The sequence below is a fragment of the Macaca thibetana genome, chromosome X (genome assembly GCF_024542745.1).
Source record: "Macaca thibetana thibetana isolate TM-01 chromosome X, ASM2454274v1, whole genome shotgun sequence".
Taxonomy (NCBI): Eukaryota; Metazoa; Chordata; class Mammalia; order Primates; family Cercopithecidae; genus Macaca; species Macaca thibetana.
Window position 1 is genome coordinate 20,705,788 of NC_065598.1, and position 987,244 is coordinate 21,693,031.

The 987,244-nt window shown below is 38.0% G+C and overlaps 6 protein-coding genes, 1 non-coding gene and 1 pseudogene across 19 annotated transcripts; 6 read left to right on the forward strand and 2 right to left on the reverse strand.

Annotated features, from left to right (window-relative positions):
• Window positions 1–86,728: 86,728 nt before the first annotated feature.
• On the forward strand, window positions 86,729–950,675 carry SMS (spermine synthase). Its single transcript, XM_050775127.1, has 12 exons — window positions 86,729–86,732; window positions 893,896–894,054; window positions 922,931–923,051; window positions 927,640–927,733; window positions 928,248–928,312; window positions 932,756–932,931; window positions 933,659–933,813; window positions 934,588–934,677; window positions 940,395–940,509; window positions 941,228–941,307; window positions 948,400–948,515; window positions 950,132–950,675. The coding sequence occupies exons 2-12, from the start codon at window positions 894,006–894,008 to the stop codon at window positions 950,169–950,171; spliced, it is 1,101 nt and encodes a 366-aa protein (XP_050631084.1). The 5' UTR covers window positions 86,729–86,732; window positions 893,896–894,005; the 3' UTR covers window positions 950,172–950,675.
• Window positions 156,644–156,750, forward strand: LOC126946953 (U6 spliceosomal RNA). Its single transcript, XR_007722817.1, has one exon. It is a non-coding gene; the product is annotated as a U6 spliceosomal RNA (small nuclear RNA).
• CNKSR2 (connector enhancer of kinase suppressor of Ras 2) lies at window positions 307,957–595,726 on the forward strand. 8 transcript variants are annotated; one of them, XM_050775072.1, is made up of 22 exons: window positions 307,957–308,554; window positions 366,188–366,351; window positions 372,418–372,620; window positions 381,103–381,190; window positions 411,560–411,601; window positions 431,429–431,548; window positions 438,691–438,750; window positions 442,439–442,507; window positions 458,991–459,137; window positions 469,708–469,841; window positions 474,707–474,918; window positions 504,659–504,748; window positions 506,430–506,644; window positions 534,269–534,317; window positions 534,723–534,895; window positions 538,988–539,061; window positions 539,341–539,412; window positions 545,545–545,612; window positions 550,704–550,804; window positions 552,995–553,541; window positions 589,795–589,991; window positions 593,308–595,726. In XM_050775072.1, the coding sequence occupies exons 1-22, from the start codon at window positions 308,491–308,493 to the stop codon at window positions 593,521–593,523; spliced, it is 3,105 nt and encodes a 1,034-aa protein (XP_050631029.1). In that variant the 5' UTR covers window positions 307,957–308,490; the 3' UTR covers window positions 593,524–595,726. The 8 variants fall into 8 exon arrangements, with proteins under 8 accessions (XP_050631029.1, XP_050631030.1, XP_050631031.1 ...); XM_050775073.1 differs by lacking the exon at window positions 504,659–504,748; XM_050775074.1 differs by lacking the exon at window positions 458,991–459,137.
• On the reverse strand, window positions 595,721–598,808 carry KLHL34 (kelch like family member 34). Its single transcript, XM_050775121.1, has one exon. It carries the CDS (start codon window positions 598,803–598,805, stop codon window positions 596,874–596,876), a length of 1,932 nt encoding a protein of 643 aa, XP_050631078.1. The 5' UTR covers window positions 598,806–598,808; the 3' UTR covers window positions 595,721–596,873.
• SMPX (small muscle protein X-linked) lies at window positions 647,741–700,383 on the reverse strand. Its single transcript, XM_050775129.1, has 5 exons — window positions 700,024–700,383; window positions 696,338–696,394; window positions 685,837–685,923; window positions 679,538–679,686; window positions 647,741–648,163 (listed from the first exon to the last, which is right to left on the reverse strand). Exons 2-4 carry the CDS (start codon window positions 696,380–696,382, stop codon window positions 679,552–679,554), a joined length of 267 nt encoding a protein of 88 aa, XP_050631086.1. The 5' UTR covers window positions 696,383–696,394; window positions 700,024–700,383; the 3' UTR covers window positions 647,741–648,163; window positions 679,538–679,551.
• On the forward strand, window positions 715,270–716,749 carry LOC126945249 (dnaJ homolog subfamily A member 1-like; annotated as a pseudogene). The gene has a single exon (XR_007722380.1). The product of XR_007722380.1 is annotated as a dnaJ homolog subfamily A member 1-like (transcript).
• MBTPS2 (membrane bound transcription factor peptidase, site 2) lies at window positions 793,044–851,469 on the forward strand. Of its 5 annotated transcripts, XR_007722379.1 has the most exons (13): window positions 793,095–793,309; window positions 796,677–796,825; window positions 799,007–799,223; window positions 805,008–805,111; window positions 806,899–807,026; window positions 822,649–822,767; window positions 823,680–823,860; window positions 831,182–831,276; window positions 831,641–831,836; window positions 834,036–834,111; window positions 835,565–835,783; window positions 843,517–843,612; window positions 850,889–851,469. XR_007722379.1 is itself a non-coding variant. In XM_050775122.1 (12 exons), exons 1-12 carry the CDS (start codon window positions 793,235–793,237, stop codon window positions 843,539–843,541), a joined length of 1,584 nt encoding a protein of 527 aa, XP_050631079.1. In that variant the 5' UTR covers window positions 793,044–793,234; the 3' UTR covers window positions 843,542–843,972. The 5 variants fall into 5 exon arrangements, 4 of the variants coding, with proteins under 4 accessions (XP_050631079.1, XP_050631080.1, XP_050631081.1 ...); XM_050775122.1 differs by lacking the exon at window positions 850,889–851,469 and having other exon boundaries at window positions 793,044–793,309; window positions 843,517–843,972; XM_050775123.1 differs by lacking the exon at window positions 843,517–843,612 and having other exon boundaries at window positions 850,889–851,468.
• YY2 (YY2 transcription factor) lies at window positions 809,841–814,136 on the forward strand. The gene has a single exon (XM_050775126.1). It carries the CDS (start codon window positions 810,498–810,500, stop codon window positions 811,620–811,622), a length of 1,125 nt encoding a protein of 374 aa, XP_050631083.1. The 5' UTR covers window positions 809,841–810,497; the 3' UTR covers window positions 811,623–814,136.
• Window positions 950,676–987,244: the final 36,569 nt, after the last annotated feature.

Sequence of the window (987,244 nt, forward strand, 5' to 3'; positions counted from 1 at the left end):
GTAGAATGATTCCTCCCACTTTATTCTTTTCTTCAAGATTCTTTTAGCTATCCCAGTGCCTGTGCCTTTCCATATAAATTTTACAAGAAGGCTTGTCTATTTTTACAAAAATCCTTGCTAGAATTTTCTTTTTTAAATTAACTTTAAAAAATAAATTTGTATTGTGCATTAAGGTATACAACATGATTGTTGTGAGATACGTACATATAGCCAAAAATGTTTACTATAGTGAAGCAAACTAACATATCCATCATCTCACATAGCCACTTTTCTTGTTTTTGTTTTTGTGTTTTGGCAACAGCAGCTAAAATCTATTCATCTAGCACGAATCTTAAATACAGTACAATTTTGTTACCTATAGTTCTCATGTTGTACATTACATCTCTAGACTTACTTATTATAATATATCTGCTACTCTGTATCTTCTGACAAATATCTTCTGATTTCCTCACTACCTCCCCACTTTTGCCCCTGGTAACCACTCTTTTGTTCTCTATTCTCTGTATATTTAAGTCTTAAAAAAGATTTGACATAAAAGTGAGGTTACATAATATTTTTTCTTATGTGTCTGACTTACTTCACTTAGCATAATGTCCTCCAGGCTCATCCATGTTGTCCATGGCAAGATCTCATTCTTTTTAAGAGCTGAATAATATTCTTTTGTGTATATATACTACATTTTCTTTGTCCACTCCTCTGTTGATGGACACTTAGGTTGTTTCCCTATCTTTGCTATTGTGAGTAATGATGCAATAAACATGGGTGTGCAGATATCTTTAAATGGTGACAATTTCACTTCCTTTGGGCATATGCCCGGAAGAGGGATTGCTGAGTCATATGGTAGTTCTGTTTTTAATTTCTTTAGAAACTTCCATACTGTTTTCCACAATGGCTGTACCAATCTACATTCCCACCAATAGTGCATAAGAGTTCCCTTTTCTCCACACCCTCACCAACATTTATCTTTTGGCTTTTTGATAATAGCCATCTTAATGGATGTGAGGTAATATCTCACTGTGTATTTGATTTACATTTCCCTGATTATTAATGATATTGGGCACCTTCTCATATACCTGTTGGTGTTTTTTATGTCTTTTGAGAAATGTTAATTTGTTCTTTTTTTTCCATCTTTTAATTGGTTTGCTTTTCTACAATTGAATTGTATGAGATATTCATAAATTTTGGACATTAAATCCTTATCAGATATATAATTTGCATTTTTGTTCTGGTATATAGGCTTCTGCTTCATTTTGTTGTTTCATTTGCTCTGCAGAAGCTTTTTAGTTTTATGTAGTCTCATTTATTCATTTTTGCTTATGTGGACTTAACTTTTGGGATGATATCCAAAAAATCATTGTCAGGTCCAATGTCAACGAGTTTTTCCTGTATGTTCTCTTCTAGTAGTTTTACAGTTTTATGTTACATTTAGGTATTTTAGCCATTTAGAGTTGATTATTGTGTATGGTGTAAGATAAGAGTCTGATTCAGTCTTTTGCATGTAGAAATCTAGTTTTTGTAGCACCGTTTATTGAAGAGACCATCCTTTCCCTGTTGTGTCTTCTGGTTTACCTTATTGAAAATTAGGTGACTATATACGTTTAGTTTTATTGCTGGGCAGTCTATTCTGTTTCTACTGGATGATAATGCATACTCTTTTTGATGTGTTGTTGAATTCAGTTTGCTAATATTTGATTGAGGATTTTTGCATCAATGCTTATCAGAGAGACTGACCTGTAGTTTTATTTTCTTATGATATCATTGTCTGACTTAGTTATCAAGGTGATGGGGACTTCATAAAATGTGTCTGAAAGTATTTCTTCTAACTCTTTTCTGGAAAAGTTTAAGAAATATTAGTAGTAATTATTTGAATGTTTGATAGAATTCAGCTGTGAAGCTACGTAGTCCTGAGCTTTTCATTTTGGAAGGTTTTATTTATTACTTCTTTCATGTGTTTATTTGTTATTGGTCTGTTCACACTTTGTATTTCTTTCTGATGCAATTTTGGTAGGTTGTATTTTTCTGAGAATTTGTCCATTTCCTATAGGTTATTCGATCTGTTGGTATATAATTTTTCATAATAGTCTGTTATGATCTTTTTATTTCTGAGGCATTTGTTGTAATTTCTTCACTTTCTTTATTATTGTATTTATTTCAGTCTTCTCTCTTTTTTTCTTAGGTTAGCTAAGGGGGTGCTGATTTTGTTTATTTTTTTAAAAAACTAACTCTTAGTTTTATAATTTTTTTCTATGGTTTTTCTGTTCTCTATTTTATTTCTTTCTATTCAGATTTTTATCACTTACTTCCTTCTGCTAATTTTGGGATAATTTGTTCTTCTTTTTCCAGTTCCTTGAGGTAAAACTGTTGAGTGGACAATTATGTATATGTCTGTTAAGGTCCACTTGGTCAAAGTACATTTCTGTCCAATATTTTCTCATTAATTTTTTTTCTGGTTGATCTACCCATTATTCAAATTGAAGTATTGAATTGTATTGCTGTTCTTCCTCCATGTACATTAATATTTGATTTATGTATCTAGATGTTCCAATGTTGGGTGCATATATATTTATAATTGTTATGTCCTCTTGATGAATTGACCTCTTTATCATTAAATAATGACTCTGTCTCTTGTGATAGTTTTGGTAACCATTTGCATGGAATATCTTCTTCCATCCCTTCATTTTCAGCCAATGTGCACCCTTAAATTTTAAGTAGATATCTTGTAGGCAGCATATAGTCTATTTGATTTGTTGTACATTCAGCCACTCCATGTCTTTTGATTGGAGAGTTTAATCCACTTACATTCAAGGTTATTATTGAGAGGTAAGAGTTACTATTGCCAATTTGTTCATTGTTTTCTGGTTGTTTTGCAGATCTTTCTTTCCTTTCTTGTTGTCTATCTTTGTAGTTTGATAAGTTTTTGTAGTGCAAATCTTCGTTTCCTTTCTCATTACCACTCGTATATCTGCTGTAGTATTTTGTTTTGTGGTTAACATAAGGCTTACATTGGCCGGGTGTGGTGGCTCATGCCTGTAATCCCAGCACTCTAGGAGGCCGAGGCAGGCAGATCACGAGGTCAGGAGATTGAGACCATCCTGGCTAACACAGTGAAACCCCGTCTCTACTAAAAAATACAAAAAATTAGCTGGGTTTAGTGGCGGGCACCTGTAGTCCCAGCTACTCGGGAGGCTGAGGCAGCAGAATGGCATCAACCCTGGAGGCAGAGCTTGCAGTGAGCTGAGATCTCGCCACTGCACTCCAGCCTGGGGCAACAGAGTGAGACTATGTCTCAGAAAAAAAAAAAAATCTTAGAGCTATAATCAACTATTTTTAAGCTAATAACAACCTAAATTCTATTGCATATAAAAATGCTAGACTTTTATACCCCACTCAAAAACTTTTTTTTTTTTTTAGAGATGTGGTCTTTCTCTCTTACCCAGGCTGGGGTACAGTGGTACAATTATAGGATCATAGCTTACCAAAGCCTCAAACTCCTGGGTTCAAGCAATCTTCTCACCTCAGCCTCCTGAGTAGCTGAGACTGCAGGCATGTACCATGATGCCTGGGTAATTAAAAAAAAAATTAGTAGAGACTTGTTGCCCAGGCTGGCACAATTTATGTTTCTGATGTCACTATTTATACCTTTTTATATTGTGTGTTTCTTAACAACTTATTGTAGCTTTGGTTATTTTTTACCCTTTCCATTTTTAACCTTCATACTAGAGATACTTATACACCACCATTACAGAATTGGAGTATTCTGGATTCGACTATGTATTTACCTCTACCAATGAGTTTTATACTTTCATATCTATTCATGACAGTAATTATTGCTCTTTCATTTCCACTTGAAGAAATGCCTTAAGTATTTCTTCTAGAGAAGGTCTAGTGATGATGAATTCCTACAGCTTTTTCTTGTCTGAAAAAATATTTCTACCTCATTTCTGAAAGACAGATTAGCTGGGTACAATATTCTTGGTTAGTAGGGTTTTTTTTTCTTTCATCACTTTGACTATATCATCCCATTCTCTAATGGCTTTCAATGTTTCTGCTGAGAAATCCACTTATAGTCTAATGGGTATTCACATATATCTGACTTGACACTTTTTTCCTGCTGCTTTAAAAATTCTGTATTTGGCTTCTTAGAGTTTGCTATATTATGCCTTGGAGAATATCTTTTTGGGTTGTATTTGTTTGGGGGCTTTTATATTTAATGGTTGAATGTCTAAATCTGTCCCACTACTTGAGAGGTTTTCAGCAATTATTTCATTAAATAATTTTTCTTTCCCTTTCTCTGTCTCCTCTCCTCTGTAATTCCCATAATGTGAAAATATGTTCATTTAATGGAGTCCTATATGTCCTATAAGCTGTCTTCACTCTCTTTTGTTCTTTTTTTCACTCTAAGTAATTTTAAAAGACCTATTTTCAGCCAGGCGCACTGGCTCACACCTGTAATCCTGGCACTTTGGAAGACTGAGGAGGGTGGATCATGAGGTCAGGAGATTGAGACCATCCTGGTTAACATGGTGAAACCCCGCCTCTACTAAAAATACAAAAGACTAGCCAGGCATGGTGGCGGGCACCTGTAGTCCCAGCTGCTTGGGAGGCTGAAGCAGGAGAATGGTGTGAACCCAGGAGGCAGAGCTTGCAGTGAGCTGAGATCGCGCCACCACACTCCAGCCTGGATGACAGAGCAAGACTCTGTCTCTAAAATAAATAAATAAATAAATTTAAAAAGACCTATTTTCAAGATTTTTTTTTCTTCTGCTTGCTCCAGTCTGCTGTTAAAGCTCTCTGTTGAATTTTTACTTCATTGAATGAATTCTTCAGCTCCAAGATTTGTTTACTTTTTAAAAAATCATATCTATGTCTTTGTTGAATTTCCTATTCAGATCCTAAATTGTTTTCCTAATTTCACTGAAATTGTCCATTTGTGTTCTCTTATATCTCACTCAGTTTCCTTAAGATCATTATTTTGAATTCATTTTCAGGCAATCTGTAAATTCCCATGGGGGAGGAGGTCACTTACTGGAGAACTATTTTGTTCCTTTGGTAGTGGCATATTCCGTTGCTTTTTAAATGTTTCCTGTATCACTGTGTTGATATCTGCACATTTGGTGGCACAATCACCTCTTCCAGATTCTATAGAGTGGCTTTCATAGGGAAAGACTTTCACCTGCAGACAAGCCTGAGAGTGCTGATTAGGAAAGGTGCAGTGGTTCTGATTATGTGTAAATGCAGTAGTGTTGTCTTTATGCAGTTCCTTTGGTTGTGATCAATGTCATCAGTGACTGCAGGTGACTCAGTGGTCTAAGCTGCATAGGTTTGTAGCAATGATGGTGGCTGTGTAGGTTATTAGGGCAAGGGTTTTAGGGATTCTTCTGTTCTTATTTTCCCCACAGTGGGAAGTCTTAGCTGAGATAATCTCTCTTGGTCTCACGTCAGCCACAGACCAAAGGCAGCTACAAGTGGCAAGGAGATCCAGAGCACAGGTGCTCAGAGCAGCTATGGAGCTGGGTTCCTGGGCTTGTGAAGCTACTGTATCACTTGGGACTTGAGGCACAGTTTCGCTTTCCAAGGCATGAGTGGATGTAACTAAGCTGTTCCTCTGAGACACACCTTAACAGTTCAGGCCTAAGGGACTGGAATGTAGCTGTGGTTCTGACCCTGCAGGGTACAGCACTGTCACAGCTCTAGGGAAGAAAGGGTGCCCCAGAGGGTGGGGCCCCGGAGAACAGGGTACAATTGCAATTCAGGACCCAGAATGAACAGGGCATGGTGGAAGCTCAGACCCTGTAAGATGAAGTACCATAAAGTAGTAGCTCTGCTTCTACCCAGTAAAAGGAATTGTCAACAGAGTAAACAGACAAGCTACAGAATGGGAGAAAATATTTGCAAACTGTGCATCCAAATAAAATTATCCAGAATCTAGAAGGAAAGTAAACAATACAATGAGGAAAAAAATCACAAATAACTCCATTAAAAAGTGGGCAAAGGACATGAACAGACACTTCTCAGAAAAAGACATACAAGTGGCCAAAAAACGTGAAAAAATGCTCAACATCACTAATCATCAGAGAAATGCAAATCAAAACCACAATGAGATACCATCTCACACCAGTCACAATGGCTATTAGTAAAATGTGAAAAAATAATAGATGTTGGCAACATCGTGGAGAAAAGAAAATGCTTATACACTGTTGATGGGAATGTAAATTAGTTCAGCCACCGTGAAAAACAGTTTTGGAAATTTCTCAAAGAATTAAAAATAGAACTCCCATTCAATCCAGCAGTTCTTTTACTGGGCATATACCCAAAGGAATATATATTCTTCTACTAAAAATACACATGTACCCCATGTATGTTTATCACAGCACTACTCACTGTAGCAAAAACAGAATCTGACTGGGCGTGGTGGCTCACACCTGTAATCCTAGCACTTTGGGATGCCGAGGCGGGCAGATCTCCTGAGGTCAGGAGTTTGAGACCAGCCTGGCCAACATAGCAAAACCCTGTCTCTACTAAAAGTACAAAATAATTACCTGGTTGTGGTGGCACATGTCTATAGTCCCAGCTACTTGGGAGGCTGAGGCAGGAGAATCACTTGAACCCTAGAGGCAGAGGTTACAGTGAGCTGCAATCGCACCACTGCACTCCAGTCTGGGTGACAGAGTGAAACTTTGACTCAAAAAAAAAGAAAAAGAAAAGAAAAGATAGAATCAACCTAAATGCCTATCAGGGGTGAAGTGGATAAAGAAAATGTGGTATTTATACACCATAAAATACTATGCAACCATTAAAAATAATGAAATCATGCCCTTTGCCACAACATGGATGCAGCTACAGGCTATTATCCTAAGTTAGCTAACATAGAAACAAAAAACCAAGTATCACATATTCTCACTTGTAAGTGGGAGATAAACATTGGGTGCTTACGGACATAAAGATGGGAATAATAGACACTGGGGACTTTAGAAGCAGGGAAAGAAGGAGGTAGGCAAGAGCTGAAAAACTTCCCATTGAGTACTATATTCACTATAGGTGACAGGTGCAATAGAAGCCCAAACCTCAGTGTCATGCAATATACTCTTGTAAAAAACCTGCATATGTACCTTTTGAATCTAAAATAAAAATTAAAATTAATAAATGAATAAAATTAAAGAAAAACTTAAAAAGAAAGTCAAAGTGGTAACCCTGGACCCTAAAAGGGTGAGACACAGCATAATCCCAGGTTCTGTGAGGATGGGTGCAGCAGCAGCACAGACCCAAGAATGTCAAGATGTTGTTGTGGTTTGGGCCCGGGAGAAGAAGCAAAGCAATGACCCCACTGCTCAGAGGCAGGGCACCTTAGCAGCTCAGGCTGTGAGGAGTTAGTCCACTTCCAGGGAGGTGAGCACGGTGGTTATTTGGTCTGGAGGGTGGCCTAGGACATCTTACCCAAGATTTGATTCCCTAGGACATAAGGCACTGAATCTGCTTGTTCTCAGAAAGTGTGGCTACATGGGTTGGTGGCACCTCCAGATCCCAGATGAGGAGGTTTCTATGTTAGCTGTTGCACTGGAGGTGCAACCTCTCTGGTGTGCTGGGGGCTCAGAGCTCCTGAGAGACAGGATGCTCAACCTTGGCTGTGGTGCCACAAGTGCATCTGCTCCAGTGTGCAGGAAACCAGCGGTCTCTGGGAAGCTGAGCTCCAATTTAGCTCAGCCCTAAAGGGAGGGTGTATCAGTGATTGGGATGGGGGTGGAATGAAGCAGCTTCATGGTAGTTTGGCCCTAGGGGGTAATACATAGCAGCACCTTGTGTCAAGGATGGTTTGCTACTGGGCAATTGTGCTGAAGTGGCAGCAAAACCTCAGAGATGGAGGGGTGAAATAGCTACTCACCCCTAGAGCAGGACATACTCTAGTAGTGGCTCCAATTCCAAGATGGTGCAGCACAGGCCACAGGGAGAGGGGAAGTGGTAGGACACAGCATCAACTCCTTCTCTGAGGGTAGCTCTAGGAAGCTCCCTGAGCTAGACTCAGAGCCTGTGAGGAATGCGGGAGTTTCTGCTAGTGAAGATGGCAGGTGTCTGCAGTGGTGATGGGAACTGCTGGGGTCCTTTTGCTTACCTTTGTGCTGCAAGAAGGAATCCCACTTGGTTCTGAGGTAATTCTAATCGAAGGAATGGAGTGACAGAGGCAAAATATTTCCTCCCTTTCCCTATGCAGCCATCTTGGGTTTCTGTACTTTACAGGACTTCTGATGCATTTTTGCTGTTCCCCAGAGCTCTTGTCTAGTTGTTTTGGTCAAAATGTAGTTTTTTTATTGTTTTTGTGTGGGGGGGAGCGGGGACAGAGAGTGCTAAGAGCTTCTAGTTGGCTGTCTGGCTAACATCATTCACTCACATTTCTCTGATTTTCTTCTCTATATTTATTGTGGATATATTCTGTTATCCTTTTTTTAATATCTTATTTTGGACCCTCATCTGGCTCATTTTTATTTCATCTTTCCTTCTTTTTCAAAGATATTGATTTAATTTTATACATTTTATTTTACACACTACTTTAAGTGTATCCATCATTTCATCATTTTTATATTTTAATATAAAATCTTTCATTTTTTAGTTCCATTTTCTAATACCCATTTATGATTTCTCCTTTGTCTGTGAGTTGTTTAGAATAGTGTATGTTTATGGATATATCTGTGTGTTTTAATTTCCAGAAGTTTGGAGGTATTAGTTATCTTGCTTATTTTTAACTTTATTGAATCATGATCAGAGATTGACGTCTCTATGAGCTAAGATTATTTGAAATGTGTTGAGACTTGCTTTATATCACAGAATATGATTCATTTTCATAAATGAAATATTTTATTTTACCATATTTTGCACTAGTCTCTTCACTGTAAAATTTAACATAAATTTCTTAGATCATGATTGTTTACTTCTGTTTTTCAAATCATCTATAAGTTTAATTATTTATTGGTACTTATGCTTAATTACTGATAAATGAGTAAAACTCTTCCATCATGATGTTGCAAATTTCAATTTAAAAGGTTGTCAAGTTTTGCAATATATTTTTTGATGCTTTTATTCCTTTGGGTAATTTTAAACTTTTACACACACTCTTTAATCCTAGTAATAATTTTTACCTTAAATCTTACTTAAATGTGAAATCATGTAGCTATGCAAGCTTTCTTTTGATATTATAGGCCAGTATACATTTTTCCATTCTTTTATTTCAACCTTTCTGTATTATTATATTTTAGATATTTATTTCCTAAAGAGTATATACCTGGATCTTAGTTTTTTATTGAATCTGGAAATCTCCATATATTAACCAGAAAATGCACTTCATTCACATTTATTGTGATTTCTGATATATCTGGATTTATTTCTACCATTTTTTTTTGTTTGTCTGTGTTTCTGCTTTTTTCTAGATTGTGCCTTCTTTGGCAAGCAGTAATTTATTTATAATACTTATTTCACTTTATTATTTTTATTTTAGTAAAAAGCAAGTAAAAAAATAGAAAATTCACACTCAAAGTTTAAGTGTACAGTATTGTATTGTCAACTATAAGTACAACAAATTTACAGAACATTTTTATCTTAAATGACTAAACTATAACAAATTTACAGAACTTTTCATTGTAAATGAACAAACTCAGAAACAGTCAGCAGAGTACAAAGACAACCCACAGAGTGGGAGGAAATCTTCACAATCTATATATCTGACAAAGGACTAATATCAAGAATCTACAAGTAACTCAAACAAATTAGCAAGAATGAAACAAACAATCCCATCAAAAAGTGAGCTAAAGACATGAATAGACAATTCTCAAAAGAAGATATACAAATGGCCAACAAACATATGGAAAAATGCTCAACATCACTAATGATCAGGGAAATGCAAATCAAAACCACAATGTGATACCAACTTACTCCCACAAGAATGGCCATAATGAAAAAATAAGAAAAGAATAAATGTTGGCATGGATGAAATGGGAACACTTCTACATTGCTGGTGGGAATGTAAACTAGTACAGCCACTATGAAAAACAATGTGGAGATTTCTTAAAGAACTAGAAGTAGAACTACCATTTGATCCAGTAACCCCACTACTGGGTATCTACCCAGAGGAAAAGAAATCATTTATGAAAAAGATACTTGCACATGCATGTTTACAGCAGCAAAATTTGCAATTGCAAAAATATGGAACCAGCCCAAATGCCCATCAATCAATGAGTGGATAAAGAAATTGTGATTTTATATATATATATGATGGGAAACTACTCAGCCATGAAAACGAACGAATTAATGGCATTTGCAGCAACCTGGATGGAACTGGAGACTATTATTCTAAGTGAAGTAACTGAGGAATGGAAAACCAAACATCACATGTTCTCACTTATAAGTGGGAGCTAAGCTACAAGGATGCAAAGACATGAGAATGATACAATGGGCTTTGGAAACTCGGAGGTAAGGATGGGGTGTGAGGGATAAAAGACCACAAATTGGGTTCAATGTATACTGTTTGGGTGATAGGTGCAGCAAAATCTCACAAATTACCACTAAAGAAGTTACTCATGTAACCAAATACCATATGTTCCCCCCAAAACCTACGGAAATAACAATTTTTAAAAGCCAAAAAAAGAAATTATCCTTATTTTTAAATATTAAATCAGACATCCACCATAGATTTAGTATGGCTATCCTCTGTCAGAATTACAAAGTTATATTTTTAGTTTGCTAAAAGCTATTATCATAATGGACTTTGAATTTTATCAACTTTTTTTCCTTCCATTGAAATGATCATGTAATTTCACTCCTTCAATTTGAATTTATTATATGATCTTCAAATGTTAAACAACATCCCTAAATAAATTGAACTTGGTAATTAAAAAATGAACTCTATTTCCACTAAACTCTATATCCACTAAAAAGAAATTGGCCATTTCCCCTTCTACTCTAACCCCTGGAAACAATTATTCTAGTTTCTGCTTCTGTTAATTTATTGCTTTAAATATCCCACATAAGTGGAATCATGTATTATTTGTCCTTATGTGACTGGCTTATTTCACATGTCATAATGCCCTCAGGGCTCATCTATCTTGTAGCATAACACAGGATTTTCTTCTTTCGTAAGGCTGAACAATATTCCACTGTACGTGTATGCCACATTTTCTTTATTCATTCACCCATTAATGAACATTTAGGTTGTTTCCACCTCTTGACTATTGTGAATAATGCTACAGTGAACATGGGAGTGCAAATATTTCTTTCAGATCCTGTTTTCAATTCTTTTGGTTAAATATCCAGAAGTGGGATTGCTGAATCATATAGTAATATTATTTAAATTTTTTAGGAAACTTCATGCTGTTTTTTATAGTGAATATACCATTTTGCATTCCAGCCAATGGTGCACAAAGATTACAATTTTTTCCATGCCTTTGCTGACACTTGGGATTTTCAGATCTCTCTCTCTTTCTCTCTCTGCCTCTCTTTCTCTCTCTGCCTCTCTCTCTCTCTCTCTCATGTGTGTGTCTGTGTCTGTGTGTGTGTGTGTTTAAATAATGAATAATGACCATCTTAACAGATGTGAGGGGGTATCTCATTGTGATTTTTATTTGCATCTCCTGGATGATCAGTGATGCTGAAAGTCTTTCCATATATTTGTTGGCTCATCGTATGTCCTTTTTGGAGAAGTGTTTAATCAAGCCATTTGCCAATTGTTTAATTGGGTTATTGTTTTATTGCTACTGAGTTATAGGACTTATGTATTTTGGATGTTAACCCCTTATCAGATACATGATTTGTAAATATTCTCTCCCATTCCATGGTTGCATTTTTAATTTATTGATTGTTTCATTTGTTGTGCAGACACTGTTTAGTTTGATATAGTCCCACTTATCTATTTTTTCTTTTATTGCCTGTGCTTTTAGAGTTATATCTACTAAATCATTGCTAAGACCAATGTTACGAAGATTTTTCCCTATGTTTCCTCTAGTAGTTTTACAGTTTCCGTTCTTATGTTTGTCTTTAATATTTGGAATTGATTTTTCTGTACAGTGTAAGACAGAGTAAAATGTTATTCTTATGCATGAAGATAGTCAGTTTTCCCAACACTATTTATTGAACCTACTGTCCTTTCCCTATCACATAGTATGACTCCCTTGTTAAAGATTAATTGACTGTGTATGCATGGATTTATTTCTGGGTTCTGTATTCTGTTCCATTGTTCAGTGTGTTTCTTTTTTTTATATACTTTAAGTTCTGGGATACATGTGCAGAACGTGCAGGTTTGTTACATAGGTATACACGTGCCATGGTGGTTTGCTGCACCCATCAACCCATCGTCTACATTAGGTATTTCTCCTAATGCTATCCCTCTCCTAGCCCCCCACCCCCTGACAGGCCGTGGTGTGTCATGTTCCCCTCCCTGTGTCCATGTGTTCTCATTGGTCAACTCCCACTTCTCAATGAGAAGATGCAGTGTTTGCTTTTCTGTTCCTATGTTAGTTTGCTGAGAATGATGGTTTCCAGCTTCATCCATGTCCCTGAGAAGGACATAAACTCATCCTTTATTATGGCTGCATAGTATTCCATTGTGTATATGTGCCACATTTTCTTTATTCAGTCTATCATTGATGGACATTTGAGTTGGTTCCAAGTCTTTGCTATTGTGAATAGTGCTGCAATAAACATACGTGTGTGTGTGTCTTTATAGTAGAATGATTTATAATCCTTCGGGTATATACACAGTAATGGGATTGCTGAGTCAAATGGTATTTCTGGTTCTAGATCCTTGAGGAATCACCACACTGTCTTCCACAGTGATCAAACTAATTTACATTCCCACCAACAGCTTAAAAGCACTCCTGTTTCTCCACATCCTCTCCAGCATCTGTGGTTTCCTGACTTTTTAATGATTGCCATTCTAACTGGCATGAAATGGTATCTCATTGTGGTTTTGACTTGCATTTCTCTAATGACTGGGGATGATGAGCTTTTTTTCATATGTTTGTTGGCTGCATAAATGTCTTCTTTTGAGAAGTGTCTGTTCATATACTTTGCCCACTTTTTGATGGGATTGTTTGTTTTTTTCTTGTAAATTTGTTTAAGTTCCTTATAGATTCTGGATATTAGCCCTTTGTCAGATGGAGAGATAGCAAAATTTTTCTCCCATTCTGTAGGTTGCCTGTTCACTCTGATAATGTTTTCTTTTGCTATGCAAAAGCTCTTTAGTTTAATTGGATCTCATTTGTCAATTTTGGCTTCTGTTACCATTGCTTTTCTTGCTTTAGTCATGAAGTCTTTGCCCATGTCTATGTCCTGAATGGTATTGCCTAGGATTTCTTCTAAGATTTTTATGGATTTAGGTCTTACATTTAAGTCTTTAATCTATCTTGAGTTAATTTTTGTATAAGGTGTAAGGAAGAGGTCCAGTTTCAGATTTCTGCATATGGCTAGCCAGTTTTCTCAGCACAATTTATTAAATAGGGAATCCTTTCCCCATTGCTTATTTTTTTCAGGTCTGTCAAAAATCAGATGGTTATAGATGTGTGGCATTATTTCTGAGGCCTCCGTTCTGTTCCATTGGTCTATATATGTGTTTTGGTACCAGTACCATGCTGTTTTGGTTGCTGTAGACTTGTAGTGTAGTTTGAAGTCAGGTAGCATGATACCTTCAGCTTTGTTCTTTTTGCTTAGGATTGTTTTGGTTATACGGGCTCTTTTTTGGTTCCATATGAAATTTAAAGTAGTTTTATCTAATTCTGTGACAAAAATCAATTGTAGCTTGATGGGGATAGTGTTGAATCTATAAATTACTTTGGGCAATATGGCCATTTTTGCAATATTGATTCTTCCTATCCATGAGTATAGAATGTTTTTCCATTTGTTTGTGTCTTATTTCTTTGAGCAGTGGTTTGTAGTTCTCCTTGAAGAGGTACTTCACATCCCTTGTAAGTTTTATTCCTAGGTATTTTATTGTCTTCATAGCAATTGTGAATGGGAGTTCACTCATGATTTGGCTCTCTATTATTGGTGTATAGGAATGCTTGCGATTTTTGCCAATTGATTTTGTATCCTGAGACTTTGCTGAAGTTGCTTATCAGCTTAAGGAGATTTTGGACTGAGACAATGTGGTTTTCTAAATATACAGTAATGTCATCTGCATCTTTTCACTTTGGGTCTGTATAACCTTAAATCTAAAATAAATCTCTTATAGACAACATAGAGTGTGAGAATTTTTAATCCATTCAGCCACTCTATTTTGATTGGGAGCTCTAATTCATTTCATTTAAAGTAATTATTGATAGGAAAGGACTTACTACTGACATTTTGTTAAGTGTTCTGTCTATCCTTTTAGCTTTTTTGTTATTCTTTTCCTCTCTTGCTGTTTTCCTTTGTGTTTCTTTGAAATTTTTGTAATTTTGTAATGGCATGCTTTATTTCTTTCTCATTTTCTTTTGTATATATTCTGTAAGTATTTTCTTTGTAGTTACCATGGGGTTTACATAAAACATTGTATAGTTATAACAATATATTTTAAACCAATAACAACTTCAATCTCATGAAAATACTCTACCCTTTTACATCTCTCCTCCCACTCTGTATGTTATCTATGTCACAAATTTTATTTTTATGACATATTTTAAAGATGTAGTTATTCTTTATAGTTTTGTCATTTAATTTCTATAGCAGCATTAAAAGTGATTTGCATGCCACTGTTACAGTATTACAGTATTCTGTAATGCTTTATGCTTTGTACTTAATGCTTTATACTTTTATGTTGCTGTTTAGTGTCCTTTCATTCCAGCTTGAAGAACTTTCTTTAGAATTTCTTTTTGGGCAGGTCTAGTGATAATGACCTCCCTCAGCTTTTGTTTATCTGAGAATGTCTTTATTATCCTTCATTCTTGAAAAATGTTTGGCTGGATATAGTATTCGTGGTTGACACATTTTTTGTTTTTTCTTTCTGCACATAGACTATATCATCCCACTCTTACTTGGCCTGCAAGGTTTCTCATGAAAAATCCTCTGATAGTCTTATGATGATTCCTTTGTACATGGTGGGTCACTTTTTTACTTGCTGTTTTCAACATTTTCTCTTTGACTTTTGACAATTTGACTATAATGTGTCTCGACAGGGATTTCTTTGGATTTATCTTAGTTGGTGTTTTACAGCTTCTTGAATATGGATGTTCATTTCCTTCTCCAGATTTGTGAAGCTTTCAGATATCATTTCTTTAAATAATCTTTCTGGCCCTTTCTGTCTTTCTTCTCCTTCTTTAACTTCCATACTGCATAAATTAATTGGCTTGGTAATATGCTACAAGTCCCTACAGCTTTCTTTACTCTTTTTCATTCTTTTTTGTTCCTTTGACTGAGTAATTTCAAATGGACTGTCTTCAAGTTCACTGATTCTTTCTTTTGTTTTATTAATGCTGCTGTTTAATCCCTCTAGTGAATTTTCAGTTTGATTATTGTATTCTTCAGCTCCAAAATTTCTGTTTGTTTCTTTTTATATTTTCTGTCTCTTTGTTGATATTCTCATTTTGTTCATGCATCATTTCCTTGAGCTCATAGAGTATCTTTATAATGATTATTTTAAATTTTTGACAGATAGTTTATGTATCTTCAACTCTTTAGGATTGGTTTTTGGAGATTTGTTCTGTTCCTCTTTTGGACCACATTTCCCTGTTTTGTTTTTGTTTTTGTTTTTTTTGTGTGTGTATTTTATAACTTTTTGTCAGGATCTGCACATTTGAAAAAATGGCCATTTCTACTAGTGTTTATAGACTGGCTTTGTACAAGGTAAGAACTTCGCCAATCAGTTTGGCTCAAGATTTGTGTCTATCTGTGGCACTGAAAGTTCTCTATTTCTATAGCAGGAAGTCACTTTACTCTCTCCTGTTCACATCAGCCACCAAGTAATTGGCCACATCCTCAGTCAGTCAATACAGCAGATATCAGTCCCTCAAATAGCCCTCTAAAAAGCCAGAATGATGAACAATGCTCCATTGCTCCTCTCTCTGTCTTCTGAGGAGAAGTCTCAAGTTGTGCACCTTCTCCAAGTTGTGTCAAGCCATGCCTTTTGCAGCAAACTGTCCCCTGCTCTTATTGTTCTCAGCAGTCCCTAAACATCTAAATGATATCAGTTGTATTAGCACTCCAAATGAGGCAAGACAGAAACCCGTACCTTGAGCAGCCCTTCAAAAGCCAGAACATTGGACACACAGTCCTCTCTTCTCTTCCATGAACTGGGGCATTCTCAGGAGTGAGCTGTACTGACTTAGGGAAGTGCTGACACTGGTAAAATAAAAGGGCTCTTCTTATCTATTTCAATATAGCTGTTCTCGGTTTTTATGCTTGCCTGGGGTACTATAGCTTCTTAACTGGATTCTCAAATCTCATAAAAGTATTTTGGCCCATATATCATTATTAAATGGGTGTTTCTATGGGAGAACAATGTCTTAGACTTCCTATTATGTTATCTTGCTGACATCACTTCTCTGTATATATATTTTTAATTAATTGAGTTTTAAATCTCTTTCCTTCTATATTCAATGAAAAAAAATTCATTTTTCTATTCTTTTCTTGATATCCTTGCAAATTTAGCATATATACCCAACAATTTTTCAGCTTTTATTTTCTGGCCCTTTGACATTTGTATTCATCTCTTGTTAGCTTTTATGTGAATGTAAAGTGTTTGCTATATTTATCAGGGATGTCTAGTTTTTTGTGATACAATATTTTTCAGGATTTTTAGTTAGCTGTATTTCCAGAAACAGACTACCAAATACCTTTACAAAGGATTAACTTTATAAAGATACTTCTTAAATTTCCAGTGCATTTGAAATTTGATTACCATCAGGACAGATTTTATATCATTCTGTATTGTTTTCTGTGTATTAGTGAACAGAGATTATAAAATAATGAAACAAAGGAGAAATTGATGAGAAGATTGCTAACTAGATTTTTAATAGAGGGGAAATATATAACTGAAGAGGGGTACTTTTACTTTGAGTAAGGCCACTGAAACAATGAAAACATTCTCAGTCTGTTTTATCTAACTCTCAATCTTATTTATAAGCTCTTGTTTCTCCTTCTCCATTGTAATTGTTAGTTTTATGTGTCAGGTTTGCTAGGCTATTGAACTTCATTATTTAATCAAACAATAATCTTAGCTGTTGCTGTGAAGGTATTTCGTAAATGTGGTTAACATCTATAATTAGCTGCCTTCAAATAAGGGAGATTACTCTAGATAATGTGAATGGAACTCATCTAATTAGTTGAAGATCTTAAGAGTAAAACATAAGGTTTCCTGGAGAAAAAGAATTTCTGCCTCAAGACTACTGCATCAGCTCCAGGCTGAGTTTCCAGCCTCTTGGTCTGCCCTACAGATTTTGGACTTACCAACTCCCATGATCACATGATCCAATGCCTATAAATAAATCTGGAGAAGTCTGACTCTCTGCTCCCTCATTTACAATAAATGTCATCATCTTCCCCCTCTCATAAAACCATCTCTTCCTCATCATCACTGTTAACAACTGATTCTTTGAGTATAACTTCCCATGTATTAAAGACTTTGACATCTGGCTCAGCCTTTCTTTCCCAAATCATGTTATCCTCTTGGGTGACCCCAGAGTCCTTGTGGATGACCCATCCAACAACCTATTCTGTGCATTTTTTTGACCCCTCAATCCTAGTGACTTTTCAACTTCAGATTCACAGACATAACCTGAACATTAGTATCCTGGCTTCAAGGAATCAGTGTCACCATGGGAGCCAATTCCATTGCAGTACCGTCAGGTACCAACAGGGTATAGATACCTGGAATGATGTCAGAGTCGGAACATGATGGGGCAGTAGCCCACTTATGCATTTTGCTGTTCCTCAACTTACATCATAGAAACAGATAGGTGTTCACACCTAAGAAGAATCATTCATACCAGGTAAATTGGAAAGCTAACATTTTGGGTAGTATGAAACACTTTTTTTTGTTGTTCTCTCTTCCCCAATTAAAAGAGTTATTCTCTCTGTCCCCTGATTTTTGAAAGTAGTATTTTCATGTACATAGTTTTCTCATTCTAGTCTTCTAAATGCTTTCCCATTCATCTAATTGTACATTCCTAAGTGAGCTCTAATTTCCTCATTTCTGCAAGATTTTTGCGATTTATATGACACAGTACCCAATTCAACATCGTAAAATTCCTAGTGTCACAAAAATTACATTGAAAATGGGAGGAAATCACCTTTTTAAATGTAAGAAAATGTAAGGACATCAACTATTCAGGGACATTATGTTGAATTTAATACTCTATTCTACTATAGTTAACAATTAAGAGAAGGAGAAAAATATTTGATTCTTAGAAGGACAGAAAAAAATAAAGGACCTTAAGGCCTGTGATAAATCCTTAAAAAGAGGAAAAATAAATGCATACTGTACCACAGTGTCTACAAAGGATTTAGGACACCGTGAGTAGTCAAATGCAGCTAGGAAAACTCGAAACCATCTAGTTTTGAGCAGAGACAAACCAAAGTTACAGCTTCTTCTCTTTTCTCCCATATACCCAGAGGGTTAGAAAACTGGCAAAGGTAACTAATTTTCCTTTGCAAAAATTGAGAAGTAACATGTGTTCCTAGAAATCTCACAATGAACATTCTCTTCATCACCACTTTCAGAAAGTACAGCCAAATGGATTATCATTTGGACACCAAGGAGCTTATCTCTTGAGATTGGTTGTTGCAGGAAGTCAGGAACCCCAGACGGAGGTACTGGCTGAAGCCGCGGAAGAAGAACATAAATTGTGAAGATTTCATGGACATTTATTAGTTCCCCAAATTAATACTTTTATAATTTCTTATTCCTGTCTTTACTGTAATCTCTGAACATAAATTGTGAAGATTTCATGGACACTTATCACTTCCCCAATCAATACCCTTGTGATTTCCTATGCCTGTCTTTACTTTAATCTCTTAATCCTGTCATCTTCTGAAGAGGATATATATCGCCTGAGGACCATGTGATGATTGCGTTAACTGCACAAATTGTTTGTAGAGCAAGTGTGTTTGAACAATATGAAATCTGGGCACCTTGAAAAAAGAACAGGATAACAGCAATCTTCAGGGAACCAGGGAGATAAGACTTGGAGCCTGACTGCGCGGGTGAGCCAGGCGGAACAGAGCCATATTTCTCTTCTTTCAAATGCAAATAGGAGAAATATTGCTGAATTCTTTTCCTCAGCAAGGAACATCCCTGAGAAAGAGAATGCACCCTGAGGGTAGGTCTATGAACGGCCCCCTGAGGGTGGCCGCCTTTTATGGTCGAAGCTGAAGGGATGAACTAAGCCCCGGTCTCCGGTCTCCTGTAGCACTCCCATGCTTATTAGGAGGAGGAAAATTCCCTCCTAATAAATTTTGGTCAGATAGGTTGTCTGCTCTCAAACCCTGTCTCCTGATAAGATGTTATCAATGACAATGGGTGCCCGAAACTTCATTAGCAATTTTAATTTCGCCGCATCCTGTGGTCCTGTGATCTCACCCTACCTCCACTTGCTTTGTGATATTTTATTGTCTTGTGAAGTATGTGATCTCTGTGACCCACACCCTATTCGTGCACTCCCTCCCCTGTGAAAATCACTAATAAAAATTTGCTGGTTTTACGGCTCGGGGAGCATCACGGAACCTGCCGACGTGTGACGTCTCCCCTGGACACGTAGCTTTAAAAGTTCTCTCTCTTGTACTCTTTCCCTTTATTTCTCAAACCAGCCGAGATGCATAGGAAATAGAAAAGAACCCACGTTAACCTTTGGGAGCGGGTTCTCACGATAATGGGTCTATTATTTTCTGAATGTTCTAACCATTCAAAGTATTTGTAGTAATGCCCTCAATAGAAGAACTATAGCATAGGTCTCTCGTGGCTGCAAACCAGGACATTGTACATGCCCCCAAGAGCATATTTATTGTCATAATTCAGAAGAGTTAAGTTTACTTGTCAATTTCTCTACCCCTTAGGAGACATCAAAATGCTAAATTATCTATTAACAAGTTGCTTCCCAGGGTTATTTTAAGGTGGGAAAAGGCAGGACGGTTTCCCAAGCTCTAAATGTCAAAGCCACCTTTGATATCTATGTCTCACCAGGCTCTCCCCAAACATATCCTTTTACTAGCTCTTTCTTCACATTATCTCTTAGATCTTTAGATCTCGCCCTTCTTTTCCATATTCACTGCCTCAGCCTGGTTCTGCAATACACATCATCAAACTAGGAACATTACAATAATAGCCAGGCAGTACTATTCCCACATTTATTCTCTAGTATCCCTTCCAATTTATTACTCACACAGGACAAAGAGTCATATTTCTAAAACATGTCATGTCAGTCCTATATTCATAAAACTTCAATGATTGCCCTTTGGCTTTAAGATAAAGTTCAAAATATTGCAAACTGGTTTCTTGGCTGACTTGAGTAATTTATATACTTATATACAGCATAACATTTCAATTCTCTTTAACCATACCAACAGTTCTCTTTGATATCAAGTACTTAAAAGGAGGAGAGGGACTATACATTGAATGAGTAGACCAGACAGGAAAAGAGAAGCGGCATGAAATTCCAGAGCTCTGGTTCCAAGTTTGAAGTTTCACTTAGACTTTGGCATTCTTTCTCTGGAGGATGGGTGTGGCTTATGGCTACCAGGGTGATATCGATGGATAAACCCCTATCTCTTCCAGTTTATGGAGAGCCAAAGGTTAGGGCTTTAACACTCAAAGCATGAGCCTAACTGAAAGGCTAAAAAACTTACTATGACTCTCAGTTCATGACAATGACTCAGACATTTTATAGTGCATAGAACTGCAAGGATCCTGTTCATTAGAGCAAAGCTAGCTTTTACCTGGTCCCTCTCCCACAGACTTTTAAGAACTAGAGGGACTCAAATCTCCTTCACTGAGTTTATTCTAAGACTCAGTACTAGAAATATGGTAAAGGGGGATCTCGACTGCCTACCTTACTTTTAGGGCCACTTTTAAGAAATCAAGGCATATTTTTCAGAATGTGCATTGCTGACCAAAATTATCTTTAGTGTTTAACACATGTTTGAGCCAAGCTTATTTACTATCTGAAACTTAAACATTAGTATGGCCTTTGCCATAAACGTTAGTATTGCTCTTTGGCTACAAGATAAAGTTCAAAAATACTGTAAAATGGTTTGTTGGCTAACTTCAGCAATTTACAAGCAGCCTAATATTTTAATTCTTCCTAGCCATGCCAGCTAAGGTAAATAACTCTAATAATATCCTGCCAAGGAAAATTCTAATTCACACACAGATAATGATGATATCTGATTTTTCAATTTTAGGAAACTTACAGAACTTTAAGAAATACCTTTTTCAAATCTCCCTTTTTCAATCAGTCCTTAATACACTTTAATTTTTTTCAGCCAGCATTCCCTCAGTTTTATTTAAATGAGCTAATATATGCAAAGAGTTTAGAATTATGTCTGGCACAAAACAAGCCTTATTCAAGTGTTTTCTATGATTAATATATTATTATTATTGGAAGTTGTATAATCTCTGGATGAAGACAGACCTTGATTTGGAGTCTATGTCTGGACTTACTAGGCTGGGTGATCTTGGGTGAATCATTTAGTCCTTCTAGGTCTTGGTCTTCTCTTTTGCAAAATAGAGATAATAATAACTACCATGAAGAATTGAAAAATAAAAGATAATGGAACCAAAATACCTAGTACAGGACCTGGTGATGCATATAGCAAGTGCTCCATAAGGAAAAGTTATTATTATTCATTGCTGTACTTTACTCGCTCTGCTCCCTAGACTAAAATACTCCTCACTCTCACTTCTATGCTCTCACTTGAATGAGGAACTAGACACAAGGGATTCATCCTTCTTCCTCCCCTTCTTCCTTAGATTTACCTGTACAACTCATTTGGCTCATACATGGCAAGCATATTAAATAGTAAGAACTCAAATCCAAATTTGCTAGACATCAAAGCCTTGTTTAGAAACAGTGTTATTGAAATATAATTTACATGCCATAAACTTCGCTCATTTAAAGTGTGCAATTCAATGGATCTTAACATGTCTACAGAGTTTATCCATCACCACAGTCTTCAGAACATTTTCATTATCCCAAGAAGAAACCCTACTCAATCATCACTTTCTTGTTTCTCCATCCCACACACCCCCAGCCCTAGGCAACCACCAATCTACTTTCAGTCTCGATGGATCTGCCTATTTCGGTCATTTCATATAAACAGAACTACACAATATGTGGTCTTTTGTGACTAACTTTTTTCACTTAGCATAATGTTTCCAAGGTTTATTCATGTTGTAATATGTGTAAATACATGTCTTCTTATTGCTGAATAATATTCCACTGTATGGATATAACATCAAAGCCTTTTTAGTTGTGCTTTTTAATTCAGTGTGCTACCTCTCAGAACATACTCCTCAGAGCCAATAGTTTCAATGTGAATGCCTATAGCAGGGGTAGGCAAACTATAGCTCACTGGCTAGTACCACCTTTTGCTTGTTTTTGTACAGCTCTGGAAATAAGAATTACTGTTACATTTTTTAAAGGTTGAAAAAAATCAAAAGAATAATATTTTGTGACACAGGAAAATTATATGAAATTTTAATTTTAGTGTCCATAAAAAAGTTTTATTGGAACACAACCATATTCATTCATTTAGGTATTGTATGAGTGTTTTCACACTACAATGACAGAATTGAGTAGGTGTGACAGAGATCACACGGCTCACAGAACCTAAAATATTTACTATTTGCTATTTTTTATAGAAAAAGTTTGTAGACCTCTAGTCTACAAAATCCAGGCAGGTAGTGAAGTTTGTGAAGTCAGTAGAGGTAATACAATAGAGAATGGTGGAAACTCTGGGAAAATGTGTGAATGTCAAGTACATGCCACCTATGTGAATGTATTCAAATATTGCCACACACACACACACACACACCCCCACACCCACACACACACCATTTTCAGGCAAAATTCAGCTACAACCTATCAGTTTCCTGCCTACTCCAATAGGCATAAAAGGTATATAAGAACATAATCATGAATTAGTTTAAACGTTTTTGAACACTTTATATCCTAGTTTGGGTTCCCTTAGGATTAGCCCTTGAAATAAGACAGAGCTCAAATGGTTTATTTGAGAGGTGATCCCAGGAAACACTAACAGGGGAGTGGGAAAATGAGACAGGGTAGGGAAGAAAACTAATACAAGATATGTGTTTCAAGAAAGTGTCCCCGTAGGCAACTAGAGCTTAATTGCACTAAGGAAGTTCATGTAGAACATGCACCTCAGAGTTATACACCTCAGAGTTATACCAAATGAGAGGATGGAGGGAAGCTGAGGTTTTATTTCACCAACTCCTGTCAGCCAGTAGCTGATGGCTCCACCTGGAGAGTGTTAATTCTTTGCCTTCTGGCCTGTCATGTGCTGCAGAGAACAGGCTGTGATGGCCAAAGAAATTCCTTAGGTAAAGACATAAAAGTGCTGGCAGTTGTAGGTCAGGCTAGTGTTCTCTGAAGGGTAGACACTGAGGGTATAGGGGTGGGGAGGGGGCTGTGTCTCCTGCACTTTCTTCACTCATACAAAATGAAAGAAATATAACAAATATTAATTGATGTTTTCTATGTACCAGACAGTGTTCTAGGCACAGAGATTACAATTGCGAATAAAACACAAAAATTTCTGCTCTCAAGTAATTTATATTCAGGTGAGAGAGAAACAGTAAATAACATAATAAATCATAGAGTCTATTGGAAAGGGCCAAGGACTGGAGTGGGAAGTGAGATGAATAAGCTGGAGAGTGCCCTGCTAAATAAGGTGGTACTGGAAAAGTGATATATGAGCAGAGTTCAGGTTTCTTGTTTTATCCTCCATTCTCCTCTTAAAGATATTTTAAGATAACCACCAAGTTTAAAGATTTTTAAAATCACTTCCACATCCTGTCTTCCAGAGGAAGGGACTTTTGTTAATATTCAAGGACTCTCAGCAATGTTTCCCATTAATTAAGCTATGAGATACAGACAGCTAGGAAAATAATAGAAAGGAAAAGAGAAACCAGTCGTGACTGAGTTGTAAAGCTAGGCAGCAAATTCTCCCTTTCCCCCATCTCTGCTTCCATTTTTTGTTTGTAGTCAAAAACATATCTTAACTGCAGCCTCTCTGCAGACACTGTACTCCTTCTAAAGCTTCTCCTGGCACCAGTAGCAGCAGGTGCCCACTAAAAGAATAACAAGCAGGCACCTCCAAGGAAAGCCTTGAGTGGAGAAATCCATACTGCATGTAGAATCCAGAGCAAAGCAGCCTCTCTTCCTCTTCAAAGAACTCTTTCCAACTAAGGTCATTTCAGGTTTCACATGGTGGATGTGTCTGTTCCTGGCCCTGGGGGGACACATTCTCATGGCTCCTAAATTTTCTGTGCCACAGTGTACGAGTTTGTACAATGAAATAAACTCCATAGGCTTCTTCCTGCCTCCAGTGACTAACACAACCTCTTTAACACTCTCTTCTGCCTGCTTTTTCAGGCTCATCTTTTGCTGTCTCCCAAGCAGCTGCTGGGCTGGAGATGGTGGTGGGCAGTGGGGAGAGATGCTGCTGACACACAGGACTATCTTTGGCTTTTGGAATGTTCCCTCTCTGTAAAACCTTTCAAGATTATTCCACCCTCCTCAGGCTTCATCTTCTCACACACGTTTCAAGTAGAGTTAGCCTCTCCCATTCTTTGAAAGCATCTTTACAATAGCTCATTGTGTTGAAGTTAATTTTTTACCACTCTTGTAGCAACTAAGCTGTGACCATTTCCATCCATATTTTAGCAACCAAGGCCTTCTGCAGTCTGTCTTTCCTTCCTTCCTATCCAAGCTCATCATCTTTTTTTTTTTTGGCCACAGGCTCTCTGACTGACTAGTCTTTTCTGTTCATTATCTCTTTCACTTCCACCCACCTCAAATATTCTATGTTCATGAATCCCTTATGCTGTGGTCCTCAAGTGATGATTATTTATAGTCTGTCCCTCTGAATTTTGGAACAATTGGTAAAAGTATATAGGAATAGAATAGGGATCAAAACACCAGTTTCATTTCTAACTAAAGAGGCCTTGGCAAGTATGGCTGAAATCTAAAGCCAGAATGGACTTTCTACTTCTTTACCCCAAATCTAGATCTTCGGACCCACGCAAGGGGAACTGGATCTGCAAAGAAGGTGCTCAGCTAGGCAGGGAAACTTGGCCTGCCTCACACTTTGTCAAGCATAGATGGGCCAATTAAAAAAATGGCTCACAGACCGAATGATTTCTAACCCATCAGCGCAGTCCTGTAGAGAAGCATGGACCCAGGGTTGTCACAGTCTAACAGTTCACCACTCAGGTAAGTAATTTATGTTCACACGGAGAACGTTGTGTAAGAAGAATAAAAAAGAATGAACACATTCTCTTCAATACTCTCACAGAGTAGAGGTTTCCATTTTATGGACTGTGACAAGCATATGAGAGAGACAATTGATTCCCCCGTCAACTGTACATTTCTTTACTCATTTGCTTCCCTTATCCCGAAATCCTTCCCTCTTCCTCTCTGTTTTTACAAAACTTCCTCATCTATCAGGTCTGAATTTAAGTTCATCTTTTGCCTAAAGTCACATCTAATCACTTAAGCCTACATTTCCTTTCTTTTGGATACTGACTGTGTATTTATAAATGATCATGTAGGCCGGGCGCGGTGGCTCAAGCCTGTAATCCCAGCACTTTGGGAGGCCGAGACGGGCGGATCACAAGGTCAGGAGATCAAGACCATCCTGGCTAACACAGTGAAACCCCGTCTCTACTAAAAATACAAAAAAAACTTAGCCGGGCGAGGTGGCAGGCGCCTGTAGTCCCAGGTACTCGGGAGGCTGAGGCAGGAGAATGGCGTAAACCCGGGAGGCGGAGCTTGCAGTGAGCTGAGATCCGGCCACTGCACTCCAGCCTGGGTGACAGAGCGAGACTCCGTCTCAAAAAAAAAAATAAATAAATAAATAAAAAAAATAAATGATCATGTAGTTTTATGTGTGTTTATGTTATTTACTATTTGTTTCATATGATCGGTCTCTCCAATTCGATGCTATGCTCATTGAAGGTTTACAATGCTCACTTCACCTTCTAACTCAGAGCACCCAACAATGCTATGTACAGAGTAGATACTCAACTGGTAGTTGTGGAGAGGGATGGAATGAAATGGGATGGAATAGAATGAAAAGGAATGAAATATGATAGGATGGGATGGGATGAAATTGCATGGAGATGGAATGGAAAGCTAGATTAAAACATAAAAAGGCTGAAAGTCAATCAAGTACATGTTAAATAAAATGTTTTATTATAAAATGTGATTAAATATTCATTGAAAACTGTGATTTAATAGAATCCTTTAGGAGCCCAGACATTATGCCTTAAGAAGCAGAATAGCCATTTGAAGTTTACCAAGCCTACTTCCTTGCATTTGAGAAAGGCTGCACTCTATCTTCCCAGAACAGTAAACTCTCCATCCTGATGTCAAAGGTGTTCCACTATTGAGAATATTCCTCCTGCCCTAACGTGATTTCTCTTTAGAGAACTGAAGCCATATCACAAATAATGTCTTATTTCCAAGGGGAAAGTTTAAAGGCAAGTTTTTATGTCCACTTCCCATGACCCTTGAAACGGACTCCAGTCAAAATTGTGAAACTTAATAGGTTTATCTTTAGAATATTTCCATGACTGTGAAAAGGCTCTCTCTTTTTCCCCTAATACTACCTGCACTTCAAGCATCTAGTTGATGGGATATTTTTGGGTGAAAGGATCGTTCTTGGTATCTCTCATACCACCTCACAAAGGCCTGAGATAGATCTTAAAGAAAAATCCAGGTAAGCTGACTTAACTGAGGTAACAAGAGCTTCAGAGACAAGCATAGAACCAAATCAAAGCGTTTCATAAATGCTATCTGACTCACCTAAAAAACACACACTTCTTCCCTAAGATTATTATATCCACACAGTCCCTGTTTTTAAAAATATATGTTGTTTTCAGGTCAATAACTATTTTGCAGTTTCCTTCTGTTCTTACAAACAAAAATACAATGTCCAAATAACAAGTATATAGCTCCAGATTTTTTTTTCAGAACAAACTTAAGGCTCAATGCTGTAGTGACAAATCAGTGTCAGCAAAGGCTAGAATGAGGTATAAAATAACAATAATGAGAGACCTTCTAGGCAGAGAGATGCAGACAACTATATTTATGACCCAAGCAAACTCTGCTTTCTAGATTTTCTAAAAGGGACATTGATTTCTTGGGCATAACATACATGTATATACTTCAAAGATAAACCATATATATTATTATAGGAATATATATATAGGGATATATTCCAATAATGAAATATATATATTTTTATATATTTTAATATGTATATAAGTTTATATACATATTAAAATATAAATTTATATATATATTTTCCTACAGTGAATCTCTTTCTCAATTAGGAATTTGATTTTCAGACCCCTTTTCATGTTACATTTAGGCAAAATAATATACCATAAACATAATCAATATAAGTTATATGTTTTGATAAAGAAACAACCTACTATTACAATACTCACATGCACTCCCGTACATAACATTTTGGTAAGAGAAACTACCAAGGGTAGGTTAGAGTTAGTTTCCAAAGGTAGGTTAAAGTTTAAGGTTTTTTTTGAAAAAACACTGATGGTCTATATCAAGTAAGTACTGCACATAATGACGCGTGTCCCTCCAGGATCTTTCTCCACCATTAGAGTGGTAGTATATATAGAACTATTTTGTCTCTTAATATGGACATCTGGATACAAACAGTGGCTACTTTTCATTGCCAGCTGTTTACGGTTCTGCTAATGTGATGCTGTTTATTAAATGTCTCTGCTTCACTTCTCACTCTCTTTACCTGCTCATTTAATAACATCTGTCAAAGCAGACAAACAAATGGCAGTAGTTGCATGTACTAGCACATGCTCAGTCTGCTGTAGGACATTTTTCATTATATTTTCCAGTAGCCTACTGTCCAATGAGAGCCAGCACTGCCAGTGTGGATCAAAGAACAACAAATGTATAAATAATTCTGGAGGAGGGTAAAAACTAGGAATGGCTTGGGAATTGTTCTTAACTAAATGTAGTGAAAGAGAGAGGCCATGAATTGCTATCGGACCTGCAGAAGTTATTTCCAGTTTTTGAGGTTTTTGCTGGTCTCTCCCCCAATTATCTATGTGAACAATGCTTCTTCCTAGGAATACTGCTCATAGCCAGTAGTTGTTTATGTCAATGGGCTACAGAAACCACTATAATCACCTATCCCTCCACATACATACTGTATTAGTTCATTTTCACACCTCTATAAAGAACTACCCGAAACTGGATAATTTATAAAGAAAAGAGGTTTAATTGACTCACAGTTCCACATGGCTCAGGAGGCCTCAGGAAACTTACAATCGTGGTGGAAGGTGAAGTAAAAGCAAGCACCTCCTTCACAATGCAGCAGGAGAGAGAGAGAGGGAGAGAGAGAGAGAGAGAGAGAGAGAGTGAGCGAGCAACGGGAAAAGTGCCACACTTTAAAACCATAAGATCTCATGAGAACTTACTCACTATGATGAGAACAACATAGGGGAAACTGACCCCATGATCCAATCACCTTGCACCAGGTCCTTCACTTGACCCATGGGGATTACAATTTGAGATGAAATTTGTGTGTGGGGGGGGAAACTGAGGCAAACCACATCACATACACATACACATATACATATGACCACTCCAAAATGCAGTGGTCTTCTACTTACTCAGCAATATATCAGCAAAATCCGGTTAGAGCCAGCCATCCAGGCAGAGATGTAGTCCATAAAAATGTCCCTTCCTTTGCCATGGCTATAATGAGAATTTCTCTTTTCTCTTCCTTACTGTTTCCTCTAGACTGGAATCGGCAACTCTTTTTTTTCTATAAAGAACCATACAATAAAAATTTTAGGTTTGCAGGTCCTATAAGGTCTCTGGTGCATATTCTTCTCTGTTTGTTTGTTTGTTTAAACAACCCTTTAAAAACGGTTGTTTTTAAAATGGTTTTATTAGCTCATGAACTATACAAAAATAGGCCATGGCCCAGAGTTGGCTAACAGGCCATAGTTTGACACCCTCTATCCTAGACTATAAGCTACCAAGTGAATTAGTCAGTTGTTGACGTATAATGTTATTTAACAAACCACCCCAAAATTCAGTGATATACAACAATAAGCATTTCTTCTCCCACCACAGATTTGCAGATCAGTTAGGGGAGTTCTGCTTATTTCTCAGCCTTAAGACATACATGTATGTCCTAAGATTATTATACCCGTAGAGTAATTGTTTTTATAAGATTTGTTTCATTTTTAATTGATGCATAATAAGTATACATATTTATGGGGAACAGTGTGATGTTTCAATATGTATGTAGATCATGTAATAATCTAATCAGGGTAGTTAGCATATCCATCACCTCAAACACTTGTCATTTTTTTGTGGTAAGAACATTCAAAATCCTCTCTTCTAGCTATTTTGAGGTATACAATACATTATAGTTGACTATAATCACCCTACTATGCAACAGAACTCTGGAGTCTCTGTTTTTAAAGGAATTTAGACAAGAGACAATATAGCTGTTTTGGAAAAATGCATTCTTATTTACAAAGGTAAGTCACAAAAGTTAAGACTCTTCTGTATTGGAAAGGAAACATCAAGCTAGTTGAATTTCTTCTATGCTTGCCATCCGATTTCTTTTAAATGATGAAGGTATTATATGTATTAGCACATACTATGTGCCAGGCACTATACTACTCCAAGCCTTATAAACATATAACATATTTAATCACTGGAACTATTATTTTCAAACCAAGGCCATTGCTCAAGGTTATACTTCTAGGAAATGGGGGAGTCTATTAATTACCAGGCTATATTACCTTTCAAGATTTCTTTAAAGCCTATGATAATCCTCATGGCACTTTTGCTGCATAGAATAATAAGATAAATAAAAAATAGGGGTCTGTATTTAGATTTAAGGTTTAAATTTTTTAATAAAACTAACTATTTTGGGATACAAGATAAGTGATTGTGTGAATTAGACTTACCTTTTTTATAATGCTCACATGTGAGATAAGTTTATAAAGACTTTGAGCTATTTGAACAAAAGAATGACTGTATAATTACCAATCATTTTTGTTATGACAACCAATCATGTCTGTCGAAGTTTGATCATTTTAGACAAGCACATGTGTTGAACATTGAAACACATCTGGCTTTAGCCATTTGAATATAAATGGCTTAAGGAAAATTGCTTCCGTATTTTTATAACAGTTTATACTGGAGTTAATTTTCTTTGAGTTATAATAGAAATAAAGTAAACTATGCAAAATGTGCTAATCATAAGTGTGCAGCTTGGTAATTTTTACTGTATACATACACATTTTCCCCAACCTTCCCTCTCCCCTTCCTATGGCCACCAGATAGGTCAAGATATACAATATTTCCACTACCCTTTCAAGTTCCTTCCTCCCCCTTCCCATTCTATACTCCCATATCCACTCACCCCCAGATAATGAATACTCTATCTCTTATCTTCATCAGCTAGTACACCTCTTCTTGAATTTGATATAATTGAAATCATACATATGCATTCTTTTGTATATGGCTTCTTTCACTCATCGTAAAATATGTAGAGTGCATCCACGTTGTTATGTGTATCAGCAGCTTGTTCTTTTTGTTGTTATATAGATTTCCATTGTATGAATACACTACCATTTACTTACTCATTCTTTTGTTTACTAGCATTTGGCTTATTTCCAGGACTTGGCTATTATGAATAATGCTCTTATAAATATTCTTATATTTCTCTTTTTGTGGACACATGTGCTCATTTTTCTTGGGCATGGAAAAGAGTAGAATTTCTGGGTCTTATGTGTTTAGCTTTGGTAGGGTTTTCTAAAACGATTATGTGGAGTCACATGCTGAAATACCTAAGAAAGATCTGTAACACTGCTTAATGGCAGTGCTCTGGTTCCGTTGTAAATAAAGTTTTTATATCACACACAGACACACACACACACAAACACACACACACAAAGCAGATAAGGGAGTGCTTGTGCCATTCCTGCCCCAAGCCCAGGCTGCACAGCTCATGGGTCAAAAAAGACTCCTTCATTCTGCTTGAGGACAGGAGAGAGAAAAGTAAAGAAGAATTTGTCTTGGATCTTGGATACCAGCTCACCCACAGCAGAATAGAGTATTAGTCCATTTTCACACTGCTGATAAAGACATACCTGAGACTGGGCAATTTATGAAAGAAAGAGGTTTAATGGACTTACAGTTCCACGTGTCTAGGGAGGTCTCACAATCATGGCAGAAGGCAAGGAGGCACAAGTCCTGTCTTACATGGATGGCAGTAGGCAAAGAGAGAGAGAGCTTGTGCAGGGAAACTCCCATTTTTAAAACCATCAGATGTCATGAAATATATTCACTATCAAGAGAACAGCATGGGAAAGACCCACTCCCATGATTCAATTACCTCCCATTGGGTCCCTCCCACAACATGTGGGAATTCAAGATGAGATTTGGGTGGGGACACAGAAAACTATATCAAATAGGGCATCAGTCACAGATGTGAGGCTTCCTTTCGAGGTCTTAGCTCCAAAACAACATTTCTAGACATATCCTGGGTCAGGAGTGAGCCCACTGTCTTAAAGGGAAGGCCCCAGTCTTGGCAGGATACATCACCTGCTGTCTAAATAGTCCTTGGACCCTGAGTAACCAACAGTGATACCCAGGTAGTATGCTATGGGCCTTGGGTGAGACTCTGAGATGTGCTGGCTTCAGATGAGACCCAGCACACTCCGAGCTGTGGTGGTTAGGGTGAGACATTCCTTTTGCTTGAGAAAAGCACAGGAAAGAGTAAAGAGAACTGGGTCTGGCACTTTAGGTACCAGCTCAGCCACAGTGGGGTAGAGCACAAAGGGGCTCTTTGGGCCCCTCATTCTAGGCCTAGGTCTTGGACAGAATTTCTGGACCTGCCCTGGGACAGAGGGGAGCCCACTACCCTGAACGGCGAGTCATAGGCCTAGCAGCATTTACCACAAGCTAACTGATGAGCCCTTGTGCCTTAAGTGAACTTTGGTGGTAACATGACAGTACTCCCCATGGGCCTGTGGTGGTGATGGCCAGAGAGTGAGACTCCTCTGCCTGTGGAAAGGAGGGGGAAGAGTGGGAAGAACTGTGTTTCATGGTTTGAGTGCCCACTCAGCTGCAGTACCATAGAACACCAGTTAAGTTTCTAAAGTATTTGACTTCAGTCCCTGGCTCAAGAATGGCATCTTTCGACCTGCCCAGGGCCTGAAGGAACTTGCTGCCCTGAAGGGAAGGACATAAGCTGGCTGGCTTTGCCACCTGTGAGTCATAGAGCCCTAGGGTCATAGTCAGTTAGTGGTCACAGTGGGCCTTGGGTGAGACCCAGTGCTGTGGTGGCTACCGGTCTGACCCAGCACAGTCTCACTAGTGGCAGCCACAGGCATGCTTGTGTCACCCCATCCCCAGGTTCAGGTGGCTCAGCGCAGAGAGAGAGAGAGACAGACATCATTTGTTTGGGTGAAAGTAAGGGAAGATAACAAGAATCACTACCTGATAATCTAGATAATTTTTCCAGATCTTATCTAAGACCACTAAGGTGGTACTTCTTCAAATCTTCAAAAACCACAACCTTACTGGGATGGGGGCCCAAGTGCCTTTGAATACCTGAAAAGCCTTCCCAAAAAGGATGGGCACAAACAAGCCCAAACTGTGAAGACTACAATAAATACCTAACTCTTCAATACCCAGACACAGACGGACATCCACAAGCATCAAGACCATCCATGAGAACGTGTCTTCACCAAACAAACTAAATAAGGTACCAGGGACCAATCCTGTAGAAACAGAGATATATGACCTTTCAGGCAGAGTATTCAAAATAGCTGTGTTGAGGAAACTCAAAGAAATTCAAGATAACACAGAGAAGAAATTCAGAATTCTATTAGATAAATTTAACCAAGAGATTGAAATAATTACAAAAGAATCAAGCAGAAATTCTAGAGATGAAAAATGCAATTGGCATACTGAAAGAATGAATCAGAGTCTCTTAACAGAGGAATTGATCAAACAGAAGAAATAATTAGTGAGCTTGAAGACAGTTATTTGAAAATAGACATTAAGAGAAGATAAAAGTAAAAAGAAGAAAGCACCCCTACAAGATCTAAAAAATAACCTCAAAAGGTCATGTGTAAAAGTTATTGGCCTTAGAGAAGAAGTAGAGAAAGAGAGAGAGATAAAAAGTGTATTCAAAGGGATAATATCAGATAATTTCTCAAACCTAGAGAAAGATATCAACATTCAAGTACAAGAAGGTTATAAGACACCAAGCAGATTTGGCCCAAAGAAGACTACTACAAGGCATTTAATAATCAAACTCCCAAAAGTCAAGCATAAAGAAAGAATCCTAAAAACAGGAAAAGAAACAAATAACATACAATGGAGCTCCAATATCTCTGCCAGCAGACTTCTCAGTGGAAACCTTGCTGAAGGAAAACGCTTTTATCCTAGAATGCTACATTCTATAAAAATCTCCTTCAAAAATTAAAGAGAAATAAACACTTTCTCAGGCAAACAAACGTTGAGGAATTTTATCAACACCAGAACTGTCCTACAAGAAATGCAAAAAGGAATACCTCGGTCAGAAAGAAAAGTCTGTTAATAAGCAATAAGAAGTCATCTGAAGATACAAAACTCACTGGTAACAGTAAGTAAACAGAAAAACAGAATATTATAACCCTATAACTGTGGTGCATAAACTACTCACAGAGACTAAACGATGGACCAATAAAAAATAATAACTACAACAACGTTTCAAGACAGACAGTACAACAGTTATAAATAGAAACAACAAAAAGATAAAAAGCAGAGAGACAAAGTTAAGATGTAGAGTTGTTATTAGTTTTCTTTGTGCTTATTTTTTGTTTGTTTGTTTATGCAAGCAGTGTTGTTATCAGCCTAGAATAATGGGTGATAAGATAGCATTTGCAAGCCTCATGGTAAACTCAAATCCAAAAACATACAACAGATACACAAAAAAATAAAAAGCAAGAAATTAAATGATACCACCAGAGGAAATCACCTTCACTAAAAGGAAGAAAAGAAGAAAAGAAAGAAGGAAGAGAAGACTACAAAACAACCAGGAAACAAATAGCAAAATGACAGGAGTAAGTTCTTACTTATCAATAATAACATTGAATGTAAATGAACCAAACTCTCCAACAAAAAGACATACAATGGCTGAATGCATCAAAAGAAAAAACAAAACAAAACAAAAACCAATGATCTGTTGCCTTAAGAAACACACTTCACCTATGAAAACACATATAGACTGATAATAAAGGGATGGCAAAAGATATGCCGTGCCAGTGGAAAACAAACAAACAAACAAACTAAGCAGGAGTCGTTATACTTACAGCTTTTGTCTTGAAGTCTATCAGAAAAAAACTGATTTCAAGAAAAAAACTATAAAATAAGACAAAGAAAGTCACTACATAATGATAAACAGGTCCATTCAACAAAAGGATGTAACAATTGTAAATATATGTTCACCCAACACTGGAGCACACAGATATATAAAGCAAATATTATTAGAGCTAAAAAAAGAAATGGACCTCATACAATGATATCTGGAGACTTCACTCTACTTTCAACACTGGACAGCTCTTCTGGACAAAAAAATCAACAGAGATATATTGGACTTAATTTGCATACAGACCAAATAGACCTAATAGATATTTACAGAACATTTAATCCAATGGCTACAGAATACATTTCCTTTTCCTCAGCACATGGATTATTCTCAAGGATAGATCATGTGTTAGGTAACAAAACAAAGCTTAAAACATCCTCAAAATTTGAAATAATGTGAAGCATCAACTCTGACCACAATGGAATAAAATTAGAAATCAATAACAAGAGGAATTTTGGAAACTATACAAACACATGGAAATTAAACAATATGCTCCTGAACAACCAGTGGGTTAATGAAGAAATTAAGAAGAAAGTTGAAAATTTCTTGGAAAAAAATAATGGAAATGCAACATACCAAAACCTATGGGATATAGTGAAAGCAGTACGAAGTGGGTAGTCCATAGCTATAAGCACCTACATTAAAAAAGAAAAAAAAGACTTGAAATATATATGCCAATAAATTGGAAAATTTAGAAGTGGATAAATTCTTAGACACATACAACTTACCAAGATTTAACCATGAAGAAATCCAAAACCTGAACATACCAAGAACAAGTAACAAGATCAAAGCCATAATAAAAGGTCTCCTAGTGAAGAAAAGTTCAGAACCTATTGGCCTCACTGCAAAATTCTACCAAACATTTAAAGAACTAATGCCAATCCTACTCAAACTATTCCAAAAAATTAAGGAGGAGGAAATACTTCCAAACTCATTCTATGATGCCAGTATTACCCTGATACCAAAACCAGATAAAGGAACATCAGGAAAAAACAAAACAAAACTATAGGCAAATATCACTGATAAATGTTGATGCAAAAATCCTCTAAAAATATTAGCAAACCAAATTCAAAAACATATTTAAAAGATCTTTTACACATTGATTTTGTATTTTGAGACTTTGCTAAAGCTGTTTATCAGCTTAAGGAGCTTTGAACCTGAGACTATGGAGTTTTCTAGATATAGAACTATTGGCTGGGCGTGGTGACTCAAGCCTGTAATCTCAGCACTTTGGGAGTCCGAGACGGGCAGATCACTTGAGATTAGGAGTTTGAGACCAGCCTGGCCAACGTGGTGAAACTCCGTCTCAACTAAAAATACAAAAATTAGGGCATGGTGGTGCACACTTGTAATCCCAGCTACTTGGGAAGCTGAGGCAGGAGAATCACTTGAGCCAGGGAGGCGGAGGTTGCAGTGAACCGAGATCACATCACTGCACTCCAGCCTGGGAGACAGGAGTGAAACTCAGTCTCAAAAAAAGTAAAAAGAAAAATAAAATAGAATCATCATCTGCAAACAGGTCCAGTTTGACTTCCTGTCTTCCAATTTGGGTGTCCTTTATTTCTTTCTCTTGCCTAATTGCCCTGGCTATGACTTCCAATACTATGTTGAATAGGAGTACTAAGAGAGGTTCCTCGTCTTGTACCAGTTTTCAAGGGGAATACTTCTAGCTTTTGTCCATTCAGTATAATATTGGCTGTGGGTTTGCCATAGATGATTCTTACTATTTTGATCTATATTCCTTCTATACCTAGTTTATTAAGAGTTTTTAACATGATGGGTTGTTGAATTTTATCAAAAGCCTTTTCTGCATGTACTGAGACAATCATGTGGTTTTTGTATTTAATTCTGTTTATGTGTTGAATCACATTTATTGATGTGACTATGTTGAACCAACCTTGCATCATCCCAGGGATAAAGCCTACTTGGTTATGGTGGATTAGCTCTTTGATGTGCTGCTGGATTCAGTTTGTAAGTATTTTGTTGAGGATTTTTGCACTGATGTTTATCAAGGATATTGATCTGAAGTTTTCTTTTTTTTGTTGTGTCTCTGCCAGGTTTTGGTATCAGGATAGTTCTGGCCTCACAGGATGAGTTAGGAAGGAGTCCCTCCTCCTCAATTTTTTGAAATAGTTTCAGCAGGCATGGTACCAGCTCCTCTGTGAACATCTGGTCGAATTCAGCTATCAATTCATCTGGACTCAGGCTTTTTGTTTTGGTTGGTAGGCTATTTATAACTGACTCAATTTCAGAGTTCATTATTGGTCTATTTAGGGATTCAATTTCTTCCTGGTTCAGTCATGGGAGGCTCTATTTGTCCAGAAATTCATCCATTTCTTCTAGATTTTCTAGTTTATGTGCATAGAAGTGTGCATAATATTCTCTGATGGCTATTTGTATTTCTGTGGGGTTAGTAGTAATATCCCCCTTGTTGTTTCTGATTGTGTTTATTTTAATCTTTTCTCTTTTCTTCTTTATTAGTCTAGCTAGTGGTCTATCTAGTTTATTAATTTTTTCAAAAAACCAGCTCCTGGATTTGTTGATCTTTGGAATGTTTTTTCATGTCGCAATCTCCTTCATTTCAGCTCTGGTTTTGGTTATTTCTTGTCTTCTGCTAGTTTTGGGATTTCTTTGCTCTTGGTTCTCTAGTTCTTTTAGTTGTGATGTTAGGTTGTTAATTTGAGATCTTTCTGACTTTTTGATGTGAACATTTGAGGCTATAAATTTCCCTCTTATCACTGCCTTAGCAGTGTTCCAGAGATTCTGGTATTTTGTATCTTTGTTCTCATTAGTTTCAAAGAACTCCTTGATTTTTGCCTTAATTTCATTATTTAATCCAAAAGTCATACAGGAGCTGGTTACTCAAATTCCTTGTAATTGTACTGTTTTAAGTGAATTTCTCAGTCTTGATTTCTAATTTGATTGTTCATTACGGTTTCAGATTTTTGGTGCTTGCTGAGGAGTTTTTACTTCTGATTATGTGATCAATTTTAGAGTATGTGCTATATAGCAATGAGGAGAATGTATATTCTGTTGTTTTAGGGTGGAGAGTTCTGTAGATGTATATCAGGTCCACTTGATCCAGTGCTGAGTTCAGGTCCTGAAGACTGGGTAAAGAAAATATGATACATATACACCATGCAATTCTATGCAGTCATATAAAAGAATGAGATCATGTCCTTTGCAGGAACATGAATGGAGCTGGAGGCGATTATCCTTAGCAAACTAATGCAGGAACAGAAAATAAAATTCTACTTGTTCTCACTTATAAGTGGGAGCTGAATGATGAGAACACATGGACACATAGAGTGGAATGACACACTGGATTCACTCAGAGGTTGGAGGGTGGGAGGAGAGAGGAGATTATGAAAAATAACTACTGGGTATTAGGCTTAACACCTGGGTGATTAAACAATCTGTGTGACAAACCCCCATGGCACAAGTTTACCTATATAACAAACCTACACATGTACCCCTGAACTTAAAAGTTAAATTTAAAAAATAAAAAGATCATTCATCATGACCAAGGGAATTTATCTTAGTGATGCAAGAATTGTTCAACATATTCAAATCAATCAATATAAAATATCACATCAACAGAATGAAGAATAAAAACCATATGATGATTTCAATTGATGTTGTAAAAGCATTTTGTAAATTCAACATCCCTTCAAGATAAAAACCCTCAAGAAACTGGGTATAAAAAGAACCTACCTCAACATAACAAAAGCCATATATGACAGACCCACAGCTAGTATCAGACTGAATAGGGAAAAACTGAAAGCCTTTCCTCTAAGATCTGAAACACGACATGGATGCCCATGTTCACCATTGTGATTAAACATGGTACTGAAAGACTTATCTAGAGCAATCAGACAAGAGGAAGAAATAAAGGGCATCTCAGTTGGAAAGGAAGAAGTCAAATTATCCTTGTTTGCAGATGATATAATCTTATATTTGGAAAAACCTAAAGGCTCCATTAAAAAACAATTAGAACTGGTAAACAAATTAAGTAAAGTTGCAGGACATGAAATCAACATACAATAATCAATAGCATTTCTGTATACCAACAGCAAACAATCTGAAAAATAAGTCAAGAAAATAATCCCATTTAGCATATAGACAAATACAATAAAATACTTAGGAATTTACCAAATAAGCGAAAGATCTCTACAATGAAAACTTTCAATCATTGAGGAATGAAATTGAAGAGAAAATATAAAAAAGGAAAGCTATTCCATGTTCATGGATTGGAAGAATCAATATTGTTAAAATGTCTATAATACCCAAGGCATTTTGCAGATTCAACACAATCCCTATCAAATTACCCACGTCTTTCTTCAGAGAAATGGAAAAAATAATTCTGAAATTTATATGGCACCATAAAAGACCCAGAATAGCTAAAGCTATCCTAAGCAAAAAGAGCAAAACTGGAAGAATCACATTACCTGACTTCAAATTATACTACAGAGCTATAGCAACCAAAACAGCATGGCACTTGCATAAAAACAGACACATAGACCAATGGAACAGAATAAGAAACCCAGAAACAAATCCATACAGCTACAATGAACTCATTTTTTTACAAAGGTGCTAAGAACATACAATGGGGAAAAGATAGTCTTTTCAATAAATGGTTCTGGGAGAACTGGATATACCTATGTAGAAGAATGAAACTAGCCTCCTATCTGTCACCATACTAAAAAACCAAATCAAAATGGATTAAAGGCTTAAATGTAAGACCTCAAACTACGAAACTACTACAAGAAAATATTAGAGAAACTCTCTAGGACATTCGTCTGGGCAAAAATTTCTTGTGTAGTACCCCACAAGCAGAGGCAGCCAAAGCAAAAATGAACAAATGGTATCACATCAAATTAAAAGGCTTCTGCACAGAAACAAGAACTACAACAACAACAAAACAATAAAGTGAAGTGGCAACTGATAGAATGGGAGAAAATATTTTCAGACTACCTATCTGACAAGGGATTAATAACCAGAATATACAGAGAGCTCAAACAACTGTATAGGGAAAAAGTTCTGGTTAAAGATGGGCAAAATATTTGAATAGACATTTTTGAAAAGAAGACATACAAATAACAAACAGGAATATGAAAAGGTGCTCAATATCATTGATCATCAAAGAAATGCAAATCAAAACTACAATGAGATAGCATCTCACCCCAATAAAAATGACTTTTATCCAAAAGACAGGCAATAACAAATGCTGGTGAGGATGTGGAGAAAAGGGAACACTTGTATACTATTAGTGGGGATGTAAATTAGTACAACCACTATAGAGAGCAGTTTGGAGGTTCCTGAAAAAACTAAAAGTAGAGTTATCCTACAATCTAGCAATCCCACTGCTGGGTATGTGCCTCAAAGAAAAGAAATCAAGATATTGAAGGGGTATCTGCACTCCTACGTTTATTGTATCACTATTCGCAACAGCCAACATTTGGAAGCATCCTTTGTCCATCAGCAGACAAATGAATAAAGAAAATGCAGTATGAGATAGAGAATAGAAGGATGCTTATCAGAGGCTGGGAAAAGCAGTGGGGGTGGTGGTGGGGGTGGGGGTAGGGTGAGTGGGGATAGTTAATGGGTACAATAAAGTAGTTAGAAAGAATGAATATGAACTAGTATTTGCTAGCACAACACGGTGACTATGGTAAAAAATTTTAATTGTGTGTTTTAATTTAATTTAATTGTACATTTTAAACAGCTAAAAGAGTATAATTGGATTGTTTGCAACACAAAGGATAAATGCTTGAGATGATGGATATCCCATTTACTCTGATGTGATTGTTACACATAGCACGCCTATATCAAAATATCTCATGTACCTCATAAATATATATGCCTACTATGTACTGCCAATAAAAAAAAAATTAAAAAAATAAAGGTGATCCCAGGAAACATTGTTGTGGAAGAGGGGAAGTGAGAAAGGGAAAGAGAGGAAGTCAATAAATGGTGTATTATTAATAAATTAATATCAGTGGACAACTGGGCCTGGGGTAACTCAGGAGCTGCCAGTTCTTCCACTTGAGATACAAGGGAGCTAATGTATTTAGACACAGATGGCAGAGAGTTATTGGTTGAGAAACATTCCTGAGGTGTTAGTTCTTCAACATTTTCACCTTGCTCTGTGCATCTGCAATTTCAGACATTACATTCAGGTGAAGAGTGAAAGATATGTTATTGGTAGCTGAAAACAGGCCAGAACACAAGAGAGAAAAAATTCCAGAATAATTCCATTAGGTCAACAATTTACTAATATATGTATAAGATATTCTCTTCTTCACAAAAGATCTTTATTTAGTGAACTTCCTTCTTTATGGATTTATTGGGGTAACGGGAGTAGGAGTCTCTTACTAAGCTCTGAGAGGATGCCTGGAAGTATCTTGGCCCTGACATTAGAATGTAGGGATAGATAGTTAACACTTATTGTCCTCAGCTTTGGAACTCTAAAGAAAATTCAGACAGCAGAAATATTTTTCAGCATAAGTTTTATGGAGCATTTGACATACAGAAGTAGTAGAAGGACAAACTAGACACTATGCTAAAAACAAAAAAAAACAAAAAAAAAACAACAAAAAAATGGAGAGCCAAAATATATGTGCAATGAAGTAGTATTGTTTATAATTGTAAAAAAAAAAAAATGAAAAAACCTGAATATCCACCAGTAAGGAAAAGTTAAATAATTTTGGGGCCTCCACACATGGTAATATATCAAATATATAATGCCTTCAGAAAATGAAGTGTATATATCTACACTAACTTGGAAAGGCTGCTAAGCAAAACATCAAACATCAAGATACAGGATATAGAATAAAAGTTATAGAATATAGAATAATTCTATAATATGCATACACATAGACTTAGACTTTAATATATATTAAAATGTAAATACAAAATTCATTACCCGCCACCTCACCCCACAATCCTGTCTCCTTCCTAAGGAGGATTTTTATTTGTTTGTGTCTCTCTGATCCTGAATCTTTGTAGTGTTGTTTAGAGGTAATAGGTGAAAATGCCAATTAAGGGTAGCTTAGAAACTCTAATTTGATTATCATATAGGCAAAGTATGGAACTACCTGAGGGAAGAAGAAATAGGTAGGCTGGAGCTTTTTGAGAGAGGAGAAAAGACATCATGGTGACTTTGAAGGAGAGAATTGTTTAAAGAGGAATTTTTGGAAATTCCTGTATGTATAGAGAATATGGGGATATTATTCCCCACTCCTCATTCTCTGTTCAAGATGCTTCAGTAAAAGCAGATATTAAATTTTAAAGCATTAGCTAGTTAAATTTGGATTTCTTATGGATATGACATTGTGATGAGATCAGTTTAAGGTAGTAGCAAAAAGGTTTTGTTTTATTCGTAGGATATACAGATATATAATTTGTAGGATATGTATGTTAAATATTTATTATATAGGGTTAGGGTTAATATTGTATTTCTTATTACATATATTTTATAGGCATAGAAAATGTTTTTAAAATATCCAACAAACCATTGTTAGCCACAAATGGTTACTTCTAGATAATTAGGTTGAGTGGGGATATTGGAGAGGAATGAAGACATGCTTTTTGTTTATTGTATGTTTCTTCTATACATTGTTACTTGTTAACAGCAAGACTATATTCTTTTATAATAAAAAAAAGAGTAACAAAGAAAAAGAAAAAAGTATGACCTGTTCTGGGGTCAATTAATAGAGAAATGTGTGGCCGGATGTTAGATTCTTCAGCTGAAAGGGATGTTTAGAGATGAGACTAAAATGTTAAGCTGAAAACAGATTATATACTTTCTTCTGCTTCACCAAAGACTTACATCTTGACCCTGTTGGCAATAGAGGACTTCAGAGGAATTTTTTTGCCCTTAAATAACTTGATTAGAGCTGTGATTTAGAAAGAGAACACACTTTCTCTTCATGATGTTTTTCTAACATCATTTAACTTACTAGCTTTTTCAACTCTTCTTTACTTCTTTCATTTTTGTTTGTTTCTAAATAATTATCTCATGAACACAGTAATTTGAGCATTTGAATAACATATGTAGTAAATTCTTTGGAAACTATAAATAATAATATACATGTTAGTTATTTTATTATTATTATAACATTATCCAACTTTAATTCATGGTTTATGTATTTAAATCATTGTTTTTGATTTATTTCTGGGTTGCCAATTACAGTCCCATTACATAATTGCCCCATGAAGCTTTCTGTGTTCTTTTTCAGTATCTCTCAGTTTAGTGTTCCATTCCAATTAAAGTTGTGTGGAATTTTAAATAACATATCCAGCACCGTTTACTTATTCTTTCAATGTTTGCACACGCCTTCCTTTTCTGCTTTATGTACTACTATTTGTAAAACCCTACTATTTTTCATGATTGTCCATTATTAAATAAGTACTCATTTCATCACAGGGAGAGGGCATGCACAAGTATCAGACAGTGCCATCTGATATGTGCTATTAGAGACCTTAATCAGGAAAAAGAGGCATTCTGAGCAAGAGCAGAATTGTGATTAGAGGTGATGTAACTGAAAGACCTATGTAATGTCAATATGTATCTCCCAATTAGTTAAATCTTAACAAACGTTCCAGGACTTTCTGAACCTCAGAAAAAAGAGAATGTTTAGCATTAATCAAACAAATTCCTAGCAGATAGCAAACATTAGCCATGTACCTGAAGCAAAAGGAAGAAAGCAAAAGGAGAGGTAGTCCAATCTTTGTTTGGAAATATGAATAGACTCCTTTTTTTCTCATAAGAAGGGAAGGCCATTCTAATCAAGACATTAATCAAACTCCCACTAACTCTTTTAAGAAAAGAAAGATCTACAAAAACCAGTAACTTGAGCTACTTAAGCTGTTTCCCTCTTAAAGGGCTTAATGAGAATTCATTTTACCTCCAATTAAGTCCAACCACACTACTCACTGCACGCCAGAGAGAGGCTCATCCCAGATAATAATTCAGAGAATCAAACAAATTTGCTAGATTCTCCTGGTAAGAAATCTCATTCCACATTAGTCTCCTGGAAAAATCACAGTTAGAATTTTCCCAGAGAGATATAAATGATGGCACTTTGGACCTCATTTACCTCCCCAGAAATAGTGAAGCCAAACATTCTGTCAACTGTACAAATATGCTCAAGGAGCCTGTTTGAAAGCTAGCAAATATTTTTTAAATTCAGATTTGCCTGCTGTTAGTATCTGTTTATACTCATATCAACCTCTTTTGAAAAATATTTTTATAATTGTCATTGTGATATCTTACACATTATCCATGGATAGTAATTTCATTTTTCAAATGGAACCATCCAGTTTAAGCTTTTAGGAGTACACAATTTGAACAAGGAATAGTTAATACACTGAATAGAACAAAAGCACTGTTTTGTGACTCCTGGGGTTTTGGGGGAGGGGGTGGAGGGATTACAGAGCGGTGTTTTTTGGAAAGCTAGAGATTATAAAGCAGGGTATTTAAAGACATATGCAAGAAAAGATAATTTAGCAGGCTTCCATTTCAGGTTGTATATCAAATTATATAGCATGAACTACCCTCTCTACTGAAACACTAAAATTCTTGATAAAATAGAAAGGGTGCCATAGTTGTTGAGCTCAAATAAAAGTAGAAAATCAATGGAGAAAAAAAAAAAAAGCTAAACCATGAACCCAGAGGAGATGGGAGTGGAGTGAGTGCTAAAGGCAATTTTCAACCTTGAGTTTTTGCCAAACTTTGGAGATTTTAAGCTTCTTCTTTTCAGTACTGCATATGATGTAGAAGATAGGACCAGGGACAATTTCAAATGGGGTTTTCTCTAATTCATTTCCCACATATACATAGGGCTCCAAAGGACTACACCCACCATACCCATGAAATAAGGGTGAAATGAAAATTAAACACCTTTACAATTAAACTTGGCTATCATTGCACTACTTCTAGCTGATAAGAATATAAAATACTTCCTAAGAATTCATACTACTTATAATGTCCAAAAACCTCAAGTGGGAAATTAAATTGACCATAGTACAGGTTTGGCACCATTCCAAACAGATTGCAGAAGCAAACAGAAATTTGTTCTAGAAGAACCCAACTTCAATCCAGACTTTCAAGAATTAGCAAATATAAAGTTGTAAATGAAAATGAACATTTCAGAGTTAAAAATCATAAAATATACCAGAAACAAAGTATCGTAAGTGAGAATCAGAAAAACCGACAGGCAGTAGAACCAGACACCATGAAGCTTGGGATATTAGATTTATCAGATACAAAGTAAAAAATATTGATGTTTATAGAAATAAAAGAACAAGATGAAAGCAGATATTAAAACAGCTAACTAGAATTTCTAGAAGTGAAAAGTAAAATACCAATTTTTAAACTTTTCTTTTTAAATAATTATAGATTCACAAGAAATAGCAAAGGTAGTACAGAGAGGTCCCATATTGGGTCCCTTCACCCAATTTCATCCAATATTTACACCTTACATAACTATAATGCAATGTCAAAATCTGGAAATTGATATTGGTATAAAATGTGTACTTCAGGGAGAAAGAAAATACATAGTTCTATGTCATTTAATCAAAGATATAGAATCTATAACCACGATGGCAATCAAGATACAGAACTATTCCATCACCACAAAGAACTGCCTTTTATAATCATATGCATCCCCTCACCCTGCCCCTTTCCTAACCCCTAGAAACAAATGATCTGTTCTCCTTCTCTATAACATTGTCATTTTGAGAATGTCATAAAAATGGAATCGTACAGTATGTAACCTTTTGAGTTTGGCTTTATTCACTCAGCATAATGCCCTTGAGATCCATCCAAGTTGCTGTGTGTACCAATTGTTCATTCTCTTTTATTGCTGAGTAGCATTCAATGGTATAGATGAACCATAGTTTGTTTAGCAACTTAACAATTATAGGACAATTTGACAGTTTCTCATTTTTGGCTATTATAAATAAGTTACCTTAAACAATCATGTATAGATTTTTCTCTTTGTGAGGATATAGGTTTTTATTTCTCTAGGATAAATGCCAAGGAGTGTGATTGCTGGGTCACATGATAAATATATGATAAATATATGTGCAGTTTTTTTAAAGAAATTGCCAAACTGTTTTCTAGGGTGGCTGTACCATTTTGCATACCCATATTTTCCTATCATCCTTTCCAGCATTTGGTGTTGTCACTATTTTCAAATTTAGCTGTTCTAATAGTTGTGTAGTAATATTTCACTGTGGTCTTAATTTACATTTCCCTAATGGCTAGTGATATTGAACACATTTTCATGTGATTATTTGCCATCTGTATACCCTCTTCAGTGAAATGCCTTGATGTCTTTGCCTGTTTTCTAATTGGATCATTTGTTTTTTAAGTGTTGAGTTTTGAGAGTTCTTAATGAATTATAGATATGAGTCCTTTGTTGGATATGTGGTTTGAAAATATTTTCTCCTGGTCTGTAGCTCATCTTTTCATCCCCCCAACAGGATTTTTACAGAGCATAATTTTTATTTTCGATACAGTCAAAACTGTCAAGCTAGAATTGTCTATACTACACAACTCTAAGGAAAGGGGTGAAAATAAACACATTTGTATACATATAGAAATTATTAACATTGGGGTACTTCCTGACACCTCTACGGGGGATTTGTGTAGAAGCATTTGTGGTTGTTAAAATATCCATAGATTTTGCTTTCGGCATTTAGTTGGTGATAGCAAGGGATGCTAAATATCTTGCAATATGAAGACAGTCTTGAATGACAATGGCTTATTTCACTCAAAATGCCAATAGTACTCCTTTGAAATATACTGACAGAAACAAAAATTTAAAAAGATTACTAAAACACACCTACACCAAATGCACTTCTAAATGACATACCTCAGAAAGAAGAAAAATAATTTTATAAGGAAAGTTTGAAATGCAGAGTAATCATAAGAGGGAAAAAGGTGAATATGAACCAAATTTAAATAATTATTATTTTATAAAATAACCATAGTCATGTATAATTTGAGGAGCTGAAAAAAAACACAGAACTACAATATTAGACAGTAATAGCAATTAAAGTAGGAAGAGGGATTGTTGAAATTAAACTTCTAAAGTTCCCATTATCATTCATATTGGTGTTTAAATGTAGGTTTACATTAAATATGTGTAGTAAAATTTCAAGGGTAACCCCAAAAAGAATAAGAGATGGAGTTTGAAAATGATAGAAGACAAAGAAAAGTATGAATTCCCTCGATCATATTTTATCCAAAAACAGGTCAGACAATTTTAAAAAAGACTTTTTTTCCAAGTAGTGTAGGCAACCAGAATATCCATCACAAAATATGTTACTTTGGCAGAAGGATACTTTTGAGCTAAAGGCAATTGAGAAGAAGCAGATACAAGAAAAGCCCTCTGTTCTCCTTTCATTTGTCTAAAATCAGGACAAAAATGTACAAAGGCAAAGGTGTCTTTTCTCTCTACCAGGAAGGACAAAGGTTGATCACCAAAGACAACTTTAGATGTTTATCAGTCTGAAGAAGGCACCAGAGGAATCTACATGGCAAACTTATTAACTAGGCTTTACCTAATATATTTACCTTCCCACAATCTGTCACTCTTAGAGATTAAACTCCTTTTTCTTTGTTTTGTCATTGCTCTAAAAATTTACTATTCTTTGTTAAAGATGCTAAATAAACCAGAGTTCTAAGCTACTTCTTTGATAATTACTTATTCCCTGGGTATCTCCCATGTATATGTAAAATATACATGATAATGAACTTCTGTTTACTTTTCTCTTGTTAATCTATCCTTTGGTCAAGGGACCCCACCAATGAACTTAGAATGCACAGAAAAAGAAGCAATTTTTCCTCTACTACAGTAGGATAAATATAAATAAAAAGTAAGATTGTGGTAGTAAGCCCTATATATAAATAATCTCATTAACACAAACATACTAATTAGCTAATAAAAAGACAGAGACTCTCAGAGTAATTGAGAAAAAAAAAATCTAGTTATATGCTGTTTGCAAGAGGTGAACCTGAAACAGAAAATTATGGAAAGGTTGCAAGCAAAAGAACATAAAAGAAATAAAAAATAGTAACCAAAGTAAACCTGAGCTTGTCCTATTAATACCAGTCAAATAGTCTATAACAGAGGTTGTCAAGCTACAACCTAATCTAGCTATTGCTTGTTTTTGTAAATAAAGTTTTATTGGAACCCAGTAGTGTCTATTTGTTTACACCTTATCTATGGCTGCTTTCATGCTACAAAGGGAGAGTTGATTCGTTCTGACAATATTGTAGGGTCCCCAAAGCCAAAAACATTTACTATCTGGTCCTTTATGGAAGAAGTTTGCTGATCTCTGGTCTGTAAGATAAGAAGGGAAGGTTATTTCAAATCACTACATCACCACATATGGACAAAAGCTTTACTTTTTCAATAATATATAACAATTTAAAATTTGTACATGTTTAATAAATTACCCCCAAAATGCAGCAGTGGACCATCTATAAGTCATAATAAATAGTACAAATACTCCAAACTAAGTGCCATATTCACTTCAGGTGGCCTGAGTTTCTCTTTGACTGCCATATCAGCCTATAGACTGGGGTTAGACAGGATCTAAATAGATAGTCAAATTACAATCATGGAGACCTGAACCTCTCCTTTTGTAGAAACCGCTTTTAGGTATATATGTGCTTTGAAGGAAAGGAGGGTATAAGGGAGGGAGAAACTTGCTTAACAAAGCCAAAACTAGGGTTAACAGGCACCAATAACCAATCAAACAAACTTTAGTTTTGTGAATGGTACTGCGATGAATGAGGCAATAAATAATATCTAGTCTGAATCTTCAAATAGTTAATAATCTATTTAAGAAAACAGGAGCTAATATATACTTGGGGGTAAAATTAAATAATCAATTATGACATACATAGAACTCTAAATCAAAAATACAAGAAAATTTCCAAGTTAGCCAGTTGAATATCATTCAGTAACGCCAAAGGAACTCCAAGGTTAGAGTGATTCTTGTGTGTTGCACTTCAGAGGGCTTTAGACTTAGGGACTTTATGGATCCCTTCAGGTACACAAAAAATATCCAAAGGGAATGTGGGCATGGGTAACTTTAAATAAATCAATTTCCAGATCCTCAATTCTCCTATGTGTTCTTTCCTAAAATTGATCTAACGGAGAATGTGCCTGCCATAATTCTGTTGTTCTTTTCTGACTTTTGGTTTTAAATCATACTTTTTCCATTTTACAAAAAGAAAAGCCTATTTCTCAATCATCCTGAACCTGATTGTTGGGCACTGATTGCACTGGGTGTGGAAACTTTCCTATTGCCAAGCAAAGGATAATTCAAAATCTTGATTTCATTGTTGTCAAAGTGAATGATTCTAATGAGAAGCTAACAAATCCCTTGCCAAGTCAGTTTCTAACTGTGCTTTTGAAAAAACTGAAAAAAAACTTAATCAAGTTGCTCACTGATAGATCAATAAAAGTAGCTTTTGATGATAAAGTACATGTAATCTTTGTGGTGTAGAATCCAGAAGACATTCAAAAAACGAGTGACATTGCTGGAATTAAACTCTTTTGCTTCTTATCTACCTCTGTATGGTGTAACATAAATGACATGTAAAACTGGAAGACAATTGATACTGGCCCTTCCGTCATTCTAGCAATAAGTAATAATCATCTTTAAACACACATTTAAATGAAAAAAAGCCTCATTCTTGTTATTAAGAGATGAATTCTCTTTAAAATTTTTTTAATGTTGAATGATTATCAAAATGTTTAACATATTTGTATTATCTTGGACATATAATAGTATTTGCAAGTCAAGAGGTCTGGGAATTTTCAAACTCCTTAAGAACAGTAAAGACCCTTCCCATAAAAACACTTTAAAGCCTCCTACCATGCTTGCATTTTTATCTGTTCCTTTATTTTTTCATGATTACAGATACAGATTATTGTTAAAATACTTCAATGTGTTGCAATTAAAATTGTCACCAAAGCAACCGTTATAATGGGTCATCATGCTCAGTGGGACAAGCATGTGGGGTAGCATATGGTGCTAGGAAGAGTTAAATATCCAGAGCTGTGAACAGCCAAGCTTTGCAACCATCTAAAATATTTTCTTTAGTTTAGAATTTGGTTTTCATTAGCTAGTGTCTTATCTCCAGCTGATTTGAGATTTTTGTCTTACAAGTCAGAGTTTATTCTCAAGCCTATATCAGCTGTAGTTTAGACAAATAAGATGCTAAGTATTACCATATCTTGGCTCAAACTCAGCTAATTTGGCTCCTATGAAGTGACCTGAAAGATGGATGGAATGGCAGAGGTATGGAGAATGTGCAGACATGAGATAGGCAGATTGTTTACACACGCAGGCACCAAGATAGGTTAATCTGGACCAGGTGGTGACAGTCATTTGGCTAAAGAAACCAACAGTGAAGAGTGGCATGACCATCCAAACCAAGAAATAGAAGAAGCTGGATGTGAGTGATCAGAGTTCCTGTGTTGGCACAAGTCAGAGACAGTCAGGAGCTACCATAAATAGGATGGATGCATGAATCAGTAATAGAAAAGTCATTCCTTAAAAACAAGGCAGGCCTCAAATTCCCTGGGGAGCAAGGCAGGGTCTAAGCAAATAAATATGTAGCGATTACAAGGCAAAATACGTTGATAGTCTTAAGAAAAGTTCAGTGAAGTTTTCATAATGATTTATATTTATTTGTTGGAGTCAGAAAAGGCTTCCTCTGAGATGTGACATTGAGATGGGCAGAACGGTTGTCTGTTTTTAAAAGTCCTGCAACACATTCACCTCATGCCCATGATCCTTTACCATTAATACTATACTTAGAAGCCTGGTGGGAGGTTATGGCTTAGGAAAAATTGCACAGAAAAAAATTTTCCATAACAAAAATATCAGAAGGACATTAAGACCTGGGATTGCCAGTAGTCAAGTCTTAGTGGTTGGACAAAATGTGTAATATAACCATCTTGTATTCTCCCTAAACCATAAAGTGTGATACAAACAAAAGCTATAGTTAGAGGTTGCTTTGGGAAATGAGGAGACAGTTCACTGTTCCATGTTAGGGTTGACAGAGAGGGAAGAGGTCTGTCATTGGAAATGACATGTGAGGATGTAGAGCTTCGCTGGCCAACAGACAACTAACAGCATGTGGATATTGAGCACTTGAATTGTGGTTGGTGCCATATGTTGAAATGATAATATGTTGGACATACTGGGTTTTAAAAGATAAAATATTAAAATTAATTTCACTTATTTAATTTTACTTAATGTGGTTATCAAAATATTTTAAATTACATGTGTGTTTTCATATGATGAAATCACACATGTAATTTAAAATATTTCTATTAATCAGTGTTGAATAGATCAACTGATGACATGTAGAAATGTGTCGATCTCATAGAATTCTTAGAAATATTGGGAAACACTGTGTCCCACAATATGGGATATGAACTCAAGTAATTTTATTTAAGTATTAAATTCAAGGTAACCTCCAAAGTTTGAAGAATTTGAGGGTACACAGATACAGGGATTACATAAACTATTTTTAATCCTATAATTATTTTGTATTTTAATAAATGATAACATTTAAAATTTGCTAATGAAGGTTAGAAATGTGTACGTTATTTCATTACTTTAAAAAATAACTGTATATTCTCATAAAGCAAAATAGCATCCTGCTGTTTACACGAAACTCTGCACTGTATTCTAAGTGTAAAGATGCTCCCAGTTCCCTCTTAACTGCCACATAAACCGTAAAATTATCCCCTCACAGTGTCTACAACATAGCATCTTTGGTGGGAGAGAAATGACAAGAGATAGTCAATAAAACAGTTTTGTTAGTAGAATTGTTTATTTTCTTTCCCCTCCCTGCCTGAAGCAAGAAGTATTGGAAGAAACAGCATGATAAGGCTAGCCCTTAGTTCTACAGAAACTAATAAATATTATGACTGATATTTGCCTCTCCTCTTCCTTTCCCTTGGATATAGTGGTGAGTAATGTTTGTTAAAAACAATGCCATTCCACCTGGGAAAATTCTGAGAAAGAGAAATGATGTTCCAACATATTTTTTTCTCAAAATAGCACTGGGTTTTTGTATGTAGAGATGAGGAAAAAGGGATAAGGATAAGCAGAGGAAACCACTTCTATTGTAACTCTCCTCAGGAAAGTTAAAAGGAGTCAGTATAGAATAGTGGGATTTTAAGTATGGTGCAAAAGACTAGTCTTAATTACAATCAATCTATCTGGAAACCTATGCCTGGATAATACCTTCAAATTCAGATGGCCTACCTTCCATTCTTCACGTAGAACCCAATCTAGGCTGAACAACAAGGTTTGCTACTTGGAAAAACATCCAATGAAGATTCTAAAATAATCAATTTTCACTGTTTGGAAATTCTTTCTTATATCTAGCCTTATAGGAAGCTACTGTGCAGAATAGGATATTTCTTTTTTTTTCTGAGTTGTTAAAATAAAAAAAAGTTTTTTAATTAAAGGTAGTTAGCACTGGAAAGTATGCTCAACACTTCCATTAGAGTTCAGAAGTAGCCCTTGTTCTATTATGTGATTATGATGAAGAGCCTACCTACCTCATGCATCACTTTATCCCTGCTTCACATTACATTTTTTTCTGATAATCATTTATTTCTTTATCAACTCCTTTCTCCTACTCCTCCCAGGACCAATTACCCTCTCAATAATCCCCTTCTCCCCCCACAATCATCCTGGAGCATCTCATCTTCTCTCTGGCAATGAGCAATCAGGGCACCCATGTTAAGAGCTATCCTAAATGGCAATGAAGTTTGTGTGAGCTCTTCGAATACGCTGGTAATTTCTTTTTACACAAGAAAGGAAATGTAATATCCAGTTTGGGTTGTCTCTGTAGGAGACTTGTTCCCTTCGTCCTTTCAAAGAGTACATGGCTACCTGGCTCCTCCACATGGTGCTTCAGTGCTTCAGAGAAGGTTGGCTCCATCCCTAGCCTCAGTGGATGACTATTGAGTTAATAATGCCAAACATAGTGATTTTGCCATCATCTCATTCTGGCCAGTGACTGGTCAGTGAGATAGGAAATCTTGTGGTCAGGTGGGGCAGAGACATATTTGACAAACGTTTCTTATCTCTTAAAAAGGAAAAGAAAAAACATATAAACATCTTTTCTGTCTCTGAACTCTGGTGTACCAAAAAGTGATGATGGAGGTACTGCAACCATTTTATAATCTTGATGGGAGCTACCATACAGAACTTTAAGAATCTAGGTCCATTGAACAATTGAAATAATAAATCATGGACCCAACTTCCCTCCAGATAGTTTATCATGTGAAATAATAAATGCCCTATGGCTTAAGTCATTTTGAGTTCAGTTTTCTGTTACTTGCAGCCAAAAACATTCTAATGTATGTGACAATGTAGCACATAACTTTGAAAACTGGTGCTAATTCAATCACAAAGGACTGTAGGAGGCATGCAATACTCACATCATTGATAGTATGGCTGCAAGGCCAAATGAGAAAAATGCAGATGCATTCAAAAGGTGGGAGCTACATGAGAACTCATGAACACAGAGAAGGGAAAAACAGACACGGGGCCTACTTAAGGGTGAAGGGGAAGGGTTAGAAGACGGAGGGGAGCAGAAAAAATAACCATTGGGTACTAAGCTTATTACCTGGGTGATGAAATTATCTGTACACCAAACCCCCATGACTTGAGTTTACCTATGTAACAAACCTGTACATGTACCCCTGAACCTAAAATAAAAGTTTTTTAAAAGTAAAAAAAAAAAAAAAAAAAAAGAAAACTGGTGCTAATTAAGCCGTTCTATCTGTGCTTATATGCCACATAATATTAATAATTCTAGTTTTCTTCAATTTTTCAAAATGGCCTTAGGAAAACCTCTAAGTTTGGGTTTAAAATGGACAGGCTAATAAATAAATAAAAATTTACAGACTTAAGATGGAAAGAACAAATTGTGTTTTTTCTCTCTCTTTCTCTGTCTCTCTCTTTCTCTCTCATCAGGTTGCCATTCTTTTTCTCTGCCCAAACCCCTCCTTTTCCATTTCCCACCCAAGATTTTTGGTCCACTTCCTGGCTGCTTCATCTATCAGAGCCCTCTCTTCCATCAGAGACCTATTTGCCTAGACCCCCGATAGTTGCAGCAAATATAGCCTGGGCAACATGAATAGTGGTTGTAGCAGCAGTAGCTGCTGCAGATGCTTTCTAGGAAATACAACAGAGAATCAAGATTGGCTATTGGGAAAGTTGAAGGGACATTAAAGCATGACTCAACCAAAGTTATATGTAACATCTGTGCTTTCTCTATGAAAAAGTCATTTTTGCTAACAAAATTTCAGAGGCTAAAATTTCAGTTTAAAAAAAACAAGTACAAACAGGACTCAAAGGAAGCTATTTGAGACTTCTGATTCTTTCAAACTTGTCCTTAGGGGAACAAGTCATTTGGGTAAAAAAGATATTTGTAAGTGAGTAATTCCTTAACATCATCAGATTTATTTCAAGAAGCCTTCACTGAATGCCTAGTGTTAGCTCATCCCTGTGCTAGGTGGTTGTCCTGGACATAGAAGATAAGAAAGAACTGTTCTCTTCTCTCAAGAAGCTCAGACTTGGTCCTGAAAATAGCTAAAAAGTGCTAAATTAAAATACAAATAAGGGCTAGATGTGGTGACTCATGCCTGTAATCCCAGCACTTTGGGAGGCCAAGGAGGGAGGAAAGCTTGAGCCGAGGAGTTAAAGACCAGACTAGGCAACATAGTGTGACCCCTATCTCCTAAAATAAAAAGAAAAAATGTATAAATATGGTTCTTTATATGTATAAATATGGAGCAAAAAACAGTGGGTTATCAGTGCTGACTTGAGGACCAGGAGGTGTTTCACAAAGGAGATTGCATTTGAACTATATCATAAAGGATGAGTAAGATCAATAGGGAAGAATGGAACCCAGGTGTGTAGATTTGAGTGGCAAAAACATAATACTGGAATGAAAATAGAGATGTAGTTAGGTTGTATGGTTTTTATGACTTCATCTTTGGAAGTTAGATAAACAATGAAATTCATTTTCTCATCTTTCTTTCCCCGACTTGCCAGATGTTAGGATTTCTCCCATTTTTAGCTATTGTTCAGCTCCTCAGTTTGAGAGCTGCAATTTCAGTCTTACTGTCTATTCTTTGTGTAACAGTTCTTATATAAAATGCATTCACAGTCCTTTTTCTAGTACTTATTTTTGATGCAGGGAACAGGTGGAAGAAGCCAAAGTCATTTCTCTTTATGTACCATTCAAAATGTAGGGGAGAGAGGTGGATGCTATGACATATGACTGTTACATTGTTTTCATTTAAATCATTTGATGGTTTTGAAGAAGTAATAGCCATTTTCCCTCATTTATATTTGAACAAGAAAGGGTAAATTACCATCAATTTTCAGTCTTTTCCTAATTTTTTTCCAGATTTTAAATACGATGGTTTGATTTAACCTTTTAATATGAAAATAGTACTGACATAATATTCTTCTTTGGCATTTGCTCAGTCCCACCTCCCCAGATTTTGGTCTTGTCAATATATAACATGTATATGTTAAGCATCTATGTGTGTTTGACCTAGGAAGTACAAAAATTACTACAGTGGGAGATAGATCATTAAACATATAAACTTAAGCAACATTATGATGATGATTATCAGCCTAGATGAGATATAGTTTGGGTTTAAATTTGAGATCCACTACTTGATGGCAATGTGATCTTGGATAAGTCATTGCAGCTCACTTTACCTTAATATCCTCATTTTTGAATCAGGATATCAACATTTAGTTCCTAAAGTTACCATAGAGATTGCCTAAAATAATGTTATATCAGGAACTTAGCACAGTGTCATAGAATAAATGGTGACTATGGTCATTATATACAGTGTGCCACACTTGTAACACGGCCTGGAAAAGTCAAGAAAAATCTCACAGAAGAGTCACTATTTGCATTAAGAGCAGAAAAACAAATAGGGCTGCCTAGAAGACAGGGGCATAAAGGGTGTTCTGGGAAAAATGAGCAACATGTGAAAAGGCAATATAGACAATAAGTGGTTTTAGATCATTTGAGGAACTGAAAGTGTTCTGGTATAGCTTTAACTCAGAGTAAATGTAAAAGAATGGGAATCGGGACAGAGGAGTAGGTAGATGAGCCCAAGGAAATAGGTAGAGGCCCAAACACAAAAGCTTTTGTATGCTATTTTAAAACATTTATTCTTTAACTTGTAGCTGATTGAGAATAACAAGAGTTTTAAATAGAAAAGTGACATGATGTATTAGTGTGTTCTCATGCTGCTAATAAAGACATACCCCAGACTGGGTAATTTATAAAGAAAAAGAGGTTTAATAAACTCACAGTTTCACATGGTTGGGGAGGCCTCATATCATGGCAGAAGGTGAAGGAGGAGAAAAGGCACATCTTACGTGGTGGCAGGCAAGAGAGTGTGTGCAGGGGAACTCCCTTTTCAAAACCATCAGATGTCGTGAGACTTATTCACTATCCTGAGAACAGCAGGGGAAAAACTCACCACCATGATTCAATTACCCCCCACCAGGTCCCTCCCAGGACACGTGGGAATTACGAGAGCTACAATTCAAGATGAGATTTGGGTAGGGACACTGCCAAACCATATCACATGGTCATATTTTCTTTTAGGGTCCAGGGCAAGGGGGCTAAATATGAAGGAGGGTGATACTAGAAGCACAATGGCCATTAGAATCTGGCTATTGCAATAATCCATTTAAGAAACCGAAGGGACTGAATTGAAGTAGTGTAATAGGCACATAGAAGAAGTGGAGGGTATAAATCAGCAAGGTCATCAAAGATAGGCCCTTATAACTAATAGTAAAGAGCAGGGGAGTGGTGAGAAGGGAGAAACATCTAGGATATCTCCCATGTTTCTAATTTAGAAAACTAGGTAAATTGAGAGGTCATTAAGTTGGAATAAAAACTCAGTTTTGAACAAGTTGAGTTTGAGGGCTCTGTCAGACATCTAAATAGAAAGATCAACATGGCAATTCTACAGTTCAAAAGACACAATTGGACTAAAGTTGTGGATTTAAGAATTTATGTGTAAGTAGCAGTCAAATCTAAACTAAATAGGACGTAATTATTGCAAGGATCTATTATAAAGAGTCTGACTGCATTTTTTATGTTTGACTGCTGAAAGCTTTAAAACCCCACCACTCCCTCTTTTCCTACATTTGGGCAAGTTGAAAAGAAAGCCTGAATACCCCCTACTTTGGTGTTAGGGGAAAAATCATACCATGTAAGCCTCAGTCCATGCAAGGGAATCTTCACTCCAGTCCCACCACTTAACCACAATAAACTCCAAAGCCAGTCACTCTTTCCTGCTATGTGGAGCCATTTTTGGACATGTTTGGGAATCCACCCTGCTCTCTTCAGAAAATCTCATTATATGAGTAATAAATCTCTTCATACCCACTTGGTACACGTGTGGTGTCATCAGTCTAAATTTCCAAACCAATTTTAGATGGAACAGCCATTCTGTCTCTCTTGTATAGTAACAACTATACAAGGGTCAAATTGTGTCCATTATGTAAAGGTTCAGTGTTTTGTGTCTTTCTTGTGATAATATATAACCTTTGGATACTTAGGTGATTAAGACCATAGCAATGGAATCACCCAGATTTGTTACATATAATGTATAATCTGTACACATAAAACAAAAGGTGGTCAGGGCATGGAGAAGCCTGAAAGAAAACAAGCATTTGAACATCCGGCAGAATAAGAGGAGCTTATGAAGGAGTCTGAAAAAGACTTGGCAGAAAACTGGGAGAGAAGGAATTAAAGTTAGAAGAACATTTTAAGAAGGAGAAAGAATTTGTCGGAGTCAAATGAAGCAGGATTCAAATTAGATTTGAAAACCTATTGTTTTGGTAAATAGGAGGTGACCAGCATAATTAAAGTGCTGTTTGATTCACAGAACATCTCCATATGAGAAGAAACAATGTATCTCAAAGGTTTGACCAATGTTATTCTTGGTCTACTTTTCTTTCAGAGAATTTAATAACTCTCACTGAGACAATCATGTGGCCTATGGAGTTTAACTTCCTGAATAAATCTGGATACCTGGCTCTCTTCCTGAAAACGATTATAAAATAATTAAACAAATTCCTTAAACCAGATTCCACTTAAGTTTCAAGGATAGCAATGTTTAGATAAACATAAAGTAATATGAAACTAGAATATCTAGCTCAAAAGGTATAACCTGCTGCCAGAAATCACAGGTTTTTTTCCTGTCTAAATTCTAGTCTGACTCCCAGTCTTCAACACCAGCTTAGGACCCAGCTAGACATCTTCACTTCTAAAATTCTAGAACCAATAGAGCCAGCCCAGCAGTTTTGTACCAGAGTTAAGATTTCCCATATGAATGGAGCTTCATGTCCTCTGTGGGTTCACAAACTCGTTTCATATTATCTGCCAATCTCAATCAGTGTCAGTGGTTGCCTGAAGTTCTGGGTTGAGGAAGATTCTAATGTCACAGTAGAGTTTGGTGTATTTTCTGACTTGAAATTTTTCACAGTGAGCAGAGATTTGTTCTGCTGTCTGCTGAGTGGCCATAACCACATCATGCAATCCTGTTGACTCATTGCTTTGCCTTTACACCTCACAAGCTTCTCTGTTCTGCCTCCAGTTTCACAACTGCAGGATCTATCTCAGTTACATCCCAAAGCCAGTATGTGGCTTACAGTTTTTGTATGAAGTTCTTTTTAATACACTCCTGAACCATCTAAGAAACAGGCAAAATTAGCAAGCACTCCCCACACTATGGATTATTTGAGTTAAAGTGCACATTCAAAGTTGTTTGTTTTTCTTATTAAATACAGGAGTTATTTATTTTTGTGGGTTAGAATCATTGGCTATGGAATCAGACAGACTTTTGCTCAAATCCAAGTTTCACCTCCTCCAAGCCATGTGATTCTGAGTGAGTTACTTAACTTTTATTTGCCTGAACCTCAGTCTCTACATCTATAAAATGGGGATTAAAATTTTCCATCTCATAGTTTTAAGAGTGTATATGTGTATGTATGTGTGTGTGTGTGTGTGTGTGTGTGTATGCTTAGTGCAACACATGACACAGATAAAAACTTTACAAATGACAATTATAATCTAAAAAATTTAGGTGGTAGTTGCTATTATTTATTAGACCCATTTTATAGATCAGGAATCTGAAAATCTATTTGAAGAAGATAAGTAAGCTGTCCAAGGCCGTGTAGACAGAAAGTAGTGGAGGTGAGATTTCCAATGAGATCATTTGATTCCAGGGCATGTAGCAAAACTTCTGTGTGTTGTTAGCTCATAGCAACTCATTTCCTGCACTGTCTTTGCAGATCTAAACCGAGCTAATAGAGTAGCAGAAATCATGCATTCAAGTATTGTGGACATAATTGATTCATTATGATGTCAATGTTCTGGTTTATTTAACAGATCTACTCATTATCTCATCAATGTTGAGGTCCTGCTCAAAAAAGAGGGTGGAACTCCCTCATTTAATCACCAAGTTGGGAAAAAAAGGCCTTTGTAGACTGAAGTCTGGCCTTTTATTTCAGTTACTTCAAAAGACATCTTCAAATGACATCTTGGGTAGTTTTTGGATGGTTGAAGTTTTCCAGTATTTACACATTGAAATCCACCTTGATTGTCTGTTGTCTCTCTTGGAAAGCGCAACATTAACATTTCTTTATTTGTAGGTATAGCACCTGGTTTCTTAAATATGCATCCACTGAGGATTAATCCTTCAGTAATAGGACCAAGCAAAATAATAACTAAAAACCACTAGTCTATACAGTATTTTCAGAAATACAGTATTTGTCAAATAAATATTCATTTCTTTAAAATCACTGTGACTCCAATGGTTATATCTTAAATCCATATATCATGAATAACAAATGCCATATGAGCATAATATTTGACTAAAAGTTGAAATGACTTAAGCACAATAAATTTTGAATAAAGACTGAAACTTTTAGAGGAGTTCCAAGTTATTTAGCAAATCATTTTTCTCAATAAAATTGTTATATTATAAAGCTTCATTTCCCAGTTACCTTTTTTTAAAGACAATTTTTAGAGCAGTTTTAGTTCACAGCAAAATTGAGAGGAAATGATAAGGATTTCCCATATACGGTCTGTTCCTCCACACACACAGCCTCCCCCGTTATCAACATCCCCCACCAGAAGGTACACTTGTTATGATTGATGAACCTACTGACTGACATGTTATAATCACCCAAAGTCCTTAGTTTATATTAGGGTTCACTCTTGGCGTTGTACATTCTGTGGGTTTGGACAAATGTATAATGAGATGTATCCAGCACTATAGTATCATACAGACTATTTTCACTGTCCTAAAAATTCCCTATGCTCTGCCTATCTATCCCTCCCCCTACTACCCTCAACCCCTGGCAACAACTGATCTTTTTACTGTCACTGGTTCAAAATTATTTAAGCAAATTATTTCTCTCAATTAAATTGTTAAATTCCAAAACCTCATACTTGGGGTTTCCCAGTTACTTTTTAAAGCAATTCCTTATGAGGTTCCACATTCTGATTTTTCATATTATTCTATGTCATATAAATGTCAGTGTGCTGCTTCTTTTTCACTTACTATGACAATATTTATGTCATAAATTGCTTAAGCTATGCATAATGTAGACACCAGAAATTGAGAGTTTGGGGGGGTGACTTTGGGTCATTTCATTAGTCCATTCTCACACTACTATAAAGAAATGCCTGAAACTGGGTAATTTATAAAGAAAAGAGGTTTAATTGACTTACAGTTCTATATGGTTGGGGAGGCCTCAGGAAACTTACAACCATGGCAGAAGGCACCTCTTCACAGGGCGGTGGGACAGAGAATGAGTGCCAGCAGGGGAAATGCCAGATGCTTATAAAACCATCAGATTGGCTGGGTTTGGTGGCTCAGGCCTGTAATCCCAGCACTTTGGGAGGCCAAGGTGGGTGGATCACTTGAGGTCAGAAGTTTGAGACCAGCCTGGCCAATATGGTGAAACTCCATCTCAATTAAAAATACTCATAGGAGCATGGGACCATCACTTTACCACTGTGTGTTGGTAAATGCAATATGCTAACCGGCTTAAGCTTAACTGTGTATGTTATCTATTCCAGTGCCACCCTCAAGTTCATGGGCTATAAATAGGAGACAGGAGAATTCACAAAGGCCCTTATAGATATGATAAATAACCTGGCTACCAAACAGTAAAACCTTTATCCTTGCTTCTTTATATTAAAGATATACCCCTCACCCTACAAGAGGGTCATGAGGTAAAGATGATTATTTCTATATTTAATTTCTGCTAACAGGTACTCTTTAAGGAAAAAAAATGCTCAAGTAGCAGCTCCCAGAATATATATTGTAGAAGTTGGCTAATAGGATTCTTCTGTATTCTTCTGCCACCTGTCATCTTGGGATCTCTCACTATTCATTATCTGGTAGCAGGCCTGCAGTGTACAGATGGAAAAGTCACCCCAGAGGGAAGAAGGCTGTTACACTCTACCCCCCTTCTGGTTCCACTTCTGTGCAGTGCTAATTTAATCAGGCACATGATTCACTCACTCACCTTAAGCTCAAACCAGATCTCATTCTATTTTCAATATTTTAATTTTATTATTCACCCACAAATGTATCCATCTCAATTTAAGTATTTCTCAACAGTCAGAAATATAAGCTGAAGGATAAGGTCTTCTCTCCTCATTCCTATTCCAGTTCTCTCCAGATCATTCCAAGTGCGTTGTAACATAAGTGCTTTGGGCAAAGCATGGTGGCTCACACCTGTAATCCTAGCACTGTGCGAGGCTGAGGTGGGAAAATTGCTTGAGGCCAGGAATTTGAGACCAGCCTGAGCAACATAGTGAGACCCTATCTCTACAAAAATTTTTTTAAAAGATTAGCTACGCTCCCGCTTGTGCCCAGGAATTGAGGCTGCAGTGAGCCATGATCATGCCACTGCACTGTAGCCTGGGCAATAGAGCATAACCCTGTTTCTCAAAAAAGAAAAAAAAATTGTAAGTGCTTTGAAAGGATTAGAAAGTTACCTTGAAACCAGAATTGGGCTCAAGGAATAGCATGCTAACTGGAAATCCAAGTCAATATCCAAAATGGTCCTTTCTAGCAACCCATCTGGAAACAAAGGCCAAACCAACAGGGAAACTTCAGCAGGTTCACAAGGGGCCAGGTTGGCATATTTGGTTTATCATTCAGAAACTGAAAGCCTTTGGTTTTATTATCAGATTTGTTGTGATCGATCTCAGAGTCTACAGAGGAAAATGTAGGTAGAGAAGTGGAAGCAAGAGAAAGGAAGGCGGTAAAAGCCCAAGTAAGTCAGTAAAATCTGCAATCACTACCTCTGGATAATAGAAAGACCAAAGCAAAGCTTAGGAGGAGGGACTTGAAAAAAAAAAAAAGTACTGGCTGATAGGTATGTTCCACTAAGGTCTCACACAGCTAATTAAAATTCCTTTAGCCACAATAGTGACTGTGGGTAGGTGAGGACTATAATATACTGCTTTTAATTAACCATTAGAACTTGGTCAATAGCACATGAGTCACAGTCTTCATTTAATAATAATAATTATATTTGATTTAGTTATAAAGAAATGCTTAGTTGCACCAGTGAAATTCATACTATATTGATAAATGCTTCAATCTCATTTTCAAGATGAAGATAGAAATATGGAAAAAATGATAAGATTATTTGCTGTCATATATATTCATGGCAAAATGTGTTCTGTTTATCTTCACAATATCCTGATTTATGGGAGTAAGAGAAGAAGGGAGTTGGTGAAATATACAAAATAATAGTAACATCTAACAGCAAAATTTACATGAGACACTGCCATATAAACAACATTTTGAAAACATCACTCTTCAAAGGGAGTCTCCTGCATGATAAACACTTTTATGTAGAATCAATAACTTCTTGAAGCACCGAAAATTATTTTAGATATTCTCAGGATATAGGAAAGAACAAAATCAGGTTCTCCTACCACACCCTCACAGTACAGAACACTTTTGACATCAGATATGGGGTTTTATTTATTGCTCACACACCAAGCAAGCAAACAATTTTGCAGTGGACACCAGCTGGGTGTCCTCTAACTCAATTTGATTCTGACACTATCTACCTGGAGAGAGTGACAGATCCTAAAAATTAAGGACTTAGTCCCACAAGACCGCCCCCACCTCTGATGCCAATCACAAGTAATAGGTTGTCACCTACACTTCTGACTGATTTGCTATATATTGGGTTTCCTACTACTCCCTCCTCAGGTTCAACTTTGCTGGAGTAGCTCACAGAACTCAGTGAAACACTTTACTTATATTTACTGGTTTATTATAAAGGACATTACAAAGAATACAGATGCAGAGATGCATAGGGCAAGGTATGGGAGAAAGAGTGTGGAGCTTCCATGCCCTCTCCAGTTGTATTATCCTTCAGGAACCTCTACTTGTTTGACAATCCAGAAGCTCATCCAAATTCTGTCCTTTTGGAGGCTACATTACTAAACATAATTTATTAAATCATTGGCCATGGGTGATAAATTTAACCTCCATCCCCTCTCTCCAGCCAAGAGGTTTTGGGGTAGGGCTAAAAGTCCCAGCCCTACAATTATGTCTTTGTTTTGCCTGTGAGCAGCCCCCACATCCTGAAGCTACCTAGGGACTGCCAGCCATGGGTCAACTGATTAGCAAAGAAAAAGACACTTACCACTTTGGAGATTCTGAGAATTTTAAGAGTTGTATACCAGGAAACAGAACTGTATTTCATAATATTACAGATAAATTCTTTTTTTTTTTTTTCAGGAATACAAATTGCAATTTTATTAAAAGTTAATCATGCACATTTTAAAACTCTTTGCGTATTTATAATTTATTCTGAAATCAGTCCCTTGAAGCATAGGTATTATTTTCTCCATTTCACCATTGAAAAATTGGAATACTCACTCAAGATTTTATAGTTAATGAGTGACACAGCTAGAGTTTGAACGCAGATATTTTCGACTGCCATGCCAGGGTTCTTTGCCGTTAATGGTTCTCTGAGAAAAGAAGGTAACCCTTAATCAATTATGAGTTCTTATCACAGATATATTCTAAAATTCCGTTAGAACCTGTCAAATACAATAATGAAAGTTATATTTTAATACATTTCAGTTTACATGTTATATATTAGCTAATTGAGAAAATTATTTCTAGAAGAAAAATAGAATGCTGTGTGGATTTTTAAGTAACTAATATTTTTAAATGTCTCATTGTAAAGTTTCACATCTACAAATAGCAGTTTTTAAGTCTTGCTATCTATTTACCATGAAGATATTAATTCTTTCTTTCTGTGAAGTTTTTAATAGTCATGGAATATATAATTGAAAAGTTTTACCATCTAAAGCTGCTCTTCATATATCTTCAATTTAATGAGAAACATTATTGCACATTTTTCACATGCAATTAAACCAATAGTTTTTGAATGCCTACTATTGAGGAAACAAATTACTCGGGGTTGTGGGAGACACAAGAGCTTTCTAGATGCCTAAAAATTGGTGTGAGAAAACAGACAATTATATAAATAACACTTAAAACAAGGCAATGCTATAATAGAACTGCCTTTATTTAAAAACTAAAGTATTGGCCGGGCGCGGTGGCTCACACCTGTAATCCCAGCATTTTGGGAGGCCGAGGCAGGCGGATCACAAGGTCAGGAGATCGAGACCATGGTGAAACCCCGTCTCTACTAAAAAAAATACAAAAAATGAGCCGGGCGCGGTGGCGGGCGCCTGTAGTTCCAGCTACTCAGGAGGCTGAGGCAGGAGAATGGCGTGAACCCAGGAGGCGGAGCTTGCAGTGAGCCAGGATCGCGCCACTGCACTCCAGCTTGGGCGACAGAGCGAGACTCCGTCTCAAAAAAAAAAAAAAAAAAAACAAACTAAAGTATTGTAAATAATATTGCTGCATTTGAAGTAAAAGTAACTTTAAATGTTAATTTTTCTAGTTGGCCATTAATATTGTAGTTAATTACCATACTACCTTCCATTAAGGGCTTCCAGATAATTTTTCTAGTTGGCCATTGTAATTAACTACAATATTAATGGCCAACTAGAAAAATTCTCTAGAAGCCCTTAAATGGAAGGTAGTATGGTATAATGCAATGATTATCAAACACAAATGTGTGCCAGAATCAGAGAGGGCTTATTAAAACACAACTTGCTGTACCCCACCTCATACTTTCTAATTCAATAGGTTTGAGGTGAGGTCTAACAATATGCATTTCTAACAAGTTTCCAGGTGATGCTGCTGCTGGTCTGGGGGTCACACATTAAGAACCAGTGGAGAGTGTGGGTTCTGGTGCCAGACCACCCAAGTCTAAATCCTGGCTCTAAGTAATTAAAGCACTCTGGCAGAAACTGCTAGACAATTACCAAACTTTCATTCTCTTCTTATTCCCATCCTCCTCTGATGTTTAGTGTGGATCTGTGATTGACAGCCAAGGAATATGAGCAAAAGTGATGTGCATCACTTTCAGGCCTGACTCCTAAGAACTCCCACACACATCTTTCATGCCCTTCCCAGCACTTTTGGCTTGTGCCAGATGAGCATGGTAAACTTGGAAGCTGTAAGTTTCCATAGGAGAGCCACAAGATGGTAGCAACATGAAGCAACACTTGGAAGAGAGCTGCTTGCCAAACAGTAACATCTATTTGGGCTTTATATGAGGGGGAATTTGACCTGTTCTTCTTGGTATCCCTGGTATCTAGCATGCTATCTGAGACACAGTTGCTCAGTGAAAATAATTGTTGAGCTGTTAAAGAAAACCTTTTAAAGGAATAGATCAGTGTAACAGTGCACACAATTGGATATAATAAATTCCACCTCAGGGTAGAGTATTTTAATAAAACTACAAAGTTACCAATGAAGGGTTATATAGAAACTATTCCTCAATAGGCAAAAGGTTAGGGACGATTACCTCTAGGGACCTTTCCAAATATAATATTCTATATTATCCCCTAAATTTAAATGACTAGGAGGTAGCTTCTGGGAGCTATATCTTTTTTCTCAGTTCCATTATGTTCCACTCCTTTTGTTTTCTTCTTTTCCAAATATTTCATCTTTCCTTGTTAATCATTCAGCATTTGTAGAGCATGTAAAATATGACCAGCCCTGCCCACATGGTGCTTCCCATCTAGTTGGGGAGGGGGCTTGTGAAACAACACATTTGAAACAATTAATAAGCAATATAAAGAGATCATTAAATGCTCTGGTAAATAGTTGTTGAGTGAGTTGCTTCAAATGTGTAATTTGTGCACATTAAAAGCATACAGCCAGCTGGATGGGCAATCAAAAGGCTAAAATTCAACTTGCTTTTCTGTTGATAAGCAGTGCAAACGTGGGAAAGTCATTTAGCCTTTCTCTCTTTTATAAGATAAAAACAACAATTCTGTCCAATTAACTAGGGAGCAGAGTGACAAAGATTTGATTCACGAATTAGAAAACATGATACCTTAGAATAGAGTACTCTATTTTGGAAGCTCATGTTCCAATTAGTCTTTACTTGCATTGCTTATTTTCTTTCTATATGTAATCAGGATTTTTGCTGTTACTGACAGTTCATTTAAGAGTTATTCTTTCCATCTGGGTGCAGCACCCAGAAAACTGGCTGTCTTTGATTGTGTTGAAAAAGCACAATAAGGCTCTGGCCCTCCACGGCAAAGAATATGATCATAAGTTTGGACTTATGGCCCCTTCAGCAGCCAGTTGTCACTGCTGGCTGTTGACCTGCCACCTGCTTGAGCTCAGGGTAGAGACAGGAGACTCAAATGCTTCAGCAGGATTTTTTTTGTCCAACTGAAGATGACTAAGTTGGAGATTACATTTCAGGAGCATTATTTCATATTGTGGCAGATACACTAAATATTCTTTCATATCTGAAGGGATAGCAAAGAAAAGTTACAAAGAGGAACATTTAATGTTTTTGAAATGCCATAATATGATAATCATTGATGTGAAATTGGGTAAGTTTGCCCTGACTAGCTAAACTTCTTCCCTGCCAGCTGTAAATGCTGCCTCCAGCTGCATTCTTTTTATGAGGAAACTGTTTGAGTTTTGTTCATTTTATCGGACTCATTTTAAAAGCATTTTCAAAATGTTTTCCACTGGTTTGGTTTTGAAGATTTCTTGCATCTGTAATATATTTCTTAGATTTTTTCTCCAATTAGACTCTTTGAAAAAGAAATGAATGAAAAGTTCCATTTCAGCTTTTCCAAAAGTTTGACTCTGTTTCAGATGGCCTCTTCAACCTCTATGAGAGGTTTGACAACCTAACCCATTTTGAACAATGTCTTCAAACCAGGGAATTAGAGGATTCTCACTTTAGATGTGAAATTCTCAATTAAAAACAAAATAATTGGAGACAAATAAAACTTCCTAGCCTTGTCTGAAAATTATTTAGAAAGTATACCCTACACTTTTTTGCACTAATGACAACATAGCATATGGCACACAGTAAAAACTATATTAATATTTGACTTAAATTAGTGTTGATCGATTTACCAGATTTTGAATGGTGTTTTCTCCTTGAATTTCCTGATAAACAAAGTAAAATAACATTTCCTCAATTCTTATAATTAACAATCTTTGTATATTATATGTATTGTGTACTTATTCTATCAATTACTTGGAGAGGTTAAAACATCTTTAATTATGCTTCTGGATTTGTTTGTTTCCCTTGAGTTCTATCAGTTTTGCTTCATATATTTTTGAAACTCTGTTATTAGGTATATATATATTTTTGGATCATTATACCCTTTTTGGTAGATTGACCCTTTTATTACTATGAAATTACCCTCTATCTCTAGTATTACATCTTATCTTAAAGTCTACTTTGCCATTAATGTAGCAAACCAGACAATGTAGCCACACCAGACTTCTTATGCTTAATGTTTATATACTGTATCTTTTTCCATCTTTTAACTTTCAATCTATCTGTGTCATTATATGTAAAGGACATCTTTTTTTGTTCAGGGTAAATAAAGTTTAATTTCTCATTTTACATCCATAACTTTAAAAATATGTTCCGTTTACTACTGCAGCAGTTGTTAAAAAGGACCTGCCTGAACTTTTCCAGAAAAAAAAATTTAAGAAATATTGTCACCTTTTTGGTACTTTATGTTTTTCGTTTATTTATTTATTTATTTATTTAGAGACAGGGTCTCACTCTGTTGCCCAGGATGGAGTATGGTAGTGCGATCTTGGCTGACTGCAGCCTCTGCCTCCTGGGCTCACACTATCCTCCCACCTCAGCCTCCTGAGTAGCTGAGGCTACAGGCACACATCACCATGCCTGGCTAATTTTGTTTATTTTTTGTAGAGATGGGGTCTCACTTTGTTATCCAGGCTGGAAAGGACATCTTTTATAAATGGCTTACAGTTGGATCTTGCTTTTTTATTCAGTCTGCCAATTTCTGCCTTTTAGTTGGAGTGTTTGGTCCCTTTACATTTAATGTAATTACTGGTATGTTTGGATTTAAGCCTACCATCTTGCTATTTGATTTTTGTCTCATTTGTCCTTTCATCCTTGGTTCGATAATTGTCCATTGCATTGCAAACTGAATGAAGTGTTCTTAGCCCAAGAACAAAGACTCGGGGAAGAAAATTAAGTATCTAATTGTTCTGTGTTGTTAGCTAGAGAGGAGGGACTTTTTCACAAATGTTGTAGTTCATGCCTTCAATACTTCAGTGTGCATATAATTCACTCTAGAATCTTGCTAAAATGCAGATTATGACTCAGGAGTTCTTGGGTGGGGCCTGAGTGTCTGTACTGCTAACTCATTCACAGGTGATGCCGATGTTGTTGGTCCAAAGCTCTAAATTTGTAGTAAACTTTCATCTTCTCATTGCCCATCCATCGATTCCACCTGTGTCTCAGCAGATCTTGCTGTGAGAATGAGTTGAACCAGTTTTTCAGAACTCTTCACAAAAGTAAGGAGATTGACTTTAAAACAACTTTTAAGAGTTAATAAAAATAACATTGAGGTAAACACATAGTAGAAAGATGTCCTGGTAAGAATGGGTCAAAGGCACTTGAGATTCAATTAAGGAAAGAAAACCAATCTCTTTTGTATGGCATTCAGATGTAGAGAAAATAAAATATTATTAGAGATTGTTTGGTAAAGAGTTATTCACTTTTTCTTGGTGCAACCTCTGGATGAAATCTATTCCCCAGGATACCAAGAAATATCCTCCACTCAAGATGTTTTACTTTTTATTGAATTTAGTTGCTTGCTCAAGGATGTAAACATAAACAGACAATGGTACTCTTAATCATTTTAATCCAAGAACCTGTTTGGCCCCTGTCTTCCAATTTTAGAATCTCTTTCAGCAAAGTTCTGATTGTTAAAGATGAAGCGTACTTAGTCTTTTCAAACTGCTACATCCACACAGAAAGAAGTGATGTACTCTTCCCCAGTCTGCTATTGGTGTCTTTAGATGCCCATTTTCACAGATACCATCCAGTGCATTGATAACCATTGATTATTTTATAGGCAAATTCAAGGTTCTTAATTATGAATATGCATTACACAGACAATGAAAGAATCCCAGACAGAAGGACAGCCACCTAACAAAAAGTAACCAAAGTTATAGAAGGGATGTAATACAAAGCTGATAGCAAATGAAGTCGATGGTTGTTGTTCTCATTTACCTTTATACTGTTGAAGGCTGCTCATGCACATCTCTTCTTTATCAAATGACAGCTATAAAAGGAAAATTGTGAGAAGTAAATGCTTCTTTCTACCTATTTTTTCTACCCACTACTATTTCTCCTACTATTCTTTTATTCTTTCAGAGTTTGCTTTAGCATAATTATTTGATCAGATTCTTTGTTACTACTCATTTTTACAGACCCAATGGCTACTACAGTGACATGACATAATTGATACTTAATAAATATTTGCTAAATGAATAAATGAGTATATTACATATATGGTAATTCATTATTTAAACCTCTTTGCTACTTTTCCTGACTCACTAAGAAAATGGAAAAAATGTACATTGACATTTAAACACATATGTACACTGTAAAACTGGAATGAGTAATCAGTCTATTTGGTTTTTATTCAGAGTAGAGGATAAAAATGCACTTCTTTTTCTTAATTTTCTGAATACCAAGACCAGTGAAATGATTTCTTATACTGAGCAGAATCTCTTAAATTTATTTGCCTCAAGAAGTAGTTAATCAAGCCAGGCGCAGTGGCTCATGCCTGTAATCCCAACACTTTGGAAGGCCAAGGCAGGTGGATCATCTGAGGTCAGGAGTTCAAGACCAGCCTGGCCAACATGGTGAAACCCCATCTCTACTAAAAATACAAAAATTAGCTGTGTGTGGTAGCACACACCTGTAATCCCAGCTACTTGGGAGGCTGAGGCAGGAGAATTGCTTGAACCCGGGAGGCGGAGGTTGCAGTGAGCCAAGATCACACCATTGCACTCCAGCCTGGGTGACAAGAGCGAAATTCTGTCTCAAAACAAGCAAACAAACATACAAAAAAAGAAGTAGTTAATCAAATAGAAAAATGTTTTCCTAATTTAAAAATAAAAATTGAATCTTACTTATCTAACTTTGGAACTCTGAAGCCTTTACTATTTGTGGTGGACACAGTGATGTGCCACCCTGATTCTGCTTCAGTAAAGGGCTTGTTGTCTCAGCTGTTGGCAGTACTGTTAGCAGGCGGCCTTCAGCTCTCAGCCCCTTCCCACTTGCCTCAGCCACAAAAAGTCATCTGACCCAATGTCACATCCCTTACCCAATGATCCACATCCAGTGACCAGTCATTGCGAGGTTAAAATGACCTAACAATCTTGTCCCAACTTGGAACAACTCTGAAGGGCCATTCTAGTTTTAGAGCTCTCTCTAGAGTCAGCCATGGGTATCTTTTGACTTGTCTTGTACTTCAACTTCTCCCTCTCTCCAAGCTCTGCTTCCTTCCCCTAATACCCTAAGGGCACTCCCTAATAACTATTTTGCATGTTAAACTTCATGTCAAAGTCTGCTTCCTGAGGAGTTAAACTATGATAATATGATTTCCATATTCTTTTTTATACACAATAGAAAAAATGTTTCAAGTATCCACCGAGGACAAATTGCTGTATTTTGTGGAGTCTACTGTTTGAAAGGACACTTGTGTTGGGTCAGAGCTGCTTAACAAAAATCCATGTTGCCAAGGTTACTGCTACTATTTTTACTGTTACTTTTTGGTTTCATCATTGTGTTCATGGTGCAGGGGAGTGGGCTGGGAGTCACAATGCCATGGTGATTCTCCAGCAGTGAGAATCACCATTTGAGTTGTTTCCTTGTACAATAGGGTTAGAGTCAGTGATGCAGTTACCAAGTTGACTCTTCTCCAATCATGCTGACATGAGCTAGGATCTGGAAATTTCTCTCATCCCTGGAGAAGATATGTGGTGTCCAGAAACATAACTTTGAAAGATCAACCTTAGAAATTCTCTCTGAATTACTAGGTCATCCCATCACCAGTCCTGGGGCTCAAGCCTGCTTGCTTTGTGGTCTTCCTTCCCAAAATTATTTCTGTATCTTTTTTTATGATATGCTGATAACTTCAGGTAGACAGGGTTGGGGAGAGGTCTCTATGGTGAGAGTTCTTTGGTTGTCTCCGTGGTGATCCCTACATAGGTAATAAATCCACAACTTAATTTTATTTATCTTGAATTTTATTTCTTATCTTATCTTACCACTGGCTTCAGCTTTGGAATATGTGTGGGAGAAACTATTGGGGCTCATACAGTAATTTGTGAAGCAGCTTGTGCCAAGCTTCATTGGAGACTTAGTCTCTCTTTTCTATTTCTTTTTCCTTTCTTCAGGAACCCAATGTCCTTATGTGTTTTGTACTCTGTCTCTTCCTGGTTCCTTTATTTAAAAAAACCAAAAACTGAAGCCAAGGTATAAACAAACGATAAAGCAATATATTACCTCCCGCAGGAGATGGCTTTTTAAATGGAAACAAGGTAATGAATCTCTCTAATTTTGCAATTTTAGGCATTGAAAAACTATGTGAAATAGGGAAGAATGAGAAGATGTTGAGGAACAAGACCTGTGTACTGACTATTCTGTGCCCTATTTTCCCCATCTGTATTATCTACTTCTGAGGGTTGTCATGTGGGCAAAATGAAATATAACATGTAAAGTGTTTAGAACAGTGTTTGACTTGTCTTTTAGCTATTTTTATATTAATATTTATTTTTACTCATTAGGACAATTAAGAAAAGTTTCCTTCTGCATCTTTAACTTGAAGTCTGTTTTTTCCCTTTATGGGGAAGGTATAAAACTTTGCTATTCAAACAGTGGTTCATAGACCAGAAGCATAAGCCACAGACAGGAGCTTGTTAGAAGTGTAAAATATCAAACCCCATTCCAGACCCAATAAAGCAGAATCTGTAGTATAGCAAGACTCCCATGTGATTCTTATATGCATTAAAGTTCGAGCAGTCTTGAATAAGTATAGTGGTTCAAAACAGAGGCCTTTGAATCAGACAGCCTAGTTCCAATTTACTAGCTTTGGAATCTTGGGCAACTTTCTTAAATTCTCTGAGTCTTAGGTCTTTCATGTGTAAAACCTGGGATAATCACATCTATTTAGTAGGGTTGTTGTTAGGATGAAATGGAAAAATATGTAAAGCACTTATTGATGCGCCTGTTGGGCAAATACCAAGTGTGTGATGAATTGTGGTTATCACTGCTCTCAAAAGAAGCTGTGAGCTTTTGATACATGCAATTTCAAGCCCCCAAGGGCAAAGAATTTGACCTCATTCAATGCAGGATTTTTCATACATTCACATATTTTTAAAGATACACAAGGAATGTTAGGACTATCTTTGATAAATCAAAAGAAAAAAACCAGTTAGGTGTATTTGTATTGGACAAATTCTGCCTGTTTGGGCCTTCCACTGCCTTGCTGGGTAAGATATATTCAGGTTAGACACACAAGTGATTAGTTGGCTATGACATGTGGAAGAAGTACCAGCAGGTCCAGCCAACACATTTGAGTATTTTAGACATAATTCTCTCTGCCAGTGAGAATGGCCAGCTTTTTGGGGGTCTGTGAATGTAGTACTTCCAGAAACTTTGGAAACCGGGCTTTGAAGTTTTTGAACTTGGATTGGCAACCACAGGCTCTACATTCTCAAACTCATTTCACATTAATCTCATGGATAAGAGCAGAAGTTCAGGAGCCAAATCATCAGAGTTCAGATTGCATCATTTGTGAAATAAGAAACATTATAACTCCTCTAATTAAGGATGGCTAGGAGAGTTGAATGAGATAATCTATGTAAAGGGTTTAGCACATTATCTGCCTCAAAATAACCACTCAATAAAAGTAAGCTTCTGCAAAAAGAACAAAGTTGGAGGCATCACATTACCTGACTTCAAAGTATACTACAAGGCTACAGTAACCAAAACAGCATGGTACTGGTACCAAAACAGAGATATAGACCAATGGAACAGAGCAGAAGCCTCAGAAATAACACCACACATCTACAACCATCTGATCTTTGATAAACCTGACCAAAACAAGCAATGGGGAAAAGATCTCCTATTCAGTAAATGGTGCTGGAAAAACTGGCTAGCCATATGCAGAAAACTGAAACTGGATCCCCCTTTCTTACAAATTATACAAAAATTAATTCAAGATGGATTAAAGACTTAAATGTAAACCTAAGACCATAAAAACCCTAGAAGAAAACTTATGCAATACCATTCAGGACATTGGCATGGACAAAGACTTCATGATGAAAACGCCAAAAGCAATTGCAACAAAAGCCAAAATTGACAAATGGGATCTAAATAACTAAAGAGCTTCTGCGCAGCAAAAGAAACTATCATCAGAGTGAACAGGCAGCCTACAGAATGGGAGAAATTTTTTTCCATCTACCCATCTGACAAAGGTCTAATATGCAAAATTTACAAGGAACTTAAATATATTTACAAGAAAAAAACAAACAACCCCATGAAAATTGGGCAAAGGATATGAACAGACACTTCTCAAAAGAAGACAGTTATGCAGCCAAAAAATATTTGAAAAAGCTCAACACCACTGATCATCAGAAAAATAAATGCAAATCAAAACCACAATGAGGTGCCATCTCATTCCAGTCAGAATGGCAATTATTAAAAAGTCAGGAAACAATAGATGTTGGTGAGGATATGGAGAAATAGAAACACTTTTACACTGTTGGTGGGAATGTAAATTATTTCTACCATTGTGGAAGACAGTATGGTGATTCCTCAAGGATCTAGAAACTGAAATACCATTTGACTCAGCAATCTCATTACTGAGTATATACCCAAAGGATTATAAATCATTCTACTATAAAGACACATGCGCATGTATTTTTATTGCAGCACTATTTACAATAGCAAGGACATGGAACCAACCCAATAATGCCCATCAATGATAGGCTGGATAAAGCAAATATGACACATATACACCATGGAGTACTATGCAACCATAAAAAGGAATGAGATCATGTCCTTTGCAGGGACATGGATGAAGCTGGAAGCCATCATCCTCAGCAAACTAACACAGGAACAGAAAACCAAACGCTACATGTTCTCACTTATAAGTGGGAGTTGAACATTGAGAACACATGGACACAGAGAGGGGAATAACACACACCAGGGCCTGTTTGGGGTTGGAGAGTGAGGGGAGGGAGCTTAGAAGATGGGTCAACAGGCGCAGCAAACCACCACCATGGCACACGTATACCTATGTAACAAACCCGCACTTTCTGCACTTGTATCCCTTTTTTTTTTTAGAAGAAATAAAGAAAAATAATAATAAAAGAAAAAAGATAAGTTTTTGTTGTTATTGTTGTTGTTGTACTATCATACTTATCAAACATCTGTTTTCCTTCAAATCCTGTTGTTTTGTATGTCTGACTACAGCTGATATTCTTGACCTCAATGCTGATATGTGGGGTATAATATCCAGCCTCTAACTAGATCTACCATAAGTTTGGTTGGAAGAATTAGAATTAATATCATGACACACCAATGAAAAAGGTAAGACAACTTAGTATATTTCCTTATAAAGGCATTTCCTAGATGACTGAGCATTTGAAAAACAAATTTCAGTGTTGTTGACATGCTAGTATATCCAGACTCTAAGAGACTCAGCCATCTTCCAGCTTTTAATGAGTTCCCCAAGGAGAAGCAGAAGCTACTATCCCAGCAAGCCTTTTTGCCACGCCTGAATTGTTTGCTATTCAGTTCCTAAGGCTCTGGAGACTAACACATTGGTACCCTTTTCTGCAGAATACTGAACTGACAAACTTAAACAAATTCTTGATCAATCACTGCTGGCAGTGTAAACATGTTTGGAAATAGAATGGAGTGGGTAAAATGAAAACTTGGACTATATACACAGAAGTTATCCTGAAATAGAACACATTAAGGATTTGGGAGCCTTCAGTCACCTGAACTACTCAATCTAAACTGGCACCAATGACAAGGTTTTGGATGAGCTTCTGCAGCCTGATACAAATATTACTTCAAGCATAATTAGTAGTAGATATAAAAAACACCTTACTAAACTTTGCCTGGCTTCACAAATGTTTCCTTAGGATAGATTCTTAGAAGTAGAATGCATCAATCAGAGGTAGGAATGTATTTCAGATAATCAGTACATTTGCCAAATTGTTTTACAAAAGGATTGTTACAAGTATATCCTCCCATGAGCAGTGTGTGAACATGCTCTTCTGAGAGCACCAGTGATTGCTCAGAATGTTAGGTTTGGTCATTCTTCCCTAATTTTATGGTTACAATGGCTATCTCATTATTTTACCATTCTTTTATTTAATGCAGTTTATCATTTCACATATAAATGTATTGATCATTTGTCATTTTTTTATTTTGTGATTCATTAATGACCATAGTCCATTTTTCCTACCAGTTTTATCTCATTGTTTTATTAGTATCTTTATATATTAAAACATGTTACTCCTTTGTTATATATATTTTTCTCACCATATATTTTGCCAATAATTTTAAGTGGGATTTTTACTGTTAACATCATATAGAAATTTAGAATTTTTATGCAGACAAATCTATCTAAACTTTGGTTTATGATTATTTTTCACATTGCTTTTATTCTTGTAAACCTTTCCCCATTCAGAGAACAAATGAATATTTACCCACATTTTATCTTAGCAAGCACAAAATGCTTTTATTAAATATAAAAATGCTTATTTGAAGGCACAATGTGGTCAGAATGATTTCACTTTACTCACCATAAATAAATGCTTCATAAAGTATATGAATTTTGAGGCACTCATGAATTGAATGTAGATATAATTATTTCAGGGCATCAATAAAATTACCTTTAAGATAATTTTATAGAGTACTTGGCAAAAAAGATCAAAAACACATGTGAGAGAAGAATAGTAACTGTTGTAAAAGTAAAGTTGCAACTAGACTGTTCAGAGAAGTTCCATAGTTCTGATTCATTAAATACTTTATATCATTATTCTTATTTTCAGTTAGCTTCATGTGCAACAAATATTTAGCAAATATTCATATATTCAGATATCATTGTATTATATTAACAATATTGTCTAATACCAATTGACTTTGCAAAGATCTTGCTTGCGATGCAACAAACAAACTTTAAAATAGAAGAAGCCACAATTGTAAATGTGTTAACAAGTTTTAGCCTAATAATCCATGTTCCCATAACGAATACTCACACAGAAGAATGTATGAACTCTTATGTAAAATAAACACATGAAAGGAAGTGAAGGAAGAAGAGAGGGGGGATGTAAAGAAGACAGCCGAATTCATTAGTTCCTGTAAAAGGCTAATAATATTTTCACTCAGTCAAATTTATTCTCTGAAAGATTGAAAGTGATGTGTAAGTCTGTGCCCACATAGAAACAGAAAACAGAATCTACATAGGGAAAGAAGAGGGAAAAGCATGGGTTGTTAGAAAGTCACCACAGTCTCTGTCAACACCATATCACTGACATCTGGTTTTTCATAGGGCACCTTCAAGGAACCATTAAGCAGAGAATAATGAGAACAATAAAAGGCAATGATTTTCAACCATTTACATATAAGTGACAGTAGATTTTTGTGGCATGTATACTATGTGCATGAGTAGTGTGAAGGACCACACGATCTTAATAAATACATGGTAGAGTTTGGAAGACTGATTACAATATTAGCCCCAATTTTTCATGTCTGCTTGTATCCATGGCCTTTGACAGTACCCTCTACAATGACTTTGGACCCAGCCACATAACTTGCTTCACCAAAGGAATAGTAACAAATTTTATGCAATCAGAAGCTTGAGAAGGCAGTTGTGTGGTTATAATTACTCTCCTGGTTCATGCAACTATCGGGAAAACAAGTACAAACTAATCTGTTGAAGGATGAGACCATGTGGGAGAGAATCAAGCGATCCCACTTGAGCCAATCCTAGGTCAGCCAACCCCAGCCAACCTATCTGCTGACTATAAATATATGATCAAGTCCAACCTAGATCAGACGCTCTTGGCTGAGATATCAAGAACGTCCCAGCTCACCCTACGCTCATGAGCAAAATAAATGGTGGTTTTTTTTTTTTTAAATAAAGACTTTTTTTTTTAAATTATTATTATTATACTTTAAGTTCTGGGGTACATGGGCAGAACATGCAGGTTTGTTACATAGGTATACATGTGCCATGGTGGTTTGCTGCACCCATCAACCCATCATCTACATTAAGTATTTCTCCTAATGCTATTCCTCCCCGAGCCCCCCACTCCCCAACAGGCCCCGGTGTGTGATGTTCCCCTCCCTGTGTCCATCTGTTCTCATTATTCAACTCCCACTTATGAGTGAGAACATGTGGTGTTTGGTTTTCTGTTCTTGTGTTAGTTAGCTGAGAATGATGGTTTCCAGCTTCATCTATGTCCCTGCAAAGGACATGAACTCATCCTTTTTTATGGATGCATAGTATTCCATGGTGTATATGTGCCATATTTTCTTTAGCCAGTCTATCACTGATGGGCATTTGGGTAGGTTCCCAGTCTTTGCTATTGTGAATAGTGCCACAATAAACACACACGTGCATGTGTCTTTATAGTAGAATGATTTATAATCTTTTGGGTATATACCCAGTAATGGGATTGCTGAGGCAAATGGTATTTCTGGTTCTAGATCCTTGAGGAATCACCACACTGTCTTTCACAATGGTTGAACTAATTTACATTCCCACCAACAGTGTAAAGGCATTCCTGTTTCTCCACATCCTCTCCAGCATCTGTTCTATCCTGACTTTTTAAAGATCACCATTCTAAGTGGCGTGAGATAGTATCTCATTGTGGTTTTGATTTGCATTTCTCTAATGACCAGCGATGATTAGCTTTTTTTCATATGTTTGTTGGCTGCATAACTGTCTTCTTTTGAGAAGTGTCTGTTCATATCCTTAGCCTGCGTATTGATGGAATTGTTTGTTTTTTTTTCTTGTAAATTTGGTTAAGTTCTTTGTTGATTCTGAATATTAGCCCTTTGTCAGATGGATAGATTGCAAAAATTTTCTCCCATTCTGTAGGTTGCCTGTTCACTCTGATAATAGTTTCTTTTGCTGTTCAGAAGCTCTTTAGTTTATTTAGATCCCATTTGTTAATTTTGGCTTTTGTTGCCATTGCTTTTGGTGTTTTAGTCATGAAGTCTTTGCCCATGTCTATGTCCTGAATGGTATTGCCTACGTTTTCTTCTAAGATTTTTATGGTTTTAGGTCTTATGTATAAGACCTATTAACCATCTTGAGTTAATTTTTGTGTAAAGTGTAAGGAAGGGGCCCAGTTTCAGTTTTCTGCATATCGCTAGCCAGTGTTCCCAGCACCATTTATTAAACAGGGAATCCTTTCCCCATTGCTTGTTTTTGCCAGGTTTGTCAAAGATCAGATGGTTGTAGATGTGTGGTGTTATTTCTGAGGCCTCTGTTATGTTCCATTGGTTTATATATCTCTTTGGGTACCAGTACCATGCTATTTTGGTTACTGTAGCAGCCTTGTAGTATAGTTTGAAGTCAGGTAGCGTGATGCTTCCAGCTTTGTTCTTTTTGCTTAGAACTGTCTTGGCTATATGGGATCTTTTCTGGTTCTATATGAAATTTAAAGTAGTTTTTTTTTTTTCTAATTCTGTGAAGAAAGTCAATGGTAGCTTGATGGGGATAGCATTGAATCTATAAATTACTTGGGGCAGTATGGCCATTTTTACAATATTGATTCTTCCCATCCATGAGCTTGAAATGTTTTTCCATTTGTTTGTGTCCTCTCTTATTTGCTTCAGCAGTGGTTGGTAGTTCTCCTTGAAGAGGTCTTTCACATCCCTTGTAAGTTGTATTCCTAGGTATATACCACTAGCCAGGCTAAGAAAGAAGAAAAGAAAAAAGAATCAAATAGACACAATGAAAAATGATAAATGGGAGATCACCACTGATCCCACAGAAATACGAACTACCATCAGAGAATACTATAAACAACTCTACGCAAATAAACTAGAAAATCTAGAAGAAATGGATGAATTCCTGGACACATACACCCTCCCAAGACTAAACCAAGAAGAAGCCGAATCCCTGAAGAGACCAATAACAAGTTCTGAAATTGATGCAGTAATTAATAGCCTACCAACCAAATAAAGCCCAGGATCAGATGGATTCACAGCTGAATTCTACCAGACATACAAAGAGGAGCTGGTACCATTCCTTCTGAAATGATTTAAGCAATAGAAAAAGAGGGGCTCCCCACTAACTCATTTTAGGAGGTCAGCATCATCCTGATAGCAAAACTTGGCAGAGGCACAACAAAAAAAGAAAATTTCAGGCCAATATCCCTGATGAACATCGATGCGAAAATCCTCGATAAAATACTGGCAAACCGAATCCAGCAGCACATTAAAAAGCTTGTTCACCACAATCAAGTTGGTTTCATCCCTGGGATGCAAGGCTGATTCAACAAACACAAATCAATAAACATAATCCATCACATAAAGAGAATCAATGACAAAAACCAAATGATTATCTCAATAGATGCAGAAAAGGCCTCAATAAAATTCAACACCACTGCATGCTAAAAACACTCAATAAACTAGGTATTGATGAAACATATCTCAAAATAATAAGAGCTATTTATGACAGACCCACAGCCAATATCATACCGAATGGGTGAAAGCTGGAAGCATTCCCTTTGAAAACTAGCACAAGACAAGGATGCCCTCTCTTACCACTCCTATTCAACATAGTACTGGAAGTTCTGACCAGGGCAATCAGGCAAGAGAAAGAAATAAAGGATATTCAAATTGGAAGAGAGGAAGTCAAATTATCTCTGTTTGCAAATGACATGATTGTATATTTAGAAAACCCCGTCGTCTCAGCCCAAAAACTCTGTAAGCTGATAAGCAACTTCAGCAAAGTCTCAGGACACAAAACCAATGTGCAAAACTCACAAGCATTCCTATACACCATTAATAGAAAAATAGGGCACCAAATCATGAGGAAATTTTCACTCACAACTGCTGTTAGTTGAATTCTTTAGTGTCAGGGTTTTTGCATTTTATTATATCTATCTCTGTTAATTTTCTTATTCAGATTATTCATTATTATTCTGATTTCTTTGCATTATCTGTGCTCTCTTCCATCTCACTGAGCTTTTTAAATATCTTATTTTGAATTCTTTTCTGGGCATTTTATTTTTTATTATTCTGTTGTTGGAGAATTATTGTGTTTCTTTGAATGTGTTGTCTCCTTGCTTTTTTATGGTTTTATTTGTTTGTCCTTACATTGATAGCTGCACATCTAGTATAGCTGTTGCTCCTTCCAATTTTATGGATTGGCTTTTGTAACAATTTTTTTTCTATGGATGTATTTATAGGATATCTATTGGTTAGGTAGGATGTTTTGGCTTTAATTTTGAGTGTGTGCAGTAGTGTAGTCTCCATGTGATTTGTCATCTGTAATCAGCATCGGTAGTGTCTGTGAGTTCCTTGGTGGCTTAGGCTGTGGTTTTCAGTGGTGACTGTGGTGAGGCTTTGCTAGGGAAAGGGATGTCAGGTGGGCTAACCCTTGGGCTCCAGTAGCGGTGGTAGTGGACCAAGCATGCTAGTCCTTGGGCCCCCAGGCAGCGTACATGGGCACTGATGGTAGCAGGTCCAGGCAGGCTGATCACTGGGCCTCCACGTGGCTAGCTCAGGTGCCAGTAGTTACTAGGGGGTGGGTAGGTCCTAGAGTCTCTGGGTGGTGCATGTGGCATTGGTGATTGCAATAATGGTGACAGGTAAACCCATGGGCTCCAGGCGCACATGCTGATACCAGGAGTGGTGTCAGTGGGCTGGGTACACCAGTCACCAGGCCCTAGGTGGTGCATGCAGGTGTGTGTCAACAGCAGTAGTGGTAGTGTTTTCTGGCCCCCAGGAGGATTGCACGGATGTGGTGGGCAGGGTGAGTCAATCCCTGGAACCCCGGACAATGTGTGTAGGCACTGGAAGGCTGGGTGTGCCCAAACTCAGGCCCCTAGGAAGAATGCATGAACTGCAACAGGGGTGGGTGGTCCAAGTTAATCCCGAGGCCCCCAGACTGCATGCTTAAGAGCCAGCAGCAAGTGGGCTAGGCCTATTGTTAGGCTGTCTACTGGTGCATGCACACATCAGTGGCAGAAGGCAGGGAAGGCCAATCCTCAAGCCCCTGGATGAGATTCATGGGTACTGGCAGGGGCAGGGGCAGTGCTGGATGGGGCAGGTCTATCCTCAGGCCCCTCAATTGTGCATGTAAGCAGCAGCTCTGTTAGGTGAGGCAGATCAATCCCAAGGCTTTTGGATAGCACACTCAGGTGGGGGCAGCAGTGGTTGGGAATGGTCTGTCCTCAGGGCTCAAGATGGTGCCAAGGCAGGCCAGTCCCTAGGCCCTCTGAAGGTATGTGCAGGTGCCTAATGTCTCTGCTGCTGAGAGGAGCAAGATTGTTGTCAGTGGCAGCGGCATTAGTCAGGCAGCTCTCAGGCTCTGAAGAGTACATACTTCAGCTCTCTTTGTCCTGGTGGCAGCCTCCCTGATGCACTGCACCACCCTTTTCCTAGGGAGTAGGACACTGCCAAGGACCTGGTCACACTGCTAGGTTTAGCTGGTATCGTGACACCACAACCTTCTGAGTGGACATGGGGGAAATGTCAATGGGGCTCCAGGGATGTGGAGATGCAAAGTCTGTTGGGCCCCAGGGCAGGAGGTAGTTCTGGGAAGGGCTAAGCTCTCAAAATGGTATGGTGCTGCAGCTGCTTGGGTCTAAGGCAGTATGTGGGACCCACTATAAACTTCCTCTATGGAACAATGCCATTGCATGGACTCTGGGCAGCTTCCATTACTAGTTTGAGGGCCCGCTAGGGTCAAGAGACTGTCCCAGGGCTTGTCTTGCCAAAATGTGCTGTAGGAATGTAGACTGTTGGGGATCTTTCACTTATGTTTTCCTCACACTGGGGAGTTTCTCCTGACTCCCAGCCAATTCCAGCCAGCCTAGATACTTCACTTCCCTCTCCTTCTATGCCTCAGAGATTCCTTGTAACTTCCCTGATGAAGTTCTTCTTCTTCTCTTCTCTGATCTTACAGAAAATGCTTTCTGCACTGATTATTAAAATGCTTTTATATTTACAAATGTACTCTGTGAGTAAGTTTCATCATTACCTCCTCCTCCTCTACACCCACCTCTTCCCTTGGTGTTTTCCTCTTCACTTTTCTCTTTGCCCACTTGTGACTCTACCATGTCTTATTTTCCCAACATTCCCACAGCCTATAATACTGTTGTCTTATTCTTCATAGACCTCACATCCTCTACCTCCACAAACGTATCTCACAACTCTACATGACTCGCTCTTTTTTCCTTGATCTTTTAGACTTTCCCAAAGAAAGCACTCTCATACTCGGTGTATGGTTGTTCTCTAATCTTCAGTTTTCCCTCTGAACATCTTGCACAGGAGCCTGTTGTAACACTTTTATTCTGTGTTATTTAGTTGTACTGCATTTTCTTAGAAAAAAACACTCAAAAATCCATTATTCTACTTTGTTTCCTTTCTTTTTCTCCCACCTATTTCATTAAATCATAATGCATTTTAGAGCTTATTTTCATTTTCTAATATTACAAACACAAGGAAAAAAAAATGCAGTGAGTTTTTTCCTTTCTTCAAAAAGAGCCCAGAGCTGATAGTGTTACAGATTCAGTCCAATTTAAGTTCTATTGAAAGTACAGTGTAGGCTTGTGGTGTTCTATAAATAACAGCCACATTTCCCAAAGCTGTCCATGGTTTATACAGAAGACCCCAATTAAACTCAAAACAGCTGAAGGAATAAACCTGTCAAAAAATTCATTTATCATGTACCAGTCAGGTTAGACTATGGAATAAGTCAAATTCTAATTTCCTTAAAGTCATTGAGTCTTCATATTTTGATAAAATAATGTCCTAAATAATGAACCCACATGATTTTAAACAGTCATATAAACAAGCTTTTTATTTTACAGGTGCTTGTTCTCATTCGTTTAATTTGATCACAAATTTAGGGCAATCAAATGCAAATGAAGTCTCCTCTCTCTAAACCTGCAATGCTTTCTGTCACCTCTTCTTTGATATCTAACACATAGACGTTGACTCCCTATGTCAACCTTTGTTTCCTATGTTTCAAAATATTATGATAGGGCTTGAGTCAAAAATGGTGTGCTAAGTTTCAAACCCCTAGTCCCCTAAGGATATCTAGGTTAGAGTGTGGTAAAAAGTGTAGGAGATGACACTGCTGAATACAGAGTGACTCTGGATTTTCATGAGCAGGTTTATATTTTGTTTACCAAGAGTAGGTAGTCAAAATTTATGGAGAAGAAACATGGTGGCAGTGACAGGTGACTGTCAATAGAATCTAGCTAAGGCCAAAATTTCCCTTAGCAGGCTGAGGTATCTCCATGGAATAAAATGCCCTGATTTGAAAGATTTATTTCCAAATAAGCTAGTCTTCTGATAAAACTGTCCCTTTTTATTTCTCTAGTTCTGGTGTAAGGAGTTAAATTCTTATGATTTTTAGCAGGGATTGGATTTGAACACTGTCTTTGAATTAACAGGACAAGTTTCTCTGAGTGATGTCCTACACAATAAAGACAGAAAGCCAGAATCATTCTTAGACTTCTAAATGTGAGTCCTAGCTTTAATATTAAGTGTTCACACAAAAAATTTCTGTTTCCTTTTCAATACAATCACTTCTTTGTCAATTTGCTTTCCCAAGTTTATCACCCAAGAATATTGGCAATAAAGAGCTGGAAATACCAAAATTTAGTAGTTTTATTTCCTATGTTTCCTCACACTATGCCATCCAGGCTGTCCCTCTTTGTATGCTATCTTTTAAACCAACATTATTCTTTCAGGAAAGAACAGTGGCCAACCCTCTAAATTTGGCCTTGAATTTGTTTTAAGAGCAGATTTCCCAACACGACTCAAAAGCAGCACTGCCAATTCTTTCTGTCCATTAGTATTTGTGTTCAGTGTCCTGAAAAAAATGTCTATTTTGCCAATTAATTCACACTCATTTGGACACATACCTGACCGAGAGAAAGATGTCTTCTAAACCACTAGAGCCGAAGGACCAAAAAACTGGAAATGCAATATTGAATTGGGAATACTTTGGAACTAACCATGGAAATTATTTCTATGGATTCAGCATAGCAAGTTTCCCCAACATATTTAGTAGTGAATAGCACAGTCAGTGACATCTGAACCTCTAAGCTTATTTACATCATTTCAATAATTTATCTCATCCAACTTTACTCGTTTCTTTAATTTTTTTATTAGACTGAGTTTTCCTACATTTTATCTGGCTTCCAAGCAACCAGCATTAATCCTTCATCCATTCAAGCACCTTAGTTGGTACTAGGATTATATCCCTGCCTTCAAATTCCTTTTGAAATATTCATTACTTTTCTTGCTGTTTAAAATTGCAGAATATTTCTGATATGCACATTTAGCCTGAGGTAGATGAATGCAATTCTATAGAATGAAACAACAGGGTATGACAGTTCTGCAGAAAAAAAAAGTCATTTGAAATTAGCTTTCTTAGAAATCTATTAACCCCTCATTTATGTCTGCTGAACATTCCATATAAAACACAATGCACTGCTGACATAATCTCTGTGCTGTTTTATTCTTTAATGAACAAAAACTAAAACTAAAGAAGATAAATTATTCCATGGGATAATATTTGAGAGCACAGTTAACATTTTAATTTCTTTCTGAGCATTGACAAGTTTGCGTGTATATTGAGGAAGTGGTTCTTAATTAATTCATTGATTCAGAATGTTATTAAGCCCCAACATGAGCCAGGTACTGTGCTAGGTACTCAGGTATACAGTGTTTAAAGACAACCCCTCACTCAAGTACCATCTAAGCTAGTAGGTAGAGAGAAAAAATAATTATAATACCAGATGTGCTACAAGTTAAGAGCAAGCTAAGAACCAGATGCCAGTTTAGGTGATGAGAAAATGACTTCTTCAGAACTGAAGGAGTAAGAGTAAGGCAGGTAAAGAAAGGGAGAAATGGTATTTCAGGCCAAGGGAACAGTATAAACAAAGGCGCAAATGCTGGAGGATAAATTGCATGTGTGGGAGTGGCTACAATTCAGCATGGCCTACGTCATCCAGGATGCTTAAGATTGCAATTGGTGTGCTTGCCTCAGATTTGCCAAATAATTTATTTGTGATATGGACAAGTATTAGAATAATGTAAAACAAAACACTAAGTAGGCTTTCTACTATCTGCATATATGGATGACTTCAAACTTCATGCACTTGACTACTCCGCCGTGGTACTTGTTTGCGAATGCGTGTGACAAGAACAGAACAGACAAAAAGATTATTTACCTGATAAACCAGTTTTAAATTATCAATATGAAGGAGTAAGAATATGTTCTTTAGGAAAATTATTCAGGTAAGACCATTGTTTTAGAGTCATGATTCTCAAACTTTAGGGTACACCAGAAAAACCTGTAGCCCTTGTTAAAATACAGGTTGCTGGGCTCCATCCCCAGAGTTTTTGATTTATCGGATATGAGGTGAGAGCTGAGAGTTTGCATTTCCAACAAGTTCCCAAGTGATGCTGATGCTGCTGCTCTTGGGCCACACTTGGAGAAACACTGGTCTATAGACTTTTTTGAAGATATGGCAGTTACAGAACTGAAAATATCAAATCACATGAACTCTTATGTGTTAACCAGAAATCAGAGTTTAATGCTCCCAAAATAACAGATTGCACCCAAGATGTTTTCTAACTGAAGCCTAGGGCCCTTAATTCTCTAGCCCATTTTAGTCATTCCCCAGCCCCCCACCTTTTTAGTTTTGTCCTCTGGGCATCAAAAAGCAATGTGATTTAAATAATTTATTCTCATACTAAAAGCCTTCTTGTTGACGAACACACCATCTCCTGCACTCTGGTGCTTTCTGAAATATTGTTACGTAAGGAAAAAATTACTCCCAAATTTAAGCAGATGTCAACAGCCATTACCCTTGTGAAAGCTGCTTGTGAAAGTGTAAAGAGTGGCCTTAGTGTTTTCTCTTTCTGGTGAAGGGGAAATCAGGCAAAATAAATGTCAGTTTGAGGGTCTAGAAACTTGTGGTTGAATTTAAATAGTGAAATAAAATGTCAATATTTTCAGGGGAAATTTGTCTTTTTATAAAAGACTTCCTTTTCCTCCCAAAACATATATGGCATTTTGGCTAAATTAGCTTTAGCTAATATAGCCACTGAGCACATTCACACAAACCTTCAAGAAAACCAAGGCTCCAAGTAGCCTCAAGTTTTTTAAATGACAAAATGGTTATGGCTAAACAAAACATAAGCAGTGAAGCTTCATTTTCACCCAGAAGAGCCTGCTCCCCACTTGCCTTGTTATGAAACCCTGCTGGCTGAGGGAGCCTCTGGGACAATGACTCCACAGTTATTTTAAGTATCAGTGTGGGAGGGATGGGGGGTGGAATGGACACAGGGCTGATAAATTCCCTTTCGCCACCCCTGGAGGAGAGGAACTCTGGACAGGATGCTGCCTTATTTACTTGGTGAAAAGCATTTGTGGAATACATTAGATTTGGCCTATGGCAAAGGAAAAAAAAAGAAAAAAGAGAACATTAAGTTAAAAATGTTTCCATTTGTTCATATTTTTGAAGCAAAACCACACAGCAAGAAACAGAATATATTGGCCGGGCGCGGTGGCTCACGCCTGTAATCCCAGCACTTTGGGAGGCCGAGGTGGGCGGATCACAAGGTCAGGAGATCGAGACCATCCTGGCTAACGTGGTGAAACCCCGTCTCTACTAAAAATACAAAAAATTAGCCGGGCCTGGTGGCGGGCGCCTGTAGTCCCAGCTACTCAGGAGGCTGAGGCAGGAGAATGGCGTGAACCCAGGAGGCGGAGCTTGCAGTGAGCCGAGGTCGCGCCACTGCACTCCAGCCTGGGCGACAGAGCAAGACTTCATCTCAAAAAAAAAAAAAAAAGAAAGAAACAGAATATATTTTTTAAGACATTTTTAATGAATATGTCGCCATTCATTCATCTCTTTCCTGTTTCAGTGCTCTTGATAAATTGAGCTGAAATAGCTGCGTAGCTCTTATCATCTGTGTGAAATTGAGGCTGTCAGAGGCATGATCAACAGCAGCCTAAGCTAAGCCAAGTTAGAAGCAACAGATTTCATTCTGGGCAATATTTTATTTTTACCTAGAAAACAATATACTATTTGCAGATTTCTTGATGAGGTGATTTCTCCTAGGAAACTTGTCCATGTCAGAACTTCTTTGCCTAGCCATTTGCACAGGGACTCCTTTCTTCTTTGCTGCCCAGTATACCAGGTCAGGAGTCAGGAGCCTTATACTTCTTTCACAAGGCCCTCCCAGAACATCAGATGAAAGAGGGTCAGAAAAAAGCAAAAACAAGTGTAATAGCCTACCTCTTTAATGTCACAGCCCTGACATTTGAATCGTGTAATTTAAATGTAGCCTCATAAATTTTAGATGCAAGCCATAATTACCTAAAGAGTATCATAATACCATAATACTTAAAGAAAATATATCTGGCAACAGAGAAGACATTTGTCAAATGAATAAGCATCAAAAATAAATGAAGCATAAGTGGATTAGTGTGAGTATCCAGGCTGTAGAGTTTGAGATAACCTAACCCAAAATAATTTTTTCTATTTTTTAATATACTGCAAATTATTCATAACTAATGGCCTTGTAGAATAAATTGTATTGCTATTAAACCATAGTGATAACTACTGTGTTTCATCAATTCTAAGGTGCACTTTATGTTTTTAGAGATTAGGGTCTCACTATGTTGCCCAAGCTGATCTTGAACTCCTCGGCTCAAGCATTCCTCCTGCCTTGGCCTACCAAAGTATCGGGATTACAGGCATAAGCCACCATGCCTGGCCTAAGGTGCACTTTTTAAAAAACATTTTTACATCTCTGAAATCAGGATGCATCTTATAGTCAATGATATAATGGTTTTTATTGGCATCATTTTTCTTTGTTAGTAGTACACAAAACAACAATGCATCTTATATTTAATGGTATCTTCTATTTGGTGATATGTGTAATTATCTATGGTAGGAAAGAATTTAGCATGAAGCAATTCAACTAACAAATCCTATTTTGAGTCACAAGTGCAAGGCATTGGGTTGAGATGATAAGGTGGCAAAGATAAATAGAATGTGTCCCTGATTTAAGAATTAAAACTATAGTAAAGAACCACCCCATATAAGCTACTCAAAAAGGGTAAAATGCAGTGCTGTGGAAGCACAAAGGAAAGAGAAAGTCATCCTGATTAAAGGATCAGGGAAGGTTCATGGAGGAGATGACTTTTGAGATAAATATTGAAGGATGAGAATACTTCTATCCTGTGCATTTGGTGTGGAGGTTTATAGATACAGAAGGTTGAATGAGTAGAATCTAGCCTAAGGAAAAAGAAAGCAAACCTACAGAGTATGGAAATTACTCAAGAACTATCAGAAAGTTGTGGTATTTACTGAGTAATGAAACCAACTGGCAAGTTCAGTTTGAGTGGGTAGAGGGGGTTGGAACTTAGATTGGTTGGGTCACGTAGCTTGAGATATTGGTAGGATATTGTAGTGGACATTTGTACATTTGGCATTTTTGAGCACTGATCCCACACTGAATAATTTCCCCATTGTATACGTTTTGTTGGAAGGTAGAGCCCACTTCCCACATCCCACTATAGAAGTAAGAAAGGCCAACTACTTGCTTTCCTGCCTTCTTGCTACTAGAGTACAGTTGAGAGACCTAGCTTTGGTCAAATAGACAAATCTTCACAACGAAGATTTGAATCTGGAGTTACTGATGCAAAAATGAAAAACCAAGGGAGAATTATTTTAAAGACAATGGCAGCATCAGGATTCAATGTCCATTAGAACCTGCAGTTTCCACTGCAGTCTCAGTGGTGGTAGCTGTGTTGTCTTCCCAGAACTGGTTCTGCTGAGTGACTTTGACCAAAGTCCCGTTATGTAACCTCCCTATAGTTTTGCCTGCTTTTCAACCTGAACCTTGTTCTCCACCTTTCCCAGGGATACTGGAAGATAGCCATTGTATTTTCAATAGTTTGCTTTTCTGCTTAAGAGTCAGTTTCTGTGGTTTGCAAAATAAGAACCCTGGGTGCTACAGACGTACACCAGATGTCTGACAAAGACTTGGAAAATGAGCACACAGCACAAGAGGAAAGTTGATCTAGATAATTAGACAGGGGGATCATTTGACTAGGACTGAAAATTAAAGCTAAGGGAGAAAATACAGACATAGGCAGAGAAAAGAGGGAGGAAGGGAATAGCATCATTTTTGTGGGAGAATGAAGCAGGAACACTTAGCATCTGTGGGAGAAAGGAAATAGCAGTCAGAGAGCGATAGAAAACACATATCCCAAGGGCCTACTATGTGCTGAGTATTTTACATAAGCTAATTCATTTAATATTTACATTAATTGAGTTACATATTGCTATCCTAGATTAGCACATGAGAAACATTCGATGCATAGATATTAAATAACTTTCTGAAAGTCACATAAATAGTAAGTGATGTGAACAGAATTCAAACTCAGATTTGTCTGATTCCAACATTACACTGCCTCCCTGTCAGAAGCTTTAGAAAAGGACATAGATGCCAAAGATAAGACCTTAGTTTGGGGGTTCTTAACCCTGGCTGCACATTGTAATAACCTAGAGAGATACAGAAACTGCTAATGCCTGGGTCCCACTCCCAAAGTTTCTGTTTTAACTTGTCTGGGGATTGGGGATTGGGACTTTTAAAAGCTTCCCAAGTAGTTCCAGTGTGTAGCCAAGGTTAAGAACCACGATGGTATTTCAGCATAACAGTGAAATGGCTTGAAGAGTGAGTGGGATGTTAGGCTACAGAGGCAGCAAGTGCTGAAGTGGCATATTGACAGGAAACAGTACAGTGAGTGGGAACAGATTTGAGGGATACAAGTCTGATGTGGGTTGAAAAGAGACTTGGAAGTAGACACAGAGAAGGTAAGTATAGACTATTCTCACAGTGAGAGACAGGACTAGCTGGATTTCCTTAGGCCAACTAAGAATTCCTAAGCCTAGCTGGGGAAGGTGACCACACCCAACTTTACAGGGCTTGTAACTCAGCTTACACCTGACCAATCAGGTAGTAAAGAGAACTCACTAAAATACCAATTAGGCTAAAAGCAGGAGATAAAGAAATAGTCAATTATCTATCACCTGAGAGCAAAGGGGAGGGACAATGATCAGGATATAAACCCAGGCATTTGAGCCAGCAGTGGCAACACCCTTTGGGTCCCCTCCTGTCATATGGGAGCTCTATTTTCACTCTATTAAATCTTGCAACTGCACACTCTTCTGGTCCGTGTTTGTTCCGGCTCAAGCTGAGCTTTCGCTCACCGTCCACCACTGCTGATCGCCGCTGTCACAGACCCGCAGCTGACTTCCACCCCTCCAGAAAAGATATTTTTGTGTCAGACAGGGCTGAGATATGTGGTGGAAAAGTAGTGAGGGTAACTTGAGGAAAGCAAAAAAGTAGAATTGGGAGAATGTGGGCAAGAAATGGATTAAGGGAGTCAAAACGAAAGAGTAAAATAATGTTCACTTGAGATCACATAAAAAATGTAAGTGTAATAAATCATCAAGGTTACATGGATTTCTCAAAAAATACTTGTAAATCTTGAGAAGGTGAGAAAATGCATAATGGAGTTGACCTGCAGGAGGAGATCATCCAGGCTGATCAAGTGATGGGTAAGGGAGTGAGGAAATTTGAGGTGCTACTGAGATAACATACAAATGCGCATTTGAAATCAAAGCAACACTATTTACTTTGACATGAAATTTAGTGTATTAAAATTTAATAAGCTTCAATACCTCATACGGCACATAAAATATATGAAATCCAAAATTCATGTTGAAATCCAAATGCGGCTGGGCGCGGTGGCTCAAGCCTGTAATCCCAGCACTTTGGGAGGCCGAGTCGGGCGGATCACGAGGTCAGGAGATCGAGACCATCCTGGCTAACATGGTGAAACCCCGTCTCTACTAAAAAATACAAAAAAACTAGCCGGACGAGGTGGCGGGCGCCTGTAGTCCCAGCTACTTGGGAGGCTGAGGCAGGAGAATGGCGTGAACCCGGGAGGCGGAGCTTGCAGTGAGCTGAGATCCGGCCACTGCATTCCAGCCTGGGTGACAGAGCAAGACTCCGTCTCAAAAAAAAAAAAAAAAAAAAAAAAAAAAAAAAAAAAAAAAAAAAAAATCCAGATGCATTCAGTGACAGATAATGATGACTCTAAAAGAGGAAGAAGTTGTGGTTTCAAATCAAAAAATGATTAGAAGTGATTAGACTAGTGACCAGAGGCCTAAATAATTAATTTGGTATTTGATCTTTCTTCCTTTCAGACAGGCCACATTTCAGATACTGGCCAAACATATAGATTACATATAAAATCATTTCATTACAGAATGCTAGTTCTATAGATCATGCCTCTTCTAATTCAATGAAAAAAAGAACAATTTTTTAAATATTGCTCAAGTTGATGCCTCTGTTCACTTCTCCTAATTCAGATCCCTGAAGGCTCTAACTTCCCAACTGTTTCTCAAACCTCATTCTAGCCGCAGACCACGTCATAGTAAGTTTTATTGGTGGCATAATTTTTTGAGAATGTTCCTCCAGACAATTATGGCATTGAGTTTGGTGCTTTCTGTTCTTTAGAGTGCTCATTTTCGACTCTGAAATTTGGCACAAAAGGTACCCTCTACCTAGAATGTGCTTCCTCCACTCTCATACCTCACTCCTGCCTCCTTTCTTTGGTCTTTTGATGAAACAACTTGTTCACGACTCCATTGAAATATCACTATTCTGGGTAGCCTTTCTCTAGACATATGCTCCCATAATACCCTGATCCTACTTTCTACGCATTCCGTGCATCCCAGCTGTAATTACTTACCCAGAATCTGTCTGCTCTGCTAAACTATAAGATCTGTAAGACAAGGACCATGCCTTCCAGGTCATAAGTATTCAATAAATATTTGTTGAGTATTTGAATGAGGAAGTAATTGTGAGTGGAAAATGGATTGTATGGGGGGAGAAACTAAGGCAGGAAACCTCACTTGGGAAGCTATCATGGTCAACAGATAAAGCAGACACCTACATTTCTTTTGTCCTTTACCATTTTCATACATACCAGCCCCCAATGTGCTTTTCCTCCAAACAGCCAGCACCGGCATTTCTGTTGGTCTGAGGGCTTCCAGAACCCTTCTTTTGCCTGTTCCCATGGAGATCAGAAAGGGCCTGTGAATTGACGTCCCTTGGGGGCATTCCTTAGCTAATGACTGACAAGTATAAAACTATAAATACTCCAACTCCCTTTTCTAATTCAAAAACAGACCAAAGTAAACAATAGATTGCTTGGGGATATGTAATTTCCAAACTATAAAGAAAAACAAAGAAATGATTAGGACAAAATTCAGGATAGTAGCTATCTCTCTGAGGAAGAGGAGGAGGATGTGACTAGGGAGGTATATGTAAGGGATTCTATGATACTGCTAACATTCCATTTCTTGAGTTGAGCATATGATGATTATTTTATTGTTTTTTAACTGTATATATGTTAGAAGAAGAAGAAAAAAAAGGAAATGATCCAGTAGGTTGAAAAGGAGACAGCTATAGAAAAAATTTTCATATAGGAGCAGTATTGAGATGGTTGTAGACCAAAAGCAAAGAACAAAAGCCAAGGGAGAGAGGGTATGATGAAGAGGTAAGTCTAAAGAGAAGTAAAGCAGATTGCACTAGCCTTGGGAAAATATTGTGAGATATATGACACAGCAATCCCATTCCTGTGTCCCAACAGAAATTGATACATGTGTTCACCAAAAGATGTATAAGAGGATGCTTATAGTAGAAATGAGGTTCTGATGCATGTGACAACACTGATGAATCTTGTAAATATCCCAAATGAAATAAGCCAGTCACAAAAGGACAAATATTGTATGATTCCACTTATATAAGGTATATAGAGTAGTCAAATTCATAGAGACAGAAAGCATAATAGAGGTTACCCGGGGCTGGGATGAGGAGGAAATGCAGAGTTATTTTTTAAGGGTTACAGACTTTCTGTTTGGATTGATGAAAAATTTCTGGAAATGAATAGCTGTGATGGTTGTACAACATTGTGAGGGTGCTTAACATTGCTGAATTGTACACTTAAAATGGTTAAAATGATAAATTTTGTTATGTATAATTTACCACAATTTAAAAATTAACTTTAAAAAAGTATGCTTGTAGTCACACTAGACTTAATATCCCCAACTTGAAACAATTCTAATGTCCATTATCAGTGTAGTGGATAAATATTTTGTAATACATTCACACAATAGAATACTATATGGCTTTGAAAGTGAGCAAATTAAAACTACACACAGCAGCATGGATATATCTCACTAACATAAGTTTGAGTGAAAGAAGTCAGAGGCAAGAGGACATACTGTATGGCTCTACCTACATAAATTTTCCAAATAGGTAAAACTAATCTTTGATAGGTGAGGGGAAGGGTGCAACTGGAAGGGAACGTGGGAGGAGGGCTTCTGTGGTGCAGGTAATGGGTGGGTGTTTCCCTTGTCATCCCTTCTCCTGGATAAATCTTCTAAATATTTTAAAGGACTATTTATATGAGATGCTCTTAATATCTTTCACAGTCATGAATCTTGCAAAGACAAGGATCACATCCACCTTGTCCACTACACAGCCAACAGGTAGTTGTTATATATGCCCATCATCTAGCAAAGTGACTGGCACAGAGAAATTACATACTGAATATATGTTGAATGAATTAAATAAGGAAAGAAAGTAATTTGATGTTATCATTTATGATTAGTGGAAGTTCTGTTGATAAGAAATAGAATAGATATTAATAAAAGCAGGCTCTGAGAAAAAGTCTTATACTTACCCACTCCCTCTGCCATACCAGAATGCCACAAAAGAGCTCTCCACATTTCTCCTTTGCTAAGATGGAGTTTTGGAGAAGAGAGGAAGGAGAGCGATTTTTTCATCTTCTTCATTGTTATCAACATCTTATTAAGGACTTACTATTTTCCAGACTTCATTCCAAGTGCATTAAGTAGATTATTTCATTTAATCCTCACAAAAATTCTTTGAGGCAGGTTCTATTAGCATTCTCCCTGTATACATGAGGAAATTGGGACTTGTAGAAGGTTGATAACAAAGCTACCATCACAGTGATAGTAAAAATGAAAATGGGGATTCCACACTGGGTTTGAATCTTTGCTTTTAACTCAGAACCATGCTCTTAAACTTTTCATTTATAATCGACTAGAAGGCAGACACCTCAGTGTAGTTCCTCTACTCTTGGAGGACTGGCTCAGGTCTATATTAGTTTGCTAGGGCTACCATAACGAAGTACCACAGTCTGGGTGGCTTAAATAGAAATTTATTATTTTTACAATTCTGGAGGCTAGAAATCTGAGATCAAGGTGTTAGCAGGGTTGGTTTCTTCTAAAGACTCTCTCCTTGGCATATAGACGGCCATCTTCTTCCAGTATCTTCGGATGGTCTTCCCTTTGTGTATGCCTGTGTCCACATTTCCTTGTCTCATAAGGACACCAGACATACTGGGTCAGGACCCACCCATGTGGCCTCATTTTACCTTAATTACCTCTTTAAAGGTCCTGTCTCCAAATACAGTCACATTCTGTGGTACTGGGGGTTAGAATTTCAACATATAAACTTTGGGGGGACCCAACTCAGCCCATTAACAGGAGCTTTTATTACCTGCACCAAGCAACTAGAAATTTGAGATCACATCTGTACTGACCAGCAAGGATCTGTGGATAAAATTCAAGGGTTTTGTGAACATAAATGAGAGGAAGTTACATCTTGATTTTCACAAACATTTAAATAAAGTTTAGTATTTCCTTTAAACATGAAGGCCAGCAAAAAACTATACTAGCTGTATCTGTGACTTCATCATCAACAGAAGTCACAGATATTTTCATATCACATTACAACTGTTGCAGACATCTCAGTGTTTATACTCATCATTACACTGAAATTATGACAGATTACAGATCCACTATTGGATCTGGATTTTTAACACATTAATAAATAAACACCATCTCACTATATCACAAAGTCATTTCATAATTATTCTGATAATTCAATATAATTGGTTTCCTTTGCAATCCTAAATAATTTATTTTACACATTTAAAAACATTATTCTGAGAAAGGGGTTTATAGACTTCATCATATGTCAAAGGGGCTCATGGTACAAAAAGATGTTTTTGAACCCCTATCTGATGGATCTGACCACAGATGGCAGTGCAATCAGAGATGAAAATAAGCCAAGTCACACAAGGCAAGATAAGTAACCCATCATGTTGGGTTTAAAGTGTTTAATGCAATGTCTAATTTATTCATAATTTGAGATAAGGGGTCCTCACCGTGTATATTGTGCCTTTCAAAATACTAAACACTAAGATCCATTTTATTTTATGTCAGCTCAGGTTTCAATTGTGCCTTCTCTTTCAGGTCCTCAACTTGGGCTCTGCCTTCTCTCTGCCCACTTTGCCCTTAAAGTCCCTGGGTTCTGATTTGGTGCTTTGGATTCATCAGCTAAGTAGCATCCTTGGGGAAGACAATGACCCAGGATTTTTCTGAAGAAAAAGATTATCTGTTATCTGAGAGAGGGAAGGTACTGAGAGTAATGTGTGTGGAGGCCTTTTGGTAGACATGACATTACCTGTTTCACAGTACCTTGAAATTTTTAACCATCACCTATCCCAGAACCCCAACAGCTATTTTTAAGCTTTTAGTGTCCTGCTATCTGTGGAGCAGCAGTGGATCTGGGTTTTGTGGGACTCTGAAGCCTATACACTCTGGGGGCTCTCTTTAAGAAAAAGGTTACAAAATTACAAACACAAAATTAGGCATGGTAACTTGGAAGGGACCAATGCAATTGGTGTCCCTGAAGCTTAAGTTATTTTTGCTTCTTAGTACACCTGCCTTTGTAATAGGGATTGTGGTATAACAGAATAACAGAAGGAGCATAATATTTGGAGTTAGGTTTCAAGCCTTAATCTATCACTTGCCAGCCTAGAATACTTACATGGTCAGAGAAGCTGGAGATAATGAAGGGCCCCAGCAACTTAGGAGAATAGTAACCCAAGCATCTCCACAAAAACACCATCCTTAGAAAGTTATTCGGAGAATCTACTATGACAATTGATGTGAAGGGGCTTAATAAACTAAAGGTACCAATAAATATGTTAATTGTGGTTTTATTACACTCTAAGAAGTCTTTTTACAGAGATGTTTCTCTTTGCAGCTCTTTGGCCACCAGGTGAACCTCAGATGAAGGAAGACTGCAGTAGAAGTGATGAGCAATGTCTTTTCTGCATGGCTGGACCAAGATTAGAGTCAAAGTCACTGTATCTCCTACTCTTTTCTTCTTGATTTGGATCCAGAATTGTCTCTATACTAGCTAGATTTTAATTAAAAGGAAGTGGAATAGTAAGATATAAATTTCCACCTATAAAATTAGCATATAGGTGGGAGTATTACAGTTTTCATGAAAAGCAATTTGAGAGACTATTAAGAACTTAAAAGATGAACACAGATACCTATCCTAAGGAAATAATTAGACCAATGAATATATTGGCAGGGCTATTTATCATTCTGAATAATTGGAAACCTAAATGTACAATGTCCAATATTAGATGAATGAATAAATAAATTATAGCATACTAATATAATTACAGTATATTCAGGTAATGAGGTAATATGAATTCATTAAAATAATACTTTAAAATATTCCTTTAAATGAATATATTTATAATATGATGTTATTTAAAAATGATGTGTAAAGTAAAATGTCTAGGTTGAAAGAAAATATGGTAAAAGGTTAATACTAGATATCTGTAGGTATCAGCATTAAGTAATTGCTATTTCGTTTCTTATTCTTTTGTGTATTTTTAAATTTTTCACAATAGATATATAATTATTATAAAAACATTAATTTTAAAGAATGAAAGAACTCAATCTGAAAATGTAGATTCCTATTGCACATAAGAAGCTTGGTTTCAGATGCACTTCATTATTAGTATTGGTTAACAAGAATAAGACTTTCCTGGCAAGTTCCTAGGATCAGGTTTGCTAGAATTTTAAAAAGTTCTCTGTCTGAGGGCAGTAGACGGGAACAGCTTAGTTTTATAAAGTGGTAAAAGAATGGGCAAATAGAGTCTGATTCTACTATCCTGTCTACTTTTAAAATTGTGTGCTATTTGTGTTAACTGCTTGTGTTTGGTTGACAGATCAAGGGGCACCCTGCAGATCCTCAGATAGCAAGAACTTAGATGGTAATTTCAGTCCACAACAGATGGTAACTGCTGGCACATAAGGTCACTCAAAATCATAGTTGCTTTATCTCCATAGAGCTATGAAGAGAGGAAAGAAGTTACAAACTTGCCATAAGATAGTGCATTTGCTTCATTCCAGAAAGCTCCTATTAGTATGTTCAATGGGCAAAGCACATACAAGTGTAGACTTTCAACCAAATTGCTCACAAAAGATCATCAGGATCGAGGGTAGAGAATGATAGCCAGGCCAAAAATAAAGAAAAACAGTGAATTGGGGGTTTCCATATAGGTATAATACCATGAGGCCCTAATGATACAAAATGTGTATTAGCAAAATTACACTTTATTGTTTTGCTACTTAGTAATTTTGGACCTTACATGATTCAGGATGCAATTTCAGTGAAATAAAAAGTTTAAAACATTGGTGGTATAAGACTCAAAGTGTTCAAATTTGTCACTGCAAATTGCTTTAGAGATGAATTTTTCCTTTTAAGATTGAGATGGTGCCAACTTGTATAGGAAAAAAGAAAGAGTATTTCAGTAGTGGGGTTAAAGTATAAAAAATGTTTTTCAGATCTTAATAAGGTTATTAAGTCTACAAATAGGATACTTTTAAATGAGTAAAAAGTGATAAAGTCATAGAATGTGAATTAAATTTAGAATACATGAAACTCACTGGGTTCTGAGGATCATGGCTCATTTTTTCCTGCTTCATATGAATTTAATAAAGACCTTTGAAATTTTCATACCTCCTTTATAAGTCTTCAAAAATATGTTTAATTATGTAAGGGTAATACCATCTTAGTCATATAATTAAGAAAATAAGAATAGCAAGCAACATAGAATTGAGAAAAAACAAGAGTAACACAAAAAATCATTTAAAAGTTTATATAGATGCTTTAATTTAGGAATAATCCAGTAAAAGTAATCATTTTGCCTTATAAATTTGAAGAATGAATTATTAAAGAAAAATAGGCAACTATATAGAATTAAGAAATGAAGCAAACCAGACTGTTCCTAGTTTTAAGGCAACTGTACAGAATATTTTGGCTGTGGATATACTTTTAGGACTGTACTCCACAGAGAATTTGAAAGTTGAAACTTCCAAACTATATGGACCACTTCCTTGAAGAAATCAATTGTAAAGCACTTGTAGACTTGGCTTGGGCTTTCTTGATTGCTCAAGCAATTTATGTGACATTAGCTTTGAGTGTAACACCAATGCAGAGGCTGGGATGCGTACCTATACTATAAGTAAAAGTAAGGAGATGAAGAACATATATATATATACACACACACATATATTTCCTTTCAAGTATCAATTAAATACAATAAACATTTGTGTGATGGTTAATTTTATGTGTCAACTTGACTGAGCTAATGGACACCCAGATAGCTGGTTAAACATTATTTCTGGGTGTGTCTGTGTTTCTGAAAGAGATTAGCATTTGAATCAGTAGAATGAGTAAATAAAATCTGCTCTCACTAATATGGGTGGGCATTACTTAATCCATTAAGGACCCAAATAAAACAAAAAGGCAGAAGAAGCGCAAATTCTCTTTCTCTCTCCTTAAGCTACAACGTCCGTCTTCTCCTGACTGGTTCTCAGACCTTTGACCTTAGACTGGGTTACACCATCAGCTCCCTTGCTTTTCAGGCCTTTGGTCACAAATGAATTACCTAGTTTTCCTTGTTCTCCAACTTTAAAACAGCAGATTGTGAGACTTCTTGTCCTCCATAATCACATGAGCCAATTGCCATAATAAATCTCCTCTTATCTATCTATCTATCTATCTATCTATCTATCTATCTACCTACCTACCTATATCTGATTGGTTCTGTTTCTCTGGAGAACTCAGACTAATAGAATTTGTTTGGGTGTCTACTATGTACCAAACACTGGAAGACCATAAGAATAAGACAGAGTTTCTATCCAAGTTTCTCATAGCTCATGCCTGCCTCAGCCCCAACCCAGTTGTATAAACAAAATAATGTCTTGTTTTGTTAATCATTGCCTTACTTCTTAATCCTCAACTTAATATGACATATAACTCAAATCCCTGTTCACAGATGATCAGACCACAGATGGATACCTGACCCAGGCTGGGCCAACCAGCCAAATTCTCTGTTGAGCATGGGAATTGAGACTCTGAGTGCTGATCCAATTAGGGATGGTAGGCACATGAACAGAAAGGACATGTAAAATCATAACTAGAGTCAGCATCTTGGTAACTAAGTCATAATCACATTCAAGCTGGTGTTCAAGTACAGCCATGAAGCATGAATTTGTAGAGAAAGCCATTCTATAGACAGAAGCAGGAAAATGGAGTAGCTGTCCACAGGAAAAACAGATACAAATCCTGGGGCCCCAGAAGAGATAAATGGAGTGGTCTGGTCCATGTTTTTCAGGTTCCAGTTTCCATAGGACTCAGCTCCTCTTGGTCTCCCATCCTTGAAGAGTTGGTGAGAGGCATGCTGTGTCCTTTCAGAAAACACCATATTTGCTTGAGTCAGTTTGAGTAAGTTTCTAATTCTTGGATTCAATGAGCCTTGGATAGTCTTCTAGGGTTAGGGCAGTTTTGAATGCCCACAAACCCTTTTGAAGATTCAGAAGTATTGGACCACTCTGGAATGGAATGCCTAGTGTTCCTTCAACAAAATAACTCAGAGTATGGTGGTAAAAAGGGGTCTTGAATTTTAAAAAGCAAAATAAAGCAAGAAAAAAATCACTCTACAACAATTAAGTTTGAATTCCTCTGCCTGACTTACTGAGCCCTTCAGAATTAAGCCCGAAATTAATGATTTGACATTGCTTCCCACCAAGATATCCTGACTTCTCTAATCAGTCTGTTCCCGAGAACATCTATGCCCATGTATCTATGGATTTTTACTCACTTTTCTTCTACCACCTTCTTTTTTCCACATTTTTCAAGAACAAGTTCAAACCCTACTTTTGATCATTCTGAACAACCTATTTCTCAGAAATTCCAATAGTGGTGGTAAGGATAATTATAATAACAATAACAATAATAATAACAGCCAGCCCTTACTGAACATACACTATGTTTGAGACACTGTTTTAAGCACTACACACATATTATTTAATTTATAATAACTTTGTGCAACTGGTACAATTATTATAACTATTTTATATATAAGGAAACTGAGGCAGAAAAGGTGAAGTAATTTCCCCACTAAGTAGTTAAGAAGTACTGAAAGCCACACACATTAGATTATATATATAGTCATCTTTATATACATTGTCCCCCTTAATCCTTACAACAGCACTATCAAGTAGATATTGTTATCCTTATTATGAATATGACAAAACTGAAGCTCAGAGAAGTTAAAGATACTTTTCAAGGTTACACAGAAAGTATGCAGCACATTAAGATTAAAACCTAAATTCTATGCCTGTAATGTCTTGATTCGAAAGCGCTAGACTACAGTAAGGCCCTGAGGATCAGGAACACACCTTATCCTTTGGACACAGTGCCCAGGAAAGAATTAAATAGACGGAAACTAAGTTGTTCCAAAAACATTTGTTCTAATAAGGGTCCTAAAAAGAAAGACTGGAATAAGTTAGCCAAAAAGATAACTTATTATTTTTTGCTTATGATGAAAATGAAAAGTATGCCTTCCTCTAAAACCATAAAGCTCCTAAAAGTTAATTTGCTTTGTGTTAATATTTTGATGCATCTCTACATTTTTAAATCTAACTTCTAATTATTATTACATCAGTCATTCTGTCTCTGGTAAAATGAGGAAGGATAACAGTTCCCAGGGTTGCTTTTTCTTGAAAGCTTTTTAGCTTGATATTTTGCTGTTTGTCTCTTGGCTTATTTCAGCCAGGATAGAAGAAGAGGAATGATTATTGTATGGGTGTATTTTTGCCTCATTTCCTTTGCAGCTGAACTATATTTCACCAACCTGTCAAGGGTTGAGAAACCCCAGCTTAGAAAAGTAAGTAAACACAACCAATTTTCAATAGAAAGGAAACAAATCAAGTTACACGTGACATTCAAGGAGCCCAAGGGAATCAAGTCTCCACCAAGTAGAACAAACTGGAGCCTAGTTCTTTCTGCAGCTCTTCGAAAGGAAAGTTTGGGGATACAGTTTTCCAAATCTTTTGTCCTATTGATGAATGATGGGGAATCCATTATTGATATCAAGGAATTAGTGGAAACGAGAAAGAAGTATTACTCTCAGACTTGGAAGAGAACTTGGCCTCGTCAGTCATTTATGTTTAAATATCTTCCACAACATTCCCACCAACTGGTCATTGCCTATGCTTAAAAGCATTCCAGAGAATGTTTGAATTCCAAAGTTGACTCATTCCAGCCCTGGGCGGCTCTCATCACATCAGAGTGAAATATTTCTTCCTCCTCAGTTTCTCCATAGTAGTAAATTATTACTCTAAGATTAACGTTACGGGATTTTATCGTTATATTTATTATTGTTTTATACTTATGTAAAATAGTATCTTAGAGTGTATCTACTAACAAGATATTTGACAAGTATCTCCCACACATATAAAATTATGATAATAGGTACTGTTTATTGAACCATTAAGATAAGAGTTAATGAACGTTAGTTATTTTATTATTATTGAGCACTTAGGGGATCTATGAGGCATAGTGCTAAGCCTTATATTACACATTACACATTATAGATACTGACTCATAAAATTCTCACAATCATATTATAAGGTAGATGTTATAATCTCTGTATTGCCGAAGACTGAAACTCAAAGAATTTCAATGTCTTGCTCAGAGTCACATAGCTAAATGGTAAAGCCAGGTTTCTTTACATCCTAAGTCAGTGCTTCAACAAACTAATCTGTATCACGTCCCGAATAAGACCCTAGGTCACTCTACATAAACATTTCTGTTTATTGCATTAAATAGGTCCATTCACAAAACTTTACACAGCATTGGATAGATTAGCTGTGTGTGTTAGCTTGTGTATATATGTCTGTTTAACAGTAGCTAAATATTTTAAAAGAATAAAACTCTAATTTCACAGAAGCAGATATCTCGTCAATGCTGCTAAAAAATCACTAAAGAAGAGTGGCTTCAGTTAATGCCATATTGGCAAGACAAAAAAAAATGTCACAAATTTTATGGTTTTAGTGACTATTCTTTGTTTCAGATCAAATACACCCTGAATCATTCTTTTCCACTTTCCCTTTGCCACAAGCCAGATAAACATTGACCTGATATGAAGTAAACCCAATATATCCATCCAGAGTGGCATGTACCCTCTGTGTTACAGAGAATAGAATCTAAAGATAAAAAAAGAAAAAGCTCATGTTCCATCTGATATCATACAAACATACTTTGAACTTTTGTGCTAGATTTTGAAACCCTGTTAAATATGTAGTGGATCTTTTGGATATTGCTTCAGGTATTCTTCTAGCCTCTGTTATCATAAGCTTGTCTCTACAAGAATCATGTATTTTTATGCCAATTTCACAAATCTATACTCAGTGTCTTAAGTCAATTTTTAAAAATGTAATGCTTATTATGCTACTATGCTGGACCTTATCTATAAAGCTTGTTTGATTGTCTGCTGTGATTGTTTGCTTGCAAATACATGTAGTCTACTGGAAACCTTACAAATTAAGGCAATTTCTTGGCAATGAAATTTCTCCCCAAGAATCTTGTAGACACAAGAACATTATCTTACTTGTATAGAGATTAAGAAAAATCCTGCTGATTGTCTCTTTAGAACTAAGGATGAAATACAATATCCAAAAGTATGATTCTATCTTTATTGTCTGCTGTTTTAGTCATACCTTACATTTATAAGAAATCCTGGATTAGAAAGTTACTGCTAAAGAACTTCACACTTATGAGAATGGCTGTAATTTAAAAAATGGAAAATAACAAGTGTTGAAAGGGTTGTGAAAAATTTGAAACCCTCACCCACTGCTGATGGAGATGTAAAATGCTGCATCTACTATGCAAAGCAGTTTGGCAGTTCCTCAAAAAGCTAATCATATGACCTAGCAATTCCACTCCTAGATACATACCAAAGGAATTGAAAGTAGGGTCTCAAAGAGATATTTGTGCACCCATGTTCATAGCAACACTATTTATAATAGCCAAAAGGTGGGAACAACCCAAGTGTCTGTTAACAGATAAATGAATAAACAAGATGTGGTATATTCATACAATGAAATATTATTCAACCATAAAAGTGAATGAAGTTCTGATTCATGCTACAACATGGATGAACCCTGAAAACATTTTTTTAACCTATGAAAACTTTAAATTTATTTATTTAGTTATTTAAGTTATTATGGATACATAATAGTTTTACGTAATTATGGGGCACATATGATTTTTGATACAAGCATGTAATGTGTAATGGGCACATCAGGATAACTGGAGTATCCATCACTTCCAGTATTTATCATTTCTTTGTGTTAGGAACATTCCAGTTCCACTCTTTTCATTATTTTGAAATAAACAATACATTATTGTTAACTATAGTCACCTCATTGTGCTACCATTCACAAGACCTTATTCCTCCTATCTAACCGTACTTTTGTACTTGGAAAATATTAAGTGAAATAAGCCAGATACAAGAGAACAAACACTATGATTCCACTTGTATGAATTAAGTACCTAGAACGTGCAAATTTATAGACAGAAAGTAGGTTAAATGTTAACAGGGGCTGGAGAAAGGAGGGAATGGGAAGTTATTGTGTAATGGTTACATAATTTATTTGAGGTGATAAAAATGTTTTGGAAATAGTGGTAAATGTTGTACAACATTGTATATATAATTAATACAACTGAATTGGACACATAAATGGTTTAAATATCAAATTTTATGTTATATATGTATATATTACCAAAATTTAACGTTATTAATAATGTAATATGCTCCAAACCATTGAATGGTTAATTGTATGGTATGTGAATGACATCTTAATAAAGCTGTTAAAAAGGAAAAAAGAAAGTTGCTGCTGAATTAGCAGTGATATCTGTGATCATGATGATGATGATGATAATTCTAACAAGAGACTTGGCAAATTCTGCCATTTGCCAAGTATCATGCTAGGAGTTTTACAGGACTTTACCTCACAATAGTTGCTTAAGTTAAATATAGAAGTATTGTCTCATTTTTCACATGGAGTACAGGAAACTCAGGTAGCTCCTATAAGTTGCTTAGGGTCACAAAGTTAATAAGCAGCAAAACTGGTATAAAAATTCAAGTTTGTCTGAATCAAAAACCCTTTCTAAAACTCTCTCACCAGGCCTATAACCCTTAAAATTGGAAGCATTTGCTGAACCAGTTATCTCTACTCTGAGTTGAAGTGAACACCTTTACCTCATAAAGCTACTGTGAGGATTAAGGGCAATAATGTCTGTAAAACATTTGGAAGAGCACTGGGCATAGCGTCAACACTCAACGTGGTGTTTCTTATTGTTTTGTGTGCAGGATGGAATGGAGACTTTGGTAACATGGTGTAAAGAGGCTTTACGGAGGTAATGCACAGAAATTAGAAGATGAGATAAGGTCAAATTAGCAAAAGAAAACTGTGTTTGTCATTCTAAAGAAATGTTCTGTTCTAAAGAAAAAAAGTTAAAGCCCTTCTCCAGGGATACATAGGACTGAAAGAATCTGAAGTTATTTATTCCTGAAAATGGAACCGAAAATATGGTGAAAGGTAGGTAGGCAGGAAAAACTGAGGGGACTTAGAAGAGAAGAAAATGAGCAGAAGCCACGGAAATAAAGGTATTTTTGTGTGGACCCTATGGACTTCATGGGAACAGTTCGAGATTCTATTTGAGCCTCTAGGCTCAGAGTATATTGAAGATAATTTTGTAACTTTCAGTCTCTCTCTCTTTGTCTCTACTTACTGATCCAGGTACTTTACATGGTATCTATTGACTTTTCACTATGCAGGATAAGAAATTTAGCTTCCACTACTCTTGTCTCCACCACCTTCCTCCATTTCCCAGCCCTCTGTCACCTATGCCATTACTATAATTAAGTTTACTAGGAAATGATTCTGGCAACCAAATGCCAATAAACATACCTATACTGTTATGATTAATGTAAATCTTATTTCTCTGTGACTCAATGAGCATAACTGTACAACAGAGAAAAACTTCGACATACATGTCACAAATTCTTTGGCACTAAAATCCTGTGCTACTGCTCCAATTGCCAAAATTGAATTGGTTCTCTTTACTTATACTATATCAATTGCAGAAAACCAAATCATGCCTTAGTTTGCTCATATTTGAGGTATGACTTTCTTGTACATAATTTTTCCCATAGCCTTTTTTTCCTTAAGATTAAAAAATATATACCTTCATCACCATGTAGCTAGGATCATACAGCTTTTTAAGCGTACTACTACTTGCTGGGTCTGCTGTACCCTGTATCCGGGGGGTTTCTTTATGGTATAACCTTATGTTTTTCCACTGCGTCCTTGAAACACCCTCTTCCCAACTTCATGTTACTTCACAATAAACTTAAATATTTCCAGGATAATGAAAAATCATCTGAACTTGGCAGATTTAAACTTATCTTTTCTTGCCTTCAAAAATGATTATTTTTTTTTAATTTATTTTTTATTATTATTGTACTTTAAGTTCTAGGGTACATGTGCATAACGTGCAGGTTTGTTACATATGTATACTTGTGCCATGTTGGTGTGCTGCACCCATCAACTCGTCAGCACCCATCAATTCATCATTTACATCAGGTATAACTCCCAATGCAATCCCTCCCCCCTCCAACAGACTGGATTAAGAAAATGTGGCACATATACACCATGGAATACTATGCAGCCATAAAAAAGGATGAGTTTGTGTCATTTGTAGGGACATGGATGCAGCTGGAAACCATCATTCAAAAATGATTATTTTAAGTGAGTTTAGAATTCTAGGTTCAAAATAATTATCCAGGATTACATCAAAATTAAAAACTTCTATGCTTCAAATGATACAATCAACAAAGTAGAAAAGACAACCTACAAAATGGGTGAAAATATTTGCAGCTCATATATCTGGTATGGAGGTAATATCCAGAATATATAAAGAACTCCTAACAATACAACAACAACAAAAATAACCTGATTAAAAATGAGGAAAGGACTTGAATAGATACTTCATCAAAAAAGATACACAAATAGTAATATGAAAATATGTTCAATACCACTAATCGTTAGGGAAATGCAAATTAAAACCACAATGACATATCACATCATATCTATTAGGATGTTTACTAACACAAAACAGAAAATAACAAGTGTTGGTGAGGATATAGAGAAGTCAAAGCCTTTACACACTGTTGGTGGGAATGTAAATGGATTTAATTGCACACTGTTGGTGGGAATGTAAATGGATTTAATTGTTATGCAAAATGGTACAGTAATTCCTCAAAAATTAAAAATGGAACTAACATATGATTCAGCAACTTCACTTCTGGATATATATTCAATAGAATTGAAAGCAGAGTCTCAAAGAAATATTTGTACACCCATATCCATAGTTAAATTGTTTACAATAGCCAAAAGGTAGAAGCAATCCAGGTGTCCTTGGATGGATGAATGAATAAACAAAATGTGATATATACATGCCATGGAATATTATTCACCCTTAAAAAAGGATGAGAATTCTGACACATGCTACAGTATGGATGAACCTTAAGAACATTATGGTAAATGAAATAAGCAGACATAAGAGGACAAATACTGTAAGATTCCACTTACATGAGGTACCAAAGTAGTCAAATTCATAGTGACAGAAAGGAGAATGATTTTCAGGGACTGGGGAGGGAAGAGCAGGGAGGAATGGGAAGTTGTTGTTTAATGGCTTCAACATTTCAATATTCCAAGATGAAAAGAGTTCTGGAGATTGAGTGCACAACAATGTTACTATAACTAACAAAAGTGAACTGTACACTTGAAAATGGTTAAGATGCTAAATTTTATGTTATGTGTAATTTACCACAATTAAAAATAAAAGTGCTAAAAATATTTTTCATTAGAAATCAGAAGACATTGCTCCATATTGCCTCCTAAAAACTGAAACAATTTTATTGTGATTCTTTTGTAGGTAACATGGTTTTTCCTCACTAAAACAATGTACGTTCTTTTATTTATCTTCAACATTCTGAAATTTCATAAGAATATGTCTAATTTATCTTGCTAGACACTAGAGTGAAGTCCTTTCAATCTGAACTTTCCAGTTTTTCATCAGCTCCAGGAAATACTCTTTTTAAACATAATTTTATCCCCTTCATTACTGCTGTCTTACTTCTAGGAATTTAGCATGGATCAATCTTCTTAATCTTACCTTTTTATCATATTTTTATGTTCTTGTCTTTCTCCTCTGTTACAAAAGATTTCTTTGATTATTTATTCCAATCTTTTCATGCATGCTATATTTTTGGCAATAATATTTAAACTTGTAGGCTGCTCTTATGTGTTGCTTCTTTTCATAGCAGGTGAATTTTTTGTGTGTGTGGATACCTCTTCCCAAATCTCTCTGAAGATATTAATTTGATTTGTTTAAATTTCTCTTCCCTAAATTATCTGACTTCTCTGGAGACTTATGTGTTTTGTTTATTCACTTTTGTGCTGTTGGCTTTTCTCAAATAATCGCAATATACCTGCCATACTTCATCATCAGAGTGTGTAGATCAAAATCTATATTTCAAAATCCATCAGATAATCTTTGGAGTTGACTTCCAGCCAACACTGTATAGACCATAATTGTATTTTATTCTTAAACAGCATTTCCATTTTCTTGTTATTCATTTGTGCTTGAATTATTGTTACAGTTGTTGTTGTTACTTCTTCACAGAAATCTTTATGATATTTGGCAATTTCGTGAGGGCCACCTTTATTATAATTAGGTAGTATAATGGAGATTATAATTAGAGTGTATTTAAGGTTCACAGTGTCCTAATATTGTGAAAATGAATAGACAAATAAAAGCCTGTCTTAGCTTGGGTTTCCCCAGACTCTGAGTTGAGTACTTGAGTACAAGTGGTTAATTGAGAAGTAACTCAGGATGTTCCCGTAGGGAAGAGGGAAAATATGAAAGGGAAGAAAGCCAAGAAAGGGTACATTATTGAGCAGTTTACAACTGTGGGTGACTAGGACATAATCCTGATGGGGAATTCTGGGAGACCATGTAGATTATCCTTCAAAATTATATACTATGTACTATATAGTATAGTACCTGCCCACTAATACAGTAGTCCTCCTTATCTGTGGTTCCAGTTTCTGTAGTTTTAGTTATCCACAGTCAACTGCAGTTTGAAAATGTTCAATGGAAAATTCTAGAAATAAACAATTCATAAGTTTTAAATTGCATGCCATACTGAGTAGAGTGATGAAATCTCACACTATGCTACTCCATCCCATCTGGGACAGTGTATCCCTTTGTCCAGTGTATCTACTCTGTATATGTCACTTACTAGCTGTCTCAGTCATCAGATCAACTGCCTTGGTATCGCAGTGCTTGTGTTCAAGAACCCTTATTTTACTTAATAATACAATAATACTTTACTGATAATTACCTAATTATTAGTTATTGTTAATCTCTTACTGTGCCTAATTTTTAAGTTAAACTTTATTGTAGGTATGTATAGGAAAAACATAGTATTTATAGGGTTTGTTACCATCTGTGTTTCAGGTACCACTGGGGAGTCTTGAAATGTATCCCTGTGGATAAGCAGGGACTACTCTACCCTAGTTGTCATTTCTCCTCCATTTTTTGATGCCAAAGTGTTCCTTCACTTTCTTACAAACTCAGCTATGGCTCTAAAAGAATATCTGTCATAGTTTATCCAGAATTTCTAACTGTACTGTTGTAGAAGAGTTTTCAGATTATTTAATGTACCATATAGGCTCTTTTCCCCAAAATATAAACATTAGGATTAAAGGAAGACAAAAATCAACAAATATACATCATAAGATATGAATGTCTTAGAAAAATACCTGGCACACTCTAAGAGCTTGTTAAATGTTAGCTATTGCTAGTACCAAGATCCTAGTAATAGAAACTGTAGACACAGAAGCAGAAGCATAGGTAAAAGTATCATTGGAAGAAAAGAGAGAAAGAAAGATTGATAGGGCTGCCCTTAATGCTGCTGAGGAAGTAAAATAAGACTGTTTGTCCCAGTAATCGTCTGTTTTTATTGCTTCTGCCAAAGTTCCATTCTCTACACAACGTGTCTCTGTTTACATCTTTAAAGCTCACTGTGGGATAGGAATAATTCTCAGATTGCTTAAGTTTCAGCAACAATGAGAAAGGGTCACCATATATCAAATTAAAACCAGTTTTGGAGTTGCCTGGTTGGGGATGATCAAGGAGAGGAGGCCTCTAATTATTGGAATACATGAAGAAAGATTTTGGGAAGAATCAAAGCCATTGAATGAAGACTTACTTAAGTGTCTGCAGTGTGTTGTGGATTAAAACCCCTCTCCTATAAATTCCCTTTGCAATCCTTGATACAACTTTCATTACTCATTTATCATTTTATGTGAACTGAGTTTCAGTTTGGAGAAGTTCAAAAATACCTGCTAAGGGACAGCTGGTTACCTGCATAACAATAGCAATGCTCCTCCTCCTTGGAGGTGGAAGCAGTGAGAGATTCCACGAGCTGCCCCTCCAAACTGAGGAATCAAGCAGAGGAAAGAAGGACATTCTAGGGAGAAGCAGCAGCATGAACATCTTCCTGGAACTGGAAGCAGATCAGTGACAGTGGATCACAGGCTACAGGGCAGCAGTGAGCCAAGAGGTGGGACCGAAAGAGAAGTCAGAAAACAGATCATGAAGAATATTTACTGATGGGCCAAGGGCATAGAATTTTTAATGTAGAGGATGGGGATCATTGAATGGTTTTCAAACCTGGAATTTATTGCCATTTAATATTGTGGAAAGGTAATTATTGACACAGTTTGAGATAATGCTTTGAAGAAAAGCAAGGTCAAAGGCAGAACAGGAAACGAATTCAGGAGCTATTGTAGAGCTTCAGTCTAAGGAGAGTGAGAACCTAGACAAAGGAAGGAGCAGCTGGACTGAAGGTGGTGGGAAAAATCTGTGAGCTATCTATAAGACAGAATTGACTAACTTGGGAATATCAGTTAGGTAAACCAAGCTGCAGTGAAAATAGACCCAAATATATATCATGGTTCAAACAATATAGAAGTCTATTTCTTGTATACATAGTTGCTCAAGGAAGATGTTCTTTGTCAGCTGGATGCTTTCCTCTGTTTGATGATTCAGGAATCTGGGCTCCTTCCATCTTCTGGTTCCACTATCCGTTAGAACTTCATGATAGACCCCAGAGGGAGAAAGAGAGTATGGAGGGGGCATATCATCATTTTACAACCCTTGGCCAGGAAATGGCTTATAAAACTTCCACACATATTTCATTCACTAGTACTTACTACCATGGCCACATCTTACTGCAAGGGGCTGGAAAATGTAGTATACTTCTAGGTCCAGAAAGAAAGAGAAATGGATTTGGTAAACAGTTACAAGTCTTGACAAAATATCCCTTGGCACAAGGGAAAGAAAGGATCACATAATGATTCCCAATATCCATATTTGTTAACTGGATGAATAGCAGTAGATTAGGGAGTATAGGTTTTGTTGAAGGGAGATGGGGTAAGGAGTTTAGTTTGAGACATGTAGAGTTAGAGATGCCTAGCAATACCTGCGGAGGTATCCGCTATATCTGTCCTATGCATATCCTTAAGGATTAGAGATATATAACATTGGTCATTATGCGAATTTACTAGCAGGTCTTATATAAGCTTTTGATGTGTGCCAAATATGTAGAGGATTTACTTGAATTAAATCTTTGAAAACTTTTCTATTGAATCCTTTATTGGTCTATACTCACAGGCAAGGCATAGATGGGGAAACACAACTAAATATTATTCCAAAGTAGAAAGCAAATTAATTTCCCATGAAAGCAAAATGGCATGTTCCATGGAGATCTGATTATTACACAGTGCACAGCCATTCACAATCAAAAGAAAACAGATTGGGAGCATTATCCTGGTGTAGCTGTGCTTGATTTCAAATTATGGAGGACTAGCAGAAGTGGGGTTCTATGCTTGTTTATTTTTCATAGGTCTCCTTTAAGAATGTCCCTCTGCACCTGAGGGAGGTGGAAAGGACTGATTGGAGTATCTGAGGCTTGAGAGTAGGCTCACTTAAGTTCTGATTCCCTCAAAGCAAATTGCTTCAGCATGAAATCAACCCTCAGGCTCTCAAGTAGCCATATTCTCCCTGTCTGGTTAGCTATTATGACAAATCTAAGTGTTCTTAGGATGCTTTGGTAAATCACTAAGATTTTAGTGTTCTTGACGATTACCTTGTGGTCTTAAAGTAGCTTGTCACTTCTAAACAGAAGTTTTTCCACTTGAAAGATGTAATGAATAAGTGACCAGATGAATTAAAATATTTCCATCGTCTTTCTTTACTTTTAAGAAAATAATAAAGTATATATGTTTATTATTCACATACCTAGATAATAATAATTTAATTTTCTGTATCTTTTGTGTGTCAAACTTTGTTTTGTTATTGTGTGTGATAGGAGCACAAGGATGGGGATGGAGTGGGGAAATTAAATATCTCACTGGAATTGTCAGGAAACAGGAGTTAGATGAGTCTACCTATTTCAACACATTCAGTCAGGGTCATCTGGGATGATAAAGTTAATTGATAAATGACTATAAACATGCTTAAGTATTGTCCAAAATCTTTTCATGTGAAGTATAGGACAATAGGACAAAAAAGCTTAAATATTAAGTAAAAACACTTTGGAAACCTGTATATCACAAAATAGACTCAAGTAGTTTTAGATGGAGATAGGAAGATAGAGTATGTGAATGGGTATACAATGCTTTTTGCTCTTAGATGAACAAAAAACTCTGGCAGTATAATAGTTTGAGTGTTAGCAAAGACCTCAGCACAAACTGCCAAAATGATATAAATGGAAAGGCTCTCTTGCTTTTCTTCACAGAGCAAATATTTTTCTACTGTACCAATGGAAACCCCAGTTACTGCACAGCCAGCCAATCTGTGTTTACTTCTTGTTATGTAACCTGCCTTTCTCCTAACTCTCATACTCCACAGGAGAGTCAGAGTTCTACAAACAACCTAAGATGAAATCATCATTATTATGGCTTTTGCATGCCGAGTTGTGGCTTGGTCCCATAATTCTAAAAGCTAAACCCATAGAGACAAAAAAAAAAGATTAGCAAAGGCTCTTTGCCACTCTAGCTGTGGGAGTCCACTTGGAGGGTTTCTCAACTGACTGACCCCCATGGAAACCCAGTGCCAGATTCTGTATCACTACAAAACACAGGTTGGATTACATACCTCTTTGCATGACTGCCAGATGGAGCTGCTAGTAGGGGAAAACGACTAGGTCTTGAATATGTATTTCTTCTAGGTTTCAAGGGAAAAAGGAAAACCTATGACATGTCAATTGATAACATGCCAACAGTCCTTGTTCCTCTCCCTCAATGGGACCTCATTGCTCCAATTAATTTCCACCTCAATTAATATTCATCAAGTGTCCATAGTGAGCAAGACGCAGCTGGGGTGAAGAGGCACAGGTAAGGACAACCACTCCTTCTACCCATATTGCTAATGTGGAATGTTTTCATCAATATTGAAATTTTCAGCACCGCCCTGCCCGCCCCCCCACAAAAGACCTTGAATAGCTGGTCTTCATGAACTCTTCAGGAATAATTATTAAGTCATCTGCCTGATGTAGACATATATGACCCTAGAGGAATTCCAGTGCAAGTAAGAGGTACATCTGTCTGATAGATCTGCCTTTGCCTGTGCCAAGGATCTTTTTATAGAGCTCTCTGTAATAAGATATTTAGAGGATATCAACAAATCACAACCCAAACTGTAGGAAAAGATAATAATGTCGACACTTAGAAAGTATTAAGCACCTAGTTTCAGATTAATCTGATCACTCACAGAAAGGAAGGCATAATGAGATAACCCAGTGTCCTCTCAGTCCTCCAAGGAACAAAGCTGAGTTAAAGGATTTCCAAATGTGAAATGATGACAATTTTCTAAGTGTTTTTTGCTCTGAAATTTATTGCCTAATGTATTTCAGTGGCAGGGACAGTTCCATGTACACTTTTCAGGATAAAGCAGCAAACCTGAATTGGCACTAGTCTGTTAGCTATCGATATATGCAAATAAACAAATTCTTACCTATATTTTCTATATTTTAAAACGTGCACATTTATAGATAGACATGCATATTGCTATATAAGTCCACACCAAGTCTGAGGCATTGTTAAGGCTCTTCTGAACCATTTCTAAATTATTAATTCTAGCTTAAGGGAAGTAATAAAAATTATTCAATTTCCACAGGAAATTAATTTGTTACCTTTCTCATTAATAAAAGCAAAGCTCTCTAGGGTACAGTGTTTCGCTGGTACTTTCTACAATGTCCATTGTTTATTATGCTTGCCTCAAATTGAAGGTAAAATGTTTGCATTACCAGCGGCCCTTCTTCACTGTTAATGGGCATCTCAATTAGTCTTATATGGCATGCAATTGTATTCCACACTGGAGTAGTGCCCACCTTTGCATAATATTTCAGCTTTCATAGCTGAGCTATAACTAATTCATTAACTGATATCTGGTGCTTAGAAAGTCAAATGTCCCTTTCTGAGAATTTAGCTTTTACATGGCTTAATACAGTAAAAGGTCAATAATCTGTGAGTAATCTTATAGTCCACTACAATGTGGTGTCATTATGGGTTCCTTCATAAAAATACTGCACACTCACACTGAGCAATTGAGAAGTATTTGAGAATTGGACCATTTACAAAGGTGTGGGCCGAGTGTAGGAAAAATAGCAAGGGATACTGCAGCACCACAGGTCTAGCAACATCAGAAAGTCTGAGGTCTGAAGAAAAAAGGGGAGGGAGCCATTACCAGAACCTGGGAGAACATCTGTATGGAGACACCTGATAGGAACTATGGCCTTCAGCTACGGGGAAGCAGTGAAGCTCTGCTAAGAAGGCAGAGAAAGAGCTAGGGGATAAACTTTTTTTTTCTGTTAGTGGCTTGTGATGCAGAAAGCGATAAACTTTTTATTATTCTCACCTTCCTATTTCTTCTTATGCCTCTTACCTTCCTGTTTCTGCATGTGCCTTCCATTGGACAAACCGGAAGCCAGAGGACAAGGAAGCCTGCTGAGGCAATCTGCAGGGGTCAGCTTTCTCCAGCACACAGTAGCAGGACGAATGATATAAGGATATGGTATAAAAGGGTCATGTGTAAGACATTCAGCCTAGAAGTCCTGCCTCATTTTTTTATGTTTTTGGACATTGCTTTAATGATAATGCCAAGACCACTTCATGTCACAATGCAGAGGACAAGATTAATACAGCATGTACTGTAACATGGATATAATAATCTGAGTAAATTATATAATAAACAGTATACTGTGTTATAAATTCAGTAGTCTATATTATGATGCACTGATAAATTGTGAACTGCAAATTTAGCATTCCAGAGTTATACTGCTTCAGTAGGTCACAGGTATTTCCTAATAACATAGAGGAGATGCATGAAGTAAAATAATCTGCTATAGGAAACTAATGTGCTGTTCTGAGATGACATCAACACTTTGAGAAACATAAACATAAGTACTACATTTGTAATGCAATCTTTGTTTTTTTATTTTTCTCAAAATTTCACTGTATACATAGTAATTATAACTTTACTTGGTGCATTGTTCATATCTACAAAACTGGTTTAGTCCTGAATATGAAGAAAAGCCAATAATCTGACAAAATATTCACTTAAACAACTCTAGATTATGTAGTTACCTGAATAATCAAATAAAGTTGCATTGAAATCTTTTTCCAATAGAAGTGATTAAAAACACTATCCAGATTCATTACTTCTGCTGCATTAATGACTTTTGGACCCAACATATTCAACTAAGTCATAATGTTTGGGTTCATTTTCTTCTAGGCCTCTGTTCTCTCTCTTGAGGCATCATTTCTTGAGGCATCTCTGGTTGAATAACATTTTAAATAACTCGTTCACCAGTTAGCTCTTCTACTACTATAATGCCTCCATTAGTATCAGTTGATTCCAATTTCCTCTTGAAAGACTGAACAAAAGGCTTCCATTTACAAAAAGCCCAGCCATCCCTTGAAATCCTGTTCATTGTACTACATCTTTCAGGCTTTTCTGAAGAGTGTTAACTCTTCAAGTATTCCTCAAACAGAATACTTGGCTGCTAATAGGGTGCTACCCAGGAAATCTTTAATGGCCAGCCAGGAAGCTAGGTCTCCTGACTGACTAACTGCCAATTCACCACTGAAACTCCTCACAGCAATCTGTGTGTGCACTGAGGCAAAGCCTAGATGCTAGGCAGCCAAGATTTTTTTGTGGAGCCCTTAAAAGTGTTTCTCAGCCTTTCTTTTGATTATCACTTGCCCCCTAAGGATTTTTGACATATTTTTCGAAATAACTGCCCCACTACATGAAATTTTAATACCACATATCAACTGTATATCTGTTTATGTACTGTGTGGCCCTTTGGAGGGCTACACAAACCACTGAAATATTTAAGTTTTTTGGCTCTTCCAAAAACTGATTTTTGCCCCTTGGGAGTGGATATCATCTCCTTGAGAAGGCATGCCTTAAAACATAAGACTAGTTGGAGGCTTCAAAACTATAAGGTATGGTTTAATGGATTTCTACTCTATCTGCAGGTGAAGAAAGAAGAGTGAAGGATAATGGAAAGGAGATGAAGATAAAAGACTACTATGACTGACCTGAGGTTCTAGTCAATCAATCAATAAGAAATGCATTGAGTCCTGACCATCCTGTGTAGGTGTGTACATATAAAATATACAGGGTACAGTGTGTAAAATTAAAAAGGGTCCATTCCTTAAATATCCATTCTATATGCACAGACATCTTCTGATTTTCCCCATATATTTGCCATGAGTTTCAGACACACTTACATTAACTTTATTCTCTTGAAGGCGCTTCTGAAAAATACTTTTCTATGTACAGATATTTTTACAAAGATATTAAAAATCACAAAACTGAAATGGAAACTTAAGCTTAGTCATTTTACTAAAGAGTCAAGGGAAGGAATGCATGATCTGCTTTCTAAACAAGAACTTCGAGGTTTGGTGCCAACCCAGGAAAGAGTAATTGTTGCACTGGTAATGTGATTCCCTTCATTTCCAATCTTAGTAATAGAAATATTCCTATTAATGCCTATTCTGTCACCATAGTAACAATGAATTCTTCCTGAACCTGAATTTAAAATTAGTAGCTAACAGCACTTGGGCACACAGAGCTATGTCCTGGGAAAGTGCTTTCCAAACACAGGTCAGTTGACCTCCCACATCAGAATCACCTGTGTAGCTTGTTAAAAGTACAGACCCAAACTCTCCAGCCAAACTTATTGCACAAGAATTTCCAGAAGTGAACCTAGGGATCAGCGGTGTATTTTTCAAAAGCCTTTTAGTTGATTCTGATTCACAGCCAGGTTTGGAAGGCACTGTGGGATAGTTGAAGGTACTTGTATGTTGCAGAAACAAACAAAAAGTCTGAATGGTACTCTAGTTTAGATTTTGCTAGTCACTAAGTGTGTGACCTTGGGCCAAGCACTTGAGATTCCACTGGCCTCACCATCTTCTATGTATGTTTACCAATGCCTTGTTATTTCTAGATTCTGGTCATCCATGAACTCCTCATAGTGCAAGTTGCCTAAGGATCTCTATTATCAATCTTCTTTTTGTATATCTTTCAGCCTCTGCCCCTACTAAGAATTTTCTTGCTCCTTCCTTTTGTTTTTTACATACTTGAAGGAAATTGCTTCAATCCATCACTATGGTTCCTGATAGACAGTGTTTCATAGGCCACCTCCTAGACCACTAGGCATCCTGTAGCTTGGCTGCTTTAGAGTTAATGTTCCCCTTAGTCCAGTCAGCTGATGCTAGGGGTATAGGAGTACATGGTACAGAACAAGGTTATTTCTGTATCTGGAACCACCTATAGCCATTTTCTTCAGTAAACCTTACATGTATGGTCATAGTAGCCAATTTGAGCCCTTGTCTAAAATGGTCTCTACTTTCCTTAAAATTGTATAATTTCATTAATAAATAATATCCCACTCAAGCACATGAATGATGACAAGTAGACACATCTTAATTCAGTGTTAGAATCTTAAATATATCATCTACTTCTTAAATGAGCTAAAGGAACCAAGATATAGTCATGTTGGTTTCTCATTAGCTAGAGGCCATCCTTGCTGTGTGTCAGTCTAACTTTAATTCTATTCCCAGGTAGAGACCTTAATAAATGAGAAGTTATTGTGGTATCATTCAGAAGACATTAAAATCATGGCATTTACTTCTTTTTCTTTTTGCCTCTGAAGAAGGGGACTTTTTTCACCATCCAAACCTAACTCCTACACATATATCATGGACTCCATTTCCTCTCATCAGCTTCAGGATCTGAACTCATAAATTATCCTTAACTGCCTTTACCTTCAACTTTTCCTTTTACCCTAGCTCCTGTCTCTCTGCATATACCCATGCTCAAAAACTTATTCCCATTTTCAAAAAAAAAAAATTTTCCTCAGTCCAAAATCTCAATATCTTGATGAGCTCATATTTTCTTCCTGCATGAGTTGTGAAAAAAAAAAAAAAAAGTGGTTTGCTCTCATGGTACCCCTTCTCAATTTTACATTCACTCTTTATTGCAATCTGACTTCTGCCCCAACCATTTATCTTAAATGATTCTGTCCAAAGTGACCACTGCCTGCCTACTTTCTGAGCCATTTGATTATTTTTTGATCCATTCTTCCTTGAAATTTGATACTGCTTATCACTTTTTCCTTCTTAAAAGTATCTCTTACTTTGGCTTCCATGATATTATTCTTTAATCTCCACTTACATCTCTATTCCTATGGATCACCTTTTCAGACCATTCACATATAAGGCACCACCCTTTGAATATTTACTTATCTTATGGTCTGATCACTGATCAGATACTTCAAACTGTTTCCCTTAACAGTTTCTTTATCTATATTTTGACAAGCATTTAAATTTCTTCTTTGAGAGAATTGGTCAGGGGCAGCAACTGCTTCCCTTTTTTTTCCCCCTTCCTTCCAAGCGCTGTTCTCCTCAGGTTAAATCCCTTAGTCAGATCTGACACAAGCTTGAAGATGGGTCCTTGCATCCATTCTGAGTGTAGTAAATACTATGTTGTGTCAACCAGATCCCTCTTCAGGACCAAAGGACTCATTCCCTCAGGTGCTGAGACTGCAACTAACAGACAGCCCCCAGTTGTAAACCCTTCCCCAAAATTGCTCCTAGGTGGAAAGAGCTGCTTTAAGATTATGTCTCCTTCCCAGAGTCAACCTACATCCAGTGAGCATAATGGAGAAATATAAAGACATAGCCCCTTTGCTATAAAGTAGAGCAACCTTGAAGAATTTTCCCTGTTTCGGGACTCCCTGTGGGGTTGGTTGAGGCTTCTCTGGGAACTATGTTAACACTCAACTTCTCCCTCTGTCTAGTCTTATTTCCTTCCCTTACTCTCCAGGTATTGACCTGTAGAGCACTCCCCAGTAAACCTCCTACATGTGAATCTCTCTCAGAGTCTGTTTCCCAGGGATCTCAACCTGCACCTCTGAGTTACCTGGGCAGTCAACCTGACTGTTCACTATGTTCAGCTTATCACTACCATGTGTATACATACGCTTCATATTTCATCATCTGCTGTGTTGCCAGGCCTGGTAAAAGCCCACCTCTCATTTGCTTCCCAACAATTAAAAAGATGGTTCATAATATTCATTGCAGGAGGTAATATATGTGGAACACTTTGAAAAGACCTAAAGGTAACTTGAAAATGCTCTCATAAGTGATTTGGTAAAGCAATACCAAAGATAAGATTCCATACCTTGATTTCATATCTTGGCTACTGTGACTAGCGCTGCAATACACGTGGGAGTGCATTTATCTCTTCCATATACTTATTTCCTTTTTTGGGGATATATATACCCTGCAGTGAGATTGCTGGATCGCTTGGTAGTTCTATTTTTAGCTTTTTGAGGGACTTTCATACTGTTCTCCATGGTAGCTGTACTAATTTACATTCCGACCAACAGCATACCAGGGTTCCCCTTTCCCCACATCCTCGCCAGCATTCAATATTGCCTGTCTTTTGAATTGAAGCCATTTTAACTGGAATGAAATGATATCTCTTTGTAGTTATTATTTGCGTTTATCTGATGATTAGTGATGTCAAACATTTTTTCATATACCTGTTGGCCATTGTGTATCTTCTTTTAAGAAATGCCTATTCAGATCTTTTGCCCATTTAAAAATCAGATCATTTAATTTTTTCCTATTGAGTTGTGTGAGTTCCTTATATATTCTGGTTATTAATCCCTTATCAGATAGGTAGTTCTCAAATATTTTCTCCCATTTTGTGGGTTGTTTCTTCACTTTGTTGATTGTTTCCTTTTCTGTGCAGAAGCTTTTTAGCTTGATGTAATCCAATGTGTCCATTTTTCCTTTGGTTGTCTATTATTCAGCCATGAAAAAGAATTAAACCCGGTCATTTGTAACAACATGGGGAACTGGAGGACATTATGTTAAATGAAATAAGCCAGGCATAGAAAGACAAATATTATGTTTTCACTAATATGCAAGAGCTAAAAAAAATAAACTCATGGAGATAAGGACTAGAATGATGGTTATCAGAGGCTGAGAAGGTAGTGGGGAGTGGGAAACAAAGAGAGTATGGTTAATGGATGCAAAAATATAGTTAGATAGAAAGAACAAGATCTAGTGTTCAGTAGCACAATAGGGTGACTATAGTTAACAATAATTTATTTTATATTTCAAAATAAAAGAGTGAAATTGGAATGTTTCTAAAACAAAGAAATGATAAATGCTTGAGGTGATGGATACCCCAATTATATCACATGTATCTCATAAATATGTACAACCATTATGTATACATAATAATTTTTTTAAAGCAGCAACTTTATGAAAAGAAGAAAAACAAAGTAGCATAAAGCTCTGAAATAAGTGAAGTTTTAGAAAGTAATAGTCCTCTGCAACGTTCTTTAAGTAGGATAAGCACATGGTGAATTTCCTGAGAGAGTTCCTCATACTGACAGTGCATGAGATACAAAAGTGTGGACAGAGGAATCGACCTGATTCCTCATTCTTCTTCAAACACTTTAAAATGTGTGAAACCTACCACTAGATGAACTCAAAGAAAATCCTAGCCTGGTTCTAATAGCCAGGGGACCAAGGCTTGCCCTTTAAGAATTAATCCTTAGGCTTACAATAGACTCAGTGCCAAAATTAAAGACGGATGAAGAGATAGACAAATGTTCAAGTAGCTTCCAAATAGCCCTTGGTTGTTTTCTCTTTGCACAGTATGTGACTCAGTCTTATTCACTCTCTAGAGAGATCTACTTTCCTAGCTCTCAGTTGCTGCACTTGATTTCTCAGACCGTGAGGTTCCTTCTTATAACCTAATGTCACTGAAGGCTGGTATTGCTGTAACAGAAGCTTTTTTACTCAGGTCCCAGAATCTTTCTTATATTTGTATGATCCCTCAAGAACAGTTCTGACTTGTTTTAGGCTGTGCTGTTGTTTATTCAGTTAAAAAGGGGAAAGAAAAATGTGGCTAAGGTTATGTAGAGCCCCACTGTACTAATAAAATATATGTGATGAACGTTAACATTCAAAGTATCGATTTAAGCAGTGACAACTGTCTCTCCTCAGACTCATTTGCATGTGTGTTGAAAAAAATGACCAACATAAAAAAATCCAAATGTGAAAATGGCTCTTTAATTTGCAGCTGTGACCCCTGTTTGCAGAGACACTTGGTTCTCTACACTTCCTCCCAGAGACACAGTTGTCTTCAAGCCATTGTTCAAACTGGGCTCTTTTAAACCCTTAAAATTTTGCCAGCCCTGTCCAACAGCTGCTAGTATTTTCCAGCCACACCTAGCAATGTAGGCCTCTCTTGCAACTGTGAAAAATGGTGTTTTTTTAAAAGCTCCCTTTGCCTTCTCAGTTTATGGTTACTTTAGTTCTCCATTAAGCAGGGGTTTGAGTGTCTGTTGCCTATGTCTGTTAAGTAGAACTGGGTTAACATGAGCATTTCACCAATGCAGGCAGACTGACTGTATTTCAAGGCCTTCATTTTAATTTACTTATGTAAGTTCAGGTTGTCTATTGCTGCATAACAAACCACCCCACACTTAGTGGTGTAAATCAGCAACAATCATGTAATATTAATAGTATTACCATTACGTATTGCTGTCTCTCACATTTCTGGGATTGGCTGGGCTCAGATAGGCAGTTCTTGCTCAGTTTCTCATTCACCTGCATGCAGGTGGTTTCTGGGGGCTGGATTCATCTCAAAGGCTCCCACACTCATGTGTCTGTTGACTGACACAGTTGCCTGGAACCCCAGCTGGAACTGTGGTTAACTGTAATTTGTACATGTGGCCTCTCCATGTAATCTAGGATCCCTCGTCGCACGGCAGTTAGGCTCCAAAAGCAAGCATGCCAGAGAGCGAGAACCAGATGAAAGCTCTATCACCTTTTATGACCTAGCCTTAGAAGTAACATGGCATCACTTCTGCTGTATTCTGTTGAACCATACAGTCATAGAGGTCCACCCAGCTTCAAGGGAAGGAGACATAGACTCCATTTCTTGATAAGGGTGTGTCAAGTTGCATTGTAAGAAGAGAATGTACAAATGGGAAATACTGTTATGGCCATTATTGGAAAATGCAGTTTGCCAAAATATGTAACTTCTAAAAATTACACAAATAATATATTATCATTGTAGAAAATTTAAAAATACATATAGGTAATAGTATACTTTTTAACTTTAAACAGAAATTTTAACCTGCCAAGAAAGGCAGAAGCACAATTAGCTTTGAGTTGCTTCATATCTATATGGAAACCACATTTTCTAATCCCGGTGTTAAGATTCACTGGTGTTTGTGATGCTTCCAGACACAAAAACATAACTTGAGAAATATTTCACATATTAAGAAATTTGGAATTTTTGATAGTTAATAAAAGGTCAACATGACAAAATATATAAAGCTAGAACTGTCTCCAAAAATTCACTTTGTTCTTATCCTACTTCCAGGATGCTGCAGAAAACTATTCCTTTCTGAAACTTTGCTTAATTCAGAGCTTTATTCCACTTTGCCTTTCTTACCTTTGATGTATTTACTTTCCTGATTCACTTATAAGAACATTTTCAGAGTTTCTTTTATGCCTTTTCAAAGTGTTCCACATGTATTACCCCATTTGATCCTCTGCAATGCTGTCAATCATTTGTAATGCCAAATAGAACAATTAAATAACAACTCTGTGTTGTCTTTTAAAATATGCATTTGTACAGTAGAGCCTGAGAAGATAGAATATGGCAAATCAATGTAATGGCGAACTACAAGGACGTTAAAATGGTATCTAGGAATATGTATTATAAGAGAAAAGGCACCTAATATATTAATTAAAGAAAATATGATACCGATCTGTATGTATATATTAATATAATGTGAAGCATGTTATTTCAATTACATACATGTATAAAAAAATGGCAAGAGGAAATGAAGGTTATAGGTGATTTTCATTTGCTTCTTTATGCTATCCTGTATTTTCCACGTTTTCCATTGTGAATGTATGTTAGAGTTTTAACTCAAAAATAAAAGTTTATACATTTTAAAGCCAAGTTCAGAAGAAAATTATAGGAGAAACTCTCAGCTGTATACAGTACCCATGATGAGGCTTGTATACATTCTTAATTTTCCCAGTTGTCATTATACTTGATGTACATCCAACTGCTTAACCAATCCTGAAGAACAAAAGATCAGATCATCCATTTCACACCTTATTAGGGATACATTTCAACTGACATGATTATACCACTTGGATGGACATCATTGAGCTATAATGATGCTCACACACTTTTGAGTCCATAGAGTTTTCCAGTTAATCAGAAATATCATAGGCAGCATATTTTAATTGCCTTGTTGTGTTCTAGCAATTGTCAGATATGTGGTAGGACTCAGAAATACTTGTTTGATTATATAGGTATTGCTATATATATTGTGTAAGGCAGGGCTGTGATCTAGTCCTTGTTTACCCCAGGAAAAATGAAGATTAGGTTGAGATTGGATCCATCCCTTCTAGTGAATCCATCTCCTTTGCCAGATTCAATGGTCATTGCTCATTTTACAACTTACAAATCATGTCTAGTCAGTCAGAATCAGAGACAAGTTTCAAACTCAAGTCTGGCTGGTTCCACTCCACCATTTCAGCAATATTGTGTAATAATTTCCAATGAACTAGTCTAATTATGAGTTCTGGTATGCTGCTTTTCCTAGGTTAATCTTCATTAGTGCTGGGGAGAGGAGGAAATTTTATATTTTGCCCTATAGGGCGAGCAGCAAGAATCATATTACATGATGTTATTTAAAGCCTCATTGATATTCCAAAAGTTATGGGACTTTTGGAGAATATACATAGAATCTCTTCAATGTATTTAGGGGCCTTTGGAAACCTAAAAAAATGTATGCCTCAAAAATCATCACTTCTACTCCCAAGTGATTGTTTTTATACTTTTAGATCCTACACAAATATCTACTTGCTAAATCATAATAGTATAAATGCATTACCATTCCAAACCACTAAGTTGTAAATATAAACTTCATTCTACAATTGCTATATATTTATAAATGTAAAAGAGCAGACTGCAGTTCTTTTTGAGAAGTCTTAAACTGTTATATTCATATTCCCATTTCATATGACTCACTTGGTGAGAGCAGCAATGTCACATGCCAAGATGAATAGAAAAATGGATCAAATCTAAGAATGGAGGAGATGGAAGCAACATTTTAGACTTTATCAACGTACTAAAGCTTACAATTAGATTTTACCTGAAAATAAGTGTTGGAAGGATGGTTAGATGTTGTGAGTACGTGGTTGATTAAGGCAGCAGAAAGTGAGATGGGTACAGGAATTATAGTGATGAATCAGCTATTTGGGCTATGACTCAAAGTGTGGCACATCTACTGCCATGTGTAGGTAAAAAAACAGCCCTTGTATTTCACTCTTGTTTTAAATAGGACTTATTTAATATGTCCATCAGTATATTACATAGGAAACATTTATATATTTTAATCAAATAGACACAAATAATTATACATTGAAAAGAATCCTCAACAAAATACTAGCAAACCAAATCCAATAGCACATCAAAAAGATAATACATCAAGATGAAGTGGGTATCATACCAGGAATACAAGGATGGCCCAACATATGCAAATTAATAAATGTGATACATCATATAAAGAGAATTAAAAACAAATACCATATGGTAATGTCAATACATGCATAAAAAGCATTCATAAAATTCAGCATCCTTCATGATAAAGACCCTCCTAGAAGGAACATAACTCAACATAATAAAGGTCCTATACAAGAAACTCACAGCCAACATCATACTGAATGGGGAACAGTTGAAAGCATTCCCTCTAAGAACTGGAAAAAGACAGCATGCCCACTTTCACCACTGTTATTCAACATAGCACTGGAAATCCTAGCTAGAGCAATCAGGCAAGAGAAAGAAAGAAAAGGCATCCAAATTGGAAAAGATAAAGTCAAATTATCCCTGTTTACTGATGAAATGACCTTATATCTAGAAAACTCTAAAGATGCCACCAAAAAACTCTTAGATTTGATAAATGCATTCAGTAAAGTTTTAGGATACAACATAAATGTACAAAAATCAGTAGCATTTTATGCAAATTTGAACCACAATGAGATACCACCTTACTTCAGTCAGAATGGCCATTCTTTAAAAAGTCAAAAAACAATAGATGTTGCTGCAGATGTGATGAAAAGAGAACACTTATACACTGTTGGTGGGAACATAAATTAGTACAACCTCTATGGAAAACAGTATGGAGATTTTTCAAATAACTAAAAGTAGATCTACTATTAAATCCAGCACTCCCACTACTGGGTATCTACCCAAAGGAAAATAAATCATTATATAAAAAGATACCTGCATTTTTATGTTTATCACAGCACAATTCACAATTGCAAAGTTCTGGAATCAACCTAAATGCCCATCAATTGATGAGTGGATAAAGAGAATGTGGTGTATACACACACACACACACACACACACACACACACACACACACACACACACCATGGAATACTATTCAGCCACAAAAAGGAACAGAATAATGTATTTTATAGCAACATGGATGGAACTGGAGGCCATTATCTTAAGTGAAGTAACTCAGGAATGGAAAATCAAATACTGCATGTTCTCTCTTATAAGTGGGAGCTAAGTTATGGGTATGCAAGTGTATACAGAGTAGCATAATGGATATTGGAAACTCAGAAGGGGAAAGATTGGGAGAGGAGTGAGGGATAAAAAAACTACTTATTGGGTACAATGTCCACTATTTGGGTGACAAGCACGCTAAAAGCACAGACTTCACCACTATACAATTCATCCATGTAACCAAAAATGATTCATACTCCTAAAATTATTGAAGTAAAAAATTTTGCAATGTTCCAAAAACTCCCTAAAATCACTAGCATGTCTATATAGCAATAACCATCTAGCTGAGAATTAAATAAAGAAGGCAATCTCATTTAAAATAACTACCCCCCAAAATACCTAGGAAGAATATATTTAATCAAGGAGGGGAAAGATCTCTACAAGGACAACTTCAAAACCCTGACAAGAGAAATTGTGGGTGACATCAACAAATGGAAAAGCATCTCATGCTCCTGGATCAGAAGTATTAACATCATTAAAATGACCCTACTGCAATCTACAAACCAGTCTGCAGATTCAATGCAATTCCTATCAAAATACAAATGTTCATATGAAACACAAAAAGCTTGAATAGACAAAGGAATCCTAAGCTGAAAGAACAAAGCTGGAGACATCACAATACCTGACTCCAATTTATACTACAATCTTAGTTAGTAACCAAAACAGCATGATGCGGTTATAAAAATAGACACATAGATCAATGGAACAAAATAGAGAACCCAGAAATAAAAGCACATATCTACAGCCAACTGATCTTTGGCAAAGTCAACAAGAGCATACACTGGAGAAAGGACATCCTTTTCAATAAATGGTGCTGGGAAAATTGGGTTGCCATATGCAAAAGAATGAAAGTAGACACCTATCTCTCACCATATGCAAAAATCAACTCAAGATGGACTAAATACTTAAGTATAAGACTTGAAACTACAAAAATGCTAAAAGAAAACCTAGGAAAAACTCTTCTAAACATTGGTCTAGGCAAAGAATTTATGACTAAGATCTCAAAAGCACAGACAACAGAAAAAAATAGACAAATGGGACTTAAAATAAAAAGCATCTGTAGAGGAAAAAAATCATCAACAGAGTGAATAGAAAACCTGCAGAACTGGAGAAAATTGCACTAGATATCTGACAGGGGACTAATATCCAGAATTTACAAGGAACACAAACAACTTAGCAACAACAAAAATGAAACAAATAATCCCATTAAAAATGGGCAAAGAACATGAATAGATATTTTTTCAAAGAAAACATACAAATAAATGGCCAACGAGCATATGAAAAATGCTCACTATCAGAGAAATGCAAATTAAAACCATAATGAGATATCATCTTACACCAGTCAGGATGTCTATTATTATTATTATTATTTTTGAGATGGAGTCTTGCTCTGTCGCCCAGGCTGGAGTGCAATGGTGTCATCTTGGCTCACTGCAACCTCTGCCTTCTGGGTTCAAGCCATTCTCCTGCCTCATCCTCCCAGGTAGCTAGGACTACAAGCATGCGTCACCATGCCCAGCTAATTTTTGTATTTTTAGTAGAGATGGGGTTTCACCATGCTGACCAGGCTGGTCTCGAACTCCTGACCTCAGGTGATCCACCCACCTTGGCCTCCCAAGGTGCCAGGATTACAGATGTGAGCCACCATGCCTGGCCAGGATGGCTACTATTAAAAAGAAAAGAAAAAAAAAAAAGATGTTGGTGTGGATGTGGAGAAAAGTGAACATATATACACTTATACATTATTACAACCTCTATGGAAAGCAGTATGGAGATTTCTCAAATAACTAGAAATAGAACTACTCTTTGCACCAGGAATCCTATTACTAGATATCTACTCAAAGGAAAATAAATAATTACATCAAAAAGATATCTGCACTTGTATGTTTATCATAGCACTATGTGCAATAGCAAAGATATGGAATCAACCTAAATGTTCATCAATGTATAATTGGATAAATAAAATGTGACTATATGTGTGTGTGTGTGTGTGTGTATGTATATATATATATATATATATATATATATCTCCACGAAAATACTATTCAGCCATAAGAAAATGAAATCATGTCTTTTGCAGCAACATGGATGGACCTAAAGGCCATTATCTTAAGTAAAACAACTCAGACACAGAAAGACAACTACTGCATGTTCTCATGTATAAGAGGGAACAAAATAACGTGTACATATGGACACAGTATGGAATGATAGACAATATTCAGAAGAGTGGGAAATGGGGGAGGGGGTGGATGATGAGTTACTTAATGGGTACAATATACATTATTCTGGTGATAAATACACTAAAAGCCCTGACTTCACCACTATGCAATATATCCAAGTAACAAAATTACACTTATATCCCATAAATTTATAAAGACTAAATAAAATGTAAAGAGAAACAAAAACAAAGATCATTTTCTAAGGATTTGTGGGAGATATTCAGTCAACAGATTGATAGAATTGACAGAGAGATCACCTCTTGAATTTTTCTACTTATCTGGCAACTTTTCAATCTCTTTTACAAGTGCTTCCTTCTTTTCCCTCTTCTTTAGGTTTTCCATTTCCCAGGAATTCACACTCAGTCATCTTCTCCTTTCACTAGGGATAATCTTGGGGAAGGTCATACCTTCACCCATGACTTCCACCAATACTAATGGCTCCCTTGTCTGTTTCACAAGCCCAGATATTTCTCCTCTGTTTCAGACCCATAAATCCAACAGCCTCTAGACATCTCACTGAGACTCATCTAAAACTGTGTCATCATTTACCAAACTTGCCATAATTTTGGCCTCAGGCCTTCCTTTGTTTCCTGACCTAATTATAGGGGAAAAATCCTCTAAATTTGTTTCACTCCCAGTCTTGCCAACTTTCGTTTCTTTTTCTTTCTTTCTTTTTTTTTTTTTTTTTTTGAGATGGAGTCTTGCTCTGTCTCCCAGCCTTGAGTGCAGTTGCACCATCTTGGCTCACTGCAAGCTCCGCCTCTCGGGTTCACGCCATTCTCCTGCCTCAGCCTCCCAAGTAGCTGGGACTACAGGCGCCAGCCACCACACCTGGCTATTTTTTTTGTATTTTTAGTAGAGACGGGGTTTCATCGTGTTAGTCAGGATAGTCTCGATCTCCTGACCTCATGATCTGCCCGCCTCGGCCTCCCAAAGTGCTGGGATTACAGGCCTTGAGCCACCGCACCCGGCCCAGTCTTGCCAACTTTCAAGCATTTAATTCACCTTTCGGAAGGAAAGGTCATTTCTTTGTTTAAAATTCATCAGTGTCTCCCTATTACCTGCAAGATAGGCATTTTAATCCTGCCTACATATCCGGTCTTCTCTCTTATTTCTTACTTACTTCAACCCCTTAATGAACTACTTGCAGTTACTTGGAGATGGGTTTGGTTGACTCTTAAGATTACAGGAAACAGAGACTTATTCTAGCCATCTAAGGCAGTCAGAAGTTGTAAAAACTTTATAAAATAATGTAGAAAAAAAGAATCTCATAAAAACCAGAAGTAGCTGCCATTCAGTACCTAAGCCATCAAACCCATTGGTTAACCCTTAGGCAGTAAGATTCTATGGACTTTGCAGTAGTATTCCACCACTATTCTTTTACTCCCTTACTTTCTTTTTATGCCTTGTATTTATCTGCCCACTATCAATTGTCTGATACTTTCCAAGAAAGCTGCCCATTATTTCTGCTCAGATGCCAAAGGTAGAGCCTATGATTGACCTAGTTAATTGTCATTGCTCTTCTAGGCATAGTTTTTGGCCACAAATCTTCTCATATATTACCAGCCAGACCATCAGAATTGATGGCCCCTGTGCCAAGTGCCAATTTCCAGTCCATTAAGTGGCTACTTTTGCCAAGATGCCTTCTCTCAGCATGGAGGTTTAAAGAGAGTGATTACCCACAAAAAGAGATAATGGAATGGTCAGGAACCATAACTGGCATGTATATTAGGTAAGCCATTCACAGATTGTAAACTGAGGTAGGAAAAAATATAATTTTTATTTATCTATAACTGAACTAAATTGCTATATGGAACCCTTATCCTACCAATAGCAAAAGTTAGGTTTGGTTTATTTAAGGCAAGTCACTCAGTTCAGAATTTTCTCAAATGAGAGTTCTTCCCTTTCTTCTTTTCCACACGTCTTAAATTGGGTTACCCTAAAAGCAGCACCTGAGATGAGGAGTTGGGTTCTGGTAGTTTATTTGCAATATAATCTTTGGAAACAAGATTGAGAGAACAAAAACAGTGAGACATGGAAGAAGGAAAATACAGTAAAGAGTTTGTTACTGAGTGGTGGCCAAGTGGGGCTCCACCCCACTATGGCCTCTTGTAAACTGGATAGAGTGCAATTCATAATTATCTCTGAAAAACAGGATGTTGGAGCAGTTGTCCTTCAACTTCTATTCATTGGTTGAGAATTTCTCCTGGGGGCACTAACTGCCCTATACTTCTAGACTATCCTGTAGGCAAGTTGAGCAAGCTCTCATACCTTCAGAAAAATCCTGAGATAGTAAAGTGTAAAATTTGAGTGCATGCTTGCGATAATTTGTTGATAGGATGCACAAGAACTGTCCACCATAGCTGCAGCTAATATTTGAGAGTGGTCAAAAAGGATGTGGTATGGACACCAGAATTTTCTACTACACTCCAGGAGAAAAGCCATGATGTACTGTGTGGATAGGAAAGCAGTATCTGGTACTCAGGTGTCATAATCTATCTAAACTGGCTCGATTGAGACATTAAAGGCTCCACTTATCTACCGTTTTTATTTCTTAGCTCTGCTAGATGATCCTAAGTTATCCACGTTTCCCTCTGGCCCCCAATTGTCAAGTACATGCAGGACAATCTGTGCCCTCCTTCCTATGATCACAGGACCCCACAAATCATCTACCTTCTCTCAGCTCCCTCTGCACTCCTTTCAGAGGGAGGCTCTAAATGGAAGCTTGAGGACCCATCCTTAAAGGTGAGGGTTTGTGGACTCATTCCCAGAGACACACATCAAGTTCTAACTCCAATATTTGCATCTCCTCACCCTCCTCTCCTTCATGCTAGCCTGTGAGAATGCTACCTAATTTAAGAAGGTGGGAAAACCCGACCTGACTGATTTCATGTGTTTCTGCGTCTTTTATTTAAGCCATAAAAATTGTGTCCTGAATTATTTAGGGAACTGGCTCTTGATACTATTCTTACAACTCAATTTTTTTCTCTAAACTATTCCAAGAGTTTAGGCTGTACTGAGCCTGAAAAGCTGAGCATTGAGTCCTTTATTTACTTCTTTGTCTTTCTTTTAAAGCAGCTGCCCCCTGAGAGCAATAAGTATAGAATATTCTCTCATTTTGAGTTTCCAGAAACAGACCATGAAGTAAGGGTTTGTATGAGAGTGATTTATTAGGACTTGTTTTTCCCCAAAAACCTATAGAGAAGTAAGGAGATAGAATAGAGAAGGAAAGAAAGTCAAAGAGAGATGTAATATCAAACTAAGTCCTGCAGAGGATAACTTTGGCTCTATCCCTGGATAATAACCCTGTAGACAATGGAGGTCACTCTTCTGAGCTTTTCCCCTGAAGGGGCAAGGGAGTTTGAATACTTACCCTCTCATCTCATCAGTAATTGATTAACAGCTGCCCATGGGGAGGGTAGAGAAGAAAAGAAGGGGAGTGGGAATTGTGGCACAAATTCCAAGGCATATCTGCGAATTCCATTCTAATAGTATCTGTTAGTTAGAAATACCCTGCTACAGTTGGGATGTGTCTCTCAAAATTCACACATTTGAAAACTTAATCCCCAATGCAACAGTTTTAGGAGGTTGGGCCTAATGAGTGGTGACTGGGTCATAAGGGTTCTGCTGTCACTAATGGATTAATGTAGTTATAATAGCAGTAGGTCCGTTATTGTTAGAATGAGTTATTATAAAAATGAGCCCAGTCCCTTGTGCTTTATCTTTCACATGTACTCACTTGTCCTTCCACCTTTGCAATGGAATAATGAAGCCCAAAGTTCCTCCCCAGATGTTAATGCCATGCTCTTGTACTTCCCAGCCTTCAGAACTGTAAGAAATACACTTATTTTTAATAAACTATCCAGTTTGTGGTATCCTGTTATAGCAACACAAAATGGACTAAGACAGATAATTGGAACTAAGAAGTAAGTGTAATGTTATGATAAATACCTGAAAATGTGGAAGAGGCTTTGAAGCTGGGTAATAGATAGTTGCTGGAAGAATTTGGAGGAGCAGGTTAGAAAAAGCCTGTATGTCATAAAAGAAACATTAAGGGCAATTCTCATGAGGGCTCAGAAGAAGACTCCAGAAATAAGGTAAGTATAAATCCTCTTACAGGTTATTTAAGTGATTGTGACCAGAATGCTGGTAGAAATATGGACAGTAAAGGCCATTCTCATGAGATCTTAGATGTAAATGAGAAACAAGGTATTGGAAACTGGAGGAAAGGCCATCTTTGTTATACAGTTGCAAAGAACTTGGCTCCATTGTGTCCATGCTCTAAGGATTTATGGAAGCCAGAATGTAAGAGCAATGAAATAGGATATTGAGCATAAGACATATCTAAGCAGCAAAGCATTAAAGCTTCTGCATGCCTGCTTTTGGCTGCTTATATTTAGATGCAAGAGGAAGGTGATAATTTTAAAGACACAATTGATAATTAATGGAGAAGTGGAGTAGAAAGATTTGGAAAATTCACAGCCGGGCCATGTAAAGAGTGAAAAAGTATGTTTACATGGAGGATACTAACAGTGTGGCCAAGTGACCTTTTGCTAAAGAGATTACTATGGATGGAAGGAAGCCAGGTGCATCAAGACAATGTAAGGAAGACCCTGTGTTTGTCCATTTTGCATTGCTACAAAGAAATACTTGACGCTGGGTCATTTATAAAGAAAAAGGATTTATTTTGGTTCATGGTTCTGCAGGCTGTACAAAAAGTATAATGCTGGCTAATACTGGCTTCTGCTTTGGGTGAGGGCCCCAGGAAGCTTACAATCATGGCAGAAGTTGAAAGGTGAGCAGGCATGTCACATGGCGAGAGAAGGAGCAAGACAGAAGGGAGGAGGTGCCAGGTTATTTTTAACAATCATATCTTGTGGTAACTTAGAGTGAGAACTCACTCATTATTGCAAGGAAGCACCAAGCCATTCATGAACGGTCCACTCCCATGACTGTAACACCTCCCATAAAGCCCCACCTCCTGGGGCTTCCAGTGTTGGAGGTGGGGCCTTATGGGAGGTGTTTCAACACATTTCAACATGACATTTGGAAGATACAAATATCCAAACTATATCATACCCTGAAAGTATTTCAGAGATCTTTTAGAATGCCCCTCTCATTACAGACCCAGAGCTTTAGGATAGTAAAATGGATTGTTTTGAGGCACAGGCCTGGGGCGCCCTCCATGGGCTCATAGCCCAGAGTTGCCTCAGGTTTCTGCTCCCTGCATTCCAGCACAGTATTCCCTAGCTTCCCCAGCTATGGCTAAAGTAGACTCAGGTGCCATGCTGTCCGCTATTCCTGGAGGTACAGGCTATAAATCTTGGCAATGTCCATGTGGTGTTAAGTCTGCAGGCAAGCAGCCTAAGAGAAAAGTTTATACCAGTAAACATCTACATCAGAAAGGAAGAAAGATCTCAAATAAACAACCTAATGTTATACCCCAAGGAACTAGAAAAAGAAGAACAAACTAATCCCAAAGTGAATAGAAGGAAGGAAATAATAAATACCAGAGCAAAAACAAATAAAATAGAGATTACAAAAGCAATACAAAGTATCAACAAAGCTAAGAGTTGGTTTTATGGACAGATAAACAAAATGGACGAAACTTTAGCTAGACCAACTAAGAAATAAGAGAAAACTAAAAAAAATCAGAAATGAAAGAGGAGACATTACAACTAATACCACAGAACTACAAAGGACAATAAAAGACTAGTATATACCAACAAATTGAATAATCTAGAAGAAATTGATAAATTCCTAGGCAAATGCAATCTACCAAAATTGAATCATGAAGAAATAGAAAATCTGAACAGATCATTAATGAGTAACAAGATTGAATGAGTAACCAAAAAACTACCAAAGGAAAGCACAGTACCTGGTGGCTTCACTGCTGAATTTTACTAAACATAACCAACCCTAATTCGAGAGCTAGTATAAGAAGAACAAACATAACCATTAATTGAAGAATTAATACCAATCCTTCTCAAACTCTTCCAAAACATTGAAGAAGAGGGAATATTTCCAAACTCAGTTTATGGGGCCAGCACTACCCTGATACCAAAGCCAGATAAGGATACTACAAGAAAAGAAAGCTACATGCCAATTTCTATGATGACAATAGATGGAAAAATCCTCAACAAAATGCTAGCAAACCAAATTAAACAGCACATTAAAAGGATCATTCACAATGATCAAGTGAAATTTAACCCATGGATGCAAAGATGGTTCAACATACATGAATCTATAAATGTGATATACTACATTAACAGAGTAAAGGACAAAAGCCACATGATTATTTTAATAGGGGAAGAAAAAACATTTGACAAAATTCAACATTTTCTTATAATAACAGCTCTCAACAAATTAGGTATGGAAGGAATGAACCTCAACACAATAAAGGCCATACATAACAAATTCAAAGTTAACATATATTTAATGATGAAAAGTTGAAGTTTTTCCTCTGATATCAGGAACAGTACAATGATGCACACTCTCACCACTTCTGTTCAACATAATACCGGAAGCCCTAACTAGAACAATTAGAGAAGTGAAAGATTATACAAAAGGCATTCAAATTGGAAAGAAAAAATTTAAATTGTCCCTGTTCACAAACAACATGATTATATAATTAGAAAATGCTAAAGACTCTACAAAAAAGCTGTTAGAATAAATGAATTCATTAAAGATGGAATGTATGACTTTGTGGGATATGAAATCATAATGTATAATTTTGTAGGATACAAAATTAACATACAAAAATTAGTGGCATTTTTATTAACCAACAACAAACTATCCATTAAAAATTGAGAAAACAAGCCTATTTAAAATAGCTAAAAATAAAATACTTAGTATTAAATTTAACCAAGGAGGTAACAAAAAACTTGTACACTGAAAGCTATCAAATATTGATAAAATAAATTGAAGAAGACACAAATAAATAGAAAGACATTTGTATTAATGGGTTGGAAAAATTAATATTGTTAAAATACCCATATCACCGAAAGCTATGTACAGATTAAAATGCAATCCCTATCAATTCCAATGGCATTTTTCACAGAAATAGAAAAAACAAATCCATCCTAAAATTTGTGTGCAGCAACAAAAGACCTCAAATAGCAATCTTGATAAAAATTAACAAAGCTGGAGGCATCATAATACCAGATGTCAAAACATGTTGCAAATCAATATTAATCAAAATGGCATGGTACTAATATAAACACACACACACATAGATCAACAGAATAGAATAGAGATCCAAGAAATAATTCCATACATTTAAGGTGAATTGGTTTTTTACAAATGTGCCAAGAACACACAGTGGGGAAATAACAGTCTCTTCAATAAAGAGGGTACTGGCAAAACTGCATTTCTACATTTAGAAGAATGAAATTAGACCATTATCTCACACTGTATACAAAAATCCACTGAAAATGAATTCAAGATTTGTTTTTTAATTTTATTTATTTATTAAAAATTTTTAAGACACTGTCACCAAAGCTGGAGTGTGGTAGGGCAATCACAGCTCACTATAATCTTAAACTCCCAGACTCAAGTGATTATTTCATCTCAGCCTCCTGAGTAGGTGGGACTACAGGTGCATGCCGCCACACTGGTTAATTTTTTAAATTATTTTCATAGAGATAGGGTCTCACTATGTTACCCAGGCTGGTCAGATTAAATATTTAAACATCAGAACAGAAACTGTTAAATTACTAGTAGAAAACATAGGGGAAAGCTTCATGTCATTGGTCTGGGTAATACTTTTTTTTTGGATATTACCCCAAAAGCACAGGCAACAAAAGTGAAAGTAGACAAATGAGATCATATCAAATTAAAATGTTTCTGGACAGCAAAAGAAACAATCAAGAAAGTGAAGTGACAACTTACAGGCTGAGAAAAATATTGCAAATCATGCATCTGATAAGGCTTCATATCCCAAATATATAAGGAACTTGTGATGGTTAATACTGAGTGTCAACTTGATTGGATTGAAGGATACAAAGTATTGATCCTAAGTGTGGCTGTGAGGATGCTGCCAAAGGAGATTAACATTTGAGTCAGTGGGCTGGGAAAGGCAGACCCATCCTTAATCTGGGTGAGCACAATCTAATCAGCCACCAGTGTGGCTGGAATAAAAAGCAGGCAGAAAACATGAAAAGAGAGATGGGCCTAGCCTCCCAGCCTACATCTTTCTCCCGTACTGGATGCTTCCTGCCCTCGAACATTGGACTCCAAGTTCTTCAGTTTTGGAACTCAGACTGGCTCTCCTTGCTCCTCAGCCTGCAGATGGCCTATTGTGTGACCTTGTGATCATGTGAGTTAATACTTAATAAACTCCCCTTCATATATATATATACTCCATTAGTTCTGTCCCTGTTTAGAATGCTAACTAATACAGAATTCAAACAACTCAATAGCAAGAAAACAAATAACCCAATTAAAAAATGGGCAAGGACCTGCATAGACATTTCTCCAAAGAAGACATACTAATGGTCAACAGGTATATGGAAAAATCTCAATATCACTAATAGTTAGGGAAATACAAATTGAAACCACAATGAGATATCACTTCGTGTTTGTTAGAAAGGCTATATAAAGAAGATGCAAAATAACAAGTGTTGGTGAAGATATGGAGAAAAGAGAACCATTACACACTGTTGGTGGGAATGTAAATCAATGCAGGTATTATGGAAAACAGTATGGAGGTTCCCCAAAAAATTAAAGATGAAGCTATCATATTATCCAACAATCCCACTATGGGGTATGTATCCAAAATAAATGAAATAAGTATGTGTTAGCTCACGCTTGTGTTGCTATAAATACCTGAGGTTGGGTAATTTGTAAAGAAATGAGTTTTAATTGGCTCATGATTCTGCAGGCTGTAAAGGAAGCATGGCACTGGCATGTACTCAGCTTCTGGTGAGGGCTTCAGGAAGCTTACAGTCATGTCAGAAGGTGAAAGGGGAGCAAGCCTCTCACATGGCAAGAAAGGGAGTAAGAGAGAGGGAGAGGCGCCATATACTTTTAAACAACCAAATCTCATGAGAACTTACTCACTATCACAAGGACAGCATCAAGCCATGAGGGATCTGCCCCCATGACCCAAAGACCTCCCACCAGGCCCTACCTCCAACACCAGGGATTACATCTCAATATGAAATTTAGAGGGGACATCCAAAGTATATCAAAGTATGTCAAAGAGAACATTCCCATGTTCATAGAAGCATTATGCACAAGAGCCAAGATGAGGAATCAAATTAAGTATCCATCAACAGATAAGTGTATAAAGTAAATATCTATATATACAGAATGTAATATTATGTACCTGTAAATGAGAAGAAAATCCTTTTATTTGCAACAACATGGATGAATCTGTAGGATGCTATGTTAAGTGAAATAAGCTAGACACAGAAAGGCAAATACTTAATAATCTCCCTTGTATGTGGATTCTAAAAAAGTTGAAACCATAAAAGCAGAGTGAAAAATAGTGGTTACTAGGGGCTGGGAGTGAAGGGATTGGGGTGATGTTGGTCAAAGGATACAAAATTTCGGTTAAATAGGAGGAATAAGGTCAGGAACTCTATTGTACAACATGGTGACTATAGTTAATAACAATTTATTGTATCCTTGAAAATCACAGAGAGAGTATATTTTTGGTGTTCTTACCACAAAAAAGATAAGTATGTGAGGTGATGTATATGTTAACTAGATTGTTTTAGCCATTCCACAATATATACCTATTTGAAAACATGTTGCACATGATAAATATATACAATTTTTATTTGTCAATTTAGATAAATAAGAAACACTTTCACAATTATTTAAATAAGGGATTGGTATGAGCAGCAAGAAATAATAGAAACATGGAATAGTATTTCAAAATTTATGTTCTTGACATGCATATTTACTAGTTTTAACTCCCCATGCTGTGTTACACCACCATGAATTTCACATGGTGATAGTTTGTATACTCTCCTTTTCTGTCTGGCCAATTACTCTTTCTGCAAAAATTAGCCTCCGCAGTCCCAGCCTCTCTTCCTCTCTGCTCCCATAGTATCTTCTGAGGATAAGTCTATTACCATTAGATTTCCCCTATTAGAATTTGGAGTCCATAAGAGAAGAGACTAGTTTGATCATTTCAGTATTCCCAGCCCTAATAGTTCTGTAAATGCTTAGAAAAAATAGCAGATGGTGTATAGTTCACTCAGAGCCTTGGAAGAGTGAAAGCAAACCTTGACTTGTGCAACCACCCAATGCATTTTTATTCTGGTATAATAAATTTACAGTGAACATTAAGAAAAATAATTTAGGAGACACAATGTCAAAAATGGTGGCATGTAGTTTCAGGGGTGAATATGAAACGGAAGAAGCTAGTTTAAATCACGTTGCCTTGATGATGGAAAGACTGACTGACTGAGGATGAGCACAAGGGTAGTTTTTACCATTAACCAGGAAGGACACCTCTTTGACTTACCATGAGAAGTGTGGAATAACCCCAAAGAGGGTCAGGTTGTTCTAGACTGGCTATGACATGGGGATAGCTCTCCAGACATATGTGCAATTGCTAAAGTTTAATGATAACATGAATGTATGGATTGGTAAATGGATGGAGGATGAATGGATAGAAGGAAAGATAGAGAGACAGATATGTTTTCAACTGGGTATAATTAGATTTGATTAAGTTACAAAATTCTAGTAGAAATAATGCATTATTAACTAAGAAGAAGATTTCTTTTTAGGACAGACAAAATCATGTCAAAATAGATTTTTAGAGATTCATAGAAAATGTATTCATAGATTATGACTGAGCAGTTATGAGAAGAAAAATAACTGAGCATGAAGTGAGCAATCTGACTTATTTAGTAAACAGAGATTAATTATTATTTTTTTTGTTTTTGTTTTTTATTATTTTTCTTTTTTTAAAAATTTATTTATTATTATTATACTTTAAGTTGTAGGGTACATGTGCATAACGTGCAGGTTTGTTACATATGTATACTTGTGCCATGTTGGTGTGCTGCACCCATCAACTTGTCATTTACATCAGGTATAACTCCCAATGCAATCCCTCTCCCCTCCCCCCTCCCCATGACAGGCCCCTGTGTGTGATGTTCCCCTTCCTGAGTCCAAGTGATCTCATTGTTCAGTTCCCACCTATGAGTGAGAACATGCGGTGTTTGGTTTTCTGTTCTTGTGATAGATTGCTAAGAATGATGGTTTCCAGCTGCATCCATGTCCCCACAAAGGACACAAACTCATCCTTTTTGATGGCTGCATAGTATTCCATGGTGTATATGTGCCACATTTTCTTAATCCAATCTGTCACTGATGGACATTTGGGTTGATTCCAAGTCTTTGCTATTGTGAATAGTGCTGCAATAAACATACGAGTGCATGTGTCTTTATAGCAGCATAATTTATAATCCTTTGGGTATATACCCAGTAATGGGATGGCTGGGTCATATGGTACATCTAGTTCTAGATCCTTGAGGAATCACCATACTGTTTTCCATAATGGTTGAACTAGTTTACAATCCCACCAACAGTGTAAAAGTGTTCCTATTTCTCCACATCCTCTCCAGCACCTGTTGTTTCCTGACTTTTTAATGATCGCCATTCTAACTGGTGTGAGATGGTATCTCATTGTGGTTTTGATTTGCATTTCTCTGATGGCCAGTGATGATGAGCATTTTTTCATGTGTCTGTTGGCTGTATGAATGTCTTCTTTTGAGAAATGTCTGTTCATATCCTTTGCCCACTTTTTGATGGGGTTGTTTGTTTTTTTCTTGTAAATTTGTTTGAGTTCTTTGTAGGTTCTGGATATTAGCCCTTTGTCAGATGAGTAGATTGCAAAAATTTTCTCCCATTCTGTAGGTTGCCTGTTCACTCTGATGGTAGTTTCTTTTGCTGTGCAGAAGCTCTTTAATTTAATGAGATCCCATTTGTCAATTTTGGCTTTTGCTGCCGTTGCTTTTGGTGTTTTAGATATGAAGTCTTTGCCCATCCCTATGTCCTGTATGGTACTACCTAGGTTTCCCTCTAGGATTTTTATGGTATTAGGTCTAACATTTAAGTCTCTAATCCATCTTGAATTAATTTTCGTATAAGGAGTAAGGAAAGGATCCAGTTTCAGCTTTCTACTTATGGCTAGCCAATTTTCCCAGCACCATTTATTAAATAGGGAATCCTTTCCCCATTTCTTGTTTCTCTCAGGTTTGTCAAAGATCAGATGGCTGTAGATGTGTGGTATTATTTCTGAGGACTCTGTTCTGTTCCATTGGTCTATATCTCTGTTTTGGTACCAGTACCATGCTGTTTTGGTTACTGTAGCCTTGTAGTATAGTTTGAAGTCAGGTAGCGTGAGGCCTCCAGCTTTGTTCTTTTGACTTAGGATTGTCTTGGAGATGCGGGCTCTTTTTTGGTTCCATATGAACTTTAAAGCAGTTTTTTCCAATTCTGTGAAGAAACTCATTGGTAGCTTGATGGGGATGGCATTGAATCTATAAATTACCTTGGGCAGTATGGCCATTTTCACGATATTGATTCTTCCTATCCATGAGCATGGTATGTTCTTCCATTTGTTTGTGTCCTCTTTTATTTCACTGAGCAGTGGTTTGTAGTTCTCCTTGAAGAGGTCCTTTACATCCCTTGTAAGTTGGATTCCTAGGTATTTTATTCTCTTTGAAGCAATTGTGAATGGAAGTTCATTCCTGATTTGGCTCTCTGTTTGTCTGTTACTGGTGTATAAGAATGCTTGTGATTTTTGCACATTAATTTTGTATCCTGAGACTTTGCTGAAGTTGCTTATCAGCTTAAGGAGATTTTGGGCTGAGACAATGGGGTTTTCTAAATATACAATCATGTCATCTGCAAACAGGGACAGTTTGACTTCTTCTTTTCCTAACTGAATACCCTTGATTTCTTTCTCTTGCCTAATTGCCCTAGCCAGAACTTCCAACACTATGTTGAATAGGAGTGGTGAGAGAGGGCATCCCTGTCTTGTGCCAGTTTTCAAAGGGAATTTTTCCAGTTTTTGCCCATTCAGTATGATATTGGCTGTGGGTTTGTCATAAATAGCTCTTATTATTTTGAGGTACGTTCCATCAATACCGAATTTATTGAGCGTTTTTAGCATGAAGGGCTGTTGAATTTTGTCAAAAGCCTTTTTTCTGCATCTATTGAGATAATCATGTGGTTCTTGTCTTTGGTTCTGTTTATATGCTGGATTATGTTTATTGATTTGCGAATGTTGAACCAGCCTTGCATCCCAGGGATGAAGCCCACTTGATCATGGTGGATAAGCTTTTTGATGCGTTGCTGAATCCGGTTTGCCAGTATTTTATTGAGGATTTTTGCATCGATGTTCATCAGGGATATTGGTCTAAAATTCTCTTTTTTTGTTGTGTCTCTGCCAGGCTTTGGTATCAGGATGATGTTGGCCTCATAAAATGAGTTAGGGAGGATTCCCTCTTTTTCTATTGATTGGAATAGTTTCAGAAGGAATGGTACCAACTCCTCCTTGTACCTCTGGTAGAATTCAGCTGTGAATCCATCTGGTCCTGGACTTTTTTTGGTTGGTAGGCTATTAATTATTGCCTCAATTTCAGAGCCTGCTATTGGTCTATTCAGGGATTCAACTTCTTCCTGGTTTAGTCTTGGAAGAGTGAAAGTGTCCAGGAAATTATCCATTTCTTCTAGATTTTCCAGTTTATTTGCGTAGAGGTGTTTATAGTATTCTCTGATGGTAGTTTGTATTTCTGTGGGGTCGGTGGTGATATCCCCTTTATCATTTTTAATTGCGTCGATTTGATTCTTCTCTCTTTTCTTCTTTATTAGTCTTGCTAGTGGTCTGTCCATTTTGTTGATCTTTTCAAAAAAACCAACTCCTGGATTCATTGATTTTTTGGAGAGTTTTTTGTGTCTCTATCTCCTTCAGTTCTGCTCTGATCTTAGTTATTTCTAGCCTTCTGCTAGCTTTCGAATGTGTTTGCTCTTGCTTCTCTAGTTCTTTTAATTGCGATGTTAGAGTGTCAATTTTAGATCTTTCCTGCTTTCTCTTGTGGGCATTTAGTGCTATACATTTCCCTCTACACACTGCTTTAAATGTGTCCCAGAGATTCTGGTATGTTGTATCTTTGTTCTCATTGGTTTCAAAGAACATCTTTATTTCTGCCTTCATTTTGTTATGTACCCAGTAGTCATTCAGGAGCAGGTTGTTCAGTTTCCATGTAGTTGAGCGGTTTTGATTGAGTTTCTTAGTCCTGAGTTCTAGTTTGATTGCACTGTGGTCTGAGAGACAGTTTGTTATAATTTCTGTTCTTGTACATTTGCTGAGGAGTGCTTTACTTCCAATTACGTGGTCGATTTTGGAGTAAGTATGATGTGGTGCTGAGAAGAATGTATATTCTGTTGATTTGGGGTGGAGAGTTCTATAGATGTCTATTAGGTCTGCTTGCTGCAGAGATGAGTTCAATTCCTGGATATCCTTGTTAACTTTCTGTCTTGTTGATCTGTCTAATGTTGACAGTGGAGTGTTGAAGTCTCCCATTATTATTGTATGGGAGTCTAAGTCTCTTTGTAAGTCTCTAAGGACTTGCTTTATGAATCTGGGTGCTCCTGTACTGGGTGCATATATATTTAGGATAGTTAGCTCTTCCTGTTGAATTGATCCCTTTACCATTATGTAATGGCCTTCTTTGTCTCTTTTGATCTTTGATGGTTTTAAAGTCTGTTTTATCAGAGACTAGTATTGCAACCCCCGCTTTTTTTTGTTCTCCATTTGCTTGGTAAATCTTCCTCCATCCCTTTATTTTGAGCCTATGTATGTCTCTGCGTGTGAGATGGGTCTCCTGAATACAGCAGACTGATGGGTCTTGACTCTTTATCCAGTTTGCCAGTCTGTGTCTTTTAATTGGACCATTTAGTCCATTTACATTTAAGGTTAAGATTGTTATGTGTGAACTTGATCCTGCCATTATGATATTAACTGGTTATTTTGCTCGTTAGTTGATGCAGTTTCTTCCTAGCCTCAATGGTCTTTACATTTTGGCATGTTTTTGCAATGGCTGGTACCGGTTGTTCCTTTCCATGTTTAGTGCTTCCTTCAGGGTCTCTTGTAAGGCAGGCCTAGTGGTGACAAAATCTCTAAGCATTTGCTTATCTGTAAAGGATTTTATTTCTCCTTCACTTATGAAACTTAGTTTGGCTGGATATGAAATTCTGGGTTGAAAATTCTTTTCTTTAAGAATGTTGAATATTGGCCCCCACTCTCTTCTGGCTTGGAGAGTTTCTGCCGAGAGATCTGCTGTGAGTCTGATGGGCTTCCCTTTGTGGGTAACCCGACCTTTCTCTCTGGCTGCCCTTAAGATTTTTTCCTTCATTTCAACTTTGGTGAATCTGGCAATTATGTGTCTTGGAGTTGCTCTTCTCGAGGAGTATCTTTGTGGCGTTCTTTGTATTTCCTGGATTTGAATGTTGGCCTGCCCTACTAGGTTGGGGAAGTTCTCCTGGATGATATCCTGAAGAGTGTTTTCCAACTTGGTTCCATTTTCCCCCTCACTTTCAGGCACCCCAATCAGACGTAGATTTGGTCTTTTTACATAATCCCATACTTCTTGCAGGCTTTGTTCATTTCTTTTTCTTCTTTTTTCTTTTGGTTTCTCTTCTCGCTTCATTTCATTCATTTGATCCTCAATCGCAGATACTCTTTCTTCCAGTTGATCGAGTCGGTTACTGAAGCTTGTGCATTTGTCACGTATTTCTCGTGTCATGGTTTTCATCTCTTTCATTTCGTTTATGACCTTCTCTGCATTAATTACTCTAGCCATCAATTCTTCCACTTTTTTTTCAAGATTTTTAGTTTCTTTGCGCTGGGTACGTAATTCCTCCTTTAGCTCTGAGAAATTTGATGGACTGAAGCCTTCTTCTCTCATCTTGTCAAAGTCATTCTCCGTCCAGCTTTGATCCGTTGCTGGCGATGAGCTGCGCTCCTTTGCCGGGGGAGATGCGCTCTTATTTTTTGAATTTCCAGCTTTTCTGCCCTGCTTTTTCCCCATCTTTGTGGTTTTATCTGCCTCTGGTCTTTGATGATGGTGATGTACTGATGGGGTTTTGGTGTAGGTGTCCTTCCTGTTTGATAGTTTTCCTTCTAACAGTCAGGACCCTCAGCTGTAGGTCTGTTGGAGATTGCTTGAGGTCCACTCCAGACCCTGTTTGCCTGGGTATCAGCAGCAGAGGCTGCAGAAGATAGAATATTTCTGAACAGCGAGTGTACCTGTCTGATTCTTGCTTTGGAAGCTTCCTCTCAGGGGTGTACTCTACCCTGTGAGGTGTGGGGTGTCAGACTGCCCCTAGTGGGGGATGTCTCCCAGTTAGGCTACTCAGGGGTCAGGGACCCACTTGAGCAGGGAGTCTGTCCCTTCTCAGATCTCAACCTCCGTGTTGGGAGATCCACTGCTCTCTTCAAAGCTGTCAGACAGAGTTGTTTGCGTCTGCAGAGGTTTTGGCTGTGTTTGTTATTGCCCTGTCCCCAGAGGTGGAGTCTACAGAGACAGGCAGGTTTCCTTGAGCTGCTGTGAGCTCCACCCAGTTCGAGCTTCCCAGCAGCTTTGTTTACCTACTTAAGCCTCAGCAATGGCGGGCGCCCCTCCCCCAGCCTCGCTGCTGCCTTGCCGGTAGATCACAGACTGCTGTGCTAGCAATGAGGGAGGCTCCGTGGGTGTGGGACCCTCCCGGCCAGGTGTGGGATATGATCTCCTGGTGTGCCTGTTTGGTTAAAGCGCAGTATTGGGGTGGGAGTTACCCGATTTTCCAGGTGTTGTGTGTCTCAGTTCCCCTGGCTAGGAAAAGGGATTCCCTTCCCCCTTGCACTTCCCAGGTGAGGCAATGCCTCGCCCTGCTTCAGCTCTCGCTGGTCGGGTTGCAGCAGCTGACCAGCACCGATCGTCCGGCACTCCCCAGTGAGATGAACCCAGTACCTCAGTTGAAAATGCAGAAATCACCGGTCTTCTGTGTCGCTCACGCTGGGAGTTGGAGACTGGAGCTGTTCCTATTCAGCCATCTTGCTCCGCCCCTGAGAGATTAATTATTGAGCCTTGATAATTTCCAAAGCAAGCAACTCTTATAGTTATTTCTATCAAACCTGATGAGAACATAATATGTTGTGATTTTAGTGGATTAAAAATCAAATTGCCTAGTGGGATCCTTCTTCTAATTCTTAGGATTGATGATATCTATGCCAAGTTAATGGAAGGAGGCATTCATTGACTGTTGCCCACACACCAAAAAGTAGAACTGATAGACATTTTTAATATCCTGTAATTCCAGTAGAGTTTTGGTTTCTGATCATCTTTCTTTGAGGAAAGTTACTGAGCTATGTTATATTCTGGACCATATGAAAGGAGATTTTTGTACAGGACTTTTGTGCGTAGTCATAAAAACCAAGATGTACACCCCCACATGCACTCCTTCTGGTTGTGAATTAATCACAACACAATCTTTTCATTGCACTTTGTACTTTTAGAACTGCCTTATATTATATCTCACATCTATGTCTGTTTCTTCCACTACATTAAAACTTCAACTCCATGTACCTGGAACTGTGCCTGGAACATAGTCTTTATCTTTTCTTCTCTGTGTAAAGATCTCTTTCTGATCTTAAACAGTTCAGCTCAAAAGTTAACCCTGATGCTCCTCCAAAACAGTTAATTGTCTCCATCTTATGATTCTACCATACTTCATTCATAATACTTCTCAGGTACTTATCCCATTATACTGTTATTTATACAGACATCCTAATTCCCTATTGAACAATTACCCACTGAAGGGAAAAGATGTCAAATATTTATGATTTTTGTCCTTAGCACCTAACATAATATCTGCCACATAGTAGGTATACAATAAGTATCTGTTGAATTAAAATGTAATGAATAGGCTGGGCACTGTGGCTCACACCTCTAATCCCAGCACTTTGGGAGGCCAAGGTGGGTGGATCACTTGACCCCAGGAGTTTGAGATCAGCCTGGCCTACATGGCAAAAACCCATTTATACTAAAAACACAAAACCTAGTCAGGCATGGTGGTACATGCCTGAAATCCCACCTACTTGGGAGGCTGAGGCATGAGAATCACTTGAACCCAGGAGGCAGAGGTTGCAGTGAGCCGAGATCATGCCACTGCACTCCAGCCTGGGTGACAGAGTGAGACTATGTCTCAAAAAAAATTTGGTGAATAGTTTATCTACCAAGATAAAAATGAAACTCCATGAAATATGATTCAAGTTCACAATAGGAAATACAAGTAAATTCCAACTTTCAGGGGTAATTATTAGTACTGGAAAGCAAATGCTTGATAAAAGATCAAGCAGCAACTTCACTAGAAAATGATCTTGCATTCTTCCTTTGGTCCTCCTGCTAAATGGTGGCCACTATGTTGGCGTCATTTTGCATTATTTATTGCAGGAATAAATTTGTAATCAAGGATCTCCCATAAAATTCGATTGTTTAGTATATCTTAAAATCTGTAATTCAAATCTAAAAGCTCGATGGATGGCAGAGCAAGATGACAGAATAAAACCATCCAGCAATTGTCCTCCACAGAAGCATCAATTTGAACACTATCCATGCACAAAAAAATCCTTCACAGGAGCTAGGAAACCAGAGGAGAGATCACAGTACCTTGTTTTAGAATAATAATAAGAAAAGATGCATTGAAGAATGTAGGAAGGGTGGTTTTACATTACCAAGGCATCCACCCCAAACCCCAGGCAGCAAAGCAAAGAAAGAGATACAATTCGTCGGGTGCAGTGGCTCATGCCTGTAATCCCAGCAATTTGGGAGGCCGAGGCAGGCAGATCACGAGGTCAGGAGATCAAGACCATCCTGGCTAACACGGTGAAACCCTGTTTCAACTAAAAATACAAAAAATTAGCCGGGCATGGTGGCGGGCACCGGTAGTCCCAGCTACTTGGGAGGCTGAGGCAGGAGAATGGCATGAACCTGGGAGGCAGAGCTTGCAGTGAGCCAAGATCGTGCCACTGTATTCCAGCCTGGGTGACAGAGTGAGACACTGTCTCAAAAACAAAACAAAACAAATAAACAACGAAAGAAAGAAAGAAAGAAAGAAAAGAGAGAGAGAGAGAAAGAAAGAAAGAAAGAAAGAAAGAAAGAAAGAAAGAAAGAAAGAAAGAAAGAAAGAAGGAAAGAAAGAAAGAGAGAGAGAGAGAAAGAGAGAGATACAATCTACTTGGGGGAAGGAGAAGGAAGTAAGTGCAGAACTTTGGCTTGAAACACAATAACAGGCCTGTAATAGTTAAACCCAACACCGAGTGGAATCCCTCAACCCCTGACACCAAACCAATACCCATGGACAGAGCTTCTAGATTTGCCTTGGTGCCAGACATGAACTTGTGACACCAGTGGTATGGACTCATATTCCAGCCCGCATCACCACTAGCCAATAACAGCAACCTCAGGCTCTGAATAAACCTCAGCAGAAGGTTCAGCCTTAGGTGGATCCCAGTACTGCACTGGTCTCAGCAGCTGTGGGTTTCAGGTGCAACCGAATATTGGCTTAGCCTCAGTGGGTGTGGAATTACCCACTTCACCCCTTTCCTAGCCCCAGATAGCACAGCGTGGAGAAAGACACCATGTGCTTGGGGGAAGGAAAAAGAGGTGGCATAGAACATCACCTTGCAACCCAGTACTGACTTGCTTCAGTAAAACTCAGCACAGGGCAGGGCCCCTCAGCCCCTGATACAATGTTGGTGCCCATAAATGGAGCGTCTAGGCCCACCCCAGTGCCAAACAGGAGCCTGCAGCCCTAGTGGAATGGACTTTTGTTACAACTCACATCACCACCAGCCAGCTACAGCAGACTTTGGCCCTAAATAAACTCCAGTGGAGGGCAGGCTGTAGTAGTCACATACCTTGGGTGCATCCCAGTACTGTACTGGTCTGAACAGCTGTGAGCTTTGGGGGCAACACAGCACTGTGTCAGACTCAGTAGTGAAAGGATTCTAGCTCTGGTGGTCCTGGGCTTGAGGTGCTCCTAGTTTTGCAACGACTGAAGTGATCATTGCTTAGGGTTATGGGTTACCAGTCAACCTGCCCTATATCTCTGAACCGGCTTACTTCTGAAGGTATCTTACAAACAAAGTCAGGCTTTGAAGACTGAATTAGGTGACTATGTCAATGCTCAGACAACAATGCACAGCCACAAAGGGCAAGATCAAACAGGGAAGTATTACATCACCAAATGGACAAAATAAGGCACCAGTGACTGAGTCTAAAGAGATGGTGATAAATCTTCAACAAAGTTGATAAAAACAAGCAATGGAAAAAGGATTCACTATTTAATAAATGGTAATGGGATACCTGGCTAGCCATATGCAGAAGATTGAAAGTAGAACCTTTCCTTATACCATATACAAAAATCAACTCAAGATAGATGAAAGACTTAAATGTAAAACGTAAAACTACAAAAACTCTTGAAGGAAATCTAGGAAACGTCATCCTAGACAAAGGCCCTGGCAAAAATTTTATGACAAAGACACCAAAAGCAATTGTGACAAAAACAAAAATTGATAAATGGGACCTAATTAAACTAAAAAGTTTCTGCACAGCAAAAGAAACTATCAACAGAGTAAATAGACAAACTACAGAATGAGAGAAAAATATTTGCAAAGTATGCATCTGACAATGGTCTGATATCCAGAATCTATGAGGCATGTAAACAAGTCAACAAGCAAAAACCAAACAACCTCATCATAAAAAGTAAGCAAATGACATGAACAGACATTTCTCAAATTAAGACACATGTGCAGCCAACAAGCATGAAAAAATACTCAACATTACTAATCATTAGAGAAATGAGAACCAAAACCACAATGAGATAACATCTCACACCAGTCAGGATGGCTATTAGTAAAAAGCAAAAAAAAAAAAAAAAAAAAAAAAAAAAAAAAAAAAAAAAAAAAAAAAAAAAAGAAAGAAAACTGGCAAGGCTGTGGAGAAAAGCGAATGCATATACACTGCTGGTGAGAATGTAAATTAGTTCAGTCACTGTGGAAAGCAGTTTGGTGGTTTCTCAAAGAACTTAAAACACAGCTACCATTTGACCTGGCAATTCCATTATTGGGTATATATCCAAAGGAATATAAATAATTCTACTATAAAGACAAATGCATGCATATGTTCATTGCAGCACTATTCATAAAATCAATGATAGGAACTCAACCTAAATGCCCATCAGTGGTTGACTGGATAAAGAAAATGTGGGACTTATACATCATGGAATACTATGCAGCCATAAGAAATCATGTCTTTTGCAGGAACATGGGTGGAGATGGAGGCCATTATCCTAAGCAATGTTTCTACAAAGTAATGCAGAAACAGAAAACCAAACACTCTGTGTTCTCACTTATATTTGGGAGCTAAACACTGAGTATACATAAATACAGAAAAGGGAACAAAAGACTCCAGGGCCTATTAAAGGGTAGAGGGTGGGAGGAGAGTGAGGATTGAAAAACTACATATTAGATACCATGCTTATTATCTGGATGATGAAATAATTTGTACACCAAACTCCCATGACACATGATTTTATCTATAGAACCAACCTTCACATATATCCTGGAAACAAAAATAAAAGTTAAAAAAAGAGGTGGAGATGGAAGAAATGCCTGATAAAGAGTTCAAAATAGCTGTTTCAATGACGCTCAGCAAACTTCAAGAAAATTCAGATAAGCAATGCAAAAATTTATTAGAGAAATTAAGATATATTGAAATAATATTTTCTTAAAACACAAATGCTGGAAGTTAAAAATACAAGAAACAAAATGAAAAAATGCAATGGAGAACATCAGTAGCAGAATTGGCCAAGCAGAGGAAATAATCTGTGAATTGGAAGACAGACTAATCAAAAATACACACTTAAAGGAGAGAAAAAAGATATAGTATAAAGGAATGAAGAAAGCTTACAGGAATTATAGAACAACATCAAAAAAGGAAACACATAGGTCATTGGTGTTCAAAGGAGAAAAGATAAAAAGAAAGGTAAAAAAAGTTCATTTAAAGAAATAATAACAGACAACTTTCTAGATGTACAAAAACATATAAATATTCACGTACAGGAAGGCCAAAGATCTACAATCAGATTCAATTCAAGTAAGACACAAATAAGAAACAACATATGATAATCAAATTGCCAGAGATCAAGGCAAACAGAGGCTCTTGAAGGTAGCAAGAGAAAAGAAGGGAATCACAATATGTCTAACAGCAAAATTATCAACAGAAACCTTACAGGCAAGGAGACAGTGGGATAATATATTCAAAGTGTTGAAGGGGAAGAAACTTCCAACCAAAATTACTGTGTCCAGAAAAACTGTCCTTTAGAAATGAAGGAGAAGTAAATATTTTTCCCAGCACAACAAAAGCTGAAGGCATTTATTACCACTAGACATGTCTTATAAGAAATGCCAAAGAGAATTCTTCAGGTTGAAAGAAAAGGATGATAACAAGAAAAATGAAAACATCTGAAAGTATGTAACTCACTGGTTAAAGTAAGTACTCAGTCAAACTCTGAATACTGTAATAATGTAATGGTGGTGTGTAAATCACTTATATCTTTAGGATGACATTAAAAAACAAAACAATTAAAAAAATAATAAGTAGAATAATTTAAGGAAAATGCAGTATAAAAAGATGTGAATTGTGAAATCAGGAATTCAAAATGTTTGGTGTGGGAGGCAAAAAGTAGAATTATTTTTCCTCTTTTTCTTTGTTGCAATCAAAGTTAATTTGTTATTAGTTTAAAATAACCTGTTACAACTATAAGTTGTTTTTTGTAAGCCATATGATAATCACAAAGCAAAAACCTGTAATTTGTGCACTAAAAATAAAAAAACAAGGAAACAAAACATAGTACTAAAGAAAACCACTTAATTACAAAAGAAGGCAGTAAGGGGGGTAAAAGAAAGAGAAGAGTTACAAAACAACTAGAAAACAATGAAAAAAATGACACTAGAAAGTCCTTACCTAGCAATAGTTACCTTGAATGTAAATAAATTATCCAATTAAAAGACATGAATTGGGTAAATGGATTAAAAAAACAAGACCCAACTACATGCCACCTACAAGAGACTCACTTCACATCTAAGAATATACATAGACTGAAAATAAAGTGAGAGAGGAAGATATTCCATGCAAATGAAAACCAAAAGATTTGGGGTAGTTATATTTATACCATACAAATAGACTTTAAGTCAAAAACTATAAAGAGACAATAAGTCATTATATAATGACAAAGGAGTCAATTCAGTAAAAGGATATAACAAATTTTAAAAACACATGCACTCAACATTGAAGTACCAAAATATATAAAGCAAACATTTGTAGATCTACATGGAGAGATAGACCATAATACAATAACAGTAGGGAATTCCAAAACCCACTTCCAGCAGTGGACAGATCACCCAGAGAGAAAATCAGCAAATAAATATTGGATTGAAATTGCTCTCTGTACGAAAGGGACCTAACAGTCATTTACAGAACATTGCATCCAAAACTACAAAATACATATTTTTCTCTGATATGGTTTGGTTCTGTGTCCCAACCCAAATCTCATGTTGAATTGTAATTCCCAGTGTTAGGGGAGGACCTGGTGGGAGGTGATTGGATCATGGGGGTGAACTTCCCTCAAGCTGTTCTCATGATAGTGAGTGAGTTCTCATGAAATCTGATGGTTTAAAGAGTTTGTGGCACTTCCGCCCTCATTCTCTTTCCCCTGCCACCACTAGAAGAAGATGCTTTCTTCCCCTTCATCTTCTTCCATGATTTTAAGTTTCCTGAGGCCTCCCAGTCATGCTTCCTGCTAAGCCTGCAGAACTGTGAGTCAATTAAACCTCTTTTCTTCATAAATTACCCAGTTTCAGGTAGTTCTTTATAGTAGTGTGAGAATGGATTTAATACAGAAAATTGGTACCAGGAAGTGGGTCATTGTTATAAAGACAGCTGGAAATGTGGAAGTGACTTTGGACCTGAGTAACGGGCAGAGGTTGGAACAGCTTGGAGGGCTCAGAAGAAGACAGGAAGATGTGGGAATGTTTGGAACTTCATAGAGACTTGTTGGATGGTTGTGATCATATGCTGAGAGCGATATGAACAATGAAGTCCAGGCTGAGGTGGTCTCAGATGGAGGGAGGAACTTATTCAGAACTAGAGCAAAGGTCAATCTTGCTATGCTTTCGCAAAGAGACTGGCAGCATTGGGCCCCTGCTCTAGGGATCTGTGGAAATTTGAACTTAAGAGATGATTTAGGGTCTCTGGCAGAAGAAATTTCTAAGAAGTAAAGCATTGAAGATGTGGCCTGGCTACTCATAAAAGCCTATGCTCATTTGCATTAAAAAAGAGATGGTCTGAGAGTGGAACTTATATTTAAAAGGGAAGCAGAGCATTAAAGTTTGGAATATTTGCAGCCTGACCATGTGGTAGAAAAGAAAAATCCATTTTCTGGAGAGAAATTCAAGCTGGCTCCAGAAATTTTCATAAGAGGAGTCAAATGTTCATAGCCAAAATAATGGAGAAAATGTCTCTAGGGCATTTCAGAGAACTTCACAGCAGCTCCTCCCATCACAGGCTCAGAGACTTAGGAGGGAAAAATGGTTTTCTGGGCCAGTCCCATGGTCCAGGTGCTCTGTGCAACCTCAGGACATGGTACCCCATGTCTCAGCTTCTCCAGCTCCACCCATAGCTAAAAGGGGCCAAGGTACAGCTCAGACCATGGCATCAGAGGGTGCAAGCTCCAAGCCTTGGCAACTTTCACCTGATGTTGGGCCTGCAGGTACACAGAAGGCAAGAGTTGAGGTTTGGAAACCTCCACCTAGATTCCAGAGGATGTATGGAAATGCCTGAATGTCCAGGCAGAAGTCTGCTGCAGAGGCAGAGCCCTCAGAGAGAACCTCCACTAGGGCAGTGCACAGGGAAAATGTGGAGTTGAAGCCCCACACAGAGTCCCCACTGGGGCACTGCCTAGGGGAGCTGTGAGAAGAGTGCCACTGTCTTTCAGACCCCAGTATGGTAAATACACAGACAGCCTGCACTGTGCTCCTGGAAATGCAACAGACACTAAATGCCAGCCTGTGAAAGCAGCCAAGGTGGCTGTACCCTGCAGAGCCACAGGGGCAGTTCAAGGCCTTGGGAGACCACCCCTTGCATCAGCAAGCCCTGAATGTGAGACATAGAATCAAAGGAGATTATTTTGGAGCTTCAAGATTTAATGACTGCCCTTCTGGGTTTCAGACTTGCATGTGGCCTGTAGCCCCTTTGTTTTGTCCAATTTCTCTCATTAAAATGGGAGCATTTACCCAATGTCTGTACCCCCATCATACCTTGGAAGTAACTAACTTGTTTTTTATTTTAGAGGCTCACAGGCAGAAGGGACTTGCCTTGTCTCAGATAATACTTTGGACTTGGACTTTTGGGTTAATGCTGGAGTGAGTTAAGACTTTGGGGGACTATTGAGAAGACATGATTGTGTTTTGAAATGTGAGGACATGAGATTTGGGAGGGGCCAGAGGCAGAATGATATGGTTTGGCCCTGTGTCCCCATCCAAATCTCACGTTGTAATTCCCAATTTGGGGAGTGGAACCTGGTGGGAGGTGACTGGATCATGAGCACACATTTCTCCATGCTGCTCTTGTAACAGCGAGTGAGTTCTCACTAGTTCTGATGGTTTTAAAAGGGTGTGGCACTTCCTTCCTCACACTCCCTCTCTCCTGCTGCCAATAGAAACAGGTGCTTGCTTCCCCTTCACCTTCCACCATGATTGTAATTTTCCTGAGGCCGCCCATTCATGCTTCCTGTAACGCCTGTGGAGCTGTGAGTCATTAAACCTCTTTTCTTCAAAATGAATGAAAAATGTAAATGCAATAGTTGAAACAATAAAACTACTAAAAGAAAGCATTAAGGACACTTTTCTTTTTTTTTTTTTTTTTTTTTTTTTTTTTGAGACAGAGTCTCGCTCTGTTGCCCAGGTTGGAGTGCAGTGGTGCAATCTTGGCTCACTGGAAGCTCCACCTTCTGGGTTCACACCATTCTCCTGCCTCAGCCTCCCGAGTAGCTGGGACTACAGGCACCTGCCACCACACCTGGCTAATTTTTTGTATTTTTAGTAGAGACAGGGTTTCACCATGTTAGCCAGGATTGTTTCAATCTCCTGACCTTGTGATCTGCCTGCCTCAGCCTCCCAAAGTGCTGGGATTACAGGCATGAGCCACCATGCCTGTCCCTAGGACACTCTTTATGATAGTGGTCTGGGCAAGGATTTTTTGGACAAGGCCTCAAAGCCACAGACAATAAAAGCATAAATAGACAAATGGGATTATATCAAATTAAAAAGTTTTTGCTTGGCAAAGTAAACAATCAATAGAGTAAAGAGACCACCTATAGAATGGGAGAAAGTATTTACAAACTATGCATCTCACAACAGATCCTGTACATCCACAATATACAAGAAGCTCAAATAACACATAACAGAAAAAGAAAACAAATAATTGGATTTAAGCATGGGTAAAATATTTGAATAGGCATTTCTCAAAAGAAGACATACATATGGTCAGAAAGTAGAGACAAATTGCTCAGCATCACTAATCATCATGAAATAAAAATCAAAGCTACAAAGTGAGATATTACTTCACCCCAAATAGAATGGCTATTATCGAAGACAAAAATTGCAAATGCCAGAATGGATATAGACAAAAGGGAACACTTATACATTGTCGATGGGAATATAAAATAATACAGCTGCTATGGAAAACAGTATGGAGTTTCCTTAAAAAAATTAAAACTAGAGCTACCATATGATCCAGCAATCCTACTATTGAGTATATATCTAAAGGAAATAAAATCAGTGTCAGTATATTTGAACTCCCATGTTTGTCGTCAAACTATTCACAATACCCAAGGTATGCAACCAACCTAAGTGTCCATCGATGAATAATTGGAAAGAAAATGTATTACATATGCACAATGAAATATTCTTCTGCAAAAATGGATGAAATCTTGTCATTTGTAACAACATGGATGAACTGGAAGACATAATGTTATGTGAAATGAGTCAGACACAGAAAGAAAAATACTGCATGATATCACTCTTATGTGGAATCGAAAGAAGTTTATCTCATAGGAGTAGAGAGTAGAGTAGTGATTCCCAGAGGCTGAGGAGTGTGTGTTGGGGGATAGTGGTGGGTGAGATAGGGAGAGATTGGTCAACAGGTACAAAGTTACAGTTAGGAGGAATAAGTTCTGGTGTACTGTTGCACAGTAGAGTGACTATGGTTAACAATATTTTACTGAATATTTCAAAATAGTTAAAAGAGGAAATTTTAATTGTGTTTGCCACAAAGAAATGAAAAGGTATAAAGTGATGAACATGATAGATACACAGAATTGATATTATACAATGTATACATGTATCAAAACATCACATTGTGCCATAAATATGTAAAACTGTGATTTATCTATGATTTAAAAATATAAATAAAAAATCTAAAAAACCATTTTCCTCCTCTTTATTGTTCAAAACTAGTATATTAATAGGAATGATTATGATACAATCTAGAACTGTTCACTCTTGTTTAATTAATTAAATTTAATTAAACATCTACAGAAGATGTTAGGTTGTATATAATTCAAGAAGGCATGATGAGGCTTCTTTGTTAGAAATATCTCACATATAAAATTTAAAATCTAGAAAGAGAGAATTTAAAAAGAAAGAAGCTAGCTTGAATCTAACCAGAAGGAAAGAGTCAGCAAAGTCAAACTAAGGAATAGTAGAGAAACTAAATTTTCTCTACTCTACAAAAAAAATCAGCTTCACTGAAGTAAAAGAAAGTCTGTAAAACTATTCAAGATTAGAGACTCAAGAGGTATCGGGAAAATATAATCCTCCAAACGAAATCAATAAGACAGGAAAATAAATTATAACACCCATTAGGATCAGGATCAGGAAAATAAAATTCTTCTGAGGATCAGGAAAATAAAATCCTCCAAAGGACATCAATAAGACAATTTGAGAAACTTGAATGAGTATGGAATATAAGATAATACTATTGTATCAATAATAAATGCTCCAAATTGGATAATTATATTGATTTTATGTTAAAAAAATTTTTCTATTTTTGGAGACACATGCTCCAATACTGAGGGGTGAGGACACATAATGTCTATAATGTCTTTGCAACTGACTCATGAAAAATAATAATTATGAATCTAGATTAATTTAGTCTTGCAAGTTTTCTGTATGTTTGAAATTTTTAACACAAAAATTTAAAATAATAAGAAAAATAGTGCTTGCTTTGGCAGCACATATACTAAAATTGGAAGGATATATAGAAGATTACCATGGCCCCTGTGCAAGGATGACACTCAAATTCATAAGGCATTCCATATTTTTAAACATATCTATGGAAATAAACTAGAAAATCTAGAAGAGATGGATAAATTCCTTCACACATACACCCTCCCAAGACTAAACCAAGAAGTTGAGTCCATGAATACACCAAAAACAAGTTCTGAAATTAAGGCAGTAATTAAGAGCCTACCCACCAAAACAAAAAGCCCATGACCAGATGGATTTACAGCCAAATTCTACCAGAGGTAAAAAGAGGAGCTGGTATCATTCCTTCTGAAACTATTCCAAAAAATTGAAAAGGAGGGAATCCTCCCTAACTCATTTTATGAGACCAGTATCATCCTGATACCCAAACCTGGCAGAGACACAACAACAAAAGAAACTTTGGGCCAATATCCCTGAGGAACATCAATGCAAAAATCCTCAATAAAATACGGGCAAACTGAATTCAGCAGCAAATCAAAAAGCTTATCCACTACAATCAAGTTGGCTTCATCCATGAGATTCAAGGCTGGTTCAACATACGCAAATCAATAAATGTAATCCAACACATAAACAGAACCAATGATAAAAACCACATGATTATCCAATAGATGCAGAAAAGGCCTTCAATACAACTCAACACTCCTTCATGTTAAAACCTCTCAATAAACTAGGTATTGATGGAATATATCTCAAAATAATCAGAGCTATTTAGAACAAACCCATAGCCAATATCGTACTGAATGGGCAAAAGCTGGAAGCATTGCCCTTGAAAACTGGCACAAGGATGCCCTCTCTTACCACTCCTATTCAACATAGTATTGGAAGTTTTGGCCAGAGCAATCAGGCAAGGAAAAGAAATAAAGAGTATTCAAATAGGAAGACAAGAAGTCAAATTACCTTTGTTTGCAGATGATATAATCCTATATCTAGAAAACCTCATCATCTCAGCCCAAAAACTCCTTAATCTGATGAGCTACTTCAGCAAAGTCTCAAGATATGAAATCAATGTGCAAAAATCTCTAGCATTCCTATGCACCAACAGCAGGCAAGCAGAGAGCCAAATCATGAGTGAACTCCCATTCACAATTGTTACAAAGAGAATAAAATACCTAGGAATACAACTTACAAGGGATATGAAGGACCTCTTCAAGGAGAACTACAAACCACTGCTCAAGGAAATAAGAGAGGACACAAACAAATGGAAAAACATTCCATCCTCATGGATAGGAAGAATCAATATCATGAAAATGACCATACTGCCAAAAGTAATTTTTAGATTCAATGCTATTCCCATCAAACTACCATTGACATTCTTCACAGAATTAGAAAAATCTACTTTAAATTTCATATGGAACCAAAAAAGAGCCTGTACAGCCAAGAGAATCCTAAGCAAAAATATAAAAACTGGAGTCATCATGCTACCTGACTTCAAACTGTACTGCAAGGCTACAGTAACCAAAATAGCATGGTACTGGTAGCAAAACAGACATACAGACCAATGGAACAGAACAGAGACCTCATAAATAACACCACACATCTACTATCATCTGATCTTCGACAAACTTGACAAAATCAAGCAATGGGGCAAGGACTCCCTATTTAATAAATGGTGCTGGGAAAACTAGCTAGCCATATGCAGAAAACTGAAACAGGACCCCTTTCTTACACCTTACACAAAAATTAACTCAAGACAGATTAAAGACTTAAATGTAAAACCCAAAACCATAAAAACCCTAGAAGAAAACCTAGGCAATACCATTCAGGACTTAGGCATGGACAAAGACTTTATGATGAAAACGCCAAAAGTAATTGCAACAAAAGTCAAAAGGTACAAATGGGATCTAATTAAACTAAAGAGCTTCTGCACAGCGAAAGAAACTACCATCAGAGTGAACAGGTAACCTACAGAGTGGGAGAAAATTTTTGCAATTGATACATCTGAGAAAGGTCTAATATCCAGAATCTATAAGGAACTTCAACAAATTTACAAGAAAAAAAAAATCAACCCCATCAAAAAGTGGGCAAAAGATATAAACATACACTTCTCAAAAGAAGACATTTATGTGGACAACAGGCATATGAAAAAAAGCTCAATATTATTGATCATTAGAGAAATGCAAATCAAAACCACAATGAGATACCATCCCACACCAGTCAGAACGGCAATTACTAAAATGTCAAGAAACTATAGATGCTGGTGAGGCTGTGAAGAAATAGGAACACTTTTACACTGTTGGTGAGAATGTAAATTAGTTCAACCACTATGGAAGACAATATGGCAATTCATCAGGGATCTAGAACCAGAAATATCATTTGACCCAGCAATCCCATTACTGGGTATATACCCAAAGGAATATAAATAATTCTATAATAAAGACACATGCACACATGTACTTACTGCAGAACTATTTACAATAGCGAAGACATGGAACCAACCTAAATGCCCATAAATGATAGACTGGATAAAGAAAATGTGGTACATATATACCATGGAATACTGTGCAGCCATAAAAAGGAATGAGATCATGTCCTTTGCCAGGACACAGATGAAGCTGGAAGCCATCATTCTCAGCAAACTAACACAGCAACAGAAAACCAAACACTGCAAGTTCTCACTTATAAGTGGGAGCTGAACAATGAGAACACATGGACACAGAGAGGGGAGCAACATACCAGGGCTACTCAGGGGGTGAGTGGTGAAGAGAGGAAGAGCATTAGGACAAATAACTAATGCCTGTGGGGCTTAAAACCTAGATGATGGGCTGATAGGTGCAACAAACCACCATGGCACACACACACCTATGTAACAAACCTACATGTTCTGCACTTGTATCCCAGAACTTAAAGTAAAATTTTTTAAAAGAATAAATAAAAGGACCAATCTAGAGAAATGCTTGCACAAGTGCACCAGGAGACACATATAAGAATGTACACATTTATATTAGCAAATGTGCTCTCATATACTAAAAATGTTACAATGACTTAAATGTTCTTGAGTAGTAAAATGGCTAAATACATTATGTCGTATATATAAAATGGAATACTACAGAGCAGTGAAAATGAAACAGCTAGAGTTACATATCACAACACGAATAAATCTCCAAAACATAATAATGAGAGAATGAAGCAAGTTGCAAAAGGTATTATATAGTATGATTCCATTTATTTAAAGTTCAGAAATAGGCAAAAGTAAACAAAATTATCAATCAACCCTCTGAAAAAATGAGGGTAAAGAGATCATCAATGTAATACAATAATCTATCATCTGAAAAAAATTGATAACTTCATTTGAATTGAATATTTTGTCCTGTACCAACCATGTTCTATTATAGGACTGTGCTCAGAAAGCTTTAGCTATTATGGTGTCATCATCACTGGTATTAGCTCAGTCAAGATTATTATTTTATTATTATTAGTTTTATATTTATAGTCATTCTAATGGGTGTTGTAATTTATGAGTCTGGTGACAACCAGAAGAGCTACAAATTATTCTGTTGATATCTTTCCCTTCAATTGTGAACATATATTCAAACTCAGCACTAGAAATAGCACATACAGTTTTTTACTAGCAATTTGTTCCTAGGATCTTTCATTCTTTCTACATTCATCTTCTCCATTGAGTACTACTGCCTTTACTTCTAGTATTGTCAAGTTACACTGTGAAATGTCTGCCATTCACTGTCAAAACAGCATCATCATGCAACAAAAGACAGAAAGAGCAGCCTTCCCACAGCCACAACTAACCAAGGTTTTATGATGATCAAGACACACAGCCATTAATATGCTCGTGGAGTCATGCTTGGAATTTGGGGATAAAGACAAACTGAGTCTTGAGGTTAAGAGACTCAAAATCATATCACGTGGACAACACTTTAAAGAATATGACTATTTTTTCTATCAGAATTATCTTTTATTTTATTTTATTTTTTATTATACTTGAAGTTCTAGGGTACATGTGCACAATATGCAGGTTTGTTACATATGTATACATGTGTCATGTTGGTGTGCTGCACCCATTAACTCGTCATTTACATTAGGTATTTCTCCTAATGCTATCCCTACCCCCTTCCCACACCCCGTGACAGGCCCTGGTGTGTGATGTTCCCCTTCCTGTGTCCAAGTGTTCTCATTGTTCAATTACCACCTATGAGTGAGAACATGTGGTGTTTGGTTTTCTGTCCTTGCGATAGTTTGCTCAGAATGATGGTTTCCAGCTTCATCTATGTCGCTACAAAGGATATGAACTCATCCTTTTTTATGGCTGCATAGTATTCCATGGTGTATATGTGCCACATTTACTTAATCCCGTCTATCATTGATGGACATTTGGGTTGGTTCCAAGTCTTTGCTATTGTGAATAGGGCTGCACTAAAAATACGTGTGCATGTATCTTTATACTAGCATGATTTATAATCCTTTGGGTATATACCCAGTAATGGGATGGCTGGGTCAAATGGTATTTCTAGTTCTAGATCCTTGAGGAATCGCCACACTGTCTTCCACAATGGTTGAACTAGTTTACAGTCCCACCAACAGTGTAAAAGTGTTCCTATTTCTCCACATCCTCTCCAGCACCTGTTGTTTCCTTGTAAGGCAGACCTGGTGGTGACAAAATCTCTAAGCATTTGCTTGTCTGTAAAGGATTTTATTTCTCCTTCACTTATGAAACTTAGTTTGGCTGGATATGAAATTCTGGGTTGAAAGTTCTTTTCTTGAAGAATGTTGAATATTGATCCCCACTCTCTTCTGGCTTGTAGGGTTTCTGCTGAGATATCCGCTGTTAGTCTGATGGGCTTCCCTTTGTGGGTAACCTGACCTTTGTCTCTGGCTGCCCTTAACATTTTTTCCTTCATTTAAACTTTGGTGAACCTGACAATTATGTGTCTTGGGGTTGCTCTTCTTGAGGAGTAACTTTGTGGCATTCTCTGTATTTCCTGAATTTGAATGTTGGCCTGCCTTGCTAAGTTGGGGAAGTTTCCCAGGATAATATCCTGAAGAGTGTTTTCCAGCGTGGTTCCATTCTCCCCATCACTTTCAAGTACACGAATCAAATGTAGATTTGGTCTTTTCACATAGTCCCATATTTATTGGAGGCTTTGTTCATTTCCTTTTACTCTTTTTTCTCTCAACTTCTCTTCTTGCTTCATTTCACCCATTTGATCTTCAATCACTGATATTCTTTCTTCCACTTGATCAAATCAGCTACTGAAGCTTGTGCATGCATCACATAGTTCTTGTGCCATGGTTTTCAGCTCCATCAGGTCATTTAAGGTCTTCTCTATGCTGTTTATTCTAGTTAGCCATTTATCTAATCTTTTTTTCAATGTTTTTAGCTTCCTTGCAAAGGGTTCGAACATCCTCCTTTAGCTCAGAGAAGTTTGTTATTACCGATCTTCTGAAGCCTACTTCTGTCAACTCATCAAAGTCATTCTCTGTCCAGCTTTGTTCCATTGCTGGCGAGGAACTGTGATCCTTTGGAGGAGAAGAGGCACTCCGATTTTTAGAATTTTCAGCTTTTCTGCTCTGGCTTCTCTCCATATTTGTGGTTTTATCTACCTTTGGTCTTTGATGATGGTGATCTACGGATGGGGATTTGGTGTGGATGTCCTTTTTGTTGATGTTAAGGAATATGACTATTAAGTTATTCCTCTGTGGTGGGAATAAGGAAGACACATTTGATAATTAACTTAAAATATTTAAAGAGTTGTCACATGGAAGCTGGATTTGACTTGTTCTTTATGACCCCAAGGGATAGAACTTGAATCAATGGGTCAGAGCTTCAGAAAGACAAATTTCATCAATTTAAGGAAGAGCCAGCCAGAAATACAATAACCAGTCCCTCAGAAAAGTGAACTACATATTTCAAGAAGCATTCTAAAAGAGTTTAGGCAAGCAGTAGGATGGGGTCAGAGAATAAAATGATTTAGTTTTCAGGGTTCTGAGAGTGTGGGTTCTAGGCATGGAAGAGGATGCTGAGGTAGTAGTCAAGAGGCCTGGGTTATTGCCCTTGCTCATTCACTAACTAGATAGATGACCACCATTTTGAGATTTTTCTCTTCTAATAAGAGTATTAGGATAAATGGATAGTGTTGTCACTGCCTTGATAGAAATAATAGCTCCATATCAGATTAATTTCACACTGATGTCAACCTTAGGACAGAAAATCTGTTTCACTGAAGACAACCTAATTTACTAACACTGGGAATCTGATATAGACCAACAAGGTTTGCAGCATTTATTCTCTGGGGAAACATTAGTGGAAGTATAATGTATACATCACCACCATGGAGTTAAAAAAAAAAAAAAAAAAAACAAGTTTAATCAAAGGGAAAGATTCCACAGGAGCTAGGCTTGATGCTCAAGAAGAATCAATTTGCCTTTGAGAGCAATTACTCCTCAAGAGTAGCTTTACCCTTGGCTTCTATGAAATATTGGTATATCACCTGGAAATAAGCACCACAACATTTTCTTTTTTATTAGTTTGTTATGTTGCTGTATAATACATAATGAACACAATCAGTTGGCCAAATATTGTTCACAGTCTGAGTCTATATAAAGGTATGCAGGAACAGCTTATAGAGTCCTTGATATCCCCTGAATCAAGAGATTCAGCTATGTTTATTTTATTACTATAAATTGTACAGAGGAGAGAAATATCTTTTTCTATATTCCAGGGTAATGGAAAGATGCTTCATTTCTTTCATACTGTTTCTATCCCTATGTTAGGAATATTGTCACTGTTATCTACTTTTTAACTATACAGCAATTTTTAGCAATTTCTGATGGGGAAATGTATCAGTCAAGGTCCCTGCAAGAAACAGAATTCCACTCAGGTGATTTGATGAAGAGATTTTTAATAAAAAACCTGCTTACAGATGTGTGGCTAGGGTTAAAGTTAAACAAGGAAGGATGAGGCCATTATGACCCAAAGATGAGTCATAGCTGGAAGCCATTACTAATCCTAGGTTTGAAAGGGAACATGGAGGAAATAGTGTTTTAGGAACTGGTGAGAGCTGGAACTATGGAGGAATGGATACTCAGCAAAAGCTCTAGCAATGGAGAGACTCAACCACAGCCAAAACTAGAACCAACTTAGCCAGGGTGAAAGAGAGAAGAGATATCCCAACCTCTCTCTCTTTATGTCCTATGATTCATGCTGCTGACTCCCTTTAGCTGAGTCAACAATGCAAACTCAGAAATTTAGTTTGGAATAGTTTGTCCAATTACTATCTCCTAACTCCCATTTCAGATTATTTTCCATATATATATATATATCATACTCTCAAAGGGATATAGTCTAGAAAAGTTTGTTAATGACTACCCAACCAATAAATAATGGAATCCATATGTCACTTGGAGAGAAAAAAATGATGCATGGGGCTACATTTACTGTAATTTAATCATCATTCAAAAATTAATTTAGCCACTACTATATAGTGCTGAAGACAGAAATGGTATCAGACTTCATGCATCTTCTACAATGTAAAAATGCCTAGAGACATGCTCAGTTAAAAAGAGAGAAGATATACACACTACATGTAGATATAGAAGTTTACCCATATGGACATGTGTCTGTAGTTTACATGTATGGGTGTATATGTGTATGTGTGCCCATAGTGAGTATGTGTATATCTGTGCTGATACTCTCCATATCCCCTCTCCATGACCCTCCCCAAATCCACTCTCCACTCTCCTCCAACTGCTTTGTGCCCTAAATGACTGAACCATATGAATTACGTCAATGGGTTTCCTCATCCTCCGGCTTCCTGTTGGGTTCAGACAATGACTGGAATGCCAGAAGAAAATCAGAAGGCAGCAAACAAGAAAGATCAGAGTATTTATTTCTCTGAGTCTCCTTGCAAAGTCACTATGACTCATCATATCCTCAACCATCACAGTTTCTATCAAGCAATCCATCTTTCTCTGCAGGTTCCAGTTGCTGCTCTCTCTCCTTGTCCCTTCAGTAGTGATGGCACCTTGCTTTGACTATCTCCTGGAGTACTACTTCACTAACCCTGTGGTTTCCCTGTACCCTGCCCATATCTTGTAAATTACACCTTTATTAAACTCTTCTCAGGTTATCGAATTTGAGTGCCATCTGTTTCCAGCAGGAACCCTGATGGATACATTATGCCCCAACAACTTACAAGGATTAATAGTATTTTTCTAGTCTTACTGCAACATTCCAGGCTTTGGAAAATTGTATTTCCTTGGTAATAATCTAGGTCTATTAGACTGCAAGGTCTTCAAGAGCAGAGATCATATCATACACACAGTTGTAACATTTGCAGGCATAAATAGCTCCTGCCCACAGTTGACAATCAACAATTATTCTGAGGAATTGAACTGACATAAAACAAAACATAGCTATTCCCAGGCTATGATCTTGAATGAACAAGATAAACATTATCTTAATCATGACATAAGAAAAATCATGTGATCCTAAAGAATTTATTGATGTTAGATGTTAACTTGCTGAACGTAATACCCATTTTAATGTCTTCTTCATGCAGAAATAAATGGTGTTTAAGAGTATTGGCCAGGCACTGTGCTCACGCCTGTAATCCCAACACTTTGGGAGGCCAAGGTGGGTGGATCACTTGAAATCAAGAGTTTCAGACCAGCCTGGCCAACATGGTGAAACCCTGTCTCTACTAAAAATACAAAAACTAGCCAGGCATGGGTGGTGGGTGCCTGTAAGCCCAGCTACTCTGGAGGCTGAGGCAGGAGAATTGCTTGAACCAGGGAGGGGGCAGAGTTTGCAGTGAGCCAAGATTGTGCCACTGCACTCCACCCTGGGCGACAGAGCGAGACTCCATCTCAAAAAAAAAAAAAAAAGTATTATACAGCTGGCTGTGTAATTACATTAATCAAAGAGTGCTTCTTCAGTTGGTTTCTTTGCAGTTGCCATAGTAGCAACCACATGCTTGCAAGTAGAGAGCACACATAGAACCCATTCTTAATTATACGTGTAGCACTACATTTCAGAGAACACAATAAATATGGAGGTCATGAGTGCATGAAAAAGAAATATGATGAAAAAAGATTTGCTCTCTAGCTTTTCTATCTTTTGATTATTCCTAATCCCTTTATTAGTATGTTCTGATTCCCTATTACCCCTTTTCATTCACTGCAATATAAAGGTCTCTGCAGCCACCCACGAGATTACAAACATCTGCTCCTGAAATGACCCAGAACTGTTCTTTAAAAAAAGTCAGTAGGAAATTAAGTCCTGCCATAACAAAAACACAATGGAATGAAAGTATCTACTGATGCTTTCCTAAGAAAACTGACACCACCCTTGGTCTTTTCTCATATTATGGCAGAGCATCAAGGTCTTCCTTTCTAAGTACTCTTTGTATTACTAAGGGTTCTTATTTATTATTAAATATCTTGCCTAGCTGTGCAATATAGGTTATAGATCTTGGCTAGCTGTGCAATATAGGTTATAGATCTTGTCATTCACAAGTATGTTGCCAAGATTAGCTAATTATTGTACTTTTAAAAAATAAACAAACCAGAAAGCATAATATCAAGGGTAAAACAAATTTTCCAATCAAAGAAGACTAAGTAATAATTTCTCTTTTTCTCTCTCTGTATTTTTCCAGACATTATTTAAGGAAAGTCATATAGTCTTTAGAGAAATAAGAGACGGTCTTTACTTAATTCTAATTAAGTCTTTCCAAAGGAGATGGATGCCAATCCAATGTACCTGAAAATTCTTTATTTTAAATAGTCTCACAGTTTAATAACATATTTTGGCATTACTTTTGTCCAATACAAAATTAATCTTATATTGGCAATAAATTATCATTGCACAATAACACATTTGTTTCTGCTTTCTTTGGTGTTGATCTCATCAATGTTGACCATTTGCTTATTTATCCTTTCTATTAGCATTTGCTGATTGCTTATTATGCAGTCGACACTTTCCCAAACTTAAAGAATATACAAATACATGATCCTAACCCTCCAAAAGCTTGTGTCTAGAAAATAAGATAGGTATGCAGTAAACTGGCAGGCCAGCTGGGGGATGCATAGTCTGAGAGCCTAGCAGAAAACACTTATTTCGGCTTCCTGTGCTTGTTCATTCTCCAGCAGCCTAGAGAAGCAAAAGAACAAGTGCATAAGGCTTCTTGAGACCTAAGCTTGAAACTGACCCACTGTCACTCCCACTGCATCCTATTGGCCAAAGCAAGTCACAAGGCCAACCCAGATTTAATGGGAAAGGATATAGGCTCCACCTCTTAATGGAAGGAGCAGCAAAGTAATGGTGCAAAAGCTGTGGATGCAAGGAGAGACAGAAGATTGGAAACATGTTTGCATAGTACTAAATGCACAGTAAGACAACAGGTCTAACCTAGAGGGAATCAGGAAAGGCAAAATACAGTCTTTAAAGATTAGTATATTAGTATCTATAATAAAATGCATTAAAAGGCAAATCAATACTTACATTGACAGTATAAAATAAGGAATCCAAAACATATAATTGAGTGATAGCCTTGAGTCGGTTGTTCTCTTGTTACATTTCTCAATTAGCTAAACCTCTGAAAAGTAAAGTAAGACTTTTTTCCTGAACTTTAGCTTAATATAAACTCTTACATTCTTTTCTTTTTAAAAATTTTTCCATAAGTTATTAGGGTATAGGTGGTATTTGGTTACATGAGTAAGTTCTTTAGCAGTGATTTGTGAGATTTTGGTACACCCATAAACCAAGCAGTATACACTGCATCACATTTGTAGTCTTCTATCCCTCGCCCCCCTCCTACTCTTTCCCACAAGTCCCCAAAGTCCATTGCATCATTCTTATGTCTTTGCATCCTCATACCTTAGCTCCCACATGTCAGTGAGAACAAACGATGTTTGGTTTTCCATTCTTGAGTTGCTTCACTTAGAATAATAGTCTCCTATCTCATCCAGGTCACTGCAAATGCTGTTAATTCATTCCTTTTTATGGCTGAGTAATATTCCATTGCATATACATACCACAGTTTCTTCATTCACTCATTGATCGATGGGAATTTGGGTTGGTTCCACGATTTTGCAATTGTGAATTGTGCTGCTATAAACATGAGTGTGCAAGTATCTTGTTCGAATAATGATTTCTTTTCCTCTGGGTAGATACCCAGTAGTGGTATTGCTGGATCAAATGGTAGTTCTACTCTTAGTTCTTTAAGGAATTTCCACACTGTTTTCCATAGTGGCTGTACTAGTTTACATTCCCACCAGCAGTGTAGAAGTGTTCCCTGATCACTGCATCCATGCCAACATCTACTGTTTTTTGATTTTTTGATTATGGCCATTCTTGCAGGAGTAAAAGTGGTATCGCTTTTGTGGTTTTGATTTGCATTTCCCTGATCATTAGTGATGTTAAGCATTTTTTCATATGTTTGATGACCATTTGTGTATCTTTCAAGAATTGTCTATTCATGTCCTTACCCCACCTTTTGATGGGATTGTCTGCTTTTTTCTTACTGATTTGTTTGAGTTCATTGTAGATTTTGGATATTAGTCCTTTGTCAGATGTACAGATTGTGAAGATTTTCTCCCTCTCTGTGGGTTGTCTGTTTACGCTGCTGACTGTTCCCTTTTGCCGTGCAAAAGCTGTTTAGTTTAATTAGGTCCCAGCTACTTATCTTTGTTTTTGTTGCATTTGTTTTTGAATTCTCAGTCATAAAATCCTTGCCTAAGCCAATGTCTAGAAGGGTTTTCCCAATGTTATCTTCTAGAATTTTTATAGTTTCAGGTCTTAGGTTTAAGTCCTTAATCCATGTTGAGCTGATTTTTATATAAGGTGAGAGATGAGGATACAGTTTCATTCTCCTACTGTGGCTAGCCAATTATCCCAGCACTGTTTGTTGAAAAGGGTGTTCTTTCCCCACTTTATGTTTTTGTTTGCTTTGTTGAAGATCAGTTGGCTGTATAAGTATTTGAGTTTATTTGTGGGTTCCCTATTCTGTTTCATTGGTCTATGTGCCTATTTTTATACCAGTACTATGCTGTTTTGGTGACTATGGCCTTATAGTATAGTTTGAAATCAGGTGGCGTGATGCCTCCAGATTTGTTCTTTTTGCTTCATCTTGATTTGGCTATGCGGGCTCTTTTTTGGTTCCATATGAATTTTAGAATCATTTTTTCTAATTCTGTGAAGAATGATGGTGGTATTTTGATGGAGATTGTATGACTTTGTAGATTGCTTGTGCCAATATGGTCATTTTCACAATATCAATTCTACCCATCCATGAGCATGAGATGTGTTTCAATTTGTTTCTGTCATCTATGATTTCTTTCAGCAGTGTTTTGTAGTTTTCCTTGTAGAGGTCTTTTGCCTTCTTGGTCAGGTATATTCTTAAGTATTTTATTTTATTTTATTTTATTTTATTTTTGAGGCTATTGTAAAAGGGGTTGAGTTCTTGATTTAATTCTCTGCTTGCTCGCTGCTAGTTTACAGAAGAGATCTGATTTGTGTACATTAATCTTATATCCAGAAACTTTGCTGAATTATTTTATCAGTTCCAGGAGCTTTCTGGAGAAGTCCTTAGGGTTTTCAAGGTAAAAGATCATATCATCAGCAAACAGGGACAGTTTGACTTCCTCTCTACCAATTTGGATGCCCTTTATTTCTTTCTTTTTTTTCTGATTGCTCTGGCTAGGACTTCCAGTACTATGTTGAAGAGGAGTGGTTAGAGTGAGCATCCTTGTCTTGTTCCAGTTCTTGGAGGGAATGCTTTCAATTTTTTCCATTCTGTGTTATGTTGACTGTGAGTTTGACAGAGATGGCTTTATTACATTAAGGTATGTCCATTGTATGCTGATTTTGTTGAGAGTTTTAATCACAAAGGGATGCTGGATTTTGTAGAATGCTTTTTCTGCATCTATTGAGATAATCATATGATTTTTGCTTTTATTCTGTTTACGTGGTATATCACATTTAATACAGACACCCCATTACTAAGCATATATTTAATATAAATTATTCTAATATAAGGACTCATGCACAAATATGTTCACTGCAGCATTGTTCATGATACCAAAGACATGGAATAAAGAAAATGTGGTATATATGCACCACAGAACACTATGCAGCCATATAAAGGAACAAGATCATATTATCTGAAGCAACATGGATGGAGTTGGAGGCCATTATCCTAAGTGAACTAACACAGGAACAGAAAAGCAAACACTGTATCTTCTCACTTATAAGTGGGAATTAAATGTTGCATACGTATTGGACACAAATAAAGGAACAACAGGCACCAGGGCCTACCTGAGGGTGTAGGGTGGGAGGAAGGAGAGCACTGAAAAACTACCTAGTAGGTACTATGCTTATTACCTGTATGACAAAATAATCTGTATACCATACCCCCATGACACACAAGTTACCTACATGACAAACCTGCACATATACCCCTGTATCTAAAATAAAAGTTAAAGAAAAGCATAACGCAACTCCATTTTGTTTACAAGCAACTAACTTCAAATTCAACATATGTGGGTTGGAAGTAAAATGATGGGAAAGATAACCCATGCAAATATCAAAAACAAGCCGAAGTAGCTATATTGATATCAGATAAAGTAGACTTCAGGACAAATAAAACTATAAGAGACAAATTTAGATGTGTTACATAATGACAAAGGATTCATACACCAAGAAGATACAGTAATCCTAAATACGTACATATCAAAAATAGACCTTACAATAAAACAAAGATCTACCAAGCATATGGAGAACAAAAAAAAAGCAGGGGTTGCAATCCTAGTCTCTGATAAAACAGACTTTAAAACATCAAAGATCAAAAGAGAAAAAGAAGGCCATTACATAATGGTAAAGGGATCAATTCATCGGGAAGAGCTAACTATCCTAAATATATATGCACCCAATACAGGAGCACCCAGATTCATAAAGCAAGTCCATACAGACCTACAAAGAGACTTAGACTCCCATTCAATAATAATGGGAGACTTCAACACTCCACTGTCAACATTAGACAGATCAATGAGACAGAAAGTTAACAAGGATATCCAGGAATTGAACTCATCTGCGCACCAAGCGGACCTAATAGACATCTACAGAACTCTCTACCCCAAATCAACAGAATATACATTCTTCTCAGCACCACATTGCACTTATTCCAAAATTGACCACATAATTGGAAGTAAAGCACTCCTCAGCAAATGTACAAGAACAGAAATTAAAACAAACTGTCTCTCAGACCACAGTGCAATCAAACTAGAACTCAGGACTAAGAAGCTCAATCAAAACCACTCAGCTACGTGGAAACTGAACAACCTGCTCCTGAATGACTGCTGGGTACATAACAAAATGAAGGCAGAAATAAAGATGTTCTTTGAAACCAATGAGAACAAAGATACAACATACCATAATCACTGGGACACATTTAAAGCAGTGTGTAGAGGGAAATTTGTAGCACTAAATGCCCACAAGGGAAAGCTGGAAAGATCTAAAACGGACACCCTAACATCACAATTAAAAGAACTAGACAAGCAAGAGCAAACACATTCAAAAGCTAGCAGAAGGCAAGAAATAACTAAGATCAGAGCAGAACTGAAGGAGATAGAGACACAAAAAACCCTCCAAAAAATCAATGAATCCAGGAGTTGGTTTTTTGAAAAGATCAATAAAATTGATAGACCACTAGCAAGACTAATAAAGAAGAAAAGAGAGAAGAATCAAATAGATGCAATAAAAAATTCCCTTTGAAAACTGGCACAAGACAGGGATGCCCTCTCTCACCACTCCTATTCAACATAGTGTTGGAAGTTCTGGCTAGGGCAATCAGACAGGAGAAAGAAATCAAGGGTATTCAGTTAGGAAAAGAAGAAGTCAAAGTGTCCCTGTTTGCAGATGACATGATTGTATATTTAGAAAACCCTGTCATCTCAGCTCAAAATCTCCTTAAGCTGATAAGAAACTTCAACAAAGTCTCAGGATACAAAATTAATGTGCAAAAATCACAAGCATTCGTATACACCAGTAACAGACAAATAGAGAGCCACATCATGAATGAACTTCCATTCATAATTGCTTCAAAGAGAATAAAATACCTAGGAATCCAACTTACAAGGGATGTAAAGGACCTCTTCAAGGAGAACTACAAACCACTGTTCAGTGAAATAAAAGAGGACACAAACAAATGGAAGAACATACCATGCTCATGGATAGGAAGAATCAATATCGTGAAAATGGCCATACTGCCGAAGGTAATTTATAGATTCAATGCCATCCCCATTAAGCTACCAATGAGTTTCTTCACAGAATTGGAAAAAACTGCTTTAAAGTTCATATGGAACCAAAAAAGAGCCCACATTGCCAAGACAATCCTAAGTCAAAAGAACAAAGCTGGAGGCATCACGCTACCTGACTTCAAACTATACTACAAGGCTACAGTAACCAAAACAGCATGGTACTGGTACCAAAACAGAGATATAGACCAATGGAACAGAACAGAGCCCCTAGAAATAATACTACACATCTACAGCCATCTGATCTTTGACAAACCTGAGAGAAACAAGAAATGGGGAAAGGATTCCCTATTTAATACATGGTGCTGGGAAAATTGGCTAGCCATAAGTAGAAAGCTGAAACTGGATCCTTTCCTTACTCCTTATACGAAAATTAATTCAAGATGGATTAGAGACTTAAATGTTAGACCTAATACCATAAAAACACTAGAGGAAAACCTAGGTAGTACCATTCAGGACATAGGCATGGGCAAAGACTTCATGTCTAAAACACCAAAAGCAATGGCAGCAAAAGCCAAAATTGACAATGGGATCTCATTAAACTAAACAGCTTCTGCACAGTAAAAGAAACTACCATCAGAGTGAACAGGCAACCTACAGAATGGGAGAAAATTTTTGCAATCTACTCATCTGACAAAGGGCTAATATCCAGAACCTACAAAGAACTCAAACAAATTTACAAGAAAAAAACAAACAACCCCATCAGAAAGTGGGCAAAGGATATGAACAGACATTTCTCAAAAGAAGACATTCATACAGCCAACAGACACATGAAAAAATGCTCATCATCACTCACCATCAGAGAAATGCAAATCAAAACCACAATGAGATACCATCTCACACCAGTTAGAATGGCGATCATTAAAAAGTCAGGAAACAACAGGTGCTGGAGTGGATGTGGAGAAATAGGAACACTTTTACACTGTTGGTGGGATTGTAAACTAGTTCAACCATTATGGAAAACAGTATGGTGATTCCTCAAGGATCTAGAACTAGAAGTACCATATGACCCAGCCATCCCGTTACTGGGTATATACCCAAAGGATTATAAATCATGCTGCTATAAAGACACATGCACACGTATGTTTATTGCGGCACTATTCACAATAGCAAAGACTTGGAATCAACCCAAATGTCCATCAGTGACAGATTGGATTATGAATATGTGGCACATATACACCATGGAATACTATGCAGCCATAAAAAAGGATGAGTTTGTGTCCTTTGTAGGGACATGGATGCAGCTGGAAACTATCATTCTTAGCAAACTATCACAAGAACAGAAAACCAAACACCGCATGTTCTCACTCATAGGTGGGAACTGAACAATGAGATCACTTGGACTTGGGAAGGGGAACATCACACACCGGGGCCTATCATGGGGAGGGGGGAGGGGGGAGGGATTGCATTGGGAGTTATACCTGATGTAAATGACGAGTTGATGGGTGCAGCACAGCAACATGGCACAAGTATACATATGTAACAAACCTGCACGTTATGCACATGTACCCTAGAACTTAAAGTATAATAATAATAAAAAAAAATAAAAATAAAAAAATAAAAAAATAAAAAAAATAAAAAATAAAGAAAAGAATTTTCAACCCAGAACTTCATATCCAGCCAAACTAAGTTTCAAAAGTGAAGGTGAGATAAAATCCTTTACAGACAAGCAAATGCTTAGAGATTTTGTCACCACCAGGCCTGCCTTACAAGAGATCCTGAAGGAAGCACGAAACATGGAAAGGAACAACAGGTACCAGCCATTGCAAAAACATGTCAAAATGTAAAGTCTATCGATGCTAGGAAGAAACTGCATCAAGTAGCGAGCAAAATAACCAGCTAATATCATAATGACAGGATCAAGTTCACACATAGCAATATTAAGCTTAAATGTAAATGGACTAAATGCTCCAATTAAAAGACACAGACTGGCAAAATTGATAAAGCGTCAAGGCCCATCAGTTTGCTGTATTCAGGAGACCCATCTTACATGCAGAGACACACATAGGCTCAAAATAAAGGGATGGAGGAAGATCTACCAAGCAAATGGAAAAAAAAAAAAGCGGGGTTTACAATCCTGGTCTCTGATAAAACAGACTTTAAACCATCGAAGATCAAAAGAGACAAAGAAGGCCATTACATAATGGTAAAGGGATCAATTCATAAGGAAGAGCTAACTATCATAAATATATATGTACCCAATACAGGAGCACCCAGATTCATAAAGCAAGTCCTTAGAGACTTACAAAGACACTTAGACTCCCATACAATAATAATGGGAGACTTTAACATCCCACTGTCAACATTAGACAGATCAGCGAGACTGAAAGTTAACAAGGATATCCAGGAATTGAACTCAACTTTTCACCAAGTGGACCTAATAGACATCTACAGAACTCTCTACCCCAAATCAACAGAACATACATTCTTCTCAGCACCACATCGCACTTATTCCCAAATTGACCACATAGTTGGAAGTAAAGCACTCCTCAGCAAATGTAAAAGAACAGAAATTATAACAAACTGTCTCTCAGATCACAGTGCAATCAAACTAGAACTCAGGACTAAGAAACTCAATCAAAACCGCTCAACTACATGGAAACTGAACAACCTGCTCCTGAATGACCACTGGTTACATAACAAAATGAAGACAGAAATAAAGATGTTCTTTGAAACCAACAGGAACAAATATACAAAATACCATAATCACTGGGACACATTTAAAGCAGTGTGTAGAGGGAAATGTATAGCACTAAATGCCCACAAGAGAAAGCAGGAAAGATCTAAAATTGACACCCTAACATCACAATTAAAAGAAATAGAGAAGCAAGAGTGAACACATTCAAAAGCTAGCAGAAGGCAAGAAGTAACTAAGATCAGAGTAGAACTGAAGGAGATAGAGACACAGAAAACTCTCCAAAAAATCAGTGAATCCAGGAGCTGGTTTTTTAAAAAGATCAACAAAATTGATAGACTGCTAGCAAGTCTAATAAAGAAGAAAAGAGAGAAGAATAAAATAGACACAATAAAATGATAAAGGGGATATCACCACCGACCCCACAGAAATACAAACTACCATCAGAGAATACTATAAACACCTCTATGCCAACAAACTAGAAAACCTAGATGAAATGGATAATTTCCTGGACACTTACACTCTCGCAAGACTAAACTAGGAAGAAGTTGAATCCCTGAATAGACCAATAATAGGCTCTGAAATTGAGGCAATAATTAAGAGCCTACCAACCAAAAAAGTCCAGGACCAGATGGATTCACAGCCAAATTCTACCAGAGGTACAAGGAGTTGCTACCATTCCTTCTGAAACTATTCCAATCAGTAGAAAAAGAGGGAATCATCCCTAACTCATTTTATAGGCCAACATCATCCTGATACCAAAGCCTGACAGAGATACAAAAAAAAATAGAATTTTAGACCAATATCCCTGATGAACATTGTTACAAAAATCCTCAATAAAATACTGGCAAACCGAATCCAGCAGCACATCAAAAAGCTTATCCACCATGATCAAGTCGGCTTCATCCCTGGGATGCAAGGCTGGTTCAACATACACAAATCAATAAACATAATCCAGCATATAAACAGAACCAAAGGCAAAAACCACATGATTATCTCAATAGATGCAGAAAAGGCCTTTGACAAAATTCAACATCCCTTCATGCTAAAAACTCTCAATAAATTCGGTATTGATGGAACGTCTCTCAAAATAATAAGAGTTATTTATGACAAAACCAAAGCGAATTTCATACTGAATGGGCAAAAACTGGAAGTATTCCCTTTGAAAACTGGCACAAGACAGGGATGCCCTCTCTCACCACTCCTATTCAACATAGTGTTGGAAGTTCTAGCTAGGGCAATCAGGCAAGAGAAAGAAATCAAGGGTATTCAGTTAGGAAAAGAAGAAGTCAAATTGTCCCTGTTTCCAGATGACATGTTTGTATATTTAGAAAATCCCATTGTCTCAGCCCAAAATCTCCTTAAGCTGATAAGCAACTTCAGCAAAGCCTCACGATACAAAATCAATGTGCAAAAATCAGAAGCATTCTTATACACCAGTAACAGAGAAATAGAGAGTCAAATCATGAATGAACTCCCATTCACAATTGCTTCAAAGAGAATAAAATACCTAGGAATCCAACTTACAAGGGATGTAAAGGACCTCTTTAAGGAGAACTACAAAGTGAACTGAGCAGTGAAATAAAAGAGGACACAAACAAATGGAAGAACATACCTTGCTCATGGATAGGAAGAATCAATATTGTGAAAATGGCCATACTGTCCAAGGTAATTTATAGATTCAATGCCATCCCCATCAAGCTACCAATGAGTTTCTTCACAGAATTGGAAAAATCTGCTTTAAAGTTCATATGGAACCAAAAAGGAGCCCGCATTGCCATGACAATCCTATGTCAAAAGAACAAAGCTGGAGACATCACGCTACCTGACTTCAAACTATACTACAAGGCTACAGTAACCAAAACAGCATGGTACTGGTACCAAAACAGAGATATAGACCAATGGAACAGAACAGAGCCTCTAGAAATAATACCACACATCTACAGCCATCTGATCTTTGACAAACCTGAGAGAAACAAGAAATGGGGAAAGGATTCCCTATTTAATACATGGTGCTGGGAAAGCTGGCTAGCCGTAAGTAGAAAGCTGAAACTGGATCCTTTCCTTACTCTTTATACGAAAATTAATTCAAGATGGATTAGAGACTTAAATGTTAGACCTAAAACCATAAAAACACTAGAAGAAAACCTAGGTAATACCATTCAGGACATAGGCATGGGCAAGGACTTCATGTCTAAAACACCAAAAGAAACGGCAACAAAAGCCAAAATTCACAAATGGGATCTCATTAAACGAAAGAGCTTCTGCACAGCAAAAGAAACTACCATCAGAGTGAACAGGCAACCTACAGAATGGGAGACAATTTTTGCAATCTACTTATCTGACAAAGAGCTAATATCCAGAACTTATAAAGAACTCAATCAAATTTACAAGAAAAGAAAACCCCATCAAAAAGTGGGCAAAGGATATGAACAGACATTTCTCAAAAGAAGACATCCATATAGCCAACAGACACATGAAAAAATGCTCATCATCACTCACCATCAGAGAAATGAAAATCAAAACCATAACGAGATACCATCTCACACCAGTTAGAATGGCAATCATTAAAAAATCAGGAAACAACAGGTGCTGGAGAGGATGTGGAGAAATAGGAACACTTTTACACTGTTGGTGGGACTGTAAACTAGTCAACCATTGTGGAAAACAATGTGGTGATTCCTCAAAGATCTAGAACTAGAAATACCATTTGACCCAGCCATCCCATTACTGGGTATATACCCAAAGGATTATAAATCATGTTGCTACAAAGACACATGCCACCAATATGTTTATTGCAGCACTATTCACAATAGGAAAGACTTGGAATCAACCCAAATATCCATCAGTGGCAGACTGGATTAAGAAAATGTGGCACATATACACCATGGAATACTATGCAGCCATAAAAAAGGATGAGTTCGTGTCCTTTGTAGGGACATGGATGCAGCTGGAAACTATCATTCTCAGCAAACTATTGCAAGAACGGAAAACCAAACACTGCATGTTCTCGCTCATAGGTGGGAATTGAACAATGGGATCACTTGAACACAGGAAGGGGATCATCACACACCGGTTCCTATTGTTGGGAGGGGGTAGGGGGTAGGGATAGCATTAGGAGATATACCTAATGTAAATGACAAGTTAATGGGTGCTGCACACCAACATGGCACACATATACATATGTAACAAACCTGCATGTTGCGCACGTGTACCCTAGAACTTAAAGTATTAAAAAAAAAAAAAAAAAAAAAAAAAGGAGAGAACAAGACTCATCCTTTTGCTATCTGCAAGAGATCCATCTCACAGGTAATGACACCCATGTGTTCAAAATAAAGAAATGGAGAAAGATCTACCATGAAAGGGTTAACAAAAAAGAGCAGGTGTTGCTATTCTTGTATCAGATAAAATAAACCTTAAACTCACAACAGTTATAAAAGGACAAAGAAAGGCATTGCATAATGATAAAGGATTCAATTCAACAAGAAAATTTAACTATTTTAAATATATATGCACCCAACATTGGAGCACCCAGATTCATAAAACCATTACTTCTAGACCTAAGAAAATATTAACAGGCACACAATAATAGTGGGAGATTTTAACATCTCACTGACAGCGTTAGACAAATCACCAAGGCAGAAACTAACAAAGAATTTCTGGACATAAATTTGACACTTGACCAACTGAACCATCTGCAGAGTACTCCATCCTATAACCACAGAATGTACATTCTTCACATCCACATATGGACCATACTTGAAGATTGACCACATGCTCAGTCATAAAGCAAGTCTCAATAAATTCAAAAAATCAAAATAATACCAAGTATATTCTTGGACCACAATGAAATAAAAATATACATCAAACCAAGAGGAACTGTCAAAACCACATGAATACGTGGTAAGTAAACAACTTATTCCCAAATGGGTAAACATTGAAATTAAGGCAGAAATCAAAACATTCTTTGAAACAAATGAAAATAAAAACACAACATACCAAAACCTCTGGGATATGGCAAAAGTAGTGTTAAGAGGAATGTTTTAGCACTGAACACCTAGATCAAAAACTTAGAAAAATCTCAAAATAATAACCTAATCTTGCACCTAAAAAGAACTAGAAAAACAACAATAAACTAAACCCAAAGTTATCAGAAGAAAAGAAATAACTAAAATAAATGCAGAGCTAAATGAAATTGAGGACCAAAAATATATATAAAAATCAATGAAATGAAATATTGGATCTTTGAAAGGATTAACAAGATTGAGAGACCACTAACAGGATTAGCAAAGACAAAGAGGGAGAGGATCTAAATAAGTGCAATCAGAAATAACAAAGGTGGTATCACAACTAATCCCACAGAAATTTCTGTTCTAAGTCATCCAGTTTGTAGTACTTATTACATGAGCCTTAGGAAATTAATACAAATATTAACAACTTTATGCTTATAAATATGACAGTTAGAAGGAAAATGACCACTTTCTACCAAAACTTAACCAGGATGAAATAGATAATCTGAATTATCCTATAACTAATAACAAAATTGAACATGTAATTTAAAAGCTCTGAAAAAGAAAATTCTAAGCCCAGATAGTTGCCCAGAAGCATTCTGCAAAACATTAAGGAAGAATTAACACCAGTTTTACACAATCTCTTCCAGATGAAGGCAGAGAAAGGAATACTTCTTAACTCACTATATAAAGCCAGTATTACCCTTATAACAAAATAAATAAGATAATACAAAAAACTATAAAAAATTACAGAAGAACATCTCCCACAAATTTAGACATAAAATTCTCAAAAAATAAATATTAACAAATTGAATTTTAAAATGTATTAAAAAATGTACATACCATGACCAGGTAGGATTTATTCCAGGTATGTAAGACTGGTTTAACACTTGAAAATCAATCAAAGTAATCCACTATATAAACAGGCTAACGAAGAGAAGTCATATGATCATGTCAATTAACATAGAAAAAGTATTTGGCAAAATCCAATAGTCATTCATGATTTTTGAAAAACTCTTATCAAGTTAAGAATAGAAGGGCATTGCCCAAACTTGATAAAGTGGATTTATTTAAAAAACCCTACAGTTAACATCATAATTCATGAAGAAAGACTGAATTTTTTTTCCTAAAATTGATAAAAATGGGAGAATAGTCACTCACATCACTTTTTTTCAAAATAGTGCTTGAAGTTAGAGCCACTGCAATAAGTCAAGAAAAGCAAATAAATGACATTCAGTTTTTTAAAATGAGAAAATAGAAGTATTCCTATTTGTAGATAACATTATTATCTATGTCAGAGATCATGAGGAGAATAAAAGAAATCATGAGGAATCTCAAAAAAAAAATGCTAGAACTAATAAGTGAGTTTGGCAAGGTCACAGGACACAATATTAACACATGGGAATCAATCTCATTTTTATATACTAAAAATGAACATATGAAAATCAAAATTAAAAACATGATACAATTTACAATCACTCCCAAGAAAAGTGAATACTTAGGTATATGTTTACCAAAATATGTACAGGTTACGTATACTGAAGATTTCAAAACAGTGATAAAAAAGATCAAAAGCGACCTACATAAGTGAAGAGATATCTCATGCTCGTGTATTAGAGGAGTCAACATTGCAAAGATGTCAAATTTCCCCAAATTTATTTATGTAATTCCTATCAAAAACCCAATAATATTTTTGTAGATATCAACAATAGTAGTATTCTAAAATTGGTATGAAAAGACACAGTCCATAGAATATATAAAACAATCTTGAAAAAGAAGAATAAAATGGGAAGAATCACTCTACTCAATATTAAGACTTACTTATAGCTACATAATCAAGACAATGTTGTATGGGCAAAGGGATAGACACATATATCAATGGAATAGAATAGGGAACTTAGAAAAAGCCCCAAAATAATATGTTTAATTTTTGACAAAGGTGTACATGCAAACCAATTCAAAGGAGGAAGAACAGCCTTTTCAATGGATAGTACTGAAGCAATTGGACACAAATGCGAAAAAAAAAAAAACCCTTGACTTAATTCTCACAAATTATACAAAAAAAAAAACTCAAAATGAATACTGTGCTTAAATGTAAAATATAAAACTATGAAACTTTTAGAAAAAAATTATGAGAAAATCTTCAGGTTCTAAAGCTAGGCAAAGAGTCTTATACTTGACACCAAAAGCACAATGCACAAAAGAAGAAACTTGATAAATGTTTCAGGAGACTTCGTAAATCACATCACATCTAATACATGAAAGGTAATTCAGTATCAATAACTATCAGGGAAATGCGAATTGAAACCATAATGTGATATTACTATATACCTGTCAGAACAGCTAAAATAAAATTATAGTGACAACATCAAATGCTAGTGAGGATGTGGAGAAAGTAGATTACTTGCATTGCTGGTAAAATGGTACAGCCACTCTGGAAAACAGTTTGGCGATTTCTTTTAAAACTAAACATGTGATTACCATATAACACGATTTCACTCTTGGGCATTTATTTCAGAGAAATAAAACTTTTTTTTCAAACTAATACCTGTGCACTACTGTTCATACAAGCTTTATTCATATAGCCAACAACTGAAAACATCCCAGAAGTCTTTCAACGGGTGAATGATTAAATAATCTATGGTGTATCCATACAATGTAACACTACTCAGCAATAAAATAGAATAAACTATTGATACACAAGAGAGCTCGGACACATTCCGAGGGAATTATGCTGAGAGAAAAAAAGCCAATCCCCAAAATTTAAATACTATATAATTCCATTATAACATTTTGAAATGACAAAATTGTAGAAATGGAGAACAGATTAGTGGTTACCTGTGGTCAGGGACCAGGACAGGGATGGGGAGGAAGGGAGGTGGGCAACACAAGGGATTTTTATGATGATAGAACTGTTCTGTTTCTCAACTTAAGTAGTGGATACATGAGCACATTATATAGAATGCAATACACACACACACACACACACAAATACAAGTAAAACTGGAAAATTTTTACCTAGATTGGTGGTGGATTGTATCAATGTCAATATCCTTTGTGATATTGTATGACAGGTTTGCAAGATGTTACCATTTGGAGAAACGAAGTAAGGGTACACTGGCTCTCTCTACTATTCTTACAACTGCATGTGACTCTAAACTCGCTGAGAACAAGTGGGAAGTAATATAGGCATTCTTAATTCTCCCTTAAACAGGGACCTATATTTTTGTTGGTATATGTCCTTAGCATTTTTATAAAGCCTCTCATGGTGCCACTTGTATTTTATCAGCATCTCCTATATGAAATGAAATGTACATAAGGCTTCGAAGTATTAAAATTTCCAAATAATAATAGCAGAAAGAAAAATATCTTCAAATACCTTGTCAGTAGAAAGTAAAGAAGCTAAGGGTCTAAATCAACTGCCCATATTCTTTTGGCAAAATATCAAACTTTCAACAAACAGATTAGGTAGCAATTTCAAGAAAATTTTTTTCTTTATATTTTACTTTTTTCTAAGATAATTTGATTCAGCGACTGAAATTTAGAATAAAAAAAGACAAAGAACAAAAGATAAAAAGAGGCAGTAGACTCGGGATCCTGGAGTCTAGTCTCAAATCTGCTACTATCTGTGAGTTTGGGCAGAACTACTCAATCTTTTTGTATCTCAACTTTCTGGTAAAAATAAAAGCATTATACCAAACCCCAAGGTTCCTTCCAGTTCAAAATAGTCTATGATCCTATGAAATTTAGAATGTTGATGAAGGTATAGTTGATAATGTTTCATCTCATTCCTTCATTAGACCTAATTTAATAAAGTTCTCCATGGTAACTTCAATTGCCAATCCACGCATTCCCTTCAGCTGTGTAAATGATGCTCCTCATTCCAGTATGACTGTCCAGGTTTCATTACCAAGTCTCTAAGTGCTAATTAACTTTGAAACTGCTCTTCAATATGGGCTGAATTACAATTCATAGTAAACTGCTTCTATCTCCCTCAGATTGTTCTCAATTTGTTTTCAGACACATGGAGTGTCATTTTACTGCTATTCTTAACTGTTTCCTTTGGAGTTCCTCTTTTTCGGTCATTCCATTGAATGAAATAATTTTGAAGAGGAGAGAGATTGAAAAAGGTTTTAATCATATAGCAGCTTCAAGACTTCTTAGCTACCAGTGCTTTGGGGGGGCTCTTGCCTAACATTCTTCTGTGGCTCAGATATTATTGTTCTCAAGAGTTACCCTTGGTACAAATTCTCTGTGGTACTCATCTTCTCATACTATCTGAACCCCACCCTCTGCTCAAAACCATAAGTATCTTTACTGCATCACCAAATCAGAGCCTCTTTCCCAAGGAGCCCATCTGGATATTGACCATCACTGTGAAACTACTCTGCTATATTACTCAGATTTTCTACATTACTGCTGCCTTACAAGGACCCTTCTCTAATTCTCATTGGCTTATAACCACAATATGTATTTCTTTCTCACAGATCTACAGGTCAGATGTTGGTCAAATGGACTTGAGTGGGCTTGCCTGGCTTGGCTCCTGGCTACAATTGACAGCATGTCCATTTTGCATGTCTCTTCATTCTGGAACCAGCAGCTGCTCAACAGTTAATATTCTTCTCATGAAAGAGTATAGATTTGCAAGAGTATTGGCAGAAACTTTCCATATTTCTTTGAGGTTTTTAACTCAAAACCGTCATACTCTCAATTGTGTACACATTTCATTGGCCAAAGTAAATCATATAAACAATCCAAACATCACTTGGATTGGGGAAGTCTATTCTACACATGGAGAATCAATGGTAAAGGCAGAGAGGGGAAGAACAATTGTAAACAAATAATATAATCTATGTCTGCTTAGTACTATAAAGAGAACAAAGTAAAGGCAACTAGAATTACCCCAGTATAGGTTGAAGGAGTTTTATGGTCTCAAGTTGCTTTTGGAGAGTGATAATCTGGATCTTGGAAACATGCTCTCGGTTTTAATGATCTCTTCATTCTTTCTTCCTGCCGAGACCTGGAGGGCTTCATCAAATGGCCCGTGCTGACATCCCACAGCTTCGAAGCTGTAAGGTGGGAAAGAGGCTCGGAATTGGAGATGCAGTAAGAATACTTAATGTTTGGGGTAGGGTATGGGGATCAAATAGTATGAAGGGATGAGAACCACAAAAAGTTTTCCTAGCCTTGATTTTCTCAAATAACTGGGTGGTATAATAAAACAAGGGTCACATGAGTAAAGAAAATGTTACACTGTATCAAGGGTAACTCTCTCAAAATTGAGAACAGTGAGACCTGAGCCCCAGAGGAATGCTGGGCAAAGATCTCCCAAAAGCGCTAGCAGCTAAGCAAGAAGTCTTGAAGCTGCTATATGATTAATACCATCTCCAGTCTCTTCCTGCATTGATAGTCACACCCACACTTTCTCTCTCCCTCTCTGTCTCTTCCCTTCCTCTCTCCCTCTTTCCCTCTCTCCCTGTCTCTCTCTCTCTCTCTCTCAAAAAGATGTAGTGACTTGCCCAAGGACAGAGAATGTTACTGTTGGAAGTAATACAAATTTTGACTAAAGACTAATGTTGATTTCCTCCATCTGTGGTTGACTCCCACACTCACCAAGGTCAGAACAGCCACTAAGGAGTATTTTGAAAACTTGAGAGGAACTTTTTTATTTTGACAATGATTTGGGGTGGTACTGGCATTTGGTGAGTCAGGGTTGACAGATACCCTACAACGAGCAAGACATACAAAAAAGTTTGATATCCCACATGAATTTCTAATGTCTTAATGCAGCCATGTAAATGAAAATCCCATTTATAGGTGTTTACACCTAGAATCTAACTCCATGTCACACAAAGTGTTCTCTGTAAGGTGTTAATTTGCACTGAAGTTTTTAGAACTGCAACCACTGTATAAATTAAAGGAAGACTGTATTTCCTTTCATTCGTTTTGCTCTAAACTTTACCAAGGGTTGTATACCATTCACAAAAATCATATCTCAAAGGCAATGCTACATGTGTATTTGGGTCACCAATACAACTCACCTGTATCAGTCTGCAGCTGTAGTTCTTGTGCCCACACTGATTAGAATAATAGGTGCAAGCAACGGACATTATGTCTTAAAGTACTGTCATGCCTGAACACATACTGAAACATATCATAAATTACATATTTCTATGTAATTTATTTTATGTAATAAACACATATTGAATCACATTACCTGTTGTGAAACACATATGATTAAAATATTTTTTATAAATTCCTTTTATTTCTCTTTTATATTACAATTTGGATATTCTATTGCTTTTTAAAAACATCTATATAAGTTATATATGAATTTTATTTCGAGGTATTAAAATGGTACCAAAAACTTTAAAAGGTAACAAACATTTTACAATAATTGTGTAAAACATTTTTGTAAAATATTTTAAAAGCATCCAAATATTTACAAAAATAGCTGTTATAAAAACAATACTAATTTTGACAGGTTTGAAAACTCTCTATGCAATCCTTCTCTTTCTTTTCCAACTATTTTTCTAGCTAAAAATGACACATACAAGTATCAACCCTTGATTGACAATTTATAATTGTGAATTAATGAAATCAAATTTAATGAGGTGCTATTGATAAATGTCTAGTTTACCCTCAATTCACTAATTCAAGTGTCAATAATTTTTCCCTTAACTATGCTTTTTACAAAATGCTTTTTAGCCTCTTTTCTTCATGCCTTCCCTTCTCTAAGCTACTATTATCATATTCATGTCTTAGCTCTAATCACTGTGTGTTAAAAGATCTTTCAGAGAAAACAAGAGCTAATCTGTATTTGGTCCAATAGAGAACACATTCTATGGGTTATTCAATTATGTTAGAATATGAGTGCTTACAGTCAGACTTTCTGGGGTTTTTTTGTTGTTGTTCCTTGTATTTATCTGTCATTGAATGTTTTCCTTACTTGATTTCCCTATTTTTGAACTGGTCCTATTTTTTCTTACTGAATGTTTATGCTTTGTAATCCTCTGAATTAAGATAATTCCACTGGGAAAAAGCATCCTTATTCTATCTGATTCACCCTCTCTGAGTTTCCCCCCAAATTATCTTCCAGTACATCAGCCAAATTTATTAATATGCTATGTCAAATATTAAACACCGGGGGAAGGAAAAAAATCAACAATCCCAATTTATGCTTTCAAGGATTTTCTTCTCTTGGTTACAGAAATCCATATCCTAGAAATAAGGAGAAGATAATGATATCTGTACACATAGCATTATCATTAAACGCCCAAACACAAGCACATAAGTTTTTCACGCAGTTTTTCAGTTCTTAGTATTGTGGTATAATTTATTTACAGAAACTCAGTATAATCTTTAAGAAAAAAAAACTGAAAAGTGTCTATAGGTGTCCAAACCCAGAACTTTAAAATTAAACTACATGCCATGAAGATACTGTCAACTGAAATGAATTGAATTGCTTGCATGTCTAGTTCAATTCAAGTTGCCACTGCTCATCGGCTTATTTGGTGTTCAGTTATTATATATAAACCCAGGTATATTAGTCAGCCTTTGCGCTCTGATAAAGACATACCTGAAACTGGGCAATTTACAAAAGAAAGAGGTTTAATGGACTCACAGCTCCACGTGACTGTGGAGGCCTCACAATCATGACAGAAGGTGAAAAGCACATCTCACATCATGGCAGACAAGAGGAGAGAGCTCGTACAGGGACACTTCCCTTTATAAAACCACCGGATCTCATGAGACTTAATTCACTATCATGAGAGCAACATAGGAAAGCCCCGCCCCTATGATTTAATTACCTCCCACTGGGTCCCTCCTATGACATGTGAAAATTATGGGACCTACAATTCAAGATGAGATTTGGGTGGGGACACAGCCAAATCATGTCACCAAGTCAAAGACACAAGGTTCAAATAATAATTATTGCCTTAGGGGATCCCATTTTTGTCACAAAATAAATAATGGGCTTATAAAAGTCACCCATATATTTATATGTCTTTGTCTGGAATTTATGCTTTAGTCCAATTTATAAGCAAGAATTATGCCATCTTAGCAGATGGTCCTACATGCAAATAACTAAAAGAACAGGAAGAATTGGAAGTGGTTTCTATATAATGGAATATAATTCAGGATGAAAAAATAAGAGACAATTATATAAAGCCAGGAAGAAAAGCATCATCACTCTAGCTGTACATTAGTGTCACCTGGAAAGATTTAAATATACATACCATTGATTCAGACATAGCTAATCTGAGGAGTGGCCTGGATGTTGGGATTTTTAAAAGCCCCCCATGTGATTCCAACACAAAGCCTAGGTTGAGACCTATAGCACTAAACAAAACTTGGAATTCAATGTGTTACCAAACATATTTAATGGATATTTAAAGTAAATATTTGAAAGAGACTTTTTTCCAACCAAAAAGTGGTTCTGTCAGTATAATAAAATATTTTCCACAGCTATAGGTGATAATATGTATTTTCTTCCTAATATCAATAAATACTTATTTTATCAAAATAATTTAGGTCAAAGAATTATAATATATAATATTTCTGACATAGTTTAAAAAAATATGACATGCATATTTTTAATTAAATGCAATAAAAATGGGTACTTCAAATTGTGAGTGAATTGCTAAAGCTCCATCATTATACAACTCTAAGTATGCATGTTTCTAACTGCCAAAAATTATGGACATATTTTATGCTGAGAGCTCAGGCAGAGTTAGACACAGCAGATGGTATCATGGCTTTGCTCAAACTGTTTAGATTACAGACACAATAATACAGCATTTTTTTTTTTTGCTTTTGTATCATTACCTACATCTGTATCAATTTAAAGATTTACGTATATTAACAGCCAAGCAAAATCCCCTTTATACAGGATGTCTGAAACAAAAGTCAACGCAGTTAAGGAAGTGAAATAAGTATAATGTATGCAATTTTAGTTCAGTTAACCCCATATCAACTCACTGAAATCTAACTCTGCGTAAATCCATTCTACTCATAATTTGATCCAAAACAAGCCACATCAACATCACTTGGGAGCTTGTTAGAAATACAGAATCTGAGGTTCCACCTAGACCTACAGACTCAGAATCTGCATTTTAACAAAATCCCCAAATGGTGCACATTAAGACTTACATGACTACTCTGGGCAATTTGTATTCACATTAAAGTTTGCATGACCACCTCGCCAAATTTTCTAATTTTATCAAATTACCAAAAGCATGTCTTAAGGAACAGTCTTGAATGTGTGCAATTAATATATTCAATAACTATATTCTCCTTAGCAGCATTTTAAAGAATATTCAGTCCAAAGCTAAGGGTCATAGCATAGAATAGTCTTTTAACAAAGTTATTCTTTTTACCAACATATTTGTAATGAAGGTAATCACGAATAATATGCAGTGGTTTTAAATATATTCTCAAGCTAAAATATATTAATGAAGGATATATTCATAAGTACACACGCTTAAAATATATTCTTATTCTTATTTTTTGTAGCAATGGGGTCTCACTCTGCCACCCAGGCTGGTCTTGAACTCCTGGCCTGAAGTGATCCTCCTGCTTTGTCCTCCCAAAGTGCTGGGATTATAGGCATGAGCCACCGCATTGGGCCTTATTCTTAGTTTTGGAATACAAACCATATTTTTTAGTAAATTCCTAGAAATTTGGAAAATTTGACAAATGGTCCATTTGATAAAAGAGTAATTTGACCAGTTAGCTTTAAGCAAAATGGCATTTGGTAAATTGATTTTTACTGGTCAGCTTGTTCCATTGAGCATGGTAAATCTATCCATATTTTTATTATACTTTTATTTCCACTGCAGTTTTAAAACCATTTGAGTAGGCTGGTAAATATTCAGGCAATGTTAAATAGGAGTTAAGAGCAGACCTGGATTTGAATATTAGATCTACTCCTAGTATGGTTTTGATGAACTTATTTAACCCTCTAAGACTCTGTTTCCCTAGACCACGTGACTATTGTGATAATACTACACAAGTCCCTAGTACATATTAATTACTCACTAATTTTTATTATAATTATTGTCATTCTGTCATCATGATTTTTTAAAAATTTGTTTTCATTCAGATGAAGAAAGTAAAATAAGCAAGAGTCATACCGCTATTCTTCATTTTATTTCCCAACATGGAGAAATGTTTTAATCCACTTCCCCAGAAAAAAGTACTGGCAAATGTGATTGATGAACTGAATTTTTATCTTTTTTTAAATTTTCTTGATTCGTGTCTATGAATACCTGCTCCAGATACAATATCTCCTTTTCTAGGAGACTGGTAGTTATGCTAGAATGCAGACTGAAGACAGTACTGTTTGACTCTTAGTATCGAATGACAGAATATCCTACAGAATATTAGCAAACAGGTGAATGGGGCAAAACGGATACATTGTTCAAAGCTAATGATATGACAGGTATAATTAGAGTACAAAAAAAAAAAAAACTTCTTGGAAAAATTTAAAGTGTCTAACTCTAGTAAGAGATTATTTTTCCAGCTTCCATGTGTTTTTAACAGGGAAGACCAGTTAAGACAATTCAAATTATATTTAACAATTTATAATGTAAACAATTTATTATTGGTGTTATCTTAGATGGAAAAACAGTAAAATGAGATTTTCTATATTGGGTAAAGAAAATTCTCACCCATCTTCAGATAGCTAGTGACATGGTAAGATCAGCTCTGGTGTTGGTTTTGAATTCAAAGGCCCAGTAAACTGGTACCCCCATTCACACAATTCTTTTATAGTATGCTACATCTAGGGCAGGAGAAGGAATTACCAATTCATGTTTACTCTTTGCTTGATACTTTCCATAAGTTATATCACTTAATCTTTACAATGACCCTGCAAGGTAGTTGTTATATCATTAATGAAAAATTAAGATTCTGGAAGGTTAAAGGAATTGCCCATGAATACACAGCTGGAAAATGCAAAGCTGAGCTCCAAACCCAAATTTCTCTGCCTCTCAAGTCCATGTTCTTTGTAACACTCTACACAGCTCCCAGGGTCTATGGTGTATTGGAAAACAGCCATCTGCTTTGTCGTGGAAGGTGGGGAAATCATTAAGAGTTTGGGGCCATCACCAACTAACAGTGTGAATTCAAGCCAGTTATTTTACTTTTGTTTCTTCACTGCAAAAATTAGGAGTTAGACTACAAGATCTTTAAGCACTTCTGCCACTTCTAAAAGAAATGTGTTATCTGGCCTGTTACGCAAAACACAATTTTATATATATGCTTTGCTCATTCATTGCTCAATCATTAACTGATTGACTCATTCATTTATTCATTCATTTAACAATCCATCACTCATTTATTTAAAAATGCACTTAACAATTGTGTTTATTAAATACTCAGTATGTTTCCCTACATATGTTTCCATATAGACCATTCGTGCTCAAGTAAGTTTTTTAAACATTTAGAAAAATGACAACATAGATGGAGCCTGCTTTGATTTAGTTTCTAGCTACCAAGTACGCAAAAAGCTGGATTTGGGAAGTTGGGTTGCTTATTAATCCTACGGTGCTAATGGGACTGAAATTTCATCTAAGAATGAATGATAACAGTAATAATAACAATGACATCAACAATTAACTATTATTTAAGGCCTCTTGGGGGAAAATGCTCCTCAGCCCAGTTTAATGGCTTACACATCAAATGCTTTTTGTAGTATTTTATAGATACTGATTCAGCAAAGGAATTTGAAAAAGGTCATAAGATGTGGAAGGTAGAAAATAGTACAGTCTCAAAATGTGCTACAGATTATGTCCTGTTCAGTGCCAAGTCAAGGAAGAAGTATTAGCTGTATTATGATGACAAATTATACATCTATTCAGAAATGCTTTGCCCCCATTGGCAATTCTCTTCTGATTCAACTGTAAAAATGTTCATGCATTTAATAGAAAGATTTTGCCAGCAATATATAAAAATATTAATAATTTACTTAATGTCCATTCTACTGAACCTCTAAAACTATAGACTTGAGTAAATGTATTTATAAGGATCAGACAACCTTGGAGCCAAGTGAAGAGAATCGATCTTGTATCATTTCAAAATATTTTAAACTTGAAGCTGCCACTACATTCCCTTGATTAAATAGCAGTCAGCCAGTTTCTGCCAAAAAGAAAAAAAATTAGTTGCATGCAGCAACCAACATAGCATTGAACATTGCACATGGTAGAACTGATAAATTTGCTACTCATAGAGTCAGCAGGATGAGCAATGTACCTGGGTTAACACATTTCAGATTTTCAAAGTCATGATTAGAGCTGATTGAGCATAACAAAAATGGATACTCTGATTATGAAACTGAAGGAAGATGGAAGAGATGTTTCATTCTCTTTGTAAATAATAATTCACGAAAAGAACATAATGTAGAAAAGTTATTCTCAGCAAAAGCATAGTTTTCTTCCAACAGAAAATGTCCTATAGCATGCACTTGCTTGCATACCTTGAAGATATTTGTATTGTGTTATTTACCAAAATAATGGCCACATTACAGGGCCAGCTAATACATAAACAAAGAGGGCAACCTCTCTGTTACAGACTTACACCTCCCTCTCCAAAACATTGACCCCACTAACCTAGCGATGGCTTGAAATCACAGTTCTCCCTTTGAGTTAAAAATTATCTTCCCTGGAGTGCCTGTGAACGTACTAATAATTCCAAGAGGTAAAAATAGTAAACCATCAATTATTTTTAGTCCATAAATTCAAGTAAATGAGTGTGTCTCTTCGTTACAGTAAGACACGACACAAAACAAGTATATTTTGATAGAAGCAGAGCAGACAAGGGATGAGGCCTGGTTCAGTGGCTGCAAACCCAGATGGTGTTACATAATGGACAGACTCCAGGCAGACATGGTAAAGTGTAAGGACCCATTTTCTCAACGGCAAGGGAGATATTTGAAAAGGAGGATAGAGGAAAGATGGAGGCAAATTGTCCCTATATTTCAATTTTGCCTCAGGGAAGCACTAGTGATTCTATTTGTGTGCCTTCATATCACCATACTCTGCTTTTCATATTTTTCAAAATTTAAACTTCTTCATTTAAACACTCTGCCCTTTCAAATTTTTCAGAATGATATACCCCATCCAGAACAAATAGCCCATCCTTGTTATAACAATATTGTTATGAAATTAATTAGAGAAGCTGCTGCTCCAGAAGACAAGATGGCATGTGAAATGGCATAGCTGTTGTTTGGAAAGAAGAGCTGAGAATTCACATTGGTAGCAGTTTTTTTTCTCATGTCATTCAAGAGCACAAATGTGAATGTCTCTTGCTCTTGAGTAACCCTTGTGGCTCTTTGTAAGCAGTTTTCATTGGTGCACCAATGAGAACCCTGAAAGGAACATCAGACAGTCCGTGCCCTTGAAAAGTTCTTCCCACAAAGGACTTTGTTATTAAAGATATTCACAGAACATTTGTCCGTTAATTAGGGCAATTTTAAACTCACTTAAAAGATCTTGTTTGAGTCTGGATGCATGGCTCATTCCTGTAATCCCAACACTTCTGGAAGCAGAGGCAAGAGGATTGCATGGGCCCAGGAGTTCAAGACCAGGCTGGGCAACAAAGGGAGATCATGTCTCTACAAAAAATAAAAAAACTAGCGAGTGTGGTGGCATACACCTGTGGTCCCAGCTACCTGAGAGGCTGAGGTGGAAGGATTGCTTGAGCTCCAGAGTTGGAGGCTGCAGTGAGCCATGATCCCACCACTGGAGTGACTTACTCCTGGTCTCAAATAAATTTCTTGTTTGTTTATTTTGTGTGCTTGTGTTTTTGAGTGGCTTTTAATGAAACATAAAGTGACCTGTTTTCGCCATCATTGCTGCTAGTAAAGCATGCTGGCAAAATAGTACAGGAAGTTGTGCTGGGGAAAAAATATGTATGAAGGGTGGCAAGCAAGGGACAATCAGAAATGTACCAAGAGTAGAAATGACTATCTTTTTTTAAAAAAAATCCACAGATCATGAAAATATGAGCTTTGCAGAATATCTCCTTGATTTGGAAGCAAGTCAACATTGTTAAAGTATTAATTTAAAAGGCACCTACTAAAAATGAGGGCCCACAGGCTCAGCAGTCAGTGGCACACAACCTCTGGCCTCTAGAACAGCAGGTACTCCACAATTACTACCTCCTCTTTCCCTTTTTCCCCCCAAAAATGTGGGATTTATTTAGTGTACATGAACTAAGGGTAGGGTATTTGCGAAAACATGAAATTGATAACTCTATTTTTTTCTGTTAATTGCTTTTCAATAATCTTGAATTAAGAATGTCTTGAACTAGGAATTTAGCCACTTATTTTGTGTTCTGTAGATGGATTGAGAATGCAATATTTGCCAGTATGAAGGATATTGGCCCAGAGAACTTTGTGAGAAGGGCATTCCATGAACACTTGTTACCATATGCCATTTTATTCGTGTTTTAATTTAGAAGAAAAGTGAGTTCTTACTTTCCAACATTGATATTGAAAAACATTGCCCAGTCTCCCATTTGAATTCCAGTTGACCAAGGTCTTAGATCAAGTTCTCTAGAAGCAGAGCCTGAGATATAAACTCCTGTGTAAGTGACTTACTGTAGGTGTGTTCTCAAAAAGATCCTATAAAGGAGTGAAGAAATCAAAATAGAGCAGGGAAAGAGCCAAGTGAAGCTGTGGTGTCAGCTGTAGAGTGGCTTCAGCTTGATCCCATAGGAAGCTGAAAGGTTGGATTGTACCTTGAGATAAGATAGGCAGGGTTTGGTATCCCACAGTTTCATTCATTGGCTGCAGGCTGCCCCCCCCACAAGGTGGGGTGCTGCTCCCCTAGGCAAGGCAGTTCCCCTCTAACAAGATCAATTCCTTCCATAGAATTGTGCATCTGTGAGCCTTTAGCAACCGACATTCACAAAAGTTGGGGAATGGGTGCATCGGTTCAGTAAAGAATATTTAGGTAAGCCCACATCCCTTTAACTCTGAAGCCTGACAGCTAGATTGGGCTAAGAGTTTAGAGTAGTAAGGACAGCCACATTACAGGAATCCTTCTGGACTGGTACTGTTTCCTCATTTCCAGGACTCTGATTTGAGTTCTTATTTGGAAAAATTTCTGACCTAATTACAATATGGCATTTTCCTATGGAAGGGTTTTCCAATTGCAATCCCTCAGGTATAATCTTAAAATTACAATATAACCATGAACTACTCTCTATATGCCCTATCAGATAAAAGCTAAATAAGGATATGAGATTGGGGTTTGAGATCTCTTTTACACCAAGTTGTAAGATCAAAAGTTTAATTGAAAGTGATTGATTTTCTTTCCATTAAAGCAAACTGTGGTAGGCAACTTCTAAGATGGTCCCCAATCATTCTTGCCTCTTCATATCTATACCCTCCCCCTTGAGAGTGGAATGAATCTAATGACTCACTTCTAATGAATAGAATACAGCAAAAGTGATGGGTTGTCACTTCTGAAGTCAGATTTTATGAATATTTCTTCTTCCATCTTGCTCTTCCTTTCTCATTCTCTTGCTTGCTCGCTTTGAGGGAAGACTGCTACCATATTGTAAATTGCTCTATTGAGAGGTTCACTTGGCAAGGGAATGAGGGAGACCTATGACCAACAATCAGTAAAGAACTGAGGCCTTCAGTTCAATGGCCTGTGAGGAACTAACTCCTTCCAACAACCACTTGAGTGAGTCTGGAAGCAGGTACTTCCCAGGTTGAGCCTTCAGATGACTGCAGACCCCCCGCCCAACATCTTGACTGTAGCCTTGTGAGAGCCTCTGAGCCAGAGGTCACCCAGCTAAGCTATGCCCAGATTCATGATTCACAGAAACTGTGAGATAACAAATGTTGTTTTAAGACACTAATTTTTGGAGTAATTTGTTATGCAGTGATTGATAACTAACATATAAGGCTTTGAGAATTTTCTTCTGTTGTAAATTTGTCTAAAATCCCTTCTTCTATTCTTTTTTTTATACTTTAAGTTCTGGGATACATGCGCAGAACGTGCAGCTTTGTTACAAACATAAACATGTGCCATGGTGGCTTGCTGCTCCCATCAATCCGTCATCTACATTAAATATTTCTCCTAATGCTATCCCTCCCCTTGTGCCCCACCCCTCAACAGACCCCTGTGTGTGATGTTCCCCTCCCTGTGCCCATATGTTCTCATTGTTCAACTTCCACTTATACCCAGTCTCCCCTGTTCCTATGTTAGTTTGCTGAGAATGATGGTTTCCAGCTTCATCTATGTCCCTGCAAAGGACATGAATTCATTCTCTTTTATGGCTGCATAGTATTCCATGGTGTATATGTGCCACATTTTCTTTATCCAGTCTAGCATTGATGGGCATTTGGGTTGGTTCCAAGTCTTTGCTATTGTGAATAGTGCTGCCATAAGCATACGTGTGCATGTGTCTTTACAGTAGAATGATTTATAATCCTTTGGGTATATACCCAATAACGGGATTGCTGGGTCAAATGGTATTTCTGGTTCTAGATCCTTGATGAACCACCACACTGTCTTCCACGATGGTTGAAATAATTTACACTCCCACTAACAGTATAAAAACGTTCCCATTTCTCCACATCCTCTCCAGCATCTGTTGTTTTCTGACTTTTTAATGATTGCCATTCTAACTGGCATGAGATGATATCTCATTGTGGTTTTGATTTGCATTTCTCTAATGACCAGTGATCATGAGCTTTTTTTTTCATAATTCAGCAAAGTCTCAAGATATAAAATCAATGTGCAAAAATCACAAGCATTCCTACACACCAATAATAGACAGAGAGCCAAATCATGAGTAAACTCCCATTCACTGTTGCTACAAAGAGAATAAAATACCTAGGAATACAAATTACAAGGGATGTGAAGGACCTCTTCAAGGAGAACTACAAACCACTGCTCAAGGAAAGAAGAGGACACAAATGGAAAACATTCCATCATCATGGATAGGAAGAATCAATATCATGAAAATGGCCATACTGCCCAAAGTAATTTACAGACTCCGTGCTATCCCCAACAAGCTATTATTGACTTTCTTCACAGAAATTAAAAAAAAAAAAAAACTACTTTAAATTTCACATGGAACCAAAAAAGAGCCTGCATAGCCAAGACAATCCTAAGCAAAAAAGAACAAAGCTGGAGGCATCATGCTACCTGATTTCAAACTATACTACAAGGCTACAGTAACGAAAACAGCATGGTACAGGTACCAAAACAGATATATAGACCAATGGAACAGAACAGAGGCCTCAGAAATAACACCACACACCTACAACTGTCTGATCTTTGACAAACCCAACAAAAACAAGCAATGGGGAAAGGACTCCCTATTTAATAAATGGTGTTGGCAAAACTGCCTAGTCATATGCAGAAAATGGAAACTGGACCCCTTCTTTATACCTTACACAAAAATTAAGATGGATTAATGATTTAAATGTAAGACCTAAAACCATAAAAACCCTAGAAGAAAACCTAGGCAATACTATTGAATACATAGACATGGTCACAGACTTCATGACTAAAACACTAAAAGCAATTGCAACAAAAGTCAAAATTGATACATGGACTCTAATTAAACCAAAGAGCTTCTGCACAGCAAAAGAAACTATCATCAGAGTGAACAGGCAACCTACAGAATGGGAGAAAATTTTTGCAATCTATCTTTCTTCTATTCTTAAAATGACAAAGATCAGTGCTTCACAAGTATTTTTGGCAGGTGATGACATAAATGTTGACAGTGATTGATTATCTGGATTTAAATTTCCATCACTGTTTTCATAGGATGTACAGGAGTTTTATGTAGATGTGTGAAGGAAGAGCCTAAATTTGATACAGAAAATTCCCAAAACATAAATGGAAAGCTCTTTTGCTGAAAATATAGACAATATCAGTGTTCTTTAATGCTATCCTTAATTTCAGTGAAATTTGTTTGTATTTATTACAACTTATGAGCATCAATGATAATACATTCACTTTTTTCTCTAAGACATCCTGATGAAGCACTAAGCATTTTCACAATGGCAAAAAATCAAACATTGTTGAAAAAGAAGAGACAAAAAGAAATCTAAGAGACTAAAAAGCAGAATAGTAAGTAGAATATTTGTAATTCTTACCAACTATTTTTATGTTGTCTGTCATCATGTGGTGAAAAGATATGAGTCCTTGTGATATTTTGAAAATTCTTTTGGAGATACTTTTTAATGCATGATTCATAAAAGTTAGCTTGATCCTTAACAATAATGAGAATAAGCTTTTTGAATTACTTTGAAATTTGTCTAATCCTGGATTCAGCCACTCAAGAGTCATATTGTTGTAGTCAACAATAGCCTCTAGTTACAGAGCTCAGACCTAACTACTAGATTATTTATTCCCGTTCCTGCATATTAATTCCAAAATCAGACAAATGAAAATGCCTAATCTTTAAGAAAATGATTCCAGAATTGAAAGTGCTCATACATAGGCTATCTCATCCTAGTCCCTTAGGCAATGACTCCACTGGTTTTAAAAGGCACATACCTTTTTTGTGGCTTTCAAATGGCAAGTAATAGGTTTTACTTGGTAAGTTAATGATTGATTATTTATGACAGAATATTCTACCATAAGATGAAATATTAAATAAGTAAGAAATCTAGTACCATGTTAGACATTTTCTACAAACAAAGTGGGTGCTTCACTTATTCAACAAGCATTCAGTCGAACACCATTTTGTCTAGGCACTGGAATTACAAAGACGAATAAGATATTTAAACAGATAGCTACAATTTTAAGTATGCACAGGTATGCACAAGTACATATACCAGACTGAAGGGAAAATCTTGTTGAATGAGAAATAATTATGCAGGTAAATATGTGTGTTGGTGAATGTGGGGGTTGAGAGCATTCCAGAAAGAGTTGGCAGCATGAGTTCAGATTCAAAAGCAAGGAAAAGTATGCTATGTTCCAGGAATCCAGACCAGGTCAAAAACAGAAAATTCCTCAGCAACCCTGGGAAACAATTTTCACCAATTACCAAGGAAAAACAAAAATTTTATCCCAAAAGCTCTCCTTGTAGCCCACATATCTTTTATACTATATTGTTTATGTTGAAATTTATTGTATGAAAAAATATATATAATCTCATGCAATTATGAGGATTTAACAACCTGTTTTTAATATCCATAAAGTCTTGTCTAAAGTTATAGATCAATATCTAGATTGAGTCAACCTTATTCGAATCTTCTAATTACAAACAGGGAGCCTTTTGATGGCCAAATCAGGTAAACATCATCCATTGGAGAATATTTCTTCAGCAAGGGTTTGTTTGTTATTTTTGTGTATGTTGTATATATTCAGGATTTTTCCAAGAAATTTCCTTATTCTACTCCAAAATATCACATCAAGTGCTATGTTGTTCTAAGGCAAAGACTGCTAATTCTATCCAAAATATATTTGCTTAGCTGCTTGATTATTTCTCTCACACCATTTATTATATCACAGCCTTTCAACTTTTAGGTCATACTTGACAATATTGTGATGGGGATTGAGCCACATTGGCCTTAAATTTGGCCCAGAGAATAGCTTCATGCTGAGAAATGGAAGACAGCAGTGAAAGCGCTAAACTAAGTGAAATTAAAACCCCCCAAATGTAATGTATATTTATGGAAATCTTTCTATTTATCTGTCTATTTATTTGTATACATTTATAGGGTACAAGAGTAATTTTGCTACCTGAATAGTTTGTCTGGTGGTGAAATCAGGGCTTTTAGGGTATTGATCACCTGAATAATATGCATTGTACTCATGAAGTAATTTCTCATCATCCACTCCCACCTGCCCACCCTTCCTAGTCTCCATTGTCTATCATTTCCCACTCTATGTCCATGTGTATGTATGTACACATTATTTAGCTCCCACTTACAAGTGAGAATATGCAGTATTTGTCTTTCTGGGTCTGAGTTGTTTCACTTAAGATAATGACCTCTGGTCCCATCAATGTTGCTGCAAATAACATGATTTCATTCTTTTTTCATGACTGCATACTATTTTCCTCAATGTATATGCCACATTTTATGTATCCAATCATCCAATGATGTACACAGATTGATTCCATATCTTTGTTACTGTGAATAGTGTTGCAGTAAACATACAAGTGCAGTTGTCCATTTGACACAATGACTTATTTTCCAGGTAGATACCAGGTAAGGAGACTGCTAGGTCAAAGGGAACTTCTATTTTTAGTTCTTTGAGAAATCTCCATGCTGTTTTCTATAGACGTTGTAATAATTTACATTCCCACCAACAGTGTAAAAGCATTCCCTTTTCTCCACATTCTCACCAGTATCTGTTATTTTTTTGTGTGTGTCTTTTTAATAGTAGCCATTATGACTGGTGTAAGATGATACTTCACTGTGGTTTTAATTTGCATTTCTCTGATGATTAGTGATGATGAGCATTTTTCATATGCTTGTTAGCAATTTATTTCTATGTTTTCTTTTGAAAAATGTCTATTCATGTTCTTTGCCCACTTTTTAATGGGGTTATTTGTTTTATTTTTGTTGTTGTTGAATTGAGTTCCTTGTAAATTCTGGATACTAGTCCCTTGTCAGATATGTAGTTGTAAATATTTTCTCTGATTCTGTAGGTTGTCTGTTCACTCTGTTGATGATTTCTTTTCTTGTGCAGATGCTTTCTAGTTTAAGTTCCATTTGTCTATTTTTGTTTTTGTTGTCTGTGCTTTTGAGGTCCTAGTCTTCAATTGTTTGCCTAGACAAATGTCCAGAAGAGTTCTTCCTAGATTTTCTTCTAGTATTTTTATAGTTTCAAGTCTTAAGTGCATTTTTAGTTGACTTTTGCATATGTTGAGAGATAGGGGTCCAGTTTCATTCTTCTGCATATGGTAACCCAATTTTCCCAGCACCATTTATTGAAAAGGGTGTCCTTTTCTCAGTGTATATTCTCATTGACTTTGTCAAAGATCAGTTAATTGTAAATTTGGGGCTGTATTTCTGGGTTCTCTTCTGTTATATTTATCTATGTGTTTATTTCTATAATATTATCATGCTGTTTTGGTTACTACAGCCTTGTAATATAATTTGATGTCAGGTAATGTGATGCCTCTGGTTTTGTTCTTTTTACTTAGGATGGCTCTGGCTATTTGGGATCTTTTTTGTTTCATTTGAATTTTAGGATTGTTTCTTCTTATTTTGTGAAAAATAATGTTGATATTTTGATAGGGGTTGCATTTAATCTGTAGATTGTTTTTGCAGGTATGGTCATTTAAACAATATTAATTCTTCCTACTCTATCAGACTTAAACAAAACAATGAATACGAATCCTCCTGAAACTGTTTCAAAAGTCTAAAAGGAGGGAATGCTCTTTAAGTCATTCTACAAAGCCAGTATCACCCTGATACCAAAACCAGACAAGAACAAAACATAAAAGAAAACTACAGACAAATACCCCAGTGAACATAGATGCAAAAATCTCCAACAAAATAGTAGCAAACCAAATCCAAGAGCCCATGAAAAAGACAATACACCATGATAAAGTGGGTTTTATACCAGGCATGCAAGGATGGTTTGACATATACAAATCAATAAATGTGATACATCACATAAAGAGAGTTAAGGACAAAAACCATACCTTAATAGATGCATAAAAAAGTATTTGTAAAATTTGGCATCACTTCATGATTAAAAAAACTCTCAAAAACCTAGGCATAGAAGAAAAATACTTCAAAATAATAAAGGCCATATACGAGAAACCCACAGTCAACATCATACTAAAGGGGAAAAAGTTGAAAGCATTCACTCTAAGAACTCAAACAAGACAGGATGCCTGCTTTCACCATTCTTATTCAGTATGGTGCTGGAAGTCCTAGCCAGAACAATCACACAAGAGAAAGAAATAAAAATTATCCAAATTGGAAAAGAGGAAGTCAAATTATCCCTGTTCACTGATGATTTGACTTTATATATAGAAAACCCTAAAGCCTCTACCAAAAAATTCTAAGATTTGATAAGTGAATTCAGTAATGTTGCAGGATACAAAATCAGTGTACAATAATCAGCAGCATTTATGTATGCCAATAAAAATCTAAATAAGAACCAAATCAAGAATGCAATCCCATTTACAATAGCTACAAACAAATAAAATACATAGGAATATATTTAACCAAGGAGGTGAAGAATCTCTAAAAAGGAAAACTATGAAACAGTAATGAAAGAATTCATAGACAACACAAACAAATGGAAAAAGATCCTGTTTATTTTTATCTCTCTAAAAATATCATTTATAAACAATTTAGTAAAAAATGATTGAACACATTTTCTTTTTTTTTTTTTTTTTTTTTGGTTTTCATGAGCTTTCTAGTAACTCATTTTTCTGTTGGAGAAAGATTTCATCATTAGTTTAAAACACCTGTAGGTAGCAACTCCATAGTATTTCAAATATGGTTTCATTAAAAGTAGTAATATAATTAGAGGTTTTACTTTTCCACATTTTTAACAAGAAAATAAATCTATATGTAATGTAATGACTTAAGGGTTAATTGATTAGGAGTATATTTTATGAAACAAAAAACCAAATAAAAAATGCTAGATTTCTTTCTCAATATGAACAATACTTATTTTCCTTGAAATTGAAGATATCAAATGAATATTGCTCATCTTTTTATTAATCTATAATGGTTAAGTTTGTAGAAAATAAACACTATTAGCAAATGAGTGCATATTTGCATAATTTCTCAGAAATGCATAGAAATGAATAAAAGAAACTAAAGCTAAGAAGAAAATCCCATCAAAAGTGAAGCAACGGAAGCCCTCACAATCCCTTTATCACTGATTTCAGAGAAATATCTTTCATATAAAATAAAATTTGGATCAAACTAAAGAAGGATTCCAAGACTGATACACAGTATAGGGTGAAATTATTAGATAATAAGCGTCAAAACTATTGAAGAGCCATACCAAAATTCCTGAACCTGAAAATAACGACTAAGGCATGTTGGCAGGATACTGTGGAAACATTCCACTGGGAGTCAGTTTCTACCCAGCAGCATTATAGGGGAGTTAGGGCTAAAGGAAAGTCTACCAAGTGGTTATATTACTTTTATTTTTCCATATTCTGTTTTGAGCCAATTAGAATAGCCCAGAGGTGGGAGAGAAAAAGATGAGGACATAGCAATGTGCTAACTAAGTGAAATGTGATTAAGGTGAAGAGAGACAACGATAATCTTATAGTCAAAATATATAGCTGCTTGACAACGTTTACCGAACGGAGATGAATAACATGAAACAGACAACTACAAAACAAAAACAAAATGTCTTGGAGCATAAAGTCCTCACATAAGAACCTAGAGAAACAAAATTTGCTTTTCTATTTCCCACCTGCCTCAAATATAGTACTGAATAATCATCTGGAGCAGAGAATAGAGACTCCAAAACTTCGGTGAGGAACAATTTGAATTACATGCATGTACCACCTGCTGCCTTAGCTCACCAGCCCTGTTTTGCAAACAGCCAAATGACTATACCAAAAAATGCATACCTCCCTCCTAGCAGAATAATTCAAGATTTTGCCCAGGAAAGATATTATGATCAAGCAGGATAATTTATCATATTTTCCAGTGACTAAAATCTTGGGTACTATTGCATCATAATTACAAAAATAATAAGCTGAAAAGAGCAGTATAAAACTTTTTCAAAAGTACTATACAAGATAAATTATATACATATTAAAGGAGGAATTATTCAAGGACACAGAAAAAATTAACAAAAACTTTTTTCAGTCTTATAGAAATTTAAAACCATGAATTATTTGATATAAGAAATCCAAAGAAATATCCAAATTAGAAAAACAGATGGTAGTGGTGGTCGCACAACATTATGAACACATTTAATGTCACTGAACTGTACACTTAAAAATAGCTAAGGTGGTACACTTTATGAGTATTTTAGCACAATAAAAAAATTGGAAAAAATTTATTAAAACAGTGAAACTAGATTGTTTAAAAGGAGCTGGTAGGTGGAACATGCAGCAAAATGACTGAATAGAAGCCTCCACCAATCATTCCTTACAAAAACAAGCATTTAACAACTATCTACACACAAAAAAACACCTTCATAAGAACCAAAAATCAGGTGAGCACTCACAGTACTCGGTTTTTAACTTATCACTGAAAGAGACACTGAAAAGGTAGAAGTAACAGCCTTGAATTGCTGATGCCATCCCTACCCCATTCCCTGGCAGCTGCAGGGTGGTAGAGAGAGTATTTCTGTGTGCTAGAGGAGGGAGAACACAGCACTTGTGAAGCGCTGAATTCAGTGCTGTGCTGTTATAGCAGAAAGGAAAACTGGACCAAACTCAACTGATACCTGCACACCAAGGGAGCATTTAAACCAGCCCTAACCAGAGAGGAATCGCTGATGCCACTGGTTAGACTTTGAGTTCCACAAGCCTTGCCACCATGGGCTACAGTGCTCTGGGGCTGTAAATAAACATGAAAGACAGTCTAGACCACATGGACTGAAACTGCTGAAAAAGTCCAAGTACTGAACTGGGCCAAGAAACAGTGGACTGGGGGCAAGTTACCTACTAAGACACTAGCAACGGTGGCTAAGGGAGTGTTGGCATTGCCTCCCCTAACCCCAATCTGCACAGCTTATGGGTCCAAAGGAGATTCCTTTCTTCCACCTGAGGAGAGGAAAAGGGAAACTGCAGAGGACTTAGTCTTGTTTCTTGGATAACAGCTCATCCACAGCAGGATAGGGCACCAGTCAGAGCTGTGAGAACCTCTTTCAGGGCCCTATCTCCAGATGACATTTCTAGATACACCCTGGACCAGAAAAGAACCCACTGCTTTGAAAGAAGGTATCCAGTCGAGAGGGAAGGGGTAGTGCCACACTTTTAAACCATTATATCTTGTGAGAACTCACCAACTATCATGAAAACAACAAGGGAGGAGTCATCCCCATGATCCAATCACCTCCCACCAGGTCCCTAACCCAACACTGAGGATGACAATTCAATATTAGATTTGAGTGGGGGCACAGGGCCAAATTATATCATTCTACCCCCAGCCTCTCCCAAATCTTATGTCCTTCTCACATTTCAAAACCAATCAGGCCTTTCCAACAGTTCCGCGGTCTTAACTCATTCCAGTGTTAAACCAAAAGTCCAAGTCCAAAGTCTCATCTGAGACAAGGCAAGTCCCTTCTGCCTATGAGCCAGTGAAATAAAAAACAAGTTAATTGCTTCCAAGACACAATGGAGGTACAGACATTGGGTAAATGTTCCCATTCCAAATGGGAAAAAATGGCCAAAACAAAGGGGCTATGGGTCCCATGAAAGTCTGAAGCCCAGCAGGGCAGTAATTAAATCATAAAACTCCAAAATAATCACCTTGGACTCCACATTTCAGATCCAGGGCTTGCTGCTGCAATGGGTGGGCTCTCAAAGTGTTGAGCAGCTCTGGCCCTATGGCTCTGCAGGCTACCACCCCTTTGGTTGCTTTCACAGGCTGGTGTTAAGCACTTGCAGCATATCCAGAGCACAGTGCAAGCTGTTGGTGGAAATACTAATACCATTCTGGGGTCTGGAAGATGGTGTCCCTCTTCTCACAGCTCCCCAAGGCAGTGTCCCAGCAGGAACTCTGTGTGAGGGTTCCAACCCCACATATTCCCTCCACACTGCCTTAGCAGAAGTTCTCCATAAGGGCTCTGCCCCTGCATCAGACTTCTGCCTGAACATTCAGGCATTTTCATACATCCTCTGAAATCCAGATGGAGGTTCCCAAACCTCAACTCTTGCCTTCTGTGTGCCCAAAGGCCAAACATGACATAAAAGCCATGAAGTCTTGGGGCTGCCCCTCTGAGGCCAGGGCCTGAGCTGTACATTGGCCCCTTTTAGCCAAGGCTGTTGCTCGAGTGGCAGGGATGCAGGGTGCTGTGTCCTGAGGCTGCACAGCCTGGGCCTGGCCCAGAAAACCATTTTTTTCTTCCTAGGCCTCTGGGTCTGTGATGGGAGGGGATGCCATGAAGATTGCTAAAATGCCCTGGAGACATTTTCCCCATTGTCTTGGCTATTAACATTAGGCTCCTTGTTACTTATGCTAATTTCTGCAGCCAGCTTGAATTTCTTCCTGGAAAATGGGTTTTTCTTTTCTGCCACAGGGCCAGCCTGCAAATTTTCCAAAATTTTATGCTCTACTTCCCTTTGAAATATAAGTTTCAGTCTCAGATAATCTTTTTTCAAATATATGAGCATACACTTTTAAAAACAGCCAGGTCACATCTTCAATGCTTTGCTGCTTAGAAACGTTTTACGCTAGATACTCTAAATAATCTCTCTTAAGTTCAAAGTTCCACAGATCTGTAGGGCAGGGGCAATATGCCACCAGTCTCTCTGCTAAAGCATAGCAAGAGTGACCTTTACTCCAGTTCCCAGTAAGTTCCGCATTTCCATCTAAGACCACCTCAGCCCAGACTTCATTGTCTATATTACTATCAGCGTTTTGGTCAAAACCATTCAACAAATCGCTATAAAGTTCCAAACATTCCCACATCTTCCTGTCTTCTTCTGAGCCCTCCAAACTGTTTCAGCCTCTGCCCATTATCCAGCTCCAAAGCTGCTTACACATTTTTCAAGTATCTTTATAGCAGTGCCCTACTGTCAGTATCAATTTCCTGTATTAGTCCATTCTCATACTAATATAAAGAACTACCTGACACTTGGCATTTTATGAAGAAAAGAAGTTTGATTGACTCACAGTTCTGCAGGCTTAACAGGAAGCATCAGTGGGAGGCCTCAGGAAACTTACAATCCTGGCAGAAGAGAAGGGGAAGCAAGGACTTTCTTCACATTGTGAAAGGAGAGGGGCAAGGGAAGTGCCACACTTTAAAATCATCAGATGTCATGAGAACTCACTCACTATCATGTTAACAGCAAGCGGGACACCGCCACCACAATCCAATCACCTCCCACCAGGTCCCTCTCCCAACACTGGGATTACAATTTAACATGAGATTTGAGTGAAGACACAGAGCCAAACCATATCACTGTTTCATGGTAAAAGGTTTTTTCCTTCAGCACTTCACATATGTAATGCCACTCTTCTTTTTATTATTATACTTTAAGTTCTAGGGTACATGTGCACAACGTGCAGGTTTGTTACATATGTATATGTGTGCCATTTTGGTGTGCTGCACCCATTAACTCATCATTTACATTAGGGATATCTCCTAATGCTATCCCTCCCCCCTACCCCCTCCCCACAAGAGGACCCAGTGTGTAATGCTCCCCTACCTGTGTCCAAGTGATTTCATTGTTCAATTCCCATCTATGAGTGAGAACATGTGGTGTTTGGTTTTCTGTTCTTGTGATAGTTTGCTGAGAATGATGGTTTCCAGCTGCATCCATGTCCCTACAAAGGACACAAACTCATCCTTTTTTATGGCTGCATAGTATTCCATGGTGTATATGTGCCACATTTTCTTAATCCAGTCTGTCACTTATGGACATTTGGGTTGATTCCAAGTCTTTGCTATTGTGAATAGTGCCACAATAAACATATGTGTGCATGTGTCTTTATACTATCATGATTTATAATCCTTTGGGTATATACCCAGTAATGGGATGGCTGGGTCAAATGGTATTTCTGGTTCTAGATCCTTGAGGAATCGCCATACTGTTTTCCACAATGGTTGAACTAGTTTACAGTCCCACCAACAGTGTAAAAGTGTTCCTATTTCTCCACATCCTCTCCAGCACCTGTTGTTTCCTGATTTTTTAATGATTGCCATTCTAACTGGTGTGAGATGGTATCTCATTGTGGTTTTGATTTTCATTTCTCTGATGGCGAGTGTTGATGAGCATTTTGTCATGTGTCTGTTGGCTGTATGAATGTCTTCTTTTGAGAACTGTCTGTTCATATCCTTTGCCCACTTTTTGATGGGGTTGTTTGTTTTTTTCTTGTAAATTTGATTGAGTTCTTTATAGATTCTGGATATTAGCCCTTTGTCAGATGAGTAGATTGCAAAAATTGTCTCCCATTCTGTAGGTTGCCTGTTCACTCTGATGGTAGTTTCTTTTGCTGTGCAGAAGCTGTTTAGTTTAATTAGATTCCATTTGTCAATTTTGGCTTTTGTTGTCATTGCTTTTGGTATTTTAGACATAAAGTCCTTGCCCATGCCTATGTCCTGAATGGTATTACCTAGGTTTTCTTCTAGGGTTTTTATGGTTTTAGGTCTAACATTTAAGTCTCTAATCCATCTTGAATTAATTTTCGTATAAGGAGTAAGGAAAGGATCCAGTTTCAGCTTTCTACTTATGGCTAGCCAGTTTTCCCAGCACCATTTATTAAATAGGGAATCCTTTCCCCATTTCTTGTTTTTGTCAGGTTTATCAAAGATCAGATGGCTGTAGATGTGTGGTATTATTTCTGAGTGCTCTGTTCTGTCCCATTTGTCTATATCTCTGTTTGGTATCAGTACCATGCTGTTTTAGTTACTGTAGCCTAGTAGTATAGTTTGAAGTCAGATAGCGTGATGCCTCCATCTTTGTTCTTTTGGCTTAGGATTCTCTTGGCAAGGCAGGCTCTTTTTTGGTTCCATATGAAATTTAAAGTAGTTTTTTCCAATTCTGTGAAGAAAGTCATTGGTAGCTTAATGCGGATGGCATTGAATCTGTAAATTACCTTGGGTAGTATGGCCATTTTCACAATATTGATTCTTCCTATCCATGAACATGGTAAGTTCTTCCATTTATTTGTGTCCTCTTTTATTTCACTGAGCAGTGGTTTGTTGTTCTCCTTAAAGAGGTCCTTTACATCCCTTGTAAGTTGGATTCCTAGGTATTTTATTCTCTTTGAAGCTATTGTGAATGGGAGTTCATTCATGATTTGGCTCTCTATTTGTCTGTTACTGGTGTGTAAGAATGCTTGTGATTTTTGCACATTGATTTTGTATCCTGAGACTTTGCTGAAGTTTCTTATCAGCTTAAGGAGATTTTGGGCTGAGACAATGGGGTTTTCTAAATATACAATCATGTCATCTGCAAACAGGAACAATTTGACTTCTTTTCCTAACTAAATACCCTTGATTTCTTTCTCTTGCCTGATTGCCCTAGCCAGAACTTCCAACACTATGTTGAATAGGAGTGGTGAGAGAGGGCATCCCTGTCTTGTGCCAGTTTTCAAAGGGAATTTTTCCAGTTTTTGCCCATTCAGTATGATATTGGCTGTGGGTTTGTCATAAACAGCTCTTATTATTTTGAGATACATTCCATCAATACCGAATTTATTGAGAGTTTTTAGCATGAAGGGCTGTTGAATTTTGTCAAAGGCCTTTTCTGCATCTATTGAGATAATCATGTGGTTTTTGTCTTTGGTTCTGTTTATATGCTGGATTGCATTTATTGATTTGCGTATGTTGAACCAGCCTTGCATCCCAGGGATGAAGCCCACTTGATCATGGTGGATAAGCTTTTTGATGTGCTACTGGATCCGGTTTGCCAGTATTTTATTGAGGATTTTTGCATCGATGTTCATCAGGGATATTGGTCTAAAATTCTCTTTTTTTGTTGTGTCTCTGCCAGGCTTTGGTATCAGGATGATGTTGGCCTCGTAAAATGAGTTAGGGATGATTCCCTCTTTTTCTATTGATTGGAATAGTTTCAGAAGGAATGGTACCAGCTCCTCCGTGTACCTCTGGTAGAATTCAACTGTGAATCCATCTGGTCCTGGACTTTTTTTGGTTGGTAGGCTATTAGTTATTGCCTCAATTTCAGACCTGCTATTGGTCTATTCAGGGATTCAACTTCTTCCTGGTTTAGTCTTGGGAGAGTGTAAGTGTCCAGGAAATTATCCATTTCTTCTAGATTTTCTAGTTTATTTGTGTAGAGGTGTTTATAGTATTCTCTGATGGTAGGTTGTATTTCTGTGGGGTTGGTGGTGATATCCCCTTTATCATTTTGTATTGTGTCTATTTGATTCTTCTCTCTTTTCTTCTTTATTAGTCTTGCTAGCAGTCTATCAATTTTGTTGATCTTTTCAAAAAACCAGCTCCTGGATTCATTGATTTTTTGGAGGGTTTTTTGTGTCTCTATCTCCTCCAGTTCTGCTCTGATCTTAGTTATTTCTTGCCTTCTGCTAGCTTTTGAATGTGTTTGCTCTTGCTTCACTAGTTCTTTTAATTGTGATGTTAGGGTGTCAATTTTAGATCTTTCCTGCTTTCTCTTGTGGGCATTTAGTGCTATACATTTCCCTCTACACACTGCTTTAAATGTGTCCCAGAGATTCTGGTATGTTGTGCCTTTGTTCTCATTGGTTTCAAAGAACATCTTTATTTCTGCCTTCATTTTGTTATGTACCCAGCAGTCATTCAGGAGCAGTTTGTTCAGTTTCCATGTAGTTGAGCAGTTTTGATTGAGTTTCTTAGTCCTGAGTTCTAGTTTGATTGCACTGTGGTCTGAGAGACAATTTGTTATAATTTCTGTTCTTTTACATTTGCTGAGGAGTGCTTTACTTCCAACTATGTGGTCAATTTTGGAATAAGTGTGATGTGGTGCTGAGAAGAATGTATATTCTGTTGATTTGTGGTGGAGAGTTCTGTAGATGTCTATTAGGTCCACTTGGTGCAGAGTTGAGTCCAATTCCTGGATATCCTTGTTAACTTTCTGTCTTGTTGATCTGTCTAATGTTAACAGTGGGGTGTTAAAGTCTCCCATTATTGTTGTATGGGAGTCTAAGTCTCTTTGTAAGTCTCTAAGGACTTGCTTTATGAATCTGGGTGCTCCTGTATTGGGTGCATATATATTTAGGATCGTTAGGTCTTCCCGATGAATTGATCCCTTTACCATTATGTAATGGCCTTCTTTGTCTCTTTTGATCTTTGATAGTTTAAAGTCTATTTTATCAGAGACTAGGATTGCAACCCCTGCTTTTTTTTTGTTTTCCATTTGCTTGGTAGATCTTCCTCCATCCCTTTATTTTGAGCCTATGTGTGTCTCTGCAAGTGAGATGGGTCTCCTGAATAAGCAAATTGATGGGCTTTGACTCTTTATCCAGTTTGCCAGTCTGTGTCTTTTAATTGGACCATTTAGTCCATTTACATTTAAGATTAATATTGTTATGTGTGAACTTGATCCTGTCATTATGATATTAGCTGGTTATTTTGCTTGCTGCTTGATGCAGTTTCTTCCTAGCATCGATAGACTTTACATTTTGACATGTTTTTGCAATGGCTGGTACCGGTTGTTCCTTTCCATGTTTAGTACTTCCTTCAGGATGTCTTGTAGGGCAGGCCTGGTGGTGACAAAATCTCTAAGCGTTTGCTTGTCTGTAAAGGATTTTATTTCTCCTCACTTATGAAACTTAGTTTGGCTGGATATGAAATTCTGGGTTGAAAATCCTGTTCTTTAAGAATGTTGAATATTGGCCCCCACTCTCTTCTGGCTTGGAGAGTTTCTGCTGAGAGTTCTGTTGTTAGTCTGATGGGCTTCCTTTTGTGTGTAACCTGACCTGTCTCTCTGACTGCCCTTAACAGTTTTTCCTTCATTTCAACTTTGGTGAATCTGACAATTATGTGTCTTGGAGTTGCTCTTCTCGAGGAGTATTTTTGTGGCATTCTCTGTATTTCCTGAATTTGGATGTTGGCCTGCCTTACTAGGATGGGGAAGTTCTCCTGGATGATATCCTGCAGAGTGTTTTCCAACTTGGTTCCATTTTCCCCGTCACTTTCAGGCACACCAATCAGACGTAGATTTGGTCTTTTCACATAAACCCATACTTCTTGGAGGCTTTGTTCATTTCTTTTTACTGTTTTTTCTCCACACTTCTCTTCTCGCTTCATTTCATTTATTTGATCTTCTATCACTGATAATGTTTCTTTCAGTTGATCAAGTCGGTTACTGAAGCTTGTGCATTTGTCATGTATTTCTCGTGTTATGTTTTTCATCTCTATCAGTTCTTTTAAGGCTTTCTCTGCATTGATTATTGTAGTTATCCATTCATCCATTCTTTTTTCAAGGATTTTAGTTTCTTTGCACTGGTTATGTAGTTCCTCCTTTAGCTCTGAGAAATTTGATTGACTGAAGCCTTCTTCTCTCAACTCATCAAAGTCATTCTCTGTCCAGCTTTGTTCCACTGATGGTGATAAGCTGCGTTCCTTTGGAGGGGGAGATGTGCTCTGATTGTTTGAATTTCCAGCTTTTCTGCCCTGCTTTTTCCCCCATCTTTGTGGTTTTATCTGCCTTTGGTCTTTGATAATGGTGACGTACTGATGGTGCTTTGGTGTGGGTGCCCTTTCTGTTTGTTAGTTTTCCTTCTAACAGTCAGGGCCCTCAGCTGTAGGTCTGTTGGAGTTTGCCTGGGTATCAGCAGCGGAGGCTGCAGAAGATAGATTATTGCTGAACAGCGAGTGTTGCTGTCTGATTCTTGCTCTGGAAGCTTCGTCTCAGGGGTGTACCCTGCCATGGAGGTGTCAGTCTGCACCTAGTGGGGGATGCCTCCCAGTTAGACTATGCAGGGGTCAGGGACCCACTTGAGCAGGCAGTCTGTCCGTTCTCAGATCTCAACCTCTGTGCTGGGAGATCGACTGCTCTCTTCAAAGCTATCAGACAGGGGCATTTACCTCTGCCAAGGTTTCTGCTGCTTTTTGCTTAGCTATGCCCTGTCCCCAGAGGAGGAGTCTACAGAGGCAGGCTGGCCTCCTTGAGTTGCGGTGGGCTCCACCCAATTCGAGCTTCCCGTTAGCTTTGTTTATTCACTTAAGCCTCAGCAATGGTGGGCGCCCCTCCCCCAGCCTCGTTGCCGCCTGGCAGTTAGATCTCAGACTGCTGTGCTAGCAATGAGGGAGGCTCTGTTGGCGTGGGACCCGCCCAGCCAGGTGTGGGATATAATCTCCTGGTGTGCCATTTGCTAAGACTCTCGGTAAAGTGCAGTATTAGGGTGGGAGTTACCCTATTTTCCAGGTGTTGTGTGTCTCAGTTTCCCTTGGTTAGGAAAAGGTATTCCCTTCCCCCTTGCGCTTCCCAGGTGATACGATGCCTTGCCCTGCTTCAGCTCTCACTGGTCGAGCTGCACCAGCTGACCAGCACCGATTGTCCGGCACTCCCCAGTGAGATGAACTCAGTACCTTAGTTGAAAATGCAGAAATCACCCGTCTTCTGTGTCACTTGTGCTGGGAGCTGGAGGCTGGAGTTGTTCCTATTCGGCCATCTTGGGCATGCCCCATAATGCCACTCTTTTCTGGACTGTAAGATTTCCACTGAGAAGTCTGTTTTCAGGCACATTGGAGCTTCATTGCATTTTATTTGTTTCTTTTCTGTTGCTTCTTTTAGAAACCTTTCTTTTTCCTTGACCTTTGGGAGTTTGATTATTAAATGCCTTGAGGTAGAGTTCTTTGGGTTCAATCTGTTTGGTGTCTGTAACCTTCTTGTACTTGGATATTGATATCTTTCTCTAGGTTTGGGAAGCAATCTGCTATTATCCCATTCTCTTTTCACTCCTACTGCTTTCTCTACTTTCTCTTTCAGGTCAGTCGCTCTGATTTTCCCATATGAGGCTATTTTCTAGATCCCATAGGCATGCTTCATTGCTTTGTGTTCTTTTTTTCTTTTATCTCCTCAGTGTAGTTACAAATAGCCTATATTCAAGCTCACTAATTCTTTCTTCTGTTTAATTAATTCTGCTATTAAAAGACTCTGATGCATTCTTCATATGCCAATTGCATTTTTCAGCTCCAGAATTTCTGCTTGATTTTTAGTTATTTCAACCTCTTTGTTAAATGTATCTGACAAAATTTTGAATTCTTTGTGTTATCTTGAATTTCTTTGCATTTCCTCAAAACAGCTATTTTGCATTCCCTGTGTGGAAGGTGAGATGTCTCTCTCCAGTATTTGTGCCTGGCATCTTTTTTAGTTTGTTTGGTGAGGTTATGTTTTCCTGGTTTGTCTTGATACTTGCAGATGTTCATCTGTGTCTGAGCATTGAAGAATTAGGTATACATATTAAAATATTCCTTACCTTAAAATGAATTCAAGATGAATAACATATTTAGAATTTTTAAATAACGTATAAAATAGTATAAAAATATAGAAGACTTTTCTAATCTTAAGGTGATAGTGTGACTCAAAAGCCAGAAACAGGACAAAAGCCAAGATAGTCGAGTAGATGGAGCCAGGAAGGTCATCTCCCACCAAAAGCCCAGACCAACAAAAAGACTAGCACACTTCAAGCAGATTTGCAGATAGAAGGCATTGAGAGTGGACTGAGAAAGGGTCACATGGGTTGAACGGGGAGGAAGTTGTGAATCCTCCACAGGGCTGCCAAGCACCAGGACTCATTTCTGGCCCCCAGCAGCTCATGGGGAAAGGATTAGTTAAATAGATGAGAAATGTCCCTCTCTCACCGTGGACCCCTGAAATAATAGCTGCAGGAGACCCCATTACCCCCAGGGATATTTGAGTTGAAAAGAAAGCTGCCTTGATAGGTGACTGGTAAAGGACTTCAGCCTATGTGGAGCTTAGTTTAGTGTGGGAATGACTGTAGTGAGGCATGGCCAGGGATGCCAATCCCCCAAGGCTTGCCCTGCCTCTCTAGGTGACTTTGGGCTTTGTGGACTGTTGGTCCTGGACAGCGCAGGGCAGTCTTGCCTGTGGGATGGGGCCAGTCTAAATTGAGCACACCCCTGCCTGTCAGCCTCTCCCAGGGTCCCTGTCAGGCTGTGCACATTTGCAGCACAGCCTCGGATGCATAAACCGAGTATCTTCTGGGAAGCCACTGCCATAGATCCTTTCCTGGTCTCACCATTGGAGAGCTTCAGCAGATGGGCCTTCACCAGTGAATACCCACCTACAGGTTCACCCCATTGCTTTGATGGTGTGCACTCACCTAAAACCTCCCCCCACTGCTTTCCCAGTGCACATGCCCATGGAACTCGCGACCACCACACCAACCCCACAGGAGCATGCACACAGATGCTGCTGCCCTGCCCCTGCTGGAGCACATGTACCCCACCATGCTGCCCATACTGCTGGCAAACAAACAGGTGCAATCCCTGCTACCTGGCTGCAGCTAGCATGCACATGTGAGTGCAGATCCCTCAGCCACTACCCTGATGACACACTTCTATTGGCACCCCTTATTGGAATGTTGTTGCCAGTGGACAAAAACAAAACAAAACAAAACAAAACACTTTGGCTTCTCTGGTATACCAGGTGCTTAAAGAGGAGGTGTCAGAGAACAAAGCCATGGTACAGGAACCAGCCCCCCAGGGTTAGAACACACAGCCTAGGAATGCTGAGCTGAGCTTTGGCCCCCTGATATCATCCAGAAATGAAGTCAGACAATTGAACCAAACTTATACCCACATCCAAACCCTGAAGGGCACCAAACATTCTAAAAGGGAAAAAAAAAAAAACCCTATCCAAAGGACAGCAACTTCAACAATTAAAGAAATATCAGCTCACACAAATGAGAAACAAACTGTGTAAGAACTTCAGCAACTCAAAAAGCCAGAATGTGTTCTTACTTTGAAATGATCACACTAACTCCACAGCAATGGTTCTTAACTAGGTCGAAATGGCTGAAATGACACACAGAGAATTCAGAATCTGGATAGCAACAAAGATCATTGAGATTCAGGAGAAAATTGAAACCCAATCCAAGGAAAACAAGGAATACAATAAAAAAATACAAGAGCTAAAAGCTGAAATAGCCATTTTTCAGAAAGAACCAAACTGATCTAACAGGGTGGAAAAACTCACTACAACAATTTTATAATACAATTATAAGCATTAATTACAGAATAGACAAAGTTGAGGAATGAATATCAGAGCTCAAAGACAGGTCCCTTGAATCAACAAAGTCAGATAAAAATAAGGAAAAAGAATAAAGAATAATTTTTTAAAACTCTGAAAAGTATGAGCTTAAGTAGAGACCAAATCTATGACTCATTGACATCCCTGAAAGAGAAGGAGAGAGAGCAAATGACTTGGAAAACATATTTAGAATATTGTTCAGGAAAATTTCCCCAAACTTTCTAATGAAGTCAACATTCAAATTCAGGAAATTCAGAGAACCTCTCTGAGATACTATACAAGACTACCATCCCCAAGACGCATAGTCATCAGATTATCCAAGGACAAAATGAAAAATATATATATATTTAAGGCAGTTAAAAAGGTGGGTCTGGTCACATACAAAGAGAACCCTGCCAGGCTACATGCCACAACAGATTGGGGACCTATATTTTGCATTCTTAAAGAAAAGAAATTCCAACCAAGAATTTCTTATTCACCCAAATTAACCTTCATAAGCAAAGGAGAAATAAAATCCTTTTCAGATAAGCAAATGCTGAGGTAATTTATTGCTTCCATACATGCTTTACAAGAGGTCCCTGAAGGTCCAATACTAAACATGGAAATATAAGACCATTACTGGCTACCACAAAACACACTTAAGTACATAGACCACTGAAAGTATAAAGCAATCACACAATAAAGTCTGTATAACAATGAACTAAAATGGTGAAAGAATCAAACAAGCAAACATCAGTATTAACCTTGAATATAAACAGGCTAAATGCCCCATTTAAAGGGCACAGAGTGGCAAGTTGGATAAAGAAGCAAAGTCCAACCATATGCTATCTGCAACAGATACATCTTACATACAAGGGGAAACATAGGTTCAAAGTAAAAGGATAGAGAAAAATCAACCAAGCAAACAAAAACTAAAAAGAGAAGCGATTGCTATTATAATTTTATTCAAAACAGACTTTAAACCAACAATGATCAAAAAGACAAAGAAGAGCATTACATAATAATAAAGAATTTGATTCAATAAGAAGACATAACTTTTCTAAATATATATGCACCCAACAATGGAGTACCCAGATTCATAAAACAAGTTCTTAGAGATCTATGAAGAGACTTAGATTACCACACAATAATAGCTGGAGTTCCCAACACCCCACTGATGGTATTAGACAGATTATCAAGATAGAAGCATAACAAAGATAGATTCGAGACCTAAATTCGAGAATTGACCAAATAGGCCTAACATATCTACTGAAAACTTCACCCAAAAAGAATATAATACACATTCTTCTCATCTGCACATGGAACGTATCTTTTTTTTCTCTTTTTTCTTCAACCTTTAAGTTCAGGAATACATGTGAAGGATGTGCAGGTTTGTTACATAGGTAAATGTGTTCTATGGTGCTTTGCCACACAGATCAACCCATCACCTAGGTATTAAACCCAGCATCCATTAGCTATTCTTCCTAATGCTCTCCCTCTCCCTAACCCCTCAACAAGTCCCAGTGTTTTCCCCATGTGTCCATGTGTTCTCATCATTCAGCTCCTACTTATGAGTGAGAACATGTGGTGTTTGGTTTTCTCTTGCTGTGTTAGTTTGCTGAGGATAATGGCTTCCAACTCCATTCATGTCCCTACAAAGGACATGATTTCATTCCTTTTTATGGCTGCATAGTATTCCATGGTGTATTTGTACCACATTTCCTTTATCCAGTCTATCATTGAGGGTCATTTGGGTTGATTCCATGTCTTTGCTATTGTGAATAGTGCTGCAATGAACATATGCATACATGTATCTTTATAGTAGAATGATATATATTCCTTTGGGTATATACTCAGTGATGGGATTACTGGGTCAAATGGTATTTCTGACTCTAGATCTCTGATGAATCACCATACTGTCTTCCACAATGGTTGAACAAATTTACACTTCCACCAACAGTGTAACAGTGTTCCCTTTTCTCTGCAACCTCGCCACCATCTGTTGTTTGTTGACTTTTTAGTAATCGCCATTCTGACTGGAGTGAGATGGCATCTCATTGTGGTTTTGATTTGCATTTTTCTAATGATCAGTGATGTTGAGTTTTTTTCATGTTTGTTGGTTGCATGAATGTCTTCTTTTGACAAGTGTCTGCTCACGTCCTTTGCCCACTTTTAAATGGGGCTGTTTGGTTTTTTCTTATAAATTTGTTTAAGTTCCTTATAGACTCTGGATATTAGATCTTTGTCAGATGGATAGATTGCAAAACTTTTCTCCCATTCTGTAGCTTGTCTGTTCACTCTAATGATAGTTTCTTTTACTGTACAGAAGCTCTTTAGTTTAATTAGATCCCATTTGACAATTTTTGCTTTTGTTGCAATTGTTTTTGGAGTTTTTGTCATGAAATCTTTGCCCATGCTTATAGTTTGATTTTATTACTAGTGTGGTTTTGTTAACCATTTTCAATTTTTTTCTCTTGAGAATTATCTGTTCACATCTTCTGCTCAATTTTTTAATGGTTGCCATACCTGTTTTCTTATTTGTTTAAGAGAAGTTCTTTGTTCTATACACATTACAATATTTTTATTTGTGCCTGACATTTTGTTGTTGTTGTTGTTTCCCAGGCTGGTCTCAAATTCCTGGGCTCAAGTCATCCTCTCCTTGAGAACTGGAATAAGAAACTGCCTATCCAATATGTGAGTTTGTGACATATGGCTCTTCTTGTTTTGATGTATGTTTCATCAATGCCTAGTTTGTTAAGGGTTTTTTTTTTAACATGAAGGAATGTTTAACTTTATCAAACGCCTTTTCTGCATCTATTGAGATAATCATGTGGTTTCTGTTTTTAGTTCTGTTTATGTGATGAATCACATTTATTTATTTGCATATGTCGAAAGAATCTTGCATTCCAGGGATAAAGCCTACTTGATTGTGGTGGATTAGCTTTTTGATGTGCTGCTGGCCTCAGTTTGCTAGTAGTTTGTTGAGAATTTTTGCATCTATGTTCTCTTTTCTCATTTTTTGGGATATTTTCAGAAGGAAAGATACTAGCTCTTTTTCACCTGCCTGGTAGAATTATGCTTTGAATCTATCTGGTTCTGGGGTTTTTTTTCCGGTTGGTAGGCTTTTTGTCACTGATTGAATTTCAGAACTCATTATTGGTCTGTTCAGGGTTTCAATTTCTTCATGGTTCAATCTTGGGATGTTGTAGGTTTCCAACAATTTTTCCCTTTGTTCTAGGTTTTCTAGTTTGTGTACATAGAAGTTCACAATAGTCTCTGAGATACCATCTGTACCATCTGTATCTCTGTGGGGACAATAGTAGTGTCCCTTTTGTCATTCCTGATTGTGTTTCTTTGAGTCTGTCTTTCTTCTTTCTTTCTTTCTTTCTTTCTTCCTTTCTTTCTTTCTTTCTTTCTTTCTTTCTTTCTTTCTTTCTTTCTTTCTTTCTTTCTTTCTCTCTCTCTCTCTCTTCTTTCATCAGTCTAGCTAGCAGTGTATCAATCGTACACATTCTTTCAATAAAGCAACTTTTTATATTGTTGATCTTTTGTATGATTTTTCACATTTCAAATCCTTTCAATTCAGCTGTAATTTTGGTTATTTCTTGTCTTCTGCTAGCTTTGGGGTTGGTTTGTCCTGTCTTCTGTAAGTGTGATGTTAGGTTTTTATGATGAGATCTTTCTAAATTTTTGATGTGGAAATTCATGATTAAACTTCATCTCAATGCTGTTATAGCTGTGTCCCAGAGATTCTGGCAGGCTCTACATTTGTTTTCACTAGTTTCAGAGAAGTTCTTGATTTATGCCTTAATTTCATTATTTACTAAAAAGTAATTCAGAAGCAGTTTGTAGAATTTCCATGTAATTTAAAGTTTTGAGATCTCCTTTGTATTGATTTATATTTTTATTGCACTGTGGCCCATGAGTGGGTTTGGTATGATTTCAATTGTTTCAAACTTGTTGAGAATTGTTTTGTGACCAAGTGTGTGGTTAACCTTAGAAATGTGCCATGTGCAGAGATACAACAAAAAAAGAAAACTTCAGGTCAATATCCCTGATGAACATGGATGCAAAAATTCTCAATAAAATGGCAAACAAAATCCAACAGCACATGAAAAAGCTTAACCACCATGATCAAGTTGGGTTCATACCCTGGATGGAAGGGTGGTTCAATATATGCAAAATAATAAATGTAATTCATCACATGAACAGAATTAAAGACAAAAACCAGGTATCTCAATAGGCACAGAAAAGCCCTTTGATAAAATTTAACGTCTCGTCATGTTAAAATCTCTCAACAAACTAAGTATTGAAGGAACATACCTCAAAACAATAAGAGCCATATATATGATAAACCCACAGTCAATATCATATTGAATAGTCAAAAGCTAGAAGCATTCACCTTGAAAGCAGGCACAAGACAAGGATGCCCTCTCTTACCACTCCTATTCAACACAATATTGGAAATTATGGCCAGGGAAATCAGGCAATAGAAAGAAATATAGGGTATTCAAATAGGAAGAGAAGAAGTCAAATTATCTTCACCACCACAAATCAACAGAATATACTTTCTTCTCAACACCACATTGCACTTATTCCAAAATTGACCACATAGTTGGAAGTGAAGTACTCCTCAGCAAATGTAAAAGAACAGAAATTTTAACAAACTGTCTCTCAGACCACAGTGCAATCAAACTAGAACTCAGGATTAAGAAACTCACTCAAAACCACTCAACTACATGGAAACTGAACAAACTGCTCCTGAATGACTACTGGGTACATAAAGAAATGAAGGCAGGAATAAAGATGTTCTTTGAAACCAATGAGAACAAAGATACAACATACCAGAATCTCTGGGACACATTTAAAGCAGTGTGTAGAGGGAAATGTATAGCACTAAATGCCCACAAGAGAAAGCAGGAAAGATCTAAAATTGACACCCTAACATCACAATTAAAAGAACTAGAGAAGCAAGAGCAAACGCATTCAAAAGCTAGCAGAAGGCAAGAAATAACTAAGATCAGAGCAGAACTGAAGGAGATAGAGACACAAAAAACCCTCCAAAAAATCAGTGAATCCAGGAGCTGGCTTTTTGAAAAGATCAACAAAATTGATAGACTGCTAGCAAGGCTAAAAAAGACGAAAAGAGAGAAGAATCAAATAGACGCAATACAAAATGATAAAGGGGATATCACCACCGATCCCACAGATATACAAACTACCATCAGAGAATACTATAAACACCTGTACACAAATAAACTAGAAAGTCTGGAAGAAATGGAGAAACAGGAACACTTTCACACTGCTGGTGGGACTGTAAACTAGTTCAACCATTGTGGAAAACAATGTGGCGATTCCTCAAGGATCTAGAACCAGAAATACCATTTGACCCAGCAATCCCATTACTGGGTATATACCCAAGGGATTATAAATCATGTTACTATAACAACACATGCACACGTATGTTTAGTGCGGCACTATTCACAATAGCAAAGACTTGGAACCAACGCAAATATCCACCAATGATAGACTGGATTAAGAAAATGTGGCATATATACACCATGGAATACTATGCAGCCATAAAAAAGGATGAGTTCACGTCCTTTGTAGGGACATGGATGAATCTGGAAACCATCATTCTCAGCCAACTATCGCAAGGAGAAAAAACCAAACACCACATGTTCTCACTCATAGGTGGGAATTGAACAATGAGAACACTTGGACACAGGAAGGGGAACATCACATACCAGGGCCTGTTGTGGGGTGTGGGGAGAGGGGAGGGATAGCATTATGAGATATGCCTAATGTAAATGACGAGTTAATGGGTGCAGCACACCAACATGGCACATGTATACATATGTAACAAATCTGCACGTTATGCACATGTACCCTAGAACTTAAAGTATAATAATAATAAAAAAGAAATTGCTGCCCCTTGGATGTAACTTTTTGCTTTTTTCCTCTTCGATGCTTGAGGGTTTGATTATCGCATAAGGTGAGTTTAGCAGACTGGCTTTGATTCTAATCCACTCCTGGATCTTGGATGAGCCCCTTCTAATTACTGTCTCTATGCTTGCATCTCTTTTGTTGGGTGTTCTCTTCCACGGAGCTCCCTCAGGCAGGGACTGCTGTTGGCAGACAGGCCGTTTCCTTGCTGGGTCAGTCCTAATCTTCCATCTGAGTGCTTCCCAGGCAAATACAGGGTTGCACCTGCCTGCAGAGATCAGGCAGAAATGGGACCTCTGGCTCAAAGCTCTAGCAGGTGTGGCTGTCTGGCTATGAGAGGCAGGGTTGGATGGAGTTGCTCACCCTGCTGTCCGAGCGATTCCAGGGCAAGAGGAGGCTGCATCCACTGGCTGAGTCCACACACAAGCAAGACCACTGGGCCAGAAGCTGCAACAGGCATTGCCTGTTTGGCTACCAGTGCCGAGGGTGGGTGGGGTCACACACCCTGCCATCTGGGGGGTTCTCAGGATACCTCTATGTTTATATTAACAACAGGAAAATTTAAGAAACTTTTTTAATTTTTATACTTGAATGATGAAAGAAGCTTCACAATACATAATATCATATATATGGTCAGAATTTATCACACTATCTGATGGTTATGAATATGTGTGTCTGTTAGGATTCAAAACCTATATTCAGTATTTCTGATGAGATTCCTAATGATATTAACTACTTCTGTATTTTAATTATTGAATAAAAATATGTAAAATAATATCTGTAAGACTAGCCAAGCAGGTTTTATATACCATGTATATATTTGTGCTATAACTACCCTACTTATTGCTGATAATGAACTTTTCCACATCACCCTTGAAATTGGTGGACAGTTTTTTCTATAACAGGTAAGGCCTGTGTATAACGGATTAAAATTACTTTATTCTAATACTAACAGCCTCTGCAGTGTTCAGGGTTTGTTAATATGATATGAAATTCTCTGATGTTAACTGAAAATGTAAAATAGCATGTAGATACTTCACTTTTGAAAGTGAGTGTAAATCTCTTAGACAACGGAATGAACAAGAGACTTATGTGTTCACTGTGGTGTGTTTCACAACATTTCACCCCTATTAAAGCCCTCTACCAGTGTTAATCCCTTCATAATCCATAATATAACACAAAGTATCCTGTGTTTTTGTGTGCTGTTCAAGGGCCCTCATAACTGATCTCATAATAGAACTCATAATTCTGGGAGAATTATTTTTTATTTTTGTGTAGATCTGTGTTTGGGGAAGTGTCACCTAGGAAATTTTGTAAAAGCACTGCAAGTGTGAAATGAGCGCTTGCACCTCATCAAGAATTTGGGATTTTATATGAATTATTTCTGACAAATGTTTGGCAGACGAAATTTTCCGTGTTGATTGATTAAGAGGGGTCATGAAAGGAAAACAGCTGTGCTAGAAAACTGTTAGTCTCTAAAGCTTTTATAAAACATGGAAGTATTTAGATTTTTAACAACTTATTTCACAGTTTTATATGGATCAATACTTGTACAAGCTAGGGTTAGAAAAAATAGAGACCCTCCAGGAAGTTTCTCATTTTTTCATGTAACTTTTCAACCAGAATAAACCTATTATACAATTCCCTAATTTTCTTTTTAATTTCTCTCCATACTTTAATCAATGCTGCATTACCTAATAGGCAAATTAAATATATGTTAAGGCACCAATACACCAGCATCATCCAAAAATTGTTTATGAAAGAATGTGATATTTAATATCTGCTCCCTCCAACACATTAAAGTAGAATTGGCAGACAAAGTTACAATTTAATGGAATTTCTTCCGTTAACATTAGCATTGTTTCTTTTTACTTATTTTTGGGAATAGGGTACCATACTTTTCCTTGTTTAGTGCCTCTAATTATTGTCTTCTTTTTAAATCTTTTAGAATTGAAATTTTCACACACACCGAAGTAGAAAGAATAGTAAAACGAATTCCTATGTACCCATCACCCAGTTTCAACAATCTTTAACTCTTGATAATTATTTCATCTGTACCTCCACCCACTCTCACTCCTCACCTTCCATTATTCTGAAGCAGATCTCTCAGACATCATATTACTATATTTATAACTATTTATGAATCTCTAAAATAGATATTTTTGAAAAATTCAAATCCTCAGAGAAATTATAAAAATAATTAAATTAATACCTGTACTTCTTTACTAAGATATTTAACTGGTAACAGTTTATCACATTTGCTTTATGATTTTCTACATAATAGAGAAATATATATGTAAGTATATTTCAATTATTTTTGCTGAGTCATGTAAGAGTAAGCTTAAGTTACAGATATGATGATCCTTCACACTGCAATACTTCAGCATGCATCTGTTAAGAATAAGAGCATTCTTTTATCTAATTATCTTAAAATTATTAAATTTAAGAAATTTATATTGATACAATACTATTATTCAATACGTAGTCCACATTCAAGTTTCTACAGTGGTCCCAATAATGTTTGTTATAGTAATTTTTTTCAATCCAGGATTCAATTCAGAATTGCATTTAGTTATCATATTTTTAAATATCCTTCAATCTAGAACAATTTGCTTGTTTTCTATGGTATTGACATTTTGAAAAGTATAGATCAATTGTTTTGAGAGACATTTGTGGAACGTCCCTCAATTATCCCAGCATAGCCCTGACATCAACCATCTCCACCCCTACTCTCTAGGCCTTAGATTTCTTTAGGACTTATGGGCACTGTAGAGATAGCTGAAGGTGTCTTCACTTAGAATCTCTTTCATTTAAAATAAATTACCTTTGTTTGAATTTGTAGGAAAGCAGAAGGGCAATGTGGAGAAGGAAAAAGGAGTGGACAACGTCAGTGTAGGCTCCAATGAAGTCCTTAAGATTCAAACACTTAACATTTCATGACAGGGTTTTGTTTTGTTTTGTTTTGTTTCTTTTGAGACAGGGTCTTGCTCTGTTACCCAGGCTGGAGTGCAGTGGTGTGATCTCAGATCACTGCAGCCGCCACCTCCCAGGCTCTAGCGATCCTTCCACCTCACCCTCCCGAGTAGCTGGGACCACAAGCATGCACCACCACCTGGCTAATTTTGGGATTTTTTGTAGAGATGGGATTTCACCATGTTGCCCAGGCTGGTCTCAGACTCCTCAAGCGATCTGCCGCCTGGGCCTCCCAAAGTGCTGGGATTACAGACATGAGTCACTGCTCCTGGCCACTACAGGCTTTTTCAATTGCTTCTTTCTAACTTACTATTTTTGGAACTTCACTTGACAAGTGCTCCAAGTAGAACATCTTAATAAGCAAGCATGTGTATCTGATGAGATTTGGTGAGCAAGCTGAGATCATTGTTATAATACACTAGTTTGTTCTCTACTTGCCCTAGGCCCTGTGTTGGCCTCTTAAATCCATCCTCCTGCTGCAGTCAAAGGAACCTATTTAAAAACACAACTCTGATTATGCTATTCCCTGGCTGAAAATAATCACCAAATGGGATAAAGTTCAAGCTTCATGGCATGGCACAAAAAGTCTTCCATGAACCGATGGATCCTAACTAATATTCGAGTTTTCTCACATCTGTTTCTGAGCTTCCCAAACAGAAATGTGATGTGCATAGAAGTAATGGAGTTCTATGCTAGAGGAGTCAGTATAGTGTAGTTTCCTAGAGCTTCAGCTTTACACAGTGGTAAATAATTGTGGCAGACTGTAGTTTCCAAAGATAGCTGCCAAAATATATCCCAACCCACATACTCTTCTTCAATGTGAAAGTTGATAAACATTCTATCGAGGAGTAGGGCTGAGGTTCTCTTCTCTTAAAGGAAATGTGTGTGTGTGCATGTGTGTGTGTGCGTACACGTGTGTGTGTGCATGTGTGTGTGTGTGTTATACTTATGTCAGTGCTAATCACGGTATAAAAATATCACTTCATCTTTTAGAGTTGTCATACCTAAAACCTTGAAAAATCCTCATTATTCTAGACCACTAGTTTTCAATGTGAGATTTCCACACCCAGGAGATCTGAAAGGCCATCTACTAGGATATAGGCAGAAAATATTAAAATTTAGAACTTTTATTTTGTTCTCTTAGACCTCTAACTTATATTTTATATATTTTAAAATATATAAAACTGCAGTATTGAATGTAGTAGCCATTAGCCACACATGGCTATTGAATACTTGAAACATGGCAAGTCTGAAATAAGACACCAGGAGTTTAAAATGTACAAGAAGTTTTAAAGACTTAAAATTTTTAAAGTGAGATATTTCATTATGATTTTTACATTAATGTCCTGTTGAAATGATATTTTTATATATTGGCTTAATTAAAGAGCATTATTAAAGTTAATTCCACTTGTTTCTTTTTTTAAATTTAGCTACTACATATGTATTTTAAATACATATGTGCTTCTCATTTGTGGGTCACACTATATTTCTATTGGATAATGTTGATAAATAACCATTTTATAGTAATACAGTACGTAAGTTTTAAGTTAATAAACAGGAAACTTGTATTGGAGAAATGCATGTTTACCCTTGATAGGAGTGGGCAATTGTAAATGTTTGGAAAATGGTGATACTGAAAGCCAGTTGGAAAATATATTTAAAATAATGTAGGACACAAGGTACCAAAAGGGAACATCCTTCTTCATTCTTCCCCCTTTTCTCTTCACAAGTCCTCCAAAAATATTCGCTATGCTCCAAATCAGTATTACCCTCCTAAAAGTGTTTTGCTGCTCTCTGCTCTGGTTTGTTCAGTGTACCCAGCTGGCGAAACTGCTAGCATGAGTCTTTCACTATCCAAGTACCTCATCCAAGTACTGCTCTCTCACATGGCCTTGAGTCAGGACTGACTACATATTTGCAGGGCCCAGAACAAAATAAAAACGTGGAGCCCCTTATTGAAAAATTAGTAAGCATTCAAAAAGAGCAAAAGCAGAACATTAAACCATGTATGGGGCTCTTCTGAGTCTTTGGCCCTTTGCAATTGCACAGCTCACACCCCCATGAAGCTCGCCCTGCCTCAGGTCATGTACCTGCTCAGAATCTCCAGGTGTTCTTGGTTCTTTCAGACCTCTAGATAATTACTGTGAGGTGCTCAGAATTCCCCATCCTGATTTAGCAGGATAATTGTAGGTCTTTAATAATTACAGTTCTTCAAGTAAAGGCTCTGCTCTTTCATTAAGCTACTAAAACCACAGGTTTTCTTGAGACTTCTCTTGAGTTTCTCGGACCATCCTTGGATAAAGCATTCCTAGCCACAGCAAAGAGGTTATTTTTAGTCTTCACAAATAAAAAGATACATCTCATTCCCTTAGCATTGTCCTCAATACTTGTTTGATTAAATTTGAATCAGAATGCTTTTCATATTGAGTAAGAGACAGCGTTTTGATGATAATTATTTCTTCATGTACTATATGGCCTAAGTGACCTAATGAATGTTAAAAGAAATGTGGAGGGCTGTCATTGTTAATATTTCATTAAAACATAAGAAATACTAACAAATTTAAGTGTCCTATCCCATGAGATGTTCATCCAATTTAAAATATTATGGCTGAAAGCTGCTTAAAGATGATAAAAGGAATGTGTTAATGTTTTTGTTGAATTTTAAAAAGTGAGTTTTTAATTTTCAGGGTACAAAGAATTGGTCCTAATTAACTTTTTGCAAAGAAATCAGAGTATTGATTTCACTACAATAATAAGCATTGATCATTTTTGTTCATAAACTGACTTACAAGAACGTGTGCCTTCTGATTTTGTTTTTTTGTTGTTGTTGTTTGTTTGTTTTGAGACAGAATCTCCTGCTGTCACGTGCAGTGGCGCGATCTCAGCTCACTGCAACTTCCGCCTCCCAGGTTCAAGCAATTCTTCAGTTTCAGCCTCCCAAATAGCTGGGATTACAGGCATCTGTCACCACATCCGGCTAATTTTTGTATTTTTAATGGAGATGGGGTTTCATTATGTTGGCCAGGCTGTTCTCAAACTCCTGACCTCAGGTGATTTGCCCGCCTCGGCCTCCCAAACGGCCAGGATTACAGGAGTGAGCCACCGTGCCTGGCCTGAAAGTGTGCCTTCTAGAAGTAGAGAAAGTTGAAAACTATGCCCCTTATTGTGGAACAAAATAGCAGCTAGTCCCCGGGAATAAGCATGAATAATGGAGGTGTGAACATAGAAAAATGAAATGATTCAAAGATAAAGTAAGTGGGCAGCACTTCATTGAACTGACAGCTGCCACAATTCTCATGACCAAATTTCACTGCAATGACAAATGGCTTCCTTTTAAATAACGTATGCCCTATACCATGCTTTCATTCAGTTTAAACTGAATTAGATATGTGCCAAATATGAAATAAAATGTAAACTTTTAACCAAGGTGGATAGGAGTCAAATTGATACTTGAAAAATAACAAAATGTATTGGATAACCTTCATGAAGCTACCTTGAATTTTTAATATTATATGTAGTCAGTTAAAATACCAAAAGAGCAGAGTCAAAATTTATTTGCTAATGGTCGTCATCCTTCTACTCAGACATACAGAAAATAAATCAGTGGAGATCTCTTTAATTATGTTATAATGTAAACATATCGGTAAATGCCAAAGTGAAGTGTCCCCTTACTTTCACTAACCACTAATTGAGTGTCTATTAAGAGCAATACATTTGGCTGGGTGCGGTGGCTCATGCCTGTAATCCAGCACTTTGGGAGGCCGAGGTGGCAGATCATTTGAGGTCGGGAGTTTGAGACCAGCCTGGCCAACATGGTGAAACCCCGTCTCTATTAAAAATACAAAAATTAGCTGGGCATGATGGTGGGTGCCTGTAATCCCAGCTACTTGGGAGGCTAAGGCAGAAGAATTGCTTGAATCTGGAAGATGGAAGTTGCAGTGAGCCAAGATTGCACCATTACACTCCAGCCTGGGTGACAAGAGTGAGACTCTGCCAAAAACAACAACAACAACAACAAAAAAACAATACATTTGTTTCATCACTAAAAACAAATCATATGACTGCCCTGTTAACTCCTCAGCTAATGAGCTTCAAATGAGAGAATTAATATGAAATAACTTTAAAATCTATAACTAATGTGCAACTATTTCTTCTTTCTTTCTTTTTCTTTCTTTGTCTTTCTTTTTCTTTCTTTCTCTTTCTCTCTTTCTCTCTTTCTTTCTTTCTGTCTTTCTTTCTTTCTTTCTTTCTTTCTTTCTTTCTTTCTTTCTTTCTTTCTTTCTTTCTTTCTTTTTTTCTTTCTTTCTTTTTCTTTCATATATTTGTTTTTTAGAGATGAGGGGCCTCTATTGCCCAGGCCAGGCTGCAGTAGCACAATCATAGCTCACTGCAGCTCTAACTCCTGAGTTCATGCAATCCTCCTGCCTCAGCCTCCTATGTGACTACAGGCTCATATTTGTATATATCTTATACCCTCAAAACTGCTCTAGTTACAGGGCTCATCTGGAGTCTCTTTTCAGGCAATTGTTTCCTCCTTGCAATTTAGGGTTTTGTTTCCAACCATGGCACCTCTGTCTTCCAACTGGTATCATACCACAGTTCCCCACACTATGGATAAGCATGTGGTGAGTACGATGCCCATCTCAGGCATAACACAAAGCAATTCAAATTTTGTGGTGTTATTTGATTAACATGACTGTTATTTACAGTAAGAAGTATAAATAAGATGCATCTGCATATGTTGCCGGAGTAAACAGTCTCACCTTAGTCATTGTCATTAACTTCTATGGTAAGGTGAGTTAAGTTAAAGAATGGGTCTTAGCAGGCTGCAATTTTCTTTGGATAAATGGCTCATTTCTCACATGGCAGTAGATTCCTCTGTGACACATGGAAGATAGCAGGTGAATGTGAATGAGAAAGGGCACTTTGTTCAAAGTAGGAAAAATAGCTATGATATAAATTTCATAACAATCAATCATATTTATCCATATAAATGTGGGTAGTGACAAAGCCAATATTAAAATAAAACACTTCCTGTTGGATATCTAGGGAAAAAGAAAAATACCTTTTCTCTGAGATCAATTCAGTCATCTTCAGTGCCCATTTAGTTCTCATTTCAACAGACAAAGTATTGTGGACTTATTTTAGTTGTATACTGTAAACGTTGTGGATACACTTTTGGGAGAAAATCTATTTATCTAAAGATATTCTATAATAATACGTTTGATTTTATGTGTGTGTGTGTGTGTGTGTGTGTTTGTGTGTGTTTGCGTGTGTTTGGTTTTATTACTTTTGAAAAAAGTTATTAACTTCTTTACTCCTAGGGTTTGGGCTAAATCACATAGACACTTGACTAAATTGTAAATTCTGTTTTTTTTTTTTGTTTGTTTTTTTTTTTTCTGAGACGGAGTCTCGCGCTGTGTCACCCAGGCTGGAGTGCAGTGGCGCGATCTCGGCTCACTGCAAGCTCCGCCTCCCAGGTTCACGCCATTCTCCTGCCTCAGCCTCCGAGTAGCTGGGACTACAGGCGCCCGCCACCACGCCCGGCTAGTTTTTTGTATTTTTAGTAGAGATGGGGTTTCACCATGTTAGCCAGGATGGTCTCGATCTCCTGACCTCGTGATCCACCCGCCTCGGCCTCCCAAAGTGCTGGGATTACAGGCTTGAGCCACCGCGCCCGGCCAAATTCTGTTTTTTTAAAAAACCTTTTTTCTAGTCCTATACACTAGCACTATTGTAACAACAACAACAAAAACAGAAAACTCAGTAATAAATTATTTTATAAAGCCTCACCTTGACTCTTTCTTTCTTCAATTGCTCTGGGGTCCATTTCAGTTTAGATTTCCTAATATCATTATCTCTGGAGTCTAATCTGAGAAGAGAAAAGAAGAAAGCCCTGGTTAGAGAACAATGAGGTCCTATAAATACACCAAGGCACTCTCAAGCCTCTCAACAGGACTATCTTCCTGAGAAAAAGTCATCAAATGTTGCAATTTCTCCTACGGTTTATACCAGAGCCGCCTGGGATGTCAATTTAGATTGACTGTTTGGCTATATGGTTGTTATGAGTAGACTACAGGGTCTTATTGACAATTGTAAACACTACAACATACCACAGGGCCCCTTTGTCCCTTCTTTTTAGTTCATATATCATTTCTATACATATCAGTCTCTTTCCAACAACAAACATTTAGCAAGTATTTTTTTAATACGTTTTATGTGTCAGATAGTGTGCTGGCACTGAAAATACAGTGATAAATAAGATAAACCAGGTGCCATCACTATAGAGCTAACATCCTAATCTGGCACGAGAAGAAACAAAGATAATAACTGGTTGTGATAAAGAGTTCGAGAGAAATTTAAAAGGTGGCTTAAGTAAATAAAGGAGTCAAGGAAAACTTTTCTGAGAAAGTAATACTTGAGATGATTCTTAAAAGAATAGGAAACTCGGCCGGGCGCGGTGGCTCAAGCCTGTAATCCCAGCACTTTGGGAGGCCGAGATGGGCGGATCACGAGGTCAGGAGATCGAGACCATCCTGGCTAACACGGTGAAACCCCGTCTCTACTAAGAAATACAAAAAAATAGCCGGGCGAGGTGGCGGGCGCCTGTAGTCCCAGCTACTCGGGAGGCTGAGGCCGGAGAATGGCGTGAACCCGGGAGGCGGAGCTTGCAGTGAGCTGAGATCTGGCCACTGCACTCCAGCCTGGGCTACAGAGCGAGACTCCGTCTCAAAAAAAAAAAAAAAAAAAAAGAAAAAAAAAAAAAAGGAATAGGAAACTCATGTGGCTGGCTTGTAGTGTTGTGGCATGAGATGGAAATAGGAAATACAGGCAGGGCTGATAATATAAAGTCTTATAGACCATGGAAGAAAGGTTTGATTTTATTGTTAGCACAGTAGAAAGCCCCTGAAGGGTTATAGAGGGATTTACCTTTTTATAATCTCAAAATATAAAACTGGAAGAGACCATAGCGATCATTTTCTTTAAATATCTTATTAAAGAGATAAGGACAATAAAGCCTAGAGACTTAAAATGACAAGTAGAACAAGTCAATAGCAGAGTGGAGCCTGAACTTGGGTCTCTGAGCTCTAGAGAGAGGCAGGAAATGAAAAAGTAAATGTCAGGAAGGAGTAAGGGAATTTTTTTGTTTTGTTTTGTTTTGTTTTCATCAAGAGTATGGAATACTCATGGAATAAACAAGATATGGGTCATTTATTCTAAATGAACAAAATGATCAGGCAAAGAAATAGCCAAAGGATTTAGTATCAAGGTCGAGAAAACTGTGCACTTTCTCTCTGGCACAGGCAAAATGGAACGTTTGGGTATTTTTAGGTCATCGTCCTCAAAATATAAGAAACATGTTCACAGTTGATCCTAATCTGCCCTAATAATCCACTATGATTGTAATTAATAAGTTTTGTGCTATCTATGTTCATTTTCAGCCACTACTTCTTATTATTCACTTCTAAAGTTTGCTATATTTTATAACTCAAGTGATATTAAATAGGACTTTGCATGTTTTCATTAATTTCTTGAGCTTATTCTCAAACATGTTTCTGAACACCAAAATACATGTATAACAATGACAATTAGTGTTTAATATTTGTTGAAAGCTACAATAAACTAAGTGCCAAGTGAAATATATATAGTTGATTGTTTCTCACATTCTAAACAGAATAAGGTTTAATTTAGAAGAAATGTGTTTGTTTCTGTATAGCCCTTTACGCTTTTTGCGTGTTGGACAATCATATTGATTAGTTATTTCTCAAATAATACATATAAGTACTTTAGTACTCTACACATATTTTAGAAATGATAAAATAGACTAATGGGGACTAGAGTTCCTGGCATATGAGTATAGGATGTCATCTACCCAAAAATCCCTGAGACAGACTAGAATTTTATGAAGTCAGGAACAACCTTGGTTCTGTGAATGATGTCTTAACATCCTAGGAAAAGCGAGCTTTCTACACATCTGCACAGCAGTTATTCACAACTTCTGACACATTCTTTTCTTGGGAGTAATCTGGGAAACAGACAATCCTTATTCCCGTTATCTTGACGAATCTGTGTGTTTTAATTCTGGGCCGATGAAGTAGCTAAATGGGATATGTAAAATTTGTACGTTTGATAGTAAAGTTTATGCCATTAGGACAATGAGTTAGTCATGTCATGGCTTATTTGGTCTGTCTTTCTCTTTATTTATAAACATTCTGCAGGCCCTTAAGTTGATTCATAACCAATTAAGATTATAACTATGGCAACTTCTTGCTGTGCAACAAAAAATCAGGAATAAGTACAATCCTAATTACAAGAAAAAAGCAATTCTGATAACATCCTAGGTAGCAATTAAAGCAGCAAAGTGACTATTAAAATATTATAAAATGTATGCTATAAACCTAAAAATCTAGTACTTTATTCACTGACCTCATTATAGCAATTCCAGAATATTATCCCACAGATACAATCATGTAAGTATACACAGATATATACAAAAGAATTTTTCACTGTAGATTTTTATATAAATAAAATATAAAAATCTTAAATAATCTTCAATAAAGGAATAATTAAATAATAGTACATTCATAAAATGGAATATCGTGCAGTCATTTTAAAAATAGAGACTTTGGAGGGGGCAGAGCAAGATGGCCGAATAGGAACAGCTCCAGTCTCCAGTTCCCAGCCCAAGCGACACAGAAGACAGGTGATTTCTGCATTTTCAACTGAGGTACTGGGTTCATCTCACTAGGGAGTGCCAGACAATTGGTGCTGGTCAGCTGCTGCAGCCCGACCAGCAACAGCTGAAGCAGGGTGAGGCATCACCTCACCTGGGAAGTGCAAGGGGGAAGGGAATCCCTTTTCCTAGCCAGGGGAACTGAGACACACAACACCTGGAAAATCGGGTAACTCCCACCCCAATACTGTGCTTTACCAAGGGTCTTAGCAAATGGGCACACCAGAAGATTATATCCCACACCTGGCTGGGAGGGTCCCACACCCACGGAGCCTCCCTCATTGCTAGCACAGCAGTCTGCGATCTTGCGGTAAGGCAGCAGGGAGGCTGGGGGAGGGGCGCCCACCATTGCTGAGGCTTCAGTAGGTAAACAAAGCCTCTGGGAAGCTCAAACTGGATGGAGCTCACAGCAGCTCAAGGAGGCCTGCCTGTCGCTGTAGACTCCACCTCTGGGGACAGGGCACAACTAAACAACAACAACAACAAAAAAAGCAGCAGAAACCTCTGCAGACGCAAATGACTCTGTCTGACAGCTTTGAAGAGAGCAGTGAATCTCCCAACTCGGAGGTTGAGATCTGAGAACGGACAGACTGCCTGCTCAAGTGGGTCCCTGATCCCTGAGTAGCCTAACTGGGAGACATCCCCCACTAGGGGCAGACTGACACCCCACACCTCACATGGTGGAGTACACCCCAAGAGGAACCTTCCAAAGCAAGAATCAGACAGGTACACTCGCTGTTCAGAAATATTCTATCTTCTGCTGCCTCTGCTGCTGATACCCAGGCAAACAGGGTCTGGAGTAGACCCCAAGCAATCTCCAACACACCTACAGCTGAGGGTCCTGACTGTTAGAAGGAAAACTAAAAAACAGGAAGGACACCCACACCAAAATCCCATCAGTACATCACCATCATCAAAGACCAGAGGCAGATAAAACCACAAAGATGGGGAAAAAGCAGGGCAGAAAAGCTGGAAATTCAAAAACTAAGAGCGCATCTCCCCCTCCAAAGGAATGCAGTTCATCGCCAGCAACGGATCAAAGCTGGACGGAGACTGACTTTGATGAGATGAGAGAAGAAGGCTTCAGTCCATCAAATTTCTCAGAGCTAAAAGAAGAATTATGAACCCAGCGCAAAAAAACTAAAAATCTTGAAAAAAGAGTGGAAGAATTGATAACTAGAATAATTAATGCAGAGAAGGCCATAAATGAACTGACAGAGATGAAAACCATGACACGAGAAATACGTGACAAATGCACAAGCTTCAGTAACCAACTTGATCAACTGGAAGAAAGAGTATCAGCAATTGAGGATCAAATGAATGAAAGGAAGTGAGAAGAGAAATCTAAAGAAAAAAGAAGAAAAAGAAATGAACAAAGCCTGCAAGAAGTATGGGATTATGTAAAAAGACCAAATCTACGTCTGATTGGGGTGCCTGAAAGTGAGGGGGAAAATGGAACCAAGTTGGAAAACACTCTGCAGGATATCATCCAGGAGAACTTCCCCAACCTAGTAGGGCAGGCCAACATTCAAATTCAGGAAATACAGTGAACGCCACAAATATACTCCTCAAGAAGAGCAACTCCAAGACACATAATTCCCAGATTCACCAAAGTTGAAATGAAGGAAAAAATCTTAAGGGCAGCCAGAGAGAAAGGTCGGGTTACCCACAAAGGGAAGCCCATCAGACTCACAGCAGATCTCTCGGCAGAAACTCTACAAGCCAGAGGAGAGTGGGGGCCAATATTCAACATTCTTAAAGAAAAGAATTTTCAACCCAGAATTTCATATCCAGCCAAACTAAGTTTCATAAGTGAAGGAGAAATAAAATCATTTACAGATAAGCAAATGCTTAGAGATTTTGTCACCACCAGGCATGCCTTACAAGAGACCCTGAAGGAAGCACTAAACATGGAAAGGAACAACAGGTACCAGCCATTGCAAAAAAATGCCAAAATGTAAAGACCATTGAGGCTAGGAAGAAACTGCATCAACTAACGAGCAAAATAACCAGTTAATATCATAATGGCAGGATCAAGTTCACACATAACAATCTTAACCTTAAATGTAAATGGACTAAATGGTCCAATTAAAAGACACAGACTGGCAAACTGGATAAAGAGTCAAGACCCATCAGTCTGCTGTATTCAGGAGACCCATCTCACACGCAGAGACATACATAGGCTCAAAATAAAGGGATGGAGGAAGATTTACCAAGCAAATGGAGAACAAAAAAAAAGCGGGGGTTGCAATACTGGTCTCTGATAAAACAGACTTTAAACCATCAATGATCAAAAGAGACAAAGAAGGCCATTACATAATGGTAAAGGGATCAATTCAACAGGAAGAGCTAACTATCCTAAATATATATGCACCCAATACAGGAGCACCCAGATTCATCAAGGAAGTCCTTAGAGACTTACAAAGAGACTTAGACTCCCATACAATAATAATGGGAGACTTCAACACTCCACTGTCAACATTAGACAGATCAACGAGACAGAAAGTTAACAAGGATATCCAGGAATTGAACTCATCTCTGCAGCAAGCAGACCTAATAGACATCTATAGAACTCTCCACCCCAAATCAACAGAATATACATTCTTCTCAGCACCACATCGTACTTACTCCAAAATCGACCACGTAATTGGAAGTAAAGCACTCCTCAGCAAATGTACAAGAACAGAAATTATAACAAACTGTCTCTCAGACCACAGTGCAATCAAACTAGAACTCAGGACTAAGAAACTCAATCAAAACCGCTCAACTACATGGAAACTGAACAACCTGCTCCTGAATGACTACTGGGTACATAACGAAATGAAGGCAGAAATAAAGATGTTCTTTGAAACCAATGAGAACAAAGATACAACATACCAGAATCTCTGGGACACATTTAAAGCAGTGTGTAGAGGGAAATGTATAGCACTAAATGCCCACGAGAGAAAGCAGGAAAGATCTAAAATTGACACTCTAACATCACAATTAAAAGAACTAGAGAAGCAAGAGCAAACACATTCGAAAGCTAGCAGAAGGCAAGAAATAACTAAGATCAGAGCAGAACTGAAGGAGATAGAGACACAAAAAACTCTCCAAAAAATCAATGAATCCAGGAGTTGGTTTTTTGAAAAGATCAACAAAATGGACAGACCACTAGCAAGTCTAATAAAGAAGAAAAGAGAGAAGAATCAAATCGACGCAATTAAAAATGATAAAGGGGATATCACCACCGACCCCACAGAAATACAAACTACCATCAGAGAATACTATAAACACCTCTACGCAAATAAACTGGAAAATCTAGAAGAAATGGATAATTTCCTGGACACTTACACTCTTCCAAGACTAAACCAGGAAGAGGTTGAATCCCTGAATAGACCAATAGCAGGCTCTGAAATTGAGGCAATAATTAATAACCTACCAACCAAAAAAAGTCCAGGACCAGATGGATTCACAGCTGAATTCTACCAGAGGTACAAGGAGGAGTTGGTACCATTCCTTCTGAAACTATTCCAATCAATAGAAAAAGAGGGAATCCTCCCTAACTCATTTTATGAGGCCAACATCATCCTGATACCAAAGCCTGGCAGAGACACAACAAAAAAAGAGAATTTTAGACCAATATCCCTGATGAACATCGATGCAAAAATCCTCAATAAAATACTGGCAAACCGCATTCAGCAACACATCAAAAAGCTTATCGACCATGATCAAGTAGGCTTCATCCCTGGGATGCAAGGCTGGTTCAACACACGCAAATCAATAAACATAATCCAGCATATAAACAGAACCAAAGACAAGAACCATATGATTATCTCAATAGATGCAGAAAAGGCTTTTGACAAAATTCCACAGCCCTTCATTTTAAAAACGCTCAATAAATTCGGTATTGATGGAACATACCTCAAAATAATAAGAGCTATTTATGACAAACCCACAGCCAATATCATACTGAATGGGCAAAAACTGGAAAAATTCCCTTTGAAAACTGGCACAAGACAGGGATGCCCTCTCTCACCACTCCTATTCAACATAGTGTTGGAAGTTCTGGCTAGGGCAATCAGACAGGAGAAAGAAATCAAGGGTATTCAGTTAGGAAAAGAAGAAGTCAAATTGTCCCTGTTTGCAGATGACATGATTGTATATTTAGAAAACCCCATTGTCTCAGCCCAAAATCTCCTTAAGCTGATAAGAAACTTCAGCAAAGTCTCAGGATACAAAATTAATGTGCAAAAATCACAAGCATTCGTATACACCAGTAACAGACAAACAGAGAGCCAAATCAGGAATGAACTTCCATTCACAATTGCTTCAAAGAGAATAAAATACCTAGGAATCCAACTTACAAGGGATGTAAAGGACCTCTTCAAGGAGAACTACAAACCACTGCTCAGTGAAATAAAAGAGGACACAAACAAATGGAAGAACATACCATGCTCATGGATCGGAAGAATCAATATCGTGAAAATGGCCATACTGCCAAAGGTTATTTATAGATTCAATGCCATCCCCATCAAGCTACCAACGAGTTTCTTCACAGAATTGGAAAAATCTGCTTTAAAGTTCATATGGAACCAAAAAAGAGCCCGCATTGCCAAGACAATCCTAAGTCAAAAGAACAAAGCTGGAGGCATCACACTACCTGACTTCAAACTATACTACAAGGCTATAGTAACCAAAACAGCATGGTACTGGTACCAAAACAGAGATATAGACCAATGGAACAGAACAGAGTCCTCAGAAATAATACCACACATCTACAGCCATCTGATCTTTGACAAACCTGAGAGAAACAAGAAATGGGGAAAGGATTCCCTATTTAATACATGGTGCTGGGAAAATTGGCTAGCCATAAGTAGAAAGCTGAAACTGGATCCTTTCCTTACTCCTTATACGAAAATTAATTCAAGATGGATTAGAGACTTAAATGTTAGACCTAATACCATAAAAATCCTAGAGGAAAACCTAGGTAGTACCATTCAGGACATAGGCATGGGCAAAGACTTCATGTCTAAAACACCAAAAGCAACGGCAGCAAAAGCCAAAATTCACAAATGGGATCTCATTAAACTAAAGAGCTTCTGCACAGCAAAAGAAACTACCATCAGAGTGAACAGGCAACCTACAGAATGGGAGAAAAATTTTTGCAATCTACTCATCTGACAAAGGGCTAATATCCAGAACCTACAAAGAACTCAAACAAATTTACAAGAAAAAAACAAACAACCCCATCAAAAAGTGGGCAAAGGATATGAACAGACATTTCTCAAAAGAAGACATTCATACAGCCAACAGACACATGAAAAAATGCTCATCATCACTGGCCATCAGAGAAATGCAAATCAAAACCACAATGAGATACCATCTCACACCAGTTAGAATGGCGATCATTAAAAAGTCAGGAAACAACAGGTGCTGGAGAGGATGTGGAGAAATAGGAACACTTTTACACTGTTGGTGGGATTGTAAACTAGTTCAACCATTATGGAAAACAGTATGGCGATTCCTCAAGGATCTAGAACTAGATGTACCATATGACCCAGCCATCCCATTACTGGGTATATACCCAAAGAGAGCCAAATCATGAATGAACTTCCATTCATAATTATGCTGCTATAAAGACACATGCACACGTATGTTCATTGCAGCACTATTCACAATAGCAAAGACTTGGAATCAACCCAAATGTCCATCAGTGACAGATTGGATTAAGAAAATGTGGCACATATACACCATGGAATACTATCCAGCCATCAAAAAGGATGAGTTTGTGTCCTTTGTAGGGACATGGATGCAGCTGGAAACCATCATTCTTAGCAAACTATCACAAGAACAGAAAACCAAACACCGCATGTTCTCACTCATAGGTGGGAACTGAACAATGAGATCACTCAGACTCAGGAAGGGGAACATCACACACCGGGGCCTATCATGAGGAGGGGGGAGGGGGAAGGGATTGCATTGGGAGTTATACCTGATGTAAATGATGAGTTGATGGGTGCAGCACAGCAACATGGCACAAGTATACATATGTAACAAACCTGCACGTTGTGCACATGTACCCTACAACTTAAAGTATAATAATAAATAAATAAATAAATAAATAAAAATAAAAATAAAAATAAAAACATACGCAAATCAATGAATGTAATCCAGCATATAAACAGACCCAAAGGCAAAAACCACATGATTATCTCAATAGATGCAGAAAAGGCCTTTGACAAAATTCAACAGCCCTTCATGCTAAAAACTCTCAATAAATTCGGTTTTGATGGAATGTATCTCAAAATAATAAGAGCTATTTATGACAAACCCACAGCCAATATCATACTGAATGGGCAAAAACTGGAAAAATTCCCTTTGAAAACTGGCACAAGACAGGGATGCCCTCTCTCACCACTCCTATTCAACATAGTGTTGGAAGTTCTGGCTAGGGCAATCAGACAGGAGAAAGAAATCAAGGGTATTCAGTTAGGAAAAGAAGAAGTCAAATTGTCCCTGTTTGCAGATGACATGATTGTATATTTAGAAAACCCCATTTTCTCAGCCCAAAATCTCCTTAAGCTGATAAGAAACTTCAGCAAAGTCTCAGGATACAAAATTAATGTGCAAAAATCACAAGCATTCTTATACACCAGTTACAGACAAATAGAGAGCCAAATCATGAATGAACTTCCATTCATAATTGCTTCAAAGAGAATAAAATACCTAGGAATCCAACTTACAAGGGATGTAAAGGACCTCTTCAAGGAGAACTACAAACCACTGCTCAGTGAAATAAAAGAGGACACAAACAAATGGAAGAACTTACCATGCTCATGGATAGGAAGAATCAATATCGTGAAAATGGCCATACTGCCCAAGGTAATTTATAGATTCAATGCCATCCCCATCAAGCTACCAATGAATTTCTTCACAGAATTGGAAAAAATTGTTTTAAAGTTCATATGGAACCAAAAAAGAGCCCGCATTGCCAAGACAATCCTAAGTCAAAAGAACAAAGCTGGAGGCATCACACTACCTGACTTCAAACTATAGTACAAGGCTACAGTAACTAAAACAGCATGGTACTGGTACCAAAACAGAGATATAGACCAATGGAACAGAACAGAGTCCTCAGAAATAATACCACACATCTACAGCCATCTGATCTTTGACAAACCTGACAAAAACAAGAAATGGGGAAAGGATTCCCTATTTAATACATGGTGCTGGGAAACTTGGCTAGCCATAAGTAGAAAGCTGAAACTGGATCCTTTCCTTACTCCTTATACGAAAATTAATTCAAGATGGATTAGAGACTTAAATGTTAGACGTAAAATCATAAAAAACCTACAAGAAAACCTAGGTAGTACCATGAGGACATAGGCATGGGCAAGGACTTCATGTCTAAAACACCAAAAGAAACGGCAACAAAAGCCAAAATTCACAAATGGGATCTCATAAAACTAAACAGCTTCTGCACAGCAAAAGAAACTACCATCAGAGTGAACAGGCAACCTACAGAATGGGAGAAAATTTTTACAATCTACTCATCTGACAAAGGGCTAATATCCAGAACCTACAAAGAACTCAAACAAATTTACAAGAAAAAAACAAACAACCCCATCAAAAAGTGGGCAAAGGATATGAACAGACATTTCTCAAAAGAAGACATTCATACAGCCAACAGACACATGAAAAAATGCTCATCATCACTCACCATCAGAGAAATGCAAATCAAAACCACAATGAGATACCATCTCACACCAGTTAGAATGGCAATCATTAAAAAGTCAGGAAACAACAGGTGCTGGAGAGGATGTGGAGAAATAGGAACACTTTTACACTGTTGGTGGGATTGTAAACTAGTTCAACCATTATGGAAAACAGTATGGCGATTCCTCAAGGATCTAGAAGTAGAAGTACCATATGACCCAGCCATCCCATTACTGGGTATATACCCAAAGGATTATAAATTATGCTGCTATAAAGACACATGCACACGTATGTTTATTGCGGCACTATTCACAATAGCAAAGACTTGGAATCAACCCAAATGTCCATCAGTGACAGACTGGATTAAGAAAATGTGGCACATACACACCATGGAATACTATCCAGCCATCAAAAAGGATGAGTTTGTGTCCTTTGTAGGGACATGGATGCAGCTGGAAACCATCATTCTCAGCAAACTATCACAAGAACAGAAAACCAAACACCACATGTTCTCACTCATAGGTGGGAACTGAACAATGAGACCACCTGAACTCGGGAAGGGGAACATCACACACCGGGGCCTATCACGGGGAGGGGGGAGGGGGGACAGATTGCATTGGGAGTTATACCTGATGTAAATGATGACTTGATGGGTGCTGACGAGTTGATGGGTGCAGCACACCAACATGGCACAAGTATACATATGTAACAAACCTGCACGTTATGCACATATACCCTAGAACTTAAAGTATAATAATAATAAAAAAAAATAGAGACTTTGAAAATGTCCAAGATACATTGTTATTGAATATCAAAGTAATATACACGGTATGACTAAACACACACACACACACACACACACACACACACACTATAGTTTTCATAGCAAAATATTAAAAGTGTTTCTCACTAAGTAATAGGATTATAAGAGAGACTCAGATAAACATTATTTTTACTCCATAAAAAGAAAGAGATTCTAAGCCAAAAGCCTACTATCGAAAAATTAGGAGATTCAGAAAGAGAGAAGAAAGAAAACAGAGAAAAAATTGATCAAATAAATAATACGAAAAAATTTCCCACAACTGAAGAACACACATTTCTAGAGTAATAAGTATCCAACAAGTGCTCAACACAATATATGAGACCTTTATCAAAGCATGTTATAGCATAATTTCAAAACACTGGGGATAAAAGATGATTTATTAAGCTTCAAAGGGAAAATACAGTGTACTTACTTACAAAAAATCAGAATTTAGAATGGCATTGTAGTTCTTAAAATAACACTGGAAGCTAGTAGACATTGCTTTCAAAATTCTGACGAAAGATTATTTCCAACCTTGAATTCTATACATAGCAAATCAAATGTGACAGTTGTATAAAGACATTTTCAGACACGTAAGAACTCAAAAAATTAACCTCTCATGTGCCCTTTTTCCAAAAGCTACCAGAGGGTATGCACCACCAAAGCAGAGGAGTAAACCAGGAAAGAGAAAGACATGCGATCCAAGAAATGAATCTGCACAGGAGAGAAAAATAAGAAAATTTCCAGAAGGGTAGTAAAGATTAACAGGTCTGTTAATTTCTTTAAAAGTTTACTTCACCCTAGACCAATTGCCTTTAGAATTTTTGCCTAATATGGAAATTATGTCATCAACCAAATGGCATTTACTTTGCTGCCAGATGTATATTCTTTGAATGTTTTATTCTATGGTGAGAGAACTAAGGATTGGATATGGAAAATAGTTTGTGCTTAGAGTTACCTTCTGGTTTGCTGGTTTGAAACTGCAAGTCCTTTACTGGCAAAGCTCAGGATCTTCCTATGCCAGTGCAAATTCATTCTTAGCATTGAAAAATCAAAACTGAGTGTTTTGTCTTGTTTTCTGAACTGAATGACAATCACGCTCATTGTAACTGTGTGTGTTGGGGAGGGGGTAGCATTCAGAAAAAGAAACGATGCTTAATAAACAGTACTTTCTCTGGCTAGAGTCTACAAAAACTGTTCTTCAATTTTCAGCTGTAACAAATGAATTTTAAAATGTAAATAAACATATGGATGTATATTTGCGTTTATATGTAATAACACACATATATGTGTATGTGTGTGTGTGTGTGTGTGTATACACTCAAAAAACAGCAATCTGACAGGCAGTGAGCTACAGAGAGAATAGCCAATTGCTCTCCCCTCATAGATTTTACGGTCAATGGGAAAAGTGGTAACATTATTATAAGCTTGATGAGTATACTAAAAGAGGAAGAGCAAATAACAAAATGATTTAACCTAATCTAATCATAAATGCAGAACCTATTGCTATTCACAGCTGTCTCTTTAACTAACATATCTACTTACGGAAATAGCATGCCATGAGTCAGCAAACAGCACTACAAATTTTATCTACTTTCACTGCCTAGTTTAACCATACAGTGTGTCTCAAAGTAAACATATTAACCATTCAGAAATACAATATTTGTACTCACTTCTGGGTGACTGTGCTTTTCACTCCATGTAGGTATAGCCTAAGACCCATTGTTTTTCTTATGCATGTTTAAAATAATCAAGCCTAGAATTCTACACCTAGCCAATCAAACAAGCAAACCAGCACACAAAAACCTTTTCATACGTCTAATTGCAGCAACCCATATTTATCTGTCTCTCTTGACACCTCACATTTCACAGTTATGCTGCCTCATCATTATAATTTGTGGTTGCATAGTTTGATATTCTATCCATTTGAATAATATGTGATAGAATAAACCTTCTTAGTATGACTGACATTAGGTAGAATTATTTATTAAGCCAGATTCTGCTAATTGTTCCGTTTAAGAAAGGTATTCTGAGGGATGTGGCAATTTTATAAGAGACAGTATGTAGTCTGACTTACTGTAAACTGTAAACCAAAAGGTTTTTAAATATGTGATAATTAATATAAACAAAAATTGTGATAGTACTGACCATCTCTTCTGTCTCAGAAAATGTTAATTGACTCCAAATGTTAAAATCAGTCATGAAAACCTGCCTTCATAAATTTCAACTCAAAAAAATATTGAAATTTCTTGTCTCAAGGTTTTCCATTTCCATTAATGACTTTGATATCCAAGCTAGAACTCAGGAAGACAAGAATAAGGCTAAGGTAGTCCTTCAAATTAATGAAATACATGAAACATTTATTTCTCAGAATAGTTAACGTGTCACTACTGTAATTGTATAATGACACTTTGTTTTCATCTTAAAGCTATCATCCTGAATGAATGAATGAATGAATGAATGGAGTTCCCAGGGTAGTCAGATAGCAGACTAGTTACCCTAATCATTCTCTCAACTAAAAAGAATACCTTTTTTTTTTTTTAACGTACTGCTGTGCTGACTCAAAAGGAAGAATTCTGCAGAAGTCAAAGTGAAACCTAGGAGGTAAGTCAACACCAAAGTCAGCCTCACCCTGAGACATTTTGTGAAATCCTGGAGATTTCAGTTTCTACAATGATAACTGTGTGGGTATGAAAGGGGAATCAACAGATAAAGCCTAGCTGCCCAAGGTGTGGATATAAGAGAAAACCCCTCATAAAGATGAGACCCAAAGGTGTAAGAGTAAATAGGAAAGAAACGTCAAATCAAATGAAAGCCAAACAACACAAAGAACAACATACAGAAGGAACAGTAAAAAAATTAAAAAAAAAAAAACTTGCTGATCTCAACCTTGATATTGGATAGAACGGGAAAAAAAAAATCTCCCCTAAGAATACACATTTATAACCACAAGCTGGCTCCTCCCAGGAATTTATAGTCCAAATTCATACTACCTGCATGGCCAGAAAATATCTTGAGCAAAGTATATAATTTAAAGTGCTTCAAGGTGGAGGTGGCTCTAGGCAACTGGCAAATCCTCTCTATAAGAAGGCAACATCAACTCAGGCGCAAAGAATTCTCACAGATAAAAATAAAACTCAAGTAAAACTATCAATCTCATCAATTCTAAAACACATATTTTCAGGTTATACATCTCTGAAATTGAAGTGAATTTCACAATTCAGGTATTTAATAATGTATATCAAACTGGCAGTAGTTGTAATATAGCTGTGATCGCTTATTCATGCATGAATACCAAAAACTCCAACATCAAATCTTATAGAAAGAGAGTCAGAGACTTGGAAGAAAGTCCTACAGACAATAGTAAAACACTCTTTTAACCCTTGCAAACCAAATGGTTGTACAGGGGGAAGTATGGAATAAGAGTATTTCTCAAAATTTCCAAAGCAGAAATAAACATTCATGAAGTACTTCTAGCTAAGTTGAATCTCAACTACTTTATATTATTTGTTGCTTTTATGAATGATTTCTTATTTCTAATATCAATGTAAACGTAGCTAACAAGCACAGCAACAATGACTTTTATTTTATGGATTTAAAAAAAATTTACTAACACTCCTGATGACCAAATTATAATATTGTGTGAGAAAGCATACAGTTTTACCACTTTTAAATAAAAAGTTATCAAGAAGAGTTATCCTCTTAATATAAACAATTTTGGAAGACCCTAACCATTTGTTCACCAGGATTTTCTTTGTATTATGCATAAGAGTAATATATAATAGAAGCCTGTGTCTAATTAACTCTAAAGGAATATGCTTTCGATAAAAATGTAAAATAAAAATTCAGAAGAACGTACAGGGTCACAGTTTAATTGTGCAGCATTTTTCCTTGGAAGTGGTACATAAAATAAGAATAAATCTTATAGTCAATGAGGTTTTAAACTTCCTCATGAAATCTGATGGTATTGGAGATCCTGATTCACACAATAAAGAAATAGAAAGAAATATGAAGTATATCAGCCAGGGTCCAGTCAGGAAACAGAGCCCATGCCAAAAAGTTCAAAGAGGGAGTTTAATATAAAGACAAATAGCAAAGGTATTGGAATAGCTGATAAGCCAAACAGCAGGCAGGTTTGGGAGGACATAAGAGCAGGAAGCTTCTACCACTTCTAGGGCAGAAGGGATCAATGGAAGAGATGGTGCCACCCAGCAGCAGGATTTCTTTATAAGATACCTAAATTTATGACCTAGGAATTATGCTCTTATTTATATATGCCACCTATGTCCAAGGGATGATTAATTCCAAGGAACCAAAGGGGTTCCTCTGAAGGGAAAAATATATATATTCAGGGAGGATATATGTTAAGCCTATAAGGTATTGGTAATCCTATAATATTTCTTAAGCTGAGTAGTTTGTGAGATAAACCCAGGTTGGGTATAAGAATGGCTGATTCATACTCCTTGCTTTATAGTATTTCAGTTATAAATGTACCAGAATTTATTCATTTTTTCTTTTCTTTTTTTTTTTTTTTTGAGACGGAGTCTCACGCTGTTGCCCAGGCTGGAGTGCAGTGGCGCGATCTCGGCTCACTGCAAGCTCCGCCTCCCGGGTTCCCGCCATTCTCCTGCCTCAGCCTCCTGAGTAGCTGGGACTACAGGCGCCCGCCACCGCGCCCGGCTAATTTTTTTTGTATTTTTAGTAGAGACGGGGTTTCACTGTGGTCTCGATCTCCTGACCTTGTGATCCGCCCGCCTCGGCCTCCCAAAGTGCTGGGATTACAGGCTTGAGCCACCGCGCCCGGCCATTTTTTCATTTTTTCAACTGTTGATGGATGTATAGAGAAAAATAACCTATCCATACTTACAAGTCAAAGCATATAGAAATCTATCCTTCTGTGCTTTTGAAGGTACCTACTACTGAGATCATCTGACAGGGAAAAATGCCTTAAATATAATTATTGTAGAGAGGAAATAAAAGAAGCAAATTTTGAGCTCTTCTAAAATCCATAAAATTACAGTATACTTTTTAGTTTTGTTTATTTGTTATTGTTGTTGTTGTTTAAGAGCAACTCAGCTCACAGGCATAGCAAAATCACCTCACTAGTAATTCAAAGAAATTTAAGATAAGGTGAAAGAAAATTTGCAAAACATTGAGAGTGCCATCATTTCACCACTGAATTGACAAATGGTTTTCTAAGTCTAACGTTCATTAAGTTTTGGAAATAAATCTCTAGACAAATTATTAAACCTGTATGAGGAAATGCTCAAATCTGGGGAGGAGTACACACAGAAATGTGATAGAGTAAAAATCAACAGAAAACCTAGTACATCTCCATAGAAAAAGAATGTTTCACTTATTTTAGAGTATTGTTATTTTTCTTTACAAAAACATGTTAAGGCCAGAGGAATTTACACTGTTTTTTAAAAGTAAAACTGAGTTATTTGTAAGCCTCTGAATTACACTGGTATATTATTTCAACTTCAAACACTTCAACTAAGATGTAGAAAAAATAATGCAAATAAATGTACGTGCATTATTTTTTCTACATCTCAGTTGAAGTGTTTAACTTTTTTCCTGCTACCTATATAGTGAAATATGAAGAAAGTTAAATGAGAAATATAAAGAAACACACTTTATTGAGAAGAGAGATTAAATTTTTTGAAAAAAATTTATTATATCATCTTATATAATACTGGATCTTAACTTTTGTTTGGTGGAAAAGTAAGTAGTACAATTTGGTATAAATGGCATATATGTTCTGAAGATAACACTAGAAAAGTAATTTCAAGTAAAATTGGAAATGGCTTGCTATACAAAGGATTTTAAACTTTACATAGATGAATTGTGGGAACAACTGGAATTTAGGAGCAGGGTTATAAAGTTATATGATTAAAATTGTAGTTTTAGGGGGATACATTGACAGCAGTGTATAGGGAATTTATGGAAGAGGTACAGGATAGAGAGAAGAATGGAAGAGAATAGAGAAAGGGTGGCCTGTGAGTTTACCTTACCTAAAGTGAGAAGTAATAGGGCCTGAAATAGAATAGCAGCAGCGGGAATAGAGACAATGAAAATATGCCAATTATATATGCAGTCTTATATCATCATTACATATACCATGGACTAGGCAAATATCTAATTACTATCTTATATGACATGACCTCCTCAAACATTTCCAGGCAAGAAGTTATTTTGTCTAAATTCTCCCAAAGTTAATTTAATAAGTATTTCCTATAATGGCAAAAATATATGTTAACCAACATTAAAGATAGATGAGTAATATTCTATCTGCTCCTGAGAAGCTGGTAGTCTAATGGAAGGAATCTCAGTGTCTAAGAGCTGGTCTAGTCTCTAGCACTTATAGCTTTACGTCCATGGCATAGTCCTTCACACTCTCTGAGCCATAGATTACCTCTCTATAAATTGTATAAAATGGGGGAAGTAACACATACCCTGTTTATTTTATAAGATCATGTGTGGTAATATCCATAGTAATCCACACACTGTATATAAAGTGGCTAAAAATGCACACAGTTACAGAACTCAAGTATGTGAACATGAAACTTCATTTACTTTTCTAAAACTAAACAGAATCTAGATTTCTAGTTCTCCAGTTTCATTAATGGCATAAAACTTAATCTTGCTAATTCAATTGCTTTCAGATTTTTCTTACCTTCAGTTCTTCATTCTTTGTAAGATACCTAAATTTGCGACCTAGGAATTATGCTCCTATTTTTATATGCCACCTATGTCCAAGGGATGATTAATTCCAAGGAACCAAAGGGATTCCTCTGAAGGGAAAAATATATATATTCAGGGAGGATATATGTTAGGCTTATAAGGTACTGGTAATCCTGTAATGTTTCTTAAGCTCCCTCTTCCCCTTCTTCTTACATCTGGTTCAGAGTGATTAAAGAAGCTAGTGATGAAAGGAGATGATCTAAGTTCTTGGAGAAGGTGAAGGAAGGGACATATATAAATACGATTTTAGTATCAGGGAGATATGGGACATGTGATTCAAAAACCATCCTTTGTCTTCACTGGCCTCTGCTTAGTTATACCCCATGTCATTTGGTCTTCTTCAAAGGTGTGCTGGCAACTTTGATGTCTGCCTGCTCACCAGTGACACCTGATCATTAGGTCTATCCATGTATTCTATGTCCAAGTCTGATATCAGACTCCTCTCAGCAATTTAGCACCCCCCACAACCATGCTAACATGCAGAGAAATCCTGGGCAGCTTTACCACACCAAGCTGGAATGCTTGTGACTCAGTGAGGCTGCCTATCCTGCCAAACCCCTCAGCCAATACTCTCTTCCCTATCAGCACCATGCTACACTGATCTCTAGGACAGTTGCCAGAACATCATGACCCAGATCCTCTGTATTGTGGGTCCAGTCAAACTTACCTGTGTTTTTATCAATCCTCTCAACTTGGAGGGAGCAGGATACAAGAGTCCCATATCCTCATTGTGTATAAGAATGCAAACCAAAAACTAACTCTCATTTTCATCTTTTTATTCTATCTCAATATCAATTTCATTTTCTCTATCAGTGGTAACCAACTCTTATGCTAAATTCATGCTGAGTCCACAGTCTTTTAGACTTTTGACATTCAATCCCTCCCCCTTTTTTCCACAAAAATTCTAGGCACCTGCCTTGGCCTTCAAGATTATTGTCATAAGTTAAACAAGAAAATGTAGGTATTCATTAAAACTGTACACAAATTTCATTTATTTTTAGAAAGATGGTACCATTGAACTTACTCACCCACTTTCAAATTAGGCCTAACATGTGGTCTACATTGGCCAACTAGATGCAAAAGGAAATAACATGCCACTTCTGGGCAGGAATAAGAGCTGGTGTGCATTTTGCTGTGCTCCATTTCAACAGCCTTAGTTATAGAAGCATGTTGAGATGGAGCCTCCATCAAACTGGATCCCCGATTGCAATAAGCAGAGCTCCCCCATCAATTCATGTTCAACATCTAGTATCAACAAGAAATAAGCTTTTCTGGATTAAGCCACTGAAATTTGAGAGATTTTTATTACTGTAACATAATCTAGACTATTCCAATTAGAAAACTTAATTTAATCTGGATCTATACCTCTACTGAGGCTATAAAACTACTGATAAAAAAACACAGGGCAAAAAAATGTGTAGCAAAAAAAATCTTCAGTTGCTTGGAAATAACACTCATTTGCATGTTTAAGGTATTATGATTAGTCACATTATTTTGGCAGGTATAAACTTCACTGTATAGGAAGAAGGTGCCCACTTATAAAGGAAAGTTGAAACTTGTTCACTAGGCTGAAGACCTAGGCAGGTAGTTAGAGGTGAATAACTAAGGGGAATTTAAGCTGAGCTAGGGAGAAAGAATAAGAGCAGAACCTTCAAAATAAAGTAACAGTAGATGGGACACAATGCTTGAGTAATGCTAGAGGGACATTATGCTGCATTATAAATCCTCTCTGAAAAATATGAAAAAGAGTCTATGCTTCTCCCTTATTAACATAAGACATTTACATTAATGATGGCTATTCAATTATTATCATTCAGTCCCACATTTATTCCTTTATAAATTGTTTTGTGAAGGTGGGGCATGGATTCTGCAATCTACATTTCCCAGATTCCCATTCCAGCTGACCACTGGCTATGGGACTTGTGATGGTTACTACTGAATGTTAGTCAACTTGATTGGATTGAAGGATGCAAAGTATTGTTCCTGGGTGTGTCTGTGAGGGTGTTGCCAAAGGAGATGAACATTTGTGTCAGTGGGCTGGGAGAGACAAACCCACCCTCAATCTGGATGGGAACCATCTAATCAGCTGCCAGCATGGCTAAGATAAAAGCAGGCAGAGGAATGTGGAAGGACTAGACTGTGAGTCTTCCAATCTTCATCTTTCTCCTGTGCTGGGTGCTTCCTGCCCTAGAACATCGGACTCCAAGTTCTTCAGCTTTTGCACTCTTGGACCTTCAACCACAGACTGAAGGCTGCACTGTCAGCTTCCCTACTTTGGAACTTTTGGGACTCAGATTGGCTTCCTTGCTCCTCAGCTTGCAGATGGCCTATTGTGGGACTTCACCTTGCAGTCCTGTGAGTCAATACTCCTTTATAAACTCCCTTTCATATATACATCTATCCTATTAGTCCTGTCCCTCTGGAGAACCCTAATACAGGGCACCTGCCACCAAAAGTCCAAACCCCATCCATAGGTCATCCTACTCAGAAATCTGGACAATAGTTGCCAGGTGCTCCTGTACAAAGGTTTGGGTGTTAAACTGGAGTGCCCTCTTCAGAAGCTCAAACACCAATCCCATGTGGGCTTGTCTTCTCAGTTTTTAGGGGTCCAGTGGCCTGAGGCATGACAATATATCTCATTCAAAATGAAACACAAGTTGCTGTACCTAGCATCTCCTATAACAAAGTAAAAGGCACAATGCTTTGGATTTGAGATTATATATATATATAAATAAAAATATATATTGAGAGAATATATATATATTCTCAAATGTGGCATACATATGTATGTATATATACGTATATATATGTATATACGTATACACACACATATATATATGCCACATTTGAGTGTGCTGCTCCTGCCAATTTATTGTGTAACCTGTAAGGCTGTTATTCTGAATAGGATCCCAAGCAAGAGAAGTCCCCAAAGCAACCGTACTGCTGCCCAAGCTGCTTTGCTACTTGAGCCTTATGACCCATAAGATCCAATGATACTATAAGTGTCTGTGGTAAATAAGAATGCTGCATAGACCAACAAGATAACTACAGCCTTGAGCAAAACCAAGTGCCCTACAGATAACCAATCTCCTTTCAAGAAACAACTCCTACTTTGCTACTCAGCTCTGGTAGAGACCAAATACCCAAACCACAGGCCAAAAAGTAGCCATATGACCTAAGCTGCCCAAACTGGATGTTATCTGATCCATTAAGCTGTAACTTTGGATATGCAAGGCAGTAATCCAACATCAGGAGAAAGTCCCAGTGGGTCCTGAAGGTACAGATACGTTGGCTCAGACTCCACTGCATTGCCGACTGTCCCTTAACACATACACTATGGCCTCAAGGAAAATTACCTATGTTCAGTTGACTGAGGAAAATAAATTAGGGCTTGGCTTATAGATGATTCTCCATGTTATTCTGTCAAACCAGAAACAGACTGCTGTAGCATTATGTCCCTGGTTATAAGAGTGCCTCTTGAAAGACAGAGGTGAAGGGAAATCCTTTCAGTGGCCAGAACTTTGATCAGTACTTTAGCTTTTCTACTCTTCCTGGATGGAGAAGTGGCCAGAAGTGTTGATCTAAACTGATTTGTGGACAGTGGGCTAATATTTTGACTTAAATGATCAGGGGCCTGGAAAACACATGATTGGTAGATTGGTGATAAGGAGATCTTGGAGAAAATTACGTAGATGAAGTTTCCCAATAGTAGATGGTCAAGGTCAAGATAGCCTGTCCTGTGGATTTCAGTCTGCCTTTTCACCAGACACCCAGATACTTGCTCAATGAGCTTATGCACATAATGTCTATGCTGGCAGAAATGGAGGTTATGGATGGGTACAACAACATGGACTTGTTTCTCACTGATGCTGATCTGGCTACCACCATTACTGAGTGCCTAACTTGCCAACAGCAGAAACCAATGTTGAGTTTCCAACATGGCATCATTCCTCAGTTGAATCAGCAAGCAGGTGATTATATGAGACCATTTCCATCAGGAAAAAAAGCAGCAATATCTCTAACTAGAATAGAAACTCTAGATATGGATTTGCCTTTTGTGGTAGGCAGAATTCTAAGAAATCTCCCAATCCCCACTTCCTGGAGTATACACCCTGTATAATCTCCAGGACTGTGACCATGACGGATTTTACTCCTATAATTACTTATGTTATATGGCATGGCTGACTTTAAGAAAAAGATAAAAGCAAGGTGGGCCTGACCTAATTACGCCCTTTAAAAGCAGAGAGTTTTCTACCACTGGTGGCAGTAGAGGAATTCAGAGATTCAAAATATGAGGATTCAACATGTAGCTGCTGACTTGAAGATACAGGGAACCACATGGTAAGGAATTCATGCAGCCCCTATGGGCTCAGAACACCCTCAGGCTCATAGCCAGCAAGGAAATAGGGACCTCAGTATTATAGCTGCAGCTGCAGAGATTGAATTCTTCCAACAACAAGAATGGGCTTGAAAGTAGAAATTTCCCCAGAGCCTTCAGCTGAGAACTCAGTGCAACCAACACCTTGATTTCAGCCTGTGACACCATGAACAGAGAACACCTTGATTTCAGTCTGTGACACCATGAACAGAGAACTCAGTCATTCCCTGCCAGCTTTCTGATCTACAGAACGGTGAGCTAATAAATGGGTACTGTTTTAAGCCTCTAAGTTGTGATTATTTGTTTGAAAGCAATAGAAAACTAATATGCTTTACCTGAATGCAATGACCTACTAAAGACTACAGCACCAGTTGAAAGTTACAGTGCTAGTTGGATAAAAACACCTGGAAAAATTAGTACTCTATTCTACAAGATGTGAAATATGCTTTGAACCAGTCACAAATACATGGCTTTTTCTTCCATAGCCAAAAATACATGGATTCAGGAATCACAACAGGTGGCAATTAGAGTAGATCCTATTTCTCTTACATCTAATAACATAATTTTGTGTTCTGCTGGCTTAGAAGTCTAAGATCCCAAGGAAGAAATGCTTCCACTTGAGAAGACGATATTTCCATTTAATTGGAAGCTGAGGTGATCACCTGTTCATTTGAGGATCCTCATACCACTGAGCCAAAAGGCAGATAAGGGTGAGGGTGATCCATCCCTATTATCAAGGGAAATTTGGGTTGCTCCTACAAAATGGGGGGCTATATCTAAATCTCAAGGGAGTCTCTGGGGCACCTTTTCATATTGGATATCCAATATTAAAAATGAATTTAAAAACCAGAGTAATGCAAATAAGAAAGGACTACTAAGGACTCATATCCTTCAGGAATTAAGTTTGGGATCATCTCACCATGTAAAGACTCAATGAACAGATTTTCTGTCTGACAATAAAGCAAACATGGAAAGGATAGTAGAAGGAAGACATTAGAAAGATCAACTATGGCCTTGTGATCAGTTATAGAAACAAGAATGTAGCAGCTATGCATATTACTTCCTTGATTGTTACGAGTATATTAACTAGTTTATCATTTGTTCTTCTTTTCTGTATTATTTTAATTAAAAAGTGTTGCTATTTTCTGAATGGCTATTTCTACATCCCATTGTGCTCTTTCAGCTTTCCAACACCTATGTTAACACTTTTCTATATTAAATCTCCAGTTTAAACATGTAGCATGGTTTCTGTTGAATTCAGTGAACCCCAGCTGACACATTATTCTCTCCTCTCCTTATCAGACCTCGGTCACTGACTATAGTTTTGCATTATACTTCCACCACCCCTCCCCCAAGCTATGTATCTATTCTGTGTTAATTTCTTATTAACAATAATAACAATAAAATTCACTATACATATTGCATGTCAATTTTCAGAAACTCAGAATTTCATGTGGTAGTCCTCCCAGGACTTCAAGAACTATAAATGATGGTAGAAAGATGGTGGGCAAGTGATGAGGAGCCACAGTTGCTTTGGAGGCTATATGGGAGGGAAGATGTCACTGTCTGATATACTGGCATAGCTATTTGAACTTGGACAACAATAAGGGATTTAAATGGTAACCTTTACACATAGGAACTAAGGGATCTGGATGGCTACCAGAATGAAACTTTCTTCCTTACCTTAAAAGTACACTTTTAAAAAGAGATTTAATAAAAATTCCCTATGCACAGCCAATATAAAAATAAAGGTAAGTTTTCAAAGAGTCCCAGTAGTTTTATTTAGAACTAATTAAATAAAAAGTCCAATTGATTTCTTGTTCTAATAAATAAAATATATTACAAATAAAATTGCCTGTTTGATAGAGACAGATTGTTTGACTTGGCATAAATTATATTTTTAAAGAAATACATTTTAATGGAAAAAATTGTCTGGTATATAATAACCTTATTTTCTTCAAAATTAAAACAGAGGACTAGAAAATGAAAAGATTATGTAACCATTCTGCAAGTTTATTGGCAAAATGAATGAATGTGTGTTTTGGTTGTTCTGCAGAGACTTGACCTAATTGAAAGAGAAATGTAATGACTGGTGACGGAGCTGAATAATTGTCTTTTAGAAAAAAGGAGTCAAATAATTATTCATCTTCTGTATTTCTTCCACATGGAGTTTATGATGACTGTTTCAACCTTGGGAAATAACTCATACCCCTCAAAAAAGTCCAAACCAGAGATTCTAATATTTGTAGTTTAATTTGGGGCTTTCATTAGCAAAACCAGCATTTCTTTGTCACTACAATCTCTGATTAATCAGAAACTGTCCTTCATCCAAAAAGGTAATATTACTGACTCACTATCTATAAGACATGAGTTCCAAGGTTGTCGGGGTGGGGAGTTGTTTTTGTTTTTGGTTTGTGGGGGATTTTTGTTTGTTTTTCCAGAAGAGTTTAAATTTTTTTCTGATACATCCATAATCCCTGGCTGTTTTCCTCCTGACCAAAGCATTGATTTATTGTGGTGGGTCTGTAGCTAGAAACACGTTAATGCTAAATAGGCATACAATAAGGAAAAAAAAATCTATCAACATTGCCTCCCTACCCCATAGCCAAAATAAGAAAATCTTCAAAATTTGCTCATTTCTCTTAATCACCAGGAAAGTGTGAACTCCTTTGAGAATTAATCTTGTTTTTCTTTGTATTCCTAGTTTCTAGATAATGTACTCAATAAATGTTGATTTGTACAGTGGATCACCTAAGCTTCAGAATAGACTGTTTATGGAGCAATACCAGTTATTTGACCAGGCTGCTAAACCAAGTTCTTAGAAAAATATATGAGGTGAAAATACTTTCTTAATTGAGTTTTTACTCATATTGCCATTTAGAACAGTGGTGTTCACAACCTTAATTTCGAAGTCACTATCTTATGCTTTGTATCCCTTAATGTCCAAGAAATGAGACCTATTACAGAATAATGAAAGTTGTTAAGGGTTCAGTTACTCTTATAAATCAGCTTCTCGAAGTAAAATAAACAACCACTCATTCAATTCATTTGACATTTGTTGAATAACAAGTTGTGTGCTAAATGTTGTGAATACAAAGATGAATAACAGAAAAGTTCAAATCTTAAAAGACTACATAATTTAGTTGATCAAACAGATTCCTGTGATGCAATATAGAGTTATACTGCAGGATATTATGAGACAGCAAAGAGAGGGCCCCTATTCCAGCCCAGAGAGCTCAGGGGAAGTTTCCTAGGCTGAGTCTTAAAGAAAAAGTAGGTCAGGCAAAAGGACAGTTTAAGCAAAGACAGAAAGAGCAGAAAGAATGTGGTGTGTAGGAGGAAGTACAAACATTTTTGTGTCACTGAAGCATAGTGAAGAAAAGAGTAGCAGAGGATGGCAAAAAAAAAAAAAAAAAAAAAAAAAAAAGGCATGTAGTAGCTAGATAACAGAGAGAAAATGAGAGGCAAGTGAAAAGGGAAACCCCTTATAAAACCATTAGATCTCGTGAGACTTATTCACTACCACAAGAGCAGTATGGGGGAAGCACCCCCATGGTTCAATTATCTTCCACCAGGTCCCTCACACAACACGTGGGAATTATGAGAGCTAAAACTCAACATGAGATTTGGGTGTGGACACAGCCAAGCCATATCATTCTGCCCCCAGCCCCTCCCAAATCTCATGTCCTCACATTTCAAAACCAATCATGCCTTCCCAACAGTCCCCCAAAGTCTTAACTCATTTCAGCATTAACCCAAAAGTCCACAGTCCAAAGTCTCATCTGAGACAAGGCAAGTCCCTTCTGCCTATAAGCCTGTAAAATTAAAAGCAAGTTAGTTACTTCCTAGATACAATGGGGGTACAGGCATTGGGTAAACATGGCCATTCAAAATGGGAGAAACTGGCCAAAACAAAAGGGTTACAGGCCCCATGCAAGTCCGAAATCCAGCAGGGCAGTCAAATCTTAAAGGTCCGAAATGATCTCCTTTGACTCCATGTCTCACATCCAGATCACACTGATGCAAGAGGCAGGTTCCCATTGTCTTGGGCAGCTCCACCCCGTATCTTTGCAGGGTATAGCCTCCCTCCTGACTGCTTTCATGGCCTGGCATTGAGTATCTGCAGCTTTTCCAGGTGCAAGATGCAACCTATCGATAGATCTACCATTCTGGGGTCTGGAGGATGGTAGCCCTCTTCTCACGGCTCCACTAGGCAGTGCCCCAGTGGGGACTCTGTGTGGAAACTCACACCCCACATTTCACTTCTGCCTTGCCCTAGCAGATGTTCTCCATGAGGGCTCTGCCCCTGCAGCACATCTCTTCCTGGACATACAGGCATTTCCGTACATCCTCTGAAATCTAGGCAGAGGTTTCCAAACCTCAATTCTTGACTTCTGTGCACCTGCAGGCCCAACACCATGCATAAGCCTCCAAAGCTTGGCACTTGCATCCTCTGAAGCAACAGCCTGAGGTCTACATCAGCCCCTTTTAGCCAGGGCTGGGATGCAGGGCAACAAGTCCTGAGACTGCACAAAGCAGCAAGGCCCTGGGCCCAGCCCACAAAACCATTTTTTCCTCCTAGGCCTCCAGGTCTGTGATGAGAGAGGATGCCATGAAGACACCTGACATGCCCTGGAGACATTTTCCCCATTGTCTTGGTAATTAACATTTGGCTCCTCATTACTTATGAAAATTTCTTCAGCCAGCTTGAATTTCTCCTCAGAAAATGGGTTTTTCTTTTATTTGGCATTGTTGGGTTGCAATTTTTCCTAACTTTTATGCTCTGTTTCCCTTTTAACACTTAATACATTTTAATAGCGCCCAAGTCACCTTTTGCTTTGCTGCTTAGAAATTTCTTCCACCAGATACCCTAAATCATCTCCCTCAAGTTCAAAGTTCCACAAATCTCTAGGGCAGGGGCAAAATGCCACCGGTCTCTTTGCTAAAACATACCAAAAGTGATCTTACTCCAGTTCCCAACAAGTTCCTCATCTCTATCTGAGACCACCTCAGCCTGGATTTCATTGTCCATATCATTATCAGCATTTTTGTCAAAGCCATTCAACAAGTCTCTAGGAAGTGCCATACTTTCCCACATCTTCCTGTCTCTGAGCCCTCCAAGTCTCTAGGAAGTCCCAAACTTTCCCACATTTTCCTATCTTCTGAGCCCTCCAAACTGTTGCAACCTCTGCCTGTTACCAGTTCCAAAGTCACTTCCACATTTTTGGGTATCTTTACAGCAGTGTCTGCTTCCTGGTACCAGTTTACTGTATTAGTCTGTTCTCACACTGCTGAATAAGACATATCCAAGACTGGGTAACTTAGAAAGGGAAAAGATTTAATAGACTCACAGTTCCACATGGCTGGGGAGGTCTCACAGTCATGGTGGAGGGCAAAAGGCATGTCTTACATGACAGCAGACAAAAGAGAAAATGAGAACCAAGTGAAAAGGGAAATCCATTACAAAGCCATTAGATCTCACGAGACTTATTCACTACCACAAGAACAGTATGGGGGAAACCACCCACATGATTCAATTATTTCCCATGAGGTTCCTCCCACAACACATTGGAATTATGGGAGCTACAGTTCAAGATGAGATTTGGGTAGGGACACAGCCAAACGATATCAATGTCCTTATTTCTTTCATCGTGTTTTATAGTTTTTAGCATACAGATTCTGCACACATTCCGTTAGATTTAAATCTATACACTTCAGTATTTTGGTATTGTTCTTTCAATATTGTATTCCAATTGTTGTTTTCTAATATATAGAAATAAAATTGACTTTTTAATAAAATAAAATTGAATTTTTAGATTTATTGACTTTGTATCCTGAAAACTTGCTAAACTCATTTATCATATCTAGGTGTTTCTTTGTAGACTTGTTGAGGATTTCTGTATAGACAACCATGTCATTTGAGCATAGAAATAGTTTTGTTTCTTTCTTTCTAAACTGGATGTCTTTTATTTCTTCTTCTGGACTTACTGCACAAGGATAAGACTTCCAGTAAGCTGTTGAACAAGAGTAGGAGGAGCAAATATCCTTGTCTTGTTCCTCATTGTATAGAGAAGCATTAGTCTTTCATCATTCAGTATGATGTTAGCTGTGGGTAACTCAGGCAAAGGGAGTTGCCTTCTACTCCTAGCACGCTGAGATTTTTTTCAAAAAATCATTAATAGATGTTAAATTTTGTCAAATGCTTTTTCTGGTTCTATTGGGATGATATTTCTTCTCTGATCTCTTAATAGAATTAATACTGTTAATTACATTGGTTGATTTTTGAATGTTGAACCAGTCTTACATTCCTGCAGTAAATCCCACTTGGTCATGATACATGATTCTTCTTATGTATTGCTGGATTCAATTTGCCAACACTTTAGTAGAGGATTTTTGTATCTTTATTCATGAGGAGTATCAGTTTGTGATTTTGTTTTCCTGTAATGTCTTTATTTGTGTTTGATATCAAGATAATGCTAGCCTCAAAACTGAATTGAAATGTGTGTTCTCCAATTTTGTTATTTCTATTTTTCTGATTTGTGTTTTTCTTGGTATTTGTTCATTACACTCAATTTGTCAAATTTATGAACATAGAGCTGTTTTTAGTACTACTTCATTATTTTGACATCTATAGGGCCTATAGTGTTCCTTCTTTTATTCCTGATTTTTTGTGGCCATTCTGATAAATGTTTAGTGGTATGTCATAGTGGTTTTAATTTGCACTTCTTTGATGACCAGTAATATTTGCCATCATTTCATTGCTTTTGACTTCTGTGTATTTTCCTTGTTGTCTTCATATATCTTCCCATATTCTAATTTCATTGTTTGTTTTCTTGCATTTGACTTTTGAGACAAAGAGAGTCCTTTATACATTATAGATATTAGTCTTTTGTTGGATATGTGCTTCACAAATACATTCTCACAATCTGCAGCTTTGTCTTTCCATCCTCATCATATTGTCTTTCACAGATCAAAGTTTTAATATTGATGAGGCCCAATTTATTAATTTTACCTTTCATGAGTCATGATTTTGGTGACAAGTCCAAGAATTCCTTACTTAACTTGACATTCCAAAGATTTTAAAAAGATTTATAGTTTTACATTGTACATTTAAGCCCATCACACACTTTGAGTTACATCATGTATTTATCATTATAGTATCAAACAAAATACTTTCACCAACTTAAGAATGCCCTGTGCTGTCCCTATTTATTCTATCTTTCCTCCCTCTTCCTAAATCCTTGGCAACCACTGATATTTTTACTGTCTCTATAGTTTTGCCTTTTCCAGAATGTCATATAGTGGGAATCATACAGTATACAGGCTTTTTAAACTGTCTTCTTTCACTTAGTCATGTGCATTTAAGGTTCATTCATGTCTTTTCATAGCTTGATAGTTCATTTCTTTTTATCACTGAGTAATAGTCCATTGACCATGATTTGTGTATCATTCATCTATTGAAAGACATCTTGGTTGCTGCTAGGTTTTGGTAAGAATAACAGTGCTATTAATATAATTATTTGAGTGCAGTGTTTTATGTGGACATAAGTTATTTTTTAACTCATTTGGGTATATACCAAAAAGTATGACTGCTGAATCATATGGCAAAAGTATGTTTAGTTTTGTAAGAAACTTTCCATCTGTCTTTCAAAGTGGCTATACCATTTTGCATTCCTACCAGCAACGAATGCTAGTTTCTGTTGCATCTTTGTCATCATTTGATGTTGTCAGTGCTTTCAATTTTAGCCAAGTGTGTGATGATAGCTTATTATTGTTTTAATTTGCAATTCCCTAATGACATATGATGTTGAACACATTTCCTTATTTGCCATTTGTATCTCTTCTTTGGTGAGGCATCTGTTCTTTTCTTTCTTTCTTTCTCTCTTCCTTTCTTTCTTTCTTTCTTTCTTTCTTTTTCTTTCTTTCTTTCTTTCTTTCTTTCTTTCTTTCTTTTTCTTTCTTTCTTTCTTTTTTCTTTCTTTCTTTTCTTTCTTTCTTTCTTTCTTTCTTTCTTTCTTTCTTTCTTTCTTTCTTTCTTTCTTTCTTTCTTTCTTTCTTTCTTTCTTTCTTTTCCGAGACAGAGTCTCACTCTGTCACCCAGGCTGGAGTGCGGTGGCAGGATCTCAGCTCACTGCAGTGTCTGCCTCCCAAGTTAAAGCAATTCTCGTGCCTCAGCCTCCCCACGTAGCTGTGGCTACAGGCACACCAACATCCCCAGCTAATTTCTTGTACTTTAGTAGAGACGGGGTTTCACCCTATTCCCCAGGCTGGTCTCGAACCCCTGAGCTCAGGCTATCCACCCACCTCGGCTTCCCAAAATGCTAAGATTACAGGCATAAGCCACCACACCAGGCCAAAAATTGGGTTGTTTTCTTATTGTGGAGTTTTAAGAGTTTTTGTGTATTTCCTTCTATTATTGTTATTATTATTTTGAGATGGAGTCTGGCTCTGTTGCCCAGGCTAGAGTGTAGTGGCACCATCTCGGCTCACTGCAACTTCTGCCTCCAGGGTTCAAGCGATTCTCCTGCCTCAGCCTCCTGACTAGCTGGAATTACAGGCGTGCACCACCATGTCTAGCTAATTTTTTGTATTTTTAGTGGTGCACCATGTTGACCAGGCTGGCCTGGAACTCCTGACCTCAGGTGATCCTCTTGCCTCAGCATCCCAAAGAGCTGGGATTCACCCAGCCTGAGTTTTGTGTATTTTCATTACAAGTCTTTTATTCAATATTTTCTCCAAATGTGTTTATTTTCTTTTCTCTTCATTGTGTATTTCATAGAGCAGAAGTTTTTAATTATAATGAAATCTAACTTATCAATGTTTTCATTCAAGAATCATGCATTTGATGTTGTAGCTAAAAAGTCATCACCAAACCCATGGTTATCCAGATAGTTTTTCTGTTAATTTTCTAGATACTTTACACACTTTTGCATTTTACATCTAGATCTATAATCCATTTTGTGATAATTTTGTGAAAACTAAGTTCTGTGTCTAACTTTTTTTTTTTGCATGTGGATATCCTGTTGTTCTAACATCACTTGTCAAAAAGCCTATCCTTTCTCCATTGAATTGCCTTTGATCCTTTGTCAAAGATCAGTTGAGTATATTTTTGTGGGTCTATTTCTGAGCTCTCTACTTTGTTCCATTGATCTAGCCATGCATTCTTTTGCCAATGCTATACTGCCTTGATTACTGTGGCTTTATAGTAAGTCCTGAACTTGAGTAGTGTCAGTCCTTTGACTTTATTCTTCTTCAGCATTGTGTTGACTCTTCTGGGTATTTTGCCCTCCTATTAAACCCTAGAGTCAGTTTGTCTGTATGTACAACATATTTTGCTGGAATTTTGATTGGGATTGTGTTGAATCTATAGATCAGTTTGGGAAGAACTCACCTCTTAACAACATTGAGTTTTCCTATCCTCAAACATATAATATGTTGAAGTGTTGAAATCTCCTACTATATATAATGAGAGACTTGTCTATTTCTCTTGGCAGTTCTATCAGTTTTTGCCTCCCATATTTTGATGCTTTGTTCTTAGGCACATACATATTAAGGATTGTTTTGTCTTCTTGGAAAACTGTCCCCTTTGTCATTATGTAATGCCTCTCTTTATCCCCAATAATTTTATTTGCTTTAAAGTCTGCCTTGTCTCATATTAATGTAGCCACTCCAGGTTATTTTGATTAGTGTTAGCATGGTACATCTTTCTCTATACCTTTACTTTTAGTCTATCTGTGTCTTTATATTTAAAGATTTCTTATAGCTAACATATAGTTGGTTCTTACTATTTTATATAATTTATAGTCACAATCTTTTAATTGGTATATAGATTATTTACAGTTAAAGCACTTATTGATATGGTTGCATTAATATTCACCATATTTGTAACTGTTTCCTAATCATTGCCATATCTTTTGTTTCTTTTTTTGTCTTCCACCACTTTTCTACATTCCCTGGTTTTAATTGAGCATTTTACATAATTCCATTTCCTCTCCTTTCTTAGCATATAAATCATACTTCAAAAAATTTTGTTAGTGGTTGCCTTGGAGTTTGAAATATATATTTACAACTAACCCAAGTATAGGCTCAAATAACACTATGCCAATTCTCATGTACTGTGGGTACCTTATAGCAGTATTCTCAATTCCTCCCTCCTGTCCCTTATAACATTGCTCTCATTTATTTCACTTACCCATAATCTATAGTCATCCAATATATAGTTGCTGTTACTACTTTAGGAAAATGATATAAGTCAGATCAATTAGGAAAGGAAAATAAAATAATTAACCTTTAATTATTCCTTCACTAATACTCTACCATTCTTTATGAAGATCTGAGTTTCTGACCTACATCATTTTTCTTCTTTTTGAAGAGCTTCTTTTAACATTTCTTGAAAGGCAGGCCTACTGGCAACGAGTTCCCTCGAATTATTTTTGTCTGAGAGAGTCTTTATTTCTTCACTTTTGCAAGATAATTTTGCTGAATACAGACATCTAGATTGGAGGAGTTTTGTTCTTTCAGCACTTTAAATATTTCACTACACTCTTCTTGCTTGTATAGTTTCTGAAGAAAAAGTTTGATATAATTTACACCTTTTTCTTCAATCATAAGGATTTTTTTTCCCTCTGACTGCATTCAAGATTTTCTCTGTCTTTCATTTTTGGCACTTTGATTACGATATGCCAAGGTGAACATAATCCTGCTTGGTGTTCTCTTAGTTTCCTGAATGTGCAATTTGGTTTATGTCACTAATTTTAGAAAATTCTCAGCCATTATTACTTCACATATTTCTTTATCCCTTTATCCCTTTCTCTCATATCTTTCTGGTATTCTCATTTTGTACATGTTACACTTTTTATAATTGTCCCATATCCAGTTGCATTTTTTCATTCCTTATTGTCTTTGTTTTTGAGTTTAGGAAGTATCTATCAACAGATGCTTAAGCTCACTGATTCTTTCCTCAGCTGGTTCCAGTCTACTGATGTGTCCACCAAAGGCATTCTTCATTTTTCTTACAGAGTTTTTGATTTCTAGAATTTCCTTTTGATTCTTAGAGTTTTCATCTCTCTACTGATAATACCCATTTGTTCTTGTGTGTTGTTTGCTCTTCTGTTAGAACCATTAGCATAATAGGTACTGTTATTTTAAATTTCCATTTTAAAAATCCCCAAATCTCTGCCATATCTAAATCTGGTTCTGATGCTTGGTCCAATTCTTCAGGCTTTTTGTTTTACCTTTTATTTAGCATGTCTTTCAATTTTTAAAATATTTTGGTTTAAAGCTAGACATGATGTATCAGGACATGTATTGAGAAAAATAGGTCTTTAGTGTGAGGTTTTATGTTTATCTGGGTAAGAGTTAGGTTATGTTACTGTTCGTCATAACTGCAGATGTCAGAGACTAAAATTTCCTCTAGTGTCCTTGTTGTTTGTCTCCCACATTGCTTTTGGGTTTCCCCTGATATTTTTTCTCAAATGCAGCCTAGACCTTATAGTTCTATTCAACTATAATCCTCTATTATTATACAAGAGGCTTGTTGAATTCTTATAAGATATGGCAGAAGATGAAGCATTTTATATTGCTGTGAATAAGTCTCCATCATTTACTTGGCCAGTACTCCTGTGCTGTAACCTTCACAAGTGCTTCTCAGCTTTTTCCCTTCCTTATGTGAGAAAGGAAGGCTAGAGGGAGCTGGAGTTGCATATTTCTCCTCCCCCATTATAAAGGCTAGATGGTTAGAGATGGGTATTTCCCTTCTTCCACACTGGTTAAGCTCTCAAAACACCCACATGGGTTAGGCTCTGATAAAATAGTTTCTCCTTGGGTTAAAAGATTTTGTTTGCAAGCCTCAGAGTAATCTCAAGTCAATAAACCTACAACACAAACACAAAAAATAAAAAGCAAGAAATGAAACCATACCACCAGAGAAAATCATCTTCACAAAAAGGAAGGAAGGAAGGAAGGAAGGAAGGAAGGAAGAAAGGAATCACAAAACAACCAGAAAACAAGTAACAAAAGGGCAGTAGTAAGTAAGTCCCTATTTATAAATAATAACACTGAATGTAAATAGACTAAACTCTCCAAACAAGACATAGAATGGCTGAATGGATTAAAAAAAAAAGACCCACTGATCTGTTGCCCACCAGAAACACACTTCACCTATAAAGACACACAAAAACTGAAAATAAAGGGACAGAAAAAGATATCCCATGCCAATAGAAACCACAAAAGAGCAGGAGTAGCTAAACTTATATAAGACAAAATATATTTCAATACAAAAACTATGAAAAGAGACAAAGAATGCCATTATATAGTGATAAAGGGGTCAACTCAGCAAGAGGCTATAACAATTTTAAATATGTATGCACCTGACACAAAATCACCCAGATATATAAAGCAAATATCATTAGAACTAAAGAGATACATAGACCCCAATACAATAACAGGAAACTTTAACACCCCACTTGCAGCACTACACAGATCTTCCAGACATAAAATCAACAAAGAAACATCAGACTTAATCTGCACTATAGACCAAATGGACCTAATAGAGATTTACAAAACACTTCATCCAATGGCTGCAGAATACACATTCTCTCCTTCAGCACATGAATTATTCTCAAGGATAGACCATATGTTAGGTCATAAAACTATTCTTAAAGCATTAAAAATTGAAATTATATCAGTTTTCTTTTCTTACCACACTGGAATAAAACTAGACATCAATAAGAGGGATTTTGGAAAGTATACGAATGCATGGAAACTTTATAATATACTATGGAATGACCAGTGAGTCAATGAAGAAATTAAGAAGGAAAATGTAAAATTTCTTGACACACATGACAATGGAAACAAAACATACCAAAACCTATGGCATGTAGTGAAAGCAATACCAAGAGGAAAGTTTATAGCAATAAGCTCCTACATCAAAAAAGAATAAAAACTTCAAAGAAACAACCTAACGATGTGTCTTAAAGAACTAGAAAAGCAAGAGCAAACTAAATCCAAAATCACTAGAATAAAAGAAATAGTAAAAATCAGAGCACAAATAAATGAAAGTGAAATAAAGAAAACAATATAAATGATCAATGAAATGAAAGGTTGGTGTTTTGAAAAAATAAATAGAATCAACATACCTTTAGCCCAACTAAGAAAAAAGAAAAAAAAATCCACATAAACAGGATCAAAGATGAAAAAGGAGACACGGGGCCACAATGACTAGGACTTGTTCCTTGCCCCCAGTGACTCCTGCAGAAGGGGTGAGTTGAACAGGCAAGGAGCAACCCAATCTCACCACAGGCCTCTGAAGTTCTGGCAGGAGGAGACCCCTCAACCACCAAGGACACTTGAGTTGGCAGAAAAAGCTGCCTAGAGAAGTGATAAGGGCAGAACTCCAGCCAGAGTGGAACCCAGAGGGTTTGGTGTGAGAATGTCTGTAGTGGAGCATGGCCAGGGATGCCCAATCCCCTAGGCTCAACTTGCTCCCATAGGAGACTTCAGTCCTAGGGGAACTGTCAGACCTGAACTCTGCAAGGTGGTCCTGCCCAAGAGATGGGGTAATCCTTGGTCTGCTGGTCTCTCCCAGGGCCCCAGTCTGATCATGCCTTGCTTGCAGTGCAGCCCCCAGGTACTTCCTGCACATGACCAGCAGAGTGCTTCAGCAAAGAGGCCCCTAGGAACATGTACCAACTTGCCTGTGCCCTCCCTGCTCTGCAGCCTCCACAGTGCTGTTTTGCCTGCAGGCACTCGCCCATGGCCACCTCCCACATGTGCCAGCACATTTGTGTGCAGGCAGACCTTGTTTTCCCTTCCGACACACCCCATGCCCACCAGTGCCCTGCACCTGTGGCAACACTGCTGCCAGTGCAAAACAAGGCATGGAAAACTGTAAACCCACCCACAGACTGAGCAGCCATTACCACCAATGTGAACAACCAGAGGGCACACACAGTCCTGTGCACACGAGCACCCTTCCCCCATGCTAACACTACCACCAGTGTGAAAGTATGCGCAGTCACTGGCAGAGGTCTCCCGCCATTCCATCAATATGTACTGCTACCACTGTTTCTTCAAATGCTTGCAAAGAGGCCAGCACCCCAGCACCCAATAGCACCCAACCGCAGTCAACAAGTTTGCATGCTGCTATGCTGCCACTGCCACTGCTGCTGGTATGTGTGAACGAAGATAGATCCTGCTGTCACCACTCTATGAAATGTGTTGGCAGGCACCACCAATTAGAAAGTTGTGACCAGCAGTCTGGGAGCACCTTGATCCCTCTAGCACAGCAAGTTCCTAACTTCAAGAAGTCAGAGAACAAAGCTGAGACCCAATACTAGTCCCCCAGAGTTAGAGCATGTATTCCAGGAGTCCTAAGCTGAGCCTTAGCCCCCTAAAATCTCCCAGTAATGAAGTCAGTCAAATGAACACTCCTTATACCACAGTCAAACACCTAATAGCATCAAATAGGATAAAATTTTTAAAAAATCATCCAAAGGACAACAACTTAAAAGACTGAAAAAACATCAGCACACAAAGATGAGAAACAGCTCAAGATTTCTGACAACTCAAAAATCCAGAGTGTCTTCTTTCCTCTAAACTACTACGCTAGTTCTCCAGCAAGAGTTCTTAACCAGGCTGAGATGGCTGAAATTACAGAAATATAATTCAAAATATGGATAGCAATAAAGATCATCAAGAATCAGAAGAATGTTGAAACATGATCTAAGGAAGATAAGAATCGCAAAAAATCTATACAAGAAATGAAAGACTAAATAGCCAGTATAGAAAAGAAGGTAACTGACCTGAAAAAGCTGAAGATCACACTACAAGAATTTCATAATGCAATCACAAGTATTAACAGCAGAATAGACCAAGCTGAGGAAAGGATTTCAGAGCTTGAAAACTTGCTTTCTGAAATAAAATAGTCAGATAATAATTTAAAAAGCAATGAAAAGGAATGAACAAAATCTCAGAGAAGTCTAGGGTTATACAAAGAGACAATGTACAACCCATTGGCATCCCTGAAAGAGATGGGGAGAATGGAAGCAACTTGGAAAACATATTTCAGGATATCATCCATGAGAACTTCCCCAATATAGCTAGAAAGGCTAACGTTCAAAATCAGGAAATGCACAGAACCCCCCCACACACAAAAAAAACACTTCACAAGATCATCCCCAAGACATCTATCATCAGCTTCTTCAAGGTCAAAATAAAATAAAAAATATTAAAGGCAGGTTGGAGAGAAAGGACCGATCACCTACAAAGGGAAGCCCATGAAACTAATAGTGGACCTCTCAGCAGAAAAGCCAGAAAAGATTGGAGGCCTGTATTCAACATTCTTGAAGAAAATAAATTCCAATAAAAAATTTCATAACCAGTCAAACAAAGCTTCATAAGCAAAAGAGAAATAAGAGCCTTCTCAGACAAGCAAACGCTGAGGGAATTTATTATCTACCACCACACCTGCATTACAAGAGCTCCTGAAGGAAGCACTAAATGTGGAAAGAAAGGCCATTGCCAGTCAATACAAAAATGCACTTAAGAATGAAAACTAGTGACACTATAAAGCAACCACACCAACAAGTCAACATAATAAACATCTAACAACACGATGACAGGATCAAATTCACAAATATCAATAATAATCTTAAATTTAAACAGGCTAAATGCCCCAATTAAAAGGCACAGAGTGGCGAGGTGGATAAAGAAGCAAGACCCAGTGGTATGCTGTCTTTAAGAAACCCATCTCACATGCAACAACACACATAGACTCAAAATAAATGGATGGGGGAAAATCAACCATGCAAATAGAAAATAGAATACATGCTACTATAAAGACACATGCACACGTATGTTTATTGCAGCACTATTCACAATAGCAAAGACTTGGAATCAACCCAAATGTCCATCAGTGACAGACTGGATTAAGAAAATGTGGCACATATACACCATGGAATACTATGCAGCCATCAAAAAGGATGAGTTTGTGTCCTTTGTAGGGACATGGATGTAGCTGGAAACCATCATTCTCAGCAAACTATCCCAAGAACAGAAAACCAAATACTGCATGTTCTCACTCATAGGTGGGAACTGAACAATGAGATCACCTGGACTCGGGAAGGGGAACATCACACACCGGGGCCTATCATGGGGAGGGGGGAGGGGGGAGGGATTGCATTGGGAGTTATACCTGATGTAAATGACGAGTTGATGGGTGCTGATGAGTTGATGGGTGCAGCACACCAACATGGCACAAGTATACATATGTAACAAACCTGCACGTTATGCACATGTACCCTAGAACTTAAAGTATAATAATAATAATAAATTAATTAATTAATTAAATTAAATTTAAAAAAAGAAAAGAAAAAAGAAAATAGAATACAGCAAGGGTTCCTATCCTAATTTCAGACAACACAAATTTTAAACAAACAAATATCAAAAAAGATAATTAAGGACATTACATAATGGTAAAGGGTTTAATAGAACAAGAAGACTAACTATCCTAAATATATATGTGCCCAACACAGGAGCACGCAGATTCAGAAAGCAAGTTCTTAGAGACCTTCCATGAGACTTAGACTCCAACACAATAATAGTGGGAGAATTCAACACCCTACTGACAGTATTAGACAGATCATCAAGGCAGAAAAAATATATATACTCAGGACCTGAACTCAATAGTGGACCAAATGGATTTGATAAACATCTACAGAACTCACCATCCAAAAACAACATAATATACATTCTTCTCATCTGCACATAAAAATGATCTAAAATAAAAAACACAATTAGATGTAAAACAATCATGGGCAAATTCAAAAGAATTAAAATCATACCAACCACTCTAGCAGACCAAAGTGCAACAAAAATAGAATTCAAGACTAAGAAAATTGCTCAACGTCATGCAACTACATAAAAATTATACAACCTACTCCTGAATGACTTTTGGGCGAAAATGAAATTAAGACAGAAATCAAGAAGGTATTTGAAAATAGTGAGAACAAAGACACAACATACAAGAATCTCTGGACACAGGAAAAGCAGTGTTAAGATGGAAATTTATAGTACTAAACTCCCACATCAAAAACTTAGAAAGATCTCAAATTAACAACCTAACATTACAACCAAAAAAATAGAGAAGCAAGAGCAAACCAGCCCCAAAGCTAGCAGAATACAAGAAGTAGCCAAAATCATAGCTGAACTGAAGGAGATTGAGACATAAAAAGCCATTCAAAAGATAAACAAAGCCAGGAGCTGGTTTTTTGGGGAAAAAAAAAAAGCTTAACAAAATAGACCACAAGCTAGAGAATATTATGAAAACTTCCATGCACGTAAACTAGAAAATCTAAAAGACATGGATAGAGGGGCGGAGCAAGATGGCCGAATAGGAGCAGCTCCAGTCTCTAACTCCCAGCGCGAGCGACACAGAAGACCGGTGATTTCTGCATTTTCAACTGAGGTACTGGGTTCATCTCACTGGGGAGTGCCGGACAATCGGTGCTGGTCAGCTGCTGCAGCCCGACCAGCGAGAGCTGAAGCAGGGCGAGGCATTGCCTCACCTGGGAAGCGCAAGGGGGAAGGGAGTCCCTTTTCCTAGCCAGGGGAACTGAGACACACAACACCTGGAAAATCAGGTAACTCCCACCCCAATACTGCGCTTTAAGCAAACAGGCACACCAGGACATCATATCCCACACCTGGCCGGGAGGGTCCCACACCCACGGAGCCTCCCTCATTGCTAGCGCAGCAGTCTGTGATCTACCGGCAAGGCAGCAGCGAGGCTGGGGGAGGGGCGCCCGCCATTGCTGAGGCTTAAATAGGTAAACAAAGCTGCTGGGAAGCTCGAACTGGGTGGAGCTCACAGCAGCTCAAGGAAACCTGCCTGTCTCTGTAGACTCCACCTCTGGGGACAGGGCACAGTAAACTAAACAAACGCAGCAGACACCTCTGCAGACGCAAACGACTCTGTCTGACAGCTTTGAAGAGAGCAGTGGATATCCCAACACAGAGGTTGAGATCTGAGAAGGGACAGACTCCCTGCTCAAGTGGGTGCCTGACCCCTGAGTAGCCTAACTGGGAGACATCCCCCACTAGGGGCAGTCTGACACCCCATACCTCACAGGGAGGAGTACACCCCTGAGAGGAAGCTTCCAAAGCAAGAATCAGACAGGAACACTCGCTGTTCAGAAATATTCTATCTTCTGCAGCCTCTGCTGCTGATACCCAGGCAAACAGGGTCTGGAGTGGACCTCAAGCAATCTCCAACAGACCTACAGCTGAGGGTCCTGACTGTTAGAAGGAAAACTATCAAACAGGAAGGACACCTACACCAAAACCCCATCAGTACATCACCATCATCAAAGACCAGAGGCAGATAAAACCACAAATATGGGGAAAAAGCAGGGCAAAAAAGCTGGAAATTCAAAAAATAAGAGCGCATCTCCCCCGGCAAAGGAGCGCAGCTCATCGCCAGCAACGGATCAAAGCTGGATGGAGAATGACTTTGACGAGATGAGAGAAGAAGGCTTCAGTCCATCAAATTTCTCAGAGCTAAAGGAGGAATTACGTACCCAGCGCAAAGAAATTAAAAATCTTGAAAAAAAAGTGGAAGAATTGATGGCTAGAGTAATTAATGCAGAGAAGGTCATAAACGAAATGAAAGAGATGAAAACCATGACACGAGAAATACGTGACAAATGCACAAGCTTCAGTAACCGACTCGATCAACTGGAAGAAAGAGTATCAGCGATTGAGGATCAAATGAATGAAATGAAGCGAGAAGAGAAACCAAAAGAAAAAAGAAGAAAAAGAAATGAACAAAGCCTGCAAGAAGTATGGGATTATGTAAAAAGACCAAATCTACGTCTGATTGGGGTGCCTGAAAGTGAGGGGGAAAATGGAACCAAGTTGGAAAACACTCTTCAGGATATCATCCAGGAGAACTTCCCCAACCTAGTAGGGCAGGCCAACATTCAAATCCAGGAAATACAGAGAACGCCACAAAGATACTCCTCGAGAAGAGCAACTCCAAGACACATAATTGCCAGATTCACCAAAGTTGAAATGAAGGAAAAAATCTTAAGGGCAGCCAGAGAGAAAGGTCAGGTTACCCACAAAGGGAAGCCCATCAGACTCACAGCAGATCTCTCAGCAGAAACTCTCCAAGCCAGAAGAGAGTGGGGGCCAATATTCAACATTCTTAAAAGAATTTTAAACCCAGAATTTCATATCCAGCCAAACTAAGTTTCATAAGTGAAGGAGAAGTAAAATCCTTTACAGATAAGCAAATGCTTAGAGATTTTGTCACCACTAGGCCTGCCTTACAAGAGACCCTGAAGGAAGCACTAAACATGGAAAGGAACAACCGGTACCAGCCATTGCAAAAACATGCCAAAATGTAAAGACCATTGAGGCTAGGAAGAAACTGCATCAACTAACAAGCAAAATAACCAGTTAATATCATAATGGCAGGATCAAGTTCACACATAACAATCTTAACCTTAAATGTAAATGGACTAAATGCTCCAATTAAAAGACACAGACTGGCAAACTGGATAAAGAGTCAAGACCCATCAGTCTGCTGTATTCAGGAGACCCATCTCACACGCAGAGACATACATAGGCTCAAAATAAAGGGATGGAGGAAGATTTACCAAGCAAATGGAGAACAAAAAAAAGCAGGGGTTGCAATACTAGTCTCTGATAAAACAGACTTTAAACCATCAAAGACCAAAAGAGACAAAGAAGGCCATTACATAACGGTAAAGGGATCAATTCAACAGGAAGAGCTAACTATCCTAAATATATATGCACCCAATACAGGAGCACCCAGATTCATAAAGCAAGTCCTTAGAGACTTACAAAGAGACTTAGACTCCCATACAATAATAATGGGAGACTTCAACACTCCACTGTCAACATTAGACAGATCAACGAGACAGAAAGTTAACAAGGATATCCAGGAATTGAACTCATCTCTGCAGCAAGCAGACCTAATAGACATCTATAGAACTCTCCACCCCAAATCAACAGAATATACATTCTTCTCAGCACCACATCGTACTTACTCCAAAATTGACCACTTAATTGGAAGTAAAGCACTCCTCAGCAAATGTACAAGAACAGAAATTATAACAAACTGTCTCTCAGACCACAGTGCAATCAAACTAGAACTCAGGACTAAGAAACTCAATCAAAACCGCTCAACTACATGGAAACTGAACAACCTGCTCCTGAATGACTACTGGGTACATAACGAAATGAAGGCAGAAATAAAGATGTTCTTTGAAACCAATGAGAACAAAGATACAACATACCAGAATCTCTGGGACACATTTAAAGCAGTGTGTAGAGGGAAATGTATAGCACTAAATGCCCACAAGAGAAAGCAGGAAAGATCTAAAATTGACACCCTAACATTGCAATTAAAAGAACTAGAGAAGCAAGAGCAAACACATTCGAAAGCTAGCAGAAGGCAAGAAATAACTAAGATCAGAGCAGAACTGAAGGAGATAGAGACACAAAAAACCCTCCAAAAAATCAATGAATCCAGGAGTTGGTTTTTTGAAAAGATCAACAAAATGGACAGACCACTAGCAAGACTAATAAAGAAGAAAAGAGAGAAGAATCAAATCAACGCAATTAAAAATGATAAAGGGGATATCAGCACCGACCCCACAGAAATACAAACTACCATCAGAGAATACTATAAACACCTCTACGCAAATAAACTGGAAAATCTAGAAGAAATGGATAATTTCCTGGACACTTACACTCTTCCAAGACTAAACCAGGAAGAAGTTGAATCCCTGAATAGACCAATAGCAGGCTCTGAAATTGAGGCAACAATTAATAGCCTACCAACCAAAAAAAGTCCAGGACCAGATGGATTCACAGCTGAAGTCTACCAGAGGTACAAGGAGGAGTTGGTACCATTCCTTCTGAAACTATTCCAATCAATAGAAAAAGAGGGAATCCTCCCTAACTCATTTTATGAGGCCAACATCATCCTGATACCAAAGCCTGGCAGAGACACAACAAAAAAAGAGAATTTTAGACCAATATCCCTGATGAACATCGATGCAAAAATCCTCAATAAAATACTGGCAAACCGGATTCAGCAACACATCAAAAAGCTTATCCACCATGATCAAGTGGGCTTCATCCCTGGGATGCAAGGCTGGTTCAACATTCGCAAATCAATAAACATAATCCAGCATATAAACAGAACCAAAGACAAGAACCACATGATTATCTCAATTGATGCAGAAAAGGCTTTTGACAAAATTCCACAGCCCTTCATTTTAAAAACGCTCAATAAATTCGGTATTGATGGAACGTACCTCAAAATAATAAGAACTATTTATGACAAACCCACAGCCAATATCATACTGAATGGGCAAAAACTGGAAAAATTCCCTTTGAAAACTGGCACAAGACAGGGATGCCCTCTCTCACCACTCCTATTCAACATAGTGTTGGAAGTTCTGGCTAGGGCAATCAGGCAAGAGAAAGAAATCAAGGGTATTCAGTTAGGAAAAGAAGAAGTCAAATTGTCCCTGTTTGCAGATGACATGATTGTATATTTAGAAAACCCCATCATCTCAGCCCACAATCTCCTTAAGCTGATAAGCAACTTCAGCAAAGTCTCAGGATACAAAATTAATGTGCAAAAATCACAAGCATTCTTATACACCAGTAACAGACAAACAGAGAGCCAAATCAGGAATGAACTTCCATTCACAATTGCTTCAAAGAGAATAAAATACCTAGGAATCCAACTTACAAGGGATGTAAAGGACCTCTTCAAGGAGAACTACAAACCACTGCTCAGTGAAATAAAAGAGGACACAAACAAATGGAAGAACATACCATGCTCATGGATCGGAAGAATCAATATCGTGAAAATGGCCATACTGCCCAAGGTAATTTATAGATTCAATGCCATCCCCATCAAGCTACCAATGAGTTTCTTCACAGAATTGGAAAAAACTGCTTTAAAGTTCATATGGAACCAAAAAAGAGCCTGCATCTCCAAGACAATCCTAAGTCAAACGAACAAAGCTGGAGGCCTCACGCTACCTGACTTCAAACTATACTACAAGGCTACAGTAACCAAAACAGCATGGTACTGGTACCAAAACAGAGATATAGACCAATGGAACAGAACAGAGTCCTCAGAAATAATACCACACACCTACAGCCATTTGATCTTTGACAAACCTGAGAGAAACAAGAAATGGGGAAAGGATTCCCTATTTAATAAATGGTGCTGTGAAACTTGGCTAGCCATAAGTAGAAAGCTGAAACTGGATCCTTTCCTTACTCCTTATACGAAAATTAATTCAAGATGGATTAGAGACTTAAATGTTAGACCTAATACCATAAAAATCCTAGAGGAAAACCTAGGTAGTACCATTCAGGACATAGGCATGGGCAAAGACTTCATGTCTAAAACACCAAAAGCAACGGCAGCAAAAGCCAAAATTCACAAATGGGATCTCATTAAACTAAAGAGCTTCTGCACAGCAAAAGAAACTACCAGCAGAGTGAACAGGCAACCTATAGAATGGGAGACAATTTTTGCAATCTACTCATCTGACAAAGGGCTAATATCCAGAACCTACAAAGAACTCAAACAAATTTACAAGAAAAAAACAAACAACCCCATCAAAAAGTGGGCAAAGGATATGAACAGACATTTCTCAAAAGAAGACATTCATACAGCCAACAGACACATGAAAAAATGCTCATCATCACTGGCCATCAGAGAAATGCAAATCAAAACCACAATGAGATACCATCTCACACCAGTTAGAATGGCGATCATTAAAAAGTCAGGAAACAACAGGTGCTGGAGAGGATGTGGAGAAATAGGAACACTTTTACACTGTTGGTGGGATTGTAAACTAGTTCAACCATTATGGAAAACAGTATGGCGATTCCTCAAGGATCTAGAACTAGATGTACCATATGACCCAGCCATCCCATTACTGGGTATATACCCAAAGGATTATAAATCATGCTGCTATAAAGACACATGCACACGTATGTTTATTGCAGCACTATTCACAATAGCAAAGACTTGGAATCAACCCAAATGTCCATCAGTGACAGATTGGATTAAGAAAATGTGGCACATATACACCATGGAATACTATGCAGCCATAAAAAAGGATGAGTTTGAGTCCTTTGTAGGGACTTGGATGCAGCTGGAATCCATCATTCTTAGCAAACTATCACAAGAACAGAAAACCAAACACCACATGTTCTCACTCATAGGTGGGAACTGAACAATGAGATCACTTGGACTCAGGAAGGGGAACATCACACACCGGGGCCTATCATGGGGGGGGGGAGGGGGGAGGGATTGCATTGGGAGTTATACCTGATGTAAATGACGAGTTGATGGGTGCAGCACAGCAACATGGCACAAGTATACATATGTAACAAACCTGCACGTTATACACATGTACCCTACAACTTAAAGTATAATAATAATAAATTAATTAAAAAAAATAAAAAATAAAATAAAATAAAATAAAATTTACTGGAAAAAAAAAAAAAAAAAGACATGGATAAATTTCTGGACACATACACCCTCCCAAGACTGAAGCAGGAAGAAATTGAATCCCTGAACCGATGAATAAAAAGTTCTGTAATTGAGACAATAATAAATAGCCTACCAACCAAAAAAGCCCAAGACCAGATAAATTCACAGAAATTCTACCAGATATACAAAGAAGAGCTGGTACCATTTCTACTGAAGCTATTCCAAAAAATTGAGGAGGAGAGACAGGAGAGACTCCCCCACTAACTCCCTCTATGAGGCCAGCATCATCCTGATACCAAAACCTGGCAGAGATACAAAAAAAGAGAAAACTTCAGTACAATATCCTTGATAAACATCAATGCAAAAATCCTCAACACAATACCAGCAAACTGAACCCAGCAACAAATCAAAAAGCTAATCCACCATGCTCAAGTTGGCTTCATCCCCAGGATACAAGATTGGTTCAACATATGTAAATCAATAAATGTGATTTGTGAGATAAACAGAACTTAAAGACAAAACTACACGATAATCTCAACATATGCAGAAAAGGTTTTGATAAAATTCAACATCCCTTCATGTTAAAAACTCTCTACAAACTAGGTATTGAATGAACTTACCTCAAAATAATAAGAGCCATATATGGCAAACCCACAGCCAACATCACACTGAAAGGGTAAAACCTGGAAGCATTTCCCTTGAAAACCAACACAAGACAAAGACGCCCTCTCTCACCACTCCTAGTCAACATACTATTGGAAGTCCTGACGAGAGGAATCCAAGCAAGAGAAAGAAATAAAAGGCACCCAAATAGGAACAGAGGAAGTCGAACTATCCCTGTTTGGAGAGGACATTTTCTATACCTAGCAAAGCCCATAGTCTCAGCCCAAAAGCTTTCTAAGCTGATAAACAATTTCAGCAAAGTTTTAGGATACAAAATCAATATACAAAAATCACTAGCATTCCTATACACAACATTAGCCAAGCTGAGAACCAAATCAGGAATTCAATCCCATTCAAAATTGTCACAAAAAGAATAAAATACCTAGGAATACAACTAACCAGGGAGGTGAAAGATCTCTACAAGGAGAATTACAAAACACTACAAAATAAATCAGACACGACACAAACAAAAGGAAAAAACATTCCATGCTCAGGGATAGAAATAATTGATATTGTTAAAATGGCCATACTTCTGAAAGCAATTTACAGATTCAATACTATTCCTATCAGACTACCAATGACAGTCTTTACAGATCTAGAAAAAAACTATTTTAAAACTCTTATGGAACCAAAAAAGAGCCTGAATACCCAGGACAATCCTAAGCAAAAAGAACAAAGCAGGAGGCATCATGATGCCTGAGTTCAAACTATACTATAGGGCTACAGTAATCAAAATAGCATGGTACTGGTACAAAAACAGACACATGGACCAATGGAACAGAATAGAAAGACCAGAAATAAGGCCACACACCTATAACCATCTGATCTCTAACAAGACTAACAAAAATGAGCAATGGGAGAAGGACTCTCTATTCAATAAATGGTGTCATGATGAGTGGTAACCATATGCAGAAGATGTAAACTGAAACCCTATCTTTAACTGTATACAAATATTAACTCAAGATGGATTAAAGACTTAAATGTAAAACCAGAAACTACAAAAACCCTGCAGCACTAGGGGGATGGTGTTAAATTATTAGAACCGTAATCCAATCACCTCTCACCAGGCCCCACCTCCAACAATCAGGATCACAATTCAACATGAGAATTAGGTGGGGACAGAGAGCCAAACCATATCACTACACATCTGACAAAGGTCTAATATCAAGCATCTATAAGGAACTTAGACAAATTTACAAGACAAAAACAACCACATTAAAAAGTGAACAAATGATATGAACAGACACTTTTCAAAACAAGACATACATGCAGCCAACAAGCATATGGGAAAAAGCTCAATATAACTGATCATTAGAGAAATGCAAATCAAAACCACAATGATATACCAATTCACATCAGTCAGAATGGCTACTACTAAAATGTCATAATTAACAGATGCTGGCAAGGTTGTGGAGAAAAGAGAATACTTATAAACTGTTGATGGAAGCGTAAATTAGTTCAACCATTGTGGAAAGCAGTGTGAAAATTTCTCAAAGAGCTCAAAACAGAACTACCATTCAACCACCAATCCCATTACGAGGTATATACCCAAAGGAATATAAATCATTCTATCATAAAGACACATGCACGGGGATGTTCACTGCAGCACTATTCACAATAGCAAAGACAAGGGATCAACCTAAAGGCCCATCAATGGAAGACTGGATTTTAAAAATGTGGTACACATACACCATGAAACACTATGCAGCCATAAAAAAGAATGAGATTATGTCCTTTGTAAAAACATGAATGAAGCTGGAAGCCATTATACTTAGAGAACTAAGGTACAAACAGAAAACTAAATATTGCATGTTCTCCCTTACAAGTGGGAGCTAAATGATGAGAACTCAGGGACACACCGAGTGGAAAAAGAGCCACTGGGGGTCTACCAGTGGGTGGAGAGTGGGAGGAAGGAGAGGAATAGAAAAAATAAATATTGGGTACTAGCCTTAGTACCTGGATGATAAAACAATCTGCACATCAAACCTCCGTGAAACGAATATACCTATATAACAAGCCTTCACATATAGCCCTGAACCTAAAATAAAAGTTTTTAAACAATAAAAAAAAAAAGGAGACAGGACAACTAATACCACAGAAATTCAAAGGATCATTAGAGACTACTATGAGCCACCATATGCCAATAAATTGGAAAACCTAGAAGAAATGGATAAATTCCAAGACACATAAAATTTATCAAGATGGAACCATGAAGAAATAAAAAAACCTGAAGAAAACAGTAACAAGTGATGAGATCAAAGCCATGATAAAACATCTCCCAGCAAAGAAAAGCCCAAGACCCAATGGCTTCGCCACTGAATTCTACCAAACATTTAAAGAGGTACTAATGCTAATCCTAGGCAAACTATTCTGAAAAAGGAAGGAATATTTCCAAAGTGATTCTATGAGGCCAGTTTTACTGATACTAAAACCAGACAAAGATACACGAAAATAAAAGACAATTACAGGCCAATATCCCTGATGAACATTGATACAAAAATCCTCAACAAAATACTAGCAAACCAAATTCAACCACACATTAAAAAGATCATTTATCATGACTAAGTGGAATTTATCCCTGGGATGAAAGAATGATTCTACATATGCAAGTCGCTCAATGTGATACATCATATCAATAGAATTAAGGGCAAAAACCATCTGATTATTTCAATCGATACTGAAAAAAGCATTTGATAAAATTCAGTATCCCTTCATGGAAAAAAAAACCCTCAGAAAACTGGGTGTAGAAGAAACATACCTCAACATGAAGAAAGCCATATTTGACAGACCCACAGCTAGTATCATACTGAAAAATTGAAAGCTTTTCCTTCAAGATCTGGAACAGGACAAGAGTACTCACTTTACCACTGTTATTCAACATAGTACTGGAAGCCCTAGCTAGAGCAATCAGACAGGAGAAAAAAAGAAAGAGCATCCAAATTGGAAAGGAAGAAGTCAAATTATCCTTGTTTGCAGATGATATGATCTTATCTTTGGAAAAACCTAGTCTCCACACACACACACACACACACATATACACACACCAACGATTAGAACTGATGAACAAATTCAGTCAAGTTTCAGGGTACAAAGTCAACATACGAAAATCAGAAGCATTTCTATAGGCCAATAGCAAACAATCTTAAAACAATCTTAAAAAGAAATCAAGAAAGTAATCCCAGATACAATCACTACAAATAAAATTAAATACCTAGGAATTAAACAAAACAGTGAAAGATTTTCTACAATGAAAACTATAAAACATTGATGCAGAAAATTGAAGAGGACACAAAATTTTTTTAAAACATTCCATGTTTATGTATTCAAAGAATCTATTGTTAAAATGTCTATACTACCCAGAGCAATCTGTAGAGTCAATGCAATCCCTATCAAAGTAATGATGACATTCTTCACAAAAATAGAAAAACTCCTAAAACTTATGAGTAACCAGAGAAGATACTGAATAGCCAAAGTTACCCTAAGCAAAAAGAACTAAACTGGAGGAATCACATTACCTAACTTCAAATTATACTACAGAGCTATAGTAAGCAAAACAGCATGGTACTGGCATAAAAACAGACACATGGACCAATGGAACAAAATAGACAACCCAGAAATAAATCCAGATATCTACAGTGAACTCATTTTTGACAAAAGTGCCAAAGACATACACAGGGGAAAAGACAGTCTCTTTAATAAGTGGTACTGGGAATACTAGATATCCATATGCAGAAGAATTAAACTAGACCCCTATCTCTTGCCATGTATAAAATTCAAATCAAAATGGATTGAAGACTTAATTCTAAGACTTCAAATTATGAAACAACTCAAAAAAAACTTTGGGTAAACTCTGTAGGACGTTTGGCTAGGCAAAGATTTTTTGAGTAATACCCTACAAGCCCAAGTAATAAAAGAAAAAATGGACAAATGGGATCACAGCATGTTAAAAAAGCTTCTGCACAGCAAATGAAATGATAAACAAAATGAAGAGACAACCCAGAGAATGGGAGAAAGTGTTTGGAAAGTATCCATCTGACAAGGGATTAATAACCAGAATATATTAGGAGATCAAAAACTCAACTAGTAATATGATTATAAAAATGAGCAAAAGATTTGAATATACATTTCTCAAAAGGAGACACACAAATGGAAAATAGGTATATGAAAAGGTGTGCAAAATTACTGATCATTAAAGAAATGCAAATCAAATGTACAATGAGTTATCATCTCACCCCAGAAAAAATGGTTTTTATCTGATATGGTTTGGTTCTGTGTCCCCACCCAAATCCCATCTTGAATTGTACTCCCATAATTCCGATATGTTATGGGAGGGACCCGGTGGGAGAGAATTTGAATCATACAGGTGGTTTCCCCCATACTCTTCTCATGGTTGTGAACAAGTCTCACAAGATCTGATGGTTTTATCAGGGGTTTCCGCTTTTGCATCTTCCTTATTTTCTTTTGCTGCCACCATGTAAGATGTGTCTTTCACCTCCCGCCATGATTCTGAGGCCTCCTGAGCTATGTGGAACTGTTAAGTCCAATTAAACTTCTTTTTCTTCCCAGTCTCGGGTATGTCTTTATCAGCAGCATGGAAACTTACTAATACATTATCCAAAACATAAATGCTAGTGAGGATATTGAGAAAAGGCAACCCTTGCACACTATTGGTGAGAATGTAAATTAGTATGGCCACTATGGAAAACAGTATAGTTTCCTCAAAAAACTAAAAATAGAGCTACCACATGATCCAATAATCCCACTACTAAGTATATACCCAAAAGAAAGGAAATTCATATATTGAAACAACATCTGCAGTCTTATGTATATTGCAGCACTATTCACAATAGGCAAAATTTGGAAGCAACCTAAGTGTCCATAAACAGACAAATGAGTAAACAAAATGTGGTACATATACACAATGGAGTACAATTCAGCCATAAAAAAGAATGAGATCCTGTTATTTGTAAAAACATGGATGGAACTGGACCACATTATGCTAAATGAAATAAGGCAGGCACAGGAAGACAAACTTCACATGTTCTCAATAATTTGATCAAAAAATGAAAACAATTGAACTCATGGAGATAGTAAAATGATCATTAACAAAGGCTGGGAAGTGTTGTGGGGGTGTGAGGGAATGGAGATTAATAACAGGTATAAAAATATATCTAGATAGAATGAATAAGGTTTAGTATATGGGGAGCACAACAGGGTGATTACAGTCAATAATAATTTATTGTACATTTTAAAATAAAAGAGTATAATTGGATTGCTTGTAACAAATGATGAATGCTTGAGGTGATGGATACCTATTAACCCTGATGCACTGTAAGCCTTTATCAAAATATCTTACATACTTCAGAAATATATACACCTAGTATGTACCCAAAAAACTTAAAAATTAAAAGAATTTAAAATAGTTTGTGTTTAGGACAGACGTTCGTTAATGAGAACAGAATACTCTTGGCGTATTTTGAAATACTTTCCCCTTGCCCTGCTAAAAACAACAGTGGATTTTCTCTGATCTTCACCCTGACAACCTATTAGGGCTTCTGGAGGTGTAAATCAATCACAAAAGTAGGAAACTTCCCAAAGGCTAGGTGCCTAGGAATTTTTATCTCTCAAGCTTAGCCCATACTTAGGTTCAAGTAATTCACCAATTACGATTTATGTGTTTCTACCAGTTTCCAACTGCAGTTTCTGCTCTGGTAAGTTGTGATTCACTATATTTCCACCTTTCCAGTTTTCAGAGCAGTGGTTTTCCTTGTGATCACCATTCTCTAATGGATCTAAGAAGAATTGTTGATTTTCTGTTTATTCAGCTTTTTGCTTGTGATGAATGGACGATGACTTCTAAACTCTTTACATGTTGGACCAGAAACTACAAATAAGTGTATTTTGTGGGTGTTTTTTTCAGTCACTTTGCCAATCTTTCTTTTAATTGATGTGGACAAACCATTTACATTTAAGTTAATTATTGCTATGTATGTCTTATGTCAGCCATCATATTGTTTTCTCTTTGTTTTCTGTTTCTCATTCTTCTTCTTCTCTTTTCTTATATCCCTGTTGGTTTTAAATTTTTTAAAGATTCTATCCTGACAAATTGATGGTGTTTTTGAATAAATTTGTCCATATAGTTTTCTTATAGTTGCTCTAGGTATTATAATAGGAATATGTAAATATAATAACGTACTGGTTTTAGTATTATACCATTTTTAGTAAAATATTGAAACATGACCTCCATTTATGTCCTTTTATCCTACCCACTTAAAAAAAATTTGTTTCAAGTATGTCCTCTACCTATGTTAAGCACCACATCAACTGGTGTTATAATTTTTGCCTCAACCTTCAAATATAATTTTAAAAATTTATGAGGGCGAGCCATGGTGGCTCATGCCTGTAATCCCAGCACTTTGGGAGGCTGAGGTGGGTGGATCACCTGAGGTCAGGAGTTTGAGACCAGTCTGGGCAATAGGGTGAAACCCCAGCTCTACTAAAAATACAAAAAAAAAAAATTAAAAAAAAGCTGGGCGTGGTGTCAGGTGCCTGTAATCCCAGCTATTGAGGAGGCTGAGGCAGGGGAATTCTTTGAACTTGGGAGTTGGAGATTGAAGTGAGTCGAGATGGCACCATTGCACTCCAGCCTGGGCAACAGAGTAAGACTCCATCTCTAAATAAATAAATAAATAAATAAATAAATAAATAAGAAAACTTATGAGCTATTGAGGAGGTGGAGGCAGGGGAATTCCTTGAACTTGGGAGCTGGAGATTGAAGTGAGTCGAGATGGCACCATTGCACTCCAGCCTGGGCAACAGAGCAAGACTCCATCTCTAAATAAATAAATAAATAAATAAGAAAACTTATGAGGAGCTGGATAATCTATTATAGTTACTCCTATTTTTTACACATTCCAATTTTCTTTCCTTTCTGAAGTTGCAAGCCTTCTGTTATTACCTTTTTGAATAGAGAATTTTCTTTAGCAATCTGTAATAGAACTGTTGCTTGCAAATAATTTTTAATTTTCCTTTGTATCAGAACATTTTTATTCCCCCTTCATTCATAAAATATATTTTCTCCAGATATAGAACTCTCTGTAGCAGTTCTTTACATTCAGTACTTGAAAAATGTTGTGCCATTTACTTCTGATCTCCATAATTTCAGATGAGAAATTCGCTGTCTCGGCAATCAGTGTTCCCCTATAAATAATGCAGCATCTATCTCTGGCTGCTTTCAAAATATTTTTCTTGTCTTTAATTTTCAGAAGTTTAAATACGATTTGTGTTAGTGTGGATTTCTTTGAATTTATCCTATTTAGAGTATGCTTAGCTTCTTGAATCTGTAGGTCTATTTCTGTGGTCAAAATTTCAGCCCCCAATAAAGAGACCAGTGGGACCAAGATGACCAATGAGAAGCAGCTGTGGTGCATGGTGCTCATGGAGAGGAATGAAAGGGATGAGTGAAATCAGCACCTTCAACTGAAATATACAGGTTCTTGCATTGGGACTGATTAGGCAAACAACTCAACCCACAGAGAACAAAGAAAAGCAGGGTGGGGTGACGGCCCACCCAGGGGCAACACAGAGCCAAAGGACCTCCTACCCACAGCCAAGGGAAGTGGTGAGTGATTGTGCAACCCCATCCGGGAAACCATGCTTCTCCCATGGATCTTTGAAACCCATGGGTCAGGAGATCCCCTTGTGAGCCCACACCACCAGGGCCTTGGGTCTGATACACAGAGCTGTGTAGAGTCTCCACAGTGCAGCCACTCAGGCACACACAAAGACCCAGGAATTTTATATACTGTGGCCCTGGGATCCCTGGCAAGGTGGAAGGTCCATCCATACATACCCTTAGGATGGGGGCTGAATCCAGGGAGCAAAGCAGCATCATTCTGCAGGCCCCATTTCCATAGTACCTCAAAAGACAGCACCCATTGGCTTGGAATTCCTACCAACCAATGGCAACAGGCTAGAGTCTGCCTGAGATGGGATGGAGTTCCCAGAGGGAGGGGTGGCCACCATCTCTGTGGTTCAGTCAACTCAGCCATTCCAGCCAGCCAGCTTTGAAGAGTACAAACAGTCTGGATGAGGAAGGGTCCCCCCCAAATTCAGCACAGCTGCTTTGCCAGATTGTGGCCAGTGGCACAATCTCAGCTCACCGCAACCTCCACCTCCCAGGTTCAAGTGATTCTCCTGCCTCAGCCTCCTGAGTAGCTGGGACTGCAGGCATGCACCACCATGCCCAGCTAATTTTTGTATTTTTAGTACAGATGGGGTTTCCTCACGTTGACCAGGATGGTCTCGATCTCTTGACCTCATGATCTGTCCGCTTCAGCCTCCCAAAGTGCTGGGATTACAGGCGTGAGCCACCACACCTGGCTCAGACTGCTTCTTTAAGCAGGATCCCAATCCATTCCTCCTCACTGGGCAGGGCCTCCCTGCAGGGGCTCCAGCCACTCCAGCCAGGATTATACAGACAGAGCTGTGATCTCTCACTGGGATGGAGCTCCTGGACAGAGGAGCAGCTGCCATTTCTGTGGTTCAGTCAACTCAGCCATTCCAGCCTGCTGGCTTTGGAGAGTTCAAATGGTTCAAACAAGGAAGGGTACCCCAACAAAGCAGTAAACCTGCTCTACCAAAAAGCAGCCAGACTGCTTCTTTAAGTGGGTCCCTGATCCCGCTCCTCCTGACTGGGTGAGACATCCCAACAGGGGTCTCCAGACACCTCCTACAGGCATGTTCAGGCCAGCAATAGGTCAGTACCCCACTGGGACGAAGCTTCCAGAGGAAGAAGCAGGCTCCCATCTTTGCTGTTTTGCAGGCTTCACTAGTGATACCTCCAGGTACAGGAAAAACTGAGGAAACTAGGGTCTGGAGTGGTCCCTTAAAAAACTGCAGCAGCCCTATGGAAGACTGGCCTGACTGTTGAATGGAAAACAGTGAAAACCACCACAATAACAAAGACTCCACAAAAGCTACATTCAAAGATCAGCAACCTCAAAGACTGAAGGTAGATAAGCCCACAAAGATGAAAAAAGAATCACTTACAAAAAAAAAAAGAATCACTACAAAAACACTGAAAACTCAAAAAGCCAGAGCACCTCTTCTCCTCAAAATGACTGCAGCACCTCTCCAACAAGGGCACAGAACTGGGCCAAGACTTAGATGGCTGAATTGACAGAAGTAAGCTTTAGAAGGTGTATAATAATGAACTTTCCTAAGCTAAAGGAGCATGTTGTAACCCAACACAAAGAAGCTAACAATCATGATAAAACAATACAGGAACAGACAGGCAGAATAGCCAGAACATAACTGACCTGATGGAGCTGAAAAACGGACTATGAGAACTTCACAATGCAATCACAAGCATCAATAGCAGAACAGGCCGAGCAGAGAAAATAATCAACAAGTTTGAAGACTATCTTTCTGAAATAAGACAGGCAGACAAGAATAGGAAAAAAAAAAAAAAAAAAAAAAAAACAATGAAAAGGAATGAATAAAACCTTCAAGAAATATGGGATTATGTAAAGAGATTGAACTAAGAGACAGGGACAATGGAACCAAGTTGGAAAATTCTTCAAGATATCGTCCAGGAGAACTTTCCCAACTTAGAAAGACAGGCCAACGTTCACATTCAGGAAATTCAGAGAACCCCAGTAAGATACTCCATGAGAAGACCAACCCCAAGACACATAATCATCAGATTATCCAAACTCAAAATGAAAGAAAAAAAGCCAGGTTACCTGAAAAGGGAAGCCCATCAGACTAACAGCAGACCTCTCAGCAGAAACATACAAGCCAAAAGAGATTGCGGGACTATATTCAGCATTCTAGAAGAAAAAATTTCCAACACAGAATTTTGTATCAGGCCAAATTAAGCTTCATAAGTGAAGGAGAAATAAAATCCCTTTTCAGACAAGCAAATGCTGAGGGAATTTGTCACCACCAGGCCTGCCTTGCCTGAAGGAAACACTAAATACAGAAAAGAAAAGCTGTTACTAGCCACTACGAAAACACACTGAAATACACAGACCAGTGACACTATGAAGCAACCACATAAACAAGTCTGCAAAATAACCAGCTAACATCTTGATGGCAGGATCAAATCCACACATAACAATACTAACCTTAAATGTAATTAGGCTAAATGCCCCAATTACAAGACACAGAATGGCAAACTGGATAAAGAGCCAAGACCCATCAATATGCCATCTTAAAGAGACTCATCTCATGTGCAAAGACATATATAGACTCAAAATAAAAGGAAGAAGGAAAATCTATCAAGCAAATGAAAACAGAAAAAAAGTAGGGGTTGGAACCCTAGTTTCTGACAAAACAGACTCTAAAACAACAAATATTTTAAAAGACAAAGAAGGGCATTACATAATAGTAAAGGGTTCCATTCAACAAGAAGAGCTAACTATCCTAAATATATATGCACCCAATACAAGAGCACCCAGATTCATAAAACAAGTTCTTAGAGACATACAAAGAGACTTAAACTCCCACACAGTAAGAGTGGGAGACTTTAACACCCCACTGACAATATTAGACAGACCATTGAAACATAAAATTAACAAAGATATTCAGGACCTGAACTCAACTCTGGATCAAGTAAACCTGATAGATGTCTATGGGACTCTCCACCCAAAAACAACAGAACATACATTATTTTCATCACCACACAGCACTTACTCTAAAATTGACTGCATAATTAGAAGTAAAACACACTTCAGCAAATGCAAAAGAACTGAAATCATAAAGTCTTTCAGACCAACAGCACAGTCAAATTAGAACTCAAGATAAAGAAATTCACTCAAAACCACACACCTACACGGAAACTGAACAACGTGATCCTGAGTAACTCTTGGGTAAATAACGAAATTAAGACAGAAATCAAGAAGTTCTTTGAAACTAATGAGAACAAAGAGATAATGTACTGGAATCTCTGGAACGCAGCTAAAGCAGTATTAACAAGGAAATTCATAGCACTAAATGCCCACATCAAAAAGCTAGAAAGATCTCAAGTTAACAACCTAACACCACAGAGAAAAGAAGTAGAGAACCAAAAGAAACAAAATCCCAAAGGTCACAGAAGACAAGTAATAACCATGATCAGGGCTGAACTGGAGGAGACAGACAGACAGACAGACACACACACACACACAAATAGAACTTCAAAAAATCAAAAAATCCAGGAACTGCTTTTGTTTTAGTTAATAAAATAGACTGAAAGCTAGACTAATGAAGAAAAAAGAGAAGAATCAAATAAGCACAATCAGAAATGATTAGGAGGATATCACCACTGATCCCACAGAAATACAAACAACTATCAGAGAATATTACAAACACCTCTATGTATATAAACTAGAAATTCTAAAGGAAATGAATAAATTCCTGGGCACATACACCCTCCCAAGGCTGAAGCAGGAAGAAATTGAATCCCTGAATAGACCAAAAACAAGTTCTGAAATTGATGCAGTAATAAATAGCCTACCAACCAACCAAAACAAAACAAAAAACCTCAGGGTCAGACAGATTCACAGCTGAATTCTACCAGATAAAAAAACAATAACTAGTACCATTTCTACTGAAACTATTCCAAAAAGTTGAAAATGAGGGACTCCTCCCTAACTCATTCTGAGGCCAGCATCATCCTGATACCAAATCTTGGCAGAGATACGATAAATAAAAGAGCACTTCAGGCTAATAATTTTGATGAACATGGATACAAAAACCTTCAATAAATTGCAGGCAAACAAAATACAGTAGCACATTAAAAAGCTTCTCCACCGTGATCAAGTTGGCTTCATCCCTGGGAGGCAGTGTGGTGATTCCTCAAAGGCTTAGAGGCAGTACTACCATTTGACCCAGCAGTCTCATTACTGGGTATATACCCAAAGGAATATAAATTATTGTATTATAAAGATACACGCGGCCAGGCTCACGCCTGTAATCCCAGCACTTTAGGAGACAGTCAATATGGTGAAACCCCGCCTCTACTAATAATACAAAAATTAGTTGGGCATGGTGGCACGCACCTGTTACCCCAGCTACTAGGAGGCTGATGAGGAAGAATCACTTGAACCCGGGAGGCAGAGGTTGCAATGAGCCAAGGTCATGCCACTGCACTCCAGCCTGGGCAACAGAGGGAGACCTTGTCAAAAAAAAAAAAAAAAAAAAGAAAGAAAGAAAGAAATAAAGAAAGAAAGAAAGAAAGAAAGAAAGAAAGAGAGAGAAAGAAAAGAAAGAAAGAAAGAAAAGAAAGAAGGAAAAAAAGATACATGCATGCATATATTTATTGCAGCAATATTTGCAATAACAAAGACATGAAATCAACCTAAATACCTATCAGTTATAGACTGGATAAAGAAAATGTGGTACATATACACCACAGAATACTATGCGACCATAAAAAGGAACAAGGTCATATCTTTTGCAGGGACATGGATGGAGTTGAAAGCTATTATCCTCAACAAACTAACGCAGGAACTGAAAACCAAACACCACATGTTCTCACTTATAAATGGGAGCTGAATGATGCGAACACATGGACACCTGGTGGGGAATAACATACACTGCAACATGTCAGAGGGCGTGTGTGGGAGGGGAGAGCATCTGGAAGAATAGCTGAGGGATGCTGGGCTTAATACCTAGATGATGGGATGATCTGTGCAGCAAACCACCATGGCACACCTTGACCTATAATAAACCTGCACATCATTAACATGTACCCCGAACTTAAAATAAAATTTGAAAAAAAAAGGGAGACCAATGAATGAAGGCACCAAGTCTAGGATTTTAAATATGCATATGAGCATGGCTCGTTGGGGTGGCGCAAAGAAAGGCTGAGTCCTTAACTCCCTTCAGAAAATTGCAATCCATTGACGGTGCAAGTGTAGTATGAGGAAGCAGCTTCTCCCCAATCAGGCTTGCTTATAACCGGGCCTGAAAGATCACACATAAGATTTTTACGTGGAGCCGGACTCCTCAATAAATAATAATAAATTGTGAAAACAAATTCAGCCATTATTATATTTTGTTACTACTTGAATAATATTTCACTGCCATTATCTCTCTCCTCTCTTTCTGGAACTCTGATGATAGAAATGATCTGTTTTGCTACTGTCTCATCAGTCCCTGGGACTCTGTTCATATTTTTTTTAATCTATTTTTAATTTGTTGTTTAGACTGCACAAATTCTATTGATCTTATTCTAGTTCATTTATTTTGTTTTTTATCTTCTGTACTACTGAGTCATTGAGCAAGGTTTTCATTTTGATTATTTTAATTTTATATCTATGATTTCTATTTATCTCTTACAGCTCTTTGGTGAAAAATAGAAAATTAATTTCTTTCCAATTTTTCATTATTTAAAATAATTCATAATTTCTTGTTGAAACATTTTTATGATAACTGCTTTAAAAACGTTGTCAGATAATTCCAATATTTAATTTCTCTTGGTGTTGACATCTATTGTTTTTTCTTGATTATGTTTGATTTTCCTGGTTTGTGTTATAATGGATGATTTTTGTTGTATCCTGGACATTCTGGATATGATATTATGAAACTATGCATCCTATTTAATCTTCTTTATTTTAACAGACAGTCCATCTGTTTAGGTGTAGCTGCCATGACAGCTGGGGTGAATGTCCTGCCAACACCACCCAGGCAAAAGTGGGCCACTTACTCACACTGCCTCATGGAAGATGTGCAAATAAAAGCTCCTTCTCAGCTCCCACAGATAACTTCCTAGTGAAAATGGGACACTGACAGGTGGGTGTAGCAACTCAGCTTCCTACAGGACCACTTTGACATCTTCAGTGAAGGAACAGAAGAGCCGTCTAACCTTCCTTAATACCACACCATTCAGTCTCATTACTGCTGGGCAAGTTTAGAGGTTCAGCTCTGCACTGGCCTTGTCGACACCAGGGGTAGGCAGAAAGTTAGTGCTTACTAGTCCTGACTAGCACTGCCTCATTCAGTCTTATTAATCTCAGGTTGGAGTGAAAGTGCCGCCCCTCACTGGGCCCTGTGACGTGGAGAGGGTGGTGGGTAGTAAAGCCTACTGGTGGCAAGCACCAACCCTGACCACCTCATTAATCTTATTGCTGCTAGAAGGTTTAGCTCACCACTGAACACCACTGAAATGACTCTGGTGGGGAAGTCTGAACATTACATGCTCCTGCCAGGCGGGGAATGGAAGTTCCTCTCTCCCATCCCAGCACAACCAATAGTATTCCAGTAAGGGAATCGAGCACTACATACTTCTACCATGCAGAGGGTGGAAGATCTGCAGCCTGCTTGGTCCAATTAATACTACTTCTACAGGGGAATCAAATAACTGCTGTCTGCTACTACTGGGCAGGGACTGGAAGATCAGATCCCCATTCGGCTTATTGACAGTGCAGAAATTAGAGTGCTACTCCCTTGCATCAAATGGAATATCACTGAAACTATGGTGAAGTGAGGTGTTGTTTCTCCGTTGTTGTTTGTCTTGTATAGCATACGTGTTGATAAAAAGGTTTTCTGATGTTAGGCCACATTTTTCCCGATCGTTTGGCTTGGTGGGAGGGGGAGACTGGCTTTTCGTGGAACTTATTTTGTCTTTCCCTGTTGGCAGTTCTGGATAGAAGGATTCTGCCTTACTCTGTCCAGGATATATAGGAAGTAATAAGGAAATTCAGGAAACTCACCACTGTGTATTTCCTGAAGTAACAAATTACCTAGGCTGTCAACCTGCTTCTTTCAATGTTTCAGAGTCTCCCTATGCCTGTTTATATTGTTAGATCTAGGTTATTTAGTTGTGAGTGAAGGACCTAGAAGGAATGGGGCTATTCCATCTTGACAGAACAAGAAGCCACCCAAAAGATTATTTCGAGAAAGCAATATTTTTATTATAACTTATTAGTATTTTTAAATAGGGATTGAATATTTAATTATGCCAAATTCTTTTTTGCATATATTTGGAGGCTAACATATGTATTTGAACTTTAATCTACTTATTAGGGTTATGATGGGCATTCAAGAAAACAGTACATGATGGCCTGAACTTTTTTTATGAAGAAGGAAGCACAGTGATCTTTTAACCAGCAATTTTTAAAACTTAAAAATGGATTTTAAAATTCACCACTTTGTGGGAAAAGCCGAAATTAGTACTAAAGGTTTAATATTTAATGTTAACTGATGACTAGGAGGTGCTGAAGGTGCTAGTAAAGCTGGGGTACCCCCAAACAGAAGTATTGGCAACCATTTTAATGCTTACATATGTGATATATTCATATGAGAACAACTACTCAAACAAGTGTCTCACAATATTTTGTTTCAGCTAACATCAACATGCTCTTCCATTTTTAAAATTATTATTATACTTTAAGTTCTGGGATACGTGTGCAGAATGTGCAGGTTTGTTACATAGGTATACATGTGCCCTGGTGGTTTGCTGCAACCATCAACCTGTCATCTAGGTTTTAAGTCCCGCATGCATTGGGTATTTGTCCTAATGCTATCCCTCCCCTTGTACTCCACCCGCCAACAGACCCTGGTGTGTGATGTTCTCCTCCCTGTGTCCATGTGTTCTCATTGCTCAACTCCTACTTATAAGTGAAAACATGCAGTGTTTGGTTTTCTGTTCCTGTGTTAGTTTGCTGAGAATGATGGTTTCCAGCTTCATCCATGTCCCTGAAAAGGACACGAACTCATTATTTTTTATGGCTGCATAGTATTCAATGGTGTATATGTGCCACATTTTCTTTATCCAGTCTATCATTGATGGACATTTGGGTTGGTTCCGAGTCTTTGCTATTGTAAGTAGTGCTGCAATAAACATACATGTGCACGTGTCTTTATAATAGAATGATTTATATTCCTTTGGGTATATACCCAGTAATGGGATTGCTGGGACAAATGGTATTTTTGGTTCTAGATCCTTGAGGAATCACCACACAGTCTTCCACAATGGTTGAACTAATTTACACTCCCACCAACAGTGTAAAAGTGTTCCTATTTCTCTGCATCCTCAGCAGCTTCTGTTGTTTCCAGACCTTTTTTTTTTTTTTGAGATGGAGTCTCGCTCTGTCACCCAGGCTGGAGTGTAGTGGTGGAATCTGGGCTCACTGCAACCTCCGTCTCCTGGGTTCAAGCGATTCTCCTACTTCAGCCTCCCAAGTAGCTGGGACTACAGGCGTGTGCCACCATGCCCAGATAATTTTTTGTATTTTTAGTAGAGATGAGGTTTCACCTTGTTAGTCAGAATGGTCTCGATCTCTTGACCTCGTGATCTGCCTGCCTCGGCCTCCCAAAGTGCTGGGATTACAGGCATGAGCCACCACACCTGGCCTGTTTCCAGACTTTTTAATGATCGCCATTCTAACTGGCATGAGATGGTATCTCATGGTGGTTTTGATTTGCATTTCTCTAATGATCAGTGATGATGAGCTTTTTTTTCATGTTTGTTGGCCATATAAATGTCTTATATTGAGAAGTGTCTGTTTATATCCTTCACCCACTTTTTGATGGGGTTGTTTATTTTTTTTTCTTGTAAATTTGTTTAAGTTCTTTGTTGATTCTGGATATTAGACCTTTCTCAGATGGATAGATTGTAAAAATTTTCTCCCATTCTATAGGTTGCCTGTTCACTCTGATGATAGTTTCTTGACATGATTGTATATGTAGAAAACCCCATCGTCTCAGCCCCAAAACTCCTTAAGCTGATAAGCAACTTCAGCAAAGTCTCAGGATATAAAATCAATGTGCAAAAATCACAAGCATTCCTATACGCCAATAATAGACAAATAGAGAGCCAAATCAAGTGAACTCCCATTCACAATTGCTACAAAGAAAATAAAATACCTAGAAATACAACTTACAAGGGACGTGAAGGACCTCTTCAAGGAGAACTACAAACCACTGCTCGAGGAAATAAGAGAGGACACACACAAATGGAAAAACTTTCCATCTTCATGGATAGGAAGAATCAATATCATGAAAATGGCGGTACTGCCCAAAGTAATTTAGAGATTCAATGCTATTCTCATCAAGCTACCATTGGTCTTCTTCACAGAACTAGAAAAAGCTACTTTAAACTTCATATGGAACCAAAAAAGAGCCCGTATACCCAGGACAATCTTAAGCAAAAAGAACAAAGCTGGAGGAATGATGCTACCTGACTTCAAACTATACTACTAGTCTACAGTAACCAAAATAGCATGGTACGGGTACCAAAACATATATATAGACCAACGGAACAGAGCAAAGGCCTCAGAAATAACACCACACATCTACAACCATCTGATCTTCGACAAACCTGACAAAAACAAGCAATGGGGAAAGGATTCCTTATTTAATAAATGGTGCTGGAAAAACTGGCTAACACATTTATAGAAAACTGAAACTGGACCCCTTCCTTATACCTTATACAAAAATTAACTCAAGGTGCATTAAACACTTAAACCTAAGACATAAAAACCATAAAAACCCTAGAAGAAAACCTAGGCAATACCATTCAGGACACAGGCATGGGCAAAGACTGAAACCTAAGATCTAAAACCATTAAAACCCTAGAAGAAAACCTAGGCAATACCATTCAGGACATAGACATGGGCAAAGACTTCATGACTAAAACACCAAAAACAATTGCAACAAAAGCCAAAATTGACAAATGGTATCTAATTAAACTAAAGAGCTTCTGCACAGCAAATGAGTGAATATTTTCGATTTCTCATTTTGCAAACAAATATACTTGGTTATTTTGTACTCTAATTTTTTGTAGAGTAGTATTTTAAACCAAACATATAGACTGAAGATAGAATAATCTAGGAACTTATGCAGAAATCTTCGTAAAATGCAGATAAACAAATTCTTGTGAGAAACATAACCAAAGAAATACAATCCATTGGTGTTAAGCACTCAAAATTGTTATTTTTGGAACGTTGATATAATTCGAAATATTCAGGAACTTTTAAACATTGTCTTCAGTAATTTGAAGTGGCATGACTTTTAAAATGTCTATTTTATAGCTATTCTTTTTTTTAAATTTAACCAAAAAGAGTGTCAGCTAGTTGGAGCATCAAATTTACTGGGTAGACTTGGTTTCAAATGGGTATTGACTACCAAAGATAACCTTAAAGATTACCTTAAAGAGTATCCAATCTTGAGGATATTTTGGAATTTTATACTATGAATGCTACACAGCTTGCATAACAGCATTACTATACATTTGCACAGTTTACAATGATTTTTGATAAATTTTCTCACTTGAGCCTCATGACAATTCTAAGAGATAGGAATCCCCATATTTCCAATAAAAATTGCAAGGGTTAGTGGGGTTATGTAATTTACCCAATATTATAGAGCCCTAAACTTGAAATTAGACGTAAGTTCCAACTCTTCTCACCCTTAATTTAGCTCTCTCTAAGTATATCACATTGCTTTGCAATTCTACATGTTCTGGTGAAATTGTGATTTTTTATACAAAATTTATTTTCATATAAGTTATAAGAATGTAATTTATGCAGCTAGCTCTATGAGATAATTTTGATGAGGACATATACTTCAATGAAAATTAAGAAGTTTTGCTGCTAAAACCATCCTTACTTTTGCCTTTTGAATTTACATATTCAGATTAATAGCTAGGCAGATGTAAAGCCATAAATCTTTATTTCCAAATTGCCAGACATCTGGTATCATAAGAGTCATCGTATTGGAACAACCAGTCATTGATACCAATTTAAAAATCTAGACACATTCAAAATGAAAAAAAGTAGTAAGCACTCCTTCTCATAATGGCCATAATCTGCCATGAAATAAAACAAAAATAAGATTGTTTTGTTGAAAATTAAAAGTAGCCAAATGTTAATGGAAAAGAGCTTGGTAATTATGCCTTATATAGGATTTTTGCTAAATGATTTGCCTGGAAAGCAAGAAAATGCTGTCACATTTTCATTATCAACCAGTTTCTATTTCTTCTATCAGATTGTAAATCTCAGAAAAATTGGATTAATTTATAATTGAATGATATAGGACGTTTTCTCTAATGAGAAGTGATGTGCTGCTTCAGACAAGCTTAGAGATAATGTATTGTTCTGAAAATATGGTTTCTGACTTAGGAGACATATGGTGAATTTTCATGAAGTCAGGGAGAGAGGAGAAGTTGTCATAAAATGTGATCCATTAGAATTTCCAGGGGTCAGACTATACTTTCCTACTAACAACCCTTTTTAAATGTGGATGTCCCTATATTTTCATATTATATGTAAATTCTTTTGCTTCTTATGTATGAATATGTGAAACTTTTTCTATTTTGAATTTAGAGAGTTCATGTTCTATTTTACTTCCACTCAAAAAGTATACTGTATACCCATTGCATATAAAAATGGAATGAAAATAAAAAATGCTCAAAAGCAGATAAGAATTCTACCCTTGGAAGTGAGTGAGTGGTTGATTTGGAAAAGATTCCGGAGAGGAAGATACATTTCAATAGAGTCTTGATGAGTTAAAATGGTGCTTGAGTGACAGATAAACAAGAGAAGCAAGACTATGTTTCTTGATGTAGCTAAAACATAAATTGTGCCAAGAGTATGATTAGAAATAGAGAGGTAAAGCTAGATTGAGGTCATCCTGTAAATGATTTGATGACCATGCAAGGGACTTCAGTCTTTGTGCTCTAGTAAGTCACAGTAGAGACTTCTTATTTTATTTAAAATATTTTTAGGCCAGGCGTGGTGGCTCATACTTGTATTCTCAGTGTGTTGTGAGCCTGAGGTGGGAGAATTTCTTAAGGCTAGGAGTTTAAGACCAGCCTGGGTAACACAGCAAGACCCTGCCTCTACAAAACAATTAGCTGGGCATGGTGCTAAAAAATTAGTTGGGCATGGTGCATTCCTATAGTCCTTGCTACTCAGGAGGCTGAGGTGGGAGGATTGTCTGAGCCCACGAGTTCAAGGTTACAGTGAGCTATGATCATACCATTGCACTCCAGCCTGGGTGACAGAGCAAGACCCTGTCTCTCTAAAAAATAAAATAAAATATTTAAAAGATGTTTACTAAAGTAATACATATGAGTTATTAATCAAATTGTTTATAAGGACTTACAATGAAAAAACCATAGTCCTCTGCCCCATCCTTATGCACTTCCTTTTTACTTCATTTAAGCTGATTATATTAGTAGATGTGTTAATCTAGGGCATTATCCAAGGATTTTTGTCACGGCATAAGGATATTTAGCTAACTTACATCATACCTCTACTGTTTCATTCATTTCCCCCATGTCATTATTATTATTTTTTATTTTCAGCCCCTTTGTGCTTACCATTGTAACTTTAAGGAATGTATTTAGATGATTTTTTCCATCAACTATGTAAAGTATCCCTTAACTTTCCACCACATAAAATGAGTATACCAGCCTTCTATTTAACCCCTTTAGTTTTCTTCCCCTTGGAAGTCTTTTTTATCTGATGTGAATATAGATACTCCTTAAAAAAAATTTTGCACAGTATGTATTTTCCATCCTTTTACTTTCAACCTATATCATTATATTTAGAGTTTCCTGTAAGCATCGTATAGTTGTCATGTTTTTAAATCCACTCTGCACTCTTTTTTGTACTTAGACCATTTATATTTGAGATAATTATTGACGTGTTGGAGCTTCAGTGTGCCATTTTATCTTTCTCTGTTGTTTTTCATCTGTTTTCTTTTTTCTGCCTTTCTATGGGTTATGTGAATATTTTTTAGAGTTTCATTTTATCTACAGTGTTTTTGAGTGTATCTGTTTTATAGTTCTTTAGTGGTTACTCTAGGTATTCTATTATACAAACATAACTTATCATAGTCTACTAGTGTCATTATTTTACCAGTTCAAGTGAAGTTTAGAAAGCTTACCTTTCTTTACATGACTTTACTTTCCCCATTTATACTCCCTAGTCATATATATCATCTACATACATTGAAAACCACATCAGACAATGTTATAATTTTTGCTGAAACCATAAAACATAATTTTAAAAACTAAAGCAGAGAAAGTCTATATTGTATTTATTCATATTTTTGCTTCCTGTGTTCTTTCTTCCTAATGTTTCATTATTCCACCTTTTGTGATTTCTTTTCTATGTAGAGAACTTCCTTTACACATTTTTTATGGTATATCTGCTGGCAAAATTTCTTAGTTCTCCTTCATCTGAGGATATCTTGATTTACCTATCATTCTTAGAGAATATTTTTGCTGAATATAGAATCCTGGGTTGACAGTATTTTTTTTTCAACACTTGAAAAATGTGCCATTCCTTTCTATGGCTTCCTCGTTTTTGCCTTTTTTAGTATTTTTTTTTATTTTGGTAAAATATACATAACAAAAGTTACCATTTTACATGTAAAATGTAGTGGCATTAAGTATGTTCACAATGTTATACAACCATCTGCACTATCCCTTTCCAGAACTTACCCATTAGGCAACAACTCCCCATTTTCCCCTCTCCCAGCCCCTGGTAACCACTATTTAACTTTTATCTTTGTCAGATAATTCTAATATTTCTATAATCATGTTGGCCTCTATTGATCATCTTCTTTCATTCAGTTTGAAAATTTCCTGGTTATTAGTCGGACAAGTGAATTTCGGTTGAAACTTAGATGTTGGGGGTATTATGTTATAAGCCTTTGTATCTTATATAAACCTTCTTTTAATTGTCTTTCTGTAATACAGATCCAGCAAGAGAAGCAAGGGCACTGTCTTCTTTCAGCCAGGTGTAGTAAATGTCCAGGCTCCCCACTCAGTCTTCATTGACACCTAAGGTGGGGCTTTTCATTACTGCTGAGCTATATGAACCATGGTTGGAGGTCCGACTTTCCTACAGGCTTCCACAAATACCTCCCTGGCTAGGATGGGTAAGAGTGGTTCATTACTTAAGGTCACTATTTGGTTTCTGCTGACATCATGGGGTGGGAGGTGGCCTAATTACTGCTTGACAGTGGTCAAAGTCTTAACTCTCCACAGGGACTCCTCTGACACCATCCCAGTGGAGAAGGGGGCACTCCATTGCTGTTGGGTGGAGGTAGAAGTCCAGGTTCCATTGACACTGCAGAGGAGTAGGGGGCTCATTACTGCCTGGCAAAAAATGAAAGTCCCAGTTCCTACTTGTCCTTCTCTGACTCTGTCCACCAAGGCAGTAGTGTTTGGGTGCCTTGATATAGCCTTGCAAAGGTGGAAGTCTAGGCTCCCTACTTTGCCTTTGCTGGCATGGGTGGAAGTAGGGCCACAGTTTTTTCTGTGGTTGGAGTAGAGTGGTTATTGTCTGAACATTTCCTATCTTTCTCAGCAGCCCCTTTCCTGATTACTTTGATAGAGAGAGCAGGCTTTTCTCAGACCCTTTTTGTCTGCATCTTTGGCATTTCCAGGTTTCTGGCTTCTTCAGCTCAAAATCTGATAGATATGAGGCAAAAAATTAAAAATCTGAAGAACTTACCACAATGTTCTTCCTTGGTTCTGAGTTAACTTCTTGGTCTGCTTTCTTCTCTCTGCCTTCCAGTCTTCTTATGTTATACATATACATAATGTCCAGGGTTTTTAGGTGTACTTAACAGAAGGAATAGGGAAAGGTACGTCTACTGCAACTTTCTAGAAGTGGACCTCCTTATATAATTTAAAAAATAAGTCATATCATGTTTCTGACCTGCTTACAATCCTCAATGGCTTGTCACTGCACTTTAAGATAGTTATCACATAGATTACAACCCTGTTTTCTCTAACTCCAGCCTATTTCTCTAGCCTCTTCTTATGCCTTTGCCCATTCACTGTTTCAGCCATGCTAATTTCCTTTCTGTTCCTCAGTCATCTCAAATTCTTTATGCCTTAGAGATTTCACACATGCTTTTATTTCTCCCTCGAATGAGCTATTTCTGGTCTTTTCGTGCCTATATGCTTCTTGTATCTCAAGACTGTGCCTGAAAGTCACCTACTCAGAGAAGTATTTTCTGATCATCTTAGGGAGTTTCCTCTTTCCTTCACTCCAGTTGTTTTCTATCACTATACCTTGTACATTTCATACCAGTGCTTTTCATAATTTGAGTTAATATATATTTTTTGTTTACTAGTATATTGAATGGTTTGTAAGCTCCATAGGGTCAGGAACCATGTCCATTATATTCACTGATTTACCCATGGTGCTTAGCCCAGTACCTGGTGCACAGTAACCATTTAATAAACGTTTGTTGAATGAATGAAGATGAAACATTTTACATGGTATACAATAACTGTTTAATAAATGTTTGCTGAATGAATGGAGACCAAACAAAATACACAAATTACATTGCCATCTTCTTTTTTAAAATTTCAACTTTTATTTTAGATACAAGGGATACATGTGCAGGTTTGTTACATGGGTATATTTCACCTAGGTAGTAAGCATACTACCCAATACATAGTATTTCAACCCATGCCTCCTCACCAGTAGTCTGCAGTGTCTATTGTTCCCATTTTTATGTCCATGTGTCCTACCTATAAGTAAGAAAATGCAGTATTTGGTTTTCTGTTCCTGCATTAATTCACTCCAGCTCCATCCATGTTGCTGGAAAGGACATAATTTTTGTGGCTGCACAGTATTCCATGGTGTTTTATGTACAACATTTTTTTTCTTTATTCAATCCGCCAGTGATGGGCACCAAGGCTGATTCCATGTCTTTGCTGTGTGTGGCTTTATTTCTGAGTTTTCTATTCTGTTCCATTAGTCTATGCATCTGTTTTTGTACCAGTACCATGCTGTTTTGGTTACTGTAGCATTACAGTATAGTTGGAAGTTGGGTAGTGTGATGCCTCTAGTTTTGTTTGACTTAGGATTGCTTTGGCTATATAGCCTCTTTTTTGATTTCATATGAATTTTAGAATAGCTTTTTCTAATTCTGTGAAGAATGATGTTCATAGTTTGATAGGAATAGCATTGAATCTGTAAACTGCTTTGGGTAGTATGGCCATTGATTCTTCCAATCCATGAATGTGGAATGTTTTTCTATTTATTTGCATTGTCTCTGATTTCTTTCAGCATGGTTTTATAGTTCTCCTTGTAGAGATCTTTCATCTCATTGGTTAACTGTATTCCTAGGCATTTCATTTTCTTTGTGGCTATTCTAAATGGGATTATGTTCTTGACTTGACTCTCAGCCTGGACATTGTTGGTGTATAGAAATGCTACTGATTTTTGTGCATTGATTTTCTAACCTGAAAACTTGCTAAAATAGCTTATCAGTTCTAGTAGCCTTTTGGTGGAGTCTTTAGGGTTTTCTAAGTATAGAATCCTATTGCCAGTGAAGAGAGAGAGTTTCACTCCTTCTTTTCTTATTTGGATACTTTTTACTTTTTTCTCTTGCCTGATTGCTCTCCATTGCCATTTTCTAATATAGAGAGATAGATGCTTTTTTATTTACTAATTTGGTATGCACTTATATTTTCATACTGTAACATACACTCATAATACTTTTGTATGTCTCTGTCATTTCGCTTGCTACATTATATCAAAAATATATATTTGTATGCTCTTATGGTTTACAGGCTTTGAGGACAGAAACCATGTTTTACTCATTTTTGTATTGATAGTGCTTAGCACAGGGCCTATACAGAGTAGATGCTCACTTTGAAAAATCAATGCATGACAGCTTGCATTGTATTATAAAATATGTGAAATAGTTCCTAAGAGTAACTAAACCAAAATATTTTCATTACATTACCGAAATAACCGTTTTCTTTCAAAATCAAGAAAATGTCAAAAGCAATGACACACTCACATGCCTCTCTCTCTTTCTGGATACAGTTCCTGCTCAGTAGGAAAAACTGATTTTGTTCCAACTTGGTATGAGCATCCTAAGTTACCCAATCTTACAAGAAGAAGTAAATAAGACCTATTTGAGGAAAAAAAAAAAACCTATAGAGAAGGGAGACTACCTTTCCCATTCTGCATCTTTCATACTCTGTAGTCTGTCAATTATTAGCCAAATATTAAACAATTGCTCTCTTACCTTAAGCACTTTTTCATTAAAATTTTTTATCTGTCTATAGAGATGTACCAGTTAACCTATAAACAGGACCTTTCAGCTTATCTAGCATGAATTTTGCCAGTTTACATTTGCCACTTCCAAGTAAGACTGCTAAATGTTCAGATGAAAATGGACCTATAATCTTGAATGTCAGAGCAATCCCTAAATTTCTGTGTCTTGTAAATAACATTAAAGCTCAGAATAAAGGCTTTAGATCAGAGTCTTTCCTTTGTTTCCTATCCTGCAATATCAATACAGAATTTTTATTAATTATGGGTTATCTTAGGAAGCCCGAATCATTAGGAAAAATGTAGTCTTTTCAAATCTGAAACTGAGTTGCTGCTACTGCTGCTCCTGCTGCTGCTGCTGATTTACTAGGCCACGCTGGACTGGCCTAGTTTATCCACAGGCAGAGGTTCAGCAGATCTCACTCCTTTTGGGAGTATTTATGGGCTTCCTAGGTCAGATCTGTGCCAAGTGGTCAAGCAGTACCTATGCAGCAGCATGGTGGCAGCTGCTAAGTGGGCTTGTTACACTTCCATAGATTCGGCCAGTAAAGAGAAAACTCCTAATAGATTGAGAAAGTTTATTATTTACACAGACAGCAGTGCAAAATCAGCATGGTGTCGGCTCCCCATGTCCCTAGTCCCATAGGACAACACCAAATCCTAAGGGACAGATGATAGAAGACAAAGATGTTGGGTCACTCGGTTGTTGAAGAGCCAACTTTAAACTATAGCTAAATCATTTTTAGTCTGAAACTGTATCTGAAGTTTGGGTAGGACAGAAAGTCCCATGCCTCACTGGAACCAGGGTGGCAGATGAGAAATTGGCTTGGGATAGTTCTTCACTAGACTGACTGTCTTGCCATGTTCCAGGTAAGATTGTAGAGCATTCTGCCAAAACATGTGTCACAATGCAATTGATCTTTGCCTACATGGCTTATGTGGAGATGTGTAAGATCCCAGGGTGCCACAGCAAAGCTGTTCCCCTGCTGCTGATGGAGGGGTGATTTCAAAGCCGTCCAGTTTAAAGAGTGCCGTCATACTACTAGAAGTGGTAAAATATAATCAGATAAGAGTAGGTGTCATTATTAGTGTCTGGGATTTCATCAGAAAAGATTAATTCAAGTGGTAGTGGGTAAATTGGAGAATAATTATAGTCATTCATTGTGGATCCATCTGAATAAAATATACACATAGATAGGCTATGGGGAAAGATAGAAGGAAAATCAACTTGTGAAAAAAGTAATGCCCTATATACCAAGCCTCCCTATTCTGACATCCAGTTCTTTCACAGACCTTAATAATGCCATAAAAGATATAAAAACTGACAAAACTACCAGATTCTTTTTATCAGTTCTTATTGGAACAGCATCATTTTTGCACTTCACACAATTTTTCACTTCTTCTTTCTACCTGAAATTCTTTGTTCATTGAGGTATCATGACACTACATTCTCTTGGTTCTTCTTATAATTTACAAACCTTCTCTTTCTCTTCTGTGGGCTTCCTCAATGGGGCATCTGACATCCTCCCTGTCTTCTTGTTTTAGCAGTAATTCTCAAACATATATCTTCAGCCCATACTCAGCTTCACATTCCTATACATGAGCACAGAAGCTACCTACTGGAAATCTCTTCTGGACTTCCCTATAGGTATTTCATCTTTAGAATGTCCAAAACATAACTAATATCTCAGATCACTTCCCCCTCCCAAGTCAGCACCCTTTATTTTTTATGTTATATGGAAGAGAAACAATTTACCCATTTACCCAAGCTAGAATCCCAGGAATCATTCTTGATATTGCTCTTTTTCTAATCTCCTGTATCTAATCAATAACCAAGTTCTCCTGTATATTTATTAAATATATCTTCTTCTCTCCATCCCCACCTCCACTGCCCTATTTCTGACTTGAGTCATCTCTTCACTGGTCTATTGCCACATCCTCTGAATTGCATCCTATCTCTCTGGAATCTGTTTTCTCCATTGGTGCCAGAGTAGTCCATATCACAAATATATAAATATGACCAAGTCACTCCATTTCTTAAAATCCTTAGATGGCTCTATCTTGGACAGTTTGATTTTTCCATAATCTGGTGGTTGCCTATCCCTCCCACCTCCTCTCCTGTCACCTCTTGCTTTGGTTTTTAATGCCAGTAATCCAGGTACCTATACATGGTGCTCTATAACTTTGATTGCACTGTCCTTCTGCCTATAAGCTTGCTTCTGCATTATTGCCTGGCTGTCGTCCTTTAAAATCTAAACCAGGCATTATCCTTTCCATATAGTCTTCCTCCCAGCTGTTAGGTACTTCTCTTCACATATCACTGGACACATCTATCATTGCACTTATCACATTATCCTATTAAATCAACTACACGTTTCTGTTTCTGCTACCAGCCTATGAACATCTTGGTCATCTTTGAATCCACAAAATCAAGCTAATTTTTCTGATCAAAGGATACAACTTGAGCAGCACATTGTGGCAAAGAAATGTTTGTTGAATAACGAGTTTATATGCCTATCATTTATGGCTGACAAGTGCACTGAAAACTTCCCTGGTGGGCTAGGACTTTATGTGTTAAGAAAACTAGGTTTCCTAATCTTGGTGGGCTCTGGGATTTTTATCAGACTGTGATTAATGCAGCAGGGAGGGGCCCTGGAAAGAGCCCTATAAAACCCTATTGGGATAACCTCAACTCAAGCCAATTTCTCTTCACCCAGGGAGTATTGCTGTATATGTTGGTCAAGAAAGGACATGACTGAATTTAATACAGTTTACCCTAGAGGCAGAACAGCAAAGAAAGGATTCTCCTAATTTAATTATCCTCTCTGGGTGCTTCTCCCTGTTAATCTAGAGGGAGATTTGGCCCAGAGCAGTGCACTGAAGGCCCATTTACAGTTAAGGCCTCTCTCTACTTGTGTCGCTGATGATTGGAAGCTTAGACAGATTGCTATCAAGTGGTTGGGTATATCAGAGGCTTTGGTACTTAATTCATAGCTGTTAGTTGGATTACACTGCAAAGAAATTGTTTCAGAAATTTTGCTGAGATTTCCCTGGAGCAAGTTTTACATATTGTTCTTGGGAATAATGTGTTTTGCTAACTAGTCTTACCAGAAATGCCTAATTTTTCCTGATCAAGGGGTATAGTTTGGGCAAGCATAGAACACCAGTTTTTGAAATTATAGGAAAGATCTGGGCAAAAATAAGTGGAAAAAAGGGGCTCCTATCCTTTCCTCTAGTTTAGATAATGGACTACCCTCACAGCTGTTCTGTGTTGTCACTTCTCACTACCCATTAAAAGACAACAGATAAAAGGGAGAAAATAGTTTGATAAAATATTACTCATTAAAATGGCAAGAATTCTAAAAATCAGACAGACAGCTATAGCAAAAAATACTAAATCTAAGTGAACTGGGAAAATTACCAAAACGACTCTGCAAGACATTTTGTATAAATGTTAAGTAACTAAAAACATTAAAATATGTCTTATATGACAAGTCTGAGGTCTGATGCAGAGCAAGCATTTTAGCAGGAAAAAACGCTAAGTGAAGATTATGGCCCCTATAAGATAGCCTAGGTTGGACAACGTAGGGGTCAGAGATACTAAGCTTGCAGCTCAAGAAGAAACATTCCTATTTTTTACTACTTACTTTGGCCACAAAGGGACAAAGGCTTGAAGGTCTTTCTTCCAGTGGAATGCTCCCTCCCTATCTGACCTAACCTCTGAAAGTCAGATCCTTTGAGCACCCAGCTTCTACTTAGGAAACCATTTGTAAATTCCATATCTGAAGTCAATTAGAATCACTTCTTTTACTATAAAATCTTAAGAGAATATTTTGGTCAAGAGAGTTTTTTTAGTGAAATCTAGAGGGAGAAGATTAGAAAAGACCAAACTATAACAACTAGTGCCATAAATTGACTCGAGATTATTTTTAAAATAAAAAGATCATTTAAAGTGATTCATTTTGATATGGGTGCAAATATCTCACAAGTTACGTTTCCAATTAATTTAATATTTATACTCTGCTTCCAAAAAGAATCTAAGGCTGCTTCCAAAGATCAGTTTTGCTTTTATGTCTAGACTATTGAAGTGTGACATCATACTATTTACTGCATTATGTTTTAGTATGTATTTTATGACCATACACTTTCACCTAATCTTTGAGACTGTATTTTGCATTAGGAGAAGGCAAAATTAAGCTGCTAAGTCTGTATGTAATCACATTACACTACACTTACAAAAATGGAGCGAGGCGTTAACATTTTGACTAACAAGCAAAAAAAAATAAAATAAAACCTAGTTTATTTGAAAAGTTGTGAAAGGAAAAATGCAAGAAAGTTTTAGCTGAGTCATTTGTAGTTAAGAATAAAAGAGTGAAGTCAATGAAGACTTAATCCGTTTATTTTTCTTTCCCCCAAATCAAGAATATTTGAAGTAAAAAGCCACTTATGTTCTGAACAAATTAAATGAAGTAATTAATGCCCATTGTATTGTCAAAATCAAAGGCAAATGCTATGTTTTGTAGGGGAAACCTCAGGGAGAAGGAATTAGGGCAAATATTTAAGGCCTTGGTAAAATCTACTAGATAGTATAACTCCACACCTACATTTTGTTTCAGTCGTTATTAGTTCTTAGATTTATTTTTTAAATAATCTTAGGTGATTAGACCAAATGAATTCCTTACTTTAACATAAATAAGAGGAGAATATATATGACTGAATTCTGACCTAGGGTCTGCCTCAAAATCTTTCTCGGGGATCTTGTTTTCCCATCTTCTTTGGCACTGGTCTTTTCATGAAATACACATCTATTTTATTTTTACTGTATCCTGGTCTTTGACATTTGTTTTGATATTCCACTCATTAAGCAAGCAACATCTCACTTTGGACCTGCTTGCACAGTATGGTTGCTTGTCCTGCAAGCCCAGTCTCAAGGTGCCGTTTGGTGTGTCAGTCAAATTTAGTCATTTTCTACAGAGTTGCTGTTCTCAGAGTTGCTGTTTAGGTTCTGGTTAGGAACACTCAGGGTGACTCTCACATTTCTTTGTAGTTACTTCTGATGAGACATATTCTGTTAACACAATGGGCTTTCCATCACTCATACTGTTTGTTTTGTGACACTGATACAACTCTTTTTACTAGTTTTAAAAGTTCACATTCTGGAATCACCTTAACTTGGTGCAACATGGCAGACAAATTACTTTCCCTTTTTAAGCCTTATTCATTAATTTATCCAACATTTATTGAATTATGTGTAATAGGTTTGCAGATAGGAAGTGAATGTGATAGGTAGGGTTTTCTTATCTGTAAAATGTGGCTAATGATGAGCTGTTCTGGAGGATAAAACATATGTAAGGTACTTAGCACCATGCTCAATAAATATTCATTGTTATTATTAGCAGTATTATTTTGATAAAAAATTACTTTTAACATCTCCCTGTGACTGCAGCGTCACAATGTATCCTATATATATAAAGCTACTCCTTCAATTACTGACACTGAAAACGGTCTTTTCTAGAAACATTGATGTAATGTTCTTAGACTCTATTGGAATGTAAGCACTCCAAACTACAATACCTTTCACACCTGGTCAGCCAAGAAAAAACTGTAAGTCACAACCACGATCTGGATTGTGAAAGTAAGGTGTTGTATCTGTGTCCTCTGGGTGTAGGCTTGTCTAGATAATTTTCTAAATGTCTTTCCAAAATTCTGCATATACTTCTAAGTTTGGATAGTTAGAAAAACAAAGAAGCCTAAATACAGGCCATCTTAAATTTTACTTGTTCTCTATCACTAGCATTGAAATCAGCAGTTAAAAACGTCACAATATTTTAACTACTGTGGTTTTAGCTGTTTGTGTGTGTGTGTGGGGGCGGGGGGGTTGTCATCAACTCACGCCAGTTAAAGAACGTGGCATTTCTGCATCTTATAAAATTGGACTAGAGAAAGTGGGTTACCACAGTAACTGGCAAAACCTATTGACATTACTGGAATGCTTATTTAAAAAGTTTCCCTTTTACTTAATGGACCTATTTAAGAATGATACAGAGAAAACGCCTAAAACGGTGGTGGTAGAGAGTTTGCATCTACACTCTAGGAATATTTGCCTTTTAAAGTGAAACCTCATTAGGCAAACTGTATTTTACTAACGGTTGCATAGTAGCCTGTGTATGGTTTTTGAAGAAAATGAGTTTTGAAAAATAATGTTTAAATTTGTCACGCATTTTAAATCCCATTGTTGCCCTTTGGTTCTTATTAATATATAAGAATATCGAACACAAAATGACATCCTCTAAAATAGGTACTTTAGAGGAGTTGGCCGAAAACCTGAAAAAGAGCCTTTTAAAATGGTACATAGGGCAGAACCTGTCTCAGGATCCCACAACCAGCAGCTGGCAGGTAACAGCCTCAACGCCTGACTTCCCAGGACCCGCTCATCACCCGGGGAAGACCCGACAGCACTAGCCCTCCTGCCTCATCATCGCTGCGCTTCTGGCAGGCGGAGCCTCGTTCTCGTCCACGGCAGTCCACACCTTCGTCTCTGCAGGCGTACGCGGGTCTCGGGAATCACCTCAGGAGACCCCTCAGCAGCCGGGAGGCCGAGGGTGAAAGCGAGAGCCAGGAAAGCCCGGGCTCTCCCTGTAACCCCCGCACTCAGTGGTGTCCCCCTCCCCTCGGTGGTGGGGCCGCGGATACCTCCTCAGCCGCCTCAGCTGTCGGAGTTCAACTGGTGGGCGGCCCGTCTCGCCGTGGCCGCCACCGCCGGGTCCCCTCAGAGGCCTCACAAAGCCATACTCCAGCCGCCCGCACCTGATTGACTGACCCCTGGCTCTGGCTCTGCCTCGCGCCGCCACCGCCTCCGCTGCCGCGCACGCGCACCTCGCGCGCCTCTGTTCCCGGACGGCCCCAAAGCGGGAACGCCAGGCTGCGAGCTGCTGGCACCTGTCTGCCTGCCAGACAGACCCTGGGCTTCGGCCTCGTGCTGGCACGCGCACGCGCCTCGCGCGCCTGCCGTCGGCCCTGGGGGCGGGACCGCGCGGCAGCGAGCGGGCGGGGGGCTCGTGGCGCGCGCGCCCCGCACCCGAGGGCTGCGGAGAGATATTTTGGGTGGCAGGAGGCCCCTCGTCATTTCCGCCGGGCAGCTAGTCGTGCTGGGGGCTTCACTCCCGCGCGTGAGGCGAGCGGGCAAGTTGGCTGAGGGCGTGCGGCAGAGGCTGCTTCCCTCGGTGACGCGACCCCCTCAGCAGCTCAAGCCATGAACTGAAGCTCCCTAGGGACGGAGACCCGAGCGGAGCGGCGGAGGCAGCAGCAGCAGCAGCAGCCGCCGCCGCCTTAGCGGGAACTGAGCAGACCCGGCGCGGAGCCACGACTCCTGCACGTTTCCCTCCCCGTCGCCGTTCCTGCCAGCGGTTGGCTAAGAGACATTACAGCCGCGAGACCCGACACACAAAAGCCGCTTTCAACGCGCCGCCCGCCCAGAGAGGCTGCGGTCGGCAAGGGACCCCACCTGAGAGCGGTTCGGACTGCTGAGTTCGTTTTGTGTCTGAGCTCCGCGCTCTGCACGGAACCGACCCCGTACCCATGGCTCTGATAATGGAGCCCGTGAGCAAATGGTCTCCGAGTCAAGTAGTGGACTGGATGAAAGGTAATGCCCGCTGCGGGGAGGGTGAGGCGGCACTGGGGCGCGGGGCACCAGTGCGAGGTTAGGAGGGGGCGCCCGTCGCGCCAGAGCCCGCCACCGCGGCTTCCACTGGCGTACGTCGTACGCGTCGGGGCGGGGGTCCTCCAGGACTAGCAGGGGCCTGGGGTCCCCGGTCTCCTTTTGTCTCCAGCTAGAGGGGCGCGGAGCGGCCAGAGAGCTAGAGGGCAGCGGGCGCCACCCGGTTGGAGGCAGGAAGTCAGGAGGCGGAATACCGGCACATCTTGCGTACTCCCCGCTCCCCTTACTGCCCCTGGGCCAGGAGGACGTGGCGACCCTTATCTCCTAGCTCAGGGTGGACTCCCCCAGGACCTGCTCCCCTGGTCGCCTTCCCTGGCCCCTTTGTTCCTGGGAAAGCTGACGCCCCCTCGGCGGCCGCCCTTGCCAGCCGCCTTCCCCAGCGCCAACTCTCCCAAGCAACTTTTAGCCCGCATAATGGGGTCAGGACTCGGCCGCCCCCATTTGGAGCCTGGCATCCCCCCACACCCAGGTTTGGCTGAGGATGCCCAGGGCGGGGGTACATGCTACTTTGGGGGTGAGGACATCATGCTTCCCCTGGGACAGCATCCTTGCTGGTATCTGTGGGCTGCCTCCAGCGCATCCCCTCACATCCTTTCCCTTCCCTGCTTTCTCCCTTTCAAGCCAGTCGAGGTTTTGGACCTCACGGCTTTTTATTAAGGGCTCAACGCCAGGTGTAAGGTGATGCGCATTCAGGTACCTTCACATTTCTTCCATCTTGAAGGTTCCCCCCTTTTTGCCCCTGGCGATTGATAATAACCACAGTTATAGACAATCGCCCTCCTAATCGCAAACGTGAGCTTTTTCTCTAATCCCTGGGCTTTCCTGTCTCACTACCTCCCTCTGTTGTCTGAGTTAAGGGGCTTGTAGAGGACTCCCCCACCCACCAACCCCTTGGATTCCCAGGCCCAACTCTTCCCTAAGATTTTGGGAATTGAAGAGGGGATAGATGGGATGGAATGGAATAAAGAATCCGTGGCCACACTTGGGAAATGTTGGCGTTTTGCTCGAGGTCATACCTGAGCAAACTCTAGGTAGATCAGTCAGGGACCAAAGGCTTATTATCGCTGAAAATGCCCGTTCCTACGATGAAGGAGCCCCTTCTTGGGCTTACTTAACAGTCAGACTTTCTAAGCTCCAGATAATTTAGAATGAGAGGTGAGGTGATTGGAAGGGATTGAGAGTGACAGGGAGAAACTGAATTTTTTTGCTCATTCTTTTCCCCAGCCTTTTTGGCCGCTTGCTTATTCTTGTGGATTTTTCTTTATTTTGCTTTCATTTTATTCCCTTACTTGCCCCTTTATTCCTCATTTACTTTGCTTTTCTTTTCTAATATGTGGAAACTGTTTTGTAACTGCTAAGCACAGTACAAATGTGAGTGAATTGAATTAAACCCAATACATTATTTATCGACTGCCCCCCTGTGTGCAGTGCATTGTGCTAAGGTGCCATGGGGGATATAAAGATGACTAAGACAAAGTCCTGCAGTGGCTCATCTTTGCTGCTGCTTTTTCTCTTTATATATTTGCTATTGAAATTCCAGTATCTTAGATTCCCACCAATTCTCCTCACTCTCCACCTTCTTCTCTGTTTCTAAGTGATGGAAGAAAGAGCCAGAGTATATGCAGGAAGCAACAATGCTTAAAACCCCTTTCTTTGAATTTTTCTAAAAGGTTACTGTAGTTTGAGTCTGTTGCTGAAATATGAAAAGACAAGCTATCTTGGCTCCATGGGAGTCTGATTACCTTCATAGACTACCTTTTGCAAATTCCCATGATGCCTGTAGTGAGTGCTGCATACTCAGTCTCCACCTTCCACCCTCCCAGTTACATTCTTGCAGTTTCCCCTCTCTCCATAGTTTAGGTCCACTGAAGCAAGTAGAATATATGATGCAAATATTCTGACACACATTATTAGTTGTTCAGTACACCAGTCCTTTAAAAATCTTTCCAGCCTAAAATGTGGCTTCTTTGAAGTTAGGTTAACATTGTTAGCTGTGATTTGAATTTTTTTTAAATACATAAGTCGAATACCTTGTTTCATACCTGTTGGTGACGCATTTTAGAGCTATTTGAAAAGATGAATTGGGTAGCCAGGATAGAGTTTGTGTATCGTATACACATATGACTGGAAGAGAATGAATGATATTTCAAATCCCAAACTACTTCCTGCTGAAATTTCCTTAATATTCATATGTATTTGATTTGAGATATTATCAGAAAATGAGATTTAAAAAAATAGTTGCATGAAACAAACAACATTTCCTCAACTTGTAACTTACACTGTTACCTTAATTTTTCTCTCTTTGCCCTTTTCCCCAAATAAAGTTTAACAAAGGACATTTTAAAAATATTTTTCATCCTGCAGTAATGCAGTAATATTTAAAAGTCACCTGCTAATTTAGGCTGTAGCTTTGAGAGGCTAAACCTCATTTAGTGTTGTGTAATATGTAGTGTTGTAAAGGCAGTACCAAAGAATGAACAAGAGTCTTGAACAACTGCAACACTGTGGGAGTTCTTCAGAGGATGCTCCTAATGAGACAGTTTCATCATCCTTAACATTGAAAACATATAGTATATGCTTTCTGCTGGTCACAATCATAAATAGTTATAACTCTGTTTAAGTAAGGTACATTCTTTATGTACTTTCTAGGATATTTTTCTCTTCACTAAACAGAAAAAGAATCATTAAGTGTATAAGAATAGGAGTGGCCATATATTTATGATTCTAGACAATTTGTAGAAGTGGTATAGAAACTCAGTCCCAGAGAGGGAAATGAACAGGGAAAAAAAGCTGACAAGATTATTAAGCTTTAGTGGCATATATTAAAGATTATTTATGAGGGACGATTTATACATTGCAATTTTGGTGCAATGTATAAATGGATTCATTTAGATTGATTTTTATTAAAATATTTGAGGGAGATGGAAATATAAAATTTATATATTGTTAGTAGTAAAAATATAAGGAAATCCTTGTATTCTTTTGCTCACCAACTTCATTATTTGTAAAATCAAATACCAAACTTTCTACTGACAGTAAAAACTGAATATAACACAGTGTCAATGTTATTTCCAGTAAATACATGAACTCCTTGTGAGTCAGTGAAATAAGTAGCTATATCACAAATTATCCTGATAGTACTTCTGGCTATTTGGAGATATCTTCTAGACCTTCAAATTAATTTTTAAAATTAATCTTATAAAAATGTTTTTGGAGAAAACCAAATACTCATAAATTAGCATTTGAAACTAACCTTCAGTTGGAAATTGCATCCAATCCTCTTGTAGTTTTTATATTTTAAAACATAAACTCCTTTCAAGGTAAATAAAGACAAATGAGTTATTGGAAAAAGCCATAGGCAGAAAAGTAGGCCAGTAATTGTTCTAATTTTTCCTCCGTCTGTTATTCTAAAATAAGTCATTTCTCAGCTCCTATCTGTCCCCTTGCAGGGCCTGGAAATAATCTGCAGTTGTTTGAGTCTGCAGACCTTCTCTACTTTTTTGCCCACTGAAATATAACAAAAAAACCTGAATGCTTTAGGGCCCCTGTTATTAACTTTATTATTAATTTTCCTAGTCCATGTCACACCCAGTCATTCCAATTTTTTTCTTACATCTTTTCCAACTCTGAGACTCATTCAAAATATCCACATGACTAAGACAGTTATTTTTCTAGGACTCAGCTCCCTACGTTACATTCTTCCAGTAATCTTTAATCTCTCTGGGTCAGATAAAATGATTATGATTTTTCAGAGTTAACCAATAGGCCCCATTTTGCTGGTCTTTAAACATCTCTGTGATTTAGCTCCAGCCAATTTTGTATTATTATGATTCCTAAAATAATTAAATTTTTAAGATAGCCTTTTCTCAACCCATTCCACAATCAACTGCGCTACCCTTTCCTGTTTACTATAAATCATTTCTTCAAGAGGCATTCTCTGACTTCTAATTTCTGTCGTGATGACTCAGCCGTCTTGAGGATAGAAAATAAAATACATTCTTTTAGGTATAAAAAGCAAAACCAATGTTTTGTATACAATCCTATAGTAGAGGAAAATGTAGTGATTATATAAAGTCTAGTCAGTATAAAAGTTTAATGCTGTAAAGGAGAATGTATTTGATAAGGCACAGATGTTTTGACAGGTACAATGCTCTTTAGTAATTCTTTTTGCCCATCATAGGACCCAGAGCTGAGGTTGAAATTTGTCTTTATTAAATAAAGAAAATGTCAGAATTTTGAGTTCAACTGTCTTGAGAGAGAGATTGGAAATAATTTTCTGGCAGGAACTACAAATAAGCTTAAGTGATCAAATTGTTTGTATCACTTCCTTTTGAAAAATTAGGGTGTTTTTTTTCAATTGAAAGGTGACTAAATTGGCACCAACAATCATCTACTTTGGATTTGACTTTTTTGGGGAACAGGAATTCTTGTCATTTTATGTAAAGAAGGAATGTATCTTTTCCATACGTAGAATTTCATTCAGAAGACATGTTATTTTTCTTATAGTGTTATTAACATTTGCTCCTTAATGTAACACTCATGATTTAGTGCAGATTAGGAACAAGGAGTATATTTATGTAGATATATTTGCTCCATAGATATTATTTTCTCAGTGCTTCTGCATGGAAGGTACTTTAATGGATTGTTTTAAATTATTCTCTGCTTTGGGGAAATTAGCCTCTGTAAGGCATGGTAGTGACATTGACAAACTTAGGCAAAGACAGAGAAAGGTACCAACTAGCACACGTAGTAATTTTTTAAAAAGCTGTATATGAGCACCATTGGAAAGAGAAGATGATAATTTTATTGAATCAGAAAGGGGTCTGTGAGGAGGGTGGGGTTCTAGCAACTATTTAAGCTACTTATTTACTTAAGGCATAATCTAAGAGGGATGTATACTAAATGTAGCAGCACAGCAAGAAACTCTAGAGTTGAGATGGGGTTATTAAGTAAAGGGGGGTCGTATATAGGTTTGTCTGGATGAAGGAGAGAGGTGGGCAGTAGAGGGAAAGTGAGGGAGGAGCATGAGTAGGTGGCACAAAAGTACAAGAACAAATCTGCATTTCACAAAGACCATAAAACTCTCATCATGTCCTGAGTTTAAATAAATGCCACATTATAAAACTTCAGCTGCCAAAAATAAGCCCACAAAGAATGTGTATTGAATTGGTACAGCTGTTTCAAATATGTTTCTCAGGAATGATTTGAAAATAATGTTAAATTATTTTGAAGATTAATTAAATCATTAACATTATGTTGTTAGATATTTCTAATTTTACTGAACCAAGTTCTTATACGAAGAATGGAAATAGACTTTTAAGTATTAATACTGTTCCTAAAGCAATGATAAATTATCATTTTTATTTATAACAAAGCAACCCTAGATTAGGGCTCAATTTATTCTTTGTTTGTTTTTGTTTGTTTTTGTTTTTGTTTTGAGATAGAGTCTCACTCTGTTGCCTAGGCTGGAGTGCGGTGGCGCAATCTCAGCTCACTGCAACCTCCACCTCCTGGGTTCGAGTGATTCTCATGCCTCAACCTCTCGAGTAGCTGGGATTACAGGCACCCACCACCACCCCTGGCCAATTTTTGTATTTTTTTTTAGTAGAGATGGGGTTTCACCATGTTGGCCAAGCTGGTCTTGAACTCCTGACCTCAAGTGATCCACCTGCCTCGGCCGCCTAAAGTGTTGGGATTACAGGCGTGAGCCACCGCACCCGACCTCAATTTGTTCTTAATGACGTTTAGCTTTCTATGTGTCTTCCCTGCAATACCTCACACATAGGGTTATTGTGAAGAATAAAGTTATTAGCTTCTAAAAATAGTACTAAAAGAATGGATCATCTGTACTAGTTTTCAAAAAGGGCGGGGGAAGGGAGTATAAAGTAATTTGAAAAAAATGGAGTCTAAAAGTTTTAATTGTTTATGGCTTTTTATTGTTTAGTGTCTGATTAAAAGCAACAAGTATAGTCTTCAACGTGGAATCATTGTGTTGAATTACATTCAGTGAGTGAATTCACAGTTTTCATGAATAGCATAGGCCTGTGTTCCACAAAATGGTATATTTTTGTGGTTGTGGAAGCCAAATGATCAAAAGAAGCCAAAGAGGTGTTTTTTGTGTGTGTGTGTGTGTGTGTGTTTTGCTAAGCTTTTTTATATTAAAACAAACATGGATATTATATTCATGATGTAGAAATCAAAATTGGCATTATTTCAAAGATGAGACCAGAGACTTAACAGGAATTTTAGGCTTGCAGCTGGCTGTTTAAAGCTCTATTCTCCAGACCTCCCAGGGTTGAATACACTCTTTTGAGCAATTACAGATGCATCAGTGGAAAAGTTGGAGAAGTGGTGGTTGAGTTTTAAAAAGGTAAAATTAATGGACTCTGTTTCCCTTTTTTTCCTTTTGCTACTAGGCACAAAATATGACCATTTTCAGTCGAGGTCATGATAATTGTAGCATCTTAATTTTGTTTATTTGTTTGATCCATACACCTCCAGTCAGGATGAATTCCTTGAAAATGAATCGCATCTGATCTCATTCTCTCACTTCTTACCCTTATCAGTTTAAAACAATTTAATTACTTCTCATTGTTTTTAGGATAAAGGTCAAAGTCCTTAACATGGCCTATAAGACCCTTGAAGGTTTGGTTATTGCCTATGAGGTAAGTGTCATGCACAGCACCAAGTATACAGGCTGCCTCACCGTCCTTCCTTTTTGCCTACCACTGGGCATTTGCACTTAATATGTTCCCTCATTCTCTTCACCTAGTTAAGTCCTACTCACCCTTCAGGTCTTATGCTTTTTCTCATCCACCTTAGGAAAGCCTTTCCAGATTTGTTAAATCACATCAAATCCTCAGTTATATGCTGTCCTAGTACCATGTATATCTCCTGTGTCCCATTCACCAGTTTTATTTTTATATTAATTTGGATGGTTATTTGATTGATCTCCAGCTCCCCCACTAGATGAGTGCAAGGACCCCGTCTGTTTCTTGTACCAGTGTGTAAAAAAGTATCTGGTATAAAATAGGCACTTAGAAAATATTTGTTGAGGGAAGGAATAAATTAATGTATTCACAGATTACTGGTCTGTCAGCAAATCTGCTTTCCTAAATGACAATGCACGTAAAGTCCCTTATAATGCTCTAATGGATACTTCAGTGCCAACCTACATATTGTGTGCCAGGATACAGTAGAAGTAGGGTTGCTTTATCCATTTCTCATAGTTGTGGTGCTCTAGCCAATTCAAAGATACGAATCATGGTTTAAACTCATTTTGTTATAAAATATTAATAATTTCAGTAAATTAATAACACTTGTATTTATGCCATAAATATTATAGATAGTATAAATATTATTTACTAACATCACTTAGTAAGACAACATGATAAGCAAATACTTATTAAAACATTAAAACACACTCCTCCTAAGCATTTATTTCCCTTCATTCAAATTTTCTAATTGTTTCTTCATTTGGGTATTTTTTAAAGAACTCTATATATTTTAGAATGCATGATAGAGTGAAATTGATCAAATGTCTTAGTTTTGTCCTCTTATAAAAATAAAAACAAAAAGCTCATATACAAAATTAAAATGCATTATTCTGTTAAGATATCCTTTATTTGTTAATTGGGACGATAAAATGGAAAAACAACCCTTGAGCTTAATGAAACCATTATCTTATTTATTATATTTAGTGTTCAATTTGCATTTTTATTAATAGGAATACAATTAAGGTATTTAAAGGTGCATCTTAAAGTAGCATTTTCTTGTGTAATTTTTCATCCTTCCCTCTGATTTTGAAAAAAATAAAACTTTAAAAACTAGATGTAAGTTTATCGTTACTAACTTTTGAAGGGCACTTTTTAAGAACATATGTACAGAATTATTGCAAGACATAGTTTGCTAAATACAGGTGCCTCAAGTGGATTTTCTATGAATTACATGCTGCTAGGTAATCACTAGTAGGCAAATTACTGAAATTTTTCTAATAAAGCCTGCCTCCTCCCAATTTAGAATCATTAAAATACAAATCAGAATAAGTGAAATTGTGAAGATCTTAATAGGCATGCCAGTTTGTTAACTCTTTATAAAACACCATCAGGCTTAAATGCCCTAGCTAGTACTGCAAAACAGTGGATTGCAATTGTGCCCTGATTTGACTTACAAACAACTATTCTACAAGATAGAATTTTTAAACTTGAAAGGTGTATTTAATTTATGGTTTGATTTTAATTTAAATTACAATCATTAATTCTAATGGAAGTTTTCATTATCTTACTCTTGCAATTTCAGGAAAAAAGAGTTTGTTGCTATTTGTATAAATGCACTGAATTTTAAATTTTGCTAAAGTGCAGTAATAACTGTTTTAGCTTTCTTTGTTCATCTGTTGACTATTTTACCACAACATAAAATTGTTTGAAAAACCAATATTTATTTAATAAACCAAAAGTTGCACTGACACCAATATAGGATGGTTTGCCATGATAAAAATATTGTTACATAACTAATATCAAGTGTAGCATGCATGACTGTTATATGTTTACTTGACATTAATGTTCTTAGAAATTAGATAGGTTGGATAGTCTTTAGATACAGTGGTAGATAAGAAGAAACCTCATTAAATTAGTTGCCTTTTAAGATTTTGCCCAATATCTTTTTTTTTTTTTTTTTTTGGTGTTTGTTTGAACTTTTTATTTTGTTTCAAATACATCTGCTATTTTTAAAACAGGCTTGCAACATGTTTTCTTAAGTAATAACTGGAACAAATCAATGGAAGCTTGGCTTAGATCCTGGATTTTCCTTTTATCAATGTATTTACCAAAGATGATAAAAGAATCTATTTTCTAGTAAGTCGTTAGTTGTACTTAACAATGTAATTTATTAGTAAAAACCTTTAAAATTCTGGCATTAAATAATACTGCTGAATGATTAATGTTAATACTAGCTGAATTTTTGTTTTAATTTTGATGTGTTTTTTATATGTATATAGGAGTTTATTTGGTATATTTTTTCAGAAAATTGATATTTTAATGTTGTGAAAATCATTTATATTTTGGTTTTCAAAACAGGCCTTGGGATATTAAATACATATAACAGAGAAAGTGTAGAGATTTTGCTCATGGTGCTCAAAACAGACATATAGTAGTCCAGTTGCTAGTTTTCCTTCTGGCCTGCTGGAACCTACATAGAAACCAAGTTTGATGTGGTATAGAGCTAGCATGATATGGCAGGGCTAGATGTTCTTTCCCCAGTTCCCATTATATTGGTGTCAGGATGAGCTTTGTGGCAGTCTCTGTTGGCACCAATGTTACATTAAATCAAAGGAACAAAGCTTCTTTATCCAGAAGCCTGCTCTGTTGCCTTCTAGCAGTCAGACCAGAGACTTTCAGTTTGATGTTGAATTGACACACACAGAGTAGTTTGTTCTGTGAAATATTTGGGTTAGATGATTTTTCTTTCCAGTGGCCCTAGACATAATGTTTTGAGTTTACTTATGGTAAAAACCTGTTAATTCAGATTCTTTTTATTTGGGATTTGTGATAATTTCACTGTGCTCCTATTGAAGATTCTGTTAATATGTGAAGGAAAAGTTTGCTGATCAATCTAATAATGCAAACAAGATTGGAAAGAAATTGTTTGACCTGGGAGAGTACAATGTTTTTGTATTATACTTTGCCAGGAGCCACTTACATACTGGAAATATGCTAGTTAGAAAGGAGTTGTATTTTTACTTAGAATTTCTATATACTTAGAATTATCACTTTTTGTTTTTTGGAGTATTTTGCAAACGTTATTTAATATAGCTTGGTTCTTCTCATTCACCCAAATTAGAAAGGTCATGTACTTCACATTATATTATTACGAATAATCTTTAAAAGTGAGATAAGGGAGAGTTATTAACACCTTTTTATAGGTAAAGTACAGAGAAGTTAAGCAGCTCAACAGAGATTGTACAGCTGTTCAGTGAAATTAGGTTTGACGTCAACTTTTCCCCTACTGGATTGGATTTACAATTTAGTGGGTAAAGGACACAGTTCAGATATGTACACAATGATTTTCAGAATTGACCTTTTAAAAATTTTTCTGAATTTTCTACCCTTTAAAAGTTGGCATAGTATGTAATATAGTACAGGTAAGAGCACTTTGGAATCAAGATACCTGGGTTTGTGTCCTGACTTTATCACTTCTTTGCTTGTGTGATCTTAGGAAGAGTTTAAGTAATTTTCCCAAGTTTTCTCCTTTTTATAAAATGGGGATGCTGGTATTACCTACAATTACCAATCTAAAAGGTGTTTCTACATTTTACCACATTTTTCTGTTGTGGTATACTTAAAACGATGCCTTGTATATAGTAAGCAAATATAAATGTCAACTTTTTTAAAGGAAGAGATTATATTCTGTTGGCAATATTCAGAGGCAGAACTAATAATAGATTATATTTATTAAGTGCTTCCTACATACTGTGTCCTGTGCTAGCTGCTTTCCCTACATTACATTTAATGCCTATCTTAGCCCTGAAAGGTTGGACTTAATCCCTATTTTACACATGAAGGAACTTTGGCCTAGAGAAATTTTTACTTAGAAATGTTGAATGACTTGTCCTATATACCTGTATATTTATTAAGCAGGTGTTTCTTTTAAGTATTGATTTCTGATTGGTTCAAAAATACCTAATATTTCCACCTTGCTTTTCTAGCAGAGGTAGATGTGACATGAGAGGAATCCTGGAAATACTTTTCAAAGATGTTATATCCTCTCCATCAAACCTACCTTTTCTAGTATCTGGTAAGGTGGGCTATAGTTTTTGTGTCCTTTGGGCTTCTAGTGAGGTGTGTGTGCGTGTGTGTATGCACGATGAGTTGTTTCTACTGCTCAGGATAGGGCTTTCATTAGTGACAAAGATGCCACATATTACTGTAGTCTTGGTGACAGCTTTTCTATTTTGAAGTGACCCCTAGAGTTTGATGCTCCCCTCTGCTGAGTCTGGACCTAGGCAAAATTAAAAAAAAGCCTACTCTGAGCACTACTGCCAAGAACCCAGTGCTGAGATGTTTTGTTCTCAAAGGATTGCTAATAAAAGTATGTGGTACCTGAAAATAGACATTCATAAGTATGTCACATTTTACCAAAAATAATGATAATTTGTTCAGATTTACTCAGAAGTGGTTAGCCTTGCTACCTGCATTTCATTAGTGTTTCTTTGAACAGCAGACATTTTTTGGTGTGTTCCTGTAGATCTGAAACCCTTATATACCTACAAAATGTCAGTTCATCTCCTCAAATTGTTTTGTTTGGAAACATTTATAATAGACCAAATTGTGATATGATAGGAAAGCTAAGTGAATCACGAAAGCAATTTAAATGCTAGAGGAAATTTAATCATAATTAGTTAAAAAAAACTATTGTGAAATAAATGCAAAATATGGAGTGGTCAAGTTGAATTAGATATTTGACCAATGGAGTGCTTGTAAAATGGTAATGAAAGGCACAATTCCACATACATTATATTTTAAAGTGATACACATAACTTTCCATATGTTTTAAAAATATATATTCTAGTATATATGTGGGAACTTAAAGTAGGATTTGTTCAAAGTTATGCAAAGATGATATTTTCTGTTTCTCCTTGCTTTCTTTTAATAGAAAGAGTTAAGGTGAGTTTGCTTTAGACTGGAAGTGTTAAAATAAGTGAAAATAACTTAAATTGTTCTTTACTTGTGGAGAGAATGGTTTGAAGTTTCTCACTTTTTATAAAAGCTATTACAATACCCAGGACAATAGAACCTTAAAAAAAATTGTGAACTGTGGTAAATTACCAACTAGTTTGAAGTTACCTTAGTCTTGTCTCTCTGACTATATAAAGCACCTTTTTCTCCTAAATTGCTTATTATCCTTTAAAATTCATATAAATTAGAATTAATTTTATTTGGGGATGTTTTTGAGAATTTCATCACTTTCTTTGAAATAATTGTTGACATCTTGTTTTAAAAAACAATCTGGTTTAAATATGGTAATACTGTGAATCTCCGTCTACATTAATTTTAAGATGTATCTGATTTAATGTTTAAAGGCAGTGGTTTCTTATATTTTAGCTTTTCAAATGAAGCTGCTTGTTCTTAAACATATGCATACTGGAAAATAATGCATGCACATAGAAAATAAATACAGCAGTGGGCTGGGTACAGTGTCTCATGCCTGTAATTCTAGCACTTTGGGAGGTTGAGATGGGCAAATCACTTGAGCTCAGGAGGTCGAGATCAGCCTGGGCAGCATGATGAAACCCTGTCTCTACAGAAAATACAAAAATTAGCCAGGCATGGTGGGGCATGCCTGTAGTCCCAGCTACTCAGGTGGCAGAGGTGGGAGGATCACCAGAACCAGGAAGGTCGAGGCTGCAGTGGGCTGTGATTGTGCCACTATACTCCAACCTGGGTGATGGAATGAGACCTTGTTTCAAAAAAAAATAAATAAATAAAAAAGAAAGAAAGAAAGAAAGAAAAGAAAAGAAATACAGCAGAATAATAGCTGAGGAACCATAACACTATTATCACACCACTGTCCATTCATTCCTTAATATCAATATCTATTTGTGTAAATTTCTAGTTTCATAAATGTCAGACACTTCATTTTTTTTCTTCAATCATAATCCAAATCAGGTGCACACATTGGATTCTAGCTTATTCTTTTTTCCTATGTCAATCTTTTTGGATGTTTTACATAACAGATGTTATGTAATATTTCCTGAAATAAAATGCACAGATAATATAACTTACCTACTCACATAATTTTTAAAAACTCACTAAAATGTCCTTATTGTAATAAAAAGAGAAATACATAATAAAATAATATGGGTTTCTGTATGTACATACCCAGGATGACTATACAAGAGGAAAATAATTGATATTTTTCCCTACTTTTAATGAACATATCTGGATTTAAAAGAAGCATTAAGATCAGAAGTTGTTCCATGGAATGTATACAAGAAAATGGAAGAACAGGTGAATGAATAGACAGTGAAGTAAAAACAAATAGTAGGAGAAGTGTTAATGGACCAGACTCATTTGATAAGCCATTCTAGTAATTCCCGTTGACCATTTGAAAGTTATGAGTGAAGGAAACAGCTTTTTGGAGAATATTATATTCTAGGGCTAGGGTAGGGAATATGCGAGAAGAGCCTGGAGCATCCTGTAGTGCCATAAAGTAAAGAAGTGTTCAAAAAACACAATGATGAGGGCATGTAAAATACTCAAAAGCCAATCCGAAAGAGCTTCCAAAAGCTAAAGCTGGAACAATTTGAACAATAAAGTATTATAGTATTGGGTTATAACCCAACATATAAAATATTCATGGGTCCATTCTGATATAAATAAATGTCTGGATAAGTAAAGAAATGGAGGAGAAGAGACAAATCTTTCATGTAGAGAATTACAGATCATTTGTATACATACTCCCTAACTCCCACCACAAAGAGGTGGTACTTAAATCCCCACTCCTTGATTGTGGGTTGCACTTAGTGGCTTGTTTCCAGAGAGTAGAGTGTGAAAAAGGGGAAACATATAACTTTATAGTGGAGAACCCTGGCAGTTGCTACCTTGGCCAAGTGATCAAGGTTAACATCGTCAGTGATAAGTCATGTTGATAGCATGTACCCGTGATATGATGTGATGTGTTGTGATGTGATTGATATGATATTATGAGAATGGTTCTTTATCTCTATGGTCTTTCCTTACTCCCCACAAACCCATAACCCCATTCTAACCATGAGAAAAACATTAGAAAAGCCCACATTTAAGGACGTTTTTCAGAATACCCAACCAAAACTCCACAAAACTGTCAAGGTCACCAATAACAAAGAAAATGTGAGAAACTCAAAAACCAGAAAAGGCTAAGGAGACATGATATATTTATATTATGGAGGAGATATAGTTATAAGGAGACATAGTTATATTATGGCATTCTAGATAGGACCTTGGAATGAAAAAGTACATTAGGAAAAAACTAATGAAATACAAATAAAGTGTGGAGTTTAGCTTATTAGCAATATAATAAGGTTGGTTCCTTAGTTGTAGTGAATGTACCATAGTAATGTGAGATGTTAATAATAAGAATATAGGTGAAGAGTATACAGGAACTCTTTATACTATTTTTTGCAACTTTTCTGTAGATGTAAAACTATTCTGAAATTTTTAAAAAGTTGTTCAAATAAAAAAATTACAGTATTTTTCAAATTTGGTAATACCAAAAGATAAGCTATGTGTCATATATGTATAATTTTGTTTTGCCTCTCTAGAAGTATTAATAATAAAGTCTTTCAAATAAAAAAGGGCACTTGAGATATAGAGTAGTTCTTCACTATGTGGGATTGTTCCATCCATGGATCTAGCAATCATTCAGTAACCTAATCATTGTGATAATCCAGTACTACTCATAATTCTCAAAATGCTCCCAGGAAACAATATTGGCCCTGGCCTGGCGTCACGAACCCTGGCCTTACCACTTCTCTTTTTTGTAAACCTTGTACTTTTCCATGCGTGAACATTTTTTAAATTTTATGGATACATATTGTTGTGATTTGAAAAATAATTTTATTGAATGAATGTTATACTTTGTTTTCATTCTACTAAATTTGCTCTTTTATTTGATTAGCATTTTTTACCTTTTGCTAATCAGGAAATATGTTTAAGAAAAGGAAACTAAATGTACATGGATAGGATGGAGACCACCAAAAGTTAGCTCTATTGTCTCATTTTACCTTAATGCTAAACAATTTGCAGTTAAATTCTCAGACAGAAGTGTGTGCTATTCTAAACATTGTTAACAAAGCTTAACTCCCAGTGTTCCTTCTAATTGTAGTTTCTGTTTCCTGTAGGCAATTTGTGTGGGAATGTTAAGCAAGGCATGATAATTTTTAAGTAAATAAATCTTATGGTTTATAATTGATAATCAGCTGTATATATAAATGTGTGTATAAATATGCACACACATTTACTTAGGGCAGATGTTTACTTACCTAGGGCAGTATATTAGTCTGTTCTTGCATTACTGGCATACAAACCTACCTGAGACTGGGTACTTTATAATGAAAAGAGGTTTAATTGGCTCACGGTTCCACAGGCTGTACAGGAAACATGGCTGGGGAAGCCTCAGAAAACTTTCAATCATGCCGGAAGGTGAAGGGGAAGCAGGCACATCTTACATGGCTAGAGAAGGAGGAAGAGAGCAAAGGGAAAGGTGCCACACATTTTAAAACAACCAGGTCTCGTGAGCACTCACTATCACGAGAACAGCAAGGGAGAAATCCACACTCGTGAACCAATCACCTCCCACCAGGGCCCTCCTCCAACATTGGGGGTTACAATTTGATATGAGTTTTGGGTGGGGCCACAAATCCAAACCATATCATTCTGCCCCGGCCTTTCCCAAATCTCATGTCCTTCTCACATTGCAAAATATAATCATCCCTTCTCAACAGTCTCCCAAGTCTTAACTTATTTCAGCATTAACTTAAAAGTCTACAGTCCAAAGTCTCATCTGAGACAAGGCAAGTTTCTTCCGTCTATGACACTGTAAAATCAAAACCAAGTTAGGTACCTCCAAGATACAATGGGGTTACAGGCATTGGGTCAACACATGCATTCCAAAAGGGAGAAATCAGCCAAAAGAAAGGGGCTACAGGACCATGCAAGTCTGAAACCCAGCAGGGCAGTCATTAAATCTTAAACCTCTAAAATTACCTCCCTTGACTCCATGTCTCACATCCAGGCCACACTGATGCAAGGGGTGGGTTCCCAAGGCCATGGACAGTTCTGGCCCTGTGTCTATGAAAGGTACAAGCCCCTTAGCTGCTTTCCCAGACTGGCACTGAGTGCCTACGTCTTTTCCAGGTGCATGGTGCAAGCTCTTGGTAGACCTACCATTCTGCGGTCTGGAAGATGGTGGTCCTCTTCTCACAACTCCACTAGGCAGTGTCCTAGTGGGGACTCTTTGTGTGGGCCCCACATTTCCCCTCCACATTGCCCTAGTAGAGGTCATCCATGAGGTCTCCTCCCCTGCAGTAGACTTGTGCCTGAACATCCAGACATTTCCATACATCCTCTGAAATCTAGGCAGAGGCTCCCAAGCCTCAACTCTTACCCTCTCTGCACCCACAGGCTTAACAACATATGGAAGCTTCCAAGGTTTACAGCTTGCACCTCTGGAGCAGCAGCCTGAGATGTATCTGGGGTCCTTTTAGCCACAGCTGAAGCTGGAGTGGCTGGGGACACAGGGAGCAGTGTCCTGAGGTTGTACAGGGCAGCCAGGCTCTGGGCCCAGCCTACAAAACCATTCTTCCCTTCTAGGCCTCTGGGCCTGTGACAGGAGGGGCTGCTATGAAGGTTTCTGAAATGCCTTCGAGGCCTTTTCCTCATTGTCTTGGCTATTAACTTTCAGCTCCTCTTTACTTATGCAAATGTCTACAGCTATCTTGAATTCCTCCCCAGAAAATGGGTTTTTCTTTTGTACCAGATTGTCAGACTGTGCCATTTCTGAACTTTTATGCTCTGCTTCCCTTTTAAATATAAGTTCCGGTTTCATACCATCTCTTCACTCATGCATATGACCATACACTGTTAGAAGCTACCAGGCCACTTCTTGAATGCTTTGCTGCTTAGAAATTTCTTCTGCCAGATACCCTAGATCATCACTCTGAATTTCAAAGTTCCACAGATCCCTTGAGCAGGGGCACAGTGCTACCAGTTACCTTGGTAAAGCATAGCAAGAGTGACCTTTACTGCAGTTTCCAATAATTTCCTCATTTCCATATGAGGTTACCTCAGCCTGGACTTGACTGTCCATATCACTATCAGAATTTTGGTTACAGTCATTCAACAAGTCTCTAAGAAGTTCCAAACTTTCCCTCACCTTCCTGTCTTGTTCTGAGCCCTCCAGACTGTTCCAACCTCCACCTATTACCAAGTTCCAAAACCGCATCCACATTTTTAGGTATCTTTATGGCAATACCCCACTCCTACATCCCAATTTTTTTGTGTTAGTCCATGCTCACATTGCTATGAAGAACTACCTGAGACTGGGTAATATATAAGGAAAAGAGGTTTAATTGGCTCACAGTTCCACAGGCTGTACAGGAAGCATTGCTAGGGAGACCTTGGGAAACTTTCAATCATGGCAGAAGGCAAAGGAGAAGCAGGCATGCCTTACATGGCTGGAGAAGGAGGAAAAGAGCAAAGGGGAAGGTGCTACATACTTTCAAACAATCAGGTCTTGTGAGCACTCACTCACTATCACAAGAACAGCAAGGGGGAATCTGCCTCCATGATACAGTCACCTCCCACCAGGCCCCTCTTCCAACACTGGGGATTACAGTTCAACATGAGATTTGGGTGGGGACAGAAATCCAAACCGTACCAAGCAGTTTTGCTGATTTTGAATATAACTCAAAGACCTTTTCTGATTGTTTTTCTGCAAGGAAGTCAATGTTTTTCTTCTTGCCATTAAATGTGGTACCTTATTTTCATCTTATAATGAGTCCATGTAGTGCATTTAGTAGAAGAGTTTGGGTTATAAGGGGTTGTAATTTAAGACCTCCTTTGGTCACATCTCCAAGAAATTACATTAAGTTTCAAAACAGAACTACTTTAATACTTGCCCTTAATTCTTGTGCCTTTCTGATTAAAGTCTTCCTTGTTTTTTGATTTACTGGTGTGAAAATTCTAAAAAGCTCAGTCTTTGGTAATCAGTAGATGAAGAAACTGACAGAAAACTTAATGCATTAACCTGATACTTTTTTTCTTTCCACAAAAAACTGAAATGTTATAATTGTCACAATTTCAACTTACTTGATTCTTTGATATTAATCTCTCTCTGTAAAAATGTGAAGTTCTGTTGATGTTATTGATGGGAATGTCTTAAAAGTGTTGCCCTGATTTGCTGCCAAATGTCTTTTTCTGATTTATGCTCTGTGAGGACCAGCCTAGCTATGCATTAATGTGCTCTCTGTGAAATGCTTCTGCTTTTTGTACAAATTATTCTTAAACTATGCTCATGGGAATGAAGGACGGGTTGTTTTGTTTCAGTAAGGTAAGAATGCTTTACATTTAAAGAAAGCTTCAAAAAACAACCTGTGTCAATTATACATTAAATATCAAGGGTTTGAAACTAGTTTTGAGTATGTGACCAGAAAGGATGGTTTGACTTTTCAAAAGAATTTCCAGTATCTTAAAACTTTAGAATTTATCTCGGGTTAGGTGGGCAATGTTTAGACTAAAGTTGTTTCAATGCTTTCCAGTAATACTTTTCATAAAATTTCACAGATTTAGGGTGGCTAGCTATTACAGTAATACAGTCATTAATGACAGAATGTTAGAAGCAAATTGTGTGATTCGCATGACTTATGAAATACAGATGGTGAGAAGTAGACTTGGAAGCTTTTTCAGGGTGCAGATGTACACAAGTTCTTCAGTGAAGTTAATTAGAAGTAGTCATTGTATAGTAACCACTGTCTTGTAGGCTGCTAAGAAATTAGTATTCTACTTTCCCAAATGAAAATGCCAGATGATGACTTTCCAGGCTGTGGGAAATATCTTTATCACCTGTAGTCATGTCAAAAGACCTATTCTTCTTCCCCTTTCTTCCTCCGTCTCTAGATTTTATGCAGATAAATAAAATTAAAGGGATAAATACTAGGAGGAAGCACTGTGTATAGAAGACAATACAAATGATCTGTAGTACTAAGTTGGGATTGGAAGTTGTGGTCCATCCCACATTCTATCCTGTATTTGTATGTGTGTTCAATTCATGTCTTTACTTCTCAAACCCTTTATTTTAAAATGGAGATAATTAAAATGTGTTTTATAGAGAATAGCTGAGGAATAATTAATATACAGTCCAGGCAGAAATGTAGTAACATTCTGACACTGGCAAAAAGAATTTATTACTGTACAGAATTTAAAATGATCTTAATGGAAAAGAATTTTTTAAGTATTCCAGTTTAGAAATAAATTACTAGATATAGCTCACGTGTGTTTGCCTTATGATATGGCATGAAAGTAAGATTATACTGATTTAAAAATGCATCTGGGGTATAGATTTCACGTTGCTGGCTTTGTTTTGGAAACTGTTTCCCTTTTACTAACTTCTGTCATGTAGCCTCTCTTTTTCTAACAGCTGTATTGGAGTGTTTCTCTCCGAATCAATGTTTTTACTTATTTGAGTCAAAAGATTACTTAACTAATTTAGCCTAGTTATTAGAATGGTATATTCCATTTTTCCTGCCAGGGAACTCAATACAAAGGTCCTAAGGCATTGTTGTTGATGGCTCCACCAAACCTGGCTAAGTCCTGAATCAGTATAGGCCTCATCTCAGTAGTAAACCCTGTATATCACAGTCCCCTAGTACTTCTCAGCGTTATTTTATCACAAGGTTTATGATTATTTAAATTTTATTTCTCAAATCTTGTCAGAAGATTGGAATATAAGAGTTTTATTATCACAGGTTTATTACTATACATGGTGATCAAAATTATTATTAAACACTGAATCTGTGCAATGAAAATGATAGGTACTTAGCACTAGAGCTCCATTTAAGTGATAGAAATGTATTGACTTTTCATAGGAAAAACAGTCAATTGTAAGAAACAAATGAACCAATTCATTTCAGCTTGGATCACTGAAAACAAGAGAGAATCACTGGCAAAACAATGCCTTTTCTCATTCATGTGTCACAAGCAAGTGGTATTTGGAGTGAGGACAATTGAGAAGCATTAAGACTGCAAATTAGTTCCCAAGTTGTGTAGAATGGTTGTTTGAAAGTGTACTTTCCCAAAGCTCCTATGCCAGCTTTTAATTTTTTTATTACTAGCAGTTTTGTTTTCCTTAGGTTTTACATTTTGGTCTGCATTTGTGTTTTCCTTATAAAAATGCTCTATATATCCAATTAGTACATCCTGTGTAAATGATGTCAACTCATATATAGGACTTCATTTTGAGGAATTTAAAAAATACACAAATGTATTAAGAACTTTCTTTTAAACAGTATAATAGTGTAACAATGTTGACCTTAAAGCTTTTCAGAAATATTCACCATGATTTTGTTATTGCTACTTATTCAATCTTTTTGATATTGACATGCTTCTAAACAACAGTGGATAATAAGATGTCAGATTTTATCTTTCATTCAGACTTTGAAGACCATTTGGATTTTTTGGGATGATCAGCTCTGAGCCATTCATAACTCATTTGTTAAAAACACATAAGTCTTCAAGTAAATGAATGCCTTGAAAAAAAAAAAAGAGATCCTGTAGTTGAGACAGCTCTACTTCTGTCAGGGTTACATAGGGCAAATAATTTGGATTTCTGGTTTTCTTTCCTATAAAAGAAAGTTGGATGATATGATCTTAAAAAGTATAAGATTTGGTGATTATAAGCTTTTAAATTCATGTTCATACTTGATTCGTAAGTGATGAGTGATAAACATTCTTGATTTTCTTTACATCTACTTTTATGACCAGCAGTGACAGTTGGGCCCTCTGAATTTTTCAGTTTGATTTTTTTTCTACCCGGTAATTAAATGCCAAACACGAAACTGCATATGCTTTACACAAAGACTTTCTATGTAACAAAAGTAGAAAGTGTATTTTTTATGTTTTAGGTGGATTTGAATGCCCACAGGTCTAGGCCACCAATGCCAGTTTACCTTTACAAATTCAGTTTGGCAAATTCCTAAGACATTAGGTTACAAATCTTTCTCCTCTCTCTTTTTTCTTTCTTTTTTCCTTTTTCTATAATCTTTCACGACTGAAAACTTTTAAGTTACAGGTTAGCAAGCATATCACTGAGCAAATGCCCTCCAGCCTCTTGGAGAGTCTAACTATTCACACTGTCTTCTCTGCCTGCCCCTTGGTAATATACAAAAAAGTTTCAGGTGGCTGAAGCCCTAGTATATTAAAAACAAAAATTTGAATTCTAAATACACCTGTAAGACCAAGAAAAACATAAATTAGAATATGTGGTATATGTACATTGATATGGACTATCTGAAAAAAACAGTACTTTTTGTTCTTGGTGGTCATATTTAAATCATACTTTTAAAATCAAAAGTCTGTGTAATATGATAGTTCTGTAAGTTATATCTAGATGTCTGTGAATGCATCGAACAGATTTGTTTTATGCATGGAGTTTAAGTAAAACCCTTAAGTTCTTAGCGAAATTTATACCTATTTTTATCAAACTTTAACATGTATGGTTTTATAATATTTAATGGGCAAATTTGAAACACAAACTCAAATACAGTTCTTGTGTCCATTATTGAAACACATCATCATTTAAAAGTTTGTAACATTTTCTTCTATAAAAGAACATGCTCTACACACTGACACTCTTGTTCTCTGCACAATCTATGAGATGAATTGATAGCTAGAATGAGAACAAACTTTTAGAAATCTCTTGGTCCTATGCCCTCATATTACTTGTAAGCAACTGAACTCAGAGAGGTTAAAGGACTCTCTAAATTCATATATCTTTCTAGTAGCAAAATTAGTATGACAAAGAACCCAATATGAAAGCTCAGAAATAGTATGTTGCATAGATCTTTTCATTGTTGTGAGGACATCCTCTATTAGAAACAAGAGAATGAGTTCTTTTGATCACTAGTGTCAAAGTTAGAGCACATCTTTATTAACACATGCAGCAAACCTACTTCACAAAATAATCCCCTTATTAGAAATGTTTGTTTTATATTTCATTTTATCATAATTGAATGTAAGATTCTGAAATGCCAAACCCCATTTATAGTTAAAATGCTATTAACTGCTAGAAAATCTTCTCCTGATGGTCTTCTAATCTCTGTGGGCTATGACTCAATGATTTTAAATCTTATTTTCTAAAGCTTTGCAGATTGTTAGCATAGCCCAGTGCAACAGGATTAAACACAAATCTGAACACACAGTACTTTTTGAGGTCTGTTTAGAGCTGAATAAGTGGTTTGCTGTGCTGAATAATTTATTGTAATTCACTTTAATAATTTTCCATTTTAATTATGAGCAATATACATGCACCTAAAACTCTAAGTGTGAGTTTTTTGACTCTTTAACCTTTAGCTGTCTATATTATTTAAGTAACCTCATTCATACTACTGGAATTAATATATTAGAATAAATTGGTTCCTTGTATTTTATAATACAAGTAGCTGTCTTTGATACACCAAAAAAGTACATTTGATACCCCATGTTCTCCGCTCATATGTGGGAGCTAAAAATATTGAATGCATTTAAGTAGAGAGTAGAATTGTGGTTACTGGAGGATGGGAAGGGGTTTGGGGATGGGGAATTGGGATAGGGGTTTGGGAGAGGTTGGTTAATGGATACAAAATTACAGCCAGATAGTAGGAATAAGTTCTAGTTTTCTATAGTACTGTAGGGTAACTATAGTTAACAATAATTTATGTTTTCAAATAGCTAGAAGAGAGGATTTTGAATGGTTCCAACACAAAGAAATGATCAACATTTAAGGTGATAAATATGCTAATTACCCTGATTTGATCATTACATTGTATACATGTATAAAAATATCACTCTGTACCCCATAAATATGCAGTTATTACATGTCAATTTAAAAAGTGCATTTTGAAAGATCAAGGCTGCCAGATTATTTTAAAATTTATTCAGAAAGCTTATTTATTTTGATGTCCTCTTTTGTTCCTATTGTACATATTACTTACTTCTATATAGTGAACTTAATATCATTTAAACTGTTCTCATTTCTGTCTCTTTCCAACATTCCGACATCCCAGTGTTATAAAGCCTCAACAATTGGAATCTCAGATTTTAAAAAAATACTTATTTAAAGTGAGAGTAACTATAGCAGTGTGATATCTGCATTTATCAGTGTTTTGATAAGATATGTGCATTGTACGGATCATAGTGAAATTTCTGGTAATTATTTGAATAACTAAAAGTATTGAACAAAATGGAAACAAATACATTAATAGATTTTTCAAATTTAATATTTATATAGGTCTCTTGTACTATGTGTGCTGTCAAGTATTCAGTAAATGAAAATATAAAATACTTTTTTCACCACTATAATGCTATTGTATGATTTTTATTTTACGTATCTTCTTTAATGGCACTATCTTTTACAAACTACTTTCTGTTGCATGTTAATTTTTAGGTATTGCATTTTTCAAGATTTGTCATCCTTTAAGGAGGGCAAAAACATGTAACTTAATCACTTGAAAATGAACTGTGTCATTATGCACATTTTCTGATAGCTGCTGTCAAAGATAAAATAACACTTCCTGCCACCATAAGAAGTGTGGTCACCTCAGGACAGCACTGAGTCATACTTCTGGGGCCACTAGGAAAAGTTAGCATCATTGGCAGCCGCCTGAGCTCTTCGTGTTCCATGGCAAATGGCAAACTGGCACACAGTGTAACTTAAATATTTCTCAAATGCCTAAGTCCTTGGAAAAATTAATGTTAAGTAGTATAAAAACTGAAATCTATGACTTTATATTGAACCAGCGGTTTTGAATTCTTAATTTAGCTATGCTTGTTTCACCCATTTGTAATTCTGATTTAGTTTAACTAAATTTAAATTATAACTTGATATGTTAAAATGAAAGCACCTTGTAGAGTAAAGAACTCAAGAATTGAGTCTTGTTACTGTAATTTTTTTATTTGCATTAACCACTCTCAACCTAGGTAGCACTGGAATATGCCCCATAATGTTTTTTCCTATCTGTCTTTGTAAGATACTGCTGTTAAAATTTAACTTAGATCTCTGCTGGACTTGGAATCTATATGTATATCTAAAGTATTTATGCAATTATACAGACCAGTAATACAATATTAGAAAACTTGGTTGATTACCCTTCATAAATACCAATAAAATTTGGAACTAGAGAAACTGCCCACCACCATCCACTCAAATAAATAACTTGAAAGCATAAATGCTGTTAAAAAGTGTTTTCTTAATATGATTTCAACATGCTTAAAATAAGTACCTTGTGAAAAGCAAAATCTTTAATCCAATGGCTACTTTCTGAGTATATATCCTCAAGTTATACCTTATATGTATATTTTTTATTATCATCTTTTAAGTTCTAGGGTACATGTGCACAACGTGCAGGTTTGTTACATATGTATACATGTGCCATGTTGGTGTGCTGCACCCATTAACTTGTCATTTACATTAGGTATATCTCCTAATGCTATCCCTCCCTTCTGTCCCCTCCCCACAATAGGCCCTGGTGTGTGATGTTCCCCTTCCTGTGTCCAAGTGATGTCATTGTTCAATTCCCACCTATGAGTAAGAACATGTGGTGTTTGGTTTTCTGCTCTTGCGATAGTTTGCTGAGAATGATGGTTTCCAGCTGCATCCATGTCCCTACAAAGGATGCAAACTCATCCTATTTTATGGCTGCATAGTATTCCATGGTGTATATGTGCCACATTTTCTTAATCCAGTCTGTCACTGATGGACATTTGGGTTGATTCCAAGTCTTTGCTATTGTGAATAGTGCTGCAATAAACATATGTGTACATGTGTCTTTATAGCAGCATGATTTTGGGTATATACCCAGTAATGGGATAGCTGGGTCAAATGGTATTTCTAGTTCTAGATCCTTGAGGAATCGCCACACTGTTTTCCACAATGGTTGAACTAGTTTACAGTCCTACCAACAGTGTAAAAGTGTTCCTATTTCTCCACATCCTCTCCAGCACCTGTTGTTTCCTGATTTTTTAATGATTGCCATTCTAACTGGTGTGAGATGGTATCTCATTGTGGTTTTGATATGCATTTCTCTGATGGCCAGTGATGATGAGCATTTTTCACATGTCTGTTGGCTGTATGAATGTCTTCTTTTGAGAAGTGTCTGTTCATATCCTTTGCCCACTTTTTGATGGGGTTGTTTGCTTTTTTCTTGTAAATTTGTTTGAGTTCTTTGTAGGTTCCGGATATTAGCCCTTTGTCAGATGAGTAGATTGCAAAAAATTTCTCCCATTCTGTAGGTTGCCTATTCACTCTGATGGTAGTTTCTTTTGCTGTGCAGAAGCTGTTTAGTTTAATGAGATCCCATTTGTGAATTTTGGCTTTTGTTGCCGTTTCTTTTGGTGTTTTAGACATGAAGTCCTTGCCCATGCCTATGTCCTGAATGGTATTACCTAGGTTTTCTTCTAGGGTTTTTATGGTTTTAGGTCTAACAGTTAAGTCTCTAATCCATCTTGAATTAATTTTTGTATAAGGAGTGAGGAAATGATCCAGTTTCAGCTTTCTACTTATGGCTAGCCAATTTTCCCAGCACCATTTATTAAATAGGGAAGCTTTTCCCCATTTCTTGTTTTTGTCAGGTTTGTCAAAGATCAGATGGCTGTAGATGTGTGGTATTATTTCTGAGGATTCTCTTCTGTTCCATTGGTCTATATCTGTGTTTTGGTACCAGTACCATGCTGTTTTGGTTACTGTGGCCTTGTAGTATAGTTTGAAGTCAGGTAGCGTGAGGCCTCCAGCTTTGTTCTTTTGGCTTAGGATTGTCTTGGCAATGCAGTCTGTTATTTGGTTCCATATGAACTTTAAAGCAATTTTTTCCAATTCTGTGAAGAAAGTCATTGGTAGCTTAATGGGGATGGCATTGAATCTATAAATTACCTTGGGCAGTATGGCCATTTTCACAATATTGATTCTTCCTGTCCATGAGCATGGTTATGTTCTTCCATTTGTTTGTGTCCTCTTTTATTTCACTGAGCAGTGGTTTGTAGTTCTCCTTGAAGAGATCCTTTACATCCCTTTAAGTTGGATTCCTAGTTTTTATTCTCTTTGAAGCTATTGTGAATGGGAGTTCATTCGTGAGTTGACTCTCTGTTTGTCTGTTACTGGTGTATAAGAATGCTTGTGATTTTTGCCCATTGATTTTGTATCCTGAGACTTTGCTGAAGTTGCTTATCAGCTTAAGGAGATTTTGGGCTGAGACCATGGGGTTTTCTAAATATACAATCATGTCATCTGCAAACAGGGACAATTTGACTTCTTCTTTTCCTAACTGAATACTCTTTATTTCTTTCTCTTGCCTGATTGCCCTAGCCAGAACTTCCAACACTATGTTGAATAGAAGTGGTGAGAGAGGGCATCCCTGTCTTGTGCCAGTTTTCAAAGGGAATTTTTCCAGTTTTTGCCCATTCAGTATGATATTGGCTGTGGGTTTGTCATAAATAGCTCTTATTATGTTGAGATACGTTCCATCAATACCTAATTTATTGAGAGTTTTTAGCATGAAGGGCTGTTGAATTTTGTCAAAGGCCTTTTCTGCATCTATTGAGATAATCATGTGGTTTTTGTCTTTGGTTCTGTTTATATGCTGGATTACATTTATTGATTTGCGTATGTTGAACCAGCCTTGCATCCCAGGGATGAAGCCCACTTGATCATGGTCGATAAGCTTCTTGATGTGCTGCTGGATCCGGTTTGCCAGTATTTTATTGAGGATTTTTGCATGGATGTTCATCAGGGATATTGGTCTAAAATTCTCTTTTTTTGTTGTGTCTCTGCCAGGCTTTGGTATCAGGATGATGTTGGCCTCATAAAATGAGTTAGGGAAGATTCCCTCTTTTTCTATTGATAGGAATAGTTTCAGAAGGAATGGTACTAGCTCCTCCTTTTACCCCTGGTAGAATTCAGCTGTGAATCCGTCTGGTCCTGGACTTTTTTTGGTTGGTAGGCTATTAATTATTGCCTCAATTTCAGAGCCTGCTATTGGTCTATTCAGGGATTCAGCTTCTTTCTGGTTTAGTCTTGGGAGAGTGTACGTGTCCAGGAAATTATCCATTTCTTCTAGGTTTTCTAGTTTATTTGCGTAGAGGTGTTTATAGTATTCTCTGATGGTAGTTTGTATTTCTGTGAGGTCGGTGGTGATATCCCCTTTATCATCTTTTATTGCGTCAATTTGATTCTTCTCTCTTTTCTTCTTTATTAGTCTTGCTAGTGGTCTGTCAATTTTGTTGATCTTTTCAAAAAACCAGCTCCTGGATTCATTGATTTTTTGGAGGGTTTTTTGTGTCTGTATCTCCTTCAGTTCTGCTCTGATCTTAGTTATTTCTTGCCTTCTGCTAGCCTTTGAATGTGTTTGCTCTTGCTTCTCTAGTTCTTTTAATTGTGATGTTAGGGTGTCAATTTTAGATCTTTCCTGCTTTCTCTTGTGGGCATTTAGTACTATAAATTTCCCTCTACACACTGCTTCAAATGTGTCCCAGAGATTCTGGTATGTTGTATCTTTGTTCTCATTGGTTTCAAAGAACATCTTTATTTCTGCCTTCATTTTGTTATGTACCCAGTAGTCATTCAGGAGCAGGTTGTTCAGTTTCCATGTAGTTGAATGGTTTTGATTGAGTTTCTTAGTCCTGAGTTCTAGTTTAATTGCACTGTGGTCTGAGAGACAGTTTGTTATAATTTCTGTTCTTTTACATTTGCTGAGGAGTGCTTTACTTCCAACTATGTGGTCAGTTTTGGAATAAGTGTGATATGGTGCTGAGAAGAATGTATATTCTGTTGATTTGGAGTGGAGAGTTCTGTAGATGTCTATTAGGTCTGCTTGCTGCAGAGATGAGTTCAATTCCTGGATATCCTTGTTAACTTTCTGTCTCGTTGATCTGTCTAATGTTGACAGTGGGGTGTTAAAGTCTCCCATTATTATTGTATGAGAGTCTAAGCCTCTTTGTAGGTATCTAAGGATTTGCTTTATGAATCTGGGTGCTCCTGTATTGGGTGCATATATATTTAGGATAGTTAGCTCTTCCTGATGAATTGATCCCTTTACCGTTATGTAATGGCCTTCTTTGTCTCTTTTGATCTTTGATGGTTTAAAGTCTATTTTATCAGAGACTAGGATTGCAACCCCTGCTTTTTTTGTTCTGTTTTGTTTTTTGTTTTCCATTTGCTTTGTAGATCTTCCTCCATCCTTTTATTTTGAGCCTGTGTGTGTCTCTGCATGTGAGATGGGTCTCTTGAATACAGGAAACTGATGGATCTTGACTCTTTATCCAATTTGCCAGTCTCTGTCTTTTAATTGGACCATTTGGCCCATTTACATTTAAGGTTAATATTGTTATGTGTGAACTTGATCCTGTCATTATGATATTAGCTGGTTATTTTGCTCGTTAGTTGATGCAGTTTCTTCCTAGCATTGATGGACTTTACTTTTTGGCATGTTTTTGAATGGCTGGTACCTGTTGTTCCTTTCCATGTTTCGTGCTTCCTTCAGGATCTCTTGTAGGGCAGGCCTGGTGGTGACAAAATCTCTAAGCATTTGCTTGTCTGTAAAGGATTTTATTTCTCCTTCATTTATGAAACTTAGTTTGGCTGGATCTGAAATTCTGGGTTTAAAATTCTTTTCTTTAAGAATGTTGCATATTTGGCCCCCACTCTCTTCTGGCTTGTAGGGTTTCTGCCGAGAGATATGTTAGTCTGATGGGCTTCCTCTTGTGGGTAACCTGACCTTTCTCTCTGGTTGCCCTTAACTTTTTTCCTCCATTTCAACTTTGGTGAATCTGACAATTATGTGTCTTGGAGTTGCTCTTCTCGAGGAGTATCTTTGTGGCGTTCTCTATATTTCCTGAATTTGAATGTTGGCCTGCCTTACTAGGTTGGGGAAGTTCTCCTGGATGATATCCTGCAGAGTGTTTTCCAACTTGGTTCCATTTTCCCCTTCACTTTCAGGCTCACCAATCAGATGTAGAGTTGGTCTTTTCCCATAGTCCCGTATTTCTTGGAGGCTTTGTTCATTTCTTTTTACTCTTTTTTCTCTACATTTCTCTTCTCACTTCTTTTCATTCGTTTGATCTTCAATCACTGATAATCTTTGTTCCAGTTGATCGGGTCGGTTACTGAAGCTTGTGCATTTGTCACGTAGTTCTCATGTCTTGGTTTTTATCTCTGTCAGTTCGTTTATGGCCTTCTCTGCATTGATTTTTCTAGTTATCCATTCTTCCATTCTTTTTTCAAGGTTTTTAGTTTCTTTGCGCTGGTTACGTAGTTCCTCCTTTAGATCTGAGAAGTTTGATCGACTGAAACCTTCTTGTCTCAACTCGTCAAAGTCATTCTCCATCCAGCTTTGTTCCGTTGCTGGTGATGAGCTGCATTCCTTTGGAGGGGCAGATGCGCTCTGATTTTTTGAATTTCCAGCTTTTCTGCCCTGCTTTTTCCCCATATTTGTGGTTTTATCTTCCTTTGGTCTTTGATGATGGTGACGTACTGATGGGGTTTTGGTGTGGGTGTCCTTTCTGTTTGTTAGTTTTCCTTCTAACAGTCAGGACCCTCAGCTGCAGGTCTGTTGGAGTTTGCTTGAGGTCCACTCCAGACCCTGTTTGCCTGGGTGCCAGCAGCAGAGCCTGCAGAAGATAGAATATTGCTAAACAGAGATTGTAGCTGTCTGATTCTTGCTCTGGAAGCTTCGTCTCAGGGTGTACCCAGCCGTGTGAGGTGTGAGGTGTCGGTCTACACCTAGTGAGGGATGTCTCCCAGTTAGACTACTTAGGGGTCAGGGACCCACTTGAACAGGCATTCTGTCTGTTCTCAGATCTCAACCTCCGTGCTGGGAGAACCACTGCTCTCTTCAAAGCTGTCAGACAGGGAGTTTTACATCTGCAGAGGTTTCTGCTGCTTTTTGTTTAGCTATGCCTTGTCCCAGAGGTGGAGTCTACAGAGGCAGGCTGGTCTCCTTGATCTGTGGTGGGCTCCACCCAATTCGAGCTTCCTGGCAGCTTCGTTTATCTACTTAAGCCTCAGCAATTGCGGGCGCCCCTCCCCCAGCCTCGCTGCCGCCTTGCAGTTAGATCTCCGATTGCTGTGCTAGAAATAAATGAGGGAGGCTCTGCGGGCATGGGACCCTCCGGGCCAGGTGTGGGATATAATCTCCTGGTGTGCCATTTGCTAAGACCCTTTGTAGAGTTCAGTATTAGGGTGGGAGTTACCCGATTTTCCAGGTGTTGTGTGTCTCAATTTCCCTTGGCTAGGAAAAGGAATTCCCTTCCCCTTGGGCTTCCCTGGTGAGGCAATGCCTAGCCCTGCTTCAGCTCTGGCTGGTCGGGCTGCACCCGTGGACCAGCGCCAACTGTCCAACACGCCCCAGTGAGATGAACCCGCTACCTCAGTTGAAAGTGCAGAAATCACCCGTCTTCTGTGTCACTGGCGCTGGGAGCTGGAGGCTGGAGCTGTTCCTATTCAGCCATCTTGGGCGCCACCCCTTATGTGTATTTTTTATATGGAAGTAACTTGCATATTCTTCAAATGAAAGGAAATTTATTTTAGAGTCAGTAGTCCCTCTATCTTTGTAGTCTTACCTGAAACACATAGTTTACTAATTCTAACAGCACTAATTCTGTATGTTTGGGTAATATTTTTATTTGTATGTGAGTTAGTTTTTTAATAGTAAAATAAAATACATTGCTACATACTTAGATGTTTTAAAAGTTTTCTCTAAACGTTTAGTCCATTATAAAAACCTCTTAGGATAGTGCAGTTATTCTTTTCCTTAGGGGATCAGAATAGCCCCATTCTTAGTTTTATTAGAATCTAAGGCCTGTCAGGGCTGTCTACCATGTCAGGGCTGTCTACCTATTAGAATAGGCCTGTCAGGGCTGTCTACCATGACTATTGTGTAACTAACTACCACCAGCATACATCATCACTCTATTACAGTGTGGAAAAGTGTGGACTTTGAAGCCAAATACACCTATATTTAAATGCCAGCTTTGCTATTTATTGGCTGTATGGATTTGGATACATAATAAGCTCTTTGAGTTATTCAATTTTCTCATTTTTAAAATGAAGAAATAACACCTACCTCAAAGAGTACTGAGGTTTAAATGATGTAGTCTATGTTAAAGTTGTACTAAGTCACTGGTGCTTAGTTCTTTCTAGTTCAGTGTTGGCTATTGTTAGTACCACACCACCACCACCACCACCTATAAAGAAGAGTTGTAGTTAGAGGGTGATAATATATGCAAAGATCATAGTAGAAGCTAATTATTGTTATAACCAGGCATCATGCCAGTAACCTGCAATTAATTAATACTGTAATTTAAGTTCAATGAAATAATGTATTTTTGAGCCATTCTAATTTAATTTCACTGAAATTACATAACGAAATTAGAGAAAAATAAAAGATTACCGAGAAAATGTACATAGAAATAAAGAATCCAAGAATGGGCAGCTGAACTCAACATGGTCTGCTCATACAAAAATTTCTGACTGTAGAGTGCTTTGCCTTAATATACTTGGATGCCCCGTTCTGATCATTTAAAAAAGTCATACTTCTGAAATGTAGAACTCCACATAATTTCCATTTGGTTATACATGATATTTTATTAGGACTTAGCAATGTCTGAGTTTTGGAAGACTTTAAGAATAGTATTTGGCACATGGGCACAGTAAATATTTCTCAAATGAATACATGAAGGAAATCACCCTAGTTAATAAAACCTGATCTCAGGCAACTGCTACTAACTACTCTTAAACTTTTGTGTCATATGTAAATTTAGGGCCAGAGCCAAAAATATTGTAGGTCTCCTTTTTTTTCTCTTCCTCCTTTTCAAAACCTAAGAAAGATACATTTTATTTCATATCAGGTATTTCCTTTTTATATGTTTGTATAGATTAAACATTTCTGTTGAAAGCTGTTCTATGAACAAAAAGTTCATAGGTTGTTGCCTGAATGAAAAACCAAATCAAAATATATACAGAAAATATTTTTCAATTAATAAAATGTCTTAATTCCTTTTGGACAAACTTGCCTAAATTTATTTATTTCTTTATTTTTTTATTACACTTTAAGTTATAGGGTACATGTGCACAACGTGCAGGTTTGTTACATATGTATACTTGTGCCATGTTGGTGTGCTGCACCCATCAACTCGTCAGCACCCATCAACTCGTCGTTTACAGCAGGTATAAATTTAGAAGTTTCATTATGGATGGGCTGAAAGGGCAGATGAAAGATCACGTTTAAAAATTTTATGTTTCAGTGACTCCTTTCTTTCTTATTTCCTTACAAGTGTTTTGCAGTGCTAGAAGTATGCAAGTAGTTTTAAAAGATTTTAGTCCTTTTTAGCTTTTAAGTCCAGGAATTTAAACATACAACTATACCTTGTTCAAGCTTGTTCCTTTTGGCCAAGATATATCTTTGCTGAACAGTGATTTGTTAAATTAGGAATTCTGTTATAAGCCAGGATGTCAGCAATACTAATAGTATTAGAATAAATGAGCTTAGAAAACTGGGTTAAGAAATGATCAGGAAGAAAGTAAGGAGGTTGGATAGTCCACTATAAAGAATCTTAAAATAGCTGAAAATTTTCTGTAAGGGTAGATAGCAACCTTTTGACTTTTTAATGTTATGTGGTTTAAAAAAAAAAAAAGTGGATTTTAAAATTGGAAGTAATATGGGTTTGTATTTCTTGATCATTATCTAAATGTGCAAACATTTAACCAAAATGGTGATGGCATGAGCTACAAAGATCTGGCTCTAAAATAATTTTTTGGCCCTTTTTCAAAGCCAAACAAATACCACTTGTGGGTTCATGGCACATCATTTTTCAGTTGCCCATTTTTCCCCTTTCCTTTCATAATTATGTAGTCCTGGAGTGAGAGTATGTATGTGTATACATGTGCACCTATGTGCCTATTTCAGTAGTGTACTAAGAACTGTCTAGAGTAGAGAAACCTATATAACATACATCAATCTCTATCTTTTGGTTAATTTCATTTTAAGAATCGGTCAGAGCAAACATTTTCTTTTTTACCACCTTTGTTTTTAGCTCACTGCACAGCTCATTCTGGAAGAAAAAAAGAAACAGAAATGGCATGGTCTTTGATCCTGGGAAACTTCTAATGTACAATAAATGTAAAACTAGATACTTGTACAAATAGTAACTATTCACACTGTTCCTATTAAGTGTCAGCCACTTTTCATACTGACTTGATTTGGACATTACAGCAGCATCTCTAGGTTAGATGTTATTAACCAATTTTGAAGATGAAACAGATTAAATGACCTCCTAGTAAATGACGGATTCAAAAATCAGAACCCAGGGTCCTCTGAAGCAGCATACCATGCATTTTTCCTCAAGCATATTGTCTCCCAAATTTAATAAGAACACCTACCCAATAGTGACCCTTACTTTTCTCTAGTTCATCTTACCTGAGTTCAAAGAAGTGCTTTTCTACTGATCAAAGAAGGATAAAAACAGGGTTGCCACATCCATACATGGTTGTGTAGGTTAGCAGTACATAACCACAATTCTATGCTGTGTTGTTGGATAAATAAGGACATAGAGTTGCAAACCTAGGGCAAGTAAAAGGACCCTTTATAACACCCCTATTTTTGTTTATTCAATAGAATTCAGAAAATTAGAATAGATTATTAATATTTTTAAATGATTTTTAAATTTCTATATTTAGTTAGGTAATGCAAATGTTTATGCTGAAGACTATATTTGAAGTTATGAACAACTTAGGTTTAATATTTTAAAACAATATGTTTGTAAGATTTTTTTCATTTTTAATCTAGCAACTAATAGAAATTTTCGTGGCAAATGAGCATGTAAATTACAACATTTTATAAATAATAATACATTTTTAGTATGTTAGAAGAAGAAACTAGTTGACATTTAGTTAGCTCCTAAGTATTTACGCTAAAAGAGAGGATAATGCTAAAATAGTAAATAAAGATTTTTATATTTATTTGACATAACTTTTTGTGCTTGGTTTACCATTTTAATTATGTTTAGGACATAATTCTTAAATTGATCTGTTGAATCCTTCAGCTCATGATTGAATCAAACCTATTAACAAGTTCATCAAACCTATGAACAGGAAGAGCGAAGAAAACACTGAAAAACTATAAGGGAAGATCAGCTTTACCAGACATTAAAGTATTATAAAACCTCTATATAAAAACAGTATGGTGCTGGCCCATGCATAGACAGATATACCAGTGGAATAGAATAGAAAGCCTAGAACTAGATCCTGGCACATATAGAAATTTACTATATGATAAAGTTTGCATCTCAAATCATTGGGGAAAAGATGGTTGTCCATTGCCATTTGGAAGGAGATACGATTAAATGCCTTGCAGCATACACAAGAATAACCTCCAAGTGGATTAGGGATCTAAGTGTAAAAATTGAAGCTACAAAAGTACTAAAAAACCCAAGATTTTTACACTGGTATATATTTCTAGGGAAAATTTCACATGCAATAGGAAACTTTTCTTCTGATATGGCAGGTTCTCCCCCACCTCATTTGGCAGATGTGATTATTTGCAGGTAACTGTTATAGGGGAAACCAATTCTCCATCAGTATTCTCAGTCTTGTCACCAGCTACATGTATTCTCTTTAAAACATCACTGGCAGAATTATAAATTTATACTGTTATCACCTTTTAAGAGTAGACTCACTCCTAATTACCATGATTTGTTTATATACATTAACAAACAGTTCTACTCTAAATTTTATCATATGAACTTTAGTGTCAATTAGTCTAACTTCATAAAATATCAGAGGTGACTCAGATTTCATGATGGTGAGATATGGAAAGTATGTTAAATTCTACTGTGATTATGACTGATGATCGTAAAGTTTAGTTATAGAGAGAAAAGAGTTAATTGGTGATTCTTCACTAAATGTAAGTTTTGGAAGGAAAAGATCTTACATAAAATTTATAGAAACCCACAAAAGTAACTTTAAATCTTTATTGAATTTTAAAGTAAAGCAGAAAGGATACTCATTATGCCAGCTTGTATTAAATACCTTCTGTGAACTAGATTCTATTCTGGAAATACAAAAATGGCATTTAGTCCCATAGCTGGTCTTAGTATTAATAAGTATCTGATAATTAAATGCAGAATCTTATCCTAAATTAGGGGTATTGACTCCAATGTATATGTTTCTGTTCTTTATACAGCTGCTCTGTCATGTTATATTTCATGTATACCGCATGCTACTTGGCAGAACAAAGGGTAAACTACAGTACATTTTAAATAACTACTTCCAAAAAATAGCATTGTGTAACAAACTATTCCACATAGGGTCTTTCATTGCAGCTTCTATTTTCATAAATAGAAACATGCAGCAATATGTAGCTAAAGTAAACAAAATTGCAAGAACAGCTTAATTAGTTGAAAGATCCAGTGTACCTAATCACTTACCTTTCGTAGAATTTGCTTTGAAGAAAAATATAGCCTATTCTGGGATCCATATAGGAGAGATGCAACATGCTTCTATAAGAAACAGTGGCTCACTGAAGCATAACTTTTTAAGGAGTAAAGCGGGAGAAAGGGGGATGATGAGATTTTATCAGAAGCTAGGGTTTATATGTGTACAGTTCTTTAAAAGTCCTCTTAGTGTCTTTTAACAGGACAATATTTACATTTTAATGTTCTGTCATTTTTTCCCTTTTGTGGCTACTCGTTGTATCTTGCTTGGGAAGACATTTTCCATCCCTATATTATATAAATATTTTCCTATATATTGTCCCAATATATTCATTTCTTAAAACCTTTAGTCAGCTTTTTATTATGTAATTTTAAAAAATGTGCAGTATATTCTGGCCAGGCACGGTGGCTCACACCTGTAACCCTAGCACTTTGGGAGGCTGAAGCAGGCGGATCATTTGAAGTCAGGAGTTCAAGACCAGCCTGGCCAAAATGGTGAAACCCTGTCTCTACTGAAAATACAAAAATTAGTCGGGCATGGTGATACGTGTCTGTAATCCCAGCTGCTCGAGAGGCTGAGGCAGGAGAATCGCCTTAACCCGGTAGTCAGATGTTGGAGTGAGCCGAGATTGTGCCACTGTACTCTAGCTTGGGCAACAAGAGCAAAATTCCATCTCAAAAAAAAAAAAAAAAAAAAAAAAAAAAAAAAAAAAAAAAAAAAAAAAAAAAAAAAGTACAATGTAAAGTAGAGGATCTGACATTACTTTTTTCTCCCAGATGGAGAGCCAGGCGTTCTAACACAACTTATGGGGTAATTTTCCCCTCACTTATTTGAAATGCTAACTTCATAAAAATTCAAAATGATAAACTCAGTGATGTAAACTAAAATACACATGCATAGGTCTGTTTCTGGATTCTTCCTTTTTGGATGCATTTATCCATTTTCTATTTCAGTGGAATTTTGAAGTATTGTTGCTTTATAGAATGTTTGCTATCTGAATGGCAAGTTTCCCCACCCCTATGTTTTGCTTTTTCAAATATTTCTTGATTACTGCCCATTTTTCCTTTCACGTGGAATTTAGGTTCAGTTTATCAAGGCTCACACAAAAATAATCTCATTAGGATCTTGACTAGGATTTCATTGAATTTATAGGTTACTTTAGAGAAAATTAATATCCATATACTATTGGGCATTCTTATCCAGGAATGTGCTATACTTTCTTACTTACTTGGATCTTCTTTTATATCCTTCAGTGGAATTTGATAGTTTTCTAAAAAATAAATGCCATCTACATTTCTCTTTAGGTTTATTCCTAGATAGTTTATTGGTTTTTTTACCTATTGTGAATAGAATTTTTTTCATTACATTTTGTAATTGGCTTTGCTGAGTATGGGAAAGTTATTGAATACTGCTCTTGTATTTGACTACCTTAATAAACTTACTTATTTGTCTAAGTTTTTCAGTTGATTTTCTTGGTAAATTTTCTTTGGTTGATTTTCTTGGTATTTCTAAGAAAATAATATTATGCCTATGTTGATAGTTTTTTTAATCATCTAATATCCATAATTCTTTTTCTTCCCTGTCTGCATTTGCTAGGACCACTGCTCAATGTTGACTATTCTTGAAATTAGTTAGTAAGAATGCTGCTTGAGTTTCACTATTATATTGATTATGATGATTCTGAATTGTTCTAAATGTGCTCTGCATTTGACAAGGTCTGGTTAATTGATATATTAACTTTCAAATTTGTAATTAAGTTTTGTAATTAAAAATAAATATAGGCCGGGCGCAGTGGCTCACGCCTGTAATCCCAGCACTTTGGGAGGCCGAGGCGGGCGGATCACGAGGTCAGGGATCGAGACCACCCTGGCTAACACGGTGAAACCTCGTCTCTACTAAAAATACAAAAAATTAGCTGGGCGTGGTGGCGGGCGCCTGTAGTCCCAGCTACTCGGGAGGCTGAGGCAGGAGAATGACGTGAACCCAGGAGGCGGAGCTTGCAGTGAGCCGAGATTGTGCCACTGCACTCCAGTCTGGGTGACAGAGCGAGACTCCTTCCCCCCCGCAAAAAAAAACAAAAAACAAAAATAAAGATATAAAATCCTAATGGTTCAGAAAAGTTAGTTTTAGAAAATAATCATTCATTATTCCTGAGGCTTAAGGGTTTAGCTTGCTATATAGATTCTACATAGCAGAGTAGCATATAGACTCTACATAGCAGGCCCAGGGTCCCCAACCCTTGGGCTGTGGACCTGTACTGGTTCATGGCCTGTTAGGCAACTGGGCGGCACAGCAGGAGGTGAGTGGCTGATGAACGAGCATTACAGTCTGATTTCTGCTTCCTATCAGATGACCAGTGCCATTTTAGATTCTCATAGGAATGTATACCGTGTTGTGCGCTGAGCATGTGAGGCATCTAGGTTGTGTACTCCTTATGAGAATATAATGCCTGATGATCTGAGGTGGAATAGTTTCATACCGAAACCATCCCCCATTTCCTGCAGAAAAATTGTCTTCCACAAAACCAGTCCCTGGGGCCAAAAAGGTTGGGGACTACTGATGTAGAGGATGAGTTTTCATCTTTTATTTAAGCTTGGTGACGTAGTTTATCAAGTAACTTGCTTTCAGATCTTGTAATAAAAATGTAGTTTTTGCCATAAAACATCTAATTCTATTTTGAGCTGATAGCAGTTTGTGTATATGTACTGATGATATAATTAACATTTTATTGAACTATTAAGGAGTCTATGTATCTCCATTATTTAGAAATTTTCTGAAAACTGTTTCATGCATTCCTTTGGAAGTAAGCTTCTGAGAATAAAGAATTTGAGAGATGTGATCACTGGACCACTCCTAGCTGGGCCAAAAAGTATTCCGTAAAGTTTATGGTTTCACCTCTCCATTCCTTTGTGTCAAGATAAGAAGAGGTAGGAGTAGGGGAGTCAATATCATATCTCTTTAGTTTGTAGAAATCATGAATTGAAATACAAGTTTGTAATTTTCTTGAGGTCTTCTGAATATTAATCCTGTTGCCAAATCACAGATCACTTTCCCTGTACATATTTAAAGGAAATATTTTTATTTCATTAGCTAATGTAAGTCCTGTTTTTTTAAAAAAACAAAAGTTGTTGTTTGTGCTATCTTCTTTTTTTCTTAACAATTAAACCATGAAACAACCATAAGTTGAAAAGTTTCATTGATTCTGTTCCTCATTGTAACAGTTGGTGATTTGGTGACATTAGTAGGTTATAGCCATAGAGTAAAAGTACTCTTCTCCAATTTGACAGACTAGGTAAGGCTTTTGGTTTTGGAATATAGATTAGAACTATAGTATTTGTAAAATAAATCTTAATGCTGTAAGATATTTGGAAGCAAATATAAAACTGTAGTTAATGTTGTACTCAGGAATTATTAGAAGATTGAAGTGAAGGACAAAAGAAATAAATTTTATTACAGAAAAAATGTCTCCAAATTAAGTATTCATTAACTGCCCAAAGTTGAACTCGTTAACCTCAAAGTTGGAATATACTCTGTGTGTTGGAGAATAGATGCCATAGTAGAACATTTGGTAGTTAAGACAGATGCACCTGGGCCATATTTTCTTCCAGAGAACACTAGTTTCTCAAGATCAGCTATTCTGTTTCCTATGCTATGCTTTTTATTGTTCTCTAGTTTCTTTTTCTTTTTCTATTGTGTTCTCACAAGATTATCAAGAACCCCTTGCCCCCTCCTATTCAAGTAGAAATTTTGGTCATTTTTTCCTCCTCCTTGGCAAAATTTGGGATTGTCATGAAAAGTAATGAAATCAGCTCTTTTATATATAAAATTTTCCATGGATGGCATGACTCAGTTTTGAATAGAAATGCAAGGTTCCATTTTGAATTCTTTACCTTTTTGGATTATAGCACTGGTAGTTCAAGATCAGAGTGCTTTGTTCATAACTAAAGTGTGTAAAACTTAACAGGAACTTAAAGTTGCCTTTATCGTTATTGAATGAATCACACACTTCTTAAATGACTTTTAATCTATAGTGCTATAACCAAAGGAACATGTTTCCTGGGAGGCTGCTGACAATAAAAAGTAATTGTAGATTTTCTTGTGTTGTTACATATTTTAGTATATTTCTTATTTTCTTTTTTTAAAATAAAAAGTTCTTATTCACTCTAGGATCTTAGAAATTTTTTTCATTTCTAGAAAAATACCTTGAATTCAGAAGCCTGCTGTTTAAAGTTATGAGTGGTGAACTATTGCCTTTGGGAAATGAGAATTTTGATCCAACTATACATTTAAAATAGATAATAGTCATCTTTCCCATATACGTTAATTTAGAAATGTATACCAATATTTTCTATACCTTTCTCCATGATTATTTGCAATTCTTATCAACATTAGCTTTTACTTTTTATATTTATAACATTTGCAGGATAGTGCAGGAAATTCCCGTTAATCTATGGCTACCCAGGATGAGTCTCGGTAAGTTGGTTTCTTTCACAGGTTGATTTACAGCTGTCTTGAGTATAATTCTGTGTAGCAGGCAATGGTAGTGTATTTATATGTATACAAATCTTGCATCCGTCAGGTTCTTCTCATTGAAACATGCAGTGGAGAGCTTACTAAAAGATTGTTTGCACAGCTGCTTTCAGGCAGTGACCAAAGTTTCATAGGAAAGTGAGTGAAAATACACTTGTTGAGCTAAGCTCAGAAGTTTCTTGGATAGTGCTTTACATAATATAAAGTCATTACATGTGTTGGATCTTTGCCCTTACCTAACCTTCCCCAGCCTCCACTCCACTCCACTCCACATTCTTTTTTGTCTTGCTTAGTCTCCTTTCCCTAGGAGAAGAGCTTTTGTTTACCCTTTTATGTCTTGTGAAGGTATTAAAAAAGATTTGTGACATCAGTATCTAAGGACCTTCAATTACATATCATGTTAGATAGTTTTTTTAAATTCTGAGACCTAAGTGAAGATGATGTCCATATATTTTTGTCCTCTTATAGACTCCTATCTATGAAACTAGGTTTTTCAGCAGTAATGTAATCACAGGAGAATCGTAAGAACATTAAGCTCCTTTAACTGTTGGATTGCCAACAATATGAATGTGGTATTAAATCATGACTTGTACTTTGCAAATGTCATCTAAAAGTTAGTTCTTAAATTCCTGGCAAGCAATTACGCTGTGCTAAGAAACAGATGTTATGGAGGTTAATTTGTGACTGGAGAAGAAATGTCTCTGTGGTGAGAGATGAGTACAGGTTCTGGGCAATCCAGTTGACTTTTAAATGTAAGAATGGAATTCCAAACACTTAACACATTCAGCTATACGACAGAAAGTAAACCTTTGGATATGATATTTTGTGAATGATCTTTTAAATAAAAGAAAACCTTACATAAAAAATAAAATATATATATATATATGTCTGTCAAGCTGTTTCTTAGTCACAGTATTAGTCAAGGCTTTGATATCCACTCTCCCCACCATCCTGATTCAAATGCATCTGCAGAACTTTTTACTCCTTCCTTTCTGACTTTCAGGTATTTCTTCTGATTCCTATCCACTTGTAAAATTTGGAGTCTAGAGGGAACCAAGGGAAAGCAGTGGTTAACAACTGACATCTTCCAGTTTGATTGGTGAAAGGAGAAACCCCACTTCCTCAATGAACACTGATCATAGTAAAATGCTGTCATAACTCAGGAGAATTTTGCTGAGTAGAGAGGAATTCTAAAAAATATTAGAAGACATATTTTCAGAGTTCTTTGAGAAATGTTTGATAAGGAACATAAGCTTATATTATTTGTGGTTTCTTTGCTTTTTTGAAGAACTTCTGCCACATTCTTTTAGAATTAATAACAGTATTGTGCAGGTTGAGACTAATTTTTCATTTAGCCTGGTGAATTTCTCCACAGTCTTCACTTTTGGGAAAATGAGGAAGTTCTCTGAGTATCCATAAAACATGAAATTAGGGATTTATTCAAATAAACATAATTAAAATTATTTTGGAATAGACTTTTTCTCTCCATTTAGTTGTAATAATTTGTCTAGCTTACAGTTCCTTTGTTTTCTATAGATTTCTGAGAAATATTTGTTAATTCTTGAGTATCATATATTTTCTAATTGGGGCTGGCAGTTGCAAAAAGGGCATGGCTAGATAATCTAGAAACATAAGCTTATGTGTGTGTATAAATAAATATATATATATATATAAAACCAGTCATCATTATTGTCCTATTTGATGACTTCATCAGTTATTGAAAAAAATAAAGTCTCTTTTTGCCTTTGATAATTGTTGCTCTAGTAATGTTAATATTTTGGAGCTTGTTAGAAATACAAAATCTCAGGCCACACTCCAACTAAATCAAAATTTACTATAGTTTAATCAGATCCCCAAATGTTTTATATACACATAAAATTTGAGAAGCAATGGAAAACTGACAATGTTTTGAGTAGTAATTAGAAATTTGTAATTAAATTATAATTTTAAAATAAAATTGGAATTATTTTGAGAAAAATTTTATACATTTTAGGAGAAAAAAACAGGCATTCAAAATAGGCCATTTTCCTGGATCAAGTAAAATTTACTTCATAGGTGAAAAGAAATTATTTGGCTTTTAATTTCATTATGCTATGCTACAAATTGATTCTGATGTATAAAACAAAACAAAAAATTGAATATCACCACTTACATTATTTTTAGGAAACATAATCAGAAATGACTGTAGTTGTATAAATGTGGGATTCTTTTTATCCTAACATTAAATCCTTACTTGTGACAAGATACTAAAATTCATAGCTTTATTTTAACTTTAATATTCAATAAAAGTAATGATAGTTTAGTGATTAGATGCAAAGTACATGTTGACTAAGTATTTAAATTAGCCCAGTATTTTAGAACACGTTTTAAGAGTCAAAAAATTCTAAAGCACCAAAGGATTTTTTGTGTGTGTGTGTGTGTGTGTGTTTGACTCTGTAAACTTATTGAGTAGTTAATAATGCTGACATTCATTTGTAGTGGGCAAATGTGTGTGTGTGTGTGTGTGTGTGTGTGTGTGTGTGTGTGGATTTGAAATGATGAATAAGATTTGTTTTGTATTAGGGAAGGATCACAGGAGATATATTGAGATTAAGTTTAATAATAGATGGTACCCTTTGTTTCTGCAGTACTTTTATGCTAAAATTTTCTTTTGTGGAAATTATTTCAGTCATATTTAATAAGATGCATATGTCTGAATTAATATGATCGGCTATACCTTTATTACTATACAGTTTTTTCTAGAATTACCATTTTTGAAGGTAATTTACCTTTTACCACATTTTTCTGTTGATTTTGAATTCTTATTCAGGAGACAATGGATATAGTTCTAAATAATGTATGAAGTAAGTTCTACTTGTAGATCTTTTCCTTAACTTCCTTTACTAAGAGGAGAGTAAGAGGAATTTTAGATAGTCATAGAGGAATAAAATGTCCAAAGAAAGAACATGTGTAGAAAAGCTTCAACTCGCATAGCTAAAATAGTGAACCAAGTGAAGGTGCTAAGCAGGGAGATTAACTCCTACCAAAGATGATTGTTTCTGCGGCAAAAGGCAAACGGGCCACAAGACACTGTTCTACACATTGAAACTGGAGAAGAGTTTTTCAGAACATGAGTCTGAACACAGCCTTCAGTCGTGGTGGTCTTCTTTCAATGCCTTATATTCTCCCTCCTATCTCCAAGCTGTTGAGTCCTTGCTGTTTTCAGAGTCTAATACTCTTTCCTCTCTCTTTGGCTAGTTAACTCCCAGTCATCTCTAGATGTCAGTTCTTGCCACACTTCTCCCAGAAAACTTACCCCTGATCTCTCTGATGTGGTCAAATCACCATATTATGGGCTCTTAGAGCACCATGCCAGGTACCTTTACTTTCCTTCTATTACTTGTTAGGGTTGTTTGTGTGATTACTTACTTAACAAGATTCTCTCTCAATAAACTGTTACCTCAGTGAAAGCAGGGGCCATGTCCGTTTCTGCTCACTTTTCTTCTTTATTCCATAGAATAATGCCTGGCTCAAAAATAGGCATTCAACAAACATTTGTTCAGTTAATAAATAAAAGTTGGTATCAGGAATTAGAAAAGCATTGAGACGAGCATCCTGATACTAGGGACAGGAAGGGAGGCATTCCTTAGGAAAATCATATAGAAGTCTGTGTTGTAGAAGAATTAAGAACAGGCAGTTATTAACTTTGGAACCTAGTTTAAATCTAAAAATATCAGGAGCATTAGGGAATCCTGGGACTGAGATAAGCCAAGATTAGATGTGTCCTCAGAAGTAAAGTTGGATCAACAAGTTTTGCCCTTTACAATGGCAAATCTCTAGCATTGTTCTCATTACCACTTCCTCTTACCTCCCACCTGGAAAACTGTCTCCTCTTGCCCGTGGGCAAGTCCTCTTTGGAGAAGATAGTTTCTCCCAGCACCTTGGCAAAGATGACTGACTAATTCTTCATGACACTAATTACTTTAAAATTCATCTAGATGTCATTTAGATACAAAATTCTTTTTTCCCTTGATATGTCTAGCATACAATTTTCAGCATGTCCTCACTCAATATTTCTTAGATATTAAATGAAAATATTTAAAAAGATAACCGTATTAAGTCCCATCATGATTAGGCAATTTTTTCATGATGAATTAAGATTGGGTAAGACATCATACTGATGACTTCTAGGTAGAATATACTAAATTTAGCAAATCATTGCCACCAGTGATTTTTTTGTATTCAATAGAAAAGAAAATTATATTTCTATTAGAGAAGTTTGATTACACATAGATAGACATAGCATTTGTAATCATATATATAATGGTAACTTACAGCTGTGGCTTTCACATACCCATATGCCTCCCAAAATACTTAGGTCTAATTAAAATTTGAAAGGAGCAAATTTAGGCTATTTAAGGTTAATCTGTTGCTTAATTTGTACTTCTTCTTATACTAAAATATAGATAATACAAAATTTGCCATTTTATTTTAACAATTGCATTTTTAAGTGTAAAATGCACATATCATCAAATGTACTATCTTAACCATCTTTAAGTGTACAGTTCACTGGCAGTAAGTACATTAACACTTTTGTACTACTGACCTCAGCATCCATTCACAGAATTCTTTTCATCTTGCAAAACTGAAAATCTTCATTAAACAACAATCCCTATTATCCCTTCTTTCAGCCTCTGGCAGCCCCATTCTACTTTCTGTCTCTGAATTTGACGACTGCATGACAACTGCATGCCTCATATAAGTGGAATCATACAGTTTCTGTCCTTTTGTGAATGGCTTATTTCAGCTAGCATAATGTCTTCAGGGTTGATCCATGCAGTACCATGTATCAGCACTTTCTTTTTAAGGCTGAATAAAAATGTATACACATTTTAAAACATATATACAACATTTTAAAAAATTTTTAATTTTTATGGGTACATAGTAGGTGTGTATATATGGGATACATGAGATGTTTTGATACAGGCATGCAATGTGAAATGATCACATCATGGAGAATGGGGTATCCATCCCTCAAGCATTTATCCTTAGTGTCACAAACAATATAACTATATTATTTTAGTTATAATAAAATGTACAATTAAATTATTCACTGTAGTCACTCGGTTGTGCTGTCAAATAGTAGAACTTACTCATTCTTTCTAAATATATTTTCATATGTATTAACCTTTTCCACCTGCCCCTCACCTCCCCCCACCACTGCCCTTCCCACCGTTTGGTAATCATCCTTCTACTCTGTTTAATTTTTAGATCCCATAAATAAGTGAGAACATTTGATGTTAGTCTTTCTGTGCCTAGCTTATTTCACTTGATGTAATGATCTCCAGTTCCAACCATGTTGTTGCAAATGACAGGATCTCATTCTTTTTTTATGGCTGAATATTACTCCATTATGTATATGTACCACATTTTCTTTATTCATCTGTTGATGGACACAGGTTGTTTCAAAATCTTGGCTATTGTGAACGGAACTGCGACAAACTGCAGAATTGCAACAAATCCCTATCAAAATACCAATGACATTCTTTACAGAAATATAAAAAAAAACCATCCTAAAATTTATATGGAACCACAAAAGACCCAGAATAGCCACTGGGTCTTCTGGGACCCAGTGCAGATATCTCATTGATATCCTGATTTCCTTTATTTGGGGTATATACCCAGCAGTAGGATTGCTGGATCATGTGGTAGCTCTATTTTTAGTTTTTTGAGGAACCACTAAACTATTCTCCATAGTTGTTGTACTAATTTACATTCCCACCAACAGTATACGAGGGTTCCCTTTTCTCCACATCCTCACTAGGATTTGTTATTGCTTGTATTTTGGATATAAGCCATTTTAACTGGGGTGAGATGCTATCTCATTATAGTTTTTCTTTGCACTTCTGTGATGATCAGTGATGCTGAATACCTTTTCATATGCCTTATGGCCATTTGTATGTCTTTTGAGAACTGCCTATTCAAATCTTTTGCCCATTCTTAACCAGATTGTTAGATTTTTTTTCCTATAGAGATGTTTGAGCTCCTTACATATTCTGGTTATTAATCCCTTGTCAGATGTGTAGCTTGCAAATATTTTCTCCCATTTTGTGGGTTGTCTCTTCACTTTGTTGACTGTTTCCTTTGCTGTGCAGAAGCCTTTTAACTTATGTGACCCCATTTGTTCATTTTTGCTTTGGTTGCCTGTGATTGTGGGGTATTACTCAAGAAATCTTTGCCAAGACCAATGTCCTGGAGAGTTTCTGCAATGTTTTCTGGTAGTAGTTTCATAGTTTGAAGTCTTAGATTTAAGTCTTTAATCAATTTTGAATTTTGTATACAGCAGGAGATACAGATCTAGTTTCATTCTTCTGCCCATGGATATCCAGTTTTCCCAGAACCATTTATTAAAGAGACTGGCCTTCTCCAGTGTATGTCCTTGGCACTTTTGTCAAAAATGAGTACACTGTGGGTGTGTGGATTTGTTTCTGTGTTCTCTATTCTGTTCCACCGGTCTCTGTGTGTTTTTATGCCAGTACCATGCTATCTTGTTTACTATACCTCAGTAGTACAATTTGAAGTCAGGTGTGTGATTCCTCCAGTTGTGTTCTTTTTGCTTAGGATAGCTTTGGCTATTCTGGATCTTTTGTGGTTCCATATAAATTTTAGGATTTTTTTTTCTATTTCTGTGAAGAATGTCATTGGTATTGGGGGGGGGGGGGGGGGGGGGGGGGGGGGGGGGGGGGGGGGGGGGGGGGGGGGGGGGGGGGGGGGGGGGGGGGGGGGGGGGGGGGGGGGGGGGGGGGGGGGGGGGGGGGGGGGGGGGGGGGGGGGGGGGGGGGGGGGGGGGGGGGGGGGGGGGGGGGGGGGGGGGGGGGGGGGGGGGGGGGGGGGGGGGGGGGGGGGGGGGGGGGGGGGGGGGGGGGGGGGGGGGGGGGGGGGTTGATAGGGATTGCTTTGAATCTGTAGATTGCTTTGAGTAGTATGGACATTTTAACAATATTGATTCTTCCAATTGATTAACATGAAATATCTTTCCCTTTTTTTCGTGGTCTCTTCCATTTCTTGCATCAATGTTTTATAGTTTTCATTGTAGAGATTTTTCACTTCTTTGGTTAAGTTGATTCCTAGGTGTTTAACTTTATATGGGGCTATTATAAATTAAATTACTTTATTTTCTCTTTCAGGTTGTTGACTGTTGGAATGTAGAAATGCTACTGATTTTTGTGTGTTAATTTTGTATCCTGCAACTTTACTGAATTTATCACTTCTAATAGTTTTTTTGTGGATTCTTTAGGTTTTTCTAAATATAAGATCATCTCATCAGCAAATAAGAATAATTTGACTTCTTTCTTTCCAATTTGGATGCTGTTTATTTATTTCTCTTGCCTGGCTGCTCTAGCTAGGACTTCCAACACTATGTTGAATAATGATGGTGGCAGTGGGCATCCTTGTCGTGTTCCAGATCTTGAAGGAAAGGCTTTCAGTTTTTCCCTATTCAGTATGATACTAGCTGTGGGACTGCCATATATGGCTTTTATTATGTTAAGGTTTGTTCCTTCTATACTCAGTTTTTTGAGGGTTTTTATCATGCAGGGAAGTTGAATTTTATCAAATGCTTTTTCAGCATCAAATGAAATGATCAGATGGTTTTTGTTCATTATTCTGTAGATATGATGTATCACATTGATTGATTTGCATATGTTGAACAATTCTTGCATCCCAGGGATAAATACTTGGTCATGATGAATTATGGTTTTAAAGTATTTAATATTACTGTATTCGGCTTGCTAGTATTTTGTTGAGTTTTTTTGCATCAATATTCATGGGATATATTGGCCTGTAGTTTTCTTTTTTCAATGTGTCTTTGGTTTTGGTGTCAGGGTAATACTGGCCTCGTGGAATGAGTTTGGCCGTATTGTCTTCTATTTTTCAAAATAGTTTGGGTCAGATTGGTATTAGTTCTCCTTTAAATATTTGGTAGAATTCACCTGTGAAGCCATCAGCTCCCAGGCTTTTCTTTACTGTGAGACTTTTTATTATGGCTTCAATCTCGTTACTTGTTATTAGCATATTCAAGTTTTGGATTTCTTTATGTTTCAATCTTGGTAGGTTCTTTTTGTCTAGAAATTTGCTCATTTCTTCAAGATTTTCCAGTTTATTGGCATGTAGTTTCTCATAGTAGCCACTAATGATCCTTTGAATTTCTGCAGTATCAAGTGTAATGTGTCCATTTTTACCTCTGATTTTATTTATTTGGGTCTTCTTTCTTATTTTCTTAGTCTAGCCAAAGGTTTGTCAATTTTGTTTAACTTTTCAAAATGCCAATTTTTTCTTTTATTGCTCTTTTGTATTGCTTCATTTCAATTTCATTTGTTTATGGTCTTTATTATTTCTTCTAGTATTTTGGGTTTGGTTTGCTCTCTTTTCTGGTTCTTTAAGATGCATTGTTGGGTTGTTTATTTGAAGTTTTTCTTCTTTTTTGATGTAAGCACATATAGCTATAAATTTCCCTCTTAGTACTGCTTTTGCTGTATCCCATAGGTTTTTGTATGTTGTGTTTTCATTATCATTTGTTTCAAGAAATTTTTCAATTTCCTTCCTACTTTCTTCATTGATCCACTGGTCATTTTGGAATGTATTGTTCAGTTTTCATGTATTTGTATAGTTTCCAAAATTCCTCTTGTCATCAATTTCTAATTTTATGCTTTTTGTAGTCAAAGAAGATGCTTGAGAGTATTTTCGGTTTTTTGAATGTTTTAAGGCTTGTTTTGTAACCTAACGTGGTCTGTCCTTGAGAATGATCCTTTTGCTGAGGAAAAGAATGTGTCTTCTGCAGTCTTTGGATGAAATATTCTGTACATATCTGTTAGGTCTATTTGTTCTATAGTGTAGATAAAGTCCAATGTTTCTTGGTTAATTTCTGTCTGGAATATCTGTCAAATGCCGAAAGTGGGGTGTTGAAGTCTTCAGCTATTATTGTACTGGGGACTCTCTGTCTCTTTAGCTTCATTGATATTTGCTTTTATATCTGAGTTCTCCAGTGCTGGTTGCATATATATTTGAAATTCTCTTGTTGAATTGACCCATTTATGATTCTATTATTTTGCCTCTTTGTATAGATTTTGTCTTGAAATCTATTTTTCCTGATATGAGTATAGCTACTCCTGCTCTTTTTGGGTTTCAATTGGCATGGAATATCTTTTCCATTCCTTTATTATCACTCTATTTGTGTCTTTATAGGTGAAGTACGTTTCTTTATAGGCAACAGTTCACTGTGTTTTGTTTTGTTTTTAAATTTACGCATCCACTCTATGACTTTTTATTGGAGAGTTTAGTCCATTTATATTCAGTGTTACTGTTGATAAGTAAAGACTTCCTCCTGCCATTTTGTTATTTGTTTTCTGGCCGTTTTGTGGTCTTCTCTTCCTTCTTTCTTTCTGTTCTATCTTCCTTTTAGTGAAAGTGATTTTCCCCATTTGAAATGATTTAGTTTCTTGGTTTGAGGTTCCCATGAGCCTTGCAAATACTATCTTAATAACCATTATTTTAAGCTCATGAGGACTTAACCCTGTTTGTGCTAACAAACAAACAAGCAAAAAGAAAACTAATAAAAACTGTATGCCTCAACTTCATACTCACACTATTTAACTTTTCATTGTTTCTATTTAGATCTTATTGTACTGTCTATGTCTTGACAAGCTGTCGTAGTTTTTATTTTTGATTGGTTCATTGTTTAGTCTTTCTACTGATAAAAGGAGTTTACACACCACAATTACAGTGTTATAATATTCTGTGTTTTTTGTGTGGTTATTATTGCCAGTGAGTTTTTTGCCTTTAAATGACTAGTTATTGCTCATAATGTCCTTTTCTTTCTGATTGAAGTACTTCCTTTAGCATTTCTTGCAGGGCAGGTCTCATGTTGATGAAATATCATGACTTTTGTTTGGGAACATCTTTATTTCTCCCTCATGTTTGAAGAATATTTTTGCTGTTTATGCTCTTTTAGGGTAAAAGATTTTTTCTTTGGCACTTTAAATATGTCATGCTACTCTCTGCTGGCCTGTAAGTTTTCCACTGAAAACTCTCATTAGATGTATTGGAGCTCCATTGTATGTTGTTTGTTTGTGTTCTCTTGTTGATTTGAGGATCCTTTATCCTTGACTCTTTTGGAATTCGATTATTGAATGCCTTGAGGTAGTCTTCTTTGGGCTAATTCTGCTTGGTGTTCTATAACCTTCTTGTACTTAGGTATTGATATATTTCTCTAGGTTTGGGAAGTTCTCTGTTATTATTCCTTTCGATAAACCTTCTACCACTGACTTCTTCCTCTTCCTCCTGATTAAGGGCAATAACACTTAGATATTCCCTTTTGAGGTGCCTGTAGGCATGGGTTATTGTTTTTTATTCTTTTTTTAAATCTCCTCTGACTGTATTTTCAAATAGCCAGTCTTCAAGCTCACGAATTCTTTCTTCTGCTTGACCAAATCTGCTGTTAAAAGACTCTGATGCATTTTTCAGTATGACAATTGCATTTTTCAGCTCCAGTATTTCTTCTTGATTCTTTTAAATTATTTTAATCTCTTTGTTAAATTTATCTGATAGAATTCTGAATTCCTTCTCTGCATTATCTTGAAATTTCTTTAAGTTTCCTCAAAATAGCTATTTTGAATTCTCTACATGAAATGTCACATATCTTTTGTTTCTCCAGGATTGGCACCTGGTGCCTATTTCGTTCATTTGATAAGATTATGTTTTCCCGAATTGTCCTAATACTCATAGATGTTCATCTGTTGCTGGGCATTGAAAAGTTAGGAATTTATTACAGTTTTTGCAGCCAAGACTTGTTTGTACCCATCCTTCTTGGGAAGGCATTCCAGATATTTGAAAGGACTTAGGTGTTATGATCTAAGCTGTACCTGCTTCAGGGAGCACCCCAAGCCCAGTGATGCTGTGGTTCTTATAGACTCATAGAGGCCTTCTTGATGATCTTGGACAAGATCTGGGATAATTCTCTGGACTACCTGGCAGAGACTTTTGTTCTCTTCCCTTACTGTCTCCCAAATAAACAGTCTCTCACTCTGTTGTGAACCACCTGGAGCTGTGGGTGGAGTGAGACAAGCACCCTTGTGGCCACCACCACCATGACTATGCTGGGTCATACCTGAAGCCAACATAGCACTACGTGTTGCTCAAGGCCTGCTTTAACCCCTCCCTGGCTACTGCCTATGTTCTCTCAAGACCCTGGGGCTCTACAGTAAGCAAATGCCAAAGCCAACGGGCTTGTGTTCTTCCCTTCAGGGCAGCAATTTTCCCCAGGCCCTGGGTGGGTCCAGAGGTGCTGTCTGGGAGCCAGGGACTAGCATTTAAAACCTTAGAAGTGCACCTGTTGTTCTGTTGTACTGCGGCTGATCTGACACTCAAACCACAAGATGTAGTTCTTCCCACTCTTCTCTCCCCTTTCCAAAGGCAGAGGAACCCCCTCCCTCCATGGCCACCATCACCACGAAACCACAGTGAGTACTGCCAAACTACCACTGCTGTTTCCTTAAGACCCAAGGTCTCTTCAATTAGCTTGTACCAAATGCTGCCTGGCCTGGGCCTCACCCTTCAAGGACAGTGGGCTCCCTTCTGGCCCAGGGCAGGTCCAGAAATGTCATCCATCTAAGAGCCAAGTCCTAGAATTGTAGACCCCAAGAACCTGCTTTGTTCTCTACCCCCCTATGCATGAGCTGGTACCTAAGGTACAAGACAAAGTCCCCTTTCCTTTTCCCTCTGCTTTTTTGAAGCACAAGGAATTGTGCCCTGTAGTCAACCACAGCTGCAAATGTGCTGGGTCTTACCTGAAGCCAACAAGTCTCACAGTCTCACACAGGACCCTTGATGTAGTACTTGGGTATCATTGCTGCTTATTCAGGGCCCAAGGGCTCTTCAGTTAGCTGGTGATGAATGGTGCCAGGATAGGGTCATTCCCTTCTGGACAAGGGTATGTCTAGGAATGTCATCCAGGAGCTTGGGCCTGGAAAGGGGCCCTCATGACTCTGACTGGGCCAAGCTAGTATCCAAGATGCAGGATAAAGTCTTCCCCACTCTTCCCTTTTTTTCTCCTCAAGCGGAAGGAAGGAGTCTCTTTTGGAGCCATGAGCTGTAAAGCCTGGAGTTAGGGAAGGGATAATACCAGCACTCTCTTGGCCACTCTGGCTGGTGTTTTAGTATGTTGCATGTCACCCCTATCCACTGTCTCTGGGCCCTGTTCAGCATTAGGACTCTCCTAGGATTTGCAGTCTTTGTGGTCTAGACTGTGTTTCAAGTTCATTTATTTAAATCCTCAGAGCACTTTAGCCCATGGTGGCAAGGTTTGTGGGAACTCATGTTCCAACTGCCAGGACTGACTATTCCGCTCTGGCTAGGGCTGGTTTAAATGTTCCCTCTGTGGGTGGGTATCAGCTGAGTTTGGTCTTGTTTTCCTTTCTGCTCTATCAGGACAGCAGTAAGTTCAATGCCTCACAAATTGCTGTGCTCTCCCTCCAGCACAAAGGAACACTCTAGTAACCACCCTACCACTGCCTGGGCTTGAGGGAGGTATGGCATCACTGCTTAAGACTTTTTTTTTAATTTTTTTTTTTTTTAGGTTTTCAGTGTCTTTTTCAGCGATACGAAGTTAAAACCGGGTACTGTGAATGCTCACCTGATTTTTGGTTCCTATGAGGGTGCTTTTTTGTGTAGATAATTATTAAATTGGTGTCCTTGTCAGAGGCTAGGGAAGGCAATTAGTGGAGCCTTCTGTTCTACCATCTTGCTCCACCTCCTCCAACATTTTCTTTGTCTACTTATACATCAGTGGACACTTGGGTTGCTTCCACCTCTTGCCTATTGTGAATAATGCTTTTATGAACATAGGTGTACAACTATCTCTTCAAATATCTGCTTTCATTTTGTTTGGGTATATACCCTGAAGTGGAATTGCTGAATTCTATGGTAATCTTTTTTTTTATATTTTTTTCTTTGTTTTTTGGAGAGTAGTTTTATTAGCTCGGGATATAATGGGATCATCACTAGGAGGGCAGGGTATTCCACTGGTTACCATGTGCAGCTGTCTGGGGAGCACGATAAAATTCAGTCCAGGGTTCTGTGCTGGGGAGCAGGGCCTTAAAAAGAAGGCAAATTGTCCAGGGAAGTAGTAGCTGTGAGGGTCATGGCTGGCCTGCTCCACTCTACTGCACTGAATCTCCTGATGCTTTTCAGGCTCCTGTCCATCCTGCATCTGTATGGGGCAATGGACCATCTGGCCTAAAATTTTATCCTCAAGTTTGATGTAGGCCAGGCATTTCTGCTTCTTTCCACTGGACTTGACTTTGCACTCAGAATTCTTCTTCCAGAAACTTGTATACTGGAGCTTAAATTCTAGCCTCACAAAGGTTCCTGCTGGGAAGAGTGTATCCACAGCACTGCTCATATTGGTCTCCCTGAAGCCTCACTGCATAAGTGGATGCTTATGGAATTTCCCCAGGGCACCTGCAGGCCCTGCTCCTAGGCCCTTAGGAGCTCAGCCCTGCCTAATCCCATGGTGCCCAGCCATAGGGCCAGCAGGATCAGCAGCTACTGCATGGGTTTCCCTCAGTCACCCTGGACCTTCCTTCCTGCGCCTTCAAGAAATTTCCTAACCTTCACCGTGGCTAAATCTTGGCCTCAGCTGTCAGTCTCTTCCTGGTCTCCTCCCCACATCCCTGCCCCTGATGCTTTTTCCTACTGTGGGGGCCTATTTTCACTTATGTACTTATTTTCTCCCTGGAATTATAAACCCTGTTGATAGATTGTAACATCCTTAAAGCCAGCAAAGATAAACATGTTTCTATCTTCATGATAATCAGTTATTATTTGGTCTACAATACAACGTAACATTTTTTAAATGTATTTTCAGCCTTACTGTAAGAAACAGTCCAATGGGAACTTATAGTTGTGTTTATCAAAAGAGTTTGTTGAAGGTGTTGTTTATTACATTACACAAGGATTTCTTCCCACAAGAAATCCTTTTTGCTGACTTTAGTGTCAAAAATGGATGGGCATGTTTGAGGTGGTGGATATTCCAATTACCCTGTTTTGATCATTATACTTCACATGAATGTATCAGAATATCACATGTATCTCATAAATATATACAATTATTATATATCAATTTAAGAAAAAACTGGATGGACTTCTCTGAGAAACTGGCTTGCTGTTATCTAATGAATGTTTTAAACTATTAGTATTTTTCATTTGTATGAATTTTTTATATTTTCATTATTCTGGCTCCCACTTTATGACTAACCATATCTTCCTTTAACCATATTTTTCTCATCTACTTTCAATTTGTATTGCCCTCCTGAATTGTGTGTGTGTAAACAATATACTTAAATGCCTTTTCATGCAAAGCATAATTTAAATAAAAACATATTAAACAAAGACCTTAAAGTTTTAAATGGAAAATAGAAAAACATTTTTGGTATAATGACTTTTGGTATGGTACAAACAAACAGTCTAGAGGTTTGGAAACCATCCTTTCCATTCCTCCCTCACTCCTAATTCTGCATAGTCTTTAAGAGCATGGATTTAGAGTCAGATGGACTTGGGTTTAGACCTTGCCTTACCATTTATAAGCTGTGGGATCCCAGGCATGGTCCCTAAATTTAAATTTTTTTATCTGTAAAATCAAGATAATGATATACAGTTCATAAATAATAGAAGGTATTACTATTATTCAGCATCAGTTCTTCTATATAGAATTGATATAAAACTATTGAAAGTGTAGCCTTTTTCAAAATAAATTAGGACAGAGTAAATGAGAACAGTTCCAGAAGAAAATTATCCTTCCTTTTAAAATTTTATTTGGTTTCCTTGAGAATCCTTGTGAAAACAAATCATATACTACTTGTTATAGAGCAACTACTTGCTTGTAGGAGGATGACTGTTAAGGATGCCTTTGAAGAACATAAAGAACAGGGGTTTCTCAGGTCAACATGTATTATATTGGTTTCAGTATAGTATATCTAAAAATAGTATATCTAAAAACTATTTGCAATGTTTCCCCTTTCATTCATTCAAATGCAACTTCAGATTGAATGCCATCTGGGTACTCTACACAGTATTGAATTCATCAAGAGTATGCTAGCATGGACTTTAGTCCTTGGTAGTTTTAATTTTTTTTCTGGTAGGTCTAGAAGAGTGTGATTTCATTAGCCAATGTTCTATGTTATTCTTATTTTTCATTTTAATAACTGTATGTTTCTATCTCCATTTACTCATTTATTTTTGCAAGGGTATGAATCCACTTTATTGTTGAGATGTGTTTTTTTTTTTTTTTTTTTTGGTCTTGAGATGGTGTGATATAGTCAAAGTAGGTTAGATTTTGGATCCTCTGGGACCAGGTTTCAATTCTTGGTTTTCCTGTCAGTTACTTACTGTGTACACTTAGAGAGTTACCTAGTCTCACTGACCTTTAGTTTCTTCACTTCTGAAATTGGTATAACAGTAGTCTCTTTGACACTACTTGGCATCTCTCTGTTTACTCCCATTCTCACCATTATCCTGTAATCTTCTAAAGGAATATTCTACATGCAAGGCCGTCACTTTCTCATTTCCCAGTCACTGCTCAATCCCGTAGTCTGTCTGGCTTCTCTTTGCATTATTCTAATACTGTTCTGGCTAAAATCATTGATAATCTCTTAACTCTCAGAGTGCTTTAGTCCTTATCTTAGTAGAATGCTGTGCTGCATTTAACATTTGTCTGTCATGCCTTCCTTATTATTACCTTGTCCTCTGATCCATTTTTGTTTTCATTCTTAGATGCTGCTTTGTCTGATCAACCCTCAAGTTTTATGGACCACTATACCTTTCACCCTATACAGTTGAGGGAGATTGGTTCCAGGAACCCCCACAGATACCAAACTCTGCAAATGCTCATGTCCCTTATATAAAATGGTATGGTATTTGGATATAACCTATGAAATCCTCCTGTATACTTTAAATAATCTCTAGGTTACATATAATACCTAATACAAGTACTGCATTCCTTGAGGTCTGTGTCTTATTTACCCTTTTATCTCCAGCATTCACAGCAGTGTCTGACAAATAATTCCTTCATTTTTCCCCTTGTTCCTGACTTTGGAGTCTTCCTTTTAAAATATAAATCCTGTTTAGCTATGTGGCACTGTAATTAGTACCAACTCCATTTAGGTATTCAGCACATATTTGTAATGGTATCAATTTACATGTGTATTTTATTTACAAATATCTCAGTGAACTCTCACACAGATCCATAATGTTGTCTTATAGTTATTAGGCAGGGAGTCCCTCATCTTACTCACAGACTATTAATCTACCTGCATCTACATCCTGCATCTATCTGCTCCTTCCCTCCTTTTTCAATAGAGATGTACAGTTCTTATCGACATTTAAATATCTTCAAGTCTTAGCATCTTTAAGAAAGAAAAACAAACTCGATATCCTCTTATTTTTTTCTTCTCTTATGTAGCCTGACTGCTTTGAAGATTCCTCAACTCATTCGGTGCTGGCTTATTGCCATCACTGTGAAAACAACTCTCAGGAATGTCACTAGTGACTTTCATGTTGCTATATCCAGTGAGAACATTTCAGCCCTCAGCAGTATACACATACTAATGGAGAATGAAAGAAAAAGCAGGTTGTATAGAGAGGCTACAAAGTAATTCTAGTTACTTTAAGGAAGTTTGAGAATATAGTAAAGACATCTGTGGCCTTATACTAGACCCTGTCAGGAATCACAGTGCTTTTAGGACTGACTCATTTTCTTTCTCAATGGCTGCATAATCTCTCTGTTTGGAAACTTGACTTCCTTTTGTACATCTTTTCTAATTTCGTCTCTGTTTTTTTCTATTTTTTTATAATTTCTGCTCCTCCATAACTTCAGCTGGAATGTAGCCCATTATAGCCTCTGGTCTCCCTCCTTGACATAATGAGGACCTCTTAGTTTCAGCTAATTGCCTCATTTTCTTGGTATTCTTTACTTAAATTTCTAGAGCGTTAGTTTTATTAGTCCAGTTCATCATTTGTATCAAGCCACTTCACAGATGATTGAAACCGACTCAATCTATAGCCTAGCCAATCACGTATGAATTGCCCCGTGTAATCCTGATTTCTACTTTTAGATTTGAGTAAAATCCAAATTATAATGGATTAAGGAATGCATCACAGGTGAGGAAATAAGGGTAAGGGCTTGAATCCAAAGAGGGTGACAGACTAGTGAGGAGCACACATGATCATTGAAATCAAAATAAGGATTTTGTGTTTTGTTTTAAGATGGCAGAGATTTGAACATAGAATGAGTCAATTAATAGAAAATAGTTGAAACAAAGAGAATTTAATTTTTTAGTTACTGAAGTCATCTTAAGGTGGCAGGAGATGGGACTACAGAGTACAGATAGATAGATTAGCTTTAAATAGGAAAGACACCTCTTCCTCTGAAGTGGGGTTTAAATAAGAAAGTAAGAAGGTGATGCACATAAATTTAAAAATAGGGGAACCTGCCTGTTGGCATACTTTATGAAATAGTCAGCAAGGAGAACTGCACAGACGTGAGATAAAGATTTCCAGTACGTGCTGAGGAAAATTCAGCTAGGTACCTGACAACTATGAGTATGATGACGTGATTTTCTTTTTCACCATAGCCCATATGTAGGTTAAGAAAGGGTGAGGGATTTGGCTAGTTCAGAGTTAAAATGAACTTAATCTGTGACATGGTAGCACTAATGCTTGCTTCTCCCACCCTTCACGTTTGTTTGGTTTGGCCATGTTTTCATTGTGGTCTTTCATACTTGTATTTTGTAGGTCTTGATGACTGTTTGCAGCAGTATATTAAGAACTTTGAGAGGGAGAAGATCAGTGGGGACCAGCTGCTGCGCATTACACATCAGGAGCTAGAAGATCTGGGGGTCAGCCGCATTGGTCATCAGGAACTGATCTTGGAAGCAGTTGACCTTCTGTGTGCATTGGTAAGGACATAAAACTGGTGAAGAGGGAAACTTCCCTTTTCTTCTTTTGTTACTTTTCCCTTTTTTCTTCTCTTCTTTTGATAATTGAAATGCAAATAGAAGGAAAAAACCCTGATTCTCAACCAACTGGACCTGATATTTTCTTCCTTCCTTAAATTTTTATGATGTTAGTGCCAAATAACCGTTCCCTGTTTGTAACATCTTTTATAACAGTAAGAGTTGGGTATATCAAAACCTTAAGTCCAGAGTGTATGTCTCATAAACAGGACTCTTCATAGATGAACCACTCATGTGCTAGGCTCTCACACTTTGAGAAAGGAAAGAATATTGATGGTTGACAGTGTTATATACATACAGTCTAGACATTTGAAGTTTGACCTATGAACAAGGCTCTGCTGACCTAAACCTACTTAAAAGCATGGCATCAGAAATAGATGTCTAGACCACTTCTAAGTTTGAACCATGTAGCTGTGGTGAATCCTTTCAGATGCTGAGCTTTAATCCCTGTACAGTTCTGGGTTTAAGCACCAGGTTTAAAGTCATGTCATTTGGATGCTTCATTATGTGATTGAGCTCTTCTGGAAGTTAATGCGGAAAATAAATTTAAACACCAACTTTTTTTTTCTGTTTATTGAGCAGTTCCTTAGTTGCAGTCCCCAAAGAAGTCAAATGTTAAACTTCCTTCTTACCCCTTCCTAATGTAATGGATATACATCAACAAGTCAGAAGTACAGATACATTTCAGTTTATGCAACAGATGCTTTCTGGGGAATATAAAGCAAATTTCTGGGTCGTGAATTCTGATTTTCTTCTACATACCATTATGAAATCAGGAGGTGAGATTCCTTATCAGCAAGCTGAGTTGACTAGTCCAGGAAATTGTACTATTGGGACTGTATCTTTACCTCCTTCCCCTCTGTCCCCAACTGCTCTTCGAATTTTGGTTTACCCTGCTAAGTCTTGTCTCTCTGATCTTCACTGGCCATTCTACATTTTCCTTATGTCTACTGTATTCTTTTCTTTTTCAACAATTACATATTCCTGCTCAAACAGTGCTATCGCTGGGAATGCAAAGATGAAAAAGATGCAGTCTGTACTCCTAAAATATATACAGTCCATTAAGAAAGACAGTAGTCATTAGAAGACAACATAGATTTAAAGAAAATTCCAGGGGAGTGTAGAAGGAAATGAACTCTTCTGAGGGATTCAGAAAGTGTAGGTAACGTATGCATTTGGTCTTACAAGATGATTAGATGTTTGCCAGACAAAAAGTTGGAGAAAAGTTATCTAAGCAGAAGAAATATCATGTGGAAAAACAGAATTGTGAAAGAATATGGAATATTCAGAGAAAATTGAGAATTGTCATTTAGTTTGTGTAGAATGGGAAATGATGAGAAAAAAAGGTAACACCTAACACCTTGTATCACATTACAATTCTTTGCTTAGGTTCTTTTATCCTTTAATTCATGTTGGACTCCTCAAAGGAAGACACCTTTGTTTAGTTCATATTTTTTATTTAGCTTTCTGCCCAGTGCTAAGCTCATAAAAGATGTTAAATTAATGTTATCTTGCTGAATTAAACTCTCTTGTCTTTCTTCAAAGAACCGTAATTTTTCTCTTGCCTACACAGCCTTTGACTTTGAGGTTTCTGTTCCTCAAATAAGGAAGACATAGAAAAATTAGCAGATTCCTTTTGTTTCTTTAAGCTATACTGTATTTTCATCTACCTTGTCTTGAAGTTATTCCTTATGTGCATAAATGTTTATGGCAGCTGATGAGAATCAAAGGTTTATTTAGTCACTTATTTATTCATGCAACATATATTTATTAAGCATCAGATATATTGTTTGCATCATGTTATTCTAGAAAGAAGTAAGCTGTTCATGATTTGGAGGTGTAATAATATTTCAAGCTATTAAGCTATCATTTAGTATGCTTCAATAGAGAGCAAAGAATTATTAACTGAAAGAGTAAAAACATAAATAAAATATATATAGAGAGCTTAATGTATGGGCCTTGATTTGTGTTCTGACAATACACTTTTTATTAGGAACTGTAAATAAATCATTTATGACAGGATAAGAACAGTTTTCATTTCATTTTTCATGTACTTATAATTTCAGGCATTTTGCATGAAAGATTTGATGTTTGCAATTGCTGGGATTTGTTTCTTTGCAACATAATTGCTTGGTTCATTCATCTTAAAATAATTTATTTTCCAAAAAAATTCATTAAAGCAAGCCTTTTAAGACTCACTCGTATTTATAAAGCAATGTATTATAAAGCTAAAAACCTGCTACACGATGCATTTAAATTAAGAACTCTACAAACCTGCACATTATGCACATGTACCCTAGAACTTAAAGTATAATGATAATAATAATAAAAAAAAAGAAAATGTGGCACATATGCACCATGGAATACTATGCAGCCATTAAAAAAAAAAAAGAACTCTGAATAAAATGGCATTGACATTGTAAAATATGTGGTGCCAATATTAAGTATTTCTAGTTAAGTGGTTAGTGAAATTTTGCCACTGGTGAGGATATAGCTGACGTTACTTTTCTAAAATGTTAAATGCGTATGTTTATTTCTTTCAAATGCTTTTACATGCATATGATTGAAAGAGAAGGCTGATATGAACTTAGCACAAATTCATTAAGACTTAAATGGCTGTGTTCGATCAGTTCTAAGTCACTACTGGTTCTGGCACATGGTAATGGCCAAGTATATGAACAAATAAGTAACATATACGACAAACACAGCAGCTAAGTACATTTCATGTCTAAGTTTTTGTTTTCTTGAGGTAGTCCTTTTTATACTAATAGTAATACCAAGTTTTGCTATGCATATCCAATAAAAAGCAAATCTGTAGTGAATAAACCTGCATTTTTAAAAAGTTGATGCAGTGCCCTCCGTACCCCTGGCCTAAAGCGAAAGGTGCTTGATTTACTTGTCGATTCTTTAAATGGTAGGTAAGAGTGTGTGATGTACTGGTGACTTACCAAGTCACAACAAACCATCCACTTACATGAAAGAAATAGCCAGAAGGTATCTGTATTGGTAGTAATTGAGAATTGTAATGATAAAAATTAACTTGAGGCTGGGCATGGTGGCATGCCTGGAATCCCAGCACTTTGGAATCCTGAGGAGGGCAGATCACTTGAGTCTAGGATTTCAAGACCAGCCTGGGCAATGTAGCAAGACCACATCTCTACAAAAAATTTAAAGTACTGGCATACACCTGTAGTACCAGGTACTCAGAAGGCTGAGGTAGAAGGATCGCTTGAGCTCAGGAAGTTTAGGCTGCAGTGAGCTGTGATAATGCCACTGCACTCCAGCCTGAGTGACAGAGCGAGACCTTGTATCAAAAAATAAAATAAAATAAATTTTAAAAATTAAAAAATTAACTTCAGAGATCAGTTAATCTTTTTTGTTAAAATAGTAGCACATAAATCTGTTTACATACAGATGAGCTTCTAACCTATTATACTCTCCTAAATTTTTTAAACATGTTTTTGGATTATTAGTGTAGACTAGAACAAGTTTTAAGAATTTCGTTCCCCATCCTCTGCTACATATCTTTTAAAGATTCTTTTTGCCTCTACATTTCTCTGTCCTCCACATTTTTCACCTCTATTCTGCATAATGTATTTTTAGGAGGTTTCCAAGTTAGACCTTCTGAGAGTATCCTTCCAGGTTTTGTCTGGATGATTATTACATTACCTAATTATTGAGTCATATGAAAAATAATAATTTTAGTTTCTTAAATTTTGGAGACTCTGAAATATTTTTACTTTGCCTTTGGATTTTTATTTATAAGAAGACTAATATTATTTTACCTTTCCTAATAAATCATTTGAGATGCTAGTGTTATATAGAGAGAAATAATTTAAAATAATCTTTTATGAAAGCTAATGGCTACAGAGTGAAATATCAGTTACCAGGTTGATTGAGTAGGCTTCTCTCTAATTGTTATAATTTGAACTTCTCTAAGAGATTACTATATTTTGTTGGCAGACAAATGTTTTCTTATTAAAATCATTTATACACAAAAATGAAAAATGCCATCATTTTTTACTTTAGAAAAATGCTTTAACACAGGGAAAACTTCTAAAAATACTTTTCAGTATTTTCATTTACAATTACATTTACAGAAGAAGTATCATTTACAGTTAGTTTGTATAGTTATAAATTGTTCTTATCTAGTCATTAGAGAGCATCTTTTATAAACATGAGAGGATTTCTTTCATTCTATAGTGACCAGCTGAACAAACTCTCCCACATTTCACAAATAATTCATTCTCAGATGCAATATAATTTGAATAGAATGTTGTTTTATTTGCACAAGCCAAATCTTTTAACTTGAGAGAAGAATATTACAGTTCAAATTAAGCAGTGAATATTTAACATATTAATACTATGTTATTTTAGAAAAATTTATAACTTTAGAAGAAAGTGTTCTTTTAATATGTAAATTCTAAGCAAAAGACAAGCAGACTTTTATCACCATTAAATCTGTAGTGGTAACATACATAACTTGGTATTTAATGTTTAGACATCAGAACCTTCCTCTCCCCTCATTTTGTCTCCACTAAGTTTTCTCTTGTCTTAAATTGCCATAGGAAAAAAGACACCTAAATGTTGTACAAAGTAGGTACCCAGTGGTTGTTGACTTAATAATATAGCTTATTGTATGACTTAATTTCCTTTTTCACTCTTCATCTTACACTTTGATTTAATTATTGTTACCATGTTTCTGAGAGTAGGAGTAGAATATTGATGCTAAGGAATGTGGTAGACATATCCACTCACAGATGTCCTGGTGACTTGTAGTTCCATTCTGAACTCTGTCTAGTTTAAGTACTGAGTTTTTTAAGCAAAAAAAAAAAAAAAAGAAAAAAAAAGAAATCTTCCCATACCTCAGTTTCCCCAACTATGAAAAGGTTAAGTCAAACTTAGCCTCCCAGGCCCAAGCAAATTCTTACATTCTTTGGGTTTTGCCATTTTCAGTAAGGTGGTAATAATTTTAACTTTACACACAACTGTAATGTACATGCTGCTAAGTGATTTAATCAAGATTATCCTTGGATAATATTAACCAGCCTTTTTAAGGGGTGTTTTGCAACTCACAGTTAGCTGCTTAACATTTTAATTGTAACTTATGAAAACTTTCCCCAAAGTTTGAAGGGATCCTACAATCTTTTTCTATTTGAAGATAGTAAAAAGGCTTATTATACTTATTCATATAACCCCTTTCTGCAATAAGATATAATAGACAAGATATTTAGGATGAATTAACAAATATTAGTTGAAATGTGAGAACAAAGAAAAGAAGAAAACAAATACACTTACCAAAAAGTCACTATGATTGCTTTTGGTGTGCTTCATGTTTAGTTGTGAGCTAATATAGCCAGGACAAAAACAAAAATAATTTTAGTTTCATAATTTGTATTACAAAAAGGAGAATGTGTGTTAGTTCCCCTGAGGAAGCAGAGTTTTTCCTGATGTCATATTATAAAAGAAACTTTTTATGCATCATTATGTAGAGTACGTGTATTTTTTAATCTGATTTATTTACCTGATTTATTTCTTGCTTTTTCATTTTGTTATTGTTGGTTGTGTTTATTTTCCTAACTTTGGGGAAGCAGAATTATTCCTAGTACCTACATTCCTGACCATGCGTATTGTTAATTGAATATATACTCAAAAATAATTGTTGATAATAATTAATTTCACAAGTAAATAAACTTAGGTTTTGGTTTTAAAAAACAAATTTATTATTTCTTACAATCTTGCTATCTTGAGTAGCATAGTTCTAAGATACAATGCCCTTATCTTTCTTTATTCATGTTAGTACTTAACACATTTTATTATAATTTCTTTATATGACATCTCCCCAAATAGTCACTTAACTGTGGGCTCCACTAGGTCAGGAATCCTATCTAATTCATTTGTAACTCTAATGCTACCCCATTGCCTGTGCATAATAAAGTATTCAGTAAATATTTTCACGAATGAATAAAATTGACTTTAAGTATATTCTCTCTCTTTTTTATAATTCAGAATTATGGCTTGGAAACAGAAAATCTAAAAACCCTTTCTCACAAGTTGAATGCATCTGCCAAAAATCTACAGAATTTTATAACAGGAAGGAGAAGGAGTGGCCATTATGATGGGAGGACCAGCCGAAAATTGCCAAACGACTTTCTGACCTCAGTTGTGGATCTGATTGGAGCAGCCAAGAGTCTGCTTGCATGGTTGGACAGGTAAAGTCTTCCACGTGTTTCATAAGTGTCCTCTCCTCAGACACCAGTTTGAATATAACATTATTTTGCATTTTCTTGTGAAAGGATTGGACAGGCAGAGGAGTACCAATTAATAAATGTCTAATGATGATTCAGACATTTAGATTTAATACCCCACAATATAGGGGTATCAAACAGATATTAATCCTTTATAAAATTTGATATCCAACTAAGTAGCCAATCAATAATTAGTCCGACAACTGTAAAATACCTTGCTGCTTTATAAGCAAAATCATTATTTGGCTGTCATAATAAAATTTATAAATTTTTGTTTATTATACTACTGCTTTGTATCCTGATGTTCTTTATTCATATTAATTGGTTTTACTTAAGGAAATGACCATGGGGATGCTATAAACTCTTTTAAATAGGTAATTAGACACTGACACCTTCCTAGCATGCCTTGTGTGTCTCCTTGGCCTCACTTCATTCGTTCTCTGTTATTAATTACATTGTACTATTTTGGATATCATAAACACACTTTTAGACTTTTTTAAGTTTAGGTGACTTTCATTTGTTTTGGAACATGTAAAATAGTATAAAAGTCTTGTAAGATGAAATGGAAAGGTTAGATTTACATTATATACTGTATGTGGTTAAACATTATAATGTTAAGACACATTGCAACTGTTTATTAAAAAACTAAATTTCTCTTCTTTCAGTTTTGGAATTTTTGGTAAGGGGTATGTACTATGTTTAATGGCTAAATAATCAAATTTTAAAAATGCTCTTTGTCTCTCATAAGAAACTCTGATAATATACATTATCAGAATTCTTTCTTGAATAAATGTCAGTAGGATATCCATATGTGTTCCTACACACACACACACACACACACACACACACACACACAAATACACACGCCAGTATTACATTTTGGCATTTTAGAAACATGAGGCCTTATATTAAAAGTAAAGCTTTTGTATTTTTAAGGTGAAAATTGAGATAATTTTCCTTAATTTTATATATACTTATATATAATATAAAGTGATGATACTAAATCCAAATATGAAACACTAAACTATATATTACTAGCTTTTTGATAATTAATGGACTGCATATTTCTTTTGCATTATAACATTATTAAAATGTAATATTCATAATTGTCTAAACCACATTATCAAGTGTTTAAATTAATTGAATTTTAAATATATACATTCCAAAAGTTATGAATGGTCAGTAAGTAAAATATGGCTTAGTCCTTAAGTACTATTAATATGTTTGTTTTGGTAGGCTTCACAGTAATCAGAAGGCTTAAAGAACACATCCTTGATTATAATTATATCTTCTTTTACTCTCATTTTCCGTATAATTATAAATTTGCCCAGCCTTGATATTTTCATTTAGTAAATTCATTTATATATTTTTTACCCTAGTATTTGTTAGATGGATAAATTGTTAGAGTGAATAGAGAATGTTTTTACTTCTTGATGACAGATATGGCTATTTATAAAATCGCACATTTCCCACACTATAGTAGTCCTTGAGATTTTATTGTACCAATTTTTTTATGGTGGCATTACTTTCATTATGTAATAAAATGCTTTTGGTAAGTGCCAAATCACCTACAAAACACATATGTGCATACACACCTACAAAAACACATAAACACACACACAGTGTGTCAGTGCAGATTTGCTTTAATTTGGGAGATTTAAAATGAACCCTGCAAATGAATACTGCCAAGCATTTGATCTTTAACTTTAGTTTATTCCTTCGATATACAGTACTTTAGTTGAAGAATAAAAGTTTTGCCCGTTAAATAGGATTAATTTCATGTTAAGCAGCTGTTTTCATTTTTAAACAGCTATAAGTTTTATGGCATTACAAAATTTTTATTACATTTTGGAGAAAATGTGCATCCACAGCAATATGATTTGGGTTTATTACAGTTTTTATTTTATGTCACTTGAAAGAGGAGAAAGAAAAATAAAAAATAGGTAAAAAAAAATTTATTCTAGATGCTGAACTAGATGCTTTATACATACATATATACTCTCGGCTCATTGAATTCTCACAAAGCAGATATCGTTATCTCCATTTTACATATGAAATGTGAAATAACTTGCCTAAAGTCATTCATCTAGTATGAAAGTTATACTTTGAATCAATTTTTGTCTGACACTGAAGTCCTGTTATTTTTTCGTTCATGTTCCTTTGTCATGCTACACCTTGTTTTGAATGCTGACTAATTCTTGAGGATTTTGAGGAAGGGATGTGGCATATAAACCTTTATTTACATTTTGCTATTTATCTTCAAAAGCTAAATAAGACTACCACTTTTCTGTTTTGGGCCTCAGTATCTGAAATTGCTACATAGAACTTCATTAATAGAAAAGGTTTATTTCGCTGTTTATGGTAAAAGTTTACTGTTTTATCTCATTTTTAACATTAGTATTTAATTCTAATTGTTTCTAAAATACCTTTCAAGATTATTCTGTTTTAAAGGGATCAATGAGATTTTTTTTTTATATCATTGAAAAACCTTTAAGTCTTTAAGGCATAATAGTGTACTAGGAAAATAATATCAATGGAGCTTCCATTTAAGTGAGATATACTTTCAAAGACCAGCTCCTTACATTTCCTAAATAAGATAAAATCTAAGGTTAACACAATTCCGTTTTTTTCTCCTATTTAAAATATTGATTTCAGTGAAACACCAGACTTTCCCAGAGGAATAGTCTCAGAGGTGAATTACAGTTGGTAGCTTTACTGTTTATTTTCAATGCATGATTTACTTGTCTATTTTTAACCTACATCCTACTGTTTTTGACACCTTATATTTCTTGCAGTTTTCTGTGGCTTTGCCAAATCGATCTATACTCAGAAGTTTACAGATCACTACAAGTGTTACGTTGTACAGTAACATTAGTAATAATGTTCAAAATTATTATTAAATAAAGTTTATCTTGCCTTCCATAGTAAAAGTTTTTTTTTCCTTCATTTTTACCAGTAATACCCCATTCTGATAGTTTATAAAATACCTTTTTAAGGCCATCCTGTTTTGATGGGATCAATGAGATCTCTTTATATCTTTGAAAACCTTTTACATATTGAAGGCATAAGAGTTTAAGGTACTAGGAAATTTTTGTTAAGATTTCTTTGAAATTTTTTGTCTTATGTAAGAAAATTGTTAAACTAATTTATTCTTTCATGATAAGAAACTATAGGACAAATTAATTTTATACCAGGAAAAATATTACAGAGACCAAGAAAACTACATTAAACACTACCAGATAATGTGATTCATTGTTTGGTCTTATTTTCTCTCATGTGCTCATTGCTTCTCACTTGGCACTAATTATTCCAGGGAAGAGCAGTGACATTAGCACTACTATTATTCATGGACTACCCTAAGGTTTCAGCAGTGCCAACCTGAGAAATAGTAAGGCATTCCAGATTTTCCTTATTAACCTCTTAGCTTTCCTTATTAGTTTCTAATTTGTTTAGGATTTCTGAACCGTTAATAATCTTTTTATAAATGTAATGCTTTTGTTTAGCTATCATGTACAAAGAATAATTTCTTATAGGGTCATAAACTTTTGCACCAGAGAGAAATATAAGCATCGTATTATCTATATGATGATTTAAGGAGTACAGTTGCTTAATTTTTAAGATCTAAATAGGATAATTCCTGTAACAACCACTTAGCAATGATCCAAGGATTTTATCTTTTTTTCTCTTTCTGGCATCGAAAAGCTTTCTTGCTATGAATTTAATTTCCTTTAATTAGAGTTATTGTGTTCTTCTTGTAAGTACCCTGAACTCTACTTGAGGGTTTCTTCAGACTTAAGAATAGTTTCTTTATTTTTGTTTTTGATTTTGTTTTTGTTTTTGTATATGTGTGTGTGTGCATGCATGAGGATCATGTTCAGTTATTCTACAGAGATCTATTGTTTTTACTCTCATAGATGATCATTAAGCCATGACTGAGGGATAATCTTTGGTAACCCACAAAGACTGGAACGCCACCTGACCTTTTACCCTTATTTGTATGTAGATGCAGCCCAAATCATCATACCAAACCTTAAAATCTGCTGGCTAAGAATGGCTGTTAGTACAGTTGTATGTGATTTGCCTCTAAGATAAAAACTTTAGGATAATTCTAAATCACTATAAAATAAAATCTGTTTTCCTTAGTATGTGTTTAGATTTTTCTTTTCATTTTTTCTTGAAATTTAATCTTGAGTGAGAAGCTTGTCCTACTTAAAATATGAATGGTCAGGAAAGTGGAAAACATGCCTTGGAATTCAGTTTGCTATAAGCATTTAGTGATCAAATAGGGTTTTTCTTTTCTGTATTTGAAAATCAAGTGAGATTCTTTTAAGTAGTTATGGTAAAACAAAATGAAACAAACATTCTGTGTATCACCTCATCACTTCTTAATGAAATTTTAAGATTTTATAAACAGACTCTGACCTTTTCAAACCTAGGAATCGAAACTCTTTTCTAATCATGCCAGAAGCATTTTTGAATTCTTAGTTTAAAATGTGAGTTTTTATGCTTCAATGCAGCAAAAATGGTCTCTATGTAATTTTTTTTTTTTTTTTTTTTGAGACAGAGTCTTACTCCGTCGCCCAGCCTGGAGTGCAGTGGCATGATCTCGGCTCACTGCAACCTCTGCTGCCCAGGTTCAAGCAATTCTTCTGCCTCAGTCTCCCAAGTAGCTAGGATTATAGACACCCATCACCACGCCCAGCTAATTTTTGCATTTTTAGAAGAGATGGAGTTTCACCATCTTGGCCAGGCTGGTCTTGAACTCCTGATCTCATGATCCACCTGCCTCGGCCTCCCAAAGTAATTTTTAAAAATAATGATATTCTCCTAGAAGTGCTTATATTTTTCATTAAAAAATATTTTTATTAAGTCACCTAGAAAGCATCCTTGGTCATCATTGTCTCCTTCCCACCTGGCCCAGAGATGCTTAAATTCAAGTTGTTTCTCCAGCTCTCACCTCCCCCAGGAGATCAGGATTTCACTGACGTCCTGGGCAGCCAGTGAATTTAATTTTCCATGAGAAACGACAGAGTTAACCTGTGGCAATAGGAGACCTACTTCATGTGGACCTTTTTTTTCCCTTCAGTTTAACTTTTCTGGAACAGTGTGCTGCGTAGTTCAGCCTGAGTTTGTGCAGCTTGTTAAGACACCTCTTGTGTACACTATGTTGAAGCTCCACAGAAAAGTCATGGGACTACTTCTAGAAACCTTTCAACTGTCAGGCCTGTCAGTCTCATGACAGCTTGTTGGTTGTGCCAAACACTTTATTTGGGAAAGGAAAGCCCAGATTTGAATGGGTCTTTCCCCTGGGTCTTATCCTATAGAGGCATTTGTAATATGGATAAAATAATTTTTCATTTTTGCTCATTTAATTCTATAAATTCTCTTTATGAATGAATTTTGTGTTCTTTAGTTCTCTTTAAAAGAACTTTTGAATTATAAAAATAAATTCTTTACCTGTCGAAAAAAAAATATTTTTGTTGAGGCCTAGTTTATTTTCTATAAATTAACCTATTTTAAGTATACCGTTTGATGAGTTTTAGTAAATTTTGATAACACCTATACAACCACCTTTACAATCCAGTCTTAGAAATCTTCCATTAGGATGGATTTTTAAAAGTTGGTTTCTGCTTACAATTAAAGAGGTTAATTTTTTTACTGAGAATTTTGATTAATCACATTTTTTTCTAATTCAGTTTTTAAAATTCTTATGTCTCCTTTTATTTAAGTAAATTATCTTGAAAAAATATACTGGGTTTTGGAGTAGGAATAGATAAGTTCATGAAAGAGAGCCTATAATACACTGTGGTATAGTCATGCATTGCTAATGATAAGAATTGGCAATTTTGTTGTGCAAACATCATAGAGTATGCTTACATAACCTAGATGGTACAGCCTACTACACACCTAAGCTGTATGGTATATATAGCCTGTTGCTCCTAGGCTACAAACTGTACAGCATGTGACTGTAGTGAATACTATAGGCAATTGTAACACGATGGTAAGGATTTATTCCATATCTAAACCCAGAAAAGGTACAGTAAGAATAAAGCATTATAATCTTATGGGACCACTGTGGTGTATGTGGTCTGTTGTTGACCAAAACGTCATTTTATGCAGCACATGACCGTATATAAAATCATTTACAAAACAATATGTTAAAACCACCAGAAAAAGAAAGGGCCATTTAGTAAATTGTAGTGGGGCACTTGGTTAAGCCTTTAGAAAATAGATAATGATAGAGCACTATTTTTCTTCACTAAAATAAATTTTAGATATATCAGATATCTAAGAAGAAAATATAAATTTACAAGAAAACTAGAAAAAATATAGGCAAAAAATGATTTCTAGATGTGAAAAGACTTTCTAAGTATTTTTAAAATGGAATAAAATACAAAGGAATGTACTGTTGACTACATAAAAATGAAAAATGTAACAAAGTATAAGATGACAAGCTGGGAAAAATATTTGCAACAAACATGAAAAGCAGAGGGTTAATGTGTAATGTGTAATATTCATATATGAACATATGTGAATATTCATATTGATAAAAAACAAAACCCACCAAAATGTAACAGATGCGCATATAAGTAGGTAAATCAAAAAAGAGGAAACAGAAATCACTGGTAAGATGTATATATCAAACAACAGAGCTTTAAAGTGCATGAAGCAAAAACTGATAGAATGAAAGAGTAAATAGACAAATCCACAGTTGTAGATTTCATTTCCTCTTTCTCAAGAATAGATAAACAGAAAGTCAGTAAGATTAGAAAAGCTGAGCACCACCACCTAACAACAAAAAAGTTGACATTTTTAGAGCACTTCGTCCAACAACAGGAGAACAAAAATTTTTTTCAAGTACCCATTGAATATTCACCAAGATAGACTGTATCTGTATCATAAAACAAAATTCAGCAAGTTTAAAAGAATTGAAATCAGATGATAAAATGAAACTAGTAACTCATACAGCACACTTATAAGTAATCCAACGGTCAAGTCTCATGGAAAATAAAAAGTAATACATTGAACAGAATGAAAAAAGACCAAATCATAATTTGCGGCACACAGCTAAAGCAGTGCTGAAAAGGAAGTGTATAGCACTGAATGCTTATATATATCAGAAATATATATATTCAAAATATATCAGGAATATATGTAGTAAATATTATCAGAAGCACTGAATGCTTTATATCAGAAAAAAAGAAAGATCTCAAATCAATCATTTAAGTTCCCATCTCAAGAAAATAGAAAAATAAGAACAAAATAAGCACGGAGCAATAAGATCCTCTTAAGGATAAGAGCAGAAATTAGTGAAATTGAAAACAAACAACAGAGAAGTCAATCAAAATGTAAAGGTTAATGAAGGAATATTACAAATAACTTCAGACATAAATTTGGTAGCTCAGATGAAATAGACCAATTCCTTGAAAAATAGTACTAAAACGTAACCCAAGATGAAATAGATACTCTGAATAATCCTATAACTATTGAAGAAAGAGAATATTACCTAGAAACGCCTCAGGGTGTGGAGAAAAGCTGCAGGCTCAAATGATTTCATTGGTGAATTTTATACATTTAAAGAAGAAATAACACCATTTCTACACCATCTCTTCCAGAAAATAAAGGCGGGAACTTTTCCTATATCAGTTTTTGAGGCAATCATTATCCTGATACAAAAACCCCCCAAAAAACAAAAAACAACTGCAGACCAATATTTTGCAGGAACTTAGATGTTAAAACCCTCAACAAAATATTACCAAACTAAATATAACCATGTGTAAAAAGAATTATACACATGACTAAATGAGCTGCTTCAAACACTTGAAAATATATCAAGTATGAAGTATACAGGTCCACCACTTACTAGTTGTGTGACCTTAGATAAGTCACTTAATCTTTCTTTACCTTATGTTTCTCATCTGTAAAATGAGAATAATAATAGTGCCTATCTCATAATGGTTGTGAAGATTAAATTATCTAATACATGTAAAGCATTTAGAATAGTAACTGGCACATAGTGAGCCCTCAGTGAACCTTAGCAGTTGTTATTACTAGCTCTTAATTGTGAATATTCTAAATAGATACTGTACTCAGAATCTTGGGTTCTTTTGAAAATAAACTAACATGTTATCTTTGCCTAAAGTATTCCTTTTTTGTTTTAGATATAATGAAAATACCTTGTAAGAACCAAAGAACTTCTAAATAATTAAGAACTTTAAAAAGAGAGAAATTTGGTAGAAAGCAAACATTATATTTCCTGAATTTAATGCTTTTCCAATCATTTCTTTCAAAACTTTCCTTGAAATAAGTCCTGAATATTTTTGTCAGTATGCAAATTTCAGAACAACTTATTTCATATTATTGAAAAACTCATTTTAGGCTACTATATTTTGGGACTTTTCAAAAGCTGTTACTAGTAATCACAATTTTCCTTTTCCCTTTATAGGTCACCATTTGCTGCTGTGACAGACTATTCAGTTACAAGAAATAATGTCATACAACTCTGCCTGGAGTTAACAACAATTGTGCAACAGGTATTAGCTGACAAACTTTCCTTCTGTTAATTTATTAGCAACTTCATATTCCAACAATGGGAAGTATCCTATGTACCAAGAGTTTGTAAGATACTGGTTTAGAAGTTTCTCAAAGACAAATCGTTCTAAAGAAATGAAATGTGTAATTATTTATTGGGAAACTATGCATATAGCTCAGTTAACTTACCAGAAGATATAAAAGGAACCTGACCTGTACACATACAAACAAATGTGTCTAATAGCTTTTAACAATGATCTAATTACCTGAACTGATTTTCCACTTCGAATATTATCTTAGCCAGGGATCCCCACACCAGATGCCTTCAGGGTCCAGCAGCTAATATAAACGTTTGAATTAAGTCTGGTATAAGGCAAGGAGAAATGGAAGAGACTTGGGTGAATTGACTAGAACATATCCAAACATATCTTTTAGAGGAAATGTAATTATAGGCATGATATATCAGTGGTTGTAAATTATCTCTTAAATAATCTGTTCTTTTTCTACTGTGATGTGATGATATCTCTTTTCAGTAGCAAGTTTTTCTGGGCTCTGTGGTCTCTTGCTACCTGTAGTAGCAAGAAGAATAAGGATTAATAGGTAAAATAATGAAATAAAATAGTTAAGTGTTTATTTCTTTATGGCGAAGCTATGGGTGATTTTATTTAGACTCTACTTTTCTATACTTTCCAAATGAATTTTTATTTTCTAAAATGAATTTGAGTTATCAAAAAAACAAAAAAGAGTGTTAAGTACATTGAAGAAATACCTCTTTAAGTTTGCCAAAGGAACACAGCTTAGACGAATACTTAAATTTTACTTTAAAATAAATTACCTAGCTTACAAACAGTTAATGTTCATCTAATCATCTAATTCAGCCATTATATACATACTAATCACTGCATTTGATTGGAATTGTATGAAGTGTCTGAAGATAGGAATTAAACTTAAGCTGCCAGTAAAAGAGGCCAATTTGAATAAGCAAGGTGTAGACTTTAAAAAATATCTAGGGCATGCATTTATTACCAGGCTTTCAAGAAATCTCATCTGAACAGTTATGATGATGGTTATGCTTTGAAATATGCTGTGCTTCAAATTATTTTTCACTCAGCTTTAATTATTTTTATTCCCTTTGCAGCAAGATGAGATAATCAATATCTAAAAATAAACTGTCACAAATGGCTTTTTTCCCCTTTCTAACACAAAGTGGTGGTACTATGAAGTAAAAAGAAAGTGCTGCTTGATATTAGCCACTTATATTTAAAATAATACTAAAATTGGAGAAAGTTAATGTCAGTTTCTTTTGAAAACCTCCATTTGCAGGAATTTGTTTAATCTACTATATTTATTTTACTTATTCCCAGTTGTGATGGGTTTCGATCATTGTATTTGAAGCCATTTAAAGAGATTTCTCCTCCCCTCCCCAACACTTTCGTCACATAAGATTGGTTATAACGACACTTTTGAAAAAAAAAGAGAAACTGGTTTTAAAATCTTAAATAGAATTCTCACAAAGAACTGAAGCTTCATTTAGAACACTGTCAGCAACTGAATCAGAACAATGAGACAGGTACCCACACGCTACTTGTCAGCATTGAAATAATTGCCGTGATGCCTTCCTTAATGGATATCAACTTAACCTAAAATTATTCTACTGTACCATTTTTATGTTCTCTACTTCAAACACAAAAATGGTGAATTAGATTGTCACTAGTTAAGAAATAAGCACAAAAGTGTTGGTTTGCAAGATGAAACTTTGTTGAAGTTTAAAATACATAGGTCATGGTGGTAATCTTGGAGGATTTGAGACTCAGCCCTGTTGTTTCATGATGATTCCACATTGGACAAACGGTGTCATTGCTTTCACCCTCTGTAAACAAAAGTAATCACATCTACCTCAAAGTTTTTGTAAGAATCAAATGATATTTATTTTAAAATAGTTAAGACTTGGAATCAACCTAAATGCCCATCAATAGTAGACTAGATAAAGAAAATGTATATATACACCATGGAATACTGTGCAGCCCTGAAAAAGAATGAGATCATGTCCTTTGCAGCAACACGGATGGAGCTGGAGGTCATTATCCTAAGCAAACTTAACACAGGGACAGAAAACCAAATACCATTATCTTCTCACTTGTAAGTGGGAGCTAAACATTGAGTACACATGGACACAAGGGAACAACAGGTACTGGGGTCTACTCGAGGGTGGAGGGTGGGAGGAGGGTGAGGATTGAAAAACTACCTTTCGGGTACTATGCTCATTACGTAGGTGATGAAATCTATACAGCAAACCCCATGATACCCAATTTACTTATATAACAAACCTGCACATGTACCCCTGAACCTAAAATAAAAGTTTAAAAAGTAAAATAAAATAAAAATAGCTGATGAATGTAAAGTGAAAAACAAAGATGAAAGTAATATTATTTACAAAAAATGGGTAAGGAATAAAGAGACTTGGTAAAAGGAAGTGAAACAGGAACTTTGTTTTGAAAAATAAATGTCAGAGATTTTTTTCTCTGTTTGGTGTTAGTTTTCATGAGCTGCATTTACGGTGAAATCTGAATTAGGTGCTGAGGGAAAAATTCAAACATGTTGAAGAACATTTTAAATCAGATTTTGAAATGTTAAATACAGAGTCTTCTTAATACTCAAGTTTTGACAATATGCTTTTTACCTGAACTGGTCCTCTCTAAACTGTATTTATTAAAAATCTTTTTCTGCTTGTTTATGGGTCTGTTCATTTCTAACCTTCTTAGATCCATTTTCCATGTTATTGGTTATCACTGGTTGTCTGAATAGTGTTAAAAACATTTTACAAAAAACTATAAGTAAGAATATTTACAATAATCCAATCTGAATTATGCAGAAACAATTAGTGCTGTTGCTTTGGTCTTTCCTGTAATAAATGTCTTTACTTAAGTTGTTATTCTGACTTTCTGTCAGTTCTTTTGTTTTACTTTGTTCCATATTTACCTGTCAGATGTATTTTATTTTCTAAACCTTTATTCAATTAAATGGAAAAATATTCTTTGAAGATCAGTATTAAAAATGTTTATTTTTGATGGACAGCCTCCTTTAAATTATGTGTATGTGCTTTCTCTTCACTTTCTATTCACTCTTATTTTAAATATAGAAAATAAAAGTAAACAATTTATGAAACATCCTCTAAATCTGCATCTTAAAATAAAGATATAAATGAGCATATTGAGTATATAGCCCTTTTTAAATATATTCCTGCTCAAATGTAATTTAACCATTTTATCTATTTTATCTTAATCAAGTTGTTAATTGCTCAAGGTAAATACTTGAGAAAATAAGAGTTTTTAGGACTTATTGATCTGGGATTTGTGTTTTAAATGCTTAGAGCACGAATTTGTAAATACTGTTTAGAAAGATTACAAAATTTTGTTAAAATGAATAGCCCAGAAGTAACTTTTAGTTTCATTAAGGATTTATTCAAGGAAATTTAGCTTGCAGTTTTATTGATTATATATATTATATTTTACTTAATTATATTCATGTATATGAATAGTACTTCATTTACCTTCTTAGTTGACATTTCATATAATTAACTTTCATAATTTATGACAAAACAGTGTAGTGGGCTTTGACATGAAGTAGATCCAAGTTCATCATCCTGGCTTTGCTTTTCAACAAACAGTATAAACTTGGCCAAATTACTTCATATCTCTGATATTATTTTTCTTTTTCTGTAAAAGTGGATCCCTACCATTTTTAGATTATTGTTGAACTGTTGTAAATATTTGAAACTGATTTAGCCCACCATCTGGCATATAGTGGGAGCTTAATAAATGGCCACTCAAGTTATTTTGTGTAACAAAGGAGCCTTTGGAAATGCTAAACTCAGCTAGTTTCTTGCTCCACAGAAAATTTCAAGGAGTGATGCTCTGCTTACTTTTGGTATTGAGTGGCAATGAAGAAAGATCTCATTTCTAAAATGAGAGATTTTTTTTAAAAAAAGGATTTTGGTATAATTCAGAATGTTCTTTAGATTTTAATGCAAATTCATTACTGTGCTTCATTTTCTGCAAGATATGTTTAAACATTCATGTTCAAATGTAATGCAGAAATTAATTTTGATTACCCAGGGATATATCATCTCTATTCACACATTCAAGTTCAAGTAGTAGATACATGTAAAGGTGTAAAATGGGGATATAAATTATGCTGGAGTAGGCAAGGTATATATTCTATCATTAATACGGTAAGTGTTGAAAGCATATGAAAAGCCTGTCCAGGATGGTCTTACAGATGTTTAAAACACAACTTTAAATACTATTTTTACTATGTACTCAGAGTTAGTGTTTAAACCTTCCTGAATCAGACATTCTAGGTGACCTGAAAATTTTATTGGGGCTCTTGAGATTGAAACTGGGACATTTCAGACCAAAAAACAGGACAAGCTTTATATGCATTTTTAAAACAATGTGGATTATATTAGCATACTCAATGAAGGCAATATAAAAGGTGATTCTGTTTTTTCACTTTTTTCTTTTATTTTTAGTTGACACATAATTGTATATATTTATGGAGTACAGAGTCATATTTCAGTACATGTATACAATCTGTAATGATCAAATCAGGGTAGTTAGCCTATCCATAATCTCAAATATTTATCATTTCTTTAGGGTGGGAACATTCAAAATCCTCTTTTCCAGCTTTTTGAAAATATACAATAAATTATTGGTAACTATATTCGTTCTACAGTGCTATAGAACACTAGAATTTGTTCCTCCCATCTATCTGTAATTTTGTATCTATTAACTTATCTCTCCCTATCCCCTCCTCTCTCCTACCCTTCCCAACGTCTAATAATCGGTCTACTCTCTACTTCTATGAGCTCAATTTTTTTAGCTTTTGCATATGAGTGAAAACATGTAATATTTATCTTTCTGTGCCTGACTTATTTCACTTAACATAATATCCTTTAGACTCATCCATGTTGCTGTGAATTATAGGATTTAATTCTTTTTATGGCTGAATAGTATTCCATTGCACATATATATACCAGATTTTCTTCATCCATTCATCTGTTGATTAACATTTAGGTGGATTCCTTATCTTGGCTGTTGTGAATAGTGCTGTAATAAACATAGAGATGCTGATATCTCTTGGACATACAGATTTGCTTTCCATTGGATAAATACCTAGTAGTGGGATTGCTGGATCATATGATAGTTCTATTTTTGTGAAATATACATTCTGTTTTCCATAATGGCTCCACTAATTTACATTCCTACCAACAGTATTTTTTCATTTCCTTTCTGTTTAAACAAATAATACTTTTAATTGAATGCAATTATACTTTATCCTTTAATTTTTCTTCAGCATTTTACTTTAATTATAAAGAAGCAACGTCTTTTCAAATTTTCCATATAATGCTAATATAGTAAGTTAGAAGTTAGATATAAAAATATCAGAGATAATACCCAGATAACTTGAAGACTTTTTTTCTGAAAAAAATGTAAAACTAAAAATATATAGTTTTCAAAGCTGAAGGTATGTTATATGTGTGCACTTGTATCTTTTCAAAGGTGTATGTATGAGAGTATTATCAAAATAGATACAAATACACATACAAGAAATTCTTATTCATGATGTTAAATACACCTAATTATTGGCAGCTGCATATTTCTGAAGGCTCAGAATGAAGAGATAAGAGTGATTAAATCATTGCGTACTAATACTTAGCAAAGGACTCTTTAGAAGAGTGGGGCATAATAATTTACTATTCTTGCAGCTTTCTGATACTGGCCTGGCTTGTGAGCAAAAACTTAAAGACTTACTGTGTATCATATTAATGTGGATGCTGAAATAGATTGTTTTCATAGGTTTATTCTTTTATAAACCAAGACTATATTGCATGTTATCAGAGTCACTCTGCCAAAGCACTTTTAAAGATACTATCACCATCAATAATCTCAGAAGGAGAATAGATGAGGGTGTACTAAACTCATCAATTCCTTTTAGCTAGCAAATGGTAGATCCTATTTCTCAGATATCTTCTTTCTTCACTGTATTACATTTTGAAATTTATGAAACTTACATGCAAAAGAATGCATATATGTATGTTATGAAGAATAATAATAAATACTCATGAATCTGCCCTGTAATTTAATAACTACAGCATTACCAGTATTGTTTCAGTTACTTTTGAGCTCCTCCCCCATTTCATCAGCTTACCTCCTCAAGGTGTTTATCATTTTTTATTTTCTTAAAATAGTTTAATATACTTATCTAAATGTATCATTTGATTATGCTTGTCTTTGAGCTTGTAACAGTGCTGTCACTCTGTTTCTTACTTTTTTAATTGATGTATTTCTGAATTCATGTATGTTTTCTTCTGTAGCTGTAGTTCATTCATTTTCACTGCATATAATATTGAATTCTGTGCATTATGTGCATACCCGAATATGATTATCCATTCTTCTGATCATGGACATTTGGGTATATACCTACATTTAAGTATATACCTAGGAGTGTAATTACTAGATTACACAGTTTGCACATGCTCATCTTTACAGTTGTGAATATCATGTTCTCAAAATTTTATTGCTTATTATGTCTTGTACTTTCATTATCTTTCTACTCTCTGAATTACTGTATTTGAGTCCTATTATGCAGTTCACCTTTGAAGAGGCTTTTATAGTTTTCTCACAAGGACCCTAAGAAGTGGTAACTTTTACCCTTATTCCTATATTACATATAGGGATACAGATGTAGAAAGGTGGGTTAGGCTATTTTTGACCCTCATGAGTGATAAAATAAACTTCAGAGGTGAGTCCCTGATATGCTACCATTTGTGATGTACTGTGACTATTCTTTTTAAAGAACCAAGCCAACAGTAATAGTTCATTTAAGAAAAGATTTGCTGTGACAGACTTGGAAGCAGGAGTAGGCCCCATGCACTTCTGTGTCTCCAGTGCCTGGCAAATAAGTGTTTGTTGAAAGAATGATATAATTATTTTTCCCTTAAAAGTTCACCAAAAATGATTACGGAAATTTAGAAACTTTAGGAGTTTAGAATCAAGTAAAGAGCTGTTTCAAAGCACTGATGCCTGAACCCCATCTAGAACCCATTAAATTAGACTCTTTGTGGTGGGGTTTGGCATCAGTATTTTTGAAGTGATGCCTCAAGTGGTTCAAATATGAAGCCAAAGTTAATAACAATTGTGCTGTACTCATACTTTAGAAGGAGACAAATATGAGGTGGGAAAAAATGCATGTAATTAAGAACAGTGTTTCCCGAAGGAAACACTGGACCATGTTTCCATGGACCATGATTCATCTGAGGAGACGTACTAAAAATGCAGATTCTTTAGACTTTACCACCGGCTAAATTATTGAGAAGTATGGATCAGGAGGTTCATTTATTTATAGGTGATAACAGCCCAGAGCCTATACTTTTATAAAGGAGTCTGGTTAGTTTTCAATTTATAACTGTAGTTACTAGTGGGTTATAGTCCCTCTGTAGTAAATACATATCCAAAAGGATTAGGCTTGTTCTTTGAAACATCAAATTTAAGTTATTAATTAAAAAGTGGTTATTGCACACTTGTAATAAGAAAGGTAGAACCAGTGCTAGAAACTGGTGTGGAGGTAGTAAACAGGGGAAGGCACTAAAGTTAGTAAAACAAGAAGCAATAATAATCATTAGTAACGTTGTAAGCACTTATTATATCATATTTTACCTTACATGAATTACATGACATAGATTTTCATACCTACATAAGATGAAAGCAGCAAACCAAATAGATTATAGTTACTATTAGATTGGTGCAAAAGTAATCGCAGTTTTCGCCATTACTTTTAATGCTTATTATGTCTTGTACTTTCATTATCTTCCTACACTCTGAATTACTGCTTTTGTCATATGTCATAATATTAATATTACTTTTAATGGCAAAAATCACAATTACTTTTGCACCAACCTAATAGTTATAAGCACTGATTTATTAAGGTATTTCACTTCTGCTGAATAAGTAGTTTTTAACATCCCAGTCTGCTTAGGTTGGGTCAGAATGACCACCAACATCAGATAGGTAATTCAAATAAAATTAGGCCCTAACACAAGTAATAATGGATTGAAATTGTAAATGACAGCAGCAGGTTGAAGAACTGGTCAGAATCAAGTAATTAGGATAAGTGAGCACAAATCAAACTTATAAAATGAGTCAAAATGTATCTGTTAAAACCAGATTGCGCCAGAAGCGATGGCTCATGCCTGTAATCCCAGCACTTTGGGAGGCCAGAGTGGGCAGATCACCTGAGGTCAGGAGTCAAGATCAGCCTGGCCAACACAGTGAAACCTTGTCTCTACTAAAAATACGAAAATTAGCCAGGCATGGTGGTGCATGCCTGTAATCCCAACTACTCGGTAGACTGAGGCAGGAGAGTCACTTGAACCCAGGAGGCGGAGGTTGGAGTGAGCTGAGATCACACTACTGCATTCCAGCCTGGGCAACAGAATGAGACTCTATCTCAAAAAAAAAAAAAAAAAAAAAAACCAACAGATTGGAAAAGACTAGATTTGCAAGAAGGTAGCAGAATGTGACCTGAGGTTGATTGTGGGTAACAATATGTGAGGCTTTACATAGCACCGCTAAAAAATAACTCTCATATCCCATGAAATTAAGAGATACAGCCTGGAAAATTAATGAAATGGTTATTGCATTAAAATCTGCCTTGGTTAGGTCTTCATATGCACATCTGTCTTATGTTTCCCTTCTATTGGTGCAGAGTTGTATCAGTCAAGGTAAACTAGATTATGCTGCAGTGACAAACAACCTGAAAATATTAGTGGCTTTCAATAATGCTCATATTGAATGCCCATGCTCCATGTGCATCCTGGGTTGCTATAACTTTACTCTATACCCTATTCACTTCAAAGCCCAGGCTGATAGAGTAGTCTCTTCTAGAACATTGCTGGTCATCATGGCAGAGGAAAAAGAGAACATGGTGAACCATGCACTGGCTCTTAAAGCTTCTGCATGAAAATGAGACCTAGCACATCTACTTAGAATTCATTGGTCAAAACAAGTCACATAGCCATGACTGACTTCAGTGACTCAAGGAAGTTTACTTTTCCCTTTAAAAAATGGCAGTATATGTTTGGAAATCATAATACAGTCTGCCACAACAATCAATCTATGAAGAATTCCGGTATAGCATTATACTAGAATTTTGAGGACAACAATATTTTTATTTGAATATAACCCCTCTCTCCTCAATATTGAATATTGAAGTGTGTTTGTACTCTGTGTGTGTGTGTGTGTGTGTGTGTGTGTGTGTGTGTGTCACAGAGAGAGAGGATAAGTCGGTATTTTAAGTAGAATCTGCTGGAATATGACTAGTAGGTTTGGGTGGGGGGCAATAAATGACCTGTTGGGTTTTGTCCAAGCACAAAATTCTGGTTAATAATCACTCACTACTCAGCATTAGTACTAGGAAACTTAAATGGATATGGATTCTATGGCATATCTCTTTTCAAGGTGTACCAAATTAAGCCTAGATTTAAGATAGGACTATTACTTGGACAATTTAGTATTTATTAGGATTTTTATATCTTGTCATCATCAATGATCTGAAACTATTTTTTGCATACCTGAATATAACTGGTGCTTTTTCAGATACTGCACACAATTACTGAAAAGAAATGATTCCATTTTTTTTGCAAGAAAATGCAATCAAAATAGATGAAAGAGACAAACGTATAGGGCCTGAGGAATTTTTTAAACTAATACTAGAAATTATATACCATACCATCCCTATTTTCTGACAGCCAAGTGAATAATCTTGAATTAAAGAATGTTTATATTTTTATTTATGATAGTATTTGATTTTAGTTTTGCTTTGCACCCTTTGTTTGAGTTTGTTACAAGGGAAAAAATGCCTCCCATTGCTTAGACCCTATAGAGTTTCCTTTCCTTGTGATATAGTAGGTGGTCATTATCATAAGCAACTTGAATATCTGGAAGCTAGAGAGACTTTCTATTACAAGGAAATGTTAGCCTCATTCTATGACTATAAAGTTCTTGATATCTTTTCTATAATACAAATCTTGCAGCAAAAGCTCAACTATTTTTGTTAAGTATATCTTCTGAGAGCATGCAGATTAAAGTTTAAAACCAAACTCACATGTAAAATGTTTTAAAAACTGTGAAACTCAGTCAATTTTTGTATAAAATAGAAGTGTGAAGAAATTAAGTGTACCGTACTTTGCAATTAGAGATTTTATTTTCAACAATATGGCTTTATGAGTTGCATTTTAATACCTCATATGTAAAAGAAATGTGTAATGTTTATTATGGAAAGTGAAATTAGAGAATCATTGCAATAAAATATTGATAACAGATAAATTAAGATTATATTTATAGAGTACAGAGAACCTTGAGAAAGTAAAGAGACAAGTTGAATATAGGATTCCTTCTTTGAAAATATTAACAATATAATGGGAAAGACTATAAAACTAGCAAATAAATAACTGATGAAAACATAAAATATGTAAAGCTAGTAGAGTTATCTGGTAGACCATTCAAAACCATTTAGGCCTTGTCTCAAGACACGCAAAATAAACAAACTTAGTTCATAAAGGGAATTAACTCACTGCGTCTTCCAGCTGTCAAAACACAGCTATTAAAGTTACAAGACAGCTATTAAAGTTACAGGGATTACATTCTCAATCTAATAAATGAATGAATGAATTTATTTATTTTCCCCAAGATGGAGTTTCACTCTGTCACCCAGGCTGGAGTGCAGTGGCGTGATTTCAGCTCACTGCAGCCTTCACCTCCCAGGTTCAAGCAATTCTCCTGCCTCAGCCTCCCAAGTAGCTGGGATTACAGGGGTGTGTCACCACGCCTGGCTAATTATTTTTGTATTTTTAGTAGAGATGGAGTTTCACCATGTTGACCAGGCTGGTCTCGAACTCCTGACCTCATGATCTGCCTGCCTAGGCCTCCCAAAGTACTGGGATTACAGGCGTGAGCCACCGTGCCTGGCCTACTCTAAATGAATTTTCTAATCGTTGATAACCTTGACATTTTTATTTCAGTCTTGAAATTTTGATTTTTTTGATTTGTTAAAGACCCATATGAATGCGTAATAAACAATTAGCCTTTCTTTTGCCTATACCCTCACGTCTCTATATGCTAAAAAATTATTTTACGCACTCATTCAATTATTGGAGCATTAGTTTTTCATTGTGAAGTGCAAGACTAGAGTAGTTGGAGCTAACTTTAGATGACCATGTGTGAGAGAACTGGAATAGAATTTTGTAGTGGTATATTATGCAAGATGTGGAAGAATTGGCCATGTTCACTGACAGAAGAACAAAGTAGTTCTCAGCCATTTTATGAGCATGATTATTTTGTTTTATTTTATTTTATTTTACAGACCCCTTGTGTTAAAAAAACTTAAGGCTTTTGAACTACATTTCTGTAATAATAATAATTTCCCTAATTTTTAATTAATGATGTATAACCACTAGTCAACAAGAGACAACCAATGTTACCAAAGTCAGTTTGTGCAATACATGGTTTCTTTTGCCCTTTTTGAATTACCCATAGTAGTTCTCAGGCCACACTCCTCCAGAGCAATTTCTATATACTGTCCTGGAAAATGTGAGTAATAATATCTTCCTCTTTTATTTTATAATTTGGAAAAAATTAAATGACAGAAAGAAATGGAGAATAATGTAACAAGCACACATGGACCAATACTTCAAATTGATAAATATTAAGATTTGGTCATATTTGCATCAGAACTTTTTTATAAAGTTGTTTGTATTTCTGCTCAGGCCCCTTCCTCAGAGGCATGCTTGAGCATTGGCATGTATCCTTTTAGTTGATATTTATATACTTTGCTATACATATATGCAGAAACAATATGTTTTACTTCTCAATTTTAGTCAACAATGAAACATCATGAAGTTTAAACAGAAGGATGTGGGATTATGATAGGATAATTAAAGTGGTTCAGAAGTTTGATATAGTAGTCATATCAGACCCTGCTTGAAACTCCTTGATGGCTTGCTTATTAGCCTCAGGATAAAACTCATATTCTTTAACTGACTTTCAAGGCAACACATTATTAGATTTCCAAAGTTTTCCCTCTTCCATTCATCTCTCAATGTTTCTCTTTCATATCTCAAGCCCTTGTTGCTCTGTATGCCTCAGCCATAGTGCCTTTTAAGTTTTTAAAATTTTCAGTCTCTAAAGCTGTATTAGTCCGTTCTCGCATAGCTTTAAAGAGCTACCTGACACTGGGTAATTTATAAAGAAAAGAGGTTTAATTGACTCAAAGTTCTACAGGCTGTATAGGAAGCATGGCTGGGAGGCCTCAGGAAACTTACAATCATGGCAGAAAGTGAAAGGGAAGCAGGCACATCTTACATTTCCAGAGAAGGACAAAGACAGAGCAAGGGGAGGTACTACATACATTTCAATAACCAGATCTCATGAGAACTCACTCACTATCACAAGAACAGCAAGGGGGAAATCCACCTCCATGATTTAATCACATTCCACCAGGCGCCTCCTCCAACATTGGGGATCACAATTTGACATGAGATTTGGGTGGTGACACAAGTCCAAACCATATCCAAAGCCTTTCTATATATTTATTTTGCCCAATAGAATTCTTTCAACTTCAGTTCCTCTCATCCTTCCAACCTCAATTTACACATCACTTCCTCTGGGAAGTTACCTCTGATCCTTCCAAAATATGACAGCAGAGCCTAATTAAGACATTTTAGAAGTCTCAAATACTAAAAGTCATATAAGATATATGACTGTTGCCCTACCACCGTATTATTCACAATAAACACAATATTAAGTGCAATTAAGTCTGAAATTTTGGTTTCCTAGTAGTGACTATTTTGATGATTTTATTCTTTGAGGTATTGAGTATCATGTTTATTTCACAAAATCGAGTTTCTTGTTTGCTTGGTGAGTAGTTTAGCACTGCACAGCAGTCTATTCTTAACCCATTATGGTGCTTATTAAATAATCTTATTATTTTTCTGCACATTTTACTAGACTGTAAACAATTTGATGGTAGGAATTATGTATTGTTCAACATCCTATCCCCAGAACAAGGACAATGCCTGGATCATGGATATTGATCAATAAATATTTGTTAAATGAAAAAATCAATGTTAACCTAGTTTCTTATGGTATAAAATTACTTATTCAAAAGCCTTGCCTTCTCTAAGTTTATACTTAGAGATGAGCAATTCCGACCCGAAAGGACATGAAGATCAAGTTATTCCTGTGTGTTGCACTCACTGTATAACAGAGTGGATCTTCAGATGAGGGAAAACATGAATACAAACTATGTCTAAGGGTACATCTGTTTGTATAATATTTTACAATTCATGAAGTATTTTCAAATATACCATCTCATTTGGTCCTTATAATACACTTGGGAGGCAGATATTTTTGTCTAAGTTTCAGATATAAGGCAACAGGCTGGGACAGGTTAATGACCTGCAAAGTTATGTGGCAGTAAGGCAGGACTAGAACTCAAGTCCACATCTTTTGACTCTAAATAACCTCTCTATATGGAAACCTGTGGATCAATTTATCTGTGGCTGTAGAGCAATATAGTTCTTTCTGTCACTGAAAATTCCTAACCTGAATGCTTGTTCTTGATGATCAAAGTAAAGCAGTAGTGCAATTAGAATATATCTTCCAATTGACTGGTAAATCAATGGATTTTATATTTCCAAAGAATAAAAGTAACCTTAGGGTTTTTCTCTCTTACATATCTTCTAGAACCTTTACAAACCTGAGAGTGTGTATATACTCATTCTTACTACTTTCTGACTTTTTGGCATCAATAATGTTCTAGGTTTTTATAGTGAGATAAAAGTGTTAAAGTATTGAATTTGAGTCTCAGAAAACATGAAAATCCGACTATTTTTAATTTATTAATGATTAAGCCAACAAAATTATATTAATGATTTTATGTGACATTTTTGCATAAAGCTTCTACAGAGTCTTCTTTCCACAGTTTCAGTATATAACCAGTAAGTCATTTTTATGTAAAGATGTTTGCTTTACCCAAGAGATTGTAAACGAAACTTTTGTACCCAAAGCCATTCTGTAATGAAGATTACCTTATGTAACAGATTGAATGAAAGCAAATCAGAAATAAATCTTTGTAGAAAACCTTATTGGCAAAATTCTCCCTCATTCTTTTTTATTCCCCTTAAATCATATTGCCACCAGAGAGATTGATGTCAGTGGCATATTTGATTATAACACTCTGGCTTGTATCCCTTCAGGGGTACCCCTTAATGTACAAGATAAATTTTAAGCTCTTTCAAAATGGTCGAGTGCCAGCCTATTTCATCAGCCTTATTTCACTTCTTCTTGCTTTACAATTCATATTCTAGTAAGAACTATGTTTAGCTCCCTGCATACATCTGGTTCTCAGCCCTATGCCTTTTTAATCATGCTATTCCCCTTACCTTGACTATTCCTCAGCCTTTATCTGGATAACTCCTGTTTGTTCCTCCAGATTCTACTCATGCTTCTCTTTAAAATAAATGCCTTTCTCAGACTGCTTACCTAGGTGGTGGTCTTTGCTTCCTTAACACCCTCTACCCATGTCTCTCTTTAGAGCTACCAATTTATATTTTTCCAACTTTATTGAGGTATGATTGACACATTAAAATTGTACAGATTTAAGATATACAGCACGATGCTTTGATGTATGTACACATTGTGAAATAATTACCACAAACAAGCTAATTAACATATTCATCACCTCACATAGTTACCTGTATATGTGTGTGTGTCTGTGTGAGGTAAGAGCACTTGAAATGTACACTCTTAGCAAATGTCAAGTATGCAATACATTATTATTGACTACTGTCACCATACTGTACATTAGGTCTCCAGAACTATTCATCTTATAACTGAAAGTTTGTGCCCTTTGACCATTATCTCCTCCCACCCTGTCCGTTGTAACCACCATTCTACTCTCTGTTACTATGAGTTTGACTTCATTTTTTAGATTTCTTATATAAATGAGATCACGCAGTATTTGTCTTTCTGTGTCTGGCTTATTTCATTTAGTATGATGTCCTCTTGGTTCATCCATGTTGTTGTAACTGGGAGAATATCCTTCTTTTTAAAGGATGATTAATATTCCATTGTGTGTGTGTGTGTGTGTGTGTGTGTATCACATTTTCTGTATCCATTCATCTTACGTAGTACACTTAGATTGTTTCTGTATCTTGGCTACTGTGAGTAATGCTGCAATTGGAAAGCAGATATCTTTTCAAGATAGTGATTTTATTTCCTTTGGATATATACTCAGAATGGGATTGCTAGATAATATAGTCATTCTATTTTTAACGTTTTTGAGAAACCTCCATACTATTTTCCATAGTGACTGTACCAATTTACGTTTCCACCAACAGCAGACAAAAATTCTCTTCTCTACATTTTTTTATGGGAACATTTTATTATTATTATTATTATACTTTAAGTTCTAGGGTACATGTGCACAACGTGCAGGTTTGTTACATATGTATACATGTGCCATGTTGATGTGCTACACCCATTAACTCGTCATTTACGTTAGGTATATCTCCTAATGCTATCCCTCCCCCTCCCTCCTCCCCACAATAGGCCCCGGTGTGTGATGTTCCCCTTCCTGTGTCCAAGTGATCTCATTGTTCAATTCCCACCTATGAGTGAGAACATGCAGTGTTTGATTTTCTGTTCTTGCGATAGTTTGCTGAGAATGGTTTCTCTACATTTTTGCCAGTACTTCTTATCTTTTGACATTTTGATGATAGCCATTCTAACAGGAGTGAGATGATATCTCATTGTGGTTTTGATTTGCATTTTTCTGATGATTAGCAATTTTGAACATTTTTTCATATACCTATTGGTCATTTGTATGTTGTCTTTCAGAAAACATCTAGTCAGGTCCTTTGCCCAGTTTTTAATCAGGTTATTTGTTTCTATTTTTGTTGTTGAGTTGTGTGGGTTCCTTACATATTTTGGATACTAACCTCTTATTGGATATATGATTTGCAAATATTTTCTCCCATTCTGTAGGTTGCCTTTTCATTTTGTTGATTCTTTCTTTTGCTGTGCAGAAACTTTTTGGGTTGATGTAGTCCCACTTGTTTATTTTTGCTTTTGTTGCCTGTGACTACCAATTTATATTGTATTATATACACATTTATGTGATTTTTGTTTCCTGCTACCCTTTGAGCTCTTTGCATCTTCTTCCCTTGGGAATTTTATTTTGGTATTTTTCTATCCTTGTATCTTTTGGATGGTCTGTGCATATTTTTCTCTAGACCACTAAGTAAAATAACATATAACTTGGCATAATATATTGGTAAGAAGTCAATAATCAATAAATGCCATGCCAAGAATAGAACATTTCGCTACTCTTTTGTAGTTAGGCAAGATGCATTGATGTTTTTTGTTAAACATCATTGTATGATACATCATGATACTGATTAATGTATTATAGCGATTCAAGCATATAACGCATTTCAAAGGTAATGATAATCTGTAAATGTGCAGACGCAAGTATATCAGTGTATGTGGTAGGTGGAAAATTACTACAGTTGTGGGTGTGGACACACTTCAAGTACAGAATTATGGAGTCAGAGCCTTGTTCACTTGGAAGGGAACTTAGGAGTCATCTTATTTCAGCTTTTGAAATTTGTGTGTGGATCATGATAACAGCTAACATTTACATGTTTTGTAATTTACAAAACATTTCCATATCACTTGATGTTCACAGGCAGTTCAACAGAGTTGTTATTGTTATGATGCTCATGGCAACTCTACAAAGAGAATTGGTTTTATTGTACTGTGCTGCTATTGTAGATTTCATAATAGACTGGAATCTGCTGTTTGCTGAAGGAATAATAAGGGACGCATCTTGTTAATACAGCTGAATCCCTTCATGTTTTCTTCCAGATGTGGCCTTTACTGTTATTTGTTTGGAATTTTTGTTAAATGGCTTCCTGTTTTGTAACCGTTGGGTGGACTGTAGTATATTTCTCTAGACCTGCACTACATCTAACACCACAGTAACCACTAGCTGCATTTGGATATTGAAATGTAAATTTAAATCAATTAAAATTAAGTAAATTCAGTTCCTCATTTGCGTGAGCCACATTTCAAGTGCTCAGTAGCCATGTATCAAATTGAACAGAATAGACAAAGAACATTTTTGTTATCTCAGAAAGGTTTATTGGACAGTGCTGTTCTAGACCATTGCTATATGTATGCATCTTGATGAAGTTGTCATCTGTCAGTACTTAAGTTGGGATGCTGTAAGGCAGAAATCTGTAAAAGTAATCAGACTGACAATAAGTGGTAAATGGATGAGGATTGTTCTAGCTTGTTACTAAAAATGGAATAGTCCCTCTCCCCTGTGGAAAAGTTGTTAGAAACTTTTTTTAAATGTAAAAGACTATAAAATGACTTAAAACTGGTGAAAAACTGAAGTTTTGCTTTCTTTTTAACTTTTAAGCTCAGGGGTACAAGTTCAGGTTTGTCACATAGTGTATGTGTCATGGGGGTTTGTTGTACAGATTATTTCATCACCCAGATATTAAGCTTAGTACCCATTAGTTATTTTTTCTTCTCCTCTCCCTCTTCCCACCCTCCACCCTCCAATAGGCCCCAGTTTCTGTTGTTCCCCTCTATGTGTCCATGTGTTCTCATCATTTAGCTCCCACTTAAAGTAAAAACATGTGGTATTTGGTTTTCTGTTCCTGTGTTAGTTTTCTTTTAACAAAACAAAATTTGCTTTTGTTGTTCTCCAGCTCATTAATTGTGGCCAATACTATATCATAGTATATTTTTCCTCTGAGGAATAAGCAGCTCCTCTCAACATTTTCTACTCCTGACAATATTCTTCATCCTCATCATTTTTTTTTTTTTTTTTTTTTTTTTTTTTTTTTTTTTTTTTTTTTTTTTTGAGATGGAATTTTGCTCTTGTCCACCAGGCTGGAGTACAATGTCACGATCTCAGCTCACTGCAACGCCAGCCTCCTGGGTTCAAGCGATTCTCCTGCCTCAGCCTCCCAAGTAGCTGGGATTACAGGTGTGCACCACCACACCCAGCTAGTTTTTGTATTTTTAGTAGAGACGGGGTTTCACCATGTTGGCCAAGCTGGTCTTGAACTTCTGACCTCAAGTGATTCACCTGCCTCGGCCTCCCAGAGTGCTGGGATTACAGGCATGAGCCACCACGCCCGACTATCCTTAAGCTTCACCAGATTTGTACCTCCTTGCCCCTGACTGATAAATTTGCCACATTTATTATACTGTTTTAAGAAGATGGAAAGTATTAGATATATTCTTGATTCATTTGTTTTTGCCTTTGGTATCACACTTCAGTTAGCTATTCTCCTTTCTTCAAATTTCTCATGTCAACTCCTCTAATGATACGCTCTGCTTGGTGTGTATATAATACTAGATCTTCCATCTCCTAATACAGTCTCCCAACAAAAATGACAAGAATCATGTTATATAGAGCATACTTATATATTCTTTGCATTTAAAGTCTTTACATCGGCTGAGTTATATAAATGTGCTTCTCTGGATTTTTGTAAATTAACCATATCATGATAAATGCTAAACTGCCTATCTTCTTTTTTTCATCACTTTGACCCTGCTTCTCAAAAAACTATGCTTATGGTTCCTTTCCTACCTTGAAACATTTCTTAGAAGAACAGTTTATATTAGTACTGTTACTTGTACATCTAAACTCCTCACATTGTCTTTTTCAACTACCCCATCTCCATTATTAAATTAAAACTGATTTTTAAAGCTTCTTGCTGTCATTTTTCTCAGACTCTTAAATTAGACACTGTTTTTCCCTTCTCCCTTTCCAAAACTCTTTTCTTATCTCTTTAATAATATCACTTTCTTCATTTAATCCTGGCCATGGGATTAATTCTTCCTCTGGCTCCTAAACAAGCATTGTCTTAGGTTTTATCCTCAGCTGTCTTCTCACCATACATACTCTCTTCTGGTGAAGTCATCATTGTTGTTTTCTTGTAGCTTTAACTATCCCTTCAATGTCAGTATCTCCAAGATCTGGCTCTATTTCCATTCTAATTCAGTTTTATCAAATGCTTGCTATACAATTGGATGTAACACATTCTGTTTCAGCCACTTCTAATTTTATGTGCACAAAATAAAATCGTTTTAATCTCCTCAATTTCCTTTCTCCATCTCTACTGTACCATTCATCCATCCATTTTCTTAGGCTTGAACACTTAGAGTAATGTTTAACTTTCCCTTCTCCATTATTTCTTGTTTATTAATTTGCATATTTGAATTTTTTGTGGATACATAGTAAGCATATATATTATGGAATACATGAGATGTTTTGATGCAGGCATACAATGCATTCATAATCACATCATGGAAAATGAGGTATGCATCCCCTCAATAATTTGTCTTTCATGTTACAATTCAATTATATGTTTTAAGTTATTTTTAAATGTACAATTAAATTATTATTGACTATAGTCACACCATTGTGCTATCAAATACTAGATCTTATAATTCTTTCTAACTGTATGTTTTTTGTACCCATTACACATCCCCCTTTCTCCTCCACCCCCCTACTGTATTTCCTAGCTTCTGGTAACCATCTTTCTACTCTCTTCTACTATCTTCATAAGTTCAATTATTTTGATTTTTAGATCCTACAAATGAGTGAGAACCTGCCATGTTTGTCTTTAGGTGCCTGGCCTGTTTCACTTAACATAATGATCTCCAGATCCATCGATGCTGTTGCAAATGACTGAATCTCATTTTTAATGGCTGAATAGTACTCCATTGTACTACATTTTCTTTATCCATTCATCTGTTGATAGACACAGGTTGCTTCAAAATCTTGGCCGTCATGAACAGAGCTGCAAAAAGCATGAGAGTGCAGATATCTTTTTAATATCCTGATTTCCTTTTCTTGGGGTATATACCCAGAAGTTGGATTGCTGGATTATGTGGCAGCTGTATTTTTAGTTTTTTAAGGAACCTCCAAACTGTACTCCATCATGATTGTATTAATGTACCTTCCCACCAACAGTGTATGAGGTTCCCTTTTCTCCACATCCTCACCAGCATTTGTTATTGCCTTTTGGATATAAGCCATTTTATCTGGGGTAAGATGCTATGTCATTTTAGTTTCGCTTTACAATTTTTTGATGATCAATGATGTTGAATACTTTTCATATGCCTGATGGCCATTTGTATGTCTTCTTTTGAAAACTGTCTATTCAAATCTTTTGCCCATATTTTAAGCAGATTATTAGATTTTTTTCTATAGCATTGTTTGAGCTCCTTACATATTCTGGTTATCAATTGCTTGTCAGATGGGTAGTTTGCAAATATTTTCTCCCATGTTGTGGCTTGTCTCTTCACTTTGTTGATTGTTTCCTTTGCTGTGCAGAAGCTTTTTAACTTGATGTGATCCCATTTGTCCATTTTTGCTTTGGTTGCATGTGATTTTGGGGTAATACTCAAGAAATCTTTCCAAAGACCAATGTCATAGAAAGCTTCTGCAATGTTTTCTGGCAGTAGTTTCATAGGTTGAGGTCTCAGATTTAAATCTTTAATCCATTTTTATTTGAATTTTGTATATGACAGAAGATACAGGTCTAGTTTCATTCTTATGCCCATGGATATTCAGTTTTCCCAGCACCATACTTTCCACAGTGTATGTCCTTGGCACCTTTGTTGAAAATGTGTTCACTGTAGGTGTGTGGATTTGTTTCTGGGTTGTATACTCTGTTTTACTGGACTCTGTGTCTGTTTTTATGCCAGTACCATGCTGTTTTAGATACTCTATCTCAGTAGTATAATTTGAAGTCAGGTGTTGTGATTCCTTTAGTTGTGTTCTTTTTGCTTAGGATAACTTTGGCTATTCTTTTGTGGTTCCATATAAATTTTAGGATTTTTTTTCTATTTTTTCTATTTCTGTGCAGAATGTCATTGGTATTTTGATAGCGATTGCATTGAATCTGTAGATTGCTTAGGTAGTGTGGACATTTTAACAATATTGATTAATCTAAGAACATGCAATATCTTTTCATTTTTTGGGTGGTTTCTTCCATTTCTTTATCAGTGTTTTATAGTTTCCATTACAGAGATCTTTCACTTCTTTATGTTAATTTCTAGATATTTAATTTTATTTGTAGCTATTGAAAATAGGATTATTTTTGTTTTCTTTTTCAAATTGTTCACTGTTGGCATGTAGAAATGCTACTGATTTTTGTATGTTGATTTTATATCCTGCAACTTTACTAAACTTCATCATCAACTCTAATAGTTTTTTCTTGGAGTCTTTAGATTTCCCTAATTTAAGATCATTATCATCTGCAAGGAATGGTAATTTGACTTCTTCCTTTCCAATTTGGATACACTTTATTTATTTCTGTTGCCTAATTGCTCTGACTAGGACTTCCAGTACTATGTTGAATAGTAGTGGTGAAAGTGGGCATCCTTGTGTTCCAGATCATAGAAGAAAGGCTTTCAGTTTTTCCTAATTTAGTATGATACTAGCTGTGAGTCTATCATACATGGCTTTTATTATGTTGAGGTATGTTCCTTCTATACTCATTTTTTTTTGTTTTTGTTTTTGTTTTTGTTTTTGGAGACAGAGTCTCACTCTGTCACCCAGGTTGGAGTACGATGATGCAATCTCAGCTCACTGCAACCTCTGCCTCCTGGGCTCAGGCGATTCTCCTGTCTCAGCCTCCCGAGTAGCTGGGACTACAGGCGTGTGCCGCCACGCCTGGCTAATTTTTTAGTAAAGATGGGGTTTCACCAGTGTTAGCCAGGATGGTCTCGATCTCCTGACCTTGTGATCCACCCATCTTGGCCTCCCAAAGTGCTTAGATTACAGGCGTGAGCCACCGCGCCTGGCTCTATATCCAGTCTTTTGAGGGTTTTTATTATGAAGGGATGTTGAATTGTATCAAATTCTTTTTCAGCATCAATTGAAATGATCCTGTGGTTTTGTCCATCCTTCTTTAGGTATGATGTATCACACTGTTTGATTTTTGTATGTTGAACCATCCTTGCAACCCAGGAATAAATGATGCTTGGTCATTTGAATGATGATTAATAAGGTCATCATGAATGACCTTATTAATATATTGTGGAATTTGGTTTGCTCGTATTTTGTTGAGGATTTTTACATAAATATTCATCAGATATTGGCCTGTAGTTTTCTTTCTTTGGTATGTCTTTGTCTGGCTTTGGTACCAGGGTAATACTGGCCTTGTAGAATGAGTTTGAATGTTCCCTCCTCCCCCTCTGTTTTTTGGCGTAGATTGAGTAGGATTGGTATTAGTTCTTCTTTAATGTTTGGTAGAATTCAGCAATGAAGCCATTATGTCCCCAGCTTTCCTTTTTGGGAGACTTTTTATTTTTTTATTTTTATTTTTTATCTTATGTTTTTTGAGATGGAGTCTCACTCTGTCGCCCAGGCTAGAGTGCAGTGGTACGATCTTGGCTCACTGCAAGCTCCACCTCCAGGGTTCACGCCGTTCTCCTGCCTCAGCCTCCCTAGTAGCTGGGACTACAGGCGCCTGCCACCACGCCCAGCTAATTTTTTGTATTTTTAGTAGAGATGGGGTTTCACCATGTTAGCCAGGATGGTCTCGAGCTCCTGACCTCATGATCCGCCCATCTCTGCCTCCCAAAGTGCTGGGATTACAGGCGTGAGCCATCGCACCTGGCCTGGGATATTTTTTATTATGGCTTCGATCTCATTGCTTGTTATTGGCCTCCTCAGGTTTTAGATTTCTTCATGGTTAAATTTTGGCAGGTTGTATGTGTCTAGGAATTTGTCTATGATTTTCCAATTTATTGTCATGGATGGATATCACTGCTGCTAGTTATTCAGGGCTCAAGGGCATTTCAGTTAGCAGGTGATGCATGCTGCCTGGACTGGGTCCTTCCCCTTAAGGCAACAGGTTCCCTTTTGACCCAGAGTGTTTCTAGAAATGTCTGTCAGGAGCTAGGGCCTGGAAAGGGAGCCTCAGGACTCTGACTGGTACCCTATCCTACTGTGGCTGAGCTGGTATCCCAAGATGCAAACAAAGTCTTCCCCACTCTTCCGTCTCCTCTCCTCAAGTGAAAGGAAAGGGGCCTTCTTTGGAGCCACAAGCTATGCAACCTGGGGTTAGGGGAGGGTTAATGCCAGTGCTCCTTTAGCCATCCCAGCTGGTATGTCAGTAAGTTGTGTGCCGCCCCCTCAGTCCACTGTCTTTGGGCCCAGCTCAGCACTAGGACTTGCCTAAGAGTTGCTCTCCTTGTGGCCTAGACTGCTTTTGCAGTTTATTTGGGGCCCCACATCACTGTAGCACATGGTGGCAAAGCTTGTGGAAACTCAAGTTCAGATCGCTGGGATTGGTCATTGATTCCCCTCTGGTTAGGACTTGTTTAAATGCTCCCTCCATGGGTGAACATCAGCTGAATTTGGTTCAGTTTTGTTTTCTACTATAACAAGGTCAGCGCTGAGTTTAATGCCTCAGAATTACTGGCTTTCTTTCTCCCCTGTGCATAGAAACTCTCATCACCAGGCAGCTGTTGCCCGGGTTCAGGGGAAAGGGGGCATTGGCAATTGAAGACTGTTTTTCCTACCTCTTCAGTACCTCTTTCAATGATACGAAGTTAAAACTAGGTATTGTGAGTACTCACCTGATTTTTGGTTCTTATGGAAAAGGTTTTTTTTCTGTGGGGATAATTGTTAAATCGGTGTCCTTGTTGGGGGCTGGAGGGACAATCTGTGGAGGCTTCTATTCTGCCATCTTGCTCTGTCCCTCTCCCCCACCCATTATTCTTTGTATCTGACCAATCAGTTACCTAATTTTTTCAAATCTTATCTTCATGGCATCCACTTATTTTCATCTCCCTTCCACTATCATAACCTCAGTTCAAGCCATGATTACATATCACATTTCCTAATGAAAGAATATTCCAACTGATCTTCCTGCCTCCAGTTTATCTCCCTTCGAAATTCCTAGCTTCTTCTAATCATTTTCATGAAACATAAATTTAATCACATACTTCTCATATTCAATTATCTGTGAACACCCCCTTGTATCAGAACAAAGTTCACACTCCTCCACCCTTTCTACAGATAAAACATCCACTTTAGTATGTCTAGGAAGATACACAGCTTTGCAGAGATTCCCATAACTGAGATATGGCACAAAAATTACTCCTAAGGGACTATGAAGAACGGAACAATAGATGGCTGTGGGAGTTGTTAGCTGGACAAGAACATTTCATCTCCACAGACCTCTCAACCCTCACTCACAACTCATATTGCTGTGTATAATCAACTATTATATTAGGTAGACTGCCTTGACTTCAACTCTTCCCAAAGGAAAGTCAAGAGAAATTATAAACTGACTGAGTTAAGTTTTTGAAGGAGATTCAAAATGGAAATTAAATTGTTATAGAAAATTTGAAATTGCTTTTCTTTTAAAACAAAAACAAAAATTTTCTTCAACCTAGCTTTGGTAGTTCTCCATAATATGCCCCGTATTATTTTCTCTGCTTTCTTTCCCACTGCATTTTCGCCACGTAGCTTAAATTTTAACCAAATCAGTCTGCTTACTTCTTATTGACTATGCATTTGTTCAGTGTGTTCACACAGTTTGAAATGTTCTTTCTCCCTAAACCTTCAAATTCCAGATTTGAAAGCCATTTAGGGCCAGGTAAAATATCATTTCCCCCACATAGTTAATCCAGGATTATCAGAATTTATCTCCTTTTTAATGGGATCTTTTGTTAGAATTTATCTTGTCTACCTTTTATTTGTATTTGAATGTTTTCTCCCCTCCTAATTAATGAAATCACGATGGCCAAATACCAAGGGTAATTTATCCGTCATCACATAATAGTATCTGGAACTGAATTGCATTTAGGAGATGACAAAAAACATGTTGGTGAACTGAATTGTGACTTCAATAAATAAATGAATGCAAGGAAGGGAGGAAGGAAGAGAGGAAGTCTGGGAGGGAGGAGAAAATAAAAGAAAGGAAAAGTATAATACTCATTGCTTAAATTAGCCCCTTAGGCATGTAAAGGCATTTTGATAATAATAGAATATGTTGAAGTGTTGAGTATGAAAGTACCATTATCAAAGGTTTACATAGATGGATTATTTATATATTACTTCTAGGTAAAACAATATTTTATATTATTTGTAAAAGAATACAATATATACACAAAAATAAGACATGGAAATTTATGGCATTTATAAAATTTCATGAAATATAATGGTATTATTAGAGATATACACTATTTCCCTTCACTATCTCTCTTCATATATTTACTATTAATAACATATGCACTGTTCTTATTATACAGTTGATGAGAAATATTACTTGTTCTGAGTATTGTGACCCACCAGGTGCTTAAAACTTGTTGACAAAGTATGGAACATCAGTGGCAATATGTAGGAGTAAAAATTGTTCTGTTATTCTGCTCACTATAGCAATTGCATCATTGTTTCACAGAAAGGATAACATTATGATCCTGTGTGGGTGTATAGCTCATCTGTGGGAGGATGTTTCTGTGCATACTTAGTGATCAAAATTCAAGAAACACGCCTCATTTTTATGAATATTTTCTCATTAGGAATTTGGCTCATGTAAATGCATCACATAGTTTGTAGAAGCATTATATGGAAAAGGATAAAGAAGAAATGAAATTTTTTTTTTGCATGTACAATAAAAGCTTGAGCTACTGGAGAGAATTCCTGGGAGTATATAGTATCGTGGCTGTAAACCCAGTCTTTAAAATCTAAATTTAATTCTAACCTAAAAATAACTAGAATGTCAGAGGTGTACCTTTCCACAGCATGAATAGGTTTGTAAAGTATAGATTTATCCATATGCAATGCTATTTTCTCTTTAAAACTTGAGATATCTTTTGGGAAAGGATTTGGCCCCAAGTATTAATAAAACCCATACTTTAGAAGCAAGTATTTTAAAATCACCTGTTGATGGAGGTAAAATAACTTACTAATAAATAAACCTCCCAAAGTACCTAGAGCTGTTTAAATATTTAGCATGATAAAATGAATGCCATAAAATTACAGCTTAACAAAATATAACATAGTCATTTAGTTTCTATTATTCTCCCTAATATAAAGTAGCAGGTTAATATGCACTCTCTCTGGTTTTGTTGTTCTTTTTTTTGTTTTGAGGCAGAGTCTCGCTCTGTCACCCAGGCTGGAGTGCAGTGGTGCGATCTTGGCTCACTGCAACCTCTACCTCTCAGGTTCAAGCGATTCTCCTACCTCAGCCTTCCGAGTAGCTGGGATTACAGGCATGTGCCACCACACCCAGCTAATTTTTGTATTTTTAGTAGAGGTGGGATTTCACCATGTTGGCCAAGCTAGTCTTGAACTCCTAGCCTTAAGCGATCCGCCCACCTAGGCCTCCCAAAGTGCTGGGATTACAGGCATGAGCCACTGTGCCTGGCTTCTATTTTTAATATGCTGCATCCTCACCCTTTGTGGAAAGCCTCTGGGTTTCAATAACTGACAAGCCGACCTTGCTGAAAGAAGATAGAGATACAGACAAGTAGAAGCAACTGTTCAACATAGTAAGCTATTGAAGAAAGAAATAAGTTTAATAGGAAAAAATAATCAATGAATTGGGGGAAAGTGTAATCAAACATACAATTCTGTGGATCTGAGAACTATTTGGAGTGAGCTGGCAGATAATGTTATAAAAAGGTTACCAGTTTATGAATTCTATATATTTGATAATTTTGGGATAACTTTGGTGTTCCTGTATCACATGGTAATCCTATAAAATAGATCAAGTGTTTCTTAAAATACCATCTTCATAAATATCATCTTGGAGGCCTCACTCTGAATCAACTAGATCTGTAGTTCTGGGAATCTGCATTTTAACCCACCCCTCAAATGATTCTTAATGCAGAAGTAAAATCTGAAAATTACTTAACTGAGTGTAGATTACATTGATTGCTTTTGCAATGATGCCATTATTTTCTCTTTCTGAAGACCCACTGTTTCCAAGACCCAGTTAAAAGCCACCTTTCTTGATTTGTTTTCACACAGAGTTTAGTTTCTTCCTCCTCTGCTCCTCTAGCTCCCATAATTGTGCCTTTGTTACACTAATCAAGAGTATCCCAAATCTCTTAATGCAGATTTAAACTTAACTTTACATACATAAGTGCTGCAAACTTATCAAAAACATTATTTAAAATGTATTTAAATTCATTTTACAAACATTTAGTTTTGTTTATTTTAAATAACAAGTTCTTAATTTTATTATTTATATGTGGCGTTTTTTTGGACTGGTAGAAAAACTTGACCACCTCAATCACCTCATATATCTCCCTTAAACTTTGTCTTTCAGGGTCATGTCAAAATAGTTGAGTGTGCACCAATATTTTGTTCTTCAAATAATCTTAAATCTAGGATCACAGATGTCATCCTTTCTGTCACTAAACCACAGCTAGTAGAACTTTTTAAAAAGTTTGAAATTTGACTAGAGCAATGTATAGTACAATCCAGTATACTATACGTTGAATTTGATTTCCTGTTGAATTTTAATAAAAATATATTAATATCTTGAAATTTTAAATAATTTGCCTTTTATCTATTGATTTGTGTAATTGTGTATCATTTATACTTCTGAAGTTAAAAACACTTAAAACAGCATGAGTACTTTTAAATTCTGTGTTTTAACTTATTTGTGTGAATTCCTATCTCCCTGAACAGCCCTTCTCTTAAAGTCAGGGGCCATGTTTTATTCATCCTTTTATCCCTAGTACGGTTGATTAATATTTGCTGAATCAAGGTGAAAAATATGTCTATTTTATATTGTCTAATATATTCAACATTATTTAAATATTACTAACTATATTTAGATATAGGTAACATATTTAAAATGTAATATTAATATAGCATCAAACATATATTTAATACTATTTATTGTGTTTCCATACATTGCAGTTATTATCCTTTTAGATGCTCAGATTGTTTCATGTTTGGCCAGGGGGAATCTCTTCCTGTTGAGTCCTGAGTCCTACTAACACAAGAGTCAACTCCTGTGTAGTAGTAGTCTTGATACGCTACTCCTAGTAGTCTTTGATAACTTCCTTCTGTCTTGTATCACAGTATAATCCAAGCTCATCTTGTACATTTCCTATTCCAGATCTCAAATCAGCCGTTTTCCAAGAAAGCCTGGGAAATGTGGTTTTCAGACCATAAACTCTGGGAAGTGTATCATTACTAGCTAGGTCATTGTTCCTATGCCTTTTCAGGTTGCAGAGCTAAGAAATACATGCATACATATATATATGTATGTACATAGATAATACTTCAAGAGGCGCCAGCATGTTATTTAACTTCTTCAATCTTATATATGTGTCAGCTTTATCCCATGCTAAAAATACTTAACAATGACACTGGAGTGATAGAATGGCAGTCATATAATTGTTCAGTTATTCATCTTACAAAGCACACACAACAGATTCTGCATGACAATAATCACAACACTACCATCTAACATCATATGATTACTGAAAACAGTTTAAGATTATTTTAACAGTTCTTTTTGTTGGATCACACTAGGAATGGGCTAGTAAATTTTTATATTTTAAAGATACTTGAAATAGTTACTTTCTGTATGATTATTATCCACTGCTAGAGTATACATTCAGATCATATTTACTTTTTTCCTTGAAGAGAATCCCTTTGAATGTTTAGTCATACCCTCTGATTCTGGAAGGTAGACAAATAATGGAATTTGCATACATTGCAGCTGAAGCAAGCTATAGAAGCAGCATGCAGAAACTGGGCAACTTACCAACTTTTCCCAGATTATCTCTCCTTTGGCATATGAGTCCTTCAGAAAGACAAGACCCAAATCTTAAGTATTTCTTTGAATTTGTAAAATATACTTAAGTTTTATTTTTAAACCTTTGCCCCTGATCTGAGTATGTATTTCTTCTGACAAGGCATTGTGGTGAAGTTGCATTATCAAAAATTGTGTTGAACAACATTCCTTTTTGTTAAAATTAAATTCGGGAAAAAATGAACTGGAATATCATTTCTTAAAATATTCAGTACTGTGGAAATGGGTGGGTTTGCTTCTTCAAAATTAGCCAAATAATAATTTTATTTTTTGAAGTAAAGTTAGTTTTTTAAAGTTAAAATAGTGATGGCCAGGCGCGGTGGCTCACGCCTATAATCCCAGCACTTTGGGAGGCCGAGTCGGGCCGATCACCTAAGGTTGGGAGTTTGAGACCAGCCTGACCAACATGGAGAAACCCTGTCTCTACTAAAAATACACAAAATTAGCGGGGCATAGTGGCACGTGCCTGTAATCCCAGCTACTTGGGAGGCTGAGGCAGGAGAATCGCTTGAACCCAGGAGGCAGAGGTTGCTGTGAACCGAGATTGCGCCATTGCACTCCAGCCTGGGCAACAAGAGCAAAACTCTGTCTCCAAAAAAAAAAAAAAACTAAAATAGTGACACTAATACATGGTTAAAATGTATTTATCACTTAATGTATGTCAGATTCTATTGATTTATCTCATTTTGTCACTTAATTCTTACAGCAGTTTTACCAATATGCCCGTTTTATAAATTTCGTGAGGAAACTGTGCCATAGAAACATTGTCTCTAAGCAAAGATCAGTTTGTTGTATTGCTGCTTATTGTATATCCAGTAACTGCAGGTTAAAAAAAAAAGACCATGGTGGCTTTTGAAAGAATTTTTTGTAATTCCTGGGACTTAAATTTAGGTGAGAACTATGAACTGGGTAATTATTATTAGTAGATGTATTAATTTTAAATGTGTACTATAAAGTATATTTAATAGCTTGCAATAGTTAAAAATATAAAATTATTTGAGATTTTGATAGGACTATTGAAATAAATGTGTGTTTTTTAATGTTCTAATCGATAATAAATTAGTATTTGAAATGTTAGGGACATTTCAACAAAATACATTTATCACGTGTAAAAGCTTAGATGGAAAATGATTACAATATTTTTTCAATATTTGTTTTTAAAAGTCTACTTAATGTATATTGTCTTTTAGTATGCATTTAAAGGTAGTAAAATTAGAATATACAGTTAAGCAAAAATAAGGATATCCTCTGTTAGTGACCATCAGAGCTAACCATTATTAATATTTTGGTATATAGCATCCCAGATTTTTCCTATTATTTTTGCTTGAATTGTTAAGACTTTTAAAATTATAGTGTAATTTCTAAGAAAATATTTTAAAAGAATGCTTGGTATTTTGAATCTAATGTGTATGGTTCTTTTTTTCAGGATTGTACTGTATATGAAACAGAGAATAAAATTCTTCACGTGGTGAGTACACTTGGATTTATTTTAATCTTTATTAGAGAATATTTCCTTGATCAACTAGAAGAAGTGAACCATAAGAAAAAAATCTACTGACCATATCAGTTAAGTGTATTTTTATAGGAAATCTACAAAAGAATCAAAGCATAACAAATTACGTTAGTTATAACCATTCTATTGTACCTAATAGGAAAAAAAGATACAATATTTTTAAATTTTAATATGTAGCAAGGTTGGAATGTAATAAAAAATTAATAATGTAGAGCAAGGAGAATTTGAAATGAGAATTTCTTTTACTGTTCATCTGTTACAAAAAAAAGATCAGAGAAAGGTATTCTGTTCTATAATGGGTAATTAATCTCTATCATCATTTGGATGAAATACTTTATTAAAAAAATCAAATTTCCTTTGCTCCAATTCTATACTTACCAGATAACCTTTCAAATGGTAATATGGCAATATTTTTGAATCAGTTAATGACTTTACATATATTTTATTACTAGAAATGGACTATGGATACATTTTACTTTGTTGAAAGGCCATCTCCTGTCTTCTTAATGAACAGTTGGCCGCTTTTATTTGTAAATGCATTTCTTGATCAATGCTGGTTTGTCCTAATAACTTCTTCACCTCTGGTGTGTGTGAAATCATGTCATTTCTGCATCTGCCAGGTACTAGGCGGTGAAGATTCATATGTCTGTAAAAGGACATTTGCCTCATTTATTCCTAATATCAGTTTATAAGTTTTATGTTTCTGAAATGTTTGAATATTTATAAAAGAATACTATTTTGTATTTAGAAAAGTAAATACTTTTAAAACGTCTGAATGTATGTATGGAGGGAAATCAGAATATCAGCAGTACAGCATCCCTATTCCTTTTTTGTTATCTACTATAGAAATGGTACTGAATAATCCTCTGCTAATCCTCTCCCCCTCATTGTGCAGTAGGGATGCCCTTTGTGGTTTATAAGAATAGTCTCAGGAGTGGATAATTAATGTATTTTTCTCCTTATTAGTCCAAGAGGGAAAATAATTACAACTCCCTCATGTCGATCTACCTGTAGGGCCTGGAGAATAGAAAGACACTAATATTTATTTAGGGCCTATATATTTCAAGTATTAGCTTAGTTTCTATAAGTGTATTCTCTCATTTAATCCTACTTTTGCAGATGGTGGAACTAAGGGTCACAAATATTAAGTTGTTCAACTATTCAGTTTGAACACAGAATCTCATACCAAAGCCCATGCCCTTTCCAGATCTGGCAGTTGCTACCAATTCTAATTCCCTGAGGCTTTACAAATTGTACTATCTTTTTTCCCATGAAACCCAGGGCTACTGTCTAGCTGTGCCTATTTTGTCAATAACTAAGGAGCACGCACAGAGCCTTTCCCACCTACATTTTATTTTCTCTGAGTGACTGTTTCTTTGGCGTTGAATTTTCTGTGACAATGACTGTTCTTTCTGAAGTATTGAATTTACTGAATTCGACTTTGGTACACTGCTGTGGGTTCTTCATTGTGTTTACTTCAAGGCTGTTATTGAGGTCAGTGTGTGTTAACATTTTTTTCTTTATCAGATTTCTCAGGAGTAATCTCTCCCTGATGTTAGTACCAAAAAGAGCTGTACTTTTCTTTATGCATTGGCTGCTACGAACTTAACATTAAAATTTGTGGCTCATAATGGACAAGTGCATCTCATGGTATTTGTTTTGTATTTAGCTTCATTCTTGGCTCTAATTTATATACCTGATTTCTTTTTGCCTTGTTTTTCTCAATTAATTTATGTATGGTATATATTTTTACATCTGTTGATGTAGCCTTTTCTGTGGAGGAATAGTTCCAGTTACAAATGCACATTTGTGATCAATATTCAGATATCAACAAAGGACATGTAAATAATTTATAGAAAAAGAATCTCTAGAGAACTGTAAAAAATATGAAATTTTATTTCTGAGGAAATTTCAGATTCCACCATATGACAGAATAACAGAAATAAATTTAAATGATGAAAGAAATACTGTGGGATTTCTCTTGTACTAAAGACCTTAAATATCATTTTAATTAATTAGACTAAGGAAAAATCTCTTTGGGGTTATAAAATGACGATTGAAATTTTATTAAATAAAAACCATAATAAGTAATAGCCAAATTTTAAAAGTTCTTAATCACTAACTATTTTTAATTTTAAATAATTTTAAAATAATAAGTAATTTTTAGTTTCTTAAATAAATTCCTAATAATTGACTCATATTGACTTATCTTTCTTAAAAGTCAGATTCTGGGCTACTTGCTATTAGAAATAAGTAACAGCGTAAATAGTACTGAAGGAGTTTAGAAATGAATGCCGTATGTTTACCTTGGCAATTTTGCATTCCAGCTAGTGAGAATTTAAAAATCCTGTCTGATGATGATGGCAATAGTGAATGGCATTAACCAAATCAGTTTGTCTCAGAAAGCACTTGTCTTTTCATGTTATTCTTCTACTTCCCATCCTGACCATTTTATACAAAGATTACCCAGCCTTTACTAAAAGGTTGTATGTATACTTGTATATTACTTTTCTCACAAGAATAGTTAATTTTTTGGAACAATAAAATAGTATACAGTACCACTTAGTATATGATGCTAAAGAAAATTTCTAGAACAAGTATCTTTCCAGATCTCTATAGTGTAGAAGAAATAACTTTGAGTCTAAAAACCCGTGTCTGAATCCTAATTCTACCGTTTTCTATCTCGGTGAGCTGAATCAAGTGATGTTCTTGAGAGTTTGTTCTAATTATGTAAAATGGGGATATTAATATCTTTCATGAATGATTGTTGCTAGGAGAAAAAAGTAAATTTTCTAGACAGAGCTTTATAATCTGGTAGTCCTCTTTCTAGTATTTATTTATTTATTTAGGTTATATCTCATTATTTAGGTTTTTTGTTGTTGTTGGTTGGGTTTCTTTTTTTTGAGACAGTCTTGCTCAAGCTGGAGCTTATACACCCAGGCTGGAGTACAGTGGCATGATCTCGGCTCACTGTGAGTTCCATCTCCCAGGTTCACGCCATTCTCCTGCCTCAACCTCCCGAGTAGCTGTGACTACAGGTGCCCGCCACCACGCCCGGCTAATTTTTTTGTATTTTTTAGTAGAGACAGGGTTTCACCCTGTTAGCCAGTATGGTCTGGATCTCCTGACCTCGTGACCCACACACCTCGGCCTCCCAAAGTGCTGGGATTACAGGCATGAGCCACCGCACCCGGCCTATTTATGGTTTTTAATTTCCTCTTTCTCTCCTTTTTATATGCACCAGAAAATCAAAAGCCTGAGTTTTTATATAGCTTGTTTAGGATGAAATTGTGAGTTAGTTTTAATGTTTTCCTTGTTTCTATGATACTCAAATATTCTAAGTACAATATGATTTATAATGGCTCCTTTTCAAAGATGAATTAATATGTATTCTATATGAGCATCTTAGCCTGGGTTCTTTCTGGAAAACAGAGCCTACAACAAAGGCTTGAATGCAGATAGTTTATGTTGATTAGTTATCCCAAGGCACAGAAGAGACACTGGGAAGGAGAATCAATATGGATTCTAGAATTGTTCACCACTATAGGGAACTGAAGTTCGATCCCATCAGGACCTTCTGAGAAGCCCTGTAGAATGTGCCTCAGAATTGTCCAACCTGACTGACAAAGATTGAAGAGGGAGAATGTATCTGCTGGCACTAATCCAATTATCCCATTGGTCAAAGATTGCTCCTTGGGATGTTAACTCTCACACTACCAGGTTTTTGGAGGTACCAGAGACCTCTAGGACAGAAAGCAAAGGTAGTACAACTGAAGTGAAGCAGATTGCCACAGCAGTAGCTGGAGAAAAAGTGGGCTGAGTGGGGAGTCTAGTACAATGAAGCGCCTCTAAGTGGCAATCCAAATTTTAAAGTATTTTGGATCACATAAAGTATCCTGATAGTGATTGACATCAAGATCTGCATAACTCACAAAAGCAAGCTTCAAAACAATAGATATAGCATAACATTTGTGTAAAAAAGCAATGTATTTATAGTGAAGAAAATAATTTGAAGAACTATGCAATAGACTTAATGTTGGTTGCCTTTGCAAGGAATAGGATAAATTTTAGGGGCATTAACTTTAAATTATGTGTTTGTATAATGGTTAAATATAGCATAACAAATATGTGTTAATCAGAAAAAGAAAGTACTAAAATATCTGTAGAAATGCCTGAATAGCAGCCCAAAATCTAGATTAAAAATGAGTATTTTATAGTTAGATACAATGAATTAGATCCACTACTTGATAGCACAACAGAGTAACTGAGGGACTACAGTCAGCAATAATTTGTTGTACATTTTAGAGTAACTGAGGGAGTATTACTGGAATGTTCATAACACAAAGAAATGATAAATGTTTGAGGTGATGGATACCCCCATTTACCCTGTTGTAATTATTACACATTGTATGCCTGTATCCAAATATCTAATGTACTCCATAAATACCTAATGCATACCTACTATGTACCCAGAAATCTTTTCTAAAAGATAAGTATTTTTAACAAATGAGTAAGAGTTTCAAATGGGTAAGGAGTGAAAACAGTGCTAGTAGCCAACCATTGACTAACCTAAAGAACATGGCTGAAATCTTTCTAATGCCAGGCAGATTTAGAATCCTATGTAATATATTAATAGTTCTTAGGAACCTCTTCACTTTAATACATTGGACTGTGAGTTAAATAGGTTTTTAGAACATCCCCAGTGATGGCTGCCGTTTAGAAGGAACAAGGAGACCCCAGATTACTGAATAGAGATTATAGTAGCTTGAGATAGGCACTAGAACATCAACTGTCTTAGCCTAAACCCTACCCCTAAATCTTTATTTTGTCCAGAGGATAGGGAAGGCAATTTTCAAGAGGAAGGAGAACTTACCACTTATGAAAACTTGTTATAGCCCAGGAATTCCACAAGGCAGTACAAGTTGAGTGTCCCTTATCTGAAATGCTTGAGATTAGAAGTGTTTCGGATTTCAGATTTTTTGGATTTGGGAATATTTGCATGATATACTTAACAGTTGAGTGTCACTAATCTGAAAATACTAAACCAAAATGCTCCAATGAGTGTTTCCTGTTGAGCATCATGTGAGTGCTCAAAAAGTTTCTGATTTTCGGATTAGAGATACTCAACCTGTACAAGCATCAGAGTGCCTTTCAACACGTGAGCAAACTGAGAGAGCTGAGGTTGTGAGGTGGTGTGTCTTTCCCTGAAATAGATCTGTATTTAAGGATGAGTAAAGAAAAAGAATGGGAAAGAGTAGAGGAAGTATCCTCTAACATATTAGAAGAAAATCCTTCCACATGAAGTAGGTTTATTATGAACACTTGTTTAATTATATTATGAGCCAAAAGATATTACCTGTGTTAAATAAGAATACCATACTATAAAGAAGGTAAGGTCACTATAAACTGAGAGCAAATGAACTAAGAAAATAGTACATTAAACTAACAACAGGGAAGCAGAAAATAAACCATGGAGAAAGCATGTATCTTCCCAATTTTTTTTCAATTAATTTGCATTTCTTTCATAATGAAAAAGTATAAAAGTATATATTTATTCCAGTATAGTTAGAATTCTGATTGCTTTTAATGGATGATTTTATGTTACATATATTGAACTAGTCAGAAGGGACTTGGACAACCCTTAGGCTAGATTTTCGTTCACTTTCCTCACCTTTAAAATTAGAGAGAGTCTTCCTGCTTAAAATCAGAAAGAAGTAGGCTGTGAAGACCAAAATCCCTGGTGGGAAGGGAGATTGGTTGCAGTGTTGGGCAGGGATGTCTGTTAATATGAAGTGTGAGAATGAATAAAAGGAGACTGAACAGCTTGGGTTTCCTTGGAATTTGCCATTAAGTATAATGGAACAGACAATAGAATACAATCATAAAGGACAAAAGGCAATACAGATAATCAATGTAGTATATATCTCAGTGATTATCGACTAAAGATAATGTTATGTTCCACTTCTATTGATCTGATCTTTTCATTCCAGTTAGGTTTTGTTCTGGATTACACTTTCTCTGGCAGTTTGGAGCCCATCTGTTTTGCTCTGTGCAGATCCTTGTTTTATATAATAAATGAGTTACAGAGAATCTGGAATTTTCTGTTCTGTACTCTACTTACTCCTCACTCCTGCCTTTCAGTACAGCCTTTCAGTCTGGAGTGATAAGCTCTCCTGAGAAGTCATTTCAGAGCTTGTGTTTTAGCAGACTTCCTCTGCTTGTCTCTGCCCTGCCACTCTCATTGGTGAGCCTGGAACACTTGTCGGCTTTGATTAAACTCATGGAAATCCCAGGCCAGGCATAATCATTAAGGTTACATTGTTTAAATCAGATTGTTCTGAGCTCAAAAACACCTTTTACATTAGCCAAAGGTATGACCTTGTATATGGCACTTTGTATTTTAGCATTTTACCCCATTGTTTTTGTAAATATAATAAATATAGCAAATACCTATTTTATTATTTTAGTGCTAATATTATCTTCTAATTATATAGTACTTTATAGTTTACAGAACATTCTCAGGAATGCTTTCTTCTCTTCTTTCTGTCTCTCTTTTTTTTTCCTCCAAGCTATTTTTTTCTTTTGTTAATTTAGGTTTGATCATGAATTAGGCTTATTTTAGCATGTTAAGTATTTGTTTTATTTCATAAACATTCTGTGTAATTTTTTCCTTTCTTTTAATTTATGAATTCCTTGCCCTTAAACTCCATCTGTAGTGAGATTATTATGTCTTCTGTGCTATCCAGACTAGAAATAGCTTAAACTGCATAGAGCCAACAGTTAGATGTAAGAGAGGAGCGTGGAGGAGAAAGTAAAGGGCTCATTTTAATCTTTGCCCTGACATCTATATCATATCATTTATAGAAGTATAGCTTTCCTATTCTGATGGATCAAAACCTTGAGGATATGTTTAAGTACTAGGGTAGCAGCATGCCCCAAAATGAAATAAAAGTGATCATATTAATGTTAATATCTTATCTTTAGAGATTTCTTGAAAACAGTGGTACTCTAGTGACTTAAAAATCCCTAAAGATAATTTTAACTGGTCTTCAGGAGGTCTCTGATGCTGTGATGAGGCAGCTTTTGCCAGCTGTAGCCCAGACTCTTCTAAAAGCTATGATCTTGGTCCAAATGCAAACTGAATTTTTTTTCAGTATGGTTGAGATTTTGGTGGTAACTGTAGCATTTGAACATGTAAATTATGGTCAGTCTCACTAAAACATCAACTCTAATACTGAGTTTTATAGATGAAAAGCGTAAGATGCTTCTTTATGTTTTCGAAGTTAAGGTGACCCTTCTATCTCAGCCCCATTTATTATCTTTGCGGTTAGCCTGAAGAAATGTGCTAACAATATTGCTGAAATAGGCATTGGACTCTTTGGTGTTATATTACATTATTTTCAGATTTTGACACTTTGGCGGTTAATTGCATTGCAAATTATTTTAACTATAAATTCTCCACAATGATGCTTCATGCAGGAAAGGAAAAAGGAGAAATCCAGATATAACATGATAGAGGTAGAAAATGTTTGTCTTTCCTGGGACAAAAAGAAAATGTGTGTGGCCTATACAAAGAATTAAAATAATCTGGTTTTACTGTTTCTGATTATGATTTAGATAAACATTTTATAAGGCAGTATATTTATTTATATAGGTGTTCTTGCTAACATTACATTTGCTGAACACATTATGCATTGCAAAATGCTTTCATATTCATACTGACTCTGAGAGTACAATTCTTGTCCTCACAGTAATATTCATTTTTGCTGGAGAGTCAAGTGAGGTAGAATAATATAGTAGAAAGAGCACCAATCTGAGAGTTAAAAGGATAGGTGTCCTGACCCCGTTCTGGCATTTACTAGCTGTAAACAAGCTAAGTTAGCCTTTCTGACTAAGTTGAGGCGTTGGAGTATCTGTGACTTTTAAGGTCTAAATGCCATAATTCTTAGATGACAAATTCATAAGATCATTAGAAAGCAGTATGGCCACATAAAGTGATAAATTGAAGGACTGTCTTTATTTGAGACCACTCTATATATGACCAAGGACACTATATATTTGTAAAAATAAAGTTAGATGGCACATATTCAGTTTTGATACATGGATATATTGCATAGTGGTGAAGTCTGGGCTTTTAGTGTAGCCATAACCTGAATGGTGTACACTGTAACCATTAAGTCATTTCTCACCCCTTACCCCCTCCCACCCTTCCACTCTTCTAAGTCCCCAGTGTTTATCATTTCACAGTCTATGTCCACATGTATACATTTTTTTTAGCTCTCACTTATACGTGAGAACATGTGGTATGTGACTTTCTCTTTCTGAGTTATTTCACTTAAGGTAATGGCCTCCAGTTCCATCCATGTTGCTGCAGAAGACATGATTTTATACTTCTTATGGCTGAGTAGTGTTCCATGGTGTGTATACACACACACACACACACACACACACACACACAGAGACATATATGTACACACATATATATCACATTTTAATCCAGTCTGTTGATGGACACTTAGCTTATTTACTTCCTTATCTTTGCTGTTGTGAATTTTGATATAATGATTTATTTTCCTTTGGGTAGATACCTAGTAGTGAGATAGCTGGATCAATGCTGTACATTTTTTTAAAGTACAGTTACAGTCACTGTCAATGTAAAGATTTCTTTAACAAGGTAATTGAATCAGTCTGGAAACAGAAGCCACACAGTAACTTAAAGGAAGTTTGATATAAATAATTATAAATTATGATAAGAAATACCTGCGAACAGGTAAAGAACGCCCTAAACCATGTCCTACAACTGAGAAATAGTACCCAAGGAAGGATATCTTTTAAGTGGAACACCCTTCCCAAGGCTGAGAAGGTGTGGCTGCAGCTTCACTGGGTTGCCTAGATCAGAGCTTATCCTCAGTTGCCAGGCAAGTGGAAGACAGCCTTCAAGGATGTAGGCAAGTGATATTGCTGGCAAGGTTCACAGCAAGCGTTAGGATGATGCTGTGAGTAAGAGGTCTGGAGAGCATGTTGAGATAGCCTCAGGATGGTGATCACTGAGCCCAGGCTGAGGCTGCAACGTCACTGTGGGACTACATGATCTAGACATGCGGCTGGGGCACAGCACTACCGATATCCCCACACACATGTACTGCTAGTGGACCCTGCAATAGGAGCAGGAAAAAATAAAAGAAAGCCCATGGGAACCTAGAAGTCTTCTTCTCCTTGCAGTGTCCCTCCACTGCCCTCTATTGACAAAAACTTAACATTGTGCTTACTGTACAAGATAAATGCTTAGAGTCCAATCCATTGTCACACAGCAATCTCTAAAGGATGAATTTAGAGCTGAGAGCCACAAAACTCATAACTGACACAGTGTGGTTAGCTCTTACCTCCATAAAACTACATATAGCTGCTTCACATTTCTCAACTGTAAGTGAAGACATCGCTCCCAGGTCTCTGCCGTTTGTTCCCTATTTATCCATAAAGTGTATGTGTGTGTGTGTGTATATATATATATATCTCTGTATAGTGCCTTAAATTTCCAGAAGCTTATCTAATTATAATGAACTGCTTCACTCTTGCTTTTTGAATATAAAATCCAAACTAAAATCAAAACATTTTTCTAATAACCTACATCTTAGATGAGCTATCAATATGTCCAGTCTGTTCTTTTTCTTGAACCTGAAAGTCGTGTGTCCTCTAATGAGTGATCTCTCATCTTCTTCGGAACCTGCCACAAGTCTGCTTGTCTCTGTTTCCTGCCTATGAAACAGCAGATAAATAGAATTGAGATTGTCCCAGATCCAATTCTGGTTTCCAGCTTACTCCATTTCCCTATCAGAAGGGAGAGTAGTGGTGGAGCCTCTTGTCCCAACTCTTAATTCATACCAGATTGTTTCAGGTAAGTAGCTGAAAGCAGGTTGGAAGTGTCATGGGTCCACTTCTTGCTCATCAAAGGAGGTGTACATTTGGGACTGACATTTTCTCACTGTTTTGGCATTGACCTTATTCTTAGTTGGTTATTATTTTAAAGTGCAATTTTTAGGCTGTATTATTATCTCAATGTTGGGCTTATTAGGCATTAAAATATTTCATAGTTACATGCCAATGTTGAAAGCACAGTGGTTAAGCAAGCAGGAACTGAAGCAAAACTGCCTGGCTGTAACTTGGCTCTGCCATTTAAAAGTTGAGTGACCTTGAGCAAGTTTTTAACATCTTTGTGCCTCCATTCCTACATCTGTACAATAGCGATAATTGTACAGATTATCGCTACCTTAGGGAGGTTGTGGGGGTTAAATTTGTTAATACGTGTAAATGACTTAGAAGAATACTTAAAATATAGTAAGCTCTCAATAAATATCAGTTATTGTTTCATTTAGTCATCCTCACAATACAGTGAGATCAGTATTATTTTTATCCCAATTGTATACATAAGGAAACTTGAGGCACAGAAAAGGATTAAGCAACTTTCCCCAGATCTTGGAGCTAGTAAGTGGTGAAGTTACTATTCAGTCTGAGGCTTTTAATCACTATACTATAGCTGACTCTGTAGATGACCTCGAAATCTAATTTTAAGGTCATAAATTATAGACATTTAATTTCAGTGACTTTCTTTTGTGTCTTTCTATTGGTAATTTTCCTTTGGCATTCATGGTAGACAGGATTCTGAGATGACCCCCAGGACTCCTGTCCCCTGGTATATAATTGCCTTCTTCTTCAGTGTGGTTGAGACCAGGGAATATGATGAATTTCACTCTCATGATTAGGTTTTGATCTATGGCAAATGTGAAGGAATTTCAAGGATATATTTAAGGTCTCTTGTCAGTTGACTTTAATATACTTAAAAGGGAGATTATCTTGGTGGGCCTGAACTTATCATGTGAGCCCTTTAAAACAAGATTCAAAGGAGGCAGATATTCTCTTGCTGGCCTTGAAGAAATCAGCTGCCATGTTGTGAGAGGGCCTGTGGAGGGAGTCACACAGTGAGGACCCGAGGACGGCCTCTGGGAATTGAGAACAATCTCCAGATGACAGCCAACAGGAAAGTGGGGACCTCAGTCATACAGCCACAAGGAAATGAATTCTGCTGACAACCTGAATGAACTTGAAAGCAGATTCTTCCTTACTTACACCTCCCTGTAGGAATACAGCCAAGTTGACACCTTGGTTTCTGCCTTGTGAGACCAGGAACTGGTTCCAGTGCCTGGACTCCTGCGCCATGGAAACTGAGAGAATATGTGTTTCTTTAAGCCTCCAACCTTGTAGTAATTTGTTACACAGCTATAGATACCTAATACAGTATCATTAATTTAAATTTCAACTCAAAAAGAACAAAAACAAAAAATGCATTTTTTTTGTAGTTTATGTAAAAATTTATTTGACCAAAATGTAGAAAAAGTGATACTATTATATATGATACAGTTGCAAGAATCTAAAGAAAAGTGTGGATTTGATTCCATTGCACAATTTGCTAGTGTATTTCCTGGGTAGCGTGGTGCTGATCCTTGATGTGATGTTCTTTTGCGTATTTCCTTCATTCTAAAGTTGTTCTCTGGCCGGACGCGGTGGCTTTCGCCTGTAATCCCAACACTTTGGGAGGCCAGATCACTTGAGGTCAGGAGTTCGAGACCAGCCCAGCCAACATGGCGAAACCCTGTCTCTACTAAAAATACAAAAATTATGGTGACACCTGCCTGTAGTCTCATCTACTCGGGAGGCTGAGGCAGGAGGATCACTTGAACCCAGGAAGTGGAGGTTGCAGTGAGCCGAGATCGCACCACTGCACTCCAGCCTGGTCAACAGAGTGAGACTCCATCCCAAGAAAAAAATAAAAATAAAGTTGTTCTCTGAAGAGCAAATGTCTCATTCCAGTAATGACCCACTCAGCTGGAATATGGTGGAGTTCAGTCCAATTCAGGTCAACCATATCCAAAAGACTACAAGTCATTCATAAGTTGAGCAAAAGAGTTTCTATCTATTAGCAGAAAGGGCCTCTCTGGCAGCAGAGATTAAAAATTGGCCCAAAAAATGCGTTTTTTAAAGCCAATAAGAGACTAGTAGCCAGCAGAGAATAAATATAAAAACAATTCTTTTGAGAATTTAAATGTAAGGTACTATATTGCCTCGTAACTTATTTGATTCATGTCTTATTTATTATAAAGACTTTTTTGACTAAAGGCAACAACGTGTCATTGTGAAAAGAGCATTTGGCTAAACATCAGCACTTCCGGGTTTTAGTCTTGACTTTTCCATTAACTTTGTTGTGTGACTTGTGCATGTCACTTAACCTCTCATGGATCCCTAAGTGTCATTCAGGAAGATTGAACAAAATGATTTCAAATCATCTGTCTCAAAATTCTATGAATATAAGGATTTAAGTAATTAGAAGCTTGTAGTAACAGGACTAACACTGTCAATAAACTTTAGGACCTTTAAGTTTTAATGTGGGAAAATGTAAGAAATTAGGAGGAAGTGATGCTTTTAAGATAATAAATTTTGACTTACTAATTTTAATGCATAATAGGCTCTTAGGGGTCGTTGCTTCTTTTCTGTTATCAGGAACACAAGGGCAGCATGCTCAATGTCAGTGATGTTAAGCACAAAACCAAATACATTAGCAGAAACACTGTCCCACGCTATGAAATCCTTGAGTGTGGTAGTTGGCATTTGAATCATGTAACAGACATTTAGTGATTGTTGAAGGTATGAATGGCTTAATGAAGGCTGGTGATTTTTGTTGTGTTTTTCCCCATAATGAGAGTTTGACATGTAAAGGGACTGTAGGAGTTTTCCAGGCCTTATTGGGATGAAGTTCACATGACCTTTATTTACTTGCAACTATTTGCTTTCTGAAGCTATTTGAAAATCTTAATCTTTGCTGTATATAAATATAATTTTAATATTGGGTTAAAATTGGAATTTTATTCTATTAGTTTTTCAAGTTTAAAAAGTTGTTTCTCCTTCAATTCTCTGTACTCGTATGAACAAGAAATTCTTCCCGTGTTGGATAATTTGTATATAGAATAATAATTTTAAATACTAATTTAAATTCTGTTTGTGAATGTTACTCTTTCAGAGTTACCTACGATTGTTCAACAGTTGTATCTTGTTAGGGAACCATCATAAGAGTGCAAAATTTCTAGCTCAACAGAGATCTGTAAAGTACTAAGATACTAAACATACTATATTTAGTGAGGTGTATACTTAGAATTCTCACAATTTACTATCAGAATAAATGTATGATATTTTGTAAAAAATAAAGCCTCCCTTGTTCCCCCAGTACAATGCAAATGTCATCCTACATTGGCACAGAATTGCAGAACTTATAATACTGAATTATACTAATATTCAAATAAAACAATAAAATAAAAACATACTGGCCAGACACAGTGGCCCACGCCTGTAATCCCAGCACTTTGGGAGGCCGAGGCAGGTGAATCACGAGGTCAGAAGTTCGAGACCAGCCTGGCCAACACAGTGAAACCCCGTCTCTACTAAAAATACAAAAAATTAGCTGGGCGTAGTGGTATGCACTTGTAGTCCTAGCTACTCGGGAGGCTAAGGCAGGAAAATCGCTTGCACCCAGGAGGCGGAGGTTGCAGTGAGCTGAGATCACACCACTGCACTCCAGCCCTAGCGACAGAGAGAGACTCCGTTTCAAAAAAAAAAAAAAAAAAATCAAAAAACCCATACTTTATTCTTTAGACATTTTAATTGAAATACTATATCAATAAATATTTAAACATGTATACACTGTTTATCAAAATAAACTTTCATTACTATTTTCCATGCTATTGCTAATAAGCCTGAATTATTTAAACTGTATTTAAATTGTAACTTTCACATCATTGTTGCCATCTTAAGATGTATATCCATCTGTTGCTTCCTTAATTTATCTTGATTTTATATTTTATACCCTTCTTCCTTGTATATACCCAAAAAGTATAAATCTCCTTTTGTAAAGCATTTTTTAACCTTATCAGCCTTCAGTTCTTTCCTGCATCAAATGAATTTTTTCGATTTTTTATTCTAAAGATATTTTTATTCATTTGTTCCAGTATACTTGGAAGAATAATTGAACAGTACCCCACTTATTTAGAAAAGCAAATAAAAATACTTTAAGTAGCTCAATAGTGCCTAAGTGGGCTTCCAGACTGATGTGAGAGTTTTTTTCTGTCCCTTATCTTTTTACCACTGTTTGCACTTAGAACACTTTCTGCATTTCTTTTTTTAAAAAACAATAGCTGGCCAGGTGCAGTGGCTCACGCCTGTAATCTTAGCACTTTGGGAGGCAGAGGTGGGCGAATCATGAGGTCAGGAGTTCGAGACCAGCCAGGCCAACATGGTGAAACCCCGTCTCTACTAAAAATACAAAAAAATTAGCTGGGTGTAATGGCAGGCGCCAGTAATCCCAGCTACTCAGGAGGCTGAGGCAGGAGAATAGCTTGAATCCGGGAGGCGGAGGTGGCAGTGAGCCGAGATCACGCCATTGCACTCCAGCCTGGGCAACAGAGTGAGACTCCATCTCAAAAAAATAATAATAATAATAGCTAAAACTTCATGTATTAATCTTAAAAGTATCTGATAAATTCAGAGATAATGAAAGAAATCTATTCAGACATAATGAAAGAATGCTATCTTATTATTGGTTAATGTCTTAATGTGGGGTTATTAATTTTTGAATCCCCACATTAAAATGTTGCTTTATTTTATGCTAAATATGCTCTGCTCAGATCTTTTTTCCCTTTAAAACTTATATTTAGGTAAACCAGTATATGTGTGTGTGTATATATATGTGTGTGTGTGTGTGCACAGATAGATAGTATAGAACAGAATACAAAAACTTTGCATTTCAGCCTGAGAATATGATGTATTATATTCATATTTGAAATTAATATAAACTACCTGAGAAAAATATCACACAATACCATAAAATTCAGCATATGAAACTCTTCAGTTTTAAAAGATTAAGTCATGGCTACCCTTGTCTGTTAACTGTTATTCAGTCATTAATCCTTTGTCACCTTGGGAAATTTATAACAGAATCCAGAAAGTCAGTTAAACATTTATTTCCATTTCATGTTCTCTGTAGCTTTATTTAAGGCATATCATTTACTAGTCTTTATTTTTAGGTACAAATTTTTCTTCTATTTTTAGAAATAAAGATAAATATAATTTAAAATACTTTGGGGACTGGGCGCGGTGGCTCATGCCTGCAATCCCAGCACTTTGGGAGGCCGAAGTAGGTGGATCACCTGAGGTCAGGAGATAAAGACCAGCCTGACTAATATGGTGAAACCCCGTCTCTACTAAAAACACAAAAAGTAGCCAGGCGTGGTGGCATGCGCCTGTAGTCCCAGCTACTCAAGAGGCTGAGACAAGAGAATTGCTTGAACCCAGGAGGCGGAGGTTGCAGTGAGCCAAGATCACACCACTGCACTCCAGCCTGGGCGATAGAGCGAGACTCCATCTCAAAAATAAAATAAAGTAAAAAATAAAATAATTTGGTATGAATATTGCAAAAATAGCAAATAATCCTCTTTAAACAATGGTTACTAGTCATCTTCTAGCTAGCATAGAGTTGTCCTTTTGCTGGTAAAATTGCTTTAAGTTTTCCCAGAGAGCCATGTCTTTCACAGTCTCAGTTCTAATATTCCTTATCTAAACTACATTCTGAATTGCAAAAACACTTGCAAGCCTGCCTTATATTTTGTTATACTATGTAGTTTAAACATGTTATATAACATCCATCTAATGCAGACATTGATTTTTAAACAATACAAAATAGAATTGATCAAAAAAAGAAGTTCAGAGCTAAGCATAGAAACAGAATTAACACAATAATGATTAGGAATTCAAGTCTTTCTGCCATGTTAATGACCTTGGTCTATTTATTTAGCTTCCTTCTCACATCTGTTAAACTGGCTATAATACCTACTTTAGGAAGTTGTTATTAGGATAAATGAGATAATAAATATGAAGTATTTAGCAGTGTGCCAGACACATGGTAGGTGATCTACAAATTATATCTAATAATAATGTTGTTGAATTATAATAAAAATGTATTTTTCTTGCTATTTTATAATTTTCTTTTTCTAGAATATGTTTAGGTAGTAATAGATAATACTGTGTTTTAAAATATAAATTATAATAATATAATATCTCACATGATTTCACTTAATGAGTAGCATTGACCAAATTCAGCTTTTATAAGATACGTTAAATAACTTCCCTGGAACTGCTAATGTGGTTTCCTGCAGTAACTTGATGTATGATGCAGTAATGAGCATAGAATTAGCATGTAAAACAAGGCCATTTTATACCCCTTCTAATTGCCTCATTTAGTTAAGTGCCAAATGCTACAATATAAAGGTTCTAGTATACTATCTCTAAAACAGGAAGCAAAGTTCTAATGGGATTTCTTTTCTAATTCTATTTTTTAAGATCTTTAATCTATTAAGTCCCGATAGCTTTGCTGGTAAACTCAATGTGTTTTACTCACCTTTGCATTTCTAGCAGCACCTAGCACATAGCAAGCATTTGGCAAACAAAATTACTCAAGAGGAAGCTGAGAAGACATTTTTACAAGTTAATATGATGAATTTAATTGGTATTTCCTTTTCCCTAAAATGTCTACAGTCTGGTATTTCTGCCTTTCCTTTTTCCACCTCACTTCTATAAAACTACCAGTGCCTGAATAGGAGAGCTACTATTGCTCATTACAAGAGTATTGTATGAGGCCTTAAATGTTGTAAGAAATATATATATATATGAGAGAGAGAGAGCACCATTTATATGCGTCCATTACTTTCCTATTTATATATTGGACTCTTTTGAAATATGCTTCAATTTGTAGAAACCACAAAGGTTCTTTTTAACATACTGACTTTGTACCCTTCAGATTAGCATGCTATCCAAGTATCCTGTATAGAAACCTTTCAGCATTCACAATGTTATCTCCCCCACTTGAGATAAAGAGAAAATAAGAATGAAAATAGAACCACATAGGGAAGGGAAGGAATAGTTAAAAGATTTAATTCTGCCATAGTATTTTTCTTCCTGTCAAACATAGAATTTGAACTGCAGCCAGTTTTTATATGTTAAGTACTGCCATTCTGTCCTTTCTCCATGGCTACTGATGAATATTTTTAAGACAAATTTTTAAAAATACAGAGAATGGGATTCCAGGATGGGCCACATAATTTGTGAGACCTAGTACAAAATGAAAATGCCAAGCATTTCTGCAACAGCAGAGCATAAAACCAAGTGTAGGCCCATGTGCAACTGCACAAGTCACCTTCCCACAAAGCTGGCCCTGAAGGGTTCCCTATTTCAGGGGAATGATCTTCCTGTTGGCACTTTGCCTAGCAGCTTTTCAGAGGAAATACCTTCATTGTATCTAAGAGCATTGAGACCTGAACATCAGAGAGAGTAAACAGATGTGAACTCTCCATCATGGCCATGCAGCTAGACTAACCAGTGTAATTACTGATCATTGTAAGATGGTCAGCAAGGTAATTCAATTAAGAATAATGAGATAATTCATACCATGAGTAGGATTCCAGCATTTTGAGGGTTGAGAAAGCAACAGAGGAGGAAAAAGCATTTATTGGGTGTCTTTTTTGGATAGGAACCATATTGGACTCTTTTTAATGCATTATCATGTCTTAGCCTGTCAGCCATATAAAGTAATCTTTATTAGCTCATTTCATTTTCTATCTGAGGAAGGTGAATCTCAAGGATATAAAATAACTTGTTTATAGTCACACAGCAATCATTGGCAGTGTGGTGATTGCCCACATCTGTCTTCAGATGAAGCCCATGTCCATTCCATGGGTATTGGTACCATGAGGCTGTGTGTCTATCTTTAGGGGCTGATAGACATAATAAACGTACAGACTTGAGAAGCAGATGCCAAAAGCACTAGCACAATTAGGGAAATTTAACATGACAGTTTCTTTAGTGTAAAGAAGCTGAGCCCAGCACAAAGTGAGGCCATGGACCAAAGACAGAACATAGTAAATAAAAAGAGAGTTCTTATTATCTTGACCAGACAGGAGAAACTGTTGTGAAGGGAAAATAAATCTCAGGATCCCCAAATCACTAAGCCAAGGGAAAAGTCAAGCTGGGAACAATGTCGGTCAAACCTGCCTCCCATTTTATTTCTAAATAAGATAGCTACAAAGATAAGAAGCTACATACCTCCCTCACAATTTGCTCACAAGGAAATACCTTGTGGACAAAGGACAGACAGAACTCAAAGTCATTCCTCTGAGGCTTACCTGAGACAAATGCATATCTGATTGCTTCCTGTGCCCTCTTTGCTTATATAAAAATGCAGATTCACTGAGCCAGACTAAATTGTGTATTCAGTGGAAGGCTGATCAAAGACTCAAAGAATGCAACCTTTTGTCTCTTATCTACTTCTAACCTGGAAGCCCCCACTTCCAGTTGTCCTGCCTTACAGGACCGAAGCAATGTACATCTTACACATATTGATATATGTCTCATGTCTCTCTAAAATTAAAGCAAGCTGAAGCATGTACCATGGGTACATGTCATCAGGACCTACTGAGGCTGTGTCATGGGCATGTCCTTAACCTTGGCAAAATAAACTTCCTAAATTGACCGAGATTTGTCTCAGATATTTTGAGTTCACACTGTCTACCTCACAGTAGACTAATAACAGTGGCTACAGAACAAACGTAACATGTTGGAGATGGATAGATGATAATACCTTGATTGCAAAATAGTAGTTCCTCCTATAGTTAGAGCAAAAAAAAAAGTTTCAGATGGTGAAAACTGGGCTTCAGTAAATACAATGAGAGTCTGTGAAGCATCTGAGGGCCAGCATATTTTAGGGCAGTATAGTTCAAGCTTCTTCATTCATGTTCCACTTTCTTCATGATTTTGCCATTTGTAAGCCTTAAAATACCATGATAGCTGTAACACATATTTTAAATTTATTATTTCATACAGTTAGCATGAATGGATTTATCCTGACAAAAGCACTAGCTTTCTGTCCTTAGTAAAGCCACTCTACTAATTGTTTAAGCTCATTTGCTCTTCAGTTCATTCAACTAATATTTATTGAATGCTTTGTATTTTCTAAGATTTGTCTACCTGATCTAGGTGGTAGGTAGAGGTGGAGGGAAAAAGATAAGAAGACAGAGATGAGTAGGGCATGGTACCTGCCTCAGAGGGATTCAGAATAAAATAGTTTCACAGTTTCAGATTGTTCATAGAATGCTGAGAAAGCAGGATTGAGATTTTGCCTGGAAGAGGTGGGAAACTTTATACAAAGTTGAGCAGGAAAGTCTAGATAAATAAGTAGGAAGAGTTTGTTAAGCATATTTGGAAGATTCATCTTTCCTGGATCTTGGCCAGACTTTTTTTAACTTTTCTGACCATGAATTAAAAGACGTCGAGATTTTTTATAGTGTTCAGTTCAATCTTATGGCTGTAATCAAGAGGTTCTCAGATTAAGTTTGTTTAACCATCATTTTTTGTAGGTATGGTAAGTCAAATAATAGAAACAGTATAACCATAACTAATGAATATTTTGGCATATAGTTCTTACATTCATAATTTAGAATATAGGTGTGTTGTGTGTAAATGTGTTTTCATTTCACCTGAATTTCTTTGTACAGATTTTACAGAATAAAATGCCAGTTACTTTCTTCTACTGTTTCTTTTATTTTTCCTTGTAAAAACATTATTACAAAAGGTGATTTATATGTTACTTACAACATGTATTTACTACAGCTATTTTTCTTTTTGTGCTACCAGTGTAAAACTCTTTCTGGAGTCTGTGACCACATCATATCCCTGTCATCAGATCCTCTGGTTTCACAGTCTGCTCACCTGGAAGTGATTCAACTAGCAAACATCAAACCAAGCGAAGGGCTGGTAAGAGATACTATGTTTATCAAAACCACCATCCATCAGTAGACAGCTAGTGATGTGGACAAAGCAGCCTCTGAATGTGGGAATCTATGAATTTCAACAGACACTGAACATTTTGGTATTTTTTTCCTAGAGGAGTTATGGTAGTGGAAGTTTGTGTTGCATAAGAAGTTTTATTAAAATAAATGAAAATGAAGGAGAGTTGAAAATGGTGACTTCTGAATTAATTTGGTACTCATTTAGCTTCAATTACATTCTTTCACCTCCCTCCCCACCAAAGTTCCTTAGGTTTAAAGGAAGTTTAAGAGTTTTATAATAAATACCACAGTGTTACCTGCTCATGAAGTAGGTGTTTTGTTTGTTTTACTTTGGTTTGTCCTGGTTTTAATAGTTATTCCTTCCCCTAGGGTGGGTTAGCTAAACAATATTCTCTGATACTCTTTATAAGTCACATTCATTCTTAGAAGAGTAAGTAAGCAAGTGGATATTGCCAACACTAGATGTCTATGAGTTATATTTTTTATTATGTAATAATAAATATAATCGTGTTTTATATTTTGTTCACCTGTTTAAAAAGTGTATTGGTTCTAGATTTAACCCAAGAGAGAGACTTTTTAAAAAATAAGTCTTAAGGAAGAAAGCATATAAAAATTGATATTGAGACAAAAAACAAGAAACTGGCTAGAGAATATCTTAACTACTACACTACTATTACATGTTGGTTTGGTGCTATAGTGTTTCCACTTTCTCCTTGTATATGAATTTACCAAGTAATGATCTTTTGGAAAATAGAAATTTTGGCAACTAGCATTAATAATTGAATTAAGATAATATATTCTTTAAGATTTCTAAGCAAGTTTAACTTTTTCTGTGGCTTTTCTTTTTCATACATCTATATAACTGTTCAGAAGGCAAAGCCTTTATTGACTACCACTGATTTTTCAGTTTGATGCCATCTCTCCTAGAGAGTAAGTTTTCTCCGGATATGTGGCAAATTAATTCTGGTTATCTGTAGTTCCTAGTGCTGTTGTGGCTTTTATGGGTGTTTTCCTGGGAAGGAATATGATGAAAATCAGCATATCAGACGTAGCATGCCATCATTGTAATCTGTAAGTGTTATATCTAATGCTGATTACATTTATGAACTTCTTTTAAGTAATGATAATCTAAAATTCTTTTTATTCCTTTTAGTTACCTCTACAAAGTCCGGTTTTATTTTAAAAACACTTCAATCTATAGCATTAAAGATGGTCCTTTCTATATGTCCCCTTTTAGTAGTTATAAGGGAAAGGAAGTCCCCTAAGCATGATTTTTAGAGTGAAAAATTATGAACTAATACAACATTGTATTAAACTAGAAGTTAGAACACCCAGATACAAATAACTTACATAAAATATAACTACGAGAGTGATCTTGAAGAGATGGGAGAGTAAATTTAACCACCTTGGCCTTGATCTAGTCATGTAGGTGAGGGAGAGGAGGAAATCATCTTTAAAGCTCCTTCTGGCTCTTAGTCTGTGGTTCTAAAAAGAAAAAAGCCTGATTTTTTTTTTCTCTAATTTCCACTGAAATCATTGGGAGAAATAACCTTATAAAGTAAGTCAAAATAATGCTAATTAATGGGCTTTATGAAATCTTGATTTTTTAAGGAAGGTATAGCCTTGGACAGGTCCTTTATTGTTTTCATTTGAAAGAGGTAGATCTGGGAACTTAAAATGCTAAGAACCAGATTCAGTTAAACAGTCTGGGAAAAAGCTAGAAAAGAAACGAATGCCCACCATTTGCCAGGTATTTTTCTCACAACTCTATAGACTAGATATTGATTTTCTCATTTTGCAAATGAGAAAATAAAATTGCACATATTCACTAGTTTGCTCTGTATCACATATAGGTAATAAATAACAGAGGCAAGGTTTAAGTCTAGGTAAATCTAAATGAAGTACATCTGAACAAAGCTTTTTTTATTATTCCACATTCAAATTTTGAATTGCTAAAGAGAGGTATGAGAAGCTTAGGAGGATGACTTTAAAACTGAAATTACTTAGAGAAATTTGTTTTTAAAGGACAATGGGCAGCACTTCACTGGGAATTGAAAGGAAGGAAAAGAAAAACCTAAAATGTTGAATATTAATAGAAAGAGTTAAGTATAAAACTATTTTTTGTGATTCATATCAAAGAGAAAGTGCTAAACAGAGGAATTACATGGCTTATTCAAGGTATCGTTTTAAAACTCAGTCATGTTTAAGTAAGTTTAGTCAGTCACATTTGAAATAAGCCAATTTTAGGATTTTGATTTAGGATTTTGGTAATTAGCCATAGTAAATGTCTAAATGATAAATGAAGAAAAGAAATAGAAAGCGGTGGGAGAATACCAAGATTTAATGAAATTTAATTAGCTTAGAAATATCTGCAGAAAGTGTTCTTCCAATTTTAGGGCAGAACATGTCTCATAGGCAAAAGGTAACTGGTTCTCCTGCTGATAAACTGGATACATCGTTTATCAGCTTTCTAATTAGTCAAATCTCCTAGAATTTCTTAGGGTTGACAGTCCTAAAGCATTGTAAGGACTGGTGAGAAACAACCTTAGTTATGATTGAACCATATGAAACTTTGTTCTAAAGTGCTTTTAAAGACAATAATTAGCAGAAAATTAAAGGAAAATGAGAGCTATTGAAACAACAAAATTGGCTCAGAGCCAAAACATGAGCCTAATAGAGAGGAAGGGACTGGGATCATCCTTGGGGAAGCCTCTTGGCCTCAGGGAGTTATTTTTCTATTTAGGTACTTGGACCATCTCCAAATATGCCTTATTCTACCAACTTGACTGAGAGGTTGTTTTGGTTCCTGTTGGTTAACCAACATTTGGAGACAGAATGAAGCAAATGTCATTTTGGCAACCTGAGCAGGAGAGAGGGAGCTGTGCAAGTCAGCTCTAGAATTAATTAATGGGTTTTTAAAAAGAGAGAAAAGGAGGAATGAAGGTTTTGATGAAATGGAAAGCCGTATTTGTCGTGGTTCCAGAAAAAGAGCCATTTGAATTGCATGTCCTCCTGCTGTTTGGCCCTTTCTCAGAGGTGAACAACGAATCGGATGTATTTCTGTGGACCCTTTCTTATTCAGAAGATGATTAGTTTGAAACTCAACCAAGCAACTTATTTCTTCTCTTTCTTTTGGTGCCTGACTTCTGACCATTTTTCTCGTTACTACTATGAGAGGGACATTAAAAAAGACAAAGAAGTCAATTTTGATTATTGAAAGCAGTTACAACATGGTTTATTGAGTTTATAATGAAAATATTACATAAAACAAAATGTCTTTATTCTTGTGGCATTTAAAAATTTGTTTTATTTCTACCCTATTGCTTTATGTCTATATGTAGATACATCTCTAAGCATTTAAAAATTTTATTCATCTGAAAAAATTAGCTTTAATATAAATTCTGCAATGTTGTCATGATGAGATCCTCTTCCTATAACTACTAGATACTGTCTTTGGCTTAGAATTCTTGGTTAAGTTCCTGTTATTTGTAATAATTATACACAGATGAATGTAGAGTCATAGCTATGCTGTTTCCATGATTTTTTATTATCCCAATAACTACAGTGTCTTTTCTAAACATTTTTCTTTAAATATTAGGCTTTCTTTATGACCTCATCATTTATAGAATCATTTAGAACTCTTGTCAGACACCTTTAATTCGTAGTAATAGTGCACAGTATTGAAAGATACGTGGAGAAAAATATAATCAACTTCTGCTTAGTTGTCAAGATGTTGACAGCTGTTGTGAAACCTCGGTTCTTCTTAGTTTAAAAGAACTTAAGAGAAACACAGCAAAGGAGATGTAGCATAGAGCAATTTATTGCAAAGGAAAAAGAATATTGTGAAAGTTAGGTGCAGAATAGCCAGTACACCCTGAGAGAGGATTCAGAGCAGGCTGCTCCTAAGGATGAGACCACCAAGACTGGCACTAGGGAGACTCCCTTTATGGGAGTCTTACATGATTGTTTATAAGGGGATGGGAAGAGCTGTTACTAGTAAGCATGTTCTGGGTGGTCCTCTGGGTGCACGTGCACAGTAGCTGTACATGCCTGTTCATACGTTGCATGTCTCATTAGCATCTTAAGTCTCCACCCAGGGGTGTGCTTTTTACTATTATAATGAGCAAAGGCTTAGTTTGAGGACAGGTAAAATCAAAATGCACATGCTCCCTCCAGGGGAAATTTCCTAGCTGTGCTTAAATGAACTTGACTACAATGTGAATTCTGGGGCTTACTGTGTTAACCATACATTCGCCACAGTTGCCAAATTCCAAGCACATGTTAATTCCTTGACTACCTATCCTGCCTGAAAGAGAGATGGGTAATTGAAATGAATTTGTAAAATGTCAATCCCAGTTATTCTTTTAGCTACATTTCACATACTACATGTTTGCTAAAGTGGTCTTAGTCTTTTAGAACAGATGTTAAAAAGTGAATGTTCGACTTTAATATCTACAGTTGTCAAATATTCTAATAAGAAAAGTTAAGGTGTACAACTCTCCTAACTGTAAATAAATCCATAAATCAGGAGCCCAGTGGTTGAGAGTGGGGACTCTGGAGTCAGACTGCCTGGGCTTGAAAGCTGGCTTCACCACCTTGGGCAGACTCCCTAGCCTCTCTGAGCCTCAATTTCCTTATCTCTAAAACAGAGATAATGATAGTTTCCACCACATAGACTATTGTGAAATAAGTACAAGACACTTAAAACAATCCCTGGTACATTGTAACAAGTAGATATTAATGATGGTGCTAGATAATGATGGATAATTGTTTTGTGTGTCCAAACAGTATACGTTGTTTTGTTCACTTTTTCCTCTTTATCCTCTCACAACCCATATATGTCAAAAACTAAAAGTTGGCCGGGCATGGTGGCTCATGTCTATAATCCCAGCACTGTGAGAGACTGAGGTGGGCAGATCACCTGAGGTCAGAAGGTCTAGACCAGCCTGGCCAAGATGGTAAAACCCCGTCTTTACTAAAAATACAAAAATTAGCTGAGCGTGGTGGCGAGTGCCTGTAATCCCAGCTACTCTGGAGGCTGAGGCAGGAGAATCACTTGAACCCAGGAGGTGGAGGTTGCAGTGAGCTGAGATCCTGCCACTGCACTCCAGCCTGGGTGACAAGAGTGAAGCTCCGTCTCAAAAAAACAAACAAAAAAACCCCACAAAAAATGTACTCTCTAGCTCTTACAAATGTGCAGTCATGTTTCATTTAATGACGGGATTCCATTCTGAGAAATGCATCCTTAGGCGATTGCATCATTGCGTGAACATCATAGAGTGTACTTACGCAAATCTAGGTAGTACAGCCTACTACAAACCTAGGCTAAATGATAGAGCCTATTGCCCCTACTCTACAAACCTGTATAGCATGTTACTGTACTGAATACTGTAGGCAATTGTAACAGTGTTAAGTATCTGTGTATCTAAACATATCTAAAAATGGAAAGGTATAATAAAAATATCATTACATAATTATTTGGGACCACCATCGTATATATAGTTCATTATTAACCAAAACGTCATTATGCGTCATGACTGTATTTTAAGATCCTTTATTAATCTGATATAATCTTGTTAATTCCTGAATGAAAAATATTTGCGAAGATCTTGTCCTCCTCTAAGTTCTAAAATAGTATCGTTATATTTACCGATCAGTAAATGATGGCGTAAATGTTAGCTTCAAATTAAGTATGTTATATACCTGTTACCAGTGTAAGTCTGAATATTACCATGTTGTCATAGCCAAAACCTACTGGCCAATCCATTAATTAAATTCTGATTGTACTTTTGTTAAGGTTATTTGTTTTATATAAAGTGATAAGCATTCATTTTGTTTCATATTAGCAATCTAGGCTCAGCCATTTTAGACATATGATATTACTGAAATGACTTTTTAGAATTAAAGTCTACTCAGTGATTTCTCAATAGTTCCGAAATTTACTACTTATTTTTCTAATCTCTTATTTTCAGTGAAAACAGATGTATTTTCAGGTATCCAAATATATAACTAACAAAGGTATAGGAAATTAACATTGTAGCAATTGCTTCATATAAGTACTAAATGTATGCTTTTTCTGAAATGGTATTGTTGGTTGTTATTATTAAATCTATATTTCAGATTTGGAGTTAATATTAGTATTTTTATTTATGAAGTCAGTATTTGAAATGCAAACCACTTTTATAGGTACAATTCGGGTAGTTTTTCCCCAAAAATGAATTTAAACTAACAATATCCTTGGAGGGGACAAAAATTCATTAACTGAATCATCTAGTTTGTTCTGGTTTACTTAAATTATTTAATATTAAAAATGTGAATCCTTTATTGTGATTTTTTTCCTTTAAAGTTCCATCACTATCCATAATTTAAAGTTTCCATTTGCTCTTAAAGTTTATACAGTTTCAGGATTTCTGTATAATTTTTAAACTTTAATGAAGTTTTTTTCTAAAAATGGTTCTATTTAAATGGAAAGCAGAATCTTGTCCTTTTTACTGGAGGAAGGGATTGCTACAGATACACACTACCTTTTAGTTATTGATGTAGAGATTATTGGCTATAATTATTAAAACTTTATCAATAAGAAAGGTGGAAAATACAAGATACTACAAAATAGAAGGAGAAAATTTATGTAAATTATATTTTATCACTCTTCTGGGTCCAGTTATAATTGAAGTGTCTCATAAGAAAACTACCTTCCATTGTATAATATATCAAGTATAATAAGTTAATAACATACCAATATTTTAATTTCCCATTGTAACTTTTATTTTGCCACAGAATATGTAGTATGGGTTTTTGGGGGGAGTGAGAGACGTTCTTTCTTAGAAATATTGAATTACCATGCTGCATTTTATAAGTCTCACAGGCAATTCATTTATCAAGTAGTTATTTAATTGAGATGGCTTCTTCAGACAAACTTTAGAAACCAGAATGTTCAGATAGTAATTTCTCATCAGTTTAAAGATAGCATCTGTCTTCATGGATTTATTTCTGGGGCACATGGCAGTTTTAATTTGATAGAGTAATTGTTTATATAAACGAGGTTATAATGTACTTGAAAATTCTCCAATTGCTTCACTTTATTTTCTGATGCTGTCTTTTTCTTAGGGTATGTATATTAAATCTACATATGATGGCCTCCATGTAATTACTGGAACCACAGAAAATGTAAGTATTTTAACCTTTCAAATTTTTATGTGCGTTTTTCCCTTTCATTGCTAACAATTTACATATCTCACATGATTGAGGTTAACATCTAAGGATAAGGACATGAACAGAGAGTAGATACAATTTAAAAGAGATACTGAGTTAGTCGTATTGGTTCTGTTCAAATTTCACTTTTTTGTTGTTTAGAATAGCTGTTTACTTAAAGTAAATCAGGTGTTTTCAGCCAGAGATTTGTCTTTGTGTTTTCTGATTCATGACAAGTTATTGTGACATCTGAAAGAATTCATTTCCATCTGTCAAATGATTTGGTTATTTAAAGAAACTAAACTCATGTAAGAAATAAATATCAGATAAGTCAGGTTTTCTGAATACTTCCAGTGTAACTCAGCTTAATTCAGTGGAAGGGCAGCATGGTAGCTGAGTGATTTTCACAGTGACATTCCTGGACACCAGTATTAGCCTCCCTTGGGAACTTGCTATATATGCAAACTGTCAGGCGCTACCCCAGACCTATTAAATCAGAAATTCTGGAGACCAGCCTATTTCTTAATAAGAGATTCTATTTTAACAAGTGAATCTGAAGCATATTTGCAAACCACCATAAGCAGTGGGTCAGAAGTCCACAGGGCTATGTCTTACAACCAGTTCTGCATCTTAATGGCAGTATAATTTTGGGCAAGACATTTAACCTCTCATTGCTTCAATTTCTTCGACTATAATTGGAAACAAATTATCTGCACTACATACCTCACTAGGTTGTAATGAAAATTAAATAAGCTAAGAAAGGCCATGCTGTAGAGAACTATCTGTGTTATAGAGAGAGAAGCATGAAGTGATCATGCTGGATGTTATTAACATGATCAGTGTGATAGAGTTGAACAGCATAATACATCATTATTCTTGCATTTGGTTATTTCAGATTTCCATTCTATTATTATATAAGCAGGTACTGAGCTTTGAATGTATTAATTTTTTTTTTCTTTTAGAGATTCCGACAATTGCATGCTTATGCTGTGCTATTTTAAAGAAGACTGAGGTGGAATTAGTTTAATCTCAAATTATTATTGATCTGAACATTTTACCAGCATTTGCTTTTTGAAAATCAACCTTCTTTTCATCTAATTCCCCTATTTAATCACTTACTGATATTTTTGCCTGCTTCTTTTGGTTTCTTGTGAAAGGTGAAACACATAATATATATTTGCAGTTGGAGTGCAGGAGCAGCTTCACATTTGGTATTAAATATGAGAGTCTTAAGGGATCAAGACTATCAGTAATTTGCATATTACAAAGATTTTAACAATTTTAAATGCAGTTAAGATGCTACAAACTATATGCTTGTCATTGATTGTTCGTTCTGATTTATTTATTCATTCATTTATTCATTTGTTCATTTAACAGACCTCTGCTTCATGTCTGCTATGTTTCAGGCATGGTGCTAGGTATTGGAAGAATTTTAAAATAAACTAGTTTGGTGCCATCAAGGTGTGGAGAGCATGTGGGGGTTCATCTTTATAAACAGTGGTGTAATTTGCATGGATGGACAAAGGGAAGAATAGTAAATGCTGCCAAGTGAAATCAGAGAAAGAATCACAGAAATGGTTATTTTGAACTGTGTCTTGAAGAATTGGTAGGAATGGATCTCTCTATATTGTCTGGGGTCTGCAAAAATGTGTTGAGCACTATGTCTTGCTCATATTACTCACTAATGTTTGATGAATAGATAAGTGATCAAAATAAAGATTGAGTCCGAGAGTAGTTCAGATATGAACCATATATTAATAGTTCATCTTTGGATTCTTTTTTTTCTTAAAAATATTTAAGTATTTTTGGTAACCTCAGTCATTTATAATTAGGATATCTGTCTTGAGTCTTAGTAAAGCTGCTCACTAGAGTGGGTAAGTTATTATGCCTTGCTGTGCCCTAGTTTCTTAGTTTTCTTATATGTGAAATGAGACATTTGGACAAAAGTCTATCTCTAGGATGTCTTTTAAAACTAAAAGTCTATAATTTATATGACTTCTTTACTTACCTGTGCAAAATGTTTCAGTTTCTTTAAATTTTATGTACTATCATTTTCTTCTACATAATGACTAGAGCCATTTGCTGGATACTTTTTCTATACTTTCCTTTAAAAAGATCAGTTGTGAACTAAATACCACAGGAACCAACTATAGTTACAAATATATTAATGATTTACAGTCTTTTCAGAATTGTTTCATGATACTTGTCTGACTTGGTAATATGTCCACCTCCTAAAGGTGCTGTGAGATAAAAATATTATTGTTATGACACTATTCTTAGAGTTTTTATTGTAGATTAATCTATCCCCTTAATAATGTACTTGTGTTATTACTTCAGTAACTAGAACTCCCTGGTATGTTGTCTTATCTTGAATTATAGCCTATGACAAATATTTTTATTGAATTTTAAAAATGTGTTGAATGGAGGTTAACATTGTTTTAAGACTTATATGTTTTAAAAATAATTGGAAATGAATAAAAAAGTAACTGGAAATCACTTTTAAAGTATGTCCTACTCCAGCGTCTCAAAAGTAGCATTTTACTTTGCAGATTATATTACCATATTATTTTCTTTAGCTTTCAGTAGATAATAATGAAGAGTATCACAGCATTTATGGTTGTGTTTGATAGATAAACACGTGCACATCTATCTAGACAAATACATTTTTATAAAAATAGATTTTGTGTATGTTCAAAAGCATATTAAAATGCATGTAATCAATAATTAGTAGCTAACAGAAGAAAAATATAATATTTTAAATTCATTACTCAGACCTGCAATATAAAATTTCTATCTTAAATCTCATTTTAATTTCCTAAAAACTCCTTAAAACTTGTCAGTATTAGCTTATCAGGTTGTTCTTTTGTTTGTTTTTGTTTTTAATCTCTTATGGGAATAAAGGAAAAAAGTGTTAGATTATTACATTCTATAGGAATATTAGTTTATTGAATGTGGTTTTACTGTCCAGTGTATTACACTATATGTAACATGAGAAATAGCATCCTCTTATAAGTAGACACTTAGAATGTTATGTAATATGATTTGAACTAATTGCTGTCCATCTTTTAATTTGCTTTGCTAGATTATTGAGAATTGGTGTTACTGATGAAATAAATTAGCAATTTAATTATCAAACTTCAAACATTTGATGCTGATCATATTCATGTACTTGAAAATATCGATTTGTTGAAGTTAATGTGAATTATTTATATCAAATGGAAAGGATCAAAATACAAAAAGATACAATTTTTTGAAATGCATTTTTGAAGCAGTTACTCACTAGAACCTAGGAGAGTTGCTTGTATAAAGTTTACAAAAGTTAATACCAATTATCATTTTTTCATAATGCTCTCAGAAACGTGTTATTCTTTTATAACAAATATCTGTATGTTATTTTGCATTTCTGGTTGTTGTCATTAGCTATGCATAGGATGCAAACTATTTTTTATTAATTTTTTCTTTCTGTATTTATTAATTTAACTGGCTCAGAAGGTAAAAACAGTGTATTAAATACTAATAATCATTTTTATTAGTTTGATTCCTTGAAATTTTTAATTAATTTTTAAATCTAATTTATGGAGATGAACTTTTTGTAGTGTTTCCAGAGACAGGAAATGACTGATAAAATTTATGTTCTTTATCATTTCTTTTATATTAAATTCAGTCACCTGCAGATCGGTGCAAGAAAATCCATGCTGGCGATGAAGTGATTCAAGTTAATCATCAGACTGTGGTATGTATAATTACCTTAAGAGTCAGTGGGAGGAACTAATTTTGATTTGCTAAAGCTTTAAAAGAATGCCAATGAAATGAAATTCCTGTTTGTATACAAAATATTGAACAGCCTTTTGAAAAAAATAACTGAATATTGATTCTTCTTAATTATTTGATGGAATGTAAAGCATTTTTTTAAAAGAACATGAAGAGGATTGGTGATGGTTGAGGTTATATATACATTTCTATATGGACAAGTACTAGGTAATAGTACATATTCCATGAACTGGAATAACAATTTTAGAATAGAAATTAAAGTGACAGTGTATATAATAAATTCAACCTTTTCTTGATACAACTTTTTAAAAGTTTCACTTTATAAATTATTGAATTACCTAGTAGATGTTTTATAACAGCATACATCCATTTATCTAACATTGACTCAAAGTTCATTAAAGTATCTGGTGGTTTTGGGGGGAGTATTTTAAATGTAGATCTTTTAAAATTTTTAAATTTTTAATAGCTGAATTAGCTTCTTATTTCCTAAAAGAGGACAGCAGTTTTAGTTTTAAAAAATGTTCTTGCCCTATGAACCTCACAAATCCCTTTGTTATCTACCCTTAAAAATCTACAATAGGCACAGAATCCCACTGTCATTTTTTGTGATAGTGGGATTCTGTGCCTATTGTAGATTTTTAAGGGTATTTTTCTTAATCTTAGATTTAGAAAATGAACATTATATGCTTTTCATTTTGGACTATTTTATATGTCTCAGTTGATTCACTTTTTTCCACTCTCTCTGCCAAATAAAGTATATTTGTTATCTTAAAAAGTTAAAATAATCTAGAATTATTAATATCATAACTCATTTGAAAAAATGCAGATTTTTTATTAGTATTCTATTCCTTCTCACTAACTCATCAGAGTGAGTAATTATTTCCTATTACACAATTTAACTAAATTTGCTCTTGCATGTCCTAGTGATGGAAGAAAATTTGTGAAAAGCCTGATTTTTCTCAATGATTCTAATCATAAGGCAAATGACATTTCAATTTTTGTTTTGAATAATTTGAGAAGTTTGTGGTATTTTGGAAAGGCTTCTAAACTCTGATAATTAAAGCCATGATATCTCCAAGTTCATTATCTAAGTGAAGCAAAAGTTGGTAAACATTTTCAAAATTAAATGCGTGGGTGCACCTTTGACACTGAATAATAGAGTGTTGGTAGTAGACAAAGCCTTTCCACACTGTGACAGTTTTGATGGCTTTCTTTTCTGATTACTAGAAACTGTACAAAGTGGTTGTTCTGATTGAAGTTTCCTGTCCCATAGGATGAGGATTTGGGCAGTGGGATAAAGCAGCTGCTTCAGTAGACGAGTAGCTTTTCCCTCTTTAATGTTCATGTGACCTTAACAAACATGACATCTGTTCAGTAGTTGCAGCATGCATTTCCAGATGGTCAGTAAGAAGATAGATATTAGTCTCTAATAAAAATAAAATTATTTAAAGGATATTGTTTGTGGAACAAAGATACTGGTGTTTATGAAATGAATATGAAAGCCTTTAAAAGTCTACAAATAAACTAATAAAATCTATGTGGATTGGTGACATTTAATACACCTAGAATGTGTAAATGCTTCTTTACATCACAGGAATATTCTAAAATATTGAAAACTACATAGAATGATGTTTGGGGAAACTTGGTTCCAGTTCTTGCTCTGAAATTGACTTATGGCTTTAAGTGAGTCATGGTAACTGCATCTGTTTACCTTTTTCTAATGATAATAACCATAGCTAACACTTATTGTGTTCTTACAGTGTGCCAAGCATCATGTTAAGTATTTTACATATTTTATTTCATTTAGTCTATGCAATAATCCTGCAAATAAGGTATATATAGAAATTGAGACTCAGAATAATTATTCAGCTCACCCAAAACTCAAAGCTCTTTGACTCTAAGACCCATATTCTTACTTCAATTTTATTATACTTCCTCCCAAAACTCAAAAATTGTGTAACTATCCAATAAAAGAGGAAGAATCCTAACAAGCATGTAAGTAAATCTCAGGATTCAATGAAAGATTAAGTGGGGCCAAGGGTAAGAGAAGAAGAAAGGAAGTGAGAATTTATGTAGCTGGGCTAGCGAGCCAGCTGAACTGAAATTAGAAATAGGGTTGAAACTTAACTTTACTGCCACTTCCTCACTCTGCTTCTTTCACTCAGATAAGTAAGATGTGTAAAACACCTATCATAATGTCGGGCACACATTAGGAGCTCAATAACAATTAACTTTCCTACCTCCTTTCTTCTCTTTTACCTGCTACAGCAGTTGGACCAATTCGAATCCTCTTTCTTGGCATACTGCTGCTAGAGCCAACAAATTGATTTTGGAATGTAACAGAGACAGGATAGTATGTTGAATTTCATGAAAGTAGCCTTTTTTAATAATATGATCAGTTGCCAGGTTTTTTTTGTGTTCAAGTAGAGGCATATTTGGGCAAAACCGATGCATTTCACTAAATGTAGCCTACTCTGCTCTCTTTTTCTTGATGTTACCTGTATTGTGATCTGTACAATGCATTTAATCTCTTATTAGACAATATACAGAGGTGGTGAAATGGAAATTCTCTTAATTGAAACAAGTATAAATTATTTATAGTCTGCAATTATCCCTTCTCTCCCTACATTCATTACCATAGGGTTTGGTTATGATATAATAGTTACATTAAAGTATGGCCTAATAAATTTGAAATACATAATTAATATTAATTATCTAATCCATTAATTGACTAGAATAGTGAGATTGCCAGTATTGTTCCATACCAATTTAGACTCATTAATGAAAGGAACAATGTTAAATCTTATAATTTTGGATGATACTAACCCAGTTAGTATTTTTCTGTAATTCTAAAATTTCCTATGACTATAGGTAGTAATGTAAAATATAAAATGTGATATTTTTCTTTACTTGAGATAAATACAAAAATTATTTTAAATATTTCCCTAAGAGTCTGAGAAAGTTGAATAAATCAGATGAATTCAAATACTATTTTTTTACATTGCTAGTATGGTATATCTTCAAGATGTCTAATTAGATGTCTATGTTTCTAGTTTGCTCCTTTTTTAAAAGTATTTTCTTATTTGAAATGAAACGAAGTTTTATGTCCTTTTTCATGTTGCTATATTCTTTATTATAAGTGGCTTTTAAGTTTTTCAAACCAACATACTTCTATGGCTGAGAAACTGTGGCTGCCAGATAGGAAGAAGAAAAAATCATGAACATCCAAGCAAAGCAGACTGAGTCTTATTACATGTCTTCCCCACCATTGAAGATCCAACTCCTCAAAGGCTGCTGGAATCTCCCAAGATTTTTTCCACTTCATCTGCCACTACATCCCTCTCTCTGGGAGATACCTCGGCATAGTTTGATGCAGCAACTCTGCCCTCATGATGCACTTTTAACACATTTTTTTTTAGCTGATGAGACTACTTATAGTTATTAAAAATATTGGGGAATATTTATAATCTGTTCAATTTCATGTTAATACTCTTTTTGGTGTGCAAGGGTTCTAAAGATTCTATCCGTACTAAAAACAGTCTCTTAGTAATATCACTTGAAAAGAGTGGCATATATGATGTTTGAATCTATTAATAACATTTGGAAAGTTTTCCTTTTATTTTGTATAAATATTAAAACTTATTCACTGTTATTTTGAAAGGTATTCTGGAACCTGACGACTACATTATGGCAAGAAATGGTTCAATAGATGAGGCTATAAAGGATACTGGAATGGAAAATAACCAGGTTGGGATAGTCAAGAAGAAGATAGACTGCAGCAAATAGGATATTCTACATTGATTAGTGAGAGATGGAAGATAAGTACTATAAGCTAGTGGTTTTTGCTACCTCCAAAATGACAAACATAGTTGAGCAAGGCTAGGGATGGCAGAAAGTGTGGGAGGAGGGAACAGATTGAAGGACTATCTCAAAACTTCATCTAACTTCATTTATGTGTCTCCCTTACTCTCACTCTTGTCTCTCATTTTGGACTCTGTCCTCACTCTCTTGTTCCTTCAGCCCCAGAACAACAGGAGAATATTGTTCAAAGGAGAAGCCAACATAATCAGAATGAATGGAGAGTGTGGTAACCCCTTAATGTTCATCTCTCCTTTTCCCTCCATCTCAGTTTACCTCCTTCCCTGGACTTCAGCAGAAATGAATGAGTCATTGAGTGGAATCAATACTATGATGATGTCTTAACAGCAGATGTACTTACTTTCTCTTTTTAATTTGCTACATTGTTGTCTTTATTTTTTTTATTTTCTTCTAATTCCATTTTCTTTTCTTTATCATTCTCATCTCTTCTCACTGGACTATTTCTCCTCCACTCTTCATCTCATTAAGTTTTATTTATTCTTGCATATTCTGTTCTGCTTTCTCAGAGTAGAAAGTATTTATCATATAATTCCATACACCTAAGATATTGAAAACTGAGACCACAAGGGGCAGTATTTCTGGTGTACCCCACATCTTATTCCTGTAAACACACATGTTTATGGACTACAGAGATTAATTATGTTAGCATGGTGTTTAACATATTGCCTAATAAATAATGGGTTCTTATAATAGCCTAAAATAACTGTGTTAGAATTCTATGAAATCGGTATTCTAAAATAGAACAAGTGAATCATTCTCTTTTGGAAGGGGGAAAAATTATGAAGAGACATTTACCAGAAATTAAGGAAACAATACATCAGTGATTTCAGTTACTCATAATAATATTTTCTTTCAGATTCTACCATATATAGTAGATAGTTTATGAGAGCTTCATAGATTGTTTTTCTTTTATTTCACATTGAACATTATGGATTTGATGAGAATGTGTGGAAACTGGTTTTGAAGTGATACATGTTGATATAAACTGTATTTTTATTTTGTACAGAGAAATCAATTTATTACTTTATCATCCAATATATTTCATGTTTCTGTCATCAAACTAAAATTTATTATCTTAAGTCCTTATATAAAGGAGATAAATTGTATGATATCTCAATAATAGTTACTTCCTGTTAACCAATTTATTTTCTCTGCAGATCTGTGCATCCTGATTTGTTTCTTTCTTATTTGTGCAGTTCTTACTAGCTTTATCAGGAAGAGTAGTTGCTTTTTTAAAATGGTTACTGTTTCATTTTTATGATTAAACTTTATCTTTCAGTTTCAACGTGTGGTTACTGTGATCTAGTTATTTTACATGGAATTTTTAGTTTCCTTATAACTTTATTTTATGTGTTTAAAATGTATCTATTGGCTGAAGTTCTCACCTACTCTGGCTTATTAACTTATTAAGTGTATGGCTCATTTGCAAATCAGTATCATCCTCAGTCCCCCCCCCCCACGTGGTTTTTTTTTGTTTTTGTTTTTGTTTTTGTTTTTTGGTAATCTCTCAAAAAAGCAAGAGTCTGCCAGTCACAATTGCCCAATCCACTTCCTTTTCATAGTAGGAGTAGGCAATCAGTAGATAACATTTAACTGCTCAATAAAAAAATCATCACATGAAAGGGAAACACTATAGAAACCATATAATTGGAAATTCAATAGATAATGGCATTAATCTTAAGTTCTTTTTAGTTTATTTAGCCCTAGGACTCAAGCATAGGTTTCATCCACTAAATTAATATTCTGATTGGCATGGTAGCTCAAATTGTAGGTAATATAGCCACTTTTACATTTCCTCTCACACTGTCCCTTCTGCATCTTATTATCCTAATAGTGGACAATAAAGGATTTTTAAAAGTTGGAAAAATGGTATTCGAAGTTCATTGTGATCTCATTTGGAGCTGACATTGAGTTCTCTTTTTTGTCTGAGTTGCTGGAATTTTGGTAAAGTGATTTCTAAAGGTAACTTCTACAGTGAAAATACTTAGGGCCATTACAGAAGTTTTTTTTTTTTTTTTTTTTTTTACTAAAATTTCTATTAATAAAGATTTAGAATGCTTTTAGCTATATATATATATATGTACACATATATGTGCTTTAGTTTTGTGTTTTGATAAATATATACATATATTGCAGTATTTGCTAAATTTTCAAATAAGCATATTTTTGTTACATGTCTGCTAGTAAATGACATTGTTAAAATCATTTATAGCAAAGTTGTACATTTTTAAACATATTACTTTTTAAATACTAGGGTTTGAGTTGCTTTTTAATTTTGTCATTTAGGTTCCTGAATTAAATTTAAGCATGAATTTTTTATAAGTATAGATTTTCCCCAAAATTCTTATAAATGGGAGCTTTAACATTTTAGATAAGGATGCTTCATTTTACTCTTTGGCTTTGGTGACTGGGAGTCTTTTCTTTTTATTTCAAAATACATATTTTTCCAGCATCTTTGTAAGAAGAACAGAAATGAAATATAGGAAGGAATGGCTGAAATTTAATAACTTAATAACCCATGCAAATATCTTGATTAAAAAATTAGTTAAAGGCCTGTATGGTGGCTGAGGGCGGTGGCTCATGCCTGTAATTCCAGCACTTTGGGAGGCCAGGGTGGAGGGGGATTGCTTGAGGCTAGAAGTTCAAGACCAGCCTGGGCAACATAGCGAGACCACGTCTAATTTTAAAAATTAGCCAGGTGTCGCAGCATGTGTTTGTAGTTCAAACTAGTCAGGAGGCTGAGGCAGGAAGATCACTTGAGCCCAGAAGTTTCAAGGTTGCAGAGGGCTATGATAGTTCCACTGCACTCCAGCCTGGACAACAGAGTGAGACCCTGTCTCAAAAAGAGAAGAACCTGTATTATTGTGGTTATTTTAAAATATGTTACTGCTCTTTTGGGGACTGAGGTTCTACAGTATGATCAGAGGTTTACATTACAGCTCTACCTTTCACTACAATGTGATTGTCTTCCTCCTTTTCTCTCTTTAGCAAAAGCTTTCAGACCCATTCAGTTTTATGTTTTGATGAAGTAAAAGGACATTATGAATGATGCTGAAATAAAAGCAAAATTGGCTTTTAGTTTTCTGTAGCGTATATGAATGAAAACCATGAAGTCTCCAAAATAAACCTTTAACTTTGAAAGACCACAACATTACCAAATGCCATATTGGAAGGGGAGAAGGGAAAGTGAGCTGTATGTTCAAAGTGCTGAACTATACCCACAGCTTTGGAATCAGCTTGTCACCAAAGGTCAAGACACCAACTATGCAAAGTCCGCAGTTAATATAAGTGATAGGTTACAGGAGATAGTGCAAGTAACAGGGTATGAAAAGTCACCACCTTTGGTAAAACTATGTGGGTGATTCATAAAACTTACATGAAAAATTATTATCACTATTTTCTTTCTCCCATGAACTTAATTATGAGTCAATCAAGAAATTCTGATTTAGCTCTCAGAACTTCTTGAATGTGGGGGAAAAAGATTCCAGGGGAGAAAAAAGTGCTAGCTTCTTGTAGTGTGTGAGTTGGCTCTCTGTCTTGGACTCCCTGTCCATCTTTAGCTGTGAGAAATTATGTTCTCTGTTAATGCTTTCTTTTTAAATACTATATAGTTATACACACATTATATATGCACACATATTCATAACTGTGAAATTCACATGAAAATATTAAGTATTAAAAAGATATATGTAAATTCAGATTGTGAGCAGCTCAACATGGTCTAAGTTTTACGTTGAAATTAAGTCACGTTAAAAAACCAAATGCCTTGACATACTCTTATTTCAGTGGATAAGTGCCATATAAAGATCAGGAGGATGTGAGATGAAGAATGGGTCAATGAATAAAGACATTAAATTGTGGGCATTTTTTCTCTAATGAAAATAAAATCTTTCCCATATTTCTTCTTTTCAAATATTTGTTCCTTTTATCTTTTCCCAAGACTGTCTTTGAATCATGTTTATAAAAATATCAACACTAAAGTTTTATTTAAAATAGGTAAACCTTGGGGCATTTCTGAGTACTCTGAGTTACCTATTTAAGTTACTCTAAGCTAGGGTTAAAAATCACTTATTTGCATAGTTCCTTAACCACTGCATACACATTAGCTTATATTCCTTTGTACCTGAACCATGACTAATTCTTTATTTCTGTTCAGTGAATGAATGACTGTGAAAGAACAAAATTAAGATATCTTCAAATGTAGTAGACTTTAATATTGTAAGACTTTTTAATTAATATTTTGTGGGAAAAAATTAGGTGAAGGTGGATTTTGTAGATTGGTACTCATTATTTAATAGTTTTAGGATCTTTGAAAGGCATTGTATATCAAAATTCATTATTTCTGAAGTGTTTATAACAGTATGCTATTTCCTTCACATAGATTGTTTTCCCAAAGAAAAAGGTAGTCATTGGTATAAAATGTTTAATTTATTAGATACTTCAGTATCTTTTTAGTAACACAAAGAAACAGAACATGATAATAAATATGTCAGCACCAAAAAAATAGGCAAAGACAGAGAGTGTCATTAGCGGCAGCATGATGGCTTGTGTATTGAATTAAGTCTCTTCAGTGCTCTTAAAAAGAGCAGGAGGATATTTGGGTGTAGCATGACTCATCAGACCTTCATACAGGCATACTTCTAGTCTCTAAAATTTCGTTTGGGAAAAGGTATCATTTATACATTACAACCTGTGAGTAACAGTGTGTGTAAACACAGGAGTGTGTGTAAATGTTGATAATGAATCTGTTTCTTTGTCTTGTGTAGGGTAATAACTTTGAAAATATTTTAAGAAATGTTCTATCTTCCTGCTTGTGGGTATAAAGATGCTCTCTTGCAACTCCAAATATAGCCCTGAAAAAGGTAAAGAAGGTCTGGGTTGATAGGCTTAAATTCTTACCTTTATGTTTATTTGTAACTGGCTACTTGGGACCATAGAGTAGAAATTATCTTTTCATATGTTAGTCAAATAATTCACCAGCTGTTATTTGGAAAGCAGACCAGGGCAAGTTCTAAAAGGGTCAGAGACAACTTCTTCCCTCTGTGTACCGAGGGGAAAAGAAGCCTATCATCTCTTCAGCACCAACCCCAAAGCCTCTTGTGCACCTAATCCAGGCAACCAATTTTCCAGGACCTACCCACTTATGTTGTCCTTCACAAAGGAACACCTGCTGTCTGCTTCAGCCTGATCAAAACAATTACAAGCCCCATCCACAAGAAAGCAGAACCTCTGGCTTTTAGCACTTGGGATTCCTTAATGACCTTCTTGGGAAATTTTAATCCTGTTTGTGTTGTGTATAAAATACATTTTAATGTACATGTTGGGGATTATATATAAATTAGTAAGCTATATGACTTGCCGTTGCTTGTAGACACTGACTTCTGCTACCTTGGATAATGAGGAAGATAATAGTAGTTCAGTGTATGTGAAAAACATTATAGCTAATAATAAGACATTTTGTGTAAAAATGCATATGGTGGTTTTATAAAGATTCATTTTAGCCCATGAAATTAATGTGAATGAATTAATCTATGAAAATATTGAAAAAGCACTACAAAATATTTTTCTGAAAAAACACCTTCATAACAGTGTTTATATGATGTGTATGATAAAGTAAAATTTTTCTAGGGCAAATAGGATCTATACCCACTGTTCCTTTCCTTGTCTTAATCACATCGCTATGACTTTAGGTCTGGAGTATTAAAGATAGAAATATTTTTTCAAAGGTTCGTTTATAAGGAGAAAGTTTACTTGAAAATTTGGGGTACGGAATGTTGCAGCTTTAGTATCAAGTGTTTTACTTTTTTGGATGAGAGGTCATTTAATCTTTTATGTGACAAATTTTAAGTATATTACATTTAAAGAATATTTTAATACTACATCTTGGTTTTATGTACAAAACTAAACCCTCCTTTCGAGTTTCAAGGCCCTTTATTGTTTCTGAAACATTTACATCATCATGTCACCATATCAGCTCACTAGTCAAGTTATGCAGTATGCTGTGAGATTCACATGAGGAAAATATGATGTCACCTTTAAAAAGAGGCTTTATAATGGGTACTGCATGTAAGATGAATCTTTATGGATAGGTAAGATTTTATAAGTGAGAGAAAAATTACAAGCAGAGGGAAGAGTGCTTTTGCAAAGATACAGCGAAAGAGAAAAGCACAGTGTTTGAAGGAAACGTATATTCATTACTCAACTAACTCATTTAATTATCAACTTTCTAAAAGCCTCTTATACTCATCTGAACTCTGTGTGTTTCTCCTGCCTCATTACTCCTTCCCTTGTTCTGTCATCTATGTGTACTGAACTACTGAAAGTTGCTCAAACCAGTGATACTTTGCCTCAGAGCCTTGTTTACCCCCTCAACCTCCACATCTTCACCTGTCCAAGTCCCAAAGAATTTGGCTTAAACTCACTGGAAACCTTCATTAGACCCTCAAGGATGGGTTAGGTGCCCCTGTTCGGGGCTCCTATTGCACCCTGTATTCACCCTATTGAGGTACTTACTGCATTGTAACTGTTTATTGCTCCTTAACGAGGCACAGGCTGTGCTGCATTCACCGTTGTATTCATACTATGTGGAAGACACACAATAAATACTTATGAGTTATATCTAGTCTCAGAAACATGTGAAACACCTAAACTGATCTAGACATGGGCAAGTCACTGCCTTCAAGGAGCTCATAATCTATTACAGAGGTTCTCAAATTGTGGTTCTTTAGGCCAGTAATATCAGCCTCACTTGGAAACTTGTATTAGGAAATAAAGGGTGGGTGGAGGAATTCTCAGGCCTGACTCCAGAACTACTGGATCAAAAACCCTGGGGGTTAAAACTCAGCATTCTTTTAACAAGGCTTCAAGGAATCTAACACATGCTAAAGTTTGAGAACCACATTGAAGAAAAATAATCTGAAAAAGCTATAATCAACCATACTGACAAAGGACCTGTTTGAGTATTGGTTATTTGTTCCTTAGTTGGGCCTTTGGAGAGCTATTAAAGGTTTTGAAACAGAAAACTTTTACACTGTAGCAGTATTTTGGAGTTGCAAAAGACTAGAAGCAGAAAGACAGGTTAAGATTCTGGTTTCAGTCTAGCAGTAGGTATTCAAGCCAGAACTATGGCAGTGAGAACAGGCATTAGTTGCTAGGATCTATTTGTTAGGACACAAAATAGATTAAAAAGAGGAGAGAAGTCACAGGTGACTCCAAACTCCCAACTTTAGAGTACGACAGGGAGTTTTTTGGTTTGTTTGGGTTTTTTTGTTTGTTTGTTTGTTTTTCTGGTGAATGAAAGTAAAGAGATAATGAGTTTCATTTTTAAAGTCTTGTATTCATGTGAGCTACCAGTGGATATTCAAGGGAAAATACTGTGCTTTAGAATTGAAAAGACATTAATGTAAGTTCTGGCTTCACCGCTTACTATTTTTGTAATCTTGGCCAAGAAAACAATCTCTTCTTGCTTCAGTTTCTACACACATAAATTGGGTTTAATAGTTTACCTCATTAGGCTTTTGTAAGAATGAAAATATAAAGAAAAAGAATGTAACATAGATATGAAGAATCTGGCACAGTGAATTGTTGATGCTTGCGATTATTCAGTAGCTATTAACGTGGACAAGCTAAACAGTTGGAAATAACTCTAGAGTTATTGATAGGAAGCAGGAATGGTAGAAAGATTTGGGAATCATGCAGGAAGTTGTTGGTGAAAGCTTTTGACAGAGATTATTGTAAGAAGACAGCATGAAGTATTAGAAAGGTGTGTAACACTTAGCCTAGAGGAAACAGGTACACTTATTGGTAGGGAAGAGGAAGAAAAGATGGAGGACAGGTAGGCAGAGATGTAACAGAACCATGTTATTTTACTCAAACTAATCTTTATCATCTATTTTCATGTTCCTACCCACTCTGTGTTTTAAAGTTGGAATGTATTGTGACTGAAAGTTACCTAATTATTTGACCTATGCAAGAATATTGAAACATCTCTTGATATTGATCTGTTTCACAAGTCAGCCAAATTCTTTTTTGGATATCTTTGACTATTAGAATATTTTTCATCTCTGGATGTGGTGGTTCATGCCTATAATCCCAGCACTTTGGGAGGCCAAGATGGGGAAATTTCTTGAACCCAGGAGTTAGAGCCCAGCCCTGGCAACATAGTGAGACCCTCATCTCTACAAAAAAATAAAAATTAGGCAGTCATGGTAGTGTACACCTGTAGTTCCAGCTACTCTGGAGGCTGAGCTGGGAAGATTGCTTGAGCCTGGGAGGTCAAGGCTGCATTGAGCCATGGTGGTGCCACTGCACTCCAGCCTGGGCAAAGGAGTAAAACCCTGTCTCAAAAAAAAAAAAAAAATTCTTTAAATTTTGCACCTTATTTAATTCCTTCCAATATTAGCAGCTTACACTTTTATATTAGTTATTATTATATTAGTAACCACTAGGACCTCTTCTTCCTTCTTTCAAAACTCTCTCTACCTGCTAGTATATACTTTGATTACAGCCAGTGGAAAGAGTACTTTACAGCCATTCTATGTATTACTGTTAAATCTTTACATGGTTTCTAATTTAAGTTTCACACACTGAATATTTTTAAACCACAACCAGAAACTTAAATGAAAAAATGGAAAACTAACCTAGAAAAATGATTAACGGCCAAGCACAGTGGCTCAACGCCTATAATCCCAGCACTTTGGGAGGCCAAGGTTGGCAGATCACCTGAGGTCGGGAGTTTGAGACCAGCCTGACCAACATGGAGAAAACCTGTGTCTACTAAAAATACAAAATTAGTCAGGTGTGGTAGTGCATGCCTGTAATCCCAGCTACTTGGGAGGCTGAGACAGGAGAATCACTTTGAACCCGGGAGGCGGAGGTTACAGTGAGCCAAGATCGCACCATTGCACTCTAGCCCAGGCAACAAGAGTGAAACTCTGTCTCAAAAAAAAACCAGAAAGAAAAAAAGAAAAGAAAAATGATTAACACGTATTTATATATTTTATATGGCTAAAGGTATGTTAGAATATCCCAGAGACTGGAATTATTTGTACTGGAGCTCTAGCACCATGTCATATTTGACTTCTAGTAGAACATGACCAAAACCAATAAATGGGGGGAAAGTGTTAAGAGTTATATTTGGTAAAGAAGATAGAAATGATTCAAATTTAAGGAGTTTGAGAGAGGACTAAGGAAAAAAAGGACTATTCAAATGAGAAAGGCGCAGCTCTGGTTGCTGTTTATGTGTATACAAGTACTAGGATGGGACTGATATAGCTAAAACCTACGTATGTTATTAAGAAAAATGTTACACATAGGCTGTAAATTACTCAGTAGGCTTCATTCCTATTTAATAATTTCTAAGTGAAACTGATTTAATACTGAAGTGGAGTATCTACTGAGATCATTCACTGAATCAAAAATAGTGGATAGCATAGTTCTTGGCTTACTGAGTACACCTGAATAATAAATTTATATTTATAAATGCATAGAGCAGATTTTACTTCTCCGTCACCACCTTTTTGTGTTTTAAATAGTAGTGTTGCCTTTCTGGTTCTGCAGTTTTGGTAGAAATTTTCCATCCATATCAAACAGTCCTGATTAGGTAATTCATAAAATTTATTATTTTCTAATTGGAATGTTGCTATTCATAGACTAGGTTCATGTATTTTGTTGGTTTTGTTTGTTTACAAGAGTAACTCACACTTATTGCCAAAAGTTTAGGAAATAAAAGTATAAAGAAGAAAGTATATATTGCAAGTCCTTACTCCCTTTAATTGAACCACCATTAATGGTGTTTTCTATATTTATGTACATTCTTTAACAAAAGTGGAATTAAATTATGTTTGCTATTTTGGAACTTACTTTTTTTTACACAATTTTTATATCCCTTACTCATGGATACATTTACATAATGTACAATTTTTGGTTGATTTAAACAGTACCGTGACACATATGTTGCACATTTATTTTTGTGCTTTTATCCAATCATTTCCTTAAGGTAGTGGAAGTAGAATTTGGGAGCCAAAGATATGTAATATACAGTCTTGATGTATATTTCTTTGCTTTTGTTTTAAACATTGTTAATGTCATGTAAATAATAAAAGGCTGATTTAAAAATAGTAAAATTAGATACCCAAATTTTCTGCCATTAAATAACTTTCAGCTGTAAAATTAAAATCCACCCAAATGAATTTTCTTATCAGAAACCAATTCTACTTTCTGATAGAAAAGCAATTCTAAGCTGGGCACGGTGGCTTATGCCTGTAATCCCAGCACTTTGGGAGGCCACGGTGGGTGGATCACGAGGTCAGGAGATCGAGACCATCCTGGCTAACACGGTGAAATCCCGTCTCTACTAGAAATACTGAAAATACAAAAATACAAAAATTAGCCGGGCGTGATGGCAGGCGCCTGTAGTCCCAACTACTTGGGAGGCTGAGGCAGGAGAATGGCGTGAACCCGGGAGGCGGAGCTTGCAGTGAGCAAAGATCGTGCCACTGCACTCCAGCCTGGGCGACAGAGCGAGACTCTGTCAAAAAAAAAAGCAATTCTGTTTTTTGGAATTGTTTTCTTGAAAAGAGCACATAGAAAGTGTGAAAGAATAGGATGAATCAAATTGCACTAAAAATTTCATAGGAAAATACCATCTAGCCTTTAAAATCTTCAAATTTTGTAATAAGTAAAATGAAAAGAAATTGGTGAGTAGAAATCAATGTGTAAATCGAGAATAGATGTGCTGGAAAAAAGATTATGGCCATCACATTGACCACTTTAGTATAGTTAGCAATTGAGTGAATAATTAAATAATAAAATGTGGTTATCATTAATAAGTTGTTCCCAAACTCTTTGTATAAGTAGTATGTTTTCTCCCCCCAAACTTGTAATTCAAAATGTGCATTCATATTTTTTTTGGCAAGCAAAATGAACCCTTGGATTTGAACTCCCTTTGCTTTAACTCTTGGCTGTACAGATACTACACAGCTATCAGAGGAATCAGAATCAATGTAATATACCTTTGGGCACATAATAGTCCCCACTTACATGTAAGGGGAGGCATTTGACCAGTTCCATTACTGTAGTTGATCCACATTAATGTGATTTAAAAAAACAAAACAAAACAAAAAAAACTGGCAGTCTTATTCAGGTTATCCAAGTATAATGATCATTTTGATTCATATCTGAGACCCCCTGAGATTTTAAGCATTATAACATCTCACTTCTTGTTTGTTCTAACTTCACCAACACTTAATTCAGCTATAGTTGATGTTGCAATTTAGATGAATGCTTGTTAAATATACAAAAGTCCCCATTCCATAATAGCCGCATTCCAGATTACCTCTTCTTCATAGTCTGGTCTATGCTGCTTTTGGTGGAAGTGCTCATTCTCTCCGGCTTGACAAATATCTCCCAGTCAAAAACATGATTATTATTAAAGACAGAAGGCACTAATTATCTTTAACTTGGATGCCTAGGAAGAAACTGTATCACTGTTCAGACCATTTGCTAAATCCTACGTGCAATTCAGGATAAATTTTGACCTAGTGTGTTTATATAACACATCCTGGAAAAGTATAATCCATTAGGGTTTGGGATAAAAGGTTCTTCTCTCTTTTAAATGTGAAATTTTTTTTTTTAAAAAAACAACTTGGAATAATAGACATTTTAATGTGTTTCTTTAAAGCATAGTTTCTAGGATTTCAGTTACTTGATACTGCATCACTAGTCCGTTTTCAAAGCAAAGTAACAAAAATTATTCTATGTTCAGAATTTTAAAAGGATGAAGAGTGAAGTAATTTTAACGGGATGCAGTTGAGCCCGATTTCAAGACATTTATCAAGTACTTTGATTTTAATTACACAATATGTTTTTAGGTGATATTCAAATAGGATGACTTCATTAAATTTAGCACATTATATTTTAAGTTTATAGGGTTGTTTGGAACACATTTCCAATAGCTGCTTCATTGGAGTAGTGTTACCTTGTTATTTTTGTTCTGTCTTTATAGCATGGTAAAAGGCTTATTGTATTGCTGCTCTTGTCCATGCATAAGAATGTTGCCTTGGTATGTCAGTACCAGCTATTGGTAGTAAAATATCAGTCTAATTTAGAGACACTGGTACCACTTATCTCTAAAAGATGGTGATGAGTAAGCTTGTGGTGTAGTTTGTAAGCTGAGGACATTGCCAAATCCTTGTTTTCAGGCATATAGATTTTTAACTATACTGGTGAACAGAGCTTGGATCTAGACCTAGCAGCTGAGCCGCATTAATGGTGACATAATTTCATTACATTCTGAAGTACTCCATTGGTAGGATACCATTTTAGTCTTTGCTTTGACATGGTAAATGTCCATTATGTTGTCTCATAATGATATGGACTAATGCAATAACATGGTTAATCAATTCAAAGATAAAATTTCTTGAGTATGTATCTCCTGAAAATTGATAGGATGGTACACCAATTATGTGACTTTTTTTTTTTTTTTACTAATCTTATTAAAGGGGGAGAACATTAAATCTTTGAATACTGTACCTCAATTTTATTGTAATGATTTTGCTGGTTACCAGGTGGGGTGGCAGTTGAAAAATTTGGTGAATGCACTACGAGAGGACCCGAGTGGTGTTATCTTAACTTTGAAAAAGCGACCTCAGAGCATGCTTACCTCAGCACCAGCTTTACTGAAAAATATGAGATGGAAGCCCCTTGCTCTGCAGGTAATGAAGCTTAATCATAAGTCATACACCATCATTTTAGCCATAGATTATCTCAGTAATGCTTCTTTATTGTGCCTCATCTCAGCAGCATATGGATTAATCTTGTATGCTTTTGAAAAGTTGTTTGTGAAATGATCTCTTCACAGCTATTCTAATAGGCTTAATTGTGATGAAATCCGAGAGTATCTAAAACCCAAATGAAAAACAACTCTGCCTTAATTTGTAAACATTTAAAGCATAATTCCGAAAGGTCACAATTTATTTCATTCCAAAATATGAATAGAATGAAAATAAGATGGTTCATTTTTATGATATGATCTTCTATTTTTTGTTATACCCACATACTCTTTTAGAAGAAGCTAAGTGATAGTTTATAGAATTCTTTTAAATCAGTTCATTAAATAGTAATAGTAATTTATAAACAGTAGGAAAATGAAATTTTATATTAGTAATTAAAATGCACCTAGTACACACTGGGTGCAGTGACTCACACCTGTAATTCCAGCACTTTAGGAGGCTGAGGCAGGTGGATCACTTGAGGCCAGGAGTTCAAGACCAGCCTGGGCAACATAGCATAACCCCATCTGTACAAAAAATTAAAAACTTAGCCAGGCATGGTGGTATGCGCCTGTAGTCCCAGCTACTTGGGAGGCTGAGGCAGGAGGATCATGTGAGCCCAGGAGTATGAGGTTGCAGTGAACTATGATCATGCTACTGCACTCCAGCCTGGGCAACAGAGACTCCATCTCTTAAAAAGAAATGTGCCTTGTACATTCCTCCTGACTGATCGTTTTTCTCTTTCCACCTTGTAAGGTGGCAAAAATAAGGAAATTGTTGCACTAGAATTTTTGCATTTTTCTTCAGCATGAAACATCACTCTTCAGCATGAAATGTTGCTCTTAACGTTGATAACATATTTATTAAGCATTATCTTCAAAGTTATAAAAATACGATTCTGATTGATGAAAGGCAAGGATGTAATGAATTTTCTTCTACTCCAGTCAGGATATAATTTTTAAACTTAAGTAATTTTTGTCCTTCACAAAATGTGCATTTTTAAAATGAGACTATTACCTTTTCTTAGAAGTTAATTAAAAAAAAATTAGATTGCCCATTGAACTGGAACATGGCCCATTATTCATATTAAAAAGGAAAGCAGTATATGAAATGCATTATTGTCACTGCTATGTAAATTGTTATTAAGCTCTATATTAGTACCTTTTATTATTCATAGATTTTTTTCCTAAGAATCAAAATTCTCCGTTATACATGAATGGCTTTATAGATTATAATGATTTCTCATTGTTTGAAACTTTACTACTTATTGGCCGTTGGCATTATACTTAAGTAATATAAAAATGCATATATGTGTCAACATTAAGGCCTTTAACATTTTAATGTGAATCTGTTTTTCAAGTTAATATATGTAAAACTGAATTAACATTTCCAAATCCATTTGACTTGCATATATGTTTATTTTAAAAGATACTTGATGATCATTACAGTTCAGAGGTCGGTGTTTGCCTCATTATCGAAGTCATAGATGAGTAGATCAGACTTTCCCATTACATCATTTTTTTTCTCACTGCGTTATAATTTGCTTTGTTCCCCCTGGAGTTTCCTATTGCCATGTCTTCCCCAAAGATCCTTCTTCAAAGTGTAAGGGTGTGGAAACCCTGAAAAAGAGGCCTGTACTTTCAGTCATTAGGTTATCTTCTCTATATATATGAGGTGAAATTTAATACCTCTTCTTTAGTCCCTCATATTTCACATTAAACACCGAAAATACCCTAGTTTCTTGTTGATCCATGCACTCTGAAGGATTATCTCTAGCACATGCGTTTGTAATCTATTCCCCTGTTATATTCTTTTCCACATGCACAAACTGAAGTGGAGAGTTAAGGTAATGGCAGTACCCAGTTAAGAATCGTTTTTATATAAAATGCTAAAATAACTGAAAGACCAACTTTTTTTTTTTTTTTTTTTTTTTTTTTTTTTTTTTTTTTTTTTTGAGACGGAGTCTCACTCTGTCACCCAGGCTGGAGTGCAGTGGCCGGATCTCAGCTCACTGCAAGCTCCGCCTCCCGGGTTCACACCATTCTCCCGCCTCAGCCTCCCGAGTAGCTGGGACTACAGGCGCCCGCCACCTCGCCCGGCTAGTTTTTTTTGTATTTCTTAATAGAGACGGGGTTTCACCGTGTTAGCCAGGATGGTCTCGATCTCCTGACCTCGTGATCCGCCCGTCTCGGCCTCCCAAAGTGCTGGGATTACAGGCTTGAGCCACCGCGCCCGGCCAAGACCAACTTTTTTGTTACATATACATTTGGTATATGTATTCAAACCTAGAGAAAAAGGACTTGAATTTTAAAAATTACCTTCATATCATTCCTTACCCTGTAAGTGCCTTACTCTTAAGGCACTGTTTCTAGATCCATTCCAAATTCTGAGAAATGTGCCTCATCAGATCACTAATTATTTTTATTCGTCATTGCTTATTCAGCTATGCTGCATGTATTTGTAAATTTACTTTTTCACAGTGCTGAAATCTGAAAAGGAGGAAATCAGCATTATATAAGTGCTATATCTATTGACATTTTTGTAAATTTGTCATTTCAGCTGAATTTGGTTCACCTAAAATCTATTGGCCAAAGTCAGCCACCAATAGATAAATAATACTATTGGTTGGGGGAGGGGAGACTGCTTCTAACATTTTTGAAAATTACTTCAGTTGTTGCCTTTTTACAGAGCAGAGGAAAGAGTACTGGCATTAATTAAATATTTTCTAGTGGCTAAAACAAGGTCTTAGGAGTGAGGACAATGGATAAGTCCTCTAACATACCACACCACTACCGAATCTCCCTGAAGAAGACCTGAAATTGAACCATTACAGAATTCTTCATTGATCTTAAAGTTCTGGCTTATGCTAAAATGCAAAGACACCTGAAAACATAATGAAAACTATCTAGTCAAAATTTTTATAGATCATAGATTTTGATACAAAAGATAGACAAAATCTCAAGATACCAGGATCTGGAGGATGAAGGTACACTGTCTCCAGAGGGGGAAAAGTTAAAGAAATATTAAGATGAGAAGATCTCGAAGGCAGTTTTGCATAAAATCATTACTTTATCTCAGGTCACCTTTTCTTCCTAGTACCTAAGGAACTACCTCAGACGTGAAACGTAACTGCTAAACGTAGTAACAATCCTCTGCATAGACAAGAGTGCCATTTTTATTGTATTCTTCCTTTTGGTAGGTGCAGAAATACACTGGAGCCAAAATGCCCATCAGCTCATTCAAACATAAATCTTCAGCATTCAAACTTGAAAAAATGGAAATGAGGTTATTTCTTTTTTCACAGGGTGTACCAGTAGTCTACCAAGAATTATTTAAAATAGAGGATACAAAAGGAAAGAATCTGTGGCATTTATTTAACTCAATATGTCTATTTAATCTTTTTGAAAATACTATCCCAGGCTTAATTTACCTGATAGCATTTATAGATAAAATATAGGAAAGTTTGTAGTATGAAGGTAGGCACTAATACATGTATCTTTTTAATGAACAAGTTTATCCTAACATAAGGAATAATAATTTTTTAAACTTATAAGGAATTGTTTTTAGCTATACAAATAAAACAACCTTATCTATCCTAAGGTAGAAGATTGTCAAAGAATATCACATGTTTTAATTAAAGTAGTAGTTTTATTTCTAAAAATACTAAAAGCATAGTGACTTCCAATATTGATTAACTACGGTGATGAATTTTGATTTGGATTTTCTTTTGAAATTCATTGATGAAATTATAGCCAAATAAACAAAAGCATACAATTCAACTTCATACTCACAGAGCAATTTCATTAGTACATTTCATTAAATTGGCAACTCTTTTGATGAATTCCTGATTTCTCAAATATTTTGTGATAGAACGGAAGGACTTAAACATCCCTTAGTCAGATACTACAAGCAAATTTAATAATATCTGGAACCTTTAATTCTGTTGTCATTTTCACCCATTTGTAAAAAGCAGAGATGTCTCATCTGAGATAGAATCTGTTATTCTAAGAAAACAAACCAGGGATTCCTTGCTTTCTGGGAGCTGCTTTTCAAAACATCTTTTTAGTGGCACTCTACTAATTTTCTGCATTTTGGTAAGCATGGTGATTGCTTATCATCAATTTCTTCTAATTCAAAGAAAAAAAAAACCTCAGAGAACTGTGGATAAACCTCAAGGTATATGTTTAGATGTTTGTGGTTTTAAATTAATATGTGTAGGCCACGAGCATAGATGGGTGGTGTCCCTTTCTTCTTATGAGAGATATGTGGAAGAATTATCTGGACACTGCCAAGAATGTTTCTTGGAATCATCACTGGGAATCAATGATTTTTAAAACATTTAAAAACCCAGCTTTTTTTTTTTTTTTTTTGGTGAGAATGCATCTCAGAAATGATCACTAAGATCAGTGCTGGAATTCTCAACATAATGACATATATTGTTCAAGACATTTTTATATAAAATAACATCAAGCTGTAACATTATAATTATGTTCCTAAATTGTATTCTCATTTATAAATCTCTCAATTGATGCCATAGTTACTTGTACGATTTTGTGTTTTTCCATTTAAATTTTATTGTTTAGCATTACCTTGATGCCATTTTTACAGCACATTTAAATAACTTTGAGCAGAAAATAAATAGAAAAGAGTCATAACAGTCGATTTTGTCTATCAGCTGGTGTAACAACTGGAGAATGTTGATTGCATTCAATTTCAAATACATACAGATATGAATGATTAAAGTCATTCTGGAAAAATCAAAATACATAAGTAACAATAAAATTTAATATTCAAGTTGCAGGTCGATGTGACTGAAAAAAAAATTAGTGACAAAAAAATGTATATGTTTCTGAGAGTTTTGTTTTAAAGAGAGCAATAACTAGTATTAGGCATGGCCCTAGTGAAGAAAATAAAATTTTAACTAAAAATGTAATTGTGCTGACTGGGAGCCAGAAACAACTGTATGTTTTACATACTCAAATGAGTAAATAGCTGTAAGTAATTGTCAAATTTTAGCTCACTAGTGTTTAAGCAAATCAGTCAAAGGACCTAAGTCACATTTGTATTTTTGAGCCACATGCTTTCAAGATTTTAATAGTGGCTACAGATAATCACCTATAATGTAGAAATTGTCCATTCTTTCTTTAGTTAACATCCCAAAAATGATGTTTACTGTAATTTGAAAAAATGGAAGTCCAGTTTTAATGTTGCTGTTTAATTATGCCCATAAGGCTGGACAATGCAGGATTAAAGACACTAGTGTTAGCCTCAATACAATGTGCAATATTTCATGATTTGATGGAAAAAGCCATTTTATAATGTGACTCTTAAGTCTTTATTAGTTATATGCTGTATAAGTAATACATATTTTAGGCATATATATCTGTATTTTTAAATCTAGGTAGATATGGTTTCCTGATCAAATCTGTGGTCGGAAAAAACACTTGTTTTCTCTGTATTCTGACAGGAAAGGAAAAATTATATGCTTATAAAAGGAGACTCAAACCTTTTGTATTTATAAATTTGCATTCTAGAAAAAGCTGTGAAAGAACTGAGAGTGGGAGAATTTTGAATATATGTATTTCCCTTGCTTCAGTTCTTTTCAAATAATTGACTACTTATGAAAAGCTTGGCCAGAAAAAAGTATTCTCAATAATTTTCCAAATTAGATTTAACCTTCTTTACATGGTCAAGAAACTACAAAATTATATATGAATTCTTGCCGCTTAAAATTCAGGATACATTTTCTCTGAAGCGTTTGCTTAGATTATTAGAGAGTCAATATAAAATAATGTTCTTGTACTAGTGTTGGGAATTAAAAATGTGTTTGAACTGAGTAAGGACTTACGTGAATGTTCTGTGCTAGAATGATGGGGTATTGTGATCCATTTGAGTCTGTGTTTATTCCCAAGAGCGAATAAAATAAATGGCCAGGTTTTATACTTGATGTAATTCTTTGTATTTCAGTGGGTATTTCCCCACTGGAAGGCAAAGCAAGTTCTGTGTGATCTTGGCATTAGTGAATTTTAGAGCTAACTACATGAATGTGTAATGCACTGTTTTAATCTTTTAACGTTGGAGTTGTTTTTATGCCATTGGTTTCATTCAAGCTCTATCAAAGCTGGGTCACTTGATAGAAAGAGGGACAACTAAATTAAGATATGCTTGCCCAGAGATGTTAAAATGTAAAATGTTTTGAGGAAAACCTCAACGTCAAATGTAGTTTCTTAAGTATAGAAGTTCTTTTCTCATGGTCTTTAAGACTATAGAGATTTCACAGGTACACGAATACCTTCCATATGTGCTCAGTTACCTTAGAGATGTTAAAATTGGGGCACACAAAGAAAAGACCTCAGCAATCAGAGGCTTTAAAGTGAGACCTGAACCATCAGAGGATTTAAAGCTTTAGCTTACAAAATTTTATTTTACAGCAATCACAATCTTCCAATGATGTTTAAGCTGGATGAGTAGGATATTATTGCTGAAGTTATCACTAATAATTCAGAGGAAAGTTTGTGTCATACCCTATTTTAGGACACAATTTTGAAGTATTTATACATTCAAACTGACAGTATGAAAAATATAAGTTTTACCTAGAAGATTTCTAACAGTAGCAAATTGACAGTAGTACGTTATCCTTAATTGACCTAAGGTTATAAATATATGTTTGAAGAGATACATATGATCATTTTATTTAGGATTTGGACATTTTAAGAGATGCATGCCAGTGCCCCCAGAAATCTATCATAGACTTGTTTTACAAGAGTCACAACATACATGCAAATGTGTCTTCCCTGTTGGAGTCTCATTGAATATGTGGAAGGAGAGCTTCATCTCAAAAGGACCATTGAAATGAAAACTAAATGGTATGACAAAGTCCTTCCAGAAAATAAACCCCTTTGGATGGAATCAAAAATGGATCTATATCATACTTGATTACATACCACAGAAGATCAAGTTATGCTGAAGCTTCATGTTTACTTTAAATAACAAGATGTAATCCTAAAACAATCCCCTTGTATTGTATCCATTTTATCCATAGTGTTGATAGTTCTAATTTTCTTCCCATTCAAATTTTGTCAATACAGGAGAAAGTCAAAATGATAAAAGAATGTTACTCTTTAATTCTACTTTTTTTCTTAAATTGAAATTTATTTGTAGTGCAACAGTAACTACTTTTCATATACTGTATTCTAAACAAATGATTATAAGTAAATGTTGCCAGGATAGGAGAAGCTATCTTTTTGTATTACATCCTCCTCATTAGATTTTTTTTTTCAATCTAAGGAGTATGCCTGTGCTGAAAGAATTCTGTGTTTTGAGTTGAGGGAAGCTAAATTTGTTACTTTCTGTGCATTTTCACAAACTTAAGTGGCTATTGGTGGTAGGTGTATTTTTAATGCCTCTTGTTACAACTAGGAATTTCTCACTGATAATTTTAGCTAATTACATCATTTATTCTGTACTTGATTTGGTCAAATTTTACTTGTCTTTCTAATGTTCTTTAATGCCTTTTTCATTCATTTAGTCATTTGAGTTTTTGCTCTTTCAATTTTTGTCCAAAGTTAGAAAATTTTTAAAGAGATTATAATTTTAAATTATCACAAAGACCCCTTTGGGTTAAGTAGTTATTTTTATTTTCCCATGAAGGTTGTACTTTACTAAACTTTATTTTTCCATCGCTTAATGTCTAGTTTTTTAAATATGAATCTCAAAACGAATGTTTATTATTTAGCTTGGATTAGCTTGTTAAAAAGAGCACAATTAGTAGAGAGAAATATACTGAATATATTGAATATTTACAATGAACTTTACTTGGCACAAGGCATACTGATGAGCCAGATAGTATTTCCATGATAAACCAGTTGAAATATTTTCTGTGACTTACCAGTCAATAAAATAACAAGCCAGGTGAGTTAAGCAACAGGATTGACTAATTTCTTTTTTCTCTGAAGTAATATTTTTTTCAACCAGTTCAATTAATTGAACCAGCATGGCATAATCAAACCTGTTATGTATTTAAGCATATTTAAGAATCTTTTCCCTCTATGTATGTGCTAATTTGGCTAATAACATTAACTGATGACATTGATAGGGACTGTTTGCTAAAAATAGAAACCTAGAGAAATAGCAGTTTGAAGGAAATTGAGGGCTAATAATTACATTTCTTGGAAGGGAAAAGACATAGGTACCCTAGGTAGACAATGCTGGTAATAATTCAGGCAGAATAAAATATTCCCCTGGTCATTACCTCACACTTCAGGTGTATCTATTTTAAAATGTGCTTGTAACCATTAACTGCTACTATTTCCTTCCTTCCTTTTTGTTTGGGGAGAAGAAGGGTAGGTACTAACCAGGAAAAATTATCTTTAGTTCTGTAGATGGTAAAAGTAAAGAAGAAAAGTCCTCAAAATAGAATAGTGACTCCACGAGAGAGGGAAGACAATACAAATTTAAGTTTGATTATGTTTACATGTTTATGTTTTTAGAACTTGATTTTAAGTTCATTTACAGTGTTAGGATATTTAAAAGTAAGAAAGCTATTAGAGCATTTTAAAAGTATACTGAATATTAGTTTTTCTCTCACGGTGTATCTGTTTAAAAGAATTGGAAAATAATATTCTGTTAAATGAATGTTTTCTTTGCTACATTTCTATTATGGTAAAATTTTGGTCAGATTTATTGTTTAGCATCATCTGTATTTAAAACCAAGATGTCCTGACAGAGAGGAAAACAGTTATAAACAGAGTCACATCACAGTGATTGTATGTATGTATTGTTGAATCTGCCATTCAAGGATTTGTTGTAGAGGCATGAAATGCATCCTTAGAAATAAAATAATTATTTATTTCCTTGGGATTTATGGTATTCATCAGTACAGGTGACTCCTATGATTACCTATATAATCTCAGGATTTTCCATTGCCTCAAGTTTTGTTTCTAAAAGACAGGAATAGTTGAACTGGACCCTATGCCAAAATTAGCATAGTAAAACATAATCTTTACTGTGTAATTTTATAATATCTTACAATTCTTCAATTAACGTGTAAAACTTCTGACCTTTTTTAAAATATCATATAAGGTGGAATATTGTAAACTCCCAAATTACATTATCATTCCTTTTCCCTTTCTCTCTCTCTTTCTTTAATTTCTACTTCACTACATTAAAATTTAACTGTCATTTTGGTAGGATGTGTGATTTCAAGCTATTAAGGTGAGCTGTGTAACAGGGAAGGTCAAAATCATGAACTGAGTCCTAAATTTTGTAGCCTACCCCAGTGACTTACATTGTACTTTCCATTGTATTTATGCTTGGCTTTTTAAACAAATTTTGTTTATCTGTACAAAAGTATTGTCACAATATAAAATAGTTGTAATATGCCACTTTTTGAGTGTCTAGCAATGCATATTAAAACAATAGAACTGTGAGTCTATATAAATATGCTAAGAGAGTTTTCATACTGGCTAAAATGGCAACATCTTGTCATGTGAAGATACAGTTCATTTGTGATCATTATTTTTGTGTTTGTGATTACATTAAAATTTTATTTTTAATATGTTAATTGTATACATAGCTTATCATTAAGATCTGTAAGATAAACATAAAACTTGTGAATTTTAGTTTCACTTCAGGATAATTTCACAAACCACTAGATTATTTTCAAATGCTGTGAAGCTTGGAATTGGGAGTGCTCTTAAGTTAATGCATCCTCATGTACTGCTTAATTCCGTATGTATATTATCTTAACTTCTTAACTTTAAGAAAATAACCTCCTATTTAATACTTAAATACAGGCCTGAAAATGAGATCTATATATGCAACTAAAGATTATTTTAAATGATAGATAAATGTGTGTGCCTATGAATGGTGAAATGATTGTGTTACATAATTACCATACTTTTGATGATATACCATAAACTGGCTTTGAGAAGACAGCTATGCTTATTTTGACAGAAAAAAAGTACATTTTTCTAGCAAATACTCTCGTATTGGCCTTTCATACTCCCACTTTTGTAACCTTTTCTGAGCATCTGTAACATTTTACTAACCTAGAAATATGGTTTATCTTTTTTGGGAGAAGATCTGAAATAGCTTTCTCATACATCAATCAGGATGTGAGTGAGCTAATTCTTTTCAGAGTTACTCATCATTATTGTTCTTTTAAAGGTGGAATTCTGACAAAGTTAATTTAATTTAAATAAGTTTCTAACTGTGAGATAAGTCTTCCCATTTTGAAACACTGCATGGTATTTTTGCTTTAGAAATAGTATTTCAGTGGTTATACCATAGATTAAGGTGAGTTGGGAGTGACGTGGAAACCTTTACCATACTATTTGTTTTTGGAGATTGAAAGGAATATCCATGTACTAAATAACATGTTTCTTGATTTCAGCCAAGTTCAAAAACTTTGCAGAAATAGATAATTTTAAAATGATAACTATGTGTCATTGTTGTTGTTGTTGTTTTGTGTGTTGTTTGTGTGCGTATGTATTTTCTTTTTCATTTTAACTAGCCTCTTATACCTAGAAGTCCCACAAGCAGCGTTGCCACGCCTTCCAGCACCATCAGTACACCCACCAAAAGAGACAGTTCTGCCCTCCAGGATCTCTACATTCCCCCTCCTCCTGCAGAACCATATATTCCCAGGTATAAAACTATCACGTTGTCCTAGGCAGCTTCTAGCTAAAGGTAAACTTAACAGCATATAAACTGCAAAGTCAATTCTCAAGGAACACCTTGAATATTTTCTCACAGTTAGGAATTCTGAACACATTCTGCAAAATCATTCCCATTATAGAGAATGCATGTTGGTTAATAGTAATAATGACTAATTTGTATATAAATACTTGCTGTGCATTAAGTATTTTATACTATCTCATAATAGGAAAGAAGAAGAAAGTAATATTAAATAACAATTAGGATTTTTTTAATAAGTAAAGAATAAGTGAGGTTCTTTGGCTAAAAAGCCCCAGAAATTTTCTGGTTACTTTGAAGCATTTCATACATTTAAAAAAAAAAAAAAAAAAAACATGCTATAGATGACTTTTATGCTTTCTTAAATGTAAGTAATGAGGAAGATATTATTTGATAATGATTATGAGGGAGATTGTCTTTTTTCCCCTAATAATCCTGTATCTGAAATTTTTATTTCATTAATTCATTAATGTTTCTTTCAGGAAGTAGAGTTTACAAGGGAATGAATTACTCTTAAAGTCTATTTTCTAGATTTCTTGAGGCTGTATCTCTATTTCATTTATTGATTCTTATCTGAAATTCCTTGCAGATGTAGAAGAATACAGCTTTATGTCACAATGCATTCTTCCTAAAAGCATTCTAATATCCAGCCTTGTGAAATACAAAAATTGTGGAAAAGGACTAGCACTAAATGGGGATCATTAATACCAATCACAAAACACTTGATTCAATTTTTAAGTTAGTTCTGCATTCAAAAACAATAATTTAAGGTCTCTTGTTTTCAAGCCATAATTAGTATTAAATTTCTTTCATATATAAAAGAACTGAATTCCCTGTGTTTAATTTCCATTATTCTTTAGTACACTTAGTGTTTCAGAAATCTATATTCTATTAGACATGATGGTTTACTGACATTATATGATCTAAATGCTGCATGGCAATATGGTTTATCTGCAAATACCATGTTGTCATCTAGTAATATAACTATAGTCAGTTTTATGTATATTTTAGTTCTTTGAGAATTAAATATAGCCATTGGAACATGACTTATAAGATATAGTTTACTAAGCTGACATTTCATAAATCTAATATATAATTTACAATCTTTTGTTCAATTTACAAGCAAATATACAAATCCATCCAGTATCCTAGTAAAATGCAAGTTGCATTTTAATTCTATTAAGACAGTGTCAGATTTTCCACATACTCTTGCATGAGGAGCAGTGAAAGTATGTGTGTTCCAAACAGGAAGTGACTTTTTATGATTTGTTTACATTTTAATTGGAAAGATTTTTATTTCAGTGCAAATAATTATTTAAAAGGCCTTATTCTTCAGAGGTCTACATATACAGATAAACATCAAAAGATTATTTTTATCAAATCTCTGTAGTTTTAAAATGTTCTTTCCTCTTCAGTGGTGAGGAGCTTGTTACAAAGAAAGTGTCTCCTCTACAGAAAATATTTAAAATACATTTAAGAGGACAAAAGAGTAAAATGATCCAGTTCTGTCTTCTGAGTGTGATGGACATATTATAAAGGCTCTATATTGAAGCCAATAAAAAGCTTGAAAATGCTCTTTTAAAATATTAGAGAATGTGAAATTGAAATATCAACATAGTGACCCTTGTTTTGTCAGTATTGCTTGAAAGCTCCATACTTTTCCGTAAAATTCATAGTGTTTACTGTATTGCCATAAGTGATTCTTAGTTGGTCAGTGTATAATTTAACAGAATATTCTAAATACATTTTGAGTCAAATTGTTACTTAACCAGTCATAAAATCTTTCAATATAGGAGTCAGAACAATCCATGCATCAAAGCCCCTTTGAACCACAGCCTTATATAAGTGTCTGCATTTTCTGGCTTGATGTTAAGTTGACAGTCAAAACTTTTTGCATTTGTGATTATTTTTATAGATACAGCCTTGGCAATTTTTTCCCCATTTTCTCATTTTGAAGATGAATGTTGCGAACCTAGTTTAATTCTTCTGAACATTTTCCCCCATATTAAAAAACTGTTTATAAAGGATAGGCATTTTGGTGGTATGTGAACATATATGTTTGATTTGGATTGCAAATAATAAAACCTCTCTCATCTCAAAAAGAAAACAGACTTGAAAAATGATAGGACTAGTTTTCAAGTTAGACAGAATATTTTTCATGTGGTTATAATTTTTTGAACACATTTATTCCAGAAAAAAAGTTATTGCAAAAGTGCCTTTCTCTCTAAAAGATAAAACACTCGTTTGTGAAATGAGTGAAATTTGGCTGGCATTTTATTATATGTCTTATGACTACACACAGTTTCATTATCATTATATATAGTACATTTCTATACTTAACCAAATTTCTTTTTCTATGATGAAAATGAAGAATTTATAGGTCTTTGAGCAACTATGACATTTAAGCACTAATTTCTCTTATTAACTCTACTGTGTGCCATTAAATATAAAGTTAGTTCAGCAAATCAATGCTCTTTTAATTCTTCCTTAAATCCTTTCTAGAGCAAAGGCACAGATTTATTACTTATGTGCATAAACGTACAACATTAAGAAAGGTGTAAAAACTCTTTACATCAGAATGAATTAACACATTGAATTCTCCAGGGACTCATGACATGAATATGTACATTAACACACACACACGTACACATACACACATTTACATACACAATACATGTATCTACTCATTCTACTGAAAAGTTTGGTTTTGCTTGGTACTTTTCTCAATTCAACAGTATTTTACTGCATTCTATATAGATTTGTTTTAAAAATCTACCCTGTTGATATAAGGTCCCTCCCTTATGTTATTATACAGTAGGAAATACCATCCCTTTCAATTTCCTGCCACAAGATGTTTCCATATAAATATAGCATGGTGTATTAATAGGGCTAAATCACCCTCTGATTTCAGCTGCATTAACATTCATGTCACAAGCTTCATAGCGCGAGGTCTGTTCATTTACAGATAGGCATAACCTTACTCCAGTGCCACAAATTCGTTAGGGCTGCTTCCAAGCTAGTTGCAGCATCAATTTCTTTTTGATAGTGGACTAACCAGGCAATTTGTTCAGGAAAAGTTTTCAGCAAGCCGAAATAAAATTCTGCCTGGATTTTATATTTATTTCCTTCATGTTGCCTAAGAACTATTTATATAGTTCTATTTTGGTAATAAGCAATACTTTTATTTTAGAAAATAAAAGAGTAAATGGTAATGTAAATGGCAGCAACACCTTGTGATGGGTTAAACAGATAAGAAAACTCACTGATTGTCAGTCTGGAGAATGTTTTTTGCTACTTTCTACATATTTCAAATACTGGGAATATAGTTTTCTACATTTGGACAAACCTAATCTAAACATTTACACACAGAAGCAGAAATAACAGGCTTTTGCCAGACTGGGGCTCATATTTTAGAATTCACATTACTTTTATAAGCTCATCACCCTTTTAAAAGGTATAATAGGAATTAATTTAAAAATTGTTCTTTTTATCTGTCTTGTTATAATTTAGTTTATTCTATGAATTTAAGATTTTAGTCTTATCACTTAACATAAAATTAAATTATTTTTCTTGTTTGACAGCATTTATTCATGGCACTGTTTAGGGTAACCAGAAACAATTAAGAAAAGGGAAGAAATTTAACTAATGAAGGGGAAAAACATTGCATTTACATTCATAGTCATGTTCTAGAAGACAAGCTTTGCTGACAAAAAGTTCATAGGTAATCAGTGAAACATTTCATAAAATAAACAAGATTCAATTTAACAAATAGCAAATGAACTATTTCTATCAAAATAGTTTTGGGGCTTAATTTACCTATTACAGTGTGTGAGTAATAGGTTTTAGGGAGCTCATAAATTATTAGAGATGTTTTTCTCTAGAATCCTATAGAAGAAAAAAATCAACTTGCCATCACCCTAAATTCCATTCTTAAACTCCGTATTTTATCAAATTATTTTACTTTCTCTCCTCAAGAAACATTGATGTATAATGAAATTTTGATATATTCATTTAGAATGAGTTCTAGGAATATGTCTTTTTACTCTTAAATGAGATCCGTAGAGTTTGAATACTGAGAATAATTCTTTTTATTAAGGTTTATTTAAAATTAATTACATGTTGTGTGAATTTCTTATAATACAAGTTTATATCATGCTAATTTGGTTCCTAAGGCTACAGTGCTCCTTATGATAGTTCTTAAACACATCTTTATTTTTAAGCAGTGCAAATTTTTACCAAGAATCAATTAGGTAAACTGGCAGAAGAAAACATTATACTTTAGTTAACATTACTACCATTATACCTACTGTCTTGAACACTAAAAACAATTTATGTGCTAAGGTAAACTGGCAGAAGAAAGCATTATACTTAAGTTAACATTATTACCATTATACCTACTGTCTTAAACGCTAAAAGCAATTTATATGCAAAGGTAAACTGGCAGAAGAAAGCTATATACTTAAGTTAACTTTACTAGCATTATACCTACTCTCTTGAACACTAAAAGCAATTTATGTATGACATGGTACGGTGAAAAATGGACTTGGGCAACAGTAAAATGTTTCATGGCCTATTTCAAATTCTGTCAGTTGTTAGCTGTGTAACATTGAGGTAAGTCGTTTAGCCTTTCTGAGACTCACCATTTTGTTTTCAGCAAAATAAGAATAATTACAAATTGCCCTATAAATCTCAAAGAAAGTTTGGAAAGGTCAGGAGATATATTGTGTGGGAATAAATTATTAGTATTTTAAACCCTCGGCCATTTACTACCCTAACATGTTTCTACATCCTTCTCCTTGACTCTAACCTTTCTTTAGGGATGAAAAAGGAAACCTTCCTTGTGAAGACCTCAGAGGACATATGGTGGGCAAGCCAGTGCATAAGGGATCTGAATCACCAAATTCATTTCTGGATCAGGAATATCGAAAGAGATTTAATATTGTCGAAGAAGATACTGTCTTATATTGCTATGAATATGAAAAAGGAAGATCAAGTAGTCAAGGAAGACGAGAAAGCACCCCAACTTATGGTAAGAGTTCTCTTATGTTTATGTAAGAATATATTTCTGGCATAAGAATCTCAATTTCCTTTAATAAGTTTTCGGGTTGTGAAAGTTACTTAGGAGCTTTTGAATCTTTATAATTGATCTGTCTCTCTCATGTGCTTCTAAGTGGAATTTCTACATGATATGAGACATGATATTAAACATTATTCAAGATTTTCAAAAGATAAGAAAGAACAGTAGGTAACATTTTAGTTCATAATGATTTATAAAAATCTTTTTAGCATCACATGTACTTCTTGTGTGTTAGATGTTGCCAGTTTGGAAAAATTCAACTGTTTTTTTTTTTTTTTTCTTTTCTGTTTTTTAAATGAATACTTACTGTTAACATGACTTATTTAAAATAAAATTATCTCCATTTCCTCAGGGATTTTAAGAAATATAATTTTCTAGGGAAATTCTCACCTCAGTTTTTGTATTTTTTAAAGAATCTGTAAAATTTATTTGACATTAGAGTGGAAGTGGATTTTAAATAGAATGGATTGAACATACTGTATTTAAGGCAAAAATGGACCTAGAGTTATGATGGGCACAGGATTGTTTTAATCTTTGATTCTTGACCAAAAAAGTAACCCAGTCACAAATACTTAAAATTGTTATAGTATATCTGAAAGATTTGCAGATACAGTTGCTTAAAGTAGTAAAGCTTGTGGTTCTTTTGCAAGAATGAATGGATTCAGTTGAAAGTCTCTGCTCCTCCCTTTCCACTTTTCAAATTAATCATTTTTAGTGAGGAGCTTATACTTTGAGGAAGGACAGCATCCTTGCTAATTAGTTCAAACTTGATCAATGGGAGCTGAGCAGAAGCAAAGTTGTTTTTAGCTCTTCCTTTCTATTCCTACCCCTCACTTGTCTGTCATGGCCATATACCTCCCTCTTTTGGTCTCAAAAGAGCAGTCATCACATGTCTTCATATACATGTCTTATTTCCTTTCAGCAATTTGGTAATAAGTATGAAAGAAAAATTTTCCCCAAAATGATCCTAAATAGTAGAAGCCATACTTATCTTACTTTGTGTTATTCTCTGTACATGTGCTTTTTAATCATAAGAATAAATAATACATTTTAACATAAACTTCTCAACTATACTACTCTAGTGGCAATTAAACTGCTAAGTATTGAAGATATTTGAACCTTTACTTTTCTCCTCTACTATATTGTAAACCTATAATATAGAGTATAGAGGCCTGTAATCTTTGCTATCCCTACCTTTGCCCCATGAAATAATATGAAATTTTTATTCTTATTCATTCATTCCACACATACTAATTGACTGCCTATTACTGGATAGGCAGTAATGTATATCAACTCTTCTTTGTTTGTGTCCCAGTATTATCTGGCTATTTTCTACTTATGTTGAAGTAAGTAATTAGTGTTTAAGAGAAATTATAGTCACCAAATGAAAGTGATTGATTACTGATGACTTTATTTTAAAAAATGTTTACTAAGTTCTTACTTGAATGGCTATAAATTGGTTGTCCCTTCGGACTACAGTTTAAAGCACCTAATGCCATCATGTGCCACAAATCTCCCCTGACTAAAATAGAATACTTTTTAAATATTAGAAAATTTAGATAGCCTATAAATACTTGATATCTTTTTGTAAACAACTTAGGAGAAAAGAAATATATACATACTTAAAAGAGAGAAGTAAGCAGAGTTATTTGTTTCCTTCAGTATTGTTTTCAACTTTTAAAAATTGACACATAATAATTGTACATATTTATGGGATACAGAGTGATATTTTGATACATGTATACAGTGGGTAATGATCGAATCAGGGTAATTAGCATATTCTTCACTTTAAACATTTATCACTTCTTTGTTCTGGGAACATTCGAAATCTTCTCTTCTAGCTATTAGAAATTATATAATAAATTATTGTTAACTATAGCCATCCTATAGCACTATAAAATACCAGAACTTACTTCTCTCATGTAGCTGTAATTTTATATCTATTAACCAGTCTCTTCAAAATCCCTCTCTCACTCAGCCCTCCCCTTCTCAGCCTCCAGTAACCACAGTTCTACTCTCTATGAGCTCAAAGTTTTTAGTTCCCACTTGTGAATGCAAACATGCAGTATTTATCTTTCTGGGCCTGACGTATTTTACTTAACATAATGTCTTCCAGGTTCATTCATGTTGCAGCAAATGACAAGATTTCATTCTTTTTTAGAGCTGAATAATCATATATATATATATATATATATATATATATAATGTTTTCTTTATCCATTAATCTGTTGATAGACATATAGGTTAATTTTCATATCTTAGCTACTGTGAATAATGCTGCAATAAACATGGGAGTACAGATATCTCTTTGACATACTGATTTCCTTTCCTTTGGACATATACCCAGTAATGTGAATGCTGAATCATATGGTAGTCCTGTTTTTGGTTTTTTAAAGACTCTCCATACTAATTACTATAATGATGGTACCAATTTACATTCTCATCAATATTGTATAAGAGCTCCTTTTTCTCCAAATCATTGCCAGCATTTCTTAATTTTTGTCTTTTTTATAATAACCATTCTAACTGGGGTGAGATGATATCTCTTTGTGGTTTTAGTTTGCATTTCCCTAATGATAAATGACATTAAGCATTTTTATATACCACTTGGTCATTTGTGTGTCTGCTTTCATGAAATGTCTATTCAGATCATTTGCCCATTTTTTAATAAAAATATTTCTTTTATTGCTGTTGAGTGGTTTGAGTTCCTTGCATATTCTGGATATCAGTTCCCTGTCAGATGAATTGTTTCCTTTGCTCTACATAAGATTTTTAGTTTGATATAATTCCATCTGTCTGTTTTTTTCTTTTGTTGCTTGTAAGCCTTAGCCATAAAAATATTTGCCTAGACCAATGTCCTGAAGTATTTCCCCTGTGTTTTCTTCTAGTAGTTTTATGGTTTGGGGTCTTATATTTAAGCGTTTAATCCATTTTGAGTTGATTTTGTACATGGTGAGAGATAGGGTTCTAGTTTCATTTTTCTGAGTATGGATATCCAGTTTTCCCAACCCTATTTATTGAAGAGGCTATCCTTTCCCCAGTGTGTATTCTTATTGCCTTTGTCAAAAATCACTTGACTTATTTCTGAATTCTCCATTCAAATAATTCTCCAATCAAATAATTGGGCTATATGTCTGTTTTTATACCAGTACAATGCTGATTTGGTTATTACAGCTTTGTAGTATAATTTGAAGTCAGTCAGTGTGATGCCTTCAGCTTTGTTCTTTTTGTTCACAAATGCTTTGGCTATTTGGGGTATTTTATGGTTCCATACAAATTTTGGACTTTTTTTTCTATTTTTGTGAAGCATGTCGTGGGTATTTTGACAGGGATTCCACTGAATCTGTAGGTTGCTTTGGGTAGTATAGTCATTTTGACAATATTAATTTTTCTTATCTATGAAAATGTGATGTCTTTCCATTTTTTGTGTTCTCTTCAGTTTCTTTCATCAGTGTTTTGTAGTTTTCATTGTAGAGATCTTTCACTTCCTTGGTTAACTTTCTTTCTTAGTATTTTTGTAGCTATTATAAAGGGGATTGCATTCTTGATTTTTTTCAGATAGTTTGTTATTGGCATGTAGAAACACTACTGATTTTTGTATGTTGATTTTGTATACCGCAACTTCTGAAGTTGTTAATCAGTTCTAAGAGTTTTGTTGTGGAGTCTTTAGGTTTTTCTATATATAAGAACATGTTGTCTGCAAACAGGAACAATTTGACTTTCTCGTTTTCAATTTGAATGCCCTTTATTTCTTTATCTTATCTAATTTCTCTGGCTAGCACTTCTAGTATGTTAAATAGGAGTTGTGAAAATGCTCATCCTTGTCTTGTTCCAGTTTTTTGGGAAAAAGCTTTCCACTTTTCTCCATTCAATATAATGTTAGCTGTGGGTTTGTCATATCTGGCCTCTATTGTGTTGAGGTGTATTGCTTTCTATACCTACTTTGTTGAGAGTTTTTATCATGAAGGGATGTTGAATTTTATTAAGTGGCTTTTTTTGTGTATCTATTGAGATGTTTATATGGTTTTTGTCTTCATTCTGTTCATGTATCACATTTATTGATTTGCATATGTTGAACCATCCTTGCAACTCTGGGATAAATCTCTTTTGATAATGGTATACAATGTTTTTCATGTATTGTTAGATTTCATTTTCTGAGAAGTTTTGCATCCATGTTCATGAGGGATATTTTTTGGTCTGTAGTTTCTTCTTTAGTTTTGTTCTTGTTGGATTTTAGTAGTACCGTACTGTTGGCCTCATAGAGTGAGTTTGGAAGAATTTCCTCCTGTACTATTTTTTCAGATAGTTTGAGAATAATTGGTATAAGTTATTCTTTAAAAGTTTGGTAGAATTCAGCAATGAAGCCAACGATGAAGTCATCTGGTCCCGGACTTTTCTGTGTTGGGATCATTTTTATTACTGATTCAATCTCATTACTAGATAGTGATCTGTTCAGTTTTTTTTTTATTTCTCCTTGAGTCAATCTTGATACATTATATGAGTCCAGGAATTTATCCATTTTCTCTAGGTTTTCTAATTTGTTGGCTTATAGTTGTTCAGAATAGTCTCTTATATTCCTTTCCATTATTGTGGTATCAGCTGCAAAGTTTCCTTTTTATGTCTGACTTTATTTGGGTAATCTCTGTTCTTAGTCTAGCCAATAGTTTGTTTACCCTTCAGAAAACCAACTTTTCATTTGTTTGTCTTCTGTAGGTTTTTTTTTTCTTTTTTTGTCCCTTTCATTTAGTTCTTCTCTGATCTTTATTATTTCTTTTCTTTCACTAATTTTGAGTTTATTTTTGCTTTTCCAATTTCTTTTTTTCCTAATTTTTTGAAGTGCAATGTTAGATTGTTTATTTGAAATCTTTCTGCTTTTTTGATGTAGGCATTTCTTGCTATAAACTTCTTTCTTAGTATTGCTTTTGCTGTATCCCATATGTTTTTGTATATTGTATTTCTGTTTTAATTTGCTTAAATAAATTTTTAAATTTCCTTTTTAATTTTTTCATTGACCCATTGGTTGTTCAGAAGCATATTGTTTAACTTCCATATAATTGTACAGTTTTTAAAGTTTCTCTCACTGTTGATTTCTAGTTTTATTTCATTATGATCTGAAAAGATACTTGATAGAATTTCAATTTTTGAAATTTGTTGAAACTTGTGGCCTAACATATGGTCTATCCTGGAGAATGTTATTTGTGCTGATGAAAAGAATGTATATTCTGCAGCTGTTAAATGAAATGTTCTGTAAATGTTTGTTAGGTCCATTTAGTCCATAGTGCAGTTTAAGTCTGACATTTCTGTTTTGATTATCTCTCTAGATGACCTATCTAATGCTGAGAGTTGGGTGTTAAGTCCATAGCTATTATTATATAGGGGTCTATCTCTCCCTTTAGCTCTAGTAAGGTTTGCTTTATATTTCTGGGTGCTCCTGTGTTGGGTACATATATATTTACATCTATTATATTCATTTGCTGAATTGATTCCTTTGTCATTATATAATGACCTTCTTTGTCTCTTTTTACATTTTTTGACTTAAAGTTTATTTTATCTAAGTATACCTACTGATGCTTGGTTTGGTTTTTGTTTACATGAAATACCTTTTTCTATCCTTTTACTGTCAGTCGGTGTGTGTCTACAGGTGAAGTCAGCTTCTTGTATGCAGTATAGAGATGGGTCTTGTTTTGTTTTGTTTCGTTTTGTTTTCTTTAATCCACTCACCCAGTCTTTATCTTTTGATTGGGGAATTTAAACCATTTACATTCAGGGTTGTTACTGATAGGGGAGGAATTACTCCTTCATTTAGGCAATTGTTTTGCTTATTCTTTGTTGCTTTCTTCCTCTCTTTTTGTTTTATCTTTGCAGTTTGGTGGTTTTCTGTAGTGATAAGGTTTGATTCATTTATCTTTCTCATTTGTGTTTCTATTCTACCAGTGACTTTATTATTTTGTGTGCTTCCATGATGGAATTATTGTCTTTTTGCTTATAGATGTAGGATTCCCTTAAGCATTTCTTTTAGGCCTGGTCTAGTGGTAATGAATTCCCTCAGTCTTTGCTTATCTGGGAAAGACTTTATTTCTCCTTCATTGCTGAATCATGGCTTTGCTGGATGTAGTAGTATTAGCCAACAATTTTTATCTTTCAGCACTTTGAGTATATCATCCCATTCTTTCTTGGTCTGTAAGGTTTCTGCTGAGAAATCCACTGTTATTCTGATGAAGGTTCTTTTTATGTGATCTGACACTTTTTTCTTATTGTTTTTAGAATTTTTTCTGTGTCTTTGACTTTTGACAGTTTGAATATAATGTGATTTGGAGAAGATTTTTTGGGGGTACTTTGAGCTTCCTGTATGTTTGTATGACTATATCGCTTGCAAAACTTGGGAATTTTTTAACTCTTATTTTGTTAAATAGTATATTAGTCAGGGTTCTCCAGAGGGACAGAACTAATAGGATATATGTATATATGAAAGAGAGTTTGTGAAGCAGAATTGACTCACACAATCACAAGGTGAACTCCCACAATAGGCTGTCTGCAAGCTGAGGAGTAAGGAAGACAGTAGTGGCTCAGTCCAGGTCCCAAAGCCTCAAAAGTGGAGAAGCCAACAGTGCCGCCTTCAGTCTGTGTCCGAAGGCTGAAGAACTTGGAGTCTGATTCAAGGGCAGGAAGCATCTAGCATGGGAGAAAGATGAAAGCCGAAAGACTTAGCAAGCCAGCTTATTCCACCTCCTTCTGCCTGGTTTTTCTAGCCACGCTGACAGCCAGTTGGATGGTGCCACCCACATTGAGGGTGGGTCTTCTTCTCCCAGTTCACTGACTCAAATATTAATCTCCTTTGGCAACACCCTAACCAACATACCTAGAAACAACACTTTGAATCCTTCAATCCAATCAAATTGACACTTAATATTAACTATTACAATAGGTTTTTTATGCTTTTGCCCATTTAATTTACTTCTGGAACACTTAAATTCAAATGTTTGGTCACTTTATGGTGTCCCATTTGTCATATAGGGTTTCTTTATTCTTTTTTGTTCTTTTTTCTTTCTTTTTTTTTCTGACTGGATTATTTCAAAAGACCTGTCTTTATATTCAGAAATTCCTCCTTCAGCTTGATCTAGTCTATTGTTGAAGTTCTCAGTTGTATGTTTTTATTTCATTCATTGAATTCTTCAGTTTTAAGATTTTTGTTTGGTTCTTTTGTATGATATCTATTTTTTATTGAATTTCTCATTCAGATCATGAATTGCTTTCCTTATTTTGTTGAATTGTCTGTATTCTCTTCTATCTGAGTTTCCTTTCTTAAGGATCATTATTTTGAATTGCTTTTCAGGCATTTCATACAGTTGTTTTTTTTTTTTTTTCCTTTGGGGTGTATTGCTAGAGTTGTGTTCCTTTGGAAGTGTCATATTTCCTTGCTTTTTCATGTTTCTTATGACCTTACATTGATATCTGTGCATCTGGTGAAGCAGTCACTTCTTCTAATTTTATGGGTTTGCTTTCATAGGGAAAGACATTTTTATGCATTTGCATTCTATAGTGTCAATTGGGTAGGGTGCTTTGTTTTGGTTCTGTGTGTGCACAGTAGTGTAGTCTCCATATGATTTATTTGACTATAGTCACTCTTATATTCTCCAAAGTTTTTTTTTTTAACTTTTGAACCTGAAACAAATATAACCTTAATGTAGATACTTGTAGATACTTTACTGGAGATTTCTCAGTATAACCTGAAGATTGTTTCAAGTAAATAGCAGTTTAATGCATTTACCTTTTTAAAATTAAATGTTAAATAATAAAACCTATATGTCAGGCACAGGACTGTGTGGCCAGAATTTTCCCAAAAATTTATTTGTTAAGTCATTCAACTAATACTTGTATACATAAAGTCAGCCAGCCACTGGGACACAGAAATGAATAAAACCATAAATCCTAATTACCCAAAGGGAAGAAACAAGTAAATAGATGCATCACAGTCACTTCAGGTAAGTTGGAAGGTGTGCACCAAGTGCTGTAGTAACCTAGGAAATAAAGCCTCATAGTTTGCCTTGGAAATCAAATAAGTACACATTACATTTATGCTGGGTTTTAAATGATGAATAGCCATTTCATCCAGGGTTTTTTAATGCTAGTCATCCCACCAAATACCTGGTACCTTCTCAAACCTGTGTCTGAGATCTGAAGGTTTGTCTAAATATCTCAGCCCCCTAACGACCCTAACAGAAATAAACTTCAAACCTTCATAAGCAATAATCAATGACAGCTTATTTATTTAACCTACAAAATAGTCCCATTACCTGGACTCCCAAGTACAACAATATTATCTTGTATTTGAAAATAATGATAACGAAAGTATGTAATCCTGCTGAAATATATTGTTTTAAAAAAACCTAAAGTACAAAAAACTACATACTTGACATTTTCTGGAAATAATGGTAATTTAACCTCTTAGCACTTGTGTGATACCTTAAAATGCACTGTGTAAGTCTTTTATCCTTAGAGTGTTCAATTTCTGTTCTTGGTCACAAAAACCCTTACCTCGAAGTATGTGAATTTAGCCACCATTTCTCTCCTATTAACTTCCCAAACTCAAAGAGAGTTTAGAGTTAAGATTATAAGAATATGGGTAGGATTTTGAGAAGCAAAAGAGATATGACACAGTTCTTCATATGTGCTTTCAGTTGAATGTGTATGTAGTTGCTATATTTTCCTTGTACATTCATATTCTAAATTTAGATATATAATAGAAAAATAGAGACATTCTGTTATTAAACACAGTGACAAACACAGATATAAAGAAAAATATTTGAAAATATCTTTTTTTTTCTTTTTCTTTTTCTTTTTTTTTTTTTTTTTTTTTTTTTTTTTTGAGATGGAGTCTCGCTGTGTCACCAGGCTGGAGTGCAGTGGCACGATCTCGGCTCACTGCAACCTCCACCTCCCGGGTTCAAGTGATTCTCCTGCCTCAGCCTCCCAAGTAGGTGGGACTACAGGCACACACCACCACGCCCAGCTAATTTTTGTATTTTTAGTAGAGACGCGGTTTCACCGTGTTGGCCAGGATGGTCTCGATCTCTTGACCTCATGATCTGCCCACCTCAGCCTCCCAAGGTGCTGGGATTACAGGCGTGAGCCACCACGCCCGGCCTGAAAATATCTTAATAGCGGCTTTTAAAGTATGTTGTTTAACCAAGGTTCTTATGTTATACCATGGACCCTCTAGTTGTTAAGAATGAGTAAAAAGAAGTACAGGTATTTACCCTAAACAATTAAACAAATACGATGTAGATTGACAGTAGATGGCCTTTCTAGAAAATAAGTAAATACAATAAGCCCTCATTTAACATCATCTACAGGTTCTTGGAAACTGGGACTTTAAGCAAAATGATGCACAGCTGATCCCAATGCCATTTCCTTCAATGTCATTTTCTTATAACAATGAGGAAGAAGATGGTTTTGTAATCTGTGGTTTCACTTTAAGTCCCAGTTTCCAAGAACCTAGAGACAACATTAAGTGAGGACTTACTGTAATACCTGTTGAGTGTTCAGGTATGCCAAACACAGTTCTAAGCATTTAAAAAGCATTAATCCATTTAATCCTCACAACAACCCTATGAGGTATGTACTAATAAAATATTTGTTTTACAGATGAGAAATCTAAAAAACTTAAAGGTTAAATAACTTACCCAACTAATAAGTGATAGAGCTAGGATTAAGTACTCATGAATATTTTTTTGACCTTTACCAGAGGTAATGCTAGCTAAATGTGATGAAAATACTTTTGTAATTGTAGGTAAATAATTTCCAAAAATTACATCCCTCATTCTAAATTCAAGAATTTGATTCCAGCAAGCAGAACTAAGTCTGATTTTATATGTTCTTGTGTATGTTGTTTTGGATTTACTAACACTGTAATGAGCATGTATTTACATAGATCATAGATATGAACCTGACAGGTCTTAGGAAAAGACTGCTAAACTGAGATGTAAAATGAACAACAATGTGTTATATCCTTTTTAAATCAGAGAGCATAAAATAGGTTTACTTTCCTAAACAGATAGACAAGAATAATTTCTGAAATATGGATACCAGTAGCAGAAGCAATCTAGATTAGTGGTTACTAGCATTGGCTGTAGCATCAGCCATACTTGGTAATTTTGTCTGCCATCTAATTATTCCAGTGTGACCTTGGGGATGTTACTCTGGGCCTCAGTTTTCTTATTAAATGAATATGATAATATCTGCCTTGTAGAGTTTTGTGAGAATTTAGTGATAAGACATTGTAAATTGCTTCAGTGCCCAGTATGTTGGGTGTTTGTTTTCATTATTGTCATTATTACATAGAAGCTTTAACATGAAAATAGAAACAGCGAAAAGTTGGCATTAAATAATTTTAACTATATAGGGTCTCATTGCTCAGGCTTCAAAGGCAAAGGCTCAAATTTGATGAGATCAGTTGCTTGGCAGCTTTTCAAAATGGTAATATTTCCCATCAGCTTTTCCGTCTTGCTGTACATGGACTCCTTGCCCTTGCTGTTTCATCATAACACATTTCTATGCATAGAAACATGCCAAAAGGTAGACACAGTTGGCTGAGTCCCTTTGTGGCCATGAATGGTCATATTTTATAAGAATAGGAGGAAAACATATCTTTTAACAATAATATCACCAAATAGTATTGGTTTGAAGGTAGGAATCCAGACCTTTTCTGATTTAGTGAAAATCCAGGACCTCACAAAAAGCACTGGAATGAATGTCCAGTAGATATTTTAGAAATTATCCTCATAAATGTTATTTGCACACATTGTGCATTGAGGAAAATTAATTTCTGTAACATTATACCTGAACATTTTCTACCCGAGTAGTTGGGACAAGAGAAAATCAAATGCCATGTCCTTTTTATCCACATAAATAGCAAATGGCTTGAATGACTTATAGCAGTATGATGAAGGGCCTATGGGCAATGACATCATAAACTGAGTTTTATCAATGTGAAGTTAGGATAGTGTCTGTAGGTCCCAGGGTCTCTCTGTCCTATGATTTTAAAATGTAAATAATCTTCCTTATCAGGTAAAAGTTCAGCTGTCATTAATCAGCTATTCTGGAGACAAAAGAAAATAGGATTCTACCCATGGGAAATTTTTGTGTTCAAGTAAAATGTACGATTTCCAAAGAAGAACTAACCATAGAAATAGAAATTAGTGATTCAAAAATGAAGAAATATGGGATGTGCACTATATTCATGGGAATTCTTATTCCTTTAGACTTATTTAATAAATTTCATAAAGACTACATGTTGGTTAGCCTCACAAAATAATTTTGAGCATCAAGCTGATGGTGGTAAGGAACCATGTAATTGATGGAAAAGCAGTTCAACAATATTTTGACATAGACTTGGAAAGTAGTATGTTTCTAATGTAAAACTTGGAGAAATCATCTAAGGAAGGCATTCTTCCTTAATTTGTACAGTTTTACTGATGGATATAGAAGAGCATGAATTATGAGGTCAAACAGACTTGAATTTGCTATCACAGCTTGGTTTTTAATAGCTAATTGACCTTGAGCTTGAGACTTAACTTCCCTGTATTTTTGTTTTCTTATCTGTAAAATGGAATAGTAATACTACTCATGGTGTTTTTTTTTTATGAGGATTACATTAGACAACATATGTCAAGTACTTAGTAGAGTTCTTTTTTTCTTTCTTTTTTTTTTTTTTTTTTTTTTTTTTTTTTGAGACCAAGTCTTACCCTGTTGCCCAGGCTGGAGTGCAATGGCACGATCTCGGCTCACTGCAACCTCTGCCTCTTGGATACAAACAGTTCTCTGCGTCAGCCTCCCGAGTAGCTGGGATTACAGGCATGCACCACCATGCCTGGCTAATTAGCAGAGTTCTTGCCTCATAGAAAGTACTCAAGAAATGATGCCTTAGATGGGATAATAAATGCTTGCTACTCATCAATAAAAATGTCCCAAAGATTTTTCAAGTCTTCTGTGGAAGGACTTACTTAGAAGAAGACAAAGTTAGTAAAGGACAAAGTGACTAGAAGTGTTTCCACATGTTTTGTCCCTCTACCAAGCCAATAACTGGCCATTTAAATTATAGCAGTTAAATGAAATATAAGTAGAGCTTTTTGGTTTCTTTTGGTTTGATTTTGCAAACCAAAACAGAAGGAAGATCTTTCAAATAGTTAATAACATTGCAAATTGCCCTTAACCAAATCCTCTTAAGCTCCAGTATAAAAATCATTAGCTCATATGCTGGATTAGAAGGGCCCAGTTATAACCTCTCCGCATCAGGAATCTGAAAACAGTTCAGCCCCCACATTGTTTTAAAGTTTTTGATTAGTTGCTTAAAAAATGGAAGAATAATATAATATATAAAATAAATAAAATGAAGAGCCTTAAAGAAATTAAACCTAGGAAGAAAAGATCATTCTGAAAGAATTCAAGGTACTAGGTAATGGATAAAACAGTAAGATTAAGAAAAAGAACTTTTGGTGGCTGGCAAGATGGCCAAATAGGAACAGCTCCAGTCTGCAGCTCCCAGTGAAATCAACACAGAAGGTGGGTAATTTCTGCATTTCCAACGGAGGTACCCGGCTCATCTCATTGGGACTGGTTAGACAGTGGGTGCAGCCCATGGAGAGTGAGCAGAAGCAGGGTGGGGCATCACCTCACCCTAGAAGTGAAAGGGGTCGGGGAACTCCCTCCCCTAGCCAAGGGAAGCCATGAGGGACTATGCCATGAGGAATGGTGCATTCCAGCCCAGATACTATGCTTTTCCCACAGTCTTTGCAACCCACAGACCAGGAGATTCCCTCAGGTGCCTACACCACCAGGGCCCTGGGTTTCAAGCACAAAACTGAGTGGCTATTTGGGCAGACACCAAGCTAGCCGCAGGAGTTTTTTCATACCCCGTTGACACCTGGAATGCCAGCGAGACAGAACTGTTCATTCCCCTGGAAAGGCAGCTGAAGCCAGGGAGCCAAGTAGTCTTGCTCAGCGGATCCCACCCCCATGGAGCCTAGCAAGCGAAGATCCACTGGCTTGAAATTCTCACTGCCAGCACGGCAGACTGAAGTGGACCTGGGATGCTCAACCATGGTGGGGGGAGGGGCATCCACCATTACTGAGGCTTTAGTAGGCAGTTTTCCCCTCACAGTGTAAACAAAGCCTCTGGGAAGTTCGAACTGGGTGGAGCCCACCACACCTCAGCAAAGCCACGGTAGCCAAACTGCCTAGATTCTTCTCTAGATTCTTCTAGATTCTTCCTCTCTGGGCAGGGCATCTCTGAAAGAAAGGCAGCAGCCCCAGTCAGGGGCTCATAGATAGAACTCCCATCTCCCTGGGACAGAGCACCTGGGGAAAGGGGCGGCTGTGGGTGCAGCTTCAGCAGACTTAAACATTCCTGCCTGCCAGCTCTAAAAAGAGCAGCAGATCTCCCAGCACAGCACTCAAGCTCAGCTAAGGGACAGAGTGTCTCCTTAAGTGGGTCCCTAAACCCGCGTGCTTCCTGACTGGGAGACACCTCCCAGCAGGGGTCGACAGACACCTCATACAGGAGAGCTCCGGCTGGCATCTGGCGGGTGCCCCTCTGGGATGAAGCTTCCAGAGGAAGGAACAGGCAGCAATCTTTGCTGTTCTGCAGCCTCTGCTGGTGATAGGCAGGCAAACAGGGTCTGGAGTGGACCTCCAGCAAACTCCAGCAGACCTGCACCAGAGGAGCCTAACTGTTAGAAGGAAAACTAACAAACAGAAAGGAATAGCATCAACATCAACAAAAAGGACATCCACACAAAAACCCCATCCAAAGGTCACCAACATCAAAGATCAAAGTAGATAAATCCATGAAGATGAGGAAAAACCAGCACAAAAAGGCTGAAAATTCCAAAAACCAGAATGCCTGTTTTCGTCCAAAGGATCACAGCTCCTTGCCAGAAAGGGAACAAAACTGGATGGAGAATGAGTTTGACAAACTGACAGAAGTAAGCTTCAGAAGATGGGTAATAACAAACTCCTGAGCTAAAAGAAGCATGTTCTTACCCAATGCAAGGAAGCTAAGAACCTTGAAAACAGGTTAGAGGAATTGCTAACTAGAATAACCAATTTAGAGAAGAACATAAATGACCTGATGGAGCTGAAAAACACAGCATGAGAACTTCGTGAAGCATACACAAGTGTCAATAGCCAAATCAATCAAGCAGAAGAAAGGATATCAGAGATTGAAGATCAACTTAATGAAATAAAGCATGAAGACAAGATTAGAGACAAAAGAATGAAAAAGAATGAACAAACCCTCCAAGAAATATGAGACTATGTGAAAAGACCAAACCTACATTGGGTCTTTTTTGGTGTACCTGAAAGTAACTGGGAGAATGGAACCAAGTTGAAAAACACTCTTCAGGATATTATCCAGGAGAACTTCCCCAACCTAGCAAGACAGGCCAACATTCAAATTCAGGAAATATAGAGAAAACCACAAAGATACTCCTCGAGAAGAGCAACCCCAGGACACATAATCATCAGATTTACCAAGTTTGAAATGAAGGAAAAAAAGGTTAGGGGCAGCCAGAGAGAAAGGTCAGGTTACCCACAAAGGGAAGTCAATCAGACTAACAGCAGATCTCTTGGCAGAAACCCTACAAGCCAGAAGAGAGTGGGGGCCAACATTCAACATTCTAAAAGAAAAGAATTTTCAACCCAGAATTTCATATCCAGCCAAACTAAGGAGAAATAAAATCCTTTACAGACAAGCAAATGCTGAGAGATTTTGTCACCACCAGGCCTGCCTTACAAGAGCTCCTGGAAGGAAACACTAAATACGGAAAGGAAAAACTGGCAGCAGCCACTGCGATAACATACCAAATTATAAAGACCATCAACACTATGAAGAAACTGCATCAACTAATGGGCAAAATAACCAGCTAGCATCATAATGACAGGATCAAATTCTCACATAACAATATTAACCTTAAATGTAAACAGACTAAATGCCCCAATTAAAAGACACACTGGCAAATTGGATGAAGAGTCAAGACCCGTCGGTGTACCGTATTCAGGAGACCCATCTCACGTGCAAAGACACACATGGGCTCAAAATAAAGGGATGGAGGAATATTTACCAAGCAAATGGAAAGGAAAAAAAAAAAAAAAAAAACAGGGGTTGCAATCCTAGTCTCTGATATAAACCAACAATGATCAAAAGTACAAATGCATTGCACAATGGTAAAGGGATCAGTGCAACAAGAAGAGCTAACTATCCTAAATATATATGCACCCAATACAGGAGCACCAAGATTCATAAAGCAAATTCTTAGAGATCTACAAAGAGACTTAGACTCCCCTCCCACACAATAATAGTGGGAGCCTTTAACACCCCATTGTCAGTATTATTCAGATTAATGAGACAGAAAATTAACAAGGATATTCAGGACTTTAACTCGGGTCTGGATCAAGCAGACCTTATAGACATCTACAGAACTCTCCACCACAAATCAACAGAATATACATTCTTCTCAGCAGCATATTGCACTTATTCTAAAATTGACCACAGAATTGGAAGTAAAACACTCCTCAGCAAATGCAAGAGAACAGAAATTATAACAAACAGTCTCTCAGACCACAGTGCAATCAAATTAGAACTCAGGATTAAGACAGTCACTCAAACCTGCACAACATGGAAACTGAACAACCTGCTCCTGAATGACTACTGGGTAAATAATGAAATTAAGTCGCAAATAAATAAGTTCTTTGAAAACAATGAAAACAAACACACAATGTACCGGAATCTCTGGGACGCATTTAAAGCAGTGTGTAGAGGGAAATTTATAGCACTAAATGCCCACAGGAGAAAGCGGGAAAGATCTAAAATCGACACCCTAACATAACAATTAAAAGAACTAGTGAAGCAAGAGCAAACACATTCAAAAGCTAGCAGAAGACAAGAAATTACTAAGATTAGAGCAGAACTGAAGGAGACAGAGACACGAAAAACCCTTCAAAGAATCAATGAATCCAAGAGGTGGTTTTTTTGAAAAGATTAACAAAATAAACCACTAGCCAGAATAATAAGGAAAAAAAGAGAGAAGAATCAAATAGACACAATAAATAATGATAAAGGAGAGATCACCACTGATCCCACAGAAATACAAACTACCATCAGAGAATACTATAAACACGTCTACACAATTAAACTAGAAAATCTAGAAGAAATGGATAAATTTCTGGAGACATACACCCTGCCAAGACTAAACCAGGAAGAAGTTGACTCCCTAAATAGACCAATAACAAGTTCTGAAATTAATAACCTACCAACCAAAAAAAGCCCAGGACCAGACATATTCACAGCCGAATTCTACCTGAGGTACAAGGAGGAGCTGGTACCATTCCATCTGAAACTATTCCGTACAATAGAAAAAGAGGGACTCCTCCCTAGCTCGTTTCATGAGGCCAGCATCATCCTGATACCAAAACCTGGCAGAGACACAACAAAAAAAGAAAATTTCAGGCCAGTATCACTGGTGAACATTGATGCGAAAATCCTCGATAAAATACTGGCAAACCAAATCCAGCAGCACATCTCAAAGCTTATCCACCACGATCAAGTCAGCTTCATCCCTGGGATGCAAGGCTGGTTCAACATACACAAATAAATAAACATAATCCGTCACAGAAACAGAACCAGTGACAAAAACCACATGATTTTTTCAATAGATGCAGAAAAGGCCTTTGATAAAATTCAGCATGCTGAATTTTGTGCTAAAAACTCTCAATAAAATAGGTATTGATGGAACGTATCTCAAAATAATAAGAGCTATTTATGACAAACCCACAGCCAATATCATACTGAATGGGCAAAAGCTGGAAGCATTCCCTTTGAAAACCAGCATAAGACAAGGATGCCCTCTCTCACCACTCCTATTCAGCATAGTATTGGAAGCTCTGGCCAGGGCCATCAGGCAAGAGAAAGAAATAATGGTATTCAAATAGGAAGAGAGGAAGTCAGTTTGTTCCTGTTTGCAGATGACATGATTGTATATTTAGAAAACTCCATCACCTCGGTCCAAAATCTCCTTAAGCTGATAAGCAACTCCACCAAAGCCTCAGGATACAAAATCAGTGTGCAAAAATCACAAGCATTCCTATACACCAATAATAGAGAGCCAAATCATGAGTGGGCTCCCATTCACAATTGCTACAAAGAATAAAATACCTAGGAATCCAACTTACAAGGGATGTGAAAGACCTCTTCAAGGAGAACTACAAACCACTGCTCAAGGAAATCAAAAAGGACACAAACAAATGGAAAAACATTCCATGCTCGTGGATAGGAAGAATCAATATCATGAAAGTGGCCATACTGCCCAAAGTAATTTATGGATTCAACGCTGTCCCCATCAAGCTACCATTGACTTTCTTCACAGACTTAGAAAAAAACTACTTTAGATTTCATATGGAACCAAAAAAGAGCCCATATGCCCAGGACAATCCTAAGCAAAAAGAACAAAGCTGGAGGCATCACACTACCTGACTTCAAACTATACTACAAGTTTACAGTAACCAAAACAGCATGACTGGTATCAAAAGAGATATATAGACCAATGGAACAGAATAGAGGCCTCAGAAATAATGCCACACATCTACAACCATGTGATCTTTGACAAGCCTGACAAAAACAAGCACTGGGGAAAGCATTTCCTATTTAATAAATGGTGCTGGGAAAACTGGCTACCCATCTGCAGAAAACTGAAACTGGACCCCTTCCTTATACCTTATAGAAAAATTAACTCAAGATGGATTAAACACTTAAATGTAAGACCTAAAACCATGAAAACCCTAGAAGAAAACCTAGGCAATACCATTCAGGACATAGGCATGGGCAAAGACTTCATGACTAAAACACCAAAAGCAATGGCAACAAAAGCCAAAATAGACAAATGGGATCTAATTAAACTAAAGAGCTTCTGCACACGAAAAGAAACTACTATCAGAGTGAACAGGCAACCTACAGAATGGGAGAAAATTTTTGCAATCTACTCATCTGACAAAGGGCTAATATCCAGAATCTGCAAGGAACTTAAACAAATGTACAGGAAAACAAACAACCCCATCAAAAAGTGGGCAAAGGATATGAACAGACACTTCTCAAAAGAAGACATTTAAGCGGCAGAAAAACATGTGAAAAAAAAACTCATCATCACTGGTCATTAGAGAAATGCAAATTAAAACCACAGTGAGATACCATCTCAGGCCAGTTAGAATGGTGATCATTAAAAAGTCAGGAAACAATAGGTGCTGGAGAGGATGTGGAGAAATAGGAACACTTTTACACTGTTGGTGGGCATGTAAATTAGTTCAACCATTGTAGAAGACAGTGTGGCAATTCCTCAAGGATCTAGAACCAGAAATACCATTTGACCCAGCAATCCCATTACTGGGTATATACCCAAAGGATAATAAATCATTCCGTTATAAAGACACATGCACACGTATGTTTATTGCAGCACTATGCCCAATAGCAAAGACTTGGAACCAACCCAAGTGCCCATCAATGATAAACTGGATAAAGAAAATGTGGCACATACACACCATGGAATACTATGCAACCACAAAAAAGGATCAGTTTGCGGGGTGCAGTAGCTCACGCCTGTAATCACAACACTTTGGGAGAGAGAGGTGGGTTGATTGCCTGAGCTCAGGAGTTTGAGACCAGCCTGGGCAACATGGTGAAACCCTGTCTTTACTAAAAATACAAAAAATTAGCCAGGTGTGGCAGCATGTGCCTGTAATCCCAGCTACTTGAGAGGCTGAGACAGGAGAATTGCTTCAACCTGGGAAGCAGAGATTGCAGTGAGCTGAGATCGTGCAGCTGCACTCCAGCCTGGGCAACAGAGCGAGATTCCGTCTCAAAAAAAAAAAAAGGGATGAGTTTATGTCCTTTGCAGGGACATGGATGAAGCTGGAAACCATCATTCTCAGCAAACTAACACAGGAAAAGAAAACCAAACACCACAGGTTCTCACTTATAAGTGGGAGTTGAACAATGAAAACACACGGACACACGGAGGGGAACATCACACACCAGGTCCTTTCGGGGGGTGGGGGACCAGGGGAAGGATAGCATTATGTAGATGACGGGTTGATGGGTGCAGCAAACCACCATGACACGTGTATACCTATTTAACAAAACCTACACATTCTGCACATGTATCCCAAAACTTAAAGTATAATTTAAAAAAAAGAAAGAAAAATAACTTTTAATAAAGTTTGAGGGTATTAATATGTATATAAAATAGAAGGATTAGCAAACCAAATAAACATAGCTGATGTAACTATAAGTGGGGGGAACCTCTTCAGATGAATTAATCAAAAGGATACCAACTAGATGAAATAGTGTTCCCTTATAAACAGAATGGGAAAGCCAAGAAGAGAAACAGTCTCACTCAGTGATTCTCTGGGTTCAGTATTGTCCCCTAGGGGACATTCGGCAATTTCCAGGGACAATTTTGTTGTCAAATTTGTGGTGGGAAGTTGCTACTGGCATCTAATGGGTAGAGACCAAAGATGCTACTAAACATCCTGCAGTGCTCAGGACAGCACCCAACAAGAATGATCTGGCCTGAAATGTCTGAGAAACCCTGGCTAACTTAAGAATCAGTTTACAAATAAATTGAATACAGAAGCAGATACTAGAAAATCAAAGTCAGAGACCTTGTATGGCACAGAGCTGATTGCCTTATAATTTTTTAATTGAAAGAACCTGGGAAGTTACTGCCCTGGAAGGATACACCAACATTTATTCACAGTTAGCATTTTCTCTGGACGGAAGTATTTGTTTAAGGTTGTGAGCGTCTGGGATTACCTAACCTGTTCTACAATAGAAAATCTAATCATGACATCCCCTGGAGCAAGAGACAATATGTTTATCCCTAGTCAAAATCAGAATACATTTTCCCCCATGAGAAAAAAGAAAAAACTATAATAAATGCTATCTAGGTAAAATTTAAATAGGGCTATTCATGTTAGCTTTCAGATCACAATATGACTTAAGTAATCTGGCAATTTCCTAAATATGTTCTTCAGACCACCAGTTCTGAAAGATAGCCTATAGAAGAAAGAGGTTACATCGTTAAATAAGATTGGGAAGTTTTACATATTTTAGGCCCCTCTTGGAGATTAATAAATTCACATTCACATACTACATCTTTGAAAGTTTTGTTGAATTTTGGTTAATTTACTGTTTCCCAAATGTGTTTGTATATTAAATCCCTTTTTTGGTCACATAATACTTAACCTGCTTCCCAATGGAACTAATGTTTTATGGAATGTATTTTGGAAAATATTGTAAAAGACTTTTGCAGCTCTTCTGAAAGACCCAACTACCAATGATACGATTTCTTTGTGTCTTAGGTTCCAAACAGCTGACTTACAGATAAGCATATAGAACAACCTCTGTTCTCAATATTTAAGCCTGCCCAGCAGTTGGATTATTGAATGTCATCTTCATTCTTCATTCTTATCTTGTAGAAAAGCCATATGTAAACTACTTTCTAGAGTAAATCTTGTTTATGATGAAAGTTCAAACGAAAGTAAGAAAAACTGTCTAGAAAGATCATTACATGGTGTTCTATACTTCAAGTCACTTGTGGAATTACTGCTATCACTGCAAAACAATTTGCCAGAAATCATGGAAGAAGTAGACCCTTGGAGATAGAAAATGTCAGGTGTAATATTCTGTGTTCAAAAAGAGATAAGTAAAAATTAAACACTGAATAATCACTGGAGACATTAGAGCAAATAATTAAAACAGTATACAACCATTTTAAAATGTACATATGACAACTTAGCATTGTTTTATAAGCAACACATCATGTCATACCAATTTATTTGCCATCATTGTTAAGGTATTGTACCACAAACAAAAAGTTGCATCCACAGTTTATGCTCTAATCCTCCATTAGTTGTTCACATAGCCTTAGTATTTTGCAAGAGTTGCAAACTGGCTGTGAGGACACTTAAACAAACAAACAAAAAACAGTAATCATACATGCCATTAAATTTTTGAAGAAAAATTAATTGGATTTTTGTCTAATGGTCTTGAATGATACATCACTGAGGCAATTTGATGTAGTGAAAAGAGGTCTGGGATAGGAACTTGAAAGTCTGTATTCATGGACTGACTCCAACTGTTTATTACCCTGAAACTTCTTTACAGTTTTTTTTCACTGAATATCTGTGAAATCAGGGAGAGGATGAGGGTGAAGAGTATTAACCTGTGTACTGTACGTTTACACTCCATTGTCTTCGAATTGTCTTATTTTTGTTCTGTGAACGTGTCCATTATGGCCCTAAATTATCAATAAAAGTGATGCTTCCATTACAAAAAGAAAAACAACTTTGGTCTGTCTTAAGTTTTTCATCTCTACCTTTCTTGCTGGCTTCACTAACAAGTTATGGTCTCAGAAAAATAGGTGAAAGGAATTGTAAAGTTATTACAAGATGTCATTTATTTTCAAATAATATTCAACTAGTTACCTTATTATCTTTTTTTACTTTTCATGAGAAAGAGTGACTGTCTTCCATATGCTGATAGGATTTGCAAGACACACTACTACAATTTTTTAAAACTAGACTGCTTTAATTTGCAGTTCTTTAACTTGAGAACTGCATGCTTTTAACCAATAATATTTACATGCCTCTGTCATCTTTGTTGTTCACATTTATATCAATGCTGAGCACAGCAAAGAGACAAGTATTTTAGCCTAGCTCATTTTATACCAACCAGAGCCTTCAGAGGACCCAGAACTCTTTTGCCACTTAAACAGTATTTAAATCATCTAAATCCTTTCTCATTCCTCCCACAACCCTCTAATGTAGAGAAATTGTCTCTATGCACGGAGACAACATTTCAACTATTTCAACTATTTCAACACATTTCCAAACTCCAATGTGTATGTATAGCTTGTTTCCTCTTCTGGTGGAATACTTACAAAAGGTAATTTGGTTCAAAATATAATTAGCCTTGGAATTAAGTGTTAAAAGTGCCACATAATTTTTGACACAGTTTAGTATGTTCTCCTTTAGCAATTCTTTCATGTTATTCCCCATTTAAGGTATATATCACTTTTAGAAAGCAGTAGGAAAATACACAACCACAATGGAGCTTATTCTTGGAAATGATTTTTTTTAACTTTTATTTTAAGTTTAGAGGTACAAGTGTGGGATTGTTACATGGGTAAACCTGTGTCATGGGGTTAGTTGTACAGATTATTTTATTACTCAGGTGTTTAGACTAGTACCCGTTAGTTGTTTTTCTTGATCCTCTCCCTCTTCCCACCTTCCACCCTCCAAAAGGCCCCAATGCATGTGGTTCCCCTCTGTGTATCCATGTGTTCTCATCATTTAGCTCCCACTTGTAAGTGAGAACATGCAGCATTTGGTTTTCTGTTCCTGTGTTAGTTTGCTAAGGATAATGGCCTCCAGCTCCATCCATGTCCCTGCAAAGAACATGATCTTGTTCTTTTTTATGACTACATAGTATTCCATGGTTTATATGTGCCACATTTTCTTTAGTCTATCATTGATGAGCATGTATGTTGATTCCATGTCTTTGTTATTGTGAATAGTGCTGCAATGAACATACACATACATATGTCTTTATAATAGAGTGACTTCTATTCCTGTCGGTATATACCCAGTAATAGGATTGCTGGGTCCAATAGTATTTCTGTCTTTAGGTCTTTGAGGAATTACCACACTGTCTTCCACAATGGCTAAACCAATTTATACCCCACCAACAGTGTATAAGAGTTCCTTTTTTTCCCACAACCTCGCCAACATCTGTTTTTTTTTTTTTTTTTTTTTTTTTTTCCTTTTTAGTAATAGCCATTCTGACAGGTGTGAGATGATGACTGTGGTTTTGATTTGCATTTTCCTAATGATTGGCGATGTTGAGCTTTTTTCCATATGATTGTTGGCAGCATGTATGTCTTCTTTTGAAAAGTGTCTGTTCATGCCCTTTGCCCACTTTTTTTATGGGGTTATTTTGGAAATGAGATTTTAACTGGTTTTGTTCTCCATCAGTGAAACCGAAAAGATTTTAAGTTAATCAGTACAGAGTTTATATTTGATTTGTATTGTTTATAAGTCATTAAAGGTAATCCTTAAATAATCCTCACATTGAAATGTTTACAAACCAATTTCTTCAACCTCTTTTATCCAGAGATGAAATTTTTAAAACATGGCTATAAAGATCAGATTGTTCATTCTTACTTATTTTACTGGATCCAGATATGTTACCATTATCCTTTAAATATTACTGACTTTCCATTTAATTCAGTTTTACTGCCTCTTTAAATGTGTGATTCTCTACCTTAAATAACCCCAGGATGTTTTCCTAGAAATTCAGTCAGCCATCTGAAAGTAATTTTTCTGTCTGGTATGTGGGGTTTTTGATGGGTATATGTGACAAGCATATAGCTTAACTTTACTTACTATACTCATTTTCATCAAAATATTGGCTAAAATATTCAGAACAGATGTGTATATGCGTATACTTTTTCTGAGACTCTAGAGAAAGCTTTGTTGTGAGCCTTAAAGGGCATGTCAGACTTATGGAGAAATTTCTTTGAAATTTTTTTTAAACCTTTGACAACTGTAAGAGAAGATTGCTTCTCAGGTGCTGTTTATTACTCCGAAACGTAATGACTAGCATGTTTTTAGAGAGTTTTTAAAAGCGATACAAATGAAAAAGACAGCAATTCAGTGGTGTTTCAACAGACAACTTAACATGGGAATGTTTGTAGATAAGAAATCAAGAGACAGAACTAGTTCTGACTTGATTGCCAAACAGTTCTGTAAAGCTCAATTTGTCAAAAAAATGAAGAGAATTGGTGAGGGTAACATACCTGCCTTAGAAGGAAGGAAGAGGGAGGAAAATAAGGAAATGGAAAATTAGAAGGAAGGAAAGGGAAAGAAACTGTGAAAATAGAAACTAATGATATAGCTTGGATCCTTTTTGGTCTAGTGTCTGAGGAAAGTCCCCTATTTACTTTCTTAACATGCAATCAGTTAAATATTGAGCAGTTACTGTGTTTAAGGTACTGTGCTAAGTGTGGGAGATACCACAGTAGACAGTAGAAAAGTCTGTCTTCCCCCATGAAATTTACAGTCTAGAAGGATGACAGAATTCAAGTAACTAAATTAATAAATACTTATGTGACTATAATTGTCATGCTACAGAGAAGAACTTTGAGAGGAAAGGAGACAAACACAGAGAATCCTGACCTAGAATGAGAGGCCAAGGATTGTATCCCTAAGGAAATGACATTTTTGCTTAGCTCTGAAGGATGCATGTGAATTTATGATAAGAAGAGAGGAAAACCAGAAGACAGAGTCCTAGGGTGCCGGGTAAGGAAAGTGTTTCAAGGAAGGAGTAATAATCGGTGCTAATGTTACAGATACATCAGAAAAGTCAAGGACTCTGAGAATTGTCTATTGGATTTAGCAATATGGGGGCCCTAAAAACTTTGACAATAGCAGTTTTGATGGAATAGTGGGGGCAAGAGCTTAATCAGAGAAGATTCAAGAGAGAAGAGGAGGAGAAGAATTGGGGGCTACAAATATAAAGAAGCTTTCTACAAGGTTTTCTGTAAAGGGGAACAAAAAATAAGGTGGTAGCTGGGTAGAGGTTTGTGGGGTGAGGAGAGTTACTTTTTTAAAAACAATTGGAGAAATTACAGCATGTTTATATGCTAATAGGAATGACTGAGTAGAAAGAGAAAAGTTGATGATGCAGGAGAAAGAAGGGAGGATTGCTCAAGGCATGCCCTTGAGTAGGTCAGAGGGAATAGGATCCAATGAGCAACCCAGTAGTTTGAGATCTCCCTAATGTCACAATACAGCATAATAAGTATTGTATATATGCTAAAGGCACCAGGAAAAAGCTTAGGGAGCCCAACAGAGTGAGCAGTTAACTCTGCCAAAGGGGATTGTAGCATTTGTGATATCACCTAAAATGCTTTGTTATCTGAGGTAAAAATTAGTTTATTTTCAAGCAATGTTGTACAGTAACATTCAAGCATAGCAATTTTGAATTAAAATACAGTAATTAGGATATATCATTATATAGCACTTCATCATTGTCTATATTCTTAAAATTGTGTTTTGTGTTCCATTTGCTTACTTGCAGCTGAATATAGCCCATAATTCTTAAAAAGCTGCTTGCCATTAATATCATAATAAAATTCAGACAAAATCCAAAAAATATTTATCTTTTTTTCTGTGTGCCTCTATAAAAATATTTATCTTTTACCTTTACCACATTTATTAGAATACAGTAAGAAATACAGCACAAAATTCCTGCCTCTATGGAGGCACCAATTAAAAAACTCTAGATGTGCAACAGATATTAAAAACCAAATAAAATAATGGTTATATTATGAGGCACTAGCACAGTGGTATCACAAGGCTTATGATAGGATGCCAAATGAACTCTGCAATTAATACATGCTTTATACTTAAAGGAATAAAACATTAAGAAGTGGTCAGCAAAAATTGTTAAATGGGCTCTAATCCTCATTTTCTTGATTATATTCTTTGCTGTTATTATTCTTATCATGAATTAGTCATTTTAACTTTACAACTTCAAAAACCAATATAAGTATTACTATGTAAAGACATGTCTTAAACTTTTCCAGATTACTTTTCAGAGATTTGTGTTTTATTTATGTACATTTACACAGGAATGGGTCAGATGTATTTAATTTTATTAAACCAATCCATTGTAAACCAATGGATACAACCAATCCGTTGTAAGGCTTTGTATTAAAGCCTTACAAAGTCATATGAGTATAAAAATATTTTGCATGTATTAATAATAGTGTATATTTGATTTAAGTCTATAATGCTTATAGTACTCTTACCTTTGGTGTTTTGTTTCACTTGTTTTTTACCAACAGCACTAAAACATTGAATCATAAAATTATCTTTCCATTTGAACTTTGCTGTCCTGTGAAATTAAAATGCTGCTGTATATACATGTAGTAGCAAACATATTTTCAAGCTGTAATCAATGATCTGTATATTTGGAATTAGAAATAATTTAAGCCATGGTCTATTTTTCAATCTGCCATGGACTGATATTTTTACAAGAATGTTACCTTATGTTACTGGTTTAACTGCTTTATTAAGTCTACTTCAATATTTTAGGACAATTAAAAATCAGTACTTATAAGCAACATTATTTGTTCTACCTAAATCAATAATATACTTTATTTTAAAAAATACTTATTTTTATTTGCATTGCTGAATCTATAGTTTTATAACTAATAAAAGCAAAACCTTGATGTTCTCCAAAAGTAAATGTCAGTAAAGCTTTTTCTCTCAATTTTTTTCTAATTTAGTATGTTTTCCTTCAATTGTGCATTAGTAGTATACAGTATAATTCTGTTTAAAAAAAAAGTCATCCCCGGAAAAGTCAGTGTTAAAAATCTTCTGCATAATTGTTTCTATGGCTAATTATATAACCAGACATATCAAGGGCTTAATTACATTCTTCAATGACTTAGCTCCATTAGAATTTCAGAGATGACACAAAATACAATGAATACAATTATGTATTTCATATTCTGTGTGTGAAGTATGTTTCTTTTTGTTGTTTTTGTGCATATATGTTTGATTCCAAACAACCAATTTTCAAAAAATATCTAACTAGCTTTTTAATATATATAACATATAGAGCAAGTAAAACAATTAACTGCTTGTATATTGGATTTTCACTTTTCAAAGGATTTTTTGGTGACATGTAAAAACAGTGCTAGAGCTGTTAATTGCTTCAGTTTCAGTGCCCATGCTGAAGTAGAGTTTATTTTTAAAACCAGATCCTAAAGAAATAAATTGTAGATATTTTGAAAATACAACCTTCATAACATTGAAAATCTGGAGGACTGATTATGCAAAGTGGTGGGAATAGACATAACAAAAGGAGACCTTTCCTCAAACCCTTACCCTACTTTCGATGGGCAGAATATTGACCTGGATCTGTAGATGGCTGTTGTGAGACCTCGGTTCTTCTTAGCTTAAAAGAATTTAAATGAGAGACCCACAGCAAAGGAGATGTAGCATAGAGCAATTTATTGCAAAGGACAAAGAATGTTATGAAAGTTAGGTACAGAATAGACAGTACACCCTGAGAGAGGATTCAGGGCGAGCTGCTCCTAAGGATGAGACTACCAATACTGGCACTAGGGAGATTCCCTTTATGAGAGTCTTACATAATTATTCATAAAGGAATGGGAAGAGGTGTTGCTAGTAAGCATAATCTTGGTGGTCCTCTGGGTGCACATGCACAGTAGCTGTACATGCTTGTTCATACATTGCATGTCTCATTAGCATCTTAAATCTCTGTCCAGGGGTGTGTTGTTTACTATTATAATGAGCAAAGGGTCAGTCTGAGGACAGGTGTAATCAAAATGCATGTGCTCCCTGCAGGGGAAATTCCCTACTGTAGATAGCTGTGTTTGAATGAGCTGGACTACAGTGTGAATGCTGGGGCTTATTGTGTTAACTGTATGGTCGTCGTGTGAGGACATGTTTACTTCCTTGACTACCTATCCTGCCTCAGATCATCTCACTCAAATTCCCTCTGTGTAAAAGAGCAGAGATATACTGATGGAGAATTTGGAATATTAGGTGATCATTTACAAAGTTGTTTGCATACCTTAAAAGGAAGCCATTAAATACTACATTTTTGGCTCATTAATAATTTTATCATGTCTAGTTAATCTTTTAAAAGAGCTTAGCAAAACAGACTAAACTGTATCAGTGTTAACAATAAGAAGCCATAAGATTGATACATTTTCCTTAAGAACAGAATTAGAATTCTCCTAACAGAATTTTTAAAAACATATTGAATGATTATAATAATCATAAAATTTAGCTGGACAAGGAGGGAAGTTTCAGGGACAGAAGGTGACTGATAGATACTGAAAAGCAGTATGATAGGTATTAATACATTAAACGAGGAAGAATTGTTGGACTTGGAGTACTGTAGGTAGTGTGCTAGAAATACAAAAGGTGGTAGTTGGTAAGTTGGATATTTAAAGGGATTGCAGCCTTTGCTGATGAGACTAAGCATATGACCATAGGAATGAGTGTGAGAGAGAACCTCAAGAAACTGAAAGACCAGACTCTCAGAGGGTGAATATTAAAGTCACCAAGAATTATGACAGAAGTAAGTGTGAGTGCCTGGGTTTGAATCCTGATACTATGTACTTAACAGGTATATGTCCTTGGGCAAGTTATATAACCTTAGTTTCCTCATCAGTTAAAATGAGGATAATGATAGTATATTTCTCTGAATTATCAAGAGTAAACAATTTAATCCTTATAAAACTGTTACTATGGCCGGGCGCGGTGGCTCAAGCCTGTAATCCCAGCACTTTGGGAGGCCTAGACGGGCGGATCACGAGGTCAGGAGATCGAGACCATCCTGGCTAACACAATGAAACCCCGTCTCCACTAAAAATACAAAAAAATTAGCCGGGCGTGGTGGCGGCGCCTGTAGTCCCAGCTACTCGGGAGGCTGAGGCAGGAGAATGGCGGGAACCCGGGAGGCGGAGCTTGCAGTGAGCCGAGATCGCGCCACTGCACTCCAGCCTGGGCGACAGAGCGAGACTCCGCCTCAAAAAAAAAAAAAAAAAAAAAAAAAAATTGTTACTATGTGCTATATGGCAAATGACATATAAATGTTTGTACTATTATCATAATCATAATAACCATTATTATTTGTACGATCCAGTCCTGTGTGAGTCTCTGCTTTTCATTCACTAGAAATTCAGTAAGCAACTATTTCATGCCAGGCATTGTGCTAGGTATCCTGTTAAAACTTTTGAATTATTTTCTTTGGCTGTTTTAGGCTTCAGGAATTTCAAGTGGAACAGAAATAATATACTGCAGCCTCACCAAAATAAAAGTTATTATTGAAGTATTTGCCATGAGTTCTCCTTGCTGAAGTGAAATGCTGTTTAGTAAGGATACAGACCCAGGGGGAAATGGGACAAACCAAAGCTGTGATTACTTGGATCTATATACTGGACAGGCTTACTGTAGCAAAAGAGATGCTTAGCAGCAGACTCAGCTATAGGACATGAAAGAGAATCTAACCATATTTTTGAGACATGGTGGTGTCCAAAATGTATGGTGATAGGAGATAGGAAGCAGCAAAGATATAAAGTTATTCTTGTGGTGTTCCAACATGAAACAGTGGGTTAATGACTGGTAGGTTAAACACAGAAAGCTACCATCTTGGAGGTTGGCTATCAAGATATAGACACTTGGGCACTAGGAAATAAGATAGAGATCCAGTTACTGAGTAAAATCACTTATATGATTATCTTCTTTGTAAAAAAAAAAAAAAAAAAAAAAACTATACCCTTAAAGTCTGGGGTTCCTAAGAGAGCTAACCTAGGCTATTAATTATTATTTATAAAAAGTACCTTAAGTTTGCTTTATCACCTGGCCAATAGGCAGTTTCACCTTCTGGCTCAAAACACATTTTCTCCATCTACACAAATGCCAACCATAATGTTGCATAAGAGTGAGTGTGTTTGGTAGACCTTAGCTAAAAATCAGTGTAAGTTTGAGCAGACATGGGGAAGAAAAACAATGTGATGTGAACTTTGTTCTCTGTGTTTAGGCAAGCTACGACCTATATCTATGCCAGTGGAATATAATTGGGTGGGGGACTATGAAGATCCAAATAAGATGAAGAGAGATAGTAGAAGAGGTAAGTGTTCTAGAATTTCAGTGTAGGCTGGGTTGTTTGAACAATAAGCAAATTTAAATGTTCTATAAATAGATTGTTATGGCTTCAGTGGAAAACTTATTCTATCATTGACTTTATTATGCAACAAAACCAAGTAAGACCAACATTGGACTATCTTGACCCATTATTAAACAGATATTGTCTCTGAATGCCTACTAAGGGATTCCAGGCACATAAGTACGGTGTTAAAAGTAAATATCTGATTGTTACTTGAAAGTTAATATTTGAAACACAAGGTCGGAAGTGTGAAACTGCATAAAATAGGTTCAGTGAATAGGAAGAGTTTATCATCAGTCCTCATCAGTCTGCAATGCAACCTCACCAATTTTGTATGGAATCAACCTAAAAATGAGCATTGAAGCACATGGGTTAAAAACTAATGGAAACCGGGCCAGTGACTTCTAACAAAAACCATGTAGAAATAGAAGGAAAAAAAAAAAAAAACTTTGCTTTTTTTTTCCTGTTCTGTTTGCTGTTCAGAGTTATCTTCTTACATGGGGGTGGGCTACTCTTGAAGGATCTACCAAAAGTAAGTTTTTATGTTCACTTATCCTGCTATAGAGATAAGCAATAGAAAGCAACTGAAAGTTTCCCTACTAAATAGGATTTGATCAAGTGTGGGTATGGTGGGTCCAGTGGGTCATGCTGCTACTTCCACTTTCTGCAGTAGAGAGCCGTAAGGTCATAGGTGGAAAATAAAACAAATCAAAACAAAAAACTATTCATAGAATGTAAGTTCACTAAGCTTCCTTCATGATATGTTTGACCCGTTTTCTTGTTACTTCTAGCCAGTTTACAGAATTTATTTTATTACTGCACAGATCCGCAGACCATATGGAAAAGCAAGCATGAATATCTGGTTCATTAGTCTTCTTAATACTTGTTTTATGGAGTGAGCATTTCTGAAAATGTTGATAAATACAGAAATTGACAGATTCCTTTATATCTGTGTATTCACTCCATTTTCCCATCTTCAATTTCTAATCTCATTTGTTCTATAGAATAAATCAAGAAAAATACAAAAGAGAAATGCTTATCACATGCTATCTCAGAGTCACTGTTTTGAGACTTCATATTTTAGTGACTTTTGTTGGTGGGGAGGGGGACCATGTGAAGTACTAAGTGCTGACTACCAATTTAAGCATAGAATTCCTGAACGAAATTTCCTGACTACTGGTTCTCAGTGTGGGCCTCAACTTCTCCAGGCATGCTACCTTGCATACCACAGGCCGGTGTTTGTTATCAGGCTTTGGCAAAATCCCCATGAGGGAGCTTGTTACAAATTTTATAAGCCACACACCTAGAACTTCTGATTCAAGTTCCAGAGATGATTCTAATGTAGTTGGTCCAAAGCTAAAACTTGGAGAAATAATCTATCGACTGTCTACTTTTAATTGTCTTATCATACCAAATAATTAAGATATATCGTATTTCACTACATATTTTATAAATTAAATCAAGTTAAAGTTCTGAAATGAAATATATTAGGTTGGGGCAAAAGTAATTGCGGTTCTTGCGATTAAAAGGGATGGGAAAACCGCAGTTATTTTTGCGCCAACCTAATAATAGCACAATTGAGAAAGAATGGTAAATTTGGTGTATTTGTGTATTTACATTGGTGTATTTATCTCTTTTTATATAGAAAACTCTCTACTTCGGTATATGAGCAATGAAAAGATTGCTCAAGAAGAATACATGTTTCAGAGAAACAGCAAAAAGGACACAGGGAAGAAGTCAAAAAAGAAGGGTGATAAGAGTAATAGCCCAACTCACTATTCATTGCTACCTAGTTTACAAATGGATGCACTGAGACAAGACATCATGGGCACTCCTGTGCCAGAGACCACACTATACCATGTAAGTAAAATTTCAAAGACTCTTTGATACAGTTTTTGTTGAGAGACTGGCAAGTGACTCTTTTGGGTAAAGTCTAGGTTATTTTTATCCTTTTACTAGATTTTCACAAAAGAGCCTAACTTTAAAGTTTATACCCTTAAAAAAATGATGGGTAATTGATTATTTTCCTAAGTTTATGTGTTCAATGAGTCCATAGTTATGGCACGTTGGATTTTTAATGGCATAACTTAATATGCACAAAATTGATGGAGAACAATAATAAATAGCTGATTAATCATCAGTGTGATACTATGCAATGCACAGATAGCTGCAAAATTCAACATTAAAGATACAGTTTTAATATAGTCATGATTCCATTTGAAAAATGAGCATCTATTATTTGCTAGACATGAAGAGGAGAGCTAGAGGTAAAATGGGAAGACATGACACACCATTATATGGGGAGAAAGACATGCTGAGAGTCCCAGTATAACTTAACTGTTGTAATGTGTGGGTGCAGAAAGTAGAAGATGAACATAGGAGAAATAGAGCCTTAGTCTTTAGGGGAAGTGAGAAAAGGCTTCAGAGTGGGGAGCATTTGAATGAAGAATAAAATATAAGTAGCAATATTTTAGTGCGAAGGCATATGCAGGTACACTAAAAATGTGTAAGAATGTGGCATGTTCCAAGGATTTCGTGTGGCTTATAATTGCTGGTTTATTAACAATTGGAGGAAGTGGCATGAGGAAGGGGTAGTAGATGGGCCTAGAGACACAGGTAAAGGTTAGATCAGGAATTGTATGATAAAGTACTTAGGTTCTTTCCTGCAGTAATAAAGAGCTATTGAATAATTTTGAACTGGGAACTTGCATGATCAAATCGGCCTGTTGGATCTCTCTAGTGCAGAGCATCATTTGAGAGATCAAAAGCAGGGCCATTAAGTCCAGGCCATATGGATGATGAGAAACTAGGATAATGGCCATGTGGAAGCTGAGAATCATGTCAGCAAGAACATTCAATCCACGAAATTATGCATTTTAAACCATTTTGGTTAAAAGGAGTTTGTTGTGTCACTGGAACTATAGCTTCTTACTAGGAGCCCTTGAAAAACATGGACTGCAAGTTTTTAAGTAATTTGAATTACTGTGCTTAATGCTTAAAATATCAAAAAAACTTTAATCTGCTTCTGCTGTAGAAGGTATACCATCTAGGCATTCAAAATGTGAAAGATTTAATAACTTACAATTGAGTTGTTTCTCTGAGCAAATCTCTTAAATCATCTACTTATTCTATAGCTCTTTCATAAAACTAGAGTGTAGAAAAATGTTTTTATTTGGACTGTAGTGTCATTAGCACTCCTAGGTGCCTCATTCTTTATCCTCCCTTCTCCCCAGTTACATACTCTCAAGTCTCTTTCTAAGACACTAGTGCCTGTGTCAGAATCTGCTCCATTGAATGACTGATCTATTGAATTATTTTTTTTTCCCTAGACATTCAGAGTCACCCTGAAATCAGCACTCTTAGTTGTTTGAAAGGGGACCACTTTTGTTATTACCACTATTCAGAAGAGCTGTATGAGCACTGAGCTTCTTCTAGAATCTGGTGTTCCAGTCATAAGTAATACCCTGAACAAAAGTTTGAAGATGAGGGACAGATGGCCTATTCGAGAGGGTAGTTGGTAGTGAGAGATGAACCTAGAGAAGGAAGAAGAGACCATCACTTTGACTCAGAGTGTACAAATTATTAAAAATTTGGATTTATCCTGAGAGTAGTGAGCCATTGAAGGCACATTTAAATACTCAGCCTGTTCCATTCTGTCATGCGTATCCTGACACATGTTACACTGTGTGGGGAAGGAAAGTAGTTAAGTCTTGTGAATTATGAGGTATTAAATTAGGAAAGACAGTAAAAGGTGAGCCAAACTGGTAATCAGGAATATTGCGAATATTTTTGAGGAGTATAAATTGTTACCACCTCTCTGAAGGACATTATTTAGTTATGTATATCAAGAATCTGGTCTACTAACTTCACCTCTAGAAATTTATTCTAAGAGAGAAATCAGAGTCCACTTTTGCCTCCTGTTTTTATTGTATGTCTTGAATCTGTAACATGGTATTTCCCAGATAGATGACATCTATCTCAACTAATTTTTGACAGAGGACCAGGATAGAGTAAGGAATATTGTTAACTTTGGGGGAGATCTTCCCCTGTAATGCTGATACACCAATTCCAGAGTAGAAGGCTGGGTACTTCCTAACTCATTTCTTAGGTTTAGAAGAAGAAAATATCGCTAACCCCCAAGTGCATGTTGGATATCTATAACCAATGTTCTAAAAGAGAGAACTCTAATCGGTGGGGTTTTTACTAGGCTCTTGAGTTCCCTTGAGGATCTCACCTTGCACTTATTTAGTGCTTTCACAGTTAGCAAGGGAGTTTCCACATTTAATATGTCTTTTGAACTTCACAACAACCCAATGTGCAAATAACAAAACCCAAACTCAGAAATGATTTACCAAAGCTGTGTTGCAAAAAAAATGTAAGTACTATAGTCAGGACTAGAACCCAAATCACCTACTCCAGGGATCTTTCCGCACTCTATCCTATTGCTTCGTGCATGGTACACATGCCATATACAGAGGAATTTGTGCTTTAATGAATAAATGAGTGCATTTTGAAAAGCTTGACTTGAAAAAACATGTGTCCTCATATGTTGATGTTAATAATGTTTTCAGTGCCTGGATTGATTTCTATCCAAAATTGTATTTTACTTTATGTTACTATTTATTAAGTTAGGGGAAACATACTGAGCTGCCGCTGTTATAAAACACAAATAGTTATTTAGCTTGATCTATTGCTGGGACAACAGAATATTACAGTTAACAATGCTTGGACCTTGGAGACAAAACAACATATACTTAAATAATAACTTTTTATATTTCACAGGAATTTCTGTTTTATTTTTACCTGTTTATATACGTTTATTTAAAAATGAAAGGCTTTTTTCTTATGGTAAATTTTCCTGAAAACACAATGTCAGTATCAATCTGTAATCTAATCGCTTTCATGATGAACCACTGATCTTCATTTTTGCCAGTTGCTCTTTTGGATAACATGGCCATGTTTAATGGAATAGGACTTAAGTGGAAGAGGACTATGAAGGTTGAGTATTGCATTTCATAGGCTTCTATCTCTGCTGTAATACTAGCTCTATGTAATCTAAAGATTTTGAGTTAAAAGTTAGAGAAAATTTAGTATGAATTTAATAGCAAGATAATATCATCATCAAACCCCCTTAAACAGCAAAGTAAAGGGGTGTGTGCATGCATGTATATAGTATGCCTTATAAGCACACCTAGAGTATAATCTTCACTGTTCTGTTGTGGAAAAGAGCCCAGTGAAAATACACAAAGCAAGACAAATATTGTTTGGCTTCAGGGTTCAACTCATTATCTTATTATGAAGATTTAGAAGTGTATGGGATTATAAAATATGTGTTTTATTAATTCCACATATCTGATATTCTAGTTTATATATATTTTTCTTAAATTTATTTAAAAGGAAAGTATTCACAGTGCTGTAGCTACCCTAGTCATTGACCAGCTCTTTGCCACCACTTTCCTTTTCAACATGCTATTCCTGCTACGGAGAATGCTTTTATCTCTTTTTTCTCCCAAGAATTCCTGCCTATCTAAACCTGAAATCACAAGGAGATCTTCCCTGACCACTAGCCTCTGAAATAAATCAGTTCTCCTATTTTCTCTTATCATCCAGTAGTTTTTCTTCAAAACCTTTGTTGGGATTTTTTTTTTTTTTTTTTTTTTTTTTTTTTTTTTTTTTTTTGAGACGGAGTCTCGTTCTGTCACCCAGGCTGGAGCGCAGTGGCCGGATCTCAGCTCACTGCAAGCTCCGCCTCCCGGGTTCACGCCATTCTCCTGCCTCAGCCTCCCGAGTAGCTGGGACTACAGGCGCCTGCCACCTCGCCCGGCTAAGTTTTTGTATTTTTAGTAGAGATGGGGTTTCACTGTGTTAGCCAGGATGGTCTCGATCTCCTGACCTCGTGATCCGCCCGTCTAGGCCTCCCAAAGTGCTGGGATTACAGGCTTGAGCCACCGCGCCCGGCCGGGATTTTTAATGATATATTTATGTGAACATCTGCTTAGTGTCTTTCTCCCCTGTACATGGTAGGACAGGTATGCCCATGTTCATGATGATAAGCAGGGACAATTTCTCCATTTTGTTCAGTACTATATTTCAGCACCTAGTACAAATGTAGTACCTTATAAGCGCTCAATAAAAATGGTATGAGTAAGTGAATTAATGAGTGAGTGAGTAAATTTGACAGGAACTTCAGTGACTTTCTCAGTGTCTTCAACCTGCAAAAAAAGCCCCCTCCATCTCCTAAGCCAACCCCACAGGGGCCAACAGTGCAACAGGGTTAGCTGCCTCACATTCCCTACCCTACCTCCTTCACTCCAGCTGAAAACTTCAGTTCCAGCTAATTCTTGCTTGCTTCCTTTCCCTGCCATCTCATTACAAAGGTCCCAATATGCCCATCAGCCAAGCATGTTATGACATTTTTCAAAAGAGCATAACTTTATTTTACCTACTTACTGATTCTGTCTGAAAATGTGGAAGCTGTTAGCTGCCAAAACCCTCATCTAACCTGAGAGTACATGAAGAAAAGGCAGACAGAAGTTTGTGTGGTGTGTGTGTGTGTGTGTGTGAAATTCAGATTTGGTAAGAAAAGTCTTTAAAGAATAGCTGAATTATTCTAAATCTCATCTTTAAATCTTGTGTGACTTATTTTTCCCCAATATAATGTGCATATGACAACTTGCTCTCACGTTAAAGCTGCTAAACTAAATTCATATACAAAATAATTACTTAGGCCGAGCATGGTGGCTCATGCCTGTAATCCCAGCACTTTGGGAGGCCAAGGCGGGTGGATTGCCTGAGCTCAGGAGTTTGAGACCAACCTGGACAACATGGCAAAACCCCATCTCTACAAAAAATACAAAAATTAGCTGGATGTGGTAGCATGCACCTATAGTCCCAGTGACTTGGGGGACTAAGGCAAGAGAATCGCTGGAGCCTGGAAGGTCTAGGCTACAGTGAGCCATGTTTGCACCACTGCACTCCAGCCTGGGTTGCAGAGTGAGGCACTGTCTCCAAAAATAGTAGTGATAATAATAATAGTCATTTATTTTAAGTCTACATGCCTGAGATGCCAGAACAAGTAAAATTGGATTATAGATTCAAGGAGTATGTAGGTATACTTTCATAAACTGAATATTGATGTAATTTTGGATGATTAAAAACAGACTTTTAGTATGTGTTCAAAAATCTGGATAATTCCTTTCATGACATTCAAATATTTGGGTGGCCTGTCTTTGTTTTTTTAGGATATAATGGCAAACATTCAATTGTTTTATGTCTGATAAGTACTTTCAGCCACTCTGGCCAATTTGTGAGGTTTTGTGGCTCTTTTTGATGGAGGGAAGAGGGGGTAGAACTGTTAAAAAACATTTTTATTTTTTAAAATTTAGCAAGTAAATATTATGAAAATACTATTCTGATTACAAATACTATCTTATTTAAATCTCATAATGCTGTGAGGAAGCTCAGTTGCTAGTGTTATCCTCATTTTACAGACTAGAAAGCTGAGGCACATGGATTAATTAGGTAGTTATGTGGTAGAGCTAGGATTTGAACATTTGCAGTCTGGCTCTTAGCATACTATATTGCCTCTCAAAAAATAGCATAATTTAACAGAAACCTAACAATAGTTGTAGTAGTGGCAGCCATGTGTAAATCCCAGTCTAAGTGCAGTGGTATATACAAAAACTAATACAGGCATATCTCAGAGATAATGCATGTTCAGTTCCAGACAACCACAATAAAGTGAATATTACAATAAACCAAGTCACACAAGATTTTTTAGGTTCCCAGTGCATATAATAGTTATGTTTATGCTATACTGTAGTCTGCTAAGTGCACAAGAGCATTATGTCTAAAAAACAATGTACATAACTTAATTAGAAAATATTGCTAAAATATGCTAATGATTACGTGAGCCTTCGGCAAGTTATTATTATTGTGCATGTGTGGTTTTTTGTTTTTTGTTTTTTGTTTTTGCTGGTGGAGGGTTTTGCCTCAATGTTGATGTCTGCTGACTAATCAGGGTGGTGGTAGCTGAAAGTTGGGGTGGTTATGACAATTTCTTAAAACAAAATGACAAAGTTTGCTCTATCGATTTACTCTTCCTTTCACAAAAGATTTATTAGCAGCATGAGATGCTGTTTAACAGCATTATACCCACAGTGGAACTTCATTCAAAATTGGGGTCAGGCTGTACTTCCAATTCTAGTTCTCTTGTTATTTCCACAACATCTGCAGTGACTTCCTCCACTAAAGTTTTGAACCCCTCAAAGTCATCCAGGAGGGTTGGATCCAATTTCTTCTAAATTCTTGTTAATCTTGATATTTTGACCTCATCCCGTGAATCACAAATGTTCTTAATGGAATCTAGAATAGTGAATTCTTTCGACAAGGTTTTCACTTGCCCAGATCCATCAGAGGAATCACTATCTATGGCAGCTATAGCCTCACAAAATGTATTTCTTAAATAATAAGACTTGAAATTTGAAATTACTCCATGATCCATGGGCAGCTGAATGGCTGGTATATTAGCAAACATGAAAACAACATTAACCTTGTACATCTCCAACAGAGCTCTTGATTGACCAGGTACATTGTCAATGAGCAGTAATATTTTGAAAGGAATCTTTTTTTCTGAGCAGTAGGTTCCAATTATAGGCTTAAAATATTCAGAAAACCATGCTATAAATAGATGTGCTATTTTCCAGGCTTTATTTATGAAGTACAGGCAGAGTTAATTTAGCATCATTCTCAAGGGCCCTAGGATTTTCAGAATGGTAAATGAGCATTGGCTTCAAGTTAAAGTCATCAGCTCCGTTAGCCCCTAACAAGAGAGTCAGCCTGTTTTATGGTTTGAATCTAAGCATTGACTTCTCTCAAGCTATGAAAGTCCTAGATGGCATCTTCTTCCACTGTAAGGTGTTTCATCTGTACTGAAAATTCTGTTGTTTAGTGTAGCCATCTTCATCTATGATCTTAGCTAGATCTTCTGGATAACTTGCTGCAGCTTCTCCATCACCACTTTTAACTTCACCTTGCACTTTTTTGTTATGGAGATGGCTTCTTTTCTTAAACCTCATAAACCAGCCTCTGCTAGCTTCCAACTTTTCTTCTGTAACTTCCTTACCTCTCTGATCCTTCATAGAATTGAAGAGAGTTAGGGCCTTGCTCTGGATTAGGCTTTGGTTTAAGGGAATGTTATGGCTGGTTTGATCTTCTATCCAGACCACTCAAACTTTCTCCGTATCAGCAATAAGGCTGTTTCATTTTCCTATCATTTTTGTATTAGAGGCCTTGCTTTCGGTGTATCTTGGCTTTTGACATGCCTTCCTCACTAAGCTTAATCATTTCTAGCATTGATTTAAAGTGAGAGATATGTGACTCTTCCTTTCACTTGAACACTTAGAGGCCATTGTAGGGTTAATTAATTGGCCTAATTTTAATGCTGTTGTTTCTCAGGGAATAGAGAAGCCTGAGGAGAGGAAAAGGGATGGGAGAACAGCCCATTGGTAGAACAGTAAAAACAGACACAACATTTTTTAAGTCTATTGTCTTACATGGCTTCTTTCTTTAATCCTCAGGAACCAACCTCTGCTAGCTTCCAACTTTGCTTCTGCAGCTTCCTTACCTCTCTTAGCCTTCATAGAATTGAAGAGAGTTAGGGCCTTGCCCTGGATTAGGCTGTGGTGTAAGGGAATGTTGTAGCTGGTTTTGATCTTCTATCCAGACCACTTAAACTTTCTTCTGTGTCAGCCTGTCTTTCGAAGCTTTGAAGCAAGGCATTGACTTCTCCTCTCTAACTATGAAAGTCCTAGATAGCATCATCTTCCACTATAAGGCTGTTTCATCTATATTGAAAATGTGTTATTTAGTGTACTGTTGTTCATGGTATCCCAAAATAATTACAGTAGTAACATCAATGATCACTGATCACAGATCACCATAACAGATATAATAATAATGAAAAAGTTTTAAATATTGTGAGAATTACCAAAATATGATACAGAGACATGAAATGAGCACAGGCTATTGGAAAAATTGTACCAATAGACTCATTCAGCACAAGATTGCCAGAACCTTCCATTGGTAACAATTGCAATCTTCAAAGAATAAATTGAAACACAGTAAAAGGAGGTATCCCTATAATATTTCCACTGCTAATATTACTAATAGCTAACATTTACTGATTACTTACTAAGCTCCTATGCTAAGAACTTAAATACAGTATCTCTTGGAATCTTCAAAATGATCCTATGAGGTTGATATCATTATTTCTATTCTGCAGAACTGAAAGGAACTGGAACACAGAGCTTACCTTAAAGAGCTAGAAAATAGCAGAGTTTAGAAATGAGTCCAAGCAGCCTGACTCCAAAATTCACACCTTTCTGTGACTAAAGCCATTTCTGCTCATAAGGATTTTATCATCTATTAGGGAAGACAGAGCTATTATTATCACAATAATGGAAAATCTGTGATATTATTAACATATAAACATTCATAATTAAATTTACCTGAAGTTATAAAGGTTGGTTTGTCTAATGGCTGCCTGACTTAGCTGCATTCTTTCAGGATAAAAGTAATTAAAAGAAGAGATCAGTTATTTTAGTGGCAAAGAAGCCACCTCTAAGCCAACACTTATTTATAACAACCAATTCTCTCCGTTTTGACTTTATTCACCCAGAAGACAGCTGTAGTACAGAATGACATGATGTTTCTCCCAATCAAGGTACATTTAGACATGGTGGAGTATAACAGTACACTAAATATTATCATATTCATTTGTATATTCTCTGATTCCTATGGATGACTTTATTATTTCTAAAATGTTTCATAATAGCATTTGCAAAGCCCTACATGGGAACAGTCTGCACTATGAAAAGTGTTTCCCAGTGGTCTGCTTCCCTACAGCAGTGATTCCCAAAATACAGGCCATCCTTGGCAAACGGCTCTGATGACTGAGGTCTGACCCAGAAGCGACAGTCCTTTCTTTGATTCTTATGGGCAAATAACACATCACAGACTTCCATTTTCACTTGTGACTAGATATTCCTTACTAGTAACCTACTAAATGAGTTTAAAAGGTTACAAATGGAATAATCATAAAATAATATATTCATAGAATTTATTGAATCTTCTAATTTAGTATTTTTTCAGTATACCTGTGTTTTAATTCATTCTTACACTGCTATAAGGACATACCCAAGACTGGGTAATTTATAAAGGAAAGAGGTTTAATTGACTCACAGTTCCACAGGGCTGGGGAGGCCTCAGGAAACTTACAATCATGGCAGAAGAGGAAGCAAACACATCCTTCTTCACATGGCAACAGCAAGGAAAAGTGCAGAGCAAAGTGGGAGAGGGGAAGCCCCTTATAAAGCCATCAGCTCTCGTGATAAATCACTATCATGAGAACAGCACAGAGGTAACCACTCCCATGATTCAATTACCTCCTACTGGGACCCTCCTATAATACATGGGGATTGTGGGAACTATAATTCAAGATGAGATTTGGGTGGGAACACAGCCAAACCATATCATTACACCCTCAGCCCCTCCTAAATTTCATGTCCTTACATTTCAAAACAGAATGATAACTTCCCAACAGTCCCCCAAAGTCTTAACTCATTCTAGCATTAACTCAAAAGTCCAAGTCCAAAGTCTTATCTGAGACAAGGCAAGTCCCTTCTGCCTAGGACCCTGTAGAATCAAAAGCAAGTTAGTTATTGCCTAGATAAAATGGGGGCACAGGCATTAGGTAAATACACCTATTCCAAATGGGAGAAATTGGCCAGAACGAAGGGGCTACAGGCCACATGCAAGTCTGAAATCCAGCAGAGCAGTCAAATCTTAAAGCCCCAAAATGATCTCCTTTGACTCCATGTCTCACATCCAGGTCACACTGATGCAAGAGGTGGGGTCCCACAGCATTGGGCAACTCTGCCCCTGTGGCTTTGCAGGGTACAGCCCCCCTCCTGACTGCTTTCATGGACTGGCATTGAGTGCTTGCAGCTTTTCCAGGAGCACAGTGCAAGCTGTTGGTAGATCTGCCATTCTGGGGTCTGGAGAATGGTGGCCCTCTTCTCATAGCTCTACTAGGCAGTGCCCCAGTGGAGACTGTGTGGGGGCTCTGAACCCACATTTCCCTTCTGCACTGTCCTAGCAGAGGTTCTCAATGAGGGCTCCACCCCTGCAGCAAACTTCTGCCTAGACACCCAAGCATTTCCATACATCCTCTGAAATACAGGCAGAGGTTCCCAAACCTCAATTCTTGACTTCTGTGCACATGCAGGCTCAACACCACATGGAAGCTACCAAGGCTTGGGGCTTGCACCCTCTGAAGCCACAGCCCAAGCTATACCTTGGTCCCTTTTAGCCATGGCTAGAGTGGCTGAGATGCAGGGCACCAAGTCCCTAGGCTGCACACAGCAGAGGGATCCTGAGCCTGGCCCACAAAACCATTTTTTCCTCCTAAGCCTCCCAGCCTGTGACATGAGGGGCTGCCATGAAGGTCTCTGACATCGCCTGGAGACATTTTCCCCATTGTTTGGTGATTAACATTCGGCTCCTTGTGACTCATGCAAATTTCTGCAGCAGGCTTGAATTTCTCCCCAGAAAATGGGGTTTTCTTTTCTATTGCACTGTCAGGCTGTAACTTTTCCAAACTTTTATCATCTGCTTCCTCTTGAACACCTTGCTCTTAGAAATTTTTTCCACCAGATATCCTAAATCATCTCTTTCAAGTTCAAAGCTCCACAGATCTCTAGGGCAGGGGAAAAATGCCACCAGTCTCTTTGCTAAAGCACAGCAAGAGTCACCTTTGCTCCAGTTCCCCACAAGTTTCTCATCTTCATCTGAGACCACCTCAGCCTGGACTTCATTGTACATATCACTATCAGCATTTTGGTCAAAGCCATTCAACAAGTGTCTAGGAAGTTCCAAACTTTCCCATATTTTCTTATCTTTTTCCGAGTCTTCTAAACTGTTCCAACCTCTGCCTGTGACCCAGTTCCAAAGTCACTTCCACATTTTTGGGTATCTATATCAGCACCCCACTCTACTGGTACCAATTTACTGTATTAGTTCGTTCTCACACTGCTAATAAAGACATACCCAAGACTCGGTAATTATAAAGGAAAGAGATTTAATTGACTCACAGTTCCACAGGGCTGGGGAGGCCCCAGGAAACTTACAATCATGGCAGAAGGAGAAGCAAATATGTCTTTCTTCACATGGTGACAGCCAAGAGTGAAGGGGAGGGGAAAGCCCCTTATAAAACCATCAAATCTTATGAGAACTCACTATCATGAGAACATCATGGAGATAACTGCCCCCATGCTTCAATTACTTCCCACTGGGTCCCTCCCATCACATGTGGGGTACAATTCAAGATGAGATTTGGGTGGGGACACAGCCAAACCATATCCGCCTGGTTCCCATGTAGCCCTGACAATGCAGTCATGTTTATATTGCACAGTTTTCTATGGTTTTCAGGAAGAATGCTATATTGATACATCATTGAGATTTTTTTAAAAGTAACCTATAGTTTTTAGCTGCTGTTTATTTTCATTATAAGTTATCATTAGACTTCATCACTATCAATTTTAGTTTGTTTTAGGTTGCTTGCTTTACCCTCTAGTATGTAGTGATTCATATTTACCTATAATTTTTCAAGAATGATACTGTAAATCATGCATATCCAACAGTACTTATACAGTAATAGTCTATTGGTATACCTAGTTACTTTTTCCATTGAAAAGTAGAGATAAAGAGATAGACCCAAGGGATCTGTTGGCCTGTCTCAGGGAACCACAGTCAAAAAATGTGGAAACCCACTGCCTAGATACAGATATATAGTTAAAAGAAGAAGAAAAAAAATATTGGCTTTACTTGGTTATAAATATGAAACAGTTTTGGTGAAAGCTAGTCCACAAAAAAATTAGTTCACTTGTACTTCTGACTTATTTATATAATTGGTTCTTTTTGCTTTCATATTTAGGAAGGTTTATTGTTTTTGTTTTTGTTTTTTAAATCAACTATCAGTACTCCTCCCATACCCCCATATTCTCATTCACCACAAACTGGTATACTTAGAACTGGCCAGACTAGAGGATTTAATAGTAGAATTACTCTTTGAAGGTTTAAAAATTCACAAATACAAACTTTCAGTCCTAGATAAGATGGAGTACAAACATTTTATTTTATTTTTCTTGCTACTCACAACCAAAAATTACCTGGAGAAAATACATTAACTCATCTACCAGAAGACTCTGAAAGGTGCAAAAAAAAAAGAAGGCAGACAGGCTAGGGACCTCTAGACCCAAGGAAGTGCTGTGAATTCCCAGGCTTTTTTACTTGCCTCCTGTATACCTGGCCTGGGTGCTATAAAAGCCTGCAACCTGAAAACATCAGTAGGCACAGACAAAATACAGCCCCTCAAAAAGCCTTCTCTCTTCAGCCAATGGACTCTCTTTAGCCCAACATGACAGAAATACTTTAACAATACCTGCTCTTCTCAAGGCAGAAACCATGAAAAAAGTCATGCTTCTCTTCCTCCACCACAACAGGCATAAAGAGGTTCAATTCACTAAAAAGACATGACAATCTTAAACATATATGCACCATATAACAGAGATTCAAACAGTAGAAGCAAAATCTCCCAGAACTGAAAGGACAGATTGAAAGATTTACAATTAAGGTTGGGGTCTTCAACATCCATCTCTCAGTAATTCATAGAGCCACTAAACAAAACACCAGCAAGGGTACAGAAGTACTGAATGACTATCCACCAGCAGTTTCTGACACCCAACAACAGCGGAATACACATTATTTTCAGACGTGCATGAGATACTCATCAGAATAGAAAAGATCTTGAGTCAAAAAACAAACCTTAAAAGAACTTGAAATAATACAAAATATATTCCCTGATTATAATGAAATCAAACTAGACATCAATAACAAAAAGATAACAAGTAAATCTCCAGCCACTTGGAAATTAAAGAACATACTTCTAAATAATCCATAGATTAAAGGAAGTATAAAGGAAAATGAAACTGAGTGAAAATAAAAACATATGCTTAGAGGAAATTTATAGCACTAAATGCTTATATGAGAAAAGAAGAAAGATGTCGATAATCTCAGCCCCTACCTCAAGAAATTAGAAAAAGAACAAAAAAAAAAAGTAGAAGGAAGATTTAATAAAGATAACAGAATTCAGTGAAGTTGAAAACAGAGAAACAATAGGTAAAATCAAACCAAAAGCTATGGAGCTTTTTAATTTAAAAAATTGATGAACATCTAGCAAGACTGATAAAGGGAAAAAGGAGAGAAGACTCAAATGACCAATATCAAGAATAAAAGAGGCAATATCACTACAACCCTCATAGACATTAAAAGAATACTAAAGAAATACAACTCTGTGCGTGTAAGTTTATCAGTTCAGATGAAATGGACCAATTCCTCAAAACATACAAACTGCCAAAACTCGCCCAAAATGAAATATATCTGAATAGTTACATAACTATTAAAGAAATTTAATTAACTATTAAAATTTCCAAAATATCAATACAGAAATACTTTAAAACAAAAGAAGCAAAACCACAGTACTAATATTTTTGTATTGATTGAGTGTGGGAATAACCAATTTTGCTTTCATTGTTATGTTCTGTGCTGCTTTTAAAGTGTTGGAAGCCTATGAGAGATTTGATGTACAAGACTTGTAACTTAATGGAATTCCTAAGATACTGATTAAATTCATCAATTTTATTAATTTTGAAAATGTTGTTTAAATGTTTAGAAATTTTTATTTCCTCAATTTTTAAGTTTTAAAATTTGAACATTAAACAAACAAAAAGATTCACAAATATGCCCTCACTCTTGAGAAAGATTTTTGCTCCCTGTATAAAACAGATTACTGATAAACTGAAGCCAGCCCTTTCAGCTTCACATTTGAACAAATGTGGGTCTCAGTCTGCTAGTTCTGGATAGAAAATGACTGCCAGGAAGCAAAACACTAAATTTGGCTTAATTAGTGAGGCACCATGTAAAACATGATGCAGAAGAATTGAATTATAAAATTACTAAATTTAAGTCTTATTTTTAATTCCTTTTTTGCCTTTAGGGAAAAGATACATAAATTCCAATAACAGACTCTTGGCTTGGTTGGTAAGTTCAGTAATTAAAAACTATTTGGGGACATACCTGCCTTTTTAGTTGCTTTGATCAGAGAGCATAAAGAAGCCCCATTCCCTTTTATGTTGTAGATGTTTGTCTCCTAGCTTTATAGCCTCAGAAAACGTCCTCAAATTTTGTAGGCAATTGGCTTTTTTTTGCTCCCATAATCACCCTACTCATATTACCTTGCCACCATAACTCATTTAATCAAACATCTCGAATTTAATAAAACTACAAGTAGAATTATCTTACCCCTAGAATTCTTTAAAGCCTATTCTGATTGAAGGTCGTAACCTGTACCAAATTATCTTCTTCACTTAATTCCCACAACTTATTAATATTACCCCCTTGATGGTTTCAGCACTCTCAGCTTCCACAAAACTATGGATATAATGATTTTCTGTATATACTAAAATTATCCGAAGTTTCCTCTTAATAAATGACATTAAGGTACAATAATTTGTTACTGTTAGATTCTAGTTTTTTAAAGATAAATTTTCTAAGAACTATGTTAAATTGTTTGCAGCCATTATGGATTTTTCACTGGTTTTGACTCTGACAGCATTTGGCAATGGGCCAAAGTGCATAAGCTCAACCTAGAGTCTCAGTTCTAAATGATATTGCTAAATCTGTCTCTTAACATCTCTACAAATATCAGGGTAATTTAGGAACAGGATCCTAATAGACTTCAATCCAGAACAACCTGAAATGCTGAGAAATAGATCAGTGTTTCAAACCCATGTTCTTTATATGTGACTGATTTTAGGTAAATTAGTGTAAACTTTCCTGCCATAGTAAACAGGAGAATAAGTTGTCTTCCCATGGTTTCTTTTATTTTCATAAATCTGGAGTGGTCCTAAGACATAATGGTTCTTGTGTCTGATAGTCTCCAGATAAGAGTTCAGCATTAAGAAGAGAATTGCCTTTTTTAAAATTCAGATGCCCAAGGATATTATTGTAGTTATAAAATGTGAGCTGTATATTTAAGTCAGCTATTTATTTAAATCAGCTATAAGAACCTAGGCACATTTCTGAACCTCAGTTTCTCGTAGGCAAAAAGGGAATAAGACTACTTACCTGGTTTTTTTTTTCAGAATTAAATCATACATTGTATATAAAATTCTTTCCACTGTGCTGAGCACATAGTAACTATTCTTAACTTCATATAGAAAGAAAATTAGTTAATCTGCATGTAAGGGAATTTATCTCCTGATGAGCAAATCAGGAAGCCTTCTAGGACTAAAATACAATGCATTTCTTTTTGGGCATTAATGAGTATATCCGTTGAAGTTCAGTCAGGGAACTAGAATCTCTAAGTGGCATGGAATAAAGGGCTAGATCTTATTCAGTTAAGGAGCTGGCAAAGATGCCTCAGCAGAGCCAGTGGTTGGGAAGAAAATCTGCACATGAAGTGAGGAAGAACAAGACAAACTAGAACCCATGAGCACAAACCAGAGCATTTCCTCCACCTTCAACAAGAAGCTGGTACCCTTCTCCATGGAGATTCACAGTTTCATGGTCCAATACTCAGGTGCTTAAGGAGGAGATCCGATTGGAGCTGAAGGAATTGTAGACCTGGCTATTGCACTCACACCAGTAAGGCAAGCCAACAGAAAAGTAAAACAATGTGTATCAGCTGCAGCAGTGACTGACACCTTGCCCTGACCTTCGGAGCATAAGGGCTGCTGCTTTGCTTGTATTCTCCAAAACTGACACAAATTTACGTAGTGGCCAACCCTAAACTAGAACCATATAGACAAAAGAATTCTAAAACACATGGTTCCTTCCAGCTTAGCTAAATTGATGCAATAGGAAACTACCAAACTGAGGTTTCCTTCTCTGTGGCCATTATCAGTGTTTACTGTGTAAAACCTGCTTTGAAAATTTCTCTACTGATTGTATGTATGAGGTTCAGTGGTAAAATTAAAATAATAAATTATCATAAATCTAGAGTGGATTCAAGAGTGTAGCCTACCTCTATGAGAGTATCATCTCCACAGCCTACTTGTTTAATTTACCAAAGCATATATTGAGAAATACATCTTAGCCAAATGTTGAATCTTCTTCACTTAGTCGCATTTTAAAATAATGTCCTCAATTTTTATCATATGGTTATTACAAGAAACAGCCATATGAAATACACTTCTTCATTTGCTATAGAATGTTTTTTGATATTGTATTTTCTATTTCTTTGTACCTTCCATCATATATATTTTTATAATTGGGTAAAAGCTTTGGCTCTGTGTGGTGACAGTATATGTAAAGATCTGATTCAGTGTCTGGCACTATGATAGTGCACAAATAGTATACTTTTCCTCCAACAACAATACTACCAAAATGTCCTCACCAGTGGGCTGAGAACAAGCAAAATGTAATCTAGGTGCATTTGAGGTAACCAGTTCTGAGGAAGTGGCAGCAAACATCAAGCCCTCCAGAAATTTATTTTTTTTATATCTGAGATTGCATAAGTTGCTTTCTTTCTCCTACTCGGTTTTCTCATTTACAAGACAAGTGTAGCACTGCAGAGAGGACTATGAAAAAATGCCATCTAAATTGACAGCATAATGATGATTTGATTCCTGCTACAAGTGCAGAAGTTAAAATATCTCCCCATCAAGTTCTTTTTCCCTTTCTGTTAGATAAAACCAATTTTCCTTTTTTTAGTCTTAAAATCATGTTTTACTATATAGTTCAGTATTAAAAGGAACAGTCTGAATTATATATCTCAATTATTTTATTATAAAATAAATTGCATATAGTGACTTTTGAAAACTTTTTAAACTTCTATTTTTATACAGTAGTCTTTGAAAAATATTTGTTATGAAAAAAGTCTGTAAATCAAGAAAACTATTAAAACTACAAGATGTGGAAACATTTGAAGTAGTTGTATTGGAGAGCTTGTCTATTATATAAGCACAAAAATCTCAGAATAAGACTTTGACAAATGTAGTATTAATATGATAAAGATATTTAGATAAAAGCTAGCATTCTTGGAACAAATTATACTGACACAGACTTTCATAATGAGAAAATATGTATGTTGTATCAGAGAAATCAACCTAAAAATAAAGTTAAAGTAATCAGAAAAAACTGTTTGATTTCAGATTCTTTTACAAACAAAACCATTAAGTCCACACCAGAAAAGTTTTTCAGTAAATATGATTCAGTCACATCATTGCTGACAGAATCATCAATCATACCGTAACTGTGACTTCATTTGAGATTCTTGGGTTTCATGCATCTCTATTAGAGGTGATTCTTTCTATATTATTTATTTGTCTATTTATTTTACATATAGTTTATTTCCTTGTCATTCATTAGCCTGCAGGTAGCAAATCTGGTCCTCTCCATTTTTTCTGGTTATAAACATTTCTTTGTCACAAAAGACAGGCAAGCCTACTCTTATTTCTCTGACACCTAGATTTCAACAGTTTCTGTCAAACAGAAGTGTCAGCAGTAGGAGCTGCCCTAGTTCTGCTTTTCACCTGTTAGAACTTTCTGCCTCTGTCTCAAGTGCAAATCTATGTTAATTGTACACATCAATCAGGCACCCCAAAATAGCTGTATCTAATATGGCTGGTGATAAGTTATTTCCATACATGGTGGAATTCAAACATAAACTAAGTGATTTTCAATGAATAATCTAGCATTCAATGTTAAGACTAACACTGATTACAGGTATACATATAATATTTCCTAAAACATCAATAATTAGGTCTCCATTGGTGATCATTAACTGGTTTTCCATTCATTTTTAAATTATGATCATGGAAAGTTATTGTTCTATGAGGCATACTAACAACATGTGGTCCAAATCCCTGATTTTGCAGTTGAGGAAATAGAGGTCAAGAGTAGTTCAGTAGCTTGATCAAAGTCGTAGAGCTGGAATATAGACTGAAATATGAACTAGAAGTCAGGTCTCCTGATTCCTACCATGGTGTTGCTGCATTGGTAATGTGTGTTCCTTTCTTGCTGAAAAATAAGCATTCTAAGTGTATCACTCCAACTGATTTATTGAAAATAGACTGAAGGGGCCAACGGTAAGTGTGAAAACAGGGAGACAAGATAGGATCTGGTCAATTCAAGTGAGAGATGAGAGTGACTTAACCTTGGGTGTTAAAGTGGAAGTGGTGAAAAGGGGTTGGACTCTGGATATGTTTTGAAGGTAACTGGACAGGATGTGTTGACAGGTTGCATATGAGAAGCCATGACTCATAGCCCGTACCTCAGTGTCCCACACATAGGTGGTGAGTAACTATTCAATTCATGCCTTCAACAGATAATTGTATGTCACATCCTGTGCTAGGAGCTGAGTATAGAGTGGTGACCTAAACAAATGGTTTTTGCCTTCATAGAACTAATGTAGTAGGTAAAAACCATTCCTTCAGAAAGTGAGCCAAGTAATCTCAAAGCATTGCATAGTATTGAGGAGTGTATTGGGTGGAAAATGGCATAACACAATGAATCAGCTCAAGAAAGTAAAGAATTAGTCAAAAGGCAGGCTGGATCCATGATTTTCTCATCAGTATTGGCACAGGGTTTTCTAATTGAACTGAGTTCTGTTAATAGGCTTGTATTGAAATGTGATTGCAGTCCCATCTCCGTCTACTTAGGCTGGGCCTTATAATATTATTGTACCTTAATTTCTGTCTCACTTGCAAAATTAAGATGTTAACATGAGCCTTCCTTTCATGCGCATATTATTATAAGTTGTTGCCGAGAAACTTGTGTACCCACAGAGCAATATAACTTGCTAATTAAAATAAAATTGACAAAATATGAAAATTAGAGATTGATGAGATGTTATTGGTTTGAATTATCTCCGTTGATATAAAAGTGTTTTTCTCACTGGTATCTTTCTGTTTTGGAGAATCCTTTCTTTTCACATAGCAATGTACTTGCATCACCTGTCATGAGAGGTTTTCATAAATGGATGTCTTAGTGCCAGAAGCACTTTTTCTCTCTAACTGTTACTATGAGTACATAATACTTACTTGGGAGGCAGTAATGCATGTAGTAGGAGTATAGGTTTTGGGGTTGACAGACCTGGCTTTTAATTTTGACTCTACCCCTACCTGTGTGATCCTGAGCATCTTATTTATGCATTCTGGGTCTCAGTTTCCTCTCCTTAAAATGGGGTTAATGATAACCACTTTACAGATGTATTATAAGGATTTAAATGGATCAATTATATCACTTATAAGCACTTATAAATGCTTAATATTGTGCCTGACACATCATAATCCCTCAGTAAATGATGATTATTTTGAGCTAAGGATGGCAGTTCTTATTTCCAAGGGTGTTGATTCGTGTTAGCCTTCCTGAATATTTTCCAAGTAATCACTTCCATTCTTCCTACCTTACCACTGTATAGGAGCAGGAAGACTCACCTTATGGGATCCTGCATAAGAGTCAATCACATCTTTCCTTTAGAATCTGATACATATGACATTCTTTTTGATGGAACATTGACTCTGCCCAGCCTAAGTAGTTTGACTGACCTTCTCTAGATTCTTCCCAATTAGTGTTTTTTTGTTCTTATTTGACTGCTAATTTACTGGTTTATATTTATAAAGCATGCTTATTTTTGAGTAAGTGTGGAGCCATTTTCAGTTATACATGTACCCCGATCCTAAAATAAAAGTTAAAAAAAAAAAATCAGGTCGACCTGACTGACAGAATCCAGAGCTACCTCATCCCACTCTAATGAAAGACCTACGGTGTGTGCAGTGCCACATCCTTCACCCTGATTGACTCCAAGTTTTTCTTTCATGCACCAGAATGAGGAAGGCCGCCAACAACAGCAGACTTAAGTTCTATGCTGTTATTTCTTATAAGTGGAAATTTTTTGACTTAATATTTAGTTCTATTGTCATCTTACCCCACTTCCATATATTTACTTTTTTCTTCCTACATACAATAATTAGAAAGTTAAGAGAAAACATTTTTTGTAAAATATTTAAAATATCGAAGAGTTTTACTTGTTTATTAAAAAAAATATGTGGAAGCAGCTATCATCTATCCCAAGTGTTTCAAATTGTTAAGCACCTTCTTTTCTTATGTATAAGAAAGAAGCTATTGGTTTGACTAGTCACTGAAGAAATCTTGGAACTTTGCAGAAAATTACAGTAAGAGGAAATTGCTATTATTGCAACAAGAGAATACTTTGATTGCAAATTTTTCCATAAGTGTGTCAATTTGCAACTTGAGAAGAATTTAATAGTAGCTGAGCTTTCAAAATGTAACACAGAAACTGATTTTTTTCACAATTAAAATAAGTCCTTCTGATAATTTGAGAATAAGAATGACCCAAATTACCCTCCCCCAACACTTCTCCATCCAAAAGAGTGGGGAATGAAGTTTGAACAGAACATCTGTGGACAGAATGAAAGACAAATGGTCTTTTCAGGCAAATGTCTGAAAAAGGGATCTTTCATAGCCAAACAGAATACTGTTGGGTGCATCGCCATGGTTAAGAAGATCAAAAATACTTTCATAATGGCCTTTTATTTTAGCACATTCTATTTTTATGGAAAGAATTATGATTTCAACACATTCATTCATAATTCATATAATTATTAGCATAAATATCTTTTGACACAGATTTAATGTACTTTTGCCAGGCATATTGTGAATTTAAATTTAAACTGTTAAGTGCACTAAGACAATCTCAGTGCAAGTAGTACTAAACGAGATTAGATAAAAGGAAATTTTTCTTATCTACCAAAAGGAATGGCCTATTAAAGAACAGAATTTTCAATAATGTATTATACATGGATTCATAGACTTCTTCAAGTTACAACAATCAGCTAATTAAGATTACAACCTGTATTCTTTGCTGATGGTTTGTTCAACATCCATTCACATAACCAGTATTTATTGAGTGCCTACTGTGCTAAGTCTTATTCTAGGCAGAGGACAAAGCAATACATAAAACAGGCAGAACTGCCCTTTTTTAATGGAGTTTATATTTGGAGGAAGTCCAGGTGTTAAACAAGAAGTGTAAGTACTTAAGATAATGCTAAATGCTCAGAGGGGAAACAAAGTTGGGAAAAAGAACAGGAAGTATTGAGGGCGACTGGGATAACAATTTGGGATAGGGAAGCTTGGGAAGAATTTACTACAAAGAAAGCCTTTGTGTAATGACCTGAAGGAGTTAAGGGAGTGAGCCACGACAATATCTGGGCAAAAAACATTTCAGACAGAAGAAACTGCAAGGGTGAAAGTCTTTAGATGGGACTATACTTGGCATAATCTAGGAACAGCAAAGGTAGCTGGAACAAAATTAGCGAGGGGAGAGCAGTAGGCAAAGATAACAGGGGACCTGATCATGTAGGGCCTTCAAATCTTTGAAAGGATGTAGGGATTTATTCAGAGTGACATGAGAAACCATTGAAGAGTTTTGCATATAGGAATGGCATGATTTAAATCATATTTTAACCAGATCACTCTGGCTCTTGTGCTAAAAATTAGAGGCGGCCGGGCTCAGTGGCTCACACCTGTAATCCCAGCACTATGGGAGGCTGAGGCAAGCAGATTACTTGAGCCCAGGAGTTTCAGACCAGCCTGGGCAACATGGCGAAACCCCATCTCTACTAAAAATACAAAAAATTAGCTGGGCATGGTGGTGTGCACCTGTAGTCCCAGCTACTCAGAAGGCCAAGGTGGGAGGATCACTTGAGCCTGGAAGGCAGAGGTTGCAGTGAGCCAAGATCACGCCACTGCACTCCAGCCTGGGTGACACAAGACCTTGTCTCAAGATAAATATATATATATATATATATATATATATTAGAGGGGGTAAGAACAGAAGCAGGGAGAACTGTGAGGGGGTATTTCAGTTATCCAGGTGAGAGATTGTGGTGGCTTAGACCAGGGTGATAATAATAGAGCTAGTAAGAAAAAGTCGTATTATATATACATTCATTGTGAAAACAAAGCTGGTAAAACTTGCTGATGGATTGGCTATGCGGTATAAGAGAAGGAAAAGAGTTAAAGTTGACTCCAAGGTTTTGTACCTGAGCCACTAGGGAGGAAAAAAATGTAATTACTATTTAATAAGATATAGAAGAGTAGGAGAGAAGCAGATTTGGCTGACAAGTGATAGACATCATGAGCTCAGTTTTGTACATATTAAATCCGCTCAGTAGGCAGGCTTTAGCTCAGTCAAGAAGTCCTGGCTAGTAATATGAATTCTTAAGTTGCTAAAGATCAGAATTTATAGAGCATTCTTAGAAAGTTCAAAGAACTTTCACCCAGATGCTCACTATAATAAACAGAAAGTGCTAGTGAAGGCATTAGAAAGATTTTAATAAATGATGGTTTAGGAAATAATGAAAATAGGATTTTTTTAGAGAATTGGACTTCAAAAATGCTAACAAGGCCGGGCGCGGTGGCTCAAGCCTGTAATCCCAGCACTTTGGGAGGCCGAGACGGGCGGATCACGAGGTCAGGAGATCGAGACCATCCTGGGTAACACAGTGAAACTCCGTCTCTACTAAAAATACAAAAACTTAGCCGGGCGAGGTGGCAGGCGCCTGTAGTCCCAGCTACTCGGGAGGCTGAGGCAGGAGAATGGCGTGAACCCGGGAGGCGGAGCTTGCAGTGAGCTGAGATCCGGCCACTGCACTCCAGCCTGGGTGACAGAGCGAGACTCCGTCTCAAAAAAAAAAAAAAAATGCTAACAAGAGAAATCCATTTTTGGTGATCAATAAGCATTACAAGCTTGTGCTTTAAAGTCACATACATACACACCCTCACACCCTACCCTAAACACATAGCAATAAAGTGAAATAAAAGATATGGTCATGGTCAACAATGAAATCTAATCTCCAGGTACCAGAAGTAACAAAAATGCTCAGTGATAATTGGGACCTAAAGCCACATATCTTAGGCACCGAGTCCAGAAAAAGGTAGAGATGCCTGAGAGTCTTCTCTAATGAGTATCAGAGAACCAATGGACCTCAGCTATGTCAGGAATCTAAAAATTGACTCACGAGGTGTAACCAACTGGGAAGGCAAACAGAGCTTCCTCATTCATGAGTAAGGAGGTTAAATAAAGATATAGTTAATACAGCTACTTGTATAAAACTGAATTCCTAGGTGTCTACAAGTAACAAAAACAGATACTCAGAACCATAGGCCATGCCTCTCCCACTTGATTTCATGGATGGAACTGCAACCCATTGCCACCACTGAAACAACTGGTTAGTGTCCCAAGGAATAGAGGCAGAGACAGCAAAACGCTTAGACAAGAGGGATGAGTGCAAAAAGAAACACCCCCCGAGGAGGAACCTTCCACCCAAGCTAAAATTCCAGAGCATCTAGAGAAAATTAATACTTTTTTTAAAAAGGCAATGAACTAAACAATGAGGTGATTTTCTTCGCTAAATGCAAATTACAGGAAAGTCACAAAAACCCTTAAAATAAATTTTTAAGTAAAAACAGGAAGGTTAAAACAGTGCATATTCAAAAGAGCCACTACCAACTAGATATCCTGGAAATGTAAAATATATGAAATAAACACTCTATAGATAAGATAAACTTTAGATTAGGTACAATCAGAGAAAGAATTAGGAAATTGGAAGACAGTAAAATGAATTCCCCTAAAAGGCATCACAGAAATATGAAAGGATACAAAATAAGAAGGACACACGGAAGGTAAATTGAGAGGTACCAACATATGTCTAGAGTTTAAAAAAGGGACTAGTAAAGAAGAACATTTGAAGAGATTTTCAGAATTAAATAACACTTTCAATACAACACAAAAAATGCCAGAGTTGAATTAGATAAATTGTAACCAGACACATAATAGTGAAACTGCAGAATATTAGGGATAAAGAGAAAAATATTTTAAAAGCTACAGAGAAACTAAAGACAAATTAAAACAAGCAAATAACGGTGTAACTACAGATGGCTTAAGAGAAAAAAAAATAGATGCCAAAAGAAAATAAAGTAATATATTCAAATTGCTGAGGGAAATTATTTTCAACTCAGAATTCTATACCCAGCCAAGCTATTATTCAAGAGGAAGGATTTTCAAACATTAAAACTAGGAGAGTTTGCCACTCACAGACTGCTGTGAAAGAACTTCTAAAGAATATACTTACTTGAGCATAAACTTGGAAGAAGGGTAATCTGAAGCTAATATGAAATATACATGAATGAGATATATTATGAATTGTTACCTCATGAGAAATACACTTATGAATGCAAAGATTCTAGGCCTCTTTCATTTTTCAGTTAGTTGTTGTAGCACCTTATATGATCAGCTGTGTTATGAATTATGGTCATATGCCTGTTTTTAATGTCTTGCTCTTACTAAATTTGCATAATCTTAAAACTGGAAAAAAATGTGCCAATTAAATTTCTGTCACTGACAATGAATAATTCCATCAGTTCTACTAGAAAAGGCAATACAGGATGATAAATTTGCACCTCAGGGGTGCTTAATAACACTGTGGCTGGTGACATAAGGAAAACCCTTTCTGGAGATTATTTACGTCCATTATTTATGAATAATGAACAGTTTCTAATATAAGTATGTAAGGGATCTTTTTGAATGTGAGGCTGTTTTGGATGTCCCCAAGACCGCCTACATGTTCAGTGATTTGCTAGAAGAACTCATAGGACTCAACATATAGTTGAACTTACAGCTAGGATTTATTACAGTGAAACAGCAGGAACATACAGACAGATCAGTAAGGAAAAAAGACACCTGTGGAATCTAGAGAAATCTGTGTGTAGGCTTCCTGTGCTCTCTCCCTCCCATGATAGGTCACACAGAGCATACTTTCCTCCCAGCAGCTAAAATGTAATCACATGTGTGCAGTGTTTCTGTCCAGGGAAGCCGGTTAGAGACTCAGTACCCAAAGATACTGAATTGGGCATGTAGACATCCTCTGCCTAGCAACTACCAAAATTCCAGACTCCCAGAAGGCAAGTAGGTATTTAGTGCCCCATGTGGGCAAAAAAATCTTATCATTTAGGGGAGCTTCTTATCAGTATGGGGAACTGTTTACCAGCCAAGTTCCTAGATGCCAACCAAGGGCAAATACTGCAAGTAGGTCTTTCTAAGATGGCAACCTCAGGCCCGCTATATTAACTCTTTTCTGCACAGAGACCTAACTGTATAGTTTTAATAGATTTTCCCATTACTTCCAAAAGCATATAATACAATTAACTTTTTCATTTTAGAAAATGTCAAGCCGATTGGAAAAATAATAAAATCTCTCTTAAGATAACTTTATTTTAATATTTATAATATCTATAAAAGACATCTAAGGTTTTGCTTCTTTGAATGATGGATAAATCTGTATTTAGTGTCTAGGAGTTTTCAGGTTTTCAGTGCACTGATTATACTCTGCAGTCATGATCTTTATGGAAATATATTTATAGGAAAAGAAAAGATAATCTTGTTAAAAAGAAAACCTGGAGAGTATAAAATATGTTTCATGTAGATTTTTAGAGTAGACATTCAGGTTCTAAGGAATAGCATGCAAAAAGCATAGAAGGTACATTATATAACCCAATTCTTTCAAGCTATCTGTTATCTATGTAGCTTTCTAAAAACAAACCACCTCCATCTTTGTCATTTTTCAAAATAATGAGCTGTGAAACTATAATGATTACTTGCGGAAATACAAAAGGGAAAAAAAACCAATCGGTAATTTTATCATGTAACTATTTAGGGAAAATAACTATCTGTAAATTAGCTATACTTAAGCACACTAGCCTGAGTTATTATTTGAGTTATTATTTTGAAGCAAAGTGCATTCAAGAAAATCAACATAGCATAATGGGTTTTATCTTTTATGCTTTCTCTCAAAATTTGTAACTTTCTATAACCATGGGTGCTACAAAGTTTGATATATGTGTACACACACATACACACACACATATACCACATACATACATATTTATATTGCTTTAACACTTGGGTGATTATTTCTGGAAAACTTTGTATGTCAGCAAATTATCTGACCCTTATCTTTAGGACTGATACTCGTTGGTAATACTATGTTCATTAGACTTATATAAATCATATATAGAACAAAAATTATTATATAAGTAGAATGTTGTTTAATGAGCAATGATACTAAATAATAAAGTATCACAAAACATGAATTTATTGTGAAAAAAGATCAGCAAATTTTATATAAACAAAATCCAGTTGCCCCTTATAGATATATCTGTGTAAAGAAAAAGAAGAATCTATAACCTGATTTTCATTTTGAAGGAATATCTGTGAATTAAAAGCTCACATGCTATCTCTGTTCCCTTTTAGCTAGCTAATCATATGAATGTAATTAATCTTATTATACCGGTGAACAATATGGCTTAGTAGACTAACTGGAGCCAGTGATGTGTAGTCATTAACTGAAAGTTAGACCAATCAATATAGTTGTGGGTTTTTCTCTAGACATATCAAGCTGTTCAGGTACTTAGCATGGAGTGAAGAGACAGGTAGGTTTAACTGGGATGGATGTTTAGCTCAGCAAGTATGATGCAGAGAGCATGGTCAAGGGAACGATTATAATGGTATCCCATGGAAACAAAGAGGAAAGAAATACAGGCACAGGAGGGTGGTAAGGTCATTGAACTGGATGCCTCAATGAAGTGTTTTTTTAAGTGATGACATGAGGGTATTAGACTATGTAAACCATATGTATTACATGCAGTGGCTGGAGTGTGCTTGAGATATCACACATATGATCATGGGGGTGGGTAGCTCAGGAGTGGGGAAGTAAAGGTTATTAGAACTGAGGAACCAGGGTGCTGACATCATCTACATGAAGATTAGTCACCAATAATAGTGACAGAAGTAGGCATTAGAAGAAAATATTGTTCCAAGTGCTGAAATATTTAGGGACTAAGGAAGTAGGAGATCAGTAGGTGGTGGTGGCTTATGTAATAGAATGAACTTCATGTGAACAAGGGATAATCATGTTTTCCTGCTTGCTTTGTTAGATTTTGTGAGGCTCAAATGAGATACTGTCTGACAAAGCACAGTATATCCCTGAAAAGGTACAAAGTAGTGTGTGTTATAAAAGCCTTTAGTTTTACCAAATGCTTTGTGCCCTGATTTCTCTGCCTACAAAATACGGGTAAATATAATATCCTTTCCTGCTTCACAGGAGATTAGGCAGTTAAGTGACATGATGTATACAAATTTGTTTTGAGGCTTTGCAGGGAAAAAGTACTTCCTCTAACAGAGTTTAGAGTCATCATTTGGCTCTTGAGAGTTCTGTGTAGCATGCTGGTCCTCTGGATCACACCCTGAGTATCAGCTAACATTCTTTTTATCTTTGATTTCAGACATTTCAGCAGTCCTCACTGCAGCACAAATCAAAGAAGAAAAACAAAGGTAAGAAAAGGAAATGAAACTTTTACCTGCTTATTTTGCTCTTTGATAATCCCCAGCACACTTCATCCATGCCCTCTTTCTTGCCTGAGCCCAGTGTGGTTTAGAAGAGCACAACCCCCTAGTGTGAAAGCTGCCAGCTTCTTCTTCAATTCAATTATAATACAAGGTACCTTTTACAACAAATGATCTCAATAAGTTTTGAGACTGGTGTTACATATTTCTGATTAAGATGTGTGTCACTTATGTGAGGGAAAACTATTAAAGATTTTTATATTTTTCTAGTCTAATACAATATAAAAAGAATTTTTAAGGTTGTGAAGTACTCATACGTCTTTTTGGTATCTATAGATTAATCCTCTACTTTCATATCTTTTACAAAATTGAAAGAGCATTTCCACCCTTTAGGTCCTATAGCAGGCAAGAGCAAAAGACGAATTTCTTGCAAAGATCTTGGCCGTGGTGACTGTGAAGGCTGGCTTTGGAAAAAGAAAGATGCAAAGAGTTATTTTTCACAGAAATGGAAGAAATATTGGTTTGTCCTAAAGGATGCATCCCTTTATTGGTACATTAATGAGGAGGTAAGATAAAGCACATTTTGTTTTCTCGTCCATTCTCTATCTTTAATCAAAAGAACCATTTTGAGGCTTATATTTTAAAATCATATAATCACCTTAAGGCCAATTCAGTAGACTTCTGCTAGGTATTTTTCAATCCACCCTCTTAAAATGATTGCATGTTGGGGTTCTGGAAAGATAGATGTCTCAATTATGCTAATATAGCAACATATCTGAAACACAGATAAAGTGTAGTAAAATTCTGTATAGCTAAATAAAAATGCTAAGCTAATCCAAGCAGTAGCTTAACTAGAAGGATTACATGTGGAAATCTGACATTAATTTTTAAATGTCTTGCTTTTGTTCAAAATTTTACACTTTTTTCTGTTTTTTTCTTTTTTTTAGAAGTGGGGAAGGGGAAGCCCTTTACTAATTTAAGCAAACTAATATCACCTGAATTTATTTCCATTTTCTTTAAAAATGATCTAGTAGACTAGTTTTGAAAATCTGCAAGTATTCATTTCATTTGGCCCAATGAGGGGTATATATATAATACATTTAAATTATTCTTATGATTTTATGGGGGTTTTTAGTACAACAGATTTATATCCAGAGTAGTCATATCAAAACTTATTACATATCTTGACAGATATGCCAAAAGCATTTGTTGATATTCCCTTTATTCTGCGCTTGCTTTTATTCCTTTGCTATAGCCATCTATTAGTTCACTTTATTAGTTTTTTAAAACAATGATTTCTGCTATTACCTTATTTTATAAAAAAAAGTACATGGTTTAATGTAGTTTGCTGGGTGAATAGTCCAATACTATTATGTTAAGACATTCATCAATTTGCGTTTGAATATTGTTGAAATATAATTTAACAACATTATTATGCCTATGATTATAACACATAATATCTAGATAATTTTATGTTCCTTAGACAGGTTATAATATAATGTTATGTTGTGTTTAAGAGTAGACTCAGAAATCACACCACCTGAGTTACTGTGCCATAGTTTCTTCATCTGCAAAATGGGAGTAATAATAATGCTTATCACTGGACTATCATATGGATGAAATGAATCAATGCCTGGCACATACTAAGTGTTCAATAAACATATGGTAGGCCGGGCCCAGTGGCTCACACCTGTAATGACAGCACTTTGGGAGGTTAAGGCAGGATGATCACTTGAGCTCAGGAGCTTGAAACCAGCCTGGGTAACATAGTGGGACCCTGTCTCTACAAAAAATTAAAAAATTAGCCAAGCGTGGTGGTGCACGTCGGTAGTCCCAGCTACTCGAGAGGCTGAGGCAGGAGGATTGCTTGAGCCAGGGAGGTTGAGGCTGCAGTGAGCCATGATTGCACCACTGCACTCAGAGCAAGACCCTATCTCAAAAAAATATGTGTGCTATTAGTAACATTTTTCAAAGGAACCTCTCATTTTATTTATAAAATCTTGAATTAATATTTTTCTATTTAATGTAAATGTCTATATCACCTATATAAAAATATTTGGTTGTTTTCTGTACTTTTAACATTTTTGTGGCAAATCACACAATTACCTAAAATATCCTCTGCTTCACTAAGTGTGTCTTATTTTAAATATAGGAAACAAACCATAATTTTACCTACAGTTTCATTTAATAGATATATATTAAATACTTTTTATATGCCAATCAAGTGTTATCAAGATATAGTATCTCTATGTTTCTCTTTATTGTAAGGTCACTTACAGGTTTATCTCCCATATACTAGATTATATGCTATCTTTCAAAGTTTAAGTGGTGAAAAACTGTGGCCCCTTTTTGTTGAACTAAGTTTCATTCAGCAAGTTATTGTTACTGTTAGCCTTGTGAGAGATGAGTGAAGAATTCTACAGTATACATTGCAAGAAATACCTTTAGTATGATAATATTTTGGGAGAAATGTAAAAATTCCTCATCACATCATTATGAGGAGATAATAACTACCTCAAAATATTTTAAATTGTTCAAAATTTTAAATGTTTACATTATGACTGTCATGGGTAACATAACATAGAAATTAAAGTTGGGAAAAGGATTTAAAAATATTGTCTTGGCCGGGCGCAGTGGCTTACGCCTGTAATCCCAGCACTTTGGGAGGCCAAGGCAGGTGGATCACGAGGTCAGGAGATCGAGACCATCCTGGCTAACACGGTGAAACCCCGTCTCTGCTAAAAATACAAAAAATTAGCTGGGCATGGTCGTGGGTGCCTGTAGTCGCAGCTACTCGGGAGGCTGAGACAGGAGAATGGCATGGACACAGGAGGCAGAGCTTGCTATGAGCCAAGATAGCGCCACTGCACTCCAGCCTGGGCGACAGAGCAAGACTCCGTCTCAAAAAAAAATAAAAAATAAAAATAATAAATTGTCCTTACTCCAAGATTGGAATAAAAAATATTCAAATATTGAAAAAGTTTAATACTACTCTTTTTCATAACACACACATTCAGTCACCGTCAGTAGCATCAGATTTTTGTTTTGCATGGATGCTTAGCAGTGAAAGCATTCATACAAATATACACTCTAAAAGAATCGAGAATCTCTTTTTTATTCTCTGTAATAGTGGATGGGAGTATAATCTCATTTGAACTTGATATATAAGGAGCTATGGATATAGCACAGATCAAATAAAAGTTAGAGATAGTAAAACTCAGAGGAGCTTGATCATGAGCAGGAGAAGGGATACAATGATTAAAGCATTTAGCAAAAGATAGTTTTAGCTTAGTTGGGATAACTCGTATCTAACATAATAGTTTAGATAATTCTTCTATCTTGTTTTTCCATCCAGTGTTAGAGAAAGGAGGATTTTATGGATTTTATTCCATTTTCCAGGTGAAAAATGACCTGGAAATATATATATATTTTTTATATATATAGCACGTACCCCAAGCCAGATATTTGAAAGTCAAATTGACCTATTTCATTTGTAAACTCTTGAATGCACAAAATAATTGTTATAAGATGCTGACGAGCTTGCGGAGAAGACAGGAATACTTGTACACCGTTGGTGGGGGTATAAATTAGTTCAGCCATTGTGGAAAGCATTGTGACAATTCCTCAAAGAGCTAAAAGCAGAACTACCATTCCACCCAGCAATCCCATTACTGGGTATATACTCAGAGGAATATAAATATTTCTACCATAAAGACACATGCACGTGAATGTTCATTGCAGCACTATTCATGATAGCAAAGACATGAATCGACCTAAACGCATATCAATGACAGATTGGATAAAGAAAATGTGGTACATATACACCATGGAATACTATGCAGCCATAAAAAGAATGAGATTATGTCTTTTGCAGGAACGTGGATGGAGCTAGAGGCTATTATCCTTTGCAAATAAATGTAGGAACAGAAAACCAAATACCACATGTTCTCACTTATATGTGAGAACTGAATGATGAGAACTCAATGCACACAAAGAAAGGAACAGCAGACACTGGGGTCTACTTGAGGGGGGTGGATGAGATGAGGGAGAGGAACAGAAAAAATAACTATTGGGTACCAGGATTAGTGCCTGGGTGATGAAATAATCTGTACAACAAACCCCTGTGACACACATTTACCTGTATAACAAACCTTCATGTATACCCCTGAACCTAAAAGTTAAAAATAATTAAATAAAAGATCATTGTTATATAATTAGAGAAAATCAAGTTTGATAAGAGATTTGTTGGAGGAAAATTGAATCAGTAAACATCCCTATATTTTACATCTGAACATTACGAATAATAGAAAATGGTGAATTACAAAAGTGGACTACATTTATTTTATATGTACCAGAAAATAAGTTATAAAACACATTCCACTTTGAGAATTAAAGAATTTTCCATTCTCATTTTAATATGAAAAACACTTTTTAGAAGTTCTATGCATATTTTAATTAGTAGTATTCTAAGTGTTCAAAATATATCTTCAATTTATGGAATACAACAGGTAAGCATCAAATTCTTATCTCTAAAATATCAAATTTAAGGAATTAAAGGAACAGATTTATTAGTACAGATATTTAAGCCATAGTTATAGAGTATCACTACCTTCACACCTTTGTATATAATAACCTAACCAAGAGTCTTGCCACTTTAGGATGAAAAAGCAGAAGGATTCATCAGTCTGCCTGAATTTAAAATTGATAGAGCCAGTGAATGCCGCAAAAAATAGTAAGTTGATTTTATTTGGGAAGAGGGAACGATAGCTTTTTTTTTTTTTTAATTTCCAGCTTTTAAATTATAGGTTGCTCATTTAATGCTTTCACATTGAGGTAATAAGAAAGCAGTTTTGTGGGCAGAAAATTGAACTTTTTACTGATTTCTGTCACCATGATAGAAGCATTATATATGTGAACTCGGGTTAGATGTTGAGGTAATTGTGCCCATCAGAATTATTTGTTTCAAACTTATTTCCCAATTGTAATATATGTGCTTTGTTTACTTTTGCAGTGCATTCAAAGCCTGTCATCCTAAAATCAAAAGCTTTTATTTTGCCGCTGAACATCTTGATGATATGAACAGGTAAATTATTTCAGAATATGTAGAAGGTCAGTGAGTCCTAGAATTCTAAATTTTCTACAGTAATGCTTACAGAATAATGTCACTGAAGTTTTTAGATCGATCATTTTAAAATAAAATAGACCCAGACTAGCTCCATGCAGCCATATCTAATTTTAAAGAACATCGTTTAAAAAGTCAAAATAAACTTGTTAAATATTTTTATCAAGTTTACCAAAAAGGTAATAGAGACCATATACAGACCCCAAAAATCTACCACCAAAAAAGGGGATTTTTTTAAGTTCATTTCAAAAATATGTCTTAAAATTTACTCCCAGATGGAGGAAAAAGAGGTATCTACCAAAAAAGCTGACTTTTTCAAGTACTGAGTATTTTCGACAGAATATTCATCTCAATAATTCAGGCCTAAGAAAAATTAGTATTTCTTGCTGTCACTTTTCATCTTTCACCTGACAGGGCCATACAACCAACAAATCAGATGGCTCAATGGTTATTCGGTGGCTCAGGGAAAACCTATATGTATATATTTTTTTCTTTTCTCATCACCTACCACATTCTGCTTCATGTTAATACTTTGGCTTTTATGAATTTTGTGCTTTCTTCCTTTCTCTTTCCTTTCCCCTCTTCCTTTTCTAGAATTATAGAAATTGAGTTAAAGATTAAAAATTTTTCCCCTTTCTATAACTTACTAGCCAGTACATATTACAAATATAACCTGCCTTCAGTTAGGGAGAGGCAGCATAGCATCATGGTCAGGAGCATGGACTTTGCAACCAGACTCTCTAAATCCCAGCTCTACCACTTACTAGCTGTACAACCTTGGACAAAGAACACGACCTCTTCATTCCAATATAGTATTGTCCAATCTATACAAGAGGTGGGTGGGGATAATAATCAGCCCAATCTCAGCTCTATACTGATTAGCTGTGAGACCTTGGGCAAGAAACTAAACCTTTCTATGCTGAGGTATTGGCCCTTTAATAAAGTGAAAATAATAATGACACCTATCAGTAAGACTTTTATAAGGAGTAAATAAGCATACATAAAGGACTTAGAACAGTGCCTGCTAAATTATAAGTGCTATATAAATGTTTACTATTAATATATATTCCTTTTATATACTTTGGGTTCTTACTCCATTTACCTTTCTCTAAAACAATTGTACCCAGGCATTTTTAAGCACAAAACTGTGTAGCTGCATAAATTTCTTGAACGTACTAAATGAACATTTAATGTCTTTTTATAAATAATCTTGTTCTTTGACATTTGGGAATACAAGCATGTCTTTTTTTCAAAGCAAGGATATGAATACAAGGAAATGGCAAATAAAGGTGGTGTTGAGAACACTTGATTAAAACTTTTATTACTAATAAAGGAATTGAGCCTTTCATATAGTTTCCATAATCTTCTCTTAATTCATATAACTTATCCTTGAAATTTCACACTAAGCTATAAAATTTTAAGTTTTTTCTCCTTATTCTCAAAATGAAAATATTTATTCACATTCACATGGAGAGGGAGAGGTGTGATACTCCATTTTCTGTTGTAATTATTTTATAATTCCACTGTTCTAGTACTTACATTTTACCATATGTTAAGCTCAATACCCTTGGGATAAATGTGAAGAATTTTCATCATGACCACACTGAAATTAAGTGGCATGCGTGAGCGTATCCTATCTTATGCACTAGAACCCAGCCAACTCCAAGAATTAATACAATGTAATCATTCATGATACATGCTAATTGGGATCTTTTTAAGCTTAGAAGTTGCCTGTTTAAAAGTGCATTTTATGAACTATAAAATCCTTTTAGCAATAGCTTCAAAAGGATGCTGATGTCACTGCTCTTTCCTAATATTTTGTGGCTGTATCTGGTTCGGGATATCGCAGAAACTAAACCAAATTTATGCGGTTCATTTCGTTGGTTTTCTAAGCAATAGGTCAAAGAAAAAAAGAAACATAAAAAAGGCCATCTCCACATTATACACTTAAAAGTGCTGTTTTATGTAAAGGCTGCCATGGCACACTACAACTTTAAGAATTTAATTGTCCCAAAATACTAAATGTTATTTTAATTTAATTAAAATTGATTTTTATTGTTTTCTTTGAATTTTGCTTTCTAAAAAGTAACCCTATTCCTAATGTCTACTTTCAATGGGAAAATTTTTAATTACTTGTTAATAGAAGGGGAAAAGAGTTGGTGCTAAAAATATTCACAGAGAATTAATGACGGGGAGGAACACCCACTACAGCTTTGTCAAGTCACCTGATGGTTACATAACAGCAAGATGATCTGAGTGTTGGTTTGTTCTTTATGTAATCTTTTAGAAGCATGTATCTAAGTCTTCAAGAGATGATATATTTATAAAAATAATTATTATAAATACATAATTTATGTGATTATTTCATTTTTTAATATCATACCTACTTCTTATGAAAATACACCATGTTTCAGAGAAATATATTTTTCTGTTCCTCATTTAAAAAAAACAAATGTAATGCTGGTGGTGACAGGACCTAGTAATTGGTGTTAAAAAGTTATCCTTATTGGCCAGGCGCAGTAGCTCAAGCCTGTAATCCCAGCACTTTGGGAGGCTGAGACGGGCGGATCACGAGGTCTAGGAGATCGAGACCAATCTGACTAACACGGTGAAACCCTATCTGTACTAAAAAATACAAAAAACTAGCCGGGCGAGGTGGCGGGCGCCTGTAGTCCCCGCTACTCGGGAGGCTGAGGCAGGAGAATGGCGTGAACCCGGGAGGCGGAGCTTGCAGTGAGCCGAGATCTGGTCACTGCACTCCAGCCTGGGCGACAGAGGGAGACTCCGTCTCAAAAAAAAAAAAAAAAAAGTTATCCTTACATTTAATTTTCTTCTGTAAAATCATACACATATATATACACAATAAATATGTATATATATATGTGTATACATACACATACACATAGAATATTAAAATATCACCTTCTATTTTGAGAAGCAGGAAGTTTGATTGTGAGGTAATTTGCAAAAACACTTTTAGGCACCCCACTACTATTCATCCGTTTCATCAGAAATAAGCACTGAAACATTAAAAACTGATTTTTTTCTGGTCTGTGTAAAATCTATGGGGATAAAACAAAACATCTTATTACTCAAGTATTCTGAAGACTTATTTACTGAATTTGTTTGGCCTATATATTCCTTACCATGTCAGTACATATGTTCTTGTAATTGTGATGACCCACCAATTCCTATTTGATAATTATTATTTATACATTTCTCCCATGGTTCTTTCTCTTATTTCCCTCTAAACACATTATTCTTTGTCAGTTGTGAATATCTCCTTTGCATGTTTACTATAGGTTCAATATCCCCTTACCTATATTTTCCTATTTTAAAGCATTGGTGATATGTTAAGGTACTGACTGAATTTAGACCTGCTATTAAATAACTTCCTCATAAATATATTGAATAGATTCTAAATTCAATATTGTGTCTCTGACCTTCTTACCTAAAATAGCCTTCCCTCATCCACAGCATCTTTGACATTCTAATTTTCTAACTTGCTTGCTTGTCTGTTTTTAAATAGCATTTGCTACTATTTCACATATTTTTATTTGTATCCCTGTTTATTGTTTTTCTCCCTCACTAAGATATGGAAATCATGAAGGCAGGCACTTTGTTTTATCTCTGTATCCCAGGTACCTGGCACATATAGGCTCTTAATAAATATTGCTTGAATCAGTTGATGCATATGTGTCTGCTTTCATAATAACCTAAAATACCAAATCGTAACTGTAACAAGCAAATCAGTAAGTATCTTCTAGTTGAAGCCTAAAGGATAAGTTTATCCAAGATAGCACCAACAATTGTGTTATATTTAGCCTCTTGTGGCTCTTATACAGTGGCCTGAGTATATCCACACACTTTCTAAGCAATTTGTCTTCAGTGAACAAATTTTTTCTTCTTTCAATTGTATTATGAAACTTAGTAAATCTAGAGTTAATTGAAGGCAGAAATTATGTCTTATTTATTTCTGTATCCCTAAAACATAGCTTATTGTTCAGCACATAGCAGACACTTAATAAATGCTGTTGAAGGGAAAAATTGAGCAAGCCCCTTTTTTGTTTCCTGATTTATTTCATAAGGACCTCATTGTTCTTTACATTTCTGATAAAATGAAATTTCAGTGCTTTTTGTTTGTTTGTTTTGTATGTGTGTATGTGTGATGGAGTCTTGCTCTGTCACCCAGGCTGAAGTGCAATGGCACGATCTCAGCTCACTGCAACCTCCACCTCCCAGGTTCAAGCAATTCTCCTGCCTCAGCCTCCCAAATAGCTGGGATTACAGGTGCACGCCACGATGCCTGGCTAATTTTTTGTATTTAGTAGAGACAGGGTTTCACCATGTTGGTGAGGCTGGTCTCGAACTCCTGACCTCAGGTGATCCACCTACCTCGGCCTCCCAAAGTGCTGGGATTATAGGCGTGAGCCACTGCGCCTGGCCTTCAGTGATATTTTTTAAAGTACTAAATACAAGGCAGTGGATTACAATTCAATGATAAATTTTTCTTTAGTGGTATTATCATTTTCACCCAAAAGCACCAGGCCAGTCTTTCCCAAGAGTGGTAAGATATGCCTTGTAGTACAAATTTAACCCCTTTTTCACTGCAAATCAACTTAGACTGAATTTTAACTCTGAACTTTTAGTAATGATTAGAGTCATTTTTAAAACATTGTCATGAAGTTTACTTCTTGATTTATAGTTTATAATTTTCTGGATGCGTGTGTGTATCTATCTATCTATCTATCTATCTATCTATCTATCTATATATATAGACACACACATATCGTGCTACTGAATTCATTTGATAATCTTTATTTTATTCCAGTTCTACTCCGGTCCTTTCTTCACTTCCCAAATGTGCCTGAGGTGATAATTACATTGTAGGTTTTGCTCAAATAAAATTAGGTTTTAATTGACCTATTCTTACAATTAAAGCTTAAGTTTCCATAGATGTGATTTTGTCTGTTAGAGATACGACTTTCCCCACTTTTCAAGATATTCTAAGTATCTGATGCACAGTTAACACCATTTGGCATAAATGATGAAATATGAGTCACTTCAAAGAATGTGATCTTCCACTTGACAGGGAAGATAAAGGTCTTAGAGAAAAAGTTCTCAAACACAAATTTTTCTTAAAAATATATCTAGATCAGATTATTCCACAACTTAATGACATTAACCATACTAGTGATTCTGGACATATTCAAGATAGCTTGAAATGCAGGTTTTTCCTCAATTTCTGATTTGGGAAAGTGTATGGGTTATGGCTCAGGATTGACCAAAGGGAAATTTTCATGTTGTTTAAAGACTTGTGATTAGATAATCTGATAGTGTAAATAGTTGAAATAATGAGCATAAGGAGAGCCCTGATGGGACAAAAGAAAGATGTTAAAACTGCTTTGCTTTAGGCAGTCCCTACATTGGCAATAGCAGCACTATAGAAAGAGCAAAGAGCTGAGATTTATTTTTAAATTACTCTTGCTCATGAAAATACATTTCCAAGATCTAAACAGATGTTAAAAATTGTGTAAGTTCATTGTGTCTTTGGAAAACCCCATTCCCTTGTATTTAGAGACAAGTGTCTGAAGTACTCCCAAGATGTGTTTCCTGTTAGATTGTTAAATAAGCTTAATCAAAACTATGATTTCATAATAAAACTATTATTTTGACAAGCAAGGTTCATAACTTTTTTCTCTCATCAGGATAAATTGAACCTGATAATGTTTAAATATCTCTAAAGGAGCATTTGTTCTGAAGAAACAGAACAGCAGGAATATTTGGAGTACTTCTACATTTGGAACAATAGAATTAATATGGCTTTGGTCATCTCCAAACCCTTTATGTTACAGATATTAACAGCTTTGCCCAAGACTTTTCTATTGAAGTAACATCTTTGGTGTGGGAGCAATTTGTACTATAGCAAATTATATCTCATTAAAGATTCTATGTATCAATAGTAGCAAAGAACACATCTTATATGTAGGATTATTCCATATATTCTTAGACATTTTTAAATAAATGTTTCTAGGAAGTAAAATATAAGAAATTAGGTTACAATGTTATTTATTTTAATATTTGTTTTTTCAGGTGGCTTAACAGAATTAATATGCTGACGGCAGGATATGCAGAAAGAGAGAGGATTAAGCAGGAACAAGGTAGAGGAATACTTTTTAAAAATAATTATGTTATACTTTTTTTCCTGCAGTTATCCTATACAGAAATTCATTGCTATCACTTGAGAGAAAATACATATGTCAATTTTGTTTATTTCTCTTCTAGGCACTTAAGTGAGGTTTAACAACTTGTATAGATAGGAACTGAATGCTCAAATTTTTGGAGCAGCTAATGTGGAGTTCTCTCCTATTTGTTACCCCCTCCTCCCGTCTTGTTCCTATGAAGAAACAAAATCTTAAAAATGGAAAAAGTCTATAATAGGTCTTATGATTGAACCAAGTCCAGATCCTTAGCAGTGAGCAATTTTTACTATTTAGCAGTTTTATAGACATTTAAGTGGCCTTTTATCCAAATAAATGAGATGAATGATCTTTTCTTTCATAAATTTTCTCATTTGGTTATGTTCTTCAGCTCTGTTACTAACTCTGATCCTATGCAATTTGCCTTGGTACTGACCTCAGATTTATGAAACACAGTGTTATGGTGCAGAATTGAAATCTTAAGAACAAAAGCTGTGGTCATTGTTCTTAGGTGGCTTCACATTTCCCAAAGGGTGTTTATTGTATATCCCTTGGAAACATAAATAGGTTTTTGAAATTATCTGTTAAAAGAATCCATAGACTGACACACTTATAAACACAAACCTATTCATAGTTGTGTCTTCAGTGGGCATAGCCAGTTTATTGATGTGGAGATTCTAAAAGCCTTCTGTTTCCTTTTAGACTTAGAGTAAAATCTCAACCAGGTGTTTATTTTTTTTTATTTTTTTATTTTATTTTTTTGAAATGCGGTCTCGCTCCAATGCCCAGGCTGAAGTGCAGTGATCTTGATCTTGGCTCACTGCAGCCTCGACCTCCCAGGCTCAACGATCCTTTCACCTCAGACTCCTAAGTAGCTGGGACCACAGGCATGCACCACCACAACTGGCTAATTTTTGTTTTTGTTTTTGCTTGTTGATTTTTGTAGAGATGGAATTTTGCCATGTTGCCCATGCTGGTCCCGAACCCCTGGGCTCAAGCGATTCGCCCGTCTTCCAAAGTGCTGGGATTACAGGCATGAGCCATTGTGCCCGGCCTTCAGCCAACTCTTTTTTAAAAAAACACCTGAAAACTAAAGTTTTTAAAGATGTAAAAAAGACAGCCAGATGCCAAAACCAGTATGTCAGCAAATGTTTAAGCACAGATTAGTAAATTTTTTCTGTAAATAACCTAATAATATTTTGGGCTTTGCAGGCCATGTAGTAGAGACTATATATTGCATAGGCCTAAATTTATGGTAAGAGTACTGAAAAGAAATTAGTCTTCCTTTACAAATTTCTTTAAAAGGAATAAAACAGTTCTCTAAAAGTGTTTATAGATATTTTTCTGATTTGTTAAAGACATTGTGTGGGCAATGTACTGATAGGAAAATGAATCTTTGACTCAATTTGCATAAATATAAGGGAGCTTGGTTCTTAGGCTTAACTTCTGTATTTTATTACTTGGCATTACTATGAACCTGAGCTTCATCTTGATTTTAGTGAATTTCCTTTGTACTTGGTATTATATAGCCAAATTTTATTATGGATGAAATAACTGGTAAGTTATATAGTTATATTGGACATGCAGGTTCCAAAAAGTATTTAGTCTGTGGATTCATGATGTATTGGTCTATCATGTGAGTAGAAAATCATAGGCAGAAGCTAGTAGTTACAATTTAATGCAACAAGAATCTTGCTAATGCAATACATCCAGAATCTCTGAAATAATTTTGATTTCCACATAGAGTGTGTGTTCCTCAGTCACTTTAGCATAGGTCAGAAACATATTAGACTTCTTACCTCCTGAATGATTAGGTTGCATGGTATTCCACGTAGAAAACTACTAGATGCACTTATCTACTTCACACTTCTGTAGAGTTATTTGAGTAGAGTTATATCTTCTGAGTACCATTCTAAGTAATGAAGATAAGCTTAATACAAAATATAGCTGTTTGAGGACTGGGAATATTTCTCCAAGATGCAAGGACATAGCTGCCAGATACTGTTTCCATCTAAATAGCCAGTACAGCTTAGAAGTGACTCTTTCATTGACTTAAATAAAAATTTAGTGAATTGCTATCTTTGATTACAGAAGTATAAAAGATGTGGGGTTCTCTTTCAACATCCATTGTTGTACTTACAGAAAACAGAATTACACTAAATTCAGCCACCAAGATAATAATTTGGCTAATTGTCTACTGATCATTTTTGTATTTTTTCCAGCTTCAAGAAAGACATTCATGACATTATTTTCAGTCACACATAAGGTCTTTTTAAAGCCTTAATCACACACAAAAATGAATGAAATATATTGTATTTCTTTGACAGTTCTAAATGAAAAAGTCTTTTTTTTTTCAAATCATCCTTTTGTGTCAACATGAGAAAATAAAGTAGAAGTTTTCCTCTTCTAGTGATGGCACTGCTTTTTCATGAGTGCTTATAAAATTGTGTATCATTGAAAGAGACAGTAAAAGTATCCATTTAATTTGTGCTATATAGACAGCTAAGAAAAATAAATTAATTTGCTATTAGAATAAAAATCAGACTAGTTTTCGTCCTCTAAGCAACAGTGTGTCTCTAATTTTCCACACAAACCCAAAAGAGCCTAACTAAAATTTCTATGTAGGCTCTTCTCTGACATTGCTTTCTCAAAGACACACAGCTTAGTGTAAGAAAAAAAAAACTAATTTGCAAAGTAGTATTTCAGCCTTTTCTTAGGCAACCCAAGAAAACTTTGGATTGATGATGCTTTTCAATAAACCAAGAATTCCATCAAATAGTGGGACTAAAATTCTTCCTAATTTAACGAGAAGGAAAAAGTAGAGAAGGAGCCTTCCAAAATCTGTCACTTGTAGTGACAGCTATGGAACCTTTGATAAAATCGTGATCGTCTCCTTAGTGTGCTAATAAGGACCCCTTGAGTTATTAACGCCTTGAAGGTATCAGTGCAAACATCAAGGAGGTACTCTGCACAGGTGCCACAGTTCCTAAAAATAGTAGGAAGAATACCGGCAGGGTGATCTTTCCTTGGCAGGGGCGGGTTTGTTTATTCCATTTACCTACAGAGTGATTTCCCAGTAGTATTTCAAACTCTCACAAAACTACCCAACCCAGGCCCCAGGACTCCAGATTTTACTTTTCATTGCTGGGCCTTGCTACAAGAAAAACTTCAGGTCTAAGAAGAAGAACACCAGGCATTTATCGCTTATGTGATCTGGGTCACACTGTCCTGTCATGCTACTACAAATACACCCAAGAAGATAAGCAATTCTAATATTTATTGAGTGTTATCAAGATGCAAGGCACTTGAATATATATTACCTTATTTAGTGCCCACACACACACAACTCTGAAAGGCAGTTATTATTAGACCCCTTTTACAGATAACAAAACAGACTCAGAGAGGTTAACCACCACAAGAACACCAAGATGGTAACTGGTCTAGCTAAGAGTCAAATCTACACCTGTCTGACTATATAGTTCATGTGTTTTTCCACCATCATTTGCTGGGTCCATTTCTGGGCAACTGTGCCAATTCATATTTGAGGGAACACTTGGTATACTGGCTATCACTGGCATGAACCAATGGAAAAAAATAGATATCAAATTAAGATTAACTAGCCTTTGCTTATCTTTTACTCAAAGGGAATAACTAAAGCAGCAATAGAATTTTCAGAGTCTTTGTATTTTGAGGCCTGAATATAATTGAGAATGTATTTTATTTCCAACTTCCTTTGCTGAAGAATTTATGTTCACAGTAGCCAGAGGTATATAGCAGGAGGAGATAGGGGGATAAAATGTTCATCAATATACACATCAAACTCTTCTGCTATACTTTACAAAAGAGTCCCAGCAACTTAGTCTCCAGAACTTTAGGGTAAGGCAGTTTCTTAGTTCAAATCCCAGATCTATTACTTTCTATTTGATATATAGTAATTTCTTAATGTATATTTGCTGTGATTATCATTAACATTAATCAGCACTGCAGGGAAACCGTATAAAAATATTACAGTATGGGAATTCATGGGTGGAGAGGCGTTCCTGTAAATACACATGCCATGATTGTTCACCTAAGTGTGAATATTAGTAAGCCTTGTGATGATTCTTTTGTGATTTAAATTTTCATAAGAATAAGGAGACTTTTGTTATAATATGTTTTTTCTTATCATCTGAAACTGATGGGTAATACTTCAGGTTTTTTTTCTTGTAAATCATATAAAGAATAAAACCAGCAGTTACAGGGTGGATGGGATATTACTGGAACAGATTCCAATTATTGGCCTCCTTTTGCTGCATTTGACTTACTCTAGTAATTTGAATTTATCTCTCAGAGTTCTTTCCCCTCCCTCTTGCCTGAGGTCTGCCAAGTCACTTTGTCTAGCTGCTTACATTCGCTACCCTTTTAAGTAGTTCTGGAAGTTTAGAACTTGCAGCCCACATCAGCAGATTTGCCCTTTTGCATTTGGCAAGAATCAGAATGTGCCATGTGTTTCCAAGGAGAGGTGGGAGTATGGTGTTATAGAGATTCATGTCGGCATGAGTCTGGAAACAGTGATTGTTAGATAATCAGTGAACTGAAGCCAGAGAAGAGAATTGAGAGCATTATTTTTAGAGCTGTTTATATCTGTAGAGATCTACAGCAATGTATGTATTGCTTTTCTTTGAGTACCTTTAAGATAAAATTATATACCTTTAAGAGGCATCATGTGGTATCATTCATTAATTGAAGCTTCAGAATAATTGGATCTGAAATCTAAGGTACCCTAAACCTGATTGGGCTCATGCAGTACGTTTTTCTTAACTTTCTAAAATTATGGCTGCATATAACTGCTTGCTTTAAAAGGAAGTTAGAATTAGGTGATTGTACACTTACTTTCTCCTCAAAACTCAACTGAAAATAAAAGTTGGTAGGCCAAGGGTAAGGTAGTGCTGGGGAACATGATGTCGGAACCGAATTTAAATTTCCTTTTTTTAAAGGGTAGTTTATGTTTGTGAAAATATGACTAGAAGCATTTAGTAGAATGTTGACATATCCATGTCCGTGAATTTTCAGATTACTGGAGTGAGAGTGACAAGGAAGAAGCAGATACTCCATCAACACCAAAACAGGATAGCCCTCCACCCCCATATGATACATACCCACGACCTCCCTCGGTAAGTTAGCAACAAGAACATTACTTATCACCAGATTCTTTGACCTGAAACATCCTTTTGTATGTTAAAAACATATGCAGTAGATTGCATATCAAACTTCAGGTTTCTCAGGGGAAAAGAAAACTGGGAGTCTAAAATCAATAAGCTAATTTTTTTAAGTATACAAAGAATATTTAACCAGGAAAAACAGTCACTACAGATTCCAGGCAGAATAAGTATGTCACCACTTTTATTAACAAAATATACTGTTTGTGTTAAGGTAGCCTTTGTGGAGATAATCAACAACAAAAAAGTTTTCTTAGAAAAAGATATATAAAATGACCTTATTTATTCCACACTAATAAACTTTATTCCTATGTCCTTTAGAATGAACTCATAAAAATTAATATTATAACTATATTGAAGATATTTTTGCATGTAGCTTTCTCAGCAGCCATGGGACCTGGTTTAATGTATATGTTCGTATGGCGTGTCAGACAATTCTCTGTAAATTACTCTGTGTATAGACTGTACTTTGATCTTTTAATAGGATAAACAGCTAGTTTACTTGGGACTATCCCACTTTATGTCCCTTTTCCATCAGAATTACCAAGAGTGTCTCAGTAGTGTTCCAGTTTAGACAATAATATTCCATGGTCAGGCAGGGCATGGTAGCTCATGCCTCTAATCCCAGCACTTTGGGAGGCCAAGGCGGGTGGATCACCTGAGCTCAGGAGTTCGAGAGCAGCCTGGCCAACATGGTGAAACCCCGTCTCTACTAAAAATATAAAAATTAGCCAGGTGTGGTAGCGGGCGCCTGTAATCCCAGCTACTCAGGAGACTAAGGCACAAGAATCGCTTGAACTTGGGAGGTGGAAGTTGCAGTGATCTGAGATCACACCACTGCACTCCAGCCTGGGTGAAAGAGTGAGACTGTGTCTCAAAATAATAATAGTAATAATAATATTCCATGGTCACATTACCATAGAATCAATTCTGCCTATCTTGGGACTAAGTCTTCCACATAGGAAATAGAAGCTGGATTTAGGTGACAACAACAGCCAACCTAATTCCATCTCAGTACTACTCCAGGGGGATAATTCATATTTTCTCTCTTTTTCTAAAACATCAGGATCTGGATAATTTCTTTAAAATATCTATAAAAGAGGAAGAATAGGAAACAGCATCTTCACTGAACAGCTGCTTAAACATGGCAATTTGTGAATTTCAAGAAGAAAACTATTCATATTATTATTAACATGTGGGAAGGTAACTGACTGCCCACAGAGGATGCCAAGTAACTTCTCCTCCTTTACCAGGAGGGGTGGTATGCAGCTTCACCTCAGTCAGGCATGTCCTGGCTGCCACCTCAGCCCTGTTTGTGATGATCACATTTAACAAATCAGGCTCAGCCTGGGCTGGTGTGTTTGTTAGTCCCCAGAGCTAGAGTAAGGCTTGTGGCAGTAGAGGTGCCTGCAACTATTTTACAGTGTTCACTTGATGCCAGTCCTTTTTTGGTTATGTTTTGTGCTATAACATATAGTCCCAAACTTTAAATTCCAGGGATAAAACTATTCCATTTTTCTTTTATATTTATGTGCCCTGCAGCATCTATGCTCAAGGCTAATGGTAATCCCCAGCAAGGTATAATCTCATCCTGCCTAACATTTTTAACCCCATAGAAAGTAAGACCATCAGACAGCTTTTCTCTGGCACCCATAGGAGCAGACATTCTCCTATGAAGAAAAGGAAGGGTTCTGTCGCTTTATAGGCAACCTGTTCTCATATCCAAAAGACTCTCTCCTTGTCCCCAACCCCAAGCTACATGAAATCAGGAATATGAATCCAGGGACAATACTTCTTCAAGATCTCAAAATGTGTAGAGTTTTTAAACTTTGGAATTTTTGTAGTTGCTGAATTTTCTTATGTAAGCACTAACTCTTATATTTTCATTGTTGTAAAATTATGCATTAATATGTCAGATTTTTCATGAGAGCTTGGTATAGCCGCATTTCAATACATCCATGTGTCTGTCTCTTAAAATGTAAGCTGGGGCCTAACTTTGAGATGTCTACAAACTTGCCTAGTCATTAACTTGACTACGTAAGAGTTCATCTACTTAAATATTACCTGGTGGAAACCGAATGTGTTCCTTGGAATAGAAGTGGTCTGTTATTTTGGTAGAGACTAATCAGGGGCTCCTTTCTACAGATGAGTTGCGCCAGTCCTTATGTGGAAGCAAAACATAGCCGACTTTCCTCCACGGAGACTTCTCAGTCTCAGTCTTCTCATGAGGAGTTTCGCCAGGAAGTAACTGGGAGCAGTGCAGTGTCTCCCATTCGCAAGACAGCCAGTCAGCGCCGCTCCTGGCAGGATTTAATTGAGACGCCACTGACAAGTTCAGGCTTACACTATCTTCAGACTCTGCCCCTGGAGGATTCTGTCTTCTCTGACTCTGCAGCCATCTCCCCAGAGCACAGACGGCAGTCTACCCTGCCAACTCAGAAATGCCACCTGCAGGATCACTATGGGCCGTACCCCTTAGCTGAGAGTGAGAGGATGCAAGTGCTAAATGGAAATGGGGGCAAGCCTCGAAGTTTTACTCTGCCTCGAGATAGCGGGTTCAACCATTGCTGTCTGAATGCTCCAGTTAGTGCCTGTGACCCACAGGATGACGTGCAACCCCCAGAGGTGGAGGAAGAGGAGGAGGAGGAGGAGGAGGAAGGGGAGGCAGCAGGGGAAAACATAGGAGAAAAAAGTAAGTATGTTTCTGGAGATTCTTAGCCTGTATACACAAAGTCCTAACCTTTTCAAACTTCTTATTTGAAGAAAATAGAATCTTGCTTCCCTTGTTTCTTAAAATAATAGTATTGCTATATAGTAAGTTAGGTCTCCCTTGGTGACCTACTTTCAGAACTTCAGTAACTTGGGAAAACAAGATGAGTAATGAAGCTTATATCCCAAGATACCTACAGCTGGAGCAAATAATTTTTTTCTCCAACTAAGCCATTTGCCTTTTAAGGTTAATGGTGGTTTTTTTTTCCTTCCTTCTGTTATCCACTTTATTCTCACTAGCATGCACCATCTCACTGGCCCACAGTGGTTGCCCCCTGAGTTGGGTTAAGAAACTATAAATGTTTCAAGCAGGTTGTTAGCAGAGCCTTGGTTGAACAAATGAATATACACACACACCCACTCACATCTATACATATACATATTTATCTTTCCTTTTTATTGTCAGAAGATTTAAAGGAAAAATCCAAAAGATAGTTTTTTCCAAGGAGAGATTTGACATAACATTTCTTTCAACTCCAAATAGCTGAACTTGTTTCTAGAAACCAATTTTCCAAAAGCATCCATCTACTTTCTTGGTATGTATGTTGATTATAAAGCTCAATTTATGTGAATCAACTCTTAAAAGACAAGTCAATGAAGTAACCCTCTGTCTTGTTGACATTAAGAATATCTTTACTGGTTATTAAGTTCTTTATTCAACATGCCATACCAAGCCTCTGTTTATTACTAACGTGACACATCAGTCCAGAAACCCAGGCTGGTTTAAGGGAAAGGCTACAACTCAGTTATTTTAGTAAGAAAGAAAATCTAGGTTTGGCTATAAGTCCTGAACATAAAATGCCCAAAACAAAATATATAGAAGAAATAGTATAAAACTGTTCACATCTCTTTATTCAAAATGTAGTCTCGGTCAATTAATGCAGGTAACTTGAGCAAATGGTGATGAAATCACAGTTACTTGTTTGGTACCCCTAGGGCAATAGACTTCTCTTTTTAAAAGATGAAAGCAGAATGTAGCCCTCAGACCATTTTACAAATATATGGGACTTTGATTACAGGATATATTAGTGTAAGTTCTTCATCACAACTGGAAAAGTATCTCAAAGTGCACAGATTACCAACAGGTCAAGAGCCCCATGTCAGTGTTAAGCTTGGCTCATTTAAAATGATAGTCTCTTTGGAAATGATTGACAAGAAAATACAGTGGACCTCCCTTTATGGTATGGATCTTCATTGCACTATTTAATATTATCTACCAACAAAATATAAGAATTGCTTGTAATAAAATTCATATGCTGGGGCAGTTTCCATGTGAAGTATATTTTAGCTGCAATCTCCATGAGAAACACTATAAAAGGTATGTTGTTAGTACAGGAAAAGTAATTACCATTCATTACTTGTCAAGCCCTTTCAACATTCACATCTATCAGAGTTTATGGAAGACTCTTATGGAAGAAATATTTAGGAGCCATGTTAGTCCTCTGCAGGAGTTCTGGCAAGCATAATAGTAATGTTTAATATTTTAAAGATTACTAAAATTAATAAATTGTCTTCTAAAATTTAAAGATGAGTTAGAAACTTCATTTCAACTGTCATTCAGGTACTACACAACTGCTGTGACTAAGTATGTGAGGTTTATTTATTCTCTTACAAACATATTGGAGAAAACACTTTATCTCAGGCATTTTAAGATAAACTGTGTTGAAATTAGGCACAGCCCTCTGAAATAGAGAATTCTGTTCAGAAAACATTTCATCATTCCTACAGGTTAAGTCACTAATGTTGTCTTGTTTTGAATAAGTTAGGCACTTAAGAGTTCATCCTGGTCATTGAATAAGGGAAGGCTAGAAAGAAGCAAGCATGTCCTAAGACATGAAGGGAAAATATGGCACCATGCTTGCTCATTCTTCAGGTTTCCAGTAGTACACAAAGCACTTCTAGTTAGATAGCGTTCAATTTTTTCTTCTAGAGTCTCTTTTTTGTTGTTCAGTAGATTGCATTTTTTAGCCAAAGAGATGCACTCCTAAGTTGGTTGGGTTTTTTCTTTACATTTCAGATGAGTTAAGTGGGTAGTTATTCAGTGCTTTCCATCTTTTTCAGTGGGCTCTCTGTAGAATAATTGTTATAAGACAGAACAGACCTAGTAAGTGTGTCAGTAAATTTGGTATTGTACTTTTTGTCTTTACAGTACAATATTGTGGGACGTTTCTTGCTATTTCAGTCAGATCTGCTTCACTGAAAGTGGCCTTGCACTATCTTTCAGGCCCCATTTCTTTCTGGGTATTTTTTCCATAAATCTTGCCACTTGATTTCTCCATGTACTTCAGACTGTTTGTAACAGAGTAGTGCATTCATGCTTTCCTGGAAGATGCTTATTATTCAATGAAATGTATGTTTGTTCTAATGATGGTTTTCTGCATTGCTAGTTCTAATATTTAGGAGTAGGCAATTTGATGAACACCGTATTCAGGAAACATCAGCTTTAAAAACCAGTGTTTTCAAAAGAATATTTAAGGTCTAGTTATAGGATGTCATGTTCATGGCTTCCCTGGATTGACCATTAGGAGTAAGTTCTCAGGCTGCTTGTTCAAATCAAGCTGTTTGGTGTTATGTCAGCAGAGCAAAAATTATACACGGGAACGAAGCTGTGGCCATTTTATTAGCCTTAGCCTCCCGTACATGTCCTCCAACACAGAGCGCTCACTGTGCTGCAACCCAGTTCAGCAGGCAACCTGTGCTTGTAAAAATCAAAGTCCAATGGCAGTGTGTTACTAACTGTGCTGTTCCAGGCCAGCATTCAGTTTGACCTCTTAAAGTGAATTTGTAGTAATCAAGTACAGAACTTGATGACTACAAAATTATAAGTTTAATGTGTAGTTCCAAACATTTTTCTCAGTTTGCCAAGAAATTAAAAATAGGAAGTATCAGACAAGTGGCCAAGAGAAATAATGGAAGAAAACATGAAAATATAGTCTGTCATATGCTTTAAGGGTGAAGAATTATGTCCTCTTTCTTATCATTCATATTTTATCTTACCTTGTATCACAATATATGTTATATAGTGCTTATGAGCTTACAGAGCAATCTAAGAAGCAAGATATACCTAAATCCATGCCTTAACTGTTTTTCATTTTCCTTATGGATATGGAATTTGGCCCTGCTTATAAGTATATTTAGCCTTCCTTAGAACAGACTTCAATCTGTGTTCTCATGGCTGAACTACCTTTTGCCTTATTTTGAAATTCAATTATTTAACTGAGTCATACTGTGATTTTCTTAGGCTGAACTCATTTTAGTCTGAAATGGATGATACTAAAAGTACACAGATGAGACCTGTCTTGTTTTCCTTTGACTGAAAAGTCAGCTTGCATATTAATTATCTTGACCCACTTCACTGACATTTGAGAAAAGACAAGTAATTTCCTGTTATCCCAATTAGCAGTTTCAAACCTTACTAGGTATGGACCTTATAAGACATCAGCTAAATTAAATTATAAATTATGTCATTCTATGCAACTTTAAAGGAATATAAATTATGAAAGTATGGGACAAAATATGAAGATATATTTCATTCAGAAATAATCTGCCATAACATTAAAATGCTATTTTGGTTAATACAGCTTGAAGTCAGCTTAGAAAATCTCGCTTTCCTTTGCTGTATGTACTAGCCAATTCAGATGAGGATTTGAAAAACGTTATCCCTTAATCCTGCTGATTTTTCCCTAAGCAATTATAAGGGAACTCTCCTGGACACACATTCTTGGTGCCTTCATTTACTCAGTGAAGTCATAATGTCCTTTATCGTTGTCTTCAAGATTACCTACCAGTATTCTCACTTAATTTACACATATATGTAGCTTGGTCTTAGAAATCTAAAGCAAAACCTAGGTCTTTTAAGGGGGAATAAAATCTATTACCTTGGAGCCACTGTACACATTAGATTATCAGGCTGAAATATTATTGACATTTTCAAAATGAGATCTGCTGAGAAATATATTTTAAGGTTATTTTTAAAAATCTAGACTGAGTTTGGTGGCTCAAGCCTGTAATCCCAGCTTTGTCACTGTCCCACTTACAACTGGTATGATTGATCAAGTTATTTAACACCTCGAGACCTCAATGTCTTCATTTTCAAATCATATGGTAATAATACCCAGCTTTTGAGGTTGCGTGAGTATTCAATGAAGTGATGTCAGAAAGCACCTTAGATCCATATATGACACATTATAATTCTGTCCAGTAAATGTTATATAGATTTTATATAATTATATAGATTTTATATTTGTTTTATTTATAGATTTATATAATTATATATATTTTATGTAGATTTGTATTAAGGCAAAGTGGGCAATTACAATACTTAAATAGTGAATTAGGCCTGGCAAACCTCATTAAGTAATGTTTACTACATGTCCTATCTTTGTTCAGTTCTAGCCATCAAGTTGAACCATATGACATGTTGCTTTTGTAGGTCAAAATGATGAAACATTAACAATTTTGTATGTTTCAACCTAACATATTAGCTGTGTTCTGGGAGCTAAAATAGAAATGTTTCTCATTTCACATTCTTATCACTCACTACTCCTTTCCTTTTTGACTTTGGACATTTGGGAACTCAAAAGAAACCTTGTATTCCAAATAGCAATACTTTTATCAGATATATTTACTGAAATATTTATTTATAGATCTTGTCATTTGGGTCTCATTTCAAATATTTTCCCCTCAGAGACCCTTTCCTGACAACCCAATCTGACCCAGATACCCGCCACCACCATTCATCCTCTTGTATGGTTACCCTGTTTTATATTTTTTCCAGCTTTATCACTATGGGTATAATATTAAATATTGTTCACAGATTTATTTTCCATCCCTACCCACCAGAATGTAAGCTTCTGAAGAGCGGGGATTTTATTCCTGTCTTATACACCTAGCACCTAAAACAGTATATGGCCCAAAGTAGCCCAGGCACTATTGAAAGCATGAATGAGTGAATGAATGAGTAATAGCTAACCCCTTTTGTTACTAACTTGCTTTCAATTTTATTATTTACAGAACTAAAGTTATTGTATCCAGCATATGACATAAAAGAAATCAAAACATTGCAGAATTCCTCATTTTTGGTATTTTGTGAAGGGAAAGCCAGGACTGCATGTGTTCAGCATACCCTCTTTATGCTGGAGACCACAAAGCTGGGATGCTGATAACTAGAATTACTGCTCTTCGCGTTATGGCTCTTTTATGGTCACATTCTCTACTATTGAAACCATTTCCTCCTGTTTCACTGCCATTTCAAAGATGAAGGCCACAAGAATATGACATCTGAAATAACTAGTTCATTGTCATAAATCAGTTAGAAACCAGATCTTCCAACTTTCTTAGGCAGTTGTTCTTCCCACCAAAATCCACTGCTTGTAGAAGGAAGGAAAACTCAAATCACTACCAGTGCTTGGCTAACATTCCTAGTCATCCATCACCTAGCTTCACCTTAATTAGTTTGTAAAAAGTGTTGAAACTGTAACTTGTACTTTGGCAAATAACCAATAGCCCTGCATCAGCGAGGAAAATAATCTCAAAAGTGTTAATAAGTAATGACATCAGATGTAAATGGCAAAAGAAGGAATTGTAGATGCTGTCAAGTCACAACAGCAGAATATTTGGCCAGAAGAGAATTAAAGCTCACACAAAACAATGTCAACCCCTCACTAGCATAGGTAAGACGTTATGATTTATGTTGTTTTTTCTTACCAAGAGAGATTATTAGATTCAGCCACACTGTTATCTGCTACTATTTTCACACATCAAAAAAAAAAAAAAAAAGAAATCACTTCTCTTCAGCTCAATAATAGCATATTGTTCATTTCTCCATAGAGTACTTTCTAGCTTATTGTATGAGAACCTACAGCCTCTTTTTCCCTTGCTCACCCTTGCTAGAGTAGGCCGAAGGTCACAAATGCCTCATTTTTGTCCCTCAGCATACACAATTTACCTCCTGTGGTTGGTTACCAACTACCAGAAGATGATAGATTAAGATTTAATAGGATTGCACCATAAAACATACATTGGAGATTTTTTAACTACCCTATTTTTGTTGTGTAATTCCAAAGTAATAACTTGCTTATTGCAAAATAAATAGTACAGTGATGAAAGTGCAAAGCCACTTTCTCTTTTCTTTACTCTCCAAAGTTACTGTCAAAAGTTAAGGTTTTAAAAATCAATTCTTGCATGAATTTATTTTCCTTATATATCTCTATCTTGTAACTCAATGTGAGTTAGGGATATGAAGGATGGTTTAGTTGATTATCCATTAGAGTTCCTGTAAAACTTTTTAGATATGGCATTAGTTTATAATGTAAGCAACCATCCTGTGAAATAACTTACATAGCACCTTAGAACCCAGCCCAGTCCCAAAATTTATTACTCTCGAAAATGTAGCAGTTGACCTTTTCAAAAACAATAGAAATGTGAGAAGAAAAAAATGGCATTGGCTGTACATGCACACTCATACACTGCCTCCCCAACACACCCCCTCATACACACCCCGACTCATATATCAGAAGTTCTCTTGCCTACTTGCCTAATGCCTTAATGCCTTATGAATTTTGCTCCGCTTTCTTTATGAAGATCTTCCAGTACTTTCAGTTTATACCAAAGCTCTGTGATGAAAAGAGCCAAGCCAGAGCCAGTTAGAAAAAATTAGCAAGTCTAGCCTCCAAAAGCCAGAAAGCAGAACTTGGATATGGGCTTCATAGCCACTGAGTCTGGTGACCAGTTTACCTACAGATTTTAGCTTCAAGTTATAAAACACTGAACCTTCTACTAAACAATCTCTTGTATTTCCATTGTTCTCACTAGTTCCATACTACTAGCCACTCAGATTTTCTTATGCCGTGCCATAGGTACATCTTGGCCTAATATTTGGTCTTAATAACACAATCTATTACACTCTAAACTTTTTCTTTTAATGGGAAAATGTTCCCACTACTATGTCATTCAATAAGGAAAAAGTGCCCATTATTATATTTTTAAGTGGAAAATTTGATCTTAAAAAATTAATAGTTAAACCTCATACTTGAGAACTTATAGCAGGTTCTTGTCTCAGGAATGACAATTTCGTATATTTTTGTTTTTACTACAAACACAAAATATGCCAATAAAATCAACGTTCTGGATTATTTTGCAGACATTTTAGAATACTTGAAAATAAGAGTTACAGTTGTGTAACTCACTGATTGACTTCAGAGCTTTTAGAAATACAAACTCTTTAATGTTCTTACTCAGATTTTCTAACATTTCAATATCTAGATTTAGCCAGCTAAAATGCAAACTAAATCTCTGTATTGTACATATGGTTTGCTGTATCAACATATAATCCAATTAGTTCCAAACATGCATTCATGCATTCAACATGCATTTATTGTTTATTTTTCTACACACAAGTTACCATGTTAAGAGCCTGTCTAGCTCTTACGTAAGTCTACTTACAACAGAAATGTGTAAATTATTTTTAAGAAATAAAAGATATTTTTCTTTCTGATAACATGAAACACAGCAAGTAATTCCAAATATGCAACATCTTTGTTACCTTGTATCAGTAATTTTCCCTAGTAACCAGTTTATAATTTTATAAAACTTATTCATTGAGAGATGGTGCAAGATATTTTATTTTTATGTTGTTACTTATCACTTATGCAAAATTTATAAGACTAGTTAAAATCAGATGAGATCACTTAAAGAGCTATTTCTGATTCAGCTTATTCCTTAAACATCATGGTTGAGGAATATGCATTCTGGTTACCCAGTTGTACTGATTAACACAAATCAGATGTCTAAAAATCAATGAACTGAACTTCATATTATACTGACCATAGATTAATTTTTTTTATAATTGAGAAAGCACTTCTTAATGTTATGCTATAATCATTGTAGAATTTGATTATTGGGAAAACCTATTAATATAGGGAATATTAGCAGAGCGTTAAATACAGAACATTATATTGTATTTTGAATGTCTATTTTAGGGAAATTTGAACCTTAAAATTTTAAATAGTTTTTCATTTCCTTCCACATTTGAAATCCCTAATCTTCCATGATTTTGAATCTGTTACTTTCACTGTGCTATTTCTCTTTTGATAAATCATCCGTAGAATGTAGTTACTTAATGCCTAAGATCTATTCACTTAAGACCTCCAAATTTTATTGGTCATTTTCATTATTTTTTTAAATTTTTGTTGTTGTGGCCCTTCCACTGCTCCGTGACTGAATTTAGAGTTTATTCTGTAACTTATGAAATGGACATTGTAAAGCATATACCTTGATATTCTTGGTGAGAGAAAATAGCCCATAACTTTGATGTCACTAGACTTAAACTGTACACATTTTTTTTCCTATCATCTCTACTGTTTTCTCCTGTTCCTTAATGCCAATACACGGGGGTTCACGTGCCTTTTCTTAAAAAAAAAAAAAAAGAAAGAAAGAAAGAAAACACACGGGGAGGAGGGACAGCTGGAATCAGTATATAATACATAAGCAAACTCTGACAATAAGCCCCACCCCTCACTTTGAATTCTGTTATCTTTTTAAAATCCTGTGTAGTTGCTGGGCTGCCTTCTCTTTATTTAGCATCTTGGGTTCTTAGATTCATGATGCACTTTTTTTAACTTGATTAGAAGGATTTTGCCTCAGCACTAGAGGTAGGCAAGATGTTTATCATTACAAAAATAATTCTGTAGAAATACTGAATAGTTTTGCTGAATAAGTAACTGAAAACGTGCCTTAACTTTGAATGCTTCTTTAAATTTGTAAGCATCTTTTTTTAATGTGTTACTGTCAGTGATATCTCTCTGGCAAATAGTACAGTACCTATTTTAAAATGTTTTATGTTAAGGAAACGGGTTCATTTAATAGATGAATTGTTTTTAATTGGGCTTGGCATGGAACATGAGTCATGCTGTATGTAAATATGCATATAGCCCTCTCACCATAGAACTTAGAGTTTTTGAGGCACTTATCTTCACTTTTTACCCAAAACAGAAGCTTTTGCATATTTTAAAAATTGTTATTGAGCCTCTGCTTGAATATTTTAGAGACTCAGAACTCCCGCCTCCAAAAGCAGGCATTTCATGTTGAAGAGCCTTACTTACATTACAGAGTTCTTCCTTGTATTGATACAAAAACAAACTTCTGCTAAACTTTCTACTCATTGTGGATCTTAAAATTGCAAATTCAAAAAATCCAGAGCAAGCATTTGAAAGCCTGTCATGTGGAAAGATGATAAGATAGTCTTTGAAGTTCCAGAGAACATAATAGATAAAGGGCACAAGGAGGCTGATTTTAGATTGATATGAAAAAAATCCAATTTTTGCAGGTTTATAACTGATCTTATAAGTTTAGTGGGCTCCTCATTACTCAGAGTGTTTAGGAAGAGGCTGAATAATCAGCTACCAGCCAGGAATTCCCAAGTTAGCTGGAAAGTTCAACCTGATGGTTTCTTCCAACTCTAAAGTTTTATAGTTTTCTTCAGCATAATGGTCTTGCCCTTTGCTCTCACCATATGCCTTGCACATTGTATATATCTCTGAAACTCTAAAATAGAATTGTGTTATCAAACATAATTTGTGTTGTCTCTTCTTGAGGTATCTTTATGCCTGTGACACATGAGTTCTAGATAACGCATCATCCTGGCTACCCTCATCTGGACTCCTTGTTTCTTTATAGAATCCCCATGCTAAGTGTGTTGGAACTATTACAGTGATCTAGACACTATACTTTTGTTAACATGATTACATTAGCTTTAACGTGCTCACTGTTGGCTCATATAATGCTTTAATGTTATCAAGTGGTAAGCATTCCACTTACTTGATTTTTTAATCTAAGTGCAGCTATTTATATTATTTCTGTTAAATTTTTAACTTCTCATGTTTCACCCAAAGTATTTGACTCTGTTACAAAGTTTGGAATCTCAGTTTTATCATATATGATATTACTCATTTGTCTTATCATTTAATAATCCTCCAAAATTCTAAGCACCCTTTCTATGTTTTTAACTGATTCATCAAGGAAAGCACATTTTTTAAGAAAACATTTTAAAGAAGAAAGGGCCAAGGACAGAGATTTACAGCATTAAATTTTAAACTTTATGCTTTAATTTTATTCAGTCATTCAAAGTCCTTATATGGATCCACCTAATACTAACATCATTCAGCCCATATTACAGTGTCTTTATTCATAAGGGTATCAGGCAAAATTTCATCTTATGTAAGACATACTGCCCAGGGTTTTCCTCTTCCCTTCCAACTTAGAGATACTGTCCCCAAAAGAAGTCATTTTAAAATGCTTCATTTTTTTATTAAATTCATGTTGGTTTGTCAAACAAAATTAAAAAATAAAATTGTACCCACTCATCATCTATTTTTAAAATTTTATATTTATATCAGGTTTATCAATATGTTCATCGGAGAACTCATGCTTTTTTTGTTTGTTTGGATAAGAGGACTCTTAAGATTTAAGCATTAAGTCTCATGGAATGCTGACAGTAGCCCTAAGATAATTTCCAAAAAGTTTATTCACTTGCTAAGATTATAACCTTCTAGTTTAAAGGAACCACAGAGTGGTTCTTAGTAGTCCCTTGTCTCCAGAAGCATTTATGTTTTAATGCCCTAGTTTGAAGACTTTTTTTCTTGCAGGAAAAGCCTAAAATGTCATTGAAGCCATTATGGTTCTGCTTTTTGTCATTAATGTTTTCTTAATTTTTCTTTACAAAAGCTTTGTATCTTCAGTTTTTTCATAAGCTTCAGCTGAACATTTGCCTTTGTGGTGCTTTTCTTACAAACAATTGGTATTATTTTCTACTTCTTCATTTCTTATAGCCTCTTATTCCATATTTTATAGAAATCCTCCTTAAACTAAAGCTTGTTCTAAAGAAGCTCCTTGTAACTACCTTGACTTCATCTGCATCCCCTTTCCCTCCCTCATTGGGACAGTTTACGCTTGTATTACTAGAATTTAATTTTTAAAAACTGCTGATCATTAAAACTTTCCATTTGTCTTTGTAAAGTTTTAAAATCATATCTTTAATAATCTAGGGTCCATATCCAGCTATATGTTCTTTCTCTTCACCACTAGAAGTAAAAAACAAAAACAAAAAAGCAAAATTACAGAATGTGTTTCTTTTAGTTCTCTTTGTGCCGTAAAAGTTCTTCCCTGTTGTTCAGCATTAGATCCCAAATAGGTTCCACATATTTCTTTGTATTTCTGAAACATGAAATCATCAGGGTTTAAATGCATGCAGTAATTACTTACAGGTATTGATCTCATTTTCAATGCATTAAATCCTATAATTAGTATATTGGTGGCTTCAGCAGAAAATATTGAAGTTCAGGTTATATTACTTTGTATTTTTTCATCTTCAGAAGATTTTATAGAAATCGATTCAACTTTTAGTCTACAAATAATAGGAAACATGACACTATAAAATTATGTGACTTCATTAGGACAATTTACAATATTTTTAAGCCTTTGTTCTTGCATGCCTCAATCAATACCAGAATATGTTTGTATAGAATATTGGAACCCTACAGACCTGGTTGGACTTTTACGGATCTAGTAAGAGTAAGAAAATGAGAGTACCAAAGATTTCTAATAGTTTGTTTTTGTTAGATCCAAGTCCTAACCCTGATCAGCCATATTCTTCAGTCAACTATTCAGTGGCTCCTAAGAATTATCATTTCTATACTATGCCCCAGTTTACATTCTTTATAAATAATAGCTTCAAATTACAGAAACAAATTGCATTCAGACTTCTTCATTTTAAGCCCTTTTACCTAAAGTAATAATGACTTGGTAGTATAAAACTGTACTACCAATTTCTGCTCTAAAGAGCTTATAGAAATTGGGGTGATATTTGAGTATTTATTAGATTATCTTGCTGTAATCTATCTAGTGCAAGATACTTGCTGCCTGTCTGTAAAAGAAAAGGATGTTTGCTAAAGGTAATCTCTTTCAGTATATTTTTAGAAAGTACATAGTAATATTTCAGGATGTATGGTTTAATAAAGGGTAGCATTGCACCACATTGTCAATGCTTCTTGATATTTTCACACATAGCCACTGATATACCTCTCCCAACTGAATAATTAACATAGCCAATTGTAAAAATAAACAAACTTGATTTAGCCCTTCAAAATTTATTTGCCTATAATTCACCGAGCTTATATGTATTAAACAAAACATATAAGAGGTACTTCATTGTCATGGAACCCAAACTAAATAAGTATTAAATGAAACTCATTCATGGATTTTAGCTTACAAAATACTGCATATTGTCAGAAGAAGAAAGGCATAGGTGTCCAAAAATTGGTTTCTAATTAATTATAATATGGAGAATTTTAAAAAGAATGGAATAACTTTTTTACAATTCCAGCCAAAATTTCGTATGTCCTCCATTATATGGAGCAGTGAATTTAAAAATTACTTTCATGTTTTTAGAGTTTGAGACAGCCAAATTACACAAATGATTCACTGTTTAAACATCAATAATATTTCCACTGGTGGCATAAAATCAGGCTTCAATTTCTTAAGTGTGTATGGAAATCCTATGCGTTACTGATATTTAGAACTACCTTTTTCGTATATTAAGATGATTGATATTAATCAGGAGCCCTAAATCAGTTGATAAGCAATTTTCACAAAATGCAGAGATATTCTATTTTACTTTTTGTCTTAAATTTTAAAGAAAGAAAGAAAACAAAGGAAAAAGACATAATTTAGTTTGTTTTACTTGACAATCAGCAAAAGTCTGCTAAGCAGGGCGTAGCTATCATCCCAAAGGTGAATAATAAAAACAATCATAAACTGGACTGGTCATATATATGAACAATGCCTAAAATCTCAAGAACCATTTATTGTACTTGCAACTGAGTTTAGTGTTTAAAATGATGAGAATTTTGCCTATAAAATCATAATTCCTATGGATAAAGAATGGGCACAAACTGCTATCTTTTTCTAATATAAAAAGAAATAGGCTGCCTCTAAGTTTGTTTTTTTGTTCTTCTTTTTTTGAGATGGAGTTTCACTCTGTTGCCTAGGCTGGAGTGCAGTGGCACGATCACAGCTCACTGCAACCTCCACCTCCCGGGTTCAAGCCATTTCCGGCTAATTTTTGTATTTTTAGTAGAGATGGGGTTTCACCATGTTGGCCAAGCTGGTCTTGAACTCCTGACCTCAAGTGATCCTCCCACCTTGGCCTCCCAAAGTGTTAAGATTGCAGACATGAGCCACTGCACCCACCTGCCCCTAAGTTTTCTATCATGACTTGTTCCAAAAGGTAGAATTATGATGTATTAATTTATCTACCTAACCAAACTTTTATTCTATTCATTGCACAATTTCTAAAATCAGAGATTATCTGAAATTGACAATATCTGATATAGTTCTATATTATCCCCCAATAGCTCATAATTCAGGTGGTTGTAACCCAGTTAAATGATAAAAGCCATGAGGCTTGATTGAGTGAGGGAGAATACTAATTCTTAGTTTTTCATTGTCTCTGATGAAATGATTGACTTTTTAGAAAAGCCATTTAATTTATCCACTAATATTATAAGGCATCAGATACTTTTAGAGAATGCTTTTTTAGAATTTAAACTCAGTTTTCAAAAAAAGATTATTAAATGCACATTGTATTCTAAAAGTAAATATGAATTAATTCAACTATTTGGGCAAAATTTGGTGACTTTTTCTGTTACATTTTCAATATTTTATAGAAATGCACATATAATACATGTAACATGGCATTTTAAAATGTTAAAACAGTAACTAATGGTTATGTCACAATCGTATTTATTTTGCCTGATCCATGTGGTACAGAAACCTAGCCATTTAAAATGTGTTTAAAGGACAAAGTTTTACACATAGCAATAAAGCTGTATCAAGCAATTTGTCTGCAGCCCCTTCCAACGTTTCCCCAAAGTAGTAGGGTGGTGAGGTTTTTTTTATAGTAGTTCCATCAATCTGCTCCTATCAACAGAGAAGGACCTTTAGAGAGTATATTTATAAGTTATATTTATAATTAAAATCTCATCCTGAGTCTAAGATTTTGTCTTACCTCATCTACTCCTAACATTAATGACATATTAATATCTTGACAATGTAGGTCATTCAAAGAAAACACCCTTTAGTAGTGGTTACACTATCATTTCATATAAGGTCAAAATCATTCTTCCTTGACATAGCAAGCAGTGCTAGAAATAGCATTCTTTGACTTCAGTGACTTAGCTTCCTAATATTTCCACCTTTGCTACGTAGTTCACCCCAAAAACTTTAAGTAGATCTTCTCACTTCGGTTGAAAATCTAGTGAGGTATAAAGCATTTTACATAGTTGTTTAATAGAAGTCTATTCAGTGTTCAGCTTGTACCCGCAAATACTGAGATTTTGAATTAAGATGTATTTTGGTGATTTAATTAATTTAAATAATATTTATGGAGGCAGCACAGTGTCCTGAGTACCCACTCTGCTAAGTGCTGGAAAAACAAAAATTTTTTAATTACAGAATCAATAAATTCATTATTTAATGGGAGAGAAAAACGTAACAGTACAGTATATTAGATGTTTTGAGAAATGAACACATTAAGTTCTATGAAAGCACTTAAGAGGTCTTGATTATCTCTACCTTGTGAAATCAGACAAGACCTCACAGAGGATGTGACATTCAAGCTGGATGAATAAGGTTTCACCAGGATAAAAAGGAAAGGAGGGTACATTCTAGGTGGTAAAAAAAAAAAAAAAAAAAAAAAAAAAAAAAAAAAAAAAAAAAAATGGCATCAGCAAAGGTGGACAGGTAGAAAAACAAAGAATAATTTAGAGAAATATGGTAGTACAGATGAGACAAAGATTTATGTTAGAAATGAATTTAAAAGGTCCTAATATGTCATGTTTAGAGGTTTGGATTGTATCCCAAAGAACATGATAGAGAGCTTCAGTAGTTCACTCTGGCCAATATAGATGTATTGATGTGGGAGAATACAGGTGATAGGGATACCAGTTAGAAAACTACTTCAACAATCCAGATGAGAGATATGATACCCTCCCTTGACAAATGTGAAGGCAAAACGTTACCTTCTCAGAGGAAGATCCAACAGATAGAAAGTAGGTCTTGAAGAGTATAATGGAAACTTGGAGCTCTCCTAATGAAGAATTGGAAGCATTTATAATTAAATGCACATCGTATTCTAAAAGTAAATATGAATTAATTCAACTATTTGGGCTAACCAGGCACTAATAAGAGGTCTGCCAAGTAGCCCTGAATGGCCTGAAGTCAGAAAACACAAATTTAGAATGGTGACAATCAGTGTGCATATACAGTTTTTTCTAGCAATGCCCAGTGGCCAGGCAGGAGTAAGAAAGCACATATTGGAACAAGTACATGTAATACATATCCAAGAGGGAATTGAGGGGTCTAGTCAGAGGGGTCCAAATTGGATAAGGAAATTAATTCAGGAGTGGGCTGGTTCTTAATAAGATCAAAGACTAGACATCATATCATGAAAGAGATGGAAAGAGAGGAAGCTATATTCAGGGAACGCTGTAATATTTAGGAAGTGACGTGGCTTACCATGATGACAAGCTCAAATGTGTGTTGATTTTGGATTAGACAGTAAGAATTCAACGCAGAGGGCACTTATTACAAAACAGCTCTTCAATATGACTCTTTTAAGTTTGCATCTTGAAGAAAAAACTTTGGAACACTTTGCACATGGATGTGTATTAGTCTGCTTTCACATGGCCGATAAAGACATACCTGAGACTGGGAAGAAAAAGAGGTTTAATGGACTTACAGTTCCACATGGCTGGGGAGGTCTCACAGTCATGGCGGAAGGCAAGGAGGAGCAAGTCACGTTTTACATGAATGGTGGCAGACAAAGAGAGAGAGCCTGTGGAGGGAAACTCCCATTTTAAAACAGTCAGATGTCGTGAGACTTATTCACTATTATGAGACCAGCACAAGAAAGACCCACCCCCATGATTCAGTTATCTCCCGCTGGGTCCCTCCCACAACCCATGGGAATTATGGGAGCTACAAGATGAGATTTGGGTGGGGACACAGAACATATTATTCCACCCCTGGCCCCGCCCAAATCTCATGTCCTCACATTTCAAAACCAATCATGCCTTCCCAACAGTCCCCTGAAGTCTTAACTCATTTCAGCATTAACTCAAAAGTCCACAGTCCAAAGTCTCATCCGAGACAAGGCAAGTCCCTTCCACCTATGAGCCTGTAAAATCAAAAGCAAGTTAGTTACTTCCTAGATACACTGGGGGGATACAGGCATTGGATAAATACAGCCATTCCAAATGGGAGAAATTGGCCAAAACAAAGGAGCTACAGGCCCCATGCAAGTCCAAAATCCAGCAGGGCAGTAAAATCTTAAAGCTCCAAAAGAATCTCCTTTGACTGCATGTTTCACATACAGGTCACACTGATACAAGAGGTAGGTTCCCATGATCTTGGGCAGCTCCACCACTGTGGCTTTGCAGGGGACAGCCTCTCTTGGCTGCTTTCACGGGCTGGCATTGAGTGTCTGCAGCTTTTCCAGGATAACTGTGCAAGCTGTCGGTGGATCTACCATTCTGGGGTCTGGAGGATGGTGGCCCTCTTCTTACAGCTCCTCTGGGTGGTGCCCCAGTAGGGACTCTGTGTGGGTGCTCTGACCCCACATTTCCCTTCTGCACTACCCCAGAGGAGGTTCTCCATGAGAGCCCCATCCCTGCAGCAAACTTCTGCCTGGACATCCAGGCATTTCCACACATCTGAAATCTAGGCAGAGGTTCCCACACCTCAATTCTTGACTTCTGTGCACCCACAGGCTCAACACCACAGGAAGCTGCCAAGGCTTGGGGCTTTCACCCTCTGAAGCCATGCCCCAAGCTGTATCTTGGTCCCTTTTAGTTATGGCTGGAGTGGCTGGGACACAGGGCGCCAAGTCCGCAGACTGCACAACAGCAGAGAGACCCTGGGCCCAGCCCATGAAACCATTTTTTCCTCCTAAACCTCTGGGCCTGTGATGGAAGGGGCTGCTGCAAAGGTCTCTGACATACCCTGGAGATATTTTCCCCATTGTCTTAATGATTAGCATTCAGTCCCTTGTTACTTATGCAAATTTATGCCACCATCTTGAATTTCTCCTCTGAAAATGAGATTTTCTTTTCTATCACATTATCAGGCTGCAAATTTTCCAAACTTTTATGCTGTTTCCCTTTTAAAACTGAATGCCTTTAACAGCACCCAAGTCACTTCTTGAATGCTTTGCTGCTTAGAAATTTCTTCCACCAGATGCCCTAAATCATCTCTCAAGTTCAAAGTTCTCTAGGGCAGGGGCAAAACGCCCACCAGTCTCTTTGCTAAAACATAACAAGAGTCACCTTTGCTCCAGTTCCCCACAAGTTCTTCATCTCCATCTGAGACCACCTCAGCCTGGATTTCATTGTCCATATCATTATTAGCATTTTGGTCAAAGCCATTCAACAAGTTTCTAGGGAGTTCCAAACTTTCCCACATTTTCCTCTCTTCTGAGCCCTCCAAACTGTTTCAACCTCTGCCTATTACTCAGTTTCAAAATCACTTCCACATTTTCAGGTATCTTTTCAGCAGTGCCCCACTCTATTGGTACCAATTTACTGTATTAGTTCATTTTCACACTGCTGATAAAGACATACCCAAGACTGGGCAATTTACAAAAGAAAGAGCTTTAATTGTGCTTACAGTTCCACATAGCTGGGGAAGCTTCACAATCATGGTGGAAGGCAAGGAGGAGCAAGTCACATCTTACTTGGATGGGGTCAGGTAAAGAGAGAGAGCTTGTACAGGGACACTCCCATTTTTAAAACTATCAGATCTCTTGAGACTTATTCACTGTCACAAGAACAGCACAGGAAAGACCCATCCCCATGATTCAATTATTTCCCACTGGGTCCCTCCCACAACTCATGGGAATTATGGGTGCTACAAGATGAGATTCGGATGGGCCAAACCATGTCAATGCGTGAAGTGGGTTATCTAATGGCAAGAGGGAAACACCCATTGATAGGGAAAATAAATCTCATGTATATTAATAGAATTTGTTTATTATGTTTCAGTTGTTTAGTGAAATATATTCAATGAACATATAATGAATTATGAAGAAGTGAAAACTGAAGCTATTTTAACTTGCTATTTCCATTCTAAAGCAAATCTCAACTCATTTCAGTCAGGTTTACATCATTAACTGATCAGTCTTTGAATAAAATAATTTTAAGTTTGATGTCAAGGGATTCTGAATAGAATGACTGAATTATATGTATTTGTCCTTTTACTTTCACTGCTGTCTCAGGAAGACTCTTTTTATGTTTTCTATAGATGATACCTCTCTGTTAAAGTCAAAGACATTTTAGTGATTTATCTTTTTTATAAAGATATTCCACATAGTCTGGATTTGAAATGCAATCTGCAAAGCTAGGCATGCCCATAAATCTGAATCTTTTATTCTTTTCTCATATAGAAAAAGAAGATATTTTTACACATGGATAAAAATACTAAAGTAGAATTGCCTTTCTCAAGGTAAAGCCAAAACACCTATAGTGTGATGCATTTTGTTTAAATTTTATAGGTTTGTTGAACACATTAATCTATTACAAATAATAGCTAACATTTTTAATGAGTACTTACTATGTGTCAGGGCACTATTCTAAGGTCTTTACATAATATAATTCATTTAATCCTTACAACAACTCTATACGGGAAATACTATTATCCTTATCTTCTAGATGAGGAAACTGAGTTTAAATAGCATAATCCAGGACTCCCAGCTATTTGATAGCAGACCTGAGATTCAGACAGACATTGTGACAGCAGAGTGAATGCTCTTGATTGTATATTGCCCCTCAGACTTATAATTCTAATACAGATTAAAATTTATTAAAATATTTTTCACTATATATAATACACACATTATATATATAATACATACATTATATATATAAAATACACACACATACATATACATATATATATGAACTACATAAAAGGAATTAAAATTTTTAGGTTTTATTATGGCAGCACCATTAATATGGTTAATCAAGTAAAGCAAAAATGTTGTTCTGATCTTTCAATCACATTTACAACATTTTACCTTTTATTAGTAGAAATTGTAATTAGTGTACTTTCCAATTTTAACCAGTGTCCAAAAATCATGTACTGTGATATGTATAAACAGTGAAACGAGTCCACCACTTGAGTCAAAATCCTTTCTTAGTATTTTAAGCTTTGACATGATTCCTTTTATAGCTAATTTTTAATATTGGGATTTTTTTAAAAAAAGAAAAACTGGCCGGGCACAGTGGCTCACACCCGGCACTTCAGGAGGCCAAGGCAGGAGGATTGCTTGAGCCCAGGAGTTGGAGACTAACCTGGGCAACATGGCAAAACCCCGTGTCTACAAAAAATACAAAAATTAGCCAGGCATGATGGCATGCACTTGTAGTGCCAGCTACTCAGGAGGCTGAGGTAGGAGGATCACTTGAGGGTGGGAGGTTGAGCCTCCTGTGAGCTGTGATCACACCACTGCACTCCAGCCTGGGCGACATAACAAGACCCTGTCTATAAATAAATAAATAAATAAATAAATAAATAAATAAAATAATTCCCAAGAATTAAGTCTGGATACCAGTTTGAAAATTATTTCATATGGTGACTAATCAGAAGTTATTTCAATTTTTTCTTCAAAGTTCTACTTTATACATTTTTATAGAAACAATCCAAATATTTCTGCCTATTTATTTATCTATCATTTGGTAGAGATATAAAAGCAGTAGATTTATGAGTAAAATTCAGAGATAACACTGATTTTACCAATTCCTACTCACAGATGCCAAATCTGATATATTGTGTGTTTCTGTATATTCCCTCATGATGAAACATTAATTCTAATCACCTCTTACAAATCTGAAGAGTAAATCCATGTGATCTGAAAAGAACTATTAAAGAATGCAACATTTAATGCTTTAATCTATTTCCTTCTAATCTCTCATGCAGTATGTAGAATAAAATAAAAACTCACTACTAAAGTGAACTTTAGTGAAATTCTCACATTTCCTGCATCTTCTTTCAAGATATTGCGTATAAAAGTACTTTGTAAAGTAGAAAGTGAAATGGAAATGTTAGTGCCATAATTATTATTACTGAGCTAACATGCTAAATTGGTTTGCCTTCAAAATGTTAACACGAAATTGAAGAGTAAAGGTTTTTCAGTGCTAATTCTTAGGATTCCTTGAAAAAAGAATACTAATTAGAATATATGATATTTTGCAAAAACAGCAATACCTCCATTAAATTCCTAGCTCCTCTTTAAGAAAACCGAATTCAGAACTAGTGAATAACTTATTACTTTTATCCCATATGTTCTGGCTTTTGATTTTACATCTTAGTAATAAGTTGATATGGGCATCTGTAACCCACCCTTCTTAGCAGGTTGCCATGACAACCTGAGGTAAAGTACCAGTTCACTGGAGCTTCAGGCTTTGTCCATGCTAAATACAAAAGCTACATTTGATTTCAGCTTGGCCGTTTCTATTGGGAGCAATGTACCACAGTTCTTTCCACTTCCCTGGCTGACTTTTTCATCACCATGGAGACCAGATCTGCCCACACAACTAAGATGTGAAACCATTCCTCATGTGGCTAAAACTAAGGCCTTGGTTCCCAAGGCCTTTTATAAAGTATATTGCTTTGTTAAAGAAGAGTTCCTGCTTCTGCTTTTAAAGTGTTTATTGATTTTCCACAAAGAGAAAACAAACTTTCTGGTGCTGAAGCTTTAAAATAAGGAGAAAGAAAATGACATTTTCCTTGGTCAGGTTCTGGTTTTGTGTGTACTGTATTCATGGTGTGTACTCTGTATAGTCAATTACTAAGGAATAATGTTTCATTTCAAATTATATGACAATATTCCTAAATAGTAGTTCACACATTTAATGTTCACTTGATGGTGGGCTTAAAATGTGACTTTTAGTTTGAGATTTTCTAAATTTGTCACTAAATCTAATATTAGTATCTTTTAGATTAGTTGTGCACTTCCAATAAAATCAGTATGAGAAGTTATTTTAGAACCTTGATCATAAGTATACATGGACTTAAGGAAGAACTAATGTAATTTATCACTACAAATCCAGTTATAGCATATCCAGATAGATCTGATGAATTAGCTATAGAAGATCATATAGCCCAGTTTTTAATATATTCTTGCATATGTAAATTTGTAATGTTAGTATGTGTATATATGTGTTTGTGTGTATACACACTTATACACACACACACACACACACATGGATTAGTACCACAAATAGGGTCAAAGTTCCACAGAGTTCTTTGAAGATCATATTTGTTATGGAGATACTAAATACTTTACAGCTGCTATTATTTTTTTGCCATCCCCTCCCAGAAAATGGCACCAGTCAAATAAGATGGTAGAAAGTCTTAAGTGGTGTTGGGAATCCCAAATTCACCCGTTGATTTGCACATTCCTCAAAGTGACTTAGGATGACTTCTCAACTTTCATGGTTGTGTTTTTTACCCTAGAGAAGGCAACATGGTCCTTGCTTAATAAAATACATATACTAAATAGGAATTCCAAAAAATTCTGACTTCAATGAAACAGAATTGTTCTTATTTTTAAAATATATTATGAATAAGCTAGCACCATAAAGGTGCCGTAAATTAGTTTACAGATGGGAAACAAATTTATTAACATAAATGAATTTTTTGTTTTTGTACTAGCAAAAAGTTAGCAATCCATTGCTATATTTGAATACAAATTATGTTGTAGGATACAGAGAACTTTCTGACATTTCAAACATTTGAATTTTGCAAGAGGAACTCTCACTGCAATGAAGTTCCTGTATCATTCTAGTTTTCTGTAATTACACTGGTGAGTGTGAAATTCAACATGTGATACTAAATGTTAAACACAGATATAGCTGGGAACCTTTTGCAATGGCTATAAAGTCATTTGTATTTTTCCATAAGAACATTGAGAGTCAGCGTATCTCTAACTCTTTAGTGGAACTTTCTTTAAAAGGGCAGTGCCATATAATTTTGTCAGAAGGGAAAAATGAAAATTAATATATAATAGGGTATTTTTAAAAAACACATTATTGTTTTTAAAAAACACATATGTTGTTAGATTCAATAGCTTTCCATCCCAAATCCAAGATGACTTTGCTGGTCCAAAATTTAATAACCAACAATTTCTAAGACAGCTAAGACTGAATATGAAACCTCATTACTTGGTTTTTAGTTAAGATGAACATTAATGCTAATTTGTTTACATCTATGCTATATTTCTTACAAACATGATTTTATAGTGATTTTTACCAAATTAATGTTTTTCTTCTTGTCATGTACACAATACGTTTTGAATGCCTAAAAATATAATAATTTGAATGTTGGAATATGCAGATGACTTAACAGTGGGGATTTTTGAGAATTGTTTATGATGTAATTATTTTAGATTAGAAAATAAAAGAATGTGAAAATACCATGGGTTAAGGTGAGAGATTAGATTTATAACAAATTTGACATAAAGAAAAAATCTTAATGACAAATAACTGTCAAGATACAATTTTAGATTCTTACAAATGTTTCTTGAATTTTCTTCTTACCTTTCTTTGGCACTTGCTTTGCTAAGGAATGTATCTTTCATTGTCCTTAAATTCAATTGGCAGTGCCCCTAAAGCAGCTCCTTCTTGCCAGAGTTGTTAATAAGCAAATGATCCCAAATGTCAGAATGGTGTGCCAAGGAGGTTATTAATAAGGCATTAACATTTAGAAGTTATTGAAGGAGGAAAATCAATATTACCATTTTTATAATATTGCAAGCTCAGTTATAAAGAGTAAGCAGAAGTTTATTTCAGGCTTCTACAATCATAAAGAATGTTACAGTATGGGAGGAAATAATATCTTAGATTTTTAGCATAAGAATCAATTATTTTCTTATTCTGCTGTCAGCACCCCCCATTAGTACTGGAGCAAATACTGAATTATATTCTTCTAATAAAAATAACAATAATCCTCCCAAAATCAAGATGGCAGTACTTTGAGGATAGTATATGAATTTAGTATGAGAGTAAGAATAGGATGGACTAGACCTGTAGGACAAAAGTTCACAAAGATCTATGTAACTGTTATTTATAACAGAATATATTATATGTATAATATATCATATTATAATATGTATATTATACATATTATAAAATATAACTATATATTCATTTATTTTAGTGTGTGTATATATATACTATACTACATATATATACTAAATTCAAAAAGAACCTATTAAAGGAAATCAGCAAGAAAGCTATGTTGACAGAGTTGATCCCAATTTGCCTTTTCATTTTGGCAGACCAGATACAGTCACAAATGAAGTGTTGAATGACTCACTTGTTCACCAGACTGGCAGTTCTCATCACTGAGTTACTTCACATTGATTATCATCCAGGCTGAATATGATCTAATTACATCCTTTTAATACAAACATACAAAGTGGTGGTAGAAAATCCACATAAATTTAAAACCTGCACTGTTCATCTCTAAAGTATTTGAGTTGGGAGTTTAAAAAAAAAAAGTCTACTATTTTCTGTAGGGGGTTCATGTCTCAGACTTCAGCTATGTCATCTCTATAGCTATTTCAACTGGAACTGAGAACTTTAAGGAGATTATTTTAAATTAAGTCATTATTCATCATAAAATGGATTTCAAAAGCAACCCAATCTGCCAATAGCTTGCTGTCCACCTACATTGCTGAAAGAAAACCTTACCCAGGAATGGTTATTTTTACTAAAGTTGTCTCATTGGAGTTTAACGTGATTATTAATAACCTCAAAATCACATCTCCTGAAATATTTAAAAATATGGATGGAGTATGATGGAGGAGTCAAATATTAAGTCAAATAAAGTAGATAATTCTTAACTATCAAATTTTAAGATAGAAGTGGAAAGGAGGTATACAACTATATCATAATCATTTTGAGGTGAAACTGTCATCTTTGTATATTTATTCCTAACATTTGATATAGTATATATATATATATATATATATATATGTACACCCAGAGGCACCCATTAAACCTTTACTGAATAGTATATTTCTATAAAAATTAATTATTCCCATTTTCCATTTTAAAATCTGAATGGCGACATTTGCAATGACAGTATCATGTGTCAAAATTCCATAGTACATTTTCCTGAAATATCTATAGACACTTCATTGAAAATAAACTGGTTATAAATTAAAATAACATGTTAAGTACTTTTGTAACTATTAAATGTGAAAGATGTCTTCAGTTGTTTTGTATAAACTTCATTTAAAGGGTACTTTAGATCTGCCTTAATTTCAGATAGTGGTTTTTAATGCAGATTGTAGAAAGTCAGCATGTATGATAGACTCATGAATAAGTAATTAAATCATAAATGGCACTCTAAGACCATAATATAACAGTAGGTACATTAAGATGAAATACTCTTTTCATAAGGAAATACTCCATGTCTTGTGATTTATACACACAGGATGGAATTGTGATTTGGGAATTTAGAGGAACACTCAAATTATCTGGAAACAGTATTTTCTTACCTGTTTTGCCTATGGCTTAGGTTCATCAAATATTTTATTTTACCTGGAATTGTGAATTAAAGAACTCCATAGGTGCTGTAAGTATAAGCACAAACTATATTATCTTTTACTACTTACCACTTTATTTAGAAAAATAATACTTTATCATGAAAATTTTGCTTCACATTCATAAAATAAAAATATTTCCCAACTCCTCCCTATGGTATTAAAAAATAAACAAACAAAATCTTTAATATCCTGTCTTTTTGAAGTCAACCTTTTATGAGAAAAATAGGCACTCAAAATTTGTACAGATAATACTCAAACCACAATTAACAAGTCTCTGTCTTGGTCTGAACATTCTGAACCAAGGTATGAGCCCACTTTCTCCAGTACTTACATAGAGAAAAGTAATTATCACTATCATTTCATGGTGTTAGATATCCTTGTTTTTGAAAAAGAAAAACTTAAATTTTTCAAAATAAACACAAAACAATTCTACTCTCCCAGGAGTAGAATTGTGTTACTCTTGATAGACTTGAATATCTGCTATTGATGGCCTTTGTTATCCACAAATAGCTTAAGACAAGTAGTCTTTGACTTTGCCCTTAAATTTGCCCTCAAGCATGCTGATTATGGAACTGAGTAAAATGGAACCGAGTTCTGTCTTAGTACTCAAACAGAATTAGGAATCTTTGTAAGTGCTCATCTGGCTTAAATACTTCCATTTTAAAATATTTTCTTCTCTTCCATCCATTAAAGAAAATATTTCTTTTCACCTGTTTTATATTCAGCCTTAATCATTTTCTTGAAGATGTTCGTACCTCTACCCTTATCCCCTCTATAATCTAATCCTCCTCAGGCATTTGATTGAAGTATCATCAACTATTTTTAGCAGGTCACTAATAGAAGCCAGATTATATTTCTAAAAACTTATGTTTCCAGAATTCTATTTCTGCTTATTATTTGGGTGGTCAAATTTTATTTGGGGGAATGTTTAAATTCATAAAGCAAAAAGAAAAAGAAACATCTTCCTCAAGATTTCCTATGCAAATTCAATCTGTGTCTCAAGGAACTTGCATGGACATGGAATCTCACTGGAATAAGTCATGCTACACGATTCAACATGGCATTACATCTGGGTTCATCGTTCAGATCTCCAGTATAGTAACAGGGAAACAAGATCTGTTTCTTCTTAACCTAAGCTGGTGGCCTCACAATTAGAAGTTTCAGTGATGGGTAGAAGCTTAATAAATATTTATTAAATAATATGCCAAACAGAAGCATTACTGATTTTCTTTGTGGTAGCTTAGATATATTTCTGTCATTTCAAAATGTAATTGGCTAAAAGCTTGGTGAAGTTTATTTTAACAGCAGCAGTAGGGAATATTTTTATATCATCCAAAAGAAAACAAAATAATCAAGAGTTATATAATTTATGTTTTTTCTGCCTTCTATTGTTTTTTTCCATAGAGATGGGGTCTCACTATGTTGCCCAGGCTGGTCTCAAACTGCTGGCCTCAAGTGATCCTCCTGTCTCGGCCTCCCAAAGTGCTGGGATTACAGGCATGAGCCACTGTGCCCAACATGCCTTTTTCTAAAAAACATGCAATTTCCATTTGCTCTTTTAGAAAAGAGGAATAAAATTAGTCTGTATAATTTTAACTGGTTTGACTGTTTTTGTTTTTGTTTTTTTAATTATTATTATACTTTAAGTTCTAGGGTACATGTGCATAATGTGCAGGTTTGTTACATATGTATACTTCTGCCATGTTGGTGTGCTGCACCCATCAACTCATCAGCACCCATCAACCCATCATTTACATCAGGTATAACTCCCAATGCAATCGGTTTGACTGTTTTAAATATTTGTGTCAGGATAAATGAAGTTGTCCACTACAAAGGAGAAGGCTAGTAATTGGGAATTGACCACAAAGAAAGAAAAAGCCCAGTGAAAACCTAAAGGGAGAGAAAAGGAAAGAGTGTTCAGAATCAGAATGGGACTTGTAAACGGTTAAAGATACATAAACATGAGATTCTCAGAAGTCCAAGATAGAAGGGCAGTATCATGAAGTAGGTTTTTGTGTTTTGGAGATTTCATCTAGATTAGCCATATACGAGCAGCCCTTTGTGCACTTGCTTCTGACCCACCTGGCTTGCCAGTACACTTACACTTAAGATTCATAATGCACATGCCAAGACATATAGTGGAGTTGAGTGTAGGAGTGCCTTTGTAGTTATTTGTTTGCCTCAAATATAAATAGGCAGTATTTAACACTACATAAAAAGTATAGTTGTAAAAAAATTATTTAAAATTTACCAAGCCCTCTTTCATTTTGTCATAATCTCAGTAGACAAAGATACTTCCATCAGATTCCTCAGCACAAATCCTGAAATTGTTTAAGCTATGTCATACAGTGTCAGACTGGTGATGGGATTAAAAATAAAATGCTCTATGTGAAGTCCCTGAACTCAGGGCTTCTGACTTAGAAACTACTCGTATATGCAGTGCAAAAATTGGTGTTACTCCAACCAGCCCTAGCCAATGTGATTGACCTAAAGCAAGAGGTCTCAAACTGCAGTGGGCACAAGAATCACCTGGATTAGTTGTTTAAAATGCAGATTCCTGAGTTCCATACCCAGAAATTCTGATTCAATAGACAAGGTGTAGGGCCCAGAAATCTGTGTTTAACAAGCACCTCCACGCTGAGATTCAGTAACCACTGGTACTGTTACCACTATTAGTTGAAGAGATACCTTGCCCTAGGGAGTTACCTTCTCTTATGCTAACATACCCTAACTGGTAACTAGTTGTATCCATTTTGAAATAGTACTTCTCCCTCCACCATCCTGTAGGAGCTAAACTGAGGAGATGTTTCCAGTCTCTTGCAATAGAATTCAGCAATTGTGACTTACCAGGGCTCTAGTTCAGTTTAGTACGAGTTAAGTGGGCATTAAGGGAATGTGTACTAGAAATTAAAAGGTTCACGTAACCTTATCTCTGTGGGGAAACAATGGATGTGTTCAAAATAACTACAAAGTGTTTGAATTGCTTGGATAAATGAAGAACAGTTTAAACTTAGAAATGACCTTGTGCCCAAGGTTGGATTCCTTCTGATTTTGCTGTGTGAAATTCCATGACCTTGTGAAACAAAGTGGTAGAAGCTAAAGCTAGCATTCCAGTATTATAATATTCTAAAAACTGAAGTATTGTGTTTTGTTTCATTTGATATATATATGAAGATTATTCAGTTCCCACCCCCATTTCTGCAAAAAGAGTATAATATTACAGACAAAAATTAGTTCTGCTGATTTCTGAACTATGCTATATCTTGTTTGCTAGATATCAGTGTTATAGGCAAGATGTGTCCCTCCCCATTTTCTAAGGGAGGACATAATGACAACATGCTTTCTCTATTTTCTCTCCCAACTTGTTTCTTCTTTTCTCAATATAACTCAAAAGATACTACAGGATGTTGCAGATAAAAATCTGCACTAGGCTAGAGATTTAAAATATTGCTGGTTTGTTGCTGCTGACAATATTAATTAGATTCCTCAAGATCCAAAATAAAATGACCTAAAAGAGAGTACAGTTTATTTTATCCAAATTGTTGTTAGTTTCTCAGGTCATTCAGAAATATCCATCTCTTCCAGTTTCTTAACTCCTTGGCATGTGACTTATGCTCAGGTGTAAAGTCACCCTTTCATCACATTCACTCTGTTTTAGCTTTTCATTTCTTGGCATTTTGCATTGTTAAGCATGCGGCCTCCTCATCGGAACAATACTAGCTAGGCTATTCCACTGTCTCACTGATTAGGACATAGTAGCATATATATCAGGTTAATCAAATACCCTTCTGGTCAGAAGACTAGAAAGGTTTTCTTCATGCTTCTTGATTGGATGAATTTGAGGAAAGATTCGTATAGAAATAATTTTAATTTTCTCAAAAGAAATGGTAATTTTACATGTATATGGAGAACATTTTAACATAAAGTATTCTGATTAAAATTATAGACATACATATACAAGTATAGTGGTGGGAAAAGATTTTTCTGCACTGTGTGTTATTGTGTATATTTGGGAGATTAACATTTCCAAACAACCAAGTTTAAAGCAAAAAGTGTCCCATTTATGGCCAAGTAGACTTGCATGCCAACAGAAAGACATTGTATTAAAACCATATGCAATTCTAGCCATATTTTTCTACTTTCTCTTCATGGGTATTGCATGATGGTATTTCTAATACAAATACTAATATGCTTTGGAAATAATGGCACTCGCAGGTCTTTCATCATATTGTATCACTGCTTTATCATATTAGGCTAATACACTGCGAGAGTTGGTAGAACCTCTCCATGCCAAATCGGATCCACTTCTGTTGGCACTCAACCCATTGGACTCACAGATTGATAAGCTAATGTTTAGAGAATTTAGATCGGAGAGAGTCGGTACGGCGCAGACTCAACATCAACCTCTTGCAAGCAACTAAAATGGCCTCGTCCTTGCTGTTTATAACAGAAAACAGACTTGTATAAAGCTTAGATCATCAAGTGTTTTGGATTGGGGGCCTCCCAAAGGGATATAAGAGGGGCAGGCCACTCTTAAGAAGAATGCGAGCTTTCTACATTGGGACTAGCATAAGATCAAAGCCAATCAAGATGGAGCACAGTAACAGAAAACTGCGGTTTCTATGGGAGAACAGAAGGGGAAAGGGTCTTAACTGGGAAAGGGCTCTGTGTGGTGACACCTCAGTTGTGTTCTCCTGACACCAGGAAAAGAGAGGGATCAGCTTCAATAACTAGAAAATTCTGGCTGTTTAATGGACTCTTTGGTGGCCTCTTTAAGGCAAAGCAGAGAAAGCAAATTATGTATTAAGTGTATTTTGCATTTTTAAAACTTGACGTGCTGTATTGTACTAAATTAAGTGTAATCTATTAAGGCAAGGTATACACAATTTGCTTTGAAACTTAATATGTTTATTCTATTATAAAGTGTATTCAGGTGCAACACAGAGACTGCTTTCGGTGACATTAATGAAGAAAATTTCTCATGCCAGGCTTTATTATAGAATCTTCAGCTAAAATCCTAACTTTCTCCTTATTTCTTGGCACTTGTACACAAGTGGTGTTGCCTCTTAGGGCAGGCATGAGCTATTCTTTTCTGTAAAATATTTCGAATCTATAGGCTGTGGGTTTCATTTTTGAAAAAGTATTTTGTCTGGATGTCTTTCTAACTAGCTTCAGATATTATTTAATACTATGTAACTGGGTCCCCTATGGCTCAATCAATATTGCTTATTTTTCTTCTGTAGTGGATGTGAAATTTCCTTTAGTTGGATAAGATACACTGTAATAATTTTAATGCTAATTAATGGATATTTCATACTGTGCAATGAACAGATAATTTAACACTGTATTTTGAAATGTTTTTTTCTTCCTGTCACCGCAGTGTGTGGTATTGCATAATGTGAATACCTGTAAAAATATAAATTACTTAAAAATAAAAATATGACCAATTGGTATCAGATCTTTTCAGATAGCTAAATAATTTGCTAAGTATGCCTGATAGTAAATATCTTTCTAAAAAGAAGTAATCAGTGCTTCTTTCTCACAAATGGAATTTGTTTCTGTGAATAAAATCACATTGATCTGCCTTACAATTGCCTCTGTGCTCTAACCATTTTAATGTGTTTTTTTTTAAATATCTATATAATGATGGTTCTGGTATATGGAAATCCATCAAAACGCATTTTATTGGCATTTAATATTTATGGGATTGTCTTGGGTCATTCTCCCTGTTTAAGTCAAGTAAAATTTTGTGATCTGGAGAATTGGGGTTTTTTTTCATTAAGGAATATAGTGACTCCACATTAATTTTCAAAAATAATCATCTCTTAGCTTTGGTTTTAAACTATATCCTTTATGAATTCCTGCCTGAGAGCTAGCACTTTGGCTTCCATATTCCTAGTGGTTAAATTTTTTAAATTCTGTGGGTAAACCTAAACTCTGTCATTTATATTTTTGATTGTCCTTCAAAGAACCTTCCCTTCTTTGAGGCAATAAATCAATACTAAGGACACCAAGATTTTGCCATCTGAACTACTTGTCGTAAATACCATAGTGCCCTGAAAATTCAACCACTGTCATGTATTTTTATCATTAAACTGCATAATTTAGCAGAAATTACATGTTCAGAGAAAGAAGTATAGAATAAACTTTAGCTCTATCTCTTTTGTCACATCTTTACGGAGCAAGACTTTGTGTTGTAAGGAAAGAATTGACAGACACAAGTACTTGATTTCAGTGAAGCACATTATCATTCTTACAAGGATGGGCTTTATATGTTCTTTAAAAATACATTTAGCAAATGCTGGTGGAGTCACTCAAGCTGTTCTTTTAAGAGAAGGGTTTTTTTCTCACTAAAATAGATTTCTTTCCTCAGAGAAAGTATTGCCCAATAGTAATGTTTGTGTATTGTTACTTTGCCTAAAAGAAAATAAATAACCCCTAAATATGAAACAAGTAGTTGATTACAGAGGGAGGACTAAAAGCCAGCTTTTAAAATCTTTAAAATCTTATGTTTTTTTCTGATATAACAAACTGCCTTCCCTAAACCCAGTTTTATAATGGTAGGCATAGCTGATTGACTTATATAAAAGCACGAATTAAGAGAGCTAGTATTTAATTACAAACATTCAAATTATAGTATAAACCCCTGAATACTTAATCATCCTTATCATAAAACCTCCAAAGACATTAAGTCCATTAAAATTTTGTCACCTTACATATAAATAAGTTATTCATTATGGCTTGCTAGTAAATTCATATTCATAGAAAATATTCGGGTGTTCTCAATGCAAATGTTAATTGCCTTTTGTACAAGAATAGTGTTTCACATACTTGATATCATTAGCCTGGAAGCCTTAAAGCACTCTGCAGCTGTACAAGAATGAATGTCTCTCAAATCTGACTATGTCCAGTCTTCTCTCCCATTTGTGATTTAGTCTTTCCCAACCTTCTGGGCTCATTACACAGCTGTATTGCAGAAGGAACAACTGTTTCCACAAGGGTATCATTGTCCAATTATACAAGATCACAGATCCCTTCCGAAATATGTACAGAACTCATTATCCATCATTGATTTCATTCCTCAAGAACCCAACTGGTTTACTTATTTGTTTTGTTTTCATTTTTTATGCTCCTTCAACATTGTCATTGCAGGGATGGGGAAATGGGGAGGACACTAGAGTAAAATTTTAGGTTGCCAAGTTTCATGAACAATATTATACAATAGACTGTCCTAATAATTACACAGTCACCTGTTAGGGAACACTCTTTGGAGTAGTTCATATATAAAGTAAAGAAAACCATCACTGTGTTTGAACGTGTTGGGTTGCATGAGGCACTGTGCCAGGTAGAAGAATGGGAAATGCAAATATGAGTGGGACAAATTCTACTCGTGGAAAAGTCACAGTCTAAGTCTCTGAAGTAGGGCACACAAGGGTCCATTAAGGTACAGGAAGAAAAAACATTGGAATTTTTCCTTGAGTTTTATCTCTCATCCTTTTGAATTTCTTTTTGTGTATGTTTTATAACATCTATTTATTACTATAGAGTAATACATGTATATAAGTTTCTATTCTATAAAACAGAAGTGTTTTAACTAATAAGAGTGTGCAATCAGAAAAAGTTTGGAAACCACTGAGCCTGAATGTAAGAAATACGTCAAGCAAAGACTTTTTGGTATTTGAGAAATGCATTATTATCTTCTAATAAGCAATTTGCAAGAGATTCCAACAAACTGGTATTTTTCGTTAGCTATTCTTTTTTTGAGCTTTCATTTATCACTTACTACCTAAAGGTCATAGGCAACCTGAAAAAGACAAATAATGATGCTCTCTACATTCCTAGATTCACAATATTTCATAGTGGAGCAGAATATAAAAGGGACAATAAAGAGGATCTTCTTTCACCCTGTCAAGTATGACACAGCCATAAATGACCCTCCCTCGGCACAGAATACAAGTTAATTCATCAATAGCTTAATTATGATCCTCAAATCCATCAATCAATGAAATTTTATGTAGGAAAGAAAATTTTATATGCACTCTTTGCTTCAGTAAAATTGGAATTCAAAAGTATGTAATCTGACACAGGACTAATTTACATGTTGTAAACGTAAATATAATTTTGGGGGAAATTTATTTCTGCATAGGCCCAGATTTCCTGAATAAATTAGATACAGATTAAAATTCCATTATAGTGTGATACAGTTCCTCATTAGGAATCACAGAAGGTTCCTATATATGTCCTGTGATTTGAATGTGGTCTCTACACTTTGCCAACTTTCAGAAAACATTCATTCAAATTGCAAAAGAGCTGGTTTTCAGCCAGTGTTCCAATGGCTGTACTGGCACATTGAAAGAAAATCAATCAGGAAGCAGACCTCACCAAGTGCTTGCCTCCTCTTCCAAAGCAAGCCTCTTCTAAAGGAAGAAAAAGCAAGGGTTGAAAAAAGAGAGAAGCCTGAAGAGAAGTGAGAAGGAGATGAAGAAGAGGGCAAAAAGAGAAGAAAATAAAGGTGCTTTCATATTTTCAGTTGCAACAGTAGCCCCAATTGACTTAATTGGTATTCATCTGAGAAAAATCAAGGAAACCAATTGAAAATTATAAAAGAAAATAAAGGTCTGTTTTTGTCTTGAATGTTGAGTTCTGTGTTGTTTTGACTGTTGAGCACAGTGAATCAGATTTATAATGTGACTCTGCCCCTCACCAACCCCTCTTTTGAAAATAAAAAGACTCTTTGTCTAGTCTTAAAATGTTAAGTAATTGGTGGCATTTTGTGGTAGCCTGGCATCTCAGTCCCTCGTCCTTACTCATCCCACTACTGTGTCTTATGTAGTGTATGTGTATGATGTGTAGGGGATGGGGGTAGGGGGTGGCTTACTTATCTCTGATAGGAGCCACACCATCCCATTACTATACTTGGAAATGTTTCTGTGTTCCGTCTCATTGTGATTGCTTGTTCAAGTGTGCTGCCCAGAGATAAATTCACACTCAATTCTTTTTACAGCTGTCAAACCAGATTCTTTGTAGAATTATGTTGTCTTTTGATTGAATGCTTTTCTCCCCCATAAGAGCAAGAAGGGGGAGAAACTTTCAGTTTTTATTGTTTAATACCTATGTATGTCATTTTATATATTGAATCTTCATTCATCCTTCTTAAAGTAAAACTACATTGAAATTTTATAAAATCAGTCATCTGCCCCAGTATTTCACAAGCTTTAAGAACTGAGGGAAAACTGGGTCAAAATTTTTTTAAACAAAATATATACACCCTTCTACAATGTTAGGTAATATGGAGGAAGGTTCTTTTAAAATAAAAATTACTGTGTAAAAATACTTCTGCCTCCCTTAAATCCTAAAACTAAAATCTGAATCCCTTTTTCCTTCACCTTCTTTCTAGAACCAAAAAACTAATAATACATTAGGCCACCTGATACCTTAACTACTATAATTCACATCTGTTAGGCCTCCCATTATCAACCCCACCCTCTACTCTATGAAATTACATCTGGTTTTACATGCAGTATTGCCTTGAGGAAAAAAAAGAATGCAATAACTACTATATAATTCCTCAGGGATCTTTCCTGGCCTATGATTTTCTGAAATAGACTTATGCTGTTTAAATGTGTCCTTGTTTTTACAATTCAATTTAGTTATTCTAAATGATCATCTGATTTTGTGCCTTCCTCATTCCAAATCATTCTCAGTTAGGATTCCCTATCTTGCTTCCATTTCGTTCATAACCCACAAAGCAGTTTCTCCTTTTTACAGTCTTCCATCCCCCATCCCTCAAAATCCTCTAGGTGTCGAATATATTCAGTGATGGGCCAACAGAGAATTTAAAAGCTGTTATTTAAAGAGATTTTTGTGTTTTTAGATTATAGTTCTAACTTAGATATATGGTTAAGAAGTTAAAATTTATCACAGAAGGCTTAGTGATAGCATGTGCTGATGATAACAAAGAATTTTCTAATAGAAGGACTCAATGACTATACCTACCATTAGTTGTTAACTTCAGTAGCAGAGCCAAAAGTTGAATGCGGAATTTAAATAAAGCTACTTTTTAATCCTAAAATTATCTTTTTAGGTTAAGGTACTGTACATTTTGGGCATTGTTGACAATTTTACATACAGTCATTTTAAAAAATTTTTTGAATGCTGCATTTTAAGGGAGTCTCACATTTGTTGGCATCTACTGCTAAATACACATTTCAAAAGACAACTGAAAAAATTGGCAGTATAGAATTCTTGTTAAAATTGTGGATTCTGGGGTCAGACTGCCCACATAGAATTCTAGCTCCAACACTTATACTAAGTGTGACTTTGAGCAAGATACTGCCCTGCTATAAATGAAGATCAAATAGATCTGCTCTTAGTATTGTTGTGAGGATTAAATGAGATCATAAAGATTAAGCATTTACCCTGCTGCCTGGCGCATCTAAATATTAAATGGCATCATTACCAGTTAAGGAATCTTTTTTTTAAACTATGTCAGAAAGCCTAAAATATTCACATGGACCATTGTGGAATGAACAACATTCCATATTTACTCTTTGGGCCAATATAATTACTTAAATATGACTCTGGCTATCTATTTAAAAAAAGATGATATAGCCCTACTCCAATCTGCCACTCCAAGCAAAATCCTAGTTCATCTTTGTTTATCATTGTTGAGAAAGATATGACATTAGTGTTCAGGCAATTAAAAAACAAGATGGGAGTTTTATTTGTTCAACTATGTCTAAGATCCTTATTGAGCCAGTCTCTCATTTTTTTCTCAAAAATATTTAACTGGAGTATTTTCTCCTCAGGTCTTACAAATACTAAGTATCTTCTCTTAGCACATGCCATATTTGCACATAAACATATTCCCATATTTCATTTTAATTAGAATATTGATACTTTATGATCAGTTATTATATTTACAATGTACAAGGCATTACTGTGGCAGTCACATGAAACCTAATAATCCTCTATGGCACAATTGGAAGATTTTTATAATCAAATATGCTCCATTGAATGCCATTCAATCTTATGAAATCTGGAAAAATGTAAAAATAAGTTCATTCGGTGTTGCTAAACCAGGCAAGCTCTATTAATCAGCATTTCTATGCTTATCAGCATAATGATAAAGGATATTCATTAATATTTTAAAAGATAATGTGCAGGATTGTTTCCATGTTGTGTGCCTTTTGTATTCTAATTCTTTGAACTTGCTAGACTCAAGATATATATGGCAATTTGCTATCAAGAGTATATTTGGTTAATCAAATAATCCTATTATTTGATCATTCTAAAACAATTAGCTGTCTGTAGCTAATGTTACCCAATATAACTAGCAGCTGTGGGTTTTTGTTGTTGTTTTTTAATATAATAGTGTTTTCATAGTCATTCATTATCCTGTTTTTCAGATAGTTTTGATATTTTAATAAATTTTCAGTGTGTCAAATAACTTTATTGCAATGAATTCATTTCTCTCTCTGTCTCTCTTTTTTTATTATTTTTTTGGACATTGCAGGTGAAAGTAGAGAAGAAAAGTTAGGAGACTCATTGCAAGATTTATACAGGGCACTGGAGCAGGCCAGTCTGTCACCACTAGGAGAACATCGTATTTCAACCAAGATGGAATACAAGCTATCATTTATAAAAAGATGTAATGATCCTGTAATGAATGAAAAACTACACAGGCTGAGAATTCTCAAAAGCACTTTAAAGGTAAGACAAGAAATGGAAGGACAAATTTCTTTGAAGAGATTCATTCTAAAAGGGGATTACCAGATACTGTAGGTTAAGAAATACAAATTGGGGACTGGGGAGAAGAAGAGGTAAGCAGTAAGAACCTGAAGCTGAGCTGTTTCTATGTCATAATAAGTATATTGGTAAAGAGGAGATCATCTTAACTTTTCATTAACGTCTCAAAGCACTGATTAAATGTTATTTTACTCAGTTCTAGGAGAAAACAGGATGTGATTTAAATTGTTTTCTAAAAATGCAGGGCTGGTGTTATTCCTCAGTCTATAGATTTTCTAAGATAAAAATACCATGTGGTATAATTATTAGCATTATTAAAAGAGCACAGGATGCATGCAGAATGCAATAGTGGGTGCTAAAAGAGTTTGAGATATTTCACGATTGTTTCCTGCATGAACTACAGTGCATTTGGGGTGAAGCCATGGTGGTTTGTGTTCCATGTAGAAATTGTATAATCATTCTGTTTATGCTATCAGTTCCCAACTTACATGTTACCCTCCTATTATACATTTCTGTAAGTGTTTACATTGCTTCCAGTCTCCTTATTATATGCCCCCAGGTTGGGGAGGAGGTGGTGAGGAAAGGAGAGCAGAGAGGCAGGAAGTTGGAAAAGGAGGCAGACAAGTGAACCCTGCTCACCGTGTGTGGGGGAGTGTGTGTGGGAGATTGAAGGAGAGGGCCCACCACACAAGCCACCTGAGCAGGCCCTGTGCCCTTAAAAAACAAAAACAGAAGACATTTATGCAGCCAACAAACATGAAAAAAAGCTCATCATCACTGGCCATTAGAGAAATGCAAATCAAAACCGCAGTGAGATACCATCTCATGCCAGTTAGAATGGTGATCATTAAAAAGTCAGGAAAAAACAGATGCTGGAGAGGATGTGGAGAAATAGGAACACTTTTACACTGTTGGTGGGAATGTAAATTAGTTCAACCATTGTAGAAGACAGTGTGGCGATTCCTCAAGGATCTAGAACCAGAAATACCATTTGACCCAGCAATCCCATTACTGGGTATATGCCCAAAGGATTATAAATCATTCTATTATAAAGACACATGTACATGTATGTTTATTGTGGCACTGTTCACAATAGCAAAGGCTTGGAACCAACCCAAATGCCCATCAATGATAGACTGGATAAAGAAAATGTGGCACATAAACACCATGGAATACTATGCAGCCATAAAAAAGGATGAGTTCATGTCCTTTGCAGGGACATGGATGAAGCTGGAAACCATCATTCTCAGCAAACTAACACAAGAACAGAAAACCAAACACTGCATGTTCTCACGCATAAGTGGGAGTTGAACAGTGAGAACACATGGACACAGGGAGTGGAATATCACACACTGGGGCCTGTCGGGGAGTGGGGGGCTAGGGGAGGGATAGCATTAGGAGAAATACCTAATGTAGATGACGGGTTGATGGGTGCAGCAAACCACCATGGCACATGTATACGTGTGTAACAAACCTGCACGTTCTGCACATGTATCCCAGAACTAAAGTATAATTTAAAAAAAAAAAAAAAAAAAAAAAAAAAACACAGAAAAGAACTACAGAGTATTGCTGTAGTAATTTCAGGAAACAAAAGGTCAAAGGGCTCCTTTGGGAAATATTTCAGATCCATAGCATGCTGCTGAGGTTTTGTAATTTTGAAATATAGGTGAGTACCAAAGAGACAGACCAACTAGAAAATGACCTGAAAGAATTTCAGATAGCAAGCAGCAAAGTTTTCAGACTCCATTAGCTTTTAATTGGTAGTCATGCAAATACTACTGCAAATCCAGGGGACAATATAATGGACTTTTGGGAAGAGCAGAATTTTTAGAGAGTGCTATATAATAGTCACAAGAATAGTTCCAGTGACTAATCCTACTTCAAAGATATTATCACCCTCCCACCTTATAGAGCCTCTCCACTTCCCCCATTCAGTTCTAAACTGCCTGGTTTAGAAGGCAGGCAGGCATTTTGAAGCAGGTTAGATTCATGAATCTTAAAGACCTGTTTCTCTCCTTCTATCTCACAGCCCCTTTTCTCTGTTTTTTATGCTCTGTAGAGTCCCCCAAGGTATTTTCTTCCAGTGACAAAATATGTGGCTACTGCCAATGTTCAGTTCACTAAGTATTGATGAATCACCAGATACATGAATGCTCCACTCGATTCTCTGGGGCCAAGAAAGATAACGAAAAGTCACTGTTAAAAAAATGCCCCTCATTGGTACAAATGAACTACAGAACCCTATGCTTTTTGGCATGGAAAATTAATAGGCAACGGATTCCTTCATTAGGGAAGGACAGCTGGCCAAGCAACCCTGGACGTGTCTAGTTCCTGGAATTTTAACAGTCCCCCTCACCAAGCACAGATCGCAGATCCCACCACAGGCAACTCACAACATCCTCAGTCCCAGCCCTCTTCCATATTCTGGTCTGTGAGGCCAGACCAACTTCTTAAGCACCTTGCTGTTTTCTTTGCCTCCCAACTCTGGCTGGCCCAGAGGTGTGTGCCTTGATTCCTGCAGAACATTTTCTACACTTCCCTAAGCTTTGCTTGGGTCCCTAAAAGGCAGGACTGAGCTGCTCAGATTGTCTTGACCCCTACTTCTCCATCCCACCTTCCACCTGGGAAATGTTCGTCTTCCCCAGGTGATAGTTTTAACTTGGTGAGTTATACCAAAATGAAGCTTAGTCTTCAGCTAAGACCCAGCTTCCAACATAGAAGGGAGTGCCATTCTCCCTTACAGGCCCCCAGTGCTACAGAAAGGGAGCCATAGCATTTACACAGCAAGAATTATGTATTTATGGTAACAGGGGGGCCATGCTCAGTCTCTTTCAAATATGAGAAGCTTACCATAAAGCAGGAGAGATAGAACACATGCAAAAGTAACTCAAGAAATAGAATATGACAAATGTACTCAGTGGCAGTGATGGAGTAGTAAAGGGGCATAAATGAGGAAGAAAACTTTTCTGAGTGTTTAAGCACAGCTTAAAGAAATGAGAAGCTTTTGAATTGGATCTTAAAGAACAAAAACGCTTTCCATAGCAGAGATGGGCCAAAGGACAGGCAAAGAGAAAAAGCAAACCACACAGTGGGCAAAAGGAGGCATTCCTCGGGTGTAGAAAAAAGTACACTTAGGACGTGAGTCTAAAGAACTGGGTGGGTGTGAGTATCCAAAGCCATCTCTTATGGGCTTCTTAAATGTTTTGCCTATTAACTTTTTATTTTAAACTTGAATAAAACTTTGTCCCTGTCTTAATTGTTGACTCCTTTTTCTTTTCAGGCCAGAGAAGGGGAAGTAGCCATTATCGATAAAGTCCTAGACAATCCAGATTTGACTTCTAAAGAATTCCAACAATGGAAGCAGATGTACCTCGACCTTTTCTTGGATATCTGTCAAAATACCACCTCAAATGACCCACTGAGTATTTCTTCTGAAGTAGATGTAATCACTTCCTCTCTAACACACACTCATTCATACATTGAAACGCATGTCTAAATGTATTCTGCCTTCAGGCCATCTAGTACCTGCTGGTACTCTGAACACATATATAAGGTAGTTTTTTATATCAATGTGTGGAACACTTGACAAGCTATACTTTAATGTTACCAAACTATATGAAACAAACCATATATGGTCACAATACCACTATCTTTAATGAGCATTTGTATATTTTATATGCAATCAGTGCTCAGCTTATGTTTACCATGTGCAAAATCAACTGTCTTTAATGACTTAAAATTAACTTTTGCAAACAATTCTAAATACAGGTGGTCTTCAAGTAGTAAAACCACAAAAGGCAGTTTTCTATCTATGGTCATCTTTTCTCCCTTTAAGTTAATTTTATATAAACAAGACTTCAAAAGTAAATCACATTTTTTCAGGTGCAGACATCCTTGTGGGTGGGAAAGAATTTAAACCTTTTTTATATTTATTAAAATGTTCTAAGAATTTTCTTAAACATTGCACAAAGTTTAATGCTGTAGTTTTATTTTTGTGAAATGTAGATGCACATATAAGAGCTAAGCAAAATAGAAGAGCATCGACATAAGAAAAGTTCAGGTATCTAATATTCGTCTTAATAGTCTATTAACTTGTGAAAGCTAGTTAATGGAAATATTATTCCAAATCTATGAGAACACTTGGTGTATCAGGGCAAAGCTTTGTAAGATGTTTTTGTAACTAAGACCAAAATTGAAGATAGAGCTGCTTTATTTTCTTGGTTTAAATCTTCCTTTATTTTTGTAGTGATGAGATGCTGATTGTGTACAGAAGAATTTGAGAGGGGATTTTTAAAAACTGACTTAACACACCCAGAAAGGCAGCTAACAGCTATATATATATATATATATATATATATATATATATATATATATAAATTTCAGCCCAAACTCATGTTTTTAAACTCCAACTCTTAAAAGACAACAAGGTATAAACTGAAATGAATCAACTTTCCACTTAGTTTCTAATTTTCCCCTAGTCCACTAATTAAACTTATGTAATTATACTTCAGGCAGGGAAGTACAATATGTTTAGTTACAGGCTGATGTGTGTTACAAAAAAACAACATTGAAAAATAAAAATGTACTTCCCTACTAAGGAGCAAGCGGGTGATGGTCATTCGGAGAGATGTCACATTGAATTATGAGAGAAACAATTTAGAGGTTTTTTTCCTAGCTTCATGAATTGTTCTGTAGAGTGGATGAAGTTAAGAAAAAGTCCTCTTCATATATTTCCATTTATAAGCGTCTTGTTTTTGAAAGTGATCACAGCATGAAAATGACTGTGCTGCTTTTTAGTGTCTGGCTGCATAACGTACAAGTCACAATTTGCTGTTTTTTTCAGGAGGAGAAAGGGAACCTCCTTTACTATTCTATATCCTAAAATCTACTTCTAATCAGCTTTATACTGTTGCCTGTACAGCTCAGTGAATGTACTTTCATCTTTAAGAGTTCAGATATATGCCAGTGAATATTTTTGCTGTAGAGGAGAAAGTAAAAACTCCACAGCGGGGATCTTTTTCTTTGCTTTTGAAACCACCATTGAATCACTATCGTTTTGCAGACTTTGCACAACTGTACAGGAGAGTGGCCTTTCTACAGCACATTTTCAGTAATCCTATATTTAGTCAAAATGGATGAGAAATCATGTATTAATGTTTGTATGGAATTTTGGGTCCAGTGTAATATTTTTATCATTTACAAAGAATTCTATTTGTAAAAACATTTATTTACTGCATGGATATTGACGCACATTAAATTTGTGGGATTTTGTATATGTTAAAAAAAAAAAAAAAAAAAAAAAAAACCTCTTGTCCTAAAATGAAGTGTGCTTGTTAACAGGTGTTTAGACTTATTGATGTTTACTAGACCAAATGTGTATGTTCACTTAAAAATATATGTACCTGATGGATGTGTCATGTTTACAGTGACCAGGTTGTGGCCTGTAAACAGCAAGCAGTTGATGGGAAGACTAGCTCTGTTGCTACTAAGCAGCTTTTACTTTTGTAAAGTCAGCTCTGTTGTTTTAAATGGTAAAAATTAAACTAATGAATTTGACAAGACTCGTGGCTAGCCTAGCATGAAAGAGACCTTTTAACACTATATAATATCTGTACATTTTATTGCATTCGTTTCAAATCTAGGAGAGAGGCAGTACTGTAAACTGAAGTCAAATAAATTCAGCTCTTAATGAATCCTTATAAAGCACCTACTTTATTCATGCAAAGTCCTTACCACATTTCTTTGTGACCTAATTATACAGCCACCACCCCCCACCCTAGTTTCGAGTTCTAACTTTGCTGCCTCATTGGTGATACAAGCCAAAAGCAGCACCTGTTCAGTATATATGAGTATCTTATCTAAGACCCTGAAAAATCAAGCTGGTTTCCCATTTACCTGACACAAACTTTAAAACTTTACCTATTCCTCTTTCTTTTCTCTGTGATTCTTTTGGGGGAAGTGCGGGTAACCACCAAAACTTAATTTTTTTTACAAATATAATCTACAGTATGTCTGCAGAATGAACATTTAAGAGTATGAAAGAAATCAGTTTTTGTTTTGTTTTGGTTAGACATTCCACTTAACCAGAGGAGCCTGATTATTATGGCTAAGGGTTGATGAAATGTGACTTAAAACCAGTGAGCTGTCTAAAGTCAGGGCAAAAGCAGCCTAGGGTGACACCAGTGACAGAAAAATTTTAGGATACTTTCTAGAGGGAAAAAAAAAAGTGCTTAGAGATTTTTTTCCCCTCTCAGTTCCATATTTATATCAAACCATCAGAGCAGAACTGTAACCATGGCTCCAGATCATAAAATCATAGTTCCCCCTACAATGATTTCATGGTATTTAACCAAGGCACTCTCCTTTCACTATTTATTCAGATAATGCCATCTCCTAGGACTTAATTACAGCCTTTATAACCAACAATTTTCTGAGTTTTGTATAAGCTTCCTGTGGTACATTTTTTGGCCTTTTTTTTTTTCTTTTTTGGCACATAAGTAATCACTGTTTTGCACCTAGGGAAACACTTTAACTGTAAGAGGGAAAATAAGGTCATATTTTATTTGTGAAAGTCCTTTTCTAGCCTTGCGTGAGCCTTTCTAAAAATTTTATTTCACCAGCTCACTGAAGTTGATTCATATAGCCTCCTATTTGAACACCCCTGTCTCCCATTCTTAGCTCAAGCAGAAATGTTTCTCTTTGCTCAAGGCCTTGTTTGCCTGTTAACCTTCAGAAGCCACTCTGCTCCCAGAGTCCCTTTCTTAGAAAAAAGCCTGTCCGTTGCTCTGTAAGACTAGCCAAGCGCTACTTTCTCCTCCATTGCGGAAGGAAACTGGACTGACCCATTCAGCCTAGCACTAAATCTAGCGCCTCTCCAGGCTCTCCCTCCCTCTCCTCGTCCCCACCGTCGGCCAGCTGCAGCACTGCGCACTGCAGGCCACTCCAGGCCCAGGGCAACGCGCAGCCGATGTCCTCCCAACGGTCCAAGTCAAGGTCGTAGCCCACCACGTTGCGGGTAGGCACCTGGCGCGAGTCCCGCCACTTGAGGCCGCCCAGCAGCAACGCCGTCTCCTCGACCACGGCCAGCCCATAGCAGAAGCGGTCGTAGGGTAGCGGCCGCAACCGAGTCCACTGGTCGGCGCCGGGATCGTAGCGCTCGATCTCAGAGAAGGGCTCGTATCGCCCCAGAAAAGCAAACACAGCGCCGCGCAGCACTGCCATGTGGTGCCCGAAACGTGCGGTCCCCATGGGTGCCCTCTTACTCCAAGCCTGCTCCTCAGGGCCCAGGACGTATAAGTCCCGGAGGCTGCTCGCTCCGCCCTCGCCTCTCCCTGCCTTGCCCCCCGAGATGTACACAACACCGCGGTCCCCGACGGCCCCCGCGTGACCGTGCAGAGCCCGCGGTAGTGCCCCAGCTGCCGTCCAGCGGTCCCGACGCAGGTCGTACATCTCCACTGAGGCCAGCGCCTCACCGCCCGCGCCCAGGCCCCCGACGGCCAGGAGCCTCCCTCCCACCGCACCGCACCAGAAGTGGGCCCGCGCTTCCTGCATAGCGGGCACCTCCATCCAAGCGTGGAAGCGCGGGTCGTAACGGTGCACTTCGGCCGTGACTACCCGCGGGCTGTCGGCCAGGGTCGAGGTTACACTGCCGGAAGGGCTCTCCCCACCCAGAACAAACAGGAAGTTGCCCGCGGTGCACACGCTGTGCCCCAGCAGTGGTGTGGGTAGCTGCGTGAGGCTGCGCCAGCGGTGATTGTACACATCGAAGGCCACCACGTTCTGGGTGAGCTCCCACTCCTCCTCCTCCTCTTCCTCCAACTCTTCCTCTTCCTCTTCGGGCTCTGGGGCGGCGACCCGGCCCCTAGCTGCCCTCTGCGGGGCCACGACTTCCTCAATCACCACCTCCCGTGCCCTGCGCCCCCCCACCAACAAGATTCGAGTCTGGGGGCTCCGGATGCTGGTCTGCTCGCCCTGCATGAGTGGCTGGCGGGAGGGCGTCGTGTGGTAGTTGAGGGCCTGGATGATGAGGCCCTTGACCCGGGCGGGCAGCACGAGGCCGGAGCCCGAGTACACGCGTCGCAGTACGTCGGCGGGAACCAGGCCAAAGCGGACATGCTCCAGCAACTCTGTACAGTGTGCCAGGCGCTCAGTAGTGGGCTCCTGCCGCAGCCAAGCTAACGCCAGGCCCAGCAGCCGGGCCTCGGGCACCCGCGCCACGTCGGGGGCACCCAATACAGCCCTTAGCGATGTAGGGTTGAGCTCCAGCAGTCCCGCGGGGCCCGGGCCCCGCGCCAGCAGTTCCCGCAAGTGGCGCACGATGCAGCGCTCGGCCGCGTCCAGCGTGTGAGCCAGGCCAAAGCGCGACGCCACGTTGGCGGCGAAGCAGCAGTTCTCTGGAGCCAGCTGGCGCTCCAGGTAGCGCCCACAGAGCCCCAGGGCCTCGGTGACCTGCAGGTAGCTGGCGGCCTCCAGAGTGTCCTCTACAGTGTCCATGGAAAGCGACAGCCAGGCAGTGTAGATGAAGTCCAGCAGGCGCTGCAGGCCGGCTGCCGATGGCACGTGCAGGTGGATCACGCGCGCCCGAGATTCCTGAGTGTGGCTCTTGAACAGGGCCCTGAAGTAGTCACTGGAGCACGCCAGGAGCGACCTGTGCGCCGGGAATTCGCTGCCCTCGGTCTCCAGTGTCACGTCGCATAGAAAGCCCTCGGCGCGCAGGGCCTGGTAGCCGGTGAGCAGCGCGCCGCCATGAGCTTTGCAGTAAGACAGGAAGTAACTCATTCTGCCCAGGGCTGGAAGCAGCCTGGCGGGACCAGAGGCCTGCTGGGCAAGGCCGGAGGCATCCCAGGGCACGACACTCCCGGGACCCCCGCGTAAGCCACAGAGCCCCTAGCAGGGGCCCATTTCTGCCTGTTCAGTTTAAAGCCCAGGGCTCCTTCATCCAGACCTGCAGATCGCCCAATGCCCCTCTCAGAGCAAATCCAGTCTGGAAACGGTTTTCGTAGGTCCCTAGTAACGGAGGGCGCGGAATTCTGAGGCTTCTGGGGAGTGTGGGGCTTGGTTTCCACGACTGTGGAGGCTTCCAGCGCGTTGCCCAAAGTCCCCTCCCCGGCCCAATGTGGAGAGCCCACACCTGCACGCCAGGGGCGGCGGTGGCCGCGCACCATCACCTGGAAGGACCGAGCTGCGGTGGACTCCGGGGGTGCTGGATCTCCGACGGCGCAGACGCGGCGTCCCGGGAGTGCAGGGCGAGGACTCTGACCTCTCGGGGGTGGACGAGGAGGACGGGTTCTGCGGGCACCCGCAAAGGCCGGGGACAACTGGTTACGGGGCAGTGGTGGGGGGAGGGGGTGAGCTTGTTCCGCGCAGAGGATCAACTGAAAGCCTAGGGGATTAGGGAGGGGAGGGCGCAGGTCAGAGCGGCGGGTCAAAGGCGTGACTGGGAGCCGCACATAACATGCCGGTAGCTCACAGTGACAGGAATAGCGCGCCACCTCGGCCTCCCGGGCGCGCCCCGCCCCGCGCCCTGACTGCTGGCCGCGAACCGAGGGCACGGGTGAAGCAGCCCGGGCCAAGGGCTTGACTCCAGTGACCCTACTGGCCACCAGTGTCACCAGAGGGTCCCAGGAACCCGGCTGGGGTTGCGGGAGCCGGAGTTCACTGGAGAGGCACGAGTCGCGGGATCCCCTCGACCCGGTAGTGTCCGCAGAGGGGCGCCCGGCTGGGCAGGAGGAGTGTCGACCTCCCGGTGCCCCTGTGTCTGGGAAAGAAGCCCTGGCTCAACTTTCTGCTTTGAAGAGGCCCTAATTAATCCAGCGGGAGCGAGGATTAAGCTGCGACTTTGCGCGCTGACACCCAGTAGGCCGCTGCGCGATGAAGAGGCACTGGCGGGAACCACGCCCGGGCGAATCCCAGGCTCCCCGCCAGCAGCGCTAGGTAACATGTCCCTCACCTGGACTCACCCTTGCGAGATGCTGGGCCTACTCTGAGCCCTTCCTGAGGCAGCTCGCGTCTCCCAGGCTGGCTCATTTCACCTTTGTTCCCATGCCCGTTCCCAGACCTCACCTGAGTTTTCCCTTCCTATTCTTGGACCCTCCCCCGACCCATCCCTTTGCAGCATGAACAAGGAAACTGTGGTTGACTTGGATTTTCTGCCACTCAGTGACCACTTCCTTTAAAAAAAAAAAAAAAAAAGCGATTCCTTCCAGTTTCTCTCCCCGATTTTCCACTCTCTGATCTAATTACTGGCTACTACATCTTCGATGTTATCCCGGAATAATGAGCAGTACGGTTGCAAAGCTCGGTAAAGCTGGAATTTCTTAGAGCCCTTCCTCATAAAGTTATTTTTTACAAGAAACACCCCAACATGGAAATGACTAAAACCACCCTGATCTTGAGACATTAGGAGAGCATCTCTCCATCTCCATCCTGTTCTTGAATAACTAAATGATTAATATAACTGGTCTTTTTCTATTTTTTTTTATTTTTGCCAATTTGGGGACTTCTTTTGCTTTCATCAGGGATTGATTTTTCTATTTTCTAGTGCAACCCCTCTGGCAGCCTTTTTTAGGTGAGCCTTTTGAGGGGATCTGTAATAACTCGTATTTCTGACAGCTGGGGTTGTATTTCATAGGGAAAAGCAGTTCAAGGAAGGATAAAATTCTGTCATTTCCTACCTGGCATGCCATTAGTACTTACAAAGTCTCCAATTAGAAGTAATTCTTTAAATGCATAAAAGTATTAGTAAAATGATTTTGCTGTCAAAGATGAAACTGTATTATGACTTAAATTAGCCAAATTATAAAGTGCAGGCAGGGGCTCCAATTGGGCTTCCTTAAACTCCAGAGGCTAAAAATACTCCAATTTGAATTCCTAATGTTAGAGCTAAAGCTGGGTTGGGGGGGCGGGTGCTGGTTTTGTGGGGATTTGGGGGTTTTAGCATTAAACTTATTGATTCACAAGTAAAATAGCAGCTTGGTTCACTTTGCACAGATCTACATTTTGAATTCAAATGGCCTTTACCAAACCTAACAGAATTTTGCTAGAAGGGATTTTTGAGATCATTTAGTCAAACTTTGTCCCTTTTCTCTGAAATCTTGTTTTACTTTTTAAACAAATGTGACAGGCCGGGCGCGGTGGCTCAAGCCTGTAATTCCAGCACTTTGGGAGGCCGAGACGGGCGGATCACAAGGTCAGGAGATCGAGACCATCCTGGCTGACACGGTGAAACCCCGTCTCTACTAAAAAATACAAAAAACTAGCCGGGCGAGGTGGCGGGCGCCTGTAATCCCAGCTACTCGGGAGGCTGAGGCAGGAGAATGACGTGAACCCGGGAGGCGGAGCTTGCAGTGAGCTGAGATCCGGCCACTGCACTCCAGCCTGGGCGGCAGAGTGAGACTCCGTCTCAAAAAAAAAAAAAAAAAAAAAAAAAAAAACAAATGTGACAAACAAGCCCCAGTGAGAGTACGGTTTGTCTGGATGACTTGGATATTAAGTTACCAAGTTTGTACTAGAATCAAGGGCTCCCTCCCCACTATATTATGTGACCTTGTGTATGATAAAAATAAAATAGTGCAACACACAGTTTATTTAAGCCAAATAGTCAGGGTGATGAAGTACACTTATCCCCTTTTCAACTTAAAGCTGTTTAAGTAGGTTTTTAAAACAGCATATATTTAATCCAGAAATTGGATCCTATCCCATCTGATCTGTCCATCACCACACTTCCAGATTGATCCAAAATGTCACGCTTACTTGAGAATAAAGATGCCGTGAGAGACTTTAAACTCTTAACATCAAAAATCCAGTTTTACATAACAAGTATGTGTTTATTGTTGACCCAACATGCTACCTTAACATATTTTGCCATTGAAGGTTTGATGAACTGTGTTAACTGAAGATGTTTTCATATTAGGTGTGTTTATAAGACCTTCTTTAGAAAATGTAACTGTCAGTCTACCTAAAAAAATCATTGTCCTTTGAGTAATATGTATGAAAAATATAAGTATTTTAATTTCTGTGCATTTTTTATTTTTAATTTTTGTGGGTACATGGTAGGCGTATATATTTATGGAGTACATGAGATGTTTTGATACAGGCATGCAATGTGAAATAAGCACATCATGAAGAATGGGGAATCCATCCCTCAAGCATTTATCCATTGAGTTGCCAACAATCCACTTACACTTTTTATTTTAAAATGCACACTTATGATTGACTATAGTCACCCTGTTGTATTATCAAATAGTAGGTCTTATTCATTCTATTTTTTTTTATCCACTAACCTTCCTCACCTCCCCAGCCCCCACTACCCTTCCCAGACTCTGGTAACCATCCTTCTACTCTCTGTGTCCGTGAGTTCAATTGTTTTGATTTGTGCAATATTAAGTATGCTAAATAAAATTTCAATGTGTGCTTTTTAAAGTTGTTGTAGATATGTATCTTAAGTTGATGTCAGTCCGTGTCGGCTGCTATTACAAAACACCTTAGTCTGGGTAATTTATAAACAATAGAAATTTATTGCTTACAGTTCCAGAGGCTAAGTCCAATATCAAATTGTCAGCAGATTTAGTGTCTAATGAGGGCTCTCTCCTTCATAAGTGGTGTCTTCTGACTGTGTACTCACATAGCAGAGGGGTGAGGGGCTAACAGACTCCCTCAGGGTTTTTTGTAATGACACTCGTCACCTCCCAAAGGTCACACTTCTTAATACTATCATATTGGAGATTAAGTTTCAACATATAAATTTCAGGAGGACATATACATTCAGACCATAGCGATTTGGATTCCCTAGAAGCACGCTTTGCGACCCAACCTGAAGGAATGTTGATAGACAGATCTAACAGGATGAGGTCATTATGTTGAAAATGATCTACTTATGAATTGCCCTCCCTTTTAGGCTATAAATTCCGGAGGGCAGGAACTGTTTCTTGGTCTTTGTAGCTGCAGCCTCTGTCATGGTCTTTGGCATAAGTAATGTTGAGTTGAACAGATACAGGGAAGGAGTAAAGAGTTATTAAAAGAAACTTGATAGGGACAATTACTTCCTTATCTCTTGTTCTCCTTTCCCCCACACAGCTAGGATTTAGGGCACATCCTGGTAAGGTCTTGAGCTTACATCCCTAGGAATCAAGTGGATGACCATGGGTGGCCCCCGACTAAGGAGTCCAGGTGGACTCAACTCCTTTGAGAAAGCCTTACTACCTCGTGCAGCCCTGCAACTCCAGTCTAACCCCACATGCCTCTCAGCATCCAGGCACACATACTGCTACTCCTCCTACCCAGATGCAGGGCCCCAGATGCCCAGGTGCCCCTCTTGCCCCAGTGCACCCTCCATGCCCCAATTTATATGGCTGGGCTTCTGTTGAAGGCCCAGCTACTCACCCCAGAATACCTATTGAGATCCTGCAATTTGTCCTGAACCCCCTACCCCTCGTCGGGACAGTGAATTGCTGTCCCTGATCCCTTCATGCATCTTCACATCCTGTGACAGACCCTAGAACTAAAGTCTTCCAAGCACTCACCTCACTTCCCACATCAAGGCGGCAATGGTCATCAGCCAGAGCACTCCACTTTTCTCCAATTGGCCCTCCCTAGCTAAATCTAAATTACACAGTTCTTGCCACCTCTAAAATAATTGTATGTGTTTATAGAAATCCAAAATTATGAACTTCCATGTATAATGGCCATTTAATTTTTTTTTTACAAATTTAATGTGGTCTTTTTGGTAATGGCTTCATCAGGATATAATTCCATATCATACAATTCATCCATTTAAATTGAACAGTGGTTCTTAGTATATTCGGAGTTGTGCAACCATCACCACAGTCTAATTTTAGAATATTTTCATCACCTCAAAAAGAAACTTCGTACCCTTTATCTGTCACCTCCCTATATCACCAATCCCCAAAGCTCTAAGCAACTGCTAATCTACTTTTTAGATTCTCCTTATCTCATATAAATGAAATCATACAATATGTAGTCTTTTGTGACTACTTTCACTTAGCATAATGTTTTCAGGGTTCATCCATTGTAATGCACTTTTGAGGAAGAAAAACCCTTTGTATAAGGATAATATTGGAAACCTTTTCTCAAAACCATAAAACTCTGAAATTCGCCTGTTTGGTATTTAGGATGCAGTGTTTTGGCAGGTTAATCCTTTCTCCTCTGTCATTACTGGCTCCTTTCAATCCAACTATACTTCTTTCCAACACATGGCTTCTGGCAACCTCTGTGGAGAGCCTATTATTAGAAATTGACACATAGTAAGTTTATTGTGAAAACATGATTGCAAACAATAATAGACATGCAGTAGAAAAAAATTCTGTTATCTGCACCTCCTTCTGAGACCATTTTTTGAACATGTGAAATGTATTTTTGTGATATGCAATTCAAGTGAAAGGATTTCAAGAGGTAGAGTGTGGGTATGTGTGCATGTGTGTGTGTGTGTTTTATTATGAGGGATTTTGACATTCTGGCTCAGCTGACAGTTTAAAGAGCAGTGTGGTGAGTGGGGAAGAACTGGGCTTTGGAGTCAGACAGACTTGGGCTCCAATTCCAGATCTACCCTCATGTGACCTTAAAACAAGTAACTTAAATTCTGTGTCATTTTATTATTTTTAAAAGGAGACTACATTCATAGCACCTACATTCATAGCACTGTTAAAATAAGATTATAATATATTTGACTGCTCCTGGCACACAGTATACACAAGAGATGCGAGTTTTTCCTTTTCCTTCCCTTGACTAAAGCCTTCTGAAAACTCATGCTACCAGAGCCCAAGCAGTCAGGAATTGTCATAGAGGAGTGGGTTGTCGGTGATCCTCCTATAGCATCACCTGGAAACCTGCTATGAAACATAGATTCTCAGCCTCATCTCAAACCTGCCAAATCAGAAACTCTGGAAGTGGGACCCAGTAATCTGTTTTAACAAGCACTCTCCATGATTCTGATGCATGAGAAAGTTTAAGAACCACTGTCACAGAGGATTATTAATAATTTCTGCTGCATTCTGAATTCACCATTCTCAGTGACAACTTGTTCTGGCTATGATGTCAATGTTTTTCCAAAAAGAAAGGAAGTCTACTAGTTCCAAAAGATCAGAAGTCAGAGACCTAGAGGGGAAAAATTAGTGGCCACTGCCCCTTGTCATATGACTTAATAATATACTGTGGTCTCTTTTGCCCTTCTCACCCCCCCCCCCCCCCCAACAAGATGACAGTGGATCACTGAGGCATGAGATGATGGCTTGGTAAGCAACACATTTTCCCAAACAACATTTGATTGAATATTCAAATCAGAAGGTACCTGTATCCCCCATTTTCCGTCTGGATGCCACATTTTCAGAGGCTCCTGGATTAATTGGGGAATACCCTAAGAAGCCAGCCAAAGGAGGTGGGGACTGGAAACATTCTTCCTCATTTAGGGAGGAGGTAAAGAATCTGGAGATTTTAGGCTAGGAGAAAAGGCCCCTCTGGGGGTTAAATGTTCATTATTTTCAACTTTCCAAAGGGTAAGAAGTAGAGGTGGTCTCGTGGCTACAGAGGGCAGACCTGGGACCAGTTAGTAGAAGTTACAAAGAGTAATGTTGTCACGGGATAAATCAGGACCTCTTGCCAATTTAGAATCTTGTAAGAAGAGGTACAAGTAGAAGAAATAGAATGTGACTGTCCATAAGAAGAATTACCTAAGGCTTGGAGAAGAGAGGGAACTTGTCCAAGGCGCCATGGTTTAGCAGACCCCATTGGAGCCCCGCCCATAACCCTTGATCCATTTGTCATTTGGGGGCCCACCGATCTCAGTGGCTTTTGCTCCCAGCAGCCAGCACGTGCGTCACTTTGTGAGCAGACCCTTCTGTTCTGCTGGAGTCCACCTTGCCTGTGCATGTGAAGAGAAGCAAAAGCACTTGCAAATATACTTCTCCAGGGGGGCCTCCCTTAACCAACGATTGACAGGCAGGGTGGCAGCAGGTATACAAACACCCCAGCTCCCTTTCCAGGTGTGACCCACACCATTTCCAGAGCTCCCCTATGGGACTGAGCCAAAGTTATCTTCTGTGGGAGCATGCTTGGTGTCATACATTGGCTTGATCCCCTTCCCTTCCCTTCCCTGTCTCACATTGCCACCCGCTTCCTATCGATCTTTTCCAGAAACACTTCTTACTAAATCACTTTCACACAAATCCTCACCTCAGAAGGAACCCCTGCCTTGCTAAACGCCCCCCAAGCCTCTCATCTGGCAGTTTCAGGTGGTTGGTGGGGCACGGGGTGGGCATGACACATACTACATCCACAAAGGTCCATCTGTCATTTGCTTGCAGACATGCATAAAACAAAATTGATATATTGTGTAGGTAGACATGTAAGCTCAGTGGCACACCTGGTCACAGAAATCAAGACAACAAGACTGGGTGTCTTGACCTTCACCCCTCTGGTCTTTCAGGACTGCTGTGGAAGCCAAAATGAACTCCAGAGTCCTTTCAAACCCAACATGCCACAGTTGAGAGCCACTGCCCCCTTAAGTCCCATCTGCAACTAGCATCTAAATGTGAACTTTACCTGAAGTCTTTGCTTTATAGGATTGACTGTGTTCTTTGTTACTGCCTCCCTGGCCCATCCCCAGGCTGACCACTGCCCACTACACCCACCCCCAACTTTTCTCCACACCTCACATGGCTTGAAGCTGTGTTCAGCTGCTTTCTTCTAATATTTCTCTCTCCTTCCTACATGGGATGACCTCATGTTCATTTCTTCATTCTACAACAGCTCACATGCCCAGTCCTACTTTCATGTGTTTTCGTGCATGTGGCTTGCCAGGGCTTGGCTGCCACTGAGCTTTGTACCTGGTAGTTTCCAAAGGGGCAATCGGTGACTTTGATAACATTCTTAGTAAGAGAGATTCAAACCATTTGTCAGTTCCCTGTGGATGTGTGTTTCTGACAGTGTGGCTGGGGACCACCAGCATTTGAATCTGCAGAACTTGTTAAGATGCAGGTTCCTGTGCCCCACCCTAGACCAACTGGATCAGAATCTCCAGGTGTGGCAGGAGTGGGAAGTGGCAGAATTTTTAACAAGCTTCCCAGGTGTTTCTCACTCCAAAGCAGGGCTACTCTGTGTGTGTGGTCAGCCAACAAGCAGCATCAGTATCACCTGGGAACTTTTTAGAACTGCAAATTCTCAACCCTCACCCCAAACCTGCTGAATCAGAAACACTGGGGATGGGGTCCAGCCATCTGTACTTTATCAAGCCCTCCAGGGGATTGTGATGCACACTAAGGTTTGAGAAACATTTCTCTAAAGTTTAAGAACCACTTATGTAGAATTTCAATCCATTCATTCAAAAAATATGTCTATTGTGTTCCAGGTGCCATGGTTTAGCAGACCTCGTTCTGCTAGACACTGAGGGTACCATGATGAGCAAATCAGTCAGGGGTCCTGCCCTTGAAGAGCTTAAGCTTTAAGGGATTCCATATCATGTTGCTGCTTCAGTATGTCTTCTAGGTTCTCAAGACAATCCAGCCTTTATGGTTCCTTTCATGAGGTCTTTGCCGCTTCTACTTCAGTATACAATAAACTGTCTAAGTAGAAGACTCCAATGCCAGTTCCCAAGCGACTGGTGTTAAGTTCCAGACCTCGGACCTGGCTGATGGGTTTATTAGAGAGGGGTGGAACATACGATATCAGCCAGTCTCACCCTGCACCAGTTCCCCAAATCAGCCCACAGCGAAGTGGCTTGGCTGTTAGTATTGTATCCCACAGTCAGCTGTCATCCACTTGCAGATGTGTACAACAAACCAAGCCCATGACTTTTGATAGTTGGACTTTCTTTGGAAAGACACAACACTCTGACTCCAATATCAGAGTCTCTTATGCATCTTTCAAATGGCTGCATAGTACAGACCAAGTCATACAATGGGAAGTGGTTCGGATATGTCATCTGAGCACAGAAATATAATCATGGAACAGCCTTGGAGTGTTAGTAAATGTCTTCAATCACTCACCTGTTTAAGGAGTTGCAGAGGCTGGGACTTCAAATGCTTTTTTTTAACCAACACTCTTCAACAGAGATATACTCCTTCCTGAACTGTCCCTGTGTCTGACACATGACCAATATGTCAACTGTGCCAATTGCTTCTGCTATTTTCAGAACCCCTTTCTAATGATGCTGGTCAGTGACTAATCGGGAAAAATTCTACCCAAGGTCTTGCCAACAGGGGAGAAATCATGGAATAGTTTGCTCTCAACTGCTTATAGAATTCTTAAAGATATTCATAATATTAACAGCCTCAAAATCTTGTGCCACTTGTCCAGGGTTTTATTTTTTATTTTATTTATTTATGTATTTGACATGGAGTCTTGCTCTGTCGCCCAGGCTGGAGTGCAGTGGCGCAATCTAGGCTCACTGCAAGCTCCGCCTCCCAGGTTCACACCATTCTCCTGCCTCAGCCTCCCGAGTAGCTGGGACTACAGGTGCCCGCCACCACGCCCAGCTAATTTTTTGTATTTTTTGTAGAGATGGGGTTTCACCATGTTAGCCAGGATGGTCTCGATCTCCTGACCTCGTGATCCGCCCGCCTTGGCCTCCCAAAGTGCTGGGATTGTCCAGGATTGTATTTCTCAAGAAAGATTCTCCAAAAGTGTCTATTAAGAGTTACCTGTACAATCATGAGCAAGAAATGGTCATTAAACAATAACAGCCCAAGTGAATGTTTTCTGATCAATATTTCATGTCACTCAGGAAGTCTCAGTTTGAACTCCAAGCAGGAGATCTGCCCTGCCCTGTCACCCTACAAAGAGCATTTTGCCACCAGAATGTGAGGACACTGGGCAAGCGCTTCCAAAGCCTGCCCATTGTAGGAAGACCACTCACCACAGTTCCAAGAGTCGATGAACATAACAGCCACCTGGCTGGTCCCAAACCCTCCAGCTGCCTTTAATAGTTCAGTAGAAATGGCACCAGCTCCCTTCTCATTAGATGGCAGCAAAACTCAGTATTGCCCCAAGAATGCTGAGGAAATTTGGGGGCTTACATTTTTCCTGATAACTCCCTGCTCTAATTCTGGCTTCTGCTGACACCGCTATCTCCCTCATGTTTTGCTTCTTGGGATTATTCCCTACTCTTCACTCTGCACTCAGCCACCCATGGAACACAGTCCCAAGCCTTTATTCTCCCCCTTGATTTCTCAAACAACCTGTGAAGGACTAAGAAAGCTTTTACTGAAGACTTGGGCGGGACGGGCACAGTAAAGCAGCAAAGTGTAGAGTAGCAGATAAAACCAATAACCAATAATTCCTGTTTTAAAACTTGTCAGCTTGTCCTCCCCAGGGCCACCGTATCATGTTGCTGGCCCTGGCCCTGTCTCCTTCCCTTTTCCTCTTTTGCCCCACCCACCACTACTACCCCTCTCTCCCAGACTGGTCCCACAGAAACCCAAAATACATATGATTTCATTGTTCAGAGCACTTCAGCCTCCTTTCTTCCTAAGCAGTTTTGCCTGGCCAGTCCTGACTCTGTGTGTGTGTGTGTGTGTGTGTGTGTGTGTGTGTGTGTGTGTGTTTGTGTGTATGTGTGAGAGAGAGTGACAGTGAAAGAAATACATTTAAAAAATTAGCATTTTAACAATTTGTAGATGTGCATTGGCATTAAGTACATTCACACTGTTGTATAACCGTCACCATCATCCATCTCCAGAACGTTTTTATTATCCCAAACAGAAACTCTGTATCCATTAAACAATAACTCCCCATTCCCTCTCCCCATCACCCTTGGTAACCATCATTCTACTTTCTGTCTCTATGAATTTGATTATTCCAGTTACCTCATATAAGTGGAATCATATTTGTCTTTGTATATCTGGTTTATTTCATTCAGCATAATGTCTCAAGATTCATCCATGTAGTTACATGTGTCAGCACTTCCTTTTTAAGACTGAATAATATTCCATTGTCTGTATATGCCGCCTTTTGTCCATTCATTTGTGAATTGACATTTGGGTTGTTTCCACATTTTCCCTATTGTGAATAATGCTTCTACGAGCACTGGTGTACAAATATCTATTTCAGTCCCTGCTTTCAGTTCTTTTGTGTATATACCCAGAAGTGGAATTGCTGGATATTGTGGTAATTCTATGTTTAATTTTTTTAAAAACTGCCATACTGTTTTCCACATCGACTACACCACTTTACATTCCCACCAGCAGTGCACAGTTTCTCCACATCCGTGCCATCGCTTGTTCTCTGTTTTATTTTTTGTAATGGCTATCGTAATGGGTGTGAGGTGATATCTTGTTGTTTCAATTTGCGTTTCCCTAATGATTAGTGATATGATCATTTCATGTGCTCAGTGACCATTTGTGTATCTTCTCTGAAGAAATGCTTATTCAAGTCCTTTGCCCGTTTTTTGAATTGGACTGTTTGGTTCTTTTGGGGTTGAGTTGTCGGAGTTCTTTATATTTTCTTGATATTAATCCCTTATCAAATATGTGATTAGCAAATATTTTCTCCCATTCTGTTGGTTACCCTTTCACTGTATTGGTAGTGTTCTTTGAAAATCACAAGTTTTTAATTTTGATGAATTCCAATTTATTATTTCTTATGTTGCTGGTGCTTTGGGTGTCACATCCAAGAATTCATTGCCAAATCTAATGTCATGAACCTTTTCCCCTATGTTTTCTCATAAGAGTTGTGTAGTTTTAGCTCTTATGCTAATTAGGTCTTTGATCCATTTTGGGTTAATTTTTTTTTTTTTTTTTTTTTTTGAGACAGGGTCTCACTGTGTTACCCAAGCTGGAAGGCAATGGCACAATCACAGCTCACTGCATCCTCGACCTCCTGGGTTCAAGTGATCCTCCTGCTGCAGCCCCTAAGGTGCTGGGATTACAGGGGTGAGTCACCCTGACCAGGCTTGAGTTAATTTTTGTATATGATATAAGGTTAAGAGTCCAGCTTCATTCTTTTGCAGGTCAATATCCAGTTTTCTCTGTACCATTTGTTGAAAATAGTGTCTTTTCTCCCATTGAATGGTCTTGGCACACTTCTCAAAAATCATTTGACAGCATATCTGAAAGTTTACTTCTGGGCTGTCTATTCCAATCATCTGTATGTCTGTCTTTATGCCAATACCACACTGTTTGGATTATTGTAGCTTTGTAGTAAGTTTTGAAATCAGGAAGTATGAGTCCTCCATTCTTCTTCTTCAAAATTGTTTGGCCTATTAGAGGTGCCTAGATTTCTATGAATTTTAAGATGCAGTTTTCTATTTCTGTAAACAAATATCATTAGGAATTTAGTGGGGATTACATTGAATTTGTCAATTGTTTTGGGTAGTATAGACATCTTAACAGTATTAAATCTTCTAATCCATAAGCATGAGATTCCTTTCCATTATTTATGTCTTTAATTTCTTATTTTTATACATGATAGTTTTTAATATACATCTGAACTAAAGACCAAACACTGACAGTAGGAGAAGAACAAATAGCAAGTTTGTTAGCCTACATTTAAACCTCAAACAAAAGAGATGACTTTTTGTTTATCTAACAAGTTCTGCATTGATTACATACCATAAGTAATATTATATAAAAACACACTTGTATTTAGTAAGAATATTTTATTTTTTGGGTCGTATATTTCAACTAGGTGGTCTATCATAGTTGGTACTTTTGAAGTTAACTATATTAGATGAAAGTATGGTGTGAAATATAAGTACACTGTTGTTGGAACTGAACTATAGAGCCGGAAATAGAAGTAGTTGCTTCATGAGGTTGTAATTCTTAAGTCTATCTTATCTCATTTTGTTTTACATTTTATTTTATTTTAGATTCAGGAGGTATATGTGCTTATTTGTTGCATGGATATATTGCATATTGGTGGGGATTGGGCTTCTAGTGTACCCATTACCCAAATAGTGAACATTGTACCAGATAGGTTATTTTACCCTGCACCCCCCTTCCACCCTCCCCTCTTTTGGAGTCCCCAGTGTCTATTATTTCCATCTTTATGTTCCTATGTACCCATTGTTTCGCTCCCACTTATAAGTGAGAGCATGCAGTATTTGGTTTTCTCTTCCTATGTTAGTTTGCTTAGGAGAATGGCCTCCAGCTCCATCCATGTTGCTGCATGAGACATGATTTCATGCTTTTTATGGCTGCCTAGTACTCTGTCGTGAGTATATATATATCATGTTTTCTTTATCCAGTCAACTGTTCATGGATACTTAGGTTGGTTCCCTGACTTTGTTATTTTGAATATATGAGTGCAGTTGTCTTTTTTGTATAACGATTTCTGTTCCTTTGGGTAGATACCCAGTAGTGGGATCATTGGATCACCTGGTATTTCTATTGAATTATTTCAGAAATCACCACACTATTTTCCACAGAGGTTGAATTAATTTACATTCCCATCAACAGTGTATAAGCATTCCATTTTCTCTGCATCCACACCAATATTTGTTGTTTTCTGACTTTTTAATAATAGCCATTCTGTATTTGTGTCTTTAATTTCTCTTTAGCAGTGTTTTATAGTTTTCAGTGAACAAGTCTTTTACCTCCTTGGAAAAGTTAATTCCTAAGTATTTTATTATTTTTGATGCTACTGGAAATTGAATTATTTTAATTTCCTTTTGGGATTGTTCATTGTTAGTATACAGAAATACAACTGATTTTTGCCTGTAGATTTTGAAATGATTTGTGACTATTAATTAGAGGGTGCACCCAAAGCTATGTTGGCCTGGTAATAACACTTTTGTCTCAGTGTTCACACTAAGAATTGTGCAAGAGATCAAACATTTTCCTGTCCTTATGGGTTTGGAACCACATTTCTTATAATTAACTCATTGCATAATAATATATGATAAAAATTGATAGCATTTTCTAACATATACATGTTTTCCTTGTAAATAAGCTATGTTGTTAATTTTCCCAATTTCTTTTCAAGGATATAGAAATTTCAGAATTTTGACTAAAACAAAAAGGAATAAGAAAGAAAGCAAAAATACCTGAAGTCTTTCCATTTCTGTATCAACCACCATTAACACCATAGTAAACTATATATTCATATAGGTTTATAATAAGTAATTTTGCAAGGGTGGGATCATACCACATGTGTTTTTTAAGCCAAATTTTTCACTTAACTATATCTTACAGTGGTATTTCCAAATACCCAAATATTGATATATACCAGATATCCTTTCTGATATTTGTATAGTGTTTTTGTATAGATATAATAAAGTTAACAAATCTTCTTCTAATGTATATTCAGATTATACTCACTCCTATAAACCAAGGTACAATGAACATCATTGTACAAACCTCTTTGCCCTCCTGTGGGTTCAGCTCCTGAGGATATATACATATATATATTCAAGTACATATATATGTACTTGAATATGCAAATAAAAGTCTAGAAGAGAATAAGGCTGAATATTATCAGTAATCATAACTGGGTGAATGGTAGGTAATTGTGCTGTCATCTATATTTTTTATTTTCATAAGACTATACTTTCTTTCTCATATATTTTAATGTTCGTAGAGTTATAGGTAATTTTATCATCACAATTTTAATTTTTCATGGAAATATTATTAAAATAAAAGGTTTTTAGAAGCAAAAATACTGGGTACACAGAAATGAAACCAATTAATCACATATAAATACATTTTATTAGTGTTTATTGAGATTATGCCAACTATTGAAAAATTGAAGAAAATAGCCATGTGTCTGATAGATTAAAGTGTTTTACAAAACTTTTGGTTTTGCTGTTGGATACACCTGGAAAAACAGCAGAAACACATATATTTCCATTTCTTAAAATTAAATGCTTTGATATTTATATACTTAAAACACTGGTGGCCAAAAACTGATGGTCACCAATCTTCAAATGCCATACTGTTGAGTTACCCATATCCTAGGAATCTTTACTATAACCCCTAAATGCGAAGAAAGTAGAATGACCTGCCTTGTTTTTTTGCCTGTAACTGAGTAGAGTGGAAATGAATGCTGGGGGGAAATGAGAGAATTGGGGAAAGTGACCATTAGGGCTTACTCTTTCTCTGATAGAAATAATGACTCAAAGGTCATATGCTGAATTAAGGGAAACAAAAGGAATCCCAAGGATATCCTCTATAAGAACAGATCCAGACCCACAGCATGGTAACTGATCAAATGTACTCCATGCAATTAAATCAAGAATTCCACTTAGAAGAAAACATAGCACAAATAATATGAGGAAATTCTTCACAATTGCTTCAGGCTATAGAAAAACTTAATGAGAGCGTGCGTTTAAGAGCTCAAAGACGAGATGATGAAACAGCAGAATGGAATGAAATGAGAGATTGCAGCTTTAAGGGAAACATTAAGGATCAAACTAATATCATTTCAATACTAATACCTAAAGTAGAAACAGCAATGAACAAATGGACAGCTAAAAACCTAATTATGGCTATAAGATAAATACTTGGGTAATCACAGAAATACAGAATAAAGGATAAGAGATGAAGACAATTTTTAAAAATTGGATATATGGGGAAGACACATAATGATGATCCAAGATAAGGATAACTGATGTCTCTGAAATGAAGAAGCCCACTAATGACAGAAGGTATGTTTATCAGTATTATATAAGAAAATCTGCCCAAAATGAATAAATTTGCTGATTTAAAAGTTATACTTCATTCTAGGGAAAGATGACACAGAACATTCAATGTTGAGACATATTCTCTTTTTAAGTTTTTTAATTTTGAAATAAAAAAATTAATTATCCAGGAAAACAACAAAAAGCATCTATGGGGGGAAATAATAAGGTTACCTCAGACTTGCTCATACTCATTAACCAACAATTCTATACCTAGGAGTTTAATCTAAGTAAATAATCAGATGAGTATATAAGACTTATATACAGTGATGTTTACTACAGTATTATTTATAAACACTTTTTCAAATATGTGATTTTCAAGAAAGATCCAAATAGCAAAATACTAGATAACCTTTAAAATTGGTTTTAGAGGAATTTTTAGTGACATAGGAAACTGTTCATAATATATTGTTGTCAAGTGAAAGAATCATGTTACAAAAGAGTAATTACAATATTATTCTAGTGAAATCTGCACACATATAGAAAAAGTAGGGGGGAAAATACTGAAAAGATATGCATTAAAATGAAACAATGGTTATATCTGGGGGAGCATTCAAGGAATATGTTTTTCTTTGTGCTTTTTTACATATAACGTATTCTTTATAATGACATGTATTATTTTTATATTATAGAAAAATAACAAGAATTATTTAAAATATAATAAATAATAACAAATATCTTACCTTGATATTACTGTAACAAAACACAAAGGTTTAAAATGTAGAGTTATGACATTTGGGAACAGTTACTTTGACTACACTTTTAGAAAACTTAGCTCATCATATTTATAAGCAACTAGCCCTGGGGATGTGCTGGAAAAAAAAAAAGAAAGAAAAAGAAGAAGAAAGAAAGGGAAGAAAGAGAAGAGAGAAAGAGAGAAAGAGTGAAAGGAGGGAAGGAAGGAAGGAAGGAAGGAAGGAAGGAAGGAAGGAAGGAAGGAAGGAAGGAACGAAGAAAGGAAGGAAGGAAGGAGAAAGCAAGCTAGCTTCAGGTCGGGTCATCATTAACCAGCTTTATTTGTATCACGTCTCAGATGAAACGTCAGTATGATTGTAAATCTGAGCAAGCTATGTTAGATGGGAACATGGAACATCACTGTATACTTGTATAAGCAAAATTTACCTCATGGTGTGAATAAATGTATCTGTAAGACGAACCTCCAAAAAAATCAAGTTTCTGACCATTGTATAAAGAGGTCAGCACACTAGTGATACATGGTGCATGTGAAAAATAGCATCTATTGAGGGGTCAATAAGCAGATGAGTGATGAAGCAAATGCAATCCCCACAAACTTGCATTATCTCATTGCTTACTGTAGGCAGCATTCCAGTAGAGAGAGCACACCCTTCCCCTCCCTATCATCCTCTGCTTACTGTAGTTCTAGGGTCAGGAGGCTGCAGAATATTGATGCCAGTATGTAACATAGTAAACACTTCCTGGTTGGAAGAATGGCCTTGTTAGAAAGGGGAAGTCTTCAGACCCAGTAGTTGGTATCAGCCCATCTGTTACTTGAGCTAACTCAGACATACTGAGCCAGATTTTCCCCAAGCTCCCAAAAGTAGGGAGGAAATCAGCTCCCAGAGCCATCCGAATGGGTGTTGCATCACTAGTTTTTTGAGGAAATCAGCTCCCAGAGCCATCTGAATGGGTGTTGCATCACTAGTTTTTGATACATTTAGCACAGAGACCAAGTTCCTCAAAATTGCTAAATATCTGGATTGTTCCAATAAGTTTACACCACCAAATAGGAAATAAGAGCTATTCCCGGACTTGGAAATTCATCACTCAAGATTTCCCACAAGACCTTGCCCAAATGACAGCTTGTCCAAGTCCTCCCTTCCATTTGCAGCTGGAAGCAACTTCTCATCCTCTAGTATCCAGCTAGAGGTTCTTCCAGCTCCAACATTCTGATTGGATGGCACCAGTGATGCCTTCTGAGACTCACCCCAGCTCCTTGGTGGCCTCTCCTGGCAATATATTAAAATTTCAAACCATTTTAGTCTTGTTTATGATAAAATTATTGCTAAGCCATAATCTTATCTGCTATCATAATTCGATCTGATCATAATATGATCTGCTATCATGAATCTGCTGTTTCTTTGATTTGGGCACTGAGATTTTACAAAATAATTTTTTATTTGTTTAATGCATTTCATGTATTTGTTAACTGATTTACTCTTCCATAGGGAAGCAATGTGTTAAACTGGAAATTATGCATAAGGGGGTCTTTATCAAGATTGTCATGCTCTAAAATATATTTAAGACAAAAGCCCTATCACAGATCGCAGTGGCCTTCCAAAAATAGCACAGACTTGGGTTTTCTCTTCTCACAAGAATTCCTTTTATGATAAGCTTAACATTTCTTCAAAGAAAATGTTACAATACCAGAAACTTCCCAGTTGACATTTACTTAGTTTTTACAAGAATATTTAAAATTTACACAAGGCTTACATCTGAATATCTTCAAGTTTTGTAGGTATAAACCTCAAAGGGTGACTCTAAAAACAAAACTTAAGGCCACTGCATTTTCACATGTAAATAGGAGCGTGTCCATATGACTGGTTCTAAGCCAATATGCTCATATCCTTGGAGCTTCACAGGGCTCTCACCCCAGGTGGCCACCTGCTTTCCAAGGGAAGCATATTCAGCAAGCATGTGATTCATCAACAAGAAGTGACACATGTTAGCAATCAATTATTTACACCCTTGTCCCATAAAACTTACCCATAGACTGCCTCAGGAATTTTGCATGAGTAGTTTAAAACAGGCTGTGCCATACACTCATTCTCAACGTTTTTCATTTTAAGGATCATTTACAAAGTAAAAATACTGAACAACCTCTCCCTTAATAGTGGTTCTACTCTTCACAATTGTCTTGTAGGAGAAAAAGCTCGAAAAGACCAAAAACTCCTGTGTCCTCGGTAGCAAAGATAACTGGTTTTGAAAATTTAAAACACATACACACACACGAAACTATAAAGGATAAAATAAGAATTGCCCACATTTACGCATCCAGAACAAAGCACTGACAGTATCTTGGCATATTTGCTTCCAGGATTTTCTTCTCTCTCTCTCTCTCTCTCTCTCTCTTCTTTTTCTTTCTTTCCTCCCTCATCTTTCCTTCTCTCTTTTTTGTCTTTTAATAGAAAAATTAGTCTTATCCACATAGTGCATGCTTATTTTAGGAATTCAAATAGTTTAGAAAAGTACAAATTTAAGAAAGCTGACTATCACCCACAAAATACCATCCAGAAGCAATTATCACTGACATTAAAAAAAAAAAAAGATGCTATTTCTTAATTAACATAGGGGTAAAATAGCTAAATCTTATTCATTTAAAATGTTACTTTTAATTGTACTTTAATATCACAGAAAAAAGAAATTAAAGTGAAACAGAAGAATTCCTAATCAATATTTCTTCACCACAAGATATTATTTTCTAAAAGATTCTTCTAAAAAAGTATTAAGTGGTTGGAGTTGGAATTCTTTAACTGCCTGTTCCAGTTTTAGACAGTATTGACTCCCTGCTATGAGCAATGAGGACGTTAATACTTTCACACTACATCACACCTCTCTTTCCCCGTTTTTCCAATGTTTGATGGTTGTATTCTACTCTTCACATTGGCCATTTAGTTGGCCTTCACGTTCTTACCTGCAGTGACTGGATAGGTGAGAAGTCTTGCAAATGACCCTTCCTGAACTCCTCCTAAGGCCTTCCTGATGTTCTTGGTGGTCCTGCCCCCAGGCCTCCACTTCCCACTTTCTCCAGTGTGTCACTGCAGCCCCCAGTACCAGTCACCCCAGCATTACTTTACTAGCCCTTCATGTGCTGGTGGTAGACTGAGACAGTTTCCTTAAGATGAGGGGAACTTATTTTCACTTCCATTTTCTCCCTGTATTGTTTGTTTCTCAACCAACTAGGTAAAGCATCCCTCTAGATTTCTGGAGGCCCTTTAGGCAAGCCACAGCTTCTTTCTCTTCTGTCATCTTTCATAACTCACAGCTGTGGGGTTTGTCTCTTTAAATAAAAATAAGATTATAAGAGAAGGAAACATGGCTTAGGAAAAGAATGTGGATATTTTAGAGGGTAAAAGTAAGCAGTTCACCTAATAAAGAAAATTTCTGATGAAGTATAAAGCCCTTCATTGGGAAATTATAGGTAAGTGCTAGTTAACAGGAAAATATGTAAATTTCTAATGCAGCAGAGGGTAGTGGAAAGATGGTGGGAAGATCAGTGACAACACTTTTAAACCTCGTATTTTATATTTACATGTAGCAAAAACTAAAGCAGGGCATCCTTCTATCCTGCCCCATGCTTCCCTGCACATATGATCCTGGGCTGAATAAAATTGAGCTCCTAACCTAGTGTCTTTTTTGTGATGATTGGCTGATTAAAATATATGTTTAAGAAATATCTATCCTCAAAAATATTTGGCAATCACTGTTTCTTCAAGGTACTCACTTTTTAGGTCAAGGAAGAATAATCCAAAGATACCTTGAATCACAGTAAGCCCAAGACTTGTTTTCCATCTCACCAAGAATAGCCCATTTTTGTACTGCCCCTGACACTCCATCAGAACAATGTCCTTGGTGTAGTTGACTGCCTTCTAAGATGCCAGCAATAATTCCTGCTTCCTGGTAGTCACACCCTTGGGCAATCCCCTCCCTTTAAGTGTGGGTGGACCTAGTGATTTACTTCTAACCCATAAAATATGGCCAAGGTGAAGGGATGTCCCTGTCATGATTAGTTTACAAATAGTTGTGACTTGTGTCTTGCTAGCAGCCTCTATCTATTGACTTTTCAGCTTGCATGTTTTAATAAAGCAAGCAGCTTTGTGGGAGAGGTCCACATGACACAGAACTAAGAGCAGCCTCAGCCAACAGCCAGCAGGGAATGAAATGCTGCCAACCACAGAGTGAGCTTTAGATGTGTTCTTCCCCTGTCAAACATTCAGATGAGATGGCAGATCCTGGGCAGCCTCATGAAAGACCATGAAACAGAGAGCCCATTTAAGCCATGTATAGACTTCTGATCCATAGAAACTGTGAGATAATAAACGTGTGTTGATTAAAGCCACTAAGATGGGGGGTAATTTGTTACACAGCAAGCAGTAACTTGAATAGATAACTAATATACTGTGCTGGCTTTACTGATTTTGAGAATTGCCAAGTAGTTCACCAAACAAGGTTCAATGACTTCATCTACCTGTCGGGACTTTGGAGGCAATGCTGCATAAGCTATATAGACTCCACCTAAGAGGTCAAGAGCCTTCTTATTTCTCAAAGCTCCCTGGATTGGGAGATGGGGGAAGTCTTCCAGTTAAGGGAAGTCTTCCGGTTACTATTACTGTGTGACAGATTATTTCAAAACTTCACATCTCAATACAGCCACTTAATTGTGAATTCAGTGGATCAGGCATGCTAGAAGTACACAGCTGGAATTGCTTGTCTCTGTTCCACAATGCCTGGGGCCTCAGTTGAGAAAACTCTGTGGCTGGTGGTAACTTGATGGCTGGAAGCTGGAGGCGTCTGGAGGCTTCTTTGCTGAAATGTCTAGTGCTTAGTGTTTATTGCCTGTCCACTGGGACCTTAGTTGAAGTTGCCAAGTGGAGTACTTAAGGTGGCCTCTCCATGTGGTGGGCCTCTTCACAGCATGGCCATCTTGAGGTAGCCATACTTTTTATAATATCAGCTCACAGCTCCAAAAGCAAGTGTCTCAACAGCAGGGCAGAAGCTGCTTCACAGCTTCTGACCTAGCCTCAGAAGTCACTCAGTGTCACTTTCACCACATTCAATTGTTTATAAGTGAGTCACAAGCCTGTGGGGTATGAGTTATTGTGAGGCCATCTTTGGAAAATTAAACCTGGCAAAGGAAGTAAGAGTGTCTCATAAAAGAAGGCAAAACCAAGGAATCCTTACCTCTGTCAACAATGGGAGAGACCATGAAGCAGAGGACAGTTAAGCCAGGCCAAGATTTCCAACTCACAGAAACTGTGAGACAATCAGTTAGTGTTGTTTTGAGCCACTAAGATGTGGGGTAATTTATCTGCAGTGAGCAATAACTAATGCTAATGCTTGGATTCGTGTGCACTAATACATGCCACCTTTAGGTAGTTCACCTTCATGGAGAATCACTGAGCCAAGACAAATCATGTGAAAATGTCAAGAGTAGTTATGAGGATTTTACAGAAAGAAAGTGAAGTTATTGTGGATCAGATTTTCAATTCAATCGACTGTGACAAACCACCACCATTTAAAATTAAAGCTCTAGCTCAGTAATTTATATCCTGTTTCTTTATACTCCAGACTCTTCTTACTATATTCTCAGTACAGTCCTTTTGGTTATTGCTGGCGTATCTTCATGAATTCAGTGTAAAACTCTCTGCAGATAAATGACCACTCAAGGGCAATTAGCTTTAGATAGTAACATTTGGATGTTTTTGTTGCTTTAAGTTCTTGAAGTGATTGCCAAAAAAAAATTTTGGTGTATTTTTCTATTTTTTCGATTTAAGTTTTCAGTATGCCTTTTGTCTTCAAACAATTCAGTTCTAATACGTGTTCTTATAACATTTATTTAAAATTCTCATCTTTCAAATGAGGAAAATAATACATCTCTCAAACATGTCAAGGGTATTAAAGATGATGCTTAAGGTACTGTGGACCTGAAAAGTGCTATTAAATTCATTTTTATCAAGTTTGCTCTTGTAAGCCATTATCACATCACACTGTTACACAGGCTCTGGATTGTCTACTGCCACCCAAAGAACAGGAAGTTCAGGCTTATTTTGTGAATCATTTGGTGCTCATATCAGAGTCTTTGGCTGCAAGCAACAGACACTCTGGCTCACCTAATGTGCAAGAAATGATTAAATGGTATCAGGTGGCTCGTAAAATCCCCAGCAGAGCCAGAAAATAAGGCATGGAGGCTAAGCAACCAGAAAAAAATGCCCCCAAATCACACCCCAGCACTGGAACCACATAGCCTCCATTAGTGCTGCCACTGGGCATCGACACACTGCACCACTAGCTGCTGAACACAACCATGAAGACCACCACAATTCTTAAAAAGAAATGGCTCATTCTAGGGATGGAGCAAAGAAAGATCAAGGTGGGCCTGGAGCATCCTGTGATGTAGAAAGCAAGGAAGTGCTCAAAGAACAATGGGGATACATCAAAAGGACATAAGGTCTGCTGGAAGGGCCTCCTGCTGGTCAAATTTAGGACAATTTTTGGATCATAATGACTAATGGTAGTAATAGATTATAGCAAAAGGAAATCAATAAGTCCACAGTAATACTACATAAAAATGGGAAGAGAGAAAGCTCTTCTTTACAAAAGAATGTCAACTTAGACATATAGAAAGAATGACAGAATTTGAAAATCCTATTTTCACATCTAACAATACAATCATTGATTCAGGTAAAAATCCTCAATGGTTACACCAATGGGTAAGAGGTTGTTAGGAAACAAGGTATTCACACAATCTCAAAGTATCACCCCCACAGATTACTTATTAATTACAAAGGAGAAAAGATATCCTTACACTGGAGGGATCTGGTGGACCTCACCTTAAGCAAGTGATCAAACTTAGCACCTCCAGTAATGGGACAAACTGATAGCATGTGTCTCCTGATATGATGCAATGGGAAGAACACAGCATCACTTAGGTAGCATGCATGCACCAAAACTATTTAACCTAAATGTAATAGTGAAGGAATAATTAGACAAATCTAAAATGTCAATGATCATGAAAAACAAATAAAGCTGGAGAGACTTTTCTAGACTAAAGAGCCCCCAAAAGTCCATGACAGTCACATGCAATTTGTGATCCTAGATTTCATCCTAAAATTTGAAAAGAATTAAATGATACTTTGCTGAAATTTGGGGAGATTTGAATAGGAAATGTACGTTTGATAATATTGTAGCAACATTAAATTTCTTGGATTTGACAATGGTCTTATGCACATGTAGGAGAACGTCTGTTTTTAACAGATGCATGCTGAGGCATTTAGATATAATATGCCATGATGTTTTCTGCAAAAACAAAACAAAACGTGTGTGTGTGTGTGTGTGTGTGTGTGTTTGTGTGTGTGTGTGTGTATGTGACAGAGAGAGAGAGAGAGAGAGAGAGGTGGTTTGGGGAGGAGAGGGGCAAAGATTAAGCAAATGTGGCAAGATGTTAAACAATTTGTGAATATAGGTATAATATATATGGCAGATTAGACTATTTAACAGTGCCTCACGTATTCTGTGTTCTTTTATTTTTATTATTATTAAATAAAATTCCAGAGAGGAAAGAATTACTCCTAGGTGAGCAGAGATCAGTAACTGTTTTCCTCCTTCCTCTCAGGAAGTATTTTACAAGTGTCAGCAAGGACTGAAGATTAGGCTTGCGGTATGCGGAGAGACATTGTGGGGATAAAAAGAAGTCAGAGAAGCTTCTAATAGCTGTGTGGTCTGTGTGGGCTGGCATGACTGGTATCAAGAGGGGCCCCCAAAATACAGCCAGTTTTCCCTACCAGTTTTCTCCAAGGGGCCTTTTGGTGAGTTCTGGGGTAATGAGGGAGGCTAGGGATAGAGAAAACTTGGTAGATTTAAACCCAATTATATAATAATTGCATTAAATTATAATAAACCAAACATTCCAATGAAAAGTCAAAAGGCAGACTGGATGAAAAAAACAGCACCTAATTATATGCTGTTTATGAAAGACAAACTTTAAATAGAAAGGCAGAGAAAAGTTAAAAATGAAAGGATGGAAAAGATATACTGAAAAATAAATTCCCTGGCTCTATCAATGCCAGACACAGTACTACTTTAAGTCACAAATTGCATGTGACTGTCTATTATAAGAAACAAAGAGGACAATCCATAATGATAAAAGGGTCAACTCAACAAGAAGGCCTAAGGATCCTAAATATGAATGCACCTCTAATAACATAGCTTCAAGGTATATAAAGGAAAACTTGACAGCACTAAAAGTAGAGTTATATTCACAATCTTAGTTGGCCAAATTTAAACTTCTCTCATTAATTGACAGAACAAGTACGAAAAGTCAGTAGAGATTTTTTATTTAATTTAATTAATTTATTTATTCTTTTATTTTATTTGATTTGATTTTTGTGACAGAGTCTTGCACGGCTCCCCGGGCTGAAGTGCAATGGCATGATCTCAGCTGACTGCAACCTCCGCCTCCTGAATTCACGTGATTCTCCTGCCTCAGCCTCCCAAGTAGCTGGGATTACAGGTGCACACCGCCACACCCAGCTAATTATTTGTATTTTTAGTAGAGACGGAGTTTCACTATTTTGGCCAGACTGGTCTTGAACTCCTGACCTCGTGATCCACCCGCCTCGAACATTTATAGAAATCATGTGAAACATTAACCACAATAGAACAATATGCTGGGGCATAAATGAATCTCAATAAATGAAGGGCAGAAATCATACAGAGTAAATTCTCTGACTACAATGGATTAAGTGAGAAATTGGTAACAGAAATATAACTAGGAAAAATAAGCAAAAACTTACAGTTCACTAAAAGCATTTGGATCCCTGATGATTCTGCCATGGGCTAGAATAAGACTGAAGCTGGCTGAGAGATACATGTGGGTCATCATTCTTCCTGCCTGTAAAATAAAAGTAGAGTTCCTGAGATGAGACTGGTGGGTAGCATAATGAGATACGTGCTTCCAGAGCTGCCTGCAAAGAGCAGACTCCCTACCTGGCACCATTAGGTAGCCTTCTGTTGTTACTATCTGGAGAGAATTGGGAGGAAAGTGATGAATTTCTTACCCATATAGAAGAGCCCTCTACATTCTGAAGTATTTACAAATGAAGTGAGGTTTACTTCAAAACTTAATGGGAGGGAGGTCTAAATGGAGACATAGATGAAACAAGATAGGCCATGAGTTGATAATAATGAAGCTGAGTGTTGGGTGTGCAGAGGATCATTACACTCTTCTATTTGGTACATGTTTCACATTTTTCCATAATAAAAATATTTTTTAAAAAGGGGGAAAAACCAAAGAATTGATATGGCTACCTGTTTTGAGCCATGGGGATGATATGTATCTTTTAAAAACTAACCTGGGAAGAAGACAGATGAGAAGGGACAGTTCCTTTCTTCCCTTTTCCACATACAGAAACATAACTCACAGAAGGATGATTGGAGAGCAATGGAAAGATATCCGCTGGTTCTAGATGAGAATGTATGGGATGCATTGTGGATGAGATTGGTTTCTAATTGATTTAGAAATTGATTCCAGGGTCAGTGGTTTTAGAGGATGCACCAGAAATAACTTGCATAGTGAAGCTTTGTATAATAATCACTCTTTTGACATTTTCTCCTTTCCAGTTTTTATTTTTAAGTGTATATAAAATTTCTCAGCCATAAGCCTAATGTTTTTTCTCTTCCTGCATCTGGTGCTCATGGTACTTAAAAGGCCAATTTTCTATTTTTAGCTTTTGTGGGTTTGAGCAATACTTCCAAGTTCAAAGGATAAAGATTGCTCATTAACATTTTTTTAGAGGATGAGGTAATTTCACAAACCAGGCTATGAAGATCAGCAAAGTATGGAATCTGGTGAAACTGAGTATCAACTCTAGTGAGGCGGAGCAATTCAACAGAATTTTACACAATTGTGGTGACATTGATATGATATATTTTATTAATCTCTTATGAACTGCATGAACTATTGGTGCATGTATATAACATATGGGCCATGCCTTAATAAGCACAATGTTGGAGGCATTAGTCAAAAGCAAAATAATGGAGATTTCCCCACTTGTATTTGTGAAACCAAGAGATGCATTAGGCTTAGTGGCTGTATTAAAACAGTCTTCTATTTATTCATGGCCTCATCCATTTGATAAATGTTCATGGAGTCTCCATTAGTGGGCCAGCCGCTGTATTTTTCAAATTAATGTCCAATATGCAAATGTCTCTGATACCCTTCCTTGGACCCTAAAAATATTAGTAAGGGGAGTAAAATTTCACCCATGAAAAAAACCATGTTAAGATTCAACTTAGGAGTGAAGCAATCTACTGCACTTGCTGCCTGCTGTCCCAACGAACTCCACAGTAGGTTCACTGGGAAAGATATATTGTAGCCTGCCTTTACAGAAATCATGACCTGAAAGTTCCACAAACTCTGAAATATGGCTAACAAATCCCATCAGTATGCGTTTCTGGTGTATCATCTCTCCAAACTATCCACCCCCACAATCCGTAGTTTTCTATACTTCACTCAGATCACAGAGTGTATTATTCTCTTCCTCAACCCCTGGACTTCATACATACTGCTTTGCAATACTTTTCCCACTTTCTTCTCATTTTCCCCTCTTCATCCTTCCACTGGCTACTACTATTCATCTTTTGGGTCTCGGTTAACTTGTGTATCAGCCAGGATAGGCTAGGTCATGCTACAGTAAAAAACAATTCTCACCTCAGTAGCTTAAAATAATGAGGGTTCGTTTCTCTTTCTCACAGAGTCCTTTGCAGTCCTAGAAAACTCTCCAGGGCAGCTTTCTCCCTCAGGATGGCTCAGGATTAAATCTCCATATCAGCACGTGCTTCCACAGTCACTGTGGCAGTGGAAAAGAAGAGCTGGGTTTCACATTTACCAGTGATTGTTCTGGCCTAGAAGCAACACATGTCACTTGCAGAATAGTCACAAGGCCAACGCCCTACCCAACATCAGGGAGGTATAAACAAAATATTTCTATGTGCCAAGACTTTTGAAAACCAGGATTACCAATTAGCAGCACTAATATTTATTAGAAGGTAATACTTCTAGTGAGAAGTCCTCTCTTGCCTTTTAAGTAGATAGAACTAGTTTATTTAGGAGTCTCAATTTGTTGGAGTTTGTTTTCATTTGTTTTGTCCAATTGCTACCTACCTCTTCTTCCTCACTGGGTAGCAGATCCTTAAAAACATCTTGACTTGTCACTTTTGATTATCAGAATAATTTCCACTCAGCTTAAATATTCAGTCCTTTTCGTTCTAGAACTTCAGTCTCAAGGTCAATTTAAAACTCATTCCTCTATTCCAGCGCAGGCTTGGAATGGAGGATGGTACGTGGTCTGCTTTTTATACACATTCTTTCTCTCTGTTGAAGGGACTAACTTCTCCAGGTGTTAGGGCAGATGAACAGTGACGGAAAATAGCAAATGTCCCTTTTCTTTACTGAAGAAGTTGGCATTCCTCTTATTAGATTTCCCCTGCTTCTCTTGCTAACACTGGCGGACCAACAACAGATGTCCTATTTCATGAGGCTTCTGATACCTGAGTCTCATGGAGCACATACTTGGGTCCTTCACAGAACCAGATTGGGTCTTCCCCAGTGCATTTCTTTCCTACCCTTGGCTACTAGTCTTCACCTGGACCACGTTCACTCCCACCCATCACCTCCAGAGAGACAGTCTACCCTTTAGCTTCTTTCTTCAGGGTACCCCTTTGGAGAGGAAATGTGTTACTAGCAACATGGCTCAGGCCCACTTACCTTCCCAGGTGCCCACTCCATCCACAGGAAACTCTCAGATCCTCCGTATTCCAAATGGTGGGTAGACAGCTGGGTCTGCTGCCAGCTCCTTGCTTAGCCCTGTCACCTTTTGCCTGTTCTCATTGCCCTTGTTCAGGGAAGCCAGGGACAAGTTGACAAGTCTAGTGACTAAGCCAAAATCCAACCAGAAGATGAAAGGTAAGTCCATCTTTACTGTCAACACTGTGTACAAGTGATTCTCTTGGCTTCGACGCACAAAAAGGAGAGAAACTAGCCTCTCCTGAACACTGCACTAACCCAAAAGGCCTCCGATGTCTCCCACTCTTGGTCATCTTATGCAGACTTGGGGGACAGGGTGGGTGTAAGCTGAAGCTCCTCAGCAAGCCCTTAGGCTTCCCTAACCTATGAAAACTCCTTGACTTTAGAATGTGGGGTGCTTGGTGTCTTGTCTTCAAAATGGACACTAGCAAGAATCTGTGCTATCAGGAAAAATCTCCTTGGACTTCATAAAGATAAGTGCCCTTCACAAGAGCTCCCAGAGCCCCTGTACTGCTTAGTTCTGAACCCCATTACATTGTGTGGCTCTTGCTTGCTGGATTATCCACTGCCCCCTGCATTAGCCACCCTTGGGCTTTCTGGCCCATCCTGGAGTCCAACTCAGTGCCCACCACATGGTGAATGCTGAAGAAGTATATTTTGACAAGATCAGCCAGGTAAGTTTAGTGTGGGAAGGTTTTAAGAAAAAGAAAATGGTTTTAAAGGATTTGAAAGAGAAGATGTATCTGCTTTCATGAAAAGAATGGACGATATTCCAAATAAGGGAAATAACTTGATGTGGGCGAAGGATTACCCAGGTGCTGAGGCAAGAGACTGAAAGCACAAACTGTTTCGGTATAATAAGGAAAATAGTTAGAATAAGAATAGTTATAATACAAATTAGATATAGAGATGATCATGGATATTATCAATAATTAGTATGAGCATTATAAATCATTTGCTTTTAATATTACTCTTTGTTGTATTACTAATATAACCAAGGAATGACCGGTGGGCATAGGGTCAGGTGCTGAAGGGACATTGTGAGAAGTGACCTAGAAGGCAAGAGGTGAGCTCTCTGTCACGCCCACATGAGGGCCACTTGAGGGCTCCTTGGTCAAGTGGTAACGCCAGTGCCTGGGAAGGCACCTGATACTTAGCAGACCGCAAAAAGGAGTCTCCTTTCCTTGGAGGAGTCAGGGAACGCTCTGCTCCACCAGCTTCTTGTGGGAGGTTGGATATTATCCAGGCCTGCCCGCAGTCATCTGGAGGCCTAAACCCCTCCCTCTGATGCTGTGCTTCAGTGGTCAGGCTCCTTGTCCACTTTCATGTTCCTCCCATACTCCTGGTTCCTCTTTGAAGTTCTTAGAAGAAAATGGTGCAAGAAATAGTGAAAGTCTTAAAGTCTTTGATCTTTCTGATAAGTGCATAGAAGAAAACGCTGACATATGCTGCCTTCCCTCTATGCTTCGGCTACCTAAAAGGGAAGGGCCCCCTGTCCCATGATCACATGACTTGTTTGACTTTATCAATCACTTGGATGACTCACCCTCCTTACCCTGCCCCCTTGTCTTGTATGCAATAAATATCAGCGCGCCCAGCCATTTGGGGCCACTACCAGTCTCCGCGTCTTGGTTGTAGTGGTCCGCTGGGCCCAGCTGTTTTTTCTTTATCTCTTTGTCTTGCGTCTTTATTTCTTATGATCTCTTGTCTCCGCACACAGGGAGAGCACCTGCTAAGCCCTGTAGGGCTGGACCCTACACTCGAGTAGTACGTGTACACATAGGAAAATTCTGTGCCTATGAATAGAGTTAGATTGATTTAAATGGAATGAAATGGTGATCAAGTACTGTATCAAGAAATAAAAAGTTGCTTTAGAGACAATATAGTTTCATATATTAACTTGTGATTTTGTAGAATTATCTGCCTTTATTGCACATTTCCAGTGAACATATGGTAAGCTGTCAATATCAAGACATATGGCCTCAATTGTTACAGTGGGACTAATTTCAGCTCACCTTCAGAGTTTTTAGAACAGAGTCTTCAGGCAGAGATAGACAAAGAGTATTGCATCATGTCATCTCATTCCTTGCAGCTATTGATGCAATCAAGGTTTGCTGAACAATACAATCTCTTCTTTAAAGTTACTATTGATCCATTCCAGTAACTCAATATGTGCTGAGCAAATTCTGAAATCATTTAGGGCCATAAAGATAGTCATGGAATAAACAAAGTTTGAATGCCCTGACCGTGGTTTATAAATGCCTGATTAAAAGCAATACTGTTGTTGCCCTGTTCAGTGTTACATGTCTAGGGTCCTTTTGTAAGTGCTCCAGACCAAATGTAACATACCTATAGTGGATAAGCATTTGTAAGTTACTCTTACAGAGATTTTCCCAGAGTTAAGAAAAACGTGTATGTTTTGAACTACGTATAATTGAAACAGAAGGGTAAAGCTGATTTTCTGGATCACCTGTCACCACAAGAAATTATCTTCTTGGATCACCGTGCTGTTTGAGTCTTTTTGAACTTTATGTAATCAGTGGACTGTTTCATGACTGTTCTGAGAAATGGCAAGGCTTGAGTGTAGACTTGTTGGATTAATGGTGTCTGCTCTTGGAAGGTTGACAAGTGGCATTTCACTAGGAACAGAGTTTTCTGTTAGACCTGCTCTTGACTGGTTGTGGTTGATGGTGACCTGAAGAAATTGGGTTAATTGAAGAATCTGGTTCACATCATTTCTGTTTTCAAACTGCCATTCTCTATATATAACACTTTTGGAGTGAGAATTTGAGCTAACATTCCATACAGCCTTGAGTTTTCCCTTCATGTTTCCTTCAATCCTTTTTTCTTAAAAATCCTAAAAAACTTCTACATAATTTTCCCAAGTATTTCATATCACCACTGCATAGTTTTTCCCATCTGGCCTATGTACACATTCTGTCATGAGGCAGTTACAAATGAGGCAAAGATGTGACAGCCTTTTTTTTTTTTTTTTTAGACGGAGTTTTGCTCTTGTTGCCCAGGCTGGAGTTCAGTGGCATGATCTTGGCTCACCGCAACCTCCGCCTCTCGGATTCAAGCAATTCTCCTGCCTCAGCCTCCCGAGTAGCTGGGATTACAGGCATGCACCACCACGCCTGACTAATTTTGTACTTTTTTAGTACAGACAGGGTTTCTCCATGTTGGTCAGGCTGGTCTCAAACTCCTGACCTCAGGTGATCCGCCCACCTCGGCCTCCCAAAGTGCTAGGATTATTGGCGTGAGCCACTGCGCCTGGCCAGTGGAGCAGCTTTTCAACCAGGCAGACTGTTCATGCTGTGAAGAAATTCTTGACTGTTGCCTTTTAATCTCTCAACATCCATGCTATCTGAATCTAATCCATTCCTGAAAACACGTTGGATAGCAAATTTTCATATAGAGGAAGCTTATATTCTATTATTTTAAATGGCAAAAATAATGTATTCTCAGTTCATCCAAAAGCCACAACCAATTTTCTCAAATATTACTAAAACATTCTTAAACCCATATGCAATCATCCACCAAAGATTTAAACATAATGGAAAACATTTAAAACACCTACTCCTGTACCTAATTATTTGTGTGCAGTATGCCATTATATGGTGGGACAGGGATTTTCAATTTTTGGCATGCATCAGAATCCATTGAGGAGTTTGTTAAAGCACAGATCCTGGGACACAGAGTTTCAGAGAAAGTAGGTCTGGAGTAAGGACCAAGAGTTAGCATCTCTAACACACTCCTGCTGATGCTAATCCTGCTGGTTTAGGACACTGAGAGATGGACTGTTGTAGAGCATATGAATTTCATCTTTCTTCTACATTCAGTGAGTATTACAAAACATAAATAACCATAGTGGAAGTAATACATTCAAGGTACTACAAAGGATGAATGCAAATTACACTCACAAGAATGAAATGAAATAATACGGCAATTTTCAAATAATGGTTATTGACTAATGGGAGAGTTGCCCCAGCAGAATCTGGCGACCAGTGGAAGCTTCAGTCGCAGTCGGGGTTTGAGGGTAAGTAAGAGAATGAGTGGAACAGTAGATGTCTCACATCCTCCAAGTCCAAATGCAGAGAACTGAAAGGCAGCTTTATTGGCATGCAAGACTCTGGAAGTGGTGGGGCCCTGAACCATCATCTGAAGCTATAGATGAAACAGCGTGAGGAGCACAAAAGCTCTCAAAACGGACATCTGTCCGTGTTCTTTTTGCTTAATGTTATACAGCTACTGATAGCATAAGACCCAGTTTGTCGTTGCATTTCTGGAATGTGGTTTTTCCTTTAGCGTCATGATCATACTTACTTGCTATAGCAATGGTTTTGTGGGTATGATCTACAATTTCTTCTGAAAATTCTGCATTGAGTATTCATGGCTTCTCTTCTTCCCTTTCCCCTAAGGGATGATGAACTGAGTTCTACTTTCTGAATGAGTTCTACTTTCTTTTTTTATCTAATTTATTTTTTTCGAGACAGGGTTTTGCTCTGTGGCCCAGGCTGGAGTTCAATGGAGCAATCTCGGCTCACTGTAGCCTCGACCTCCCAGGCTCAGGCGATCCTCCCACCTCAGCCTCTCAAGTAGCGGGGACTACAGGCATGTGCCACCACACCCGGATAATTTTTTCTGTTTTTTGTAGAAACGGGGTTTCACCATGTTGCCCAGGCTGGTCTTGAACTCCTGGCCTCAAGTGATCCATCTACCTTGGCCTCCCAAAGTGCTGGGATTACAGGCATGAGCCACTGCACTCAGTTGAGTTCTACTTTGTGAAAAGACATTTTCACTTAACAATTGGGAATGCTGATCTGGATTTTGATGATGTACATCTAGACAACATGTATCCCTGTCAGACAGTACCTGAGATGGGCCTGCAACACAATCTGCATCCTCTTACCTGGGTTCGCTTGCAACTTAAACAGATTTTCTGGCATTCACTTGCTGATTTGCAATGGCAGATTTTTATTTCAAATATTAAATCTGGAATAAAAATAATTGCAAGTTGTTATAGTGAGCAGTTAGGGAGTGAGAGTTCAAATAATGAAGGATACCTGGATAAATCAAAACTTTACCATCTGGCAGACATAGGCCTGGGTACCTGGGCATATAGTGATCAACACAATAAATATGAATTCATGACCTTATAGCTAGTGAGAGAGAGACAATAAACAGGCAAATGAATGAAATGTGTATTAGTACAACATATGATACAGACTGAGAAAGGAAAATAAGAAGATGCTGCTAGAGACAATAATGTAGGAATGGGGAATGAGAGGGGACCCCCTCTGAGAAGGCAACATTTTGTCTCTGTTTTTTTACAGAATATTTTGTTTTGAGTTTTCTACAGAAATGTTCAAAGTACAAACAAGTACCAAGAAGAAAATAACCACCACCCACATTTCCACCTTCTGGAAATAACCTTAACATTTTGGCATTGCTTCTCCCAATCAAAGTTGTAATGGATACCTCAGAGTAGCCTGGCTCAATCTAGTTACTGTGGCTATGGAGTAAAGGGAAGTGATGGAAAGTATTTTTTAAAAAATACCTATACTCAGGCCCCACTCTACACCAATTGGACCAGATCCTCTGTGCATGGGTACTTTTTTAACATGCCCAGGTAATTCCAAAGCACAGTGTTGTTGAGGCACGGCCTTAAGGACTTTCCCTTCCACTCATTTGTTCTGCTGAGGGCCGAGGGGGGTCAGCTTTTATGTCTATAGAAGCCCGAACCCTCCAGAGCTAGTGGGCAGAGGCTCCGAAGTACAAAGCACTTCCATAGAGAATATGGGAAGAGCCATCCAGAGACCAGAGACAAATATCTCCAACTAGGGATGGAGGTCTCAGCTGCAGCTGCCTTCACTGCTGATACTGTGCTGCAGGTCATCTGGGAGATAGGAAGGTGCCAAAGTTTAGAAGACAGACACTTCATTCTTTCTTTCATAAGCTTTATTAAAGATGCCCAATTTTATAGCCAAGAAATAAAAATTTGTTGATTCTACTTTCACAATGCAGCAGACAAAACTTTACCCATATGTCTTAGTCAGTTCAGGCTGCTATAACAAAATACCAAAGACTAAGTGGCTTAAACAATAGACATTTATTTTTTAAAGTTCTGGAGACTGGGAGTCTGAGATCAAGGTGCCAGTGACTCAGTTCCTGGTGAAGGCCCATTTCCTGGCTTGCAGATGGTTATCTTCTTGCTGTATCCCCACATGACAGAGTGAGGAAACTCTAGAGTCTCTTCTTCTTGTAAGGGTCCTAATCCCATCACGGGGGCCCCACCCTCATGACCTCATCAAAACCTAATTACCTCCCAAAGGTGCTAATACTGTCACACTGGGGGTTAGGGCTTCAATAAATGAATTTGGAGGAAGGGCACATTCAGTCCATGGCACCCTACAATGTCCTGAGAATCTGAATTGAAATTATTAGAAGTGGTAGGAAACCTTATCTTTGGAATCTTTGGCTAAAAATTACAGAGGATTGCTATGATAAGGAGAATGTCTCCCCAAAAATGTCCATGCCCTAATACCTAGAACCTGTGAATACATTATATTACGTGGCAAAAGGGGCTTCTCAGATGTGTTTGAGGCTATGAGCCTTAAAATAGAGAGATTAGCCTAGATTATCTGGGGATGGAATGGGGTGGCAGTCTAATCACATGAGTCCTTAAAACCAGAGAAACTTCTCTGGCTGGGGTCGGAAAAGATGTGATGTGACAAAAAGGGAAGTCAGAGAGACATGAAGCATGAAAATGGCTCTGTGCACTATCACCAGAATGAAGATGAAGGAGGCAACATGATGAGGAATGCAGACAGCCTCAAGGAGATGAGAAAGGTTAGATTAGAGTCCAGGGTGGGGAAAAAAAAAAATACCTCTACAACAGCAAAAAACTGAGTTCTACCAATAACCTGAGTGATCTTGGAAGTGGATTTTCCCCAAAGCCTCCAAAAAAGAGCTCAAGCCAGCTGCCACCTGGATTTCAGCTTTGTAAGGGCCTAGAACAGTGACACCCGCCTGGACTTCTCACCTACAGAACTATGAGATGATAAACTTGTCTTGTTTTAAACTGCCCAAATTTGTGGTGATTTTTAAGGTAGCAATAGAAAACGAATATAACTGCCAAGGCAATTTTGAGCTATTACCCCACGGATAAGCAATTTTAGTGACATTGACTTTGATTGCTAAACACAGACCATAAGCTGAGAGATGAGTGACCTGGCGAGTTTTGGAGGTCAGTTTGCTCCTGGAACATTTACCCTGACTTGGATAATGTTGTTTTCTAAAAGGTCCGGAAACACTATAAAGGAAAATGTTGATGGATTTCAGAAATTATTGTGTCTGGCTAGCCATGTTTTAAAAACATGACAAAGCTATGACTATTGCAAAAAAAAAAAAAGGTTGAAAGGAAATGCATGAATTTAGAAGAGATTTTACCATCATCAAGATAATTCTCTCCTATAATAAACCTACAAGAACAGTAGGAACTTTGGGGCAATTTATTTTGCTCCGTGCCCGTGGATATTATGCTAAGCAGCTGGACACGTCCCCAGTCTTTATGGTCTTCTCAACTTCCCAGCATCAGATTTCTAGCTGCTGGCCAGGGGTCCCGTTAGGAAATGCCTGCATTCTGAAATCACAGCATGATGCTTTCAAAGACTTCCTTCTGGGCATATTTTATTAGCTCCAACAACAGAAACCAACTCTACTTACCTTAGAGAGAAAATGAATTTATAGCAATGTATCGAATAGCTCACAGAATTAACAGGAAGGTTAGAGAATCAGCTGTGAAAATGGGCAGGAAACAAAGGAAGCCAGGCAGTTGTATCTACTGCCAAAATTACATCATAGAAAGAGTCTATTAAAGAAGCTGCCTCTGAGCCATGGATGCTACCCCTGGCTCTGTCACCTTTGGATGCCAGCTACTGTGGATAAAACTGCAAAGAATTCTAAACTGTTCCCTATTTCTTTCTCCAGATCTGAAATCCTGAGTGAAAGGATGCAATTTTTCTCAGCTTATATAATATGGAAAAAAAAAATCTAGGCCTGAAAGGGTGGGAAAATCACATATTTTAGTTTCCCTAGTAGGCAGCAGGACTCTTCTCATCTCCAAAACTTACACTGTGGATCATTCCCAGACATAGAAAAAGGTGCAAGGTTTACGGAACTCTCTACCCCTTTGGCTGGTCAACATCTCTGAAGATTCATCTTCTCATATATGCAATGTTCCCATTTCAAATAATGCAAACTACCCTAGTCCCAAATAAAATAATCCAATATTTCATCACTTTTTGTAGCTCCTCATCCAAGATGTCGGAGGGATACTATTTCTGTCACGATCCTTTCTCCACCACCAGCTCACTAATATACAATAGTGATGTAAAGGAAGATGAAAGAAAGAGAAATCACTCAAAATGTGAAAATATGTACACGGCACAGCAAGGAAGAAAATCTGAGTAGAGCCTGTAGTCCTAGTTTCTGCTCCTGATAATGAGTTCATTCTGACTTAGTTTCTTTTCACCCATTTCATTGCAGTTACCTTCAGTCCCATCTTGGCTGGCTGTGGTGATATGCTGGTAAATGTTTAACTATCAGATCTCTAGAAAAAAAGATTACATTAATTATAAATTTTACTAATGTAAAGGATATTTAGTGCAAAATTTACATCATAAAAAACATTTATGATGTTCTTTATTATAAATATTATAAATTCCATAGAGCCAAGTGACTGTCAAAGATCACTTTTGTTAATTTTTTTTCTCCAACCCACGTTTGCAATTCGACAATGATCTGACAAAACCAGACTGCAAATAAAGGCTTGCCTACTACCCAGTTTGGCCAAAAAGTTACTCATATTGCTAACTAATGAGTATAGTTATGACAAGGATATTGGTTGATAATTTTGTTTGCATTAACAAGTAAGAAGAAACTAAAAAAATGAAGATATATGACTGAACTTCATTTGTTCATCAATGATATGAGTTACTGCTTTACAGAATCAGATGAGTTTTCAAATATTGAAAGAATATTTTCTCAAATTTTTGTGCTATCCACAATTTAATGGCTACAGATAGAATGCGGTTTTAAGTTTAATCTGCATTATTAACATTTTCTCCATCATTTTCTTTAGACAATCAACAAAATATCATGATTTCATTAATTTAAAAAATACCAAAACTAGCTTTTGTTTTGTTTTGTTTTGGAGACGGAGTCTCACTCCGCCACCCAGGCTGGAGTACAGTGGCACCATCTCGGCTCACTGCAACAACGTCCACCTCCCTGGTTCAAGCGATTCTACTGCCTCAGCCTGTAGTAGCTAGGATTATAGGCACCCGCCACCGCGCCTGGCTAATTTTTGTATTTTTAGTGGAGGCGGGGTTTAACCATGTTGGCCATGGTTGGCCAGGCTGGCCTCGAACTCCTGACCTCAGGTGATGCACCCGCCTCAGCCTCCCAAAGTGCTGGGATTACAGGCGTGAGCCACCGTGCTCAGCCTAAAACAAGCTTTTTGTATTAAAGTTTTACATCTTTTTCTTGTTGGACTTGAATTTCCATAGAATTTTATGCTAATAAGTATATAATTTTTATAGTTTTATTTGTACTCTATCATACTTCTCAGTGTGTGTGTTTATATATAACTATCAGCTGGAATTTTTTTCTTTTTTGTTTCCAGCTTTATTGAGGTATGGCTGACAAATAAGAATTGTATATATATGGTGTACATGTTTTGATAAACAGTGTGAAATGGTCATCACAATCAAACTAATTAACATATCCATCACCTGACATAATTACCATCATATTAACTGGAATTTTAAATTTCATCTCTAAGTGTTAAAAACATTCTTCTGAATTATCACTACAGTTATTATTTGCACACAATTGTCAAAAACAGTGTGCAAGTATAAATGTTGATAAATAATCATTAAATATAAAAAGTGAATTGAAATTACATTTCTTAGTAATATGGATGGGCTGACTTTTAAAAATTAGTTCATGTATTCATGGATGAATAGGACTTATTGCTGGAATGAGGCAAGGTTCAGCAACAATTCAGCAATTTATTCCTATTTTTATCGTGCCAGTTCCAGGAATAACCCTTAAATGACTAGGCAGTTACGGCTTCTAGACTCTTGGAAGGCAGGTGCCTTATATTTATATTTTATTTGATATGACTTTGATATTGCCCTATTTTGATATTACTGGCACATTATTGTAGACATAAGCACTGAGAAACCTTGCTTTTACAAGTATGTATATAGGAAGGGAGGAGTTTTGCTATGCAAATGTCACTCAATTTGTTGAACTCTTGCTGAGTATATGCTAAATGTTACATAATCTATCAACCAAAAATTATTTTTAATGATGTATCTTTTTTCTCCAACAGGTACCATTTTTCTTTCTTCTTTTTTATTGGTAGAGACAGGGTCTTACTATGTTGACCAGGCTGGTCTCGAACTTCTGGTCTCAAGCAATCCTCCTGCCTCAGCCTCCTAAAGTGCTAAGATTATAGGCATGAGCCACCATACCTGGTCTCTCAACAGGCAGGTTGTTTAGCCTAATGTACTTAGAGAAGTTAGCACAAGTTTTTTTCATTAAGTATTTGTCACTACATTATTATTTCTTTTTTTTTTCTTTTTTTTTATTATTATTATACTTTAAGTTCTAGGGTACATGTGCATAACGTGCAGGTTTGTTACATATGTATACTTGTGCCATGTTGGTGTGCTGCACCCATCAACTCGTCAGCACCCATCAACTCGTCATTTACATCATGTATAACTCCCAATGCAATCCCTCCCCCCTCCCCCCTCCCCATGATAGGCCCCGGTGTGTGATGTTCCCCTTCCCGAGTCCAAGTGATCCCATATGACCCAGCCATCCCATTACTGGGTATATACCCAAAGGATTATAAATCATGCTGCTATAAAGACACATGCACACGTATGTTTATTGCAGCACTATTCACAATAGCAAAGACTACATTATTATTTCTAAAGAACTTTCATTTCAACACATGCTTTAATTCTATTTTCATTAAAAGCTTGGAAGTGCAGCTTTAGCTCATTCAAGATGCCTGCCATATACTGCAATCCAAAAAAGCTCATCCTCATTGTCAAACCAATTAGTCAAATAAGAGTTGCCTCTCTGTCATGTGACATCTTATATTCTAAGACTCTCCTTGAGACTTGGGCTTCTCACAGCATGGTGGTCTCAGAGCAGTTTCACTTCTTATAGGGTGGCGGTTTTCCAAGAGTCAGGAAACAGAAACTGCCTGGCCAGATAAGGGTTACACCTGGAACTGACACCATGTCATTTCTATCCTACTGTATTGATCAAAGCAATCATAGAGCCCTCTCAGATTCAAGAGGGTGGAGAAATAGACTCCACTGAGGGAGGGAGTCTCTGAGGGAGTCTTAAAGTCACATTCAGAACACCATCAAGATTGTAGATATCATTGCCACCATCTTTGGAAAATACAATCTGCCATAAACAGTTTCTGAGAATGTTTCAGTAATATTTAGAAACTGAGGAAACAACCCTGGGATGGGTTCAGTGTCCCACAGGCCCTACCATTAGGTGGACTCCTGTCCAAACTCCATTTAACTTCTGTCCATCTGATTAATGGGTCACAGTAACTTTCTTGGTCCTTAGGAATTAGTGAGATCTCAGAGCCAGTGTTCAATAATCCCCCAAAGATGTACACTTTTCCCTTTCCCAGTGCACATTTACTAAGGTAAAATGAGTCTCCCAGTAGAGTCTCACTGATGAGGGCTAGAAGGGAGATCCAGAAAGAATTGAGGAAGTGTTTGCAGTGTTATTTCTTGGAGCACACAGCCTCCCTTTCACTCAAGGAGCCCTGGTCTGAAAGTTCGGGGACCAGGTTTTAGAAGTAAGTGAGAGGTCCCAACTTGGTATTTTTATTTTTTGGCATATGTCTAACTTCTGTTCATCAGATATGGAATGGTAGTGGTGGTGTTACAGAATCCAAATTAGTGGCTTAATAGACTATCTAGGATCTTCACACCTGGGGATCCCATGATCAATCCATTACTGCCACAGATCCCTGTGGCTTAGACTCTTCTAATTTTCAGTCTAGGAACCATGATCATCTTGCTTCTGGAATTAAGTACTGCCTGCTGGTCTCCATCATGTCAAGATACTCATAACACATTAACATCATGAAGCCTGTTTCTACATATTATCTCCTGTCAGTAATTCTGGTTGACAGAGGAGAGGCACTCCCCTCACCAATTAATTTCTCAAGGCCATGAGGGAAGGAATTGTCTTTTGGGGGTTCTCAACTAACATTATCAGTGTAAATGTGGAAATGAATCAACTCAAACATTACTATGTTCGTAAGTCTTTAGAGTTATTGCAAATGAATTTCTTGCATCTCAACTTTATTTATAATAAGCCACAACTGACTCCAGGTTTTAGCCAAGCAACCAAGTAAACTATTAGAACTACTTTCAGCCTCAAGTTAGCCTACTGGATCAAGAATATCTGGTAAGTGGACCCATATTGATTAATTCATCCCAATATAGAGTTGTAGGTTTTTTTCATTTTTGGTCTAGCACCTCAGAATCCATTTCCACATATATTTCCCAGATTTTTATAGATTGTAAATCACCAACCTGCAATAATTTTGGCATGTAAGCCTTCTTCTTCTGTGGAGACTTGGTGATTGGCCCCCAGAACATGCTGATCTGACTCTAGAGGTGGGAGTAGAGTGTGAGAATTGGCTTTCTGTTTAGTTGTTCCTTTTGGTAAGAAGTCAGTTAAAATTCAGGGGTTTTATTACTGAGGAAGAAGGCGAGAATGCATACTGTGAGACACCTAGATCTTTCTGCCACTTTTAAGATATTTTTACATTTTACAGTGGTGAAACTGCCTTCTACCTTTTCTATGTCCCCATCACCTCCAAACCACCATGGTATGGAAGCTGCTCAACTGGAAAGACTTGCTCGCTGCCCTTCAAGCCCAGGGCTTCCCAGGACATCATATGACAATCTATTCAACCACATTTCCATTGCTGATAGTTTCATTTCCTAATTCTCTCTCGATGCCATTACCTCATTTGCCCTTATCACTGCAGAGCCTAGCAGGCGACCAAATCATTGATATTGATTACATGTTCTGTTCAAGTCCTCTTTCTCTTTTGCTCTTTTCATCAATTTATTCAAGGATGCTTTCTCATTGAACTAATACTTAAGTCCCAAATCGTGTACAGTTTTGTAATGACTTGCACAAATAAGAGTGAGGGAAAGTCTGGTATGCTTTTGAACTGTGGGATTTAACCATAAGGATATTTTATTGAAGCCTTCAAAAAATCCTAATAGATTAAAACATGCCGCTTTTTCAAAGGGACATTTGGATCTGATCAACTGTTTTCTTAGGGACACATCTATTTTTTAAAATAAAAACAAGCCTTTGTAATAATGGTAATCTTATATGTTAATAGTATGTGAAAGAGCTAGTAATACAACCATGTAATGTTATTATACAGAAAGATATTAGGTGAATATAGATACATGGATAGATAAATATATGCTTCCTTGGCTTTATCTCTACATCATTATGATGAAAATGTAGTTTGGAAAATATGCAGGAGGGGAGAGATATTTGTGGAATTATATGACATAGGATGTTCTTTCAAATTTCTATTTTTTAAATTATTTTCATCATCAATACTGTTTCCAAAATGGGAGCTCTGCTAGGCAAAAACAAGTATGCCACTTCCCTATCCATCAGGTATTAGACCCCTCACCAATTTTTAGTGGGAAAATACCAGGAATAATTCACGTTGATTCACTCCCTGAATTAAAATAATGACATATGCTTAGCAAGTGACATCTTCAGTAGAAAATGTGTACTGTGATCTGCTACAATAAGTATTTTATTTTGCCATTTATACGTAGAAGTTGTAATGGGCCCTGTACTTCACCCATATCCTCCTGGCTACTACGTTTCAGTGCACACGACCCAGCTTCCAAACTGCCAACCACTGCATTCCTTGTTAACGGCTTTCCGTGTCCCACAAAGCACACTTTGCCTGCCCTGTGTTGCAGGTAGTCCTCAATAAAAGAAGGATGAGAGTTGGTACACAAGTACCTCAGCTCCCTCACTCCTCAGCTGAGATCACTCTGGGGTGTATGTTCTGTTCAGACTCCCAGAGCTTCCCTGGTGAGATTAAGCCTGTTACCCATAGTCATATCTGACTTCACAGCCCCTCCCTCCAGTTGCCTTCCCTGCTTCATCTCACCTCCCCAGTTCCCTACTGGTGTTTCCTTTCCTGCCTAAACAAGCTACCTTCACTTGAACCCTCATCTCAGAGTCTGGTGCTGGGGAAAGCAAACTAAGACAGAAGCCAAAAAGAAAAGAAAAGCTTATTGGTGTGCTAACTACACTGGACTTTGGCCTGAATCGTAACTTCTGATTTAGATAGAGAAATCTGGATTATGGAAGATACTGAAATTAAGTCAAAATGATTTAAATCATGACTTCAATCACTATATAGTATGGATTAATTTTTAAATCATTGTTGGTCTTTTTTTAATATAAAATAGTCCTCCATATACTCATCAAGTATAGTCCTCAATGTAGCCCTCAAAAATGCTTATCAAAACTCCAGTAGACTATTTTGGAAGTGTCTGGGCAAAGGAAAGCGTAGTATCCTTTCCTCCAATGGCACATGGCCGTGTGCTGGATCAGGGCTCATGGCCTATTGATTTTGCTGTGGGTTTAGTTTTGAAAACATATGCAGCCATTTAAAGTGATTATTGCTCTTTCTAATATGGCAGCCAAGGTTAAAATGTAGATCAGTCTGAGCGAGAGACCAAGCTCTGGCCCATAAGAAGCTGCAAGCAGGTGGGAGGGCTGTGGCTATGCTAATGTCACTGGAGGAAGGAGAGCAAATGGGGATTAAGGAAGGGCTGGGGCCCGAGTCATCCCAGGGCAGTTCCAGGTCACATGTGCATCAAGACTATGTGACATTTAGATGTCTCGGGTCACCCCAAGCCAGATTCTCTTCTAATCCTTGCTGTACTTGGAAGTTCCTGCCATACTCCTTACACATCAGAAGAAAATAGATGATGAGTGTTCGATTGTGCATGAAGCAGATAGGTTTCCTCTGCTCAGCTAGACTGCAAAGAAGCCACAAAACCTTCGGTGACCCACCAAAGGGCTCTAGGAGTAAATCACTCTCCCTTCTCCCTTTCTCTCATTCTGTTTCTCTTCCTCCCTTTTTTTCCCCCTAGCCCTCCTACATGTCTTCCTCTTTACTATGTCTTATGCAGCAAGCAAGCTCTGAAGCTTAATAAACAGATGGTCTTTTACATGTCTTTGTTTTGGTAAAGTCTTGTGACACCAGACTGCCCCTGAGTCATTCTTCACAGCTCCCACCTCCCTATGACCCATCCACCTCGTATTTGGGCATCTGTAAAGTTCCCAGTACATCTGTAATCAGACAGAATGCATCAGGCCTCCCGAGGAAGAGTCTGTTGTCCTAAAAATCTGATTTCCAGACCATAGCAAGTGATTTCAGCTTATTTACCAGGATCAAAAGTTGGCAAATAACCATGATGTTTGAGGACCAGAGACTGTTACATGATCATCCTTTGGTGGAGACAATGAGGTCACATGTTTACCCATCTAATTGCTGATCAAGGACATGTTTCATTGCAGATAATGTGCTCACTGGCCCATAACTTAATTACTGAGTGTCTTGAGTGTCTGAATCAACAAAGCTTTCAGATGTAGGTCTTGCCTAACCTAATGGTGTATCTGTTAAAGATCATTGCTTCTGTTTGGCCTCTAAAAGAAAGGTCTGGGGGATACAACGGGCCATTGCCAGTGCTGTTCTCAATGACCTCTCATTGAAAAACATGCCAGATAGTTGGTCCAAGTGTTGTGGGTTATTGTTAAGTTGAAAAACATTCCAGTTCCCACGGTTTATTTTCTAGCCAGCAATAGATATTATTGTTTATATGCAGGGCCAAATAGAACCAATGATTCCAGGGTGACAGATATTGGTAAATCCTCTAGTGAAAGCATGCTCTCCGAGGAAATTAATGCCACACAACAGAGAGGGGATGGCTCCCCTCCCAAGCTAGGAAAGAAAATATGTCAATAAAAGTCTGGGGAAATAAGCAATAAGCAAAGTAGGACTGAAATGTTGGGTGTATTGGTTGGGGTTCTTGCAGTAGACCAGGATCTAACTACAGAGTTTGAAGTCCAATGGTGTCTCTTGAAGGGTCATTTCTCCTGGTTAATTCTTCCTTCTGAATTCCCTACCCTATGTGTGTGATTTGTCCGGATTCCAAATAGAGCTCCCACTCTCCCGCTCCTGGGCCATCACGATCACAACCATGATGCCTAGCAATGAATTCAGAATTTGGGAAAAAGAAAAGTTTGGAGTTTGTGTTTGTTTGTTTTTTCAAGATTTAAAGAGTCTTGGCCAGGCGTGATGGCTGACACCTATAATCCCAGCACTTTGGGAAGTCAAAGTGGGTGGATCACTTGAGGTCAGGAGTTTGAGACCAACCTGGCCAATGTGGGGAAACCTCGTCTCTACTAAAAATACAAAAATTAGCTGGGTGTGCTGGTGCGTGCCTATAGTCCCAGCTACTCAGGAGGCTGAAGCACAAGAATCACTTGAACCTGGGAGGCAGAGGTTTCAGTGAGCCGAGATCACACCACTGTACTCCAACCTGGGAGCCTGGGCGACAGAGTGAGACTCCATCTGGAAAAAAAAAAAAAAAAAAAAAGACATAAGGAGTTTTGGTCCATGCACTATTATTATATCACTGGAGGCAGCTATGCTATCTCCTGTTTCCTCATCTGAAAATTTAAATAAATGCAACATGCCATTTTAAGGAAATTATAATAAAGTTGGATCCACCAGATGATTTTAGAATGCTAAGCAAAGGCCTAATTTCCAATACTAAGCAGAAATCCCATGCCCTCATGGGTGTCTGGCCTTCTACAAGTTGAGATGTGTCCTTTGGCTTCTTCTGATGCTCCTCTTCTCCCATTGAATGCAGGAAAACTCACCTCCATCAGAGTGAGGAGGGTAAGGATTGCCTGAGATCAAGAATCTGTGTGTTGTCAGGACCAGAAGACACAGTATGAAACAAAGCAAAATAAAATCATAAATCAAGAACAAAGCCTTCCCTGTTTTTTGTTTTTGTTTTTGTTTTTCCTAAACCTTGCCATCAGCCATAAAGCAGCATGGCTTGCGTGGGTGGATTGGATGTTGGTGTGTTCCGAATACTTCAGAAAAGAAATTCCTCCAGGATACTGTCTTTTCTAGTGCACCATTGATGTGTGAACAATATTAAGCAGCAGGAATAGTTTCCAGAGAAGTCTAGACCCCCATTCTGTATGTCTAGAGACCATGAGCTACCCCCACACTGGAATAAAACCTGTGGGCCCACCTCCTCTAACCATGGCCCTCCCAACAAACAATCAGATTTGAAAAATTCAATTTGAGAGTGCAGACCTGCTTTGGCTTTGCAGCTAATCTGCAGACATTTGAAGCCCAAGGGGAAAGCCTCCTTCCCTCTAGAATCTGCATTGTAATATATCCTCACTGAGCCAGGGAAAGAGCTGGTCATAAAAAAGAGCCTTGTTATTTGATAGCGTGGTTTATCCTAGTTGGTGGTGTCACTGAATTGTTTTGCTAAGAAGTCAAATGTTAAGGGATTGATTTCCTCCTTTAATAAACAAGCACAGGGGTGAAGGATGTGAGGCCAAGTGCATTCCACAGTCTGAAAATGATTGCTTAATTGAGGTTGTTTTTCTTTCTCGGAAGAACACAAAGGTGATGATGTTGTTAAGGCTGCAATCTTATTTTACGGCTGAATCCCCTCTTTTAATAATCGGCATATATATATATTTTTTGACAGTGTGATTTGCCTTCAGTGTAAGATCTAAACAAGTTTGGTTATTTGCGTAGAGAAAAAAATGAACTCAATACATGACCGCTAAGGATTTTCTTAGTCTGGCAACATCCTGGTGGGTTGCTTCCTGTCTTCGTGAGTGCTCTTTGTATGGCTTGCTGAATGAATACATGATTGCATATGAACATTATGGTAATATATCCTCCTTTGGAGAAGCACAGAAATGTAATTAATGGTATGTGAGGCAAAGAACTAGCGATGGGCCACAGATGCATACATTCAGCATCAGGTTAAAATCCCAAGAGAGCATCAATTATCAAGTTAAATGCAGTTTCTATTTCAAGCTAGATTGCAAAGCAATGGGATAATGCCAGAGGCCCTCAAAGGGAACTAATTTTAATTGATCAACCCATAGTCGTGGAATCCAAATAAGCCCTGTTCTCATCGCCAAAGGGGGAACCCTAATTCTAGGTCAGCTCAAGAATGTAGGAGAGGGGATTTCACAGGATGGCACATTAAAATTAGTAGTGTTCCTTACATGGGCCTGATCATAATGGGAGGCTTTTTGTAAATCCTCTAACTGCACTAGTTAAAAATGAGGGATTCATTTGGATAATTATCACCTCCCATGCCCTGGGCGTAACTTAGAAAACTACTGTGTCATTCAGCTATTCAGTAAGTAACCTTGGAAACAAAGCTAATTACCTTTCAGTCTGCACTGTTGAAATGTAAAGATCATACAAAATGAGTGCTTGAGATAATTCTGGAGAGGCTTATGTGTTCCTAATGGCTTCTGCTCCAAACAGAGAAGCTTTCCAAGTGTCCCACAGGTCCTGGACCCAGCAGGGCCTTCTTTCACTCATGCCTCAAGCACAATATAGGAAAATCCCATACATGGGGGAGGGGGAACAGAGAGGTATGGTTTTTTGTTGTGTTTTTTTTTTAAAGCAAGGTGATTTTCTGGACGAACATGCTTTGTGTTCCCCCAGCACTTAGCATATAGACTGACACATAGTAGGCATCCAGGAAATGTGGGTGGAGTGAAAGTTGTATTGTACTCAAAGACACTCTCCTTATAGTAGAGTATGATTATCATACCATTTACAATGTGCACACTAACAACTGGGTATGGTACCTTATGCTTATTCACACCAGAGTTGTTTCCCTCCTAACGAACCTTCATCTCTTTGTAGTTTGCTTCTCCTTCATGGAAAAGTTGCATGATTGGTTGTTTATAAACCTATAAGATAAATAAGGCTGTTTCCATGAGACATATGGGTTTTTAAAGAGCCATTTAGCATGGAATGTGTGAAGTTTGAAAATTATAACTTCATCGAAAGCAAAGACTGTCTTTTCCTCTATAGTGAATTTGAGCCTTAACAAAATACAATACATATTAAATTTAAAATTCAAAAAATCCATTGAATTTGTCTAATGACTTTGGTATGTATTGTGCTGCAAATTTGCCTTGGAAGACATTAAAATATGAAGACAATTTTTATAACTTTATACCAGAACTTAATTTTGAAACTGAACATAGATAATTTACATTAAAACAAAGTGAACACTGAGGTAAATTTGGTAACCCTACCCAACTACTCTAATCAGTATAGAGTGAGACAGTCTGAGGCAACCTAGCACCTATTCAGAACCTGTTTACCTCATCTGCTGACAGATTATTAGGCTGGCATATTTTGTTCTGATTGATATTCCCCCTGCCATATGTATATATTAGATATAGATGACCAGATAAATCACAGTCTGGTGAAACACATGGGACCTATGACCAGACAGGCACCTTTTTGGGAAAACTTAAACTCATCAGGCACTGCTGACTCTGTGGCCAGTCACATGTGTAGGCAATGATAGCCCTGCTTTTCGAAGCTGAGCTCTATGAAACAGAAAAGTGGGAGAGTAATTTACACTTGGGATATTTCAAAGTACATCTGATTTTTTACAATGGTTGACTCTGAAGCAAGGATCAAAGTCATTCAGCCTGAGAAACGACGTTGAGGTCTCTGCATACCAGGTAGGTGACATGCTTGCTTTTCAAACAGTGTGCTCTTGATAACCTGGTCCCTCAAATCTTCACACTGTGAAGTTGCCCAAGCCTTTCAGAAGATCATAAGACTCTAGAGGAGCACAGGTGATTCTTTTTGGTCTATGATAGTGTTGGACATTGATTCAGTTGACATAGAGACTCTCCATTATAGCAGCAGGAGACATGTTTCATCTTTGGACGGCTCTTCTCCTCTCTTGTTCTGTTTGCTCAGCTTTACTTTATTGTGCCTTATAATGAACTCTATTCCATCTGGGTGAGGGGAATTTCTAACTTATAATGAACTCTATTCCATCTGGGTGAGGGGAGTTTCTAAGCCTCTATAGATGTAAAATGCACTCACTGTAAAACTCTTCATCCTTGGAGGAAGAATATCAATGATATCCAATTCCTCAAGTGATATTTAACTTCATATGAGTGATCAGCCAGCCATGGTTTTACCCATGGTACTCAACAATTCAGAATGAGAGGCCCTCACTTAGGCAATATGGGATTGGGCTGACTCATATCTCATTTCTCTCCAGGTTAGGGAATATGTAGCTATCTGAAATATAAAAATTAATTTAGTCTAGATTCACATTTTACATTTAGTCAAATATTTATTTGAACTCATAAAAAGTTTAGTGACATAATTTAAAAGGTGAAGAACTAAAACGCATTCCAAATATTGACCAAAATACTCTAGGAAGTAGCTTGGGAAACTTTTCATCAAAATCATTAGACACATTGCCATATCACTCTGCATAAAATCATATCCCTCCTCAAAACCACACCCTCCAGGTGTTGAATTTATGGGCTAATTTGTTCTGTGAGATGCCAAAAATGAAGATAAAGTAAGAAATACAGCCAACTAGAAGGAAGAGATATAAATGTACAAACAGGCCATTTCTGCTAGAGTCTCAGGCGTTCAGGAGGTTTGTAATAGTCATACAAATATATAAAATTTTAGTGAGCTATTGAATCCATCTTCCTCCTCTTTAATTCTTCACATCAAGCCTGCAAAAGAAAAACCAAAGGAACCGTGAGTTTTTCCCGTCCAGTGTCATTAAGGCATAATTGACAAATGAAGATGGTATATATTTACAGTGTACAATGCAATGTTTTGATATATGCACACATACATTGTAAAATGTTTAAGTTACCATAATTAGCATATCCATCACCTCACATACTTATTTTTGTGGGGAGGACATTTAAGATCTCTTAGCAATTTTAAAGGATACATTATTAACTATAGTCATGATGCTGTACAACAGATCTGATATGGTTTGGCTGTGTCCCCACCCAAAATCTCATCTTGAATTGTAATAATCCCCACATGTCAAGGGTGGGACCAGATGGAGATAATTTAATCATGGGGGTGGTTCCCCCCATACTATTCTCATGATAGCAAGTGAGTTCTCATGAGATCTGATGGTTTTATAATGGCTTTCCCCCATTTTGCTCTGCACTTCTCTTTTCTGCTGCCACGTAAAGAAGGACGTGTTTGCTTCCCCTTCTGCCATGATTGTAAATTTCCTGAGGCCTCCCCAGCCCTGCAGAATTGTGAGTCAATTAAAACTCTTTCCTTTATAAATTACCCAGTCTCAGGCATTTCTTCATAGCAGCGTGAGAATGGACTAATACGAGATCTCCAGAATATATTCACCTTATGTATCTGAAATTCTCTGTATTCTTTAACCATCATCTCCCCATTCACACCACCCCTCAAGCCCCTGGCAACCACCATTTGACTCTCTGCCTCTATGAGTTCAATGTTTTTAGATTCCACATATAAGTAAGATCATGCCATATTTGTCTGTGTCTGGCTTATTTGACTTAGCATAATGTCCTCCAGGTTATAAACCAATATGATAGGAACAAGTCAAAATTGAAGACCCCATTTTCACTTGAAAACTTCATCTCTCAATTCCATGAATGTAAATGAACTATGGGTAGATGCTGTGGCCATCAACTTTGGCTCTAGTGATTTAAGTAATTCTAAACTAAATTAGGATAGCTTCTCCTGAAGGATTAGAGTATAATGTTAGTCTTATGATTATGGCTTGTAAGACCACTGGTGCCTGAGGTAAATTTGCATTTATGGCTCCAGTTCTTCACCTCTCCCTACTGCCATGTAACTTTGTAGTTTTCTACCACTGTGGGTGGGGTATAATTCCTCATGCCTGAGTTTGGCCACACATCTTGCTTTGGCCAACAGAATGAGGCAGAAATGATGGTGTACCAGTTTTGAGCCTATGCCTCAAGAGGTATCACATGGTTTTGCTTACTCTTGTATTTCTGCTGCTGCCATAACAAGGGTATGCCCAGGTTAGCCTTCTGATCCCAGAAGAAGGACAAGAAATATGTGGAGCAGAACCACCCCTGCTAAAGCACCCTAACCAGGCCCCATGTAGAACAGAGCCCCCAGATGACCTGCAGACACATCAGTGAGTCCAGCCAAGATCAGCTGAGTCCAACCTGTATCAGCTGAGGCCAAAACACATGAGTTAGAATAAGAAATTATCTTGTTTTAAACATTGAATTTGGGGGGTGGTTTGGTATGCAGCAATAGCTAACTGATATGGTGCCACTTCTTTTCAAAGCTCTTGTAATGCAGGGATTCTTGAACACTATTTACACATTTGTTTTCCATTAGTCTTTGGTGTCATTCCTTGTGCGTTTTACTTATGTGAATGAGCTGAATCTTTTCTTAAAAATAGAATGCTCACCTTTTTTTATTGCCAATGGCTGGAGAAAGAAAACTCCATAAACAAGGATCTTCCCCCTGGTGGGGCAGAAACTCTGGTTTGGCACCCTCCATAATCCTTGTTTTTCTCTACTACAAAGGCTGGTGAGCGAAATACTACACTCTATTTCTCAGTCTCTCTTACAGCTAGGGGGAGCCATGGGACCCAGTTCTGGCCATTGAGCCCGAAGAAGTCTACAGCAGAGATCTGTCTAAGAAAGCTTCCCTTTCTTGTATATTTCTTTAGAGATCACAAAGCCCATAGTGTTATTGAACATTTCTAGCATTGCTGTGATGCAGGTTGTGTTGTACTCACTGTTGAGATGAAATACATAGAGGTTCAAAAATCAAAGTAGGTAGCTCAAAGTCTCATAGCTGGTAGATAGAAAAACTGTGATTTTAACAGAGGTGTCCTGACTTTGGAGCTGTTTCTACTCCACTAACAGGGTATGGATGGTTTGTGAACCAGAGGAAAAAGTAGGAAGTTATTAATGATTGCAAAACTGAAAATGCTATCAACAGCAGTCAGCATAGGTTCTTGTATTTCCCCAGCATCTTATCTTATTATCAAAAGAACACAATATGAGATTTACTCTCTTAATACATTTTTAAGTGTATAATACATTATTGTCGACCATAAGTACAATGTTGTACAGCAGATCTCTAGAGCTTACTCATCTTGCTTGACTGAAACTTTATGCCTGTTGATTAGTAACGCCCCATTTCCCCCTACCCCCCTGGTAACCACCACTTCACTCTTTGATTCTACGTGTTTAACTATTTTAGCCACCTCATATAAGTGGAATCATGCAATATTTGTCCTTGTGTTACTGACTTATTTTACTTTGCATACTGTCCTCAGAGTTTATCCATGTTGTCACATATTGCAGAGTTTCCTTCTTATTCCAGGATAAAAATTCCAGTGTGTGTGTATCACATTTTCTTTATTCATACATCTACCAATGGACATTTAGGTTGTTTACTAATTTTTTTAAGAAATTATCAATTTTCAGTCCATGCCAGTCACTAAGTGGAGGTAAGACACCACCTCCTTCCCAGCCCATGGTTTCTAAGTGACTAGCAATTTCACAGCTTCATCCTGGGGTACCAGGATCCAGGCTCATCTCTGGTCATTCTCTCTTAGGTACCCTATACTCTGAGTTCACTAGACCACGTTTTGCTCCTGTAATGACAAGAGCCTTTGGGCCTCTCCCTCTTTGGTTATAACTTTTGACTAAAATCCCACCTCCCCCTGACTCTCCATATAACATGCTGAATTGTGATTATTTGCTTATATGCATCATCTCACTCCTCTCATGTCTCCCACTATAGCTGCCCTGCCACTAGGCTGGGATCTTTTAAGGATATAAATATGTTCTATTCATTTTTACATCCCATTGCCTATCATGGCACCTGACACATAGCAGGGGTCCAGTGATTGATGAGTTGGACTACTGGAGAAATGAAAATAGGAAAAGAACTGGAGTTGCAGTTGTAGCCAAACCCACATTCTTCAATGTGAGGCAGCAGTAATGAGTGAAGACCCATAGATGCAGAAATCCAGGAGTGTTGGATTGATGTGCTATGTTTCTGCTATGCTGCCAGTTCTGCCCTAGGTTCCAGCTCTGGCCCCATGATGGCCAGGGTATGCTCTAGCCACTTTACTGCTATGGTCACTGTGCTGGATGACATATGGCCAGTCTCTCTGGCTAAGTAAGAGGCCCATGACAAGCTTCCCTTGAAGCCAAGGTATTCCTTGGGCTTCTCTGAGCAGCATGGAATGGGTGATGATCCATAGGAAATTGTCACTGAAGCATGTTTTATGAGGTGTGATTTCTCTCCAAGATGTGTCCAGACTGAGAAGCACCATCTGCAACCCAGAAATAGGTACCATTTATATGGCAGGCTTGACATGGACTCTGATAATCCTTTATCTGTCCCAGATACATAGGTGAAATTATGGCTATACTGAGAAACATAGAATGAGCCATTTGCATTGGAGAGCCGTAAGATATCCTTCACGACTGGGTTCAGCTTATAGCCCTCTCTGACTTTGAGACAGTTTTGTAAACATAGAGAACTAATGAGTGGATAAAGAAAATGTGGTATATATACCCCATGAAAGATTACTCATCCATAAAAAGGAATGAAATAATGTCTTTTGCAGCAACTTGGATGGAGCTGGAGGCATTATTCTAAGTGAAGTAACATAGGAGTGGAAAACAAAAAATTGTATGTTCTCATAAGTGAAGCTAAACTATGAGTATGCAAAGGCATACAGAGTGATATAATGAACTTTAGAGCCTCAGAAGGGGAAGGGTGGGAGGGGAGATAGGGACAAAAACAGCATATTAGGTACATGGACACTACTCAGGTGATGGGTACACTAAAATCTCAAAATTCATCACTATACAACTCATCTATGTTACAAAAAAACCACTTGTGCCCCAAAAGCTATGAAAGTAAGCATTTTTTTAAAAATAGAGAAATCTTGATCCAGTTTTCCCAGACCACCATGACTACTGTGAGACGACTATATTTAGAAAAATAAATGCATGGAATTCTTAATATAACATTAGCCCCAGGGGAACTTTGCTCTTCCTCTTTACTTACTGCAGTTGAGAGCCAAGGGAGACCTGAAAAAAAACTGTGAAGATGGGGAAGCTGGGCCAATGCTATCAGCCTGTGCTCACGTGGGAGTGGAGAAACAGCTGATGGTGGCAGTGCCAGTTTTGAGCACCTACTATGTGCCAGGCACTCCACCAACTGACTACACAGCTACCTTATTCAGCCTACAAAATAAACCTGATTCTTCCTTGCAGAAGGAGCCAGGCATGAGGTGACAGATGAAGCAGGAGCCATTGCAGGTGTCCTCCTGCAGATCACCCTGTCCCTCAGCTTCCCCCACTCCCGGGTCCCAGTATAATTCAAGAGGGCCCAACAAGCCTGGAAACAGGACGGCAATGATGGATAAGGTCAGATATAGTCCATCCCAGAGTCCAAAGTCCCCAGAGGGCAAGAATCTCCATCCTTGGCTTTGTGGGACTCAGCGTGTGCTCGGGATGCTGGCATGATACCAGAATACAAAAATTCGGGAATCTAGAGACCTGAGCTCCCTGCTCTGCATCAGGGCTCGAATTTAGAAATGAGAAACAATGGGAAGGGATCCAGAGCTAAAATTGCCCACACTGTAAAGCACTCTTGTTTGTCAGGGTGTTGGAATGCAAGTGTATTGGGCTGTCTCCAGGGCCACGCTGCTTTGCTGCCTAGACAACAGTTGTCAGCTATTCTCCTGTGCCCTGTTCTCCTGTAGGAGACATTCGTGAGAATGATGGGGAAGGTACAGCAACTAGCTGAAAAAGTCCTTCTGTAGCTACCCCACATACCTTTTGTACCCAGACCAAAAATGGCATGGAAGCACAACCTCTAGTTTACATTTGGGAAGGGTACATCTTGGCTGGTGTGGGGATGATACACCAAATATCTCCCTTGTGTCACCGTAAGTCCAGACTGAGGAACATGTGATGTTTACGCCTTGCTGTGACCCATTTATAGCTGTGTTACTCATAGTCGCCGTGGCCCCACATACATCATGTGGGAAATGGAGTCCACTCAACAGTTGTCTGCACTTGGTCCTTTAACCACACACTCGGGGGCAGTGCAATGATTACTTCCTCCTACATGGTGCTAAATCATAGAGCCATAAACACAGTGACACTCAAAAGTACTTGAGAGAAGGCAGTGCCTCATGGTCTGGTTCCATATGCAATGGCCAACCATGCACCCAGAGCAAACTGGTTAAAGCTCTGGAGTTCCTTAGAGTGCATCAGAAATAAGACAAACACCTAGCATTTGTAAAGTCTTCTAGAGTTTACAGAGCACATTCACACATATTGTCCCTTGTACTCATCAGGACCACACCCTAAGGAAGGTGGTGCAAGCTACAACTAAGGCTTGTAAGGAACAACACACACCCAAGGTCAGAGAGGCACTCAGCCTGGAATTGCACCCAAACAACTCCAAACCCAAACTCTTTCTTTTGTCCCAAACAGGTACTCGTAAAGTCAGAGAAACAAAACTCTAAGTAAAAATTAGGAACATTTTTTCCTAAATTGTGAAACATCCACCAAAGTTGCCTTTGCAACTCATAAAGCCTTTGGTGGTTAAAGTGAAAATTGAAATGCTTCTAACAATAACTATATAAAAACAGGGAAGAAGAGGAAGGCACAAAGACCAGAATATTTGCCTTGGTCAAATCCTGCACCTGAAATCCAGATTAAAGTAGTGTTAAGTGCAGGACCTGGAGAATTCAAGTGACCATAAAGAAAAGGCAAATTGCATATCCAGGTTGAATCTCATTAAAATATTTTTTATTAATCCTATTGTATTGAGAGTTTGTTATATTGGATATCAACTCAGAGTTAGGGGCTGGCAACTGAGATACAACATTTGTTTGGTAAGATCTTGGTGGAGAAAGGGGCATCATCAAAGACCAGTCACCATAGGCAGCTCCAGATTTTGTGGGAAATTTCTCTTCATCCATCAGAACATAGTCCTCCCTGTCTCAAAGGGGCTACTGACTTCATTGGAGAAATATTGACCCAAGATTTCCCTACCAAGGCAGAGTTCAATAACATCTAGAAGTAGACAAAGTGATAAATAAGTCAAGGAGACTGCTGTCTTAACCAAGAGGTTCTCAGCTTTTCTAAAGATGACAAAATCTTTCTATATTGTTTATGCCTTGGCATTCAAGGCCTAGAGACAATGGTGATTATATCAGAAGTACCAAGAATCCTCCTACAACTGTCCAGCAATGATCTGTGGCAGCCAGGGGTTCTGGAGCAACCAAACGGAAAACTAATTTTTTTGACATTTAACTAACAGAGCATGTGAAACAAATGTAGGCCTCCCTGCCTTCTTCCCATAATGCATTCCTGGAAAGCACATTGTCATAGAGATCACCTTAAAGCTGATTGATTGTTTTCACAGTCACAGTGATGGTAATGAGTGGTCCAAAGACTCAGTAGTCAGATAAAAAGATGGCCTTTGATGTATTATTAGGCAAAGATGTAACTATAAGGCTTTATAATCTTTTAAAATAGTAAAACTTTTTCAAAGACAAATGGAACTAGAGTTTTGGTATTGCTCCTCATTTTAGAAATTAGGAAATTGAGATCCAGAGGGGTTGAGTCACTTGTCCAGGATCACACAGCTAGCTATTGGCTGATCCAGGATGAGTTTTGGAGCTCTTTCTGCTACACCAAATTCTTTTGAAAAACTTGTAAAAATTAGCATACATGTATTAGTCTGTTCTCACACTGCTAATAAAGGCATACTCAAGACTGTGTAATTTATAAAGAAAAAGTGGTTTAATGGACTCACAGTTCCACGTGGCTGGGAAGGCCTCATGATCATGGTGGAAGGCAAAGGAGGAGCAAAGTCATGTCTTACGTGGTATCAAGCATGCAAGAGAGAGCATGTGCAGGGGAACTCCCCTTTATCAAACCATCAGATCTCATGAGACTTATTCACTATCACAAGAACAGCATGGGAAAGACCCACCCCCATGATTCGATTACCTCCCACTGGGTCCCTCCCGTGACACATGGAAATTATGGGAGCTACAATTCAAGATTTGGGTAGGGACACAACCAAACCATATCAATAAGTAATCTGTACATATTGACAGTACATTAGAGGCACACATTAACAACTGATACACAGAAATGTATCTGTAGTGTACCAAAACGTTGACTTAACAAATATTCATGCATTTGTTCTAATGAACACCAAAATTTCACTTAAAAATATTTCTTGCCTTCTCAGAATCTAGCAGTGTTTCTAAAAATACTTTATATAGAGTAAAATGCTCAAATCTTAAGTGAACTTGATAAATTTTTTACCATGTATATACCCATGTAAGGCCTTTATTTTTACATAGCTCTTAAATACTACTGTATATGCCAGCAAATCCATGAGGTTTTGTTCATTTGAGAAATACTAGTTTCAAGAGATGATAAAACAAGTTTTCCTTTGAAAAGAAAGGGAGAGGAAAAGAGGGAGAAAAAGGAAACCATCAATCATCAGATAGATTGAGAAACACTGGATTAAGCAAAGATAAACAACCTTCTTAGTTTAAGGGCTCCTTGGAACTTTAAATATACAAATATATAGTGTGTGTGTTGGGTGTGGGGACCATACCATTGTATCATTTTCAAAATTCACTCAATCACTGAAGCATTTTTCCAGTTTTATACTGTATAAATTATTTATCATTCATTATATCACAAATAGTATTCATAGCATTTCATCAGGTGGCTGCACCAGAGTTTGCTTAATTGGAATCCTATTATTGGACACTTAGGTTCTTAATCAATTTTGCTACCATAAATGAACACAACCTTTTCCATGTGAACATTTTGTTTAGAATGGACTTCCATCAAGACACGACTGGATTGGAAGAGATATAAATCCACAATGACTGGGAATTTCTCCTTTTATTAACCCCCCCAACCCTCATCATTTATACTACTGTGTGCCTGCTATACAGAAGATACTCAATATTTTTTGAGAATGTGCATATGTCTTTTTCACGATCACTTTCCTATTCATCTTTGTGGATTTACTTAAAGGAAAATCAGTAACTGTTTTCTTGAGCACTCCATTGATTTCTACTGAAGCTGCACATTTTCTTAGGCTTCTCTACTAATTATACATCCACTTTTGTGAATTGTGAGTTCATTTCCTTTGTCTATTAAGGTGTTACCATTTTGCTTTCCAATTTACACGGGCTCTTTCTATAATTATATATTTCATGCAAAACAATTTTCTTGATAGAGTTTGCTATTTAATGTTTGGTTGTTTTTTTTTTTTCAAGTACCTTTTTTTTAATTATCAAGAATTTGAGGGATGATTTTGATGGCTCTTGTTTTAAAAGCTACCCGGGGAAGTTTAAATCAATGCCTTCGTTTTTTCCTCTAAATCATTCCAACCATTATTTTAAAAGCTACTTATATCCAAATCTTACCTTTTGAAGCTATCATCAGATGACTTAATTTTATAATCTTAAAAGAGATGAGGCCAAATAAAGAAGGATGTTTATGGAAAGGAAGAAAGCATAATTGATTTGGAGATTTGAGATCTTGTTTATAGGCTGTTGTGACTCACTCTGCTCTGTGTGTGTGTGTGTGTGTGTATGTATGTACATGCACACGTGCGTGTGCTGATGGGGGTTTAAACCACCTGGAATGGGAGTTCAAACATGGCCGCACATTAAATCTCCTGGAGGGAGTTTTTTTCACCATCCCAAAGCCCAGGCTGCCCCAAACCAATTACATCAGAGTCTCTGGAAGTGCGATCAGTAATTTGTAAAGCTCCCAGGTGCTCTGATATGCAGACAAGATTGAGAACCAAAGCCTAGAAGGGCTTCTCAGTCTTCAACATCCATATGAATCCCTGGGGATCCTGTTAAACTGCAGATTCTTACTCAGGAGGTCTGGGGAGAGGCCTGAGACCACACATATCTAGTAACTACCCAGGGAATGCTGTTGCTATTGGTCCATGGACCACTTGAAAATGAAGGTTCTAGACCAGTAGTTTTCAATAGAGAGAGAGAATGATTTTTGCCCCCCACCCCGTGGTGAGCATTTGGCACCATGTGAAGACATTTTTTGTTATCACAATCAGGAAGGGGAGGGTACTATTGGCATTTGGTGAGTAGAGGCCAGGGATGCAGCTAACTATCCTAGCATGCCCAGAACGGCCCCAGTGACAGAGTTGTCTGGCCCAATTGTCAATAGTGCTGAGGTGGAAAAAAAAAAAAAAAAAAAAAAAAAAAAAAAATGCCAGTTTAGAGACAGCTGTTTCTGATGAAAGAAAATGATCTCTTGGACTCTGGAAGGGGAACATCATACACCGGGGCCTATCATGGGGAGGGGGGAGGGGGGAGGGATTGCCTGGGAGTTATACCTGATGTAAATGACAAGTTGATGGGTGCTGACGAGTTGAAGGGTGCAGCACGCCAACATGGCACAAGTATACATATGTAACAAACCTGCATGTTGTGCACGTGTACCCTAGAACTTAAAGTATAATAATAAAAAAAAAAAATCCACTGTCCCAAAACAGAATATGTTGGCTTATTTTTATATTTGCTTCAGGTCTTTTTTGTTATTGTCAGTTTGTTTTGGAAAATAAAACTGGAGTAAAAATTAAAAAAAAGAAAAGAAAAGAAAGAAAATGATCTCAAACCTGAGCTAGAACAGAGCTTTGTGCACTGGTGTGTTAAGTGGTCCCTTCTGGGAAGCATTGCTGATAAAACATATTAGTAATTTTCTAATCAACTTCAATAAGATTAAGAGCCCCTTCTGGGAGATCTGATATACCTGCCTCACTAAAGTCACCTTGTAACAGAGTTTACTGATCACTTGTACCTCGTCTCACAGTGTTATCTAACCACATGTTTTCCTATTCCAAGTTTTAGAACTGGATTTTTGAAGCCGCTTTAAGCAACTTTGAAATAAAGCTTTGACATGTGTTTCCAATAAATTCATCAGAGAAATTGCTTTTACACCCTTTGCCTTGCCAGTCTCCAGGCTGGTTCCCAAGTGGGACCCTGTCTCTGCAGTCAACAAATGTTTCCTGAGTGCCTACTGTGGAGACATTTTCACAGCCCACTCTGCCTTCAAACCCAGCTTTCCAGCTTTCCACCTATGCTACCTTGGGCAACTTACGCAACAACGTGAACCCCAGTGTTTCAAAGGATAGAGAAATAGTAGTGTCAAATTCACAGGGTGGTTGGGAGGATAACATGGTAAAGCATTTAGCAGAGTGCGTCTGACATAGTCAACATATACTATTACTATTATTCAAGGACAAAGGTCCACAAAGAGCTTATAAATTAAAACATCCCTTCCTCCTTTTCTATCTTCCAAACAAGATTCAATCTTTGTCATCTTGGCTTCAAGCTCTTTGTGGTGCTGATGGTTGGGGAGATCTAAATGTGTAGAGAGGGAACTGAAAAAAGTGAACTGAGTCTAAATTACATAGAAAAAGGGCTTGGGGACTCAGTGGAAAATACGATTTCTTGGAAACAAAGAAGAGATTTGAGGTAAAACGTCTCTAGGATGAGGGAATCTTGGGCCAATGAGAATATTTTTAGGTAGTTTTACTATGTGTTTTACAATGTAAATCTTTTTTTTTTCTTTTTTTCTTTTATTTGTTTAAATTTAAGGAGTACAAATGCAATTTTGTCACATGGATACATTGCATAGAAGTGAAGTCTGTGCTTTTAGTGTAACCATCACCAAAGGAGTGTACCCTGTACCTGATTACAATGTAAATCTTTCTCAGGTGAAGATTTACATTCCTTCTGGAGGCTGATATGGTTTAGCTGTGTCCCCACCTAAATCTCATCTTGAATTGTAGTTCCCATAATCCCCACATGTCGTGGGAGGGACCCGGTGGGAAGTAATTTAATCATGGGAATGGTTATCCTCATGCTGTTCTCATGACAGTGAGTTCTCACGAGATCTGATAGTTTTATAAGGGACTTTTCCCCTTTCTGTTCGACACATCTCCTTCCTGCATCATGTGAAGAAGGATGTGTTTGCTTGCCCTTCCACCATAATTGAGTTTCCTGAGGCCATCCCAGCCATGCTGAACTGTGAGTCAATTAAACCTCTTTCCTTTATAAATTACCCAGTCTCAAATATGTCTTTATTATCTGTGTGAGAACAGACTAATACAGGGGCCATTTTTAGAAATCAATGTATGTTTCTTTTGGACACAATTCTGTGCTTAAATATGCTTAAATGGTCTTAAAAGTGGAAAGCAGAATTCCTAGTTTTATTTGGGCTACATTATATGCTAGAAGAAGTATTAGGCACTGTGGATACACTAGTGGACAAGTCAGACAAGTTACCCCCTTCATGGAACTTAAGATCTAGAAGGAAAATCAGAGAGAATAAATAATGGCAATCCAGTCCTCCATTGTGATGGGTGCTGCTATCCTGGGACAAACACAGGGAGCCATGGATGCTTTATCCAGTTTAGGAGGCAACAGAAAAGTTTTTAAAAAATAGTATTTTACTGAGACTTGAATGATGGGTAGGAGTTAGCCAGATAATGAGTACAGGAGGGAATAAAGATAAAAAAATAACATTCTGAGCATGTGTAAAGGCCTGGAATCAGCATGGAACCTCCATCAGCTGGGAGAAGTTCACTAGGGTTGGAGCGAGGAATGTCCTGCGCAGGCAGAAATGTAAGATGAAAAAAGCCTGCCAAGTCTGAGACAGTTAACACAGGCCAGAAGGGTCATGGGGCGCTGCTGAAGGACGTGCAGCGAGGCAGTGACCCGATCCATTTTGTGGGGTTTGGTTTTGTATTTTTTTAAAGATCCGCTGACTGCAGGGCTCTGGCAACTGAAAACAAGTGAGAAAAGGCTTTGAGTACTGAAGTGCACGGGTCACTTTGACAGCTGTGGGCCATTAATGCTCCAATTGTTCAGCGAGGTCACCTGTGTGACAGCAACAAGAATATACAGTGGATGAATGAAATTTGCAAACCTTATTTCAAGGTGAAGAGAGGGGTCAAACATATGAGAAGATCACAGCACTTGTCCAATGGCTCATGCCTGAGGATTGAGAAGGGAGTCCCTTGTCCATTAGCAAAGGCTCAGGGGCTCCTCACTGAAGCATTTCAGTTCCAGATCTCAAACTTCCATCGAGGGCTGAGGAAAATTCCCACAGGTTACACAAACATTACTTTGAGCAGTAAATCCAAGACAACCTGCAAGTGACCACATACTGTTGGGCAAGCAGTGGGAACTCATACTGAGCTCTCTTCTGGCAATTTGCAGTATTTTGTGGGCTGTGAGGAATTTGAGCTTAAATAAAGCAGAAATGGGCAGTCTCTCAGATCCCTTGGCTTAATTTATTGAACAGGGGAAATAAGCCTTGTGAGGGAGACAGTTCCATTCCTAACGATTTAACCATTAATAAAGCCCTGCTATAAATGGAACTCAGGAGAGAAGGTAGCTTGTCAGAGGGCAGAGGAGTGGGCCCCATTAGACAAAATAGGTCAGGCGGGGAGAAAGTTGTCATTTCCTGACTAGTTAAGCTGATCAGACATGACAAGCCTTGTCGTTTTTGAACTGATTGAAAAAGGATAGAGAATATACAAGAGGTTGCTTTCTTTTTGTTTCATTTCATAGAAGATGGCTATTTCAAAGAGGATCCTGAAAAGGAACTTGATAATATTTAGCACAATTTTGAGGTTTGTGCTTTAAAACATGTGTGTATGTTGGCCTGAGTGTGTGTGTTTGTGTTTTCAGAAACATACGTTTTCACAGAAAAAAATTCTGTGCTTCTCCTAGGAAGTTACTTGGGATTCATTCACTTTCATCTGAGATTAATGGAACTCCAACTCCTGAGGAGAGATTTCCCTCCCATTGGTTGGATTGTTCATAATATCCTCTGCTTTTTTCTTGTTGTTCTGGTTTTGATCCTCAGAAATCAAAAGACAGGCCGGGCACAGTGGCTCACGCCTGTAATCCCAGCACTTTGGGATCCAAGGCAGGCAGATCACCTGAGGCCAGGAGTTCGAGACCAGCCTGGCCAACATGGTGAAACCCCATCTCTACTAAAAATACAAAAATTAGCTGGGTGTGGTGGCACATGCCTGTAATCCCAGCTCCTCTGGAGACTGAGGCACGAGACTCGCTTGAACCTGGGAGGGGGTGGTTGCAGTGAGCAGAGGTTGTGTCACTGCTCTCCAGCCTGGGAAATAAAGACTCCATCTCAAAAAGAAAAGAAAAGAGACAAGACAAACAAGACAAGACAGGGACAAGATAAAGACAAAGACAAAGATATGAGAGAGAGAGAGAGAGAGAGAGAGAGAGAGAGAGAGAGAAGAAGGAAGGGAGGGAGGGAGGGAGGGAAAGAAAAGCAAGCAAGCAAAAGAGAGAGCAGGAAAACCGTTGCATATGGGAGCAAGCTGAGGAGAGGGAACAGTGTGCAAAAGCTAAGATGTATCACTCAAACAATGGATTTTTAGTTCACTTCTGGGTTTGCCTCCCTGTAGAGGTTCTGCCTTCCTCTCCCTCCTTTTGGAGCCCCTCCCCACTAATGACTCAAGGACATGAAGAAAAGACTTTCCTCAGTGCTCACACTATGCACTGTGCTTGTGTACTGTCTGATTTATAAGGGCTTTCTCTTTAGAAGCATCAGAGAAACTGGCTTCACATTTGGAAATAATCTTCCTAATCTCCCCAAAGATAAACAACGTTTGGTGTTTTAAATATAAGAAATTCTGGGTGGTAAGGCTCAGGAGGGGTGAAAGAAAAGCAAATACTGAAATGTCACAGCTATGTAACTTTGAGAATCTCACTTCTTTGGACCTCAGTTTTATCATCTAAAAAACAAGGGGGGTAGGTGGCTATGGTAGGCAGCCTTCAAGATGGTTCCCAGTGATTCTTGCCTCCTGGTATTCACATCCTTGTGTCGTCCCCTTCAACACAGAATAGGGCTGACTTGAGTAATCAGTAGCATGTTACAAAAATGGCAAAGTATGAATTCCAAGGCTAGGCCATAAAAGACTTTGCTGCTTCTGCCCTGCTTTTTCTTGGATTATTCACTCCAGGGAGAGTTGACTGCCATGTTGTGAGGGCATTCAAGCAGGCCCAATGGGTGGGTCCACATGGGAAGGCACCAAGGCCTCCTCCTGATAGCAGTCATTACCAATTAGCCAGTGATGTGAGTGAGCCATCCTGGAAGTAGATCCTTCAATCTTAGTCAACATCTCACTACAACCTCATGAGGGACCCTAGTCTAGAACCACCCAGCTAAGCCACTCTAAATTCCTGATCCACAGAAACTGTGAGATAATATTTATTGTTCTTTTAAGTTTTGAATAATTTGTTACACAGCCAAAGATAACTAATACGCTGCCTTAGCTCAAGCTCAGCTCTTGTATTTTATGTGTCAAGGAATAGGCAAATTGATGGAAATCATGAAAAGTTCGTGTTTAGTGTGACATGTCAAAAACTGGATCCTGGCTACAGGGTAGGACCATATTGCTTTGGGCATTTATGAAATGGGGAAGAAAGATAAGTAGCCAGACTCTAGAGAGCTGGCATCCTGAGAACTTATGGATTCAGCTTTGTGGGAGTGGGCCAACACAGCTGGCTGACCTTGAACCAAAGTTTACAGTGCAACTGTTCAGCACCCAGTGATTAGTCCTTAGCATGTCATACCACAAACATAACCCACTTATGTTTATACATGCAGAGACTGAACTTGTTAAAAAAAAAAAAAAAAAAAAAAAAAAAAAAAACCTCCAATGGAATGGGGACTTACTTGGGTTCTCCCTATAATGAGTTATTCCGAAAGGGTACAAGTGGGATTATCTGAAGGGAATAGTGGCCCTGGCAGTTTTTAGAGGGAGATGAATTAGATAAGGGTTAAAAATTGCTGAGTTCATAGTTAAACCCACATGGTTCTCCAGGGTAGAGTACATATCTGGAAAGCAGTGAGTATAGAGAGATTGCTGCATTAGGCTGGGTCTCGGTTGGACTAAGTGACATTGATGGTCCCCTAACCTGTGAGAATATGACTCTACATATTGCTGGGTAGACACAAGCCACAACCCTGACAAGGCAGCACATTTATTAGTGGGAGCTAGAGTATCCTCAGCCCCTTCTAGGCTTAATACGGCTATTGTTTGGACTCATATTGGCAGTCCTGAACTTAGTATCTCTTTCCCATGTCTATCCCAAATAAAGGCTATGGCTCACCACTGGTTCACCCTATAAATAAATACACATGTATGCTGCATGAACTTTCCAAGACTGCTTGGCTGTTTTCCACCGTTGGATACTTTCATCTCAGCACCATTCAACCAAAGAAATACTTTTCCAAGCAAGAAAGATTTCAGTCTAGTTCATCAAAGGACACTCTGAGAAACACCTTCTCAGTCCTTCTCAGACCAAGACACACATAAAGATCACCTGAAGATTCTGTGGAACATACCCATTCCCAGGCCTATCCTGCCAACCTCCAAGAATTAACGGATAGCAAGTGGCACTCAGCAAGTCCAGGTGATTCTAATGTGTACTCAGTGCTGAGGACCATAGAGCTAACTGTATCCAGCGTTTTGCTGCTGCCTGACTCTGTAGCTAAGAAAACTAGAATAAAAACAATGGTTCTCACCCAAAGCCCAAGGCTGGACAACTGAGTTGTTCAGAAACTAGCTTCAGTTCTTCTGTCATAATATTTGAGAAAAGCTATAAAGCTGCCTATCAGGCTGGGTGCGGTGGCTCACACCTGTCATTCCAGCACTTTGGGAGGCTGAAGCAGGAGGATCTTTTGAACCCAAGAGTTCGAGACTAGCCTGGGCAACATAGTGAAACCCCATCTCTACTAAAAAAAAATAGCCAGGTGTGATGGTGTGTGCACCTGTGGTCCCAGCTACTCAGGAGGCTGAGGTGGGAGGATCTCTTAAGCCCAGGAGGTCAAGGCTGCCATGAGCCATTATCATACCACTGAACTCCAGTCTGGGCAACAGAGTGAGACCCTGTCTCTAAAAAAATTAAGATAAAGCTGCCTATCAGCCTGCCAAGTAGCTGTGATCCTTTGGTCCTGTCTTTTCTTGGACTTGAAAAGTGTTCAAATTTAGAAAATCTTTTGTGTTTTACTTCCACTACCTAGAGATCCACAAAAGTATACTTGAATTAAAATTATCAAACCCAGCTTTTTTGTCTCAGCATATATTTGAACCTTGGCAAAGCCTTATTTAGAAATACTTTCATTAGAGATTGGAAAAAATGACTTCATTATTCCCAGTCATTTCATCCAGGCATCGCTCTCTATTATTTCTTACAACTGCATGTAAATCTAGAACGATCTCAAAAAGTTAAGAAAAAAACAGGTGATGGACTGGATTTGGCCTGTGGGCTCTGGTTTTCCAACCTTTGAACTGTAACAGTGTCAGCACTTACTAAACAGCTACAGAAATGAACATCGTATCAGTAAGGTTAAGTGACTGGTGGGTAAGATGATGTAGAATTCCTCATCCTTTACATTAGGATTGTCCCTCATAATTTACCCAGCTCATTTCACCCCCTGGACCTCTCTGCCACATTGAGAGTCAGACTGGGGTAACGATTAAAAGTCAGACAGCCTGGATTTGACTCCTGGCTGCCCCACTATCTAGTTGTATGACCTTGCGGAAAGTCATTTAACATCTCTGTGCCTCAGTCTTCTCATCTGTAAAATGGAGCTCTTACGTGTACTAACTCACTGACGTCTCACAAGGTAAAGTGCTTGCAACAGTGCCTGACCATTAGAAGCACTATTACAAGCATTTGTGATTATTGCTTCATTGATGCTTAGTATATATAAATTCCAGCAAAGAAATCTGACCAAGCTTCTCACTGTACTTTTGGAAACTAGCCTGAAAACTGTGGAGGAGGTGATGGGATAGTTAGGGGATTTCTGAATGTCCAGACCTAAACAATCTGATTGATGGCTTTAGGTCAGTGGTTCTCAAAGTGCGATCCCAAACCACCACCAACAGCAGCAGCATTCCCTAAGAACTTGTCAGAAATGCATACTCTGGAACCCATCCCAGACCTACTGAATCGAAAACCCTAGGGCTTTGGCCTGGCAATCTCAGTTTCAGCAAGCCGTCTAAATGATTCTGATTCATGTGAAAGTTTGAGAACCACAGCTCTAGGCCAATCTGAAAAGGGTGTCCTTTGCAGCCACCCACAGGATGCTGTCCTTGGTGCTGCCCTGTCCCCACTATCCTCAAAGTCTCAGTTAAAGATGCAAAAATGCTGGCTTCTCAAATTGGCAGGTCATCCATGCAAAGCCAGCCTGCAGGAATAATGACACTATTTGATGCTAGAATATGGACCTGAAATGATCTCCGTAGGTTGGAAATGCCAGCCAAAATTGTTTTGATTTTTAATAGAGATAGCTTTATTTTTACCTAAGTCAAGTTTCTAACTCAAGTTTCTTGGCATTTTAGCTCCTACATGTTCAGTGAGGTTGTCAGTGCTGCTGTGGGTATCCAGGCACTGTGACCCCAGTTAGCACCATAGCATAGGCTTCAGAAATCCAACCAGTAATGGAAGGTTGGCCCTGAGTACAGGAGCAAAGTCTGGCCTACCACCTCTTGGTATTTCAGAATTCGATCACATAGTTAAAAAAAAAAAATGGTGCCACACAGGAGAGAAAACTGAATCTGGACTCAGTTATGAAGGGATGGCAGTGAGGGTGGTAAGGAGGATCAAGAACCATTCTAATGCACTTGCATTTGCCATCTGTGCTGGTCTAGAGCATTATCAGCTGTTTTGTCTTATCTGGGGCATGAGCTTGTCTTCCTATGTGCTGGGAATCCCTGCCAACCAGGAGCTCTGACACCAGCTGGGTTGCTGGGGTGGCCTGCTCCTGGCAGTGAAAGCAGGTCTATAATTGGCCCATAATTGGATTGGATTTGGCTCAGAATGACTCCCAGGCTCTCTCTCTCCTGATGGATAACAAGCAGTAAACTTTGTATATGACCTCGCAGGGTGTCTGGGACACCATTTCTTAGCTGTCAGTGAAAATGAAGAGCTTTCCAGAAGAGTTGACCTTTAGGGCAATGGTTTGGGGACATCTTGAAATGAAGTTTTCCCCAGACCCATTTGTTTGCCACCTGGTCTTTCTGAAATTAAGACATTTCAACCCAATTTCCAAATCCTGGATCAAATCTGTCCTCTACCATATGTGAGCATGTATGTGCAAGTGTGTGTGTATGTGGTATGTTTGTATGTGTATAAAGATTACAGTATGACTTTTTTAAATTAAACAAGAAAATAGTAAATAGAGGTAGAAATTGAGATAATACATTTCCTTTGAAATATATCTATAGATAAAGGTGGGTAGATTAACCTTGAATATCTTTCCATGTCAGTGACAAAAGTCCATCTGGGTATAAGCAGAGCCATTATCTGTTCAATTCTGGCCCATGGAATGGATTGTAACTAATCCCCTTCCTTGGCACCTGTTGCAGACTACACGGTGATCCTACTTTTCTGATTAAAAGGGATTACAACCATTTTCTACAGATGGACTTCAATGGGCTTAATTAATAATTAGTCTTAAAATGAACCTTCTCTGGAGGGAGAAGACAATACAACCCACAATATTCCACCCTTTGTGAAGTTGGAAGTCATGTAAAAATGAACTGCAAAGTCAATTCCTGCCCTACCTATCTCACAGAACTGTTATGAAGTTCAAAAGAGAGAATGGACATGGAAGTACTTTGCAATTCTTAAAATCAAGTGCAAGGGTTTGTTAATATTATTGCTACTATTATCCCCTAGTTAAAAGATGTGATTTTGTATGTGTTATAAAACTTCCAAATAAACCTATTTCCGCATTGCCTGGCCTGTGTGATGCCCCTTAAGCAGCCATTTCACAAAGTCTCCAGGCTGCCGGGTTCTCTGGCACCTGTATTTACTAGCGACTGCGTACCTGTTATTGCAACGTAGACATAACTTGATTATCAAATTAAGTAATGTCAGATAGAGGGAGAAAACACTTCTGTAAGGTGATCATAGCTGGAAATTGAATGTGAATGGGGCATAACCCAGGACAGGGTGTCATAGAGAAGACACCCAGGGCACTTCTGGACGTTGAGATCGACATAGCTCTCATTTTATTTTCTGGACCAGACTCCAAAAGTGCATAGCCTATGTATGAAAGATTACTAAAAAGGTGAAATGTCTATTTCTGGCCATAAAGCCCATTCAAAATGCTCAGGAAAATGCTGTATAAAGTCCATTATTTAACTTTTCCTTGAGAGTAGGGCAATGGCAGCTCAACTCTCCGAGTATTTCTTAAACTGATTCTCTTCAGAGAAAAATCAGAAATTACAAACCAGATGCATTTGCTAGTTAAAAATTAGGGCGAGAGGAGGGAAACTCCTTGAAGTCTCCAAAACAAAATGAAAATGCTAAAGTGAAATGTTTGTAATTTTGCTGTCTTGAGACAAAGGCCTTGGAAACATGAGCTGCTGCAGGTTTTGAAAACTGGAACTGCAATGCCTCCTCCAGGAGAAAGAGGATAGTTGCAGGTTAGAAATCATCTCATGAACTGGCTCAAGCTCAAAGGATTCAGGTGATTGAGAAAGAGATCCTCCCAGATGTTTGCAAGTGCTTCAGTGAGCTCATATTAGTTACAGATAAGATAATTAATGGATTTTAATTTTCAGTGAGCTTTCTTCATATTCTTTGGGGAAATGTGCAGAGCTACTCTTCAGACAGTATTTCACTTAAAAACCAATCAACTCCTAGCCTTGGAAGCAAGGGGCACAGGGCAGAAGGTATGGGCAGACTGTGAGAACAGCAAAGGGAATGAAGACTTCCTGGAAGCTGCTGTGTACCAGGAGCCCTATCTAAGTCAATTAACTATCTTTACGGTCCCCTCAAGACTTACATTATTATTCCTATTTATAGATGTGGCTCAGAGTGGTCAGGAAGTTGCCCAAGGTCACTGAATTACTACGTGCCAGAGCTGCAAGTGAAGGACAGGTGTGTCCCACTCTTTCCAGCACATCCAGTGTCCAGTGGCTGCTGTAAGGTGAGCAAATGTGCTGCAGAAAGCCTGTCCATGCCACCTGACACAGCCACAGCCCACTCTGCTATGACTGCCCCACTTCTTCCCGCAGAACTCAGGCTCCCAACCCTTCTCAGCAGTCAGTACCAATGAAACAGATACAACACTCAAAATGAAAACTGTTTGCCTTTCCTATAAAGTAGGAACACAAAACTGGGAAATAGGACACTGGGATTTTAGACTGGTACTGACCTTGATTCCATTGCTCCTGGGACTCACTGCTAATAGATAGGCGATCTTAAATTAAGTTCATTCTAATGGTAACATTTTGTAGTTAATAATGGTAATAGCTCCCGTGGTACACAGAACTTTAGATATACACACTATGTGATTCAGTGCTTCTCAGCCCTGGAACTATCGGTGCCTGTTGTGAGGACTGTTCTGTGTGTTGTAGGGTGTTTAGTACCATCCTTGGTCTCAAGCCCCTGAATGCCAAGAGTACCCACCCTGAGATGTGACAATCAAAAATGTCTTCAAACATTGCTAAATGTTCCTCAGGGTGGACAGCAGAATTGCCTCTGGGAGTTAGGTATTTTTCTCATTTTTCAGATGAAGAAACCGAGGCAGAGCAATTATATAAAATCACAAAACAAGGGAATAGCAAAGCCAGGGTATAAACCTACACTTGAATCACCTCTCTTCCACCTTTCTTTCAGTGGAATAACTGTTTTCCAACATCCTGTCTAGACTCTTTGTCACCTGTGTTCAAAGGCTGTACCTTGTCATTTCTTCTCCATTCCTGCTGCAACCATTATGTGCTAATATCCCCTCTCACATCCTTACTCAACTAGACTGTGAGTCCCTTGAGGGATGTTGTCTTGTATCACCTATTTCTAATGTAGTAGTGCCTGAAACAGTCAGTGAATAGATGTTCATTTCATAAATGAGTGAATTTATCCCAGCACTTTAATCCTTCCCACTCAAATCCAATTCATGCTGCTAATTTGCATTATGAAGAAGAAGGTTAATATGGCCAAGGTAAATTCCAACTAGCCCATGTACAAAATGATCAGGCAATGAAAACAGTCTGAATAGATGGATGATTGAACACTCAGAATTTAATAAACCTGTTGGGGTAGTTTTCAGGAATTAATTGTTGCCTCTGAAACTAAACTGCAGCCATGATTGTTATCATCTGTATCCAAAATTGGGGGATCAGGTAAGAGCTAGGCAGTAAAATGTGTATTACTTGTTAAGGATTCTATTAAATGTGACAGGTGGAAGGAAGTGCCACTATCTTCTAGGGTGGAAGGAAGTGCCACTGTCCTTCCTATAGAAGGCATCCAATGACTTTCTGGCAATAGGACATACTTGCTTTCTGCTGTTTATCCAGCAGTCTAGATGAATTGTTCTGAGCAACCTTTGTGCCATCTGCCTAGACGAAAGAGACTCCAATCTGTCGAGTGCTTAATAGAAATTTCCCTCAGTGAGAAGCCAATTGACTGACCCTGCCTCCGATTAAACCAGCCACCCCCTCGCCATCTGCATAAAGTCCTAAACCAGAGGGTGTGGAATGATCAGTTCACAGGCAGGGAGCAGTGGCAAGGGAGTACAAGTTAAATTTGCAAGTCTTGATTTGCTCCTCGTGATTCCTTCTCCTTCTCAAATGCCACAGCATGTGCAGGGAGTTAAAACGAGCAGCATTGTCACGATGCAGCCAACCCTGATTAGACAGCCTGGAATTCACTTCCCCAGTTTTCTGCGTGGGCTGCACACAGCGTGAGAGGGAATGAGCGAAAAGGCCTCATGGGTCAGAGACTGCTGCACCATGAATGACACAGAGACTCCTGACAAGCCCTTGCTCATCTCCGGAGCAAAGGCAGGTGGGCTCTGCAGCGGTCTGGTATTCCTCTGCTGCAGTTTTGTCAGCACTGGGCAAAGTCCATGTCATCCCCAGCACTGCCATAATCAGTGTTTTTCTGTCACTTCTCCTCTCCTTTCTCCTCCCCTCCCTTCCTCTCTCTCTCTCTCTCTCTCTCTTTCTCTCTCATACTTTCTCTGATATTTATGGGCATTAACTCTTCCTTTTTGTCAAAATCCTTAAAAACAGCAAATTATTTGTGCTGCCATGCAATGTTTTGCCCATTAAACTGTGAACTAGGGTAGATGCTCTGGCATATTTGAATCCCTAATGCCTGATATACTCAGCACCTGGTGCATCTTTTGTGTTTAGTAAATGCTGACTAACTAAAAGAATGAATATGTGAATGAATAAACAAATGAGCAAACAAAGGAACCCACCAACCAACATGCCAGGGTTGTGTTTCAGTGCTCATCTTTGTGACAGTGACAGTTTCTGTAATCTCTTTAGCCTTTGCTTGCTTTGCTCTGACCCAACATGGTGAAATATTATTTGCAAAGACTATAACTAAAAGAACATTTTTAAAGAATGCAGTGGGTGATAGTGATTAAAAGGACTGGCTGTTTAGTGTGACAGATGATGGTTTGCACCTCACCTCTGTGACTTACAATCTGGGTGACCTTGGTCAAGTTGCATAAACTTTCTTAGCCTTCACTCTCCCATAAATAAAATGAGCATTGTAGTATATACCTCATGCAATCAGCCCAAGGAATGAATGAAATAATGCATGTGAGGTACAAAATATGGTACCAGGCATATCACAAGCATATAATAAATGGGAATGCTCATGAAGACAATCAAAATGATGACATTGATATTGATGCTGGTGACTACTAATGTTTCACATTAATACTTTAGAAGACTTGAAGAACTGCTGAGATAACCTACTGCTTTCTGATACATTTGAGATGAAAAGATAACCTATAAAAATAGTTGGGTTAGAGGCAATTCCACATAGACCATATACCATAAATATGTTTAATCTGCCAATTGACAAGAATCATATTTAAGAGTGCTTCATTCCTAAGTCTTGATTACTGTGAAGAGATTATAAATATTGGGCAATTAATTACTTTACTCTTTTTATTACTGTCTTAATTTCTGTGAAATGCAATGCATTGGTTGCTTGGAAAGAAAAGTCTGCAGCAAGATGGACCTGACATCAACCTTTCAAGCAGATAAATCAGGGTTACTCACTCTCAGCAGTACTGACATTTGAGGCTGGATCATTCTTTGTTGTAGGAGGCCATCCTTGGCATTGTGGGATGTTTAATAGCATACCTGGCCTCTCCTCACTAGAGGACAGTAGCAGCCCACCCCTAGTTGTGACAATTCAAACTGTATGCAGACATTGCTAAATGTCCCCTGGGAGGAAAAATCCACACCCTCCCCCCGCCCACTGAGAACAAATTAGATAGATTAATGAGTTCCATTACATTGACAGTAGAACAGGTGCCAGGTGTAACTGTCTTTTGGCCCATGGAAATGTGTGTGCCAGTATAGGAAGATCAACAGAATTGGGTTCTGAGTCACCTCTGCTCTCCACCAAGCTGGCTGAAGCAAATGTGTTTCTCTGGTCTCACGTCTACTTCCTAAAAGCTCTCGCACCAATTCCAACTTCTTCCTGATAATTCACACACTACACCCTCCAAACCTCTGTTTTAATAGAAACTACACTGGTAGTTTCTGTGTGTTTACTGTTGAGAGGCTCTTAAAGCAACTGCAACAATCAACTCAAAGTCTTCTTGCGTTCACTCTCAAGAGTCCTTTACACCCACCTTTACAAAGGCTGTAACCAGGGTCTAAAACAAGAGTTTTGCCAGCCAGGAAAACAAATGAACAAGACCTTGATACAGTTCAGAATCACTGCAGAACCTGTCTTTATCCAAGCAAGTGAAGATCAGGAAAAATTTAAAAAGAGCATCACAAATCAAAAGAAATGTGGCTTCACTAGAGAATGAAAAATTTCAGCATAAAACCATTTCCTTCAGAGAAAGTGAATAGAGCTCTGTAATTGGGTCAAAGCAGGTAACATTTCAAAAATGAGGACAAAAAATTTCCACAAACCACACAGAAGACATTTGGAGAAGTGTTTTTAAGTCTAGTTCTATGTAAAACAATAAATCAGTCCTCTGTCTTCTGGCAAAAGGAAAAGGTTATGAAATCATGATAAGTCAAAGACTATGAGAAATAAATCATCTTAATTCTGAAGGCTGAAAAGCAACATGAAAAATAATCTTGTGATAAAATGTAAAGTGGAAAAAGCAAGATACAAAACTATACAAGTGCTATAAATGATGCTATGTAAGAAAATATATAAGAACCAGTTCCTATTTACTGAGTAATTACCCATCCCAGGTACTGTGCTTGGAGATACTTTCAAAAATACATCTCCCTAACCCTTCACAACTACTGACTGAGAGAGGTGCCATTTTCTGCTTTTACCAAACAAGAAAATAGAGACATAGAGTGCAAAGTTGCAAGCACAGAAGGAAATGAGACCAAGTCTTCACAACCCCAAATCAACATATTGTTAGCAACTTGGTTGTATTGCATCCCACATGTAAACCCAGAGGAAAAGACTAGAAGGGGAAATACCAAAGTCAGTATTTTGCTAAAATGGTGATCTACTGGGCAATCTTTTTTTTTTTCCCAGCCTCTGTTACATTGTTATAGTGTTTATACAAATAGATTTATTACATTTATTATGCCTTACCATTTAAAAGGAATGATATTTCCATTCACGTATCAATTTAATCATAAGTTTACTATAAGATGATAAAGGGCATGTTTCCCAAATATGGAATAGGTGCTAATATTGATTTGATTGGTTGGTTATGGGATTTGAGATCTTCTTTTTTAATATAGTCATTTATAACTGTAAACTTTCCTCTAAGTACTGCTTTCATTGCATCTTATAAATTTGGGTATGCTGTATTTTTGTTTTCATTCGCCTCAAAGTATTAATAGTTTTAAATTTACCTTGTGATTTCTTCTTTGACTCATTGGTTATTTAGAAGCATGTTGTTTAAGTTCCACAAGTTGTGAATTTCCCAAACTTCCTTCTGTTACTGATTTCTGATTTCATTCCATTATGGTCATAGAACATACTTTGTATGATTTCAATCCTTTTAAATTTGAGACTTATTTCATGGCCTAACATATGGTCCATCCTGGACAATGTTCCATGTACACTTGAGAAGAATGTGTATGCATGTACTCTGCTGTTGTTGGGCAGTGTTTTATATGTGTGTATATATACATATCCACACACACTATATATAATATATATACACACATACATGTATAGAGAATGTATATATGTATATATACATATAGAATGTATACATAAATAATGTATATGTATATATACACATACATAATGTATATGTATGTATATATACATACATGTGTGTGTATATATTATATATATAATATATGTTAGGTCTAGTTGGTTTATGGTGTTGTCCATGTCTTATATTTCCTTGTTGATCTTTTGTCTAGTTATTCTAGCCATTATGGAAAATGGGATATTGAAGTCCCCAATTATTATCATTAGATTGTCTGTTTCTCCCTTCATTTCTGTCGCTTTTTGCTTCATGTGTTTTGGAGGTCTGTTGTTACATACTAAATACACTTTTTATCAATTGTCTGGGTATATCAATTTGCCTTCCTGCCAACACTCTCAGAATTAGCCCTTGAATCAGTAGGAATGATGATAATGCTTAACATTTAAGAATAATGAGCGCCTTATGTTCTCCCCTATCAGAGATGACAACTCTCTGGATGACAGGTTGGTAAATATGTCTTATCTAGACATAGATGTTATTTGAAAAATAAAGCCAAAGAATTCTCGAATACTAAGTTTTCTTCTGGTTTACACGTCTTTCTCCTCTTTTGAGGAATATGAGACAAATTTGACATTTTCCTTAATTTTTTAGTTTCCCAGAGGAATACAATCAATTAATTTAAAGTCAAATTTCTGGGCCCATTACTGATTTTCGTCAACAATGTTAACTATGGACCTTTGTGAGAGAAGCAAGTCTTTCTTTTAAAGTGGTAAGCTCCCTAAGATTACAAGGACTTGGAATGTCTACATTTCTAAGTGATCCCACACTTGCTGTGGTCAGGGCTCTGGCAACATCCTCCAGACTTGCCCTGTGTACCTAATATGTATCATGTGAATTGCAACCTTTAAAGGAGCTATGCAATAGCATCATAAAGAAGATGTAAACAAGAAAACAAATACATTACGATTCGGTAAATTTGTGACAGGATAAACAGAAGATGCTAGGGATGGGGCAGAGTGCTGGAGGAAGAGGACTGTTATGGACTGAATGTTTGTGTCCCTCCCCCAAATTCATATGTTGAAGCCTTAATCCCCAATGTGATAATATTAGGAGGTGGGGCCTTTGAGAGTTAATTAGGTTTAGATGAGGTCATGAGTGTGGGGTCCCCATGATAGAATTAGCACCCTTATAAGAAGAGGAAGAGACATCAAAGGACACAGCAAGAATATGGCCATCTGCAAGCCAGGAAGAGAACTCTCACCAAAACGTAACAATACTGACATCCTCATCTCTGACTTTTAGCTCCAGAACGGTGAGAAATAAATGTCTGTTGTTTTAGCCACACAGTCTATGGTATTTTGTTATAGCGGCCCGAGCAGACTAAGATAAGGGCACACCTCCCCCAACAGGGCATTATAAAGATTCTTTTCAAATCTACAAAATCCAAAATCAGGGCTGGCTAGCTGATGTGGGGTATGAGATGGAGACTAACTTGATATTATGAGGCTGTATATGGGTACAAAAGGCGCTGCAGATCATTCCAACTCACTCTCATTTACTGCCCTACGGCAATGTTTCTCAAAGTATGGTCCAAGGCCCACTGGTTGACCTCAAAAGACTTCTCGATGCAAAAACGCAAGTGCTTTCTTCAGTTCCTAATGACGAATGGGGATTAATTCCATAGATTTTCACTTCTATACACAACCAAAACCTGCTAAGTGAGCTATCAAGAATCACTAAAATTTCACATTTTTCTAAAACCCTAGTTTAGTATATAACCATGAAGTCTGACTACCACACATGTGGCCATGCTGAAATGTCCAACACAGAGAGAAGGGATTCCTGCAACTTCAGAATGAGAATTTCTTTTTAGAGCTTCATCAGTCCCAAGGCTTTCAATTGCAACTTTCTTGGTGCTCATCAGCATCAGTGTAGAATTATTCTTAGGTTTTACCTTTGTTAATCATTTCTTTTTCTTATAATTGATGCATCATTACCATTTTGATACTTATTTTGTTCCTCTTCAATTCTTTGATATCACTGAATTCTTTTACCACTGGAAAAAGAGATGAGATGATGTAGGCGGGCTGTGGGTTTTATTTTGTTATGCTCCAAAAGTTTAAGATGTAGTGCCTAGAGGAACTCTTTGGTCTCACTAGGCTGGTCTAATTATTAACAATACCCTGAATGCTCCATATGTCCAGAGGTGATCTCTGAGCCTCTGTTTAAACCATTCCATTCCCACTGCCTCTTTGAAATTATCCCTGACCCCAAATCATACCTTAGCCCCTCAAAAGTCATAGCATTATCTCTACTGCCTAGTTGTTAGTGGGTCATAAACAGCCTTGGGATATCTTTAATAATTAAGCTGCTATCTAATTTTTGAATTGTTAGCTACCTTTTGAAGTATTTTATCTTTCCATCAAGACTTAAGTATCCTGAGAGCAGGGACCAAGTTTTATATCTATACATTTTACTACAGAAAGAAGAAAGTGCTCATGGTATAGAAGCTAGTTTCAAGGGTTATTTACTGAGTACCTATGCTCTGATCTAAGGGTCGGGAGCAAACAGAAATGGACACAGAGTCTGGACACCAGCCCAGAGCAGTTCTGCAGGTTCCCCAGACCTTTGTCCATGAAGCCTGAGGTGGTATCTGCTACAACTGTAAGCAAACAAGTTGACAGTGGCTTCTGATAGTGGCCCTGCGGGATTCCTGATAATGCAGCAAACAAGCAGGATTGGAAGTATTGGAGGACACCTGGTTTCTAGATTTTGCCACTGGTCCTTCCTCTTCATCTGGTTCTTGGACTTTCTTAAGTCACCATCTGGCTACCTTAAATCACAGCCAGGAGGATTCCAAAATTTATATGGCTGAACATCCTACCTTCCCTGTCCCATGCCAGTTCCAGCCTGGACTGAGGCCCCATTTGGGACACTTCTGTGTCTTTTGGCTTTGACTTGGTATGTGCTGTCTCTATATTGCCTGGTCTGGTTCCAGTTTGGGTCTAGGCCCCAAGTCCTTTCCCATAAGCCACCATTTCTGGTGCCCAACGGGGTAGTCACTGGCCTTTCTGATTCTTGTTCTGTAATGTTTTTAATTGATTCCTGTTAACAATTCTATCCATGACACAGGGCATGGAAAGAATTTGAAATCCCACATAAAAGGAGGCACTCATCTTGGCTAAAATGAGATGCTAACCTGTCCTATATGTCTAAAGTACTGTAATAGTGATAGTATTATGTGGACCTTGAGCCTTGTGGTTTTCACTGCATTTGACACTATGGACATGATGGACTTATTCAATCTTCAAACCAATGATCTGTTTGATCAAATAACTGGACAACACAGGGTGAGGGTGGGTGACAAAGTGGTGACCCAAGAAGAAAAATAATCAATCCAACCAGTGAAGGGTTAAGTGATGGCTGGTCCAGGGTATTTACTGCTTATGAGTTCACTGAATCAATCAATGTTAAGAAATGTTCTCCTTCTGTAACCACAGACTATGACTACTGAAGTCTTGAAATCTCTGACATATCTGCAGGAGAAAAATAAGTCAAAAGCCAAACAGCTTGCTACAAAAAGTAAAGATCATTCCTTGGCTTAAAACAATGACTGTACTCATTTGGAATTCAGATCAATTACCCTGACAACTTAGATTTTCACATTACCGTAAGAATAAAGAAAAATAGGTCTCTCTGAGTGGTTTTGCATTAGAATTTGTTAAGGAGAGAAGAATCATTAAAGTCTTCTCTGAGAAAATAAAGTAACAAAAATGTGTTCTGGATATTCTGGTACATTTTTAATATTTGATTGAGTTGTTTTTCTTCCTTGTTCCCTGTAATCACACAGCCAAGGCTACTGAATCAACCCCACTGCTGAGTAACACTGCAAGATCCTCTCTAAGCTCATTTTAAAACAGCATTCCTCTGAGTCTTCAAAACCAAATTCTTCTGAAACCGGAACTGAGGTTAAATTTAGGTCAACATGGATTTCATAAAAGAAAAAACCTTTAAAGTTTGCATTAAAAATTCATGTGTCCAACTGAACAGCCTTGGTTGGGTGATGATAATCAATATGACAAAAAGTTAAGTTCCCCTCTCCAGGCTTTCTAACAAGAAAGTTCTGAAACTTCATCCCTACCACACTGAAATATTTCATCTCAACTTGGCAACACAAGCAGGACTGAATGTGATACTCACTCATCAATTTGTTCCATTCTGTCATCAGTAGTAACAAGTACATGTAGCCACGTGTCAGGTTAGTTCCTGCTCACATCAATTTGTCCCCATCCAGGTTCCTGGGATTCAATCTATGGTCATAGATCCACTCTGTTTTACTCTTACTCCTGTGTTCTTTTATGTAACTGTGCTGAAAACACCAGTTACTGTTCTTTTATTTTAACTCAAAACGGCTCCTCACTTTCTCTGACTATAAAGAAACCTTTTCGGCAGAACTAACTTGTAAACATCCAAGTAAGTCAGTGTAAGTGACACAAATAACACTGCCACAATGCATTGGACTGTCTCACAGAACATTCTGTTCCTTATTCTGTCTAGAGGAGAAGATACAGCAGGGCCCTATCTGCCCCACTGCTTGCCTCTGCCATCCAGTCAGAAGATTTCACCCCAACACCAACAGGAAGCATGCAATCCATCTGTAAGGTGTGGTGGGAGGAAGGGATTGAAGCAATATAACAAGTAGGTGATAGCACTAACTTTGAAGGCAGACTCCATTTTTAGAATACATGATAGATGGGGAAACTCAATCTCTCTAAGACTCATCTCAAGAATGAGAGCAATAATTGGGTATCATGAGGCTTAAAAAAAATGGACATAATGTTCTTCACATAATATCTTGCTCATGGTAAGTGATGAATAAATGTTTCTAGTGTTCAGCATGTAGTGAACACTCAATAAATATTGATTGAATAAATGGGTGAGTGACTAAATGAATGAATGGACAATCAACCAGATAAAAACCTGTTTTATGTTCCCAATACAGATTCCTCTCCTCTAGACTTAAATTTCTGCTTAAGAAATGGAATAGATTGTACATTGTGGGCTTAGTAATGTTGGAAAAGGGTAGATTTGCTCCCAGGGTCTCCTAGGAGAAAGAGTGATGACTTGGGCCAATTCCACACTCCCCTGCTGGCAGAATTCCCATACCAATCCACAGGAGCCAGGTGGAGGGTTGTCTGAACCCTCACCAGGGGATCATTATTGAACAAATGCAATTAAAATGAAAATAAGATCACAAGCCCTGCTTGCAGTGCCTTGTAAGGCAGCATGCAAGTTTTGAGCCTACCCTAGAGTCATTATGGCATCCTCTTGGTCTGCCTTACACAAACCTGGGTTACTTGATTAAAGGACTGAACTCCTGGGTCTCTGCCTCTTTATACTCCCAAACTTGTTCAGTTCCTTGATCCTCTGATCCTCTAGCTCATGAATAGCTTGTTGCTTTTTGTGATACCTGGGTGAGGAAACTGAAGCATGAAGTGAGGGAGGGCTCCCTGGACCTCAAGATCAAAACCTCAAGGCCTTTTCCCGAGCATCTTTCCTCTCCCAACTTCATCCTTCCACAACTAAGAAGGATGATCAGAAGGAGAATGGCAGGCTAACATTCTCAATGGATCTACGACTGGTGATGGAATAAGACAGGCCCCAAAACTTGGCTTTACCAGAAAACTGCACCAGAAATACTGACTTAAATTGAAGGCCCCTGGTATTTAATGAACTCTTGTAGAATTTTCCAGATTTCTTCAGTGGAAGACTTCCTTAAATCATTTTACAGAGGCCTTCTTGAGACAAAGAAGATAGTTTCTCACTCACCTTTTTTCTTCCAACTACTGTTCAGCTTTGGGGACATATTTTAGTTCACTTTTAATATTCTGGATTTCCGATAGATTGACTGCAGGTCCTGGAAGTTTCTTTGCTCCTGGAATTGGCTTCTTCTCCTCATCTGAGGTGGGAGGAACACCCTGAAGAGAAAGGAGAAGAAATCCAACTCACCAAAAAAGACATTTGATCTCTTTGGGCCATGAGCATGAACCAGAAAAAAAAAAAAAATTAAAGCAACAATGATGTCAAAGTGTGTTTCTAGCAGAGTGACTGTCCCTTGTGTTGTTGAGACAGCCTTAGAGTTTCAATAAAATCTCCTAAAGTTTGTTGTGAAGTGTGGAATAAAGTTGGAAGAAGAAAACAAGTAATTTCCACATAACTTAGAAAACACTAGAGTACATTCAACTTCTGATAACTAACAAAAATTACCACTAGTTCAAAGGATTTGTGTTTCCAAGAGAAACATCTTACAAGATTGACTTTAATTTGTAATCATACAATTATAATATGCCTGACAGCAAAGATTTGTACAATGTTAGAGCATAGCAAGCTCTAACAATAATTTACTCCAGGAGCTTCCTGTTTTGTTTGGGGTGTAGTGGCTGCCAGTCTTTGTTCAAATAACATCTTTGGGATGCATAAACAAACTGAAACAAACGTAAGCAAAACCTTTTTGAATATGGGCACCACGAGGGAGAGCGGCAGAGGAAGCCCAGCTCTCTCCTGCTTTGAGAAGTATTTTAAATTTCCTTTCATTGAATGTTATATTTTTGTTGCAGCTTTAGGGCAGGACCCACATCCTATCCTTTTCTGTGGCATTTCCAATGTCTGGCACAGAGGTGCGCGTGCATACTTGTTGACTGTTGTTTAATTGGATCAATCCCAAGAATGTACCATAATGAAAATCTATGCCTCTATGTGCATACACCAAACACACATATAATGGTAACTATAAAACAAGATCAGTTGCTGTGTGTGGCTCCGAGAACTTCAACTCATGTGTACAGAAAAAAGGTTGATTATTAGCCCCTTCCTTCTATTTGCTAGAGGTGGTGGGTAGGGGAGGATTGTTCTCTGTGGCCCCAGGGAAAGGTGTTGGAGAACATTTGATCACCGTGGCAGCCTTGAGAACGCGCCTCTCGGATCAGTTTACTGCAGAGAGGATAATTGAATGACGGCTCCAGCTGCTTCACATTGAAATCCAGCCATCCATCACCAAGCTGAGGTCACACTTCCCACGGCTGCTTGTAGCCAATGAGTGAGTGCGACAGGAATTCTAAGGCGGGCCCATTCCTGGGAAACATGGGACTCGTCTGCGGAGCGACTTCACCTGGAGAACTTGCCTCACTACAGCACTGAAGTCTGAGATGCTTCCACCCAACCCTCTATCCCTCTCTCCCTCCCAGCCTCATGCAGCTCCCTCCCATTTTTCCTTACAAGTGTTTTCCCCAGCAAATATCTTTGGGTCAGTTTCCTGAAGGACCCAAACTAACACAGACTGGCGGAGAGCTCCATCTGCTTGGCCAACAACTGGGTGAACCAATACAGTTCCCGGGAAAAGAAATAAGTAACTGCATGTTTGCCTCTCACCAGAGAGGGTGGGCCCTATGCTCTATGCCCCGCCTCCACCCCACCCTTACCCTCAACCCCCACCAGCAGCCCTGTCAGTTGGGTATTAAAGCTGATGGTGTGTGTTAATCCCTGTCTGGATCCTATGTCTAGTTCTCAAATTGGTTAGAACCTAAAGGAAGAAAGTATTCAAGCTTCCCCAAACTCTAACAAATTGCTTAGTAGACACGTCCTTTATAGAAATGTTTTAAAATTGTTTATCGGAGGGGATAAGTAGACATAAAATATTGAGGTGCTATTTTTCTACTAAGGGCTAATGGCTTTTCCTACAGTCATTTTCTTTAGATCTGGTACAGTGCTGATGAAATAGCTAACGTTTCACCCAAACAAAATGATAAAGTATTTCAATGTAGACTATACCTGCTGTAAATATCTGGAAAATACTGTTTCCCTGGGTCAGTGTACAGAGCCCTAGAAGCAGCTGGTTTTTTGTTTTTGTTTTTGTTTTGTTTTGTCATGCATACAAATTTATCACTTATAAATGTAGATTTAGAAGCAATAATTAAAACCATAAAGCATCCACTTGGAGGACTAGATATTCCAAAATGTTCTTTGCTATGCTTTCAGAAAGAATTTTTTAACAAGGCTATAAAGTGCTGTGTGTGTGTGTGTGTGTGTGTGTGTGTTTTATATACGTGTAGTGGTGAAATAAAAAATGTTTCCTCACTTAAATAAATGTTCCCACGGCTGTTAGGTGAGTAGATCTTAATAAGGAAGCATGAAAGAGAAAAATGTTTCCAATTCCTTCTGTTAAGTTCCTGGATAACTCACATTTACTAACTTTGTAACATCAAAATGTTCTATATTGGCACATTTAACACATTAAAGCCAATGTCTGTACTTACATGTTTATATGCAAAAATTTTGAAGTGAACATATGCAGATTAATAATATTTAATAGGTACCTTCCTCTCAAGTTATTAAAACTTCAATGCATTGTGTTTTTTAATTTATCAGCGTAAGACTTTTACCACTTGATTTGATAAAGTCACATATAATGAGAAATTATAATTCAATATATTTAGTAATTAGACATGATATTGACTCAGGAAGAAGGGGGTTAATGGTGCATTTTCTTAAATGAAACTTCTCTCATCTTTTAAAAACATAACAGGAATCAGATTCCATTTATTTTATGGATTTGTAATTGTAAGAATTATAGTAAGTTAAGGCATAAACAAACAGGGTTCCAGATGGCCCCATTTGGCTAATAAATAAGTCCTTTTTTAATTTTGTAAGTGGATATTTGTATGAAGAAGGGACATGAAAGACATTCTTTGGCTTAGATAAAGAGAGTGTAAAAGAAGCCTTACCAGCTACAGCAGCATTCTCAGTTTCAGGAATGGCTGTTGTGAAGGGAAATGTTTCCCTTGGGGGTCACAGAGTATTTGTAAAACTTGGCAAAATAGTGAACCATATTCATCTCCCTCATTATTGCCAGATATCCTACTGAGTTTTTCCCTAAACTCTCCTGTGTGAGACAATACAATCTGACCTGCTCATTCATGCTCAAACACCAAAGATTTAATAATAACGGCACACTGTTAACTGTTCTAAGTTACATGTACTAACTCATTTAATCCTCATCTCAACCATATAAATCTGGTACTATTATCATCCCTGTCTTACAGTTGAGGAGACTCAGGCAAAGAAGGGCTAAGAAACTTGCCCCAAGGCCACACAGCTAGGAAGTGGCTAGACCAGAATTAAATGTTTGCATCTTGTAAAGGAGCCAGGTGTAGAGGGAAATAATTAACAGAAAATCCCAACATGCTATTTTGTGGCTTAATGATGATAGTGTTTCAGTCAAAAGAGAGATTTGGGAAGCTTAGTAGAGGCTTGTCAATACCCTTCAAATCACTTCAAGCAAGCAGCTGATTGTCTTACGCAAAAGACCAGCCCTGTTTATTAAGGTTTAGCTGTAAGGCCTCAGAGTTGGGCACATGCCCATCTGTGGCTGGGCCAAGCAGATAGGTGTACTCCAGCTCTGTGAGCAGAGCAAATGTCTTACCAGAACCATAGGTGAACCAAAGACAGGGTCAGTGCTCACAGGCCTTGGCAGACAGCCAAAGATTCATTCTGGCTTCCTGCTGGGGAACATCCTCTTCACATCTGAGAGGGTGTCAGGATCAAAAATCCTTCTGAGTTTAAATGAGGAACCTACTGAATGTGATAGAGGTGATCTGTTCTGTTCAGAGATGGTATGTTATGATCTCTAAACAGTAATTATCCTCATGCAAAGCTAGGCAATGAACGAATTTTAAGTCTACAAAATTAAGCAATTCCAAGTTTGCAAACTAGATAATGATAATAAATGTGGATGTATATGTTATTTCAAATCCACATTTTATTTTCCCTTTCAAACTATGCCTTAAAATGTGGCTGGGGCCTGAAGCTAATTGGCAAAATCCTGCTTAACCCACCCTGTGGCCAAGCCAAGCTGTCTAACTACTCCCCTCACAATGTTGTCTTCCTAAGAAACTTAATCTGAGGTCCAGGCCAGAGACTGAATCATTAGATCCCACTCCCTCCCCAAGACTCCACAAATCCTGAGAGTTTATTTCTGCTTTTATGGTAAAGAAATACCATCCCTAGCTCCACCCTCCTACCCAATGAGCTCTATGAGAAAGGTATGGTACAGTTCAAGAAACACTCCATCTGTTGGGCAATAAGTTGCTCCAAAAAAAAAAAAAAAAAAAAAAGGAAGAAAGACAAAAAGAAAAAAGAAACATCCCTGGGGTCTTTGTATCTTTGTGAATACATCACTCCCTCCATCCTATGAAAAATACTAGTTGGCCATTTGTATATGTGGTTAATTATAAAGTGGTTGTTCACAAACCAAGCTGTATCAGTTCTTGTCTATTTTAGAATGCACTGCAACCATCAGATTAGATACAAGGCAAGAGAGAGCAAAGTGCTTCCCCAGTCCCCTGAGACACTTGTGTGGAGGAAAGTACCAGTTGTACAAAGAAGAACCAGGGGCCATCTGTACCACAGGTGGAAAATGAAATGTGAGCCTCCAAAACAGCTGTTACATCAGTCAATTTAGTGAGAAAAGTGGGTCAAACTACCTTCCGACTGATTGCCATGGTAGTGACAGACACAGTTTAAGAGGAAGCACAGGAAGCAAAGAAAATCTAATTACAGATAAATGAAGGTATAGAAGAATTCCACCGCCATCCCTTCTACCTCCCCATGCCTTTTCCTTACAACATGCAAAAACAATAGGCCCAGGAGTGCTTCATGAAAATTGGATAATTACATCAAGTGATGAAAAATAGTTTATGGAATACCTACTAGGCTATGCTATGTCCATTATATCATGCCTCTTCCCTCACAGTGACCCTCTGAGGAATGGAGGGGATCCTATTTTGCAGACGCAGACTCTGAAATGCTTGGCCCAAGTCCCAGATGGAGACCTCATGATCATGAGTAAACTTGATGGCAAAGTTAACAGCACCAGAACTTGAGATTAGGTAACTATAAAAGCAGAGTAGGGCCAGGTCTTTCCAACTGATATGTTCAAAATTTGTATTCATCAAGAGTGACTTAGTGGCTGCAATTCCAGCACTTGATGATATCACTCAAATACTCCATCTGCTCCTTTCAAAAATTATCTTTCTACTGATAGGAGACTGGAACCACTAATTTAGGACCACATCAGGAATATTCACAGGAAAAAAGGTTACAGGCAGAACAAACTTTTATTAGGAACCTTTGAAATGGTAATAGATATTCTTTTGGGACAAATACCAAAAATGTCACTTGGTAAAGTTTAAAAGCCTTTTTACCTTTTTAAAAAGATGAAATATAGTTTGCTGTGCCTTGTGGCTTTATTTGATTCCATTTTCCATGTCTTATGCTGATAAAATATTCCAAAACCTTCACTATCTTTTTCAGAATCAGACCTTCCAGGTTTCAGCAGAAAAGTTACAATTGGGTAAGAAATAAAAACATCTGAGGAAGAAACTCTTCCCTTTTTATGGCATTCATTATTAATTGTAGCCTCCAATTTAGCAGACTGGGTACTTGAATTTGGGGGAGAAGTAAAGAATTAGAAAGAGGAAAAATACAGAAATGGAGGCTTGATAGACTCCCTTGCAAAGTACCCTTTTCAAAGGAAACATTTAGAGATTGAGTTTGTTTGTTGTTTATTTGAATCCTCAAATAATTTAATGTGCTTACTTCCTGCATTCCCACTTATCAGAAGCTCTACTAAATATTATTACATCCTGCTCAGTTGGATAAATGATCCCAAGTGAAAACTTGCCAATCTAGTGACTACTGCTAGACCAAAAACTTATCAGAGGCTTTATCCTCCCCACCACACACATGTGCACACACACACACGCATACACACAATCAATCAATCAAATAATCAGTCAATCAACAGACTGGAAGTTAAACTCAGTACCTTCAAATAATGGTGCCAGGTACAGTACTTAAATTTGGCTGAAGGGAAGGGAGGAGGCAGTGCGTTTCAGGGTGGACTAAGCAAGACAACTAAAGAAACGTACATACTGTATGTGATTCCTTGACACACAGTCATTTGCCCCCTCCCTTGTCCTGGAGAGCCAGCCCTTGCCTTGCCTCTGCCCCCTCTGGTGAAGATTTTAGAAAGGAAAAACATTGCTGTGTTCTGAGAGCTGAGGTTTCCTCACCTCCTCCACTTCAGGAGTACATTCTTTTCTTCTGGGGGGTTGACCTGCTCCTGGTCGAAAGGCTCCCATTGGAATATTGATATTTGCCTAAAAGAGAAAACAGTGTAGGTTTAGCTCAAGAAAAGTAAGAAATTGCAATGACATTCTGAGACAGTAATCATTGTGAAGAAAAATGCATCTGAAAAGTACATCTTCAAAGCTTTTTATCTCAGGAAAATTGCTGTAATGACAGCATAAAAATATGCAAAGGAAAATTTGACTTCCACTTATTACAGATTACATTTATTACAGATTTCATTTATTATACATGCTTAGGTCTGTGCAGTGATTTTACAATTTCTTGTTGGATGGAAGAATTGGAAGACAGTTTGTTCTGGCTGTTGCCCTCCTGAGGTGCATATTATTTTTCTCTCTTGGGGATAAGGAGGGAACATATAATGACAGGCAAGGAGGAAAGAGCATCTGCATAAGTCATCCCACACCTTAGCCCCCCTTCCAGTCCCTTCAAATTTACCACGTGGGAGGGGAGACATTTACACGTCCTAAGCTACCTCCTCCTTTCCATAATGTCCTGCACTTTATTGCTTTAGTCTCTGAAATTGACACTCTTCTACCTTTTTCCCAACATGTACTTGTGTGGGTCAGTAAGGAGTAAAGAGGGTGCTTGGCCAAGCTCCCTTTGTATCACCACTCATTGACTCTTCTCTTTTATGTTGATAACATACTAATCTCCATCAGTGGTAAACATAAAATACCTTCATGACATCCTCTAAACATTAAATTAGGTAGGGATATATTGACACTGTAATTTGAACTTGGTGAGATAATGTGTAAATTTGAATTTTTCCCATACTTATTTGATGTCAAATGGTGAAAATATGTAATGCAGATCAAAAATGTCTTTAACCAGTATTATCACTCACATAAAACAACCATCAAATACCATTTTAAAGTAGAATACAATATTTTTCCACTGAAGATAAAGTGTTGCCTTATGAGTAATTGGATATGTGGGCTTGAAAAGTTGAAATTTCGTTTTGATGTTATGCATGTAAATGATGCCTGAACAAAGGGAGCAAAGTATTTTTTTATCTTATGACATGCATTGTATGATTTTGGCACCACACCAAAGGAAGTTATTAGGAAGTGTGGTAAGTCCCATTTGGAACTGCCTGGTACAAGCTCTGTTGCCAGGGGAATGATTAACCCTATGAAACAGGAAGCATCCAGTGTCCATGTTCATGCAACATGGCAAGTCTGTGTTGTGCTCCCTTCAGGAGCAAAGCAGGAGGTGACTTTTCCTACCCAGGAGCTTTAAAACACCCCATCCTTACTAGAATAATGCTGATACCACAGAAAGAAATAGATCCAAAGTATTCGTGGAAAGTAACCAGAGAGGTACATCATTGTGGAGCCATTCCTAGTACCAACAAGCCAAGGAGTATTTTTAATCAGTATGTACCACATATGTTAAAATATAAACCCAGCACAACTTTAGAGAAAAGCATTTTAAAAACCTAAGGCTGAGCTTTCTATGCTATTCTTACGTGTAATGGAAATACCAGGTGGCCTAGAGTGGGAGGAGGAGGGAGCATAAGAGAGGAGAAAGATTTGTCTTATATGGTGGCAAATATGGAGCCATACTTCATGAATTCCAAGATGCATCTCTTTTAATATCTCTGGTCAGAATGTGTCTTACAACCAGCAGTGTCCTACAATTTTAGTTGGCACATTTGCTTTATTTTGGCAGGATGTAAAATAATGGTATTTTACAATTGACAGCGTCTTAGATTGGATGAAATATCATAGGGGCCTGAATAAAGAAGATCAAGACAGTGTAAATAATACAGAAGATAATCCATATTGGACCAATAAACTATTTCCATCACTACAGTTTGGATGAAAGAGGGGAAAAATCAATATAGGGATTATTTGGGGAGAAAGTTAACCAGTTAAAAGTTTAGTTAAATTGTCCCTACCCCAACCCATTTATTAAGCATCTACAGGGGGCATCTTCCTAATAGTGAGCTCAAGTTATCATATTGTTTCTGAAAGACTTGATTGCTAAATTAACTCATTTAATCAAGTATATATGCTCTATAGTAGATTGTAGTTTTTAGTAAGGGGACATGTAAAGGTCATCCAGAATAATATAATATTGTGAAGGGCATGTTATGAGATGACTACTTTTCCTGTTTGGAGATTAATTTTAGTGATGTGCCCCCATGTGGCCTCTCCATGTTTCATGGGTGGCTTACAGTAGTGAAAAGAGCCTAATGCTAGCAGTTGCCACAAGTTATCTGTGCTTGAAAAACTAACAACTGCTCTGGGTCTCATTGTCCCCATTTGTAATATGAATGTTAGGCTGTGTCAATGGTTTTCAAACGTCTTAACCAGGGAACCCTTCCTTCCTTCAAATGAAGTACTGTAAGAATATATACAGTGCAAAGCAGGCAGAGGTAGAGGGTTTAAATACCTGCATCCTCACAACAAACTTTTGAGGTTAGTGTTATCATCTTCATTTTACTGATGAAGAAATGAATCCTCGGAGAGGCTAATTCTCTCAAGGTCATACATATAGTTCCAGGAAAAGGCAAGATTCCAAATTGAAGCTGCCTGACTTTAGGGACAGACCTTCTCACTCTCTCAAACCCGTCTCTAAAGAGCTCTTTTCACGTGGCCAAAAATAGCTCTCACCAGCTCTAAAATTCTCTAAAGCAGCTCTGATATTGGAGACTTACACTTTGAGAGTGGCCTTTGAAAAGGGGCACATAAAATGGATAATTTCATAATAGATACCAAAGAAAAGCCACATTGAAAAATGAGCCATTAACTCACCGACTTGACACTTTTTCTTCTTTAAAAGCATCACTCAAGAAATCAGAAAAACCTAAATGGAGTTTTTTTTTTTTTTTTTTTTTTTTTGACAGCAGATATTGACAGGAACCAAAGCAGCCTGAAAATATGTCGAACATTGAATCATAATGTGCACCAATAAGGGAGTATAAGAGGCGTGCTTTGTCAATTGAGGCATGCATTATACTATTAACAAGACGATTAGAGATGTTTCATTAGTATAATTGTAGGGCAGTAATCTTTGAGTGACAAGTCATAGAATAAATTATAGCCATAAGAAAAATTCCTTATAATTTGAATTTGATAAAAATATGTAGATCTGTAGCTCTCGGTTTTTATTTCATTGGCCAGAAAATTGGGTCATATTTTGTCTCTTTCACTGACTTACTCTGTGTTTAAACACAAATGAAATACTTTCTCAGCGACTAATTTTTCTACCTACAAATTGAGTATGGTATTTGCTACTCAAAATAGGCTTAAAATACAAGCTAAACTTTTATGAAAGAATAAACAAACAGAAAATGTTTAACATCAATGACCTAGAGTTGATATTAGGTTAGGCTTCCTTCTCCCCACAGATTCTATGTAAATGCAAAGGAAGCAGTCTCTTTTTTTCCTTTTGTAATGCAATCCTTTGTATTTCTTTTCCCTCCTTGAGGTTTATTCATTTTAGAGATTTAAAAATATGCCCCTGATGCAGCAGACCTGGTGCATCACTTTCCCAAGCTATATATAATTTGTTACATCCTCCAAGTTGGGAATGGAAAAAAAAATCCACTAGATCATCTTTTGCCAGAATAGGATACAGTTCCCTGATAGAAGACCTATCTGATGTGAAATTAATACTACACTTGATCTCACTAGGTGAAGAAAAGTAGAAAGAATTCCCTGTAAGTTAATTCCACTACTCCCTTAATTATTTGTATTGTTCTCTTTGCTTGGCTCCGGGCTTTAAGCCCAGAGGATTCTGGAAACAATATTTCCTCCACACCCCTTTCTGTGTAGCTTACAATGGAATGACATCTTCTTTCCCCAGTGGGTTGGATTCTGATAGCTGCCAGCCGGCTGGGTACTGGCAATTCCTATTGAACTTTGCTTTCCACAGCCATTGTTCTCTTATCTCCCCCTCCCTTTTTGTCCCCACTCTGTCTCTCCTTTTCTGAACCCACTGTGAGTTTTCTGAACAGTTCAGAGGCTTCTGGAGTTTCCTCCCAATGCATTATTTGTTTCAAATGACCCCATACTGATTCGATCTTTACTTTTCAAAGGATTCCAGCAGCTCCTGCCAGAATCTATAGCCTCCCCCATGCCATTCTTCTGTAGTATGGGCAGAGGAAATTCTACGGGGTTGCATTTTGCATTATTTCTTTCTGCTCTTTCCTATTCTCAGTCGTTCTCTGAACGGAGCAAGATATGACATTTTGAGATTTATAGCATCTTTACAGAAGACTTCAGAAAGAGGTTTGTTTTTTCATAACGGATTAGAAAATGAGATTCTTGTTTGATATATTAACAGAAAATGAGAGACACATACATATCTACCTACTAAAATATAGTCAACTTATTTTAAAATAAAATTCTATATCACTGGAATGCATAACTGCTTAGGGATTCTTGAAATGTGGAGTAGATTCAAAACACGGAAAACTTTCCCACACAACACAATTTTGAGAAACTTCTACTTTGCCAGTGTTCTTCACCCATGATGTTTCACATTGAAAATGTTTTTATTTTTGCTCTGTTCTCAACACTTTTTTGTTCTCTTCAATAATTTCCTGAATGACTCAACTGTGATCTCATCATCCAGGGAAAGGCAGATTTCAAGAATATACTGTACAGCTATTAAGATAATGTGCACAATTGGTCAGGGGTAGGTTGTATTTCTGAAGTGCTTTTGGATGTCAACATAAAAAAACATGACATCTTTTTGCAAGTGTATGACTGCTTTGCCTCATATCACAAATGTAGAGCTAGGCAGAGCCGCAATGGTCATTAGCTGGAGGTAATACTGAACCCACTTGAGAGTAAGACTCCTACATTCCAGTTCTTAATACACTTAAAAGAAACCAGCATTGGAAATCATAAACAATGTATTATAGTGGTTTATGTAAGAAACAGTAGATCTATGATCAAAGAAAAGGCCTTGTCTCTACATTAAAACAAATGGCAAATGAAAGTTAATTTTTAATGTTTTAAATTTATATAAAATATTGAAAGAAGGCATGTATGATCATTATGATTTTTAGCTTTAATCTATCAGATTAACAATGGATGGTGATAGTCTATTCCTCTATACCAATGATTGTCATATATTTGGAATCATTTTTAAACTGGAAATCCTACACAGGAAACACTTAGAGTCTTTAATGCCTATCTGTAAATATTTTCATCTTCCATGGAAACTGCTTTCTTCTTCCACATTATGCCCTAGATAAAGGAGAGTGGAAGAACAATGACAACTAGTGGGGAAAGGAAAGAAGTACTGAAACATGGAGCGTCAGAATATTCTCTTTCTCTTCTACACATAGATTGGGTAGCAACAGAAAACTTCCCATGCAAAGAAGCCACACACTCACTAATGATGCAGGACTCATATAATTTTTTTCAAATGTATGATGAGTTAGATTTAGTTTTACAAATGCCTTTACATTGATTTAGCCATGGTTGTTTGAATTTCAGGACCGTGTTTATCATTGAGTCTCTTTACTTTGTACTTTTAACTCCAAGGCAACTTACTCTTAAGGTGACTTTAATCAGTATAGACTATCTTCTTCACTTATATGCCGACACTGTTTCTAAATATTGAGTTCTTTAAAAGGGAGGCACCCAGCATCCATAAAACGGTAATTGCCTCTCAAGTAGCCTTGCTGCTTATGATTATCCTTAAGATGGTCCATACCCACTCCTCCAGCCTTACTCTCTGTGGCAATGGTGGGGACAGTAAGTAAAGACAGCATTGCAGAGTGGTTCCAAACACAAGCTTTGGGATCAGACTGAATAATTGATGTTAGGGCTTGACTATCCTACTTGCAAATTGTATAATCCTGGGGGAGTTACTTCCCTTTTCTAGACCTGACATTATGATCCATGGAAATCCCACTGCACTGGGCCAGGTATATGGTAAACCTTGAATAAACTGAAACTGTTATTGTCATCCTGATAATAAACCTTAGAAGTTATTCTCAAGAAGTTCACAGACTTACAAGCTGGACAGAGATTAGAAGTCATTTAACTGAAGCCTCTCCCTTTGAAGATCACAAGGACCAGGGGTGTGAATTTACACAGTAGAGCTAAGACTGGGGCACAGGACTCTTTCTGGTTAGCCATGAAGTTCTCAGATCTCATGGAAGAGGACAAATAATACTCAGCTTACTTTCATTAACGGTGGAGAGAAAGGATCAGTGACAATCCAGAGAAGATTGGCTCTGTGTGAATTGGGGCCCTAAGGAGGCCTGTGGTGGTTCCCAAAGTGGGTGTGTTCAGGAGAAAGGACAGGCAGGTGCTGCCAGTGGCTGGTGTCACTTGGTCTCATTAGAGAGAGTCACCAAACAGATCGCTGATGGGATTAGGTTCCAGCAGTTCTAGCTTTCGCCACCACCTGTCATGTCAAATTCTTTCATTTGAAGGAGAGGACCCAATATGCAGAGTGTGCTGATGTTACCTTGGTTGCAGCTCAATTCCCACCAACAATGGGGTTGTAAGAATCAGCCTGGAGAGACCAGAACTGGAGTTGGCAATCTAGAGCCCACAGGCCAAATCCAGTCCACCACCTGATTTTGTAAATAAAGTTTCACTGGGACATAGCCACAGTCATTCATTTACATACTGCCTATGGCTGCTTTTGTGGTACAACAGCAGAGCTCAGTAGCAGGAACAGACCAAACAACTCACAAAGCCTAAAATATTTATTATCTGGTCCTTTATATAAAAGATTTGTCAACCTCTGGCATAGAACTTTATCAGCTGCTTAGGGGACAAAGGCCCTCTCCAGGCTAAGAAAGAATCAACTGATTCTTTCAGGATATTTTTATGCCCCTGGCAGAGATTTAACTAATAGAACTAAAGAGAAGTGTAGGCTTAGAATCCCTTTACAATTCAAAAGTCATCTCTTCTTCAGTGTGGATGTGAAAGACTACTGTCTACCTCCTGTAAGGGTGGTTCTGGTTCTGGCCTCCCTCTTATTCTGGTGTACAGAGGAGATAGAATAAGTTGAAGACAAAGCCAAGGCCATTCCATGCATTATTTGGATAGTTAGAAGGCCCATCTCTGAAGGAATTTGTATACAATAAACCAGGCACTTGCCATAGATTATTTTGTCTATTCATTATAATAACCCTATTAAGTAGTATGATTGCCCCCATTTTACAGAAAGGTGGACTAAAGGTGAACTAACATTGCAAAGATTTGTAACTGTTTGACTCCATGTTGTCTGGAGGTGTATTAATTCAACTCCTGAAATGCCTGACTGTTCAAACTATGGTCAAAAGTAACTTAAATTCACCCAAGCCAGACACACTAGAAATCTAAGTCATTGTTTCTAGAAGTTTGCACTGCAAAACACTATCTTGTAAGATAGTCACTGAAAAGGTCCCATATGTTTAGAAAACATTGCATATGTTTCTGCCCTCTTAGAAATAACTTGATGCCATTCGCAAGTTATGGACTCTGAGAAAAATTTTCAAACATTAAACCATATTAGCCTCTAATCTATAACAGCATCCCATAAAACTAGCATGCCAAGGAACACACTTTGGGAGCTGTTGAAGTAGATGATGGTGGTGAATGATGATAATAGCTAATATTTATTAAGCAATTACGGTGAGCCAGGCACTGAGCTGAGTATTGACAAGCATTAAATTCATTTAAACTTCATAGTAATCCTATGAGATAAAGACTGTTACTAATTCTTCTCTTGATAGATGAGGAAACTGAGGCACAAAGAGGCTAAATAACTTTCCCAAAGTCTTGCAGCTAGTAAGTACTGGAGACCTTGAGCGCCTCAAACACATGGATCAGAGATCAATTCATCTTTGTGTATACCCTACACTTAGCACAGTGCCTGGCACATATTATGCACTCAGGAAATAACAAATGAACTGAATTGGAGATAAAATCCTAATAAAAATAAGTGACTAGAAGGTATGGAGTAGAACATTTCAGAGCTTTAAATGGTATTTACAGTGAGGAGAGTCCCTTATTAATCAGGGCTTCTATTTGTTCCAGACAAGACTAATCTAGATAATGTCCCTACTATAAACCATTGTGTATGGTGTAACCATGTTCATATTTTATTTCATGTACCCTACTTAAGGTTAATGCAAAGATAATAGGAAAATATCAGATAGTGCTGATCCTATTTACCCACAAGAAATAATATTTCATTTGAAGGTGCATTAAATTGGGCCTTTTGTGTGGCATAAAATATATCGAGAGAGGCAATACCACATCTATAAGGAACCGCTGTATTGCCTTTGTTGGCAGAATGGATGGATCTTTTGTAATGCGATATAATAATGGCTACTGAGAACAGTCAGTCGCAGCTTTCAAAATATTACAAATCTAAAAATATATCAAGGTCAAAATTAGTAAATAAAATGCTAGTGAATTTTCAGTGTGGATTTGAGGGAGGCCAGGGACCATTAAGGAAGAAAAACCAACACACTTTCCGTTTTAAAAGTAAGAGGGAAAAAAGGCAGCCCGAGAGAAGACTGTTTTTGTGTCCTGAAAAAATAAAAAGGAATTTTTATGTTTAGCACTTCCAGAGGTTCAAATTCAGTGATTAAAAGATATTACTTCTCACAACTTTAACATAAAGTATTCCTGAATGATGATAATAATTCTAATAATGGTTGACACTCAATGTGTGCTTACTATGCTGTTTGTTTTTTGTTTGTTTTTTTGTTTTTTTCTTTTTTAGATGGAGTCTCACTCTGTTGCCCAGGCTGAAGTACAGTGGCACAATCTCGGCTCACAGCAACCTCTGCCTCCCAGGTTCAAGCGATTCTCCTGCCTCAGCCTCCTGAGTAGCTGGGACTACAGGTGTGTGCCACAATGCCTGGCTAATTTTTTGTATTTTTAGTAGAGACAGGATTTCACTGTGTTAGCCAGGATGGTCTTGATCTCCTGACCTCATGATCCGCCCACCTCAGCCTCCCAAAGTGCTGGGATTACAGGCATGAACCACTGCGGCCGGCCTATTATGCTGTTTTAAGCATTTTATACATGTAGCCCTAGGAAGTGAATACTATTATTTTATCTCCATTTTACAGATGTGGAAATAGAGGCGCAGAGAGGTCAATTAGGGAGAGTAATTTTCCCATGATCTTACACCAGTCCAGGATGGATTAAGGACCCCAGTAATATAGTTTCAGAGCCCATGCTACTAACTGCTTCTACACTGGGTAAAAGAGAAGATTCAAAGGCTCAAGGATGTCCACAGGTCTGGGAGACAAAATATAATTCCACTACCACTGTCAGGGAAGTCAGAGGCTCACTAGGTAGACACCAGAGGGCTGGATGTGACAATGCAGAGTGGAATCTTGCCAAATGCATAGGCCCTTCCTTGGTGGTTTGTTCAATGACATGTTTCCAGAGGTTGTTGTACATCCTGCCACTTAAGAACCTCTTCAATTTAAGGATCTGTATTAATCGTGACAAGTAAAGATCTGTCCTTCCACTTACCTCTATCAGTGGTGTTTGCTAGGATTTCTAAACCCCTTGATGACGTGTTTACAACCTGGCCACAAGCACAGCCCTCCATAATACAGTCAACCATTTATGATTGTGTTTCTGTTGTGATAGTACATCAGGCCTAAAATATTCAGGAACTGCCACATGACCTGCAGTATTCAGAAAAGTCCAAGGAAAAAGTTCCTTTGGAGAAAGCACAGACAGGCTCCATGTTGATGGAAAGATGGAATTTTACAATAAAGCATTGTGCCCAGAGTTTCAGGGTGGAAGCCCCTTGAGAGTCAAATACAGAGCCCTTAAGAGAAATAACAAATTAAGTATTGAGTAAAAACAAATACTGAAAGTTATTTTCATAATTGTATTTTTGTTTCCAAATGCCTGCTTCCTCCTTCCCTTTTTGTGGGTGACACTTAAGTCAGTTTAAACAACCAAGGAATTTGTTTGCTGGAGGGCATGTGGAGAACGAATAACATGTGAATTTTAAAAGATAAATACCCAAGCCCTGGGAAGAACACTTAACTACAAAAGGATATTATTTAAAGAAAGATATATTTCAAACAGATGAGTCAACAAACTGTGACTCATCTGTTTGTGCACATATCAATTGGAAATTAAAAATAAAATTGAATATATCCTCTATCAATGAACACATCAAAAACATATCAAAAAACATACACACTACATTTTTTAGAAGATAATTTAATTCTCACTTATAGACTGATTGTCTTATAATTCAGAACAATTAAACAAAAATAGCTTACTTCTCCTGTCTCAGTTGTACCTAAATGGTTTTATATCCTTTCTCAATTGTACCTTACAAATCTTACGAAGAACTTTATTTTCTTCCTGAAGTTCATCATGAGCTAGGAGTGAACAATCACCAGAAATATGACTTACTAAGCAATCAGGCAAGAAGTTGCAGAGCTGTTGTTAAAATACAAATATACCTACTTACCTGGATGGCTCTAACATTGGAAACTGGCTGTTTCGACATATTCATGCAGTCTTATCCCTAAAAAAACAAGTAAGAAACTGTTAGAGGTGGCAACATTCAGATTCTCAGTCTTGATAAATTAGAATTTAACTCATGATTCAACTGGGCAGTCACCCCTTTCACTGGCCATATATTCTTTCAGTCTCAGTTTCCAAAGTTACTAAGAGACTCTCCTTCCTAATGCCTCGGGTGAGGGAACACTAGAGCACCAGGATAAATCATTCAGGAGGAGAAATGGTGAGACGCCTCGCCCCTGATGCTAATGATACACTATCAGAAACTTGAAAGGTGCTATCATCTCCTTCCCTGCCCTCCTGACCTTCTGCCAAGAGCAGCAAAGCAAAGAGATTGTGGGAATAAAACACCTTTGTTCTGGGCCTCTGAAGTTCTTGGCTTGAAACTGAACTTTTAATCTGAATTCATAATTGCCAGGGCTGCTATAGTTCATTGGGAGTGCCTCCTCTTTGTTGAACACCCAAAAAGAAATGGCCTGTACCACTTCCTTAACTGCTGCAATGCTCTCTACTTGCTGTGCAGTATCTGTTCTGCCCAGCAACCTAGGAGATGCTCTGAGGACGTAGGTCCCATCTCCTGCTGTGTGTGCCCCTACCCTATGCTTTCAACCAGGTGCCTCATACAGAGCCCAGGCTCTGTAAACAGGCAGACAGCAAGCCTCACCTGTAAACTTTTCTTTCTAGGAGGCAAGGAAGACTTACACATGACCATATCAAATCCTCAAGATGTAGAAGTGCTTCCTTCCCAAAGGACTTTTGCTTTCTTTAAGCATGTGAGACCTGATTTAGAGCACAGTGACTACAGCACATTAGGGGATGTGGGATGCAACTTACTGGAGATAGGGGAGAAGGGAATGGCCCAGCTCTGGCCTGTTTTTGTAGCTTGGCCTATTAAATGTCAGCAGGACCAACTGAAAAATTAAAAATTCATTGAATTCAAAGCATGCTGTGTTTTAAACCCAAACTGTAAAACAGGTTGATCGAGGTCTATGGACTGGTGTAAGTGATGTGTTCACTGGTGAGTAAAAGAATGCAAAAAGTAGTGTTGGCATTTGCCACACATCTTGTGTAACCTGGGCAATGTCACTCAATATTTCTAAGCCCATTTCCTCTTCTTTAAATTTTACCTGCTTCACAGGTTGTGGTAAGAATCCATATGACATACATGCTCCTGAAAAGACCTTGTGAACTGTAAAGCATGATGCAAATATTTATTGTTTATTACCATCATCCATAGCTAATGACTTTGGAGTGCTGTACTCATCTCCAGCTTTAAGTTCAGAGTAATAATTTTTATAGGTATGTTCCCCAACACCTGTAGAGATAAAAGATCTGAAAAGAACTCTGTGAAAAAAAGTTTTTTGAAATCTCCAAAGTCTTAGGCTCTATTATGTGAAGTTAAACAATTCCATATTTTTTAAAAACCTCTATACTCAGGGCATCCAAATATATAGTTTTTGGAGCCACATACATGAAAACAATAGGACTCTTTTTTAAAAGTTTCACCTGAATGTCTTTGTAACATATAGATTTAGCCTCCACGCATAAGGGTCTAGGTAGAATTATTTTTAATATGGTTACAAAATTAAAAAGCAACAACAAATGGAACAGTCAAGGATACATTTTTCTCTATGATATGCTTCAAATAGATTGCTGTCTTTCCTGCAGCGTCATAAAGAAATGAAGGATTTTTAATTTGTGGATCTAGGACACACAGCTTAATTCCAAAAAGAAAAGCTTGGTGGCTTAATTTTTAATGTTTTTATTCCTCAAAAGCTGTTAGAAGTCATACAAAGCAATAATTTTCACAGAACTTTAAATATCTTAGCATATGGTATTCTCTGTGTGTGTATAACTAAAGTTTAACTATCACTTGGGAACTTGTCCAAAAAGTTATTGTACATCAATTTGAAACAGGGATTAGAAAATTTCTTTATGTTATGACAATAGCAAGTTGAAATATTTTTTAAAATTAGTGAATGTTATACTGTATTTTTTTAAAAAACCAATTTTATATTTTCAATGGACTGATTTAACTTACTACTGGATTGCTGCTTTTGTGTGAACCTCTGAACCTCAAGAATGAATGGGCCTTGTCTCCTGTACAATTTTGGTATATTCTAATTTGCATACAAATCTCTTAACATGCATGTCAATCTTTGAAAGAGACATCTATAAAAAGCTGGTCAGATCCCAACTCTCATTCCTCACAAACAGGCTGGATAACATTTGTGTAAATCAGTTCAGCAGCAGTTCCTGCTGTCCTCATTATTTTCAGAGAAATCAGGGCAAAGCATACTGATGAATAAAAATAGACAGTGTTCCCTGTTTCTCTGGCCATGCAGTCACCTCTATCAGAGATGTAGAGTGTGGAACACACCTTCCTTCTTCATCTGCATGCTTCGTCCCCGGACCAAGAAAAGAAAACTATGCCTTAGATACACACTCCACTCCCATGAGGGCCACCGCTTTTCATCCAAAGAGGTACTCTTTACAGCACTCAATTACTATGTCTCCTGATTCTGGCTAAAGTTTTGAAACATGGAAAGTTTGACAAGGCATATACTGACTTTTACAAAGCCTATAATATAATGAAAACGCTTGCCAGCTGAGCACCGCTGAGTTTTCCTGGCAGTTCTTTAAGTCGGTGGGGACCATTAATGGTCTGTATGCTGAGTCACCTGATATATCCCTACTTGTCTTTGATTGGGTAGCACCTAATATCTGACTTCTAAATAGAACTCTTTGACTTACTAAAAATTTGTCAATAGTAATATCACTCATTTAATAAGAAGGGATTCAGAGGAAAATCAATCACTATTCAGAGATAAGAGCTTTGTTTGTTCTTTTTAAAGGTCGAATAAGTGGGTAAAGCTCCATCTCAAAGGGAATTATCTTCTGTCCTGTAGCTAAAAATAATTCCTGAGAAGGGTGTAGAAAGATGTTCAGCTGTCTGAACTGACTAACTCCTTATTCACTCTGCTTTAAATATGCTGAGAGGAAAGAGGTACTCTTAGTGTTCTCATGCTTCAGAACCTGGTGCCCACATAGAAAGGGACAGTGAGTGCTGCCCTCTACCCTGCTGAGTATGGGAATACTGTGACCGAAGTGAAGATTTTAAAAGATGGTTCTATCATTGATAGAACTTTATCATTAAGACCAAGCCTGGTGCTTAGGGAAAGGAGAAAATCCTTTTAAACTTGTACTGTATAAAAACTCTGGCAATAATTTGCATTTTGGTGAATCAAAGAATTAGCATTATAGCTTTTCTCTGGCCCAAATTCTGATGATTTCTTGGCTTGGGGCTTCAATCAATCTGCAGCTGACCGACTAATCCTGGCCAGCACAGCTTCAAGGTCACAGTTATAATTTCTAGACTGTGGACATTTTATTATTGCCACTATCGATGAAAACTGCCCTTCAGTATTTGCCTAGTTCAATATTCTTTCAGCACCCTCACCCCTCACAATTTATAAACAGAATCAGCAATACCACCAATGAAAAATGAATTTACAAGGAAGCTATACTCACTGGTTACAAGCCTACAAAGTTAAAAGTAGTCACTTCAAGTTAGGTATCAAGGAAATTTCCTTTAGAAAACCCAGTTGCCGGGAGCTGGGTCCTTCTGCTTACCTGCTTTATGTATTTGTTTACTGCCTAAGGAAAGTCCCAGGCAGCCAGATGCAAGAATATAAAGCTCTTGGAAGGTGGAAGGGGTGCCCGGTGTCCTCTGAGCTGCGATCTCAATTCCGATGCTTTTCATGTGGCTGAAATAGCTCAAGTGCTCTGTGCCTCTCCCAGTATTGAGAGCTGCTCCTGGCTCGGGGCTGGAGGGGAACTTAAACCGTTAAGGCTAAGTGTTAAAGAGAATTCCTGTCATAGCTCACAGTTGTTCTTCCTAAATATAGAGTTTGATACAAGCCATACGCTGGCTGCCTCCAAAAGGCTTGACCGTGCGGAAAGCAGGGCTCAAATGTCAGCCGGGAGGTGGCTATGGTATCTTACGTGCCCTCCTAATCTTCCAGAAGATGCTGGCTGCATTTTCTCATATATTCTGAGGGGGTATAGCAAAGTTCAAAAAGTAGGAAAAGTCTATCTTTAGCTTTATTACCTGGATGCCAGAAGATGAGCATTCAATAAAAATTGTGGGGGGGGGGGGTGTCAGCATGGCACCATGCCTCTCAGCAGGGGTACTGACATTAAACAGGGCTTGAATCCTAGCTTGGTCACTTGGGAGCTGTTAAAGTTACTTAATAATAAGTACTCAACAAATAGTCACCAAATAATGATAATTATCCTATTAAGTTGAACTATATGACATTGCCCTTTTTGTAGGTCAAAAATGGTCCAAGACCGACAGGCTGGTGAGCTTCCAGGGCCCAGAGCCCTGCCCACTCTGCTCTACTGCCTCTACTAGTGACAAAGATTTTGACCCTAGAGCACATGAGACAACAGAACAAAGAAGAAATGTCTATTTTAAATATGACAAGGGCCAGGAGCAGGTACAAGGCAAAACATTTTTTAAAGAGAAAACTTCCAAATCCTAAGATATATGCTCATTATTTTTAACACTACTTTTAATTTTTTTTAACCTCTCCAGTCTCTGAAATTACCTTTACATAGAGTTGTACTTCAGTAGAAGCATTAAACAGAGTGGAGAGACTTAAAATCCATCCACTGTGGAAGTGAGCTCCATGTCTGAGTTCTTGACAGTATGGTCAAGCCACTGAACTATATTACCAGCAATCATTGCTTACCAGTCTTCTTGTTACATGAGGAAAAAAAGCTCCAATTTGTAGGAACCCTAGACATCAGGCTTCTGTTCCCTGTAGCTGAATGCATTCCAGATGGAAGTAGTTGGCTTTTTTCAGAACTGTAAAAGGAAAACCAACTTTCTGGGAGTTTAGGAGGTCAACAGATAATTTTGGTTCATTTTAGATTGGGGTTCACCATTAAGTTCTGTTCATGTGCTATTCAAAAGAATTGTATCTTTAAAATTCAGTTTAGACATCATCCTTTGAGATCACATGGTGCCAAAAGTGAGTTATTTATACACTGGAGAAGAGAATATAGTGAGCACCTTAATATTTCTCCAAGTGTTTTGCTACTTCTGTGTGTTCAGAGCTCTTCACCAGACAAATGATGGCATCACTCCATGGACCAACAATGAGCCATTTTTGGCCCCTTGTGCTGAAGTTAGCCCATGCATTTTGCCACAGTCCTTTTGCCCCAGTGATGGTGTATACATTGAGGAAACTGCTCCTGGCAGAAATGCCTTGTACACAGAGCTGGCCCAATATGAGTGTGGCTGCCTCTGTGGGAAAAACTAAGGTGAGATGCATAACCAGGGCTCTGTTGGTCATAAGTCACAGTAACCCAAAGGGAACTAATTTAAGCCAGGAGGGGTGTGGCAGACGGTCAATGTCTTTCTCAGTATCACTTTTGTCCACCTGAGTTCTGTAGCTGTAGGCAGCTTCCAGTACACTGTCAGCTTCACACCTCTCTCTTTTTCTCTACACTGGGGCTCTGCATATCATCCAGAAGCAGGAGACATAACCCATAAGTGCCAGGAAAAAACACCCCTAGGGACAAGCCTCAACCAATGGGAATGGAAGTCGAGCGATAGACGTCCCCACTTCCTCATCCTGTGGTCGGAAGATTCTGAGGTGTGATCTACAGTTTCCCAGAGGTCCCCAGCAGGACCAAGCCCCAGCTGCCCACCATGGGGATTTGCTCATTAATATACCCTTATTGGCTTCCTCTTTTCCCTCACTTCCCCCGCTTGCATTATCTGGGATCATCCCCCAAGTAGATCACCTGCAACCAAGTCCTTGTCTCAGCATTTGGAGTTGAGGCAACCCAAACTAAGAAAAAATAATTTATTAGGCAGGTTTCATATTGCAAGAGGAAGGGCAGGGGTGCAGGTGAACCTCATCAATTACCAGAACCAAGAACTCGGACCTCACTAGAGAATGATGAATCTATTTCTGCAGCTCCAATTTTAAAGACCTCAGGGCTCTGGTTGCCCCAGCCTGAGTCAATACCGCACTCCTGGTTAGTAGCAAGGTTACCGAGCATAGAGGAGGCCATTGGGGTACATACCTGTGCATTAGGTCCTTCCCAGAAAGGGGAATAGTTGTGAGCTGAGCAGCTCTCCCAGTTGGGTCTCCAAGAGGCACCAAGAAGCCAAGTGCTTTTCCTTGACTTCTTGCAATAGCCTGAAATTTCTACTCCTGTTGTCAGGTTATTGATTTAAGACTCCATAAAAAGACACATGCTGGCTGGGTGCGGTGGCTCACGCCTGTAATCCCAGCACTTTGGGAGGCCGAGGCAGGCAGGCCACTTGAGGTCAGGAGTTCGAGACTGGCCTGGCCAACATGGTGAAACCCCATCTCTACTAAAAAAAAATTACAAAAATTAGCTGGGCATGGTGGTGCACATCTGTAATCCCAGCTACTTGGGAGGCTGAGGCATGAGAATCGCTTGAACCTGGGAGACGGAGGTTGCAGTGAGCCAAGATCATGCCACTGCACTCCAGCCTGGGCAACAGAGCGAGACTCTGCCTCAAAAAACAAACAAATAAACAAAAAAAACACATGTTGTTTGACAAGGGTAACAGAAGAAGTCTCTGACACACACCAACACATACCAGGTTGGTGAGTGACAATTAACTGGGCCTGAAGGGATGGGGCACAAGATGAGTCCATTTCTTTTTGAGAGGATTGAGATAGGAGGAGAAGTTGGAAAAACATAGCCTTAAAGTATGAAAAATGGAGAGCTGGGGGTACTGGGCATTGAGGGGGTAGCCTGAGTCCTTTGGGCATATTTCAGTGGAGATCACAAAGAGGGGTATGGTTGGGGGGGTGTTGACAAAATCAAAATTCACTTAAGTCATTCCTACCTGCATGCCTTCACCCCTCCTCCCCTATGGTCAAAGAGCAGGATATCTAACAACATCTTACATGTATAGAACCCTTGCTCAGTTGCAAAGTGCTTTCATTTGTATTATTTTATTTAGTCCTCCCAGCAGCCCTGTGGGTTCAGTGGCATTCTTCCAATTTTATCGATCAGTAAGCCAAGGCTCAGACTGTCATTTCAGAGCCAGTTATCCCCAGCTTTTGACTTTCAAAGTTACTGCTCTTTCCTGTTATACCACAGTGCCCTCAAGGAACCACACTCATCTGTATGCCCCACATAAGCACATACAAATATGGTAACAGGATGCATCTGCTTGCAAGTAACAGAAAACCTAACTAGCAGTGGCTCAATCAACAGTCATTTAATCATCTCACAAACCTAGGAACTTAAAGGAAGGTAGTTATGGGCTGGTTCAGAAATTCTACAAAGTCAAAAACTGTCGGGCTCTTCCCAGATCCTCTTTGGGAAGGTGGATCTACTCTGCCACCCTCAACAAGTCAGCTTTTCATCCTCATGCTTCTTAACGTGTGTTCCCAAGATGGCTGCCACAGCTCCAAGTGTTAGGACATTTTACAAGCATCCAAACAAGAAGGAATAGCAGTGATGATGGGAAAAGGGGCTTTTCTTCCCAAGGAGGAAACTCTTTCCCAGAAGCCCCAAGCTGACTTCCCCTTACATCTCTTTGGCTGGAACTGGGTCTCATGGCTGCAAAGGAGGCTAAGAAAAGAAATAAATGGAAGCAGGTGGATGGAATAGAAATGATTAGCTAAGATCAAATGTCCCATATAAAATTGGGATGCTCTTAGCAATGAAGAAGAAAGGAAACAGCAGTGACACAGACAAAACGTGCACACACATACAGAGCTTTAATGGAAAATGTGCTTCCACACACACAATCTCATTTAATTCTCACCACCTTATGAAGCAGGTATTGTTTGTCTATCTCTATTTTATAAATGACAAAACACACTGGAAAAGGTCAAGTCACATGCCTAGGAAGTGGCTTAGTCAAAACTCTAATCTAGGTCTGCAGGCTCCAAATTTCATGTGTTTCCCCTATTCCTCCATGCACAAACCAACAGGAGGAGCCAGGCTGCTCATACCATTGTCCCATCTGTGAATGCCCTCTTGGCATGTGCCCCAAATTACAGGCTTCTTTTGGGTTTGTCTTTGCTTGGTTATACTCAATCTTAGGCCTACCTACAGTTTGGGCAAAGAGTAAAATAAACCATATTACATTAATAGATAACTCTTTGTACCATTATGTATAAACATGTAACCTCCAAAAAACATTACAGGCTGACAAAGAGAATAAAAAATAACAAATAAAGAATGGTTAGCTAGGAAGAAAAAATTATGAAAAAGAAACTAGCTATGATCTAATGAAAACACTTTTCCCATAATATTTACTTCTATATTCAATTTGAATTCTAACAGGATGACTGTGATCAAATCAATGTCTGTTTTTAATCCAGGAGAGCAGGTGACAAGGTTTGTCCCCTGGGTTGCATGCTGCGTGATGACATCCCTCCTTCCCCAGCAGATGCTGGCACCTTTAAAAAGACTGATGTGCAAGGTAGGAAAAAAAATTTGTTGTCATTATCTTTAAAGAAATTGATACTCTTATGCATTAATAATGGAAGCATAAACTCATACAACTACTTTGGAGGATAATTTCTCAATATTTTATGAAGCTAAAGTTGTGCATATCTTTTGACCAGTTTCATGATTTGGCCAGTATTTGTAATTTTTGGCAAGTGTGTACAAGAAGACAGATAACAGAATATTCATTGCAGTATTGCTTATAATAGTGAAAAAATCTGAAAACAATCTAAATGCCTATCAACAGAGAATAAATAATGATTTATTCATTTGATTGAATCCAAATAATCAAAAAAGTGAGCCAGAGCAACATGTATCAAAAAAGATACATTTATACATTTCAAAATCAAACTGAATTTAAAATGTACACATACACACACTGAATTCAAAAAGAGTTAACAATGTAAAAACTTGCAAGAAAGTAAGCACAATATTTTAAAAGTGATCATCCCTGGGAAAGAAGAGGGAGCAAGAGGATTTCATAAATAACTTTAATAGTTTCCATTATATCTAATATCCTCAAAATAATTTAAACTAAGGCAAAATATTAGACTTTGGAAGGACTGAGTTGTGAGTATATGGGTGCCATTTTGTTATTTTGTGTGTAATTTTCTGTATGTTTGAAGTATTTCATCACAAAAATGTAATAAAGGATTTCAGCTGTCAAAAAAAAAGAGTGATGTGCAAGTGTGGCCCACCCTGTCTACCTCACCCCCATCTGGCCCACAGCTTCGCTTGGCCAGGCCAGATCTCCAGCTTTGGCAGAAAATAATTCAAATTTTTCCATAACATCTATCAGAGTAGAGTCAAAATTTCATAAGGCATAATCAGTTGATAACAATAAAAATAAAACACATCACAATATTGGTAAGACCCAACTAATGAGATAGATGCTTTCTGACTGAGGAATTGGTTGCAGTTCTCTATATTATAGCATCAGGTAATGGCACTACCCACCCTCCCAAGGCCAGTAGCTTTTAGGAACAAGAAAGTTAGAGAGGATATGGATTTCAGTAAATTTACTATCAGATAAAATACAGGTGATTAAAATATGATCATTAGAATGATACCAACCAAGGATAATTTTATCCTTTGTTTTTTTACCAATATTGTTGTTTCCTGTTTTTCTCTCACCTATGCCTAAATCCCCATTTCTCTATGCAGTATTATCATCTTGAATCAATTATAACTGCAGTGGGCCCTTTGTATTAGGCATGATGTACATGTGGTATTATAGATTATAAATGGATTATCATTGTCACTAAAGGCACGTTGCCCAATAATTCTACAACCAAATGATTTATTTTTATGTGTTCTGGCATTAACTATGATTGGAGCTAAATAATATGACTCAAATGTCTCCTAGGCACCATAATTTTGTGGCACCTGTAGGAGTCACTTTGAAGGTGTGTCTCCAAGTGGGTGATGCACTATCCCTCCATGAGCCAAATGGCAGGACTTCCACTCTCCTTCCTTATATCTCGCTAGGGGTTCCCACAGAGAGATGTATCTCATAGGTCATCCACAGTCCTGCTCTGCTGTTCCACATCCCCTTAGTCCCCAGTGCCTCAGAAGCCACCTTTCTCATTATCACTGCATAGAAGGATTTGTTATGGCCTCTGGGAACCAGCTTCTTACTTATTCTTTGGCATGTGAGGAGGTACCTTCTCCATCTTAAGATTCAATGCTTTAAAAAAAAATAACATGTGCATACTAAAAAAAATCACCCTTAGAAGGCATAAAGTATACAGTTCATTGGTTTTTAGCACATTCACAAAGTTGTGCATTGATCACCACTATCTAATTCTAGAACATTTTCATCATCCCCGAAATAATCCCCCTACCCATGAGTACTCCCCATTTCCTCCTTCCCCTGGCAAAACTCATCTGCATTCTCTTTATGGATTTGCCTGTTCTGGACGTTTCATATAAATGGAATCATACAATATGTGGCCTTTTGTGTTTGGCTTCTTTCATTTAGCATAATATTTTCAAGGTTCATCCATGTGGTAGTATGCATCAGGACTTCATTCCCTTTCATGGCTGAATAATGCATTGTGTGGTATGCTACGTTCTGTTTATCCACTCATCAGTTGAGAGATATTTGGGTTGTATCTACTTTTGGGCAAACATGAATAGTGCTGCTATGAACATTCATGTACAAGTTTTTCTGTGAACATGTTTTCAGTTCTCTTAGGTAAATGCTTGGGAGTAGAATTGCTGGGTAATACGGCAACTGTTTAATCTTTTCAGGAACTACCAGAACCTTTTCCAAAGCAGCTGCATCATTTTACATTCCTACCAGCAGTGGATGAGGGTTCTGTACTTCTCTATACCTTATCAACACTTGCTATTGTCCGTCTTTTTTATTATAGCCACCCAGTAGGCATAAAGTAGTATCTAATTGTGGTTTTCACATATATTTATCTGATAACTAATGATATCAAGCATATTTTCATGTGCTTATTGTCTGATGGGATATCTTCTTTGGAGAACTGTCTATTCAGATCATTTTCCCATTTTTGTATTTGGCTATTTGTCATTTTTATTATTTAGTTGTAAGCATTCTTCATGTAATCTGGATACAAGTCTTTATCAGATATATGATTTGCAAATATTTTCTCCCATTTCTTGGTGTATTAGTCTGTTCTCATGCTGCTAATAAAGACACACTCTAGACTGGATAATTTATAAAGGAAAGAGATTTAATTGACTCACAGTTCCATGTGGCTGGGGAGGCCTCACAATGATGGCAGAAGGCAAATGAGGAGCAAAGTCACGTCTTACATGGCGTCAGGCAAGAGAGTGTGTACAGGGGAACTTCCCTTTATAAAACCATCAAATCTCATGAGACTTATTAACTGTCATAAGAACAGCACAGGAAAGACCTGCCTCCATGATTCAATTACCTCCCACCAGTTCCCTCCCACGATATATGGGAATTATGGGAACTACAATTCAAGATGAGATTTGGGTGAGAACACAGCCAAACCGTATCACCTGGGTTGTCTTTCACTTTCTTGATGGTGTCCTTTGAAGTACAAAAGCTTTTTTAAGTTTAAATAATAACTAAATAAAATTTATTTTTTCTTGGGTTGCTTGTTCTTTTGGTGTCACAGCTAAGAAACCATTGCCTAATCCAAGGTCACAAATAATTGCACCAATGTGTTTTCTAACAGTTTTATAATTTTAGCTCCTACATTTAGATCTTTGATCCATTTTGAGTTAATTTCTCTATGTGGTCTGAGGTAAAGGCACAGCTTTGTTCTTCTAAATGTGGATATCCAGTTGTCCCAGCACCATTTGTTGAAAATACTATTCTTTTCTCATTGAATTATATTAGCACTCTTTGGAAAATCAATTGACCATAAATGCAAAGATTTATTTTTAAACTCTCAAGTCTATTCTGTCAATCCAGATATTTATCTTTATCCCAGTACCATACCATCTTGATTACTGTAGCTTTGTCATAAGTTGTGAAATCAGGAAGTGTGGGTCCTCCAAATTTCTTTTTCTTTTTCAAGCTTGTTTTGGCTATTCTAGGTCCCTTGCATTTCCATATGAATTTTAGGATCAGCTTATCTTTTTCAGCAAAAAGAAAGAAAGAGAGAAAGAGAGAGAGAAGGAAAGAAAGAAAGATCAAGCTGGAATTTTTAAATAGGGTTTGCACTGAATCTGCAGATTGATTAGGGGCATATTGCCATGCATAAAAGTGGGAAGTCTTTCCATTTATTTAGGTCTTCTTTAATTTATTTAAATCATTTTTTTATAGTTTTTGTTATACAAGTGTACTTCTTTTGTTAAATTTATTTTTAAGTATTTTATTCTTTTTGACGCTATTATAAATGGAATTACTTTCTTAATTCCACTTTTGGATTGTCCGTTGTTAAGTTCATGAAAATATAACTGATTTTTGTATATTGATTTTGTATCCTGTAACCTTGCTGAACTCATTTATCAATTCTAATAGTTGTCTCTGTGTGTGTGTGTGTGTGTGTGTGTGTGTGTGTGTGTGTCTGTCTGTTCCTTAGGGTTGCCTTAAGAAAATATCATCTGTCTATAAAGACATCTTACTTTCTCCTTTCCAATCTGGAAGAATCAATCTCTTCCTTCCTTCCTTCCTTCCTTTCTTTCTGTTTGCCCATGTTTTGTCAGATTCCCATTTTCAAGTGTTTCTCAGAATCCCCAAGAATTAAGGCTCATCCAGAATTTCTGGAAGAAATCCTTCCAGTGGCCACATGCCTCCTTACTAATGGCCTGGATCCATACCATTGCTCCTACTGGCTTGAAGCCCGCTTCTCCCAAACTACCATTCTTCCTTGTCCAAAATGTAAATCCAGGCCCATCCCTTCATTACTAAAAGTACAACCCAGACAAGATTCTAATATTCAGTAAAACTTCATTAAAGATTTGGACTAACCAAATAATGGCAAAGTCCAAAACAAACAAAAAGTCAAAACTGGACTATTATCTGTGATCACATGAGCCAAGCTCCTTCTCCCCTTAGCCCCTGGTCCTATGCCATGATGCAGTAGCCATGTGTATGTCTCCCTCCTGGGAATTTAGCTTACTTCCATGAGTACCCACAGAAAGAAAACATACTTTTTCTAAACAGAAGCAATGTGGAGAGCTGTAACTCTAGTTACAGAGGAAAAATCTTTTACGTTATTGTGCAGAATGGTTTGGCATCTCCTTATCTCCAAACATCTCATTTTAGAAAGGAACTCTTTTTTCACATTTGTGTAGCTCAATAGCTATTCTCTCCCCCAACCCAAATTTTTTTCCTACCAAAAATGAAGGAGCTATCTAGCTTCAGAAGTGAATTCCGACCTCCGTCTCCAAAAACATGCTAACTGCTCCTCTGTCTTCAGAAAAAAAAAGCTGGCATCCACCTCTCAGTTACTCCCTGCTTTTAGTTAACTCACTGTTTTCCATGAGAATAGCATTTCATTCATTCATCACATATTTTGTCAAGTGCCTACTGTGATTCAGGCACTGTGCTAGATGCAGAGGGTTTAAAAATGAGAAAAATATAGTTCCGTGCTCTATGAGCGTATTCACCATGGTCTGGTAGAGGAGACAAACAAGTAAACAATAACGTGATTATTAGTTTTATGTACTGTGGGAAAAGTAACTATAAAAACTGCTATAGGACTCCAGAGGAAGCAATCTCTGACTCTCCCACGGTGCTGAGGGCTTCACAGAGAAGGAAATGTTTGAGCTGAATTCTGAGCACCTATGTGCCAGCACTGTTCCATCCCCACTGTCACTATAGAGAAGACAATTGATAAGACTGAGTGTGTCCCCACCCTTGGAGGTGATCATGGGGATAGGAGGAGACGAAGCCAAGTAAATAAATAAACAAGATAATTATAAATCCTGTTAAGTGATATAAACATTTTTTAAAAGACTAAGGAAGAGAATAATAGGGAGAGGGGTGGCAGAAGATGCATCTGTCCAAGAAGAACTGAGATGTGATAGGCTAAGAAGGAACTGAGGAAAAGGACACTTCAGGCACAGGGAGCTGCATGTTCAATGGCCCTGAGATGGAAAAGTATGTTCTCAGGACTCAAAGAAAAACAATATGGCCTGAGCATACAGGAGAGTAGCATGAGATGAGTTAGAAAACTAGGGAGAGGCTAGCAGGGCCTTGGTAGGCCATTTTGGCAAGAGGTACTGGTTTTGTCCTAGGTGTAGTGGGAATCCTTGGAGGGTTTTAAGCAGTGGAGTTGCTTGGCTTGAGCTTTAATGAGCTCACTATTGCTACTATATAGAAAATGGACTGTGTTAGAACAAACAGGAAAAAGGAAGAATGATGAAAAGGCTAGCAATGATGATGACCCGAACAAAGGTGTTGGTAGTGGAGCTAAAGAGACGAACACAGGTTCAAAATGTATTTGAGTAATAGAATCAAAATATCCTTGCTAATGAATGGGATATGGTAGGATGGAAAAGGAGAATGGTGGGTGTCTTACATTTCAGGCTTGGATAATGAGATTTAAAGGAATGAGTTACATTGCGGGAGGAGTGGAGGTACCAATGAGAATCTGAAACACAACTTAAGTGCTTGACATTGAGCCTGGCATATAGCAAGCTCTCAAGGTGGAGCATGAAGACATAAAAAGTTATTGTTGACCTCTGAGAGAAGAGTTTCAATAGATTGTGGGGCTGCTCAAAAACCAGGTCACTGCAGGTTGTGGTGTGAATGAAGGGTTGAGGCAGCAAGTGGATTCATCTCTCCTCAGACCCCTGACTAAGAATTAAAAAGGACAATAGCTGGGTTTGAAGATATACAAAATGCAGAGAAAGTTTTTTGGCTGTATTTTATTTAAATCTGAGCAATATTTACCTATGTTTATAAGCCAAGGTGAAGAGGATGATAAAGGCCAAGAGGAAGTCATTGAAGGGCAAGGCCCAGAGGAGGGAATGAAATCCAGCCTCCAGAGGTGAGAAGATGGCTTATTTCCTCTGAGAAGGAGCTGAAGTAGAAGGCTGATACCAAAATGTTTGTAAGAGGGTCTATGGAGCTGACAGAGGAGGAACAGGGAGAATGGAGGTCTCCTGATGGCCTGTCTCAACTTTCTAAGGGTCTTGAAGAGGAAATCAGGTATAGGGAATAGAGAAACACCAAAAGGATTGCCCAGCAGTGGTTAACAGTCCAGCTGAGGGTGGAAGCCTTGCTACCTTGGAGATAGCTATTCTATCAGCATGGTGACTGCTTTGCTGAGACACTGGTTCTAAAGAACACATGTCTTCAGTTGGATTCCCCAGAAGCAGATCTTGAAATGAGGATTTGTGTGTAAGTGATTTATTTTAAGAGTATTTCCAGGAAAAACCAGGAAACAAGGGTGCAATCTCAAGTCCCACAGAGGATATCTTCTGTCTTATCCTACAGCTCTGGAGTATAAGTTATGCCATAAAGTTGTCCCAACCCAAGCAAAGGAGTGGAAGCTACCATACTCCTGTGCCCATTAGTCATTGGTTGAGTGCTACCCAGGGGAATAAATTCCCAGAGCTTCTGGCTCTCCTTACCAGCTGGAAAGATAGCTCCAGAAGCCCTAGGCCAAACCTCCAAAAGAGAGCTAAGGTATTAGAAGCAAATGCACACTGAAGCCAGGAACAGATCACAAACAGGGGAAGAAGATCTGGGCAGGTTACAGTCATTATCTGCCCCAGCACAGCTATCTATTATGGCATATGGGCCTCAGCACAGTTGTTCTTAACTACAATGGCATCTCATTTTGAAAAAGCCGAACTTATTTCTATCAGTCTTCCAAAGTTATATCATTGCAATGTTGAGATCTGTTTCTTATTGGTCATTTTCCAATGAGTGTTGAAATGGACAATTATTGCAGGGTTTAGGCATCCTATAAATATATTTAGAGTTACATTTTCCTGCTTTGTTACGTGAGACCTCTATAATCTGGCTCTTTTTCAAAAATGAGGTAATTCTATTCTTTTTGGTGACACATGGTAGATGGGGTAAGGGGGAATCCTCCTCCAGGGACTGAAGCAGTAACAGTAGCTACCCTGGCACATGTACCAGAGATCTGGAATGTCACAGAAACATCACTGCAGCCTGTGTGCCCTTGAACAAGATTTTTACCCCACTGGAATTTTACCTAAGGTCAGGATCTGTAAGACTGGAGAGAATCACAGTGACACCACACACTATGCAGGACAATTTCCCCAGTGTCCTTTCCCTCCTGCCCTGCAAAGGCTTTTAAAAATAACTAGATCTGGCCGGGCATGGTGGCTCATGCCTGTATTCCCAGCATTTTGGGAGGCCTAGGCAGGCAGATCACCTGAGGTCAGGAATTCAAGACCAGCCTAGCCAACATGGTGAAACCCCGTCTCTACTAAAAATACAAACATTAGCCAGGCGTGGTGGTGGGCACTGGTAATCCCAGCTACTCAGGAGGCTGAGGCAAGAGAATCACTTGAACCCGGGAGGCAGTTAGCTGAGATCAGGTGCCACTGCACTCCAGCCTGGGCGACAGAGTGAGACTCTGTCTCCAAAAAAAAAAAAAAAAAAAAAAAAACAACTAGATCTGTGGCCACAAATGAGACAATAAACCTGTAAACAACTGGGTCCTCATAGAGGAAGAAAACGAATAAAACCTGAACTTAAAGCATATCACAGAGACAATGCAGTGAATTCAGCACATGGCCCCTCTTCCTGGCACCCAGGGCACTATACTTTCCAGGCTCACTCTCAATTGGACTGGGGACATGTGATTGAGTTCTAACCAATAAGATGCAAGCCTAATTACTGTAAGCCAGTGCTACTCAAAGTGTGGTCCATGCACCAGTGCCATTTGCAAACCGTTACCAGTTTGCAGTGAACTAAATACAGAAATTTAAAAGTAAGCAATTAGGTACTTTTATAGCTGTTTGATATTGCCACTACAGTCAAGCACCATTTCCTTTTCTAGTAATTAATTTTTGTTGCATTTTACAAAAGTATAGGTCTGTGATGAATTTAAAATGTTTTAAAATTTGGTCCTTGAATTGTTTAAGAAGCACTGCTTGTAAGCCATTCCAGGCCCAGCCCTTAAAAACATCCTGTGCGGTCCAGACCTTTCTTCCCCATCTGCAGCAACTTAGCAGTCATTGGTCCTAGATGTCATAACTACAGGATGGTAAATGATCACCCAAACCATATGAGACTCCAACATGAGTGGGAAATAAACTTTTACTATAAAAAGCCACCGAAATTTGGGTTTATTAACTGAAGCACAGCCTAGGATTATTTGACTTATACATGGAATTATTGCCCTTATTCTGGGAGCTGGATCAGCTAGGGCTGGAGGATCCACTTCAAAGATGGCTGCTTCACTCATGTCTGGCACCCCTTGGCAGGGGTGGCTGGAAGGCTGGGCTTGGCTGGGACTATCAACCAGAGTGCCTACATGTGGCTTCTCCAGGGTGGTGGCCTCAGGACTGTTGACTTCTTACATGGAGGTTCAGGGCTGTGAGAGCAAATGATGCAGTATAAAACCAGAAGCTGCATAGCCTTTTATGCTATCCTTGCAAATCACATAGCACCACCTCTGCCATACTCTATTGGTTCAAGCAGTCACAAGCCTGCACAGATTCAAGAGAAGAGGAATGGAACTCCGTCTCTCTGGTAGAAGTGTCACAAAATTTCTGGCCATGTTTTATATCCACCTCCACCATGATTATAATTTGGGACTCTGGTTCCAGATATCTTACATTCCTTTCAAACCATCAGACCCAGAGCCTTATCCACAGCAGGTATACACTAAGTGTGTATTGATGATAAGGAGAGGGAGAAGACAGGAATATTGTTCCTGTTTTGAGAAGAACTGAGTCTATGGTCATGGGAATTTGAGTGTGCAACAGTTTATGGATTCTAAGATGCACATTTTTCACATTTTAACATGTCTGGAATTAACACTCATTAAAATGTATGGGCCTTGCAATGATATTTACAGTGTTTTTCTTTCTTAGGTTACATAAGATAACTGTGTATCATCCAACCAGTAGCTTCTTAAATAAATACAGGAAATGCCAGGGATGCTATGGCTACTAGATAAATCCTTAGTTAATGAGAAGCAATGAAAAGAAATTAAAGGATATAAAAATTCCTGCTACCTCTGAGCTAAAACTAATGAGCACCCTAAGTAGGCTAGATGGAGAACCTGCAGTCACTGCAGTCAGTGAATAATAATATCATCAAGAACCTGAAAGGGCAGCAATCCTGAGAGGATCCACAGACCCTCTGAAGGAAGCAGACTTTGCCTGCAGAACCCAGGGCACCCCCGAAAAACTATGAGCGCTCCATAGACAGTTTACATCACAGGACTCTGTGCAGACAGCCCCCAGTACCAGCTTGGAGCCAGGTAGACTCACTGTGTGGCTAGACCCAAAAGAGAGACAACAATCACTGCAGTTCAGCTCACAGGAAGCCACACCCATAGGAAAAGGGGGAGAGTACTACATCAAGGGAACACAGCCTGGGACAAAAGAATCTGAACAACAGCCTTCAGCCCTAGACCTTCCCTCTGACAGAGCTTACCCAAATGAGAAAGAACCAGAAAACCAACCCTGGTAATACGACAAAACAAGGCCCTTCATCACAACCCAAAAATCACACTAGTTCACCAGCAATGGATCCAAACCAAGAAGAAATTCCTGATTTACCTGAAAAAGAATTCAGGAGGTTAGTTATTAAGCTAATCAGGGAGGGATCAGAGAAGCGTGAAGCCCAGTGCAAGGAAATCCAAAAAATGATACAAGAAGTGAAGGGAGAAATATTCAAGGAAATAGATAGCTTAAAGAAAAAACAATAAAAAATTCAGGAAACTTCGGACACATTTTTAGAAATGCAAAATGTGGGAACTTTCCAGAATGCTCAGTGAGAGGCAGAGGAGCGGTAACTGCCGGAGCTGCGCACAGCTCCGCACTCCTTCCTGCTCCCTCACACACTGGCCTCAGCCCACACCAGCAGTAGAAGATGGTGAAAGAAACAACTTACTACAATGTTTTGGAGGTCAAACCCAATGCTACTCAGGAAGAACTGAAAAAGACTTATAGGAAACTGGTCTTGAAGTACCATCCTGATAAGAATCCAAATGAAGGAGAGAAGTTTAAACAGATTTCTCAAGCTTACGAAGTTCTCTCTGATGCAAAAGAAAAGGGAATTATATGACAAAGGAGGATAACAGGCAATTAAAGAGGGTGGAGCAAGTGGCGGTTTTGGTTCCCCCATGGACATCTTTGATATGTTTTTTGGAGGAGGAGGAAGGATGCAGAGAGAAAGGAGAGTCAAAAATATTGTACATCAGCTCTCAGTAACCCTAGAAGACTTATATAATGGTGCAACAATAAAACTGGCTCTGCAAAAGAATGTGATTTGTGACAAATGTGAAGGTAGAGGAGGTAAGAAAGGAGCAGTAGAGGGCTGCCCCAATTGCTGAGGTACTGCAGTGCAAATAAGAATTCATCAGATAAGATCTGGAATGGTTCAGCAAATTCAATCTGTGTGCATGGAGTGCCAGGGCCATGGGGAGCAGATCAGTCCTAAAGATAGATGTAAAAGCTGCAATGGAAGGAAGATAGCTCGAGAGAAGAAGATTCTAGAAGTTCATATTGACAAAGGCATGAAAGATGGCCAGAAGATAACATTCCATGGTGAAGGAGACCAAGAACCAGGACTGGAGCCAGGCGGTATTATCATTGTGTTAGATCAGAAGGACCATCTGTTTTTACTCAACGAGGAGAAGACTTTTTCATGTGTATGAACATACGGCTGGTTGAAGCATTGTGTGGCTTCCAGAAGCCAATATCTACTCTTGACAACCGAACCATAGTCATCACCTCTCATCTAGGTCAGACTGTCAAGCATGGAGATATCAAGTGTGTACTAAATGAAGGCATGTCAATTTATCATAGACCATATGAAAAGGGTCGCCTAATCATTGAATTTAAGGTAAACTTTCCTGAGAATGGCTTTCTCTCTCCTGATAAACTGTCTTTGCTGGAAAAACTCCTACCAGAGAGGAAGGAAATGGAAGAGACTGATGAGATGGATCAAGTAGAACTGGTGGACTTTGATCCAAATCAGGAAAGATGGCGCCATTACAATGGAGAAGCATATGAGGATAATGAACATCATCCCAGAGGTGGTGTTCAGTGTCAGACCTCTTAATGGGCCAGTGAATAACACTCACTGCTGGCATTTAATGTGCAATAGTGAATAAGTGAAGGACTGTAATCATAATATGCTCACTACTTTCTCTTGGTTTTGTTTTAATATTCAACTATAGTAGTGTTTAAAAAAGTTAAATGAAGAATAAACACAAATATAAAAGCTCAAAAAAAAAAAAAAGAAATGCAAAATGCTCTGGAAAGTCTCAGCAATAGAATTGAACAAGTTGAAGAAAGAAATTCAGAGCCCAAAGGCAAGGTCTTCGAATTTAGCACAATCCAAAAAGAAAAAGAAAAAAGCATAAGAAGATATGAACAAAGTCTCCAAAAAGTCTGGGATTATGTTAAATAACCAAACCTAAGAATAATCGGTGTTCCTGAGGAAAAAGATAATTCTAAAAGCCTGGAAAACATGTTTGGGGGAATAATCAAGGAAAACTTCCCTGGCCTTGCTAGAGACCTAGACACCCAAATACCTATAAAACAAACATACAAGTTAAAAAGCAAAAACGAAAAACAAAAACAAAGTACACAGGCAACAAAGAGCACAATTAATGCAACAGTACCTCACATGTCAATACTAACATTTAATGTAAATGGTCTAAATGCTCCACTTAAAAGATACAGAACCACAGAATGGATAAGAACTCACCAACCAACTATCTGCTGCCTTCAGTAGACTCACCTAGCACATAAGGACTCACATAAATTTAAAGTAAAGGCATGAAAAAAGGCATTTCATGCAAATGGACACCAAAAGTGAACAGGAGTAGCTATTCTTATATCAGACAAAACAAACTTTAAAGCAGCAGCAGTTAAAAGGGACAAAGAGGGACATTATATAATGGTAAAAGGCCTTGTCCAACAGGAAAATAGCACAATTCTAAACATATATGCACCTAAAACTGGAGCTCCCAAATTTATAAATAGATATATCAACTATTTATAAATAGATTATGAATTAAAAATATTACAATAGACCTAAGAAATGAGATAGACAGAAGTACAATAATAGTGAGGGACTTCAGTTCTCCACTGACAGCACTAGACAGGTCATCAAGACAGAGAGTCAACAAAGAAACAATGGATTTAAAATGTACCTTGGAACAAATGGACTTAACAGATATATACAGAACATTTCAACCAACAACCACAGAATACACATTCTATTCCACAGCTCATGGAACTCTCTCCAAGACAGACCATATGATAGGTCATAAAATGAGCCTCAAAATTTAAGAAAATCGAAATTATATCAAGCACTCTCTCAGACCACAGTGGAATAAAACTGGTAGTCAACTACAAAAGAAACCTTCAAAACCATGCAAATACATGGAAATTAAATAACCTGCTCTTGAATGAGCGCTGGGTCAAAAATGAAATCGAGATGGAAATTTTAAAAATTATCCAAAATGAATGACAAAAATGACACAACCTATTCTGGGATACAGCAAAGGTGGTGCTAAGAGGAAAGTTCATAGCCCTAAATGCCTACATCAAAAAGACCGAAAGAGCACAAACAGACAATCTAAGGTCACACCTCAAGGAAGTAGAGAAACAAGAATAAACGAAACCCAAACCCAGCTGAAGAAAGGAAATAACCAACATTAGAGCAGAACTAAATGAAATTGAAACAAAAAAATACAAAATATAAATGAAACAAAAACTGGTTCTTTGAAAAGATAAATAAAATGGATAGACCACTGGCAAGATTAACCAAGAAAAAAAGAGAGAAAATCCAAATAACCTCACTAAGAAACGAAACAGGAGATGCTACAACTGACACCACTGAAATACAAAAGATCAATCAAGGCTACTATGAACACTTTTAGGCACATAAACTAAAAAGCCTTGAAGAGGCCGGGCGCGGTGGCTCAAGCCTGTAATCCCAGCACTTTGGGAGGCCGAGACGGGTGGATCACGAGGTCAGGAGATCGAGACCATCCTGGCTAACGCAGTGAAACCCGTCTCTACTTAAAAATACAAAAAAACTAGCTGGGCGAGGTGGCGGGCGCCTGTAGTCCCAGCTACTCGGGAGGCTGAGGCAGGAGAATGGCGGAGCTTGCAGTGAGCTGAGATCCGGCCACTGCACTCCAGCCTGGGCGACAGAGTGAGACTCCATCTCAAAAAAAAAAAAAAAAAGAAAAAAAAAAACCTAGAAGAGATGAATAAATTCCTGGAAAAATAAAACCCTCCTAGCTTAAATCAGGAAGAATTAGATACTCTGAACAAACCAATAACAAGCAGTGAGATTGAAATGGTAAATAAAACATTATCAACAAAAAAAATCCAGGACCAGATGGATTCACAGCACAATTCTACCAGACATTCAAAGAAGAGTTGTACCAATCCTTTTGACACTATTCCACAATATAGAGAAAGAAGGAATTCATTCTATGAAGGCAGCATCACCCTAATACCAAAAGCAGGAAAGGACATTACCAAAAAAAGAAAACTACAGACTGATATCCTTGATGAACATCGATGCTAAAATCCTTATCAAAATACTTGCTAACCAATCCAAAAACATATCAAAAAGATAATCCATCATGATCAAGTGGGTTTCATACCAAGGCAGGGATGGTTTAACATACGCAAGTCAATAAATGTGATACACCACGTAAACAGAATAAAAAAAAATCACATTATCATTTCAATAGATGCCAAAAAAGCATTTTAAAAATCCAGCATCCCTTTATGTTTAAAAATCTCAGCAAAATCGGCATACAAGGGACATACCTTAAGGTAATAAAAGCCATCTATGACAAACCCACAGCCAAAATAATAGTGAATGGGGAAAAGTTGAAAGCATGCCCTCTGAGAACTCGAACAAGACAAGGATGCTCATTCTTACCACTCCTCTTCAACGTAGTACTGGAAGTTCTAGCCAGAGCACTCAGACAAAAAAAAAGAGAAAGAAAAGAAAGAAAAGAAAGAAAAGAAAGAAAGAAAGAAAGGGCATCCAAATTGGTAAAGAGGAAGTCAAACTGTCGCTGTTTGCTGACGATATGATTGTTTACCTTGAAAATCCTAAGGACTCCTCCAGAAAGCTCCTAGAACTGATAAAGAATTTAGCAAAATTTCCAGATACAAGATTAATGTACACAAATAAGTAGCTCTTCTATACACCAACAGCAACCAAGCGGAGAATCAAATCAAGAACTCAACACCTTTTACAATAGCTGCAAAAAAAAAAAAAAAAATACTTAGGAATATACCTAACTAAGGAGGTGAAAGACTTCTATAAGGGAAACTACAAAACACTGCTGAAAGAAATCATAGACAACATGAACAAATGGAAACACATCTCATGCTCATGGATGGGTAGAATCAATATTGTGAAAATTACCGTACTGTCAAAAGCAATCTACAAATTCAATGCAATCTCCATCAAAATACCACCATCATTCTTCACAGAATTAGAAAAAACAATTCTAAAATTCATATGGAACCAAAAAAGAGTCCTCATAGCCAAAGCAAGACTAAGAAAAAAGAATAAATCTGGAGGCATCACACTACCTGATTTCAAACTATACCATAAGGCCATAGTCACCAAAACAGCATAGTACTGGTACAAAACTAGGCCATAGGCCAATGGAACACAATAGAGAACCCAGAAATAAGCCCAAATACTTACAGTCAACTGATCTTTGACAAAGCAAACAAAAACATAAAGTGGGGAAAGGACACCCTTTTTAAGAAATGGTGCTGGGATAATTGGCTAGCGACATGTAGGAGAATGAAACTGTATCCTCATCTCTCACCTTATACAAAAATCAACTCAACATGAATTAAGAACTTAAACCTAAGACCTGAAGCTATAAAAATCCTGGAAGATAACATTGGAAAAACCCTTCTAGACATTGGCTTCCACAAGGATTTCATGACCAAGATCCCAAAAGCAAATGCAATAAAAACAAAGAAAAATGGCTGGGACCTAATAAAACTAAAGAACTCTTGCGTGGCAAAAGAAACAGTCAGCAGAGTCAACAGACAGCCCACAGAGTGGGAGAAAATCTTTGCAATCTATACATCTGACAAATGACTAATATCCAGAATCTGCAATGAACTCAAACAAATCAGTAAGAAAGAAACAAACAATCCCATCAAAAAGTGGGCTAAGGACATGAATAGACAATTCTCAACAGAAGACATACAAATGGCCAACAAACATTTGAAAAAATGTTCAACATCACTAATGATCAGGGAAACGCAAATCAAAACCACAATGTGATACCACCTTACTCCTGCAAGAATGGCCATAATCAAAAAATCAAAAAACAGCAGATGTTGGTGCAGGTGCAGTGATCAGGGAACACTTCTACACTGCTGGTGGGAATGTAAACTAGTACAGCCACTATAGAAAACAGTGTGGAGATTCCTTAAAGAACTAAAAGTATGCCGGGCGCGGTGGCTCAAGCCTGTAATCCCAGCACTTTGGGAGGCCGAGACGGGCGGATCACGAGGTCAGGAGATCGAGACCATCCTGGTTAACACGGTGAAACCCCGTCTCTACTAAAAAATACAAAAAACTAGCCGGCCGAGGTGGCGGACGCCTGTAGTCCCAGCTACTCGGGAGGCGGAGGCAGGAGAATGGCGTGAACCCGGGAGGCGGAGCTTGCAGTGAGCTGAGATCCGGCCACTGCACTCCAGCCTGGGTGACAGCGCGAGACTCCGTCTCAAAAAAAAAAATAAATAAATAAAAAAATAAAAAAAGAACTAAAAGTAGAACTACCATTTGATCCCACTGCTGGGTATCTACCCAGAGGAAAAGAAGTCATTATTCAAAAAAGATACTTGCACACGCATGTTTATAGCAGCACAATTAACTCCTGCAAAATTGTGGAACCAACCCAAATGCCTATCAATCATTGAGTATATTAAGAAACTGTGGTGTGTGTGTGTGTGTGTGTGTGTATATATATATATATATATATGTTTGGGAAGAATGGAGGAGGATCATAGCACTGTACAGCTCAATAAACAATTTTCAGTTGCTGTCCTGCTGTCCTGAATGTCCTTGGCTCTTCCTGCTGTGAGCACTTTGTCACTAGCATATATATAACAGTTTCTTTATATACTTTATATATACTTTGTATACTTTATACATACATATATATATGTATATACTTTATACATACATATATATATATGGAATACTACACATCCATAAAAAGGAATGAATTAACAGCATTTGCAGTGACCTGGATGAGATTGGAGGCTATTATTCTAAGTGAAGTAACTCAGGAATGGCAAACCAAACACCATATGTTCTCACTGATATGTGTGAGTTAAGCTATGAGGACACAAAGGCATAAGAATGATGCAGTGGACTTTGGGAACTTGCGGGGATGAGTGGGAGGGGGACAAAGTCTAGACTACAAATATGGTGCGGTGTATACTTCTCGGGTGATGGGTGCACCAAAATCTCACAGATCGCCACTGAAGAACTTACTCATGTAACCAAATACCACCTGTACCCCAAAAACTTATGGGGGAAAAAGAAACCTTTATAATTAGATTTTAAAAACCTTTATAAATAACTAAAAAAGAACCTGAAAGGGCACCGTATCCAATCCCTCACCCAATGGCTGTCCCCCACCACCACACTTGCCCCAAATCTATGTAGTCTCTAGACACCTCCCCACCACCACCCTCCACTGTAATAGAAAATACCATAAGCCTTGGAGAGGGGGCAGTCGAGGTTCAAATTTGGGCTCTGCCATTTTCCATCTCTAAATTTCAATGTCTTCATCTGCAAAATGGGTATTATAATACCTAACTTGAAGTGAGCTAATAGAACTAAAGCACAGGGCAAGGCATATAGGAGATGCTACACAATGTTATTTTTCTTTCCTTTTCCTTCACAAAAATCTCCCATTGTTTCCAACTTGTCTATTTCCTGTGAGTCTTGTGATAATCCTCCTTATTATGCTTTAGACCTTGAGTCTCTGTTAAAGAAATCTATTGTGAATGGTCTCAGACTATTTAATATTCCAAGATCCTACCCCTGAGTCTGAAGAATCTGACAAGATGGCCCCATTTTAGCTCAAAGAATGTTGCCATCAATTCACCCAAGGCCTGCCCTCCCACTCTTTCTGGAAGTTTTCCTGTTGTCTCCTTAAGCCATTCAAGCATAGAGGAAGGCACACATTAAAGGAGCTATGAATTCAAAGGAAGAAAACAGCCTAAATTTGCTCCTTTATTTATTCAGTCAGTCAACAAACTTTATGATCATTTACTATGTGCCAGAAACTGCACTAGGCCACGAAAACAAAGCACTGAACACGACAGGCATAGAAATTGTCATTAGTGTTCACAGCCTATGCTGGAGACCAACACTGAATAAGTAGTCACATCAAAGAGAGAGAGGAGCACTCAAGGTAGAGAAACCTGATATACCTAGGGATCCAGGAAGGCTTCTGTCTTAGTCCAGGTGCCTCTAAATGCAGACCACGAGAGAAAGACTTGAGTGCAATTAGTTGATTTGGGAGGTGACCCCGAAAAGCAGGAGTGAGGAAATGAAGAGAGTAAGATGGAAAGATGTTTTTAAAACCCAGTGAAAGGTGCTGGGTGCAGTGGCTCAACCTTGCAATCCCAGCACTTTGGGAGGGCAAGGTGGGGGAATCACTTGAGCCCAGGAGTTCAAGACCAGCCTGGACAACATGGCAAAACCCTGTCTCTACAAAATACCAAAACATTAGCTGGATGTGGGGGTGCACACCTGTGGTCCCAGCTACTTGGGAGACTGAGGTGGGAGGATCACATGAGCCCAGAGAGGTCGAAGATTTGGTGATCCGAGATTGCACCACTACACTCCAGCCTGTGTGACAGAGCAAGACCCTGTCTCAAAAAATAAAAAAGAAAAGAAAAAGAAAAAGCCAATGAAAGGAGCAATTTGTCTTTGTGGGCAACTGAGGCTCAGTCCTGCGGAGGACCCTTTGAGAAACTACGTGGAATACACCTCAGAATTCTCTCACCAGAAGCCGAGGAGCTTCAGGTATCTATCCACTGGTGCTGTTCCTCATTCCTTGAGGGCTGTCTCCCAGGAGCCTTAACACCCCCCTCAACATGCAGACACACTTCTGGGTGTATCTACATCAGGGTTTCTCCACCTCAGCACTATTGACATTTGGATCCAGGTGATCCTTTGTTTTGGGACTGTCCTGTGCATTGTAGGATATTTAGCAACATCCCTGGCCTCTACTCACTAGATGCCAGTAGCATCACCCCCTGCTCCTCCGAAGTGTGACAACCAAAAAATATTTCCAGACACTGCCAAACATCCTCTGGTCTATGTGCAGCTGAGCAAGGATCCACAATGCCAAAAAATGCCCTCAATTAGAGAAGAATGATGCTGGAGAAGAGTGGAAGGCTCAGGGGACATGAGGCCAGCATCAACACCAGCTGCTGCAGCTTCCCCAAAGATGTTATGGTGTTTAAGCTGGAATTTAAAGAATGGGTATGAATTCACCTTTGAAAGTGGAAAACAATGAGTCTGGAAGCACACCTGCTTTGTAGATGATGGAATCCCCAGTAGCCAGCACAATGCCCAACAATGTATGGTAGCAGCTCAATAATTCAAGCCTGGGCTGCTTCACATCAATGGAAATGACAAGAAGTACAACCTAGATGAGCAAAAAGACAGAGCTTCAAGAAAAACGTGGCCAAGCACGGTGGCTCAAGCCTGTAATTCCAGCACTTTGGGAGGCCAAGGCAGGTGGATCACCTGAGGTCAGGAGTTCAAGACCAGCCTGGCCAACATGGTGAAACTAACAACATGGTCTCTACTAAAAATACAAAATTAGCCAGGCATGGTGGTACATACCTGTAATCCCAGCTACTTGGGAGGCTGAGGCAGGAGAATCGCTTGAACCCGGGAGGTGGAGGCTGCAGTGAGCCGAGATCGTACCACTGCACTCCAGCCTGGACAACAAGAGTGAAACTCTGTCTCAAAAAAAGAAAGAAAAAAAAAAAAACGTGTCTTGACTGTAACCCCCACTACAAAAAGATGCAGCCCCATGGGCACAGGGCTTGGCAAATGGAACATGCTTGGCTTGATTTCAGCTCCACTTGCCCTTTGTCCAACCCTGTATATATCTAACAGCCCTGCCACAGGCTCCATTCTGCAAATCACCCCTATTTCCTTCATACCCCCAAATCACCATGTACAAAACTCTGGGGTGGGTAGGTTTGGGAAGAATGGAGGAGGATCATAGCACTGTGCGGCTCAATAAACAATTTTCAGTTGCTGTCCTGCTGTCCTGAATGTCCTTGGCTCTTCCTGCTGTGAGCACTTTGTCACTAGCTTCCTTTTTCCCCTGGCTCTGCTCTCTGCCACGTTGCTCTGTCTGACATTCACACCCACTATCATAGTTGTCTCTGTCTGTGGCTCTGTCTGCACCTGCCTCTCTTTATCACTATCTCTCTCTGTCTGCTTGTCTGTCTCCCCTTCCCTGACCCTTTCACTCTTCCTTTCAATTTCCTTGTCTTCCCCATGACAGCCCACCTCAGGGGCCTTTGTCACTGCATTAAAAAATTTGGGACTGCAGCTCTAATCCCTGGGACAAGCTTGTTTTCTCTGTCTCTTTCACCTTGTTTCCTCCTGCACAGGTGGAAAGCTGTGGCCTTCCTCAGTTAGGAGGGTCAAGACTAAACTTAGGTTTGGACTTAGAAAACAGGACTATTTTTTTAGGTGAGCCTGGCCCAGGCAAATGAATATTGCATGATGTCCGTAAGTTTGTAGTGTAGTCTGGAGACAGCCCCAGGAAGTAATACAGCCTGATTTTCCTCTTGTGTGCATCTATTTACCTTTAGGACCATATTTGGCAGGGTACGGGGAGGAGGACAATAATGACTAGTAAAATATTTAGTTGGGTATTCCTGAATCTCCTTGAGAATTTTTTCTTAGATTCATCCTCTTAATATCACCCCCAAACCAGGTTGAAGAATTAAGAGATGCTTGTCAAAATATACAGAGCAGAGACTATTATAAACACAAAAGAAAAAGTTTTGATAAAACACCTCTTCTAAATTTGGAAAAATCTAGCTAAAAATGGATGTTAAAGATTTTATTTAATACTACAATTATAAAACTTGATTGAACATATATATATATATGTTCACACACACACACGTGATTATACATTATTTTATGTGGATATATGTCTTAGTCCATTTTCTGTTACTACAACTGGGTGCTTCTTGCTTAGGAATAAATGACTCAGAGTGGGGACCAGCAGAAGTCACAACTGGGTCCAAAAGCACTCACTAGCACCTCATCCTCTCCAGTCACTCCCATCTCAGGGAGGTGGCCAGATGGAAAGAGCATCCTGCCTTGATTCCAAACTAGGGGAGTAGAGAAATAAGGGATTCTGTCTTTTCCTTTTTTGTCCACTGTGCCAGTATAAATAGTCCTTTACCTTTTTAAGTGCCTGATGATAGATGCTCAATGAGGTTGATCCACATAGGCCAGTTAGATATGAGGGAGAAAAGCCATTGACTCCACCCTAGTTCTTTAGGTCAACTGAAATATCTTTAGGAATACATGTAGATACTCAGCATAAGTATGGAAGATTCCAAATGTGTACAGGGTCAAGGGAACAGCTGCTGGGGAGAGTAAAATGCATCACTGAGACAGGAAGAGGCAAGGAAATACAATAAGTACATGGAGTTTATAGGAAATGCACTGATTCAATTCAATAGACACTGCCAGGTACTGGAAAATAAGATTTGAAACATGTCTTCAAGGAACTCATGGTTTGGTGGAGGCTTTCCTACAATGTTCATTATAGGTTTTTCCCTCAGTGATGGAAAAAAGTGTTGAAATCTAGAGTGCTCCAATGAAAAAAATACATGTGAAATTATGTAAAAGGTTGTAAAGCACCAAATTCTGTATTATTTTCACTATTTATTACTTGATCATAAAGCTCTTCCTAATAATATATAGCAAGGGTTGGCAAACCACAGACTGCTGCCTGTGTTTGTGAATAAAGTTTTATTGGACCATAGCCATGTCCATTCATTTACCTATTACCTATGGCTGCTTTCATCCCTATAGAAGCAGTGTGGAGTTGTTGCAACCAAAATGGCATGGCCTGCAAATCCTAAAATATTTCCTATGTTCCCTTTACAGCTGAAGATTGCCAACATCTGATATATAGAGTCATTCAGATGTTCCCTGGGTCACTCAATTCTCCTGAATCTTTTTTCTTTCCCTGTAGAGAATGACTGTTTTTTTCACATGTGAAAAAAACCCATCATTCAAAAAAATTCTTTATAATTGAGTGAAAAACACAGGATGGTAAGTTTTCAACACTTCCAACAATAAAATAACACAGAATCATAATTATTATTTATTGCTTTCTATTTTACTAAATTATTGGAAATAAAATTTTGCTTTTATAAATTAAAAAATTCATTCTGCCATGTGGTAACTTGTGTTTTTCCAGTTTTTTTTAAAGATGAAAGCTTTTCTCCTTAAATTATGACAATCTGTCTTGTAGAAGAAATAATTGCTTTGCATTAAGGTGACTTGCTTTATTCTGTGTTATTATTGCCAAGCAACCTCATCTTAAATCCCAAAGTTCTAACTTCTTTTAATAGACATAGAGGTATTATCTGAGTTCCAAGAATTTATATTAAGCTCTTACAAAGTGTATTATGAATGTAGCCCACACAAATACTGAAACATAACTCTGGGACAGCTGCACTAGACCCAAGGCTGGTTTCAGTTACCATTTACTCTTTGAATATAGCAAATATCCAGAAGTTAAAAAAAAAAAAAAACCTCTGAGAAACCAAGATATGAGTTGGCATTGGATTAATCCCACACTGGTATTTGTGATCATCAAAAAACTGGAGCCACAGCCATGTGGCCTAAACCAGATGGTAGCATGAACTTTCTTCCTCTCTGCCAAGTATTATTTCATGTGTATTTTTAAAATCATCACTACACCTAGAACCAACAGGTTTGCTATCCTTTAACATTTGAATTAGGTTTTAGGGCAGAAAAAACCCTTGGTTTGTTTTTGAGTTAGACCTTAGAAAGCCACTCCTGTGGTCCTGAAGAAATAAGAACCAGGTAAACGTCAGCTTTGAAAACCTGAAAGATAGTCATTCTTAATATACACAGTTTACTTCATTATTGCCATTTGGGCACATCACTTGCCTAGTCCGTGACTCTTCTTCTATTGCTTTCTTCTTGTCACCATGCACTAGGTGGTTTTGGCAGTGTTAGGTCACCTGTTGCAAAGGCCAAAATTATCCCAAAATAGAAGCAAAGTAGCAGCATAGGCCAAGGAAGGCCTTAAAGAGAAGCATATGCATTAACATAATAAGATTTTGGAAAGTAGATGAGAGGGATGTCTTCAGGCCAAAGAGAGGAAGAATTCAGTTTGGTTAAATAAAGTGGCTAAAAAGATTCTGGCTAATTCTGAATACATTTTATATCCACACTTTATCTAAGAGAAGAGTTTATCCATTAGCAACCTATATCTGGGCACGGCCAACCTTTAAAACTATAATTGCTACCTTTCCCATTAGTAAATATTATGAATTGAATTGTTGTTCCCGCCCCTCCAAAATTCATATGTTGAAGCCCTAACCCTCAGTACCTCAGAATGTAACCTTATTTGGAAATACGGTCATTGCAAGTGCAATTAGTTAAGATGAAGTCGTAATGGAGTAGAGTGGGCCCTAATCCAATACAACTGGTGTCCTTATGAAAGGGGAAAATCCTGACACAGATATGCACAGGGAGAAGAATACAATGTGAACACCAAGGCCGGGATCAGGGTAATGAATCTACAAGTCACGAAGGCCAAAGATTGCCAGCAAACCACTAGAAAGTTAGGTGAGTAGCATGGAACAGATTCTCTCTCACGACCCTCAGAAGAAACCAATCCTGCCCATACCTTGATCTTGGACTTCCAGCCTCCAGAACCATGATACAATAAATTTCTGTCGTTTAAGCTGGCCAGTTTGGTACTTTGTTACAGCAGCCCTAGCAGACTAATGCAGTAGAGCCCCCATCAGATCATCAGTCGGCATATCTACATGTCTACAACAGCATCATTCTAGGTCACAGGGCATCCCCCCACCCCAGGTTCATTCCTTCTGCAGACCACTCTAGAGAAAACTCTGGCCTACCATATATAGATTGGTGTTCCTGTATATGGTACTGGTGAGTTCACTTTTTCATTCCTGTGTTAAAGAAGGTATTTCCCAACTTGAAATTTTTCACTTCTTTTTAGTTTCCTAACTAAAGTTTTTTAGTAAATAAAAATGCATACATTATTTCCTTATCCCTCACTGGATTAGAATGAAAGTAGTATCTTTTTGAAAAGGCATTAGTTTCAAAATACAAGTAACCAGAATACTCATTGAATGCTTTTATAATCAGGATATGCACAATTACCTCTAGTATATGGTCTCAATTCTTATTTCATTATTTTTCTCCTGATGGTAAATACGCAAAACTCTTCTATATTTGAAGACTTTTGTTTCACCAAGTCAAAAATCCCTCAAATATGAATCCTTCAAATTCCCTTTTAAAAAGTAAAATTAAAGCAGTAAAATAATCCTGACAAAAGGATAATAGTCAAAGTTGTGAGAGAAAAGGATTTGGAGATTTTCAGCTACAATCAAATCCATGAGACGTGAATAAACTGGAAAAGAATCGTAGATATAATAAGGCTAAGACATAGCTAATGTTTTCTATATTGAGAGTGGTAAGTGTTTTAGTGAAATCAATTATTCCATTACAAAATTGTATAAATTAGGTAGTACTATTATTTTCACCATTTTATAAATGTAGAAACTGAGACACCAAGAAATTCTGTGAATTGCCCAAGGTCACAGAGCTAGTCATTGATGGAGTAGAAGTGACCCCCAGGCAGCCTGACTCCACAGTTCACACGCTAACCCCTTGGTGACACAACTTCTCAACATTGTGGTTCATCGCCAATATTCATAAGTGAAATAAATATTAAATTTCAGTTATAGGATAATGAAAAGAAATATTTAAGTCCTTAAGCCCCCCAAATTAACTCTAGGTTAAGAAGCCCTGGTGTAGATAGACTTTAGAAGGCAAGTATCATGTCAGTCTTACTAACTATTAAGTAGCTAGTACAAACCCTCAAACATACATGCACAATAGAAAAGACAGATTTGTGCCGCATTCCATCAGGTCCAATGCCATGATTCATGACTTGGCTCCCACAAAGCCCCAGTAACCCTGCCTCTTTTGGTATCCAAGGCCATCCCACAGTCCTTGGGAACAAGGTCAGACATTAGACAGGTACACAGAATGTCCTTGAAAAGTAAAAATAATGTATTATCAGAAACATTTAACCTGAAAAGGCCCAGAAATTTGGAAGATAAAAGTTCAGCAGTAGAAAATGACTTGCCAACACAGTGTAAACTATGTGGTTTGCCAGATGTTAATTGCAATTGGCACTTCTGAGGCTGATGTGAGATGTGTTGTCCTTCATCTCCAAAGAGCTGTTTCTGACCTACTTTCTTCCTGATCACCCCATTTGGAAAAAGGAAGAAAAACTTTGAATTTGATTCTAAGTGTTTTACTGAGCTATTTTAATTAAAATATTTTGAAGGATAATGTGCTTTCATGAAACTTGAAATAGCAGTTTTCCTTAGAGCTCACACTTTATGTCAGCGAGCAATTATGGCCTAGATTGAACACATTTGGACCTGACTCATTTTTCTATTAATATAGTAATAATCCCTCATGAATATTCATAATTCCTTCATTCGTACTGTATTTACACATCTCCTTCAGATGAAATACATTAAAATTTCCATTTTATCATGGAAAAAGTAGGCATAGCAAATTTCAAACAAGTAACTTATATTTTTACCAAAACAGGGTTAGTTTTCTTCATTGATTTTGGTATAGACATACTTAATTCTCAAATGAAACTCAAGTTGATTCAGGCCCAGTCCTTGAAGGCTAACACATCAAATTCTTTCTTCCCACTCCCACATCATAAGGTCTCTCTGCCCCCTTGTAAAAGCATTGTTTAGTCAATTCTTAGCTGTTTAAATGTTCTAAACTTCCATTCATTTGTTCAACAAATATTTACTGAGAGCCTCCTATATGATAGGTGATGAATTACAACTGGCAATGCAGTGATACATAAGAAGTGTCTTGGGGCATGCCCAAGATGGCCGAATAGGAACAGCTCCAGCCTCCAGCTCCCAGCATGAGCAACACACAAGACGGGTGGTTTCTGCGTTTTCAACTGAGGTACCGGGTTCATCTCACTGGGGCGTGTCGGACAGTTGGCACTGGTCCATGGGTGCAGCCCAACCAGTGAGAGCTGAAGCAGGGCGAGGCATTGCCTCACCTGGGAAGCACAAGGGGGAAGGGAATTCCTTTTCCTAGCCAAAGGAAACTGAGACACACAACACCTGGAAAATCAGGTAACTCCCACCCTAATACTGCGCTTTACGAAGGGTCTTAGCAAACGGCACACCAGGAGATTATAGCCCACACCTGGCCCAGGGGGTCCCACGCCCACGGAGCCTCCCTCATTGTTAGCACAGCAGTCTGAGATCTAACTGCAAGGCAGCAGCGAGGCTGGGGGAGGGGCGCCCACCATTGCTGAGGCTTAAATAGGTAAAGAAAGCCACCAGGAGGCTTGAATTGGATGGAGCCCACCACAGCTCAAGGAGGCCGGCCTGCCTCTGTAGACTCCTCCTCTGGGGACAGGGCATAGCTAAACAAAAAGCAGCAGAAACCTCGACAGAGGTAAATGCCGCTGTCTGACAGATTTGAAGAGAGCAGTGGATCTCCCAGCACGGAGGTTGAGATCTGAGAAGGGACAGACTGCCTGCTCAAGTGGGTCCCTGACCCCTGAGTAGCCTAACTGGGAGACATCCTCCACTAAGTGCAGACTGACACCTCACACCTCACACGGTGGGGTACCCCCCTGAGACGAAGCTTCCAGAGCAAGAATCAGACAGCAACACTCGCTGTTCAGCAATATTCTATCTTCTACAGCCTCCGCTGCTGATACCCAGGCAAACAGGGTCTGGAGTGGACCTCAAGCAAACTCCAACAGACCTACAGCTGAGGGTCCTGACTATTAGAAGGAAAACTAACAAACAGAAAGGACACACACACCAAAACCCCATCAGTACATCACCATCATCAAAGACCAAAGGCAGATAAACCCAAAAAGATGGGAGAAAAGCAGTGCAGAAAAGCTGGAAATTCGAAAAATCAGAGTGCATCTCCCCCTCCAAAGGAACGCAGCTCATCGCCAGCAACGGAACAAAGCTGGACGGAGAATGACTTTGATGAGTTGAGAGAAGAAGGCTTCAGTCGATCAAACTTCTCAGAGCTAAAGGAGGAACTATGTAACCCGTGCAAAGAAACTAAAAACCTTGAAAAAAGAATGGATGAATGGATAACTAGAATAATCAATGCAGAGAAGACCTTAAAAGAACTGATAGAGATGAAAACCATAACACAAGAACTACGTGACAAATGCACAAGCTTCAGTAACCGACTCGATAAACTGGAAGAAAGAGTATCAGCGATTGAGGATCAAATGAATGAAATGAAGCGAGAAGACAAGTGTAGAGAAAAAAGAGTAAAAAGAAATGAACAAAGCCTCCAAGAAATATGGGATTATGGGAAAAGACCAAATCTACGTCTGATTGGTGTGCCTGAAAGTGACAGGGAAAATGGAACCAAGCTGTAAAACACTCTGCAGCCTATTATCCAGGAGAACTTCCCCAACCTAGTAAGGCAGGCCAACATTCAAATTCAGGAAATACAGAAAATGCCACAAAGATACTCCTTGAGAAGAGCAACTCCAAGACACATAATTGTCAGATTCACCAAACTTGAAATGAAGGAAAAAAGTTAAGGGCAACCAGAGAGAAAGGTCGGGTTACCCACAAAGGGAAGCCCATCAGACTAACAGCAGATCTCTCGGCAGAAACTCTCCAAGCCAGAAGACAGTGGGGGCCAATATTCAACATTCTTCAAGAAAAGAATTTTCAACCCAGAATTTCATATCCAGCCAAACTAAGTTTCATAAGTGAAGGAGAAATAAAATCCTTTACAGACAAGCAAATGCTGAGAGATTTTGTCACCACCAGGCCTGCCCTACAAGAGATCCTGAAGGAAGTACTAAACATGGAAAGGAACAACAGGTACCAGCCATTGCAAAAACATGTCAAAATGTAAAGGATCTAGAACTAGAAATACCATTTGACCCAGCCATACCATTACTGGGTATATACCCAAAGGATTATAAATCATGCTGCTATAAAGACGCATGCACATGTATGTTTATTGCAGCACTATTCACAATAGCAAAGACTTGGAATCAACCCAAATGTCCATCAGTGACAGATTGGATTAAGAAAATGTGGCTCGCTGTTGCTGCAGGAACCGCGAGGGAGGCCTGGGTGGGCGCAGCGGCGGTAGCCTGTCGGAGTTCCAACCCTCCGTCGCAGGGCCGGGCAGCCTGGCGAGCCTGCTCCGGGCCCCAGTCCCTGGCCCGTGGTCCTCCAGGCCGTCTTCCCGCTTTCCTGCTGGCCCCATTTTCATCCACCGTCAGCTCTGCGGCCTTGGGCAAGGCCCTTAATGATGGTGGTCTTCAGTTTTTCCATCTGTAAAGTAGATATAACAGTCGTTTGTTCAGAACTTTACTGGGCACCTATTCTGGGCCAAGTGCAGACTTAGATTCTGGGGACTCAAGACTTACGCAGATGCCCCCTTCGGAGACTTAATGAGTATGAACCAAGGCGCGGGTGCGTTGTCAATGTAAAATGCAGTGTGGATGTTATCAACAGTTATCCTGTGTTCATCATCCTATCCAACAGACCTACAGCTGAGGGTCCTGACTGTTAGAAGGAAAACTATCAAACAGGAAGGACACCTACACCAAAACCCCATCAGTACATCACCATCATCAAAGACCAGAGGCAGATAAAACCACAAAGATGGGGAAAAAGCAGGGCAGAAAAGCTGGAAATTCAAAAAATAAGAGCGCATCTCCCCCGGCAAAGGAGCGCAGCTCATCACCAGCAACGGATCAAAGATGGACGGAGAATGACTTTGACGAGATGAGAGAAGAAAGCTTCAGTCCATCAAACTTCTCAGAGCTAAAGGAGGAATTATGTACCCAGCGCAAAGAAACTAAAAATCTTGAAAAAAAAGTGGAAGAATTGATGGCTAGAGTAATTAATGCAGAGAAGGTCATAAACGAAATGAAAGAGATGAAAACCATGACACGAGAAATACGTGACAAATGCACAAGCTTCAGTAACCGACTCGATCAACTGGAAGAAAGAGTATCAGCGATTGAGGATCAAATGAATGAAATGAAGCGAGAAGAGAAACCAAAAGAAAAAAGAAGAAAAAGAAATGAACAAAGCCTGAAAGAAGTATGGGATTATGTAAAAAGACCAAATCTACGTCTCATTGGGGTACCTGAAAGTGAGGGGGAAGATGGAACCAAGTTGGAAAACACTCTTCAGGATATCATCCAGGAGAACTTCCCCAACCTAGTAGGGCAGGCCAACATTCAAATCCAGGAAATACAGAGAACGCCACAAAGATACTCCTCGAGAAGAGCAACTCCAAGACACATAATTGCCAGATTCACCAAAGTTGAAATGAAGGAAAAAATCTTAAGGGCAGCCAGAGAGAAAGGTCGGGTTACCCACAAAGGGAAGCCCATCAGACTAACAGCAGATCTCTCGGCAGAAACTCTCCAAGCCAGAAGAGAGTGGGGGCCAATATTCAACATTCTTCAAGAAAAGAATTTTAAACCCAGAATTTCATATCCAGCCAAACTAAGTTTCATAAGTGAAGGAGAAGTAAAATCCTTTACAGATAAGCAAATGCTTAGAGATTTTGTCACCACTAGGCCTGCCTTACAAGAGACCCTGAAGGAAGCACTAAACATGGAAAGGAACAACCGGTACCAGCCATTGCAAAAACATGCCAAAATGTAAAGACCATCGAGGCTAGGAAGAAACTGCATCAACTAACGAGCAAAATAACCAGTTAATATCATAATGGCAGGATCAAGTTCACACATAACAATATTAACCTTAAATGTAAATGGACTAAATGCTCCAATTAAAAGACACAGACTGGCAAACTGGATAAAGAGTCAAGACCCATCAGTCTGCTGTATTCAGGAGACCCATCTCACACACAGAGACATACATAGGCTCAAAATAAAGGGATGGAGGAAGATTTACCAAGCAAATGGAGAACAAAAAAAAGCAGGGGTTGCAATAATAGTCTCTGATAAAACAGACTTTAAACCATCAAAGATCAAAAGAGACAAAGAAAGCCATTACATAATGGTAAAGGGATCAATTCAACAGGAAGAGCTAACTATCCTAAATATATATGCACCCAATACAGGAGCACCCAGAGTTATAAAGCAAGTCCTTAGAGACTTACAAAGAGACTTAGACTCCCATACAATAATAATGGGAGACTTCAACACTCCACTGTCAACATTAGACAGATCAACGAGACAGAAAGTTAACAAGGATATTCAGGAATTGAACTCATCTCTGCAGCAAGAAGACCTAATAGACATCTATAGAACTCTCCACCCAAAATCAACAGAATATACATTCTTCTCAGCACCACATCGTACTTACTCCAAAATTGACCATGTAATTGGAAGTAAAGCACTCCTCAGCAAATGTACAAGAACAGAAATTATAACAAACTGTCTCTCAGACCACAGTGCAATCAAACTAGAACTCAGGACTAAGAAACTCAATCAAAACCACTCAACTACATGGAAACTGAACAACCTGCTCCTGAATGACTACTGGGTACATAACGAAATGAAGGCAGAAATAAAGATGTTCTTTGAAACCAATGAGAACAAAGATACAACATACCAGAATCTCTGGGACACATTTAAAGCAGTGTGTAGAGGGAAATTTATAGCACTAAATGCCCACAAGAGAAAGCAGGAAAGATCTAAAATTGACACTCTAACATTGCAATTAAAAGAACTAGAGAAGCAAGAGCAAACACATTCGAAAGCTAGCACAAGGCAAGAAATAACTAAGATCAGAGCAGAACTGAAGGAGATAGAGACACAAAAAACCCTCCAAAAAATCAATGAATCCAGGAGTTGGTTTTTTGAAAAGATCAACAAAATTGATAGACCACTAGCAAGACTAATAAAGAAGAAAAGAGAGAAGAATCAAATCGACGCAATTAAAAATGATAAAGGGGATATCACCACCGACCCCACAGAAATACAAACTACCATCAGAGAATACTATAAACACCTCTATGCAAATAAACTGGAAAATCTAGAAGAAATGGATAATTTCCTGGACACTTACACTCTTCCAAGACTAAACCAGGAAGAAGTTGAATCCCTGAATAGACCAATAGCAGGCTCTGAAATCGAGGCAATAATTAATAGCCTACCAACCAAAAAAAGTCCAGGACCAGATGGATTCACAGCTGAATTCTACCAGAGGTACAAGGAGGAGTTGGTACCATTCCTTCTGAAAACTATTCCAATCAATAGAAAAAGAGGGAATCCTCCCTAACTCATTTTATGAGGCCAACATCATCCTGATACCAAAGCCTGGCAGAGACACAACAAAAAAAGAGAATTTTAGACCAATATCCCTGATGAACATCGATGCAAAAATCCTCAATAAAATACTGGCAAACCGGATTCAGCAACACATCAAAAAGCTTATCCACCATGATCAAGTGGGCTTCATCCCTGGGATGCAAGGCTGGTTCAACATTCGCAAATCAATAAACATAATCCAGCATATAAACAGAACCAAAGACAAGAACCACATGATTATCTCAATAGATGCAGAAAAGGCTTTTGACAAAATTCAACAGCCCTTCATGCTAAAAACGCTCAATAAATTCGGTATTGATGGAACATACTTCAAAATAATAAGAGCTATTTATGACAAACCCACAGCCAATATCATACTGAATGGGCAAAAACTGGAAAAATTCCCTTTGAAAACTGGCACAAGACAGGGATGCCCTCTCTCACCACTCCTATTCAACATAGTGTTGGAAGTTCTGGCTAGGGCAATCAGGCAAGAGAAAGAAATCAAGGGTATTCAGTTAGGAAAAGAAGAAATCAAATTGTCCCTCTTTGCAGATGACATGATTGTATATTTAGAAAACCCCATTGTCTCAGCCCAAAATCTCCTTAAGCTGATAAGCAACTTCAGCAAAGTCTCAGGATACAAAATTAATGTGCAAAAATCACAAGCATTCTTATACACCAGTAACAGACAAACACAGAGCCAAATCATGAATGAACTTCCATTCACAATTGCTTCAAAGAGAATAAAATACCTAGGAATCCAACTTACAAGGGATGTAAAGGACCTCTTCAAGGAGAACTACAAACCACTGCTCAGTGAAATAAAAGAGGACACAAATAAATGGAAGAACATACCATGCTCATGGATAGGAAGAATCAATATCGTGAAAATGGCCATACTGCCCAAGGTAATTTATAGATTTAATGCCATCCTCATCAAGCTACCAATGAGTTTCTTCACAGAATTGGAAAAAACTGCTTTAAAGTTCATATGGAACCAAAAAAGAGCCCGCATCTCCAAGACAATCCTAAGTCAAAAGAACGAAGCTGGAGGCATCACACTACCTGACTTCAAACTATACTACAAGGCTACAGTAACCAAAACAGCATGGTACTGGTACCAAAACAGAGATATAGACCAATGGAACAGAACAGAGTCCTCAGAAATAATACCACACATCTACAGCCAACTGATCTTTGACAAACCTGAGAGAAACAAGAAATGGGGAAAGGATTCCCTATTTAATAAATGGTGCTGGGAAAATTGGCTAGCCATAAGTAGAAAGCTGAAACTGGATCCTTTCCTTACTGCTTATACGAAAATTAATTCAAGATGGATTAGAGACTTAAATGTTAGACCTAATACCATAAAAATCCTAGAGGAAAACCTAGGTAGTACCATTCAGGACATAGGCATGGGCAAAGACTTCATGTCTAAAACACCAAAAGCAACGGCAGCAAAAGCCAAAATTGACAAATGGGATCTAATTAAACTAAACAGCTTCTGCACAGCAAAAGAAACTACCATCAGAGCGAACAGGCAACCTACAGAATGGGAGAAAATTTTTGCAATCTACTCATCTGACAAAGGGCTAATATCCAGAACCTACAAAGAACTCAAACAAATTTACAAGAAAAAAACAAACAACCCCATCAAAAAGTGGGCAAAGGATATGAACAGACATTTCTCAAAAGAAGACATTCATACAGCCAACAGACACATGAAAAAATGCTCATCATCACTGGCCATCAGAGAAATGCAAATCAAAACCACAATGAGATACCATCTCACACCAGTTAGAATGGTGATCATTAAAAAGTCAGGAAACAACAGGTGCTGGAGAGGATGTGGAGAAATAGGAACACTTTTACACTGTTGGTGGGACTGTAAACTAGTTCAACCATTATGGAAAACAGTATGGCGATTCCTCAAGGATCTAGAACTAGATGTACCATATGACCCAGCCATCCCATTACTGGGTATATACCCAAAGGATTATAAATTATGCTGCTATAAAGACACATGCACACGTATGTTTATTGCGGCACTATTCACAATAGCAAAGACTTGGAATCAACCCAAATGTCCATCAGTGACAGATTGGATTAAGAAAATGTGGCACATATACACCATGGAATACTATGCAGCCATAAAAAAGGATGAGTTTGTGTCCTTTGTAGGGACATGGATGCAACTGGAAACCATCATTCTTAGCAAACTATCACAAGAACAGAAAACCAAACACCGCATGTTCTCACTCATAGGTGGGAACTGAACAATGAGATCACTTGGACTCGGGAAGGGGAACATCACACACCGGGGCCTATCATGGGGAGGGGGAAGGGGGGAGGGATTGCATTGGGAGTTATACCTGATGTAAATGACGAGTTGATGGGTGCTGACGAGTTGATGGGTGCAGCACACCAACATGGCACAAGTATACATATGTAACAAACCTGCACGTTATGCACATGTACCCTAGAACTTAAAGTATAATAATAATAAATAAATAAATAAATAAATAAATAAAAGAAAATGTGGCTCATATACACCATGGAATACTATGCAGCCATGAAAAAGGATGAGTTCGTGTCCTTTGTGGGGACATGGATGCAGCTGGAAACCATCATTCTCAGCAAACTATCGCAAGAACAGAAAACCAAATACCTCATGTTCTCACTCATAGGTGGGAATTGAACAATGAGAACACTTGGACACAGGAAGGGGATCATCACACACCGGGTCCTATTGTGGGGAGGTGGGGGGAGGGATAGCATTAGGAGATATACCTAATGTAAATGATGAGTTAATGGGTGCAGCACACCAACATGGCACATGTATACATATGTAACAAACCTGCACATTGTGCACATGTACCCTAGAACTTAAAGTATAATAAAAAAAAAAAAAAAAAAAAAAAAAAAGAAGTGTCTGGATCCCTGAGGGTCTCATAGTAAGGAAGACAGATAAACCTAACCAGACTATAAGCTGACTGGTGTTGTAGTAGAGGTAGTAACTGAAGGCTGTGTAAGTACTAGGGAACTTACAATTAATCTTTCTAGAGTATTAAAGAAAGGTTTCAAAGAAAGACCAAGGCATGTTTAGAGGCTTGGGGCTTTCAGCCCCACTCCATGACCTCAGGGAGGTGAACATGTGGAGGTTTCTGGAGGGTGACCCACTAGGAAGGGCATAGAAGCTCTACACCCCTTCTCACATGCTTTGCCACATGTATCTCTTCATCTGTATCCTTTGTAAATCCTTTATGATAAACTGGTAAACATAACTAAGTGCTTCCTTGAATTCTGTGACCTGCTCTAGAAAATTAATTGAACCCAAGAAGAGGATCATGGGATTCCCGATTTATTGCCAATCAGTCAGAAGCACAGGTAAAACAAACTGGGGCTTGCAACTGGCATCAGAAGTGGGAGTAGTTTTGTGAGACTGATCCCTCAACCTGTGGGATCTGATGCTATCTCCAGTAATGTCAGAATTGAATTAGAGGACACAAAATTGGTGTCTGCTGCAGAATTGATTGCTTGCTTGCTGGTAAGGAAAAAACCCCATACATTTAGTCGCCGAAGTCTTCCGTGTTGATTGTTATTGAGTAAGAGAAAAGAAAAAGAACTTTGAGTTTAAGTGTATTTTTTGCACTCACAGCTTAATTGAAATGACATCCCAGGGAGGAAAAGTATGATGTTAAATTGCTAATGAGTTGATTAAATCAGGGAGGTCAAATGCCACAGGCAAAATTATAGGACAAGACTGCAGTGAAAAAAAAGTTTCATTTCAATGGAGAATTTCCCTCAGATATGAGTTTTGGAAACACACTGGGGTTTAGATCGGGCAGCAATGTGGATCATGCCCATTCACTCATTCTTTACTGTTACCCTAATTAACCACCAGTGCCTTATGCAGACTTGTCCAGGAGGGAGGGGATCGTGGCCTTAAATATAAAAGGAGAGTGCTAGAAAGAGAAATTGAGCAAAGATGAAGTATGAGGCAGCATGGTGTGAAATAAGATAATGAAAAAATTGGAAAAAGCTGAGGGAGAACAGAGTAGCGGTAAAGGTGCTGAACCTGAATCTGTTTACTAGTGATTGAGAACAAGAGTATAATGTAGCTTACCTCTGCTGTGTACTGACTGGACTTCCAACTATCGGCACCTATAGCCCTTGGCTTGAGAGCTCTTTTTGGCTGCTACCACCCACACTCTCCCTGCGCACACAACAGGCTAGAAGGGGCAGAGGATTAAGGGCTCCTGGGAACAGTCCTCAACCAATATCTGGCAGGAACTGTTAGATAAATCTCCCAGCTCCTGTGCCCCCTAGATGGGATAACTCTGAGGTATGTGTTTTATCTTTCAAACCAGACAAAGCTCTCATTGCCCAGAGTAGGCACCCTTGATAATACATTCTTATTAGCTGCCTTCCCTGCCCTTTCTCGCTTCCCTACTCCACTACTGGAATCTCCTAGGATCACCTCACAAAGGAACAACTTGTACTTGAATTCTCATCCCAACTGTCGATTAGAAAGAAAGTAGGTGTAAGGGAACAAATGAGAATGGAAGAGTGAAAGGTTGAAAAGTGAATATGAAAAACAAAACAGTAAGAGGCAGGAAAGACAAAAAGGAAAATTGCCACATCCTTGAAGAGATGAAACAAAAGAATCCAACTATATATCCCTTAAAGCAGAGGTTTTTAACTTGGACTGCACATTAAAATCGCCTACGATTAATAAAAACAAAAACTAACAGTACTCAGGTCCCATGCACATAACAATTATAAATGCACAAGTTCTGTCTCCTGCATATCCTGCCCTCCAGTCGCTCCTCTGATAGTTGAAACTGTATTGTTGTGATCAAGGGAATAGGTAGAAACGCATACTTGTTAGAGCAAGTGGCTGGAAATAAATGAAAAAGGAAGGAGAATGAAAAGAAAAGCTAGCTGAGTATTGAATAAATATCTGCATCACTCTTGAAGGCTTTGGAACTATAATAGATTTTTCTTTTTCTTTTTGAGACAAGATCTTGCTCTATTGCCCAGGCTGGAGTACAGTGGCACGATCATAGCTCACTGCAGCTTCCACCTTCTAAGCTCGAACAGCCCTCCCGCCTCAGCCTCTGGAGTAGCTGGGACTACAGGCATGCACCACCAAGTCAAGCTATTTTTTTTTCTTTAGTAGAGACAACATCTTGCCATGTTGCTCAGGCTGGACTTAAACTCCTGAGCTCAAGCTATCCTCCCACCTCAGCCTCCCAAAGTGCTGGAATTACAGGCATGAGCCACGGCACCCGGCCTACATTTATCTTTTAAAGGTACCACCATACTGAGGCTGGCCTCAAGGTGGTCTAGTTTTTTTCACATTCAAAATAACAGTTTTTCTAATATGCATTTAATCTACAAAATCTGCAAGAGGAATGAACAAATATGCCTAAGAGAGAACATGTGGCTGGGCCCAGGAGTACCTTTTACTTCACAAATCCAGTAGACTAGATAACTCTGATTAATGAACTCTATTGTCTTGATTTGGGGGTAAAAAAAATAATTTCTGATTTGATTTTGGACAAGTTTTTAAGGAAAACAATCAGACTGGTCAATGTTTGTTAAGCATTGGATTGGCAGGAAGTCCCAGGTTGGGAATAGATTAAAGATCAACCCCAGGGATTATTACTGAGTGAACAAAGGGTTCTTAGTTTAATGAATGGGATGAAAATAAACACTGCAACACATGTAAGTCCCTAAAATTTTATGTCCTCAAAAAGGAGAATGAAAATTAGTGACACATATATTAGCAACACCCCCGCCCCCAAAGAAATCTATAGCAAATTTAGAAATGAAAGAAAAATCAAGTTCACTTTTATTCTTCAGTTACTCTTCATTGGTATCATTATTCTACCATTTTAAAGATGATTGGTGGTAGATGACATTGTAGGTGCAATAGAAAGAGTTGGACTTTGAAGTAAACACAACTGGGTATCAATCTTAGGTCACTAGGTATATGTTCTGGTGAATACTTCATTGTGTTGTTGCCAGGATTAAATGAGATAGGGAAATACAGAGCATGTGCCTAGTGCATAGCAATTGCTCAATAAAATTGACCAGCAGTCATAACAGTAGCATTAGTAATAATAGTATTATGTAATAACTTTTCTGAACTTAATTTTCTTCATCTATAAAGTGAAACAAATAAGACCAACTTTGTACAATTCTAAGAACAAGTTTGCAAATGAAATAACATATTTTTTTTTATACTTTTTAAAAATTATACTTTAAGTTCTAGGGTACATGTGCGCAATGTGTGGTTTGTTACATATGTATACATGTGCCATGTTGGTGTGCTACACCCATTAACTCGTCATTTACATTAGGTATATCTCCTAATGCTATCCCTCCCCCCATCCCCACCCCATGACAGGCCCCAGTGTGTGATGTTCCCCTTCCTGTGTCCAAGTGTTCTCATTGTTCAATTCCCACCTATGAGTGAGAACATGCGGTGTTTTTTTGTCCTTGTGATAGTTTGCTGAGAATGATGGTTTCCAGCTTCATCCATGTCCCTACAAAGGACAAGAACTCATCCTTTTTCATGGCTGCATAGTATTCCATGTTGTATATGTGCCACATTTTCTTAATGCAGTCTGTCACTGATGGACATTTGGGTTGGTTCCAAGTCTTTGCTATTGTGAATAGTGCTGCAATGAACATACGTGTGCATGTGTCTTTATAGCATCATGATTTATAATCCTTTGGGTATATACCCAGTAACGGGATGGCTGAGTCAAATGGTATTTCTAGTTCTAGATCCTTGAGGAATCGCCACACTGTCTTCCACAATGGTTGAACTAGTTTACAGTCCCACCAACAGTGTAAAAGTGTTCCTATTTCTCCACATCCTCTCTAGCACCTGTTGTTTCCTGACTTTTTAATGATCATCATTCTAACTGGTGTGAGATGGTATCTCATTGTGGTTTTGATTTGCATTTCTCTCATGGCCAGTGATGATGAGCATTTTTTCATGTGTCTGTTGGCTGCATAAATGTCTTCTTTTGAGAAGTATCTGTTCATATCCTTTGCCCACTTTTTGATGGGGTTGTTTGGTTTTTTCTTGTAAATTTGTTTGAGCTCTTTGTAGATTCTGGATATTAGTCCTGTCAGATGAGTAAATTGCAAAATTCTCCCATTCTGTAGGTTGCCTGTTCACTCTGATGGTAGCTTCTTTTGCTGTGCAGAAGCTCTTTAGTTTAATTAGATCCCATTTGTCAATTTTGGCTTTTGTTGCCGTTGCTTTTGGTGTTTTAGACATGAAGTCCTTGCCCATGCCTATGTCCTGAATGGTATTGCCTAGGTTTTCTTCTAGGGTTTTTATGGTTTTAGGTCTAACATTTAAGTCTTTACTCCATCTTGAATTGATTTTTGTACAAGGTATAAGGAAGGGATCCAGTTTCAGATTTCTACATATGGCTAGCCAGTTTTCCCAGCACCATTTATTAAATAGGGAATCCTTTCCCCATTTCTTGTTTTTGTCAGGTTTGTCAAAGATCAGATGGCTATAGATGTGTGGTATTATTTCTGAGGGCTCTGTTCTGTTCCATTGCTCTATATCTCTGTTTTGGTACCAGTACCATGCTGTTTTGGTTACTGTAGCCTTGTAGTATAGTTTGAAGTCAGGTAGCGTGACGCCTCCAACTTTCTTCTTTTTGCTTAGTATTGTCTTGGCAATGTGGGCTCTTTCTTGGTTTGATATGAACTTTCAAGTAGTTTTTTCCAATTCTGTGAAGGAAGTCAATGGTAGCTTGATGGGGATGGCATTGAATCTATAAATTACCTTGGGCAGTATGGCCATTTTCAAGGTATTGATTCTTCCTATCCATGAGCATGGAATGTTCTTCCATTTGTTTGTGTCCTCTTATTTCGTTGAGCAGTGGTTTGTAGTTCTCCTTGAAGAGGTTCTTTACATCCCTTGTAAGTTGGATTCCTAGGTATTTTTATTCTCTTTGAAGCTGTTGTGAATGGGAGTTCACTCATGATTTGGCTCTCTGTTTGTCTGTTATTGGTGTATAAGAATGCTTGTGATTTTTGCACATTGATTTTGTATCCTGAGACTTTGCTGAAGTTGCTTATCAGCTTAAGGAGATTTTGGGCTGAGACCATGGGGTTTTCTAGACATACAATCACGTCATCTGCTAACAGGGACAATTTGACTTCCTCTTTTCCTAACTGAATACCCTTTATTTATTTCTCTTGCCTGATTGCCCTAGCCAGAACTTCCAACACAATGTTGAATAGGAGTGGTGAGAGAGGGCATCCCTGTCTTGTGCCAGTTTTCAAAGGGAGTGCTTCCAGTTTTTGCCCATTCAGTAGGATATTGGCTGTGGGTTTGTCATAAATAGCTCTTATTATTTTGAGATACGTCTTATCAATACCCAATTTATTGAGAGTTTTTAGCATGAAGCGCTGTTGAATTTTGTCAAAAGCCTTTTCTGCATCTATTAAGATAATCGTGTGGTTTTTGTCTTTGGTTCTGTTTATATGCTGGATTGCATTTATTGATTTGTGTATGTTGAACCAGCCTTGCATCCCAGGGATGAAGACCACTTGATCATGGTGGATAAGCTTTTTGATGTGCTGCTGGATTTGGTTTGCCAGTATTTTATTGACGATTTTTGCATGGATGTTCATCAGGGATATTGGTCTGAAATTCTCTTTGTTTGTTGTATCTCTGTCAGGCTTTGATATCAGGATGATGTTGGCCTCATAAAATGAGTTGGGGAGGATTCCCTCTTTTTCTATTGATTGGAATAGTTTCAGAAGGAATGGTACCAACTCCTCCTTGTACCTCTGGTAGAATTCAGCTGTGAATTTTTCTGGTCCTGGACTTTTTTTTGGTTGGTAGGCTATTAATTATTGCCTCAATTTCAGAGCCTGTTATTGGTCTATTCAGAGGTTCAACTTCTTCCTGGTTTAATCTTGGGAGGGTGTATGTGTCCGGGAATTTATCCATTTCTTCTAGATTTTCTAGTTTATTTGCGTAGAGGTGTTTATAGTATTCTCTGATGGTAGTTTGTATTTCTGTGCGATTGGTGGTGATATCCCCTTTACCATTTTTTATTGCGTCTATTTGATTCTTCTCTCTTTTCTTCTTTATTGGTCTTGCTAGCAGTCTATCAATTTTGTTGATCTTTTCAAAAAACCAGCTCCTGGATTCACTGATTTTTTGGAGGGTTTTTTTTGTGCCTCTATCTCCTTCAGTTCTGCTCTGATCTTAGTTATTTCTTGCCTTCTGCTAGCTTTTGAATGTGTTTGTTCTTGCTTCTCTGGTTCTTTTAATTGTCATGTTAGGGTGTCAGTTTTAGATCTTTCCTGCTTTCTCTTGTGGGCATTTAGTGCTATACATTTCCCTCTACACACTGCTTTAAATGTGTCCCAGAGATTCTGGTATGTTGTGTCTTTGTTCTCATTGTTTTCAAAGAACATCTTTATTTCTGCCTTCCCTTCATTTCGTTATGTACCCTGTAGTCATTCAGGAGCAGGTTGTTCAGTTTCCATGTAGTTGAGTGGTTTTGAGTGAGTTTCTTAATCCTGAGTTCTAGTTTGATTGCACTGTGGTCTGAGAGACAGTTTGTTATAATTTCTGTTCTTTTACATTTGCTGAGGAGTGCTTTACTTCCAACTATGTGGCCAATTTTGGAATAAGTGTAATGTGGTGCTGAGAAGAATGCATATTCTGTTGATTTGTGGTGGAGAGTTCTGTAGCTGTCTATTAGGTCTGCTTGGTGCAGAGTTGAGTTCAATTCCTGGATATCCTTGTTAACCTTCTGTCTCATTGATCTGTCTAATGTTGACAGTGGAGTGTTAAAGTCTCCCATTATTATTGTATGGGAGTCTAAGTCTCTTTGTAGGTCTCTAAGGACTTGCTTTATGAATCTGGGTGCTCCTGTATTGGGTGCATATATATTTAGGATAGTTAGCTCTTCTTGTTGAATTGATCCCTTTACCATTATGTAATGGCCTTCTTTGTTTCTTTTGATCTTTGTTGGTTTAAAGTCTGTTTTATCATAGACTTGGATTGCAACCCCTGCTTTTTTTTGTTTTCCATTTGCTCAGTAGATCTTCCTCCATCCCTTTATTTTGAGCCTATATGTGTCTGCACGTAAGATGGGTCTCCTGAATTCAGCACACTGATGGGTCTTGACTCTTTATCCAGTTTGCCAGTCTGTGTATTTAATTGGAGCATTTAGCCCATTTACATTTAAGGTTAATATTGTTATGTATGAATTTGATCCTGTCATTATGATGTTAACTGGTTATTTTGCTCGTTAATTGATGCAGTTTCTTCCTAGCATTGATGGTCTTTACATTTTGGCATGTTTTTGCAGTGGCTGCTACCGATTGTTCCTTTCCATGTTTAGTGCTTCCTTCAGGATCTCTTGTAGGGCAAGCCTGGTGGTGACAAAATCTCTAAGCATTTGCTTGTCTGTAAAGGATTTTATTTCTCCTTCACTTATGAAGCTTAGTTTGGCTGGATATGAAATTCTGGGTTGAAAATTCTTTTCTTGAAGAATGTTGAATATTGGCCCCCACTCTCTTCTGGCTTGGAGAGTTTCTGCCGAGAGATCTGCTGTTAGTCTGATGGGCTTCCCTTTGTGGGTAACCCGACCTTTCTCTCTGGCTGCCCTTAACTTTTTTTCCTTCATTTCAAGTTTGGTGAATCTGACAATTATGTGTCTTGGAGTTGCTCTTCTCAAGGAGCATCTTTGTGGCATTCTCTGTATTTCCTGAATTTGAATGTTGGCCTGCCTTGCTAGGTTGGGGAAGTTCTCCTGGATAATATCCTGCAGAGTGTTTTCCAGCTTGGTTCCATTTTCCCCGTCACTTTCAGGCACACCAATCAGGCGTAGATTTGGTCCTGACTGTTAGAAGAAAAACTAACAAACAGAAAGGACATCCACACCAAAACCCCATCTGTACGTCACCATCATCAATGACCAAAGGTAGATAAAACCACAAAGATGGGGAAAAAACAGAGCAGAAATGCTGAAAATTCAAAAAATGAGAGCGCCTCTCCCCCTCCAAAGGAACGCAGCTCCTCCCCAGCAACGGAACAAAGCTGGCGGAGAATGACTTTGACAAGTTGAGAGAAGAAGGCTTCAGACGATCAAACTTCTCCGAGCTAAAGGAGGAAGTTCAAACCCATTGCAAAGAAGCTTAAAATGTTGAAAAAAAATTAGACGAATGGCTAACTAGAATAACCAGTGTAGGGAGGTCCTTAAATGACCCGATGGAGCTGAAAACCATGACATGAGAACTACATGACAAATGCACAAGCTTCAGTAGCCGATTCGATCAACTGGAAGAAAGGGTATCAGTGATTGAAGATCAAATGAATGAAATGAAGCGAGAAGACAAGTTTAGAGAAAAAAGAGTAAAAGGAAATGAACAAAGCCTCCAATAAATATGGGACTATGTGAAATAACTTATTTAAAATGCCTAGATCAGCGTCTGGTTCAAAGTAGGCATTCGATTAACGTAGCAGCTATTGTTATTGGCTTGTTTTTGTTTGTCCAGGACCTCAGGACCTTTCCTCACTGGTCCTTGTCCCCATTCACTGGACATTTCTTCAAAACCCCTGGAAGTCAGTTTTGTGGCAGTGACCCATAATTATCTCTCCACCATGGTGCACACAACATGCAATTACAAATGTCTATTATCTTCATTAAAACAATAGTTAGGAAAGCAAAGCTGGTTTGGGTTTGGCTGTTATTCTAAGTTTTCCTTCCCTGATTCCTTCGGCATTCTTTCCTGCACCGGCACTTTTTAAGTGCTACCAACCTCCTTTTAGTCACTGTTTAAATACAAGTATTTTTTATCTGAGGGAAGGAAGCTGAATTATTGCATAAGACAGTCCTCAGGGCAGTTGCATATGAAGACCTCTACTCCAGGCAGATTGTGATATAGTGAAATCTCCATTCTGAACAGCCTTGTGTAATTTTTTACTTGGACAATGGAAGGAGCAGCCCAAAGAACAGATAAAATGGGAGAGAACCAAAATCCTACTCTTATGAACCACAGGATAAGCCAAGTGGTATCAAGCGGACAATGAAAAATGAAGGCTGCTTCTTGTTTGGTAACTTATTTATAAGCCTCAAGCAATCTCCATTTTGTTGAAAGTGACCTTTAATCTTTGAAATAGGTCGAATCCAAGCTTTGATTAAACACCTTTATTGTGAATTTCTGAAGCATCTGAATTTACAAAATGTGGCTCCTGAGAAAGTGAACTGTGCAGAGAAATCTGGCTCATGATGACAAACTCAAGCACAGAAGAAACAATCATCTCCTGTTCCACTCAGGTTGCTGAGGTTGCTTTTTCATTTCTTTTCAATTTCCTTTTGATTTAATGTTAATTGTTTCAAATAAGCAATGAATGTAGACTAAACATGGTCTAAATTTTTATTAACTATTAAATCCTATAGGACTAGCATTCCCATTTTCCATTTCCTCTCCTCTGTCCCAATTCAACAAAATTATGAAATAAAATTCAGACCGATTCAATCAGCTTATTTTTTCAAAAACATATTAATTTTTTGAATAGCAAATTAATAGATGTTCATTGTAAAAGATATGCAGAAATTTCACAAAGATCAAAGGAGAGAAAAAAGTCACACGTAACCCCACCAGAGAAATAAACACTATTAACATGTTGATGAAGATTGCACTTGTACTTTTCCATGCATTTATGTTTATTTCATCAGAATCATAGTACACATATTGCTTTTGTGATCACACTTTAAAGTCATTCAAGACCTCTCAGCATGATTTTAAATGGCTGCGTAGTATTCCATCAAACAGATAATTTAGGTAGCCAATCCCAAATTGTTGAACATTTGGGTTGTTTCTAGGTATTTTTGTTATTTTGACACATCAGGGAACATTCCTGTACATATATCTTTGGGCACATCCATGAATATTTCTCTAAGATAAATTCCCAAGAGCAAAGTTTCTGTTCAAATGGCATGCTCATTTTAAGAGTGTTTTAAGACTATTTTTTACTTTGTAGAGCCTACCACAATTGTAACTAAATGACTATTCTTGTAATTATTTTTCCAGTGACTGACTTTCCAAGTAGTTAGTAAATTCCAACAGTTTGGCTCCCAATCTATATCTCCCTCACTGTCTTTCATGCCTGAAAAAAAGTGTAAAAATCTTTTGCCAATAACATGTGTCTATGTTTTTAGCTTGGGAAACATGGTAGCCATAACCATATGCCATGAAAGCAAAATATTCAGTAAAGTTTCAGATATTTGCACACCTAACACTGAGTTGTTCCTTATATCCAGTAACTTCTAGAAGGACAAGCATCTCATATCTGCTTACACCTGTGTCTGCAGATACAGCATAGCAGCTGGCACACAGTAGAAGCTCAAAAAATATTTCCTGAATGAATAAATGAATGAATGGTCACCTGGTAAGGGGTATATCAATTTACATTCCCACCAATAATGAGAGAAGCTTCTCTCTTACAACCTCAGTCAGCTTTTAGGTAAAAATTCTACATATCCCACAAGTGCTCAGTTGTTTAAGAAAATATATTTTAATAACTTAAGCAGATAAAACTATCTAAAGGAGTCACTCAGTCACACCAAATTTAAAAGCATATGATGTTTATTTACCCATATCATATGTAATATGATGATCATTCTAGAGGAACAGTGTCTAAGAGAAATATGATGTAAGCCACACATATAATTTTAAACTTTCTAGTAGCCATACTTTAAAAAAATAAGAAGAACTGAATGAAATCACTTTTAAATATATATTATTCCAGTATTTCTAAAATATCACTCCAACATGTACTAAATATTGATAATAAAAATTACCAATAGTTTATATTCTTCTTCTCATACTACGTATTCAAAATCCAGGGTGTTTTATAGCACAACACAACTCAGACACAAAATTTCCATCAGAAATACTTGACCTCTATTTAGATTTCACAACATTTATAGTTGTTCCATACTGAAGGGGTTCCAAATACACATACTTAAATTGTTCCAAATATACTTCAAAGTTTTTCAGTAACTGAATCAACAATCATTTTTTTAATTCAAATTAAATAAAATTAAATTACTCAGTCACACTTATCATATTTCAAATGCTCAATAGCCACACATAGCTAGTGGCTATTATATTGAACAGTGTTGCAGAGGTCAACCCTTTAAGTAAGTGTCTTTTGTATGGTCCATTAGCATTTAATAAGTTATCACACAAATTAGTTCTTATCATCCCTGTTTTCAGATGAAAACATAGAAGCTTTGAGAAATTGTCACTCATATAAGACCATATAGCTAGAGATTAGTTAAGACTCACATCTAGGCATGTGTCCCCCAGATGCTGAATCCTTTCCTCTGTCCCACTAGCTGAAAGAACAGCAAAATGAAACATCTGTGTTAGGTGTGCAAATATCTGAAACTTTCCTAGATACTTTGCTTTCATGGCATATGGTTATAGCTACCATGTTGCTCAAATTAAAAACATAGACACATGGATTTGACAAAAGATTTTTGCACTTCTTTCAGGCGTAAAAGACAGTGAGAGAGAGATAGTTTGGAAACTAAAATGCTAGAATTTGAGGACATTTCAATAGTTTATGGCAGTGATTTCTAACTTCTTTTAAGCAGCAGAACCTGTTTGTCCATGAGATCTCACAACCCCAATATATAAAATCAACAAAGCTGCTGTACTAAATCATAGGTAAGGGCTCCCAGAGTATTGCCACTTGACATCCTCCTCTGCCAAATCCTCTCCTCACCATGGCAGCCCCTGAGGTAAAACCCCAGAACCCTAAAATGGCATGAAACAGCATTTTAAAGCCACCCTTCAGAAAGGACCTCTGCTTTCAGAAAAATGAAATAGATGTATTTTTCCCTATTTCAGCTACTAAGTACAGCTAAACCCCCCTGGACATTATATATAAAACAAATATTAGAAGACCCAGAAAGGTAGAAAGGAGAAGACGGTAGACGAACCAAGGGCCTTGGAGCCTGAAGAACAGCACAGTGGTAAATTCCTTCTTTTTTTGTTTGATTTTTGTTTTTGCCACAAATGTACCAGGCTGGATGCTGGAGAAGCCAACAAACTGGAAAATCTAATGGGCGCAGACAAGAAAAGCCTGCCCTCTCTAACCAGAGGACCAGGAAAGGGACAGCCTAGAAGGACAGAAAACTTTTAGACAGTAACTGCTCTAATCCAGCTAAACACAATAGAGAATACTACAGCCCCTACCCCCATCTTCATCAGCAAATGGTGAATGGGAAACCCATACTTCCACACTTGCCAGCCTGTAACAAGGCACCACAAAACCCCCCTCTCCCACCAGGGTGTTGTCAGAGAAGGCCACATGAGGACTTTGATTTCTGCTCACCCACCTCCTGGTGTCTACGAAGACTATGTGGGGAACCTGGACTTTCATTCCCATTTGGCAGTAATGAGGCACCCCTTGCGCAACTGGAGTAATGTCAGAGGAGGCCTGATGAAGAGTTAAGACTTTCACCACCACCCAGTGGTCATGAGGCCTCCCACCCATGGTGTCAATGGAGGCTACATGGGGAGCAGTAAAGTACTCTTGTTTCTTCCAGTCACAGTTATATGGGCAGAAGCCTAGTAAGGAAGAAACCTGAATTCCCACCGCAACCCAGCAGTAATCAGAAGTCCCTCCTCCACCCCCAGGTATCACTGGAAGCCAATGGAGAGCCTGGATTTGTAGTGCCACCTGGAAGTAACAAGTTAGCACCCCTCCTTCTCTCTGCCAGAGTGATGTCAAGAGATGCCAGCTAAAACAGAAAATTTAAGACCCAGCATCTCATAACATAATAACCAAGATGTTCACCTTTCAACCAAAAATTATTCTTCATGCCAAGAACCAGGAAAGTCTCAACTTGAACAAGAAAAACAATCAACAGATATGATCGCTGAGATGACACAGATGTTACAATTATCTGACAAGAATTTTAAAGAAACCATTATAAAAATGCTTTAAGAAGCAATTATGAACATGCTTGAAATGAATAAAAATCAGAAAGTCTCAGCAGAGAAGTAGAAAATACAAAGAAAAATGAAAATTTCAGAACTGAAAAATACAATTACCAAAATTGTAGAATAACCTCAAGAGATGAGCTTGACAGCAAAACGTAGAGGTTAGATGACAGATAATCAGTGAACTTGAATATAGAACAATAGAAATTACCCAATCTGAACAACAGAGAAAAGATCAACTGAAAAAAAAATGAATAGAACCTCAGAGACCTGTGGAACTGTAACAAATGATGTAACATCTGTATCATCAGAGTCTCAAGATGAAAGGAGAAAGAGAGTCAGGCTAAAAAAGTATTTCAAGAAATAATGGCTAAAAAATTTCCAAATTTGGAAAAAGATATAAACATATCCAAGAAGCCATGCTAACCCCAAACAGGATAAACCCAAGGACTTTCACAGAAAGATACATTAGAGTCAAACTTCTGAAAATTAAAGACAAAGTAAAAATCTTAAAAGCAGTGAGAGAGAAATGACACCTAACCTGTAGGGGGAAAACAATTCAAATAATAGCAGACTTCTCACAAGAAACTAAGGAGGCCAGAAAGAAGTGTCACAAGATTTCTCAAGTCCCAATGAAAGAAAAAAGAACTGCCAATCCAGAATTTTATATCAGTGAAGATATCCTTTGAGAATAAAGGGGGAAGCAGAGACATTCTCAGATGAAGGAAAAACAAGGAATCTGTCACCAGCAGGCCTATGCTGAAATAATAGCTAGTGGAAATTCTCTAGACAGAAAGAAAATGATAAAAGAAGGAAATCTTGCAACATTAGAGAGGAAGAAATAATAATAGAATTAAAATATGGATAAATACAATAGATCTTACTTCTCTTCTTGAGTTTTCTAAATTATGTTTGACAGTTAAAGCAAAAATTATAACATTGACTGGTTGATATGGTTTGGCTGTGTCCCCACCCAAATCTCATCTTGAATTATAGCTCCCACGATTCCCACGTGTCGTAGGAGGGACCCAGCGGGAGGTAATTGAATCACAGGAGCAGGTCTTTCCCATGCTGTTCTCATGATAGTCAATAAGTCTCATGAGATCTGATGGTTTTATAAAGGGCAGTTCTCCTGCACATGCTCTCTTGCCTGCTGCCATGTAAGACGTGACTTTGCTCCTCACTCGCCCTCTGCCCGATTGTGAGGCCTCCCCAGCCATGTGGAACTGTGAGTCAATTAAAGTTCTTTCCTTTATAAATTACCCAGTCTTGGGTATGGGTATGTCTTTATTAGCAGCATGAGAGCAGACTGGTGTAGTTCTCAATGTATGTAGAGAAAATATTTAAGACGATTATAAAAGGGGGAGGGTAAAGGGACACAAAGGTAAGTAAGGTTTTCACATTTCACTTGGACTGATAAAAAATGTTGACACTAGATTTAGTAAGTTATATATGCAATATAGTAAAGTTGTTCAAAGAGGTATACTCCATAACACAAAAAATCAAATAAACACAAATTATAAAAAACAAAAATAAATCAAAATGGAATTCTAAAGAATGTTCATGTAACCTACGGGGGGAAAACCAGGAGAAAAAAACAGAGAAATGAAAAACAGAGAGAACAAACAGAAAATAAAAAATAAACTGGCAGACTCAAGCCATAGCGTATCAATAATTACATTAAATGTCAAAAGTCTAAATACACCAAGTAAGAAATTGGCAAAATGAATTTTTTAAAAATGTAACCTAACTATATACTGTCTACAAGAAAACTCACTTCAGATCTAATCATACAGGTAAGCTAAAAGTAAAAGGATGAAAAAGACATACCATGCAAACATTAATCAAAAGAAAGTAGGATTTGTTATATTAATATAAGATAGTAAAGTTCAGAGCAAATAAAATGACCAGGGACAGAGAGGGACATTAGATAATAAAAGGGCTAAATAGCCAAGAAAACAAAGTAATCCTAATGCATAAAACAACAGAGCTGCAAAACATGTGAAACAAAAACTGATAGAACTAAAATGAGAAATAGAAAAATCCTCAACAATTGATAGAACAACAACTAGAAAAAAAATCTGCAAGCGTATAGAAAAGAACAACCCCATCAGCCAACACGATCTAATCACCATTCATAGAACACTCCACCAAAGAACAGTAGAATATACATTATTTGCTTCTTTGTTTTTGTCTTTTTGTTATTTGGGGATGGGGAGTCTCCGTTGGTTTTTTCTAACTTTTATTTTAAGTTCAGGGGTACAAGCACAGGTTTGTTACATTGGTAAACTTGTGTCATGGGGGTTTTCTTTACAGATTATTTTGTCACCCAGGTATTAAGCCTAGTACCTATTAGTTATTTTTCCTGATCCTCTCCCTCCTCCTATCTTCCACCCTCCAGTAGGCCCCAGTGTGTGTTGTTCCCCTCTGTGTGTCAAGTATTCTCATCATTTAGCTCCCACTTATCAGTGAGAACATGTGATATTTGGTTTTCTGCTCCTGCATTAGTTCATTAAGGATAATGGCCTCCAGCTCCATCCATGTCCCTGCAAAGGACATAATCTTGTTCTTTTTTTTTTATTATGGCTGCATACTATCCCATGGTGTATATGTATGTATGTACCTTTTTTTTTTTTTTTTTTTTTTTTTTTTTTTTTTTTTTTTTTTGAGACAGTCTTGCTCTGTCTCCCAGGCTGGAGTGCAGTGGCATGATCTCCGCTCAATGCAACCTCCACCTCCCAAGTTCAAGCAGTTCTCGTGCCTCAGCCTCCCAATTAGCTGGGATTACAGATGTGTGTCACCATGCCCAGCTAATTTTTGTATTTTTGGTAGAGACAAGGTTTCACCATTTTGGCCAGGCTGGTCTCGAACTCCTGACCTCAAGCAATCCACCTACCTCAGCCTCCCAAAGTCCTGGGATTACAGGCGTGAACCACCATGGCCAGCCCCACATTTTCTTTATCCAGTCCGTCATTGATGGGCATTTAGGTTGATTCCATGTCTTTGCTATTGTGCTACAATGAACATATGCAAGTATGTGTCTTTATAATAGAATGATTTATATTCCTTTGGGTATATACCCAGTAATGGGATTACTGGGTTGAATAGTATTTTTGTCTTTAGGTCTTTGAGAAATTGCCACGCTGTCTTCCACAATGGTTGAACTAATTTACACTGCCACCAATAGTGGAATATACATTACTTTCAAGTGCCCAGAGAAAATACACTGAGATAGACATATTCTGGGCCACAAAACAAACCTCAATAAATTCAACGAACTGAAATCATACAGAATGTATTCTCTTTCCACCATGGAATCAAACTAGAAATCAATAACAGAAAACTAACCAAAAAATCCCCAAACATGTGAAACCTAAACAACACGCTTCTAAGTGTTCCAGTGGTCAAAGAGGAAGTCTCCAGAAAAATTATAACAAATACATTAAATGAAATGAAAGTGAAAACAAAGAATAACAAAAGTTGTTGAACACAGCTAAAGCAGTGCTGAAAGGTAAATTTATAGCATATATTAGAAAAGAAGAAAGGTCTCAAATGAATAATCTAAGCTCCTACCTTCAGAACCTAGAAATAGAGCAAAATAAACCCAAAGCAAGCAGAAGGAAGGAAATAATAAAGTTAAAAGCAGTAGTCAGTGAAATTGAAAACAGAAAAACAATAAAGAAAATTGGTGAAAAACAGCAATCTCAAAAGGTCGCAGACTGTATGACTCCAATTATATAACATTCTCTAAATGACAAAAACATAGATGGAGAACTGATCAGTGATTGCCAAGGGTTCCAAAGGATGTGGGGAGATGGTGGGTATAACTGTATACAGGTGGCATGAGGGAAGTCTTTGTGGTGATGGAACAGTTCCACATCTTGATTATGGTTCCTTGAATCTGTAACTATTTCAAAATTGAAAGATTTTTTTAAATGGTAAGACTGAACCATATCAAATGTTGGTAAGAATGTGGAGAACTGAAACATTCATATACTGCTGGTGGTCATATACAGCAATACAATCACTTTGGGAAACATTCTGACCACACATATTAAAGCTATACATATATGTATATGCATATATATGTGTATGTGTGTATACACACACACATATACATACATATATCTTTTGGTTTGACAATTTCACTCCGTGGTATATACTCAAGTGAAATAAGAGCACATATCCACCAAAAGATATGTCAAAGAATGCTCATAGTACTTTTATTTATAATATCCAAAGACTAGAAGCAATTCAAATGTCCATAACCATTAAAATACATGAGTTATTAAGGTATATTCATACAATTGAAATGAGACAGCCCTGAAAAGAATTGGCTACTGCTACACGCAACCACATTGAGGAATCTTAGAGACACTTTGTTGAGCAAAAGAAACTAGACACAAAAGAACACATATTTTATGATTCTTTTTATGCAAAAATCAAAAACTGGCGAAACCAACCAATAGAGGTGATGGAAGTGAGAACACTGATTATCTCAGGCGAGGAGTATGGGTGTGGACTGGGAAGGAACATGAAGGAAACTTCTGAGGCTGTGGAAATAATCTACATCTTACCTTGAGTGGTATTTATATGGGTATATACCTATGTAAAACTTCATTAAGCTTATACTTAAGATTAGTGTACTTTATGAATGTAAGTAAAAATAATAAGAAAATAAAAACAAGAAATGAAAAACCAAACCATTCTTTTTGGGAGACTGTTGTGCAATGCTGGGCTATTGTGTCACTTTGAATAAGACCAAAGTGAGAACTGTGATGATGGACACAGATATATCCTCCTGCTCTTTTGGAGGCCTGCTCCATGGAATGCTTTTCTCACCTTTGCACCTCCCTTGGTGGCATTATTTAAACCCTATATCTGGTGTCCCTGATCACTTGACCCAAGCAATGGTTCAGTTACATTATGCATTTACTTACCTCTATGAAAGACATTATCACACCTTGGGTGAGTATCTGTTTACAAATATTTGCAGGGAGGAAGACAGCACAGTGGTTAGGGGTGTGGACTGGGGAGTCAGATTGCATGGGTTTGGATTCCCACTTTGTCACCTACTAACCCAACTTTGGGAAAGATCTTAAGCTCCAGGGCTCTGCAGTTTCCACTTCACAGTAGGACTATCCATTGAACACTAAATGAAAGGTGGGTAAGAGAGACAAGATAATATACCAGTCTCTCTGGAGGACAAGGAGCAAATCTGATTCATTCTTATGTCCCTAGAATTTAATGCAGTGTTTGGCACAACACAAATAACTAATAGAACCTAATGGTTAAAAGCAAGGGTTTTGGAGCTACACATACCTGGGTTCAAAACCCAGCTCCACCACTTACCAATTGTGTGGCTTTGTGCACACACACACACACACTTCTCTGATATCAATCTCCTTGTTATAAAATGAGAGAATTAAATGACATAATTTATGGAAAGTGCCTAGCACAGTGTCTGATACCTAGAAGAAGCTCAAAAATATTGATCTAAAAATTCAGTTGAATGGAATTGAACTGACAAAGGATTGTAGTTGATTCTACAAAATGGACAATTGTACCTCTCTGACTAATGTGGAAAAGTCTGCTTGGTGTTTAGAAGAAAATGTTTGCCCTTAGAGTGTCCATCACAGCTGAAATGTATAATGTGTGTTTGTGGGAGGTGAGCTTCTTTCACCTCAGACTCGAGGGGAGAGAGGTGGGAAGTGCTCCCACTGGGGCAAAATGCCAGCGGGAGGGAATGAAAAGCAAATGTTTCCACCCCTCCTTCTGGATAAAGGCAAAGTACTGTGCAGAGGCTGGTATGTGGCACTGGGCCCACTGAAGGGTATTGATTTGTTCTTTCCAGGAAGAAATGCACATTACTCATTTTTAAATAGACTGTCTTGTTCTGGACAGTAACTCCTGTGACTTTGAAATAATGCACTTGTGTGTTTTAGGTATAGGCTGCTTTTGGAGGGAAGGTGTGCTGTTTTGATTAAGTGGATACACAGGTAGAGCTCTGTTCTTTGTACCATGATTAATGGGAGAAATTTCTTTAGCCCTGCTCTTTTCCTGTTCCTCACTCAACTCTCAAGGCACATGACCTCCCTAGAGCTCATTATGACTAAGAACTTGTTCTATGGTGCTGTCTTCTCCCATGCAGTCAAATGTGTCATTCTAACGGTGGTTTGAAAAGTTCCTAGTCCAGTATCACTTTGCCTGGTACTTACCACTTTTCCAAATATTTCTGCAGTACTGTATTATTCAGTCCTCACAGCACCTACCCAGTGAGGTAACATACCGACCTATTTCACAGCTGAAAAAACGAAGGCACAGGGACAGAAATGGAGGGCAAAAAGAATGGGACTTAGCCAGCCTGAAGAAGGAGGAGCTGCAGAGACACTTAGGACATCATTAATCATTTAATTAATTAGTTAAATAAATACACAGCAGGTGGTACCTTTTCTACTAAGAAAAAGACAGGGAAAAAAATAGATACGTTGAAACACAGGGAATTTAAATCATATACTTAGGGATGCATCCCCAAAATATACTGGCACACCCTACTTTATAGGGATTCCAAAAAGTTGTACTAAATATCATTCGCTTCTATATTCATGAGTTGATTCATTAATTATTTCTATAAATGTCTACTGCATGTCTCTCCAGTACAATACATACTGGAGAAATGAGAAAAGGAAGACAAACATGTGTCATGAAGTTTACCATATAGGAGAGGAGATTTGAAGATACACAGATAAAACGGAATATGGAAGTGCCATTAGGTTTTCAGAGGAGGAAGGGGCCTGCGGGAGCAGCAAAGCAATCCCAGGGAGGGTTTTGTAAAAGTCATCTTTGAACCTCAAGAAGTTCTGAGCACAAATGGAGAGGGCGGGAGAACTCACCAGAGACCAGGGCTGGCATAAATAAACACATCAGAAGCCGGAAAGCACAGGATTTTGTCACCGAGTCTAAATTACTATCGTTGGACCTATTACTACAGAGGCCTATTTATAATGCTTAGGGGAACGGAATTTCTAAAGAACATGAACTAATATCTCTCATAATGTGAACTCTCCTCCCTTAGATTCTGCTTTTTGCAAGTTCAAAGCAATGTCTGTGTGCTTTCCGGATAGCAATTGTGTTAATTCTGTCTGGCAGGGATGTGGCAGAGGAGAGAACCTTTCCTAATTATATCTGGATGTTATTTTTAGTACAAATCAGTCCCAATGAAGGCTCACAGATTAGGCTAGATTGTGCTTTGCAACTTCTCACCCCAGAGCATTCGGTCTACAAGGCCCATTGAAAAAATACCTGGGATTTCCAGCTAAGCAGGTTTTGTACCATCCAAGATTTGTATAGCCTCACTTGGTAAGCATGAGAGTATACAGCTGTATCATCCTGGGCTTAGTGCTCACCTACTGTGAATGTGTCCCAGGCAGCTGTTCTCCTGACTGTCTTCAGTAGATGACCTTTAGGGAGAAACCTAAAAATGAGGTGTAAAGTCCCTTCCCAGCAGGCTGTAGGTCAGGGGGATTAGGACACCACCTGGTTTGTACCCTCATGGAATTACTAACCTCAATGGCCTGGAATGGCCTTTGCAGTTATTTTTAAGCCAAGTAGATGAGGATTAGTCATCACCTAGAATTTAATATGTGTGTTTCTTGGCCTTATAGCAGAAAATTTTGCCCAGTACACATGCCATATATTTACCCTCAAGTGCAACATGTAATAAAAACTGCTGTTCTGTAGTAGTTGTTCATGTTATAGTTACAGATGATGGATCATCTTGAGCCTTTAGCTGCTCATCTTGGTCTCCAAGAGGGAATTTCTTCAGCAGTTCTTTCCCACAAGTAGGCTTGGGTCAGGATCTGCCCTTACTTTGATACCCTCCCCTGAAAACCAAGAGCCATCAGGGATTTTCTCCCTGTATCTGCAGGAGGGGTACAAGAGACTTTCTAACTTGGGGAAAATTCCCACAAGGTCATTTGGCTGCCAGGGCCCTTATTTCCTAGATGGCCAGCATTTGGCCAACAACTTGGTCCTCCTGCCATGTCCACCAGGCTCACTGAGCCTCACCCTCTGCCTGTTGCCTTCCTGACTGCCCAGTGTCCCTGTCACTCTTCTCTGCCCCACTCTCCCTGGAGCACCTGCAGTCTTTCTACAAAGGAACAATTCACCAGGCTCCTGAAGCTTCTGCCTTCACCATGGGCCTAAATGAATTGCAGCATCTTACAGGAAAACTGCATGGTCCATCTTTTCCAACCCTTTATTTTCCTTGCACTTGGCTCTGATCCTTCACTTGACCCTTGCCTCAGCTCTCTGGACATGGCTACGTGTCCTGTCTTTGCAAATCCCTGTGGCCTGTGTTGGTACTACTGATACCATGTCTATATGTAAAAAACATACAGCAATTCCACTCCTAGGTATACATATACCCACAAGAATTAAAAGCAGGGACTCAAACAGATCTCTTTACACCAATGTCCACAGCAGCATTATTCACAACAGCCAGAAGGTGAAAAAAACCAAATGTCTATCAACTAACTAATGGATAAACAAAATGTGGTACAATCATACAATGGAATATTATTCAACCATAAAAAGGAATGAAATTCTAATACATGTTACAACATGGATAAATCTTGAGGACATTACACTAAATGAAATAAGCCAGACACCAAAGGACAAATACCATATGAGTCCACCTATGTGAAATATTTAGAATAGGCAAATTCACAGAGATAGAAAGCAGATTAGAGGTTGCCAGAGGCTGAAGGGAAGGGGAATGAGGAGTTGTTGTTTAATGGGTACAGAGTTTATGTTGGGGATGATGGAAAAGTTCTGGGTATAGATAGTAGTGATGGTTACACAGCTTGACAATACAGTTAATGAATTATATACTCACAAATGGTTGAAATAATAAATATTATGTTATGTATATTTTACCACAATTTTTTAAAAACTGATTTTTAAAAGTCTCTTTTTTCAATTTTTAAAAAAACTTTTTAAACAATTTTCTTTTTTCAGTGCCCTCCACCCACTTTGACTCTCAATACATCTGTGGACAGTAGTTGGTACATAGATATGCTCACATATGGAAAATGGATGAGCTTACATAAGGATAGAAGTGCCTATACGCCTCACCATGTCAAGCAGAGTTTATTCAGCAGGACTGCTGAAGCCTTGCAGAGTCACAAAGACAGATACACTCCTCAGGAAAATAGTTAGGGCCTGTGTTTCTTAAGACAGCAGAGAGAAGCAGAGGCAACTGAAAAGGAGGGAAGCACTGTCTTATGCCGGAAAGTGGGAAGGCACACTGAGCTCATTCCCCTACCCTATCCCTATTCCTCAAGCTTCTTTCTTGGATCAGCACAACTGTAGGAGAAACCTCAGCTCTGAACAGCCTTTCTGTCCCTGGCGCCGTTGCTTCCCCAAGAGGGCAGTGTCTCTGGAATCTGTCCAAGAGCAAAATGGATTTTTAGGGATCAAAGACTTAATTCACATGAAAAGCAAGGTTTACAGCTGGGCAGAATTACTGTTTAGTGCTTTTTTTTCTCCTTTCTGTAACTTATATCTGGTGTGTTAGAAAACCCTGGGGGAAATTGAATGTGATTTTTTTTCAATTAAGACTGACTCCAGCAAAATTTTCATTATACTCCCCAAACCTCAAAATTAAAAAGACACCATGAGTACTTATAGAAATATTCCTCAATGTTCTAAATAATTTCTTTAAGATGTACTCTATAATTTTTATTGTGTCTCTGTATTTAAAATTCATGTTCTAAATAGGTAAATGTCAGTGTCAGGCAAAGATCAACACTCCATTTTGTACACAGAAAATAGAAGTACAGAGAGAAACAGTAGCAGCATACTCTGATTTGTTTATAGGAGAGACAGGACTAGAGCCAAAACCTCCTGACTAAAATTCCAGGCCTCTTTTCCAAAATACCATTTTGAACAGATGCAAAGCAAGGATCAAGATCAGGTTTCTTGACCAGGGCCAAAGCAACAAGTCATCAATATGAGAAATGCTAAGAAGTGAGGGATAAAGCACCAAGAACTCAAAATCTTCAGGACTGAGAGGAGCAGTTTCTGGGCCATAACCTTTCAGGATTCATGGGTTCCAACCAGCATGGACACACCTGCCAGACATGCTGGGATCATGCCTTTGCTGAAGGTCTACCAGGGAGGCATGAGTAGGCAGAACTGGGTAGGCCTGGGACAAAGGGAGCTGCCTTCACCTTGGGTGGCCTGTAGTTCAAATCAAAATGTTCAAAATTATAGGGAAGCCTTGGGTCTGGAAAGACATCAACACAGAAGGGGGTTCAAGTCAGTGAATGGGACACCATGGGCAGCATCTATGGCCAGATTCTGCATCATAGGGCAGGGAAGTGGAATATCCTGAGTCTCAGCCAGTAGTTAAAGATAATCAACTCGAGCACCATGGAGAAAAAGAGAAATGCAAGAGTTGGGATGGCTGTCAAAGCCTGGTCATACAAGGGCCTGACTCAGGAGAAAAAAAAAAAAACAGCAGTTCAGCTACACAAGTTAGACACACAAGGTGAGAATTTAAGTATCATTTGGGAATGCTTCGGGTTGTGAATAACAACAACTAACAGTGTTAGAAACAACTAATAGTGACTTAAGCCTTAAGAGCATTCATTGTTTACAGAATAAAGAGTCCAGAAATAAGCAGTCCTAGGATTTGTTCAGCAGGTCAGTGATAACATTGAAACTTCAGGATTTTTTCATCCTTCCCCTCTACCATTCTTCAGCATATTCACTTTTTGCCCTAAAATGTGTTACCTAATGATCACATAATTGTTGCCACAGCTATAAGCATAAGATCCTCACATAATTGGCCCCAAAGGCAAAAAGTAAGGGAAAATATTTTTTAAAGAGTTCTCCTTATATCTAACCGGTGAAAGATGTGCCACATGAATACCCACAAGAGCAAATAGTATTTGACCTTTCTACCTCTCTAGTGTGAGGAAGGCAAGGGAAAAAGAGGAATGGTTATTGAATAACCAGGCAACAGTGTCTGCTGCAGTGTGGCAGGGAGGTTGGTGCTTCATGTGAAATGGTGGGACCCAGGGTCTCCCCATCAAGCATCCCAGATACCAGGCTTGGACAGCCAGACCAATTCCAGACTCCCTTTCCCTGGTGAGAATGCAGCTTCTAATACTCTTGCTCAGATGGCTCAGGAAGGTCTTTAGCATGACATCAGTTTTTGGGGAAAAAAATCTTCTTAACCTAAAACTGCATGCATGCTCTCTTCATATAAGAAATAATACCAGGCCAGGCGCGGTGGCTCATGCCTGTAAGCTCAGTACTTTGGGAGGCCAAGGTGGGCAGATCACTTGAGGTCAGGAATTTGAGACCAGCCTGGCCAACATGGTGAAACCCCGTCTTTACTAAAAATACAAAAATTAGCCGGGCATGGTGGCCCACACCTGTAATTCCAGCTACTAGAGAGGGTGAGACACGAGAATCTCTTGGCGGAGGTTGCAGTGAGCCAAGATTATGCCATTGCACTCCAGCCTGAGTGACAGAATAAGACTGTCTCACACACATAAAAGAAAGGAAAAGAAAAGAAAAGAAAAGAAAGCCAAAGTCCTCCTTATGCCCTTCCAGGAGACCGGCTGCTGCCATCAATTAGCTTCCCATCTTTGCTTACATCTCAGGAACTTCCAGGGAGGACTTTGGCATTCTTTCTAACATGACAAGAGCATGCATGCAATTTTGGCTTAAGAGAATTTTTTTCCAAAAACTTATGTCATGCTAAAGACCTTCCTGAGCCATCTGAACAAGAGTATTAGAAGTTGCATTCACACTAGGGAATGGGAGTCTGGAATTGATCTGGCTGTCCAAGCCTCGAGTCTGGGATGCTTGATGGGGAGACCTTGGGCCCCACCATTTCCCATTAGAAAGGAGGCATTCCAGGCTGGGCGCAGTGGCTCACACCTGTAATCCCAGCACTTTGGGAGGCCGAGGCGGGTGGATCACCTGAGGTCAGGAGTTCGAGACCAGATTGGCCAAAATGGTGAAACCTTGTCTCTACTAAAAATACAAAAATTAGTCGAGTGTGGTGGCAGGCGCCTATAATCCCAGCTACTTGGGAGCCGAAGCGGGAGAATCGCTTGAACCCGGGAGGCAGAGGTTGCAGTGAGCCAAGATCGTGCCACTGCACTCCCGCCTGGGCGACAGAGTGAGACTCTGTCAAAAAAAAAAAAAAAAAGGAAGGAGGCATTACAATCCTGGGGCTGTCCATGCCCCTCCCAGTGAACAAAGTTTAGTGAAACTTTGCCCTAAGACTGTGGACCCCTCGGGTGCCCCTTGGGAGGAGGCCAGGGCCTCAAATTAGTTCCTATGGTGGGTTTTCTAGGTATCTTGGCAACTGAGTGCCCTGATAAACCAGATAAACCCTGTCTTGCCAAATGCAATTCCAAATCACAGTAACTGTAACCAGAGGCAATAGTCACAGCTAACATTTACATAACATTTACTATAAGCCAGAAACAACATGTTCCATGCCCTTTATATGCCCAATTCATTTGGTCTCACAACAACCCTGTTAGTAGATGCTGTTATCATTACCCCTATTTTACGGATGAGGAAACTGAGGTACACAGAGGTTAAGGAATCTGCCAAGGACACATAACTAATAAATGGCTGATCCGGGATTTGAAGCTGAGTAGCCTGGTCCCAGAATTCATGCTCCTAACCACCACACTGCTTCTTATCCAAGTAAATTTTGAGTGCTTTGATCAAAGACAGAAAAAAAAAGTGCAGCTCAGAGGCAGTAGGAAGCATGTGGATGAAGAAGGAGTGAATGGTGGGCACTGTCATTCATTCATCAACCCCCAGGGTCTGGTGCCTTTACCCAGTGCTGTGGTGGTAGATTGTAGTGGCACCCATTGGACTGTGAGGAACACTCCATCTGAACAGTCATATGCTGTGTTAATAAGATGCCTAAATATTTGCATCTAATCTAAATAATGTGTGAAAAGAGCAGTTCCCATAGCTAGGCTGCTCTGGGCCAGGCAAGATCAGACATGGCTTGTTAGGATAGAATTGTCACTTGGGTTACATTTAACACTCCCACATAATGGAGTCTTTGTGAACTTTTCAAAAGATGTAAACAAAACATCTTGTTTCTCATGCAGTTACTTCAGAGAGATTTTATGTCTGCCTGCCTAATGTTGACATGAAATAGCTTTTGTCTTGACTATTGGAGTCATTAGGTATCAATATTTGAAACACAAAGGTTACTCCTATTGGTTTTAATTACTTGTGCATTTTTTATCCTTGAAGTACCAAATATAAAATTCATTTTAAGAAGGCTTTTATACACGTACATTTTATTCAGAGCTCCTTTTAAAGGTTACTCACTATTTTATAAAACATACAAATTTGGCTTAAGATATGAGGAATGTTTAATGATGTTTTCAGGTTATAATGATGAAAATGGATCTCCCTCTGGGTTTGGCAATACACTTAGGTAACTCTGACTCTGTCAAGGGAAATACAAAAATTCCAGAAGTTCAAAGTAAATATAAAGCCTGGAGCAATGGTGTGCGCCTGTAGTCCCAGCTACTCAGAAGGTTGAGTCGGGAAGATTGCTTGAGCCCAGGAGTTCAAGGCTAGCCTGGGCAACATAGCAAGACCCCATCTCTAAATAATAATAAGAAGAAGAAGAAGAGGAGGAGGAGGAGGAGGATGAAGAGGAGGAGGACGAGGAAGAGGAGGAGGAGAAGTAGAAGATGATTTAACCTAAGTCAGGTGCTTAGAATTTGCTTCTGGGAAGTGTGTGATTCACAGGGCATATATAATATCTTCAACCGAAGGGTGACTCTCTTATGACACAATCCCATTGTGGGACTGCCATTACCTCACCTTAGGCTGACTCATTTTAATGACATACAATGGGTGACATTAATGGCATGTGATAAACAATCACCAATGATTACCTAATAAAACCTCTTAAATCATTTAACACTTGATTATGAAAAAAAATAGCAATAAAGAATGAAGACCTTGTTTTGCACTGCTAAGATGAAAATTGAAATGTAACATTTAGGATACATTTCAAAAGCTAGCAACTTAGCAATTCCTTCTGGCTGTGATTGAGGAATGGCCTCCTGTGAGAGGGTGGGTCAGATGGATGACATCGAGTAAGGAAGAGCTAATTCTCAAGATTGGTCCTACACAAAAATATGAAGTCAGGAAATTTTGTCCATCTTCAATCCCTCACATCCCTTTCTTGGCCTAGCCCCCTCACTCTCACCCTCCCACTTATCTCCCTTATGTCCTCTCTATTGGAGAAAGGGATGGTCAGGGAAGGCTTCGTGGTCTCTGACTCCTTTCTGAACTCCTGGCTGTGATGTTGCGGTTGTCCAGTTTGATTAAATCCATTTAGACACTGCTCATTCAACCCAAACTTATAGAAAAGGAATTTGTAGCAACAGTCCAAATTAATAGCTATAACAGAAATGTACTCTAGGTAGACCAATGGATAACACATTCTTTCACTTGCAAGACAGCCTGCTTATAATGCAGAAGAAAAATGCAATAGTTGGGATAGGCTAAGTTAGACTGTGGCAACAAACAACCTCATAACTTTGGTGGCTCACAACAGAAAAGAATATTTCTTGTTCACACTACATGTCTAGCACAGCTCTGAGACTGAGGCAGGAGAATCGCTTGAACCCAGGAGGTGGGGTTTGCAGTGAGCCGAGATCACACCACTGCACTTCAGCCTAGGCAAAACAGCAAGACTCCATCTCAAACAACAACAACAACAAAATATAGTTCCTGAAGCCTCTTCATAACCCTCTGCCATTATACCCCAACAGACAGACATGCAGACACACAGACACTCTCTCTCTCTCTCTCTCTCTTCCTCTCTCTTCCCAATGGGATTACTGATATCATTTGAGAAACAGTCTATTTACTGTTGATAATCATGCCCTTAAGTTGGCCAGGAAAGTCAGGACAAATTTTGAAAGGATCAGGCTTTACACAAGAAGAAATTCAGGAAATAAAAAATAAATAAATGTACAAGACCTATATACTGTAACTTAGGATGATTTGGGTCTTTAGGGGAAATGGAAACCATTTGGCACCTTCAATCGTGATTTCTGTTCTAATGTTTGGCCAGGATGGGATTTTCTAGAGCATTCATGCAGTTCATTAAATATATTATTATGTTGGCTATGTTTCTCTTTCAATTTAAGAACCTGGCTCCTAGAAAACATTTGCCTGAAATGAGTCCAAATAGTTTAGGCCTCAGAAGCAAATCCATTTTGACTAATAAAAGACTAATTTTCTAAATAAAGCAAGATGGCTTTTCTTAATTGAGAATCTAATTGTGAAATCCTATATCCTCAAATCTAGCAAATTACTAGCATAGACATTTCTAAGCCTTTGTAACTTGGATCAGATTTCTCATCGTCAAATAAAGGAATAATTTCTCTATCATCAAAATTCAAAATGAGCTGCAAGAACACGGGCCTCAGCTGGCAATTACCTCTTGAAGTAAACAAGTCCATATGCTGGGACCCTGGAAGATTTGGGTCTCTTCCATTAATTCTCATTCCCCCTACATCCCCTCGCCCTCCCACCCCACACCACCCACCAGCCAATCACTTTCAAATCCTTAATCGGCCTTCTTGTCTGCCCTTTATTAGGGACTGGAAATGACTTCTGTCTTTAATGAGATTTTCTTCCTCAAATTTCAGAGACAAAACGTTATTGTTCATATTTTCATGCAGAGCAGCTAGTCAGGTGTGACTGATCAAGTCTCCCAGTCCTTAAGCCAGTATTGCATAAATTGACACACACTAAAAACAAAAATTAGCATATAACATCTGGATCTCTTTACTCAGAAATGCATAGATTAAGAATTAGTCTTCTGGTTATAAACAAATAACTTGGAGCACTGTATATTACAAGGGCAGATCCTACCACTCTGTCCTGGGGGAGATGCCTTTGTCCCTTAGCATTGGATCAGCCATAAGAGCTGATCATTATTCAGGTTGCATCCTTTGAATTGTTGCAAACATTATCAGCCCAGTTCTGTCTTTTTTATTATAGCCACAGGACACAGTCTCTCTTCAAGCTGCTAGGGTCACCTGTAGGCTGTCCTGCAATGTAGTGTGTGAATGGCAAAATTCTAACAAATGGGAGATTTTGTGTAATAAACAGCAGAGAACAGAAAGGACTTCGAAAAATGCAAAGGCTGTGCACATACTTCATTGCCGTAAGTGTCAAGGATATGTCAATACATTAGACTTCTCAAAATAAATTCCTTTAAGGAGATCCTGAAACCAAACTGTATTCGCAGCTGTTTGTTCTCGCTCATGTATACATTCATTAAATAAAAATAAATTGGGTACTTCTTATATGCCAGATACTATATTAGGTGCTGGTGACAGGATGGTAAAATAGAGTCACAGTCCCAACCTCAGGATAGTCTTAGTCTAGCAGGAAAAACAGTCAATGAAATAAGAAAAACCAATGCCTGTGATAAAGGCTCTGATATTATAAAATCAAGTGCTAGAACTCTGGCAATGCAGACAAGGAGCAACTAATTCATTCCTACCAGAGATAATACTCATAATGCTGACCAGGAGGGGTAGACACCCCAGGATGAGTGGGAGTGGGAACAGAGGAGTGGGGAAGATGAGAAAAGAATGGGTCAGGACAAAGCAATAGCATGTATAAAGCCTTGAAAGTGAGAAACAGCATGCTGCATCATGGGAACTAAAAGATGACAAGAATAGAGTTAAGAGAATATAGTGAAGGAAAGAAGTTGCAAGAGAAGAAAATGGAAAAACAAGAAAAAAATAGATTGTGAAGGGTTTTGGACTTGGCTCTAAGATCAAGGAAAAGTGGAGTTGATTGGATTATTTTGCCCAATTCTTCACTCCCTTTATGTTAGAGCTGCCATTCTTTGCCTTTGCCATGGCTTTATGGTGGTCTCTGTATTTCTCTGCTCCTTGACTTTGGGTTTAGCAATGTGACTCTGATACTGTTTGGATATTTGTCCCCGCCCATATCTCATGTTGAAATGTAATCCCCAGTGTTAGAGGTGGGGCCTGATAGGAGGTGTTTGGGTCATGGGGGAGGATCCCTCATGTCCTGGTGCTGTTCTGGAGATAGTGAGTTCTCATGAGATTTGGTTGTTTAAAAGCGTGGCACCTCCCTCCCTTCTCTTGCTCCTGCTTTTGCCATATAATATGCCTGCTCCCCGTTCACCTTCCACTATGATTGTAAGCTTCCTGAGGCCTCCCCAGAAGCAGATGCTGGTGCTATGCTTCCTGTCCAGCCTGCGGAAGTGTGAGCCAATTAAACTTCTTTTCTTTATAAATTACCCAGTCTCAGGTATTTCTTTATAGCAATGCAAGAATAACCTAACACAGACTCACTTTGGCCAATGGAATGTTAACATTCAGAGAAGGCTGCCAGAAGCTATGAATGAGCTTGCACCATTTGGCTTGCCTTTTCATACCCCTGCAGTCTTCTATACCCAGCATATGCTTTAGATTAGCTGCTGCCCCTTCTACCTGAAGTCCAGTCTAACTGAACCTAGCCTTAGTGAGCCAAACGGCCACCAACCTACATGCCTGAAAACACGAAAATAAGTATTTGTGTAAATCACTGAGATTTGGGGATATTATATAAAAGAAACTAACTAAAATATAAAACCATGGCAAAATTTTCAAGAGGGGGTGACACAGCCATAGTTGTATTTTAAAATGCTCCTTGGCTCCATTATAGAGAACAGACTGAGGAAATGAAGACCTGTTGGAGGAGTTGCAGAGACCAACTGGGAGAAGGCTTTCTTAATTCAGAGAGAGATAATGATGGCCTTGCCTCTGGTGTCAGTGGTAGGGGACGGAAAGAAGCACTGATTCCTGTTTAGTATTCCTTTAGTGCAGTGTTCATTTTTGTGGATTTTTTTCTTTTTAATATGAAACCTATTTTCCTCTAAGACCAAGATAAGCACAATCTCTCTAAGCCATTAGAGCTCAACAACTCTTTTAGCAGTCCAGCTTCATTTATTCATTCATGTATTCATTCTATTGACATTTATTGAATGCCTGCCATGTGTTAGAATACTCAGATATGACATCCCTGCTATCCAAAAGCCCACAGTTCAGAAAACAGAGACAGACATGTAAATAAATAATTACAATAATATGTTGTAAGTATTGTAATATACCATAATAAAAGTGAGGATAAAGCCTAGAGGAATGTAAAGGAGAACATGATCCTTTACTCTATTAATGTTCCTGGAGACATTTATATTCACTCATGTTGGCAGGGGTCTTTGTTTTATTCAGATATATCCCAGTTTCCTAAGAGAAAATGTGTAACACCCAGTAGTTGTCTGATAAATGTTTGGATTTTGTGCTTAGTTTTCTGATTTTTGGCTCAGCTTCACCCTTCTGTCTCTTTCTGGTCTGGACCGCCTCAGATGGGACTCCCATTGAACTGAGATGGCCCATAGTTTCACACACCAAAGAGAGAGTAGGATGGAGACTGAGAAGACGCTGCATTGGGTCTAGGAGGTTGTTACTGGCCTTTTTTTTTTTTTTTTAAGACAGAGTCTCACTATATTGCCTAGTCTGGCCTCGAACTCCTGGGCTCAAGCAATCCTCCTGACTCAGCATCTGGAGTAGCTGGGACTAAGGCGCATGCCACCACACCTGGCTGCCACTGACTTTTAAGGGCAGTTTTGATAGAGTGCTAGGTTTGGAAACCACATTACAAGCAAAAGCTTCCTCATCATGCTTCTTTGGGTTTTAAATTCTACATCAGTGAGGATTAGACTATGATATGTCTTGGATCTGTGTCCCCACCTAAATCTCAGGTTCAATTGTAATCCCCAATATTGGAAGTGGGGCCTGGTGGGAGGTGACTGGGTCACAGGGGTGAGCTTCTCATGAATGGTTTAGCACCACCCCCCTTGGTACTGTCCTCACAATAGTGACTTCTCATGAGATCTGGTCATTTAAAAGTATGTGGCACCTCCCCCATCACTCTCTCTTGCTCCTGCTCCTGCCATGCAAGTAGCTGGCTCCCACTTTGCCTTCCACTGTGATTGGAAGCTTCCTGAGGCCTTCCCAGAAGCAGAAGCCACTATGCTTCCTGTATAGCCTGCAGAACCATGAGCCAATTAAACATCTTTTATTTATTTTTATTTTTTATTTTTATTAATTAATTAATTTATTTATTTATTTTACTTTAAGTTATGGGATACATGTGCAGAACGTGCAGGTTTGTTACATAGGTATACATGTGTCATGGCGGTTTGCTACACCTATCAACCCACCATCTAGGTTTGAAGCCCTGCATGCATTAGGTATTTGTCCTAATGCTCTCCCTCCCCTTGCTCCCCACCCCATGGCAGGCCCTGGTGTGTGATGTTCCCCCCTCTGTGTCCATGTGTTCTCATTGTTCAATTCCCACTTATGAGTGAGAACATGCAGTGTTTGGTTTTCTGTTCCTGTGTTAGTTTGCTGAGAATGACGGCTTCCAGCTTCATCCATGTCCCTGCAAAGGACATGAACTCATTCTTTTTTATGGCTGCATAGTAATCCATGGTGTATATGTGCCACATTTTCTTTATCCAGTCTATCATTGATGGATATTTGGGTTGGTTCCAAGTCAACATCTTTTCTTTATAAATTACCTGGTCTCAGGTATTTCTTTATAGCAATGTGAGAATGAACTAATACAGAACATTTCCCATATACACTGTAGATGTGGGAAGGAAGGCACACAGCCAAGAAGGGCTAGCAGGATGCTACTACCCTAATAGAGTTTACCTTAATAAATTTACCCTGCTCTAAGTCTGGCTCTCAGTTGCCAAAATCTATGAGCTTTATCTCAGAGAGCCTGATTCACACTAACCCACAAGGGACTAAAACATCCCAATATGCTTCATGATTAATTTTTTATTGCAAAATATAACTATCATGCAGACATTTTTATGCTTATCTGTTTAACCAGTACATTTTTTTCCTTTAGACATGCTATAGGGGATACCCATCCCAAGATAGTTTGAGGTTTATGGAGTTAGAGCAAAGAAAGAGGACTTGAATGTTAAAACGGAATCATGTTTATTAGTCTGACATAATTGCAGGGTTTGAAGAGTCAAGATATTTTGGATACTTATCAAGATTTAAGGGGATCCTCTCCCCAGCACAGTGTGTAGAAGGGCACTGCCCACTACTTAGCTCACTCTGCTTTTTTCTAGGGCCCTGCTGCTGGCCAATCCTTGTTTCTGACTGATACTAGGGTTTCCAAGAGGCCTCTGTAGGCAATTGCCTGCATCAAGGCCATGGGGTCTTTGCATGTGGAATGTTTCAATACAGAAAGGCTGGATAGGCAATACAATTTGTAAACAAATCAGCAAGTAAATAGTGCTAAATTAAAATTTGGCTGGCTCTTCTTATAAAGTTGATTGTATTATTACACTGTTGGCACACCAATTTTATTTTAGAGTTATACCTCAAAGACAAGGGATTAAGGAAAATTTCACAACTATTTGAACAGCTATGGTCTTCCAATGAACCACAAGGTAATAAATCATTGTGTCACTGTTGTATTCACCTTTATATCTGCCCCAACTAATCCTTAATTGTCTAAGCAGTTTCAAGATAAAATTATATACACTAAATAAAATGTAAGCACAAGCCATGTAAATAATATCACCACAGACCACCATTCTTGTCAAACTTAGCCTGTGTACATTTATCCATATGCATTTATTGCTATCCAGGTTATTGGAACGCAGTAGCAGTTTTCAGTGGGGCAGGGATTAGCTTCAGAATCACCTGGTAGGGTGAGAATAACAGCCTCCTGCATTTTTTTACATCCTAACCAGAAGAAGTTCTCTGAAATTTATTTAAAATTCCTGGTTTGTTTATTACTATTTCTACCACAGTTGGTACATGGTTTCCAGTTTCTTCTTTTTCTTTTGAGGCATCTGTCCTCTTCAGATGCCTGGTTATTTGGGCTTATGAACTCACATTCCCATGGAGGTACTGGCTTCTTTGCCTCATAATATCTACAGGTAATGGCTGAAGGCCAGGCCAGCCCCTGATCTGGGTCAACTCCAAAGTACAAGGAGAGTAAAAAGGAGTCCTAGGTCTGAGCACCACAGAAACCAGAGTTAATCACTCCTGTTTGTTCTCATCCCATCAAACAAATTCCCAAATCAGGAAAATACCTTTGAACCCTCAGAGAGTGTAGCACTTGGAGAAGGAGGTCCTCATAGGTGGCATTCCATCAGCCTGGTGGGTTGGTAGGGGCAGGAGTGATTGCCTGAGGCCAGGCAGTCTACCCTGTTTTCATTCACCTCTCACCCCAAGAGCCTCTGGCCTCTGCTTAACATCACTCGCATGTCCCCATGCAACTGTAGTTTCATCTGGCTTGAGTGTGTCCCTCAAGAGAAGTCCTGCATTTGCTTTTGCCAGGAGCCCTAAAAATGTCCCAGCCTAGGACCATTTTTTATACTAGTATCTCAACTAGGAGTATCTCAACCATTTTTTATACTAATATCTCAGGACTGCCAGACCACACAGGTAATACAAATTCAGACTACGACCCACCTGAGAAAAGGTAGTGATTATTAATTCTCATAGGGATATGTTTTTTTCACTCAAAGCTCAGGCAAAGGCAGACAAATTTCTTTGTTTTCTGCCTCAACTGATGGATGACTTTTCTTTCTACTTAGCTGTAGCCCTTCCAGACTTCCAAGTCTAAACAAGATTCTTAGTTTCAATTCCCCATCTTGTCTTTCTACAACCTTGTCTCCTGACCCCCAAAGCTATTAAAACCCAAGCTCCTTGTTTACGAAAATCAGAGTACAGTATGTCCTCACTTAACATCGTCCTTGGGTTCTTGAAAACCATGTCTCTAAGCAAAAACAATGTAGTATAATGAAATCAATTTTTCCATAGGCTAATTGACGTACAATTAAGTTCCTACAGCATATTTCTAGTCACAAAAACATCATCAAACTTCTAAATAGACCAAAGCACTTCTAATATGAAACACTGGAATATGTGTGAGCTATACATACATTTAAGAAAGATTAATAAAAATAAATAAGATAATCATTTACCCAGTGATTCCAGTTCAGGATCATACGTGGCTGGAGCATGTCCCAGCAGCTTAGTGCACCAAGTGGAAACCAGTCCTAGCCAGGACGCCATTCCATCACAGGGCCACTCACACACATCACACTCACTCAGACTGGTACCATTTAGACACACCAATAAACTTGACGTGCACAGCTTTGGGATGTGGGAAGCACCCAGAGAAACCCCATACAGACATAGAGAGGACATGCAGACTCCACATAGATGGTGACACAGCCCAGAATCCATTTTTTTTCTTTCATCAATGTTATTATAGTAAAAGAATGAAACAATGATATTCAAAGACCTGCTGCACTCTCTTCCACTGCCAAGGGAAACAAGGTATCAGCACCTGCTTATTAATGTGGAATTGTAACTCCAGCTCTCATTTTGTCCCTAAACAATTTCCCTTACAATTCGAACTATGCGTTTAAAGGATATTTCCCTTATTTTATCCAGTACTTCTAGGTGTTCTGTAGCAGAATGGTTTTCAGATTATTCATTCTGCCATGTGGCCCAAAATAGAAGACCTATTGAAGTCTAGGAAGTATGTAAACATAAACATGTCCACGCTCCAGCCTTAGAATTCCAGGCTTGCATCTAGTAATTCTAATGTGCATCTGTGCTTAAGACTCACTGCAATAGAAAATAATAAGCTTGGATCATTATATCATTCAAGGATACTGTTTATATTTTGCTGGAAAATAATCTTAGACTATTTTTCAAAAGAATGAAACCTTTCTTGGCATCTACAAAGATAAAATGCTTTTGCTACAAGTGATTGCCTTTTGGGAGTTAGTTCTTTTTATAGCTAATTGTATGCAGAAGGTTTTGTTGAAATTATGTATTATTATATAGTGGACAATTTCATTTTCTGAAAGGGTAAGAAAAAATAGATGTTTACATCATGTTTCCTGCATGGAAAATTTCTTTGGCCAAAATTTTGCTGAGCTCTGAAAACATTTTAAAACTTTTATTATCATTTGCTTTGGCCTGTCAATATGCTGTAAGCCAATATCACAGCATTTGAACTTTGGCAGTTTTTTAGCTGAACGAATAATAATTCAGCAGTTTTTAATTGTGTCTCTGATAACTAAAGAAGTAGATGAAAAATTTTAAGTACCAAGTACAGCTGCTGTCTCGTTTGCAATTCTTACTAAAACCCATTGTCTTATCCATTTTGTGTTGCTATAAAGGAATGCCTGAGGCTGAGTAATTTATAAGGAAAAGAGATTTATTGGGCTCACAATGCTGCACACTGTACAAGAAGCATGGCATTGATATCTGCTTCTAGTAAAAACCTCAGGAATCTTCCACTCATGGTGGAAGGTGAAAGGGGATCAGATGTGTCACATGGCAAGAGAGAAAGCAACAGAGAGACAAGAGGGGTACCCACACTCTTTTAAACAATCAGCTCTTGCATGAACTAATAAAGTGAGAACTTACTCATTATTGATAAGACAACACCAAGCCGTTCATGAGGGATCCACCCCTATGATCCAAACACTTCCCACCAGGCCCCATTTCTAACATTGAAAATCAAATTTCAACATCAGATTTGGAGAGGAAAAATAGCCAAAATATATCACCCATTAAATCCAAATGAATAAAATGCCCATTTTAAATATTGTGCAGAATTCGCACAGAAGGTATGCTAAGGTTTGAATGCTTTTTCCCCTCCAAAACTCATGTTGAAATTTGGTTGCCATTGTGGCAGTGTTGGGAGGTGGGAATTTGGGGTGGTGATCAGGCCATAAGGGCTCCACCCTCATGGGTAGGATTAATGCCATTAAAAGGGTGAGTTTGGTCCCCTCTTGCTCTCTTGCCCTTTCATCTTCCATCATGTGAGGACATAACAAGAAGGTCCTCACCAGATGCTGGCATCTTGATTTCCAGCCCCTAGAACTGTAAGAAAGCAAATTTCTGTTCTTTGTAAATTACCCAGTCTGTGATACTCTGTTATAGCAGAACAAAAAAAGACTAAGACAAGGTACAAGCTACATTTTTCAAGTAATCTATCAGAGTAACTGTTGACACAATTTATGCTTTATGTAAAAGTAATAAAAATCAAATTTTTAAAATTAGCTTTGGCCGGACACAGTGGCTAGCACCTGTAATCCTAGCACTTTGGGAGACCAAGGCAGGTGGATCAACTGAGGTCAGGAGTTCAAGACCACCCCAGCAAACATGGCAAAACCCCGTCTCTACTAAAAAAATACAAAAATTAGCCAGGCGTGGTGGCACATGCCTGTAATCCCAGCTATTCTGGAGATTGAGGCAGGAGAATCACTTGAACCTGGGAGGCGGAGGTTGCAGTGAGCCAAGATCACGCCACTGCACTCCAGCCTGGGCAACAGAATAAGTGAGACTCTGTCTCAAAAATAAAAAATAAAATAAAATTAGCTTTCTGCAAATTCTTTTACTTATCAGATAATATTAGAAAATAAATGTAAATTTTTCTTTTCTGTTATTTTGTTTTGACAGTCCTCATTATCATATCAAGGGAGTATGTTCTTGCTTGAAATTGAACCAATTAAAAATCCATATTCCATGCACTATGAGAAGTGTTTTTTCAGGAGGTATCTCATTTATTCCTTACAAGAAACACCTGCTAATATTATCAACATTTTACAAATGAGAAATGAAGTAACTTGCAAGATTACACAACCAATATGTAGTAGAGTTGCAATTTGAACCCAGGCCATCCAGCTCTAGAGCCTGTATGTCCAACAACAAAACTGTACTGCAGTTACATTTTAAAAATTAAAACACACACACACACACACACACACACACACACACAAGAAATCTACCTCAGAGGCCAGGTGCAGTAGCTCATGCTTGTAATCCCAGCACTTTGAGAGGCTGAGGCTGGTGAATCGCTTGAGCCCAAGAGTTCAAGGCCAGCCTGGGCAACATGGCGAAACTCTGTCTCCACAAAAAATTTTAAAAATTAGCCAGGCATGGTGGCTCACTCCTGTAGTTCCAACTACTTGGAAGACTGAGGTGGGAGGATCACTTGAGCCCAGGAGGCGGAGGCTGCAGTGAGCTGAGATCATACCACTGCCTGCATGACAGAGCAAGATCCTGTCTAAAAAAAAAGAAGGGAAGGAAAGGGAAGGGAAGGGAAGGGAAGGGAAGGGAAGGGAAGGGAAGGGAGGGGAAGGGAGGGGAAGGGAGGGGAAGGGAGGGGAAGGGAGGGGAAGGGAGGGGAAGGGAGGGGAAGGGAAGGGAAGGGAAGGGAAGGGAAGGGAAGGGAAGGGAAGGGAAGGGAAGGGAAGGGAAAAGAAATCTACCCAAGGAACATTCTAGGATAACAATGTTTAAAAACAAGTTTTATTGGCTCTACCCCTCCAAAGAGCTCCCAAATCCAACTACTTCTCACCTCCTTCAATACTGCCTCTCACTGAGACTATTGCAACTGCCTGACAGGAAATAATAAAGATACAGATATGTCCACTCTATGACCTAGTAATTCCACACCTGAACAGACACTCAACATAAATGAGTGCTTTACGTCCATCCACCAGCACATATAGACAAGAATGTTCATAGCACTGTTATTCATAACCAAATGCTACAACACACAAATATCCATCAACTATAGAACAGATGAATGATTTATGAAATACTACGCAGTGATTTTAAAAACTTATTTTGATACATAAAATAATATCGATCAATCTTATAGATGTAATGTTAAGTGAAAGAAATCAAACTAAAGCCAGGTGCAGCAGCTCATGCCTGTAATCCCAGCACTTTGGGAGGCTGAGGCGGAAGGATTGCTTGAGCCCAGTTCAAGATGAGCCCAGGTAACATGGTGAGACTCCACCTCTACAAAAAATAAAATAATTAGCTGGGTGTGGTAGCACATGCTTGTGGTCCCAGCTATTCAGGAGGCTGAGGTGGGAGGATCACTTGTGCCTAGGAGGTTGAGGCTGCAGTGAGCCATGTTCACACCACCACACGCCAGCCTGGGCAACAAAGGGAGACCCTGTCTCAGAAAAAACAAAAAAACAAAAATCTTAAGAAATTAGACACAAAAGAGTGCATACTGTATCATTCCTGTATCATTCCTGTATCATTCCTGTTTTCCTTTTTTTTTTTTTTTTTTTGGATGGAGTCTCGCTCTGTTGCCCAGGCTGGAGTGCAGTGGTATGATCTCAGCTCACTGCAACCTCTGCCTCCTGGGTTCAAGTAATTTTCCTGCCTCAGCCTCCCAAGTAGCTGGGGCTACAGGTGCCCACCACCATGCCCAGCTAATTTTTGTATTTTTAGTAGAGATGGGGTTTCACCATGTTGGCCAAGCTGGTCTTGAACTCCTGACCTCAAGTAATCTGCCTGCCTCGGTCTCCCAAAGTGCTCGGATTACAGGCGTGAGCCACTGTGCCTGGCATATGATTCCATTTCTATGAGGTTAAAAAACAGACAAAAACTAATCTATGGTGCTAGAAACCAGAAAAGTGATTATTTCTTGGTGGGGTGGGTGGGGGCAGATGGTTGACTGGGAAGGGGATGAGGAAGAAGACATGTGAGGTGCTGGTATATTCTGTATTTTGATCTGGGTGGTGGTGACACAGGTGTAGACACGTAAAAATTCATTGAGCTCAGCCCTTAGGACTGTGCACCTGACTGTACGTGAGCAACATCTCAAATGAAAAGAAAAAAGTGAAAACAAACAAAGAACATCAAAGGCCATCCAAATCATAACTGACAACACCCATCCTAAAGCCAGTTTTTCTCTCCTCCCCAATTCTGCTACAGTAACCCTCACTGACCAAACCCCAAAACTCACTGTGGCATCCAGCAAGTACTTTTTCTTTCATCTCTCCTTTCTTTCAATTTTAATCCCAGGCTTGACTTGGCTTTTTACTAAACCTTTTCCTCTTACCCACCCCCTTTCAGGTCCATCTCTTTCTAAGTCCATCTCATTTTCCCAATTCTGCCTCATAAAAGATGCAGAATAGAATAGCAAAGACAAAATTCTCTTTACTAGATAGTTATGGGGAGAGAATGAAAGAATGCTCAGCCGGTAACGTATCTTGTTCCCTCACATATCCTCAGTTATAAAGTTAATTGAACTTTCCTAGAGAAAAGATACCACTGAGTGATTATTTCTTTTTAGTGACTGTGCACCAGTATAAACAATTGACCGACCCCTCACCTAAAATGTAGTAGTAAGCTGTTGTCTTACTCTTCTTAGCAATATCTACCAGCCTATACCAGGTATTTCCTGCAGGATGGTTTTTTTTTTTTTTTATGAATTTGTTTTTTGCTGAAAATCATAAAGGTAAAATTAGGAAGCAGCATGGCATCTGGAGAATGGTTGGAAGAAACACATTGCAATTTCTTAAATATGAATATTGGCAGCACTTTTCAACTTTAAAAGGCAATGGTTATGGGCCCAGAGCACAGCAGTTATCAACAGCACTTTCCTGGTGTAATTCTACAATGTTAAATGTATAATCTTTGGGCCAGGCACAGTGGCTTATGTCCATAATCCCAGCACTTCGGGAGGCTAGGGTGGGAGGATCGCTTGAGGCTAGGAGTTTTAGACCAGCCTGTGCAACACAGTGAGACTCCATCTCCACGAAAATTTTAAAAATTAGCCATGTGTCATGGGGTGCACCTGTGGTCCCAGCTACTTGGGAAGCTGAGGCAGGAGGATCACTTGAGCCTGGGAGGTCAAGGCTGCAGTGAGCTATAACCATGCCATTGCACTCCAACCTAGATGCCAGAGACCTTGTCTCAAAAAATAAAAATATATGGTCTTTGACTATTTTTTCTCAATTTAGGGTCTGAGAATATCTGGGGTTCTGCAAATATGTTCTCAAAGATCTGCAATGACTTTTCCCTTTAAAACAGGTCCATAGGAAGTTATCAGGGGCTAGAGAGGAAGCAAAATGGGAAGTTATTGTTTAATGGGTAAAAAATTTATATTTGGGAAGATGAAAAAGTTATGGAAATATATAATGGTAACTGTTATACAATGTTGTAAATATATATACATGCCACTGAATTGTACACCTAAAAATGGTTAAAATGCGAATTTTTATGTTATGTAAATGTTACCAAAATTTTTAAAAAACAAGTTCATAGGGACTTCCATTCCCAGCAATATAGCCTATTAGCCATCCTGAAAAAACCCTCCTAGTACAAAAATACCCAAAATATAGAATAACATACTTAAAATATTCCACAAATGCATAGTTGCTATAGTAGAAAGTAAGGGAAATCCTTAGAGGTAAAAAAAAAAAAAAAAATACAAGATGAAAAAACACAAATCCAGAGAGGTAAGAGAGCTCTAAAGCTGGTGGCTTCCCTGATGTCATCTGCTGATCTTAGGTGCTCCAGAGCTGCTGCTGTAACAGGCCATCTTTGGGGACAGAAGATAAAGCCCAGAGACTTAGAAACTGGACCCTCAGAGGGTGAACCAGAACAAACCAACCACTCTGGAGCGAACCTTAAAGAAATTTGCTTCTCTTGGCCTCAGATGGAGGAGAAAAAAGTCTCCCGTGAAATCTTCTGTTTATGAACTGGGATCCAGGAGGTTTGGGGTCTCAAAGTCTTAGTGATTTCTATTGCTCCTAGTTCCAACTTCTATTCCATTATCTTTTTAAAAATTTGAAAAAATATTATGGATCAATTTCTCAGGTATAACACACCCAATTCTTTCACCTGTTCTTCATATGACATATTTCCCAGATCTTTTACCACCCCTCCCCACTTCAACAGGCTTCTTTGGGGTACCTTCTGGTTTGTCTCAGTATTCAGTATTCCTCTTAAGGAATAATGGCCATAACTGGAAACAGTGATGCAGATACGGCTAAGCCTATACAGAATAGAGTGGGCTTATTGCCACTCTCAATTGGTGTATTAGTTATCCACTGTTGAATAACAAATTACTCCCAAAACTTAGCGGCTTGAAATAACAACATTTATGATCTCACCATTTCTGTGGGTCAGGAACCTGCGCAGTGTAGCTAGGTCTTCTGGCTCAGGTCCTCTGACAAGGTGGAAGTCAAGGTGTTGGCTGCAGTGGCAGTCATCCCAAGGCTCAACTGGGGAAGGACCTGCCTCTGAGTTCACTCATGTGGTTGTGAGCAGGATTCAGTTTACCACAGGCTATTGGTTTAGGGGCCTCAGTTTGTCACTGGCTGTTGGCCAGAGGCTGCCTTCAGGTCCTTGCCACATGGGCCTCTCTAGAGAACAGCTCACAACATAGTAGCTTGCTTCATTAGAGCAAGCGAGGAAAGCCAGAGAGAGAGAGCAAGCAAGACAGAAGTCACAGTCTTTTATAACCAAATCACAGAAGTAATAGCCTATCACTTTTGCCATATTCTATTGGTTAGAAGCATATCACTTGGTCCAGTCCACACACACAGAGAGTGGATTACATAAGGCATGAATAACAAGAAGCAAGGATCACGAGGAGCCATTTCAGAAGCAGCCCGTCACAACTGTATACCACACTTCTGATCCTGAACCTAAAACTGTGACCTAAAAAGAAAGCCCACATGAATGATTTACTTTAAGTGACCTCAGGTTAGTGAGGCCCCTAAGTATTTGGCAAAAGCAAACAATCATCATCTCTGGAGGAACTTACCTTAAGCCCAGGCATCAAGTGCTTGCGCCACCACATGAGGGTCCAATAAACATAAGTTCACAATGGAAAAGAAAAAAACATAAGTCACTATGAGCAACAGTTAGCAGAAACAAAGAACCATACCTGCAGATACTACAGACACTGGAATTATCAGATACACAATATATAATAAGATGTTTAATATGTAGAATCGAAAATATGACTGAGGAACAAGAGGGTTTTTAAAAATAGCAAATCATTTCTGAAATGAAAACAATATTGCTTCTCAGCCTTTTGGCTAAGATCAAGTGAAATGAAACCAAATATAATTTCTAGAAATGAAAAATAAAATAGTTGAAATTACAAATCAATAGCCTGGTGGCCGGGCACGGTGGCTCATGCCTGTAATCCCAGCACTTCGGCAGGCTGAGGCAGGCAGATCACTCGAGGTCAGGAGTTTGAGACCAGCCTGGCCAACATGGCGAAATGCCATCTTTACTAAAAATACAAAAATTTAGCCGGGCATGGTGTCACAAGCCTGTAGTCCCAACTACTCGGGAGGCTGAGACAGGAGAATTGCTTTAACCCGGGAGGCAGAGGTTGCAGTGAACCAAGATGGCGCCACTGTACTCCAGCCTGGGCGACAGAGTGAGACTCTGTCTCAAAAAAAAAAGAAATCAATAGCCTGGTTAAAACAGCAGATGAGACACAGTTGAAGTGAGAATTAAGAAACTGAAAGATAGATTTCAAGAAATTACTCAGAATGCAGCAAAGGAAAGACATGGAAATTCCAAAGAGAGGGCAAAAGACACAAAAAATAGAGAAGCTCTTATATCTAATTGGACTTTCAAAATGAAATTAAAGAACAAGCAAGTGAGAATATTCAAAGAGAATGACAGCTGGGCATGGTGGCTCACATCTGTAATCCCAGTACTTTGGGAGGCCAAGGATGGAGGATCACTTGAGACCAGCCTGGCCAACATAGCAAGACCCTGTCTCTAAAAAAAAAAAAAAAATTAATTTTTAAAAAACTAGCCAGGGATGGTGGCATGTGCCTGTACTTCTAGCTATTCAGGAGGCCAAGATAGGAGGATTGCTTGAACCCAGGAGTTTGAGGCTACAATGAGCTATGATTGCACCACTCCAGCCTGGGTGACAATGTTAGACCCTGTCTCTGAAAAAGAAAAAGAAAATGGCTGAAAATTTACCATACGTGATGCAGACAACAAATCCTAAAATTCAGAAGCTAAACTTCACTGGTTATTTATCTAGCTTTCAACTCCACATCCATCCTATTTCTTGCAAAATAATGATAGGATGGGATGTCTTCAAAGCACTTTTCCAGGCTCTGTTAGTGGCTGACTTCCCCCAAGGTTTCACCAATAATAGGCACTGGTCAGTGATCATAAGGTAGGAAAGGGGAATAGCAGTAGTTCTTCCCCTCTCTTTTTTGCTCTTTTCCTTCTGGCTCTAAGCTCTCAGCAATAGCACTTCCTCCAACTATTCAGCCCCAGTAGCCCAACCGTTGAGGAGATGGTGGTCCCTCCTCTTCCCTTCTAGATTCTGATAATGCAACATACTCTCTTTGATTCCTTGAGCCCTAGAGATGTGATAGCTACTTTCTGTGTTTTCTAATCTCTGGGCTACCTCACCTTTGTTCCTCTTTCAACCTTTTGACATATATGTAGCTAATTTCCTTACAAAATCCTCTATATAAAAATTTTATATAAAATACAAAAATATTTTAAAATACCTAGCATAGTTTCTTTTTCCTGCCTGGACTGTGACTCAAATACCAACAATTCCAATCAGGAAGAATAAAAAGAAATCCACAACTAGACACATCGAAGTCAAATTTAGAATATTAGAAAGAGGACAGACTGCCTAAAAGAAGTGACTGGTGGATTGATGATGGACTTCTTAACAGTAACAGTGGAAGCCAGAAAATAAGTACCATTCTCAAAGTGCTGATTAAAAACAACTGTCAGCCTAGAAGTACATACTCTATGAAACTATCATCTCCAAATAAGAGGGAAATCAAGATATTTTTCAGACAAAACCCAAGTGTTTTCCACAAACTGAGACTCTCCAAAGCAATTACTAAAAACTATACTTATGGAAAAAGACAAATTGTCCCAAAAGAAAGGCCTGAAATGTTACCAGGCAATGGTGAGCAAAAAAATAAAATAAAATAACAAATAAAAAAGTAAGCATCCAGTTATCTAAAGAAATACTGCCTCTAATAAACAACAAAAATATCTTTTTATGTGCTTAAATAACATCAACAGAGAACCAAAATACCAGGGAAAAAATGACATGCAAGTCGGGAGTGGGGTAATGATCATTAAAGCTTTCAAAGGTCCTGATACTATTCAAGAGAATGCTAAGTGTATTGACCAATTTTAGACCATGCTGAGTTAAATAATAGAGATCACCAAAGTTTAGTGAATCTCTATTATTTCACTCAGCATGGTCTAAAAGACCTGGCCTTGGGATATGGGGTTTAGTTTCCCCCTCAGCCTTGCCTTTAGAAATCCAATTAGCCAGATGCCTACTTCAACATCATTTCTGGCATCCCTGAAAAGTTGCACAACCAGTTATCATATGATTGAGTAGGTACTATCATATTTAATTAGTGAAACAATGTCTGTAATATGAATAAGGTATGCCACTTGGATGAATTGAAAATACTTTAATATTTACTTTTGAATATACATAAGCATTCTAAAAATAACTTGGAGTGAAATTTTTCTTTATGAGCTTTCTATGTTTATATCCATCACTTGAATTAAAAAATGTTATTCATTGGTTCAGTATACTCAGTACTGAAGAGTAAAATGCTGCAATAATTATGATTTTTAATACTATTGACATAGAAAACCAATTATTAACAACCTGCATTGCTCAGCTTTTGCTACATTATGCTGCAGCAAAAAACCCTCAAATAAACAACTATATTTAATTTTGTGTTTCTTAATTCCACTTAGGCCATAAGTCTAACAAGAAAAAATATTATTAGGAAATTCTTCACATCTTGCAAGGGTAAACTTAAAGCAGAATTTTAGCTTTGCCACCTTAAAATTTCACAAGTAGGGAAAACTCAAAAATCCTGCTCAAAGAATCTCAAAATCCTGGAGGCCAGGCGCAGTGGCTCATGCCTGTAATCCCAGAACTTTGGAAGGCTGAGGCAGGCGGATCACTTGAGGTCAGGAATTCCAAACCAGCCTGGCCAACATGGTGGAACCCCATGTCTGCAAAAATATAAAAGTTAGCCAGGCTTGGTGGCGCATGCCTGTAATCCCAGCCACTCTGGAGGCTGAGGCACGAGAGTCGCTTGAACCCAGAAGGCAGAGGTTGCAGTGAGCCGAGATCACGCCACTGCACTCCAGTCTGGGTGACAGAGCGAGACCCCATTTCAAATAAATAAATAAATAAATAAATAAAAACATCCTTGATAAACCATTTTCAATTTAGATATGATAAATGTAAAATACAAAAAGAGTCAAATAGTTAGAGCAAAATGAGGTATCAAAGCACACTTTATTCTCACTTATCAAACTTAAAAATAATAAATTTTTAAAAAAGGCTTTGAGAATTCCTTATAGTTATGTCTAGGGAAGCTAAAAGTTAAAGAAAAAGCTTATTGATCTTATTACTATAGACCAGGAGTTGGCAAATTTTTTGTTAAGGGCCAGAGACTAAATATCCTAGGCTTTGCAGGTCATAAGGTCTTTATCACAACTACCCAACTCTGTTGTAATATAAAGGTGCCGTAGATAATATGCAACAAATTAGCACGGCTGTGTTCCAATAAAACTTTACTTACAAAACAGGCTCAGCCAGGAGCTGTGGCTCATGCCTGTAATCTCAACACTTTGAGAGGCTGAGGCGGGAGAATCACTGTGAGACTAGCCTGGGCAACATAATGAGACCCCGTCTCTACAAAAATATATATTATTTAATTAGCCAGGCATAGTGGTGAAGCGGGAAAAGTTCCCTTGTTCCCCTCGCAGGGCATGCGACCGGGGAGTGGCTCACTTCTTCAGTGCCCCACTGCTCAAACCTCTAGGGGAGCTTACAGTCGGGCAGGTTGTGGGGCTCCTACCCCACGGCAGCGTCTAGTGGTGAATGTTTACAGCTTCTGAAGCCCCAGTGGGTGTGTGTTACCGTGTCCTCTTTTAGTTGTGTTGTCTGTAGGCGGCTTGCGTTTATCAGCTCAATTAGACCCTCTGCCTTATCGCAAGGACAAAGGGCTTTCTGTATCCTGGGGTTCTTGCCTGAGTATACGGGAAAAATCAGATCACACGTGGGCTTGGAGAATGCATGCAAGGTTTTATTGAATGGTGGAAGTAGCTCTCAGCAGATGGATGGGGAGCCGGAAGGGGAATGGTAAGGTGGTTTTCCCCTGGAGTCAGGCTGCTCAGCAGACCCGACTCTCCTCCGATCACCCTGGCCAAACTGCACGTCCTTCCGCTGGTCAATGGCCTGCCGGCGTCTGCCAGTGCCTGTTGGTGTGCTCTTCAACAGATGTGTTCCTCTTGACATCCAGCCGCTTGTGTGCCTGCCCGCTAGGGTCTCGGGGGTTTTTATAGGCACAGGATGGGGTGTGGCGGGCCAGGGTGGTCTAGGGAAAGACAACATTTGGGCACAAAAACAGAAATGCCTGTCCTCACCTAGGTCGGTGGGCACAGGCCCAGGGTTGGAACCCTAGCCAGGGACCACGCCCTTCTCTACCCAGCACTTCTCTGCCCCCCTCCCATATCAGTGGCATGCACCTGTGGTCCCAGCTACTAGGGAGGTTGAAGTGGGAGGGCTGCTTGAGCCCAGGAGTTTAAGTCTGCAGTGGGCCGTTGCCGTGCCACTGTACTCCAACCTGGGCAACAGAGCAAGACCCTATCTCAAAAATAAAAAATTTTAAAAAGGACAGATTTGGCCTTTAGGCAGTAGTTTGACAGTCCCTACTCTAGACTGTGAACTATTTTCAGTAGGTGAACATGAAAGATTTTTGAGATTTGCTGAAGCTATGAATCCTACTTGAGGTCCTTCTAGAAAATTTATTATCAAAAAACGTTTTCTTGAATTGTATTCTGTTGTGTACAGAATGGCTATGATAATATTAAATGGACTACTCTATCTTGGACATCGAGACATTTGGATATGCTGAAACAACTACAAGTCATATTTAAGTTTAATAGCATGGTAGATTAATGATGAATTCAACTCTACTTCTACTTGATTGTTGGGAGATCATTGAGGTCTCATACAGCTATTAATATAATACATTCTGATTGAAGAACTATTTATAGGATAGAAATCAGTAAAGAAGAGTGTCATTCAGTTGTTATCAACAATATAACCAACATAGTGAAGGGCCAGATAGTAAATATCTTAGGCTGATTTAGGAACCACAAGCATACAATGTTTTGTTCACATACCCTTTAGTACTGCAATCAGAAAGCAATTATAACTGTCTATAAGCAGAAAGTTAGTAGGCCACTTCATCATACCTCAGTCAAGACAAAATATATGATGTCCAGAGATTTTGGAATGGCCGTGTCATATATTTAACAAGATATTTAAAGAAGATGGAATAGCAGCTACTACATGTTTAAAAGCCATGTTGAATGAAATAAAAACAATATACTTTTTAGATGAAAATTTATTTTAACTTATTAAAAATGCTTGCAGAGAAAGTAGTTTGCTTACTGGAACCTGAAGAGAAAGTAAATAACCAAGCCAATGCTTTCAGAGTGCAAATATTTCTCATATGATAGCTGCTGAAAAAATTCCCTTATCTACTCCAGGAAGATGCTTATACTGGTGTGTATGATATGAAACTGAAATGCAGATGGAAAGCCTGAGAAGACTGGTTTCTTGAAAGCCAATTATATTGCTCCATTGCTATATTGATAGACTCAAGGTTTAAGGACACATTTTTTCAAGTGACTGTGTAAAAGCACCATGTGCAGACAAAAACAAAAATACAGAAAGTGAGAACAATACTTTCTGAAAAGATTCAGAAAATAGATTCTCCATTTGGCACTCAAAGCTTCCATTTGTAGAACTACTCCAATCAAACTGCACCATCACTGGCAATCACAAGACTAAGATTTTAATGGAGATGAATTTTTACCCTACTCAGTTCCTATTAAACAGAAAGGAAAGCTTAATAATTTTGTGGCAACATCAACACTAGCAGTATCCCATAATGGCAGAGCTAACCAAACATCTGCTACTCTACCCTCTTTAGGTGAAAGTGAACATCTATTTATGTGGTACATAACACTGGCATTAAGGTTAGGCACAGTGGCTCACACCTGTAAATCCCAGTACTTTGGGAGGCCAAGGTGGGAGGATTGCTTGAGTCCAGGAGTTTGAGACCATCCTGAGCAACAAACGAGGCCCTCATCTCGACAAAAACATTTTTAAAAAATTAGTTGGCTGGGCGCGGTGGCTCAAGCCTGTAATCCCAGCACTTTTGGAGGCCGAGACGGGCGGATCATGAGGTCAGGAGATCGAGACCATCTGGCTAACCCGGTGAAACCCTGTCTCTACTAAAAAATACAAAAAACTAGCCGGGGAGGTAGCAGGCGCCTGTAGTCCCAGCTACTCGGGAAGCTGAGGCAGGAGAATGGCGTAAACCCGGGGGCGGAGTTTGCAGTGAGCTGAGATCCGGCCACTGCACTCCAGCCTGGGCGACAGAGTGAGACTCCATCTCAAAAAAAAAATAGCCAGACATGGTGGCACGCACCTGTGGTCCCAGCTACTTCAGAAGCTGAGTTGGGAGGATCACTTGCCCAGAAGGTTAAGGCTGAAGTGAGTTGTGATAGCGCCACTGCACTCCAGCCTGGGTAAAAAAAACAAGACCCTGTCTCAAGAGAGAGAGAGAGAGAGAGAGAGAGAGAGAGAGAGAATAAATCTTGGGACCCCAAAATCACAAAGCCAAAGGGAAAAGTCAAGCTGGGAAATGCATCAGGTAAACCTGCCTCCCATTTTAGTCCTAAATAAGATAGCTACATAGATGTTTTTTTAAAAGCTACATATGTCCCTCACAACAGGCCAACAAGGAATTTCCCTGAAACAGTTCTGTTGAATTTTACCCCGGTAATATAAATTGATAGCTTATCTTCACAGGTACAGGACAAAAAAGACAGAACTCAAAGTCATTCTGCTACTCACCTAAGACAAATGTTTATCTGATTGCTTCCTTTGTTTTTTTGTGTTTTGTTTTAAGATGGAGTTTTGCTCTTTTGCCCAGGCTGGAGTCAAGTGGCACGATCTCGGCTCACTGCAGCCTCCGCCTCCCATCCCACCCCTACGCTGGGTTCAAGTGATTCTCCTGCCTCAGCCTCCTGAGTAGCTGGGATTATAGGCGCCTGCCACCATGCCCGGCTAGTTTTTGTATTTTTAGTAGAGATGGGGTTTTGCCATGTTGGCCAGCCTGGTCTCAAACTCATGACTTCAGGTGATCCACCTGCCTCGGCCTCTCAAACTGCTAGGATTACAGCCGTGAGCCACCCCACCTGGCTGGATTGCTTCCTTTGTTTATGTAAAAATGCAAAAGTCACTGAATCAGACTAAGGCATAAGTGACTATTTCTCTACCCCCTGCAACGTGTAAATCGTGTATTCAGCAAAAGGCTGATCAAAGACCCCAGAGAATGCAACCTTTGGTCTCTTACCTACCTATGACGCCTAGGCAGGCGTCGTCAGGACCTCCTGAGGCTGTGTCACAGGTGTGTCCTTAACCTTGACAAAACAAACTTTCTAAGTTAATTGAGACCTGTCTCAGATACTTTTAGGTTCACAACTGTTTACTTCCAGGCATGTTCTTCTCTACTTCCAGGTATACAGGGGATTACACTTTCCCTGCCCTTTTTAGTTAGGCGCAGCTATTTGACTAGTTTTGATAATGAAACATGAATAGAAGTAACATGTGAATATCTGAGCTATAGCATTTCACTGCCAGTGGTAGACTCCCTAGTTCACTTCTTTCCCTGCCTTGGTGAACCTTAAGCGTCATCTTGTGATGTGGACATGATAAAATGGTGGAGTTTCCATCAGCCTGCCACCCTCCTACCTGCATATCCTGCCAACTAGCACACACAAAAAATAAATCTTTGTTGTTTTAAGCCTTTGGATTTTAGGGTTGGTTTCCAAAGCATAAGCTAGGTTATCCTGACTGCTGCAAGTTAATGTCATAAATGTAGACTATAATGATCCCAGAAGCAAACTATCTGCTCACATTGATGAGAAATACGTAATTCTGAATGCCATGTCAAACTTTAAAAATTTAAATAGCAATACTTGATAATTGAAAAATAAAAATTGTATATATTTATCATGTACATGTTATTTTGAAATATGTATACATTGTGTAATGACTGAATAGTAATATTTTCAAGAAAACTAATATAAACATTTAATTTTTAAATGTTATATTTCATGTATTTTTTATCACTGAAGTTTATTATATAATGGTGATATTCTGCTTCAGCCAAATATTGACTTTTAACATGCAGCTGCTTTGCATTCAGTCAATATATATATTCCGTGCCCCTCTAAAAATAATATATATACAAATGATATAAATTCAATCTTGGTTATGTGTCCTTTATTTAAAATACATAGGTCACAGAAACCTGAAACAATTTGTAAATTAAATCACAAATTTATTCTACGGAAAAATACCTTGATCTTCTAGAATTCAGGCATTTTTTGCTGCCCCTTGCATCCTCCATCTTGTCTCGTCTGCTGCCACCAGCTGGCTTCCACTACTGCTAAATTTCAGCAACCAGCAGGATTCAATTCAGTGCTTTGTTTTGACTGCTGAGTCCCTGATGAAAACACCAAGTCAGTTGAATAACTAAATTTTTAGGCTGGAAACAGAAAAGCACAACCAATTCATTTCCTATGTACTTTGGGCTATCAGATAGCCACATGGTAGCTGGTACTTGTCCCAGTAAGTGGTCCAGACAAGGCTGCAGGCTAACAAAAGAGAAGACATTTCAGTTCTTAAGTTAATATTCTGCTCTCAGGGAAGAATATTGTTAAAAACTATAGAGTCATTGTATAAGAACAGACAAAGGTCAGATCAAACACAATAGTGTATCAATAGTCTCAGTATATGGCCAGGCATGATGGCTCACACCTGTAATCCCAGCACTTTGGGAGGCAGAGGCCGGCAGATCACCTGAGGTCAAGAGGTTGAGACCAGCCTGGCCAACATGGTGAAACCTCGTCTCTACTAAAAATACAAAAATTAGCTGGGAGTACTGGTGGGCGCCCGTAATCCCAGCTACTCAGGAGGCTGAGGCAGGAGAATTGCTTGAGCCCAGGAGACGGAGGTTGCAGTGAGCCAAGATCGTACCACTGCACTCCAGCCTGGATGACAAGAGCGAGACTACGTCTCAAAAAAGAAAAAAAAAAGTCTCAGTATAGTATTAAGCTTTTAATAACTTCAGTAGTATAAATTCTATGAATTTATACATCATTTGAAAGTAAAATTATTTAACTGTATTAACTATAAAATTATTTAACTGCCTATTTGGTTTGTGAATTTTTGAACAGTAAATGTGTTTTACTTTTTTGTTGCAGTCAATGTTTGCCATCTCCTGCTAAAGGGACTGAAAAATTTAAAAATGTTCAAAATTCACAAAATAAAATAAGCATTTAAGAAATTTAAATAAACCTTCAAGTGACTTTTTGCAAGTTTGTAGCATTAATACTTCAGAAATTATTAAAGCTTAAAACAGCACTAAGTCTTTTGGGATACTTGTATTTGGAAAACTGTGCAGTAACAGGGTGGTTGAATACAAACTTTTATAATTTACACCCAGCTATGTCCAAAGAAAACTGAAATCATTTATAACAACACATATACACGCAAATAGGCAAAGATATGTAAAACAGTCATAAGCTGTCTTGAAGCTGGAGAAACATGTCCCTAAGTGAGTAAAACTTTAGGAAAAGCAGAGAGAATGAGGCAAATTAGTAGCAATATTTTTAATATAGGTTTCTGGTATTATTCTATATTTTCACTTGGAAGGGTGTTGAGGATACATTTTTATTTGGGATACTTGTTCTTGAGATAGTATTATGTTCTCAATATTTTGGTATTAGCATTAGTATAGCTAATGATGCTTTTCCAGAAAAACTGAAACAAATAACTTTTAAAGATGCACATTAATAGAATGTTAAAAAAAATAATAATAAATAGTTTTCTTTCCTCTTAGAGATTATCTAGTTCAGTGGTTCTCAACCTTGGCTGTACAGTGCAATGACTTGAGGGGTTTAAAAAGTATAAATGCTTGGGTCCCACTGAGCATCTGATTTAATTGGTCGAGGATACAGAACTGGCATCGGGAATTTTAAAAGACCTTGGTGATCCTAAAGTGCAGGTAAGGTTGAGAACCTCTGCTCTAGTTCAATATATAATCAGGTATACATCAACATTAAAATGTGTAGGTGTTCAGAGTTCTGATTTTTAACCATAGTACCATCTCAAATATTATAATGGAAAAGTTTGAAAAAAGAGCCTAATTTAATCATCATGGATAAATTTCAAAAAGCATGTTGAACGAAACAAGCCAGACACAAAGATTACTTATTGCATTCTATTTACATAAAGTTAAAAATAATCAGAACAGGGGGAGGGGCTATTGACTAGGAAGGGACGCAAGAAGGAAATTCCTCAGAGGGAAATTTTCTCTATTTTGATTAGGGTACACGGATATATATATATATATATATATATATATCTCAAAAATCACAGAAATGGACAATTGAGCTCTGTATGTATGATTTCATTATATGTAAATTTACAATTCAGTAAAAAGGATAATCTGCATAATTAAATCTGCATATGTATGACAGGGTCGGGTAGGGAGAGACGATTACTTTAGACGACCCCAAATCCTCATAGGTTAAAAGAAACAGCAAACTCCTGATCAGAACTGGCGAAAATGGAGAGTAGACAGCAGGGAGGGCCAAAGCCTAAGAAATCGCTACAAGACTAGACGCCGAGTTCGAACTACTGCCAGGACGGCGGCGCCCGAGCGCCCACAAAAATAAGCCCCCGCGCCATTTCCGGTACTAGCAAATCCTCCTGTATGTCCCCACTGGAAGAGTCCGGTGGGAAACTGTGCCACCGCAGGGAAGGAGCCGGCGGTAGCTTGGTTCCTGAGCGGATGCTGGGGCTGTAAGGCGCGCGCGGTCAGCTGTTTGCGGTGCAGGGAGGAGGACGCCGGGGCTCGCCTTCCCTCCTCTGCCGCCGCCGCCGCCATGATTCCGGTGTCGTTGGTGGTGGTGGTGGTGGGTGGCTGGACTGTCGTCTACCTGACCGACTTGGTGCTGAAGGTGAGGGCCTTGGGCCTAAGGTCCAAGCCCGCGGTGCCCATGGCCGGAGCGCAAGGCCTTCTTTTCTCTTCCCCTGCCTCGCGCCTCCCGGGCTGGACGGTGCCCACGTGCGACAGTCCGCGTGGTGGATCGGCCCGGTGGAGTAAATAAAGCATTGCCGGCCGCGGGAGGGGTGTGGCGGCCTGCGCGGCTGCCACCGTCGCAGTGCGGGACAGTGCAGGCCCTTCAGCCTTCGGGTCCTGCCTGGGAGGCGCCAGTGGTGGGATCGGGAGGGCCGGGGCCCTGCCAGACCCAGCCGCTGCAGTGCAGCAGGGAGGAAAAGAAAACGTCTGCTTAGTAAAGACAGTGCTTTCCCTTACTGTTTTTAAGGTCAAGACGCTCTAGAGACTCAGATATTGGAATGAATCTAAATCAAGTCGTGATTTAGATCAGTAGTCTCAAATTTTTAAATGCATATGATCGTCTGCTGTTGCGGTCAAAATGCAGATTCCGATTCAGCAGGTCTGCGGCAAGGCCTAAAATTCTGCATTTCTAACCACTTCCCAAGTGCTGCTGATACTGCCAGATCACAGAGTGTACTTCAGAGTAGCACACTCAAATAGCAAGGATTTACATAACCAGTTTCTGACTACTTGAATTCTGACTTGCACCCTGCACCCCACTTCTTCACACTAACCAGATACCTAGGTGCACGGTCCATTTTCCAGTTATTTGAGAAGGGTAGCAGAAAATCAGGAAGAGTTGTCTGACCACATGCTTCAGGCAAGCTTTTGAAATTGAGTATTGGGGGGGTAGGGGATGCGGGAGAGTAATTGTGTATGTGGAATAAGATCATATAAATTCTCAAATGTTTAATACAAATTCCAGTTATGAATAGCAAAACCTTCATGTTATGAATACCATTTAAAATAGAAAACCATAGTATTGCGTGTTTTAGCTTTAACAATAAAATGAAATGAGACTTTTCCTTCTTTCTATCATTTAAACTCGTAAAGTGCAGGAGGTTATATAGTGTAGTCCTTAGATCCAGGGTTGGGCTTCTAGCCAATGTGACCTTGGGAAAATTGCTATCTGTGCCTTGGTTTCTCGTCTTTAAATAGAGATAATAGTAAGGATCTCCTAAGATTACAGAGAGAATTACATTAGTGTATCCACATAAAGTCTCGCTCCTCAACTTGAGGTTCAAGGACCAGTAGCATTTGCATCATTTGGGAGCTTGTTAGAAATGCAGAATCCCAGGCCTCACCCCGACCTAGGGAATCAGAATCTGCATCTTAGCAAGATCCCAGGTGGCTCCTCTGTACCTGTTTGTGTTTGAAAAGCACTGATGTGGCCAGTCACAGTGGCTCACACCTGTAATCCCAGCACTTTGAAGGAGGCTGAGGTGGGAGGATTACCTGAGTCCAGGAGTTCGAGACCAGCCTGGGCAATATAGTGAGACTTTATCTCTACAAAAAATGTAAAAGCTAGCCAACCATGGTGGTGCATGCCTGTAGTCCCAGCTACTCTGGAGGCTGAGGTAGGAGGATTGCTTGAGTCTGAGAGTCAGGGGTTACAGTGAACCAAGATCATGCCACTACACTTTGGCCTGGGTGACAGAGCAAGACCCTGTCTCAAAAAAAAAAGAAAAAGCACTGATTTAAAGTACTTGGCATAGTGGTTAACATGTCATAAGCAATACGGGCCACAGTGATTTTGTTGTTTGAAAAAGCCACATGAGCCAGGTATGGTGGTGCAGCCTGTAGTCTCAGCTACTTGGGAAGAAGAGGCGGGAGGATAGCTTGAGGCCAGGAGTTCCAGGCCAGCCTGAGTAACATAGTAAGACACACACACAAAGCCACATGATTTCTTCATGTTGCATATGTGGAAAAAAAAATCTAAAATAAAAAGAACTTTTACAGCCCCTAGTCACGAGTGAGGTGACCAAGATGTCACTGGTTTCAGTGACAACCCCTAGCTCCTTAAGAGTGCACCATCCTCTGAGCAAAAGACCTAACACCCACTCAGAATATCTGCCTGGGAAATGGAGAGACCTCAACTTTTAGGAGCCTGCACCTTTAGTTTCTCTGCTTCCAGCTTGGTCTGCTGATCCATCCTCGGTTTTTCTAGGATTTCTGCATAGACATCTGTTGGAGAAGTGTGTCACTCCTTTTCCAAGTCTTGGAAAACAAGCAGACTTAAAATTTAACTACCGGAAGACTGGGAGCAGATAACATTACAGATCCAAAGCAAACAGCTACCTATATTTAGACTATGATCATTTTTTAAGACTATGATAGGGCTAAGATTTCCTTCTTGGACAGATAAGTTTCTCACATGGGTGGGCATCAATATGACAATACTTACTGTACTTACTGTAACTGAGTCAGGTATATAACACAGCCTTATGTCATCCAAAATCCTATATTAGTCAAGGACTTCAAACTTCCCTAAAGGTAAAACTCTTGTTGGGGCTGTGTATAAGCAGCTATTCCCACAACCCCAGAGAATTTAAGGGACATTACTAAGCCCAAGATGGTTTTAGATAAGTTTTTTACTTTTTACATGATCAAAGTTGGCCTAACTTCTTAGGGTTGTTGCTCAGAAGAAGAAAGCAAGCCCTGATTGCAACTGTCCCTTCTCTTGGATTGGTTGGGGTTTTTTTTTTTTAATTATAACACAAGGCTTCTAGACCAGTGCTGTCCAATATGGCAGATATTAGCTACATGTGGTTATTGAGCCTTTGATCAGAGCTAGTCCAAACTGAGATGTGCTGTAGGTATAAAGTTGATGTTGAAATTCAACGAATTAGTACCCCCCAAAAAGTAAAGTATCTCAACAATAGTATATGTTGATTACATGTTGAAATATCTTGGATTTTGGGGTAAAAGTATATGAAAATTAATATTTAAAATTTGGCTGTTAGAAAATTTAAAGTTATATATGTGGCTTACATTTGTGGCTCACATTATATTTCTATTGGACAACACTGTTCTAAGCAGGGGTCAGCAAACTTTTTGTAAAGGGCTTGGTAGTAAGTATTTTAGGCTTTTTGGGTCACACAGGGTCTCTGTCGCATATTTTTGGTTTTTATTGTATTTTTATAATCCCTTAAAAATGAAAACTATTCTTAGCTCACAAGTTGTGTGAAAACAGTCTGTAGTTTGGATTTGGCCTGCTGCCCATAGTTTACCAGACCCTAATCTCAGTAGACCAGTTAGGTCTGTGACCTTTAATATTCTGAAGAATAAACATAAAGCTTCAAGATTATAAACATTTGGGCAGTCAGCATCTTGATTTCCTCTAGAAAATACTTTGTGTTATTTTCTTACACATTATAAATTGTTCTTCAAAATTGAGTGATTAAGAACTTTTCTTTCTCTCTTAGTCATCTGTCTATTTTAAACATTCTTATGAAGACTGGCTGGAAAACAACGGATTGAGCATCTCCCCTTTCCACATAAGATGGCAAACTGCTATTTTCAATCGTGCCTTTTACAGTTGGGGACGGCGGAAAGCAAGGATGCTTTATCAATGGTATTCTTCATCTTCTTTTGTTTGGTTTAAGTTAATCATTAAGTGATCACTACAGACAGCTTGTTAAATTAACTATTTCCATCACTTTGCAGTTTTCTGAGTTTTAAAATATTGACAATATTAAAACTTTCTGGTTTTATATAACCTTATGGGATCGTATCATTGGGGCTTGCATACATTAAAAATCGAGGCATTTATGGCAATTTATGATTAGGGGCTTTATAATGATCTCTGGGACACCCAAGATACTGGCAGGTTCTGTAGATAAGCGAATGTGAGGGTCAGGGGTGGCATGGTCTAAATTTCTTTTTGTTAAAAATTTAGCCCCAAATGGATTAGAGCTAAGTGTAAACAATCAGATCATCAGAGTTAGCAGAAAATGCAATAGCAGATCAAAGCATACAAAGTGGAAAAAAGGATATAATAAAGATAAGAACAGAAATCAGTGAAACAGAAAATACACAATAGAGAAAATCAGCAAAGCCAAAAGTTGGTTCTTTGAAAATATTAATTGGGCCAGGTGCAGTGGCTCACACTTGTAATCCCAGCACTTTGGAAGGCCAAGGCAGGTGGATTGCTTGAGGCCAGGAGTTCAAGACCAGCCTGGCCAACATGGTGAAACCCTGTCTCTACTAAAAATACAAAAATTGCTGGGCATGGTGGCATACGTCTGTGGTCCCAGCTACTCGGGAGGCCAAGGCACAAGAATTACTTGAACTCAGGAGGCAGAGGTTGGCAGAGAGCCAAGATCACACCACTGCACTACAGCCTGTGTGACAGAGCAAGACCCTGTCTTAAATAAATAAATAAATAGAAAATATTAATTGATAAATCCCTACCATGACTGATGAAGAAAAAAGAAACATAAGTAATTAAAAATGAGAATTGAGGCCAGGCACAGTATTCCATGCTTCAGCCCAGGAGTTCGAGACCAGCCTGGGTAACATGGTGAAACCCCATCTCTACAAAAAATATAAAACTTAGCCAGGCGTGGTGGCTTGGGTCTGTAGTCCCAGCTACTTGGGAGGCTACATGGTGAAACCCCATCTCTACAAAAAATATAAAACTTAGCCAGGCGTGGTGGCTTGGGTCTGTAGTCCCAGCTACTTGGGAGCTAGTTGGGAAGATCACCTGAGCCCTGGGAGGTCAAGGCTGCAATGAGCTGTGACCATGCCACTGCACTCTAGCCTGGGTGACAGAGTGAGACCCTGTCTCAAAATGAAAAATCGGAATTGAAAAGAGGACATTACTACAGATTCTATAGACATTAAGAACATAGTAAGACTGCCGGGCGTGGTGGCTCACGCCTGTAATCCCAGCACTTTGGGGGGCCGAGGCGGGCGGATCACGAGGTCAGGAGATCGAGACCATCCTGGCTAACACGGTGAAACCCCGTCTCTACTAAAAATACAAAAAATGAGCCGGGTGTGGTGGCGGGCGCCTGTAGTCCCAGCTACTCAGGAGGCTGGGGCAGGAGAATGGCATGAACCCAGGAGGCGGAGCTTGCAGTGAGCCGAGATCACGCCACTGCACTCCAGCCTGGGTGACAAAGCAAGACACCGTCTCAAAAAAAAAAAAAAAGGAACATAGTAAGACTATTAAGAAAATTCTATGCCTATAAATTTGACGGTTTTAATGAAGTAAACAAGTTCCTTGAAAAACACAACTTATCAAAGTTAGAAAACATGGCAGATTATCTCCACTATAGAAGGGTAGCTTCTAATTATTAAAACAATAGAAAAAAGAAACTATTATTAAATTGTGCCATGTTAATATTTAAGCTCATTTTATCACAAAGTAAAGCTGAAATACAATGCAGACAATAGAAGAGGTAGATGAAAAAGGATGGATGTCTATAACGTCAAAAGGGCTTTCATAACGATATAAGGACAAGATCAAAACAACATTATGTAAATGAGCAAGTGCATGAGAGGAAACAAACTTTTTCATTGGGAATGATATTCAGATTCTTTAGTTATCAGAGAATTATAAATTATAAAACTGCTTAAACTAAGCTCATGCTTCAGTCAAATATTTGAAGTTCATGTAGGAAAAAGAGGCAGAGTTATTGAAATTTTTTAGCCATTATTTTAAAGCTATGAAATGTGGCTGGTCAGTGAGTTTGCTAGTCCATGAATTGAGAGAAATTGTAAATTAACATGATTTTTTTCCTTTTGACAGGTTCAATTTTGGAATGGTGTTTGGTGTAATTGCCATGTTTAGCTCATTTTTTCTCCTTGGAAAAACGCTGATGCAGACTTTGGCACAAATGATGGCTGACTCTCCCTCTTCTTATTCTTCCTCCTCTTCCTCTTCCTCCTCTTCTTCCTCTTCCTCTTCTTCATCATCTTCCTCTTCCTCCTCCTCGCTTCACAATGAACAGGTGTTACAAGTTGTGGTAAGTATCGTCTTTTTGCTTTAAATAACTATCGAAATAGAGATGCAAGATACCACTTCTGACCTAGTGTAACTCCTATCCATAATATAAATATGGAAATAAATTAAAAGTCTAATAATTTTCAAATTACCTGCTTACACAAAAAAATTAATAAGAATACAGCAAGGAATTGTTGAAATATTTGGTAGTAGCTTAGTATTAATGGTAGTAGAGAACAAATGAACCATCGTTAAGACTGTCAGCAATTACACAGATATGTGACTGAATGTCTTTTTAAGATGTTAAATGATTGTTACTTTCAAAGAATAAGCATGCTGATTTAAGATCTCTATAATGTATAAGTAAATTGCATTCCAATTCTATGCAAAGTGTTTCCTTTTCCTTTTCATGGCCTTCAGAGCCTAACCAATAATATCCGTTTAATTAAAGATATAAGACCTTTCTGAGTCGTCACTGTGATTTCTTAATATGAAGAATAATGTGCTGAGTTGTACTCCTTTAAAACTCATGTGTAGACCTATACCTTATCATTTTATGTCTCCAAAGTTTGGAAGGGGGCTTTACATTGGCTCACTTTTATTTCACATTTTTACATTTATAGTTCCCATTTCCATAAGTCATGGATGTTGTTTTTAATCGTGTTCTTATTAATGGAGTAGACTAAGGATTAGTAACAGATTGGTTTTTTTTTTTTTTTTCTTGTCTCTTTGTGGCCTCTACTAGGCTGGGTCACTGGGAAGATTTAGAAGTCATTTGTAGAAAACAATAATCTCTCCTATGGCCATAGCTCTTTCTTAGAGATTAAAAAGATTTACCAGGTGAGGCCTCAGAATAAATTATTTATTTCTTCAGCAAACATTCCCTGCCTTACAGATAAGAAAATCGAGGCACAGACATGTTAAGTCACTTGCCTGTGGTCACAACTCATAACTAGTAGATCCATCATCACTGATCTTAGAGCCTATGGACATTATGCTCCATTATTATTATCATTATTATTATTTGAAACGGAGTTTTGCTCTTGTTGCCCAGGCTGGAGTGCAATGTGGCACGATCTCAGCTCACCACAACCTCCGCCTCCCAGGTTCGAGCGATTCTCCTGCCTCAGCCTCCCGAGTAGCTGGGATTACAGACATGCGCCACCACGCCCAGCTAATGTTGTATTTTTAATAGAGACGGGGTTTCTCCATGTTGATCAGGCTGGTCTTGAACTCCCGACCTCAGGTGATCCACCTGCCTTCACCTTCCAAAGGGCTGGGATTACAGGCATGAGCCACTGCGCCCGGCCTATGCTCTACTTTTAAGAGAGGTAGATAATTCTTCAAGGAACTATAAATAATTTTACTTACAGTTTTATACCTCTAGGTATATGGTGGGAGGATAGGTGGGACTGGAGGCAAGAGAACAGGATAGTGCAGGAAATAAGGTGGGAGATACAGATAGGGTCTAGGTTATGAAGTTTATATTTTACCTGTAGGTAGCAAGTCTATACAAAATGGACCAAAGTCATTAGACTGAAGATGTGGAGATCATTTAAGAGCAGTAATTTATTTTAGAAGTGATAAAGATCTAAAATTAGTGGCAAGGAGAATGAAGGGGACAGATTGAAGTGACCTTTTGGAGTGGAATTCTCAGACCTTGGTGATGAATTAAATGTGAGACTGGAGGGAGAAGGAAAAGTTTAGGATGACTCAGGTTACATGATTGGTTATTGTTCACCAAGAAAGAGGATAAGAGAGAAATAAGCCAGTTGGAGAAAATATGATCATTGGCTTATCTGCCTGCTAGAATTAGAATGGCAAAATGTTGTTTAGGGAAGAAATTATTTCTTCTCTTTGCCACTCAGTTTATTCATAGTGCTCACAAAAATATCAGCTCTATTAGGAGAGCCGTGCTTTGGAACCATTAAGAAGTCAGCTGCCCTCTGGAGCCCACCATGCATATTAATGTATAAGTTTAAGAATGTTATGAATCCTGACTTTGACATGAGCTCTTGTCGCTTAGGTAACATACCTTCTGTTTACCCTATAATTCCCGACAGCCTTGTTCAGTATTAATTCTCCAAACCATGGCACTCTGTGTTGTTGAAAGTATTCTGTATTCAGTATTCCGGTACATCTAATACCCTGTGTGAATCATGGCAGAGACAGATGGGCAATCGTGTACTGTTGCCAACAAATAAGACCTACCATCTGTTGGTATTATCACACATTCAAATTCTTACTTTATCTCACTCACTAGTACATGCAGAAAATAATAAAGAGAAGGAAGAAATATCCTTTTGGACCAAGCTTACTGATTTATTTGAAATGAAGGTAAGGTAACCAGGATATTTTGTGATATAGAGGGTATGTATGACAATCTTAAGTATGTAAATTTAGAGAGGGTCAGAGAAAAGTGTAACACTGGAAAGATGTCTGACAACTTGGGAATGTAGCAGGTATATAAAAAGGGACATAGAAGTTCTTGAAAAAAGTTGCTCAATAGGGTCCAAGTAAAGAGAATTTCAGATAATGAACATTATAAACATATCCATTTCCTTTGACTCTTTACCTCCATATCTGGGACTCTAGCTTAAGGAAACACTTTCAAATACAGAAAAAATAGTATTCATTAAGCTCTTTAGCCTAACATTATTTATTATTATGAAGAATTAAAAGCAACCAAAATATCTGAGGAATGATTAAATTATTGGATTGTCATTCAATTAGATATTATGCACACATTAAAAATGATTATAACTAGTTTCGGCCGGGCGCGGTGGCTCACGCCTGTAGTCCCAACACTTTGGGAGGTGGAGGTGGGTGGATCACCTGAGGTCAGGATTTCGAGACCAGCCTGGGAAACGTGGTGAAACTCCATCTCTACTAAAAATACAAAATTAGCCGGGTGTAGTGGCGTGTGCCTGTAGTCCCAGCTATTTGGGAGGCTGAGGCAGGAGAACTGCTTGAACCTGGGAGGTGGAGGTTGCAGTGAGCCAAGATCGCACCATTGCACTCCATCCTGGGCAACAAGAGTGAAATCCCAGCACTTTGGGAGGCCAAGGTGGGCGGATCACAAGGTCAGGAGATCGAGACCATCCTGGCTAACACAGTAAAACCCCGCCTCTACTAAAAATACAAAAAAAAAATTAGCTGGGCGTGGTGGCGGGCGCCTGTAGTCCCAGCTACTCCGGAGGCTGAAGCAGGAGAATGGCGTGAACCCGGGAGGCGGAGCTTGCAGTGAGCTGAGATCGTGTCACTGCACTCCAGCCTGGGCTACAGAGCGAGACTCCGTCTCAAAAAATATATATAAATAAATAAAATAAAACAACAACAACAAAAATGATTATAACTAGTTTCATAACTGGAGAAAGGACACTTGGAATTAATGGAATTTAGAAAATGATTCAAGCAGCATTGTTTGAATCTTCAGTTACTAAAGGAGGCTTTTTAGATGAGATTTCTCTGTGTCCACAAAAATTCCAGTTGAATTAAAATTAAAACTTGAAACCATAAAAGACCTTGAAAGAAAAAAGCCAGGTTATCATTTTTATGAACACAGAATGAGGAAGACATAGAGCGAATAGTAGAAACCATGAATATTTTTTATATAACAGTAACACCTTTATTTTTTATTTTTTAAATACTTTATTAGAGCAGTTTTAGATTCACAGCAAAATTAAGAAGGTGCAGAGGTTTCCCCCTTACAATGATGAACAGATGTGAATATGTCATCACCACCCATAGTTTACATTAGGGTTCACTCTTGGTGTGAACCATGAATACTAATAGATTACCTATATTTTACATATTGAAAACTAAAAACAAAGTAAAATTAAAAGGCAAACAAACTGTGGAATACATTTATGTCATGTATTACAAAGGACCAATGCTGATATTTGAAGTGATCTTACAGATCAGTAAGAAAAAGATGAATACTTTAGGAGAAAACAAGTCAGGTCATCAGTAGGCAGCTCACAGAAAGACCAAAAAAAAGTCAAAAGTACAGAGAAAGTTCAGCTTTACAAATGGTCAAAGAAATGTAAATCACATTGCAGATTTGAATAAAATGAGCTTGCCCAACGTTATGGAAGGGTCTGCTTTTAGAGTACAGTTTGATGATATGTATCAAAATCTTTTAAATTTTGTGTAATAATAGCATTTACTACCCTCTCTGTGAGGCATAACATTAAACATTGGACAAAGATTAGCTCATCTAATCCTCAAAATTACCCTTTTGTGGAAATGTGGTTATTTCCATTTTAATGATGAGAAAATAGAAATGTTGGAGGAATAATGCCAACTTTCCTGAGGTCATTTAGCTAGTTAACAGATAGAGACAGGACCTCAAACCCATAATATGTCTCAAGAGCCCAATCCCTTAGCAAGTATGCTCATCTAAGAATTTCTTCCTCCAAAATATTTAGGTGTGTTTGTCCGAATATCTTCATCACATTATTTATAAGAGCAGAAACTTTTAAAACAATTAAATGCCCAACAGTTTATTCCATAGAACACAGTGTAGCTATTAAAAATCATATTGAAATAGAAAAGACTCATGGGAAGATGTCTGTGATACTGTTAAATGAAGGGGCAAATTTCAAAACCAGATTTATAATAAAAGTATAGTTTTTAAATATATGTGTACAGGAAAAGACTAGAAGGACACACATCAGAATGATTCAGAATGGTTTTGTATGTGTATGTATGTTTGGGGAGCAGAATTTTAGGCTTCTGTTTAGCTTTGAATTTTGCAGTTTTCCTGCTTTAAACATATTTTTTATAATTAATGTAATAATTATAAAAGAAAGCAGAAATTTCCTCCAGAATGATACCTTTTAGGTTCCAACTCCTGGACTGTAAGAAATAGATTTTCAGTATGTAAATGGTATTCCTGAGCCTGGTGTGTCCCACTTAGCCTAATTTATTGTCTCTCTTTAACAGATGACATAACTTGGGAGTGATTACTTATGAGAATATATCTTTGCTATCTAAAAAAAATTGCTGTGCAGCTCTTATCTTCCCTTGTGTATGCAATAATACATAACTGCACATTTTAGGAGCACATGATTGTAAGACAACTCCTGCTTCAAATGTTTGTAACATGTCTATATGTTCCAAATGCCTTAATTTCGACATTAAATTTCAATTTTAATGTATTTGTGTATCTTTCACACTATTTTTCTGACCAACATAGTAGACCAACTGATGGAATAGAAGGGTATGGTGCTCCCACACTGATCAGGATCCCTATTAGAACAGCTTTCATTACCAACTCACCTATAACTTGAGGATATTAAAATGAAAATCGCTGATTAATAATATGGGGTTCCTATATTAATCAACACAAGTACTTGGAACCTTGCAATAACATTTCAGAGGAAGGTCTAGGAATTTTAACAACCATTCCCAAATCAGGCATCCAGCCTTTGAGGGTGGGTCAGCTGCTGCCTGCTTCACTGTCACCCTGCATTCCTTGGCACTTTGCTGGGCTCCCTCATTCTTTCCCATGGTGAAGACTCCAGGAAGCTAAAGTTTGAACTGTTTAACCTGGTGTTTCCCATTCTCTTTAGATTGGTTTTGTGCTTGTTCCAGAGAAACTGGCTAGTTCGAAAAATGAAATAGTGTTTTTGCTTTTTATTATGATAGAAATGGAGAAGTGAACCATTGTCATATTACTTTTAGTTTGCAGAACATTCAGCTTGAAGGTTTAATACAGAATGAACATCATGTATCTTAGTGCCCAAGTGGGACTCCCCTGCACCCCCACTGATAATTGCTGCCATATTGTGTCTATGAACAGGTTCCTGGTATAAATTTACCCGTCAATCAACTGACCTATTTCTTCGCGGCAGTTCTCATTAGTGGTGTTGTACATGAAATTGGACATGGGATAGCAGCTATTAGGTAATGATATTTACCTTTTTCTTCATACTACATGCAAAAAAAAGCTTTTCATTTAGGAGAATTTATTACTAAAATCTGCTACATTTGATACTTCACTATTTTTCTTTCTGTGGCTATTTCCTAGTGCATAGCCATCATTTGTTACTTTGAGGAAGCTTCTTTTTTTATAGAGAAGATTAATATGTTGATGAATATGCTCTGTTAACCACGGGCATATCTGTAATCAGGGTCTTTCTATCCTTTGCCTTTGCCAGCGTGGTTATCCTCATGATGCCTCAAAGATTTTTTTTACCAAATCCTGAAAGCCAATCTTTCTGTTCATCATTGAGTCAGAATGATAACCACTGTACTCAAAACCCACTCACCTTAGAACTTTATTTGACTTATCAGCTGAAATAATTTCCTGCTTCTGCTTATGTCCTCTGCTGGCTAGAGCAAGAAAACTGAAAGCACTGAGTTTAACAAATATCATAGTCTATCTGGAAACCCAAGTGGAAGATAAGATGAGACCTGGGACTAGCTTTGAGTATCACGCTCTGTTCTTGGTCTTGGCTTCCCAAATGTATCACTGTAACTATACCTAAGCATTTAGAATCCTATAACGCATACAAAATCATGATGGGGAGAGGGCCACGTCACAACTCCTCTGCTACCTCCATTGCTAATTACTGCCATAATTAGCAAGCATGCTAATAGGAATGTGTTTTATCCTTTTGGTGTGTGGACCAGAGAAAAGGTTAAAAACCTCTGTTTTGGAAGAGAAGGTGTAATCACTTCTTATTACTTTCCAGTTGTTTATGAACAAGAGTCTATTTATTGGCAATAAATCCTCATCTTGACAGAGCATATACTATTACACAGGTGTGCACAATAGTGGCTTAAAGTGGTGGCTGCTGGGTTTCTTTTTCTTTTTAAATCTCCTTCACCTCTGCTTCCATGTTTTTAGCTTTGCAGCCTTTAGGATTTTACCTACAGACACATAGTTAATAACAGCTTAACAATTTACAGTATGTTTGTAAAAATAACTTGGGTAATTTTTTTTTTAAATCCCAACTGCCAAGAAAAAAAATGAACTGTACAGCTGTCTTATATATTTAGTATTAAGCAACAGCACAATATATTTAGGTGATACTTTTTTCTAGGGGGCCTGGTTGGTTTTATGAGACTTAAATATTAATTTTTGGAAAATGAAGTGATAAAAAAAAAGGTTCTTTTTTTTTTTTAATATGGAGAGCAAAACCTGCTGAAAAAACTGGTTCTCTTAAGGACAATCTGAGCATTATGCATGTTTAAACATACTTACTTAACGTTAGCTCGATAGGAATACACCTAGATAGATCTCTACCATTATTTATTATTGCTAAGACAAATACAAGTTATTAGGTAATTTACTTGAATTATATAGTCTCCTGTGTCCTTCTCTGATAATAGTTCAGAGTAAACCATAAAAATGTTTTCCATTTAGTTTCTCATAAAAGCCATTTCTGTATATATGTGACTAACTTCAATTATTTGCTCAACACATTGGTTTCTAAAAATTTTGAAGTGATGTCTATTTCAGTATGCCCTATGTTACAAAATTCAATTTCACAGATAACCAAATCTGTACATTATTATAAAATTAAGATTATATATAGTATAGATATAATTTTTTGGCTGTTCAGAGGGACTTTTTGTTTTTTAAGCAAGAATTCAAATTACAGGGAAAAGTTTTAAGATTATGTATACTATTAATTTGATAAATATAATAATATTAGTAAACTCCTTTTTCTTATGTGATTTCTTAGGGAACAAGTCCGATTTAATGGCTTTGGGATTTTTCTCTTCATTATTTATCCTGGAGCATTTGTTGATCTGTTCACCACTCATTTGCAACTTATATCACCAGTCCAGCAGCTAAGGATATTTTGTGCAGGTAACAGACTTAATTTTGTTTTAATATTCATCTGTGCTTTTAGTTTTGATTTTCTATGGTAAGTGGTTTTTGGAAAATATATCACAAATGACAATACGTTATCTTTTGGTAAATAACTTCAGTTTATAAGACCCCCTCAAAAGTAGAGGAGTAAAATAATTTACATTCCAGTTTCTTCCTTAAAATCAACTAAAAACAACATAAATTAATTTTTAAAAATTTAAAAACAGAAGAAAACTTTGTTTTGTCCACAACATGAACTCACAAACTATGAAGAATGTCAACTCAGCTGAAATAGAATGAAATTTGCATCAAATCAAGGGAGAACATGAAGAATTGACTAAGAGATAAATCAAAAGTATCCAGGAATGGAGAAGAAGGGTTATGAAAGGATGGGTAGTGAACTCTAGCACTGTCAGAGTTCAGTCAGAGAAACAGAATCCCTTGGAGATGGAACTGCAGTTCCAGCTGAGTGAAACTGACATAAGACAAATTCATCAAAACCCTGCATCACTTTTAATGGAATAACTGAGGCTAAGCAAGTGTGGAATTAGAATTCTCAAACTAACAACAACAACAAAAAATTGAAGGTGGGAAAAACAAAAACAGAAAATGTAAATACTAATTTCCTCAACTTCATAGTGGAGAGGACATCTGCCTGAACTTGATAAATCAAGAAATAGAGGCTTGAGTATATCACTTAAGATTGTAAATGTAAACAAGATCTTAAAAACACACATAAACTTTTCGAGTTATCACAGTGAAAGCATGAAACACAGACCAAAGAAAACAGACCCTATATCAAAAGATAAACCATGGTAATGAATTTAAGACCAAAACACATTTATTTTGTCAATAAACATAAATGAAATAAGCTCACCTACTGAAAGAAAGATGCCCTTAGTTTGTATTTAAAACATGTCTCAAATGTGTGATGTACAAAATAAATCTGTCTAAAAATTACTCAAAAATATTGAAAGTAAAATGATGAGCAGAACATAACATGCAAATGGGGACAGAAAATAGGACCAAAAGCATTATGTCAGACATTGGGGGCCATTTAACAATAATAAGGAATATAAGCCACAATGAAAATACAACATTTGTGAATCTTACTGTATCAAGTAACAAACCATCACAGCAAAACAAAAATGGGAAAAGTATAAGACGAAACAGAAAGGTAATAAAAAGACTCACCTTTTAATACATGGCAGATAAGTATAAAAAAGTTAGGCTAAGGTAAAAATAGGTATGTCAAACTCTATTCCATGAACACAGAAGACAATATTTTTTTTCAAATGCCCATGGGACTTAAAGTCTCAGTAAATTCCCAAGAGAAGACTAGCAAACTAAGTAAAAACTACCTGAAATTTAGAAATTTATCTTAATCACACCTTGGATCAATTTAATTCAAACCTGTGATTTCAGTAGATTTAAAAATTATGATGATGAAATCATTTTGCTGAGATAATGTTTAAAGTTTTGCTAAAAGAAAAATGCACTGCCTTAGGCAGTTATGCAATTACAAATGGAAATAGATCAGTTAAGTATTCAACCTAAGTGAGAAAAGAACTGTAAAATAATTAAGAAATTAGGACATAATTAGTAAGGATATAGGCAGAAAATAATAAATTAGAAAAAACAAAACTAGATCTGTTAAATCCAAGAGCTCTTAAAAAAAAAAAAAAAACAGGTCGAACAATGAGAAAAAGCATCTAAAGACAATTAGCAATCAGATTGTGGAATGACAGTTGATAACAGAGAAAATAAAAACAATTATAAGTATTCTTTGCTCATCTCCACAAAAAATTTCAAAAACCTATATAAATATAAGAAAATAAAAATAGCTGAAATTAACCCAAGAGGCAATCAAAAAAATCTAAATAGGCAAATAATTATAATGGGAGAAATTAAGAAAGTTGATAAAGAATGCCCTTTCTTTTGAGATGGAGTCTTGCTGTGTTGCCCAGGCTGGAGTGCAGTGGCCTGATCTAGGCTCACTGCAGCCTCCACCTCTCAGGTTGAAGCAATTCTCCTGCCTCTGCCTCCCGAGTAGCTAGGATTACAGGCACGAGCCACCACGCCCAGCTAATTTTTATATTTTTAGTAGAGACGGGTTTTGTCATGTTGGCCAGGATGGTCTCGAACTCCTGTCCTCCTGCCTCAGCCTCCCAAAGTGCTGGGATTACAGGTGTGGGATTATTGTGCCTAGCCAAGAATGCCCTTTACTATGTGGAATTCTTTCATACCTTGAATGAAAAACTTTTCTTTTAAATTCAAATTTACTATAAACTTTCCAGATCACATAGAGAAGGAAACTAAGATTTTTTTCTTAAAGCCAAATACAACACTGATTAGAACATCTGGTGAAGCACAAAACAACCTACAGACACATGACCTATCAAGAATACACTGGTGGCTGAAATCTGTTTGAATGTGATAAATATTATTTGCCACTAGGGAAAAAAAATTCATCTCAGAAGATATTGAGACAGTCTTTAACAAAATTCAACATCCATTAATACTTTAAAAAATCCTGGCCAGGTGCGGTGGCTCACGCCTGTAATCTCAGCATTTTGGGAGGCTGAGGCGGGTGGATCACAAGGTCAGGACATCCGAGACCATTCTGGCTAACACGATGAAACCCCATCTCTACTAAAAATACGGAAAAAAAAAAAAAAAAAAAGCCGGGTGTGGTGGCGGGCGACTGTAATCCCAGCTACTCTGGAGACTGAAACAGGAGAATCGCTCGAACCCAGGAGGCGGAGGTTGCAGTGAGCCGAGATCGCACGCCACTGCACTCTAGCCTGGGCGACAGAGCGAGACTCCGTCTCCAAAAATAAAAAATCCTTAGTAAAAGTAGGAATAGCTGCATACATCATAATAGCACAACACTTAGCACTCCTATTAAAGGACAAGACAAATTCTACTATCAACTATTACTGATATTAAATGTCGTGTTAGTGCAATTAAATAAGAAAAGCATAAAAGGAGTAGGCTTTTTTGGCAGATACTGTTATATGGGATAGAAAGGAGGGGAAGACATGAAAATCAACTGAAATGAAATACATAAAAAATCAGTAAAGAGCCTGTTTAGGAAATATTCGAAAAACAATACCTGGGCGGGGCTGCAGGGCGGCGCACGTGAGTACGTGGGCATGTGCGTGTGTACGTGGGCATGTGCGTGTGTACGTGGGCACGTGCACGTGCTTTTGGGGCCGCCAGACGCGCCAGTTGCCTAGGCGCATGCGTCTGGTATCCCAGAAGCACCTGCGCCTTCCGCCTCAGCCGCTCGTGCTTTCCTCAGGCTCGCGCCTTCCCCAGACTCGGCGCCTTTCTCTGCAGCTCGCGCCTTTCTCTGCAGCTCGCGCCTTTCTCTGCGCTCCAGCCTTTCTCTGCAGCTCCCACCTCACTCCCCTCAGCGTTCTTTTTCCCACGGTCTTCCTGTTGCTGCTAACCTAACTCTCAGCCATGGCCTCCAACGAAGATTTCTACATTACACAAGACCCGGAGATCCCGGCAGATATTGTGGGGCTCCACGACATCAATGTGGAGCCCCTTCCTATGGTGGACATTCCGATGGAAAGCATCCAGTACGAGGATGTCGATGGCAATTGGATCTATGGTGGCCACAACCATCCTCCTCTGATCGCGCTGCAGCCGCTCTTCATGAACACGGGCTATGGCGACCACGACCAGGAAATGCTCATGGTGCAGACACAAGAGGAAGTGGTGGGCTATTACGGCTCAGACAACCTGCTAGGCAACGACTTGGAGGACCAGTTGGCCATCCCGGATAGCACTGAAGACGAGCACTTCCAGCTGACCCTGGCCTCTCTGTCAGCCTCGGCGGCATCGACATCAACCCAGAGCCGCAGCAAAAAGCGCAGCAAAAAGCCCAGCAAAACGCCCAGCAGCAAGAGTGCCACCAGCGCTGAGGCCACGCCGGCGGGCAGCAGCTCCAACGAGGGCAGGAGGAAGTGGGAGCAGAAGCAAGTGCAGATCAAAACGCTCGAGGGTGAGTTTTCCGTGACTATGTGGTCCCCTAACGATAACAATGACCAAGGGGCAGTGGGCGAAGGGCAGGCTGAAAACCCACCTGATTATTCCGAGTACTTGAAAGGGAAGAAACTTCCTCCTGAGGGATTACCAGGCGTTGATCTCTCAGATCCTAAACAGCTGGCAGAATTTACTAAAATGAAGCCCAAAAGGTCCAAAGGAGAACTTCCCAAAACAGTCCCTTGCTCTCATAGTGGCTGCGAAAAGATGTTCAGGGATTACGCCGCCATGAGAAAACATCTCCACATCCACGGGCCCAGAGTCCACGTATGTGCAGAATGTGGCAAAGCTTTCATTGAGAGCTCAAAGCTGAAACGACACCACCTGGTCCACACCGGCGAGAAGCCCTTCCAGTGCACATTCGAAGGCTGCGGGAAACGCTTTTCCCTTGATTTCAATTTGCGCACACACTTGCGCATCCACACCGGCGATAAGCCCTTCGTGTGCCCCTTCGATATCTGCAATAGGAAGTTCGCTCAGTCAACCAACCTGAAAACCCACATTTTAACGCATGTGAAGAGCAAAAACAGCCCGTGAAAAGGAGAAGACCCCTCTCAGACTTGGGAAGTATCTTCCAGGACTGCGGTAGGGAATAAATATGCCTCTCAAAGCTTTGTATGTTGTTTCTAAGAGTTTTAAAACACTGAATCCTACACATCTAAGGTTCGTGTTTTGTTAGAGTAGTAGAAGTACAATTTAAAAGCTTTTTTAAAAGGAAACCTTGACGTAAGATAATAGTGCTAAGATGCCATAGCTTGTTCTGTAACAGCGTTTTTGTAAAGTTTGGTCCCAACAGGAGAAAAGTTCTTAGACTTCACATCAAGAGACGGTTCTTACAAACTGTGTTTAAAATGGGACTTTTCACATTCTTAGAAATAGGAAGTTCATTTATTGTTTAAAATGCTTTTTAAAAACTTGTAAAAAATTCAAAATGTTCATGTTTATACTTTTAGGAATATGCTTAATAAGTCTATGTATGGTTTTTCTGGAGGTTGATAACTTTGGGAAAGATTTACTTTAAAAAAGTGAACAATTATATGCATACGCGAAGTATTTTCCTGCTTAAAAAAGTTATATCGGTGCTATTTGTTTTAATTTTGGTTGTATTCTTGGATGTTAACACATCTTGCATTTTAGCTGTATTAGGTTATGTAGTATTGATATTAGGTGATTTAATAGTACTAGTTTAAACCTATTTTAGTCATTTTATTTTCCCCAAAATACTACCAGATGCTGTTTAGTGTAATTTCTCTGCCTTTTCAGTTAAAGCAGTGCTCAGTTGTAGAATATATTGTGTGTATGTTGACTTTAACACTTAAGAAGTACATTCTGTGTAATAGAAAAAGCAACTTCTTTCTAAAGAAGGAAGAAAGTAATTTGCCTATATCAATACAGAAGCTAGAACTAAAGAAAAGGGGGAGGGTGCTACTGGCATCTGGTGGGTGGAGGGAGATCAGGAATGCCACTAAACATCCTACAATGCACAGACAGCCCCACAAAACAAATAATTATTTGGCCAAAATGCCAATAGTGCCTGGTGCAGGGGCTCACACCGTAATCTCAACACTTTGGGAGGCCGAGGTGGGTGGATCGCTTGAGCTCAGGAGTTGAACATCAGCCTGGGCAACATGGCAAAACCCGGTCTCTACCAAAAATACAAAAATTAGCTGAGTGTGGGGCACACACCTGTGGTCCTAGCTACTCAGGAGGCTGAGATGGAAGGATCACTGGAGCTGGAGTAGTTGAGGCTGCGGTGAGCCGTGATCGAGCCACTGCACTCCAGCCTGGGTGACAAGAGTAAGACCTTGTCTCAAAAAACGGGGGGTGGCAGGGGGACTGGGCATGGAGCTCCTGCCTGTAATCCCAGCACTTTGAGAGACTGAGGCAGGTGGATCACTTAAGGTCAGGAGTTCAAGACCAGCCTGTCCAACATGGTGAAACCACCCCCCGGCTACTAAAAATACAAAAATTAGCTGTAGACTTCATAGACTTCACATCAAGAGACGGTTCTTACAAACTGTGTTTAAAATGGGACTTTTCACATTCTTAGAAATAGGATGTTCATTTATTGTTTATAATGTTTTTTTAAAAATTGTAAAAAAATTCAAAATGTTCATGTTTATACTTTTAGGAATATGCATAAGTCTATGTATGGTTTTTCTGGAGGTTGATAACTTTGGGAAAGATTTACTTTAAAAGAGTGAACAATTATATGCATATGCGAAGTAGTTTCCTGCTTTAAAAAAGTTATATCGGTGCTATTTGTTTTAATTTTGGTTGTATTCTTGGATATTAACACATCTTGCATTTTAGCTGTATTAGGTTATGTAGTATTGATATTAGGTGATTAACAGTACTAGTTTAAACCTATTTTAGTCATTTTATTTTCCCCAAAATACTACCAGATGCTGTTGTTTAGTGTAATTTCTTTGCCTGTTCAGTTAAAGTAGTGCTCAGTTGTAGAATATATTGTGTATATGTTGACTTTAACACTTAAGAAGTACATCTTGTGTAATAGAAAAAGCAAAATAAAATACCTCTTCTAAAGAAGGAAGAAAGTAGTTTGCTTGTATCAATATAGAAGCTAGAACTAAAGGAAAGGGGGAGGGTGCTACTGGCATCTGGTGGGTGGAGGGAGATCAGGAATGCCACTAAACATCCTACAATGCACAGACAGCCCCACAAAACAAATAATTATTTGGCCAAAATGCCAATAGTGCTGGGTACCAAGGGCTCACACCTATAATCTCAACACTTTGGGAGGCCGAGGTGGGTGGATCGCTTGAGCTCAGGAGTTGAACATCAGCCTGGGCAACATGGCAAAACCCGGTCTCTACCAAAAATACAAAAATTAGCTGAGTGTGGGGCACACACCTGTGGTCCTAGCTACTCAGGAGGCTGAGATGGGAGGATCACTGGAGCTGGGGAAGTTGAGGCTGTGGTGAGCTGTGATTGGGCCACTGCACTCCAGCGTGGGTGACAGAGTAAGACCTTGTCTCCAAAAAAAAGGGGGTGGTGGGGGGGCGGGCATGGGGCTCCTGCCTGTAATCCCAGCACTTTGTGAGGCTGAGGCGGGTGGATCACTTAAGGTCAGGAGTTCAAGACCAGCCTGTCCAACATGGTGAAACCACTCCCCAGCTACTAAAAATACAAAAATTAGCCAGAGGTGCTGGCATTACCCCTGTAATTCCAGCTATTTGGGAGGCTGAGGCAGGAAAATCGCTTGAACCCAGGAGGCGGAGGTTACAGTGAGTTCAGAGAATGCCACTGCACTCCAGCCTGGGTGACAGAGTGAGACTCTGTCTCAAAAAAAATAAAATAAATGCCAATAGTGTCCCTGTTAAGAAATCCTGCTGTAGAAAAAGTAAGAGTTTATAACAAAGATTCCAGAGTTTTGCAGTACTTATAAACAAATCATTAATGGACAAGAGGTTGTTTAGATGAAGGAAATGTGTGTGCTCCACCACCCTCATTGCCATTTAACCAGCATGGGTAAATCCAGAATCAGAGGGGTGATCTGGTACTAGCTGCATGCCTGACGAGATAAGAGACTAGGCAGATAGTCAAGGAATCAGTGCTGCTGAGTGTCCCAGCTTTTATTCATTTGTTCATGTCTGGTTTCTGTGACTAGCAACTGGGCTGGAGTTGGGGAATTCATAGTGGTATCCTGAATTAGTTTCCCCAGAGTAAATTCCTGCGCATCAAAGGATTAGGTTTTTTTTGTTTTGTTTCATTTTAATTTTGTTAAGGAAGCTATGAAAGCAGTACAAGAAAATACATGTGAATATCTTTTATAATCTTGAAGTGGAAAAGCCTTAGCACAAGAAACTATTTGACCACACAAAAATTTAAAGTATCTATACAGGCAAAATGACAAACCACACCAAACAACAAACTGGGAGGATAAAATTATAATACCTGTTACAAAGGACCAAATTCCTCCATGTATAGATTATAAATAATAGCATATATGAATCAGTAAATTAATAAGACAACTCAGTCAAAAAATGGCAATGAATAGAAATAAGTAGCTGTCAAGAAAATGGGCTTTAATTTTTCACCCAGAAGACTGGCAAAGAGTAAAATTATGATAGCATCCAGTCTCATTCAGAGAGTGGAAAAATGTCAATTATGAGAGTATAAATTAATGCAATAATGGAAACTCATTGGAGGTCAACTTTAATGTTCATATTTTTTGACCCAACATTTCCATTTCTAGGTAATTTTTCATACCCTTGTAGATGCATACTTAACTGGACGCCTAACATTATAAACAAAGCTGTATATTTCAGTATTATATGAAAAGGTTAAAACACCCTAAGTGATTAATAGTAGGAAACCTTATAAATAAATTGATATGTTCATAAAAATGGATTACTCTCTGTAGCAGATATAATGGGATTGATATGTATAAACAGATATGGAAAAATGTCAAAAATATATAAATTAAAAAGCAAATAGGTTGTGATGGCTCACACCTGTAATCCCAAATTTTAGGAGGCTGAGGTGGAAGGATCACTTCAGGAGTTCAAGGCTGCCATGAGCTGTGATCATAGCACTGCACTCCAACCGGGGCAATAGAGCGAGACTGTCTTTTTTTTGTTTTTTTTTTTTAAAAGACACACGAAAAAGCAAAATATAGTATAATAATTTGATACCATTGGTGTTTTAAATGATATGTCTGTATATAATAGAAAAGATCATTTACCCAATAAGTCCTAGACCATACTTTGTCTGGCTATTTCTGGAATTTAACAATTTATAACACTTTAAAAATTTAAAAAGGAGCATTTTGCAATGTGAATACATGACTTGGAACATGTGTTAGCTAGGTATTTCTCTGCTCTAATAACTAAAAATAAATGGCATAAACTCTCAAAACATTCCAAATATAAGTAGTTCAGTGTTGATCGGGTAACTCTGTGATTTGGGGACACAGGTTCTGTCTTGTTAGCTCTGCTATTCCCAGCAGGCAGCTTGTGTGGTGGACCTAAATCCAGCTCCATCATAGCTACATTACAGCCCACAGGCCAGGGTTGTCTCCATCACATCCTGGTGCTAGTAGTGCCCATACCCCGCCCCATAAGAAAAACTGCAATAGGAAAAGGGAAGACTAGGTATGGGGTAAGGGATTATCTAGTGGCGTGTTAAGTGAATGTTTAACATCTGGCTCTGCAGGGCTGAGGTAGGGAGCTCTGATGGTAGCATTTGCTGGTTTCTGTGGTGTAAATACTCGCACCATGGTCAGTTTCAAGCTGCAAACCTACACTTCCTGAAGGAGGAATTAGGGAGAAGTGCACACAGTTAGCTCCGGCAAGCTTGTAGGAGCAGGCTTCAGGGAACCACTGGGTTCATATAACCATATCTGCCATAGAATGGGATATAAGATGCTAAGGGGAAAAAAGAGTTTAAAAAATATAGGCCTGGTGCGGTGGCTCACGTGAGCCTGTAATCCCAGCACTTTGGGAGGCCGAGGCGGGCAGATCACGAGGTCAGGAGATGGAGACCATCCTGGCTAACACGGCGAAACCCCCCGTCTCTACTAAAAATACAAAAAAATTAGCCGGGCGTGGTGGTGGGCACCTGCAGTCCCAGCTACTCGGGAGGCTGAGGCAGGAGAATGGCGTGAACCCGGGAGGCGGAGCTTGCAGTGAGCAGAGATTGCGCCACTGCGCTCCAGCCTGGGCGACAGAGCGAGACTCTGTCTCAAAAACAAAAAACGTATATATAAAACCCGCTGGGCGCGGTGGCTCACGCCTGTAATCCCAGCACTTTGGGAGGTGGAGGCGGGAGGATGACTTGAGCTCAGGAGTTCAAGACCAGCCTAAGCAAAATGGTGAAACCCCTGTCTCTAGGGAAAAAAAAAACAAAAAAAACCCATATTAAAAAGCTAGCCGAGCATGGTGGCACGCGCCCATAGTCCCAGCTACTTAGGACACTGAGGCAGGAGTGTTGCTTGAGCCCAGGAGGCGGAGGTTTCAGTGAGCCGAGATCTCGCCGTTGCACTGCAGCCTGGGCGACAGTGAGACTGTCTCAAAAAAAAAAAAATTAATAAATAAATTTTAAAAAATTTTAAAAACTATAAAACTGTCTTGAAAAAGTTATTAGAAAACTTGCTGCTTTGTACTCTTAAATAAATTATTAAAATTATTACGCATGTATACTCAAATACATGCTGATGTGGGCAGAGAAAATCTGGAGTAATGGAAAATGATAACAGTATGTTTACTCTGAGTCTGGTGGTTGAGAAATGGTATTTGGGAAAGATGAATATTACTTCTCTATTGTTTGGAATTTTTATAATCAGCATGTATTTTTTAGTAATTTTTTAAAAGCCAATTGAACATTTTTAAATTAATTTCATATTAGGGTTAAAATGTACTGAGACTTATTTTTCCTTAAAATTGGCACTTAATGTCCAAAACTAAGACTAAAGAAGGTTATATATCCCCACCAATAATTGGATCCACACACCTCTTTCAGAGCTTATTAAATGGTATAGAACTAACTAGTCCTCCTATCCCAAACATCACCTAGCCCAGTAACTTCTCATTCTCAGTTGTGAGTTGTCAGCCTAGTAGATAACAGAACAGCTTTGCCCTGCCATCTTTCCCAGGCAAGGGGGCAAGGTTAGGGGTGGGGAGGAGATGCTTATCTTGCCCTGAATTCAAGACAGGGCAAATTCAAAGATCTGGAATTGTCTATAAGAAGAAGAGTTTAGTATCTTATTCCCTGCTAAATGTTTGCTGAGCTGTGAGCTCACCTTGGTGCAGCCATCAAAGTGGAAGACAACATGGGAAACCTGTGTGTTCCCCAAAGTTTAGGGATGTACAGAAATTATGTATTTAGAGTGAGAGAGAAATAATGTATACCCTCTGCCTACCTTATTAGTTTTAAACTTAGGAATATAGCTTCATTGCTTCTAAAATGACTTTCCACTTCCATGTAAAAAGTACAGAGTGTCATTTAAATCTAGTTTTTTGTTTTGTTTTATTTTTTGTTTTTATTTGTTTGTTTGTTTGTTTGAGATGGAGTTTTGCTCTTGATGCCCAGGCTGGAGTACAATGGCACGATCTTGGCTCACTGCAACCTCCGCCTCCCGGGTTCAAGCGATTCTCCTGCCTCAGCCTCCAAAGTAGCTGGGATTACGGGCGCCTGCCACCACACCCAGCTAATTTTTTATATTTTAGTAGAGATGGGGTTTCATCACGTTGGCCAGGCTGGTCTCAAACTCCTGACCTCAGGTGATCCACCCACCTCAGCCTCCCAATAAATCTAATTTTATAATGCTACTTTTTTAGCATAGGTAGGCCAGGTGCAGTGACTCATGCCTGTAATCCCAACACTTTGGGAGGCTGACGTGGGCAGGTCACTTGAGCTCAGAAGTTTCAGACCAGCCTGGGCAACATGGCAAGATTCCATCTCTACTAAAAATACAAAAAATTAGCCAAGCATGGTGGTGCACACCTGTGGTCCCAGCTATTCAGGAGGCTGAGGTGGGAGGACAGCTTGAGCCTGGGGAGCAGAGGTTGCAGTGAGCCGAGATTGCACCACTGCACTCCAGCTGGATGACAGAGTGAGAACCCTGTCTCAAAAATAAAATAAGTTGCATATGTAATAGGTTTTTTTTCTTTCTTTCTTTTTCTTTTTTTTTCTGAGATATGATATCGCCCTGTCACCCAGGCTGGAGGGCAGTGGTATAATCACGGCTCACTGCAGCCTCGACCTCCTGGGTTCAAGTGATCATCCCACTTCTCAGTCTCCCAAGTAGCTGACACCACAGGTGTACACCACCACACCCAGCTAATTTTTGTATTTTCTGTAGAGAGGCGAGTCTTGCCATGTTGCCCAGGCTGGTCTCGAACTCCTGGGTTCAAGAGATCCACCCACCTCGGTCTCCCAGAGTGCTGGGATTACAGGCATGAGCTAGAGCTACCACACCGGGCTATTTCTTTCTTTCTTTTTTAATAAAAAAATATCAATGAAATGCATACTGATTTTGAAAAGAAAAAGTCACTGAACATCTGTCTGAAATTTGGTGGGGAAAAAAGAGAGATGAGATGAGATACTTCCTGAGCACATTGTAAGTGAAGGTGTTTTAATTTTGAATTATGGTATAAAGAATTTTTAGAAGAGGGATTAAACAATACCTGCTATCTGGTCCCAAGTGAAGAGTAGATTGCTTAAAAAAAAAAAAAAATTATCTATGCTTTGTTGCTAAAAGTTCCTTTAAATAGTGGAAGTAAAATTTGACCATTCTGGTTCCATACTTAAATGTTTTAAACTCCTTCTTAAATATTGAAAACCCTGTTCTTATTTGTATAAACCAGTTGTAAGTTTATTTGAGGGCAAAGTAAAAAACACTGGTGACTATAAAAATGATGCTGTGATTAGAGTAAGCTGGAATTTAAACTTAGAACACAGTGTAAGCCTTGCCAAATTGATAGTTTACATTCTTTCAGCTATAACTATTGTGGATTATTCAAGGAATAATAAGTTGTTATTTTACCTATTCAGTCATCTGGTAACCTGTAAATCATTTCTGTGTGTTTAGAGAATTAAGGTAGTTGGTTTTTTTATTGTTATTATTATTTGCAAACCACACTAAGTATAAGTAGGGCTTGATTGAGGTAATCCTTAGCCCCTGCTTAGTAATAATCACCAGCTTCAAGTCTATGTGTACCTTGCTGCCTTGATCACAACTATAGATTTTCTTCTCCTTTGAACCATGATTTTTTTTTTTTTTTTTTTTTTTTTTTTTTTTTGAGACAGAGTATCTCTGTGTCACCCAGGCTGGTCTCAAACTCTTGGTCTCAAGTGATCTGCCCACCTCGGCTTCCCAAAATGCTGGGATTATAGGCAGGAGCCACCGTGCCCAGCCCCATGATATTTTTAAACCCTGAGTCACCCATATTCTGATTTTTCTACTGTTGCCCCAGTCTCACTGCTTAGTATATAAACCAGAATAAAATTTGTCCTCAATTCCATCTAAGCCCTACTGTTGCTTGGCTATTCTTTTATTAAAATGATGAAGAAAGCAAAAGAAGGCATTCCATCACAACTATTCAGAAGTGTTCTAGAAGTTATAGTCATTGCTCTAAGATCAAACAGGAGGGAAAAGATGAGGTATGAATGTTGGAGGAGATAAATGATTATTATTAGCAAATAATGGAAAATCCAAGAGAATAAAGACTAAGACATCCTAAATGGAAAGTTCAGTTTGCTGGTTGATTAGAAAGTAAATATACAAAAATAAATGTAGTGTTCCTGTATATCTGAAAGAAATAGATCATGTAATAGGAAGAAAAGATCTCATTCAGAAAGTAATGTGACATATAAAAAAATAAAAAACTAACATTTTTAAAGAAGTATGCAGGGCCTATATAGAGAAACTACAAATCTGTACTGAGAGATGTAGAAGATTTCAGTAAACAGAGATGTCATGTTCCTATGTCAGAAATGTAAAAGTGTGGATTTACCCCTAGTTATTGCAGTCATTGTAGTGACATTATAAATCCTAATGTGGGCCAGGTGTAGTGGCTCACACCTGTAATCCTAGAGCTTTGGGAGGCTGAGGTGGGCGGATCACTTGAGGTCAGGAGTTCAAAACCAGCCTAGCCAACATGGTGAAACCCTGTCTCTACTAAAAATACAAAAAAATTAGCCGGGCGTGGTGGTGGGCGCCTGTAATCCCAGCTACTTGGGAGGCTGAGGCAGGCGAATCGCTTGAACCCAGGAGGCTGAGGTTGCAGTGAGCTGAGATCTCGCCACTAGGCAACAGAGTGAGACTCTGTCTCAAAAAAAAAAAAAAGAAAGAAAAAAATCCTAATTTGAATAATATTTGGTGGTTGTCAAAATGATTCTCAAACTTGTTGGAAAGGATAAAGGGAGAATAACCAAAATAAACAAATTGAAAGTATTTATTTACTAAATACTGAAATATTACTACCAGCAACAGCTTTATTGTCGCTGGAATAGTGGAAAAGAATGGAAAATCCAGAAGTAAGCCAAAGAATAGATGAAAATGTAGTGTAAATTAAAAGTTGCATTTAATTTAGTAGGGAAAGGATGCACTGCTCAGTAATTATTAGCTAAACATTTGAATAAAATTAGTTATATGTATCAGTCACACCATACACAAAAATAAATTACAAATGGTAAAAGATTTAAATATAAAAATCACACACATACACAAAAATGAATTCCAAATGGTAAGAGATTTAAATGTAAAAATAAAACTGTTTAAACCATCCTTCCCCACAAAAGGAGTGATTACTTACATAATGTTAGGGGTGAGAAAGTCTTCCTTTGCACAGCTGCAAAGGTTGAATATACAATGGAAAAGATTCGTGAATTTGACTACCTAAATTTTAGGGGGTTTTATTTATTTATTTATTTATTTATTTATTTTTGAGATAGAGTCTCGCTCTGTCGCCCAGGCTGGAGTGCAGTGGCCCGATCTCGGCTCACTGCAAGCTCCGCCTCCAGGGTTCACGCCGTTCTCCTGCCTCAGCCTCCTGAGTAGCTGGAACTACAGGCCCCCGCCACCTCGCCCGGCTAGTTTTTTTGTACTTTTTTAGTAGAGACGGGGTTTCGCCGTGTTAGCCAGGATGGTCCTGATCTCCTGACCTCGTGATCCACCCGCCTCGGCCTCCCAAAGTGTTGGGATTACAGGCGTGAGCTACCGCGCCCGGCCACTTTTAGGGTTTACAAAAAATAAATAAATAAAGACAGTTTTCTTTTTTTTTTTTTTTTTTTTTGAGACGGAATCCCGCTCTGTCACCCAGGCTGGAGCGCAGTGGCATGATCTCAGCTCACTGTAGCCTCCGCTTCCCGGGTTCAAGCAATTATGCGACCTCAGCCCCCCGAGTAACTGGGAATACAGACGCACGCCACCACGCCTGGCTAATTTTTTTGTATTTTTAGTAGACACGGGGTTTCGCCATGTTGGCCAAGCTGGTCTTGATCTGACCTCGTGATCCGCCCGCCTGGGCCTCCCAAAGTGCTGGGATTACAGGCGTGAACCACCGCGTCTGGCCGACAGTTTTCTTACGGTTTGTTGCTTTATAGTCTGTGACGTGATGTAAAACACATGCTCAGTTTGTTCCACCAATATTATTCTGCATAATAGTTTAATTCTTAACCTCCTTTTTCCAAGTACCATTTGAGTTTCTGTACCCCTGTTTAGCAAGAATTTTTTTTATTTGAATGTATTTGAGGTTTCTTTCAAAGATCACAAATATGTTTAAATTAGTGATATATACATTTTCTGAAAAGAGGGTATAGTTAGTGGAAGATATTAGTTCTATCAGTATCAAATCATGTTAGCATGTGGTCATCCTAGTGTGGTATTAACATGCCCGTTTTATATTTCAGTATCTGAAATGAAAGTAACTAATAATTGAACATCTGTCTGCTCTACTAATAAGTAGATATTTTTGCCTCATTGCTTCTTCTGATCACTTTATTAATTTATCAGAATGCCCAAGTGTTGTGAGGTCCAGCTACTTACATCATTCCTGCCCCTGGTTGAGCTTATTGCTTTTTTTTCCTCTCTTTCCAGGTATCTGGCATAATTTTGTCCTTGCACTCTTGGGTATTTTAGCTCTCGTTCTCCTCCCAGTAATTCTCTTGCCATTTTACTACACTGGAGTTGGGGTGCTCATCACTGAAGTTGCTGAGGTAAATAATGGATTACTCAGGGCATTCTTTCATCAGAGGTTGTGATGTAATACCTAGCATCTAATCAGAAACTTTTATTCAAGATCTCCTCATATACAAAATGCTCGGTTTCTTCTGAAGAAATTACTGTAATCCTTTCAAATCTAGCAAATAATGTTGGGAAACACGTTGGTTTTTTTAAAGTTTCGTGAAAATTGTTTTTGTCCTGATGCTGTACTTAGGAAGATAGTATCAAGATTCTCTACCTGTAGTTTATTGGTAAAATACATCATTTACCTTTACTGTTTATTTTTATATCTGCTTTTGAGTCAAATGTCTTTACGCCTCCTAAGTAGTAAGAAAGATGAAACCTAGGCTGTCCAGCTGCAACATTTCATAGGAGTTTAAGTTAACGTCTTCAACTCTGTATTTCACTCCCTTAGACAATAACTGCTATGATGGCATCAAACCTTCTATTCAGACATTAGAAAGAGGAAAATTACGTTTGTGAGCAGTTGGCTTACATATACATTGTACTGATGGTATTGTCTGTATATTTGGGATATGTAAGGACATGTCTTATTGTTTTACGTGTTAAGGATATAGGAAAGGCAAGACAGTCTGATGATACGTTCACCAAAAAAAATTTTAATTGGCAGTTTGGGGAAAAAATTTATCATTTTAGTCTTAATAGTCAGCAAGTCGGCTTTTTTTCAGTTGTGAAAAATTCAAAATCTTGGAGAATTTGGGAAAAGTAACTATAATTGTTGGATTTTATTTTAATTTTCTAGGACTATGTCTTGAATTCAAAGCTGGATTATTTTCTGCATTCAAAATATTCTACTTAATTAACTCAGTGTCTTTATTATTTGCTCAGATTAATTATAGCTTGTCTTCATGCATTATCTGATTTGGTTTTACCCTCTTCCCAAGGACTCTCCTGCCATTGGACCCAGAGGCCTTTTTGTGGGAGACCTTGTCACCCATCTACAGGATTGTCCTGTTACTAATGTGCAAGATTGGAATGAATGTTTAGATACCATCGCCTATGAGCCCCAAATTGGTTACTGTATAAGTGCATCAACTTTACAGCAGTTAAGTTTCCCAGTTAGAGGTGTGTATTTTCCTCAATATAATATAATGCTTCAAGCACCAGTACCTGCCATTCACTAATCCTTAGACCATGTCTACAGATTTATTCTGTTCTAATCCGTTTAAAGCAAATCAGTAAAGTAAATAGGTTCAAACTAATAGACATTTTTCTTGGTAAGTTGGATGCTAATATGTATGTTTCCTTTATTATATATTGTTGAACTTTTAATTATTTTCATAATGTCATATTTGACTTTTAGGACTCTAATATTTTCTGCTTTCAAAACACTTGTATTAAATCATAGCCAGGCACAGTGGCTCAAGCCTGTAATCCCAGCACTTTGGGAGGCTGAGGCAGGCGGATCACTTGAGGTCAGGAGTTCACGACCAGCCTGGCCAACATGGTGAAACCCCATCTCTATTAAAAATACAAAAATTAGCAGGGCATGGTGACAGGCTCCTGTAGTTTCAGCTGCTCGGGAGTCTGAGGCAGGAGAATTGCTTGAACCCAGGAGATGGAGGTTGCAGTGAGCCAAGATCAGGACATGGAAAGAGACTCTGTCTCAAAAAAAAAAAAAAAAATCAGCATTCAAGGTCCATCATAACCAATTAACTAATTCCAATAATTAAATACCCCCAATATATTATCTTTATAGTGTGTAGATATATTATAGTACTTTAAACTTTTATAACTGAAAAAGGGAATATAAATAATAAGAACCAGTTCTACTTTGCATAAGCTTATGTCAGAACAGATAAACAATGATAGTTAACTAAATATATAAAAATCAAAGCATAAACATTCTGTATTAATATATTGTTAGCCCAACACAGACATGCAATAAGGAAAGATTAAAAGAAATAAAAAGGAACTTGGCAAACAAAAAACCCCATCTGGGATTTAGAAAAAATTCCCTTACTTCTTAAAAATTCCCTTAATACTTAAACAGTTCTAGTGGTAGCTGTGTGGATGTTGGCATGTCTGAATCTATCTGGGATAGAGTTATGTTATGTATTTTATGTGGCAGGCATCCTAAGGAAGTTATCTTGGCTTCCAAAAATACCCCGTGAAGTCAGATATGTTGCTCTGTGCAGCAGATGACAGAGCTGAAGCAAGTTTCTTCTCGGATCCTGCCAAACTTATTTTGAGTTATTTTAGCTCTGAAAAATCAGCTTCCCAATTTTTTATACAAAATCAGCTTCCCAATTCTTTATACAAAATCAGCTTCCCAATTCTTTGTACAAAATCAGCTTCCCAATTCTTTACACAAAATTGTTTATACAAAATTGAAGGTGTTAGAAAATAGAAATTATGGTCACAGACTATATCTTTAAGTGAAAAAACATCCTGATACTTGTCCACATCTATTGGTGTAGGGAAATATGATTAATAATCAAGAATAGTTTTAGTAAAGTACTGTGTGCAACACAGGCAAAGTAGTAAGAACTGATTTTTTTTTAAGTTTTCAAGTTTACTCTTCCATGTATAATCCATTTGTAAGAATTTTTTTATTATCAAAAATGTTTAGACACAACGGAGAATAGTATAAACGAGCCCACATGTATCTTTCTGCCAACTTTGGCAATTATTAACATTTTGCCAATTTTTTCATCTAAGCAGTCCACTTTTAGGGGAAGTATTTTAAAGTACATCCCAGGCATCCTATCATTTCATCCATAACCTTCAGCCTGCCTTTAACTGATGATGACTCATTAAACATGACCATAATACTGTTGTAATTCCTAACAAAATAACAGTAATTTCTGATATCTAGTTGGTATTCAATTATTTCTAATTCTTTTCATTATAGTTGATTTAAATTAGTTAGGATGTCTTCTAAGACTTTAAATTTGTAACAATTCTCCTTGACCTGTTTTTGAAAGGTTATTTTTTTGTTGAAGAAACTGAGTCATTTGTTTTGTTGAATTTCCTATATTCTGGGTTTTTCTGGTTATAGCTTGTCCTCATGATGTCATTAACTTGTTCAGATGTCTTCCAATTTTCTATAAACTGTTAATTAGGTCCACGGCCTTGATTAGATTCAGAATCCTTTTTGTTTGTTTGTTTGTTTGGCAAAAACACTTCATAGGCGGCGCTTGGTACTTCCTATGGCATCATATTGCATCCAGTATCTATTGTGCTCTGTTTTAATGGTGTTAAGATTGTTCAGTGGACCAGTCTGATTCTTTAAGGTTGAAATATTTATAAATTTTCCCCATTCTCAGGAGCCTCTTACCATCTTCCAAAGCTTTTAAGATGATAGAAGATTGATTATGTAATCCACAATGTGTTCTTCTTTAAAGAAATGATCCATTATTTCCCACTTCTTAAGTCCTTTATCATTTTCTTTTGGTTTCTCTAAATTTGATGTAATGTGTATTGAATTACAAAAACCAAAGTGACACACTAGTTAAATAAAGTTCTCTTCTGTAGGATTGTTTTACTTAGGATATCTGCATATTCAGATGTTTAGGGTTTTATCCTTTTCCTATCAGACAGACTGTAAATAAAAATTTTCCCTGAAATACTCAGAAACTCTCTTCTTGTCAACTGTTTGAGTATTTCACTGTTGTGGATCATGTGCTACATTTTGGAGGTATTTGTTTAAATACCTAATTACTCTTTCTATACTAAAATCAATCCAGAAGTAATTCTCTTTTTTTTTTTTTTTTTCCAGACCCTGGGCTGTTGTAGCCCAGCAGTAATTCTTCAATATCTATTTTGTCTCAGTATACATGTTTATTTTACATGATTACTATATCTGATAAATCTGTGCCTCTATTTAAGCTTTTGAAAATGGAGTACGTATACTTAGCCAGTTTAAAGGAACATTAATGTCCATAAATATCACTTAAAATATATACTAGGACTGGTCCAAATGCAGTTGTGGTTACAATTAATTGATCACAACCAGTTACAGAATTCTTTGTTCCTTCTCTATTCCCACTACATCACTTGACTAGCCTTAAAAAAAAAAATACATACTAGATTAATTTTGATGGCAGGCTTAGCCCCTGGGGCCATGGACATTTAAGAAAGCTATGGATTGATGGTTTTTTATATGTTTCTAGGTAACTTTGTTATCCTTCATTGTAAGTAGGAATGAAAGATATGGTCAAATATACCAATACAAAGTGTCCAATGATCCAAAAGTTATTCATGTTCAATTTAGAGTAGAATTCAGTACACATAACTAAATTCTAGGAATTTATACCACTTCAGATTAATAAAGCCACCTTGGAAAGATCACACCCTGGAAGTGCTTGTAAACCATCTCCACCAATTATCTCTAGCCTCTTATTTCATACCCCGCCTCTCCCAGATGCAGTATTAGATTTAAACTCTTTGAAGATTAAACAGCCTTTTGGGGAAACTCCAAGAAGAACACTGAGGGCTTGGAGCCCTTTGTACCTGGAATAGATCTCTGGTCTTACTCTGGGTCAGAAAAGAAAAACATACACTCTTCCCCCATTCATATTGAAGCCTCTGCTTTTAGGGTTGCTGGCTGTCCATACACCACTCAGTGATTTAAATAGAACTGAAAGTTACAGACAATAACTAGTATGACTCTTTTGGGGGACTATTTTCCTAACAAGTACTTTGCATCTTCACTCTTTATTTCGAGGGAGGCACTCCTTATTTCATATATGCATAAAGCTAAATTCCTTTTTGATGAAAGCATTGTCTTGAGTAAGAAAGGCTGTCCTTAGCAAGTCCACCATTTGAACTACATTTTAAGAAGCACGAGACAGAATGCTAAGGCAACTCTGCTTAAAGTGAAGCTGTGAGCCCAGACTCAGGCATCCACCCTGAACAGTTTACATTCCTATTCAAAGGAGGTGAGGGTTTATGCCCTTACCTGCCTGGCAACAGAAATATTAAACTGTCTTACATATCTTTAACTAGAGTGAGAGAAGACCCTTCTTGACCCAGTTTAAGATAATAAAAGGAAAACTCTGGGAATCTTTTCAACAAACTTTGAGAACTCAGATTGTTTTTATGCCCAAATTGCTCTAATATTTGGGGAAAAAAAGACTTTTTTGTTATTATGAGCATCAAGTTATGGTTTGCTATCCTAAATTGAAGAGTAAGAGTGTGTATATAAGTGTGTGTGTGTGTGTGTGTATATATATGTATATATATATTATTTTTTTTTTTGAGATGGAGTCTCACTCTGTCGCCCAGGCTGGAGTGCAGTGGCGCGATCTCGGCTCACAGCAACCTCTACCTCCCTGGTTCAAGCGATTCTCATGCCTCAGCGTCCCGAGTAGCTGGGATTACAGGTGTATGCCACCAAGCCCGGCTAATTTTTTTGTATTTTTTTTAGTAGAGACGGGGTTTCACCATGTTGGCCAGGCTGTTTTCAAACTCCTGACCTCAGGTGATTTCAAACTCCTGACCAGGCTGTTTTCAAACTCCTGACCTGGGTGAGCCACCACACCCAGCCTCGTGTGTGTGTGTGTGTGTGTGTGTGTGTGTGTGTGTGTGTGTGTGTGTGTTTCGTTTAACTACTTGTTACTAGGCAGTGATGGCATAAAGTCAGCAATAGAACTGAGAATAAATAGGCTTGCTTCCCTGTGTTGGAGCCCTAGCTATGTGTTATATATTTGATAAGCTAGGGTAAGAAAATTATTCAGTTCATGTTAGAGATATAGAAAATGGTAGGCACTGTGAACTAGAGATTGAAAAAATCTCTTCTCCCCAGCTTTATTCCACAGTTACCTCTGGTCTAGACCATTCTTTGTAGACTGGACTATTTCCATGACTATATTAGGGCTCATCTTAGGGTACATTCAAAATATACGAATTCTCCCTGTAATAACATTATGAAACTTTTCTGGCCTTAAATATTTCTGATTGTCTCCCATACTGGGGATATTTAAGGACAATTTTAATCTTCTAGAGTTAAATTGAACCCATAAATTCCCCTGGGGACATTCTATTGCAATCTTGAATATTACTTCCAAAGTAGAATTGTATTGGCCTCTCGTAATTGATAAAAACATATGAATGTAAAAATTATCTGTGTCATACCCCCTCATCTTATAGATTAAGAATCAAGTCACAGAAATTGGTTAAGTAACTTGTTCTTTATGTGACCCAGTAGAAAAGATTCTAAAATTATGTTTAAGCCTATAGCTTCTTAAGATAGCAATAGAGAAATATCAAGTTTACTTCTCACATGCAAACAAAATATTTAACTCTTTATTGGAAAATTATGTATGTCAGGAGGTACTTAATCATGTTACGGAGGCCACAGGCATGGATTTCTGTTTTGCTTGGAATAAATGCCACGGGAAGAAAAAAACCAGAGATCACAAATTGGTGGCAGCCTCCAGGCCAAATCCAGCCTTAGCAGATGTATTTGCTTTGGCTTGCCCAGTGTTTTTAAATTTTTAATTGGCTGCCAATATTTAAACTTCAACAGGCTTCACATGAAGGTCCAGATTTCTGGTTTCTATTGGGACAAAATGGAAGATCTGTCAATTCTGGGCCCCAAATTGAGTGGCCTGGCTGTTAACCCCCTAGAACAGGCCATGTATTTTCTAGTTCATCACAGTCCCCACCACTTTCTGTTTTTTCTGCATATGATCCACTTCATTTATTTGGTACCTGCTTGGCCCATTTAAGCATTTATATTACCAAACATGCCATATCAATAGCAATAATAAATTCCTGACTTCCAATTCTGTATTGTACCCAGTCCTCTAAGAAAACTTAGTAACTAAGCATCAGCTATAAACATTTTAAGATCATTACTGATACAAAGGCAAATCACGTAGAACATCATTTATGTATTCAGTGTATATTGAGTAATCCACCTTATATAAGACACTGAGAAACCTTTCCCTCAGGAAGCTCACAGTTTAGTCATAAAAACAGACCATACCCACATTATTACAGTACAAGTTTAAATTTAAATAATGACAGGCAATACTGGGAAATGATAACATTCTTGACTAAGAACATGAAGGCAGGTTTCACAGCATCAGTCCTTGAACTGGCCGTCAACAGTGAGTTTACTTTTAGGAGGCCAAGATGGACATGGACCTCAGCACCATAGAACAGAAGGTGGTCAAGGAACTGCCAGTAATTCAGTTTAGGAAGAGAATCATATGGGATAAGGTAGTTTAAAAGTGAGAGGGAATTAGTCTGTACTCAAGTGGGAATAGATAAGGAGAAAAATGAGGAGGAGTTTTGTAAAAATCCATGGGACTTGGCAATCTGGTCAAAGAGAACACTGAGGGTTTTAGCTTGGATTGATTTTTCTAAAGAATTCCTGAACAACTTTTTACTTTATACTTTACCATTAGGGCTGACAAATGATTATAGGCTAGGATTTGTCTGTGCCATAAGATGCTCACAGTCTGCTTTAATATTTTAAATACTACTCACTCAAAATTAAATACCCATTCAGTTATGATAAGAAAACAGAACAGGCCAGCACAGTGTCTCATGCCTATAATCCCAGCACTTTGGGAGGCCGAGGTGGGTGGAACACTTGAAGCCAGCAGTTCAAGACCAGCCTGGCCAACATGGTGAAACCCCATTTCTACTAAAAGTACAAAAAAATTCACTGGGCATGGTGGCACATGCCTGTAATCCCAGCTACTCAGGAGGCTGAGGCAGGAGAATTGCTTGAGCCCAGGAGGTGGAGGTTTCAGTGAGCAGAGATCATGCCACTGCACTCCAGCCTGGGTGACAGAGCGAGACTCTAAATAGATAGATAGATAGATAGATAGATAGATAGATAGATAGATAAATGGAATAACAGTTGCCCCATTGCTGTTGTCTTCCAAAAATGGTAACTGGATTACTGGTGTACAGGCAGGTATGTGCACATCTGTGGGTCAAATTGGGCATCCCTGGTTCTCTAGGGGGAGCCCCAAAGTAAGCCTGGGGTAGAATAGGTATTTGGAAATAATGGGGATGTCTTAGGCATCCTCTGGCCACCTCTGTTTACCAGCACCACAGTGCAGGGGTTCCGAAGTAATGTTGGATCATCGGCATTCAGGCACATAATAGTAGTTCATTAAATGTTTGTGCTTGACCAGCTGGACTTATTATTGTGAAACTTACTGAGGTACTGCAACTCCGGCTTTATGGGTAGGTCAGTTTATATGAGGACAACTAACCTAGGGTAACTGCTGCTTCTTGATTTAAAATTGAATGGATCTCTTTTGGTAATGTAAAATCAAACTGCAGCAAGTAGCCCTCAAGTTGAACTCTGAATTATACAGTTGCTTCTAAACAAAGTAAAAATATGCCATTTTACTTATTCTTTTTGTCACAAATGTGTTTTTATATAACAGACTCTAATAAACAGTGTATTTCTCTTTAGCATACAAACGGCTAGATGGTTCAACTGAATGCTGTAACAATCACAGCCTCACAGATGTGTGCTTTTCCTACAGAAATAATTTTAATAAGCGTTTGGTAAGTTGTCCCTGAAGCAGTCTTGCTTGTCTGATATAATTACTACAAAATAAGCATGTAGAGCTAAAATGGAATCTATGGAAACTTCTCTCTTTTGCTCTATTTGTATCATTTTATTAAAATCTCTACATTTCACATGTCACATTTCATCTGAAAATCTTTAAAAATTTATAGTGATAATATCTTATTTGACCCAAATGGGGTACTTGAATCTATTTTATAGTAGGTGCACATAAATGGCATTTCTTTTATATGAACCTCATTCCTGATATGCTACGTGGCATGAAAAATGTTGAAGGAATGTAACTTAGGTTTTTCTTAATAAATCATTTTTAATATTGACTGATTAATATTTTATTTATAGCATACATGTCTTCCTGCCCGGAAAGCAGTTGAAGCGACCCAAGTTTGCAGAACCAATAAAGATTGTAAAAAAAGCTCAAGTTCAAGTTTCTGTATAATACCTTCTTTGGAAACTCACACTCGCTTAATAAAAGTAAAACACCCACCTCAAATTGATATGTTATATGTAGGACATCCTCTTCATCTTCACTACACAGGTGAGTATTTTTGTGGTAGACACTTAGAAAATCATTAAGATCACATATAGTTTCAGTAGTAGAAACTCACTACAAATCCTTGAATTAATACATTTATTATAAATTTGACCATTTATCAAAGTCTTGTTAACTTGTTCTTAAGCATTAAGTGAAAATTATGCAGTAGGAAGTTAATCTGAATTTATAAAATAAGATGGAGCTGAATCCATGCCTGCCTATGCAGAGTGACACATTTTCCCTTCCCTACCATTTATGCCCAGGTGAAATACGTGATCTCTCAGATGTCCTCTGAGAGTTTATTAAATTTATCCAAGCTCCCCAAAACAGTGGCAAGAGCAACATACCCTAGAGAATGCCAAGATGCATGGGGATGTAACTATAATTTGTGTGTGACACATGACTTTCATATGACTATACTTTCAAAACTGGTCCAGCATAATCATTTTAGCAGTGGCAGCATCGTTGGACTAAGTTATTTATGGCTAAAGATCACATAGTCTAACTCATTTTGTTGTAGAAGATTTTTTAAATAGTTTACCATGCAATTTACCCATTAAAGTTTACAATTCGGTGGGGTTTTGTTTGTTTGTTTTTGTTTTGTTTTGAGACAGATTCTCACTCTGTCACCCAGACTGGAATGCAGTGGCTCAATGTTGGCTCACTGCAACCTCCATACCCAGGACTCAAGTGATCCTCTCACCTTAGCCTCCCAAGTAGCTGGGACTACAGATGTGTGCCACCATGCTGGGCTAATTCTTTGGGTTTTGTAGAGACAGAGTCTCACTATGTTATCCAGGCTGGTCTCAAACTCCTGTGCTCAAGCAATTCTCCCTCCTCAGTCTCTAAAAGTGCTGGGATTACAGGCATGAGGCACTGTGCCCAGCCCAGTGGTTTTTAATATATTGAGTTGTGCAACCATCACCACAAGCTAGCTGCAGAATATCTTCATCACCACTAAAAGAAACTCCATACCCATTAAGTACTCACTCCCTGTATCTCTCCAACACCCCCAGCCCTTGGCAATCTCTAATCTACTTTCTGTTTCTATAAATTTGCCTGTTCTGGTCATTTCATATAAATGGAATATTTTATGACTAGCTTCTTTGATGTAGCTTAATGTTTTCAAGGTTTATCTGTGTTGTGGCGTGAATTAGTACTTCATGCTTTTTAAGGCCAAATGATATTCCTTGGTATGGATAGACCACATTTTCTTTATTCATTCATAGTTAATGGATATGTGGGTTTTATGTCACTCTTTTTTTTTTTTTTGAGACGGAGTTTTGCTCTTGTTGCCCAGCCTGGAGTGCAATGGCGCAATCTCGGCTCACTGCAGCCTCTGCCTCCTGGGTTCAAGCAATTCTCCTGCCTCAGCCTCCGGAGTAGCTGGGATTACAGGTGCCCACCACCATGCCCAGCTAATGTTTGGTATTTTTGGTAGAGACAGAGTTTCACCATATTGGTCAGGCTGGTCTCGAACTCCTGACCTCAGGTGATCTGCCTGTCTTGGTCTCCCAAAGTGCTGGGATTACAGGCGTGAGACACCGCGCCTGGCCTATGTCACTCTTTAAAAGACTCTCTCATTGCTCCACAGTCATATCCTGAGATACAACTGAGGTCATTTTTCTTATCAGTTTGACACTAAATGACTCTAGACTGCAACTATTAAATAAAACCTGAATAAATGAATAAATGAATAAATGTCCCTAGTGGGGGTAATTCAGAAATGTGTACTATGAGTTCTGACTAATTACAGGATAGTTTTAAAATGTTTTGAACAAAAACGGGATTATGGAATCCACAGAGTAGATGAGACTTTAAATCCCCTCATCTTAATCCTTGGTTTAGCCATGAAGAAAAAAAAAGACCTGAAAGAGGTTAAGTAGCATAATAGTAGGAGTAAACATAATTTTAAGGTTATACCACTTTGAAAGGGTAAGGACTCTTAATGTAAATTTCTTACTCTCGCCTCAAAATATAAGTACACATTGGGACATGTTTTTTCATTCTGCTGTTTTTATTAGATATTCTGGAAGTATTGACTGCTTTTATATGTGAGGTACATAGCCTGCATATGTTTAGGAAGGGCTTTCTCAATCAATTTAATCTGCTAGCCCAATTTTTAACCATATGGTAGAATTCATAATGCTGTTGCTTCTCTGGTATGAATAATATTTATTATTCCTTATTTTTCTTTTTCAGTGAGCATCACCAGTTTTATCCCACGTTTTAACTTTCTAAGCATAGATCTGCCAGTGATTGTGGAGACATTTGTCAAGTATCCTTTCTGGTGTGAAACATGTTTTAAAAGTGTGTTACTTGGATCTTCATCAATTTTTCCTTGAATAGAGCATTACAAGTATAGACCTCACAAGTATCACTTAATTGCTAATAACTGAACAAGAATCTTGAAAGTTGAAAAAGATCAGATTGTACCCAGGAGGGAAGAAGTCAGAGAAAGATTAATCAGAGTGAGAAAGGTTTAGATGTAGAAGGGAAAGAACCCAGAATACAAATTGAGAAATGAATTTACAGGTCTAAAATGTTTTAGTAAGTTTATAAAGGATGGAAGCTTCAGTTACTACTGAGGTGATGAATTCTGCCCCATCTGAGCCTGTTAGTTCTGACCAAATAGAGGATGTAATTGCATAACCAGGAATTATGTAAATCCCAGGGAGGAATGCACAAGAAAGATCAAGCTGGTTTCAACTACTAAGATAGCAATTCAGAGGGCCAAATCTCATGTGGTCTTTAGTATATTATGATTGCACATAAAAGATGAATTTTTTCATATTAATTATTATGCAGAATTGAATTACTGGAAAGTTATGGGAGGGTTCTTTAATTTTGTCGCTTTTAAATTTTTTAATGTCTTTCCTCAATTATTTAAATTTTAAAAAAAAAGGAAAACAAGTAAGCAGTTATTTTTTTTAAATGTGTATAATTAAGATTGTGGCCAGGTGCAGTGGCTCACACCTGTAATCCTAGCACTTTGGGAGGCCAAGGCAGGTGGATCACCTGAGGTCAGGAGTTCCAGACCAGCCTGACCAATATGGCAAAACCCCATCTCTACTAAAAACAGAAAAATTATCCGGGCGTCTTGGTATGCACCTGTAGTCCCAGCTACTTGGGAGGTTGAGACAGGAGAATCGCTTGAACCCAGGAGGTGGAGGTTGCAGTGAGCTGAGATTGCTCCACTGCACTATAGCCTGGGCGACAGAGCTAGAATCCATCTCAAAAAAAAAAAAAAAAGATTGCACTTTATAGACTCTGCAGCTTTGTCACCAAGAGACTTATGCTATAACCTTATAGATGGTAATAAAATAAAGTAGGTTTCAAGAACCAAAATCTTTGTTTCCTAATATAAAGTAATGCTTTGTAAGGCCCAAAGAGTAATTTTCCCCTTATTTCTTATTCCTTCCACATTCCCTTCCCTGTTGTATCATTAAAGGCTTAGAAAGACTTAGTCATCCTACGAGTTCATTATAGATTGGCTTAGTTTATAAGTAGTTGGCCTTTATTTTTCTAGTCAAGGTTTTTGAACTTTGAAATAATATAAACTCATTTGTTTTAAGTAGTACAGGTCTAAGAAGGAATGGCAGAGATTTAAAGAAAGTAGAGAAGTCAAGTGTAATCTCAAATTCAGTCACAGTAAAATATCTTCTGACTCATAGAAATGTGGTTTCTACTCAGACTTCTCACAGTTGGTTCCTTAACTGATTTTAACCCAGGTACCTGATTTCCCTCTCAGGAGCTCTGGCTATTGTTAATGCAGTACCCTGCTTTGCTTTGGATGGACAATGGATTCTAAACTCTTTCCTAGATGCCACCCTTACCTCAGTGATTGGAGACAATGATGTCAAAGATCTAATAGGGTTTTTCATCTTGCTGGGTGGCAGTGTACTTTTGGCTGCCAATGTGACCCTGGGACTCTGGATGGTTACAGCACGGTAATGTTTGCACTCATCTGACAGAATCCCTGAGTTACAGTATACAGCTAAGTGGTAATATCCATTGCCATTGAAATTCTTATTTGGTATGAAATATAAAGTGTTTCCTTAAATTACATCTTAGCCAACAACCCTGAGCTCCTCCCATATCCAGAGTACCCAAACTCTGTGGTAAAAGATAAGCCGAATAAATGAAAGGCATAGTCCCTGACTATATTCTAATTTAGGACTGAATGTAGCCAGATGCTTGTGGAATATCTAAGCAAGTGCAAATTCATGTGATACCATTTCATGTGATTACATATTGTGTTGAAATAGTATAAAGGAGAACAGAACTGGGTGGAATTAATTGGGAAAAACTTCTTACAAAAGCATCATTAATCAAAATTTGAAGGAGACCAGACTTTGGCCAAGTGGAAGGATGACCATTGTCTTGGCCTATATCTCTTGTCCTTTGTCTTGTTTGAAAAGTGTTTTAAAATTTAATGGTGTATTATTTTGTGCTCTGAAAGCTGAGGTCTGATTACAATTAGTAAAATTCTGCAGAAGAATCTGCTGACGTGAAAGGGAAAAATCTTTGTCAAATGATACTAAATAAATGAACAAAATAGGATGTAGGGCCTATGATATCATGAGACATGTTTTGCCCCACAAAAGTTGCATCTTTGATAAGGTATCTCTGCCCCCTCATAAAGCAGCAATAGCTTTGACATCCACAGTGAGCTGCAGGAAGCATCTCACACCAGCAGTACGTGAGCTGAGGGAGGCAGTTAGGGTTGAACCTCAGAACTAGGCCGGGTCTCCTGACAGATCACAAGACACCCCAGAGGATCTTCAGCAGTCCTGCTTCCCATTCTCTATAAAGCTTTGAAGCTTGGAACTCTTCCAGGGTAAACATTTTCTCTTGTGCTGCTGAGGCCATCTGGGGCCTAGCTCCTGGGTTCCTGTCTCCAAGAAGCAATGACCTTAAACTCTGAGCCATACTCTGTCCTCACCAGCGGCTCCCATGTTTCTCTGTGTCAGGTTATTAAGTACCTAGTCCTTGCTTTCTGTCTCTCCCCTAAGCTACCTCTCTGGGTCCACAGAAGACTTGGTAGTACAGTGAGAATGGCTCTACATGAGTACAAACGTGGATTTGCCAGAGCTTGGGAACTGACTCTTGAGCCCAGAAGAGCCACGCCTGGTTCGAGGTCTTTTGGACTTGAGATCCAGCCCTGGGAAATTTGGGAAGTCAGCAGGCCAGTGTGAAGCTGTTGGTCCTAGAAGTATATGAGCTTGGTGTTTCTTTGATGAAAAATACGTGCTTCTCTCGTATACTCAGAAGTGATTAAGGGCAATAACTTATTAATAGCCAGGTATCCAACTTCTTTACTGAGTGATGTATTCTATGGGGTTACCTTTTTTAGATTATTGAGTTGCTCTGTAAGCACTAAAACTTTTTAATCATTTTTAAGAAACTTTTTAGATTGTATTACAAATTTGCCTTAACAGAAATTAGACATTGAATATAATTTTAACATTTTATTAATGACTTGGGTCATCAGTTAATAACAGTACTAAAACCACATGAATTATTGGTTTATTCCAGAAAATACAGCATTTGTTCTATGTTAGGTAGACAGTCATTTGGGATCAGAGTATATTAGCATAGTAATGCTCAGACCTGTTCAAGTAGTAGAGCTTGGAGAATGCCATGAAATACTTATATAATTAATTTGATTGCATGAACTAAGCAATTTACTAATGAAAAGGTTGTATATGTGTAAGTCAGTTTTTTTAAAAACCGAGAAAAAGTTTTAATAGAGGAAATCTTATTCATTAATTTATTTTTCTGAGTGAAAAAACAAAACGCAAATCTCATTTTATTTCAGCTGCTAAACATTTTGATCTGTTGACCCATAGGAGCAGGATTTGGGAACCACTTTACTAGGAAAGAGCAGATCAGCACCATTTGTGTAAAACTGGCTTCAATATGTAAGAAAGAAAATGTTATGTGTTTTCTTCTTTAGCTTGGTTGTGGGCACTTCTACAGCAAGGACCATATCATGTTCATTTTTGCATCCCTGGCACAGTGCATGAGACATAAGTACTTAATAAATGCAGTTGAATGGATAATGATTAGTGTTATTTATGGATTAGAAAAAGCATGTTTCTATTTAAGTAAGCTATAAAAAGTATTATTGAATATTTACTGTAAATATATGTTCACATAAAAAAATAACTTGGAAGGTCTTTGTGTCCCTGGCATATTATCATCTTTATGGAGAGAATCCACTATGGTTTCTGTAGAGTGATTAGAAAAATGGATTATTTTGAGAATTGGAGAAAGTGTTCTTTCTGTGTTGTCACTTTGTTCAACAGTAAAACTTTATTCTCAGTGTTCCTACTCTGCATTGTTTACATTTTTGAGAGTTTTTTTTTTTTAAATCACCTACAATCTGTAAAGAATGTATATATTCTTTTCAGCATCTCAGTTTGAAAAGACATGCCGTTAAACTTGACTTTTTGATAATCGTTCTTACAGGTCATTGTCTGTTCTAACAGCAAATTGTAAACATGTGCTTCATAGATATTGTGGCTCTCAGTCATCACTTTGTCCTATGGTATTTATTGAATGTTCACATACTAATGGTGCACAGGTGTTTTTTTCTATAAATCTTCTGACTGTCCTGTAATTCATTCTTGAGCTTTAACTTGAAGATATCGTAATCGCCGGCATTTGATGTTTAGCAATAAAAGGATAAATGTGTACCAGCATTTTATGTTTATCATCGTCTATGTGTTGTCTTCTTTGAAGTCTTTTCTGTCAAAATTGTTCCTATTACATAAAGCAAGATCTTAATCATTTTTAAATTCTTGATTCTAGAACCAGCCTTCAGTTTTCATTCATGTAATCTATACCTGAAAGTCATTGCGGGCCTTGAAAATAAGTCTTTTAAATGAGGCTCCTGTGCACTCACTACTGTCTTGGAAATGGCTGGTTTATGGATGAAGAAAGAGGACTATCATGTTTCCTTTCATTAGTGTCTGACAGAAAAGTCTGCTGTAAGTTAGGAATTCTTGAAAGAGAATGTTTTAACTATGGCATTTGGTTCTTTTTGACCTTTTGCCCTAGTGCTTCCTCCCATACTCTCTCTCTATTTCTCTCTCTCTCTCTCTCTCTCTCTCTCTCCCCCCCCTCCCTCCCTCTCCCTCTCTCTCCCTCTCCCTCTCCCTCTCTCCCTCTCTCTGGTACTAAGGGCCAGATAAAATAGGCTAGGAATGTAGCCCAGTTTTTGATTGGTTAGCCTCATTCCACTAATTCTTGCCTCTGATCCCATTACACTACAGTTAAGAGCCACAAGACTAGGTGACTGATTAAGCCACTTTTTTAACAGCTTTATTGAGATATAATTAAATACTCTCAAATTCTCTCTTTATGTGTTAACTTTAAAGTATTCAATTCCATGTAAACTATTTTTCTCTTAATGTCCAATCAAACAGTATGCATATGCTTTCGTATAATCTAACCTTTTAAGTAAATGTACATGTGACAAAAGACTGGCAGGGAAAAATGTGTTTTAGTTATTTCACAACTATGTTAACTCTGGAATGGTTTTCAGCAACATAATAGAGTTGAATAAGTTATTTTTAAGCATGTAAATATACTTTCTTTGAGACAATAAGCCTTTTTAATCAGTGCATTTGCAAGCTACAGTGCATTTGAAAGCTACTCCTTGCTACAGCAAGAGTACTACTAATTTGAATAATCCATTGCATATTTTATCAGACCATGACATATGAATTCAATGAAAGGAAACCCCTCTGTTTCAGAACTCAGTGCTACAATAAGTTATACTCGGGGTGGAGGTAGGAAAAAAATGGCTAATTACAAAGCAGGTTATATTGTGTAATTCAATTTTCCATTAAAGGGAGGAAAAAACACCCATATATGTTAGTTTTATTTAGCTAAAGATTGATGGATAGTCAATAATGGTCCCTTCTTATTTACTGAATGCTTCTCAAACTTTTCTACTGACATGCTCCTAACACTATAGAGGAGGGAAAACCTAGAAGGATCTAAGAGTAGAACCCTGTAATTGACTCTCCACAGTATAAAATTGAACTCTCACTTTATCTTAAATTTAGCATCCTATTAATCTAATCAAGCATTCTAAAGCCAATTCTCTTAAAGATATGGAACTCTAAACTGTAAAAGAATTAGACTTTAAGAATATTAAGAATTTCTTCATTTCTAAAACACATTCTGATTTGTAGACTAGTGACAGTCTATGGTGGTATTTTTGTCCATCCAAAGTGAAATGAGAAAAATAAAGATCGTGTATATTGTCTTTAATTACAAAGTAAACATAATGTATGTGTAATGTTATAAGTCTTCCTGCTGCCCTTTATCAAAGAGCCCCCCTTTATATGGAGTATGGAAACATATACTTGGTTTCCCTTAGCACTGCTAGATTGCCCTCCAAAAAGGTCTTTTTGTAACTGACCCTCTTATTGGCAAGGCATGAGGGTTCCATGTTTGCCCACACCCTTGCCTCCACCTGAATTATCTGACTTCCATGTTCTGACAAATCTGTTGGGTTTAAAATGACATTTCATTTTAATTTGCATTTCTTAGATTATTAATAGAGGTGCACATTCATATACTTGTTTAGCCCTTTGGGTTTTTCATTCTGCCACTTGCTTATTGATATCCTTTGCCCAGTTTTCTATTGGGTGTCCTAAATTTTTCTGTTTGATCCATAGAAATTTCTTGTATATTCTTGATTGGAGGTCAACAAATTATGGCCTGCAGGCCAAATCTTGCTCACTACCAATTTTTGTAAATAAACGTTTATTGTGTTTTATTGGAACACATTCATTCATGTATTTGATGGCTGCTTTTGTGCTATAATGGCTGAGTTGAGCAGGTGCAACAGAGATCGTATAACCAAAAGCCTAAAATATTTGCTATGTTTTACAAATATTCAGAACAACCCACGTTCCAGATATCAGTCTGCTTGCGGAGCAACCCGAGTCCTAGATATCAATCTCTTGTCCATTGTAGATGCTACAAATAATTTTTCCCAGTTTCCCATAAACTTTATTTATGAGGTTGTTTGTTGAACAATGATCTTTAGTTTAATATAGTAAGATCCATTAATCTCTTGAGTTATTGTTTGTGTTTTGTAGGTCTTATTGAAAAAGTCCTGTCCCAGGGTCACAACAGTATTCTCTTACATTTTCTTCTACTTGCTTTAAAGTTGTACTTTCATGATGAGATCTTTAATTTCTGGAATATATGATATGAGGGAGGGAATCAAGGTTTATTTTTCTATATAGACTTAACTATCCTTAAAATAAACATCATAGTATTTTCCTTTTTAAGACTATTATATAAAACAGCTTACATAAAGTAGTTAATATGGTGCCTGGGATGCTCAATTCATTACTGGTGTTATGAACTTAACGACTTCTTTTCAGAATGCAGGAAGGATTAGGACTTAATTTGCCTTGAGATCTCAGTCTGTACTGGTGTTAGATATTGCCTCCTTTTGGTATGCCTTCTAGGCTTCCAGTGCCTTCAAGCTGGTTCTGATTGTCCAGAGTATCTTCCAGGCCTTGGATCTTTTAAGCATTTCTTCCCCCAATCAAAATGGACCAACAATCGCAGTATTTAAGCAAATGGCTAGGGATTTTGCTTCCTGTAACTAGTCAAAATAACCTGTGTTCACGAGTGTGTTTGCTGATAGTAACATAGGCTAGCATTTACATCTGGTCTTATGAAAACAGCATGTTAACTCAGAAGGAAGCACTATGAGAAACCAATATAGGAGAGAATTCACGATAGGATGGCCTTTGAAACCACCAAATCAGACAATAAAAAGCTTTCTACTCTGTGCATAGTCTAGGATCTTATATTTCAAAATAATCTTTTTTTACATGTTCATTTTAATTTGCATTTTGTTGTTATTGTTAGAAAAGAGGCTAAAGTTTTTAATTTTTTTCGAGACAGGATCTTGCTCTGTCAACCAGGCTGGAGTGCAGTGGCACGATCACAGCTAAATGCAGCCTTGACCTCATGAGCTCAAGCAATCCTCCCACCTCAGCCTCCTGAGTAGCTGGGACCACATGCATGTGCCACTATGCCCAGCTAATTTATATATTTTTATATATATATATATATATATATATATATAATTTTTTATTTTTTGGAGACCTCGCTATGTTGCTCAGACTGGTCTCAAACTTCTGAGCTCAAGTGATCCTCCTGCTTTGGCCTCCCAAAGTGCTGGGATTATAGGCATGCCCAGCTTAAACTTCTTTGTTACAATGTGTGTGCTTTGGTAGACTCCTTATCCGTATCCTTTGCCCATTATTTCCCTTCAGTGGTTGTCACCTTCTAATTCCTTTTCATTGTTCAGGAATCACATTTTTACGAAGGACTTACAAACATATTTGACCATATCTTACAGTTCCTTGGCTTTCATACTTTATTCCTAGCAGTCTTTTCTTACCTTTGAACTTCTTTGATTCCATCTTTTAATGGCTTCTACTTTTTTTCTAGCCTTTATGTATTACCAGAAATCTATAATGAGAGGTAGCACTTTGTGATTTACAACACATTCCCGTCTCCAGTTTAGGGTACCCCTTTTCTGTCAAGGAAATGCCTAGGAAAAAGAAGTTAGAACAGAAGGAGGTACAAATGTAATTTTTTGGCCTCTATAGAAAAATAATTTCTTTCTTATCGGAAAAGAAATACACTTTAATCACAGAGAACAGGTTAATGAAAATAAATTGTGAATTATTGAAAACAAACAGGGTTGTATTATGCATAAACTGGTAAGCCAGTGTTTAAACTTGACAATATATTACAAACACTTTTATGTTATTAATATTCTAATGTTATTTCAGTGGCCATATAATATTGCAGTGTTAAATATGCCATCATTTAATCAACCCCTATTATTTTTAATTTTGCAATATTATAAATAAAACTGTTAGGAATATCCTTACAACTACATTTTTTTGCATTCTATGACTCTTTAGACAGTTCTAGAAACTCTCAGGAAAATCCTAAAGATGACTTTCTTGAAGCATGAACAGTTATATATATAGTATACATTTAATTTTTTTTCTGTTAATTGAGTATCCAAAGATGGCATCTTGTTTTAATTTGTACTTTTTGATTTTTTTTTAAAAGTGGAATATTTTAAAATGTGTGTGTTGGCCATTGTCTTCTTTTTTTAATCCACAACCTTTGCCCATTTTTCATGTGAGGGATTATCTTTTAACTGCTTTTCCTCATAAGCTCAGCTGTACCATTCGATTTGTTACATGTAAATATGTTAAAACTTCATTTAAGTATAATGCTCATTTTTGTTTTCAATATATTATGGTCTGTCAATTTTTGTCTTGTTTACTACTTTTGGTGATATGTTTTGAAAGTGTCCCCCACTCCAAGATTTTATAAATATTCACATTTTCTTGTAATAATTGTGATCTAATTTTTAAAAATATTTAACTATTTAACCCATGTGGAATATATTTTCATGTTGGTGCAAAGTAGGGATATAACCTTATGTTTTGTTTTCCTCAAATGATTGGCCAGCCAGCCAAAAGAGATGGCTAGTCTTCATATGAGAGATAACTGTTTATTAATTTACTTTTACAATTCAGTAATACAATGAAATGAGTATATATCTCATGTGTTTCATTAGAATAGAGTACTTAAATCATTTTTTTTCCTTTAGGTGGATTTATTTTTTATGGAAATAGTGTTTCTCATTCCTAAACAATGTAAGACTAGCAATCTGGAGATCACCCTTAACATATGTCACTATCTAAAGGTACTGTTTTCACCACCTTCTTAATTAAAATATTTTTTGCTTCATAGATTTTCAAGCTTTAACTCTTCTATCTATCTATGAATCATTTACTATTCATTTTTAAAGGTTAAAAAGGCAATCTGTCTTTGGAACAGATATCCTGATTTTAATGTAAGTATTTTATCTTCATCTGTTTTCGTTATATAATGATTAAGCATGGAATATTGCATTTCTTGATTACTTGTTCAAATACATGCATTAATTTTTATTGTCATAATTTAATCATGAAAATTAGGGGTGATGTAGATATTATGAATTTGTATTTTATTATAAGATTTAAACTGTTTTTTCTATTTATAATAAATGATGAGTTTAAAAGAAGTTGGTTAGCTGTGCTTTTTTCCTATTTGAAATGTTTTACTTCTGAGCTCACTGTAGTAGGTTTTTAACTTTGTCAAACATTAGAATATGACTCTTACAAACATGATGCACTAAGAGATGGGTATTGGTTTTAAAAAGTTCCATTTTTCATATTCATTCCTATTCTTTAATCACTGGAACCAATACATGAAATCTTTCATTCATATAACAAATGTTTATTACACACTTATTATGTGCCAGGCACTGTTCTAGGCTCTGGGGATACAGCAGTAAATAATACAATTTTTCTCTTTTTTATTTTGTAAGAAAAAAATCCCATTTGTTTTTAAGCCAATAGATACATGTTGAGAACTACTAAGTGTTACAAGCACATAGTGGCAAAAGATTAAGCTACGAAGGTTAGCAGAGCCCAAGTCTTAGAAATATGTTAAAGAGAGTATACACTTTAGCCTCATCGCAAATAGGAAGTCATTGAAAATTTCAAGCAAGATTTGCCTTTTGAATGGACCATCTCAGCTAAAGGTAAAGTATGGATGGGAGAATAACAAGTCCGGCAGCAAAGAAATTGGTTAGAAGACTATTTCACAGCTCGGTGTGGTGGCTCATGCCTGTAATCCCAGCACTTTGGGAGGCTGAGGTGGGTGGATCACTTGAGGTCAGGAGTTCGAGAGCAGCCTGGCCAACATGGTGAAACCCTGTCTCTACTAAAAATATGAAAACTAGCTGGGCGTGGCGGCAGGCACCTATAATCCCAGCTACTTGGGAGGCTGAGGCAGAAGAATCGCTTGAACCTGGGAGGTGGAGGTTGCAGTGATTCATGCCATTTCACTCCAGCCTGGGTGACAGGAGCGAAACTCCATCTCAAAAAAAAAAGACGATTTCAGTAATCTTCAACAAGAGGTGACAGTGATGGCAAATACAGTGGCGGCAGTAGAGATCAGAAGGAAGAAGAGAACAAACCAAAAGTAGACTGTAAACTCCACTGTATTTGATGGTTAGGTGTGTATTGGGTTCAAGGAGTCAAGAAGGCAATGAAATGATGGAAATGCCATTGACAGAGCTAGGGAACACCAGAAAAGCAGCAGTTCAATTTGCAACTCTTTTTGTTTTTGTTTTTTGTTTTTTTTCGAGATGGAGTCTCATTCTGTCACCCAGGCTGGAGTGCAGTGGCTCTATCTTGGCTCACTGCGACCTCCACCTCCCGGGTTCAAGTGATTCTCCTGCCTCAGCCTCCCAAGTAGCTGGGATTACAGGCACGCACCACCACACCCAGCCAATTTTTGTATTTTCAGTAGAGACAAGGTTTCACCATGTTGGCCAGGCTGGTCTTGAACTCCTGACCTCAGGTGATCCGCCCGCCTCGGTCTCCCAAAGTGCTGGCATTACAGGTGTGAGCCACCAGGCCAGCCTCAATTTGGAACTCTTGAGTTTGAATACCTGAGAGACGTACAAGTGGAGATGACAAGTAGGCAGTTGTATGTACAGATCTGGAACTTAGGAGAAATTAGTTGGAGATGCCATCTGCGAGCTGATGCACCCCAAATACATAATTGAACCCATGGAAGTGCATATTGTCCAGCAAAAATAGAGAAAAATGAAAAGGGAAGGTGTCCTAGGATAAAGATCTCAGAAACACCGGCATTTAAGTTAAAAAAAAGAAAAAAGTACAGGAAGAGGAAACAAAGGAGCTTCAGAAAATTAGAAGGAAAACCGTAAGAGTTTGGTATTAGAGAAAAGGAAGAGAATGTGTCAAGAAGAGGGGGATGTCCATAATATGAGATGTTGCTGAAAGATAAATGATGTAGAATGAGGACTGAAAAATATCCATGGGTTCTAGTAGAAAAGCAGTCCCCAACCTTTTTGGCACCAGGGACTGGTTTCGTGGAAGACCATTTTTCCATGGACCAGAGGTTGGGGATGGTTTCAGGATGAATTCAAGCGCATTGCATTTATTGTGTGCTTTATTTCTATTATTATGGCATTATAATATATAATGAAATAATTATACAACTCACCATAATGTAGAATCAGTGGGAGTCCTGAGCTTGTTTTCCTGCAACTAGACGGCCCCCCATCCAGGGGTGGTGGGAGACAGTGACAGATAATCAGGCATTAGATGCTCATAAGGAGCTTACAACCTAGGCCCCTTGCATGCACAGTTTACAATAGTGTTCTCATTCCTATGAGAATCTAATGCTGCCACTGACCTGATAGCGGGCAGAGCTCAGGTGGTAATGCAGAGCTCAGGGGGTAATGCAAGCAGTGAGAAGCAGCTGTAAACACAGATGAGGCTTCTCTGGCTCACCTGTCGCTCACCTCCTGCTGTGCAGCCCAGTTCCTAACAGGCCATAGACCCGTACCAGTCTGTGGCCTGGGGGTTGGGGACCCCTATAGTAGAAGAGTTCATAAATGATCTTATGAGAGCAACTCTAGTGTGGCAGGAGAAGTTGAGCCAGGTTGGAGTGGATGGTGGAGTGGGTGGGGTGTGTGCGGGTAGAGACTGCAAATACAGAAAATGCCATCGAGAAGTTCAATGTGGAAGGGGAGGAGAGAAAAACTGTGGGACCTAGTGAACGATGTAGGAGAAAGTTGTGATCATTGTTTTAGCAATAGGAGAATCGTGTGCATGTTTTCGGTGCTAATGGAAAGGACCCAAGATAAAATAATTGAAGGAAGAGATGAGAACCAGGGCACGATAGAGCCTTCATTAAGAGGGATGCTTTCTAAGAGGAGGAAAAATGGATGCAAGCATAGTTGTCTGTGGTTTTGATAGAGAACCTCATGTGGCTCTCCATCAAACATCACTTGAGTCGTAAGTGTCTAGAACACTATTTTGCACCTTAGAAATCTTTGCTGAGTAAGACAGATTCTTCGCATAGCTGCAAGAAGCTTAGCCAACCCCATTTCTAGATTAAAATACCAGCAAAGAGGTACTTGAGGAATAGGCACAGGGTGCTCAGCTCTGGGCTAATAGCATTGAATGTCCTGATTTTGAGAATGTTCTGTGCTTAACTTCTCAGGCAACACAGGCTGAAGTATAAGAGTTGAAGGGATTTAGAATAAGTCATTGTTTCATTAAAAATTATTTTTGGCTGAAGGAGAAATAAGATTTGGATGGGGACACAGCTAAACCATATCATATACCATCTTAATTGGGATGGCTTTTTTTTTTTTTTTTTTTTGAGACAGAGTCTCACTCTGTAACCCAGGCTGGAGTGCAATGGCATGATCTTGGCTCACTGCAACCTTCACTTCCCGGGTTCAAGTGATTCTCCTGCCTCAGCCTCCTGTGTAGCTGGGATTACAGGTGCACTCCAACATGCCCAGCTCATTTCTGTATTTTTACTAGAGCCGGGGTTTCACCATTTTGGCCAGGCTGGTCTCGAACTCCTGGCCTCAAGCGATCTACCCGCCTCGTCCTCCCAAAGTTCTGGGATTACAGGTGTGAACGTGCCCATCCAAGTTCCTGAAATCTCTTTATCTGTCTAAAAGCAGAATCTACCCAAAACCAAAACAAAACAAAACCCTCAATTGCCATAAATCCCCTCCCTGAGAGCAACATAGATGGAGATGAGAAATTGGCACCACACCCAAACAGACATTGTCACCAAACTCATATCTCCCATCTATTCTCCTAAGGGTTCATTTATCTTTCAAAAAAAATCATTTTTTTCCATAAGTGCCCTTCCCCAAACCCCTTCTCAGAAGTTATTAGTTCTCCTAGAAGTGTCCTCTGACCCTCCCCATCCCCAATTAAGATGGTATGTGATATGGTTTAGCTGTGTCCCCACCAAAATCTCATCTTGAATTCTAGCTCCCATAATTCCCAAGTGTCATGGGAGGGACCCAGGGGGAGGTAATTGAATCATGGGGGCGGGTCTTTCTCATGCTAGTCTCGTGATAGTGAATAAGTCTCATGAGATCTGACGGTTTTATAAAGGGGGCTTCTCCTGTACATGCTCTCTTGCCTGCCACCATGTAAGATATGCCTTTGCTCTTCCTTCACATTCTGTCATGATTGTGAGGCCTTCCCCAGCCATGTGGAACTGTGAATTCATTAAACCTCTTTCCTTTATAAATTACCCAGTCTCAGGTATGTCTTTATTAGCAGCATGAGAATGGACTAATACAGTATGTAAGCCCCAAATTCTAACTACCTCCTTGAGTCACATTTCCTTGTGAATTTCCATGCCAACCAACATAATTAAATGTTGCTTTTTCTTGTGAATCTGTCTTCTATCAGTTTAATTTACAGCGCTCCAAGAAAACCAAAGAGGGCAGAGGAACAGTTTTTCCTCACTGACAGAATAAAAGGGCATGGTGTTTGAAGCTTACTTCCAAATGGTTCTGAGAGAATGAGATAATAGAGCAAATGTAGCAAAACATTAACAATTGTTGAATCTGGGTGAAGGATTTGAGGGAGTTTTTTGTACTCTTCTTGAAACTTGTTTTTGAAATTATTTCAAAATAAAATTATTTTTAAAAGAACAAGGTTCTGCACTTACTCATCACCTCTGCTTTTTTTTTTTTTTTCACTCTATTTCCACTTTCAACACTTTTTTACTCACAACTTCCTATGAGTGAAAAGGATGATGAATTTGAAAGACAGAGCTGCCTTTTGTGTTTGTGCAAAATCTCTGTATCTTAATTTGTATATCTGTAAAATGAGGATAGTATCTTCAAACATTTGCTACATGAACTGAGATGAGGATACAGTAGGCCCTCAATAAATGTTATTGCCTACCCTTCTAAGACCAGTTCAAGTCCTGTTTCCTTTATGAAGTCTTCCCTCATCACACCCATGATAAAAACTTTTTTTTATCATACCATATATTTAGCTAAACGGCTTTCTCATACATTACCTCGTTGAATTATCCCAATAACCTTACAAGTTAGGTTATCATTTTCTCTGCATCACAGATAAGGACATTTAATGAAGTTAAAAGATTTGGCTAAAATCACACAGTCAGTCAATAGAAATAACAGAATAAAAACTCAGGTTCTTTTAGCCCCAAGTTGTTTCCTTTATGTTATACCACAATTTGATATTTCTCCTTCTCAAGTGTTTTAAGTGTGGTAAGAATATATGTAACATAAAATGTACTATATTAACAATTTTTAAATGTGCTGTTTAGTGGTATTAAGTACATTCACATTGTTATGCAACCATTCCCACTATCCATCACTAGAACTTTTTCATCTTGCAAAAACTGAAATTCTGTATCATTTCAACACTAACTCCCCACTCCTCCCTTCCCCCTAGCCCCTGGTAACCACTATTCTACTTTCTGTCTCTATGAATTTGACTGCTGTAGATATAAGTGGAATCAGGCCAGGCGTGGTGGCTCACACCTGTAATCGCAGCACTCTGGGAGGCCAAGGCAGGAGGAGTGCTTGAGCTCAGGAGTTTGAGACCAGGCTGGGCAACACAGTGAGACCTGTTGTCTACAAAAAAATTTTTTAAAATTACCTGGGAGTGGTGGTGCATACCTGTAGTCCCAGCTACTTGGGAGGCTAAGGCAGGAGCACCGTTTGAGCCCAGGAGGTCGAGGCTGCAGTGAGCTGTGATGGCGCCACTGCACTCCATTCTGGGCGACAGAGCAAGACCCTGCCTCAAAATAAAATAAAATAGGCCAGGTGCGGTGGCTCACGCCTATGATCCCAGCACTTTGGGAGGCTGAGGTGGGTGGATCACCTGAGGTCAGATGTTTGACCAACATGGTGAAACCCCATCTCTATTAAAAATACAAAAAAAAAATTATCTGGGCGTGGTGGTGGGAGCCTGTAGTCCCAGCTATTCGGGAGGATGAGGCAGGAGAATCGCTTAAACCTAGGAGGTCCAGGTTGAAGTGAGCGGAAATCAGGCTACAGCACTCCAGCCTGGGCAACAAGAGCAAAACTCCATCTTAAAAAATAAATAAATAAAATAAAAATTTAAAACTAAAAAATAATTATACAAGAAGGGAATCATACAGTATTCGTCCTTTTGTGATTGGCTTATTTCACATAGCATGATGTCCTCAGGGTTCATTTATGTTGTAGCATGTGTCTTAAGTTTTATAAACACGTGTGCTCATGGCACTCATGTACAACTTCATGTGTCCTTATTTCCTTTCCTGGCTTATAAACTCCTTGAGGACTGAAATCCCATGTTTTCTCTGGGTATTGCCACCCTCACAGTGCCTCGTTCATAACAGTGGCCAATGAGATCTCTTGAATGGATAGATACAGGCCACTTTAAAGTAGAAAACGATCCCCCTCCTATATTTGTATACTCCAGTTTATCACTGCTCTCAGCTATTGGAGACGAGGAGCTGGACAAGCATAATTGTTCTGTCTGCTATTGAAAAGGGAGCCAGACAAATTAAGAAGAGTCCCCAGCTTGGAAGTATGGCAGGCAGGTGAACTTTAGTCAAGTATAATTAGCTCCCTGCCCAGTGTAAAAACATATATGCAGTATTCTTCAAAGAGGAAAAAATATAATCTTTTAGTCATATGAAGTGAGAGAGAGTTTGGTCATGGCTTTCTTTTCCTCCTCTGAGAAAAAGAAAAGAGGTCTGTCAAGACTGAACTTTGCAGGAGAGGAATCATCAATCTTTGGTGTCATCTGAGTGCATTGGAAATGCATTTGCCTTGTCTTGTGGTTTGATTGCTGTCTAATCCCTGTAAACATTAAAGGATAAAAACAGGAGAAATGGAACAAGAAATATGTGGGATCCAGGTTTTAGCTGTGCTGCCCACTGGTGACTTTCGAGGTGAAGCTTTCAGGTCCCTTCTCCCTAGCATGCCCGTGCCTCCGCCTCTATGAAGCAATAGAGCTTCAAGGGCAAATCTGGCCTCAGAGCCCAGAGGGGAATATGGCCATGTCAGGGGCCACCCCGGGAAACTCAAAGGCCTGCATCTCTTTGTCTTGCAGGAGTTGCTGCTGGACCACATGACACCAGTCCCATTCTTGAAGCAGAATGTTCAGAGTGTGTCCAAAATGCAGAAGCCACCCATTTCCAAGAAAAACAGCTATGCTTCAACCAGCCTAAGTCTATTGCAAGTAAGGGCACCCATGAGAGATGGACCTTGAGGGATTCAACCTAACTAACTGTGAGTAAGGACGTCTAGCACATTTTGGAGAGTACTGGTATGAAACAGATTCCAAATAAAATAACAGGAGGCAGGCTGGATGCAGTGGCTCATGCCTGTAATCCCAGCTCTTAGGGAGGCAGAGGCAGGAGGATAGCTTGAGCCCAGGAGTTTGAGACCTGCCTGGGCAATGTAGCAAGACCCCATTCTCTACAAAAAGGAAAAAAAAATAAAAAACAAGAAATAACTGGAGGCAACCTGTAACAAACTAAATTATTTCCCATTAGCACATAAACGCCATTAGCACATCTTTTTGAATACACAAGGTCTGTGGAGATAACACTACACACAGGATCTCAAAGAATCTCCCTTACTAAGGGGGAAATCAAGTTGGCTTTTTTTGTTTGCTTGTTTTTTGTTTTTTGTTTTTGAGACGGAGTCTGGCTCTGTCACCCAGGCTGGAGTGCAGTGGCCGGATCTCAGCTCACTGCAAGCTCCGCCTCCCGGGTTTATGCCATTCTTCTGCCTCAGCCTCCCGAGTAGCTGGGACTACAGGCGCCCGCCACCTCGCCCGGCTAGTTTTTTGTATTCTTTAGTAGAGATGGTGTTTCACCATGTTAGCCAGGATGGTCTCGATCTCCTGACCTTGTGATCCGCCCGTCTCGGCCTCCCAAAGTGCTGGGATTACAGGCTTGAGCCACCGCGCCCGGCCTCAAGTTGGCTTTTATCCTAGCAGCTTACTTAAGCCCTAACCTACTTACAATTGTTTTACATAGTATATAATATTTCCCATACTTGATTGTGTTTCTTAAGTTTCATTTTTAATTTTCAAATCAAAACAGGAAATATAAGCTGGGCACAGTGGCCCACGCTCTCAGCATTTTGGGAGGATAGCTTGAGGCCAAGAGTTCAAGACCAGTCTGGGCAACATAGCAAGACTCTGCCTCTACAAATTTTTTTTTTAATTAGCCAAGCATGGTGGCATGCATCTGTAGTCCCAGCTACTCAGGAGGCTGAGGCAGTATTGCCTGAGCCCTGGAGTTCGATACTGCAGTGAGCTAGAAGCACACCAATATACTCCAGCCTGAGTGAAAGAGGAGGATCCTGTCTCAAAAAACTGTCAAAAAAAAAAAAAAAAAAAAAAAAAAAACACCAGAAAATATAGAGAAGAGGTAGCTATTTCGAATGCTTGTAGAACTATTATAATATTACTGTTTTTAGACTAAGGAACATTCTCCAAAAATATGATTTTGCACACACTTTTGATTGCCTACCCAAAAGCCATTTCTCTCTCTCTTTCCTTCTGGCAGAGCCTGCTTCCCATAAGAAGGGCTAAAAATGCCAGACACTCTCTTTCAACCTCCTTTGCATATAGGACTGGCCACATGACCCATCTGGTCAAATTAACCTTTCAGCCACACTCTTCCAAAAGGCTTTTAGAAAGATTTTTCATGGTAATGAAAACAAGAGATATTCAAGGAGAGCTTTTTTTCCCCACCTCTTCCTTCCTGACATTTCATAGGCATTTCATTTCATGGGAGCTATGGAAGCTATATTGCAGCCATTAAGCAGTAGACAAAGCAAACGTGCTGAGGATGTCAACAAACAGGGATGGAAAGAACCTGGATCACTGACGATGACACTGTTTAGCTTGGGACCATCCCCTTCTGTATTAGTCAGGGTTCTCTAGAGGGAGAGAACTAATAGGATGGATAGATAGATAGATAGATACATAGATAGATAGATAGATAGATAGATAGATAGATAGATAGATAGAGATATATATAGATATATACACATACATATATGGGAGTTTATTAAGTATTAACTCACGCAATCAAGAGGTCCCATAATAGGCAGTCTGCAATCTGAGGAGCAAGGAGAGCCAGTCTGAGTCCCAAAACTGAAGAACTTGGAGTCCAATGTTTGAGGGCAGGAAGCATCCAACACCGGAGAAGGATGTAGGCTGGGAGGCTAGGCAAGTCTAGTCTTTTCACATTTTTCTGCCTGCTTTACATTCTACCCATGCTGGCAGCTGATTAGATGGTGCCCACCCAGATTAAGGGTGGATCTGCCTTTCCCAGTCCACTGACTCAAATGTTAATCTCCTTTGGCAACACCCTCACAGACACACTCAGGATCAATACTTGGCATCCTTCAATTCAATCAAGTTGACACTCAGTATTAACCATCACACTTTCTAAACATCTTATTAGGTAAAATGATACAACTTCCTGTTAGATATGCGACTTTCTTCGAAACAGGGTCTCACTGTGTTGCCCAGGCTACAGTGCAATGGCGTGATCATGGCTCACTGCAGCGTCAAACTCCCGGGCTCAAAGTGATCCTCCCACGTCAGCCTCCTGAGTAGCTGGGACCACAGATGTGTGTGTGTGTGTGTGTGTGTGTTTTTTTTTTTTAAGAGAGACAGGGTCTTGCTATGTTGCCCAGACTGGTCTCGAACTCCTGGGCTCAAGTGATCCTCCTGCCTCAGCCTCCCAAACTCCTGGGATTATAGGTGTGAGCCATTGTGCCTGGCCAGATGTAACACTTTTAGCTGGATATTGTTATTCACAACTGAAAGCTTCTTAACTTGTTCAATGCGATTTTAAATACAGTCCAGGAGGAACCTATTTTACACCAAATATTGACTAACTTTCTCTCAGATATTGGAAGGGCATGTTCCTAAGCAATAAGCATATGAGAAAATCCTTGTAATGATGATATAAAGGGAGTTTGCCAGTTTAAACACCTGCGGGTTGCCCTGGTAAATGTCAGGTATCACAGGGTCAGAAAGATTAGTTCATAATGTACTAGGAAAAACATCCTGCAATATGTATGAAAATATACATTGTAAAAAATATTTTTAGGCCGGGCGCGGTGGCTCAAGCCTGTAATCCCAGCACTTTGGGAGGCCGAGACAGGCGGATCACGAGGTCAGGAGATCGAGACCACCCTGGCTAACACGGTGAAACCCCGGTCTCTACTAAAAAATACAAAAAACTAGCCGGGCGAGGTGGCGGGCGCCTGTAGTCCCAGCTACTCGGGAGGCTGAGGCAGGAGAATGGCGTAAACTCGGGAGGCGGAGCTTGCAGTGAGCTGAGATCCGGCCACTGCACTCCAGCCCGGGCGACAGAGCGAGACTCCGTCTCAAAAAAAAAAAAAAAAAATATATATATATATATATATATTTTTGGCTAAGTGTATTGGCACAATTATTAGAATACAATCTAGAAACATTTACTTTAAATTTTAAGAGCAATGACAAGACTGCTGATCTTAATTAGTCAAAGTTTTTCTTAAGGATTTCAATTCAAATGTGTCCTTTATTCTGATTGTGATGGGACTTTTGAGTTGTCCTATTTGAAATGCCAAGTAAATTTTCCAGATGGAAAGAATTCACAAAGTAGCTTTGAAATAGTTTCTGTGATGCCTTAGAAAACCCAGACATCTGACCTTATATTTTACCTGATAAATAGAAAAAGCCACTTGCTGATAAAATTTTGTTATTCACAGGTGATTACATGAGTGAATTCATTTTTCTACCTGCTATTTTGCTAGAAAACTATCTTCATTAAAATTTTAGATTCCTATAATTTATATGGAGCTCACACATTCGATTTACAGATTTGGAATACTTATCAATTGATGTCCATTTTATTTTTTCTTTTAGTTGCTGAGATGAGACATCCATTTTTCTCAAAATGTATCAGGTCAAGCTAAAAAAAGAAGTGAAATTAATATGAAAATATCTGTTAAAGGACATCAGTGTCCAAGCTCACCATCCTTTCTATCTGTCATTCATCTGCACATAGTCAGGGCTTATACAATAGAATTAAATATACCATCCCAGAGGACACCTGGCAGTGTCTGGAGACATTTTTGGTTGTCACAACACGGGGGCATGGTGCCACTGGCATCCTTGGTAGAGGACAAGGATGCTGCCACACATCCCACAGGGCAATCCCCACAGCAAAGAATGCTCCAGCCCAAAATGTCAATAGTGCCAGGGTTGAGAAACCCTGTTCTACACCAAGCACCTTGACGTCTAAAATACAACACAAACTGGTTCTTTGTTCATTAGAATTCCTACAGAGGAAAGAATAGATTGCTATCATTTTACAGTCATCTCAACAATTGAAGTCAGGAGAAGCCTTGATTCTTATAAACCGTAAAACGTTAGTTTGAAGTCTAGTTTGTGGGTATCATTTGTTTTCTATGAGAAATTCCTTCTTTTGATGTTTTATTTTCTTTCACACAAAGACAGGACTTACATGAGCCTTCCTTTCTGCTATTCCTTTTCTTAAAAAAAAATTGTTTTATGGCTGGGCGCAGGGGCTTATGCCTGTAATCCCAGCACTTTGGGAGGCCAAGGCAGGCGGATCCTGAGGCCAGGAGCTCGAGACCAGCCTGCCCAACATGGTGAAACCCTGTCTCTACTAAAAATACAAAAATTAGCTGGATGCAGTGGCAGGTGCCTGTTATCCCAGCTACTCAGGAGGCTGAGGCAAGAGAATCGCTTGAACCCAGGAGGCAGAGGTTGCGGTGAGCCGAGATCACGCCATTGCACTCCAGCCTGGGTGACAAGAGTGAAACTCCATCTCAAAAAAATAAATAAATAAATAGTTTTATATCTAGTGTGTCTTGAAGTGAACCTGAACCTCACTAACATTGCCAAGAGTCTACCCCAAGACGTGGACCATAGATGTGAGTTCAATATAAATTATATGGCTATAGGAAAGTCACTTAGAGAAACTTTCATTGTGCCTCAGTATCTCCCTGAGATCCCTGCTTTGCTTGTAGACATAATGTGAAAACATTTCACTTGGAAATAAAGTCACCATCCAAATCTAAGATCTGATATAAAACAGATGATAAAGAACACTAAGTTCACATTACCCTTCCTGGTATTTTAAATGTCTTTTCTATCTTTGAAAAGCTGACCTGGAACACAGAGAAGGGAATTTTTTTTTTTTTTCCTTTTAAAGATCCCTATGGAGGATTGTTCTGGAATCCATCAGAATGTTCTAATATCTAACCTCTAATTTGTCATGATAAGACATGACACATTGCAATGTAGATTGATAAAACTACTTTGGAAAACAATTTATCAACACTCATCAACCTCAAAAAGGTTCATGCCCAATGCCTGTAATCCCAGCTACTTGGAAGCCTGAGGCAGGAGGATTGCTTGAGCCCAGGAGATTGAGGCTGCAGTGAGCCATGATTGTGCCACTGCACTCCAGCCTGGGTGACAGAACAAGATCCCATCTCTTAAAAAAAAGAAAAAAAAAAAAATTAAAGAGTCCACGCCCTTTGAGGCAGTAATTCTTTTTCTGGAAATTTATTCTACAGTTCTAAAGTAATACTCCTAAATATATACTAGGCTTTCTACAAAGAGATGTTCCTAAAAGTGTGATTTACCACAGTGAATAACTGTAAACTACCTAACTGTCCGAGAACCAAAACAGTTGAATTGATACATTAAATTCACTAACTTAACTCAGCTTTATGTCTACATAAACATAGTAAAAGTTATTTTTATAGAACATATGTGATAACATGGGGAAATATTTTTATTAAAAGATAAAACAGGATATGAAACTATACTCACTACATGATTATAATATCATAAGAAATCAAGCAAAATCCTATAAATTGGTATAATCAAAGCTGTTTACCCAGAAATTCCACATCTAAGATCCTTAATCCTAGGGAAATGATTGGCTACAGGAATTTTTTTTTTTTTTTCCTGAGACAGGATCTCACTCTGTCACCCAAGCTAGAGTGCAGTGGCATGATCATAGCTCACTGCAGCCTCGACCTCCCAGTCTCAAGCAATCCTCCTGCCTCAGCCTCCCAAGTAGCTGGGACCACAGGCAGGCACTACCACGCCTGGCTAATTTTTTGTATTTTTCATAGAAATGGGGTCTCCATATGTTGCCCAGGCTGGCCTTGAACTCCTGTGTTCAAGTGATCCTCCTGTCTCAGTCTCCTGAGTAGCTGGGACCATAGGCATGTGCCACCATGCCTGGCTTTTTTTTTTTTTTTAAATAGAGATGGGGGTCTCCCTATGTTGCCCAGGCTGGCCTTGAACTCCTGGGCTCAAGTGATCCTCCTCGGTCTTTCAAAGTTCTGGGATTACAGGGGTGAGCCACCACGCCAAGCCTGTTACAGGGAAATTAATCACCATGCAAAAATGTAGAAACAATTTTAATTTTTTTTTAGTAAAAAAGTGGAAACAACTCAAATGTCCAACAACTCAAATAATAAGAGATTCATAAAAATCAATTACGGTACAACAATACAGTGGAAAGATGAGCGACCAATACAATGATATTGAAACATGTTTCTTAACAAGACAACATGTTCATAATATATTAAGTGAAAATTCAGGTTTAAAAGGGTAGACACATTAAAAATCCCTTAAAAGAGTAGGAAGAGGTAAGAATGTGTATGTTTAGTATATAACTATAAGTCCAAAAGAATATTTTCTGCAAAAATAGTTGGTTGTCTTTGAGTGGTAAAAGTATAAGGAGATTTTTTTTTCAGTTTGCTTGTATGTATTTTTCCATATTTCTATAGTAAGCATGAACGATCTGCATAAAGAAAGAAATACATCAAATGTTAGCAATGCCTACAGAATAGAACTATGGATCTTTCCTTATTACATTTTGTATCCTGTATTTTCCTCATGGTCTTTACTTTTAGAAGAAAGCACTATCCGGTGTCTTCCTTAGGAGAAATATCTTGGTTCAGTCACTTTACTTCTTTAAAATACCTGTCTCAGATGGGATAGGGTAGGTTATGCTGTTGTAACAAACAAGCCCAAACAACAAAGATGTATTTCCCACTCATGCTACATGTCCAGCACAGGTTGTCTGGCAGCGCTGACTGCCACAGTGACTCAGAACCTTAGTCTGTGGAACAGCTACCATGTCAAACTGTGCCAGCTGCCACACTAGAGCAAAAAAGAGCTCTGGAAAGTCACACATCAGCAACAAGTTGCCCCAGCCTGAAAGTTACTCTTATTACACAGTGGCCACAATGAGTCACATGGCCCTATCCAATTCATAGGAGGCCAGGACATGGGTAGAACAGATTATCTTTGGTGAACGGCACCTAATTCACCAGCTCAGAACACTGTAAGCAAATGTTGAAAGAACTATAAGGAGACATCAACAAATTTGTAATCACAGTGGTCATATTCCTGGCACCTGCTACTTTAGTCTGTGGCCAACTTTATCTTGTTAGATGCAAGCATTGTAGAAAGCACACCAATGTGTCAGATGGAGACCAGATACCACAAGCAAAACAGGACATGCTTTTTGTGAAATCAAAAACTAACAATGCATTTGTTGATTGTGTGGCAAAAAGAGGATAAAGGAGCATGCAATACATACCTAGGTGACAGCGTTTCACGTTTACTAGGTATATACTCAGCTGGGCAAAGAAAAGTGTAGCTTTCATCACTTCTCGGCCTTTTGGCTAAGATCAAGTGAAAACTGTGGCTTTCTTCTTTCTCTCTGACTGCTCTGATTTACCTTACAAGCCCCCACCCTCTAGGTAGAAGTAGGGAGGGGAAACAAGATTGAACTCAATTTATTAACCTCAATTCAATCCCTAACTTAAAATGTCTTTGTAGGCAAATAGTCCCTACTTGGATGACTCAGTTAAGTGCTCAACTGGTAAGAGTTCCACCCCTTCCTCTACTCCTCTCCAGGATGGCATCCGGTGTGTGAGGGAGGGGCGTAGCTTTCGAGACCTCTTAATGGCAGAGGGCAGATGTTAATCCTCCCAAAGGAAAGTAAGATCCAGACCTCCCCATTTGCAGTCCTCTGCCTTCTGAGCAACCTAGCTAACATACTTCCTACCCTAGGACTTAACCTAGAAGGAGGCGATCAGAACAATCGTGTCTTGTGACCTGCCCCGCAAACTGGGAAGTGGGAAGGGGTTAGGGAGTGGGGAGTGGGGAGTGTTTTCCTCTCTACTCTTTACAGCCTGACCAGGCCTCCCTTCTATCCTGCACACAGGCCTGTGTATTGAAAAGGAAGCTTTGTGATTTAGAAATCCCTTTCTTTCTCCAAAAAGCCTGGGTTTTATATATATTATTTTACTCAAAAGAGGTCAAGAAAATCAGCTTTGAAATTCAAAACTGATGAATGGACTCTGTTCTAGATAGCACCTGTTCATCCTTTCTTTCCTGGGACAATAACCTTAATGACTCTATGAAAAGGCTAGCAGGAAATGGGATTTAAAGGGGAAAATCAAAATGCATTGGTTTAATTATTATAAAAGGTGTTCCTCAGAGGCGAGATTGGAAGAACTGAAGTAATGAGGTATCTATTTTCTTGGGTGTCTTGTGAGATTTATCTCTTTTCTTCACAGAGACAAAGTAAAATTTTCAAAAATATGACCCTAATGAAAATACAGAATGAACACCTCACTGGTTTTATGCATTAATGAGGGAACCAGTAGGATGGTAAATCTGGCACAAAGGAGAATTCAAAAGATACGTTTAAAAAGAAAAAGCATACCGAAATAAGCTTGCTAAGTTAGAGGCAAAACAAGGCAATAAAACCATAACCTTTGAGGTCACCTCTTCTACTGCAAAGAAATCATTTGCCTCTCTACCGGACAAAAACCTCCAAGTTAACGTGCCTGGGCTTTAATCAAGCAATAGTGCATTCTCATAGAGAACTGAATAATCCTTGGGTGGGCCCTTTAAATGGAGGCCTTTTAATAAAGCTTCAGTCTGGAAATTGAAAAGACAAGCAGTCATTCTGTCTCCTTGTTTCCAAGTGTTAGGTAATTTTTCTTAACATACTCAAACATTGCCTACATCCCACCCACCTTAACACACACAAAACCGATCTGCTGAGAGCTGATGGAAGAAAGAGTTATGAATGGATTAAAGAACCTATAGGAATAAAAGATGGGGATTTAAAGCAAGCACAGGTTTTTGCTTCAGAGACACAAGTGAATGGGTATCTTTAAAAGCCTAAATATGTGATTTTGTTCTAAACCTACATATTTTAAAGATGTTTAAATTACGCTTTCCTTTTAAAATTACCTTTTCCTTTTCAAAATCTAGATAGACTTAACTAGGCCTGAATGAGTCCATTACCAAAGCAGATTAATCTGGTTAAATGAAACCATAGGGGCATGTGATAATTATTTTTCAGTTGTCACAGGTTACATAGGTTACCACAGTCCATTAATGTATGCTAGCCCATTAAGTTACTGAAATGACAAACATTATTGCATCGATAAGGCATATTCAGTTCAGTTGAGATAGAAACCATTCTCCAAATGATAGTAGTTTCCAAAATAAACCTATTTTTAAAAATCTCATAACAGCTCATTTGTAATACAGCTTGCTGCTCAGATGGTTTCTGAAAAGTATCTTCTTAGAGAGAAATCAAAACATCTCATGTACTCCATAAATATACACACCTATTATGTATGCATAAAAATTAAAATTTTAAATTTAAAAATTTTTAAAAACAAAACAGACAAAAAAAGTAAACAAATATTATAATAGGACAAAGCCTACTCTGAATAGCAGGTTCCCCATGGAATTTTGTTTTCTGAGTAGAGAGCAAGATCATCTGATTAAAAGGCTCAAATTCTCTGAAACTTTCTATTGAAGGCTATGATGTGTAACATGAGCACATTTCCGTATTAAGGTTATTCAGCTGTGGGAAACACCAGAACCCACACAAAGCTCTTCCTTTAAAAGCTGAATAAAATCTAAGACAGTGCATGTTGGTGCAGAAATGAGAAATCTAAGTTGTTGTTCGCTGACTGCTTGGCTGTGTTTTTTTGTTTTTTTGTTTTTCCTGCAAGAAAGCAGAGACACACATTTGAGAAAGCATTGTAACTCAAAAGCGTGACCACAACTAAGAAATTTAAGTAACCATGTCACAGAAACACAGGAACATAGATTCTGTTGGCTAATCCGAATAGATAATTAATCATGTTCCTGGCAGTGTGGAATGCAGATTTGCATGCTATTCACAGAGACTTTGGCAGGCAGGCTGAGAGCTCTCTGGAATATCAGATCTGGAGTGTCTTGAGGAACTATTAAGTCAGTCATTCTGAGATCTACAGATTTCTTGGATCAGTAACATTTAAAAATAATGTTGAAGACCAACATGGTATTAACAACTTCTTATTTTGGCAAATAATAATATTGTAAAAAATACTTACTATTTATAATTGCCATTACTTCATAAAATATATGGTTTCACAGACTCTATATTTTTAGGCTAGTTTGTAATTGGATTCGCTGTTGGATTTGGGGGTCAAGATATCTTTAAGTAACTTAACTTATTTCTCAAACCTTTCATTAGTGACTGAAAGGCATATTGAAGTACCTGCCATGTCCAGTCAAAATGAATGTTACTTCCGAGACAGGTGAATGTGACAGAACTAGACTGGTTCTAGATAGGAGCTTGGTTCTTCAGAGCTCTTCTGTGGGATCAGCTTGTCTTAAGGAGGGTTTTTTCAAATGGTGGGGAGATAGGAGATTGAAACATTGACCAAATTCCAACTGTGGCATGTTTTCAGCTTTCCTCTGCCCTCCCTGACCTGTAAATAAGAATTAAATCAAGTAATACTCCCCAAATGCCTATTACAAAGAGTGCAGGGTTAAGCTTTGGGGCAAAATTTCTCAAACTTAAGTCTTCATAAGAATAGTCTGAGAACCTATCAAAAGGCAGATTCCTGGGTCTTAGTGCCATGGGTTCTGAAGTCTGAGATGGCAACCATGGAATCTCAATTTTTAACAAGCATAACGTGATTTTGGTGGAAATGGTCCATGCGTCCCATCTTTAGAAACATTAGCCTAGGAGCAAAAAAAACAAAACAAAACAAAAAAAAACCCGCTTCCAATTGCTGTAATGACATACTAGGTCATTCAGACCAACTTTTCTGCTGAACATAATATATTAAACATCTTCTTAAAAGCATCAAAAAGCTAACAAAATAGTGATAAATTACTAGGATGTGATTCAGGAAAGAATGGAAATCCACAGAAGTGAGCCTGATATTCTGAACCATTTTTGCCTTCCCATTATTAGCAGATCCTGAAGAGACAACTGAGAGGGTGAGCTGTTTTCTTAGCAAGCTCATGGGAATAGGGATGCAAAAGTCAGAGATCAGGACCTGCCAAGGGTGGACACATGGTAAACCAGTCCTCATCCCATACACATGCACACACATGTTAGGAGGAAGGATGAACTGGAAGTGGCTTGCTCAGAGAATCTCACATCTTGAATTTGGACTAGGGTGATCAACTTGGGCCTCAAATTACTCTGACAAATAATTTTTCTGATATAGTGCCCAGCACACAATCAAAGGTAACCAAGACTAATTGGGACAGAAAACCTTGAGCAAGAACCACTAGGAAAAATGAACAACAAAATAGATTTAGAATGACTCCAGATGCTGAGTAACTCTAAATGAGTATTAACTATGTGAAACAATTAGTATTCCCCTGTGGAAATACATAGATGATGATAGATAGATAGATAGATAGATAGATAGATAGATAGATAGATAATTTATTTTAAATGCATGACAATCATAGTATAAAGTCTTGAGAGAAAAATAAATGGAGATAAAAATGTTCTAAATTCTTAACATTATCCAAAAGGAAAGGAAAGGTGTCAATTAAACTTAGATATTTGGCTGGGTGTGGTGGCTCATGCTTGTAATCCCAGCACTTTGGGAGGCCAAGGCAGGAGAATTGCTTAAACTCGGAAGTTTGAGACCAGCATAGACAACATAGTGGGACTCTGTCTCTACAAGAAATAAAGAAGTTAGCTGATCTTGGTGATGGGCACCTATAGTCCCAGCTACTCAGGAGGCTGAAGCAGGAGAATCGCTTGAGCCCAGGAGGTCGAAGCTGCAGTGAGCTATGATTGTACCACTGCACTGCAGCCTCGGTGACAGCAAGAGACCTTGCCTCAAAAAAATAAGATATTTAGGCCAGTCACGGTGGCTCATGCCTGTAATCCCAGCACTTTGGGAGGCCGAGGTGGGCAGATCACCTGAGGTCAGGAGTTCGAGACCAGCCTGGCCAACATGGTGAAACACCATCTCTACTAAAAGTATAAAAATTAACTGGGCGTGGTGGCAAGCGCCTATAATCTCAGCTACTCAGGAGGCTGAGGCAGGAGAATCGCTTGAACCCAGGAGGCGGAGGTTGCAGTGAGCTGAGATTGCGCCACTGTACTCCAGCCTGGGCGACAAGAATGAGACTCCATCTCAAAAAAAAAAAAAAAAAAAAAGATATTTATAAGTGAAACATACATGCTGTAATTCTAGGGTAACCACCAAAAGAATAAAAGAAGAGTATGTGATATAGAAACTGAAAGAAATTTTTAAAAATTGAATGTAAAAGTCATCAATCCAAAAGAGGGTAAGGACAGAAAGAAAAAGAAACACAAAACAGACAAGAAAAGAAAAAGTACATAATAATGAGATTTTAACACAAATATATCACAATTACATTGAATATAAATGGACTACATTTTCCAGTGAGAAAACAAAGGTTATAAAATAGAAAATAGACAAATAAGCAGTACTACTATGTGTTGTTTAAAGAGACACATTTAAAACATAAAAATAAAGAAGGGCAGAAAGTAAATAAATAACAATAATTTACTCCACAATTGGTAACTAAAAGCAAGTTGATATAGCTATATTAATATCACACAAAATAGACTTCAAGCAAAAAGAGTTCTTAGAAATAAAGCAAGTCACTTCTTAAGAAAAGTTCAATTCACTAGGAAGAGAGAACAATTTTAAATTTGTGCATAACTAATAACCTGGCCTGAAAATATATAAAATAAAAATTGAGGCCGGGCATGGTGGCTCACACCTGTAATCCCAGCACTTTGGGAGGCTAAGGTGGGTGGATCACCTGAGGTCAGGAGTTTGAGACCAGCCTGGCCAACATGGAGAAACCCTGTCTGTACTAAAAATACAAAAATAAGATGGAAGTGGTGGTGCATGCCTGTAGCCCCAGCTACTAGGGAGGCTTAAGCAGGAGGATCACTTGAATGCAGGAGCCGGAGGTTGCAGTGAGCCAAGATCATGACACTGCACTCCAGCCTGGGCAACAGAGTGAGACTACATCTCAAAAAAAAAAAAAAAAAGAAAAGAAAAGAAAAAAAGAAAGAAAGAAAAAAAAATTGAGGCTCATACCTGTAATCCTAGCACTTTGGGCAATGGAGAAGTGAGAATCAATTGAGTACAGGAATTTGAGACCAGCCTGGGCAATATAGCAAAACCTTGTTTCTACAAAAAAATTTTTTTACATAGCTGGATGTAGTGGCATATGCCTTTAGTCTCAGCTACTCAGAAGGCTGAGGTGGGAGGATCACTTGAGCCTGGCAGCTAGAGGCTGCAGTGAGCTATAATGGTGCACGGCACTCCAGACTGTGTGACAGAGTGAGACCCTGTTTCTAAATAAATAAATAAAAATAAATAAAAAATAAAAATTGATAAAAATAAAAATTGATAAAATCAAAATTAAAAGTACATCAAAGAGAACGAAGAAAACCCCCAGTCATTGTGAGTGACATTAATACAACTTCCTTAGTTACTGGTAGAACCAATAAACAAACAAACAAACAAAAATCAAAACACATAGGTGTACTCTACACAGCCACTACAGGTATGACCGTGTAAAACAATAGACAAGGCCAAAGTCCCGGGAGGATCATGTATAAGGGAATTCCTCCCAGAGGGCAGGACCAAGGTCTGACAGGAGAACTTCCTTCACTACTAGGGAGTCTTTGCACATCTTGCCAAACATGATTTCATCCCTTCTATGCACCAGTGACTGATGAGTGCTTTCCATTCTACATTTTCCCAAATAGGAGTTTTCTCTGTGTCTATCCTGTTCTTGCTCTATATGATGTGCCAAATGTTGAGTAGTGCTGGGGAAGTAATGTTCTATTATTATATAGATCTCTGGATCCTGAGACAGTAGATCTAGACCTGACAGAAAACACTGCACGTTACACAGAGGTGTCAGACTTTGTTTTGTACTCAGGAAATGGATTGTACTTTGAGGGATGAGTGTATTCTGTGTGCATGAATATTAGATGCCCAGGGTTTGGAAGTGTCAGAGTTTGCTAATTGTTCCCTGTGTCCATTTTGCCTTTCTACTTTTTGGTAACAGAGCCCACCTGCATGTGAACTCATCACATGGCTGCCCAGCAAGACACTACATTTTCCAGTCTCCATGAGGATAGATGTGGTCACGTGACTGAGTCTGGGCCAATGGGATGTGTGTAGCTGTGATGTATATTCATCTCCATAAAGATGAAGCTGCTTACCCTGAATATTCTGTCCATTAGTTGGGAAGTGGCAATGAATGGAACAATGCCTTGGGCCCCAAGAGGGATCCTGAGTATGGCAGAGCTGCCCACCAGCCTAGGTTCCTATATGTCATCATGTGACAGAGCTGCCCTGCAGACCCTGGACTGTTATATTAATATAAAAAAGAAATAAACTTCTATCCTATATAAGCTATTGTGCTTTAGGATTCCTTTGCTACAGTAACATTGCCTGTACCCTAACTAATACATATATGTGTTATGGAGTGACAAAGGTCAGTTGGGAAGGTGAGGGTGAAGAGGAAACACTTGTTGTTAGCCTAATAGTAAGCTCAGGAGTCAAGACTTGACAGGCTTGGTAATGGTGATGGGGTAACTGATGAAATGGCTTCAGCTACCTTTTGTGTGATGTTTATAATTCCATATCTCTGGGCAATTCTCTCCAGAATATCACGTCCGTATCTCTCTTGAAAACAAATAGGCTCCTCAAACTCAACATTTCAAAGCTTAGCTTTCTTCCCCGCAAAGCCTTTCCTTCTTCCTGTATTTTCTATACAGGTTGATGACTGTACCTTTCAATATCACCCTGCACCCACTTGTCAGTAGAAACTAGAATCACCCTTGATTCTTCCTTCATCACCACACAATTTCTCATAAAGGCCATCTACTTCTGTTCTTTTTCCTCTATTCTCATCGCCAGTGCGTTAATTCAAGTCTTCATTATCTCTTACTTCAAATGTTGCAGTAATCTTTCTTTTTTTCTATTTCTTTTTCTTCTTTTTTTCAGCATTCTTCTTTCTAGCTGATCTCTCTGATTTCAATCTCCCCCATGCCTCATACTGCTCTCTCTTTTTCCAAATAACAAATTTGACCATGTCACTTACCCTGTTTAGACATCTTCTTCAATTTCTCAGTTTTCTTTTTTTGAGATGGAGGAGTCTCATTCTGTCACCCAGGCTAGAATGCAGTGGCGCCATCTCGACTTACTGCAGCCTTGACTTCCCAGGCTCAAGTGATCTTCCCACTTCAGCCTCCCTAGTAGCTGGGACCACAGGCACATGCCACCATGCCAACTAATTTTTTGTATTTTTGATAGAGATGGGGTTTTGCCATGTTGCCCAGGCTGGTCTCAAACTCCTGAGCTCAGGCGATCCGCCCGCCTCAGCCTCCCAAAGTGCTGAGATTACAGGCGTGAACCATCGCACCTGGCCATCTTCTCCAATTTATTTTAAGCTAAGGAGCCTGGACTGGTCCCCTTTGAACCCTTATCAAGCCCCTCAGTACACTGTGGGCCCCGGGCACAATGAGCCTTTATAGACAATGTTCTCTCTGCCTGGAACACTTTTATCCTGTCTTCATTTAACAGACTCCTACTCTGCCTTCAAAACCCAGTTTAAACATGATTCAGTGAAATATCTTCTCAGGCCAGGCACGGTGGCACACTCCTGTGATCCCAGTACTTTGGTAGGCCAAGGCAGAAGGATACTTAAGCCCAGGAGTTTGAGACCATCCTGGGCAACATAGTGGGACCCCATCTCTACAAAAAATTTTAAAATTAGCCAAGCATGGGGGTGCATGCCTGTAGTCCCAGCTACTGGTGAGGCTGAGGCAGGAGGATCACTTGAGCCCAGGAGATCAAAGCCGAGGGGAGCTGTGAGCATGCCACTGTACTCCAGCCTGGGAGACAGAATAAGACTCTGTCTCAAAAAGAAAGAAAAAAAGAAAGATGAAAGAAAGAAAGAAAGAAAAAAAGAAAGAAAGAAAGAAAGAAAGAAAGAAAGAAAGAAAGAAAGAAAGAAAGAAAGAAAGAAGAAAGAAGAAAAGAAAGAAGAAAGAAAGAAGGAAAGAAAGAAAGAAAGAAAGAAAGAAAGAAAGAAAGAAAGAAAGAAAGAAAGAAAGAAAGAGAAAAGAGAAAGAAAGAAAGGAAGGAAGGAAGGAAGGAAGGAAGGAAGGAAGGAAGGAAGGAAGGGGAAGGAAAGATCTTCCCAGAATCCCCTGGTTTAGTTGTTTAGCTATTCCCACCTCAATATTTGATACATGAATGAATGAATTAAAGATACAACATTAAGAACCAAATCCCAAAGAACACATCCGTCAGAAAGAAAAAAAATGTAAAAAGTATAGAAATTTACCACTGGAAAGGGAGCTTACAGATTGTAAAGATCATCTAATTGTGTTTACAGATGAGGTTCAGAGATATTACGTGACTATCTCAGGATCAGACAGGGTCTGACTATGCTGCCCAGGCTGAAATGCAGTGGCTATTCACAGGCACACAGCACACTACAGCCTCAAGCTCTTGGGCTCAAGCAATGCTTCTGAGTTGCTGGCACTGCAGGTGCACATCATTGTGCCTGGCTCTTCTTGTACTATTTTTTTCTGTATTTTGCTGTGAATGCATTAGAGAATAATTTTAATAGAAGGATTTATTTGAAAAGTTGAATTTAAAGGTTCAATGATTCAGCTTGCCAACAAAGTTTCACTTCAAATCAAATATGAAAGGATCAAAATGTCAGCGTGATCTTGTCACAAAGATAATTATCTAAGTTACAAGCCATTCTCCCAGAGAGACTAATAGAAACCCTGTGTACACACCAATGTAGACATTGAAAACAAGAGATGATCCAGTTCAAGGATTCTAAACACTTTTTTTTTTTTTTTTTTTTTTTTTTTTTTACCTAGGAGCCCTTTGGCAGGCTGACTTCTCAGAATAATGCTTTTGAATGCATAAAACATCACACATAGGAATACAAAGGAAATCAGTTATATTGAAAATATGCCTATCAAAATAGTAAATACTATGAATGTGTGATATAGCATTATATATGTTTCTTCATTTAATCTATTAATTAACAACATCTATCAGGAGTCTAATTTTGAAGTGGTAATAAGTATAAATGATATTTCAAGATATATGCAACAATTGTCATGTGATACAAAAATATTTCTGATTTCTATTAATGACAAATCACAGGTTCTGCTAGCATGACTATGGTTTAATGCTTGTATTTGCAGTTAAATAAAACACATGCTTTTGTTAGAGATTACTGAAAATAAAAAGGAAATGTTTTTCTCTTTCAAGTTCACTGATACACTAAACCCCAAGTTAAGAATCCCTGGGTTAGTTCAATCCCTCATTTTAAAAGTAAGGGATCTTTTGTCTGAGATATGTAAAAGTAGGCCAAATAAAAATAATTCAGAGAAAACCATTGATGGGTCTATGAAGTTGGCCTTTTTCAACTCAGCACAGTTCCCTTAAGGAGCTTGGGTTTAAAAACAAACAAAAATTCTTGAAAAGGGAGGTTGTTTTTATATAATTTCTGCTTTCTGCTCAGTGTTCCTGGTCCCTAAGTCCTGCTTGGTACAAAGGCCCTTGAACTAGGGGAAAGGACATGTAAGAACTAAACTGAAATTAGTATCTCAACATATTATCCTGCCACCGTACTAACAACAAGAAAGATGACACAATTAATTTTTGAAGAAATGTCAACAATAAGAAGTGTCCAAAAATGCCCTGTTAAAGAACAGAATGACCAGCCTGGAAATGAACTAATACTGTACAGGGATTTGGGGCAGCTGGATCTTTCAAACCTTTGTGATTGTAGCTCACAGTAAAAAATAGACTTTTCATTGAGACCCATCACTCGCATGCATGTATATACATACATGTGATTCAAACAAAAGTTTCCCCAAACAGACTTGCCTTAATAAGTGATGAGACCCACTGATAGTTTTTGTTTTATTCCTTTCCATTTCATTCAAAAAATGCTAGTCAGTGACTCACTATTCGGGAGCAAGGATTGGGTTACAACCCATAGTTGCATAAATATTGGACTGGATGAACTTCAAGGACTCTCAAATTCTAAGATTCTATGATGTGTGAGTGGATCATATAAATGAGTACAGTATTGCAAGGGGTGGTAAATGTTTTTAAGAAATGCTATTCTTACTTTATTTTTTATTTCCAACTCTTCATTTTGAAACATTTCAAAACTACAGGAAAATCAGAAGCATGGCAAAATAAATGCCCTATCTAGTTCACCAAGATTGACATGTATTTTATTACATTAGCTTTTTCTCTCTCACTGAACACACACACATAGGTATTTAAATATATATATATATATATATATATATATTTTTTTTTTTTTTTTTTTTTTTTTTTTTTTTTTTTTGAGACAGAGTCTCGCTCTGTAACCCAGGCTGCAGTGCAGTGGCACGATCTCGGCTCACTGCAACCTCCACTTCCAGGTTCAAGCGATTCTCCTGCCTCAGCCTCCCGAGTACCTGGGATTACAGCATGCGCCGCCACACCCGGTTAATTTTTGTATTTTTAGTAGAGACAGGGTTTTACTATGTTGGTCAGGCTGGTATCGAACTCCTGACCTCAAGTGATCCACCAGCCTCGGCCTCACAAAGTACTGGGATTACAGGCGGGAGCCACTGTGCCCAGCTGGTATTTAAGTCTATTCTTATTATTTTTGTTAAACCATTTGAAAATAAGTTGCAACATTGTGATACTGAATCTTGAAGTATAATACTTTAGTCTTTACTTCTTGAGAACGGGGATATTTTTCTGCAAAGCCACAATATTATTGTCATATCCAAGAAATTTAGCATTAATGCAACAATATTATCTAGTATACAGATCACATTCACATTTTCCCAATTGCTCCAAATGTCCTTTATAACTGTTTTTCTATCCAATCAAGAACTATGCAGTACACTTGTTATTTCTCATTAGTATCCTTTCATCTTAGTTCTTCATGACACTGAGTTTTTTTTTTTTTTTTTTAATAGGCTTTTGGGGAACAGGTGGTGTTTGGTTAAATGCATAAGTTCTTTAGTGGTGAGTTCTGAGATTTTGGTGCACCCAGTAGTGTACACTGTATGGAATGTGTAATCTTTTATCCCTCACCTCCCTCCCACTTTCCCCCTCCGAGTCCCCAGAGTCCATTGTATCATTCTTACTCCTTTGTGTCCTGGTAACTTACCTCCCATTTATAAGTGAGAGCATGCCATGTTTGCTTTTCCATTCCTGAGTTACTTCACTCAGAATAACACTCTCCAATTCCATCCAGGTTGCTGTGAATGCCATTATTTCATTCCTTTTTATGGCTGAGTAGTATTGCATTATATATATATAATATATATAGGTAATATATAATATATATTATATATACATATGTATGTTATAGATATGTTATATATATGATAACATATTATATTATACATATGTTAACATATATGATATCATATATGTATATCACATTTTCTTTATCCACCTGTTGGTTCGTGGGCATTTTGGACTGGTTCCATATTTTTGCAATTGCGAATTGTGCTGCCATAAACATGCGTGTGCAAGTATCTTTTTCGTATAATGACTTTCTTTCATCTGGGTAGATACCCAGTAGTGGGATTTCTGGATCAAATGGTAGATCTACTTTTAGTTCTTTAAGGAGTCTCCACACTGTTTTCCATAGTGGTTGTACTAGTTTACATTCCCATCAGCAGTGTAGAAGTGTTCCCTTTTCACCACATCCGTGCCAAAATCTATAATTTTTTGATTTTTGATTATGGCCATTCTTGCAGGAGTAAGGTGGTATCTCATTGTGGTTTTGATTTGCATTTCCCTGATCATTAGAGATGATGAGCATCTTTTTTCATATGTTTGTTGGCCATTTGTATATCTTCTTTTGGGAATTGTCTATTCACGTCCTTAGCCCACTTTTTGATGGAATTGTTTGGTTTTTTTCTTGCCGATTTGTTTGAGTTCCTTTTAGATTCTGGATATTAGTCCATTATCAGATGTATAGGTTGTAAAGATTTTCTCCCACTCTGTGGGTTGTCTGTTTACTCTGCTGATTATTTCTTTTGCTGTGCAGAAGCTTTTTAGTTTAATTAAGTCTCATCTATTTATCTTTGTTTTTGTTGCATTTGCTTTTGGGTTATTGGTCATGAAGTCTTTGCCTAAACCAATGTCCAGAGTTTTTTTTCCGATGTTGTCTTCTAGAATATTTATGGTTTCAGGTCTTAGATTTAAGTCTTTGATCCATCTTGAGTTTATTTTTATATAAGGTGAGAGATGAGAATCCAGTTTCATTCTTCTACATGTGTCTTGCCAATTATCCCAGCACCATTTTTTGAATATGGTGTCCTTTCCCAACTTTATATTTTTGTTTGCTTTGTCAAAGATCAGTTGGAGGCCAGGCACCATGGCTCATGCCTGTAATCCCAGCACTTTGGGAGGCTGAGGCAGGGGCATCACTTGAGGTCAGGAGTTCATGACCAGCCTGGCCAACATAGTAAAACCCCATCTTTACTAAAAAATACAAAAATTATCCAGGTGTGGTGGCAAGTGCCTGTAATCCCAGCTACCTGGGAGGCTGAGGCAGGATAATAGTTTGCACCCAGGAGGCGGAGGTTGCAGTAAACCGAGTTTGCACCACTGCACTCCAGCCTGGACAGACAGAGTGAGACTGTCTAAAAAAATGATCAGTTGGATGCAAGTATTTCACTTGATTTTGGGGTTGTCTATTCTGTCCATTGGTCTATGTGCCTGTTTTTATACCAATACCATGCTGTTTTGGTGACTATGGCTTTATTGTATAGTTTGAAGTCAGGTAACATGATGCCTCCAGATTTGTTCTTTTTGCTTAGTCTTGCTTCGGCTATGTGGGCTCTTTTTTGGTTCTATATGAATTTTAGGATTATTTTTTCTAGTTCTGTGAAGAATGATCATGGTGTTCTGATGGGGATTGCATTGAATTTATAGATTGCTTTTGGCAGTATGGTCATTTTCACAATATTGATCCTACCCATCCATGAGCATGGGATGTATTTCCATTTGTTTGTGTCATCTATGATTTCTTTCAGCAGTGTTTTGTAGTTTTCCTTGTAGAGGTCTTTCACCTCCTTTGTTAGGTATATTACTAAGTATTTTATTTTGTGCAGGGGCAGCTATTGTAAAAGGGGTTGAGTTCTTGATTTGATTTTCAGCTTGATTGCTGTTGGTGTATAGCAGTGCTACTGATTTGTGTATATTACCTGCATCTCTGGTATGAAACCCACATGATTATGGTGGGTTATCTTTTTAATATGCCACTGGATTCAGTTAGCTAGTATTTTGTTGAAGATTTTTGCATCTATGTTTATCAGAGATATTGGTCTGTAGTTTTCTTTTTTTGTTATGTCCTGGCTTCATAGAATGATTTAGGGAGAATTCCATCTTTCTCTATCTTGAGGAATAGTGTCCATAGGATTGGTACCAATTCTTCTTTGAATGTCTGATAGAATTCAGCTGTGAAACCATCTGGCCCTGGACTTCTTTTTGTTGGAAATTTTTTTATTACCATTTCAGTCTTGCTGCTTGTTACTGGTCTGTTCAGCATTTCAATTTCTTCCTGGTTTAATCTAGGAGGATTGTATATTTCCAGGAATTTTCACATCTCCTCTAAGTTGTCTAGTTTGTGCCCATAAAGGTGTCCCTAGTGGCCTTAAATGATCTTTTGTATTTCTGTGGTGTCGGTTGTAATATCTCCCATTTTTTTCTAATTGAGCTTATTTGGATCTTCTCTCTTCTTTTCTTGGTTAATCTTGCTAATGGTCTATCAATTTTGTTTATCTTTTCAAAGAATCAGCTTCTTGTTTCATTTATCTTATGTATTTTGTTTGTTTGTTTCAATTTCATTTAGTTCTGCTCTGATCTTTACTATTTATTTTCTTCTATTAGATTTGAGTTTGGTTTGTTCTTGTGTCTCTAGTTCCTTGAGGTGTGACCTTAAACTGTCTATTTGTGCTCTTTCAGACTTTTTGATGTAGGCATTTAATGCTATGAACTTTCCTCTTAGCACTGCTTTTGCTGTATCCCAGAGGTTTTGATAGGTTATGTCACTATTATTGTTCAGTTCAAAGAATTTTTTAATTTCCATCTTGATTTCATTGTTGACCCAATGATCATTAAGGAGCAGCTTATTTAATTTCCATGTATTTGCGTGGTTTTTAGGGTTCCTTTTGGAATTGATTTCCAATTTTATTCTACTGTGGTCTGAGAGGCACTTGATATAATTCTGATTTTCCTAAATGTATTGAGACTTGTTTGTGGCCTATCATATGGTCTATCATGGAGAATGTTCCATGTCATGATGAATAAAATGCATATTCTGCAGTTGTTGGGTAGAATGTTTTGTAAATATCTGTTAAGTCCATTTGTTCTATAGTATAGTTTAAGTCCATTGTTTCTTTTTTAACTGTCTATCTTGATGACCTGTCTAGTGCTGTCAGTGGAGTACTGAAGTCCCCCCGACTATTATTGTGTTGCTGTCTATCTCATTTCTTATGCCTACTAGTAATTGTTTTATAAATTTGGGAGATCCAGTGTTAGGCACATATATATTAGGATTGTGATATTTTCCTGTTGGACTGGTCCTTTTATTATTGTGTAATGTCCCTTTTGTCTTTTTTAACTGTTGTTGCTTTAAAGTTTGTTTTGTCTGATATAAGAATAGCTACTCCTGCTCGCTTTTGGTGTCCATTTGCATGGAATATCTTTTTCCATCTCTTGCACTATCTTGGATGTCCAGTCCAGTTGAGTCCAACTGACTCCAGCCCCGGCTGCCATCTTATTATGCTGGATGAGAGACCCTGCTTAGCTGAACCCAGTCAACTCACAGAACAGTAAGAGATAATAATAATTCAAAAAACATTTATTGACATAATTTCAGACTTACCAAAAATTTGCAAGAATAGTACAATGAATTTTCAGATATCCAGAGTCCCCAATGTTAATCCTTTCCTATATTTGCTTTATTCTTCTCTCTCAATCTCTGTCCACCTATCATCTATCTATCTCTACCCATATTTCACTCTTATCAAAAATAGTTCATTAACATTAATACAATACTATAGTCTGACCTATATACCTGATTAAGTTTCACCAATTGTCCCAACAATATCTTTTATAGCAAAACAAAAAACAAAAACTTCTAAAATATGTGTTGCTTCAGTTATTATGTCTCTTTGGTTTTCTTTCATCTAAAATAATTCCTGAGTCTTTGTTTGTATTTCATGACATTGACATTTTTTGAAACATTCAGGCCAGTTTTTCTGTAGATTGTCCTTCACTTTCAGTTTGTCTGATGTTCCTCGTGACTGGATTTAGATTATTCAGGAATCCCTCAGAATCGATGCAGAGTCCTTCTTAGTGCCTCATATCAGGAGGCACATGCTGTCAATTAGCTCCATTACTGACAATGTTAACTTTGATCATTTGGCTTAGTTGGTAACTGTCGGCAACTGTAAATTTACTGCTTTTCCCTTTGTAATTAGTAAATGCTTTCTGGAGAGATACTTTATGACTCTGTAAATGTCTTCTTACTACTCAAACTTTCACTCGCTGGCTTTAGCATCCATTAATGATTCTTGCCAGAATCAATTATTATTATAATGGCCACCAAATAGTTATTGTCATATTTCCATTATTCTTTCTACATTTATAATTTGGCTTTCTACTGTAAGGAAGATCTTTCCCTTCTTATTTGTTTGTTTGTTTGTTCATTTAAGTGTGGACTGATGGATTCTCACTTTATTCAATAAATTATAACTCTTAATACTAGTATTTGCTTTCATGCTCAAATTGTTTCAGAGTTGACCAGTGGGAGTTCTTCAAGCTGGCTCCTGTGGCCTTTTAACATGTCTCCATTATATCTTGAGTGCTCCTCTACTTTTTAACACAAGATGATTCAGGCTCATCTTGTATTTTCCTTGCCCTAGCTCTGATTCCTTTTAGTGGAGAATGTTATGTAGAAAGCAAGATCTAGGTGCTGGGTATGTTTATCATTACTGAGGTATCATTGCTTCTAAAGCCTGTCAACAGACAGAGCTGGGAAAGAGATGTCTGTATGTACATATTTGCACATACATATATGTGTACACACACATGCATTTACATATGTATTCAATATATATACATATATCTATATTCATTTCTATATCTAGCTATCTATATTGATCTACATATATATACACATAATATATAGTCATGACTTCCCAATGATACCTCCAGCTCCAATCCAACACAGTGACATTCAATCTGTTCTTCCCACTTTCCATAATTGTAACTGCCTTCCCCAATAATGAAAAAACTGGATCCCATTATCCACAATGTATTTACTTATTTGCTTAACCCTACACCATATTGAAAGTAGTTTCAGAATTGTGAATTTATGCCTATGCCAAAATAAGCTTTCTGACTAGAGTTCATTATTTGTTTAAAGTTCTTTGAGGGCATGTGGTCCGAATTCTAAAAGTTACTTGGATTAATGCCCCCTTTACAGTGTGATTATGTTTTTATTTGAGAAATGCATCAGTTCACTTGTTTCTGTTTGTATTCAATTTTAAGGTCCTCCGATTGTTATTTTAAGCCACTATGGCTTATCATGCGACAATGGATAACTCTGACACCACTGCATCACATCAGGAGGCATATGATGTCAATTATTAGTGATGGAAGTTGGATCATATAGATAAGCTCTTATCTAGCCAGACCTCTCCGTTATAATTAATAAGTAATCTGTGGGGTGTCTTACTCTATTTTTAAAGTAATTCTTGCTATATGAACTTAAACCACCATAACTACCACGATTGAGGGACCCTAAGTCAGATTTACATTTGACTTACAGATTACATCCTATGTATACCATAGGAATACAGACAGAAGGAAGAGCATCTATTGATGGATTACCCAGTGGGTGGGGTCCACAGCTGGCAAGAAGGTGGATATCCAGCTTTGATGAAAACATTGGATTCTACTTGTAGTTCAACAGCACTTAAAACAGAATGCTACACACTCTGTGTAGGTTTGCCAAGTTGTGATTTGCATCCCAAGTCATGAGATAAGGAAGGAAGGAAGGAAGGAAGGAAGGAAGGAAGGAAGGAAGGAAGGAAGGAAGGAAGGAAGGAAGGAAGGAGAGAAGAGAAGAGAAGAGAAGAGAAGAGAAGAGAAGAGAGAGAGAAAAAAAGAAAGAAAGAAAGAAAGAAAGAAAAAAAAGAAAGAAAGAAAGAAAGAGAAAGGAAGAAAGGAAAGGAAAGGAAGCAGAGGAAGAAAGAGAGAGAAAGAAAGAAAGAAAGGGAAAGAAAGAAAGAAAGAAAGTCTTTTTATTTTAGGTTTTTCGTATGGAGTTAGAATTGGGTGCCTGCTAAGAAAGAAGTCTGTAAAGAATGCTGCTTCTCTTTTTAACAATAATGCATTGATTTTCTAGCTAGGATAAACATCCTACTGTATAAAACTAGTCGAGTCTATGTTGCCCTCTTGGTTCCATGTCTTTTAATTTCTGTCTTTAAATATATTATTTGATCATATTCAAGTGATTGAATCACAGTCCTCTTATATTCCAAATGCACAGATGTTCGTGGCTATATTCCCAGTGCCTAAGATGGGACACAAAGTATGACTGAGTGGGAATTCCTTTTTTTGTTTGTTTGTTTTTTTGAGATAGGGTCTCACTCTGTAGCCCAGGATGGAGTGCAGTGGCGTGATCACAGCTGACTGCAGCCTCAGACTCCCAGGATCAAGTGAGCCTCCCACCTCAGCCTCCTGAGTAACTGGGACCACAGGAGTACACCACCATGCCTGTCTAATTTTTAAATTTTTCGTAGAGATGGGGGTCTTGCTATGTTGCCCAGGCTGATCTCAAACTCTTGAGCTCAAGCAATCCTCCTGCCTTGGCCTCCCAAAGTGCTGGAATTACAGGCGTGAGCCTCCATTCCAGGTCAAATTCTTATTCTTTCATTCACTCTTCACAGAGTTATAGCACACCCACTCCCCTGTTACATGCCAGGAATTATCCTAGGCATCAAACCACAGTGGTTAATAAAATACAGCCCCTGGGTCAAGAGTTCACAGGGTAGATCTAGAGAAAAAGAAAAATATAAAAATTATTAAAATCTGTGGGGCCTGGGGAGAGGAACAGACACTGACAGAAATATGCACTTGGTTTTTGTTGCTACATTTGTAAGGCGTTCTCAATTTATTCACAATTTAGGCACATGGAAGTATTATTCACAGGAAAATGCTTTAAAAAAAAGCACAACATTTCAGTAAGCAGTTGAAAAAACACAGCATAGTTTTGGAAGAGATGGGTAGAGGACTCCAAAGTCTTGTATACATATTTATCATCATCATCATCATTTTTAAAAAGTAATATTTGAGTTAGCTGACAAGTACCTAGGATTACCACTGTTGCTAAATGTTTTCAGAGTAAGGCCTGGGTTTTACAGGATCAGAGAAGAGGTGATGAGAAAAAGCCCCCTATGGTGAACCTGAGTTAAAAGGATGTAACACTCGCATGATATTTTTCTCAGTACAACTGTAGTCTTAAAAATGAAGACAGCCCCCCAAAAATATTTCAATAGCATGTATAATCCCATCCACAGGTAATGGTGAACAATCTTTGTTTATATCCTTCCTATTTTTCCAGAATATAAATATATTTAAAAGCATGTAAAAATATAACCCATCTGTATTTTTTCTTTTGCAATCTGCTTGTCTCACTTAACAATATTTTGTGAATAGCTTTATGCATCCTCAAATATTCTTCTACCATATCAAATGTAAGGGCAGCATTATATGGAAAGAAAGAATGCTGAAATAACATTGCTGAGAGTAAGATATAAAGTTATATACAAATGCAACTATTGTTGTGATCATTTTTATCTGGCAGAAATCATTCGCATTTCTACTGAACCAAATAAAAATTGCTCATAATCTTATCAGTCTTTTCTGCAAGTTAATATGCAAATATGTAGTTTTGCAGAACCTAGGCTCTAATCAATAGCAATTGGTAAGTTAAACAAAGTTACATTTCTCTGGAACTGTGCTTTACAGTATGGTAGCCTCTAGCCACATGTGGCTACAGAGTACTTGAAAGGCTAGTGCACCTGAGGAACTAAATTGTTCGTTTTATTTAATTTTACTTAAGTTTAATTTAGAAACAGTAGTGTCAACTTTATTGTTTAGGCAGGACAATATTTTACTTTAACCGTGGCATCTTGGCCTATGTTAAGATCCGGGCACGGTGGCTCACGCCTGTAATTCCAGCACTTTGGGAGGCCGAGGCGGGCAGATCACTTGAGGTCAGGAGTTCGAGACCAGCCTGGCCAACATGGCAAAAACCCCATCTTTACTAAAAATACAAAAATTAGCTGGGCATGGTGGCGGGCAATTGTAATCCCAGCTACTCAGGAGGCTGAGGCAGGAGAATCGCTTGAACCTGGGAGGCAGAGGTTCCAGTGAGCTGAGATCACACCATTGCACTCCAGCCTGGGCAACAGAGCAAGACTCTGTCTCAAAAAAAAAAAAAAAAAGATATTGCTGCATTGTACTGTGTGTGTCCAGTGCATGAGTCATTTTCAGTATTACATGTAAACATATTATTACTCTAGTCAGTGTCTGATTGACATTGATTCAATTTAAATGATGTTTTTCTATGCACTGATGTAACACTGAAATGTGTTCATTTGAATATTTTATACAGACAGCACTAATTACAATGATACTTATGTAAATCAAAATTGGCAACTAAATTGAAGTATTTATGCCTTAAATTATGATATAATTAAACTGCTTTTTTTTAAATTAAAAAATGTGTGGACTGTTTTAAATGTAAAACGAAGGCAGCATTGGGTGGAGAGTTAGAGACTATTACTGCTGTGCCTGGAATAGAGAAACAAAAACGGGAAGAAGGTATGTTGCAAATTTGAGGCAATTTGCCAAGGCAAAGCAAAACAAAAAAAAGCTGTTTGTTGTGTAAAAATTGTTCAAAGATAACAAAGCGGACAATATTAAGAGACATTTTCAGCAAATACAGAGTGAATTCGATAACAAAAGTAAAAACAAATCAGTAAAAGTAGTTGTCAGAATTCAAAATTGAATGTCCAATTAAAATGGTTTAAAAAGTGATAACAGGCTCTGAGCTTGGAACTTTGGCTAGCTTTATACTGGCTTGGATTCTGCACAAAAAAGAAAAACAGTTTTAGATGGCAATAGTAAAAGAAATTATTTCAGTTATGTAAATTTTGTTTAAAAGTTGTAACGAAAAGACTTTAAAATATATTTTACAAAAAATGAAAGCTTTTCAATTAAACCACAAAATAATTGCCTGTAGAATACAAGACCAGTATCCAAGATTAATTAATTTAAAATTTGAAAAATTGCAACTACTTTAGATGATTCATGTGATCTATGACACTGCCCAATTAATATTTTGGGTATGTTTTGACTCAAAGGACTCCCATATTTCCAAAGAAATGCCAACTCGTACCTTTAAAAACTTATAGTAAAAATTTTAAAAAATCTTTTACATCTCTCAAGGAAGAACTTCAGTTAGATATGAAAAAAAATTGCAATGAATACTGCTCCAGCCATGTTAGGTCAAAATTCCAGATGTATTGGAATTTTAAAATAGGAGTCTGATGTTTTCCTGATGACTTCATATCACTGTATGACACATATCGAAAATATTTGGGCTCCCTTCTCTGAAACAGACTCTGTGAAAGGAGTCATGAATACTGTTGTTAAAATTGTTCAGCATATACGTGCAAATGCTGTGTGTGACTCATCACCAGTTTAAAGAACCGTTGAAAGAAATTAAAGACAATGAATTTACTCTCGTGTTCATTGCCAGTGCTCACTGGTTAAGCCATAGAGTTTTACCAAGCTGTTAACTCCAATTCAAGATTTTCTTGAAACAAAAGGAGTGCTTGCCAAATATACAGCAATCAAAGAAAAAAAATAGCAATGTGATTTATGTGTTTTCTCATGGATATCACACTGCATAGGAACAAGATAAATTTAAAACTCCAAGAAAAGGAAAAGCTTATTTGTGACTTAGCTAGACAGTTAAAGGATTAATGTTGAAATTGAACTTTTTTGTGATGCAAGTCAATAATAATGATTTCATACCTTTTTCTAACATGAATCAAATATGCATAAGACTTTATTAATAGACAGTTATATAAATTGGCTGCAAAAACTATAGAAAATTTTAAAGAATGCTTTGTTTATATTGATAAACTTAGAATTACTTCTCAAATCATGCAATACCTCTTTGAATTCGATGTTAATAATATGGAGTTGACACGAATTAGTGTATTTACTTAACTTGGACAGACATGATTTTGAAACTGACATCCTTTTTCTTCAAAGTAAAATCACTACTTCTAAAAAATAAGCTCGTTTTGTCAATGAGGATGCAAATATTAAAGGAAAATAATTTTTGCTACTCAATTCAGTTACACGAAAACTTTCAGGTATGTTAAAACAACTTGGATATGTGAATCTACCTTTCTTCCAAATGCAAATTTTATGAAACCTAAATACAGATGAAGCACTTCCCGTGAAAATCTAGCATCCGAAGATGTGCTGTAAGTGTAAAATACTCATTGTATTTCAAAGGCTTATGATGAAAAAGAGAATCTAAAATATCTCATTAATAATGTTTTTTACATATTGGAAGAATAATGTTTTAAATACTTTAGGTAAAATGTTATGCATTATTAACAGCAATCTATCTGGTTTCTTTTTTTTTTTTTTTTTTTTGAGATGGAGTCTCACTCTGTCACCCAGGCTGGAGTGCAGTGGCACGATCTCAACTCACTGCAACCTCCGCCTCCCGGGTTCAAGCGATCCTCCTGCCTCAGCCTCTTGAGTAGCTGGGATTACAAGCGTGCACCATCACACCCAGATAATTTTTCTGTTTTTAGTAGAGACGGGGTTTCACCATGTTGGTGGGGCTGGTCTCAAACTCCTGACCTCAAGTGATCCACCTACCTCAGCCTTTCAAAGTGCTGGGATTACAGGTGTGAACTACCGTGCCTGGCCTTATCTGGCTTCTTTCTACTTATTTTTTAATGTGGCTACTAGAAAACTTAAAATAGTATTTGTGGCTCAATTGGACAGCACTGCTCTACATTAGGCAACATAGATTTACTTTTTAAATAATACTCCAGTGGACACAGAAAGACCAGAGAGTAATCTTTTATTACTTAATATATAATTTTATTTCCAAATTTTGGGTAACTTTTCTTAACATTATTAGCTCACGAAAGATCATGCTGGCCGGGCGCAGTGGCTCGCGCCTGTAATCCCAGCACTTTGGGAGGCCGAGGGAGGTGGATCACGAGGTCAGGAGTTTGAGACCAGCCTGGCCAACATCGTGAAACCCCATCTCTACTGAAAATACAAAAAATTAGCTGGGCGTGGTGGCAGGCGCCTGTAATCCCAGCTACTCGGGAGGCTGAGGCAGGAGAATCACTTGAACTCGGGAGGCGGAGGTTGCAGTGAGCTGAGACTTTGCCACTGCAATCTAGCCTGAGCAACAGAGCAAGACTCCACCTCAAAAAAAAAAGAAAGACCATGTTATGTCTGAGACTTACAGCAACTTAGCAAGTTTAGAGTCCTGTGTCTTTGGAGGAATAATAGGAATTGAGTGACAAAAGGCAGGCTAAAGCCAGATCATGAGATGTCTTTAAGCCACATGTAGCATTTGATCTTTATTCTGTAGGCAACTGGCAGCCATTGAAGAGTTTTAGCGAGGGAGTTGTTGCATCATTAGATTTGTATTCTGGAAAGGTAACAATTGAAGAAGGCAAGGCATGAATTGCAAGGAGCTAATTATTATTGTACAGGATAGAAAGAATAAAGGCCCAAATTTAGATAATTAGAAAGAGGGCATGGGGGAAATGATGAGATGAATTTAAGGAAGATTTGGTGTGGGAAAGGAAGATTTGCTGATACGGTGTAGGAAGTGAAGGGAAGGAATCAAGAATTAGTCCAAAGTGTCTGATGTGATCAGCTCCGTGGGCTGTGGTACAGAGTCTGTTTTCTTCACTATTTATGAGCATGTAAATGTCTCAAGTTTGAGACTGCACAAGAAAGACCAAGTGGGGGAAGAAGGTAAAAAGTTCAGTTTGGTCATTTGACTTTGAAATTGTAGAGGGTGAAGAGGAACAATAAATAGGTCCAAAGCTCAGGGGAAGGAATAGGACCCAGGGATAGAGATTTGGGAATCTGCATACAGGTGGCTAGAACTGTAGGCATAGATGAGATCACCTGGAGAAAGAGGTTCTCCACCTTGCCTGCACCTTAGAATCACTTGGAGGGATTTAAAAAGAACCCAATGCCTGGGACATACCACAGACAAATCAGGGATGAGACCCAAGCATGACAATCTTTTAAAGTTTTCCAGTTGATTCTAATATGCAGCCAGATTTGAGAACCATTGGTACAGGGAAAGGAGAGAAGACATGCCAAGAATGGAAGCTGTAAGAAGCTCAACATTTACAGAAAAACACAGGAAGAAGTTGGTGAAGGCACTGTCAAATTGAAGAAGCAGGGGGAACCAGAAGGTAGTGATGTCATGGAAGCCACAGGAAGAGGAGGTTTCAAAAATCTATTATAAAAACAAAGATCAAGTAATGAACTGAGAAAAGGTCAATAAGGATTGCTGAATGGGATGAAAGCCCAACTGCTTTGAAGAAAACACACACACACACACACACACACACACACACACACACACACACACAGATAGTATATATGAGTCAGCACCAGTGTGAGGTTTTCCCATTATCCTGAACAACAATTGAGAAGGACAGGAGAAGGCAAAAGGCTGGATTGGTCCGGGGTTGGGAGTTTGCAGTGTCAAAGGATGAGGGATTGAAGAATTGAAGACATAATGTGACTGATGTGACCAACCATGGGGAAAGAACTAAAATGAAAAGGTGAGGGATCAAGTGAGGAGGAAATGAGGTGGTCAGGGGACTGAAGGTCCTGATATGGTCACAGAACGGGTATAGCACACGTATTCTGAATAGCCTCATTCCCTTTACACCAGCTGCCTCCTCCTCGTAACTCCTCCGCTTCCTCCCTCCCACCCTCTATCTCCTCACCCACAAGTGTATCCAGAATGATTGGTGCTGAGGAGGTCAAAGAATTGAGATGGGACATTGGCTGTCTCATGCACAGAGAAGCCAAAACTCTACCCAGGATGAGGCAGGCATTGAGGTAACGGCTGCATCAAAGTCATCAGTGAAGGTGGGAGGGTGATCTAGAGGCCTGCTAGAGTGGCTGAATGGGCCATGAATCTCCCAAGGGAGGAATGTGTTAGGTTTTTTGTTTTGTTTAAATTGAGTCTGTGAACAATGGGCTGAAAGTATAAAAAAGGCAACCTTCCTTTTTTCCTCAACCCTGCACTTTAAAATGCAGAATGTTTCTCTTAAATCAAACTTACCCATTAACAAAAGATTTAAACATGGCTTAGACTCCTCCGTGTCATGTACATTTCAGGAGCGTTCCTTTTTTTTTCTTTTTCTTTTGTAATATTCTTTTATCTTCTATACATCTATTGTCTTTTTTGATAACCTTCAATTTTGATATACTTTTAAATGTGTGCACAAAAAGTTGCAGAAATAGTACAAAAATTTTTTTTTTTTTTTTTTTTTGAGACGGAGTCTTGCTCTGTCCCCTAGGCTGGAGTGCAGTGGCCGGATCTCAGCTCACTGCAAGCTCCTTCTCTCGGGTTCACGCCATTCTCCTGCCTCAGCCTCCCAAGTAGCTGGGACTACAGGCACCCGCCACTTCGCCCGGCTAGTTTTTTGTATTTTTTAGTAGAGACGGGGTTTCACCGTGTTAGCCAGGATGGTCTCGATCTCCTGACCTCATGATCCGCCCGTCTCGGCCTCCCAAAGTGCTGGGATTACAGGCTTGAGCCACCGCGCCCAGCCGACAAAAAATTTTTTATATATACCTTTACCCAGTTTTGACAATTGTTGACATTTTGCTCCATTTGCATTATCAGTCTTTTTCTCTCTCTTTATTTGTACATGCATATTTTCCCCCCAAACCATGTGAAAGTAAATTGGAAACATATTGCCCCTTTATACAAAATACTTCGGTGTGTAATTCCTAAGAACAGGGACATTCTCCTACATAACCACAGTACACTGATCAAAGTCAAGAAATTTAACATTGACACAATGCTCTTGTCTAATCCACAGTCCTTGCTCTGCTTTGGTCAACTGTCCCAATAATGGCTTTTATGGCTTTCTTTTTTTTTCCTGGTCTAGGACATTGTGATTTAGTTGTCACATCTCTTTAATCTCTTTTCATCTAGAACAGTTACTTACCCTTTCTTTGTATTTTTTTACCTTGACATTTTGTGAAGAGTATAGGCCATTAATTTTGTGGAAGTTCCCTTGTTCCCTTAGTTTGAATTTGTCTGATGTTTTGCCATGATTAGATTCAGGTTATGCATTTTTGGCAAGAAGATTACAGAAAGAATGTTGAGTTCTCAGTGCATCACAGCAGAAGGCACATGATGTCTGTCTGGCCCAACTGGTGATCATCACACCATTGCTTTGTCATAGCAAAGGAAAGTTCTTTTAGCTTTATTTTTTCAATTTGGCAGGCATCCTGCATTGCAGTAAAATTTTCTTTTTTACACAAGCGTAACTAGAGGCTTTTAAATTATTTTTGATTAATTGCAAATAACCAAAGAGCAATAACCTAGGTTGTTTTCTTTTTTTCTTTTGAAGAAGCAAGTTTAAAATAATATACAGTCATGTTTACTTGTAGAGTTTTACTGTCAACAAGTATACTTACACTGAAACAAAATCTATTACTTTCAGACAAAAATGAGAAAACTATGCATTTGTAAAGAAACTTGATAAAATGCAATTTAAGATTATTAAAGGACAAAGTTCCAGACACAATATACATATGTGTGTGTGTGTGTATATATCTGTGTGTGTGTGTATATGTGTGTGTGTGTATATGTGTGTGTGTGTGTGTGTGTGTGTATATATATATCTTGAGACAGGGTCTCACTCTGTCACCCAGGCTGGAGTGCAGTTGCACAATCATGGCTCACTGGAGCCTCCCGGGCTCAAGCAATCCTCCCACTTCAGCCTCCCAAGTAGCTGGGACTACAGGCATGTGCCACCACGCCTGGCTACTTTTTGTATTTTTTGTAGATGCCTGGTTTTTCTATGTTACCCAGGCTGGTCTCAAACTCACGGGCTCAAGCAGTCCGTCCACCTTAGCCTCCCAAAGTGCTGGGCGTGAGCCACCGTGCCTGGCCAAATGAACATATGTTTTAAATACTGATATGAATATATCCTTAAAGTACAAGATCTTTATAACTAACACGGTAATATGCCAGGCAATATACAACATAACCAGAAGAGACCTATGGCTTAGTAGAGAGGAGTGAATCCTAGCGGTGATTGCTATGTAATGATTTTAGGCAGATACTCAGAGTCTGACAGAGGGGAGTCATGGGACTGGTTGTGCCACGGGGAAGAAGTTGAAAATGGAGCTTAAAAAGATTTGAAAATAAGAGTTGGGTCAACATGCATAAATTTACTTGCTTTGAAGACGTTGAAATGGGATCCAGGAACGGGAAAAAAGAATATTTATTGTTTTGCCTTTGCATGCCAAAATGTAATCTCTCTTTTTCTTCTAGACTTTCCTTAAAATAACAATTGTCTGCATGTAGAATGAGTGTGTTTTAAAAGAGCCATTCAGGGTTTTTTTCAGTGCTCATTTCCTGTACTGAGTAGCAACACGATGACAGACTAGAAATTCTACTGACTTTGAGTCAGACTGACCCGCAAGCCAAGCCTCACTCTGCCACAGACTGGCATGAGGCCTTGAGCAAGTCACTTGACCTCGGTGTCTCAATACAGTATTTAAATGAGAGAATTAACCTTGCTGGGTTCGGAAGGTTAGAAATAACACATATAAATAACTCATAATACTTTACAAATACCGTGATCTATCCTAGGCATTCAATAACGGAAGTTAGACATGAAGACAATTTCATGAAAAGTTTAGTTTAATGAAAAGAGCTCTGGTCTGGGAACCAGGACACCAGGGTTGTTCCCTTAGTAGTTTATTTAACTAGTAAGCTCCTAACCTTGGCCTCAAACGTTTTGGACTGTAGTCCCATTAAGGAAGGAGTGTTGGCGAGAGAGAAACAGATCAAGTTCTTGGGGAGCTGGCAGGGAGCTGACATGGTACCATTAATAGAAATTGGGCTGTTTTTCACTGGTGGGCTGAACGCTGTGCTGTGGAAACATGGAGGTAAATGAGTGAGTGCGCAGCTCTGCCTGGGCCAGGGGGCGCCACTTGAACTGGGCCTTGAATGCTCCTGGATGGATTTTTCCACTGGAGAAAGGAGGGTGTTCCAGGCACCCAAGATTTAGCAGGTGAAGAGACAGGGTGCTGCCACCGTGCAACATAGTGCTTCGCATCAAATGCCACTGCAAGCAGCTTCTGAGACTGCCCCTGACTGTTAAGTTGTATCAAATACATGTTAAGATAAGTAGGCCGGTGCGGTGGCTCACGCCTGTAATCCCAGCACTTCAGGAGGCTGAGGCGGGTGGATCACTTGAGGTCAGAAGTTCGAGACCAGCCTGGCCAACATGATGAAAACCCATCTCTACCTAAAATATAAAAATTAGCCAGGCATGGTGGTGTGCGTCTGTAATCCCAGCTACTCTGGGGGCTGAGGCCAGAGAATCGCTTGAACTCGGGAGGCGGAGGTTGCAGTGAGCCAAGATCATGCCACTGCACTCTAGCCTGGGTGACTCTGTCTCAAGAAACAAACAAAAAAATAGGAATAAAAATAAGTAAAAAGCAAGGAGTCCTGAAGGAGTATGACACCTCCATAACAAAATCAACGTCCTCTTCAATGGAGCTGCTATTTATTGAATGCTAGTCATGTGTCAGACACTGCCATCAGTGTTTGCCAGATATCTATTCATTTAATTCTCACAACAACTCTATGAGGTAATTATTAGCTCCATTTTAGTGAAAGGGACGGAAGCAGAGAGGTTGATGAACTTGTACACTGTCACACAGCTAGTAATAGGTAGGGGTAGGAATTGCACCCCAGAAGTTGTTTGGTGGAGTTAGGGAATAGCTTCAGAGAGCAGGGAGAGAGGATAGCCCCTCCAATCGCACACACCCTGATAGGGACAGGGGTGCCTACTGGCGGGAGGTAAGCAGACTCACACACCTGAGGTTTGTGGAGTCCTAAGAAAAGTGGAGACACTTTGGGACAACTAGGCAGGGCGATCAGAGTCAGCAAGGTGAGGGGGTAAACAGCCTGACTCCTGAGCCACCCGCTTGGGTTCAAGTCCTGGCTCTCCCACTTTCTAGCTACCTAACCTCTTTGTGCCTCGGTTAACCCATTTGTTAAATGAGGATAATTTCACCTACATCTTAGAACTATTGTGAGCATGAAATAATTTTGTATTGGAAGCTGAAGAAGCTATCAAAGCAGGTAAGTGTTAGAGGAGGCGGCCTCACCTTCCTAGTGGCCCAAGAAAGATATTTACCCCAGGGCATTCTACAGGCTTCACTGGTGAGATGTCTTTCCTCTTAGGCCATCAAATATTTAGAATTGTTTTACTTGCCCAGTCATGATGGCTCACATCTGCAATCCCAGCATTTTTGGGAGGCAAGGTGGGAAGATCTCGAGTCCAGGAGTTGCAGACCAGCCTGGGCAAGATAGTGAGACTTCGTCTCTACAGAAAATAAACAAAATTAGCCTGGCATGGTGGTGCATGCTTGTAGTCCCAGCTACTTGGGAGGCTGAGGTGGGAGGATCAATTGAGTTCAGGAGTTTGAGGCTGCAGTGAGCCAAGATCACACCATTGCACTCCAGCCTGGGTGACAGAGCAAGATCCTGTCTCAAGAAAAAAAAAAAAGAGTTTTTTAACTTAAACTTTATGGTGAAATGAGAGAAGACCTGAACTTAGGGGTAGTGGTGGTCTTGGGGCCAAGACAGAGAAAAACGTTTCTTTCAATCTCTACAGGCACTTGTAACACTCGTAAAGTGCTGGGCCTCTGGGTTATAGGATTGTCCCCACCTGTCTGCACATCTCTGGGAAAACCACAACCAGGTAGCTGGTTTCCCAGCAGCCTTCATTTTTGCTTTTTTTTTTTTTCTTTTTTGGCCAACACCTCACTTCAATTCCCTCCCATTAGGCATTTACTTGAAATTTTTGGGTGATGAAGCCTGCTTATTAAAAATTTCTATACAGCTTTACCTTTCAAACTTGGTGTGGCTATAAGCTGCTTCTTTTTTTTTAAATTGAGGTAAAATGAAATAACATAGAATTAGCCATTTGAAAGTGAACAATTCAGTGGCATTTAGCACATTTACAATGTTGTGCAACCATTACATCTGGTTCTAAGACATTATCGTCACCCCAAAAGGAAACCCTTACCTATGAAGCAGTCACATCCCCCGTCCCCCCACTTCCTGTCTCTATGGATTTACCTATTCTGGACATTTCATATAAATGGAATCATACCACAGATTTTTTTTGTGACTGGCTTTTTTCCCTTGGCATAATGCTTTTGAGATTCATCCATGTTGTAGTATACATCAGGACTTCATTCTTTTCATGGCTAAATAATATTCCATGGTATGGCTCTACTACATTTTGTTTATCCACTCATCTATTGATGGACATTTGGATTGTTTCCACCTTTGGGTATTGTGAATAACTGAATAATGCTGCTATAAACATTCGTGTTTTTGTTTGAACACCCGTTTTCAATTCTTTTGTGTATATACCCAAGAGTGAAGTTGCTAGATCATACAGTTATTCTGTTTAACCTTTCAATAAACCGCCAAACTATTGTCCACAGCAGCTGCACCATTTTATATTCCCGCCAGCAATGTATGAGGGATCCAATTTCTCCGCATCCTTACCAACACTTCTTTTCTGGTTTTTAAAATGTGTTTCTTTATTTACTTACATATAGCCATCCTTGTGGATGTGGAGTGGGCTCTATTGTGATACAGACTGCTGTTTGATTTGGCAGTGGTGCTTTTGGCTTTACTCTGGAATCTCCTGGGTTTGTATTTATTTATTTATTAACAATCCCAATGCCCAGGCTGTACCTGGGGCCAATTTCCTCAGACACTAGGGCTAGGCCCAGGCAGTGGCAGTATGTTTAAAACTCCCAAGGTGATTCCAGTGTGCAGCTGAAATTGAGAATCGCTGTAAAGATCCTAGCCCCCTCTTGCTTATATACTTTTTTTTTTTTTTTTTTGAGATGGTGTCTCACTTTGTCGCCCAGGCTGGGGTGCAGTGGCCCGATGTTGGCTCACTGCAACCTCTGTCTCCCGGTTCAAGCTATCCTCCCATTTTAGCATCCCAAGTAGCTGGGATTACAGGCGCCTGCCACCATGCCTGGCTAATTTTTGTATTGTTAGTAGAGATGGGATTTCACCACGTTGGTCAGGCTGGTCTTGAACTCCTGACCTCAGGTGATCCGCCCGCCTTGGCCTCCCAAAGTGGGATTACAGGCGTGAGTCACCATGCCCGGCCTTACATACTCTTTTCAGTCAAAAATTTAAATAGTGTTAAAATAGCTGGGTGAGTCCCACATTCATCTGAAAAAATGGTGGGGAGTGATCCAGATCTGTGTCGCCACTCTAACCCTAATAGCTAATGCCAAGTGTTTAAGAGGGGAACTGACATCACTACAGCGACACACAGGGGCCGGGGAGGCAGAATGTCTCCAAGGGTCCCAAATGAACTGGTGGAAAAAAAAAAATTGTATATATTAAAAAAAAAAAAGAAACAAAAGGCTACTGGCTTTGATGGCCGGGGCAGCTGTTAAGGACTGCCAGCCCCCATCAGCTCCCTCACCCGCCCTGCAATGAAAGTTTGGGACAGCAGCATGATGGGTGGCCTTACAGTGCAGGCCAACAGTCTATGGATATTTCCAATTAGCACCTCAGCTACCCATCCACTGCCACCACCACCACCTCCTCCTTTTTAACAGAGGGCTCTTTTCTGCTTTTGACTTCCTTCTTCCCAGTACACACTTGCTCACTGTGTAGGACAGTGTGGCTCTTTCTCTAAATTTTTAGAAACTCTGTTGCTGATGTCCAGCTTGGCCTGTCTGTTCAGAAGCAAGTGGGCCCATTTGAAAGGGAGGAGTAATACTCAATACTAGCATTTTGCTAAGTGGGTCACCAAAGCTTTCACCCTAAGCCTGGACTTCATCTTGCTGTCTATATTGTCACTGCACTGTAGCCACACACTCCCAAGAACACACCTAGAGTTGAACAAGCAGTTTTCTTCTCCTTGCAGGCGGAGGAAACACATACCATGGGAATAGAGGCGGTGATGGGGCGGGGGCTCTCAATAAGAGGGTGTGAGAAAGGACGACTTAGAGGATTTGCACCTGGGTATGTTAGAGGCACCCCGGCAGCGATAACCTGTCAGGTGAGAATGACCCCATATGTCAAGTGCACCTGAATGTGTGTTTGGAGTTCCCAGCATGGCCAACCAGAGAGTCATTCCTTATCCATGGGGAACATCTGAGCTTCTGGCCTGGCCAAAGCAGTGTGGGTCCTGAAGGGGATTGAGGCCCTTTGTTTAGGGTAAATGAAGGTTGCCAGGTTGTTAGGGGGAGGGTGTTCTCCTGTTGAACCCACTGCCACTGGATCGTCCCCGTATGTAAGTTACCAGTAAACTCTGTCTCTGAGTCTCTTCTTTGGCCCCTTGAACCTGGTGCCATCCCTACTGAAGTTAATAGGCATCTGACACGACACTGTGTCAGGTGGTTTTGGGGAGCGTTTAGGGAAGCCAGGCGTTGCTCTGGATTGGAAGCTGGTGCGGGGGGTGGGGGTGGGGGGAATTCTATGATTGGATGGTTTAACAAATGTTCTCTAGAAGCAGAGAAAATTAGAGCCAGGCTATAGCTGTGGTTGGTAAAGAAGCAGCAGTCACTCATATTAGCCAGGATTGGGGGCTGAGGTGGTGTTTGGTCACATTTGTGGTTTGGACAAGGCTTATGTTTTCTCCGTGTTCAGACATGATTACAGAGTGGTCTTGTTTGTGTTTTGTACCCTCCTTGTCATAGAGTGGCCTTGCCTGATGTTGGTGTTCTCGGGAGTCGTTTCTGTTCAACAGGACACCCAGGCACAACTGTGAGTGCCTGGCCAGCACCGTGAAGGCAGGACTGCTTTACTCTTTCTCAGTCTTACTTTTCTGGCAAGAGCAGTCAGCGGCAGGCTGCAGGACACGAATCCACGATATCCACATTTTCACCATTGGCAAGACTGTCTCAAGAATGCAGGCTCTAGTCGGACTAGGGTAAATCTAGTCTCTGCTGAGTCTTTTGTTGCAGGACGAGTTGCTGACGTGTCTGATAACAGCTGTGCAGTATTTAAGACTCTGCACAGGATCCACTGGTCGACTGTAACACAATTACCACAACAACATGACTATTAGTCCTGAAACAGGCCTGGAAGTCAGGCCTAGATTATAAAACTCAGGTAATGAGAACATGTTCCCAAATCCAAATAGATACTCACAGCTCAATTGGAGTGTTTAAAAGAGGCCTCGAGCAGGATTATGTTACTGGTAAGTAGGACGTGCATTGGGAACATCCTTGCAATAACTCCTAATGTTACCCCAACAATGTTGGTTCCATATCGAGGCCAATTTAACTCTGATGTTGTGCTAACATCATGAAGCATTTGTTGTGGTTTTTTTTGTTTGTTTTTTTAGACAGTCTTGCTCTGTTACCCAGTCTGGAGTGCAGTGGCATGATCTCGGCTCACTGCAACCTCCACTTCCTAGGTTCAAGTGATTCTCATGCCTCAGCTTCCCAAGTAGTTGGGATTACAGGCGTGTGCCACCAAGCCCAGTTAATTTTTGTATTTTAGGTGGAGATGGGATTTTACCATGTTGACCAGGCTGGTCTCCAACTCCGGGCCTCAAGCAATCCACCTGCTTCGGCCTCCCAAAGTGTCGGGATTACAGGCATGAGCCATGCCCAGCCAATGACGCATTTGTTAAACTCCACTTTTGTTATGGCTGTCTGATAAGTTAAGCAAAGCATCTCAGGATTTTCATCCCTACTTTGTACCTTGCAGGAAACAAGGTGAGGTACAAGTGCTGGGGATGAGATTTCAAGCCTGAGCCCTAGGGCCACCTGTGCTGCCAGACACACGCTGCAGAGCATAACCAGCTACATAGTTTGCAGGCCAAGTGCAAAATAAAAACATGGGGCCCCTCGTTCAAGAATTAAGAATTTCAAGATGGCAACAGAGAATTAAACCAAATGCAGGGTCCTTTTGACGTGAGGCCCACACTGGTGCTGAGTGGGGAAAGGCACACCTGAGGCCCATGGAGCCCTACTGCCCCTGCAACATGCAGGACAAAGACAACTCTATTGTCAGTGACCTGACTCCAGAGGAATGGCAAGAAGTGGAGAACATCCTAGGAAGAAAGAGGAGCTGCAGACTGACATAGATAACTGAAGGATGAGAATTGCAATAGCTAACAAAATTGAGAACCTAGGACACACAGAAGAAAGGAAGACATGCAGAATAACGAACAGGTGGCCATGGGTAGACAAAAATTAATGCAGGTCCTAGAAAAAGATCCAGTTCTTAAGAGAGAAAGGTCTGTTCAACAGACCCTTATTGAACACTTGTGAAGGCACTGCCCAGTTTTTGTAGAAGGGTGAAAAACTCAGCAAAACAGCTGTTGCCTGGGGGAGAGATGAATTTAATATCCAGGTTCTTCGTTGCTTTTGTGGAGGCCCATGAGTTCATTGATTTAAATTTTGTCTAACCATTACAGCAATTCCTGTGGCCGTTGAGAGGCACAAAAGCCTGACAGTTTGATGGAGGCATTTGCCCAGGGATGTTGTCAGTGCAATAAAGAATAATTTTAGTTCAGACGCTCATGCTGTCTCCCCTTTGCCGTTATTTTGTTGAACAGCAGCCATAACCCCAGTGTCAAAAATAAGCCCACCGCAAAGGCTATTGCCATGAATAGAGGCGCCAGTGATGGAGTCCTGCTAGACGAGGAACTCCGGAGTCCGCAGTTTCCTAATTCAATATTAACAGCAATGCTGTCCTCTTACGGGCTTCTCCCTCTTTCTTATTTTGCGTGAAAACGTAGACAACGTAAATGCCCAAGCGCTTTCTATTCAGTCCTCAAAAGCAAAGCAGACCCTTGCTAATAATGGTAATAATCCGAATGGGTTTAACTGCAGCATTGTAAGAAAAGCCAGGCAGTACTCTTAGACTACAGGGGTGGATCTCATTTGATTTTCCCGACTCCGCCAGGAAATAAGAGGGGCCTTGGCTTGGGGAGAGGTGTGTGGGGAAGCGTAGGGGGTGGGCCCCCCGGAAGTCCTGCTGCGCTGTTTAAACCTAAGGTGACCTAACGGATGGCGGGAGCGGCCGCGCGAGCCTTGGAGCAGGGCGCGGCCATTGGTGACGCACGCCGGGGAGCACGGCGCCCACGTTTCCACCATTAGCGAGGCCTCACACCCGGCGCTCCAAGTTCGGGGCTGGAGGCGTCCTGGCTTCCTCCCTCCCGGAGGCGGGACCGGCCCCGCCCCCGCGCCCTGGGTCTCTCCCGGCGGCCCCTCCCACCTCCTAGTCCTGGCCTCCCCGGGCGCAGCGCACTCCCCGCCGGCCGCAGCCTGACACGCCGCGCGGCCCCCCAGTCTCCCGCGGCCGCTCCCCCAGGCATGGCACAGGGCCTCGCCTCACTATGGCAGCAGCACGGCACAGCACGCTCGACTTCATGCTCGGCGCCAAAGGTGAGGGCGCCCGCCGCCACCTGCGCGGCCATCCCCGCCGCTCCCGCCGCCTGGCGGGCTGGGGCCGGGGTCGGGCGGGGCGTGCGCCGCGGGCCGAACAATGCGGGCGGCCCGCGCGGCGCCGCAGTCTCCCGGGCTGCCGAGCACAGCGCGCTGCGGGGCCGCGTGCACCGGCGGCCGGGCGGAGGCCGCGCTCCTGCTCGCGCCACGCTCGGTCCCGGCCGCAGCTCGGGGCCTGGAGGGGCAGTCCCGGGTGCCCGCCAGCCGCGCCGCCCTTCCGGGCCCTGGCCGTCCACCCGCGCTCCAAAGCGGGCTCGCCGCCTTCGCACTCCCGCTCGGGGATTCCCCGGGCTGCCGGGCGCGGGCAGACCCCCCAAGGGACGAGGGTTGTAGGGATTGCGGCGGAGCGAGGCGTGACCCGCGCGGCGAGCCCGGGCTGGGGGCGTGCGCCGAGCGGGGCTGCCCGCGCGACCTTTTCCTGTTCTTGCAGGCGGGTAAATTTCCCTCTTGGGGGCGGGGGTTTCCCCTAGCAGGGAGATGGGGCTGTGGAAAGGTCTGCGGACGCGCAGCGCTTGCAGAATTCTCAGCCGACTGCGTAGGAGACGGATACCCCGGAAAGGAACTGGGGGACGGGAAAAGGAAACGATTATTATTATTGGGGGTGGGGAGGCATGAGGTCTGGGCGCGGGAATCGTTTACACCCCGAATCGGGGAGCTATCAAAAGAGTCCGCCGGGCGCGGTGGCTCTCGCCTGTAATCCCAGCATTTTGGGAGACCGAGGCGGGCAGATCACGAGGTCAGGAGTTCGAGACCACCCTGGCCAACATGGTGAAACCCCGTCTCTTCTAAAAATACAAAAATTAGCCGGGCGTGGTGGCGGGCGCCTGTAATCCTAGCTACTCGGGAGGCTGAGGCAGGAGAATCGCTGAAACCCGGGAAGCGGAGATTGCAGTGAGCCAAGATCGCGCCATTGCACTCCAGCCTGGGCGACAGAGCAAGACCTTGTCTCAAAAAAAAAAAAAAAACCGACCAGAAGAGAGAGGCCTGCTAAAGTCGGAACTGTGTGCAGGAAATTTGAAGGGGAGTGATACTTTGCAGGCTTCTTTTCTCGGGATGCCTCTGTCGTGGGGGTGGGAGTCGCGGGAAAGATAGAACTGCCCTTTCTTTTTCTGGTGGCTTTTAAACCTGTGACTGCCGCAGACTTGAATCTGCACTTCCCATAGGTTCCACTTGGAGTGTCTCGCTCATACCTTGGTTTTCCCACAGTTTTCCTCGAATTGGATAGAGCAGGCTTTTCTCTTACCATTTTTAACACTGACTTTTTCTTTCTGAATTTCTGAGTACTCACTTTGCATTTTCTCCCTCAAATTTAAAGGATCTCCGAACGCGCAAGATTTAGTAAAGACTGAGGATTTGGAGCAACACCTGGGTTTGAGTCTGGCTTCTTCCTGATGGGCTCTGCGTGTGACCTTGGGTTTATGTTAACCTTTCTGAGTCTTCCCCGTCCATTAAAAAGAAAAAAAAAAAAAAAACTGTACACCTGTTCGGGTTTTTACTCTTAAGGGAGTAGCTGTGGAGCACACTGTAGGGTTTTTAAGCAATTATCAGTGTATTTAGGTGGTCTGAAGTGACTTGGAGAAAACAAAGCATGTTAATTTTAGTCCCCACGTTTCTTAGGTAAGGATGTAGGGCAGGGAGACTGCTAGAGATAAAATGGTGCTTGAGTGGTGGAGCTGAAGAGCCAAGGTTTCATTAATTACCCTGCCAGCCCTAGGGCTGAATGGTTAATGAAAGCTCTGGCATACTGAATTTAGCGGTTAGTGTATTATGGTCACCCAACTAGTAAGGGGTGAGTCTGGGAAGTGTCCCTGTTGTGAGCACCTTGTGAACACTCACCTGTATTTATCGTCCATGGATTTTCTTAACTTTTTTTTTTCCTCTGAGATGGAGTCTCACTCTGTCGCCCAGGGTGGAGTGCAGTGGCACGATCTCAGCTCACTGCAACCTCCACCTCCTGGGTTCAAATAATTCTTGTGCCTCAGCCTACCAAGTAGCCGGGATTACAGACTTGAGCCACCATGCCCAGCTAATTTTTGTATTTTTTTTTTTTTTTTTTTTTTTTTTTTTTTTAGTAGAGACGGGGTTTCACCATGTTGGCCAGGCTGGTCTCAAACTCCTGGCATCAAGTGATCCGCCTGCCTCAGCCTTCCAGAGGGCTGGGATTACAGGCATGAGCCACCGTGCCCGGCCTGTTCATGGGTTTTCTTTTACGCTTTGAGGAGGGTGATCTCAGCATGGGGCCCAAAGACTCTGGCACTTCCCTTTGTCCTTAAACCTCCTTGGCCAAATTTAGATTTAGCCTCTTGAAGTGTTGGTTCACAATGGGATGTTTTTGTTGTTTTGTTAAAGTGGGAAAAAAGCGAATGAAGAAAAACTAAGAGATTTTTAACACTTTGGGCTGACACTGTCCAGGAGAACCATGGATCCCTAGTGTGGGAGGCAGGAGGAGAAACTGGCCTTTTCTAAATTGGAAAGGTGTGGAAGTGGCATCTTAATAATTTAGTTGTGCAAAGAGGAAGTAAAAAGATAAAGACGTGTGTAGAGCAGAATAGAACCTTAAGAGGGAAAGGTGAAACATAAGCTGTTAATATTTTAATTCCCCATCTGTTCTTAAAGATGAGAAAGCTTTGATGGCAAGGTGAACATTCTAGAAAGAAATATTACGTGCGTGGGAGGGTGGGGAATGTGTGTATGTATGCATCTGTCAGACCTTGAGTCATTACAAGTGTTCTGGGCGTAAGAACTCCGATTCATATTGTATTCTCTCCCATCACTTTATTTGGGGTGAAGCACGTTGACCTTACTGTCAGTATCCACATTTGAAAAATAAAGAGATCGTGGCTAGATTGGGATCTAAGTTCGTGTAGTTTTTAGTAAGGGGAGCTTGGTGAAAAATCGACTTGTGAGGTCTCCAAAAACATTTAATTGATAATGAGTCAAAAGGCATTACTCTTGGCATGTGAATATTGGACGTGACTCAAGGGTGAGTCAAATGCCTGTGGAGCCTGGATTCATGTTCTTCTTTTCCCCGTTTGTCAGTAATCCTTTCTAATGTTCCAGTTCCATGATGTGATTTTAGTGGAATTAAACTCGAACCACTTAGTTATTATGTTGTTACTGTGTTGGGAGCGCAGCAGCCACCAGCCCACCAAGAGCAACTGTAGATGGGGCTCGGTGGTGCTGGTTTAGTGTTATGGCTGATGAGGTGTAACCCAGGACATTTTTATTTTTGCTTTTAACAAGACAACTCATCTGTGGTCATCTTGTAAGTGAAGTATTGGACTCTAAGGACTCTTGAACCCAAAAACCATTTTGTGACTTAGCCTGAGGCTAACAGGAATAAACTTGTCCCATGTTTAGATAGCGTAGGCATATCTGAGCTGGTGGAGGAATCGTGGTCTGTTCCTAGCCCCATGTGCTAGGCAGGATGCCTGGGTATCCAGAGGGTGAGTGAGAGGCCGGGCGCGATGCCGCATGCCTGTAATCCCAGCACTCTGGGAGGCTGAGGTGGGCGAAGTGCTTGAGCCCAAGAGTTCAAGACCAGCCTGGACAACATGGGAAAAACCTGTCTCCAAAAAAAAGCCAGGTGTGGTGGGTTTTCTGTACCTGCAGTCCCAGCTAGTTGGGAGGCTGAGGCGGGAGATCCCCTGAGCCCAGGAAGTCGAGACTGCACTCCAGCCTGGACAATGGCGTGAAACTCTCTCAAAAACAAGGGCCAGGTGTGGTGACTCACGCCTGTAATCCCAGCACTTTGGGAGGCCGAGGTGGACAGATCACCTGAGGACAGGAGTTTGAGACCAACCTGGCCAACATGATGAAACCCCATCTCTACTAAAAATACAAAAATCAGCTGGGAGTTGGTGGCCCTTGCCTGTAGTCCCAGCTACTCTGGAGGCTGAGGCAAGAAAATTGCTTGAACCAGGGAGGTGGAGGTTGCACTGAGCCCAGATTGTGCCACTGCACTCCAGCCTGGGCTGCAGAGAGACTCTCAAAAAGACAAAAACTCACACACAAAAACGGTGGTGAGTGAGTGTCTATAGCCTCTTCTCGCCATGTTGGAATGGAATGTCTCTAACAGGCCAGCCAGCTCTGAAAAGGTCTGGCAATCCCACGTCCATTTTTTCCCCTGGGCTGGGCATATCTTTTGAAGGCAGACCTCCACCAGGGTCTGCATCCTGGAGACAGCTCTGGTACATGGTAGATATTTGGTATATGCCGATTAAATAGATCAAATTTATGTTACGGTAAAGGTGGAATGCTGGTTCACGTCAATTAGGGGAAAGTGAGACACTCAATTACCTTGTAGAATTATGAGGATGGTCCTGAATTCAGAAACATGGCAGATACTGTTAGGTCTGTCCTTTGGACCATTGCTATATGATTTGTGCAGGGAAACAAAGTGATTTGTGTCGCTCAAATTCACAAATTTTATAACAAATCTTGTTTAATAATTTAAGAACAGAAGGCTACTTGGGAATTATGGGCTTAGCAGAGAAGGTTTGGGGTAGGGGGTTCTGTTGTACCTTTGACCCTCATCAGGGAAGCCTGTGGGCCTCTTCTCAGAGTATGAATTTTAAATGCATACAATAACCCAATTAAAAATACCGTGTTAAAAATACAAAACCCCCAGATGTGTGGTATGGTAACATGTGCTTCGCTTCTCCCCCACTCCCCACCCCCCAGTCTTGCTCTGTCGCCCAGAGCTGGAGTGTAATAATGGCATAATCTCACTGCAACCTCCGCCTCCCAGGTTCAAGCAATTCTCCTGCCTCAGCCTCTGGAGTAGCTGGGGTTACAGGCACGCACGCACCACCACGCCCGGCAAATTTTTGTATTTTTAGTAGAGACGAGGTTTCACCATGTTGGCCAGGCTGGTCTCGAACTCCTGACCTCGTGATCCACTCGCATTGGCCTCCCAAAGTGCTGGGGTTACAGGTGTGAGCCACCGTGCCCAGCCCATGTGCTTCTTTATTAACACATCAAATAAGATGTAGCAGCAAGGCTAATAACTTTCATAATCTCAAAGTAAACCTGAGCAAAACTGATATTTAACAAATTGTTAGGCAAGGAGAAAAACCTGATTTTTGTGACAATGACCAGGTGTAGTTGACAATGTGTGATTTTTGGCCTCCAAGCATAACTGAAGAAAGTGCTAAATTTCTATTAGTGAAAATAAGTCGGCCGGGCGCAGTGGCTCAAGCCTGTAATCCCAGCACTTTGGGAGGCCGATCACGAGGTCAGGAGATCAAGACCATCCTGGCTAACATGGTGAAACCCCGTCTCTACTAAAAAATACAAAAAACTAGCCAGTCCCAATTACTCAGGAGGCTGAGGCAGGAGAATGGCGTAAACCCGGGAGGCGGAGCTTGCAGTAGCGCAGATCGCACCACTGCACTCCAGCCTGGGCGACCGAGCGAGACTCCGTCTCAAAAAAAAAAAAAAAAAGTCTGTGTGGTTTTTTTTTTCCATTCAAGTTCACAGGTCCCCTGAATTGTATCCATTGACTACTTGGGCATCCATGGACCCCAGGTTCAGACCCCCAGGCTGGGGAGGGGGAGGACTGAGGCAGCCTGTTCTGTAGATTGTGTGTTCCTTTTAGGGGGTGTAGGTTTTCACCCAAGGCCAATGCTGGAGGCACATGTCCCTAGTTCCTCTTCAAAAAACAAAAGCGGCTCTTTGAAATCTTTGAAAACATAAAAGTTGTACTTAGTAATTGCCACAGGGGCTAGGTGTTGCCCTGAGTGCTTTGTGCATTATTTTAGGTAAATCCTCAGAATAACCCGTGGTAGGTCTTGTTCTCCCCATTTTAAAGACAAATAAATAGGCCTACCTGAGGTTTTTTACTTTTTGAGTGGCAGAGCTGGAATTCAAAGCCATGTGTTTGATTGGAAGGCTGGTTCTGCTTCCACGATTCTGAAGCCTCTTATTTTAAGGCGGTGATTCTCAATGTGGGTGCTTCCCTCTGTGGGTGACATCTGGCAATTTCTGGAGACATTTTTGGTTGTCACAACTGGGGAGATGCTACTAGCATCTAGTACGTCCTGCAGTGCACAGGACAACTCCCCAACAGCATTGACAGCCCAAAATGTCCATAGTGCCCAGAGAAACCCTGGTTTAAATTCATACTAGACCATTTCAGTAATTTGGATGACAGATCATCAGCAAAATTTCCCTGGTCCTTCTTGGAAGTGTCAGTTATGCCCACAAATTGTTAGGCAGGGAAGGAGGATGGGCCCTGTCTTTCTGTTAAGGTTGGCACTGGGGTCTGTTAGGAGCTTGGTCATCGCTTCCTACTCAACTGAGCCTGTGGTTTGAGGTGACCTTCCCTCCCTGATTTCCTGAACCATCGCCCTTTTTAATTAGCTCCCACGCTCCCCTGTATTTGAGCTGCCTTCTGGTGGAAGCATGTCTTCTTTGTGTGTTTTAAATAGCTATAACTGTCTAAATAATAAAACCTAAACAATGTAGTTCAGATTGCATTTAGCTTTCTCAAGAGTAGAGAAAGCTTCCTTCCTCCCCCTCCTTCAGCATTATTATCCCGTCCCACTATACTTTAATCCTCCATTGTGATAACACCGCAGGCGCAGACGCCGTTGCTTTAACCATGAAGCCTTTCGGGGCTGATGACTGGGAGTGGGGAATGCATGCTTGGGCCCTACTCTACACGGACTGAATCACAGTTGGTGGAGGGGGGTGAGTTCCTGGATTTTGCATTTTTAATCATCTTCCTCACAGTAATTCTGTTGCTGATTAAAGTATGAGAACTCCTCTAGTAGGTTCCTCATTTAAAACAACAGCAACGAAAACTTGTCCGAAACCTTTGGCACACCTACCTCACTCAGCCCAACCAGTCAGCCTAGTCAGTCATTAAGTCCTGCGGCTTCTGCCTGCCAGTGTTCTCAAATTTGTTGCTCACCACCTGTTCCTTACTTTAGTTTCCTGGCTACAGTCTCCCCATTTGTCTCCATTTGGGGATGGGCTCGATCATTAGGAACACAACAGGATCCCTGTCCTTTTCCCATTTAAAAACCCTTCCGTGGGTCCCTATTACCCCATGGATGAAGTCTAAACTCTGTATCAACACATACACGGTCAATTTCTACCGGGTTTTTCCTCTTGCCCCAATTTATTCCTTGTGCTTCCCAGTAGCCAGGAAGCACCTGGACTCAGGATTTGACAGCTTTGGGGGAAGACTTTTTGTGTGCTTTACATAGGAATTCTCATGCGTTAATTGTGTTTGAAAATATTTTATGGACTGCTTCCGGGAGATCCCTTGTTGGCATTGCCTGCCTTTGGCATGCTCTTTTGCTTTGTGACTTTTTTTTTTTTAATCCTCTTGTCCCAACTCTGCAAAAGATTCTTAATTGCACAGATTATGCTCCATATGACTCCAGGCTGAATAACCTCACGTTTCGGGGAATTAGTTTTGTGGGCTTGCCATTAAAAAATTGAGTAAACCGTAATGATTCTTTTTAGATTGTAGTTTCCAAGTCATACCGATTTCCTTAAACCTATGGAGGTAGCATATGGTAAGATTTTAGTTTCCACTTTATATCTGTAATCCTCATCTAGTTCTCATTGGGTAGTTCAGTATTGTTTAAAATGCTTTGGAAGGGATGATAGCTGTTTAAGAAATTGACTCCATGATCAAGGCACTAGGAGTGACCCCCATCCTTGCTAACAAGGGAGGAGTACTTTTTCAAGTAATCAGAAGCCCTGCGTGAGACATTCTAATTTAATAACCGGTAGTCAATTTGTCTCTCTCTCTCTTTTTTTTTTTTTTTTTGGAGAAAGTCACTTTTGCATTTGCAGTGGGGGAGTTACCAGTTGGGAATCTTCTCATCCCCTTAGTATGTACTTTACTCCGTTGTATTTGAATTGGCAGTTTCAGGCCTTAGCTACCTTCTCAGGAGATAAAGATTAAAATGCTGTGTTCTCTAATAGCTTTAAAAAGTTAGAGCTTTTGATTTTGGACTTGGTATCCAGAAGGTTTGAAATTATGGGCTTTATCATTTTAATTGTGATCACCATGGTTATACTAATCTTTCACATATAAAGATTAGTTATAAAGTTACTGATATCTGTCTAAAAACATCAATAAAGTTATTACTGAGTTTAGTTTTTGGAGTCTCTGCATATTCCAGGTGTTTTAATTCACTATTTCACTGCAGTTGTAACCTAAGCCTGCTGGTGTGCGCTGTGGCTCCGACCACCATTTCGTGGTAGTTACAGACTCAGTTCTTTTGAAAAGTCAGGAAACCTCCTCAATTGAATCTGCAAACCAAGTATGTAAACCATGCACAAATGCTCTTGAAAACCCTCACAACTAGGCACTTTTCCAGACCCCAGGAAAAACAGCTCTGTGGCCCTGAGGTGTTGTGGGCCTGGATTTCATTAAATTGACACTGTCATCTGTGTTCCGGAAGGAGCCACCGAGCTAGCTAGTGGTGATGCTGTTGATAAATGTGTTTACGTGCTAAGCCACAGATTCAAAAGGAGCTGGTAAGAGCCAGTAACATGTTCTAGATTCCTGAACTGACTTGACTCTGGGTAGTTTTACACACACCTTAATTTTTCCCTCTCCATGGAGGTGCTAATGATGCTAAAATCCCACACACTGTGTCGTTGGGTGGAATGTCCAATAAAATGTTTGGAAGAGTGTCAAATGATACATAAAATACCTAACACTAATTGCGATGCTTAGGGCCGAGTACTTTGAAATTGTGCCAGTGGATAAAGATGCTCAGTTATAAAGAGGTGTGAATTTAACTTACTTGAAGGGTAACGAAAGCTCTGCTGGCAAGAGAAGAGGCAGAAAATAATGGGTTGGCCTGTGTTTTGAAGGTTGGTCTACTTTATTTAAAGGTCCTCCTTCCTAAGTTATTAAAGCAGAATTTTAAAAGGACACTTGGATTTAAGATATCAGTTACTTGTGTTTCATGACTCCATTTTTTTTCTTAAATGAAAATTTCTCCATTGAGAATCCTGAGCAATTCCTAGAACAATGCTATATTTAATACTGAATTCTCCCTTCTAGAAGGACTGTAGATCACAGTGTTCAAACAAGACTGATGTGCCTGTGGGCATACCAAATTCCTTTGCTGGCCTTAAGAGGTGAATATAGAAATGTTCCTCAATCCTTTTTTTTTTTTTTAGCGTACAGGTTGAGCATCCCTAATCTGAAATGCTCCACAATCTGAAACTTTGAGCACCGACGTAACACAAAAAAATGCTGATTCGGGATTTTCAGATTAGGGACTTAACAGTCAGTGAGTGCAATGCAGATATTCCAAAATGGAAAAAAAAAAAAAATCCAAAACACTTTTGGTCCCAAGCATTTTGGATAAAGGATATGCAACCTATATTTTCAGGGCCAGTGCCTTGGATCATGCTTTGGAAACAGTGGTAGCATGGTTTTTTGTTTTTCAAAGATGGGGTCTTGCTGTGTCGCTCAGACTGATTTTGAGCTCCTGGACTCAAGGGATCCTCCAATCTGAGACTCCTGAGTCACTGGTGTTACTGGCGCACACCGCAGTACCTGTCTGAAGTTTCATAAATGGCTTAACATTGAATCTTTTAACTGTATAATGCAATAGCTAAGTGGCCCAGTTGCATGTGGGGTTTTGAGGAAGATGGTCATGGGTTTGTCAGTCCAAATGTTTGTTCCTTCGTGGGGGTTTGTCTGATTTGGAGCTTGAGAGTTGGTGTTGAGAAGAGAGAGGAAAGAGCTTACTATTAACTCCCTTTGGTATGAGATGCAAGAATATGACAGGACTTTTTTTTTTTTTTTTAATTTGAGTTCTGGGATGCAGTGCAGAACGTGCAGGTTTGTTACATAGGTATATATGTGCCATGGTGGTTTGCTGCACCTGTCAACCTGTCATCTAGGTTTTAGACCCTGCATGCATTTTTCCTAATGCTCTCCCTCCCCTTGCCCCCCACCCCCTGACAGGCCGAGGTATGTGATGTTCCCCTTCCTATGTCCGTGTGTTCTCATTGTTCATCTCCCACTTATGAGTGAGAACATATGGTGTTTGGTTTTCTGTTCCTGTGTTAGTTTTCTTAGAATGATGGCTTCCAGCTTCATCCATGTCCCTGCAAAGGACAGGAACTCATTACTTTTTATGGCTGCATGGTATTCTATGCTGTATATATGCCACATTTTCTTTATCCAGTCTATCATAGATGGGCATTTGGGTTGGTTCCAAGTCTTTGTTATTGTAAATAGTACCTCAATAAACATACGTATGCATGTGTCTTTATAGTAGAATGATTTATAATCCTTTGGGTATATACCCAGTAATGGGATTGCTGGCTCAAATGGTATTTCTGGTTCTAGATCCTTGAGGAATCGCCACACTGTCTTCCACAATGGTTGAACTCATTTACGCTCCCACCAACAGTGTAAAAGCATTCCTATTTCTCCACATCCTCTCCAGCATCTGTTGTTTCCTGACTTTTTAATAAGGACCATTCTAACTGGCATGAGATGGTATCTCATTGTGGTTTTGATTTGCATTTCTCTAATGACCAGTGATGATGAGCTTTTTTTCCATATGTTTGTTGGCTGCATAAATGTCTTCTTTTGAGATGTGTCTGTTCATATCCTTCACCCACTTTTTGATGGGGTTGTGTTTTTCTTGTAAATTTAAGTTCTTTGTGGATTCTGGATATTAGCCCTTTGTCAGAAGAGTAGATTGCAAAACTTTGCTCCCATTTTGTAGGTTGCCTGCCTGTTCACTTTGATGATAGTTTCTTTAGCTGTTGCAGAAGCTCTTTAGTTGAATTAGATCCCATTTGTCAATTTTGGCTTTTGTTGCAGTTGCTTTTGGTGTTTTTTTTGTCATGAAGTCTTTGCCCTTGCCTGTGTCCTGAATGGCATTGCTGCCTAGGTTTTCTTCTAGGGTTTTTATGGTTTTGGGTTTTAAATTTAAGTCCTTAATCCATCTTGAGTTAATTTTTGTATAAGGTGTAAGGAAGGGGTCCAGTTTCTGTTTTCTGATTATGGCTAGCCAGTTTTCCCAGCACCATTTATTAAATAGGGAATCCTTTACCCATTGCTTGTTTTTGTCAGGTTTAGGGACTTTTATTTTAAAAAAAAAAAAAAAAAAGAAAGAAAGAATTTTGTGACTGTTAAATTTTTAGTGGAGTTCCTGTAATTTATTTCTTTGAACAAAGGGTCTGGCTTTGCTTCAGAAGGCTGCAGGAACTGTTCAAGTTGTGGTTTGTGCATTTGTCTTCTTACATCATCTGCTCATTTGACACTATGGGGTTAGGGAAATATAAAGAAAGGGGGGATACAGCTCTGATATTATGGCAAGTAGATAACCACTTTGATGTATGGTACAAACGGCTTGCTTATTCTTGTTGCATATATAACAGTGTTGTGCGTAAAAACACTGAATTTTGTAGCCTAACTGTTGGGGTTTGAATCCCGGTTCCACTACCTACTAGTGTATGTGACCTTGGGCAAGTTGTTAATCTATGTGCCTTACTGAGCTGGCTATATTTCGGTTACCCTTGAATAGCAGCTGTGAGAACAGACATCCTTGCCTTGTTTGGACCTAAGGGGGAGAGCAGTCTTTTACCATTTTGAGTATTATGCTAACTGTAAGTTTTTTGTAGATACCCTTTATCAAGTTGAGAAAGCTCTCTTCTATTCCCATTTTTGTGTGTTTATCTTGAATGAGTGTTGGATTTTGTCAGGTTCTTTTTTGCATAAATTAATATAAAATGTGGGGTTTTTTTCTTTAGCCTATTATGGTGGATCACATTTTTTTTTTTTTGAATGTTGAACTAGCCTTGTACACCTGGAATAAATCTCACTTGGTAGTGGCATGTAATTTTTCTATATTGCTGAGTCCTATTTGCTAATGATTTTGTTAAGGATTTTTGTGTCTATAGACATGAGGGATATTGGTGCATAGAATTTATTTTGGACTGTCTTGGTCTGGTTTTGGTATTAGCATAATACTGGCTTAATAAAATAGGGAGACCTTCCCTTCTGGAAGAGATTGTGTAGAATTGGTGTTAATTCTTTAAATGTTTGGTAGAACTCTCCAGTGAAACCATCTTCGTCTCAACATCTCTTTCCTGGAGTGTTTTTTTGAGAGAGGGTTTTGCTCTGTCACCCAGGCTGAAGTGCAGTGGTGTGACCTCAGCTCACTGCAGCCTTGACCTCCAGGGCTCAGGCAATTTTCCTGCCTCAGCACCCCTCCCCTCCCCTCCAAGTAGCTGGGACTACAGGTATGCACCATCATCCCTGGCTAATTTTTGTATTTTTTGTAGAGACAGGGCTTCCTCATGTTGCCCAAGCTGGTCTCAAGCTCCTGACCTCAAGCAGTCGACGCACCTTGACCTCCCAAAGTGCTGGGATTACAGGCGTGAGCCACCATGCCTGGCCTCTTTCTGGAGTTTTTAAGCTATAAATTCAGTCTCTTTAACAGTTATAGGACTCTTCAGGTTATTTCATATTGGGTGAGTTGTGGTAGTGTAGTGGAATTGATAAGAAATCAGAGAGACTGATGGGGTTCATGAGGATATTTATTATTTAGGTGCACTGGCCCAGTTGGATTAACATCCAAAGGACTGAGCCCTGAACAAAGAGTTAATTACCTTTTAAGCATTTCGTGGGACTGGGGGAGATCTGTGCAGGGGGAAGCATATTACAGAAGCAAGAAACAAAGACAGTTATTCAAGTAATTGAGACATGCATTACATCATTTCTTACTTCTCAAGGAAAAACATGTTTTATGACTTGAGTTTATCTGTCTAGTGACCTTGCAGCTGCACAGCTAGAGAAACAGGGTCTTCACAATGCCTGGGAAAGGAGGAGAGATAAGGCTCACTAGGCACAGAAAAACAGGCAGTTAATTTTTAAAGGACTCCAGCTCTTTCTCTTTCTCAGGGGGAATTGGGTTTTCTTACGTACAACTGAGTTTCTACTTACACATTCTTTAATTTCTTTTCATTCCTATTTCATTAGTTTGTGTTTTTAGAGGAATTGCCCCATTTCATTCTTAAATTGCCACATTTATGTGTGTAGAGTTGTAGTATTCCCTTATCTTACTGGTGCTTCCAGGGTGTCCGTGGTGATATCTCCTGTTATTCCTAATATTGGCAATCTTTGGTTTTTTCTTTGTAAGTCTTGCTAGAGTTTATCTTAATAATCTTTTCAAAGAAATAGCTCTTTGCTTAATTTTTTTCTCCTCTAGTTTTCACCAATTTTATTGATTTTTTTTTTTTTTTTTGCTGTTATCCTTTTCTTCTTGCTTTGGGCTTTTCTCTTTTTCTAGGTTCTTGAAGTACTAGTGTGGATTAGGGATTTGAGATTTTAAAGTGGAATTTGGTACTCTTAAGTATTCTCATTCTTTAGTATGCGGTTTCTGTTAATACTAGTTGATAATGTTGCTTCCACGTATTCCTTAAAAAGCAGGAGTCTTAGTTATGTTGGTTGTTAGCTGTTCTTTTTTAAACACAATAAATTGCTAACTTGAATATAGGAAATATTCCTCAGATTATTCTAGTTTCAAATGCTAAGAATGTTCTGAAGTTCTTGGACCAGATTCTGCTAATCTGGCCTAGTTTTGCGTGACCCTCCAGCTAAGAATGATCTTTACATCTTAAAAGGGTTGTAAAGCACACACACCAAAGAATATGTGACAGAAACCTGAGTTAGCCTGAACGCTTTACCACGTGGCCCTTTACAGAAAAAGCTTGCCCCCCTCCCCTCACCCCGCCTTTAGACCATCTAGGTACAGTGATTTTGGTTGCCTGTTTCAGAGTCATCTGGAAAAATTTTGAGGTACAGATTTCCAAGCCCCTCACATGGCTGCCTTCTCATCTGGAATCCATCATAGCGCACAGCCCTCTCCGTGTTTGAGTAGTTGTGACTTGTGTCTTTTGTCTTTCATCTTTATTCTCCAGTGGCACGCACTTGTCCAGCACCTCCTAGGTGCTGAGTAATCTCCTTGGGGGCCCAGTTGAATGTGGACTTGGCTAATAGTACCCTGGTAAAGCCACAGGAAGGGAAGGCAGAGGGACCTCCTCAGCGACATGTGTATCAAGGACCATCTAATATAAATATGATATATATATATATTTTTTTAACACCACACAATTCCCAGAGTCCAAACTGTTTTATCTTTGGAAATGCTATTTCATTGTTGATTCACAGCCTGGCATAGATGCTCAGACAGAACCCTCGAAGTATTGTTTTTTTGAGACAGAGTCTTGCTCTGTTGCCCAGGCTGAAGTGCAGTGGCGTGATCTTGGCTCACTGCAATCCCTGCCTCCTGGGTTCAAGGGATTCCCTTGCCTCAGCCTCCCGAATAGCTTGTATTACAGGCACCTGCTACCATGCCTGGCTAATTTTTGTATTTTAGTAGAGACGGAGTTTCACCATGTTTGTCAGTCTGGTCTTGAACTCCTGACCTCAAATGATCCGACCACCTTGACCTTCTAAAGTGCTGGGACTATAGGTGTGAGCCACTGCACCCGGCCTTGAATTATTTTTAAACACAAAAATGGTATGACCCCTAAGGGATTCTGCCCAGTTAAGGTTAGTGAGAAGAAAGCTGGATGTTCGTGATAGTGATGCAGTGCTCAGAAAGCATATTTCATCCTTCCCATATAATGAAACTGGCAGTCCCATGGTTTCTACTTTGGCAAGGAAATTTTGTTTCCCCTTCTGGATGGAGCTAAAGGAAACCATTGTCATTTAACCAGGGCCAGCCTGTGTCCTCTGTTTCAGCCTGCCCCTCTGTCATGAGGGGGTGAAGGTAGGTTGGTGGCTGGGGCCGTCTCCACATGTCACATGCCAATTTTGAACTGAAAGTAAGGGCTGATCACTTTACCTGGTCCAGATTCATTCCTAACTCATCTCCTGTTCCCTGACCTCAAACACTGCAAGTCCCCTTTCAAAACCTTCTTGTTGTTACTTCTCTAACTTTCTGTTGGGTTGTAGCATGATCCCCACCCTCTGCTTTTCTGTGGGTTCTTATCTCTTTTCCTAATCCTCTGCCTTGGTTCTCTTCCACAGCTCTGGGACAGAGTTTATTCCTTCCTCTTCTCAAAAAAACATGGTCCTTAAGCTGACGGGGCCCACTGAAGAGCATCGTAGGATACCTTGTGTTGTTTGCATGATTCCTTCCAGGAGAGGTCAGGTGGCCTGGTTATTCAGTGTCTCACAGCCACAAACTAATAAATAATGTTCCTTCCAGAGGAAAGGCAGGCTTTAGTATACTATCTTGTCTGTGCCTTGTTTTCTAAGTCTTGGCTAGACTCCATATGGGTTAAATCAGAAGGGTGAGGATGGGTGAGTTTGAATCACTTGGCAACCAGCAAGGTGCTGCCCTCCCCAGTCCCAGTATCTGTGGGAAATGCTCTCCCTTGCAGTGGGAATGACAAGGCAGGGCAGTGAAATAATTAGCAGCACATTTAAGCCATTGTGGCTGGTACTCTGTAAACATGCCCATATGGCTTCCCTTAATGCATGTTGGCATGAAAAAAGCTTGGGTGTCATTTCTGTGTTGGTGTTGTGTTTTTCTTCTGTAGTTAATTTTTCTTGTCTGGTTGCTCTTCTCTATGAATATCAGAAAGCATGCTATAAAAATTAAAGTCCTGTAAATTTCTCATGCCACTGTCCCTCTTTTGTCACCCAGACAGGAGTGCAATGGCGAGATCTCAGCTCACTGCAACCTCTGCCTCCTGGGCTCAAGCGATTCTCCTGCCTCAGCCTTCTGACTAGCTGGGACTACAGGCATGCACCACGGCATCTGGCTAGTTTTTTATTTTTATTGTTGTTATTTTTTGAGATGAAGTCTTGCTCTTGTCACCCAGGCTGGAGTGCAGTGGTGTGATCTCGGCTCACTGCAACCTCTGCCTCCCGTGTTCAAGCGATTCTCCTGCCTCAGCCTCCTGAGTAGCTGGGATTACAGGCATGCACCACTACACCCGGCTAATTTTTGTGTTTTTAGTAGAGACAGGGTTTCATCTTGTTGCTCAGGCTGGTCTCGAACTCTTGACCTTGTGATCTGCCCGCCTTGGCCTCTGAAAGTACTAGGATTACAGGCGTGAGCCACCACACCCAGCCTTTTGTATTTTTAGTACAGCCGGCATTTCGCCATGTTGCCCAGGCTGGTATCCAGTGATCCTCCAGCCTCGGCCTTCCAAAGTGCTGGGAGTACAGGTGTGAACCACCACGCCTGGCCCCGTCTGTATTTTGCAGCCATACTGGCCCCTGTTTGTATTTTGCAGCCATACCTCACCGAGACCTGAGACTGGCTGCAGGCACTTTAGTGTTAGGAAAGCTGTGTGGGAACTGGGCACCAGCCACCTCACTGTGTAGCGACAGTGATTGTGCAGTGACAAAGATTGTTTCTCAATCTTTGTTTCATGTTTGCGCTCCCTACCACCCAGCCCTTGAGGCCAAAGAACCTTTGTTTAGATATGTTTTACTGATTCTCTCCCACAACAGCCACTCAGATACTTGGTAGTCTATGATGGATGGGGACATTTAGAGAAGACCACAGCAGCCCCTTTACCTGATGCATGTTGCATCTGAGCCTGTGCCTAGTGGGCAGCTTGTGGTGGAGGAGAAGGAGAAACCAATTATTATTATTATTTTTTTGTAAGAATGTATGTATGTATTTTCTATTGCTGTACGATAAATTACCACAAATGTAGTCACCTAACACATAATCACATTTTATGTGGATTAATAATCTGAGAATGGCTCAGCTGCGTCCATTTTTATTTTATTTATTTTTTCGAGACGGAATCTCTTTCTGTCACCCAGGCTGGAGTGCAGTGGTGCCATCTTGGCTCACTGCAACCTCCGCCTCCTGAGTTCAAGTGATTCTCCTGCCTCAGCCTCCCAAGTAGCCAGGACTACTGGTGCATACCACCACACCCGACGTTTTTTTTTGTATTTAGCAGAGACGGGGTTTTGCCGTGTTGGCCAGGCTGGTCTCGAACTCCTGACCTCAGATGATCTGCCTGCCTCAGCCTCCCAGAGTGCTGGGATTACAGGCGTGAGCCACTGTGCCTGGCCAGTTGGGTCTGCTTCTAAGGATCTCAAAAGGATGTGGCAGAAGCTGGGCTGTGTTTTCATCTGGAAGCTCTGCTGGGGAAGAATCTTTTTCCACATTCATTCAGATTATTAGAATCCACTTTCTTGCAGCTGAAAGACTGAAGAAACCAGATTCTTACCGACTCTTGGTTGTGGGCTTTCCTCAGGTCCTAGAGACTGCCCACGGCCTTTAGCCACCTGGTCTTCCACCTGGTAGTTCACAGTGTGGCTGCTTTTTCAAGGCAAGAGAAAAATCTCTTACTCCACTGTGCTAAACAGAGTCTATCATATCATAACCATGGGGTGAAATCTCATCACCTTGCCATCCTGTATTGATTAGTAGGAAGTCATGAGTCCTACCCACACTCAAGGGGAGGAGATTATTCAAGGACCTGACTCATTGGGACTCACTGTAGGTATGTGTGCCTTAGTTAGTGATTGCATATGAGCATAGACAGAAGTGATATGGCACAATTAAATGTCATCTCAATAAGAGATCAAGATTATATGACTTCTTTGAGTTAAAATTACTACATTTTAGAAAACAGTGAATATAGGCCAGGTTTTTAATATCGTTGCCACCTTAGATGTTTTCCAAAAAGATAGAAAAAATCTGGTTGTATATAGGCTATAATACACCTGTTTGCAGAAGCACCTGGAAAGCACCGACAACCCCAAAATATATCCATTTTTGTCCTATACTTTTGTGTGTGTGTGTGTGACAGAGCCTCGCTGTGTCACCCAGGCAGTGCAGTGGCGCAATCTTGGCTCACTGCAACCTCTACCTCCTGGGTTCAAGCGTTTCTTCTGCCTCAGCCTCTTGAGTAGCTGGGATTACAGGTGCCCACCCCCACGCCTGTCTAATTTTTTTTTTTTTTTTGTATTTTTAGTACAGATGGGGTTTCACTGTATGTTGGCCAAGCTGGTCTCGAGCTCCTGAGCTCAAGCGATCCACCTGCCTTGGCCTCCCAAAGGGCTGCGATTACAGGTGTGAGCCACAGCACCTGCCCTGCTATATGCTTTTTTTTTTTTGGAGATAGAGTATTGTTCTGTCGCCCATGCTGGAGTGTAGTGGCGCAGTCTAGGCTAACTGCAACCTCCGCCTCCCGGGTTCAAGTGGTTCTCCTGCCTCAGCCTCCCAAGTAGCTGGGACAAAAAATTGAAAATATTTATATCAATAGTTTTTGGGGTATAGGTGGTTTTTGGTTACATGGATAAGTTCTTTAATGATGATTTTTGTGCACCTGTCACTCGAGCAGTCTACACTGTACCCAATATGTAGTCTTTTTTCCCACACCCGCTTTCCACTCTTCTCCCGTAGCCCCGAAAGTCCATTATGGCATTCTTATGTCTGCATCCTCATTGCTTAGCACCCCACTTATAGGTGGGGATATATGATATGCTTTTCCATTCTTGAATTACTTCACTTAGCCTAATGGCTTCCAGTTCCATCCAAGTTGCTGCAAAACACATTATTTCATTCCTTTTTATGGCTGAGTAGTATTCCATGGTATATATACCACATTTTCTTTTTTTTGAGACGGTGTCTTGCTCTGTCACACAGGCTGGAGTGCAGCAGTGTGATCTCTGCTCACTGCAACCTCCACCTCCTGTGTTTAAGTGATTCTCCCGCCTCAGCCTCCCAAGTAGCTGGGATTATAGGTACGCAGCACCACACCCAGCAAATTTTTGTATTTTCAGTAGAGATGCTGTTTTGCCATGTTGGCCAGGCTGGTCTTGAACTCCTGACCTCAAGTGATCCCCGCACCTTGGCCTCCCAAAGTGCTGGGGTTACAGGCATGAGCCATCACGTCCGGCCAGTATACCACGTTTTCTTTATCCACTCGATCAGTGGGCATTTAGGTTGGTTCCAAATTGTGCTGCAATAAACGTGTATTCATGTCTTTTTCATATAAATTCAATGGTTCCAAATTGAATTGCAAATAAATTCAATGGTTCCAAATTGAATTGCAAATTGTGCTGCTATAAACGTGTATGCATGTCTTTTTCATATAATGGCCTTTTTTTTTTTTTTTTTTTTTTTTTTTTTAAAGACCGAGTCACTCTTTTGCCCACCCTGGAGTGCAGTGGCCTGATCTCTGCTCACTGCAACCTCTGCCTCCTAGGTTCAAGTGATTCTTCTGCCTCAACCTCCCGAGTAGCTGGGATTACAAGCGTGTGCCACCACGCTGGGCTAACTTTAGTATTTTTAGTAGAGATGGGGTTTCACGATTGGGGATTCACGATGGGGATTCACGAATTAGCTGGGCATGGTGTTGCATACCTATAATCCCAGCTACTTGGGAGGCTGAGGCAGGAGAATCTCTTGAACACAGGAGGCGGAGGTTGCAGTGAGCAGAGATCACACTGCTGCACTCTAGCCTGGGTGACAGAGCAAGACACCGTCTCAAAAAAAAAAAAAGAAAAGAAAAGAAAATGTGGTATTTATACGATGGAATACTACTCAGCCATAAAAAGGAATGAAATAATGTGTTTTGCAGCCTGTTGGCCAGGCTGGTCTCAAACTCCTGACCTCAAACCTTGGCTTCCCAAAGTGCTGGGATTACAGGCGTGAGCCACCGTGCCCAGCTTTGTTTTTCAGATAGTGGCTTTTTTCCTCTGGGTATATGCCCAGTAATGGGACTGCTGGATGCAATGGTAAGTCTACTTTTAGTTCTTTAAGGAATCTCCATGCTGTTATCCACAGTGGTTGTACTAGTTGATATTCCCACCAGCAGTGTAAAAGTGTTCCCCTTTCACCACATCCACACCAACATCTATTGTTTTTTAACTTTTTAATAATAGTCATTCTTGCAGCAGTAAGGTGGTATCTCATTGTGGTTTTTGCATTTTCCTGATAACAAGTGATGTTGAGCATATTTTTCATGTTTGTTGGCTGTTTATCTTCTTTTGAGAATTGTCTGTTGCCCATGTCCTTTGCCCACTTTTTGATGATATTATTTGTTTTTTTCCTTGCTGATTTGAGTTCCTTGTAGATTCTGGATATTAGCTCTTTGTCAGATGCATAGTTTGTAAATATTTTCTCACACTCTCTGGGTTATCTGTTTGATGATTATTTCCTTGGCTGTGCAGAAACTTTTTAGTTTAATTGGGTCCTGTTTGTTTTTGGTTTTCTTGCATTTGCTTTTGGGTTCTTTTGTCGTGAATTCTTTGCCTAAGCCAGTGCCTAGAAGAGTTTTTCTGATGTTATCGTTATCTCCTAGAATTTTTATGGTTTCAGGTTTTAGATGTAAGTCTTTGATCCACCTTAAGTTGGTTTTTTGTATAAGGTGAGAGATGAGGATCCATTTTCTTTCTTCTACATGTGGCTTGCCAGTGGAGAAACCAACTTCTGAGACTTCTCCATTGCCTTGGCAACCTTGCAGTAAGTGGGATTCTGAAGGCTTAGCTTGTTAGTTTGGGATTTTTGGGGAACAGCTTTATTGAGATATAATTCATATGCCATATAACTCCTTTATCGAACATGTACAATTCAGTGGCTTTCAGGATATTTGCAGAGTTGTGTGACCATCATGACAATCAACTTTAGAACATTTTCATCACCTCAAAAACAAACCCTGTGCCCCTTAGCCATCACCCTTATTCCTCCCCACCATTCTTCCCAGCCTCTGGCAACCACTAATCTGCTTTACATCTCTATGAATTTGCCTTTTCTGTTTTGTTTTTTGAGGTGGAGTTTCGCTCTTGTTGCCCCAGGCTAGAGTGCAGTGGCACCATCTCGGGCTCACCTCAACCTCCGCCTCCCGGGTTCAAGCGATTCTCCTGCCTCAGCCTCCCTAGTAGCTGGGATTATAGGCATGTGCCATCACGCCCAGCTGAGAATTTGCCTTTTCTGGACATAACAAATAGAATTACTTTTTTCAGTTAGCATAGCGAAAGCTGCTTTCACTTAGCATAGTGTTTTTAAGGTCTGTGTTGTATGTAGTGTGTATCAGTACTTCATTCCTTTTATGCCTGAATAGTGCATGGATAACCACAGTTTGCTTATCCATCTATAACTTGATGGAAGTTTGGGTCATTTCTACTTTCTGGCTATTACATATCATGCTACTGTGAACATCTGTGTCGGCTTGGGTTGTGTGTCATGAGCTTCATTTCATCATCATGCAGCTGTTGTAAAAAGGACTAGATATAGGGCTGTAAAGCCAAGCCGTTAAGGAATGCCAAAGGACCACCTGCTTGACCTAGAAATTCATTAAGCTTCTAATATCTGAGAAGTCTAATAGGCAGATCCTTTTTTAAAATTAAAAAGTTAAATTTTTAATTGTAAACTAAAATTTTCTTTTGTGAAATTGAAGGCTTTTTTGCATATCACTTGATTTCTGTAATCTGGACCTGCTGCCTGTCAGTCTTCATGCTTTTGATGGACCTAGCACATTCTGAGTTCAAAAGATGCTCTCAAACCCTTAGGCAGTGCTCAGCCATGGGTTTGGGTGAAAAGGAGACTCGAGGGATGCTGTGCTCTTTGTCATTCTTTCCAGAGGGGTTATGCCAGTGGCATTGGTGACTCCTCAAGAGATACTTCTTTAACTTGATTCCTGAACAGGTACTTCTTTAACTTGGTGTAATTTATGTAAATTTTAGTGTACCAGTTCTGAGTTTTGACCAATGCATACAGTTGTGTAACCACCACTATTATCAAGATTAGAAACATCTGAACGGGTTTTTAAAGCAGCTACCTGATTTCAAATTGGATTGGAATCCAGTTTCCTTTCCTCTTTTAGGTTTGGGGTCTATCAAGAAAAACCAGAAAGCTGCTTTATGTGTGAAGGGAAATTGTGCACAACCTGAGCCTGGCTCTCAGGTTATCTGACGTTAGGATCTGGGGTTTAGGAGAAAGGATGCCTGCATTTGTGCTTCCTCTTGCAGGGTATTTGCAGACTGGCTCTATTGCCAGCCAGCTCGCGCACTGTCTTCCCATGGAGAGAGTGCAGATCTCTGAAAGGAGCAGGCAGGGAGGGGCTGGGTGTAAGCTTGACCAAAGGTGGAGGGGGGACCTTGGACTTAGGTGGCAAAGTGGTAAGCATGGGTGGGGAAGGCGTGAGTGTCTGTGTGTGTGTGTGTGTGTGTGTGTGTGTGTGTGTGTGTGTGTGTAGGAGCACTGAGAATAAAGTGTGAGTGAGGGCATGGAGCTCTAGAAATCTCGGCAGTTCTATGGTGGCTGGGGCTGCAGTTGCTGGAGCAGTAGGTGGGCTGGAGGTTCAGCTTTGGGTCTTATCACTTGGCATGATGCGATGATGGGGATGACTAACCACTCCTTGGAGCCAGTTCTGGGAGAGACCTAGGAGGGAAAGGGGCTTGATAGTGAGGTATGAAATTTTCAGTCTTCATAACTAAAAATATGCTTGGCGAGAATAGAAATTCATCTCCCAACTTCACAAGCCAGGTGCTCCTTGACCATGAGAGAGCTGAAAGGAGTGTGAATGTAAATCTGTTCCAACCGCCTCATTTTGCAGAGGAGAATGTCAAGGCTTTGGCCTGTCGAGTCTGATGGCTCTGCCTAAGGGGAGGGATGGTGACCACACACAAGACAGTCGGAGTTGTGTAGCCTTCAGAAAGCACCCAGTGTGCTCATGGCCTGAGTTTTCTTAGCTAAAGTTTATGAAGTTGAAAAAACAGTCACAAGCCAAGGTCACAAGTAGAGAGGTTTTTTGTTGTTGTTTTTTGTCTTTCTGGATGTGTGAGAATTGCGTATTTCCTTAGGGCAGCCTCTAATGGAATTTAGTTAAGGAGGATGTTAGATTCTGAAAGCTGAAGGAGGAGCAGGAATATAATATGCATGTCTTTTTTTTTTTTTTTGCCAGGTGTGGTTTTGATTCAGAGTGACTCCCTGGCCTGGTAAGGTTGGCTAGTACAGCTGATCTGCTTTATGCACACAGGGCTGCGTACCATATGGATCGGTGATTAAATAGCAGTACAAAACCATGAGGGAAGGAAGGAACTGACGTTGATTCTGGGTTCTATAGAGGAACCCTACAAAGTAGTGTTTCTATTTTATGAGGAAATTAGGTCTGTAAGTGAAAAGTCCTGGCCAGCAAGTTTGGGTGGGATGGAGAGACGCTGGTGGGAGGCTTGAGAGGGCCTGTTATGGGGACTGTTAAGTGGCTGGTGATGTAACCATTGACGAGAGTAGGGAAGTAACAAGCCTGATTTTAATCCGAGACTTGTGATTGGAACAGTGCTGGGAGCAGTTGCACAGGAGGCAGGTTCCAGCTAGATACACAGATTTGGGCTTCGGGCATCTGGAGCTGATACTCAGGGTGGGAAGAATGAGGTTCTCCAAGACGGGCATATAAATGGTTCCCTGGTAGAAAATGAGGCAGGAGGTGAAGCTTAGGACTTGATTCTTTCCCCTTCCTGTCTTCCCTTCCTTTCCTTTGGTAGTGCTGTATTTAATTTGGACCAGTTTATTCATTTTAAGCTATTGTTGAACAAACACACAAAGTAGGCAGTGGGCTGGAAATGGGGGCATTGCGTTGTTCAGTAGACAAAGGACATGTTTTGCCTTGGGAGAAGTCACTGTGTTTCTGAGCACTTTGGAAGGCTGAGCGATCTACTAGTTACAATATATTGTTCTTGCTTGGCCATTGAAGTGAATTTTCTGAGAACTTCTGCCAAAGAAGAACATTCCATCGGCCTAGTTTGGATGACTATGTCTCCTTGAAAGTAGTGTGATGAGCTCTTTTAGCATTTGAATCTATCTTCACATTTTCTTCTGATTTGTGGACATTTATGACCTTGCTGTCCTGTGTTCTCAAGTTTGGATATATTCTGACCTCAGGCTCGTTTTCACCTGAGTATAGAGCATGTAGTAGTTCTCAAGTGATTGTATTGCCCCTCTCCTGCCCTTGGGGCAGTTGGGGTGGGGGGTCTTTTATTGACAAGCAAAGGCATTCCTGACGTTTACTGGGTATGACGGGTTACCAAAGTCCTGTGAAAGACAAAGACGGGGCAGCCTTTCTTACCACATTGTTAACCTTGCCCCTGATAGCAAGGAACCCTGGTAGAGCAAGTCTGATTTGTTTGGTTATTTTACAAGTTCCATGCTAGACAGGCATAAAGGTTGAAATTTGGAATAATTCCAAAGCATGTTCTGGGGCATGTGCCAGGTTACCCTTGGCTTCAGTTAGTAAAGAGTTCTAACTTTTCTCAGCCCTTCTGTTGAGCATTTTCTATAACTTTTTGGTGGCTTAATGAGTATAAGTGGTCTGGAAATGGTAGGGGGTTTCTTTTCCTTTTTTTGTGTTGGGTGATTTAGATTAGTGGTTCTCAACTGTGGCTGGACATTGGAATTTCCCAGGGAGCTGTTGAAAATACGGATGCCTGGGTCCCACCCCCACATTTCTACTTAATTGGCCTAATGTGTGGCATTGGAATTTTTCAAAACTCCCAAGGTGATTATTATTTACTTTTTGAAATAGGATCTCACTGTTGCCCAGGCTGAAGTGAGGTGGCGCAATCATGGGTCACTGCAGCCTTCACCTCCCAGGCTAAGGTGTTCCTCCCATCGCAGCCTCCTGGGTAGCTGGGACTATAGGGACGTGCCTCTATGTCCGGCTAGTTTTTGTATTTTTGGTAGAGACAGATTTTACCACGTTGCCCAGGCTGGTCTCGAATTCCTGGGCCCAAGTGATCCTCCTGCGTTGACCTCCTAAAGTGTTGGGATTACAGGCGTGAAACACCATGCCTGGCCTCCCTGGGTGAATTCTAATGCACAGCTAGGATTGTAAACCACTGGTCTAGATGTTCTTGAACCTCTGCAAAGATATAGTAATAAAGGATGATGAATTCAGCCAAATAAAATAATTTTTTATTTGCCCACAAAACATTTATTGAGCACCTGGGATCAAGATGACTAAGTGAGCCACCTCATGCTTTTGCTTTATTTTGCCTTTAAAAGCCCTGATTTGGAAAGAGATACTACTGCGGAGTTTTCACCTCTAGCTCCCCTCCCTGGAGTGTCTTCCCCAAGGGCTGGGTGACAGGGGAGGCCCCAATCAGGAGGAAGGTGAGGATGAAGGGGAGGTGAATGGTGGGCAAAATGATGGTGTCCCCATAAAGCCCTGCAGACACCTTCCTGGCAGGGCTAGCATACTCAGATGCCCATGGGGACCCGGCGGCCGCACAAATGAACAGGGCTTGTGGGTAAATGAGCTTCCAGAAACACGTTCAGTTTTGGCCTGTTTTTACTGAACTTGGCGGGTAAGCCTATAGTGTGGGAACAAGTAATGCTTCAAATCAGATTTCTTGTGTAGTTTTTCCTTCAGTTTGAAACCTGGCCGGAGGACTTTCTTTAGTCCACACGGTGCCTTTTTGTTAATTGTGCCAGTTAGAAAAAGGGGATGGCCACTACACTGGGCTTGGCCAGCAGTCAAATCCTTTGCATAGATCAGACAAAGACCCCCCTTTCCTTGGCCTAAGGGATGAGGTTCATCCCAGCTCAGCCACCCAGGCCAGGGTCCTCGTTCACTGCACAACCTGGTCAATTACACGCAGGGTGGCTTTGTCTAGATTGTTCGTTCACCAGCATGGGGGTTTGGGTTCTGTTTTGTAATGTGCCAACAGAACCATCTTGAGGCCATTTCCTAGGAGTGATTATTTGTTTTATATGCTTTCAAAACAGAAAACATCTGTTCTAGCCAAGGAGGGATTGCTTAATTTTAGAATGGCTCTTCAGATTCAGGGAAAGTTCTGCCTGGCTCAGTACACTCAGGCCACCTCCACAGTGGGCTGGCCCACCACACTTCAGTGACAAACTCAAACTGAACAAGGTTAGTTTATCTTACCAAGTTTGAAATCAGATTTATTTTAGTGAAGCAGTCTTAAATGAAGATTTATTTTAGTGAAGCAGTCTTATTTTAGAATTCAGTCTTAAATGCTACAGTTCTGGGGATATAATTCAGACCTTGGCTTTTAATTTCCTGAAACCAATTTCAGAATAGCAAAGCAAGCTAGATTATTTTCTGCCAAATGACTTTCCCAGAGGCACAGTTTTGCTAGGAACAAATGAGAGCTTAAGGATTCATTGGGCCACCACTGCTCGGTGTTTACAGAGGCTTGTGCTGCTGTGGAAGTGTGACGTGGATTCTGCACTGGTAGTCTCTCCCTGATGTGGGACTTTTTCTTGGAGATTCTTTGATTTTGGCCATCTGTAGGGCTTGACCACCCTGACATCCATCCCTACCCAAGTCCTCGCAAGTTTCAGCTGCATCCTCGCTTTGGCTAGCCAGACCCCTGCATTCTGAGGGGGAGGAAACCGCTTCTTTGGGGGTGAACACCTGTTGGTGACTTTTGGAAGGGGTTCCTCTAGTTCTTAGGGCTGTCTGAAGTCCCTTTGCTTTTTCTCTTCTTCCTCTCTCAATTGCTGATACCCCACGGGTCTCAGGGTTGTGGCCCATTTATTTCTACCTATACCCATTTGGGAATTTAGGGTTACACTCTGTCATCTAGTTTTGTTCCAGATGTTGTCCATGAGTTTTGGCTGGGCTATCAACTGCTCTGTTTGGCAATTCTGAATATTAAATTATGTTTTCACTGCCACTTTTAGTATTCCGTTTGCTGTTGTTAAAGTTGAAAACGAATTTTGGGCAGGTGTATTAGCTTCCTAGGGCTGCTGTAACAAAGTACTACAAACTGGGTAGCTTACAATGGCAGAGATGTATTCTCTCACAATTCTGGAGGCCAGAAGTTTCAGATCAAAACGTGACAGGCCCTTGCTTCCCCAGAAGGCTCTAGGGGAGAATCCATCCTTGCCTCTTCAGCTTCTGGTGCGCTTGTAGCTGTCCTGGGCTTGGCGTATGGCTCTTAATCACTCCAACCTCTGCCTCCGTCTTATGTCACCTGCCCCCTTTTCTCCCTGTATCTTTTCTTCTGTCTCTTATAAGGGCACTTGTCATTGGGTTTAGGGTCTGGGTACCTGGATAATCCAGATGCTTTCATCTCAAGATCCTTAACTTAATTACATCTACACAGACCCTTTTCCAAAGAAAGTCACACCCCCAGGTTCTGGAGATTAAGATGCGGATATATCTTTTTGGGGCCACCGTTATACCCACTACAGTGGGAGAGAGTGAAATCTTCTGATTTTTAAATGGCAACTAATTTACACTTTAGTCTGTTCAGGGACTGGGTGCAGTGGCCCATGCCTGTAATCCCAACACTTTGGGAGGCTGAGGCGGGTGGATTGCTTGAGCTCAGGAGTTTGAGACCAGCCTGGGCAACATGGTGGAACCCCATTGCTACCAAAAATGTACAAATTTAGTTGGGCGTGGGCTGGGCGCGGTGGCTTATGCCTGTAATCCTAGCACTTGGGGGCCTGAGGCGGGCAGATCATGAGGTCAGGAGATTGAGACCATCCTGGCTAACATGGTGAAACCCTTTCTCTACTAAAAATAAAAAAAAATCAGCTGGGCGAGGTGACAGGCACCTGTAGTCCCAGCTACTTGGGAGGCTGAAGCAAGAGGATCACTTAAGCCCAGGAAGCAGAGGTTATAGTGAGCTGAGATTACGCCAATGCACTTCAGCCTGGGTGACAGAGGGAGATCCGGTCTCAAAAAATAAAAAAAAGTCTGTGCAAGCCAGAGTAAGACATATCTGTCCATTTTGGCCTCCGAACTCCCCGTTTGTAGCCTTCATTCAGTGGCCTTGGGAACACAGTTCTGAGTCACTAGAGATAGACTATGCATAGTGAAAAAATCCTTAACATCCCAGTTCTAGTTTCAGCACTACTTAGTTTATGGCGGAAATTCTAATGTAATTTTCTTGGCAAATCACACTGCAGTCAGCTGTGACTCTGTTTTTTTCTTTTACCTCTGTTCAGGTCACAGAGATGCTTCGTTTTGATATTTACCAGGCTGTTTTTCCCCTCACAGGAGCCAGCCTTCAGAGGGCTGGTGGGAAAGTAAAGAGTAATTCCTCTTGTCATATCTTGGTTCTTTGTTTTACATTTATTAGGGAATGCCTGCTTTGTAGATAGAACTAGAGAACAAATTGCATTTACCCCTTATTCTAAGTATTGTAATGTTGGATGTTCTTGAAGATCCTGGCTTCAAGTGAACCTGCAGAGGTTAATGTACTTTATGTGGGAACACTGATGGCAGGATGGGAGACAGGAAGATTGGCTTCTGCGACCATGGGGGTGGGGTAGGGAGACCGACAAGCCAGCAGGTTGTCCCATATGGAATCGTTGTCCAGTTTGTACCATTGAGAGCTATGTTACTGAGGATTACTGTTGGATATTTTTTTCCAGTTATAAAAGCAGCACATCGTTTTTGTAAAACATGGGGAAAAAAGCTTGTCATTTATATTACTCATCAGCAGTGGACAGGTATCACCTTTCTAGTACCATGTGTCCTCATTAATTTATTTAACCTGAAGTGGAATCTCATTTGTTGTTCTTGCATTTATTTGCATTTCTTTAATTTCTGCTTAGAGTGAATATTTTGTTGTGCTGTCTCTAGGCTGAATATGTCTACATCCTTGGCACAGCTATTTGTGGTCGGCTTTTGTGTTCTTACCATCACGTAATCTGGTGGTCTGTGTCGCCTTTCCTTGCAGGGTGGAGAATGTTTATCACTCATGTCATGACAAGGGATAAGTGACACTGACAACTTTGTTCAGGTTTTTTTTTTTTTTTTTAAAGGTCAGTCCTCAAACTGTGCCTCATTGGCCTTCCTTCTGAATGTTTCTTTCTGACCATCTTGCCTTCTTCCCTTTGTTCTCCAGCTGATGGTGAGACCATTCTAAAAGGCCTCCAGTCCATTTTCCAGGAGCAAGGAATGGCGGAGTCGGTGCACACCTGGCAGGACCATGGCTATTTAGCAACCTACACAAACAAGAACGGCAGGTGAGCAGTCTCCGGTGCTGTTCTTCATATCTGGTCACTTATGAGCAGAGTGGGTGACAGAGTGGAGGATGGGGGTGGCACCTGGCTTTTGTTTTTCTCCTTTGACATCTTTTAGGATGGGGCTGGAACTTGGTGCCTCTCAAGATTCTGCACATCAGAATCTCCTGGTAGCGTTACTGACCACAGGTTCTTAAGCTCTCATGTATATAGAGATTGACAGGAGGCCAAACATGTTTCCCAGACAAGTTTTTTGTTAAGACTTATTCCCAGAGTGAGCATAAGGGAGGCAGCCCAGGAAAAGTTTTGTGGCTGACTCCCCCAAGGTGATGTTTTGAAGGGAGTGATGTGAACAGTTCATGAGATAGATGAGTGTAATTACAGGTACGCACCTAGTTAGTGGTGTGCAGATGCAGTGAGACCTCCTGCTTAATGTATGCACCCTGAAGTGGCTGGTGAGCCCGCTCTTGGCGGGGACTTTAGCGTAATAGTACGACAGGGGCAGGATCGCTCATTGGGCTCATGCAAGTGGTAGGTCAACTCCCTGGAGTAAAAGGTTTACGGTGAAACTCAGCCTCTTAAGTCCCTGGAGTAAGATTTACCATAGGATGCGGCTTATCTTAGTGTTTCCCGGTCTCTTGGTCAGCAAGGATGATCTCAGAGGGGCTGGGGTCCGGATGGATGGGTTGGTTGGGGTGCCCACCACCTGTGAGGACCCACTAGTTTGCAGCAGAGGCCCGTAGTGGGCATGCCGGGGCCTTCTCGCTGCAGGATGCTGAGCTGCAGACGCTCTTGCTCAGGTCAGAGTATGGTGGGTGTAGGCTGAGGGTACCTGCTCTAGGCTGGCCAGCAGCAGTGCTGCAGGGCCCCAGGGGCAGCCTGCACAGAGCCTCAAGCAGCGCTTTGCCATCTTCCTGGCTCCTAGAGCCTGGTATTTCTGGAAATAAGTGTGTTATTGGGGTGGGGGGAGCCCAGGTCCCTTCTCTACAATGTTTCTGGAGAGCTTTCACGAAACACTCGTGCCTGGGCATTTCCCCCAGAAATTGAGGTCACAGGGCCTGGACATCTGGATTTCTCCAAAGCCCCAGTGGTTCTATGTGGCCAGGACCAAGAACCCCTGGCGGCATAAGCAGTTTGAAATGGCAGGCAATGATCCCCTGGGCCCCTACCGCAAGAGTTCTTGATGCAATAAGCGGGTCTGCAACCGGGCCCAGATTCAGTTTTCAGGAAGCTCCCGGGAGATGCTGATGCTGCTGGACAGCTGACCACACTTTGAGTAGCACTGTTATGACTGATTATCAGCTACTGCAGACCATGGTGAAATGCAGAAGAAAATCTAAACTAAGAAATGACCGATAACAAGAAACCAGTGCGTTGAGCTCTTGGTATTTCCTTAAATCTTGGTTTGTATTGTATCTGGACTGGCTTAGTATGTAAAACTACTAATTAAGATTCTTAGTAATTTGCACTATCAATTTGGAAATGTCATAGGGTGCGGGGTATACTGCTTGGGCGATGAGTGCACCAAAATCTCACAAATCAGTACTAAAGAATTTACTCATGTAACTAAACACCACCCATTCCCCAATAACCTATGGAAATAAACATTAAAATAAATAAAAATGTGAACTCCAGGATGGGGTATTTTCGATGACTTTTATTCTGTTACCTCAATGGGTACCCAGTACTGGAATTCCACGTGGCTTCCTTAATGTCCTACTTTCTCTCCCTTTGTTTCTCTATTAAAGGAAAAAGTAGCCACCTCCATTATATTCCAGAGACCTAGAGATGAGGGAAACCTGTACTTTTTGAGCTCACTGCCCCTTCCATTATTCTCTCTGTAAGTCTCCATGGCCCACTCCTGTGGCATTAATTGGTGGTCTCTATCCTGATACCTCTCAAAGACATCCGAACCTCTTCTTCCCCAAGCCCAGACTTGTATTTCTAACTGTGCAGCAAACCTCCCTGTGTGTTTAGTAGATACCGCAAATGTATCTAAGATGATGATTTCTTCCTTATATGAACGCTACCACCAAACCCTCCTCTCCCCTGTGTCCTTTCCTTCCCTGCTCTGACCCAGATGGTCTCTTGGAAGCAGAGGCTGTAGCTGTCCTAGAGCCCTCTGGCTCCTGCAGGATTACACTCAGCCCCTCCCTGTACCTGCCGCCTCTCACTGTTTTTACTGTGGTCCATCTTTTGGGGACCACAGCAAATCGGAACTCATCATCCACGGCCTCCGGTGGCAGGCTCCTCAGCCAGCACCAGGTGAAAAGTTGCACTTTATCTCCTAAAGGCCTTTGCAGCTGGGCCCTGCCTACCTCTCTGTCACAATTATTGAAGTTTCTGCCATAGCCACCAATTCCAGTTGTACAGAAGACTTGGAATTCCTCCCAGAAGGGGTTTTTGAGTGACAAGAGCCGTTTGGAAACTGCTTTGAAAAGCAATAAACAAAAACAAAAAAAAACCCAAATGAACTGCTTAGGGTTTTGTTGTTGTTGTTTTTGAGACCAAGTCTTGCTCTGTTGCCCAGGCTGGAGTGCAGTAGCGCAATCTTGGCTCACTGCAGCCTCTGCCTCCTGGGTTCAAGCAGTTCTCCCACCTCAGCCTTCCGAGTGGCTGGAATTCCAGGCACTCACCCCCACATCCAGATAAGTTTGTGTTTTTAATAGAGACGGGGTTTCACCATGTTGCCCAGGCTGGTCTCGAACTTCTGGCTCAAGCCATCCACCTACCTCGGCCTCTCAAAGTGTTGGGATTACAGGCGTGAGCCACCGCGCCTGGCCAGCTTAGTTTTTAAGAGTTTTCTACTTGGTCTCCTTCCTCTCTCACTTGGTCAACTGGTACCCACCCCGAGGTGCCTGTCCTGAAACCTCACCTCTCCTACCCATGCATGGGCTTGGGGAAAGGAGCTGAGCCACCTTTATTCAGGTTCTCTATTCCCTTCCCCCCGACCCTGGGCACATTTTTCCCCCTCTAGTTCTGGTTTTATCCCTAGGAGCACCTTAATCCTTGACTCTGCCTTCTAGTATTCTCTGTGTTCATGCTAGAACCACCCAAGTGGATAAAGGGGACATTATTTCTCTGTTGTTCCTTCCCCCCTCCTCTCTGCTGCCAGTGAAGGAGGGAAAGGAAAGATGATCCTCTCATTCCGGTGTAGAAGAGTTTGTGGACTGTGGGCAAGAACTTGATTTTTGAGGTCACTTAAGGGCTGAAGGTGAAAAATTAACTAGTTTTGTTTTATTTTAAATTTTTTATAGAGACAGGGTCTCACTATGCCGCCCAGGCTGGAGTGCAGTGGTGCGATCATGGCTCACTGCAGCCTCGATCTCCCAGGCATAAGGAATCCTCCTGCCTCATCCTCCCAAGTAGCTGGGACTACAGGCGTGTGCCACCGTGCCTAGCTTATTATTTTTAGTTTTTTTTTTTTTTTTTTTTAATCCAAGCACACTGTCTGTATTTTCTGAACATAATTCATCTTCTAATTTAGTATTTTTCAAACATTTCTTTACCTATAATTTATAGTAGGAGGTAATCATAACCCTGGAAATACACATCTGTGTAAATGCAGAACAAATGCATGCATAGACCAGGTGCAGTGGCTCACGCCTGTAATCCCAACACTGAGAGGCCAAGGCGGGTGGATCACCTGAGGTCAGGAGTTTGAGACCAGCCTGGCTGACATGGTGAAACCCCGTCTCTACTGAAAATACAAAATTAACCAGGTGTGGTGGGACACGCCTGATGTCCCAGCTACTTGGGAGGCTGAGACAGAAGAATTGCTTGAACCCAGGAGGTGGAGGCTGCAGTGAGCCGAGATCATGTCACTGCCCTCCAGCCAGGGCAAGACAGAGTGAGACTCCATCTCAAAAAAAAAAAAAAAAAAAAAAAGCGTGTAACTGAAACAAAAGTTTTATCGAGTACATCTTAGTGCATGTAATACACTCAAATATGTTTATTTCATTAAAAAATAAAAAGGACTGGTCAGAAAATTTTCTGTAAAGGTTGCTGTCACATTTTTAAAAAAACTCTTTGAAAATGTAAACCATTCTTACTTAGCCTGCAGGCTTTACAAAAACATACTGTGGGATGGATTAGGTTTGCAGGCACTTGGCCTGGATTTTCCAGAGTGCTTACTTAAATTAATTTACCTACCACCAGCCTGCAGTTAGGAAAAAATGACTCTGGTTTGAACTCTAAAGTTTAATTGGGAGAAACCAGTATACCCTTCTCCACACTCCCTTCATATTAAGGCAGTGGTTACTAAACCTGGCAAAATTACCTAGAGAACCTTTTTAAAAATTAGATTCACAGAACTGCTACTGAATCACTTTCTGGGCCCAAGAACCAGTTTTGAAAACCTTAACTTTTGGTAATGCCCTCTAAACCGTCCACAAATGATTGGTAGTTTCTCCCCACAAGACGCAGCCCTAGTAAGAAAGCAAAATGGTTAACTGTATAGTTTTAGGGAAATAAAGAGCAGTGGTCTTTTAATTGGGTGACATCTCTGTTTCTTTCTCTCTCTCTGTTTTTTTTTTTTTTTTTGAATGCCCTGATACAATTCTTAAGATTAAAATTATATTTTCCTTTGTAGCTTTGCCAATTTGAGAATTTACCCACATGGATTGGTGTTGCTGGACCTTCAGAGTTATGATGGTGATGCGCAAGGCAAAGAAGAGATCGACAGTGTCGGTTTTTCACTTTCATTTACTTGGTGTTTAAGGATCATAGTATCTGCTTAGCTTAGTGTTAAAATAATTTTCTCTTCATTGCTTGCTTTCCAGTTAATTTTAAACTTTCCTCCCTCCACATAAGTGGTTTTAGACTAGAAGTAGTTGTTTAGTTGTTTTTAGGAACTTGGGTGTCAGCGTTCCCTTTTAACTGCCTGAGTGTGAGTAATCTTATTTTCCACTGGAGGGAATAGAAAACCTTTAACCAGGATTTTATAGCTGCAGTACCCTTTGGCCTTCCTCTTCCATGTTATTTTGTTGCTAACTTACACTAAGGTTAGGTCAGCAACATGAAGGGATAGTTGGGATGGGAGAGTGGAATTGGGCCAGGCCTACAGGCTGCTAGAGGGCAGGAGGAGGGACAGGTCAATCTTGCACAGCTCTGTCAACACGGCTTCAGTTGTTGGGTCTGTAATTTAGCTGTTCCACGCAGCTTATTCTGCAAGCCCATTGATTTTTCTTTTAATTGTAGATTTTGAACAAAGTAGAAGAAAGAATGAAAGAATTGAGTCAGGACAGTACTGGGCGGGTGAAACGGTAAGTCCACTCTTGAATGTCCTTTTATATTTAATCGATTGAAACAATGATAGTTGGCTGGGCGCAGTAGCTCACACCTGTAATCCCAGCAATTTCGGAGGCCGAGGCAGGCAGATCACTTTAAGTCAGGAGTTTGAGACCAGCCTGGCCAACATGACAAAACACCGTCTCTACTAAAAATACAAAAATTAGCTGGGTGTGGTGGTGCATGCCCGTAATTCTAGCTACTTGAAAGACTGGTGCATGCAAATAGCTTGAACCCAGGAGGCAGAGGTTGCAGTGAGCCGAGATCGCACCACTGCACTCCGGCCTGGGTGACACAATGAGACTGTCTCAAAAAAAAAGAAAAAAAAAATTAGAATGGCGGTGTTGTCCCCAGTAGTGTCTGCTTGAGATATGGAAAACATCAAACTCAGCACCTCCTTCTGGCAACATGGTGAACCAAACTGCTGGGCCCCTCACACCAAAACAAGATAGTGTATGAACATACATGTGCATGGATGCACACACAAAAATGCTAGGTAAAATGAAACTAAGGCAGAAAGGAGATAGGGACCAACTCCAAGGAGTTGGAACTGCATAAAGTGGAGACCCAGGTAGAGCTGCCACCTCATCAAAGGGTGCTAGAAAACACCTGACTTCAGTTCGAGACCAGCCTGACCAACATGGGCGAAACCCTGTCTCTTCTAAAAATACAAAAATTAGCCAGGCTTGGTGGTGCACGCCTGTAATCCTAGCTTCTCAGGAGCCTGAGGCAGGAGAATCGCTTGAACCCGGGAAGTGGAGGTTGCAGTGAGCTGAGATTGCACCACTGCACTCCAACCTGGGCAACAGAGTGAAATTCCATCTCAAAAAAAAAAACCTGACTTGGACCCTTCCCGGAAAGAGAAAAGGTCACTTTTTCTCCTTCAGGGCCCCAGAGTAAAGTTAAGCAATTTTAAGAGACTCTGACCAGGTGGGGTGATAAGAAAATTTGCCTCAAGGCTTTCAAAGAAGAAAACTTTCCAAGATACTAAGAATTGATAGGCCGCCAACCTTAAGCTGCCATAGGCAGGTTATTTTCAAGTGATCATTTTCAAGGAAAATGAAGCTCTCCCTATCAAGTGGAATGGGCACTAGCCCCACATGGCTATTTAAAGTTAGTTAAAATACACAATTCAGTTCCTTAGTCACAATAGCTAGTGGTTAGTGTCTGCCATGTGGGACAGTACAACTACGGAACATTTTCATCATCTACATTTCTGTCGGACACTGCCGAAGTGTTTGCCAGTGGTGTCAGATTTTAAAAGAATGCAGTTTTGACTTCTGTGGGAAGGAACTGGAGGGAATTAAGTAGTGCTTTGGATAGACAGCATGTAAATGCAGGACAATTTACTCTTGCCCTGCCTTGGTGGATCCTCACCAGGCCTTAAGGCATAGAAGTCCTGTCCCTTGCTCATAAAATTAACCTCATAGTTGCAGAGATAAGCGAGGGACTTCCTCATTGCTGAGCAAGGGGTATATAGGTTTCTCCAGTTCATGGCACTTTCCAGAAGAAGGAATCCTTATTGGCAAGCGTTAGGATGTTTAAGTACTTAATTACTCACCATGCTGAGTTTGATCAGCCCATAAGAAAGCTCTAGAGCAGATGTAAGATAACTAGGTAATTGTTTAATCTCCTGTAGTTAAAGAGGAAAGCAGGAAACTGAAAGTGAAAAGAAGAGGCCACAGTATAGAACTGTCTACTTTTTTGAGATCTGTTAGAGCACTCAGGTTCTTTTAGAGCACCCAAGCTCAGTTTAAGGTCCCTAGCCATGTCTCTCACCCTTCATCTTCCTTTAAAAGCACATCCACACCCATATGCCCATATCACTTTTTGGACATCTCATCTTTTCCTGTTTGCAGGGTTTTCCTTATCTACACCCATTTGCAATGAACAGGTTCCCCACTGTCAGAAAGGGTCTTAACTTGATGATAATGAATTGGTCCACATCAAAATGTGGTCTGATTTTTATCAGTTACCTCTATGAGTGGGTAAACAGAATACATTTATGGGCTTCAGCATTCGTGAGAAGTCTGGATCTTTTCTTTTTTTTTGGTATAAGAGTTTTCTAAGAGTGGAGTTAAGCTTTAGATCTTCAAAATACCTTGCCTATGCTTGTCACAGTTTTTATTTTCATGAAATAAGGTTGATGAGAGCTGGAAATTGGGAATATTTTGTTGTAAGCCCTTTGTTACTGGCCTCAAAAGGACAAGGATTGCTATACTTTTTTTTTTTTTAATGTGGAGAATAAAGATCAGAGGTTAAATGTTAGAGATGAAATCATTAACAAATAACCCGTAACATCTGAAATGATTCCCCTTTGTTAAGTTAAATCTGAATTTTTGACTAAGAAGCTATGGGATGTACTTGAATTTATTTTTGTTTTCTGCTTTCAAGTGAAAAGGAACAAGAAAACAAGGTCACATAAATTAACTTTGATTTTAAAAGGTTCTTGCAATTTACACAGTATACCTGAGGCCTGGGCTGTAATCTGCCTGAATTGGTATAGTCCAGTTTCATTTTTCAGCAGTGAAGTTTGAAACGAGTTTGATAGGGGACTCCATAGTACCTCCTGGTAGCCCGTTATAGGGCTACCAGGGAGATGCCCTTTAATGCTAGGTTGAGCACTTCATCAGGGTAACGTCATTTACATCCTGTTAAGATGCTTTTTTCTTTGCCAGTCTTTAAAAACCATAGTGTTACAATCTAGAAAAGAGCTCTTCACCTTAGCCAAGGCACTATTGACACAATTGAGAACAGACACTTTATTTTCAGTGGGTTTGTCTCTAGTGCAGTAATTTCCCATAGCTGGCTGGCTGTCAAGGAGAGGGTAGTCTTCCTCCCCTGGAAGTGAGTGACTTTGTCCTTCTTCCAGTGCCATGGGTGGCTCACTCTCATCTCACTCCCCACCATCAGCCAGGGGTAGAAGAGGCTTCCTCCAAGTCCTGTTTGCCTGCTCTCTAGCGGTTGTCCTGATTGGTGCTTCACATTTTCCAATTTACAGGAAAAACCCTCTAGAATGCCTCACATTCTCAAAGCTGAATTTGTTCACATGGAGTTTGGTAAAGAAGTGGTTAAATCAAGAGTTGTCAGGATTACATGAATTTATGGGAGTTTGCCTTTTCAATCTCAGTGTTCTTTATAGATGTTAGTATTCCCTCATAGAAAGCCTCATTAACTTGTAACAGGTTTAGACTGTACTCTTGGAATCTGGTGAGCAGGGAAGGGAAAGAGACTCATAGGAGTAAGTCAGGCCGCATATCCCAGCATTTTAGATATCTACAACTGTGCATCATGGCGTTTTAATATCGAACACTACTGTGTTTGAGAACACATGACTCACGCGGTTGTGTTATGTATGCAGTGAGCTCTCCTTTTCTTTGTGTTTGACTTGCCAAGCCCCTTTTCCAGGTCTGTTTTTTCCTGTCATTTAGTGTCCTCTGCTGGTACTTTCTAGTACATTCATCCTGTGAAAAATACCGGGTATTTACAAAAGAATGAATGAAAAAGTCATGTTGCAGCCTCTCTAGTAGTAACTGGTTCAGGCCAGAATCTTCTACATGCTAAAACCACTGGTAAAGGTTTGTTGGGGGTGAGGACTTTCACCTAGTTTCAGAGGACCACCCCACAGCCTGCTTAGTAATTTCAAAGGGTGAAAAGGTACCTTTGCAGATGGAGAGATCTCATGAATACCACTTTAACCAAGTGATCACAGACTTAGCATCACCAATAATAGGACAAATACACATCTTGTGTTCCCAATGTGATGCCTGTGTAATTAATATATGTCAACCTGATTCTAACCATGAAGAGTGAGAGATTATCAGGTAAACCCATATGAGTCATTTTTCGGCAGAATAGCTGGTCTGTACTTTGAGATCTCAATGTCATGAAACATACCAGTAAAAAAAAAAAAATTCTACGTTACATGAGTATAAAAAAGAAAAAAATAATAGGGACATGCAGTGTATGAACCTTTATTCAAGAGCAGAACATCTATAAAGGACATAACTGGCATAATTGGGGACACTTGAAGATGGACTCTGTACTAGATAACCATATGATACCCATGTGAACTGGTGTCAATGTGGTAACGTCAATGTAGTTATGTAGATAGTCTTAAGAGACGGATACTGCTGGAGCATTTGAAGTATGAAGTGTGCAGTGGCCATCTTCTTCAGCTTTTTGTTAGAGAAAATCTACAGCATGACAGGATTTTTAAAAAAGTGAACTGTGTACAATAGTGGTCAACATTTGGTGGTGGCCGTGATTGTATAAAACTAAAAGCCCAAGCTTTGGATTTGTTCTGTGCTTGTCAGAAGTCGGCAGTCATGTGGCTTTCTTTTGCATACTCTTCATCCCAGGTCCACTTGTAAGGCAGTGTTCTAGTAAGGTACATTGCTGTTTTTCTCTTTTTCCAGATTACCACCCATAGTGCGAGGAGGAGCCATTGACAGATATTGGCCAACCGCTGATGGGCGCCTGGTTGAATATGACATAGATGAAGTGGTATATGACGAAGATTCACCTTATCAAAATATAAAAATTCTACACTCGAAGCAGTTTGGAAATATTCTCATCCTTAGTGGGGATGTTAGTAAGTATTCCATCCCTGCCCCGATCACATAACAAAGTGGTGATATGTTAGATGATGGTGTTTTCCTGACAGTTATTGCTGTTGTGGATTTGTTTGAGTTTGTTTCTGACACTGCTGGTGTTTGAGATGCACATTTATGTCATATTAACCTGTGGATTGTCTGGGCTTTCACATAAACTTCGTCTTGACATTGCCTCCTTAGTGATGAATATTTAGATTGTGTTTCAAAAGAAAATGCATTTGCGTATTACAAAAAAAAAAAACCTTTTTGTTACAGAACAGTTGAAACCTAAGTAGACAAATTAGTGTGATGAACCCGCATGTACTCACCATTGAGTGTGAACAATTATCAACTCCTAGCCAGTCTTATTTTGCCTAAACCCCAGTCTACTTTGTCCCTCTCATATTATTTTGAAGCAGCTCACAGACATCATATTATTTCATTTGTTAAGATGTAACTGCTTTTAATTATTTGGTATATTGACACATTTTTAAGGCTGGATTTTCTTTCCACTGACTAATGTCCATTTGTATAAGGTGTCAGATGATCAGGGTTGATGAAAAAGTCCTCAATGGAAAAAAAAAGCTTGCATATTGTTCACAGTTTTAAAAAATTGAAAATGAAAAATTTACATTTTGGGCTAGATCCCAGCACTTCAGTGTGGCGGGGCCAGGTGGTTTGTGTGTGAAGGTAGACTCACCATTTGGATTTGTTTCTCCTCCCTAGATTTGGCAGAGAGTGATTTGGCGTATACCCGGGCCATCATGGGCAGTGGCAAAGAAGATTACACTGGCAAAGATGTACTCATTCTGGGAGGTGGAGATGGAGGCATATTGTATGAAATAGTCAAACTAAAACCAAAGATGGTCACTATGGTAGAGATATCCTTTGTTGTATGAGAGAACAAGTTCAGTGGGCTTCTTTTGTTTCCTTCCTTCCTTTGGTGTCTCACAACTCAAATTAATGTTACCACAGACTAGAGGCAAATGTGTTACCCATACCCAGACTGCTTTGAACAGACAAGTTAGTAACAGTACCCTTTTACGTGGCCATCAACAAAGAAATAATCGGCTGGGCACAGTGGCTCATGCCTGTAATCCAAGCACTTTGGGAGGCCGTGGCAGGTGCATCACCTGAGGTCAGGAGTTCAAGACCAGCCTAATCAACATGGCGAAACCCCGTCTCTACTAAAAATACAAAAATTAGCCAGGCATGGTGGCGGGCACCTGTAATCCCAGCTACTTGGGAGGCTGAGACAGGAGAATTGCTTGAACCTGAGGTGGCAGAGGTTGCAGTAAGCCAAGATCGCGCCACTTCACTCTAGCCTGGGCGACAGAGTGAGACTCCGTTTCAAAAACAAACAAATAATCTACCTAGTTGAGGATTAAAGAGCAAATGACTTTGATACTGTGTCTGCTGCCCGGCAGTTTCCAAAATGACTTCCCTAAAGCTATCTCATGAGGAGAAAAGAAGATTCAGTTCCTTTTGCATGTCCTTGGTGGGAAAATAAAGTCACTCACTGCCTCATTCATCATTTTGTCAAATTTGTGATACCCAAGTTAGCATTATAAAATCTTTGTCTTAACCCTTTCTTTAAAGTATTACTATTTAAGAATTCTTTGATATACCCAAATTCTCCTTAACCTGTTTCGGACATTGACCAAATGGTGATCGATGGGTGTAAGAAATACATGCGAAAAACGTGCGGCGATGTCTTAGACAATCTTAAAGGAGACTGCTATCAGGTAATTATGTTTTCTGGATAATATAGTTTTAAGTCAACTGATAATATAATTGATTTAAGTTATTGATCAGAATCGTGCCTTATTAAAACAGCTTTTAGTATAATTGGTTGAGAAGATAAATACGTCATCTGTCTCTTCATGTGAGTTATATGTATATTTGTATTTAGGGTACACATGTACCAATGATGGGAATGCACCAACTCCAGATTCTCTGAATGGAATAAAATGAATTCTGTTTTTTGTGGGGTTTTTTTTGTTTGTTTGTTTTTTTAATACTTCTAGGGTACCTGTGCAGAACATGCAGGTTTGTTACATAGGTATACACGTGGCATGGTGGTTCGCTGCGCCTGTCAACTCATCATCTAGGTTTTAAGCCCTGCAAGCATTAGGCATTTCTCCTAATGCTATCCCTCCCCTAAGCCCCTATCCCCCGACTGGCCCCAATGTGTGATGTTCCCCTCACTGTGTCCATGTGTTCTCATTGTTCATCTCACACTTACAAGTGAGAACATGCGGTGTTTGGTTTTCTGTTCTTGTGTTAGTTTGCCGAGAATTATGGTTTCCAGCTTCATCCATGTCCCTGCAAAGGACATGAACTCGTCCTTTTTTATGGCTGCATAGTATTCCATGGTGTATGTGTGCCACATTTTCTTTATCTAGCCTATCCTTGATGGGCATTTGAGTTGGTTCCAAGTCTTTGCTTTTATGAATGGTGCCACAGTAAACCTACGTGTGCATGTGCCTTTATAGTAGAATGATTTATAATCCTTTGGATATATACCCAGTAATGAGATTGCTAGGTCAAATGGTATTTCTGGTTCTAGATCCTTGAGGAATTGCCACACTGTCTTCCACAATGGTTGAACTCATTTACACTCCCACCAACAGTGTAAAAGCATTCCTATTTCTCCACATCCTCTCCAGCATCCGTTGTTTCCTGACTTTTTAATGATCGCCATTGTAACTCCAGCCTGGGCCGCAGAGCGAGAATGTCTCGAAAAGAAAAGAAAATTTTAATTAAAAAAACCTTAATAATAATAATAAAAAAAGAAAACCTTAATAGTAAAATCAAGTAGTACACAAAACTAAAGATTGCTTTTACATATGTGCAAAATTTCCAAGTAAAATAATAAGCTAAATCTGTCATCTTAAAGAAGTCTATATTATGCTCAAGTAGGATTTAGTTAGAAGTGTAAAGATTTGAATTTTAAGAAATCTGTCAACTTAATTCATTATGTGAGTAAAGGAGGAAAATAACAGATGACAAAGAATTTGAGAATATTTAGCAGTCATTTTTAATAAAAACTAATGCAGTATACTTATGTAAAATTAGCCAGGTGTGGTGGCGTGTGCCTGTAATTCCAGCTACATTGGAGGCTGAGGCAGGAGAATTGCTTGAACCCGGAAGGTGGAGGTTGCAGTGAGCCGAGATTGCACCACTGCACTCCAGCCTGTTCAACAGAGGGAGACTCTGTCTCTAAAAAAAAAAATATATATATATATATAAAATATATATTTTATTTTATATATATATAATATATATATATTTTGTATATATATATAATATATATAACAAATCTGTACATGTATTCCCTGAATCTAAAATAAAAGTTAAAGTATAAATTACTTGAATAAAATAAAATTGCAATAGAGATGAAACTACCTAAACATTAGTAGAAATTAGGTTATAGTAAATAGAAAAATAGAAAATATAATAAATATAATAGATAGCAGAAGCCATTTCCACTGAAAATAGGAAGAAGATGAGGATGCCAATTATCTTTTTCACATTGTTTTTTGAGGCAGCTGAGATAGTAAAGTAGAAAGATGAAAACAGTATAAATCTAATTATTTGCAGATGATATGAATACTAGAAAAGCCAGGAAACTTACGTAGAAAATTATTTGAATTCATGAGAATTTGGTAAAGTGATTGGATAAAGCCAGCCTAGATTTTTTTCTCTATACTAAATGCTAAATCATTTAAATAGGATTTCCTTCCCATCCATTTCCTTTCAAAGTAATCAAGTGTTAAATTCCTAGGAATATATATTTAACAAGAATGGTATTGTGAGACTGGTATGAATTATATTAAGATCTTATTGAAAGACATCAAAGTCTGAATATGTGGAGAGGCATGCTGTATTTCTTGTATTGAAATAACAGAACAGGCCGAGCGCGGTGGCTCAAGCCTGTAATCCCAGCACTTAGGGAGGCCGAGACGGGCGGATCACAAGGTCCGGAGATCGAGACAGTCCTGGATAACACGGTGAAACCCCGTCTCTACTAAAAAATACAAAAAACTAGCCGGGCGAGGTGGCTGGCGCAGGAGAATGGCGTAAACCCGGGAGGCGGAGCTTGCATTGAGCTGAGATCCGGCCACTGCACTCCAGCCTGGGTGACAGAGCGAGACTCCGTCTCAAAAAAAAAAAAAAAAGAAAGAAATAACAGAACAGGCCGGGCTTGGTGGCTCACCTGTAATCCCAGCACTTTGGGAGGCTGAGGTGGGCAGATCACTTGAAGTCAGGAGTTGGAGAACAGCCTGGTCAACATGGTGAAATCCCATCTCTACTAAAAATACAAAAATTAGCCAGACGTGGTGGTGGGTGCTTGTAATCCAGCTACTCTGGAGGCTGAGGCAGGAGAGTGGCTTGAACTCGGGAGGTGGAGGTTGCAGTGAGCCGAGATTGCACCACTGCACTCTAGCCTGGGTGACAGAGCAAGACTCTGTCAAAAAGAAAAAAAACAACAACACAGAACAATGTCTATTTCTTCCCAATTTATTATGTGTAATCCCAAGGAGAGGGGAGGGGTTTAAAAGTAGACCAACTGATTTTAAAGTTTATTTGTAAAAACAAATATCTAAGAATACCCAAGAAAACTCGAAAAAAGAATCACAGTGTGAAGCGAAATATGTCCTATTCGTTGTTAATGTACTACAAGGCACAGTAATCAAATAGGAAGTATGAAAGGAATACACAATACCTAGGAGTGTCAAAGGAACTTGAACAGGTCTGCGTATGTGTTCCTACACACTGCTAATATGGTCTAAGATGCATTTCAGTCGACTTGGGAAAAGGTTTGGTTGAGTTAATGTGCGATGCCGGTATAATGAGTTAACCATCTGCATGAGAACCAAGTTAGCCAACCATAGAAATAGGAATTTTGGTGACTTAGGCTCTAAATGTAAAAACTAATACATTTAAGACAATTTAGAGTACTTAACCTTGGAGTTGGGAAATCTCTTAAAGATAGGACACTCAAACTGTTAATGGTATTATGTTGTCCTTACCAAGCCAAAAGTTCAGACTAGAAGAAAGACTGGTAACAAGCGTGACAGGGAATTGATCCCTTGAATAATGCAGAGTCCCTACAGCTTCGAAATGAAGTTAACTAACTTTAAAAAAGTATAAAGGGTATATTTACTGGTACTTCTCAGAATAAGTCAAATAACCTGTAAAAAGTACCACAAGACAGGCCGGGCGCATTGGCTCATGCCTGTAATCCCAGCACTTTGGGAGGCTGAGGTGGGCAGATCACAAGGTCAGGAGATCGAGACCATCCTGGCTAACACAGTGAAACCCCGGCTATACGAAAAAATAGAAAAAATTAGCCGGGCGTGGTGGTGGGCACCTGTAGTCTCAGTTACTCAGGAGGCTGAGGCAGGAGAAAGGCGTGAACCCGGGAGGTGGAGCTTGCAGTGAGCCAAGATTGCGCCACTGCACTCCAGCCTGGGCGACAAAGCAAGACTCCATCTCAAAAAAAAAAAAAAAAAAAAAAAAGTACCACAAGACAGTCACCCCTGTTGGTGGCCCAGGAAGTTCTTGTGAAAACATTAGCAACAGACTTCACAAAATTTAGTAGAGGAGCAATATTCCACGCTGAGGAGGATGCGAGGAGGAGACAGGTGCTCATATGCATTGCTGTTTGACATGTGAAATGCTATCAAAACCGAAACACATGGCTTCTACCCTGTGTTTGAGCACCCAGCCCACAGTTAAAAAGGTGTCACTACAAGGTTTTATTATAGATGTGCTTGTAGTGGCCAAGGCTTGGCGATGACAACAGAAAGAACGTTTTTAGTGGAATGGCGTATTTTTAAAAATGTGTGTTATTACCTGGAGAGATGTTCGGTGAAAATGTTCAAGTTCCGAATGATGTGCGTGATCCAAATTTTACAAAAGAGCACATATATTTGTATTTGTGTGCAAGTATTTGTAAGAATCTCTGTGAACGTATGGAAAAATTATGAGCATATCAAACAGGATTCATAGTGAATTGAAGGCAACTGTGGTGTTAGTACCTCCACAGGTATGATGCATTAAGTGAGACAAGTTATAAAACAATAGGACAGAAAAGTCCCAGTTTCTTACAACTGTGAGGCTATAAGAAGAATGATGAGAAACAACATGGGCTAGGTTATTTTAGGGAATTGTGGTGAACTTTTTTTGGGTTTTTTTTTGAGACAAGGTCTCGCTCTGTCACTCAGGCTGGAGCGCTGGAGTGCAGTGGTGTCATGATCATGGCTCACTACACCCTCGAACTCCCAGGCTCAAGCGATCCTCCCACCTCAGCTTCCTGAGTAGCTGGGACTACAGGCACATACCACTAGGCCCAGCTGGTTTTTCTATTTTTTCTAGAGACAGGCTTTTACCATGTCGCCCAGGCTGCTCTAGAACTCCTGGTCTCCAGTGTTCCGCCCACCTCAACTTCCCAAAGTACTGGGATTACAGGTGTTGGGCCACTGCTCCTGGCCTGGCAAAGTCTTAAACTCTTGATTTCTGACTATTATATGTAATTTTTCTTTTACTTAATGTATTTTTTTTTTGAAGTAGAAAACTAAAAGATGACCGTAACTCCTGTTTAGTTTAGGATGTTGCTTAGATCCAGATGTGTCCCCAGCATAGAGCCTCAGTACTTCAAATATACAGCTGACCTCAAACTTCTTTCCTGTATTAACTATGTATGATCTGTATGGGAATTCCAGCTGGACTCTTGATTGACTCTGATGGTGGGAGCTGTTATATATAGCTTTATTAGCAGTAGCCAAGCATTAGAGAAAATTGAGGAACAACATGTTTATAGTTTGAGTAACATGCAAAAATAAATCCATAAACAATGAAGTCATTCAGTGCTTAGTATAAAAGAAAAATTAGGCTGGGTACGGTGGCTCATGCCTCTAATCCCAGCACTATGAGAGTCTAAGGTGGGCAGATTGCTTGAGCCCAGGAGTTCAAGACCAACCTGGGCAACATAGTGAGACCCTGTCTCTAGAAAAACTTTTTAAAAATAGTTTATTAATTTTAAAAAATAAGAAAAATCAAAAGAAGATGATACAAATAGTGGTAGGAGAGGCAGTATAGATTAGAGATGAAAGTATGTAGTTGGCTTTCAGATAGTAATAGGTATACTTCGTGGATCTGTGGGCAAGCTGGATAACACCTCAAGTTTGTTTCTACATTGGTAAAATGGATAATAGTGCCTCTAGTATTGTTGCTTTATTGAAATGAGAAGGCATATAAAGCATATATGGTAAGCACTTAATTTTTGCTATTAATAGACATAGATGAAAGTTTTTTGGTTCCTGTAGCAGATGCTGTGGATAGCTGTGGATATAAGCCCCCACTTGGTATTTTTTTCCTCCTTCCTTTACTATTGTTTTTTGTTTAACTACATCCACATGTTGGCTTACTCATCTATTCCTGCTCTTTCTGGAAGGTTCTAATAGAAGACTGTATTCCGGTACTGAAGAGGTACGCCAAAGAAGGGAGAGAATTTGATTATGTGATTAATGATTTGACTGCTGTTCCAATCTCCACGTCTCCAGAAGAAGGTAGATTTTTTTTTTAAACCAGGATACTTATGATGGAAATGTTTCTCTGGGCACCATGTGAGGGTGAAAGGATCTTAGAGATTGTCTAGTTCTCTCACATTTTTAGGGAGTTAAATTGAGGTCCATGGTGGAAAGATGACTGGATTTGGCTTCAATTCCTGTTCTGCCACTAAATGAGTGAACTCATTCAGTCATTTGAAACAAAAATGAAATAAAATGACTCATTACATTATTGAGACGGTAAATCATTTGATAATGTATTTAATTTATGTGATTTTCAACCTGTATTGGTACAAATTGGTCACTTATCTAACAACAGATAATTCCCTTTCTCAAACCATATGTTTGTTCAAAATCACAGCTAGTTCATGTTTTTTCTATAAACTCAAGTTCCTGCTGAGTTTGCAGACTCTGAATTTCTCTCAGGATTTTGCTGCTTGCCCCCTTATTTAAAGCAGTTTTCTTTCACATTTCGGCCACTGCCTTTGTGTCGAATCTATTGGTATTTTGAGAGCAGTGCTTAGGTAGATGTGATTTTGGCATCCAAAATCAATTTCATTATCGTTCATGAACAAGCTCTTTGAATAGTGAGTGGGTCTCACACTTGTGGCTCTTTTTCTTCTTCCCCTTTTGGTATTGAGTATTTGAATATTTTACTTCAGATGTTGTGGATACGTACAAACCCATATTTATGAAACTTGTTCTTTTAAACCTTCAGATTCCACATGGGAGTTTCTCAGACTGATTCTTGACCTCTCAATGAAAGTGTTGAAACAGGATGGGAAATATTTTACACAGGTAGGCTACTTAACAGTTTTTTTCCTCAAAACACTCTTAAGATTTTTATATTTTGAAATCTGAATGCACATTTTTGAAATTTATTAAGGATAGAGCAGCATCATTGGTTTATGTTGTTTCAAACAGTAAGCTTCTAAGTGGACCTGTCCTCTGCTGGGAATTAATGAGTTATCAGCCCTGGTCTTTCGCTGTAGTATGAGCTGCTGCCACCTGATGGAGACACAGACTGATTTTCTTTTTTTCCCTTCCCCTCATCAACATACACTTGATGAAGTAGCTCTGGCTGTACTGTGAACTCCTGCCACCAGATGGAAGCAGATTGTGGTGTTTTTCTCATTCTCTAGGGGATTCTAAAACTTTAAAGATTTCATTTTTTGGTGTTAAAAATATACATATATATCTTCTATTGAAATCCTTAACAAAATTTTGAAAATGACAGCAAAGACAGCTAATTGATAATCTAGTCTCTTGGTACAAAATTCCTTGATTCATAAACATAAACACTTACATAGCATCGTACTCTGGATCTCTGAATTATTCTGAGTTCACAGGAAAATCCCCTCCTCCATTTTTTAAAGTACTGCCAGCCTGGGCAACATAGTAAGACTCCATCTCTACAAAACATTTAAAAGATTAGCTGGGCATGGTGGTGCATGCCTGTAGTTCCTAACTCTGGAGGCCGAGGTGGGAGGATTGAGCCTGGGAGGTTGAAGCTATAGTGAGCTATGATCGTGCCACTGCCCTCCAGCCTGGGTGACAGAGTGAGACCTTGACTCAAAAATAAACACAGTATTAGTTTACTGTATTTAAATGTCAGGAACAGGCCAGGTGTGGTGGCTTACGCCTGTAATCCCAGCACTTTGGGAGGCCGAGGCAGTTAGATTACCTGAGGTCAAGGAGTTCGAGACCAGCCTGGCCAACATGGTAAAACCCCGTCTCTACTAAAAATACAAAAATGAGCCAGGCATGGTAGCAGGAGCCTGTAATCCCAGCTACTCAGGAGCCTGAGGCAGGACATTGCTTGAACCTGGGAGGCGGAGGTTGCAATGAGCCGAGATTGCACCACTGGGCTCCAGCCTGGGCCACAGAGCAAGACTCCGTCTCCAAAAAAAAAAAAAAAAAAAAAAAAAAGTCAGGAACAGGTAGAGGTTTTAACTTGATTCTCCTGAGGAGATGTTTGCAAGCAGACCCTATCCTGGACATTTTATGGAATCTGAGATTAATAATGCTGAAAACAACTTAGCAATTCTAAGAGACATCTTGATTCAGGCTCCAGCCTATCCTGTTGTTCCGCTCTTCCCTCTGCGTGCAAGACCTGCAGGCACATTGTGCTTAATCTTAGACTTTGCGCTTGGTGAAAATGTTGGGAAACTTTGAGGAGAGCAAAGCCCTATCTGTTAATGGAGTGTCTCTCCCCCACCACCCCAAGGTTTAGAAACGATTTTTACAAACATGTTGTAGATGGATATAACTATTCAAAGCCAGGAGTCTGCAAACATTGGGCCAAATCTGGCCTCCTGCTTGCTTGTTTGTAAAGTTTTCTTGGCACACAGACACGCCCATTTATTACATAGTGTCTGTGGCTGCTTTTGAACTGAGTAGTTGTGGTAGATACTGTATGATCTGCAGAGCCTAAAATAGTTTCTGTCTGACCCTTTACAGAGGAAATTTGCTGACCCCTGTCTTATAGGAAACCTGCAGTGAAACCTGCTCAAATGAAGCTTTCTTATTGTAAAGAAGCAAGTTGGACTTTCTTATGATGGTTTTTTTTTCTTTTTTTTTTTGAGACGGAGTCTTGCTGTGTTGCCCAGGCTGGAGTGCAGTGGCGTGATCTCAGCTCACTGCAACCTCCACCTCCTGGGTTCAAGCGATTCTCCTGCCTCAGCCTCCTGAGTAGCTGGGATTATAGGCATGTGCCACCATGCCCAGCTGATTTTTTTGTATTTTTAGTAGAGATGGGGTTTCTCCATGTTGGTCAGGCTGGTCTCAAACTCCCAACCTCAGGTGATCCGTTCCCCTTGGCCTCCCAAAGTGCTGGGATTACAGGCGTGAGCCACTGCACCCAGCCATGATGGGCATTTTTTAAGCAGAGCATATGGAATCTTTTTCTTTTCATTTTTTTGAGCTAGGTTCTTGGTATGTAGCCTAGGCCGGAATGCAGTGGCACAGTGGCGCTCATTGCAGCCTCAACCTCCCAGGCTGAAGTGATCGTCTTGCTTTGCCCCTCCCAAAGTGCTGGGATTACAGGCATCCATTGCCAGGCCTGGCTAATTTTTGTAGAGATGAGGTCTCACTATGTTGCCCAGGTTGGCCTTAAACTCCTAGATTCGAGTAATCCTCCTACGTCAGCCTCCTGAATTGTTGAGATTACAGCCATTAGTGACCGTGCCCAGCCAGAATTTTTTCTTTTAGGTTTCTGCAAACACATAGAAGAAAATCTCAAGCAGCTTAAATCAAGGAAAAATGTGAGGCTCTGGGATCTTGAACAAAAAGAGGCTGAAAAAAATTTGGATCCACTACAAACTAGCCAGTCTGTAGTATAAAAGACAGGACAAAAGAGACAGCCACACTAACTCCACCTGTTGTCTACTACAACCGTGTGACTATTGTTCTTTTGTTCTGAATATTGGCATGGCAGGCCACCTCCTATGGAGAGCCGTTATCTTAGTATGAAAGGCTAATAGAATGCTTGCTTAGTGTACTACCACAACCCATTTGTAAATATTAATGACCCAGGCTTTGATATCTTGCCTTTGCTAATAGACTTTTTACCAAAATCAAAAGGATTGTATGCCCAGGGCTGTCTTGGTTTCTAAGAATTGTCCGAAAGACATATGACGTGCTTTCTGTCCCCATGTTCATTACAGTTAGAACCACAAAACAATCTCATTATATAACACCTGGGGTTCATTCAGTACATTTGGTGGTTGACAGTGTCACATGGTAAGATTTATGTGGACAGGCATGTATAGCCCTTTTAAGAAGTAGTAATTAAGTCAAAAAGCAAGTGATTCGACTCAGGATGTATTGATGTAGTTGCCACAGGGCAGTTTTGTTTTTTTTTTAACTGCCAGGTGACATACTTAGGAGGTAACCCAGATTCCTGGCATGCCCACCCACTTTGCCCAAGTGTGCAGCTTAGAACTGGAGTCAGGTTAAGGGTGGGATGAAAATGTGTTGTTTTACAGAAGCTAAATGTTCCCACCTAAAACTGCTAGCATCACAGTGGTGAGTTTGTGATGTCATTGGTATTACTGTGGCTGCCTGAACGCAGCCTTGTCAGCATCCCAGGAAGCTGGGGAATGCATCGTGGAGAGGCGTGGGAATCAAGGTGGGCCAATAGAATTTGAATTGGGGAGGAAGTGTTTTCATGGAACCTAGGAGGCAGATCCTGGGACTTGACCTTCCTCTCTTCTCTCCCTCCAGCCCCATTTAAAAAAAAACCTGTAAGTTATATTTCTCTCTCGTTCCTGCTTGCCTTCTAGAAGGAACCCATCCTTGGTCTCACTTTTTTCCGTTTCTGTATCTTCTAGATGGTTCTTACATGTATGATTTCCTAAATCATTATACTATGTAATTTTATTTGCTTTTGAACTTGATAAAAGTTGCTAAGGATGTATTCTTCTATACCTGTTACTGAGGTGTCATGTGCCTGTAATCCTAACTACTCAGGAGGATCGCTTGAGCCCAGGAGTTCGAGGACAGCCTGGGCAACATAGTGAAGACCCCACCTCTAAAATAAACAAAAGCAAATGTCACCTGTCCACACCTAACATGGGGAAAAGAACTTTCTAGAACTGAAGCTATAGAATTTGGATTTAATCCCCTAGTGAAGCCTCAAAGGGTTAAATAAACCAATGACTAATAAAATCTGAGTTTGCAGGATTGCAGGTAAAAAAAGAAACAACTTGCTGAAACACTGAAACTCCCCACACTTAAGAAAGAAAATCACTGGCTAAAATCTGTTAAAACCAATATGCCCCATTAGAATTTGCACAGAACAAGCTTGCTGATGTCACAGCCTAAGTTTTCACCACTTGCTTCATACTAACCACTTCCCCGCCCTCAAGATTGCACACAAGACCCATTAGTGGGCAGAAAGAGATAACCATACGTGCCTGAGGATTTTCCAGATCTACCCTTTCCATCCACAAATCAATCACCTGCAAATCTCAGAACCTACCCCTTAAATTTTTTTTTTTGGAGATGGAGATGGAGATGGAGATGGAGATGGAGATGGAGTCTCACTCTGTGGCCCGGGCTGGAGTACAGTGGCTCGATCCCTGCTCACTGCAACCTTTGCCTCCCGGGTTCAAGCACCTCTCCTGCCTCAGCCTCCCAAGTAGCTGGGATTGCAGGTGTGTGCCACCACACCTGGCTAATTTTTGTATTTTTAGAAGAGATGGGATTTCACCATGTTGGCCAGACTGCTCTCGAACTCCTGACCTGAAGTGATCCGCCTGCCTCGGCCTCCGAAGTGTTAGGATTACAGGTGTGAGCCACTGCAGCCAGCCCCTTAAACCTTTTCTAATAAAAGGACTGCCTTTAAGCCCAGCACAGGGAAACGTATTTAAGCTGGACTCCTGTCTCCTTGTTAGTTGACTTACAATAAAAAGCTTTTCTTAGGCCAGGCTCGGTGGCTCATGCCTGTAATCCCAGCATTTGGGGAGGCTAAGGTGGGAGGATTGCTTGAGGCCAGGAGTTTGAGGCTGCACTGAGCTGTGATCACAGCACTGTACTTCAGCCTGAGCAACACAGCAAGACCCTGTCTCTGAAAAGAAATTAAAATAAGCTTTGCTTTTCTTAAAACCCCAGTGTCCTAATACTGACTTCTAGAACATTGGGCAGTGAGCCCCTTTTTCTTCGATAATGCCAGGTGTGGCCCCACCCCTTGTTCCATCCCTTTTTCTTATCCTTAATGGGTGCTTAATTCTTTGCTATTAGATTTTTATTCATCTCCCATTTGTTTCTCTTAAAAAGAAAAAATGTCATTCCATTTAAATAGACAGGAAAGTGAAATGTATCATGTTACTTTTTTGGGTAGGTCTCTATTTGTGGTGTGCGTTTTCTTCTTTTTTTGAAACTTCTTGACAATGTTGGGAAAGAACAAATTGAAACTTTCCTATTTTCTTACCACAGTCTATGTAAGGAAGTCTTCCCATATAACCTCTATAAAGAGAGAGTGTGGTGTTAATTTTAACATGGCAAAGCCATTTACTGTGCACCTTGGTGGCATTTTCATTCTATAGCTTCCCCAGTGGCGATGGGTTCTAAAAACAACTGGGCAGTTTTCTATTTGTGAATCTTAAATTACACGTGTGGTGTTTATATGCTCTCATGGTGAACTTGATGTTGAAACCAAATTACATGCTGGCAAAGGGCACTTTGACCATGGCCATATCCCACTGCGGGACCCTAGATGATGGGTTACTAAACAGTCTGGCACTGAAGGATGACGTCATGTTGAGTGAATGTGCTAAGTTAAAACCACCAAGGCCAGCTCTCAGAATAATTCTAACCTCTTGCCCGTGACTAGCTGGCTGGTTGGTTTTGAAAGCCATTCTCAGGAGTTCTTACATCACAGGCTGCCTTTATTTGTAAATAATTTTCATCTTGCATTATACTTAGCTATTTTGAGGCAAATTAAGAGTAACTTTTTTTTTGAATTGGAGTTTCGCTCTTGTTGCCCGGGCTGGAGTGCAATGGCGCAATCTCAGCTCATTGCAACTTCCACCTCCTGGGTTCAAGTGGTTCTTCTGTCTTAGCCTCCTGAGTAGCTGGGAATACAGGTGCATGCCACTACGCCTGGCTAGTTTTTGTATTTTTAGTAGAGATAGGGTTTCACCATGTTGACCAGGCTGGCCTCAAACTCCTGACCTCAAGTGATCCACCTGCCTCAGCCTCCCAAAGTGCTGGGATTACAGGCCTGAGCCAGCACTTCCAGTGAAGAGTAACTTTCTTAAGAAATGGAATCAGCCACCTGGATTCAGTATTACTGTCTTGTGAATACCAACTTCAGAGATTAAAAGGAAATAGTTGGTATTTCCTTTTAATCTCTGTATATAAATACCAGTTTTGTTTTCTAAATTCATAATGAAAATCATTTGGGGAAAATTGTGCTAAAAGGATGATAAAGGCTTCCCCAGACTTAATCCAAATTTACATTTTAACAAGATCCCCTATGATATCATATGTACATTAAGGAGTTAGAAGCATTGCTCTAGAGTTGGGCAAATACTGTATCCATTCAGCAACTCTGCTATACCTTGGCTGGCATCTCTTGAATTCTCTTCACCTTTTTTTCCTTATGGTCACAAGATGGCTGCTGCAGCTCCAAATATCACATCTAGGTTATAGCTTGGAAGAAAGTTGAAGAGGCGGGTGGCTCTCTCTTTGTTCTGAATCAAAAGCTTTTCCAGCAGCTACCAGCAAACTTGCAGTATATGTCATTGACTACCCCTAGCTGCTGGAGATGCTGAAAATGGGGTGACTGGAAAGGGAGAAATGCTAGAATAATGAAGTTGAGAGAAAGTTTTTGATAAGGTGTGCAACTGGGGGATATCCCTAGCATATATATCCTGAATAGACTTTTGTTCTCTTATACACAGATTCTAGGGAAAAAAATAGGGGTGAATATAGTTCTGTGTCAACATTTTAGACTCTTAGGAGAATTGTAGTTTAAACCATTGTGGAAATCAAGAACACTATCTTTTTGATACTTCGTTTATAACATAATGGTGACCGTTATTGAGAAAATTTCCTTTGAATATGTTATTTGTATGAATCTTTGCAAATTGCATGGTTTTAATTCAGTGACTGTGTCACTAATAAGAAATCGGTTTCACTGCTTTCTATCATTTCATATTCTAATAATTTGAAATGGCTTGGTCAATGAGGTAGAAGGATAACGAGCTCTAATGGGTCTATAAATAGAATGCAGTGTGATTTGTGAAAATACAGAAGCCTTATCTTGTTTTTAAAGATGAACTTTTATCTAAAGCTAGAAATGTTCTTCTTTATTAACGACCTTCAGATGAGTGGGGCCCTTGGAAGGACTCAAGAATCCCATTTGCTTATCTCTCTTTGATTTAGGGGAACTGTGTCAATCTGACAGAAGCGCTGTCGCTCTATGAAGAACAGCTGGGGCACCTGTATTGTCCTGTGGAATTTTCAAAGGAGATCGTCTGTGTCCCTTCATATTTGGAATTGTATCCTTTGACCATGACATTATTTTGCCAGATCAAAGCACCCAAGTAAATCCTATGCCAATTAAAAAATTTAAATCCCAATAATAAACAATTAGCTTAGCCGTAGAGTATATAAAGCCCTGGTTCTCAAGCTTCGGTGCACATTGGAATCCCCCGAGAAGCTTTAAATAAAATCTAACATTCGAGACTCCCATTCTCAAAAGTTTTGGCGGGCGCTTGCCACAGCTTTCCAGGTGCTTTTAATGATCAAGCACTACTGGTGTAAAGCATCGGTTCTCAAAGGTGTTGCCAGACCTGCAGCATCGCTCAAGAACTAGTTAGACATGGACATTCTTAAGTCCCACCCCAACCTGCTGCCCAGTCAGAGGAATTCTGGAGGTGGGGGCCCAGTGACCTGTTCTACCAGCCTTCCCAGGGATTTATGTGCACCTAAAAAGTTTGAGAAGCCCTAGTCTAAAATAACCATCCTACCTGTGGCAGGTAAAATGTCTAAAGACACTCATTCTACTCTTACATTAAAATTACCTGATGTTAATACTAGTTTCTACACTTGATGCTAATTTGCAGTAGAAATCGAGAACTAGAATGATGTTGGGGACTGCACAGTTAGCGTTGGTGTTCTCTGTTCCACTTAGTAAAGTTAGTCTAGAGAAATAAAACATGGAGAAAAAAGGAAATGAGAGCATTATCATTGGAAATTTGTGCCACAACACAGCTGTGGGCTATAGTCTGCAGACAACAGCTTCCTTATCTGCTGTTGCCAAGTCCAGGTTCCTGTGACGGCAGGTTTTTGTTTTTTTTTTTTTTGCTGTCACGGTTGCTCTGCGACTGCTGCTGACCTCCAGTGAGGCCTGGTCCCATCAGGCTGGGGCAGAGCCCGGCAGCGCAGACTGCCTGCTGAGACCAGATGGCCAGCAAGAGGCAATGAGAACCCTCTAGATCCTCCACGTGAGGAGGGGGCACTCCGCCTGCTGGGTGGCCGTGTCCCTCCACAGCCTGTACAGAGCTTCAGCATCTCCTCCCAACTGTCCACCTTCGTTTAGGGTTCCCCTCAGCATGTTTGTCAGGCCTGTGTTTGCATGTTTGGAGATTTGAGAAATGAGTTGATAACATTTGAGGCAAAGGCTTCCACCTGCTAGTTCTTCTCTCTCCCTCCTTCCTTCCCTCTCCTTTACTCCTCTGACCTTTTTTCCTCTCCTTCTTCTTCCCTCTCTTCCCTCCCCCTTCTCTCCCTTCCTTGCATTTCCTGCTACCCCAGTTTTCCCTCCCTCCCTCCCTCCTTTCCTCCTTCCTTCCTTTCCTTCTTCCTGCCTTGCCTTCTCATACTAATTCCCTAAAACTTGTGAGACTTTGGATCGGTAGTGTTACCTGAGAGAATATTTGTGTTCCTTTAGCCTTCTGTTGTCCACTCAGTACCTCCTTCAGACATCCCAGGTGGTGGGGATGTCCCCAGGCTGCAGAGCGGCCTTATTCAAAGGCCTTCATTCTCATTCCCACAGTGCTCTAAGCCATGAAGCTTTTCATCCGTCTTTCAATTTGTAGGCCAGCAAACGAATTACAAGTGATGCCTTTTCTTCCTTGAATTACCTGCTTTTATTCCTTGACTCCCTGACCAGGTGGGTATTTTACACTGTTTGGAAGAAAGCTAAACCTTGAAGATCAATAGCCCCTAATCACATGTGCTGCGAATGGCCTTCCTGACCTCCATATGCTGTACATGACATCGAAATGAGTCAGGCAATTGATTGTGAATTCCTTAAAGTTTTCCTTTTTTTAATAATTATTTTTAATTTAAACAAGCAAATGGCAAATGTATATTTTGATGAGCTTAGGGTGTTATTTTTTTTTTGAAAGTCAGCTGAAGGATGGTTAGACAGCACAGCAAAGACTGCTAAATGCACTGACCTCCCCTCCCCCCGCCATTAGAATGTGATTTTTGTTCCTTTTTATTTCTCTGTGGGCTTTTGTTTTTGTTTTTGTTTTTGTTTTCGTAGATCTTCAATTTGGATATTTGGAGGAGTAAACATCGTTGTTTTGCTGGAGGGATGATCTTGATGATGTTTGTTTCCCCAAAAATTGACTTAGATATTAAAATTTGGTGCTTATAAGAGAGAGTTAAAAAAATAAATAGGATTGCTTCAATTAAAATTACAAAAGAGACATTTCACGTGTTCTGTCGTTTTATTTCAGCCCAGTCCCTTCTTTCTAACTTGTGATCTCATAGATCAACGGTATCTCCTGGTCTGTTTCTGGTTCTATCACTCCATGTCATTTATCTCTTTATAATAGGATGGCCTTGGGGCCTTTTTTGAACAGTAGTAATGACTTCATTCGCCACTGTGCTAAATGATACACAACCTATTACATTCACCAGTCCTTCATTATACCATTGACCTGAGGCTAGCAAGAGATTTTGTCTGACTGTAAAGTTGAAAGTCAAAAGCTTATTTCTATTCCTACTCTTACCAGTGTATTAGATGTGGAAATAAAAGTCATTTTGGGTAGCTGCTAGGAAACTTGGTGAGCAGATTCTTGGCTGCACCGATGTATGACAGAATTTGTGGAGAGGCCTGCAGCAATATGAGCAACTTAAAAACTCCTAAAGAAGTGCAGGTAGCTAACAGCTTGATTGCGTTTGTGGGTAACGATCCACATCAAAAGTGAGCTTTACACTGACTTGGATTGTTAGATGTCAGTGGGTTATTCTGTTGTTTTTATAAAAGGTTTATACTGTATCAATGGAATGAGTCATTTCTGGTGAATTTGCAATAAGCAAAGGATTACAGATGAAAATATTCAGTGTCCATTTTGAGATAGAATTGGTGTCAACAAAGAACATTCTTCTTCCCAAGGTGTAGGAATCAATAGTATGTATGTAAAATTAAAAAAAAAAAAAATTTTTTTTTTTTTTTTTTTTTTTGAGACAGAGTCTTGGTCTGTCACGCAGGCTAGAGTGCAGTGGTGTGATCACGGCTCACTACAACATCCACCTCCCAGGTTCAAACGATTCTCCTGCTGCAGCCTCCCAAGTAGCTGGGATTACAGGCACATACTATCACACCTGGCTAATTTTTGTATTTTTAGTAGAGATGGGGTTTCACCATGTTGGCCAGGCTGGTCTTGAACGCCTGGTATCTGACCTTGGCCTCCCAAAATGCTGGGAATACAGGCGTGAGCAACCACACTTTTTTTTCCTTGAATGAATGTCTACTTTTCCCTTCTTTCTTTTTCTTTTTTTCTTTTCTTTTCTTTTCTTTTTTGAGACAGAGTCTTGCTCTGTTGCCCAAGCTGGAGCACAGTGGCACAATCTCTGTTCACTGCAACCTCTGCCTCCCAGGTTCAAGCGATTCTCCTGCCTCAGGCTCCCGGGTAGCTGGGATTACAGGCGCCCGCCACCATACCTGGCTAATTTTTGTATTTTTTAGTAGAGACGGGGTTTTGCCATATTGGCCAAGCTGGTCTTGAACTCCTGACCTCAGGCGATCCACCTGTGTCGGACTCCCAAAGTGCTAGGATTACAGATGTGAACCACCATGCCTGGCTGCCTACTTTTTCTTTGTATTAGATTGGCATGGAAGAAGACAAAGAAGAAAGGAGTTAGTCATGGTGTAATGATAGACTTAAATTTTTCTTGTGCACATAGGTTAAAAATAGCATTAGTAGACATTTTTCCCATCCCCTCCAACTCTACTATAGTGCTTTGCAAAGCTCTCTGTACTGTGTAAGATACAAAATGATGGTACTATTACTGTAGAACACTGTTTGGGGTCAATAGAATTGGATTTTTTCTACTTTATAAAAGAAACCAGGTATATGTACCGCTGTCTGGATATCGTGTTTTTAATAACTGGTCATGGCTTTGTACTTGAAGACTAGCTTGAGGCTGGGGCAGCAGATCCACTGATAAAATCTGTTGACACAAGTCCTGCAAAGACCTGAGAGGTGGAAATGAAGTGGATCAGGTTGTGCCATGCCATGGGAGATACATTCAGGAGAGAATAAGGGATGTGGAATGGGAAGGAAAGGCATGGAAATCTCTCTTTTCATTTTGGGTGACAATAGTGAATTTTGACCCAACTCACTTCTTTGTATTGGAGAAAGGATGATGGATGTTTTGAACATCTTTGTTACTGTTTTGAAACAAAAGCATGCAAACTGAACTTTGATAACTGAAAATCCCCTCTGCTTTTGCTGACTTTTAAAGAAATGTTTTAAGATCTAGCATTGTTGTTTCACTTTAATGGCTGTGGTGTTATATAGTATTACAGTCTCCTTTATAACTTAAACTAGAATGTACTGTAGTATCCTATAGCTGCTTTTTAATTAGAGACAAGACAAATATGACTGTTTAAAATTCCATTCAACACATCAGCAGATGTCAGTAATTTATTTTAAAAATGAAATGCTGCTTTCTCTTAGAAGTGTGATTGATTGAATATTTTAGAGACTTGACTCATGATGATCCAGTGGGGCTAGAGGAAGGCTGGGTTGACAGTGTTTTTAATGGGCTGGAGCAGCGCTGATGTTGAAATAAAAATGTGCTAGTACTTCCTGTACAGTCTGCATAGTCACTTCCTTGCTTGCATTAACTATTGCTGACGCAAGACTTTGCATTTCTACCATCTGTCTCAGTAGATTCATCAGTTTCATTCTGGTCCCATGACTTCTGGGATAGGGTGGGGAATTGTGGGGGTGTGGGTTTTGTGTTACATATCATTGGCCTATGTTCAAGACTCTAGAGCAGGACCAGTCAAAAGTGTGGTTTGTCAACCAGCTCTTTGTTTTCTAAGCACTGCACTTCAGCTGACCTGTTTTTCACAGCAACTCATTGAAAGAAGCAGTGTGCTGATTTTTCCCTGTGGCACAAACTCCTTACCACATCTTGGAGCAGCGTTTTTTTGAGACTGAATTTCACTCTGTCACCCAGGCTGGAGTGCAGTGGCGCGATCTCGGCTCACTGCAACCTCCGCTAGGGTTCAAGCAAATTCTCGTGCCTCAGCCTCCCGAGTAGCTGGGACTACAGGCGTGTGCTACCACACCTGACTAAGTTTTATATTTTTAGTAGAGACGGGGTTTCACTATGTTGGCCAGGCTGGTCTCCGACTCCTGGCCTCAAGTGATCTGCCTACCTCAGCCTCCCAAAGTGCTGAAATTACAGGCGTGAGCCACTGCGTCCGACCCTGGAGCAGCAATTTGAGTGGTGCTCTTCCAGAGGCCAGTTGGGCTGCATTATTAAATACCTAGTTCCTAGATAAGAGCTGTTATGTGACCTTGAAGAAGTACTCTATCTCCTTTAATTACCATCTTGCCGAGTGTCTTTGTACTAAATCTTTAACATTGCTTTTCTTTTGGCTAATAAACCACTTTCATTTACATTATCCTGCTCTGTCTTAAAACAGCTTTGTGAATGAGATGTTAATAACACTAGGCAGGCCGGCAGTCCAAGTTTGAAATGTGCCTGAGGGTCCTATGAATCTGGGTTCCAGCCTTCTTAATTTCTAGTGTGGATGCTTCCATCAGAGGTGCTTAACTGTTTTTGTACCTTGGACTCCTTCAGCAGCTGCCTGGTGAAACCTGTGAACCCCTTCTCAGAAACATTTTAAATACATAAAATAGGATTCCAAGAAACAAGTTATAATTTCCAAAAACTTACGATAGAATATTTGTGCTGCTTTGTTATATAGCTGGATCAAGTGGTGAGTCAGATACCATAATTGTGAAGTAGTAATAAGCATAAGATCCGTAGCAACTGAAATGTGATGAGAACACATTTGATTTCTCTTGTTGACAAAGTTATAGGAACTGATGTCTACTAACATGGTTTGTCACCCGTGTTCATGCTTAAAGGAAATGCTAAATTTCAGTGGGAGTTAGTAAAGATAAAGATAGAAACATTTTCCCATCCAAGTTTATGGGGTCACAGAATTCTGTCCATGGGCCCCAGGTTAAGAACTCCTGACCTACAGTTTTTGCTTCCATTGTTTTCATTGTATTTGAGCGGTGGGGAAGGGTAGGTGGGATCACTTCACCCTTCTGTCAGAACCTGAAATCAACACTGGCAGATCAGTTCTCCTCAGCCAGAACCATTTAAAATCTCAATTACCTCATGTAGTCATTCTGCTGATTTCTGCTTTACTCATTATTTCAAAAATGAGAAATAGAACATGGGCAAGAAATAGCCCAGTGCTTTTGGAAAGCTATTTGAATCCTCTTGGATGTGATTTCCCTGGGAAATTGGATGATAAATGTGACTGGACAGGTAGACTTAGTTCCTGTATCTGGGGGTCCTGGGATGCTCAGGCCAACTAATTAATGCAGACAGTTTTCCCATGCACCAACCAACCATGTGGTGATTATTTCAGTGAGCAATTTTTTTATGATGAAGCACCAGGGAATAGGCCCATCTCTGTGCAACTTTGCACAGGAATGTAACAATAAGTGAATTAGGCAGCCTTTCTAGGAAAGAAGCAGGCCAGGTATATTTTAATGGAAGGCCTCCAGTATCCAGAGAAGGGAGGGTTGGGGGTTGCTCCACCCCATTTCCTGAAAAAGACTGGTAGGGGGTCAGTCTCTGTAGCCCTTGGCTTTGACCATAGAGTTACTTATTAGAGATCATTCCTAGTTCCACCTATTAGAGAATACTTTTTTCTTGACTTTGTTCTAAAATAGTCTTACATCTCGGTAAGTGATTATGATGGTATCTTAGGTTCTTGCTAAGTGATTCAGACTGCTCCTGTCTGTTCATTGCTAAGGGACAGAAACACTCCTTGGACTTGGTCACGCACACAGCTCTACACTACATTCCATGTCCTCTTATACTTTCTAGATGTTCTGTCTTTCTCCAGTTTAAATTTGGCACCTGAAATTCCCCCTCTGTCCACCTTCCCATTGCTAAGAGGGAACTTTTGCCAACATGTCCTATGCATTGCATGGTCCCTTCAGTGTTTCTATTTTATAATCCTCATCCCATATCTATTGACCATGTATGTTTACTTTTTATTATTATACTTTAAGTTCTGGGGTACATGTGCACAACGTGCATGTTTGATACATAGGTATGCATGTGCCATGTTGGTTTGCCACACCCATCAACTCGTTATTTACATTAGTTATTTCTCTTAATGCTATCCCTCCCCCAGTCCCCCCCATGACAGGCCCCGGTGTGTGATGTTCCCCACCCTGTGTCCGAGTGTTCTCATTTTCAGTTTCCACCTATGAGTGAGAACATGCGGTGTTGGGTTCTCTGTCTTTGTGACAGTTTGCTGAGAATGATGGTTTCCAGCTTCATCCATGTCCCTGCAAAGGACATGAACTCATCCTTTTCTAGGGCTGCACAGTATTCCATGGTGTATATGTGCCACATTTTCTTAATCCAGTCTATCATTGGGTTGGTTGCAAGTCTTTGCTATTGTGAATAGTGCCACAATAAACATATGTGCACATGTGTCTTTACAGTAGCATGATTTAAAATCCTTTGGGTATATACCCAGTAATGGGATTGCTGGGTCAAATGGTATTTCTGATTCTAGATCCTTGAGGGAATGCCACACTGCCTTCCACAATAGTTGAACTAATTTACACTCTCACCAACAGTGTAAAAGCATTCCTATTTCTCCACATCATCTCCAGCATCTGTTGTTTCCTGACTTTTTGATGATGGCCATTCTAATTGGTGTGAGATGGTATCTCATTGTGGTTTTGATTTGCATTTCTCTGATGACCAGTGACAATCATTTTTTCATGTGTCTGTTGGCTTCATAAACGTCTTCTTTTGAGAAGTGTCTGTTCATATCCTTTGCCCACCTTTTGATGGGGTTGTTCTTTTCTTGTAAATTTGTTTGAGTTCTTTGTAGATTCTGGATGTTAGCCCTTTGCCAGATGGGTAGATTGCAAAAATTTCCTACCATTCTATAGGTTGCCTATTCACTCTGATGGTAGTTTCTTTTGCTGTGCAGAAGCTCTTTGGTTTAATTAGATCCTATTTGTCTATTTTGGCTTTTGTTGCCATTGCTTTTGGTGTTTTAGTCATGAAGTCCTTGCCCATGCCTGTGTCCTGAATGGTATTGCCTAGGTTTTCTTCTAGGATTTTTATGGTTTTAGGTCTAACATTTAAGTCTTTCATCCATCTTGAATTAATTTTTGTATAAAGTGTAAGGAAGGGATCCAGTTTCAGCTTTCTACATATGGCTAGCCAGTTTTCCCAGCACCATTTATTAAATAGGGAATTCTTTCCCCATTGCTTGTTTTTGGCAAGTTTGTCAAAGATCAAATCGTTGTAGATATGTGGCATTATTTCTGAGGGCTCTGTTCCGTTCCATTGGTCTGTGTATCTGTTTTGGTACCGATACCATGCTGTTTTGGTTACTGTAGCCTTGTAGTATAGTTCAAAGTCAGGTAGCGTGATGCCTCCAGCTTTCTTCTTTTTGCTTAGGATTGTCTTGGCAATGCAGGCTCTTTTTTGGTTCCCATGAACTTTATTTTTTTCCAATTCTATGAAGAAAGTCATTGATAGCTTGATGGGGATGGCATTGAATCTATAAATTACCTTGGGCATTATGTCCGTTTTCAAGGTATTGATTCTTCCTATCCATGAGCATGGAATGTTCTTCCATTTGTTTGTGTCCTCTTTTATTTCACTGAGCAGTGGTTTGTAGTTCTCCTTGAAGAGGTCCTTCACATCCCTTTAAGTTGGATTCCTAGGTATTTTATTCTCTCGAAGCAATTGTGAATGGGAGCTCACTCATGATTTGGCTCTGTTTGTCTGTTATTGGTGTACAGGAATGCTTGTGATTTTTGCACATTGATTTTGTATCCTGAGACTTTGCTGAAATTGCTGTCAGCTTAAGGAGATTTTGGGCTGAGACAATGGGGTTTTCTTAATATACAATCATGTCATCTGCAAACAGGGACAATTTGACTTCCTCATCTCCTAATTGAATACCCTTTATTTCTTTCTCCTGCCTGATTGCCCTGTCCAGAACTTCCAACACTATGTTGAATAGGAGTGGTGAGGGAGGCCATCCCTGTCTTGTGCCGGTTTTCAAAGGGAATGCTTCTAGTTTTTGCCCCTTCAGTATGATATTGGCTGTGGGTTTGTCATAAATAGCTCTTATTATTTTAAGTTACGTTCTGTCAATACCCAGTTTATTGAGAGTTTTTAGCATGAAGTGCTGTTGGATTTTGTCAAAGGCCTTTTCTGCATCTATTGAGATAATTGTGTGATTTTTGTCATTGGTTCTGTTTACGTGATGGGTTATGTTTATTGATTTGAGTATGTTGAACCAGCCTTGCATCCCAGGGATGAAGCCAGCTTGATGGTGTTAGATAAGCTTTTTGATGTGCTGCTGCATTCAGTTTGCCAGTAGTTTATTGAGGATGTTTGCATCAATGTTCATCAGGGATATTGGTCTAAAATTACTCTTTTTTTACTGTGTCTCTGTCAGGCTTTGGTATCAGGATGATGTTGGCCTCATTTATAAAATGAGGGAGCATTCCTTCTTTTTCTATTGGTTAGAATAGTTTCAGAAGGAATGGTACCAGCTCCTCCTTGTACCTCTGGTAGAATTCGGGTGTGAATCCCTCTGGGCCTGGACATTTTTTTGGTTGGTAGGCTATTATTGCCTTAATTTCAGAGCCTGTTGTTGGTCTATTCAGAGATTCAACTTCTTCCTGGTTTAGTCTTGGGAAGGTGTATGTGTCCAGGAATTTATCAGTTTCTTCTAGATTTTCTAGTTTATTTGTGTAGAGGTGTTTATAGTATTCTGTGATGGTAGTTTGTATTTCTGTGGGATTGGTGGTGATATCCCCTTTATCATTTTTTATTGCATCCATTTGATTCTTCTCTCTTTTCTTCTTTATTAGTCTTGCTAGCAGTCTATCAATTTTTTTGATCTTTTCAAAAAAACAGCTCCTGGATTCATTGATTTTTTTGAAGGATTTTTTATGTCTCTATCTCTTTCAGTTCTGCTCTGATATTAGTAATTTCTTGCCTTCTGCTAGCTTTTGAATTTGCTTGCTCTTGCTTCTTTAGTTCTTCTAATTGTGATGTTAGGGCATCAATTTTAGATTTTTCCTGCTTTCTCTTGTGGGCATTTAGTGCTATAAATTTCCCTCTAAACACTGCTTTAAATGTGTGCCATAGATTCTGGTGCATTGTGTCTTTGTTCCCATTGATTTCAAAGACCATCTTTATTTCTGCCTTCACTTCGTTATGTACCCAGTAGTCATTCAGGAGCAGGTTGTTCAGTTTCCCTGTAGTTGAGTGGTTTTGATTGAGTTTCTTAGTCCTGAGTTCTAGTTTGATTGTACTGTGGTCTGAGAGACAGTTTGTTGTGATTTCCGTTCTTTTACATTTGCTGAGGAGCGCTTTACTTCCAACTATGTGGTCAGTTTTGGAACAAGTGCGATGTGGTGCTGAGAAGAATGTATATTCTGTTGATTTGGAGTGGAGAGTTCTGTAGCTGTCTATTAGGTCTGCTTGGTGCAGAGCTGAGTTTAAGTCCTGGATATCCTTGTTAACCTTCTGTCTCGTTGATCCGTCTAATATTGACAGTGGGGTGTTAGAGCCTCCCATTATTATCGTGTGGGAGTTTAAGTCTCTTTGCAGGTCTCTGAGGACTTGCTTTATGAATCTGGGTGCTCCTGTATTGGGTGCATATCTATTTAGGATATATGTAGCTCTTCTTGTTGAATTGAACCCTTTACCATTATGTAATGGCCTTCTTTGTCTCTTGATCTTTGTTGGTTTAAAGTCTGTTTTATCAGAGACTAGGATTGCAACCCCTGCTTTTTTTTTTGTTTGTTTTCCATTTGCTTGGTAGATCTTCCTCCATCCCTTTATTTTGAGCGTATGTGGGTCTCTGTACATGAGATGGGGCTCCTGAATACAGCACACTGATGGGTCTTGACTCTTTATCCATTTTGGCAGTCTGTGTCTTTTAATTGGGGCATTTAGCCCATTTACATTTAAGGTTAATATTGTTATATGTGAATTTGATCCTGTCATTTATTATGTTAGCTGGTTATTTTGCCTGTTAATTGATGCAGGTTCTTCCTAGCATCAATGGTCTTTACAATTTGGCATGTTTTTGCAGTGACTGGTACCAATAGTGTTTCCTTCAGGAGCTATTGTAAGGCAGGCCTGGTGGTGACAAAATCTCTCAACATTTGCTCATCTGTAAAGGATTTTATTTCTCCTTCACTTATGAAGCTTAGTTTGGCTGGATATGAAATTCTGGGTTGAAAATTCTTTTCTTTAAGAATGTTGAGTATTGGCCCCCACTCTCTTCTGGCTTGTAGGGTTTCTGCAGAGAGATCTGCTGTTAGTCTGATGGGCTTCCCTTTGTGGGTAACCTGACCGTTCTCTCTGACTGCCCTTAACATTTTTTCCTTCATTTCAACCTTGGTGAATCAGACAATTATGTGTCTTGGGATTGCTCTTGATGAGGGATATCTTCGTGGTGTTCTCTGTATTTCCTGAATTTAAATGTTGGCCTGCCTTGCTAGGTTTGGGAAGTTCTCCTGGATGATATCCTGCGGAGTGTTTTCCAACTTGGTTCCATTCTCCCCATCACTTTCAGGTACACCAATCAAACGTAGATTTCGTCTTTTCACATAGTCCCATATTTCTTGGAGGCTTTGTTCATTTCTTTTTACTCTGTTTTCTCTAGCCTTGTCTTCTTGCTTTATTTCATTAATTTGATCTTCAATCACTGATATCCTTTCTTCCACTTGATCAAATTGGCTGTTGAAGCTTGTGCATGTGTCACAAAGTTCTTGTGCCATGGTTTTCAGCTCCGTCAGGTCATTTAAGGTCTTCTCTACACTGTTTATTCTAGTTAGCGATTCTTCTAACCTTTTTTCATGGTTTTTAGCTTCCTTGTGATCGGTTTGAACAAGCTCCTTTAGCTCGGAGAAGTTTGTTATTACCGACCTTCTGAAGCCTACTTCTGTCACCTCATCAAAAGTCATTCTGTGTCCAGCTTTCTTCCATTGCTGGCGAGGAGCTGTGATCCTTTGGAGGAGAAGAGGCGTTCTGATTTTTAGAATTTTCAGTTTTTCTGCTCTGGTTTCTCCCTATCTTTGTGGTTTTATCTACCTTTGGTCTTTGATGTTGGTGACCTACAGATGGGATTTTGGTGTAGATGTCCTTTGTGTTGATGATAGTGCTGTTCCTTTCTGTTTGTTAGTTTTCCTTCTAATAGTCAGGTCCCTCAGCTGCAGGTCTGTTGGAGTTTGCTGGAGGTCCAGTCCAGACTCTTTGCCTGGGTATCACCAGCGGAGGCTGTAGAACAGCAAATACTGCTGCCTGTTCCTTCCTCTGGAAGCTTTGTCCCAGAGGGGCACCCACCTCTATGAGGTATCTGTCGGCCTCTCCTGGGAGGTGTCTCCCAGTCAGGCTACACGGGGATCAGGGACCCACTTGAGGAGGCAGTCTGTCCGTTCTCAGAGCTCAACGCTGTGCTGGGAGAACCACTGTTCTCTTCAGAGCTGTCAGACAGGGTTGTTTAAGTCAGAAGAAGCTGTCTGCTGCCTTTTGTTCAGCTATGCCCTGCCCACTGAGGTGGAGTCTATAGAGGCAGTAGCAGGCCTTGCTGAGCTGCAGTGGGCTCCACCCAGTTCGAGCTTGAGCTTCACAGCTGCTTTGTTTACCTACTCAAGCCTCAGCAGTGGCAGATGCCCCTCCCTCAGCCAGGCTGCTGCCTCGCAGTTCGATCTCAGACTGCTGTGCTAGCAGTGAGCAAGGCTCTATGGGTGTGGGACCCACTGAGCCAGGCACGGGAGAGAATATTCTTGTCTGCTGGTTGCTAAGACCTTGGGAAAAGTGCAGTATTTGGGTGGGAATGTCCAGTTTTTCCAGGTACAGTCTGTCCTGGCTTCCCTTGGCTAGGAAAGGGAAATCCCCTGACCCCTGGTGCTTCCCAGGTGAGGCAACGCCCTGCCCTGCTTCGGCTCACCATCCTTGGGCTGCACCCACTGTCCAACCAGTCCCAGTGAGATGAACCAGGTACCTCAGTTGGAAATGCAGAGATCACCCATCTTCTGCATCAATCACGCTGGGAGCTGCAGGCTGGAGCTGTTCCTGTTTGGCCATCTTGGAACGGAAGAGCCTATGTTTAATTTTTTAATGTCTGAAGAAGATAGTGTGCCTTGGAAAGCATACAGACACCTGGGTTTGGGTTCTGACAGCCACTTAAGAACTGGAGATTTTTAACTTTAGTGAGGGCAGGGGCAGCAAGAACTTCAGCCCAAGTCCAGTTGGCAAGAGCTAAAATGGAAGCTCTGAAAGCCACTGGGTCCCTCTTTTGCCTTTGATGCTTCGTGCATGTAGTAGGCACTTAGTCAATATTTCCAACCTTGGGAGATTGAAGCGCACTGTAAAAGGGAATTCTTAGAATTGCATTTTCCATGTAGAACGTGGAGGAAACAGGTTGGCTGGAAGAAGTTACCCATAGTTGGGCTTGTTGATGAAGAAAAGCAGTCTGTGATAATAAAGGGAGAAGTCCCTGCAAATTCATTTTGCTCAAAGGAGCAAAACTGTCTACTTGACACTAGCAAAGGTGCAGTCCTGGTAATGGTGAAAGTGCTGTGTTGGCGAAAGGGGTCTTCAAAGTCCAGGGCTTGACACTGAGTTCCTTCCTGGTTCTCCTAAGGGCTGAGGAGGAGTAGAAACTTGAAGATGTACAGTGGTCAGACTGGAAAATGGACAAAGTGGGGGATCTGTAGCCATTTTGACTGTCAGCCATTTCTATGACTGAGTCTTCTCTCTTTTCTCCTTGTTTGCTCTCCACTGACCTGAGTCTTGAATATCTTAATTCCCCACCCATTTGGATGGAGTTACTGCACCAGGTCTCCACTTTGATCCAGGCCAGCCCACAGAGGACTGTCTTTGGCTCAGGTGCAGACACCAGTCTGCAGAGGCCAGGGTTTAAGACCACACGACTCATTTTGGTTGCTTGTGTTTAGTTTGAGCCTGGCCCTTGGCTCTCACTTGATGAATCTACTAAGGGTTTGTGCATCAAAATAATTAGGCATACTGGTAAATTATAAACGTTTGAAAAATTGGAAATCATGGCCAGGCACGGTAGCTCACACCTGTAATCCCAGCACTTTGGGAGGCTGAGGGCGGGCAGATCATGAGGTCAGGAGATCGAGACCATCCTGGCTAACACGGTGAAACCCCCTCTCTACTAAAAATACAAAAAATTAGCTGGGCATGGTGGTGGGTGCCTGTAATCCCAGCTACTCAGGAGGCTGAGGCAGGAGAATTACTTGAATCCAGGAGGTGGAGGTTGCAGTGAGCCGAAATCGTGCCACTGCACTCCAGCCTGGGCAACAGAACGAGACTTTGTCCCCCTGCAAAAAAAAAAAAAAAAAAAAAAAAAGGGGGACACAAAGAGGGGCTCTTTTTTACTTTTCAGTGGCAAGTGGCTATGGGAGAGGGAGTGCTGGAGTTAAAAAACTAGTATTTAGTAATCATAATGAAGACTGAATCAGGCAGTAATCATCCATTGGTGTTAGATAGTAAGGGAAATCTCAGCAAGGATCATATTTACATGGCTTTAAAGTATCTCCTACAGATTGCTTATGAGTTGTGTATCAGTTCCCTGTTGCTCCTTTAACAAATTACCAAAAACTTATTTCCTTAAAGTAACACGAATTTATCTTACAGTTCTGGAGAGTCAGAAGTTCAAAATGAGTCTTAGAGGGCTAAAATCAAGGTGTTGGCAGGGTTGGTTCCTTCTGGAGGCTCCTGGGAAAGTCTGTGTTCTTTCTATAAAGAGACTGTTCTTTCAGTCTCAAAGCCAGCAGTGGAACAGCTTCAAGTCTCTCTGCTCCTGTTGTCACATTGCCTTTCATCTCTGACTCCTGTGTCCCTCTTGTAAGGCCACTTGTGATTACAGGTCCTACCTAGATGATCCAGGATTCTCTTCCTGCTTCGAGATCCTTAACCACTTCTGCAAAATCCTTTTGCCATATAAAGTAACATTCTTATAAGGTTCTGGAGATTACATGGGGTGGGGTGGGGTGGCGGGGCAGGGGCATTTATTTCACCTACCGCATGTTGCAAGATAAAAGTAACTTCACAGTGCAGAAATGGGACAACACCTTGACCAGGTAATCAAAACCAGCATCCACAAGGGCAGGTGGACATCCTGTGCCTCCAGAGGTGATACTCTGAGAAGGGTCTATCACCACCTATGCAGTATTTGGCTTAGGATCCATTACCTGAATCAAATCACGAAACCTGAGATCCCCAAAGGAGGAATGTTCTATTAAGAAAGAGGCCTGTTACAAAAGTATTAATGTCAAAAAAGACAAAGGCTGTGAAAAGATTCCAGATTAAAGGAGGCTAAAGAGACATGGCAACTAAATGTAATACCTGACCCTATCCTAGATACTGTATTGGAGGGAAAAAAAATGCTGTAAAGGACATTGTCAGTTGACAAGTTAGAATGTAGTTTAATACAAGTATTGTATCCTATTTATTGAAGTTCTTATTGCAACTCAGCTTGAAGTTATTTCCAAGTAAACTGTTAAACATTATTTTAAAATAGGGGGAGGGATTATTTTGGCAGTTTATCTCCCATCTGCCTGAGGGGCATGCTGGCAAGACTTCTGGACACAGAATTGAAAACCTAACAACAATAAGGCTCAAGGGACCCTCGTCACACCCAAAGGAGCATTCTTCTGCTTTACAGTGTAGCCCAGGAGGCAGTAAGATGGCAAGCTCCTCAGGCAGCAGAAGTCCTAGTGGTTAAATTATGTCTTTGAGGCTTTCTGTCTGCTACACGAGAAACCAAAGCTGCAAGGGCTCCCACCAGAGACCACGGAGGCCAGAGGAGCAGAGTCTGCCCATGATGTCTGTGGTAGAAAACAAAAAAGGGAGATAGGAGCAAGAGAATGGTGTGGCAGCTGGCTGTACAGCTGCACTCCAGTCCTGCTGGCTTAGAAGTAAAAGGCCCCAGGGAAAGAGCCTGCTTTGAAGACTTCCTGAGCGGGAGCTGCTGCTAAGACACTGTAGAGGTTGAAGGGTTTTCTTTTTTTTTCTTTCCTTGAAGTGTGTGGCAGAAGGGAGGGATGAGTGGGTTCAAAGACTTGACTTAATGCAAAGAGCCCCACATTGTAATATTTCAAATTTGAAAGTAGGATCTGATTAAAAAGGTGTCCAATTAGTTTTACAAGGAAAGTGCCCAAGGACTTCAAGAGGTTCTGTTGGAACAGTAGTTGTCCTGCTGTCTAGAAGTAGGACTTGGCCGGGCGTGGTGGCTCAGGCCTGTAATCCCAGCACTTTGGGAGGCTGAGGCAGGCAGATCACTTGAGGTCAGGAGTTCAAGGCCAGCCTGACCAACATGGTGAAACGCTATCTCTACTAAAAGTACAAAAAATTAGCCGGGCCTGGTGGCGGGTACCTGTAGTCCCAGCTACTCAGGAGGCTGAGGCAAGAGAATTGCTTGAACCCAGGAAGCAGAGGTTGCAGTGAGCCGAGATTGCGCCACTGCACTCCAGCCTGGGCAACAGAGTGAGACTTCATCTCAAAAAAAAAGAAAAAAATAGAAGTAGGACTACAAAACCTAGGGCAGTGCTTCTGAAACTTGAGTGCATGTGAAAATTACTTGAGGATCTTGTTAAAATACAGTCTGATTCAGTACTTCGGGAGTAGAGCCCAAGAGGCAGCATTTCTCACAGTCTAATTAGTAGATGTTGATGCTGCCAGTATATGGACGACACTTTGAGTAGTACTGACCTAGAGTAATGGTCAATGGAAAATTGGATGGGTCACTTTGCAGAAAAATGAAGACAGCTGTTGCATGAACCATTGCTGAATTTAAATGTAAATATCAACGTACTGCTCTAAGTGGCCTTGAAAGCGATAGTGTTGCATTAATAATTGCCAAAATGAGTGTCTGTTTGATTTCCAAGGGTTGGAAATGTTCTTATGGATATGATTAAAAAGCCAATTTGACACCACCCCAAGCAATGTACAGATTCAATCCAATCACTACCAAAATACCAATGACATTCTCAACAGAAATAGGAAAAACAATCCTAAAATTCATGTGGAATCACAAAGGACCCCAAATAGTCAAAGCAATCCTGAGCAAAAAGAACAAAGCTGGAGGCATCATGCTACTGGACTTCAAAATATACTACAAAGTTGTAGTAGCAAGAACAGCATGATACTGACATAAAAACAGAGACATCAACCAATGGAACAGAATAGAGAACCCAGATATAAATCCACACACAGCAAACTCATTTTCAACCAAGGTCCCAAGAACATGCAATAGGGAAAGGACAGTCTCTTCAATACACGGTGCTGGAAAAACTGGATAAACATATGCAGAAGAATGAAAGTAGACCCCTATCTCCAAATCAAATCAAAATGGGTTATAGACTTAAGTATAAGATCTGAAACTATGGAACATCTAGAAGAAAACATTGGGGAAATGGTTAGGATGTTGGTCTGGGCAAAGACTTTTTGTGTAAGACCTCAAAAGCACAGGCAACTAAAGCAAAAATAGAGAAATGGGATTATATCAAACTAAAAAGCCTCACAGCAAAGGAAACAGAAAATTAAAGAGACAACCCACAGAATGGGAGAACATATTTACAAACTAATGATCTGACAAGGGGTGAATAACTCAGAAAAAAATCCATTCAAAAGTGGGCAAAGGACATATCCTCAAAAGAAGACATACAGATGGCCAACAGGCATGAAAAAATGCTCAGTAGCACTAATTGTCAGAGAAATGCAAATCAAAACCACAATGAGATATCATCTCACCCTAGTTAAAATGGCTTTTATAAAAAAAGGAATAATGGGTGCTGGTGAGGATGTGGAGAAGGGGAACCCTCCTACGCTGTTGGTTGGAATGTAAATTACAACAGCTGCAATGGAAAAGGGTATGGAAGTTCCTCAAAAAACTATATATATATATATAGGTATATATATCTCTCTCTATGGTGTATCTATGGTATATATCCAAAAGTAAGGAAATCAGTATATTTAAGAGAGATTTGCACTCCCATGTTTATTGCAGCACTATTCACAATAGCCAAAATAGGGAATCAAACTAAGTGTCCATCAATAGATGAGTGGACTAAATGTATTTGTACACAGTGGAGTATTATTCAGCCATAAAAAGGAAATCCTGTCATTTGCAGAAATGTGGATGGAACTGGAGGTTACGTTAAATGAAACATGCCAAGCACAGTAAGAGAAATATCAAAGTGGGAGCTGAAAAGGTAGATCTCTTGGAGGTAGGGAGTAGATTGGTGGTTACTGGAGGCCAGGAAGGGTGAGGGGAGGGGATGGAGAGAGGCTGATTAATGGGTACAAATGTGCAGTGTGATAGAAGAAATGAAACCTAGTGTTTGATCAGTAGGGTGGCTGGTTTATAATTATCGTATATTTCAAAATAGAAGAAAATAATTCTAAGGTTTCTAGCATAAATCAAAGATAAATATTTAAGGTGATGGATATACCAATGACAGTGATTTGATCTTTACAAGTCGTGGACTTTCTAAATTATCACTTGTACCCCCATAATATGTACATCTATTATGTATCAGTAAAAATAAGCACTAAAGAAAGGCAATTTGATAAACCATTAATCTGGGGCTTCCTTTTAAGCTCTCTACTCCCCAAAAGGCATGGATACCCCCAGCACTTGAAAAATTACAAAACAGTGCTGGTGGACAGAGACCCATTAGGAGAGACTTTGAAGCAACAAGCAGTGAAGAAATGATCAAGGATTCTGAAAAGGTGTGGACTCTGTTAATGTTGCAGACACTGCCCTGACAGCTAGAAGGTTCTAAACACAAGGATAAGGGATTATATCCTTTATTCGCCTAAGCATGCAACTTACTGAAGTCTGGATTGTGCTTTGATTTCGTGACTTTAGGTAAGTTTATTTCTGTGGAGAGTAAAACTGGAACTCACTTCACTTTGTGCTTGAGTCTTTTGCAGGTTTATTGAAAATACAAAGAATAATAAGGGGAAGAATTAGAGGTTATATGATTCTATCCTGATGCTATACTAGAACAGCTTTCGGCAGCACTTATAGATCACTTTTGCTGTAGCCTCTGTGTAAAGGGTCATAGACAACGTGTGGGATATATCCACGGCAATGTGTAGAGGAAAGAACACGTGGGCAGCCTCTTTAGCAGCAAAGAAAAATAAAAGCCACAGGGCACTAGGAGGGCTGCTGGAAATAGAAGCATGAAGGGGAAGTTAAGACTTAGTAAGGTGAAGTGCACAAGTTTAAGGGAGGGCAGGGCTGGAGGTGATTTATTACAAGTATTTTATACAACACTGAACTTTTAAAAGACACTGCAAAGCCTAATACTGTTTAACCCTGCTATAGCTGTATAAAAAATAAACTCTTAGGTTTCTCCATAACCAAAAAGCCATCAGGCCCTTTGAATCTTATTCCCTCCCCTAACTCCCCAAGCTAGAAAGATATCTGGGTTGGCGTTATAGATTGAATTGTGTTCCTCAAAAAGATGTTGAAGTACCAATCCCCAGTACCTATGAATGTGACCTTATTCGGAAATAGGGTCTGTGCAGATGATAAGATGGGGTCCTGAGGTTGAGACCTTATCCAATGACTGATGTCCTTGTATTAGTGGCAAAACAGCAGTTACTTTTGTACTAACCTGATAAAGGAAATTTGGACGCAGAGACATGTGCAGAGGAAAGATGATATGAAGACACAGGGAGAATATCATCTACAAGCCAAAGAACAGCTGAGGCTACCAGAAGCTGGGAGAGAGGGATGAAACTGATTCTCTCTCACAGCCCTCACAAGAAACCAACCTTGCTGATGCCTTCATCTGGGACTTCCTAGCCTTTAGAACTGAGACAATTTCTGTTGTTTAAGGCACCCAGTTTATGGTACTTCGTTACGGCATCACCAGGAAACTAGGACAATGGTCTACCAAATAATTAGACAGCAGATGGAGGAAGGTTTGTGTATCAGTCAGCTGTCACTGCGATAATACTGCATAGCAAGCAAACTTGAAATGTCAACAGCTTCTAGCAACAAGTGTTGATTTTTCTCCTCAGCCATCTGTGGGTTGGCTGGGGTTCAGCTGGTCTAGGCCGGGCCCTATTTCAGACTGTGTTAGGTCCAGGTTTGCTCCACATGTCTCTCATCCTCCTTGGATCATTGGCTACCTGAGACATGTTCTCACAGCGAAAGGCACGGAGCACAAGAGGACGGGCACAATGACACAAGCACATGTCAAGCCTCTGTGTGTGCCATGTCTGTCATTCCACTGGCCATAGCACACTGCATAGCCAAACCCAGGGCCAAGAGACAGGGCAGTACCCTTTGCCAATCACAAGTCAAGGAGATGGATGATAGGGGAGTGAATAATTGGCAAAGAGATTTCAATCTACCACATTTGACTCCTGAATGTATTGAAGAGGCCAGGAGTTCAAGACTAGCCTGGCCAAATGGTGAAATCCCATCTCTACTAAAAATGCAGAAATTAGCCAGGCGGGTTGGAGGACTCCTGTAAACCCAGCTACTTGGGAGGATGAGGCATGAGAATCACTTGAACCCAGGAAGCAGAGATTGCAGTGAGCTGAGATCCTGCCACTGCACCCCAGCCTGGGCGACAGAGCGAGACTCTATCTCAAAAAAAAAAAAAAAAAAAAAAAAAAAAGTTCCTTTCTCAGGGATAGCAGCAGTCTAGCTTGACTCTGACAATCGTGAAGAAGACTAAATCCTGTAGCCTGGTATCACACTTTAAGTGAAGCATTCAACAGATGACCTTTTATTAGCAAAGAGATGTTAAAACCTTTGCGAGAAATAACCAAAAGCACTAATGGGCATCTTATATGTAAAATAATACTCTGAAGTGCACAGACATCCTACATTGTATGAGATGCTAACGTTTGTGGTTTCCTGGAAAGAACATTGTTCTGAAAAATGAGGAAAGGTGCCCTCTGCTGAACACATTCTTTCGGTAGTTAGAGAACCTGAAACACGGCCGGGCGCGGTGGCTCAAGCCTATAATCCCAGCACTTTGGGAGGCCGAGGCGGGTGGATCACGAGGTCAGGAGATCGAGACCATCCTGGCTAACATGGTGAAACCCCGTCTCTACTAAAAATACAAAAAACTAGCTGGGCGAGGTGGCGGGCGCCTGTAGTCCCAGCTACTCGGAGGCTGAGGCAGGAGAATGGCGTGAACCTGGGAGGCGGAGCTTGCAGTGAGCCGAGATCGCGCCACTGCACTCCAGCCTGGGTGACACAGCGCGAGACTCCGTCTCAAAAAAAAAAAAAGAGAGAACCTGAAACACACGCTAAATTGTATTCCATCCTTTGACATGAAAGTCAAGCGTTACAAGGCAGTGTTGTTCCTTCTCTCCAGTCCTTGCTTTTAGTAGTAGAATCAAGACCCACTTGAGAAATCATCCTAAATTTCCAGGCATAAAAGTCAATAGTGTTGTCTGTTTACTCTATTGATTGTTTTTTCGGTTTTCTGTGTGTGGGGGGGGGCGGGGGCAGGGGCGGGGTGTGTTTTGAGATGAAGTTTCACTCTTGTTGCCCAGGCCACCATGTCCGGCCAAGTATCAGGTTTCAAACGTTAGTGTAAAACCTCAGAATTTATACCAGTGCAGCCAAACTGCCTACTATGTTGTGCCACTGCTGCCTTTACAGAGGCCGGGCGTGGTGGCTCACGCCTGTAATCCCAGCACTTTGGGAGGCCGAGGTGGGCGGATCATGAGGTCAGGAGTTCGAGACCAGCCTGGCCACCATAGTGAATCCCCGTCTCTACAAAAAATACAGAAAATTAGCCGGGCATGGTGGCGCATGCCTGTAGTCCCAGCTACTCAGGAGGCTGAGGCAGGAGAATCGCTTGAACCCGGGAGGTGGAGGTTGTGGTGAGCCAAGATCAGGCCACTGCCCTCCAGCCTGGGCAACAGAGCGAGACTCTGTCTCCAAAAAAAAGAAAAACAGATGGCAGAATCTGGAAAAATACTAATGGCCACACCCACTTCAGTATTTACATTTACCAAAACAGTTATACAAAACTGCTTTCATTTTTAAGACCTATTTAATTTCCCCAAATGCTCATTTTTTTCCCTCCAATTTCTCCGTGTCCCCAAGTTCACTGGGTATGTTAGATAATAATTAAATGAGGGTAGTAAAGATGTTAGATGTCCTTGATGTATCCTGGAAGGACCCATTTAAGGGAAGATAGGGTGATCTTCCATTTGTATGTTAAAAATGGTTAAGGTTAGATATTTACTTTAAGTAGCTCTGTAAGCTCTTGAAGGGTAGGGCCCATGTCCTGTTGAGCTTTGCATCCCCAGGGTTGGGCAGGCACACAGGACCCAGTAAAAAGAAAATGAAAATATAAACCATCAAAAAGATGAGGCCGGGCGCGGTGGCTCATGCCTCTAATCCCAGCACCTTGGGAAGCCGAGGCAGGTGGATCACCTGAGGTCAGATCTGGCTCGAGACCAGCCTGGCCAACAGGATGAAACCCCGTCTCTACTAAAAATACAAAAATCAGCCGGGCGTGGTGGCAGGTGCCTGTAATCCCAGCTACTCGAGAAGCTGAGGCAGGAAAATCGCTTCAATCTGGGAGGCAGAGGTTGCAGTGAGCCATATTGCGCCACTGCACTCCAGCCTGGGCAACAAGAATGAGACTCCGTCTTAAAAAAAAAAAAAAAAGAGATAATATGAAATATAAGTCATCAAAAAGATGACATATCTGATGGTTTGGCTATTGGAAGACCCAGTAAGATACCAAGGACTTAACAGGGGATTCAACATAACAGTAATAGTAGTTACTAATTTATGTTTCAGCTTGGCACAGATGTATGGAGAAAGAAATCCACATGAAAAAGATGATCAGCCGTCTCTTTCATGGAACAAATGCATTTAACTAGGCCTGAATTCCCAGGCCTTCAAAATTTGGAAGACTGATGTCAATATCCTCATGGAAGAATCAGAACGCCACAATAATGTTACTAGGAGAAAGACAGTGGAGAAGTTGGAAAATATTCACATTACTATAGGGTTTTGTTCTGTGCCAAAGAGCTCCTTTAAAACATGCAGCCAGCCACTGAAGTCACTGCATGTGAAGGGCTAAAAAACAAAAACTGTTAGAAATTATAAAGGTACTTGGCAAAATTTATCAGAGGTGACCTACACCTGTGCCCTTTTCCTATATTACTACCCAGTGCTTGGCTCCTGGATTTGAAATTTGTAATTCCTTTAGGAATGGTATCTCCTTGTACACTCATTTAAAAAAAAAAAAAAAAACCCACAGTTCTTCCAGTAGCTTCCATCTTCCCACATGTCTGCATCTCCAGGCTTCAAATTTATTATATGTTGTTAAATTGCTTTTCAAAATGGTGTAGCAATTTACACTTATGATTAGGGTTATGAGGGCTGAAAGTGCTCCATTGCCAATACTTGACATTGTAGACTTCTAAAGTTTTGCGTCTCTGCGGGGTGCAATACAGATGACTTCTGTAATCCCAGCACTTTGGGAGGCCGAGGCGGGAGGATTGCTTGAGCTCAGGAGTTCAAAACCAGCTTGGGTAACATGGCGAAACTCCGTCTCTACAAAATATACAAAAATTAACTGGGCGTGGTGGTGGGCGCCTGTAATCCCAACTACTCAGGAGGCTGAGGCATGAGAATCGCTTGAACACAGGAGGTGGAGGTTGCACCACTACACTCCAGCCTGGGTGACAGAGCGAGACTAAATAAATAAATAATTAAATAACTAAATAAATAAATAAATCCTTGCCAGTCTGGAATATGAAATGGTCATTTCTTGTAGTTTAAATTTTCATTTACCTGAAAATGAGGCTGGGCATATTTTTATAAGTTAATTGGCCAGTGTTCCTCTTTGGAAAAATGCCTGCCTTTTGTCCGTTTGGCTATTGGGCTTTGATTTTCTTATTGATCAGTTGTACTTTAAATCTTCAGGACAATAATCCATTGTTGCCTGTATTTTTGTTACAAGTATCTACTCTCAATCTGTAGTGTGTCTTTTTCATTTTCAGTAGTATTTTTGGATGCACAGAAGTTTTTTATTTTGATGGAGTCAAATCTGTCAGTCTGTTTCCTTTATGATATGTGTTTCTGTCTTGTTTTAGAAACCTTTCCCTAACCTGATTTTCTATATATATTCTAGTGTTTTAAACTTTTGCTTCTCGTAATGAGGGCTGTCATTTGTCTGGTATTCCTTTCGGGGTTGGGGGGCCTTTTAAAAGAAGGTAGCTGAAAGTAGAAGCGAAAAAAGGCAGTAGCTGCCATATTGCATTGATCACTTATTGCAACCCCATTCAAAATGATTCCCTTCTAAGTATTTCCAGAATCTGACGTATTTTCATTTCACCTCTGAAAAAATAACCATGGTGAGCCGAGATCACGCCACTGCACTCCACTGGGTGACATAGTGATACTCTGTCTCAAAAACAAAACGAAACAAAACAACCTTGGATTAAGTGCAGTGTTGTACCATTTTTCAAAGCATAGCCAAAGCTAGTGTCCTGATGATTAGAATATGTTATTAAAACAAAATGCATTTTAAAAAAATACTTTCAGAAGGGCATGCCTTGTCAGTCTTGTCTTTGCCACTAAATGCTGGGAGTTCTTTGTATGTCTTTCCCTACCCAGTGGGATTTGGATGGAAATATCCAAGATCTTCTATCTGGACTTTCTGATTCTCAGATTTCAAAATTTATAAAGGTAACACACTGGGTTAATTCACTTCCATGGAGAATGGACTCTGATTTTTTTTTTTTTTTCCTTTTTTTTTTTTTGAGATGAAGTCTGGCTCTGTCGCCCAGGCTGGAGTGCAATGGCGCGATGTCAGCTCACTGCAACCTCCGCCTTTTGAGTTCAAGTGATTCTCCTGCCTCAGCCTCCGAAGTAGCTGGGATTTCATGCATGTGCCACCGCGCCTGGCTACTTTTTGTATTTTTAGTAGAGACAGGGTTTCACCATATTAGGCAGGCTGGTCTCAAACTCCTGACCTCAGGTGATCTGCCCTCCTCGGCCTCCCAAAGTGCTGGGATTACAGGCATGAGCCACCACGCCCGGCCTACAACTCTTGATATTCTTTATTCCAGAATAACTCTCAATGTTACATAGTTCCTGAGGACAAAAAGGTGATCATTTATTTATTTAATACATTATGGGTACTTCCTATATTTCAGGCCCTGGCATGGGTACCAAGTGAAGCAAGATGATGAAAGGCCCTCAGGAATGTCCCCCAGTCTGAGGAGACTAACGCACAGGCATAAAACAGTGGGCTGCTGTCTCCTGATGCTGCATGGTGTGCCCCATGGACATTTGAAACAATACAAGTAACTATGTAAAATGGCCCAAAAAGGGCTGGGTGTGGCAGCTCATGCCTGTAATCCCAGCACTTTCGGAGGCAGAGGCAGGAGGATCACTTGAGACCAGCCTGGGTAACATAGTGAGACCCCCATCTCTACAAAAAATTTAAAAAATGACCTGGGCGTAGTGGCACATACCTGTAGTTTCAGCTACTCAGGAGGCTGAAGCAAGAGGATTGCTTGAGTCTGGGATGTCAAGGCTGCAATAAGCCATGATTGTGCCACTGCAGTCCAGCCTGGGCGACAGAGTGAGACCCTGTCTCAAAATAAAATGGCCAAAAAGGGACAGAGGAAGGAGAGAGTGAGTGCTTTTAAGCACTCAAACGGAAACTCTGATGGTTAGGTGGAAGATACAGTCAAGGGATAGCTGTATATTTCCCAGGTTTCTTTTTTCCTTTTTTTAATCATCATCCTTTTAGATAGAAATGTTTAGGGGAAACAGCAGGGAAGGGCTGCCAGGAACATAGCAATTTGGTTTACCAAGATCATTATATTTAGTACTTTAATGTCTAGCTTTTGAGGTGGGGGTGAGGGGTGTTGGATTTAAGAAAAAGTAAACAGTTGTTCTTAATTATACCATACCATGAGACTTGGTGTGCTAGCTTCAAACAAAATAATACAGTCTTTTCACCATTACAGGAACCTCAGTGACTAAACAGAATCGATCATCTGAGTGGTTATGATTGGAAGTTATTGCTGTTAAATAATGCTAAGCCTTTGAGACAAGCAGTAAACTCCAAATGGAATTCATGGCTAATATCAGTGAGGCAGTCTACTGTGTAATGTAGTATTTATCACCTCCTTTGGAAGACAAATGATCTTTTCAGTTTGCATAATGTATTACATTTTTGAAATTCATATATCATCTGTGTTTTATGTAATAATAATACAAACGTTCCTCGAATACAAACGTTCCTAGAATTTGACATGTTGAAAAACATTGTCTCCTTAAATGAACATGCATAAACTATTTAAGAACTCAGGTCTTTTCCTTTTTGCTTTAACTGTAAAGGCCCTAATTTGCAGTGGGTAGCTCATCCTCACTCTCCTTCCACCTAAGATCTATATTTCCCTGCTTAAAAAAAAATTCTTATAATTTAAATATAGTATTTTCAGTGGGAAAGGATTTAATATCGTAAGCTAGGGGATAAGGAGCTACAGTTTTGCCCTAGCTCTGGGCAAGAGGCACCCTGCCCTGGGTCCTGGCTTCAAGAGGGCTCCACTCTGGCTCTCCTAGGGCTATGCCCTTCGCCATGGAGTGAAGGATCTGCAGTGCCAAGGGGATGTGCCTCTGTCCCCTTCTAAAACATACTTTTTATCTCTGAGACTAGAAATTTTCAGTTTAAACTTGCTCAGAGCTCACATCCAGGGCCCATGGGGGTCTCTTTCTCAGCTTGTCATCCCATCGTCCTGAGGGAAGACTGTGGCTGGGCTCCCATGCATTGTCAAGGTGCTGCTGGGATAGGGGAAGTGAAAAGAGAAAGGGGGTGGGCCAAGGACTGGGGCCCGCTCTCCAGCGTGTTTCTATCTGAAACTCCCAGGAGTCTGAGAACTCTGAATTGGAATCTGGCCTTCCAGGTGGGTATGAAGTTTATTTCCAAGGTAGGAGGAGAGAATGTATTTGATTGAACAGTTTGTAACCTGATTTACAGCTTTAAATGGTATGTGGCTGCCCCTCCATCTTTGTTCATGGGTACGGTTCGCTCAGACCCATGTAGTGGTGAGCATGGGGAATTATATTATAGTTTTTTAGAAATAGGGACAATGAGTACTCATTAAGCTATGTTCGGAAGAATAATGGCAAATTTATTATGTCAAACAAGCTCTTTTAGAGTTGAGGTCTTTCAAATGCATTACAAAACTGAAAATAATCAGTCAAAATTTGAAAATCGTATCTTAGTTCCCGTCCCCCATTTGTAGACGATGCCCTATTTTATGTCCATCCATCTTTTTTTTTCTTTTCCACTGAGTATTCTATTGGCAGAAAGTTCTAGAGAAGTGAGATATGTCTTGATTTGAATAAAGCTAGGCTTGGTGAACCCAGAGAATACTTGACATCAAGGAATTCGATAGTAAGTTTTTATGGCAACCCATCAGAGGAGATGTGAACCACACCTGGTAAACACTATTTTGAAAGAAAGGATTTCCCTCTCATCCTTGACCATGACTAGTAACTTCAGAGTCTGTTATTGCTCCTCTCTTTTCCTTTCTCTTCATTCTGGCTACACAAATCAAATACTGAACCTAGCCTTTTCAGGCCAACTTTGGTAATCTCATTGTAATTTCAGTTGCATTCATCCTGCAATGTTAAATGCTTTCTCAGTCAGGTCCCAGAGGTATAAAGCTGTTCAAATTGTGGTCCCAACCACCAAGTGGCTGAAAGACTGGACACCTGCTGTCCTTACTACCAATAGAAACACAACCAACTACAGTTAGAGGTTGACCAGGGTCTGCAGTGAAGAGCAAGAGACCAAAGAAGAGATGATGTTTTCTTTTCTTTTCTTTTGTATTCTTTTCTTTTCTTTTGAGACACGGTCTCACTTTGTCACCCAGGCCAGAGTGCAGTGACGTGATCTCAGCTCATCCCAATCTCTGCCTCCTAGGCTCAAGCAATTCTCCTGCTTCAGCCTCCCGAGTAGCTGGAATTACAGGTGCATGCCACTACTGCCCAGCTAATTTTTGTGTTTTGGGTAGAGATGGGGTTTCACCATGTTGGCCAGGCTGGTCTCGAACTCCTGACCTCAGGTGATCCGCCCACCTTGGCCTCCGAAAGGTGATGTTTTCTTAAATTGTGGTAAAAAATACTTCCCCTCCCTACCTCTTTTCTCCTCTTCTCCCCCCAACCCCTCTCTTGTCCTCTCCCCTCTCCTTTCATTTCCTCTTCTTTCCATTATTTCTTCATCCCTTCCTCTTTTCCTCCCCCAATAAGTCTGGACTGAATACCTCCCATAGGCATAGACAGCCCTGAATAAGAATTTTAAAACACAAGCAATAGGAGACATCTATAGGCATATCTGTGGGTGACAAAACACATGAAATATTAAGAAACAGAACAATAATAATGCCTGCCATTTCTTCAGAAACCATTTTAAGCACTTCATAACTATTAGTATCATAGTTTATTATTATCTCTCATTGCCAGATGACAAAATTGAGACCCTGAGAGATTAGGTGATTTTTTCAAGGTCACATAGCAGTAAGTAGCAATGCTAGGAATCCAATCCAAGGAGTTTGTTCCCAAATACCAGGTATTTAACCATTGTCACACTGCACTATCCTGCCTGGCAGCGTGGAAACATGTATGAACGTGAATCAACGTATATGAACGTGAATGGTGCAGTTAGGAGTTACAAGAAAAAGAGAAGGGAGCTCTGTTATTATTATGTGAGAAAAGCAGAAACCGTTCTAGGTATTTCAAACAAAAGTGTATTTAATGCAGGGAATTGGTTTCAAAGGTAGTAGAAGGGCAGAAGGAACAAAGGAGAGGATGTTACCCAGAGTTTGGTGACTGCAAAAGGTTGCTACTTGCCCTTAAGGCTAGAGAATCAAACAGGGAAAAGGAATGTGGCCTAAAGTCCACATCACGCCTCGGAGGCTGCTGTTGCTGCTGCTGCTGCTGCTGAGTGGGACTCCAGGAGCCACAATCCCACTGATGCTACCAGAGTCTGCAGTCATCTGCAGCCATGTGCCCCTGCGGCTGTCACATTTGTGGTCTTTATGTAGGATCCCGGAGTTTCCTGCTGGAGCCCTGGATAAACCCAGGATCAGGAAAGAAAAAATAAACCAGGCTTCTACATTCCTCCCATTTTTGAATTTCCTATTAATGCCTTCCCTTGACAGAGTCTAACAGAAACTGAGCTGGCAAGGGAGCCTGGAAAATGTAGTTCATGGGCTTCCAGCTGCCAACCGTACATTGAACACACTAGAAGGTCACAGTGGGGCTGAAAGCCGAAGCATATTCAACATGCTCAGTGTTGCATAAGAAAACGTGGATACAGGGAAGAAAAAACCATTTCACTGAATCTAAGATTCAGTTGATTGTAAGATGTACCATAATACCACCATAATACCATTGAGAGAAAAATACCATCAAATTATGCCACATCACCACTTACGAGGTACATTCTACTTCTAGAAATGTTAAAGCTTGAGAAAAGTCCCTCTTAAAATTGATGAGATATAGTAAATGTCTGATCTCAACTTACATGTGGACTAACGGGGCAGCCTTCTGCAGAGACTTGTAATACAACCAGACATCCTGTGACCCGGTGGCCTTACTAAGAAGAGGGGTCTGGGAAGATTTTCTCGAGGAGGTAAAATCTGAGCTGAGTCTTAAAAGATGAACCTGAGTTTCCTAAAGAAATGGCTTTCCAGGCCAAAGGAGAAATGTTTTCAAAGCGCAAAAGGCTGGGTAAACTTTAGTGCATTTGAGGACTTGAAGAGGTTTAGAATGACTGGTGTGTAGGGTGTAAACTGAGAAGCCGTGCACAGGTGAGCCTGGAGGATTGCGTGAGCTCAATCATGCAGGAACTCAGTGTGAAGCATTTTTACATTTTCCTAAAAACTGACAGCAGCCACTGAAGGATTTCAAGAACATCGAAAGTCCATTTGAAATTTGACTCAGGACTGCAATTCAGTTGGTTCGTACCAGTGTGGCTGCTGCTGTTGTGAAATAGTGAAGTATCTCCTTACTAGCTATGGATGGCTGCTCCTCTGGGCCCCCTGCAGCCTCATCCATTCCACCCTGTCTCCTAGAACTCTCCAGATCCAGCAACTAAGATAATACCTGGCACAGTAGGTGCCACTGAAATGGGTCCCAGTCCCCTGGTCAGTGCCATGCCATGGTGGTTGTTAAATATTTTGAATAGCATCACCGTTTTCACTACATAAGTTTGATGTTTAGTTCTGTTGGTTCTTCAATCCACTTTACCATATTGCAGAGAGATTTAATGGTTGCCCTATACTAGTGGTTCTCAAAATGTTGTCCCCAGACTAGCAGCATCAGCATCACCGTGGTTAGAAATTCAAATTTCAGTCCGGGTGCAGTGGCTCACGCCTGTAATCCCAGCACTTTGGGAGGCCAAGGCAGGTGGATCACCTGAGGTCAGGAGTTCAAGACCAACCTGGCCAACATGGTGAAACCCCATCTCTACTAAAAATACAAAAATTACCCGGGCGTGATGGTGGGCGCCTGTAATCACAGCTACTCAGGAGGCTGAGGCAGGAGAATCGCTTGAACCCAGGAGGCGGAGGTTGCAGTGAGCCATGATTGCGGCACTGCACTCCAGCCTGGGTGACAGAGTGAGACTCCGTCTCAAAAAAAAAAAGAAAAGAAAAAGAAATTTAAATTTCAGCCCATCTCAGACCTACAGAATCAGAAACTCTAGGGATGGAGCCTAGCAATCTGTTTTTTTATTTAATTTAGTTTAATTTAATTTGGAGACAGGGTCTCACTGTGTCACCCAGGCTGGAGTACAGTGGCACAATCAAGGCTCACTGCAGCCTTGACCTCCCAGGCTCAGGCATTCCTCCCACCTCAGCCTCCTGAGTAGCTGGGAATACAGGAGCTCACCACCACACCCAGCTAGTTTTTGTATTTTTTTGTAGACGGGGCTTCATCATGTTGCCCAGGCTAGTCTCAAACTCTTGGTCTCAAGCCATCTACCTGCCTCGGCCTCCCAAAGTGCTAGGATTACAGGTGCAAGCCACCATGCCTGGCCACAGTTTGTGTTTTAACCAGCCCTCCAGGAGATTCTGGTGCCCACTCAAATTTGAGACCCACTTCTCTAATCCCCTTGTCCTCATAAACATCTAGGTAAGCCATCCTTGAACAACAGGGTGTTATTAATCAAGGGCATACAAACTTCTATAGGTTAATAGTCTAACCAACGAGTAGGGTGAGTGTGACCAGTTTAAGGATACAGCAAGTAAACACTAGTTGGATGAATAGTTATTACATTTTAAAATCGTTATGCAGTGGAGTGCTTTGGAAAAGGTATTAATATTATGGGTTTGGGAGCTGTATCAATCATGTTTTTTTATTTTCTATATTTTATGATGTGTTGACATCTTGGTGCCTTGCAGACCCAGGGAAGGTCTGTCCCTCCCAGGGTTAGCTAACTCCTAGAGATAGTAACTGACTTGCCTGTGAGCATGCCTTTGATATGCAAATCAACCAATCCATGTTCATATACCCCCCACTTCCTTTTACCAGACTCCTGCAGTGAAGGACCCTATACCCCTACCTCTCCACCCCACGTCATCCCAGGGCTAGTTACCAGAGCACTGGAGACCACTCTAGAGACCAGAGCCTGCTGAAATTATTCATGCTATCCACCCAATCCTACACCTGCTCAGCTCCTTACCCTGCCTTGCCCATTCCTTTCCTTGAAAACCACAATAAAGTGCCTGTGGTTTCCCTTTGCTCCTTCTGCTCCCTGATGGTCCCACATATGGCCCTGTGTGGCAAGCCATTGAAATGGGAGAGTTCCCTGATTCCCCTTGCAGGATATGAGACAGGGGTGTGACTTGCCTGTTTGGTTACCCCCGCATTTCAGACCCCTTATGGGAGGGGGAGCATGCAGATGGGCAGGTGCAGGAACCAGGGTGAGCGCTTTTGGGCTCTGGCCCCACGGCAGCATCTATGGGTGGGTGTTTGTGACTCCCGAAGCCCAAGTGGGCATGTGTTACAGTGTGTTCCTTTAGCTTTGCCATCTGCAGATGGCTTGTGTGTTAATCAGCTCAGTGGACCCTCTGCCTTATCACAAGGGCAGGGGGCGAGTGTGACAGCCTTCTGTATCCCAAGCTCTTGCCCAGTGTCCCAAAAGAATCGGATCACACGTGGGCTTGAAGGTTGAGTGCAGGGTTTTACTGAGTGATGGAGGTGGCTCTCAGTGAGATGGATGGGGAGCCAGAAGGGGGGATGGAGTAGGAAGGTGGTCTCACTCTCTTCTCTGACTGCCCCTGGCCGAACGCCCCTTGGCATCCAGATGTCCCTCCTCTTCTCTCTCTGCTGCGTCGTTCTGCCGTCACTGGTCTGCTGGTCTGCTTGCCTCCTCCTCTCTTTGCTTGGGGTTCTTCTGGAGCTTGGGGTTCAGGGTTTATATGGGGCCAGGGTAGGGGATATTGTGGACCAAAAGGCACCTTTTTGGGCGCGAAAATAGAAATGCCTGTCCTCCTTGGGGCCTCTGGTCTTCATGCTTGAGGGTGGGGCCTTTATCAGGGAACTGCCCTCTTGTACCTAGTATTTCCCTGTCTCCTGTCTGTATCAGCGTGCCTCGAAACTGTGAGTAATAAACCCTTTTCAAGGGCTGTCTCCACGTTTGTTATCTTAACCATACCAGATTAAAACAAAGTCCAAGTACATTTCAACACAGGAGCCACATAGATTTGAGTTCCAACTGGGCTCTATCATTTACCCATCATGTGACCTTTGGAATATAACTTATCCTCAGCTGGCTCCAGTGTCCTTATCTGCAAAAGATTCCTATATTGTAGGACTGCTCTAAGGACTGATGATAATACACATAAAGTGAGCAGGCACTGAGGAAATAGTAGCTGTGTGGAAAGGAGGTGAGAAAAATCAATGGATAAAATCCCCCTTAAGGCTCAGAAATGAGCAAGTATAACACATGGATAGATAGCCTCTCCGATGTATATATCCTTCCTCATGTTCAATTACTAGCAGCAACACATCAGGAGATAGTTCGTGTATTGCTATTTTTGTTCCTCAACTGAAAAATGTCCCCCCACTGCCATATTAAATGATGGCTGCTGTTCCTGTTAAGGAAATAAAACCTGATAATTACTCTCTTAAACAAGAGAATTAAAGGAAGCATAGTTTATCACTCTGCCTCTGCTCAAGTGTCACTTTGAGATGCTACACCCACCTTCACTAATTAGCTGATAAGCAAACTTATCAAGAACCACAGCAGAGAGACAAGAGGTTGGAATTTGAAACCATTCTGGCCTTAAGACAAATTCTGGCCCTGTGACCTTTGGCAAATCACTTAATAGCTTCAAACTTCAGTTTTCTTATCTGTAAAAGGAGATAAGGACACCTACCTAAGGAAGATGTTTAAAAAGATCAGATACAATGTAAGTAATGTATCTCATTAGTGAAAGGCCTGGGATTTGAACTCCTCTAGTCTGAAGGACCTGCCAGTAAGTAACAGAGCCCACCACAATCCCCAGACCTGAGCTTTCACTATTTATTTTCATAGCTCTTCTCTCCCTCTCCTCCCTTCCCTCTTCCCTCCTCCCTCCTCCTTCCAATGGATGGATGAAAACATTTTTCAGAATTTGAATCATTTCCTTCTTTCTCACTAAAATTATGGCCCACATGGGATTTTACTGCTTGAAACAGAGGACCCTGCACATCCAAATAATGACCAGATGCACTCATGTCTAGCATAAAGACGGCTTCGGCTGTCATCCCGGCCCATTAGCAGCTTGGGCCGTTGTTACTGGATTCCGTTACCTCGGGAGAAATCATTGTACCTGTGAGTCCTGCAGGGAGAGTGGTAAATGCCCAGGCAAGTCCCCTCTTGGGGTGGGGCTCGGCGCATCTGGAAGCCTTCCTGTTGTCCTGCAAGCTGCCCATTCTCGCAAACATTCTGGAAGTCTTCCCAACGAATCTACCGCTCAGGGATTTCTGCTTCTCTGGGCACTGACTGCCCTTATGGTCAGGCCTGCATGCTTTAGGGTTATGTGGCCAAGTTGGGTTTCCTATACAGTATTTTCATCCCTGTTGACCAGTCCAGAACCTCCGGCATGAGTTCTTGGTCTTGCTTCACAAGGGTTTGCACAGGGCTAGGCACCTGAGAAATGCTCAAAAAACTTCTGTTGATTCATCGATTGATCCACTGAATGTCCAAGATAGTCCTGAATGTTCTTAATTGAAATAGGTGGGTGTACAGCAGACTACTAACAAACTTACCTTGCATAATGACTTTTCAATTAACTAATTTTCACAGCTCTAGAATTGTTGTAAAAAGTTTTAGAATAACGTCCCTCCCCTTTTATTTCCCAGAATAATGACTTCTCACTCCCAAACACACTAAATTGTATGCTAAATCATAATATTGAAATCATAGTTTCAATATTACAGTTTCAGGCAAAGACACATTCACCAGTTTCCCTGACACAGCAGTTTCTATTCAAAGACTCTCGAATGGAACAATTTTGAGTTACAGGTCAAGTGTGGATAAACATTTTCTTTTATGTGCCATGTAGATGGCGTGAAGATGTAGCTTTTGTTTTGTTTTGTTTTGTTTTTTTGTTTTTGAGACAGAGTCTTACTCTGTCACCAGGCTGGGGTGCAGTGGCGTGATCTCGGCTCACTGCAACTTCTGTCTCCCAAGTTCAAGCGATTCTCCTGCCTCAGCCTCCCAAGTAGCTGGGACTACAGGCACGCACCACCACACCCGGCTGTTTGTATTTTTACTCGAGATGGGGTTTCACCATGGTCATGATCTCCTGACCTCATGATCCGCCCACCGTGGCCTCCCAAAGGGCTGGGATTACAGGCGTGAGCCACCGCTCCCGGCTAGAGGTAGCATCTTTTACTACTCTTTAGTGCAGAGGTTGGTAAACTTTTCCTGTCAAGAGCCAGAGAGTGAATATTCTAAGCTTTGAAGGCCAAAATGTCTCTGTTGCAAAACTACTTAACTTTGCTCTTGCAGCATGAAAGCAATTATGCACAATCTACAAATAGGTGTGACCTTGTTCCAGTAAAAACTTTGTTTACAGGCCGGGCATGATGTTTCACGCCTGTAATCCCAGCACTTGGGAGGCCAAGGCGGGTGGGTCACCTGAACCCAGGAGTTCGAGACCAGCTTGGGGAACATGGCAAAACCCCATCTTTACTAAAAATACAAGGATTAGGTGGGCGTGGTGGCGCACCGCCTGTAGTCCCAGCTATTCGAGAGGATGAGGAAGGAGAATCGCTTGAACCCGGGAGGTGGAGGTTGCAGTGGGCCAAGATTGCGCCAGTGGACTCCAGCCTGGGCAACAAAGTGAGGCCCTGTCTCAAAAAAAAAAAAAAAAAAAAGTTGAAAAATAAAATGCTTCATTTACAAAAACAGGCAGTGGGCCAAATTTGGTCCATGTACTCTTGTTTGCAGACCCCCGCTTTAGTCCTGTGAGCACCTATTATTTCCCTGTGCTTTGAACTTCTTTATTTTGCCCTAAAGGGTTTTTTTTTTCTTTTCTTTTCTTTTTTTCTGTGCTACTTTAAGTGTGGTTTATTTTGAGGGCAAGATTATCATCATCTCCTAAAAGGTTGAAAAATTAATGCAGAAAATGGCACAGAATGAACAATGTACCTTATAATGAGTGATTCTCCCACATCCTTTCCTCTGGCAATCCCGCCACTCTCAAGTTTTCCTTTATTCCTTTTGTGAATAAAAGAAAGCTTCATTACATTACATTACACAAACTATGTTTATTTTCAATATTTCAACAGTTCTATATTACTTTTATAGACTTGTTTTCATTGTTAAAGTAATACATTTTAAAATTACTTATTTTAATTTTTAATGTTTGTGGGTACGTATCAAGTGTATATATTTGTGGGTACATGAGATGTTTCAATACAGGCATGCAATATGAAACAATCACATCATGGTGAATGTGGTATCCATCCCCTCAAGCATTTATCCTTTGTGTTACGAACAATCCAATGGCAGTCTTTCAGTTATTTTAAAATGTACAATTAAGTTCAATGAATACATTTTTCTGTCTGTGTTTGCGTATCTTAGTTTGGGATAGAACACATCATAATTTTCCTATTACAATTAATGAAAGTAATTTTTTGGTTTAATGGCATTTCACTCAGCAGTTGACCGTTCAGGAATGAATTCCTGTTGGTAAGTGATGGGTAGGTCTAACTTCAGGGGAATCCCCAAATTCCCCTCACCTCTGGGGGAATTGCAAGTTCAAGGCAGGTGAAGGCTACTTCAGCTAGGAACTCACGGCCACTATTCAATGTGAGTGGGGACGCTGAAAGTTGTGAAGAGATTGGGAGGAGGAAGGAAAGAGGAAAGAAGTGAGTCCTGGTGTCGTGCTTGGGTGACTGTCCTCTTGCTGTGCACAGGAAGCTTTGTCAAGCTGCAGACATGCCATGTATGGCAAAGATCCCATCTCCCATCTATCCATTTGTGATTTTCCCATGCCACCTGAGGCCATTCCTTGGTTTCAGTGTCCTTGTTTGTAAAACAGAGTTAAAATACCTTTGCTATCAAGTATGTAGATTTACCATGAGGTTAAAGCAAATGTTCTATGCCTATATGAAGTATCATTGTCAGCTGAGCATTTAGAAGGAATAATTAGGGCTTAGCATGTGAGGTTCCTGAAGCTGAAGCTGGTTGTTTGTTGTTTGTTGTTGTTGTTGTTTTGAGACGGAGTCTTGCTCTGTTGCCCAGGCTGGAGTGCAGTAGTGCGATCTCAGCTCACTGCAACCTCTGCCTCCTGGGTTCCAGCTAGTCTCCTGCCTCAGCCTCCCAAGTAGCTGGGATTACAGGCATCTGCGACCTCGCCCGGCTAATTTTTAAACTTTTAGTAGAGTCGGGGTTTCACCATGTTGGCCAGGCTGATCTCGAACTCCTGACCTCAGGTGATCCACCCACCTTGGCCTTTTGGTTTTTTTTGAGACACAGTTTCATTCTGTCACCCAGGCTGGAGTGCAGTGGCGCCATCTCAGATCACTGCAACCTCCACTTCCCGGGTCCAAGCGATTTTTGTGCCTCAGCCTCCTGAGTAGCTGGGATTACAGTCACGCACCACCACACCTGGCCATGTTTGTATTTTTAGTAGAGATGGGGTTTCACCACATTGGCCAGGCTGATCTCGAACTCCTGACTTAGAGTGATCTGCCCACCTTAGCCTCCCAAAGTGTTGGGATTACAGGTGTGAGCCACCACTTCTGGCCCTGAAGCTGGTTTTTTGTTTTGTTTTGTTTTTGTTGTTGTTGTTGTTGTTGTTTTCGAGACAGAGTCTTGCTCTGCTACCCAGACGGGAGTTCAGTGGCATGATCTCAGCTCACTGCAACCCGCCTCCTGGGTTCAAGCAATTCTCCTGCCTCAGCCTCCTCAGTAGCTGGGATTACAGGCGCCTGCCACCACACCCAGCTATTTTTTGTATTTTTAGTAGAGACGGGGTTTCACCATGTTGGCCAGGCTGGTCTCGAACTCCTGACCGTGTGATCCACCCGTCTTGGCCTCCCAAAGTACTGGGATTACAGGCGTGAGCCACCGTGCCCGGCTGAAGCTGGTTTTTAAGAGTTAGTGGCTAGGGCTAACTTGGATGATTTGTATTGCTCTTATTTCTCCCTTTCACTGTGAAGGGTCAGGAAATGTCGATGCTGGAGCTGCAACATTGAACATGGTTCCTGACCTTGTGGAGTTCATGGTCTAAGATGTATTCTAGAGTCAAGTCCAAAAACTCTTGGGAGAATCTCATACTAGGGGCCAAAGGCCTGCTAAGATGTGTTATGGAATAACAGCAACAAAGTAACATCAACAACCAGTGAGCACAGGATAACTACAACACACCATGATGTCATAACTTGGACAAAGACATGATCCCCTGACTTTGGTGCAACATGAAATGAGCAGAAAGTAAGGTATGTTATGGAATAAGCCCCAAAACTTGAGAGAATTCCATGCTAAGGGCTTAAGCCCTGACCAAGACAAGCCAGACAGGATCACGAATGTGTGGCCATGTTATACTGAGCTCATCAGCACCTGCTAAGCTCCTGTGTCACCTCTAAAGCCATGTGCACAAGTTTTGCATTGAGATAATTGCTCTACCGGTTTCAGGTATAGTTGAATTCTCTACCCCCACTCCCACTGCCCTATGACCTCCAGCAAAACAAAAGCAGGTAGGTGGTAATTGTGTTGTGAATTAATGATATCTATATCTTTAGATGATAAAATCTATATCATTTCAATGGTAGCATTGGAATATCAGTTGCCCTTCCCCATGAAGAAAGCACATTGTTATTGTTTAAATCATTATCATAATAAAAAAATCAAAGACCCAGTCATTCATCAGTCTTTCCAGTGAAGTCAACTGCCTTTGTTTTTTGTTTGTTTATTTTTGAGACAGGGTCTCTGTCACCCAGGCTGGAGTGCAGTGATGAGATCTGGCTCACTGCAACCTCCACCATCCAGGCTCAAGCGATTCTCCCACCTCTGCCTCCTGAGTAGCTGGGACTACAGGTGCTCACCAACATGCCCGGCTAATTTTTGTGTTTTTAGTACAAACAAGGTTTGGCCTTGTTGGCCAGGCTGGTCTCGAACTCCTGGCCTCAAGCAATCCCCCTGCCTTAGCCCCCCAAAGTGCTGAG

Excerpts from the sequence above, each read along its gene's own strand:
- CNKSR2 (XM_050775072.1), top strand. The coding sequence starts at position 308,491 with ATGGCTCTGATAATGGAGCCCGTGAGCAAATGGTCTCCGAGTCAAGTA. Across the intron at positions 372,621-381,102 it reads CTGCTTGCATGGTTGGACAG|GTCACCATTTGCTGCTGTGA; the intron begins GTAAAGTCTTCC and ends TTCCCTTTATAG. Across the intron at positions 506,645-534,268 it reads CAGAGACCACACTATACCAT|ACATTTCAGCAGTCCTCACT; the intron begins GTAAGTAAAATT and ends CTTTGATTTCAG.
- KLHL34 (XM_050775121.1), bottom strand. The coding sequence starts at position 598,805 with ATGAGTTACTTCCTGTCTTACTGCAAAGCTCATGGCGGCGCGCTGCTC.
- SMPX (XM_050775129.1), bottom strand. The coding sequence starts at position 696,382 with ATGAATATGTCGAAACAGCCAGTTTCCAATGTTAGAGCCATCCAG. Across the intron at positions 685,924-696,337 it reads CCAATGTTAGAGCCATCCAG|GCAAATATCAATATTCCAAT; the intron begins GTAAGTAGGTAT and ends TTTCTCTTTTAG. Across the intron at positions 679,687-685,836 it reads GTACTCCTGAAGTGGAGGAG|GGTGTTCCTCCCACCTCAGA; the intron begins GTGAGGAAACCT and ends CTTTCTCTTCAG.
- MBTPS2 (XM_050775122.1), top strand. The coding sequence starts at position 793,235 with ATGATTCCGGTGTCGTTGGTGGTGGTGGTGGTGGGTGGCTGGACTGTC. Across the intron at positions 807,027-822,648 it reads GCTAAGGATATTTTGTGCAG|GTATCTGGCATAATTTTGTC; the intron begins GTAACAGACTTA and ends CTCTCTTTCCAG. Across the intron at positions 835,784-843,516 it reads CTCTGGATGGTTACAGCACG|GTGGATTTATTTTTTATGGA; the intron begins GTAATGTTTGCA and ends TTTTTCCTTTAG.
- YY2 (XM_050775126.1), top strand. The coding sequence starts at position 810,498 with ATGGCCTCCAACGAAGATTTCTACATTACACAAGACCCGGAGATCCCG.
- SMS (XM_050775127.1), top strand. The coding sequence starts at position 894,006 with ATGGCAGCAGCACGGCACAGCACGCTCGACTTCATGCTCGGCGCCAAA. Across the intron at positions 927,734-928,247 it reads GCAAAGAAGAGATCGACAGT|ATTTTGAACAAAGTAGAAGA; the intron begins GTCGGTTTTTCA and ends TTTTAATTGTAG. Across the intron at positions 934,678-940,394 it reads TTAAAGGAGACTGCTATCAG|GTTCTAATAGAAGACTGTAT; the intron begins GTAATTATGTTT and ends TCTTTCTGGAAG.